The 820,124-nt window shown below is 38.2% G+C and overlaps 2 protein-coding genes across 5 annotated transcripts; one reads left to right on the top strand and one right to left on the bottom strand.

Moving 5' to 3' along the window:
- Window positions 1-114,774: 114,774 nt before the first annotated feature.
- Window positions 114,775-159,773, bottom strand: LOC114650902 (male-specific lethal 3 homolog). The gene is made up of 13 exons (XM_028800822.2): window positions 159,501-159,773; window positions 148,133-148,215; window positions 142,916-143,011; window positions 140,951-141,048; window positions 139,270-139,373; window positions 134,491-134,613; window positions 133,134-133,294; window positions 132,735-132,893; window positions 126,712-126,974; window positions 125,579-125,688; window positions 123,000-123,099; window positions 122,660-122,744; window positions 114,775-116,630 (listed from the first exon to the last, which is right to left on the bottom strand). The coding sequence occupies exons 1-13, from the start codon at window positions 159,597-159,599 to the stop codon at window positions 116,531-116,533; spliced, it is 1,581 nt and encodes a 526-aa protein (XP_028656655.2). The 5' UTR covers window positions 159,600-159,773; the 3' UTR covers window positions 114,775-116,530.
- Window positions 159,774-208,024: 48,251 nt separating this feature from the next.
- LOC114650899 (rho GTPase-activating protein 6) lies at window positions 208,025-819,061 on the top strand. Of its 4 annotated transcripts, XM_028800818.2 has the most exons (14): window positions 614,589-616,198; window positions 648,998-649,092; window positions 740,570-740,729; window positions 752,140-752,211; window positions 769,324-769,580; window positions 778,161-778,356; window positions 787,743-787,798; window positions 792,070-792,220; window positions 804,128-804,276; window positions 805,325-805,504; window positions 807,665-807,762; window positions 808,931-809,193; window positions 812,455-812,535; window positions 814,105-819,061. In XM_028800818.2, the coding sequence occupies exons 2-14, from the start codon at window positions 649,054-649,056 to the stop codon at window positions 814,836-814,838; spliced, it is 2,436 nt and encodes an 811-aa protein (XP_028656651.1). In that variant the 5' UTR covers window positions 614,589-616,198; window positions 648,998-649,053; the 3' UTR covers window positions 814,839-819,061. The 4 variants fall into 4 exon arrangements, with proteins under 4 accessions (XP_051782766.1, XP_051782767.1, XP_028656651.1 ...); XM_051926806.1 differs by lacking the exons at window positions 614,589-616,198; window positions 648,998-649,092 and adding an exon at window positions 208,025-208,826; XM_028800817.2 differs by lacking the exon at window positions 648,998-649,092 and having other exon boundaries at window positions 614,590-616,198.
- Window positions 819,062-820,124: the final 1,063 nt, after the last annotated feature.

Here is an 820,124-nt window from a genome sequence, read left to right as displayed (position 1 = left end):
ATTATCGATTGGTTTCATGGCAAATTGGTTAAATGCATATCAATAGACTATGCTCAAACTTACAATATCACGTAGAATATCTACAACTGTTAACACCATCCAGTCTTCCACCTGCCAAATTACTGTTTAAAGAAGGATATTTCGTAATGTTATTGCATAATTTATGTATGAGAGAAGTGATGGGCTATGCAATAGGACAAGATCAGTTGTATTCAAAATTGGTCGAACAATTTTGACATGTAAAATTTTAACATGCGACAAGAAAGGTAATTACAGTACATCTTCCACGGATAACCTTAGACACCAAAGGACATCTTGATATGCTATTCATATTAAAATGTTTACAGTTTCCCGTTAGAATAGCTTTTGCTATGACAATTAACAAATCTCAGGGACAAACATTCGAAAAAGTCAGTTTATTTATTAGAGAGAAAGAAACAATATTCACTTATGGGCAGCTATACGTTGCGTTGCCACAATTTGTAACTCCAAACACGGAATCAAAATTCAATGCGATATTGACGAAAAGTTAATTCCAAATATTGTTTTTACTGAAGTTTTACAGTAAAAGTGTAAGCTTAAAAAGTATTTGTGTGTTAATTTCAAAGCCAACCAGAACAAAAACATATAACGCAACAAATACCTCTTTTCTTTCAATTTATTACGTTTTACTATTTTTTACTATGGTTAATTACTCGCTGTAATGTAAACTAGGTCTATTATGCATACTTTATAATTCCCATGAAAATAACAGTCTGTTTAAATTGTACATCTGCTTCCCCATACGCGAGCAGCAGAGCTATGAAGTTGGCGAGCGAAGTGAGCAGGGGACAGAGCCCCCTAGTGTACAAGAAAAATCAAGTGTGTGTATATACAAAAAGAAAAACAATTGCTTAAATCCCAAACGAAAAACTATCCCTAAACCAAATATGTATATATAGCTTTACCAAAATGATCACTTGTATATATGCACAAAAACTGCTTAACCCTACCTCGCCTTAAGGTCCACTGACGACCCCTGTTGGCCAGCATCTCTGGAAAGACTATCCAGCCAATCCACCACCCCCGTCATAAAAAAGTAAGTGCCCTTCTTTGAAGCTGGCACACTTTTACCTTTACAAGTTACAATGTTCAATGTAGTGCTACTTGTCCCTCAATTGGTCGCACATTACCATACACCGTTCCACCACCAATGTCACGCTTCCTACCAAGGCACCATATGACTGGAAAAACCGGTATCCTGTGCAGACACAGTAGGACTCCGGTCTGAGGCGACTCATTTTGCTTTTTCACACACTTTATTTGGGAAAACATTTTTTTCCAATTATACAGGTTTGTTGCAAGATGCCCCAATACTCTCTGTGCTCTTCCTACAAAGGACCAGTCCATAAGAGGACACAATCATAAAATAACACATCACAAAATTCATATGTGAATCAGCCTAATTCAGAGGCACTCTTTAACTAACACCTTTTATTTTGGTATGTATGTCAAAAAAAAACCACACACAGTCACAGAGAGAACATGCACACTTCACACAGATAGTGGCCAAGTCCACGATTCAGACCGAGTCTCCTAAAATTCCTAAATAAGCCACAGCAGAATTTTGTCATCCAAATATAAATACAACATAATGTATACATTTGTAATGACATGTAATTCACTTTCTGTTTTAAAGAATATCTTCTTCTTCTTCTTTCGGCTGCTCCCGTTAGGGGTTGCCACAGCAGATCATCTTCTTCCATATCTTTCTGTCCTCTGCATCTTGTTCTGTCACACCCTTCACCTGCATGTCCTCTCTCACCACATCCATAAACCTTCTCTTAGGCCTTCCTCTTTTCCTCTTGCCTGGCAGCTCCATCTTTAGCATCCTTCTCCTAATATACTTGGCATCTCTCCTCTGCACATGTCCAAACCAATGCAATCTCGCCTCTCTGACTTTGTCTCCCAACCGTCCAACTTGAGCTGACCCTCTAATGTACTCATTTCTAATCCTGTCCATCCTCATCACACCCAGTGCAAATCTTAGCATCTTTAACTCTGTTACCTCCAGCTCTGTGTCCTGCTTTCTGGTCAGTGCCACCGTCTCCAACCCGTATAACATAGCTGGTCTCACTACCGTCCTGTAGACCTTCCCTTTAAAATTTAATGAAAATAAATCAATTAAAGAAATAAACTACACAACAGGTAAATATAATAATGGCCACTGTAATTTTTCCATCTAGAAACAAAACAAAAAAAAAAAAAAGAAAATATAGTAATAACAAAAAGGTTTGAATTTCTAATTTATTTTACATTTTGTATTTTATAATAGAAGAAAATTTAAATTCTTAAATTTTAGAGGCAAACAATTTCTTTGATTTTTATAGTATATTATATTGCTCATAATATACCTTCCTCTTCATATAAAATAAAAATACATCATTTGAAAAATAGTCATATATTTTTTTTTATATCCAAATAAATTACACTCAATCCATCTTTAGAAATCTAACAGTCAAATGACCATTAGAAAATAAGTGAGGAGCCTTCCTAGAGTCTACCTGATAAGCTGCCTCTTTATTGCATTCCTGACATGTGATATCAAGAGTTCATCCTTCAAATGGAGCACATTTGGTGCACTGGGGGGATTGTATTTACTTTAATCAGCAATTATCTGTAATGCAGGAGAGAATCGATATAATGATGGTAAGCTGGAAAGGTCACAATATAATCATGGATACTTAAAAGTACCTTGCGTCTGTTGTAATGTTTTTGTTTCTGTTTTTTTTTTTCTAATCACAATCTATTTCAAAATGTACTTTCTAAATATTAATGAAAATTGTTAGAGATTTGATAGTATAACAATTACATTTATGTTTCCAATTATTTACTTTATCAGAGGGCAGCATGTAGCTTTGGTGCCTCACACCTATAAAGACCTGGGACGGTCACTGTCTTGGTTGAGTTTGCTCATTCACCATGTGATTGGTTGTGTTTTTATGGTTACTGACTAGCAGATGTCAGTGCAGATAGTCAAAAATGACAAAAAAAAAAAAACAAAAATGAACAAAGCAACTTGTCACAAGGTTTTCTCAAAGGCTGGATGCCCAATGCCTGAGTGAAGAGCCTCTATGAAGCTACCTCTTTTTTTTAACTTTCCCCCTTATCACTTGACAACCATATAAGTGTTGGAAAGAAACAGGCAGTAATAAGAGTGGCCGGGGAAAACTGCAGGTATATGGAGCTGCAAGGGTAATGCCCCAGGTAAATCCTAACAAAATCTCACTCTTAGGCTAGAGCTTCCAGAAGCACCAACAAATGCAGTAAAAACAATAGAAAGCGGTAGTTTTTTATTAGCGTCACCAAGAAGTTACATCACAGTGAGGAAGCTCTTTCATCTCATTCAGGCTACAAATACAACCTTCCCAGGTCTGGAATCACACAAACCTCCTCCTAGGGCACTGGAGGTTGGGAACACTTGCTACTGGAATGTCCTGTCCCAAGACTTCAGACACTGGAATGCCCCAATCTGGAACTCTGGAATGCTCCCATAACTGGATCCTATGATTTTGGTGCACATAAAATAGTGACAAAAATCACAACAAAGTCTCACCTTTGAGCAAACTAAGAACCATTTCTGCCGAAAGTGTAATGAATCTGACAAAGTTGATGTCACATTACATGACTTCTAGTCATTGGGAATGTCAGACATACTGACTGCCGTTGCTGATCTTGTAGTTGAACCATTTCAAATTCCATGACTGAAAATCACTAAATCGTCAAATTTAGTGAGAGTTTGTTGACTTTCCAATACGGCTAACAGAACAGGTGCTGTACAAAGGGTTAACACGTACAGTATGTCAAGTTCAGCCATAATCTCCGTCCTTTTTTCTTTGTTTCATTTTTCTTGTGGTACATACAATGCAGGTGGCAGACAGATGAACTTCTCTTCTGTTTGTGAGGTCGAAAACATCCGCGTTCTTTATTCCTCATTGCTGCATTACATGCATTGTATTTTTGGATGAGCATTAATTGGTTGTCAAATCTCATGCACACAGAGCCTGTCCCTACGAATAAACACAGAATCTTTAAACCTGTTAGATTTTATCAGAGCAAGTCTCGGATTATGCTAATGAATACTGTAATTGAAATGATTCCTCACCTCAAGAAAGGCAACAGATTTTCTGCTTCAGCATAAAACAAAATCTGAAAGAACATGAGCAGCACAAATGTGAAGCAAAGTCTAGATCAATACACTGTGGCTAAATACGTTTATGAAGAATGGAATGGAATAAACTGGACATGCTAGTGTAATAATCTCTGTTCCTTAAGTACATGGATGTCGAATTTCAGTCTTGGAGGGCCACAGTAGCAGCAGGTTTTCATTTTAACCATCTTCTTCATTAGTGACCAGGGGGGTATTTTTCGTATGTGGATTAGTCATTTAGCCGGATGTAATTGGTTGACAATTTGGCCTGATCCTGGATCTGTCTGTTTTTTTGAAACTCTTGCTGGATGTGTTGTCATAGCAACACATCCTAATCCTCAAACCTGCTCGGTGCAGGTTTGTTCTACGTAAACAAGGATTAGCTCACACACGTAATCAGTGACGGTGTGTGGAAGTCATCCAGTCATGGCTTCGCCGTTCATGAATGAGCGACCAATTGATATTGGTGCGCAAATTATAAGACGAGAATTTCATATAGAGAGGGGTTTGCGCGAATGGCAAGATCCTTTATTGCTCAAGGAGGAAATTCTTTTCGAAAGATACCACTTTAGCCGAGGGGGAATATTGTACCTCAAAGATTTATTAGCACCTTATATTCGAAGTCAAACTCGGCGAAGTTGGGCTCTCACAACCACACAGACAGTATGCATTGCTTTGAGGTTTTTTACAAGCGGCACTTTTTTATATACTGTAGGCGATGCGGAAAATCTAACTAAAAGTGCAGTTTGCCAGGCAATTAGTAAAGTCTGTTTGGCTCTGAAATATTTCCTTCGGGTTTTCATAGTGTTTCCTTGACACCTGCGTGTGCAGACAATAAAAGAGGCGTTTCATGCCATTGCAGGTAGGTAATACACAGGCAAAAACACCCACAGTTCCATGAAGAATCTCACAATCAGCCTAACATTCTCATTACCCAGGATTTCCAAATGTGATTGGGGCACATGGGACTGATCAGAGTGGAGTTTGATCAAACATTATTTGGAAAATGTACCTCTCATCCTGATGAATAATCAGACACAGTGTCTTCATCAAATATTTCACCTTCATCAATATCTCGTTGGTCAGACACAGGTTCTTGGGATATGACATTCCCTGCAACTGACCCAACAAAAAAGAGGGCTATATGGAACCTACCTAGGCACACATTGAGAATAAATATATGCAATGACCATCCTTTACCTGAAATGAAGTGACCACTGCATCCTGCCACTGGTTCTGAGGAGGAGCTTCCCCCTGGAATGCCCTCAGAAAGAGGCAGATGGGCATTTTGCTGGAGAGCCAACTCTTCTGCAGGGGTTAGGTCTGGACTGTGTGGACCTCCAGCTGTTTTTTGCTTGTCTGCCTTCTTATTAGCTTTAAAATTAATGTTTTTTATATTATATATGATTATTTATGTCAACAATTCTTTAAATAGTTCTATACCAATATTTACCAGTTTGAAGTATATTCTTGTACTTCACTTTAACCTGTTCCCATGTTCTTCTTGTGCTCATGTTTGATCTGGAATTATGACATATTAAATAATAATTAATCTGACACATAGGAAATGAAACACTGCTTTCAGTAAGTACAAAGCACACGCGTTTAATTTGTCGGCCACTTTTTGTTAGCCGTCTTTTCTGGTTTGGGCTGCTTTTGCAGTGTTACCCCTTGTGCATATTAAATCTTGAAATTCTTCATGTCCTTCGAATGAAAGGTCTTGCTCCGCTTGTGTGAAAAAAAAATGCGCCCCTTCTTTCGTCATTTTGTTACAGCCTATCAAAGACTTGCTGATCATGTTTTCTAGACTCAATATATATGGGCTTTTCAATCAGCACGGGTGCGTGCATTCATCTCGGATGATTAGATCCAGCTAAACTAATCTACTACATGGCATTTGAAAAACCAACTTATCCTGGATGAGTTTCACCGGCATTAACTCATCCAAGATGAGGCACCTGATATTGGATGATTTAAGCGACGTACGAAAAATACCCCCCAGGTTTTGCTGCTAAATAACTTCTTTTGCCTTAGTTTTAATTAACTTGACTCAAGCCCCATAGTTGTCTCTTTTTGCTTAATTAGCAGTCAAACAATAACGAGACACAAAGCCAGCCGCCGCATGAACAGCTCACCTGTGCCCATCACACAATATCTGAAAATAAAGAAAGGTGATGGTTTTGGTAAGGTTGATCTCTCAGGTCACTAAAACATTTTGACGGATTTCCTAGAAAAATACAGAAAAAATAACAAATGTCAAATCAGATGTCTGCTGGGGCAGAATGAGAGCAGTAACCAGCCATGGAATTAAATAACGGGTTTAATTAACAGCAAGAATCAGCTTCTCATTAAGAGACTGGTTGGACTGAAATTGGCTGGAGTTTGAAATCCCATCTGTTGGCTTGTTGCACATCTCATTTCTGTTTGGCTGTCATTTAATGAAGAAAAGAATCAATTCAGAGGACTGAATCCTTAAAAACAAAGCTATTAAAATGAAGGGAAAAGGAGTTAATTAGCAGTGAAAACCTGTCACAAATTAGGAAAAGGGTTAGAATGAAAACCTGCAGCCCTCCAGGCCTGGAGTTTGACACCCTTGTTTAAATACATGGCAGGTGTTACACAGGAATCGTAATGCCAGCTATTAGATTGGTCTAAATCACCAAACTACTTTATTAATAAAAAATATATTGAGAAGATTTTTATAAAGTTGGTATCATTTGGTCTGAGGGCTCAAATCCTAAAACTAATTCCATGGAATTTGTACCTTCTCCTCATTTCTGTATATGGGTATTTTGGATATCCCCCAACATCCTAAATACATACAAGGTAAATATATTGGCGGTACTCAATAAGTCCTTCATGTGTATGTGGGTTACCCTGAAATAGTCTGCTTCCCTATTTACAGCCTTACATCTGATACTGAAAGGTTACACTCTGACCCACAGCAAAACCTGTTGGGTTCATTTTGTTTTCGATAATTTTAATTTCAATGTGTTGGATAAATTACAGTCTCAGAGTAAAGAACGAGCATGACAAACAAGAATATATCTCTAGAAAAATCTGTTTTATTCTTTTTTATTTATTTTCTGAGAAAGAGAGATGGAAAATACAAAACTGAAATTGAAACCTAAAGGCAAGCTGGAGTGTATCGCTCAAACAAAATTTCAATAATAGAGAAAAACACAAATTATAGTTAAAAGAGTGTTCTTTATTCTTTCAGTAGACAGAGACTTGCCTTTATTTTTTGGGGTAAATTTCACAGAATGATTAAAAACAGATCAGCCTTGGATGAGGTCATCTTGATATAATTTTATTACATCCAAAGGAAACAAATCCAAAATACTCAAACATAACTTTTAATAGCAAGAGGTCATGACTGCCCACAAGTTCCATTAATTTGTTTTGAAAAGTTCTACTTCTAATGGATTGTATACAATATATACAGAAATATCCCATTCTTCATGGATTTACAGTCATTATTAATCTTTACCTTTCTCTGTTTTCTTTCTGCACCACCACCACCACCACCACCACCTGAACAAGGTCAGGTGATGTTGAAATAAAAGGCAATACTCCAGCTGTCAAGGAAATGCACTGCATCAAATCTTCTACAACGAAGCATAGAAAACAATAAGGAATGACTTACACACATATACTGTATGTTACGTAGAATACTCAGTGGGGCTGGGGGTCTTTTGGCTTCGAGATCTTTTACTTCTCCAGCATTGTGCCCCTAGAGCTATTTATGTATATTTTTTCTGTCTTCCTCGGCTATCAAATAATAGAATTGATATATCATTGTGGACTTAAAAACAAATCTAGAATAAAAAATTCTATTTTATCTATGACTTGCATATCTGTGTTATGTAAAGTAAGTGGTGTCACAGATGTGTGATTGGGAGACAGTTTATGGGCTCAAAAAAGTGTACACTCCTGACGGACCAGGGTTGGCGCTGCTCTCTAACTCTTTATCCTCTTTTTCTTCAGAACAACTGATGACCCTTCAAACTAAAGATCACTTCCAGCCCTCAGAAGACACCCACAATGTCACTTTCAGTTCCGAGCCTCAAGATCCCACATCCTGCTAATGTCACTTCTGTGTCCAGAGTACCACTTCCCATTACGTCATTTTCTGTTCCCTCTACCATATATATGACCGCCATTTTGTTGTTTTTCAGTTCTGTTTTGGACTCAAGTCTGTAAAACCCTCAACCACTTTTCGACAGTATATGGGGTGGATCCCCAAACCTTTGACATGTTCTTGTGCTTTATTTACAGTGCATATTAATTTATTCTTATTTACTATTTTTAATATGTCATTTATTGATTCCTATTCTCATTTATTTTTAATTTGTTGTGTTTTTTCTTGCGACTTTTTCTTTGACCTCTTGTAGAGTACTTTGAGCTACATTCTTTTTATGAAAATGTGCTATAGTCATAAATGTTGTTGCTATTGTTGAAAGAGATCATGTGATCTTCACTCACTGAATAGAGATGAATGGACACATTCAAATTATTTGTTTCGTAATTTATTTCATTTACAAGGCAGCATGGTGGAGCAGCGAATAGCAATGCCACCTTATAACCTTTGAACTCCAGTTTAGTTTCCGGCTACAGAATTGTGTCTGCTTGTAATTTATAAAATACTAGCCGTTCCCCGTGGCTCCGCCCACATATTAGTGAAAAAGGACAGTGAGGAGGGCCCTGCCTGGCTCCCCACTCCTGATGTCACCCTTCCCTCAGCCCACAGCCTCTCTCTCAGATTAGCGTGAATATATTGCTTGTGCAAGCGAACTATGATTCTTAGTGCGATGAGAGAAGTCGCAAAATCAACCGGAATGTTCAAGCAAATTATAGAAAAAACCGATCTAAGTAGTTCTCTTGTTTGCTAACTAAGCGGATGTAAGAAACGCCCCGAGGCTGGCATGTGACTGTGGAGGGCCCCGCCCCCCCTCCGCCCGCTGCATGTCTCTCAGATTCTCACAAATAAATCAGTACCGCAAGTGAACTATGATACTTAGCACGATGAGTGAAAAAATCAATCGGAACATTCAAGCAAATCATAGAAAAAACCCGATCTAAATCCGTTAAGTAGTTCTCTCATGAAAGGTGGACAGAAATACAGACAGATGTTGGATTTTATATATAGAGAGATGTATCCAACAAATTTATTTGAGTTTCAAATGCCAACTGTTAGGTTGATTACTGGCTCAGTACTGGTCTGGTGTGATTGTGTTCCAGAATGTGTCATCTCAGGTAGGCCTCTATCTTATAAGCTTTCTTACCAGGGTAGGCCCTATCTTTTTACCACCTTGCACTGAAATGTAAATGACTTTTAAAGCTTTTAATTTAATCTTAATTATGTTTCTGCAAATTTTTCACAAACATAATCAGTAAAAAAAAATCCTTATTTAAGGAACACAGCTTATCTTACTTCTCTGAGCAGATTTTGAAGCCACTTTATCATTCCTGCAGTGTGACAGCTAGAATTGCACACAACATTCTGAGTGTGAATCACTAATATACTGCATAATTCAAGCAGAACTTACTTTAATGTTTAATTTAGTTTTATGTATAAAAGTTATGATGTAATTAGTGTTTTAACTACTTCTACGTAGTGTAGATAAAATTTTATAGACATATTGTAATTGAAACCTATTTGAAAATGTTCTTCTTATAGCTTTGTACTTCCCATCCAATATTTATGTTTCACTTGTCGGTATTGAACAGTATTCTTAAGTATTTCTCTATTTTTGAAATTGCCTTATAATAGTTGTAGGTGTACAAGAAACTGTAGCTGTAATACAGTATATAAATTCCTTCTAATCTGCAGATTTTTTTTAAATGAAAATATTAAAGCTACCAAAATTCACCCCAAAGACATCTGTGTTAGGTGTGTTTGCAGTGTGACTGCTGAGTGTAGATGTCTGCATGGGGTGATCCAGAGTTTGCCTTGCACTTCATTCTGCCAAGATAGTCTTTGTTCCCCCATTACCCTGACAAGGATTAATAGAGTGGGAAAACAGGTGGAGGTTTATGTCTGCCCTCCCTCATTTTACATTGTCCTCATCCTTGGCATTACAGCCTACGTATGTCAGCCCCTGGGCTTTCGAACAACACTTCTCCTATCTTTCTTGTTTTCCCCTCTCACTCTCAACCTCCCAGCACCAACTCTTTTCAGATCCTTCTCCACATCATCCAACCATCTTTCCCTCGGTCTTCTTCTAAACCATCTTTCTTCTGGCCTGCCCTGTATAATCCTCTTCACAGCCCTTACTTCTGACATCCTTTACCTGTATCCTGCCCAATGTTATCTTCTTCCTTTAATTTCAGCCAGTATTCAAGGATCTCAATACAACTTCTTCAGTTCCTCACTTGTTCTTATTATACACCCAATGCCTATTTTCACAGCTCCAAAGGTCTCCACAAAATCTTTCTTTCCTATTCTGCAGAATGTTATCCTCCCTGGCAGTTATCCAAGCTTCAAACCCATACATTACAATAGTTCTTGTTACTGCTTTATGAACTCTAACTTGTGTTTTTCTACTTATTTCCTTAGATTAATAAAAATATAATAGTAATGGTTAGCTGGTGTTATCTGTGCTTCAGTTTCATCATTGATACAATTTTCATCTGAAATCAATGTACTCGTTTCTTTTAAATTTCACATCTTCCTTTTTGCTTCTTAGAGATGGCTATGCTTTTGGCATTTTCTGAATTCACTTCTAATCCCACGCTCCTTGCTGCTTCTTCTAAATGTATGATTGATTCTTCTAGATCTGTTTTACTTCTTGCATTTTGCAGCTTTCCTCATTTACAAAACTAGAGGCTTCTGGACTAGAATATTGCCAGATTCATTCAATTACATGCATTAGTTCCAAACCCACATTTGCAGAGTATTATAAATAGATATGTCCATTAAACTCTATCAAATGCTTTTGCTGCTTTTAGAGATAATAAGACCTTTGGATGCTGCAATACTATATGGTGGAGTTTCAGATTCAGATCCCAGAGGGCTGCAATGGCTGCAGCTTTTTATTCCAGCCAATATTCTCAATTAATAGTCAATTTCAGCTTTCCCTATTAAGATTCACAGCCCTTAATCATTTCTTTTTTCTCAATCAGCCATCAAACAAGGACATGCAAAGCAAGCCAGCAGATGACAGATGACAGCAGATGAGTCTCAAGCTCACTTTCTGTACAGCCACCTTGTTTACTCCAACCAGATTCTTAATAAGACTCCATTTCTTGCTGTTAATTAATCACATTATTTATTTATTTGGTCTTGGTCTTTTACTGTTCTCTTTTTGCTGACCCACACATTTTACAAACAGTTCATCTTATGTTCCTGATCTTTGTTCCAAATGTTTTGTGGACCAGTGTAGATTAATACTTCTCAGACCCTGACCTTTTTCTTTTCAGATATTTGATTTAAAGAACTGCATGATGGACACACAGGTGCAAATTGGATCCAGTTAACTGCTCTTCAATTAGCTCACTTTAGCTAACCCTAACCCTAACCCTTATTATTGTTTGGCTGCTTTAAACCATTAAAATTTCTGGATCTTAAAAATCAGGTCGCTTAAAATGAATACAAAAAAATATGTTCCATTCGCTTCAGTAATTGGGTACAAATTAAGAAAGGGGCTGCAGTTTAACAGCCATCTATTTTCTTGTCCATCAGAGATGACTGAAACGTACCAGACAAGCTGAAATATCTTTAAGACAAACTTGCATCCTCATCTGTGACGATCCCAGCGCTACTGAAACAGCAGCCTGACGAGACCCCCTTAGGTGTTTAGACATGAAGGCTGATTAGATGTGAGAATGAGAATGAGAGAGATTTTATTATTTTCTTTGCAAAATTTAAGAGGGGCAGCCCATGGTACCCCAACTATTTCCAAAATCTTTGCATTTTATTTTCTGGGAATGGCAATATACTGTATATAAAAGCAAATGCTTCGCTTGCCAACCCCTTTCACCCCCCGCCAGCGCTAAGCGCTGTTGTGAAGAGGCTAAACACAGCCCAAGGAGATGCAGCTGCTCCTCCGAAACCCCTCTTAAACGGTAATACAATGGGAAACAAATAACAGTTGTTTTTTTACCTCCTTTTTGCTCAATCAGCTATTGGCTTGCTGCTGCTGCCGTGCTGCATGATCTGCATTTCGTGCAGCGCTTCAAACGTTTAAAAGCATGTACAGCACCTGTCCTTTTGTCTCACTGCCTTGTCTCTCTTCTCCCCCAGACATCCTCAACACACTATTTGATTTCTTTTCGCTATTCTGTTATTTCCGTATATTTTCCGTTTGTTTGCAATAATGCGATCTTTACTCTCATTTTTTGAGACTTTCGAATTTTCCTACTTCCATTATCTCTTACCTGCTCTGCATGTGTATCACGGTACTTGTTTCCAAAGGTGATAAGTATAACATGACTTGACCGTCTCGCAGAACGTGAAAGTGTCTCTCTTCAAAAGATCTCTCTTCAAACGATCACGTCTCGTCTTGTCACAAGATTTTTTTTTATAATAGAGAGATGTAAAAAGGTCTCATATTAAAAAGACAACCTTACAAAGTTTATAAGCTGAGGGTGGGATGGTATTAACCAACTATTGGTTGTTCTACCAAATTGTTACTATTTGTACTTTTAGACTGTGGAAAGAATCAGACAGTAACGGAACTGCACTTGCAAAGATAGTCTTGGAAAGGAAATCTTGTTCAAACTCCTCTTCTATACTGTATGTGTTTCTCTATGAATTATACGTCAAAAACTATAAACAATTTACTAGAAATATGGTAATTTAGCACTTGCCTAAAATACATAGGTAATGTAGTGAACAGTTTTAGACAAAGGTATCATCTTGTTGGCCTTACACAAAAAAAAAAATATGCTGTCAACATTAAAGAGAATGACCAGGAGCCTCATTTATAAAGCTTGCATATTCACAGTTTGAGATTCTTTTGTGCATACTTCCCATGCAAATGGTGGGATTTATAAAAGAAAACTTGATGGGTGGAACATGCATATATTTACGGCAACTGTGACCCACGTGTACGCAACATTTCAGAGAAACTTGGAAATGATAACACCCTCAATCAAGAAGGGAAATGCAGCCAAATCAGATAAATGACAACTCATACACATAATTCATATCACCGAGGTGATATTATAATGTGCGTCGACATGACAAACACATTGAAGCTCAAATGTGATGAATATGGTGCACAGACTGTATTTTAGTTTCCTTTTAAGAGGACCAATGCTGCGTATTTGCACTGAAGAACTTTTTTTTTCATCAATTTAGATTACCCTGTTTTCACTTCTCAGACCTTTTTTTATTTCAAGGATGGTGTGGCTAGAGATCATGGCATTTACAGCAGCAGTCACCATTCAGCATATTTTCACTTGTTGACACCAGTGCTTAGGCCACTAAAAAAAGGTTCTTCGTGCCTCTAGTTCAGAGACGAGAACTTCTATTTTGCACGACTGGATGAGTCATGTGTCATGAAGGTCTCAGGCATCGTGATTGCAAATGTATAAGGTTGATTAGCATGGTTCGTATATGGTTGTTTCAGGGTGGAACCGACTGGGGTTTCAGGCACATTCATGAAGTACAGTTACAAGATGATTATGATTTATAAAGGGTAAGTTCCTTTGATACGTGTGTATGCCAGGTTTTATAAATCTAATTTTTTTTTTTTTGTATGTACACTTATTTTCATCCATGAAATCATGAAAAGTTTTAAAAATGAGGCTTCAGGAAAAGAAACGTAACCAAGCAGAAATTTGAAACCAAAGATCAGTCCTGTTGAACGGCAATACCCAAATCTGTACCCATAAATTGTAGTAAGAAAAATGAAAGCAAACATCTGGAAGGAGGAAATCTTAATAGCACAATGAACACATGCACAAAGATTGTTTTTTGTTAGATTATCCATAGTCTCTGATAGTGATGCATTTGATGCACTGATTCTTACAGCTGCAAACTGACTATAATGTCAAACATATTTCTGTGACCCCATACCATAGCACTGGTAGTCAACATAAGATAATTAAAATGGCAACAAAAATCATGCAATTTTTTTTAATAACTGAAAACAATTTCTATAATAAAAGCAAATGCAAAAATCTGATTCAGTATCTCAAAAAACATAATGGGAATTATGCATTAATAAAATAGTCTTAATAAGCACACACACATTAGTCAAAGTACAGATTCATAACATAGTTTTGTTTCACTTACACAGAATTTCATTCATGGAAATAAATACAATATGTATCTGGATCTTTACATACCTCTTTATTGACAATGTGTATGCATCTTTTGATCAACTATGTTCCAAATATAGATCTCCAGCAATACAGTCCTTCTTTTATGTACAAATTAGAAAATGTGTCAAGTGGTATTAATCTTACATTAATATGTTTCAGTCTATTCAGATGTAATTAATTCATTTTAAAATTAGACACTACACACATGTTTCACAATTAAAATGATCAAAAACTTCATCATCGGCAGGACTCTAACTACAAAGCTATCAAATAGATCATATGTTTCAGGATTATCCCACAACAATACCAATTGGTATAAAATATTCACTTAGTTGTCAAATGTTTTTTAATTCAAAATTACTCCTAATCTTTTAATACCTGTCACACACGTGCGAGTGGGAGGCAGCTGAAGGGCTTATATAATTGTAACAACTAATCCGACCAGGGGGCGGAGGGGTGCACTGACTCTCTTTCTCAGTTCCCTACAGACCGCTCCCGGGAAATCCCGCCAGGTGCCAAAGCCCAGTAGAAGACACTTCCTATCCCCTCCCCGAGGGCGACATCACTTCCAGTCCCCGCCTTGAGGGCGACATCACATACAGTCAACTCTCCATAAAAGCTGCTCCCCTTCCTCTGGTCATCAGTTCTGTCTTGGACTCAGTAGTGTAAACTACCCTGTGCTATTCTGACAAACTACCCTTTTGCAGCCTGGATTACAATATACGGGAGACTGCCCCAAACCTTCTTGCGACATCTGGAGTCTCTTTTTGTGACATAGCATTATTTAGGGTAGCACTAAATGTAATGATATGCTATAGTAAGTCTATCATGATCTCATATACTGCTTTACTTGGACTTAAAATACTCATCTGGAAGAATACTAAACCATCCTCCAGAATTTAATAAGAAAGCAATGTCTTATATAATGTAAAACTAGAAAGAAAATTCTAATGGTGAAGAGCATCTTCAGAATTTACTAAGAATTAATTAATGCTGTTCTGTATTCTGGGCTGCTGCCTTGTTTCTGTTTTTCTTTTGATGTTTTCAAATACATAAATCTTATATTTAGCTTTCATTTCACTTAGATCTCTGAACTGGGTAGGTTGGGGTGTTTAATGTTGATTATAATATATTAGATCTTAATGTTCTGGAATGCTGCTAATTGCATTTTTGATTGAGTTGTGTTTTAAGTATAGTAATGCCAAAGTTAAATTCAATAAAAAAGGAAAATAAGCTATTAATTGATTGTAAACAGTATGTACTTAGTGTTATATGATTGGGATGATTAAAAAATATTTTCTTCTATCTATCTATCTATCTATCTATCTATCTATCTATCTATCTATCTATCTATCTATCTATCTATCTATTTTACTTGAAAAGTGTGTTGTGATACCTTAAATGTATAAAGTACAAGTAAAAAAATGTGTGATGAGAACAGTAAGCACTGTCAAAAGCAAAATGTTTATTTTCCATAATACACAATGTTTAGCTGAAAACCTTCAGCACCGAAAATAAACAATGGGAACTTTTTGAATTGGACAATGCAAATCAGGGCAGCATGGTGGCGCAGTGGGTAGCGCTGCTGCCTCATGGGTTCGTTTCTCGGGTCCTCCCTGCATGGAGTTTGCATATTCTCCCCGTGTCTGCATGGGTTCCGTCTGGGTGCTCCGGTTTCCTCCCACAGTCCAAAGACATGGATGTTAGGTGCATTGGTGATCCTAAATTGTCCCTAGTGTGTGCTTGGTGTTTGGGTGTGTGTGTGTGTGTGCCCTGCGGTGGGCTAGTGCCCTGCCTGGGGTTTGTTCCTGCCTTGTGCTCTGTGCTGGCTGGGATTGGCTCCAGCAGACCCCCGTGACCCTGTGTTAGGATATAGCGGGTTGGAGAATGACTGACTGACTGATAATCAGTTATATTCTTTCTAATGTGAGATGGCTATTTGCTACTAAGCATCATCAAACAAGCCTCTCTTGATGGCACAATGCAAGGGTAAAGTTTCATTTTATTTTTTTCATCTTATTGTTAGTGTCACCCATAAAGAAACCCTCAAAAGTAATTTGTGAGTGCAGATGACATCATTTAGATGCACTTTGTAACATGAATGTCCTCACCGGGTTGTAGAAGTGTGCATGCATAGACACCAAAGTGAGGCCACAGGCATATTGGAAGCATAGCTATTAAAGCAGCTGGTTTAAATCAGTTATCATCGATTTTAAAAACAGATCTATTCTTGTACAGTTTTATTTACTTTTGTAGGTATCAGAACTAGAACTGTTCAACAGGCTAGTCTGTGAATTGACAGCATTGTCTAATGGCCCATCTAACAGCTCACTTTAATTATATGCTATATTATTCACCAAGTAGAGCAGATGCTTAAAACTTGCATTTTCTGAGGTTTTCACATGTGAAGAAGTAGATAATCACGCAGTTGTAAAAGAGACTACTAAGGTCATTTACTGATTCGAAAATTGTAGAGGGTGAAGTACTGCTTAGATTAAAATAGGCTGAAATCAAACAAATCACCAGGACCAGAAATATTTACCTTCAATTGCTTATGAAGGTTAGCGAGAACATATATGAACCCTTGATACATTTTTTTAGGAAGTCACTGTGCACTGGAGAAAATCCAAAGGACTAGAAAATGACAAATATATAAAAAGGGTGATTGGGCAGATCCAATCAACTATAGGCCAATAAGCTTAATGCATATCATAGGTAAATTAATGGAAGGAATTATAATTATTTAGGAAAAAATTGAGTAACACTTGGCAAGAACAGGAGTTTACTGAACAGACAGTAAATGTCCTATTTTACTAACATGCTGGAGTTCTATGAGGAAGCAACAAGAGGATTTGATCAAAGTGGAGCAATTGATATTATTTATCTTGACTTTCAGAAAACATTTGATAAGGTGTCACATGAGAGGTTTTGCTTCAAACTAAAGAAAAGCAGAGGGTGATAGTACGAGGAACCTCACCAGAATTGGTTGATGTTTCAGAATGTTGTCCCTCAGGGTCAGAGCTGGGGCCGCTACTATTGTTAATATATATAAATGATTTGGATAGAAATATAAATAACAAGCTGATTAAGTTTGCAAACAATACCAAGATTGGAATATAATCTGGAATCTTGAAGGATTCTAGAGGAACTTGGACAACATAAAGGCCTGGGCAGAGTTGTGGCAGATACAACAATAACAACAACACTTATTTATACAGCACATTTTCATACAACAGTGTAGCTCAAAGTGCTTTACAAGATGACAAACAAAAAGTTACACGAAAAGAAAAACAATTAAAATAAGGCAATTATATTAAAGAACAAGTAATAACAAAACAAAGTAAGGGCAAATGGCCGGGAGGACAAAAACAATAAAAAATAAAACGCTCCAGTTAGGCTGGAGAAAAAACAAAATCTGCAGGGGTTCCAAAACCAAAAGACCATATAGTCTCCATTGGGCATTCTGCCTGAATGTCATTTACCTAGAAGAAATTTAAATTTCATTACATTTCATCTGCCTATGTAATTATTACTCATAGGTAGTAAAAAGGTTAGGTTTGAATACACAATGGGAGATCTGAAAATCAAAAGTACACTTTGAGATCTTTATTTAAATACTAATTGACAGGGAGACTAATGCAGAATTAATACATTAAAAATGCTTCCAGATGGGAATTGTGCATTCCATGCCTATGGGAATAGCTAAAATTTTGCCGGAAGCAAAACACAATTTACTTAGCCTTTTTTTTTTTTTTGCTAAGTGAAACACTGAGTTTTGCTTCTAGTTCAATTTTTATTTTAGTCATCACTATTGTCAATATATGTGAATAACTGTGCTTCAACAGGCATTAACACGTTTAGTATACATGAAAATAAGAGAAATGAAACTTGGCCAGTTTTTCTAACCTTTCCTTAATATCCACTGTAGAAATTATTCTTTCTAGCTGCTATATAAACAGTATCCCAAGACTACAAGTTTTAAAAGACTTCAAACCTACCTAATATTAGAAATATGACTAATAAATGGTCTAACTCTTGTAACAAAATTGACTCCAGACAGTCGCAAAGGTTTGGGGCAGCCACATGTATAATATGATCCTGGCTGCAAAAGGTTTAGAAATAAGGTTGAGTTGTTTAAGAGACAGAGTCCAAAACAGAACAGTTTAAGTGGCGGTAAGGTGGCGGTTTTAAGGGTTGGGAGAGGAAATTAGGTCATCCAAGCCGGAACCGGAAGTGGCGTCATCTGTGGCGCCAGAAGTGGCATCATCTGTGACGCTGGAACCCGATGGGATTTCCCAAGAATGGTCTGCAAGAGACTGAGAGAGAAAGTCAGCACACTCCGCCACCCCCTGGTCCAGCATAGTATTACCATTACTTAAGCCCTTTAACTACCTCCTAATCGCACATGTGTGATACTCTATTAAAAATGTACATTGTACAATGTATAATAACCATAAACTTGGGACAGTCTTTCTCATCTAAGACTATCCAAAATGTATCCAGATCAAAACTCCTTTTGTGAGTAATGTCACCAGGCATCTGCTTTAATGGATTATATATATATATATCATTTGTGAGTGTTCTCTGCTTAAACCTTTTTGGAATAAATAGGGCTGCAAATGATTAAAAATGATAATAATCGATTATTATTAAATGTTGGTAATGAATCACTTTCCTTAATTAGTTGATTACATCATTAGGTCGAGCACCTTGTGATGCACAATTGCATTGACACTTCATTCTTGTTTAAACAAGATGTTGCTGCTGAACCTTCAGTCTATTCAGAATGCTGCTGCTAGATTGTTATCCAGCTCTAGTACGTGGTCTCACATTATTCCGATTCTGTCTTCACTTTATTGTCTTCCAGTGGAATTTAGAATCCACTTTAAAATTTTAATCATCACTTATAGAGCTGTGCATGGTCGAACAAAACAATATATTTCAGATTTTTTACAACATTATACAACCAGTCGCCCAATTAGACCATCTAACCAGGGCCTTCTTATTGTTCCATATAATCGTCTAAAGACTCGTGAGGATCGGGCTTATCAGTCCACTGAAATGGTGGAATAGCCTTCCTTGTGCTTTATGGGCTGCTGGTACAATTTATACATTTAAAAAACAGTTGAAGAGGCACCTTTTAGGAAAGTATATGGATAAGTTGTTTTTGGCTCTTCCGTTTTATGATTATTTGTTGAAATGTTAGTTTAATTTCATTTTTTATTATTTGAAACTGTGTGTTAACTGTTTTCTATGATGTGCAGCACTTTGTGACTCTGTCTTCGAAAAATGCTTTATAAATTAATTCTGTTTATATATTCTGAAAAAAAATCTTTTGTGAACTCATTTGAAAAATGACAGATGGTAAGCAAGTGACAGAAAAGATGGGGTGACCTAAGACTTCCAGAGTTTGGAAGAACTTTACTCTGAATGCAGAAAAAAGGTTGTGAGTTGCAAAATGTGCAGATCTGACCTTGTATGGCACAAAATTACAACGGTGATGCACAAACATTTGAAAAGGAAACATATCATTAAAGGCTCTGGAGAGGAGGAAGACTCGCCGTCATCCCAGAAAGTTGAGCATTACTTCAGCGTTATGTGATGCTGATACATGAATGCAATGGTTGCTTGATTTGGCATAATCACATGATTTTCAGTTTCAAGTGAGGAATAATTTGAGTCACATTTTTCATTCCATTTGAATTGGAAAGTCAGAATTTTCAACTGGAATGCCCCTACAAGTCAGATTTCCTACTTGGAAACTCGGCCTGGCCTGTCAAGTCTGAGTTTGTCTGACTTCAGATTATGATCAATCTACAATGGCGACATTCACCATGGTCTTTAGTGAAAGTTGTGGTATTATACTGTTTATCAACACTTCTGTCTATTTATTGTGTCATTAAATCAGTCATACACACAGTCCTGTCCAACTTCAATCTGTAGACATGTTGCTACAGTGTTTGGATGTGCAAAATACAATGTAATACGTTGTAATCAGACAATTATTTATATTGAAAAAGCAAGAACAACCAAAGTTTTCCTTGAGGCATCCATATTCCATCCATCCATTATCCAACCCGCTGAATCCGAACACAGGGTCATGGGGGTCTGCTGGAGCCAATCCCAGCCAACACAGGGCACAAGGCAGGGAACCAATCCTGGGCAGGGTGCCAACCCACCGCAGGACACACACAAACACACCCACACACCAAGCACACACTAGGGCCAATTTAGAATCGCCAATCCACCCAACCTGCATGTCTTTGGACTGTGGGAGGAAACCGGAGCGCCCGGAGGAAACCCACGCAGACACGGGGAGAACATGCAAACTCCACGCAGGGAGGACCCGGGAAGCGAACCCGGGTCCCCAGGTCTCCCAACTGCGAGGCAGCAGCGCTACCCACTGCGCCACCGTGCCGCCCAGGCATCCATATTGGTTTTCTGAATGTTTTGCTGCATTCCATTTGAAGTGGGAAGTCAGAATTTAGGTGTTATTAATTTACATTTTTTAACTGGAATGCCACTTTAAGTTGGAAATCCAACTCAGAAACTCAGGGGTGGTCTGTCAAGTTCAAGTTTGTCCGACTTCAGATTATGATGTTGATCCAAAATAGTGACATACACTGCAAACTTTAGCGAAAGCTGTAGTTTTATACTGTTTATTAACACTTCTGTCTATTTGTGTCTCATTTAATCAGTCGTACACATAGTACTGCCCAACTTCTATCTGTGGACATGCTGTTACAGTGTTTGGATACACAAAATACCACATAATGTGTTGTTATCAACTGTTATTTATTCTGATGTAGCAAGCACAACAAAGGTTTTGAAGTGTTGCTTTAATGTGATTCTGAATACATAAGCCACATAGTGAGTTAATTTAATCGCTTATAAACCTTCATATTTTTAAGGAATTTGTGTGTGTGTGTGTGTGTTCATTGCACAACCAGAGCCAGAAGTGTTACTAAGTACTATATTTATTATGTATTACTTTCAATTTATTTTTATATTAATGTTTTTGTAAAAAGAAACTATGTTTTGCTTAAAATTTGGAGTTAACTACAAGTAGTTAATTTAAAAAAAAAAACATTTCTAAAAACTTTATACAAACCTATTTTTGGTGAGAGGTTCAATTTCTTGCATTTTATGTGTTTAATTTCAAATGAAAATAATCTTTAAGTTCTTTTACAATCCAACTAATCAATTAATTGACAAAATAATCGCCAGATTAATCCATTATCAAAATAATCATTAGTTGCAGTCCAGGAATGAAATCTTCATTTTTTATTGGATAGTCTTGGATACTAACCTTGTACCAGCTTTATTTGGAGAGCACCAGATGGGATGCTACTACTGTATTGTGATCAGTTACACTACATCCATAATATGCTGCCTTTTCTTGTTCATTTGGAAGAATTCTAACTCACCTGATCATAAATTAATAGCAGAAAAACTGTACTTTACTTAAAATATATAAAAAATAAAATAAAGTGAAAATGAAAAATACTGTAGAAAGTTACTTGTACACTTGTTCCCACTTGTAAAAGCAGTGGGAACAATTCGAACGTTCTTTGGAATTTTCAATAGTGCCCTCAGCTAACTGAGCATGCTATCCCATTGCTAACCTTCTGGATATTTCAGTATCTTTGAGTGATTACTTCATGCTGAGTCCTTTATTCTCCTTACTTTTCAGATTGGAAGAAGAAACTTATCTGCCTTGATCTAAACAAAATGTAGATGTGTTGGTTTTACTGATTTGTAAGCTATTAATTTGTAAGGCAATCCTTAAAATCAATAAAATGTGCTAAGAGAAAGTTACGCTTTATTGAAAACCACTACATTTATGATAATTCTAATATTTTATTTGTATTTCTAAAATTCCTTGCATGTTTAAAAAATGTGTGATTGTGGAATTTTTCAAGGTGGGAGAATGTGAGAGAGAAGCAGTCCGTTATATGACCTCGCACTCTCTTAAAGTATACCATCAAGCATCTTCTATCTTCCAATATTCTAGCATCCTATTATCATCCTTATCAGACTTCTGTCTGGATTTTAATTCCTTTCTATATTATTATATTATTATTTATAGGGTCATTATTCACACATGTACAGAATACACAGAAATTCTTACTTGCTTGTGCTAATCAACATGCAGCACATTGCCATGTTCTTCCGGTTTCATGGTTAGCGAGTAGGACTACCAGACCTCTGAATTTCTCTCTTCCTTATGTAGCACCCTAGAAGATTATTTGAATCTTTGTTATAAAAAATAAATGCAGTATTTGTTCAAATGTTATTTATTTTACATATAGATAAATATTTTTTCTTGTTTTAGATTTTCATCAGCTTAAATGAAACTAATTTACTGTTAAAACAGGGGACAAGGTTTATTAGTGGTCTAATTTCTGTTCCTCAGCTCAGTTATGCTTGGGATCAGTTAGTTGTTAAGGCAGTTAAATGAAGGTATGGAAAGGAAAAAATACAGGAGCTGCGTGAGAGGAGGTCGTGTACCAGCGAGGGTGTGTGGGTCTTTTTATTTTTTTCTCATAGGTTGAGCATGAATGTAAAAGGACGAGATGAATACTACTAGTTAAAGTGATTAAGGGAAAAAAGACGGCTGACAGAGGAGTTGTGATTGGTGAACAATGATTGGTGAACCGATTTGAAGACACATTGGGGGTTCAGCATGGTGGTCGCGAGAACCTGTGAGAAGTGGCAGTTGGCATGCTCCATTAGATAGATAGATAGATAGATAGATAGATAGATAGATAGATAGATAGATAGATAGATAGATAGATAGATAGATAGATAGATACTTTATTAATCCCAATGAGAAATTCACATTAGAGTCAAGAAAAAAAAAGAAGAGTGTCTTAAACAGGCCCGAAATTATTGAAGTCTGGGCAACAGGCTTTAAGACGTTTAAAGTGTTGCTAGGAATAGTGCTTCTTTATTTTATTGGTCTAGATGCAGCTTGTTGGCAACAATAAGGCTGTAAGTAAAGGATTTTCTTCTTTTGTCATCATTTCATCTGAGAGAGGATTACACATACCTAAAACAATATCAAATATAATAAATACAATCATAAATGGAACTGTACTTAAAGGCTTAATAAGTGTTGTGTTAGAATGACAATAATGTTTAATGTAAGAAATACTAGCATGCTGATTTTAATCCTGTATTAAAGGGGTCAGGTGACATCATTGCTTCTCTGTCCACAATGATACAGGCTCCGAAGATAGTCAGATTCATCCAATATGTCATTCGGTCATCAACTCATCAACCACATCCTGTAGACTGTATAAATTATGCATTACCAGATTAAAACAAAAAAATGACTGATAAATAACGGGCCACACTTTAAACAACCTGCTCTTTTGTAAGACACAACCATTCGTAAAGATCTTCCAAAAATGCATTGCCTTGAACTGTTTATACAATGCCAAGAAAATGTAATTATCACATTTTATTTCAATTAGTAGATTTTCAACTAAAAAGTCACAGGCATAGCCTTTTTCTCTAGGAATACATTCGCAAAGTGCAATTACAAAAGACACCAGAATATGATAGAAGAGAATTGATTTATTTACAGTATGTTTTATTCCTTAAGCAATAATATTCTAAATTGACACTGGTATACTTGCACCATTTGTTTTAATGTTGACTGATATGTTTCATAAAAACAAATATAGTGTGAAGTCTTTGAATGAACAATATGAAAAATAAATAGAATCTTCAGAACACTGACATTTTATAATCATATCAGCTATTGTTTTTCCTACAAAATGAATTATTATTGTCCACTTACTTTAGATTACTTGTTTACCTGCTATACATTTTTAATCACCAGTGTACCACATATGCCTTTTACACCAGAACGGGTTCTATGTATGCAAATTAAATGTGACTCACATCATTTCAAATTTAATGTGTATGTATCAGGAAAGCTGAAAACTCTGGATTAGAATCACTTCAGCAATGTGTCCCAGAGATCTTTTTTTGCATTACACTTTAGATCACGTGCATCTTCAACCTTACTTGCAGATTTTATTAGCTACTAATCACATGCCGTTATAATAAATAATTCTTTACATTTACGCAGTGCTTTTCTCACTACTCAAAGTGTTCTCCATGGAAGAAGGACCTGGGAAGTAAACTCACAATCTCCTTACTGCAAAGCATTTCGGTGATATAAGCCTGCATAAAAAGTAATTAACACAAATTTTATATTTTTTACATACAGATGGCCTTGATCATTGATAATTATGTGTAATATCCCATTCGCATACACCATTTATTCAATATTTGAGGGAAGTATGGTTTTTATCCCTAGTTGCTAGACCCGGCTCTGAAGAAGGGAAGATTTCCCGAAACGTGTCATTCAACTTGCTCAGCAGACTTTTTCTAACCAGCATCATTCTATCATCTGGACATTACATCCTGACTTTGAAATTCTGTACTATGACTTGAAATACTTGGACATTACCTTATTTGGCGGCTTAAGGCTAGAATATGTATTATTTATATTATAATTAATTCCTTTGTATATTTTTACAGTAGTGGTTATATTTGTGTTGTGTCATACATGTGTACTTAGGAAGCAGCCAACAAGGCCTAAAGTGAGTGATATTTCATGAGATAAGGGGTTGATTATAGGTACTAATGCCTCGCTCTCTCCATCTACAGAAACAAAGAAGAAAAGCAATAATTCACTGACCATACTTCCAGGTTCTCAAAATGACCACGATCCCACAATCTAATCCATCAATGACATCACATCTGGCTCCACCATAACGACGTCTCTGATGACGTCACTTCTGGCCATCCCCGATGAAATCACTTCCAGCTCCATCACAAAGATGTCACTTCCGTTCATCCCTGATGATGTGACGTCACTTCCGGCCATCTCCGATGACGTCACTTCCGTTTTGTCATTTCCTGTCATGACCATTTCCTGCCACCATTTTCTGCTATATAAACTATCATACCCAACACGTTTTTGTCGAATGTCTCATATTTTTTATTCTTTTGGCCTCATATTTTCATATTGTCCGTCGGACATTATACAGGGAAATTCTTTTTGAGTATTCCAGCATCCTTTTTTTTTATTACAGTTGTTATATGCGGAGCACACTAATACAAGCATCAATTTTACCAGAAGTTGGTTGGATTATATCACCTGTGTGAAGCAATAACCTGCTTTCTTAATTACTGTTGCTTAGTCGCTCTGCAAGTTAAATATTATATTAATGGATGATTATTCTTCTATAAATAGATTGATAGACAGGTAATAGTAGTGGTTCTGGGTGTGGACACTTGGTTTAACGATGACTAACGTAAGGTCGGTGGGAAGTTCCCATTGAAGATAACCTTGCTGAGGTGTCTTGCTACAGAATGTGTGTGTGTGTGTATGGCTAAGCCTCCCCATAGCTTTAGGGAAATTCTTTTTTGGATGTCCAACTAACCTGCACCACATTGCCACTCTCCAGTGCGTAGATTGATAGATACATAAACAAAAATAAATATACTAAATTTGGTGACAACCTAACATGGTGCACTATCCAAGTAAAATAATATTTTTGTGAAACGTGATGGTGGGCATGTCATGGTTTAGGGGTGAATTGTCTACTGAAAGCATTGATACCATTCTTTAATTGCTATAATTCACAATTCTATCATAGCAATAATGCCATAAAATATTTTTGGAAGGTAATATTTAAGCATCTATCTATGAGTTGTTGTTAAACCAAAAATGGATATTGCACCATGATAATCACCCATCACCCTATACTAAATCTATCAGAAACTGTGGGCTGGGGTTTGTTTGATACTGGTTCAATGTGCACGTCTTCATGCCAGTCCCTGCAGTCACCCTTAATGGGGTGTGTTGACCACAAAGCCCTGTTTTTCCTCTGTACCCTCAACCAGTCACTTGCTTGCCTTCTCCACCTCATCTGCTAGCTCTCTAGTAGCCTTCTGTAACATAGAGCTGGTCGTGAGGGATTGATGGATAGCCATAATGGAAAATGTCTGACTGTGTCATGCCTTCGCAGATAAACAAGCTGTGCCACACAGAAAATAACTAAAATGCATAGCAAAAATTAGATTGCAGTTATTTAAAACACACAGGTAGGCCTTAGTTTTTTAGCATCATTATTTAGTTAGGTCTTTTATTAAAATAAAAGCAAATGCATGAGAGCCTACTACAACCCCTAACGTGGCATATCCTTTACTTGTTTGTAGTTTGGTGATATAAGCAAATTTCTGTGTTATGATTTCTCAATGAGTGCTGGGAGGAATGTATTTATTTGGTCAAGCTCTAAAAATGACTGTATGTGTGGAAGTTAAATTAATGGCACCAGCCTATTCCTTGTGTCATTCTAGTGCTTATCGCCTGCCCTGTGACTCAGGATTGTGAGAAATAGCAAATGTTTCAGTCATATGAAATTACAGTATTCTTGCAGCATTTCAATGATCTAAGAAAAAAAAGATTATTTAGACATAAGTGCAAACACTATAGCAATGTGGAAAACTAATCAGGACTGAAATACTGTTTGGAAAATTAAAAATATCTGCAGTATTTCATATAATGTAATTCTCAATGGGTCGTCTTAGGCTGAAGAATACTTGGAATCTTTGTTAGGATGCTGCATGGAGTTAAGGGGGTACTTAATGGGCAGGGGGCACTTGGAGAAAATTGAAATTATAAGACTCTCCAGTTTACAAGTAGAAATGAAACAGAGGGCAAATATCCAACTGATGAGAAGAATGATGAAATTATAGGAGACTGCAGAGGCTTGTGAGGGTGAGGGTGAAGTTTAGAGACAGGTCCAAGTCCATTTTCCTCTAGACAGGATGGGACATTGACAAGAACTAGAATCTAGAAATTTATATTTATTTGTTATACCAAAAAGTTTTGTGAAGCCCAGGGGCGTGTACAGCCAACATAACCCAACACAGACAAACAGGACACAACTTTGCCACACAGCACACGTTTTTTTTTTACAGTCGGGGAGTGCTTTTCTTTTGCTCCCCATACTGTAATACTGTCCAAATCGCTGATAATAAAAAACACAGACCTTTTCCTTTTCTTCTGGCAAGCCTTGTCCACCTCCTCTGGACTCCGGCTCTCCAAATGGAGTGAGGTGGCTCCTTTTATTCAGCACCTGGGAGTGCTCCTTGTGGTTCATCAGGATTACCTGGAATCACTCCCAGGTGTGGTGGAAATCCAGTGAATGGGTCTGCAGATCCCCCTGGCGGCCCCCACGGAACCCAACAGGGCTGTACCAAACTCCAACTCTCAGCCTGCCCTGTGGGAAACCATGGTGCCACATTCACCCAGGAGTGCTGCCCTCTAGCGTCCCAGGGAGGTATTGCATTCTTCCATTTCATTGGCACCCCGGCCGGGTAATGGCCGAGGCCACCCATCACTATTTTTAAATATATATATATTGTAGCAAATACGCCCTTTGTCCACCTCTTGAACCCTCAGGTACCACTCTGAACACCGGATGAAAGTATAAATATTCTTTCTTTTATTATTAAACGGTGCACAAAGCACTCTCCACACCACACCCATATAACTACAAACTCTCTCAATAAACAATACAATCCTCCACTCCCAGACACTTTGCCCTCCTACCTCCCAGCTCAGCTCAGTGTACTGGGCTTCCCACAGTCCTTTTATAGCCCCTGACCCGGAAGTGGTTCCTGGCACAACCCACAAGTCCGTTTCCTTCCGGGTCAGGGCAAACAGTCCTCTTCTTCATCCCGGGAGCACATTGTTTCCTCCAGTCACGTGACTGTGACGCACTCCCGGGTTATAGGGCACGCAAGAGCCCACTAGCCCCCCTACAGCGACTCCCTGTGGTCCCCAAGGTATCCAGCAAGGCTGTGTATACAAACTACAAAGTCCATGAGGCCCTGCTGGAACTCGGGGCACCATCATGCTGTCCGGAGGGCTCCTCCTAGCGGCCTGGGGGTGGCGACCGGAGTCTGCATCCGGTCGTCCATCACAATATATATATATATATAAGTATATGTATATATGTACAGTATATATATATATATATATATATATATATATATATATATATATATACAGTAATCCCTCCTCCATCACGGGGGTTGCGTTCCAGAGCCACCCGCAAAATAAGAAAATCCGCGAAGTAGAAACCATGTTTATATGGTTATTTTTATATTGTCATGCTTGGGTCACAGATTTGCGCAGAAACACAGGAGGTTGTAGAGAGACAGGAACGTTATTCAAACACTGCAAACAAACATTTGTCTCTTTTTCAAAAGTTTAAACTGTGCTCCATGACAAGACAGAGATGACAGTTCAGTCTCACAATTAAAAGAATGCAAACATATCTTCCTCTTCAAAGGAGCAAACAAATCAATAGGGCTGTTTGGCTTTTAAGTATGCAAAGCACCGCGGCACAAAGTTGTTGAAGGCGGCAGCTCACACCCCCTCCGTCAGGAGCAGAGAGAGAGAGAGAGAGAGAGATAGAGAGAGATAGAGAGAGACAGATAAAAAAATCGATACGTGCCCTTCATGCTTTTAAGTATGCAGCACCGTGCAGCATGTCCTTTCAGGAAGCAGCTGCACAAAAGATAGCAACATGAAGATAATCTTTCAGCATTTTCAGACGAGCTTCCGTATCGTCTAGGTGTGCGAACAGCCCCCTTGCTCAATCCCCCTACGTCAGGATCAGAGAAAATCAGCGCAAGAGACAGAGAAAAGTAAGCTGGGTAGCTTCTCAGCTATCTGCCAATAGCGTCCCTTGTATGAAATCAACTGGGCAAACCAACTGAGGAAGCATGTACCAGAAATTAAAAGACCCATTGTCCGCAGAAACCCGCGAAGCAGCGAAAAATCCGCGATATATATTTAAATATGCTTACATATAAAATCCGCGATGGAGTGAAGCCGCGAAAGGCGAAGCGCGATATAGCGAGGTATTACTGTATATATATACATATATTGTGGCAGAGGGCCAGGGATCTTGCCCCACCAGGACGCCTGCAACCCGGAAAGACCGGGAGAGGGGCAATTCCTCCCCCTGGACATAAGAGGGCAGCTCCCCCTGAATTCCATCAGGACCACGGAGCTGGGAAGCGCAGCCCTGTGAGGGTTCATGGTCACCACCAGGGGGTGCCTGGATGGTTCCTGAGCCAAAGACAACAGCACTTCCGCCACACTAGGAAGTGCTGCCAAATCAGGAACCATGTACGCCCAGAGAGCTTCCGGGTGCAAGGGAACCACTTCCACCACACTATGAAGTACAGCCAGAAGGCCATCACAGAGCACCTGGAGCACATCCAGGGCAGGATTAAAGGGGTCACCTCATTCCATTTTAGGAGTTGGAGTCGGGAGGGAGAAGACAGAGCTTGCGAGAGATGAGTGGAGGTGGCTGAAGAGAAGTACAAAGGACTGAGCCTTGTGGTTTGTGCACAGTATTGTGTGTGTGCAGTTATTCAATTATAAAGTGTGTGCTTTTTGGGACATCTGGAGTGCGTGTCTGTCTGTTGCCGGGCTCTTTCACTATATATATATATATATATATATATATATATATATATATATATATATATATATATATATATATATATATACACACATACATATTATGAGGGGCCGTTCAGGAAAAAAAGATTGGTTCGTAAATATATACATTGGTTCAGTTATATATATCGGTTCGGATACATTGGTTTGAATATATACATTGTTTTTAATACATCCGTTCAGATATATATATCGGTTCACATATATACATTGGTTGGGATACATTGGTTGAGATATATACATCGGTTTGAATACATCCGGTCAAATATATACATTGGTTTAGATACATTGGTTGAGATATATATAAATTGGTTTGCATAGATCCGTTCTGATATATATACATTGGTTGAGATACATCCATTCAGATATATACATTGGTTTGAATACACCCGTTTAAATATATACATTGGTTGAGATATATATATTGGTTGATATACATTGGTTTAAATATATATATGTTGGTTTAAATAGATTGGTTTAGATATATACATCAGTTCAGATACATCCATTCAAATATATATATTGGTTCAGATAGATCCGTTCAGATATATACATTGGTTGGGATTTACGTGCAGGCACAACTCGGCCACCCATGTTTAGCATCTCCCTTTCACTTCATCATTACTTCAACACCGTTGTAATTATTGTGCATATTTTATACAAGTTGCATATGCATGTCTGTCGCGTTTTGTTTCGTAAGCCTTCTTGGTTGGGGGTCCTCGATTTCAAAGCACTTTTTTTCTTTTCATTATTTAAAACACTCGCACAGATACCCGCCTCTTTGCCTCGCTCCGTCCCTCCCCGGCTCATTGTACCTGCCTCATTCGCTCCCTCTTGTCCCACCCATGACAGATTCTTCTCAAAAGCTGAGTTACCAGAAGGCATTGATCGCAACCTCAGTACTTCCTATTTTTTCACCTCATGAGACGCTGGTTTATCATTGACTGAAAGCCACCCGGTGATATGTGTTATTCCGTATTGCAAGCATTCCATTAAGGGGTGATCTGCTTCAGCAAGGAACTTAGTCCCATTTTCTGAAAGCATGTTATGGAGGAAAACACTGGAGTTGCTCTGTTTCTTTTAAATGTTGATCAGGGATCAAAATGACCAGAATATTTCCGCTTCACAAATAACTGATGTACACGCTCACACACACACTCAAACTCACAAATCGTGGGTCGCACATACTACTGATTAAGCGTATCTGTCAAGGACGATTATTTTTTCACCCCATAAAACTTTAGTTCATCATAGATAGAAAGCAGCACGGTGATCTCTGTTATTCATTATTGGCATAATTTCATTTAAAGAGGATTCATGTCAAGGAGGAGAAAGGGTCTCTTATTTTGACAGGACTTTTTTTTTTTTTTAGGCGTAAGCACTCGCACATGCATGCGCTGGCACAAGAAGAGAATAGTAAACTGAACGGATTTATATATATCCGAACCGCTGTATCTGTATATATATTTGAACCGGTGTATATATATTTAAACCAATGTATATGTAAAATAGCGATTTTCAACCTTTTTCATCTCATGTAGTAAGTAGTAAGTAAAATTCTGCGGCACCCCAAAAATCATTTTTTCCGATCTGACAAAAAAATAGGCATAATTTTTGATTGACTTACAAAAAAAATAATAATAGTAATTACTTAATCTCTTTGCCTCAAAGTGGCTTTTTAAAAAACCTTTTTGATATAATTTACTTATGACAGTTTAAAATAAAAAAGTAGTGCTCAAAATTATAATGTGCCGTGTCTAACAGGAAAAGGTGGCGGTACAGGGGTAAGATTGCCGAGTCGCAGTTAAATGATCACTGGTTTTTGTCCGGGGCCTTCCTTTCTGTCATTTTATTTTATTTATTTATAAATTACTTTGATTAGTAAGAAAGGCACTATAAAAACTTAAGGAATTATAATAATTATTATTATTATTATTATTATACATGTGCACGCGTGATCAAATTCAGCTGCTGCGTAGTGGGGTATACATAGGGACACTATGTGCTCGACAATGCCACGTGTTCATTGGAATAACTACATAGCAAGGTGCTCACGCAATACAAACATAATGTGTATATTATTGAAGTAAAGGTTCATGTAATTTGATTATATGAAATAATATTTAGTATACAAATTTTTAACAAGTTGAGATATGTAAACTGGTTAAAATACACGAAATTATACATGTATTTATTTATAGTTCACATATAGTGTATAGGGGCGGCACGGTGGCGCAGTGGGTAGCGCTGCTGCCTCGCAGTTAGGAGTCCCGGGTCCTCCCTGCGTGGAGTTTGCATGTTCTCGCTGTGTCTGCTTGGGTTTCCACCTGCTACTCCGGTTTCCTCCCACAGTCCAAAGACATGCAGGTTAGGTGCATTGGCGATTCTGAATTGTCCTTGGCGTGAGTGTGTGTGTGCCCTGCGGTGGCCTGGGGTTTGTTTCCTGCCTTGCGCCCTGTGTTGGCTGGGATTGGCTCCAGCAGACCTCTGTAACCCTGTAGTTATGATATAGCGGGTTGGATATTGTGTATATATATTATTAAAATAATTATATAAAAATAATATAGAATGGTATCGAATCTGCGTAGTAGACTTGCTTTGTTATTCCTCCAAAGAAGTCTTCAATTGGTTTGGTTTAAAAAAATTTTACGGCACACTTGTGAACCGTTGAAAATCGCTAATCTAAGAATATATATTTGAACAGGTGCTCTAAAATATCGGTGCCTCATAGAATTCAGTGTCCCTTCTCTTAGATGTGATCGTTGCAGAACTCCTCTTGTTCGCGTGCCTTTGCGTGCCGCTTGTCTTTTGTTTTAACGCATGCTCCGTGCAAAATGCTGTCATGTCTGTTAGTAAACATGCATGCGCAGCAATGTCCTGATGTCTGCATTCTATGGCTGCAGGTATATTTAACGTTATTGACGTTTACCGAGGTGCTCTGTGATTGACGGCGGACAGAAACCTTTGTTAAAATGGTATACAAAAATACCAGTCATCAGTTGTAGTTTTCAGTCGTTTGGCATGTTTACTATATGTTCTGTTACCACAAAATTTTTCAATGGGGGCTCATCAACAAAGAAACATAGATAGTAAGATTTAGTAAAATATAAGTAATAATAATACAATTACTCGACACCCAATAACTCTGTACAAAGACATTTAAATGACAAATCGTTAAAATACATGTAGTAATCCACTTTCACGTTATAAGTGATTCCTTTCTGTTAAACACAGGTAGTTTTTCCTAGGAATAAAAAAATAAATAAATAAATAAAAATAAAAAAATCCAGGAAAAACCTTTGCTGTGGAAGTTAAAGTTCACCTCTGCCATATGAGTGATTAAAATCGCTTATCAAACTTATGCCTCATCCACTGGCTGGGACACTCATTTTCATGACAGGAGCAGAGCATTGGAAATGTATGCCCCCTGACTGCTGTTTACCAAATGAACACTGTTAAAAAATGATGGTAAAATTATGCAAAATTGAATGAAAAAGATTGTAGGTAGTCTTCTTTATTGTTTTCTTCTCCACTATGCCACTGAATCCCATCCACTTGAGGGGACACTCATCTATCCATCCATCCATTATCCAACCCGCTATATCCTAACTACAAGGTCACAGGGGTCTGCTGGAGCCAATCCCAGCCAAAACAGGGCGCAAAGCCGGAAACAAACCCTGGGCAGGGCGCCAGCCCACCACAGGGCAAAGTGGTACTAATACTTATTAAATGATTATGTATTTTGTATACCACTTAGTATCTTGGTGGCGGCACAGGGGTGCAGTGGTGACAGTGCTGCCTCACAGTAAGGAGACAAGCTATGTATAACATCTCGTGCCCGTTCTGATCCCATCATATTGGTTATTACATTCAAACTGCTCAATTAGTGAAAAGTTAATTCAGTCTATGCGCCTAGTTGTAAACAATTGTAACAATGCCGAAGGCAAACGCTAAAGAACCAATTCCTGATTTGGGTCCTTCATAGAAAAGATCGCCTGAATGAGTAGTCAGGACCCCTCAGCTGATATTATCTGGTACGATCTTTTTTATTAAAACATGCAGTACATACTAGGTAAACGCTACATGGTACTAGGAAACACACACACGCCTTCAAATAGGCTTTCAAAAAATACGAGAGCTATGGTATACTTAGGCGGCCAAACATAGAGCCTGCCAAAAAAATGTGAACCAATGTAAATATATCAAACCTAATGTCTTCTGTTTTATGTATTGGAGTTGTTAGACCGGTTAAGATATATATATACACTGATTTTGATATATATACAGCGGTTCGGATATATATAAATCCGTTCAGTTTACTATTCTCTTCTTGTGTCAGCGCGTGCATGTGCGAGTGCTTACGCCTAAAAAAAAAAAAAAAAAGTCCTGTCAAAATAAGAGACCCTTTCTCCTCATTGACGTGAATCCTCTTTAAATGAAATGCTGCCAATAATGAATAATAGAGATCACCGCGCTGCTTTCTATCTATGATGAACTAAAGTTTTATGGGGTGAAAAAATAATTGCCCTTGACAGATATGCTTAATCAGTAGTATGTGCGACCCACGATTTGTGAGTTTGAGTGTGTGTGTGAGCGTGTAGGTGCATGTGTGTGGTATTGTCAGTTTTACTATAAACACAGTTAAACATCAGTTATTTGTGAAGCGGAAATATTCTGGTCATTTTGATCCCTGATCAACATTTAAAAGAAACAGAGCAACTCCAGTGTTTTCCTCCATAACATGCTTTCAGAAAATGGGACTAAGTTCCTTACTGAAGCAGATCACCCCTTAATGGAATGCTTGCAATACGGAATAACACATATCACCGGGTGGCTTTCAGTCAATGATAAACCAGTGTCTCATGAGGTGAAAAAATGGGAAGTACTGAGGTTGCGATCAATGCTTTCTGGTAACTCAGCTTTTGAGAAGAATCTGTCATGGGTGGGACAAGAGGGAGCGAGTGAGGCGGGTACAATGAGCCGGGGAGGGACGGAGCGAGGCAAAGAGGCGGGTATCTGTGCGAGTGTTTTAAATAATGAAAAGAAAAAAAGTGCTTTGAAATCGAGGACCCCCAACCAAGAGGGCTTGCGAAACAAAACGCGACAGACATGCATATGCAACTTGTATAAAATATGCACAATAATTACAACGGTGTTGAAGCAATGATGAAGTGAAAGGGAGATGCTAAACATGGGTGGCCGAGTTGTGCCTGCACGTAAATCCCAACCAATGTATATATCTGAACGGATCTATCTGAACCAATACATATATTTGAACGGATGTATCTGAACTGATGTATATATCTAAACCAATCTATTTAAACCAACATATATATATAAACCAATGTATATCAACCAATATATATATCTCAACCAATGTATATATTTGAACGGATGTATTCAAACCAATGTATATATCTGAATGGATATATCTCAACCAATGTATATATATCAGAACGGATCTATGCAAACCAATTTATATATATATATCAACCAATGTATCTAAACCAATGTATATATTTGACCGGATGTATTCAAACCGATGTATATATCTCAACCAATGTATCCCAACCAATGTATATATGTGAACCGATATATATATCTGAACGGATGTATTAAAACCAATGTATATATTCAAACCAATGTATCCGAACCGATATATATAACTGAACCAATGTATATATTTACGAACCAATCTTTTTTTCCTGAATGGCCCCTCATAATATGTATATATATATATATATATATATATATATATATATATATATATATATATATATATATATATATATATATATATATTATTAGGCACACAACAGCAACAATGAAGCTGCAGCAACACTAATGCACCTTAAGTGGAGATGCAGTTTATTGTCTAATTTCTGTGAGAATCTTAATTTTGCATTCTTTCATCATCTTTATTGAATTGGCACATTCTCTCTATGTTTACATGAGTTTTCCTTTGGGTATTCTGGTTGTCCTCTCACAAGGCATGCCAGTTAGGTTAACTGATGACTGTAATTTGACTATGGTGTGGATTTGTGTGTGCCCTGTGATGGACTGGTTCTTGGTCTAGGGTTGTCTCACATTTAGTAACCAGCGCTGCATCTGGGTACCACCACCCCATCACCATGAACTACAATAAGCAGTTTTGACAATGTATGTATGATGATCACCACCAACACACAGGTTATATTCAGTAATTTCTATAAGTTTTGAAAGTAAATTTGTGTAGCACTGTGATTTAGTAATTAGAACTACTGCCTAAGTAACACAGCGTTATGGGTTCAAACGTTACAGTGCAATTAAAATTTCCCTTGGATAAATGAATGTACTAACAAGCCAAATAGGTAAATGCCAAGTTTCATTATCAGCAAGGGCTGTCTTCGAATTGTGAAACTAGTTGGAAGGAAAGCCTGCAGCCACTGCGGCCATCCAGGACCGTGATTGAGGACTCCTGATGTAGAGTTTGCACATTTTTTCTATGTCTCTGTGAGTTTTCCTCTGGACACTCTGGTTTTCTTGCTAAATTGTCGATGATACATGTGTTAGGTAAATTGTCAATTCTACTGTAAATTGGCCAATAAGAGGTGAGTGCATGAGTGGACCCTGAAATGGGCTTGGACGTTGTTCTGAGGTCTACCTGTCATGCAGCCAATGCTTCCAGAATAGGCTCAAGTTTCCTGAGCTCTTAAGTGCATTAAGAGATTGTGAGAATATAAAAATAATTACAGTAGCCAGCTATTACTCTAGCATCCTTCATTTTGTTTTCTATGTCTTCATTGATTATTGTAGCAAAGTAACTCAGCAATTAAGTTCAAGTTCAAAGTTTATTGTCAGGTGCACAGTAAGGAAACACGTTTCCCTGTACAATGAAATTCTTTCTTTGCTGTCCACACAAAATGACAAAACCAACGTATAAAGATAAACATAAATAATAAGTAGCAGATAGATAATAAGTAGCAGAAGCAGCATAAAGTATAAAAACAGAATAGAAATATAAAGTGTAATGTGCAGGTAGGTGTGTGATGGACAAGTCAAATACAGTTGTGTGAGGTAGATAGAATGAGGTCGACCATGGTTATAAACTCCAGTCAGTTATTTAGGAGTCTAATGGCCTTGGGAAAGAAAGAGTTCTTTAGCCTGGAAGTCCTGCATTTCATATGTCTATACCTCCTGCCTGAGGGTAGAAGCGTGAACAGTTCATGTTGGGGGTGGGTGAGGTCCCTGAGGATCGAGGTAGTTCTCTTGTGGACTGTGCAGTTGTAGATGCTCTGCAGAGAGGGCAGTGGGGTCCTGGTCATCTTCTCGGCAGTCTTTACCACTCTCTGCGGGCGTTTGCAGTCCATAGCAGTAGTGTTGCCATACCACACGGTGATGCAGCTGGTCAAGATGCTCTCAACAATACAGCTGTAAAAGTTGCTGAGGATCTTAGTCGACATACCAAACTTCCTCAGCCTCCTCAGAAAGTACAGCCGCTGTTGAGCCCTCTTGACCAGCTGTGTGGTGTTAAGTGTCCAAGTGAGGTCCTCATTGATGTAGAAGCCCAGGTATTTAATGCTGCTCACCCTCTCCACTTCAAGCCCTCAGATGAACAGCGGCTGGTGAGGTCTCCTCTCCTTCCTATATAAATGTAATGAATTATTATTATTATTATTCCTCATGTCCACTATCATCTCCTTTGTCTTGTCTGTGCTGAGAGGTTGTTGCCCTCACACCATGACTCCAGACTGTCCACCTCCCTCCTGTAAGCCACCTCATCCCCACCAGTGATGCGTCCTATCACTGCGGTGTCATCTGTGAACTTTAGGATGATGTTATCTTTGTGGGAGGTGACACGTCGTGGGTGAACAGGGTGTAGAGGATGGGGATGAGGACGCATCCCTGTGGGGTGCCTGTGTTTGTGATAATGGTGGCTGAAATCCTATTACCAATCCTGACAGACTGAGGCCTGCCAGTCAGAAAGTCTAGGAGCCAGTAATAGAGGGTGGGGTGCAGGCCAAGTGCAGACAGTTTATGGGTGACTTTATGGGGGATAACCGTGTTAAAGGCGGAGCTGAAGTCAACAAAGAGCATCCTGATGTAGGAGTCTTTGTTGTCAAGATGGGAGAGGGAATAATGTAGTGTGGCTGCGATGGCATCTGAGGTGGACCTGTTGGGCTGGTAGGCATACTGCTGCTCTGAATGTGGGCCAGCACCACTCTCTCAAAACACTTCATTGTGATTGGAGTGAGTGCTACCGGCCTGTAATCATTCAGGCAGGTGGGTGGGCTTTTTTTAGCAAGGAGGACAATGATCGTAGTCTTAAAGCAGGACGGAACGAAGCTCTGACTGAGGGAAAGGTTGAAGATGGAGCAGAGAACATCAACCAGCTCGTTGGCACATGATTTGAGAGCCCGCTCAGGGATGTTGTCTGGTCCAGCTGCCTTACGGGGGTTGATCTTCCTTAGTGCTTTGTGTACCTGACCTGAAGAGACCACTGGGGGAGGGGAGGGGAAGGGGGTTATGTGGTCCAGGTGTGTGTGTGCCTCCAGTTTGTGCTGTTGCTGGATGTGTCAAAGTCGGTGTAGAAAGTGTTGAGATCATCCGGCAGACTGTCTGTGGAGCTGATTGTGCTGGTGGTGGTCCTGTAGTCTGTGATGTGCTGTAGGTCCTGCCACATACGTCCAGAATCAGCAGTAGAATAGAAGCTCTCCAGCTTCTCTCTGTACTGCCTCTTGGCTGCTGTGATGGCTTTTCTTAGTCCGTATTTTGCATCTTTGTACTCTGTCTCAGTGCCTGATCTAAATGCAAGAATGCAGGCACGCAGCATGTGGTGTACCTGACTGTTTATCCAGGGCTTCTGGTTGGGGAACTTCCTGACTGGTATTGTGGGCTATTTTGGAATAATTTACAACAAAAATCAGCATTATAAAACAGTGAACAGAGTAAGCAGAAGTAATAAATAAACACAATGGCCACAAAATATGTTGTACTGTTTTCTATGTGACCTTTCTTGTTTCCTGTCTCTTGATCCACCACAGCCAAGCTGGCAAACTGTTCTCACAAGTCACCTACCAATTCTAGACAGCTGGAGCAGTGACAGCCATTTATACTCTAAAGCCACTATAGTTTATATTGTACAAATTCTAAGTAATATTCATTTTCTTCATAATACTTTCTGGAACTCTCAAATTTCACTGTATCCTTAAACCCTGTTCTGTATTTACAGTAAAAGATCCATCACCAAAAAACTGCTGGACTGCCTTGCAATTACAATATGTCCTTGGACCTGAATAGTCCCTTTTAGAATCCCACTGCTGCCATTCATAAGATTAAGGGCAGCATTATCCCATGAAAAGCAGTGCCCCAGTAGTGTCACCAGTTTGCTTGCACTATCAGAAGAGTGCATTGTCTTTCCTTCGCAAAATAAACAGACATACAGTATATCTGTCCATTTTGTTAACCTGCTTTTTCTGTTGCACAATTGCAGGATAACAGAGCTTATCCAACACACAGAAAGACTTTTGCAAATGACAATACAGTTTTTATAATTTTCAGTATCACTGGATATTTTTATTCAAATAAAACAATGTAATTTCTGTATTATTAAATGGCTTTCAGCCTTCCTTTTTGAAACTGGCAAAACTATGTAGTTCCAATGGTGCCGAGCAGTAAATCATCAAAGATCCTGGTTGTGGCCTGGAGGTCATTCCAAGGGACATACAGAACACTTGCATTTACATTTATTTTCTTAGCAAATGCTTTAATCCATCTCTTATAAAAGATATCAACATAATTGAGTAAACATGGGTCGTCGAGACTGTTTGAGAAGAAGTGTACAACTGAAGAGCACTGAACAAAATATAGTTCCTTCGTAACAAAAACCTAATAGCCACTATCAGTTAGACAGAAATTCACCAAACAATCAGGTCTTCCAAAGCTTCCTAAACACATTGAGGGATTCTGAATTTTGAATGGAGGTGGGCAGCTTGTTCCAGCTGCTAGAAGTTACACATTGGAAAGAACCAGGTTTGAGATTTGATTTCCTACAGAGGTAGCATCACTATGCGCCGTTCAACAGCAGAGCCCCTCACAGGTGTTTCCACATATTGTATATATAGGTGATGACCCACTGACTACTCTGTAGGCAAAACATGTTATTTCTGAGGTGTCTTTTGAGGACAGTCTCTAACTTTAACTTGTGAGACTTCAAAATAAGGCTGGGTAGAAATAAATGCACAATCGGGGCCACTCTGAGGTCTAAGCCACTTTCTTTTCTGGTTCTCAGATACCCTTGGCAGCCATTGCAGGTCATTTGGTATGTATAATGTTTTATAATAGATATAGTCTGATATATGTTTTTAAATATGTATCTGATCCATCACTCTATTGCAACCTAAATTTTAAAAGAACAAGTTTTAAATTCAGCGTATTTTTTATCAAAACTTGCCTGGAATCTAGCCAAGGTGTTATTTCTCAGTGAATTGTGTTTTAATTTTACTGTAAGGAACTCCCAGGGGCAGGTAACATGGTTCATTGGAGCTAAATGGCATGGACCGCAACATCAGTACATTCCGACAAGTTCAATTGCTTTTCAGACATATGTAAACTTTAAATAAGTAAGATGAAGTGGAAAGCAAACAAAATTCCCAGGAGTAGCAATCTACCTAATGTCTTTATTGTAAGTAAACTCTCATTATACATTCTAGGCATAGAACAGCTGAGTAAACTAAAGTAAAATGTTTGTAATAAATAACATAATAGCATAACTTCAATGTCTGCTTTAATTTGTATTTTCTCTTTTAAATACTTCTTACTAGGATGACGCTTTCTTTGAGATTGACCTCAATATACATAAAACAAACAATTAGACTATATCGGAATATATTGTGGTAGGAGATCCGACTAGTCCAATGATCACATGCCCACTGGGAATAATTGTATAGCTTTTAACTATAAAGGTTTCAGTCTGCAATGAGTCTTATCTTTTATAAGTCATGTCTAATTACTTCCTGTACTATATATAATTTATCTTTATATATTTTATGTTGATTTTTTTTTGTGATTTTATTTGTGATACTGCTGGAACAATTTAAAATAAAAGATACAAATGTGAGGTTAGCATGGTAATGCAGTGCTTAGCATTAATATCTCACACCTTCAAGAGTCTGGACTTGATTAATTCTCTATTCCATATCCAAGAGTAATTAGCATGTCCTCTTTACATCTCCCTGCATTTTTTACAAGTACATCAGATTCATTTTACTTTCCACACATATACACTTCACATAGATTAGTAACTTTAATTTGAGCTGATAAGAGGGACTATGAGTGTGTGAATGAGTCTGATTTAATTGCAGATTTTGACAAATCCTGGTTTAGTCCAAACTTATAAGAATGAATGTCGGCTTATGGACTAGTTATCTTCAAAAAGAAAGAAAGAACATATACAAAAGATAATAATGCAATAATAATCAGGTATTAGAATAATGTATTAATAATCATGTATCCATTCCAATGTGTTGATTGTAATGGAATGTTGTGAAGATAAGCATAATGGTATGGTTGGAGGAATAATGGTGATGAGTACATACAAGTCATCAAAAATATGTGGGCCAGAGTGATGGCTGCATTCTTGTATGAAGCAGGAGTAGGAGAAGAGTACAAACTGAGACTGCTCTTCAAAAAAAAATAATGTTAATGATCTACAAAATTGTTAACGATTCCAGTGTGAGAGGTGTAATGAGATATTGTGAGGATGGGCATGATGGTAGGAGACCTAGCAGCTCCTTTTTTTACACTGCTATAAGACTGACTAAAGATACTATAAAATAATGTGCTATGGTGAGAAAGGCCAGCATTAGCCATGATGACTGCTAGTTTGCCAACATACTCTTTTTCTTGCATTGTCTGCAGTGACTCCAAGTTCTTTACTGATATGCAACTGGCCTTCCCTAATTGTGCTACATATAGCGTAACTGTTACCTGTGACATATGTTATAGGTCCTCTGTGTGCCTTTTTAACAACAATAATATGTCTCAAATCCAAGGTAATTGCACATAGCATTAAGAAAGAAATAATAACACATGGAGTCAACAAAGAAGTAATTATAATGGAATAAATTATAAAATAAAGATAAAACCAACTGCATACAATGTACAAAAGAAAAATTAGTTAAGACAATAAGTAATAAGTAAAGTACTGGCAGAAATGAAAGGTTTGCCATTTTGAATAAAGACAGGAAACCCTAATCTGAGATGCACTGAGGTAAGAAATTCTAGAGCTATGATATGTGTATGATAGATAGATTAAATTTTGTTTGTCCCCAGGTGGAAATTTGGCATTCTACAGAAGTTCTTTAAACAAATAAATACATAAATACATGCTGTAAATACATTTTATATGATTATGATTATTATGATTATAGTTGATTCCCCTTAATTGGGACACATTAGAACTAGGACATTTTGTCCCAATTAAGCAGCTGCCCCAATAAAGCGAATTCAACATAAAATTAAACAATAAATAATTTTCTTTCAATATTTTAATAAAATTATTGAACCCAAATATAAATTATAAGAAAATAATATAAGCTGTGAAGAAAAAATAATAATAAATTCTAAAGTAAAATAATTAGGTATGTACATAAAATTTAATGCTGCAAAAATGCATCAAGTGTACTCTGTCTTTTGTTTTTGTAAGTTTGTACTTTGTCCTTTGCAGTTCATCTTTTCTGTAATGCCCATTCCTCACGCAGTTGATTTTCTTGTTGTAAGAGACGCACTATGGTATATTTTGGTACAACAGTTATCTCAGCGAGCCTACGATGGCTTGTATTAAATGGCTGGCTTTTAATTTTATCCAGCAAAGCAATTTTACTTGAAAGTGTAAAATAATCTCTTAGCATCTTGGCAAAGGTTAGAATTTTATAAATAAAATTGACAAAAAAAGTTTACGTATACGTACACGCGAGGTGGTGTAGGGGTAACTGAATATGGTTCGGTAGTGGTGACGGTAAACTATTAAGCACACATGTGCTACTCCACTCTAAGATTGTACTATCTAAACTTACCAGTGCTTCTTCGATGGGCGATGATAGATGACTGACTTGCAGCACGCGTCTACTACTGTCCCAATTAAATGGAATGTTATCCCAATTAAGCGTTTAAATTATGTATTAGTTTGTTATTTTGGTTTTCATTCCTTGAGATTTGGCCCAAATAAGCAGCTGCCCCAATTAACCGGTGGCCCAATTAAGCGGAATTGACTGTATATATATATATATATATATATATATATATATATATATATATATATATATATATATATATATATATATATATATATATACACACATACATACAGTCACATGAAAAACTTTGGGAACTTTTTCCAATTCTTTGGACTTTTGTTTATCATTGGCTGAGCTTTCAAAGTAGCAATTTCCTTTTAATATACGACATTCCTTATGGAAACAGTAGTATTTCAGCATTGACATTAAGTTTATTGGATGAACAGAAAATATGCAATATGCATCATAACAAAATTAGACAGGTGTATAAATTTGGGCACCCAACAGAGATATGACATCAATACTTTGTTGAGCCTCCTTTTGCAAATATAACAGCCTCTAGACACCTCCTATAGCCTTTGATGAGTGTCTGGATTCTGGATGGAGGTATTTTTGACCATTCTTCCATACAAAATCTATCCAGTTCAGTTACATTTGATGGCTGCCGAGCATGGACAGGCTGCTTCAAATCATCCCATAGATTTTCGATGATATTCAAGTCAGGGGACTGTGCTGGCCATTCCGGAACATTGTACTTCTCCCTCTGCATGAATGCAAAGCGTTTTTTGTTATGACCAAATAACTCAATTTTTGTCTCAACAGTCCAAAGCACTTTGCTCCAAAATGAATCTGGCTTGTCTAAATGAGCATTTGCATACAACAAGTGACTCTGTTTGTGGCGTGAGTGCAGAAAGGGCTTCTTTCTCATCACCCTGCCATACAGGTGTTCTTTGTGCAAATTGCACTGAATTGTAGAACGATGTACAGATACACCATCTGCAGCAAGATGTTCTTGTAGTTCTTTGGAGGTGATCTGTGGGTTGTCTGTAACCATTCTCACAATCCTGTGCATATGCTGCTCCTGTATTTTTCTTGGCCTGCCAGACCTGGGTTTAACAGCAACTGTGCCTGTGGCATTCCCTTTCCTGATTACATTCCTTACAGTTGAAACTGACAGTTTAAACCTCTGAGATAGCTTTTTGTAGCCTTCCCCTAAACCATGACACTGAACAATCTTTGAGAATCTTTTGAGAGTTGCTTTGAAGATCTCATGCTGTCACTCTTCAAAGGAGAGTCAAAGGGAAGCACAACTTGCAATTGACCACCTTAAATACCTTTTCTCATGATAGGACACACCGGTCTATGAACTTCAAGGCTTAATGAGCTAATCCAACCAATTTGGTGTTGCAAGTAATCAGTATTGAGCAGTTATATGCATTCAAATCAGCAAAATTACAAGGATACCCAAATTTTTGCACATCCAGTTATTCATATTTGAATTAATTTCATACAACTAAATACTGCTTCACTAAAAATCTTTGTTTGGAAAACACCCCAGTACTCAGATGTTCCTAGGAAATGAAAGACATACCACTGTTGTCTTTTTTATTGAAAGTAGAGTAAATTATTATGCAGGCTGAGTGAGAGGGGTTATCAAACTTTTTCATATGACTGTATATATACACACACTAAAGTCTGAACATCCACCAGAGTGACTAAAAGGAAGAAAACTTAAAAAGAAATACAGCTGTTAGTACAAAAGAACCCTGATAGTGTTTCTCAACACACCTCTGCTGAATAATTTGTTGGCTGAAAGTCCTCAGAATTAGTGTGTTAGAGAGAGTGTGTGCACCATTGTTCATAATGGCACTCAGTTTTGTTTAATTGTCTCCTTTGCTACTACCTCAGGGTGTTCAAAATGTGTCCCATAACTAAGTCTGCCCTTTTTAATTAGCTTAAATCGGTTGGTCTCTCTTGAAGTGATGTTACCAGCCCACCACACCACAACGTAGAAAATCACACTGGCCATCTGCAAATTGTAGAAAATGTGAAGGATGTCACTACTCTCACTTCTCCTAAAGAACAAGGCCTGTTCTGCCCTTTCTTACATAACTCCTGTTATGAGACCAGTCTAGCCTGTCATTGATGTGGAACCTCAAGTACTTATAGCTGTGCACCACCTCCACATTCAGTCTCTGAATACTGACCAGACACAGAGAAGTAAGAAGGCACTAAAAGAAATCTTATCCGCACCTATTTTTTTGAAAAAACATCAATAAAATTAAATCACTCTTACAATTAGACTAGTTAATTATTAAAGGTCTGTTGAATTACTAGAGCAATGGATATGTAAATTTGTAAACACTTTTACAAAATTGAAATATGTCCAAAATATATTTTTACAGAAAATATTGGTACCAATGAATATGAATATTTTTGTGCATTATACTTTAAGGATAAATATATCACAGTATCTTGCATTATATTGTAAAAAGTATAAATTATTGCCATTTTTGTATACTGCAGCATATGTTCCATAATATAAAAGTATATTTTTCTAAGTTTATGTCACAGGTGTCTGGTCACACTTATAGGTAATCTAACTTAGACACTATTAAAATATCCGACTACGCCACCCAGTTTTATTAAGAGACTGGGAACTCCTGAAATTTACCAATAATAGCACACAGGTTTCTTTAAATTGGGTGGTGAGTAAACACACAATGAAAGACACAACAGTAATTTCAGAAAAAGGCAACAGTAAGTTCTATTGTACAAGACAATATAAGGTACATTAAAAAGATAAACGAACATAACAGAACCTAAACATATCAGGAATTAATTTCCTTTTTTTAAAAGGAAAATACACTGTCCACACTCTAAAAGTCCGTAAAAACAAGAATTGGAGGATACAACCTTTAGTGGTGCAGAGTCCAGTTTGGGCACGGTGTTACCCCAACACTTAATTGTTCATGGATGCACTCTGTTCCTCGGTAGAAGTTGTGTCAAATTGTTGACTCCCTGTCAGCGTCTCTTCGTTGTTCCTTTTTCTTCCACTCTGGGCTCCTTGTGTGGCTGGGATCTAGGCACGCCTCATTCCTCATCTGTCAGCTTCGCTTGGTCCTCTCATGCGGCTTCCCTCTTTCGCTGGACCCACAACTGGCGTCTCCTTGTGGAGCTGTCTTTTCCTCCCTGGAAGTAAATGTTGCCGTCCTTGTACCTCACGTCGTGCCAGCCAGGTACCCTTGTCTGCCTGCGAGCCCCTGTGCCCTGTCCGAGTGTCTTGGCAGCGTTTCCTGTGGACTCTCCCCCCTGCCTTCTGCTGGCCAGGAGTTTATATTTACTTCAGCCCCTGCTGTTGTCAGTCCTGGACAAACAGTTTAATCAATGGCACATCTAAATTGCCTGGGTTTAACAATTAATAAAAACACAAGTTAACAAAATGTATGGTTACCAAACATTAATAAGTACAGATATGCTGATTAGGAACCAATATTTCCAAGCCAGGTAAATACAGACATTCTCTAAGGCCAAACTTCAAAGCAGTGACTCCCTTGCAGGACAGCAAATACCATTAATAAGTACAGATATGCTGATTAGAAACCAATATTTCCAAGCCAGGTAAATACAGACATTCTCTAAGGCCAAACTTCAAAGCAGTGACTCCCTTGCAGGACAGCAAATACCATTAATAAGTACAGATATGCTGATTAGAAACCAATATTTCCAAGCCAGGTAAATACAGACATCCTCCTTAATAAGTACAGATATGCTGATTAAAAACCAATGTTTCCAAGCCAGATAAATACAAACATTCTCTAAGGCCAGACTTCAAAGCAGTGACTCCCTTGCAAGACAGCAAATACCATTAATAAGTACAGTCAGCCTTTTAACTTCTCACCCCCCAGTCCCAACAGTAGATGCCTAATGGAACCACCCAGTGCACAAAAAAAATGTAAAAGTGTCCCCCTCTGACATATATTTTAAATTACTGGGAATAATATACTGTAAGGTATATTTTACAAAATTGTGAAATATAATTTTAAATATACTGTAAATTCTAGTTGTAATGTACTATACAATATAATTTAGAGTATGTGAATATGTAAATATATTTTAATATATATTTGTCCTTGTCCTTTTTGTGTAAGGTGGGACCCAGAAACTCATTCAGGCAATAGCATGATAGTAGTGTGTAGTTCTCAAAAACGTCACCATGTATCGTATGCTTACAAGTCTGTTTAATACACAATTATGCAGGTAAATTCAACATTTTTTTTTCTCTAAGCCAACATTTTTTTTTCAACTTGGATTTGTTCCTAAAGAACTTGTTCTCTATGGATACACTGTTAATCAGCGACATTACATTGAATTGCTGAGGTGTCTTTGTGAAAGCATCAGGGAAAAACTGTCAGAGGAGTGGTGAACAAAAAACTTCTTTTTGCACATTGACAGTGCACGTGCACACATCACTTTGCATGTCAAGGAGTTTTTGGCCAAAAACAGCGTGGTTGTTGCTTCACACACCTGGTATTTGCCAGATCTTACTCCATATGACTTCTTTTGTTCCTCAAATAAAAACTGAATCTGAATGTAAGAAGATTTTTAAAAAATATATTAACCTGCCATTGGAAATATCATCCAATAGATATGTCATAAGTGTTTTGGAATTAAGATAATTGACCAAATTGCATTGTGACACATACAGCTCATATAATATTTCAAAACCGTGTATTAACATCGGACAAGTAAGCACTAAGGCTGTAACCTGCAATGTGCTTTCATCAGTATTTGAAAATTGTAAATGGTAGTTATACAGTAAGTGAGTGATTACAAATAACTTGTAGTATGTAAAGAATTTTTTAATTCCTTAAATCACTATATTTAAAAAGAAAGAATGTTATCATTTTAATTGCAGCGTGTTGCTTTGTATTTTGATATGCTATGAGAATATAATTTTCAGTAATATAAGATTTGGTTAAGAACAAGTGTTTTAATATTCCAGACTTTTTTGCAGTTAACTGTTAGCCTGACAGAAACTTTACTCATCTGTAGAAGCCTACAGTCCATGTTTAAGCAAGGAATTGGCAGACTACATATGCTGACATATTCAACTACTTAATATGTTCCACCGGTTTTAGGAAATTCAAAATAAAACGGATTCATCTGGAAGAAGTTTTTCCAGATATAATTTTAAACTACGAATGACCTTTTGGTAAAGCAAGTCTGGAGTCTGGACACACCGTGTATTGCATATCTTATACACAATGCATTTAGAAATATGTTTTTATAACATTTTAAGAGAAATGTCTGTTTCAGTATATTTCAGATATTATCTTATAAAAATATACATTTCAAAAGTATATATTTTACATTACATTGAAAGATATGTCAACATATTTTTCATATTATGATATATTTCATCTTCATATGGGCAAAATCAGATTCATCCTTAAATTCCTTCTATGTCTTATTTCCACATGAGTTCAATTTCCAATCCTGCACTTTCAGGTTTCATTGCACACAAGAGGCTCTGTAATGTAAGAAATCAAGGAATGAAATTTGAAATTAGAGAATGCTGGAAATGCAAACAGATCTAATCAATGTAGTGATTATCAGATTTTATTGTAATTACGGTATTTCACTGATGAAGTGTTTCTTCAAATGGCAAAACTGAGTAAAGATGTCTGCATTCAAAATGTTGTTTGGTTCCTCAGGGGATAAAATTTTTAACGAACTCATGGAGGACTATTTTAATTAAATGGAAAGCCCTTCAGTATACAGTTCAGAATTATGATTTACCACCCAGTGATTTTTACATCTTAAATCTTATTGTGCATATTACCGTTGATTACCAAACGCAATGTTGATTATAGCAGCAAATCAATGGTTTGGTGCAGCTTAAGATGTTGTGATAGGTTAATGTCTTCACCTCAAATGTGTCTCTATACTTTATCACTGTGTGGATTGATTTTAAATCAGATGTCATTGCCACTGGTGGTGAAGGTATTAACATAATACAACTCTATGCTAGGGCTACCCTGGAGATGACAGAATCATGGAAAATGGGCAAGGATTACCATGTCGAGATTGGAGATGGCCAGAGAATTCAAGAATGGAAGGAATTAAGGTGATGTGTAAGAGGAGCAACACTGAAGTCTGACAGGAAGATGTCAATGACTAATAGAAATGGTAGATAGAAGAAACATTTGGATATTGTGTTTACAAGAGGCTAAATGGAAAAGTAACAAAGTGAAACAGCGAGTTATGGAATGTTAATTGTTCTACTACAGCTGTGACACTAAATAATTCTACATAAAAAAGCAAAGGAGGAAATTATGAAAGTTAAAAGAAGTACAGATTGATTGGTAAACAGTTGTTTTTATGAAATGGAAATCCCTGGTGTAAAGATGTTACGCACCTCAATTGAGATATAGTGAAGAAGAGAAGGAAGAATTTTTAGAAAAGTCAGGGTGGTTATATCAGACATTTAAGAGAAAAAGAATGTGTGTTTGGCAGGAGACATGAATGGTCACATTGCAGATAAGAATAAAATATGGGAAGAGGTGTGTGATGTCTGTGCAGAAGCAGATGTGGGGGGTTGTAGGAGAAAAACGGAAGTATTGGTTGTTGGTGTGGATGTTAAATAAAGAAAAGATAGTTAAGCATTACACGTGCGTCAACTGCTATTTCTGATACAACAGTTTGGCGATGAGGATGGCAGAGTTTGGTTTACCTCCTCCAGCTTCTTTCTTGCCAGTACCTGGTGAACCGCTAGTTCCCTGGAGAATATCATATATCATTCGTTCGAGACGGACCTATTGGCAGCCGGGTTGGATAACATTGAGACAGCAAGGAAAAGGGCGCTTCTATTACACTGTTTGGGAGCGGAAGGCCAGCGCATTTTTTCTACCTTGCAACCGACTTTTGCTGCAGCGGTGGCAGCACTGGATGGCCATTTCGGCCCAAGCCAAAGCGTCCCCCTGAGCCGTTTTCAGTTTCATCAGCATGCTCAGCAGCCGGGTGAATCAATCACACAGTTTGTTTCAGCGTTGCGTGAGCTTGTGCAACACTGTAAGCTCGGGACACTACAAGACGAGTTAATAAGGGACCAACTGATTGAGAAAACGTCTTATGAACAGCTGAGAGATCGTTTATTATTGGAACCCGATACCTTAACGTTAAGTAAAGCCATAGAGATTGGAAAACAAGTCAAAGCAGCGATATTGGCTGCATCTAAATTGTCAGGCACAGCAACAGAACAACCTACTGACACATCATTGCCAATGCCTGTGCAGGCTGTAAAGAATGTCCCGCAGGCTCACCAACGGCGTTATGGAAACTGTGGCTCCCTCAGACATTTTACCAAAGCACGAGACTGTCCTGCTCTTGGCCAGCGCTGTAAAATTGTCAAAAAAGGAACCATTTTGCTCGGTGGTGTCGCTCTGCTCCAAATCCACCCCCCTCTGAGACACATTCATCTTCAGCAATAATTAAATCGGTGTCCAGTCCAGGCAATACTTTCAAAACGTGTGCCTGTTATGTAAACGACATTCTTCTCCCTTTACTCGTTGATACAGGAGCCAAGGTTTCTTTGTTGAATAAAGTGACATACGAGAGACTCCAACACACCTCAGTACCACTTGCAGGATATGGTAATTCAAACATACCAGTTCTGGACACTGTTTGTATTGCTGTTCAAGGGCCTTTTGATTTTATATTTTTTGTAACCACAATGGGTGCAAATCTAATGGGTTTGGATCTGCTCCACAGATTACAATTTCATTTGTGTGATTCAAGTGGCACTGACATTATGCAGGTGACATCACAATGGCAACAGGCTTTCCCAATGTTATTTACTGGGTTGGGCTGCATTACTGGGTTCATCCATCGATCCACAGTGGATAAAACAATTTCTCCAGTTATCCAACCACTGTGCAGAGTGCCATTATCATTAAGAGACCAAGTTTTGACAGAGCTCCGGCACCTCCTGGAAGAGGACATTATTGAACCAGTGGATGCATCCCCATGGATTTCAAATTTAGTTGTGGCAAAGAAAAAATCAGGAGGTTTGTGTATTTGCATTGATCTGCGTTCTGTAAATAAAGCAATTATTCCCGATAAATACCCTTTGCCAACTGCTGAGGAGCTGACCACACATTTTCATGGGTCTACAGTGTTCAGTATACTGGACCTAAATCATGGCTATTTTCAGGTTCTCCTTGATCCTATAAGAGAGATCTAACAGCTTTTGTGACATACCTCAGTGTCTTCCGTTATAAGAGGATGCCTTTTGGCCTCAGCTCAGCTGTTTTCAGAAGTTCATGTCTAGGGAATCCGGTAATCAGGAGCCCGGGATTCCCTGGACATTTTTCATTCCTGCATTCCCGGGAATGAAATGGCTGTAATTTGTGGGAAAACGGGAACAGCCAAGCTCACATATATAATGTGTAAAAATCGATCGAGAAATAATAGAGTTATAGTTTATAATAATTAAGTGGCACGGTTTTTTGGCCCACAATGTAGTGGGTTACTCATTAATTCATTCAACAACAGACCAGCAGCAGTCAGTCTCCCGGCTCCCACTAAGACTGAGCACAATGGACTGGGAGGTGTCTGCACTCTGCAGCTCACGAATGCTGGGACGGGGCAGAGTTGATGGACGTCTGTTGTGCTGTTGACAGCTTTGAACAGCAACTTGAAATTGCAATGCGTCAGTCTGTTGCATCCGCATTATCTGTGCCAAGAAACTTGCCATCACAGAATGATGACAAGAAACTGGATGCATCAGTAAAAGCTGAAATGGCGGTGTTTCAGAGCAACGGCAAGTGCGGGCGTTGTTTAGAACAAGTGTATCAGTATCTGATGACTGTGCCGCCTACTTCAGTGGAGGCAGAGCGTGCTTTCTCAGCGGCTGGCGTACTCTGCACAAAGGTGCACTTTCGCTTGGACGACCGCACGCTGGACACATTGAGCTTTCTACGCTCTTATTACCGCAACTAAAGATACATGTACTTAAATGACAGCATGAACTGCTTGTAGATAAGGTTAGTCTTTTATTTGTGTCAACATATTGCAGTAGTTTTATTAAAAATAAGTGTTGGTCGTTCTAAAACCGTTCACATGTGAGATGTCCATGCACTGTGTCATCCCTGGGAGCCTGGGATTCCCGGATTCCTGGGAATGGATAAACCCGTCCGGGAATGGATTCCCTAGTCATGTCTCTCATGCTTACAGGAATTCCAGGTGTAGCCATTTATTTGGATGACATCATAGTGCATGGTACCACCCTGGGCCAACATGATGAACGCCTTTCTCAGGTGATCCACCAACTCTCACATTACCATGTCACTTTTAACTCAGAAAAGTGTATTTTTGGGGTGCAAGAAATTGAATTTGTGGAGTATAGGCTCTCAGGGCAAGGCATCACACCTATAATGTCACATGTGGATGCCATCCACTCTCTTCTTGAACCTCAAACATCCTCACAACTGGCATCCTTTTTGGGAATGGCTACATATTATCTTCGCTTCCTCCCACAGTTTGCCTCAACAACAGCACCTCTACACCATCTCCTTAAGAAGGATGTTCCCTGGCATTGGACAGCAGACTGTCAGAAGGCAATGGAGACACTTAAGCAGCAGCTCACCAGTTCTCCTACTTTAGCTCACTTTAGTCTTACAGCTCCCACTATTGTGACATGTGATGCTTCTTTTGCAGCTTTGGGAGCAGTCCTTTCCCAAGTACACAATGGCATAGAAAGGCCTGCCGCTTATGCTCCACGGGCACTGTCTCCCGCTGAACAGAAGTATTCTTTTGGAGAAAGAGAAGCTTTGGCCTGTATATGGGCTTGTGAACGCTGGCACCCCTACTTGTATGGCAGGTCTTTTACTCTCCGTACTGACCACCAGACCCTTACAACACTGTTACACACAAATGGATCTGGTCATAAGCCCCTCAGGTTGCTGCATTGGGCAGATCGTTTGCACCAGTACAATTTTAAGCTTGAATTCACACCGGGTAGGCACAATGCAGTAGCAGACCTCTTATCCCGAGCAGCTGTGCCAACTGCAGTACAGCAAATTTGTGACCTGGAGCCAGATCTGGTGCTTATGTTGCATGCTCCCCCTCTTCTGTTATCTCTTTGGACCAGCTGCACCAAGCATCTAGGGATGACCCTATTTTTTCCAAACTTCACTGTTTTATTAGGGATGGATGGCCTACCACAATAGAACAGGAACTCATTCCATACTATAGGGTTAAGGACAATTTATTCTGTTGGGAAGATGTCTGTATTGCTCAAGGCCATCGTACTCTCATACCAGCAGTGCTATGAGCACAAGTTTTGCGAATGGCACATGACGGCCATTTGGGCATTGTTTAGCTGAAACAGCGTTGTAGGGATATAGTGTGGTGGCCTAATATAGACCGTGATGTTGAGATACTGGTAAAGGACTACACTGTCTGTCTCCTCAGTGGCAAATCCCCACCTAGTCCACCAGCTCCTCTTACTCCTGTACAGTGGCCACTTGCTCCTTGGAAGCACATTTAAGTCGACATTTGTGGTGAATTGCTTGGTGCGCCACACCATGCTCGCTATCTCTTGATGGTGTATGATCTCCATTCCAAATGGCCAGAAGCCCTGCCTCTTGCAACTGTGACTACCCAATCCATTATTAGGAGCCTGGATTACCTCTTCGCTCGGTGGGGCTTGCCAGACATGATAACTACTAATAATGGGCCCCCAGTTTACTTCTGGTGAATTTCATAACTATTTGGAAGAGAAGGTCATTAAGCACATTAGAACTGCTGTGTATCACCCAGAATAGAATGGTGGAGTCGAACGCCTCAACCGCACGATAAAAAATGGAATCCGGGCATACCTGACAAAAGGTTGGTAGTTTGAGGCAGCTCTCCTCCAGACCCTGTTACATTTTCGAGCAACAAAACATACCACAACAGGGGTATCACTTGCTTCCTAAATGTTAGGTAGAGAGCTGACTCTTCCTTTGGACGTCTTTCTTTGGGTAAATCATTACCTATACCAACACTCTCACAGACACAGGCCCATGTTACCTCTCAACAGCAGCGTATGCAGCAGCATTTCAATCAGGCCAGAAAACCAAAACTGCCATTACTAAAGGAACAAGACTGGGTGCGTGTGTGGCTTCCTCGCTGTATCAACAAGATGAAACCGCGTTGGTCAGATCCATTGAAAATTACTCGGCAGCTTGTACCAGCTACTTTTCTTCTGCAAGATGGTTCTAGGTGTCACGCAAATAGCCTAAAAAAGTCACATCACCAAGTCAGCTTCATCATGGCCCAAAGATGCATAGACTGATGGCATGGGAGCTCCAAACAGTGTGCTGGAAATGGACTGGCTGCTCCTCAATCACTCCCACGGGTTTCCAATGAAGTTTCACATTCATTCAGGCACAGAAGACCTCCCTCCTGGCTTAAGGACTATGTTACCAAGTAGGCCTTCATTTTAAAAAAAGGGAGGGGAAATGTGATGTCTGTCCAGATGTGGATGTGGGGGGTTGTAGGAGGAAAACAGAAGTATTGGTTGTTGGTGTGGATGTTAAATAAAGAAAAGATAGTTAAGCATTACACATGTGTGAATTGCTATTTCTGATACAACAAGATGCATGGTAGACATGAGTTAGGAAAGATCAATGAGAAAGGTAGAAACATTCATTTCCAAGAAGGCATGAGGTAAAGATTTTAAACACTCAGTTTGAAAAAGAAGAAAACCATGTGGTAACGTATAGTAGAGGAAGGAGGAGAGCTCAAATTAGGTATATTATGAAAAGAAGTCAAATGTTGTGTTGGGTAACTATAAAATCTGGCCTTTCAAAGGAGTACTGACACATCCTGATGTATTTGTAGAAGAACTAAACATGGTGAATGCTAGGCAAATTGAGACAAGAAGAAACCAGGAAAGATCAGATGGCAGAAGCTAAAAGAACAGAGAATCAGAACTGAGAGCAGAAGAGTTCAGAGTGAGGAGAGTTTGAAATGTTAGTGGAGCAAACGGATAAAATTGATAAGGGAAGTGGGAACTAAATGAGGGAGAGAGTCAAGTAAGAAAATAGAAGGAAAGAAACCCAGTGAAGGAATGAAAAAACAGAAAAGCTGTAAAAGCTGAAAAGAAAATGAAGCTGAAGAGATGAAAGAAATCAGGAGAAGCATCAGAAAAAGAACAGCAAAGAATATACACAAAGAGAAGGAAAATAAGAGAAAAGCAAAAAGTTATTGATGCATGGTACAAAGAATTAAATGCTAAAATGAGAATGAGAAAGATCTACTGTACAAAGTTGCAGCAGGCCGGGATTGGAAAATCAAAGAGATATTAGACATATGAAAAAATCAAAGATTAAAATGGAATAGTTCAGAGCAGTATCATCTCCATCCATCCATCTATCCTCCTAACCCACTTATTTATGGCAGGGTCGCAAGTCAGCCGGTGCCTATCCCATCAATCATTGGGCAAAAGGTAGCTGCAATACCTGGGCAGGACGAACACACACACACTCGAGCCAGTGTGGTAATGCCAATTCACCTTACCTGCATGTCTTTGGAGTGTGGAAGGCAACTGGAGCACCCTGAGGAAATCAGGTGCAGAGAACATTAGAACATTAGAACAATCTTAACAAGAACAGGCCATTCAGTCCAACAAAGCTCACCAGTCCTATCCATTTATGTCTTCTAAAACAACATCAAGTCGAGTTTTGAAAGTCCTTAAAGTCTTACTGTTTACTATACTACTTGGTAGGTTATTCAAAGTGTCTATGGTTCTCTGTGTAAAGAAAAACTTCCTAATGTTTGTGTGAAATTTACCCTTAACAAGTTTTGAACTGTTTCCCCGTGTTCTTGATGAACTCATTTTGAAAAAAACAGTTTCGATCCACTGTACTGACTCTCTTCATAATTTTAAACCATTCAGACATATCACCTCTTAATATTCTTTTGCTTAAATTGAAAAGGAAAAATTATACATTCATTATTTTTCAACTTCCACTTACTTCTCCACAATAACTGTATATGTGAATTTGCTACATTAAATTGTTTTTAAAGCGAATCAATTCTTTATGAATTTTAAAAAATACCCAGCCTGTTCTTGCATTTTAAAATGGAGGGGATGGCCCAGGGGTCCAAATAATAAAACAAAAACTTTAAACATACTGAACACAACCATTTTGAAGCAGCAAAGGTTTCAAATTAAGAACACAGGCCTTCCACATTCCTGGAGCATATTTGTGTAAAAAGAGGTAAACTGGAAGTAATACATTTTATCATGGACTGTTGAAACTGATCTTGAGGTAAGAATACATTCCCTGTTTGCTTCTGTGTGAGTTTTGGGTGGAGTTTTGACATTGTACACAGGTGCATCCTCAATTTGTCAAAAAAATATCAAACTTGTCCTTTAAGAACAACTTATTTAATGCACCCACTTACTGGAAAAAACAGATGCGTAAGCAATGACATCTGTAATTGTTCAATGAAAATCAAGGGTGGCCAAGGTTTGCAAACACTTAACACACTGAGTGACATGAACCAAATTGTTTTTTTTTTTATTGGGACATATTAAAGTTTCTCCTTATAAAATTGCCTTCATAATCTTATTTATTGCAAATGTTATACACTGTATTTTTATTTTCTCATTAATATATGCATTTATTCAATATGCTTTTGCAATGATTTCCAGTCTTTCCACTGCACAATTGTCCACTGATTTCTACTCATTTACCTTGACTCGGACAGGAGGACTAAAAAAGGAGGCTAGTGCTGGTGAGATCCCAAATATTATTTTTGTGTACTTCTCGCCATTGCTAACAAGGGGGTAACTCCACTGTGCTTTCAACACACTTCTAAATATTTCTCCTGATAGCTTTCTGGGAATTTGCAACTGCTGGCAAATTAATTGGGGTTCTCACCTAGTCTGTCTTAGCAGATGTCTGCTTCGAATTATGAAAATGTGCTTTGAATTCCCTTGTCACCTTTGGCAATTATTATCTTCTTAATGTGTCATGTTTTGCAATCATACAGATTTTCTATGTACATGTCCTCTTTTCAGGTTTTCTTTCCTGAGCTAAGAACTCTTTTTATGAAAGGAAGTTTAATTGATTTTGCTGAATCTATAAATAGGATAATGTGGTTCTACAAGCGTCCTGCGGTGGGTTGGCACCCTGCCCGGAATTGATTCCTGCCTTGTGCCCTGTGTTGGCTGGGATTGGCTCCAGCAGATCCCCGTGACCCTGTGTTCGGATTCAGCAGGTTGGAAAATGGATGGATGGATGGTTCTACAAGCCTGTTTCTTAAAACAAATGATAGTTCAGGTTTGTATTGAGTTATAACGATGAACACTTCCACTCCTCACTCGAAAAACCCTCTGCAGATTTCACCCTCTTGTCAGCCATCAGACCACTGTGTAGAGCAATAGCAATGACATGTAAAATTTTAACAGGCGACAAGAAAGGCAATATAGTACATCTTCCGTGGATAACATTAGACACCAAAGGAGATCTTGATATGCTATACATATTAAAATATTTACAGTTTCCCATTAGAATAGCTTTTGCTATGACAATTAACAAATCACAGGGACAAACATTCGAAAAGTCAGTCTATTTATTAGAGAGAAAGAAACTATATATTTGCGTTGTCATGATGTAAGTCCAAACACGGAATCAAAATTCAATGCGACATTGACGAAAAGTTAATTCCAAATATTGTTTTTACTGAAGTTTTATAGTAAAAGTGGAAGTTTAAAAAGTATTTACGTGTTAATTTCAAAGCTAAACAGAATGAAAACATATAACACAATGAATACCTCTAACGAAACATGAAGCATAGTTTTCTTCCAATTTATTACATTTTATTATTTTTTACTATGGTTAATTACTCGCTGTAATGTAAAAAAGTTAGTTCTATTATGCATATGTAACAATTCCCATGAAAATAACAATCTGTTGTGAATAAGGTGCTATATAAGCGCCCGACCCGGCACAGATTCACACTGAGGCACGTATAAATCTTTTATTTTTCTTCCCCTGTGGGGCACGTCTTCCCCGTGAACCCCACAGGTATAACACAGTCCCAAAGCACCTTACTGTTAACACAGCAATCATTCCGCTGGCACCACCACTCCTCTCAGGCAACTTCGTCCTCTTCCTCCCGATTCTGGCCCTGAGTGGTGGTTGCTGGCTCATTTTATGGTCCTCCCAGGATTGCTCCTGGTGTTCCCAATCGCACTCCCGGGTGGGTTAGATGATTAAACCAGCTGGGCTTAACAATCTCTGCCTCACCCCCATCCCAGGTCCCCATAGGGTTGGGGAGAACTCCATCTCCCATGAAACCCTGCGGGAAACTGAGGCATCATCAACGATCGAGGCTGCCACCAAGCGTCCCGGTGGAGGTACTGAGGAGTCCATGGCTGCTCCCCCGGACCATATACAGCAGGGGCGTCCCATCCGGGCATGGGACCTGGCTGTCCATTACACCGGCCCTCTTCCAGATGAGTCTCGTGGGACTCAGCGGCCCGTCCCACGAAGGGCTGGTCTTCTCCATAATGGGCAATCGGTGTCCTCGGCACTACGGTTCTGCCCTGTGGAAATAAAAGCAAATGGTCTGGGGGTGTTGCCCCAATGTCGCTGCCACTTGGATGTCATCACAAGACAACACCGCCAGATGTGGCCACAGTTGCCACAGTTGTAGTACACTCGACTCCCTTTGCGGGAGTAGAAGCAGGCAGGAAACTCCTGCCAGTTCACCCGCTCAGTTGAGGTTTCCAAGCGTCCCAGGGGAATGTACTGAGGAATCTCTGATGGCTCCCCCCAGAACATGAGCAGAAGGGCCGTCCCGGCCGGGCATGGGACCCGGCCATCCACTACACTGTACATCCGCTTCCCCATATATAAGCGGCAGAGCCACAAAGTGGCTAGCAAGTAGCGCCCGCCAGGAGGTTGGCGAGCAAAGCAAGCAGGGGGCACAACCACCTAGTATATAGATACAGTATATATATATATAAATACATATATAAATATACTGTATACTGTGAATTTAGAAAGTATTCAAACCCCTTCACTTCTGAGCACACTTTATTGTGTTGTAGAGTTTTAAATGGATACATTTGTCATTTTTGCCCACTCAATAGTTCATAATGACAAAGTAAAAACATGTTTTCCTAAAGTTCTGCACATTTACTATAAATAAAAAACTGAAACCTTTCATTTATATAAATATTCAGACCATTAAGTCAGTACTTTGTAGAAGCAACTTTGTCGGCCATGAAAGTCTGATTTGGGAAGTCCACCCCATTCGTCCTGGCAGATCCTTTCACACCCTGTTAGAGTTTAAGCATTAGGCATTCGGTTGCGTAGATTATTCCTTGATACAGATGTCATCAGCCTTAAACCTTTTATAAGCTGGATTAAAGTGTTCTACTCTTCTTGAGGAATGAACACAAATGTAATGCATGTATGGCAGAGTTAGGTTAGGTAGACATTTCAGAGTAATGAAAAGGCCTGAGTTGCTTTGAAAGCCTGTATATTGTAATCTTTTTAGTTAGCCAATAAAAGGTATCATTTTGCTTGACTTCTTTTTACATCCATAATGGCTAACACAGTATAACACACTAGTACTATGTGATTCAGAGTAAAATTTATTTGCAGCAGGAAAGTACAAACATTCAACAATTTACTCATATACAAGAAAATAAGATAAGCAGCAATAAATGACAGCTATCAGTATATACTGTATATTCATAGGATTTCTACTCTAAAAGTATTGAACTCTAAAAGTACATTATACTAAAATTCTGTAAGATGTCTGCAACTAATATAATTCAAAATGCTAGAACTCTGAGTATAAAATAGTTCTTAAATATGTTGCTGCTGAGCCTTGGGGATGTAAATCTGCAGCTTGATGACAACTAATGAAATTTAGAAACAGACAAAGGCTGCTGTCTGATTGAATCAAGTTATCCTTCTTTCTAACTCTCTTTTTTTGTGATACAGCACAGTGAGCTAGGGCTACTGCTAACCAGTTAATGCTGTTTAGAGTTTTTTTGTCCCCAATGCTAAGGTATTTAAACCAACAAATAAACGCAAATGTGACAACAGATTCAAAAAAGACATTTAAAAAGGTTTGTCTACTCTAAAACAGCTGTGTTTCCTTAGAAAGGCTGTCCTTTTCTGTCCCTTCTTAGGGATTTGTTTGGTGTTGTCCTGTGTGGACAGTTTCCACTACCCTATTTAAAATCACACGGTTGCATTTGTGGACAGTCGGTCCTAAAGATCTAAAGATGTTCTTGTCCAGAGTCTCGATGACCACAACAATCAGGCAGTTTCCATATTTTATTGGGTTCAAAGTTTATTGGGAGTGGTCGTCAAAGTTACAGCTAAATCAATCTGTTCAGAGTAATGATAGTTCCAATCAAAAGCAGAGAACTTCCTGTACATCATTTTGTCCAGAGTAATTATGGTAACATTTTAAGAGTTACAGTGCTCACTTTACCAGTTAGAGTCTCTCCACCATTTTCTTATCCCCACCAGCCTTATTTTCAGATTGGTGATGCTAATCCAGCAATTTGAGCAGTCATGGCCGGCTTGTACACTGATACTGCAAGTACTGTGTAGAGTGAAGGCAGAACCTCTGTGTTTTTCCCAGTTGATTCTGGGGTTCGTCAGGAATGTGTTCTTTCTCCTACTCTTTTCAGTGCTTGCACGAACTGGGTGTTGGCCAGGGTAATGGGGTCCAGCGGCTGTGAGGGATCTGTTGGTGAAGAAATAGTCACTGATCTTGACTTTGCTGACGATGCTGTGATCTTAGCGGAGTTAATGGAGGCTCTGACTGGGACTCTTGAGAGACTGAGAGAGGAGTCTGAATGTCTGGACTTTCAAGTGTCTTGGATAAAAACCAAGATCCAGGCCTCTAGTGACCTCTTGGGCACAGCCATCAGCAGTGTGTCTGTCAGCGGAGAGAGTGTCGACCTTGTCAAAGGGAAGGAAGTTGATGGAGTGACAGAGTGTCGGAGAAACTCGAAAGCTCAAGTTCACAAAGTCGCACAGTGCCCGAAATAAAAAAGAAGTTGTAAGATATCAAAGTCGCAGTGAATAGGAGAGTCGTAGCCCACCATCTAAGTGTCATATGAAAGCTTATTAGGGTACAGAGAAAAAAAAATAGGCACACAGTGGGGAAAAAAGCATGAAATGTCAACTTTAATCTCAAAATTTCAACTTTAATCATGTAGTTTATTTTGTCATTAAAGTAGAACATCATAAACTTCATCTTAAAATTGTTTAATTTACTAGTTTCTCAAATCCCATTGTAACTAAAGTAGCACGTTAAATGCTTTGTTTTGTATTTGATCTTCTATGTGCTCTATGTGTGTGAATCACTATGTGCTTCTTAAACGGGCTTTCTCTTCCTCTGACAGGACACAGAATCCATTACATTTGTGATATTACAGCTCTCTGAATAATTAAAATGTATACATGATATCATTTTCATGATGAGAGAAATTAAAGCATGTTATTAAACATGGGAACATGGTGGCACAGTGATTGTTCCTGCCTCACGCAAGATGCTTGCTGCACCGTGCGTGACCTTCGATTAAATACTTTATTGTAGCAGTACTGTCTTTTTCAAAGTACTAACCCCCAATTCCTGTCCTTACTTTTCTTTCTCCAAATACCCAATTGCCACACAATCAGCTCTGTAATAGACGTTAAGCCATCTGTAAATTTAGAACGCCGATTCTTCAAAACTTTTAAGGAACATTGAAATATCTTCATAGTACATATTTAATTATTGTATCCATCTATCCTTCCAGTGTCGCACCAGCCCCAGCAAGAATACTGTACAGCGTGATGCAGGAACAATCTGTGAATGGAGCGCCAGCTCCTCGCTAGCACTGCTGCACCATGTCCTCACATGATTAATTATTAACAATATAGATTATTTAAATGATGTTAACATTTTATCTGTATAATATAATAAACATATTTTCCTGCATTTCATCTTAAAAATGGTATCGTCATCATATGTAAATATGCGCTTTATAAAGTGGCTCAGGTTGTGCAATATTATAACTGTAGTGCAAGTTTACAGTGAGGTGATTATACTTATAAGTACAAACAGTTCTACAAGGAGCACTTGATAGACTGAGTACGTTTAGAGTTCTTGGGATGAAACTGTTTCTGAACCGCGAGGAAAGGCTCTGAACGCTAAAGCAGTTATGGTATTTAGAATAGTTTGACCATTCTGTGGACCATTATATTATTACAGGTTAATTACAATCAGATGCATTAAACTAATAAACAATATGCAGTTAATTTCAGTGTATTTGTAAAGCCGCGTCAGGGATGTGGATCTAAAAAAGAAAGGGAAACCACACTGGAACAGTAGCACTGCTTTGACGCTGGGTGCCGCCAGTTTGCAAAACCGAACGGAGAACTTTCGTACACCAGTGTTGGAGCTACCGTGAAAATATGTGTGGCTTTATGCCAAATTTAGGTTTTATACATCGTGATTTGAGCGTGGAAACGGGCTACGCACCGTTTATACATGAGGCCCCTGGTGTTTCCTGTTTTGCTATATGGTTGCGAGACATGGACGCTATCCAGTGACCTGAGATGAAAACTGGACTCCTTTGGTACTGTGTCCCTTCAGAGAATCCTTGGGCATTGCTGGTTTGACTTTGTGATGAATGAGCGGTTGCTCACGGAGTCCCAAATGGGGCACATTACCTACATTATGAGAGAGCGTTAGTTACGGCACTACGGCAATGTGGCACAATTACCGAAGGGTGATCTGGCTCAGAGGATCCTTACTGTTGACAACCGAAGCGGCTGGACCAGGCCAAGGGGATGCCCACGTAACACCTGGCTGCAGCAGATAGATGGTCATTTCTGGAGGGTGGGACTGGACCACGTGTCTGCCTGGGAGGTTGCCAACCAGGATCCTGAGTTATTTCATCATGTGGTGGATGTGGCAACATGCTGTACTAGTGCAACCTGCCCTGACCTAGTGATGGTAACATAAAAGTTCAATATTTGTAGTGTTTCACCATTTCTACAATCTAAAGGTTTTATTATTGTTGAGATTAGCAGAAGTATGGAACATAAACTGCATAGCCATGTGTTTTGTTTTAGAGATATTTAGTTTAGTTAGAAAGGAACAATCACACCATTTAACAAAATCACTAACAACAGGTTGATGTTCTGAGTACAAACAAGTTACAGTTTTCAGTCAACACTTCCTGTTTTAACTCTTAGTGTCCTCTACAGGTTTGTGTTCACTGTACAGCCAATCATCTAATATAATCTGTCAGCTTTCAATGATGCTGAAGAGACTGGACGAAACGGCTTTTCCCTCCCCTAGGGCCTCATATATAAACAATGAGCATGCACAAAAATGTTGCATAGGCCCATTTTCATGTTCATGTCGAGATGTCTAAAAACTAAACTTTGTGTAAAGCCATGCACATTTTCCCAGCAGCTTCAGACCATGCATATGCATGCTTCTTCTCAGTTTTGTAAATGACCAGTATCAGTGTCAAAGCAGTGCTACTGTTTCTGTGTAGTTTCCCATTCTTTTTTATATTCGCATCCATGATGTGGGCTTTATCAAATACATCAACATTAATTGCATATTGTTCACAAATGTATGACACTTGATTGTAATCATTCTGTAACAATATTGGTGCGTGGAATGGCCAAACTATTCCAACTGCCATGGCTGCTTTAGAATTGTTAGAAAACATTGCAAATGGAAGAATTAGAAGAGAGCTCATATTTAAAGATGTTGAGGACTGGTCGATTTCGATTTCCAAGAGCTATCCTCTTAAAGCTGTCTGCTGAATGGCGTGACTTTACAAAGGCAAACTTTGAGGAAATGTGCTGTACTGGCTGCTTTGCAAATTCTGTCCACCCTCAGGTTTTTAGCCACGTGAGTGTTTCAATGTAAACTGCCTGACTGATCAGGTATTTCTCCGTCATCACTGAGTTGCACCATGCCAGCTGTATGGGATGGTATACTGTATATCTGGATGACAAGCAGATAATAATATTTCCTTACACTGTGGTTGAACAGGCAGACGTCAAAGCGCAATATGCAGCAATGTTCATTTTGCCAAATGTAATTGGAGCAATCGACTGCACGCACATTGCTATAAAGGTGCCTTCAGAGAATGAATTTGCTTATGTAAATAGAAATCATTTCTACTCTATTAATGTGAAAATTATCTGTGATGTGAAAATGTGTTTCATTAAAGTTGTGGTTGTGTCTTGCCAATAATTGCAGCAGCTCGATGCTCAAATGGTGTGAGCCCCGGAATTCTGCTACCTCCTTCAGTAGTGTTGACACTCAGACAGTGTCTCCTTTTCACATCGACTTTGACATCTGACCACTTCTTTTTTATTTCAGGCACTGTGTGAGTTTCTGAACTTGAACTTTTGAGTGCCTCTACCACACTGTGCCACTCCATCAATTTCCTTTTGTTGTTTATATCACTGCATAAGCCACCAAATAGTATGTTTTTCCTTGCCTCCACTTCACTGAGCAGGTCTGCCATTTGACATTTGCTGAAATTCTTCTTTTTTACAAGTGCTTTTGCCATTGTCTTTTAACAAAACACTGAATGGAAGGGGCTATTTATTTTGATTTGCAAAATCCAATAGGCAAAATTCTGGGAGGAGTTGGGCAGGGGCTGTAGACACGTGCATGTGCGTTTAAATTCACGTTGATTGGGATTTATAAAGGGAAAGTGCAGAGAACTATGTTTCCACACAGTTTTATGCTTCTGAATTTTGTTATCTGTACACCATATTTTAGTGTGAATTCTATGCAAGGCGTTATACATGAGGCTCCTGGTGTTGAGATCCACCCCAGCAAAGATGTATCAGCCAGCTCTGCAGGAAACAGCAGACTCATCCTGGTAGTGCTCTGTTTAACTATTATATGACTATCAAATTCTAACTTTAGGGCGGTTTTGTGTTTTATATTTGTCATTAATTTAGACCACTTTGCAGAGATCTGTTTTTATTTCACATAACAGTCTTTCTCTGTTGACCAATATAAAACAAAATCAAATAAAATACACTGTTATTCAGTGTTGTACAAAAATTAAATATGAAAACTTCTACGGGATAAATATTTCTTTATAGGCACTGTATAATATACACTTTACTTACCCTACTTTGCATATAGTAGAATTAACATTTTTCTTTTTCTTTATAGATTTAAAGTTTAGGGTATTTATTTATTTCATGTAAAATTATTACCTCAGCATAATGTATTCTGCTATGCTGACAATCCAAATCCAGTTTGTAATACCCTTTAAATTAAGTTTATTTAAATGGCCTTGTAGAATATGCTGTTTCAGATGTTATATTCAGTTGTGAGGAAAACTGATAATTGAATTATTTTATTGGACTGCCATCTGTTGTTAATAGGTCAATAGCAATAGATTATGAAGTTTTATCTTTTCATATCATTTTGTTTATAAGAGCCTTAGTTTAGAATAGTCCTCTCCAGGGCTCTTGACCTGTGAGACAAGTGGCCACATTCGTATTATTTTTGCTGACACAGGAGCATAAATCATTTACAGGAAATCTGACACCTCTTCTTATTATATAGTGTGTTGAAATGTACAATTTCCTCTGCACTCAGTCTCCAGCAATGACTGAATATGTTACTTTATTAACCTGCCTATGCATTTGCAGTAGATTACGTGATGCTTATAAACTGCTAAGACAGTACACTATAAAATAGAATGTGTGGGATGTTAACATAGCAAGATTGTACAGTATGTATTATTAACTGTTTGTTGTAAAAGTACTAGCACTACAGCTACTACCCTTTTAAAATCAAGTTTTCTGTAAATAAAGAATCAGAAGTACAGTACTTGTTCTTTCCTGGTAAAGCATCTGACACCTCATGGTTAGGGAGAAATTCCACGTTTAGTGAAGCTACTGCATCCACTTTGCAAGTTATGGACCTTGTGCTACCCAATTTCTGCTAATATGAGGCTGTCACTCCTTCAACACCCACACTGCCATTTATACAAATAAACATTTGATTCATAATTAATGTACTAACAAATTCCCAAATCACTCCAGAGGCTATAACCTACAGTGGATTCAGAAGGTATTCAGTGTGGTGGATTGCCGGCTTCTTACTCCGGCCATCACCCCCAGGCCGCCAGGAGGAGTTCTCCGGACAGCGTGGACGTGCCCCGAGTTCCAGCAGGGACTCATGGACTATGTAGTTTTTATACGCAGCCCTGCTGGATACCTTGGGGGCCACCAGGAGTCGCTGTAGGAGGACTCGGAGGCTCTTATGTGCCCTATAATCCGGGAGTACATCATGGTCACGTGACAGGAAGAAATGACGTGCTCCCGGGTTGAAGAAAAGGACTGTTTACCCTGACCCGGAAGGAATAAGGAACTGTGGACTGATTGGGCAGAAACACCTCCGGGTCAGGGTGGATAAAAGGACTCTGGGAAGCCCAGTACATTGAGCTGAGCTGGGAGGTAGGGTGGCGAAGTGTCTGGGAGAGGAGGATTGGTGTTTATTATTGTGATTATTGAATATATGAGTAGTGTGGAGTGGAGGGTGCTTTGTGCATGTGACAAGAAAATAAAGAAGTCTTGTGCTTTTACCTCATGTTTGGAGTGGTACCTGAGGGTCCAAGAGGTGGACAAAGGGCATATCTGCTACATCAGACATGTTCACTTTCTGAACACTTTATTGTGTTGTAGATTTAATCTTAAATGGATACATTTGTAGTTTTTTGCCAATTGATCTTCATTCAGTAATTCATGTCAAAGTGCATACATGTTTTAAGAAAGCTTTGTAAATATATTAAAAATCAAATAATTAAATCTCTCATTTCTGTAAGCATTCAGACTCTTTTCTGTGGCCTTCCAAGTGGTCAGGTGCATCCTGTTTTTTCCGCTCTTCCTGAGATGTTTCTAAAACTTCATTGGAGTCCACCTGTGGCAAAATGAATTGATTTGTCATAGTTTAGAAAGGAACACACCTGTGTATATAAGGTCTCATAATTCACATTGCATGTCAGGATGAAAAAACAAGCAATGAAGTACACCTCTGTGAAAAAACTGTGGAGAGGCATAGATCAGGCCAAAGGGATAAAACCATTGCTAAAGCTTTGAGTGTTCCCAGGAGCAAAGTGACACTAATAATTGTGAAATGGAAGAAGGTTGGAACCACAAGGACTCTTCCTAGAGTTGGCCACCAGGCCAAACTAAGTAACTAGGCAAGAAGATCCTTTGTGAGGGAGGTGACCAGGAACCCAATGGTCACTGTAACAGAGCTTCAGAAGTCCTCTGCACAGATAGGAGAATGTTTTTTGAAGGGCAACCATCCGGCCCTTCAAACAGGACTTTACGGTGCAATGGCTAGACAGACAAATACGGAATTCTTTGGGCAAAACTCCAACCACTATGTAAGGTGAAAACCAGGTATGGATTATAACCCACCTAATACCATCCCTGTGGTGAAGCATAGTGGTGGCAGAATCATTCTATAGTAGTGCTTCACAGTGGCATGGACAGGAAGACTGGTCAGAAATGAGGGAAGATTGAATACAACCACATACAGAGGGGTCCTTGAAACCATGACCTCAGACTGGTTTGACAGTTTTCCTTTCAGCATGATAATGATCCGAAGCACACGGCTAAGACAACTCTGGAAAACCTTTGGGACATGACTGTTAATGTTCCTGAGTGGGCTAGCCAAAGCACAGACTTAAACTCTATTGAACATCTCAGGAGAGACTTGAAGATGGCCGTTTACAGACACTTATCATCCAGTCTAACAGACTGCTAGAATCCAGGTGTTTAAGGCCTGTAGAGAGTTACCCAAGAACACTTGAAGCTGTAATTGCTTTCGAAGGGGCTTTTACAAAGTACTGATTTAAGGGTCTAAATTCCTACATGAATGAGAGACTTCAGTGTTTGATCCTTAACAAATGAACAAACCCTTTTGAAAACATTTTCACTTTTGTTATTATGGGTTATTGAGTGTAGATTATTGGGCAAAATATTGCATCTATCCATTTAAAATTAAGTCCACAACACAATAAAGTGAGCAGAAATTGAAGGGATCTAAGTACTTTCAGAATCCACTATAGTTATGGATCTTTGCCAATTTTTCATTATGAGGCTGTTACACTTTGACAAACTGCACTTCCATTTACATAATTAAACATTTGGTTTATAATTTATGTACTAACTAGGTTTTCAAATTTCCAAAGCCTTCAGAGGCTATAACAAGTGTCTTGCAAGTATGTTTGTGCAGTGGTTAAGGCATTGATCTTACAACACCATTGCTATTGGTTCATTTATTACTTACTACTCTGAGCAAGTCTCTTAACCTGCTTCTCCAATAAATGTAAGAAAAATATATATCTGTACACAGTTGTGCTATGAATTTCCATCTCACCTACAATAAAATATACAACCCCAAATTAGAAAAAGTTGGGACAGTGTGGAAAATGTGAATAAAAAAAGAAAAAAGCAAGTTATAAATTCTCCTCAAATTTTATTTCATTGCAGACAGTATGAACACAAAATAATTCATGTTTTTTTTTGTCAACATCATTTGATTTGTAAATAAATATCCATTCTTTCCATTCAGGCTTGCAACACATTTCAAAAAAAGTTGGGACAGTACAGCATTTACCACTTTCTACAGTTCCCCTGTCTTTTAACAACACTTAAAAGACGTTTAGGCATTGAAGAAATCAAGTGACTAAGTGTTGCAGGTGTTAGTTTGTCCCATTCTTCCTGCAAACAACGTTTTAGGTGCGCAACAGTACGGGGTCTTTGTTGACGCATTTTTCATTTCAAAATGCGCCAAACAATCTCTATAGGAGACAAATCAGGGCTGCAGGCAGGCCAGTCAAGCATCCGCACCCTCTTCTTACGCAGCCATGCCTTTGTTATGCGCGCAGTATGTGGTTTGGCATTGTCTTGCTGAAATAAGCATGGGCGTCCCTGGAAAAGACGTTGTCTTGAAGGCAGCATTTGTTCCTCCAAAACTGAGATATACTTCTCAGCATTGATGGTGCCATCGCAGAAGTACAAGTTACCTTTGCCGAAGGCACTGACACAACCCCATACCATGACAGACCCTGGCTTTTGGACTTGTATCTGGTAACAGTCTGGATGGTCCTTTTCTTCTTTGGTCCGCAGCACATGGTGTCCATTTCTTCCAAAAAAGATGTGAAAAACCGATTCGTCTGACCACAATACACGTTTCCACTGCACAATGGACCATCCCAGATGCCTCCGAGCCCAGAGAAGTCGACGGCGCTTCTGGACACTATTTATGTAGGGCTTCCTTTTGGCACAGTACAGTTTTAGCTGCCATTTCCTAATGTAACTACGTACTGTAGTGCTTGAGAGTGACTTCCTGAAGTAGTCCTGAGCCCACGCAGTTATATCATTTATTGATGAATGACGGTTTTTAATGCAGTGCCGTCTGAGGGCTCGGAGATCACGGCCATTCAGTTTAGGCTTGTGCCCTTGGCCTTTGCGCACGGTAATTTCTCCAGATTCCCTGATTCTTTTCACTATGTTAGGCACTGTAGAGGGAGAAATGCCCAAATCTCTTCCTATCTGTCTCTGAGAAACGTTTTTCTTCATCATTTCAAAGATTTTTGCCCGCACTTGGTGGCAAACTGGCGATCCTCTGCCCATCTTTGTTCCTAAAGGAGTAGGCCTTTCCTCGATGCTGCTTTTGTACCAAATCATGATTGCAATCACCTGTTAACATCACCAGTTTCAAATCACATCATTATTTAGTTATTATACCTCATTACTACCACTTAATTGCCCCCATCCCAACTTTTTTTGGAATGTGTTGCAAGCCTGAATGGCAAGAATAGATATTTATTTACAAATCAAATGATGTTGACAAAACAAAACATAAATTATTTTGTGTTCATACTGTCTGCAATGAAATAAAATTTGAGGAGAATTTATAACTTGCTTTTTTCTTTTTTTATTCACATTTTCCACCCTGTCCCAACTTTTTCTGATTTGGGTTTGTACAAAAAATGTGGAATTGAGGCCTAAACATCTGAAATCAAGTTTCAATCCTCTTTACCTGTGTGCTCTAAACTCAAAACACCAAAATGAGGCATTGTCTCCTAAATGTAGCTCCAGGTTTCCTTGTGGCCTAATCTGCAAAATGGGCCTTTACTCAAACTAGACGACACATAAATAGAAAGATCAGGCTCAAAACAATTTTTAACATTCCTCAAGAAAGATTTAAAACATGGAGATAAACAATAAAATTTCTCTGGTTCAAAGATAATCAAGTAAAGCTCTTTGAAAATGTTAAACGTTTGTTACAATTAATATATTTTCAAAAACAAAACAAACACAAAAAGGGTGTGTTTTAAAAGGAAATGCAGGATAAACAAAAGCCAACCTCTAACCCAAATCCACTGTCCATTAAACAAAGCAAAATAATTTAAAAAAGTGAAAAAAAATCCAATACTTATAAAAGTGATTAATACTATACCCAACTCAATGCAAATCTAGAGAACCTGTAGTTCTGCCTAGAATATAAAGGGAGAAGGTGGTCCTGCAAAATGAATTATAATAGATAGATTCCTTTGTCTGGACCTCTATATAAAGGGAACAGGGCACATAACAGAAAACTGTAATTCATAAATAAGCACAATACATACTGTACATGCTAAATAATAATTGGATAAATCAATACTCAAAACATAGCCTACAAAAGAACAAAACATAATCAATGAAATGATATTCAGAAAAATAATATGTGGAGAATAACATGTAGACGACAAAAAATGAAATTACACCTATGCCAGCATAGAGGCACTGGCTAAATCAATTAGACAGAAATTTGCCAAACATGAGTGACTTCAAACACTTCTTCAACACATTGAGAATCAGAATTTAGAACTGTGTTGGGCAGCTCTTTCCACCAGTCAGGAGCTACATATAAAAAGAGTCTTGATTGAGATTTGATGCCATGCAGTGGTGGCATCACCAGACGCTGTTCATCAGCAACCTTGACTGGTTTTGAATGAGTATAGGCCCGGAGCAGTGTCATTATATATATAAGTGCTGACCCATTGACTATTTACACTTAATATGTGCCACTACAGGGAGCTAAGGTAGTGATCTGAGAAGAGGAGTGACATGTGTCTGTCTCAGCTGGTTGAACACCAGACATGCCTCTGCATTTTGAATCATCTGCAGTGGCTTGGTGACACATGCTGGTACTCCTGCCAGCAGGGAGTTGCAGTAGTCCAAGCATAACAAAACCAAAGGCTGGACGAGGAGCTGTGCTGCATACTCAATCAGATACGAACTGATCAACCAGATGTGGTGTAGTGAATCTGCAAGAACAAGAGACCATTGTAACATAGTCAGTGGACAGCTGGTCATCGATCACCTCCCCAAGGTTTCATACATACCTGGTGTAGTAGAAGAAATATCCTCTGTTTCAAAGAAGTCATTCACAGAGACCAGATAAAAATTAAGAACAATTCTTTATTTGTACACAGGTATGCACAAATGTCTCATCTATGGAGTGAGCAATCAATAAAACACTTCATCTGCTTTTACGCTTTTCTGTTACATTACCTCATCCAATACATCACATCATCTGACTCTTACGCATAATATGCATTGTTTCATCCAATCAACGAGTGCCACCAGTGTAAGCTGACTCTTTTTGACTCTCCTGTTAATCTGAATAGTGCCTTGCAACAGGAATGATCGGTGGACTTGTCTATTGATTTTAGCACCGCTTCATAGGGGGGACATTTGGGCTTTCCAATTAGCTTATTCCCTGCTTTCTAGAGGAGTGTTTGTTACTCACTTACTTCATTTTACCTTTAGCAACTAACTTGTTGGCTCCATTAAGATGAGGCAACAGCCTCACGTGCCTAGGCTTTAAGCAAAATGTAGTTATTTCTTTGGTAACATTCAATTATTATCCTTATGTTTAATAATTCATTGTGATAACTTCATATAAGTATATACTTGTATTAAAATGTAAAATTATATCATGTATTGATTAAAAATATTGATTAACATTCTATACTGGCAGGTAATAGCAATAATGAGTTAAATTGAAAAGAAATGGATGTTCAATAGATGGATGAGCTGGGATAACAAGAAGTCTGACTTTGTCAGGTTCATCTAGAGATGGTGTTCCTTTATCCGGTTTGCAATATCAGCGAGACTTGCAGATAATCTGGCTAATATTGTGCGGTTCTCTGGAAGGAAGAAGACAAGTCTTACCAACTGATCTGCAGTTGCTCTACTTGAACTGTCTTTGTGAAGATTAAGTTGTTAGAGGTACAAGAGCTCATTGTGCAAACTACAGAGTGTCATACTATTTACATATTGTATAGTGTTCTCCATGTTTTATTGTTTTTACTGTATTTGTTTATTTTGTGGATCTGGTATAAAACAATAAACAATTGTGCTGCTCTTGTCATTGATTACTGTTATACCATCTTTTAAAGTGTTTTTCATGAAAAAGGCAAGCAGAAAAAAAATTCACATGTTCTCGACATGCAATGCACAATCTTTTCCTTACTATATCCTTCCATTATTTCACACATTATGTATGTTAAGTTTACTGTGTGGTATAGTGGGTCCGCAGCTCAAAAAAAAATGGGCCAGTTTTAAATCCATAAAGCCGTGTCACTCTCCGTGGGCACGATTGCACGACTGCGGGGAGTTAATGAGGTAGTTGGGGCGAGTCGCACCTGTATGTGCGGGAGCGATCGTTCTCAATTGCTTCAATGGCTTCCTGCAGCATGTGATTAAGACGCTGCATCCACAGAGACCTGGGTGTATATATACGGGTCGGCACAAGGAAAGGGGGGAGGAATCAAAGAAATGAGAAAAAGATTGAATTATATCTTTAAAATTACATTAAAAGACATTAAAAGACATGAAAGGCAGTTTTAGCAGGAGGATCTGGCCGCTAGAAAGGAGGAAGCAGTAAGAGCTGGGGCCCTGTGAAGGAGCGTTAGCTGTGGTGCTCTAGGGGCTAATTCACCCCACTGAATATTCAGGTGGAGTGTGGCAAGCAAGGCAGATGCCCTCCCTAGGCTTCTGAGGTGTGACCACGTGAGCGCAAAGGAAGAAGGGAGGAAAGCCGACCTCAGATGGTCTGGCCGTGTTGCCTGGAGGCAGCCAAGATGGAATTCGGCCGAAAGGAACTTGTGGCTTGCTGAGTCTTCACTGGCTACGCGAGCAATGGGTGAGCCGGGGAGAATGAGAAGGAGGTGGGCTGAGATCAGAAGGAGTTAGTCTGCATTTTAATCTCAGATTTTTATCATATTTATTTATTGATTTTTATCCCCACTTTTCACAATGATTTTTTATGGATTTATTTATGTACTTTTTTGCGAACACTGCACAATTGACACTTGTTGGTTTTACTTTTGTGTTGACTGTTTTTTAATAAAAGCACTTTGACACTTTTTCAACCATCCTCTGGCATCATCAGAGAATTGTCCTCATTTGTCAGCTCATTTTGGTCATAACTATCGACGGTGTTGGTTCAGCAGACTCCCATGTGGGAAGAGGGAGTCTGTAGGGGTCCAGCGTCGTCATATACTGGTTTACAGTTAATTGGATCACTCTTTTTATGTAATGGAATAATATTTGTTAGATAGGAATTTCCCTGGTGTGCAGTGATTTTTTTAAAAAAAATATGTGTCAAGAGTTTATGTATATGCTTATTGACTGCCTTTGCCACTTTAGGATAAATGTTGTATGATTCTAGTGATTTATTAGATTTCAGCCAATTTAATCCATGCAGCACTTCTCCCTCTACAATTTGCAAATTACTAAGAACCTCAAAGGCAGACCCTGTTATTGTTGGGAGGTTATTGATGTCTTCACATATTCCATCCATTTTCCAACCCGCTGAATCCGAACACAGGGTCACGGGGGTCTGCTGGAGCCAATCCCAGCCAACACAGGGCACAAGGCAGGGAACCAATCCTGGGCAGGGTGCCAACCCACTGCAGGATGTCTTCACATATTAAAAAAAAAAAAAAAATAGAAAGTTAAACTCTATGGCTTCAATGTGGCACAGTGTTTAGTGCTGCTGCTTCATGGATACAGCATTTTAGGTTCAAACCCCATGCCTCGTTATGGGAAATGTGAAGCTTTCATGGTTATCTTGTGTCTGTGTGAGTTTTCCTCTGGCACTCTAGTTTTCCTCTAACATTTTGGTTTGGTTAATTGGTGGTTCCAAATTGGACATGTGGGTGTGACTGGAACCCTTAACAGGGTTGTGGAGAGTGAATATGTTCTAAAGACATTGTTGATTTTTTTTTCCTATAGCTGTTTATTTCCTTGTGTATTTCTTAATACTTGATGCTTCTAAATTAAAATCTGTAGTCTGGAATCCAGCCACCTGCCTGTGTTAGGCTCAACTTAAAACAACATGTGTCTGTCAAGTGCTCTGACCTGTTAAAGAAAAAGGAAGGACAAGATGAGAAATTCATGGGGGCCAGAAAAAGGTCAAAAATATTTACAATATGTGTACACTGAGATAAAAGTGCTCAAAAACTGTACAACTGCGGTGGTCTGGGTTTCAAAATGCCCACAGTGACAAGGATTTTGCAGTGGGTGCGTGAAAGTGCATCATCTGGGGCCTCATGTATAAATGGTGCATACGCACAAAAATGTTGCGTACGTCTGTTTCTATGCTCACATCGTGACGTATAAAAACTAAACTTGGCATAAAGCCACGCACATTTTCATGCTAGCTCAATCCCTTGTGTACACAAGTTCTCCACTCGGTTTTGCAAACTGGCAGCACCCAGCATCAAAGCAGTGCTACTGTTCCTGTATGGTTTCCCTTTAGTTTCTAGATTCACATCCGTGATGCAGCTTTATCAAATATACTGAAATTAACCACATATCGTTTATTAGTTTAAGGCATCTCATTGTAATCAACCCATAGCCATATAATGGTGCACTGAATGCGCCAAACTATTTTAAATACCATCACTGCTTTAGTGTTGTTATTCCCAGTGCACCATTGAGTATTTAATCCACTGTATCTCAGTGTGGAATTATAGCTGTACAGCAGCTGATCGGATTATCGGTATACAGCATCTTACACACGCTGTCTCAGCCATGCACGTAATCTATTTGAACTGTTCCCATACGGCAAACGCTTCAGAGCCTTTCCAGTAGGGACCTCGCGGTTCAGAAATGCACTCAATCAGTCCATCAATTGTTCCTGGTAGAACTGTTTGTACTTATAAGTACAATCACCTCACTGTAAACTTTCACTACAGTTATAATATTGCACGACCTGAAGTCACTTTATAAAGCGCGTATTTAAATATGATGATGACTGGCTTCTAAGTCGATTTAGATTTCCAAGCGCTATCTTCTTGGAGCTCTTGATATCATTTTTAAGATGAAATGCAGTAAAGCATGTTTATTACATTATACAGATACATTTTAAACTTCATTAAAATAATGTATATTGTTAATAATTAAACATGTGAGGACACGGTAGTGCAGCGCTAGCGACGACCTGGCGCCCCTTTCAGGGATTGTTCCTGCCTCGCGCTGTATGCTTTTTGGGATTGGCATGACCCTGGATGGATAGATGGATGGAATAATGAAACATGTACTACGAAGATATTTCAATGTTTCATAAAACTTTTGAAGAATCTGCGTTATAAGCTTACAGATGGCTTGGCATCTATTACAGAGCTGATCGTGTGGCGATTGGTTACTTGGAGAAAGAAAAGGAAGGACAGGAATAGGAGGTTAGTATGTTTGAGAGAGATAGTACTGCTGCAGTAAATTATTTCATCGAAGGTCGTTCACGGCACAGCAAGCATCTTGCGTGAGGCAGGAACAATCTCTAGAAAGGGCGACAGCTCATCGCTAATACTGCGCCACTGTGTTCCCATGTTTAATACATGCTTTAATTCCTATTATTATGAAAATTATATCAAGTGTACATCTTAATATTTAAATTGTTCAGAGAGCTGTAATATCATGAATGCAATGGATTATGTATCCTGTCAGTGGAAGAGAAAGCCTGTTTAAAAAGCACGTAGTGATTCACACACATAGAACACATAGAAAGAAGCATTTAATGTGCTACTTTAGTTACGATAGGATCTGAGAAACTAGTAAATTAAACAATTTTAAGATGAAGTTTATGACATTCTACTTTGATGACAAAATAAAGTACATGATTAAAGTGGAAATTTCGAGATTGAAGTTGACATTTGGACATTTTTTTCAACTGTGTCCCTATTTTGTTTTTCTTTTCTCTCTACCCTACGTCTCGCCTTTTCATGGTGACTTTGATATCTGGCAATTCTTATTTATTTCGGACACTTTGCGACTTTCTGAACTTGAACTTTCGAGTTTCTCCGCCACTCTGTTACTCGATCAACTTCCTTTTGTTGTTTATATCACATCTTAAACCAACAAATAGTATGTTTTTCCTTGCCTCCACTTGATATTCGCTGAAATTCTTCTATTTCTCTGCGCTTTTGTCATTGTCTTTTCACAGAACGTTGAGCTTAAGGGTTATTTATATTGATTTGCATATTCAAAGGGGCATAATTTTGGGAGGAGTTGGGGAGTGGTGGCCACTTTTACTTTTCACACTGACCGGGATTTATGTAGCGGAAGAACGTGGAAGTTGGCATACACACAGATTTATGCATCTGGATTTTTTTTGTGCATATGCACATTTCCGCTTTTGTCTGTACATCATGTTTTAGTGTGAATTTTACACATGGCGTTATGCATGAGGCCCCTGGAGGCTAGAGTACTAATAAGATTTCCAGCTGCTTTTATTGGCTTAAAAAAACATCCATTATCAATTGGATGTTCTTTCTTTTCACTGATTCATGTATTTGCCTGTTTATTTCTACATATATTTTTCTGACCTTTCGTGAATAATTATTTGTGTCTTATTTTATTCCTTACTTAAGCACTGTATGGCTTTTTTTGCTCTGCAGGAGTTAGTATGTGTAGGCAGGCACGCCTCTCTAACCACATTGGGTCAGTTGAGCAAAGCAAATCCTTATGATCCACAAAACAAGACCACCATTTTACTTCTAATTTTCAGGCCTTATACCTACAAAACTAGAAGTCACTGTTTTAAAGTATCTATCTATCTATCTATCTATCTATCTATCTATCTATCTATCTATCTATCTATCTATCTATCTATCTATCTATCTACCCTTATAGCTAATAAGTTCTAAGAAATATTATGATCTGAGTTGTTTTTCACTTTTTTCTGAGCTGTCTGTTTTTCTAATCAATTCTGATTGGAAACATTCCTAGGCTTTTCACAATGGAGAATTCATTGATTTCTTTTGAAAATACATTTGAGGTCATTTTAGTATAGATGGAGATATTTTGAATCTTCTGTGCTGAGGGAATGGTATAAAGGTCAGCATTGTGTACTTTCTGGTTGTCCAAGATCATACTGTAGATATCTTAAAACTTTACACATGATTTCTAGCAATTTGGTGTTTCTGACTTTTGATATCTTGGTTATGATTTAGCCTTGTTTCACTGGTTTTAACATTCAGAATTATTGATCTTCCTGTACAAACTTTTGGCATGTCTATTTGACATTGCCTACTGCCATCACCCACCATTTAGCAGAATAACAAACATGTTGTATAAGTACTATAGAAAAAGTTCAAAGACCTACTGAAAGGACTGTGGTCATTGTTCAGATAGACAGGAGGTGGCTGGAGACTTTGTTGCTTTTAAATGTTCTCTGTGTGTGGGTGGGAGTGTGAGAGAAAATGCTGAGTGTTGGTTCTGAACTCACATGGGGTTAAGCAATGGGTACTATGAAAATATTTAATCCCTCAGTGTTTTCTAGCTATGATATTTGCAAGTGAATGTTGCAAATATAAATTTTGATATTATTTTAGAAGGTCACAGCCATATTTTTCCATATGTGCTGGACACCAAGACTGATCTAATCATAAGGCAGTCATTAATAACAGTTACAAACCAGGAAACCAGGCTGTACACATTAACCCTAAAGTGGCAGCACATATGCAAATGTGAAATATATATATATATGAAATCAATAAAGATTAGCTGCTGAGCCAATAGTCTATGAAAAATCAATAAAATCTGGGAAGTATATTCAATAAAAAAAGTCTTTAGAAAAGTTTCTAGGCACACATTCTAACATGAACTGTCTGTTGTCTTGTTTGGCTAATTATCTCAATTAAAAAATGCATAATTATGGATTTTATTACCCTAAATGGAATTTACATTGAACATTTTCATTTGCTTCAATGACTGAAGACTTAGTTGCTGACCTGAAATAATCTTCTAAATGATATCAATTATTTTTTAAGGAATTTTACATTGTTTTCATCCATTTTCATTTCAATGCTTAAAAAGCATATTCAGTAACTATTATGGGTAATGGTAGTTAATTTTCATCTGTCTAGTCTGCTATATAATTGTAGTGCAATTGAAAAACAGTATTAATCTTCATATTGATGGTTTTAAAGAAAAGCTGAGATAAAAATATAAATGTAAAAGACATTATTTTTTACATAATTTCTGGAATAAATTGATAACATACACAGCCTATACATTTCAAAATAGTGAAAAAAGACACAGTATGAACTGTAAAGGGCTGGGGTTACAAAGAGACGCGCCACTGTACGCTGACACCAATTTCCACAGCAAGATACAGTGAAGAGAAACATAATAGAGGAGGGTTAGTGGCACCTCATAGTTATTGTGAACAATCTGAAGAAACATACTTTTTCTTTAAATCTTTAATATCCATCATTTAAATCCATTTGCTTTCTTAGCTTGCTTAGTTCATACAGGGTTTCTGTACAAGGACACAAAGCACAAAGAATCCTTATAAATAAAAGATTTATTTAGCAAAATAGAAAAATACAACAAAAACACAAAAGAGACGCAAAAGGAGAGGAATTCCAATGATCAGAACAAAATACTAAAGAAAAAACAGAATATCCAAGAGAAAATCAATACTTAAACCCTTTCTTTGCTATCCTGCAATGAACTAGCGATGAATGGAGAGGTGACCTGGGTCCTCTGGATATTAGATTATGAGGGTGCATATTTTTTCCCCAAAATGTATGGCTTTTTCCCCCCATCTTATTTCCACTGAGATATTGGTTCTCGTAATATAGATTTATCTGTTCAGTCCTAGACAAATGGCAAGTAATCTATATGGAAACAAAGACAAACACCAGTACAAAACAAATCAGCTGTTGTATTTTGTGGGACAGTTGAATGGACAGAACAGGACAAATGCTACTCAGTTCAAGATGGTCTGCTGGATAGGAAGTGGGTAGCTCCAGATTTGATGACCTGTCAGCCAGATACAAATTATGCAAAATTTAAAAATCCTTAAGTATATCTTAGAAGTTTCTACTTAGTCCAGGGTGTCTTTGTGCCTAAGTCTAATACACTGAAAAAACAAGTTTCCAAAAAATAGAAAGACAAAAGCTCTATTTAATCAAGAACAATTCTTGTTTGTTTTATTTGGTTTCTAAATTGATAATGTGAGTAGCACCATCTTCTACTGCCCTACCCATTAAAACTTTAAGCAACCCTGTACACCACCTTGGCTTGGTGATCAATGATCAGCTGTCCTTCACAGACCATGATGCAACTGTCTCTCGTTCTTGTAGATTCACTCTATATAAAATCCACAAAAACAGACCATATCTGATGGAGTATGCAGCACAAGTCCTGATCCTGGAATTAGTCTTGTTACAGTATGTCTGGACTACAGCATCTCTCTCCTGGCCTGAATACCATGTCACCAAGCCTGAAAATATTGGATCATTGAGTAAAGAGCAGGATGAAAGATTCCATTAGGATATCAAGAACATGGAAAGAAAGTACCAGGGATGTTGGGATGTCAGTTTGATCATCCACTAACTGTTGGATGATTCATAGGGACGCACCAGAAAAAGTGTGCAAACGAAGGGCCACCAAATGAAGTTTTGGATCAAAAACTTAAAAACTGACAAAAACTGAATCAATTAGTACACATTATTGTTTTCTTTGCGTATATGTGTAAAATTAATATGTTGACTAAATATTTTGATGTTAAATTCATTTAGAACAATATTTGTATGCATGAATATTTTATGTAATCTGTAAAACCAGACTTTATCTGAAAGAGTAAACAACTCAACTCTTGGTCCTGGCTTTGGTCTTGTCACAACTGGACTACTGTGACTCTTTGCTGGTTGGAATACTGGAATGTGCTACTAAGGCACAGCAGATGATTCAAGTACAGCTGAACGGCTGGTTTTCAACAAGCAAAACTCTTTACAGATCACTCCATTGGCTACCTGTAGCTGCACTTATTAAGTTCAAATCCTAGATGCTTGCCTACAGAGTAGTCGATTAGTTAACAGTTATGTATACGGTGACACTTGTGAGGTCCTATGCTTCTTCTTTACCACTCAGGTCTGCTGATGAACAGTGTCTGTGTGGCATCGAATCTTAGTCCAGACTCTGTTCATGTGTAGCTCCTAGCTGGTTGAACAAACTGTCCATCTCCATTTGAACTGCTGAAATATTTGAAGACTTATTCTGAGCTCTTTACTTGTGATGATCATTTTTGTAACCTTGTCATGTAACTCTTATTCCAAAACAGTTCCAGAGACTGACATTTACTTGATTATGTTGACCTCTTTCACAAGTTTTTTTGGATAAATGCATTTGCTAAACACACAAATGTAAATGTAATTCCCAATGAGCCATGGCCCTTTGTTGTCCTTTGTTGTCTGAGCTCTGTTCTCACAGTGTAAGAAAAGCTACAAACAATCATAAATAGTTAGGGCACCTGCAGGGAAACCTTTTATAACCCAAAATACAGATACAAACAGCGTATCGAGGAGTATTTTGATAACAACGACTCACGGAACATGTGGAGAGGCTTAAAGACCATAACGGATTATAAGGGCAGCAATCAGCAGGTCAGCTATGTCCCTAGTCTCCCTGACACCTTGAACAGTTTCTTTTCACTCTTTAATGCATCTAGCAGCAAGGAGGCTGTACATCTCCCTTGGCTGGAGGAGCAGCATCAGCCTCTAGTCCTGCAACTACACCAAGTGAGGTCCACCCTGAGGAGGATCAACACCAACAGAGCTGCAGGACCGGATAAGGTGTCGGGTAAGACACTGAAAATATGTGCTGATCAATTGGCAGGAGTCTTTCTGGACATTTCAGCCTTTCTCTACAACTTGCAATGATCCCTGTTTGCCTCAAATCCTCCACTATTGTGCCAGTGCCTTAAAAAGCAGCGGTCACCTGCCTTAATGATTACCGCCCTGTGGCTCTGACCCCAGTAATAATAAAGTGCTTTGAAAGCATCCTCCTAAGGTACATTAAGGATGCCATCCCTGCTGGATTTGACAACCATCACTTTGCCTACATGAGGAAAAGATCTACAGAGGATGCCGTCTCAATAGTACTTCACACAGCCCTGACTTATCTGCAGTGCCCTAACACTTATGTTAGGATGCTATTCGTCGATTTTAGTTCAGCATTTAACACCGTAATCCAGGACAAGCTGGTACAAAAGCTTCATACTCTGGGTCTGTCCACATCATTGTATCGCTGGATCAGGGACTTTCTCACCAACAGGCCTCAGGTGGATAGAATTGGAGATCATACATCAGCCACATTGGTTTTGAACACAGGCCCGCCACAGGGTTGTGTGCTCAGCCCAGCACTCTTCACGTTATTTACACACGATTGCTCTGCCATCTATGCCACAAATATGGTTGTGAAGTTTGCGGATGATACAACCGTGGTGGGTCTCATATCAGACAATGATGAGACTCACCATAGAGAGGAGATACAACACCTAGCACTATGGTGCTCAGACAACAACCTCATCTTGAATACCAGCAAGACCAAAGAAGTCATTGTGGACTATAGGAGGTCCAGAAGAACAGAACATGCTCCTATATTCATACATGAGGAGGTTGTAATGTGTGTGGACAATATCAAGTTCTTGGGTATCCACATCACATCAGATTTGACCTGGTCTTTGAACACATCTCACCTGGTAAAGAAGGCCCAACAAAGACTCTTCTTTCTCAGGAAGATGAGACGTGCTAGATTCTCCTCTCGGCTGCTCACAAACTTCTACAGATCAGCTATAGAAAGCATTCTCTGTCAGAGCATGACAGTGTGGTACGGCAGCTGCACAGCACAGGACAGGAAGGACTTGGCATGGGTGGTAAGAACAGCACAGGAGATCGTGGGAAGTCCTCTCCTAGACCTGGACTCTGTATATGTTGGAAGGGTGCAGAAGAGAGCCAAATGTATAGCTGCGGATCTCACTCATCCGGGAAATGGACTGTTTGTACCACTACCTTTGGGAAAGCAGTACAAAAACATTAAAAGACATACCAGCAGACTGAAAGACAGCTTTTTCCCCAGAGCTGTGAAGTCCATCTGCCCCTGCTGATACACACACATACATCTGCCCCTAACCTGCCCCCGTAGACATGCGCACGCACTTACCCTCGTAATCAAACACACAAACTCGTATTCCTCACCTGTAGACCCACACACACAGATCACCGGTCTCTGCAGGCGTACTACCTCAGGAAAAGTCTGGACTTGATGATGTTTTATTGCTGCTGTTTTTTATACTTATTATGTTTATTTTATTATTTATAGTGTATTGTGTATTTAAGTATTCTGCCTTGAAGCAGAGTCCTACCAACAAAAAATGTCATTATGTGTATGCATAATGACAATAAAGAATTCTATCTATCTATAATTCAAACAAAATGTGAGTTACAAATGCATCGAAAAAGAAACGAAGCATCTCCACAGATGCTAGTCTCAAGAGTGGCTGCTCCAAGATGTTAAAACTTCTGGTTAAATACCAACTAAGCAGGTAGAGGCGGGCCAGGTGGATGACATCAGAAGTGATGTCAAAGGGGGTAAGGTTGTCAATCATCCAGTCTGCATAAGGGAGAAAGAGACGAAGTGTTAGTATATGGCACCATCCTGCAGATTAGCAAGGAATTACCATCACCATAACTTTTACGCTGTCCCCAAGGCGCACGTGTGTGACAACAGTTATTAGAGAAACCCAACACCCCACATGAAAACACTGAAGAAAAAAAATTCAGAGGTGGTATTAACATTGTAACCATAGGCATACCATACGCTTTTAGAAGCATATTTTAATCTCTACTACGCTAGGTATTTCCTAAGCCAAGAGAATCAAGTGTCAGACATTTTCTTGTGGGCACCACCATGTTCTGTAGTGGAAGCCATTACTATAAACATGTTGGTGGCACCCATTGAACGCACAGCACAAGACAGTAGCACTCATTAAACTAAATGGCGAGTCAAAAAAAAAAAATGCAAAACTTAACAAAAATACACAGGAGGCAAATTCTTTTAATATAATACAGGTGGTTTAGGACACAAATCCATCTCAAAATATAATTTCCAAGGAAAATTTCCAATAAAAACATTAGTATAAACAACTTTTACAATAAACAGTCAAGGATACCTTAAGAGAACAATGCATGTCTGTTAAGCCTGACTCAATTGCCATGTGTACACAACACAATGAATTTCATCCTTGCATGTCTCCCACAGATTTGTGACAGTAGCATAATGCAAACAAAAGACAATGAATACACCAGATGATATACAATGACAATTGCATTTGTGTCAGTATTGTTAAGTTATCCGCATGTTTTTGTTTTCCAGGAGTGATGTGTGTTAACTCATTACATATATACAAAAACAGGAATAAAGACTACAGTAAATAACTGACAAACCACTGCTTGCTTTCCACGGAAAATCAAAAGAAATGAACTCATGCCAAAAATACAAAACACAGAATTTGCATTTATTAAGGTAGATAAGCAGAAATATATTTAACATTTAAAATGAATATAATGAATTACTCAGAGCAACAGAGACAGAAGAAGCCACTTTCACTTTCATAGAACAAGGTTGTGATGACCTGTTTTCATTAAATCACAGGCTTTATATATTTTAGCAAAAGCACCTCAGTATTGTGCTTGACGTTAACTTGATAAAAACAGCAATATTGCTGTTGATACCATAAATAGCAGTTAGCAAAAGTTACTTAACTACAGAAATCCACCTTTCTCTATCCATTTTCTTTACCTACGTTACCTAATGTGAATTTCCCATTGGGATTAATAAAGTATCTATCTATCTATCTATCTATCTATCTATCTATCTATCTATCTATCTATCTATCTATCTATCTATCTATCTATCTATCTATCTATCTATCTATCTATCTATCTATCTATCTAATGTGTGATTGTGGGGGACTAATGCTATCCTATAAGACCCCAGTACAAAACAAGGAACATCTATGGAGGTAACTAGTATATATCAGAGCATACTTACAGATGTCTGCACACAGCAACGCCCATTTACAGTGGATTTGGAAATTAGTCAGACCCCTTCACCTTCTGCTCACTTTATTATGTTGTTAAATGAATACATTTGCCACTTTTGTCCATAAATCTACACTCATTTGGTCATAATGACGAAGTGAAAGCATGTTTTCAGAGAGTTTTATTGAAATCTCTTGTTTATATAAGTACTTAGACCATTATCAATGGCATTACAAATTGTGGTCAGATGCATCCTGTTTGCTTTAATTTTCCTTGAGATTTGTCTAAAACTTGATTGGAGTCCGCCTGTGGCAAACTGAATTTGTTAGATGTCATTTAGAAAGGCACACACCTCTGTGTACAGTATATGAGGGCCCACAATTCACACTGCATGTCAGGACAAAAATCAGGCTGTGAAATTCAAGGAACTCTCTGTAGACTTTGTGGTCAAATTGTATTGAGGTATAGATTAGAGTAAGGGAATAAAAACATTTCTATATCTTTGAGTATTCTCAGGAGGACAGTGGCCTCAATAATTTTGAAATGAAGATGTTTGGACCCACCAAGACTCTTCCTAGAATTGTCTGGTTACACTAAATAACCAGGCAAAAGGGGACTTGGTAAGGAGGGTGACCCAAAGGTGACTCTAACAGAGCTTCAGATGTCCTCTGCTGAGATGGGAGAACCTAACGGAAGCACTCCATCAATCAGACATTTATGGTAGAAAGGTTAGATAGATGCCACTCTTGAGTAAAAAGCATATGACTCTGAAAGCTTGTGAAAAAAGATTCTCTGGTCTGAATGAGACACAATTGAACTCTTTGGGCAGAACTCCAAGCAGTATGTCTGTCAAAGACCAAGCACTGCTCATCACTTGGCTAATACCAACTCCTCTAGTGTAGCATGGTGGTGGCAGTGTTGAGGTGCTTCTCAGTAGCAGGGATGGGGAGACTGGTCAGAACTGGGAGAAGGATGCATGTAGTAAAATACAGAGCAGTCCATGAAAAAGCTGCTACAGAGTGAACATACCTTCAGACTGGGGCAATGGTTCACCTTTCAGCACGACAGTACCCAAACCAAACAACCAAGACAATGCTGTAATGGCTTCAGGACAAGTCTGTGATTCTCCTAGAGTGGCCCAGCCAAAGCCCAAACTTAAACCCCATAGAACATCTGTGGATAGATCTGAAGATGGCAGCTTACAGTCACATTCCATCCAGTCTAACAGATCTTGAGAGGATCTGCCAGGAAAAATGGGATGATCTGCCCAAATCCTGGTGTGCAAAGCTTGTAGTGACTAACCCAAGAAGTCATGAAGCTGTAATTGCTGCCAAAGGGACTTCCACAAAGTACTGAATTAAGGGGCTTCATACTTATATGCATGAGAGATTTAAGTTTTTTTTTTAAATTACATTTGCAATACTTTCTAAACACATTTACACTTTGTTATTACCTGTTATTTAGTGTATATTGACAGTCAAAATGACAAATTTATCCATTTAAGATTAAATCTACTACACAATAAAGGGTGCAGAAAGTGAAGGGGTCTGAATACTTTCTGAATCCACTGTATACAGGAAAACTGAGTGTCACTAATGAAGCTAAGATGCACTGTTTGGGCTGCAGGATGAAAAAGGGAGGAAAAAATAAAAACACAAAATAATCAACTTCACACAAATATTAAACAAGACTATGTTTGAACCCAAAATTCTGGAGCTGCAAGACAGCTGTGCTAACTATAATGCTATGAGAAATATGTTATCTAGCCAAAGTTCCTTTCAAAGAATAATTCTCACCGTAGTGAAAATAAATAAATGTTACCATTAAAAACATTGATTGTGTAAATTAAAATATATTTGATTATTCAAGTAAAAATTAATGCCTGTTTAATTTACAAATGAATATTAAAAATAGATGAGTAATATTTTTAATCTGTACTTTGATCACTTTGTTTTAAAGCTCTACAATATCCTTGACTACAGGGCTGTTTTATCACACAGGCACTGGCCGGGGGCTCCAGGAGCTTAGGGGTCCACAATATTTCTGATTCCTATGTTTGATTCTGTTTTGCTATCAAAGCAGGGGACCCAGCGCACTACTTTGCCCGGGGGCCTATGATGCTGTTAAGATAGCCCCGCTTGATTGTTATTTGATAATGTTAATAAAGATAGCTAAAAATCACTCAGAGTTGATTTGAACTTTCTTAGCCTGCCCTAAACTTCAGATTGATGTTAACAGCTCTTTTTTTCATAACCAGTTTCCTGTATGTAATACATAGTTGAGTACTGCACATTTTGGTCTTAAATTATTGATGTAGTATCCTGCTGACCTTATGGTGCCATCTACTCTGCTGTTTATCCGTTTCCAGTAGGTGCCCAGTACTAAACAATCAAGCCCTCTTTAACTTACTGGTCTTGTTTCTCTTTTTTTATTTTTATTCTACTGTTGTAGAAATACATACAAACTGTATAATATTTTGGCGGTGTTCACCTATAATGTATGACTGGAGGTTTGATGTATACATATTATTTTAGAGTTTAATCTAACTTGTTACATTATGCCATTTGTAAGCAGTTTCTTTCATTTTTTTTAATATTTCAATAATCACATTCTTTATGTCAAAAACAGAAAGTAAGTGTATGGCAAAAAATACTAAGTTTTTTTTTCTAACATTGTAATTTAAGATATTTGAAGGATGATACGTTAAGCTCACAGGAAATGATTTCCTCCACTTGTTACCTTAACCCACTTTTCTTCCATATAGACATATAAAAAGCACCATCTGCTGGCGTCTCTTTATTGTGCAATGAGAAAGTGCAGTAAATGTCACATAAAGCCAGACTCATTAACTGCAAGATGTGGAGCTTCCTCAGTTCCTAAAGTACTTCATATTGTTAAGCTCCTAAAGGTTAGGGAGGTCCATCAGTGTTTTTATTGACCTCTCTTCTCTTAGTTAAACAGGTTACCTGATATACAGAAAATCTCTCACTATGAATATACTGTATGACCTTTACATTTGGATTCTTTTAAATACAAATACATTTTTGCTTAAAGGGCTAGGGCAATAAATGCTTCAGAATGAACTGGAGAAAATCTGAATCTCTGAATCTGCTTAGCTCTGGTGTACTTGTCCAATATGACTGAGCAACAAGGACAGGCACTATAAAAGCTGCATTCCGCTCATCTACTGTCATCCCCTAGGGCTTTGTGTTCAGTTCTCTCCTTTATTCTTAACAGACTTCTGTGTTTACTTTATTCCTTGCCTTAAACTATTATCATACAGTATTTACATTGAGTTTTATTTTAATTCTGTAATTTTTGCACTGAGATTGTATTGTTTTCTCTTTCACGTTGTAGTATTCTTTTCTCAGCAAGTTGTATACATAGTTAACTTCAACTAATATTACATTTTCAGCACAGTTCCTATGGTTTATCATAAAGGATTATTAAACTGTATATGCTTTTTCTGTTCTCGGTATCCTCATGTGGCACTTGGTGCCACTGCCAGATTGTTGGCCTGCTTATGTTAAAGTTATCTCAGATAAAGGATACACTTGAGGCACTAACGTGGGTTGTAAATGACATTCTGATATCCTCTGATGAAGGAAACTCCACTGTTATTATTTTGTTAGACTTAAGCACATCATTTGACACCATCAACCATTCTATTTTACTGCACAGGCTAGAAAATGATGTTGGGCTTACAGGCACCGTTCTCACTTGGTTTAGTTCTTATTTATCAAATCGATTCCAATATGTACAGAAATGTGCTGACAGTACTCCATCATTATACACAGAAGTTCAATATGGTGTCCCGCAGGGCTCAGTACTGGGACCTTTACTGTTTTCACTTTACATGCTTCCACTGGGATCTATCATTAGGAAACATAATGTTAATTTTCACTCGTATGCAGATGACACCCAGTTATACCTTTCATTTAAATCAAATGAAGTTTCTCCGATGTTGTCTTTAATTAGTTGTGTTAGCGAATTAAAGGAGTGGATGAATGAAAACTACTTGTCTTTAAACACAGATAAAACAGAGATGTTAAGTGTTGGAGGGAATGACGCTGATCATAACAATATTTTGTCATCATTTAACTCAGTTGGAATCCCAATTAATTTTACTGAATCAGCCCGCAATCTAGGAGTTATCTTTGACTCTAGCATGTCATTTAAAGCGCATATTACAAAGTTGTCCAAAACATGTTTCTTCCATCTTAAAAATGTTAGGAAATTAAGGCGCTTTCTAAATAAACAGGATTCTGAGAAATTAATTCATGCATTTATCTCTAGTAGGATTGACTACTGCAATGCGGTGTTCACGGGATGTTCAAACTATTCTGTATACAGCCTCCAGTTAATCCAAAATGCAGCTGCAAGAATTATTACAAGAACAAGAAAATACGAAAACACATAACTCCAGTTCTTAAATCCTTACACTGGCTCCCGGTTAAGTTTAGGACAGACTTCAAAATCCTCCTTTTAACATATAAAGCATTAAATGGCCAAGGTCCAGCTTACTTATCTGAATTTATCATGACTTACAAACCTGAGCGCACATTAAGATCTCAAGATACCGGTCTGCTTATGATTCCAAGGATTAATAAAATAACAGTGGGAGGTCGAGCTTTTCGTTACAGGGCCCCTAAACTGTATAAGAGATGCCCCTTCGGTGTCAGCTTTTAAATCCCAGCTGAAGACTCACTACTTCAGTTTAGCATATCCTGACTAGAGCTGCTGATTAACTGTAAAGACTGCATCTCTGTTGTTAGTAATTAGCACTAAAACATAAGTAACATGATAGTTAGAATTGGATTCTAACCCTCACCTTTTCTGTTTCTCTTCTTGGTACTCAAATGTGGCACTTGGTGCCACGGCCCACCTGCCAAGTTGTTTTGCCTGCCTAAGGTAAAGTCATCCCTGATGGAGGATCGCAGGAATCGTGAGAAAGAGGGGTCCTTTCATCAGATTGGCTAGCCCAGCGCTGTTTCAGCCGTGGAATGACCAAATGGGGGAGGCAGCTTGATGGATGAGGTCTCCAGGAGTCTAAAATTATCTAAATCTTATTATGTGATATCATCTACTGCTCCGTACTTCTAAAAAAATTTTTTTTTAATTTTTTATTGAGGATTTGTTCTGTTCTGTGTATTGTATTGTATTGTATTGACCTCCTACTTTTGACACCCACTGCACGCCCAACCTACCTGGAAAGGGGTCTCTCTTTGATCTGCCTTTCCCAAGGTTTCTTTCATTTTTTCCCTACAAGGTTTTTTTTGTGAGTTTTTCCTCGTCTTCATAGAGAGTCAAGGCTGGTGGGCTGTCAAGAGGCAGGGCCTGTTAAAGCCCATTGCGGCACTTCTTGTGTGATTTTGGGCTATACAAAAATAAATTGTATTTTATTGTACTTGAGTAATTGCTTAGAAGGGTCCTTTTATTGAACTGGCCAATAGGGTGGTGGTGGTTAGTTGGCTGAGGTCTCCAGGACTCTGACTGTACCTTTTCTACAATCTGGCTGTGTTTCCATAATCAGCTGAAGAACAGATACTGATGTTTTTCATTTATATTAATTTGTTTCTCCTTTGATGTATTTGAACAAATCTGTATTCTTATATGTGATAGTGGTGTATTTAGTAATCTATTCGTGCATTTTGCCTTGAGAGCTGCCTGCACTTAGTGAGGAGCGCTGCACAAGAACAAAGTAGTTTGTACTGTTGTGTTGTATTTCTGAGGTGGCCATGATAGATTGGTCATCTAGCTCTGTGAAGAGGACTACTTTGTGTATTGTATTACATTTACCCCATTTTTGACCCCCATTGCATGCCTAGCCTACCTGGAAGGGGGCCTCTCCCTGAATTATCTTTCCCAAGATTTCTTTTTTTTTTCCCTACAAGGTTTGTTTTCAAAGTTTCTTCTTCTCTTCTTAGGGAGTCAAGGATTGGAGGTACTGTTAAAAAACATGCTAATACAATGTCACACGCATGTGCTTGGGAAACAGCCTCAAGGCTAAGGTGAAGCTTAGGTATGCCAAGGATGTCAGTTTGAAGCTATACTGTTTAAACCTTTAGAGAAGGGGCATTGTCGACAACCCACCTAGGAATCATGTTACTGTCTCAAATATTCCTTGAGGTGAACCTGAAGAAAGAAAAAGGCTCAAAAAGAAAATCACCCATCAGTCATCAGTTACACCGCTGCATGTAACCTTTTAACTCATGGAAAAAGTTGCACTTTAAAACCCTACATGGTGGTCCATTTAAGATTCTCACCAATGGATTCCCTCCTCTGATGCAGTCACTCTGCCATTGACTTTCACTGAAGCCCTTGGTACAGAGCCCTTGCTGGGCACTACCAGCTGGACTCACACACGCCCAAGTAGACTGTAGCACTACCACATAAATTTATGTTTTGGTTTGTCTTTTGCCTCTCTATGTGAATCCTGTCTCCGTCTGAGCACAACAATAGCATAACATGGGCGAGTTGGATAGGGAGGACCTTAGTGAGGTATGGGGCTGTCGTTGCGATTTCTGGGAGTGCCATGGAAATGGACACACTATTGAAAAGGAGCACGAAAAGGCAGCAAGAGAGGAAAAACAATCCCAGCTTTATGGCAGAAGGGAAAGACAAGACCTATCTAAGGCCAGGAAAAGGATTGTTTCTTGTGGAGCACCAAAAGTCCAATGCAGTTTGGGGGTGGCCACCTCAAAGAATCCGATACACTGAGGGAAGTGGACAAGACAGTGGATGGCATCGGGGTCAGAGTGAGCAATAAATAATCTTTTATTCTGGGATTGGCACTTCTGAAGAATTGAAATATTGGGAGATATGATTATCTTATAAACAGAGTAAATTGAGTGGACATTCTGGGATATTTTTGAGTACATGAGTTTATGGTATTTTGTTTACTGTATATGTTGGGAGAGGAGAGGGTGGGTGGTTTCGGAATCGGTTTATGTCCAGAGAGTTTAGGGGATTGCATATAAATCATTAATTACATTTTTTCTCTGTACCTTTTCTCTGGGTCATTTCTGTAAATACACTTTTAGATAGATAGATAGATAGATAGATAGATAGATAGATAGATAGATAGATAGATAGATAGATAGATAGATAGATAGATAGATAGATAGATAGATACTTTATTAATCCCAATGGGAAATTCACATTCATTTTATTTAGTGGGTATAATTTTCGGCGCCATGAAAAGGGGTCTGAAGACAGTTTGGGGTTGACATACAATCCGTAGTTAATTTTTCACTATAAACTTAGCGAAGCGTAGCAGTTACGATCGCTACAAGACAGTCTAATTGGCTACCAGCTACCTTAATTCAAAGAAAAGACAGATTCATTCTGATCAGATTAATGGAGAACTGCTTGAGCAAGACCAAGTTTACACATATTTAGGCTTTCAGACTGATGATTAGTTTGGTTGTTTTAATAGTGCCATGGTGACAGGAAGGAAATTTCAACAGAGGTTGTTATATGGTTTATTTACCATGATATGTATGTTTACGCATATTACTTAAAGGTGAAAACATTTGTGTTATTTTGTATCATATTATAGTTGTAAGTATGTGTAAGCTCTCTGCTCCTCTACTGAATGAACAAATTTATTCTGAATGGAGTTTAATGAAACACAACACATCGCATGAGCAATATTGCTGCTTTATGATAAAAAAGTAACTCATAAAAAACTGCAATGCGTTATATTTAAGTGATCACATTCCTTTTTATGGTATCTCATATTTGTGATCATTTTTGTTACTGTGACACAAAAGACTGATTGAGTTTTCCAATTGGGGATGATAATAGTTCACCTTGACTTTAACTTGGCCACAAATAGTGTCCATAGACTGAATCTAGTTAGCATTAGTAAACCAGTAAGATTTCAGACTTCTCATGTACAGTATATATGATTTTGGGACGACTTAGCTATCGACTAACCAAACAAGCTAGATGAAATGAATGGTCTTTGCACATTTGTTTAACTTCTTATGCTCTTATGTTTTAAGCACTTAAGGAGTTGTAAAGAGTAAGCATCTATAGGAACAATCCATTAGCTAGGCTTAGTGCCATAAGGTGGGCCTACGGAGGTGCCACCATCCACATCAGTTACCAACATAAATTCTCTTTCCTGTGTAGCTCAGTTAGTAAGATGTGAACACAGCAATTGCACTCTGATGCGGACCAAAACAACCATAAAGAGATGCTGGAGCAGTTTGTATGAGGTATACATGTAATCTGTCACTGGACTGAACTAATTACAGGAAATACTGTGCATTATGGGAAACATTTTTACTGACAAACAGGCAATCTCAACATAAAAATAAATCCACATACAGACACATTTACATAAAACAACTTGCATAAGCACAAGTCAATCAGATTAATTTTAGCACTTGAATCAGCCTCAGGGTTTCTTTTCTCTCTTAATGATCAAACCAATTAGTAATCTGCAAATTAAAATAAAAAAAAAGAAAAAGTGGTTCGCTTGTGATGAGGTAGATCAAACCAAGCACAAACACAGTTTGTGAGAAACCAATGCCCTTTACAACCAATGATCAAACCCCCTAATCTTACACGGCATGAGGTTGGGGTTGTCCTCTCAAAGCAATCAACATAACTGACAAACACTGAAGATGCATTAACTTTGATACTATGTGGTAAATGTCAAACATTCCTAAGTGAACATTATTAACTAATATTTACTAGCCTAAAGACAGCAGGCATGTGATCTCAGAAACCTAATTTGAGGTGACGTTCAGCCTATTGGAAAGTAAATACGCCACATCATGGAGTAAAATGACATTTTCCTGATACATCTTCTGTCTAAATTAAATGAAGGTACATCAGTGTATGCCCTCAACAGAGCATGCCATAGACCTGCCTTGATAAAATATATTTCTTCTGTAGTATGTAAAGTAACACATTTTCATTTTCTTTCCTAGTTCTCAGATAAAAGACATTCTGCTCAATGAGCTCAGCTGGGTACACCAACTACATTATCATTGCAAATGTACCAGAGTACAAGGACAGCTCTTGTTGAATCTTCATAAAGATTTCTCCCAGAAAAACCCTGTTTCTGCCCAATGAATGAAGTCTGTGACACATCCATGGGGAGTTTATTTTTACTTCTGCTCTACTTGGAAGTTTGCTGTTTGAAACACAACCTAACTAACCGGAGATAGAAACAAAAGCAACAAATCATCTTGCGATTCAACTAGAGCAGGGGTGTCAAACTCCGGTCCTGGAGAGCCGCAGTGGATGCAGGTTTTCATTCTAACCATCTCCTCAATTACTGATCAGTTTTTGCTGCTAATTAACTTCTTTTGCTTTAGTTTTAATTAACTTGACTCAGGCCCCTTAGTTGTTTCTTTTTCCTTAATTAGCAGCCAAACAATAATGAGACACAAAACAAGCCACCACATGACCAGCTCACCTTTGCCCATCGCACAATATGTGGAAATAAAGAAAGGTGAAGGTCTCAGTAAAACAGAAAATCAACAGTTTTGGAAATGTCTGCTGTGGCCGAATGAAAGCAGCAACAAGCCATGGAATGAAATGACGGGTTTAATTAACAGCAAGAATCAGCTTCTCATTAAGAAACTGGTTGGACTGAAATTGGTTGGAGTTTGAATCCCCAGTTTAATTGGTCATCTGTCAGCTCGTTTCAAATCTCATTTCTGTTTGGCTGTCATTTAATGAAGAAAAGAATCAATTCAGGGGGCTGAATCCTTAAAAACAGGGCTAAAGAAAAGAAGGTAATTAGCAGTGAAAACTGGTCACTTATTACAAAAAGAGTTAGAATGAAAACCTGCAGCCACTGTGGCCCTCCAGGCCTGGAGTTTGACACCCCTGAACTAGAGCAAATGGACTAGGGGCCTCATGTATAAACGGCATAAAATCATTTATAGAACATTATGGCTGGCTTCTAAGTTGAGTTATATTTCTAAGAGCTAACCTCTTGGAGTTGTGTGCTGTTAGAATACTAGGATGTATACTTGATATAATTTATGATGAAAAAATATGAAAGTATGTATATTACATTTTACAGATAAATTGTTAACTTCATTTAAATAATGTATACTGTTAATAATTAAAATTGTGGGGTCACAGGGGCATGGCAGAAGCGCTGCTGTCTTGAAGTAAGAGGGTCATGTCTTAGGTTTCCTCTGCGTGCATCTGGACAAAGCGCCAGCTCGTTGCAATCAGCACACACATTCACTAGTAGCATCACCAAATCCACTAACCTGCATGACTTTGGAAGGAAATCGAAGCACGCCAAGGAAACCCACCAGGAAAACATACGAACTTTGGTCAGGGTGCATCCAGGACGTGACTCCCCTTAAGGCGAAACAGCGGCACTACTGCTGTGCCACCGCGACCCCCACATGTTCAATACATGCTTTAATGTATTTCATCATGAAATTGATATTAAGTATACATGTTAGTAGTCTAAAATGTTCAGAGTTCTGTAATATCATGATTGTAATGTATTCTGTGTGGCAATCGCTGCCTGCACGTTCCTGTTGGCAAAAGAAAAATCCTGTTTAACAAGCACGTAGCGATTAACGCCTGGGTTGGGGAACACTTAAAACACAAAGCATTTAACATGCTATTTTAGTTACAATGGGGTTTGAGAAACTCTAGTAAATTAATCGTCTATTTTAAGATGACGTTTACAACATTCTACTTCAATAACAAAATAAACAATGAGGTTCAAGTGGGAATTTCAAGATTAAAGTTGACATTTCAACATTAATCTGGAAACAGTGAAGAAAAAAAAGGTCTATGTTCCTACTTTTTTTTTCCTTCTCTGGTGGGTTGCAACTCCTCTTTTCACATCGGCTTTGATATCTGACCATTTCTTTTTTTATTTCAGGCACTGCGCAACTTTCTGAACTTAAACTTTTGAGTGCCTCCACCATGCTGTACCACTCCTTCAATTTCCTTTTGTTGTTTATATCACTGCTTACACCTCCAAATAGTATGTTTTTCCTTGTCGCTACTTCACTGAGCAAGACCTCCATTTTACACTTGCTGAAGTTCTTCTTTTTTACATGTGCTTTTGCCATTGTCTTTTAACAAAACACTGAATGGAAGGGGCTATTATATTGACTTACACATTCAAATATGCTGAATTCTGGGAGGGTGAGGCTGTAGGCTCATGCATGTGTTCTTAAATTCACATTGATAGGATTTATAAAAGTAAAGTGTATGGAGCTTTGCTTACACACAATTTTCTGCATTTGAACTATTTTGTGCAAACGCACATTTCTAGTTTTGCCCATACGCTATGTTTTAGTGTGAATTCTATGCAAGGTATTATACTGTACATGAGGCCCCAGGGGTATGAAAATGCCTTTAAGACCCAAGCAGGTGATCTTAGTGGTCAAGTCTAATAATCATCTAATAATTGCACACTCTTATATTTTCCTTTGTTAAACTTTCAGGTTTGGTGTAAAACAACATTTTGGATTGACTAGGAGCATTGTATTTGTTCAACAATAAAATTAATCCATTTGCCTAATAGTTGTACACAGAATGTGATCAATTCACCATATTTGAAAGGTTTAATGATGTTACAATATTGTTTAACTCCTGGAGAGCTTGAAACTCTAAGTACATGTTTTCTGCCTACATGAAAATAATTAAGGAAGGTTAATTTTTGTTTTAGAACATTAGAACAAACTAGATGAGAACATGCCATTCAGCCTAACAAAATTTGCCGTTCCTATCCACTTAATTCTTCTAAAGTAAGATCAACTTGAATTTTGAAAGTCCCTAAAGTCTTACTGTCTACCAAACTATTTAGTAGTCTATTCCAAATGTCTGTGGTTCTCTGTGTAAAGAAAAACTTCCCATGTTTGCGTGAAATGTACCCTTAGCAAATTTCCAATTGTTTCCCTGTGTTCTTGATAAACTCATTTGAAAGTCTTGATCCACTGTATTAATTCCCTTCATAATTTTAAACACTTCAATCATGTCACCTCTTAATTTTCTTTTGCTTAAACTGTATAGGCTCAGCTCTTTTAATCTTTCCTCATAATTCAACCCCTGTAGCCCTGAAATCAGCCTAGTCGCTCTTCTCTGGACCTTTTCTAGCGCTGCTATGTCCTTTTTGTAGCCTGGTGACCAAACCTGCACACAGTACTCAAGATGAGGCCTCACCAGTGTGTTATAAGGATTGAGCATAACCTCCTTGGACTTGTATTCCACACATTGTGCTATATATCCGAACATTCTGTTAGCCTTCTTAATGGCTTCTGAACACCGTCAGGAAGTCAATAGCTTAGAGTCCACTATGACTCCTAAATCCTTCTCATAAGGTGTACTTTTGATTTTCCGACCGCCCATTGTGTATTCAAACCTAACATTTTTACTTCCTATGTGTAACGCTTTACATTTACTGACATCAAATCAAATCTGCCACAAATCTGCCCAAGCCTGTATGCTATCCAAGTCCCACTGGATTAATGGATTCTAGATCATCTGCCAATCCACCTATCTTGGTATCATCTGCCAATTTCACCAGACTTTTACTTATATTTCTATCCAAATCATTAATATATATTGATTTTGATAGGAATATACAGTAAGTAACAAGTAAATTCATTTTATTTGGAGTAGATTAAGTCAGTGGTTCATGTGTTAAACAGTGCACAGCTTGCCTTACTTTTGACTGTTATATATATGAGCATATTATGGAGTTAATATTTCTTTAACATTGCTGTATTTATGGAAAGTGAAAAATGAATAGGTTTGCATTAAAATGTGACAAGGAAAGTCAAAGGCAGTGAAGATTTTCATTAAAGTCTTCCATCAGAACCATTTGGCTGATGAACAGTTTAAAATTTACATTGGCTCTAACCACTAGTTACAAAAATTGGTGACCTTTTAAAATCATTTTTACAAGTGAACTGTACGCCATGTACTACATGGTAGTTAAATAAAATAGGATACTGAGAATATATTCAAATCTCAATGGAAAGCTTAATTTTCCCTGCACATAATTTTACATTTCTGTAAGGGACAGTAAAGATGCTAAGTAAACAGGCATTTAATAGTGAGTGGCATAAATTGAAGTTATAGTGTTCCCTGCAGGGAAGGCTGACATTGATTGCAGCACGTTAATGGAGTTACTTTAAACAGAGTTGAAGGAAATTAAGATGAGATATGCTACATTGACTTTGGGCTCCTGCAAAGCACAAAATGCAGATGAAGCTGCAGATCATTCAAATTTTAGACATGGGCAGCCTTTTGGGGTTTATTTACAGGGCGCTGCTGCATTTTGATGTTATGGAAATCTATTAGGGCCACAGGGAAGAAAAAAAAACTTTAGAGACAGTGATTTTATATCAAGATTTAAATCTCAAAATTTCAATTATAATCCCTTAGTTAATTTCATATTTAAAGTTGAAAGACAAGAAAAAAGTGATCACATGAACTATAACATTGTGACCTGTGAATAGAAGAAAACACTTTCCATATGCTCCATAAATATGAATGTAACAGCACATACAAATCTGTCAACGGATAAGTCGATTAAAGGTGAGTGTGCGTATTTTATATACCAACTTAAACAGTTAAAACTGCATACTTTGTTTCTTCAAGATTCCAAGATTGTTAGTTTGCGGTGCTGTGGCCAGAAATGAAACTCTGTTCACCTGCAAAACTGTCACTGTGAATTTCTCCCAACAACTGAAGAAATATTCCACATGTCCATTTTCCTTGCCTCTGTCTGCACATAGTCATTCCAGACATCCTCTCAAGCATGACACTGCTGAGATAAAGAGGTATGCAAAAACATTTGGATCATTTTTAGTGGGGCACTCCAAACCACAAGACCTCAATGCAACTGCAAATTGTAATAGCTTATGGCTTCTGTGTGACAGCACATCTGGACTGCTGTGCCTGCCTTAGCTCCACACCTGCAGGATCAATCACCTTGAGCAGCTGTCCTACCACATCTTCTGTAACAACATACCCTCTCTGGATTGCTCATAGGTGTAACCACTGATACTCCTGCATTTGTCCATTAGGGGCATGAGACAAGTTGTAATTTCAACTTTACTCACTAAATAGTTGGGGTTTTTTTCTCTGTCTCTTTTTGTTTTCTTCCCTGTAGCCTTAATACACTTCTGTTCCTGCAAAATTCGGGTTTATCTGTTTAATAAAATGCTAATGTGTTTATGTGTGTGTGTGTGTGTGTGTCCAGAGCAACCTGATTGGTGAGTTTTGCTGTGGTTGCTCAGTCAAATGTGATCAAGACAAGAAGCGTTAGGTAAGGGAAGTTGAGACACACCAGGATACCAAGGAAAAGCATCGTAGGAACCCTGAGAGTCATCTTCAAACAAAGGAAGTATGTGCAAGAATACAAATGATATTTTCACTTTGGGTAATTGGGACCAAAAAACGGACAGGAGGCAAGCAATGTGCCTCAAAATGAAAAAAATAGGCTTTATGGGAATGCATTCGGGAAAAGAAGCACTGGCCAACGGAGGATGAAACACATGCTGGTACCAAGAAAGGTGCAGGACAAACTCTGAAGACACGTGTAAGGTAAGGCAAGAGATATCAGATATCAAATATTTTTACATTTATACTATTACCTGCCTTTGACGGGCAACATAGCTAGTTTAAAATAAATGTACTTATATCAAAATTAATCTAATCTGTCTATTTTTAATCCTATTTAGACTAATGAAAGGGCCACAGGTATCTAAGCTTCTGAACGGCACTGGGCATTAGGGAGGAAGCAAACCTGTGTAAAAACATAAAAATGATGTAATTGAACAAAATGTATGTGTGTACAGAAAATAGGACAGAATGATGAAACTTGTTTGTGTTTTGCGTACGTGACAAAAAACATGTATACTTTCTGGAAGTTTTCTTTTGATGATGTGTGTGACAAGAAAATATACCTTTAGGGTAATGACTTTACAAAAATTGGAAAAATACAATGAGTCAGGACGCTATTTTTATTGCTTACGTGGTCAACGATCAGGAGATTAGAAAGGTATAAAAGAGCAAGGACATCTGCGCTCGAGGCAGATGAAGCGCGGTGTCCTAGGACTGTGTTTCTCTGTCATTTTACCCTTGTCTGGTATGTATCAATAAAAGGTTTTGACTAATTTTAATTTTCTTCTCTGTCTTCAGTCACAAAAGTGCCCACAGTTTTTGGCGCCCGGACGTGGGGCAAGAGACGGCCGGTCGACTCCTCCAGCGAGACCATTTCAGTGATCCGTCTTACCAGCGGACTGCCGTCAACTTGAGTACTCCGGCAGCAGAGCATGCAGCTCCGGCAAAAGTTAGGACTGCCCTGTCCTGAAACAGTTCTTGCGTGAGGAGTCCCTGGTCTCCTCTTTGCTACATCCACAGTGACTGAACGGATTTCCAGACAGAGCTTGCACACTTCCAGACTGGGGTAAGCACCGGGGGATTTCCGAACATTTTTTATTTTCTAAAGAACGGGAGGGCGAGTTTCCTGTTGACCGTCTAGTCATACTCATATCTCAACGGGTTGCTTAAGGTGATGGAGACTTGACCCAAGCAGTTTGACGCATACGAAAGGTCTGACGAAAGGATACTGGCCTCACCCATATCCTAGACTCGGCTGGACGTATTGATGTAGTATTCTGCTGAACCGAATCGGACACGAAGTCACCTGAGCTGGAATCCGGGGATGTGAGCGGACAGGCTAACGGGACGAGTAACGGGGTGGTATGGAAATATAAACCGAAAAGAGCACAGATTGCAGGATTGCTGTTAGTAAGGAATAAATAAATCTACATACGGAATAAGCAACAATACCGTGTTCTCCTGGGAACTGGAACAGGACCGATAGTTAGGTGTCTCCCCTTGGAACTAAAGAAGGGAACAGTAAGGGAATAGTGAGTGGCACACTTAATACCTCGCTGATTCATACGTACAAGGGATTAGGCGAATCAGTATATAGTTGGAAAATTAAATACAGGACCCGGGAGGGCAAGGGAACATAATGGGAACTTATAACAGTAAGCCTGTTAATCGCCACACAGGGGGATCAAAATCATTAATGCTGGAAGAATTATTTTCGGAGGATCAACAGACGCCCCGTAAAAATGGGTCTCCTAGAAAATTTATAGAAAAGAAGACAGGTTTAGATTTATCCTATTATTTTTTTCCCCTCCTCAGAACCAACCTCAGGCACCTCTATTATCCCCTCCTCTATCCCCCATTCCGACTGCCCCCCCCTGCACTACAACTAGCAGAAGTTTCCCCTGATGATTCCCCAGGCACAGATCACTATGACCCCTCAACCCATCGTGATGACCCACCCTGTACTAGACAAACCCCCGTCTCCAAATGCACTCGAAGTCAAACCTCCACTCACAAACCAGCTCCAACTTTTTTCTCTTCTGATCCTTCACCTTCACTTACTTGCCCTTTAATAGAAGTTCCCAATCCCCATTATAACCCTGCCCATCCAGCTGGACCCCAAAATCCCACAACAGTTATGATAAATCGGAATTGGGACATCCAAGAACTAAAAGATGTCGTGAATGCACTTCCAGATCCAAAGGAAGTAGGAGGACTAAAATTTGTTGAACAACTTGATCAGTTAGATAGCATGTATAAGCCTAATGCTGCTGAATGGACCCAGGTACTTCGTCGAAAGCTTGGGACCACATGGGCCACTGTTAGCAGGGGTGTCCGCAATGACGTTCCATGGGTATGGAACCCAGCTTTAACTCGAGGACAGGGGATAGGTGGAGAAGGCGAATTTAACCCACAATGGGAGGCGTTGAGACAAAATATTGCAGAAAAATATAAAAAAGGAACGGACTGGTCCCTTATTTCTGCTGCAAAACAAAAGAGACACGAAACGGTTGATGAATGGGCACATAGGATTCAAGACCTTATGGCTAATCACTCGGGCTTGGGAAATGCTGATGACCGCACCCGAGCTGCAGTTCCACCTTTTGTTTCCGGTTTGCGCTTTGATATACAAAACAAGGTCCGCACTTCCTGTATTGAGTGGGAAAGTGCCACGTTTGATGAAGTCAAACGACATGCTGAACATGCCGAAAAACAAACTAAGCAGAAGGAATCGGACTCTCATGCCAAATTATTGGCAGCACAGATGAACTATTATACCAGGAATGCTCCTGACCAAGGTCGAGGATATGGCTTTAGAGGAAGGGGACGAGGACGAGGAAGAGGACGAGGTGGTTTTAGAGCTCCTCCTGTTGACCACACTAAGAATCCTTTAATTCCCTCTCCCTTTAATCCCAATGTTAATTCCTACTCTTGCTACGCTTGTGGTGAAACTGGACATTTTCGTCGGGAGTGCCCTCACAGACAGCAACAGCCCCCACCTCCCCTTATTCCACCTGTTTTCTCTGACACCCCTGACCAACCATACTGGCCATAGGAAAACGCTGGGACCTCCAGCCACTCTTTTCAACTACCTTTGCTCACCCATAATTCAGAGACTGGTCCTTTACTGACATTGTTCGTTGATGGCACGGAGACTGTTTTCTTAATCGACACTGGTGCCACTCGCTCGCTGGCAAAGGTCCCTGCCTCGAACGAAACTGTTACTGTGCTTACTGCTTCTGGACAACCTCACCTTCTTCAAGTATCAAAACCTCTTCAAGTCCAGTCACGTCCTGGCGGACATACCTTGTTCAACCCCAAAAATTGTTGTGTCAAATTACCCCTTACCCCAAACCCTCTTTTGCAGCATGGACTTGAGATATTTCCCTACACACCATTCTCCTCAAAGCCCTACACTCTTTTTCCTCTTGTCTTTTTCCCAATTTACAGGCCCCTGACATTTTACACTGTACTGCCCAATACTTCCCTATAGAAGTAGACACCACCTGGCTAGAATCTCTCCTTACTTCTGGTATTTGCCCCGAAACCCTTCACATCTCCTGTGTTTTTATTTCTTCCACAAAGGCAGCTGCTTCTGTTCATTTTACATGCTCACAGCACATATATTATCTTGGCAGCATAGTGCCTCATATTTCCTTAGCTAATTCACACACTGTTAAATGGGGGAAAATAGGACCATGGGTGGAAAAATGCCTTGAAAGAACAGACTGGTTACAAGTTACTCCAGGTATTTTTGATACTCCTGACCGTTTAAGGATAGCCCATTGTGAGCCTCTGGTGATCCACCCGAAATCCTCCTTCCGCCCGCACCGTGCCCAATATCCTTTGTCTCCCGAAGCAGAGGCTGGCATCTCCGCCGTACATTCCGATCTCGTCAAACGCGGTACCGCCGTTAGACATAGACCGTCATGCCTCAGGGATACAGAGAAGCCTCTTGTGTTTATGGACAAGCTCTTGCCCAAAATTTAGACGGCTTTTGGCCGGAAATAGGTAGTACATTGATACAGTATGTAGATGGAAATGATATGTAGCGCTACGGAAGAAGATTGTACAATAGATACCCAGAAATTGTTGCTGTTTTTGGGGAAAAATGGCCATAAAGTTTCTAAAGTTAAGCTGCAGCTATTCAAAACAACTGTAAAATATCTAGGTCGTGACATTACGTATGGAACAAGAGCTCTCTCTAGCGATCGCATTACAGCCATCCAAAATCTTCCTAGACCGGTCACAAAACAACAGGTTATGTCTGTTTTAGGTATTCTGGGCTACTGCAGACAGTGGGTTCTAAATTTTACTGAAAGAGCACAGCCGTTGCAACAACTGGCTGAGAAGGCTCTCTGTGACCTCAAAGCTGCTTTTCTATCTGCGCCCGCGCTAGGTTTGCCTGATCATTCTCGTCCATTCACTTTGTTCGTGGACGAAAAGCAGGGATTTATGAATGCAGTACTGACGCAACAACATGGAGATAAACAAAGACCGGTGGCTTATTTTTCTAAAAAACTGGATCCAGTGGCCGCAGCACTTCCTCCGTGTCTTCGTGCTGTGGCTGCAACAACAGAAGCTGTATTAGCAAGCACGGATGTAGTTCTCATGAGCCCCCTAACAGTTAAAGTGCCTTATGCTGTACATTCTATCCTAGTACAAGCCAAAACTTCACATCTCAACTAGTTACGCAGTGGTCCAAGGGGACCGCCTGCTGGAAGCAAATCGAATTTCATCAAGCTAAGTGCACAAACAGCTGAACTCGTAGCACTCACTCAAGCATGTCAGCTGTCCGAAGGGAAGATCGTAACAATTTATACAGATTCCAGGTATGCTTTTGGAGTCTGCCATGATCATGGAGCACTATGGAAACTAAGGGGATTTAAGACCAGTACTGGCAAACCCATCCAACATCAGAAATTGATCGAATCCCTTTTAGAAGCTATAACCAAACCATCGAAGCTAGTGATAATCAAATTACACAGGATCCTGTTAGCAAAGGAAATGAATTAGCTGACCACTTTGCTAAAGAGGCTGCATATAATAACACACCAATTTCTTTATTCCAACAGAGAAATGACCAGGACCCTGATAATCAAATTATTTCTTTACAGAGTGCAGCCACGGATATCGAAAGGAGAAAATGGTCCAAAGAAGGGTCCCTCTCTGATGGAGTCTGGACTCATAAACACACTAACAAACCTTTTCTCCCAAAAGCCTCTTTCCCAGGAATGGCAAAAATCGCCCATGGCCTCGATCACGCAGGAAGAGATGCCATGGTTCGAGATGTTGAAAAACATTGGGAAGCTGTAGGTTTCTCTACATATGCAGAGCAATTTTGCAGATGCTGTGCAATATGTCAAAAGTTTAATGTGGGAAAAGGTACCCAGGTAAGTCCCGCCGTTACCCCTAATTCAATGGGTCCGTTTGAACACCTCCAAATGGATTTCATTGAACTAACCCCGTCTAAAGGGTACCGATATTGTCTTGTGATTGTCGATGTGTTCTCCCGATGGGTAGAGGCTTTCCCTTCGAAACACAACGATGCCAAAACAATAGCTAAAGCACTAATTAAAGAGATTATTCCAAGATGGGGTATCCCTCAAAAGTTACAAACAGATAATGGCACTCATTTTGTGAACTCCGTTATAAATGAATTAACCACCTGGCTCCAATTTAATGTGCACCATTATTGTAAATACCATCCCCAAAGCGGAGGCATCGTAGAACGATGCAATGGCACTTTAAAAGCTAAACTCGCAAAAATTTGTGAACAAACTAATTTATCATGGCCGGATGCACTACCCTTAGCTTTAATGGGACTAAGGGGACGGACACACCGACAACTGGGACTATCGCCGTTTGAGATTCTGACCGGACGTCCCATGCCCATTGGCATGGTTGTAGGAAATGTGAATTTGCATACTGTGGACAATGATCTTCTCTCTAGTCTTGCAGGTTTGCGAACCTCGTTGAAGGAAATCCACCAGCAGGTTAATCAAGCCTGGAGGACCAGCCCCCTTTCCAAGGATTTACCAATTCCCTTGGGCACCTGGATCCTGGTTCGAGATACTCGGAGGAAACACTGGCATCAGCCTAGGTGGAGAGGACCATTCCAAATTCTTCTATCCACACCACACGCCGTGAAAGTTGAAGGACTGCCTGCCTGGATTCACGCCTCACATTGCAAGAGATGGCACCCTTGATTGCTGTGCTACTATGCTTTTCTTTTCCCTTGTCTACTGCCCTGGTCACCTTGACTTTCCCGTTAGGAATTACCACATCAGTGCAGTTTGATTTCTGCTCTATTATCAACTGTGGGAACCAACAACGTTTCCTTAACTTCACCAAAGACGCTATTGAAGGCATACATGAACAGCTTGATCGTACTTCTCTGATGACTTGGCAAAATCGTCTAGCCTTGGACATGTTACTTGCGGAAAAGGGAGGTGTCTGTGCTATGTTTGGTGATGCTTGTTGTACATATATTCCAAATAATACCGCGCCAGATGGATCAATAACTCGTGCATTGGCAGGCCTCACTGCTCTCTCTAAAGAACTTTCCACTAATTCTGACATTACAAATCCCTGGGATCAGTGGTTTGCATCCTCCTTCGGATCCTGGGGAAAATGGATAAGATCTGTTTTCATTTCTTTGGTTGTGACATTTTGCCTCCTCCTCCTGGTTGGTTGTTGTATTATCCCTTTGTTTCGCTATATAATATCTAAGTACTTTACCGCCTCTATGGAAAGGGCATATATGCTACATGAGGAGCGCATGTCTCGTATAGCTTCTTCCATTTTCTTTCCCCCTTCCCCTTCATCAACCATTTCAAGATAGAATTATATTGCCCACATCATTTTGTTCAAAAAGGGAGGAGTGTAAAAACATAAAAATGATGTAATTGAACAAAATGTATGTGTGTACAGAAAATAGGACAGAATGATGAAACTTGTTTGTGTTTTGCGTACGTGACAAAAAACATGTATACTTTCTGGAAGTTTTCTTTTGATGATGTGTGTGACAAGAAAATATACCTTTAGGGTAATGACTTTACAAAAATTGGAAAAATACAATGAGTCAGGACGCTATTTTTATTGCTTACGTGGTCAACGATCAGGAGATTAGAAAGGTATAAAAGAGCAAGGACATCTGCGCTCGAGGCAGATGAAGCGCGGTGTCCTAGGACTGTGTTTCTCTGTCATTTTACCCTTGTCTGGTATGTATCAATAAAAGGTTTTGACTAATTTTAATTTTCTTCTCTGTCTTCAGTCACAAAAGTGCCCACACCTGGAAGTGGGTGCCAGTCAACTGCACTTATAATTAAACCATTTTAGAACTGCCAAATAATGAAATATGCATATCTTTGCAATGTTGAAGTTCTCAAGTAAAAGTTGTTGAAATGATGAAGTGTGCTTAAGTACTTGATGTGAAGTATTTTTATGTATGAAAAATACTGTGGGCAACATGTTAAAAAAAGTTTATATATAAATATTGCAGCCTGCAGGGGGTGCACCAGGACCCCAAACCCAACACAGACAGATGCTGACACAACTTGAGCAACACACACGGCTTTTATTCAGTTGTGGGAAACTCTTCCCTTTCATTTCCCACTAGCCAGCACAATACAACAAGCACCAATAATAATGCAAACAGCTTCTTTCTCTCTCTCTCTCTCTCTTTCTCTCTATCCAACACCAGTCCTCCTTCAACAAACTTTGTCGTCTTTTTCCTCCTGACTCATGCTCCCAGAGCAGTGGCAGTGGGCTTCTTTTATCCTTTACCCAGGAGTACTGGTGGCAAACTCCAACTCACATGAAACCCTGTGGGAATCTGAGGCACCGCTGCAATCTAGGGGGGTTACCATCTAACACTCCAGGGGAGATAATGCCCTGTGTATGTTCTCCTACAAATATATATATTTGTAGCTGGAAATCCACAAAGGGAGAAACCCAAGGCAATACCGCTGGACATGCATTATATGGTATGCTGTAAGCCGCGTTCCGTGTCTCTTGTGGATTTCTTGCTTTTAGCATTAAAAAGGGCTTTGCGCTACTTTGATGACTGCTCTGGACAGGATACGTTTTGCACCTTCCAAAACCCAGTGATGATAAGGAAGTGTGTGTCAGGTGGGATAGGGGGTCTCTGGAGTCTCCTATGTAAGCATTGTGTGCTGAATGTGTTTGGGTAGCATACAGCAATCCTGGTCTGACTACTCTTCATTCCTGCACAAATTCTTCTGTCATACAAAGCATCCGGTATATTTCCAACCTGATTATATTCTATGGTGTAACTTCTAATAATAAATAATAATACATTTTATTTATATAGTGCCTTTCCCATGCTCAGGGCACTAATTTAAACAGCAGCATGTATGTAACATTAGATACAAATATTTTCTGCAAAGAACAAGAAACAGATAAATACAGAATACACAAAGCACTAAATAGAATAAAAGAAAAAATAAACTCAAGTAAAATACTAAATTCAATACTAAAGAAAAGCTTGAACAAATCACATCATTTGTGATATAAACACACAAACGCAAATTATTATCCTCAGCATCTGGACAGAAAGGCAAACTGTAAACTGCAGCTCTCTAATTGTTAATTGTTTATTGTTAATCTGAGATATCTGAACTTTTCCACACATTTAAGCCTTCAACCAGAGAGTTAATTTGCCAACATTACATACAGGTTTTTATAAAATAAATAAATAAATAAATCTTTCCCAAGACTCATTATGCCCTTATTTGAGTGCAATTCCTTGTTTTTACTTTGGCATACGTGTAAGAAATAAAAGAGAAAATCAAAACAAACGTAGTTTGATTTATACAGTAGTTGAAAGCAAGTAAATAGAATGCAATATCCATTGTTTCTTAAAAATGTTCTCATCATAGTTTACAGACCATTTACTAAAAAAAATTTTTTTTTTTACAATGCTTAATATTTCAAAATTTAACAGTAATATCCTTGAATATAATATTGCAATTACATCTATTAACTGCATTTTTAGTTTAATATAAATATACATAATTCTCATGTATTATCTGAACCAACACCTTAGACCAGGGGTAGGCAATGTCGGTCCTGGTGAGCCGCAGTGGCTACAGGTTTTCATTCCAACCCAATTGCTTAATTAGAAACCAATCATTGCCAATCTCAGACCTTATTTAATTTTATGGCTTGTTAGTCTGTGCAATGTAAGGCTTTTATATCGTAGATTTTTTTCCTTTCCAAGGATATCATCCAAATGATTTGAAGCCTAAAACAGATCATTTTCAGTCTGTCACATTTTTCTATTAAGTGTTTTATTAAATCAAACCGTGCATGATGAACACACACAGATGTAATTGGAAAAAAGCTAGCTGGAGAACTGCTGGCTGCTTTGTCTTTTACATCTTATTGCTAATAAGGAGCAATTAAAACACTGAATGCAGCAGTTTAAGATTGAAATAAGCAATTAAGGTTGGAGAACCTTAACAAGCGAGACCACTAAAATGAAGCATTAAAATGTCACTTAAGCACTATGTGCTTCATCAGCAATAATTGAGTTCTCGTTAAGGAACTGGGTTGGAACAAAAACCTGCACATACTGTGGCACTCCAGGACCGACGTTGCCTACCCCTCGTAATGATAGCCTGGGATAGGCTCCAGGACCCCCTGGGACAACAGTCTGAATGAAATGGGTTAGAAAATGACATGACATGACATCTTAGACCCATTTGGCCTGATTTTCTGTATATGGACATTGAATATTTATTAGTCATCAGTATGCTAGAAACTTTGCAGGTTTTATAAATAAATTGCAGAAAGACAGTTATGTAAAGAGATTTATTTTTGTACTGCTCTGCCTTGTTTTATACACCAATAATCCTTCATTAGACTTATTTTTGAAGTTTTCCAAGTTACTGGATAAGAAAGCAATATAACAATGCATTAGATCACAAACAATGCAAATGTTTAATAGTTTATACACATTGATGACAACAATGGGGATGACACTGGAGGACTTCGCCAAACTAAAATAAAACCAACATCTTTTTAAATCATTCATTTATCAAGTCACCAGAACTTGAACCTGAGTCAATGGCACATATAATAATAATAATATAATACTTTGTTAACGTAAATGGCAACACAGTGAAAAGACAAATGATCTGCGGCGCAAATACAGTGGTTCTCAAATTTAGTCCTGGGAGGACCCCCAGTAGCTGCAGGTCTTCATTCTGACGACATCTGGATTTAATTACCTTAATTAAGCAAGATGTTGCTGCCCCGATTTTTAGGTTTTGTTGTAGATAAAGAAATGAAACTGAGTTAGCTGGTTTTTTTTTGGAAAGTATAAAAGTTCTAGTACATGTTACAAGGGAATAAGTCATAGTCATCTTGGTTTTCAAGGTAATAACTGTGTCCTCGTCAGAACTGCTCTAACGTGTTCCTGTTGTTCAAGTCGTTATTTCCTAATAAGCACAACAGCAGGTCCGATCCTGAAGTGGCTGCAGCCTTTCATCATTCACTACCATTTGCCCTTTCGTTTACCCCAATCAGAGTTAATTGCCAATTAATTACAGGATTCATAGGTAAAGGTCAACTAAGCATTTAAATCCATGATTAAAATGCAAATGTTTCAAAATTATAAATGTAAATATCACACGACTGCACAAGTGAAAACAGAAAAACAAAAGAGACCAGCTAATTAAATGAGTTCAATTAGAGGTAAAACCGACTGGAACAAAAATCTGCAGCCACAGGCAGTCAGTCCCATGGGAATGAGCTGGACAATCATGGAGGAGGAAAAATAATATAAAGTCCAAAACACTCCTGCCAACCACTCCCACCAAATACCATGGTATCTGATGGATTCTCATGTTCATTTAACCAACAACATAAAATACTGGCAGAAAGCAATAGCTTATTTAAAATAAATTAGGCCCCTTTTTTTTTTTTTTTTTTTTTTTTTTTTTTTTTTTTTATAAAACATCGCAACATTTATCTGTGTAGCAGTCAGCTAAACATCCTCACAAAATTAACCTCCATCAACCAAGTTGTTGTTTCATTGATGGAAATTACAGGATAGGTGGTGTGAAACAGCAGAATAAATTCTGCAGCTGGATATTCAACCTCATTTCAAGTAATAATACATCAGGACTGTTTAATAAGGCTCTTCATATTTTGCATTTGCAGTCTTTAAACTAAGCTTTTATATTACTGTTTCGTAGTTAGCTCAGCTTCTGCAGTTGCATATTCTTAAACTCACTTCAGGACACAGTCAACTTTTTGGAATTTTATTTTTTATTTTATTTTATTATACTTTATTAATCCCAAAGGAAATTACTTGGTTTTTTGCATACCCCTTGGGGTCAGAGCGCAGGGTCAGCCATTGTACATTGAAGGTTAAGGGCCTTGCTCAAGGGCCCAGCAGAGTAGCATTTCTTTTGGCAGTGATGGGGATTCGAAACGGCAACCTTTGGGATACCAGCACAGATCCTTAGCCTCCGAGCCACAAGCTTGTATAGATTATAGAGCATACATACATACAATAAATGTAAAAATAAATGCATATATCTCCATTAAAAAAAATAAATAAATCTTGAGACAAGATGAGACTTTTTTCCTGCGACAAGATGTGATCTTTTGAAGAAAGACACTTTAACGTTTCTCGAGACGGTCAAGTCACATCATACTTACAACCTTTGGAAGCAAGTCCCGTGAGATGGTGACTTTTGCAAGTCACGCCCTACTTACAACCATTTTCAAACAAGACCACGGTCATCTAACCTCTCAGTTGTTGGAATGCTTTTGGCAGACACACTTCCTGTGCTCTCAGCTCTTAAAAAATTTTATGCGCTTTAGATGACACGTCAACGACTAAACGAAGAAGAAAGAGCAGCGCATCGAAAAGAGGCCCAAAAGCTTTAGAGAAAAGAATGCAGAAAAGAACAAAATTAATCTATGTGCAAATTCTGAAAATAAGTTAAAGTAATAATCAGACCATCCCAAAGACTTTGTGCCAAGAGATTTAACCAGATCCGTGGCCGGAAAAAGACAAAGTAGAACTTTGTAAAGAATTCAAAAACATTGCCGCGATACACATGCAGAGCAGGTTAGAGATAATGGAAGTAGGAGAATTCAAAAGTCTCAAAAAAATGAGACCAAAAGATCGCATTAGCGCAAATGGAAAATATTACTCTGTAAAATAATGGAACAATGAAAAGAGATTGAATAGTTTTTGAGGACGTCTGGGAGAGAAGAGAGACAAAGCAGTGAGACAAATGGACAGCTGCTGTACAGGCTTTTAAATGATCGAAGCGCCACATGAGATGGAGATCACGCAGCACGGCAGCAGCTGATCGAGCAAAGAGGAGGTTATATATAAAAAAAAGTTTCCCATTGTATCGCGTGTAGCGCAGGCGGGAGGGGCAAAGCCCCCTTGTGTGTGTGTGTGTGTATATATATATATATATATATATATATATATATATATATATATATATATACAGACAACGACATTATAGGCTTGGCAGACCTGAATAAGTAAATTGCAAATTTTTCGTATAAGGCACAGGTGTCGGACTCCGGTCCTCGAGGGCTGCATGTTTTCATTCTAACCATCTTCAATAGTGAGCCGTTTTTACTGCTAATTAACTTCTTTTGCTTTAGTTTTAATTAACTTGACTCCAGCCCCTTAAAGCCAAACAATTTATTTATTTATAAAGCACTTTAAAAACAACCTCAAGGCTGACCAAAGTGCTGTACAAAGAAAAACAACACATAAACACATAAGAGCTGAAGACATTAATAGAAAGTATACAAATAGCCACCATATTATACAGGGTTAAAAGCCAGACAGTAAAAATGTGTTTTTAAAAAGGATTTAAAGGCAGCTAGCGAAGGAGCCTGCCTAACATGCAATGGCAAATCGTTCCAGAGTTTTGGTGCTGCAATTGAAAAAGCTCGCTCACCTCGGAGTTTGCATCGTGCCCTGGGAACGCGTAAAAGCATCTGGTCTGCTGACCTGAGGGAGCGAGACGGTACGTAAGGGTGCAGCAGTTCCGACAAATAAAGAGGGGCACACCCATTAAAAGATTTAAAAACAAATACAAGGATCTTAAAATGGATTCGAAAACGAATTGGAAGCCAGTGGAGGGAAGCCAAAATCGGGGCAACATGCTCATGCTTTCTTGTGCCAGTTAAAAATCGAGCAGCAGCGTTTTGCACCAGCTGTAGGCGAGCCATGGAGGCCTGGCTAATTCCAAAAAGAAGCGCATTACAGTAATCTAGACGAGAACAAACAATAATGAAACATCAAACAAGCCACCATATAACCAGCTCACCTGTGCCCATCACACAATATCTGAAAATAAAGAAAGGTGAAGGTCTCAGTAAGGTTGATCTCTCAGGTTACCAAAACATTTTGACAGTGTTCTTAGAAAAAATTGGAAATGAGAGCAGCAACAAGCCATTGAATTAAATAATGGGCTTAATTAACAGCAAGAATTAGCTTCTCATTAAGAGACTGTTTGGAGTGAAATTGGTTGGAGTTTGAAATCCCAGTTTAGCTGGTCATCTGTTGGCTCGTTTCACGTCTCATTTCTGTTTGGCTGCCATTTAATGAAGAAACAAATCAATTCAGAGGACTAGGTCCTTAAAAACAGGGCTATTAAAATGAAGGGAAAAGGAGCTAATTAGCAGTGAAAACTGGTCACTGATTAGGAAATGGGTCAGAATGAAAACCTGTAGCCACTGCGGCCCTCCAGGCCTGGAGTTCGACACCCCTGGATAAGGGATATGCAGAAAATTAAATATGACAGCTTTAATAGAACTACCATTGCTGTCACAAACATTATGGTGCCCCCATGGGGGGGGGGGGGGGAATTATGTAGAAAGTGTTGTCAGTTCTACATGCTGTGACTGAAATGTACACAAATTCTCTTAAATGAAAGTCAGCGATGTCTACTTCAATCCCATCTAAATTGTTTAACTTCTAATTTTAAACTGTGGAGCAGACAGGGAAGTCAATGTGTCTTTGTTCCAAACTGCATGGAGGGCACAGAATATGGAACTTAAAACGTGTTAGTTCTGCTGCATTGGGACTAGTGGTGTGATCGAAATGGAGAGAGAAGGCAGCGCCATCTAGTGTCCTTTTAAAGAGCTGGTCGTTTCTTTGCAGTTTTTTGCAAAGCGTAGGGCACTGCAGGAAAAAAAGGTTTTCCTTGATCAACCAAAGAAAAGATATTTATGCTTTGTTATAAATTTCATTCACGTTTCTTGCTCTGCTGTCACCAGTTTTAAGAAAGTAGTAAAACTTAAAACTGTTAACACTTCTTCAGGTAACTGACTGATTAAAAGCTGCTACCCCAACATCTTTACACAAATATACTTGAGTGATTGTACTTACATTTTAAAGTAGCTGTGTTTTTTTCACCCTTCTTCTTAGTGCAAACATCTGAATTTTTTCATCTTTTTGTTTAAACACCTAACAAAAATAAATACTATTCTATTCTGACCCCCGTGACCCTGTGTTCGGATTCAGCGGGTTGGAAAATGGATGGATGGATTCTATTCTGATAGCTCTTAACAAATTGAGGGTCAACCTGAACCTAAATGGCCAGCAGAGGTCACCATAAACAAAGCAGTAATAAACTCCGACCAGGCCCCAAAACAAATGACCCAGAATGCTGTTTTGTATTTTTATTCAAATGACATAGTTGACACAAAAAGTACATACAGTCTTTACAAGATTCACACAGGGTACCATCTCTCAGACTATTATTCCCAGTTTGATACATTCGAGTCTTTCCTTTTCTCTTATGAAGTTTGCCACACCCTCCATGAGTCTGAAAACTCCAAATACAAATCAGCTTGATATCTATTTATTGGGTTTATAGGAAATGTATATTTGCATGTGTGAATCAACATACAGCAGGATTAAAAAGAGTAACCAGCTTACCTCTAAATGTTTGCCTCTGTAAAAATCTCAGAACACACATTATACAAATATTCGAGCTGTTAAGAGTATTTGTGACGTGCGTTTCCACAGTTGATTTAAGTGCAGTACGATATTCTTTCTACTGTAGGCTAAGCTCCAAAATACAACATTCTATGGTCAAAATGCTTTTGTCAGTTTTGTGCAAATTCAAGTTTGTATTTTGGAGGACAACTAAATTAAGAGGCCAAACAAACCAAAACTCACACACACACACCACCCGTACAGAAGCAAATATGGCAGGCCAAGTCTCCCTAACCTTGGGGGGGAAGAAAAAATGAGAATTTAATCAAAACTGAATTACAACTGTAAAACACCAGACTGTGGTTAGCTTAAACAGAACAATTTTGACTATTCAGCTACATTTGTTTTTACTGCAGAGGCCTTTCTGATGGGTAATGATCATGACAATGAAAAGAACACACCACCAAATTATTAAATGGTCCCAAATCACTAAAAACACCTCAATGGACTTTGAGCACTCCTGTGCGTGCGTGTGTGTGTGTGTGTGTGTGGGGGGCGGGGGCCTGTTAAAGTTAATGTTTTGCTTGTTTGTTTGCAAGATGACACTTTAAATTTAGCACAAGAACATTTCATCATCTGATTCACACTGTGTCCTGGTCCTCTGCAGAGAGCACCTTAATTAGCTTTATATTGTCTAAACACTCTTTTGCCATTGCAACTAGCTTTCTGAAGGACTTTGTGAGAATTACCACAATGTTTCCCTCAGAAAGTATTAGCAGCAAAATAACTAACCTCGGCGAGAGTACATTTTTCTTCAGATTTTTCCTTGGCACTATTTAATAGTAGTAAAGAGGTTACTACAGTACATCTTAAAAAAAAAAAAAAAAAAAAAAATTTAAAAGGTTTTATTCATCATGACTTCTTTCTTGCAAAACAGATACATGCATACTTTAATACTTTACAAATTCAATAATTTATTGTACTGCCAAAAATGTGTAAACTCTACCTGTATTTAATAGTATACTCTTTTTTAAAGTTTTAAACCTAAAAAGTATGTACACTCCTTTGTCTACACTTTCAGATTTCAATTGTAGTTGTGTACTCTTAAAGTCTGAACTATAAAACAAATATACCCCATTATGTTTAATGCGTCTAAGAAGTGCATCTATGGAATATGTCAAGATACGTGAATATCTGAGGAAGGCAGAGGGGGCATCTTGGACTTTGCGTAACGTTTCCATATTCTCACTGAGACAGAATGGGTGCCATTCCTTTTTATCTTTTATTAACAATTGTGAAATAATATGCCTTTGAATCTCTCCTTTATGATGCCCGAGACTAACTTTTAAGCTGACTGGCAGTGCTGGAACAAAAACTGCAATGATGCCCGAGGAACAATAGAACTGTCTCTGTTGGGGTGCAAGGACCGAAATAGCACTCCATGTTAATAATTCAGAAAAGCCAGCTAACTCTGTAAATAATGTTTAACAAGTTGAATAAATTTACCATTAAGAATATCATTAAATATTTATCAAGGGGGGGTATAGTGCATTTAGAAAATGAAGTATGGTTGAAAGCAAACTGTGTTAACATTCTTGCATTTATTGTGCTGGGATATTCCTGCTTTACTAAGGCAATTCTCCACTGTAATGGTAGTGCAGGACTAGATGGTGACCTGGAACATGGACAACTAGTGTAGTGAGGTTGGAAACACAATGTGTCATGCGAAGCTTTCAACTAATAAAAAGTAGTGAATCTTTTTTTTTTTTTTTTTTGGCCGTACTAAAAGATTTCACTCTTCTTGCCGTTATCTTTGGTAGAAAAAAACAGCAAATTTTTAGCTACAATAGTTCTGTGAAAATTCCCTTGGTTTGTATTAATTAGGCTACCATCTCCATCATACATGAATGCACAAAACAGATATGTGTAGAAAATTAACTTACCTTGGTGCCTTTTTTTGGATACAAACCTGAATTGTTAGTATTTTCTACTAATGCACCCAACAAAAGGCAAAAATCGGGATTTATAAACTAAAGCAGCAGATCAAATTATTCACAACAGATCTACCCCCCTTTTAAAATCTTAATTCTGCTTGAGAGAAGAGGAATGATGGAGGAGAAAATACTCCATCCATCCAAAAACAAAGTGGCTTATTATGAACTTCTTTTATTGATGTTCCACGAGAGACATCACTTAATATGTGAGCACAGCTAGAGACGGAAGCTGGAATGCAATGGCACCACATATTAAACACATGGATATAAATATCAGCAAATGATAAAAAAAAAAAAAAAAATCCCCAAACAAAACAAAATAGTACTGAACAAAGCAATGACCTTTATATTAATCTTAAAATATGTACTTTTATAATTTACATATTCCCATCACTCCTGAATATTACAGCACAAAAAAAAATGGAAAAAAGTCTGATGCATGAAGACAGAACCAAGCTTGGAGGGGAATAAAAGGTTGTAATATCTAAAAGGCAATGCAACTGTACATGCCACAAGCTGTTATATAAAGAACAGAATGAAGGAGCTTAGTTAATCAAATGTCTTTTATAGCTGTCTGATCCTTCAGCTGTTTGCCAGAGGGCAAAGAAAAGTAACACTGAAATCTTGCAATGAAAGGCTTTTCTTCCTGTGATCAATCAGTAGACTGCCCTGAGGTGCTTTATACAGTAGTGAGCTTCTGATGCCGATACATAAGCAGACTCAGGAAAGAAATCCTCATTAAATTCTGCCAGAAACCTGTACAAAAAAAGGAAAAAAAATTAGCAAAAACAGCATAATATCCTGAAGGATTCATACTAGCAATGTTCATGCCAAGGCTGTTCAGTCAAACGAGAATATCCACCTATTTACAGAATTTTTTTTTTATTCCCAGTAGTGTTCAAAGCTGAAGCAGCAATGCACCCATCATGCAATTCCTATACACTGAGCAGATATTGGACTGTGTTAAAGACATTAAAACTACAGAGGAAGCTGTAATTATATTCATTTTATATACACACAGTCAAGTTTTAATGTCTTAATGTTTCATGAAATCAAGGCATAGAACAAATAAACAATGGCAAATAAAAAAAAACGTAAGTCAAGGAATCATCAAGTGTACAAAATGTTATTCAAATTTTTTGATTCAAAGTAGCCACCTTTTGCTGTGTAACCCTTTTGATTCAGAATGCCAGTAACTCTATGCAAGTTGTCAACTCTGCCTGAAACAAAAGAAGCCCAGACTGCCTCCTCCATGTTTGTCAGTTGGTGTCACACACTGAGGAACCATCACCATATCTTGATGGCATACAAACACACTATGTAATGAACTGAAGATTTCAAATTTTGATTCATCGGTCCAGAAGACTTTCTTCCAGACTTCAGCAGTCCACAGCAGGTACTTCGAGGCCCTATTGCGTCCATGGAATGGCTTTCTTACTGTCACTCACCCTGTCAAACCTGCAGCACAAGTCTCCTCTTCACAGCAGAAACAGACTTGCTATTTTTGACGTGCACTGTTAAGCTGTGCATGATGCTGTTGTGTTGTGAGGCACCTATCACACGAGCTGGTGACCCTCAGAAACTTGTCTTCTGATTGGTTAGGTCTTTGAGTCTGCCAGATCTCTTCCTGTCACAGTTTCTTTCAGTTTCCAATTGCATTTGGAGCGTGTAAGAAAAATGTTTCAAATCCGTGAAACATGGTGGCAATAGTATCGTGCTTTGGGCCAGGACAGGAAAATGAACTCTGAATACCACCACTGAATTCTAAAGGATATTGTTGAGATATCTACCCGTGGACTATATCTCAAGAGAAACTGGATCATGCAGCAAGACAACAACCCCAAGCACACAAGTCACTCTACTTAGGAGTGGCTGAAGATGAATAAATAAAGGTTTTGGAATGGCCAAGTCAAAGTCCTGACCTTAACCCAATAAAATGTTACAAAAGGGCCTGAAGTGTGCAGTTCATTTAAGGAAACCCAACAAAATCCCCAAATTGAGGCAATTCTGTATGGAAGATGGGGTTAAAATTCCTCCAAGCCAATGTGTAGGACTGATCAAGCAAGACCTCCCAGAAACGTTTAGTTGCAGTTATTGCTGCAAAAAGGGGGTCACACCAAATACTAAAAGGTTCACATACTTTTGCCACTCACAGATATGTAATACCGGGTGATTTTCCTCAATAAATAAATGACCAAGTATGATATTTTTGTCTATTTGTTTAGCTGGGTTTTCCGTATCTACATTTAGGTGTGAAAATCTGGTGATGTTTTATGTCATACTTGTGCAGGAATATGGAAAATTCTAAAGGGTTCACTAATTTTCAAGCACCTTTGTATATATATTTTAGGCCTGGGAAAGTTAACATGCTAATTTTTGTAATTAATGTGGCCTCTTTAATGCATTAAAAAATACTGTTGCATCCATGGGCGGCCCCAAGGCAAATGCCTCAGGCAGAGCTTTGGTCAGGGTGACTTTTTTTTTTTTTTTTTAAACCTTTCGAAACAGTAATACAAAAAAGATAAGTGTGTACCTAAAGAATTACATGCACATCCAGTACAGTATTTATATACTACCTTAAAAAACTTTATGAAATAACATTTTCATTTAAAGGTTTACCATTTCATATTAAAACAGTTCACAACCATACACAACACGTCAATACACAGCATTGGTGTTCACTTTGATTTATACATACTGACATACTGTAGGTGCAGAGAAGTGTGGCTAATGGCAGTCCTGGGGTAATGATAGAGAAAAGTTGTGAAGGCAAAAATTAGGGTCTTCCACCCTCCCCCCCAATTTCATGTTTCTGTAAGAAGATTGAATTAGTGTCATATCACGTTAAGTGCTAAATAAGCCATCTTTGAGTAGCACTAAACCAAACTCTAGTACCTCTGTTATTTAACTCGCCCGTCTACCAACCAGCTTACAGTACTGGCTTCCCCAATATAAAGATAAAATTCTACGAAGTAGAAGTATAATTATTATCCCTACCCAAGATTCAAATTGCAGTATCTTTACTAATTTATGCAAAGAATGTAGCATAATCATCCTAGTAATGCACAGTGTCAGTTTTAAAATGAGAAAGCAGCTACGGTGATCTTTGTTCGTGTGCCAGGAGCAATGGTAAATGTAGAGCAGTGTTTTCCTGTGGTGGCACAATTTTTGTAACCCAAAAAATCCCAAGGAACACCACAGATTCTACTAACCACAGAGGCATTAAATCTATACATGTGCTAAACTGTCTGAACAGGGCGCAGCCAAAAAAGAAGCAGGTCAGATATTGCTGGTCACAGACACAGTACTTAGCAAGCACTTTGGATGCATTTTACAGCTGCTTCGTTCCCATACCTGCTCATACATGGCTGTCCTATACGGCATACCTAACCACTTGTTTAGAATATAATTATCAAGTTGTTGATGATAATGATGAACAATGGAGGATGGCATTTGCGGAGTTTTAACAAAAGTTTTAATGTATGCCCATGTAAGAGATGTTTATTTCAATTAACTCAGTCTTCAAAATAATACATTGGCCTTGTTTTCAACTTGCCTTTTAAGGAGGCACTCAAATTCAGGTTGTACTTTCTCAAGTAGTATTTTGTTAAAAAAGGCTAGGTTTCAGTTCATTGTTTAAGTTTAAAGTATTCCATTACATTTTTTTTTTATTCCTTTGTGTCGATTCTAAATTAAAATGTTGTGATTCAGTGAATATTTACTTAATGATTTAAGCATTTATTTTATGATTAAAACATGCAATGTTAGATACAATTAATAATGATAACATTAATTTGTAACATTGTAAAGTAACATTAACTTGGTTCAGCTACCAGGACTTATATATCCATTTAACTGCTATGGTATTCATAAATCGCAAAACAGAGAGAAACCTGGAGATGAAGCATAGGTAGTAAAAAGTTCTCATGTTTTGGACAAGAATCCTTTTGTATGCATTTCAAAAGACGGTTTTTACATACTGTATGTCAAGACTGAAGAAGGCTCCACAGTTAAGTACTGAGAAGTGAAATGAAACAGACTAAACCATTCTATAGTATAAATTAGGGAATCCATTCCCGGGCTGGACATTTTTCATTTCTGGGAATGCGGGAACGGCCAAGCTTGCATATATAGCGTGTAAAAGTGTAAAAATCGATCAAGAAATAACAGTTATAGTTGAAAATAATTAAGGTGGAGCCATTGCAGCAGCTTGCACTTCATCAGACAACAGCTTTGAACAGCAACTTGAAATTGCAATGAGTCAGTCTGTTGCATCCGCATTATCTGTGCCAAGAAACTTGCCATCACAGAATGATGACAAGAAACTGGATGCATCAGTAAAAGCTGAAATGCCGGTGTTTCAGAGCAACGGCAAGCGCTGGCGTTGCTTAGAACAAGTGTATCAGTATTTGATGATTGTGCCGCCTACTTCAGTGGAGGCAGAGCGTGCTTTCTCAGCAACTGGTGTACTTCTGCATGAAGGTGTGCTCTTGCCAGGGCGATCGCACACTGGACACGTTAATAATAATAATAAATAATAATTCTTCATTACATTTATATAGCGCTTTTCTCAGTACTCAAAGCGCTATCCACACAAGGAGGAACCGGGAAGCGAACCCACAATCTTCCACAGTCTCCTTATTGCAAAGCAGCAGCACTACCACTGCGCCACCTGTGAGGACGTTGTGGTAACAAGAGCGTAGAAAGCACAACTAAAGATACATGTACTTCTATGACAGCATGAACTGCTTGTAGATAAGGTTAGTCTTTTATTTGTGTCAACATATTGCAGTAGTTTTATTAAAAATAAGTTTCGTCATTCTAAAACCGTTCACATGTGAGATGCCCATGCACTGTGTCATCCCCGGGAGCCCCAAATTCCCAGGAATGGATAAACCCGTCCGGGAATGGATTCCCTAGTATAAATGTATCCCCTTAATTTTTTTGGGAGACAATTTTTGCAATGAAATGTGCACACTATGTGTTTACTTTATTTGGCACCTTTTATATTATATAACTTTTATAATAAAATTCTGTCATTATTCATCTATTTTCTGATTTGCTTAAGGGAGTCCTTTAGGTGCCAGGGAGGAAGAATATTTGAACATGAATGTTCCTTTACATCATAAGGAACACTCACACAGACCCATAATGACTAACACTGTGCCAGTGTAGAATTTCCTAAAATGCAAATTTACTCAAAGTCCACTTTTCTTACTTTCGGGATTAGTCCCAGTCAAACACTGTAAAACAAATCACAAAGATACTGGCAACTGAAACTGATAAATATAAATTCTAACAGTGTTCAATTATACATGCCAGGAATTTGGAGAAACATGAAATTAACTTTTATTGACCCCGATTTAGTGTGTTTAATCACATACACATGCTGACACAGTACATTACTTCAATTGAGCTATAATTAGCAGGGAAGAATTTGAAGTGTAAATGCAGAAAATTAACCTTAAGTGACATGTTGTCACTTGGTGGTTTTGAATAATGAAGCATGTTGTCAACTAGCTGGAAATAGTTTGGTGCTCTATACTTGCCAAGAAAATTCTCAGCAGCATGAACCATGTGATTGCCATTGGCCTCACTAGAAGATCTTTGAACCACTTGTTATTGATGACATTTCTGATTTGTGAACAGCAAAAATACCTTCCTCACGATCATGATACATACTACCGCCCTACAGCGTTTGTGTATCAGCTTTTATCTCTCCAGATCAGAGAATGTCCAGATCCATTACCTCAAAACACCACTCACATCTACAGTTATTCCCAGTTTCAAATAAAAACTAACAGCGTCAGATCCCTAGGACGGTAGTATGTATCGTGATCGTGAGTGAGAGAAGTGAAAAAAAGAGGTAACTTTTACAAGTTCAGTACTATAAATGTACACTACTGTGACAGACACAAACCAAATGTATGTGTGTACTGTATAATATTAACAATAAGAGCAGCTCGCTACTGAAAACGGCAAATATAGGAGGCAGTGGGGACCAAACCGGTGGCCCCTTGATTACAAGTCAGCAAATCTTTCTGCTATGCCATGGAAGCTGTTGTATCGTCCTTGGACCTTTTGTGAAAGTGTTTATTTGATCTTTGGACTTCAGGCTTCACACATTATATAGTTTATGCCTACATTTGGTAACATTTATTACTAAAATATGAAAAAGTTCCTGTTTTAACAATGTGTTTACACAGATTACTGTAGAAACAGAACACACATGAAATGCATGTGTTCCAAATAATCTATTTCCACTCTAAAACTCCAACAGTTCACTCCCAGATAATCAAACAAGGCATGAGCTGGGAGAAATTCATGAACGTTCTACGACGGTGGGGGATGGAATAGCCGGCTGCTTGCTGCTTGTCTTAATCGGCACATTTACAGGACAAAAGACGAAGATGGAGAAGTGCGAACGGATTTAAGAGTTTTCTCGTAGGCTCTTGTAATTCTAGTATTAACTGTAAACATACATAAGAGGAAATCACAATAATAATAGGTGACAGAAATAAAACTGCACATGATAGGAAAATTTAAAGTTGATTTTTGACAGCAGGCCAAAATCCGTAAGATACACCAAAAAGTGTTCAGGGAGCAAAAACTTAAGTTGTCCAATGTACTTAGAATATCATTCATATATTTTAAATAGTCTAATATTAGTCTGTACCAATTTCTTTATGAAGAGTAATCTTTCAAACACCTAATAAAATATACTGAAATGGCCACAATGAAAAAAAACCATTCAAGTCAAAAGGATTACACTTCAATAAACGTACCTCAAAAAGAGCTCAAGATGTTTTACTAAAGCCTTAAGGTTCTTGTCTGGGATGTGCATCTTTCCTAGTATTTCTGGCAATTTAACTGAAAAACAAACATAAGAAATTAGAAGTCCACACAAAAAAAATTTGTAGAATACTTAAGAGTTTAAGAATTAAACAGCTTCTGTTAAATTGTAAATTCAGTCAAATTTTGTATAACTATTATTCAAAATTTTCCAAATTTTTTTTTATAATAAAGTAGTAATAAAAAATAAGCAAATTAATACAGTTCTACAACTGTAGAACATACTGAATATTTTCTCAAACCATAGCTTTACTCAAGACCTTATTCACATACCAAAAAGCCTAAGGAGATGCTGGGAACCATACATGTAGGAAGGTGGAGGTGGTTTATCACTTTGTGGATAGTTGTCAGGAGTCAGCTTCCATGATAACACCTTAAAAAAATTGCAAGCAAGTAAAACATGCAAGAACAAAATTAGGGTGTCTTCCTACCAAGTGAAACAGAAGAACATTACTTTATAAATTTAAATTAATTGATTCAAGAATGTCTAAGATTTAACATTTAAGCCATTTTAATAAACACTTTTATTTATATTCACATTTGCTGTTTTTAGCAAACAGATCCCTGCCACTGCATTAGGCCCCTTTTTCAGGCAACTTGATTAAAAGTTGCCTAAAGAAGGGCCTCAGTTGCATCGAAAGCTTGCATATTGTAATCTGTTCAGTTAGTCAATAAAAGGTGACATTTTGCTTGGCTTCTCATTGTATCCATTATGGATGACGTGGTACAACACCCTACTACAATAAACAAGTAAACAATTAAAAAGTAAAAAGTTGAGTGCATTATAAAAATTCACCAGTTCTGAAAGGCCAGATTCTGCAACACCACTAAGCAAGAAACATGAAGAGTACAAAACGCTCCAAACATGTCAGAGACAAAGAAGGACATTAAAAATCAGATGCAAAGACACCAAGGATAACACTGAAGGAGCTGCAAAGATCCACACCAGAGATGGGAATATCTATCCACAGGACCACTTTAAGCTCTACAGGGTGGTGTTTTATGGAACAGTGACCAGAGAAACACCATTGCTTAAAGAAAAAAACAAGTCTGGAGTTTGCCCAACAGTAACAGACTCCACAAAACACATGGAACTCTGGTCTGTTGAGACTAAAATTGAACTTTTTAGCCATGATGAGAAAATTCCATGCATAGCACACTATTATTACACCAATGTCACAATGAAGCATGGTACAGTAATCCCTCCTCCATCGTGGGGGTTGTGTTCCAGAGCCACCCGCGAAATAAGAAAATCCGCGAAGTAGAAACCATATATTTATATGGTTATTTTTATATTGTCATGCTTGGGCCACAGATTTGCGCAGAAACACAGGAGGTTGTAGAGAGGAGTGCGAGTCAGGAGCAGAGTCTGTCAGACAGACAGAGGAAAGCAAACAAATCAATAGGGCTGTTTGCTTTTAAGTATGCGAAGCACCGCGGCACAAAGCTGTTGAAGGCGGCAGCTCACACCCCCTCCGTCAGGAGCAGAGAGAGAGAGTGAGAGAGAGAAACAAAGTCAAAAATCAATACGTGCCCTTTGAGCTTTTAAGTATGCGAAGCACCGTGCAGCATACTTAAAAGCTGCACACAGAAGGTAGCAACGTGAAGATAATTTTTCAGCATTTTTAGACGAGCGTCCGTATCGTCTAGGTGTGCGAACAGCCCCCCTGCTCACACCCCCTACGTCAGGATCACAGATAGTCAGCGCAAGAGAGAGAGAGAAAGAAAAGTAAGTTGGGTAGCTTCTCAGCCATCTGCCAATAGCGTCCCTTGTATGAAATCAACTGGGCAAACCAACTGAGGAAGCATGTACCAGAAATTAAAAGACCCATTGTCCTCAGAAATCCGCGAACCAGCAAAAAATCTGCGATATATATTTAAATATGCTTACATATAAAATCCGCGATAGAGTGAAGCCGCGAAAGGCGAAGCGCAATATAGCGAGGGATCACTGTAATGACAGTATCATGCTGTGGGAATGATTTTCCATTGGCAGGGACAGGAAAACTGGTCAGGATTGAAGGACAGATGGATAGCACTAGAAGCAGGGCAATTCTTCAGTCTACCACAGATCTGAGATTGAGACAAAGGCTCTCCTTTCAGCAGGACCCTATACATTTACATTTACATCATTTAGCAGACGCTCTTATCCAGAGCGACTTACAACAGTGCTTAGTAGTCTACGACTGTTCTTCAGTCTTTAAGGCTAGGATTAAATCTACTGTCATTAAACAAGTTACCGCTGACCAAGTTGTATACAAAACCCTGCTAGAAGAAAATAGTAAGTTAGTACAAAATTATTATTATTTTTTTTTTTTTTGAAAAAAAAAAGGGTAGAAAAAAAGTATGGGGACTTTAGTCCAAGTGCTGTTGAAAGTACCCTCTAATGGTTTAAAGGGAAACATTTAAATGTCTTTGAATGGCCTAATCAAAGCCCAGACTTCAATCCAATTGAGAATCTGTGGCATAACTTGGACTGCTGCACACCAACACAACCCATTTTACTTTAGAGTTGGACCAGTTTTGTCTTGAGGAATGGGCAAAAGTCCCAGTGGCTAGATTTGCTAAGCTAATAGAAATGTGCAGTAAATGGTGGGCTCCACTTCAGTATTGACTTTGGGGGTGAAACCTATGGTCATTCATGATTTCTTCTTTTTTTTTGTCCTAATTATTGTTTGTGTCACAATAAAAAATATTTTGCAACTTCAAAATGGTAGGCTTGTTGTGCAAATCAAATGGTGCTCCCCAAATCCATTTTAATTCCAGGTTGTAATGCAATAAAAGAGGTGAAACACTAAGGGGGATTAAAACCTTCGCAAGGCACTGAATATCTCCCCTTAATGTAATATTACCTCATTTAATTCATTGTTCCTTCTTCCTTCTAGCCCTGACAACACCGAGCTGCCTTCTTTGCTTGGTGTCAAGGTAAGTGGTGATGACGACCCACTATGGACTGGAGTTTCTGTGAAGTAAACACAAGCACATTTAACACACCACAATATTTTGAATCTAAATAAGCAACACATGCCACATGTATATTTACACCAAAAGTAACCCGCTTATATAGTGAGACTTACCAACAAAGTTAAAAAAAAAAATAAATTAAACTTCAATATCTACTCTATAAATATAAAATCCTAAGCCTAAAAGTGCAACGATTTTATGTCACGTTTTTTGTCACGCTTTAAGTCGTGCAAATTTAAAACCTACATTTATATGTTTGGTATCATTCTTTTCTGAATTTATCGAACTTTAATGTGATGTTGTTAGATTTTCAGATTCTTATTCCATTTTTAAATTATAAACTAAAAATATCAAGACTTGCGTCTCGCGAGACGGGACTTTGTGCCAAAAGATTTAACCACGCCCGGGGCTGGAAATAAAACACAAAGAGTAGGACAGCTGCTGTACAGGCTTTTAAATGTTCGAAGCGCTGTGCAAGATGCAGCTCGTGAGGCACAGCAGCAGCAGCAAGCCAGCAGCTGATCAAGCAAAGAGGAGGTTAAAAAAAAAAAAAAAAAAAAAAAAAAAAAAATATTGCTTTCCCATTGTATCACCGTTTAAGAGGGGGTTTTGGAGGAGCGAACGCGTCTCCTTGGGGTGCATTCAGCCCCCCCTTCACAACGCGAGCGGCAGAGACACAAAGTGGCTAGCAGGCAAAGCAAGCAGGGGGGAACCCCTAGTACAGAAATAATTTCAGAAACAAAATGTTTTCTGTGACAACATACTGTATTTTTTTTTAAACATGCCTAAATATTAATCACTAGATATTTGTTAAAATATGACATGTTGTAAGCTTTCTTAAAATAATCGCATTCTTTATGTTTCTTGAACTAAATGTTCTTGTTAATGGTAAGCACAACCAAAATTAAAGTTTACAATTAAATTTATATAAGAACATTTTCTACAATTATTGAAGAAAAAAAAAAAAAGCGCCACATAAAGAGTATGTACTTTATTTGAAATGCACAAAAACACCACATACTTTTGTCCAAATGCAGAAACAGTTTGGGAAGAGGAGCAGGTGTATCTGTGTTCCGGCGCTTTGGCTGTGGGGAGGCACTGCTCTCAGAGAGGCGGTCTCCACCTGACGTGTGCCTTGTTGACCTTCGCAAAGACTGTAGGGCTTCTGGTTCAACCTTCTTGCGCTTTGGTGTTACAACCTCACTGACAATGGGCTGGCTATCTATGGACTGAGGGGTAGAAGGGTTCAATGGTGGGGGGCTAGGAGACCTCTCATTCATATTCCTGTGGAAAAACAGGACAATATTACTATCAGCAGGAAAATAAAGTACAGGTGGGGATCAATTAGAAACTTAAATGTTAAAATAGAAGTAGCTTCACATTTTCAAGAAGATGTTTGTTAAGTTTTTCACACAAAAAGCATATAACTGCAGTTTTTAATAACCCGACTCACTACATTGCCAATGAAACATAGTGAAGTAATTTAAAAATTGGATTTATATGGTAGGAATTGAGTCCTATGATTGATCCTTGATGCACAGCTTCAAACTAACTAACACCGCCAAAATAAGCAACAAAGATTTAAAGCAAGTACTGCAATTAATGCCCTTAACCGCTTTACACCACCATTATTGCGATGGCATTTGTTTTTGGAAAATGATGTAATTTATTAACACAGAAGGAAGTAAAGCCAATGCTGGCCAGTGTTAGCAGTTTATCTCCTCTGCTATTTAAGAATTCACTGAATTTCTATTCACTTTCAAAAAGCAAATTCTGTAAAACCAAACTCAAACTCTCCCAACCTACCAGTTTTAAAATTTCATGACAAACTCATTGTGTTTTAAGGTTGGTTTGTTGCATCAGTATCAGCACATCTAACATTGGGTATCATGACATTATGCGTGCTTGGGCCAACATTTTAAAGGATGTGTTCTTAAATATGGAGGTCTACTATGTTTTCAGTAATTACACAATATACCGGGTGATTCAAAAAGATTCATCTGATTTCAAAATGATTTATTTCACATGTAAATCATTATAGAACAATGTAGTAAATTGTAAATGGTTTAGGTGAGCATGAAATGTATTATGTAATTTTACAAGTGCTCAATATGAAATACTCCAGCTGTACGGACAACATCAACGCGATAGTCAAATTCAACCCATACTCTATTGAGCATGTTGGGTGTCCCTGTACTCAAGGCTCTTTCAATGTGGTATGTGACTGGTTCCTAGGCGCCTCATGGTTGTAAAATTATGGCACTTTGAGATCAATGAATCTTTCAGAATTACCCTGTATTTTTACACCAAGCTACAATATCAGGCAGAAGAAAAATAAACAGTCTATAGATATAGTCTCTGCATACAGACACCTGCTAGTGAGACAGGCTATTAAGATCTGGGATTACACACTACGTAAGAAATTCACACAATAAAGTCACTTTAAATATAACAAGTGGAAATAGTTACTCCACAACAGCCTCATGGCACTTCCAAGTCCATAGTATATCTGTATTTGACTAGCATGTAACTTCTATCATCACTGTTAACAGACTAGTTTACAAATGATTAACCGCAAAAATAAAAACTGAGCATTTTAAAACTTGCCTTTAGTCATTCTTCTAAATCTATCAATATTGTAATTTCAATCCATTTAAAACAAAAACAGCCATAATAAAAGCATAAAGATAAGGATATATGGTGGAAAAAAGACCTTTGATATGTGGGATGACAGGACACAAAATTACCAATGAGCTTCTACTCCTTAAAATGAACATGACTTACTTTTACTTTGCCATTCTGAAATCTATTTTGGAAATTTATAATTGGGGTAGTGTTCTAAAGAAAAAAAAAAATCAGAATACAAATATTCTTCCCTAGTCACTGTTAATTGGATGGCTCTGTTTTACCTCAAATTAAAACAGACTCAACCACAATACACGTGCCCAAAGGCTTTAAAGTTTATTTCTGAAGTTTACTTGGGATTGGTCCCACCACTATGTCACACAATCCCTCTCCCCAAAACAATTAGATAAAAATCAGCCCCACCAGATGTTGCACAAAATAAGTAACATATTTCCATCAGTTTTTTAACTTACTAAAATATTTACAACAACCCTCAACTTTGTCAAAACAAAGCAACACAATTACAACAAGGATGTTTACTGGACATGCTGGCTGCATGCTAGTTAGAGCTGCTACTGGATGTGCAGTGTGTAGTCTGCTTATTCTTTCCAGATTATTGTGGCTTGTCATTTTTCACATTAAAGTCTCTCGACTCTAAACTTAAAGGGGTTGATGTTTCAGTTTATGAAGTTCCTAGCCAATGCATTATCCTGAAAAGTGGGACACTGCAAGGTTTGTGCAGTATGCTAGTGCAAACGTAATGAAAAACAGTTTTTAAAATAGTACAGTACCAGCATTTCCTTATTTTTAGAACTGGAGGTAAATAAACTTTAGCTCTAGCCCCACTTCCACCAAGCCCCCAGCTTTAAAGCACTGGATGCTTCAAGAGGAACTGCTCCTTACAAGTCATGCACAGTGCAGTGCAATGGTACAGCGCAAAAATGAATTGAGCCATTATGCGGCACACCAGGAAGGTTGAAGGTAGGCTGGAGGATAGGTACCAGTTTTTTGCTTCTGTACTGGTAAGTGAACTCTGAAAGCTAGTATTGATACTGAACTCAAATACTAGTTGATAGGCTCTCATTTTACTTGATTTTTTAAAAGGCTCTCATTTTACTTGTTTTAAATATAGGGTTGTATTTTTGTTGGCTCACAATGATTGGATGCGAAGAGAGACTGACCAGGCACCAGCAGCTCACCATTTGATTTCATGTGACATGAAATGTGAATGAACTTGATTTACTAATCTTTAGTGAAATGGGGAAAAATACAAGTTAGACAGGTTAATGTTTGAGAAGTCTGGACACGTACAAGAAAAGTGTTATGGCCCCACCAGAATGTTCATGCCAAAACTTCACCAGAAGGCAAAAATGTATAAATAACCTAATTTAACACTTTAAGTATATTCCCATTTAAAGAAATAAATCTTTCTTTAAAAATGTAACATTTCTATAAAATAGGAAGAGCCTACAGTTAAAGGCATTTCTTCAGATGCCTTAAGGCACAAGGAGACGTGGTTTTACCTAATTTTCTCTTTATACAATTTTGTATTTTAAAACTCTAGAAGGAAGCACACAGATCTAAATCTACACCAACACCACTTTCTAAGGAATATCCTCTGTACAACTACCAAAATGTCACAAATAAATGAAAGTTGGTGGTTCTCCATTTACTCAGTCTGATGTCAGCGCAAGAAATACTTGTGGTAAGTTACACCAATACAATGATGAATTTTCTCATTTCCTTTATTAAAAAACAATTTAAGTTAGCATCTGTTGTTGAACTTTGTTCTAAATATATCCTCTTACAAAAGCACTTCTATTAAATAGACTGTTATCAAGTACGGCAGATTTATCCCTATTTTTTTTAAAAAAAAAGCAGCAACATTTTACCAATTATTTCATAATACAATGTTGGTAATTTGAGCCTGCATTAGCAACTGGACCTAACAAAGCTGGAGTAAGAAATAGAAGACTACACAGAATATATACAGCAACACAGTTCAGCACAAATGTACCAATTAAGGCTGTTTATGAGCCTTTTATATGGAGCTTATTCTAGGCCCTATCTTTAGCACACAACTTCAGCTGTCAATAATAATAAGATAATGCAGCCCTCTAAAAAGGTACAAACACCTGTAACAGCAGTACAGAAAGCAACGGACACAATGTCTTTCACCTTGTGCACCTTTACTCTAGCGTAGCATTCAGAAAAGCAAATTGTATTTTTTTTTGCCAGAACAACTCCTGACAATCCTAAGAATGTGTTAAAGTGTAAAGAAACCAACCTATATCCAAGTAAATATTACTACATAATTTAACAAGTGAAAGCCTGGTTATGAGCTCCGGGAATATTTCATTTCAGTTTTGGTATAGACAAGGTTATAAATGACTTGGTCAGACCTGCAAGTCATGAAAAACTTTACATAAAAACAGATCACACACGTGTATGCATTTACTTCCAAGTTAGAAAACTCAAATATTTTCAATCAATAATATGAAATCCATGTTAATTTCTTCCACTGTTATTGAAAAATGTTCATTCACCAACAAAGATTAGTAGTGAGGCAACAGTAACAAGATGGATTGCTCTAGTCATCCTGCTTAAGGCTGGTACGAATCAAGAGGAGAATAATATCTGATAACTCTGCATTGCTACAGGTTTAAACAAGAGTAGTTTGTAGGAACAGCTGCCTATCTGTCTAGATACACTTCTGTGTCTTAAAGGTTCACTAAAGAATATTAACTTCATACTGGAGGTCAGACAACTAATTATTATATATATATATATATAAATATAATATATATATATATATATATAAATATAATATAATATATATATATATATATATATATATATATATATATATATATATATATATATATATATATATATATATATATATATATAGTGCATGGAAACCCATTCTTCCTCTAATTGAAACACAGCCAAGCTTACTAGCCCACACCTTGCCCTCTTATCAACCTAAAATGTAGGATCCTGGAGATACTTCAGTTCTACAAATTAAATTTAAAACTTCTGTGCAAGTAATAGGATTCAAAAATATTCAAACAATTTTTTTGGAAGTTGCATCTTTCCCAATCCACTTTAAATTCATTTTTGAAACACAAATCCTACATGCTTCTTTTCAACCTTTTTTTTGTTGGGTGAATTAAGCACTGTATAATGCAACTGTAATATTATACAATATCATAAACTTCTAGATTATGCATACTTAGGTTTTGAGAGCAGTACTATAATAATAGTAAACTAAATTGATAGTAGTAAACATTTTAGTAACCTTACATTTTTAAATAAAGATCACTCTTGAGTTTAAATCTGAGCTCTAAGTCTTACTAATTCAGGTCCTAATTTGGGATCCTGAGGTGGTTCGTCATGTGATGGGTGCAGCTATGTGCTGTATCAGTGCATGCCACAACCTCTCTCTCGCTCTTCTTATAGCCACTTCTCACTTTACTGTCTATAAACATCTTAATGCAAAAAATAAATATCCATGAAACTATATGAAAATACAGTATTCCTTGGTTCGATTGCAAGCATTTGATGGAGGTATGGCGGGGCATAGGAACTTCTGGGAAACTATATAAACTATAAGGCAAAGTGAAGTGTCTCAGTTCTACAAACCATTCTCAAAACTGCTTAAAAGGTAACTTCAGTATTTAGGCTTTTGGTTTTCTGGCAAGGCCCCATGACTTCCATTATAAATTGCAGGACAGGCTATGTATTTTAAAAAATTTGTAGTAGGGTGTCGGCTAACTGAACAGGTGGTGTCATTTTACTTGACTTCTCACTAAAAATTAATAGAAAAACGTTAGAACACAATTCCCTGTGGCAAATGCATATACGCCATGTTTGTGGAAAAAATAAGCTCAACTTGGAAAAATGCAGAACCTATCCTTTAATCTAATTTAAAGTTTTGGTGATCCCCAGTGGAGTAGAATCCCTTCTAGCAGTAATGGGAAACATTCCAAATACCAATGCAGATTCTTAGTCACAGAACCACCACTCCCAACTTGACACCCTATCCAGGGTTATCACACTACTCACTTACACACTAAGGCCAGTTCCAATTCAGCAATCAGCTCAGCTGGCATATCACTGAGGATGTGCGAGGAAAACCCACAGGAAGACACATGAAGTAAACTGTGAAATCCACATGCATGATCAATAGATTTGGTATAGAAAGTAGGGCACTGTACCACAGAGGCAATGAAACTAACCACTATAACACTGTTTTGCTCAAACACTTTCAGTATGGCAATTGACAAAGATCTATCTGTATCAACATGCTGATCGGGTTGGTGTCAGAACTTTGGTAATTTGACATTTGAATTTCCACAAAATATGTTGACAGGTTGATAGATCAGATTGGATTAAAAACATTTTATTCAATGTTACCTGCTTAAATTTGCTGCTAGTTCTTTAATTGGAAGAAAGAACTTGGAAGAGTTCACCTTCTTGAACTGACTTTGCTCAAAAGGATAAAGAAGAATGAGAGGAAGCGTAAAATCGAATGTTATCCGTAAACCATCAACCATTTCTTTACAAAGTTCAACACTGCAGAGTAAAAGAAAAAAATTTGTAGAACAACTTTTTATACCATTTTGAATTAATTCTAAGAAGAAAACCGAGCTAAATAAAAATGCATAAATCCATATGAAAGAAATTGTACTTTTATAATAGATACACACAGAGTCAGTACAAACATATTACTTTCGTTGCTCATTCTATTAAAATAATGTTTAAGATAATCAAAGACTAGTATTTCTAAAAAGGAAACAACTAAGATGTACTTACTTTTTTTCTGGTGGAACATAATGTGCACTAAAACTCATTTGTGAAGTTGTCTGATGATGACGACATCTTTCATTGGCAGAAAATGCTGCATTAATAGCAAAATGCTTTACATAAGACTCTAAAATATTAACAATGTTCATCTGACAAGGAAGCTTCACAAGCTATTAGAGAAAAATACAAAAACATTAACTCAAAAAATGCATTTGAGATTAAAATATTAATGCAATTATGATGCTGAAAAGCATAACTCTTGGATATATTTGAATTCAATCCAGTTCTGAATGCTAGAAAAATCAACTGGAAACATTCTTTTGTCATCCTATCTAACAGCATTTTTCAATGATACCAGAAATTATAAACAAAAGCATTCCATTATATATACATAATTAAATAGAGGTCCAAAGCTAACACTTTACAAGAATCTATGCATTAGTGATGTATAAAACAATTTAGTTAAGATCCAAACTTCTTTAATGTTGACTGTTCCCAGAATAACAAATCACTTAAGAGCTGATTTTTTTCCTCATTTATTTCTCAAGTCTATTCATTTTATAAATCTAAAATAGTTCCTTAAAGCATTTAACATACATAAGAAATCTAAAAATAACACTATGACAACACAACTTTCTGCTTTCACTGGCAAATATGTTAGAATGGTTTTCCAGTTTTGTTAACTTGGCCGAAATATTGCTTCTTTTAATACTCCACATTAAAAAACGTTATTGCTTCAGGCTAATAATCTTTGAGAGACAAACTGTTCAAAATGTCACAGAGTTAATGACATTCTGCATTTAACAATTGGTGTGTTTTTCAAGGTGGCATAACTTCACCCTAGGTTAGCAATGATGCCCCAGCATTTTAGTTAATATAGTTACAAAATGCTCCCATTTATTTTAATTACTCGAATCTTCAAGACATTTATAACCTTTCATTAATGCAGCAGTTAACTGTAATGTTAGGGTTTTTATATTTGTTAATATAGCACAGTCCAGGGAGACTGTATTTTGCTAGTTTTTGTGTCACACCCACTGGATGCAAAGAATGAGCAATTCTTAAAAGTCCTGAATGGATTAAACAAAGACAATTAATGAAATGGGGACCCATTAGAGAATGAAGATGCTAACCTTCACTCTTGCACATTAACACACATAAGATTGTTTTATTTACCACTAGATTATTAAAACCTAAGTATAGTAGATTTGACAAAACACAGGTTCTGCACTGCATTAGGCTGATGCATTTTAAAAGCAATTACAAAATGAAATAGTTTCATTTTAATCCATTAGAGTATATTCATAAAAGAAAATTTTGGCTTTACATTATAAAATTATCTTTAAATTTCTACTAAGCACAATACCTTTTTTCTTTTGTTAACATAATAACAATCATCTTCCAACTTCCTCTTTAAAACATCAGGGATTTCAATATTTATAGTTTTGTCCTCCATTTCCTTTTTTGGATGAGGTTCTTGCTCTTCTTTCTACAAAAGCAAACATAAGACAATAAATTACTATATTATGATATAAAGAAATTATGATGTAAATATTTTTCATTTAAGTCAGTCAACATATACACATCATTCTGAGAATTCATAGAAAGGTTAACTTGGATGCAACAAAGGATGATAGCATTGTTTTAATAGGCAACTGTGATGCAATAAAAATACTACCGAGACATATGTTAACAAAAAAGCATGGAAGGTCTAAAAAGGTTTGCTTCTGAAACCAGTAATATTCTGAAACAAATTTTCAGGGAAACCAAAATTGGGGAGTAGTTCCCTGAAGTGTAGGAGAATATTACCAGCAAATGTCTAAATCACAATATAACTAATAACTTTCATTAATGTAATACTAATGTATATGTTTAAATACAAACTGACTCAAACTGACCTATTTTGGCCATATAATGCAATCAAATTCGCTAGGAAAAAAAATAAAATAAAAATCTGTCATGCTAGGGATAGTAAGCGGCAAAAGACGACCCAGCCACCAGCGGACTTGTTGGCTTAACACCATCAAAGCAGACACAGGCATAAACATAACACAGCTCAAAGAAGCTGTGCAAGATTGAAAAGCATGGAGAGAGCTAGCTTATAGAATCGCCGAAAGTCGGAAACGACTGAATGGATGACACACTGACACATATGTTTAAACATTTGCTAAAATTAAAAACACATACTAAAATGCAGAATTTATAATGTATGCAATAAAAAAAGTGTACAACAATTCTGGCACATTCAATGAAACTTGTAGTAAAGGGTGATGAAGACCCTTCTATCCTAAAAATAATGCATCTAGCAAGACACACCCAAAGGGGTGACCAGAACCTAAAGAAACTGCACAGATATTAGAGGCACACGGACACAGACGCTGGATTATAAATAAATGGTAAAGCGAAAGAGCTTTTTTTGTTTTCATTTTTTTACCCAAGGGAGTGTCATTGTATGCTATGCTACTGTCTACCATTTTTTTTTTTTTTTAACGTCCAAAGTTAGATTTATGTTGGATTGAAACCTTACAAATCTATACTAAATGACAATCTTTCCTATTAATCTAAGCCCTATTCTTTTTACATGTACCACGTAAATTGTTTACACTGCAATTATAGTATTCTGCTTTTAACCCTCTTCTATCTGTGGGATTCATCCCTCCTATATGTTGCAATCACTTAACACATATAATGTGGGATCCACCATCCCACTATGTGTGCAAATCATCCTTCACTTTGAAATGCCAGACCAGCCCTTATCTCAAAGGATTGCCTTCTACCTAATGACCAATTTGTATTCAAAACAGAACTTTCACCTAGCTATTTTATAGCATTACTATCTACCAAGATCATTTGCCAAATCCAGAGTGTAATCCGGAGGCAGTGTGATGTAGTAGTTAGGGCTTTGGACATCAAACCCTGGAGTTGTGAGTTCAAAACCCATCACTGACACTGTGACCATGAATAAGTTATTTCAACCTCCTATGCTCCAACTGGAAAAAGAAATGTAACCAATTATATCTCAAATGTTGTAACTCACCTTGAATAAAGGTGTTGGCCAAATAAATAAATGTAAAATGTAAATCTGGGCAACAATAGTGGGTGACTTCCTCCAGACAGCAACCCAAATAATCCGCCATGCGACAAGGAGCTACTTGGCACCGTTCCTTACTCACCGACTATCTCCGATGCATCCCAGCAAATCCCAGAGATGACATAGGCTCTCTCTGGCTGGCAAGAGGAACCCACAGAAATCTTTTAACTCTCTTCCTTTAACCTAGCTATGCTAAGACTAATCATAACTCAAAACACTCCTATTCTAATGTCTTGGGATCTAACCCAGTGCCTTATCCCTAAAAGAAAACTCTTCCTCCTGCCATTTCAGGTTTGAAGGTCGTGACCTCTGGAGGCAGGAACAACACAGATGGAAATGGGCAGTTCCTTATCTCAATTCCCAGTCCGCCAGATGTCCCTCGTCCATAGGAAACTGACTGCCTTAATGTTGGGTGCCAAAACTGTGGTTGAAATCAAACATATTAATTAAAGAAAGATACTTAGCCTCTAACAATACAAGTCTGATAACCTTTAGCCAATAAGAGAAAAGCTTGTCCATCTCCATCATTTATTACTCTTCAGCTGATGCTTGAATAGGGAGCATTATTTCACAGCATGATCAGAATGGTCACAGGAACAAAGGATACAGGTTCATTTAATAAACTATTGAATTTACATACAGTGTCAATCAATGCACACATTTACTCTGGACACAAATGATCTATATAAAATAAAAGTCTATTTTGATACATTCTGGTTCTTCTTATACTCTTCGGGTGGAGCCACTACTCTTGAAATTTCTGTGTATATAACTGTCCAATCTTTTGTCAACACAATATCCACCGATTTCTTACTCAATTTCCCCTTGGGATTAATAAAGTATCTATCAGTACATTTTGCTGTTCACTTGACCTTTATCTGGTTTCTTGATATTCCTGAATAGGTTTCTGACATGTATTAACCCATTATTTTTTTTGAGAAGAATGCTATATTTTAATACGGAAAGCACATCAAAATACTTTATCCTTATTGACTATGAGAGACTGCTTTGGAACTATGGACTGGGATATCCTGCAGGGATCACATGAGAACATTGAGGAGGTTGTTGACTGCACTACTGACTACATCAACTTCTGTATGGACATTGTAAATCCAGTAAGAACAGTACGCTGCTATGCCAACAACAAGCCATGGATTACAAGTGACATCAAGGGCCTTTTGAACCAGAAGAAAAGGGCTTTTAAAGGCGGTGATCAGCATGAGCTCAAGCGCGTGCAGAAGGAACCAAGTCCAGCTCAGGGCGGCGAAAGAGCAGTACAGGAGAAAGCTGGAGCAGAAGTTGCAGAATAACAGCATGAAGGAAGTGTGGGATGGGATGAAGATCATCACTGGCTGCAGCTCGAAGCGGGGTGCCACCATCGAGAGAAATGTGAAGAGAGCAAACCAAATGAACAACTTCAACAGGTTTGACTACCCTAACCCACTCTCAACTCGGAGTACTACACCCTCCACCCATCCTTCTGCTGATACCAGCATAGGAGAGACATCCCCACCCACACTTACAGCAGCCCAGGTGAGCAGAGAGCGGAGGAGACTTCGTGCCAGCAAAGCAGCGGGTCCAGATGGAGTATCGCCACAACTGCTTAAGGTCTGTGTGCTGGAGCTGGGGAGTCCTCTACAGCGCATCTTCAACCTGAGCCTGGAACAGGGGAGAGTCCCGAGGCTTTGGAAAACATCCTGCATCACCCCAGTCCCAAAGGTATCATGTCCTAGTGAGCTGAACGACTTCCGGCCTGTCGCTCTGACGTCACAGGTGATGAAGACCATGGAGCGGCTGCTGCTTCACCACCTGAGGCCACAGGTACGCCACGCCCTCGACCCTCTGCAGTTTGCATACCAGGAGAAGGTGGGAGCGGAGGATGCCATCATCTATATGCTATACCGATCACTCTCCCACTTGGACAGAGGCAGTGGTGCTGTAAGAATAATGTTTCTAGACTTCTCTAGTGCCTTCAACACCATCCAACCTCTGCTCCTTAGGGACAAGCTGACAGAGATGGGAGTAGATTCATACCTGGTGGCATAGATTGTGGACTATCTTACAAACAGACCTCAGTATGTGCGTCTCGGGAACTGCCACGTGCAAAAGTTCGCTGACGACACTGCTATCGTGGGCTGCATCAGGAGTGGGCAGGAGGAGGAGTATAGGAACCTCATAAAGGACTTTGTTAAATGGTGCGACTCAAACCACCTACACCTAAACACCAGCAAAACCAAGGAGCTGGTGGTGGATTTTAAGAGGCCCAGGCCCCTCATGGACCCCGTAATCATCAGAGGTGACTGTGTGCAGAGGGTACAGACCTATAAATACCTGGGAGTGCAGCTGGATGATAAATTGGACTGGACTGCCAATACTGATGCTCTGTGCAAGAGAGGACAGAGCCGGCTATACTTCCTTAGAAGACTGGCGTCCTTCAACATCTGCAATAAGATGCTGCAGATGTTCTATCAGACAGTTGTGGCGAGCGCCCTCTTCTACACGGTGGTGTGCTGGGGAGGCAGCATTAAGAAGAAGGACGCCTCACTCCTGGACAAACTGGTGAGGAAAGCTGGCTCTATTGTAGGCAAAGAGCTAGACAGTTTGACATCCATGGCAGAGCGACGGGTGCTCAGCAGGCTCCCATCAAGTATGGAGAATCCACTGCATCCACTAAACAGTGTCATCTCCAGACAGAAGAGCAGCTTCAGCGACAGACTGCTGTCACGGTCCTGCTCCACTGACAGACTGAAAAGATTGTTCCCCCCCCCAAACTATGCAACTCTTCAGTTCCACCTGGGGGGGGTAAACGTTAACATTATTCAAAGTTATTGTCTGTTTTTACCTGCATTTTTATTACTCTTTAATTTAATATTGTTTTTTGTATCAGTATGCTGCTGCTGGAGCATGTGAATTTCCCCTTGGGATTAATAAAGTATCTATCTATCTATGTGTCCCCGAAGTCTAATCTTTCTCCACAGAACAGATGTATTTGCAACAGTCTCCAATTTCTTTAATAAGCATTTTAAATTAAGACATAATAGGGAAAAAAATTACCATTTCTGTGCTTTCAGCATCACTTTCTTCACTATTCAATGATTCATCATCATCATCATCATCAGAACCATCATCATCACTATCATCGGAAGATGAAATTAGAGCTAAAAGTCAAAAATAATTATTGTGTATCATTTAAAACATGATTAAATTTTTAAAACATAAAAAACACAAAAATACACACTTCAGTTTAACAAAAAAAAAATTTAGAACACATGGAAGGTGCAGAGCAAATGTGATCTCTCTGCGCTCTCTCTCTCGCCGATATACATGTAACGTTCTCTCTTATCCAAATATGTGCCTTACCTATGTGTAAAGAATGCTGATGAGATATGCAACATAACCAGTAGTCAATGTGGATGCTGCCAATTGAATAATAAATAAGCTACTCTTGGGTTCATATATTTGTAAATCTGACCCTGAAGGAGTCAGTACCTCACCAGCATGAACCTCGCAGCATGTCACTGCTTCATTACTGGCAGCAGAAATCGTCAACATACAGTCTTGCTGGTGTCAGTGGCCAAGGACCTTATCTGTGCACCTGTATTACAGGCACTCGTCGAGCGAATATTTTCACTGTGTGGCTATCTGTGCAACGAACGTTGTTGCAACATGAACAAATTTCTCGAAATGCGTGCTTGTTTAAAGCCACTTAAATCGGTTTGATCAATGACCGTCAAGCTGTGTTTAATGGCACTATGAACTGCGAGTGTATTTTTTTGACTGAAACATAACTTGCATTGAAATATGTGTAAGCCAGCATTTGTGGTCTTTCAACAGAAGAAAAAAAGAAAAAAAAAAAAAACTAAAATTGTACTAATATGTAAAAAGGCTAGAACTAAATAAAATAAAAACTAAAATTATAAACACAGAACAAAATATAAATAATTGTTGACTCCACTGAAAACTAGAACGAAATAAAAACTGGTTTTATAAAATTAAATATAAACTAAAACCAATTAATATCAGAACTGAAAAGTCACTGGAGAAGAGCAACTAGGCTGACTGCAGGACTAAAGGGGCTGAATTATGAAGAAGAAAGATTGAAAGATCTGAGCCTTTTCAGTTTAAGCAAAAGAAAATTAAGAGGAGACATGACTGAAGTGTTTAAAATTATTCTGGGAATTAGTACAGTAGGTCAAGACTGTTACTTTAAAATTAGTTAATCAAGAACACAGGGACACAGCTGGAAACTTGTTAAATGTAAATTTCGCACAAACATTAGGAAGTTTCTTTTCACAGAGAACCAAAGACACTTGGAATAAGCTACAAAGTGGTGATATGATCACTCCACTACACAAAACTAGAGTAAGATGGCAGTGAATTTTGTTTGCTGTGCCTCAAGGTAACACAGCTCAAACCAAGTAAGTTTCTGCCTACTGAGCTGAAACCAGCAACTTGGTTTGAAAGATGCAGATTGTTGAGCTTATTACCTCAGGAATTCAGGATTTTCCAATAAAGAAATCAAGGAAATTTAATTAATAGGTAGGTGTACTTAACATGGCGACTTGATCGTCTGTACTGTACCAAGAAAAAAAAATGTAATCCTAGCCAAATACTGAAACTAACGAATTTATTATCAGCAGCATTTTTGAAGTTATAATTTTATACATTGATTTTCTTGTCAGTAAAAACAACAATCAAAAATAACAACCAAAGCAGCTAAAACAAAAATACTTACATTCTTCGTTTTCCTCCTTTTCTTCGTCAGGAAGAGTTTTTAATACTGAATCGACACCAGGCAAACGACAACGTCGCTTCTTCCTTCCTTTTCTCCTCCTGTAAGAACAGACAAAATTATCACAAAACCACAGATAGATATCACGGTGGCGCAGTGGTACCACTGCTGCCTTGCAGTTAGGAGACCCGGGTTCGCTTCCCGGGTTGTCCCTGTATCTGTGTGGGTTTCCTCCCACAGTCCAAAGACATGCAGCTTAGGTGCATTGCAGATTCTAAATTGTCCCTAGTGTGTGTGTGTGCGTGCCCTGTGGTGAGCTGGCACCCTGCCTGGGGTTTGTTGCCTGCCTTGCGCCCTGTGTTGGCTGAGATTGGCTCCAGCAGACCCCCGTGACCCTGTAGTTAGGATATAGTGGGTTGGATAATGGATGGATGGATGGATTTTTTTTATATATTATAATTTTTATACATATACATACATATACATATACACATATACATACATACACATATACACACACAGTTCAAAGATGTTTTTCTTTCAGTCATTATTCCTTAAAAATAAAATTTTTTTGCCCCCGATTTTAAGAACCAGATTTGTTGAGGAATACACTACATTGTCAGTTGCAGGTAAATCCACACACTACAATAAAGTAAACACAGATGTATCTCACTTCTGACTCACTGTTGTCCACAGGCAAGTTCCTTACCCTGCCTGTGTCTCAATTATTTAAAAAAAAAAAAAAAAGAAATAATTAAAAATTATGTACATGGTGTTACATATAGAAAGAGTAATATGTGGTATAGTGGGTCCACAGCTCAAGTCAAAAATCCCACTTTTTAAATAAATAGTCTCCGCACTCGTGGCTTAGAGAGGGGGCGTGGTAGTGTGGCGGGACTGGTTCCTGGGTGAATTCGTGATGCGGGCGGTCCTCGCTTAAGTGCACAGGTAAGGAGTCGTCCTCATCCGTAATTGATGCCAGAGGCTGCTAATTGCTAAAGCTGATCCACGTCCCCATGATAAACAATAAAAGCGTGAGGCAGCAAGGAAGGAAAAGAAACAGAATAAGATGAACAGAGGTTACAGGAGTAGAAGGCGGCGGCGGCAGGAAGCAGGGAGGAGAAACCCGGTGCATGAACAAGTGAAGGTGCTTGTTGTAGAGAGCACATGCAGGAGAGCAGTGAGACCAGGTGTTTGGCCGGCACCGCAGGAGCAGTCGGTAGTGGTCACTCCCACTGAGCATTAATGAGTGGGAGTGACCGGAAGGAGGATGGCTTGCCGCATAAGGCAGTGGGAGTCGGGACTTGGGACGTAAAAGCCCCAGCGTGACTGCCCTGGTCGCTGGGGAACCCAAGTCACGGTCTGGTGAAGCCTACCGGAGCCAGGGATCAGAAAGGCAAACAGACCAGAAGAAGGCGGCAGCCTGCAGGTCCCCAGTAGAAAGGCACTGGGATAGTTTTTTTTTTTTTTTTTTTTTTATAAAAAGGACGGTTTCCAGCCATTATTTTAATCTCGGGTTTTAAGAAGGATTTTTTTCTATTGGATTTTAACCTCCACTGTTCACTCATTTTTATTGGATTATTTATTTATTAACTTTGAAGCACTGTACTATTTGGACACTTTGATTTTTGTTGTTTTTAATAAAAGCACTTTGTACTTTTGCACCATCCCCTTTGCTTCATTGTTGTGCCTCACTGTCCAGCTCATCGGTGACATTACCGACGGTGTCTGGTTCAGAACTCCCAGAAGGAAGATGGGAAGTATGGAGCGGAACCCACATCGTCACATAATATAAAATACGTTTTAAAAATGGAACCATTACACAGTATAATGTAAGAGAATACCATCTCAAAGCATATGAGACTGGAATCAAAAAAAGGAATTTAAATTGTAAAAAAGCAAAATAGTTAACATTTTGAAATAATTAAACACAAAAATAAGTAAGTAATTTTAAAAATAGATTCTTACATGCGAGCCACAGCCTTTCTGGCCAATTTACGTTGTAATCTGCGATTTTCATCTGTGTCCCGAAGGACGTGATCCTCTGCTGCCCATCTATCCCAGCTGAGATTGGGAGGGAGAGAAAAATAAAACAAGTTACTACATGGTGTGTCTGAACAACCATTTAATTAAGTAACAGAATTACTTAAAAAGACTTTAATCCAAGTCCAGCTGTTGATTTATTTAATTAATTTAATTTTCCAGGATCCGAGAGTGAAGAAGACACTGAAACGTAGGATGCCTTTCTGCAGATGTAGGCTCTGAAGGGGTATTTTAGCAGATGACCATGTTTACTACTAAAAGTCTAAACACAAAGAGCAATGCCCACTCCTTTAAATTAGAACGCCAAATACAAATAGTGCAAACAACGAAAAAAGACGATGTTTAACTCTAAAAAAAGAAAATAAAATTTGGATATGTCTAATGTTGCCAAATGTGTATACCCAAATTGCAGATTTCAATAACATGTTTCATAAACAGTGTGAATACTGAGCAAGGGTTGGTGGTTTTAAACCTCTCAGATATGTCGGCCCATTATATACTTACTAGGGGGGCTTCGCTCGCCAACCCCCGGTCTTGGGTAACCCAAAATAGATTTGAAAGAGATTATTGTCTGTCCTGGTAATTATCACATATGTATCATGTTCACCGTTACGACATCTGTAGGTTAGCTGAGCTAATATTATACCTCCGGTGCCGTGTGTGTGTTTCATGTGGTAGTCGTAGGCGCATGCGCCCTCCGTACTCTCGGGTTTGACTATGCTGTGTTTTGTGGACGTTTGGGGACGCCGTACTCTCTCCGGTTTGATTGTGGGGCGGGACGCCGAAGCCTGTTGTGTTTGTTTTGTCTGTGAGTACTCATATTATTGTATTACTGTAATGTGATTCACATATGCTGTGGAGTCTGTATCTCGGGGGGTCTGCCTGCGGTGTGTTAGACGTGCATTGTAGGCGCTCGCACCTTCCGTACTATGTCGGGTTTGACTATGCTGTGTAGTGTGGACGGTTAAGGTTCCGTATTGTCTGTGCTCGTTGCTTTATTTCGTATTTCCGTTAGTTGAGCTCTTTCGGTTTTGGTGGTGTATCAGAATTTGCTTGCGGTGGTGAGCTATGGTTCAGAAACGCGTTGTAGGCGCCTGCGCTTTCCGTACTGTCTCGGGTTTGATTACGCTGTGTGTTGTGGACTCCGTAGTATTTCCCGTTTCACTCTGGGGCAGTGGGCTGAATCCTCTTTATTGTGTGGCTACCTATGGGCGCGTTGCCTCATTTCTTATTTATGAACTCCTTTGTTCTCGGTGGATCAGACTTCGCTCGCTGTCAGCGCCTGTGCACTATGTCTCCTGTGTCCATGGGCATGCCACCTATCTGTGTCCATATCCGGTTTATAATATGGATTAGTCATCCCCTAATATGGTGACTGTAATCTCACAGTTCACTTGACTAATGCTTGTGGAATACAGGTATTCAGCAGATCACACTTGAGAACCACACAAGTTTTCAAAATGTTTTGCAAAAATAAAATTTTTGCTACAATAAGCAAGCCTATTAGTTACCTAAATGAACCCATTCATAATAATAATCGCCAGCAACGCTGGTGCTACTGTTAGGAAAGACTCATTAGGCCTTCCAATACATTTGATTTAATTTGTAAGCTCACATTTTCTTTTTATGAGCCCATGGAATTTCAATTTCTCGGTGAGTGCAAGTTCAAGCCATTAAATTATGGCTCGATTTAGTGGTGTACAGTCCTCTGTGTTTGTGGCAGGTTTAGTTGGAGCTGTTCATACAAATGCTACTGAAAAGAGCATTCAGGAAGTGTGCTCATGAAGGAGAGGTAAGGGGAATCTGTAAAAAGCAAAATATTAGCTGGATCAGGAGTGTGAATGGTGAAGTTTAATGCTGCAGGGACAGCTACAACTATTAGACTACATTATTACTATATTATAAATATAAACAAATACTATGGGTAATGTTGTGATACTGTATGTTTTCCTCCAGCCTTTGTATTCTACAGTGATACTAAAAGTGGCTAAAGATTAGCTCCTGTATTTTTCATATATACCACATATATTTCTAGTCTCAGACCCAAGTGGATACTAAAAAAAAAAAAAAAAATGGAATTTTAAACACTGCGGAACAAATATGGCTGCGGGAATTAATTCTGGCTTAACCAACATGCTTCAGAATCAGTCCCCTTCATGTACCACAGTCGAAAAGTGGTGCTGTAGACATCTGTCATGGCAGAACATCTCTGAAAGATGAGCCAAGGTCTTGGCAATCTTTAATACTGATGACAAAAGAAAATGCTGCCACTGAGAACTGAATCATAATCAGGAACTGAAGAGTGATAATGAGTAAAAAGACATTGCAGGAATTAGTTCAGAGGAAAAATCAAAGTCAATGAACATCATGTACCCAGAAAATTGACTTACAAAAGGAAGCATCACAACCTTGAATGTTCCAAATAGAATCTCAAGTTAATTAATTAAAAAAATAAAAGACCATAACTCAATAACTGGGAACGAAACTTCTAAACATAAATGTGACACAGAACCCATGCTATCAAAATAATGGAAGAGAGAAAAGCGGGTAGGAAAACACCCAACCTATTCTATTCTATTTCGCGGCAATGGACCCACTCACGCGGCTCTGTGAAACTATGGTTCTGAACCACACCCATCCTAACCTCCATACCTAACCACATGTAATTACCACTGTTCCCCAATCTCAACTTCCACCACTATGGGATGTGCTGTATCAATGAAGACAGCATGTTAGGTGTACAAGAAAGAACACATTTTGAGTGACATAGGGGGAAAAAAAAAGTTTTATTATTACCATATATAGCTGCATTGTTTTTCTCTCTCCAAAATTAAGCCAAGGAAGTATTTAGTAGATATTTCTTTCAATACATCAGGAACAAAATATTTATAAACACATGATGTATGAATTGTGTTTTCCTTTTTAGTGAATCTTGAGAAGCAGAACAATTTTGGAGGTAGCTGAATAGTAAAATAATCTAAAAGCCAACACGCTACTCAAACGAACCTGTGATATTGCAGCCCTATGCTAAAAATCACTTTGGACTACCCACCCCACTCCAAACACTTAATAACCCAGAATGACAATTATTTGCAAATTTATTAAAAGTATTGATTATATAAACACTGAAATATCACACTGGTGCAGCTATTCACATCCTTTACTCAGGTTACCTTCTCTGCACAATATCAACACCATGTAGAAAAGGAATATACCCAATTTAGAATTAATGCTAGTTCAGCAGATGATGAAATTTTGATAAAATTTGGGCAGAACTGGATGTAGACATTTTCTGCTTGAAGTGTCAGGAGTCATCCAATAGCTACAGTCATGTCCGAAATTATCGGCACCCCTGGAATTTTCCCAGAAAATGCACCATTTCTCCCAGAAAATTGTTGCAATTACAAATGTTTTGGTATACACGTTAATTTCCCTTATGTGCATTGGAACACCACAAAAAAACAGGAAAAAAAGCCAAATCTGACAACAAGTCATACAGAACTCCAAAAATGGGTCGGACAAAATTATTGGCACCTTTTCAAAATTGTGGGTAAATCGTTTTATTTCAAGCATATGATGCTTGTTTGAACTCACCTGTGGCAAGAAATAGGTGCTGGCAATATAGCAATCACACCTGAAGCCAGTTAAAATGGAGAAAAGGTGGCTCAACCTTTCTGTTGTGTGTCTGAGTGTGCCACACTAAGCATGGAGAACAGAAAGATGAGCAGAGAATTGTCTGAGGACTTGAGAACAAAAATTGTGGAAAAATATCAACAATCTCCAGAGATCTTCATGTTCCTTTGTGCACTGTGTGCAACATACTGAAGAAGTTCACAACACATGGCACTGTAGCTAATCTCCCTAGATGTGGAAGGAAGAGAAAAATTGATAAAAGACCGCAACGAAGGATAGTCTGAATGGTGGATAAACAACCCCAATCAACTTCAAAACATATTCAAGCTGTTCTGCAGACTCAGGGTGCAACAGTGTCAGCTCGAACTATCCGTCGACATCTGAACGAAATGAAATGCTATGGCAGGAGAGCCAGGAGGACCCCACTGCTGACACAGAAACATAAAAAAGCCAGACTGGAGTTTGCCAAATTGTACTTGACGTCAAATTCCTTCTGGGCGAACGTCTTGTGGACAGATGAGACCAAGGTAGAGCTTTTTGGTAAGGTTCATCATTCTACTGTTTACAGAAAACGGAATGAGGCCTACGAAGAAAAGAACACAGTACCTGCAGTCAAACATGGTGGAGGTTCTAAGATGTTTTGGGGATGTTTTGCTGCCTCTGGAACTGGATGCCTTGACTGTGTGCAAGGCATCATGAAATCTTAAGACTACCAAAAGATATTGGGGCACAAAGTACGGCCCAGTGTCAGAAAGCTGGGTCTGTGTCAGAGGTCATGGGTGTTCCAGCAGGACAATGACCCCAAACATACCTCTAAAAGCACCCAGAAATGGTTGAAGACAAAGCACTGAAGAGTTCTGAAGTGGCCAGCAATGAGTCCGGATCTAAATCCGATTGAACACTTATGGAAAGATCTCAAAATTTCTGTTGGGAGACGGCGCCCTTCAAATCTGAGAGACCTTGAGCAGTTTGCAAAAGAACAGTGGTCGGAAATTCCACTTGAGAGGTGTAACAAGCTTGTTGATGGTTATAGGAAGTGCTTGATTTCAATTATTTTTTCCAAAGTGCGTGCAACCAAATATTAAGTTGAGGGTGCCAATAACTTTGTCCAGCCCGGTTTTTGAGTTTTGTGTGAAATGATGTCAGATTTGGCTTTTTTTCCCCTCTGTTTTTTTTGTGTTGTTCCAATGCACATAAAGGAAATAAACATGTGTATACCAAAATATTTGTAATTGCAACAATTTTCTGGAAGAAATGGTGCATTTTCTGGGAAAATTCCAGGGGTGCCGATAATTTCGGCCATGACTGTATTCAGTTACTTGTATTCATCAATAATCATAACTTTTCAATTTAAGAGATGAAAAGTAATTTTTAAGTTAAAATTTACAACTGTTTCACTTTTATTATTTATGGATACATTAAATGATTTAAAAAAAATAAAATAAAATAAAAAAAAAAAAAAACACACAACAGCATCAGGATTATTAAACAATTTCATTTATACCACACCTTCTGTTCCAACCATTAAAATGAATCAGATACTCTGGGACTTTTTTACCCTTCTCATCTTTTCCAATGACAACATCAACCACCTGCAAAAAAAATAAATAAATAAAAAATTAGCACACTCAACTCCTTATTTTTGTGAATCTACAGCATATTTCATACTTAAAACATTCTAACCTTGATTAGCAGGTGTCAGCTCAACTACAAACAAAATGGCTCATCTCAAAAGGTCTTGTTAAATTTCAACAATGCAAGAAACAAAAATAGCATCAGTCCACTAGTCCAGTCTGAGCAGTTCAGTTTAAATAGCCTGTCAGGCAAGAAGTACTGCCAAATATTTAACTAACAACTTTCAGTAAAGTTTTGAGAGATCTCGGACACAATTACTAATACGGAGGTTCCAATCAATCAGCCTCCAATTGAAAATTGGCCAATTTTCGACTATTGTGATCTGTAAAAAGGCTAATCACAAAAACAGTTATTTTCAGGCCCTGCTTTTATAAGCTTTATGGTAATTTAGTTGTACAGTGATCCCTCGCTATATCGCGCTTCGCCTTTCGCGGCTTCACTCTATCGTGGATTTTATATGTAAGCATATTTAAATATATATCGCGGATTTTTTGCTGGTTCGCGGATTTCTGAGGACAATGGGTCTTTTAATTTCTGGTACATGCTTCCTCAGTTGGTTTGCCAAGTTGATTTCATACAAGGGACGCTATTGGCAGATGGCTGAGAAGCTACCCAACTTACTTTTCTTCTCTCTCTTGCGCGGACTTTCTCTGATCCTGACGTAGGGGGTGTGAGCAGCGGGGCTGTTCGCACACCTAGACGATACGGACGCTCGTCTAAAAATGCTGAAAGATTATCTTCACGTTGCTACCTTCTGTGTGCAGCTGCTTCCTGAAGCGACATGCTGCAGAGTGCTTCGCAACTTAAAAGCTCAAAGGGCACGTATTGATTTTTGACTTTGTTTTTCTCTGTCTCTCTCTCCCTGCTCCTGACGGAGGGGGTGTGAGCTGCCGCCTTCAACAGCTTTGTACCGGTGGTGCTTCGCACACTTAAAAGCCAAACAGCCCTATTGATTTGTTTGCTTTCCTCTCTGTTTCTGACAGGCTGTGCTCCTGACGCACTCCTTTGAAGAGGAAGATATGTTAGCATTCTTTTAATTGTGAGACAGAACTGTCATCTCTGTCTTGTCATGGAGCACAGTTTAAACTTTTGAAAAAGAGACAAATGTTTGTTTGCAGTGTTTGAATAACGTTCCTGTCTCTCTACAACCTCTTGTGTTTCTGCGCAAATCTGTGACCCAAGCATGACAATATAAAAATAACCATATAAACATATGGTTTCTGCTTCGCGGATTTTCTTATTTCACGGGTGGCTCTGGAACGCAACCCCCGCGATGGAGGAGGGATTACTGTAGTGCTGCTTTAAGCAGAAGTTGAGCCAGCAGCATTTATAAAATAAATTAAAAAAAAAATTTTGCAGGAAACTTCCTGCAGTATAAACAAACAGCAGCAAGTGAAAGCTTGTTTTAACAGTGAACAAGAGACGATTGGTATATTAGCCTTTATGTTAAAATGGTGCAAAAAACTGAAGAAAAAAAATAGGAAAGTCATCCTGTGCAACTAGATCAAAAGGCAAAGAAAGCTACTTTAAGGAATTCAGAGCTTTATTATTCCCTGTAAAATAAAGTGGACACCACTTAAGTTTGAACAGTATGCTTGTTTAAAATGCAGCAGCTTACACTTTTAATTGGAAGATGAAAAGAAAGACGAATATGAAATTGCTTCACAGTAAATAGGTTTTTTTTTTTTTTTTTTTTTTTTTTAAAATTTGTACTGTGTTTATTATTTGATGCCGTTTGTCATAAGTACTACACAATTAAAAAGGTAACCAATATTTTATAATCACATCTCAAAAACTACAAATGTCTAGTTGATATGCTGGGAAAGGAAAAAAAAACAAAAAAAAAAAAAAAAAAACCCAAAAAAAAACAGAACACACGTATAAATACAGTAAATGTATATTTTAAACAGCATAAAGCCGTACTGCAATTATGATCTAAAATGATTAAAATATGCAAGTGCATGTATATTTAAGCAGCACTTATTACCAATAAGAATTAGTTGATGGTGTGAGAATATATAAATGTTTTTTTTTTTGTTGCAAGTGAAATGGTGAAAACTATTATTTTTAAATTAAGCCTTATTTCAGATAGGTATATTACGGAGAAAAATGCCATATGCATTATGGACAAATATTTTTGAACATATTAGTTAAAGTATGTATTTTAAGGAAATTCCACTTATTTTAGTATTTTATGGTCACTGAACAATAAGCCTATAGAATTAAATTTTGTTAAATAGTTTAATTATAAAAATACACTTGCCATAACACTTCTATTTATTTGTCTGGTTATGCAGGAGATTAGTGTAAATTTTTTTTTTTTTAAGGGATGCCAACAAAAAAAAATCTGAATTGGAATCGGCCGATCAAGAAACATGAACTGCCTTAAAACACCTGAGTGGAGAATCCTTAATTTCTGACATATTCCCTAATTAGTTCTCTATTGAGGGATAGATCATTTAGACAGGGGTCTCAACAGATGCTGGAAGGAAAAATATGACCGTTAAATTTGTTTAAAGTTAAATGTGACTTGTCATTTGTTTGTGCAGTCACTCTGAGGTGTGTGATGCTGCTATATTAAGATTGTGATTTGGCTCAGAATATTCTTTGGCAGCCCTTTTAACACCTGGGCTGCTGCAGCCAGACACTATTTTTCTGGTTGTTAACGTAACTGTTCTACATTTTTCACTGCTTCATGTTTAACCAGGGACTCTTGAACATGCTTGTGCAGGAATGTAGTGCTGGGAAGGTATACCGGTTCATACCGAAAAGTTTTTTATTTTTGTTATGATATGGATTTTTCTTATACCGCAACACCAGTTTAAATAGCCTAAACAATGTTCGGAACGTGGCACCAGCGGGAAACTGTTTAAGGGGGGGAACTTTATCACTGCTATACCACTGAAAACACATGCAACGGAGAGTACATGCATTATTGGAGGTTTGAGCGGTGAAAATAGACAGAACATTTCGAAACTGAAGCTATAGCACACGATAAAGCTGAACATGATGACACAGAAGAACTTTTGCCAAAAAAGGATCCATGTCTGTTGCCTGGACATACTTTGTTTTTAAAAGGTCGGATGTGGACCAAACAACCATTTACTGCAAATGCTGTTGAGCTAGGGCGGCACGGTTACACAGTGGTACACTGCTGCCTCGCAGTAACGAGACCTGAGTTCACTTCCCAGGTCCTCCCTGCGTGGAGTGGTGTTCTGGTTTCCTCCCACAGTCCAAAGACATGCAGGTTAGGTGCATTGGTGATCCTAAATTGTCCGTAGTGTGTGTGCCCTGCAGTGGGCTGGTGCCCTGCCCGGAGTTTGTTCCTGACTTGCGCCCTGTGTTGGCTGGGATTGGCTCCAGCAGACCCCCTGTGACCTGTGTTAGGATATAGTGGGTTGGACAATGACTGACTGGCTGGCTGTCGAGCTAAAGTGGTCGCCGGAGGCAGCAACACGAGCAATTTGCTGCACCACCTTAGTCACAAACATGCTTTGGAGTACCATGAATGTATGGAACTAAGATTGGCACCCTCCACGTCCTCAGGTAAAACTGAAACAGCTAGAGGACACTCGAGTCAGACGCCACTTGTAGACGCGTTTGCTAGGGGTACTGCCTACAACAACAAAAGCAAGCGGTGGATCGCGGTAACCAACACCATTACAATCCATATAGCTAATGTGTCAGTTGACAGATTGTTAACATTAACAAAAAGTGTAGTTGGTTTACAAAAAATATTTACTATTTTATTCCTTTTCCAAGACATGTTCAGTGCAATACAACTTTTGACAAGCACCTCTGGATATTTTACTAAGTCTAAATGCCTCTTTAGGGGGTTTAAACTATAGTTTAAGTTGTTTGCAAAATTTGTTCAATAAAAAATGTTCTATATTTTGACTGCAACTGTCATGCGATGGGATTCCTTCTCTTCATTTGTGTCACCCCCTTGAAAACTATCACATTATGGAGCCATGCAAACCAGTATTAATACTTGTGTGCACATTAAAAATGTTTTTTTGTACAATGTACAATTCTCATGACAGTGGAATAGGTTATTCTTAGCCAGTCTACTGCAGTAATTGCAGTGGAAAATGTGGTTAACATCCACTCATGCATGGGGAAAAAAATACCATTGAATACCATGAAACTGGTATAATTTTGAAAAATACCGTGATATAGAATTTTGGTCATACCGCCCAGCACTACTGGGATGGCAGCACTAATCTGGGTAATGTTTTGTAGAGACCAATTTTTTTATTTTTTAAATCTTCAAGGTATAGCATGACAAGTAACATGCAGTTAAACAGCAAGGACCTGAAGAATGATCAGATGTGTTTGATTCGTGTTTTTCAAGACTGTAAACAACAATTTTTGTGATTCATTTCATCCATTGAATTAAAGTGAAATTGACAGGACTACAACTTTAAACCTCTGTCAAATAAAAATGCAACATGATGTTATAATGTATATTAATACCATGACCCAAGTTTTGAGACAAATTTAATTGCCTGATAACAAGGAGTGCAATGTTAAATTTCCATTCCCAGTATACAACTGTACTTTCGGGATCTTCAAATATATATATATATATATATATATATATATATATATATATATATATATATATATATATATATATATATATATATATATACACACACACATACATACATACATACACACACACACGAGGGGGGACCCAAAAATAACCGGGATTTTGTTGTTGTTAGGTTGGTACTTGTAGTATGTGGTTGGGCCGCTAGGGCGATCTAGTTACACTCCTCATAAGTCAGTCTGCCAAGTGCCATTAGTCTGGAAGGCTGTGCTTGTGTTCAGTGAATTTTTTTGTAAAAGTAGGTTGCGCAACAGTGTGAGAAGGAAACGCCCTGATTTGTGGGAGTCGGGCGATTGGTTCTTTCATCATGACAACGCTCCATCTCACACTGCTTTCAGCATTCGCCAATTTTTCGCAAGAAACGGTATGACAACCCTGAACCACCCACCCTACTCACCGGATTTAGCTCCCTGTGATTTCTTTTTGTTCCCTCACATGAAAAAAGACTTGAAAGGAAGGCGTTTTGCTGACGTCGAAGAGATAAAACAAGAAACGACCTAAGCATTAATGGGCATTACTTCAGATGAATTTAAAAAATGTTTCAAACAATGGAACAAACGGTTAGATAAGTGTATTTCTGCCAATGGAGAGTACTTTGAAGGAGACTACTTGTAGTTTGTACAGAAAATTAAATTGAACACGTTTTAAAAATATTTCCAGTTATTTTTGGTTCCCCCCTCATATATATTATATATATATTGTAGCAGTATAGGCATGTGTCCACCTCTTGAACCCTCAGGTACCACTCCAAACACCAGGTAAAAGTCCAAGACTTCTTTATTTTCATATTACACAGTGCACAAAGCACCCTCCGCTCCACACTACTCATATAAACCACACACTACTCACAAACCAATCCTCCTCTCCCAGACAATTCGCCACCCTTTCTCCCAGCTCAGTGTACTGGGCTTTCCCAGAGTCCTTTATACTCCCTGACCCGGAGGTGTTCCTGATCCATTACCTTCAAGTCCTTATTCCTTCCGGGTCAGGGTAGAAGTCCTTTTCTTCAACCTGGAAGTACGTCATCTCTCCTGTTCACGTGACCAGGACGTACTTCCAGGTTATAGGGCACGTAAGAGTCCACGGGCCTCCCTATAGCGACTCCCGGTGGACCCCAGGGTATCCAGCAGGGCTGTGTGTAGAAACTACAAAGTCCATGAGGCCCTGCTGGAATTTGGGGCACGTCCACGCTGTCGGGAGAGCTCCTCCTGGCGGCCTGGGGGTGAGGGCCGGAATATGAAGCCGGCCATCCATCACAAAATTTTATATATATATATATATATATATATATATATATATATATATATATATATATATACACACACACACACACACACACAGAGTACTGTGCAAAAGTTTTACGCAGGTGTGAAAAAATGCTGTAAACAAAGAATGCTTTCAGAAATATAAATAATGATTGTTTATTGTTATCAATTTACAAAATGCAAAGTGAGCGAACAAAAGAAAAATCTAAATCAAATCAATATTTGGTGTTACTACCTTTTGCCTTCAAACCAGAACCAATTCTTATAGGTACACTTGCACAAAGTCAGGGATTTTTTAGGATTATAGTCAGGTGTCTGATCAACCAATTATACCAAACAGGTGCTAATGATCATCAATGTCACACGTAGGTTGAAACACAGTCATTAACTGAAACAGAAACAGCTGTGTAGGAGGCTTAAAACTGGGTGAGGAACAGCCAAACTCTGCTACCAAGGTGAGGTTGTGGAAGACAGTTTCATGTCATGGCAAAATTGAGCACAGCAACAAGACACAAGGTAGTTATACTGCATTAGCAAGGTCTCTCCCGGACAAAGATTTCAAAGCAGACTGGGGTTTCAAGATGTGCTGTTCAAGCTCTTTTGAAGAATCACAAAGAAACGGGCAACATTGAGGATCGTAGACACAGTGGTCGGCCAAGGAAACTTAGTGCAGCAGATGAAAGACACATCAAGCTTATTACCCTTCGAAATCAGAAGATGTCCAGCAGTGCCATCAGCTCAGAACTGGCAGAAACCAATGGGACCCAGGTATACCAATCTACTGTCCGGAGAAGTCTGGCCAGAAGTGGTCTTCATGGAAGAGTTGCAGCCAAAAAGCCATACCTCCGATGTGGAACCAAGGCCAAGCGACTCAACTATGCACGAAAACATAGGAACTGGGGTGCAGAAAAATGGCAGCACGTGTTCTGGACTGATGAGTCAAAATTTGAAATGTTTGGCTATAGCACAAGGCAGTTTGTTCGTCGAAGGGTTGACTGATGAAAATAAATGATTAACACTTCCATTTTTGAAAGCATTCTTTGTTTACAGCATTTTTTCCACACCTTCCTAAAACTTTTGCACTGTACTGTATATTTTTTATATATACAGTGGTGTGAAAAACTATTTGCCCCCTTCCTGATTTCTTATTCTTTTGCATGTTTGTCACACAAAATGTTTCTGATCATCAAACACATTTAACCATTAGTCAAATATAACACAAGTAAACACAAAATGCAGTTTTTAAATGATGGTTTTTATTATTTAGGGAGAAAAAAAATCCAAACCTACATGGCCCTGTGTGAAAAAGTGCACAAAACTGATCATTTGACAAACTATTATGAATGATAGAAGTGCCCTGGTGTGTAGTTATCTACAAACAAAAGCAGAGTAGCAAGGGAGGTGAGGGGAAATAAAACAAAAATATGTTCCAAAATGCATAGTGACGAAGGGTGTTTAAGGATCAGAATGGTGCCTATTAGGGCACATCATTTCAAAACTTTGATGATATGCAAAAAAAAAAAAAAAAAAAATTGATTTTCCCTCCCACTGCCACCTTCTCCCAATGACGATCTCTACCACCAACTCCTACAATGTCAACTGGAATGTTCAACTGATAAGTCCACCACTGACCATCAGTGTAGACTGTCCATAACTGAAGACCACACAAGGAGAGAACTGAGGAAGCCACAAACGGAAAAAGCTTAGGGACCAGATGGAGGCTCTCCAAAAGTTCTTAAGGACACCTCAAAAGTTGGTCAGCACAGGCCTATGTCACCTGTTCAGTCTACCCGTAAGGCTTCAGGCTGACATCTCCATTCTACTCCACTGTAAAAGAACATACCATATTGGCTCCAATTACGATGCCCTGCAACACACCATGTCCAATACCACAAAATGGAAGCATGGAAAAAACAGACACAAGAAACGGAAATGACATCAGAAGAAAACGAAAAATATCAATTTCTAAATAGCAATCGGCTCCTGGCAGTGCTATTGTAAGCAAGTAACACAAAAAAAAATTAAATCAACAAACCATACATTCCCAACATTTAGACAAATATATTCTCACTTAAAACCTTCAATATTTACAACTATGAAGATGACAAAATGTTTCACCTTGTTGCTGAAAATTATCTGAAATAAGACAAAATACATTGATGAGGAGCTCAAACAAACTGAAGACAAAAGGGCAGGGAGTATTAGAAAGAACGAAAGAGGTCAAGTCTAATGCTTGAAGGTTTGGGAAGGCTCAGAAATATGGAAGATCAATGAAGCAAAACTGGAAAATGTAAAACCTGTTGGGGAGAGTGGGACTTACTGCTACCATTGATAGAAATAACAGATATTTCCAGGGAGGAGATTGTTTTGTCATGCAAAGCTGCCATTTGTGTTGTGTGTCTGGGATGATTTTTCAGCCATCAATCTATAATGAAGAAATATTTCCCTTTTCTAAAATTGAACAGAAGATGCAATTGAACCCAGAAATTGGCAGCTTTCATTAAGCTACGTTTATGTAGTTTTTTTTTTTTTTTTCATTTTTTTATTAGCTGCAGTCACACATTGCTTAGCACCTAGGCCTCAAAGCCTGCACATTTTCCAATGTTTGTGTGGGGATTCCCCTAGTGTCTACAGTTTGCAATCCACACCCCAAAGACATGTATGTTACCATGTGGCCATGGAAAACCTCTTTATAAATTTCACCCGCTGAACATTACAATTATCAAACCAATTTAACTAAATAGAGGTCTCTGGTTGTTTCACTCATCATGTACTTTGTTATATTCTCAGTGCATCAGATTTGAATCATTGCATCCATTATACTGGTTGCTGCTCATATGAAAACTCCAAACAACTAACCAGCTTGGACAGAGAAGTTACAATAGATTCTTCCCCTCAGGAAACTGTGCCAATAATTTATGATAAAACTCAATTACTTTCAACTTTGTTTTGGTCTAGAAATATTACGTTGTTTTAACATTTCTATTTCAAGTTTATAATGGTGCATCATAGGTTACCACTGTATGCCAACTTAATTCTTAATTTATAATGTATAAAAGAAGGTCTCCTTTAACATAAAATTTTGGGACACATGAAGATCAATAGTAAAAAAAAAATAAAAGTTAAAAAATATAACACTAATCATTTAGCTTAAAAAGCTGTCAACACCCCAAGTTATCTTTATCCGTATTTCCGTAGCAGAGCAACGGGCACTCAGCAGGCTCCTATCAATTATGGAGAATCCACTACATCCATTAAACAGTGTCATCTCCAGACAGAGGAGCAGTTTCAGCGACAGACTGCTGTCACTGTCCTGCTCCACTGACAGACTGAGAAGATCATTCCTCCCCCAAACTATGAGACTCTTAAATTCCACCAGAGGGGGGTAAACGTTGAACATTATTCAAGTTATTGTCTGTTTTTTACCTGCATTTTTTTATTACTCTTTAATTTAATATTTTTTGCTGCTGGAGTATGTGAATTTCCCCCTGGGATTAATAAAGTATCTATCTATCTATCTATTAACCATAAGATGTTGTTTGGTTTCACCCCAGTCAGTCTTCTTCCCAAACACCACAATATCAATGTTCCATTTCAAGCAGTTCACTGCCACATGCTCTTGGCGCTTAGCGGTTATTCTTCTTCATCTGATCATGCAACCAACTTCATGCTTAGCATATGTTGCTGCCCTTCTTTAAGTTCTGTCACGCCCCCTTTAAGATCAGTCCACCTATGCGGTTGGCCATAAAAAAAAAAAAAAAAAAAAAAAAAAAGATGCAAACCCTGACATCTTAGAAAAAATATGGATGGCAACAACCCCTTCTTTCATAAGTGTGTATCACATCATAAGCTTTTTATCAAGACCAAAATTTGGGGTCTAACCTCACTGGTTCTCAAGTACTTGCTAAGGGTTGTGTCTCTCTTGTCCTGCATTTTATAGACATATATATATCTATCTACCAGTATATAGAAATAGATCTGTCAAAGCTGTTAGCAAAACTAAATACTGTAGATGATGAATGTGTGCACTAGCATTCTGCAATCATGGCACATCATCTTTTGTATTCTGCTAGTGTCTGCATTTCTTTGTCCATCTAATATCTTTGGGTTTCTACTGTTCTACGTTGCCATTCCAGAACCATTATTCATGCTCAACCAATCAACTTTTATGTCAGCTTCTGCCTTCATATGCACAAAACCACATAATTACGCATTTTGAAGTAATGGTTGAAAAGCAAAAAAAAGGCTTACTTAGATTTTGTTATTTTGGAAACGCATACAGTACAAAGTGTCTCTCCCCACCCACGATTTTGCCAGGCCTTATCCTGCACTCCCGCTTTATGATGTCAAAGGCCGACTTCAAATCAGATTAGCCGAAAATAACTTGCTGTCCTGGGAATCCTGATTCCTAGTCAACAGAAACCACTGACAACTGCACAATGCGCCATTTGACACACGCTTACCGCTGAGTGCCAACCTCAGTTCGTAGTACAGGAGGCTATTTATTTGTTTGTTTGTTCCTTCCTTCCTTTTCTAAGTACCAAATGGTAAAGCGTACATCTTTCCTTCAACTACCCCATCTTACACTGTTATCGCCTAGGGGCTGGCATACTTGGCTGGGGGGCTTTAGCAGCGGCGGCCATCATTTAATGTTGTTTTTATCCATTTCGCTCCAAAATATCCTGTACAATGCAATATGCTTTATTGTTTCAACTGACGTCTCCTTAGATGTCCATAAATTGTATTCGTTATCATTAGGTTACATATTTGCAAAAACTGAATATGTTCGAGATTTTATTGCAATGAAAATTTTATTGGCAATAAGTGATTATCAAAACTGTAAAATATGAAAACGATTTTTTGACAATTTAATAATTACCACGAAAGAAAAAAAAAAAAAGTGCAAAAGCTGCCTTTTTCCCTATTCCACGAAACGATTTTTGCATTAATTTGTACTCTAATTAAAGAAAAAACGACTTTATATGTCAGCAATCTGTAAGAGTTGCATCTCCGACACCCGCCCGTCTAGGCCTCGACCTATCTAAAAATGCTGATACAGTATATACTTTTAAAGACCACGATTTCATAACGCACGCGATTATGAAACACACCGATGAAAACCTGCAGCAGATAATAACAGTTTGAGAAGGTTTACGTCAATATAATTACGTAACCTGAAGTCCAAGCAAGATGAAAAGTCAACATTTGCCGTACGAGGCTGCTCTGCTATCCGCCGAAAAAAAGATAAATACAATAAAATGCATAAATTAAATATGTAAACGGCCACGCAGATCAAATACAGGCATTTCCAAGTTCAGAATACAGATCGTCTGCGGCAGGAACAATCGTAAATTTTCTTTACCTTTGCATCATAAAGCACTTTGGCCTTTGTCGGATCTGGTTCGAAGCAGAGGACTTTCTCTCCTTTGTGAAATTTAAATTTCATTCCCCGAGAGTTCATTTGTTCATCATGGCGAGCTAAAGAGGAGGAATACAGACCCCCACTCCTTAACCCGTTCCGCGCCGTCTTTATCCAGTCGATCCAGCTCCCGGAAAATGGAGCTGCAGCTGGGAAGCGAAAGAGAAGAGCAAACAGCAACGCAACAAATAGCCGGAATTTATGGGCCTCGGAGGATACCGTAATCCGTCAGACGCCTTTTTGTTCAGGCATTATACGAAGCCACATTCACCTTTAAGAAATAGTATACAAGCGTTGGGGTCCTAAATTCTGTGAGTATTGCATTCTGGAACCTGTAGTTTGTAAGTGCATCTGAGGCATACCTAGTAGCGGATTCGTACCAGGAACACCCGTTTAGTATTCTATTCTTTTCGCAATTGCCTTAATCCCGCTCTAGTAACTTTGTTTTCAAATTAGTCTACTGTTTTTGCATACACTTTTTCCTATTTGTGTGGATTTTTTCCTCCTGGAATACATTTTTTTTCAAGATCCTAAAGTGTGTGTTTAGTTTATCGTCGATTTAAAATTGACACAGTATGTGTGAGTGTCAGTGTGTTGAACCCCATTCCGACTCGGTGCCTGCCTTGTTCCCAAAGCTGCCAGGATAGGCTCTCGCAAATGGGCTTAATCTTAGAAAGACAATGACTGGGGAATAAATAAGATAACATAATGTTCTTAAATCCACATTATCTAATTTAAAATTTTGAGGGATTCTATACGTTTACTAGCTGAGTTTTCCCGAGTAAGAAGCTCGAAAAGTAAAAAGTAAATACAGATAAAATATTGCCAGTATTTATTGCCCTTAATGTTTTTGAATTTAGTAGATCGACATCTTTAGGCCATGACAAAAATAATGAGAAAAATGATTGAGTAGTGAAAGGTTAAATATAATTGACAGGAATCAAATTTGGACATCTTGGTTGAATTACAACCATTACAACCTGTGCATTGCTTTTTTATTTGATGATAGATTATGCTCTAGTATTTAATACCACATGCAATTTTAAAAGTGGACTTCTCTTTCCTTGGGTGTTATTTGGCAAATTTTCTATACTGTGTATTTAAAGTGGAAAATATGATTGTACTTACAATAAATACAATTATACAATTTGGTGATCCTATTCTTTATGAAGTTTGACCTAGCTGTAGAGTTACAATCACTTGCTCTTTCCCTGACCCAAGTTGATAGTTTCGTGTAAAAAGCTTGACTTATGGAGCTACAAAAAGAGAAAAGGTGCAATACAGGTTATTGTGGTGTTACAGCTGCAAACCAAGACTGCCAAATACATTTGAGCTGAGGACTATGACAAAATAATATGAGTCAGGCTTGATTAAAAAAAAAAGATTGAAATGAAACGAGTGGGAATCAGTGTAGTATTTCTTGCCACTAACTCCAACCTTAAGTCTCTCTCTACCTGGTTTAAAGTTACTCTGTATGACTTATGGTGAGAAGTATCTGCATACCAAATTTTGCATAAACAACAAATAGATTATGCTTTACAGATATGATGCTTTTGTCAGTCAGTCAGTCTCCAACCCGCTATATCCTAACACAGGGTCACGGGGGTCTGCTGGAGCCAATCCCAGCCAGCACAGGGCGCAAGGCAGGAACAAATCCCAGGCAGGGCACCAGCCCACTGCAGGACACACACACACATGGCACAATTTAGAATCGCCAATGCACCTAACCTGCATGTCTTTAGACTGTGGGAGGAAACCAGAGCACCAGGAGGAAACCCACGCAGTCACGGGGAGAACATGCAAACTCCACACAGGGAGGACCTGGGAAGCGAACCCAGGTCTCCTTACTGCGAGGCAGCAGCATTACCACTGCCCATTATGATGCTTTGTTTATTTATTTATTTACATGTTTATTTATTGTTCAAATCCTACATCTGCAACCTCACTTGGCAACAAGTCAAGCAGTGACAGGTCAGATACCCCTTGACAAGTTTGTCTTGGGAAACTGGCATAGACTTAAAACCATAGATGCCGCATTCACTGCGATTAATTAATTAATTAATTCATTTTTATGTAGTGCTTTTCTAACTTATTCTAACCACAACCAATGTGTAGCATCCACCTGGATAATATGACAGCTGCCATTTTTGTGCCAGTATGCTCACCACACATTAACTATTAGGTGGTGAAGGGGTGAGAAATAGTTTGCCAGTTAAAGATGGGGGAAGATTAGGGGGACCAGAATGGACAAGGCAGTGTCTCTATTCTTTTCAAAAGATGCCCAGATATTTTTTGTGTCAACAGAGACTCAGGTCCTTAGCCTTACACCTCTCTTGAAGGACGGCACCAATTTTTACAGCACAGTGACCCTGTCACTGCACTGGGGTATTGGTATCCACACAAAGACTTATGGTAAGTGTCCCTTGCTGGCCTCACCAACACCTCTTTCAGCAGAAACCCAAGCCCTTCCTAGATGGTCTCCCATCCAAGTACTAGCCTGAAACAAACACGATTAGCTTCAGGTGGATTACCTACTCTGAACTGAAGGTGATATGGCTGCAGACATGTCAACAGTGCTGCCACAGTCCCGTTGTTATTTCACAGGCGTATATGAAGCACCAGTTTTACCCGTGACATTGACAGAATGGTTCAAAACTGAACAGCCAGTCAATGCAAAGAAAAAGAGGCAGCCAGAAGGCAATGCAGGAAGGAATAACATTTCACAACTGAGACCTCTCAAATGTTTGTTTTTTTAAACTAGTTTGTATTTTCTGCTAGCAATATCTACTTTAACATAACATGGCGGACTTTAAGTGTAGGTAGAAACAGTGATATACTGATATTTTGAATTTTGCAAATGCAATTATGGAAAAATATTTATTAAAGATTTATTGTTTGTTGTTTGCACATAAAAGAAATAAAGATGCAGCTTTTAATTTTCAATTCCTTATAATTTTCTGTTCAATTTTAGTCTACCTTATGTATACTTTTTATTATTAATATGTAAAAAATTATGTTTTTTTTCAAGAATAATAATACTGTACTTACAGTCTTGGCTGAGGTTGTGTTTACGCTGCCTGCCAAACGTTTGGAATCAGCTGTCTTATTAATCAATGTTATTCCATTCCATTTACATTTCAATTTACATCGAAATTAACTAGACCAGATGCCAAAAAGTACTTAAGATACTGCATTTAATGTTTCAAGTTTTTTGAACACAACAGTTAATTAATAAGATGTTGATAACTGCTTATCAAATACAAGGTATTCCAGATATTAACTGTATTATTATATTATTGTCAGAGCTTTTCCAAGAAGTCTACTTTATTTGCCTTAAGTGTTCTCCCAAAGATATATGTGATGTTGAGATAATGTTCCACACAACTTATGCCTTCCCTCTCCAATCCAAGCTAGATAGGAATAGTTTCCCTCTTTTTACTTGCCTGTATCCTCTGGATGAACTTCGAACCTTGATCAGCCGGTTCTCCTTCCATCTTCCACTGTGCATTCCACAAAAAATGCTGGAGCTGTTCTCTCAAGGGGTATAGCAACTGTAACCCTGGTGTGGGCACAACATATTTACACTTAAAAAGCTGTATGCTATTATAAAGGTACAAATGTGCCCCTTGCTATTAGAACAGTCATCATACCCCATTCCCCCACAAGTGCAAAGGCCCACCACAACTCATACTTTTGTTATGCTTTGAGCATGGGAAAATAAAATTTATTATTATTATTATTATTATTATTATTATTATTATTATTATTACTCACTGCCACACTTATAATACCTGAGTCTCCAACTGAATTCTTCTTTTGTAAACAGATATTTTATGACAACTTAATATTTTAATGCTTAGATATACAGTCGACCCCCACAAAGTTGTGGTTCAGAGTTCGTGGCCTCAGTCATTCGCAGATTTTTCCTTAGAACCTAACTAATAATTGTTTGCAGACACCACAAATATCCATCGCAATTTTTTTATGGCTGTTTTCGTGGAAATATATAATTTTTCATGCGTTTTAATGCTAAATTATTAAGAACAATATAATTTACTAATTTTGTAACATAAATTTTAACTCAACTTCAGTTAAATTTCCATATAAAGTATAATACTGTATACATTTTTTAGTACTGTAGAGAGAACACAAGCAACCGTAGAGGAAAACGCGGCTTGGGGTTGTGAAATACTATACCCCTGTACTCAGAGGTGAGAGGTTTGAAAGTAGCCAATCCGAGGGCATTATTCATTTCTCCTTGCTGCTGATTGGCTGCTGCCCTGTGATGCATCTCCGGCAGATGCAGCCCAGCATTCCCGCATCATAACAGTTTACCGCGTGTAGCTATCTCAAGTGTTTCGCTGAGTGTTTTCGTGTTTTTCGTTTTATTCTTCTTAAAGCCCTAAGATGCCGCCCAAATGCCCTGCACCTTCTAAGGCTTCTGGCAATGAACCTAAGCATGGGATCCTTATATGGTTTGGGCTCTCAAAGTTAATAATGGCATCGATGCTGCCATTCAGATATATGAATCCCTCCTCGCCTCCATGAGGAAACAACAACAGCAACTTCCCATCACAATGTTTCTTAAACCTATCAAGAAAAGCCAGCATGAAACCCCACCAGAAGAAGACCCATCAGAAGATACGACTCCTCCTGAAGCACTTGAAGAAGAGGCACCACCCGAGGGGCTGTAAATCCTCTGCTTTACATTTTTTTTAACACATTCAAAATTTGCGGTTTTTCACAATTTGCGGGTGCTTTAGGAACATAACCCCCACGAATTTCGGGAGTCAACTGTATACGAGAGATGTTCAAAAAATGTCTACACTTCTTTTTTAACTCTATTTATTAAGAATTTCAAAACAAATTGCATCACTTTTGTACATACAGTAGTCACCTTCCTTTGTGCTGCAATTTTTCCCCGTCACATGACACTCTCAGACACGACCAATTACTTCCCCTCCTGCCTTCACCGTTTCCAAGAAAAGTGTGGAAACCTTTTGAACATCCATAGTACCACATTTTTATTTAATCATTTATTGGGCATAGAGTGTGTACAGGCTGTGTTCTAGTTATCTGACACTGTTTTAAGGAATTTGACATGAGTATGATTTTAGTCTTAGTTATCTGTACTAAACGAACAACCAACAAAGCATATCAAACTAGCACACATCAAGTTATAGCTTGAATGGTGAAATCACCATTAGTATCAGCCAAACTTCAAAGGAAATGCTAATAATAGTAATAAAATACTAGCAGGATGTCAGGAGTCACACACATGTGAATGGGAATCAACCTCATGGCTTATTATACTGTAATTCCACCCTGACTCGAGAATTGGTTCTCTCATTCGCCGCTCGTCTTTTGCTTCCACGAGCAGACCAGGGGATTGATGGCATGAGGACTGCTGATGTCATTTCTGATTCTGGAAACATTGAGGCCTCCTGTTCCTGCTGGGAGTACTCATAAAGGCCATCACCACTATAATTTAACAGTCTGCTTTTTGACTTTTGTCTGTAAAGATGTTATCTTTTTAAATCACTTTACAATTATACAGGATTCACCTTTGGTGCCCCAATATTTCACTCTCCTCTGCCTCTCTTTATATTGACACATAGAATAAATAAATAAATACATGAAAATTGCTTAAATTCAGAACAAAACTGTATTTTTGTACAACAGAATTAAAATTATTTTCTACATTGGAGAATCATAATAGTATTTCAAGCACCCTTTATTTATGCAGCAAATTGGTATTATTATTATTATTATTATTATGAAGTGTACTATGTATTAGATTTTCTCCGTTCTCTATGCTAAAGAGGTGTTACATTATTATATTATTATATTTAGGTTCCTATACACAGCATTTGTATGTGTGTATATCTATGGCTAATTCCCATATGCTTCCAGGCCATCTGAGACATATGCTGCCTCACATGCTATGGAACAGATGCTAAATAAGAGTTTTGCTAGTAAGAATTTTAATGCAAAAGCCCTTTGATGTGATAGAAGCCAGTGGGATAATTTGGAGAAAGCAAAGCTACTAGAGTTAGCGGAATTGTGACATTAAATTGACTTTTTACCTCAGCCAAGAGTATAAAATGCCAGAAATGCCATTTTTGTGGTTGTACTATATATGAATACATGTTTTTTTTTCTAGTCACATAATTGCTAATTACAATAAATCAACAGTTACAGTGGATTTCTCTCCAAACATCAACCAGAAATATTAATGACCCAAATGAAATCGGAAGTTAACACAACACAAATAGTATTACTGAAAATTCCCACTGTGTTTCTTCTTCTTTCGGCTGCTCCCATTAGGTGTTGCCACAGCGGATCATCTTCTTCCATATCTTTCTGTCCTCTGCATCTTGCTCTGTTACACCCATCACCTGCATGTCCTCTCTCACCACATCCATGAACCTTCTCTTAGGCCTTCCTCTTTTCCTCTTCCCTGGCAGCTCCATCCTTAGCATCCTTCTCCCAATATACCGAGCATCTCTCCTCTGCACATGTCCAAACCAACGCAATCTCGCCTCTATGACTTTGTCTCCCAACCATCCAACTTGAGCTGACCCTCTAATGTACTCATTTCTAATCCTATCCATCCTCATCACACCCAGTGCAAATCTTAGCATTTTTAAGTCTGCTACCTCCAGCTCTGTCTCCAACTTTCTGGTCAGTGTCACCATCTCCAACCCATATAACATAGCTGTTCTCACTACCATCCTGTAGACCTTCCCTTTCACTCTTGCTGATACCCGTCTGTCACAAATTACTCCTGACACTCTTCTCCACCCATTCCACCCTGCCTGCACTCTCTTTTTCACCTCTCTTCCACAATCCCCATTACTCTGTACTGTTGATCCCAAGTATTTAAACTCATCCACCTTCGCCAACTTTACTCCCTGCATCCTCACCATTCCACTGACCTCCCTCTCATTTACACACATGTATTCTGTCTTGTTCCTACTGACCTTCAATCCTCTCCTCTCTAGAGCATATCTCCACCTCTCCAGGGTTTTCTCAACCTGATCCCTACTATCACTACAGATCACAATGTCATCAGCAAACATCATAGTCCACGAGGACTCCTGTCTAATCTCGTCTGTCAACCTGTCCATCACCATTGCAAATAAGAAAGGGCTCAGAGCCTATCCCTGATGTAATCCAACCTCCACCTTGAAAGCATCCATCACTCCTACCACAGACCTCACCACTGTCACACTTCCCTCGTACATATCCTGTACAACTCTTATGTACTTCTCTGCCATTCCCGACTTCCTCATACAATACCACAGCTACTCTCGAGGCACCCTGTCATATGCTTTCTCCAGGTCCATAAAGACGCAATGCAACTCCTTCTGGCCTTCTCTAAACTTCTCCATCAATATCCTCAGAGCAAACATTGCATCTGTGGTGCTCTTTCTTGGCATGAAACCATACTGCTGCTCACTAATCATCACCTCACTTCTTAACCTAGCTTCCATTACTCTTTCCCATAGCTTCATGCTGTGGCTCATCAATTTTATTCCCCTGTAGTTACTGCAGTCCTACACATCACCGTTATTCTTAAATATCGGCACTAGTACACTTCTTCTCCACTCCTCAGGCATCTTTTCACTTTCCAAGATTTCATTAAACAATCTGGTTAAAAACCCGACTGCCATCTCTCCTAAACACCTCCATGCTTCCATAGGTATGTCATCTGGACCAATGGCCTTTCCATTTTTCATCCTCTTCATAGCTGTCCTTACTTCTTCCTTGCTAATCCGTTACACTTCCTGATTCACTATCTCCACATCATCCAAACTCTTCTCTCTCTTGTTCTCTTCATTCATCAGCTTCTCAAAGTACTCTTTCCATCTGCTCAACACACCCTCCTCACTTGTGAGTACGTTTCCATCTTTATTCTTTATCACCCTAACCTGCTGCACATCTTTCCCAGCTCAGTCCCTCTGTCTAGCCAATCGGTACAGGTCCTTTTCTCCCTCCTTAGTGTCCAACCTCTCATACAACTTATCATACGCCTTTTCTTTAGCCTTCACCACCTCTCTCTTCACCTTGCACCTTATCTCCTTGTACTCTTGTCTACTTTCTGCATCTCTCTGACTATTCCACTTTTTCTTTGCCATCCTCTTCCTCTGTATACTCTCCTGTATTTCCTCATTTCACCACCAGGTTTCCTTTTCCTCCTTCCTCTTTCCAGATGTCACACTAAGCACCCTTCTTGCTGTCACCCTTACTACATCTGCTGTAGTTTCCCAACTGTCTGGTAACTTTTTACTGCCACCCACTGCCTGTCTCACCTCCTCCCTAAACTCAACCTTGCAGTCTTCCTTTTTCAACTTCCACCATTTGATCCATGGCTCTGCCCTCACTTTCTTCCTCTTCTTGATCTCCAACGTCATCCTACAGACCAACATCCTATGCTGCTTAACTACACTTTCCCCAGCCACCACTTTGCAGTCTTCAATCTCCTTCAGATTAACTCTTCTGCATAGGATGTAATCTACCTGTGTGCATCTTCCTCCACTCTTGTACGTAACCCTATGTTCCTCCCTCTTCTTAAAATACGTATTCACCACAGCCATGTCCATCCTTTTGGCAAAGTCCACTATCCTCTGACCTTCTTCATTTCTCTCCTTGACACCATACCTACCCATCACCTCCTCGTCTCCACTGTTCCCTTCACCAACATGCCCATTGAAATCCGCTGCAATCACCACTTTCTGTCCCTTGGGTACACTGTTCATCACTTCATCCAATTCACTCCAAAAATCTTGTTTCTCACCCATTGCACACCCAACTTGTGATGCATATGCACTAACAACATTCATCATCACACCTCCAGTTTCCAGCTTCATAATCATTACTCTGCCTGACACTCTTTTCACCTCCAAAACACTGTTCCTTCAGAATAACCCCTACTCTATTTCTCCTCCCCTCCACACCATGATAGAACAAATTGAATCCACCTCCAATCCACCTGGCCTTACTCCTCTTCCATTTAGTCTCTTGCACGCACAATATATCAGCCTTCCTTCTCTCCATCATATCTGCTAACTCTCTCCCCTTACCAGTCATACTGCCAACATTCAAAGTTCCTACCTTCAGTTCCACTCTGTTTACCTTCCTCCTCTCCTCCTGCCTCCGGACACATCTCCCCCCTCTTCTTCTCCTTCTTCTTCAGCCAACAGTAGCCCAATTTCCACCGGCACCCTGTTGGCTAATAGTACAATACAATACAAACAATACAATTTATTTTTGCCAAAAAAACAAAAAGTGCCACAATGGGCTTTAACAGGCCTTGCCTCTTGACAGCCCCCCAGCATTGACTCTCTAAGAAGACAAGGAAAAACTCCCCAAAAAACCCTTGTAGTGAAAAAATAGAAGAAACCTTGGGAAAGGCAGTTCAAAGAGAGACCCCTTTCCAGGTAGGTTAGGCGTGCAGTGGGTGTCAAAAAGAACAGTACTGGGATCTCTCACACTTTTGCCATTCCAAAGACACCCCTAGTGGTAGATGCTGGGGGAGATGCCCTTACTGTATATCCATAGGATCTACATGCTGCAGAAACAAAAATTAAGATAAAACACACAATTATAAGTCCATTAACATTAACTCTTTTAAAGGGGAAGAGAGAGTAGGAGAGAAGAAAAAAAAAGCCCTAGCTGAGAGTGTGTCTGAAGAACATTGACCTCCAAGATGTCAGTGGTGAGTTAAAACAGGCCAAGTCACAGTTCTGACGGCCAAATCCAACAGGCTGTCCTCCTCTTGAGCATTCTACAACACAGTAATATATAATTAAAGTTAATAATTTAGAAATTACAGAACAGTCTTTAACCTCTTTTATTTTCTTTTATTTTCTGTTGTTAAAAGGAAAGGTGATATAACACAGTGGTAAACATGCCCCTGTCCCAGCTTTTTTGGAATGTGTTGCAAGCATCAAATTCAAAATGAGTGAAGATTTGCAAAACAACAATAAAATTTATCAGTTTGAACATTCAATATCTTGTCTTTGTAGTGTATTCAATTGAATATAGGTTGAAAAGGATTTGCAAATCATTGTATTCTGTTTTTATTTATGTTCTACACAACGTCACAACTTCATTGGAATTGGGGTTGTAAGTTCTAAGAATTGGAAATAATATGTGCAGTTGAGAATGAGACTGAAAGATTTGTTTATACTTCAAATACCATAGATTTCATTTTGTATTTCTCATTTATCCAAAAATGCAAGAAAAGCCAAGGAAATAATAAACTGCTCGTTTCTTACTTGCACCAACTCTGATGAAATGAAGCGCTATCCATGACTTGGTTTACATCCTGTTTTCATCTTTCTATTTCTGCTTAGCAGACTTATTTCAACAAAGAATTGGGGGCCTGCTGCATTTTTAAGATAACCTTACTGTGCAAATACATCTTGTCCTGACATCCTGCAGTTTATTTAAGTTTCTGACTCTAGTAGTCTAGTCTTAACAGTATGGAGTGTCTGCTTTCAAAATCTGTTTATTAGAGCTCAGAATGAAAAATAACTGCAAACAACTGTTTATAAGACTCAAGATGAAAAGTCCTCAGTCCTTCTTTCTTATGTTATCTCTTGTGCATTTACAAAGTAACAGATTTACACTTGTATCCCACACTTGCAGAAAGAGTGCATAAGCATTCTGGACATGGGCACTCATGTTTAGGGCTAGGCCATGCTCTGGAGGACCAACCATCATTTTGCATAATAATGTTTTTTTTTTTTTATCATTTAATAACTTTTAGTGTAGTTTTCTAATCTGTAGTGGCTATTCAGCCCTTGGAAGTTTTATTGTTTTGCAACATTGAATCAGAAGGGATTTAACTAGGCTTTTTTCACACTGATCAGCAAAAAAGAAAATAATGTCAAAGTGAGAGTAGATATGTGTAACATGGCCTAAATTAATTAAAATTTAAAGCAGACAACATTTGATTGCATAAATGTTCAATGTGACACACTTCCACCATTGCTGGTGCAGCCAATTGGTTTTAGAAGTCACATAATGAGTTCAATGGAGATCACCTGTCTGGGTTTCAATTGAGTGTAGTATAAAATGCGCCATACCTGGAAGGTCCAACTTATGGTGATTCAGTATGTTGGCCTAACCTACACAGTGAAGACAAAAAGAACACACAAGTCAGGGAATGAAGACAATACAACATTCTAGTCACTGAAAAAAACACAAAAAGTGATCATGCAAGAAGAAGAAGACTAGTGAGCGAGGCCACCAAGAGACTTATGATAATTCTGAAGGAGTCACAAGTGTAAAACAAACAGTGGAATACAGAAAAAAGGTGTGGGGTAGCCACCCCATATGCTTGGTGTAACAAACAACAATATGTCTTTACAGACGTGAGCCCAAAACATAACTTAATGTGACTAGAGGCAGAATGATGTCTGTGATACGTGGGGTCATGGAGACTGGAAACAGAAGTGATGTGTTCTAGGAGGTAGCTTCTTCAGATGGTCTGCAGAGGGAAAGAAGAGAGAGTGTTAGAATACAACGCCACCCTCTGGTCCTGCAGAGAAACACATTTACTCGAACCCGTAAAGTGTCTCCCATGTCCACGTGTGTGACACAAGCTACAGTGCTTTAGACTGGAGAGACTGAAGGTATAGCTTTTGGGAAAGTGCAAGAGATTCTAAAATAAGCAAGAAGGTATAATAAGACAAAAACTATAATTTTTAGTCTTATTATACCTTCTTGCTTATTTCAGAATCATCAGACAAAGTGCCAGGTCTGTGATAAGCCAAACACTGCACATTATCAAAACCTTTGGCAGATCGTGTCACAGATTTTTATTTTTGCTTTTGTAAACAGTTTTGGGTCCAGCTGCATACATCTAATGAGGGTAAGCAGCACAGACAAATGTGTCATCTTTCTGGGGCTGTTTTAATCCTGACATAGGAAATGGGCACCAGTGAGAGGAATGTCAGCAAAAGAAAGCAATAGGCTGCCCAAGCTGAGAAAGATAATTGGAATCTGCTAGAGGGGGCAGAGTGAGGGTCTTACATGCTGGTGTGCACAGGAGAGACTGTGTTAAGCGGATTATGGCATTGCATGCCGATGTGAGTGTGGCATGTTGAGAGAGAGAAGCAGTATAATTGGATTAAGGCATCTAAGGGTGCTTGTCTTTTTCTCATTGGGTGTACGCAGTGCTGGGTGGATTAAAGTCGGTGGAGGATGTGTGGTTAAAAAAGGAGAAGGGGTAAGTAGTCCCTTAATAGAGTGCTGTTGCTTTTGAATTCATCCTCACAGGTGTATTGCTAAACTGATATCAGAGAGAGAGCAGGGAGGAGTGGAGGGCACAAATTGGTCCTTGATCGATGTGGAAGTGAAGGACAGATCATAAATGCATGATCTGGCAAATGGGAAAGCAATGAGAGAGCGAGAGAGACTTGGTATGGTAATGTATGGAAAGGCAGATGTAAAGACATTATGATTGGGCCCTCAGTGATATAGAGAGAGAGGTTTGGAACCAGTCGTGGAGAAAGCGAGATGATGCTTCATTTCTTGATCTAGTTACATGGAAGGAGTGTTTTAACATCTTCTTTTAACCATTGAGTTAATGATATTTTTTATTTATAAATGTTTATTTTTCTTCTTCAGTCAATGAAAATAGTCTGTATTTCAAAGTGCACATTTTCTTCATTCCTGAAAGAAGACACTTGAGCTAAAAACAACAGACACTACAGATTTTACACTTTAAGAAAAAATGTTGTCTGAGTGTCTCATTCTCTCATTGGGAGAGCCTGGCCATGAACTACAAGATGCTTAAAAGTCTGATTTGTGCTAGGCCATGTAAAATGTGAAAACATCCAAAGGAATGAGTTCTTTTTATAGGCACTGTGTATTCTCTTGGGGGAGTAACACCAGCTCAGGGGATGTTAGGTACCTGAATAAACTGATCAGGAAGACCAGCAGTATTACAGAACTGATCATGGACTCACTAGACACAGTGCGAGAAAAGAGGATAGTGTCAAAATTAGACACCTTCATGACTATTTCTGCATAGCCTTCTCATCATGAATTATCCTGGAGCACATTTAGTCATAGGCTTGTTCCACCATGGTGTTCTAAGAAAACACTACTGAAGATCCTTTTCTCCCACAGCCATCAGATAATAACTTCTGCTGTTGTGCCAGTCTTCACACTAGATGGTTGCATTGGTATACAGACTGTATTTCTTTATGGACAATGCACATTACATGTACACTGGGTATACTGTGTGTTCATTTCTGAGTCTTACATTTATGTATACACTTTCATTTTACTGTTGTACTATATAACTTAATGTTCTATACTGTATATCTGCTGGAGAAAGTCTATTTCCTCTTGGGGACATTGTCAGATAATAATAATAATAATAATAATAATAATAATAATAATAATAATAATAATAATAATAATAATAAAAATAATAATAATATAGCACCTTTCCCAAGCTCAAGGTTCATAAACAACAGCAGGGTACATGTAACATTGGATACAAATACAGCATTTTCTGTATAGAACACTGAACAGATGAATACAGGATATACAAAGCATTAAATAAAATAAAAGAAAAAATAAACTAGAGTAAAATACTAAATTCCTGAAGAAATAACATAATCTCTATATATATGAAATCCAGCATTTGTCTATCTGTCCGTATGTCTGTCCACTTTCACGAGAGAACTACTTAATGGATTTTGATCAGGTTTTTTTGTATAATTTGCTTGAACGTTCCGGTTGATTTTGCAACTTCTCTCATCGCACTAAGTATCATAGTTCACTTGAGGTACCGATTTATTTGTGAGAATCCGAGAGAGACGCAGCGGGCCGAAGGGAGGGGGCGGGGCCTCGAGGTGTTCCTTACCTCCACTTAGCTAGCAAATGAGAGAGAACCACTTAGCGGATTTGGATCTGGGTTTTTTTTTTTATAATTTGCTTGAATATTTTTGCGACTACTCTCTTCATGCTAAGAATCATAGTTCGCTTGCAGGAGTGATATAATTGTGCTAATCTGAGACAGAGGTTGCAGGCCAAGAGGAGGGGGAAGCATGATGTCATGAGTGGGAAGCCAGGCAGGGCCCTCCTCACAGTTCTGTTTCACTACTATGCAGGTGGAACCACAGGGGATGCCTAGTTTGTTATAAAACACACATACACAGAAATTACCCTGAGCATCTGGAGAGAGAAGTAAACTGAAAAAAGAGGCAGAATGTTAGGTTAAGTTAAAAGCCTCCTAATTAATTTCAGGAGGTTATTCCAAAGTCTGGGCGCTATACAGCTGAAGGCCCTGTCCTCAAGCTGTTATCCTCTGTTCTCGAAGTCATGCCTATACCTGGAAAAATTGCATTCTTCTGTTTACTTACAGCAAAGTTATTTGAAAATTCTATTCTATTCTAATTCTGTGTTTGTTTCATAAAGTGTTTTGCGTTTATGCCTTACTCAAAAGTATAACATTTTCTAAGCTGTTCACCTGGTAATCTTTAAGCCAAGTCTAAATCCAACTATAGTGAATTTTGAATTTAACTACTATTTTAAGCATCTGATAATTTTATCCGTCTTACCATTAAAAAGTTTAGCATAAATTTTAGGCCTTCTTTATTCTTCTCCCAAAGGCTATTTCAGGTTATAGTTACTAACATTTTAGCATTAAAGCATAAAAATATAACACATTTCGCAAACAAGAGACCACTCAGTCCACTAAACTCTATACCCCAGAATCTCATTCACACGCTTTTTAAAAGCTGTCAAGCCTTCTGCTTCAGATGACTTAAAGGTTTATTCTTGATTTGGATTTTGAAAAGTGAGGAAGTGGATGGAAACAATAAAGCTTAAGGTATTCCATCTTTCATTGACTAAAAGCATTACATATTATATAAAGGACTTTATACAGAATGTAAGAAGCTGTGCTTGTTCAGTTACATTAAGAGGTAAACTGTAAAATATCAGTTTAGTCAAGGCTAATGATTTCATTTACAGTATTTGAAGCTGCAACTTTTGGAGCTGCTTAAGTAACAGATTTAACAAAATAAAATAGGAACATAAGAACATAAGACAAACCAGAGGAGACCCTTCAGTCCATCAAGCCGATTGTTTAGCTAATAGCTAAGTTGTCCCAATATCTCATCCAGATTCTTCCACCCAAGGCAAACTGGTCCTAGGTGAGGGATGAGACAAAGAGCGGTTAAACAAACCTCCTATGACAAAAAACAATTTTGGACGGCGTTTTCCCTTGCCCGGACGCGGGTCACCGGGGCCCCACTCTGGAGCCAGGCCTGGAGGTGGGGCTCGATGGCGAGCGCCTGGTGGCCGGGCCTGCACCCATGGGGCTCGGCCGGGCACAGCCCGAAGAGGCAACGTGGGTCCCCCTTCCCATGGGCTCACCACCTATGGGAGGGGCCAAGGAGGTCGGGTGCAGTGTGAGTTGGGTGGTGGCCGAAGGCGGGGGACCTTGGCGGTCCGATCCTCGGCTACAGAAACTGGCTCTTGGGACGTGGAATGTCACCTCTCTGAAGGGGAAGGAGCCTGAGCTAGTGCGCGAAGTTGAGAGGTTCCGGCTAGATATAGTCGGACTCACCTCGACGCACAGCTTGGACTCTGGAACCAATCTCCTTGAGAGGGGCTGGACTCTCTACCACTCTGGAGTTGCCCCCGGTGAGAGGCGCCGAGCAGGTGTGGGTATACTTATTGCCCCCCAACTTGGAGCCTGTACATTGGGGTTTACCCCGGTGGACGAGAGGGTAGCCTCCCTTCGCCTTCAGGTGGGGGGACGGGTCCTAACTGTTGTTTGTGCGTATGCACCGAACAGCAGTTCGGAGTACCCACCCTTTTTGGAGTCCCTGGAGGGGGTGCTAGAGGGCATACCTTCTGGGGACTCCCTCGTTCTGCTGGGAGACTTCAATGCTCACGTGGGCAATGACAGTGAGACCTGGAAGGGCGTGATTGGGAGGAATGGCCCCCCTGATCTGAACCCGAGCGGTGTTTTGTTATTGGACTTCTGTGCTCGTCACGGATTGTCCATAACGAACACCATGTTCAAGCATAGGGGTGTTCATATGTGCACTTGGCACCAGGACACCCTAGGCCTCAGTTCGATGATCGACTTTGTGGTCGTGTCGTCGGACTTGCGGCCACATGTCTTGGACACTCGGGTGAAGAGAGGGGCGGAGCTGTCAACTGATCACCACCTGGTGGTGAGTTGGCTTCGATGGTGGGGGAGGATGCCGGTCAGGCGTGGTAGGCCCCAAACGTGTTGTGAGGGTCTGCTGGGGAACGTCTGGCAGAGCCCCCTGTCAGAAGTAGCTTCAACTCCCACCTCCGGCAGAACTTCGACCACATCCCGAGGGAGGTGGGGGACATTGAGTCCGAATGGGCCATGTTCCGTGCCTCTATTGTTGAGGCAGCTGACCGGAGCTGTGGCCGTAAGGTGGTCGGTGCCTGTCGTGGCGGCAATCCCCGAACCCGCTGGTGGACACCGGCGGTGAAGGATGCCGTCAAGCTGAAGAAGGAGTCCTACAGGACCCTTTTGTCCTGTGGGACCCCGGAGGCAGCTGATAGGTACCGGCAGGCCAAGCGGAATGCGGCTTTGGTGGTTGCTGAGGCAAAAACTCGGGCGTGGGAGGAGTTTGGGGAGGCCATGGAGAATGACTTTCGGACGGCTTCGAGGAGATTCTGGTCCACCATCCGGCGTCTCAGGAAGGGGAAGCAGTGCAGTGTCAACACTGTATATGGTGGGGATGGTGCGCTGCTGACCTCGACTCGGGACGTTGTGGGTCGGTGGGGGGGAATACTTCGAAGACCTCCTCAATTCCATTAACATGCCTTCCAATGAGGAAGCAGAGCCTGGGGACTCAGAGGTGGGCTCCCCCATCTCTGGGACTGAGGTCACCGAGGTGGTCAAAAAACTCCTTGGTGGCAGGGCCCCGGGGGTGGATGAGATACGCCCGGAGTTCCTCAAGGCTCTGGATGTTGTAGGACTGTCTTGGCTGACACGCCTCTGCAACATCGCATGGACATCAGGGACAGTGCCTCTGGATTGGCAGACCGGGGTGGTGGTCCCCCTCTTTAAGAAGGGGGATCGGAGGGTGTGTTCCAACTACAGAGGGATCACACTCCTCAGCCTCCCTGGAAAAGTCTATTCAGGGGTCCTGGAGAGGAGGGTCCGTCGGATAGTCGAGCCTCGGATTCAGGAGGAACAGTGTGGTTTTCGTCCTGGTCGCGGAACAGTGGACCAGCTCTATACACTTAGCAGGGTCCTGGAGGGTGCATGGGAGTTTGCCCAACCAGTCTACATGTGTTTTGTGGACTTAGAAAAGGCATTCGACCGTGTCCCTCGGGGAATCCTGTGGGGGGTACTCCGAGAGTATGGGGTACCGGCCCCCCTGATAAGGGCTGTTCAGTCCCTGTACGATCGGTGCCAGAGCTTGGTCCGCATTGCCGGCAGTAAGTCGAACCCGTTTCCAGTGAGAGTTGGACTCCGCCAGGGCTGCCCTTTGTCACCGATTCTGTTCATAACTTTTATGGACAGAATTTCTAGGCGCCGCCAGGGTGTTGAGGGGGTCCGGTTTGGTGGGCTCAGGATTGGGGTCACTGCTTTTTGCAGATGATGTTGTCCTGTTTGCTTCATCAGGCCGTGATCTTCAGCTCTCTCTGGATCGGTTCGCAGCCGAGTGTGAAGCGGCTGGGATGAGAATCAGCACCTCCAAATCCGAGACCATGGTCCTCAGCCGGGAAAAGGGTGGAGTGCCCTCTCAGGGTTGGTAGCGAGATCCTGCCCCAAGTGGAGGAGTTCAAGTATCTCGGGGTCTTGTTCACGAGTGAGGGAAGAATGGAGCGTGAGATCGACAGGCGGATCGGTGCGGCATCCGCAGTAATGCGGGCATTGCATCTGTCTGTCGTGGTGAAAAAGGAGCTGAGCCGCAAGGCGAAGCTCTCAATTTACCAGTCGATCTATGTTCCTACCCTCACCTATGGTCATGAGCTATGGGTAGTGACCGAAAGAACGAGATCGCGGAATACAAGCGGCTGAAATGAGTTTCCTCCGCAGGGTGTCTGGGCTTTCCCTTAAAGATAGGGTGAGAAGCTCAGTCATCCGGGAGGGGCTCAGAGTAGAGCCGCTGCTCCTCCGCATCGAGAGGAGTCAGATGAGGTGGCTCGGGCATCTGATCAGGATGCCTCCTGGACGCCTCCCTGGTGAGGTGTTCCGGGCACATCCAACCGGGAGGAGGCCCCGGGGAAGACCCAGGACACGCTGGAGGGACTATGTCTCTCGACTGGCCTGGGAACGCCTTGGATTCTCCCGGAAGAGCTAGAAGAAGTGGCCGGGGAGAGGGAAGTCTGGGCATCTCTGCTCAAGCTGCTGCCCCCGCGACCCGACCTCGGATAAGCGGGGGACAATGGATGGATGGATGGATGGATTCTTCTTAAAGGTGGTCAAGATTTCTGCTTAAACTACATGTCTTGGTAGTTTGGTCCAGAGTCCCACAACTCTTTGAGCAAAGAACTGCTTCCTGGCTTGTTTTTTAAATGCACTTCCCCTTAATTTCCATTGAAGTCCTTGAGTATCTGGATCTACTTTATTGATGCCTTTGAGGATTTTAAATATCTCGATTATGTCCCCACACAGTCACCTCTGCTCAAGACTAAACAAGTTTAATTCTCTGAGTATTTCAAAGTGGGACACATCTTTAAACCCTGGGATGCACTTGGTTGCTCTCCTCTGCACTCCTTCAAGTGCTTCTATCTCTTTCTTGTATCATGACAACCAGAACTGCATACAATACTCCAGATGCTGTCCTACGAGTGCATTATATAGTTTGAGCATAATGTTCCTTTTTAAGTTTTTAATTGCTTCTGTGCATTGCTTAGTCAATGAAAATGTTGTGTCAACATAAACACCTAAATCCTTTTCAGAGGTTGCTTCCTGTATGACAGTGTCTCCCATCTTGTATTTATAATTGATGTTCCTTTTGCTCACATGTAGCATTTTGCACTTTTCTACATTAAACTACATTGTCAAGGTGTTCATCCAGTCTTGAAGTATTGTCCAGGTCATTTTGAATTCTCTTCACTGCTTCCTCAGTGTCTGCCATCCTTCCAATTTTAATGTGTTCTGTGAATTTCACAAGTTCAATAACAGAATCAAGATCGTTAATACACTGTACATCAGAAAAAGTAATAGTACAAAAATAGACCCCTGAGAGACTCCACTGATGACCTCACTCCACATGGAACATTCTCCTCTTAGCTGTACTCTTCATCTCCTGCCAGTTAACCAACTAAATATCCAGTTCTGATGCCTACAGCTTCTAGTTTCACAATTAACCTTTTGTGTGGGACTGCATCAAAGGCTTTTTAAAAGTCTAGGAAAATTATGTTGTATGCTTTATTTTTGTGAACTATTCCAGTTGCTTCTTTCAAGGAATCTTAAAGGCTGGTTTGGCAGGACCTTCTTCTCATAAATCCCTGCTGGCTGCTATTTAGAATATTATTTTCATTTAGGTAATTTTCTAATTTATTTCTTATTATAGTTTCCAATACCAGACACTACATCGGACTATACCGGACACTAAAGCAAGTGATCAAATGAAATTTTAAGGAATCAGCTTCTTCTGAACAATATTTTGTTGACAATAGTTTAAAGAAGGTGTAATGCAAATCAAGGTAACATAATTGTTGCTATGAACTCAAGCAGGGGTGGGACAAAGTTGTTCCTAGAGGGCCGCAGTGGTTGTATGTTTTTGTTCCAACCCAATTGCTTAATAAAAAACACTTATTGCTCAAGTAACTCTTCTGCTTCATTTCAGTTGTCTCGCTCATTAAGATTTTGAACCTTTATTGCTTATTTTAGTCTTAATCAGCTGTATTCTTGGTTTCTGATTGCTCTTTATTGGTAATAAGATGCAAATGACAAAAAAAACATCATTTCTCCATTTAGCTTGTTTCCATTTACACCAGTGTGGATTTATCATGAACTATTTGGTTTAATTAAATACTTGGAAGGAAAGTGAAGAGAAAAAAAAGAAGGACTGAGAATTGATCATCCAAATCATCTGGATGATATCCTTAGAAAGGAAAAAAATCTAGGATGTGTGAATGACCTGACATGGCAGAGTTAAAGCACTAACAAGCCATGAAATTAAATAATTGGAAAGGATTGTTTTCTAATTAAGCAACTGGGTTGGGACAAAAACCTGCAGCCACTGCAGCCCTCCAGGACTGACTTTGCCCACCTCTGAACTAAAGAGTTTCCAAACACACAGTGTCCAGAAAATGCTCAAAATGCCCAGTAGATGGTGGAAAAATGTCAAAACCTGGCTAACAATGAAAAGGGTAACATTTAAACTTTAAAAATAAATTATTTATTATAAAAAAAAGCTCCAGAGAATAAAAAAGGCAAAAGAAGATGGAGAATGGAGATGGCCTGAAACAGCAAGGCAATCCAAATACTCGATCCAGAAGGAAAACTCAAAAAACAGAAAAATTCACTAAAACAAAGATAATCAGAATCCAGCAATGCTCTCCAATGCCATCTTTTCTCCACAAAGGACAATGGATTTCTCAGTCTTTTGACAGTGATGAGTATGTGGCCCACCTCTTGGGAAACCATTCACAAAATACACAGAATATTGCAGAAAACACATTGACATATAGAAACTAAATAATAAACAAAGTTAACATGAAGAATGAACAAAATTAACATAAATACACCATTTGAACCCCTACTGAACCTGGCTGAAACACAGCAGTGATTACGTGTGTTAAAACTGAATAACAAAAAGAAAAGAGTATGACAGACTATACAGTAGGATTAAAAGGTATATGGGATCACATAGTCTCCATATTGTCAAGCATTTTAATTGGTAATTAGTGGAAGAGATCTATATAGTATTGGTGTTTTTGGGGTGAATGCTAAAGAGAAGACTGAAGCAGGTAAACAAGAAGAGATATTAATTATTAGCATTAAAAGGACAAAGCCATGATCAAAAGCAGAAACACCTTCATTTATTTATTGGGTTCTAAACAAGTCTTTCTTTTAAATGTTTAATTTTATAGTTCAAACGCAGGCCATTATGCACAGCAGTCCTTTATATTATGGCTATAATGATAGCTTTAGATACTATCACAGCAATCAAAAACACAAATCGCAAGACCTATGGAAACAGACAAACAAAATGGTGGTGTCCATAGCAAGTGACGAGCAGAAAATTGTAAGATAACAAAATGATATATAATAGAAGCAATAAAAATAAATAATAACACAAAAAAATCAAATGTGTGCCATATATGCACATTCAAATGTGATCCTGATGTGTTACAGTTCTTCTTGATCTACTCTTTAAGGAACGCTAATTAGCCTTTTTCACACTTCCATGTTTTTTCTTCAGAAGGACTTTGTCGACGGGTAAAATCTCTTTCTGTTATCTTAAACAATGATAAGTGATTTGTGAAACGAGCTTCTGTAGTGTTTGTGTAGTACAGAATGCTCAAATTCTAAACAAAATACAAAAACGTCCCTGTTTGAGTTTCAACAGCATTCCCACTAGTGAAACACAGAGAAGAAAACTGATCCAAGGACATGAAGAATCACATTTTCATATTTCATGGCAGCATTTATTTGTCTTTTAGATTTCTGATCTGATGAGTACATAAAGTATATATATTGCTTTAAGACTGATGTTGTGTCAAGATTGGGGTCAAAGTGACAATGGAATTGAAGTTTGCAAGGGCAAGTGCTCATCTATGAGTTCATCTGTGAGAATCTGTGCGGAGGGAAAACAGAACAGTATTTCCCTTCTCAATAGTAATGGCACCTGCAATGATGCAGCATACATAGCTTAACTTAACTGCCACATGATTAAATTATTTTTTTCTAACAATTTAATCCATAAATGTAAATACTGTAAGTCCTTGTGTTTTCATGGAAGGAATTTAACAAATTGCATACAACAAACACGAGAAACATTTGAAAACAAAACAAAGGTAAATGATTGCTAGGTAAACATAATTATTTTATAAGATTACAACTAATTTAACTTTACCAGTGTGTTTCTTCGTGCCGGTCCCAAGCCCAGATAAATGGTGAGGGTTACATCAGGAAGGGCATCCGGTGTAAAATTTAGCCAAATCAATATGCGGACAGATGATCTGCTGTGGCAACCCCTAACAAGAGCAGCTGAAAGAAGAAGAAGAAGAAGAAGAAGAAGAAGAAGAAGAAGAAGAAGAAGAAGAAGAAGAAGAAGAAGTTCTATATTACAATATACTTAAATCTGTTGAAACAAAGCAAGTTGACATTTAAGATGAATATCAGGTTAGCTGAAACTGTTACCATACTGGCATTAGAAAGCTGACAAGCTTCCATCGATAATTGTAAAAAATGTTATTGCCTTTGTCCAGTTTAGATGCTTTTGGTGTGCAGTGCTTTTCAATCAGCACATTTTACAAAAATTAATTATTGGAAGTGAAATGAGAGAAAGGTAGAATAAACATGACCCATTGCTGGCTAACTCACAAAAAGTAGTTTACCCACCGATGTGTCACTGACAAATTTTATGATAAAGACTAATTGCTAAAGATATAAATGTTCTTAACTTGTTTCTATTTGCATTGTCAGATTGTATCATTTGTCAGACTTTTGAAAAGGAATTTATAATCCAGCAGATGAGTAGGAACATCAAGGGTTTCATAAAATTTTAGCACAACATGTACATACTGTATAGCTGTCCCCCAGATATTTAATTGACCCCAAACACTCTATTTGCTTCTTTCATCGTGTGTTTAGTTTTATCTTGAGAATGCTCTTCCAGTGATATACATTAGCCTTTATTGAACACATTCAGTTTAAATAAAAGAAAACAGTCTCTATTAATATTTCTTAACAGTAATCAAGGTACAGTCAAAAAATCAAACTCAACAAACAACATGGATTCTTAAATATTACTTAATATTTGCATACAATTAATTGTTCATTTATTTAAATACAGTAAGTGCCTTTTTCTTTGTAAATTCTATTACTGTCTCTCTCTCTCATTTTCTTTATAAACACCTAGAGAAGAGTGTCACACCTTTTAGTAAATCAAATGTTTCTGTTTTAATGCCACCTTGCAGTGTGGCTGGATTTTATTATCTGTGTATTTCAGAAATGTGACAGTTACAGATGAATATTAGCACTCACCTGTACATAAAATATCCAGTACAGGAAGGCCAGACAAACGTAAGGAGTGTGTATCAGATTTTAAAGATGTCAAAGCAGAGTAAAACTTCTCATGCTGGATATGGAACAAACAGACAAAATGTATTAGGTCAATTTATTAAGTAAATGATTTTTCAAAACATTTAAAGGGAAAATCCAAAGTATTTTAACCTTAACCCCTGAAAAAGGCACAAAAGGAATTAACAAAAAGAAAACCAAACTACACTACAGCAAAACAGAGGGGCATCACTAGCTTCTAAACTTATAGGGGTTTAGCCTCAGCTTTTTTTTTTGGTTCTTTATTTTGCCTTATCCAATTTCTTGTATTAGAAATTTGTTAGTTTTCACATACCTCTTGGGGTCAGCCATTGTACAGCACTCCTGGAGCAATTACAGGTTAAGGGTCTTGCTCAAGGGCCCAGCAGAGTAGGATCTCCTTTGACACTGACAGGGATTTGGACCGGCAACCTTCTGGACACCAGCACAGATCCTTAGCCTCAGAGCCACCACTCCACCCCAGTGAATGCGGTGGGGGGACTTGATTCCACTTGCATTTTCCATGCTGCTGATGACCCTGTTGTCCACCTTGGATATATCACGCTGTTGGCAGCCATTATAAAAACAGTAAATAGGAGAAAACAGGGAACAGGTGGGAACATCAGGGGCTATAAGCCTGAAATCAGGGGCTAATGCTGGCAAAATATTGTAGAGTTGGATAAATGATTTCATAAATAGTAGTGCCAGTCAGGCATTTTTGACTGGGTAGATGACACTGAAGAAATCTGCTGTGATCTCAAAAAATCACCCCTTAAAAGCCCATTTTGCATGAGAATAAAACAATACATTTACATTATTAGTAAAGATTATAAAATAAATTCAGCAACACACACTGAAAATTAGGACATCTGCAAACTGCCTACTGTTTATTGCTCATAGCCTTCATAAAAATTAAAGCTGTGTAAGATATGAAAAAAATTAAAAACACATCCTATTCCACATTTTGCTTTTTATAAGAATTCATATTAAAAAATTGTTGAAAATTTGAAAAAAGACTGAACATTACGAGAACAGTAAGAGCTGAGACTTCTGCTACACTGTACTGAAACAGGACATGGCATAGTGTAGTTTTTCCTGTATTTTCCTTAAATATGTGCTATAATGCTCTCTTTAGAGGCTTGAAAATGATTACATATTATGTGGTAACCGGAACTGCAGAAGCACGATAATCAAAAGTTTCACAAAAAAAAGTTAAAGGAGCCCAGCATTAAGTTCTCATATGCATACTTTATTGATCCCATTGACACAAAATTCTGTACTTCCTTCTTAGTGAAATGTACACCCGCAGTAAAGCCTCCATTAAAAATAAAGTTCTGAGATTTGTATTACATGTCATTAAAGCATTCTCAATCTTAGCCACAATGTTTTGCTGCCATCTTGTGACAAAAATTAGTATTGTAGCTTAGGAAAATAAATATTTCTAGAGGGCGGGGTGGAGGGCTGTTTTGGCTACAGTGGGTTGTTTGTGCTGCAAGTAATTATTGGAGTGTAATACTCAGCACATAACAACAAACTAAACAGAAGTACAGAACATATTGTAACAACCCAATAGCACTGACACTCATTGGATTTCCTTACCAAGTTGTTTCTTTAAGAAATATATTTCCTTATGATACTCTAGTTTCCCCCAAAAATCTAAAGACATTCACTTAGTTTAGCTTGTGAATAAAAGATGGTCAAGTAAGAGCAAGTAAGCAATATGATGGATGGGGCTTCCATCACAATTCATTTCTGCTATACGCTCATTGCTGCCAGACTAGGTTATTTTATTCTTATTCTGAATTTATGGATAAGGAAACAAATGCTTGCAATTTCTCTGTCATTTTCTTTTTTGTTTTAACTTCAATGAAAGCTGATTGGTCAGTTTGGCTTTGGTGACATGGCGAAAGAGGAAGTATGAGTGTGAGACACAGAAGGAGGAGGAGTAAGTTCTGGCATGCTGAGGGAGCTGACCATCAAAGACAGTAGGTATAAAACCAGACAGAAGGTGAGATAGGGGCCTCGAAAAAAAATGTGCTTGACAGAAGGAACACTGGTGAAGAGAGGTTCAGACAAACATGAATACAGAGGAAAGGCGCTAAAGGTATATATGGGGCAAGTCATAGTAATTTTTTTGTTTATTCTGTTATGCAGTTACGTGACACAACTCCCACCTCATGTAAACAATGAACAGGACAAAGCAAAAGTAAAAATAAACGTATTAAAATGGTGAGAAACCCCATAAAACCAACTCTTCATCTCAAAAAACTTAAAATAACTCAACATACTTACATAAAAACAGGTAATTGCTACAGATGGCTGATAATCTTGCATACTTAACTAACAAAGTCCCAGTAATGCAATCTCACACTTTTTGTTTCTCTTTTTATCGACATATAAACATTCTGGTCTGTCTTTCTCTTGACAGTGGAGGCCTTGCCCCAACTCACCCAACGACTCTGGATTCAATGGACCTTACAACTTTGAAAACCATTCTAAGGTCAGTTCTTACTTTTGTTAGAGATCCCAAGCTAAAGCTCCCACCACCAGTAGTCTTTGATATTCCTGTCAGGCGAAAGGCCCCCTTCTATTATCCTTTGATATCTCTGTATCTCTGAGCCTTCAATTGCTTTAAAAGATACATGTCTTGTCTGAGCTCTCATCCTCTATAAACCAGAGGGTCTTGTATTATCTTTTGAGCCCTCCATGGCCATTTTATCTCTTTCTGTCTCTTTTAGCTGAGGATTAGACATCCCTGACAACTGATGAGCTTCCCGTCCTCTCCAGTCCTGGAGGACTATTTTAATATTTTCACACAAGCTGTATCTCACATTTAGCTCCCTTTTCTAAATCCCCTTTGGGGCATCTGGTAAGGTTACAGGGCTTACTGCCAATGGTGATGCCCTTGATCTTTAACTAACATGAAGTGTGTCATCAGTGTCAGCATAAGCTTCTGCTAGGTCACTATGGCTTTGCTGGGCCCTCCACCTATTTTGAACCGGGTCAGTAAAAAGAAAAATGCTATCTGATGCTCCCAACTTGTAGTATCTGATTAATATGCATTGCATGTACTTTTCTCAGAGAAGCTGTCTATGGGAATCGTTTCACTTAGGTCAACAAATACAGTAAATGTTTCTGACCACTTCCTGTGACAATGACAAAATGAAAAGAGATAAGCTTCCAACAAATCATTTTTTCCACTGCATTTTTCTATCAAAGTTTATTTAATTTTACTATTTTTCCAGTCTGTTATATTCTTGTAACAACAGCCATCGGTTTTCTCCATTTATTTATTTGAATGTACCAAGCGAACAGATCTACTGTAGAAATGAAAACTTTCACAAGCAAAGTAATACCTTTGTATACTTGCAATGATATTGCAACGTAACATATTAAAATGTGTGCTCAAGCGCCCTGAGCATGAGATAGGCACTATATAAATAAAATGTATTATTATTATTAAATCACTGTATCAATGAACATTAACATGTATATGTAGGCATTTATATTGTTGCAATTCATATGGAAAGAAGTTACATGTCATCAGTATTTGCATAAAACAGGTAAGAATCAGATCTGACAATGACACCTTAAACTACTAGATATCAGCATTATGAAAACAATTGTGCCATAGAGTAACATTAAGCACTGGAAGACCCATCAGATAATAGAGGATTTTATAAGTGACTCATTCAATATTGCAGTGCTGAAAGAGCAAAGCACTACCTGAATGTTTTTGCTAATAAATGTCTCTGTAAAGTCCATTGCATAAATCTTTGATATACTTTTTGTTTAATTCCAAGAACTGTATTGCAATACAGCATTTCTGCACCTAAGGCCTTCTTCTCCCTCTCTCTCTTCTCTCTCACATACAATTTTGCTAAAACACAATGTGCGCCAGCCCTGGGGCTTTACAAAGCAACCCAAAGCTAAACTTGTTATAAAAACACCTTTAGCATCATATCAAAGCTCTTATACAGTTCTATCAGTGTTATGAAATGTGTTAAAACATGTACCTTGTGAACTTTCTGCTTGATAAAGTCACATGCTGGAAAATTCGCAATCCGTAGCATTCCTTTGAATTTATTTGATATTTGTATTGGATTTTTAAACAGGGATCAAGGTAGTCTAGGAAAAAAAAACATGGAAATGGTGTAGAAACCCAGACTATTGAAAAGTATCAGAACAAGATGTCTGGTAGTGTAATATTAGTACTTTCTCAGAAAAGAGGTTATAGGGACCAGGAGCAAACTATTAGCAAACAAGCATCTCTCAGGGATATAATGAGATACTGGGACAAGATTGATGGACTGAGTTTATAATACTCAAAGAGAGACAGAGAAAGAGAAAATGGTGGAGAAACACATTGTATGTGTTCTGGAGTAAGGGTAACACCTGGTAGTGGTAGATCTTTCTAGAACACTGAATCAAGGCTTGAATTTGATATTGGAGAGAAAGGGTTATTTCAAGCCAATATACCAACAAATAGGAGGATTTTATGGCACTGGGGTGGTGGGTCGGGGGTTATTTGTTTGAGGGGTTTTAACGCATGCAGCATTCAAGTGCTATCGGGGGAATGGTAAATACGAGTTTATGAGCTGGAAATTCCATGTGAATGCCCTGCAAGCTTGGAGCTACAAGTTGGATAATTCAGGTAAAGCAAAACTATCCAATTTCTACAAGATGTGACATAATGCTGACCATTCACCTTTGTCAGTTGTATAAAATAAAAAATATAATCTTATCAACCAGAAATGTAGTTTATGTGGGTGACTTGCTTTTAAAGCGAAGTGATACAATTTTTATAAATTTAGTTTGATATTTACTTTCAAGAAAAAAGTGCAGTTTATTTTTAATTATTTTTTTGCTGACCAAGAAGCAAATCTGCAGCACGCGTGCGTTTCTCTGAAGTACCAGACCGAAAATTCATGTGACTGCACTGAGGTGGGATGGTGAAATGTCATAAGTTGAAATTCTGAAAACTCTAATAGCATGTAAATGCAGCAGTAGAGCTCATAAAGAATGATTTGATCATCATGGATTGCCTGATTTAACTTGATTTTACTTACCAGGCAACATAGTTGATAAGAATTTCTCTTATTGTTACACCCATACACATAACAAGGTCAATACAATTTATTGCACCATTTATGATAAATGCCATCATGAAACCTTATATACAGTAGTAATGAAAACTATATTGCACAAGACAAAAATATATAAAACAATATAACAATGCAGAATTGCACTCCTGGCAATATAATATAATATAATATAATGCAAGTTTTTATAAAATAGGCATAGGCAAATTTAGGTTAAATGGAGAAATTTAGAAGTCAGAAAAAACAGAACTAAATTAGAGACTGTGTTTAACCAGAGTGACTGCAGTAACAAAGAAACTGTTTATATGTCTAGTAGTTCTTACCTTTAGTGACCAGTAAGGTCTCCATGATGGTAATAAACGAAAGAGATGGTAAATTACGTGAGTTTATTCCTTGATTATATTTCCAGCACCTTCCCTGGCCCATGATATAGGCAGGACCTCAAGGGAGTCCAGTTTCAGACTTTTACAGTTACAGTCTTTTCTGCTGTCTGAATAACATGCTGCAGTTTATGATTCAAGTGAGTGTATGCATTGCCGTAGCAGATTTTTATGGAGAAAATGAGGATGTTTTCAGTAACAGTTATCTAACACTGAACCAGCACTGATTGGGACAGGTTAAATATTTTAAGATGACAGAGTGAAAATATTTGCTGCTGAGCTTTTTTTGATAACAGCAATTATATTTTCATCCCAGTTCAAACTATCAGTGATAGTTGTGCAAAATATTTAAATGATTCCACCGTGTTTGAAAGTAACACCGTTTATAGCAAGGGGTGCTAGAGGTAAGGAATGTCTCCTAAAATCCACAACCATTTTCACTGTATTTAAGGTATTCAAGTTAAGATTGTTGAGGATGTTCCAAGTGGCCAGCTGCTCCACCTGTCTCGGTCCTCATTCCAATCTGTAATCAGACCATTCGGTGAGATGTCATCAGCAAAGTTCTGCAGTTTAACCGAGAGTATAAGTCATTGGACGTGCAGTCATTGGTGTAGAGAAAGAAAATAAGAGGAGACAGAACACAGCCCTGAGGAGACCATGTGTTCAGAGCCTTCAGTGATATTTGCCCTTTTTCACTGATTTCTGTTCCTTAGATAGTCAGAAATCCAGAGACATGAGGAATAGTCCACATTCATACCTAAAAGATTTCTGTGTTAAACTGTGCAGAACTGAAATTCACAAAAAAGACTCAGGCATAATCGGCTGAGGTATCTAAATACTGCAAAATGTAATGGTGAGCCATGCTTATGGCATCTTAAACTGACCTGTTGGCATCACAAGCAAAGTATAGTGAGTCAAGGAGAGAATCTGGGACAGAGTTGAGATTCTGAGATTTAGATGTTTCAACGTAGCCTAATATGTGCATGCACTAAATTAATTCACTGACATTTTCTCTCCATTAACTGAAAAATAATACTTCTTAAAATTAATACAACAAAATAAAATTTAAGTCATTACTGTATCATTATTCATGAATTACTGAATACCAAGATAATTCAGGATGTTTTCCTTTACAAGAAGTCTGTAATAACAATACACTTTTTATATCATGTCGGTCAAAAGAATCACTTTCTCAGGCTTGTGACATTTTCTCTTGTGAGATTTATGTTTGCATCAGTATATAGGAAGACACTAGCTGGTTAACAGAGTATTATTTAATTCATATTTCAAATGTAATATACCTGATACGTATATCTTCCAAATTTTTCCCTAATTTTTAGATTTCTCTGAACTTTAAGACTACCTTTTAGGAAATCAAACGTGTCAATTTAAGATTAATATTTCTGAATTCCCATGAAAACAGAGTTTATTCTGGTGTTTTCAAGCTACTGCACATAAGTGATCAGTTTCTGCCGTTGCTTTTGCTTGTGTGTTAAATAGTTATTGAAATGGACTGACTGTGAATGCAGAAATTAATTGTAAAGACTGATATCAATTGTATGTATTTTATTCACATTTTAGTTGTTATACAAACATACTAATAAAAATAACTTTGATTTAAAAAAATCCAACAAAAGATACAAACTTTACATTTCAGGTAGCTCAGCTTTGGGTGTCTGTGAGATTAGACACTTCCATTGTATGAATGGAAAGTTTTGCCTTGTGCTTCAAAACATTAACAAATGTGTGGCAAATGTAGAAGTTTTGAAATCCTAACTATGTCAATTTTACTTTAGAATGCTGTATAGACACATGTATGGATGAGTACTAAGATGGCATCATGTGCAAGCCTGGATTCTGTCTTGGGCCCAGTGTAACTGGGATAGGTGCCAGCTCACAGTGACCATAAACCCTAAACACATGGATTAGAAAATGCATGGTTGGATAGACAATTGCAGTCATGTGTATAGAAATTCAAGGATAAATGTGAAGCTTGCATTCCTTTAGATAGATAGATAGATAGATAGATAGATAGATAGATAGATAGATAGATAGATAGATAGATAGATAGATAGATAGATAGATAGATAGATAGATAGATAGATAGATAGATAGATAGATAGATAGATAGATAGATAGATAGATAGATACTTTATTAATCCCAAGGGGAAATTCACAATATCTATTGTGGATGTGTGTGGTGCTTTATTAAAAAGTGAATAATCTTGCCACTCATGCAACTGTAACTGACTGGAGCCATCATCAGCAAGCACGAATCATGTATTTTTATTACTCAGCTAATTCTGTAATGGCATAAAAGTGGCAATAACGAAGCATGGTTTAATGAGTGATTTTTAAAATGTAGTTGGGATACCCACAATCCCACGCCAAAATTCAAGCCCTGTAGATGTCCAGCATAATCATCTGTTAGGAACGACACTACAGAAAAATTTGAAGTGGGACCTGGAAAGAAACTTGTATGCTTTCCCAGTTCGTCTAAGAGTTGCCTTACACTTTACATAGAAGGGACAGAGGTGGGTGGGTCACCTCTTTTTGGCACACAGGGTGAGTATAGCATCCTAAGGTCTGCAGAACCGACAACATGCTGATTATTACTGGAGATAAGCATAATAATTCCTGCTAAATTAAATTTAGAGAGAAACTCAAATGCTGCAGTATTTCTTATCAGTTACCCAATTCTAGATTTAAGCCCACATTCAGAAAACATGAAGAACTCACTTCATTGTGTTGAATACAAAACTAGCCATTCTCTTGTTTATTTCCTTATATATTTGTACATGGGTGGCCCAGTAGTGCAGTGATTAGGACTGTGTGGATCCAGCATCTTCATTTTGAGTTTTGTAACTGGTTACTGTTGGTGTGGAGTTTTCACCTCCTCCTTGTATCCACTGGATAATTAGTAATTCTTAATCAGATCTTTTGAGAGTATGCTTAAATAGTCATTGAGATACAAAGCTTGGTTCTTGACTAGTGATAGGCTTCAGCCCTCCAGACCCTGGATTGGTTTGGTAATGTTAGGTTATTTCTAGATGTCTAGATGTTTTACAGTACTCTCTAGATTTCAGCAAACACCTAGTAGTTTAATATAAAATAAGAATCAGGAAGCAGTGTTCTTATAGCCCAACACACATCTCTTCTATTGTATTTGCTAACATTGTAGACCCTCCAAAGACTCATATTCTTTTTCTCTTCTGGTGACATTTTATATAATAAACTTAAATGCTCCGTATTGTTAAAATACTTTAAAGTCTTAACTGGGAACTACCTGTCTCTTGCATGACTGTCATCACATTTGATGTAATAGTCCTAAAGTCACTCTGTGGCCTCCAAGCTCACATCTGGAGCAATCTATTCTATTACAATATCAGTTCAATTTTGACCTTCATTTTCATTATTATAATTATTTAGGCAGTAGATTGAGTAACATGTTCAGTGTCACACAGTGTAAAAGCAACTTTTCTTTGTTTCTGACATAGGCTTATTTTACAGAGGAACAATTAAGATTGGTATACAAAAAGACAAAACAATTGGTCTGAAACAAAATTATCCCTTTTAAAAGTCACAGCAAGGACTAAATATCTACATCAGTGGAAATTAGTATATCAAAAATTCTAAAATGTGAAAAACAAACATCTGGGGACTTTCATTCATGTGCTTCAGAGGATCTCCTCATGGGCTCGATCACGATATGTGATAACCCACCGGGGACAGCTCCAAGAAACCAAGAAACCATCCAGTGAGGGCACATAGCCCTCTGCGACCTGTCATACTTGCACCCTGCCACAGGACCTATGGTTCATAGATGGAAATAGTTATTTCTATAATGATAAAGCACCACTACACATCTAGCTCTAACATGAGTTGAACGACATGATAATGGGTAAATCATGTCTAGAGAAATATTGTGTATGTTTTGTAATACAAAAGAGTCTTCACCTTGTCACTTTAAAGTTGTCTCTGGTCAGTAATGCAGCTGTGCATTTATGAAGGCCAAGTTTTAGACTACAAGTGCTGCTGCTTTGCAGTAAGGAGACTGTGGAAAATTGTGGGTTCGCTTCCCGGTTCCTCCCTGTGTGGATAGCGCTTTGAGTACTGAGAAAAGCGCTATATAAATGTAATGAATTATTATTATTATTATTATTACATTTGGGTGTAATCTAATTGCTAACATGTCTGTAGGCTCATATCCCACCTATTGTTTACAGTCTGACCCTGATCAGTTCACTTATCTCCAATCTAATCCTCTACCTGTTTCCGGAGTAAGACATACTGCATACAAGTAAGCATCTCACTTTATAAACAGTAAAATATCAACAGAAGGGATCAAGAAAGGATTACATCAGCCTGTTCACAACGAAAACTAAAAGAAACAGCTTGACATTTAAACATTGATATTTCTAATTTTCTTCTACCAAGAATTAGTATTCTACTTTTTCCTTGTTCAGACAAAGAGCTCTATAAACAATGGGCATGGGCATGAGATCAGAAACAATCTCTGAGTAATTTATTTTAAATAATTATTACTTAAAACATTTTACTTGAAAATAATTTATATGTAACTTGTTTGGATCTGCATCTGAGATGTTACAGGGTTGACATCACTACCCTGCAGTCAAAAGTGTGCAAGTCTAGGAGGGTAGCCTTTTAGTTCAAAGGGTTTGTCAATCTGTCTTACTCTGAAGCACATTGTGTTATCTGTGTTTACATTCACAAATTATGTAAACACATATTACAAAATGAAGGCAGAGGAGGCTTAAAAAGGGTTGGAGCTCCAGGAGGAAGCCACATTTAATAGTGAAGGTGGAGGGTGAGAAAGTTACTGCTGGCGAGTGCCAAAACACACACCCAAAATGATAATGAATTTTTTTTCGCCTATGGTCATTTGACAACCAGCATCTCACTAACAACCTCCTTTAATGGTGGTTACGTGGCCCTGATGGGAAGACAGGTGGAGCTGGCTTGGGGGGTGCTTTTTTGAGCATGTTCCAAGTACTCTTTTGTCAAAGGTCGGATTTTACTAAACTTGTTGCACAACTGTGCAATGTATTCAATTGTGTTTGTGGAGCGGCTGGCTTCGGACTCCTGGCCCTTTCTAACAATTTCTAATAAACAGAACCTCAAACTGGGAGAAGCCTGTGGAGGCTAGTGTCACTTCCCAGTAGACAAAGAGTACTGGAGTAGGAGGTGATCCCAGTCTTTCACATCTTCCTTGGCCACCCTTCTCAACATTTGTTCTAACATCTGTCTGAGGATGGCAGACTGATGTTTTAGCTGCCCTGTGGGGACATGTCCTGTGGATACTGGGTGACATAATCTAGGAAGACACAAATGTATTTCTGTCCCCATTCCAAAGGTTCAAGCAGGCCGATGATACAATAATATGGGGAGTGGGAAATGCTGCTGTTTACAATCAATGTGTTTTGATATTTATAAAATTTTCATTTTATTATTTTTTGAATGCAATTTTGCTTTACAGAATGTTTTTACATGTGCAGAAAATTTTTGTACATTGCCTATTGTTATGCATCTTTATCCAATTAATATTGTGACTCATCAGATTTTGAAGTTGTTTCAAACCCACAAGTTGTTCAGTCACATAACTAATCAAATTAAATATTTTTCCCTTGGTGGAGAAACATTCTCATGGTTTGTCAACCTATACCTGACCCATGTCTTAAGGGATACAATGAGCAACTGCCTTAGATTGCCAGGAAAGAGACATAAAATTCAAAAGGCACACAACTTTAGGTATACTTAAAAATCACTACATCAAAATAATTTACCAGTTTGTATATTCTCTAATGAAAGTATCTGCATAATCTATTCTTTTAGAAAGTAACAGATGAATAAATAACACTGATTATGGGGAGTCTATCCATGAAAACTAATACTTTTGAAAATGCTCTCCAAAGCCGTATACTTCGCTCATTGGTTAAGCATTGTGTTGTGGGTGAAAACAAAGCTTTTCAAAAATGCAGACTGTAATCGCACTGTGATTGGTTTGTGTTTATTAGCACCTTGACTGGATCCTGCTCATTACATGGCCTACTTACCTAATTGGTCCCCCCTCATGGAAGCAAACTATATTCCAACATAGTTGACACAGAAGAGTTGTTTTCCATGTCGCTTATTGTGTTGCTCACATGTATGCATCTAAAATGCGTATTGCACATTTTGAATGCTGCATACATGTGCAAAAGGTAAGTAACAGATTTGTGATAAATCTTATGGCCAGTGCTGTTACCACACCTTCAAGGATTTTTCTGCCAATGTGTGCATGCCCAGGTTAGGGGATCATCTACGGCAAAAGCATTTTGGCCACTTTAGTGTGGACCAAGATACTTTCATAAACAATGTGAAAATGCTAGTATGGGCAATGATCATTTTGGTTTAAGAACATTGTTTTTAAATGAAAATGTAGCAGTGTGGATGAAGCTTTAGTGTCTTCATTTTCCATACAAGTACTGTATTGAAAGTTACTAGAAGGAAAGGTGATATAACACAGTGGTAAACACACTTACTGCATATCTCAGGCTTTTTAGAACTTGAAGAATGAGAGTTTAGAATGAGTGTTTACTTACTTAAGTACATTAAGTGTATTAGGTTAAACTTTACATATCTTGTCTTTGTATTGTTTGAAATAAAGAAGCATTTTTTATTTGTATGTTTTATCCAGTTCCAACTTTTATAAATGGTGTTGTATAACTACATTGGTTCTATGTTGAGAAAAGAGACCACCAGTGGTAGTGGACAAATGCTAGGATGGTCATCTCCTGTGACAAATATGTGGACGTAATCAAATAATTCATGTATGGCATGCTGGATAAGAGGTCAGAGTAATGTGGAGAAAACCTACTCTTGTGAAGAACATGTAAAGTCTACTTTGAACTTTTCTTGCTGGAACATTTTGATAGCAGCTCCACTGTACTGTCTCGGCTTATATATTTTAATATATTCTAGAATTTGTCTAAAGGGTGTAAATGCCACATGAGTGGGACGGGCATCCCGGCCAGAAGAGGGGATGGTTCCTTACCCAGACGGGAGGCTCCCAACAGGCATATAGGCATCCCGGCCGAGGAAGAAGGAGGGATCAGATGCAGAAGGAAGAACCAAAAGGGATGGACAGACAGCCCACTGGAAAAGAAAGACGTTGCTGGAGGTTTATTATTCCCCCAGCACGCTAAATGGCAGTAGCCCCGGAGCTCGGTGCACAGTAGAAAACCAGCAGGGCATGTGTGGTTCAGCACAGCAGCCCTGCTAGGGTAACTGGGTGCCACGAGAGGGCGCTGTAGGGAGACAAGCTCCCTATTGTAATGGACTTCCATGCGACTCGGAAGTGCTTTCGTCGGCAGTCACCCTGGCACCGGAAATACTCACGGATCTGTAATAAAAGGGAGCACACTCCCTTATCCAGGCAAGTCGAAGCTGGGAGGTAGTGGAGCAATGCTTGAGTGGAGGAGGGTAGTGCGGTAGGGAGAAAGAAAGTATTGTGGAGAGGAAGACCTGTGTTTGTGTTTCTGCTTGTGCTTGTATCACTTTTTAAAGGTATTTTAATAAAAATACCTTTGAGTATTTGAACCCGGGACAGTGCAGGTGTGTTCATGTTGGGGATGGAGGCTCACTGATGCCCCTGGCTTTATCACAAGTGTCACCTCAGAAATTATAACAATTAAAAGTAACTTCAATGAAGTGTATTTCTGATTTTTTAAGATAATGTCAAAAAACATTATTTCATAGCAAATGATCAAAAATGAATCATTCCAACCATCCATTGTAATAGGAAGGAGCCTTATGAGAACCTTGAGTACCCAGAATAGCACCTAAGTAGCAAAAATATGACAGATTTGTTTACACACTCAAGGTAGGGATATACAAAAGAAGGAAGCACAAAGCAAAAACAGACATAGTAATAGAATCCTGTTGTCAGTCTGGACTTGACAGTTCACATCTAGATCTCCTCTGTATAGTAGCACATATACATCAAGGCACTCCCATTCTCCCTGCCACTCTCTTACTCTTTTCTTTCTGCTCTCTCTTCCTTCCACCAGTTCAGTATTATTTCACTGCCTCTCCCATCTCTGTACCCCGGTGGGCCCTAGGCCTAAAGCAATTTTAAACCCCATCTCATGGTCACATCTGGTCAAACTGCAACATCACTTGAACCTGAATTCACTCCTGCTGCCCCCATTGTCTCTACATCTTTGGGCATTCAGTTGCCCTTATCAGGCCAGGTTTCCAAAGCAGCTCTACAGCTTTCTTCTCTATTAGAGGCACATTACAGTTGCATATATTTTCTTCTGGGACTGGATGCTCTTTATCAATGAAAAGATGTTGGCACTTCTAAAATCTTCTCCCTTTGCCTCACTCTCTTTCAGGATTTATGGCTAGGCGTTCCTGCTCGTTTTGTTTTGTGTTGCTTGACCTCCAACATCCGGGAGGAGTTTTGCAGGTCATCTATATATATAAAATCCCTATGTGCGTCCAGGTGTCCGTGTGTGGGTGTCTTCTGATGAAGTGCGCATGCGCGGGGCACGGTGAGTGCGCGATATTACTGTCAGAGAAAATTAGAGGCATTTTACAGAAATACAAACCAGTATTACTGCGAGAGGAAATTAAAGGTACACAATACAGTGACGCATATTGCAGCCACATACAAGCCAGTATTACTGTCAGAGGAGATTAAAGGCATATTACTGACGCGCACGCCTGTATTACCACCAGAGAAAATTAAAGGTATATTACGGACGTACAAGCCAGCGGATGTACAAGACGGTATCCTTCAATAAGGGCGCACACAGGCATCCTTCAATAAGGGCGCGCCAAGCTCAGTTGAGGTCGCCCTTTTGAAACTCGCCTTTTTGTGCGCGCCCTTATTGAATAGAGCCATACAAGACAGTATTACTGTCACAGAAAATTAAAGACACACAATACACGGCGGCAGCCCACCAAGAACGGTCAGCTCAGCAAGTAAACATCAACAAAAGAAAGGCTGAAAGAAAGAAAAATACAACCAACAAAAAGAATGAGGTCAAAGTCCCTTGCCATTTAATATAGACTGTTCCTACTAATGTTTATGCACTACTGTTCTAGCGCCCGTTATTGTAACGGGCTAAATGACTAGTCTCTAATGTTCTTCTAAAGCCCATAGGATACATACAGAGAAAACCTCGTGTTCTTCCATAATGGCATCGACAGGATCTCTCCTGCTGTCAATGGGGTTCTCTACAAGGAGTATCCCCGTTCTGCACTATCCTGGTGGTGATGGTGTCCCTGATCATTTCTTGCCAGTCGGGCACCCACTAACACCAAATTATTTGATTTACAATAATGTTAGTGCTATTCCAAATATTTTCTCTGAAAACGCCTGTGAAAACTTAGAATGATTTCTCATGTCTCATTGTTGGCGTAATCAACCCCTCTGACATGACAGTAATTTTTAATTATATAAACCTTTAAAAAATCCAATCATTGGGTGATTTTCAACACAACTGTTGCTTATAAACATAGCAGACTCTTCAAAAGAGACATTCCCCCAGAGGAAAATTGCTATCTTGCAGTTTCCGCTTTCTGTTTTTAGGTTTTGCTGATAATCTCTATCATGTTATCAGCTCACTGCAGTGTTGGATTATAGTCGGGTTTATCAAAAACTTTCCTTTCCTGAGATGGTCCCATGGGAAGTGTGAATGGATGGCTTGCCAAGAACATTTTAAATGCCAGTTTGTGATCATTTAATGCAAAATATTTTAGTATTTGTTTTATTGCTCTCCAAACACTCAGTATACAGTATAGTACAAAGATGTGGCCAAACTTAACATGGAGATGGTAACACAAATATCTACATTTTAAATAAGAGGAAGACTATTCATTTGGTTACTTATTTGTTTATTGTTTTGCTACAAAGTGCTGTATATCACTGATCGCCTATGCCCTGCTGACAGCAGATATACCTTTAGAATACATAGTAGCCATGCCCTTTTATTATTGTGGATCTCTCCTGAAGAGTTCAAACAGTAAGTGCATATCCTTTCTTGAAAAATAACTGCAATAATGATGACAAAAAATTGGTTTGAATCCCAGACATTTTTCATTTCCATTATCAAAACTTGCCCATCTAGAGCCTAGTCAGGGTAAAACTGCAGCTCATCCCAGGAAGCATAGAGCACAAGACAGGAACAAGTCCCATGAACAGTGCCAGTCCATTACATGGTGAACATACATACAGTACGCACACATCAGGTGCCAACTTAGCATCATTAATCCAGCTAACCCACTCGTCTTTAGACTGTGGTAGGAAACTGTAGCAAAAAGGAGGAATTTAATGTGAACATCATGCAAACTCCACAGAGGATGCACCCAGAACTTGAACCCGTCTCCTTATTATGAAGCAGCGGTGTTGCTTTGACACCACGTCCTTTAACATATATTACCCATCCATCAATCCATTCATCCATTCTTAAACTCACTTTACCCAACTTAGGGTCACAATGACATTTATCCCAGCGACTTTAAGTACAACCCTGGAGAAGGCACCACTCCGCATGAGGTTACATTCCCACCCTCTCAGTTTAACTTTTACTAGACCAACATGTCAAGCTTTGCAGAGACATCCAGTACATCACGTCCAGTCGTACTTTCTGAGTTGCTTTACTCCTAAGTCTTACTCTTCTGTCTGCAACGCTGGTTCTGCTAGATTATAATTAGAAACTAAATGCCATCAAGATGGAATTGTGGTGGTATGGCACAAAGCTCTAAATTCTGGTCTTGAAACACCGGAAAAAAATGGTAACACTAATCACTGCAAAATGAGTCTATTACTCATAATGTTATATGAGTTACAGATGCATCCTTTGGTCTCACAAGCACAAAGTATCAATAAAGTGGTAATTTATCTCTGCCATGTATCTTAATAAAGTCATTTCACTTTGGAATGGTTACAGTTGGCTTAAGTGAGACATATTTCTGTTGATGTTGCATACTTTAGTATAAACACTGTGAATCCTTAATTTTTGTAAGGAGTTCTACCAGCATATCAAAGGCTCTTAATAAACCACACTGCAAAGCGATGAATAATCACTTTATTGATGCTCTGTACGTATTATTAAGAGCAAAAGAAGCTTCTGTTAAGGTTTATTTGTACAATAGTATATGAATTATTGACACATTTTTGAATTACCTATCTATATATTACCAAAAAAAGCTAAACACTGACTATTTTGAAGGAGGCGCACTCTCTTTTATTTCATAGCCGTCATGTTCTGCAGTTGGTCATGTTCTGAGGTTTTGTTTCCTGCATATTTGATTTTCGTCTCTTGTACTGAAATGTTTTTTTAACAATGAACAATCATCTTCTTTAAGTTCCTTTATTTAATGTAATTATTTCCTCTGAATCTTGGTGGAGGAGAAGCCTTAATCAATTGCAGGCCCCAGGTGGTTTATTTAAGCTTGTAGTACCAACTGAAGACTATTTAAGCTTCAATATGGCACTCCTTCAGTAGAGTGGCATAAGTTCAATAGTTAGGGCCTGCACTCAGTGTTTCTGCAAATTTTTTATTTTTTGATTATAACAGTTTTTATACCATTTACTTTTGAGTTTTCAACTTTTGCATTTGTCTTATGGTTTGGCTTTTTTGAATTGTCATTCTTAGCTGCAAGGCAAAATACTTGGTTAGGAAGAGTTGAAACAAGTCATATACTGTATCAGACAGCAGACCAGGGGGATCATCTGGATTATATAGTGAAGAGGGAGGAAGAGGTGGGTCATCAGGAGGAAGTGACATCATCATAGGGCAGTCTTTATGCTGAAAACAGGAAGTGAAACTCTTAAGAGCCCCTGCAAGGAATGAGAGAAGGCATTAGTGCACATAATCAGTCCTATGCTGTGCTTCAACAACAACTAGACCCTGTTGCTGACTCCCATGACACGATATATATATATGTATTTTAAACTAACAATGTCTGTCATCCCAGGTATAAAAACCCTGTTTAATCCTTGGAGTATTAGTTAAAATGTGTGAGGATACTGATGCTACTGTGTTTGTGCATGTTGGACAAGGATCAGAGCCTCTGGTAACAATTGCTTCACAAGTGCAGAAAGGATACTTCTAAAGAATCCCTGGAAAGATTTGGCTGTAAAGAAAGTAGGCAGAACTGACTGGAAGTTACTGCTCTTTGTCCACGTTGTGACTTCAGTAATGAAAAGAAAGCAGACAGATACATTTCCACTTTAGCACCCTCTAAAAAAACCCTGAACTATACAGTGTATATATATATATATATATATATATATATATATATATATATATATATATATATATATATATATATACATATATATATATATATATATATATATATATATATATATATATATATATATATATATATATATATATATATATATACATATATATATATATATATACAGTATATATAGTCACACACGTGTGCATAGATGGCAGTCAAAGGCCTTAATTGAGGATAAGACGCCGAGCCGGGGGTCGATGAAGTGTACTGTTGTCTTTTCACCATCTTTTACAGATCATCAGAAGGGGAACCCAGCTAGACCATAACCATCTTGTGCTGGTCTCAGCTGCTCTGGCTATCTGCCCATTGGCAGGGATTTAGGTTCCAAATCTGTGAAAAATGACCCACTGATGTTGCCAGGAAGCCATGACAGTCAACTTTGATGGGCAATAAGATTGCATGCAATCCTTTGACTAGAGCTTCAATGATCAAATCTTGCTACTTGGCCTTCTTGAATTGATGGGAGATGTCTTGCCTATCCTCCCAGGGTACTGTTAGTTTGACCACCATGACAATTTTCGTGCTATTGGGTAGATGAACCATGTCCCGTTGGAGTGAAATTATTGCACACAGCACCTCTTCTGGAAAAATAAGTTTCTTCTTGAAGTTGACCTGCATTTCCCAGTCTGAAGTTTGATGCAAGATAGTGGGTGGGTTGTTAGCAGTTGTTCTTGCCTTTGGAACGTTATGTCCTTGCCTTTGAAAATGGAAAAAATGAATAATCTCAGGTGATGCTGTCTATTGTTTCTTGGCTTTGACCTGCTGAAGACCCGTCCATTTAAAGATCTCTGTAAGAACTTTGTCAGGCCTCTCCACCTGTATAGCCTTTCTTCCAGTGCTTTGGGGTATCCAGTCAAAATATGATTCTGGCTACAAAGAGTTGCCCCTCACTGCATGCAGGATGGGTCTTGATCTTTGCCCCAAATCTTTATGTTGCTTGGGGTTGGCAAGAACTCAACCACAGCATGAAGAAGGAAGGCCAACTTGCCCTAGTCGGTGCCCCATAATTCCTTCCAGGATGGCGATCACTCGAGTGCCTCACCCACTGCATCCACTGTAAATATGTAAATCCACTGTATATATGTAAATTTTAGTTATTATTACTCCAAACAAAACAGTACAGAGTAAAAACTATAAATATCATGTTGTTGGTCCTACTTAATTCAATTATTTTTCCACTGTGTTCTATATTGATTTAATGCATTCTGTCCAGACTTCAAGAGTGCTGGGTTAACTTAGCAGTTTTAAAGAGGAATTATGGATGGTGCCCGTCTGAAAGGAGCCACCTTATCAAAAGCTGTATTTCTGACTGCTGAAAAGCTTGGATATCAGAGTTTATCAGGACTGCCAGAGTGAAGAAGAAACATCTGCCACTGGAAGACAGTCTGGCTGTGCAGAGAACATTTAATAGCCTAGCTGTGTCACAAAGAAGTGAGGAAGGGGCCTTCATGCCAGCATTTTATTCATCTGCTGTTAATGTGCCTCATTCATTTCTAGTGAGAGATGAATGCCAAAACAAAACCAACAACAAACATTCTGACAGGTTTTGGATAATGGAAACTGATAAGCTCTGTGTGGTGATATGATCTCCCACTTACAATGAAAGACTACTCTGTATCAAGAGCTACTATATAAACTGTTCTAGGAGGCAATATGAGGGAAAAAAAGCATCCTCTCAGTGCATTTATTTTTTGGCTTTTGTGCAATGACATATTTATTTATTTAATTTTAAATATGGGGGACAACGTTCCTTAAGGGGAAATGCTTTTTATCTTCGAAGTTACAGATTGATTCTTTTCCCCTCTTAAAATAAAGCATGAACAAAAATGAACAATGTGGTCCTTGGTAGTACACTCACATTCCAACTGTCTATGTAGGAAACAGTAATAATTAACACTATACAAATAACATAAGATAACATTCTAAACCTGCTTAATCCATTTCAGAGTTGGGTAGGGTCACAGCCTATCTCTGCAGCTCTTGGCACATGATACATCATAGATAGATAGATAGATAGATAGATAGATAGATAGATAGATAGATAGATAGATAGATAGATAGATAGATAGATAGATAGATAGATAGATAGATAGATAGATAGATAGATAGATAGATAGATAGATAGATAGATCTTTATTGTCATTGTCACTTTTACAAAGGAACAACGAAATTGAAGGTCACGGACAGGGTGCCAGTCCACATGTGCCCACTCATGCAAACACTCACACCAATATGGAACAAGTAATCATCCAAACCAGAAACCTAAATTATTATGGAAGAGAGATCTATTGTAACAAGGCTTTCTTACACAATAGTGACTGGAGAATGCAGAACACTCAAAGATGAAATCGTCCAATAAACTCCACTTCTACTCAAATGTATGGTGTGATATTACACAAAGCCTGTTATTCCCTGACTAGCATTTGAGATATACATGTAGGCCTTGATAATCATGATTAATGAAAAAAACACAATCACTTAATACTGCACCCTAACATTGGACAGCAAGACATTTTTTTAAAGTTCTGCTTTCTAAAAGTGTTTGGTGATTGTGACAAACAGCTTGAAGCTGAACACAACTATAATTTCAGGTTGACTTTATCATGAAGGAATTGGGAGAAACATGAATGTAACCTTTATTGAATTTAGTGTGTTTATTCTCTTAATGATGCTGACACATTGTGTTAGTTCATGTGAGCTAAAACATTTTGTTGCTGATTTTCTTTTATGTTTAGCATCTGATACTTTTTGTTTCAGTGTCCAACAATATTCAGCCAGCAATGGTAGATTTCAATTGCCCTGATACCAGTGTTACATTGTTGCAATGTACTGGTAAAGCCTTGAGCTATGTTCATCACTGACCAGATTAAGCAGGGAAGAAGTCCAAATGTGAATGTAGAAAATGAACCTTCAGCGACACGTTGCACTTTGTGGTTTTGTATGCAGGAAGGAAGTTGTCAACCAGTCAGACATAGTTTGGTATTCTGTAGTTGCCAAGAGAATTCTCAACAACATCCTTGAAAGCCTTCCTTTCAATTTCCTTCCATTAGCTGATCCTTGAACTGCTTGTTGTTGATGACGTTTCTGAACTGTGCACCAATAAAAATGCCTCAGTTAATCCTGGCATCAGTTTATCATGGAAACATCTGTCTCAAATATTGAAATCCTTCACCTTCCTTGCTTAACGCCTTCACAAAATTTTTCATCACCCCACATTTTATGTGACGAGGAGTCAAAAAAATCATTGTTGGGTCAAAAAGTGGTTCATATGCCACACATTTCTACCCTGCAACCAATTGTTTATATGGAGTTCTTATTCATGAAATGATACTCCTTAGCACAGTTATCCCATTCACAAATTCACAGATGTTCCAGATGTTGCTGTTGTACTACATAAGTATACTTATAATATGAGAGGTAATCACAAAATTAGGTGATTGCACTAAAACATTACTGTATTAGGAAATGTTTTAATAAATAAGTGTTGAAGAGGCAAAATTACTATTGTCCAATGTAATTTGGGAGAATACTTGAAATATTATAAAAAAAGAAGCAGCTCTCTAGTAGCTCAGCATATTATGAACAATATGAAGGGGTATCAAGTAGTACTAGGGTGTTCTACCGTGTTAGCCATTATGAATGTAGAGAAAAGCCTGAAGAAGGGGCCTTAGTTGCCTTGAAAGCTTGCATATTGTAATCTTTTTAGTTAGCCAATAAAAGTTGTTATTTTGCTTGGCTTTTCTCTACAAGGGGTATCAAGTAATGACTGGTACAGTGAGCAACACAGGACCAAAACAGTAAACAAAATATCACTGTGCCTTTGAAATGATTAATCTATGGACATGAAGAAATGAGGGGACATTTAACAATTTAGCAGAAGTCCCTACTAGGATGCAACAGGGAGGCATACTTCAATGCCTGTGACGCCCTGTTATGAGTTGTCGTGCTGAAACTACAGAAAATTACATAGATCTTTAAGATTTAAAGAAACCTGACGGTGCAAAGAATAATAGTTTTAAACAATAGTTCTGCAACATTTGTGATTACATTGTGATGTATGCAGTGCCCTCCATAATGTTTGGGGCAAAAAAAACATTTTTCATTAATTTGCTCCTGTATTCCACAGTTTTAAATATGTAATCAAACAATTCACAAGTGCATATTCCCACATTTAATTAAGGGATATTTTTTGACCATGTAGAGATTACATCGTATATATATATATATATATATATATATATATATATATATATATATATATATATATATATATAGGGTGGCATGGTGGTGCAGTGGTTCACTTCCCGGGGCCACCCTGCGTGGAGTTTGCATGTTCTCCCCATGTCTGTGTGGGTTTCCTCCGGGCGCTCCGGTTTCCTCCCACGGTCCAAAGACATGCAGGTTAGGTGGATTGGTGATTCTAAATTGGCCCTAGTGTGTGCTTGGTGTGTGGGTGTGTTTGTGTGTGTCCTGCGGTGGGTTGGCACCCTGCCCGGGATTGGTTCCCTGCCTTGTGCCCTGTGTTGGCTGGGATTGGCTCCAGCAGACCCCCGTGACCCTGTGTTCGGATTCAGCGGGTTGGAAAATGGATGGATGGATATATATATATATATATATATATATATATATATATATATATATATATATATATATATATGTACATATATATATACTGTATATATATATGTATATATATATATATATACACACATACTGTGGTGGACGGCTGGGTATCCTGCCCAGCCAGGATGCCTGGAAGGACTGGGAGAGGGACGATACCTCTCCTGGACCACGACAGGGCAGCCGCCCTGGTCTGCATCAGGGCCACGTGATCAGAGCTTAGAAGCTCAACCCTGTTGGGGCCAGGGGGCACCCAGAGGATTGTGCAGCCCTGGACTGCAGCACTTCCACCACAACTGGAAGTGCTGCTGGAAGATCATTGTGAAGCACCTGGAGCACATCCAGGGTGTTATAAAAGGGTCCTCCTCACCCCATTAGTCGAGCCGGGAGGAAGAAGACAGAGCTTGTGAGAGGAGGAGTGAGGGCAACAGAGAAGAAGAAGAAGAAGAAGAAGTGACTGAATGTGTAGAGAAGGGCATTGTGAGGTGCTGTATATACTGGAAAAACATTAAACATTTGTGTTTCTTGGACATCTAGTGTTTGTCTTTGTTTGCTTCATTAACACAGGTACAAAAGAGCTTACTAAATCTAGTCTTGATTCTGATCATCTTTGTTCTTGCCATTTCATAACATGAGGACCAGAGTTGTATCAATGAAGCCTATAAATGATTAAGAGGCTGAAAAAACAAGATTGTATTTCTTAGAGACATTGACCAAATCTTGGAATTACCAGGATCAACTGTATGGAATATTATTAAGAGGAAATGGGGTACTGGTGTGCTCAGTAGATTGGTAGAACAAGGAAGATCTCCACTGCTGATGACTGAAGAATTCTCACCATAATTAAGAAAAAAAAATACCCAAGAAAAGAAAAACTCTTTAGAAGGAAACTGCGGATTTGTCAATGACTACCAGCCACAAAAGACTTCATGAACAGAAACACAGAAGATACACTGCAAGATGCAAACTACTACTTGGCCACAAAAAACAGGATAGCAAGATTGTAGCTTGCTAAGAATTATTTAAAAGACCCTGCTGAATTCTGGAAGAACATCATGGAGAGAGATGAAGCTAATATTAATCTGTATCAGGGTGATGTTAAAAGGAAAGTGTGAAGGGGAAAAGGAACTGCCCAAGATCCAAAGCATACCACCTCATTTGTGAAGCATGGTGATGGTGGGATGTTAAGGCCTGGGCATCTATGTTTACCACAGTGGATTACTTATCTTCACTGATGATGTAACTGCTGATGGCAGCAGCAAAATGAATACTAAAGTGTATAGAAACATTTTATCTCGTCAAGTTCAAGCAAATGCCTCCAAACTTGTTGGATGGCACTTCATCCTAAAGAAAGACAATGACCTGAAACATGCCAAAATAACAATGAATATTTTCCAACCTAAAAACTGGAAAATTCTTGACTGGCCAAGTCAATAACCAAATCTAATTCCAAATTAGCATACCTCTATATACTGAGGAGAAAACTTATGGGGAAACAAAACAAGCATGGGCTGAAGATGGCTGGAGTAGTGGCCCAGCAGAGCATCACCACAGAAGAAACTAAGCACCTATGTTGTCTATGAATCACAGACTTTAAGCATTATTGCATACAAAGGTTATGCAACAGGGTACTAAAAGTGACTAGTTTAATTTTTATGTCCTAAACACTATGGTGACCTAAAATAAGGGGACAATGTATAAAAGGTCCTATAAAGCAGAAACCAAATGGTATATAGTCAGTCAGTCAGTCAGTCATTCTCCAACCCACCATATTCTAACACAGGGTCACGGGGGTCTGCTGGAGCCAATCCCAGCCAACACAGGGCACAAGGCAGGATCAAACCCTGGGCAGGGCACCAGCCCACCACAGAAAAGGTATACAAATGCCCTTTAATAAAATTTGAGAATGTGGACTTTAACCAAATGTGAGTAATGTGTTTACAGTTTTAAAATTGGAAAAATGTGCTTTTGTCCCAAACATGGAAGGCACTGTAGACTGCTTGTATTAGATTCATTGTGATGGACTGGAGCCCTACCCATGGCCAGTTCTCATCTTGTGGCCTATATGATGCAGTGTCATGCCCTGCCCTCCCGTGACCATGAACTGCCACTTATAGCTTAGTTAATGGTTAATTCGTAATGATTAACTGTAGGTGTGAATGGTAATGTGACCGCTAATCCTAAAAGACTCCTACCATTTGCACACAAACACGTTCAGTATCAAACTTTTCTTTAAAAAAATAGTGTGATTTAAACTGCTAGAAAATAATAGAAATTGTCAGTAATTAAATGAAAAAGATGAAAAATCTTGGCAATAATACTAAACTTAAAAAAGAAATATTCACATTGCCTCACAAGGCTCAACTAGCTAAACAGAAGTGCCAAACAAAGGAGATCAATAATGGGTACTCATTGGCCACTAATTAAGAGTTTGGTTGTAATGAAAGATTGCGCCTACGGATGTTTTTGCTCATTCCCAGCTCTATGGCTATCCCAGATCCCCCGTCTTAAATTGTTTTTGACTATCAACTTTACCGATCATTCGGCTGAGCCCTGCTTTCCAACTCCGCGTTATTTTAAAATGTTATATCTTGTTAATGATTATTTACAGTTCTGCATAAAGATTTTGAAGAAAGCAAGTCAGCTGAGAAAATTCTCGTTGTCGTTTGAGTGTAGTGTACGAGCCAGTAAACAGCTGAGTGCAGGACACTGAAGAGCCCTGCGGGACGCACATTCTCACACAGCTGATTACTCACTGGGCGCCGAGCTGAACTGCGCTGCCTTTCGGAGTGACGCGAGCTGTCGGAGCTTCACCACAAACGGCACCGCGTCTTGCTGGCTCTCACATCGCATTCGGTCTATCGGGTGGATAAAGCAACGAACCCCAGAAAATCGGAAGTGGGATCTTGTTTAATTCAGCAGTTTTGCCATAGACGGGAGTACCATGCAACAAGTGCTTTCCAGTTTGGGTACCAGTTGCAGTCAGAGGGAGCGCAGCTGATCGCACTCATCTTCCACAGGATAACAGAAGTCCGATTAAACTTGAAAGTGGAGAGACCCCGGTTCACAAAGTATTTAAGCCATGTCTCAAGGTTTATTAAACACGGTGTTCTCCTGCTCTTCGCCAGCATCCAAGACCATATCCAAAAGGAGACTGCGGCAGACACGGAGTCTGGATCCGGCGATTATCAGAAATTACGGCACTGATACAGAGTACAGCCCGGCGGAGGCTGACAGCTTGCGCCTCTCTTGCCCACTTGACGTCCCAGGCGCTCTGACTCCCCCAGCTTCTGTAGAAAATGTGTGCGCACCCAAAGTGGAAGTTCGCTCCAGGTCCCTAAAATTTAAGCAGAACACCTCGTCCTTCTCCAGTCCGTGCACTCCCGCGGAGACATCACCATCTTCCAACTTTCAGTTTGATTACGACTTTAAGGGCTCTAAAAGGAATACAGCATGGGATCTGCCTTTTCTGGCGAAAATACCCCCGTCAACCCCACCGGGAAGTGTCGGGACCATCTTCTCTCCGAGGAAGTGGCTCCAGAAAAAGCTACAGCAGACCAGCTCCCAGTCGTACATTGTATGGAAGTCGGAGGTAGGGCTGACGGTTACTTTGTCTTGGATGCTTAAGTGGATTTGCGATGTATTTGGGTACTGCCTCATCTGTACAAACTTCGCCGGTTTACAGCTAGAAATAACGGGGTTGTGTTTTGTGGGTTATGATGCCCTTTCCGAATGTACAATTAGCAGTTACATTCAGGCTTGACTGTACCAGCGTGTTGATCTTCAGAGCTGTGCTGAACTGAACTATCGGGGTTCTCAACCTTTGACACGTGGGAGAAACCAGCTGTGCATGCCGTTTTATACGTTATGTCCAAAACAAAAGAAAATTCTTTAAATAGTTAGAATTCGGTACATTAAGCGATGTTTGCTCGTGCTGCTCAGTCTGTTCAAACTGACACCTCCAACCGTTCGTCTTTGGTGTCATCAACTTTCAAATCTCATTTGCAGTGTGTCATGCTTGCTGGGTGTCTTGTTGCCAAATATTAACCTGACCTTTCTCATTTTGAATCATACCTGTAGTTTATATAAAATGCCTTCAGTCTGTTGTGTTACTAATGATTTATCTTATTACTTTTGAAGAGATTGATTTGTAAGTCACTGTGTTAAAGAGTTCACTGCCAGAGGCGCTTCAGCAAACAAAAAAGGAATACGAAGTGTGACATAGTGGCAAAGAATTTGGAAGGGACACCTCAAGGTGGCGGATTCTGTCCCTGTCAGTGACTCATTGCATGACCTTCAGCTAACTGCATAGATTGCTTGTGCGGATAAAGAGTACAAACAGAAAAAAGGTCAATACAGTATGACAGAAATATTGATTGACAACACTCAGTAATTTCAGATAGATTACAAGGAGGCAACTAGGCAAGTGGTACATGGATTTATGGGAATGGATGTGACATTTATTCTGTGCAACTTAATTCTATAAGTAATTTTATGAATTAAAGTATTCAGTTTTACGGTGTGGTCTAGTGCTTATCTATTATAATATTACTTGCATTTGGAGCAATTTAGATTATTCAAGGGAATAAAATATCAAACAGTGAAGCAAAAAGTTTGAAAATACACACGTTTAAAAGGGCATAATTAATGGATATACAGTATCACTGTAAAGCGTCATCTACAGGCAAAAATCTGTTTTGATTTCCAGATCAGTGGAGTGAGTGCAGAAATATTTGAGATTTGATCATTATTCCAATTGAAATCATGGAGTAACCCCTAATTAAGTCATGGGGGGGGCTCAAACCTGGACCAAACTGCTATAGTTAAGGGGAGCATTTTAAGAGAACAGCACATAAGTATGGTGGTGAGGATTAATAGGAATAATAAGCAATAAGTGATCTCAATTTTGGACTTTTTTTTTAAGTTCATATTTCTTGAGTATGAGGTACATTCAATAAATTCCAAGACTGGCCACCATGTGGCACTGGCCAGTTACCAGCACATATATGTTTCACGTAAGGGTATAACAGTTTGAGTGGTGCAATGGAAGTGCTATTGCCATGCAACAAGGAAGCTATGTGGAGCTGGTATGTTCTACTCATGTCTGTTTAGGTTTCCTTCAGGTGCTCAAGTTTCCTCCCACAGTCCAAAGACTTGCAGGTTAAATGAATTGACATTGTCAAATTGGCCCTAATGTGTGATTGTGTATTAATGTGTTCACTCTACAATGGACTGGAGCCCTGCTTAGGTGTTGCTCCTGCCTTGTGCTTGCCGGAATGGGCTCCAGCTTCCCTTGTGAGCCTGCCCTGGATAAGCGGGTTAAAAAAATGGATGGTATAACAGCTTAATTTATAGGTCCAAATATTTGGTTGCTCGCACATGCTCAGAAGATGTTTAATGAGCTTGAAATAACTGTGCGCCTAGCACATCATCAAAGTGAAGAATGTCCACTTTTGAGCAATGAGCCACCATCACATTTTGAAAGCCTTTCAGAAGAATGCCAGGTGAACATGACAAATTTTGTAGCAGACACGTGGTTGCATAAGAATTACATGGCAGCTTTAAGGAGATTGAGAATTGCATGGTTCCTTCCATGAGAAATATGCTTTTTCACCTTTCAAAATATGATTTCAGCTTATCATTCAAAAGTTGAAATTTGTTGTTTAGCCAATATACTACACATACCATTCTTTCAACTTCACTAAACAAGAGAGTGTTCAAATGCTTGGAAAAATAGATCTGTTGTACTGTTAATGTAACATGTATTCCCTAATAACTGGTAATCACATTAGAACCACAAGACCACCATTTATAGGAACTTACTGACTGTGCCTCATACTGAATACAGCAGAGGTATAGATGCATAATGGAAGCACCTCTGTATCTTCAAAAGAGTCAATGAAGCACAGATGCAGTAATTGGGCAGAGTGTGTCCTTTTGACCAATTGAGCCTCACTAGATAACTAGATGGGATGACTTGCCACCTATCTCACTCTAAGAACAGTGACCAAGGATGAAGTCCTACTTGTATGTGTGCCTAATCTGCTGCTCTTGCCATCCCTTAGACACCCTGACCATACTGCGTTACTGTCCGTGGGCATCTTTGAATTAAGGGCCAGGCCACAGATTCTGGTGTTGCTCCAAATGCATAATAAACTTCCCTCAGAAATCTAATTTATTATGAAAGTGTGAAGTGAAAATTTAACTTTGTCCTTTCAATCATACACTCAAAGCAATTTCTAATCTGTAGAAATATTGCTTTTCATGGTATGTGAAGTTGTCTTTCTGCCTGGTTCCCAGTTAGTGGGGCTGGCCCTATTGACTCCATGGCATCCTTAGCATATCCTTGTGCATGTGTGTGACCAGCATGTGCAGCTACACAGTGGGGTCAGAAGCAAGACCCTTATCCACCTTGCAAAAAATAGTTTTTTTCTTTTCTTTTCTTTTGAATTTCATGTTGACACTCAGATTAAACTTTTCATAGTCAACACAATACAGCACAAATTGGCAATGAACTCTCAAATGTCCATTACTATTTGCTCCATTAGAATTTGCTACAAGTCAAAAACATGAAACGTTATTCCTTAACAATTTCTAGATGATAATGACAGCTAATGAAATAGGTATTGCCAGCTAAGCAGAGGCAAGTTACACTCCAACACGTGGCGAGAGGTAGACCGACTGGAATAGAGGCTGGTGCGTGAGTGAGGAGGGCCTGGCGCCCCACTCCTGATGTCACGCTTCCTTCTCCCCTCAGCCTGCAGCCTCTGTCTCGGATTAGCATAAATAAATCACTGCCAGAACCTAACTATGATAGCACAATGAGAGAAGTCGCAAAATCAATCGGAATGTCCAAGCAAATTATAGACAAAAAATTGTTCTAAATCTGTTAAGTAATTCTCTCATGAAAAGCGGACAGACAGATAGACAGACATTGGATTTTATATATATATGTATATATATATATACAGTACAGTAATCCCTCCTCCATCGCGGGGGTTGCGTTCCAGAGCCACCCGCGAAATAAGAAAATCCGCGAAGTAGAAACCATATGTTTATTTGGTTATTTTTATATTGTCATGCTTGGGTCACAGATTTGCGCAGAAACACAGGAGGTTGTAGAGAGACAGGAACGTTATTCAAACACTGCAAACAAACATTTGTCTCTTTTTCAAAAGTTTAAACTGTGCTCCATGACAAGACAGAGATGACAGTTCTGTCTCACAATTAAAAGAATGCAAACATATCTTCCTTTTCAAAGGAGTGTGCGTCAGGAGAGAGAGAGAGAACAAAGCAAGCAGTCAAAAAAAAAATCAATAGGGCTTTTTGGCTTTTAAGTATGCGAAGCACCGCCGGTACAAAGCTGTTGAAGGCGGCAGCTCACACCCCCTCCGTCAGGAGCAGGGAGAGAGAGAGAACCACAGAAAAACAAAGTCAAAAATCAATACGTGCCCTTTGAGCTTTTAAGTATGCGAAGCACCATGCAGCATGTCCTTCAGGAAGCAGCTGCACACAGAAGGTAGCAAAGTCCCTATCGTCTAGGTGTGCGAACAGCCCCCTGCTCACACCCCCCTACGTCAGCGCAAGAGAGAGAGAGAGAGAGAGAAAGTAAGTTGGGTAGCTTCTCAGCCATCTGCCAATAGCGTCCCTTGTATGAAATCAACTGGGCAAACCAACTGAGGAAGCATGTACCAGAAATTAAAAGACCCATTGTCCGCAGAAACCCGCGAAGCAGCGAAAAATCCGCGATATATATTTAAATATGCTTACATATAAAATCCGCGATGGAGTGAAGCCGCGAAAGGCGAAGCGCGATATAGCGAGGGATCACTGTATATATATATACAGTATATATATGTATAGATATATGTATAGATAGATAGATTAAATAGATAGATGACTGTGATTGCTCTTGTGTTGTTGGGTGAGGAATATTTTATCCATGTTTGAAATATTAAACATTATTCCCTCACTGTTTTGCTGCGTTCTTCCTTTGCAAAAACAACTTGATGGAAACTGCCCTGTATAGCATTTTACATTTGAGCTCTGATCTTTGTATAGAAACTGCAATTTTAAACGTTTAATAACTTTAAATCATAATGCTGTCTGGATTAAGCACATTAAGGTTTGACAGCAGTATGGTATGGTACATTTTAAACAAGCACATTGGAATTTCACATTCGAGTTCATGATCAGCTTAATGTGGAAACGATGAAACAATTAGATGATGCAATATACCTGTGAATCTTAAAGGACATTGTAAGGAGTTTAAAATGAGCATCAGCCTTTGGAAAGCCTATATTGTACCAGGGAAGTTTCTTTGATGTATTATCTCAATTCAGAATTTTAATTTTGCATGTTCTGTGGTCTGCGGTGGGTTGGCACCCTGCCCAGGATTGGTTCCCTGCCTTGTGCCCTGTGTTGGCTGGGATTGGCTCCAGCAGACCCCCGTGACCCTGTGTTCGGATTCAGCGGGTTGGAAAATGGATGGATGGATGGATGTTCTGTGGTGTCTGAGAGCTAGGCTAAGCAGACACATTCAAAGCTGTGGTTACACACTGGTAAATATTGTAAAGAATATTGCATTGTGATTGTTAAGTTCAAACTATAAGAACCTGAAGGTTTATCTGATCTGTAGTTCAAAGTTACCAAAATGTTTATCATATCTTGATTTTCATTGTGTTTGGTTTTAAAGGCTGATATTCCATATTTTTCCATCTAGTTTTACTTATTTAATTGTACATTTTTCTTCTCCCACAGATCTAGACATTTTTCAAGTGCTCAGTAGATTAAACACACCTTCCTGTAGTGACCATAACTCTTCCAAACCTGCTTTATCAATTGTTAATCTATGATTAAAATTTATTAATTATTTTATCTTTTCACTTATGGCAATAAACGTTTGTTACCTTACTACACTTGCTGAACACACATGCCCTAGCTTTATGTTACTCGATTATATTTACCTCCTTTGTAAGTTGCTTTGGATAAAAACGTCTGCCAAGCAAATAAATGTAAAGGTATCATGGACACAAGAGTGCACCAGCCACCCCAAACACCCGAACACACCAGACACAGGCACAAGTGTTGTACAACACACGTTTATTTCAGTGGGGAAGCACTTTTCCCTTGCACCCCACAGCAGCACGGTACAAAGCACCAAGCACTAATACCCAGTCCTTTCTTCTCTCTCTCTCTCTTTTCTTTGTCCACCTCCACTCTTCCACTGGCAAGCTTCATCCATCTTCCTCCAAACTCTGGCTTTACCAAATGGAGTGAGGTGGCTCCTTTTAAGCAAGACCCGGGAATGTTCCAGGTGGCTTATCAGCATTACCTGGAATCACTACCAGGTGTAGTAGAAGTCCACTGTAGGGCTACCCCTGGCATCCCCATGGAATCCAACAGAGCTGTACTAAACTCCAACTCCCAGTGCGCCCTGCGGGTATCTGTGATGTCAGTCTTCCTTGGAAGGCTGTCCTCTAGCGTCATGGGATGGTAGTGCCTTGTGGATACTCTCTTCCCCGGTCCTTCCATCCAGCTGGTGTCCCGGCCGGGTAATGGTCGTTGCCGCCCGTCACAGTATAAATACATGTTATTGTTACAAACCAGCACATACACATTCATAAAGGACCAATTTAAAGTCACCACATAACCAGTCAAAGATGTGGGAGAAAAACCCATGCAAACTCCAGGTAGATAACAAATGGTGGGATTTGAACCCAGGGTATTTAATCTGTGAGGCCACAGGGACTGCCTCTATGCCACTCTAATATTTAATATATAAGAGCCTGTTAAAGTTCATAATCATGTTGGTACTCATAGTTTTTGGAGTCTTAAGTACTATCCAGCTATCAAATGTATATGTGATAATTCAGAAATATTCACAGCCTTGAGTGCCTGTAGTCATGGGCATCTTCTGTCTCCTGGCTCAGCGATAGTCATAATGGAGGATGGACTAGGGCAAGGACACAACAGGTTTCAGGAGCCAAGTGTAAAAGTCCATGTTTATTAAATAACAAAAGTGTCATGGTGCATTTCAAATAAAGAGTCATCCATAGAACAGTGCAAAAGAGATTATCAATAAATAGTGAAAATGAAATGAATAAACACAGTCCTTCTTCCCTCATAAAACATCTTGTCCAGTAAACTTCTTATCTTTTCTACTCCCTAAGGACTCAGCAGATTTGACACACCTGCATGTGGTCTTCCCAACTCCCTTTTGGCCACCTCAGCTGGTCACCCATCGAGAGTCTCTGTAGTCCGGCTTTCCCCCTCTTCTGCCTCTATTCGTATGCACAGAGCATGAGCCCTCAATCTCTCCTGCTCCCTGCTAATCATTCCACAGGCCTCATACCATACAGATGAACTTGCAACCGCTGCAGTCACCCTATCACCTGTTTGTCTTTCTCTCTCTTTTTTTCCTGCTTAAGAATCGATCCCTTCCTGGCAATTTACTTACCACCTGCACACACCAACACTCACAAAGCGGCATCCTTTTCAAAAAACCTTGCACCTGCTTTTGTCCAATGATAACGCCATTAAGTCTGGACACATTTCATCACAGGAAGGCACAACTTTCAAGTAGCTTCTTTCTCAAGGCACTCTCATTTAGGCAATTTCTGGTGTTGGATTGTGACCTGTTTAGTATTAGGGTTATGTCAGCATTTTACTTTACATTATAAAGGGTTAACAAAAGTAGTACAGTGGAACCTCGAGATACGAGCACCTCTGTATACGAGAAATTCAAAATACGAGGAAAGTATGAGCGAAAAATTCAGCTCTAAATACGAGCATTGGTTCGCGTAACGAGCCACGAGCCAGGCTGTGGGTATAGCTCGCGGCTTAGCAAGGGGGCGTGGTAGCAGTTGCGAGCCGCGATCTGCGGTGTCTGCGTTTCTCACTTAAGTGCACAGGTGGGAAACTGCCCACATCCATGATTGTTCCTGTGGCTGATGGGCTGCAGCTGCCATGTCCTCCCCGCATATATAGAGAAGCGCGAGCAGGTTAAGGGGGAGAAAAAGTAAAAGAGAGAGAGAGAGAGAGAGAGAGAGAGAGAGAGAGAGAGAGAGAGAGAGAGAGAGAGAGAGAGAGAGAGAGAGAGAGAGAGAAAGAAAGAAAGAAAGAAAGAAAAGGCAGGCAGGCAGGCAAGTGCAGGCTCGCGCAGGCTCGCGTGTAGCTGAACAGGCGAGCCAAACAGCTGAAGCAGGACGGTGTAGAGAAGGTCAGCTGCATTAAGAGTGTCTCGCCTGTTTTAGAGCCCGCATGGGAGAAATAGGTGAGACGCTAACAGAGAAGAAGCACCGGGGATTGTCATCTGTTTTTAAAGACTGCTTCTTGTTGACGTTTTAACCTCGTGTTAAAGGATTGTTATTCTTGTGTATTTTAAACCTCCACTTCACAACTGTTTTAAGGATTATTTATTTAAAGATTTATTGAATGCTCTACTGCACTTTGGACACCTGTTTTGATTCTTTTAATAATCAGTTATATTATTTACCAGTGTTATTTATTAAAGGTAGACTACAGTATATATAATTTATCAGTGTTATTTATTAGGAAAATTGATTTTTATGTTAATATATTTGGGGTGCAGAACGGATTAACTGGATTTCCATTATTTTCAATGGGGAAGTTTGTTCTAGATACGAGAAATTCGCTATACAAGCTCAGTTCTGGAACAAATTAAACTCGTATCTAGAGGTTCCACTGTATTTTTTTGTTAATTACTGTATTACTTTACTAAACAAACATCCCTGATAACACTGGTTCATATGCAGTGCATGACATAGCCCACAACTGGGACCCTGCTATCAGAGTGGGAGACATAGCTTTAAGAAGCATATAAAGATTAATGAAGGGGCTAAAGAATGGGAAAAATTAATAAAAAAAGAGTTGTGCAGCTCAGTTCCAGTCCAGATTAGGATCACCAAGCACACTTCCCACGAGTACATTAATTAATGCCTGAGGTCCAGTGCCTTGGGAGATGGAGTTCAAGCCGCAAGTCTGCAGGTTCAGCTTTTACTCCTGGCACACTCTGTATGCCTTCGATACTTCAGGTTCACATGCTTAAAAATCTAAATATAGATTTAGAATTTAGGATGATTTTAGCAGAACGTTACATCTCTTGACATGCCTTTTTCTAGGCAAGGAATTGGAACAGTGTCTCTGGAACTGGGAGACAGAAACAATTAAATACCATCAAAGTTGTGCTGTGATCATTCATGGTGGTCTTCCTTACTAGCAAAAAATCCCATATGGACATTCAATGAGTTATTTTCCTATTTCACAGACATTCTCGATACTAGTTAAAAGTTAATTAGCAGTTATTATTTGTACTGAGTGTCTTAAATTGGACTGGATTCCCAGTCAGGGCTGGTTTGCTTGTGTCCAGGATGGATAGATGGAAGTCCAAATGGAGTGATTAAATAGCTAGGCCAAAACCAAAAAGAAGTTATTGTCATTACCCAACATTTGAACACAAATGTCATAGGATCATTCAACAAACATACTTGGATGAAACTTTATTTTGTGCATCCTAAGATGCATTTTCTTTTAGTTTTGGATTTTTTTACATGTGCATTTTTAAATTGTTTGTTATTACTTATCGTTGTGTTTGACAACATCACCATAATGCCATTTTGCTTTCCACACTCCTACATTTTGTTCTTGTTTTTCTATAGTTGCAGCCATGCTATTTATGATCACTTGCTGTAATGCAATGGAGTCATAACTGAGTGACCAAGTGGTGGGAAATTGAGACATGGACAAAACAGTTTTATTCTAGACATGCCAAATATATTTGAAAAGCAAAGTCTTGAAGCTAGATACATGATTTACTGCAAAAACATTAACAAAAACAGGCCAAAATTAAGCTCAGATGCTATATATAATAACTATAATGACAATCAGTGGCTTTCAAAATCAATCAAAACTCAAAAAGTGAAAAAATCAGTCATAGTAAAATAATGACAAAAATGTACACCACCAAAAACGATTAATATACATCCATCCATCCATCTTCCAACCCGCTGAATCCAAACACAGGGTCACGGGGGTCTGCTGGAGCCAATCCCAGCCAACACAGGGCACAAGGCAGGAACCAATCCCAGGCAGGGTGCCAACCCACCGCAGGATTAATATACAGTCAGAAGTAAATCTGCTCTTAATAATGTATACAAAGTTAAGCACAGTTTCTTAACAGCTCCGCTTACTCAGCAGCTCAGAACACTCTAGTAGCCCAAAGACCAGTCGAAAGATGATGATTGGTGGTTTAGGCTATGGTTTTATATGGCCAACCTTTATAATGGATCAGTCCTCATGGACATCTTCCAATCATGGTTGACACAGATACATGAATCAACCTCAGATCGGGTGTTATTTCTCTATATCTTCCTCTAATTCTCCGTGCACATATGTTTGATCACCTCAATGGTAAATTCATCCGTGAACTTTTAATCCCTCTAGTACTCAAACTTAAATTATGCACACATATGCCAGTAACTCAACTAAGCAAATTGCTCTGTGTCTTCTCTTTCCCTTGTAGTGACAGAAGCCCACCTCGGCATCAGGCATATTCAAACCCAGAGATATGTAGGCAGTGATTTTGTAGCCCTCTGAATGGGCTGTGAATGTCATCATGAATTCTCCCTGCAATAGCATTGCCTCTTGTTTTCAACTGTAACTATTTATATATTTTATTTAAATAACTATAAATAATATATAATCTTTGTACAGCAATTACTCTGTGAAACTGCTTGTAACACTCAGTTTGCTAGTTGAATGGCATATTGAGTTATCATTCATCACCTATTAAAGATGGTGGTGCACAGTATCTTGTTACCTGAGCATTAGATTAATTTTGAAAACAAAGAACACCAGTGTTATGTTACAATTAAAATGAATGGCAGGACACAAATAATGCCTTCTTTTATAAGAAGAAGGAAAACAACGTGATCAAAAAAGGATCATGAAGGTCAATAAATTGGAAACCGATTTAATAAAGTAAACAAGAGGGGTCAGAAAGCTGAAAATTCAATAACAAGAAATATTGCAAGAGTTGTTTAGAGTTTATTTAAAATCTAGAATGGACAGAGCGGTGGCTCTGAGGCTAGGGATCTGCGCTGGCAATTAGAAGGTTGCCGATTCGAATCCCATAAATGCCAGACGTGGCTCTACTCCGTTGGGCCCTTGAGCAAGACCCTAAGCCTGGGTATGACGTTAATCTGTATCCAGCCCTGTAAACAGGTCCTCCAACTTACAAGGAAAACTTGGGTGTAAGTGGCAGGATTGACACTCCAGCCACAGTATGGAACCTCTGATTGTGCTGAGGTGTCACCCACTGCACTCGGTCCCAATCCAGGCGGTTTGTCATGTGGTGGGTACATCAATGCACTATCAGCGCAGGCTCCCAACCTCTCTCTCTCTCTCTGTCAATTAATTCTCAATGTACTAAACAGAAAGCAAAGTCAAAAAGCATGCAACAAGTCCTGACTTTCTGAAAAATATTTAACACTAGCTACCACATGGAACATTTATTTTAGAAATCCATAAACCTGGACAAAGAAGATCATGTGATAAATAATCATCTTAAATAATAATGGCCCAATGACATAATGTATTGCATTGCATTGAACAGTCTGGATGGCAGATGGCAAAGTGGCAATGTTTCTAACAAAAAGCAGCCAAAATGGTGGCACCCAATACCTAAACAAAAAAGTACCTTGGGATAATAAAAATAAGATGGTAAAAATTAAGTGCAAAAACAGTAACAGGAATAAATTCTCCTTGAATCAAAAACATGAAATTATAATAACATTAACACAGCATCTTTGGAATATGGAAGGAAATTGGGGAACAAACAAATTCTAAACAAACTGTGGGCAGGCCTGTCCCAAGTGTTGTGTGGCAGCAGAACAAACCACTGAAAATTTGCACTATTCTGCCACCTACTACAAGTTTCTTTTTATTACACTTGCCAAAGTACCAGCCGTAGCCTGGGTATGAATAAATGGGGGAAGAACTGTCTTTTGAAAATTGCACATGGCTAAACACAACCCATGAGACAAAAAGATGTACATTAAGACAAAAAGACGTACACTAAGACAAAAGTTGTAATCCTTTGAGACAATGAAATTGTATTCCAAATTACCGGAAAAGAAAATGGTGTATGTAGCTGTGGTCTGGTTTGGCTTCTCCGAAACTTTGTGCATGCTGATGATGATGTCTTTGCCCAGGTGCACTCATGCTGCCCAATGGGAACTGCAGTCCCTGCATTGGTGTTTTTTGTGTTGTCCCTCTCCTTTTATAAAATCTCTTCCAGATATGACTTAAGGTCTATATTTTAATTTGGACCAACTGCAAAGCACATACAAAATTTCATGAAAATTGGTTCCATTTTTTACGTGATTAGCAAACAAGCAGACATTCAATATGCATATGATTTTATTTTTATACAGTAGATAACATAACATTCTCAATCCTGTATAATCTGTATAATTCAGAGTCATAGGGTTTATTTATTATATGTATTATTTTTATTATTATTGGTAATAATAATGTATTTATTTATATATATTTTTACAAACATAACTTAAAATTGTGTTAAATAAAACCAACATTAGTGGTTGTTCTTTTTATTTTTATTTTCTGTGTACATAATATAGGAGAAAAGTATTTTTAAGGGGGCATAAATTGTGACCGCAAAGTTTTGATGGATTTTATACACTATTTGACAATTTCTAAAATGATGACTCTTTGCAAGTTTGCCTCTCCATCTGTGTGCGTGTGTGTATTTGAGTGGCATGTACATATCTCATGAATGGATACATTAATTCTAGTAAAATGTAATTCTAGTCAAATGCGTTATCCTTATTACAGTCCTGAGATGCCATTTTTAACAAAATGGTAGCATTTGCATATTTCTGCTTTATTTCTGCTAGTGACACCATACGTTATATGTTATGGAAAATACTCTGTAAATAAAGAATAGTCTAGAGTCACCTCTAGTAACGGAATCTAAGATGGATGTCTTTTATTACAACAGCAAGCTTGAGGGAGACATCCAAATACATTCAATCTGTTTACTGTGACTGACTGACTAATCTAACAAAGCAGCCTCTTAAATAAGTTAGGTTAATTTACATAACAAAATGAAGCATTTCAATTTACACCAATCAACATACATATAAATGGTATATTCTTCTAACACATCTATGTTAATATTATCTAACAGTCCCTAAAATAGTTAACATAGTACAAGTCTTTTAGGCGTATATACTGTATTTATGTCTAAAGAGCAGCTTGTTATTTCTAAATTCTTAAAAAATAAAATGCATTTGATTAGAATTATCTCATCATTCCTTTAGTAACTTGATCAGGACATGATAACTAAAGAATTGTTTAGTTACACATGAAAGGTACACAGAGAACACTTATGAATTCAGACAGGAATAATAAAACACACAAGGATGCACTTTTGTGCTTTTCTATTCAATTATATTTTTGTTTTCAAAAAATTATTTGAGGTGAAAGCTATAGAAAATTTAAAAGGGCTACAGATTTTATAGGAAGTATTTGTTGACAGTTCAAATGATTTCCTTTTTGTCATCATTTTACATTTACTGCCAAGGAAAGTTTTGCCATATGTGGCACAATGACTTTGGCTTTTGAAGAAATGTTTGAAACAAAAGTATTTCAAAATAAAAATATGTACTGTATATATAGAATATGTGATTGAAATATTTTTGAAATTCTGAACTATTTTTGAACCGTGTAAGAAATCCTGAAATCACTGGTGAGAAGGCCTGGCATGTTCACTTGGTGATTCTCCACTCATCGTCAGCTTACTGTGATTGTCACATATACTGTTCTTACTTCTGTCATGTGAGTGCTAATATTGGTTTGGTTATTTATTTATTATATTTTGAGCATAGTAGATGTGAAAATATTGCGTGACCACCAGGTCCTACAAATATACTGTATGTAGAAACAAGAGGACAGTATTCTGATTCATATCAAATGCATGAGGTTTACAGAACTGCTTTGTATCCTAACACAACATAATTTTTTATTATGCCTCCAACCTTATCTAACAAATGGCCCTATAAAATATTAATAAAGATGTCCCTTGTGTAGCCTGCAGGGGGACACACCAGTCACCCAAACCCAACACAAGCAGACACCAAGCACAAGTTTCTCCACACAGAACACATTTACTATGAGGAGAAACACTTCCCAATCGTTCCCCACTACACCACAGTATAAAGCACTAATAAATCACAGTCCAATTAACTTTTTTTCCCTTCCTGTTGGCTTTTCTTCCTCTTTCTCTTTTCCTTTCTCTCTCGTCTTCCTCCACTCCTCCTCCTCCTCCTAAAGCAAGCTTTGTCTTTCTCCCTTACAACTCTGGCTCCTTCAGTTGCACAGTTGCTGCACCTGGGAGAACTTCAGGTGGCTCATCAGCATTTTCTGGAAGTACTCTCAGGTATGATGGAAACCCAAAGTAGGACTCTGCATCCCAACCCTGGTGGCCCACATAAAATCCAACAGAGCTGTGCCAAACTCCAACTCCCATGGAGCCCTACTGCAACATGGGGAGGGGGGTGGGGGGTGGGATGTCCTGCACACATCTGTTCCCCTAGTCCTTTCAGTATATCAGGCTCCTGACTAAGAAAGGGCCCGACCATCCATTACACCTGGGTTACAGTACTGTATCATAATAGACTTACAGATTATAGACTTACTGAAGTGAAATACCTCTACAGAAGTATCACAGGATTAGAAATTCTCGTACATCAGCAAGTTGCATGTTTTTCATTTCTTTCTTGTTCACCCTCAAGACAAGCAGGAATCAGGGATGTTTCAGGGATCAAATGTCCACACACACTAGCTTTGTGATGTTATCCATGCAGTTTATTTGCCTCTTAGCTTCATTCAGCTTAAGAACACAAACAAGCCGGTGTACTGCTTCACTGTTTATGCAGTTTATTCATAAACAGGTCACAATAGCATTTATATTTTCCAGAGTTTGTCTTAAATATTTAGTGCTTGCCTCACTTGTTTATCAATGTTTGTTTAACAGGTGACAGATAACTAACTATGCAGATAAAGATAAACTATACTTGGTGTCATTGTCAGGGAGATAGCACATACACTTCTGGTGAAATGGAATCTAGACAAAAACATATCATGATGGTGTTTGTTCTACAATACCACTAGGATCATATCAAAAAAGGTACATAAAAACACGGAGAGAAAACGTTTGTGTTCATTTAAGATGAGTTTATTCGCATACCTTTTTAATATCCTGTACATAATTATTCTGACTTGGTCATGTCAATGTAATTGTGGGTTGCACATGAGTGGACTCTGATATGAATGGACATCGTGTTCTGAGCTGTTTCCTATCTTGTACCTGATGTTGCTGGGATAGGCACTATGCTCCAAAGACTCTAAATTGTATTAAGCAGATTTGAGGATATTATGTTATTAACTCCTGCTGAATTTGTTTTTGCCTTGAATTAAGTGAAAACAGGGAAACGTTGTGGTGAAATGCCTTTCAAATGCCTTGCATTGAAGTCAATGGAGAAGGAGGAACAGAACGAGTTTTGAGTGGACTATAATGGTGCAGTGGTCTTTTATGTTGGACCAATCATTGTGCTCAAAAATATAACTTGAGCTGTGAGGCAACAGTGTTAAGCACCGTGCCTCCCTGAAATAAAATTATTGTCCGAGTCCACATTATTTGAATTCCTTTACTTCCCTTTGTGTCTCCTGAGCTCCTATCGCTACAAGTAACTTACGCCAACAGAGCCTTTTATGCAGGGGGCACTGTCCCTATAACTACCTGATCTGTGCTACAAAGCTAGGAGTATATCATGCTTAATCCAGCAGTAAAGACCCTACGTACAATGTGTCTTTTCAGTTATTCTCATAATAATCTTATTAAGTCAGCTAATGTACTCCTCCAATACTGCAAAGCTGGAGTACTGATCGGTAGTGACATCACGCTGTGTATAAGCCGTAAATCATTTATGCATGGAATAAATAGATCTAGCACCTCTATAAAGTGTGAGGTGGGGTATGTTTACATGTGTGAACATGCTGCACATGCACAATTGCAAATCGGGCAGGGAGCATAGATCGGGTAATGACATTCCCATGCAACACGGCTGCTACAGCTCTGTGATGTCACACTAGCCTTATGCTACCAGTAGAGTGCTGGGAAAAAAAGTTTGCCTAAGCTGGCTGCTTGGCAGATTTTCAGGAAGATATTTATTGAAAAAGGTGTGATGATATATAGACAGGATAGATGAGAAAATAAGCCTTGTGATCCACATTTTAATAAACAAAAGATATTGGCAAAAATAAAAAATGTGCTCAAGAAAGCGAATGCTAGTGAAGAGAGGTTCAGATACACACAAATACAAAGGAAGGGTGCTGAAGGTACACCTAGAGCAAGAGAAAGGAAATATTTTTTATTCTGTTACCTTTCTTCGACAAGTTGTTTAAGATATATATATATATATATATATATTATATATATATGTATGTATATTGTCACAGATGACTGTGGTCATTACCTGGCCAGGATGCCTGGAGGGACCAGAAAGGGACATTAATAGCTTCCGGGGCACAAAGGGGCAGCCACCCTGGATAAAAAGAGGACCATGGGACAGGGACAAAGAGGATTTGTACTATTGGAAACCATGGTCACCGCCAGGGGGCACTTTAAGCCTCAGGAGACCCGGATGTGATTACTTCCGCCACACTTGGCAAGATGGTGGAGGGATCGGCCAGGGATGCCCGGAGTGCTTCCGGTTCAAAGGGCAGCACTTCCACCACACCAGGAAGTGCTGCCGGATGGACATCATCAGCCACCTGGAGCACATCCGGGCAGGAATAAAAGGGGCCACCTCCTTACAGTCAGTGAGCGAGAGTTGGGAGTGGGAGTAGGACGAAGCTCCCTGGAGGAGTAGAGGCAGCAAAGGACTGAAATATTTAAGGGTGATTATTGCTTAGTGCTTTGTGTGGAGTGTGAGAATTGTTTATTTAATGTTTAATAAACGTGCGTGTTTTATAAAGATGTGGTCTCCGACTGGTGGTGTCCGGGCAACTATCACAATATATATATATATATATATATATATATATATATATATATATATATATATATATATACAGCGCTGCTGCCTCGCAGTTGGGAGATCTGGGGACCTGGGTTCGATTCCCGGGTCCTCCCTGTGTGGAGTTTGCATGTTCTCCCCGTGTCTGCGTGGGTTTCCTCCGGGCACTCCGGTTTTCCTCCCACAGTCCAAAGCCATGCAGGTTAGGTGGATTGGCGATTCTAAATTGGCCCTAGTGTGTGCTTGGTGTGTGGGTGTGTTTGTGTGTGTCCTGCGGTGGGTTGGCACCCTGCCCAGGATTGTTTCCTGCCTTGTGCCCTGTGTTGGCTGGGATTGGCTCCAGCAGACCCCCGTGACCCTGTGTTCGGATTCAGCGGGTTGGAAAATGGATGGATGGATGGATATATATATATACATTTTTTTTTGCAGTTCTGTGGTTTGTGTTTTGTTTGTGGGCAACATCATTTTGTGTAGTAATTCATGGGTGCTGCCATCTTTTTCCTATTGTTATGGCTGTTACCAGTCATACAATGCAGTGCCCATACCCTAGTGTTGATCTAAAAAAATTCAAATATTAATCAATTTTCTAGTATAGTTAGGGACAAGAAAACCAAGTTTTGAGAAGTCATTGGCTTTGATGTTTGATTTTGCCTTTTTTGACTACATTTCTGCTTTGCCCTGTTACATTTTCATTCATCTCCTGTTTTCTGTTGTGTTGACCCTGAGAGCAATGAATTTTTATAGACATTTTGAACTTTGATTTAGTCCCACTGCCCTAATTAGGGCAAAGTAAACTAGTCTGAAATTGTTTTAAGGATAGGCAAAGTGCAAGTGAGAATTGCTTAGTATGGATTTAGTTATCTTATTCAGCTATTAACATAGTTATATTAGCTGTGGCATTAAATAATAAAATCAAAACTTTCAAGATAAAAAACATGTATTGGAGATTTTAATAACAGTGTATCTATTGGGCGCCCACAAAAACTTAAGCCTATTGTTTCACAATGTTATTAACAGATGGTATGATGGTATTATTATTATAATTGTTATTATATTTTTGGTTGATGCCTTTGTCCAAGAATGACTTACATGGTTGAGACACATAACATCTATTGCAGCTAGTTTATACAATTGGAGAAGAGGCATATTAAGTAACTTGCTCAGGGTCACAAAGTCAAAACAAAGGCAGACATATTTTTCTTTTGCTCTCTCTGTTCTTTATTCCCTGCCTGGTTATCTGAGTTGTTATTTTTAGGACTGACAAATTTTCATAGTTAAAGAAATCATTGGGGGAAAAAGGGTAATGAAAATAAAACAGGGAGTGGGGTACAAGCAGAAAACCTACAGAAACAATCAATTAGACATGCCATTAAGGTAGAAATTGACCTCAAAATAAGGAAGTGTTGGAATGAAAGCAGTCAGTGCCTGAGTGATGAATTTGTTGCAATAATAGAGGTACAGGAGGGATCCCAGGGTCAATTTAACTGCACTGGTGTATACTCACTAATCAAATTACTATGATCTACATACTAATATTGGGTAGGGTCTCAGAACAGCCTCAATTCTTCATTCCTTTCAGATTTTGCTCCATGTTGACATGATTACATTACCCAATTTTTACAGAGTTGCCAGCTGCACATCCATGCTGTGAATCTCATTATCATGTTCATGAAAACAGTTTGAGACAACCTTTGCTTTGTGACATGGTGCATTATCATACTGGAAGTAGCCATTAGAAGATGCATAAGTTGGGGACATGAAGGGTTGCATCTAGTCAGCAACAATACTCATATAGGCCATGGCGTTCAAGCGATGATTGATTGGTACTAACAGGCCCAGAAAACATTCACCACACCATGACACCACCAGCACCAGCCTGGACTGTAGGTTGGGTGCATGGATTTACTGGTGGTGCCAAATTCTGACCCTACCATCTATGTGCCTCAGCAGAAAAACTGAGATTTAGCAGACCAGGCTACATTTTTTCTGATCTTCAACTGTTCCATTTTGGTAAACCCATGCTCACTGTAGCCTCAGCTTTCTGTTCTTATCTGACAGGAGTGGAAGTTGACGTGGTCTTCTGTAGACTATTCCCCTCAAGTTTTGAAGTGTTGTGTATTCTGAGATACTTTTCTGTTCATCACAGTTCTACAGAGTGATTATTTGAGTTACCATAACCTTCCTGTCAACTTAAATCAGTCTGGCTATTCTCTTCTGGTCTCTCACATCACCAAGGCATTTCCATGGAACTGCCGCTCACTGGATGTTTTCTGTACGATTCTGAGTAAACTCTAGAGAATGTTGTGCATGACCACGCTGGAGATCAGCAATTGCAAAAATTGCTCTGGCAACAAACATGCCATGGTTGAAATAATTGCATGTTGTGAACATTAACTGGAGCTCCTGTCCTGTATCTACATGATTTTATGCATTGCACTGCTGTGCTGCTTTCACGTGATTGGCTGGTTAGATAACTGCATGTATACACGTATATGTGTTCCTAATAATTTGTCAGGTGAGTGCAGATTTGACATAAATCACATAGGATTTTCCTTAATCATTCAATCTCTATTTACTTTTCTCTGTTCCTCACTTTCTCCCAGAACATCAAATGTACTGTAGTTATTATTTTGAAACATTAGTCTTTTTGATCTCTGGGGGGCCCTGTCCATAACGTCACTAAGGAAGCAAGGAGGTTTGCATTGTTCCTGGCCTTTTATGCTGTATATGTTAGAATTACCAATGTAATAACGATGTTAAATTCTAGAAATGTTCTAAATAACATTATGGAAATTTTACATTTAATATAACTACAGCTTCCAAAATGGTACCCACTTCAATGTATTCATTTGTCCTCTTGAAATAATTAAATAGAAAGCATATTGATGCTTCATTCAGCTGTACGGAGTTCAACAATGTAGCCAAGGAACTTCTCATGGGTGCAATTATGTGAAAGTTAGTGGTGGGAAGCCAAGAGGTTTTGTTCCCAACATGTTTTTCTTTTTTTTTTTCTACTAAAAATATCTTTGAAACAGGAAATGACTGAAAAGCTAGCTGCCCTTCTTCATTGTTAAAAATGTGCATATCCACAGAGCACATTAACATACATGGAAGATCATTTAATGTTTGGATGTTATAATATGGGCTTTGTGCCTACAGTATAAGCGATCTTCCAAATTAGCCACTGGACTAACAATCATGAGTGGGTTGAAAACTGCATTTTGAGTTTACTACCTGTTGAGCCGTGTTCCAATATTGGCAATGCTCTAACATTTACTGCATTAGTTTGAAACAGACTTGGGAATGAATTGAGCATTAGAGAGAAAGAGTTGTTGTTTTTGGAATGTTTCCAAACAATCGTCATTACACAGGCAGAGTTGATATATACACTGTGTTCATCCAAAGAGACTTCACAAGAAGCAAAACGTTATCCAAGTTCTTAGTCAAGAGGCAAAGTCAAGATTTTGCCAAACTCAATCTATTATTTCTTTATTTTCTTCTTTTACTGCTGTACCTCTAGTTATCACAGTTCTTTGCTTTGATGATCCAATGTTTAGACATGAGTTTGTGCATCTCACAATCTTTTATACTGGCAGGATGATGATGTTATGTTGTGCACTGGTGTTGTGGAAATTTTCATCTTTACCAGTTTGTTGCATTCACATGAAAAACTTCTCGGGATCTGGAGAGAAATGTGAGGTCACTGCTGATATGCTACTTGGTCCACACAAATAGCAACAAAGATAAGCTATATTTTTTGTGATACTAAAGCACAAACCAAATGTATGTGTAGCTTTCTTTCAATTACAAAGCGATTACAAAAACGTAATTGGTGAAAACCTGGTTTCGGTTATTATTATTATTTTCTAGTTTTAAAAAATATAAAACTTTTTAAAACTTTATTATTATTATTTTCTAGTTTTAAAAAATATAAAACTTTTTAAAACTTTTTTAAAATCTTTACCAGTTTGTTGCATTCACATGAATAACTTCTCGGGATCTGGAGAGAAATGTGAAGTCACTGCTGATATGCTACTTGGTCCACACAAATAGCAATTAAAGATAAGCTACTGTATATTTTTTTGTGATACTAAAGCACAAACCAAATGTATGTGTAGCTTTCTTTCAATTACAAAGCGATTACAAAAACATAATTGGTGAAAACCTGGTTTCAGTTATTATTATTATTTTATACTTTTAAAAAAATTGAGAGTTCAATGTTACTTTACAACATAGAGAATTCAGAACTCTTTTCTCTGAATTGTCCAAATATAACAAGCAGAGTTAAACAAAACAAGTAACCAAGCCTCAATGCATGTAACAAAAATCACAGTGGGCAAAAATTCAAAAAAATTATAAAATTGAATGTAACCAGACCCAAAGTGTTAATCTTTTGGTCTGGTTAATCTGTAGTCAAAAAGCAGAGCTAGAATTCATTAACCATAAATTTGTCAAAAAAGTAAATCAATAATAGTTTTAAGACTTGAATTGAGTCCAATCAAGGACAGCTAGGAAGTTCACAACTGTTATGGCCTACTAAAGGCCGAGGGGAATATAAATAGGACGCGCACAAGCGAGAGTGAGAGGGAGACAAAACAGAAAAAAAAAACCAAAAAAAACTAAACCAGCTAAATAAAAACAGACTCCATTTATTGTCAAAAAGAAAAACCTTTCAAAATATGGAGAAAGTTACACACAAAACAGAAGCAAGGCAGGAGGACAACACTAACTTCGCTATCTAGCTAAACAAAGTTTACATAGCTAGATACACTCAAATGTATCATGTAGATGGCTAGCTTACAACAATTACAATTCTTTAACAAGCAATTAGAAAAAAACACTCAAAGCCAGGACATCCAACCCTAACTCTCCATCCCTTGCTCTGTGAAACCCAAATCCTTCTCCTCTCACACTCTCTCTCTACCCTAAAACCCCAACAAGGTTCTTTTTATAACCTACACCCCACCTACAACCCAGATGATTTAATAACAGTGGGCAACTCAATAGGTGGGTAATTAGGACGGGACTCAATTACGTCATCTGCACCAAATTAAACAAAACAAGCCAAGTTTAACAAAAAGATCTAGAGTAAGGTTGTAACAATAATGTGTCTTTTATAAGTACAGAACACATACAGTTGACCTTGGCTAGCAACAGCAACAAAACCCTCCAAATAAGAAAAAAACAGAATGGCTTTGCAAGCAGTCGTAATTAACTTTCATCATTCAAAACATGTCAAGCACAAAAATAGATATGACGACAAGATTGACCAATCTCTGAAACCCTCAAAAAATAGTCTAAACAATTTTTTTGAGGTCAAAGAGAGTTTATAAAAAATCAAAAACAAAAATCTGACTATGACACTGGGAAACTTGTATCTCTCATATGCCCCATGGGACATGAACTCAGCTCTTACAATGGATACTGTTGCTGTTATCAATATGGTGGACACAATATTGAAATAGTGGTGTGATAATATTATGAAAAGAACAATAAAATCTAAACAATGATAAAAAATAATGAAATTAATAATGCCTAGTAAACAGAACTAAACGGAACATTGAGATTCCGACAAGCGGTAGTGAAATAACAACAGTCAGATTGCAGAAATTCAGGGGTTGGGATCCCGAGAGCACAGTTTTATGTATGTGGAAAACTGCAGTGCTGTCTTTGTAGAAGAAGGTGGTGAACTTGAGGGTCAGAGGATGTGTGGAATTTGCAAGTAATCCCCACTGACAGTTTCAAGTCCTACCTTTGGCTTTTCTTATATATTGTGACAGATGGCCGGGGGCATTGCCCTGTCGGGACACCTTTCTGATGGAAGGACCGAGGACAGAGGACATGCCCACAATAATACCTATCCCAGGACATGAGAGGGGAAACCCCTTGGATTTCATTGCGATGCCATGGGGCGCCTAGTCAGTTCCAGAGCCTTGGACTGCAGCACTTCTGCCGTGGGGCACTTAGTCAGTTCTGGAACCTTGGACTGCAGCACTTCTGCCACACTCAAAAGTGTGGCCAAGAGAGGATCCGGGTGCACTGGGAGTACTTCTGGGTGCCCATGCAGCACTACCGCCACACCAGGAAGTGCTGCTGGATGATTGTCAGAGTACACCTGGAGGGCTTCCAGGTGCAGTATAAAGGAGGCCGCCTCACTCCATTCCGAGAGCCGGAGTCGGGAGGTGGAGGACAGAGCTTGCGGGAGAGGAATAGAGGAGGAAGAAGAAATGAGAGTAAAGGAAAAAGAAAGAAAGAGAATGAAGGGACAGAGCAATAGTGTTGGTGGCTACAGATTTGTGCTTTGAGCTGAAGATGCAACGAAAAGAGCAATAAAAGCATGTACTTTAGGACTTGTGTGTTTCAGTGTCTGTCTGTGTCAGGGCTATTTTCCAGGTACTGATTTAAACATTGTCTTTCACTTCTTGCAATTACATGTGGTACTTGTGGTAGAAATCAACATCTTAATTAAAGAAAGAAACTTATCTTCTAATAAGGCAAGTATGACAAATCCTTTTAATCAGTAATCATGCAGGAGAAAAGTTTATCCATCTGTATAATTTACTACTCCAGCTAATTCTTGAACAAGGAGCATTCTTTCACAGCATGATCAGAATGTTCAAATATTAAAGGTGTGGGTCTATTTCATAAGCAACTGAATTTACATTACAGTGTCAATCAATGCATACATTTACTCTGGTTGGTTTGTTGGTTTACACCCTGATGATCAAAATAAAAGTCTATTATATTATTATTCTTATACCCTTTGGGTTGAGCCAACACCCTTGAAATTTCTGTGTCTATAACAACTGTTCAATCTTGTTGAATATAGGATGTCAGATCTCTTAGTCATCCTTCAGTACATTTTGTGCATTACATCTTTGTCTTTGTTGTTTGCTTGACCTTAATCTGATATGCCTGAATGGGTTTCTGACATTTATTAACCCTTTATGCTTTTTCTTTAAGATGAATGCTATGTTACCCTAAATTTATTCTGTCACAAGCATTAATGTGAGTAATGGCTGTGCAATGTTTGGAAGGAGCTATAGTAGCAGTAGATGACTTGTATTCATACTTCCGAGATCTGTCCCCGACATTCCTATCACCCGATTCTGACACTTTAACTTGTGGTTGTTAAAACAAACCATCAGGAACATAGATTGTCAGAAGCACCTTTTAAAATGTATGTTAAATTGCTAATGTGAGGTTTCTCAGCATTTTTGCAGGGCTAAATCTGCATGACAGAGCTTCCTTCAAAATCTGGTTTCTCCTCTGGATCTTCGAGACCCAGTTGAGGTAGTTTGGTCATCTAGTTATAATTAAACCAACTCACTTGGAAGGAAATCTGGTGCAACCTATACTCCATTTTGCCACTATGACTATGGGGAAATAAAGAATATGAACAATGTAAATGAAAGAGTGCCCAGATACCAAGTGCAGAGTAGACATATGAGCTGGGTATCTGTGGCCTGGGCTGTTTCTACTCAGCAGTCATCCTTTTGTAGTCAGTGCTCATCTGAACAATAGCCATTGTTATGGCATTTTGTCTAGAGTACTTGAATCTTATAGTGGATCACAGTATTATTTAAAAGAGCCTATAAAGTTCAATCTTCACTTATTCTTGATGTTTTCTAAATTGAAATATTAATGTTTTCTGGACTGTAATTCTATGTTGCTTTGTTGATTTTGTGCTTTTGATATTTTAAAGTTTGATTGGCCTCAGTCCTTTGTGCATTTATTATTCATTGTCTGCTAATTCTGGTCCATCTCACTTAACTCCTCCCGCTGACTTATCAGTTTTAATGCAGTAAAATCCCAGGGATCACTCCTTGGCTATGACTACAATGGGCTAACATCTAAAGCAGAAAACAGATTTTTAGGGGTGAAATATAGTTTAATGTAGCTTGTTCTTATCACAGTTGGCAGTTAATTGAAAATAAAAAGTGTCAAAGTAAATGCATTAGCAATAGGTTCTTTCTTTTTTTGTTTCTACAGTATATCCCAGACGTTGTTAAGTGTGCGATGATATGATGATCAGTGCTGTGCACTGAGATTACAACTCAACTCGGTTTGTGCTTTACTTTGTTGTAGAATTAAAGTTAAGAAACGGCTGCAATTTCTCATTTTGTTATGACCGGTCAAAATATTTTTACTGAGCATTTCACTTTTTTCTGAGTTTCAAAATAGTTTCTTTAGGGTTTTAGAGACACTGGGAGAATAAAGGTATAATTATTTCTTAGAAATATTTTGCCTAACACAAAGTTGTCTTTATTCACATTTCGTTTGGTATTTTTACAACATTGTCACTGTTTTGTTGCTGATTGCTATGATGCAGCAAGCCGCTGTTACATGCGGGATTACTACAAGTCACAGACTGTAATGTTACTTATGTGACGCTTTGTAAGCTGCCATCACATGCTTTGTGGCATCTGATATTGTTGATATTAAATAAAACACAATCAATTCAATCTACTGTTTTTGTTAGCTCTTTAGCACTGATGTTTTTCTTGAAAATTTGACTACAATCCTGTTTTGTGTTATGATTTGAGTTCTTTTGAATTTTTCTTGAGTTTTACTCAAGCTGAAAAAATCATCTTGGTGTAGTTTTGGGGGTCTTAATACACATGGAATCCAATTCTACAGTCAGAATTTTACTCAGAGCTCCTGTTTTGAAGTTCAGTATTTTTGATTTTTCCATTGGCGCCTCTACTTTTTATTTTTTTTGTTGCCTGTTTTCATTGGGAGCTGCTGTGTCAGTTGTGATGTCATTGGTGTCCCAGTATAAAGATTCCCCAGAAACAGTTATCTGTATCTACGATTGGACCATACCTAGTAACTTTTTTTTCCTTGATTATCTATTTACTGGTTTTTGAAAAAACTCTGCCTTTTGACTTGTGTTTTTAGAGTATGATTAGGTTTTGATGACTCTCTTTTTGACTTCTGGCTTTAACCTTTGATTATTTTTTGACTTTATTCTTTTCTTTTGATCCTCACTCACACTTTTGGTCTGGATATAACTTAGACAGAACATTTAGTATATTAGATTTAGACATTGGGTTTGGTTGGTGGTTTGGCTGTAGAGTTGCGCTCAGTTTAGGGTCAACATTTATATCCTGGTCATCTTTCATTCTATTTGTCATATGGTTTTCCTGTTTCCTTCTGTCAGAATAGATCTGAGTTATGGTTTGGTGAAAGAGGGTACCGATTTTAAGGTCATGAAATTAGACTTGGCCTTTAACTGCATGTCATCTTCTGATCACCATTACATTTAAAATCTTGCTCTTTGCCAACATTAGCACACTTTCAACTGAACTAATCTCCCTTTTCTGATTTTAGCCATGTAAACTGTGTGAAAATAATTATTTTGTAAATTAGGTAGTACTTTTATCAGTTCATAATTGTTTCATTTTTATGACTGGACAAAGATAATTGGTGTTTGTCTTGATCCTAAATGTGTTTTTGCTTTTATTTTCCGTCTAATAATAGATACTCGTAATCATGCTCTTTTTTGTTTTTTTTTGGCTGTAGTTATTTTTGAATGATAAAAAGTCGTTTTTGCCTTTCTTAAGCTATCTTTAGGTTGTAGAAAACTCAGACTTGCTGGACTTTGTTTTCAGGACATGCACAATGGGAATACCAACATGTGTGAATTATACTAAACAGGCCTATTGTGTAGCTTGGAAAAAGAGAAAATATGGCCAGATCATCTTCAGACAGAGGAACATTTTGGGTACCAGTCAATATGTAATGAACATAACGGAATATGAGGGTGAATTGTTTCAGATTTCTTCCATTACTGTCTTGTAGGTTTAGACTCCCAGTATCAAACCTAAAACAAAACAGGAGTATACAGTATCTTTGTATCATTATTTCATTTTTTTGTTAATGTGTACTGCTTTTATTATTTATGCTGCATATGTTATATTTCCTATATGTCTTTATAGCAGAATTTGTGTATTTTAATAATTATTAATTAATTTAATAATAATTATTCCATTGTATGCTGTTCATGATGACAGTTATATTGAACCACTAATATTGCCTGCTCTTTCAGCATCTAGTCATGTTAATACGTTAGCTTTATGATATTTTTTCAGTTGCATTCTAGAGAACCTGTGAATGTTGCTTACAGTACAATGATGGGCTACTCAAATATTTAATGGCTTAATCAAGTTAGAAAAAGAGAACATGTTGATTCTAAAAAATATAAAGCTTTTATCTATTTCTGCATTTCTGGAATCCTACACTTAGTGTAAGGAAAAAAAATATGTAAAAAAAAAATGACATTTTTGTCTTAAATGTTGGAAAGAATTCATGACAAAGGACAAATTCTTCCTTTAACCACTGGTTTAAAAAAGAACAAAAAGCATCATAGTAGTTTATGTTTTATTGTATAGGGATTCTTTTTTATTTTCAAAAAGGACATTGTTAACTAGCATAAAAGAAAAAAAAAACTGCACCACAAATGACTCTCAGAAATGCTGTATTTAACATAAAACAGATGAACACATCATTTCTCAAGTTGCATGCGCCTGATATCTAATTTGTGTTAAAGGTCTGGCACTACCTGTTGTTTTTTGGGTTTTTTTGGTAGTCTTAAAATGTTAAAAGTCACTCACAATTAGATAATAGTAGATTAGTCAAACACGTGTCCTTTGGACTTATACAATACCCAGATATTCCATTTTTACCATACTACTAAAAAAACGTCATTAATCAGTATATTTGAGTCATGAAACAAATGACCAATTAGAACTTTAGAAAAATTGTGATGAGAAAAGGCCAATCAGCAGAACAAGCTTGTCCACCCTATTCACCTTGATTGTCCAAAAAACTTCAGTTTGAGATCTGAAGGTCCCTAAAGTTCTGCTCTTCACCACATTACTTGCTAACTTATTCCATGTGTCTATGATTCTTTACGTGAAGAAAAATTTCTAACATTCCTACAAAATCTGCACTTAACTCATTTCCCACCATGTCCCCATGTTCTAGTTACAGAGTTTATTTTAAAATAATAGCTGATTCCCACAGTACAAATTCCTTTCACAATTTTAAATGCTTCAGTCATGCCCCCTGTTATTTGACATTTGGCAATATACAGTTAATTTCAATTAAAAATTTTAATCTTGCAAAACACTTTTTTAACTAAATACTGACCCTAATTTTTCTGCTTTTGTAATTTCATAAAAAGCAATCACAATTCCATTTTTATTTTAAAGAGGATCATACTAATTTGTCCTTGGAAAATATTAAATTGCTTATAAGAATGCTATATGAGCAATGACTGCATTTGTCATGATCAAAGATTTTGCTTTTGAATTTTCATAAATTCTTCTTGACCTCTAAAAATTATTTTGACATTGTTTTAGGGGTTTTAGAAATCCTGGTAACATTTGCTGTGGTGCTTGATATGTTTGTTTAATGAAGTTGAAAGTAAGTAGTGTTCCTCCGCATTGCCATTTTATTTTTCTTATGGATCATGCCATTTTGAGGAGTATTTATGGAAGGTTGCTATGCTGTTGGTAGCAAGGTCAGCCCAACATGTGCGTCATGTAACACTGCCAGCTCAAGAATATTAAAGTGATGTCATACACTTCCTTGTTATCCTTGATTGGGTTCTCCCAAAAGAATAATCTAGCTGCACAACACTGCTGAACAGTCAATCGGATTGCATGTTTATGCCACATGTTTTACAGAGCAAAAAAATCTGAGAATTCTGCCGCAATACATGTCAGTGTCACTACTTGAGAGACAGTTGGGCTGCATGACCTGCCCAACGCAAGACACATCTACTCGGCAGTCATTATTCATGAGTCAGGCAATCTAATCTTTGACCATAGTGTAAAGATGTTTTATGAGACCAAAGTGCAATGTAGGTCTTGAATTTGGATGTGTTGAAGAAGACATAAATGACAGGGCCTATTGTGTAACATTGTGTATAATGCAAAGAACTCTAAATGTCATAGGATGTACACCATTTGATTAGCTCCTCAATGGAGCAGAGCTCTGGAGGTCTGCAGCTAGACTCTGTTGCCCAAAAAGCCTTTGCATTCATTCTTTGTTGTTTCTGGTTAAAAATATTGTTGGCCAGCTTTTTGACTATGAGATACAATCTTTACTCCTGTCTTTTGCTTGGTTACCAAAATTTTTATCTGAATGCAATTCTTGAAACACTTCCCGAGCACTGTTTGCCTAAGTATTAAAGTATTAAGTATTTAACTTTCTGTTCCTGAGTTTTGGCTTTACATTTTTGACTTGGTGATGTCTCAGAATTCCACTTCCTCTCAAAGCTGCACCTTGTACAGTCAGTACAATATACCACTTGCAGTTAAGAGTCTATTTCATTTGGCAAATGTGACCAAACGGCATACAAATACAAAACACAGATATGTAAGGCACCTGCCACCTCCATGCCAACACAGGAGCACTAGTCTTGTCTGCTACTAAAATTTAATAAGTTGTGCACTCCGCTTCTCTCTGGATATTAGGGGGCTAACTTTAATTTGTCACCTTTACTTTTCAAATATGGTCAGTCTCATCAGCCATCAAATGTATAAACCTTCATTTTGTAACTGAAAGGCCTGGAGGGCACCTTGGTCCAGATTAATCAGTGCTTCCATTTAAAATTTGAAATGTGTAGGAGTTGACCCACTCCCAATATCCAGTGATTTTTGAGTTGTCTTCAGCTGTTTCATTGAACACAATTAAGCAGATTTTTTGTTGCATATAAGGTGGTTCATGTCTCCTATTGGAAACCCAATGCTGGATTTAAAGAATTACAGACATGATCACTGTATACTTCTCATTTCAAGGACAGCATGGAAAAAAAGGTTTGTTTTCTCATTTGTTTCCTCATACAGGTCAAGCATTAAATCAAACTTTAATGATATTTTTGAGGTTGGCAGGAAACCATAGTATCTAGAGAATAACTGTATAAACTTGAAATTTTCCCACAGGTTTCCATTAAGGATTAAAAAAACCTAGAATTTAGAAGGATGAATCCAAACCTTCTCGTCAGGCAGTATAGTTGATTGACAAAAGTTATAGATTTTGTCCCAAAACAAGCCACTTAACCCGCCAGAGTTTATAGTGTATTGTTGAAGTACTTTCTATAAAAAGGTGCTACATACACTAATCTGTTTTGTTTCTGTGCATTACACTGTCTACATTACACATTATGCAATTTGTTATAATGGAAATATTGCATGATTAAATCCAGAAATATTTATTCAACCCCTGTTTACTGGTCATGGTTTTATGAGAATTTTTTCCATATAAGTAGAGTGTTACATTTCAGTCATGAATCTTTTGAACAGACTCTTACAGGATTTTTTTCCTCCCTCTCCCCTTTCTTTAAAATGTGAGAACCAAACTTTACATTTGTATTGCTCATAAAAACTACTAGTATTAGCATGCTTAAGCTCATAATAAATTGGCAGGAAAAAGTCATATTTGAAAGAGAGACTTGCCCAAACAAAACTGTTAGGATACATGGTGTGCTTTTTTAGGACTGTACACAGATGTGTTTCTTTTGGATTGTTAAAGGAAAATATATAATGAGAACACAGATGGAACAAAAGTGACAGATCCTCATGGAGCAGAAACAGGAGACTAAAGCATATGTTTACTGATTAGTATGCTAGAAAACCTGATCAGGCTGTGGAAGTGTTCATTGCCACTAATTTCTTTTGCTGGGTTTTGATCATGGCTGGATTTATGCGGTGGCTAACCCGGGCTGCAGCCTAGGGCCCTGCGGGCAACAAGTGCCCTGAATGTTATCAAGATGTGTGAAAAAATATCTGTTCTTTGCCAATTTGATTCCTCTTTAACTCTTTTACGTTATCCCTGAGATAACTCCTCCAAAGATGTTCACATGCACACCGTTATTCCTGAGTCTGTGCATCTCCAGTTAACTGCGGGAAATTGACTGAAGGGCAAGCTGGATATGGGCTGTCTGAAGATGAAAGTCATTTGACGTGTTTAATAGTGTTAGTTATTCAGAGATTGCCAGTGACCGACCACATTAAAGGTTGTTCTAGTGGTAATGAAGCATACAAAGGTGATTATTTTGTACAAATGGTAAACTCTGACTCCACTTCTGCATTTCAGGAACGTGTTGTGGTGTAACAGGGCAGTTCTCAAAGATTCCAGTCCCTGGTTCTCTGGGGCACAGCAGATTTATGCAAATTTCTATGACATGCAGGTTGATTACCAGTTGTTAGTTTTAAACAGGTCCTTTAACAAAAGGATGGTTCTCACCTTGTATTTAATACCACCAGGATAGGCTCCCCACAGGTCTGATTGAATGGAGTGGGTAAAGACATGGGACACACAGAATGTCTGTACATGGAAGGAACTAAAAGGAGGACTCCCAGAAATGTACTCTGGTGCCTTTATTCTGGCAAAAAGAATGACATCCTTGTGCCTGTTTTATTAAGTATGGCATTTGTCTCGTTGCCAATATGAACTATTTGTTTAGTTACTAAGATACATTTCAAGCACTTCTTTAAAGCAATTAAAATAATACTTGTGTGAGAAATTATCACTCCCTGTTTTGAAAACTGAAGTCACAATCATGGCATACCTGATAATTCTTGAGAACTTTATATCACTGACTTTGTGTTTGTTGAGAATCAATAGGAGATGCCACATTGAAATGAACTATTAAGAAGGGTTTGATCAGTGGAGATAATATATGTGTGCTTATGTGTGGATAATCAAAACACGTTTCAGTGATAGAGGCAAAGGTCAAAAACATTAGCCATTTATATTATTTTACCAATGTCTAAATGTACAAAATCATTAGACAAAAACCTAAGCTAGTCTTATTATTTCTTTTGTCTTATTTTGCCTATTAAAAAATCCAAAATGCCATACTGAAACTTTGTCCAAAACTATTATCAAGAACTTTGCCTAACTAAATCTGACATTAGCTTTTTTCCCTTGACTGATATACTGTTAGGCTATTGCAGGACTTTTTTGTGGGATCAAAATTCAAACATGATAATATCATACACTGTATCACTGCCAGCACATGTGGCTAGCAATAAAATAAGAATCACCAATAAAAACAAAGACCATAAAAATGACCAGCTAAATGGTGGTGCCTCTCAAAAAAAACACCAACAAGTTGGTGCTGTAATGGTGTCGTGAAAAAAATATAATAATAGTAATAATTCGAAATACTGACTAGAAATATTTACGACATTTCTAAATGCACTCCTAATTAAAACTGACAAGAATAATTGTAGTAATAAGGCAAAAACTACATACATACAAATATATGCATATACATACATATATAAATAATATAAATAAATGCATAAAATGAGTCAGGACAGTATCCCTAGGTCCCTTACAGTGCCTGTTTTATAAATACATTTTACCTGTCCTCATGAACTAGTCATAAGTTAGTTCCTGCTCCACTGTGCACAGACTTCCATCATTCTACCTAGAACTCAGATGTCTCAGCTTGAATTTCTTGAATTTTGGACACATCTCAAGATACACCACAGCCACTTCTCACTCCCACTGTATCCAACTAAGTCCTTAGGTATGGGTGTTATATAAAAAATGTTTTTACTAGATACTGTCATGTAATATTTATCAATGTGTATAAGCGATCTTATATACCTCAGTGTCATTTTTTAATCTGCTTACAAGCACACAATTTATCACAAGATGCTACTGACAAAGCCATTTATGACTGTTGAGAGATCCATGGTACAGCCTTCTGTAGTATTTTTGCAGAGCTGGCGAGGTACAACCAGATATTGTGACTGAATAAAATAGAAAATGAGGTATCAGGATATTAGATTCATTTGGGGTGTCTCATGCCCTCACTTGCACTGTGTGTTATGTAGCAGCCTGAATTTATGTACATTTTATGTTGAGTTGTCATTTTTTAATTAACTTTTTTTCATATTTTATGCATTTTCTGCTGTTTTTGTAATTATGTACCATCTTTTTAAATGTTCCTTGTATTTTTTGGGTGGAGCCCCAGGAGGCTGGGTCACTCTGACATCACCACTGCTGGGTCCTCCCTGCGTTTATTTGGAGGCCAGAGCGAGACAAACAACCAGTGGATCATTGTGTTTGTTTCGAGTTCTTTGTGAGTATTACTATTTTTGTTGGAATCTCATAGTTTTTTTTTACTTCTTGCTTCTGTCTTTAGGATTATGATTACTGGATAGCATATTGGGACTTGTTAGCTGTAGGATGGCCTTTTAGACAACTCCTTTAGCCTATTTATGCACTTTTAAACATTTCCTTATATTTTTCCATTTTTTTTAATTAGATCCCAATTTATAAAGATTATATGTTTGCCCTTCTGTGTAGAACCTGGAGGTTTATGGTCACTCTCCTCCATGCAGAGTTTTTATTATATTTTGTCAAAACCTCATGTTTGTGGCCTGCTAGGCTAGAAGCCATCAGTTGGCTGTTGTGGGACCAGTTAAATCTGAAATATACCTCCTTGGGTCATGCCTTTATAGTTCTTTTAGATCACCTCTTAGCATTTTAGTCATATTTGTGACTTTACATCATAACACTCTTAAGTATTATATATATCTTATATATAAATGTATATGCGTGGAACTATGTGTGTCTGTCCGGCCCAGAAGTGAGAGGTGGAGTCGGGGTAAAGGCTTAGCCACTTATAACACAAGCGAGGCCAGCACATCGGCAAAACAAAACATCTGAAGAAAGACAAAGTTGCTTAGCCACTAACATCGGCTAAACGGTAACCCATTTACTTTTCCTCATGCTGCTAATACACAAGCGAGGCGAGCACGTTGGCAAAACAAATCCTCCTAGGAGAGAGATGCCCTGAGTAGTTCCTTTCAATTACCTGACATCTCTACATTTCAATTTTTTCTGACGATTTCAACAGTTTTTAGGACCCCAGGCTTTTTACAGCACAGGCTTACACAGCTAGTATATATATATATATATATATATATATATATATATATATATTGTGAGATATGGCCGGCCATTCATCCCGGCCAATACCCTCAGGCTGCCAGATGGAGCCCTCCTTGCAGCATGGAGGTGCCCCGAATGCCAGCAGGGAATTATGGACAGTGGACTTTTAATGCACAGCCCTGCTGGATACCATGGGGACCGCCAGGAGTCTCTTCAGGGAGGCCCAGGGACTGTTATTTGCCTTATAACCTGGAAGTGCGTCACAGTGACAGAGGGAATGACGTACTTCCGGGATGAAAAAGAAGTGTTTTGATTTGACCTGGAAGTGCTAGGAAGTCACATGGACTGAGGGTTCTGAAGCACTTCCGGGTCAAGGACTATAAAAGACTGTGGGAAATCCCAGAGAGACAAGCTGAGTTGGAAGGCAGGGTGACTAAGCATCTGGGAGTGGAGGATTGTGATTTGTGTATTGTTTATTGAGTATTGGGGAGTGGAGGGTGCTTTCTGCACATTATTGTTCAAATAAATATTATATTTGGACTTTTATCTGGTATCTGACGTATTGTCTGAGGGTTCAAGGGAGTGAGAGCGCCCCAATCTGTAACAATATATATATAAATACTATATACTGTATATATATGTATTTACATACACACAGTGTATTTGTAGCTAGAGATCTACAAAGTGAGAAAATGAGTCACATATCTTAAAATAATTTTTTATCCCTAAACTTTCGATTACCTGCCAGGTGTCATTATCAGAGGAAAAATGATTAGACATACTGGAATCAAAGGCAATATATAGCAGGTAAAGGGTGGGGGTAGAGGGTCAGTGATTAATAAGGTGGGGTTTGGAAGGTGTTGGTCATAAAGTCTTTTTTATTATTTGGGTGTTCTTCTTTTTTAAGCCTGCAATTGCTAGGTTCAAAATCAAGTGTCTGTTAGTGGCATTTTCATTAGAGTCACAAAGTTTTTAGAGAGCCACCTAAGTTCCACCAGACACACATTTAACTGGGACACTGTGAAAGCCAATACTAAGAGTGCCAGAGAGAGTGTTGAATCATATATATACAGAGAGAGAAAGAGTGATTATATAGTGGCAATGTTTAAGGATATACCTGACAATTAAGTATGCCATGTCAGATATTAAAAACAATGAGAGACTGATCCTTCAACTATCAACTTGAAGGGAAAGAAAATAAAAATAGGAAATAGGAAAATTTTTAAAAACATTATTCTGAAGCCTAATTTCTTTCACAATAGCAGTTATTTTCAGCTGTTAAGGTAAAATTAAGAATAAATAAATAAATAAATAAATAACACCTTCAGGTTACTTTGCACCAATTTGCAGACTCTACACACTTTTGTCATTCTACCATTAAACTTTATTTGTTGTTTAGCCAGTTCACTGTATAATGTTTATACTGATTATTTGACGAATCCTGCTCGGCTATGTAAAATGTACAGAATCTCTCTCAGTGTCTCAGAGCACAATGTGTATTTTCAAAAAAGGATTTCTCACTCCTGTACTAAGTGATGGGTAACAAAATGGGAATACCTAACAAGTAAGCTGGGACATTTTCCACTTGTTATCCACTGTCCACATGGAGTTTCAAGCAAAAGATTTTTTTTTTTTTTAAACAATAATTTCAACTTCAGGCATTTGAATTATACACAACATGTGCAAACAAACCAGAAGCTTTTCATGACAGAGACAGAGACCCTATGTGCACTCTAATTTGATTTCAGTGTGTACTGATGGATCATTTGTTACAGAAATATGTTAGGATCAGTCATAGTCATACTGTATCTAATATGCTATCACTTATGGGCACACTGACATTCTGTAAGGGATCATAGAAATTTTTTAACCTCTTCCCTGTCTCCTCATAGATAGATAGATAGATAGATAGATAGATAGATAGATAGATAGATAGATAGATAGATAGATAGATAGATAGATAGATAGATAGATAGATAGATAGATAGATAGATAGATAGATAGATACTTTATTAATCTCCAAGGGGAAATTCACATCTTAGTGGATCCTCTTACTTTAACAGGGCCTTGAAGGTTTCGCCAAGGCTCACATATGTGACACTAGTAAGATTTCAAAGCAGAAAATGTTAGTTTTATGAATCCAGAAACCTAAGATGCCACAGATAGCCAAAACTGTATAAAGTAACCAACAGCCATACTTGAGTAAAAATAGTGCCACTTGTCTGGAAAATAAATTGAGCAAAAGTAAAATTCACCCATGAGAAAAATACTCAAACTTTAACGTACAAGTAAATGTAGGATCTCTATGATGTATTCTTTAGGACTGATTTTTAACAGTATATACACTACACACTGTAACAGATATGAAATGCTGTGTACTGAAATGCATAGATTATATAGTGAAAAACACACGTGTTACTGTATATACTGAAATGCTTACACTGAATTCTGAGAGTTTACCTCATACACAATACAAAATACATTTAATTGTGAGACTCTATTGACTTGACTAACAGACTTGTGATGCACTTAAATTCACTTCATTTGCCTCACAGATGAGTAACATCTGAAAAAATTGAGTAAGTTATGAATTTGTGTATATTGTGCTGTAAGCTTCCTTTGGAGTAACGTCTAGGTATGCTCAAGTACTGTATGTTCATCCAGTAGCCATTGTGTTGGGATGTTTTAGGGAGAATCTCTACACAATCTCAGAATTTATTCATTATTTTACAGAGATTCCAAGAAATAAATTGACATATATTCCATTATTTTTTCTTTTTAATTCTATGCTGAAAACCACTTAATCTAGTTTATGGTATTCTCAATCATGTGGGACTTAGGACACTGTGGTGCAGCACCTGTCCAGTAAAATCAGACTCAAAACAGGAATTGACTAATAAACTCCTCAAAAACATCTTTGTTTATTTTAATTACAATCGTTTGCAATCATTGTGAATGATGTATATTCTACAATATGGGGTCACTGTGTTTCATGAAGTGTCTTTTACTTTTGCTTGCATGCATTTCAGCATATGACCTAAGTGATTAAGGGTTTTAGAATAAAGTATATAAATTTCACTAGTGAATGCAGTATATAGCATATGCATTTCAGTGTACTCTGTAAAACATTCACTATATAGGGTATGTGTTTCAGTATATATTAACATGTGTCACTGCAGAGTACATGGTCCTTGATCTGTAGTGAACATACTTCATTATGAGCTGTATGCATTTCATTATATAGTGTAAGTCTAGATTGTGTATAGTTCACTACAGAGTGTATGCCAAAATAAAAAAGATATATGTCTCAAAAGCAACCTGCTGTTCTTGTTTTTAAAATAGTCAAAAATCTTACAATCATAAAATATCCAGGGTACTTGTTTTTTGCATGTAAGTTGTATTATATTCACTAAACTGTAGCAGAACTATTATCAAAATATACTCAAGCACAGTAACAAAGTATTTATATTTTATGACTATACAACACTGCTGATAGAGAACCACCATCTTAAATAGTGGTGGCTTGATTACATCACACATCACAACAACATCACATGGTAGCCATGAAATTCTGTTGCCAACAACAATATGGGCACATCCATCAAAATATACTGAAATGTCAGCATCTGTGATCAAAAAATTACTTTATTTAATTAAAGATGCAGATTATTCAAGTTTAATTGGTAAACCAAATTTAAAAAACATATGCAAATATCATATTAATTATATTAAAAAAATCTCAAAATTATGAAAGTTTAGTGGCTGATTGATTGTGCAAAAAAGAAATGAATATAGTCAGATATAGCACCATCAGTGTGCCTTTCGCTGTTGTTAGTCAAAGACTAATGCCATTGTCCTCTCCATGGGAGCTTTTAAGTAGTGGAACTTGAACAGGTGAGGTCAAAGGCTGAGCCTGAAGCAAGATCACTGCTCCACTCTACGTCTTTGTGTTTTGGACTTAGGGTAGAAGAACAAAATGTGTGAAAGGCCGGGACACGTCTAAATTCATAACCCCTGCACCAGTCAAATATGTCTAAATAAAAGGCAGACACATTTAACAGAAGCTTGACTGTAAGCTCTTAATAATAATTCATATAGTTCAGCCCAGGAAAATTTTTACTCTCTTGTATAAAATGTTCATTTCTGAACAATGTTGGGTATTACTTATTATTAATTGACTGTTGCCTTTATTAACAGCGACTTACAATATCTGAGATACAATTGCTTACATTTCTTTTGTTTCTTCAGTTGGAGCACAGGCAAGTGAAATGACTTGTTCATGGTCACACAGTATCATTTAGCAGGATTTGAGCTCAAAATCTCACCAATTGTCTCAACCACACTGTTTAAGTAAATTGTGACTGACAAGTTTTTATCATAAGGCTCAAATGACAGTAATCAATAAAATGCCAATTCATGCTGCTGAACCATTTATGATTATACTGATGGAAAGGTGCAAACAGGCATGACTTCTGATGCAGGGAACATCCTCCACACCTCAACGCTTTCTCCACCAAACTTTACTGACTTTTGCGTACACTTTGTGTTCAGTCTTTCCCCAATTCAACACCAAACATAAGGTTTCCCATCTGAACCAACTAAATTAAACTTTCTTTTGTCACTGAAATTAACTTTGGACCTGTTCGCCTCAGTCCACCAACATGTTGCTCATCAAAAGCTAGTGTGGCTTTTGTTTTCTTCTAGGTGATGAGAGGCTTGGTCACTGTATAGTGGGCCTTCAGTTCCAATTGTATCAGATGATGAAACACTGCATGTTGAGACAAATTGTATTCACCACTGAACTGGGAAGCTATTCCAGCCGTGGTGTTGAACCGATCCCCCTCTAAGAGTCTCCATATCATCCTGTTTTCTCATGCGTTTGTCTTACGTGGGTGACAAGCCTTTTTTCAGGACTTGATTGACTTTGTTTCTTTGTACAGCTTCAATATTCGAGAAATGACGCTCTTGGCATGACCAACTTCTTTTCAATGTCTGAGAGTGTTATCCTATCAGCCTTCATCGGAACAACTAGACGTAACAGTATTTCAGTTACCCTACCCATCTTAACAAAATGCCTACCAATATTGACTAATTGGTTGGTGTTTCCTGGTATTTCAAGACATTGCCAGATTAGAACTAACTGTTAACTAGTACAACTCGTTCTCTAATTTTGATCACTGACCTTCTTCATTTATCTTTTTTAAATCTTTTATTTTATGATGTGGTATAGTTTCCACTGGCGAAATAAGATTACAAAATATCTGTTCTATTCACGTTGAGATAAGATTTTACTCAGATAAATAGTGGCTTTGTAAATTATTAAAATGTAATTTGTTCATTAATTTTAATTGCTAATGTACTGTATATGGCTTCAACTAAACCTTATATAAAGTAATCAGAAGTGATTGTATAATGTTCACTCTCCTTATGGACACATAGGCTTGAATCCCTGCTTGCTCACTGCCTATGTGTGGTTTGTATGTTCTCCTTCAGAGCTGCATACATTTTCTCCTGGTATTCCAATTCCATTCCACCTCTGATATACACACATTGGATGTACAGTATGTTGGCTTTGAAATGGACTGAAGTTTTATCCTTGGCTGGTCCCTGCATTGCCCTGATGTTGTCTAGGTAGTCTCAACATTCTTAAATGGAAACAACTACCTTCTGACAATTGACGGATGGTTAAATGTTTATGTCACTTTGAATTAGAATTAGAATTACCAATTTGTTGGCCCTGTGATGGACTAGTGCCTGTCCAGGCTGTGTACTGCACTCAGTGATACCAGGAGAAATTCCAGCTCTCGCAACCCTGAAGTGGATTATGTATGATAAGTTATACCCACATATTTTATAAAGTAGTACATTATTCTCATTTCTGTATTATTTTACATTTGATTATTTATTTGATTTATTTAGCCACTTACAAATTCCAAGTGTATATGGCAGTTGCTTACTTCTTTGTACTTAAGGAGTGCTGACAGCTAAACTGACACACTCGAAGATGCACAGTAAGTAACAATCAAGTTTAAACCACCAGGCTTGTGTTTTACAGTCCAGCACCTTAGTTGTCCTTTTTTTTTGGTCTTGCCATTTATCATTTTTAGGATAAGCAAAACTATCTGAGTGAATCCAGAACTCTCCAAATGTTTGTGCACTTTTGATATGTGTAGAAAATATCAGATTTGTGATGCTTGCTTGTCCTGGAAAAGATTAAAAACAGAGATAGGTGATGACAGCATAATGTAAAGTATTCTATTTTTGGAGAGAATGGTACTGTATACTCGTAGCTATGCAGACAACATGCCGTGTTGCGTTTCTGCACATGGTACATATACAGTAGTTGCAGAATAGATTAAATAAAAAGTTCATTTTAGCAAGTGTATTTGAGGAGTCTTTTTTAATTATTCCATCTCAAGTTTACTTCTCAATGCCAAAATGAGTAAATTTATCACCTAACCTTATATACAGATGAGAAGGTTGATAGGAAGTTGCATGAATATATTTTCCAGACCAAACATGGCTGTTCTTGTATTAGTGCTAGCATAATGTACAGTAATTAATACCCTTTTGATCTCCATTTAGATCCCCCCATGGTATACCTACTGTAGTTTTGAAAGGACTTTACTGAGACAATGTAAAGAATCAGTTAAAAAGGGTAATTGGGTGGTGGGTTATATGTGCTTTGCAATTAGAACAGGATCCTCACAAGGTATATGTCACATTTCCATGTTAAAAAGAAGGATATGACTATCCTGAAGAAAGTGCAAAGAGGGCCTACTACACAAACATTACATCTGCATGGTATAAGAGACTAAGAGTGACTGAAAAAGTTATAGTACATCAACAAAATTTGTGCACACCTGATCATTACACTCCTATGAGCTTATTGGACATCCCATTCCAAAATCATGGGCATTAATATGGGGTTACCCCCCACCCCCACACACACAATTAGATGCACTTGCAACTTTAATAGCCTCCACTCTTCTGGGAAGGCTTTCCACAACAATTTGCAGTGTGTCTGTGGGAATTTGAACCGATTTAGCTCTAAAAGAATTTGTGAGATTAAATACTGATGTTGGACGAGAAGACCTAGGTCATAATCAGTGTCCCAGTTCATCCCACCGTTGTTCAAGGAGGTTGAGATCATGGCTCTGTACAAGCTACTCAAGTTTCTCCTCCACACCATACTCTTCGATCCATATCTTTATGGACCTGTTTTTGTGCACAGGGGAACAGTCATGCTGAAATAGAACAGGTTCTACCTAAACTGTTATCACAAAGTTAGAAGCATACAATTGTCTAAAATGTCCTTGTATGCTGTACACTTCACTGGAACCAAGAGGCCTATCCCAAACCCTGAAGTACAGCCTCAGACTATTATCCCTTCTCCAACAAACTTTAGAGTAGGCACTATGTATTCCAGAAGGTAATGTTCTCTTAGCATCTGCCAAACTCAGATTCGGTCATCAGATAGTGAAGTGTGATTCATCACTCCAGAGAACATGTTTCCACTGCCCCAAAGTTCAATGGTGGCACTCTCTACTCCACTCCAGCCGATGCTTAGCATTGCATATAGTGATCTTAGGCTTGAGTGGAGCTGTTTGGCCATTCATGAAGTTCCTGACACATACTGTAGTTCTTATGATGCTGTTGCTTCCAGAGGCAATTTGGAACTCTGTTGCGAGTGATTCAACAGGGGATCGGCGAATTTTAAACACTACCTACTGTAGCACTTTGTGGTCCCACTCTGTGAGTCTGCATGGTCTACCACTTCATGGCTGAGCTGTTATTGCTCCTAGATACTTTCACGTCACAATAATGGCACTTACAGCTGACTGGGGAAGATCTGTCAGATCAGATATTTCATTTACTGACTTGTGGAAACGGTGGCATCCTTTGACAGTAAAATGTTTAAAGTAGCTGAACTCTTCAGTACGACCCATTCTATTGCCAGTGTATCTTAATGAAGACTGCAAGGCTATGTGCTCGATTTTATGCACGTGTTAACAATGAATACATACTGAAACACCTGAACCCAATAATTTGAAATGGTGCCCACATACTTTAGCTATATTATCTATATATTTTTGGCTGGAGCAAATGTAATTTGTAATATGCATAGTGGAAATGTCTAAAGTTACGAAGAGGGAGTAAGTATGGTTGATGCCAGGTATTACATTAAAAACCATTCTAAAACAAGAATATATGATATGATATCTTTATTGGTTATGAAGTCTGATTTATCTAATCTGTCAAAGTTGCATTATGTGGGCCGGATTAGCATCACTGTTTTTGTACTTTTTGCAGGGATAACAGTAACACCAATTTATTACATTCTAAATGTAGGTGGACATAGTTGGCAGGAAATTGTGGCAACCCTGGAACATGCGGCAGTGTCACAAAAATGTATTCTTTTGAAATTTTAACCATATTAGAATAGAGACATGACCCCCCCCCCCCCTTCTCACTTGGAATTATTGAGCTGAATTCAAGATGGCCCAATTCAAGATGGACTGAAGATGTCCAAACATTCCTCACAAATTGGTCTAATGCAAAATAGTATTTGTTACATCAATCCAACACTAGGTACCTTAAAAATATTTGGGTAGTTCCAGAATTTTAAATGGATAATATAGTTATTAAAACATCATCATAGTTTTCACCAATTTTTTTCACAATTGTGTTACTTGTTCAGGTTTTTATGGACCTCACGGCCATAATATTTATCCATTAGTGAAAACCATTTTTCCTCAGGTTGCCTGCAATTAGTAAACATATACTGTATATACAAAGAAACAACCCCTGGTTGAAACATAATGCAAAAGATGTCCACAAAAAGGAATAGTTAACTGCAAAACTTCTGGTCCCACATAAATAAAGTTCCTTTAATGCTAAAATAATTTAGTAAAAATTAAAAAAAAACATAAAAAGGAAAGGCAGGAAAAAAAGACAAAACCTAAAATAAACAATTGTAAACAGCAAAACCATAAACAACGAACATAACTGGGAAATCTAACAAAAAAAAATCACAAGTTCAGAATTTGAAGTCAGAGAAGAATGTGCCAAAGCTAAAGTGTGGGCTGCAGCTGTTCCTTAGATACTTAGTGCCTCAGCTGCATATTTAGGTGGCCTTTAGGCTCCACATAAAGGAGACGGGGCAGAGAACACATAAAACCACTACAGAAATTAAGGAGTATCTGGATGCGATACTGGGACAGCTTAGCTTTTAGCTAAACAATTTAGCTTGATGGACTGAATGGTCTCCACTCATTTGTCAGATTTCTTATGTTCATATGACGTTTGTACATAACAAGAAAGAGTTAAAGACAATCTGCACATGAAAATAATAGCTTTTGAAAATCCAGCTGCATTTATCTCTTTTACTTAGTTTTGGCCTGTCATTGCAGCTATGTTTGCTTTAATCTTAATTTATTTAGAGAATTTTTTTTTAATTGAACCAAAATATAATGGAAAGGACCAGGCAGTGACATTTTCCAGGGAGACCCCATCGAAAAAAAATTTTTGCTATATCAGATTTCTTTGGGAAACACTCTTCTTACTACACTAAAGTCCTTCTTTTAGTGACACATTGCTGCTTGCCAGCAAATATATTACTGCTAGGGCTTCTTTTACTGTGATGTACAATCTTTCCTATTCTATATGTTAACCCTAATTAAATAACCTGCCAACTCATTACAAACTTGCATGCCCATATTTTATTATACTTTGTCAGAAATCCACGGCAAAAAATGTGGCATTTAGTTTGAAATCTCAGCCTCTGTTGTCTTCTCTGGAATGTTTTTGGTGGTCTTCTGGTGACCATGTGAGTTTGAATTCCTCTAATTTCTATGTGTAAGGATTTAAAGTCCTTAATCATTGTCAATAAAAATGTAAATATAGGTCTTAAATAATAATTAATATTTATTATTATGATTTTGGTTTTAAAGAGTAAAAGTAGTTGATTAAGTGCATGTTTAGGATAGGACTAAATAGGACCAGATGTGTAACATAAAAAGGAAAAGGTGCAATAATGGTTAGAATGGCTTTCTTAAATGAAATATGGCCTTATAATAACATCAGCCTCATGAATGCTTAAACTTGTTAATCTGAGAAAGCTGTTGCCACAGTTCACTCTGCTTTCTCATATCACACATGCTGGGAGAATAGTGGAGACCACGAGAAAGAGGGCTAAGAACTGGAATGCCTGTTCTGCTCTTTTTCCTGGATGTAACTGGCAGTGTGGATCCACCTTTTCCCTAGAAGGTCATAGAAAAGGATCATCCTATCCAGTCATGTGTCCTCGTCACAATCTACAAACAACGGCAGATCAACCATCTTTGGCTTCACTAAAAGGCAGCTGTAGGCATCCTAGATACAAACAAAATGTTACTGAAAACAATTCTCATTTTAGCTTTAAAACTTTATCAGCATTCCCAATGTTTAATGTATGCTCTGTAATCTAGTGTCTTGATTTGCCAGGCAAATCCTGTCAATCATATTGTTCATAAATAGATTTTCAACAAAAACGCAGCCTGAAACACTGTATTATTGTTTAGGCACATTTGATATGGAGTGGAGAAAAAGAGAGGAGATGTGATCGATAAGAAGACTTCACAGAAAATCAGCAGCAAGTGGCTTTTTACAAATGCAGTTTTATACTCAATGGATTTAGAAGATAATAAGAATGAAAAAATATTTTATTTTACTTAAGACTACTTTGTCTAATTATATTTAATTCTTTTATTTCTTAATTTTCTGAATATATTTATTGTAGCCTTGGTTTGTAGGCTAGAGGCCATTTTAGTAACCATTGGGCATAAGGTGGGAGCTCAGTTTCGTTCCTGAACATTGTCTGCTTACAGCTTACAAACATTCCTTGTGTTACCTGACTTTTCACTTAGCCCCCCTGTTTTCTCATACTTCCCCAAGATTAGGTGGACAGTCTACATTAGGCCAGTGGGTGGTTGTACATGAATGAATTTTCTGGAATTATTATTTTTTGTGTACTATCATTTAATTGTGGTACTCCACCGAGATATAGGATTTAATTCAGTTTAGTTTATTGTTGTGTAAAAGTACTGTCCTGCTAGTACAGAACCGTCAAAACTTGGTAGAACTAAAGTATAATGTATACAAGGGGTAACCCAAAAATATATCTAATAAAGGCAATCAAAATTGAAGCAAGTTTTTAAAATAGAAAGCAAAACAAAATGTGGGACTACAAGGGGGTGACCCAAACATTCTCAGAATTGTTAAAAAATAACTTTATTATAAAACTTACGGTAATTCCCTTTTAGTCACCTTTAAAATACTCACCTTGAGATGCAATACCCTTGTCCCAGCACTTCTCCCATTCTGGTTAACAATAACAACATTTCATGGAGTAAGATCTGGCAAATATGGGAGGCGTAAAGCAGTAGCCGCATTGCTTTTGGTCAAAAAATCTTTTACTTACAATGCAGTGTGTGCAGATGCATTGTGAGGGTGCAAAATCCAGTTTTGGGTGTGCCGATTCCCCAGGTGTTTTTTCCTTATGCTTTCCCATAGATGCCTCAGCAGTTCAATATAACGTCTCTGATTAACAGTTTGCCCATGGGGAACAAATTCTTAATGAACGAGTCCATCAATGTTGAAAATCACAACCATCATTGTTTGTTGAAAATTTGCCATATTGACTTGGAGGACAAAAAATGGAATGTCATGTGCACAATTGTGGAATAAGTTATAGAAGTACACACTTGACCAACTCAGCACACTACCAATCAGCAGACTGAATATCCAGGCTTTAGGCATATAATACCTAGCTGAATATTCGATAGCTGCACACTACTCCCATGCCATTGGCCAAATCTAGGAATATCTGGGTCTTCCCTCTGTAAAAGGAATAGACTCAACACACTTATAGGTTTGGGGCAGCCACCCGTATATTATTCCTGGCTGCAAAAGATTCTTGTTTGAATACAGAGATGTTCTCTATACTGAATCCAAAACAGAACTGTCGATGGTTTGTCAAGATGGCAGTTTTAAGGGATAGGACAGGAAGTGATGTAAGGGAACTGGAAGTAATGTTCTTCAGTAGTCAGAGTAGGTGCCGGAAGTGATAATCTTCTAGGTGCCGGAACCGGAAGTGATATTCTTCTTTGTACCAGAACCGGAAGTGTCGTCATCTGTTTTAAATCAGACAGGTTTTCCCGTGGCTGGTCTGTAGAGATAACAGGAGAAGGTTTAGTGCACCCCCTGGCCTGGCGTGGAATTACCTTTGCTTGGTCCATACAACGTCTTCCTAGTCGCACGTGTGTGACATCTCGTATTATACAACAATATGGTGAACCACACAAAGATCACTAAGAAAAGCAGTGAGAGTAAACAAAAACAAACACTATTAATAAACATGCCACACTACCATATTAAAATATACAGCAAGTATGAGATATAAACACACAAACTATCCCAGGAAGAATGACAACCAACCCAGCAATCAGCAAGTAGCTAGCTGATCTGCAAAATGGATGGATTTAGGGATGGTTCCTCCGTTGCACCTGACTGCTGACAGGACTGGCTGGTGTTTCTTAAGGCACTTAACTTGAATTAAATGAGTTCAGAAAGTGAGTGGTGGTGTATTAATTATTGATGGCACTTTGTTGTATCTTTTTGAGCAAATTTTGTACAGCAGTGCTGAATGTCACTGTATAGAATAAGGTCACCTTTCTACCACCTTTGTTTTGGCAGATGATCAAGTCACTCGACTTGATTCATGTCTACTCAACTGCCACTCATACAGATAACTCTAGGGGTGTTTCTATCTTACATATTGTCTGATGTTGTGCTGACTGATTGTGTGTTTGTATTCATTGTCTGTTGTTGTTATTGTAGCACTGTATGGTGCCTGCAAGTGCTGGCCCAATGGATTATTGTTCATTTCATTGATCTTTTAGATAGCTCATTTTTCTAAGAAAGATGGCTCGCTTAGCCACACTGGAGTGGAGATCATGCGACTGTGGCTCTTTCAGCCTATTATAGGCTCCCCTGAGGCTAGCATTGAAAGCCAGCTCATACTGCTGCTGACTCTGGTCTGAAGTCATCCCCGGATGATGCAAAACATTTGTATTTAGGCTGACAGTTGTTCCAGCCAGATTTGCAATACTGTATATCCATTCCTCCATTTTCATAATTGTAATAACGGTTGTAATAACATTGTGTTTTTGCTGTAGATTGGCCACATTTACTCAATACACATGCCTCAAATAACAGAAGAAAAAGATTTTTTTCTTGGTCTTTTAGAATAAACTCGAAACATAAAACATGTTTTCCTTTTACATGCACTGGAGACAGGCCTGACCCCTCATTTATATTGATTGCCATTCTTTAGAGAGTGCGCCCTTTGGATACAGTCCATATTTCTTAAGCCAAAACACTAAAAGATGATGAATGTTAAAAAGAGCCTAAGATATGATACAGTATGTGAAAAATGTATGATTTTACAAGGTGGCTGCTTCAGAGTACTCCTCAGTTTTCTCTGTTCTTGGCAAGGAGAGAATAAGAAATGAGGTGTGCCATTTGCATTTTTGGCTCTGCAAAATTTCATTTGCGTAATAAAGCGACAATGCCATTGCTCTCATGTTGAGAGTGCTGCTGTTGAGTAAGAAAAGGAACCTTAGATAAAACAAAGTGATACAAGATGTGGCTGCTGGAAAGTGGGGCGGCTGTATCAGCTTGGAGAGTTGGAGCCTTGATAAATTGGTAAACATAGGTTATTTTAGATTATCACTAATCTGGATCATCTAAAACATTTCTTAATATTTTCTCTTAATGTTGAGTAAATTGGAGGCAGGAGTTTGAATGTGAACTTAATATAAAGAAACAATTTCCTTTACAAGTATCTGAAGAAAGAGACCCAAGGCAGATCACAAATGGTTTTACTGTAGTAAGAGTGTAGTCCAGCTCAAATGGCTCCCGATGCTGTTACAGCACAATTTCTCATTTATACTGAGAAGTCAAGCAAAATGACACCTTTTATTGGCTAACTAAAAAGATTACAATATGCAAGCTTTCAAGGCAACTCAGGCCTCTTCTTCAGGCAAGATGAGAAATATGTTTTCTGACTGACTGAAATGCAAGTCTAACTTATAAAATTAAAATTAAATTTCCAAAGTATTGGAATAAGATTTCATTGTCACTCCTCTGAATTCATGTTTCCAGTGTTTTGTGGTAATGAGTCTGTCAGACATTACCAGTTTAAAGAAATAAAGTTCTAAGACTAGTATAAAGCAACTTACACACATAACAATAAAGGCATTTATCTTTTTAAACAGTTGAAGTGTGAGTGTGCGCTTCCATGAATTTTTAAATTTTGCTCTGTCAGGACCGCACTGTGTGATGGCAGGACATATGCGAGTTCAGGGAAGGCCTATTGGATTTTCGTGTGCCCAGTCAAAATGTGAGCATCTTCAAAGCGTGAAGCATTAGTTTAATTCATGCATTACATCACTGATCATCAGAGGATCCCGGGGTAAAATTACATAGGAACTACTTGCTATGGTAAGTCTGGAGAAAAGGGCTGGCTGAAGCACGTTGTGGGTGGACTTATGCATGCACGCAAGGATGCCATGTAAGTTAAAACAGGCCTTGCAGGAGTGTGGTGTGGCGCACAATTGGAGGAAAGGAGCGGCATGATGTAGGATTGGTTGAAAGCAACTCTCCCCTTTATAAACGGCACTTCCTGCCTGTAGGCATCGTCTTTCATTTGGTTGCACTGTAAATAATCACAATTTTTTTTGTCTTGATTTTTCTGTGTCATTGCCTATGGACTGTGTTACAAATCGTACTGTTTTATCCCTACACCTGTAAATAAACTGTACCTTTTGTTGAAACCCAATATTTTTGTCTGTGGCTCTGTGTCTTAAATTTCTCTTGCTGGTCCTGTTCGGTCCTGAATTACAATGACGCCCCATTACACAGGGTGTCACATGTTTGGATACCAAATTATGTTTAATGCTAAATGAATCTCACAAACATATTGAATTAACTTAATGCCTAAACCATCCAGGACTTATTTATTAGATCTTAAAATGTTTCTACAGAGGCCGAGTGAGGATATGCAATATCATTTTTTTATTGTTTTCTTGATATAACAGAAATTTCTTGAGGAGGTACAATATCATTAGTATTTTTTGTTGTTTTCTCTGGGAAAAGCGAATAATTTTCTTGAGATCTCAAGAAAATAAAATTTGACCCTTGCTCCTGGCAGTTTTGTTAACACAATTTCAATTATGTTTTCCATGTCTCCTCTGTGTTGTTTTCTAATCAAAATGAAGCAGTTAAAATAGGCACATTTTAAGTATAGAAATCCAGTTTTATTATTTTTGCCCTGCCACTTCTGCTCACGAACACCACTAAGGACATAAGCTGCAACAACTTCAGGTTTACTGTTAGTGAAGTTCACTTGTATCCAGATGATATGGCATGAGAAGCCATTGATGCATCCATTTACTCCGATGCCAAAGGGTGTGAGTTTATCATAGCTGTTTATGTGCCAAATCTTTGGAGTCCCATTTGTCTTTATTGCAGAAGGTCCTCAAATTCCAAGCATGATTGTACTGCATGTCTAAGATCTCTAGTGACCTGCAATCTGGTTATTATACAGTATCCAATAAACTAAATATTAAGCTATATGTTTATCTTTGGGAATCATTTAATTTTTTATGGATTTTGAGTAAAGAATTTAAAAAACAAATTATACTGCATATCCTCTCTTGGCGTCTGTATGTGTCCACAATGAGTCTAACTAAAGGTGTTAACAATTTTCTGAAATTTAAACAATAACAGTGGGACAAATTTCTGGATAGGCAGGAAATTAATACATGTATTATATCATATTGCCTAATTCTTTAATGAAAATATCAGCTGTTGGGAACAAACAAACCTCCTTTTATATATTGTGAACAACAGCGGGGACAGACTGGCTTTCCCTAACCAACATTAAGTAGTCCCCTTACACGCTGGATGACAGCATACCTGGGCCGGCCACCCCAAAGGGTGTGCTGGGAGTTGGAGTTCTGTGGGCAGCCCTGCTAGGTTCTGTGGTTGCCACCAGGGAGAGCTGCAGGGAAGGGCTGTCCCTTGTTTTTTGGGGCTCCTGACCGACTCAGTCCTTCCTCCTTGTAATGTCCTGACACCAAATGTACTCCTGAGTCTGGCATGAAAGGAGCCGTCTCATCTCACTTGGGCAGTTAGAGTCAGGATAAAGAGGACAATGCTCACCTTAAAGGAGTGGAAGAAATAAAGGGAAAAAAAGAAATAATAAAAGAGACTGTGGAGTATTAAGACCATATGAAAATATTTTATGTGAATAAAATTCTCTTGTTTGGACCCAGATTTGCTGTTGCAGAAATTGTGTTGGACATTTGGGGCTCAGAGCTGCCCATTTGTGGTCACAAATTTGATTTATTGGTAATGGTATGATGGCTTTTTTACAGCTTTGTTTTTCATTTCTTCTTGGATTTTTTGGTTAATTAAGTGTTCTGAAGGTTGCTGAATCTTATTGTGATAATAGGTTTTAGAAGTATCATTTATTGAAAGACTGTAAATATTTTAACTTTTTTTAACACAATGCCATTTTTATCAATAGGTCCACCATTTTGGACTTGGCTATAAGTAACAGTAAAAATTATTTACATTTATATATTGCTTTCTAAACCTACTCAAAGTTCTTTACATAGACAATGGGGAACTACTTCAACCACCTCCAATGTGCAGCATCCACCAGCTAGTACACTTACCACACACATTAGCTATTAGTGGTGGTGAATGGGTGAGAGACAGTTAGCGACAGGGGATTTTAGGGAGCCCAGAATGACCAGGTCATGGTGGACAATTTAGCCAGTACATCAGGAAACCCTACTCACAACAGAGTCAGGAGCTCTGTTTTAAATCTCATCTGAAAAGTTTATTCCAATTTTTACAGCACAGTGTTTCCATCATCCACAGACCACAAGGTAAGCTCCCCTTGGCCTCACCAACTCCTCCTCCAGTTATAGTATGTACTGTTGCAAGCCACATTACTATGCAGGACAATCAGAGGTTGCGGCCTGTGTTGTCATGGGTTAGAGCGTATATAGATCAGAATCAGAAAATTAGAATTGCTTTTATTTGCCTGTACTTCATGTAGAGGAATTTAGCTTGGTAGCTTTAGAGCTGCTTATAGCAAAACACAATATCATATACAAGCAACATAAGTTAAACAACATACATTATAACAGAATAGTGCAACTATGATGGAGATGTGCAAATGATGTGCAATCTGAAGTATATGTGTATAGAGTGTATGCACATTCGCACACAAACATGTGTTTATACTGTACATACACACACACACCTTCATATAGTATACGAGACTTCACATGAATATGAGATATAACATGAAGCAGCTGAATACCTTCCCAGATAGCTGAGTTTGTGGACAGAAACCTTGATTATTAGGCATATGTTTTTGTTTATCGATTTCCTGGCTAAGACCCTGTGCTTTGAATTTTTTTCTTTGACGTTTAGGCTTGATGACAGATAAACTTTGATTTTTTTATTAATGAACTTTGCACAACTTTTGACAACATTTCTTCTCCTGATCTTTGTTTATAAAAACCTGCTTCAGCTGTTTCTGTGACAAAATAATATGGTTCTAGAGCGACATGGTGGTGGAGGACTTCATGATAGTTGATGGTGGTAATGATGGTGACTTTGGCCCCATGCATGCCTGGGACATCTGCAATGGTATAGTTGCCAAAGTTATTATGTCCTTTTCTCTTTGTCTTTGAGACCTCATTAACGAAGATAAAGTCCTGTTTACTCCATCTGTAAAAATCTCTGCAACAAGATTGTGTTAAATCAGTTGGTATATCAGCACAGCATTTTATGCCATAATCCATTAAAAATCAGTTAGGCTACAATGAACACTAGACTGTACCATGATATTACTAACACCCTTTACTGTAGACAATCCAAATTGTTGGATGAACATCTTACTAGTCTGTATTGAAAATGCATCTAGCTAGCGTGACAATAGATAGATAGATAGATAGATAGATAGATAGATAGATAGATAGATAGATAGATAGATAGATAGATAGATAGATAGATAGATAGATAGATAGATAGATAGATAGATAGATAGATAGATAGATAGTGTAAAAGAATGACTCAGAGAGCATAAAGGTTTGGTGTTTTTCTGGCCCCATATACTGTAACAAAAGAATATTTTTATCAACAAAAGTTTTTCCACAATTGGCATTCATAACACAGCCGCCAAGATGGCGGAGCGAGGAACATTTATCATGATGGACCAGAAATAGGGAATGGACTGCTGGGAAGGAACCGTGATGGATGCTGGGATTGTTGATGTCATCGGGGAGTGACAGAGTGAAGGCGGAAGTGCTGGTATGTTTTCATGTACTCTGGGAGGATTCATGGCGGTGGAGCGTCTTTCTTTCTGCAGAGATAAAGAGAGAGAGATTAGTACCCTGCCATTCCCTTCTGGCATGCGGTTTTATGTTACACTTTGGGTCGTTACGTGGCTCCCTAAGCGCGTGCGTGACACTAGATAGATAGATAGATAGATAGATAGATAGATAGATAGATAGATAGATAGATAGATAGATAGATAGATAGATAGATAGATAGATAGATAGATAGATAGATAGATAGATAGATAGATAGATAGATACCCTGTAGATACTTTATTAATCCCAAGGGGAAATTCACATACTCCAGCAGCAACATACTGATACAAAAAAACAATATTAAATTAAAGAGTAATAAAAATGCAGGTAAAAACAGACAATAACTTTGAATAATGTTAACGTTTACCCCCACGGTGTAATTGAAGAGTCGCATAGATTGGGGAAGGAACGATATCCTCAGTCTGTCAGTGGAGCAGGACAGTGACAGCAGTCTGTCGCTGAAGCTGCTCCTCTGTCTGGAGATGACACTGTTTAGTGGATGCAGTGAATTCTCCATGATTGACAGGAGCCTGCTGAGCGCCTGTCGCTCTGCCACGGATGGCAAACTGTCCAGCTCCATGCCTACAATAGAGCCTGCCTTCCTCACCAGTTTATCCAGGCGTGAGGTGTCTTTCTTCTTAATGCTGCCTCCCCAGCACACCACCGCGTAGAAGAGGGCGCTCACCACAACTGTCTGGTAGAACATTTGCGGCATCTTATTGCAGATGTTGAAGGACACTAGTCTTCTAAGGAAGTATAGCCGGCTCAGAACTGAACTCAGAACTCTGTCAGAACAGAGCACAGTAAACCATCAGTGGCACTCAGACTGACCCCTTCAACTCCATGGAACATGTTTTTGCAGTTAATTTTTTGAGATTATATTTCTCTTACTATAACCACATGCAATCGTTGAGTATTTCTACAATAGCGTTCTCTTGATCGCGTGAAAACAAATGTGGTCTACCACCATCAGCCAGCTGCCTTTCAATACTTAAAAAATAGAGTGTGCTTGGCTTTTACAAATTGTTTAAATATTTCCTTTTCCCACATACATTCAGTGAATTATATTAAAATATGCATGAGCAAACAAAAACACAATGGTACAGTAATGTGACTTACCTACTGTAATTTCCCGTCCGATTGTCCTGTTAATTGAAACAAGCAAGTACAGGTTTAGATGTGGCCATAACTTTTGTCTGACCTCTCTCATTATCATGCCATGAACAAGAACAAGAATTTGATTGATTGGTTTCCATTTCACCAAATATACCAAAGAGATCTACTGAACCCTTTACGTGCAGTATGTATTCAAGCTGCATTACTGTTTTGTTATTTATTTTTTTCACCTTTCCAACTATGTCTGAATATTTATGTCTGTTAGTGCTTAAACCATAACACCCATGCCCTTTTTTGTGTTTTGCTGTACTATATTTGACTCTAAAGTGAAGAGTAAGAAAAAAATTATGTGAGATCAGATAACATAAGAACAGATAAGGTGAGAAAAGATAAGAAGTGGCAAAAATAAGACAAGATGAGGTGAAATGAGATTTATAAGGGACGAACTAAGAAAAGAAAGGTGAGATGAGACAAGCTGAAGCAAAATAAGAAAAGATAAGACGAGTGGAGAAGATACAAGAAGACAGGATGAGATAGGGTTAGTTTGTTGTATAAATGGAAATTCATTTAGGGTTTTCAGCATCAGCTCAATTAACAAGATATTGTTATGATTTTTGCCAAAGTTGAATGGAAAAAACATCACAAAACGTAGTCTAACATTAATTGTACATAAATTTATTTTAAAGAATTGTAAAATGAAAAATGCCAAATACAGAATACAAAAATACAAAATAAAAGATTCAAAGTACACAAAATGCAAAAATGACTGCATTAACATAAACTGAATCAAAATGGCTTACATTTCAAAAGCAATGTAACCAAAGACAAAGTAACACGCAACAATTAACCAAGAAAGAGAGCAAATTAACAAAAGTCAAGCTGAAACATAACAAGTCAGAAGAAACACAACAATATAAGTGAGTCTGGTACTAAACCATGATAGTTATTAAAAACCAATATTCCACAAATATTATTGCAGCTACTTTTATGTCATTTATTCATTTTTTTTTTAAATATATTTCTTTTTACTTGTCCTAACATGAAATTTTGCTTGATTATCTCATCATAACTCAGTACCAGCAGAAGAGGCAGTGTAAACTGGATACAAGTGTTGTGGAGAGGAGTGGTGGCTCTGAGGCTAGGAATCTGCACTAGCAATGAAAAGGTTGCCGGTTCGAATCCTGTAAATGCCAAAAGAGTCTCTGCTCTATTGGGCCCTTCAGCAAGGCCCTTAACCTGCAATTGCTGAGCGCTTTGAGTAGTGAGAAAAGCACTATATAAATGCAAAGAATTATTATTATTATTATTGAGTAATGTACTGTACTCCCTAAAGACAGGTAATCTCCATGCCACTGCTAAAACCTTCAGTACCACTGCTCAGATTGTTCTTCATGATTTTGGGATCTGTTATGCAAATAGGATTTGGAGTACTGGAATATGAAGGAAAGAAATGCAGAGAGTTTGCTATTCCATTCAAATGACTGTAACTAATATTGGTCCATCACTTGGAGGCTATTGATCAAGTCCCTGCCCTACCTTTTTTGCAAATAAATAAGATACAGTAGTTAGACATGCTTTTTTCATCTACTAGCAATACTTAAATTATCTAAAACTAGGTGTCCCCCGCGGCTTCACCCACGTAGTAGTGAAACAGGACAGTAAGGTGGGCTCCACACGGCTCCCCACTCTTGACGTCACACTTCCTCCTCCGCTTAACCTGCAGCCTCTGTCTTGGATTTGCACGAATAAATCGCTCCTGCAAGTGAACTCTGATACTTAGCGCGGTGACAGAAGTCGCAAAATCAACCGGAATTTTCAACCAAATTATGGAAAAAAACTTGATCTAAATCCGTTAAGTAGTTCTCTGATGAAAAGCGAACAGACAGACAGACAGACGTTGGATTTTAATATATAGAGTGTCACATATGTGCGCATGGGAGGCAGCTAAAGGGCTCGAATAGTGACAATTCCATGTCTGACCAGGGGGTGGCGACGTGCATTGACTTTTTCTCTCAATCATCTGCAGACCATTCACAGGAAATTCCACAGGGTTCCGGTGCCTGTGATGACGTTACTTCCCACACAGATGATGTCACTTTCAGTTTCTGGGGAGCATGTGATGACGTCACTTCCTGTCCAGATGACGTCACTTCAGGTTCTGGAACCCGTGATGACACCACTTCCAGCCCAGATGACATCACTTCCTGTCCAGACCTTTAAAGCTGCCATCTTTGCCACATGTCATCATTTTTTTTGGATTTGGGAGGTTGTCACAGGCCACAATGTCAATCCCTTCACCAATTGATCTGTTGCCCAGTGTCAGATGTCCCAAAGCTGCAGTGAGCAGTGAGTGGACTCCATAATCTAGAAACGTGGTGTAAAGTTGAGAAACATCTTGGCACTTGGCATAAACACATCCCAGTCTTCCATAATGCAGCTTATTATATTAACAGTGGTCTCATATCTTTCCATGTTTGACATAACAATATTTTTAGATACATGATGATCTTCATAATGACTCCTATTCTTATAAAATTCTACTTACCTACTGTAGGACCAGTTTTTTTGTCACTTGATCGTTCTTCTTGTCTGTCTTCCACAAGTCCTGGAGACCATTGTGTGCCACTTTCATCCCAACTTCATTCCTACATTCTTTATAATTTTTTGGTTTGCTACCTCTAAAGTTACAGCCTGTGGCAGGCTTATATGTAGCTCTGTGTAAGAGGTCTTTTAAGCCATTACCTGTTATCTTATTCTTGATATGTAATCTCACTTCTAGTTTTTCCACCTCTTTGAAATCAATTTTGAATAACATAAGAACCCAAACTATCAACATGTCAACATTTTGCCTGTCCCTCTATACATTTTATGCAATGCATCTAACCATTGATCCATACTATCACCTCTCGTGCATTTCTTAAAGTATTTTAGGATTGTCCCCCAGTTTCTGCTGAGAGGGCTTCAGACTCTGACTTTCTGTCTTTAGTATTCCTTACTTTCCTCTGATATTTATTCCCCTGCACCCTTCTGCTCATCCTCACATTTTTATTCAGCAGTGTTTTTTTCCTCACAGTACAATTTCTGCTAAATTACCGCCAACCTCACAGTGAAAATCTCCTTATTTTCTCACTTTTAATTCTGGGAAGCCATTTTCTTTAATCTAGCTTTTTTTTTAACTTTCTGTGGTGTTAAAAAATAGAGTTGCAGTCTGCTGTGCCACTAGTTGGGAGCTGGTGTATTAATCCAAATGTTACTTACTGATGTGTCTTTTTTTGTGTATTTTCTTTTTCTTCTCCTTCTTTTCTTAAGGTGGCCTTTCTCCACAGTCTGCACAGGTCTGAATGATTTGAGGTCTCCAGTGGATGACATTGTACATCTCTAGGGTTTGGTAGGGTGAGATGGGTGGTGGGAGGGTACCATGCACGGGGTGGAGGATTGTTGCTTTTTGTTACTATTTGTACCATTCCTGTTCACAGTTCTTGCTTGGTTTAAACAGAATGTTTATCACAAAAATAAAATTAATATTGCTATAAGACATAAAATATTGTAAGATTCAGTTATTTCAGATTTCATTAATAAGCACAGAGAAGTAATCAGAAAACAAGGTTGTAATGTCAGTATATTTTGGAGAAATGATATGTATTTAAGAAACAAAATATTTGACCTTGGCTTTTTACTAGTAGTACAGCAAAATACATTGAACCTCAAAGCCCATAGGGATTAATATTAAGTTTTTATTTAGTGTAGATAATCTCTTTTTAGAGTTTTCTCAAACCCAGACAGAAAATAGCTATAAAGAGTTCCAAATACTCACATTAATATTTTCTAATAAAATAAAATAAAATAAATGTTGGTTTGAGAAATCTTGCATGATATGTTCCAAATAACAAGACTCTGACTGAGGAGATAGGAAGTTTTCTTTTGAATATGCAAACTTTCCCATTGGGATTAATAAAGTATCTATCTATCTATCTATCTATCTATCTATCTATCTATCTATCTATCTATCTATCTATCTATCTATCTATCTATCTATCTATCTATCTATCTATCTTTAATAAAATTTTCAAAATAAATGAAATTCAAATATAAATATTGCAATCCCAACTTGTAATGTGCTTGGGTGCTTGATTTTCATATGACAATGTTTGCAATTTAAATATTTCATATCATGCTATTTCTGCCCTGCAATATTGTGCAAACATAACCCTAATACTCAAGTATTGCTTGAAGTGTTTCGGGTTCAGATTTATTGTCATGTGCACTCAGTACAAATTGATTCTTATATGTATTTCCCCCCTCAGACTAGTGACGATAGTATATTACCAACATCAGACTGTGAATACTACAACAGTCAGTACATAATGTTAACTGCTTATGTCACTTGAGCAATTATTTTGACAAATAAATAATAAATTATTTTAATTTGTATTCATGCAATGCCCTTCCTTCTGTCAGCTCACTCAGATGCACATATAGTACACAATTAAGGTTGATACTGTTGACTGCACTGTATGGAGTGACATGCCGAGCTTTAGTCCTGTGGCTCAGTGTGACTGCTGACTGACTAATGGAGAATGGCTTTAGACATTGTGACACTAGAGGGCGCTGTCGCTCCTCAAACCTCGCAGACAAACGTTCAAGACACCAGGTAAAAGCACTAATAATATTTTTAATTTCATTTCCTTTTGATATTGTGCCACAGTAGACACCACACACGCCACAATAATCAATAATCCAATACAAATAATAAATCAATCCTTCTCTCCTCCCAGCAGCTCTGTCACTCTGCCTCCCAAAGCCGGCTCAGCTCGCTGGGTTTCAGTCCATGTGATTCAGTAGCACTTCCGGGTCAGATGAAGACTTACGTTTTTTATATGGGCTATAGGTTAAATAAAAATCCCTGCGTCTCCCTGCAGCGTCACCCAATGGCACCCACGGCACCCAGCAGGGCTGTAAAGTCGAACTCCCATGATGCCCTGTGGGATGCTGCAGGGAGGACTCCATCTAGCGGCCTGGATGTGTTGGCTGGGATAAGCTGCCAGCCGTCTCTCACAACATTAATAGAAGGAGCCAAGGCCAAAGGAAAGGCTAGAAGCAGACACCAAGCCAATTCCTGAGGTTCAGCCTTTTGTGACACAATGTATAAACAGAGAGAGTGATTAGTCTGTCTTCTCTTTTTTCACATTTTCTACTCACTTTAATTTTTGTATTTTAATTATTTTATATATCTATTTTTTTATATATCTATTTACATTTCATTTTCAGAGCATTATATTATTGACGTTATTGGTAAATATTTTGGAAGACTGTTATTACAACATTAGATAAGTTGTGACAAGAACAGGCCATTCAGCCCAACCAGCTTCTCTGTCCTATTCACCAGATTGTCCAAAATAACATCAAGTTGAGGGTTCCTAAATTTCTACTTTCTCTCCACCACACTACTTGGTCTTTTATTCCATGGGTCCATGGTTCTCTGTGTGAAGAAAAACTTTCTAACGTTTGGGCGAAATCTGCCCTTAACAGGTTTCCAACCATGTCCCTGTGTTTGCAGAATTTATTTTAAAGTAACAACTGTGATTCACTGTGCTAATTCCTTTCATAATTGTAAACACTTTTGCCATATTCCCTCTCAATCTCTTAAATAGTAATCTTAAAATTAATTTTCATTCATTGTTTAGTTAGATTAAGAGAACATTAAAGACTGATCTTCATAATATTGAATTCTAAAAAAACCTATAACACTGAGTCAAGCAATGCTCCAGAGTGAGTATATGTAGGCATGGACTGGTGTCCCATCCTATATCTGTTTTGTTCCTGGTTTGATCCCTCACAGACCTATATTTCATAAACGAAATAGTTATTATTATTCATTCATTCGGTCATTTTCTCTCTAGTTTTCCTGATGAAGATTAAGGTAGCAACATATTAAGATGGATTGTCCAGGAATTCCTATCTTAGCAACTTTCTCCATCTGTGCCTGGAGAATTTTTATCAATATTTAGCAACAGAATCTGCCAATGGAGTAAACAAAATTTATTTGACAAGGTTTGTTAAAAAAGCTGAATAATCTTAAATATAAATTTCTAGACAAGTCAAAAAAATCTTACAATATGGAAAACAAAATTTAATGGATATATATATAAACACTTTTTACTTGCTTAGATTTGCTCAGATTTCATTTTTTGCAGTGTGGTCTTGTACTTTATGCAGTCCATAACAATGAACTACATGGCCAACAGTTCTTAAATAGGAAATTACTACGTAATTAGTGTTTAAGCATGCTACAATTAGGAACACTTAATGTAAAGCATTGCTTAATTTTCTCAGTTTCATATCACTGTAGGAAAAGAGGGTAAAAGTAATTACTGTTATCTCAGAGCACAGAACTCCAGCTATTATATCAATGCAACCAATATATGTAAGATGAATTGAAGGATTTCTCTTTACACACATATTTTATTTATTGGCAATGTGACAACAAACTACAGAATTATAAAGGCTTGTTCAAAAGACATTCATATTTTACTTTGGGAAATGTAAGACTTTAATAACTCATACTGCTACTTAACAGTTGTGTTTTATCATTGTTCTCACTCCAGATGTTTTCACATCTGTAAAGACTTACATTCATTCATTTTCTTTATCCACTTTCTGTGTTTTTCTTTTTCTAATTTTTCCTGGCCAGGGTCGCAGAGACCTAGAATTTATACTGGGGAGGGAAAGGTTCTGGCAATGAAACATTTGTGAAAGGAATGGATGAAATCCTTTGATGAATATGAATACATGAATATTGACCCTTCTATCCTTCCGTTTGTCAAATAATGTGTTTTCAGAATTAGAAAACATAATTTTCTTTTCTGATTAAGAAGAATAAAGATAAAATTTTGAAGTTTAAATAACTATATAGGTATTAAACACAGAAACACAAAATCATCTCTGTAAGCAACCGAAATAAATACAATAGGGTGCCAAAGACAAAACAGCAGCTGTCTTACTGTCAAATGATACTATTACATGGCTGAAGATGTGTAGACCCAATTAGAAGCAAAACTGAAAAAGAAAATTCTATAAAATAATGAGACAACAGACATGTCTAACAAAGTGCAGCTCCTAAAATACAAGAGAGTGTGAGAATAATACTTTTCAGACATTAGCTGAGTGTGCAGCAGCATTGCACATTTTTCAAAAGCTGAATTCATCCATTTATAATAACACAATCGACTGTTAGAAGAGTTTCAGAGTCTGTGGTGATGGGGCTTGCACTGTGACAGGGACAAACAGTAGCTATAGCACATGTACAAGTTTTGTGGACTAATTGTATCATTCATCTATTGTGACAATGGAAATCCCATCCAAATTTAAATGGTACTTGACAAAGCTGTTTGTCCCGTTAAAGCCACCAAAATAAAGGCAACAAGTTTGAGCGTATTGAAAATGCTGTGTAAGGATATGGGGTTGTTCAAAAAAGAGCACAAGCTCTTTTATCATACCAAAGTGATGTGGCTATCCCGAAGAACATTATTGAGTCTGTGAATCAAGCTCAAACAAGAGACACAGTTCTTTTCACAAACACTTAGACGTAGCTCAAAACTTTGGAGATGCCAACTGACTGGCCATTTTGGCATCTTTGATTGCCGTATTGTGCTGAATGCAGGACTGCAAGGCCGTGACAAAAATATGTTTGTACTGTACCTGTGGTGTTCTCGTGTGCAAAGTCAAATTTCAAATCATTCCCACTACTGGATGATTTCCTGAATGAGGCCATGCCAGGGTGTGAATGAAAGAGATAATAATTAATCACTTAAGGACCCACACCGTAAAGGTGGCTTGTTCTGAAAACCATTCAGATTTGACTTTTCACTAGGAGGATCTCATTGACCACACATCTGACAAAGCATGCAAAATCTCCTTTGCAGTTCAGTCTCTTGGGCATTTTTAGATATCTGTGAATAAAGAATACCTCAATTTGTCAAAAATTGCACTAAAGAAACTAATGCTATTTTTTCTTCTTCTTCCTCTTTTTTCCACTTCTATGTGGAGGTTATGTGCTTGATCAACCTTTTCCAAACAGTTTGGTTCTGCACCTTCTTGCCAATCAGATCCTTTTCCTTCAGATCTCCTTTTACTTGATCCATCAGCCTCCACTTTGGCCTCCCTCTCTTTCTCTTCCATTCCTATCACCTTTTTGCCCACATATTCATCATCTGTACTCATTACATGTCCATACCACTTCAATCACCTTTCCTGTACTTTCTCAGATGTCTCCCCCATTTTTGTTGTACCTCTGATTGTCTCATTTCTTATTCTGTCCTATTTTGTAACTCCACACATCCCATCTCAACATTCTCATTTCTGCCACATTCAACTTCTTCTCCTGTGTTCCCTTTACTGCTCATGTCTCAGCTCCTTACATCACTGGTGGTTTTACTGCCGTCTTAAAAACCTAACCCTTAACCTTCACCTTAATACTCCTAACACTTTCTCCCAATTGTTCCATCCACACTGCACATTATGGATTATCTCTGCATCTAATTTTCCATCTTGATTTAACACTAACCCTATTTTTTAAATGTATCCACACTTTTCAACAGCTCTCACTGCAGGCAAACTTCTGAGTACTGATCATTATTAAATCTGTCTGCAATTTATCTTCAATCCTCTATCTTCCGAAGCCCTTCTCTTTTCTTCCAGTTCCTCTCCACTTCCTTTTTTCCAGTGCTGCACAACACAATGTCATGAGCAAAAATCCTGCACCAGGAGGATTGGTTGTTTTCCCCCCATGACTCAACACATCCAGAACCAGATCAAAGGGGTAAGGACTTAAAGAAGACCCCTTGTGCAGACCTACTCATACTGGGATCATGTCTGTTACCCCAATACTCACTCCCTCATATACAGTATATCCTAGGCAATCCTCACACACTTCTCTGATACTGCGTGGTGCGGAGTGCGGAGTGGTGGCTCTGAGGCTAGGGATCTGCACTGGCAATCGGAAGGTTGCCGGTTCGAATCCCATAAATGCCAATTAGGGACTCTGCTCTGTTAGGGCCTTAACCTGCAATTGCTGAGCTCTTTGAGTAGTGAGAAAAGCGCTATATAAATTCAAAGAATTATTATTATTATACTCCTTTCTCTTGCATGAGAAAACTAACTTCTCTCATTAAAAAAAAAAGAAAAAATCTAATGTCATTTGCTTCTGCTTATTTATGTGAGTCTGGATTTTCTGCATTGACGTTAATTAAAAACAAAAATAGGTCCAGGTTTCAAGTTGAAAGTGACTGCCATCTCCACATCGGTAACATCCCACCCTGAATACTTGACTGGCCTCTTTCTTTCAAGTGCATCCTCCTCAGAAAATGCTGAAAAGTTTTGGTTGCCATTTTTTTTTCTTTTTGAAAATGGGGTCACACTATAAAAAAGTTTGGCAACCACTGTCAGTGTATTCCTGGTATCCAGTAAAACCCCAACCCCCCCAACACACACACCCACATCCATATTGTATTTTCCTCCACCAGTGTTTACACTTTGTGGAATGTTTAAATACACAGAAACAACATGACACACCATGTGCACCCTGCTTTGACAGCTGTGAAACAAAAACAAGAAAATAAATAAACCTGGAGTGAAAGCAGCTGTTCCAGGAATAGATTTTGAGTATGTGGCATCTGTGCAGCGTATGGGAGAATGTGATAGACGTATTCCTTTGATTCGAACACCACAAAGCACACCAATTCCTGTTTGAAGACTTTAAGCTGAGTGAGAGTAGAATTTCAATTCTGACAAGTGTTCATTCCATCAGGATTGGGCAAACTCTTTCCAGGAGGACTACTTTGCGCTAGAATGGGAAGTCTTCACTTATTTTTCTTCCTCCGGCACTTGTTCCTGCATTTAAAAATGTTTAAATTTAAATGAAAAAAATACTGAAGGTTTATGTTGTTTTTGCAGTTTCAGGCCAAGTGAGTTATTGACAATTAAACAATTTTGGCTTAGCGAATATCATGCTTTATGGAGATATTTAAGAAATGTTTAAAATGCAAATAATTATAAGATTTGAACTTGAAGAGTCATATGCCTCAGGTGGTAGGTAGAGAATTATATTGAGCAGTGAATACTACATTCAGATCTGATCCAGTTCTTCAGTATTCTCCGAGGTACTGATAACAGTACTCCGGGAAACTGGTGGAAATTATGGGAAAGTTCTTTTAAGGCAGAAGACAGGAAGCACTTTACACAGAGAGTTGTGGGAATCTGGAGCAAATTACCAAGTGACGTAGTTAAAATGGAAACTCTTACATCTTTTAAAAATGTACAGTATCTTGATGAGATATTGAAATAACACAGCTATTAGCTAACTAGACGACATTGTACAGAAAAGGACAAGTGAAAAGAAATGATATCATGAACTATGTACACTGTCACTTCCTTTATATTCTGTCTATGGGGGACCCCTTTACTGAGCTGCACAAGCGTTTAAACTGACCAAGACATGCTGTCTCTCCTGGCTTGTGTTGGCCCCAGGGCTTAAATTGGGATGGTATGCTGTACTGGCAGTTTCCTGTTTTTCAGTTGCATACTGGAATGTGTAGCTGCACATTGTGGTCTGATCAGGAAGAGGACAACTTAGTTCTCCACAATATTGCATGGGTTTTACTACCAACCTGCCTCCCTAACCCTTGTTTGTTTAACTTTATGTATAAAAGAGTGCTCGACAGTCCAACTTAGCTTGAATTTGAATTTATTTTATACTGCAAGAGTAAGAAGATGCTGACAGAATAAGGATGTCATGAAGTTGCCCGAGTTCAAAAAGCACATCTGCAAAGTCAGTTCTAATATTGCGCTCTAAGAGGGGGAAACACCATCAAAATACCCCAAGTAGAAACAAAATGGGCAGAGGCGAATCTTGATAAAAGAAAAGGTTTATTGTCACCAAAAAGGCTATGCAAGCCCCAAAGCTCTGAAGAACACAAAGAGATGCCTGAAATGGCAAGGCGATACACAGTAAACAAAGTCCCAATATAGCATCCAAAAATTGTGGCAGAAAAACAGAGCAGAGGTTCAAAAATATCAATAAGTACAGTAACAAAAACAAAATCCAAAAGTGAAGTCAAAAGCAGAGCACAGGGTCAAAATTTCAGAAAACAAAGCAAAGCAATAGAACATAAAGTGAACAAAACACTCTCCACTCGCAGAACATTCAGTGAACTGCCAGGAACTATGGGAGACCTCCTTTAAATAGGGTGGAGGGCCATTCTTAGTGGTGATGGGCAGGTGGCCCTGCCCCATGTGGGACTGCCTGCAAAGCACAGGGTACATAACCAAGGCCCTTAACCTTAATCCAACATACAAACACAATAAATAAAATAAACAAAAAACGCAAATAACTGACATAAAATTAAGCAACATATGAATTTGAATCCCATCCCGGGGGAAAATGCTGGTTGAAACATGACAAGGGACTACTTGTACCCAAAGAGGCCAAACATTCACCATTTTCTCTGAGTTTCATCTAACAATTCTTCATCCATCTCATTTTCACTGCAGCTCGCCACCTTGTCTCTTTTTCCTGTGTAGGGCAGCTGCCCTTTTTCACTTGCTGGCAGCCCCATTTCTCGGCATGCTTACAACCTCTGTGCTACTTGTTAAAGGTTTACTTCCTACAAATATCAAGAAAAAAAAAGAAAAACACAAGTCTGCTAATTTTCTTTTTTCTTTAACATCATCAAATTTCAATCAAACCAGTGAAGATATTTTTGAGATGTTGGTATATTTAGTTTTTCTGCTGTGTCAATATATTAAAATATACTTTCTTAGCGGATACCTGCTGACATAGATGTACCATTCTGCCAAATTCCATCTATTTAACTAAACATGAAATAGTGTTTTTGTTGATGAGTGAATGAGCGAGAGAGTGAGTCAACTTTGCACTATATACAGTACAGTAGACACAGTAAATACATACATTGGACGGATGGTGGGCAGTGCCATTACCCGTCTGAGATGCCTCCATAATGGAAGGACAGAGGGAGATGACTTATGAAGGGCACTATCTCCCCCAAACTGCTATTTGACACCCCTACCTCCATGGGGTGCAACAACTCCTCGGAGACCCACAGGGCTATAAGCGAGTTGGTATTTGTTGGAGCAACCCAGTTGGGCTCCGGGGATGCCTCTAGGGGGTGTGGCAAAGACTGAGGATCCCTATGGCATGGGGTTCCTACCTTCCACCTGACTCTGGCTCCTCAATGTGAGGCAGACAGCCCCTTTTATTTCAACCACCCCGGAAGTACTTCCCAACATCTGCCCACGTGGTCTGTCAGCACTTTCAGGGTAGGTGGAAACCACATGCCATAGGGCTCCTCAGTCCTTGCTGCACTCCCTGGCAGCACCCACGGCACCCAACAGGGCTGAGTTAAAGAGTCCCATGCAACCACTGCAACCCAGGGAAGCTGCCATCTAGTGTTCTGGGGGAGGCAGTGCCCTAAAGAAGCCTGCCTTCCCCAATCCTTCTATTCCTTGGGCTGCCAACCGTCCCTTACAACATACAGTACATAAAAATATGTTGCGTTACTGATGCAATGTCTTTTTTTTTCGTTTTGTTATGGGTCTCTCATAATTATTTATCATTGTCATATAGGATACCAATCAAATGACAGACATTACATGACATTTTTTTCTCACAATACAGTTAACCATAAAACATGTCAACTCATATCTCAGTGTCCGGGTTTTGGATCAAACTTCTTTCTAAAATATATTCTTTTCTTTGTTGTTCTTTAGCAGAAGAGGAAGCTATTGTTGTGATTATGCGCTCACAAACTAGCAAAACCTTAAAAACGGCCAAACCACTGTCTGCTCCAAGTTTGCTGCCTCTGAAAGGATTTAACCTGAATGAGCGTATATTACTGAACCTCTTAAAACTTATGACCTGGGTTAGGATCCTAAAGAACCTGGACACGTATCTCAATCCCACATCCTGTAGAATCTCCAAACCTCTGATGATTGTTGGTATCACTAAATAGTTTAAGTGAGATAATATAAAAATGTATTTCAATCTAACCTTATTTTTTTTTCTCAGAAAAAACAGGCATACATACAAATGTTAGATAAAATAATGGATGAAAATATACAATGATTCAAATCAGACTCACATAGCAGGCTTCACATCAGGTGTCTAAATGGCTTTTGGTTGCTGCAGACTTTGTCTTCTTAGGCCAGGTGTGATGTTTGCTCTCACTTCTCCTCTTGTTATTTCTCTGAAAAATGCTTTCAAATCGGTTCCTTTATAGAGAGTCTTAGTGGCTGATCATGCAAATTTTAGCAATAGTTGCTTCAGCCGAAACTGGACAACTATCTAGTTACTTGTCAGTGAAAATACTTTTAGCTAAATACAATAACATGTTGACTTCAAGGTGCCAAGCACCTATTTAATAATGTCTTACAAGCATATACATACTGGTTAATTTATCTGAGCTTAAACATATACAATCTAATAGTACCACCTTTTATCTTTTATAAGTTCATATCTCCTTATATTTTCAATATATTTGCCTGCATCTCAATATCCTGTGTTTCTGTTATCCCGTGACATTTGTCATGTTCTTCATTCTCCATACTTTCTGTCTAAAAAGGCATGTGCTTGTTATACTCCCATTTAAATACACACAACTTAAAATAGCACTAGCTTTCCATTATAAACTTATACAAATAGTCTTTTTCACACAGTTTATATACACAGTTTATATACACAGCAAATACAGGATTTGCAGAAATGCTTTGAATCCCAATCAGTCAGTAAGCATAACAGCTAAATAGGGAGTTGGTATTCCATTTAAATCATGTAAATACTGAGAAAGATTTAGAGTGGACAACCTTTACATGTAAAAATTTTGTATTGTCCGGGAAAGAGTGGATTAAGAAAATAGTTGAATAATAAATAAAGAGACAGGTTTAAGAAACTGGCTGCAGTCAATGGCACTAGCCGCCTTCCTCTGATTTTCAAAGTAACAAGCATGGTGAATGATCTGGGGAATGTAAGACGGCGTTAACTTCCAGATAAGACTTATCTAGGGCCGCTCTCCTAGACTCCCTGACTCGTTCAAAGAGTGCAACAGCTGTGTTAGTAAGTGATATCTGGTAAAATGTCTTGAAGTTTTTAAATTTTTCATTTGTAATTTTTTAAGCTGTTCATTGAATATGCCTTTAATGTCTAAAATGTTTTCCTGTTTATTTTGTTTGTAGCTCAGGTCAATTATGTGCTGGCCTTCTGATTATTTTTCAAGTATTTGCTAGAATTATTTCTGTTTTTTTCTGTTCAGGACAATTTAGCATCAAGAGTTAACTTAACAGCATATCTGTGAGCCATGTGAAAAACTGGAAAGGCAAATGGAAATCCGCAAAAATGTGATGGTCTAATGATATATGGTCATTTTTATATTAGCTAATTAACTTACCCACCTTTTAAGCATAATGAGTTCTAAACCACCTAAAACTCAATGTCATCAATCAAAAATGACAAGTAGGTTTCTTGACTGCAGTTTCTTTAAGTAAGGTTATTAATTTGTTATGCCCATACCTATGACTATAATTGCTGGAAACAATTCAATAAATTATTAAATTCAGTTTTACCATAAAAAGGCTTCTACTTCAGTTGACAAGTCAACAGGCAAGAGCAAAATGCTTACCTGGAATTGACAGGACTCAGTTGGCATGAAGAACTAATTTTGTTTTGCTGTACCCTATTAGTTGGCAGTGTTGATTGTCGAACTTCGCCAAAACGTTTTTGATCGCAAACTTGCTGGTAACCTTGTACATAAAGTTTTCCCTGAAAATTTACAGTGCAGCCAGCTTAGGCAGATTTTTTTCCAAGTGCCCTATGGCACTTTCCATGTCCAGTGTGATGTCACAGAACTGTAGCAGCCATGTGGACTGGGTACATCACTAACTGATCTGCATTACCTGTCTGATGTGTGTCACGCATGACACTCAGAACTTGTACGTACAGTATGTGTACTGTATGCATACTCCACCTCACACTTTGCAGAGATGCCCAATCTGCTGGATTAAGCATGTTATACTCTTCGTTAGGTGCTGACTGGGTAGTGACAGGGACAATCATTCCTGAGAATATGACGCCAATCCCTTCCATCACATCTCTGTGGGTGTTAGGTAGTTTTAGTAGTTGAGCTAAGGAGATGCAGAGAGAAATAAAGGAGTCAGAGTATAGTTTTACGTAGGTGGGAGGCATGATGGAGCAGTAGTTAATCAGTCCAGGACAGTTGCTAGACTCCTTCCTAGCCTTCGGAAACACTTAAAAAACCAGTGCACTATTATAATCCACTAGTTCAGTTTCTCCTTCACCGAGATGTTTGCTGAAATTCCTGTACATTTCCGCATTTTTAGAAACTCACCGCAACACAAATTCAGTGTGGTTCTCTTATCACTATTAGTTGGTAGTAAAATGAGAACCAAACAGTAAGTGACATTACCCTAACCAGTCCTGACTCTAAGCCTAACTAGGGTGATACTAAATTATGGCCTACAAAGCAGCCAAAAGGGTTTTCTTTCAGCAAACTGCCCGATGAAGCAAAACCTGGCCCTCACTCTGACTGCAAGAACCAGACAAGTAAAAATCACCTTAGCAAATACTAAAGGCATCAGACTAATGCCAGCAGTGTATCATAAGAAATAAAAAAATAAGTCACCATCACCAGTGTTGTGCATGAACTAGTTTAAAAGAGTGTGTATATTGAAAAAGCTCATTTTTCTAAAAACGGTGAACTAAATGTAACTTATTTGCAAGTGAAGAATTGAACATGAGCTAGTTCAGTTTTATGTGACATTCTGGATCTGGTATAGGTACAGATTAAATGTTTTGCCTTACCCTTTAATGTAGGGGTGGAGCCAAATCCAAATATGGTATTCGGTTAAGCACAAATAGTGGATTTTTAAAAATATTTATTTCATACAAATTTTTTGCCATTTATTTGTATTCAGAAAAAATAATGTAAAATCAAAAAGGGACAGTCTGTGTCTGCCTGCTTGTGCTTCAGCTGCACCCCTGCTAATGCACGCACACAGTCAAGCTCCGCTTTCCCTTTTAGGAAAACGTTGCACTTCACAAGGCCACTTTATATTTTTCCCCATTGAACATGCAATACGTGACTCGATTTGTGACCTGCAGTGTAACAGGTTAGTTCACCTACACGCTGGTTCCACAGTCACCATTTGTATCACATGGAAATAGAGCGGTAATTTATATGTATACTTGCATCTATTTAATTTCTTTTTGACTGGAAGGATATTAGCATGTAAGGTTATACGTGTTTGTTGCTGGGTATAACTCAATAAAGTGTGTTTGAATAAAAACGTCTTCATAATTATTGTATTTTATTCAAGAACACTGTAATATCCTAGTATAAGGCACGCAAAATTGAAAAAAGTAAACTCATGGGTCATTTATTCTCACTCCTTAAAAAATGCAAAATAAACTGAACATGAACTAGAGCAAAATTAAAATGGTGAACTATAAACGTGAATTTATTTATTTTAATCTGTGTGAACTGAACTTTGAGCTTGTTCTTGTGAGTTGTAAACTTACACAACACTGACCATCACAGGGCACACTCACCTACACATTCAGACTCACACTAGTCCAATTTAAAATATAAAGGATTAACTTAACATGCACTCTTTGGAACATAGAAAGAAATCCAAAATACCTGGAGAAATACCCATGGAAACATGCGGAGAAGGTGCAGCCTCTGCAGAGACAGCAACACTGAGCTAAATTTAAACATAGGAGCCCTAACCACTGGGACACCATATAGCCTTTAATTCAGTTCTGATCCTCTTATTTCAGATTAGAGATATCTGTAATTATTTTTGAATAATCAAAATGTGAATTTCAGAAGTCAATAATTACATCTGGACTAGTAAACAATAGGATTACTAACATAACATGGCGTACAATGCAATTTCAAGTAGTCAAAATATAAAAGATAACAAAAACAACCATCTGCTCAGTGTCAGGTTCATAATTAAAGCCGTCTCAGGTCTCTTTCTATCATTTGTAAAATATAAATATAGACTTTGGAACTCAAATTAAATTATTATTATTATTATTATTATTATTATTATTATTAATAATAATTCTTTACATTTATTTAACGCTTTTATCACTACTCCAAGAACTTTACATAGTGAGTGGGAAGATTCAACAACCACTAATGTGCACCATCCACCTGGATGATGCAATGGCATCCATTTTTGAGATAGTACGCTCACCACACATTATCTGTTAGATGGTGAAGGAGTGAGAGAGAGAGAGAGCCTATTAGAGACAAGGAATGATTAGGTGACCAGAATGACTAGGCTGTGAAGGGCAATTTAGCCTGGACATTGGGATACACCCTGCACTTTATGAAGGTTGTTCCGGGATCTTTTATAACCACAGAGAATCAGGACCTCGGTTTTACGTTTCATTCAAAGGATGGATAAAGTCATAAACCTAAACCTTAACAGTGTGAATGTACAGTACATTCTTTAAGGTAAGGACTATACTGTAATGTATTCCAACCGGTGGTGCAGTGGGTAGCGCTGCTGCCTCGCAGTTGGGAGACCTGGGGACCTGGGTTCGCTTCCCGGGTCCTCCCTGCGTGGAGTTTGCATGTTCTCCCCGTGTCTGCGTGGGTTTCCTCCGGGCGCTCCGGTTTCCTCCCACAGTCCAAAGACATGCTGGTTAGGTGGATTGGCAATTCTGAATTGGCCCTAGTGTGTGCTTGGTGTTTGTGTGTGTCCTGCGGTGGGTTGGCACCCTGCCCGGGATTGGTTCCTGCCTTGTGCCCGGTTTTGGCTGGAATTGGCACCAGCAGACCCCCATGACCCTGTGTTCGGATTCAGCGGGTTGGAAAATGGATGGATGGATGTATTCCAACCTTTCCTTACACAATGTAATTTAAATAACCAGTTAAGCAGGTACACCTTTCCCTGCCATACTTCGGTTTTCCTGTCTGAAGATTAAATCATCATTTTCATGCAGGGTTTCCGAAAGCCTTTCATCGAGTGAATGCCAGTAAAGCTAATTTCACTAGTTTTGACAACTAAAAGAATTTGATTTATTCAAAAGTGGTACCAATATGCTTTGTATTGAATAATTTCTAAATAATTTCCATGCATAAAAAAATCCTTCCATATTGTGATTTTGCCAGTGATCATATACTGTAGTAGATTAGCAGAATCCTCAAATTCTTGGTTTCCTGGGGCTGTCACAAAAAGTAATTTAAAAGTAATTTAAAAAGTGCTTGAACTTGATCTCGAAGAAAAAACCTACAGTGATTAGAAAGCATGCAATTTTTATAAGTTATTCTGCATTAATAAAGAAAACCTGCTTCATTTCATATAACAAAATATCAGGTTCCCGTACACAGTCTGGCAAGTGTTAAGTGCTGTAGTTCAATGTGGGTTTAATTCAGGGTAATTGGTTAAAGTTGTTTCATATTCTAATGACAGCATATTAGAAATGTGTAATGTTATCATTTTTAGAGCCTGATTCTTTTTATGAGATGAAATTAAATCCATATTTCCAACAGTAACAACAATGTAACATCCTTATATTAACCATATATGAACAAGGACAACTCCCAATGTGTTCTTTGTTATTGTCATGTTACAGCTTTCTAGTCAACTGAGTCAGTTACACATAAACACCCACATTTAAACATTTAATTAGCCTCAGAAGAAGTGCTCCTTTAGTGTAGTTTCTGGTGAATTTGCTTTTTGTGTTTTATGGGATCAATAAAACCCAAATTGAGATGTAACTTTGTATAGGGACAGCTAGTATGTGAAACAAACCAATAGAAACTGCATATCTCTATCAATAAAAGGGGGAACTGTAAAGGAAACCAGTGTTCATTGCATTACTCCTCTTTGTAGGGAAGTAATTCATAGTAGGAATTCTCAAAAGTTGGTCACAAATAAGATTGTGGGCAAAGAGTGTGATCTAGTGGTGGCTGACTATACTGAGCGATTTCATATCTATTGTTCAACAAGGCATTGTAGTGAGCACTGCTTTCTCACGGGTCAAAACTCATTACTTTCTTTTTGGAGTTTGCATACACCATATGTGTCTGTGAAAGACTTCTCTAGAGATGTGTGTGTTAGATTAATTGATGATTTGGGGTTGGTCCAGTGTAACACATTGTGCCAAAGTATCTTTTAAGTGATCGTTGCTATGTTCTGGTCAACGTTTTCTCAGTGCACACCATACTATACACTAAACAAGTAGGTTAGGAAAATGGAGAGATGGATTCTGTGATTTGCAGCACAGTTAGTGTGGCCTCACAGCTTCACAGCTGAAGGAGACTATATTTGAAGTGAAAATCTGTGTGGACTTAACAAGTCTTTGCAGGTTTTTCCTGGGTCCTCAAAGATGTGCTTAGTGCATTGAATGATCATCCAGTTCCCAGGATCTCTGCAATAAATCAGAGTTTATTGGATTAGATTGGATTTGATTAGATTAGATAAACTTTATTAATGCCATGGTGAAATTCAGATGTATATAGCAGTAGACACATAAAAAACAAGGAGATAGATTCAAAGGGCAAATAATGCAGCCAATCATTCAATTGATCGATCAATCAATCGATCAATCAATCAATCAATCAATATATATTGTGCAGATGTTTCAAAATGAATTTTGGGAAGGAAGCATTGAATTGCCTGATAGCAGTGGGCATGAAAAAAATCCCTAGAGGGACTTCTTAGCAGACCATGATGCAATGATCCTGTGGTTCAAAGTGCTCCAAGAGGGCAACTTCTGGAGGGGATAGGGGGGATTTTTCATGATGACATTTAATTTTGCCCCCATCCTCTTTTCCACAAGAGCTTCCAGTGTGTCCAAGTTTGGGCCTGTGAAGGAGCAAGCTTTTTCCTGATAAGGTTTTTCAGGCATTCTGCATCTTTTGAGTTCAAGTTGCTTCCCCAGGTGACTGCAGCGTAGAACACCACACTGGCTACTATGGACTGACTGAACATTTCCAGCAGCTTGCTGCATACGTCAAAAGACCTGAGTCTCCTTAGCAAGTACGTTCTCCTCTGGCTCTCCTTATACAGCGCCACTGTGATATCAGAACAGTCGAGTTTGTTATTATTATTACTTGATTTTATTCAACTTGCCCCCTCTGTTTGTCAGGGACAAATTTTGCAATCAATTTTACCCACATTTTACCAAAGCAATTTCCTTAAACTTTGCATGCATTCTGATCTCTGGTGGCAATGCAATATTTCATTGTATTTCATGTCCTGGGATTTGTATGTTAATGACATCAAATTAAAATTTCTAATTTCCTTACATTATACTTTAAGCGATTAGACAAATATATAGTGCTTTTAGCAAACACACATATTTATGAAAAATTAGAGGCGTTGGTCAAGTGGTTAGTATATTGGACTTTCAATCAAGTGGTTGAAGGTTCAAGACCAATGTAGGCAAATTAATTAAAAAAATATTTTGATTAATTGATATTGTTTTGTCATATTATTTTGTGGAGAATCAGCCTGCAGACAGACACAGGACACACAAGTCTAAAACACACATTTTATTCTTTATCTTCTGCCCTTTACAGCACTGCACAATCACCAATCCTTTCCTTTGTCTTTATTCTATTTTACTTTGCCGCCTCCACTCTTCTCCTGCAAGCTCTGTCCTCTGCCTCCCGACTCCGGCTCCTTGAATGGAGTGAGGCAGCCTCTTTTATACTGCACCCCAAAGTGCTCCAGGTGGTCCCAGCAGGTATGGGGAAAGTGCTACATGGGAACCCAGAACCTCTTCTGGCAGCACTTCTAGGTGTGGCGGAAGTGCTGCAGACCAAGGTGTCCAGGTGCACCCTGTCGTTAGCCACGGTCCCCGATGCCATCCAGGGGGCCTGCCCTCTCGTGTTCCGGGGAGGTACTGCTGTTGACATGTCCTCTCCCCTGGTTCTCTCAAGGCCCCTGGCCGTCTGCCACAACTTCTATAGGACAGTTTTTATTTTTTATAGATTCCTTAAATGATTAAAAAAAATAACTCTTGCACTTTGAAGATTCCTCTTATTTAAACCATTATTCTGCATAGTTTCAAGAGGTCCCTGGTTCAAATCTGGGTGCCCCCTTTGCTTGTGTTGATTGTGGGTTCACTTCCTGGGTCCTCCCTGTGAGGAGAGCGCTTTGAGTAGTGAGAAAAGCGCTATATAAATGTAAAAAATTATTAATTATTATTCCTTTAATCAACTTTTATATGATGTGTCATTTTCTTTCCATAGTTAAGCTGGTTAGAAATTTCATTTTAACGAATCTATACATTTTAATTTAATTAAATTATATTCTTTTATGGAAGCCCCATGATTTTATTTTTAGTCACATATGACCAACAAAATCTTAGTACAAGAAGAAAATGTTTTTTACTTTTAGTGCATTTTTTAATAAAGTCATGCCACTTAGAAATCTTTTTTTTCTATATATTTATATATTTTTTGTTTATGTGAAGCCCCAGGTATTTGAAGCTCTACACCACTTCTGCATCCTCCCCCTGAATGGCGACTGGTCTCAGAGGTTTCTTGCTGTATGGTTGCAGAAATTTTCTTTCTTTCTTTCTTTCTTTCTTTCTTTCTTTCTTTCTTTCTTTCTTTCTTTCTTTCTTTCTTTCTTTCTTTCTTTCTTTCTGTCTTTCTAATTCTAAGTGGTTTCCTTTGTGAAAGCACATCAGCCTGAAACCTCCCAGTAGACAAACATCAACAACATCTTGACTCTTTTGGTGTCACCATTTTCATCCTTGAATCTTTCTTTATATTAACATTTAAATACAATTGTGATTATGTTGCTTTATTATACAGAGTGGCACCAGCACAGTATACAACACACAGCATATTGGATACTGACCATAATACATACCATGTCATATAACAAAATTTGATGGTTTTCCAGTTCTCTTTTAATTTGACAGTTTTAGATATGGCTTTTTTTTTTAAATCATCTTTTCTTTTTTGCATTTGACACTGATATTTGGTGTGTATTTCAGAAAGAAGACATCTGAGGACCAGTAAGCTGTTTGTTTCTCACACTACACACTCTCATATCCTTATCCTCTTGTGAATCTGGGCCTTCCATTTCTTTTTCTGTTCTTGTTAGATCCAGTTTGCCTTCTTTTATCATGACAGTAGTAGACATCTTTGTATAAGCTGTTTAGTCCCTTGGCAAAAAAATGTTTCTTGAGAAAGCTGTTTCATTTTGGCCATTTTTGAACCCAGAACTGAGCTTTAGAAATACTAGTTCCTTGCACCTAGGTGAACAGAATAACAGGTATCAGCAGTGCTAAAGCAATTACAAAGGGTAATAAATAATTAGCATTTAAACATGACAAATAAAGGGAGTTGACAATTAGGACCCTGAAAAAATGGCTGCTGAAAATGGAGTATTGCAGTCATATTTGAGTAATACATTAAGATCAGTAATTTTTCAACAATAATAGCCATTAGCAACGGAAGTAATGTTTTGCCTGTACTTTTAAATCAAGTTAATTGTATCTTGATAAAAAGGTATCAATTTCTATCAAAAACACAAAAACCATACTTGTAGGGCCTCTTGTTCCCTTTTTACAGTTTCCTGTGATTAATCCATCAATAACATCTTGCTATAGTTTGCCCTTTCAGCCTCTACATTTGTCTAAATGCTCATGCCAGCCAGAAAACTGAAAGTCGCTAGCACATCAGCTTGTTTCCAGAGATTCCCACTATTTTTTTGCATAGCACTTAAGTGCAGAACTCACCAAAGATAAGCAGATTGACTAGCAAAGCCTCCATTCCCATGATTGTTCAGCCTTATGTCCATTGCAGCTACCTCACCGTAACCATGAACTGTTAAAGGCAAGTTTAGAAAATGAAGGATAATTTCAAATCCTTTGGAAAAAAAGGGTGAGACAGGTTTTCTTATTCACATTCATTGAATACAACTAATGAATATACTGTAATGCCTTTTATAATCAGTGTTGTTGCAGTTCTAGAGCATGCTGGTTTGATATCCCTATCCCACAAGCCTAAGAAACTAGGCAGGGGGTGAAAAGCTAAAGAAAAGGGAAAAAATGCTTCAAAATAATTTAAAAAAAAATTAATAGCATTTTATGGTGCTAACAGGGTAGCAGAAAGTTTTCTCTTGTTGAGAAAAAGGGTATTTGATATCACACTTCAGGTGGGTTTGATCACATCACATCAAACACTAACACATTCCAGTTGTCTAATTTTTATCAATCGAATGGTGGGCCCATTCTGTTTTCTATTATGTAGCAAAATATTATAAATAGAATACCTTAAGAAAGGTACGCTAGCAGGCAACATTTTCATGCTTCACTTCAGACTCTAAGTAGTATTATTTTTACACAGCCCCCCACTTACGTCTTCTCGTGTAATGATCAAATCAGACAATACAGTTTTAGACAAATGTTTTTCTTTTGAGGTAATAAAAAACACGCAATCAGAAAATTGATCAAATGTATTTTTAATAGATAGCAGACTCTGATACGTGTCAATAGCTAGCATTATTTTGGAAATGAGTTTCTGGCCCAGATTCTTTTTTTTTATTACAGAGAAACTGTAAGGGTTGACAAACATTCAGTGGGGTGGATGCTACCACACAGTTTGAAGTGAAATGCCAGCTGGAATTCATTTTCATTTTTTTCTTTTAGAGTTTGCCTTGCTTATGATGTAAACAAATGATAATCCTTACATCACATACAAAGAAGAAAAGAAGTGTTAAATCTTAGCTTCCCATGTAGGAGCGTGTTTTATACACATGGCCTTGATTACTCTGCCTATAGTCCTGAAGTGAGAAAATCCTTCTGTCGTGCTGGAATAAACATAATTGACCATGTTATAGTCTACAGTGTTTCCAAATTTCAAAATAATTTGTGTTTGTTCTTGTGAATTTAATAGAGGAGTCCTTAAGTCAAATAATCTTTAATTTCTTTGTGCATAAATAAAAATAAATTGGTTTTAGTTCTCACAAATAAACTTTCAGCTTGGTGTGTGTAGTTGTTCTTAACTGGAACATTACAAAGTAGGTACAAAGGTTCTGGTTTGTGCAGAGTTTTTGTTAATTAGCTCTTACCTCTGTGCTGTGAAACAAGGGATAATCATGATTACAGAACTTGAAACAAAATAATAAATGTCTTAACCACTTTCTGGGATTTCCTAAAACATGTCCTTTTGTGTCGAGCTGTCAGTAGGGCGGCTTGTCTACTTTTACATCATGTGATAAATGAGAAAAAAAACAAAGACACAGATTAAGTGTTGGGGAGCCTCTTGGTATACTGATTGTAGGATCCAGTAGTTCAAAATGAGGGTCAAAGTAGAATAAAACAGACATTTGTCAAAACAAAATGAGTTCACTGCATTTTTATGGAGTTGATCAAGGAAGTACAATTAACAGGGAGGAAATTACATCAATAACGGATGTGAGGTTGAATGTAGCAGCTGGAGATGACGTCAGAAGTGGAGGGACGGAACTGAAGTCATTGGGATGAGACCAGAAGTGAGATAGTTCTGCGGAGCCAGAAGAGAAGTCTTCTTAGTTGTGTGACATGGAGGTGGATACAGGAGCGTTACGCCCGGTATGAACGTTTTTATTCTTGCGTATTTCTGTATACAAAAGGAGAAAAAAGCATTAATGCCCTGTTCCAATTCCCCATCTTTTGATCGTTTGTGCCCCATCGAGCCCTTTGACTGTCTCCTATTCGTGCGTGTATGACAATCGCCATTTTATAACTTTGCTGGAAGCCCCTTTACCTTTCTTCCTTCTATCACTATGCTCTCTGTCTTCCTCTCACCAGTCGAGTACTTACCATCTGCTCTCCTTCCATGCTTCCACCATTGGACTTCTTAAAGCCTTGTGTGACTTCTGAAAATGCCCCTGTGCTTTGGGTTATTTTTTATTTGCAAAAGGGACACCATGCTAGCGACTACTAGTGTCCCTGCACCCCTGTGCCTCCTATCAATTTGCCCAGTCACCCATATTTTTTAAGGGATTATATTGTCTCATTTAATCTCTGTTGGAACTGATTGCCCTACAGTAATGTGGAAATGTGCCACCTCTGACAAGGGCATCCTGAGCATATTCCATCCCAGTAGCCCCACTTAATGTGTATTTAGTACAATATGTACAGCACATACTACCTCGTCCAGATGAACTTGACTTTTTTTTTCCAACACCATTCATGCCGAACTTCTCTGAATGCAATTGTGACCAAGGCATTTTCTAGAAAAGCTGTTTCAAACAAAAACTGTGAGGAAACAAATACTCCCTTTTGTTCAGTGTGTTTAGCATTTTCAAAATGTGGCAATTTATTTGTGCTTAGAATGAAGGACTAGAAGCACATTCACATTAGTATTGAAGAACAGGAGAGAAGCAATGCACATGAAGTTTGTGCGGACGGCTATTGTCTGTGGTCAAGCAAGTCCGGTACAGCAGGATTGCTAAAGGAAAACCAGCTGTCAGTATGGAGTGAGCAACTTAGAAAGAAATATTTAGTTCTTGAGCACATTATTGATATTATAAAAGTCATTGGGAAACATGGGCTAAGTTATGGGACTTTTCTGAAGCTACTTTTACTGCTCAGTAAATATGACATGTCTGAGGGAGCATTTGAATTATTGTATTGAAAAATGTAAAAATAATACATGAAGCAGGAAGAAAAAGAAGGGGTTCACTCATCTCATTAAATTTCCAAAACTACTGTCAACATGTTCATTGATGCAATCCACAGCATCTTTCCATTGCCAATGATGTCCGAGGGGCTAGGATGTATTCTGTACTATGCAAGATACTACACAAGATGTAACTTTAAAAGCATCAGTGTTCCACTTTATTATGATACGTGATGATACTGTGTGTGAGACACTGGTTACTTTAGTGGATTCTGAGTCATCATCTGGGAAGTATTTTGCTGATATTCTAATGCAGATATTAGATACTTTGAAAATCAATCATGCTAAACGTATTAGCAATTCAACGTTGGGTTGGCAATGATGGACGAGAGTTAAAAAGGTTTCTCTTCTTCACTCACATCGCAGTCATTCAGACTTCAAAGTTCACATTCAGGTATGCTGTTACTCACGTGTCCTGAATCTCATGCTTTCTGATACCACAGGGATCATGATTGAGAGTATTTCCTAATTCAAGCTATTGAATGACATTGTTGTTTTTATTAGAAAATCATATTGGAGGATGAACATATGGGATTCTGTAACAAAAGATACAATCACATGCTACAAATGGCTCTCACCTGTAAGTGAAACAACGTGGTGTATGCAGCTCTTAGAACAGTGTTTAGATCATTGGACAAACCAGAGAATGTGCTTCATATTGATCTTATTTTCACAAAAATTGAGGAAAATGCAAACATCCATCCATCCAATATCCAACCCGCTATATCCTAACTACAGGGTCACAGGGGTCTGCTGGAGCCAATCCCAGCCCACATAGAGCGCAAGGCAGGAAGCAAACCCCGGGCAGGTCGCCAGCCCACCGCAGGGAAAGTGCAAACATAAATAAAGAAAATATATGTGTGAAGGTGAAATCATACATAGAAGAACAGCTTGAACATGAAATCATTCCAACTGCTCAGTTCTTTCTCTGAATATTTAGTATACATCTCCTCTAGCCTGATATCTCCAAAGAAGTGAAATAGACATGCTACCCATGCACAATTTGGTAACTGGAATACAAGAGCAATTTTCATTTTGTAAAGATTGTAACCAATCACTTGTTGAGTGAGTGATGGACAAGGACTTTGAGGCAATTACTCAAGTTTCCCTTACCCAGAGAAAAGGTCAGGTCAGGTCAGGTTGAGGAGCATGCACTGGTACAGCTTGGGATCCCAGTTGGCAATTCCTCAGGCAGACACACAGTCCAGTCCCACACTCTGGAAATGACCATCTATCTACCACAGCCAGGTGTTATGTGAACTTCCCATTGGCCTGGTCCATCCTGCGAGCTGGATCAACCTTAGGGAATTGCACCACATGGCCATAGTTCCATAATTGACACTCCCTCACAATGCAGGTAATGTGCCTCATTCTGGACTCTGTGAGCAACTGCTCGTTCGACACAAAGTCAAACCAGTGGTACCCAAGGATTCTCCAAAGAGACACAGTACCATGTTCCATGCTCTGCTAGTCCATCTACTGACTTCATAAGAAGAGTCACCAGCGACATGAATATTGCTTCTGATGTTAATAAACCTCGCAACAAGGTTCACATTCTTTCCGCAGACAGATACACTGCTGATGAAAAGAAGACAAAACAATAAATCAGTGTCAGGTGGATACAATAATGACCAGACATTTCAGATGCGGAAACAGTTTACAAAATTCAGAATCACAATGTAATCTTAGGCATGGTCACTGATAGTCTTAATTGAAGTTTTTTGAAAATTGGGATATTGTCCTCGGATTTTGCCTTTCTTGCTACCCCAGTGTTTCTGTGTGTTTTGCAGTTAAAGACCTCCACACTTGAAAAGCTAAGCAAAAGATTGGTGCCATTTCACAGTAGGGCCACTACAGAGAATTTACAGTTAAACTGTCCACTTTGGCTTCTCACTGGGAAAAGATAAAGACCACAGCTCTCGAGGAACTTCACACTATTGGCATAACTACTGAAAAGCAAATGTAGAGTGGACAAGAACTTGACCTTATTTAATATAATCATGCAGAAGCTGCACTTTGTGTTGCTATCGTGTTGTACTCAAATGCAACTTATTAATGGATGTCCATCCATCCATCCATCCTCTTCCACTTATCCGAGGTCAGGTCGCGGGGGCAGCAGCTTGAGCAGAGATGCCCAGACTTCCCTCTCCCCAGCCACTTCTTCTAGCTCTTCCGGGAGAATCCCAAGGCATTCCCAGGCCAGCCGGAAGACATAGTCCCTCCAGCGTGTCCTGGGTCTTCCCTGGGGCCTCCTCCCGGTTGGACGTGCCCGGAACACCTCACCAGGGAGGCGTCCAGGAGGCATCCTGATCAGATGCCCGAGCCACCTCATCTGACTCCTCTCGATGCGGAGGAACAGCAGCTCTACTCTGAGCCCCTCCCGGATGACTGAGCTTCTCACCCCATCTTTAAGGGAAAGCCCAGACACTCTACGGGGGAAACTCATTTCAGCCGCTTGTATTCGCGATCTCATTCTTTCGGTCACTACCCATAGCTCATGACCATAGGTGAGGGTAGGAACATAGATCGACTGTAATTATTATGTAATTATGTAAAAATTATGTAATTATGCATTCGTTCTGACTGTGCCAGTTACTCAGGTAGAATGGGAAAGTTTTTCCACCCTGAAGTTCATAAAAAATAGACTCAAGGCTACATTGTCACAAGATCATCTGGAGGCTTTTATGTTAACATCAACTGAAAAGACATCATTTTGACTCTCCAGGCTGAATGGGTGATTAACTGGCTCATGGAAAAAAGTGAACCCCTACTATAACTTTTGACAGTTGAAAGGTAAGCAGGGCCTGTTTTAGAACGATTAGGTAGGTGGTATGTGATTGAGTAGTGGGGGGTGTCCCTCTTTGGTGTTTAAAGTCATGATTGAAATGTGGGAAGAAAGTCCACCATGGCATTTCAAGCCGTGTGATCAAGGAGAGTGTGACAGGGAACATCATCCTTTCGAGCTGCATGATCACAGAGGGGATGTTGGGGTCCAAAAGGTGATTCAAGCATCACAAATACCTGAAGTTTGAATTTTACTTGGGGTGGGAAGTCAACTTTTTAGGGAGGCATAGCCACTCCAAGCATCCCCCCCCCCCCCCGAGTTCTGACCTTGATGGTAAGACAGATTTTTTTTGTCATGGCCATCGTGTTATTAATTGTGCATTTACTGAGGTTTACAGATTTGCATTATAACTCTGTAACTGCAATGGCAACTGGATGTGGCATGGACTTAATGGATTCACTAACATGGGTGTCAGCATTTGTTTGTTTTTGCAGTTTTAAAGGTTCAGTTGTTCTGCTCATTTTGGGGGTGGGGCACCAGTAGGGTGGGTTTTGGCATTTTATTTGTTCAAAAACTAACTGCTTACTCTTTTTATCCTTGTCTAATATAAAATTCTGGAAATCCTGATGCCTATTCCATCAGTACACAGATACAACTTTCAGAATAAATGGTGTGACTAGTAGGAGGCGTTGTACCACCCCAAACCCAAGACACAACAATACAAACACAAGTCCCGGGTGCAATTAAATGATTAATTGTACAAATACCTTTGTTATACATGTTTCTTTGTTAAATACACTAAATCCATCACTTCTCTTTTTGTCTCTTGTTTCCTTCAAATCTCCACTTCTCTTCATTGAGCTTTATCCTCTTCCTCCTTACTTTGACGCATCAAGAGTAGAGGAGTGGCTTCCTTTATACCAGACTGGGGAGTACTTCCAGTGCTACCATATTTCATCCAGGAAGCACTTTCAGGTCAGGCAGAACCTCCCTAAATGGAGGAAACCTCCTCTCCACAGCTCCCTCTTGCATCTCCCACCAGACCATTGGATCTCCGATTCCCATTTAGCCCTGTGGGTGTGTATATGGGAGACCCACCAGAGAGCTGCTGCCAACTGTCGGATGGCGGCGTCTTTCCACTTTTCCATTACCAAGGCATTCTGGCCGGGTAGGGGACCATCAATTCCTGCCAGGATGCCAGCCAGCCCTTGTCTTCTATGACAATACTCAAGATCAAGACAATGATGAGTCCCAGTAATGCTACTTATGTTTTTGGCTATTTAGTATCTGATTGCTTTAGTTTTGTAGTGAATGCAACTCTTGCCTGAAGAATATTGGGATGAGGAGCATTCTAAACTATGCTTAGTGAAGTAAGAGTTGACTAAAAGGGTGTATTTGTTATTAGATGCTGTCATCCTTTGTTAATTGTGAAACCAAGATTCATGCTGTCCTGCTTTGCCCTGATGATGTTTTGGTAAGGCCCATCTGTCTGTAAACCTGAAATTTCATGTAATAGATTAAGGAAGTGAATAAACAAATTGAAAAATCAAATTCTGAATATTAGAGCATTATTTAGTTTCTTTAGTTATTCATTCTGGGTAAAAGTATAACAAGGATTTTACAACTGTAACATAAAACGATAAGCTTGAAAATCGGATACTTACTGAAAACTTCAGACAGACTTGGGGAGACCAGTCCAGGATTCTGAATACTGTATGTGCGATGTTATCTGCAGTAACTACTGCACTGCCATGCCTCCCATAGTTAGATTAAATGGTTAGTTTTTGTCTGGATGGACATCATAAATTACTGCTTCAGAATTAAGAATTGCCACTGTTGGAAAGTGTGAGAACAGGTGATTATATGGAGTTATGCCACTTGTTGGGCAAATGTCATACACTTGTTTATCTAGGTGCTGGGTGGTGGTGATGTGTTGCATGTTGCTTGGACAAGGCAGTAAGTTTCACTCTACTCCGTACATGTCACAATACTACAACTACTATTACTGTTACTACTGATTTACAGTATTGTAAGTGCTGGGGGTAGTTCTGACCAAAGAAAGAATCTCATTTACTTATTTGGCTGACACCTTTATCCAAGAGAACTTACAACATGTATGATACAATTGGTTACATTCCTTTGGGTTTTCCCATTGGAGCACAGGCAGGTCAGGTGACCTGCTCATGGACACACAGCCTCAGGGTTTGAAGTCCAGTCTTAAACACTATACCACACTGCCTGCCTTTTTCCACCACCAAGCTATAACAAAATTAAATTTTCAGTTTATACCCTCCTTGGAAAACAATAGTAGTCTATAAGACCCCTTTTAGAGCCAACAATAATCTACTGGAGTGGAGCTTTGCTAACCCTTGCCTCTCAGTGTTTCTGTATTTCTTTTTCTGTTATGAGCTGCCGCCCACTGCATTCACATTCCATAGGGCTGAGTTCTTCTATCCATGGCAGGAAATGAACTGCTGGACCCCCTTACAGTTCTCCCTTTTATTTCAGGTGTTCTGGGTCATGTGCCCAGAAGGGGGATGGTCCTTGATGCTTTTACCAGTCTTTGCTCTGGGTGGCTCATCTCTCTTCCTGAGTGTGGCTCATTCCAGCTGACTGCTGATCCTTACCTAAAACAAAAGAAACAACACACTTTGAGGTGCCTTAGAGCCCCTCGTTTTGTCCCTAGGGTTTTTCCTGTTCTCTCTTGACAGACGTCACAGAGAGGCAGGATGAACTGTGTCTGTATGATGAAGGTGCCATTGTGTGGATAACATTGTTTATCAAACCACTCACTGGCTGCTGTTGTGTTTTTCATTCTCAGCCTGTACAGTCGAGGCGCTGAGGGAGAAGAAAAATGGAGAAATGCTACAATATTTTTTTAGATGTGTTTATCTTGGCCATTGTGGAGCAATAATTCAAAATGAACAACAAGCACAGCATCAAACACAACTGGCTCTGATTAAACTTGCCATCTGTTTGCAGTGAATTTAGCTAATAACAATAATATGGTTGTCTTTAAGAGCTTTTCCAAGTTCCATGACTTGATTAGCTTGAGGATGAGCTATTGCTAATTCTGCTTTTTCTCTCATTTTATAAGTGAAGATTTCAATATTCAAATAATTGTCATATTAATATAACATTCATAAAAAAAGTACACCTGCAAGCACAGAATGGATTTTTTTGGTATTTTTCTGTACATTGCAATTTTAATCCTTATTTTTACTCTATAGGCCGCTGTTTCTCAAACAGTGGGTCACAGCTCGATTTTGGGTCACAGGAAGCTACTAGTGGGCCATGAGTTGCTGTTGTCTGTAATGGAATTGGATCATGGTACGTTGCTGCTCCAATGATAATTAGATTATCTCTCCCCCTTCACTCTGACGATTGCATTTGATTCATCTAGAGGAGCCCCGTTTCAATTAAAAAAGTGGGTTGCTACACCAGAGAGGTCGAGAAACACTGCTGTAGGCTATATTTATATATTTATTTAAATGCCTTGATTAGTTTTTGAAATGTGCAGAATGTTTTCTGATGCTGAAATGTCTTTCACTAATGTGAGTTTTTGAATGAAAACATTAGGAGTCATAACAAATATAATGTCTGAGTATTTACTGTATAACTGTAAAATAAAATATTTCACATTCATCCAGCCATCCATTTTCCTAACCCACTTATCCAGCATAGGGTTGATGGGTAGCTGGGAACACATTTAACTTGGAAATATTATATTTCTTAATTACCATTTTATTTTAGGAACAAAAACCCTTTTGAGCTTAATGCACATATAGCAAAGAAACATCATCTGTCTGATATAATAACTGAGAGGACAAAGACAATGAAGGTGTGTGCAGCATTGTTTAGTTACAGAGACTCTAAGCTTCAAAACTACTTTATTATCAAATAATAAATCTTCACATTTATATAGCACTTTTCTCAATACTTAAAGTGCTTTACATATAGAGTTAGGAGCCACTGCAACCACTACCAATGTGCAGCATTCACCTGGATGATGCAATGGCAGCCCTTTGGCGCCAGTACGCTCACCACACTTTGACTATTAGGTGATTAAGGGTTGAAAGAGATAGAAAATTAGAGGCAAGGGATGATTAGGGGGGCAGAATGACTAGGCCATGGAGGGCAGTTTAGCCAGGATATTGAGAAACACCCTACTCTTTTTAAAAGATGCCCAGGGATCTTAAATGACCACAGAGAGCTAGGACCTCAGTTTTATGTCTCATCTGGAGGTTGGCACCATTTTTACAGCACTGTGTCCCCATCATTGAGATCCATGCACAGACCACTTGGTAAGTGTCCCCTGATGGCCTCACCAACACCTCTTTCAGCAGCAACCAAAGCTTTTCCTAGATAGTCATCCAGTCAAGTACTGGTCAGGCTAGAACATGCTTAGCTTCAGGTGGGTGACCTGTTCTTGTGGTATGGCTGCTGGCGAATCTGTGGGATGCACCAGTTGCGTTAAAATTTAAAATGATACCAAGTCATCTTAGCTTTACCTGTCACAACTGTTACTGCATGAATTCATAACGTATGAAAACACTTTTATTTATCTAAATCGCTTAAGGATTTTCAGGGCCCTGGCAGCATCAGATGTAAAGAAAGGACCAGCCCAACATGACAGGACACACTCAAACACACACCCTCACTCACTCTTATGGGGATGTTTTAGATTCATTAATCAAAATAACCTGTCTGTTTTTTGCATATGGAAGGAAAACTCCAGTACTCTGAGAAACATCCACAAGAGAAGGACATGTAAACTCCACTCAAACCGTGCCTGGATGGACATTCCAAAATGGAGCTGTGCAACCTCTGTGCCACCTGTGATGCATTGGAGTTTGCATTGGTTTTTATTTTACCTAAATTTGTTTGAGAATGTATGTATGTGAATGCCACCCTTATGTTATATCATCATTATAGTTAACAGCAGTTATATTTGCATGCTATTTTTGTCTTTCTCATGTGTACTATTTCATCCTTTCTTCAAGTTTCTTTCCCTTACAACTGCTCAAACAATAATAGAAGCGACATTATTACAGATTTTTCCCAGGTTTGGGATGACTCCATTATTACTCACATCATAAATGAAGTCTTACTTCACTTTCTTGTACCGTTTATGCCAACCAAGCAGTGAATCAATTGAATATACTTTTATATAGTGCCCTTCTCACTGAGCCACATAGCAAAGCAATTTATAATAGTAAGCACGAGTATTATGCAATGCTGAGTAATATTTCCTTTAGGTGCTGAGTATTGCTTGAACACTGTGACAGTTTGTGGTCCTCTCGACCCCTTGAACCCTCTGACCACTCTTCAGACACCAGGTAAAAGTTCAATAATTATTTATTCGGACAATATTAAAGTGCACAAAGCACCTATACTCCACAATACTCATATAATAATCAATAATTAATAATAAACAGTCAATACAATCCTCCACACTCCCAGGCGCGTTGCCACTCTTCCGCCCAGCTCAGCTCAACGCTCTGGTCTTTCACAGTTCTTTTTATAGTTCTTGACCCAGAAGTGTTTCGCCCTCTCTGTCCACGTGACCTGGAACACTTCTGGGTTAGATAAAAATCCTTTCTTCTTCACCCCGGAAGCATGTCATTTCTCCTGTCCATGTGACTTGAATGTACTTCCGGGGCGTAGGGCAAATAATCCTTGTTCCTCCCTGCAGCGTCCCCTATCAGCCCCCACGGCATCCAGCAGGGTTGGGGATAAAAACTGCATTGTCCAGAATTCCCTGCTGGCATTCGGGGCACCTCCATGCTGCAGGGAGGGCTCCACCTGGCGGCCTGGGGGTATTGGCCGAGATGAACGGCCGGTCACATATCACAACACCTAGGCATGAACCGAGTCACCAGAAAAATTTGATCAGTTGGATACTTTTTTGACACGAGGAATGTGGTCTTAAAGGTGCTAAATTATCCCCAATATTCTGGTTACCCAGAGGTTTTGTTTTCCTATTATATTTTAAACAATGATTTCTTTTCAATTGAAAGAATTAGTATTTTGAAAGAATTAGTAATACTGACTGCATTTCTAGGTACTTTATTGTATCCTTGTATGTGGCTAATTACCTTGTTAAATATGGTAGGACCTTTTTGTAGGCATCAACAATGTAGACAAAGCCCAACAGTAAGCACAGCATACATTGATTCAGAAAGTATCTGTATCTTTTCATTTTCTTCACACTTTGTTATGCTAAAAGCTTTAAAATTCATTTTATCTCTAATATAACAACAATCAATACCACAGAATGACGATAAGAAAACAAGATTTTAGAAATGATTGCCAGTTTTTTAAACATAAAAAAACATGAAATATCACATTGTCAGTAGTATTCAGACCCTTTGCTATGACACTTGAAATCTGGCTCAAGTGCATACCATGCTATTGATCATCATTGAAATCTTATTTGGAATCCACATTTGTGGGCAATTCAATTGATTGGACATGATCGGGAAAGACACATGTCTGTCTAAATAAGGTCTGACAGTCTGTATCAGAGCAAAAAGCAAGCCATAAGTTTGAAGGAATTACCTTCACAACTTTGAGACAGGGTTTGTGTTGAGGCACAGGTCTGGAGAAGGCTACAGAAAATTTCTGCAACATTGAAGGTTCCCAAGTACATAGTGACCTCAATAATTTTTAAATGAAAAAAGTTCGGAACTACCACAACTCTGCCTAGAGCTGGCTGCCCAGCCAAACTGAGAAATCATGGGAGAAAGGCCATGGCAAGAGAGATGATGAAGAAATTGATGGTCACCCTGGTTGAGCTCCAGAGAACCTGTGTGGAAATGGGAGAAACCTCCAGAAGGATATCGTCCACTGCAATTCTCCATTAATCTGGGCTTCATTGCAGAGTAACTAGATGAGACATGAAAGCCCACCTGGAGTTTACAAAAAGGCACCTAATGGACTCTCAGACTATGAGAAACAAGATTTTCTGATCTGATGAAATAAAAACTAAACTGTCTGGTCTCAGTTCAAAGCATCATGTCTAGAGGAAACCAGGTCCTGTTCATCACCTTTGCAATGCCATTTTAATGGTAAAGCATGGTGGTGCCAGCATCATGATGTGGGGTTATTTTTTTCAGCGACAGGGACTGAGAGACTAGTTGGGATTGAGGAAAAGCTGAAGGAGCAAAATACAGAGACACCTTAATGAAGATCTGCTCCAGAGTGCTATGGACCTCAGACTGGGGGATCTCTTTCAACAGGACAATGACCCTTAACACAAAGCAAGGACAACACAGGAGTGGCTTAGGAATAGCTCTGTGAAGGTCCTTGAGTGACCCTGCCAGAGCCCAGACTTGAACTCAATTAAACGTCTCTGGAGAGACCAGAAAACAGCTGTTCACACAATCTCTCCGTTCAACCTGACAGAGCTTGAGAGGATCTGCAGAGAAGAATAGCAGAAGATCCCCAAATTCAATCTTCAAAATTTTTAAAGATTGTCGCGCCAAAATTTCAGGCCATATTCTCTGCCAAAAGTGCCAAAACTACAGTACATACTGAGTAAAGAGTCTGAATGCTTGTATCAGTATCATATTTCAGATTTGTATTTTTAATTAATTTAAAAAAAAATTCGAAAACCTTGTTCTCACTTCTGCAGTGGGCTGGCACCCTACCCAGGGTTTGTTCCTGCCTTGCACCTTGTGCTGGCTAGGATTGGCTCCAGCAGACCCCCATGACCTGGTGTTAGGATATACTGACTGACTGACTTATTCTTGCTTTGTCATTCTGGAGTATTGAATGTGGTTTGATGAGGGAACAATAAATTAGTTTAACATAACAAACTGTGAATAAAAGTGAAAGGGTGTGAATACTGTAAAAGCCTAATTTTTCAATCAGTGCTTTAAAAGATTACAGTTTTGGATGTTTAATTGCCATGCAAGACATGAGGTACAGTTTGGTACTACTAGATGATGTCTTCGGTAACAACAATGCACCGAAAAATCAATAATAATCACAGCATAAAAACATAATTAAAAAGTATTTGATCAAATGTTTTACCAATTATAGACATTTATTTACCTCATAAAACTTCATATGGCACATTTTGGTTTTAATGTGTGATGTTTTATGTGGCAATAAGTTCACAATAAAAGCCTAATTAAGTGTTTACTTTTGTAAAGTGCTACCATACCATTTCCAACTTTGGTGTTTAACATTCACTTACACTTTCTCAGGATGGTTATCTGTGGGCTGCCTTTTACAGTGTTTGGACAAGTAACAGACCTGAAGGAGTCCAAAAGTAAGTTGGTGTACCAACAGGACCACTCTGTTTATTATAGCCACAGAATACTTGAAAACAAAAAGGCACACAATAGCGTTAAGAACCAAAAACAGGCAATTGCGGCCAAATATGCCATAAATCTGATATAAGCCCAAAATGTGATGCTTCTTTTTGGAGACATCCAATTTCATATTATCCCGACCAGAAGGCGTGGAGCTTCTCAGGATCAATTGCCCTCACTGGGTGTCTCCACTGCATTGTGGAGGTTAAAAGAGATTAGCGACAGCGCTCCCCCTCACCCTGGAATAGTATTGCATACCTAGAAGGTGATTCTGTGATGTACATGTGTGACAAATATTAAAGATCTGAGATTAGTATACTGAGAAGATGGGAGTATGTGCTGATAGCGTTTTGCCACACAACGAACCACCTGGATTGAGTCCCGCGTGTAGCAGATGACACCTCAGCACCACACTGGAACAGTGTGAGGTTTTTTTTTACACGAGCTGGAGTGCCAATCCTCCCACCAACCCCCAAGTTTTCCCTGCAATTAGGACAACCTACTTTCAGGGCTGGATGGAGATTAACGTCATACCCAAGAAGAAGCAATTGCAGGTTAAGGGCCTTGCTCAAGGACCCGATGGAGTACAATCACTTCTGGTGGTTACGGGATTCGAATCAGCGACTTTCCGATTGCCAGTGCAGATTCCTAGCCTCAGGGCCAAAACTCTGCCCTATTATACTGAAACATTAACTAAATAGGTAAATGAGAGGTGGCGGCACGGTGGCGCAGTGGGTAGCACTGCGGCCTCGCAGTTGGGACATCTGGGGACCTGGGTTCGCTTCCCGGGTCCTCCCTGCGTGGAGTTTGCATGTTCTCCCCGTGTCTGTGTGGGTTTCCTCCGGGCGCTCCGGTTTCCTCCCACAGTCCAAAGACATGCTGGTTAGGTGGATTGGCGATTCTAAATTGGCCCTAGTGTGTGCTTGGTGTGTGGGTGTGTTTGTGTGTGTCCTGCGGTGGGTTGGCACCCTGCCCAGGATTGGTTCCTGCCTTGTGCCCTGTGTTGGCTGGGATTGGCTCCAGCAGACCCCCGTGACCCTGTGTTCGGATTCAGCGGGTTGGAAAATGGATGGATGGATGAGAGGTAAAGTTTCCTAGTATGTCTCTGTAAGCTTACACTAAACCAGTTTACATCCTGCTCTTGGAGATCCATCCATCCATTATCCAACCCGCTGAATCCGAACACAGGGTCACGGGGGTCTGCTGGAGCCAATCCCAGCCAACACAGGGCACAAGGCAGGAACCAATCCCGGGCAGGGTGCTAACCCACCGCAGGCTCTTGGAGATTCACTTTTATAATACTGTACAATTAATTATACAGGATGAACAAACCACGGCAAACTTAACCGACTGAGTCTGAGAGGACAAAAGCTTCAGGCAACATCACTGAACAGTCAATTGAAATGAAATGTGTTTGCTCTGGATATGAAGAAGATTGCTGCTCATGGTGGCAATGAAATAACTTCATGATAACTGCAAGTGAATCAATGACATAAACTGATTATACCGTAGTATTCATTATGGCACGGAGAGTGGCAACATGGTGCATTATGGTTGAAAAAGCAAATAAAAATTTCAATATACCCTATACATTTGAGATTCCAATTACTACTATTACTATTCGTACCTCTCTCTCTCTCTCTCTCTCTCTATATATATATATATATATATATATATATATATATATATATATTGTCAGAAACTTGACTCAGAGTCATGGAAAGGTTTAGGGCAGCCACCTGTATAATTGATTTCCTGGCTGCAGAGTTGAGCAAGTATATACAGTACTGCTGTGCACAAAACCAAGTCCAAAACAGAACTGAGGGAATAGGGAAAAGGTGCAGGCTTTTAAAGGGAAAGACAGGAAGTAAGATCATAGGGGTCGGGCTCATGAAGGTCTTCAGCCATTGGTTTAAGCCCGGACGTGACATCACAGGGGCTGGAGCTGGCAAGGTCTCCTTCCATAGGCTAGGTCCCGGAAGTGACGTCAAGAGAGCCAGGTGGAATCTCCTGTGAATGGTCTACAGGAAAGGGAGAAAAAGTCAGTGCACTCTACCACATCCTGGTATGCCTCGGAACTGCCCTTTCTCTAGCCCTTTAGCTGCCTCCCATGCGCACAAAATATATATATATATATATATATATATATACTGTATATATATACAGTATATTGTAAAATATGAAGTGGGGGGGCTAGATGACACAAAGACATGGTTCATTATTTAAAAGAAAGCATGATTACAGAGTAAATATTTAAGATTATCATCAGGTTCGTTGAAAAAAGGTCAGAAGCTCAAATCCATCCATCCATTTTCCAACCCGCTGAATCCAAACACTGGGTCACAGGGGTCTGCTGGAGCCAATCTCAGCCAACACAGGGCACAAGGCAGGAACTAATCCCGGGCAGGGTGCCAACCCACCGCAGGACACACACAAACACACCAAGGCCAATTTAGAATCACCAATCCACCTAACCTGCATGTCTTTGGACTGTGGGAGGAAACCGGAGCGCCCGGAGGAAACCCACGCAGACACAGGGAGAACATGCAAACTCCACGCAGGGAGGACCCGGGAAGCGAACCCAGGTCCCCAGATCTCCCAACTGCGAGGCAGCAGCGCTACCCACTGAGCCACCGTGAAGCTCAAATTAAAGATGAAAAAATACCAAATGTCAAAAGGCATTTCACTAATGTTCAGAAATATGAGAAACGTAAGACACAGGAAACAAAAAGACTGTTCCAATTATAAATTACTTAACGGGCGCTTAAACTGACTTGAAAATAAGACCAAAAAGGATCTCTGATAACTATGAAAAAATGCCATTGGCATAACCCCTAACCTCCTTGGGTGCTGGCGTCAGCTGAGTTTCCTTCTAAATTGTGTCTGAATTTTGTTCCTTTGTTCCTGTTGGTTGTGCTAAGTATCTGTCCATATATGAAATTGATGCAAGAATTCAGACTCTTTACTCAGTAAGTATTTGAAGCACCTTTAATAGTAATTTTTATATGGAGTCGTCTTGGGTTGAATGTGACAAGCTTTGAAACACCTGAACTTGGGGATTCTCTGCCATTCCTCTCTGGACATCCTCTCAAGCTCTGGATGGAGACAGTCAGTGGTCAGCTATTTTCAGGTCTCTCCAGAGATGCTTGATTGGGTTAAAGTTTGTGCTCTGCCTGATCATCTCAAGGAAGTTCCAGAGTTCTCCTTATGCTACCTTAAGCTGTTGTCCTGTTCAAAGGTGAACTTTTGGCAAAATCTGAGATCTAGAGCACACTTGAGAAGGATTTCATAAAGAATATCTTTGTACTTTGCTCAGTTTAGCTTTCTGTCAACCCTGACTAGTCTCCTGGTCCCTACCTCTTCAAAACATCAACCATCCATTGATGCTGCCACCGCCATGGAATGATATTACTGAATTGATGAGTGATGCCTGGTTTCCTCCAAACATAATATTGGTTTTCATTTCTTCAGAGCAGAAATTTCTTAGTTCTTACAGTCTGAGAGTTCCTATATTAAACTCCATGTGTCTTTTACTGATGAGAGACTTCTGCCTGCCCACGTTTTTATAAAGCCTAGATTGATGAAGTCTTTTGGTAATGGTTGTCCTTCTAGAAGTTTTTTGTCTGGAGTTCAGCCAAAGTGAATATCGGGTTCTTGGTTCCATGGCCCTTCTCCCAAGATTGCACAGTTTGGCTGGGTGCCCAGCTATAGGATCAATTTTGGTTGTTCCAAATTTATGCCATTTAAGAATTATGAAGGCAACTGTGCTCTTGGGAACCTTCGATGCTGCAGGAATTTTTTGCAGTCTTCCCCAGATCTATTCCTCAAAACAATCTTGTCCATAATTTCTGTGGGCTTTTCCTTTCACCTCATGGATTAGTTTATGCTGTGACAAACTTTGTCACCAGTTGGACCTTCTACAGACAGGTGTGTATCTTTCCTAATCATGTCCAATCAGTTGAATTGAACATAGGCGGAGTCCAAACAAGGTGTAGAAATATTTCAATGATGATTAATAGAATGGAGTTCATCTGAGCCTAATTGCAAATGGCATAGCATAGGGTCTGAAAATTGATTCAATGTGATTCTTCAGTTTTCATCTTTAACAAATTTACAAAAATATCTGAAATCCTGTTTTCACTTTGTCATTCTGGAGTATTGAGTGTCTCTTGATGTGGCAAAAGATGAATTCCAATGATTTTAGCACAAAATAACAACATAGCAAAACATGATGAACGTGAAGTGGTCTGAATACTTTCTGAATCCACTGTACTCTGTTACTTTGGGCACCTCCAGAGCGAACACTGCAAGTCCAAGTTAAGTGACTAGAAAGGTAGATTTCTGAGAATATGAAAGAGGCAGATATACGTAACCAGTTGGTGAGGTGTGGAATTGGGTGTGATTCAAGGGAAAGTGAGTAATTGCCTGACAATATCTATCTATCTATCTATCTATCTATCTATCTATCTATCTATCTGTCTGTCTGTCTGTCTGTCTGTCTGTCTGTCTGTCTGTCTGTCTGTCTGTCTGTCTGTCTGTCTGTATTGCAGACTCCATAAACAAAAAGGATAATGACATCAATGTATCCGTCCATTTACTGAGTTCAAGTATTTTAGGTTTTAGGGTCACTCTGAACTCTACAAGGCAGAACCCTACTGTTTACATTTCACACACCTATTCACAGTGGTCAATTTAAAGTCACCAGTTTGCTCAACCATCTCTGGTAAGTGCAAGAAAACTGAAACTGTTTGGAAAAACCCAAACAGAAACAATGAGAACATGTAAACTCCACTCTTATGGTTACCAGGATTTTAACCTAATATCACAGAGACCACCATGACAGCCAGGATATTAATACAAATGGCAAAATAGACATAAAAGGCTGGGCAAACCAATGACTAGCTTTACACCACAATGAATTCCATTTCACCATCTTTTGTTTCATTAAAATAATCTGTCATGTTTTGTGGAGATACTAATTTATACTGGCTTAAATGTATTCCCATACAGTCTGCGGTAAAATAGCAGGCCATATAGGTTCAATTTTTGCCCAGATGTAGATATGAAAATATGAATGAAATTGCATCATCTGATTTTAATCTGGCCATTGAAATTTTGGTATCTTTTGAAAAAAAATCAATATGCACTGCAGAATTAAGTAAAAACATATCCAGCAGGGATTGTGTGGCAGCACATTTTACTACTATGCAGTGATTTCCAGGAAGTGTCCAAGTAAAAGTGTCAGCAGATCTTTGTCTTTCTCCTTTATTGTTCCTTTTGGTTTTATTAATTGTTTTTAAAATTTCAAGTACAAGGTTATTTTCATGTTTACATAGTATAATGAAATTCTTACTTGCATGTCTGACACAATACCAACAAAAGACAATGAATACAAATACAGGTTGATCATATATTAAAATTATGTAATCTGTACAAAAAAGACAAATATGTATCTGTTTTTTATGGAGACAGGAGCTTGTTACTTGCCAAAGGCAAATGCACTTGGCTGTGATCACCTTGCATTGAGTGCAACGGTAAACAATTGAGCAAAAGAATGGAGTACTTACCCTTTGGAAGTCTTAACATTTTATTTAATACAATTTTGAGCGTGGGTGGTCCTCCCTGCATGGAGTTTGCATGTAATCTCTGTGTCTGTGAGGGCTTCCACTCACAGTCCAAAGACATGCAGGGTAGGTGGATTGGTAGTACTAAGTTGGCCTGTGTGTATGGGTGAAGTGTGTGTGTTTACCCTGTGAAGGACTGGCACCCTATCCAGGGTTTATTCCTGACTTGCATCCTTTGCTAGCTGGGATTGACTCTTGTGACCCTGCTCAGGACTAAGCTGATTAGACAATGAAATGACCGAAAAAATTGAGTCCTTGTTAATTTAATTTGGCATTTTTGATATTGATTACAATATAAAAGCTGTTTAATGTCAAAGTGAAAACAGAGCTTTGCAAAATGGTCTAAATGAATTACCAATATGAAACATAAAATAATTGATCACATAAGTTTTCACCTCTTCAAGTTAGTGTTTAGCAGATGCTCATTTGGCAGCCATGACAGCCTTGAGTTGGTGTGCACAGGTCTCTGTCAGCTTTGTAAATTTGCCATTTTCCCCATTCTCCTCAAGCTTCCTTCAAGGCTGAATGGGAATGTTGAGCAAACAGCGTTTATGAAGTCCAATGACAAATTGTCATTTGGATTGAAATCTAGACTCTGACTTGGCCACTCCAGAATATTAACAGTGCTTTTTAAGCCATTTCTGTGTAGCTTTGGGTTTATCCTTCAGTTTGTTGCTTACGGGAAAACACATTTTTTGCAAAACACAGGTTTCATTCAGACAACATCAGATTTTCTTCGAGGATTTCTTTGTATTTTCCTGCATTACTTTCCCCCTCTTCCCTCACAAGTCCTCCAGGGCCTGCTGTAAAGAAGCCTCCCTATAACATAATACTGCCACTACCGTGCTTCATGGTGAAGATGGCGACTTTTGATAATATGCAGCAATAGGCTTACAGCTAAAATGAAGTTAAGCCTAATGGCCAAAAAGCTCTCATCAGTCAATAGAACATTCTTCCAGCTGAGTCTCTCATGTGCCTTCTGTTAAACTCTCTGTGCATTTTTGAAATAACGGCTTTCTCTTTGTTACTTTGTCACTCTCCCATAAACGTGTGACTGCTGAAGCAACACTTCCTCTCTATACAGTCTCTCCACTGTTGCTTGTAACTTCTTCAGAATTCTCACTGGTCTCTTGGTGGCCTCCCTCACTAGTGGTCTTCTTGCACGATCAGTTGGTTTTTATGGATGGCCTGCTCTATGCAGATTTCCAGCTGTGCCATACCTTTTCAGTTTCTTAATGATTGATTTAAGTGGACACAAATGGAGTCCTTGGATATTTTCTTGTCTCCATCCTTTGACTTGTGCTTTTGAATCACATTTATATGGATTTGGTTGGTGTGTTCATCTGTCTTCTTTGTGTTTGTTAGGCCACCTTACTGTTTCACCACAAAATGGACCTTCCAGATAAGGTGATCTCCACTGAACTAATTCTGTGACCTCCTATTGGCTGCACCAGCAATGATTTAGCTGTGTCATATGATCCATCCATCCATTTTCCAACCCGCTGAATCCGAACACAGGGTCACGGAGTGTGTCATATTAATGGGGTGAATATTTATTTGATCAATTATTTTGTGTTTTATATTTGTAACTAGCAAAATACCCGCGCTTCGCAGCGGAGAAATAGTGTGTTAAAGAGGTTATGAAAAAGTAAAGGAAACATTTTAAAAATAACGTAACATGATTGTCAATTTAATTGTGTTGTCATTGTTATGAGTGTTGCTGTCATATATATATATATATATACACATATACATATATTATATATATATATATATATATACACACATATTATATATATATATATATATATACATATACATATTATATGTATACATATACATATTATATATATATATATATATATATATACACATATTATATATATATATATATATACACATATTATATATATATATATATATATATATATATATATATATATATATATATATATATATATATATACACATATTATATATATATATATATATACATATTATATATATATATATATATATACACATATATATATATACACATATTATATATATATACACATATTATATATATATATATATATATATATATATATATATATACACATACATACATACATACATACATATACACACATACATGCACTTACAATAACGTAGAAATCAATATAAACAACATTAACATCATTATCATATGAGAATATGAAGTAATATATAAGAAGCACATTTCATATAAATATAAATTATTAAACAGTAAAATGTTCTTCTATAATACGCTACCGTGGCTATTCGTTTGTCTGTCCAGGATTTTAAATCACCTGTAGCTCACAAACCGTTTTACCTATTGACTTGAAATCTGGTACACATATAGTACGTCACGTCTACTATCCGCTTTATGGGTGATGATTGTATTACTCTTTTTATCTTTATTTTATTTTATTGTAGAATCAACTCCTATCTGCGCACACCAGGGCGGCCGTGGGCGGATGCGTATGGTGTATTCACTCCATGTTATCGTGCATTGCGCTGTCACTGGAATTTTGATAAAAAAATTTGAACAACATATAAGAAGCGTATAAATTATTAAACAGTAAAACATTAACCTTTAAGAAGTAAAGTTACATTGAGTACTACTGCAGTGCCTTCGGGTATACCTCATTTTTTGTTTGCCCATTACATGCTTAAATGTATACATTTTTTGGTGTATCTACCCGAGAACACGCGACATATAATCGACCGTGGGAGAAGCATGGATTTTAAACACGTGTTGAGTTCATCTGCTGGTCTCCCTCGTGGAATAACTGGTAATGTTTGACTAAAATCTACAGCGAGTAAAACGACATTACCTCCTATTTTTTTTTTTACGATCTGTGAGATCTTGCTTTTTTCGGTTCAAGGCTTCATAAGCTCTTTTATGTTCCATGATGTACTTATCCCAAACCATCATCTTTGAATGTTGCAAGACTTTCGCCTTGTATGTAGATCGGGGTAATTACATTCATTGCATTCCTAGTCTGAATCAGAATATGATTGTATGGGTGGTTACCTGGCAGGTAACGCTTATGCTTGGTCATCAAGTCGTCTAACATTCGCCACGTGCCCTCTTTTAATTGCGAGAAGCAGATATATATAGCCAAATTCTCGCGGTTCGTTGCGCGAAGTACTGCTTTTAATTTTTTATTAAGAAGAAAAGAAAACCTTTTTAAACGGATCGAAAATATACCAATAACAATTTGTTAAGGATCTGTTTTTTTGTGAACCTCCCTTTTCACAGCTGTCGTGCTACAGCGTGTGTTTCGTTTATTTGACAGTATGTAGATCGTGGTAATTACATTCATGGCATTCGTTTTCTGAATCACAATCTGATTGTATGGGTGGTCACCTGCCAGATTACGCTTGTGGTTGGTCAGCAAGTCGCCTTACGTCCGCCACGTGCCCTCTTTCTGTTCCCAGAAGCAGATCATAAAATGGTTTTAATAGTTTACTTTCAAATAATGCAAAGAGTATGCGACACGTGTTTCTCCCTAATTCTGGGCTCATCAGGCGTACACACTCACTGCATCCCCTCTCGGGAATCAAATCTCGAACGTCAGCACCAGAAGTGAAGCCCCTAACGTTGTGCTACGGCGTGTGGTTCGTTTATACCTCGTTTCTTCTCATTAAACTTTTATCTCGCGAATATGTTATTGCAATCCACAGCGGGAGCGTTTCTATAAACTTAATTTAAACTTACGTTTTACACCGTGCTTTGTTTCCCTTATGAAGATGCTTGTATGCTTCACTTGCTCGCTTCTTATTGTTTCGCTCCCTTCTCAATTGTTTAATGAATTTTTTGTTCTTCGCTGTTTGCGGCTCTTCCTTCATTTCTCCCTACTGCGTTCATAGTCTTTTCACGTGATTACGTGGGAGGCGTGATGACGTGACACTCAACTCTGCCTCCCACAGCCATCGAGCTGCCATCCATTACAGTATATTGTCAAAAAAGAGGTTCCAGTTATGACCATTATGCGTTGAATTTCAAAATGAAACCTGCCTAACTTTTGTAAGTAAGCTGTAAGGAATCAGCCTGCCAAATTTCAGCCTTCCACCTACACGGGAAGTTGGAGAATTAGTGATGAGTGAGTGAGTGAGTGAGTGAGTGAGTGAGTGAGTGAGTGAGTGAGTGAGTGAGTGAGTGAGTGAGTGAGTGAGTGAGTCAGTCAGTCAGTCAGTCAGTCAGTCAGTCAGTCAGTCAGTCAGTCAGTCAGTCAGTCAGTCAGTCAGTCAGTGAGGGCTTTGCCTTTTATTAATTAGTATAGATTAATTTAGACCACTTTGTAGATATCTGCTTTGATTTTGACATTAAAGTGTCTTTTTTCTGTTGAGCAAATTCAAAAAAGCCAAATTAAATCCATTGCGGTTCAATGTTGTAATAACAATAACATGTTGAAACCTTCAAAGGGTTGAATACTTTCTATTGGCTCTGTATGTTATGTGTCATACTGTAATTTGACAGCATAAAAAACAGTAAGAGTATGAAAATATGGCACTACTGCTGTGGTGGTGACCCTCTTTGAGAAAGCAGTAAAACATGTCTACAGAGCTAAATGTCACCACTTTCATTCCCAGCAAGAGAGTCTTTGCTGCTGCTGCATTTTTGTGTTTGATTTACTTCACAGTGGTTCTCCCTTTTAATATTTATTTACCTAATCAGTTGCTAATAGCTTTTAGTCAATTCTGTTTACTGTTCTCTCTCATGGTACCCATACAAACTGCTGCTTAGACCTGTTAGCCTCCACTACCAATCCCAGCAGTTTAATTCCACAACCTCATAAATACGAGAATTATTGTTTAGCATTTAAACATCAGTGGCCTTGAAGAAGGCTGAACTCCTGAATGTCAGACTTTGCTTGGACAGGTACTGCCTTGTGAGATGGGTAGTGCTAGACTCTTCATGTGGGATTTGTCATACTTGGGTCATCTCTATTATTTTTGATTTTTCTTATTGCACAGTTTGGTCTTAAAATGAGTGGATTCTTCCTACCAGCCTTTTCTTGATATGATATAAGCCATAGTCTTCCAGCGATTGCATTTGTATTACATTTCTTCATTTTCACCATGAAAGAAACAGAGATTCCCCTGCTGCATCTACCTAAACCAAGCACAGAGAAGAAAGCCCTCATGCAAATACTAAAGCTTATTATTGCATCAAGGGACAAATGCATTGAAATATTCGATCACAGCTGGGCTTAATTATAGTCTTTTTCATATATGTCAAAATGACCACAAAGAACTCTTTGAACATGCTGTGTAAACTGTTTGAACACAGAGCGCAATAACTAAAAGGTTTGCCACAGCTTGTGAAATTTTAATTTTTTATTCAGCCAAAGTGGTTGCCAGATGGAACTAAGGTATGCTATATGCCCTGCGCGGGGTGCAACTGATATCTACATAGCATAAATCTGCAGTGGCAAAAAAGAGGTGCTGAAAAGAAGGGAACTCAGCCCTCCTCCAGAAAGTCAGAGATAAATATATGAATAGATGATGTCATGCAGCCAGATTTCACAATGAGCTCACTCTGTGCCCCAGAGGTATATCTCTAATGGTTAAAGCATGTGATTTATTAGGGTGATCTCAGATTTAATTAAAAACAGGATCAAATAAACTTTCATACAATATCGACTGCAAGGCTTACTTTGTCTTGTTAAGCAGCTCAACTTCCAGAAGAGAATGAACTTCCAGCCCTTATTTTCCTGAAATATAAAGCATAGGTTGATAAGTTAGATGCCCATTCATTGATTAAGACAAGGCCACGCCATTGTACAATGTTGGCATAGCATTGCCCAAAATGGCCCCTGGAGTTTTTAATAAGAAATCAGATCATCCAAAGGTGATCCTTGACAAGTGGAGGATCAAGTAGACCACGCACAGAAAGTATGTCAGACTAGACTCTCCGTAATGAAACCCAAAGATGTTGTGACTCAACAATTTCTGCTGTAGAGGAGGATGGTTATGGACTGGTGTTCCACCCATGGTATTGTGAATTTCTGCTTGTATATACTTTTCGTGACTTCTGTGATATTTTCTGATTTCATTCTTTGAACTTTTTCTATATTTTTGAATATTAAGATTTGAATTATTCAGTTATTTTTTTATGGATTACTGTTTTGGCATGAGTTATTATTTATTCTTATTTTACCACTATGCCATTTTGTTTTTGTTATCAACACCTCTATTTTGTGCAAGGACATGACAGTGGGTTGCAAAGTAACGGCACTCAGAGGTCTCATAGAGTGGTGCAGCTGATATCTACATAGCATAAATATGCAACGATATTTAAACCGGCTTTTTAATCTATTCTAAGCTTGACTAATTATGGTACTATCTAAAGTGTTTGAGGTTTTTAATTATTTAGCTACAAATGTTTTGCAACGTTGATTTTTAACCTTGCTTTGGGTTTAAACATTTCTTAGCCTTGCTTGCTTTCCTGGTTTTGGCAGTTCTCATTTCTTGGCCTACGATTCATCTTCTGACTTGTTTTCAATTTGCACAGGGTGGTGTGTGACTAGTGATGACTGTACCCTGTTTAGTTTGCTTCACCAAGAGTTTGACGAAATTACAGAAATGCCTGGGAACTTCACTAAACTCTGAAATGCTGTGCAGTCAATGGGGAAGGAGAAACTTAACCAGCTTTGAGTGGATTATAATGTTGTAGTGGTGCTACATGAGTGCTGATGAGGACTAGTGAAATGTCTGGCAACTACTCTGTGGCCAAAAATGTGATTTGAGTTGTGAAACAGCAATGCTTTCAAACAACAATTTATCTCCCAAAATCACACAAGGAATGCCTCAATGTGCTCTAACATGTCCTGTTTATTAGACAGACAGACAGACAGACAGACAGACAGACAGACAGACAGACAGACAGACAGATAGATAGATAGATAGATAGATAGATAGATAGATAGATAGATAGATAGATAGATAGATAGATAGATAGATAGATAGATAGATAGATAGATACTTTATTAATCCCAAGGGGGAAATTCACACTTTTATTGACAGCCCCCCAGCCTTGATTCCCAAAAAAGACAAGAAAATACAACAAAAACAAAACTTTTGTAGGGAAAACAGGAAAGAAATCTTGAAAAAGGCAATTCAGACAGAGACCCACTTTCTGGTATTTTGGGTGTGCAATGGGTGTCAAAAAATGGGGTAGATATGACACACAAAACAGATCACAAGTGATCCTCTTCACAGAGTTAGATGACCAATCTGTCATGGCCACCTTAGAAATACAACACAACAGTACAAACTACTGTGTTCTTGCACAGTGACTCTGCAACAACTCTCAAGGCAAAATGCAGGAATAGATTATATGACTCACTAAATACAGAACTGTTATATTTGAGGGTACAGATTTGTTCAAATACATAAAAAAGTAGAAACTCATTAATGTAAATGAAAAACAACAATATCTGTCCATCAGCTAATTGTTGAACCACGGCCAGATTGTAGAAAAGTAGTGAGGCACAGTCAGAGTCCTGAACACCTTGGCCAACAAGCCACTTCCCTTCTACTGGCTCTTCTACAGCTTAGTCAGTGCTAGGCGGATCAATCTGATGAAAGGACCCTTCTACCCAATAATTCCAGTGCTGCTTTATATTAGATGACTTTTCCATAGGCAGGCGAATGACAAAAGATGCAGCCGGAATGAAAAGCACAGAGTACAATAAAATGGCCACAAATTAACAATAAGTTCATAAAATATTTATAATTGATTTCACAATCTTGGGGCATACATTGGCCGTACCATGCTGCAGTGTGGGACTTGCTTGTTCCATTGTTTGAAGTCGGGGCTTTGGACACTGCTAGAATGTCTTTGTTGATTCTCATGTATCTGTACAGGTGCTTCACACTTTTTTCTTCATTCCTGTACAAAGAATTGCCTTATAAATTGTAGTAGTCCCCTGGTTTTTTCTGATTTTTTAAGGTTTATTTTGGCTCGTTATTAGCCTTGTGATGCTGCATGGTGAGCACACAGGAATCAGTCTTATATATCTGGTGGCAGTACTCGTAATATTGAATTCAATTGAAAATACTGCAAGCTTGGCTAGAGTATGGTTCAGGTTATGACATACAGTATGCATGAAGCAGATTTTGCAGCAGTCTTACAGTATGCATGTCTAAAAAGCTGTCCTCTTTCTTGCAGACTGTTATCTGTTTGCATGGCTGTTACAACTCTCTGCAGTTGCTTTGTCCTTGGTGTAACATTAATCTGCATCCAGCCCTGCAAGCAGGTCCTCAAACTTACAGGGAAAACTTGGAGTTTGGTGGCAGGATTGACACTCCAGCAACCGTCAAATGCCTCACACTGTTTCAGTGTGGTGTTGAGGTCTTACTCAAAGCACTCGGGTCCCAATCCAGATGGTTCTTCATGTGGTGGGTGCGGCAATGCAATGCTCCCAACATCTCTCTATAGCATCTACACAGCAAATTGTTTTAGGTCAACTGTAAACACAGTATATTTGCTGCAACAAACACTTTGATGAATTTTGGTGATCAACACCATTGTTGCCATTGGGGGGTTCACCAGCCGTCCATCTCTGACACAGACAGACTCTTGACACAAGTTTTTGCAACACACACATGTTTTATTTTCCAGGGGAAACACTTGTCTTTTGTTCCCCCTACAGCACAGTACCATAAACAGCACACAACACTTTCTTTTCCTTTCCCTTTCTTCTTCCTCTCCTTTCTGCCTCCAGTCCTCCTCCTCCCTCTTCCTCCTGACTCTGGCTCTCTGAGTGAAGTGAGGCGGCTCCCTTTATGCTGCACCTGGGAGCACATCAGGTGGCTCATCAGCGTTATCTGGAAGTGCTCCCAGGTGTGGTGGAAACCCAAAGAAGGACTCTGCAGCTCCCCCTGGCATCCCCCGCGGAACCCAACAGGGCTGCAGCAAACACCAACTACCAGGGTGCCCTGCAAGAATCCGTGGAGCCACAGCAACCCAGGGGGAGGCTGCCCTCTAGCACTGCGGGGAGACAGTGTCTTGTGCACATCTGCTCCCCTGGTCCTTCCGGTATACTGGCCTCCCGGCTGGAAAGGATCGTGGCCATCCGTCACACCATTGTATTGAAGGAGCAGTGAAAGTCTCCCTGCATGGACAACACATTCCCCAGTACACTGGGTGGCACCATATTTCGAGGACGTCTGCAAATAATGTGTAGTTTGAGTGTGCAGATGTGCTGGAGATCTTCAGGGCCATTATAGGGTGCTTTTTTTTGGGGGGGGGGGGGCTACTTCCCTGTTCTAATCCATCTGAACAATTTAATTTGTGGCATTGCTTTGTTTTATGTGATGAAGATATTTTGAATAAATCTCCACTATTCATTTTACTATGCCTATGCTGCACTTAAAGTACACCTTAAATTTCTCTCCTTATTGTGGCAGTGTAACATGGTTTGACCCCACTTTGAATGTGTGATGAATGTCACACTCACATAGGTCAAGACCTCTGAAAAGGCTGGAATTTTAAAGTAACCGTCTGGCCTCTTATGTAGGTAATCAAAATACCATCATCAAGTTGCTTATCTCACCAATTTATCTGCAAACATCTGTTTGTTTTTAAATTCAAATAAATATCAGGATAAGGTACTATGATGAGGATTATTCAATTTCATCATAGTTTATCACAAAAAAGTAAACGAAATAATAAAAATTAAAAAGTAATTGACCACAATAGAACATACTGTAAGTAACAAGTAAAATTTAAAAATTCAGCAACCAATAAGTAAATTTGCAGTCTTATGATACAATCATTAGTTAACTGCTATAAACACATATTCAAAAATACCATAAATTCAACTGCGACAAAAAAGAACACCCCAGGACAATGCTTTCCGAAAGGTGTGAAAACCTGCAATCAAAGCTAAGCAGTTTTCCCAGGGCAAAGGAAAAAAGAATGATAAGCACAGAAACTGGACAGTAAATAGAATAGAAAATCTTTCAGCCAGTAATTGGTCAGAGAAGCGTCCGCTACAAGCATAAACCATAAACTGTAAATGGAAGAACCAGAAAAATAAGAAAATTAGAAAATTCTTCAGCCCTACTCAATGACCAAGTGCTGCATTTTACTATTTCATTACCTTACACTATGTAACTGAATATAATTACAGCTGAGAAGATTCACCCGTATTTGGTTGAGACCAGTAAGAAAGAGCTTCAATTAGGCTCGGACTAAAACGGCTAAAGCTGGTGGTACATAACACAACTTCTAGTCGGCGGGGTTGTCAATCTTGACAATTACAATTTCCAATCCTGTCGCCACAGGATATCAGATTACATGACTAGAAATTGCTGGGTATGATAAATTGCATGACTCTGTGATGACTTTCCAGCCCAGTTTCACATTTCCATAGCATCACTAGGTCACCTTTCTTTCTGATAGTCAATAACACGCTTCCTGTTGGAGTCCATGCTGTAGAAATACTTTATAGGATGGCAAGTTCAGCCACTATCCCAGCTCTTTTTTTCTTTTTCCCATTCCAGCATATTAGTAAAATATGAACTCTCTGATCTCAAGCCATGTTGAGTATTTGCTAATACTCTTGTTCTTGCCAAGTGCTGTTCAATTATCAAAACTCAATGTTACTTTGGAAGAATTAAGTGGATAAGACTGGTAATGCTTTGTTAGTCTGAATGGCCTGTTTGTCCAGATTGGTCTAATGTTCTAATCTTTTCCCTAATAATTCCTTCCATCCCATGATGCATGTTAAGCTTACTGGCCCATAGTTACTTGGATCTGCCCGATCACACTTTTTATATAATGGGATCATATTTGCTATTTTCCAGTTCTTAGGAACTTCCCACTGTGCACTGTGCACTGACTTTTGAAAAATATGTGTCAAGAGTTTATACATTATGTGTTATCTGGTCCTGGCGATTTGTTAGATTTCAGCCTATTCAATCTAAGCAGTACTTCTCCCTCTTCAATTTCCAAATCCCACAGTATCCCCTTAGTTGTCCCTGATACTTCTGGGAGGTGATCCACTTCCTTACATGTTAAAACCTCAGAAAAATGCAAGTTTAGAGCATTCACTCTGTTTATTTTAACTCTCCGTTAGTGTTTCTGATGTTAATCAGTTCTGACTTACAGTAGCTGCGGTGGGTTGGCACCCTGCCTGGGATTGGTTCCGTGCCTTGTGCCCTGTGTTGGCTGGGATTGGCTCCAGCAGACCCCCGTGACCCTGTTTGGATTCAGCGGGTTGGAAAATGGATGGATGGATGGATGGACTTACAGTAGATCCAAGTGTTGTCATGAAATAATTATTAATGCTCTTTAACTAATTAATAGATAAAAGGAAGTGGACTGAGCAGAGTTATTTTCAGTCATTTAATCAATTTTTATTTATACATAGTGGATGAAAACAAAAGTAATGAGAAATGTCTGTACTACTAACATGTTGTTTGAAAAATAATAAGTTTACTTAGTGTTTCCTATTAATTTTGTAGGATTAAGATTTTGCAAAAGAGTATGCATGATGGTGAGCATATAATAGGTTTTGGAATCCAGTTTGATTGTTCTTTGTGTGTAATTCTTAGTTCTGGTGCAGGTGGGCTTCCTACAGCAGTACAGTGGTGCCCTGCTTGGTTAATTTTCAAACCAAGACTGGCCACTTTTGAGTGCATATGTATGCCTAACTGTGACCTTTAATTGAAGGGAATTCTTTCCTTCTGCCCATTGATGGAGGGTTTGGCTTTAGGGAAACGAAAAGAGCAATGGATGTATGGTTAACTAGGGGAGTAATTAAGTTAGCATTGGTTGCTTACTCTGTCCCCATGGCCCTGAAGTGGTTATGCTAATTAAGTAATGTAATGTAATGTATGGATCTGTGATTATTTGGTGGAGTTAAGGCCTGAACTGTAGTACGTAGAGCTCAGTGGAGGTGTTGCCGCAGGCAGTCTATTATATTGTATGCCAAAGGTAGCAACCACATTCAGTTTTCATCTTGCAGCTACATCACTTTGTAATTTGTAAACTCACTTTGTAATTTGATGTTTAATTGGATGTTATCTGCCACATGACATTCTATTTCATTATAATGGTCAATGTCATAACATTTGATGACATGTGGATAGATGGTGGATATGGAGCAATAAAAGGAGGAATATGGTAATATTTATATTGGCTGAGCTTGTGAAAACTAAAAATAACAATGGTAATAATAATAGCTATAAAGACCTATTAAACTGTGTTATAATAAAAACATCAAAATACCATCCTTTAAGAGAAAGACGTGTATAATCTAATCCATATAACCATGCTCATCGTATTATGGTAGCTGTCATAATTTCATTGGTGACCTAAATTACGGGGGGTTACATTGTCATAATAGGTTGTGTAACCAGTGTCACAAGAATGAGTCAGAGACATCATAAAGAGTTGGGGCAGCCACCTGTATAATATGCTCGGCTGCAAAATTGCTTGTTTTTAAACAAGATGTGTATAGTTCAGAGTCCAGAACAGAACTGCCTGTACTGAGGCAAGATGGCAGTTTTAAAGGCCTGGAAAGGAAATGACGTCAACGTTGCAGGAACTGGGAGTGGCGTCCTCGTGTCCGGAAGTGACGTCATCCTTGGGCCCGGCAAGAGGCGGGATTTCCTGGGAAAGGTCTGCAAGGGACTGAGAGAGATAGTCAGTACACTCCCCGCCCCCTGGCCTGGCGTAGAATTACTAGTGTTTCGGCCCTTCAGCTATTTCCCATGCACACGTGTGTGACACCAGATTCATCTGGACCAGTTGTGTGGTTCATAATATAAGCAATTAAATATCCATCCATCCTCTTCGGCTTATCTGAGATCAGGTCGCGGGGGCAGCAGCTTGAGCAGAGATGCCCAGACTTCCCTCTCCCCAGCCACTTCTTCCATCTCTTCCGGGAGAATCCCAAGGCGTTCCCAGGCCAGCCGAGAGACATAGTCCCTCCAGCGTGTCCTGGGTCTTCCCCGGGGCCTCCTCCCGGTTAGATGTGCACCTCACCAGGGAGGCGTCCTGGAGGCATCCTGATCAGATGCCCGAGCCACCTCATCAGACTCCTCTCGATGCAGAGGAGCAGTGGCTCTCTCTCTCTCTCTCTCTATATATATATATATTATTAAATTGTGTGCTGATATGAGAACACACCACTTGGATTCACTGCTCACGCATACAACAACTGATTAGTACAGTGGAGACAATAAATTAAAAACATTACATTAGCTATCATGGAAAAAAGAAAGCAGGCCACATTGTAGGATATAACGACATAACCACAAAGTGTAAAATTTATATAAGAAGTTTTCATTAATGTTGCAAAAAGCTTTATGGGTAGCTGCTATCTAATTTGCAAATTTTTTTCCTTAAATTAAAAAAAAAATTTCTGTAGGCTTACAGGTTTATCAATTTTTTCCCAACAATTTTGAACTATAGAAAATCTAGTTAAACTGTCATGTTTTACTTTCATTTTGATGTAACATTATTTTATATTTTATATATTATTGTTATTTTATTTTTAACTCAACATCTTGTTTTTAGCAGCGGCCATCATTTTAACATAGCGACCCAGAGGTCACACCACGTGACATGATCAGTGCCATAATATTTAAGCCAGTGTTGCATACTGCTCACTGTCCAACTTTGTGGATGGTTTCATAATGACTTTAAAAGTGCTAAGGTTACTATTCCCTGTTATGTTTATTTGGCTTTGGAATTTTGACCTTGAACTCTGTCTCTCTTATCGACTTTGCTTTGATTCAAGAGAATTTGTCATTTTGGTTACGAACCCCTGCTAAGTCTTTTGGTTTTTATTTCATCTCTCTGTCCATCTATCTCTTTTTACTGTCTGACATTTTTTGTATTAAAATGTTCCTTACTGATGATGGAGGTCATGGGCTGGTCATTCCCTGTTTGAGGGCTCAATATTTCACTTGAAGTGATGTTTTACAAAAGGCATACATAGCTAAAGAAAGCTTTCAAGATAACAATTATGTTGACTTTGGATTTGAGCTGTTCGCAGCTATTAAACTTAACAATCACAGGACATCTGATTGGTCAGATCTTTTGCCAGTTTTAAATAGAATTAACATTTTTGTTGATTAAATAGAGTGCACAAATGTACCAATCTAAGCACTGAGAAATCTGGCATATCTAAAGTACAAAATAAGAACTTTTGAAAGAAGAAGTGCAAATACTTAAGTTGGGACAGGCAGTGTGGTGTAGTAGTTAAGGCTTCGGACTTTGTGCTTCAAACTATAAGGGTGTGGGTTCAAATTCCATTGCTGACACTGTGTGACCAGGAGCAAGTAACTTCACCAGCCTGTGTTACAAATGGAAATACAGAAGAAATGTAGCAAGTTATATCTCAAATGTTGCAAGTCATCTTGGATAAATATATGTAAGAACTCATGTATCTGCGGTGGGTTGGCACCCTGCCCAGGATTGTTTCCTGCCTTGTGCCCTGTGTTGGCTGGGATTGGCTCCAGCAGACCCCCGTGACCCTGTGTTCGGATTCAACGGGTTGGAAAATGGATGGATGGATGGAACTCATGTATGGGCCAGTTTCAGGAAATACGAGACCTCATGTCATCCTAATTACAGGAGAAAATATAAGGAGCTTTGTCTGTCCTGGTTTATGAACTTTAGCTGACTTGGGCAATTGGAGAGTCTAAAATCATAGGAGGTTTATTTGGACATTGAAACAGACTATTGTGCAGTTTGTGTCTGGGTACAGGGGTGAGCCACCATCTTGATTAAAAAGCAACAAATACTGGATTACCATGGCCCAGTGTGGAATCTATTAATTTAGTTTCAGTTCTTTATGCTTTTACAACTCATTCTACCATAGAGGGTGGGATACTTACTGTGAGTAAAGCTCTTTGGCGACTTTTAATCCTCTTGTTTGGTCGAGTCTCTTTGAACATGCAGAGACATTCCCATACTTAATCTTTCCTCACAGTGTACTGTAAATTAATAATATTTTTTCCCCCAAAATCCCCAAAACTAAGAAGAGAAGATCCAATTAATGAATCACGTTTGCATTTCAGACACAGAAAGAAGAGAACACACTTAAATACAATCAGCAAGTCTAGTCAAGTGACTACTACTATTCCTGCCACAACTACTGTCTGCTTCAATCAAAAAACTGATAATATAATGAATGTACACATAAAAAGGACACGGTTCCGTTTTTCTAGAAGCCTACAAGCCTACCGTACATTAATGCGAAACAAAAGTCTTCAGCAGCAGTTTGTTCATTCAGCTAGTCATCTGACAGATGCTGACGTCAGTGAGGATTCATTAAGGGTGTTTCTTGAAATGTGAAAGTGCTACACTACTTCTCATTTTGATTCCTGGAGTTCTAGTGCTGAGCAACTGAAAAGGAAAAGTAATACTCACTTTATGAAGGGTATAAGAACAAAAAAAAAGGTTAAAGTGAAGATTTGGGGTACCAGCCAGGTATCCCCATTTAATGACCTATTTTCAGACTTCCGATTGTGTATTCAAACATTTTTACTTCCTATTTCCTACTTCTTTTACATTTACTGACATTAACTTCATCTGTCACTAATCTGCCCAAGCCTTTATGCTCTCCAAGTCCCTCTGTAATGATTTAACTGATTCCAGATTATCTGCCAGTCCACCTATCTTGGTATCATCTTCAAACGTACCCAGCTTGTTACTTATATTCCTATCTAAATCATTTATATATATTAAACATAGCAGCAGTGCTAGCACTGACCCTGTGGAACTCCACTCTTAACGTCAGTCAATTCTGATCAGGTTCCTCACATTATATCCCTCTGCTTCCTGTGTCTGAGCTGATTTTGCACCAATCTACAAACAAAATATTTGAAAGTCAAAATAAGTAATATCATATGCTCCACTTTGATCATATCCTTTTGTTGCTTCATCATTGGTAAAACATGACCTTCCTCTTCTCAAGTTTTGATTGTAAAGTATTGCTGCTTCACTTTAGGCAGTTCATAACCAATAGATTTTCCTGAGCAGTGTATTATTGAGAGAAGTCCATATTGTTGTATTTTGTAAGATAATAATGATGTCAGAGGGTATCATAAACCAGGCACCAGCAGTCCATAGTTTGATTGATTTCTATGTGATGTCAGAGGTTCATGAATTTGCTAGACATTAGCAAAAGAGGGACAGACGATATTAACTGGGTAAGTTCGTATAAACATGCGAAGAAGCTGCACTTATATAGGAAGAATTCAACAATTTTCATGACTAAAACAACACAGATTTTATCTAAACCAAAACATAAACTGGGGAAAAAAGTGAGAAAGTCAAAGTGAGATTTAAAGCCAGAAGTTCTACATCAGGGGTCTCCAACTGCAGTCCTGGAGAGCAACTGTAGCTGCAAGTTTTCATTCTAACTCTTTTCTTAATTAGTGACCAGTTTTGATGCTAATTAACTGTTTCCCTTTATTTTAATTGACTTTTCTTGAGACTCTGACCGCAGAATTGATTCTTTTTTCCTTAAAAGGCACCTAAGCATAAATTTGATGTGAAGTGAGCCAACAGATGATCAACTAAACTGGGGCCTCAAACTCCAACCAACTTCACTTCATTCAGTTTCTTAACTTGAAACCAATTCTTGCTGATAATTAAAACCATTATTTAATTCCATGGCGCTCATTCTGCCATGGCAGACATTTCCAAAACTGTCAATTTTCTTTTTGAAGAGCACTGTGAAAATGTTTTGTGAACCTGAGCAGATCAACGTTACTGATGCCTTCACCTTTCTTTATTTTCATTTATTGTGTGATGGACACAGGTTGTCGTTTGTGTTGGTTCATTTTGTTTCTTAATATTGTTTGGCTGCTAATTAAAGAAAAAAGAAATAATTAAGGGGCCTGAGTCTTAAGTTGTGCATCAATTAAAATTAAGGCAAAGAGTTAATTAGCTGCAAAAGCTGGTTACTAATTAAGAAAAGGGTTAGAGTGAAAACCTGCAGCCACAGTAGCTATCCAGGGGCCTCGTGTATAAACGGTGCGTACGTGCAAAAATGTTGTGTAAGCCCCTTTTCCACTCTCAAATCGAGAAGTATAAAACCTAAACTTGGCGTAAAGCCACGCACATTTTCACAGTAGCTCCAACCCTGGCATACACAAGTTTTCAGCTCAGTTTTGCAAACTGGCTGCACCCAGTGTCAAAGCAGTGCTACTGATCCTGGGTCGTTTCCCTTTCTTTTTTACATCCACAACACTGACTTTATCAAATACACTCAAATTAACCGCATATTGTTCATTAGTTTAAGGCATCTGATTGTAATTAACTTGTAACAATATAATGGTCCATGGAATGGCCAAACTATTCTAAATACCATAACTGCTTTAGCATTGTTACTCTCACTGCACCTTCTTCTTCTTCTTTCAGTTGCTCCCGTTAGGGGTTGCCACAGTGGATCATCTTTTTCCATATTACTCTCACTGCACCACTCGGAACAGCTGATCGGAGAGAGAATTACCAGTACACAGAATCAAGCACACACTGCCTCAGCCATTCACTATTTGAACTGCTCTCATCCGACAAATGCTTCAGAGCCTTTCCTGTACGGACCTCGCGGTTCAGAAACAGTTTCATCCCAAGAACTATAAATGCACTCAATCAGTCCATCAAGTGCTCCTTATAGAACTGTTCGTACTTACAAGTACAATTACCTCACTGTAAACTTGCAATACAGTTATAATAGTGCACAACCTGCGCCACTTTATATAGCGTGTATTTACATATGGTGACAATATAATTTTTAAGATGAAATGCAGCAAAATATGTTTATTACATTATACAGATAAAATGTTAGTCATTTAAACAATCTATATTGCTAATAATTAAACATGTGAGGACACAGTGCCACAGCGCTAACTAGTTCAGGGATTGTTCCTGCCTCACGCTGTATTCTTGCTGGGGCTGGCATGACACTGGATGGATAGATGGATAGAATAATTAAACATGTACTATGAAGATATTTCAATGTTCCTTAAAAGTTTTGAAGAATCAGCGTTCTAAGCTTACAGATGGCTTAACATCTATTACAGAGCTGATTGTGTGGCGATTGGTTACTTGGAGAAAGAAAAGGAAGGACAGGAATTGGGGGTTAGTACGTTTGAAAGAGACAGTGCTGCTGCAATAAAGTATTTCATCGAAGGTCACGCACGGCGCAGCAAGCATCTTGCGGGAGGCAGGAACAATCTGTGGACGAGGCACCTGCTCGTCACTATCACTGTGCCACCGTGTTCCCATGTTTAATAACATGCTTTAATTCTTGTCATCATGAAAATGTTATCAGTATACATCTCAGTATTTTAATTATTCAGAGAGCTGTAATATCACGAATGTAATTGATTCTGTGTCCTGCTGGAGGAAGAGAAAGTCCGTTTAAGAAGCACGTAGTGATTCACACACATAGAGCACATAGAAGAACACATACAAAACAAAACATTTAATGTGCTACTTTAGTTACGATGGTATTTGAGAAACTAGTAATTTAAACGATTTAAAGATGAAGTTTATGATGTTCTGCTTTAATGACAAAATAAACTACATGATTGAAGTGGAAATTTTGAGATTAAAGTTGGCATTTCGAGCTTTTTTCTCACTGTGTCCCTATTTTTTTAATTTTTAAAAAATTTCTCTGTACCCTAATAAGCTTTCATATGACACTCAGACGGTGGGCTACAACTCACCTTTTCACGGCGACTTTGATATATGACCGTTTCTTTTTTATTTCGGGCACTGTGAACTTGAGCTTTCGAGTTTCTCTGACACTGTGTCACTCAATCAACTTCCTTTTGTTGATTATATCACTGTTTAATCCAACAAATAGTAAGTTTTTCCTTGCCTCCACTTGGTATTCACTGAAATTCTTCTATTTTCCCCCCGTGCTTTTGCCACTGACGTTTCACAGAAGGCTGAGCTTAAGGGCTATTTATATTGATTTGCATATTCAAACAGGTATAATTCTGGGAGGAGTTGGGGCGGGACAGCAGGCGAGTGCAAGTGCGTTACTTTTCATGCTGACCGGGATTTATGTAGTAGAAGAATGTGGAAGTTGGCGAACGCATAGATTTATGCATCTGGATTTTTTGTGCATACGAACATTTCCTCTTTTGTCCGTACGCCATGTTGTAGTGTGAATTTTACGCACGGCGTTATACATGAGACCCCTGTTCTAGATAGTATTTTTTTAAATTATTACAAAGGGAAATACAAGTTTCATCACATTGCTGTGAGTGCCAGCTTCTTTTAAAGTGTAATTGTGCTGACGTCACACTCTGCATAGACTCAAGCCACACTGCCAGATAATGCACTAAATCCACAGTTACAAAATAGTACAAAATACAAAAAATACAGAGAGTGATAAAATATTAAATAAATAAATAATCTCTTTAAACAAGTCAGATGTCTAGCAGAATGCAATACACTTCAGTCTGTGAAGGAGCAGAATGCGGTATAGAAATTTCACCTTTAGCAGATATATTCACAATGAAGAGTACATCTGTAACAATGTTACAAGCAAGCTAGTGTTCTTTCTTTCTTTCTTTCTTTCTTTCTTTCTTTCTTTCTTTCTTTCTTTCTTTCTTTCTTTCTTTCTTTCTTTCTTTCTTTCTTTCTTTTGTTTGTCAAGGTCTAGTCCAACACTTACTTCTTTTATTTATATCTTCCAAATAGGCCTTACATTAGAAATCAAGGCAGCTGTATGTTAAAAGGGCGGCCCATTTGTGTTAATTATGACTCCTTTAACAAAGCACAACACCCAAACATAAAGGCTGGCCTGCCTTTTGGGTGACAAACAAGTGTTTGGCCTGCCGGCAAAGCTGGAATATCATAAAACAGCCTGAACTGTTTTCTTTTGCATTATACAATTAGCTAAGGCGTCTCAAGGGCACAGGCCATAACACAAGACAAAGAGGCAGCCAACTACTCCGATTATACGGTACGTGCAGTAAAATGTTTGCTTTTTGTTCCAGAACTTGCCTCTTCATTACGGCACTTGAGCAATACAATAATTTCACATTGTATGGGAAAATAATACAGTAATGAGGTAAAGATTATTTCAAGATGAAATAAAAATACTTCTTGGAATGTTATTCAAGAATCATATCCAAATCTCAGGGAGTGTATCTTTTTAATATAAAGTGTTGGTAAATATTTAATGTTCATTTATTTATTTAGGTAATTGCACCCTATTAACGCATATATGAGTAAATTACCTATAAAAGTTACATATGACATTATTCTCACTAATACAGTGGCATACCCAAGTGTAGCAGCATTTTGGCGTCCTCCCAAGTAATTTATACAGAAATGTCAAATGAAACCTTTGATGGTGTGTTGATGGATACAAATATTTAACAAATTGCATTTCACACAACAACACTCCTCCAAAAGTTATTTTAAAGATAGCAGAACTAAAACATGATAACTAAGAGCACACAGCTGTTTTCCATCAGGAAAATTGGTTGCAAAATAATAATGAAAAGAAAAAATCTTGGCACAAATAAAACAAAAATAAATCTGTAAGTCTTGCTCTCAACAATACAGTAAACCAATTACAAAAGAAAATCAGCCCCGTTATCACTCTACACAGGCACATGTCCCTGATGCACTGAAGTTTGACAAGTCCAAGCACAACATTGAACAGGTTTTAATAGTAATAAAAACATACTGAATAAAAACGCAAATTCAGAGTTTGGTGAACCAACAAGCTTTTTTTGTTTCAACACTCATTTAGTATAAAACCAACAGGGCAAACACAACCTGCAGTGGATGAGGAGACGGCATGATGAACAAGAGCTGGAATGAAGAGTCACTCCAGGTTGGGCCTCTGCCTCTACAGCCTACTTTAGGATCAGAAGAATGCTGGCCTTAGTCAAATAATAATGAAACAAATCATCATTGTATTGTGATAAAATACTGTTTGGTGTTTCATCTCAGATTACAAATGAGTCCATAACTTTCAACAGAAAACTGCCAATATTGCTGCCAATTAATAAGAAAATGGTGGGTCAGTTCAAGTAAATCTGCATCTGAGGAAAACTAGGCCCTTTTGTCTCTCTATCCACCCATTTCCAGATATTATTTTCCAGTACAGGTTTTTGTTGAATATTAAAGGTGCATGCCATAGAAAATTAATTTTGTTAACCTTTGCATTGGTTCCACAACTATCAGCAGAGAGACAATCTCATATGGCAGTAACTTAAGTCAGATATTCAAAAAAATCACTACATTGACACCTTGTAGTGGAACAAATTAAGTTCAAATTCTTGATGCTTGTCTACAGAGTAGTCAATGGAGCAGCACCTATATATATATATGGAGATGCTTCTGAGGTCCTGTACTTCTATTTGACAACTCAGGCCTGCTGTCGATGTCACCTCTGCATGGTATTAAATCTCAATCCAGACTCATTTCATGTTTAGCTCCTAGCTGGTGGAACGAGCTGCCCACCTCCATTCAGAATTATGACTCCCTCAATGTTTCTAAGATGTGTTTGAAGAGTCTCTTATTTGGTGAATTTCTGTCTAAATGATATTAGTTGTTATGTTGTTGTAACCTAGGAATTGTTAACAGCTTGTATTTTGTTCTGTGCTCCTTACATGAGATAATCTGTCGTGTAATTCTTGTTCCCAAACAGACCATCAGACTGATGTTTGCTTGATGCATTTCAGATATCTCAAAATGTACAGCGCATCATTTCAAGATCTCTTGAAATCTATCTGAGATATCATAAAATGCATTTCAGATAACTTGAAATAGATGTAATTCAATCTGAGATATGTAAAATACATTCCCAGATATCTTAAAATGAATTTTGAGATATCTCTATATGTTAATTTGGCTTGCTATAGTATCAGCAACTCAAAGGTGATACTCATTATTGTGAAGGGGTGTCTTGGTGATGTGAGACTGCCAGACACATGGGTATCCCCGGGACAGCACAAGTGAAAGGATTTCGTACAGAAAGCACCCAGAACAGATTTAAACATTGAGAGCAGTAGTCCTGATAGGGTCAAATGACACAGCCCAAAACAAATGACTGCTGCAGGAAAATGTCTGAGTTGCATTGGGTACACCATTCCAGAGTACATCCACCTTGGGTCTAGACAAATAGGTTGTCAGGTCATTTCTGGCCAGAAATAAGACAACACATTCTACATTGATATACAAGAATCACAAGTCATTGCTGACACCAACTCTTCCATCACCTTGTTAAAATCCAAGAACATGTGACAGATAACCTCATACAAACCTTGAGAGATTAATTTTAGGGAAGACTGAGTCTTTTAGGTTTGCATCTCTATTTTACCTTTTTTTTTTGGTAATTTTATGAAGTATCCACCTACCCTTGTTGCTGCTCTGTTTACATTTTTTCTCAGGTTTGTAATTTTGATCTATTCCCTTACCCTTAATAAGGTCTTTATTTTTATTAAAGTCTAAAACTGTTTCTTGATTAGAGCTCTCAGGTGCTGTAGTCGATTGAACTGCAGTTCCTTGAAAGCCCTATCTATCTATCTATCTATCTATCTATCTATCTATCTATCTATCTATCTATCTATCTATCTATCTATCTATCTATCTATCTATCTATCTATCTATCTATCTATCTATCTATCTATCTATCTATCTATCTATCTATCTATCTATCTATCTATCTATCTATCTATCTATCTACCATGTAGGACTGAAGCCTGTCCTAGCATCACTTGGTATGAAGCAGAAACTAGCCCTGGGCAGACCACTTATGCTCAGACCCACAAGGCCAATTTAGAATCACCACCTCACATAATGTGCACGTCTTTGGAATAAAGAACTAGGGTGTTTACAGGAAAACCCACTCAGACATGAGAAGAATGGGAAAACTCCACAAAGACAATAAATTGAAATAGTAATTAAACCTAGGATGATGAATTCATGGAGCAGCATCACTAATAATAATTATAATTCTTTGCATTTGTATAGTGCTTTTCTCACTACTCAAAGCACTCAGCAATTGCAGGTTAAGGGCCTTGCTCAAGGGCCCAACAAAGCAGAGTCCCTATTGGCATTTACAGGATTCAAACCGGCAACCTTCCAATTGCCAGTGCAGATCCCTAGCCTCAGAGCCACCACTACTGTGCCACCATGCTCTCCCTCAAGATAATGTCCTAAAAGTAAACATACTGTTTAGACATATTTAAGGAAATATTGTATTGTCATTGGACGGCACAGCAGCACAGAGGTCCGTCCTGCTGCTACACAAACCCAGTGTCCTGGGTTTGAATCACACACCCGTGTAAAGTTTGTAAGTTCATTCCATGTCTGTCTGACATTTTTCCTTCCACATTTCCAAATTACCCCCCTTGTCAGTGTGGAGATACATGTCATTGGGCTCTGTGGTATGCTGCTGCCCTGCCTTACGCCAAGTCCTACTCAGGTTCTCCTGGATTTAGTGGATTTGAGGGTGAGATGACATGGAAGGCCAATATTGTCATTTCTCAGCCAGAGATCTTTCCCTGTCTGGCATTCAAATTCAAAATGTTTTATGTCTCTTTGGTTCATTTTTTGATTCATTGATTTATGTAAATTTTGTTAATGTGACTGTTGTTGATTATTCACATTATTCTTTGTTTTGATTTTGTTTATGCATCTAAGCTGCCTGTGTTATGCTCCATATGTTTTGTGGGTGCCCCTCCAAGAGGCGGGACCACCTGGAACTGCTCTCCATCCTATTAATCCAGAGGGTCTCCCGTAGTTCCAAGTGGTTCATTTTGAACGTGTCTGGGGGTTCGGTGGCAACTGGACAACAGTCAACTCGGCGAAAAGACAACTCGGTGAAGGACAACTCGGTGAAAGACAACGCGGCAAAAAGACAACTCGGCGAAAGACAACCAGGCGAAAAGACAAGTTGGCGACAAACTTTACCAGCTAGGTAATAGTTAGGTTCAAAGAGATTTTTTAATTATATTTAAATAACAACATGATTTAAAAATGTTGAAAATAAATTTATATAATTGACGAACGAACTTTATTCTGCAGATGGAACAAACTTTATTTTACATTATCTTCTGCAACCAAAATTGCTAATCCTTTATATAAATTGTATTGATTGTAATTGTATGACAACAATATTTAAAATACAAAAGGTGACCTGCGAGTACAGCTTAAGGAATATCTTTACTCTCAACATATTGGGACTCTCATAAATCAGGTGATTCTGTGGATTTTCCGGTGCCCTACGTTGTCATTTAAATATCATTTAAAAATCTCTTTGAAACTAACTACTACTTAACTGATAAAGGATGTCAGCAAATTGTCTTTTCACCAAGTTGTCTTTCGCCGAGTTGTCCTTTCGCCGAGTTGTCTGTCGCCCAGTTGCCCCTGTACAGTGTCTGGGAGTGGTGAGTTTACTTGTATTTTGCTGTGCTTGCTGAACTTACTATGATTTTGGATTTTTTGACTTCTCGTTCTCGTTTTGTCTTCAGATTGTCGTTTTCGAACATTGTTCACCTAGGATCGCCTTGCTGCCAACTCATTTATGCCTTTTGTGTTCTTCAGAGCTTCTTAGTGAGACAGCATTTTTTGTGATAATAAATCTTTTTGTTTATAAAGACTTTATGTTTGCCCTTATTACTAGCTGGGATTTGACAGTGATATCCCCATCTAGTGGGCATTTTTTTTTAATTATCTTGCAACTTATTGGGACTTAAATGCTCAGGGACTCCTAGTCCATGACAAATATATAAGCTAACCTGCCACATTGTTAGTGATTTCATTTTTGTAACACTAGTAGTCTTTCTTTCTTTCTTTCTTTCTTTCTTTCTTTCTTTCTTTCTTTCTTTCTTTCTTTCTTTCTTTCTTTCTTTCTTTCTTTCTTTCTTTCTTTCTTTCTTTCTTTCTAAATGTACCCATCTATTGTGTTTCTATGCACAGGTATATCATAGTTGTATTTACTTCATTTTTCAGTTTTCTTTTGAAAATGTCTTCTCCCCATTAGTAGATGCTGTAATCTTTCTCACTTTAGTTCAGTCATCATTCTCGATACCCTCAGTATCAACCTTTCTTGACTACACTACTACTCCTGACCAATTAAATGAGACATTGGAATGTTTGCTAACCTTGTAGTTAGTAGTGACAGTCATGCCAGTTAAGGAATTCAGCATGATCCATTTGAACAATGTTTGTTTCTATATATTTTCTATGAGTCACTTTTAAACAATTATATATACTGTAAAGGCCAGTATTTATTTTTGGAGTGTTTAGTTAAAATTAGAAAAAATACTGATGTGATGAAATTATGCTAAACCATTATAGAAGACAAATGAGCTGCTCTTGATATAATGTCTGACTGTTTACAACAAGCAAATAGTCACATTCCTGAAAATTCAAAATATTTCTGGTGCCTTAGGGGTATGGGGAGTATAAGAATTCTAAACAAGATGCCAAAATGCATTGCATTGTTGAAAGTTGTGAACCACTCCCTGTGTGAACTTTTAGATGGAAAATATTTGTGTTTATTGTCAGTATTTTGAATCCCTTGATAGCAGAATTGCTTAACTTATGGAGCAGCTGGCTGACCTGTGTTGCTCCTCTAAATTGAAAGAATTAATCAGTCAAGAGTTCAAACTGTGCACACCCAGAGTTAATGATACACAAGTGTATCTGAGACAGCAAAATATCAATTCTGCTCACATTATTCTGCAGGCTCAGTCCAATGTTAATGGGCATTGTGGGCAATGGAGCACTAGACGTCTAAAGAAGTTAACTGAAAGGCTGACTTTAGTGTTGCGAGATTCAAATACACATTCTGCAATAATCTTCCAGAGGTATGTACAATAAATGAAGTCTTTTTTTCATAGAAAGAAAAGTGCTTATCTATTTATTCATGTTAATCGTATAGCCGTAATTCTGGTTGAATTTAAATCAGCCACACAAAGTTGTCGTGAGAAGCTCTTAAGGGAAGGCTGAAATGCCAGCAGAGTGCTGCAGTAATCCAGAGATGGCAAGACTAAAATCTGGACCACACGTTGTCTGATCTTGCAGATGTTGAACAGAGTGAATCTGCAAGACAGAGAGGCCATTGAAATATGGTCAGTGAAGGACAGCTGGTCATTGATCACCTCCACAAGGCTGCATACAGACTTAGCGAGTGTTAATGATAATGAACTGAGCTTAACAGGGACAGGGTGCTGAATAGCTGAATGAGCAGGGATAACAAGAAGATGCATCTTTTGTGAGTCTGAGCTACAGATGGTGCCTCTTCATCCAGATTGCAATATCAGTGAGACATGCAGAGTTTCTAGCTGATACCATGTGGTTCTTTAGTGAGAACAACAAGTACAGCTGCATAGCATTGGCATGGCACTGATGTGAGAAACCATGGGATATGATGAATGGGTCTAGTGAAGTGGTGTATGCACAAAAGAGTAGAGGGCTCAGGGCACATCCTTGGGGCACCTGGCACCGCCATGCTTCCCTGCTGCACATCTCTTCCCACTAAGACACACAGTAGGATCTTCCCAGGAGGTAGGGCTCAAAACATCCAAGGGCAGTCCCAGTGATGTCAAGATTAGAGAAAATAGCAAAGAGGGTCTAGTGGTTGACCGTGGCGAAGGTAGACAAGTGATCTAAAAGACATAATCTGCTTTCAAGTGTCATTCACAGTAAGGAGACTACAGAAATAAAAAAAGTGAACTGTATAGTCACTGATTCCTTATTTTTGTTGCGGAGACAGGAAACACCAAAAATGATTTCCTTAATTGAACTTCAAACAGGACAGAAGTATCAAAACCAAAGGACAACAGGCAGAGTCAGAAACACGTAATAATAACATTGAATTTCTAACATTTCAGTTCAGTTACTTTATTTTTATATAGCTCTCTACGCTGAGTTCAGGCTCAGAGTGCTGTAACAAGTTCACAGGTAAAATACAAATTACTGCTTTACAAATTAGTAATTTCACAGTGAACACATATAAAGATGTACATTTTTATAAACACAAAAGTAAAACATAGCAGTTCCCAATGGGACCTAACAATATTGAGGTTTTTATTGAACAATGGTAGGTGACAACGGAGGAGAGGAAAATAAAAGCCCTAGTCAGTAGCATCCCTGAAGAAAATATATCTTTGGGGTTTCTTGGTCATAATCAGAGTCAGACACAGTCCTGAAGACTTCAGCCCACTGCCAGTCCACCTGTTATTGGGCTTTGTACAGTAAAGTCTGTGCTGGGCCATCTAGTAGGATGACAGAATTTTTCTATCATTTGATTCCAAGACTCCTAGTATCTCAGATGTCTTTCAGATAAACAGGAATGCATCTTGGAAGTAGAGCAGTGGCAGTAGCTGGATACCAGAGAAGAGAAGAGAAACAGAGCGGACATGTTGTTGCCAGAAATACAAAAGCTGTGTGAGCACCATTAGTCTTCATCCATCCATCCATCCATTATCCAACCCGCTGTATCCTAACTACAGGGTCACGGGGGTCTGCTGGAGCTAATCCCAGCCAACACAGGGTGCAAGGCCCACCGCAGATTAGTCTTCATTTACAGGGAAAATCAAACAAATAATATACAATTTTGTTTGTTTTCCACCTGTTTACATGTAAAATTGGGACTGTGGCATTTTCAAATATCGCACAAATGCACATTTGAGGTTTTATATAGAAGCACAATGTCAATGGCGCACCCAATGATGGCAAAGCCCAGCTTGGTCAGCACCATAGCTTAGTTTAGGAAAAAGGCAAAAACAGACTTTCAAAACAGATTGCTAACAATAAGATGCCTAATAACCATTAGATCCTGATTTACAGTGAAATTATGTAATGGTCACAGAATTTTGTATACCACATTCATTCATGTGATAAACAAAAATCTCAAATAGTGACAAAGGAATAATTCATTTCTTTCAACAAGTGTAAACATTCAGTTTGACTAGAAGGTGTTAATGAAAAGAAGGAAAATTTATACAATCAAGGACAAGTTAATGTTTTTATTATTGTATATTTAACTGATGCACGTATCCAAGACATATTACAAGATCAGGGTAAACACTTACAACTGTTTAGAGATATTTTTTACATTTGGCGCACAGGCTTTGTGTCATACATGAGTCAGCCAAAGGAGCTGAGCCAGCAAACCAAAACTCTACGCCATACTGAATACATTGCTTAGCCGAATGTACTGTGTGACAGAACGTGTAATTTGTGTTTGTAGAATAATTTATTGTTCTATTTAAAATGTTTCTAAACTCCTTTCCCAGCAGTTTAATCACTGATGGTGTGTTAAGTGGGTTTCATATAAGTGTGCATGTGAGAACAGGCAATCCTAGTGTAATACTCAGCAATGGCCATCAGCCAGCTGTAGTCAGTGTGGTTAATGGAAGGAAAAAAGAAAACAAGTTGGCCAGGTGGAGCAAGGAAAAAAGTTAGAAGTCAGGGGTGTCAAGTCTGCCGAACAGTGCACAGAGAGCAGAGGTGAAAAGTTAACAAATCAAAGATTAGGTGAGTCTTCTGAGTGATGATCCAGGTAGCAGAGGACAGAGCTAAAAGACATAACCTATTACCAGGTGTAACCTTTTATTAGGAGACTGGGGATAATGTTTGGAAGGAGCTCCGCACAAAAGTGACCAATGGCGATGAGGTAACAAGACTGGAGGGCTAAAGCGGGAATGGAAAGCTACTGGGGACTTTGTGTGATGTAGTAACTATGCTGCTTGCTCTGGGCAGGTTACTGTGGTCTTCACTGGGATTGCCTGTGGGAATGCTGACCAGAGAATGACTTCTGGGACTGACTATACTATATTTTGGTTCCTGACATGCCTTTTAAAAAATTTTTTAACTCTATTTATTGATGTTTGTTGAAGATGAAATAATTATTGGAATGTACTTGACCACTTTGTTCTTATGGAATAGATAGGTGAAGTTTGCACCTTTATAGTCATATTTTTCTTCTCACTTCCTACTGGCCCATCTTGGTTATGAACTACTCAGTGCCTCACTGTGGACAGGTGTCCAAGAGCATAGTACGGGGCATAACTGTCACAGTTTACATTTTTAAAGACACAAACGTTCATGAAGGAAACTGACAGGAACTCAAGGAGGTGGCATGAACTGATAGGATCTTGGCAGCAGTGATACAGGATCTTCAGTTTTCAAACATTAACTATGCGAATATATGAGGGTAGGATTTGAAAGATGAACTATTTAAGTGATAATGGGAGGAATGATTAAGAGTATTAAACAAATCAGGACAGTAAGCTTCTTCTTTCTCACCTTACAGTATGTACCTTTCTTTCTCTGATCCTTACACCCACTGGTTGAGCTCTGGCTCCGAACTCATTTCCAGACTCGAATCTTGCAGGTTCACTCACCGGTTAAGAGAATTTAAGCTCCTGAATAAATAACCTGCAGGGTAACTCCTGTAAGTCAGGAACATCCTCCAGACCTCCTGGCTCCATGAGTTCTCACAACTCTGAACCCCAGACAACCTCTGGGAAGCCTGTCCACCATAATGTTCATATATAGAGAAGCATGTAATATAATAGACTTCTCTGCTTTCATCTGGGCTAATGGTCTTCTGTTATTTTACACTTCATTCCCCCATTGCCATTTCCCTGCTTCTGTGCCTCTGGAAAAATTACTTACAAGGCATTTACTGGTAGATGACTTGCTACCCCCTGCAGCAGCTCTTCCATTTTACTGGAATGACAATATATGTTCCAGTCAGAGTCCCCTCCTGTGACAATATATTTATTACATATAATGTGCCTTTAGAGTGTGTGCATGTGTTCCCATTTAAACAAGGTCAAACACCTAATACAGCAATAAATTTAAGTAATGAATTCACTGTATTTAGTTCAAAAGGAAACTAAAACACCCCTGGCTATTTTTCCAGTTACCTGTTAAATAATTATGCTAGTTTATATATGCAGCGTGGCTTTTTGTGCCTGCAGACGACGTGAGCAGACTCTCCACTAGTGGTTAACGAATAGATGGCTCCGCTGCAGTGTGATCAGCAAATGTTAATGTTCCTCATCAGCTGGTTCTTAGCATGTACTACATGACCCCAGAGAAAGCAATGGCTGGTGAAACCAAATTCTGGCCACGCAGTATGAGCATGTGAATTTGAAGGACACTAGGAAACAAAAATAATTGCATTACAGCAAAACCTTGAACAAGAAGTGGTGCACACATCTGCCATCCACCCAAAGCATTCCTCTGTTAAATAATGGTTGTTTAGTGCTTCAGAAATGATTAAAGCATCTTCAGATCTTTGATCTTTACCCTTTTTACATGTCAGATTGGGGCACCAATTCTACAAATAACCTTATTACCCTGGCATGAAAAAAATAAAAAAGATGAAACACTGTTTTATATGTTTGTTTGTTCCCACTGACAGTTGCTAGAATATAAGAAATAAAATGAAAATATTTCTAAGCTGTTCTGTGTGAGCCTGAAAATCTGAGAGGTAGTCGACTAATCTGTGTTTAGTAATTAGATGAGAAGATTATCATCTATCTGATGTGCTGATAAAATTTGAATTCCCAGAAATGAACTGGCACACCATTCAGTGTTTGTTACTGCCTCTTGTTTGATGAAGTCAGGCTAGTCTCCAGCACTATTGGCACCCATACATCTGGGGTGTCACAGTATTTAGTTCTTATGTGTTAACAGCTGCGGATGCTTTGGTCCACACCCGGTGACTGTCCATTTTGAGTTTGTATTTTATCCTTTTGTTTCTGTGGGTTATCCCTGGGTACTCCAATTTCCTCATACCTTGCACAAATGTGTAAACTAATAGACAAATTTATGTGTGACTGGGCTTTTCTATAGACTGGCATACCATCCAGATTTGTTTTCTGTCTTGTACCCACTGCTACTGGGAAGCACTGTACATCTCCAAGATGGTACTTAATATAACATACTGTAAGTGTCTCATACCTGATTAATACAATTGAAGACCATAGGGGACCTCAACAGTACTGAGTACAAGTAAAGAACCAGCCTTGGATGTAGTGCCAGTACTTCACAGGGCAAAGTCACCGACACACACACACACATAATCACTCATAGATGCAAACAGGGCCATTTCAGAATAGTCAATAACCCTAAACCACAATTTACAGTTTATATATATATATAGAAACAGCAGTTCAAAAGACTAATGCAGACATGTGCCAGACAAGCACTGGCTAATAGTAACTCCTCAGGGAGGAACATCAGTTACTGAATTAAAAAAAGGCTTGCTAGTAGCAATTAAATGAATGTATGCTAAAGAAGAGCAATTAACTCTTCACGGGTATGCTATTCTCATCAATCACATGAAAAGTCTAAAAATACAGACACAGACCCTTAGATAAATAGCATAACCCATAACATCACATTTTCAAACCCACCTAATCCAATTCAAGGTTATGGGGGTCCGAAGCCCATTCTAGTAGCAACGGACATAAGGTATGGACAGGATGGCAGTCTATCACAATCTTACTAAACATTTAAGATTATAGCAAAATGACACTGTTAGTCTGTCAAACATCTGTTTCCAATGTATTACATTCTTTATATTGAAATAGTTGATACGTTACAATGAGAGTTAATGGTCCTTGAAGTTAGAATGTGTAGTATAATTATGGAAAACAAAATGCTGCAATTCATTTTTTTTGTTTTGTTTTTGTGTTCAGGACATTTTGACCGCTAGACCTCCGTTATTATGTGATCATCAGATTTGTGCGAGTGACCGTAAGCTGTGTTAATGTAGTGTATGCATCATGGCTTTCTGCTGAAAACCCATCAATCTTTCAACGATAAGTAATCAGAGAATTAAGGTGTTAAGAATGGATTATATAGAATTAATTTCTTTCACATATGTGATTTGCATCCATTATTATTATTATAGCCTTGGGGTTACTAGGTGCAGTCACAGCCATCTTTTATTCTTAAAATGTCTTAATTTGTTTTTTGACCACAGGCAACAGCATTTGCTTCAGCTACTCTGAACAATGATTGCTTTGGTTTGTTTGCTACTAAAATTTTCCTGTTGGCCTCCACTTCTCTCTTCTGTGAGTCTTTTGGTATTCTACAACCTCAGCTGAACTGCAGGACCCTACGTGTCACTGCTGGACGTTACTCCACAAGCTTAATGGTTCAGTTCTGTCTTACCTTACTTGCTTTCCAGTTGCAAAATATCTATGCAGTCAATTCACGGATGTTCTAAGTGGTATAAATCTGGACTTTGGCTGGGCCACTCAAAGACAGTCCCAAAGCTACTCCAGCATTGCCTTGACTGCATGCTTTGTGGCATTTTCATGTTAAAAAGTGAACCATCACCCCAGTCTGAAGTCATGTGCAGTCTGGAGCAGGTTTTCCTCAAGGACCTCTCTGTATTTGGCTGCATGCATCATTCCTTCAATTTTAGGAAGTCTCTCTGTCTTTGCTACTGAGAAGTATCCCCATAATATGATGCTGCCACTGCCATGCTTCACCATAGGGATGGTATTGCAAGTGATGAGCAGTACCTGGTCTTGCCTAGACATGGTGCTTGGAGTTCTGCACAAGAAGATCAATTTTTGTCTCATTAAACTAGAGAATAATTTTTATCATGTTCTTAGAATTCTTTAAATGTCTTTTGGTAAAATCTAAGTATCCGTCTAGCATTAGTAGGAAGTTACGTGTCCAAGGTGGCTCCGTTTGACATTGCTTGAGTTTACTCCAGTCATGGTGACAGCCTATGGAGTTGTGTGTGAGCTTTATCTCCATATTCCTGCAGCAACATTGCTGGAAGTCCTTATTCTAGGTTTACAAATTCACCCACTGATTCTCTCATAAGGAACTGGACGGCTCTCTGCTGACATCGATGGTTGTTGTGAGAAACTGGAAGTATAATTATTATGTTTAGTTTATTAATTTGAGAAAGAAATTAACAAAATCACATGTAGTTCAAAAAATACAAAATTAAAAAACAACATAAAATTCAGAAAGAAAAGGAAATAACAAAAGAACTAAAAATAATAATAATAATAGTAGGCGAACAAAAAGACTACATTTCTTTAAATTGCCAAGTCCATCCATCCATTCATTTTCCAACCCGCTGAATCCAAACACAGGGTCATGGGGGTCTGCTGGAGCCAATCCCAGCCAACACAGGGTACAAGGCAGGAACCAATCCCGGGCAGGGTGCCAACCCACCGCAGAACCTATTTTAAGATATCATGAAATGAATTTGAGATTAATAAAATGTATTTTAGATATCTCAAACAACATTGAATTTCAAGATATCTTAAATGCTTTTTAAGGTATCTTAATTATATTTCGAGACAGCTTATAAAACTTCCCACTCATTTTAAGATATCTCAGGTTCATTTTCAGATATCTCAAAATAACTTCCAGCACATTTCAAGATATCTCAAATACATTTCAAGATATCTTAAAATAACTAAGAGATATTTTGATGCATTTCTCTGGTTTTTAAGTGTTGATTCTCTCTAATAAGCTAGTTAAATGTATTTTGTTGTTCTTTGTTGATGAAATTTGTGGATGACCACTGTGACGCTAATTAGTGAGGTATGTGATGTGATTTTAAAGAGGTTTACCCATTGTCTGATACTGCTGGTGTTCATGGAGGCATTTCCGTTGTGCATGAATTCCAGTTTACAAAAGAACATGTTTTTGTCAACCATTTCCGCATGCAGTACTATGAGCATTTAACTGTAGCATTCAGCACTTAACTTAAATACCCAGTATCCCATTCTGCTGTCCTAGCTGTGAATAATTGTGAACCAATCTCTTCATTGGAGAAAGAATGCTCCTAATGGTTTTCTGCCTAATGTAATGTCTTCCAGCGTCCACAAGAGGGCTGGAATCTTCAGTGAGCAAAGGCAACAAGAAGCACAAAGAAAGACAAATGCAAGGGCCAGAATTTCCAAAGAACAAAGGCAGCAGTCTCACCAGGACTAAAACAGACAGACCTGACATTGTATGCCCTCCTAGTAATAATAGTAATCCTTTCTAGATTATGTGAGTGTCTCAGTCAAAGAGATATAAAGCTCAACAAATACAAAAACCTCAAGACTGAGATTTTGCATATGTGGAACACAAAGGCTCATGCTATTTTAGTCATGTAAAGAGCACTTGCGACTTCTCGACTAGGTCTCCAAAAATGTCTTGTTGAACAGAGTAAATTGCAGAGCCCCCAAAATAATTTAATTGCAAGGAAACAAAAAGCAACACATGAAAAAAATATATAAATAGGTGCTCATGGGCGCAGTGACACAAAATAAATGACTAGCCAATCCGAGTATATTTCAGTTGGTGTGGCTTGGGTCACAAGTGAGATGCCTCCTTCTGGCCATTTTTATATAATCTGGACTGAAAGGGGCAAGACCTTTTTTGGAGTGATGGGGGCATGGTCAGGCATTTCCTGGGGCATCTTCTCTGAGCTGCGAAGGAAAGAGAGAAGACAGTTAACAATAGTACCCCCTCTCGCCCTGTCATGGTAACACATACCTGATCAGAACCAATGAACTGTCAGGTTAAGTGAGTGCTACCCAGGTGCAGAAGGTCACCCCACTCAAAAGTGCCCACATACTTTGTAAACTCACAACCATCTAACAATAAATCCTAAAGAATCAGCACAAGCTGAGAAAAATAAGATAATAATAATAACAATAATGAAAACTTAATATTGCCGAACAATAAAAGTGGTGTTTAGGAGTATGTGATGCAATTTTCCATAGTTCCTCAGATATCCCTGTTGATGCAGTAAAACATTTTGCAGATGCACCTTACATTCTCTAAGAAATGTTTACAAAAACATTAAAATGTATGCATTTATGACTACTTTTAATTGATTCATTCAAATCAAATTTTCTGATTAGAGTTCCTAAAGGATGAATGATATAGCTTTGTACAGTTTTGATATATCAAGTGCTGTGAAAATCAAGAAGTTAATGTACCAGAGTATTTACTCTTGTTTAGTTGGATTGGTGACCCCCTCGGGATATTTTCTATTAAAATTACTTTAATTATACTGCAACTAAACTTAATAGATTGTCCGTTTTCAGTTTAAATCTAAAGAGGTTTATTTTGAGTGGGACATAGCTCTGTAGACTTACTCCTTCTTACATGTTTCCTGCAAGCACAATGGTCTTTATTGCTACGAATGTACATTCAGGTAACCAACCCAGTTTCAACAAAAAGAATAAAGACACCAATTTTGTCTGCCTGCACTGTTGGATGGGCTAACTCACCGTCATCATTGTTTTCCTGCTTTTAGTCCTGACAGAGCACCTTCATCATGATTTCCACCTTTTGTTATTACAGCTGTCAGTTGTTTAGTTTATGGCGTTAATAGCAGCAGTGACACTCTATAGGAGAATGACATTGAAAAGAGCCAGTTGTAATGATATTAAAGATGCTGTGGAATAGCGCCTAAGGGATTGAACTGTAAACCACATGACTGCTGGGTATTTTCCAGCCTTCCAAACTAATTTGTGTACCTAACCAGCCTGTGCTCAAGTAAAAAAAAATACACAGAAACAGTTAAACTGTGTATCTGTACTTGTACAGTGGGATGATGTTCACTATAATAATAATAATACAATAATAATGCATTTTATTTATAGGGGCACTTTACATTAGCAGTAAATCTCAAAGTGCAACATAAAAAGATTAAACAAAGGCAAGGCAAGATAAAAACACAGATAAAACAACAATAATTATAGCATTCTTGTTAATATGCTTTCCTAAATAGAAAAGTCTAGCTGTTTTTTAAAACAGCCCACAATCTGCTGTGTTCTCAGGCTCTCTGGTAGGGCATTCCAGAGCTGTGGTGCAGCGTCTGCAAAGGCTCGGTCACCCATTGTATGAAGTTTGGTCACAGAGGGGTGAAGGCGGAAGGTATTTGTAAAACGGAGGTTTCTTATAGTGGACTGTAATATAAGGAGTTCTTTAAGATATTGTGGAGCATTTCCATGGATACACTGGTGAGTAAACAAACAGAGTCTGTATTCGATACGGAGATGGATAGGGAGCCAATGAAGTGACCGAAGGATTGGTGAGATATGTTCATATTTCCGCACCCTCATCAGGATTCTTGCAGCACTATTTTGAATTTGTTGGAGCTTTTGAAGGCTCTTTTTGGGTATCCCGATGAGGAGTGCATTACAATAGTCCAGTCTGGATGAGACAAAGGCATGAACCAGCTTTTCAGCATCACAGAGGGAGAGGTAGGGACGGAGTTTGGCTATGTTTCGGAGATGAAGGAATGCAATTTTACAAAGTTGATAGATATGTATATCAAATGACAGATGGGAGTCTAACTTGACACCCAGATTTGTAACAGAAGGGAGAGGGTAATTGTACGGTCAGAAAAGGAAATACAATTTACAGAGGAACGAAGTTGATGGGGGTGCCGATTAAAAGAGCTTCAGTTTTGGTGCTGTTCAGCTTGAGGAAGTTCTTGGACATCCAGGTCTCAGTCTCATTCAAGCAAGAGAAAAAAGTTGATGGAGGTGTAAGAGAAGTCAAATTCAGTCTCACATAGAGCTGCGTATAATCGGCATAGCAATGGAATGAAACTCCATGCTTGTGGATGATGTGACCCAGGGGTATCATATAGATATTAAAGAGGGTCGGCCCAAGGACTGATCCTTGTGGGACTCCGCAGGTGACAGTGTGGGTATGAGATTTAGCATCTCCCAAGGCCACATACTCAGTCCTGTCTGTAAGATAGGACTCGAACCACTTGAAAGCAATGGCAGAAAGTCCAATTGTATAGTGAAGATGATGAAGGAGAATATTATGATCTACCGTATCAAATGCAGCTGTAAGGTCCAGGAGGATAAGGAGTGATGGAGAGCCCTGGTCAGCAGCCATCAGGAGGTCATTGGTAACTCTGACCAGGGCTGTCTCTATGCTGTGAGAAGTTCGGAAACCAGACTGAACTTTTTCAAACAGATTGAATTTTTTGAGGTGATCCTGAAGCTGAACCAAAACAACCTTTTCCAAAACCTTAGACAAAAATGGAAGGTTGGAGATCGGACGATAGTTTGCTATCACTTCAGGATCCAAAGAGGATTTTTTTAAATGAGGTCTAATTTTTGCGGTTTTCAAGGCCAGTGGGACTAAGCCGCTCTGGAGAGAGTGATTAATGATGTCAGCAATAAGAGGGCTTACTGTATATCTGATACATTAGCTTTTACCAGAGGAGTAGGAAAAGGGTCCAATGAACACGTTGAAGGTCGCATCCTCTGTATGATGTCCTCAACTTCATTAACTTTGTTTAAAACATTCACATATCTATCCATCATGGAAGCAACTTCCCCATTCAGAGATTTAGGAATAAAGATCCATCCCTGGCAGGATACCAGTTCATCAGATAGCTAACACCTGGGCCAATTGCATGTTGTCAGTCAGACTAATTTCACAGGGTCAGTTTGGAAACTGAAGTCCCTCAGACTTGTGGAGAACCTGCAAACTGTACAACGAAGGCATTTCAAGCTGTGAGTCATACTAGAGTCCAAGTGCTATGAGGCAGCAAGGCTTCTTCTGGGCCTCCGTGATTTCATTGAAATGTACTGAAAATCTTTGAAGATTAAAAGTCTCCTGCCTTCTCTCTTCACACCTGCTTCTCCACCTGGTTCTCCTGGTTTGCAAGGCATGTGGGTGCAACATCATTGAGATCATTTAACAATGTTAGGCATCAGCTATCTGTAAAACATTACACAGCATTTGCTTTGGGAGGGAGCAACATGATGAAATTGATTAATATTTGAAATACATTAAGATGTATGGAAGAGGCCCACACGTGTTCACATCTTACTAATGCACAGCTTGTATGCACAAGGAATGTGTCAGCAGCGCCAACCTCTCTGAAATGGAAAGCCGTCGTTCCTTTTCTTTAACAGGCTCTCTGTGATTTGTCGCCATCATCAGACTTCTTGGACCAGAATGTGAAAAATGACTTTAATCATCATCCTGAAATGCCTGAGATATGGGAGTAATCAAAGTTACACCACGGCACTGCTCAGAATGATGAATGTTTTTGCGATTGATGAGGAGCGTTAGACCTGTTTTTATTTAAACACCGCTAGCAAAAAAGATCAATGCCGTTGTTTTCTGTTTTGCATTACCACAAAACTGCTGCGTATTATAACACTGAAAAAGGCCGTGCTAGTATGGATTCTGTATATTAGAGATGACGGTTTTGATTGCAGTCTAAGCAAACTCTCAAGCAAGCATGCAGCTCCTGTCATTATAGTACACTGGATGTGCCAAACTGCAAACAGATTTGCTGAAATTCATTAAACCAGGAACAAGTGTTTTACATTTTTCACCGTGGTGGACATCATTGTATTTAGGAATTGTTATGAAGAGAAGGCAATTTTATTCTTTTGGCTTGATATTGCATATTTGATGGTTCAAAATCATTCATTCATTCATTCATTCATTCATTCATCTGTTTTGTGACTTCAGCTTTCTTCAGTAAAATGTAACCGGCAACTAAGGCATTGGTCCATTGTATGCCTATGCACCTAATAAGGGCATTTTTATTTATTTTATTTATTTATTTATAAAGCACTTTAAAAACAACATCAAGGCTGACCAAAGTGCTGTACAATAAAACCCAGCATATCAGACACACAATAACCAAAGGGTAAAAGAAACAGAAACACATAAACACATAAGAGCTGAAGAAATTCATAATAAAAAGTACACAGATAGTCAACGCATCATACTGGGTTAAAGGCCAGGGAGTAAAAGTGTGTTTTAAAATAGGATATAAAGACAGCAAGTGAACGAGTCTGCCTAACGTGCAACGGCAAATTGTTTCAGAGTTTTGGAGCTGCAACTGAAAAAGCCTGATCACCTCTGAGTTTGCATCATGTCTTAGGAACATATAAAAGCAATTGGTCTGCTGACCTGAGAGAGCGAGACAGTACATAAGGGTGCAGCAGTTCTGACAAATAAAATGGGGCACAACCGTTAAAGGAGTTAAATACAAATATAAGGATCTTAAAATGGATTCAAAAATGAACTGGAAGCCAGTGAAGGGAAGCCAAAATCAGGGTAACATGCTCATGCTTGCTTGTACCAGTTAAAAATCAAGCACCGGCATTTTGCACCAGCTGTAGGCGAGCAATGAAGGCCTGGCCAACTCCAAAAAGAAGCGCATTGCAGTAATTTTTGAAGTTTGGAAGGATATATAGACAAAAGGAGTGCATGCAAACTTCTTACACGGCCGTGATTTGAGTCTGGATCTCCAGTGTTGTGATGCTGTAGTTCTAACCACTCATTTTGGATTCTCTCTATGTAATAGCAGGTGACTATAAAACAACCTGTTACCCAGTTTTAAGTCAAATAGTTTTCTGCTACACCAAAGTACCCTGTGAGCATAAAACTGGATCAGTGGACGAGTTAGTGAGTGGATGATTCTGAAATGGGAGACACTGTAGATACAGTATAGCAGTCCAAAATGAGCAAAAAGCACGCACTTGTAATGATAGCCATAAACAAATGCAGTGTCAAAGCCATTATTTGGAAACAGGAACTACGTAGCAAACAAAATCAAAAACCAAGGAAACAGCCTTGTGCATGAAAGAGATGAGCTAGATAAAGAAATGCTTGGCTTTACAAGTGTTTAGCACAGAACTACCCGCTCTGTTGGGCCTGAGTAGGCCTCGGATCACCCACTTTATCCACTGGCCCACCTTGTTTTGTAGCTTAACCATTTTCTTTTTGCAAATAAAATGAAGCTTCTTATACATATATTGCCAACAAACATTTTAATATGCATCTTCCATGATTAAACTACTGTAACACACACTAAAATGGGAGATATGGACACACAAGCACACACAGTATTCTGCTACTGGCAAAGTGACCTGACTTAAAGTAACAGAAGCAACAGGAAATTAAACCTAATCAGACACACCAGGGGTTCAACACCAATCTTTTCGCCAGGAACACAAAGAAAAATCATTTGTCATAAAATACTCAAAAGAAGACAGACCAAAAGCTTCTAAGCATCTACAAATGTAGACCGTGAAGGTCTGCCTGAGCAAGGGTTTAAAGCAATTGGGCATAACCTTTGAAGACATGCTACTAGCAACTCCCAGTTATGTTTTAGCAACCAAACAAAGCCATTCTAATTTGAGACAGGGTTCACAATGATGAGGAACTTGTCAGCTAGATGAGCAAAAATACAATCAGTACACCTAAGTATTTTCCTGAAGCTAACATACTGTATACAGCCAAAACCTGCCTTTAAAATGCCCTACCATCATAATTAAGGAAAAGGAAAGAGAAATAAAAAACAAAACCTGGCACAGCCAGAAATACTGCAATACTGTGATAGCGTGAACAACTATAGGAGGCACATTTTATTGAGCAGAGTTGGCAAAGCAGTATCAGATAGTTGGCAGCACAGAAGTGCCATTGTTTTCATACAGGTATGCATATTAATGCGTTCCTAATGAACTTCCAAACTAAAGAAATTAGAAAACACTGACTTTTATAGCCAAGTGAAAGACTGTGAAGAGGCATGCTTAGAGTCATAAACAAAACACAATGGTGAAGTTTAGTGGTTACATTGTACTTTGTTTTGCATGTACTTAATGAGAGTCTGCACTAAATAAGACATAGTAAACCTTTTATTTTGATTGCCAATTTAATGTCCCATGCAACAATGCCATTAATCATATCTGCCATATAACAAATTACATTCGCAGCTGTTTGAAGCATTCATATGGGGGCTGTTTGCTGTGTGTGTTCAGACTTTGAACAAATGATGCACAGGCTCAGTGTCCCTCAACTCACGCTTGCTCAGTTTGATCCTCTCTAAATTACCTGCTGAAAAATGTATATTTTCAAAGATTATGTTGGAATATATAGAAAAATACATTTTCAAGTGAAATTCATCTGTGCTTTCATCCATCCATCCATTTTCTAATCCGCTGAATCTGAACACAGGGTCACGGGGGTCTGCTGGAGCCAATCCCAGCCAACACAGGGCACAAGGCAGGAACCAATCCCGGGCAGGGCCGCCAACCCACCGCAGGACACACACACACTCCCACATCAAGCACACACTAGGGCCAATTTAGAATTGCCAATCCACCTAACCTGCATGTCTTTGGACAGTGGGAGGAAACCCACATAGACACGGGGAGAACATGCAAACTCCACGCAGGCAGGACCCAGGAAGCAAACCCAGGTCTTCTTACTGCGAGGCAGCAGCGCTACTACTGGGCCACCGTGCTGCCCCCCTGTGCTTTCATCTACTGTTGAAACTGCTTAATCCAGTTCAGGGACACAGTGGTTTGAACTAAAATATTTGAACTTTATTGTAAGCTGCAAATGCAACAGCTCTCTCTGGCACCTCTGTGGTTTAAAACAATCATATACATTTTTTAAACAGAATTTTTCTTTTTCAATTTCACAGTTGTTAATATTGTAGTGAATGTTCAGCTTATTCTAAGATATTCAGTCCACTTGTGAATATGCTGGCAACCAAACAAGTGATCAGCAAAACAGCACAGTATCGTTTCACATACAATTTTGTGAAATTTTCAAGCATTTTATTGGAGGGGTTTTTAAGTATTTTGTTCCCTAAGGGTTATTCCACAATCAAAACCTCTATCTCTTTCCTGGCCTCCTCCAATCTTCCATTTGAATGTGCTCTCATCTGCCTCGGGCATTGCTTACCTTCACATTCATGCCACACACCGCTCATTTGAGGTTAGAGGTAACATCATCTGTGCTTACTTTCCTTAACTCCATAAGCTGATCCAGGCCAGGATCGTACTGAAGGATTGTAGTAGTGGAGATGTGCCTCAGAAATGCTTGCAGGGCATGCATTCTGCCATGATTTTGGCATGATTTTACTATGGAATTTATAGATGAGTTGAAAATATATGTCCTGATTTTTTGAATTTCACTTGTGGTGAAACACCATTTGTTTCATTTTTTTATTTGGGAATTAAAGCTATAAATTTCACTGCAGATTCAAATGCATGCAAAGCGTTTCATAGATCATTACCTATACCAGAAGCCTAGTCCATCTCTGGACAGTTCCATAACAATGGCTGATTTAGAGTTGTTAATCAGCACAACAGTATTAATAATAACAACAACAACAATTTATTTCTTGTGTAGCCCAAAATCACACAAGGAATGTCTCAATGGGCTTTAACGGGCCCTTTTTTTTTACGCCCCATCCCCAGTCTTGATTCATTAAGAAGAGAAGAAAAAATAATTTAAAAAAAAAACCTTGTATGGAAAAGAAATGTAAGAAATCTTGGAAATGAAATTCAGAGAGAGACCTCTTTCCAGGTTGGTTGTGCATGTAATGGGTGTCACAAAATGGGGTAAATACAACACACTAAACAGAACACAAGTAATCCTCTTCACAGAGTTTGATGTTCAATCTATCATGGCCACCTCAGAAATACAACACAACCGTACAAACTACTTTGTTCTTGCACAACACTCCTCACCAAGTGTAGGCACAGAGCAACATGATGACTTTCAAGGCAAAATTCAAGAACTGATTACACCACTCACTGTATACAGAACTATCACCTATAAGGGAACATACTTGTTGAAATACATCAAAAACAAAATAGAAAGTATCTATCTATCTATCTATCTATCTATCTATCTATCTATCTATCTATCTATCTATCTATCTATCTATCTATCTATCTATCTATCTATCTATCTATCTATCTATCTATCTATCTATCTATCTATCTATCTATCTAATTAATATAAATGAAAAACACCAATATCTGTCCATCAGTTAATTGTTGATCCTCTGCCATATTGTAGAGACAGACTCAGACAAGCCAGACACAGTCAGGGTCTTGGACACCTCGGCCAACAAGCCGCCATCCCCCTACTGGCCATTCTACAGCTGAGTCAGTGCTGGGCCAGCCAATCTGATGAAAGGACCCTTCTACCTGAGGGTTCATCAAACTTCATTCATCACACATCGCTCAGCATTAATCACTTGTCCCTTTTCACACATTGTTACTATACATCACTTTAATCTAATCACATTTATCTGGACATTTTCAAATTGTAATCCTCGGACAAAATACTGCAAAAATTAAGTAGAGCATATAAACTCCATGATGGGGCACACCAATTGAACCTTCTGCTAAAAAATCTGTTTACAGTGGAACCTCGGTTTACGACCATAATTCGTTCCAAAACTCTGGTCGTAAACCGATTTGGTCGTGAACCAAAGCAATTTCCCCCATAGGATTGTATGTAAATACAATTAATCCGTTCCAGATGGTACAAACTGTATGTAAATATATTTTTTTAAAGATTTTTAAGCACAAATATACAGTAGTTAATTACACCATAGAATGCACATCATAATAGTAAACTAAATGTAAAAATATTGAATGACACTGAGAAAACCTTGAACAACAGAGAAAACTAACATTGCAAGAGTTCGCACTATAGCCTTACAATCCTGATCACTGTATAAACACTTTTTTTAATGAGTTTTAAGCACAGGGAAAAAAAAAAGGAACATTTGAACAAGTCCGAACTTTATTTAAAAACCAACCACGAGCAACCAAGAAAGTAACATTGCAGCAGTTCACGCTATAGCCTTACAACCCGATCGCTGGGAAAAAAAATGAACATTTGAAAAATCCATAATTCAGTAAACAACCAAGAAAAGTAACATTGCAACAATTCACACTACGAACTGAAAAATGAACATTTAAAAAATCCGTAATACAAAAACTAACCATAAACCACCAAGAAAACTAACCTTGCATGAGTCGAGTTCTGGCATGAAGTGAGGAGGAACTGGGTGGAGAGGAGGTTACAGTGCTTAGAAGCCATGGTTAACTGCAAAAGCACACGAAATACTGTAGAGCACAAAGAGTTCACAGGTAAAGCAGGTACGTCTGACTGAGAACAATGAACAGGGAGAGGCTGAACACGTGCTTAAATACAGTAATCGGCGCGTACGAACCAGAAGGGAAATGAAATAGAGCACAAAGAGTTCACAACCAAGGCACGCACGCATGTGCAAGCACGCACGTCTGACCGAGAACAATGCAACACGTGTAGAAATCATCAGTGCACACAAACCGAAAGGGAAACTGGCTTGTTCGTATACCGAGTGTGTGGTCGTGAACCGAGGCAAAAGTTTGGCAAACTTTTTGGTCGTAAACTGATTTGTACGTATACCGAGACGTTCGTGAACCGAGGTTCCACTGTATGAGTTTTCTGCAGCACTAATACATTTGCTGGAATAACTTGTGCAAACAGTGTAGAATTTACCATTTAAAAATGAAACAAATCTACTTCCATTTTTAATACTAGCAATACTCAAATCTGCTGTAGCCATCATGCATTTATTGCATCTGATTGGTATTACGTAAACCAACAGCGCTCTATTTACAGCTCCTTTACTTCGATCCATTCCACTCCATGGCCTCACACACTGCTCAGTTTTGATTGGTCTTTTAAAAACAAAAAGCCTAAAATGTCAAAAAATAATGAGTGTTATGTGATAAGTGAGAAGTAAGTCGTGATCTATTAGAACATTAGAACAATCTACATGAGAACAAGCCATTCAGACCAACAAAGCTCACCGGTCCTATCCACTTAATTCTTCCAAAATAACATCAAGTCATATTCTGAAAGTCTCTAGAGTACTACTGTTTACCACACTACTTAGTGGCTTATTTCAAGTGTCTATGGTTCTCTGAATCAAGAAAAACTTTGTAATGTTTGTGTGAAATTTACCTTTAAAAAAGTATTCAACTGTGTCCCCATATTCTTGATGAACTCATTTTTAAAATAACAGTCTGGATCCACTGGACTAATTCTCTTCATAATTTTAAAAACTTCAATCATGTCTACTCTTAATTTCCTTTTACTTACAAAAATAAAAATCTGTGATGAGTGATGCGTGGCAAGTGATATGTGAAAAGAGTCATGTGATTAACATTGTGTGATTTGTGAAAAATGACATTTAATGAATGTTGACGAGAGACAAATGGGTGCTGATGTGTGATGTGAGGCATGCAGAGTGAGTGACAGTTGAGTAAGAATGTGTTATGAGTGTTCCCTGAAGAGTGACAAGTCAGTACTGATGTGTGATGAGTGAGGCATGATGAGTGATGGATGATGGAGGAAAAGTGATGAGTGACAAATGAATAGTAGTATGTAATGAGTGATATAAGACAGATAAAAAGTGACAAGTGAAATTTGTGACTCATGAAAAGTTACAAATGATACATGATGTGGAGTAACACTAGTGCTTGAAGATGTAAACTCATTAGATGCACATTGTACAAGTGTATGTCAGTTCTTGTTAAGAAGTACAACATACAGTATAAGTGAGGCCAACTATGCGGGCAGTTATGGTCTTCCCATTGAAAGAAAAAAATAGCAAAAATACCAGTTTCAGGGAAAAACTGGTAAACTGAATCAAGGGGTCCTGAGTTTAACTGATGTGGAAAATGATGTGAATATATTTAGCTTAAACAGACAAAGAAATGGGGTGACATGGTCATAATGTTCAAAATAACACAGGTGAACATAGGTTGTTATTTTAAAATGAGTTCTACATCAACAAAATAATGTCAAGTAAGAAAAATTTTTAGGGTTAAATTTCATACAAAGTTAGTCTTTCAGGTACACAGGAAAATGAATATACAGTACATGAGATGTTTGGAGAGTCTACACTGGATGGTATGACTGGTATGAGTGACCAGTGCCAAGGCCAAAATTGGCTACTACCCTTGCACTAAATGCAGCTGGGACCCCGTGAACCTGATTTAAGAACACTGTGACCAGATTTAAGAGTATTACATTATATATATTTGCACAGCGTTTAATGATGTTTAGCAACGTTTTGGATGCGCACCTATTTCTTCAAGCACATAGCATGCTCATTTACAGGAAATCTCATGCAAATTCAAAAGAGAAAATGCTCAACATTAAAAAGCAGTGAAATAAATGCAGGTTATCTTTGCAAGTCCTTCTATTAGTTTTAGCTTTAACTTGTTTTAGTCATGTAGTAACTAACCATCTATTAAATCAACGCATTTGTGGATAAGCGTAGATCAGTTAACACCATTTGTTTCTCTCATGGATTGCTTCATGAGAGGAAGGCTGGTTAGCTCGTCTGCTAGGAATGCTCTGTATGACTAAGTCATAAAGTCTTACAGTATCAGCAGACTGCCAGAAGTTTTTCTTTAATTAAAATCAAATCTCTGATCTAAGATAATTTGGCAATTAGTGTTACATGTGCACTCATGCAACTGTTTTAGTAAGACAATACCTTTTTGTTAAACAGTTGGAGCTCTAGAACTGGGCTGTTTTTTCTGTTTATTTACAAGGATATGGCAGACAGAGTTTCTATTTTCTATGTAAAAGTAGTCAAGGTCCTCAGAATACAAGGCAAAGAATTAAAAAAAACCATGGATACTAAGGTTTACTAAGACCTTTTATTTGTCTTTCATCCAGAATTCTCCCTGTTGTCTACAAATTGTGATCCTTGAAGTGGTGATTTTATCTAAATAAATTCCCTTTTCCCTCCAAAATTAAAAATGTACTTTTTTTGGCATCGTAGCTTGTTTCTATTGTCATATTCAATTAACATTCATTTTCAGGGTGCTTATTCTATTGCAGTGATGTGGGGTCATTGATCCTGGTCTGTCATTTAGAACACTGAGAGTCAAGGTTAAGTTTATGGTCACTCCATACGCAAATCGATTCATACCTGGGACACAAATCAACTTAATGTGGATTTGGACCTTTGTGGAGAGCTGGAATTTGTCAGGGAGGAAATTCCACACATATATAAGGATAACACTTGAACTGTCATACAGATGGTGGTCGTGCCAAGAATTAAACTTGGCTTGCTTTGTGCTGTAAGGCTATGCTAACCATTTTGCTGCAGTACCCCAATTTTTTCTTAATAGGTCTAAGTTTATAAAAAAATCCTTATTTTTGTTCATCTTTACAGAATCAAATAATAAAACTCTTTAATGAACTGTTCGAAACAGTCTGTGGATTGCTTCTGTAGCAGTAATTTGTCTTTGACTATTGACTCTGAACCATAGGCTGCTTTGCCAGTTTTTGATAAACAGCAACACAGATAAATTTTACATTGCAGGAATCTCAAATACTTAACATTTTGTTGATTAATGACTGCAACCCATTTATAAATATTTGTAGCATTCATATAAACTTTTATCTGTTATGTGTATGGCTGACAGTTAAAACCTTGTATTTTTATTGTTTAAGCTTTTAAAAAGTTAATATCAGCGGGCAAAATATTTCTATGTATTGAAAACTCAGTGCCTATAAAAAGTATTCACCCCTTGGAAGTTTTCTCATTGTGTTGTTATACAATTTTGAATCACTTTGGGGGTTTTTGTCACCAAGTCAAGTCAAGTCAAGTTGGGGAGCATGACTGGTACAGCGTTTTGCCGCACCCACCACACGACAAAACAGCTTGGGATCCCAGTTGGCAACCCCTCCAGGCAGACACGTGGTCCAGTCCCACCCTCTGGAAATTACCTTCTATCTGCCGCACCCACCATATGACGAAACAGCCCGGGATCCCGGTTGGCAACCCCCCCCAGGCAGACACACTGTCCAGTTCCAACCTTCAGAAATGACCATCTATCTGGCGCAGCCAGATGTTACGCGGGCCCCCCCTTGGCCTGGTGCAGCTTCTCGGGTCCCCAACAATGGGGATCCTGTGAGCTGGACCACCCTTGGGGAATCATGGCCGTAGTGCCGTAACTGACGATCCCTCACAATGCAGGTAATGTGCGTCATTCGGGACTCCATGAGCAACTGCTCATTCGACACAAAGTCAAACCAACGGTACCCAAGGATTCTCCAAAGGGACACAGTACCAAAGGAGTCCAGTCTTCATTTCAGGTCACTGGATAGCGTCCATGTCTCGCAACCATATAGCCATTTTGTCACCAATCAACATAAAAGACCCATTATTGTCAAAGTAAAAACAGATCTCTAAATAAATTACAAATACAAAACACAAAATATTTGCTCATATTAATATTCATCTTTTTTAATACGTCACACCTAAATCATCACTGGGGCAGGCCAAGAGCTTTAGAATTCAAAGCATTCATTCAGTAGAGATCACCTGTCTGGAGATTCATTTGATTGTAGTCTAAATGCAGCGTCTCTGGAAGAGCGGACTTGTGGTGAGTCAGTATGGTGGCCTAACCTACAAAAGAACACTCCAAGCAACTGCATGAAAAGATGATTGAGCAGCCCAAGTCAGGAGGATGGAGGCTAGAAAATATCCAAGTCACTGAATATTCTTCAAAGTCCAGTTAAATAAGTCATTAAGAAATAGAAAGGTAAGGCACAGCTGTAAATCTGCCAAATCTACCATGATTTGATGGATCATGAAAGAAGAAGACAAGAGAGGGAGATCACCAATCGATCTAAGAGAACTCTGAAGGAGCTACAAGTTACAGCAGCTTAGATTGGAGAGACTGTGCAGACAACTGCTGCTGCCCAAGAGTTTGACCAGTAGCAGCTTTATGGGAGAGTGGCAAAAAGGAAGCTACTATTAAAAAGAAAGCACACATGATATCTTGGCATGTCTTTGCCAGAAGGAACATGTCTGGGATGGATCAAAGTCTGTACACACAATACCATTGCTTGACTTAATATCAATCAAATGCTCTTTTCAAACAAATGTGGTGCACGAGACAAACTTGAAGTTGCCTGGAACAACTTTGAGTATTATTTGTATTACAAAAAAGGTGGAAGAGAAAATTGAGCTTTTTTCTATCAGACTAAATATCAGATGTGACATAAGCCAAACACTACACATTATCAAAAACACTCCAACCCTACCTTGAAGCCAGGAGGTGGCAGCATCATGCTGTGGGGATGCTTCTCTGCAGCAACACAGGGAAATCCTGGAGGAAAATCTGATGTAGTCTGCCAGAAACCTGAGCCTTAGGAGAACATTTATTTTCCAGCAAGACAAAGACCCCAGGCATAAAGCCAAAGCCACACAGGAATGGCTTAAAAACAACAAAGTTAATGTCCTGGAGTGGCCGAGACAGGGTTAGGGTTATCGTTGATAAAGGCTGTTCACTCTCAGTCCCCATGCAACCTGACAGAGCTTGAGCAGATGTACAAAGAAGAATGAGAAAAAAAAGTTACAATGTCCAGAGCTGATAGACCTGTGCACACAGACTCGAGGTTTGTACTGTCTGACAAAGGTGTATCTACTAAAAACTGACTTGAATCTTGTGTCATTTGAGAATAATTTAGACGATTTTGAAGAGATCTCTTTTCACTTTCATATTTAAGAGTCTTGTTGATCAATGTTCACAAAATCCAAATTAAATCTGTATAACAATAAATTACGAACACTTCCAAATGGGTGAATACTTTTAATAGACACTGCAAGCTGTGAATAACAGTAGGTACCCCACATGTGTATACTGTATTGTCCTTCATGGCGGTGTCCTGAATCCTGCACTTTCAGTTCCTTTCTGTATAGAGCAGAGGGCAGGGCAGACAAGCTCTGATGTATGCACAACTGTCAGCTCCCTTCATTTTGGTCTTTCTTGGGCTCCTTGGCCTGTTTTAAAAAGCAAACTTTTTTTTCACAGAGACCCATTAGACCAGGGGTAGGCGATGTCAGTCCTGGAGGGTCACATTGGCTGCAGGTTTTCATTGCAACCCAATTGCTTAATTAAAAAGAAATCCCTGCCAAACTCAGACCTTATTTAATTTTATGGCTTGTTAATCTGCAATGTTAGGTTCTTATAGCGTAGATTTTGTTCCTTTCCAAGGAAATCAGCCATATGAGTTGAAGCCTAAAACAGAAAATTTTCAGTGTGTACACATTTTTCTCTTAAGTGTTTTACTAAACCAAACAGTGCATCCATCTATCCATCCATTTCCCAACCCACTGAATCCGAACACAGGGGTCTGCTGGAGCCAATCCCAGCCAACAAGGCAGGAACCAGTCCCGGGCAGGGTGCCAACCTACACACAAACACACACACCAAGCCCAATTTAGATTCGCCAATCCACCTAACCTGCATGTCTTTGGACTGTGGGAGGGAAACCGGAGCGCCCGGAGGAAACCCACGCAGACAGGGGGAGAACATGCAAACTCCACGCAGGGAGGACCCGGGAAGTGAACCCAGGTCCCCAGGTTTCCCAACTGTGAGGCAGCAGCGCTACCCACTGCGCCACCGTGCCACCCCCAAATAGTGCATGTAAATGGAAACAAGTTAGATGGTGAACTGCTGGCTCTTTTGTCATTTGAATCCTATTGCTAATAAGGAGCCATTAAAAATACTGAATGCAGCTGTTTAAGACTGAAATAAGCAATTAAGGGTGGGGAACCTTAACAAGTGAGACCACTAAAATGAAGCATCAAAATGTCACTTGAGCAATAATTGACTTCTCATTAAGAAACTGGGTTGAAACAAAAACCTGCAGCCTCTGTGGTCCTCCAGGACCAACGTTGCCTACCCCTGCATTAGCCATGATGGGCATCATACAGGGTACTAGTCACACAGGACCCCGTAAACAGATACTGTGCATTTGAGATGTAAAGACTGAAAGGTTTAGCCACTAGCTCATGATTAGGGGCAACTGCACTACATTGAAAATTATTTTTGTTTCTAATCTTGTAAAGTTTTGCAGAATTCTTCACATTTACTGATCCTCTGTCATTTTGAGTGATATTAAACAAACACCCCACACTAAGAATGGAATTAGCTCTTAATCCACAATCGCACTCATATGTATTCTAAGCACTACTAGTAATTTATTCTATTTCGGTAACCTTTGCTGTAGCACATTTTTGTGCTCATTTTTGTTTCATTTTTTCTTTAGAGCGGGTCTTTATCCTGAAATGCCTTCTTCTGCTCAGTCTTAGTTTTCCCTTATTTGGAACCATAACTCTCTTCAAACAAGACCAGCTGCCAAACAGCTAAAAATAACAACTGTTGATTTTCCCCAGCGTTATTGTTGGTATTAAAAGAGGTTCTCCTCCTTCTTGTTTGGATGATGATATAATATACATAATCATTTTTACTGTGGCTCCAGGATACATACTGCATGTTTTTATAGTATTGAAAAAGAAAACCAGTTTGCGCCTGTGAATAACTAAATCCAGAAATAATGCTGACTCCTTAAAACATGCACTTTGATATTTTCAGCACAAACTCTAGTCTGATAAACTCTGCATGGCAGCTTAGTGCCAAATTTAAGTGAGTGCATAAAAGCTGGTGTTTTTTTACATGCATTGTCCTTATTAGACAAAAGGCCACACTGACTTAAGTTCACTGGTTTCAGCTTCTCCACAAATCAGATGAATAACAATCAATAGTCTGGCATGTGAGCTCATTTTTTTTTTTTTACTAATTTTGGAACCATTACACATTTTAACATTATGAAAACACACGTTCATGCTCCAGCACACTGAAGGAGGGCACACCACAGTGGTACCATGCGTTACTTCTAAAAATAGGTTGGCACTGTATAATTAACATTAATAAACGTCAGGCAGGTGGCAGTCAATATGTGAGTCTGCAACTACTTAGCCTAATGAGTATTGTTCTGGAAGTCAACTACCATTTATGGTGACTTTGGCAGGGCCCCACAACTGCACAGGCAATTGCCAGTTGTTTTTGTATTTTATGCTTTACTGGCATTTTTTTTTTTTTTGCAACTTTTTTAATTAGCCAGAAAGTAATGGTCTGCTGAAGGTTGTCAGAACATCCTGGCAATGAAAAATTACAGATGCCAACATTTGCAGAATCAGATTTCAAAGCCTCAGAAATACTACAGAAAAAAAGAAATTCCACATGTGCCAGCAGTGTCTGGTGCTCCTGACCCTGGGGCTGTTCCATGTTTACTACAACAAATATGAAATCCCTTCAATAGAATTTTAGGGTTGCTTTAATAAAATGGTTTTCTGTACAAAAAAATTATATATATCAGAACATAAGACATTTGACAAACGAGAGCAAACTATTCAGTCCATCAAGCTCATTTGTTTAGCTAATGGCTAAGCTGTCCCAATATCTCATCCAGATTCTTCTTAAAGGTTGTCAAGGTTTCTGCTTCAACTTCATGTCTCGGTAGTTTGTTCCAGAGTCCCACAACTCTTTTCATAAAGAAGTGCTTCCTGGCTTCAGTGCTAAATGCACTTCCCCTTAACTTCCATTGATGTTCTGGAATATTAACACATTTAAGCTGAAACAATATTTCTGGATCTACTTTATCAATACCTTTGAGGATTTTGAAGACCTGGATTAGGTCCCCACACAGTCTTCTCAGCTCGAGACTAAACAGGTTTAATTCTCTGAGTCTGTCACAGTAAGACATGGCCTTAAGTCATGGGATGCACTTGGTTGCTGTCCTCTGCACAACTTCAAGTGCTTTGTCTTTATTGTACAGTGGTGACCAGAACTTCACACAATACTCCAGATGAGGTCTTACTAGTGCATTATACAGCATGAGCATGACGTCCCTTGACTTAAACTCAACAATTTGTATGATATAACCTAACATTTTATTTGCCTTTTTAATGCTTCTCTATATTGCTTAGTGGATGAAAATATTGTGTCAACATAAACCCATAAATCATTTTCAGAGGTTGCTTCCCGTATGACAGTGTCTCCCATCTTGTATTTATAATTGAAGTTCCTTTTGCACACACATAGCACTTTGCACTTTTCTACATTAAACTTCATTTTCCAAGTGTTTGCCCAGTTCTGAAGGTTGTCCAGGTCTTTAGTAACAGTATGTGTACTATAAAAATAGAAAAATAAAGCTCCTTGTATGTTGAATAATTGTGTGCATTGCTGTGAGTCTGAGATGAGTTCAGAGACTGATGGCAAACAGACAGCACAAACTATTACATCTATAATCTCTACTCCATTATCATGACAAGGGACAGAACCCACATCCATGGGCCTCTGGGCCTGACAAGACATTGGGAACCCCAACCCCTAATGCCAATCTAAAAAATACACATAACAATGTATTATTGTTATGATTGTACTGGTTATGGTCATGACAGTACTGGTTGCTAGTATGCATTTCATTCATATTTTGTCATTTTACCTGTTTTGTTTTAATTTAAAGTAAAATGTTTAGTTTTATGACATTCGTGTCACAGTTTTGCTTGTGATCTCCAAGTTTGTTTTCTTGTAATGTCATCTTTGAGCATATATATATATATATATATATATATATATATATATATATATATATATATATATATATATATACTATTATATATATATATAATATATCACACCATCCAAGTTTTATTGCAGTACTTTGAGTGTCAGGTCAGGTCAGGTCAGGTTGGGGAGCATGCAACTGGTGTCGCACAAACAATTGTTTAATGTATTATCTTCCCTACACCAGGCATGTTGATGTTATGTATGATTGCCAGAATTTCTCCCTCCTTAACAATTTCATTTATTGTGGCATGTGCTTATCAGGCGGCACGGTCGCGCAGTGGGTAGCGCTGCTGCCTCGCAGTTGAGGGACCTGGGTTCGCTTCCCGGGTTCCTCCCTGCGTGGAGTTTGCATGTTCTCTGCATGGGTTTCCTCCGGGCGCTCCGGTTTCCCTCCCACAGCCCAAAGACATGCAGGTTTAGGTGGATTGGCGATTCTAAATTGGCCCTAGTGTGTGCTTGGTGTGTGGGTGGTGTTTGTGTGTGTCCCTGCGGTGGGTTGGCACCACTGCCCGGGATTGGTTCCTGCCTTGTGCCCTGTGTTGGCTGGGATTGGCTCCAGCAGACCCCCATGACCCTGTGTTCGGATTCAGCAGGTTGGAAAATGGATGGATGGATGTGCTTATCAATCATTTTCTCCCACTGACCAGTGAACACATAACTAAGGAAAACAATGTTGTTTTTCAGTAGTTGTGAGATGAAAGAGGGAACCACTAGCTACAATACTGTGAATTTCAATATTGTGTAACCATAAGGAGGGGTGCCACTGAGCCCCAAACCACAGACACAATGTCACCTAACACAATTCCAGGTTCAAATAAAGGATTTTTATTCCTCACCAACACTCTTTAGTGAACACAGACAAAAATACAGAAGATTCTCTTGTTAATTCCTCCCTCTTGTTGAGTGTTGCTCGCTACCTCCCTCTCTGACTCTCTAAAGTGAGGCTGCAGGGTTTTTTTAAACTGGGCTGTCCAGTTGTCCAAAGCATTTTCAGGTCATGTCCTCCCCTGGCAGTACCTTCTGGCGGAACCCAAGGACCTTGACAGGGCTGCATTTCCAGACTCCAACTCCCATGCCACCCTAACTGTTTTCAGCCCTGAGGAATTCTACCACCTGCTATGTAGGGAAATGAACTGCTTCCGGCACCCATGTTCGCCCAGTCCATCCATTATTCTTCTGTCCCAGTTGTGATGAAGTTTTTCAGGTGTTTCAGCTAGGTTAAGTCATCCTTCATCCTGGCCAGGATGCCTGTTTTTCCTCCATGGCACTTATAATTATTAAACACATTTTGGTAATTCTAATATGCTTTACTTATGACTTTCTAGTGAAGCTTTGTTTGCAAAGGCACTGAAATCTTCAAAGCTCGTTCTTGTTTGATTGTACTCTACTTTCAGATAGAAATGATTTTCTGGAAGTGATTTATTTAATAATTTTTTAGAAACAGTACATGTATTGGGTATGTTGTGAGCACAAAATCAGATGCCTGACATGTTGATTATGTGACATGGGTACATTTTTTTCTTGTACATTTTGATTTTGTTTGGTCCACATTTAAAGCCGTTGTAACAAGAGCGTTGTTATTTCCATTTTCCATGAAAACATGAGATTAAAACATTCTCGGCTGTCACTACAAATAACAAGAGATAAGTAACAGATTTTTTAAAAATATAATTTTTTGGGATTTAGTATCCCCTTAACTTATCTTTTCTCACTATCGTGTTGAGATTTAATCAATCAATATAACTTCTTTCATTCTTTTATTTCTGGTTGTTTCAGTACAGTGTCATGGGTAAAAATATATATTTACAAATACTGTATATATTGCATATATTGTATATAATAGTTGTGAAACTCAGGGCATGTACAGCTGCCTTAACAGACAAACAGGAGGCAAGTTTAGCACACGGTTTATTTACAATAATCCAGCACACACAGTAAAGCACCAACACATAAGGTTCACTGACCCAAACACAGTCTCCAGGTGCCCAACGAGCTTCTTCTGGCAGCAATTCTGGGTGTGGTAGAAGTACTCTCAAATTGGGCCCCGCAAATGTCCATGCACCCCCTGGCGGTGGCCATAGGTCCCAGCAGGGTTGAGCTTCTATGCTTATGACCCGTGGCCCCACTGGAAGCCAAGGGGGCTGCCCTCTTTGAGTCCAGGGAAGAAACTGTCTTGAATATACTCTCTCCCCCAGTTCTTCCATAATCAGGGCATCCCAGCTGGGTAAAGGCCCTGGCCTTCCACCACATAGGATAACTCTCTCTCTCTCTCTCTCTCTCTCATATATACATATATATATATAAATATATAAATATAAAATCCAAGTTCTTTCTGTCTTTCTGTCTGTCTGTCTGTCCGCTTTTCACGAGAGAACTACTTAATGGATCAGGTTTTTTTCTATAATTTGCTTGAACATTCCAGTTGGTTTTGAGACCTCTCATCGCACTAAGTATCATAGTTCGTTTGCGGTACCGATTTATTATTCGCAAATCCAAGAGAGACACAGCGGGGTGATGCCCTCATCACTCACGCGCCAGCCTCAGGGGCGTATCTTACATCTGCTTAGGTAGCAAACGAGAGAACTGCTTAATAGATTTTATATTGGGCTTTTTTCTAGAATTTGCTTGAACATTCCGGTTGGTTTTGAGACCTCTCTCATTGCACTAGGAATCATAGTTTGCTTGCAGGAGCAATATATTTTTGCTAATCTGAGACAGAGGCTGTGGGCCGAGGGGAGGGGGGAGCGTGACGTCAGGAGTAGGGAGCCAGACAGAGCCCTCCTCACTTTCCTATTTCACTTTTACGAGGTGGGAGCCACGAGGGACGGCTAGTACTGTATATATATGTTGCTTGCTTAGTATACTTTGAGGAGACTGCAAGTATGAATTTAATTCTGCTATATTCACCTTACCATAAACTTCTCTTGACTTATTCTGGAAGCATCAGATACAAAAGTAGAGGGACTAACACTGATGAGACATATGTTAATTGCAGAGTTCATGAAATTTGTTGCAAACATGCACTTGTGAACATCAATGACCTCAAAGCAGCTGTCTCTCCAAAATGCCTCCCTCATTATTTGTCCCATATGCCAAACATGTGAAAGTGGCTTGTGAAGGACCAGCAGCACATCCAGGGTTGCCTCCTACCTTGATTCTGATTCAATGCCAAAATTGACTTTGGTAAATTTAGTAGTGAATAGATGATGAAAGAAAATTAATAAGTAGCAATAGTGGTAACAATACAAAAAGCAATGGAATAGATGTATACATTTTTTTTAAACACAGTGCACCCATTTCGGGCACTATAATGTTTGGAACAATTGCCGTCACAGGTGTTTGTAATTCTCCAGGTGTGCTCCATTGCTTCATTAGTGCAGGCATAAGATCCCTAGGCTTGCTTCTACCCTTTGGAGTCTGTAGTTACCATTGTTTATTGTTTAGAGCTGTGCCAATGAAAGTGAAAGTAGTTATTATGAGACTGACAAACAAGAAAAAAGAGACTTTGGTAAAACCTTAGGATTACCTAAATCGATTGTCTGGAATATCATTAAGAAAAAAGGATGCACTGTTCAGCTCAGTAATCACAAAGGGAATGGTAGGCCAAGGAAGACCTCCCCTGCTGATTACAGAAGATCCTATTAGCTAATGTACTGTAAATAATGTGGCTATTATCTCACCAATCCAGCTTGATGGACCGATCTCCATTCATTTTAATATAACAAGCCAGAAATATACTTGTGGAGTCTACATATAATTCATTCCTTTTTCATTTGATTGAAGACCAGCTATGTATTTTGTGGTTTTTTACAAGTTCAAAGTAAAAATACTTTTGTCCCAGGGCAGTGCCAGGGGAAAGATCTGTAGGAAGGCATCTGAAATTCTGACAGGGGATGGTGATATTTCAGATAAAAGTATTATAAAAACAGATTTTGTTAAATTAGTTAAAATTTCATTATGTTATTTATAATCTCTTGTCACACACGTGCAAATGGGAGGCAGCTAATGGGCCTGAATAGTGATAATTCCATGCCAGACCAAGAGGTGGTGAGATGCACTGACTTTCTCTCTCAGTCCTCTACAGACCATTCACGGGAAATCCCACCGGGTCCCAGCGCCCATAATGACGGCACTTCCGGTCCTGGCACCCACGATGACATCACTTCCGATTCCAACCTTTAAAGCCACCATCTTTTCCTCCATGAGACAGTTCTGTTTTGGACTTTGAGCTGAACACAACTCAAATAAATTTACCCATTTGCAGCCAGATCATAATATATGGGTCGCTGCCCCAAACCTTTGATGTCTCCTGTACATTCTAATTACACTCTGCTATACCATAATTTGGTTGTGTCTTTGACACCCTCCAACATACAAATGCATTAACTGATTCTCACAATGATGAACTTATAAATGTTACTGCCAAATAAAGGTGATATACATGAAATCTCCACAACTATTGTAATATGAAATTGGTAACGCTTTATTTAGGTACTGCAAAAATACAGTACATCTGTTACACATTTACTCTTACCTAACACAACATTAACAAAGGCTTCTTTTGGTCTTCATTATCCTTATAAAACATCAATAGATAGATTATTCATCTCTGTGCTGTATGGCATATTAAGACCCTTTGACATGCTAGTAAAATAACTTGTGAATATAAATGATTTGCCACTCTTACGCTGAAGTAATGCAATATTAAGACAGATATGTCTCACTTAAGCCATCTTAGACTGCTCCAATGTGAAACTATTTTAGAAGGTTGCATTGCTTAAATAAATATCCACTTTCTTTGCTTTGATGTTTTGTAAGTGTTATTAACATTAGAAGAAGCCTTTATTAAGGGCTTATTACATAACAGCAAATGAGTAGTAGATGCATTTTGAGTACCTAAACTAAAGTGCTACCAAGAAAGCTCATAATGCGCTGTAAGTGAATTAGTGGTTAATGTTTCAGACCACTGGGCATGTTCAGAGCTACTCTGTATTTTATTAGTGCATGAGTTACGTTAAGGGTCGGCCAAGTGTTTAATACTCAATTCAGTTGAGAGGGTCTCCTTTTATTTTTACAGAAAAATCTTCAAAATCTAATTCTGGATTTTTATGTTTATTATGACAGCAACTGGTACCCATTTTACTCTCTTTTGAAACTTCACAGAGTACTGATATATGTCATAAATGGGAATGGTCCCTAATTTTTGCCTAAAATGGATTATAATGTGGGTTGGATTAAAAATGGCAGAATCCCTGCCAGAGCTTTAAGTGGCTCCATAATAATTTTTTATGGGCATATGGTACAGTGCAGTGGTCTTAAACACTTTGTTTTACTGCCACACACCTTCAATTTTTTTTTGACTGTTTTATTCTTAGCCATAAATGAAGGAATAAAAGACACTGATGCTATTAAATAGTACATGCTAATATGAAAGTTTACTTAACTCATCACAAGCTTTTGAAAATGGGTAAAAGCTACTCATTATAATTTTTACTATAATTTTAAATTTTTTTATATATCAAATTATCTGTGGATGGTATTATTTTATCTTTCATTCACAATAAACAGTGCAGTAACAACAAATGCAAATGTTAACATTTTGTTATAAATTCAGTCAATTTTATTTAATTAATTAGTAAAACATTGTTATTAATATCCTCTGCTCAAAAATAAAAAACAGTATAATATGGGCAGCTATTTTTGACATCCTCCAGCATATAGCTACTGTATATTAACCAAATTGTAGACCTTTATGCTTAACATAAATTGTTTTGCAAAATGAAGATATGCAACGTGAATGGTGGATACTTCATTTTTTTTATGAATGTGTTCTTTTACCTGATTTTCTTTACTTTTGCTGACACTCATGATGTTGCGCCTCTAGTTTATTGATCTGTGGTGTCAAAGTATTTGTGATTTGCTTCAATCACACAGCACAAGACTCCTAAACTCAGATGATCACCTGGTCACAGTCCATGTGGAGTCTGTTCTGTCCATGTTTGAATGTAATACTCTAAGATGCTCAGATCTTTCTCAAACCTCCCAAGGACTGTCAGGTTAGTTTAATTTGTGACTTTTAATAAGACCTGATGTGATGGACTGAAACCCTGGATTGCTTCTTTCCTTGCACCTAACAGATGAAGCTGCCATGAATCCAAACTGAATTAATTTAGTTTAGTAATCGATTACTGAATACTGAATATTAGTCTTCATTTTAGTCCATTATTATATACTATTACTGGTTTGTTTTGGCTGTCACCATATCCTGGGTTGTGGGCAGGATTGGCTCTGACTCTGAATTTAATCAAATAGATCAGAAACATTCTTGCAGAGTTGCATGTTTCGATACACCATTACAGAAAGTAAAATGTCACAAGTAAATCTGAAAAGTAGGTTCTGAACCCAAGATCTTGAGACAACCGTGTCAACTCCTATACCAAATGTAGCCTCTAAATATATCACTGCTAAAGTCTTTAACACTTTGTTGGACTACCACAGACTTAAAATACTAAATTGTTCCAGTTTTTCCTATTTTATTGTTAACCATTCTCAAAAATAGATGGACAGTAGTGAAGAGTGAAACAGGTAAATTTCAATTCGCATAGTGTCACGAAATTCATTTCGCAGGTGATTTCACAATTGTGAAATGTGCCAGTCACTGAATAGTTGTTTTGGGGTTTTTAAAAGTAAACCAAGAATATTGCTCCCTAAAGCCTCATTCACAATTCTCTGTTTACCTGTGATCTTTCCTGCAGCTGCATAAAGTATATAATTCATGCCACACTGGTAAAATCAGTTCTATTTATGCCTCTCGTAGCATATCACAGCCAGAGAGTACAAATGCATTTTTTTTAAAAATGTTGCATGATGCATATTTCCCATATGAATACACAATAAAACACATCATCATGTACATTTCTGTGTTTTCCCCCCACAGGAAATCTAAGTACACAGAATGTCACTGCTGACCCTTTCCAGTGCCTTTACCTAACAATGGCCTTATCCTAGGTTGTGTATATGCAAAATTTTGGTAATTTTCTATTTCACTAGTGATCGTTAATTATATTAACTGACAGACAGATGACTGCGGCATTAATGCATGAAAATGATCCACACATATACTAAACACCTTTTGCTGGGGAAACAAAAAACAAATTTATTTCATGAATTTCTTTGTGAAGTGGAAAAACCAGGTTTCGCTATAAATTCAATTTGTGTGCATCATTTTGCTGATCACTGGAGCATAGCATAAATAGATGCCATTTAGAGAGAATAAATGTTTGGAAAGTTACCCATGGCCTTGCACCTAGTCCAGATGATGAACCAGTGACCTGTAGCACTCAAAGGATGTATCAATGGCCAGTACTATAGTCATTTTAGAAATTAACTTCACCTCGATTCAATACATTTTTATAAAGCACATGTATATTTAAAGTTCTAGTGCTATGCACTAGCAGCAGTTACAACACAAATTCCATAAAAGTTGGAACGGTGTGGAATATGCCAATAAAAACAAAAAAGGAGTGACTTGTAAATCTTCTTTGATTTGTATTTAAAACAAAAATTGGAAGTTTATGGTTTACTTAATCAGCTGCATTGTTTTTGAAGATGTACATTTATTCTGAAATTTGTGCCTGCAACACTCTCCAACAAAGTAGTGATGGGGTAATTTAGGATTGATAGTGATGTGACAAGATGAAATTAGAAGGTAATGAGAAAAATTTGATGGTAAACAGGTGAGACAACCAAGTAGTAGTATATAAGGAGCCTCCATAAAAGGTCCAGTTCTTCAAGAGCAAGGATGGGTTGAGGCTCACCAATTTGTTAACAGATCAGCATCAGCGAATAATCCAGTACTTTAATAACAACGTTACCCAAAGACAAATCAATAGGATTTTGGACATTTCACCCTCTACAGTACATAAAATAATTAAAAGGCTCAAGGAATTTGGTCAAATCTGTGTGTAAAAACTGTCATGTGTCTGTAATGAATATCATGACATGTGCTTGGGAATACTTCAGTAAACCTTTGTTAATCAACATCATTTCCCGCTGCATCCACAGATCCATGTTAAGGTTTTACTATGCAAAGCAGAAGCCATATACCAACACTGTCCACAAGCACTTGATGATTTCTCTTGGCTTGGTCTCATCTAAGATTGAAAATAGCACTGTGGAATCGTGTTTTGTGGTGCAATGAGTCAACATTTCAAATAGTTTTTTGGAAAAAATGGCCACTGTGTTTTCCAGACTAAAGAGGAAAATGACCATTGTGGACCACCAGGGGGCACACCAGCCACCCAACATGACAGACACAGACACAAGTGCCATAAAATAGAAGGTTTTTATTCTGTGGGAAACTTGTTCCAATCATTTCCCACTAGCATCAATCACAGTATAGCCAGGGAATACAGCACACAGCACTTCTTTTCTCTCCTTCTTCCTTCACCTCAATTCCTCTACAAGCAAGCTTCGTACCTCTTCCTCCCAACTCTGGCTCAGCTCTGTGAGGCAGCTGGCTCCTTTTTAAATCGCACCAGGTGTCTATTTAGTGAGGTCTGGAATTGCTCCCAGGTGTGACAGCTCTGTGGATTCCACAGAACCTAACAGGGCTGTGCCGACAAATACTAATTCCCATACACCCTTTGGGAATCCGAGGAGCCATTGCAATCCAGAGGGGCTGCCAAGTAGCAGGTCAGGGAAGATAGCACCCATCAAAAGCCATCTCCCCCTGTCCTTCCTTCAAGGAGGTATCCCACCCAGGTAAAGATGCCGTCTGTACCTCACACCATCCAAGCTGTCAGTGTCGGCCATGGTATGAGGGTGTGTGTGTGTACCCATTTCATCAGTAACTTGCATATCTATGAGAACAACATTAATGCAGAAAGATCTGAGCAAATTTTGAAACAACATATGCCGCCATCCAGATGTTGTCTTTTCTAGGGACGTCTCTGCATTTTCCAGCAGGACAACAGCTAACCACATTCTGCCCGGATTACAAGTGCATGATGATTGAGAATATGGGGCAATGAAGACATGCATAATCGGTGAATGGGGGTGAAATCTGTTTGCTAAACTTAACCAACATGAGTCTTTAGTGGCCAAATGCTTAATCAGTGTCATTAAAAGAAACGGTGATGCTACACAGTGGTAAACACTCGACCCTCCCAACTTTTTCAGAGGGTGTTGCTCATCACATTTGAGTTTATATTTAAAAAAAATTAATTCTAAAGGTAAAACTTCAAATAATATGCTGTTGTATTTTCAATTTAATACAGGGTGAATAAAATTTACAATCACTACTTTTTGTTTTTTTTTGCATTTTTGCTAAATTGAGATTTTAGAATATAGTTAGAAACTAACATAAAATTAGCAGTGACATATACTGTATATATAGTCCTAAAAGGTTGAGCACATAATAAAAAAATATTAAACCAACATAATGGTAGTTGTATTATCTATTAGCTAATTTTGAGAATCCTCTAAAAATCAATGTAGTAACATCTTTTGAAGTTTCCTCTAGTTAACGCCACCTACAATCTGTCTGAATATTTCAGTTCCTTGGAACATTGAGAATATTTTTTTTTTCATTTTAAAGCACAACCTGCAGGTAATATCCTGTGTTATGATAAAGAAAAGTAATTTTAATGGATATTTTTGTTTCAGTGCCAACAGGTCAAATGTTTTGATCTGAAATTGCTCAGAATAGATGTTCAAATGGTATGTGTGATGCTAGAAGAACAGCCCCTAAAATGTTATACTGTCATTTAATTGCATTTTGGTATTTGTTTGAAGTGTCTCAAAGATTTGGAATTGTTTAAGGTATAATCTTAGCAGACATGCTGTGAACATCTGTGGTTTTCATTTGTGACTGTAGTTGGTAACAGTTTGACATTCACTCTATTTAGTCTATCAGTAAATTATACCGTGCCATGTCTCTGCAGCTCTGAAATGAGGGAAAAAAAACCACAGCTCTGAAAAGGAAGAGAAAACGTAGATAAAATGAAAATAGCTCAAGGTTATGCTATTTTCAATTGCACAAATATCCGCCTAACGTATGTAAGAATATGCAAGCCTTTCTTTGATATTTTTGTTTGTTTTAGTTGACTCTCACAATGAAACAGAATCCAAAGATTCAGGTGATACACTGGATTTATTTTGGGTTACACATGGATGTAATTAGATTTTTGTTAATTACAGTACACTGATGTCAAATGATAATAGATCACCCACTGTAAATGCAGAAAGTTATTTACCAATGTAATTTAACTCATTTTCTAGTTACTCTAACTGACTTTTTGTCTTGAGCAGAGAAGGCTACGTATGGACCTAATTCAGCTCTTCTTCATTCACAAAGGCATCAGCAAAGCTAATCCATCAGAATTCATTTAGTTAAGTAATTAATCACGTAGCAGGGATTATCAGTAGAAATTATGGGGAAGTGTCTTTAAGGCAGAAGCCATGAACACTTCTTCTTTAAGAGACACACGGGAATCTTGAGCAAACTACAGAGTTACTGTATGTAGTTGAAGTGAAAGCCCTGGCAACTTTTCAAAACTGTCTGGATGAGCAACAAGTGTATGCAAAGCAAACTCCTCTCATTATCCAAACTTCTTTTGTTCCAGTTGTTTTTTTTTTTTTTATTCAACAACAACAACAACAACATTTATTTTTAGAGCACATTTTCATACAAAAAGTAGCTCAAAGCGCTTTACATAATGAAGAAAAGAAAAATAAAAGACAAAATAAGAAATTAAAATAAGACAGCATTAGTTAACATTAGTTAGTTAATGTTAGTTAACTAATTAGTTAACATTAGTTAATTCAAACATCATTATGATTTGATTTGGGCCAAAAGCCAATCATTGTGTGAAATACACTGAGGTAATCAAGGGTTCCTACTCCAGAGTTGGTTGAACACTGCAGTCCTACTCTGGCACTGTGGAATATACAAAAAATTAAGTATTGGGAATACTACCAATTAGTATAGTATAGTATAGTATAGTATAGTATAGTATAGTATAGTATAGTATAGTATAGTATATGTATTCAGTAGAAAATTAACGTCATACAAGAATATGCAACTTAAAGCCATGTCATATTGTACCTCACATTGTACCAACCTGTTGAGCAGCTACTTTTCATGCTACATACACACTTTGACTCGGTGTGTGTATCGCTAAAATGGCTTATTTCATCATGCAGACAGATTAAGATAATTGCATACCATGAACTAATTTACCGCTCTTTCTCAACACAACCATTGCACCTCCACTAACTTAAGAGCACAGAAGGCATTAGAATGCCATTTCATGAAGAATCGAGAACAATGCCAGATCACGGTATCTGCAATCTCTACCATTTTCCACTATCCATGTCATGACTGTGATTTTAAAAAATGTATTATGCTTATAATAAATTTTTATAAGCCTTTCACTGATTTTATTAGAGTCTTAAAAATTTATAGATTTTGGTTTTGGTCTGTTGACAAAGTTTACAGTTTTATTTATATGATTATTTTTGTTTTATCATTTAGTACGACTCCATTTTGTTTTTGTCATGTGTAATACCTTTTGGGATTCCCGTTACTTGACACAACCGCTAGGTTGTTAGTGGGTCTGGTCTCGAAAGTTACAGCATCTGATGACATTAACACAATGTTTTAAACACCAGCATGATGGCTCTCTCTTCATCCAAGATTGTGGATAACCTAAACACATTGAGGCTTCTGGCAACAGATTTAATTCTCCATCCAGTTTATAGCTTTAGATTTGATCTCTTGGTCTGTTTCTCATCCTTCCTTTGACTTGGCAAGCAGTATATCTGTCACACATTTCGCCATCACTGTGACCAAGGCAAACGTTATTGCTTTTTATTTTTTCGTTTCCAATGAAAGCCTCTGCTGCGGTCAGTTAAGCATTTAGCCCAGTCCACCCTATGAAATGCTTACAGGCAGCTGTCTCCAACAAAGCCTGTAAAGAGCTGTCTGCCAGCTGCTACCATAACTTCTCGCAAACCTAACAATCTGGAATTTATAAGACCATCATATGTTTATTTTCAAGTGCATCTCACAATTTAGATTTTTTAATGTTTAACGAGATCGAGAGGGTGAATTAGGAGGTATCAAACCCTTCAGGACCCCTCATATTTTACAAATAAATTGTGCCTTAAATTAACATTTTTGGCAGATTTTTAAGAAATTGCCAGTGGTTGGAACTATTGTCTCAGAGTTCCATAAATATTCAAATCTAAGCCTTGACGATGTCTATGTAGAGTCAGCTTATTCACATGACTATTGTCCAGAAAATCGAGTTTCCACCTAACATCCAAAGATATTTAGGTTAGGGTAATTAGGAGTGTTAAGTTAGATTAAGCATAAGATTCCTTAGCAATGGACAGCTGATAGGAATTCCTCATTCACATAAGAATAACAGAAAAAAGCTGTGACATGCTAGAGGGCGAGGGGTGAGTTTCTTGTTGGCCATAAATGACTCCTTTATGTGTCTGAAGATAAAAGCAGAGCCTTATCAATGATGGTCTGAGCAAATTTAGGGAAACACTACAGAAACAGATGATACATGAGTAAACACACAAACTACTTAGGGCTGTTCTCCCATTGGGAGGCCATGTCTATTGCCTCTCATTTGATCGTTTCTATTAATGCAGCAAAAATTTCTATAGCGGAGATCTTTGTCAGGACTATTGACCAAAGAATGAGGGGAAGTGACGGGTCTTCAATTTAAAAGCCAGGTCCTGTGTGAACTACTTTCCTCTACATGCACTGTTTTTATTTACTGGAAGTATTTACTGTATGTAACAGAATTTTAGCAAGAAATTGCATACATTTTGCCTGTTGTGAGTATAAGACTGGATGACTTAGCATGTGGATTATGCAACGCAAGTAACCTGAGATTTTTTTTCAAGAACATTTCTATATTGTTTGCTGTGGACCAGCATTGGGTTTCATAGACTCCCATTCTATCATAAAGTTTGTAGTTCTCAGCCATTGCTAAAAATCACATTCGGTAAGTAACATAAAAAATCTAAGTTTTGGGAGGAGTATTCATTTAAAATATTGTTTCTCAACCTGTAGGTCAAATAACCACAAATGTTGTTGACGATTCTCTGTTAACGGCGTGCCAGCTTAAGTAAAAAAAAAAAAAAAGTCATAAACTAAAAAAAAAAAATTCCATTTCATCTGCTGAGTACCTCACAGTCAGCCCCCAATGCAGAGGACTTTGATATTAAGTACATTTGTAACCGCATTTGTTAAACCATGGGGGTTTGATATTATAATATTATAATGAGTGGGTTGGTAATACAATAAAAATCGTGGAAACGTCACCTCGCTCTTCAAATGTGTTCCGCATTGCAAAGAGTATGAAGAAGCTGATAAACACAGAGAGCATTGTACTTCATCAATTTGCAGTATTTTTTTCATATTACAGGGGAAAATGTCACCTGAAAAATAAATAAATCTGGGCCTAGAGTCCTAAAAGGTTGAGAGGCACTGCATTAAAAGGCGGTCAGTAGTTGGTACTGCTGCCAAACATTTCTCGAAGCCTTTATTTGAATCCTGGCCTGTTCCTTCCCTTTGTGGACCTTATTGTCCCCATGCCTGCATTACAGTAGATTTCTATGGATTAGATCACATTTGCAGACGTGCAGGTTAAAATGATTGGTGACTCTGTATGTGGCAAGCCTATTGATACCCTATTTTGATGCATGTGGGTCTACTGCGAATGGATGGATGGATGAGAGGAAGCATACGTTATTACATTTTTTAAAACATTATTTCTTGGTTGTGTTTTCCTGTAGTAGACATTCCTCACTGTAAAGAGAAAGCTTTGTTCATAATATGCATGTCTGTTGACCTTGCACATGATTCCTGCCTTATGTGCTTCACTGCTTCTATAAAGCAACAAGATTAAAACTATTTCTAGTTAGAAATGCAACACAACCTTTGGAGGATCACCAGGGTGCCATCTCAGACTGGCTTTATGCCAAGTAGGGGAAATTAAGACCATATGTGGAGTAGTAGTCAAGCTCAAGCTATGGAAATATGCCTGATTATCAGGTACCAATTCACAAGCTCAGTCCTACAGTCTTTTTAAGAGTCATTGACAGATTTTCTTTTTCAGGCAGAGTCTCGTAGTGGTTCAGGAGTAAATTTTGCTACCTCACAGCCCTAGGAGCTAGAGAACATTGGTGCTGAGTCTTTGTTTTCTCAGGATACTCCAGCTTAAAATCTTCTTTCCAAGGACATACCAGGCTCAGAACTCTAAATTAGCTTAAAAAGTGTCAATGAGTGCACTCTGGACTAACATTTATCTGTAGTACTGTCCATCTACTTATAGCCCTGAAAAGAAAAAATCAGGATCAGAAAATGAATGCTCATCTTATACTCATTTAAGAGCATGAATCTGCGAACGCCACAATGGCTTGCTGCCTGTACAATAGGAAAGTGTTAGCTATTCACAACATTGCCTAAAATTAAAATAATTGATGTGGCTTTTATGCTCAGCTGCTGCATTACAGTCCTACAAAACTGTCCTGAAATCTAGGCCCTGCCGCTATCTATTTGGAGTTTTAATGTCCTCATAGGTGTGTGAGTTTGATTTTTTATCTGAGTAATCTTTCCACATGTTGAAGATGTGCAATTTAGGTTCACACACTTTTGTGTTAGTGTGAGAGTGGGTTTGTATAAGGGGAACACAGTAGTTATGGATTGGTTCCTTCTTTGTAACCAATACCTCTGGGATTGTCTCCATCTCTCCACAACACTAAATTAGATTAATTATGTTTAAGAATGTTATATTATTCTGGTGTCCTCCTGCTTCCCAAAGATATGTGCCTTAAGTTGAGCTGACATGCATGAATATGAGACTGCGTGTGTGCATGACTGGCACTCCATTATAAAACGGTTCTTGCCATTGCTGCTGGAGTTGTCTCTGACTCTCCATAGCCCTGAACTGGATAAGTCAGAATTGAGAATGTCACATTATATTTCTCCAATACTCCTCCCATGTCCCAAAGGTGTTAGTTTAATTTGCACAATACATTGCACAGAAAGAGTGACATTACTGAGAAACAGTGAGTGTGATCGTGCTTCTACCTTGCAACAAATGTTACTAGCATAGGCACCAACTCCCCGTGGCTCTGAAATGGGTAAGCAACTTAGAAAATAGATAGACTGATTTATTTTTATTTATTTTAAACAATGTAGTAGAAAACAGATAGAATGATTTATTTTTATTTATTTAAAAAAATGGAGTAAATTAAAGGCCAAAATTCATACTATTACAAAAAGATGAATAAGGCAGCGGAGGATCACAATGAGTAATGTTCCTGCCTCATCGATCCTGCACTCTGGCTTTAAATCCCACTCTTTGATATTAAGTATATGGATTGTGCAAGTCCTCTTGAAGTCTTTGTAAGGTTTTTTCCCAGCTATATTGGTTTTCACCTGTCCAGGTTTATTTTGTGCCTTGATAAGCCCTCAATTTTATTATGCCAGTCTGAGAATGTTAATAAAAAGTTTAAAAAATATGTGTGATTATTGAAAAATGAGGGTGTTTCCCTTCTGACTTGTGCTGTTTTTGTTACTTTGAATTTTAACAACAGTTAAAAATGTCATCTCAAATATACCTGCTAATGGAAAGTTTGTTCATGAAGTTAATGTGGGAGGCGCAGGCTGCCGTGATGTTGCATTGCCACCTAGTGGTGCAAACTTGAAAAGCTCTGTTCATTACAAGTGGGTCTAAACTTTTCTATGAACAAACTTGGCAAGCAACTGCTATGGTGTAAGAATTTAGGTAAACAATATGGCATGGGACATCATATTTGGCAAAGCATTTGTTATGTTATTTGTTTTTTTACCTTTTATTGCACCAAATAAGATCAATCATAATTTGGATAAAGGTTCTTTAGAAAATTATAAATACATGACTTATTTTTTTATATAGCAACTTTTAAGTTGGCCATCATTTAAAGGACTAAGTTTCCTTTCTTTATCATTGAACCCCAGGCAGGTGAACTAACAGACTTAAAGTCACAGGAAGTCAGAAATAAGACTACATCTTAACTTTCACTTTTACACCCATCCCCTTAGTTTGTTAGCAGTTTGGGAGATTCAAGGGCTGTGTTTCTGATATGGATGTGAGAATAATAATAATAATTCTTTACATAGCGCTTTTCTCACTACTCAAAGCGCTCAGCAATTGCAGGTTAAGGGCCTTGCTTAAGGGCCCAACAGAGCAGAGTCTCTATTGGCATTTACGGGATTCGAACCGGCAACCTTCCGATTGCCAGTGCAGATCCCTAGCTTCAGAGCCACCACTCCGCCACCACACTCAGAAACACTGGAGCACCACAAAGAACAATCCTTTTCACTCTGTACACCTCAGACTACAACTATAATAGCAAGTCATGTCATTTGCAGATATTTTCAGATGATTCTGCACTTATGGGTTGTGTCGATAAAGGGGATAAGATGGAGTATAGGAGTCAGGTGGAGAAGTGATTTTCTTGGTGCAAAGGGAATTGTCTGCACCATAACATCAGCAAAAAAACCCAAAGAACTGGTTATTGACTTTCACCGCACCAAAGAGTCGCTATGTCAGGTCACTATTCAAGGAGTGGATATAGAGGTAGTCCACTCCTACAAGTACTTGGGGGTTTACGTTAATGACAGGTTGGACTGGTTTCAGAACACAGAGGAAGTATACAGCCGTGGCCAAAAGTTTTGAGCATTACACAAGTATTGGTTTTCACAAAGTTTGCTGCTTCAATGTTTTTAGATCTTTTTTCTCAGATGTTTCTATGGTATACTGAAGTATAATTACAAGCTTTTCATAAGTTTCAAAGGCTTTTATTGACAATTACATTAAGTTTATGCAAAGAGTCAATATTTGCAGTGTTGGCCCTTCTTTTTCAAGATCTCTGCAATTTGCCCTGGCATGCTGTCAGTCAACTTCTGGGACAAATCCTGACTGATGGCAACCCATTCCTGCATAATCAATACTTGGAGTTTGTCAGAATTTGTGAGTTTTTGTTTGTCCACCTGCCTCTCAATGACTGACCACAAGTTCTCAATGGGATTAAGGTCTGGAGAGTTTCCTGGCCATGGACCCACACATTTGATGTTTTGTTCCCCGAGCCACTTAGTTATCACTTTTGCCTTATGGCACGGTGCTCCACTCCATCATGCTGGAAAAGGCATTGTTGGTCACCAGACTGTTCTTGGATGGTTGGGAGATGTTGCTCTCTGAGGATGTTTCCAATAAAGGGTTGTCATTGTATTGCCATTCTGATCACAGGGTTGTGCAACAAAAATCATAGAGGATTGGTGGTCTCATATGTTGTATTTGGGCCTGTTTTGCTGATCTGAAGGAAAATGCTGAAATTTCAGGTAAACAGACGTGCATACTTTTAAAAAAGTCAGACTGTTTTATTTCAATATCAAGCTGACAGAAACACTGGCAGACTAAGGAAAAAAATGTAAATGTTTCCTTGGAAAGTACTGTGCACCTCTCCATGACACAAAATAATAAAACAAACTGAAACTGAGTGATATCCCATTAAGTGGTGGCTCCTGCCTCATGTCCTATGCTGTTTGAAAATTTTGTTATTATCAAATACTAAATCAAATACTAAATCAGTTTTTAGAGGTGGGTGATATAAAATTGCAGTGTCATTCCAAGGCATGCTTTGAATTAGATGATCTGGAGTACTTGAGTAGCAAAGTGTTTGCACTGCTGCATCACGGTTGCAGGGTTTGGATCCTGCTCCAGGCAATGTAGTAGCATTAAAAATTATAGTAATAGCAGTAGTCATGGTACTGCCATGTATACAGACTACAATGAGTGGAATGGTGGCTCTGGGGCTAAGGATCTGTGCTGGTATCTAGAAGGTCGCCTGTTCCAATCCCATTACTTCCAGAAGGTCCCTTGAGCAAGTCCCTTAACATAAAAAATTCTCCAGGGGTGCAACACAATGGCTGACCCTGCGTTCTGACTCCCAAAGGACATGCAAAAAGACAATTTCCCCTTGGGGATTAACAAAGTATATTAAATCAAATCATTGAAATTCTTACTGTACTTTCATGCCCTAGAAACATGTAACATTGTCACTGTCCAGCACCATATCAAACAAGGATGGATTTAAACTATTATACCACATCTTGTTGGAATATGTATTTCTAATATTAAATGTTATGGATGATTGACTGAAGGACTGTGTAGAGTTTGTACATTCTCCCTGTGTGTATGAATGTTTCTCTGCACTGCATCTTAAAGATGTGCTGCCTTGGTTGAGCCATGAGTGTAAACTGAACGAGTGCAGCATAAATGAATGTCAGAGCATTTTATTCAGGCTTATTAAACTGCATGGAATGGTCTGTATGGCTCTCTGTCATGGACTAAGAGGGTTCAGAAAGTGAATGGATGGACGAGATACATTTGGGTCAACTGTTGATCTACCCTGGAAACTGTGGAAAGCAGTTGCTGATGTTATAATGAGATGCCAACACTGATGCATTGCACAGCTTGCCAGTTTTAACCTTCTGTTGTTTCTGAAGAGGTTGGCAATGAGTCCATGTGTCATTGGATAACTGATTATTTATAAAACAACATGATCAGTATTGTTTATTCATTCAAAAGTTTCGCAAGCATACAAGGAGCCTGGTGCTCATTCCATAGCCGTCAAGCTCATGGGAGGCTGTGATGGGTGGGAGTGGGTTGTTTGTTCTTTATAGACTATATTTTACAGTGGAAATGTTCACCTATAAAAATAAATAAGGGGCCAATAAGCATAGATTTCATAATCTGAAATGTATGTCATGTATCCAGCTTGAAAGCCAAAGGTAAGATTCACTGCAACTTCCATCGTTTAAATAAAATATATAACTTTTTTTTTTAAGTAAAACAATTTTATTTACTTTAGTTATAAATGCACTAAATGGCAAATAATAAATTTTTCTTTACCCACAGTTTTTGCGGTTATATGTGACTAATTAAAATCATGGCGCGCACATAAATTAATTGATTCAAACAATTTTTGAAAGTTGCTTAGCATGGTGGGGAATTACAATGTAGTTTTTTTTAATATATTTTATGACGAAAGTAGCTATTAATTAATTGAATGAATTAATTTATATGTGCACCACAATTTTATTTATTCACATATAAGCAATTTTTTTTTCTTTAGTGCATTTATAACTAAAGTAAATAAAATCGTTTTACTTAAAAAAAAAATTACATATATTTTTTTTACTTTTAGCTTTTTGAGTATTTTGCAAATGATTTTTCTTTAATCATTTTTCATGAATGGGAGGCTTTTTTAAAAGGATTACATAATATATCTTCTTTGCAGAATTATTTGAATGCTAAAAAGAATTATATTTTGCTCTCTGTTTTTCTGTTCAGACTCTTATGGGATTTGCGCTCGGTTGCTGTGAAAAAAAATATTGACGGCTGAACAGCAAGCTTACAGCAATACTTCCTCACCGTGATCATCAAGGCTACTCCTTCTCAAGAGTAAACAAGTAAAGTCAGCGTGCATATTTACCCACTCCACTCACTAGAAGAGGCAAGTGGTGGCAATCCGATGCGTCTCTCACTTGTAAGCTCCTATATCTCACTATATTCTCTCTCCATCATTGTTGTGTGTGCGTTAATTGGAATCACATAACCATTGATTATAGCGAAATTTGTTATGTAATTTCTTCGGTTTTGACAGATTATTGTATTGTCATTGATACTGAGCACGTATGCAAAATTTAAAGAAATTCGCTTTGCCAAAAGTGGGTTTAAAATCAGTTGCAAGATTTAACCCAGACAAACATACGGAGGAGTCAAGTTAAATAAAATCGTTTAATAAAAAATGAATGACATATATATTATGAAATATACAATTGATGAGTTTCAAAAGTCTCATCTTTAATTTCACTTTTATTACTCTTTGTCATGGGACAGACAATTGCTCAAACATAAAATCTGATTGTGTGATTTCTTTATAGGCCGTAACTGACTCCTCAGCATGGGCCTGTTAGAATGAAAGCTATCTGAACAAAGAAATGTAGTGAAGCCAGCTTAAAAAGTATGAGGCATCAAGAGCTTGGTAGGTTCACCTCAACACAAGCTTCTCAGGGTCACTGAGCCTCCCTTGTCGTATTTTACTTGCAGGTGACATCCATCCATCCCTCCAATTTCTTAAACCACTTACTGTATCCAGAGCAGGGTTGCAGGGCAGCTGGAATCTATCCCAGTAATCATCACGCACAATACAGGAACAACAGCTGGACAGGGCGGCAATCCATCTCACAATGAACACACACATAAATGAACATAAATTAACAACGTTCCAAGACTTATTACTGCAGAAATCTGGACATGTAATAATAACACTTGAGCAGGCAAAATTTACCTTCCGAACAGACATTCATTCTTTAACAACTGTTTTTTTTTATTTAAATAGGAGTATCCAGCTTACACCTGAAGGTAACTAACAGTTTTTATCAGTTTTTCTTCAGGTTCAAGCTGGTTCAGTAGGTCAAGGGCTTAATATTTAACAATTTGGTGACAAAGTAATACTCCAATCACTTTGAGCAAATCAGATGTAGAAGTAGATAATCATTAATATTGTACATGTCAAATGCTTTGGGCTGGTGAAAGTCATTTTGTAAAAGACTGCGTATTTGCTATGTCGTTGTAGCATACAATCAGCAGACCATTTTACTGTATGTGAGGGTCAAATCAATATTGTATAAGGTGCCATTCATTATGTCTAAATTTGTTAATAGGGAACGAGTGGTAGGGGAAGTATATAATCTTACAAGTTAACATTGATAAAGTGAGATGATGAGAGCTGCTGTCATGCACATCTGACTGGTGCCACACGATCTGAAACTAAACTGAAGGGAACATGATAGTGACTGCAGTTTAAAACAATCAAAATTCAAATAATGAACAGCATCAGAGCTCAATGGAGTCAGGCCCATGCAGTTCAGCTTATTTTTGTATAGCACTTTTCACGGAGTGCAAGCACAGAACACTGTAACAGGTTCTCAGGTAAAATGCAAGTATAAATTTTACAAATAACTAAATGCAGAATTAGTACACATAAAGACGCAGATTTATTTAAACACACGATAAACAAAGTAGAAACTGGTTAACATAAATGGAAAGCAACAATATCTGTGTTGATATTACTTTTAAGAAATAAACATCCAGTAAGTGTGCTTGTACCCCTAACCCAGCTTTAACCAAGCTATGGTGTGCTAAGAGCAGAAGCAGGTCAGCAGGGATCTCTTTACAATGAAGAGTGTGTCATGGAGCTTTAAGGTTACCACTAGAGGGAGCTGTTTGCTGGCCATACTCTCCAGTCGGCCATGATTTTCTAATTAGCAGTTTATTCCCCAAAGACAAAACAGAGCAACTTCAGAAGTCTTTGTTTTGCACAGTGACTTTCACAAACCGTTTGGCATTAAACAGTGAAGGCATGCACTGCTTGGATTGTATGTGTTGTAGGTCAATTTGTGAGTGGAAAGTACATTTTGAAACCATCATCAATACAGTAAGTTTAATTTTAGTCCATGTCACCAGTGTCCTGCACAAGATTTTTTATTCTTTGATGCATTTGAGAGAGGTGTCAGCTTCCTGTGACCTTCACCTGGCAGCACAAGTTACAAAATAGACACTTGGATGGACTTGGGCTTTGTCCAGGGTTGAATGCTGTCTTGTACCCAGTGCTGCTGAGGTGGGCTCTGAAATCCACAGCCCTCGAAATAGATCAGTCTGGGTTGGTAATAGATGGGAGGAGTTTATTTGTTCATATTATAAGTATAGTAGCAGGGATCTAAAACTGCTTTCCTCGCTTGCTGAAGTGTAATCCAAATCAGACAGTTTCTTCATGTATATTCAACTTATTATTTTTTTATTTAGATGATCTATCTTTTATTCTTCTGTATTATTAATTACCCAGAAAGCATGTTTAATTCTGTATTAAATTTAGAAAGATGCATATTGTCACCGCACCTCTTTGTTGTTGGTACATTTTGGTTTACATAATTAGCTGCCAGTTGTCAAGGAGCTACAAAATCAATTCCTCAGGCCATTTTCATACACTCCAAATTAAGTTCAAAGTCATTAGGACCAAATTAAAATCTGCTGCACTTAATATTTTGAAATTCGTTTAATTTCAGCTCAGTTTATTCTTTCAGCCATGGGTGAAAGGCAGCCCACCTAACTTACCATCCATTCCATTATCATTTCTTCTTAATCTACAGTGCCATCCATAATGTTTGGGACAAAGGTTAATTTTTTCCTTGATTTACTCCTTTGTTCCACAATTTAAAATTTTAAAACAAACAATTCAGATGTGATTAAAGACTTTCATTTAGGGGTATTTGCATACACTTTGTTCACCCCATGTAGAAATGACAGCACTTTTTCTACATGGTCTCCCCATTTCAAGTCACCACAATATTTGGGACAATTGGCATCACAGGTGTTTGTGATTCCTCAAGTGTGTTTCATTGCTTCATTAGTTCAGGTATAAGATACCTCGGCTTGTTTCTACCTACAGCCTACTTTTGAAGTCTGTTGTTTCCATTGTTCAATATAAGGACAAAAGCTGTGCCAATGAAAGTTAAAGAAGCCATTATGAGGCTTTTAAACAAGAATAAAAACATTCAAGACATCAGTAAAACCTAAATGAACTGTCTGGAATATCATTAAGAAGAAAGTACGCACTAGTGAGTTCAGTAATCGCAAAGGGACTGGTAGGCCAAGGAAGACTTTCATTGTTGATAATTGATGAGAATAAATTCTATGGTAAAGAAAAAGCCCCAAATGTCTATCTGAAAGATCACAAACAGTCTTCAGGATGCAGAAGTGTATGTGTCAGAGATGACTATCCACAGAAGACTTCATGATCAAAAATACAGAAGCCACACTGCAAGATGTAAACCACTATTACAGTATTCCAATGTAATTATAAAGTGCACATTGCAGACTTTAATTTAAGGGTATTTGCATACATTTCGGTCACCTCATGTAGAAATTGCATCACTTTTTAAACATGGTCCCTCATTTCAGGGAACCATAATGTTTGGGACAGTTGGCGTCACAGGTGTTTGTGATTGCTCAGGTGTGTTTCAATTGCTTCATTTGTGCAGACATAAGACACCTAAGCTTGTTTCTACAATTTGGAGTCTATAGTTGGCATTGTTCAACATGAGGACAAGATCTCTGCCAATGAAAGTCAAAGAAGCCATTATGAAACAAGAACAAACACAAATTATGAAAAACAAGAATAAACTCTTAGGATTACCTTAATCAACTGTCTGGAATATCATTAAGAAGAAAGAATGCGTTGGTGAGCTCAGTATTCACAAAGGGACTGGTAGGCCAATGAAGACCTCCATTGCTGATAACTGCTGAGAATAAATACTATGGTAAAGAAAAAGCCCCAAACACCTGTTTGACAGATCAGAAACAATCTTCAGTAAGCAGATGTGGATGTATCTGAGATGACTTTGCGCAGAAGACTTCATGAACAGAAATACAGAGGCTACACTCTAAGATGCAAACCACTATTGAGCCACAAAAACAGGATAGCCAGAATTCAGGAAAAGGCCTTTTGGACAGACCTGTATCAGAGTGATGCCAAGAGCAAAGTGTGAAGAAAAAAAAAGAAACTGCCCAAAATCCAAAACGTAAAACCTCAACTGTTAAACATGGTGTGTGTGGGGGGTATGGCTGGGGGTGTTATGGCTTGGGCATGCATGGCTGCCACAGGTACTGGCACACTTATCCTCATTGATGATGGAATTGCTGATGGCAGGTGCACAATGAATTGTGAGGTGTATAGAAACATCTGATCTGCTCAAGTTCCAGAAAATGTCTCCAAACTCATTGGATGACACTTCACCCTACATCAAGATAATGATCCCAAACATAGTGCTAAAGCAAAAACAGGAGTTTTTCAAAGCTAAAAAATTGGAAATTCTTGAATGGCAAAGCCATTCACCTGATTTAAATCCATGTGACCATGCCTTCCATATGCTGAAGATAAACTATAAGGGGACAAGCCCCCAAAACAAGCAGAAGCTGAAGATGGCTGCATTAGAGGGTTGGCAGAGCATCACCAGAGAAGATCCTCAGCACCAGGTGCCTCATGTATAAACGGTGCATACGCACAGAAATGTTGCGTAAGAACGTTTCCACGTTCAAATCGCGATGTATAAAACCTACACTTGGCGTAAAGCCACGCACTTTTCCACGGTACCTCATACCCTGTCGTACGCAAGTTCTCCGTTCAGTTTTGCAGACTGGCTGCACCCCGCATCAAAGAAGTGCTACTGTTCCTGTGTGGTTACCCTTTCTTAGATCCACATCCACGATGGCGGCTTTATCAAATACACTGAAATTAACCGCATATCGTTCATAAATTTAATGCATCTGATTGTAATTAACCTGTAACAATATAATGGTCCACAGAATGGTCAAACTATTCTAAATACCATAACTGCTTTAGCGTTGTTACTCTCACTGCACCTTCTTCTTCTTCTTCTGTCAGCTGCTCCCATTAGGAGTTGCCACAGCGGATCATCTTTTTCCATATTACTCTCACTGCAGCACTCAGAGTATTTATATCACTGTATCTGAGTGTGAATCACAGGTCTACAGCGATTGGAAAGAGAATTATCAGTATACAGTATCAAGCACTCGCTGCCACAGCCATTCGCTATTTGAACTGCTCTCATCTGACCAACGCTTCACAGCCTTTCCTGTTGGGACCTCGCGGTTCACAAACAGTTTCATCCCAAGAACTATACATACACTCAATCAGTCCATCAAGTGCTGCTTGTAGAACTGTTTGTACTTGCAAGTTACCGTAATTGTACTTATGATACAGTTATAATATTGCACAACCTGAGCCACTTTATAAAGCGCGTATTTACATATGATGACAATATTATTTTTAAGAGGAAATGCAGTAAATATGTTGATTATATTATACAGATAAAACTTTAACTTTAACTACACGGTGCCGCAGTGCTAGCGAGCTTGAGCTTTGTTCACGGTTTGTTCCTGCCTTGCGCTGTTTATTACAGAGCTGATTGTGTGGCGATTGGGTATTTGGAGAAAGAAAAGTAAGGACAGGAATTGGAGGTTAGTACGTTTGAAAAAGACAGTATTCCTGTAATAAAGTATTTCATTGAAGGTCACGCATGGTGCAGTAAGCATCTTGCTGTAAGACATGAACAATCACTGCGCCACCATGTTCCCATGTTTAATAACATGCTTTAACTCATATCATCATGAAAATAATATCACGTATACTTCTCAGTATTTTAATTACTCAGAGAGCTGTAATATTATGAACGTAATGGATTCTGTGTCCTGTCGGAGGAAGAGCATGTAGTGATTTGGGCACATAGAGCATATAGAAGATCAAATACACAACAAAGCATTTAATGTGCTACTTTAGTTACGATGGAATTTGAGAAACTAGTAAATTAAACGATTTTAAGATGAAGTTTATGATGTTCTACTTTAATGACAAAATAAACTCCGTGATTAAAGTGGAAATTTCGAGATTAAAGTTGACATTTCGTGCTTTTTTCACATTGTGTGCCTTTTTTTTTCACTGTACCCTAATAAGCTTTCATATGACACTCAGACTGTGGGTTTTGAGTTGCCTTTTCATGCCGACTTTGATATGTGACAACTTTTTTATTTCGGGCACTGTGCGACTTTGTGAACTTGAGCTTTCGAGTTTCTCTGACACGCTATGTCACTTAATCAACTTCCTTTTGTTGCTTATATAACTGTTTAAACCAACAAATAGTACATTTTTCTTTGTCTCCATTTGGTATTCGCTGAAATTCTTCTATTTTTCCTCGTGCTTTTGCCATTGCCTTTTCACAGAACACTGGGCGTAAGGGCTATTTATATTGATCTGCATATTCAAAGAGGTGTAATTCTGGGAGGAGTTGGGATGGGACAGCAGGCGCGTGCACGTGCATTAATTTCCACACTGAGTGGGATTTATGTAGCGGAAGTTGGCGAACGCACAGATTCCTGCATCTGGATTTTTCTATGCGTAAGCACATTTCGGCTTTTGTGCTTACGTCATGTTATAGTGCAAATTCTACACACGAAGTTATGCATGAGGCCCCTGGTGATGTCTGTAAATCACAGACTTCAAGCAGTTTGTGAATGCAAAGGAAATGCAGCAAAGTACTAAATATGGCAGCTTTAATAGACCTGCCAGTGCTATGTCCCAAAATTGTGGTTCCCTGAAATGGGGGCTTGGGAGATTGTGGGTTGAACCATGTATAAAAATGTTTTGTCAGTTCGACATGGTGTGACTGAAATGTATGCAAATACCTTTAAATGGAAGACTGTAATGTGCACTTTATAATCACATTGGAATACTTGATTTAAAATTTTAAACTGTGGAGAAGAGGAGTAAATCAAGAAAAATGTGTCTTTGTTGTAAACATTACAGAGGGTACTGTCCTTCAGGATCATGTGGGCCAAAGCTCATCCAGGCAGCATCAATTAGAAGGCAATTCTTTTCACATAATGTTGCCATGATTCAGGTTATTTAATGTCTGGGCAGCATGGTGACCGTATTTAGCGCTGTTAACTCATGCATCCAGTCTACTGGGTTTGAATTAGAAATTCAGAACTGTCGCATTGTGGATGTATGTGTGAGTGTGCTGTTTAGTGATGGCAGAATAAGTAGCAATCTCCAGTCATTCTGTCCCCGCAAACTGTGGAGCAGATGCAGCAGTGCCAACCATGGTGTCGCCCAGAAAACAATACTTACAACAGCAAATTCCATGACCCTCTTAGTATAGGACCATTAACCTCAGATCACTGTGTTTATTTCACTTAAAGAAATGTCTCCACCCTGTAGTAATCTACATATCATTATCTATTTGGTAATGTGTAATGCAGTCTCCAAAAGACAGACAAAAGGGGATCACAAATAAGCCACAATGAGGACATGGGGAGACCATGATTAGAGTGAAAATGACTACCTTTAAGGATTTGACTAAGCTTTTAGCTAAAAACTACAATAGCATTAAAAAACAAAAAAAAACTATCTTCAAAAGACTTCTTTGTCTCATGTTTCATCGTTGCTCTTTCTCAAATTTTACACTCAATGTGAAAACAAAAAAAAAAGAAGCTAAAGTAAAGCTTTTATGAAGAATGACAGCCAGATGTGAGGCCTTTGTTTCATCACACTTTCATCGACAAGTCACCATTGGGCTAAACAAGAGGCTGAGAGCGATATTAAACAAGTATGTGTACCTTAGATCTGGGAGGACTACACATTCTGCACATCTCGACTGAAGGGCCGGCTGACAGCAGAGACGCTGAGAGCGCCTGAATCCTTTTGTTTTATGTCACTCCCTCTGGAATGTAAACAGGTCACGGAGCTTTGCCTTTGAAAGAAGGTTGTTTTCTTTGAAAGAGTGCCGCTAAAATGCATGCCGAGATCACCTTTGTTTCGGTGGAGAATGAAGGTTAAAATAAAAACCCTAAAAAAAAAAAGGAAAAGCTGAAATAATTGAGACACCTTCATTCAAAAGAACACTTTGTTCTAAATAGAGATGAATCCTTTGGATCTGTTTAATGACAAGTCACTGGACGGCAAACTGTGTCAATTTTATACCAGCTATAAATTACACTATCACACCTGCTCAAGCTAATGGTTACATCCCATAATGTACAGTGGATTCCAAGAGTGTTCAGACCCCTTCACTTTCTGCACACATTATTTTGTTGTAGTTTTCATTTTAAATGGATACATTTGCCATTTTTTGCCCTTCAATTTACACTCAACAACCCATAATGACAAAGTGCATATGTTTTCAGAAAGGTTTGCAAGTTTATCAAATTCCCATTCATGTAATCATTTGGACCCTTTGCAGTGGCACTCCAAATTGTGATCAGGTGAATGCTGCTTGCTTTAATTCTCCTTGAGATGTGTCTATAACCGGATTGGAATCCATCAGTGGCAAACTGAATTGATTGGATGTCATTATGAAGGCCAATACATGGTCCCAGAATTCACACTGCATGTCGGGACAAAAACCGAGCCATGAAGTATAAGGGATTTTCTGTACACCTCCACAACAATATTGTATTGGGGCACAGATCAGGGCAAGGGAATTAAACTATTTCTTAAGCTTTGAATGTTCCCATGAGCACAGTGGCCTCAGTAATGGTGAAATGGAAGAAGTTCTGGAACCACCAGGACTCTTCCTAGAGTTGTCTGACCAGCCAAACTGAGTAACTAGGCAAGAAGAGCCTTGGCCAAGAGGTAACTGGGAACCCAGTGGTCACTCTAACTGAGCTTTAGAAGTCCTGTGGTGAGATAGGAGAACCTGTCGGAATGAACAATCATCTCGGCAGCACACCATCAATCAGGCGTTCATAGTAGAGTAGCTAGACAGAAGCAATCTTGAGTTAAAGGCATATGATAGCCTGCTTGGACTCTGAGAGCACGAGGGAAAATATTTTGTGGCCGAAACTCAAAGCACCATGTCTGGGGAAGTCTAGGCACTGCTCATCACCTGTCTAATTTCATTTATATGGTAAGGTGGTAGAATCATGCTATGGGGGTGCTTCTCAGTGGCAGGGACAGTAAGAATGAATGCAGCCAAATGCAGAGAGATTTCTGAAGAAAACATCATTCAGAGTGCATGTTTACCTCTCACTGCATCAGTAGGTCACCTCTCAGCATGACAATGACCTGAAGCATACAGCCTAGACCTAAAATCATGGTGTGCAAAGCTTGCGGAGAGTTACCCAAGAAGAACAGAAGCTGTAATTGCTGCTAAAGGGGCTTCTATAAAGTACTGGATTAAGGGTCTGAATACTTATGTGAGATGACAGTTTTTGATTTTTAATTAATTTGCAAACCTTTCTGAAAGCATGTTTCACTTTGTCATTATGAGTTATTGAGTGTAGATCAATGGGCAAAAATGGAAGATTTATCCATTTGAAATTAAATCTACAACACAATAAAGTGTGCAGAAAGTGAAGGGCTCTAAGTACGTTTCTGAATCCACTGTATACACAGTCAGCACATTCTCCCAGTTTCTGGGCAGGTTTCCTTACTCTAGCTTTCTTTTACTTCCAAACACTCTGCATATCAAGTTGACAGGTGAATGTAAAGTGGTCTTTAAAGAATGACAGAGGAATTGTGTGCCAGTTTGACAAGTGAGGGTCTGGAATCCACTGTTTTGTCTTCCCTTGGGTCTATAAACATTGGAAAATTGTGGCATTATAATGAAATAAATAAGTTCACTAAATCAATAAATTAATTCATCAATCAAATAATATTACCAATTTTCATATTATAAAGTGGCGGCACGGTGGCGCAGTGGGTAGTGCTGCTGCCTCGCAGTTGGGAGATCTGGGGACCTGGGTTCGCTTCCCGGGTCCACCCTGCGTGGAGTTTGCATGTTCTCCCCGTGTCTGCGTGGGTTTCCTCCGGGCGCTCCGGTTTCCTCCCACAGTCCAAAGACATGCAGGTTAGGTGGATTGGCGATTCTAAATTGGCCCTAGTGGGTGTGTTTGTGTGTGTGTCCTGCGGTGGGTTGGCACCCTGCCCGGGATTGTTTCCTGCCCTGTGTTGGCTGGGATTGGCTCCAGCAGACCCCCGTGACCCTGTGTTTGGATTCAGCGGGTTGGAAAATGGATGGATGGATGGATATTATAAAGCAGGCAAATTATTATTGTATTATCATGAACAGCTTAGATTTACCCATACTGATTTCAGGAACTGCTAATTAAATATAGCAATAACATTGTAATTTTATAGAATACCATTGGGTGTTTTTGAACACCATTCTAAAGGAATGGAACACATAGAAGTTAGAAGCATTCCCTAACATGTATTTAATTAAAAAGCAGTTTATTTAATATCACAGACCAAGCTCATTTGGGAACTGAACTGTTTTGTACCTGCCCAGCTCCTCAGATTAGAGCGTTAACATCTCTGACTTTAGAACAACAGCATATGCAGATTTCCATCCATCCATAATCTTCGTGTGAAGCTTTTTCTCACCTTTAACTGAACTCTTGCACAATTTGGCTGCTCCTTTCGGTTTCCTAGTTCTTCAAGTTTGTGATCTTGTAAAAACGCATCATCTAATAACATTCTTCATAAAAAAAACTATTTCTTGCCTTCTTGAATTTCCACCCTGCATTCGGTTATCTGTTTACTTCTAATTAGACAGGTGTCCACGTTATTATATTATTAGATACTCATCAGGACCTTTTCATTTTAACTTTCACGTTTATCAGTTATTCGTTTTTAACCTACTATTTGTAATACAGGGTATCATGTAGCTAAAGCCTCTCCCAGCGGCATTTTGTGCACGAACTAACCCAGGTAAATGCTCTAGATTACTGGAGCACGCTATCTCACACACCTAAGCTCACTGATAAACTGAGTTACTAACTTGCCTTAAACACAACTCTGTATGTTGTAGGAGAGCAAGCACTGATGTATCTGGTGAAAAGCTCCTGGGAAAAACATGCAAACCCCCCAGAGACAGTGACCAGACTAGAATTTCAACACATGGACTCTGGAGTCATCAGCTAGCTCTGCTAACCATCATGCCACCCAGAATGGAAACTAAGAGCATCAGACTGTACAAACCTTAACATAAAGAACCATTTGTGAAAGCATTTCACCACAATGACATCTAGCACTTCTGTTAGTACATTGAAAATTGTGTTCTTTGTAAAGAATGTCCAGCCATAGGCAGTGTGGCATAGTGGTTAAGGCTTTGGACTTCAAACCCTGAGGTTGTATGTTCAAAACCTGCCACTGTGTCACCTGTGAAAGTCACTTGACCTGTCTGAGCTCCAATCGGAAAACCAAAAGAAATTTAACCAAATGTATCATAAATGTTGTATGTTGCCTTAGATAAAGGCATCAAGTAAGTAAATCCATCCATCCATCCATCCATTATCCAACCCGCTGAATCCAAACACAGGGTCACGGGGGTCTGCTGGAGCCAATCCCAGCCAACACAGGGCACAAGGCAGGAACCAATCCTGGGCAGGGTGCCAACCCACCACAGGACACACACAAACACACCCACACACCAACCACACACTAGGGCCAATTTAGAATCGCCAATCCACCTAACCTGCATGTCTTTGGACTGTGGGAGGAAACCGGAGCACCCGCAGGAAACCCATGCAGACACGGGGAGAACATGCAAACTCCATGCAGGGAGGACCCGGGAAGTGAACCTAGGTCCCCAGGTCTCCGAACTGCGAGGTAGCAGCACTGTAAGTAAATATAAATTCATTTATTTTCTGAAAGTTCCCTTCCTATACAGTGTGGAAGCCGGCCCAGACACAGACAGGCGGAGACATTCAAGTCACACACAACAGATTTATTATACATTATGTACAGTTTTAAGTGCACTCAAACCCCCAAAAGTCCCCACAAGTCCAGGCCAACTCAAATACCTTACTCTTCAGGCTGCCTCCTTGCCTCCTCCAGAGACCTCGTCCTCTTCCACCCGACTCAAGCCACAATATGAAGGGAGGTGGCCCTTTTTATATTCCCCCGGATGTGCTCCAGGTGTGTTCCGGCACACATCCCCAGGAGCACTCCGGGTGTCTCTGCTCCTCTACCCCCCAGCACTTCCGGGTGTGGCAGAAGTGCTGAGGCCTAGGGCTCCAAAGGCATAGGGGCACCCCCTGGTGGTGACCACGGGCCCCTACAGAGTTGAGCTTCAAAGCTCTGTATCCATGACCCCCAAAGGTACCAGGGCGGTCACCCCCACATGGTCTGGGGAAGGCGTAAACCCTCCTCCGGTCCTCCTGGGCGTCCTGGCCAGGTCGCCCCCCCAGCCACCTGTGACAACAGCTACAATCATTCTTCAAAGCATTGGTCCCATTTTAGGAGCTGAGCATGGATGAAAGGCCAGTCCATTGCATGCACACACTAATTAGCCTAGCACACCTTTTTACGATGTGGAACAACCAGAGTACTCCGAGAAAACTGGAAAAATATGCAAACTTGCTGTGAATATCATTAATATTTTCCCAGACACATCTTGGTGATGCAAACCTGGATACATCTTCAATGATGTTCCAGTGACCATCTGGAGTTTCAGGTCTTTCGACATCAGCTCTTCTAATCCACAGTCACCTAGACTCCACCTCAACATGCTGCCTTTATTTTGTCAACGCCATAGATGCCAGGAATGGTAAGCATCTTGCAGAAGGTTTGGTCAGCAAACTCTCCACAGGGCACTTCATTTGGTTTGCAACTCAACCGCCACCCATTTTCCCAGCACTTCTCCACTTCATATCTTACTCTCTTCCTTTCATTGGCTTCTTGGATCTGATCCTCCAATGGAATGGTAAGCTCCATAAAATATACCCTTCTTGGAAGATCAATAATTTATTATCATTATTTCATTTTAAGATTGTGACTGGTGAATAGAGTCTATGTTGGCAGCACTGGGCACAAAGTAGTAACCAACCCTGGTAGGTGTCAGCCCATCACATTGCATCGATAGGAGCTATACTAAGATGGTGACCAGGCCTTGATTAAAGCCTGGTCTCATGAAGCTATGAGGTAGCAGTGATAACTGTGGTGTCCATAATTAAGGAAAAGACTAAGAAGACAATACACAAGTAAACATCTCAACACATTCGCTATTTTGCTATTTTATAATACTGAACAGAAACAGAAAAAACAAGCCACGTTATAGTTTTCAATCAGAGGACATCATTAATCTTTGATTAAAAACCAGGATAAATCAATAACCTGTAACCACTAAATCCCCTGAAGGAAACATACAGTATAACCCCTAAGTTATCACTCCCACTATAAGAGGCTCTTCACCATCTTCATCGTTTAAATATTATGACTTCTGTTTGTATTCAGGATTTTTAGCTATCTTTGTGCCCAGAAGAAAAATCACAACAGGAAGCAGCACTTCTCATATGGCACACCACACCGGGGGGCCATGTTGATAACTTATTTACTTCTTTTCCTGGTCTCACAAAGACTTAGATAATAAACTTACTAATGGAATGTGAACTGTTTAATGTTTTTTTATTCATAGAATCTCCTTTCATTTGTTTATCGTAGTTGAATACTACTTATATTTAGCCTATGCTGGCATTGATATAGTCTTTATAATTTTTCTTTTGTATCTACATACAAGGTAATAATACACACAGCCAAGTCATCTCAAAGCTAAAAAATGCAGTCAGATGCCCTAGAGAGTTCAGTTCCCGAGTTTTGTAGATGAGTCCTCTTGCACCAGTTCAGAGGTTATGCTGAATGTATGCGAGATGTATGCCACCTGCCAGGAATATAGAGGCCCCTCTCCGAACTGTTGGAAGCTGTTTGTACTGTTTGTGAGGAGACAATTGAAGAGAGAAATTCCAGTAATCCATTCGAGAGGTAATGACGCCATGGCGAAGTATTTGTACATTTGAAATGAAGTGATAGGGTCAAGTACAGGAGAATTTACAGTATGTACAGATTGTGATTAAATCCATTTGTAACTCTTAACAAGCACTGGTAAGCAGGGTTTAGTCTACTGTGAAGGAGAACTCCAAGGTCTCCATAAAACAATATGTGCAGTTATTCTGCATATAGTATAAAATTTTTTAAAAAGGAACACTATATGATTAGTATAGAACAATTATTAATTATGCCAGTCAAGCTTGTTTGGAATAAGAGCCGTGGTTCTTTCAATTTTTATCTTTGGTTCTGACAACTTCTTCCATCCTGTTCTCTGGACAGATTTGTATTCCTGTGTTACAGTTGCATAAGCTGTCTGAAATACAACCAACAAATATTGATAATACAAAAAACAGAACAAAGAAAATGTAACAAATTATTTTGAAACCTCCTTTAAACTAATCTAGGGCGGCAGTGGGCTGGAGCCAATCTTAGCAGCATTGGTTGTGGGGCAGGAGCAAACCCTGGGCAGGACTTCAGTCCATCACAGGGCCGCACATCCACACTTGCACTTCATTTGGAATCGGCACTTAACCAAACCTGTAGATCTTTGGGATGTGGAAGGAATGCCACATAACGCAGGAAAGATCTTCAATCTATTCTGTGTTATCTGTCAATCCACCTAACCTGGTATCCTCTGTAAACTTAACTACTTTGTTACTTGCATTCCTATCCAAATCACTTATATATATTAAAAATAGCAGCAGCTCTAGCATTGACTCCTGTGGAACACCACTCTTAACATCACCTGATTCTGATGAGGTTCTTCGCACCATCACCCTCTGCTTCCTGTGACTGAGCCAATTCTGCACCCACCTACAAACATCACACTGAATCCCCCCTTCTTTTAGTTTGATGCCCAACCTTTCATGTGGCACCTTATCAAACACTCTGAAAGTCATGATAAATAATATATTATGTTGCACTTTGACCATAAACTTTTGTTGTTCCCTCATTGAATTCCAGCATGTTTGTAAAACAGGACCCCCTTCGTGTGAACCCATACTGACTGTTCAGTAAAACTCCGGTGATTGATATGTGTTGCTCTATTTTTTCCTTAATGATTCCTCCCATTGATTTACCCGCGATTCTAAAAGAAATCTTAGCAGTTTGTTTAGTTTTTGGTGGAAATATTTACAAAGTTAGACCCTCGCTTATTTTTCTGATTACAAATTTGTGATAATGTCTTGGTTAGTTTGGGCTCTGGCGTTAGACCCACTGGATACTACAAGGTTTCAGTTTTGGCTTCACTTCCTAGTCCTTTGCTGCTTGATATTCTGTTCTGCTGTTTCTTCGTCAGGCAAGACAGCAACAACCCTAGTGGAGGCGTTAGACCATCCCGATTCCATGCATGCAGTAATACAGGGGTTCTCTAACTGTGAGGCGTGTCCAGTAACAAAAAAGGGGGCACGAATGTTGCCATATGTGGCATAATTTCGCTATTTGTAGGAAAATTTTAAACTTGTAGCAGTGTATCGGCAGCAAAAAATCTAGGAATAAATTTTATTAGGGTTTCAAGAAAACGTTACGGGGGCGCGATTAAAACTGATATGAAAACTCAGGTCGCAAATACTTAAAGGTTGAGAAACGGCGCAGTAATATAAAGCATACGCAGAAACAATTCATAGAGTACGCTATAATAAGTTGACCTGACATGAGTGAGAAGATGCTGTGAAGTGTTTTGGTGTCCCATTTTTTATAAAGAGCTCTGTTGATATTTTCCTCATTATTAAAATGATAAGTCAAACATCTGTTTTTCCTATAAAATAATAAATGTAGGTACATTTCAAAAAACACTAACAACCTTGTGGCTAACAGCAATAAGGAGACACATATCATCACTGTGTCAAAATGATGAATGACACATTATGAAAAATGGTACAAATATTTAAATGTACAATATTGTAGGTATTATATTTAGAAATTAAATCAGATTTTCCTGATTATCAATTTATTGATATTTCTGAGCCATCTCAGGCTGTTTGTTTCCTGCTTTATACTCAATGATAGTGAGTCTGAGATTTATAAAAGCAAGGCCTATTCCCTGTGTAACCCACAGCAAATCATTAGTCAGCAGGTGCCAACATTGTATAAGTGTGGTCAGCCACTGGGATTTCTTAGACCCTTGATTAAAATGGTCATCTAGATAATTAAGCGTACATGTGGATGGATGAAAGCCATGAAACCAACCTAGACAGACAGACTGCTGTCACTGTCCTGCTCCACTGACAGACTGAGAAGATCATTCCTCCCCCAAACTATGCGACTCTTCAATTCCACCAGAGGGGGTAAACGTTGAACATTATTCAAGTTATTGTCTGTTTTTTACCTGCATTTTTTATTACTCTTTAATTTAATATTTTTTGCTGCTGGAGTATGTGAATTTCCCCCTGGGATTAATAAAGTATCTATCTATCTATCTATCTATCTATCTATCTATCTATCTATCTATCTATCTATCTATCTATCTATCTATCTATCTATCTATCTATCTATCTATCTATCTATCTATCTATCTATCTATCTATCTATCTAGATGTATAGTCAAAGATGTTTGTAGGCATCCTGCAATTAGGAAGAGTAGTGCAAGCTGCTACAGTTAGATAGAACTTTATTTGTCTCCAGGGAGAAATTTGGCTATTTACTTATGTTAGAAGACCAGTCCAACCTGTTATTAATGTGGACCCCCAAATACTTGTTGGAGTGGTCCACCTCTATATCCACTTCTTGAATAGTGACCAGACATAGAGGCTCTTTGGTGTGCCAAAAGTCAATAAGCATTTCATTGGTTTTGCTGATTTTAAGATGCACATAATTCTCTTTGCACCAAAAAACACATTTCTCCATCTGACTCCTATACTCGGTCTCATGTCCTTTATCAGTATACACCATAAGTGCAGAATCATCTGAGAATTTCTGCAAGTGCCATGACCTGGTTTTATATTTATAGTCTGAAGCATACTTTGTGAAGAGAAAAGGAGACCGGACTGTTCCTCATGGTGCTCCAGTGTTGCTCACATTCATATCAGAAACATAAATTGCATTGCATTGTAAAGTCTATAAAAATGTCTCTTAATCAAGATTAGAGTATATTATCCACAGCCACCACTTTTTCTGCCTAAGCAATTCTTAAAGACACTACAGTTCAGTTTTGATGGTCCTAACCATCAAGAAGAAGATTTGAATGGCTGCGATGAGTTATGCATTCTGCAGACAATTACTGTTTAGAAAATGCTTTGTATTGTTTGTGATTTATATATTAATATTGTGTTCATTTAGCTACATTGACATCACCTCTTTGCTATCGTAGAATGGCTTTTCTTTTCATTATTTGCTTTTACTGTTGTTATTTTAAATAAAAGTCTATAAACTTTGAATATTTATTATTATTTTACATTATATCATAATTCAACACAATTATTTTGGTATGTAAAACTACAGCTATTCTAATTATCAATTAATTCACTCATTTATCCTTTTGCATTTTCATTCATTCATGCTTCTTTTTTTCCATCTGTTTGCAAATCATGACAAATTAATTAAAATATACTTACAAGTAAAAACACAGTAGTCCTTAACATTCTTTAGTTCATTTGTCAATCACTTGGTCAGTTACTCTATTTAATTATTTATTTGCTCATTTGCTTTTGCTGTAAGTTTGTATTTAACATTTCTTGAGCTGCATTTGACTCATATTGATAGCAGTGCCTTCTCGAAACTCCAGGAGAATGGATCTGCGCTTTCAGTCACTATCAGAATTTTTCACATTCCCTTTCGGCTGCACTCGGGTTCCAATCTGGGTGGTTCATCGTGTGCTGGGTGTGGCAACGTGCTGTAATCAGCACATACTCCCAACCTCCTCCTCCTCTTCCTTGTGTCTCCTTTTTTCTTCCAGGTATTCCAAAGACATGCAGGTTATGTGAATTGTCCACCCTCAGTCAGCACAGCCTTTGAAGTTCTGTGTGAACATGCCTTGTGTTAGCCTGCCACCCCATTCAAAGGTGGTTTGTATCTTGTGCCCACTGTTGCCATTAAAGCCTCATTGCAACTTTACCATTGGATTAGTTGGGGTTGATAATGGATACTTTGAAATAATATTTTATTTTAAATACAGTAGCACATGTAATGCTTCTATTTTTGAGTTGCTTTAAACATATTTAGACAATTTAATATAAAAAGACATCTACGTCATGCTTATAGTGACCCATTTTTATAGTGAATGAATGAATGACTAGGTTTAGAAAGAGGGCAAGCAGATGATATAACTATTCATTTTGTTCATGAACAACAATTACTCTATAAAAAAACATACTCTATTTTCATGAGGACCTTTCTTTTTGTCACGTATAATGCTAATGGTAAACACAATCAATGTGTTTCCTTAAGCTGTGATAAGCATATAAAGATTTGTCAGGAAGTGTTGAGATGACAAAATACTCCACATTATAAAGAATGCAGTGTAATTTTTAAAAGCATAGTGATTGATTTGTGTAATTTCTTACTTAGACCTTCCCCTGAGTACTTGTCCAGTCTCAGCCAAGCTTATATTCAAAATATTCACTACATGCAACATTACAAAATATTTCATCTGTAAATCAAAAAAAATGTGAGTTAACTTTAGCCTCCCAAACAATTCTTAGCATTCATTAATCACATTAAATGTCAAAGTAGATTCCATCTTAAGCAGTCATTCCTCACTATATAATAAAGTAATGAAAGAATACCTGTTGTTTTCCTTTTCTGAAAGCCAAATATTTATTTGTTGTTTTCAACACGTAATAGTGAGATGTACAACTACATGAGTTCCTGGAAAAAGTGCTAGGGACATTCTCAACTGAGGCCTCTTGGAGAGCTCTCCTGATCATAAAAATTTGCATGGGAATAAAACTGATACCTAAAACTAATCCAACCTCAATAAGTTGATCCTTCTGAATTTATATATTTTATAAACTCCACCCTCAGCCATGAAGACCTGGAGCCAACCAAACTACGTGATACCACCAAAGCCCTGACTTCAAGCTCGCCTGTGGTGGTCCTACTAAAATAATAAATCATCTATCTCAGAAGATGAGATTAGAGACTAGCACAGGCATAAGACACTAGGGTGTTGCTAAACCTGTGCAATGTTAAAAAGATATCTAAAATGACTATTTTTACTTTCTCATATTCAAAATATACAGAAATTATTGTAATCATCCAAAACTTAGATGTTGAGATTTTGATGAATCTCCACTTTTTGGACCTCCCTGAGTCTGAAAACACCATTTTTGGAATTATGTCTGTGTGTGTGTGTGTGTGTGTGTGTGTGCGTACGTGCGTGCGTGTGCGTGTGCGTGTGCGTGTGTGTGTATGTGTGTGTGTATTTAAACACAATACATTTTCAGTACGCTTTCACTTTAGTCAACCAAAGTTTGCATATAAGTATTAGGTACAAAACGTTGATTTCTATCAACTTTTGGGCTATTTCCACTAACCGGAATTTATTCATGCAGCTGCAGAGTCCGATTTATTCAACTTTACTTTTATAATAATTGTTCAATATATTATTACTTTGATTTGCTGTTGATGGTTCTTTAATGTACATAATATAAAAATATAATCATTGTCTTGCAGTTTACTCTTCAAATATCCATCCCAATATCTGAGTATATGAGAAAATCTAGGGGAGATCACTCCCGGTTTTGAAATGACGTATTCTGTGGCACTACAGAGCATTTCTTTTGTGTTTTGTCCATGGAACAATTTATATGGCCTTCATTTTTCTGTTACACAAAGTATTTGTGTGATATGACAAACACATGTAGGAATGCAACATATTGGGAATATATTAGCGTAAGAACAATAGATGAAATTGAAATCTTGCACATTCTGAAGACATGCCCTTTGAATGTAAAGACTTACATTCCCTGATGAAGCTGATGAAAATGTAATTTAAGTTCCACAAATTTATCCATTATGTTTCTTCCAAAGATCGTAATTATTTTTAATTACTTGTACTACAGACCTGAAGACAAAACAAAGAACTTTGAAAATGTGGCATGGGGGTATCAAAATTTTAGTGACAACAGAAAAACCAGCAAACCAGCACGCGGTGTTAAATGTTTTCAGACTGTAGGACTTACCTACAATAAAAGAAACTAACCAGGAGCCCAAAGGTGAGCCTGTAAAGATTTGTGTCACTTGCCTAACTCTGAGAAGTTAGAACAGGCTCCTGCCTAATTTGATTTGCTCCTCAAGAGTTCAAAAAGAAGGAGAAAAGAAATTCAACAATGAAAACCAATAGCAGGTCAGCTTAGACTATTTGCTTGGGAATACAGCAGTTGACCTCTTTGGTGCAACAGCTTCTTTGGCATTTTAATATAAATAATCATCGCTTTGATACTTGTCTTTATCTCAGGGAGGACCCAGGAATTATCGTTGCAATTGCAGTCATGTGGTCATCCAGCAGTCACAGGACAGTATTTTCTTGAATGGGACATACAGTTCTGACACAACAAAAAAACTTGAGTCAGATCAATGAAAGCAACACAGGAACTCATTATCTGCGGCATTAGGAGGCAAGCACATATGAAAAATATATTCTGCCTGAAGACAGAGAATTCCAACATCCATGCGAGGCCATTGCCTTACATCACCAATTCTCCATTAGAAGAAGAAAAAAACATTAGAACAGTTGTGATGAGAACATACCATTCAGCCCATCCTATTCCCCTAGATTGTTTAAAATAATATAAACTCAGGATCTGAAGGTCCCTAAAGTTCCATTTTCCGCCTCATACCCGATAATTAATTCCATGTGTTTATAGATATTTGCATGAAGAAAAATTTTATAACATTAAGAATTAACTTTAAAGTAACAGCTGGGATCCTCTGTACTAATTCCCTTCATAATTTTAAGCACTTTGATCACAACATCTCTTAACTTTTGTTTGCTTAAATTGAAAAGGTTTAACTCCTTTAACTCTTTCTACATAGCTGTTATCCTGCAGTCCTGAAATCAGGCCAGTCGCTCTCCTCTGGACTTTTTTTTAGTGCTGCTATATTTTTTGTAATATGGAAACTAAAACTGTACATAGTATTCCAGATGATGCCTAAGGTGTCATAAAGCTTGAGCATAACCTCCACATTTTGTTCTAGTAGGTTCAAGTGTTATTGCATTGCGTCTGTTATATGTGAACTCACACATCTACTTTAGATTGTACAAATGGAATAGTAGCATTGCCAACAGAAGAAAAGGAAGATCAAGTTGGGTTGCTTTCAATCCTCATTATGCAACTGAATTTTGAACTTTCAACTTTGTAGTTCTCCTGCATTGCCTTTTCAATATTAGAAGATTTATGTGGTCCAACGAAAATATGAATTTTTATTTTGTCTAGTTTAGAACATTAGAACATTACGACAATTGAGACAAGGACAGGACATTCAGCTCATCATACTTGTCCATCCTATTCAACTAGATTGTTCAATATAACATCAACTTAAGATCTGAAGGTCCAGGAAGTCCTACTCTCCACCACACTGCTTGGTAATATATTCCATGTTTCTATGTTTCTAACAAGCTTTCTAACATTTGTGACAAATTTGCTCTTAATGTGTTTCTGACTGTGTTCCTGTGATATTGATGCAGAATTTATTTTAACATAACATTTTGGGTCTACTTTACTAATTCCTTTTAATAATTCTAAGCTCTTTAATCATGTAATTTCTTAATTTCTATTTGCTTAAATTGAAAAGGTAGCTCATACCTCTTAGTCCCAGAATCAGCCTGGTTTCTCTTCTGTAGACTTTTTCTAGCACTACTGCGTCTATGACATGTTTAGAGTGCATGTTAAGTGTTTATTCATTGTGTTTTACAACTAACACAGTTGTTTATACTTTTAAGATTTGTAAAGTAATAAGTGTAGTTGTAAGTCATAAAAGGAATTGGGCTTCCAAACTGGAAAAACTCCATTAAATAAAGCATTGGAAATAAAAATAAAAAATAAATGGTAAAGGTGACAAAAATGGAAAGATGGATCATCTTCTATCTGAATTGCCCATGAGCTTCTCACTACATCTCTGTAGGGCACCTCCTGGTCAACTGACACTGTCATTTCAGTCATGTGCAAACCTTGCCAATGGGTTGTGTACTGAATCTCATTATTTTAGTCGCCCTTTTATAGTAATAGTTATAGTAAACGGGGAATGCTAAAATTTTGTTTATTAAAGTCACTTTGCTTTTTGAATTTGTTGAGCATCTTATATATAAACGTCTACGCGTGGGTGTGTGTGTGTCTGTCCGGCCTGGAAGTGAGAGGCGGAGTCGGGGTAAGGGCTTCACCTCCGAGGAAACCGAAAACTCACTTAGCCGCTAATAACACAAGCGAGGCCAGCACACCAGCAAAACGAAACCTCCGAAGAAAGACAAAGTCATTAGCTGCTAACATCAGCAAAACGGTATCCCTTTTACTTTTCCTCCCGCCACTAATACACAAGAGAGGCAAGCATGTCTGCAAAACAAAAACTCCGAACAAAGACAAAGCCGCTTAGCTGCTAACATCAGCAAAAAGGGATCCCTTTTACTTGCCACTAATGCACAAGCGATGCAAGCATGTCTGCAAAACGAACACTCCTAGGAGAGAGATGCCCTGAGTAGTTCCTTTCAATTACCTGACATCTCTACATTTCAATTTTTTTTCTGACGATTTCAATAGTTTCTAGGACCCCAGGCTTTTTACAGCACAGGATTACACAGCAAGTTATCAATAAATGTGAGCCCATAACAAAACTGTGAAGAGGTTGCCAAATGAGTCCTTTGATCTTTAACCACACTGTATACAGTACAGACTATATATACTGAAACTTGAATGCAAATATTATTTTGTATATTAATTAAATAGCTAAAGAGACTGTTACCTCTAAGGGCTACATTTAGTAAAAGAAAACAACCCAAAAGATGTACTGATATGGTTACCATCTGTGGGGCTGTTTAGCACATCATTCATTGCGCAAATTTTATAATCTATATAGCTGTCTTTTTCAGTTCTAGATGCTTGCTCCTGAAGAAATGACCTTAATTATTGAATTTTCGAAGTCCGTCAGTAAAGTATTCAGAGAAGCTGCTTTACCAGAGTCCTTTGCATGTTAAGCCTTAGATGTCTTATTCTTACTTTGCAAGTAGGTACATTACCGCCATTTCTCTGAGGGCTTCTTCTCCTTTTACTGTTTGAAGGCATTTGGTATTGTTGCTAGGCAACTGTTTCTGCTGTATATTGCTCATCTGACTTTGTGAGTGTGCTCTACATGTGCACATGTTTAGTTCATAGGTTTCATTTCTTCATCAAGATCAAGCCATGTGCATTCGATCTCCTGTGCCTGAATCTCAATAGTATTCTGACTGGTAGTTTTTGCAAATGGTGACACCTATCTATGAGTTTGAATTCCCAGCAGACCTTTGAACATGTCCATATATTAGAGTGCTGTCTCCATTTGTTTTATGGACCATCTTCCAGGTTCCTTAGGGAGAAGTGAGCAAAAGGAAAGGCTTGGGTTAGTTCATCAATATCTCTACTTCAGCTTTGTAGCAGAATGTACTGACAACAATGTCAAAGGATAACTTAACAATATATTTTGTTTTATAGTCTAATCTGTGATCATTTCAGAATGGACATGCAATGGAAGTAAATTTAAATTTAGCCTCAGTGCACTGTCACTATCAGGCCTGTTCATAAGCATTAGCAACATAATGGGGGTTACTATAGTGCGTTGGGCCTAAAAATAATATGAACAGCGATCCAAACTGTCTTTCTAGGGTATGATGGAAAAGCTGTTTTTCACTTCACTCTTTTTAATAGTTGACATTTAAACAGCAAGAAATGAAAACAAGGTCATTAAGTTCAACATGACCTAACATGGTGTCTGACACAGTGCAATAAGCTTTTAAAGGTGAGATGCATGCCATCTGTTCCCTTACTTTACAGTGCTCTATTAAAACAAAATACTTTATTAGGATGAAACAGACCTTACAGGGATTAAAACACAAGTGTGTCCCATGACACTTAATGTAAGTTAGACTCATTGGAAAAGAATGGAAATGATGTGCGTTGTGTGCCGTGGGTGGAAACAGTGCCAGTGGCATTACTGTGGCTTACTGAGAAGATCATTCCTCCCCCAAACTATGCGACTCTTCAATTCCACCAGAGGGGGTAAACGTTGAACATTATTCAAGTTATTGTCTGTTTTTTACCTGCATTTTTTATTACTCTTTAATTTAATATTTTTTGCTGCTGGAGTATGTGAATTTCCCCCTGGGATTAATAAAGTATCTATCTATCTATCTATCTATCTATCTATCTATCTATCTATCTATCTATCTATCTATCTATCTATCTATCTATCTATCTATCTATCTATCTATCTATCTATCTATCTATCTATCTACTGCTGTGCCTGATGGAACCTTTTCTGTGTTTTCAGTTTACAGTGTTGCTCTGTTAAACAATCTCCAAAATGAATATTTATGCTCTTTGCAATAAAAGATTTTTTAATACTTTATGATTAACAGAATTAAGCCTCTTTTGAGAAAATGGCCTATAACAAAAGGCAATCTGAACTCATGAAAAGTAGGAAGGCAGTTACTAACGTGTACAAATCTATCTGTCTCTATTAAAAATAAAATGATTTATATATAATTGGCTTACCTTGGGTTGTTCTACTAATCTATCTATCTATCTATCTATCTATCTATCTATCTATCTATCTATCTATCTATCTATCTATCTATCTATCTATCTATCTATCTATCTATCTATCTATATAGTACTTTTCATATCTATACATGTTTCTGTATGTCTGTCTTTTGAAAATGCACATTGGTTTTATTTCCTGGACTCACCTTAGCTGTGTCTAATCCACAATTCCTTTTCTGTGGACAACCAGAAATTATCACCTGAATTCTTAAAAATGAAAAAATACCACAAATTAAAAATCCATCTGTCTTTTTCCTGAGCCTTGGAGACCTGGAGGTAATCTCAGCAAATCAGAACTAAGATAGGAACAGATCATGACTAGACATATTCACATACAAATACTGTAGGTAAAAGTCGAGGAGCCAGTGAAAATTCCCATGAGAAGTGTCAAGAGGATGCCATTCCTACACAGCAAAAGACAAAGAAGACCCAAGGTGATGGGCAATAACACAGCACAGCATTCCAGTAAAGCGTGGTTAGCTGTGTAAACCTTTGGTGATGTGCTGATCAGGACAAGCTGCCTTTGTAGTCGGCATGAGAAAAAGTATAATTAATGTTGTTTATTTAAACAAGTCTATGTTTTAACAGGTAGTCCAAAAAAGGTAATCATGATATCATACAAATGCAGGCAGACAGATATGGAAAAGAAATACAAATAGGATATATCCAAAACCAGGGTCCAAGGACAAGTAAAATATCAAAAACCGGAGACTCTATTATATGATTGAAAGATTTATGAAAAAAAATGCCACGCAACCCAAATCTAGTCCCAGGCTTGTCTGAGGCTCAGTGTTTAAAATGAACCTTACCTCGCAAACAATAAAACACAAAATGGAAGCCCAATCCTTCATAATATTTGAGAAATACTCCAAACAAAAGGGCAAAATCAAAAAAAATCCTCTGGCCAAAATATTCCAATGAAGTACTTTACAAATTTTGCAACTGTATTGACAGAATATATTTTTAAAGAAAATATCAAAAATTGAAGCCAAAATGGTATGCCCAAAAGAACAAACACATCCAGTCCAAGATCCAAGAATCAAATCCACTAAACAGAGCCAAAAGATTGAGAAAAAAATGTAAATCAGAATAATTACTAAACAAGATCATTAAACAACTTTCAGTGTCACTCTAGAGATCTCTCCCACTACCTGGAATATATAGGCAGAAAATGATAATTCTTCTGAGAGATAATGGTGGCCTCTCCTTTATGCGTCTGAGGGACAGGGCACATATCAAATTACATTAATACATAAATAAACATAATACCTACATTATATACAAAATAACTGATAAACAAAGCAATATTCAAAGATAACGTAAAGGAGGATAATAAATATAATTAATAATGTAATATACACAAACATATTCAAAAAATAACAAATATATCAAATTAAAAGAAAATATATCACTTCCAGGGAAAAATAAACTCACTAAACCATAACAAGTAAAATCTTATATACTTTCTAATTAATGACAAAGAAATAATAAATAAATAGTAACTTCCGACTTTCCTTTTACAGTATGAAAATGTGACATGCTGCATATTTTCCTTGCACCTTGTGCACATCACTGTGCTTTTCCCACAAGAGAACTCCTTCCTCCTCACCCCCTGGACCCCCCATTAGCTAGCACCTGCCCTTTCCTGTTTCTTCTTTCCTACAAATGAGGCCTTGAGTTTCATTTCTGTCTCTGATGCATCTTTAGGATTGTGACTGCCAAGACTGTCATCAAAAGTTTGAATCCTCTTACCAGTGCAAACACAACTCACATGCCATTAAAGGCTCAATAAAATGTTGAAAATGAATGAGTCTGAATTTTTTTTTTCCAGGAGAGATCATTATATGAATGCTAAATGTCAGGCAGGTGCAGGTAGAATTGTTGCATGAAAACACTTTCTGACAGGAAATTAAAACCTTTTGTCTTTTGTCAATAGTACAAATTTCACAGGAAGCAAAACTCCATTTGTTTCGCAAATTATTTTGTAAAATAAATTACTGAGTTTCCCTGCAAATTCAATATTGTACAAATTGTTTCATTCTTATGACAACTGTATAGGGCGTAGCAGCCACTCAACCCGACACAGACAGATGCAGGAGGTACACTTATAAAAGTTTTTTATTTTTCTTCACCTCATGGGAAACACCTTCCTCGTTTCCCACAGACACAACACAGTCTCAAGCATAACACACAGTACACAATACTTTCTTATTCTCCTCCACTCCTCCTCGGCAAGCTTTGTCTCCCTCCTCCCAACTCTGGCTCACCGAGTAATGTCCGCTGGCCCCTTATATAAGACACCCAGAAGTGCTTGAGGTGCTCGTTGCCCCACTTCTGGGTGTAGTGGAAGAACCGCCCACATGGGCTCAGGAATAGGTACAGCGCCCCCTGGCGGCACCTCCGGATCCCAACAGGGCTCTATCCAACTCCATCTTCCATGAAGCCCTGCGGGGGCACCCCTTCCATCCAGTGGGGCTGCCATCTAGCGTTCCAGGAGAGGTAATGCTCTGTCCACACTTGTTCCCCCTGTCCTTCCAAAGAAGAGGCCTCCCAGCCGTGAACGGCCCTGGCTATTCATGACACTCTTCACTATTTATAACTTATTACATTGCACCTTTCTATAGTCATGCTAAACACATAATTTCAGCACCAATGCTTAGTGAAAGAACTTAAACCAGTTGTAAAGACCAGTGCCTCATGGTAATCAGCATTAGTAGGAGCTTTAAAACACAAGTTTACAATGGGAAAGGAAAGTGATATTTCTTAGAATGATTTACAGTCAAACTCTAACTTGTTTTGCATGCAACTGCTACTAGTATTTGAAAACAACAGAAAGACGTTGGTGTCTTCAGAACGAACCTGTGCTCTGAACGGGATTAACTTGGTTTGCCATGGATGGAAGTACTTGAACATAAGTCAAGTGATGTACTGTAATGCACTACAGAGAGTGCAACTTAGAGTCCTTTGTGTAGTTTTTTTTCACCACATTACATAAAATAACATATCAGCTCTAGAAGCTGTGAGGAGAACAGCAGTCAAGTACTTTCCCGGACTAAAGTGCAGGTCTTAAACTAAATGACCACTTCAGTGCTGAGCAGAGAAAGCTACACTGGGGACCTGATTCAGGGCTTTAACATTTTCATAATCCAGCAGAATTCTTTCAGTTAAACAGTGAGTTACATACAAGGACATTGGGGGAAATAAAGGGGAAGTGCTTTTAAAGCCAAAACCCAGAAGCACTTTCTCACACAGTTGGTCATGGGAATCTAGAGCAAATTAAATGTAATAGAAGTGTTGACAACTTTTAAAAAACAACCTGAATGATATAATAGGACAACAACAAGCTTGATGGACTGAATAGCTCCCTCTCATTTGTAAGAACTTTTTATATCCAGCGGGCTTTTTTCCTTTTCTTAAGTAAATGCAATTTCATTCAAACGGACCAAATAAAAAAGCTGCGACTTGACCAAAGTTAGATTCAGAATCAAGCTGGGGAATAGCCTAGACATGCCTTACTAACCAAATTAATACAATTATCTATTTACTTAATAAACCTAGTCTTAGTATGCAAGCAGAAGATCTCAAGTGTCAACTGAACAGCCTTCTAGAAATGAGTAGGCTGCTGAAACAACAAAGGGCCAGGGCTTTCACTAGGCTGCTTGACAGACAACAAAACATTCAATTTACAGATTTTTCTTTTTTGTTTAATTTAACTTACTTTTTAAGAGCAAATGATTTTTCAACTTTGTGATCTGAATTCATTCTTTGCTTTGGGCTTAAACAGTGGTTGATATTTTCTGGCATCCTATCAGAATTAGAAGCATAGTAATGCATAGAATTCATGATATTACTCATTTCTTTGGCCAACAGTCAATATATGATAAGCTTCACAAAGCATATTAATTCAAACGTGCGCTCTTCTTCCTCTTCATCTCTGCCCACTTCTATGTCAAGTTGACGTTCTTGATCAACCCTCTCCATACAGCATGGTCCCCCACCTCCTCCTCAGTCAAACCCTTTTCCTTCAGATCTTGCTTTACTTTATCGCTCCACTTCTGCTTTGGCCTCCCTCATTTTCTCTTCCTCTTCACTTCCATTCCCATCACTCATTCTTCTAAGCTGTTTTGTTCAAACAAAATAAATGAATAAAATTACGCCTGACTTGTTTTTTACTGTGTTCCAAATATAAATACTTCAAAGAAATGTACTCTGATAATGACAATTTAAATTGACAGGCATTAAAAATTAAATTAAAGCCAGATTTTGATTGGTGTCACTGCTTGAGCAGGCTTAACCTGTCAATGTTAGTGGTGTGAAAATGCATGCATGCACCAGTCAGACATTTTATTATGAATCATTTATTAGAGGCTCTTCTCTAAGGCATCACACAAAAACAGTTCTAGATGTATTAAAAAGTAGTGTAGTATTAAAGTTAGTCTTAAGACACAAAAAACTACAATTTGACAAACGTAAGACATTTTCCTAGCAAATATTATCTCATTGCAGTATAAAAAGGGGGCAATTGGGCTGATCCAAATAACTATAGGCTTAACATGCATTATGGGTAAATTAAAGGAAGCAATTAATAAGGAAAAGATGGAGCATCACTTACAAAGAATGGGTTCAGATGAGGGAGATCCTGTTTCACTTTCTCTGAGGAAGCGACAAAAGCATACTATTGTGCTGATCGGTCCAAATCTAACAATAATTAATGAACGGTAAAGACTGAAAGATGGACAATAACAAAGAGAAAGAGCAGGCAGAGGTCTAATACTGGAAAGGCAATAGATTGTGTAGAAAACTAAAATGTAATCCAAAACTCAAAATCAAAACAAATACATAGAGAATCATTAACCTTAATTATGTAATTGAAATTAGCTCTACAAAATCTTTTTACAGAATATTCACATTCGTGGACAGCCAGTAAGTTTATCACACTAACCTTTATACTGTTGTGATAATAACATCGTAGACTACACAACTAAATCAACAATGATCTCAAAATGGTGGTGCTCATAAGAAGAACAAAAATGGCACAGTTGGATGTTCACAATGTTCATTATAAATAATATTAATGTAACCATTTGATTCCATGATCTCCAAAAATTCCAAAATGATGTCTGAAGTATTTTTAGAGACCAAGAAATAGTTACATGTTGGCCTAAATACTGGGAATAAAGGGTCATGGTGAGAGGAACTTTTTATGAATTAGGTGATATTAAAAGTGGTGGCCCTCAGGGATCTGTGCTGGGGCTGCTGATGATACCAAACAAGGGTTTCTTTCTTAAGTAAGCTTCCAGGTTTGATTTCTGAATTTGATAAATATTTAGATAGATTGTGTGACCTGTAGGAGGTGTCATAGAGGTCCAAACTGGGTTCAAAAAACTTAAACTGAAAACTTCTAATTTTAATCACTGGCAACAGTCTTGGAGTTATTCTTAACAGCCGTCCGAGTTATGAAAATCATATCAATGTGGTCCTCAAGACATCCTTTAACCAAAAACAGAACATTGATGAAGTTAAATCTCTCTTCTCCTCCTCTGGCAATGCAAAATTATCATTATACCATTGTCATCTCTCGACTGGATCATTGTGTTTTTTTAATGGTCTCCCAGCCTGATGTGTTAATGAGGGTCCATGGAAGTTTGTCGATGGGGTCACAAATTTACCATCGAGTTATATTCAAATTTGGTTCTGCAATGTTCAAAACGTTGAGAACAGCTGATTTCACATCTTAAAATTACAATTTTGCTTGGAAAAATTATGCTTTTTCTTGCATTGAGTAGAGCTCCTGCTACATACTAGCAAACACACACAAATTTACATCAAGCTGTCTCTGCGATTTCTACCCTGAATGCCGAGTTCTATGTACAATCATAGCTTCTAAAATATTGACATGTCTTCTTCAAACAAGTTCTATCATGTTTGTCTTGTTATGGGCCCCAGGCATATTGTTTTTGGTTTAGTTTAGTCCAGTTCTTATCCCCATAACCTTTGTTCAATGGTAATTGCTGTAAAAATGTTTAATTCAACTGGAGTAGCGCTGCTGCCTCGCAGTTAGGAGACCCGGGTTCGCTTCCCGGGTCCTCCCGGCTTGGAGTTTGCATGTTCTCCCCGTGTCTGCGTGGGTTTCCTCCGGGCGCTCCGGTTTCCTCCCACAGTCCAAAGACATGCAGGTTAGGTGGATTGGCGATTCTAAATTGGCCCTAGTGTGTGCTTGGTGTGTGGGTGTGTTTGTGTGTGTCCTGCGGTGGGTTGGCACCCTGCCCAGGATTGTTTCCTGCCTTGTGCCCTGTGTTGGCTGGGATTGGCTCCAGCAGACCCCCGTGACCCTGTGTTCGGATTCAGCGGGTTGGACAATGGATGGATGGAATTTTAGTATTTGGCTCCATTTTAGTCATAGGACCAGGCCTATTAATTTGCAATGTTTTAATAGGAGCTGTTTTTTTAAAATAAAATGTCATTTAGAAATGGAACATTCCAAGGCAATTTTCATTAAGCATGTGGTCAGTCCAAATTTTTTTATTTTTTTTATTTATTTTTTTTATTTAATGGTTTATTTAAAGACATTAAGCTTTACTTGTGCATGGTTTAGTACTTGGCAGACTGATAAAAGCATACACGTCTTAAACTGGGAAATTTCCAGTGTCTTATTTTATTTAATATTATTCAATGTGCATAATATAGTAATTGAAAATATAACCTAGGGATATGACTGATTTAGTCCGGCGTTTCAAAAACACGAAACATTATTTTCAAGAATACAGTTTTCAAATCAAACAAAGTAAAATATCAGTAGCATTGAATAACATATTCTTTGCATTACATCACCAAGTAGCGCTCTGTCTACTGACCTAAAGCTGGTTTGATAATTGCTGATTTTCACTACCCTCGTCAGTACTGACCAATCAGAATGCAGAAAGGAGGTAGTGCCATTCTGGGTGGTCAGGCGCTGTTGTGTATTTGTGGAAGTACAAGAGCCTATACACTAATTGTTTGCAGTATTTAGATTTTCTAAAGTAGTTTCATGTTTAAACCAAAGGCATCAGTTTATATACAATAAATACAGATTGCTAAAACAAAATATTTACAGGGAAATTACCTTTTTTGACTCACAAAACAAGCCATGCTTCTGTATGAGGGCTTTAAGCTGTCACACTTACTTTAGTGGACTGCAAATTACAGCCAGCCAGGATTAAAAAGGTCTGGTCTAGTTTTTCAACACTGAACCACAAGATTGTAGGTTTAAAGCACACTGTTGACTCATTATGTAGTGTTTAACAAGCCACTCAGTGAACTTGTGCTCTAATTAAACACATATGCATGTATGCGACTCGTATTGTGTATGCAAAACCCAGAGATGGCTTATACTCTGAAGCAACACTAATATGCAATATAATGTTTTCCTAGCTGTCTTTTTGAATGTAGTACTGTGGGGAATCTAAGAAGTCTTATCGAACAGGAATTGCTTAGTGATTTGGCATTATTGTAACTTTTTAAAAGTATATTTTTTCCCATTTTTATGTGCAAAACTTCTAAGCATAATGTGAAATTCAAACTATCTGCTTGGTCCATTTTTTTCTAAATCAGATGAATCCAGGGTCAGATGGGTGACGCTTCTAGTGTACTTAAACCTCTTGGTATCACTAACTGTATATCCTCTCAGGTGTGCATTACCCCTGAGAGATACTTTGGTCCCATAACTTCTTAGATGAGGCCCTTTGTCCAGTAGCAAATAGACGGGACAGTTCTCTCTGAATATATCCTAGAATGTTTAGCCATGTGCCTGGTTGTCATGCGCAGCTTCCTGTAACCTTGAACTGCATTAACCGGGCATGAGAATGCTATTGTCTTTTTCTAATATATATATCCATCCATTATCCAACCCACTATATCCTATCTACAGGGTCACGGGGGTGTGCTGGAGCCAATCCCAGCTAGCACAGGGCGCAAGGCAGGAAACAAACCCTGGGCAGGGTGCCAGCCCACCGCTGGGCATGCACACACACACCAAGCACACACTAGGGACAATTTAGAATTGCCAATGCACCTAACCTGCATGTCTTTGGACTGTGGGAGGAAACCAGAGCACCCGGAGGAAACCCACGCAGACGCAGGGAGAACATGCAAACTCTACGTAGGGAGGACCCGGGAAGTGAACCTGGGTCTCCTAACTGTGAGGCAGCAGTGCTATCCACTGCGCCACCTGGTTGATCCCTTTTTCCCTAAATCAGGGCTGAATATGGAAGATGTTCTTAAGCTGAGCTTCAGTTAAAGCTGTCACATTGCCACAGCTTTATCCTCCTGGGGTGAAGTACCCATTCTGTTCATATGGTCAAGTCTTTGAAAGTACACGTGCATGGAGGAAATGAGGTCAGATGGTAATGGTATATAGATTGACATTCATTGCATAAAGTCGAGTAATATAAAATGCAGGGACATGGAGGAAGGTGATCTGTATAAAATAGCAACCAAGGATGTTAAAAGAAAAACTAACAAGGTATCAGTTTACTCCAAGGACCATAAACTATGAAGAAGAATATCAATCAAAAATGTAGCTGAAAGAAAATTGAAAAGATCACAGACATTGCATAAATGATCAGTAGACAGCTTAGAAACAAGTAAACAAGGTTTAACACTGTGACTAAGAAACTCGTAAATCAGCAACCTGTATATAAATAGTCAAGTACTGTATTTGTAGTGACCAAGCAACAGTAAAAGATAGGTGTTATGATGGCTAAGGTAGAAACCAAATTACATCACAAATAAAGTTTTATCTGGAGTCTTTTCATGAATTGATTAAATTAGCCATAGGCTGTGCCTTCGGTTTTACAGAATTTAAGCATCTGGCTACGGTAAAGGTGGACTAGAGTGTTTAAATCGAATTGTTTTAGTTTCCAGATCAAGGAATTAACTAATTATGTCTCAGTTGCTCTTTATTTTTTATTTTATAGAGTCTGTGGTTCTATACAAGTTTAATTTTCAAAGAAATTTACACTAACATCTAATTTTTAAAACTGTTTATTTTTAAAGTTAAATTTGTTTTTGAAATATTTCTTAGCTTTATTTTACAAATGTGAGAATGAAATTGTTATTTATTGAAGGCAATATATAGACAGATTTGTACAAATGATTTGAAACTAACAAATGGAAAGGTCAGGTGCCAACTGCATTCCCGTTTATTGTAATCAAGATGAGAACATCAAATAAAGAAATATTGAAAATTGTCTGTTTTTTGCGAGCCATTGCGCCATATGAAATGTCTACCATTGTCGTGATCACTAGTCATCATCGTCATACCACCTCTACCTGAAGCTAAGCATGTTTGGGCCTGGCCAACTGCATCCTGACTGCAGATTTTCCTTCTTGCCACCTACTTAATCAGTGACAGATTTCTGCTGTAATTGACTTCTTTTCTCTTCATTTTAATTGCTGTGCTTTTTAAAAATTTGGTCCTCTGAATTGCTTCTTTTTTTGTTAATTGGCAGCCAAACAAAAATGAGATGTGAAGTGAGCCAACAGATGACCAGCTAAGTAGGGGCCTTAAATTCCAACCAGTTTCTTAATCAGAAGCCTATTCTCGCTTAATTAAATCAATTAATTACTTCCATGGCTTACTGGTGTTCTCATTCTGACACAGCAGACATTTCTGGAAACTGCTGATTTTTCGTTTTCTACACCATCAAATCATTTTATGGACCCGAGCAGATCAACATTACTGATACCATCACCATTCTTTATTTCAGTACTGTATTATGAACACAGGTTAGCTGGTCATGCATTGGCTCATTTTGTTTCTCATTGTTGTTTAGTTATTAATTAAGCAAAAAAGGAACAATTAAGGGTTCTGAGTCTTAATTAGAATGTCAATTACAATGAAAGAAAAAGAAATTTATTAGTAACAATAACTGGTTAATTTTCAAGAAAATGATTGGAAATTGTAGCCTCTGCAGCCCTCCAGTTTTAGAGCTTAAAACTCCTGATCTAGAAAAAGCTTCGGTTGCTGCTAGAAGAGGTACTGGTGAGGCTATCCAGGGAAAATTACCCTATGGTCTAATTTCCAGTTCGAATCCCGGAAATGCCAGAAGTGACTCTACTCTGTTGGGCCCTTGAGCAAGACCTTTAATCTGCAATTGAAGATGTGAGTTCCAAAATCTGCTAATTACACCTTTTGGTAAAATTTAGTGAACACGTGATTGTGACTTTTCATGCAGTTGGTCATGCGCCGAAAATATGTTTGTGCTTCAAAACCTGCTAATTGCAACAGTGTAGTGCTATAGTTTTAGGGATTTAGTTTCAAAATCTGTTTACGGACCCAGATTTTCCTATTTATCTCCAAAATTTATCTTTTGTACTTAGCTGATTTTAGAACTGAGCTCTTCAATTGCTTTGTCCTGGTTATGACGTTAATCTGCATACAGCCCTGCAAGCAGTTCCTCCAACTTTCAGGGAAAACTTGGAGATTGGTGGCAGGATTGGCACTCCAGCCACTGTCAAATAACTCAACGTGGTGCTGAGCTGTCATCCACTGCACTCGGGTCCCAATCCAGGTGTTTCATCATGTGGTGGATGTGGCAATGCACTATCAGAGCATGCTCCCAACCTCTCTCTCTCTAAGTGTAGATCCCAGTGTGCAATGAAGGGGACACAGTGCTGTACAAATTGGCATCATCCTTCTAATGAGAAGTAAAACCAAGGTTCTGACTCTCTGTGGTCCTTAAAGATCACTGGGCATCTTTCCAAAACAGTGGGGTATTTCCCAATGTCCTGGCTAAACTGCCAACCAGTACCTAGTCATTCTCAATTCAATTTTATTATCCCAAGAGGGAAATTTGATTTGTCAACAGGGACTTTTACAGAGAGAGATGACAATATAAAGTTAAAAACGCTTATCACAAAGAACACAGCCATCAAACATAAACATAGTACAAAGACAGTAAATATAGCATGGAGAAACATTAGAGCAAAAATGTTAGACATAATAATTAATGCAGCATTTAGACTTGACTAATGATTGATGTAAATACGCATTTTGAAGTAAGTCTGTGAATGTTTAGTAACATTGAACTTATTTAGAAGATTAATAGCAATTGGAATAAGAGTATTTGAACTTGTTGCTTTTTATGTTTTGAACCTTAATATGTGACCTGATCGCAACAACTGGAATTTACAGTCCATCCTCAGCATTTAGGTGTTTAACTTTTGCAATTTCTCTAGCATTTGCATGATTTTATTAGTAACCTCATTTTTAGTTTTGCTTTGGCAGTAACCCATATTTGTGGGCTTTGCTGCTATGCTCCATATAGAAAAAAATGAGAGCAAGTTTGGGAAATGGTGGCTAATATCATACTAGGCCCTTCAATGGTCTTGTTCAGTCTACTATTGTAGAGTAAAGAGCTCAACAATCATTCATTGCATATTTTAATTGTTTTGCTTGACAATCATATTTTGTGTTGCAATTTTGCCCCCAAAGTGTACAAACTATCCCAAGCGTGCAAAATCTGTGATGCGGCTTAGAGAGAAAATAAAGGTGTTAGATAAAGCAGCTGCTGTTTGGTGTTAGTGAATCAACCAGCTGTCTAGGGACATCAAGGCAGCCTCAAGGCTTAACATCAACTCGCCTCAGCTATGCTTCCAAACTCAGGGGCCCTTAAGGATTTCAAGCGGCACACAAAGCAGACGTCACTGACAGATTATTTCAAGCTGCTGTGTCCTTCAGGTTCTCCAACATCATCCACCAGTTGTTGGACTTGATGTCAAGACCTCACCAGAATCTGAGTCTTCTGACAGTTTTTTCTATTGAGATGTTAGCGTAAAAGATGACAGAATTGTAGGGAATGACTAGCAAGAAGAAATGTTTTGCGTGTAACAGACTTTTTTGTGTAGCATTTTATGGGTAATTTCTTGATTACTGTGTTTTGAAAAATTCACATTATCACAAAAAAATGCTTTGTTATAAAGAATTCTGTGCAGAAGAGTATATTTTGAGTAATTTCTAGCGAATGATTTCAGTTTTTAGTGGTTGTGGGAACCTAACCCCCTATTTCCCAAAGGTTAAATGAATTAACATTAGTGTCTTTGATTTTCATGCTGTTCTCTGTGAAAATGACTCCCACAAAACTTGAAGATTGACTTTATTCTAAGCCCCTAAGTATCCCGTGTCTCTACCTAGCTTTTCTTTCACCAATGCAACACCTAATAGCTAATGTGTGGTGAGCATACTGGCACAAGAATGGCTGCCCTCACATTATCCAGGTGGACACTACACATTGGTGTTTGAAATGATTCCCCACTCTCTATGCAAAGCTCTTTGAGAAAGTTAGAAAAGCACTATATAAATGTAGTTAGTTTTGGGGATTTTGATTTTTGTTTTAAACATATTGTTATTTATTATTAATTTTCTTTTATGTGACTTTGTGATGCCATTACGTTGAGTTGCATATGGTATATACAAACACTTGTAAACTGGAGACATGAATTAGACATCTTGGCCTTTTGATGATTTGTTTTTCTCTTCACTTTGAAGGAAATGAACAGATAATTCATTATGGTTTCTGGCTGGAGTGTCATTCTGAAAATATTACCCTTATGACACTGTCAATTATTATATTAATGAATTCATCAAATAAGAAGTTTAGCAGGAGAAAAAACATTGTGATGTATTAAATAATGTAAAACATTATTTTGGTCACAGCATGTGCAAATTACTGTGAAGGGTTATAATTTGATTATCATGTAGTTTAATATATTGCTTACAAGTGGAATTCAATGGTATAATAGTATCAGAAACAACTACTAAAAAATCATTAGCGTCTCTACATTCAGTGCAAGTGAGACACTGCCTTACATCAGTCAGTAGGTGGTGCTGTTGTGTAAAGATTAAATTAAACTCACCTCAGTGATTTAATGCTTTGTTAAAATGTTTATAGCAAACTTAGCTTAGTCATCATAGTGAGAGTTTTTCCAAATTCCAATGATACACTCAAAGTAGTAGGAGTATTTGTATTTTTTTTTTGCTTTGCTGAGGTTGCCAATGTGCAGCCTGATCTTTTAAGTTCTGCGTTGGGGCTTGAGGGCTAGAGCCCTGGTAAGTGAGCCATCTGTTGATTTTTTTGTGTCACAGTTTAAAGGTTGCCTAAACTTGTACATCTCACTGTTTCGGAGTCATTATTATCTTGAATCAAATCAATCACTTACATACAGTAAAAACACTTTGTCCATTAAGCAAAATTTTCAAAATCCATAAATATCCATTGCGTTTCTACTTTCAGTTTGTGAGTTTGATGCTGAGATACTTTTTAATGATGTACTTTGGTGGTTGTACTGTATGAAAATATATTAATTGATAATCATTTTGTGTGATTTTTATAGCATTATTGGTATGCCATTTTATTATCACTGGTGCTATTAGCCCAATACACTGTGAAATTTAGGATCACTCCCACACAAGTGGTCTACTGTAGGCCATCTTCTTCTTCAGCCACTCCCCAGAGATGCTACCGCTGCTCAGATCTTTCATGGCTTCATTCATGCAGCTTAAATAATCTTTTTTTCTGCCTTGACCCCTGCCAGCACATTCATGCTGCTGGCTCTGTATCACACCACTCACCAGGACCAGGAGCAACATGATCTGAATTGACGTTCCTCAATTCTGTGAGCCTATCCAAGCTAGGATCCATTCCAATACTCATCAGCAAGAGTAGTCAATAGATTTAAACAAAGGTGTAGACTCTGCTCTTTGAGTGCTTTATCATCTCTCTCTCTGTCAATCTCTTTCTCTGTCTTTCATTTACTGACACACTCACACACACAGGCACACTCTGCACAGCTTCTCAGGAAAGCTTCACCCCTTCTGACTGCATCTCTCTCTTTCTCCCTCATGTCCATTTGGTTCTTCTAGAATTTTCATGCCAAAAATGTCACTGCAAAAATTAAATATACAGGGGTCCTTGGGTTACAACGTCTCGACATACGACGTTTTGAGTTTACAACGCTCATTCCCATAAAACCTTAAAAAAATTGAGATGTGAGTGTTTTGGCTTATGCCGTTAGCATCGTACTTACAGACTACGTGGGCAAACTAGTTTGGTTGCACGCAGCGGAAGTACACGCCGTTTGAGTGAAGTAGTTGGCGAACTAGTTTGGTTGCGCACGGCACAAGTGTTCCGTTTGTGTTGCTTTGTTTTGGCCCTTATCATGGCTTCTAAATGAAAGTCAGAGTCTTTAGATGGTAGTGCTTCGAAGACAAGGAAAGTCATCACGATGGAAGTGAAATTAGACATTGTAAAGAGATGTGTGTGTTTCGACTTACACCAAAATTCAGGTTACATCACTGTTGTAGGAACGGAACTGTGTCGTAACCCGAGGACGCCCTGTATATGGCAATACCAGTGACTGAAATAGTAAAAAAAATTGCTGGTACTGCATGCTGAATTAACCCCCCTTGGAGGTCCAAAGGGGTGCTGATATGCATAGATTATATTGAAGAGCTGGGAGGGATGGTCCCATTCGAGGTCCAAAGGCACGCTGCTATGCACGGATAATATCAATGTCTGGGGCAGGAGATTTGGGGAGGACCCCACTTGGATGTTCAAAGGTGTGTTAATACTAACTGTAACAGAGAGTGGAAAAGTGCAAAGTGTGAATTCTTGGTGAATGGACAGGCTCTTTTTCTAAGTAATGGTGTTTTGGTCCTCAATAGTACAATCTTGTGACCAGGGGGGGCAAAATAGCCAAGCCTCCTTCAGTCTATAACGCGCTATTGCTGATTAGGATGTTTCCATACAATTGAGCTCAACTGTTGACTGCTGATTAAAGATAAATATTAAAGATGGGCTAACTAAGTGCCAGGGTGTCTTTGGACACATAAATTGAGTTGATTTCAGATTCTAATTCTGTGATAGATTCAGAAACAATAAATGTACAGTATAAAAATGCTAATGGTTTTGGGAAGTTTATAGATGGAGAAAAAAAAAGAATGTTCTTATAATAAATAGGACCAAAAACACTGCATGGTAAAGTAAATGCTATCAAATCTTTTGATACAGCTAAACATTTGAGTTATAATCATTTTAGTGGCAGAACAGTGCAGTATATTTAATAACTTTCTGCTCCACTGCAAAGCCCTTTTCAATATTTAGTTCCAGTCATTTTATGTATGTGGTGCATGAATTGCTGCTCTCCTGTATAATTTATTCACTTGTTAGAGTTTCAGTGCATCATCTCATTCATTTTTGTCACCAGTATTGGGAATTCCCCTTGCAGGGCTCCAAAGAGAGGGTGAACAGACATGCTGTACTGTTAAGGGCAGTCCCTCCTCCATCCTTGATTCAGGTGGCTAGACTTATTATTAAAAATATTTTTTACTGGATTTCAGATGTTACTAATTTGTTAGGACAGTAACTTATACAGACATTCCACTGTGTACTGTAATGAACACCAGTAAAGGAGAGGTGCTCGGGGTAAAATTTAAAGTAAGATGTAGTGTAACAGAAGATGGATAACAACAGGAGGGAAGAGTGTAAAATGTGGTCAGGGAGACGAGACAACCAAAAACAGGAGCGCTAGGCAGGAATCAAAGTCAAATTCAAAGAAGAAATTCATGAATTTTCGTACTGGTCTGGATTTCTTTCCACTAATTAACACTAACACGAAGATTGTTTTAAATCCAGTAGTAACAATCCATCAATCAGAAGATCTTGATCATACATTGAAAAATGTAGAAATCTGACTTTGCATGAGTATCCCAGCACCTTCAGATAAAATAAATATATTTATATTCCATTTTGATCAATTTTAACATGTCTGTCAGTGATACTGTCATAACATTGCTGATTTGCTTTAATACAAACATTAGTTTGTGGTTAGAGGTTTACGTCCTATGAGGTGGCTTGCTTTCTTTGTTTTGTTGTCATTGTTGGTTTGACATGTATAATAAATTCTTGTAGTGTAGTAGTAATGGCGCCTTTGAGTGGCTTGGTGGGGTTGTTGTAGAAGCAAGCACTGCTAACCTGGATGAAACATGTTCATATGCTTCTGTAATTGGTCATTATAGCCAAAAATATAAAAATACCAAAAACAAATTGTGTTATAGTTATGAGTTATTATGAGCCACTTAACTGAGCAAAATCCTGTAAAGGCCATGTCACATTGCATGAGTTTTCCAGCGATTTTTAACTACGCACTTCATTTGTATAATCTTAGTGAGTTCAAAGCAGTTATGGTGTGCACACGTGATTCTCAGTTGTGCAGTCTGGCATTCCCAGCAGCTCAGTCCATCCAGTCTGCCACTCGTCCTGACAAAATCAATCTGGTTTAATTTGGGTTAAGCCATAGGGTGGGCTCTGTGCGCATGAGAGCAGACAACCAGTGAGCATTCACCCAGAAATGTAATGCATATATTGTTGCCATGAGAAATAAAAAATGTTTTGGTCCCATCAAACAGAAGAGAAGCTCATCTGTCTGACGTCCTGTGTTTTACATGCCACATGCCAGATTGGAAAAAGGAAAAAACAGGGCAGAGATTCCAGCTGAACTCACTGTATCTATATAGTCTTTGCTTGGGCACCAGCTCTGTCAAGTTAATGACTGCCAGAAAAAACAACAAGCTCACAATACTTTGAAAATGTGGAACTGTGCTGGAAAGTCATCACGCAGTTGGGTAATTTGATATCCCCAGCAATTTCTGATTTTATAATCTGATTTCTTTAGGCAATGAGATCAGCAACTGCAGTTGTCAGGTTTGACATCCTCTCCAACTAGAAATCGTGTAATGTGCCAATCCTGTCTCGTATTGCATGGGGTTATCTTAGCATATTTAGGGCATTAACTGTCACTCTCTAGTGCAAAGCTTTATTGTAGAAGCATTGATGTATGCAGAGGTAACTTATCTTGATGGTTGTGCCTGGATGTGGTACCAACCTTTATCATATATAGGCGTTATACAAATCCATGCACTGCAAAAAGTACATATACAAAAACTAGCCAAAAAAACTTTAAATGGAAGTTGTTTTGCTTTTATTTGGCAAAAATATCTGCCAATGGGGTAGGCAAAATTTATTTGGCAAGATTTCTTAAAGCAAGCTTAAAAATTGTAAATACCATTTTTTTTGACAAGGCAATAATTCTTTCAATAAGGAAAACATGATTTAATGTCATCATATAAATACTTTTCACTTACTTAGATTTCACTTTTTGCAGTGTGGCAATTTTGACAATGAGCAGCTGACAGGGCAACTTCCACCTCAGAGAATAAGTAGAAAACGATCATTATGTCAGGCTAGAGGGTTAAAAAAAATGGTGCATTTTTCAGTGAAATTGTAAGAAGTAATTTTGGAAGTGAAATAGAAGAAGGCACTCTATAAGATGGTACTGGAATAGTGCTGCATACAAGCCAAACTTTTTATGAAAATGTCAGGAATATTCGGTTTATCTCACAAGTTTATATTTTAAAGCCAGCTATGGGATACATTAATTGGACAGGCTGTGATGGCTGTGATGTTAATTTATTTATGGAAATGCTTATCATTCTAATCTGGATGATAAAAAAGAAAATAAACCTTTACTTGAAACAAATTGCAGAATAGTGCATACAGGCTGCCAGGATTTTTCCAGCAAATGATCATATTAACCATTCTCTGTGGCTGCCAGAGCCATACTTTGCTGTGACAGTTACCCTTAGACTGGCAGCATCTGCTTCTTACCTTCATCCAGTGGAGTATTTGTTGTGCGGAACTGTAGCGACAAGAGGAGGTCAGACTAAAAAATACGGTGTTAGGAATGAAAGGCAGGACACATGCATCATAAATTTTACAAACAGCTTTCGCTGAAATCCTACAGCACTTGGAATGTGAGGCTGAGCATAAAATATGGGAACTTTAATAGATTTTGCCTGGGTCATCCTAAGTTCAGTTTGAAACGTTGCTGCAAGTGCAAGGAAGACTGACCTATTTATTAAAGAAGAGATTACACGCATTTTTAGCCTTTATGTTTTATTTAGATTACCTAAAAAGCAGGGATCCGATAGCTATGTGAGGCTTAACGGGCCTTTTATTTCTGATAGTTTAATGCATCAGTTGTAAAGGCAAAGAAATTTGTCACCAATGATAGCACTGTATTGGTTTCCATGTCACAGTTATAGTCTTTCTTGTTATTTAAATGATCCTCTTCTTCTCTATATGGTTTTACTGCCATAGTTATCAAATTGAGATAATGATAATTCGATGAATGTACTGTTGTGATACTGGAGGTGACTTGCTATTATCAGCAGTATATAGAAATCCCCTACTCATGCATCCATTGTCAAAGACACTTAAACCAGAAGCTAGAGCCTATCCTGGCAGCACTGGGCACAAGGCAGAAACCCTCCCTCATCCCACAGCACACCCACATATTCATACCCAGTCAAATTAAAATTTCCAAATTAACCTACTTACACGAATTTGAGCTGCTCTCTAGGTGGATCTTAAAAATTCACCTGATATGCTTGTGGATTTTCTGCATGACCTGCAGTTTCCTCTCAGGCTAGTTGAAATGGCGTCTGTTTTTGCCCAACGTGAGTGAATGTGCGTGTTTTCTCATCTAAGCCTGATGAACGCATTGTGCCCAGTGATATCAGCATTAGAATTAGAAATATGTGGTTTCAGAAGCTAAAATTCAATACAGTACAATTTATTTTTTTATAGAGATCCTCACCAAGTGCAGACACAGAGGGCATTGAACAAATTCTCAAGTAAAATACAAGTGTACAATAGATTATACCAATTACTAAATACAGAATTAATACATTTAAAGATTCACACTGCTTAAAACATACATATATAAAACCAAGTAGAAACTGATTAACATAAATGGAGAACAACAGTATTCCTCCATTAAATAATTGACGAACTATGGCTATTTGACCATGGAGGAGATGAAAATTGGAAATGAGAAAGTCAAAGACAAAATCACAGTCCTAGAGACCTCAGCCAATTGGCCGCCCACCTCCTCCTTCTAATGGAGTCTGTGCTGGCCGACCAATCTGACAGCAGGATCTTTCCATCTGATGATTCCAACACTCCTTTATCTGAGATGACTTCTCCATGGCAGGAGAACAGCTATTCACTAGAGCAGTGGCACCAAACTGCTCAGTAAAATAGATGAATGAACTCTCCAAGTCATGCATTTTAAATTAATTTGCAACTCCATTTTGAACTAGCATAAGTGAGGGTGCCCTGGGAGGAACTGGGACCCCCTTTAGGTCTAATTTCTACCTTGTCCATCATGTTATCTGGTTAAGCATTCATTTCATGCAAACCTGCTAAAAAAATAATGAATGACTAAATGATCGTCCATTGTCCTAAATCTTTTAATGTACAGCACCACATCTAACACTACAGTACAAATTCATTTCTATTAGCTGAAACTGCTTCGTTGTCTCCTTCTCTTTTCAATAGCAACATGGTGTGATGGGCGGCCAAGGCCACTACCTGGCCAGGACGCCAGCAGAGTGGAAGGACCAGGGGAGAGGGCATTGATAAGGCAATACCTTCCTGGGACACTAGAGGGCAGCCCTCCTGGATGGCTATAGCACCACAGATTCCTACAGGGCATGTCAGGAACTGGAGTTTGGTGAATCCCTGTTGGGTTCTGTGGGGGCCACCAGGGGGAGCTGCAGAGCCCTATAGAGGACCTCCAGCAGACCTGGGAGTGATTCCAGGCAATACTAGTGAGCCACCTGGAACATTCCCGGGAACTGAATAAGAGGAGCCGCCTCACTCCATTGAATGGCCAGAGTCGGGAGGAAGAAGACAAAGCCTGAGGAGGAGTGGAGGTGGATGGACTGGCGACAAGAAGGGACTGTATATTGGTGCTGGTGATTGTGCACTTTACAGTAAACTGTAAATAAGCCGGGTGTTGTGCTGAACCCGTGTCCTGCCTGTGTGTGTCCATGTTAGGGTGGCTTCACAATGGTTAAAAACACTTTGAGTTTTACTTTTCAGTTTCATTATTTTTCCTCCATTACAACGACCATCTGTCTCATCAGGGCTGTCTCAACGCATGGGCATGCTGGGCAGTTGCCGGGGGCCTATGTATGTTGTATGTTGCTGACTGGTTGTGTAGGTAGGGGCCCCAGTGCACTGCTTTGCCCGGAGCCTATAATGCTGTTAAGACAGCCCTGTGTCTCATCAATCCCTGCTCATCACAATGGTAAGACCTCCTTCCACAACATTACACCACAGAACCATTATTACAAACTTAACAAGAGTCAGACACTTTTATTTGCCAATTACAAGTTCCCCATCTGTAGGCATGATAGTTGCACTGAGAATTTTTTTCAGTATCCACTTGCTGCCCTTGTGGTTACCAGGTGCAGACAGTAGATGGCGCACCACCATTCTGTACTACTCACAGCGTCCACAGATGGTTTTAGTTGTTACAGACAACGGCTTAATTTAACAGGACTTATTCTTAGGTAGTGTTCAAAATATAAACACTGCACAAGGAGTGAAACTAATCAAGCAGCACATATTAAAGGAAAAGAGTTAATAATTAACTGCACACACAAGCTTTTGTCAAAATAACATAATTTTCTGATACCTACTTTATTAAATTAAAGGCTTGTGCAGGTACCTGAGCACATTCCATACATCACAGGACTCAAGGCAGGAAACAGCTCTGGACAGGGTGCCAATTTATATTGCAAGGTCCACTCACGCACCCTTACACTTACACTTAAACATGGACAGTTTGGAACTGCTGGCTAGGCCTTGGATAATGTTTGGAACATTATGGAAGGCAAGATAAAAAAATAGGCAAATTTGTAATCAGCAGACACGCAGGAATTTGAGAAGAATAAGATATAAAACTGAGCTGATACACCAGAACCAGAGCACAAAAAACCATTGAGCAAAGTGAAAAGGTTTCAATCTAGAAATCCTTTAAGTATCTTGGGTTTTTCTCTCCCCTCACTATCACCTGAAGTTTGTTTTTTACAAAATAATCCAGTGTTTATATATCAGAAGCTGTGCACCATACTCTTTCCTACACTGATGGATTAAAGGCCAGAAGTCCACATGACCGTCATCATCAAGTTCTTCCAAGAGAACCCTGAATACAATGAGGACTGATCATTTATGTTAGGTAGAATGCCTAGAGGGGGCTGGGTGGTCTCATGGCCTTGGAACCCCTGCAGATTTAAATTTTTTTCTCCAGCCGTCTGGAGTTTTTTTTTGTTTTTTCTGTCCTCCCTGGCCATCGGACCTTACTCTTATTCTATGTTAATTAATGTTCCCTTATTTTAATTCTGATTTATTTTGTCTTTTTTCTCTTTCTTCATCATGTAAAGCACTTTGAGCTGCATTATTTGTATGAAAATGTGCTATAGAAATACTGTAAATGTTGTTGTTGTTGTTGTTTTCTAGACAGAACACAAATCTTTTCAAAGGTGTTTGTTTCCCACTAATCAGGCAATGAATGTTGAACTGATTTTCATGAAATTTCGCATGTGCTTTGCCATTGGTCCAATTTATATTATAGGCTATAAGGAGAATTGGGCAGAAGGGTTATAATGGGAGCAGGGCAACCTAAAAAATATTTTTATTAGATGGCTGGATGAATAGATATCATACATAACCAAAGGAGCAAGATTTGACAAGAACATAGGCGGCCTGCTCTGTGTTGGTCAAAAGTGTGGATAGGAATTTTGTTGCATTGGGTACACATGACAATAACTCTGAAATGAACTGATGACTATTCTAGTGATAAGGCAGTTATAATATTAAGCTTTAATGCTAACAGAGTGTTATGATTTGTAGTAATTTTAAATCGATGTTTAATGATTGAACTTTGAATCATCTTTATAATATTTTCAAAGATTACCGGAATTCCCTGGCGCTGTCCCCAGTAATAATACAAAGGCTTGCAGCACTGTCTGTGAACCCCAGTTCCCCCCTGGACCCCCTATTATAGATGCTGTCCGTGGCCCATGGATTCATTTATTAAACAAGCTCTTAAGTTTATTAATATGCGATTAAACATCTGTTCATGAAGCCACACCAGTAAATACAAAGAAGTAGCGGTCATGGTTCATACCCAGCAAGGAGCTATGGAAATCATGGAATCCAATCATATACAAAAAGAACAAATACTCGACTCATGAGAGCAGAAACAATTGATAGCGAGGCAATGTGGGTGATGGATGGGATGCTTCCATTTCAGACAGCATTGACGAAAGCCTCAACATTTAAAAAGCACAAAACTTTTTGCTTGTTTACCTTTACCCATTATACAAATGCACCCGAGCAATGCCAGGTACTTTGGTTAGCAGGAAATTAATGTGCAACAATTCCAAAAACAGCACAAATAGACTTAGGAAAGTCCAAAATATATATTTTGACAGGTTGGGGGCAAACTGTAGTATCTAGATGAAAATTCATGCAGATATCGATAAGGACTGAATACGGAGCTCAAATCCACTGGATCCTTAAGGCAGCAACACTTACTGTACAACTGTCCTACCATGCCACCCCACAACAAAATAATTAGACAAAAAAGTATATCATGAACAACCATCTGTGCATTATTAAACCTTCTTAACATAGAGTTGGAAGAGCTCAGTCCTAGGAAGTGTTGGGCACTAAGGGGCCAGTCCCTTCAGGGCACACTCATACATAAACCCAATGCCTACTTTCGAGTTGTCATTTAACTTAACATTCATGTTCTCGAGGTGTGAGAGGAAACCTGGGGCATCAGGAGAAAGCCCTGAGTAGGCATAAGGAGAACATGCAAAATTTACTGTACATAGACAGTGACTGGACTTGAGCTCAGGACTTGGGAGCTGTGAGGCCTGCAGCACTAACTATTGCATCATCCTTTAATAAACATGACATATAATAAAAGTCTTTTTTTTAATAAACTTTCACATTTTTTACATGATAAACACATTTTATGCAGTTGGAGAAATAAATCTTGAAGAGTCAAAGCCCCCAAGAATTTGTGATGTTGCATTACACAAGGGCGCACTATGACTCAATTTCTTATTCCCAATTATATAATAAATGGCTTCTAATCCCTCTTTCAAGGTTTACATCACTTTTTGCACAAATAATAAAAACTTGTATTTTCCACAAGTTTTTTTTTTTGTAACCCTAACCCTATTGAAAAAATCACTACAACATCAACATAAAACAGCTTAGGCAATCCTGAGCACTAGGTTAGAAAAATAGACTTTGTGTCAGTGATTTTAACAACATCCCCCACTAAAAATGAGGACCACCCATGATGAATACAGAAGTGACGTGTAAAGTGCGAGAGCCAGTTTACTTTAAGGACACACTTGTTGTCACGGCCTTAAGATTTAAAACATTTCTACACATTGGTTGACACAGTTCGGCTGGGTTTTCTCAACTCGAAGAAAAGAGAAACTGTATTTTATCAAATTGTGTCCAGTGGGACACGAGACAGCAGCTCCCACTGCTGTGGGATTTCCTTGATACCTAAGGTGCCTCTTTATCTCCCATACACAGACTTCATTTACAGCCTTAACATGGGTGGCACAGTCACAAAAATTCAACAGTGCTGTTTCCTACGCTTCTAGGTGGTGTTTATGAAAAGGCACAATATCAAAATAAAATTGATCTCAATAATATGGACTGCATGCAGATAGAAACCTGGAAACGTATTTCAAGGAAGGAAACAGCCCTGGATAGTCCGTCATTCCATTGTAGGGCCCACTGATGCACATACCCACTTGGCCAATTTACCTATCTTAAGGGAGGAGAACACATCAATAAAAGGGCACCATGCAAACTCCATATGGACAACAGCAGGGCACAGGGTTTGACCCCAGGACACTGGATAGCTTGTGATAAGATGGTGTTACCCACTACATCCCCATGCAGTTTAGTTCATGCCTTTTGTTGGCAGGATGGGAGCTTTCTTCCCCTGGTTGTCTAATGCATTCTACCGCTTTTATGGTTGCATGTTGATTGTTTGTTGCGGGGTGTGAAATCAAGGCACTGGTTGCCCATGAGGTTTTTAATGCAAAATTGGTTTTGTCCTCCTGTATGTGGACTTGAAATGGAAACCAGTGAACTCTCAATTAAACTGTTAAAGAAAGTAAAATTAAGACTGAAGCCAGGAAGTACTTATTTACTGAAAGGGTCATATGAATGAACGTATCTGGATAAGATATTTGGACAGCTAACCATTAACCCTTTCTGCCCTAGATTTTCTGTTTTTATGGGAAAAATTATTTTATGATATATTCTACCTTTGGGGTGTCTAGGAAGCTCAAAAATGAAAAAGCAAAAAAATATCACTATTATTACACAATAGCTGCCAAATACTTAAGTCTTCTTGAGGTAATAAAATTGAAAGTGCAGCTACTTACTATGTGATGCGCACAGTCTGCAAGTCCATTTTCACTTCTGTGTTTTCGCGGACTATATACTAGTCTCTCCGGCCTGCACACCCAGTTCCAATGGCTGCAAACGTACCTGTGCTTTACAAAAATAGCTGCATATTTATGTACTAGTAATAGGTTAAGGTTGCTAGAAAAACTTGATGGGCTGAATTTACTTTACTTGACATTCTTACATGGATCATTCACCCTGCCAGCCCTTCTCTGTACTCTTACTTTTTCCTCTGTTCTCTCTTTAAGGCGAAGGGTTTTAGCTGAAACATTTGTAGCATCCATCCATCCATCCATTTTCTACAGCTTATCCAGGTCTGGTTCACAGGGACAGCAGTCTAAGATGACCAGACGTTCCATTTGCCTAGATGTTACCAGGTGAGCTAGCAGATATGTGTCCTGGGTCTGCTCCAAGGTCTCCTCCTGATTGACATACCCGAAACACCAATTTAGAAAATCCATCCATCCATTATCCAGCCCGCTATATCCTAACTACAGGGTCACGGGGGTCTGCTGGAGCCAATCCCAGCCAACACAGGGCGCAAGGCAGGAAACAAACCCCAGGCAGGGCGCCAGCCCACCGCAGGGTGCTCACATACACACATCAGGCACGCACTAGGGACAATTTAGAATTGCCAATGCACCTAACCTGCATGTCTTTGGGCTGTGGGAGGATACCGGAGCACCCGGAGGAAACCCACGCAGACACGGGGAGAACATACAAACTCCATGCAGGGAGGACCAGGGAAGCGAACCCAGGTCTCCTTACTGCGAGGCAGCAGCGCTACCTACTGCACCACCGTACATTGATTTTAAAATATAAAATCCATATAATAATACTGTTACTATATGAAATGGTGACCTAGAATAGGAAATTATGATCCAGGACTATTCATCCTTCCAGACATCTGCTTTCTACACTCACTTCTTCTGATCAGCGTCACGGAGAGCCAAATCATATTCTGATTGCTCCCTCCATTGATTAATTTTCTAACTTTTGAAGTTAAAGGTCACAAGCGGCCAGAGCCTTTCCTGGCAGCATTAGGCATAAGTCAAAATCCAGCTCTGATCAGTTTATTACAAAGCATGCTCTCATCTACTCACATTTATATGATTTACAGGCATCATGCATTTGAAATAAAGCATATTGGTCCAAAAATGTTTTACATTTAATATGTTGATATATACAGTATCTATTATTAATTGATATTACTGTTATATGGATATAAAATTATATTGCTATGGAGATGACGTGGTGGAAGTGAAGCGAACCACCAAACAGAAAGTGGATAGACTGTGTTCACCCAATGAGAGCTGAAGAGGCTGGTCCAATATGATGGCCACACATGAAACTGGGAAGAGTTTAGAAGAAGAAGAGCACAATTAATTATAATACAGCTAGATAGTGCAGTGGTTAATGTGTTGCTGCTTTATGGATTCTATGTCCTGGGTTTGAATCCCAGACCTGTCAAGTTTTCAGTGCGTTTTCCATGTGTTAGTGTGGCTTTTTCTCTCACTTCCGTGAAGCTGGGCTTGGTGGTTTCATTTTTGATTCCAAATGGCTGAGTGTAAGTCTAAGTGTGGGCATGAGTGGGCCCTTCAATGAACCGTCACTCTGTTATTGGTTAAGAATCTGTGCTTATAAGTGGGTGCCACAGTGGCTCACAGTTCTTGGAAACTGGGTTGAAACGCCAACCTGATCTCTGCCTGTGGAGTTTGCATGTTCTCTCGTGTCTTTCAGGGATTTCCTAAAGATAATCAAATTTTCCTGACACATGCAGTTTGCCTGGTGACTCTAACTGTGTATGGTACTAGTGAGTGGGAGAGTTCAGTGAATATGGTTTAGTGACCCATGAAGGGCTGCTGCATGGCTTTCACATGATTTCCCTGACCCTCTCAACCCTACAACTGGATTAAACAGGCTTGAAAATGAATGGATGGATCGGCGTATAAGTAGTAATGTAAACGGAATACATTCTTATGAATAGGCTCCGATTCACTGAAATTATTCAGTTTGTTCCTGTCCTCAGATAAGCACATAAGAAAACTGTAGTTAAACCTACAATTTCAAAATGTTGAAATGATTTATAATCCATGACTGTTCTGAGGAACTGGTGCAATTTCTTGGTAATATAATTTAATACAGTAGAAGTAAAGAATTTTATGGCCATCAGGAAAAGCTGGAACCAGGGTTTACTTACCAAATATTTCGTCATTTCAGTTCGTCATTTCATCTTTGCACATGAGCCAGATGAAGTGATTCATTAAGGAATTTGTTTAGATGGCATCTTACTAAAACAATTTCTGAGAAGTGTATAAAGCATTCCAATATTATTTCAAATCACAGGAGTAGCAACAGTAATAATATTAGTGCTTCTATTATTCTTCCAAATCCTCTTTTTCCTGCTTAGAAGAAAACAGCAGAGGGAAAAGACCTGCCATGATGCCAAATTGGTGTTCTTTACAAGAACCATGTTTTTGATGCGCTTACCTCTGCTAAAGACAGGCACATGCTACGCTAGAAGATTAAAACAATTTTGACAAGAACAGGCCGTTCAGTCCAACATGCCTGCCAATCCTGTTCACAACACGAGTTCTCAAGTTCCCTAAAGTCCTACTCTCTGTCACACGACCTAGTAATTTATTCCATATGTCTATAGTTCTTAGCATGAGGAAACACTTTCTTAACATTAGTACAAAATTTTCCCTTAAAGAAACACTCCACCCTAAAATTATTTTTTTGTATATTACTTACCCCATGTAATTTGTTCTGATGATTAAGAAAAATGTTTAATCTCCTGTTTTCACGCAGTATGGAAATAACAAACTTTGTGATAGAATTAGCATCATTAGTGACCAATGTTTAACAGCAGCAAACAATATCTAAAACATCTGTGAAAAAAAATTTCACATTACTTGTGTTGCATAATCCACATGTCAAGTCATCAAGTCATATGTTCATGACTTTCCAAACATGTTTGTTTTTTTTTAGAAAATTTCCATAAAATGTTTACGTGAACTAAAACAAAATGGACTCAAACACAACTGAGCATTTGAAGACTTGTCTCCCTTCTCATTTATTAGTCACAAGTTCAGCTCATTAACCTATTCATTTGCAAACATTGCACTTTATGTGAGGTTAATAGTGCATGGTTTACTGACAGACGTATATACTGTAAGTACAGTGCATCCGGAAAGTATTCACAGCGCATCACTTTTTCCACATTTTGTTATGTTACAGCCTTATTCCAAAATGGATTAAATTCATTTTTTTCCTCAGAATTCTACACACAACACCCCATAATGACAATGTGAAAAAAGTTTACTTGAGATTTTTGCAAATTTAATTAAAAATAAAAAATTTGAGAAAGCCCATGTACATAAGTATTCACAGCCTTTGCCATGAAGCACAAAATTGAGCTCAGGTGCATCCTGTTTCCCCTGATCATCCTTAAGATGTTTCTGCAGCTTAATTGGAGTCCACCTGTGGTAAATTCAGTTGACTGGACATGATTTGGAAAGGTACACACCTGTCTATATAAGGTCCCACAGTTGACAGTTCATGTCAGAGCACAAACCAAGCATGAAGTCAAAGGAATTGTCTGTAGACCTCCGAGACAGGATTGTCTCGAGGCACAAATCTGGGGAAGGTTACAGAAAAATTTCTTCTGCTTTGAAGGTCCCAGTGAGCACAGTAGCCTCCATCATTCGTAAGTGGAAGATGTTTGAAACCACCAGGACTCTTCCTAGAGCTGGCCGGCCATCTAAACTGAGCGATCGGGGGAGAAGGGCCTTAGTCAGGGAGGTGACCAAGAACCCGATGGTCACTCTGTCAGAGCTCCAGAGGTCCTCTGTGGAGAGAGGAGAACCTTCCAGAAGGACAACCATCTCTGCAGCAATCCACCAATCAGGCCTGTATGATAGAGTGGCCAGACGGAAGCCACACCTTAGTAAAAGGCACATGGTAGCCCGCCTGGAGTTTGTCAAAAGGCACCTGAAGGACTCTCAGACCATGAGAAGGAAAATTCTCTGGTCTGATGAGACAAAGATTGAACTCTTTGGTGTGAATGCCAGATGTCATGTTTGGAGGAAACCTGGCACCATCCCTACAGTGAAGAATGGTGGTGGCAGGATCATGCTGTGAGGATGTTTTTCAGCGGCAGGAACTGGGAGACTAGTCAGGATAAAGGGAAAGACGACTGCAGCAATGTACAGAGACATCCTGGATGAAAACCTGCTCCAGAGCGCTCTTGACCTCAGACTGGGGCGACGGTTCATCTTTCAGCAGGACAACAACCCTAAGCACACAGCCAAGATATCAAAGGAGTGGGTTCAGGACAACTCTGTGAATGTCCTTGAGTGGCCCAGCCAGAGCCCAGACTTTAATCCGATTGAACATCTCTGGAGAGATCTTAAAATGGCTGTGCACCGACGCTTCCCATCCAACCTGATGGAGCTTGAGAGGTGCTGCAAAGAGGAATGGGCGAAACTGGCCAAAGATAGGTGTGCCAAGCTTGTGGCATCATATTCAAAAAGACTTGAGGCTGTAATTGCTGCCAAAGGTGCATCGACAAAGTATTGAGCAAAGGCTGTGAATACTTATGTACATGTGATTTCTCAGTTTTTTTATTTTTAATAAATTTGCAAAAACCTCAAGTAAACTTTTTTCACGTTGTCATTATGGGGTGTTGTGTGTAGAATTCTGAGGAAAAAAATTAATTTAATCCATTTTGGAATAAGGCTGTAACATAACAAAATGTGGAAAAAGTGATGCGCTGTGAATACTTTCCTGATGCACTGTAAATATTCAAGAAAAGTGAATGAAGACATCATCAGTAAGAAAATAGGCCTCACACTTCTGCTTCAACAAGGAGAAGGTCGCTTCACCCATGCAGATTCATAGACTAGCACTAAGTAATGCTAAGGGGCTTCAGTTATGGCTCATCACTGTAAAAATAAATGTAATGACATGAGGCAGGGCTACAATTCAAAACAAATCCAAATTGTATTATGTGATATCATCTACTGTTGAATTCTGTTCTGTACTTATAATATTTCTATTGCACTATTGAGGATTACTTGTGTTCTGTTCTGTGTATTGTGTTGTATGGACCCCCTTTTTTGACACCCACTGCATGCCCAACCTGCCTAGAAAGGGGTCTCACTTTGAACTGCCTTTCCCAAGGTTTCTTCCATTTTTTCCCTAGTAGGGCTTTTTTTGGGAGTTTTCCTTTGTCTTTTTTGAGATTCAAGGCTAGAGGACTGTCAAAAGGCAGGGCTTGTTAAAGCCCGTTGCAGCACTCCTTGTGTGATTTTGGGCTATACAAAAATAAATTGTATTGTATTGTATTTTAAATGTTCATTCATGCCTGTGTGGATTCCATTTTCATTCATGGGAGTTTTAATATAAGAGACAGACAAAGATAAAGTTTTGGGCATCCGCATCGTATAATCGAGTTGTAAACGCATTGAAAAAGCAAATAAACGTCATGTAGATGCGAGTCTCTGGAACAGACTGACTCAAGATGGCGGAGCTTCTGGAAGAGGTGGGTCCAGGCAGGCCGATATCTGAAATGACATCAGAGATGGTAAGGTTGTCAACCTTCTGGTCTGCAGAGAGAGGAAGAAAAAAGATATCAATTAACAGCACCCTCTGGTGTTCCAGCTGGAAATCACTATTATTTGAGCCTTTAAGCTGCCCCACCATGCTCACGTGTGTGACAGTGTTTTCCAGAAGTGGTTTACTTAATAATACTGTAGTAAAAATGCAAGTGTTTGGAAGTCTGGATGACTTGACATGTGGATTTTGGGACAAGAGCAATGTAATTTTTTTTTCATGGGCAATTTGTTGTTGTTTGCTGTTGTCTAGCATTAGTACCCACAGATTTCTAATCTGCCATAAAGTTTGTTGTCTCTTTTCTGCATGGAAATTGAGATTAACATGTTTTCTTGGCCATGACTACACACCAAATGGGTTAATTTTTAGGTGGAGTGTTACTTTAACAATTTTCCAAATGCGTCTGCATGTTCTTGAAGAAGAATTTTTTTAAATGTAACATTCACTGTACTAATTCTTTCCATAATTGTAAACACTTTAATCACGTGACATTTTAATCTCTGCTTTCTTAAACTGAAAAGTTTCCACTCATTAGAAATATCTAGATGAGAAAAGACCATTCCGCCCAACAAAGCGTGTCATTGTTATCCACTTCATTTTCCTAAAATAACATCAAGTTGAGTTTTGAAAGTCCCCAAAGTCCTACTGTCTATCACACTCATTGGTAACTTATCCCATATGTCTATAGATCTCTGTGTGAAGAAAAACTTCCTTATGTTTTTGCAAATTTTACCCTTAACAAGTTTTTAACTGTGACCCTGTCTTCTTGATGAACTCATTTTAGAATAGCTGTCTCGATCCACTGTTCTAATTCCCTTCATAATTTTAAACACTTCAATCACGTCTCCTCTTAATCTTCTTTTGTTTAAATTGAAAAGGCTCACCTCTTATAATCTTTCTTCGTAATTTATCCCCTGTAGCCCTGAAATCAGCCTAGTTGCTCTTCTCTGGACCTTTTCTAGTGCTGCTATGTCATTTTTGTAGCCCGAAGACCAAAACTGCACACAGTACTCCAGATGAGGCCTCGCTAGTACGTTATGAAGCTTGAGCAGAACCTCCTTGGACTTGTACTCCACACACCGTGCTATATAACCTAACATTCTGTTGGCCTTCTTAATGGCTTGTGAACACTGTCTGGAAGTTGATAGTGTGGAGTCCACAATTTCTGAGTTCTTCTCATAAGGTGTACTTTCAAATTTCAGACTTCCCATTGTGTATTTAAACCTAACATTTTAACTTCCAACATGAAATACTTTACATTTACTTACATTAAATTTCATCTGTCACTAATCTCCCCAAACTTGTATGCTGTCCTAGTCCCTACATCCAACTGATTTGAGATTATCTGACAATCCACTTAGTTTGGTATCATTTGCAAACTTAACCAGCTTGTTACTTATATTCCTATCCAAATCATTTATATATATTAAACATAGCAGCGGCCCTAGCACTGACCCCTGTGGGACACCACTCTTAACTTCTGATTCTGATAAGGTTCCTCGCACAATCACTCTTTGCTTCCTGTGTCTGAGCCAATTTTGCACCCACCTACACACAACACTCTGAACTTTCACTTATTTTATTTTAATGCCCAATCAGTCATGAGGGACCTTATCAAACGAAGGTCAAGATAAATAATATTGTATTCACCACTTTGATCATATCCTTTTGTTACTTCATCATAGAATTCCACCATGCTAAAATATGACCTCCCTCTTCTGAATCCATGCTGACTATTAAGTAAAACTCCTGTTCCTGCCATGTGTTGCTCAATCTTTTCCTTAATAATTCTTTCCATTAATTTACCTGTGATGCACATTTAAGCTTACTGGCGTAAAGTTACTTGGATTTGCCTGATCACCATTTTTATAGATCGGTATAGCAATTTTACAGTCCTTCAGATTTTCCCCAGTGCACAGTGATTTCTTAAATATATGCATCAAGTGTTATCCTGATTAACTTTATTATGCACGCAAGGATAAATATTATCTGTTTGATTTCAGTCTATTTAATCCAAGCAATAATTCTCCCTTTACAATTTCCAAATCAATCACAACGTCTTCAGTAGTCTCCGTTACTATCTGGAGGTTATCTACTGCCTTTTGTGAAAATCTCAGAAAAATGCAACTCTTTCAATCTCTCCACATAGGTCATACCTCTCAGTCCGGAAACCAGGCTAGTCTCTCTTCTCTGGACTTTCTCTAGTGCTGCTATGTCTCTTTTGTGGTATAGAGACCAAAACTGTACATAGTACTTGACATAAGACCTGACTAGTATGCCACGTATCTTAAGAATAACCTCCCATGGTTTGTATTCTATACAGGTGCACCGTGGTATATAACCTTACACCCCATTAGTGTTGTTAAGCATAGATAAGTGTGTTCAGTAGAGAATGGTTGGAGAAAGCTGTCATTATGAAGTTTATCTATCTGCTACTTATTATTTATGTTTATCTTTATACATTGGTTTTGGCATTTGGTGTGGATAGCAAAGAAAGAATTTCATTGTACATGGAAATGTGTTTCCTAACTGTGCACATGACACTAAACATTAAACTTGAACTTGAACTACAAGTGTAGGGTGGAAACAAAACTTCCACATGACAAAACTCTTTAATTAAACTGGGAAAAATAATAGAAAATTTCCTGACCATGGAAAATGTAACTCAGTTTTACTCATAATTCACCTTGCTATTACTGTATGCTGTATAAACTCAGGAGCTCCACAAAGAAATAATGTGATTAAACAATTCTGTACCAAGAAAAACACAGTAAAGTAAAAACACACTAAGTAAAGTAAAACCATAGTAGAACATTGTATTATTTTGCATAATATGGTATGATCAGTAGCCAAAAACCTTATTTGGGAGCCAAATGATCAAAAAGCATCTAAGATCAAAAAACATTTTAACTATGTGTGTGCATGACCTGAACTGAGCTTTTCCAACAACGAAAGTGACATTAACTAGCATATTTCTTGGCAATTTTAATGAACAGATTAGAACATAAGACGTTTGACAAGAGAAATAAGATAATTTATTCTCATTTACTCAGACACTTTTGGTTAGTTAAGAGCCAAGCTATTCCAATATTTATACGGATACTTTTTAAAATTGTTTAAGCTATCCCTGTCATCCAAATTGAATTTTTGGAATTTCATTCAGATTGACCTGCCTTTACTCTGTACTAAGTGTAGTATTTATATAAAGGCGTATAATTCTGAATGAGCTTTTAGATCGATTATGCACTGAATGTTAGGCTCCATTTTAATTGTAGTCACTAATAATGACACATATTTTGACACTCTAGAAAACAAATGTGTAAGAACTGAGACATTGCAGCAGCAAAAGTTCAAGAGGTTTGTATTTAACACCAGCGGAGAGCACTGCATAATATAGGAAGCACCCTGAAATCAGTGAGTTAGGTGGGGATATTTCTACAGTACAGAACAGAGTAGTCTTATTCTTTTGGTGAATGTTCTGACCAATCAGTGTGCAGCTTTTATCACTAAGCGAGCTTATTACACTTAGGAAAAATATAAACATTATCTAAGACTCCAATGTTCCCACAAAGATGAGTCACACAGACAAAATGTAGATTGCACACAAAACAATACATTTGAATCCTTTACAGACAACTAAAATACATATATTTCTTCACACAGCCTACATTAACTAATATTAATAATAATTTCCAAACAATGCACTTGTAAATCATTGCATCCCACATTTTCTATATGCAGACAGTGCAGAATTTAATTATAATACCCAAGTGATTAAGCATTGCTCTTAAATTTCACTGTCATTAGTCTAAGATATATCAGAGTGTGTGGAATCTTGCTTATTGCAATATTTTTTACCCAGCACCTAATGCTTAAAGCCTTTAATAACAAAAATCAACTGACTCAGCGTATCGATCATAAACAGAATGGTGAAATCTGCGTGTAGACCTAAGGGAGAGGCCAGGGTTTTTCTGAGCTGTAATACTATCACAGTGAGTGTGGCGATTGTCCACGATAGTATCACTGTCATTCCAGCCATATAGTAGTGAATTGTGTGCATTGCCAGTGAAATTAGTCACGTTACTCCTCGTCTGTCACTCTGTAGGACTTGAACTGCGAGAGTCTAAAATGCACAAGGAGTGGCCCATTTTAATGTCAGTGGAGCCATGCACCAAGCAAATTTCAAAAGAGCAATATCTGGCTACATTTAAAACCTTTTCCACAAAAGGATACAAGTTGTCATTATAGTGATGTGCTATTATTGGTGGGGCTGCTTTGTTCTTTTTAATTGTTTCATGTATGCACAGAAGTGTGGAGGACAAAATAACCCGTTTCATCAATTGTTAAGGTAATGTATTTCATACCTCTTATCTCCCATGGAAGCTCTACATTCATGCACTTTAGGAAAAGTGTCTGCTGAAGAATCCTGACTGCCCACTAACTGCTGGGCTAAAAATGTATGCTGGCCAGAGGATACTGTCAGTGAGGCAGGCCACTGGGCACCACTTGGTCATGTTTCTTAAGTGTGTTTGAATAAGCTACTTGTTTTTGTCTGCTCTTTAGAGGAGAAGAAGTGTGTTTTCATCCAAAAATAAACCTTAACAGACATATTTATAACGCAGCTTAAAATTAAATATTGCAGTTGCAACTTTATTAAATAATCATGTTCTAGCATGTATAAAATATTCCTTTTTTCTGGTAACATTATGACGCATTATTTTTAATTGGCATTTGGCTGGTGTTTCTTTTGTGATATAACTTTGCGTTTTTTTTAAACTAAAGCCTTAATTACTAAGCATATTAATTGAAAAATTGGTAAAGAAATTCAAAAATGTTATAAAGAATGATGTACTATTTGGGGAACCCCACTTTAGTAATGAACGTTAGAAAATATGCACTTTTCAAATTTTATTTAATTGTTTAGAAAATGTAAAAGGATATGATAAACATTTCTTAATTATTATTAATTGTATTATTAAAGGAATACTGCACCCAAACATATTTTGCATGTTACTTACCCCACATAGTTTGTAGTGGTGGCTGAAAAAAATGATCTTCTCATATTTTCATGTAGAAAAAAGAGAAAAAAAAAAGTTTGTTATAGTAGAAACCAATTGTGACCAGTGGTGTACAACAATAAACACTGTAAAACCCATCCATGGGAAAAAAGACAAAAATCTCATTACTCGTGTCACATAATTCGATAGTGTCTGATATCCAGTTGTTTGCTTAAAACATAGCGAAACACATGCATTTTGTCCAAAAATAATTTAAATGAATACTACAGGAATTATCAGCTGACATCAAAACAAATATAAATGCATTTCTATAATACCAAAGTTTTGAATTAAAGATCTGCCTCCAATTCAAAAGCTCTGTATTATTAAGGTATTATCTTCCTTGTCTAAATGCAGGCTGACATAAATGAAATAAGTTCATCTCATTTTCCAGTAATTATCAGAATGCTTCCATTGTAAAGCGAACAAGGCATTGTTAGAGTATTCACGGTGGTCTGTGCTTGCACTTGGTGAGGAACGCTGTGCAAAGAACAAAGTAGAACAAGAGGATTACTTGGATTCTATTTTGTGTTTTACATTTTTTGACACCAATTGCACTTCCAACCTATCTGGAAGCGGATTTCCCTCTGAATTGCCTTTCCTGAGATTTCTTCCAGTTTTTTTTTCTGCAAGGGTTTTTTTCTGGAAGTTTTTCTTGTTGTCTTAGGGCTGTCAAAAAACAGGGCTAGTTAAAGCCCATTGAGGCATTCCTTGTGTTATTTTGGACTATACAAGAAATAAATTGTTGTTGTTGTTGTTGTTGAATAATGTTTTTACAGTACGTGGGCCCGAGTACCATTGGTGGTAGTCAAAAATCTGACAGGAAGCGAGTAAAGTGCCTTGAAATAATAGTCTGAGAGGCAGGCTTTACTGGAACAACTGAGAGATGAAGCACTGGGCAAGAGAGGCCGATACACACAAGGATACCAAAGAAAGGTGTAGGACAAATACTGAGGGTACATGTAAGGCAAAAGATATGAAATTTTAAATATTTTTAAATTTATTCTATCACCTTTGACAGGAAATATAGCTAGTAAGTAAATAAAAATTAAAAACAAAAGTCCAGACCATTTATGACACTACTACTACTACTACTCATACCTTCTTGTACCTCATGTTCTTGTTGAAAAACTCATTTTAAAGTACAAGGTGGCATCAAGCCTATTAATTTCCTTCACTGAAATATTCCTTTCCTGTCATTCTTTAATTTGTTTGCAAGTGATTGAACTCCTTCACTCTCCCCCACAGCCCTGGAATCAGACTATTAACCTTGATAGGCAAATATTATTTTAAGCATTAAGAATTCTATATGCTGACCTTTGCTTGCCTCTGTAATTTAGTCATCTCTCTCTGGCTCACAAGATTTTGTGCCTGTTTTCTAACAGATGTTGCTCATCCTCCACTGGTCAAGGTGGGCCAGAAATGTTAACCTGCGACTCAAAAAGAGGAGTTAATTCTTGGGCTAAATTCATATTTTCTCTTTTTTTTTTACTATTGCTTCCTTTGCAGGTGTGTATGATTTCCATTCAGTATAACCTTAATTTACTGTTCAGTCCATGTGTTAAATGTTTTAGGTCAAATTAAATGACTAAGAAATCCAAAGAAAATAAATGTAAGTTCCTCATTCCAGAACTGTAATCTGATTAGGCCTTGTCATAAAGTATAGGATGGTAATGTCTTTATTTTAAATTGTACACAGTATAGGGGTTGGGAGGGGGGTCTCAAGTGTTTAAAAGGGAGTATATGAAGCCGTTCGTGTTTTACTGGGGCTTAACTGGCTTATCTGGATAACTTGTAAGTAATAATTATGTACTAGTGCCTAGATAATGAAATTTCTGAGTGTTTGAGTGAAACTCCGTGCATAAAGTGTAACCTCCCAATTATGATGTACTTTAGTACTTTAAAAGAGTATTTTTCCTAATTTTCTTGAATAATCCTTTGCTTACCTTTGCTGTAGTGAAAGTTTAGATAGAAAGACAGACAGACAGGATAGATAGATAGATAGATAGATAGATAGATAGATAGATAGATAGATAGATAGATAGATAGATAGATAGATAGATAGATAGATAGATAGATAGATAGATAGATAGATAGATAGATAGATAGATAGATAGATAGATAGATAGATAGATAGATAGGACTTTATTTGCCACCCAGGCAAAGTTTGTTTTTTTACAGAAGTTATTTGAATAAATAAATAAAAATGCACACTTTGGTCTGAACACACACCGGAATGACCATAAACTAAGAAACTTCAAACAAAAGAAAAGTTCTGACTTGGCAGTGATAGTCCTAGTGAGGGATTTTGCAGACATATTGCTGTTGATATAAAGGAGCCCCAATAATGTTTTCTTGACACACTTCTGCTGAATAATTTGTTGGCTGAAAGTTCTCGGTGTCAGGTGCTTCAGAGAGGATGTGCAGCATTGTTTATAATGGCACTCAGTTTTGTTTTAATTCTCTTCTTCGCTACAACCTCCAGTGGGTCTAGGATGCGCCATATAACTGAACTTGCCCTTTTAATTAGCTTGTTGATTCAGTGGGCCTCTCTTGAAATAACATTACCAGCTCTGCATACCTTGAAGACAGAAAATTGCACTGACCATCACAGAGTTATAGACGCAGAGATGTGACCAGAACATCATGTGTGGGTGGGCATTTGGCTTGTCTGGGGGGGCAAAAAATATCCATCCATCCCCATTTTTGTAGGGGGGTCAAATAATAATAACTACATAGTTTTGTATAACATATTAAAGCAAAAATTGTGGCATAAATCATAACCTATTGTTCAATAAAATTAACAGAGGCAATGGAACTTGTATTATTATTTTTGTGAACAAATATAGAACTATATCTACAAGGTAAATATCAATAAAGTCAAATGTATACAACATATGAGAGCAAGAACAGAAACGTGGCTTATTGTAGTCATGGGAGGCTATAGGACATCAGTTTCCAGTGTTTAACCTGGATAGTATCTACAGGACCAGTCTGCAGTTACTCTTGGCAAATTCTGAAATAAATTCATTCATGTCTAGATTTTCTGTGATGTTTTTCTCATGTTCCAGAATGACTACATTTCTCTTCCTTGAATGCAGCATTGTTCGGCGGAGTGGAGTGAGAATGCAGTTCAAAGTAGAGAAAGAGCTTTCGCATGCAGCTGAAGACACACCAATGATGAGTGCTGTGATGCAGACATGGCTCTGATGTGCGGGTATACTAGGCACGTGTTTGTGGAAGCCGCCACCGTCTTTTTCTAGAGCTTTTTTCCAATTAGTGTAGCCGTGTTTGGTGAATATGTCCTCGCGGCCCGAATTGGAAACACTAAATTTGTGGCAGGCAAAGCAAAAGCTGCCATCATGGACAACAGAATATTCAAGCCACGGTCGAGACTGATACCAGCTTGCACTAAAACATCTGAGTGTCTTTCCAAATGCGCGCTTGGGATAATTAATTAAAATGGGCTGGGATGGGCTATCCATATTTAAGTCAGGCAGACCGGACTGTATATTTTGTTGAAGGCAGAGGTTTGGAGTACCTGACACGGGCGCAGAGATGGAGGATTGTGTAGGCTTATCTACATCTTTTGGAGTTTCAGTTCCCGACGTGGGTGTGCTGTGCTCTGTATTGGTAGCAGCGGTGCTGGGCTCAACCATGGAGCCAGCAGCTTGCGGAGGGACAGAGGTTAAAGATGTCTGCTTTTTAATAAGCCACTTATGCACAGCCTTTGGTGTTACCAACCAGAAAATAAAAGAAGAATGGAACGTATACGCTGTTTTAATTAAAGAATGCGGTCAACAGGTTTAAAACGTGCTGCAAAATGTGTGGCGAAGTGAACTGTGAGCAGCACAGTGCCTATCTAGTGGAGGAGACACTGACGGATATGCCCCAAATTCAAACGGGCCGATTGGAAAGCAACTCAGTTTTGAAAATCAAATGTTATTCTTCTCCAGAGTTTTCATTAGACAGAGCATTTCGCTTGGGGGGGATCACGGCTTGTCCACCCCGTGGTCACGCCTCTGTATAGAAGATGTGAAGAATGTCACTTCCCACATTAAAGGAACGCAGTCTACTAAGAAAAAAGAGCCTGCTCTGCCCTTTCTTGTATAGTTCCTCTGTGTTCTGAGACCAGTCCAACCTGTCATTGATGTGGACCCCCAAGTACTTGTAGGTTTGGACCACCTCTACATCCACTCCTTGAACAGTGACCGGACACAGAAACTCTTTGGTGCAGTGAAAGTAAATAACCAGTTCAAAGAAACAAGAAACATTAAGAAACATAATTCTCCACCTGACTCCTATGCTTTGTCTCATCCCCTTTATCAAAACAATCCATAAGTTCAGAATCATCTTAGAATTTCTGTAAGTGACATGACCTGGTGTTATATTGTAGTCAGAAGTGTACAGAGTGAAGAGGACAGGAGACAGGACTGATCCTTGTGGTGCTCCAGTGTTGTTCACATCCGTATCAGAAGCCAAGTCCTTGAGTCTCATTTGTTAGAGCTCTTTTGCTCTCCGTATTTCCTACAAGTAGCAGGCACATAATGCTATTTTTCCATTTTTTTCACTTCAATAACATTTCTCAATCTCCAGATCCAAGATTTGGACCCTGCGTGCACATGGAAGTGAACTATTGTGTATATACAGCATGCTGGGCCTCCTATGTGCATGCCACTTCCTCTCCTTCAAAAAAAGCTCAAGTGTTGCAACTCGACTCTTTTTCTGACATGCATGCATTTTATGAGCTCCATGATAGTCATCTGTTTTCACAGTAGTAAATTCCTCACATACAGCTTCCTTTTCGAGTGGGCCTTTTCTGGAATGCAAGAAACCGTTTAATTGGAATAACTATTCATCATGCTGTCATCGAAAGGTACGGATTCTGATTGAGGAAAGTGAGAGGAGCAGAATACCTGCTCATTAGAAATTCTCAAAACCTCACTGAAGTTCTTCTTTACAAATAATTGCTACAATGACACCAACTTTTGTAAAAGCGTCACAGTCAAATAGGGTGGAATTATTGCTGAGCATGTTTGAAAAACAAAACCCTTTAAAAAAAATTAAAAAGCAACCATTGTACTCAGTCGATGTAAAAAAAAAACAAAAAAAAAAAAACAATAAAACAGAAAGATGGGTGAACTTCAGGGTGAAAAGCCAGCTGCATTGTGGTACTTGTACCACAAAGGGTATTTCTGTATTCCTTTTGTAAAACCATAAACAAACACAACATGCTGTGAACATTTGCCTTTGATCTTGGACTCTGTAACGCTGGAAACAATTTTAATGTTAAGATAGAGTATTTCGACACAATTTTGCTACAGAAATTGTGGTGATGAACAAAGCACATCACCCTTTTGTAACACATTTAACTTTTCTCACCCATTAACTCACTCACTCTCACTCCACTTTTCAAGATGATGGTCGCAGTAAAAATATGCCAAATGGGCCAGCTTGGACCCCCTATCCCTAGGAATTATAACTCTTCTTGGAAAATTGCCATATACTCCCAGGCCAGTCAAGAGTTATAAATCCTCCATTGTGTGCTCGGTGTACTCCATTGCGTACTAGTAATGGCATGTGGCTGGTGCACTGCTAGGGAAAGTACTCTGTAAATAAAAAATAGCCAAGTCACCATTAGCAATGAATTAAAGATGAAAAGACGAGCATCCTTTATTACATCAAGGCTGATGGAGCCTCCACTGTGACAAGACTAACAAATATAGCAAAGCATCTTAAATATGTTAGGTTAACTTGTATAACGCAATAAAAAAGAATTTCAGGCCACATTAACACTACTACATTTTTATTTAAAAATGAAAATCACCTCTGTCCACACTGGAGTTTGCACATTGTTTACAAAAGGATCTGTGTCAATACTGAAATGGCCAAAAACGCATATGACGTAGGCCTTCCCTATACTGGGCACGGGCACATCAGCCGAAAAACTCCTTGAAGGGACTGTAGTGAAAAGTTCACATCCCCATGAAAATCAGACTCCCGTGTGCTTTATGCACTTTCAAAAGTATCAGCAGGACTCTGATCGAGCATTCACGGCATAGAGAAAGGATGATCTTGTGTAAGGAGCTGCAGCAAATTGCCCCCATGTTGAAAGTAGCAGTCTTTAGCACTGGCGATGGTAGTCTTGTCATTAAATAAAAACACTTATGAATGTTAAAGAGAAAAAAAAAGTGATCAGCTCTATGTTCCAATATTTTCATGTACATATGACAAAGGGTTACAGCTTTGTAGATGTGTTGTGCAGTCTAGTAAGATGACTAAATCTTTTTATTATTGAATTCCAAAGCTTGCAGTATACCTTTTATCTTTGGGCAAGAGAATAAAGGGAAATGCCACAGCAGGGTACAAAGAAGAGAAGTATAACATAGGAGGTTTACTAATTATTATAAAGAGTTATATTTTTGCACAAATGACTGACAAAAAGAGATACAATAAGACCAGCTAATCAGCAGCTACCCTAAAGTCATAAGTCTTCAGGCTGTATTTAAAAGCTGAGACTGGTGGAGCATTTTTTATACAGTATAAGCAGTCAGATGATTCTACAGTTTTGGACACCCTGAAGCTAAAAGTTTGACCTCCTAGTTTTATTTTATTAAGAATTATAATCTTTAATAGATTTACCATTGTGAGATCTCAGCCCACTCCTCTAATCCCTCTTCACCCATGACTGTGTCTCTTTATATGGCCCTGCAAAGGGTGCTGAAAACTGGCCAGCACATCATCAGCATCCCGCTGCTGACTATTGCTGACTCACAGCATCATCAAGGATGTCTCATGTCCCAGCCATGGACTGTTTATCTCCCTCCCCTTAAGGGTGGTGTTACAGGAGCCTTTCGGTCCTGCACCAGCAAGCTTCTGAACTCTCAACCCTTACCACTCAATAGCTGACTTTTCTAAATATCAATAACTTCCGACTGCACTCTATTACCTGTTTACGTATATCTATTCTGCACATAAAAATATTGCACATATATACTCATATCATGTATCTGTACTTACTGATCAGTATTCATATCTGTATCATTTTCCTTGTATATGTTACCGGCAATGTATGAAAAGCAGGTATTGTATAGAATACCTAGGCAATGTATACAATGCCTGCCGTTTTTAGGCAAGGTATGAAATATCTGCGTTGTTACATACTTTTCAATACCTAGGCATTATAAAGAATGACAAATACTATTTTACGACAAGTGTGAAATGTCCAGATTGGAAAGGTCTTTAATAATAAAATGTCTAAAAATGAAAGAAGAAATACAAAATGAACTACATGATATGCTTACTGGGAGAACAAAAGAATCAGAAGTGTCATTACATAGCCTACTATTTGTTGCAGCAAGGAAGGCTAGAATGGCATTTTGAATTGCACTTAATTTTCTTTTTTATGCAAAGGCATTTGTTGTTTTGGCACTTTGTCTTGCACATATGTCACAGGTGTCTGGTCACACTCACAGGTAATCTAACTTTGTCACCATTAAAACATCCGACTACGCCACCCAGTTTTATTAAGAGACTGGGAACTCCTGAAATTTACCAATAATAGCACACAGGTTTCTTTAAATTGGGCGGTGAGTAAACACACAATGAAAGACACAACAGTAATTTCAGAAAAAAAGCAACAGTAAGTTCTATTGTACAAGACAATATAAGGTACATTAAAAAGATAAACGAACATAACAGAACCTAAACATATCAGGAATTAATTTCCTTTTTTTAAAAGGAAAATACACAGTCCACACTCTAAAAGTCCATAAAAACAAGAATTGGAGGATACAACCTTTAGTGGTGCAAAGTCCAAGTTGCTCACTGTGTTACCCCAACACTTAATCGTTCAACTGTCCATGGATGCACTCTGTTCCCCGGACACTCGTTCCCCTACAGAAGTTGTGTCAAATTGTTGACTCCCTGTCAGCGTCTCTTTGTTGTTCCTTTTTCTTCCACTCTGGGCTCCTTGTGTTGCTGGGACCTAGGCACGCCTCAATTCTCATCTGTCAGCTTTGCTGGGTCCTTTCATGCAGATTCCCTCTCTCGCTGAACCCACATCCGGTGTCTCTTTGTGGAGCTGTCTCTTCCTCCCTGGAAGTGTTGCCATCCTTGTGCCTCACGTCGTGCCAGCCAGGTACCCTTGTCTGCCTTCGAGCCCCTGTGCCCTGTCCGAGTGTCTTGGCAGCATTTCCTGTGGACTCTCCCCCTGCCTTCTGCTGGCCAGGAGTTTATATTTACTTCAGTCCTTGCTGTTGTCAGTCCTGGACAAACAGTTTAATCAATGGCACATCTAAATTGCCTGGGTTTAACAATTAATGAAAACACAAGTTAACAAAATGTATGGTTACCAAACATTAATAAGTACAGATATGCTGATTAGGAAACAATATTTCCAAGCCAGGTAAATACAGACATCCTCCAAGGCCAGACTTCAAAGCAATGACTCCCTTGCAAGACAGCAAATACCATTAATAAGTACAGACAGCCTTTTAACTTCTCACCCCCCCCAGTCCCAACAGTGGGTGCCTAATGGAACCACCCAGTGCACAAAAAATGTAAAAGTGTCCCCCTATGACACATACACTTCACAAATCCTTTTTTTACACCTTTTTGATTCTTCTGGTATGGCTCACAAAGGTGAATATACAGTTCAATGTCATGACGGGTAATGTTCTTGTATTTGGGTGCAAGCTCTTTCAACATTCTGTCTCGTCCTCCATGGCCAATTGTCAAATGAGCGTCGTGAAGTACGTCAAATAATTCAGAATCCATTCATCCATCCATTTTCCAACCCGCTGAATCCAAACACAGGGTCACGGGGGTCTGCTGGAGCCAATCCCAGCCAACACAGGGCACAAGGCAGGAACCAATCCCGGGCAGGGTGCCAACCCACCGCAGATAATTCAGAATCTCTGATGTAAAACTGGATAGCACTGATGCCTTCTTTAACAGGATAAATCAACTTGCTTTTGTTCTCTACCATCATCACATCGTAGCGTTTCAGCAGCCAATAGTCCCGTGGTTCCTTCTTAGTAGTCGTTTTAGCCTTTGTTACATCATTCACTAACTTCTCGTAAGTGGCTTCCGTTAGAAAAACACAATTTTTAGCAGCGTTGGCTCGCATTTGGGATAGTTCTTTGTAGCACCGTTGTCGCATGTAAGCATGTCGTGATTCTTGCCCGTATACTACATTCTCTTCTCCCATCTTCACACAGCACAATATGGGTCAGCTTCTGTAGCGGTACTTCACCCACCACAATATATGGAACAGTCTCTGCTGCGGCACAGCAAGCACACGTTCTTCCACACGGACGAACAAAGATCCAGGCACCACTGACGAAATGTTCAGGCGAGAATAAGCTTATTCTACACTCTGCCGGTTTGCAGTTTAGGTATTGTATAGAATGCCTAAGAAATGTACGAAATGTGATGTATTTCATACTTTGACGTCCTATTTCGGGCATTGTATACATTGCCTAGGTAATATCATATAGATCTATATTCTTATTTGTATGCGGCCTTATTGCACTTCACTGTCAATTGCACTTTAATGTGCTATTTGCACCCACCGTCTATTGCATTTTGTTATACTTGTACAGTGACAATAAAGTTTAATCTAATCCAATCTAATATAATCTAATATAATATAATCTTTTTATATAATACGCCACCGTGGCTGTTCGTTTGTCTGTCCAGGATTTTAAATCAGTTGTAGCTCGCAAACAATTTGAACTATTGACCTGAAATTTAGTACACATATACTATGTGACGTCTACTATCCGCTTTTGGGGTGATGATTGACCTCCAAGAGTTATTCCTCATTTTATATTCATTTTATTTTATTTGTAGAATCAGCTCTCGGCAGCGGCCAGCAGGTGTAAGTGCACTGTTCTCATCCCTACCACCTTTGCTGTCACTTCCCTTACCACTTCATATCTTACATCATTCTTGAGGCAGATTGAAGACTGAAGTGCCAGCTTAAGTGAAAAATAAAAGAAAACGTAGTAAGTAATTGGAACACAAACACTGACTTAGTCAGTTTTAAATCGAAAAGATGCCGACGAAAGAAGAGAAGAAGCGGGCCGCTAGGGTGGAGAAAAGAAGAGTTGCACAGGAAGCAGCAAGTGCATCAACCTCTGAGCAAATGAATGCTAAACGTACAGAGAAAGAGGATGAAAACTAGGAATGCTCAAGTCAAGCGTATTCAGCGCACATTATTGTTCAGTGCACCGTTAGTGGTATAATATAATCAAATGCACTGATCTGTTGGTCAGTTTCATAACTGCTAATGTTCTCACATAACATTATGAGCAACTGCTTTCCCCTCTCTTGATGAGAACAAGCATTCTTTTCTAGTAGATGACCAAGACCTAAGATTTGGAAATGCTGATTCTCTTCCCTTCCATGTTATACACAGAGTGTTCCAGTGTGCACTACAAGTCACAGTCACATGAAGTCAATAATACTTCAGCTTCATTCATAAACAACAGAAATCCAGTTTTCAGGTCCCCAAACTGGGCATTGCACACATGTTCTTAATAAAATCACAAAGATGAGAGGAGACTAGACTCACCCTTGGTGGAGTCTTACACCCACTTTGAATGAACTCAACTTCTCAAAGTCACAGTCAAGATAAACTTCCCACAATGGGAAATTCGCCGACATTCTGTCAATTTAGATAATCTTATACAGCACTGTTTACAATTCTTGTATCTCATTCTATAAATTGTCTGCCTGAGTAAATGCATGAACACAACTTTCATCCTGCAAATGCATGGATCATACATCAGTTACCCATGAAACCAGTATTCTTATAGAGCGTTCTACATGGTATGGTTTGGTAAGGTCATAAGCCTCCTAAAGCTCCACAAAATCTGTATAAACAGAATTAGCAATGTCCTGCAAAATCTGAAATATGCCAGTGGCTTCAGTGTTCCTCAGCAACTTATAGATGTGAACATCTGCTCTCTGGCACAGTCCACTCTGGCAAAGCATTTCCCAGTAGGGCTAAGGAGTGTGATCTCCCAGTAGCTCTGGAACAAACCATTTGATTGTAGTCCTACTACTGACTCCACCTTTTCTTTATCAGACACTACAATGCCCCAGTGAGACCACATCTCGAGTACTGGGTGCAGTTTTGGTCACCATACTACAAGAAAGACATAACAGCACTTGAAGCTGTGCAGAAGAGAACAGCCTACTGCATCCCTGGGCTTAAGGACATGTCAGCTCTGGAAGACTCCGAGAATTAAACCTGTTTCGAGTCCAGCAGAGGAGACTACATGGGAACCTAATTCAGGTCTTCAAAAACCTCAAAGGTGTTGATGAAATAGATCCAGAAGAATTCTTTCAACTTAACGGTGGATTTCATACATGAGGACACCAGTGAAAATTAGGAGGATGTGCATTTAGGACTTAATCTTTACACAAAGAGTTGCGGGACTCAAACTACAGAGATTGTGGAGTTGAAGCAGAAACCTTGACAACCTTTAAGAAGAATCTGGATGAGATATTGGGACACCTTAGCTATTAGGTATACAAACAGGCCTGATGGACTGAATAGTCTGCTCTTGTTTGTAAAAGTCCTTCTGTTGTTATGTTCTTTTCCATTTGTCTTTTCTTTCCATTTCAGTTTCCTTTTTGTGTGACTCTTTTTCAGTGCTTCTTTTTTAATTTCACTGTTAAGGTGATGGGGCCGCCGGTGTGACTATCTGAGGCATTTAAGAACTGGCCTCTACTGCAGCTCTTTGCTGTGTTATTTGTCCTTAGCTCCTTGTCTCTCTGCTCTGATCATCTAATCATTTAGTGCTCTTCAGTAATATTATTTGAGTTCTAATTAGTTGGTTCAGCTTTCCTTTTCGCTTATGGTAATAGAGAGAAAAGCCAAGCAAAATGACACCTTTTATTGGCTAACTAGAAAGATTACAATATGCAAGCTTTCGAGGCAACTCAGGCCCCTTCTTCAGGCAAGATGTAATACAGAAACTGAAGTTTCCTATGTTTATATACACACTCTAGGACAAGAAACAACATTGGTAAATCTTTAAATGAGAGATTTTGTATGTAAAAAATTAATAGATTCATTCAGGCTAGGGTTAATTTAGCAAGAGAGAAAAGAACAATGTATTGTCAAGATCTCTGGATAAGATAACTGTCCAACAAAGTCTTTTGAAGTTTGTAATGAGTTTTTCAAAACAATGTGGGTCTGTAGACAGGTTGTCTGTCATTCTGAGAGATGTAAACAATCCTCATATCTGGCCATAAAACTCTTGTCTTTATTCAATCCATGTTGTAAAGTATTAAATTTTAGCATGAGTTTAACTTCCCATTCTTTTCTCTCTTGCTGTGTTTTGAAGTTGCCCATAAGCACTGTGACCTTAAAGTCCTTCTCACAGTGTCCATGGCTGTTGAAGTGGGCCGCCACAGGAACATCTGTGTTGCCATGTTTAATGTGGAACCTGTGTAAGTTCATTCTCTGGCGGAGTGTTTGTCCAGTTTCTCCCACATAGAGTGCAGTGTCAGGACATTTCATGCAGAAAATTAGGTAGACTACATTAGATGATCTGCAGGAAAATGATCCCTTGATGTGATGTTCGAGTCGGCAGTGTGGTATAACTATACGGTCTGTATCATAGATGTGGGCACATGTTTTGCATCTTTTCTGTAGGCATGGAGATGTGCCATTTTCTGTTGGTTCACTTAGGGAGCCTCGGACAATTAATTGTTGAAGGTTTGGTGGTTGTCTGTATGCCAGGAGGGGAGGTTCAGGAAATACATTTTTCAGTGTTTGGTCATTGTTTAGTATTGGCTGAAGTTCTTTTATAATTTTTCGAAGTGTTTCAAGATGTGGGTTGTAGGTGACAACAAGGGGGATGCGATCCTTGTTGTCTTTGTTTTTATATTCCAGAAGGTTGTCTCTGGGTATGGCAGTAGCTCTTCTTATTTGAGTGTCTGTTGTTTTCGGGGTGTAACCTTGTTTGATGAAATCTTGTCTGAGCTCCTGCAGTTGTTGATCCCGGTCTGTTGGGTCTGAGCAAATACGATTGTACCGTATTGCTTGGCTGAAAATAATGGAGCGCCTTATATGCTTGGGGTGGAAGCTATCATTTTTCAGGTAGGTCCGTCTGTCTGTCGGTTTGTGAAAAATAGAAGTTACAAGGGTGTTGTCTTTCAGTTGAACGGTGGTGTCAAGGAAGCTGACTTCTGTTTTTGAGTAATTCAGCTTCAGCTTTATGTTGGGGTGAAAACAATTATATTCATTATGAAAATGGAGGAGGTCCATCTATGTAACGTAATGTAATGGGGACTGCAATGTAATGTAATGGGGACTGCAATGGGATGTCGGTTTGCACCTCACTATGCAAATCTTTTTATGGCAAAATTGGAGGAAGATTTCATGTCAATGTGCATCGTAAAACCAATGTTGTATCTCCGTTACATAGATGACATCTTCATAATCTGGACTGCCAGTGAAAAGGACCTCCTCCATTTTCATAATGAATATAATTGTTTTCACCCCAACATAAAGCTGAAGCTGAATTACTCAAAAACAGAAGTCAGCTTCCTTGACACCACCGTTCAACTGAAAGACAACACCCTTGTAACTTCTATTTTTCACAAACCGACAGACAGACGGACCTACCTGAAAAATGATAGCTTCCACCCCAAGCATATAAGGCGCTCCATTATTTTCAGCCAAGCAATACGGTACAATCGTATTTGCTCAGACCTAACAGACCGGGATCAACAACTGCAGGAGCTCAGACAAGATTTCATCAAACAAGGTTACACCCCGAAAACAACAGACACTCAAATAAGAAGAGCTACTGCCATACCCAGAGACAACCTTCTGGAATATAAAAACAAAGACAACAAGGATCGCATCCCCCTTGTTGTCACCTACAACCCACATCTTGAAACACTTCGAAAAATTATAAAAGAACTTCAGCCAATACTAAACAATGACCAAACACTGAAAAATGTATTTCCTGAACCTCCCCTCCTGGCATACAGACAACCACCAAACCTTCAACAATTAATTGTCCGAGGCTCCCTAAGTGAACCAACAGAAAATGGCACATCTCCATGCCTACAGAAAAGATGCAAAACATGTGCCCACATCTATGATACAGACCGTATAGTTATACCACACTGCCGACTCGAACATGACATCAAGGGATCATTTTCCTGCAGATCATCTAATGTAGTCTACCTAATTTTCTGCATGAAATGTCCTGACACTGCACTCTATGTGGGAGAAACTGGACAAACACTCCGCCAGAGAATGAACTTACACAGGTTCCACATTAAACATGGCAACACAGATGTTCCTGTGGCGGCCCACTTCAACAGCCATGGACACTGTGAGAAGGACTTTAAGGTCACAGTGCTTATGGGCAACTTCAAAACACAGCAAGAGAGAAAAGAATGGGAAGTTAAACTCATGCTAAAATTTAATACTTTACAACATGGATTGAATAAAGACAAGAGTTTTATGGCCAGATATGAGGATTGTTTACATCTCTCAGAATGACAGACAACCTGTCTACAGACCCACATTGTTTTGAAAAACTCATTACAAACTTCAAAAGACTTTGTTGGACAGTTATCTTATCCAGAGATCTTGACAATACATTGTTCTTTTCTCTCTTGCTAAATTAACCCTAGCCTGAATGAATCTATTAATTTTTTACATACAAAATCTCTCATTTAAAGATTTACCAATGTTGTTTCTTGTCCTAGAGTGTGTATATAAACATAGGAAACTTCAGTTTCTGTATTACATCTTGCCTGAAGAAGGGGCCTGAGTTGCCTCGAAAGCTTGCATATTGTAATCTTTCTAGTTAGCCAATAAAAGGTGTCATTTTGCTTGGCTTTTCTCTACATTCATAATGGCTAACACGGTACAACACCCTAGTACTGCTTATGGTAATGATAATTAATTGTAATTCACATTGTTGTTGCTACTTTGATTGTGTGCTTCAGCTTTCGTGTAGTATTAACGTATAATTAATGTTAATGCTAAAAGATTTTTTGGCCTTCACCATTCTGTCTGACTTTGGGATTATATATTTGGGATTTTTTTTTTCATTTTATTTGTATTCCTTGTTTTTGAGTTTATTTGTATTCTTTGTTTGTTCTGACCTTCAAGTTCTACTGCTTTTTGCTGTTTGCTGTCACGATCTGACATGTTTTCATTTTTGTAGTCATTCTTTGGCTTTTAATAATCAACAGGACATGGTTTGGGGGTTTTGGGAGGCCAAGGAATTCAGTGGTTACATTTTAGTTTATCTAGTGACCTTTCAGTAACAATGTTAAAAATGAAATACGTTCTTCCACTAATGCCATTTTGTTTGAGTTATGGGTGCTGCTCTTTTGTGTGTTTTGTTTCGTTACCAAGCTGTCGGTAGGCTGTCAACTGGAGGTGTGCAGTGCATGACATTTTTAGGTCAAATGTAAAGCCTTCCCCACTTTTTGTCATTCGGTCTGCTTCTTAAGGCCAGACTGATTTGGGTACTTGAGGCCTGTGCTTTTGTGCTGCACACTATTGAGTACTGGTCTGATTTTCATTTGAATACTTCCATCTTTTTGAGTTTATCTGTCAGTTCAAAACAAAATTCCACAGTTTATAGAAAGTAAAATAGTGAAATTCAATATTTAATGTAGAGCAAGAAACTGAATCTCTGTGCCATAGTGGCCAGCTTATGGTTGTTTTGGTTGTCATATTCATAGTGCAAATAAAATAATGAAGAACTAAGTATGTCAGCATAATGCAGACATGTATAATAACCAATAAACAAAACAATGTTCAATAATCAATACAATAGCAACAGAAATAGCATAGAAATTATAAAATCGAACTTAAAAGATGAATAAACAAATACTTTTAAAAAGACAAATGGAGCAGGGATCAGACCTTGTCTGATTCCTATTATATAAAGACTAGCCGACGCCTGCCGTACCATACAGCGGTGTAAGAATAGGAACAGAAAATGGTGACAAAGGAATTCAGAAATCAAGAAGAAATAAATACTTCTTGAAAGACGCAGTGTGCATATAGAATTTCCGGCCAAGCAGAATTACATGTGAAAGTGATAAATAAATCAGGCTTTCCGAATTTACGTACTATGGCCATGGCATCCTGATAGTTTTGTTGCATGTATCTTGGACTTCCTGGAAATGTGGACGGTAATATGATCATTTTGCCTATAGGAACGTTATTATTTTACAGCGTTTGCTTGCAGTGCGTCTGATAGTTCGACACGCAGATCTTGTTGATGTATTCTGAGATAGTTGAGACGCGCGCCCTCTGTTTTAACATACGCATCTACGACGTACTTTTGGAATAGTTTGCTGCTGGAGTGCAAAATACTAAATGTATTCCTCATTGCTAATCTGTACACGTAAAATTGGCATTGAGTAAGCCTTATTTGCTTGGCGGTTCTTTTATCGGGAACATGTTGTAAATCTTTGTGCCAGCCAATGTCTCTGTAAGGGAATAAAAGTCGGTAAACCATAGGATCGCAATTCATATTGAGCGTGGAAATCTGTTTACAGGAGTTGCCTCTGAGATAGATGCAAATGTCTCTTTCAGCAGGTGTTTCGCCATCTTCTCCAACGAAAATCGCTGCAACATCGGTGTGACATGTCGGGGCATTGTATCGTTGTAAATCCTGCCTAGGGGTTTCCTTGAAAACCATTCATACAGTAGGATTGGACTGAGCGATTTCATGCATGTGTTTGTATGATTTAGCAAAGGGGTTGATGGTTCTGAGCATGGAATCCAGCTGGAGAAGTACATTTGCGCTGCATGCAGAATTTGCTTTATTTTGTAAGTGTACTTTAGTAGCATGCGCTGTGTCAAAAACATACAACTGTTCATATCCTGGAGAGGTAGAAGTGTTAGCGTATAGTGGAGAGATTTGGTGATAAATTTGCCCGTGTATTTTAAAACAGTATGGTCCATGGCCAGGAGGTTGAGTTATCTGTGAACCCATGGAAGAAAACGCTAGAGAAGAGTTCTATGTTAATTAATGTTGTCTTATTTTAATTTCTTATTTTGTCTTTTATTTTTCTTCTCTCCATTATGTAAAGCACTTTGAGCTACTTTTTGTATGAAAATGTGCTATATAAATAAATGTTGTTGTTGTTGTTGTTGTATTCTCGAATGTGTTCACGATAATTTATAGCTTCTGATGTTTGCTATGTAAGGAGCTGTTGTAAAGACACAGGTGGCTCCTGCGGTTTTGAAGTGGAAGCAGGACGAACCAGAAGAGAAATATATACAGTATAAGAGATTAACACAGTGAGTGGAAACAGTACAAACTACACAAAGACAGAAACATTGCATGGCTGTAATAAACAGCAATTCATAACAATTAATCTAATCTACAGAGTTGAGAATAAAGAAAATGGTGTAGTGAGATAGGATGATAGTTTAGGGCAGCGCATAATTAGTAGTAAGCATGGCAGTGTGTTATTAGATTATACTCTTTAGCTCAGTGACCACTTTGGAAAGTTGCAAGAGCCTGAGATGTCACACAGCAAGGCTAAGTGCATATACTTGTTGTTTTGTGACGACTGACAGCCTATAATGGATTCAGAAGTAATTTTCTCACACTTAACTGTGTTGTAAATTTAATTTTAAATGGGTAAATTTGCAATTTTTGTGCTTCAATCTACATGTAATAACCAATAATGACAAAGTAAAAACATAAAGGTTTACAAATGTATTAAGAATTAATAACTGAAATGTCTCATTCATATACAGTAAATATTCAGACGTTGCTGTGTCAATTCAGATTATGGTCAAGTGCATCCTGTTAGCTTTAATTCACCGTATGATTAGTCTAGAACTGGATTAGAGTCAACCTAGTACAAACTGAATTGATTGGACATTTGTTTAGAAAAGCACACAGCTGTGTATATAAGGTCCAACAATTCACTCTGCATGTCAGGAGAAACACCAAGCCATGAAGTCCAAGGAACTCTCTGTACACCCCTACAATCAAATAATGATTAGGTAGCCTATAGATCAGGGCAAGGGCATTAAACCAACTGTAAAACTTTGAGTGCTCCGAGGAGCACTGCAACCTCAATAATAGTTAAATATAAGAAGGTTGGAACTACCACGACTCTTCCTAGAGTTGGACGCCAGCCAAACAGAGTAAATGGCAAGAAGGCCCTTGGTCAAGGAGTTGACCAAAGACTCAACTGCTACCCTAACGGAGCTTCAGAATTCTTCTACTAAGCTGAAAGTGTTGGAAGAGTGAATTGTGGATTCATTATTTTGTGGACAGAATGGCTAGGTGGAAGGCAATCTTGAGTTAAAGGTATATGACAGTTTAAAGGACCCTGAGAGTATGATTTTCTGGTCTGATAAGACAAAAATGAAAATCTTTAGGCAGACCTCCATGTATTATGCACAATACCATCCCTACAGTAAGCATGGTGGTGGCAGCATCATGATATGGAGTTGCTTCTCAGTGGAAGAGACAGAGATACTAGTCAGAACTGAGGGGAGGATAAATTCAGTCAAATACAGAGAGGTTCTTGAAGAAAACCTGCTCCATAGTGCACACATCCTAGGCTTTCAGCATTACAATGATCTGAAGCATACAGCATTCCATTTAGGAGATGGCCTTCATGGCAACTAACTGGAAAATGGGATTTGTCGTCCATTTCTGGAAGGGGAAGGATGTTTGCCTGGATTGCGGTAAGTACAGGGGATAGCACTGCTCTCGATGCCTGGTAAGATTCTTGCTAGAAATATCCTCAATAGGATCCGTGATCACTTGCTCACTTGCCAGTGACCGGCGCGGTCTGGTTTTATGCCTAAGAAGTCTACAATCGACCGCAATCCTAGCACTCAACGAGTGCAAACACTAATATTGGCCGAGTTTCTTTGAAGCCTCTGTCAATTTTCATAAAGCATTCGACTCAGTGGATCGAGCTTCCCTGTGGGACATCCTGAGACTTCATGGGATCCTTCTGAAGTTGCTGGATATCATGGCCATCCTTTATACTGGCACTATGAGTACTGTGCAGAAAGTCTGCATTTTTCCCAGTTGATTCTGGGGTTCATCAGGGGTCTGTTGTTGCTCCTACTCTGTTCAATGCTTGCATGGATTGGGTGTTGGGCAGGGTCGTGGGATCCAGTGGCTATGGAGAATCAGTTGGTGAAGAAGGATTTACTGATTGGCTTTACCAATGATGCTGTGATCTTAGCTGAGTCAATGGAGGCTCTGATCAGGACTCTTGAGGGTACTGAGCTAGGAGTCTGAATACCTGAGTTTGTGAGATAAACACCAAGATCCTTGCCTTTAATGACCTCTTGGGCACAGCCATCAACAGTGTGACTGTCTACAGAGAGAGTGTCAACCTTGTCGAGAGGTTTACTTACCTCAACAGCAACATTCATGTCTCTGGTGACTCTTCCTGTGAAGTCAGTAGACAGATTGGGAGAGCATGTGGGGTCTTAAGGTTGCTGGAAAGAGCTAGTGCTCCCTGTTTTGCTATGTGGTTGTGAGACATGGACGCTATCCAGAGACCTGAGACATAGACTGGACTTCTTCAGTACTGTGTCTCCTTGGAGAATCCTTGGGTATCATTGGTTTGATTTTGTGTCGAACGAGCGGTTGCTCATGGAGTCCAGGATGAGGCGAATTACCTACATTGTGAGGGAGCATCAGTGATGGCACTACGGCATCATGTGGTGTGATTCCCCTGAGGGTGATCTGGCACACAGGATCCTCATTACTGAGGACCCGAGCGGCTCAACCAGCTCAAAGGGACACCCATGTAACACTTGGCTGTGGCAGATAGATGGTCATTCCTAGAGGGTGGGATTAGATTCTGTTTCTTCCTGTGGGGCTGCCAACCAGGATCCCATGCTGTTTTGACCAGTGGAGGGTGCGGCCAGGCAGTGTACCAGTGCATGCTTCCCAACCTGACCTGACCTGATATGAAGCATACAGCCAAGACAATGCTAGAGTGACTTTGGGACAAGTCTCTAACTGTCATTAAGTGGTCTAGCTAAAGCTCAGAGTTAAACTTCATAGAACATTTATGGAGTAATGTGAAAACGAGATTTATCACATCCAGGCTTACGAGGCGTGAGAAGATCTGCCAGGAAGAATGGGATAATCTGCCCAAATCCAGATGTGCACAGGTTGTAAAGAAGACTCAAAGCTGTAATTGCTGCTGAAGGGTCTTCTTTAAGTGCTGCATTCAGGTTCTGAATACGTATATGAATGAGAGATTTAAGTTTTTGCTTTTTTAATACATTATTAAACCCTCTTGAAAACATGTTTTTACTTCATCATTTTGAGTGATTGAGTGTAAATTGATGGGCAAAATTTTCAATTGTATCTATTTAAAAGTAAATCTACACCACAATAAAGTGGTGAAGAGGTCTGATGACTTTCTGAATCCATTGTAAATTCTAAAGGAAATCATGAACCGGTTAGCAAAAGACAAGAAGATATTAATAAATGTAAGATTTTTTAAGTTAAAAAAATATTTCAATTGTTACTTGTTTGTATTATGCCTATGCAAAATATTGCACCAAGGTTATATTTTTCCTTCATCCCATGGTAGTTTGATTATTTTAAAAAATATGTGCTAATGATTAGCTTTCATGGATTCTCAGTTGGAAACTTCTGAGGACTGGCACCCCATGGATAGTCATCATAAAGCATAACAACAATAAATTTACAAAAGAAAAGCAGTTGTTCTGCATGCCATATTTGCATTTTTAAAATACAAATCTTTGCTTTGATTTGAGTAAAGCTGGCATGTGTTTAGAATGAAGTGCCTTCCATCCGGATCTCAGATAGAGAAGGGGCAAAGAGATTATGGAAGCTTAATTGCCTCTTTTGCTACCACCACTTGATACTTTAGCTCAGGTCATTCACAAATTCTTCACTGCTAAGCAACAGTAATGACGTCAGAATTTTACAAACGGATAACGCCCTTTTAGACCTATGAGAAAGGGGGCCTCGGGCAACAGGTCAAAATAGTGAAAAATGTTCTTGTGGGTACCTGTAGAGCTCTTAGAGCACATAATGTATTTCTTTGGAAACTATTTTTATTCATGCCTCCATTTTAAAATCCACTGGGCTGCAGTCTGTCATGGTGGTATCTGGCACAAGGGATGTAATAACCCTGAATGGACCACCAATCAATTTCAGAACACATTTACTCAAACAGTTTAAAATCACTAATTAACCAAATATGCAGAAAACATGATTACCTAGAGAAAAGCCACTCACACACGGGAAGAACATGCAAACTACACAAAGACTGTGTGTAGACTGGAATTCTAACCCAGACACCTAGACCATTAAGCCTTGCACCTCTGTGCTGGCCTTTATTGAGCTAGTTTTGTTAAATGAATTATAGCACAATAAAAAAAGAATGCCTGCTAGCTCCTGTTTCTCAGCATGTCGAGTTTGCGTATTCATCCCAGGTCCACATAGATTTTACCTCCTGGTACTCTAATCTTCCCTCCTGCAGGGTAGGTTGTCTTCCATATCCAAGCTAGCTATGTATGAGGGAGCGTGGGAGTGCAATCTGAAACAGACTGGTCCCCCCATCCAAAACAGGCCCTTGACTTTGTCCCATTGCTACTGCAGCAGGCCCCTGTACCCCAAAAACCATAAAAGATAACATAACAGATGGAAAGATTGAATTCTGCCTAAGCTAGAAAATAATGCTAGAAACTTTTTTTTATTATTTACCTTAAAATGAACTTTTAAGAGGAGGGTTAGAGCCACTTCCATCCTTTAACTACTGTGAATGTTTCATTTTATATTCTTTATCAAAATATGTCCTTCTCCAAACTTTCCACCATCTTTACATCAATGCTGTACTTAGGTGTTGGTGTAAGCTGTTAGTCGACAGGTCTGTATTTTTTTTTTTTGTATCAGGTTAGTTCAAACTAAATATTAATTAATTAGTTGACTAGTTATTTTATTCCACTGCTGTTTCATTTATCCACCCATCCATCCATTACTATACAGTTCAGGGTAATGCGTGACTATCCTGGAACCAATGAGTACAAGGCAGTAACCAAACTTGCACACAGCTCTAGTCCATTGTAAAGTACAAAGCAGAAATTATTTTACTTTGATTATATTTTTAGAATACTCCTACTTTACTTGAATAGAAAATTTTCTAATTTCACTTTTACTTCACTATATTTTCAAACACAAATGGCTGCTTCTATAACAATATGCGCACTTGTTACTGCACTGTTAAATCAGGAAGCAAACATGTTACACAAATACGCACTACGTTTTACTCAGTCAGGTATCTAAAATACAGGAATTCTCCTGCTTTTGGTAAATTTGCATATATACTGTAAAGAATCTATGACGATTTTTAAATGTGCATCACAGGTGCTAACACTTGATCATCTATGCAGTCATGTCAAGTACACATTATTCAAAGTTATTGTCTGTTTTTACCATCATTTTTATTACTCTTTAATTTAATATTGTTTTCTTGTATCAGTATGCTGCTGCTGGAGTATGTGAATTTCCCCTTGGGATTAATAAAGTATCTATCTATCTATCTATCTATCTATCTATCTATCTATCTATCTATCTATCTATCTATCTATCTATCTATCTATCTATCTATCTATCTATCTATCTATCTATCTATCTATCTATCTATCTATCTATCTATCTATCTATCTATCTATCTATCTATCTAAGAAAAAGCACAAAACACAGGAAGAGGGTTGTGGCACCCTGCAGGTATGCTCATGTAATGAACAAAAAATTATTTGGTAAGGATAAATAAAGTGCACAAAAGGCCATGCAGGTCAAGTCACTTCTGGCGTGCCAATGTGCCTGCTTAGAATGAAGACTTCCAGCACCATTGTTCTTTCTATCCCATCCAAGTCAGTGGGGGTGTAACAACCAGTTCAAGGACAGAGAAAATGACTTCAGCAGTCTTCAGTAGAATTGGGCGGCATGGTGGTGCAGTGGTAGTGCTGCTGCCTCGCACTAAGGAGACCTGGGTTCGCTTCCTGTGTCTCTCCTTTGTGCAGAGTGCTTTGAATAGTAAGAAAAGCACTATATAAATGTAAAGAATTGGTCCTGGAGGCAAAAGAGGAGATGGTGTTACCAGCAACGCCCTCTTACATTCAGAGCATATATTTTAGCTCTGTAGCTGCACTCATACATATCTGACACTGCATAAAACATGAACTTAAATGGCTAGATAACATAAAACAAGCAGCAAGTGTGAAAAATGATCAGGAGAAGAAACATTGACATTAAACAGCCTAACAGCAGAACCTAGAATACTATACTCTTTCGACAAGTTAAAAAGATGAAACAAAAATGAATGATGAAAGGATGTGTTTGCAAAAGAATAACCAGAAAAACCAAAATACTATTAAATAGCTTGGAGAAATCAGCCATCTTGATGGCAACATGTTATCTCATTGCTATGATGATGTCACAGGCTGCACGATTCTGGGCCATTGCAAGGGAAATACAGTATGTCACCAAATGGTAGCAGCTGTTAGAAGTCAGATATGGCAACGAAATGACATAATATTATCTTTAATAATGCCAAATGAACTAAAAACAAGAAACTAACACCAAACAAATCTCCATGATCAAAATCCTACTGAAAGTGAGAAAACATTTGGAAAAACGCAAAGGAACGGTCAAAAGAAATGCGAAATGGCATCATAACAGTTAGTTCCACTTTAAATTTCTGCCATATTTTAGACGTGACTAATTTCTTATTGCAGTGCATACACATTCTCTGTGCTGCATTCAGTTGTCAATTTCAACAATTCTGTTCGTAACTGACACAAGATCTGACCAATCCCATTTCTTGTGATCTCTCACCTTATGGATAGTGGGCTTCAGTTATGTATGCAACTTAAAAGACCACTACAAGTGAAACATCCGGCACTTAGAAAGAGTTAAGTTAAGTGAAACATCCGGCACTCACCTCCAGTTAAGAAAAAACATTTTTTAAATTTTGATTTTATGTTATAGTACAACTGTCAGTAAGATTGCTGACTCTCCTTCGACATTTTATATAAATGTAATGAATTATTATTATTATTATTATTATTATTTGTGGTAAATGATTTACATCATTTTACTTTTTTTGTTGTTGATGTGACATAACCGGCATAATCTGCATTTCTGTGTAGGTCTTTGTTCTCATTGTTTGGAGATGTTGTATGTGTGAAGAGGACTAAGAATGATGAAAATTGTGTGTGTGCATTGAAATACTGACATTGTAGCAGCAGAGATTTTGAAAATACAGAATAAAAGTAATGACAAGTATGAATCATTATAAGCCACCAAACCACAGTTAAGAAACCAAGAAAGCACTAAACTTAGATTTTTTGTATGCAGGAGAGGGCTTCAAGTGCAAGAGACAAAAAGCAGTGATTTGCAAAAACAGGATGCGCTTTTACTGGAGGGAGTTGGTGAAGGAAGTGTTTCCGTGGCTTCTGAGTGTATGTGCCCCTATAAAGCTAAAATATTCAAGCATATTTGTCCATCTTAAAATACCATAAATTACTGATTTGACGATAAATTACAGAAAGTGGCAGAGCAGCAAAACACTTTCATAACTGTGCAAGTGAGAGAATGAAAGTGTGAGTAGGCAGTGTTTTATTATACGATTCCGTTGAACTAATGGTTGTTTTTTATTGTATGCTTAAGTATTTAACTGATAAAAGAACTTCTGCTTCTGATAGGTAACAAATTAGTAAATTTAGTCCCTTACAGTTTGAGATTTTTGCAAAGACTTCGATGGATTATGTAGTACACAAGAGGAGACGGAACCTTAATACATAGGTGACCCAAGTGGTCATACTGCCCTCATTTATGAATTACATTTTTGCTCATGAGGTCATCAAGTTTGGGTGCCCCTGTAAAGTGGATTCCACAGCCTCCTCCACCAGTATCTTGTAGGCACCACCATTTTTGCCTATGATATTTTATAATACTGTAGAGGTTGACCACTGCCAGAACACTCTCCACACTGTCATGACTCAGGTGTATAGTGGTTAAATGGTAAAATGTCTACCACATTTGATCTAAAATCACCTAGAGGTCTCCCCACTGAGGGATAGTCCACACCCTATCCTTCAGTGGACCATGTAGCTAAGTGACAGCCTGAGTGAAAATTGTCAAACGTAGCATCTTTCTACTTTGCTGTGAAAAATTGCCTTGAACCAAAATGATCTCAGTGTGCCTCAGATTGCATAAACTTGTCCATATCTCTCTATTATAAAAGAAAATCTTGAGACGAGACTATTGCCAAGAGAAGTCCCACCCTCCTCTCAACCATTTTCAACCATGCCCACGGTCCTCTCACATCTCATTCATTGTGAATGCTTTTGTCAGACAGTTCCTGCTCTCTCAGCTCTTATAAATTTTTACGTTTTCCTCACTTTAAGTTCCCAATAAAAAAGACATATTATGTCCAAATCTTATTGAAGAATTTCATCCCGAAGGTTTATCAACAGAAGAAATGAGTACACAGGCAATCTTAGCACCAGGAAATCATGAATTCAATAGAATTAACACGAAAGTTGTCGATCGGTTTCACTGCAAATTGGTTAAACGCATATCAATAGATTATGCTGAAACAGTTGGTGGTGATGGTGGGGAAGATGAAAACATCAACTTACAATATCCCATAGAAACACTGTCTGGTCTTCCACCAGCTGAATTACTGTTGAAAGAAGGATGTATCATAATGTTATTGCATAATTTATGTATGAGTGATGGGCTATGCAATAGGACAAGATTAGATGCATTCAAAATTGGTCGAACAATTCTGACATGTAAAATTTAAAAGGGGACAAGATAGGTAATGTAGTACATCTTCTGTGGATAACATTAGACACCAAAGCAGATATTGATATGCCATTCTTATTAAACCATTTACAGTTTCCCATTAGAATAGCTTTTGCTATGACAATTAACAAATCACAGGGACAAAGAAATGATATACGCTCACAGGCAATTATACGTTATGTTGCCACGATGTAAGTCCAAACACGGAATCAAAATTCAATGCGATATTGATGAAAAGTTAATTTAAAAAATTGTTTTTACTGAAGTTTTACAGTAAAAGTGTAAGTTTAAAAAGAATTTGCATGTTAATTTCAAAACCAAACAGAATGAAAACATATAACGCAACGAATACCTCTAAGACAACATGAAACATCATTTTTTTTTCAATTTATTATGTTTTACTTTTTTTACTATGGTTAATTACTATTCTGTTATGGTTCTATTATGCATATGTCACAATTCCCATGAAAATAACAATGTGTTTAAATTGTACATCCGCTTCCCCATACACTAGCGGCAGATCTGCGAAGTGGCTAGCACGTAGTGCCCGCCTGGGGGTTGGCGAGTGAAGCGAACAGGAAGCAGAGCCCCCTAGTACTATATAAATTAACGTCATTGGAGATTTATGAAATTTAATCAAAATCAATTTCATTAATTTCAAATGAGATGTAATGCCACTTTTATTTTACAATGTACTTCCAAACGTTCTAAGTGGAAGGTGATCATATACTGTAATGAAAAGCTTTCTAGTTATACTGTATTATAAAATAATGTGAACCGAACTCACTGACAGGGCAGCCCAAAAAATAAAACAGGAAGCGCAGGGAACAATGAGTGACAATGAGTCACTTGTCCAGTTGTACTGTGTACTTCTGATCATGATAAATGTAAGCTTTAAGACTTTACCACCACCTTTTGAATTCTGTGGAAATTCTAGGCAGAATGTGATTTAGAAAGCACAGACTTTTTCTATAGTCTTAGTTAATTTTTATTTTTAAGGGGGAAACTGTTATGCATATTAAGAGTACAGGAATGCAAGCAATGTCTCCATGTTCATCATACGTAGAATTACTTTCTCTGTTTTTAGTCTAAGGTGTTTTACTTGACTCTGAAATACATTCTTAAGAACAAGCCTGCAGTTAACAATGCTTGGCTGTCTAGGCCTTGACCCACAAACCGATAGCATAATGGATAGATCATCCTTTTTGATCTAAAGTACTGCTATGGGTTTCCAGTTTAACGTTGCATTCATTGATAAAAAGTAAGACCAGAAGAAACATGAAAGCCCATCACTGGCTAACAGGGGCTACGTAATACATGTCAAGGCCAGGGACAGAACTCTCTTAATGAGTCCCTCCTAAGGCAGTCAGTCATTTACTAACATGCCTTGTCCTGCTCAAGGTTGTGGGGGATGCTGGAGCCTATCCTATCTAGTCCAGGGTGCATGGCAGGAACAAACCCTGGACAGGGTGCCAGTCCATCACTGGGTGAACCCACACTAAAAATTCCACACCCTTCCACTTAACCTGCATGTTTATGGACTGTGGGAAGAAACCGGAGCACCCAGAGAAAACCCATGCCGACACAGGGAGAACATGCAAGCTCCATGCAGGAAGGACCTGGGACGTGAACACTGGTCTCCTTTCTGTGTATTACAATTAGAACATTACAAAAACACATTTTGTAACATTTTATGCCAAATACAGAACATAACCCATGCATATTGTTTTACATTTTAGGCCAAATGCAAACGATTGTATATTTTGCAACACTGCAAATCTAGTGTAACAAAATATTCTTTTAACATCATGTAAAACTAATATAGTAAATAACAGGTCCTTCCTTACTGCACTAACTTCTGAGTCCACCTCAGAGTGTCTATGGTTCATTCATTGTAATGAACACCAACATGGAAAGACTGGGACACACCAAATAACAGAAGAACAGGTGCATTTATTTAACAATTCAATATTCCACCCTGTACACTCGAAGTAGCACATTCCTTCTGCTATAGCCAAGGGAAACGTCTCATAAAAAAATTAGTTACGGCTGTTCTCGTGCTGTTCCTTATGCCAAGTTAACTTGTCCAGGATCCCTGATTGTCTTCCACTGTCATGCACTGTCTCTCTCTCTTCCTGAGCTTGAAAGTGTATTGTGAATAGTCCAGATGTTTGTGGAATGCAGCGCTGTGCATCAAGTACCCTTGCGGCAGCCTGCACAACTGGGATTAGCTGAATGCTGATGACACACCATCACAAATCATTTTCATTGGTCAATCTTTAGCACATTTTCTTGTAGCAAAGGCCCGTACACCTTTTACAGTTTGTAACGCTGTTAAATGATAGGTTTATTATTGCAGTAACATCCAGCTCCTCCTTATCCTACAGGCTGTAGCAAAGACAGTCTCCTCTACATACATGTGTGACAAGTCGTCAATCATCCATGCAGCCTTTCCTAATTTTCAGGGTAATCTGATGACTACTACAGCATCATCCACAAAATTGGATTATTGGTTTGCAGCCGACCACTGTCACTGAACTGTATTACAAACAGGTTAGAAAGAAGGACAACTCAGTGTGGAAAAGTGAGTCTTTGACTAAACAGCTGGCCTGCTATTAAATAAATAATTAAGTAATTGGCTGGCTTGATCTCCACGGGTATGTGTGTTCATGCAGCTGCGGGAGGTTGGTGAGGTAACTGAGGTGAGATGCACCTGCATGTGAGGGTGCGGTCTATATTGGTTGCTTCATCGGCTTTCAGCAGCGCGCAATTGAGGCACTGCGCCCACAGAGGCATATAAGGGGGAGCCGGCACAAGGAAAATGAGAGAGAAAGAAAAGGACAGAAAAGAAAGGATGTTAAAGGAAGGAGAAAGAAACAGGCAGGAAGACAGAAGAGAGAGCCGGTGCAAGAGCGATCGAGTGAGCAAGGAAGCAGACAGCCGTGAGGCGAGCCCCAGGAAAAAAGCATGCGGATGACGCTAAAGAGCAACAGAGTTTTATTCCCAGAGCCATAAGCATTTTGAAATTGGTTACTTATCGGAATGCTGCTAAACGCTAAATTGTGAATTATAATTTTGTGTACTGTTAATGGTAATTATTAATCTTGAGTATGTGTATTTATGATAACACCAGTAACGGCAAACTGCACGATAACATGCAGTGAATACACTTGACTTGAGCATTCCTAGTTTTCAGACTCTTTCTCTGTACGTTTATTATTCATTTGTTCAGAGGTTGATGCACTTGCTTCTTACCTGAGCAGCTCTTCTTTTCTCCACCCTAGCATCCTGCTTCTTCTCTTCTTTCCTTGGCATCTTTTCACATTAAAACTGATTAAGTCAGTGTTTGTGTTGCAATTACTTAATACGTTTTCTTTAATTTTTCACTTGAGCTGGCACTTAAGTCATCAATCTGCCTCAAGAATGATTTAAGATATGAAGAGGTACTGGAAGTGACAGTGAAGGTGGTGGGGATGAGAACGGCAACACATGTGCTGCAAAGTCACCCTGCTGGCCTCTGTCGAGAGTTGATTCTACAATAAAATGAAAATAAAAAGAGGAATAACCTTGGAGGTCAATCATCACCCCAAAAGCGGATAGTAGATGTCACGTAGTATATATGTACCAAATTTCAGGTTAATAGGTCAAACGGTTTTGCAAGCTACAGGTGATTTAAAATCCTGGACAGACAAACGGACAGCCACGGTAGCGTATTATATATAAAGACTAGTTATCTGCTGTTGTGGTTTTGCTTATTTTCTTATATATTAAGGGGAGTGCATTTAAAGCTGAAGCCAGAGAGCACTTCTTTATGCAAAGAGTTGTAGGACTCTGCAAACTACCGAGACATGGAGTTGAAGCAGAAACCTTGACAACCTTTAAGAGGAATCTGGATGAGATGAGTCTTGATGGACTGAATGGTCTCCTCTCTTGTTGCTGATGGTATCCTTAAGAAAACACTGAATTTGTGAACAAATTGTCTTTGGCCCACTTACAGTTCAGGGCCTGGGGTAAGTGTTTTAGTTCCCCCATCACCCACCAGTAGTATGTTGTATGTTATTAAAGCCCTGCCCCTAAATTATGAATTATGAAATGTATGGCCCACCCCAAATTATGAGTTATGAAACCTATGCCACTTGTGACATGTGATTTTATTTTAAAAACAGTAGATTCAAAACTAATAATGTTAATAAAACATACAAATAATAGGATCTTCATTAAAATATACAGTTCTCTTGACAGCCCTAAGCCCCACCCCCAAATAATGATGCATGAAATTTATGCTCCCCTTCCCACCAAATTATGAATTATGAAAGTTGGGCCCTAGCAAAAGTTATGAATTGTCACGAGTGGTATAAGTTTCACATGTGACTTTATTTTTAAAACACTAGATTCAAACTAATAATATTAATAAACTATACAAATAATAGGAGCCTCATTAAAATATACACTTCTCTTCCTTTCATAGTAATCCCAGACTGGAACTGTTAAAAAGTGATTGATTGACAGCTTTAAGTCCTGCCTCTAAATTACTATGTATGTTTTTTAAGCCCCTCCCCCAAATTATGACATTTTTTCCCCACCCCAAATTATGAATTATGAAACTTGTGCCATTCCTGACGGCTTATGTGATTTTGAAAACAATAGATTCAAAACTAATCATTAAAAAAAATAAAATGTAAAAAAAATATAAAAATAATAGGAGCCTCGTTAAAATATACACTTCTTTTGCTTGTAATACATAGCCAAGCAAGTGTATATCTTTTTCAAATTCAAAACTAATAATATTAGGATTTTCAATAAAATGTCTATACATTCTTTTTTCTTCATAATGTGATTAAAATAATCATCTCCATCAAATAAGCATCCCTTACTGTTAAAAATATGGCACCCAACCCAAATCTTTACGTGTACTAATTCTAGGAATCAATTAAAGATTATAAATTAAAATATGCATCTCCTGCTGACTAAGCAGGCATCAGTTGAAAACATACTGTAACAAATTGTTACGAAATTTCAAACTACAGGAAGCTGTTGTCTTTATCAGTTAAAAACACAGTGTCTCGAAACGTTACGGAATTTCAAACCACAGGAAGCCGGTGTTTGTGCATATAAACCACACGGAGACGGACTCCACAAGTCAACTTAGACTGCTTTATTTTAACTGAGAATGGCAAAACAGATGTTCTATCAGACAGTTGTGTGGTGAGCGCCCTCTTCTACACAGTGGTGTGCTGGGGAGGCAGCATTAAGAGGAAAGACGCCTCACGCCTGGACAAACTAGTGAGGAAGGCAGGCTCTATTGTTGGCATGGAGCTGGACAGTTTAACATCTGTGGCAGAGCGAAGGGCACTCAGCAGGCTCCTATCAATTATGGAGAATCCACTGCATCCACTAAATAGTATCATCTCCAGACAGAAGAGCAGCTTCAGCAACAGACTGCTGTCACTGTCCTGCTCCACTGACAGATTGAGGAGATCGTTCCTCCCCCAAACTATGCGACTCTTTAATTCCATCCAGGGGGGTAAACGTTAACATTTAACATTATACATAGTTATTGTCTGTTTTTCACCTGCATTATTATCATTCTTTAATTTAATATTATTTATTATATCAGTATGCTGCTGCTGAAGAATGTGAATTTCCCATTGGGATTAATAAAGTATCTATCTATCTATCTATCTATCTATCTATCTATCTATCTATCTATCTATCTATCTATCTATCTATCTATCTATCTATCTATCTATCTATCTATCTATCTATCTATCTATCTATTTAAAAGGCCGCCAACAGGACTCACCGTCTGTTTATATACTATCTGCCACTAGGTGGCAGCATAACCTCTTAATATCCCCCTTCTTCTAACTTTGTAGTCCAACACATTTAATTAAGGTTGCTAGCAGAAAACATTAAAGTTATTTAACTCACCAAACTTTTTCAAAAAGTGAACAAACATAACCGTAATCGAAAGGTTAAGAGGTTATGCTGCCACCTAGTGGCAGGCAGTATATAAACAGACAGTGAGTCCTGTTGGCGGCCTCCTGCTATTCTCAGTTAAAATAAAGCAGTCTAAGTTGACTTGTGGAAACCGACTCTGCGTGGTTTATATGCACAAACACCGGCTTCCTATAATTTGAAATTCCGTAACGATTCGTGACACCTTGTTTTTAACTGATGCCTGCTCAGTCAGCAAGGGAGATGTGTATTTTACTTTAAAATCTTATAATTGTGTCCTAGAATTAGTACATGCAAAGAATTGAGTTGGGTGCATATTTTTAACTTTAAAGGATGCTTATTCGATGAAGATGATTATTTTAATCTTGCTATCAAGAAAGAAGGAGGTATGCATATTTTATTCAGAATCCTTATATTCTAAATTTTGAATTTTAAAACGATAAACACTTGCCTGGCTATGTATTACAAGCACGAGAAGTTTATATTTTAATGAGGCTCCTATTATTTTTATATTTTTCTTAATATTATAAGTTTTAAATTTTAAAAAGATATAGACATGTTTGGCTGTGTATTACAAGCAAGAGAAGTGTATATTTTAATGAGGCTCCTATTATTTTTATTTTTTCTTAGTATTATTAGTTTGTTTTTAAACCAAAGTCATGTGGCATATGTTTCATAATTGATAATTTGGGGTGATGGCATACATTTCACAATTCATAATTTGGGGGCAGGGCTTAAAGCTTTCAAACAATCAATAACTTTTTTGACAGTTCCAGTCTGGTATCGGCCCAGCTCAACAGTGCCCCTGCTGGCTAGCCTCAAACTAAGGGTGTTGGGACCGCAGCAGAATAAGCCAATAAAAAGGTTACAGGGATAAGAGGAGTCACATTTAGGGGTCACGTGGCAAGCAACTGTGTGGACATTCATTATTTGCCTACATGCTTATAGCAGAAGCTCAGGCAGGTTACATGCCTTGTTCAGAGTCACTCAGTGAGTCAAAAGTAGGAACAGAACGCAAAAGCTTGAGGTTTGAATTGCACCATCTAAGCCGCAACACTGAATAACACAATTCAGCATCATGGACAAGTGGCCTGAGTGAGGCTGGAGTGTACAGTCGTGGCCAGAAGTTTTGAGAATGACACAAGTATTGGTTTTCACAATGTTTGCTGCTTCAGTGTTTTTAGATGTTTTTGTCAGATGTTTCTATGGTATACTGAAGTATAATTACGAGTATTTCATGTTTCAAAGGCTTTAATTGACAATTACATTGATTTTATGCAAAGAGTCAATATTTGCTGTGTGGGCCCTTCTTTTTCAAGACCTCAGCAATTCGCCCTGGCATGCTGTCAATCAACTTCTGGGCCAAATCCTGACTGATGGCAGCCCATTCTTACATAATCAATACTTGGAGTTTGTCAGAATTTGTGAGTTTTTGTTTGTCCACCCCCCTCTTGAGGATTGACCACAAGTTCTCAATGGGGTTAAGGTCTGGGGAGTGTCCTGGCCATAGACACAGAATTTTGATGTTTTGTTCCCCAACCCACTTAGTTATCACTTTTCCCTTATGAAACTGCTGGAAAACTGTTGGTCACAAAACTGTTCTTCGATGGTTGGGAGAAGTTTCTCTCAGAAGCTGTTTTGGTACCATTCTTTATTCATGGCAGTGTTATTAGGCAAAATTGTGAGTGAGCCCAATCCCTTGGCTGAGAAGCAACCCCACACATTAATGGTCTCAGGATGCTTTACTGTTGGCATGACACAGTACTGATGGTAGAGCTCACCTTTTCTTTTTTCCAGATGCCCCAATCAATCAGAAAGGGAATTCATCAGAGACAATACCTCTACCCCAGTCCTCAGCAATCCAATCCCTGTACCTTTTACAGAATATCAGTTTGTCCCTGATGTTTGTCTTGGAGAAAAGTGGCTTCTTTACTGCCCTTCTTGACACCAGGCCACCCTCCAAAAGTCTTTGCCTCACTGTGTGTGCCTGCTGCCATTCCTGAGCAAGCTCTGCACTGGTGGTGCCCTGATCCTGCAGCTGAATTAACTTTAGGAGACAGTTCTGGCGCTTGCGGGACCTTCTTGGGCATCCTGAAGCCTTCTTCGCAACAATTGAAGTTGAAGTTCTTGATGATCTGGTAAATGGTTGATTTAGGTGCAATCTTACTAGCAGCGATATGCTTGCCTGTGAAGCCCTTTTTGTACAAAGTAATGATGGTCCTTTTCTGGCAGGGCTGAAATGCAGTGGAAATGTTTTTTTTGGGATTAAGTTCATTCAGCAAACTTTGTGAAAATTAATAATTGTGTCATTCTCAAAACTTTTCGCCATGACTATACAGTGAGGACTTTTTGATTGGACTTCACATCTCTTTGTTTACTCAGCAAAGCCTAACTTCATGTGGTGATGGGTACAAATAAATTGCTGATTTAGTTTTAAGATGACAACCTCATTATCAGGAACTCAAGAGAAGTAGTGCAGTTTGATTTTAAACTACAATTTTTCTCAGGCGTGAGAAGACAAAGGATCTGTCATCCGAAGGACACCTCTTTATGCACTTTGTAAAATCATCAACACAGCTGTCTGCCCATTCATGATGGGGGCTTTCATGGTTGATCTCCTTATTTAATTTATAGTGTTTGATTTGTTCACTTACAAAAATGGCTCGCAAAGTACAGCCCATTTTATCTGTATTTATTGAAAACATTTCCTTTGTTCAATTATGCAAGTCATCATTTTCTTTGGCAGGTGCCTTCAATTTGCAGATTATTTTTTCTCCAAGATGACACGAAAGAATGGTGTTGTTTTCATTTTTTTTTGTTTTACCTGATTTACTTGTAGAAAAAAGTTCAAACACTGGTTGGTTGGATTTTGACATGAAAGCACCAATTTTGAAAAGTTAACCCCCAGAACTTCCTTAAAGTTCTAAGTGGTTCAGCCTTTATGCCCAAGTGATTCTACTAGGCCTCATGGGATTTCTGCAGTTGCGCTCATGGTGAGATTCATTTCTTCACTGCAGCAGCTGCAGTCCATTTCTTCCACTTGGGAAATGTGTGTGATATTCCTATTAAGCTAAAGTAACACTATTTTATCTCAGAAGTCTGTTTTTGCTGTTGCGTGTAAATCGTTGATGATACAACAGGCTACTGCAGATGGGTCAAACCAAGCACATTCCAAACTTCTTATGTGACATTTTTTACAATTCCCCTTAACGTCAAGTGAACTTCAACTATTGCATGCAGTTTATGATGAGTCCTGTCATTCCTTGTATATTCCATCTATTGCAGATGATCAAACTGACCACCTGTTACTCATATTCCTTATTGTTAGCAGGCGACTCACACCAAGCCTCCATCACAATTCATCTCTTATAGGTGGCTCACATCAGGCACAACATTTCATAATTTAATGAGTAGAAACGTGGGCAGAATTAACAAACCAATGTCTTAACAGCAAACAATAGTCAAACTTATGGAAAACTACATATCAGCTCACCTCATTTTCTTACCTGGGCAAAAATACATAACTTTCTCAAACTTGCTTAATCCAATTTGTGGTCATGGGGAAGCCAAAGCCTGTAATCCAGGCACTTGTTGCAAGGGAGAAGAGAGCCCTAGGATGTTCCTGCTCATCTTATATAGCAACATGGAGGGCAAGTTTGAAGCAACATTTAACCTAATCTCCGTTATCACTGGGAATGTGCAAGGAAAACAAAGTACTTGAAAAGGAATATCACTGTAGACACAGGAAGAACATGCAGACTCCACAAGGTGAACAGCTAGGCATAGCATTCAAACATAGGATTCTGGAAACATGAATCAGCAACACTACCCACATCACATAATTATGTCATATTTTGTCCCGAAAACACATAAAACATGTGGTACTCCAAATATGCGGTGAATGAGTATTTCCTATAATTATTATATGCAACCTCAGAAAAATACTTTTTTAAACATGTTCCACACACAGTAATTCCACAGAAACAATAGTTTATGTGTGTCTATACTGAAACCAACTTTAATTAGCTTTTTCCAGCTAGACTAGTTTTATATGCTAAAGCCATGACTTCTCAGGGTAGGTGTTCAATAAATTCAATAAATCAGCCCTTTCTCCATATGGTGCCTTTTGCCTTGTTTCAGGTGGCTCATATCAAATCCAGTCATTTTGTATGTGCGTATTCATTGGAGGTAGCTCACACCAAAACTCTGGTAACCTTGTGTTTTTATGCCAAGCCCCTTATTTACCTTGTATGAGACAAATTTCAACATGAATACACAATGTGAGGTCTGAATCTTGAAAGTACACCTTATGAGAAGGACCCAGGACTTGTAGTGGACTCATCACTATCTATATCACGATAGTGTACAGAAGCAACCAGTAAAGCTAATAGGATGTTAGCTCATATATTACGATGTGTTGAGCACAAGTCTAGACAGGTTATGCTTAAAGTATATAACACACTTGTGAGGCCTCACCTGGAGTACTGGGTGCACTAGGAACAGTCCAGAGGAGAGCCAGTAGGCCAGTTCTGGACGGTTATGAGCCATGAGGACACACTGAAGGCGATTAAAACCTATTCAGTTTAAGCAAGTGGAGGTAAAGCAGATGACATGATTGAAGTGTTCAATATTATGAAATGAATTAGTGTACTGCAAGAACATTGGACATGATTGGAAACAATTTTAAGGGTTAATTTTGCAAAAATGATAAAAAGTGTTTCTTCCTGCAAAGAACTATGGACACATGGAATAAATTACCAAGGAGTATTGTAGAGAGTAGATCTTTAGGGGCCTTAGATCATGACATGATGTTAATTTAGACAATCTAGGTGAAGAAAATGGATAAGTTTGTTAGGCTTAATGGCCTGTTCTCATCACAATTTTTGTAATGTTCTAGGGTGTTCAATAAATTGGTCACTGGTGCTTATTTCTGTGTTTCAGATGGATCACACCAAATCCAGTCATTTCTTATGTACTATATCCATTGCAATTGGCTCACACCAAACTCCTGTTACACCATATCAACTTACAGTGAGCACCCTACTTGCCTTAGATGTGCTTGTGTTGAAGACAGCTCAAAATATTCTCCCATCACACCTCATATGCTACAGTTCATGTTAAGCTTGGTTATTCCTTTCTACTGTGGGTGGTTCACACCAAGTCTCACTTACTCCTCATGTTCTGCATCACTTGCAAGGAGCCCTTTTCTATACTTTGTGTTCTGTACATGTTGTAGACAGTTAACACGTTTAGTGTCATTTAATATACTGTCTCACGATAAGTCCTGTCATGTTTTGTTCATTGCATCTCTTGCAGACAGTTCACATCAAGCCCTATCAGAGCTTGTGCACTGCATCATCTACAAGCCCACTTCATCCATTGTATGCAGCATGTCTGTCAGATGGTTCACAACAATCCACATCACTCATTTGCTCTACAGGTGGTTCACATCTTTGCCCATCATTTCTTGTGTACTGAAGCTTTTACAAGTGGCTTACACCAAGCTTGCATACCTCTTCCAGTCAGCTCACACCAAACCATCTTCATAGCTCATACAATATATCATACCTCACATGAACATGTCATACAGTACATTACATCCTTTATATTGTAGCAGTACAAATATTTTTGGGGCACTGTTTTCTTGTTGTGTGAGAATGCCAGCCTTTTGCCAAGGAGAAAATGGTTGTAAGATACTGTCAAGTTTCTTATAATTCTTACATTGCCCATGCCATAGATCTGTGCATGACTCTTGCACTCTTGAATGGAGAATACTTCTGGGTTCTCCAGTTTTTTCCTTCATCCTAAGAAAGGAATGATGGGTTAAACAAGACCAGAGGGAGTGGCACCCCCATTCAGGCTTGGAATGACCACCACAACCCTGCCGTACATCCATTTCTGTCAGGATAGATTCTGGCTCTCTCTCTCTAGCAAATCATCAGGTTCAGAAAAAGGATGGATTGATAATATACACCAAAGATGGACTGAAACCAAATCTAACCCAATAAAATAAAAACACAGTTAAGGACAGGATTTTCTTATGCTGTAGCATTATTTGTCTTGTCTCAACCGCAGCTTATGCATTTTACAAGAGTTAAATGCTGTCAGCATTGAAAACACATTAGGACGTGCCTTGTGCGGAGAACTACCATTTCATGTTTTCCAAGAACAAACTCCCATGAGAAGATGCCAGAAGTTCAGTAGCCTATCATCCATTTATCCTTCCATTTTCTAAACTTATTTTGCTAGTTATGGGGTTGCTTGGAGCCAGTCAGCTTCTCTTCAAACACCTTTTTAGGTGGCATTATGATTTAACCTCCAATTATTTTAGAGAATAGCTCAACTATGAATTTCACTGGGTTTGGACTTTCAAGATTCTCTGGGAGACCTACAATTCTAATATTATTCCTTCTGCATCCATCTTCCAGTGCAGCAAGTCTGTCTCCAAGTTTATTGCATTCAGAATTTGTAGCCGTCGTTTTCCATCAGCAGTACATGCTAGATGTTTGGCTGTTTCAATTCGAGTCGTGAATGTTTGCTTAAAGTCTTCCAACTGAGCACCAAGTGCTCTCAGTTTATTCTCAAACTTAGACGCATTTTCCTGAATTTGTTCCTCAATTTTTTCCAGCATACCTTTAAAGGCTGCCTCAAATTGATTATATACATGTTTCTTCAGGTCTTTATTATCCTGCCACAGCTTCTCATTTGTCTTCTCGTTTGTCTTAAGCATACCATTTTTTTCTTTCTTTACATCTTTCTTTATCTCTTTCTTGAGCGCCTTTATGTCTTGAGCGGTGGCCATTGCACTGATCATTACCTACAGTTTCGGCCTTCATGCTCCACAGGTGAAGTGGCAAGCCCCATTAGAGCCAATGCTCCCAGCTCGCGAGGAGTAGATGAAAACACGGAAGGCCAGGCCATTTCCAGTTTCAATGGATCTTCTGAAATCGACAAGCTATCGTGACCTGCACATTTGCTGCCAGTTTTGCTCTCGACTGGAGATGATGCAGTGGACCAGGTTCCCAGGAAATCTGTGCTTTTGCCTGCCTGTCCCAGGTCAGTCCCTGTAGGGCTGTACCTTGAGTTTGGACTTGGACTTGATGCCTGTTTAGGCTTGGGTGTAGTTTTGGGTTTCTTTTCCGTTTCTTTCTGAGCTCCTTTCTTTCCGCTGATGTTTATATATGATTGCAAAAACTGCAATAGAACCTCCTCGAGTTGGGTAAATATAGGATACCTCAGGATGATAAAAAAATAAGAGAAAAAAATAACACCACTGCTAACGGAGTTCTGCTTCAGATGTTCATCTCCTGTAATGGATGAGACCAACTGATCAGGTAGCTAGGTGGCATTATGGTAGTCCCTTCACTGGTCTATAGGTCCCAGGGATTACAGAGTATTATAGTGAAATTGAGAGCAGCAGAATAATTCATTTTTTTCTTCAGTTTTTAATGAATTTGACACAATTTCATTTTTGACAACCACTAAAGCTACACTATACATCTGGCTTTATAAACTATTAAGCAGAGCATTGTATAGTATAAATAAATTAGTTTTTTGGCAGCCTGCAAAATTTGATTGCTTGCACGTTACACAAAATCATCAGCTATATTTAAAAAGAAGAAGAAGAAGAAACAACCCCATATTTTAAGTGCAGTGATGATAAATAGCCACATTCAAGGGAATATTTCTTGCTTTTTCAAGTCTGCACAAAGTGATGAAAGTAGGTTTTAAGAGTTAGGTATATTGCGAGGGAACACATGAAAAATGTCTCAATTTCTTTCAGTTTCAGACAAGACTTGATAAATAATAGTGCAATCACAGGACAAATGCAAAGAATGTGAAATCACTTCAGAAGCTTCAAACAGCCAAATGAATAATTAGTAACATTCTTCAGTGAGTGAGCACAGTGTCTCCTCTACTATACTGCAGGCTCTGCACGCCAGCCTTGGCACAGGAACAGTGGCCTTGAGCCTTTCTCTTCCTGTAACTCTGAGGACCTGTATGTGAGAAATGGAAATGACATCCATCGTGGTTATTTAAATTAACTTTACATAATGCGGATATTAGGACAGTGGGCACAGCGGGTCCAGTTTACTGAGTTCTCCTTCTCCTTCCATTTCTACCTTTCTTCTGCCTCATCAGACAGGAGTTCAGTTAGCTGATATTTCAAGCACAGAGTTTTCCTTCTAGGTATATTATTCTGTATTTTCTCTAAGGTAGATCTTGAATATGTCTTTGAGCTGCTTGGGCAAATTTAAATAAATGAATAAACAGTTGCTTAATTGAGAAAACGGTATAGCAAAAGTGATTGAGACACGATTCAAGGATACATTCATCTACAATCTGCACGATAAAGCTTATTGCCACAGCACTGAGCATCCGCCAGAAAGCAACCCTGAATGAGATGTCATCCATTGAAAGATACTGTATAATCTACTCACTCTTAAAATATACTGCAGCTGCATACAGAGAAGGTTTATAGGGTATCTATTGCAAGTTAACTTCACTTTTGGAATGAACAAACTATCTATCTATCTATCTATCTATCTATCTATCTATCTATCTATCTATCTATCTATCTATCTATCTATCTATCTATCTATCTATCTATCTATCTATCTATCTATCTATCTATCTATCTATCTATCATAGTTACTTGTACTGTATACAGTATCTGTTTACGGTAAGAACATCTTTGAGATGTGAGAGGAAAACCAAAAAGGAAGAATAGTTAATCTTCATGCAAAAGTCAATGTGATCTAGATTTGCAAATGCTAGTTTGGAAGTGAATTTGTTGTGAACACTGGGAAAGTTTGAGTGTATGAAAATCCAGGAGCTTGAAGTTACTGTTAAGAAACAGCCCAATTCATAGTCAGGGGACCGAGAAGAAGAAATGCAACGTATTTGATAGTTCAGAGCCAGAGCAGAAAAAACAAAAAACACAGTCAAAACCAGAAAGTCTTTACGCAGCCTAGGGTTTCGTTTCGCTTACTATCACCACCATAAAGTTAGCTTTCAGAAAGGATACAATACTCAGATATCAGAAACTATATACACCACCATCTTTTATAAGAGGGGCATGATAGTTGAGCAGCAATGGACATATTTACTGTAACCGGAAGAAGACAGATTTACTATACCAGCCAAAACTTTTAAAACACACTCATTTTTCCATCTTTTTTATCGAAATCTAAGCTGATCAAGTCTAGTGAATAACCTGAAATAGTATAAAGGTAAGCCATAAACTGCCAGAGGTTTAGGTTACTAGAAACTGAACAGAGTTACACAAAAAGTTTCTCTTTTTTTAAGGGAACAAGTAAAACGTTAACAACTAAAAGCTTTTCAGCAACATTGGAAGTTCATCAATCCTTGAAACTTGATGCCAACAATTTCTACAGGTGTCCCAACTTTTGCTGATTGCTTACAAATCCTCTGTATGTATAAAATCAATGTTGGAACAAACTGTTTTTCCTGTACCCTCTGAAACATTATTGCACATTATTTTGCTATCATAATGGTGTGAAAAAGGCAATGACAAAAGATGACAGACAGAGAGACCAAATTTAAAGTGTAGGTGATCCAATCCGTTATGAGATTTGATTCTACCGTGGTGTAATGACCAGTGGTGATTTATAACCCTTGAAAGTGTAGCTTTTTCTTTTAAAGATATTGCAAACAAAACCAAGATGTCAGTGAGGACAGTTTCCTTCACTATCATCAGCAAGTTCTAAATAAAGGAAACTCTGGACAAGAACAGATCTGGCAGACCCAAAGCCACTACAGAATCAGAGCACAAGTTTATGAGAGTCTACAGCTTGCGTGATAGGTGCCTCACAGGACAGTAGTCGAATTAAGCAAGTGCCACTTTCAACTGTGAAGGGAAGACATGAAGTGCAGGTTTGTCTTGCTAAGAACTGCAAAAGTAGGAAAAACAGGCTTACCTGGGCCAGGAACTGCCATCAGTCTCAATGTACTCTGAACACATAAACAAGTGGAGATATGGATGCTGCACAGCCGTTAAGCTTGGACAGAAGCTATTACCCTATGAGGTCCCTTTAACTAAGTTTACCGTTTATCTTTGTACCAAGGAATGAGCCAGTCCAAGCAGTTTGGGCAGCACCTTCTCCTTCAAATTGCCCTTTGTTGGTAATATCAATGACTACGTTGGAAAGGAATTAACAGACATGAACAACTGTGTACTGGTCATTTTCAATGAAACTGAGGACTAGAACTAGGATTTTCAGCCTTTAGTCTTTGCTAACTTCAGGAGCTCTTTCTTGCAGTGTTTTGCACTCCAACATGCTTGGCTTATGCTTACTGATAGCAGAAGAGAATGTGTGGGAATAGTCTTGTGGCAACATGGTGTGCTTACACAGTCATACACTGTCTTTTTAAAGTTCAAAGCTGCATTCTGTATTATACATTATTTATATGAGGCTTTATATTAGGATGTATTAGAATGCTGTTAAATTGGCCTTTTTTTGCAACATTTCTGGTTTCCCCATTAGGGTGGGGCCCAGGATGAACACCTTGCTGACTCCACTACTACTATTCACCCTTAGACAAGATAGTGAGATTTGAGGAGAAATAATTTTCTTTCACTGAGAAAAAATAAAGTTCTGGAAAACATGAGGCTCTATACTCACACACTCACACACACCCACCAACTCAGAACAGGTTCTGGTAACATACTGTAGCTATAGCATAATACTGTAGGTGCCCAGACCATCCTGTATTAAACCAAACTTAGGAGTTAAAAAAGACTCAGGCAGACTTTGATTTTAAGGTCACTGATATCTGAGGTTTACATTTGTTTGACAAAAAGCTAATATTCCAAGCATGAAGACCTTTAAAACTTAGTGAAATAAATGTTTGCCTCATGTCTGGATTACATTACTTTCTGTGCCATGTTTGACACATGCATTTGACTTGTGTATGTAAGAAAATGTTACGGTTTTGAGTTTTGCTCCTTTTAAACAAACAAGCGAATGCAAAAAGAATAGTCCATCATGAAAATGGAAGTGTAAGTGTCAAAGCTTACTGTCCTGTCAGTATTCTTGGATCCCAGGGAGATAACAAGTTTAAAATCCTTTTACTGTAAAGTGTACACAGAATGCCACATTGAACTGTTGTTAAAGTAAACCACTGTAAAGAGTACATATACAGTAAGTAGGCCAACACAGATTTTCCTGACTCTTTATATATAAAAATGTTGATGAATTATTGCCACACCAATAAAAACACCACAGATTAGCCCACTTCTTCTGGATGCAGTTCTTTGACACGAATAATGACAGATTGGGATTAAAAGACAATTAATAAAAAATATTGCACATTCTGAGCAGGCTTGCAAAGGAATTTCGAGTAAAGGTTATAACAGTCACACTCTGGTCTTTGGTAGCTTTTTATGGATATCGACATTGAAAAACTCATTCGTTTACATCTCACAGATGCTCAAGTGAACTGAGATCTGGTGGCTGGAAGGCCACTGCATTAACTGGAGTTCATTGTCATGTTCCTGGAGGTGTTCCAGGCCTGTTCTAGTCTTTTGGCGTGGAGTATTAGGTCTTTTTCTGCTGGATAAAATGGCCCTAAAGGTATAGATAGATAGATAGATAGATAGATAGATAGATAGATAGATAGATAGATAGATAGATAGATAGATAGATAGATAGATAGATAGATAGATAGATAGATAGATAGATAGTGTGACCAGTAGGGGGCATTGCAGCACCCCAAACCACCAACACAACCACAGAGACTCAAGCCCCAGGTGTAAATGCAAGGTTTATTAACACAGATACCTTAAAGCTTCCTTGTAATAATGGCACAAGCACAGTAACATTCTTTATTCCTCCACTACTCCCAGATGAACTTTGTCCGTCCTCCACACCTGACCCCAGCTCACCTGGTTAAGACTGAGTGCCTTCTCTTAGCTATGCCCCAGGAGCACTTCTGGTGCTAGGACATAGCCCACTGGAAGCCCTTCCAGGTCATATGGTAGTCCATGAAAGTAGGCTTTACTAATCCTGGCAGCTCACCCTGGTGGTCCTCACTCAACAGGGCTTTCCCATCGTACTAAATGTCCCAGCATGCCCTGCAGGTGTGGGAATCCTAACCCAGGGTTGCTGCCATCTAGTACATTAGGCGAGGTAATAGTCCAAGCATAATTCTACCATTATGTTGGTCTCCTGGTTAGATAAGGAATCTGAACCTTTCCTGGACAAGGCAGCTGCGTAAGTAAATATCTGGCAGGCATAATTCTTCTTTTTGTCCTGCTTTTTCCTTCTCCATCCAGGCAATGGACTAGAATTTATCCCTGTATGGACGCCAGTCCATGCATACTGTCTATTACAATAGATCGATAGACAGATATTTGAAGTAGGTTAAGAATTATTATACCACCACCACAAGAATAACCCCTCTCAAATAGAAGAATTACAGAAAAGAAAAATCATCTGAGTTTGCTGAAGATAAGAGTGAGGCATTATGCATGCGTATTGCTGTTGGTATAAAAGAAACCCAGTAATGTTTCTTGACACTCTTCTACTGAGTGATTTGTTGGCTGAAAGTCCTCAATGTTAGTGTGTCTCAAAGAGGATGTGTAGCATTGTTCATAATGACACTCAGTTTTGTTTTCATTCTCTACTTCGCCATGACCTCTATGGTGGTCCACAGTGTGTCATATAACTGAGTCTGCTCTTTTAAATTGATCCGGTGGGCCTCTCTTGAAGTGATGTTACCAACCGAGCACACCACAGCATAGAAAATTACACTGGCCATCACACAGTTGCGACTTCCCAAAGGAGTACAGTCTCCTAAACAAATGAAAGTCTGCTCTGCCTATTCTTATATAGTTCCTTTGTATTACAAGACAAGTCCAGCCTGTCATTGATGTGGATTCCCAAATTCTTGCAGCAATGCTCTACCTACACATTCACTTCCTGAATAATGTCCAGGTGTAGCGGTTCTTACAGTGTAGCAAAAGTCAATAACCAGTTCCTTGGTTTTGCTAATGTCTGAAGTTTCATACAGTTCTCTTTCTGCACCAAGAAATAATGTTCTTCACCTGACTCCAGTCCTCTGTCTCACCCCCTTTATCAATACACCCCATAAATGCAGAATCATTTGAGAATGACATGTGACATGACCTGCTGTTATATTTAAAGCCTTAGGAGTACAGCGTGAAGAAAGAAGGAGACTAGGATTGTTCTTGTGGTGCTCTAGCATTGATCACTTCCATTTCAGAGACACAGTCCTTGAATCTCATAATCTGCGGTCTGCCTGACAGTTAGTCCATCATCCAGGACACCATAGGCTCATCCACCTGCATACCTTTAAGTTAACTACTTAACAGGGATGGCTGGATGGCACTGAGGAAATCAAAGAGCATAATCCTCACAGTGCTGGAAGCTTTGTCCAGATGGGAATAAGCCTTATGGAGCAGACAGATAATTGTGACAACACTGTGTTCATTCATCCATCCATCCATTTTCCAACCCGCTGAATCCGAACACATGGTCACGGGGGTCTGCTGGAGCCAATCCCGGCCAACACAGGGCGCAAGGCAGGGAACCAATCCCGGGCAGGGCGCCAACCCACCGCAGGACACCCACACACCAAGCACACACCCGGGCCAATTTAGAATCGGCAATCGACCTAACCTGCATGTCTTTGGACTGTGGGAGGAAACCGGAACACCCGGAGGAAACCCACGCAGACACGGGGAGAACATGCAAACTCCACGCAGGGAGGACCCGGGAAGCGAACCCGGGTCTCCTAACTGTGAGGCAGCAGCGCTACCACTGCGTCACCGTGCCGCCCTGTGTTCATTCAGGGAGACTCAATTATGTTATGCTATTATTTTTCTGGATTTTCTTGTAGTATTCAGTGTTTTTTTATTTTTATTCTGGTTTATTATAACTTATTCTAATTAAAATCTTAATGCTTAAGATGGACATTATTTGCATTCAATGTTGTATATTCCCTGTTGTTTATTGTGAATTTCTGTGTAGCGCTTTGAGCATGGGAAAGGTACAATATAAATATTCTTCTACTTATTATTAATGTGAAAACACCTCCCACATGACAACGCTGTCTTTATCATCTTGCATAACTGACAATGGACAGAAGGGATCTTTTAAATGATTTTTGCCTTTTACCAATCCTCCCATCAGCAGGAAATGGAAGGCATAATAGCAGATCATTTTTTCCAGTCTCCCAGTCTCAGTTTTCTGCAACACATCTCTTTCCCTGTATGCTCAATAAAAAGAGAGAAATGTCTTATTGAACTGATGTTGCAATAATGACATAGATTTTAAACTGTTTCCTTTAAAAAGGAAAAGGAGATGAATCAATGATATTAACAGTGTCAGTGCATCTTAAGTTTGTAATTCACCATTTAAGAGGATAACCTTAAACTCAAATGCTGTTCACAGTTAGTCAGTGCCACTTTCCGTAAAGGTGTACTGTAGTGCCCAATTCTGATCTGGACGGCCACAGTGGCTACAGGTTTTTATTCTAACCATTTTCTTAATTAGTGACCAGTTTTTACTGCTATTTAACTTCATTTAATTGATTTGCTATTTACGACTCAGAACCCTTAAAATGAGGGGTGAGCAACGCTGGTCCGGGAGGGCTGCAGTGCTTCAGGGTTTTCTTCCAACCCATCTGCTTCATGAGAAGTCCTTTATTGCTGATGAAGCACTTATTGCTAAGTACAATTTTTCTGCTTCATTTTAGTTGTTCCACTTGTTAAATTTTGAACCCTTAATTGCTTATAAACAGATGCATCCACTGTTATTAATGGCTCCTTATTAGCAAAAAGATGCAAATAACAAAGGAGCCAGCAGTTCCCCATGTAACTTGTTTCCATGCATGCCTGTGTGCATTCATCATGAACTATCTCATAGAATAAAATACATTTGGAAGGCAACTGAAGAGGAAAAAGTGAAGGACTGAGAATTACTCCTCCATTTCAGGCTAAAGCAACTGGGTTGGAACAAAAATCTGCAGCCACCGCAGCCCTTCAGGACCTTAGTTGATCACCCATGCTATAAAGTATCACCATTTTTCAAGAATAAGCTAAAATGGAAGTTCGAATTAAACAATATTTAAAGTCAGTAATCCATCCACTTTCAAACCCGCTGAATCCGAACACAGGGTCACGGGGTCTGCTGGAGCCTATCCCAGCCAACACAGGGTGCAAGGCAAGAACCAATCCCAGGCAGGGCACCAACCCACCACAGGACACACACACAACAAGCACACACTAGGGCCAATTTAGAATTGCCAGTCCACCTAACCTGCATGTCTTTGGACTGTGGGAGGAAACCGGAGTACCCGGAGGAAACCCACACAGATACGGGGAGAACATGCAAACTCCACGCAGGGAGGACCCGGGAAGCGAACCCATGTCACCTTACTGCGAGGCAGCAGCGCTACCACTATGCCACTGTGCCGCCCAAGTCAGTAATCTAATTCAGAAAGAAATGTATTTATTTTTGCTCAATATCTATAGTCTCTCACTAAAGTCTTTGCTAAGTTCAAAATCTTCACACTGTGTGCTAACTTCATTTATAAGGGAATCGGGAAGACAAACCACACAGCTGCCACAAGATGCTGGTGCCCAGGCTGCCTGGAAACATTCCATTTCTGAAGCCACAAGATATTGGCACCCATAGTACATGTCCAACACGGTAAAATGTCACGTAAATGACTGACACATTCCTAACCACTACTACCACATCTTCTAGATACGTAATGTATGACCCTGTCTATGTAATGTTGTACTCACCTTCTAAAACACTTATTACAGAGCCAGGGGGAAGTCCAAATTAATTTATCAAATATAGTAGATTCTTTTATTGCTAGCAGCTGGGAACAGTTTAAAGCTTTACAAAGCAAAAATGTACCACAGACTTACCACAGAAGTGCTGGCACAATTAGCTCACAAAGGTACAAAATGAAAAAAAAATCATACAATGTGAATAAACATTAAAGTGTCAAACTACACATACTGTTTTAAGAAACATAACTCAATAAAATATTGAAAAAAAAAACATTTAAAATTCCCCTTTCATGCTGTAAACAACAACAAAAAAAATAATAAAAACCATCTATATTTAAATCCCCTGCAGATCCACTCAGACCAACAATTCATTATACAAAAATTTTGATGTGGTTCAAAATTTAAATAAAACCCTGGTTACTAATCTAAGCTGGCCAACAAAAAGATGTTAATTCCATTTGAAAAAGTTAAATAAATAGTATTAAAAAAACCAGAGCAACAGCAGCCAACGATGACACGCTCTTCAGAATAAAATAAAAACATATCTCTCCCTTACTTTAATCCATTAGCAAAAAGACTAAATGCAACCGCTCCAGCGTTCAGCTCCTGTATAACCCCGAACAATCGACTCCTCCTAAGATATAACATAAAAAATCTTAATTATAAAATCTTTTTAAAATGGAAGGCCACAATTATCGCATATACTTCTATTTACCAATACTTATGGTGATTTGAAAGCAATGCAGTAAAGCAGTCTGCCTCTCACCACTAAAGTGAGAGCCTCGTCGATCTTAGCTTTCTTTCTACTTGCTGCTTCATTGCCTGGTTAGCATCAGGATAACAAGAACTAATTTTCTGCTTCATGGTTATAATTAGTTGAATTTTCAACTTTCATACCTCATTCTTGGCAGCATACATTCTACAGTATTGTGCCTCTTTTGGCACCATAGTTGTACTCAGCTGGTATACGACTGACTGTAACTGTAATGATGTGAAACATGTTATATCACTTTTCATGCTGCCCTTAATAAGTTATACATTATAACTAATGGAACATACGGACCTCTGGTCCTCAAATAGAAAAGTGTTCATAGCGTAATCAGAGATGGTGTAATGTGTTAGTCCAAAATGAGAGAAATGTTTTAGTGAAAAAAGAAAACAGCCAGCATGGAAAATACAAACTTGAACTAATGCTCGAATGTGAAGTAACATCAACATTATTACGTTGTTGATCTGCAGCTAATTTTCTGACAAAAATCCCACATGCTTATATAGCCATTGTTTTCTTGTCAGATACAGTATGTCATATAGCCATGTCTCCACTTGCAGTGAGTAGGCAAAGCTGAGTTTCACGGCTGATGTTGCCCACACAAGCTGTCAATTGAGATCAAGATGAAGCTTCAAGGCCCAGAGGTTTGTGAGTTTCTGCGTGACAGACAGATAACCCTTAGCATTTTATATATATACTAGCTGTGTAAGCCCGTGCTATAAAAAGCACAGGGTGCTAGAAACTATTGAAATCATCAGAAAAATACTTCAAATGTAGAGATGTTATGTAATTGAAAGGAACTACTCTGGGCATCTATCTCCTAGGAGGTTTTGTTTTGCCGACGTGTTCACATCACTTGTGTATTAGCGGCTAAGTGACTTTGTCTTTCTTCGGTGGTTTCGTTTTGCCAATGTGCTCCCATCACTAGGGAGAATAAGTAAAAGGAATACTGTCTTACCGATGTGCTCGCCTCACTTCTACATTAGCAGCTAAGCAAGTAACTTTCTTCGGAGGTTTTGTTTCACCGACATGCTGGCCTCACTTGCGTATCCTTGGAGGTGGAGCTCTTACCCCAACTCCATCTCTCACTTCTGAGACAGACAGACACACACACTTCCACGCGTAAACGTTTATACATAAGATACAGACGATTCACTGTGGGTTGAAAGAGTCACAGAAATACATAAAAATGTTAATGTATTATGGATTATGATATATTGAGTAATGAAAGTAGTTTAAATTGTGAATTTTGGATGAACAATTTATATAATATGAAAGAGAGTGCAATAAATTGCCAGCTGTAAAAACTAGAAGAAATTCTAGAGTGAATGTAGCTTTAAACAGGCAGTGAACACTGTCATACCAGTGACATAATTTATGTAGGTCTGAATTAAGGAAATGTGATTAATGTATCTGTGGACCAAAAGGATATGTCCTACTCTGAGAGGTTAAGGGAATTATATTTCTTTTAGTTTAAAGTTTTGCATTGGGCATAATCCAGATTTTTGAAGGCCTAAAAGACATTGATAAAGTTGATTTAGCAGAATTCTTAAACACTGGTGAATACTGAGATGTGTTTTATTCAAGATGAAGTTCTTTTCCACAAAAAGTGGTGTGAGAACTTAAAATAAACTATCAAGTCTTGTAGTAGAAGCTGCCACTGACAATTTTGGAATGGTACAGTACTGGGACAAACTTGCTATTAACTAACAAAATGAATTTGATGGACCTAACAGTCCCCTCTCATTTGTCAAATATCTTAGGTAAAACCATATTATCATTCAGCTACATTTAAAGAGTCAAACTGAGCAAAATAAAGATTGCAGAAGACAAATTGTCATGTATTTCTTAGGAGAGTAAGCACTGTCATATTCATTAAATAAGTGCTCAGTTCCAGATACTAAGGGAAAGTTTCCAGCTATTTGCAATTTAGTAAAAATAATCAGTGTTTATCATTGTGTTTATCGGTGTTTATCAAAAATTTATCATGTATACTCTACTAGAGTTTTTGTCCCGAAAAGAATAAAAAATAATATATCAAAAACAACTTCCTGACAGTCACTTTCACTAGCTATTATGTTGAAGGATGTGTCAGTAACAGTATGGTATTAGTTTAGAGTTTGGTGTATTGTTCTACCGCATCACAAAAGATCTAAATGCAAAGTAGCAGGTACAGGGTGGTCCATGAAAATGTGGCCTGCCTCCAATCGATCCCATGACGTTGCAAAGAGTGTACATGAACCTGATGAAATGGGCACAGAGATGTATTGACACACAAGGAGGCCACTTTCAGCATCTTCTGTAAATGTGAGTACCAAATTTGATCATTTGTCTCTTCACCACATAATGTAGTCATCTTGGTGGAGGCGGGCCACTTTTTCATGGGCCACCCTGTATGTTTGTCCTTGGGCTTAAGGTTCATGTGTTTATTATTTATCAGGGATGTATACAAGAGGTTCTAAACCATCCATCCATCCATTAACTCTAGCTGCTTTATTCAGGTTAGAATCATGGAGTGATGGAGTCTCTCTTAGCAGGATCAGAACCCCAAATAGGGCATTTACAATGACACCGACTCATATCCAGTCACAAATTAAACTAACTTGCATATGTTTGGGATTAAAAAACCAAACTACTATTAGAAAAACTCACAGAGGCATGGGTAATAATGCACACAGATATTCAACAAGGCAGGATTCATATCGTAGCCACTTGTAGCTTTTAGGAAGCCAAACTAATTCCGATACCATTTCAGTACCCTTTTAGCAGGTTAAATTAAACCCGTCTTACTCAAATTTAGGAAGAATACCTTTAACAGTTAGTCCAATATGCATGTATTTACTGCTAATTAGAACTTTAGAATAATAGAACAATCTAGACGAGAACAGGTCATTCAACTCAACAAAGCTTGCCAGTCCTATCCACTTAATTCTTCCAAAATAACATCAAGTGTAGTTTTGAAAGTCCCTAAAGTCCTCTGCTACTTGGTCACTTATTCCATGTGTCTATAGTTCTATGTGATTAAAAACTTCATAATGTTTGCGCAAACTTTACCCTTAATGAGTCTCCAACTGTGTCCCCGTGTTCTTGATGAACTCATTTTAAAATAACAGTCTCGATCCACTGCACTAATTCCCTTCATAATTTTAAACACTTCAATCATGTCACCTCTTAATCTTCTTTTGTTTAAACTGAAAAGGCTCAGCTCTTCTAATCTTTCTTCATAATTCAACCCCTGTATCCCTGGAATCAGCCTAGTCGCTCTTCTCTGGACCTTTTCTAGTGCTGCTATGTTCTTTTTGTAGCCTGGAGACCAAAACTATACACAGTACTCCAGATGAGGCCTCACCATTGCATCATAAAGCTTGAGCAGGACCTCCTTCGACTTGTACTCCACACATCAGGGCGCTATATAACCGAACATTCAGTTAGCCTTCTTATTGACTTCCAAACACTATCTAGCAGATGATAGTGTCGAGTCCACTATAACTCCTAAATCCTTCTCATAAGGTGTACTTACAAATTTCAAACCCCCCATTGTATATTCAAACCTAACATGCTTACTTCGTATATATAATAATTTACATTTACTTACATTAAATTTGATCTGCCCCAAATCTGCTGAAAGACTGTATGCTGTCCAAGTCCTTCTGTTATGATTCAATACACAGGTAACAATCAAAATGCTGGGACAATAATGTTGCTTTTGGATTTCAGAGTTAATATTTGTGACATCACTCTTTCCTACTTAGTTCTTTCAACTTCACTTCCAGTCAGAGTATTGATTTATTACTTGATCTGTGCAAAAAGCAAATAAAGATTAGCTGTAATTGCTTTTGATGAAAATGTACTACATCCCTTCTAATATGGTTTGTGGTACCCGGCTGGGGTTCATCCCCGGCCGGGATGCCCAGGAGGACAGGAGGAGGGCTTGTGCCTCCTACAGAACACGAGGGGGCACCCACCCTGGTTGCTTTGGGGGCCATGGGTGCAGAGCTTGGAAGCTCAACCCTGTAGGGACCCGTGGTCACGGCCGGGGGGCGAACGATGCCCTGGGAGCCCTGGACCTCAGCACTTCCGCCACACCTGGAAGTGCTGGGGGGAAGAGGATTGGGGACACCCGGAGGACTTCCGGATACACCTCCAGAGCTTCTGCCACACAGGGGTGTGGTTACAGAAGCTCCTCAGGATGCACCTGGAGTCCATCCGGGGTGTCTAAAAGGGGCCGCCTCCCTCCAGTCATTGGCAAGAGTCGGGTGGAAGAAGGACGGAGCTCAGAGGAGAGGAGTGGAGGCGGACCAGAGACTAGAAGGCATTGTGTTGTGTGGCCAAGGACTTAAGGGGTGATTGGTTCTGCGGCACTGGGCTTGTGCACTTGGACAATGTATATAGTGTATAATAAACGTGTATGTGGTGAAACCAACATGTCTACCTGTCTGTGTCTGGGCTGTTCCCCACAGGTTGCATCATCAAATGTGATTTATAGTTGATCTGATTATCATTTTGAATCATTTTTAAAATGAGGGGTTAGCACTACATCATATCTCAGTACATTACGGTAGCATATTTATCTTTGAATGCTCCCATTGGGAGCTACCACATGAAATGCCACTTCTGCCAGAATTATATTTCCCATATTTCCGATATGCTGTAGCAGGTGAAGTCAGTAATAGTTGGAAAGCTCTTTACTGTATCTATCTATTTAGTAACCCCCTTATTCCGTTCAGACTTGTAGGAATCCACAGTCTACCTTGGCAGCATTGGCCATATAGAAGAAAATGACCCTGAATGTTTGTCCTATGTATACCACTGGGCAAGAACTGCATGGAATGCTATAAACTGCATTTCGTGTCTCTGCTGCCGATTTCTTGTTTTTGGCATTAAAAAGAACAGTGCGCAGATTGTTTGTAGATCTGTGTGCTATTCTGATGCCTGATTTGGACAGGATATGTGTTGCACCTTCTGACACTCCGTGAGGATAAGGAAGTGTGTGCCAGGTGGGATGGGGGGTCAGATTGGAGTCGACTGTTTGCTGGGTTCTCTGGCATCTCCTGTGTAGGCATTGTTTAATGAATGTCTTTGGGTAGCCGTTTGAAGTGAAAAGATAGCGTATTTCATTCGTTTTTGGGTGTGAATTCTTCTAAATAGGGTCTTAATACAGCTCCGTTTATGAGATGCTGGGTGATTGCTGGCGAAGTGTAATATCTTGTCTGAATAGCATTCCTTACGGTAGACACTTGTAATCAGGGTGGAGTCGCTACTTCTTTCAATGGAGATGCCCAGGAAATTGATGCGTCGGTTTGTTTCTTTTTCCATGGTGAATTGGATTGCAGGCAATATTGTGTTGATGTGGTTGTAGAAATCGTTCAACTGGTCGTTTTTTAATATGACGAATGTGTTGTCTACATAGCGTATCCAAAATTTTGCAGTTCGAATCGCTGCATTACCAGTTCTGCCAGAAGTCCTGATAACAGCGATTCCAATGGCATGCCTTCTTTTTGAATGTAGTATTTTCTGTTGAAATGAAAGTGAGTTTTCTGCAAAGTGATATTTGGTGCATTATGTCTTTAGTGGACAGCTTCGTTCATGTCTTTATGGTGGGGTCATTATTCAGTCTCATTAGTAGTGTTTCTGTGGCCAGATGGATCGGAATCATAATATATATGTTTTTTATTGCCAAAAACAAGAAATTGGCAACAGAGACACAAAACGCAGTTTATAGCATTCCATGCAGTTCTTGCCCAGTGGTATACATAGGATAAAAGGTCAAAAAATTGGAACATGTATACAGGAACATCAAAAAGCCATCAGAAGGAAGAACTCACGATCACTGATTTATACGCACACAAATTCAACCGGACATACATTTAACTGGGACAATGTACAAGTAAGATTTAAGGCCAGTACTAAAAGTGCCAGAGAGCTGGTTGAATCTTGGCTATCAAACGAAAACACCATTAACAGAAATTTGGACATGAACCCAGCATATACAAACTTAAGAAGAAGAACATCCTCATAATAAATAAAACTTTACAACCAACACCCTCCTAACCCCACCTTATTACCCCCCATCTCCCACACCACACACTCACCTACCCCCAATCCCCCTCCCCCTACCTAATTTTGCTATACATTGCCTTTGATTCTTGTATGTCTAAGCATTATCATCTGATGACAGCTCCAGGCAGGAGCTGAAAGCTCAGAAATTAAAAACTACTTTATGATACGTGATTCATTCTCTCCCTTTGTGGATCTCCAGCTACAAATATGCAAACCATATCACAAACCTTCGCTTCCATATACAGTATATACAGGAACTTCTGCAGAGTGACTTCATAAACTTTATTTAAATGTAATCCATCACGACATTCTTTAGTACAACAGATCTATGGGACATCAGTCATATGAGTTCACTGCTAACCTAATGAAGAGAGAGTTAGGTTATATGGACTGACATAATTTCATATGTCAGTTTCCTTAATCTATGTGTATAATACTTGTCACCCCATTACACCATGTACATTACATAGACTATATTATAAGGAAAGGATAGGCTGTGAAATAGTTAAATGCATAAGATAAACCACCCATCAAATGAGCTTACCCTTGCCATCTTGGATACAGTGGGCTCAGAATACCCATCTATTCATCTATTTTTCATATTCACTTACTGTATCCAGGGCAGGGTCACAAGGCCAGCTGGAGACTATCACAGGACTCAAAGCAGGAACAATCCCTTGACAAGCCACAAGACTGTTGGAGGATATCTAAGAAGAAAATTTCCCTTACATAACACATCCTATATTCATTGGATCAGCATATTTTGATTGTGTTCATTCAGCCTCCTTCAAAATGGCACCTGAGGATTTGTGGAATAGTCTCGTGCTGTGGGTGCTCCTGCAATTGACAGTATTGGGCTGCTTTTTCATGTGTCACCTTGTAGAAACATAGTGAAAAGTTCTGATGGACATGGATAGAGTGAAAGTCTTGCCTTACCCTTCCAGGAGGCCACTGTCATGTGTGGACAGCCAGGATGGATGGACATCCCTTCCAGAATAGGTGCTTCTTGTCTAAATAATGGACAGACATAGGGAGGTTACATCTCAACAGCAAAGCCTCTTTCAGTACTCTAGGTGACACTGCTGTTCTGGTGTGCCTCCCACAGGCTATCATGGAAGAATCAAACAGGAGAACAGAACTTCTGTTTGCCTCTAGAGGTCACCAGGGGGGTAGTGCTAGGAAAGGACTCCTTTGTTTCCTGGTTGTTTGGCCTGACCTGGAAGAACTTCCTGGGTGCAATGCTCTGGCTCTTGAAGTACTCCAAATCTGATATAAAAACAGCCAGTCTGCCTGGACAAAACTTGCTTGCGAGGAGTGAAGGATGAAATGAAGCATAGTGTGAGTGTTTTGATTCATTTCTGTAAAGGAAATTTGTGCTAATGCAAGATATTTTTGAAACTAAGACTTGTGTATGCCTAGTTGTATCTGAGATTTGGGCTCTGAGGTGACCCATACTGGCCACAGAAGGTTAAACTGTGCGTTCAACATTTGAACAGTGTCTAAACACAAATATTTACAGAATATTTTATTACTTTGAGAGCCACCAGCAATCCACTTGAAAATCTTAAGCAGTATCCCTATTTTAGCAACTGTGTTGCAGATGTCATCTTCATCAGTTCTTTCATCAGCTCTTACACCAACTGCCTCCTTACTATTAAATATTTTCATGTTTTACAAACTGAGTTTTGCATTTCTGAGTAATTCTTCCAGCAACAAATGTAAAGCACAGATGTGTTCCGAGGCACCTCACTTGCCCAGTAACTTTAAAAGGGCAGCTTTTGATTTAACGTGTCATCAATCACACTGGCAGCACATAATGGCTGGTAATGCCAAAAGCAATCATTTCAAGAAATGTTACTCGATGCAGGAAACCAGTGCACAACGCCAAAGGCGAGGCTTGAGCATATTTCACTCACTTTGTACACCTTACTAGTTTCTGGCCAATTACAGGCCGAGGCAGATCCACTGGAATCAGGCTTAAGCAGGCAACATCTGGATCTCAAGGAGTTTTGTCAAAGCTGCGCACAATGTCCTTCACAATGTGTCGAATTAAAGGAGATAGATGGTCTTTCTGGGTGCTTTTCTAAGATAAGATCCATCACTCCATTTTTCATTTTTTATTTTGTGTTTTTTTTTTTTTTTGCTTGGATATAACAGAGAAAGCCCGGCACGCATTCCTGTAGGGAATGTCTGGAAAAGAAACAAAATAAAAGCCAGCAATAAACAAATATGTAGAAAGCACTTGCATCATCTGCACCAGCAGGTGTTCACCTTCTAAACAACTGTGGTTTTTGTTATTCATGAACTGTTTTGATTCCGGAAAGTTTAAGAGATAATTAAATCTTCTGCTTTGATCTTTTGAGACTGATGCCCTCATATTCATTGTGCAATTCCTTCGTCACACCAGTAAAATTTTTTATAAGGATTTTGCTTGCAACTTCAGAAGAATGACCCTTTTTGGCTAAAGGATTGGACTGTAAAACTGAATTAATCCCCATTACTGTCTTATCCATTCATCCATCCTCCAAACCTGTATATTCAAAGAAAGGTCAAGGGGCAGCAACCATTGGGCAAAGGCAGGAACAATCTCTGAACGGGCACCAGTTTATCCCAGGGTGAACACATACCCACACACATGAGGCCAATTTAGAATTGCCAATTCACTTTCAACTACATGTGTTTGGAGTGTGAGAAAAAACAGAACACCCATAGGAAACCCATGGTGACACATTGAGGACATTCAAATTCCAGAGTTAACAGCATAAATAAATATCCTACCTAGTTGGCATAGTTATGACCAAGATGGTCCTGGGCAAAGGTAGAGCAGGGACCAGTCTCAGCCTGCATTGGCAACCATACAGCATTTCTATGTGAGTTCTAAAGGGATCTTTCAGTATATCTGGTGTCCTGGAAGGCAAACTATTGGGGCAGCCCAAAGAGAGGTCATTTGGCACCTCAGGAGCAAGTCTACAAGATTCTCCAAGACACTAGAGGAAGCAGATAAGCTTAGCCAGATGGGATTTTGCTTACAGAAGGCTCCAGGAGAGTTCAGCAGATGGCACATTTGAAAAGAGAAAGAGAGTAAGAGAATACAGCTAACTAGCTGGCCTTATCCTGCCAAAATGAATCACCACTCAGGGTTATAGGAGCTTTATGGACCACCAGGGGATACTGAGGCTTTATAGACTCAGTCCTACCTGCAAAGTAAGAATACGGTTTGATCTACAAGTGAACTCCGGTTGGTGTAGCATGAAGGGTTACAGGAAATGGAGGCCAGTTTGGAAATAAACAGAGAGAGTGAGAAAGAGAAGCGAAAGCAACATTTATTTGTGTGATATCAAGAAATGGGAAACTGAATGAGTCATCCTTCCTTGTAGACAGGCCAAAGACTAATAAAGTAAGATCCAGCTGAGTTTTCCTTTGTTTTATGATCTGGTACTTTGTGTTCTCTCTTTATTTCCAACCTGTGCTCCAGAAGAGGTCATCCACCTAAAGCAAAGCATGATCAGGCCTGGCCAGTACTTGGATGGGAGACCAACTAAGAAAAGCTTGGGTTGCTGCTGCTGGAGGAGGTGTTGGCGAGGCCAGCAGGGGACGCTTACCCCATGGTCTGTGTGTGGAACCCAATGCTGTGACAGGGACTCTGTGCTGTAAATATTGCACCTGAAGAGACTTAAAACTAAGGTCCTGACTCCCTGTGGTCATTAAATATCCCTGGGCATCTTTTGACAAGAGTATGTTGTATCCCGATGTCCTGGCTAAATTACCCATCATATCCATTCTGGCCCCCTCATCTTCCCCTGTCTCTAATTGGCTATCTCTGTCACCCTTTCAGCACCTAACAGCTAATGTGCGGTGAGTGCACTGACACAATAATGGCTGCCGTCACATCATTCTCTATGTAAAGCACTTTGAGTAGTGAGAAAAATTATTATTAACCAGTAACGGTGCACTGCATGGTAACATGCAGTGAATACACTTGACTTGATCATTCATAGTTTTCATCCTCTTTCTCTGTACGTTTATCATTCATTTGCTCAGAGGTTGATGCGCTTGCTGTTTCCTGAGCAGCTCTTCTTTTCTCCACCCTAGCTGCCCGTGTCTTCTCTTCTTTCACGTTAAAAATGATTAAGTCAGTGTTTATGTTGCAATTACTTAGTAAGTTTTCCTTAATTTTTCATTTAAGCTGGCACTTAAGTCTTCAATCTGCCGCAAGAATGATTTAAGATATGAAGAGGTAGAGGAAGTGACGGTGAAGGTGGTAGGGATGAGAACGGCGCCAAGTACACATGTGCCGCTTGGCCGCCCTGCTGCCCGCTGTCGAGAGTTGATTCTACAATAAAATAAAATAAAAAGTGGAATAACCTTGGAGGTCAATCATCACCCAAAAGCGAATAGTAGACGTCACATAGTTTATGTGTACCGTGTACCAAATTTCAGGTTAATAGGTCAAACGGTTTGCAAGCTAGAGGTGATTTAAAATCCTGGACAGACAAACAGACAGCCATGGTAGTGTATTATATAAGAAGATTTTATTATTCTTTTCTTCTTTGTCCAGTCTTATCCTTATCTTCTTATTATGAGCACTTGAGGCACTATTCTAACTAAAGCCGATGTTACATCACTCGAATTTTAGTCCATGAGGATGACATGTTTTGCTGATCTCATTGCCTGAATATGTCACATTTCACAACTAGCAATTACACAGTGTATCAGGTTAGATGACTGTGTAACAAGTTTGCAGCAGAGTTTCACGTTTCCAAAATATCGCAAGCTTGCTCCATTTTCTGATAGCCAATACCATGCTGTGTGACAGAACCAGTGACCATGCAAAGGCTTTAAAAGCATGGCCAAATTCAGCCAGAATCACTGACCTTTTCCTCTTTTTTCCATTCTGTCATTGTATGTAAAACATGCGACATTACATAGATATTTGTCAGGTCCAAAACACTCACATTTCTTATTCCTCTTAGCTGCTGTAATAAGGAGATAAACAAAAAAGAAATGGTTACGGGTTGTGGACAAGCCAGTATCCAGTTTAATTTGGCAAAGTAAAAGAAGAAAAAAAGTCATTCAAACAAACAAAGGAAATTGAGAATGTTGTCTTTCTGGTCAGCAGTGCCTCTTCCTAGGCTTTAGATTTCCCACAGGATGGAAGAAGCAGGAGTTTCTAGGCCATTGTGGAAGAGCTGTTAGGTGAATAGGAAGGGCAATAAGCGCCTGTGTTTCCACAGATGCTGGTTTATGATCCCCTACTTCTGAATTGTCCCATGGATGCTCCTGGTTTGCATGCTTGCAACACTGAATTAAAAGTATTGTTCTTCCATCAAAGCGCGCACTGGTTTTCAGCTCTTGCATGCACAAGTCCACCTCCACAACTTAAGACAAACTAAGGTCTGATTTGTTGTGTCGAGTCACAGACTGGTTGGACCGAGTCGCTGGGTGTGTCAGACTGCATGGCTGATGGTCACAGGAACACACCACAACTGCCTCTGATTTTCTAAGATTGTGTAATTAAGTTTGCGATTGAAAATCGCTGGAAAAGTTAAATAATGTGATATGGCCTTTAGAGGCACTATCTGTCATAGTAGCTAAAAGTCATACTTTGATTAGTATGTGAAATACTTTGAGGTTTAGCTCACACTACATGGGTTCGTTTTCCATTTTCAAAATATTCCACTGCAGGGTTACGGGCTGCTGTAGAAATGAGCAATATAGTATAAAGTTTGTTGCTGGCTAAGGTCACTATTTTCTATGTAAACACTAAGTGAGGCCATTTTCCTTCAACAGACAGAAAACAGACCTTACAGTTTATATAAGATCCCTTGGTAAACCACCAGCTGTGCCGTATGATCGCACCCTTTGCACCTGTGTAACCTGCACGTGAGCCTTCAGGCTATCATATTTTACATACTTCTTGTCTAAAGTATCTTTAGTGACCTGACTACATTTGATACTATTAATTGGATATAAATAGTTGGCCTGGGTCAAGAGCTGCCTGACTTGTAAAAACATATCGTAAATACGAAGCAGGCGCACAGAAGGTTGATTGGCACTGCACTGCAGAGTGACAGTGTCTTTGAAAGATTTCCTATTTTGCCTGTGGCGTTGTGATGTCATTCATTGTGATGTTCTTGCTAGTTGTGCTCATGCTGGTTGGTGTTAGATTACAATAAATATCAGTAGTACTAGGGTGTTGTACCGTGTTAGCCATTATGAATGTAGAGAAAAGCCAAGCAAAATGACACCTTTTATTGGCTAACTAGAAAGATTACAATATGCAAGCTTTCGAGGCAACTCAGGCCCCTTCTTCAGGCAAGATGTAATAAATATCAGTAAAGTCTGAGCGATGGATTGTGTGCTCATTTTGTTGAACCAGCAGCACCTCTAGAGGTTTCATTGTCCTTGGTTAATTGAGTGGTTTCTGTTGACATTGCTGGTTCCTGAAAGTCCAGCCTTTTCAGCTCTGTTTACCTACAAGTCCCCTGTTTGATTTTCTTTTTGTTCACCTCTCAAAGTTGTTTGTCCCAGTCACACCTTTTGTTAAACTGGTCTTTACTTGAATTGCTGCCACACACTTCCCATGTTAAATTTTGCTTTAACCTTATCTTTGGTGTAGCACTCAGCAAATCACATGCTAATATTTGATTGATTCTAGTGCAGTTAAACAGTTTGCCTGCAAAACCATCCATCCATTGTAAAACCCTTTTATTCCAGCTTAGGGAAAGTATTTATTTGTTTTCAGAATGAGGCTGTTTTTATTTTTTTAAATTCTTCCAATTGAGGGGAGCATGTAAACTGGGGTCTGAACCCTCAGCCTTAAAATTGTGAGGAAGAAGCTCTAACCACTGCATCATTATGCCATGGCAATTTACCAGCAGATTTACATTCCCTGTCTCAAGCATGAATAGTGAAGAATTGGCTGCAGTTAGGTTCCAACTTCCATGGATTAATAAAGTTTATCTAATCTAATCTAATTTGTGGTAGTTGTTGAGTTCACACTCTGTTATAAAGTGAGGAGCATGGCCATTTGAGTCAAGTTAGCTATTTGAAGTGGTTTGAGTATGCAGTTTAGATGTCTCCTGGGTGCTTTCCACAAAATGTGGACCAGACAAGGTCCTTTGGGGAAAAAACAAACCAGGACAGAGCCTGGACATGCTGGAAGAATTATACCTCTTAACTTGCCTGATAGCATCTAGGAACTCTCACACTCAGGCAGTCCAGGACTCAAGTGCCAGAAGGGGATGTGGACAAAGCTAATGGCCTGAACTGATTTTTTAAAATAGATTTCCCCTCCCATTGCCACCTTCTTCTATTGACCAGTTCTTCCACACCATCCCTACTACATCAACAGCCACTACTACTTCAACTGGAGTGACCAGTGATGAGTCCATCTCTGAGCATCGGTATGAACTGTCCATAACTGATCACCAAGTGAGGAAGCTGCACACAGGAAAAGCCACAGAACCAGATGGAGTCAGTCTTCAAGTTCTTAATGCCTGTGCTGATCAACTTTGTGGTCATCTTCTGTCACCTATTTAGTCTGACATTTAGGCTCCAGAATGTGCCACTGCCGTGTGTCCCACATTCTTCCAGTTCCAAAGAAGGAAGACACCTCTTCACCTAATGACTACAAATTAGTTGGCACTTACATCACACATCAAGAACATCTCTGAGATCTCTGGGTCACAATCCCTCCTAACCCACTAACAGCTGTGTTCGGTGTTCTTCCAGACGGACTTGAAGTGGAAAAGGACAAGCAAACGGTGATTGCATTCACTACACTCTTGGCATGCAGACTTATTCTGTTAAATTGGAAGAATCCTAATTCTCCTCTGATAAGTCAGTGGGAAACCGATGTTTTATATTATTTGAAATTGGAAAAAATCAAATTCTCAGTTAGAGGATCTGTACAAAATTTTTTCAAAACCTGGCAGGATCTAATCAATATCATTTTGGAATAAGAGAAATAACTATTACCGCATTTAATTCCCTTCTTCATCTCTTATTTACCTATATATTTATTTCTCCCTTTCTTTTATTTATTGTCGCCTTATCAAAAAGCCCTAAGCAATTCTCCTTTGGCTAAGCTCTCCTTCTCAGGGGTGGGGTTTGATTTGTCTTCAATTTTGTTTGGTTATAAATTGATCTATTTGTATGGAATGATACAATAAAAATTAATAAACAGAAAAAAAAAAAGAAAAAAAGAACATCTCTGAGAGACTCGTCTCGGACTATATGACTCGTCCTGTGGTAGTCCACCTGGACCCACTGCAATTTGCCTACTGGACAAAGATTTGACTGTAGGATGCAATTATCTATCTACTCCACAAGGCATATTCTTACCTGGGCAAAACTGGCAGCACTATGAGGATTATGTTTTTTGATTTCTCCAGCGCCTCCTAGCCATCACTGTTAAGGGGTAAACTTAGAGATATGCAGGTGGATGAGCCTGTGGTGTCCTGGATAATGGACTATCTGTTGGGCAGACTGCAGTTTTTGAGACTCAAAGACTGTGTTACTGATAAAGATGTGAGCAACACTGGAGCAGTTCTGTCTCCTTTTTATTCATTCTGTACACCTTAGACTATAAATATAACACCAGGTCATATCACTTGCAGAAATTCTCAGATGATTCTACACTTATTCGGTGTATTGATAGAGGAGATGAGGCAGAGGATAAGAGTCAGGTAGAGAACTCAGCAACTATATATCATCAGCAGCTTAACATCAGCAAAACCAAGGAACTGGTTATTGACTTTCACCACACCAAAGAGTCTCTGTGTCCATTCACTGTTCAGGGAGTGGATGTAGAGGGGGTCCAACTCCTACAAGTACTGGGGGGTCCACAGTAATGACAGTTTGGATTGGTCTATGAACACAGAGGAACTGTATGAGAAAGGGCAGAGCAGGTTCTTCTTCCTTAAGAGACTGCTTTCCTTTAATGTGAGTAGTGACATCCTTCACATCTTCTATAACTCTGTAATAGCCAGTGTGATTTTCTATGCTGTGGTGTGCTGGGCTGGTAAAATCACTGCATGTGAAGCCCACCAAATTAAGAAGCTAATTAAAAGGGTTCACTGAAATTCCCAAAACTTTCCACTATTTCGCCGAACTACAAGCGAAGCTAATTCAAAAGGGTTCTCATAACTAACAGACATATTTTAACTGTCTGTCATTCCTTGGTTGGGGCTGGAGTTGTAGTGGTGGTATTGTCATAAGTATCCTGCATGCACAATCGATACATGCAACACGTTGCAATTCTCTGGTGTATTATAAAATAATGTAAGTACAAACTAAAAAAGAAAATTATACTTGTTTTGTTCTGAAGTGTTTTTTGTTTTCAAATTAGCACATATGAATAAGGGACTTTATTCTGATAGGATCAAAGTCAATACAGGTGAATCTTCTATTCATTGAATGTTCTGGTGGATTGCTAGCAGGCCCATTTACAGTACCAGTTAATAAGAAGTGTGTTCACATATCCTAATCATTTTCCAGTTTTTTAAGCATTTGTTTTTCATGCACAAACAGTTTGTAGCAATTTGCAACAAAAATAACTGGGTTTAAAGTTAGTCCTAAATATTCAGTATATAAGGAAAACACATGTAATGGTTTTTTCCATGCTGAAAAAAAATTATGAGACTGAATGATTCATCTCTATTCTTCTTCTGTTTTTTTTCCCAATGGAACTACCCTTTGCCTGTTTTTTCCTATTGCAGATGCATGGTGGTGCATCTGTTTGATAACTCCCTAAGAGTCCGTAGACTTTCTGTTTTATCACTGCGCACCAGTAAATCTGCTCATTGCTGAGTCTGCTTCACTTCATAAATGGACCGGATGAGGGAGCAATTTAAATGAGTGAGACAGAGATGATTCAAAAAAGCTGAGGAAAACAGTAGTCAGGATAAGCAGAGGTTACCATAAACAAGAGAACAAAGCAACTCACAAACCATCAAGAAGCAAGGGTTGCAAAAAGAATCAAAAAGCCAAAGTGAGACTGATAGGAAAATCATTTTTTACAAGCTAAGTAAAATACTATTTCCTTTTTGTAACAACAACAACATTGAAGTGCACACTCCTCAGCTTTAGAAAGATTACCACCATGACAACACCTACATGTTTGAGTGTGAGATCATATCTGAGTTATTCATGGCACAATAACAACAAGAGGGCAGTGAATGTTGTCAAATAAATAAATAGCAAAGGACAAGCAATTTAATTTAGTCTTTTATAGTGAAGGGTTTTGCATGGAGCTAAAGGCCATCCGAACAGTAATGGGTGGAATGCCTGTTCACTGCAGGGCATGCTAATGCACAAATGGAGTCATTCAGTCTAACAGCCAGAACAAGCAGGAGTCCTCGGGGGAAAACCATAAGGAGTTTAACTTATGAGGGGTGATTGAGAAGTAACCACGTCATTCTGCATCTAAAGATTCCTCTTTGTTCTGGAGGTTTTTCATTTCAAAGTAACTTTCTTCAAACTCTAGCCAATTCATGCAATTTCACTGACAGGGAAAGGATTGTCAGTGAAGATTTTATGAGAAAAGATCCAGGGAAAAGTCAAAGTCCAAAAAACAAAGGACAGGTCAAATTCGGAAGTGAAAAGTACCATCATCAAAGCCACTGATGCTAACCAAAAAATCTAAGTTAAAAAAAAAAAAGCAAAGTACCACAAACTATCAAAGAAGTTTGCATGCAATTGCTAAGGGTTTTCATTTAATCTCAGATAAATTAAAACTGTGAGAGATGAACTTTATATAGTCATGCCGATGATGTCGTCATCACACCACCCCAGTGTATTGTGGGATTTGTCACCATAACACAGGGTGATGCAAAATTCTCAAAATGGCAGGGACTGTTGCTAAAACAAAATGCTAAACTTTAAAATTAAGTCTCCAATTAAAAAAACAGAAAAACAAGAAATGATATATAACTTAATTTTAAGTAGAACCTAAAAATTAATTAAGAATGTTTTGGCATTGTCTTCAAGCCACAGACAGTAACTTTGTTTATTTCTTCATTGGATGAAAACACACAAAATTCATGCAGAGCTACACAGGGCTAAGTCAGGACTGTAAGGAGGATATTATTTGCTGTAATATGTTTCAATGTTGCTGTTGCTGAAACGTCTTTGTCACATAGTTGTAGAAATATCATTTGCATTTCAACTGAAAAATAGTTTAAACTATAGTGTGTAAAAATGAAAGGACTGAATATCAATTGATCCTACTGTTGCTTTACGGTCACAAGGACTTCAATTGGACTCTCACACAACTCTCACACAACCACCCATCTGCAGCACACAGGGGATGCATGTACGACACCAAGTCTCAAAACTTTTCAATCAGCGTTCATATATGCAGAATAAAATAAAATCCAGCCAAATCAATTAATTTTAACACATTAGGTCTTGGATAAAATAAATCATTTACCCTCCACGCCTCTGAAACCTACCTAGTTTGGTCTTGGGCTGAGGTTTGAAATCAATTAAGTAATGTATACCTATAGGGTAGAGGTTATAAATGTATTTTATGACGATGGTGCTTTATATTCCATTTATCCTCATTTCATTTTAAGGCCTTGATATAACTCAGTATGATACAGATAAGAGATGTACATGTATGTGCTTGGTTAATCACGATTACTTCAGAACAGATAATAAAATTAATTAAAAATAAGAGTTGTTTTCTTTCTTTCATTTTTCTCAATTATTATTAATACGGAGTCCAATGTTAATACTTTGCTCTCAAAGGATGATAACAGTGTAGTGTGAGGGACACCACACGGCAACTGGCCCTGGTCGGGACACCCATGGGTGATGACAGTGTTGCAGAGAGCATTAGAGTTGTAGTTGTGGCTGTGCTGTGTTAAATGCTTTATTGTAAAGAGTTTCACACAATAAAAACCCTATTGTTCATTATTGTCCGGACTTGTGTGTTGGGAGTTTGGAGAGATGAAGAGCCCACTGAGGACCACAGTAGCAATATGGTCATCACAAATTCATCGTTAATGGTATGTCTTAGGTCAAGTTGTCTAAAATTCAGAAATTCACAACAATCTATCCATCATTTTGTTCATAAACCTGCTTATCCAGTTCAAGGTTGTTGGAAGCCATAGTTTACCTATCAGCATTGGGTGTAAGGTGCAACAGCCCTAGAGAAGGTGCTAGTCCATTGTAGGACACACTCACACACATTCATTCACACAGGGTCAATTAAAATGACCATTTATCCTAATGTGTTATAACTATGTTCTGTTTTAATGGTTTCTTTAACATGCTTTGTCCATTTTTATGTTTTTCAACTGGGGGAAACCATGTAGAAACTAATTTGGTTATGCATTTATACTTTCACCTTCATTTCTAAATAGTTTGCTTTTCACATCGTTTTTGTTTACTCATGACGCCAATTTCTGGACAATTTGTTTACGGCTGTCATCTTGTTGCTATGCTAGGACAACTAGAAGGTGTTATGACTCACTGCACTCAGAAATGACAAAGATGTCTGACTTCCAAAATAGTAATCCCACTTAACCTGCCCAGAAAAGACACATTTCGCGACATCCAGAGGGAATACTCTGAATACTGCTGGCTTTGGCCTCCCCCTAAAGAGAGGGGCTTTGGGTTCAAAATGTGTACATTACACATTAATATTCCAATAAATCAAAGTATTTCCCAAGGGATGGAGAGAAACCATTCAAATACAATAGGACTGAGCAAGAAATCATCCTACTAGAATCTTTATAAAAAAATAAAATATATATTAACAATAAAATAGCACAAGGCTCAAAAAAAGTAAGACAAGAAGTTGCCTTGAAGACAATTCAAAGAAACCAAATCCAATAATAAATCCATAAATCATAATCCAGACAAAAATCATAAAAGAAGAAATCCAAACAAAGAAACAAGAATACTCACTTAAGCTCCAAAGCCCAAGGAAAGAACCTCAAGGATCTCACTGTCCCAGCTTGCTTCTAAAGACTGTGTGACTTTCCCACCATGAGCTAGAGGTGGGAGAGAAATTCGCCAAGATGAGGTGCAGAGCTGGTTAATGTTTAAAATGGTCAAATCTCTTTAATAGTTTGTTTACCTTTTTAATTCATTTCTAAAGCAAATAGGACTTTAGCTGGCTCAATGAGTACACCTGGCCAAGCTCAACAAAAGTCTCAGTCTTGATCACTATGATTTTTGACCTCCAAAAAAAAAAAAAGTCAGTTTGGAATAGATTTGAATTTTCTCATATATCATCATGCAATTATGTTCAGAAAATGTAAGAACTAACATTTAATGTCCTAATATTTATAAGAATATTCAATTTGGTACAGCAACAATTGCATAAGGATAAACAGCAATAATTATAGCCTAATGATTGGCCTTGTATACAATAGTCCAAGCCTACTTCTATTTCTTTAGGAAAAGCATCAGGCTCTTATTTAAAAGTGGAAGCTTCTTTGCCTTTTCAAATGGCAGACGGTTCTTTTACAATAACACAAGATAAATCTAAACAGTCTCTCACAGTCTGTGCTTGTGGATGGGACAGAGAAGTATTTTGTCTGTTCCTTGGTTCTCAAGTCATACATGTCCACATTGTTTATTAAGCTCAACTTCTGTGAATAGTGTTGCTTTGTATCCCTATTCAACTCCTCCCAGTATGATCCATTCTCCTTCTCGCTCCCTTGGCCTATTTGCATTTTCCTTTGTCAAAAAAATATGGTTTTTCTCAGTGTATTACTACTATCGTTGTACTTTGTTGCAAGCAAACCAGAATAATTCTCTAAAGATGGTTCACACAACCCATAGTGCAATGCAGTGTTATCTATCTCTCATTCCTTTTAGAAATGGAACCACTTCTTGAAAGCTGTCAGGAAAGCAATGGAAACAGCATCACAAATTCTGCTAAAAAATTCTGCATTTTACTCATCTGGCTGAATATTGAATGTGCCATGTTTGGCCAAATATTTTGGATTCATCCCTAGCCACAATACCTTTTCTATATTAATAGATAGTGTATATGTGCTTTTCTATGTAAGGAAAAAATCTACTAGGAACTTTTGCTTAGAATAAACAGGTTTCTAGTATTTTACCATGACATAACAATGCCAAAGTCATTCTATCAGAGTGATAATTTTTGAGTTAACAAGTCCATCCTGGCAGACATAGACATCACTCCATCAGTGAACAAATCATATTCAGGGATGAGGAAAACTTGAAAATTTCAGCCCTGTCACAATATCTTCGATTACATATATTGTGAATAAATTAAAAGGGAAGGTCTGGGGCACCAAAGGACACCCCATTTAATACTGTATCTGAGAGGATAAAATCAAGAATAGAAGATTTAGCAGTAACACAGGTACTGAGGCATTTTCGGTGATAATCAAATTTACAAAGCATCAGTAAATTGGCTATTCATTTGTGCATTATGGCCTACTAAAATAATGTCACTTTGGAAATGTAATAAGTGACTTAAGTAAGACATATTTCTCTTGATATTGCATACTTCAGTATAAAGCCTGTAAATCCTTCATGTTCATGAGTAATTTTACCAGTGTATCACAAGTTCTTAATATACCATGCTGCACATGGATGAATAAACACTTAACTGATGCTTAATAAATATAATTAACACCAAAAACATCATTTGTTAAGGTATTATTACATAATTGTAAAGGAATAATAGATGCATTTTTGCAGTACCTAAACTACAGTGTTACCGATTTAGTAAAGAAATACATCATGATTGACATTTGGATGGCACTGTGAATGATTTTCAATAACAGAGGAGATCTCTCCTGGTGTGAAGTCAGGTCCCAAATAAACATTGCCATCCTATTGGATGGTGGATTAAGTACAGGAGGAAGTAGAAAGGGCGTAGTTGGTGTTGCCGTGACAGAAAGTGATGCCTATAGTCTTTCAGTCTACCAAAAGTGCCCAACCCAAATGTAATGGTAAAAGAGCTGATATGGGGTAAAAGAGGATAAAACCAAGGATGATGGTTTACTACCTGTTACTGTCTGCCTTAGTCTAATTACTGTTTAAGCCAAACTGCACAGTAGCTCCCACTACTTTTGTAAGAACAATAACATATGCTTTCAAAAAGTAGACTTTTGGAAATAAAGAATCAACTGTAAAAAGGAAAATGAACAACAATGACTCTTGTACTCTAATGATTACATAGTGACATTTCAAGGACATTCTTATGCACTTGGAAAGTAAAAATGTTCCAAAAATCAGCAAAAAAAAAGTCATGTACAAAATCTCGACAAAAAAAACAAACAGCAAAGGAGGTGCAAAAAGGTGTTACCTAAAAGGCAAACTAAACCAGTTCAAAATCCAAGAATCAAAATACAAAAACCCCAAAACTCAAGTTCTACTACAAGAAAAAAAAAATACTCGTAAAATTCAGAAAAGCAAAAAAAAATAAATCCAAAAGAGAGAGGGAGACGGCTAGAAGAAGAGGAATACTCCAACATTCCGACCCTAGAACTGTGTAAATCCCCATCATATGTGAACTATGGTTTCAGGAGGGCGCACCCCCTCAGGCTCAGCACACAAAAGAGAAGTAATGTAACATCCATCCATCCATTATCCAACCCACTATATCCTAACTACAGGGTCACAGGGGTCTGCTGGAGCCAATCCCAGCCAACACAGGGCGCAAGGCAGGAAACAAACCCCGGGCAGGGCGCCAGCCCACCACAGGGCACACACACACACACACACCAAGCACACACTAGGGACAATTTAGAATTGCCAATGCACCTAACCTGCATGTCTTTGGACTGTGGGAGGAAACCAGAGATACCTGGAGGAAACCCGCGCAGACACGGGGAGAGTAATGTAACACATAATAATTAAATAGAAGTATAAAATAAGTACATGAACATAAATATACAAAATACTTATAATAGGAATATGAAAAGGAAGACAAAAGCATTTCTAGAAACATAATCCATCAAAGAAACACAAAGAATGATAAAACACTTAACTAAAAAGAAAACAAACATAAGCCAGGAATGAAACCCTGGTTATAATATAACACCACCATGCACACTACCTATTGGTACATCTACTCTGACAACAAGTTTAAAATAGGACTACTATCATGTCCAACATAATAACGATAATGAAAATGAATAAAATTAGTTCATAATGCACTGACCATATTAATGCACATTATTATGGCTCTGAGTTACTAGTGTGGGCAGCAACAAACATGCGATGAATGGTAGAAGAAAGTAAAGAATTAATACACTGTAAAAAAAATTAAGGGAACACTTAAATCACACAACAGATCTCAAAGAACAAAATATTTAAGTGGAAAATCTTTACTGAGTAATACTGTGTAATTTGTTGATAACAAAATGATGTAACAACGGTCAATGCAAACTAAAATCACCAACCCACGGTGGGCTTCATTCAACATAACACCAAAAATCAAAGTCAAAATTTGAAATTATAAACTGATCTAACTTGCGTAAATTCCATAACGGAAACTCATAATGTGATTCAGTAGTGTGTGTGACCCCACATGCCTGTATGTACTCCCAACAACATTTGGGCATTCTCCACATGAGATGACGATTAGTGTTCTGGGAGATCTCCTCCCAGATCTGGATCAAGGAATCAGGGAGCTCCTGGATAGTCTATGGTGTTACTTAAATGCACTAATACATAATGTCCCAGAGATTATGAATTAGATTCAGGTCTGGGGAATGTGCAGGACAATCAATGGCATCAATACCTTCGTCGTCCAGAAACTGCCTACACATTCTGGCCACATGAGGCCAGGCATTGTCCTGAACCAGGAAGAACCCATGGACCACTGTACCAACATAAGGTCTGACAATGGTTCTGAGGATTTCATTCTGGTATCCAACAGCAGTCAGGGTACCATTGCCTAGCATCTGGAGGTTGGTGCGACCCTCTAAGGATATGCCTTCACAGACCACCACTGACCCAACGCCAAATTGGTCATGCTGGATGATGTTGCAGACTGCATAATGTTCACCACAGCATCTCCAGACACTTTTACACCTGTCACATGTGCTCAGTGTGAACGTGCTCTCATCTGTGAAGAGAACTGAGCACCAATGGTGGAGCTGCCAACTGTGGTATTCTCTGACAAATGCCATTGAAGCTGCATGATGATGGGCTATGAGCACATGTCCCACTAGACGACATCTGGCCCTCATGTCACCCTAATGGAGTTTTTTTCTTACAGTTTGGTCGGAAACATGCTCACCAGTAGCCAGCTGGAGGTCATTTTGTAGGGCTCTTGTTCCTCCTTACACAAAGGAGCAGATACTGATCCTTCTGCTGGGTTGATGCCCTTCTATGGCCCTGTCCAGCTCTCCTTGTGTAACAGCCTGTCTCCTATTATCTCTTCCATTCTTTTGAGACTGTGCTGAGAGACACAGAATACCTTCTTGCGATGGCACGTCTGGATGTGCCATCCTGGAGGAGCTGGACTGCCTGTGCAACCTGAATCAAATATCAAATAAGCTAAAAACAAAAGAGGAGACCCGGGGCAGACCCAGGAGATTCGAGAGGGATAATATATTTTGATTGGCCTGGTAGCATCTGGAAATTCTCTAGGAAGAGTTGGAAAAAATGTCTGAGGGCTGGGTGCCCAGTTTGTCTAACTTTGGTGTGTTGCCATCACAACCCTCAGCAGGATAAGCAAAGTGAAACTGAAGTGAAGTAAAAATAAACAGACTTTGTTGTCAGCAAAAGCAAAAGCTTTGTCAAGAACAAACAGAAATGCAAATTGTAAGATAAGTCTGGAGTTTCAAAGTGCCAACAATACAGAGAAATACAATAGTGGACCTTAAACAAGTGGACTAAAGGAGAAACAAGTGAAACAAGTGGAGGAGCCCAGAGTCGAGTTCATTATAGTGCCCAACAAACAAGAATTAAGGGTACAAACATTATATTGTGGTACAGAGAGTGCTTATGAAGTCTGATGTTAAAATCATGTTGCCACAATATTAAATGAAATAGAAGTCTTAAAAGGACATATCCTACTCTGACAAATGAAACGAACAACTTCAGCTATTACCCAGGTCTGATCAAAGTTGATCCAGCAGAATGTTTTCCAGTTAAATAGTGAATTGTTGGACACCAGTAAAAATTAAAGGGAAGTGAATTCAGGAACCATTTCTTCACACTAAAATTAATAAAAATTACTGAATGAAAAAGCAGAAGCTGATTTTTAAAAATGGCTGGATGAGACACAAGCACTATCATTAAAACAAACAAGTCTGATGGATCGAAGAGTCTCCTGTTATGTCCATGTAAGTAATGTAATGTAATGTATTTCTTTGTTGCCATTATCAGCATATTTGTAGTCTTTCCAGAATACAACATATAGAGTGGTCAACACCCACCCCTTTGAGACAAAGTCAATGTCTCGAGGAAGCTGGGCAAGCAATATATGAACAAAATATTTTGTCTGAGGCTAAGGATCTGCACTGGTATCCAGAAGGTTGCCCGTCCCCATTACTGCCAAAAGAGATCCTACTCTGCAGGGCCCTTGAGCAAGACCCTTAACCTGCAATTGCTCTAGGTGTGCTGTACAATGGCTGACCCTGCGCTCTGATCCCCGGGTGTATGCGAAAACTAGCAAATTCCTAATACAAGAAATTGTATAAGGTGAAATAAAGAACAGAAAAAAAGAATGTTGTACATTTAAAAACTCACAGGAAATATACTGTACTACTTAAAACAGGAACTGAGAAACAGAGAGCACTTTGAGATACACAGATGTGACTCATTTCAAGTTTCAAACCTCATGAAACTGAAGGAGCAGAGAAGCCGAGTGTCCATTGCTCATCAAGCCTGACACACACTCAACTGAAGTTTAAATGGGAAACAAAATGCAAATGTACAGAACATGTGCCACAGAAAACTACTGCTGTGTTCATTACCAATTTAAGATTTGTTGCTGAATTTTGCTCAGACACAAGCCACATAATACTTTCACAATAAAATTTTAGGTCTTCTACCATTATGGGAGCTCTCTTAGTTTTTGTGTCACTATGTGGGGCAATGCAGTGTACATTTCTTTTTGATGAGAGTAAAAAATAACATTTTGAATAATGTAATAAACCCTGGCTTTAATACAACACTACCATGCACACAACCCATTGGCACATTTACTGTGACAATGAGTACAAAGTTTAAAATAGAACAACTAACATGTCCACAAAGGTCAGTTGCACCTTCAAGCTGTAATAGTTGCTCATTGTGACATTCCAAGGTAGCCTCCTGCCAAGCAGAAAGTCATTTCCATTACTTTAGAACTTTGAAATATCACACAAAGCATCACTATGCTCTGCTAAGAGAAGGAAAATGTCAGGCCATGGAGAAAAATTTGGAAACAAACCAGAAGATGAACAGTAAGTAAATAAAGCCTAACAGATGTCTAAACTCAAGACAAGAACCAAAGTGCATAGTATTATTTTCAAATAAAACTTAGTTCAATTCAGGATTATGAGGAGCAAAAGTGTATTCTGATAACAATAGATGCAAAGTAGGAGCCAGCCATTGTCAGGGCACACTCATGCACACTCCCACACTCACATTCACACTTATACATGGTCAATTGCAAATAAACCATTTGGACATGAAAGTTTAGAAAGAAGGTACATCAGGAAGTAGCCAGATAGAGTAAGTTGGTTTATGATTGTTCGACTTTGTTGTCAGTTATTAGTAGTGGTGTTTTAGGCACCGTCCACACTCATACATTTTCATTTAAATACGCAAACATTTGTCCATGTTTTTGACATTCGTCAGCACTACCTCAGAGTTTTAACACTTTTAAAAATGCTTTCCAGAGGCCTCATTTATAAAACTTTGCACAAATTTGAGTGTGAAAATATGCGCATGGCAAAAACTACTTGCACGAAATTTACCCTTAATAAATCACAATCACCTTGTAAACGTGTGTACATGAATGTGCCTCGAATGCTGCCCTGAAACATCCACATATGGAGCAGGCAAATCAACCTCATGTACACAGTATGCAATCATGATGCTTCAGAACTTCATTGGAAGGTAGAGTAGCTTCCATCTTGACACGTCAAAACACCGTCACCTGCATTCAAGAATATCTGGCTGTGCTCCGTAACTGAGAGCGCAAGTGTCATGTAGGGCATTATAATGCCTTTCCTCTGCATTCTGCAGGTCAGGGAAAGCAGTAAAGCTCCAGTATCTGAGCAGATAGCCGCTACTACCTGGCACATGTAATGACATAATTGTTGTTACAATGAATAGTACAGGCCATATGAAAAACTGAGGGTTCAGCCAGTTATCTAACCAACAAGCCTGTCACCACATCCGGTACCATCACATCTGTCAAAGCTGCTTTGCCTCAAAATAAATGAATTTACAGCTGGACCCAATCCACCGAGCCATGACTTGGCATCACAGATGACTTGTGTGTTAATGGAAAGTCACTGCTCACGGGTACCAGAAGCATCTGTGTTCTCGCTAGGTGCCCTGATGGAGTGAAGCGAGGCTGAGATATTCCAGACCTGCTGGCCTGTTCCCTAAGAAGTGACAACAGATAGCCTACGTACAGTATATAAATGGACGAATAACCAAAGAAACTCTTCTGTGCAAATACGCAGCATTGGCCCTCTTAAAAGGCAAGTAAAATACGGTCTGTACATCATATTCATCATTTTCTAGGTATAATATGTTTGTTATGTCAACACACATCATAATAAGAGTTCAGTGATACGAATTATGCATATGAGTCATCATTTAGCTGGTCTGGCTACATTTCCGTAATTGATTGCTATTTGTTGTTATTTCCTAGTTTCTCCAAAATGTTGCATACACAGGTGTCAGTGTTGTTGGATATACTACTCGCATTCCCCCATCAAGTTTTCTTTAATAAATCCTGCTGTTTTCTTGGGAAATTGTGCATGCACATTTTGAGCCTTTTGTGTGTACACAAGCTTTATAAATGAGGACCCTGAGCCACAAATTTCTAAAAACAGCTCGTGCATTTCAGTGTGAATGGGTGAAAATGAAGGTTTTTGTAAATGCTGACCCCAGCATGCTGTGGTTGGTTTGTGCTTATTGTGCTGCCCTTCCCAGATTGGATCCTAGTTATTATAATGTCTCATTCTCTGATTGGTTCACGCAAGAAAAACATACACTGACATAATAGATATTTAAGAGTTACTTTACATGGTGTTTCTTGTGTTGCTTCACTATAGGCATCTAAATTGCATTTTGTACAGTTTGAATGCTGCATACATTTTTTATAATAAATCCTGTTGCCATTCAATTAGGACGGGCACTCACCTGCTCCCGGAAAGGTGCAGAAAGCTGCCAAGCTCACAAGAATACAGTGCAGGAGCATGAAAGCACAATGCAATAAAGGAAAGGTACATACACACACAAGAGTCTTCATTTTCTCTTTTTCATAATAGTTTGACATGTGCTGTAACTCCATAAGAAATGTTTTGCTGCTTAATTAAGGTCAATTACAGGTCAATTCAGGGGAACATCAAAGTTTTTTTGCTCCTGCACTAGTGGTCATATTGAGCTAATTGTCTGAAAATTGGAAGTAGTTAGCATCGGAGCACTAGCAGAATCTTCAAGGAGCTGTAGAGAAGAGTTAAGCACTTGAAGAGTAGTGGGAATCTGGAACAAACTACCAAGACATGTAGTTGACGCAGAAACCTTCACAACCTTTAAGAAGTGTCTGGACAAGATTTTGGGACAGCTTAGCTATTAGCTGAGCAGATGGACTGAATAGTCACATCTTGTTTGTCCAGTTTCTTATGTTTTTATGTCTATGGGGATGTGGGAGGAAAACCAGAATCCCTGCAGCAAAGCCCACTCATATAGTGGAGATATACACATCTCCACATCTACAAAAACGTCAGTCAGAGTGGAACCCAGGACCTAAAGGCACTAATCATTGTGCCATTATGCCTATTTTTAATAATTCCTGTTCTCCCAATTTCATCATTTGCATGATTTGGTGAATTCAACACAAGTGTTGGAACAATTGGTTCAATCACTTTTTATTTCAAATAATATCTCATCTGCTGAGGAACATCCAACAACACTTTAACAACAAGTTGGTATGATCGACTGTGCACATCCATCTGTTTTCTCCACCTACTTTTTCCAGCACACGTGAATATGAGAAAACTTTTTTTTTTTTAATATATTTTTGCTGGCAAATTAACATTTACTATCCAGGTAACTAGCTTTGAAAATGCTTGCCTTTATCACTAAGAACATGTGAATAAATCTGGTACCACTGAGCCATTCCACATTTATTTCATCTGCTTTTTCTGTTATTGTGGAAGAATAGACAGTCAGTGATCCTTCAAAACTGCCTTTGTTAATCCATGCATGTTTGTCACATGCCACACCGTTGCTTCCGATCTTCTAAATCTATATGATTTGCATGAATTTGTAAATGTGTGAAGAGTTCCAAATTAACTAAATATGGGAACTGATACTAAAGAAATAATATAAATTGAGTTTATTTACCTTCTTGGACCTCAAACCCATCCTTGACCCATCTCCAAAGAGCAGTGGTGCACCATCCTCCTCCTTAAAGACAGCTGTTACTGCAGTGGCAGGGGGCTGTCCTGATGGAGGAGTCTTAAAGGAGCTCAATTCCTCTTCCCCTTGTATTTTCGAAACAGTACATAGGCTTCCCTGTCATCTCCATTGTTGTGTGTCTTCAGGGTATGATTAAGAACTGAGTGCACTGCTGCCTCACACCTTGCCTAAATCATTTCTTGTGAGGATTTGCTGCCAAAGCTCTTGTTTATTTACATTAGTGCCGACCAAAGAGCGTCTGCAAAATGAGCAAGCAACTGTGAGGAAAGAAAAATAAATGGCCTCCCTCTCATTGAGTGGGAATGGAAATGAAGCACTGAGTCAAACAAACAAGATCTGTTTTATAAAGCACATTTCATGGTCCTATATATCTTAACACAATCAAATAATATATTTATGTAATGTGAGTGATGGCTGGTTAAGTGACTGTTCTGGGTCCAATAACACTGGCCAACACAATTTATTTTTTGTGCCAAGGGTGAAAGTGCCTGAACCTTATAGAAGTTTGTGCGTTGAATCCAAATATGTTTTCAGAATTCCTCTATCAGGCAAGGTTTTGAATTATGTACAATTTAAATTTGAAAATACTGAGTACATCTGTACTTATCTGGCACCCTGCCCGGGATTGGTTCCTGCCTTGTGCCCTGTGTTGGCTGGGATTGGCTCCAGCAGACCCCTGTGACCCTGTGTTCGGATTCAGCGGGTTGGAAAATAGATGGATGGATGGATCTGTACTTATTAAAATGACAAACATATATCTAAAGCTTAGCCATTTTTGATTTTCTGCTGTATTTTACCTCAGGAACATCTCTCTTAAGAGTCCAGCATTAGTCATTCAGCATACTGGGACTCAACTTACCTTTTTAACCATGTTGAAAATGTCCTGCTCGCCATGTGCATTGCTGACCACAGCACAGTCTTCACGGAAAAACATTCAAGTGAGAGTCCCAGAGATGAATCTTCAATGGCATTTGTGCCCCACCGTTTGGTATGACTTGAGAAGGTCCTTCACCATTTCAAGATAGTCCTCAGTCTTACGATTTCCCAAAACGTTACTGCAGATGCTTCTGAAGTTCTGCCAAGCAGATTTCTTAACCCAAATTTCTAATCTCTTAACACTTCCTGATCTTGGCATCACTGATCTGGGGAAATGTGTTTCTCGAGTATGTGAATCCTGCTTGTTTTTATCCATTGCTTTAACAAAGCTTTTCATAAGTTCAAGTTTTATATGAGAGAAGGAAGATAAAGTTTCTTAGGGCACTTTTTACCACATTTTACTTTCCTGAACAAATGAGGCTTGTTTTGACCATTTTTTTTTAATATAGAGTTTCTTCATGTCCCTACTGTCCCACTCACACAAAAAACACAGTACTTAAGTGCAGTCACCTTTAGATTTTTACAGGTATTCTACTCCATTACTGATACTGAATGCCATCGATAAGAAACCTCATGTTTTCATGCAACTCTTTTATGTTAGCATGTGCTGTAGGTACAGAAGGAAATGTTAGTCTGTGATGGAGAAGGACAGCTTTCAAGCTGATATTCGAGGAGTCAATGAACAAACACCAGACATCCATGTTGTGTTTATTAAAGACAGTAAAAATGTATCTGATAGTGATTAATATTTGAAAAAATATGTATATTTATTTTGTTAATATTTTTTCCTGCAATGGCACTAAATGATGAAAATACGACGTAGGTGCCATCACCACAAAACTAAGCATGATAGAAAAAAAATCTGATTTCATGTTTGGATTCAGCATTTTAAAGTAGATTTAAAACATCCATCACGATCCTTTTGACACAATTATCTTCCAATTGAGAATGTGCCTGATCGATGCTACTGTGTAATGTAATCAGTTTGCTCTGTAAAGGACTTTGTGATAGCACCTTTTTGTCAAGCACACTTTATTAATAATGAAAACAAGTCAACTGATTGATTGGCATTTCGGTGGCACAGTGGGTATCTTGGTTTGATTTCTGTGTCTCATCATTATCTGTGTGGAATTCCCATAGTTGTGTGTGGGTCTTCTTTTAAGTAGTCCTTTTTACCATCACCCAAAATGTGCAGGATAGGTTCATTTGTGACTCCCAATTGTCCCTCAATGAGGGGGCTTTTAGGTGAGTGACTGTGTGTTGCAATGGACCGGTGCCCCTTCTACAGCTGGCTCCTGTGCCTGATGCTGCCAGAAACAATCATCAATTCTTTACATTTATAATCTACTTAGTCAAAGTAATAATAAGTTGATTAGAAACAAAAAATGAGTAAAGGAATTAAATTGCTTCCTACATTATTTTTTTTCATGTTAGACTTTTGTAAAATAGACAATCTGCCAGAAACAATCATCAATTCTTTACATTTATCATCTACTTAGTCAAAGTAATAATAAGTTGATTAGAAACAAAAAATGAGTAAAGGAATTAAATTGCTTCCTACATTATTTTTTTTCATGTTAGACTTTTGTAAAATAGACAATCGAAAAGTGATCATTAATGCAAAGAACAGTCTATCGACCTACTACAACCATTATCATTCAGGGCCATCTTTGACAAAACACCAGTCTGAACTAGAGATAGACAGGCATGAAATGAAACCATTTGTGTGAATAAAACTTACAGTTCTCCACTAAATTTAGATTTTGGAGTGATACTGGAGAAATTGTTATAAATATTCACATACCCAAAATGTTCAAAAAGTAAAAAGATCTGCCTTGGGTGTTTTTTTTTCTCTAACATCACACTAATAATATAGGAACAGGGAATTCATCTTTATTTCATATACCACTTTTGACAATATACAAAACATGTTTTAATTAGATAGATAGATAGATAGATAGATAGATAGATAGATAGATAGATAGATAGATAGATAGATAGATAGATAGATAGATAGATAGATAGATAGATAGATAGATAGATAGATAGATATCTTTATTAAGGAAATTGAAGGGTTATAGCAGCAGACAATACAAATGTAAACGTACACATATACATAGAATAATTATCAAGTATACTGACAAGGTAGAAATACACATATGACAATAATATGCTCAATTATTGTGTACAGTTTTGGTCTCCAGGCTACAAAAAGGACATAGCAGCACTAGAAAAAGTCCAGAGAAGTGCAACTAGGCTGATTCCAGGGCTAAAGGTAATGAATTATAAGGAAAGATTAAAAGCGCGGAGCCTTTTCAGTTTACGCAAAAAGAGATTAACAGGAGACATGATTATGAAGGGAATTACTGTAGAACTGTGGATCGAAACTGTTACTTTAAAATGAGTTCATCAAGAACATGGGGACACAGTTCGGAACTTAGTAAGGGTAAACTTCACACAAACATTAGGAAGTTTATCTTCACACAGGGAACCACAGACACTTGGAATAAGCTACCAGATAGTGTGGTAGACAGTAGGACTTTAGGGACCTTGATGTTATTTTGGAATAATTAAGTGGACAGGACTGGCAAAATTTGTTGGTCCAAATGGTTTGTCCTCATCTAGATTGTTCTAATGTTATAAAGAATTATCTAAAAGTAAATTAACAAGTGTAAGTATTTAATAACTGTAAACCTCTGCCAATGAATAATGCATTATAGGGCCTGACAGCTGAGGGAAGAAATGACCTCACATTGCGCTCCTTGAAGCAATACAGTTATCTCAGTCTGTTACTTAAGGTGCTCCTCTGGTACACCAACAAATTCACAAACAGGTAAAAATGAAAGCAATCGGCTTTTCCATATGATGGAGAGGAAGGAATACCATCAGCCAGAGTGTCCGTCACGACCAAGACTGAAAACTCCTGCACTGGGCAGAGAGTCATGGAGAATGTATTGCATTTTGCCACAATATGTTTACTCTGTGAGTGCCATGGCTGCACAGTCATTGGTGTTGTTGCCTCACACCTCCAGATGCCTGACTTTAAAATTCACACTTTGCCACTGCATGGGATTGCCGTTCTTCCTGTCTTGTTTTTTTGTTCAGAATACTCTGATTTCCTGCCACATACAGTAACATGGACATGAGTTACTGTATACTGATTGTTGACTCTAAATGTGCTGGTATGAGTTTTTTGGATGTGAGTCCTGAGACAGACTGGCATCCTATCCGGCGTTGCTTTCCACCTTGTCTCGAGTTACTGCCAGAACAACATTAACTTTCTGTAACCCTCAAATGATAAGTGGGTTAGAAAAAAGATGGATGTTTGCTCAGGACAGTATGGACTTGATTAATGAAAAATTATAAATTTAGATTTGGGGGAAATAATTAACAAGAGCCTTTTATTGGACAGATATTCTTCTTGCTTCTAGATTAATGTAAAGAAAAATGCCTGGCAAACTGAATTTTGATGAAGAAGAAATAATTGCACTTATTAAATACGAGTTAAAAATTAAACAAAGCTCTTTACACACCATAGTGTGAAAAAGAAATCATTATAGAGAAGGCAAGCACACAAGTCTATTGTATATCTGAGATTATGGGCTCAAGGCAGCACTGATAAACACTGACAAAATCTGTTTACATCAAGATGTCATGTGCTGCTTCAGCACACACAGCAATGCTAGCTGATGCAAGCAGGGCTTTAAAGAAGCCTTCCAACTTTTAAGAACCAAGATTTATTTGAAAAACACAGCTTAGGATATAACATTTTTAAGTCAACATAATTCAGTTCATGTTCTTTGGGAGAAGGCCTATCCTATAAGCACAGGGCAAAAATTTCACTTATATGCTTGAATTCTTTGAGAAAGCTGCAAAAACATACACTAAGAAAGGTGTGTATGATATTATTTATCTTGATCTTCAGAAGATCTTCTCTTGATAAGGTCCCACAAGAAAAGTTAGTGATCAAACTAAAAGAAGTGGGAATTCAATGTGCGGTCTGTAGGTGGTTACAGAATTGGATCAAGCACAGGAAACAAAGTGTAATGGTGAGGAGAACATTTTCAGAATTAAGTGATATTAAAAGTGGTGTCCTTTAGGGATCAGTGCTCGGGCCACTGCTTTTATTAATATGTATAAATGCTCTGGACAAGAATATAATAAATAAGCTGGTTAAGTTTGCAGATGATACCAAATGAGATGGAAGGGAAGATGATGTAGAATCAACTAAATTTTTGCAAAAAGACTTGGACAGCATACAGTCAGATTTCTGACAGATGAAATTTAATGTAGTAAAGTATTAAATGTAGGAAGCCGAAATGTTAAATTTGAATACACAATGGGAGGTGCGAAACTTAAAAGCACACTTGTGAGAAGGACCTGGGAGTTGTAGCAGACTCATCACTCTCTACATCCAGATTGTGTACAGTAGCCATCAAGAAAGCTAAGAAGATATTAGGTTTGTGATGAGTGGTCCGTGGTGTCGGTTGAGTTTTTAAATAAAAGAAAGATACACTGCGAGGTGGTGGCTCTAATCGGGAGCAGTTAAGTGCGTGAATATGTTTCACTCTGGGGAATGGGGTGCCTGGCTGATTGCAAAGGCACGTGCAAGTGTGAGCCTCAGTCAGGTGCCTCATCAGCTCCTTGGAGGGAGTGGCATCATCTCAAACTCACACTCAATTAGGAGAAGCAGCTTAAAAGGAGCCTGCATGGGACATAGGAGGAGAGAAAAAAAACACTCATGAAAGAATAGGAAAAGCAGAGACAGAGGTTAGAAAACAGGAGGAAAGGCAGGAAGCGAAGATAGACGGTGCGAGTGGGTGAGCGAATGAGAAGGAACAAGAGAAGACAGGCAGCTGGGAGGAGGTCAGTTGGAGAGCATGCAGCCGAGGCTCAGCGGCTGAAGGAGGTCACTCCAGATGAGAGATCAGAGAGCTGCTCTGCTTGGATGGAACGACTAACTGTGTAAGGTGGGAGAAAAGTAGCAAGGACTGCAAGGGAAGGCTCAGTGCGGTGTCTTGCAGGATAGCCATGAAATGCAAGGATGTGAGCCTGGCAGCTGGAGTCGGAGGCTTGGTGTGGTGTCCTGCCATGGCCACAGACGGTTGCAGGGGCCCGAGCCTAAGAACAAGGTGGTTCGGTGAGGTGTCCTGCTGGGAACGATGGGCTGCAAGGACCCAAAACAGGTGGAGAAGGAAGACTGTGACTGTTAGTTAGACATTTCCGCGACTGCCAGAATTCAGCTGGAGTTCAGCTGAGGAGGTGGCCGTTGTAAACAGATACACCAGGGACTTGATTTTAAAGGGAAGTTTCATGCCTTGAGTTTTTAACCTTCATTTTAAAGGGTTATTTATAGACTTACTTTAACCTCCACTTTTCCACCATTTTGAAGGTTTATTTATTGAACTGTCTGCACGATAATACCTGCCCCTTGCTATATGTGTCCTCATTTGAACAGTTCATCTTGGTTGCAGTATGGATGGTGGTGGGTTCAAGAGGCTCCCGGGCGCAAGCGTGGAGTGTGAAGCATCACAAGGTTATGTATCATGATATGTGGAGTACAAGTCAACTTATGCTTAAGTTATACAATGCACTAGTGTGGTCTCCATGTCACAAAAAAGATATAGCAGTGCTCGAGAAAGTCCAGAGAAGAGCAACAAGATTGATTCGGGGACAAAGAGCTGTGGGCTATCAAGAGACACTGAAGGAGATGAACTTTTTAAGTTTAAGAAAACAGAGATGAAGTGGTGACATCATTGAATTGTTTAAAATAATGAAAGGAATTACTACTGTGGATCCCAGTTATTACTTTAAAATAAACTCTGCAAAGAAGAACACGGTGACACGGTTTAAAAGATGGTGAGGGCAGATTTTGCACAAATGTTAGAAAGTTTTTCCTTCAATGGTGTTATGGAGAATAAAACTTTAGGGACCTTGAAATTTAAACTTAATATTATTTTAGACAATCTTGATGAATAAAATGGACAAGCTGTCTGGGTTGAATAGTCTGTTTTATAATGTTCTAAAGAGATAATCCAACCCTGAACAGGTCCATCATGGGGCTCACTCACTCACTCACTCACTCACTCACTCACTCACTCACTCACTCACTCACTCACTCACTCACTCACTTACCCATACATTCTCCTTCATATGGGATCAACTGAGAATATCCCTCTGTATTCCTGAAATATGGTGGAAAATATAGTGAGGGAGTTCGGTTCTGTTTGTTCTTAGTCAAATTTGGGATCCTGGCCAAATGTAATTTTATAGCAAGTAGGTGTCTGACAGCTTTAAAGAAGAAAAAGTCCTAGTACATCTGATTCCTTGTTGGATCTCTAGTAGCTCCTCGTCTGTTACAATATATTGTAGAGAGCCAGTGAGGATCAAGGGAGCTCAGGCTTGGATAGTTCAAGCACCTTTAATAGCACAGCTGAGACACCCCCACAGCCTGGAAACGTAAGGCCTTTGAAATGGTCTGATTTGCAGTCAAAGACCTCAGCAATGGCAGCCGTGGGCTGTGGGGCAGAGAAAGTAAATAAGGGCATCCGTGGGAGGACATCAGGAATGTTTTTCTTTAATGAAGCAATTAAAGCTGAAGTTAAAAAAGGCAAATTGCTCTGGGCAGAAATACATCTATCTATCTATCTATCTATCTATCTATCTATCTATCTATCTATCTATCTATCTATCTATCTATCTATCTATCTATCTATCTATCTATCTATCTATCTATCTATCTATCTATCTATCTATCTATCTATCTATCTATCTATCCTGTCTGCCTGTCTTTCTGTCTAAACCTTCACTACAGCCAAAGATAAGCAAAGGATTATTCAAGGAAATTAGGAGAAATACTATCTATCTATCTACAGTATGTGTGTGTTTTATAAACAAGAGTACTTTTCTGCCATCTGAGGTTTTAATTATGTTCATTTGTTTTGCTTAATACAACGCCCAATGGAAGAATCAATGCAGAAAGAACACAATGTGTAAAATAACAGAAACATAATTTACTGTAACTTTACCCTGGCCTTAGCTGCACATGTTTTCTTACTCTTGTCTGTTGGTTGGCTCGACTTGCTTTCCTGCCCTAATCTCAAGCCAAACAATATTCCTTATCCGATGTCACACTCTGTCTCTATCTCTTTTGCACAAATCTGGCCTCTTTTCTTCCTGTGCAGTACTGTTTTGTCACTGCTGCTGCTGCTACTACTGAAGCACCGTAATAGAGCTCTCTCTAGAACAGTCGATTAAAAAGTCAAGATGATACCACTCATCTAAATCAGAGACCATCTCTGTGTTGCCCTTTACCAGCCATTTTTTTCAAATAACATAAAGAGATGTTGTCTTTAACAAATTGTTTTTTTTCCCAAACCTATTGTCTTACTGTAACCAGAACAACAATGAGATTCCAAATACAGAAAATGCCTAAAGCTCCAAATCTGATAGAATCCCCAAGTACACATACAAATAAAAGCCCAAGGAAAGGCAAAAGCACCAGACCAGATTTGCCCGTATCGAGACTTACTATGGTATGCACTACTTGGGTCCAGCAATTTTGCTGAAGTGGTGTAGATATGGATGACCCCAAACATCTGTTTGTAAGGCAGAAACCAAACCAAAATACTTTCTATAACAGGACCAATGGGGTGACCCAATTTTTGCAAAGTCAAACTGTAACACAGTACAATGTTGAGAGATAGGGGCTGCTAAACAAGTATGTTGTGTATTAAGAAATTTGTACTTACAATCTTGCTCATGGCTTCAAAACACTGTCCTTCTCTCTATATGAAAAGGTAGCAATACATTTTCCAGCAAAACTGGAATTATCCGAATAAGTCTGAGGCATCTGATCGCACTCACAGTATCAAGGACATTTGTTATGCTCAGAATAACCAGAAACTCTGATTAAACAACAATACAGGGTTCACAATATGACTCGGATCAGTCTTGCTGATAGCTCCAGGACCGTCCATGTTCCCAAAAATAGAGCAATGATCACCCCAGCAGAGAGTCACCGAACAGAACCCTAATTATTCCAATAGGCTTTTACAAAACATTCTATCTGCCTAGAACCAAGCCCTGATCATCCTAATTTCCTGAACACTGTAACACTGCTCAGAAATTGAGAGGGTCCTAGAACTGAACCTTAGATATCCTAAAATGGATCCCTGAATTGGACTGTAATCACTGAAATAGATCTTCTCATAACCTTCCAAACACTCAGAATTGTATCCACATCAACTTAATAGGGCATCCCAAAAAAGTGAACCCTAGTCATTCATTTTAACAGACTGCTCCAGAACCTTAATTATTCCACAGATCGGAAAGTGATCTCCTTTAGAGATCATTCAAGACATTCAGTGTTCCCAGAACTGGACATTGACCATTGTAAAATGGGTACAAAGACTGCCATTGTACCTGAAATGTCAAGTACAGTACACACAACAAAGCCAGCAGTTAACAATGGTCCAGTTGGCAATTTACTTTTCTTGGCATGACGGAAAATGGTTCTATATCCATTACATGGAAAGTAATGTAACAGGTTTTATGTGACAGCATCAACTGTCTCACAAACTATGCCAAGGTATCTAAAATCGACCAAATGGTGTTCATTTGGAAATCAAATTCAAATTCCATTTTATCTTAATTAGCTTTAGATTAGTTACTGTTAAAGGTTTAAAAACATGTAATATGACACATTTTTGACAACAGTAGTAAATAAAAATCATCATTCTAGAGACACTGTGAGAACCTGGAAGAATCTGAAAAATACTTTGATTGAACACGGGAGTCGATCTAGTCTTTATACAGTAACCAGGCCTGTAATCAAATCCAGAAGGCCACAGCTAGGAAGGAGCAGTACTAGCTAACTGCTGTGCAACCAAGATCAGTGAGGGTTTATTTAATATTTTGTCTTTCATACCAGCCATTATCTCAAAGCATTTAAATATTCCTAAATTCAGTCAGTAAAGATCAAATGAAACATACAAAAAAGATATCGGGGCAGTCCTTTGGAAAGGCCGGAAGAGAACAAAGGTTGACCATTAGAGTATCTAAGGCTATGCCACAATATTAAGTTTTCCTTTAAAACTATGTTTTTAAACAAAAACAATCTCTGCCCACACCAGCATTTTCGCATTGTTTATAAAAGTATACTAAAATGGCTGAAAACGCATATGACATAGAGGTTCACCCACATAGGGCATATGTGTAGCATAAACATCTTATCTAAAACCAGCTATCCGTGAAGGTATGGTAACATCACCGGCCACAGGATTTATCTCAAAACTGTAGCAATCAGTAAAATATTTTCCTTTGGTGCATGTATGAAGCATTCAAACTATACAAAATGCAATTTAGATACATATAGGTAAGGAACACAAGTATCATAGAAAACAATTCCTTTATATCCTCTGTCTTGGAATTTCACTTCCTTCAGTGAAGGGCAGCCAATCAGGGAAACAAACATTGTAATCAGCAGGATCCAATCAGGTAAGGGCTACATAATAAGTACAAACACATTAGTGTTTTCGAAAAGCTATGTTTTTGTCTGTCAATACCCCAATGCTGAGGCTGCGTTTTCAGAAGTACATGGTACTCCATTTTTGGGGGCTGGAAACGATGGGGTAGTGTGGATGAAATGTGCAAACGGTATGTTTTTAAACAAAAACATAATAGTGTGGACTAGGCTTTAGACTGAATATAAGAAGATGAATTTATTAATACAACAGAGAAGAGAGGAACTCAAATGTTGGAAGACTATGAATGTTGGAATGGGGAAGCTAAAGACTGCATAACAGAATAGTGAGGAGATCATAACTGTGTTTCTAAGTCTAAATGGCACAGACAGGGATATTGAAGAGAACAATCACAGGGCTTTTGTATGTTAAGTGAGTAGCACATTTTTAATTGAACCAGAAACCAGGACAGCAGAGTTGTTTATGATTTGGCCATGATGTGTGATGTGTGTTAGGCAGAGTTTTATTATTGAAACTCTTTTTATTTTACTTGTGGCATTCAGTGTCTGACTGTATATTCAGTGCAAGTTAAATTTATGATGAACCATAAAAATATTTACCTACATCTAGAAGGACTGTCTACCAATTTAAAGTAGAACATATATTATGCAGTGACATTAGGCACACTAGACAAGACAGATAAAAAAAGCAATGCCGTCTGTGTGTAAGTTACTGCAACTAATGGCTTCTGCAGGTTTACTCACATGGTGACTTCTGCTGATTTTATCTTTATGACGCAAAATGTGGTTTCCTGACTGGTGTCAATGTGAATGTTTATTCTGTCAAACCACAGCTGTCATGTGCTGCTCTGTTGCCTTCATTTGTATAAGGCATTCGAAGTAATCTGTTCGATTGAACGAGCACTCACTTTTTTCTTTTCTTTTTGTACTGTTTCTGGGATTATTATTAATTTCTTTTTTATTTATTCTTGTCAGTGTAACCAATTTGCACAGCCAGTGCCCACCTTGTGAGCCCACTGAGTATCTGGGGCACAAGAAAGCAGCCATTATTAACCAGTAAAGTAAAAATGAGGATTCTATTGGCGTAGGTAACTAATTGTGCTTTTGATGGTGAAGGTGTAGCAGGCTCACTCCAATTCAGATCTGCTACACTAGCTTTAGAAAACACACATAAAATGTCAAAGATAGAACATAAGGAGATAATGTAGCAGCTAATTCCATCTATCCAGGCCAAGATTAAAGAGGGTGGGGACCCCTGGGCTAGAGGCATTATTAGGGCCCTACCTACACAAAATACAATGAGTACACATCAACTTCAAGGTCTCATTGTCACACGGAGTACAGTAAATGACTATTGGAGTCTTGGCTTTAAAGTGAGTGGCAAAAATCTGAAAAACAGAAACAAAAAACTCTGATATTATGACACAACAAGTATGTTGTGTCATAGCTTATATCTTTAATTAGCCATTTCTGCACAGATGACAAGTAACAATTGCAAGCCAAGGTGTGAAAAGTCAATTATTGGTCTCTATTGCTAAAGCCAACAAAAGCAGGAAAATTAAATACTGCATAATCCATTCTGTATATGACCACAGACATATGTCTGCTTTTCAAAATAGTACTTTTCGGGATTTTTTTTGTAACAAAGACTTTGATCAAATCACTAAAATCCAATTTCTATATTGACATAATATCATTATGGTGTTGCTGCAGATTTGTTGTCTGCACATCCATGATGCAAATCTCCGATTCCACCACATCCCAAAGGTGCTGTATTGGATTGAGATCTGGGGCCTCATGCATAACACCGTGTGCAGAATTCACACTAAAACATGGTGTATGGACAAAAGTGGAAATGTGCGTATGCACAAAAACATCCAGATGCATGAATCTACGCGTATGGTAACTTCCACGTTCTTCCGCTACATAAATCCCAGTCATGTGAAAAGTAACGCACGTGCACACGCCTGCTGCCACTCCCCAACTCCTCCCAGAATTACGCCTCTTTGAATATGCAAATCAGTATAAATAGCCCTTAAGCTCAGCATTCTGTGAAAAGACAATGGCAAAATCACGGGGGAAAATAGAAGAATTTCAGCGAATACCAAGTGGAGGCAAGGAAAAACGTACTTTTGCTGGTTTAAACAGTGGTATAAACAGCAAAAGGAAGTTGTTTGAGTGACATAGAGTGTCGGAGAAACTCGAAAGCTCCAGTTCACAAAGTCGCACAGTGCCCGAAATAAAAAAGAAGTTGTCAGATACCAAAGTCACCGTGAAAAGGCGAGTCATAACCCACCGTCTGAGTGTCATATGGAAGCTTATTAGAGTACAGAGAAAAGACAAAAAATAGGCACACAGTGGCAAAAAAAGCTCGAAATGTCAACTTTAATCTCGAAATTTCCACTTTAATCACATAGTTTATTTTGTCATAAAAGTAGAACATCATAAACTTCAGCTTAAAATCATTTAATTTACTAGTTTCTCAAATCCCATCGTAACTAAAGTAGCATGTTAAATGATTTGTATTGTACATATTCTTCTATGTGCTCTATGTGTGTGAATCACTACGTGCTTCTTAAACAAGCTTTCTCTTCCTCCGACAGGACACAGAATCCATTACATTCATGATATTACAGCTTTCAGAATAAATTAAATACTGAGATGTATACTAGATATCATTTTCATGATGATAGGAATTAAAGTACGTTATTAAACATGGGAACACGTTGGCACAGTGATAGTGACAACCTGGCGCCCCGTCCAGAGATTGTTTCTGCCTCACGCAAGATGCAGGCTGCGCCATGCGCGACCTTCGATGAAATAATTTATTGCAGCAGTACTGTCCCTTACAAATGTACTAACCTCCTATTCCTGTCCTTCCTTTTCTTCCTCCAAGTACCAATCACCACAGAATCAGCTCTGTAGATGTCAAGCCATCTGTAAGCTTAGAATGCCGATTCTTTAGAACTTTTAAGGAACATTGAAATATCTTCATAGTACACGTTTAATTATTCTATCCATCTATCCATCCAGTGTTGCGCCAGTCCCAGCAAGAATACAGCGCGAGGCAGGAGCAATCCCTGAAGGAGGCGCCAGCTTGTCGATAGCACTGCGACACCGTGTCCTCACATGTTTAATTATTAACAATATAGATTATTTAAATGATGTTAAAATTTTATCTGTATAATGTAAAAAACATATTTTGCTGCATTTCATCTTAAAAATGATATAATCATATGTAAATACGTGCTTTATAAAGTGGCTCAGGTTGTGCAATATTATAACTGTATCACAAGTTTACAGTGAGGTAATTGTATTTATAGGTACAAACAGTTCTATAAGGAGCACTTGATGGACTGATTGAGTGTGTTTATACTTCTTGAAACTGTTTCTGAACCGCGAGGTCCGTACAGGAAAAGCTTTGAAGAGTTTGCCGTGTGAGAGCAGTTCAAATAGGCAGCATGGCTGAGGCAGCATCTGCTTGATGCTGTACACCGATAATTCTCTTTCCGATCATCTGCTGTACAGCTGTGATTCACACTCAGATACAGTGAGAAAAATACTCCGAGTGGTGCATTGAGAGTAATATGGAAAAAGATGATACGCTGTGGCAACCCCTAACGGGAGCAGCTGAAAGAAGAAGAAGAAGGTGCAGTGAGAGTAACAACGCTAAAGCAGCTATGGTATTTGGAATACTTTGGCTATTACCTGGACCATTATATTGTTACAGGTTAATTACAATCAGATGCCTTAAACTTGCGTATACCAGGGTTGGAGCTACCGTGAAAATGTGCGTGGCTTTACGAAACGTTTAGGTTTTATACATTGGGATTTGAGCGTGGAAATGTTCGTACGCAACATTTTTGTGCATATGCACTGTTCATACATGATGCCCCTGATGAGGGATTTTAAAGGCCACAGGTCATGATGGACAACAGTTCATCTGACCTCATTAAAAGGACAGAGGTTATGTCTACACATTAGTCTCTGTTTTGACCTTTCATCCACACTACCCAGATGTTTTTAACCTCACAAAATTGAGACTTTTGATATACCTCTCCAGAACCATATACTTCTAAAAAACACTTGGGTTGGTGTACAGGTAAAAACCTAGACTTTTGAAAGCACAGATTATAGATGCAAACATAGTAGTGTTGACGTAGCTTGAGTCTACTTCAGGCATCTCTGAGGGGAAAATGTTTAGAAGAACTGTAGAAAGAGAGGTGCTAGACCTATGTGTTCTGTTATTAAATAAATCAAAGACAGGTTGAAATCTAAGTAATCGATATAGACATCGTGTTATTTATTTGATAAATGGGTTGTACATTTGGTCTGGTATAATAATACACACCTAATCCCTTTCCCTCATGGTAGCCTTTACCTTTTTTTTACTGCTTCCTCTTAGCGCTGCTTGTTAAACTGAACACGTATAGTTAAAATGTTTTGCTAGGAAAATGTGATGGGAGTCGCTACTACATTGGCCTAGTATTGCAAATCTAGACTAATCGTTTCAGAGCTTTGGTTTTCCAATGTGTGTGCGTTTTCACTCATCCATTACCCAACATGTCAGTCATTAGCATTACAACTATATACCTCGTTCTTGTAGCCCAAACCGGTGCAAGGAAATTGCTACCACGCTGTTGTTGTCGGCGTTTAATGCTGAACAATAAAATAGGCAGATAAGATCAATTTTCTTGTTTTTAGAACCTTATTTGGTATATTTATCTCTTTGATTTTTTTACCCTTCTTCTACATGTTTTGACAATTTCTACATTTTTTTCCTAACCTTAGAATCTGGGCAGCCACCCAGATACATAGGCACACACACAGACACTTGTCCATTTAGTAAGGTGGATGAGACAGCATAATCCCTGGACTTTAAGAACTAATAAAGACTAGTGTCTCTAGAATATCCTTGCAATCCCTACCAGTTACCATATGCAATACATTTCTTCCTCCAGCCTGAAGACCAATGTGGTTTTGTTACTAATTGTGCCTTACGATGGACTGTCGTGCCACCAAATGCTAGTTCCTGCTTTGTGCTGTATGCTCCAGCTCATTGTGACCCTTTATTTAAGTGGTGGCACTCTTCCTATTACAAACATATATATGATTGTATACACTAGGAAAGCTAATATGTAAAATCAAGGTTTTCTGGTTATTACTTCATCCTTAGCTAGCTTTACTCAATTAAAGGCTGCATCTAAAGATGACAATTTGTTTCATAAAGGGGCTATTAGACTGTCACTTAATGGACAGACCAGCAATCCCACACTCAGCATGTGCATCAAGAGTGTCTGTCATGTGGCAGGCGTGCTTCTTACCTGACCTCACATCCCAGGCCGTGGTCTGTGAACGTTTCCTGTCAAGATGGCTAAATCTCTTAGAGATGTCAGCTAAGTGCTGGAATAATAAACTGGTGGAGTCGTGTTCCCATTGGAGAGGATTTCAGCTGCATTCCCAAGCAGTGAAGTCATCAGAAACTTGGAGCTCTGCTTCTGTAACAAAATTGTTATTTTTCTGCCTCTTTATCGATTTTGCAGTGGAAGCCGCTCTTTCTTTTTCTCTTGCTGCTGTTCCTTTTCTCAACAGGGATCCTGGTATGGTGCCCAAAATATAAAATTAAAGAAGAAAACAATCCACTTAAAGCAAAATAAAAGCTAGTTTATTACCGCCACAGATTTATAACACAGCAGAAGCCTCTGGCTGCTTTTACAGATCGAAGCTCTGGTATGAATTATCTCTGGAAGTCTGCGTAATTGTGACCATTCCAGGATTTGGGCCCCGCACATTGCAAAACATGCATCAGTTTCCATAAATGACGATCAAAAAAGATGTATTTTGTTTAGGATTTTCTGCAGGATTGATCTGCTGGGACTTGTAGGTTTCAAAGAGCTTATCTAACAAATATTGAGCAGTAATATATCCTCAGTGAAATTCAGTATATCACAGAACTATTCATTGTCAATTACTGAGGCTCAGAATAAACAAAATTAGATTATCACCAGGTTCAGAACTAAGAAAAACTGTACATATGTCTTCTGTCCCCTGAATTTTTAACTATTTTCAGTGACTGCCAAAGATTAGTAGGCAATGTGGTCTTGAAGGGAAGAAATTTCAAAATGAACAGAGTGAAGGTGTAATCCCAGGTCTAACTCCTTTTAGGACACTGAGCACATGACACTTGACCTAGTTGTGCTTAATATTTAAACTATGCTATGCACTGATCAGCCACCACGTTAAAACTGCCTGCCTAATATTGTGTAGGTCCAATTTGTGCCACCAGAACAGCTCTGACCCATCAAGGCATGATCTCCAGAAGACCTCTGAAGGTGTCCTGTGGTATCTTTCACCAAGTCGCTAGCTGCAGATCCTTGATGTCCTAAAAGTTGTGAGGTGGGGCTTCCATGGATTGGATTGAGATCTGGAGAATTTGGAAGCCAAGTCAACACCTTGAACTCTTTGTCATTTTTCTCAAACCATTCCTGAGCAATTTTTGTAGTGTAGCAGGGTGCATTATCCTGCTGAAGGATGCTACTGCCAGCAGGGTATATTGTCGTATGGAAATGGTACATGGTAAATAACAGCCACTTCAATGCTAGAACCCAAGGTTTTGTAGAATAATTTTGCCCAGAGCATTATACTGCCCCTGCTGGCTTCCCTTAGTCACACAGTGCATCCTTCTGCAATCACTTTCTCAGGTAAAAAACATCCACGTACCAGCCATTCACATGATCTAAAAGAGAATCTGATTCATCAGACTCAACAACCTTCTTCCATTGCTCCATGGTTCAGTTCTGATGCTCATGTGCCCATTGTTGCTGCTTTTGGCAGTGGATAATGGTCAGCATGTACACTGGGACTGGTTTGTGGCTATGTAGACCTATAAGCAGCAAGCTATGATGCACTGTGTGTTCTGACACCTTTTTCTCATGGCCAGCATTATGTTTTTCACCAATTTGGGTGACATTAGCTCATCTGTGAGATCCTTCCTTGGACCCCTTTAGGTACATACTAAGCACTGCATACCAGAAACACCCCTCAAGACCTGCTGTTTTGGAGATTCTCTGACCCACTCGTCTAGCCATCACAATTTGGTCATTGTCAGACTGACTCAGTTCTTTACACTTGCCTGATTTTCATGCTTCCAACACCTTATCTTCAAGAACTGACTGTTCAATTGCTGCCTAATTTATTCCACCCCTTGACATGTGGCACTGACATGTTGGGGCTGATGGATATATATATATATATATATATATAGTTTACAGTTGTGCAGGTGCACAAACATGTATATCTTTTAGGTAATCTGAGCACTTAAGAGATTGTACTTAAGTGCAATGTGCCATTGTGATATTCATTAGACTTAATAAAGTTAATAAAGCTATTGGGTTAATAAAGCTAATGTAATAATCTTAACCTGCATAACCTGTATGTCTTTTTCCGTATGAACAACTGTAAACCTACTTATGTATACATGTATATATATATATATATATATATATATATATATATATATATATATATATATATATATATATATATATATATATACAAGAGGGGGGACCCAAAAATAACCGGAAATATTTTTAAAACGTGTTTAATTTAATTTTCTGTACAAACTACAATTAGTCTCCTTCAAAGTACTCTCCATTGGCGGAAATACACTTATCTAACCGTTTTTTCCATTGTTTGAAACATTTTTTAAATTTGTCTGAAGTAATGCCCATTAATGCTCTGGTCGTTTCTTGTTTTACCTCTTCGACGTCAGCAAAACGCCTTCCTTTCAAGTCTTTTTTCATCCGAGGGAACAAAAAGAAATCACACGGAGCTAAATCCGGTGAGTTGGGTGGGTGGTTCAGGGTTGTCATACCGTTTATTGCCAAAAATTGGCGAATGCTGAGAGCAGTGTGAGATGGAGCATTGTCATGATGAAAGAACCAATCGCCCGACTCCCATAAATCAGGGCGTTTCCTTCTCACACTGTTGTGCAACCTACTTTTACAAAAAAATTCACTGAACACAAGCACAACCTTCCAGACTGATGGCACTTGGTAGACTGACTTGTGAGGAGTGTAACTAGATCGCCCTAGCGGCCCAACCACGTACTACAAGTACCAACCTAACAACAACAAAATTCCGGTTATTTTTGGGTCCCCCCCTAGTATATATATATATATATATATATTATATATATATATATATATATATATATATATATATATATATATATATATATAATATATATATATCCATCCATCCATTATCCAACTTGCTGAATCCGAACACAGGGTCACGGGGGTCTACTGGAGCCAATCCCAGCCAACACAGGGCACAAGGCAGGAACCAATCCTGGGCAGGGTGCCAACTATATATAGAGTGTATACGCCTGATGAGCCCAGAATTAGGGCAAAACACGTGTCACGTACTCTTTGCATTATTTGACAGTAAACTATTTCAACCATATATATATATATATATATATATATATATATATATATATATACAGTAATCCCTCCTCCATCGCGGAGGTTGCGTTCCAGAGCCACCCGCGAAATAAGAAAATCTGCAAAGTAGAAACCATATGTTTATATGGTTATTTTTATATTGTCATGCTTGGGTCACAGATTTGCGCAGAAACACAGGAGGTTGTAGAGAGACAGGAACGTTATTCAAACACTGCAAACAAACATTTGTCTCTTTTTCAAAAGTTTAAACTGTGCTCCATGACAAGACAGAGATGACAGTTCTGTCTCACAATTAAAAGAATGCAAACATATCTTCCTCTTCAAAGGAGTGCGTGTCAGGAGCACAGAATGTCACATAGATAGAGAAAACAATCTCTAGCAAACAAATCAATAGGGCTGTTTGGCTTTTAAGTATGCGAAGAACCGCGGCACAAAGCTGTTGAAGGCGGCAGCTCACACCCCCTCCGTCAGGAGCAGGGAGAGAGAGAGAGAGAGAGAGAGATAGAGAGAGACAGAGTTTGTTTTTCAGTCAAAAATCAATATGTGCCCTTCAAGCTTTTAAGTATGCGAAGCACCGTGCAGCATGTCGTTTCAGGAAGCAGCTGCACAAAAGATAGCAACGTGAAGATAATCTTTCAGCATTTTTAGACGAGCGTCCGTATCGTCTAGGTGTGCGAACAGCCCCCCTGCTCAATCCCCCTACATCAGGATCAGAGAAAGTCAGCGCAAGACAGAGACAAAAGTAAGCAATCTAGCTTCTCAGCCATCTGCCAATAGCATCCCTTGTATGAAATCAACTGGGCAACCCAACTGAGGAAGCATGTACCAGAAATTAAAAGACGCATTGTCCGCAGAAATCCGCGAACCAGCAAAAAATCCGCGATATATATTTAAATATGCTTACATATAAAATCCGCGATGGAGTGAAGCCGCGAAAGGCAAAGCGCGATATAGCGAGGGATCACTGTATATATATATATATATGTGTGTGTGTGTGTATGTATATATCGATTCAATATCACATTTTAAAACTGTCCTCAAAACTTATCTTTTCAAACTGGCATACCAGTTGTGAATTTTGCACTGTTACTGTCTGTTATCTTTGTTTTGTAATTATTGCTTTTTGATTTATCATTCTTTTTGTTTTTGTTTTACTATGTTGGTTAATTTCATTGTAAGGTGACCTTGAGTGCTAAGAAAGATGCCTATTAAATAAAATGTATTTTATATATATATATATATATATATATATATATATATATATATATATATATATATATATATATATATATATATATATATATATATATACACATATATATATATATATATATATATATATATATATATATAGTGGGATATGGCCGGCTATTCATCCCGGCCAATACCCCCAGGCCGCCAGATGGAGCCCTCCCTGCAACATGGAGGTGCCCCAAATTCCAGCAGGGCCTCATGGACAGTGGAGTTTTAATGCACAGCCCTGCTGGATACCATGGGGGCCGCCAGGAGTCGCTGCCCTGGAGGCCCAGGGATTTATATTTTCCGTATAGCCCGGAAGTATTTCCAAGTCACAGGAACGGAAGAAATGATATACTTCTGGGCTGAAGAAAAAAGAAAAGTTTTTACCTGACCCGGAAGTGCTGGATAATCACATGGACTGAGGGCTCAGGAGCACTCCCGGGTCGAGGACTATAAAGGACTGTGGGAAATCCCAGACGGATTGAGCTGAGCTGGGAGGCAGGGTGGCTAAGCGTCTGGGAGAATGGAGGATTGTTTATTTGATTATTATTGAGTATAGTGGAATGGTGGTGCTTTGTGCACTTTATTATTATAATAAATATTCATTTTGGACTTTTATCTGGTGTCTGATGTTTGGTCTGACTGTTCAAGGGGTCGACAGTGCCTCTATATTGTCACAATATATATATATATATATATATATATATATATATATATATATATATATATATATATATATATATATATCGTGGAAAATTTGGACCCAGACACAAACAGGCAGAAAATACATGTGTTTATTTACAGTGCCACACCACAGTGCACAAAATAGCAATAATAAAGTTCCTTTTGCTCTCCCTTCTGCCACCTCTAACTCCTCACTCACAAGCTCCGTTTTCTTCCACTCAACCCTGGCTCCCGAGTGGAGTGAGGTGGCCTCCTTTATAAAGCACCTGGAAGTGCTCTAGGTGCTCTCTGATTAACATCTGGCAGTACTTCCGGGTGTGGCGGAAGTGCTACACGTGAATTCAGCTCCTTCTCTGGCAGCACTTCTGGGTGTGGCAGAAGTGCTGCATGACAAGGCTCCGGAGCTGGCCAGGCAGCCACCTAGTGGTAGCCACGGTCCCCAACAGGTTTGGGCTTCCAAGTCTCGTGCCTGTGGCCCCGATGGAACCCAGGGTAGCTGTCCCTTCACGTCCCAGGGAATGGCTTGCCCTTCTCATGGTCCTCTGCACTTCTAGGCTTCCCGACAGGGCACGATTCCCAGCCATCCATCACAATATACATATATCTATAATTACCAATAATGCTGCGCCATGTTCCCCAGTGCCAGTTCAGCCATGGAGAAAAACACTTTTTCAAACAGCTTTTAAATATGGTTGTTGGCTGTACCACGTAAGGCACTTATGGCATGTTGCTTACTCACCTGCTGTCCTGTGCACACTGCGTCCGGCTCCATCCCAGCCACTGACTAGTGTTGTTTTTTTTTTTCTCAAATTCAATGGAAAGACACTTCACAATAAATTATTTTGATATATATAAAGATAAATGTGCCCCTTTGATCATGAGTTCTCGTTATTTTTTTTATAAAATTCACACTTGTTTTCTAAACCTTCATTGTCTGTTTGCTAATACACCTGCACTTAATATGTTTTGCTTAATGTTGTCTTTAAATTAAATTAAATAACTGTTTCCTTTCATTTACCAGTGATAGACATTTAACTAAATTAGCCTGTGGTACCAAGGCCACCTCAATCAACATTTTTACATAATAGGATGATACTGTATTTACCAGCTTCTAGTCTTCAGGAATTTCTTTAGAATGCATATATTTCCAGCAAATATATGTTAAGGATATATAGGATGTGTAATCAATAGCTTTCTTGATCACTCATGTATAAATGTGATCTGGTTGTAATAATGTATTTGAATTCCTCTTTTGTAGTTTTAGTATTTCTCTCTTAGTAATCTCAAAATCATTTAGTACTTGATTAATACCTGTAGAGGACAGATACAAATGTCAGAAAAATAAGAACCGAGAGTGTCTGAGTTTCTTTTTTGTATATGTTATTCTGCTTTACTGTATTTAATACACTTCATGTGCTTTTTGACTGTCGCCATGTGGCTAAATGCTGAAAGATCCTCTTAAGAATGACTTTGGCATTTTTATCAGTATTCTCCTCTGTTTGCTTTTTGACATTTCTAATCAGCTTTTTTCACTATTGCTCTCATGTCCTCAAAAGGCCTGCGGTTATTATTTACCTCTTCTTTGTCTTGGCCTCTTCAACCTCTGCCATCAATAACAGTAGATAGGGATCAAGAATTTAGGATTCAGAAAATTCCTGTCTTTAGGAGATGAGGCTCTAGAGGACATTACAATATTTAATTCAGTGAGAAGGTCATGGGGCTGAAGATAAGTCCTGGGTCTCTGCTTCTGATGCCCTTGTCCTTTGCGTTTTGTGCCAGTTTTATATAGTAGATCTCATCTCATCCAGCTAAACTAGATGAATAAATTCAAAGGCTGTTCTTAAGGAGGATTACTTTGCAATGATTCTTGTTATTTGCATTTTATTGATAATTTCTGGACATATAATAATAATAATAATTATTTACATTTACATATGTTGCTTTACAAGTACCTATTTCCTTTAATTCTTATACTGCCAATGGCATTTTGCATTCTGATTTTTAAATGTTTGCTGACAATTTGTAAGCGTTTCTGCATGAGTGTAGTTATGTTCTTTATTGTCACTAGGCTATTTGGTGGTCATGTAACAGGGAAGTCAAGTGACATGTTATGACGTTACATCTGGCCCATTTAAGGTAACTTTACACAGCTTCAGAGAGATAAACTTACGGATAGACTTAAAAAGGCAACTGTTCCCTGAAGTATTTGTTAAGATCTTTTCTTTCTAGGTCTCTTATAACATTTGCAACACTTTTTTGATAACTGCTTTTTGGATTATGTCTGGGCAATTTAGAATGTGTGTTTGACCATTGCTTGCCTTCTAACCACAAATGTTTGCCTGTCCCCTTTTTTCTTAAAATGTCTCCTATTTATTACTCCTTTTCCTTTTCTGTTATTTCAAAAAGGCAACATTTCTTTCACAGTGTACCTTAACATGTTTCTCCTATGGTCTAGTAGAACTCTTCTCATGTCATTGGTCTGTCTCACTCAACAGGCATTATTGCTAGAATTTATGAGACATATACTTCCAGAAGCTTCCCTACGACCCTCCTCAAGATAAACTGGGCTTAGAAGATGATGGCTGTTTCCCATATTCTTGCTCACTCATACTTTCTCTTGAGAGAGAAGAAAGTGTGAGGCAAGTGCTTACTGTCCTGTCTTCTTTCTCTGTCTCACTCATCAAATGCATCTTCCCAAGTGTGGATGTTAACTGTCTAACTGTGATTTGTGTGAATGGGTGCTCTTTGTAACTCTTGGTGAGTTGCACTTATATAAGTTGCTTTGTTTGCGTCAGCCTCAGTACAGAATTTTAGATGAATGCAAAATAACATTACTGAACATGGGTACATTACATTCAAAGATATTGAGATATATTTGTGTTTGACATTGCTGATATAAATGCAAACTGTACAGATTAACAGACATAGGCAAACATGTCTGCTTTACTTTGGGTAATATAAATAATAGTAAAGGAATATATGCAATTTCAGATAAGGTTCTGTATATGAAAATGTATTCTTACCTACTTGGTGGACTCATTCAAGTAAGTTAAGTGGCAGCTTCTATTCTCAGCAAGTGTCTTCCATGTCAGATCACAAAACTAGTCTGACAGACATTTTCTCTGCCAGAGAGGGTTGTAGATCCTGTCTATCAGTTTATAGTATAACTGCACAAAAGAATAAAAAAATTGAAGGATACTTTTGAATTTGTGTATTCAAAGATTAATGTTACCACGAAAAATCAGGCACTTAGGAAGACAGTAGCCGAAGGGCCCAGCACTGGCCAGGTATATTTGTATAACAGGTTAAGGTTAAAGCAAGTGTTTGTGAGTTTTTTAAATGATGACCCCTTTGTCATTGCTGGCTGAAATGCAAGTGTCCCATGTGTCATCTACACTACCTCTCAGTTTCTCTGCTCTCATGAATCAAGAATTTATTCTTTTTGCACCTGATTGGATTCCATAATTGCTATAACTGCAGGTTCCAGGTTAGAACCATGTACACTACTTCCATCCATTTCCTGGTTTACTGTAGTTTCATGATAAGATGTTTTATGCCACATCAAAAAACTGTATGACATTTACAGCACAGGGGTCCAGGAAAGACTGGGGTTCACAGACACCACTGCAGGTCACCATATTACTACATGAGGCAGCATTAGTTGTAGTATTCAATAATGGTACTGTATAAAGATGATTCATAGTTGATTGATTCATCATTAATTTAAAATTGCTAAAAATCACAAAGCTGTATTGACATGAAAGCCTAACATTTATAAGTATCTCATTATATAATGAACTTAGGTAAATGTCTACCATTAAGAAGTAGTTAGTTACTAATGTCACCTTCAGTCATTATCCACCACCCTACTCTGAACAGCGACTCTGCATGTGCTAAAAAAATCACATTTCATTCTGTTTCATCGTGGTTTATCTCTGTCACACTTAGTAACAATATGTCGTAAGGTTTTCCTTTGATAAAAAATGTAGTGTCAACAGTTCACTTCAGAGTTTCAGAAATACCTTTCTGCATGTTTGACCAGCACAAAGCAGGCCACCACTGTGCTTGTCCAGCAGCCTGAATGTTGCTCATTGGTTATGGCTGATATAACTTCACAAAATAATAGACTGCAGTGAGCAAAACAGCTAAGTTTCCATTCATATGCAGTTTCACAAAATTGAAGCTAAACGACACGAAACTTACTCAAAAGATTGTTTTACAGTTTTAAAAGAGTATGGGTGGTTAAAAGAAAGAAACATTGTGCCTTAATGGTTTGGCAACATCTGGCACCTCTTTTGGACCTGTATATATTTCTCAGGAAAGGGTCCAGATGAAAATAAATGGGGGACAACTGTTGTTTAGAAATTCAACACGGCTAGACACAACCCACGATGAGAGAAAATGACATATTCTTAGACAAAAGCTGTAATCCTGTGAGATAATAAAAGTGATATCCAGACTTTACCTGCAGTCATAGATGAGATCCCACTTTGGCCAGTCTCCTCCCATCAGCCCCAGCATACACTTGTGATGTCTGATTGGAATTGCAGTCCCAAAGGCGGTACTGTTTTTTCAGTTACCCCCTCTGTTATAACCCCTCTCCTCACTATGCCATAAAGCTTACATTGAAGTTGGTCCAATGACAATACACATTCATAACTTTGTGAAAATATGCTCTGCCATTTTTGCATGATTGGTGAACAAACAAACAGACAAACAATCATTTTATTTATTTGAACTAGGGAGCTCCGCTCCCTGCTCATTTCGCTCGCCCACCCCCAGGTTTGTTATTCCGGATATACAATTTAAAGATACTGTTATGGGAATTGTTACATACTCTTTTGATGCTATGTTGCATCTCTTCTCTGTGATCATAAATATAGATCCGAATGAATTGTGGTTTCTTCGTAATGAAACTTGTCGTAGCTTTAATTGTTGCCGGACCTCAGATTCTCATAGTGTATGGTGCATTATTGTGTAAATCTACATTTTGAGCATTGAATGATGCGAACGCCAAAAGATTATTGTAGACTCTGATTTTCTGCCTGTAGTGTTTGTGGATTTCACTTTTACCAAACAACAAATCTTTTCATTTTCGCAGATATGTCTCTTCATTGGGAGACAACACTACTTTTCCCTGATGGCAGCATGAATTAGACGATCTAGAAAGTCTCCGACTTAAACTTTAAAGCCTTACAATATCTACATACTTCTGACATATCACTTATGTCCATATATTCGATCTCTTTTTGGTGTTCCGTTATTTCACCGAGTAGTAATTTCCGTTTGTTTGTGCTAATGCGATCTTTACTTTCTTTTTTTTGATACTTTCGAATTTTACTACTTTGATAATCTGTCACTTGCTTTGCATGTGTATCATGCCGTTTTTTTTGAGCCTTTCGAATTCCACTGCTTTCATAATCTCTAACCCGCTCTGCATGTGTATCATGCCAACGTTTCTGAACACCTTTATTAAGTCTTTTATTTCTGACCCCAATTGAAACCTAGAGGTTTTCAGTTCCACTTGGTCCGGGCTGATTATTACTTTCCTTATTTTCAGAATTTGCAGATAGCTGCTCTTTCTTCTTCGTTCAGTCGTTGACGTTTAAAATTTTTTAGAGCTGGGAGCACATGAAGTGTGTATGCCAAAAGCATTCAAACAACTGTGTGGTTAGATGTCCGTGATCTTGTTTTAAATTGTATGACGTGCAAAAGTGACCGTCGCACGGGTCTTGCTTCCAAAGGTTATAAAGTCTAGTCTCGCGGGACGTCAAAGTGTCTTTCCGAGAAGATCACTTCTCGACCCCAGATATTTTTATTATAATAGAGAGATTAGATTTCAACAAACCCTAACAACTTCATAATGGTTTCTATGTGAATGTTTCATCTATCCTTCCTTCCCTCCTTACATGTTTCCATTTATTCATTCAGTTTAACATCATGGCAGCCACTGATACAAACTGGAACCAGTCCTTCAAAGAGTGCTATCATTCCCCTATTCACTTATACAGGGTCTAATTTAAACTCTCCAATCACTTTGACATATACATTTAGGGGATATGAGAGGAAAGCCAGGGTACCTGGAGAAAAATGTGAAAAGTCTTAAAACCACTGTGCCACAGTGAAGGCTTCAAAAATTTCTTAGTACTTTGCTGTCTACAATTTTCATTTGCAAAAGCAAAAATACCCGCACAATAAATATTAAATGGGCAGAAAAACCCAAAGGCTATTCAGATCAGTAAATCCTGGCTAAGCTATCCTCACATCACCTCAATAAATTAAAGCTCAAAGTCTGAGTTTAATACGCCATCTCATTCAAATCCTAATGTGACATGTTGAATAACTTAAGCATTTTTTTTTCCGCTTGACTTCATTCTGCACATATTTTTGACCTGCACATTGGTCACCAGTCTTCCTTTTTTACTACACTCAATTTTCTAATTATTATTTCTTACAATTTCCCACACTGTCTGGCACTGCTGATTTCTTATTTTAAAGTGACCTCTCCCCTTTAAACAATATATACATTCTGCTTATTAAACTGTCCTGCAGCCAACTGTGAGAACTCAAAGTTTTGCTTAATATGTCCATATTGCTGTACAGAGTACCTGAAGCTTTATGTGAATTAGTTCTCTGATGTGATGGTGGGAAAGTTTCTGTTTATTGTTGGTTAGAGTTTTAGTTGGTTTATTACTGTTATTTTTATTATTACTGGCCATCCGTCCATCATTTTGAGGTCCACTTTTTCCCATGCCGGGTTTCAGTGAACATTCTGTGGCTGCACAGAATGAAGCTGAATGTCACATTAATCCATTGAGGACACACCACATTTGCTAATACTTGGCTCCTTAAGTGTCACTAATCAACCTAACAACAATGACATAAAATGAAAGTCCCCTGAACAAAACATGGCAAGAACATTCAAAGTTCACAATGAATGTCACATTAATCCATTATAGACACCCACATTTGCGCATTATTGACCACTTAAGTGGCATTAATCAACCTAAAAACAATGACATAAAACATTTAAAGTCCACAAGGAATGTACACCAACAAGGAATAAAACATTTGTGCGCTCTATATATGTTGTGAGGGAGGACCAGGAATGAAAGCCATGCTGTACGGTTGTGGGCACCCTGGCCAAAAGGAGAATTGGTAGAGGAAGTACTGCTGTTGGACGCTCTTGTGTCATGTCAGTGTATCAAGGTATGCTATGCCAAGTAATCAAGTAGCATTCCCACTTGTTAGACAGAGGATCAAGACCTGTTCACGTAAGCTCAGAGAGCCAACAGGGTTTTATATATATGTTTTGTTAGAGTATGTTGTGTTAATTCTGTGTCATTTGCCCCTATTATTTATTCACAAAGTGGAAGTCTTCTTTTTTAAAATGGCATTTATTTTGTGTTGATGATGGTTTGAGAGAGCCCACAAAGTATATTAAAGAAGTACGTGGGGTGCTTATTTTGCATATATTATCTATGTACTATGGCTGACACCAGGATCATAAGTGGAAGTGAGAGTTTTGTTTGAATCAGGTACATAATCCATAAGGAAAAGAGGAAGATTTACTGGTTAGAAAAGGGAAAGCCCCTTGAGGTATCAAGGAGAATTTCTCAGTAAATTGTCAAAGCAACATCCTGACAGGGAATAGTGTTCCCTTGTTGTGACTTCCAGAAAGGAATTCTCTGCTACCCTCAAAATCTCTAAATTCGCAGTAGTGCCATCCCAGCATTTTATGCAAACATGGAACATTCATATTCATTCATGGCAACATTCAAGTCTGTATGCTATGCTCATTTGGTAGAAGCAGGTCTCTGAGGTGCAATAGATTTGCTCACTATGTAGAAGGTCAAGCAGCTCAAGTGGTGTGGTCCTGGGTGCCATGCATCCCTTTTTCTGAATATATTAAACCAGTGCAGTGTGTCTGATAGTCAAAATCTATGCTACAGGAGCGGATCTAAAATCAGAGCATTCTAAGTTCATGACCAGGACCCTGCAACAGCAAAGGAGCTTCTCACCAATAAGCTTGATGAAACAATTGAGTCTCCAAGAGTTTAAATGACCAAAGGAATCCCCCCAATCACTGCTCGATGAAACGCAGGAGTGAGGAAACACCACGCAGCATTAAATTAACAAGTGTCCACTTGTGGCATTGTTAAAATTAACTCTCTATTAAGGAGATAGGTCAGCTAGGGACCCTGTGAGGGTCTTAATCCGTGTTTGCCTTCTTCTGAGAGTTGTGGCTCAGATAGATAGCATGAAGGTTAGCAAACAGTAGGAAATAATACATTAAATAGAGACAAACTCGGTTTGCAGTTAGATGCAGTGTGTCCAGTCAGGACCCTTTCTGTCCTTTTTCTTCATTTTCATGTAGGTCTTCCTAGGTTTTTTTGCTTACTTAAACCCTTCTTTTCTTATTTTTGGATAGCACTTTCCATCACTGCATCCATATGCAAAACAAATACCTCCTATTTACCTAACATAGTCCCACTGATATCATGTTTAGTCTGCTTAGATTAGATTCAGGGGAGTCACGGTTTCATTTTACTGTGACACAAAAGTGAATATCCCTTTTTAAAGTATATAAATCCTTTCAAAGCACAGACCAAAAGCCAGCCACTTTTCCCTCTTTTACTTCACACAGTAGTGCAGAGACACAATAAATGTATTTTACATTAATGTTTAGTTTATCATGAAGTAAAGATATGGGAAACAGCAGAAATGCTAAACGTTACAAGTAACCTTCTGTGTAATTATGTTAGAGTATGTGCAGCTTGTTGACAAATTTTAGGCAATACGACATTAATCACCAACTTTAAAGAGTGACTCGTGTAATTTGTAGGAATAAAGGATGTGCATTTGAAAACTGTGGCATCCAGGCATTTGAAATAACAATACTGTGTTCACCCAAAGTCTCTAAAGTCCCACTCTCCAAAACACTGCTTGGTAATTTATTTTATACTATATATCTATGATTCTTTACGTAAAGAAAAACAACATTTCTGTGAAATCTGCCCTTAACCAGTTTCAATCGTGTCCCTGTGTTCTTGTTAAAAATTTATATTAAAGTAACACTTGATATATTCTATACTGATTCCTTTTGTATTTATAAACACTTCAATCATGTCACCTCTTTTTCTCCATTTGTTTAAAATGTAAAGATTCAACTCCTTTTATCTCCCCTCATAACCTATTAATCAATCAAGTCACTCTCCTCTGGACTTTCACCAGTGCTGCTATGTCTTTTTTGGAATATGGAGACCAACACTGAACCCAGTACTCCAGATGAGGCCTCACCAGCTTGTTTTATAAAGCTTAAGAATAGCCTCCCTTGACTTGTACTCCGCACTTTATGATATATAACCTAATATCCTAGTAGCTTTCTTAATCGCTTCTGTGCACTGTCTGGATATAGTGATGAGCCCACTATAGATCCCAGGTTCTCTCAGACCTCCCATTGTGTATTCATATATAACATGTCTACTTCTTATGTGCTATACCTTACATTTTCTTACATTAAATTTCTTCTGACACAAATCTACCTAAGCATGTATGCTGTCCAAGTCCCTCTGTAAAAATCTGGCTGATTTTACACTATCTGTCCTTCCACCTAGTTTGGTACTCATTCAGTAAAAATAGGTTTCCATGGGAAATTTCAGAAAAAAAAATGTTTGTACAGTGGCCTCCATATTGTTTGGGACAAAGACACATTTTTCCTTGATTTGCCCCTCTGCTCCTCTGCTCCAATTTAGATGTGATTAAAGTACCCATTGCAGACTTTAATTTTAAGGGTATTTGCATAGATTTTGGTCTCACCATGTAGAAATAACAACACCTTTTATACATGGTCCTCCCATTTGAGGGCACCATAATGTTTGAAACAACTGACATCACAGGTGTTTGTGATTCCTCAGATGTGTTTCACTGCTTCATTAGTGCAGGCACAAGATATCTCAGCTTACTTCTACCCTTGGAAGTCAATAGTTGCCATTGTTCAACATGAGGACAAGAGCTGTAACAATGAAAGTCAAAGAAGCCATTATGAAGCTGAAAAACAAGAACAAAAGCATTAGAGACATTGGTAAAGCCTATGGATTACTTAAATCATCTGTCTAGAATATCATTAAGAAAGAAGACACTGGTGAGCAATCACAATTGAGTAATCACAAATGGACTGGCAGGCCAAGGAAGAACTCCACTGCTGATGGCAGAAGAATCATCAACAACAACATTTATTTATATAGCACGTTTTCATACAAATTATGTAGGTCAAAGTGCTTTACAAGATGAAGAAAGAAAAAAAGAAAAATATGAAAATAAGATTAGGCAATACAAAGTAACAAAGAATAAAGTAAGGTGCAATGGCCAGGGAGGACAGAAAAACAAAAAATAACCCCAGAGGGCTGAAGAGAAAAAATTTGCCGGGGTTCTGAAGCCACGAGACCGCCCAGCCTCACTATGGTAAAGAAAAAAACACAAACACCTGTCTGGCAGATTAGAAACAGTCTTCACATGGCAGATAAGGATGTGTCAGGGATGATTATCTGCTGAAGACTTTATGAACCAAAATACAGGAGCCACGCTGCAAGATACAAACCACTAGTTAGCCACAAAAACAGGATGGCCAGATTACAGTTTGGGAAACACGACTTAAAAGAGCCTGCAGAATTCTGTAAAAAGGCCTTGTGGACAGAACAAGACAAATATGAACCTGTATCAGAGTGATGGCAAAGTGTGGAGACCAAAAGGATTTGCCCAAGATCTAAAGCAAACCACCTCATCTGTTAAACATGGTGGTGGGTGTGTTAGGCTTGGACATGTGTGGCTGCCACAGGTACTGGCATAGGCCTTCTCATTGATGATGGAACTGCTGATGGCAGTTGCACAATGAATTCTGAGGTGTATGGAAACATCTTATCTGCTTAAGTTCCGGCAAATGGCTCCAAACTCATCCTACAACAAGATAATGATCCCAAACATACTGCTATGGCTACACAGGTGTTTTTCAAATTTAAAAAATACAAAATTCTTGAATGGCCAAGCCAGTCACCTGATTTGAATCCAATTGAGCAGGACTTGCATATGCTGAAGACAAAAATTGAGGGGACAAGCCTCTGAAACAAGCAGGAGTGAAGATGGCCACATTAGAGATTTGGCAGAGCATCACCAGAGAAGATCTTCATCACCTGGTGATGTCTATGAATTGCAAACTTCAAGCAATCATTGCATGCAGGGGATATGTGACAAAGAACTAAATATGACAGCTTTAATAGACCTGCCATTGCTACGTCCCAAATATTACGGTGCAATGTGCACTGAATTGTTTGATTTGTGATCTTAAACTGTGAAGCAGAGAGGTAAGTCAAGGAACAATGTGTCTTTGTCCCAAAATCTATGAAGGGCACTCTATCTAATTTTTGAAAAGAATGTGCATGTGTGTGAATTTATTTACGTCTATTTGTGTGAGCAAACTAGTTAAACAGAAATTTCACTCTTTTTAATCTTTGGTGTCAGTATTACACCTTTGTTGAAATCCAAAACTTTTGTTTATAATTTTAATGTTTGTACTAAAATTGTGATTGTCTAAATGCTGTAAGCATGCTAATAAGCTTATTGATTCAGTGTATCAAATGTCAGCATTACATTTCAAAAAAATACTTACAAAATGTCTGCCTTTAGCAGTTTCTCATCCCTGTTCAGTAGTAGCTTCTGTTCTTAAAGTTCTAAACTGGAAATAAGAGGCAGGTAAATAGAAGGTATGTATTGATATGTCATTAATTTCTATTTTATTTAAACAATTGAAAATTACTGACTTTTTTATTTATTGAAATAACCCATAAAAAAGTGCCAGTTCTCCAGTTATAAACCTATACTGTGGCCATAGAAGGGGGTGTATATAAGATGTACGAGATGGATGATGATGGTGAATGGATTTCTTTCTTTCATTATAACTTCTGGCTTATGTTGCACTTGTTTCTTCTGTCAATCTAAATCATTATGGTAGCCCAGCAGGTAGCCTTTGCCTCCCTCAGAGTACTTACTGTTCATTCAAAGTTCATTTTCCTGCTGAATTCACCCCGTTAGGCTCAAGTCAAAGATCCTTAAGGTCCTCCCAAGGATGAAGAACAGATGAGTCACCTGTCAATCTGAGGGGCCAGCTTTTTGAAATTTTGGCAGACAACATTAATACAGAGTTAAATTCCAGATTTAAAAAGAGAAATATTAGATACCTTGCTGTTCTTACACTCATCAAGGATTTGCTAAATGTCATTTAAAATTTAAACGCCCCCTTGTTAAACAAATACACAAGGAAGCAGTGATTAATCTTCCCTTTCCTGAGACATTTATGACACAGCAGCCGCCAAGTTCTCTGGCTGTATGACTGGAAGAGTCGCAGTGTTTGCTTGCTTCTTTCAGTGTATCCCTCAGCACTTTATTTGCAACTCTATCAAACTCAAGGAGCCCCATGTGAGTTTGGGCTTCATTTCGGTCCTTCAGCTGCCAGCCTGTAAAATGTTTGCATAATTTATGTGCACAGAATTTAACTTTTTACTGCTTTTGGCACTGGATTATGTTATCCCCCTTTTTTGTCATTTCTTTTCATTCCTGACATTAAAGGAATGAATGGAGAAATTTATCTTTTCCTTTTAATTGATTTTATTTGAAGAAAAAAAACAAATTTAACTAATACAGCAAAGAAAGTAACATTACATACAATCGAGTCAAATTTAATAAACCAGAATTCATTCCCCACCCTAAAGAAAGAGAGGAAAGCCAAAAGCAAGAGAAGAATCTTTAAAAACAACAAAGAAGGGAGAATATTCTTTTACCCAATATAGATGCTTTTTCTAAAAAGTTTCTAATTAGATTTTGCCATATTTTAGTTTTGAACAGATCCTCTAAGTGAGGATTTGATTTTTTCCAATTTCAAATAGTATATAATATCAGTTACTCACTGACTTATAACTGGAGGATTGGGATTCTTCCAGTTGGGCAAGATAAGTCTACATGCTAGAAGTGAAGTAAAAGCAATTACAATTTGTTTGTTCTTCTCCACTTTAAGCCCGTCTGGGAGTCCACCAAACACAGCTGTTAAAGGATTAGGAGTGACTGTGACATCAAGGCTGTCTGATAGGCATTTAAAGATTTTGGTCCACAGTGATGTTAATTTGGTGAACGCACAAAACATGTGGCCTAGTGAGGCTGGAGCTTGATTGCAACATTCATAGGTTGAATCTTGCCTTGGATACATTTTGGACACTTTTGAATTAGATACATGTGATTGATAAAAGATTTAAAGTCGAATGATTGAGTGCTTTGTGCATATGGAGCTGGAGTGCAGTCTACATGGCTGCCTTTCATTCATTTCCTGAGATGTTAAGTGAAAGATCCTTTCCTCCATGTACCCTGGAATCTTTGAAAGGGCTCTAAAATGTTTTTAAATATTGTTCAGATGCTGTCTGAGTCTTCAAGACTGATCAATACTTCTTCTGGAACAGAAATCAGTGGGAGGTGAGGAAATCTGGGCGGGTTACTTTTAGCAAAGTTTCTGATTTCCAGGTAGTGGAAAAATTGTGTTGATGGTAAATTAAATTTGAAGTGTAATTGTTCATAAGATGCAAAGACATTATCTATATACAATTCTCTCTTTTAATCATGGACGTTTTTCAGACATTAAATTCTCTGAGGGGATAGAAAAAGGTGATTATTATGTAAAGGTGCAACAGATAAAAGCTTCTCTGTCTTAAAGTGTTTCCTGCATTGATTCCATATTCTGAGTGATTGATGGACAATTGGATTGTTAGTATATTGGCAATAATTTGTATTTACTGGGGCACAAAGCAGGGCATATAAAAAAAGTGCAGGAAGATGTTATTTCTATTGCTTGCCTGTATTCATTAATTTATGTCGCTGTCCAGGACTTTATGGACTGTATATTTGCCACCCAGTAATAAAATTGAAAGTTTATTTAGTGCCATGCCACCTTCTGCTTTAGGTCTTTGCAGAATCACCCTTTGGATGCGTGGATGTTTTGAATTCCAAATAAATGAGGTTATAATTGAATTGAATTTCTTAAAGAGTGATTTGTTAATGTATATGAGGGCACTCTAAGGATGTTCATCTTGACAGTATTTAATGTGAGATGGAGGGTAGACCATCTGTTCACATCTTGTTCAATGTTTTCCATGCTGATAGCAAAATTTTGTTGAAAAAGATCTTTATATTTACTTGTAATGTTTACCTCTAGGTATTTAAACTGGTCCGCTAAAATAAATTGATTGATGTCCAGTCTAATATTGTGTGCTGTCGAGTTCACTGTTAAATTTGGGCATTTTTTTATGTTATCAGTTTTCTTAGCTTCCTTCTTTTCTTGCCCATTTTCTTTTTTAGATATAGGTCTGTATGAAGTGTAACCTAAACTGAAAGGGATTAAATAATTAGATTTTTGTTTCAAACTCTCAATTATTGTAATGTCTGGGTTTTTAACAAATTTATTGACTGAATGACCATATGTCTATCTATACCCAGAGAACATAAAAACAACATAAGAAATTTCACTAATGTAGACCATTAACTTAATTAAGTTTGTTTGGTTAGATAACAGCTAAACTATCCCAATGTTTCTTCCAGATCATTTGTAAACATCACCTGGGCCTGCTTTACTTACCTGAGATTATGTGCAGAAAGTGAAGGGTTCGGAATACTTTCTGAATTTAATGTATTTGAGATTACATTTATTGATGCATTAAAATAATAAAATAAACATTGGAACGACTAATCTAAAATACAAGAGAGAAAAGTAGTACCTCAAAGTAAGTGACCAAAAGTGAACTGTCATTCACTGAAGCCCCTATAGAAATGTGTCTGGATATAATTTAACCAGATTAGATTTACACCTGGCATTAAAATGCGTCTCAAGTGTCCACATTATGTCCAGTTAGGGATCCAATGTCATTTTCCCAGTGCAAAATTTAAATCAGCTTCCGCTTAAGTGGTGGCCGTATGCAGACAGAAAATACATTTGCATTCACATTTTTGTTAAGTGTGCATTCTGTTCAAATGCTGTCTGACCACAATGTAATCACAAGTGTATTTACACCTGGTTTGTAATGTGGTCAAATGTTATTTTGTTAGGATCACCAAAACATATGTTATTCCAGGAGGAAATGGGGCCTAAGTGTTGCATAATGAGGTTTTGAAATAAGGAGAAGGCTAGCTATCTTCAGGCAGATAAATGTTCAGATTTATGGTGTGGTATGTCAGTTGCAGAGTTTTTAAAATTATATGACAAGGGCCTGAAAGCAGGCCAGTTCTGTGGATATGTGTTCAATTTATCAGTCTAAGTCTGGCATCTGGCAGCAACAACCTGTAGGAAAGCAAAGTGGGGTGATGAGGATGCTGCTGCACCCACTATTTGCCCATTTTTTAAAATATTCTTTGAACGTCATCACTCTTCCTCGTAACATGAATCACTTTGTAAATGCTGAAAAGGACACAAATGAGTTGCCTAAAAGGCAACCCAGTATAAACAAGTCCCAAACAATTATCCTCAAGCAAAATTCAATAACAGAAGTGAAAAAGCCCATCAGTCAGAAAATAGAAATGATAGAACACTTACATAAAGACTCGTAACCATCACAATGATCGACTGGCTGGGTCTCTCGTGCTGGCCTACAGGTAAAGGCAGAGAGAGAATGAGGACCAGCAAGGGTAACACAGGGTGGCCCCACCTCCTGGGGCTCCACCTACAAAGCACATAGATGAAGGCATATTTAAAAAGGACAGCACATAATTACAAATATACATAAACAACATAAAAAAATAATAATTAAAAAATAACAAAACATAAACTCAAGTTGATATGCAACATACTCACCCAATCCAGATTTCACAATTAATATGTACATTCAGTTTTTGGGAATGTGGGAGCAAAACTCACAGGGAAAACATGTAAAGTCTATACTAGCAAGGACTATGCAGGGTTTACACATAGGATTTTGGAACATCTGAATATTATGGAATACATTCATAAAAATATACATCTGTAATATAATGTAATTACACCCCTTTGCAGAATGCTTGAAGTAATTGTATGCTTACCTGAACCACTAGTTAATGAATAGAGAAATGGTTGCTCCAAAGATTACTCTGACAATGCATAAAATACTCAATAGCTCATTCAATTAAATTATAATTAAAAAAACAATCACAGTACAATTAATATGCAATACATACAATGAAGACTCTGGACACCACACTATCAGGACTCCTCAAATTCTCTATTTTTTATGAGAACATAAGAAATTTGACAAATGACAGAAGACCATGAAGTTCATCAGGCTCATTTATTCAGCTAACAGCTAAGTGTCCATTCCAGATTCTTCTTAAAGGTTGTCAAGGTTTCTGTTTCAACTCCACTCTCGATAGTTTGTTCCAGAGTCCCACAATCCTTTGCATAAACAAGCGCTGCCTGGCTTCAGTCTTAAATACACTTCCCTTAATTTCCATTGATGTCCTTGAGTACATAACTCACCCTTAAGCTGAAAAAATTCTGCTGGATCTACTTTAACAATGCCTTTGTGGATTTTGAAGACCTGGATTAGATTCCCACACAGTCTTCTCTGCTGCAGACTAAACAGGTTTAATTCTCTGAGTCTGACAGAGTACAACATGTCCGTAAATCCTGGGATACACTTAGTTGCAGAGCTTCAAGTGCTGCTATGTTTTTCATGTATCATGGTGACAAAATCAGGACACAACTCGGGAAGAAATCTTACTAGTGCATTATATAGTCTGAGCATAATGTTCCTCAATTTTATGTTCAGTATAACTCAACCTTTTGAAATTTCTTTGTCCATTTATTCCCATTACCACTGTCAGGTTTCATAGTTGGTTGCTGAATGAACTGCATGTTGGTTTTGTGTATTTGGGAAACTATTGTTCTTTAGTTTCTTTTTGTATTGTTTACGTGACAGTCTTACATTGTTCCAGAGATACAGGATGGCAAAAAAATAAAACTATGGAGGTGTGGTAATACGATGTTATTATCATGAAATGTCATGTACCTTGATGTCTATTTTCCATTCTTGCAAAAGCAGGCCTAGAACAGTAGTAATATTTTATTTTTACTTCTAATAACCTTGCTTGAATTGCCATATGTTATTTAATTTGAAAAAAAATTTTTTTTTTTAAATCTTTGCTTTTCTCTTAAATTTGTATTTTGTTTAAGCCTGTTTGTCCTTGTTGTGCATATTTTTATTCGGTCTTGATGAGCTAGTTTAATTTAGGCAGACACCTAGATCTGATGTTATAGGTACTCATCTATGACCATTGATGTTAGGCTCCCTTTTCTTGGCTGACATCCTGTCAGGGTCTATTTCTTTACTTACTGTTTCTTTTGTTACCTGCCCCCGCTCCCCAACCCATCACATCACTGTTGAAAAGATCCCGGTAACCCGGCAGCACATTTTGTCGATAAATTGTAAACATATTTTTTCTTGCTTGTGCTTTTCTTACTTATTGGACATGACCTTTTTCAGTTCTGTTCAATTTCAGACATTTTTTCATGTATTTTTCTTGTTGCCTTTGTTTGTATCATTTCCATACATAATTTATTTGTTTGTACATTGTTATTTATAATTTGGGCTTGCGAATGACTTGATAGATGCTCCTGGCACTTGCTTCTACTTTTAAATCCTGCCACTAATGTGTGTGCAGGCCAAAGAGAAGCAGACATATCAAATATTGCTTCCTGCATTGGCTACCACAAGGCTTGCCAAAATCACTGCCTGCAACCTCTGTCATTTGTCTCTCTCGAATCTTCTTTTCCTTCCTGTGGTACTGATTAGGGTTATTATGTCTCTTCAAATGGCAGGCTCACTGTAGACGTCTATTGACATACTGTACTGTCCCTAAAAAAATGAATTTCGGATACTGCTATAAAAAATTTTAACAACACAAGAAGATAAGATAAAAAATTTGAAAGGTATTATCATTACAAATATGCATCATTTTGGTGCAAACACACTGAGCTTTATTTCTGCTAGTATATTTCTAATTGGAATATAAATGTATTCATTATTCATGAGAGTTGCCTGGTATCTTGGCTGCTTGTATTCTCTCTTTTATTAAGTGTCTATATGTATATTATTGACAACACCTGAAGCTCATTAAGAAACGTTTCAGTTAACTGAGCTGATGTTTTTTATTATAATAAAATAAATTGTTTCTATATAGTTTCAAAGTGATGACTAATTTGTGTCTCTCCAGTGATTCTGAGGAACATTGCGTTAGAAATACATAGTGTAAATGTTTCTTTTGTGATTGATCTACTGAATACACTGCAAAATCAGTTGATTTACTAAATGTGTACTGACTCATAATAGTACATTAGTAAAACAATAATAGATAGATAGATAGATAGATAGATAGATAGATAGATAGATAGATAGATAGATAGATAGATAGATAGATAGATAGATAGATACTTTATTAATCCCAAGGGGAAATTCACATACTCTAGCAGCAGCATACTGATACAAAAAAACAATATTAAATTAAAGATTGATAACAATGCAGGTAAAAACAGACAATAACTTTGTATAATGTTAACGTTTACAAGGGGTGGAATTGAAGAGTCGCATAGTTTGGGGGAGGAACGATCTTCTCAGTCTGTCCGTGGAGCAGGACAGTGACAGCAGTCTGTCACTGAAGCTGCTCTACTGTCTGGAGATGACACTGTTTAGTGGATGCAGTGGATTCTCCATAATTGATAGTAGCCTGCTGAGTGCCCGTCACTCTGCCACAGATGTCAAGCTGTCCAGCTCCATGCCAACAATAGAGCCTGCCTTCCTCACCAGTTTGTCCAGGTGTGAGGCGTCCTTCTTCTTAATGCTGTCTCCCCAGCACACCACCATGTAGAAGAGGGCGCTCGCCACAACCATCTGATAGAACATCTGCAGCATCTTATTGCAGAAGTTGAAGGACGCCAGCCTTCTAAGGAAGTATAACCGGCTCTGTCCTTTCTTACACAGAGCATCAGTATTGGCAGTCCAGTCTAATTTATCATCCAGCTGCACTCCCAGGTATTTATAGGTCTGCACCATCTGCACACAGTCACCTCTGATGATCACGGGGTCCATGAGGGGTCTGGGCCTTCTAAAATCCACCACCAGCTCCTTGGTTTTGCTGGTGTTCAGGTGTAGGTGGTTTGAGTCACACCATTTAACAAAGTCCTTGATTAGGTCCCTATACTCCTCCTCCTGCCCACTCCTGATGCAGCCCACGATAGCAGTGTCATCAGCGAACTTTTGCACATGGCAGGACTCCGAGTCGTATTGGAAGTCCAATGTATATAGGCTGAACAGGACCAGAGAAAGTACAGTCCCCTGTGGCGCTCCTGTGTTGCTGCCACAATGTCAGACGTGCAGTTCCTAAGACGCACATACTGAGGTCTGTCTTTAAGATAGTCCACAATCCATGCCACCAGGTATGAATCTACTCCCATCTCTGTCAGCTTGTCCCTAAGGAGCAGAGGTTGGATTGTTTTGTAATAAGATAAATGGGGAAAATTAACATAAGTTGAACATAAATAACAATTTTGGAAAATAACAAAGAAGTGGGCTTATAGGCTGGATTTTGATAACTCAGGCCAAATGTATTTCTCAGATAAACAGGTATTTATTTACAGACTCTTACTTGTTTGTCTATGGCAACTCCCAGGGCTGGCCCTACCATTTTGGCAAACTCTGCAGTTGGTCGCCTAGGGTGGGTAGCCAAATCTGGGGGTGGGACAGCATTTGGTTTGTAACGCCCTACTATTTGATGCAATGCACACAACTTAACGTTAAATACATTAAGGGGGAAAAACTACCCCCTGCTGTTCTCTCCAATATACATAGGGTTGCTGGATGTCTTTGGCCTAATGCCTTCGATCTAGCAGGCAAAGCTCAAACCTTGAAAATGTTTGCCTTTTTCACATCACACCAACCCTATTCTATTAAAGAGGTTTGCATACTTGCATTAAATGGTTGCATAACAACACCTCATAGTTTAAATCTGAACTCCAAGACCATCCATCTTCTACACAATGTTATATTAGTGCGACCAGAGCTTCAATAGGGACCTCCACCTGCTCTTTGAGAAATGTAGCTATATGAGCATGATCTGAACTTTAACAGGTCACCTCTCATAACCACATGTACTGAAAACTGTTTAGGAGACCACAAAAGTGAAATTATCCATACATCCTTTATTGGCCTCTTCTTCTTCTTTCTGGGTAATCATGATTCTGGCAACCCTAAATATGAACATTTTTACCAGAGGTCATGGTAAGGAATCAGAGTCTTATTGTGGGCTCAGTTCTTTCATTCATCAAACATCCATCTTTAATGACAAAGTCCCGTCCTTTCATTCTTCATATAATCCAGAGGATTTAATGCTTCTCCCCTAATTATGCCATGCAACTCCTTTTTCAGGCCTTTGTTTTCTCTTGGCAGGACTATTGCAACGGGGTCCTAGACTTCCTTCAGCTTTTCTCAGACCACTCCAGCTCCAGCCCCTCCAGAATGGAGCTGCTTGACTGGTGTTCTTTGTTCCTCATTTCACTCCTACTACTTCTCTGTTTCACTCTTTACTGGTTTCCAGTTGCTGCAAGGATACAGTTCAAAACTCTTGTCTTGACTCACAGTTTTCTGATCGGTTCTGCTCCACCGTATCTCCAATATTTGATTTCTCCATGTGTCCCTTCAAGAAGGCTCCACTTCGCCTCTGGTTGTCTGCTGACTGCTCCTTCTCTTGAAAGACATGCCAAAACTGGACAATCATTTCATCTTTCTTGCTCCAAAGCTGTGTTTAGGCATCTTTTGAAAACACACCTTTACATTAAATATTTTGGATCTCCATAGCTTCTCTTCTGAAGGATAGCTACTGTTGTACTAACAGAGTTTGGATTCTGATTTGTATCATAATCTAGTTGTAGGTATAATTATATGGTAGTTCTACTCCCTTGTGCTTGTTTTTCTATCTTGTTCACTTTTGCTTTGATGCTGGCACTTTCATTCTTATATGTATTGTAACTTGCTTGGTATGTTGCCTTGGATAAAGTCATCTGCTAAATAAATAAATACATAATAATATGTGCACTTGAAACACCAAGGGGGGACCTCTCTGTCAATGCAATGTACATACTGTATATCTTCTTATTCGAAATTGCCCCCAGAACTTCAAGGTTTGGGAATGACATTTAAGGCTTCATCTAAGGTACCACAATTGCTTGAGCCCACCTTGGCTATTCCCATAGTCCAACAGAGCATAAGGCTGCTTAACACTCCTGGCAAATCCAATGCAAATCAGGTTGTTGTTTCTATCATATAATAAGAGCAGTCGTGGCTGGTGAAGTAAATTTGTGTGGGGGCGCAGTTTTTACGGGAGCAAACTGAAGCAGCACTTCATAGATCAGGAGAAAAGAAATGTTGCCTACACACAGAGCACTTTGAGTAGTGAGAAAAGCGCTATATAAATATAAAGAATTATTTTTATTAGTAGTAGTAGTAGTAAATTTCACCCAGATAAGACGGGTTATAGAACTTCACCATCAGCAGCTAAGCAAGGGGGGTGGGGGTGGGGGTGGGGGGTCCTATAATAAAACCCTGCTGAGTAATGCACACAACGTTAGGAGATGTACGCACACAAATTCAAAGACCCATCCATCTGGGTATGGCCTTACGATAAGGCAAAAAACAAAAAAAGAAAACACTTAACTGTCATGATAGCACCTAAACTGTAGACATCAATAACAGCCTATAGTGAACAACACTGTCAAGTGAATGTTTTTCTCTCTCTCAAACTCTCACTCAGTTCAACCTTCTTAACCTGCATGAGCTTAGCAAACAGTAGGCCTATTACTAAAGCCCACTAAGGGAATAAAACACACGATGTATAAAAAGAAGACAGATTTTGAAATGCTTGCAAGAATACCAAACCACCTGAATCACAATAGCCTAAGACTATTGTCAGATTGTATGCAAATAATTTTGCTTGCCTGTATTTATTAATATTTAGATTTTATTTTATGAAACAAATAACATTACTAACCACAACATTGAATTGCTTCTGTGATTACTTGTCATGGATATTTTGAATGCTTATAGTTGCAGGAGCTATAGAATGTCTAGTAAAAGAAGGCCCTTTGTTATTGAGGCAACTGTTGTTACATTATAGGTTTAGTCACCCCAGCGTTCTCAACCTTTTTTAATGCATGGTTTGGAGAAGTGATCACTTACATAAAATAACCTTAAAAGCAGCATTAAATTCAGGAATTTAAAAATCTCACGAATTGATCTCCTTGCAAATAATACACACACAAAGACCTGCTCTTTCTGTATTCATAGTTAACTTACTGTTAGTCATAAGTAAGCTCACCCTCAATCACTTGCCTTCTACTGAATTCTTAAGTCAGGTCGTTCCCGTCCAAGGTCTTTTGTCTTCTTTTTTTGTTCATGTGAACGATTTGTAAAGGGGTGTTTCATTAAAGAAATAACTGAATTTTCTTTGATTTCTGAAGCTCCGCTTGAAGTTGCCATCTTCTAAAAGTCACGCTAGCTCATCTGCAGTTACATAACGTTAAAGGCAGGCGTGACATACTGTGTTGATGATTGTCCAGTCAATTGGCCAAAAACCTAACACAATACTAATTTGCTGCCAATAAATGCGGGAGTTTCCGGCGGTGCAGAAAATATGCAAGCAACCAATTAAAGGGCAGAATCAGGTCACCTGCTTGCCAAAAGATCAAGGACTTACATAGACTCTCATTTGGCTGGCATCCTTCACTCTGGAAGTATAGGTATTCACATATGATTTTTTTTTTATTCATACAGAAATTAAACAATTACAAGTCGGAAACAGTTTTTAATAGATATTGACATGCCCTGACACCAGGCACACTGTGCAAATTAAAAAAAATATCTTGATTTTTTTTTACATTACCTAATTAATTTAAGAAGAGTTTTTAAAATATTTGGGGGGAGGCGCCACCCCTGCACCCAGCATTAGAAACTGCCATAGAGAAAAACATCTAGAATTCCAGTCATTGAGTTAGAAATGAAATCCATATACAGTAGATATGTAGAGTTCAATTCAGCTATGGTCCTGATTGTGAGATCTGTGTAAGAATACTCATCTCAGGTTAATTTTCTCCACCTTGTGGCAAGTAATTCTCCTTAAATACTTTGGCTATTGTGGACACTGTTTGTCAGTCCACATTAAACACCTTGGCTCCTAGGGGACCAATTTCGTTAAAATTTGTCACAATTTTTCTTCCGGGAAATGTGTCAGGAAAATTATGTTTTCCTTGAAATATCTTGAATACAGAACACTGTACAAAGTTCTTAAATTTCAAAACCTCCCATTGTAAATCATTGGTGAATTATCAAACTTATCTATCTTAAAACAAAGTAACAGTTACACATTACTTTTTGGTTTCAAATTTATGTTGTTCAAGGCTACTTCAGCTTATATATCTTTTGTATCATCCATTTTGAATTGTTTGACAGTCACTCCTAATAGTAAAACAGTGAAACACCTGTCATGTGTGCTATGGCTCAATGTGCTGTCTGTAGAAGAAGCTCTTGCAGCTACACACATGAACCTCAGTCACAGCAGCTCACTTCTCTCTATTTCTTGAAATTTTAGCAGGTAAGTGACATGATGTTTGTGAGCATAAAATTAAAAAAATTAAAGCAATTTAACTGTAGAAATTAATGAAAGAGGAAGCCCTTATGATTGGTATTTTTCATGATTTGTTTAGTTTTTTTCCTGAATGAATTCTGGCAAATTATACTGTATGTCTGTAGTGTGGTTTTAAACTCAAGGACTCTGATTCTAAAGTCATATTTTAGGCTAAATGCATTTTTGAGGAACTTTATTATCAATTAGTAGTGTTTTGCTGTGACACCATTTTGTTTTTCTTTGTTCACTGCCATTTTATAGATTCAGTCATCTTGAAATGAATCCTGGTTGTTAGGGGTGTTGCCTCTAGGGTCACAACTTTGAGGGACCAATTGGCAAAAGGTTAAAGGGTCCCCTTGATGGCCATTTTGTATCCAAGTTTACAGATAGCAAACCTGTGTTCTTTTGAGACTTTCAAAATGTATTTTTGGTTTCTCAGTCCTCAGATCTTTTGCTCTTGTAACCTGACCTTAGATTTTTGTTCTTGCTTTGGATTTATTGATAGATTTGGTGATTCCTGGTTTGCACCACAGCTACCTTTAATAAAAAAATATACTTTTTAACCGTGGCTCAGTGACGCTTTAGGCATAGGGTGAATAAACATTTACTCACAATTTCCATTACACTATAACAACCTCACAGTTACATTGTCTGCAGATCATAATGATTCGATACTTCTATGATTGCCTTTTCTGACTACATTTTCAAGGCAATCTGCAATATCTGATATATGATTGGTTACATTTCTTTTGGTTTTCCAATTGGAGCACAGGCAGGTGAAGTGACTTTGTCATGGTGTCAGTAGTGGGATTTGAAACCTCTACCTCAGGAGAAGAACTGAGAACAAAATGTAAGCATGTAACACTTCCTTGGTTACAAAAACTTAACAGCTTATCTATACATAGTTAGGGTTACCATACATTGGGTTTCCCTGTAAATTTCCTTTCTTAGGAACCTATCTAGGTGGATTTTACAAAACTGTCTGTTTGTCCAGGTTTTTCACACTGAGGCCCAACCAGATTTACTTTTTTTCTCAATTCACCCACTCTTCTTACGTATTACAGTAATCCCTCCTCCATCGCGGGGGTTGCGTTCCAGAGCCACCCGCGAAATAAGAAAATCCGCGAAGTAGAAACCATATGTTCATGTGGTTATTTTTATATATTTTAAGCCCTTATAAACTCTCCCACACTATTATAAACATTTCACGCACAATTATACAGCATAAACCCTTTGTATTCTCTTAGATATTAGGTAAGATTCGTTGAAATTATGTATGTAAACACAGTTTACATACAGTAAAACCTAAATATTATTTTAAAGATATCGAGCGTCTCCAATATCACATATGTTACAGCCATTACGACAGACTGGCCACCATCAATAAATACGTACAATGCAAGAAAAATTGTATACAATAAAATGTGTGTACAGTGACACTAAACTATGTACATGTAATAAGTATTGTACGTAAATAATTAATTATGGTTACTCACCAACAATGACACGACGACTTGTCCGATAACGATGAGTTTAATTTTACTGCACAACAAAGGATAGCGTTACAGCTCTTCTAAAGGAGCCTCTTCAGGCGACTGTTTAGCACCGCCGTTGTTCTTCTTCCATCACTCTTCAATCCAAATCCCTAAAGCAGGTTCCATCCAGACTACTGCCTTACAGCGTCCACTTGCAACTCGTTTTGCGCCCTGGTTAAAAGACACTGCGGCCGTAGATCTTATATGCTTTTCCTCCTTTTTAAATAAAAAGAATCGTGGACTCATTTATGCTGTAATGGTGTCCTGCAGCGGTGTAGCTGTTCCCTTCCTTCAACATATCCAAAACTTTTACCTTTTCTGCAATCATTTGCATCTTCTGTTGGCGCTTGTGCACGTTAATTCTGAATGAGTGAGATTAGTACTTCCTGGTTAATGCAGCACTCCGTCGCTGAGCCAATCAGCAGCACACAGGAACTTAACCGCATGCTCTGATTGGGTAGCTTCTCAGCCATCCACCAATAGCGTCCCTTGTTTGAATTCAAAGGCGTCCCTTGTTTCAATTCAAATGGGCAAATCAACTGAGGAAGCACACGTACTGTAGACCACAGACATCCGCGAAGCAGTGAAAAATCCGCGATATATATTCACATATGCTTACATTTAAAATCCGCAATGGAGTGAAGCCGCGAAAGACGAAGCGCGATATAGCGAGGGATCACTGTACCTACTGTATTATTCTTAATAAACATCAGATGAACCTGTAATGGCAATACTGTAGATGAATGGTTCACAAACAGTGCACTGTGCACATTATAGAAATAATTACAAATGGTCGCCCCACTCTTATACGGAGAAAAACTGAAAGGGGGAGAGGGGTCACACTCACAGTCTATTTTTGTTTATTTTCGTGTCCTCTTTATTTAGTTAATAAAATATCGTAACCGTATATATAATGGGTGCTGAGCCATTGCCTACTCTGTAGACAAGCATTAAGGATATGAACTTAATCTTTAGCACTACTGGGAGCCAACATCTCCATATATATAATATCCAACGTCTGTCTGTCTGCTTTTCGCGAGAGAACTACTTTTCATGGATTTAGATTGGGTTTTTTTTCTATAACTTGCTTGAACATTCTGTTGCAGCACCGATTTGTTCACGCGAATCCGCGAGGCAGGACCTCAGGAGTAGGGAGCCGGACAGAGCCCTCCGCACTCATGCGCCACACTCCGTTCGAGTTGCTCTACCTCTCGCCACATGTTCGAGCATACCTTGCCTCGTTTTAGCTAACGATACCTGTTTGTTCAGCAGACATTATCATCTAGAGATTGTTAAAGAGTAACATTTAATGTTTTTGAGAGAGTGATCACAGCTATGTGTGTTTTAGAGGGTGCCTGCTCATTGGCAGAGATATCATGGGCCACGTGCTCTTCTCGAGCTGAACAGTGGCAACATTTCACATTGGAGCATGCCTACCTACCCCTTGACCAGAGATACCTTGACAGTTTTTTACATTTTTGGCAAAGATATCACAGCTACATTCTCGTCCCTGATAGCAAAACCAAAAATATTGTATGTCAAGAGGCCCTCGGATACAAAAGATATACATTTTTTATTAATTTTTACAGTTTGTCCCGTTTCACTACTATATGGGCAGAGCCACGGGAGACAGCTAGTACTCATATAAAAAGAGAAGTGACGTGTGCCTACCTTGGCTGTTTGAATACCAGAGTGCTGCTGCATTTTGAATCACCAGCAGGAGTTTGGTGACACATGCGGGTACTCCTACCAGCAGAGTGTGCAGTAGTCTAGAAGTGACAAGACCAAAGCCTGGACCTGGAGGTGTGCTTCATACAAATGTTGCATAGAGTGAATCTGCAAGACTGAGAGACCATTGCAGCATGGTCAGTGAAGGTCAGCAGGTTTTCGATCACCACCACAAGACTTGGCAGGTGTTCGCGACAATGAGCTGAGTTGATCAGTGATGGTGTGCTGAAAAGACAGACAAGCTGGGATTACAAAAAGGTCTGTCTTTGCCAAGGTTTTATTTTTCACCCCTATCCTTTTTAAATATCTGATACCTGGGAAACAATTTCAAACCTCTACCACATTATTTTTCAAGTTAGAGAATACTGGTTATGTATGAAAAACTATATTCATCAGTCACACACAGATTCTGTAGTCAGAAAACTAATAGAACATTTCTGATGGCTGCTGCAACATGTTTTTTTAATCTCTGTATTATTGGTGATTTCTAAGAAGGATACCAGTGTTCAAAACAACAAGGCAGACATTATTGGAGTCAAATAAGATATTTGCTTGTGTTATCAGAAAATACTGTAGTCCATCATTTCTGCACAGCCAAAATGTTGTAAAGATACCCTTAAACAGGCATGGATTGTTATGTTGAGCTGTTGGCAAAAAGATCATATTAACCATCTACGGCACTTGTCATTTGCTTACTCCTTTCCTTTCAAAATGGCAAAAACAGGAATGAGATATACTGAAGAACTAACTCAAACATAAGTATGAAAAGCCTGACAAAAGATCTGACTTCAAGGAGAAGCAGAATTGTGTGTGTCAGCCTTGTGGTCCAAACATACAGTAGCCCACCTGGAACTGATAGAAAATGTTTCTGCTGCTGGTTTATTGACACGTATGAAGTATCAAGGTCGCATAACCCCTTGATTTACCCAACTGCACTGGCATCCTGTCTGTTTCAAATGACATTTGAAAGCCTGACCTGACGCCAGTCCCCCAAGAATACTGTAGAGTATGTGTCTATTCTGCTTACGCCACATGAAAGTGAGTAACAACTGGAATCCTTTGAAGTCATTCTCCTGACAATTGCAAAGCCTTCCGGCAGTCCTCTCAGTGAATGTTCATTTAGCTTTTTGGCAGCAACACACGGAAACTTCCTGCAAATGTGTGTTTGTGAAAGTTACACCATTGAAATCGAAGGTAAAAAAATTAAATCTTTATTTTTGACTTGAAGCCAGCTTCAATCTTACCTTAACACTCTCTGTGTTGTTAAGTTGGCTTTTCTGTGCTGCCTCTAATTACTTTTTTCTTTATGTTCATGCATTTTTATTTTGTTTTTTATGTGTTCAAAACTCAGCCACTGACATACTTGAGAGGAACAGCAGGTCTGTTAACCTGCCTCAGCTACTATTGTCTCAAATGTGTGAAGTATTACTTGGAACCATGCTTTACACGCAAAAAGATTTTGGAATGGTGTTTAGTATAAAGGATACTATTTATAATAAAGATTGATCATTTTAATATAACTTGTTTTCCAGGGTCTCTTAAGCATTTCTTTTGTATATTTTCATGAGAATGCATCTTCCCCCACAAAAGTGGGTTTAGGCCCTGTCCATTAAGTTCACACGTCCATTTATTTTCACAATTGAACCACTCAGGGTGGAAAGGAGACAGAGTCTAAATTGGCAGCTACTTACCCAAGAAGATAGTAACCCACTGTGATGAAGCGAGTTAGGGGTCTGTGGCTGTGGACATTATACATAAGAACAGCAAGCTCAGATTTGGAAAGTGTGGCCTCAGGACCTTCAGTGCTGAAACTAGCCAATTGCTTGTTAAAGTGCATGCACAACTGGCACATGTACTCACAAAGTACTTAAAGAGTCGGAGTAGGAGAAAAGAAGGAAAGATTGAGAAAAGAAAGAGCAGAGGAAGAAAGAGAATTGGGAGTGGGAGCCAGAGCAGACAAGGCAGTTTAGAATTAGACTCTACAGTGATCAAGTGGAACGATGGTCCAGGGATGGGTCACACATGTTGAGCATCCAGAAAGCATCACAAGTGAGGAAGTAGGTAACCTCCCAGCAGTAAATGAGACTACTAGGGAGGTACTGAGAGATTTCGAAATTGTGGAGGGAGAAGTACTGCTTAGATTAAAAAGACTGAAATCAAACAAATCTCCAGGACCAGATAATATTTACCTTAGAGTTCTTAAGGAGGTTAGCGAGTACATATATAAACCCTTGACACATACTTTTAGGAAGTCACTGGGGAAATTCCAAAGGACCAGAAAATGAAAAATATTATCCCATTATACAGTATAAACAGAGTGACCGGGAAGATCCAAGCAATATAGGCCAGTAAGCTTAATGTGCATCACAGAAAAATCAATGAAAGGAATTATTAAGGATAAGACTTTTAAGAGTTTTACTGAACAGTCAGCATGGGCTCAGAAGAGGAAAGTAATGTTTTACTAACATGCAGGAATTATATGACAAAGCAACAAAAGGGTATGATCAAAGTGGAGCATATGATATTATTTATCTTGACTTTCAGAAAGCATTTGATAAGGTGCCATATGAGAGGTTGGGCATTAAACTAAAAGAAATGGGAGTTCAGGGTGATGTTTGTAGATGGATACAGAATTGGCTCAGACGCAGGAAGCAGAGGGGTTACAGTGTCAGGAACCTTATTAGAACTGGCTGATGTTAAGAGTGGTGTTGTCGATCTGCAACTAATCTACCTGAAACTATTCACACATTATTAACAGTTTGTAAAGATAGATAGATAGATAGATAGATAGATAGATAGATAGATAGATAGATAGATAGATAGATAGATAGATAGATAGATAGATAGATAGATAGATAGATAGAAGAGAAAAAGGTGGCTTTTTACTGAAGCTCAAGAAATATAGAAATACAGTGTCCCCTACAACGTTTGGAACAAGGCCACATTTTCCTTGATTTAGCCCTCTGCTCCACAGTTTTAAAATTATATATCAAACAGTTCCAGCGTTAACAAAATCGTAATTTTACTACTGCACAATTGAAAACCCCGATCACCCTGAATCATTTTAAATGGGACCAGTGACCCTGAATTATCTTAAGTGGGTCTGAGAGAGTCCTGCTGTAATCCTAAAAAGCATTCTGACTCCATCAAGCATAGTAACAGATTCACACAGGGCAGTGTGGAAAAAAAAAAACACAAAAATGATTTAAATTTATTTGGTCGTGATCTCTGCTGTAAGTAAGGAGTTGGTCACATAGGATGCATTTGACTTTTCAAGACACAAACTGTGTGGAAATATAAATTGTCTGTAAATGTAGAGGTGGTGAGAAAAGACTGTTCCTGCACTGTCTGCAGTTCTAAATTATGGAGGAGGCCTTAATTTGACAACACTTGACAGCTAATAGGAATGTAATTTATCAAGAAATTACAAATATGTAAGCAGTCTATTCTGTTACATAATTTAAAATCACATAAAATGATAATAAGCCCTTATATTGCCAATAAGAATTAATTGTGATATATGAATAATTCATAAACTGTTTACACACTGCAAACAGGTGCTTATCATAGATACCCAAATGGTTTTGTATCTTGTGGTTAATATTATTAGTGATATAAACTGTATGTATCTATCCATTTTAGAACCCACTTAGGGTACCAGCCAAGAAGAGATGCCACTCATGTGTATGCACCCACATTCAGTCATATTGGGTCATTTTAGAGTTGCCAAATTAACTTGCCAGAATCCTAGTGGGAGGAAAGGCAGAGTTCATGGAGAAAACCACTATGACACTGGTGAAGACACAAACTCTGTACAGACAGTGATCACAGGAGATTTGAACCTTGGACTCTCATAGTGAGACAGAACAGCATTTCTTACTAAACCACCACGTCACCCAGCTACAACAATAAAGAAAAGCAGATGACAGGACCCAGCCATGCTTCCTGATTCTGGACACTTTATATTAACCTGACCACCATGTCTTTGGTTTGTGTATACAGTTTGGAGTATATGGTGACACCAACATTGAATGGGCCATATTTCTGAGTCAGTTGTTGTCTTTAGTCAAAATCCCTTCATCTTCCTTATTTATTCGGGTCTCCCTTTTGAATCTGTGAAGATTCAATTTCAGCCTGTGATATTTTCTAGGATCTAACAGTAGATCTTTTTCTAATATTTAACATCAATTTATTTTTATGACAAATTAACCATATAGACAGGAAACTGTTTAATTTAAAATTGTAATTAATATGAATGGTTACACAACTCAGACAAATGGAGCTCATTTGGACAGGTCAGTGGTTACAGGCATGTAGAATAGGTGTTTGTATCCTGTTGTTTTCACTCTCACGGTGCTCTCTATAAACAAGTTCCCCTCTGTGCTATTCTTCCCACTGTGTTGCAAATTACTAGTGACTAAGTGCTAAACTATAAAATAGGATGCCAGAGGATACTCCACCTCTCTGGAACAAAGATTGCACAAAGCAATTTTAAGAATAAAGAATTTACTTCCAAAACAACACCCTAGTAAAAACAAATGTGGTCTGAAATTTTTGTTTCCCATTTTTCACATCTTTCTTAAAAACCTTTTTATCACGTGGGCAAGAGCTGACTTGTTAAATGGGAGTCTTCAGAATTTATTGTACTAGTTGTTCTCTTGCCCAGAGGTATGTACTACAGTATTTAGGATAAGCAGCCCTGTGTTTGTATGACAAACATGATTCATGTACTTTAACAATGTCCCGTACACACGCTGAAGCATGATGGAGAGACAGCCTATGTCAGATTACAGCATTCGTCAAACGTTGGAGGTCTATATATCATCTTAACATTATATGTGCAGGGTGCAGAGTGGAGCATTATCCCAGCCATAATAAACACTGCTAGTATAAAACATTTTCATGGGCACCACTCAGGGACTGCGGTGGGCTGGTGCCCTGCCCAGGATCTGTTCCTGCCTTGCGCCCTGTGCTGGCTGGGATTGGCACCAGCAGACCCTGTGTTAGGATATAGCGGGTTGGAGAATGACTGACTGACTGACCACTCAGGGATTGGTCCACAATGAAACAGAATATGTTTAAAACTAACTATCAGACCTAGGAATAGTTTAACCTTCTCTCCTACAAGTTTGTCCCATGAATACTCGTACTTTTTTCCCTTTCCTCAATTATACTCTTCCAGTCTATCGTTTCCTAATGTGATGGCTACTTGATTTTAAATAACAGAAAAGACACTTAACAAAATAACACTTGGTATCGAGTTCATATCACCCCCTTCAGACTCACGTTTATTTTCTATTCCACACTACTATTTACTATCTAAAACAGGGAATTTTTCGATTTGCATACACTTACACAATCTGACACTAGAATTTGTTTAGCTGACCATTGCAAATAGCAAATCTCATTAAAAAGAGTATGGGAGGTGAGGTTAAAGGTTGTTTGGTGGAAAACAAGAAATATTCCTCTGTAGAGGCTCATTTATACTTCTGTGTATGTTTTTTTAATTTTTTTTTTTATTATTTTAGTAATAAAAATCAGTAAAATCAATTCTATTATACACCTTTCATTTATATCGCTGCAGAGATGTGATGCATTTTTGAAAAATGTGATATTATGAATATTTTCCATGTGAAGAAACTCCAAAAGGCACCTTTGTGTATTTTATAGTGTTTTCTTAATAGGAAAATGCACTACATGGAAAGTTGTCCCCTGATTTCCCCCTTTGTTACCTAGTAACCCGTAATACTTACACATTTTTATACATATGTTTCATGTCTCTATTAGTTTTCATTGGATGAAACTGATTTTTGGAGGTTTACAACTACTTTTGTGTGTTTTCTTAAAGTTTATTTTATTTTGTTAAATTCTTTTGTTTATGAGATACAGTAGACCAGTCACCAAACTGTGATCATCACACTTGTGATATAAGCGATAGTTATGCTTTAAATATGGTAGTGGTTTCATGTTTTTGCTATCCCTTGGTTGGATAAACAGCAATAATTAGTTTCCAATTCAAGTGGGCCAAGTGCTAGGTTTTGTTTCGGTTTTTGATCTCCTCATTTTGACTCTGATTTTTCAGTTGCACTTACAATGTGTTCACTTTGGATCTTCTAGTTTCAACCTGGCCTGGCCCTAACTATGATTCTTATCTCATACTATTATCTTCCATTCTTTTCTTGTCTTTCACAATAATCCCTGGAGTTGCAGTAACATAACAGTGAGTACACTTTACTGTTTCTTGATTCCTGCAGATGAAGGTTTGCATGCTCTGTGTGCCGTGCAGGATCAAGCTTGATTTCTGTCTGCAGTGCATCTTTAGGATTGTCATTGTAATTGCTGAAGTTGGCCTCATAGTATGTACTTCCAGAACAAGAACAACACATGTCTAATGGTTCAACAAAATATCTACACATGGTAGGAGGCTAGTCTGGTGATTTTAATTTCTACAAGAAATCTTTATTTAAATACTATATGACTGGCAGCTGCATTCAGGACTAATGCATGAAAGTGCTTCCAGATAGGAACTAAACACCTTTCTTTTTGTGTCAATGGAACACATTTCATTGGAAGCGAAGCCCCATTTCATCTTTCTTTTTCTTTTTTTTGGTACAGATTCAGTCTCACAAACATTGTTAGCTCATCACTAGTGACAATCAGTGAATTTATCTCACCGCTCTCCGTGCTCTACTGAGATATTGTCTTTACAAATTTTAATAAAAAAGATCAGAACACATTCAATAAAGGGTCTATAGAAAAGTAAATTGTCTTTACTTACTGTAACATTTTGTATTTTAAGTGTTTTGAAAGAACAGCTTCTGGAGAGCTTTCTTAAAATAAATAGATATTTTGACACATCTTGTAACAACACATGGATGTTCTTATGTCACTGATCAGATCTGAAATTCAATTTTGAGTCCAGTTTATTTTTTTTTAATTAGAATTCTGTTACAAGTAATCATGTTCAATTTGGTCATTCTTAAACAATTTATTCCTAAATAACTTTATTTTTGTTTGTGATCTTTTTGGTTGCAGTGTGGACAGCAGTATTTTGTGTTATTCTCATATCATTTTGCATCCAAGAATGCTTTCAGTTTGTACGATGCATATGTCTGTTACATGTTAGAGCCATCTTATAGGGGTGCTTACAGACTCTGCCTATACTTTTCTTAAAACAGACAAAGATAAAATTTTGTTCTGAAATTATTCAAGATAGCCTTTGTTAAGAATTTCAGATTACTGACTAATGATTTTAACTATAATTTCTAGTTCCGACTTTTATGAAAGTTAGCTTAATCAATTGAGCCTCACTTATCAAAAACTTAGTTTCTGTTTATCTCTCACACCCGGAAAATATTATATTAGTGATTTACTCTGTTCATCTGAAGATGCCTTACTATTTTGGGAGAGTATAACAGTGGTTGATATGTGGTGACACAGAAAACAGCAATGCTAACTACTCAAGGTGCCTTAAGCTCAGACAGATAAGTCACTTGTATATCTCCTCCATGTTTAGGCTGAGAGGATGAAGACTGGTCAAACCTGATCTCGGTTAAAATAGATATATTTCATTTAAGGAATGTTGAATATGGCTTTCCTACTGTCACAGAAGTCATGTGCAATATAATGAGGATCCTTCTGGCGCTGAGCCATGCACTTTATGATGGGGTGTTCGGTTATCTAGGAACCACAGCCCAGGATAGCTCCTTTCTCGAGATTTCCTGACTGTGCCCATGCTGGAAACTAAGAAGTGAGGTGAAGGGGCAAAGTAAATCAAGAATGTTTCCATTAAACAGATGAAATAAAGCACCAAGAATCCAAAGAGGCCCTTTGCAGACTGTCTGGCGTGGCTTTCTTTGTTTTGTCAGAAGCTAACTAACTTAGCAGACAAGAAACTTGGAGTTAGAACTGCATAACTAACATTAAGTGAGCCACGCTGACATTTAAGGGCCGGAGCTGAAATTACAAAACATAGCCAAATCGGCATGCGCTGTAAATTTTGCAATCTGTCTTATAACAATGCTGTGAGTTATATATTGTATATTTATTTTCTATATACAGCATTTGTTGATTAATAGATGGCATATCTGTGTACCACACTGACCCTAAGCATAACAGAAGAGAGAAATATAAATAAAAGGCTGTGACTGGCATACTAATGGATGGTTAACCCAAAAGGACAGACTTTTAGAAAAAGACAAACCAATGATCTGCACCACCAGGCCCGACTTTAAAGGCATTCTATGCGCAGCTAACCTTTCTTCCCCAGTACTTGACAGAAATACATTAAATAAAATGGACTGACTGACTCAATGACTGACTGCTACTCATTATGACGGTGACAGTTTCATATTATATCTTTGCATTATATATTGCCTATTGTTATTTACATTTGATGCAGTGTGATATATAACAAATTGTATATTGTACAATATATGGATGGATGATATACAATTTGTATATTATATCCTTATTTGTGTTATGTAGAGACCAAGCATGAATAAAAATTCAATTACATTTGCCATAAGCAATGAAGAAAGGTTTGAATTTTGAAATAACCCATTTGCAATTTAATAAGTGACTTTTATAGTGGCACAAAAGATTAATGCTGCAGCCCCACAGGTCTAATAAATTTGATTCAAATGCCAGCTGAACTGTTGTTTGTTGAGTTTTTCTTCCTGTTTCTTCTTTCACATCTCAGAAACATGCAGTTGGGCTATTTGGTGACTCTGAATTACACATGAGTGTGCCCTGTGATTGACTGTTTCCCTTGAAGATTTGACTTCCAGGTTGCACCTAATGTTGCCATCACAGGCTTTAACCCCATGTGTCCTTGTATTGACCCTATGTAAAGTGTGCAATAGTGTGGCCAGTGATGAAATAGTGCCCCTTCCTGCATTGAATCCTGCTTTGTTCACACCACAGAGCATCTCAGTTTGAAGATATGCACTGTGGTAAACTGCAGTTAGAACTGGTCAGTCAGAAACCAGCAAGTCTCATTGAAATGTGAGCTAATAGGAGAAGCTTCATTATTCAGCCATGCAGAGACCGGCACTGAACACTGTGTGCAGTGCATGTCCTAGTGATCTCTCCCTCTGTCAGCAACCTCATTTTTTCTGTGCAACATCACTACTACACCTAGACTGTCCATGGCCCCTGCCATCCTGAACTGGATATAGAATTAAATACTGGATGGATGAATGCATTTCAGTATGTTCAGTTTGCTATTTTACAACCATTGTTAACTACTTATGACTTCCATCTAAGTACTAACTAGGCCAACAACACCAAGATGAAAACCAGTATAGTGGCTCAAGGGGTGTTAACAAAAATGTCTAAAAGACTAAAACTTTTTTCCCTTGGATGTTTAACTAATATTCTGGTGCTTCAGTTTCAAGGATCAAGATGTCATTGATATTAAAAGGGCAGACAAACACATTACCCTTCCTTTATGAGGCTCTGCTCCTTCATGTGTCCCCTTAAATCATTCCTTGTTAAGGCAATATTAAAGAAGAGCACCTATATATATTGTGCATCTCAGAATTACTGCTAGCAGTTGCAGTAAAAGTCTGACTAGGATATGAATTTGTCCTATTTCAGAGTAGGACATGAGAAGTAGGTATGAAACATCCTACGCCCACTCGCAGTGAGGAGTAGGAGTACACGTATATGAGAATGAATGACGTCATGAGCATGCTAAGCCATAGAAAAGGTGCTTTTAGATTCTTTGGAAATCATTTTGACATTTTGTAGTTTTTTGAAACTAATGCTAAGGCTTCACCATAAATATATTATTATTATTATTATTAATAATAATAATAATAATAATAATCATCATCATCATCATTAATGGGATGTGATTATATTTAAATGAAAGATTTATGCCACTGTCATGGAGTACTCTACAGTCTTGCATTGAGCCAGGCCACTTTACAACAACATCAAGAATAATACTGTAACATCCACCAAGATGGAAAGACCAAGACACACACTGAATCAGAATTAACCCCGATAATGGTTGTGTCTATATAACAATAAATGCGTGGCGCCATATGCTTGCTGGGATGGGCTGTATCTTCCCGATTTCCCTTCTGAGGGTATAGCATAGCCACTTCCCGAAGAATCACCTTCCTGCTGTAAATCCCACAGGAAATGTCTTGTAAACTAACAGTCACTGAAGCTAGCCAAAGCTTTCTCTGTCGCATGCTGTACTGTATCTCCTTCTGTGATCCACCCCCTTATATTCTGTGAAGTTCTGTTTATTTAATGCCCAGTAGTCTGCACCTGCCTTCTTGAACCTTACTGTTCTAGAGGTAAGTGGATTGCAAAGCTCAGCATGCTACCATGATGTTTTGCTGTCAATCCCTCATCCAGACTGTCTTCAGGTTAATTTGATGGCTACTACAATACAGTTTCCATCCATTTCCACCTGGATGCTGATACTGTGATATCGCTTTGGATTTCATATACTGTACGCATCCTCATCCACACATGGGGTAATGGTCTTTATGTGTGTGCTGTCAATCACACCAACAACCCCAGGAAAACAGTGATTTGCACGAATGCAGCTTGCTTTAACATTACTTCACGTGGAGTGGTGGAGAAATGCATGAATTTGCGTATTACTTCACATGTTGTAAGGGCGTTCAAAGTTTGGTGTAGAATTCGAGAAACGGTTGGATATTGTGATATATCCAAACCATCACTATTGCAAAGCTGCATTTTGTCCTTGGCCAAAAAACGTAATGTTATCCACAGTTTCATTTTGGCTGACAGCACATGGGTTCTCGTCGTAGACAGAGCAATCGTATAACATACTTGATTTGTTATGAACATTATTCCATCTCTGTCAAATCAATATATTTTGATGTGTTCCTTGTTGTCCAGCATTTCCAAAATATTTTGCTTTTCCTTGAATGTGTTTGCTCTGCTTCTCTGCTTGAATGCCATCTTCTGACAGCTTCTTGCGAGTTAAGACAGCTCATAAGCTCTCCTAAATCCTGATGAAGTTAGAAATTGTTTCATAAATTTGGAAAATTGAGTAGGACTAAATTTGCATCACTCAGAGATTTTTGAGCCAATTAGGACTATGTTCCTACTCTGAGACACTTGATAGAGCTGACAAAGACAATTCCAAAGTCTTAACAACTGTTACTTATGTTTTTACTGACACCTGCTTCCCTGCCTTTTGGTTATAAGTTTACCTAGTGTTCCACCGTTCACATGAAATAATAAACATATAAATTAGGTCTATATGGACAGAGAAATATGGCCACAATAGACAAGGATGGACTGAAAAACACTGTGACAAAGTGAAAGATGTTCAACAAACAATTAAGATCTAGGTCACCTGAAACACCACAGTTGAAGACAATGCAATGATTTTGGAGGATCTGATATTCATTCAGAAAGAGATGAGCATCTTTTTTATCAAACCAGAGAAGGTGTGGCACTATATATTTAGCTTTTAATTGAAGGAACCTAGAATTATTTTTGAAAGGTTGATGACATGTTTAACAAACAAAAGGGGAATCATTCAGTCTATCTGGTTCATTTGGTTAGCTAATTGCTAAGTTGTCCTGATATTTCATCCACATCTACTTGTGAAAATGTGTCAGTATTCAGCTTCAGCTACATTAATAGTTTAATTCCCGATTTCAAAAAAGAAGTTAGTGTAAGTCATCATAACATCTTACCTGATTAAGGGACCTGAGTTGCCTTGAAAGCTTGCACATTGTAATCTTTTTAGTTAGCCAATAACAGGTGTCATTTTGCTTGACTTCTTACTATATTCATAATGGCTAACATAGTACAACACCCTAGTACTACAAAAAAGTACTTTGAAGAAATGCTTCTCAACTTTACCCTCAAAATTTCCACCTTAGTCCTTTATTATGTTATGAATTCCAATGCCTTTGAGAACTTTAAAGACTAGTATTAAGTGTCGGGCAGCCTTCTCCAAGACTTAAAGGGTCTGATTCTCTTACTCTGTCAGAGTAACACATGCCTTTAAGGGATGCACTTGATTGCTCTAATGCTGATGTGTCCAGTGACTATGCCAGAGAGGAAAACAGCACTAAGTAAAAATTAAGGATCAGGAAAAAGATGCAGTTGAGTGACAAGCAAGGATTTTAACTGGGAAGTCAAAAGGCCTTCAGATGAAAATAAAAATTTGAAGTCAAAAGGGCGATCTAAAAAATAATTACCAAGAAGACCAGAAAACTACTAATAAGAATTGCTAGAAGTGGACTAAAGTGACAACCTTCTATCACGTTGCTCTGATGAAGTCACACTCCATGCACCTCTGGCTTCTTACTAGGGAAACATATAAATGAATGGCAACGGCTCTCAGTAAATATAAAATATAAGCATAAAAATACAAAGGAAGTGTCCAAATAAGCACCCAACATAATAATCAAAATCCTAAAATGATGATAAAATACCAAGAAATTCATGTAGAAAAAGCTTTAATATATTAAATAGAGAACATCATCATAACATTATCAGAGTTTATTGAGCAGTGAATAGATGTAGCTAAAATTATGAAATCCTGAGTAGCTTGTAGTCATAAAAATGAAAACCAGTTTTATTTCCATCAAACAAAACACCAAAAGCAAACAGACAAAACCAAAAATAAAAATTACCCCAAACGAATACTTTAAAGTTCACTTAACTGCTATAATTTCTTGTTTTCTTACACATTGTTCATATTCCCCTTATATAACAAAGTTCAGACAATGAAGGACCACAGTTGGATGCATATAGTGAAGATAAACAACGCATGCAAGCTACGGTAGTTTTCTGACAGACTCTGTTTATGTCATTAGTGCATTACCCCCAGCGAATAATAAAAAAATACAGTTCATTAAAAAACTTCAAAAACAATCTGATGCTGAAGATTGACCAGATGCTGAACATAAAGGTACCTTGAAGAGAAGTAGACTAAGGAAAAAACTTTGAGGGATATTTCAAGGAAGTTGATGTATTTTTCAAATTCTGATGCTATTTAGGATGGGATTATTTCTATCTGGGTAAAATTTATATTTTATTATTTTTTTATTGTTTGTTTTTTCCATTCTGCAGAATGTGTATTATCTGGTGTGTCACACCATCTTCTTTTGAGGGATTATACTATACAGTGGAATCTCGGTTCACGAACGTCTCGGTACACGTACAAATCAGTTTATGACCAAAAAGTTCGACAAACTTTTACCTCGGTTCTCAATCACACACTCGGTATACGAACAAGTCAGTTTCCCTTTCAGTTTGTACATGTTCAGTCTCTCCCTGTGCATTTCCCGTGCAGCGAGCAAGAGAGAGAGAGCGAGAGAGCGTGACACACACACACACAAACACACATGCAGCGTGAGAGAGAGACGCGCACACACACAGGCAGCGCGAGAGAGAGAGCTGGACGCATAAGGTAGGAAGGCAGTTAAAGAATGTACTGGGCTTGATTTTGTTTTCACTTCTGTTTACAGCGATCGGTTCGTAGCGTGCATTGTTGCAATGTTACTTTTCTTGGTGGTTTATTAAATGACAGATTTTTTCAAATGTTCATTTTTTTCCCTGTGGTTAAAGCTCATTAAAAAAAAAGTGTCTTTAGCCAGCGGTTGGTAGCGCTATAGCGCAAAATATTAGTTAGCAGTGTTAGTTTTCTCTGTTGTTCAAGGTTTTCTCAGTGTTATTCAATGTTTTTACATTTAGTTTACTATTACGTTGTGCATTCTATGATTTAATTAACTATGTTTGTGCTTAAAAACTTAAAAAAAATATATATTTACATACAGTTCGTATGGTCTGGAACGGATTAATTGTATGTACATACAATCCTATGGGGGAAATTGCTTCGGTTCACGACCAGAGTTTTGGAACGAATTATGGTCGTGAACCAAGGTTCCACGGAGGGAGTATGAGGGGGAAAAAGTGTTTAATCACAGGAAGGAAAACAGATGCTCTGTAATTATGGAGTGCTAGGTTGATGTCTCTGGCCAGGGAGTAGAAATACCCCATAACTGTCCTGACTTGGCCAGAAAACCGATAACTGATTTCATGAGTAAACCTGGAGATGCGGGCAAAAGGCAAAACAAAAGAAAATAAAAATATACCAAAGCCACCAAAACCCAGACGACAGGCAAAAATCAAGGTCCATTAATAGGCAATAAGTCAAAAATCAAGCAATACAAGAAGAGTAAACACACAAAAGGTCAAAATGAAATTAAGGTTAGATAAGGCTCATAGTGAAAGGCTGACTTTTTATGTTGGTTGCTAATTAAGTCAAGGTCGTGACCCTGGAGACCCTAGAAATGTGGAACGTGACCTTTACAACAGTACAAACTATGGCTTCTCTTAAAGCCAAAGGCTACAAAACATTAATTTTCTATCTAAATCATGACAATAGCTAGCCTGACTAACTATCTAAGGGCAGTAGGTCCTATAACTTCTATGCAAAAAGTTTCCCAGAAACCAAGAAATCCTTCAGAGTTGTACCAATAATCAAGTGGTCCATGCATACCTGGAGGAAATCTGCATTATTGTCTCAGATAATTCTGACTAGGGACAGATAAGTGTGATGATTTATACACACGAAAGCAAAACCCCTCCCAAACTCAAACAAGATTCTTAAAGGTTTCAGTTATATTATTTTATATTTAAACTTAACAAAGAAATAAATTAAGTGCTTGATTTAAATAGTGCATATGTTAATTAGCCAAATTTGAATAATTTTAAAGACACCTTAGATAAACAAAACTAGAAAAAATTAAACCAGAAACATAAGAATAAAGAAACCCCAATTAGGTTGGGTAGGGAACAGAAAGCAAAATCCAACAAAATGTAGAACAGACTTAATAACCTGAGCCAAATGTAAAACTCCTAAATTCTTAAACAAGCCCTACGTTGTAGTCAAATTAACATTACTATACAATTGAATACCTGAGAAAACTAACATAGAAAACAGAGTGTTAAGTGTCACGGGGTTGTCTGTCAAACTCAGTTAAAGAGGAAGTGACCAGCATAACCTTTACACTGTTGCACTGCTGACTGCTGACCTCCCACCCTATTATTATAGTGATGCTGTAATAAACAATAGTACGAAGTGGCAGCACCCAAAAAAAATAAAACAGAGTCGGGAAAAGAGGCACATAATTTCTAACAATAATGAAACAAAAGTGAAACAGTGTCCTAAAAAACAAAAAACTTAAATAATAATACACAACATAAAATAATCAGAAGATCCAACCATTACTTAGCAACTACCCTTTACGGTTGCTTAATTCTATTTATTAAATTTATTTCTCCCTCAAGTCAACTGACTCCACTAAACCTCTTCTCGACTGCTTATCTGACATTAAGGACTGGCTGGCTGTAAACTTCCTTTACCTGAACGATTCAAAAACCGAGGTCATTGTTTTTAGTCCCGACCGCAAACAGACCCTACCCCTTGGCCTCGACTTTCTTCCCATTCCAGTAACTTCGTCTGTTTCCAATCTTGGAATCAAAATGGATATGGTCCTGAAAATGGATGCTCAAGTCAATAGCACAGTAAAATCCTGCTTTTTCCATCTCAGGCGAATTGCCAAACTCAAACCAATTCTGCCTTACCACCTCCTGGAATCAGTAATCCATGCATTCATTACGTCCCGGCTCGACTATTCTAATTCCTGCCTATATGGTATTAGTAAAGCCACTCTTTCGAGACTCCAATTGGTTCAAAATGCGGCTGCAAGGCTTTTAACTGGAAGCAGCAGAAGCCAACACATTACACCGATTTTAAAAACCCTACACTGGCTGCCGGTTAGCTTCAGAATTGATTTTAAGATACTCCTCTTAACCACTAAATGGTCTAGCCCCTGCCTACTTGAGTGTCTTGCTCCATCGTCACAATCCCCCTCGTGTTCTTAGATCCGCAGATCAGCTGCTCCTAACCGTTCCCAAGGCACATTTTAAAGCTCGTGGTGAAAGGGCTTTTTCTGTCTGTGCACCCAGGCTCTGGAACTCCTTACCTTTAGTGGTTAGGCAAGCCACTTCAATCGCCACATTCAAATCACACCTAAAAACTCACTTCTTCACATTGGCTTTTAATTCTTAACCTGTCTTATTTCCACTTGCTTTTTGCGATTTCTCTGTTTTATTGGGTCCCCTGACCTGTTTTTTAGTGTCTCTGTTTTAATTCTCTCTTAATGTTTGTTTTTAATATTTTGCTTTTAGTCTTGCTTGTTTTAACTGTACAGCGCTTCGGTCAGTTGTAATGCTGTGTTTTTAAGCGCTTAACAAATAAAAATGGTATGGTATTCCTGTGGAGGAGGTTGAGGATATGCATACACCAAGTGCCGTGGAGCTTCAGGTTTCATTTCTGTCTCTGATGGAGCTTTAGGATTGTTATCACCAAGACTGTCATCATAATTGAGAAAGGCAGGCATCATACTACCAGAACAGCACCAGTCTGACAGCTCAACAAAATGTTACTTACCAAACATACATAATTTTAGAATGCAGGAGGAAACAGAGAATTTCAACAGAAAAGCCCAGACAGATATGAGGAAAATGTGCTAAGGTGCAGGCAGTAACCAGGCTAGGATCTGAACATAGGACTTTAAAGCTGTGAGACAATAGGCTTAGTTCTGTCAAAACTAATCATAAATTAATTTTGACCTTTCAATGGCTTGAGAAGCAGAGCAAGCAGGGTGACCTATTGGACTTTTTAGATGAGGACAGTACTGGACTTGGTGCTAAAGACTGTGAATTTCACAAAAGCTTTTCTGAGATTCACGCCTTTTTCTGGCAGAAAAAAGTAAGAGCTGAAACTGAGCATAAAGAAACGGAAGGAAGAAACGCAGACATTACAAAAATAAATTACATTTGTTTGAGTCTGTCAGTGGCGTTCAGTATTTTGACAGCATCCCACAACTCAAGATGACTTTTAGCTCCGCCACACAGCTTGATGCTGGCAAGAATTTAATATACTGGGTCAGTTGAGGACAAAGAGTAGGCAGAGAGAATGCATGCAATTGGAATAAACGTTGTTATCAACAGCTTACCTGGAGCACAGCTAGAGTTTTAAGTAGTACAGAAGATTCAGATCTGATTAAAAATACTTTTTATGTGTCTTTGTCTGGCTGAAATGCTGGAGTGCAGTACTGTGGATCTCACTAGAGTTAAAGTTTCAGGAGCACGGCTTGACTTTAACGATGTGTGATGATAAGAGGCTCATTCATGTACAGACACAAGGAGAAATAAATATCATTGAAAACTTGGCTTCTCAGCATCCCTACAACATATCACAGACCGATGCTGCTTTAGCCCTTCGTTGGTTGAGTCACAGCGATCAGTTGTTTCTGTTTTCATTTGATTGCCTTCAGTTTTTCCAGCTGCATCTAAGTCTCACATTCCATTCCAGGTTTCGTTGCTCTCATCAGTGGTTGCAAAACAGTTTTGGCTGATCTATCAGTATAAATAATAATCCATCTGGGAGTTACACATTTCTGAGCCAGATTTTTATTTATTTATTTATTTAAATTCTTTCACAAATGCATAAACATTCACCCATACAGATGAATGAAGAGTTAGAGGTTCCTATACAGCTTTCACAATTTACTATAGAGTAGCTAATTCATCACATTAGAACAGCAGCATGCAAAATGTTTAAATGCACATAATATGCAATCTTTCGAACCTTCTGGGGCTTGTCCTTTCTGTTTTACCCTGGGTAATTGGTTTTATCCAGTGCTTCACCCTACGGTGGTACTCGGAGCAGCCATGGCTCAAACTTAAAGGTCAATAAAATGAAGTCCTAATCGAAATGTCCTGCCTCCCAACCAAAACAAAAATAAAATGTTCAAATTAATTAAAATATTCTGATGGCAATAAAAATATTTTACAACATTCAAGTTTAGAATTATTTTATTTTACTTTATAATTAGTCTTTCTGGGAGTACCTATAATAATAATAATAATAATTCTTTGCATTTATATAGCGCTTTTCTCACTACTCAAAGCGCTTAGCAATTGCAGGTTAAGGGCCTTGCTCATAGTAACAGGCTCATTCCCCCCCTTATTACACCTTATTCTCAAGGTGTAATAAGAAGCCACTTGGGATCTTTTCTGCCTGCTGCCATTAGACAATTCAACGCTTCCTTCTGACATCTGACCTTCATTCTAGCCAGTTATTTTAGCATGATATTTATTGCATTATATGTTTTTACTCTATTGTCTTATATTGTACTTCTGCTGCAGTATGCATTTGTTTCCGAGATCTGTAACAGTTATGAAAGACATACAAGGTAAGACACAAAAATAACCGGATTGGGCTTGGGGCTTTTCTGGGAAATGATCTGAAGGTCGGCCAAACGTGAATCATAGAACTATATCCCCTCCTACACGCCCTCTCAAACCGCCGACTAGCTAGGTATTATCCTGTGAATAGCCCAGTCAGTATTCGCACAACAATCGCTACACGAGTTGCCACCATAATGTCGGGTGAAAAAATCGAACAGCTAATCAACATCAAATTTCTTGCGAAATTGAACAAAATGGCCACAGAAACTTGAATGAAATAATAAAAAGTGTACGGTGATAACAGTTTCTCTCGCACAGAAATTTTTTTCAGGCACAAATGTTTCAAGGAAGGACAAGGAAATGTGGACGACGTTCAATGCTCAGGTTGCCCACGCTCGTTTCAGATGAATGAAAACATCAAACCGGTTAATGAAATTGTTCAAAATCATCATACTGCTTTTTCCATAAAGCAGTTTTTGACTGACAAAAACATTCATGTCCTCGATCATACTCCCTATTCACCTGATTTAGCTCCCTGTGATTTTTACTTGTTCCCGAAAATCAAAAGTGACCTGAAGGGAACACATTTTTCTTCAATGGATGAAGTGAAGACAAATACGGCAAGCCTGTTGAAGAGACTCAAGCAAGAAGCCTTCCAGCACTGTTTCAATCAATGGGAGATACATATGGAGTGGTGTAGAGATCAGGAGGGGGAGTATATAGAAGGTGACAATGTTTAGAATGCTGTAATTCATCAATAAATATATATATTTTTTTTACCAATCCAGTTATTTTTGTGTCTCACCTCGTATCTATATGCACGTGTTCACATATTGAATTTCTGAAAAATCCAGATCAGTTTCTGGCTATTCATTGCTAATAAACACTTTTATTTTTTATATTTTTTTTATTTTGATTTTGAAATTTTGTAAATCTAATGATAAATTCATAATTTTTGAATAACCTATGTTTAGAGTTATTATTTTAGTGTTATGTTTTGGAATTCCCTTAACATCATTTTGTTTTTTCTGTGGGTACCATTAGATTGGGTAGAGTTTGCAAGGACATGTGTCTGAGTTGCTGGGCTACACCCCCTGGAAGTTGTGTAATGTGACGTCACTTGCTCAATGCTATGTAAGCCGGTGTCATGCAAGTCTATTTGTCCATCATGATTGTGGATACATTTCAGTGCCTTCACTTTGCCTGTGTTTTCTATAGAATCTCTGCTTAATGAATATCACACCCTCTTTCTGATTTTGACCCCGGTTTAGTGATTTGGTTTAGATGCAGTATTGATTTCCTGGTTTTGACCCATGCTTTGTTCCTTGACTACATTTTTGACTCAGACAAAAAGTTCCTCAATGTCTCCATCCATTTTCTGAATCTACTTATTCCATTGAAAAGCAGCAAGGGAGCTGAATATTAAACTATGACCATTACTTAAGATGGGATCAATCCCTGTAAGGTATACCAGTCCATTTCAGGGCACCCTCAAGTGCATTACAAATAATTACACCTTGAACATCTTTGGGATGTGTGGAGAAACAGGAGGACATGACAAGGAGCAATATTGGGGAGAATGTGAAAATATAATGTACTGTGGCTACTTAAAAATACAGTATTCACATCCCTTGAAAGTTTTCACATTTTATTTTTATTCAACATTGAATCACCTTGGATTTTATTTTGCTTTTGGGACATTCATCAACAGAAAAAGACTCTTTAATGTCAAAGTGGAAACAGATCTTTGCAAAATGGTCTAAATTAATTACAAATCTAAAGCACAAAATAATTGATTAAATTAGATGTCCCCTTTTTAACATACATGCAGGCATATATAAATTCTCAAACCTCTTCAGTCAAAATGAAGGTTTTGGTGGACAAGAGCGTATTTTTCAGCACTAGTTCAAATCAAGAAGCTTGATGGGGCATCACTTTTCAAACTCCATGCAGGTAATGGCCAGGGCTGGCATTTGAACCTACAAGCAGAACAGGAGGGGAATTAACTTTTGATTTTTCAGAGTTAGACACCTTGCTGTTATTTGGCAATATATGTGAAATGAAAGGAAAAGGCAGGTGTACTGTAATGGAGCTAGGTGGCAGAATAAACAATTAAATGACAAAACCAAACAAAACAGGTGAAATGAGGTGCCACTTTAAACTCATACACTAATGTCATACCATTTTTAACCTGCTTAAATCCAGTCCATCGCAAGGCAAACACACCCACACCAGCCACTAGGGTCAATTTAGCATCACCAATTCACCAAACATACATTTCCATGGACATTGGGAGGAAACCCACGCAGGCACAGGGAGAACACATAGACTCCATGAAGAAAAGATCTGGGAACCAAATCCGGGTCTCCTTACTTCGAGACAGCAACATTACCAATGTGCCTTCGACACACAAATGTGAGTCTTCATATCAACAAATTACATGATAGAGAGACAAAAAAGACTAAAGGCCAAAGAAGAAATTATGAGTTTGCTGGTTTTAGTTTATTGTGGTATGACTTAGAAAACTTAGTCGGCAGGCTAAGGCACACATCAGAGTGGTTTCCTCTAGAAGAATGAAGTTTTATTCATTATTCATTGTTGTACTGGCACTAATCTGTTGGAGACATGCAAGTAAGAATTTCATTGTAGCCTTGTATGCTTTGAAACAAACTTCTGCTTGGACTTGGACTAAAACTTGCTATTGTATAAAACCTCTTCATCTTCATCATTTACTAACAACAAAATTAAGAACCACCACTAACTTGGTGCCATCTGTGTACACTAGTTGTGTAATTTCAGTAATCAATATTGGCACTTGTATAGTTACTGTGTATTTGCCTACATACATTAGTGATGTGGAAGTTGCTTTGGGGTGTCTGCTAAACAGATAAATGTTAGTATAAATACAGGGTGAGTCAAAATTATGTTAACACTAATGGAATTGCTATGTATATACTTATATATAATTTTTGTGGACAATTTATATGCCACATATGGTACATGTGTTGAACATGATGGAGAACAGGTTGAGACATTCATGTAAATCATCTTGCACATATGAAGTATGTTGAATAATTTGTTTCTGCCATTCAAATGTTAGCATAATTTTGACTCACCCTGTATATTAATATTTGGTGAGTGTTTTTAATGGCAAACCAAATAACATCTAAATAAAACATAGTGAAGTGCTCAGATGTTCTCTTGTGTCCTCTACTTCATTTTCAGCTTGCTTTTGTATAGCACATTTTACAGAAAACTGACACAAATTTACTTCAATAATGCCTTGACAGAAATAGTTAATTCCACACAACATTTACATATGTGAACACACAATAAAATGGAGCAGTCTAATTAATATGGGAATCATGGTGGTGGCTGTGAGGAGGCTTCTCTTTAGTAGGTCCTGCAAGGCCTGTGAGAGAGGAGGATAAAATCAATACAGCAAAATACAGGGAAATCCTGGAGGAAAACCTGGTTCGGCATGCAGGATACTTATGCCATGAAAGAAGATTTGCTTTCTAGAAAGACAATGACCCTAAGCATAATGCCAGAGCTACTCAGGAATGTCTTAAAAACAATAATGTTAATGTCCAGGAGTGGCCGAATCAGAGTTCAGATCTTAATCCATTTGAGAATGTGTGCAACCTAACAGAGCCTGAGCAATTTTTCAGTGAAGAATGGGGAAGAATGGCAGTGTCCAGATATGAACCGCTGATAGAGAGGGACCAATGCACACATACTCAAGGCTGATATCTGTCATGGCTGCCAAAGACACATCTACTAAATACTGACTTGAAGGGGACAAATACTTAAGTAATCAATTATTCTTTGTACTGTATGTGTAATTATTTTAGACCAATTTTCAGAGATCTTTTTTCAATTTGACATTAATGAGTCTTTTCTGTACACCAGTGTTGAAAAAGCCAAATTAAACCCACTGCGGATCAACATTGTATGCTGATAAAACATAAAATGTAATAAAATGGGGTGAATTCTTGTTATAGACAGTGTAAAAATCTGGAAGTAAACTCCTCAATTTGTTACCTAATGTAAGTATGTTGAAGACTTTCATACTAATCATATACTGTACAGTTCTCTTTATCACATAGATTTGCACCATTTTGCTATCAGTCAGGTTAACACAGGACTCTCTTCTGCAGAGTCAAACTTGATGTGTGGTTAGACAGATCATGTAACAAGTAATTTTATACTGACTGTACAGTAAATGTAATAAATTTCAAATGGGTTGTCTTTTGTTTGTATCTAAGGAGTGTAACTGTACAGTGCATTCTCTTTTATTAAGTGATACTTTATTAAAGTGCAGCGCATTGCCCAAGAAAGTTGGGATATTGTTTTTCCTAAAAAAAACATAATTGGATTAACTCTCAATAGACAGTGAGGAAATGAATCCAGTAGATGTCTTGCAGCTAAACAGAAAAAGCAGAAAAATTACAGAAACCAAAGCATAGATTCCAGTCGTATTGTTAAAAGGAAACCCTAAAATTTATTACATCAATATGTCCATCCATCCATCCATTCTCTTCCGCTTATCCGAGATCGGGTTGCGGGGGCAGCAGCTTGAGCAGAGATGCCCAGACTTCCCTCTCCCCGGCCACTTCTTCTAGCTCTTCCCAGGGAATCCCGAGGCGTTCCTAGGCCAGCTGGGAGACATAGTCCCTCCAGCGTGTCCCTGGGTCTTCCCCGGGGCCTCCTCCCGGTTAGACGTGCCCAAAACATCTCACCAGGGAGGCGTCCAGGAGGCATCCTGATCAGATGCCCGAGCCACCTCATCTGACTCCTCTTGATGTGGAGGAGCAGTGGCTCTACTCTGAGCCCCTCCCGGGTGACTGAGCTTCTAACCCTGTCTTTAAGGGAAAGCCTAGACACCCTGCGGAGGAAACTCATTTCAGCCACTTGTATTCGCGATCTCGTTCTTTTGGTCACTACCCATAGCTCATGACCATAGGTGAGGGGTAGGAGCGTAGATCGACTGGTAAATTGAGAGCTTTGCCTTATGGCTCAGCTCCTTTTTCACCATGACAGACCGATGCAGAGCCCGCATCACTGCGAACACTGATCATTGATCCGCCTGTCGATCTCCCGCTCCATTCTTCCCTCACTCGTGAACAAGACCCCCGAGATACTTGAACTCCTCCACTTGGGGCAGGATCTCACTCCCAACCCTGAGAGGGCACTCCACCCTTTTCCAGCTGAGGACCATGGTCTCAGATTTGGAGGTGCTGATTCCCACACCAGCCGCTTCACACTCGGCTGCCAACCGATCCAGAGAGAGCTGAAGATCACAGCCTGATGAAGCAAACAGGATAACATCATCTGCAAAAAGCAGTGATGCAATCCTGAGCCCACAAAACCGGACTCCCTCAACATCCTAGCTGCGCCTAGAAATTCTGTCCATAAAAGTTATGAACAGAATCGGTGACAAAGGGCAGCCCTGTCACAGTCCAATTCTCACTGGAAACGGATTCGACTTAATGCCGGCAATGCGGACCAAGCTCTGACACCGGTTGTACAGGGACTGAACAGCCCTTATTAGGGGGTCCGGTACCCCACACTATCGAAGCACCCCCCACAGGATTCCCCGAGGGACACAGTCGAACGCCTTTTCCAAGTCCACAAAACACATGTAGACTGGTTGGGCAAACTCCCATGCACCCTCCAGGACCCTGCCAAGGGTGTAGAGCTGGTCCACTGTTCCATGACCAGGACGAAAACCACACTGTTCCTCCTGAATCCGAGGTTCGACTATCTGACGGACCTTGCTCTCCAGGACCCCCGAATAGACTTTTCCAGGGAGGGCTGAGCATGTGCAATCACTCTGTAGTTGGAACACACCATCCGGTCCCCCTTCTTAAAGAGGGGGACCACCACCCCGGTCTGCCAATCCAGAGGCACTGTCCCTGATGTCCATGCGATGTTGCAGAGGCGTGTCAACCAAGGAAGTCCTACAACATTCAGAGCCTTGAGGAACTCCAGGCGTATCTCATCCACCCCCGGTGCCCTGCCACCAAGGAGTTTTTTTGACCACCTCGGTGACTTCAGTCCCAGAGATGGGGGAGCCACCTCCGAGTCCCCAGGCTCTGCTTCCTCATTGGAAGGGCATGTTAGTGGGATTGAGGAGGTCTTCGAAGTACTCTCACCACCGACCCACAACATCTCAAGTCGAGGTCAGCAGCGCACTATCCCCACCCATATACAGTGTTGACATTGCACTGCTTCCCCCTCCTGAGATGCCAGATGGTGGACCAGAATCTCCTCGAAGCTGTCCGAAAGTCGTTCTCCATGGCTCCTCCCTCGCCCGAGTTTTTGCCTCAGCAACCACCCGAAGCCGCATTGCCGCTTGGCCTGCCGGTACCTATTAGCTGCCTCCAGAGTCCCACAGGACAAAAGGGCCCTGTAGGACTCCCTTCTTCAGCTTGACGGCATCCTTCACCGCCGGTGGTCCATCAACAGGTTCGGGGATTGCTGCCATGACAGGCATCCGACCACCTTACGGCCACAGCTCTGCTCAGCCGTCTCAACAATAGAGGCACGGAACATGGCCCATTCTGACTGAAAGTCCCCCACCTCCCTTGGGATGTTGTTGAAAGTTCTGCCGGAGGTGGGAGTTGAAGCTACTTCTGACAGGGGACTCTGCCAGACGTTCCCAGCAGACCCTCACAACACGTTTGGGCCTACCGGGCCTGACCAGCATCCTCCCCCACCATCGAAGCCAACTCACCACCAGGTGGTAATCAGTTGACAGCTCCGCCTCTCTTTTCACCCAAGTGTCCAAGACATGAGACCGCATAGTCGATCATTGAACTGGGGCCTAGGGTGTCCTGGTGCCAAGGGCACATATGAACACCCCTATGCTTGAACATGGTGTTCGTTATGGACAATCTGTGACGAGCACGAAAGTCCAATAACAAAACACCGCTCGAGTTCAGATCAAGGGGGGCCATTCCTCCCAATCACACCCTTCCAGGTCTCACTGTCATTGCCCACATGAGTATTGAAGTCTCCCAGCAGAACGAGGGAGTCCCCAGAATGTATGCCCTCTAGCACCCCCTCCAGGGACTCCAAAAAAGGGTGGGTACTCCAAAGTGCTGTTCTGCGCATACGCACAAACAACAGTCAGGACCCGTCCCCCCACCTGAAGGTGGAGGGAGGTTACCGTCTTGTCAACTGGGGTAAACCCCAATGAACAGGCTCCAAGTCGGGGGGCAATAAGTATGCCCACACCCACTCGGCGCCTCTCACCAGGAGCAACTCCTGAGTGGTAGAGAATCTAGCCCCTCTCAAGGAGATTGGTTCCAGAATCAAGCTGTGCGTCGAGGTGAGCCCAGCTATATCTAGTCAGAACCTCTCGACCTCCGCGCACCAGCTCAGGCTCCTTCCCCTTCAGAGAGGTGACATTCCACGTCCCAAGAGCCCTAGCTTCTGTAGCCGAGGATTTGACTGCCAAGGTCCCCGCCTTTGGCCACCACCCAACCCACACTGCACCCGACCCTCCTTGGCCCCTCCTACAGATGGTGAGCACATGGGAAGGGGGACCCACATTGCCTCTTGGGTGCAGGCCCCGGCCACCAGGCGCTTGCCATCGAGCCCCACCTCCAGGGCCTGACTCCAGAGGGGGGCCCCGGTGACACGCGCCTGAACTAGGGGAAAACGGGCGTCCAAATTTTTTGTTCTTCATAGGAGGTTTACTGAACCGCTCTTTATCTCATCCCTCACCTAGGACCAGTTTGCCTTGGGTGACCCTACCAGGGGCATAAAGCCTCGGACAATAGAGCTCCTAGGATCATATGGGACACGCAAACCCCTCCACCACGATAAGGTGGCGGTTCGAGGAGGGGACATCAATATGTCATCAGTTTTAATTAAGACAATGATTTTTATATATTGATCTTTATTGAAAACAGCCACTTTGATATTAAGAAGTCTTTTCTGTTGACCAATGTTTAAAAAGCAACAGTGATTCAATATTGTATAAAAATAAAAAGTCAATCCTTCTAAGGGGGTGAATACATTTTATAGGCATTGTATGTCTAGTCGTCTATAAATTTATTGATGTCCAGCTTTTCCCTCCCTACAATTTCCCTTCCCAATTTAATTTCTCTCAGTTGCACAATTACCACCTGATGATTGAAAGTAACTGTATTAATTGATTTTATGGACAAATATATCACGGTGTGTTGAAATCTGAGTGGAAAAAACAAGCACAATATTGAAGTAATGGAAGACACAGGATGAATTTTGAATTGCTGGATATGAGCACTAAGTGAGGGAAAATTCTGCTTTAAATAACAAAAATGCCAAGTTAAGAATGAAACCTTATAGTGATATAATATATATATATATATATATATATATATATATATATATATATATATATATATATATATATATATATAATATATATATATATATATATATATATAAAGGACTGTTTAAATTACTCTCATTTATTTGATTTTTTTACACTATTTAAAGTAGGGCAGAAATATTACAAAGGGGGTGGCATGTTGGTGCAGTGGTTAGTGCTACCACCTCATGGATCCAGGGTCTTGTGTTTGAGTGCAATGCCCTGCCGTTGTCTGTGTGGAGTTTGCAAGTACTTCCTGTGTTTACGACAGTTTTTTTTTTTCCACATCCCAAATATATCCGTGTGTTAGGATGATTGGCTCTGTGGGAATGTTGATCCAGTGATGGGCAGGAACCCCTTCTATGGCTGGTTCCTACCTTGTACTATTCCCATCCAGGACAGGCTTTAGCAACCTCCAACCTGGAATTTGATCAAGTTTGAGAATGTGATGTTATTGCATCAACCCTGTGATGTATAAAGGAAGGAAACACCCAACATGACTGAATTGGCTGTATAACCATGTGGGCTCTTTATTAAAATCAACAAATAATCTTTACCAGTTTGATGGCCTTGGGAGACACTTGCCCTTACAGATCTGGTGTTACTAACCCAAAGCGTGTCACTATAGTGGAGACAACCTCCTTGTCATTCTAGATTAAGAATCCTACATGCTGCACACACAGTGTCATCAGACTCTCTGACACCTTAGTGCTGCTGCTCTCCAACAACAACTTCAAAACAACGCATATTGTTCATAATCTGCTCCAGCAATTCCCCCTCTGTGCCAGATCGCTGACAAAAAAACCATAGACCTTCTAATGCCTGTTGCTCAACTTAGTTTGTGAAAGGCCAAATCTCCTGAGGATTCTGGCATTTAATTTCATCCCGTGTCCTAGTGCTCCTGCAAACATCACTGCTGTCCTAATTTTGTCACTGGTAGCTGTTGATCACTACATTATGTTGATTGTTATCATCAAGAAATAATCAATTAGCACGTCCAAAGGCATCCTTATTATGTTGAATAGTAGGCCTAAATTTGCCTTGAGTGAGTAAATATGAGTGTGCATTGACTGGTATGCTGTCCATATTTTCTTATCTTGCACCTGACTGTTAACACAATGAACTTTATTTACAACTAAACATGAAATTTAATATTAGTAATTGTTTTATGACTAATGTGGTCATTATACCCAATACCATTTTTTTAATTTTTTTTTTATTAACTGGTCCAACGTATTTTCTTTCAGTTGATCTATGTTATCTTTTCTAGCAGTTTATCACTCCCTGGCTGAGTGGCAGCTGTCCTCATAAAACAAACAAGGGACATTAGTTCAGGGGGTGTAACTGTATATCTATAGCTGATGAAATCTTATCAAAATAAAAAAAAGGAAAAAGTATCAATGCAGTCAACTGAAGCCTGTACAATATCAGTTTTTGTCAATAGCACCTACCTCACCATTCTTATCTGGATTTGGATTTTATTTTTTTACGCTTGAGAAATAATTTCCATTGAGATCTTAATTTCTGTCTATTCAAATGCAGATGCACATGCAGTTAACCTCACATACAATACTCCTATGCCAGCACTCTAACTTTGCGTCACATTACAGATCAATATATGAGAAGACTAAAGGCAAGAACATAGTGTAGATGAGGGTTGCTAGAGATGCTGCTTTAATTTCAGTCCAAATATTGTAGTGTGGTGTAGTGGTTAAGGCTTTGAACTTCAGAGCCCTGAGGTTTGTGGGTTCAAATCCTGCTACTGACCACTGCGTGACCCTGAGTAAGGCACTTGACCTGCCTGTGCTCCAATTGAAATACCAAAAGAAATGTAACCAAGTATATCATAAAATGTTGTGAGTTGCCTTGGATAAAGGCGTCAGTCAAATAAGTAAATATTCCAGGAACCCAGAATACTGAAACCAAAAAAAGAAGTCGCAAATTACATACAGACAGCAAATGGCCAGAAGTGAAACTTAGGTCAGCAGATTTTGGAGTGAGTAATGCCAATCAAGTCACTGTGCAACATCACTGTTTTCATCCTTCTGTCTGGCAATATTTTAAATTCTACTTATTCTGTTACAGGGGTTTATGGTGAGCCTGAACTTATCCTGGTAACAATATGGGCAAGGTAGACGGGATTCAATTATCCATCCAAACATAGTGAACCTATCCTATTTCAGAGTTAAGGAGAGTCAGAATTATTGTCTGGTATCATCAGACACCAGGATGGTATAAACGCAAAATGGGACACCAATACGGCCAAAACCAATTCCTATAGCACATTCTCATACAACTAGTGTAGCTCAAAGTGCTAAATATAGAGTAAAATAAAACTTTCAGTTACAAAAAGTAGATAAAAAGTAAAAATAGAACAATCACAAAACAGATGTGATTGTCAATTAATTTATAACTTGATTTAGGCAGTTGTTGAGTTTCTAATGGTTATTAAGGGAGAGGTCAGTGTCCATTTTGACAAGTAAGGAAAGGAAAACAAAAACTCCAGGCAGCAAAAGTGCTGCAGAAAATAAACCTATAAGAGTTCCAAGGACAAAGGAGTGCCTAGTCATCCTGGACTTTCTACAGCTATTAATATCTACTGTTATGATAAAGAAGGAGAGAGATCATAAAGTGTTGTGGATCGTCTGGTTAACCCGTTTTCATATAAAGAAAATCAATGTAATTAAAAGAGCTTAAACAAAGCATTTCAGCCATTTCCTACAGAATTTCTCTCTGATTCAAGGTAATTTGTGAGGTACCATGCTTGTTGGATGTGGGCTCCTGGTTGCATGTCTACTTTTGTTGCCTGGGATGGAAGAGGCGGGATCTTTGTGCAAAACCAGAAGTGATGCAGGGGATCATCTCAGGACTTGTCTTCCAGACTGAGGGTGAGAGAGAAGCAGACATTAGCAACTGGGATCTCTCAGGAACTTGGGAGAGAAGCAAGGCTTATTTTGTTTGAGCCTTGCAGATGTTTCTCCAAGCACACTCTTTCAAGCACCATCATATGATGAAATGTTCTATAAGATTCAATTCTACAAATCTCATAACAGAAGGATCTCCTTAATCATTTTTAGTATCAAAGGTGGCTTCTGAGAATTTTTATCCCAGATGGAGGTGCCACAAGAGCAAGTCCACACGAAACAAGAAAGTAAAAGTATGAAGATAAAAATAATTAGTACTTGGAAAATTTAGATTTCACAGTTTTTCAGAGTGACTCACTTGAAATCCATCCTTCTATGCCGTCCTTTTTTTTCCAAAACTGGCTAATGGGAGAGATCAGAAACTATCTCAACAGTGTTTAGCACAATGCAGAGACCAACTCTGGATGAGATGCCATTTCCTGCCTTTCCAATTACAGTATATACATCTGGAATCAACTGAGAGGTTTGGATTTTCCATCTTTGTTGTTGAAAAGGTCCTCTATGAAGGAAAGTTTCATTTCTTGAAGTGCAGCAGGATTGCAATGTGACATTTGTTCTCCAGGGGTTTTTTGTTAGAAGAGAGAAAACAACCAGGAGATGTATACGTGAGACTCAAACGTAATGGGGGCTGACGAGGTCAGAACTGGAAGAGCAAGAGTAACCAAGACAGACAAGACACAAGGGAAAACTAAAAAGTCTGAAGTCAAGGACACAAAAAAGAAAGATCAAAACCTAAAACAAAACCTAGCACTTGTCTTTCTTGATCAAAATCTAATTACCCTAAAGCTTTCCTTGTTTTAACTAACCGAGTGATGACAGACCTCCTGCCATCTTTATATTAGCCACTACCTGTAATGTAAGGAACGCAGAAATCACAATCACGTAAATAAAGACCAGAAGCAATGAAAATTATAATTACATTTTTTCTTAAAATAATTTAAATCAGTTTGAAATTTTTATAAAGAAAATTTCCATACTAAAAAAACTAAAATAATGCAACGCACACATATAACAATGCCCAGTGACTACAATGGTAGCACAGTGGTTATTGTTGCTTTCTCTTCTTCAAAGTATTTGGATTCCACTTGGCCAGATCACATTCTACTTGAAGTTTACATATTCTCCTTTGTGTTAGGTTGTTTTTTTCTTCTTGGATATTATGAGTTTTCCCCCTGTTTCAAAGACTTGAGTGTTAATTTACCTGGTGGCTGTAATATTGTCTGACAGAGTGTGAGTGTGTGCATTAGTGTGCCCTGTAATGGTGTTGGTGTCTTCGCTGGGTGTTGACTCTAGCCTTGCACGTGCCCAGCACAATCATCCCTCACCCCTGTTTTTGAATACATTTAATTGAAGATGAGGTGCCTAGATGGGTGGATGTTTGTTTTTATCATTAGTATTGTTTTTTTATCATAGTCAGTCCTTAGATTCTTCAGAAAGGTTGTGTTAATGTTCACAGTCTGGTTGACAACTCTAAATAAATTATCCATTCACTTTGTTAAAATAAGGAACCTACCATGGTGCATTCTTCACAAAGGCAGTCAAACACCTCTAGATCTGTAATCCATACATGAGTGACTTTAAGATTAGCCGACGCCAAAGAGAAAGGCTTCTAAAGGATTTTGTACAAGGCCAGTCAAACAACTGTGCATACTTCATGTGACCTTTGCTAGACTTGCTTTCACCAGGCGTACTGCCTCCCAAAAGGTTATAAAAATAACCACAACAAGCGTATCAGGTACACAGATCAGCATGAATACGCTTATGGAGATCTTTTAAGGAAGTTTTCAGGACAGGCCTTTTGTTGAGAAACATGTGGGATTTTAGAAGAATTTGCCTCCTTTCAGAGGTTACCCTGAGGGCTGTACTCACAGAGGAATGTCAGGAAGAACAATCCAGCCGTACTTTAGTAGGAACTTACATTCAAGCAAAGAGAACTTAATGACAAGAAAGAGTCTAATTGATGCCTCCTGTTGTAGTCTGCATATCTTCACCACTATCGCTGATTGTGTGCTTGGGAGGCTACAGACCACCAAGGTGTCCAGAATACCCCATTTAGTAGTGGCACAGTGCTTAATTTAAAGAAAAAGCTTTCACAGAGTATAAAACAAAAGCTGCAATTATCTGATCTGTCTTATGGTGCCGACAGTATAATCCCATCTTAGATGTCATATAATGAAGGCAACAGAAGAACAGACTGCTTTCTATCATTTTGTAACAATAACCCATATTTTGTTACAAAAAAAACTGTTAAAAATATGTGACAGTCATATTTCAATAACTTATCAGTTGCCTGAACCTGTTATTTCTGTGTATTTCCAAATGAACAGTAGGAATAAAAGAGGATTAGCTTAGAGCAACTATTTTTAAATAAGTGATATGTCATACCAGTTATAACAAACAAAATTTCAGAAAAAGACAAAAGCCATGCACATGGTCGAAGGGTTAAAATCTTAACTAACTCGTAACTACCACAGAGCAGAGAAACAAATAAATTAATGAGAAACATCTACTTGTCCATAATCCCTTTCAACATTGTAACACCTGGTTTACATCTTTTTAGAAATTTCAGGAATATTCGCTTCTTATGGAAAAATTTCACATGAATGCTGTGACCACAAGGGGGGCAACAATGAGTGCCAAACCCAAGACACAGCAATACACCACACTCTTTTAGAATAAAATAAAAGATATTTATTCCCAGAAGGCACTTTCCATTCACATCTCCAGAAATCACCCACAAGTATACAAATAAATTATAGAAATCTTCCTCCTTCCATCCTCTGCTGAATGTTACCCATTGCCTCCTGATTATGACTCCTCGATTGTGAGCAGTGCACACCTTTTACGTTGGTCCCGGGAATGCCTCCAGTATCATGCCGTGTCCTCAAGGAAGCACTTCCGGGCCATAGACAGTCCTCTCCCAACAGAGTCCTCTATCACTTCCCAAGGACCAACGACAGGGTCGCACATCCGGACTGCAACTCCCAAGCATCCCTGAGGGTGTCCCAATTGGGTTTAGCATACAAGGACCACTGCCACCTAGTGTATGGGGGATGAAACCACTCCCAATCCTCGGCTTTTCTTAGTCTATCCATTACACCATTCATTCTGGAACAAATTTATTTCCTCGTCCCGCCGGCTAGTTCACTTCTATCATAGTGCTGGCCTCCCATCCAGGTAATGAAATATTCTCAGCTCTGTCTTCTTTCTCATACAAAGACCTTCAAGTGAGAAAAGTAACAGACTACACATCTGATTAACCCCCAAATAAAATCAGCTCATCCAGAAATGGTATTTCTTGATTTTTGGTATGTTTGGAGAGATATAATACATGCCTAATATCCTTCCTTTTGTTTCACCTTCAGAAAAAAGCAGGGGAGCATGAAATATGTTGGATTTTGCACAAAGAAGCAGGAAATCAACAATGAAGTTAATCTAGCTCCCAAACACCAAACCAGAAAATGCACATAAACAGATTTAAGTGGAATGTATGATGTCACCCATTGTTAATTCCAAAAACTCCACTGCTAATAAATGCTTCTGCCCTCAATAATCATTTCAAACAAAATACAGAAAATATGTAACATAGTATTCCAAATTGTGTGCTGGGTGGTTTTGCAAAGATCCTGCTGCTATTCAACCTAAAAGGCCTGCCTCAAAAGACTTCAAGGTACAGTTAGTCCTGTTGTTATTTCTGCATCATTCTTGGTTGTTCTTCATGGCGTCACCACTTACATAACAATGATACGCTATATGACCATGACTCAATGTGGTGCTAATGTATATTGATTAGAGTCCAGCTCATGCCCTGCCTTTAGGACCACCCTTTTCCTCTATTTTTGCTCTTCTCTCTTTTGTTTGCCCCTAATTTTCCCCATTTCTTTATTTTATTGCTTAAGTTACAGTAATTAATTTGTTAGTTTTAAGTCCTACGTTGCTGAGTTAATCGAGGATCATATCAGGTCTAGTTTTCCTTGCAGCTCCTTGTTGTGGCATTTAGTTTTAGGCCTCCGCTTTTCAAGCAGATTTTGGTTGAATTCAAAAAACTCTGTATTTGTAACTCTTTTCAGTCAAATTTCTGTTTGGTGAATTTTCCAGGATGTCTTTTTTTGTTTCATATTGAAAAACATATAGTTCAGTAATGGTTTTGAGAATTCTTGTTTTAGTGTTTTTGGGTAATCACCTTGGCTTAATTTAGATTTTGCTTAAGTATTTTCATTTTGGGCCTTACGATTTTGTTTTCCCCTTACTTTTGTGTTTTTTACCTCCTTTTCTTTAATCTTACCCTTTAATGATTACTTAATTTGCTTATTTTCTTCCATATTATATTTTTTGTCTGGGCTCCTTATTAATATCAATAGTATTCTTACTAGTAATAGTATTACTTACTGCTGATATTTACCTTATTTGGAAGTCCAGAAGTTTTGTGAATCACTCTATGTTATCAGCACAAGTTTAAAGGTCAGTGTGATGGAACCATAACTATCTTGAGTTTAATGAATTCCAAAGAAACCTTTGCATGTCTTTTTTTCTTATAAAAAATCTAAAAATCTGACTTTGCTATATGATTTTCTATGATTTTTTTAGTTACACTTTGGGTTTGATGATTTTTGTAATAGTCTTCTGGACACAATTCCTTGCTTGATCTATGACTCTTCTCTTCTTCTCACTGCTTCTGCTTGCACTTTGGTGTCAACATTATCACCAGTTCTTCCTTTAATTTCTTGTCATTATTTACTCAGCTTTCATCTGCTTAACCTGCTTGACTTTAACCACGAGTGTCTCTCACTCTCAGGCTTACAATTCTATGTACAGATGGTTAAGCCCAAGTGTCTCTCGGGTTATAATGTAAAATGTTAAGCCCAAATAACACTCAGAACAATATTATGTTGACATTCTAGTGGATAAAATAACATCATGAATATTTCTATGCATTTTGCCACTCTGGTATCTCATTAATATTAATGATTGAGGAAGACTCTCCATACAAAACGCACAATGGTAAGTAAATGAGAAGCTGTAAAGCCAGTTTTACAGCAAACTGAAACTGAAGCATTAGTTGAATCAAATCATAGTGCTGGCAATGTGAACTGGTTATCAGACATTTACATGGCAATGTACGACCAATCCTCCATGATATGCCTGGTGAGTTTAGTCATGTAACACTGCAGCAGAGTGCAGTATCTCTGAGGCAAAAAGGCAAACGTAGAAGGAGAAGAAAGACATTAACCACCTAAGCACTGTTTACAATGCATCAACTGTCAATGTTTGTAGGCAACAATATCACAATAGACATGTCCATGGTGCGAAAAAGTGCACAAAGAAACACACTTCTACTGTCCCAGTTGCGAAGCTTGGCTGTGCCTTGGTGACGGTCTCAAAACATATCACATGAAGGATGTGTGATAAATCTTCATCAGTACAGTAAAGGATATTAGATATACCATACCTTTCCTACAGTATTTATGTTAATGTTTTGGTATTTACATGTTTCTGCTACATGTAATAACATTTTTTCTTGCTGAAAACACTCCAGCATTTTTGGCTGATATTTCCCTGCCCAGGATTTGTTTCCTGCATGTATTGACTGGGATTGGGTCCAGCAGACCCACCTGACCTTGTAGTTAGGATATAGCGGGTTGGATAATGGATGGATGGATTTCTGGGGGTAAACATAATGATAAAGAGGCTATACAAAATTAATTACTTTTGTCAATATTTTTAATTGTCTAATAAATTCACTAATTATTCTTGTGGTGGTTGTATATTAAGTGATTCTTTTAAGGTTTTGGATTTTTCTATAGGAAAAGAAGTTATAAGTAGTGTGGTAGACGGTAGGTCTTTAGGGACTTTCAAAACTCGACTTGATGTTATTTTGGAAGAATTAAGTGGATAGAACTGGCAAGGTTGGTTTGGCTGAATGGCCAGTTCTCATCTAGATTGTTCTAATGTTCATGAAAAATATTCAGTGCCTAAGTGTTAAACAACTAAGCCAAATGAAACAGAACTCTAATTTTTCTACACATCCCCAAGCTTCCCTTACAAGTAAATAAGCAGCAGTGGCACGGCAGAAGCAATGGAATTGATAGCACCTTATGCTGTTAAAATTTGTCTGAAACGTCTATGTGTGTAATCCATCTTTTTTTTCTGACACACAGTCATATGAAAAAGTTGGGAACCCCTCTTAATTCTTTGGATATTTGTTTATCATTGGTTGAGCTTTCAAAGTAGCAACTTCCTTTTAATATATGACATGCCTTATGGAAACAGTAGTATTTCAGCAGTGGCATTAAGTTTATCGGATTAACAGAAAATATGCAATATGCATCATAACAAAATTAGACAGGTGCTAAAATTTGGGCACCCCAACAGAGATATTACATCAATACTTAGTTGAGCCTCCTTTTGCAAATATAACAGCCTCTAGACGCCTCCTATAGTCTTTGATGAGTATCTGGATTCTGGATGGAGGTATTTTTGACCATTCTGCCATATAAAATCTCTCCAGTTCAGTTAAATTTGATGGCTGCTGAGCATGGACAGACTGCTTCAAATCATCCCATAGATTTTCGATGATATTCAAATCAGGGGACTGTGATGGCCATTCCAGAACATTGTACTTCTCCCTCTGCATGAATGCCTTTGTAGATCTTGAACTGTGTTTTGGGTCATTGTCTTGTTGGAATATCCAACCCCTGTGTAACTTCAACTTTGTGACTGATGCTTGAACATTATCCTAAAGAATTTGTTGATACTGGGTTGAATTCATCCGACCCTCGACTTTAACAAGGGCCCCAGTCCCTGAACTAGTCACACAGTCCCACAGCATGATGGAACCTCCACCAAGTTTGACAATAGGTAGCAGGTGTTTTTCTTGGAATGCGGTGTTCTTCTTCCACCATGCAAAGCGCTTTTTGTTATGACCAAATAACTCAATTTTTGTCTCATCAGTCCAAAGCACTTTGTTCCAAAATGAATCTGGCTTGTCTAAATGAGCATTTGCATACAACAAGTGACTCCGTTTGTGGCATGAGTGCAGAAAGGGCTTCTCTCTCATCACCCTGCCATACAGTGAATTCTGTGAATTGTAGAATGATGTACAGATACAACCATCTGCAGCAAGATGTTCTTGCAGGCCTTTGGAGGTGATCTGTGGTTGTCTGTAACCATTCTCACAATCCTGCGCATATGCCACTCCTGTATTTTCTTGGCCTGCCAGACCTGGGTTTAACAGCAACTGTGCCTGTGGCTTTCCATTTCCTGATTACATTCCTTACAGTTGAAACCGACAGTTTAAACCTCTGAGATAGCTTTTTGTAGCTTTCCCCTAAACCATGATACTCAACAATATTTGTTTTCAGATCTTTTGAGAGTTGCTTTGAGGATCCCATGCTGTCACTCTTCAGAGGAGAGTCAAAGGGAAGCACAAATTGCAATTAACCACCTTAAATATCTTTTCTCATGATTGGACACACCTGTCTATGATGTTCAAGGTTTAACGAGCTAATTCAACCAATTTGGTGTTGCAAGTAATCAATCAGTATTGAGCAGTTACATGTATTCAAATCATCAAAATTACAAGGGGACCCAAATTTTTGCACAGCCGGTTTTTCACATTTGATTTAATTTCATACAACTAAATACTGCTTCACTAAAAATCTTTGTTCGGAAAACACCCCAGTACCTAGATGTTCCTAGGAAATAAAAGACATACCACTGTAAATTATTATGCAGGCTGAGAGGGGTTTTTTCAACTATTTCATATGACTGTATATAGTAGATGTATACAGTGCCTAAAAGTATTCATCCCTTGGAAGTTTTCACTTATTATTGTTATACCACATTAAATTAAAGTTGATTTAATTTGCCTTTTTTACACTGATCCATAGAAAAACTCTCTTTAATGTCAAAATGAAAACAAATCTGTGCAAATTGGTCTAAATTAATTTTAAATATCAAACACTCAGGAGTGAATACAGATTGCTCAGTCAATTATCTTATATCATCTAGTACATTAAGGGATTTCATACTAATAATATCTTGTACAGCTCTCCTTATAATCACTTAGAATGTGACACTCTTGCAATTAGTCAGGTTAACAGAAGACTCTGCAGAGTCAAACATGATGTATAGTTAAAAAGATTGTTTAGCAAGCAATTTTAATGTCTGGAAATGTAATGAATTTCAAGTGCTTTATTTTTTGTTCTTCTCTATAGGGTTTAGCTGAACATTCTGTTATACGTGTTACTTTATTATTATTAATGTAAAATACATTGCCCAAGGATTTTACTATATCATATTTCTTAAAAGAAGCCTTAATTGGATTAACTCTCAATAGGCGCTGAGGAAGTGAATCCAGTAGATGTCTTGCAACTAAACAGAAAGAGGTGAAACATTACTCCAGCCAGCACTGTGAGTGGTTATGCAATGTGTTCTATAAAGACATGAAAAGTACAACTATTTGTGTGCTATTAATGTAGTCAGGTTGTGTTTGCCTGTAATGTTGACTAAGATTGAGATCATGCATATATTTCATCTCTATTATATTAAAAATGCTTCCCATCGTGCCCGCATTATTCATCCTTGACCACTCCCCTCCACACCGCTCACCCAATCATTACTCCTACTGCGCACATTCTCTCTCTGTACCACCCCATGACACTCTCAGTACTAACTCACCCTTCAACACAGGTAAGGCAGAAAAGCAAATTATCTATTCAAGTATGTAGAATTTTAGATTGTGACAGAAAAAGAATGACAAGAAAAAAAATGAACAAAAAAGAGCTGCATATAATAAAAGTCAAGAACAAAGATAATTGTCCAATAAACAAAAAAGAGAAAAATCCCAACAGCATAAAGCATAAGTTGTTCTCACTACTTATTCTACATTTTATGGTTTACTTGATTATTATTATTATTATTTGAACAATATGTGAACAGAAATGCAAAAAAGAAACATTTATAGAATGTACGTTAGAGGATAAAGTAATTTATAATATTGCTTTTAATGAGGCATTAATGTAATTTAATTTTTATTTACTTTTTATTAAGTTTTGATTCATTTTACTTTTATACTTCTGCTTTTTATGTTTTATTATTCATTAGTATTTAAAAAAGATAGTTGTTGTGAAATACTCAAGTAACTGATTTTCTATCTGTAATAACTAAGGAGGGCAGCACGGTGGCGCAGTGAGTAGCGCTGCTGCCTCGCAGTAAGGAGACCCGAGTTCGCTTCCTGGGTTCTCCCTGCGTGGAGTCTGAATGTTCTCCCCGTGTCTGTGTGGGTTTCCTCTGGGTACTCCAGTTTCCACCCACAGTCCAAAGACATGCAGGTTAGGTGCATTGGCGATTCTAAATTGTCCCAATTGTGTTGTGGGTGTGTGTGTGTGCCCCCTGCGGTGGGCTGGTGCCCTGCCCAGGGTTTGTTTCATGCCTTGCTGGGATTGGCTCCAACAGAGCCCCGTGACCCTGTAGTTAGGATATAGCGGGTTGGATAATGAATGGATAACTAAGGACCAATCTGTCTTCTTCCTGCGCCCTGCATACTCTTCTATATACCATCTCTTTAAATACAATCGGTTTCTCTAACAAAGGAGCGCCCCAATGACCTTCAGGCGGCTCAGCAGTGGGATATCGGGCATCCAGTACCTAGCCCCAGGGGTTGGCAAGTGAAGCAAGCAGGGGGCAGAGCCCCCTAGTTAGTAATTAAAATAGAAATTCAGGTAAGGCAATTCCAAAGGGTCCACTTTTTTCTTGCAACTGTATTTGTAACCCTTTATACTATGTAGGTGAATCAGTTGTGTTTCCAACAACTGTGCATTTTTGTCCACTAGAAAACTGTCTGGAATTCAACCATTGATCTTCACATACAGGAAATGTTTTGAAAGGTACAAAGAAATGGGTAGAATCTTACATCCATAGTGCAACATTTCATCTACGAGGAAGAAATTACCTCTCCTAACAAAGAATTTTTAAATCCCCCTCTTAGTTCTATTATTAAAAGGTCACACTATAAAAGCCTGCACCCAATCAACAATGGGAGTCCAACAACCCAGATGGAAGTTGTAGACTCACCCTGACAAAGGCAGAAAATAAACTTACAAGCGTCCATCAAGTGACATACTCAGTTAAATTCAATTTATTTTCATATAGTGCTCTTCCACTGAATGCAGGCTCAGAGTACTGTTTTTCCTATTTGTAACCATTTTCCAGCTGTTTCAGTAATAAACAAGGCACCCCAACTTTTGTACATTGTCTAACTTTTTGATTATCTATCTATCAACTTGTTTATTTCAAGCACCTTTTTCATCATTTTGCCTAAATTGAAACTGCTGCTACTGATTGCCTGCCTATATGTTTTAAGTTTTGGGGTGTGTATCATAATAATATTTTGCAAATCTATTTGAATTGCATATTTTTGTCCTGACTGCTTGGCTCTTTCCCTGTTGGCAATGATTTTGAATCTGCAGGTCTGCAAAGCTCAGTAAGGGATGACGACTGCATAAGAATAACAAGCTAATAAACAATGTTTACTGACAGTTAAATAACTGTACTGAATTGTTAATACTCAAGTAATAAACACACTTCTGAGCCAGCCTGGAGTCACTTTTGGGGTTCACTATGAGCAGTTCTATATAAACAAACTCTTTTTGATATATTACCATTTTATGCAGCACAGTACAATTCTTTATGTGCTATTTTGAAATTCGAGCACTGACAGACTCACACGATGAGTGGATGTGCCCAAACCAGCAATCCTGTGGTTTACAAGGCAGTGCTTTAGCCACTAGGGTGCACTTCTTGTAGTAAAATAAAAGATGAATGACACACTGGTCAGGCTTTTAATTGAAAGGCCAGAGAAATCAGAAGGAGGGCCCACATAAACAGATGAAGATGTCAAAGAGGAACAGTATAAAATGAAGGAGCAAGGCAAAAGAAAATAAAAGAATGAGGGAGAATGTGCAGTAGGAAAGGGTGAGTAAGGGGGCAAGGAATGCCATTGTCTGAGATAGAGAGGCAGGACAAAGGCACAATGTTTATTATTTTTGAGGCGTGTTGCTCCACTGGGATGATAGATACACTGGCAAGTAAAACTAAGCAGCATAAAATCAAATCTGATATCACTGCCCATTTTTTCAGTTTGTAGTGGAATCTCGGAGTAGTTTTAACATGAATGGAAGTAAATCAGTAACATCTATCCAAAATCACAGCTTGCATTTGCCCTCTTTGATGCCTGACGTATTCCCAAGTACCTATTAGAGAGGTAAAAGTGGCAGTCCTTTTTTTCTCCATCCATTCAAATTTGATACCACAATTCAAGTGCTTGGAAAGCCAGAATCTGTCCCAGCAGAATCAAGCATAAGTTGTTCTCACTACTTATTCTATATTTTATGAATTATGGTTTACTTGATTATTATTATATTTGTTTACCATGGTGATTTGCTGGCGACTACTGCATTGTCTGTTTGCCAAACTGGGACCTATGATTTAACCCAGCACTTTATGGAAAATGTGAGCAATTCCTATCAGTGCAATCTTTGTACTTCTTGGGCTGTTTGGGTCCTAGGAGCTCCTGCAGATTGTTTTCAAATGCTTTCTTGATGGCACCTAAAGCCCAGACCCCACAAACACAGCTCATCTTGTTTCTCAATATCTTGCTGATCTCGAACTGAAGATCTTTGTATGTATTTGCTTTGCTTTTCAGCCTCTTTGAGTAAGATGTTGATGTTGTCATCTGGGAATGCTACATGGATCAGCAGGCATCATTTCTCCATCTTGTGATATACCACTACATCTGGATGGTTAGTTGAAATGGTACAATTTGTTTGCACTGCCATGTCCCACATGATGGTACTGCCTTCAGTGTTGACAACAGCCTCCAGCATGTGCTGTTACTATTTCTAAGGCATTTTTCCACCTAGTGCACCACAGACCGACCAGTGTGAATTGCTGGCAACATTGTAAGCATTCAGTAGAAAAAAACATTATACATCCAGCAGTGATATGGCTGATCATCTCCTCAGCCTTGCTGTACATTTCACACTTGCTCTCAGGCTGGTGCTTCAAGATGTTCTGCTGGTGGTAGCTAGTGTTACATGCCTGGTCCTGAGCTGTAAAGAGTAGACTTTCAGTCTCTCCCTTGAGCGAACGGCTGTTCAGCCACGCCACACTTGCACATTTGTCCACAAATGCTCTGTCAAGGTGTTGCTAGTATTGTCCATGCAGTGATTTATTTTCAGAAGCTTCATTTTCTTGGTTTTAATAGTGGTCTTGAGTCTCAGCTTTCTTCTAGATTGGCCATCAAGTACTCGCCGTGGATTTCCTTTGTTGTTGCTATGAGGCCAGCATTTTGCTCTGCTAGCATAATGGGCATTCACAAGTTATTATTATTATTATTATTATTATTATTATTATTATTAATTAAAGTGTTATGTCTTGCATTCATCTCAAGCATTGACCACACCCTGCTGATTGTCATTGCCTGGTGCCATGAAATACTCAGCCATCATTTAAGTCTTGCTTGAGCTTCATTTCCCTCATTTTGGCAGGATGTTCACATTGAGCTATTGCTCTGTTATTGGTTAAGTTTCTATAGTTTTATGGTTTCTTTATATTGTTTTTAACTCTTGTGTTTGATCTTCAAGTATGTTTTTTGCCAAGCTCTTTTGTATGACCATTACTGTGTTTTATTTTGTTACACAACACCGAAATACCAAAAATAAAAAGTAAAGAACAGTAGTTCTCTTTTATTTTTTTGTACCACCTTTAGTCCTTCAATCTAATTTAAACTGAACAATTTACAGTAACTGGTAGGAATAATATAATTTGTATATCTATTTGAGGAGTAAGGACCTCAACTTGAGCAGGTGTCAGCTCCTGTGCTGAATTACTGGGTTTACTCTCCATGGAAATGTGAAGAACTTGGCTGCCCTCTTGGATCATGGAGTGGAGCCACTAATTTCCAATATTAACAGCAGCCTGTTGAGGTGCTTTGAGTATTTGCTACCTCAGGAGGCTTATCTGACATTGCCCATTGGGTTAAAACCTAGGTTTCAGATGTGTAAGAATTATAACTGTCATCTTACTGAGGAGCACCCAGGAATTCCCCAAGAGGGTCCAGACACTGTTGCCTGACCTTACCTACCTAGCAAAAGTTGATGGATAGTGAGCAAAAGGGTAAGTAAGTGGAAATTCTCGCTGCTCCTTAGGACCTATGGAAAGGCATGCAGTTAATTACATAAAGACGATGGACCTGCACATGAGAAATAATTCAGAGCACTTAGGCTGTCTGCGAGCACCACAAACTGCTTCCCCTTACGTCTGTAGATCTTGTGTTTATTGAGAAACAGGAAATGCTTTGCTATTCATTTTGTTGCCAATTGTGCAATACTTAAAAGCTATAAACTACTACCATAGAGCTGCTTATGATTGGGGTCTTCGGCACATCTTAAGGTGCTTAACTCTGCCACCATGAATTTCTAGTGCTGTCTGATACTTCAGGCTCTTCTGTGACCAACAGTGACACCCTCCTTTACTGTGACCTGACTGTTAACTTTAGTTTCTGATCTATATTCTCAAGTTTTTTTTTGTCCAGCCTCTGCAGATTCCAGTCATATCTCTTCATCTTGACCACAAGCCTTCATTACCTCTCAGCTAGATTAGTGCAACGCTTTCCTTAATGGACTTCCTGTATGAAGCATAAGCACAGAATAAGTGATCAAAAAATGCTGCTGCCACTACAGTCAAGATCTACCGCCTAATAACACTGCGCGTCATAGACAGACTGAATTAGTTTCAGAATCCTCTGTATGACCCTGCTAGTCTTCTAATGTACAGACGTAACATGTGCTCAGAAATGTGGATTGAGAATCCTCTCAATCCACACACAATAGACGGATGGAATGAATAAAACATTTATCATTGTCATCAATGCCTTTACTTCTACTTTTCCTGATGTGAGTTATGGTTGCAACATGCAGCACTGAGCTGTCCTGGCCTCCCTATTCCTGCTTCCTCCATCCCTTCCTGGGGAATACTCAAAGCCTTCTAAGACAGTTGAGAGATATAATCCCTTCAGTCTGTCTTGGTTCTGCCTTGGATCTTCTCCCAGTTCCCCGTACTTTGCACACAACCGAAGGGAAACATCCAAGGGGCATCCTAACTACTGTACATTCCCAAAACACCTCAAATGATTCTTCCTGATAAACAGAAACATCTATCCAGGTGTTACAAACTCTTGGCCCCATCAGGGCGATAAGTATAGCAATGCTGTACAGGAACCCCATGCTGAACCGCAAACTTGTATTTATGATCTCATTCTTACTTTCATGTGTGCTATTATATGATATAATTGTTTCATAGAGGCACAAAGGTTAAGGGTTGCAGTCTTACAGCCCTTGTCATATTTTCAGCCCTTACTGTAGTTCTTTCTATAAAGAGTTAATATGTTCGCCCGTGTTTGCTTCAATTTCCAGCTGGGGCTTCTGATTTCTAACGACAGCCCAAAGACTAGCTGGAATGTGGATTAATGACTTTAACTTTGCATGGTTTGGAGTATGTTTGTGAATATGGCCTATTTTGGACTTGCACCAAGGTTTTGTGATTGGACAGGCTTTGGCTCATTCAGCCCCATACAGGAAAAAGCTGGAATAAGAAATTAATTATTTGGTAGTATGCTACATAGATGTGTTGTAATGCAATCTATACTTATTTGAATTAAGACAACTAATGTCAGTGTCACCCAGTGGTTGCTCTATTCTAAAATAATATGTTAAAGTATAACCATAATGGTTTTATTAAACAACACTGTGATGATGCAGGTTCTACTCTATGCTCCCATCCGCTTCTGGGATCTCTTGAACCCGACACTGTTGGTAATGTCACTGATGAGCTAGGCAGTGAGGCAACAACAAAGCAAGGGGATGGTGCCAAAAGTGCCAAGTGCTTTTATTGAAAAAAGCAAATAAAACAGTGTTCAAATAAATAGTGCAGTGCATCTCAAAAATACGTCATTAAATAAATAATCCATAAAAACGAGTGAAAGGGTGGAGGTTAAAATCCAATACAAAAAAAAATTCTGTAAAACCCGAGGTTAAAATAACGGTTGGAAACAGTCTTTCTTTAAAAATCTGGTGCCTTCTTTAACCCAACAACTCCCCTGCTTCTCCCTTCCAGGCCCTGCAACAAGGGAGTCGCCTTACCAGTATATGCAGGTCCTTGCACACTGGTCCGGTAGCCCTCCGCTCCCTGGCTACATCGGGCTCCAGCCAAACCGAGACTTGGGTTCCTTCCCCCAGCGGCCAGGACGCTCACACTGGGGCTCAACACGCCCAAAGCCTCCACGACTGCCGCTGCCTTCTTGGCCTTACGCGGCGAGCCGTCAATGATCCTGGTCACTCCTGCTCCTCTGAAAAGCTCAGAAGGAGTGACCCTATCCATCCACCCTGAGTGTCGGACAAACATTCCCTCAGGGCTCTCCTTCCAGCTGGTTGCCTCTGCTCAAGCGAGTCTGCTGTCGCTCGCACCGGCTCCCCAGTTCTCCAGTCTTCTCCTACCTTAACCTCCATCCATTTCTTTCTCTCATTTCTTTTCTTTTTTCTCTTCTCCTAGCCGCCTCGTGCTTCTATTTATTATGGGGACGTGGATCAGATGTGGCAATTAGCAGCTCCCGGCATCAATTACGGATGCAGACGACCTCCTCACCTGTACACTTTAGTAAGGACCGCCCGAATCACGCATCACCTGGGAACCGCTCTTGCCACACATAACACGCCCCCTCGCTAAGCCGCAAGTACAGCGATTATTTATTTAATAAGTGGCCTTTTTGACATGAGTTGTGAACCCACTACACCACAAACACTCACAGGGAAAGGAAAAAAGTAATGGAGTATGCATGGCAGCAAATAATCTGCCACACTATAGTAATAGTAGTACTAGTAATAATAGTAATGGTAGTAGTAGCACTAATGTCATATGTACAGAGTATGAGGAAATTCTTATTTATATAACATACTTACTGAAGTACCCTCCATTTCCAGGGTATATCTGTAGAATGGGTTAAGGAAAAGAAAGCAAAGGTTTCTAAATTGTGACCCTGTAGTTATTGCTAGCTGTCCCATTCATCCTCCACACTGTCTCTCTATCAATGTCTCTGCTCTTGTGAATTGAGAAATTGCTCTTTTGGAGTCCGATTGGATTCCAAAGTTGTGGTAACTCCTTGCTGGGCTATAAACATGAAGACTGTCATGTCTGACGCATCCTCTTAGTTCAAGGTGGACTGTTTGTAGTGCTTAAATTGGGAATAAAAGTTGACAAAGTAGGAGTTAAACAATAGCCCTTTGATTCTCCTTCATGTTGCACTGCACTTCCACTTTCAATCAAGCCTCACTCAAAACAAGCCTGCAGGAAAGGCCCAGGTAAGCCCTGGTCATTTTGACTGCTAGTCTGGCTTCAGTGGGTCAAAATTCTGTGTTCTAAATTAGTGTATTTTACTTGTATGGTCCTAGAGGGCAACTTTGCAAAGTTTGGTCCAGATTTGTCAAAGGTTGTAGGATTGTATAGGGAACCTACAAACAGTCAGACATTCTGTTTTACATATATAAACATATTGCCATTTTCTGGCTCCATTATAGTTAAGAATGTGCTAAAATACATAGCTTCATTTTATTTCAGCAGAAAACACAAATCAGCTATTTACTTACCTGAATTTGATATACAGTATAATGTAAACATCACATTTCAACTTGATGATGTTTTGCCATATGTTGTCATTCTGTTGCTCGTATGCATTTCTATCTGCACGTAGGTTTTGCCCAAGTTACTAAGTATGATGGCTACCCACTTTCCTACCCACAAATTGTACTTTGCATGCACATATAAAATGGGGCTGGTGAACCATCCTAAAAGACTATTGGGCACAGGTAATGAGTGAATGGTCATGCAAAGGAAAAAGGAAAAATGAGTACAAGTGGGAAGCAATCATTTTTTTAGTACATTCATTCATTGTCCAATCCTCCATTTTCCAGGTTGAGGAAAGGTTGCAACGAAATGGCTAGTGGCTTCACGTGCGAGATAGGAACCAACAACAGACAGGAGACTGTTTCATTACAGAATTCATTTACTCGCCCATCCACGCTCTTTTATAATCAGCCGATTTAGAGCTTAAATCAATTCAACCCGCACATCTTTCAGATTTAAGGAGGAAAGATGAATACTTAGATGAAAACTGACACAGACGTGGGGAGAATCTCCAGACTCCACACAGGAGAGCAGACTGGGAAGTCTCCGGAGTTTTGACAACTGCACCACTGTGCTGCACTTTATCAGTCATGAAAAGTCTAACGTGTGTAGTATACATACAAAAAAGCACATTGTAAACCTAAAAACAAATACTATTCCAGAAATTAAAATATATTCTTTGTAAGCATATAAAAGTACACATGTACCGAGCACACTAATTTATAAAGTGTATTTTTTATTTTAAATCAGTCTGTTAAAAATTAATCACATATTTAAAGAATTTATATTTTATGAAGTGCCTGTCTTTCAATATTCTTTTTTAGAAGTATGGTGTGAGCAAAGCTGGGGTTACAGCACTCATTATTAGCTTCACAATGCTATTATAAATCAATAAAGTGAGGCGAAATGCCGGTAAAATACTACAATGTAATAATAACTTCACATGATTCTATTTCCTTCACTTCCTGATGGCAAGGCTCTTACTTCCTTCCATTGGCCATGACCTCAGTTTCTATTACTGAAATTGTACTGGCAGTTTATTTTCTCTCTCACTTTTTCCTTTTGGGTCTCAGTGCCCTTTTTAGTCAGTGAGTACTCAATAATTAAACAACTACAGTATGCTTGATATTAAAGAGTATTTTTTTTTGTTAATCAAGGTTAAAAAAATAAATGAAATCATTGTGATTCAGAGGTTTATAACAATAAAATATGAAAGCTTCCCAGGCGGTGAATACTTTTTATAGGTATTGTAAGTTCCAATATTGTAAGTTAGGTTTACTGGCAAGCCTAAATAGTCTGTGTGAGTGTGCCTGTGAATTGTCATGGACTGGCACCCTGTCCAGTATTGGCTTCAGCCTTACTCCACATTCTGCAATGATAGACTCTGTTAATCTTAATTGAGTTAAGCATGTTCACTAAATAGGTAGATAGAAGGCAAATGGATACAATTACAACATTCCAGATGCTGTTATTTCAGATAAACATTTCAGATATAATTGCCTAAGCTTATTTTTATATTCTAGTTGGAGCACAGGCTGGTGAAGTGTCTTGCTCATGGTCACAAAGTCTCAGTATCAGGATTTGAACCTGCTATGCCACTGGATTCTCAGCCATTCCCGTTCCATCATTTCTTAAGCTCTCATTTAGCCCCTAAATTAATCACATTTTAGGAGTTGTCCTTATTGACATCTTTCTAATGAATCTCAAACTACATTATCTTCCTTAAGGGCTATTCTTATGCTTCCTGTAGACACCTTTCAAGTTTGATATGCAGCATTTTCCTTTCTTCTTTATCTTCTTTGTCACTTTGATTTAAAGGGCAGGATGCCCACCTTTCTGCAGTTAGTGCTGAATATCCATTTGCTTTCCTTCACAAGTAATCAGGAAGCCTACTGCTTGGTAGCTTGACAACAGGCACTGATGAATGTGATAACAGATGGTTTATAAAACAGATGGCAGAGTTAAGGTGAGAGTGGCATAGTGAGATTTTGTAGCTAAAAAGATGAGGTATTGTAAAAGTAATATCTGTACTAGCTGCTTATTAGGTGGCATGGTGGAACAGTTGGCCATCTTATTGTGTTATGGCTTTTCAATCATAGTTCAGGTCCTGCTTTCCATTGAGTTTGCATGTTCTTACCTAGATGACATGAACTTTTTTCACCACTGCAAATTTATGCTGTGGAGTCCCTGACTAACTTTTAATAGCCTTGGTGTGACCCAGTGATGGAAGGTTGTCCCACTTTGTGTAGAATCCTGAGTTACTATTATTATTGTTGTTGTTTGGTTTGCTCCTACACCACCAACACTGAATAGAAAGAGCTGGTATGAAAACCAATACCTGCATAGATACAGCCATAGGGGGAAAAAAATAGGGGGTACAAAACATCTCAGTGGTCTGCTACCATGAGATTCTAAGTGTAAATGTCAAAGGTCAACAACCTCTGGAATGCCCTCATTATTTATCAAGGACTAGTTGTACAACAAAGTGTCATCTTGTAGTTTTCATCATGCATGAAAGTGACTTAGGTAACAGGAGCACTTTAAGTGGAATGAAGTCAGTAGCTGAATGCACTTGAATGAGTGAGTGGCTTGGGCAAAAGAAGTGTACAGTTTGGCCAGTAAAAATACACTTAATTGTAGGGGCAAATTGACTATAGTGAATGTAGTGCACAAAAAAGTGCAAACATTTGACTTTAATAAGTGCAGTTTACCTAAAGTGAACTTGAATGTGTGAGTGAGGTAAATAAAAGAAAATGTGCGGTTTTGAGCTGTGAAGGTGCAGTAACTACTGTAGAATGAGCAAGTGGAGTGTGCTCTTGGGAGACCAAAAACAGACTGCTTCAGCTGCATCACAATTAACAGGCAATAACAGAGCATGCTTCCTTAAAAAGAACTTCAGAACATTTATGAAGAAAAGAGAGCCTTTCCTGTCAGCCAAACGTATCTCATTAATCTCTATTCACCTCCTGTCTGCAATATAATATGAAAGTCCCTAGAGTATCACTGTCTGCTACACTACTTGGTAACTTGTTCTATCTATAGATCTCTGTGTGAAGAAAGCTGTTGTAATGATTGTGTGAAATTCACCCTTACCAGTTTCTATCTGTGGCCCCATTTTCTTGTTGAGGAACTGATTTCAAAGTAACAGCTGGGGTTTACCATAGTAATTTCCTTCATAATGATTTGAGTGACTGCACATTTGGGCTGTAGAGTGGCATTCAAAAAATGTACTGTAGTTGAGCCTCATCAATTCCTGATTCTAAAGGCCTGCACTGTAGTTCATGTGAGTAACCTGCCTCTTTTGTCTACGGAGAGGCCAGCGCACTTGAGTATGTGACAGAGATGGCCTTCAGTCTGGGTAGAGGATATTGGAATACATTTCAGTGATAGAGTGAAAGATGTTTGCACTTTGGGCTGTAGCTATATAAATTGTACTAACTAGAGGGTGTGATAAGTGAAGTGTCCATTTTTGAAATCCAGAGGCACTATATGTGTTCAGCTGCGTCTGGAACCCCTCAAAAGGAAAGCTGGCAAGGAAGGCACTGATTTCAAATGAAGTAAAATGTATTCATATAGCATGATTAAAACAACTAAAAGTTGACCGATGTACTTCACAACAATGAAATCAACAACAGATAAGAAAAAGGATTTAAAAAAACATAATACATTATTATCAGAAGATAAAAAAACAAAGGCAAAAGCAACACACAGCTAAGAGCAATGCCTGATAGTTAACTGCCATAAAAATACACATTTAGGAAATAAAACAACGAGTTAAAACTACAAAGTTAAGCTAGAATGTCAATACAACCCAAAAGCAAGTGAATAAAATAGACAGTCATAATTGATAAGAAGATCTGAGAATCCAGGTGGATAAGTAGGGACAGAGGAAATGAGAGGTGAGTGGCAAAGACCGGTACAGATGCAATTACATTAGTTTAAATGGGATGAAACAAAAGCATGAATAAGCTTTGAAAGATCATTAGAGAAACTATTTAACTTTAGTGAAGGCCCCAAGCTGAAAAAAGCAACTTTTCACTACAGCATTTATTTGTTTATCAACTTTGAATGAAATTTGAGTCATAGATAATACCAAGGCTTCTAACCTAAGATATGATATGCAGAATTAATAGATCAAGATTGCTTTTAATACTAATTATGAAGAATGAAAAGCTGAAAAGAATAGCCTCTGCTTAGTTGAAGAAAGTTTAATGTCATCCAACATTTCACATCCTCAAGACAGCTAAGGAGAGTAGTGAGAGTATCCTTATCATTGGGTTCCACAATTATGTAGACTTGGGTATCATCTGCATAACAGTGTTAAGGGATCTTATACTTATTAAAAATAGTTCAAAGTGTTAGTATATACAAAGGAAAAAGAAATGGTCCCAGAACAGACCCTTGTGGTACCCCACAGGTATCAGGGGGTGTAGGAAATGATAAATTACCAAAGCCAATGCTAAAGGTCCTGATCTTAAGGTAGTAGGCAAACCACTCAAAGACAGTGCCCCTGAAAGCCAACCCAATGTTTAAGTCAATCAATAAGAATGTCATGATCAACTGGGTCGAACACAGCACTGAGGTCCGGCAGAATTAACAGACCACAGATCCCAGAATCAACTGCTAACAGCAGATCATTTATCACTTATTGTAGGTTACAATACTGTGAAATGGTCTAAATCCAGACTGAAACTTTTCAAGACAGCAATTTTGAGCTGGAAAGGGCTGCAATTGAAAGGAGTGTGTGTCCTTCATTATGAGGTGCAAGGCAACATGTTTTAGTGATTTGACTTGAGAAAATGACTCAATTGTGGGAAATGTACAACCTGAGTTGGGCAGAGGTAGTCAATGGGAGTGCACTAGAGCTCACTAGACCAGCTCTGCTATTTAGGAAAAATTAGGGACTCGCCTCAAGTAGCAAAATCTAGGGGGAAGCACTTTTAAACATTGCAGGTACTATGTGGTGGTGAACGTTGTCTGTTATGCAGTGATGTGCTGTGGAAGCTGATGTCAACACACTAGACAAGCTGATTAAGAGGGATGGTTTAGTTCTGGAAGTTAAACTTGACACTCTGATGAAAGTGTCTGAGAAGAGAATCTTGAGTAATCTGTTAGGCATCATGAACAATCCCTCTGACCCCCTGAATGCCTCCCTTGTGGAACATCAGAGCATACAGAGCAAAAGATTTATTGCCCCCACTTGCAGGACTGAAGGCCATAGGAGATCTTTTCTCCTTGTGGACTTCATAGCTCCTCCTCTTCCTGTAGATAGATAGATAGATAGATAGATAGATAGATAGATAGATAGATAGATAGATAGATAGATAGATAGATAGATAGATAGATAGATAGATAGATAGATAGATAGATACTTTATTAATCCCAATGGGAAATTCACATACATGTACGGGGCAGGGTACCTAAGAGCTTTCAGCAATACCATTTTTCTGGTGTGCAATAGTCTGATATATGCATTTGGTAAATTATTATTTATATGGTGCATGATATTCTTGTACGGTTGGGAGACAAAGTCAGAGAGGCGAGATTGTCTTGGTTTGGACATGTGCAGAGGACAGATGCTGAGTATATTGGGAGAAGGATGTTAAGGATAGAGCTACCAGGTAAGAGAAAAAGAGGAAGGCCTAAGAGAGGTTTTATGGATGTGGTGAAAGAGGATGATGGGCATGAAAGAGCAAGATGGAGAGGACAGGAAGATATGAAAAAAGATGATCTGCTGTGGTACCCCCTAACAGGACCATCTGAAAGAAGAAGATGGTGTATAATAGTCTCCCTCTCTCCCATTAACTAATTTCATCCATTGTTATTATTAGCACTGTTTTTCCATCCTCTGGTAACTTTTACTTCTGGTACCTATTTAATTTAATTTCTTAAATTTTATAATTGGCAATCTCTTTCTATTCTATATCTTTGCCTTTGTTGCACTGAGTTTGCAGAAGACGCACACATTTTCCTTGTAATTGAGAAGGTTTTATTTTATCTTATCTTATTGTATAGGAATTTTTGGTCTTAAAGTGTGACCAACTACATAAGTCCTTTACAGGTGGTCTTCCAAATGCCAGAATAGACTATACTCTCTTTATAACTAACATCTTTTTTTTTCTTAAAGTACTAATTCCTAGTTTTACTTTTGTTTTAGTATTGTTTCCCTTTTACCAAGTGCGCTCTTTATCTTATTTTTCATCTTTATGTCAACATTGGGTTGATGCAGATTTTGGATACATCTATTTTTCTACCTGCTTCTTCTTTTATTTTGCAAGTATAGTAAATTGTGCCCACTTTAGAAAGGCCGTGTATGTTCCTGTTATGAATGTGAAAATATTTAAGGAACAAAAAATACTCCAAGGCTGGAGATCTGCCTAATCTCCAAAATAATTAGCATACACTTTACAACCTTGGCATTTCTTGATTTGCATATTTAATAATATAAGTATTATATCATTATTAGTACTCTGTATTAATAATAACATATGTAATTGGTGAAATTAGTGAAAATTATAGAAACAACCTGTTATATAATGTAGCTGTCATTTGTGTGGTTTAAACAATATACGCCAATCAGCACTAACATTAAAACCACCTGCCGAATATTGTGTAAATTCTCCATGTGCTGCCAAAACAGCTCTGACTGTTGAGACATGGACTCCACAAGATTTCCAAAGGTGTTCTCTAGTAAATGGTACTCAGACATTAGCAGCAAATCCTTTAAGTCTTGTAAGTTGTGGGGTGGGGCCTTTATGGATTGGACTTGTTTTTCCAGCACATCCCACAGATGGTCTGAGGAATCACATTTTCTTTTAGATCATGTGGATGGCCAGGTGTATTGTTTACCTCGGGAGGAAGCAATCTGGTGGAGGCAGTGTGAGGCTCTGTGCAATGTTCTGCTGGGAAACTGTGGATACTGGAATTCTTGTGAATGTTACTTTGACACATTTCATCTACCTAAAGACTGTTGCAGACCACGTACTGCCCCTCACAGAAACAGTATTCCCTGATGGCAGTGTCCTCCTTCAGCAGGATAAAGCGCCCTGCTGCACTGCAAAAATGGTTTAAGAATGGTTTGAGGAACATGACAAAGGGTTCAAGGTGTTCACTTGGCCTCCATATTCCCCAGATCTCAATCTGATCAACTATCTGTAGGATGTTCTGAAAAAACAGGTCTAATCCGTGGAGTCCCCACTTCACAAATTACAGGACTCAAAGGATCTGTTGTTAATGTATTGCCTTGATGGGTCACAGCTGTTTTGGTGGCACGACCGGGTCTAACGCCTTGTTGGGCAGGTGGTACCATTTACAGCTTCACCTAGGGCAGCAAAATTGCTAGTGCTTGACCCTGCAGCAGTGTAAGTTTATCAAGGAGCAAATAGTTTAGAAGTGAAGGTACTTATAAAGTCCACCTGGAGAATCATTGTGGTGGTAGCAGATGCAGAGTGCGATTTCACTTAAAAATATGCAGGCTTTACATTACAGTGAGACTTGAGTGTGAGGAAAGTTCAGTTTGAGTAAACAGAGGTAATCAGTGAAGTACACTACAATCAGCAAGCAAGGTATGCGTAAAACGTTTGATGAAGGGCCGATAAATGCGAAATATATTTACAGTACCTGCAGATGAAGCCAGTTAGAAAAGGCAGCAGCGAAGGCCACTTCAACAAGTGAGCGCGCCAGCAAGTGACTTGAATATGAACGGTGTGCAGTTTGAGTTACGAAGAGCCATTAATCGCATGCAGCTGCAGGCAGACCTTTCTCCAGAAAATATCCAACAGCCGCAGCAGCACCAGCAGCAGCCGCTGGAAGCCTTTCGGGGGGCCAGCTTTGGAGCGCACTTGAGTGATCGAGCGAGCTTCTACCTCTCGCGGCCAGTCCGGTGCCCCGCCTCTGCGCGCTCCTCTGCTCTACACGGTGGAGTGCGCGAGCTCCAGCGAAGCCCTGCGTGTGTGTCAGAGGGGCGCGTTTGAAGAGTACAGCAGGAGCAGCGGCAGCGTTGTCTGTGTTGGGCTCCGCGAAGCCTGCCATCCCACCCGTTCGGGCTCTGTGACGGGGCACCGCTTGGGTGGCCGAACGGCACGCCAGTTTTGGACACATTTCTATGCGGATGTTTACTCCACACATGGGCGACTCGGTGTTTTTTGACAGGCTGCTCTCGTACGCGGTAAGTGTGCGTGCTTTTTATTTCTCATTGCAAGAGCGCATCTCGCCTAAAGAACTTAAGTCGCCTACTTGCGGGGTGTCGCCCTTACTGTTTTGATTAGATTCCAGCGTGTTTTACATGTTTTTGTTCAATAGTGTATTACAGTTAAGTAGTTTATCTCTGCACAGTCTGTTGCCCTTGTAGGGATGTGGTCATCAGAGGTCTGTTTCTACTAAAGCGGTGCCTTTGCGTTAATATTTTATAAACCACCTTTTAGAAAAATGCACATTATTGAAACAAGTTTAGCCAATATGGTTTAAAGATAATACACGCGGAAAAGGGAAAATAACAGTGGGAAAAATAAAAAGTTAAGCCCGAAAACCTTTCGCAAAGTTTCGTCCAACCGCTTCGTCGATGCCACCGGCAGCCGTACTCCTGCGTGCCCCGGGCTTGGTCGATTTTATGGCATTTCATTCATCTTCTTGGAGGAATGCGCTTGTCATAGTTAAACTGTGTGGCTATTTAAGAGCAAAAGGGCAATTGATAATAGTGTCATAAAGTACAGGGAAAATTGCGTTTGCCGCAGGTGTCCTCTCAACTCTGCGATTCTTCACCTGGACCCTTCTGTTCGCTAAAAAAATCCGGAAAATGTGTGCCTGTTCTCCTTATCACTAGTTCATCTGCAGGATATGATCGGTGACGCTCCCTTCATATGCACAGCTCAGCAAATGCTGGCAGTTTTAGTTTGTTGATTTGTAGCAGGCTTCCTGAATGCGATGCCTTTTTTGGATGGACCATCAAGTCCAGCCCGTGGCTTTCCTTCACCTCCTCCTCCCTCCTAGGGTTTGGCATTTGACCCCAAGCTATGAGCTTTCCAGATTGCTGTAGTGGAAAAGATGACAGAACGGATTTGACTCCTAATCTCCACAATTAATGGAGCAGGCAAGCAGTGTGGTCTAGTGGCTAGAGAAGTGGACACTGTGAAGGGCTAGTTTTTTGTTTTTTTTTTACTTTAAAGTAGTTCTAATGTCATGTCATTTTCTAGCCTTTTTAATCCACATCAGGATTGCAGTGGGGGCAGAGCCTATCCTAGTGAGAATGGGACATAAGGCAAGAACAAACCCTGGACAGGGCACTAATACACACATACACATCCATACACTAGAGCCAATTTAGCATAGCCAATCCAAACTAACCTGCATGTCTTTGGACTGTGGGACTGCGGGATGAAACCCAACTGGAGAACACCCATGTATACACACAGCGAACATCAAAACTCCACATAGGGAGGACCTGGCACACAAACCCTGATCTTCTAGCTGTGTGGCAGCAGTGCTAATACTGCACCGCAGTGCCGCCCTAGTTATAATGTGCTGTGGTAAAATTGTCACTCTGCTACATGTAATATTTCTGTACCAATATGTTAAACTACCTGTGTTTTATAATTAGTTGCTTTACTTTATGTAACACAAATTGAAGAAATCACTATTACAGAGTATAATACAAAGTGACACAGAATTGCAAAATAACTTTATAAATGTAAAAGATAGTTTATACTTCTCTATCCATTTTCAGATGTGGTTATCCTGTTCAGGACTTCAGGAAAATAAGAATTAACCCTGGATAGTGTGCCATCCATGCCAAGCACACTCATGAACACACTCTCACTCATCATGGGCAATTATAAAATTGCCATTTACCATAACATATTCATTTTTGGGATATGGGACAAAGGAAAACACAGAAAGAATGCTAAAACCCCAGAGAAACACTCATTTGGCTGGGATTTGAATCCAGAACTTTAGAGCCTCGAGGCAGCAGCACTTATCAGTGCATCACCATGGCATCCAGTCTTTAAACTCATGTAATTATCTAGTGACCGTTTTATTAGAAATGCCTATCTAGAACCCCACTTTTGCTTCCAGAATGGACCATCGATTGAGCAGAGTGGTGGAAATGTTCCTTAGGCATTTTGATCTATGTTGTCTTGCTAACATCACACAATTTCTGCAGATGCATTGTTTCACACTTTTTTTGAAAACCTCCTGTTCTATGTCATCTCAGAAGTGCTTTGCTGGACTGAGATCTGTGCAAACCATTAGAGTATACTTAAGTCAATAACATTTTAGTGAAACTAGTTTGACACATGGTCGACGGCAGTGCATAGGAACACAGTGGTATTCATTTGACTCTCCCTTGGTATTAAAAGGCTAAATGTGTGTCAAGAAAACATTCCTCATACACTGTTGATACAAGCTAGGATGGATCCATTCTTTTATACCAAATGCTAAACCTACCATCTGCATGTTGTAAAAGAATTTGAGAATCATCAGACCAAGTGACTTTTTCCACCCTTCATTCATTTAGTTTTAGTGATGACAAGCCCACTGTTCTTAGCTGACAGAAGTGGACCTGAGAGTGGTTCCCTGCTGTTGTAGACTGCCTGCTTCATATTAATGGATTATTTCGCTAATACTGTTGTAAAGAGCTATTATTTGAGCATTATAGCCTTTCAGTTACATTGAATGTGTCTGGTCATTCTTATCTGACCACTCTTATTAACTTAGTGTTTTTGCCAATAGAAACTGTCACAGAATGTTTTTTGTTTATTCAGCCATTCTCTGCAAACTCCAAGAGACTGTACTGAAAGAATATCCCAAGAGGGCAGCTGTTTCAGAAATGCTGGACCATGTCTGGCACCAACAATCATACCAGAGTCAAAGTTGATCATATCCTGCTGCTTTCCGATTCAATCACCAAGTTGCAGCCTCGTGACTGTTGTTTGGAGAAGCATGCTATTTCCTTTTGCAGGCAGACATACCTATTAAAGTACTTACGTAGAGTATATTTGTTTACCAATATCAAATCATTCTTTTTATCTTTTTAAAAACCTGAGAAAAGTATGGTTTAATTATTTATACAGTACATTTTTTATTGAAAATGACTAAGAAGCAGTGATTTTGCAGTTGTTTCCCTATTTCCATACTGGGGCATTGGCACAATTAGGAATGTTCGGGATTGAGTCCATGGACAGGCAACCTTGTGTTTTACAGTGCAGCATCTTTGCACCAAGCCCCACTGTATTGTTACATTCATTCACACATCTTCCTAACCCAATTAATTCAAATTTTGGGTTTATTAGGCATAAGATAAAAATCAGACCTTAACAGATTACAAGTTTGTAGTAAGACATTAACACTCATTAATAGAAGAGCATTTTAGAGAAGTCAAATAACCTAGCATGCATTTTGGAACGTTGGAGGATAATTCATGTGGGCTGTAAACAGAGAGATTTAGCAGACTTCGCATAGATAACGACTGAGACAGGTTGGAATTTAGTATTTTGAAGGTGTGTGACAGTGGCGCTAATCTCTATGCTGCCTTGCCTTCTTGAAGTGTGTCATTCTTTATGTGACATGACACTTGTGGAATCTAGGATAATAGTAGCATAGCTAATTCCCTAATAAGTAACATGTGTCTAGCTTAAAGACTAAATGACAACTAGTACTGTCTAGCCCTATTTCTCAGTTGTTGTGCGCTTACTGAATGTAGAACTTTTCTATGCTAAACACCATCTAAACACTGAAGGGATACGATAGAGGTATATATGGAACTTTCTGTAAATATTTCTTCTCAAACATATTTCATAGCTTTCTAAAATATTTGCCTCTGAAAGCACTTTGAGTACCATTACACAATCACACCTTGACTCATCAATACTAGTGGAGACACATGCAGCTTCTCATTTCATAAACTCAATGGTCAGTGTATTTTGAGAAAGAATGATTCATTGATTGCCTTCTGGTTTGCAAGGCTGGTAATGCATGAATATATATGGAATAAATATTTCTTAGCGTTTTCTTCATATGTAAGTTTAGTACAGTTTATTTAGTCAGGTGGGATACAGTTAAATAATATTAACTTAAGAGATCATATCCAAGTAAAACAAATGCAGTCACCTTAAGGTTTATGTGCTGGTGTATTCTTTAAAATAACTGAGAAGTACATTATCGGTGCCTTGGGGATATTCATTCCATATGAGAAATATAGTCATAAATGTAATAGCTCTAGTAAATGTAAAATCAATAAACACAGAATTTGTTTTTTCAGTTTCAAATGAACTATCATTATTAAGATGGTGATCCAGAAGATAATAAAGACTTCTTTTGCTAATCTTTTGTGTCTTAAAATATCTGCAGGCTAAGCTTGTAATGATCTGCTGTTTCCTACCATTCATTTCTAAGAAGCTGGAATTGGTGCCCCCTAGTGACATCAGTTATTAACTGTGGCATTTTTAATTGAACAGTTCCATAACAAAATTGATCTTATTGTTAAGTAAATCAATTAAGGCATAACTGTTACATGAAATTTATATCAGTTGTTTGTAAAGAAGCTTGAGAGAGGCACTCAAGTGACAAGGTTCTGAGAGGTTATAAGCTGCAGTTTCTCTCTTTGTATCAGTTTCTTATCTTGTGCCTATTTACACTTTCCATACCTTCTGTTGAATTGTTTGTTTGTAAAATGAGTATTTGGATTATGATTTACATGTTTCTAATACTCAACCAAAAACATCCCTTCTGCAACAGATTTGTAGTCTATAGTAACAAAATTCTTCTATTTATGCAGATTATCCTGTAGTTATTGATGTCTGTGTCGTAGAACCTTTGTCAAAGTGATTATTTATCAATCACTGTATACAGTGGGGTTTTATTCATTCTGAATAGATTGTAAATTAAATTATTCAATATTAGGTTTTATTTTGACTTATATTTTCAACTATTCTTTGTAATTACTAATTGAATGCATTTAACGTGAATCTGCATGCAGCCCAAATAATATGTGTGTACTAATATAAAGATACTGAATTAACAAGCAGTGTTATCAGCTGAAAAAAATGGAATACATTCAAAGCTGTATTGTGTGTTAGAAAGTAAATGCTTGTCACTGAGTTTACTACAGTTTCCTGTATTTTTCAAGTGTTACTTGAAAGAAGGATCAAGTACAATTGAGGCAATTGAACCATGGCTTCTTAATGTGTGACGTGTTGGCCATGATGCATAGTATACATTTTCATTATTTTTGCACAACTTTGCATATCATTTAAAATATCAGAGCATGACTTGGGAGTCTATTATTGTACATGTTTTGACTGCATGATTATTAGCACTGCTGCCTTGTAGCTACATAATGCACCTTTAATTTAGCTTATTGTCAGTTGTACAGAGTACAGTGAAATTCTTACTTGCAAGTTTAATCATCATGCAACATGTCATTCTTCAACCTCACAATCAGTAAGCATAACAGCTGATACTCAGATATGGACCTGACCTTGAAACCTCTAGATTCTACTATACCTATAAGTGATTTGTTTAAAAAGTAAATAGAAAAATCTCAGGGTATTTTAACAAAACATGATTTAATATTGATATGTGAAAGGTACTGTACAGTACAATACACAGAAAGACACTAGTTTAGACTTTTCTTTAATTACAAGGAGGTGTCATGGATAGTAGAAATTTGGTGATCTTCATAACTTGACTGGATTTTGTGAAGGTTTAGTGAATAACAACAACAACAACAATAATAATAATAATAATAATAATAATAATAATATTTTTTTATTTAATAGGCACATTTCTTAGCACTCAAGGTCACCTTACAAGGAATTAAAGAACTGTAATAAAGATAAAACAAATAGATCAATTAAATCAGATAGCAATAAGGGTACAAAAGTAGTAACAAACATCAAAGATAGCTGGTTTTAACAGAGGTAAAATCATAGTTGGTATGCCAAGCTATTTTTAGTGGATTGGCCTGTTCTCGTAACAGTGTTTATTGGGTTCTTGTGTAAGTCATGCATAATGCTTTGATCCAGAAGTCTCAGACCTGGGTATACAAAAAATAAATGCACAATTCTAGATTAATTTTCTATCCTTATATTAATTTTATATCATTTTAACCCTGTTCATTTATCTATTAATGTTGGGATAGGTCATCCATCTGTTCAGTTTTTCTCCTACTTTTGAAATTAGTGGGCACACAGTAATGTCAGTCATCCACCCAATAATCCATCAAACCATCATTCCACCACTCAAAAACAACGAGGTAGGATAAAGACAATGTAGCATCCAGACTTGAGGTGAATTTAACTAATTCATCAAATTGATGTGAATTTTTAAAGAGAGCAGAATTGCGACCTGAATTGTCTATGGTGTTGGTGTATTTTTGTGTGATGTTCTTGTTCATATTCCAACTTTCTTTATATTGAATAGCTGCCAAAGTCACCCTCACCATATTCTGTATGCACAATGCAATGCTGTGGAATGAATGTGAAAACTTAGAAACAATCTTATAATTAGTCACTTAGATTCACATGCGGCTAAAGCTTCAGAGACTGAGGAGCTTGGCAATTGAAGTCTTCTTAGTTTTGACTCCTTCTGAGTTGTTTTGAGACATAAATGTAGCAATGGGCAATAATATGATCCGTCCCCTATTCTTAGGCAAATGCGTTAAGGCAGCTCACGCCCTCTTCAGTAATTAAAACTACAATGCAAAGCAACCAACGGTGTTCTGACTTCCTGCTAATTATAATAATTAAAAAATGTAATTCAATTAAAAAAAATTGTATGGCTTTTTTTTTTTTGGCAAAGTATTTTGTGAATATAATTTAAATAAAAATGCCTTTTTTGTTGTAATAATAATAATAATAATAATACATCCATCCATCCATTATCCAACCCGCTATATCCTATCTACAGGGTCATGTGGGTCTGCTGGAGCCAATCCCAGCCAACACAGGGTGCAAGGCAGGAAACAAACCTCGGGCTGGGCGCCAGCCCACCGCAGGGCGCGCACATACACACACACCAAGCACACACTAGAGACAATTTAGAATCACCAGTCCACCTAACCAGCATGTCTTTGGACTGTTAATAATAATACGTTTTAAGATATTCTTTATATTATGTATTTATTACCTCCATTATTTAATTTGGTACCACATCTCTCTTCTCTTGTCAGCAGCTAATGTGACAGACTAATAAATATATATAAGGGAAAGCACTGTAGTCTGTTATCCACCTCACTTAAATCGGGGGTGGGTGGTCAGGGAGTTTAGTGTGATGGTAGCTACACTTCTTAGAAACCAACCCAGGATGGAGTGTCATTTCATTGTAGAAAACACTTAGAGAAACACACGCACACACACTCAGGTGACTGATAATTGAGTCAATAGTTAACCTAACCTGTTTGTCTTTTGAATGTGGAGCAGTTTATATAGACTTCATTATACATCCACTTGCACAACCAGTCAGTTTGCACTATTGATTTGTTGACTGCTCTGTAGCTTTGTCAGTTGTTTTGTTTGATTGATTGTTGTTTATTTTGTCTGATACATGTTGTGTGTTTATATATGACACATATTTTTATTTGCACTGTTAAACATTTATTGAAGTTTATTGCTATGTTAATGTGACTGTTTATTGCTATGTTAATGTGACTGTTGTCCTGCTTAGTTGCTATACCTAATCCAATGCCATAGTGTCACTGCAAGCCCATGCAAGTTACTAAAGAACTAGCAACAAATAAATTTTTTATGATCAAATATATTATAACAAGATTCTAAATTCAAGTGGAAGGAATACTATTGAGTTACCTTTGCATATCAGAGCAAAATAATAATATTTTAGGGAGAAGCTGTAATAGAAGATATCATGGTGGATGGTTTGTCTAAGTGCTCTTCAAGTTAAATTCCATGAGTGGATGCTGCACTAGTGGGCTGGGCACTAGGTGTTTGTAGTTTGGCAAACCGTATTTATTTTTTGGACAATGTGCACAATTTTCTGCTTGTTGTCATTAATCAAGGCAGACTTAACCCAATACATCCCTTAAAGGGTCAGAGGAAAGCCGTCAGTTTTGCTTTTTTAATTTTCATTTTTCATTAATGAAGAAAATTTTGAAGTTTGGAATGTTGCAAATGCAAAAGTAGCAGCTGCCATGCATGTTCTTTCATATCCTTACTATGAAAATAATGTGGCCAATTTATGGGTGGGATTTTATTTTGTATAACTTAAGTGCTGTAAAAAGTATGACTTATGAAACTTATAGGTTTATGTAACATGCATTAGATTTACTAGTAACTGTATTGTAGTGACTAAGGCTGGAGTTATACTTCGCGCGACGCAATGCATGCTGCAGCGGACGCTCCTGCTACGCAAGCGTTGAAGTGTTTATACTTGCACGCGTACTTTACGTAAATCTGGAGGAATCCGCCAGGTGGCAGTGCGAGATATTATCACGGTGAGAACATGTTCGGCTTCTCTGTGTTGTGAATTGCCTAGAACACCCATTAAATTCCGATGACACCTTACCGCAATATCTCTGAAAAGGATGTTTATTGATTAAATCCAGGGATGTGTCCATTCCAGCAAGCATTGGGCACGAGTGAGAAACAACCCCTGGAAGATGCCTCGGCTCATCACAAGGTGAATACAAGCACACACATACACTAGCGTCATTTTAGCAGCACCAAATCCCCAAATCTGCATATCTTTGGAAGGAAACTGGAGCACAATGAGGAAACCCAGCAGGAAAACCTGTAAACTCCAGGCAGGGAATATCAGCGACGTGACTCCCTGCAAGACAGCAGCGCTAACGCTCCGCCACTGTTACCCCATGTGTATAATTATTAACAGTATTCATTATTTAAACGAAATTACCGATTTATCTGTAAAATGTAATATACATACTTTAATGTTTTTCATCATGAAAGTGATATCAAGTATACATCTAAGGATTCTAAATGTGCAGAGAGTTGGAATATCACACATTTAATATGCTAAGTGTGGCGATCTATTGCTGGTGATTCGCTGCTGTCAGGAGCAGAGAAAGCCCTAGAAAAAAAAAGAGCACAGAAGACGGTATGTGAGAATTTTAAAATGTATCGTGTCATTACGATCGGGAATATGCGACGCTTGAATATAAAAGCACCATGAATACATCTGTATGTCGGCATTTTGCTTCACCACATCGAACCATTTATCAAATATCGAAGCGTGCACACCGATCTCGTAGGATCCGCAAAGCGGCTTTCTATCACATGTAGATAGTAAACAGAGACTCTGTCATCACAATCCAACTTTTAGCACACTGCACCCCCCGACTTTTTGCTGGTACTGCAACTCGCGCACGCGTCACGTTAATTTCTGAGGACCTGCTCAGAGGACGCATCAAATGAACGCTCAGAACGCGTGGCGGCCATGATACGGGCACGTACGCATTCTGAGCGTGAAGTATAAATGAGCCCTAAGTCTTTTTGCTAATGGTTGCTCCTTGAACCAGAATGTATTATGCAACTCATTTTGCATTATAATTGCACATAAAATCACACTAGTTTTCATATTCAGTATCTTAAGGGCATGCTGTCTTTGAATGTTGTACCCCACCCCTACAACGTGCAATGAGAAAAAGTTACCTTCAGTCAGATATTCATTACAAAACATTAAAATCCGAAATTTAGTACTAATAACATAGTAAGTGATTAAGTCGGGGCAGAACACTTAGATTCCACAGTTATTTAGAAGCTGCCAACTTCGCCTGGGAAAATTTCTAAGTGTGAGTCGTTCAGTTAAAGTGCCATTGTTTTATCGGATGTATGAGAAGTACTGTGTGACTAAGCATGTTTCTGTGTAAAATACTTGTGTTTTTGATTTACCAGAGGCTAATGCAGTATTGTAGCAGAACATGTTACAAATAGTTCTTGTTGGTTTTGGTATGAAAGAGATTGCTGCAGAACTCTGTATTAAAGCGGGGTGTTACAAAGGTGAATTAAAGTTGATTAATTAAAAGCTTAAAACTGATAAAAATGAACAACTCTTCATTAGCATCAAAGATTAAAATTAGAACTGCCACAGTATACAGTGCATGTGAATAAATGTCTGTCAAAAAAAAAAATATTATTTTACTTACTCAAAACACCATCCTGTTCTCTTATTATCACATTTGGAAAAACACCTTTAGAAAAAAATCTCACTTCAGTCTATTCAACCATGGCTTCGCTCAATCGGTTAATTTGTGGTGTTTCTTTTCTGTTTTTATCTTGTCTTTTTAAAGTACTCAAGGTTGATTGTTGATTGTGATTGTGATCGCAAACTTAATGATGATATGCAGGGGGACAACTACTGTATGTTGGCTTTATCAAAAACGAAAGTTTATGCACTGACAAAAAAAGCAGTGTAATCAGTTTATCGGAAATTTATTGTCACTTGTGACACACCCACTGTCTGCCTGTGCGATTTTTTTCTCCGTTTTTAACCACGCTTGTTTCACCACGGGGACCCACTTCCCCTGCTGTTCTAATCATTCCCCATTCAAGTGGAAAAATCCCACTTCTCTTCAAATGCTGTATGTGGGTAGTCAATAAAATTAGGAAGGGAAAACTGGATCCGAGAGTGGTTAAGAAAAACAAAAATGTAGCACTTGCTGTCTTTGATGACATGTCACTTTCATCAAGGCTGCTAATTAAACTTTGCGAACATAGATGAAATCGTCTGGAGCAGCGCACTGGCTCATGGGAATTGTAGTTCTCACTTTGGTATTTGCACAAGGTTGTAGATAAGGTGAAGGAGATAGGGAGTAATATATAATATATAACTTTCTGGCTGAGTCATTTGCACAAAATTGACTACCTTCACTTCCATGAGTCCTGTTGAGCACCTGCTAAATGCACCTTCCTTGAACTTCACCGAACTTTGCTCATTTTACTTTGCCTCAATATGCGGCTTCTAAACCCCCGTGCCCCATTTCTCCAAGTGATCACTGTCAGCGCTGTGGTGAAATTGGGGATGCTGTGCGTTACAGTTCTCATTCGCTACAGCATTATTAACGATAAATATCAACAAATTAAACAAAAAAAAAAATCATTTATTAGCTACTTTTCTTATTTCTACACTGTCACCAAATTTCAATTGAATACTTCAAGGCATTTTGAGATTTTGGGGTATTTAGTTTTTCTATCATTTTAGCCCTAAATATTGATATATCAAATGTCCTGCCGTTTAAGCTAAATGGGAAATAGTGATGAGTGAGCTGGTAAGTAATTCAGTCAGTCATCTCTGCATTATATATACTGTATTATATACTGTACTTTGCCAATTAAGCCTATCTATATATAATATACAAATAGATGTAATCATGTCGATTGATGGGCAGACATCAGGTCCAGCATTTTTTAGTGCTTTGTTTAAGGATGGGAATCAGCTTCCTGTAAACTAAATACAAAATAGAAAATGAATCGATGGAATCTGTGTTATCTGAATGCATCCACTATCATTCAGTTAAAAATATTTTAATCTCACCTGAATTATGCATTTGAGAAAAAAAGATAACTAAACCAATAAAATATTACATCTAATGAAGTCAGACTTATAGTTTTTAAAATAATGGTTAGCCTATGGCACTATGTAAGTAGTAATTGTGTACAAAAATGTAAAAATATCAGTTAATGAATGAGTAAATTGTATACATATATTGTAAAAACATATTTAAATCCTTATAGCATACTAATAATTTCACAGAACATTTGTGTAGATTACAATTTCTTAGACATAAAACAAACTGTCATGTAGTATTATACAGTTACTCTCTGGCCAGAAAGAGTTTTGAGTTTACAAGATATCTGGCAACATTCAGGTTCTGTTAGTTGTTAATATTTGGCCTAAGCAACTAAACAATGAAATCTTCAAGACTTCTTTAAGGTGTCCTTTAAACTGTTGTTTTCAGACTTTTGACTGGCTTTACTTTCATTGTAGAGAAATATTACACTTGAGTGTAAATGATATGTAAATGACTGCATTATGTACTTCAAAGTCCACTTAATTCATGTCAGGGTCACTCGGAGCCAGTTTTGGGTACAAAGTATACTTGGACAGGGTGCCAATTCAGCATTATAAAGTTGTGCTTTGTTATTGGATATATACTGTACATGAGTGTGAGTGTATTTTACAAATGTCTGCAGATTTTTTGTCAACTAAGCCTGAGAAACAGTCATATCGGATAAGTAAAATAGGCAATTTTTTTGTGAGACAGGTCTCATTATTCTGAACATACTAAAGAGAGGTATTAGCTGTATACTATTTTGATGGAAATACTGTCCATTACAGAAGATGTTTAGCTCCATTAATTGGCGTCTTTGCTGTTGTCAATGTGAGACTGCTCAGTGTTTTCTGTTTTTAATGCACAAATAATGTTACATTTTATTGACACATGCTTTAACATTTTTTGGTTTGGTGAACAAAGCTCATAGAACAGTCTCAAAAACATATTTTTTTAAGTTTGTAAATGTGAATAACAGTCTTATATTAGCTCTACTATAACCTCTTCACTTAGTCTAATTCAGGGTAAAGACTGAATGAAGCTTGTTTTGGTGTCAGTGAGTACAAGCTAGGAACCATCCTTGTATGGGTGCCAGTTGATCACAGGGATCACTCATACTTACCCACACTCATTTTCTGTATATAGAGATGCTGGGTATATTGGGAGAAGGATGCTAAGGATAGAGCTGCCAGGCAAGAGAAAAAGATGAAGGCCTAAGAGAAGGTTTATGGAAATGGTGAGAGAAGACATGCAGGTGATGGGTGTAACAGAACAAGATGCAGAGGAAGGAAAGATGTGGAAGAAGATCCGTTGTGGCAACCCCTAACGGGAGCATCCGAAAGAAGAAGTGCCAAAAAGTATTCACATCCTTGGAAGTTCTGACGTTTTATTGTTATACAATATTGAATCACATTAGGTTTAATTTTACTTTTTTTACAATGATCAACTAAAAGAGTCTCTTTAATGTCAAAGTGAAAACAAATCTCTGCAAAGTGGTCTAATTTATTTACAAACATAACACACAAAATAATTGACGGTATTTACTCCCTTTAATAAGACACACATAAACAACCACTGCTGAAGCAAATTGGTTTTAGAAGGCATATCATTAATTAAATGGAGATCTCCTGTCTGCAGTCAAAGGGTTTCAACTGATTGTTGCATAGCTGTACCTTATCTGGTCAGTAAGTATTGTGGCCTAACTTACACAATGAAGTCAAAAAGAACACTCCAAACAATTCCATGTAAAAGAAAGCACAAGTCAGGGTGTGGATACAAGACAATATCCAAGTCAGTGAATATCCTCCGGAGTATATTTAAAGCAGCCCTTAAGAAATGGAAAGAGTATGGCACAACTGTAAATGTGCTTAGAACAGGCCATCCATAGAAACTGAATGATTGTTCAAGAAGAACACTAGTCAATTGGGCCACCGAGAGACCTATGAGAACTTTGAAGGAGTTACAAACTATGTGATTGAGACTGAAGAGACTTTCCGTATAACAATAACTGTATGGCAAAGAGAAAACCACTATTAAAAAATATGCACATAGCATCTCAAATATAGTTTGCCAGAAGTAACATTGAAGACTCTGAAGTCAGCTGGAAGTTGGTTAAGTAGTCTGATGAGACTGAAAACTCAGCTTTTTGGTCATGAGACCAAACACCATGTTTTGACATGCACCAAACATTGCACATTGTAAAAAATACACCATCCCCTCCATGAAGAATGGTGGTGGCAGCATCATGTGATGGGAATGCTTCTCTGCAGCATAACTGGAAAGGCTTGTGAGGATAAAGGGAAAATGAATGCAGACAAATACAGGGAAATCCTGGAAGAAAACTCAGTCTGCAGAAATGCAGTCTGCAAGAAACCTGCACCTTGGGAAAAGACAGTTTCCAGTAAAACAATAACATGAAGCATAAACTGCGGTGGGCTGGTGCCCTGCCCGGGATTTGTTCCTGCCTTGCGCCCTGTGTTGACTGAGATTGGGTCCAGCTGACCCCCGTGACCCTGCGTTAGGATATAGCTGGTTGGATGATGAATGGATGGATGAAGCATAAAATAAAAAAACAACACAGGAATGAATGAAAAAGAACAATTTTAAAATCTTACAGTAGTCAAGTCAGAGTCCAGATGTCAACCCATTTGAGAATTCGTGGCTGGACTTGAAAAAGTTTGTTCACTTATGATCCCCATGCCACCTGATAAAGCCTGAGCACTTATGTAAAGAGGTGTGGGTGAAATATTACTGATGTGCAAAAATAATAGAGAAAGACCTATCCACGCAGATTCAAGGCTGTCAAAGGTATATTTACTAAATTATGATATGAAGGGAGTGAATACTTATGTGAGCAATTATTTTGTGTTTTAAATGCATAATTAATTTAGATCACATTACAGATATCTATTTTCACTTTGGAATTAAAGAGTCTTTTTTCTGCTGATCAATGTGAAAAAAGCTAAATTAAATTCAGTGTGATTCAATATGGTATAAGCTCAAAATGTGAAAACTATAAAGGGTAAATACATTTTGTAGGCACTGTATAAGCAAAGGAAATGGTATTTTGGTATGTTTTCAATATAAACTGCAGGAACACTTTGAAAACACATCAGCTCTTAATGGGAAAAAAATCATGCTGGATATCTATACTGATACGGACTTGGTAATGTGTTAGGAACGAAAGGATGCCACATTGTTTGATGGAAATGAAAATTATCAACCTACAGAGGGCTGAATTCAAAGACACCCCAAAAATCAAAGTGAAAAAATGATGCAGCAGGCTAGTCCATTTTGCTGAAATTCGTACTCAGTAGTTTGTATGGCCCCCACATGCTTGTATGCATGCCTGACAACGTCGGGGCATGCTCCTAATGAGACGACGGATAGTGTCCTGGGGGATCTTCTCCCAGATCTATACCAGGGCATCACTGAGCTCCTGGACAGTCTGAGGTGCAACCTGGCAGCATCGGATGGACCGAAACATAATGTCCCAGAGGTGTTCTGTTGGATTTAGGTGAGGCAAGTATGGGGGCCAGTCAATGGTATCAATTCCTTCATCCTCCAGGAACTGCTTGCATACTCTTGCCACATGAGGCTGGGCATTGTCGTGCACCAGCAGGAACCCAGGACCCACTGCACCAGCATAGGATCTGACAATGGGTCCAAGGATTTCATCCTGATACCTAATGGCATTCAAGGTGCTGTTGTCTAGCCTGTAGAAGTCTGTGCATCCCTCCATGGATATGCCTCCCCAGACCATCACTGACCCACCACCAAACCGGTCATGCTGAACAGTGTTACAGGCAGCATGATGTACTCCATGGCTTCTTCAGACCCTTTTACATCTGTCACATGGTGAACTTGCTCTCATCTGTGAAAGCACAGTGCGCCAGTGGTGGACCTGCCAATTCTGGTATTCTATGGCAAATGCCAATCGAACTCCATGGTGCCGGGCAGTGAGCACAGGGCCAACTAGAGGACGTTGGGACCTCAGGCCACCCTCATGAAGTCTGTTTTTGATTGTTTGGTCAGAGACATTCACACCAGTGGCCTGCTGGAGGTCATTTTGTAGGTCTCTGGCAGTGCTCATCCTGTTCCTCCTAGCAGATACCAGTCCTGCTGATGGGTTAAGGACCTTCTACGGCCCTGTCCAGCTCTCTTAGAGTAACTGCTTGTCTCCTGGAATCTCCTCCGTGCCCTTGAGACTATGCTGGGAGACACAGCAAACCTTCTGGCAATGGCACGTATTGATGTGACATCGTGGAGAAGTTGGACTACCTGTGTAACATCTGTAGGGTCCAGTTATCGCATTATGCTTTCCAGTAGTGACACTGACTGTAGGCAAATGCAAAACTAGTGAAATAACAGTCAGAAAAGACGAGGAGGGGAAAATGTCAGTGGCCTCCACCTGTTAAACTATTCCTGTTTTGGAGGTCATCTCATTGTTGCCCCTCTAGTGCACCTGTTGTTACTTTCATTAACACCAAAGCAGCTGAAACTGATTAACAACCCCCTCTGCTACTTAACTGACCAGATCAATAGCCCAGAGGTTTCATTGACTTGATGGTATACTCGGATTAAAAAGTGTTCCTTTAATTTTGATCATTATGTAAAATCGGGGCAGTGCATGCAGATGAAACAGAGTTCTAGCAGGAACAAGCATTTTGATTTTAAGGTCGGTCTCTTGAGCAGTGAAGGAGGGGAAAGACTGGTCTTCTTATGCTTCATTTTCATGCATTGCTCTGACTTCCCAAAGGTATTTATTTAACAGTATTTTAGCATAAAATGCACATGATTTACCCATTTTAAACTTATAACAAGCATAATGACATAGAAAAGAAAAGCTGAAAGATTTAGAGGCACAAAGTCTTAAGTGTAGTTTTATAATTAATAAAGCTTTAATTTCTTTTGACAAACTGTGACATACTGAAATTTCAGTTATTGAAACATACACAGAATTGACCCTTTTTCAGTTTGTGCAGGTTTATTGAAGTTAGCTTGCTCATTCTTTGATTCCTCTATGTTCAAAGCTCACTTATTCCATTTATGAGATAGAAGGATATGTAATATGCAAGAGTGGAAATTTTATATAAGATATTATTAACTAAAATTACTTACTTGGTTAAGTACTTAGTTTGTATTTAAATAAAGGAAGACCATGGTTGGCTTATCTGTTAGCTTTCTTCTGTTTCTCTCATATACAGTATGTAAGCAGTTACACCCAGGAACACATTGAGTCTAGTATGTTTTACATTTTATTGGGTTACAGTCTCTGCTCAATCTTTAAAGCAATTATCTTGACCAACATCCCTATAACCATGACCAGAATAAGTAGATTAGAACATGGATGAATGGATTGTTGGTTGACTTCAAACATAAAATAATTTACACTCACATGCACAAGAGAATACCTTGTATTATATGCCAAGAAAACAGCAGAAAGTAGTAATGTTATTGTAATTATATTTTGAAATATTTTTATACACTGTATATAAGTAATAGATTTCTCTTGTAATGTTCTTTTCATTCCAGATGTATACTGTTATGACAGGTTGCTCTTTATCCATTTGCTAGTTTCAATATAAATGCTACATTATAAATATTGCATACACCACAGAATATATGTATTTAATTGATGAATGTTTTTGTTTTTGGTTAATTTTTTTTATCATTTTACATTCTCTCTGTTTGAAATGCTTCAGTGAGAAAGCAAGAATAAATTCAAATTTAAAAAATGTAACAACCAAATCATTAGTTCTTCTTAGGTCAAGTCTCTTTCCAGGTGGTCCATATAAGACACTGATTTTTTATTTAAATTTTAATTAAATGACATTCTCCATTTTTCTGTCTGCTGTCTCAGAAATGTATTTTTAGGCAGCAAACTGTTAACAATGACACAGAATAATGTAGCCTAACAGCTAACCTTTCAGCTTTGTACCATTTACACCAGAATACACTGATCAACCAAAACATTAAAACCACCTGCCTAATATTGTGTAAGTCCCCCTTGTTCCACCTCAGAACAGCTCTAACCCATCAAGGCATGAATTCCACAAGTCCTCCGAAGGTGTCCTGTGGTATCAAGCACCAAAATGTTTCCAGCAGGTCCTTTATGTGTTGCAAGTAGGTAAGTGAGACCTCCATGGATTGAACATGTTTTTCCAACACATCCCTTAGTAATCTGTTGTCCGGGGCTTTATGCCCCTGGTAGGGCCACCCAAGGCAAACTGGTCCTAGGTGAGGGATGAGACAAAGAGCGGTTAAACAAACCTCCTATGAAGAAAAACAATTTTGGACGGCGTTTTCCCTTGCCCGGACGCGGGTCACCGGGGCCCCACTCTGGAGCCAGGCCTGGAGGTGGGGCTCGATGGCGAGCGCCTGGTGGCCGGGCCTGCACCCATGGGGCTCGGCCGGGCACAGCCCGAAGAGGCAACGTGGGTCCCCCTTCCCATGGGCTCACCACCTATGGGAGGGGCCAAGGAGGTCGGGTGCAGTGTGAGTTGGGTGGTGGCCGAAGGCAGGGACCTTGGCGGTCCGATCCTCGGCTACAGAAGCTGGCTCTTGGGACGTGGAATGTCACCTCTCTGAAGGGGAAGGAGCCTGAGCTAGTGCGCGAAGTTGAGAGGTTCCGGCTAGATATAGTCGGACTCACCTCGACGCACAGCTTGGACTCTGGAACCAATCTCCTTGAGAGGGGCTGGACTCTGTACCACTCTGGAGTTGCCCCCGGTGAGAGGCGCCGAGCGGGTGTGGGTATACTTATTGCCCCCTGACTTGGAGCCTGTACATTGGGGTTTACCCCGGTGGACGAGAGGGTAGCCTCCCTTCGCCTTCGGGTGGGGGGACGGGTCCTAACTGTTGTTTGTGCGTATGCACCGAACAGCAGTTCGAAGTACCCACCCTTTTTGGAGTCCCTGGAGGGGGTGCTAGAGGGCATACCTTCTGGGGACTCCCTCGTTCTGCTGGGAGACTTCAATGCTCACGTGGGCAATGACAGTGAGACCTGGAAGGGCGTGATTGGGAGGAATGGCCCCCCCGATCTGAACCCGAGCGGTGTTTTGTTATTGGACTTTTGCGCTCGTCACGGATTGTCCATAACGAACACCATGTTCAAGCATAGGGGTGTTCATATGTGCACTTGGCACCAGGACACCCTAGGCCTCAGTTCAATGATCGACTTTGTGGTCGTGTCGTCGGACTTGCGGCCACATGTCTTGGACACTCGGGTGAAGAGAGGGGCGGAGCTGTCAACTGATCACCACCTGGTGGTGAGTTGGCTTCGATGGTGGGGGAGGATGCTGGTCAGGCGTGGTAGGCCCAAACGTGTTGTGAGGGTCTGCTGGGAACGTCTGGCAGAGCCCCCTGTCAGAAGTAGCTTCAACTCCCACCTCCGGCAGAACTTCGACCACATCCCGAGGGAGGTGGGGGACATTGAGTCCGAATGGGCCATGTTCCGTGCCTCCATTGTTGAGGCAGCTGACCGGAGCTGTGGCCGTAAGGTGGTCGGTGCCTGTCGTGGCGGCAATCCCCGAACCCGTTGGTGGACACCGGCGGTGAAGGATGCCGTCAAGCTGAAGAAGGAGTCCTACAGGACCCTTTTGTCCTGTGGGACCCTGGAAGCAGCTGATAGGTACCGGCAGGCCAAGCAGAATGCGGCTTTGGTGGTTGCTGAGGCAAAATCTCGGGCGTGGGAGGAGTTTGGGGAGGCCATGGAGAACGACTTTCGGACGGCTTCGAGGAGATTCTGGTCCACCATCCGGCGTCTCAGGAAGGGGAAGCAGTGCAGTGTCAACACTGTATATGGTGGGGATGGTGCGCTGCTGACCTCGACTCGGGACGTTGTGGGTCGGTGGGGGGAGTACTTCGAAGACCTCCTCAATCCCATCAACATGCCTTCCAATGAGGAAGCAGAGCCTGGGGACTCAGGGGTGGGCTCCCCCATCTCTGGGACTGAGGTCACCGAGGTGGTCAAAAAACTCCTTGGTGGCAGGGCCCCGGGGGTGGATGAGATACGCCCGGAGTTCCTCAAGGCTCTGGATGTTGTAGGACTGTCTTGGTTGACACGCCTCTGCAACATCGCATGGACATCAGGGACAGTGCCTCTGGATTGGCAGACCGGGGTGGTGGTCCCCCTCTTTAAGAAGGGGGATCGGAGGGTGTGTTCCAACTACAGAGGGATCACACTCCTCAGCCTCCCTGGAAAAGTCTATTCAGGGGTACTGGAGAGGAGGGTCCGTCGGATAGTCGAGCCTCGGATTCAGGAGGAACAGTGTGGTTTTCGTCCTGGTCGCGGAACAGTGGACCAGCTCTGTACCCTTAGCAGGGTCCTGGAGGGTGCATGGGAGTTTGCCCAACCAGTCTACATGTGTTTTGTGGACTTGGAAAAGGCATTCGACCGTGTCCCTCGGGGAATCCTGTGGGGGGTACTCCGAGAGTATGGGGTACCGGCCCCCCTGATAAGGACTGTTCGGTCCCTGTACGATCGGTGCCAGAGCTTGGTCCGCATTGCCGGCAGTAAGTCGAACCTGTTTCCAGTGAGAGTTGGACTCCGCCAGGGCTGCCCTTTGTCACCGATTCTGTTCATAACTTTTATGGACAGAATTTCTAGGCGCAGCCAGGGCGTTGAGGGGGTCCGGTTTGGTGGGCTCAGGATTGGGTCACTGCTTTTTGCAGATGATGTTGTCCTGTTTGCTTCATCAGGCCGTGATCTTCAGCTCTCTCTGGATCGGTTCGCAGCTGAGTGTGAAGCGGCTGGGATGAGAATCAGCACCTCCAAATCCGAGACCATGGTCCTCAGCCGGAAAAAGGTGGAGTGCCCTCTCAGGGTTGGTAGCGAGATCCTGCCCCAAGTGGAGGAGTTCAAGTATCTCGGGGTCTTGTTCACGAGTGAGGGAAGAATGGAGCGTGAGATCGACAGGCGGATCGGTGCGGCATCCGCAGTAATGCGGGCGCTGCATCGGTCTGTCGTGGTGAAAAAGGAGCTGAGCCGCAAGGCGAAGCTCTCAATTTACCAGTCGATCTATGTTCCTACCCTCACCTATGGTCATGAGCTATGGGTAGTGACCGAAAGAACGAGATCGCGAATACAAGCGGCTGAAATGAGTTTCCTCCGCAGGGTGTCTGGGCTTTCCCTTAAAGATAGGGTGAGAAGCTCAGTCATCCGGGAGGGGCTCAGAGTAGAGCCGCTGCTCCTCCGCATCGAGAGGAGTCAGATGAGGTGGCTCGGGCATCTGATCAGGATGCCTCCTGGACGCCTCCCTGGTGAGGTGTTCCGGGCACGTCTAACCGGGAGGAGGCCCCGGGGAAGACCCAGGACACGCTGGAGGGACTATGTCTCTCGACTGGCCTGGGAACGCCTTGGGATTCTCCCAGAAGAGCTAGAAGAAGTGGCCGGGGAGAGGGAAGTCTGGGCATCTCTGCTGAAGCTGCTGCCCCCGCGACCCGACCTCGGATAAGCGGGAGACAATGGATGGATGGATGGATCCCTTAGTAAACTCCTTGAACATTTTGTCATGTTCCTCAAACCATTCCTGAACAGTTTTGGTAGTGTGGCAGCTTGCATTATCCTGCTGCAAAAGGGAATATTGTTGCCATGAAGGGGTGTACATGGTCTTCATCAGTAGATGGTATGTGTCGAAGTAACATCCACATGAATGCCAGGTTCCCCAGGATTCCCAGCAGAATATTGCCGAGAACATCACACTACTTCCACAGGCGTGCTTTCTTCCCATAGTGCATTCTGCTGCCATCTCTTCCCCTGGTAAACAATACACATGCACCATCTGTCCACCTGGTCTAAAAGACAGACCAGGCCACCTTCTTCTGTTGCTCCATGGTCCAGTTTTGACACTTAATGGGCCCATTGTATGTGCTTTTGGTGATAGACAGGCATCAGCATGGGCACTCTGACCAGTTTAAGGCTAAGCAGCTTCATATGCAGGAAGCTGTGATGCATTGTATGTTCCGACACCTCTCATGGCCAGCATTAAGTGTTCAGCTGTTTGTGCTTTAGTAGCTCTTTTGTGGGATTAGACCAGATGGGCAAGCCTTTGCTTTCCATGATCATCAGTGATACTTGGGTGCCCATAACCCTGTTGCCAATTTCACTGGCTGTCTTTCCTTGGCCCACTTTTGATATTGACTAAACACTGTATACCCTATAAGACCTGCTGTTTTGGAGATGTTATGATCCAGTCATCTAGCCATCACAATTTGGCCCTTGTCAAAGATTCCTAGCTCCTTACATTTGCCCATTTTTTCCTGCTTTCAACACATCACACTCACTGCTTACTTTATGCCTAATATATCCTATCCTTTGACAGATGCCATTGTAACAAGATAAACAATGTTCCCCTGTCAGTAGTTTTAATGTTGTAGCTGATCAGTGTGTATATGCTTATCATAAAGTAAATACCTTTGTTTATATAGCACATTTTTATACAGAGGTGGAGCTCAAAATGCTTTCTAAGTAGTCAAATAAAAAAATACAATTGCATTCAATCAATCAATAAGTAAATAAAAATGAAATGGAAGAATCCATAACAGAGGTGAATAATAATTCAATTATAATTAAAGCAGCTCTCCTAATAAAATACTTTGAAGAAAATGAGATGATAAAGCTAAGGGATTAAGGGATACTAATCTCCTTTGGTCCATTAAACATTTTGTTGAAGGAATTTCGGTGCAGCCAAATAATAGGGACAGAAAATGTAACTATATGGTATGTTCTATATAACTTGAAAAATAGTTTCTGATTAAGAAGGTCATAGGAAAGAAAGCACTCAGCTATTGTGGCCCTCCAAGACAAATGATGGCACTTTTTCATGGTGGGCTGTATCACAGGATGGATGCAGTATACTGCAATACACTTGTTTCCATGTTTTCACAAAATATGCAATATCCCTCGCCTGCTGTATTTGTAGTTTAATTCACACTTATAAAAGATGTTGCAGCACATGTACTGTCGCAGGTGGCTGGGGGGGGGGGGGGCGACCCGGCTGGGACGCCCCGGAGGACCGGAAGAAGGCTTACACCTTCCCCAGATCACGTGGGGTCGACCACCCTGGTACCTATGGGAACCACGGGTACAGAGCTTTGAAGCCCTGGACCTCAGCACTTCTGCCACACATGGAAGTGCTGGGGGGAAGAGAAGCGGGGACACCTGGAGTGCTTCCGGGTGCGCAGCCGGCACTTCGGCCACACTGGGGAGTGCCGGTGGAAGATTGCTGGGAAGCACCTGGAGCACATCCGGGTGATTATAAAAGGGGCCGCCTCCCTTCATACGATGGCTGGAGTTGGGAGAGAAGGAAGGACAAGGTCTGGGAGGAAAGACGAGGAGGTGGCCTGAAGAGATAAGGCATTGTGTTGGCCAGGACTTTGGGGGTTTGAGGTGCACTGTATATATGATAAATAAACGTGTGTTGGGTGATGCCAATGTGTCCGCCTGTCTGTGTACGGGCCGGCTACCACAGTACATATAACTGAGGTGGGCATCATATTGTGGGGACATGCTTTTGCTCCAACCAGTTTCTCAATTAGCAACCAGTTCTTTATGTTTATGTTTAAATTCACACTCTTCATCTTGTACAGTGCATGTTAAATGTTTTCTATGTCAGGAATTTCTTCCAGTATATTTTTAGTTTTCTCTAAAATCAACAACTTAAAATGGGGAGGAAATCAACCCATCAATCCCTCTTTTTTCTTTTTTGATGTTATTAAAACAGAGAAGCTCTATATGACCATACATACTGGTGAAAATGGAACCAATTATTTGTTGATTCCCTTATTATTTATTACTCATGATTAGCAAAATTTTTGACAATTAGACTGAAATAAATAATGTAGGAAGTAAGGATCTCTTGTCAAAGAAGGACCTGGAAACAATAACTATTATTTTGAATTTCAAAGCAAAAGATATTTTTTGAGACAACAGACAGATGTGTAAAGTGATCCATCCGTGCAAAAAGAGTTCAGTTAACAGTATGATTAATACTGAGTTAAGAAACTGATTGGAATATTAGCCTGAAGCCACTTTGGCCCACTAGATCCAGGGCTGGCCATCTTTCACAGAATCATAATCATGATTCAGAGTTGGCACTGTATCATAATGTTTTGTACAATGTTTTGCTACATTCAAACATACCCTTCCATGTGCTTCTTGTCTCTGCCTTATAAGGAATGGATGACTCATAGTTATACATCCTAAAAAAGGATGAATAGGCTTTTAGGAGCATCCTCTTTTCAGTTCTGTGTTGGGACGAGCACTATGAATATACAGTATGTACAGCTTAATTATGTGGCATGTGATGCTGATGGATTGCCTTACCTCAGGACTGCACTTGACAATGACAGATAAAGTAGACAGATTAAAAAGAAGGACTGCTTTTAGAAACCTACCATTGTTTCCACTGACTCCGTACTGAGATAATACAGAACAGCTGAAAATTAATTAAGCAGCAGACTTCTGGTATTATGCTTGACTTAAGGAAGGGACCGAGTATGTGGCAGCTAGGAGTATCACTTCTCAGATGAGATGGATCTCAAAGTTTACAAAAACTTTTCAGATTAGAAGAAATCTGGAGCTATCTCAATATTATGGCAGCAAGACCTGGGAAGGTTATGTGGAAATACTATGTTGAGATTTTTCAAACAGGGAAGCGGGGATTAGATTATTCTTAGCAGTATGGTTTTTAAATTATCTGTGGACTGCTCCACAACAAGTTTGTGATACAAGCTTATGATGATGATTCAGCAAAGTACAAATCTGAGTGGTACCTGAAGTGATATATTTAGTCTGAGAAACTGAAAGGAAAGCTGAAAAGGAGACTTCTAAAGGAAAGTTCACATGCCAGAAAGGGATGATAACAGTGCCCACAAGCTCAAGCATCTGACATAGGAAAGGTAATAATACATCACAGATTGGTGAGCCCCTGTCAGGAGATGATGACCACCAACTATAAATTATTAAATTAAACAAGCAATAAGGATTTTTTTCCCCAAAAATGGTTAAATACATCACTTTCAGCTGCCAGCGAAAATGAGGTCCACTGCATGTTCTGCTGTGGCAGCCACTCTTACATTTCATAGAAGATTGGTGTAGGGTAAACATGAGAGTTTATAAGTTTGTGTCATCAACATGGTAAGAGGGCAGGTTACCAATATGCAGTGTCCAAAGCCAATATATCATGCTGATCATACTTTAAAGAGAAATGAGACACTGAACAATATATGCACAGAATGATGCTTTGTGGTTTGCACACCTGAGCCTCTGTGTGTTTGTGTTATCTGTACCATAGTAATACATTCTGCCATTTGTTTACAACAGTCATGTTGTACATACCCCTGCTTAGAGCTTATTGGCTTGTATGAATGGCAAAGAGTTAAACATTAGTCAGGGCTGCACTGTACTGACAACTCAAGGAGAAAAATGTTAAAGTGAAAAAATCTGCTTTTACTTTACATTATTTTTCATTAATTCCTCACCACAGTCTATCAACATTTGTTTGTGTAGCTGGAGCACTGCTAGGTTAAGCATCTTTCTTAAGAGCACAGGGGGATTTAACAGGTGACTTGTGTACAAGCCATTGTCTTTGCAGCCACACCCCTTATCTGTTGTACAAAGTAAAGATGCCACTTTGAGAACAAAAATCTTTTTTCCTTACCTGGTTGTCATTCTTTTGCACATCGTGATGTATTATTCAAGTGCAAAGGCAATCTTAATCTTACCATATACAGTACTGTTTTATTTATTTCCTAAATTTAGGAGTGAGCTGTGTAATATTTAAACAACTACTATTTAAACGTGTAACCTCCAGAACAGCTGTATATTGTGACAAAGTCAATACAATGACATATAACACAGATTAAATAATATCACAGATTATTTTATGGCTCTCCACCTGTAGTTTATATTTGCTCTGCTATGTAATGTAACCCTTGTATTTTGGTGTAGACATTGTTAATATTCTGGCACAGTGATAATTCCTGTTTCTATATGTCCAGAATTATGGGTTCATATTTATTGCACAATCTCCTCATGTTTGAATAGGGTTTCTTTGCTTTAAGTATTGCAGTTTCATTCTACATCTCAAAGATGTGCATATTATCTTGATTAGTAGCTCAATATAGCCTTGCATTAAAAGAGCTACTTGCTGAATTGAGTAGCTTGATAATTCTCAACTGATTGCTACATTAGAATAATTTTGATGAGAACTGGTCATTCAAGCCAAAAAAACTATCTATCCTATTCACCTAATTTCTCAAAAATGACCAATTTAGATTTGAAGGATTCTATAGTACTGCTCTCTACTACACTATTTGGTGATTTATTAGATGTGTCTATTATTCTCTGGGTGAAGAAAACCCTTCTAAAATGTAGGCAAAATCTACTCTTAACAAATTGAAGACTTTATTTTTAAGTAAAAGTTAAAGTAAAGTAAAATAGTAACTACAATAATAATGATAATACACCTTATTTAGTTATAACTTTTTAGATACTCAACGACACATTACAGGATAAAACCATAAAACAATACAATTAAATAAATAATCAAAGAAAATGAAACACACTCCTATTAAAAATATAATTAAACAATCATTAGGATATCATTTATGCTTTTGAGAAGGCAATTCTAAAAAGGTGAGATTTAAGATGTTTTTATCATAAAGAAACAATATCAAGATAACAAATATTATGAATGAGAGAGTTTCAGAGCTGAAAAGCAGTGTAACTAAAGCTTGACCTCCCATGGAAGACAGGTGGACTGATGTGAGAATAAGAAGGTTAGATGTAGAAGGGAGCAGTAAACGGGCTGGTGTTAAATAACTGGGAGCCTGATCATGGAGTGCTTTTTCAGTGAAGACAAGAATGTTATAGTCAATTACTTACCTGGGAACTAGTGAAGTTTATATAGAGTAGGAGTAATGTAACAATAACCCATAGCTTGATTTAATAGGCAAGCAGCAGAATATGGAATTTAATGCATCTTATTAACAGGTTTAGCTGGAATACAAGACAGTTGAGCATTGCAGTAGTATAGCCTTGTTATGTTATGACAAATGCATGAACTTGTGCCTCAGCCATAGAGTAGGACAGTGAAGTCCTAAAGTGTTACCAAGGGTGACAGAAGACAATACTAGATGTATTGTTAATGTGAGATTGAAAAGACAGAATGCTGTAAAAACAACATGAAGGCTCTTGACTTGAGGGCTTAAAGGAATAATGGTGTCACCAATGCAAATGTTAAAATTTTCAAAATTTTAAAGGGTAACCCTCAAGAAAAATTTCAGGCTTGTTACTATTAAGACTGAGGGATACTGTGCTGTCCACATTTTAATATCATGGATGGTTTGGTAGAAGTATAAAGCTGGATGTCATCACCATAACAATAAAACTAAATACGATGATGATGTGTAACTGAACCAACAGGAAGGAAGTATGAGAAAGTAAGAGATCTGGTACTGAACCCTGTGGCACACCATGGGTATCAATGGAATGGTAAGAAATGCGGTTATCTTGCTTGAATAAACTGAAATCTGTTAGTTTAGTTAAGACTGACATTCCAAAAATAGTGTGTGAATGACAAATACTGAACTAGGATCAAGAAGGGTAGGAGTACTTAGTAATTCCCACTCAGCAGCCAGAAACAGATCATTTATTACTCCTTAACCAAGTCTCTTTTGGTGCTTTGTTTAGGACAGAAACCAGACTTGAAAATGTCCCAAATATTTATTAATGTTCAAATGGTCAAATAGTTTGGAAGCAACAACATATTCTAAAATTTTGGAAAGAAAGAGAAGATTGGAAATTGAATAACAATTGCCGAAATCAATGGGATTATCCATGGCATTCTTGATAATGGGATGACAGCAGCAATTTTAAGACTGTCAGAGACTATACCAGAGGAAAGAGAAGAATTAGTAATAGAAGTTAGAAGAGGAACAAGGAAAGGTACACAAGCTTTGACTAAGACAGTGGGAATAGGGTCAAGATAACATATACATGAATTAGATTTATAGATAATCTCTGATATCAAAATATCATTAACTGGAGAAACATCTGAAGAATAAGTTGTGACATGTGGGGCTAGTCATCCAGGATAGAATTTTAGGTAGTTGTGTTTGCAGAGTTGCTGATGAATGGCATCAGTTTTAGATGAGAAAATTTTTAAAAAGCAGCAAGAAAATTCTAAAGAAACAATAAAAGGAGAAGTACAGTGAAATTGTGGAAGCTAATTAACTGTTGAAAAAAGAATCTTGGAATTTCCTTGGCCAGTACTAGTGTTATAATAAGCAGATCTGGCATCTGAAGGAGCTTTTTTGTTTAAGAAGATGGTCAACATATACTTGAATATGCACAGTCAGGCCATTTCTTTTGGACAGGCATTACAATCGACACCCAGCTGCTTTCATACTATGTAGCTCAGAGTTTTACTTAGGTGCGCTGTGTTTAAAAGAAACTGTGTTTGAATAGGAGCAAGATTATCTAAACAATATGAAATATAATTATTATAATATGCAGTTAAGTCAGTGGTGGAAGAGTGATTGTGTGGAAAAGGATTGTTACTAATAATGGAGCCAGGAACACATGGTTGAAGTATTTTCATATTACGAAAGATATAATGTGAATATGATTTATCTTAGTTAAGAGAGTCGAGATATTGAAAGTAAAAGCTTTCAATCAAGCTTTTCAAGCTTTTTGATCAGAGACTGGAAGATCAAGTGTAGTAAAATTAATGGGTGACCCGGTGTTAGGATATAGCGGGTTGGACGATGACTGACTGACTGACTGACTGACTGACTGACTGACTGACTGACTGAACCAGAGGAGCACACCAGATCAAGTGTACATCCATTTCAATGAGTAGGGAAAGTAATATGATGAGTAATACCATGCATTCTAGAACAGATTAAAAACTTTTGAAAAAGAACAGTCTGGAGAATCGACATGAATATTAAAGTCACCAACCAATAAAATATCTGGAGAAAGGGCAGTAGCTTTAAAAAGGAATGATGACAGTTCAGCATTAAAATAATTACATAGTTTGGGGGAATAATACAATTTAACAACAGTGAGAGGTTGTGAGTCTAATAACTGGACCTCAGGACATTCAAAAGACAAATCAGATTCTAAAGCAGTATGTTTTATTTTAAAAGTACCACCAGCACATCCTGACTTACAAGGCTTGGAAATATAGGAAATACAGGAAGGGATCAACTTCAACCCTTGCCATGCTTCAGTCAAAGAAAGTATGTCCAGTTCCTTCTCTTGAATGAAGAGAACAAAGAGTAAGCAATGCTGTTTTATATGTAGTCATAAAATTTCCATAGGAGACATCATTTCTGAGTGGACAAAGAGAAGTGGAATTCACAAAACATTGCATCATGTATTATTATATGATGCAACTCCAAGGTGGAACCCTAAGGGGGAACCTCACTTGATTAACAAGTTGTAATAAATTTGAACAGCGTTGCAAGGAGGACCACTAAGCAGACAAAAACAGAGAGCACCAAGTTTTTTTGTTGTTTTTTGACATTTTAAGTACTGTGTGGAATCATTCTATTTTTCCCTACAAGGTTTTTTTTTTGGGAGTTTTTCCTTGTCTTCTTAGAGAGTCAAGGCTGGGGGGCTGTCAAGACAAAGGGCCTGTTAAAGCCCATTGCGGCACTTCTTGTGTGATTTTGGGCTATACAAAAATAAACTGTACTGTATACAGTATGTGTTTCTTTGTATATTTTTTCCATGCCCTGATCCATCTCTAATGATGATGAGTTAAAGCAGGCATTAAAACAATTAAGATGGGCTTTATGTTGGGCATAATGTCCCAGTTTGGGACTGGTGACCCTATAATTTTCAATCAGAATGTCACCTTTACCTGATATCCATAACTGTTAATTGCTGTAATAAAGTTTACCTCCCTCTTCTGTCCCTAGCATTTGTCATAACAGTGTAGCTTTGCAAGCCCTATTTCATGAAAATGACAATGGCCCGACAGGCTCAAGCAAATGAGGAATAAACTGCAGAAGGTTTCTTTTTTATTTATTTATTTAGCTTTAGCATTTGCACATTGTCATTATATATGTATAAGGTGTGTGTGTGTGAGTGAAGGTGGTCTTTGTGATGGACTAGAGCTTTGTCCAAACCTGTTTTTAGCTTTTTCCCCTATCCAGGTAAGATAGCCTTTGGCCCCTGCAACCCTGAAATTGATTGAGAAGGTTCTAGAACCTGTCTACTACAATCAGTCCATTTAGGGCTACAGTGACTAAACAGCCTTCAAATGAACCTGAATGTTGCTCCATGCATACAGTTTCTAACTTTTTTATATTATCAGATAACATGTATTAGATTCAATCCTATCAGAAATTCCCCAGTGTGCTGTAATTTTTGAAAAATAAATATCAAGTGTTTATATAATTAATATATACTTACTCACTGGAATACACTTATTCAGAAAAATAATAAATTAATAACTATGAATACCATTGAGCTTTCATCCAAATTATAGCATTCCTCCTGTAGTTTTAAAGTTATATTAATGGCCATTTGTCAAAATCATTAGTTATTCAGAAGACTGAGAGTTTTATACATATATTTGTTAATATAAAATTTGCTTGGCTTCTTTTATATGGCCCTACACATTGCATACATGGCTTTTTTGTGAGTATTCATGCCAGATGAATATCTGGTTTGTTTATTACTTTATAACATATGTTTCATTCCTGAAGAAGTAAAAAAATGTACTTTTTTAAATCCATAAATAAGTAAAAACAAGGTTTGTATTTGCATGAGTTAAAAAGCTTTTAAGTGAGTCTAGTTGGAAATCTGATAAGGAAATACTTCCAAGTAGGCTTCCTCTTATGTAGACTGCCATTAATTAAGAAACAAAATAGCTTGTAGGTGCAATTCAAGAAATTCAGCTTTCTATTTCAGGGGCCTCGTGAAATTACTTACAGACTGCAGAGATGTACTGAAGTTGCAGGGAAAATTTCAAGTTGCTCTAATAAACAAAGTGATTTTGTTAAATACTTATGACAGTTGTCTTTGGTTCTTATTTTGTTTATATAGTCTATGTATTTACTTATAACTCATGCACATATATTTTCTTAGGCTGTGTTTTTCTATGTCTGGTTTGTAGCTAACTGGAGTTTTTCAACATAGGATACAAGGCAGAAAGTCAATTTGGCCTTAATAGGGTACACTTACCACACTCATGTAGGTTTTTATTTATGTATGCAGCACTTCTCATAAAGTGCAACAAACACTTAAACCAAGTTGCAGAATAAATACAGATGGGAGTCAAAAAACTTATGTTAAGGTTATAAGAAGAAAGAATAAAAGAAACAATAATCATGCAATTCCATCATTATTTTCTAATACAGGAAATTACTGTCCATTTTTCAATTAAGAATTATAATGCAAGAAAGATTTTCTCTTTCTATATTGTAAAAGATGGATAAGAATCATAATATAGCACATGATGGAGATTAAAAACATGCCATACCCTTTCATTATTAAGCTAAACAGCTTCAATTGTGAGTACACAGTCCACAGTGAAAACATGAAATAATTAAGAAAAAAGATTCATGATAAATTAGCAAAAACAATGGTTTCTGCTTTCAGATTTTAAAGTAACAAACATCACTTAATTAAATGCCTGAAGTGACTTCCATCCACATCCAAAGACAGAAAGCCTAAATTGTTTAAAACTCGCAGACAAGATCTCTTAGAAATTCCCACATGATACATATCTTTCCTAGGACCACTTGTTATGCTTTCTTGAGCTGTCCACCACAGTTCTGTCTCTGAAACATCTTTTTAAGATTTGTATATGTGTATGGGTGTTTATGTGTATGTCTATAGATTCATTTGAGGATAAGAAGTATTTTCATGTCAAAGTTATTTCTTCACAATTATGGTATATATAATTTTTCCAAATAAAACTATGCTCTAAAGAGAAGCATTTTTATAACATTTAAGAAATAACTTGTCTCTTTTTTGTGTTTTAAAATGGAATTGATTGGGCTGGTGTCCAAACCTGAAAACAAAAGCTTTAAAATTTCCCAGATACTTTGAAGCGGCAAAGGGTTCAATTTATTGAAACGCACCTTATATGTTTCCTAAATGTGCTTATGAGAACAAAAGTAAAATGGTTTTAATACATTGTATCACAGATTCCTGGTACTGCTTTCTTGAGATAAGGATTTGTTTTATGTTCACGTGTCTACTTGCAGTGGCAGTAGTGGGCAGAGTTTTGACATTTACCACAGGTGAAACCCTCTATTCTCCAATGTTTGTATAGCTTCAGACCACATATTATCCAACTTTGGTTTTTGTAGTTTTGTTTCTTCAATGGTTATATTGTGCCATGGTTTCTAACAAATGATGCTCAACTGTACACAAAAAATGTATCGAATGTCTGATGAAGTGGTAGATCTATCATTGTGCACTACATTCGTCTGATTTGAGCATACATCTGTTGTGTTGCATTGAAGCTTACAGATCTCATTGTAAAAAAAAAAAAAAGTAGGATTCTGTTTTTCTGTAGCCTTCACAAAATAATCTTCTTATAGTGTGTTAATTCTATGCCTTTCCCATGTGCTGAATAGTTAAAAATAAAAAATTAGCTTCAAGGCAAGATCATTAGTTTTGCTGGATCTTGGGTTCAGACATTCTGTTATGGTTCAGTCAAGTGACACAATACTTTTAAAAAGTCAGCATTTCTCCACATGAAACAATTTTGCTTATGGCAAAATAGAAACAAGAAAACACATTTTAATACAATACTGTATGTTAGTTCCAGGATCTGGCAGAATTATTTTATGTTCAAGATATTATACTTATTTTCTGTATTAAAAACTGATAAGCTTAGTATTAGTACACTAACATGACTTATAATTCATTTTTAAAAAATGGGTCTTTTTAAAATTAACCAGGGTTAATTATCAATAGCAAGAACTGGCTTTCTCCTTTCAAACATCTTAAATCAATGACTAATACATTTAGATATCTGATTTGATTGATTGTTACCTTTAATTGTTTGTATTTGCCTGTATAGTTCAATTTTTGTATAATGTAATGGATATCTGTATAGCTTAGAGTAAAGTATTAGTACATTGGAGAGAATGCTTTTCTTATCAGGTAATGTACCTATCGTAATACCATTCAGCATTGGTACTTGAGTTGGTCAGAGACAGTTTACAAATGGGACAGTAGTTCTATTGTGAAATGCACTTTAAAAGAATGTTTTCTTTAAATATACATTATGCATATAATCAGGAGCACAGATGACTAAAAGTTTGAAAAGCTTATTTTGATAAATTATTAAATATGAATTTAAAATAAAATAAAGAGCAGACTGCCCCTCTCCTTTTCTTCTTATTTTTTTTAGTTTGTTAAGTGGTGGAGCCTTTTGAATTTTTCTCTCTTGTTTACTGTCTTCACATTTTTAGTATGCCCCTGGGACTACTCTATATCTTAACTTCTTCAGAAGTCTGCAGAACAATTCATGTTTACACTTCAGGAAGGATCTGAAAACCACCTAAAGGTTAGTTTAGCCTACTTTAGTAAGATCTTGCGCTATGTGAGATTTCTACCTGGATTATGAGTCCTTGATACCCTCTGCTGTTGAATGACAACTAATACTACGTGCACTTTAGAAACTAAACTGACAGACAAATGTGTCATAAGTTTGAAAGATAGGAAAGAGCTCACTATGTGCTATATTTCAGCAACAACACTTTTTCTGTGGTGCATTTTTATACAAAGAGTGTAGTGCTTTACAAGATGTCAAAGAAAAAGTTGAAAGAAAACAAACAAGAAACAGTTATCCTTCTGTAGCAAAGAATATACCATGTCTTTTTCCTTGGCCCATTGTGATTTATGTTTTTAGGAGAAATTACATGTATATAATTGGTTTAATATTTACTGTTTTTGCAACTAAGGATATTTTCTTAGTATGCAAATTACATGTTCTGTGACTCTAATAAACCCTTAATCCTACTTTACATGGTTAGTAAAATAATCTTGCTTAAGGCATAGCCTGTTGTTTTAGGGATGATATTTTTCTTGTTTTAGAATAGAAAGAAGATAAATATGAGATCAATTGTTTTATTTATTTTTTCTTGGTAATAGAAAATGCCCAGTTTTGCCAAACATTTTTGCTACATATCCAGAAGAAGACAGTGTGAATCTGAGGCTATATTTTACAGGAGTAGGCTGATTTTGTAACAGGCATACCAGAATACCCACCAGTTGTGTTAAAAAATTAGTAACTGAGAAAGCGGAAGAATGTTGAGATGATTGAATTTAAAGATGGAAACAGGAAAGAACTTAAGCAGGAACTAAGGATCATTTATCAAGTTATCCCAAACATTACAAGTAATGTAACGAATGGTGAAACAGTGAGGTCATATTTACCTTTTGTCATGTGAGTCACAATCATGTTGTGTATGTATATATTAGGTATTTGTGATAAAAAGCACTCTTGATTTACTGGGGCAAGTTTGCTATATTATCACAACCATGCTTTATCTAATCAAAATAGCTTAATGAACTGAATGAGCTACTCTTAATCTTGTGATGTCTTTATGGTAGAAAGCCCATTTGATGTTCACAGAAAACCACACACAGGTTTCAGCTTCTAATTGTACTACATTTGTATGCAAGGATATGTTTGATTATTATAAATGGATCTGTTCCATTTTTGGAGTTTTACTCAGATAATCTGAATAATATACAGTATGTTAATAAACTGCTACCAATGTAGGACCCTTACATGGCTATTCTCGGTTTTAGGCCAAAAACATTTCTTACTCTTTTTAAAAGTATAGTTTAGGAAGAATGTAATGGTTATGTGTATCTGCTGTGTAGGAACAAGCACCGGGCAGAAATCAGCATTAGATGAGATGCTTTTCAGTTGGGACTCTTATTAGTTCTTTCTGACTAATGGTAAGAGTTGTTAGTCTTGTCAACAGCTCAGCACCAGTCATACAAGGAGTTCCTGAAGCCTTTGTCTTTGGGCCTCTGCTGTTCTGTATCTACATGCTGTCCTTTTGCCATATTATTTATAGCTTTAAAATGGGTTGTCATTTTTATGTGAATGATACTTAGATTATTTCAGTGTTAAAAGTGAAAGTTCATCAGAATTTTCCAAGCTCACAACTTCCCTCCTTGAAATCTAAGCCGGGATTGAACATAAGATTTTAAAATTAAACTGCAACAAAACCGAAGTCATGTTAACTAGCACTAAAGCTCACCTTAAAAAATGATCTCATTTTCAATGACATTATCACACGCATCTTCTTCTGCAAGGAATCTTGGTGTCATTTTTGATTCCTCAATTCTACCCACATAAATCACATTAAGAAATTTTCTTCTACCTCCGTAACATATCCCGTGTCCACTCATTCCTCTACTTTTCTGATGCTTTTGTTAACACCCTATTGGCAGGTACAGTTTCTAATGTGTTATCACAGCTCCAGTTGATCCAAAATTCTGCTGCAAGAGTCCTTACACAGTCCTGAGACAGCGAGCACATAACCTTACACCTCCTTTACTGGCTCCCTGTGATTGAATATAAAATTCTATTACTAATCTATTAAGCTTTAAATGACTTTGCACCAGATTACATCAGTAATCTCCTTCATCACTATGCTTCTGTTTACCCACTAAGCTCCACCGATTCTAGCAATCTCTTTGTGCCCCAAACTAACCTGTGTTCTGTTGGTGACAGAACCTTCAGCTATATAGTGCCCAGACGTTTGAAGAACCTCCTTAGATTAATTATATCAACTGACTTAATTCATTCTTATTAACAACTTACAATGTATTTGTTCAGGAAGGTATTTAACTATCGTCTTTCCTGTATTTATCCTTACTTACTTTTATAAGGATATTATTTGCATCCAGTGTTATATATACCCTATTGTTTTTTTTTTTTTAATTTCTGTGAAGAAAAATAAGAATGGGAAAGGTGCTATATAAGTAAAGTGTATTATTATTAATATTATTATACATGCTGTGTTAATTCTGTTAACTCAAATGAACTTGGCTTAATAGGCTTTACTACAAGTAGAAGGCATTATCCTTGGGGGGGAAAAGTTACCTGGACACAGTAAGAACATACAGAATTCTACATGCTGTACCACCATGCAACCGATAGAACAGCTAATTTTTGTTTAGTGTATTTTCTATGCTGGTCCTTTCTATCCTATATCATCACTTTATACTGCCTCACATTCAGTAAGCTAGTTTTCTTAATATAGTGAAATTATGACCCTGAAAAGTCTACTTTTTTGTGCTGTGGTAAGTTCTGCTAGTGTGCAATAAAATGTTTTACATAATGTCTAGGGTACTGTCTCGGCCTTGTGAAACTCTGTTAATTACTTGTCTTTAATGAAAGCCATGAGGAACTTATTATTCAGAATTCTTTGTTGTATTATTAACATGCACATTTTCTGTGCATTTATAGAGAACTGTAGTGTTTGCTTTAAAGAAAATAGAAAATATCAAATAATAATATATTGTAATATTTATCAAGACAAGTATTTACATCATAGCTTCCAATTTTCTGTTTTCAAACCAAAATAGTGAGGCATGTGTGCGTGCTTTTGATTCTGCAGTTGCACTAATTCTCTCTGAATCCTGGAACATTTTTTCAATATAGACAAAACATTTTATATGCCTTTGCATGAAAATGTTTAGTAGTGTTGGAAAACTTTTTCCTGTATGCTAGGCTTTTGGTCCACCTTTTGCAATACAGTGATTTATAAATGTGTAATACAGAGTGCAATGATACCATTGAAAGTTTTGTTCAATTGATATCATCTCTCTAACTGGAGTTAAGCAAAGCACATTGTGTGAAATTCACTGGATTACTGATAAATACTGTATTTACAGTCATTGGAAGCATAACAAGTTTGCGAATTTTTAGATGTTATGAATGGCACATATTTTATTTTGTCTAAAATGTAATAAAATTGTATAAATTGGAATATCTGATTTATTTTTCTTTGAACCATTATTTTTGAAACTCAGATTTGAGCGAGTTTGCTTCATTGAAACTATACCCGAGTTTTAAATAAGCTTTAAATAGAGCTTGCATTGTGACATTTATGCTGTTTAGTTTAAAACACCAGACATAAAAGGTTCCAACAATGTACTTAATCAGATAGGTGGCTAAGTAAAAAAACAATGCACACTACAGTTTGTATATGTTCCACCCTATATTAAACACTCATTGGTTTTAATTTACATTCATACTGTTCATTATAAACATATAATCTAAGAACTTGGAAATGTGCCCTGCCATATAAATGCTACAAAGGAAATAGAGAAGGGGTCAGCTTCTGTGGCAACCACAGTAAATCACAACATGGTATGAAAAATGCATCCATTTTCTGATCCCCTTACTCATTTCGTGGTTGAGGGCAGCACTGTGCTCAAGTCTGCCTTCAAGCAATAAGGTAATAAGTATTCATCCATCCATCCATTATCCAACCCGCTATATCCTAACTACAGGGTCACGGTGGTCTGCTGGAGTAAGTATTCATTAATTTTTTAATATATTAATTTTCTGAATAGTAAATGCAAGTAAGGTAAGCTGAGGGCAAGTGGCAGTGTATTTGAATCATGATTTGTTGCACATAGTTTATTTTGTTGCTTTGAATTCTTGTTCTCTGTGATGTGCTATATAAATCAGTTTGACAGACTTAATAAGTAGTGGGTTTCAGTATTATTCAAGCACAGTTCAATGTGATTTTACTAACATCAGTGCAGAAATCTGCATGGTAAAAAGTCTTATATGTATAATAAAGAATTAAGCTGTCACATACTGTAGTCAATAGAGAGGCTTTGACAGCTGAATTTAGTTAATTGCCAATCAGTCCATCTATTTTGTAACTGAATGTGTTTTTTCCAATTTAGGATCACCAGGATCTGTAGCCTAATCTACTAATTTAACCTACCAGCACTGGGTGTAAGGCAGGAACAACCTTTGATGGTGTGCCAGTCCATTTCAGTGCATTGTTATATCTTACCTTACAGGGCTTAACAGTTGCATGAAATTTTATTAGGTGAAGCTCATATGACTAAACATCAATACATTAGAACATTGTAACATTTAGTCCAATAAGCTCCCCCGTGCTTTTTACTTAAATTGACCAAAATAACATCTAGTTGAGATTTGAAGTTCGTTAAAGTGCCACCCTCTACCATGGTCTATCTGTTGATCTTTCTGTGAAGAAAACTTTCTATTATTTGTACAGATTTTTCCCTTAGCAAGTTTCCAACCATGCCCCTGCATTCTTGTTGAAGAATTTATTTTAAAGTAACATACTGTACAAAGAATCCATGTTGGTCATCTTTTGTCTTTTCTGCAATGTTTATTTCCACCTGCCTTTTAACTCTATTGATATCCTCTTTAACCATTGGTTAGTGTTGGGTTTAATCACATCTATATCTGAATCCTGTCCTGATCATTACATACATACAATATACAGACAGCTGTAAACATCTTTAACCTGACATTCACAAACAACCATTTTTATAAAAAAACAAATTGTGACATGTTAATCTAAATAATAAAGTAGGTGGTTGAGTCAGATTTATAAGGTACAGTAATATCTAGCATAGCTTTTACAACTGTGACATTTGTAAGCCAGGTAGTCTTGGTCTTGATTAGTCTGATTTTGTGTTTAAAGTGTAGAAGAAACAAGCAGACAAAGCCTATTCGGTCATTTGGAGATTCTGCAAAAGAATAAACAGACAGGTGCCCTGGCCAAGCTTCAAAGCTAGTATTGTGGAGTTGTGAGGCAATAATACTAACCACTGCTCCACCGTGACTGCCCAAAATGTCTCTTTGCAATTATCATGCCTGTAATATGGAGGTAGCAAGGCAGTGACATACAACTTGCTGCTGTGTAATGTGATACTTTTCTGCTGCACTTAGAAAGTGAGAGACCTGCCTCCTTACTTAAGTGGTAGGGGATATCCTCTTTCTTTCCCCGGAGGTCTTGGGTTAGTGGCCATATAAGGAGTATGAAACAGAAAGGTGCGAGATCATGAGTAATTGTTTACTAGAGACAATACCTAACAAAAAAAATAAAATAATTGGTAATTGTAATATACAGTTTTGTATAAACAAAATATGACATGGTAGGACCAAGACTAATTTAACACTAGAATTCCTGAAGCCTACGAAAAAACTCGTAATCCCGGCCCACTTTAAATCCCTTCACACCTCTCCATCAACATCTTTTGTTTTGTAAATGTGTGGATCAGCTTTAGCAGCAAGCAGCTTGCTGTCCCATCCCCTGCCTTGACGGAGCTCTACTCTCACTTTGAGCAAGTCGCCACGCTAGTGTTTAGACCTGACAACACCGTGCTGACGGTGTATGCGCTCATACGCATTATTAGTATAACATTGAAAAAGTTTCTGTTTTAGGTATGTTTTCAGCATTTCTTGCATTTCTCGCATTTCCTTTCATCCTACACTTACCCAAATCTTTGTAGACACGGAACACACATGAAATGCATGTGTTCCAAATAATACTGTATTATCTACCCTATACAACTCCAGATCTCACACCAAGATAAGGAGCCTTGGCTTGAGCTGGAAGAACTTTTTCTCCAAGCTGAGCTCCGTCAAGGTGGGTGATGGGACAGCAGGCTATTTGCTGCTTGTGCTGATCGACACATTTACAAAACTAAAGACGCTGAGGAGGAGATGCGAAGGGATGTAATGTGGGCCAGGATTACGAGTTTTTCCGTAGGCTTCAGGAATTCTACTGTTATAAACATAATATTTAATAGGTTCCTGAATTTAATATGTTTATGCACATTTTTAATGTTAACAATATTAAACTTTGCTTCAAGTCAATAATATTCTAATTGTAGAAGCAGTGCTCCGCATCTCCAGTTTGATAGCATCACTTCCCTGTTTACCAACACAGTAGCCCCTAAGACTCTTGTGATTTTTGCATTATACTTTTTGAGATGCCTAAGATCACCAAGCTCTCTCTCTCCAAACTCTGGTGCTATATTCTGTGCAGATCACTACGTTAGAGTGACATGAAAATTAAAAGCATTTATCTTAAGTTACTGGGTTTAATTATTTTTTTGTTTTGTAGAATATCATTTACGTTTTAGTTTACTTTATTTTAGCTACTCTAAGTGTTTAGGTATAATAGTTGAGCTTATTAGAAATTGCAAATAACAATACTTTTCTTAGATTGACTTTACCCCCTTATTGAACCAGCTGGACACAGGATGCCTTTGGCTAGATGACCTGGTATTTTGAATGATGTGTTTTATTTCTCAACATGCATTTTAAATGTTTTCCTTTAAAGAAAGAAAATATCACTGCTATGAGCAAGAGTCTGATAGTCTTGAGTGTTTTAGCCATATTTGGTTTTTGTTTGGGTATAGTTTTTTTGCCAGATTTTCTTGGATCTAATTGAACAACATGCTTATAGCCGTTTGGCATTTCCGTATAAGCAGATTTGCAAGATGGCTGATAAATGTTGATTTTTCTCATAAAGCAGAACATCTGACTTCAGCATAATTCTCATTAAGCTTATCTAGAGATAAGTTCTCATGGGATGTTTTGTTTTGCTGAAATTAGCCATCTGAATTATTCTATCTATCTATCTATCTATCTATCTATCTATCTATCTATCTATCTATCTATCTATCTATCTATCTATCTATCTATCTATCTATCTGTCTGTCTGTCTGTCTGTCTGTCTGTCTGTCTGTCTGTCTGTCTGTCTGTGTCTGTCTGTCTGTCTGTCTGTCTGTCCATCTATTGATAAAGGTAATGTACTTTTGTCGAGTAGGAGTCTAGCAGACTATCAAAATTTGATAGATTGAAGAACAATAATTTAAGCATAAGTAAAATTTAAAATATGGCTTTTATAAAAATGTCTTTTTTGTTAGTTGAAATATTCATCAAGATAAGCTTCTTCTTAAGTTTGGTGTAAAATATTTGGTCACAAATGTGGATACTGGAAATATAAGGAGGTGATATGTTAAATTGGGTTATGTTAATTTAGGGCAACTAATACCCCAGGTTAATTGACGTCAAACAGTGTTCCATTGTGTTATGCATGATGAATTGCTGTAGTGGCTAACAAGTTTATAGATTGTGCAGTAAAGCAAGCAGACAAAAACCAAAATTCTGCATCGTGGTAGTCAGAACATATCCTAGAATCACTGGGCATAAGATGGTAAGTAATCTGGTTAATAACTGGACACACTCAATCATTGCCTTGGAAGGAAAGGCAGAAAGAGAGAGGATTGTTTAAGGACCCGTGGCTTCATTTATAAAACTTTGTGTGGATTTGAGCATGAAAATATTTGCACGACAAAAAAACAGGAAAATGTGTGCAACCAAAAAAAAAATCGGATTTATTAAACCTGACAAATGCAAATTTCTGCTCAATTTACCGTTTATAAATCACAATCATCTAGTGTCTGCAACACTGACCTGGAACATACATATGTTGAGCATGGTGATTTACCTCATACATATACAATCACACTGCGGTGGGCTGGTGCCCTGCCCAGGGTTTGTTTCCTGCCTTGCGCCCTGTGTTGGCTGGGATTGGCTCCAGCAGACCCCGGTGACCCTGTAGTTAGGATATAGCGGGTTGGATAATGGATGGATGGATGGATATACAATCACATTGCTGCAGAAACTCATTGGTTAGTAGAGCAGCTCCCTCCACCTACATTCAAGAGTCCCATCCACCTACTGTACATTCAAGAGTATCTAGCTGTGCTCTGGAACTGTGAGTGCAAAATCATGCATGCAATTATAGCGCCTCTCCTGTGTGATCTGAAGGTATGGGAAAGGCATTAAGAACCACTGTCTGAGTGGGTACACACATTTTGAATCTCTTTTTGTGCGTGCACAATTTTTTTAAATGAGACCCCAAGAGATGAGAGAGAGAGAGAGAGAGTGCCCACAGTCAAACATTCTTAGCAAAATGTCAAAGCAGGAAGTCCAAAATATCTATTGTCAAGTCCATATTACTAACCAAAAGTCATAGAATATACTAAATTTCTAACTCCTTGAAAGATTTTTTTAACAACTAGCATTCAATGTTTCCTTTTACAAAACCCAGAAACTTGGGTACTACCCATAGTGCAACACCATCTTATACAAGAAATGGCCATTGACATTACTCTGTGACAATTTCTGGTCATATGGGAACAGTGGCCCAAGAAACCATAAACAAAATAGTGGAATCCATGAACATGCAAATTAATGGAAGGAATTATTAAGGATAAGATTTAGCAACAAATGGCAAGTACAGGAATTTTTCTGAACAGTCAGCATGGGTTCAGAAGAGGGAGGTCATGTTTTAACAACATGGTGGAATTCTACGAGGATGCAACAATAGGATATGATCAAAGTGGAGCATATGATATTATTTATCTTGCCTTTCAGAAAGCATTTGATAAGGTGCCACATGAGAGGCTGGGCATCAAACTAAAAGGAGAATGAGTTCAGGGTGATGTTTGTAGATGGTTGCAGAATTGGCTCAGACACAAGAAGCAAAGGGTGATGGTGTGAGGAACCTTATCAGAATTGGCTGGTGTTAATAGTGGTGTTCCATATTTTATTTTTAATATATATATATATATATATATATATATATATATAAATCATTTGGATAGGAATATAAGAAACAAGCTAGTTAAATTTGCAGATGATAAGATAGGTGGATTGGAATCCGTTAGATCTTTACAGAAGGACTTGGACAGCGTACAGGCTTGGGCAGATTTGTGGCAATAAATTTAAAGCATTACACATAGAAAGTAAAAATGTTAGGTTTGAATACACAATGGAGGAGGAGGATGAGGTTAGGAGCATGTGCTGATACATGGGATGTATGAAAATCGAGAGTACACCTTACTCAACACTATCAACTACCAGACAGTGTTCAGAATGCTAACAGGATTTTAGGTTATGTAGCGCCCTGATGTATAGAGTACAAGTCCAAAGACTTTATACTCAAGCTTTATAATGTGTTGGTGAGGCCTCATCTGGAGTAATGTGTGAAGTTTTGTTCTCCATGCTACATAAAGGACATAGCTGCACTTGAAAAAGTCCAGAGAAGATCAACTAGACTGATTCAAGGGCTACAGGGCATGAGATTAAGAGGTGACATGACTGAAGTGTTTAAATTATGAAGGGAATTAGTACAGTGGATCAAGACTGTTATTTTAAAAGAATTATTCGAGAGCACAGGGAAACAATTGGAAACCTATAAATTTCACACAAACATTAGGAAGCTTTTTTCTGAACAGAGAACCAATCAGACACTTGGTATGAGCTACAAAGTAGTGTGGTAAGACAGTAAGACTTTAGGTAATTTCAAAGCTACACTTGATGCTTTTTTAAAAGAATTAAGTGGACAGGACGGGAGAGCGTTGTTGGGCTGAATGGCCTGTTCTCGTCTAGATTGTGCTAATGTTCTAAAAAATTACACAAAATGGTGACAGTTAAGAGATACTAATTGTTGTGATATCCAAAACAAAACTGATAAAAAGAGTGAACAGGCCTCAAAAAAACCAAACCAGAACTTCACTAGTCTGCTTCAGCAACAAGCGTCACCCTAAAATTCAAAAACAGTAAATATGTCAGAAAAAAAGGACAACATACATAAGTCAGGAAACAAGCCCTGGCTGAAACATAACACAAATAAATTACAGAATTAATTACTGATGAGTCAAAAATAAAAAGAAAACAAGATCAATCAAATATATACAAAATAAACTTCTGTATGTTGAAAAATCTGAAATAATTGGAGTACCTGCTTTGTGTGCTGGTTGGCTTTGATATATTATTTAAAAGAATTTTTAAATTGTGAACAACAGTAAATCATTTGCTTGTTTCAAGCAAACTGACACTGTTCATGCAAACATTTTCCAAACCTGTTTCTTCCTGTTTAGGATTTTTGGACAGTCTGCAAGTCTAACAGCATTCCAGTGAAGGGAATGCTTAAGGTTTCATTCTGTTTGGTAGTCTTTACACTTGACAAATCAAAAGAATGCACTTTTTAACTAAAAAGTCTGTTCTAGAAGATAAAGAACAGGACCTGACAGAAGGGAGACTTTGATTAAACTGTCACTAAAAAGACACTTTGTGGAAACGACTAACATCTGAAATCTCGTGTATTTATTCTGTTCTGGGACTGTGAATATATTGTTAACAGGAGTCATAATAAAGAAAAAAATATATCAAAGTTTTGTAACAGCAAATAAAATATTCAAAGATTAATGCAAATTTGCCTCTAAAAGTTCTTGTATTTTAGCAGGTTAAAATCATACTTTAAGGGCATTAGATCTTATGGATCATGCAAAAGAGTGGTTCAGTGCATGTATTGCCAGTTACAACATTTTTTTTTTTATTTGGGTAGTAGAGTCAGAGTAATTTCCAGCAGAAAGAACTTCTTTTTTTATCACATTTACATCATCAAAGGCAAGGGGAGAAAATGGCAGTTGAGTTAATGAGCACAAGTCCCTATGGAAGAGTCAAAAATAGAATGTAAACTATTTTGAATTGGTCACTTAGCTTAAATTAGGCTATCCAGTTTTTTAATTTTTACCAGATCTTGTTTTTTCCAAAATTAAATCGTGAATAACCACTTTTTAGTCCCATATATGTTAATTTCTGAGACAGAACCTACTCTCAGTATACACGTGGTCTGCAGGATAACTACTATAGTGCAATGCCTATGAAAAGTATTTACATCCCTGAAAGTTTGCACATTAGTGATTCACCGTGGATTTAATTATTTGTTTGATACTGATCAACAAAAAACAATGTCAAAGTGAAAACGTATCTCTACAGTGTGATCTAAAACAATTACAAATATAAAGTACAGAATCATTGATTACATACATTTTCAACCCCTTCCTGTGAGTGTTTAGTAGATTCACCTTTGGGAGCCATTACAGCCTTGACCATGTGTGGATGGCACTCTGTCAGCTTTGCATACCTGGACACTGCAATTTGTTTCCCACTCATCTTTGCCAAAGGTCTCTCCGGGTGCATGGAGATCATGAATTAACAGCCTTTTTTAAGGTGAACCATGAGAAGTCAAGCAAAATGACACCTTTTGTTGGCTAACTAAAAGATTACAATATGCAAGCTTTCAAGGCAGCTCAGGCCCCTTCTTGCCTCAAAAGCTTGCATATTGTAATCTTTTCAGTTAGCCAATATAAGGTGTCATTTTGCTTGACTTCTCATTACATCCATAATGGTTAACATGGTACAACACCCTAGTACTTAAGGTGACCCACAAATTCTAATTTGGATTGAGATCTTGACTGTGACTGAAGCTCTCCAGGACATTAACATTGTTGTTATTAGGCCTTCCCTGTGTATCTTTGGCTTTATGCTTACTGGAAAACAAATCTCCTCCCAAGGTTCAGGTTTCTTGGAGGTTTCTTTACTCTAGTATTTCCTTCTATTTTGTTGCATTAATTTTAGCCTCTAGCCTCTCAAGCCTTGCAGGGCCTGCTGCAGGGAAGTGTGATGCTGTCAACATCATGCTTCATTGTGGTGATTGTATGTTTTTGATAACGTGCACTGTTAAGCTTACACCAAAAAGCTCAATTTTGGTTTCATCAGAGCATCAAACCTTCTTCTAGCTGACTTCAAAATGTGGCTAGCTGTGATGCCATGTGCTTTTTTGTAACAGTGGCTTTATTTTCTTATATCCATCACCCTGACCTGTGCTTTTTAATCACCTTTTCATGGAGTTACTTAGAGTGTTCCTTTGTCCTTATTGTGTAGCTTAGGTGATGCTAGTGATTTACCACAAGTTGGACCTTCCAAATATAGGAGAGTTTAAACTACAATCAATTGAAATCTCTTGACTGATGTCTATTGAAGTAATTACAGGACTTCTAAAACCAATTAGCTAGACCAATGATGATTTACTTTTGTAATATTAAAAGGGGTGAATACCTATTGAATCAATTACTTTGTATTTTATATTTGTAATTGATTTAAAAGAGTTTTCAGAGATCAGTTTTCACTTTGATTTACACAAGATTTTTTTTCTGTTGATCAGTGTCAAAAAAGCAAAATTAAATTCACTTTAATTCAAGTTATAATGATAAAATGTGAAAAGTTCCAAATGGGTGAATACTTTTTTATAGGCACTGTGTGGACCTGTGAAAGTATAGATGGGTTTGGAGGAAGGTATTCTTGGCCAACACAAAGCAAGAAAGCAGCCAAATGTGTTAATCTGTAAGCTTGAATCACATTATGATTATTATTGGTGAATGCTTTGGCAGAAGAATTAGTGATAAAGACTACTCAGCTTGTTCATATTTTAAAAGGAACAGTGGTGTTGGTGAAGTTCAAATTCAATTTGAAGGGAAATACATAAGACTGTGAGCCAAAGTTCAAACTCTTTAGCAATGATGTGTGTGTACTGAGTAGGGATTCAAAGAAAAAACAGACCAAAAGTTATGATTCATTTGAATGTAAATGATCACAAAGGGGCATAAAGGTTAACTAAAAACATTCTGTCAAAAACTTCACAGAAAGGGACATTGTGGCCAGGGTGAAATACATAAACATTTTATTACACCTGATGGAGTGAACCAGCATGAAACGATACAAAGAAAAGGTGAAACATATTGATTTATTATACCAGTCGTAATCCAAAAATAGTTGAGGTTAAAAAACACAAAGCAGCAAAGTGCCGCACAGACAGATGTATCAAAAAGATAATATCATACATGTGATACAGAGGTATTCCCAACAGAAGTAGCGTTTCTGTCTACTTCCCGCTTTTATTTCTATCATATCTGTCATAACATGACTGCCACATGTTTAATTTTACATGGCAATGAACACGTATAGGAGTGGACAATGACAATTTATTGATAAAATGAGTAGCTAGGAGTAGAGCACTAAGCAGCTCCTAAGTAATTTAGTTCCAGATTGAATGATTTTGGGCTACATCAAAAAATTATGATAACTTGATTTTAGTAGTATTGTGCAAGATGAAAACAAACTGGGTGTGAGCAGTCAGTAAATATTCTGAAGATGATATTAGTGATATGGAACAGCAGTTCTAATCACAACTCATTCTACCTAAGACAGTGTTTTCCACCAGCATCACAGCAACATGTGATGACATTTCTAACAGGAGAATGGTGTTGTTTCCTACTTTAGCAGTCTAATAGAATCTACTTCGAATCATGTTATTGCTGTTCTGGCAGCTTGTGGTGACTCAACTTACCCATAATTTATCATATACATTTAGATATGATAAACGAATATGTAAACTTCCTTCAGTTTCCATTGGGAATGTAAATGTAGCGATGGGGAAGAGTAAAAGAAATTAGTGCTTAAAGCTTAGACATCTAAGTTTTGTCATTCTCCACATCTAGAGAGGAAGCTAAAGCACTTCTACTACATTTTTAAAATGCCTTTCTGTGTGTAAGCAGAGCCCATTATAGTACTAATATCCACCACCAGAACTGTGGATTATTTATAAAAATGGCATTGTTATTTACTTCTGTCTAGTTCAGGATGGTTTTACTGTGTTAAATACAGTATCTAATACAGTTAGATAAATGGAAAGTGCTACCAAAGTAGGATATGACCTCCATGATCCCTGGTTGAATTAAGCAGAATTGATAATGGATGGTTGCTGGATTACTGTATCAGTTACTGGCAAAAGTGATACTGTATCTGATGCATTATCAGAAAGTACAGCATTATTAAATAAATAAACATGAAACACAGTGACATGGTGCCAGTTACTTACTGTAAGGTTTACATATTTTCACTGTATCTGCATTGTTTTTCCTGTATTTATTCTGATTGATTGGAGAATGTAGATTGTTGCTCTGTGAGTGAATTTTACACTATTATAATAGTCAGGTGCACTTATCTTGGCAGTTTTCAAGGTGCTCTTATTCCTGCTGGAATGTATTTTTGGTTCTCGTGATCAAGTATTCATATAAAAAAGTTTAAACGTGAATAACGAGTGGGCAAAAAAAGAGAGCCTATAACATAATCTTAAATGCATGACAGCTAATGATAGCATTTATGTAGAACAGATTTCAATAAGATTACTAAAGTTGGCTTCTGCAGTTTTTCATTAGAAATGTTTTGCATACCTTCTATAGTACAGAAACTGAAAAAAATTAAACAATACCAAAATAAGCACTGGTATTGTGAAACTCTATTTTGCTTCTTAGAACTTTACAGATGATGTTTTTCATTGCTTTATGTCTTGTGCTTCAGCCACACCAAGAGAGAAAAGTAACCAAAATAACCACAAAAATGGACACTAGAAGGGTAAAACTGGGCTTGTAATAGGGCAAACACAGTTGTAAATAAATAAAATATTATTATATTTATATTTTTATTTAATATAATATTATTATGCTCTTTAACAAAAGGTCTCTGTGGAGCAAAAATAAAAAAAAGAACTAGCCCACTAGAGAATCCAAGGAAAACAAAGTCCCACTATGATATTTAAAGAGAATGTTTAAAAACAGAGCAAGAAGGTGAAAATCCAGAAAATGACAATGATAAGCAAAACACGAGGAAACTCACTACACCACTAGTGCATTTGAACGAATCACCAAAAACAGTGGGAAACTCTCGCCTTTACAGAGCTGAGGTCAGTTCCTGTTGGTGATGGGCAGGTCTTCCCGACTCATGGGAACCACCTTCAAAAGACATAGAACGTGATAAATGATACATAGATACACACAAACTAAGTAAATAACCATAATAACAGAAGCAAAGGAATCAAAATTGAACAAAACAGACATTAAACAAGTATTTGAACTCCATCCAGAAGAGGAACCCTGGCTGACACATAACATAATGCAGATGATGTTGATGATGTCCTCTTTGCCTTATCTGACTTGTCCCTTTGGCACATACTCAAGGGATTTACTGCTGAGTGTGAAGCAGCTGGGATGAGGATCAGCACCTCCAGGCTGAGGCCATGGTTATGGATAGCTATAAATGGGAACAACTGCCCTTAGTGGAGAAGTTCAAGTATTTTGGAGTATTTTTCACAAGTGATGGAAAAAGGGAGTGGAGATCGACAAGCAGATTGGAGTGGAGGCAGCTGTTCCATGAGTGCTGTACTGGTTGAATGAATGAGATTGCGAGTACAAGTGGAAAATGAGGTGTCTTTGCATGGTGGCTTGGCTGACTCTCTGTGATAGGATGAGAAGTGTGGTGTTTCAGGAGAGCCTCAGAGCAGAGTTGTTGCGCTTCTGGATCAAAAGAAGCCAGTTGAGGTGTTTTTTGGTATTTCGTAAGGATACTTAAGAATAACCCCTCCTTTAACCGTCACCTTATCGTGGTGGAGGGGTTTGCGTGTCCCAATGATCCTAGGAGCTCTGTTGTCCGGGGCTTTATGCCCCTGGTAGGGCCACCCAAGGCAAACTGGTCCTAGGTGAGGGATGAGACAAAGAGCGGTTAAACAAACCTCCTATGAAGAAAAACAATTTTGGATGGCGTTTTCCCTTGTCCGGACGCGGGTCACCGGGGCCCCACTCTGGAGCCAGGCCTGGAGGTGGGGCTCGATGGCGAGCGCCTGGTGGCCGGACCTGCACCCATGGGGCTCGGCCGGGCACAGCCCGAAGAGGCAACGTGGGTCCCCCTTCCCATGGGCTCACCACCTATGGGAGGGGCCAAGGAGGTCGGGTGCAGTGTGAGTTGGGTGGTGGCCGAAGGCAGGGACCTTGGCGGTCCGATCCTCGGCTACAGAAACTGGCTCTTGGGACGTGGAATGTCACCTCTCTGAAGCGGAAGGAGCCTGAGCTAGTGCGCGAAGTTGAGACTTTCCGGCTAGATATAGTCGGACTCACCTCGACGCACAGCTTGGACTCTGGAACCAATCTCCTTGAGAGGGGCTGGACTCTGTACCACTCTGGAGTTGCCCCCGGTGAGAGGCGCCGAGCAGGTGTGGGTATACTTATTGCCCCCCAACTTGGAGCCTGTACATTGGGGTTTACCCCGGTGGACGAGAGGGTAGCCTCCCTTCGCCTTCGGGTGGGGGGACGGGTCCTAACTGTTGTTTGTGCGTATGCACCGAACAGCAGTTCAGAGTACCCACCCTTCTTGGAGTCCCTGGAGGGGGTGCTAGAGGGCATACCTTCTGGGGACTCCCTCGTTCTGCTGGGAGACTTCAATGCTCACGTGGGCAATGACAATGACAGAGCCCCCTGTCAGAAGTAGCTTCAACTCCCACCTCCGGCAGAACTTCGACCACATCCCGAGGGAGGTGGGGGACATTGAGTCCGAATGGGCCATGTTCCGTGCCTCTATTGTTGAGGCAGCTGACCGGAGCTGTGGCCGTAAGGTGGTCGGTGCCTGTCGTGGCGGCAATCCCCGAACCTGTTGGTGGACACCGGCGGTGAAGGATGCCGTCAAGCTGAAGAAGGAGTCCTACAGGACCCTTTTGTCCTGTGGGACCCCGGAGGCAGCTGATAGGTACCGGCAGGCCAAGCGGAATGCGGCTTTGGTGGTTGCTGAGGCAAAAACTCGGGCGTGGGAGGAGTTTGGGGAGGCCATGGAGAACGACTTTCGGACGGCTTCGAGGAGATTCTGGTCCACCATCCGGCGTCTCAGGAAGGGGAAGCAGTGCAGTGTCAACACTGTATATGGTGGGGATGGTGCGCTGCTGACCTCGACTCGGGACGTTGTGGGTCGGTGGGGGGAATACTTCGAAGACCTCCTCAATCCCATTAACATGCCTTCCAATGAGGAAGCAGAGCCTGGGGACTCAGAGGTGGGCTCCCCCATCTCTGGGACTGAGGTCACCGAGGTGGTCAAAAAACTCCTTGGTGGCAGGGCCCCAGGGGTGGATGAGATACGCCCGGAGTTCCTCAAGGCTCTGGATGTTGTAGGACTGTCTTGGCTGACACGCCTCTGCAACATCGCATGGACATCAGGGACAGTGCCTCTGGATTGGCAGACCGGGGTGGTGGTCCCCCTCTTTAAGAAGGGGGATCGGAGGGTGTGTTCCAACTACAGAGGGATCACACTCCTCAGCCTCCCTGGAAAAGTCTATTCAGGGGTCCTGGAGAGGAGGGTCCATCGGATAGTCGAGCCTCGGATTCAGGAGGAACAGTGTGGTTTTCGTCCTGGTCGCGGAACAGTGGACCAGCTCTATACCCTTAGCAGGGTCCTAGAGGGTGCATGGGAGTTTGCCCAACCAGTCTACATGTGTTTTGTGGACTTGGAAAAGGCATTCGACCGTGTCCCTCGGGGAATCCTGTGGGGGGTACTCCGAGAGTATGGGGTACCGGCCCCCCTGATAAGGGCTGTTCAGTCCCTGTACGATCGGTGCCAGAGCTTGGTCCGCATTGCCGGCAGTAAGTCGAACCCATTTCCAGTGAGAGTTGGACTCCGCCAGGGCTGCCCTTTGTCACCAATTCTGTTCATAACTTTTATGGACAGAATTTCTAGGCGCAGCCAGGGCGTTGAGAGGGTCCGGTTTGGTGGGCTCAGGATTGGGTCACTGCTTTTTGCAGATGATGTTGTCCTGTTTGCTTCATCAGGCCGTGATCTTCAGCTCTCTCTGGATCGGTTCGCAGCCGAGTGTGAAGCGGCTGAGATGAGAATCAGCACCTCCAAATCCGAGACCATGGTCCTCAGCCGGAAAAGGGTGGAGTGCCCTCTCAGGGTTGGTAGCGAGATCCTGCCCCAAGTGGAGGAGTTCAAGTATCTCGGGGTCTTGTTCACGAGTGAGGGAAGAATGGAGCGTGAGATCGACAGGCGGATCTTTGCGGCATCCGCAGTAATGCGGGCGCTGCATCGGTCTGTCGTGGTGAAAAAGGAGCTGAGCCGCAAGGCGAAGCTCTCAATTTACCAGTCGATCTATGTTCCTACCCTCACCTATGGTCATGAGCTATGGGTAGTGACCGAAAGAACGAGATCGCGAATACAAGCGGCTGAAATGAGTTTCCTCCGCAGGGTGTCTGGGCTTTCCCTTAAAGATAGGGTGAAAAGCTCAGTCATCCGGGAGGGGCTCAGAGTAGAGCCGCTGCTCCTCCGCATCGAGAGGAGTCAGATGAGGTGGCTCGGGCATCTGATCAGGATGCCTCCTGGACGCCTCCCTGGTGAGGTGTTCCGGGCACGTCTAACCGGGAGGAGGCCCCGGGGAAGACCCAGGACACGCTGGAGGGACTATGTCTCTTGACTGGCCTGGGAACGCCTTGGGATTCTCCCGGAAGTGCTAGAAGAAGTGGCCGGGGAGAGGGAAGTCTGGGCATCTCTGCTCAAGCTGCTGCCCCCGCGACCCGACCTCGGATAAGCGGGAGACAATGGATGGATGGATGGATGGACTTAAGAATAGGCTCACTCTATAGTTATTCTTAGCACATCCCACTGGTACAGATTGTATCTCTTGGCTGGTTTGTGAATTCTTGGGAATACCCAGGAATCTGTAGCTGGGGACAGGGAGGTCTGGGTGATCTGCCTGGCCTGCTGCCTATGTGACCCTCACCAAGAAAAGCAATTGAGAAGTTGGGATGAGATTAGATGAGATTTCTAAGAAATAATCAGACTAGTCATTCGAATGTTAACAAGTAAATGGTGATTGTTTGCTTACATGGATAGGAAAATTACCATTTGCTTTATGTAGTTAGGTAGAAAAGGCACTATATGATAGATGGTTCGATGGATCCCTTAGTGGAACAGGCAGCAAAAGAACATAAAGACACAGCACAAAACTTTAAAACCTATGTGGAGTCCATAACTTTAGTAAGAATGTATAATTATTATATACTTATGTTTCTAATCAAATAGACATTAAATGTACATATTCTTAATAAGGTTCAATTAAAGTCTACTATGAAGATTAAACTATGTGTTGAGAGCTCAGCATTAAAGATTATAATTTATTAAGAGCAACAGAAGTAAACAACATTTTATAACATAAAAGGAAAGGCAAATGTTTATTTATTTTTAGTTATAGACTTGCATGCAGGAATACATTCATACAATTTTTCTTCTTTTACGGGAATCTAATGTTTTTATCAACCCAGCATATTAATATGTAAAAATTTACTATTGCTTATTCTTTTGAATGTAGTTTTTGATATTCCAGTTAGATATTTAATTTAACATAAAAATACAACGAAAAGATGTCCTTTAAGCTAAATTACATTATGTTATCTTTGAATAACTGATTTTCTTATACTTTCTTGCATCATTACAATATATGAAAATTTTCAGAATCTGTGTTATTTATATTTTTCATTTTTTGAAAGAATTAAGTTAAAGTAGGGGTTAAATACAAGTAGCAGGGCACTATTTCTTTTGTTCAAGCCAGAGAAAAAAGATCATAAAAAATGAGATGATACTCAAACTGTTGTGTTTCTTTTTTAAGAGGGCAGAGATAATAGGAGAGCTGCAGTGCATGCTGAGTGTGGGTGGAACTGGCCATCCTTTGCCTTTGTAACCATAGAGATTTTGATTGTCTGTTGCTGGCCTGCAATATCAGACATTTTCTAGGCTGCCACTGATTGTTATTTCAGCCATTACAGTACTAATTATTTCCTTCTGCTTGTAACCATTAAGTGAATTTTTAAGTATTACATTTTCTGGCTTATTGCACATTGTGCTATCAACCATTACAATACAGTATATTGTGAAAATAATACTCAGAAATTCCAAAATGTGATTTTTAAAGTGCGTCACTGCACTTGCCACCACTATTTTAGACAGTTAGATAATCATTTAGTGAAATGAAAAGATGTTCCTGAAAAAAAAGAAAGTTGGAAGATATTTTATCTTCTGTTATAAATCATTCTTTTAATATTTTACTAATTAGCACTGTTGAAATGAAGTCTAATGACATATAGCCTTGTAATAAAATACTGAGCATGGGAAAGGGGCTATATAAATAGAAATGTATTATTATTATTATTATAGAATTAAAAATACTGTATATATAAAACAGGTTACTGTAAACATGCAAGCCTACATAGTACCCAGAATTTAATGTAGCTATAAATAAAACTTTTTGATTTGTGTAGCCCTTAGAGCAAAAAAGGATATTTAATCTTCATGAATTTTTTCTATCTTTCATTTTCACTCCCAGTGTTATACCAGTGACATTAACCTTTACCACACTATATATCAGAAAAATAATAGATTAACCATTATGTTGGTACAGTAAGGTTACTTGCACTGTAGAATCTGGGAAGTGACACTGTCTTGCAAATTTACATGTAACAGTACTCAATAAGCACTCTTAAATGTGGCAGCCTTTTCAGCAGCTCCGTGTATATCAGTATGCTGCTGCTGAAGAATGTGAATTTCCCATTGGGATTAATAAAGTATCTATCTATCTATCTATCTAAATAACAGAAATGCTAATTAGGCATTTTATGTTATGTTATAGCCAGGTTCTCTCCCCGGGGTATTGTGTATTTTCTGTTTATTTTTTGTTGTTACAATTCTCATGTAATTTTTGTTTCAAAAAGTGTTTTTTCTCTTTTCTACTTTTTGCGATTTATTAATCTTTAATTTTTTTTATATTTATTTTTATGCATTGCTTATATTATCCAGCTTAGTTAATTCATTCAGTTTTGTGCATTAAACCTAAGGGGAGAGCCCCACTGATGTTGCAGCTGTAGAACATGTCCCATCATATACAGTATAAGCTATTGAAAACTGCAGTGTCAGTACTGAGGCATTTCCAATTGCTCATGTTTATCCTGTTATCTTTTTATTTTGGATGTTGTTGTTGTGACTATCTTTTCAAGATTTTCTGATTTATGAACTCTGTCTTGGATTGTAGATTCAGTGTTTTTGTTTCCTTCCTAAACTAACTTCTTTGGGTATTTTTTTGTGAATATTTTATTAATAAACTCTTTAACTTTAAAGGAGCCTTTATTATTTTGTGTTAGAGGTGTATAGCTCCCACTGCTGTTTTGAATTTGTAGTCTTGGTTCTTTTTGATCTGAGCTGGTCGCAAAGTCTGCTTCTTGAGTTTGTTTCTAAGCCTCTTATGAGCACTGGCCTTTTTTTTTTAATTGAAGCTCATTTTTGAGTTTCTTGAGCTGGTAAATCACAAACCATTATACAGTAATCCCTCCTCCATCGCGGGGGTTGCGTTCCAGAGCCACCCGCGAAATAGGAAAATCCGCGAAGTAGAAACCATATGTTTATATGGTGATTTTTATATTGTCATGCTTGGGTCACAGATTTGCCCAGAAACACAGGAGGTTGTAGAGAGACAGGAACGTTATTCAAACACTGCAAACAAACATTTGTCTCTTTTTCAAAAGTTTAAACTGTGCTCCTTGACAAGACAGAGATGACAGTTCTGTCTCACAATTAAAAGAATGCAAACATATCTTCCTTTTCAAAGGAGTGCAAAGCAAGCAGTCAAAAAAAAAATCAATAGGGCTTTTTGGCTTTTAAGTATGCGAAGCACCGCCGGTACAAAGCTGTTGAAGGCGGCAGCTCACACCCCCTCTGTCAGGAGCAGGAAGAGAGAGAGAGAGAGCCACAGAAAATCAATACGTGCCCTTTGAGCTTTTAAGTATGCGAAGCTCCGTGCAGCCTGTCCTTCAGGAAGCAGCTGCACACAGCCCCCCTGCTCACACCCCCCTACGTCAGCGCAAGAGAGAGAGAGAGAGAGAGGAAGAGAGAAAGTAAGCTGGATAGCTTCTCAGCCATCTGCCAATGAAATCAACTGGGCAAACCAACTGAGGAAGCATGTACCAGAAATTAAAAGACCTATTGTCCGCAGAAACCCGCGAAGCAGCGAAAAATCCGCGATATATATTTAAATATGCTTACATATAAAATCCGCGATGGAGTGAAGCCGCGAAAGGCGAAGCGCGATATAGCGAGGGATCACTGTACCTGTATATGGAAACGCAGTATCCAAAAGAAACATCTACATGCAAATGAGTGAAAATGAAGAAGTAAAAGTTATAAAATTAGTGCTTTGATGGCTAATTCACATTATACCTCAGTAAAATTGTAATTCCGCTCAAATGTTTAGTTTATGAATTTAGAAATTAAGTGAACTGGTATTTATTTTTTTTTTAAGATTAATTGAGTAACTGAATAAATAGCTATCCAAAATGTAGTTGTCAAAATCTTTGTTGAAAAAGTAAACAAGAACATTATTTCTGGAAAAAAAAAATTCAGTGAACGTGCACTTATCACATCAAGAAGTGACAAAAAAAGGAAATAAGGGTTCACATAGTCTCATTAGAGAAAATTAGCATATCAGCATTACAGGGACTTGGGAATGTAAGAGACTTTTGAAGGCCACTGAAATCAACATAGCCACACAATCTTTATATATGCATAACTTTAGTAAAATAAAGAAGGTATTACTACTTATTAATTACACCAAAAAAGTAAAAAAAAGGGTTTATGCAAAATTGACCTAAACTTTTTTTAACTAGTTTTCATTTTGTCCGTATATTTTTGTTGAAAAGTAATTATAAAACTGAACTATTCTGCAGTGCTAACGTCTAATTTTTAAAAATAAAATATACAGCTTATTTGCCAAGTCCCAGAATTGGTTTAATAGCCCTTTTCTGAACTTGCTTAAAACTATTAGTTTCTTTTGCTAATACTAAAATTGTGCAAATTTTTCCAAATGTGGCCCAAGTGGATTAAAGGGCTTCAGCGTAATTTCAAAGGTAAAGACACAATATTGTTGTTAAGCATTTTTTAGTTTTGTACTTATGAAGGAAAAAGCAGGAAAAAAATATTGCTCAGGAAAAGGGTGGTGGGGATCAGTAAAAAAAATAAAAGGGTGGACAGACCAGAGCAGATATAGAAGTTAAAGGGACAGATTGAGAGGTTAGTTATCATCCAGTTCTGGAAGATTGTTTGATCCAATATAAGGATGAGCTTAGCTTTCTTCTCATGCTCTGTTTTTTTCCTTTAGAATCCTTTGAATAGACACAGAAAGATAAGTTTGACTATGATCAAAGGTGCTAAAATGTTCACATGCAGGCTTAATGAAGTATTTAATCTTAAGGATGTACTCCCTGAAAAAAGCTACAAGCAGTCCATGTGAGATGGGCAGGCACTTGCCTCACCTAATTAAAAAAAGGAAATTTCACAATAAAAATAACCTTTACTTGGCTTTTCCATTGAGAAACAGACACTTGACACTGATGAGTTACATCTCATGCTTAACATGTTTTGACTTGTACTTTACACAACATGCTAAATAACTCAACAGCATATTCTCCTTCTTGGTTGCTTCTAAGCAATGTTTGGTTTTGGAAAGTGATGAGGCTCCTAAGAATCTCAAGTCTTCCTCGTAAACTGTTCTTTCAACTTCCTAGGACTGATAACATTAGTATCTACAGTATGTATAAAAAGTTCAATAATTTACATAAAAATTAATTTTCGGTACTGAATTACAGTTTGTTCAAGTCCTTTTGATTTGGCTACCTCTGTGATATTCTAGTGCGCCAATGCACCAAAAAATAAAAAAAAAAAAGCTTAAAATCACAAATAAGAAATGAAGATTGTGAAGAAAAAGATTGCCAAAGAGGCGATTAACTAACTATGTAGCCACACCTCCTTTTATAAGGGTAAATGTTACTCATGTGACCAGGTCCACTATATTGAGCAGCCGTGCCCCCCAAGATGTTATAGGATGTTAAAACTACAGAACTTAGTGGTTTAGATTACAGACTTAAGTAATACTGCCATATCGCTTCTGGTACCAATTTAAGTTTTAAATCCCATCAAACTGTATCATGACCCTTTCTCTATTTTCTCCTCAGTCTTTCTAAATGTTCTCCATTATTGTCTTGATTTCTTTTTTCATTTTCTGAATCCTAACTTTTTAAACATTTGACGACTTTCCACTGTGGCTCTTACCATGTTTCTGCTTGTATCTTGGCAGCATTTGCTCCATTTGATCTTCTAGTGTTTTATCAATGTTACCTCAGAAATGTTCTGGATTCTTTTTGAAGTGTTCTGTTCAGTTTGCCTCATAAATTCAGGACTGAATCCATCTTATTATATTTGTCCTTCAAGATAAAATACACACCCCATACATTTCATACATTTAAGCAACTTTGTCAAACAAATATACCATACTGTATATGCAAGCTACAGATTAGGACAATTTCAGGGGCATTCTCACCTTGTGGAATGCACTTGTGTTTGGAATATAAATATTTTTGAACAGGGTGTTGCTAGTGTTTCTTTGCTGTTAGTTTTTTTTTCCTTCTAGGCATTACTTGCCCATCTCATCCCAGCTCTGTTCACATGTTGTTAGCCTCCATTCTTTTCTGATCTCCACCCACTTTTTTTTTTGTTTTGTTTTTTTTTTTTGTAGCCATTTCTCTGCTTTTCTTTCTTTACTGTAGGGGTGTCTTATCTGATGTATTTCTCTGTTTTTGGTCTGTTTTTTGATGAATTGTCCTTATTTTCAATTTTGTCTATACTGTTCCTTTGACAAAAATAGATGTTTAAAGATCTTTAAAATGCCCTTTTTTAAATAAGTATTTAAAACTTTTTAAAATATTTAAACCGTTCATTTTATGAATCAATGCACAAACACCAGCACATAGATGCCGCTATTCATCAGGCTGTCCCATCATTCACATAGTGTCAAGGATGTGTAGTGGTAGTGGTTAACGATTTGGATGTAGGATTTCAAACCTTGAGTTTCACATGGTGTCAAGGTACTGTAGCAGGGAGGCAGAGATGTATCTGTCCAGTTTGACTGAAAAAGAAGGAACCTTACATACTGTAAATCTATTTTTCACTTTTATAGAGGCTCTTTTTCATGTTCATATACAATGTTAAAAAGGAAAACTGGAACTGAAAACTGCAAAATATTTCTGTAATTGCTAGTTTAAAAGTTCAATAAATTGATTAAATGTCAATAGATGTTTTCCTGATTTGATTAAAGGATAAAGACTCATACAAAAATTCTGATTATCTAGAATTTTACTTAGTCTTACTGAATTTTTTTTTTTTTTGGAATTATTTATTTTGTTTGTATTCGTTCCTCGCCCTTAAATGCTATTTTAGATCATTTTGTTGGTAATGTCTGTGACTCATTGTCACAGGGCAGATCTTGTGATATTCTTCTAGACAACAGGATCTGTTCCTGTATGGAAACACTCGTAAAATTTAACATAAATAACAAAATTCTGCTCCCTTTCTCTTTTCAAATACTCAGTAACAAATACCATTTGTAAGTCACGTTTTTATGGTAAACACTGTTGCAAAGCACATCTGACAAGACTAAAGGAAAAATAATGTTTTTGCAGTTAGCTGTTAGCTGTGCTTTTTGCATGTAATCACATTAGATGATTTAATCAGTCCCATTTTTATTCCTTTTGTAGAAATAATTTGACCTTTAAATTATTTTCCTTTCTTAAAAGTGATGGAAGTTTTGTGTTTTACAATAATAGGTTCATACTGTTTTTAATATGTATGTACTATATATACTGTAGAACTGTGACATAATCAAATGAGAGTAGCATTATACTAATAATAATAATAATACATTTTGGTTCATATATTAGAAGTAACTTTTTTATAGTACAGTGAAATGTGATACATGATAATTCCTAATTGTTGCCTAAAAACAATTGATCTTGTTCAGACATTGACTGTATGTAATTTACAAGTTATTTAGATACTTATTATGCACTAATTTATACAGTATGTCTATTAATTATTTCTTTTTATAATCTGGCTGTTTAAATTCTTCATAGAAGCATCAGTTAATGTTAACTGATCAAAGACACAGTATATGCAAAGAATAGCCATTCACCCATCCAATCCTTATAAGACATGCTTAACACAGTTTAAGGTCACAGGGCCTGAAGCCTGTCCCATTTGCAAATGGTGCAAGACAGCAGCCAACCCTGAAAAGTGCCACAAGACCAGTTTAGTGCTACCAATGTCTTTGGGAAGTTAAAGGAAAACCTGGTGGAGCTGGAGAAAAACTCTGGGGAGTATATGCAAGTCTGGACTAGGAATGTAAACCCAAGTCCAATTGAGCTGTAAGGCATGATTGCTATAGACCTTAGCACCGTACAGTAAAATATATTGTACCCAACAAATCTTCATAAAGAAATAAATTGTATAGTATTAAAAAAATAGCACAGTGAATGATTTTAATCTAATAAAGCTGAATATGTAATTGTTTGGTAGACAATCCACACCATTGAATATGTCTCAGACTCATTTTGTACAGATTGCCAATTTGTATGGTCAATTTACTTGCTTTATGTAACAATATAACAGGTTTGAGCTATGCTAACCCAATTTCTCTAATAACCAGTTAGCATTTAAACATGATTAAATAAGGGTGCGCTCAGAGAATCAACATCCAGACACTTATGTAATAGCAGGTGAAACTGGGGCTCAGTAGTTATATGCTAACAATAAATTATAAATTACGTATTTCAAGCAATTGAAGGCATTCACAAAAATAATGTATCGGCTAAATTTTAAATGACTTTAATATGACCATTTTTGGGTTCAAACTTGGCTTCACTGATACCTTAATTTGTTCAAATCCCAAAATGGTTAGAGCTAAACTGACTTTTACAGTTTCTTTTTTTTTTTATGAATGTTATAATCAGCAGTTTAGCTAGAAAAAAAATATTACTCATTTCCTTTTTTTACCTTTCACATGTTTTAAAATTGTTTTGTAAGCTTTTTTCAGTATTTACAGCAAAACCACTATAGAATCCTAGCACAAGTTTATGTAACCAAGGAGAATAACAAGTTGATTTGTTTTCTTTTTTTGAGAACACGTCTGTGAATGTGGTGTTTATGGCACTTGGTTCCATTGGCAGAATCCATTTTCATTCAAAATTGGCACAGTGTGGAGTGTTTTGTTTGATAAGGTCTTCTTTTGAAAGTGTTTTATCTTTTCTTTCTAACATAGTAAACCACGGCAATGTACTTAACCTATGTATATGTATATACAGGCAGTGAAACTTCAAAAGATATTGGACCTCAGTTATAGTGCTATCAGGTAATCGAATGTATCAGAATTACAATACTATGTAAATAAGTGCATCTCTGTGTTCAATATATGTATGTTTTTGTTTTCTTTTTTTTTTCCAAAGGCTAATTTTTTTGGCAGGATGTTTGGTGTAACGATTAAGTATTTGGACCTAAGATTTCAAAAACTGAGATTGAGGGTCAGGGACCTGCGACTGATACTGTGTGACTATGAGCAAAACATTAATCCATCTAGAAAAAAAGATGTGTAATCATTTGTATCTCAAATGCCGTAAGTCACCTTGACTATACATGTCAGACAAATAAGTAGTAATACTGTATTAGTAGGTCACTGGAGTTGCTTACTCTTGAACACACCATACACAATTGTCGGTGAGCAAAACATTCCTACATTAGATCAATTTCTGCTTTTCCTAGTGCCTTGGCTTTTGTTGATGGTCATTAAAAAGCACAATTCATAGGAAAGTTTATTCTTTTAAACTTAAATGGGTAAATACAGTAGTAGGAATAATGCTTAATTTGAATACAGAGTATTGTCATTATTAGATGCTTACACATTTCACTTGCTTACATTGTTTACTCAAATATTGTTTTTGTATTTTTCATCAGTTGTATTTTTTAGCCATAGACATAGACAGACAATAAAGTTATAACACTGAGTTATGTTTTACTTTAACTTGTTACAAACAGGAATGATGTTTTCAGACTCCACATTTAGGTGGTTCATGCAATAACCTGAATGTTTTTAGTTTTGGGCTTGTTTTCTTTAGTGCATGAAATAAATAGCTAATAGACATAGCTATTTTAGCTATGTTTTGGAGGCTTCTTAAATGATTGGAGGACTCCCTTTAAAGTCCACAGATGCAAATGTATATGTAAAGTATGTAGGAGAGCAGGGTCAGGGGAGGGGACATCCCTATTCAAAGTAAGCAGATGCACATTTAAATGTAAGCTATTTCGGATGGCTGGGTGGGGATCCCCTTTCAGAGTCTGTATATGTATATTACAGTGGAGTAGTCTATGGAGGACCAATTAAGTCACCCTTATCTTGGATCCAAGTATTTCACTTTCATCTCTGCTTCTCCCTCCTTCTAGCGAAGCAACACCAACACACAGCTACAGCATCTGCCACTGGCACTTAAGGTTTATAGTGCACTTGCCAACCATTGAGCTTTGCATCTTCCTTGAGCTTCACTGAACTTTCCTTTTCCATTTCACACTTTACTGTACATGATAAACATGATCAAGTGTCTTTTTTTCTATCTGGAACATCGTCTCTTCTTAAGTTGTCTGTTTATCCTATTGGTTAGTGGTGCTGTCAATCACTTCTGCTATGTCCTTCATTTGCATAAAACCACTTCCAAGACCATTGCGGAATATGCATATTAACATAATATTAATAAATATAGAAAAAATAAAAAAGTTCAACAAAAAAATATGGATTCATATCCTTTTTTTATAATGTAACCAAATTTCAATCAAATCAGACAAAGCATGTTTCATATTTTGAGGAATTTAGTTTTTCCATTGTGGATGGGGGAGTTACCCCTAAATATTGGTATATTTTAAATGAGCTTTCTTATTGGATACTTACTGCCCTAAATGAGTGAATGAGACAAGTCAACTTTGAATTTTATATATATATATATATATATATATATATATTCACGGCATTCGTAGTCTGTGTCACAATCTGATTGTATGGGTGGTTACCTACCAGGTAACGCTTGTGGTTGGCCAGCAATCTGCTAACATCCGCCACGGTGCCCTCAGTTTGTGAGGAGCAGATCATGGAATGGTTGAAATAGTTTACTGTCAAATAAATGCAAAGAGTACACGACACGTGTTTCGCCCTCATTCTGGGCTCATCAGGTGTACACACTCCACTGCACTCCCTCTCGGGAATCGAACCTCGGACGTCAGCGCCAAAGGCGATGCCCCTAACGTTGCGCCACGGCGTGTGGTTCGTTTATTTGACAGCATGTAGATCGGGGTAATTACATTCACGGCATTTGTAGTCTGTGTCACAATCTGATTGTATGGGTGGTTACCTACCAGGTAACGCTTGTGGTTGGCCAGCAATCTGCTAACATCCGCCACGGTGCCCTCAGTTTGTGAGGAGCAGATCATAGAATGGTTGAAATAGTTTACTGTCAAATAAATGCAAAGAGTACACGACACGTGTTTCGCCCTCATTCTGGGCTCATCAGGTGTACACACTCCACTGCACTCCCTCTCGGGAATCGAACCTCGGACGTCAGCGCCAAAGGCGATGCCCCTAACGTTGCGCCACGGCGTGTGGTTCGTTTATTTGACAGCATGTAGATCGGGGTAATTACATTCACGGCATTCGTAGTCTGTTTCACAATCTGATTGTATGGGTGGCTACCTACCAGGTAACGCTTGTGGTTGGCCAGCAATCTGCTAACATCCGCCACGGTGGGGCATCGCCTCTGGCGCTGACGTCCGAGGTTCGATTCCCGAGAGGGAGTGCAGTGGAGTGTGTACACCTGATGAGCCCAGAATGAGGGCGAAACACGTGTCGTGTACTCTTTGCATTTATTTGACAGTAAACTATTTCAACCATTCTATGATCTGCTCCTCACAAACTGAGGGCACCGTGGCGGATGTTAGCAGATTGCTGGCCAACTAAACCCATGTCACATTGTCTGTGAAGAGTAATAAATAAAAGGTGTTCTGAAGACCACGGTATTAATATTTATAAAAACTGGGTTCCATTAAATAGATGAAATCTTAGAGAGGTCCTCTTGCCATGTTGCCATTATAAACAAAAGCCAGTTGGATTCTTTAAAGAGCAATTTGCATAAAGTTGCAACCAGTCTACCATTTGGGGATAGATTGTCATAAAAAAATTCAGAAATGGATGAATGGCGAGAGCAAATATGCAATGATAATGAATTCAACAGTTTTGTTCCTGTGATGCAAATTTGTCTAATGCTTTCTGTTGTGGCCAGGAAGTGAGAGTGCTATAACACCTGAAAGTAAGTTATTATTTGCTTTAAAATTGAAATCAGACTCTCAGACCCCATATGAAGTAAAGCCAAAATAATAAATATGAGTTAACATGTCATGAGTCCCCAATCAGACAAGCGAAAGATGGCAGTGGTATAGATTGTAAAGGTGGTGAGGCAGAGGGGGCAGATCCAGGAACCCTTAGAACCAGATGTGATGTCATATGCCCTTGATTTGTTGATTTCCAGATCTGCAGAGTTAATGAGCGGAGAAGTGTTTTAAGGCAGAGCTAACCCATGGCTTGGGGTGAGGTTACAAGTCAACAAGCCTGGATCTTGTCTCCCAGGCACATGTATGTGACAATACCAATGTCTCTCTGTCTAGATTTACTTTGATACATACTTGTGTTATGATGTCCCATGTATTTTGAATATGTCCACATTTTTTCCTGAGATCCAGTTTCAACAAAACATTTAGTGTTTACTGGCAATTACTTTTTTTAAGTATTGTGGCGTTAGAAAGTCAGAATAGTTTTAAGCAAATGTGGTAAAACACAATTCTTCTGGCCTCTACAGTGATGGTTCAAAGATAATTTAGGAAAACATAGCAGAAGGCCCTTTATTAATAATTTTGGAAATATGTGTTTTGTATTGTTTGGATACAAATTAATTGTAAAGGAGTATCTTGAGACTGTATATTGATATTATAGAAAAATTTGGTGTAGATACGTATGTTTATAAAGTAATTTTTGGCACATGTACAGAGTACCATGAATTTTTTACTTGCATTGAACACACAGATATAATGTTTCAGATTCATGCCTTGAAATTCTTCAGTGTTCTTTCCCTAAAAAAACTTTCTTTAAGGAGTTACTTTGTATGATTTTATTTCTCTAATTAAGACATGAAACTTACTGTTTCTGTCTAAGCATGCTGCTGCTTTGAGGAACTACTAATCAATCAAAGTTTCTAACCTGACAGTACTGTACATTTTTAAATGAATTACTTGGTTAAATTTTACACTACATGTAAAACTCTTTTGAGTTCTTATTTTGTTATACTATACATACTTTAATATATAAAACAGTTAATTTGATTGAATATATCCCACTTATATCAGCAATTGCACCTGACCACTCAGCTTATTAGCTTGAATATTTTGAGTGAGCAACACTGCCTGATCTGGTTAAAGTTCTCTCTGTTATTTTTGTAATCAGTTATTTGGGTCAGTACGTAAGATGGCTAGCCACCTCAGTTTACATCTCACCTGGAGCAGTACATTCTTTTTTTACATTGGAACAGACATACTCCAGTAACACTGCAGCATAAGTAACCTTTAATCAAAAGTGGAGGACTTTGTATTGAGTAACAACAAATAATGTTGTCCTCTGAAGCAAAACCAAATGTTAAACCCCTGATCCTATTATAGGAAGTATTGTATAGGAATCTGAGAAATACCCAAAAGAATATTGAAACTTTTAATGTGAAAGTGGAGTTTAGTCTACCCTTCTAAGATTGTAAACTTCATAACCTTCACCAGCAGAAGTGGTCATAAAATGAACAGATGATTATTTGAAATTGGTTAACCACATTACCCTGTGGCTGTATGGTTAAAGCATAACCACAGTCCAGTTCCCTCATTTTGACTCATTTGTCATCCTGAACAATTAGCTTAACCTATGTATGAAAGTTTGGTTATTTTGTGCCAGCAGTTTAGTAGGTTAAATTTATCATTCCAGCTTAGGTTTTGTGTCAGTTTGGCTCCTGCTTTCCACTTAATACTACCAGTTTAGGTACTGGCCTCTGACAACCATGATATGGATAAACATGTTAGAAAAAAGCATGATGGATGGATGAATATTTTTCATTTTAGTAAAATATTTGAACATGTTTTTTCCAAAGTTTGTACTTAATTTTTGATAGACGAAAAAAACAATTCCACTGAATGTGTGGACAGCAAGGGATTATGGAAAAAAGGAGGCCAGCAGCTAACCCTCTTCATCATTCTGTGCTGCATTAGACCTTTAAAATCAATTTTCCCATGTGCTGAAAGTCAAGTGTAGACCGTGGATAAAGAAAAATCCTAAAATACTTCATTTTGTATTTGGTATACTTTAGTCTGTGCTATTTGGATGTGTTTTAGGTCGTGTAGTTAAGAAGTCAGTTTACTATTTATTTATTTTACATTAATTTCACATACCTTTGATAGCAACTTTCTTAAACTGGGTACATTTCCCAGTAAGGTCACTATTTATGTGAAGATGACATTTTTCCCTCATGTTTGTGTGGACAGTGCTTTATTTTCCTCATAAAGTGGTGCAAGTTGTGTTGATTGACAGACAGACCTTCCTGGAATGAATGGGTGTGGCTGTGTAGGGGAGTGTTTTCAGAGATTACCCAAATTCTTGTTCATATTTGGCTCTTTCAATGTCTTACATCTATTTTATTTTTCTTCTTTTCTTTTTAAAGAAAATAAACACCATGGTGTGATACAAATAATTGAAAATGGATTCTTGCTCTTTACATTTCTATTTTTAGGTAGCTCTCTGTCCTTAGAAATACTGCTTGCTTTAGCTGCACTATGCGGAGATGTTAACAGGCTTGCCATTTTTATCTGCTCTCCTTCAGCTGGTACTGAAGCTGCTCATTTGAATGATGGATTGCATGCTCACACTGTTGGTTGCTCAGCAGTGATGACACTGCCAGGCTAATGCAATTTGTCATGCAAGGATGCAAAGAAATTATAACATGTCTCCACTGCTTGTGGGGAATGTAAGGGGTCTGTGTCAGTGTGTGGCCGCCTAGACCCTGTGAGTGTAGGTGTGTAAGAGAAAAGCCCATGTGGGCACGGAGATTTTTGATGAGGGAATTTGCTAATTGTGTTTAATGTGTTCACAAGTGGTTAACACCGTTGTCTCTCATCTGGGCTTTGTGGGTCGTTGGGCATACCTACCCTTACAGGGGATAAAAGAGATCTGAGTGAGAGATCGGAATGGAAGGCAGAGAAATCGAGAGAAACAGAGAAAGCACAATCAGGAGACTAGTGCTATGGTGTGGAGGTAGTGCAGTCAGGGAAGTCCCATGAGGGGAAGGCACTCCCAGGGTGATGCATTTGGAGCTTAGGAGATCGTGGGCTCCTAGGATCCTGTGGATGCTGGTGTGAGGTTTAATGAAGATGGAATCAGGTTCAATGCTGGTCTCAAGGTAAGCTGAGAGATGGTGGTCAGGTAGGGAGCCATGGAAAGGTTGACTGTATTTGTTAGGAGTCTCTCCTCTGCTGAGTAGACCTGTGTGGGTGAACATGATGAGACAAGTGAGGGAGCACTGGGGCTGAAATGAGTAAAGAGGACCTTGTTAATTGTTTTATTCCTGGTTTTAAGTGTTTTGGAAAGAATGTTTATTGCTGGTTTCAGCTTCTTCACATTACTGTTGTTTTGTGTTATTCATTTACTTATTTATTTCTTTAGAAGTCTTTGCACTGTACATTATTCACAGGACACTGTTTTTTATGCAAAAAAATGCACACAGCACTTTGATGCACCATGTCCTGTTTTTATGTGTCTTCTATTGCCCTTGTCCATCTCATTTCAAGACTATCAGTATCCAGGTTCAAAAAAGGAATTGATGCCTGCTGTGGGGAACCTGGGCATCACATTGCTAATAGTAAACTATGATTTCAGTAAACATATACAGTCAAAGAGTCAGTGGCTGGACATGTGGTGAGTAAAAAACACAGACCCTCTTATTCGGCTTTTTTGCCTAATTAAGATCATGTTAAGAATTATTCAGTATCGTGACACTTGTCCATAAAATGTACACATTTTTGCAACTTAATTGTACTGTGATTGCTGAGGCAGAAGATTGTCTAAAATAATGATAAACACTGTTGTTCAATTTTTACTTTCTTTTGAAAATTTTTGATTTGTTTCTTCATGCTCTTATTGGAGTTTGTGACACACATAGAGAAGAATACACACATATGTACTTTTAGAAATCTTAGACAAAATCTCTACAGCACCATCAATGTAATGATTGTATAGGGCCTGTCAACTAGCATAATGCTTGCATTGTTGAAGCTTATTATTTCTTCATATGCGCGAGTAGATCCAGAGATTAGGTAGGTGTTTTTCTGGATTAGCTGCACTTGTTTTTAAAACAAAACCAGTCATGATTGTTTTCATTGCAACTGAAGAAACAATTTCTTAAAAAGAAATTGCTGTGCCAAATTCAGATCTATTTTAATGCTACTCGCCTGGCAATGCGACATTCACAACTACATATTTTTAGATTGTGTATGAATGCAGTATCATAAGTGAATGAAAATGTAAATGCAAAAATGAGACATTGTTTTAGACACATTACATAACAGGGTTTTAAGGGTGGCAACTGTCTGGGGATTTTTGTCTGGGCTGTGGCCTTGTAAGAAATCTTGTACAAACTGACTATAGTACATTGTAATCCATTTCAGACATAAGGTAGTGGCAGTGGTTAGGCAAATGCTGCCAGTATGGAACAGGATCTGAGGTGGAAACCACAAGAAAAGTCACTGTAAAAATGAATTTATAAAGAAATGTTAAATGGTGTGTTTTTAAGGTAAACTGCAAGGTAGGCACTTAAATACAATATACATAAACAAATGAGCAAAAATGGTTTAAATACAAAGTTTTTTTTAATATATAATTCAATGGCAACTCACTCTGAAAAAATAGATTACCACTGTTTATTATTATTACTAATACTAGAATGTAATGTTAGATACTTGTATTTTATTATTAATAATTGTTACAATTCATCTTCATTACATATGATTCTGTGTTTGTGCGCTTATTTCTAAAATTATTCTAAAAATGGTGGTACAAAAAACAAGTGCACCAAAACAAAAAAATCTTCTGGCAGTGAGAGGTTTGCTGTGCAGTCGGCTCGTGTGGGTGGCTGTTGGGATGGGGATAGAGGTGAGAAAGACAGCACTCACATGAGACACTTAATTTCACAGAATTCCATTGGCTTTCCTTCATGGCATGGAAGTAACAGGTAACTCCTTTCTCTGAACCAGTTTTAGCTTTGTAAGACTTTGATTTCCAAAGACTGGAGTAGAGTGTCACATCAAGAGCGCAGTGAAACAGGGCAGTGATACGGAACTACAACTGAGCACAGACACTTGAGTTTAGCTTCAGTGTGTCCTTCTAAGTCCCACTTGTAAACCTTTTTTTTTTTTTTTTTGGTTGTTCACTCGCCTACCCCCTGACAGCTGTTTCTATACCATGCTGCTATCATGTATAACTAACATTGATATACGACTACTTTTATGTAACAACTGAAGAACATTTCCATTTACTGTATGTTTATTTATGTAAAAACTGGACATTTTAAAGACATTGTTTAAAATTGGAATTGATGTTTTTAATAATGTCAACCCCTCTGCGGTCACAGTCCTCAATTTAAAAACCATTGGCTTAGAATAGCAAGTGGTGTTGATTAATGTGATTAAGACAAAATAACACTTTAAACATTTCAAAATTAATCACTTGCATTAATGAGTTAACTTGGACAGCCCAAGATTACATCCATCACTCCACTTCTCCATTTCTGAATAGTTTTTTTTCATTACAGTGTAAAGATAGAGACAAAATATTTTAAAATTATTATTTATCCATTCATCCGTAGGTTCACTATTACTCTGTGTCTTGGAGAGATAAAACACATCTCAATAGCACCTGGTGCAAGAATTGTTCCTGGAGAGAGCATGGGTCCATCTGAGAATAAAATCACATACTCACACTGGCTAATTTAGAGTAAAAAGTTAACTTAATTTGCATTTGTTAGGAATTTAAGAGGAAAACTAGAGAACCCACAGAAAATGGGTGCAGATTGGAAGTGAAGATTGCACTGTTTAGTTTCAGTTCTGAGCGGCAGTCTCTTGGTTCTTTGATGTAACTAATAAAAGGACAAAGGCCTGTCGTAGAATTCACTCACGCATATGCAAACCATTATGTCATCAAGCTGTCTCATGTATTAAATTCCAGATATATTAAGCACTTACATCCCAGAAATCTTTATGATGACCCACTAGTTGTTAGTATTTGTTAAAATGTATGTGAGTGAACCAAGAAAATGTAATATTGAATATTTGACCAAGTTTGTGTTAGTAGAAGATAATGATGAATGGGAAAATGTCATACTGATTTACAAGGCACAACATTGATTGTGATACAATAAAACAGCTTAGTAAATCCAAATAAATTGGTGTTTGTGTTATATGTTGTTTTTTACTTTTATCTCTTCAAAAACTGAATGCAGTACTGCAAAAAAGTATTTGTTTGTGAGGGTATTTTTGTAAAAAATTCAGTGATGACAAGGAATGTTTGACAATTTAATAATACTAGATCACTTACTATTTGAAGTGATTTAGTTACAGTGTTTTATTTTGGCATAGTAGGGCCTAGTAATGAAATGTCTGAGTAGAAGCCACAAGATTGCTGGTTCATTTCTCACACCTTACCTGCTTTGTAACTGTTCCAGGCACATACCCTGCCTGTATTTACTTTTGTATATGTGCAAAATGTTTTTTTTTTTATCTGAACATTTAAATAATGTTTGTAAAAGTTAGTGACAAAATTGTACATTGCACTAAAAAAAGTCCTTTATATATTTGTATATTGTCCTCATCTTACTAGACCCATTTTAAAATCATATAAAATATTAAAACACTACTTAATTTTTCTCTTGTTTGGAATATTCATTTTAATTGTCCTTGTTACAGGACATTAAAAACGACCAGCATCTGCTTTTAATATTATATTTCAGAAATGCTGTACCAGTTCTTTGTAGTTCTATTTTTAACTTGCACACAAAATGCATGAAAATAATCCTATGTGTCCCCATTAAGCAAAATTGAGGAAAACATACCTGGCCCCTTATTGTAGGCCTGGCTGTTACAACAGATATTCAAAGGAAGCTTCTTTAACCCGAGATGAAATGTGAAGCATTTTTAATGCACTTAAGAAAATGATTGTTTGGAAAGTGTGCCTATAAAAATGCATTGCTACTTTCTAAATTCAGCAGTTTTACAGAGTATCAATGAAACCCTAGTAAATTCACTTTTTTAGTCACTATGGCACTTCACAAGCTAACAAACTGTGGTAGTTCCATCAGTTCATTCTTCCAGAAGCTGTTTTACCCAGTCATTTGAAAACTGACAGGAACACAAGGACAACAAATAATCCCCATACAAACAGCAACCTCAGGCAAAAACTGAAATGTTTGTGCTAGCTTTGCAAGGCTCTTAGTTTAACTATTCTGTTTCAAAAAGTCACCTTCATCCTGCTAATCTTTTTGGAAAAAAAAGCACTCTACCTTTTTTCCTGTTTTCGTCATTAACTGAAAGCTTCCTTTAATGGATTTTCTGTCAATTAAAGTGTGCATAGCAAGAAAGCTTCATGGCCTGTTTGTGCATAAGGTACAGTGAAAAGTGTTGAAAGCTTATAGTAAAAAGGAGCCGATGTCCTCTGTTGTACAAAAGGAATCTACCAGGATTAGAACAGAAAAGCTTTTTACCTGTTGCTATTATCGTCACTGTAGCTGGATCTGAGCCACTCTGAAAACACTAAGGACTGCACCAGATATCTAGATGACAGCTTACAGAGACTGTTAATAAGAATGGAAAGGAGAAAAGTCTTAAAAAAATAATTTTGGCCTGTAAGTTGTGCTGAAAGACATCAAAGAGATTGTATAAAATCAGAAGCAATTTATTATATCTGATTATTACAGAATCACAATTTGGTGAGTCTAATGCTATTACATTACTAAATTTACATTATGTATTAGAAGTAAAAAAGTATGAAAATAAATAAAACAAGCTACAATGTAAAGATTGTGTAATTTATTCTGCAACTTCATTTTCATTAAACTTTGATCTTGTAAAAATATATATCTTAAGCAGAATCTCAACTAAGTTCCCATACACACAGTAAGCACAAGACATACTGCACATGAGTGTGGTGCAGGTTTTTACATTAAGGTAAAGGTAAGTTAGAGTTTAGTATTGTAGTTTTATTAAAGTGTGTTCCTCATTATTTACAAAATTACTGTATAATGAAGTCATTTATAATCATTTAACTATAATCTTTATTGAAACTTTGTTTTGAATTTGACAGGAAATTTTGAAGGTAAAATATGTTAAAATTATATTTGGTATAGTAAGTAGGAGTACAGATAACATGGACCTACTTGGCAGATTACTTTTATAAAAATTTGGCTTTTGTATTAAATGTATAATTTTATTGAAAAAATAGGTGCCGGAACTTAAGGTGCTTTTGTGTCATATATTATATATATGATTGCATATAGTGCTGGGTGGTATACCGGTTCATACCGAAAACCGTTTTTTATTTTTGTTATGATATGGATTTTTCTTATACCGCAACACCAGTTTAAATTGCCTAAACAACGTTCGGAACGTGGCATAGCGGGAAATTGTTTAAGGGGGACCTTTTCCACTGCTACACCGCTAAACACGTGCAACGGAGTACATGCGGTAGTGGAGGTATTTCACGGTGAAAATGGACAGAGAACATTCCGAAACTGAAGCTGTAGCAGACGATAAAGTAGAACATGATGACACAGAAGAACTTTTGCTGGAAAAAGGAGCCGTGTCTGTTGTCTAGAAATACTTTGGATTTAAAAGGTCGGATGTGGACCATTATGTTCAAATGTGTGAATACCGTATTTATACTACTGGATAATACTGCAAGCCAAGTTGTACTTGTTTTATTTTTTTCAATACTGTGTAATGTACCTGGGTACTGTGTAATAGTGTGACGACATGTTGACTTTATTCTCGACATTTCTACTTTATTCTCGCTGTTTGTCGAGATTAAAGTCAATATGTTGACTTTATTCTCGTAATTTATTAAAGTAGAACATCGTAAAGTAAACTTCATCTTAAAATGAATATTTAATTTACTAGATTTTCTCAAACCCCATTATAAGTTATGTAGCACATTAAATGCTTTGTGTTAAGTGTTCCCCGAGCCATGTTAATCGCTACGTGCTTCTTAATTTGACTTCCTCTTGCACTAAGAGGATGCGCTGGCAGCACACAGAATACATTAATTTCAGGATTTTCCTGCTCCCTGAACATTTAGAATGCTAAGATAAATACTTGATATAATTTTCATGATGAAATGCATTAAAGCATGTATTAATCATGTCGGGGCACGGTGGCGTGGAGGTTGCACTGCTGCCTCGGGTGTTCCTTGCTTCGAATTTGCATGTTTTTCTGGTGGGTTTACTCAGCGTGCTTCAGTTTCCTTTCAAAGTCATGTAGGATGTGGGGTTTTGTTATGCTAATATTGACCCTGCTAGTATATGTATTGCTCGTATTCATTTATTTATTTTATTGTTGTTATTAGTTTAACTATTATGCAGTTTAATGATGGTAAAGCTGTTTAAAAAGTCACTGATGTGTCAGTGGACAGAGATTGTTAACATTAACAGAAAGTGTAGTTGGTTTACAAAAATATTTACTCTTTATTCCTTTTCTAAGACATGCTCAGTGCAGTACAACTTTTGACAAGCAACTCTGGATATTTTACTAAGTGTAAATGCCTCTTTGGATGGTTAAAAATATGTTGTCAAAATTTTAGTTTAAGTTGTTTGCAAAATTTGTTCAATAAAAAGGTTCTATATTTTGACTGCAACTGTCATGCAATGTTATTCCTTCTCATCATTAGTGCCACCCCCTTGAAAACTATCACTTTATGGGGCCATGCAAACCTGCATTAATACACATTAAAATGTTTTTTTGTACAATGTACAATTCTCATGACAGTGGAATAGGTTATTCTTAGCCAGTAATTGCAGTGGAAAATGTGGTTAACATCTACTCATGCATGGGTAAAAAATAATGTCCAATACCGTGAAACCGGTATAATTTTGAAAAATACCATGATATAGAATTTTGGTCATACCGCCCAGCACTAATTGCATACATTCTTAGTTCATTCAGGGTTAAAAAGGCAAGAGACTATTTGACTGGGCAGGATGTAAGTCCATCATAGGGAACACACACATACAGACACTCACTCACTGTGGCTGTATTGATAATAGAGTTATCAATTCATCAAATCTGTCACCTCCTTGGTAAGGGTAAAAGTAAAGCTGAGTACCCATGCATGCATGTGGAGAATGTACAAACTCCACACTGACAATGACTTTCTATATAATTCAAAGGCAGGGTACTCGGACTTTGAGGCAGCAGCACTAACCTTTGCACCTCAGTGTTATGTAACATATATAATACAGTGCATATATTTGTACTTTATATGCAAATGTACTGTACATACAAGGGCATCTCAGGATATGGCATATATGAACAAACACATGAAACACCCAAATTTTTATTTTCTACTGAATTTCAGTTAATTTTGATTCAGACAACTTCAGAGAGTATTTGCCACATTTGGAGAGATAACAATCTTCAGCTCTCTCCACAAAAACAGCACATCTGTTAGTGGTGACTTTTTCTGCCAGCATTGTACTGTTTTTTGACTTGAGGTACTGTGTTATTATTCAAAAACTGCAGGATGTTTAAGAATAAGGTCAACATACCATATACACACATAGTTCATTTTACTTTGTGTTATTTGTGTTTGGTGATTTTAAGTACTGTGGTGGGTTGGCACCCTGCCCGGGATTGGTTCCTGCCTTGTGCCCTGTGTTGGCTGGGATTGGCTCCAGCAGACCCCCGTGACCCTGTGTTGGGATTCAGCGGGTTGGAAAATGGATGGATGGATGATTTTCAGTACAGTAAAATTGCTTCACTGTTATTTTATCAATAAATCTGAAATAATTTTCTGTTAAATAAGTAATAAGGCATTAATGCATATTTGCTGATATTTTCATTAATGGACATTCAAATTCCGACTTACATACAAAATGCTTTATGAGATCTGTTCCCACCAACATTTGTAACCTGGGAGCTGCTTGCATATTTGTTGGTTAGTGAGGTGGGCTGAAAATTATTGTTTCAATGTCTTCACTTTCTCATTTTTAAAATGCACATCAAGCTCCAGTATTCCATTGCATGATGCATTCATACACAGGCCCACATTCAGACATAAAGGGCAGATTAAGAGATACCAATGAACCAGACATGCAGTTCTTTAATGTCTAACTGTAGAAAACATAGAACATATTTGAATCTAAGCATTCACAGAGGTAGTTAATCATTGTTATTTGAACAATTTACTTATCTGTCTGTCTGTCTGTCTGTCTGTCTGTCTGTCTGTCTGTCTGTCTGTCTGTCTGTCTGTCTGTCTGTCTATAAAATGTGCCCTTCAAAACACATTAGAATAGTGTGTTCACCAATGAAGTCGCTGTAAAATATTATATATAAACTCACCAGTCACTTTGTTAGGTACACCTATCTAGTACTGGGTTGGAACTCCTTTCGTCTTCAGAACTACTGTAATTCTTCATGGCCTAGATTCAACAAGGTGCTCAAAACATTCCTCAGGGATTTTGGTCCATATTGACATGATAGCATCACATAGTTGCTGCAGGTTTGTCGACTGCACATCCATGATTCGAATCTCCTCTTCCAACATATCCCAAACGTGCTCTATTGGATTGAGATCTGGTGACTGTCTGTTCCATTTGAATACAGTGAACTCATTGTCATGTTCAAGAAACCAGTTTGAGATGATCGGAGCTTTGTGACATGGCGCGTTATCCTACTGGAAGCAGCCATCAGAAGATGCATACACTGCAGTCGTAAAGGGATAGACGTGGTGAGCAACAATACTCAGGTAGGCTGTGAAATTTAAACAATGCTTAGTTGGCCCAAAGTGTGCCAATAAAATATCCCCCACACCATTACACCACCACCACATGTCTGAATTGTTGACACAATTCAGGTTGGATAAATGCTTTCATGTTGGTAACACCAAATTCTGACCCTACCTTAAGAATGTGACAGCAGAAATCAAAACCAGGCAATGTTTTTTCAACCAGCTTGGTTGTAACAAGTGTTTGTTTGAGTTACAGTTGACCTCTGTCATCAACAAGGCATTTTTGTCCAAAGAAGTGCTGCTCACTGGAAATTTTCCCTTTTCCGGACCATTCTGTGTAAATCCTAGAAGTGGTTGTACGTGAAAACCCCAGTAGATCAGCAATGTCTGAAATACTCAGACCAGCCCATCTAGCACCAACCATGCCACGTTCATAGTCACTTAAATCATCATTCTTCCCTATTCTGATGCTCGGTTTGAACTTCATCAGGGGCCTCATGCATAATGCCATGCATAGAATTCACACTAAAACATGGCGTAAGGACAAAAGCGGAAATGTTCGTATGCACAAAAAAATCCAGATGCATAGATCTGTGTGTTCGCCAACTTCCACGTTCTTCCACTCCATAAATCCCGGTCAGCGTAAAAAGTAACGCACATGCACGTGCCTGCTGCCACTCCCCAAACTCCTCCCAGAATTACACCTCTTTGAATGTGAAAATCAATATAAATAGCCCTTAAGCTCAGCATTCTGTGAAAAGGCAATAGCAAAAGCACGGGGGGATATGCAAGAGTTTCACCAAATACCAAGTGGAGGCAAGTAAAAATGTACTATTTGTTGGTTTAAACAGTTTTATAAACAACAAAAGGAAGCTGATCGAGTGCATTGAGTGTCGGAGAAACCCGAAAGCTCAAGTTCACAAAGTCAAACAGTGGCAGAAATTAAAAAGAAGATGTCAGATATCAAAGTCGTTGTGAAAAGGTGAGTCCGTAGCCCACCGTCTGAGTGTCATATGAAAGTTTATTAGGGTACAGAGAAAAAAAAAGGCACACAGTGGGAAAAAAGCACGAAATGTAAACTTTAATCTCGAAATTTCCACTTTAATCACGTAGTTTATTTTGTCATTAAAGTAGATGCTTTGTTTTGTATTTGGTCTTCTATGTGCTCTATGTGTGTGAATCACTACGTGCATTTTAAACGAGCTTTCTCTTCCTCCGACAAGACACAGAATCCATTACATTTGTAATATTACAGCTGTATGAATAATTAGAATACTGAGATTTATACTTGATATCATTTTCATGATGATAGGAGTTAAAGCATGTTATTAAACATGGGAACACGGTGGCGCAGTGATTGTTCATGTCTCACGCAAGATGCTTGCTCGCCGTGGGCAACCTTCGATGAAATAGTTTATTGCAGCGGTACTGTCTCTTTCAAACGTACTAACCCCCAATTCCTGTCCTTACTTTTCTTTCTCCAAATACCCAATCGCCACACAATCAGCTCTGTAATAGACATTAAGCCATCTGTAAGCTTAGAACACCGATTCTTCAAAACTTTTAAGGAACATTGAAATATCTTCGTAGCACATGTTTAATTATTCTATCCTTGCAGTGTCACGCCCGCCCCAGCAAGAATATAGGACAAGGTAGGAATAATCCGTGAACGGAGCGCCAGCTCCTTGCTACCGCTGCAACACTGTGTCTTCACATGTTTAATTATTAACAATATAGATTATTTAAATGAAGTAAAAGTTTTATCTGTATAATATAATAAACATATTTTGCTGCATTTCATCTTAAAAATGATATTGTCATCATATGTAAATACATGCTTTATAAAGTGGCTCAGGTTATGCAATATAACTGTACTGCAAGTTTACAGTGAGGTAACTGTATACTAATAAGTACAAACAGTTCTACAAGGAGCACTTAATGGACTGATTGAGTGCATTTATAGTTCTTGGGATGAAACTGTATCTGAACTGCGAGGTCCATATAGGAAAGGCTCTGAAGTGTTTGCCTTGTGAGAGCAGCTTAATAGACAGCATGGCTGAGGCAGCGTGTGCTTGATGCTGTATACCAATAATACTCTTTCCAATCAGCTGCTGTAGAGCTGTGATTCCCCATTCAGATACAGTGATATAAATACTCCGAGTGGTGCAGTGAGAGTAATATGGAAAAAGATGATCCGTTGTGGCAACCCCTAACGGGCACAGCTGAAAGAAGAAGAAGAAGGTGCAGTTAGAGTAACAACGCTAAAGCAGCAATTGTATTTAGAATAGATTGACCATTCTGTGGACTATTATATTGTTACAGGTTAATTACAATCAAAAGCATTAAACTAATAAACAATATGCGGTTAATTTCAGTGTATTTATAAAGCCGTGTCAGGTATGTGGATATAAAAAAGAAAGGGAAACCACACTGCTTTGACGCTGGGTGCCGCCAGTTTGTAAAACCGAGCGGAGAACTTGTGTACGCCAGGGTTTTAGCTAGCATGAAAATGTGTGTGGCTTTACAGCAAGTTTAGGTTTTATATATCATGATTTGAGCGTGGAAATGGGCTTACACAACATTTTTGTGCATACGCACCTGTTATACATGAGGCCCCAGGTCTTCTTGACAATGTCTACATGCCAAAATGCATTGAGTTGCTGCCATGTGATTGGCTGATTAGATATTTGCATTAATAAGCAGTTAAACATTGTACCTTATAAAGTGGCTGGTCTTTACAAATACAAGTCTCCAAATAGGCTGCTTCGAGATGGTGGAGATTCTGCTGATAAGGAGTTATGAATTTCTCTCAGTTATCTCATAAACAAACTTAGAGATGTGTTATCAATGTAAGGTTAAATACTATCCTTTGAGATGTGCCTAAATTTAAAAGTGCTGTCTGAAAATGCTCAATATGACTGTCTACTCTTAATAAATAAATATCCTTGTTTCTTTAATTAAATTGGTTGGATATTATGTATTGAAATAATGAGAATCAGTTTGAAAATATAAATAGGTGGAGAAAATCATGAATGCTTTTGTTAAATTCATTTTTTGTTTTCTTCCTGTTTAAAATACAAGTCTTATTCTTCCTCTGGCTAGAGTGGTGACATACAGAAAGTTCTGAAAAACGTATTACTTGCTGGGCACTAAATTAACTACACTTTTTGTCTATTTCTAGGTCTGTTCTTTAAGAATTTCAAACGAAAGCCAGATGATCAGATTGCATTAAATGTGGCAAATGTTTCTAATAAAAATTGTGAACTTAGAGAGAGCTGCCAGGCATTTTTGCACAAGTATACATTAGTAAGTCTTATGGAGCTTGTACAGTAGATCATTTGAACAAAAGAAACTTTGTTTCCAATCTAGTTGCTGAAGATCGGTCACACAATCTTAAAATGATGGAATTGTTTTGGCACATTATGCCTCATCGTCAGGAAGACTGGTTTCATGCACAGAAAACATTTCAGATTTGCTTTGGGGTTTAACAATTTTAAGACATTGTTTATTTTAGATATTATAAAAAAAATATAAGAAAGATGTTTACATTGAGAATTGCAGTGTAGTTGCAACCTTAGACTGTCAGTATTATGTCAGTAGTGCAGTACAATCTGTAGTCTGGTCTTTTTGATATGTTCAATTTTTAGCACCAGCTTATTTAGGTTATCACTCTTTTTGGATTTGTGTAAGCCACCTTTTTATTCTCTGCATGTTCAACCCAGGAAATAACCCTGTAGTTATGTTGTTTGTATGTTAATGAAAAGAAAAAAAAATGTTCTAATTATGTGGTGTACCTTATCACTTTTTGTTTTCATACTAGTCTAACTGCCATGAGAAATTATTGTGTGCTCAGATGTGCTAGTAAACTTAAATCCTTTTCACAGCTCAAGTTAGATTTAAGAAGAACAGGTGCAAAACTTAGTGACTGATTATGACAAAATGCTCATTCTCAGTTGTTTTATATAATTCATCTTAAGCTAAAATAAAATGGAGATAGTTGCCATATTACTGTGATTCACATTGTGATATTTGTACATACATCCCTGGCAGCACTGCCTGCTATGCAGACAGCTGTGCAGCACTAAAAATCTGCACCTGTGAATTTATGTTTTGGCCAAGTGAGGCTTTGCAAGAGATCTTATTTCACATTTTCAAAATTGTCAAAGACATTCTTTGTCAGCAGGCCTAGATGATATTGTACACCCTAATCTCAGCTTCTTTATTTACGTTTGTGTAGAGAACATACTGTAAGCAAATAGAGCCCTATGCATACATGCACAAAACTGATGTTTGCCTTGATATGGTTGTGTTCAGCTAATGTGAGAGCAAAGATAGAGGGAGGGACAATCTGCACACATTTCATTGGAACATTTTTCAGCGTCACAGAATAATAAATTAAGACATCTCAGAGTAAACTGTGAGCCAAGCCAAACTTACAATCTTGTCAAAAAAATGCTCATTTTGAGCCCCGGCAACTAGTCCTGCCAAACATTCCTTATTTTAAAAACCTTCTTTAGAAACGTAAAAGCATGGTAAGACTTTAAAATCAAGAAACCATTTCAGTCATAGGTAATTTATGTGCCAATGGCATCTGACTTTTTAAAGAAAAAACTCACATGAGACAAACCATATTTGACATCACTTAGTAAAAGTAAAAGTAAGGTTTCATTAATCTAAAAAAACTGCTTTAAAGTCTACAGTGGGGTTGTTCTTTATAAGATAATACAGTACTGATTAGTCAGGTTTGTTCTGTGATGGACTTGCTTACTGTCTAGTGTGAAATCTTCACTTGCAGCCAAGTGATGCTGGGATAGGCTGTAGCTTCTGCTAACCCCATATTGGATTTAAATTGATTTGAAAATGCTATGTTTAAGGACACAAGTATGGAGCTGAATAAGGTAATATAATATAGGTTCGTCTTGTTTTTTTCATAACCTATCCTTTGTAAGTGTACACAGTTGTGGTCTGCTATGGAGGGGCAACCTTCAGGGTTGGCTTATGCTTAGCAATTAGACTCATGAAGACTCCAACACTGTACTGAAAAAAAGGCTTCAAGTTTCTGTGAGAGTGCACACAGTTTGTGGCATCACCTTCTGTGCAATCCTTTTTTAAGGTGGATCATGAGGGAGAAAGCTACATAGAAATTCACTAGTAGTACTTGTTGATTATGTTACTGTAGAATGGTAACATGTTGCGTGACGGTCAGGCGTACAAAGAATTACACTGAACATAGACCTAAATATGTAACTATAAGACCTAAATATGTAATAAAAGATATCGGATCACAGACACAAACCCAAAGCAAAATTCATTTGCACCTTATGCATTCTATATATTATATGTTCCATGGCATTAGACAGAAACTCAGGATGTCTAAAACCTATATGGCACTACATTTCTGTGATATGATTCCATTACTGTTTAATATAAAAATTTGCCTTCAACTGAAAAATATTGTTGGTTCAATTTTACAATGTAACTTGCATCATTAATCAGTGTTCGTGTGAGTATGTGTATTTATCTTTTGATCTGTCTCCTGATTTTCTTTCATCTGCTGATTTTTCCGAATTTTCTAAGAAAACCTTATTAAAACAGTGAATTACCCAGTGTACAGGCTGTAAACTTAATCAATTCTGAATGTCCATCTTCCTGACAAAGATGGTTAGCATTAGAGTTGGTCCTGCAGGGATTCAGTTAATTCAATACATTTTAAATCTATATAGTGCTTCAATTGCTAAACACAATGTGCTCCATAGCAGTAAAGTTTAATGTCTGTCTTGAAAGTAAAAAAAAAAAAAAAGTTTGCTTTAGGTTTTTTTGAAACATGGATGATAGCAGAAACGTTTTGTATCACTATAATGTTTAATGGTGAACCCTAATATTTTTTCCCAGCTTGTACTTTATTCACTTTCTACACAGCTATGGTAAGGTGGTTTTCCTGGTATATTTTTCCTATTGTATATATATTTCAAAGATTGGCAGGTTAGGTTAATTAATGTATGTGTATTGGCCTTGCTTTGGTGAGTGTGAGCATGTGAGTGAGTGTTTCTTTGGATCTCATCCATTGTGTCTGTGACCTTGTGCCGTTTGCTACCAGTGTAAGACTTAAAAATCAAAAGACTTTAAAATCAAGGAACAATTTCAGTTTGAATTTTTTGTGTCAATGGCAACTTAATGTAAAAGCAACTAACTTTATAAAAGAAATATATTTCCACGAGCATGTTTAGTATGGAGAAATATTTCTGAATAAATAATACAGTAAATAAATAACTGCATTATGGAATGTGATTATAAATAAATAGAAACAATACGTGTGAACATAAATGATTAAGTATGTTTATGGTGCTTAATTCTTTACTTATTTATTTAATTATTTCTTTATTTGTTTTTTTAGTGACACTGCGTACAATATGAAATGAAAATTGTCTTTTTCACTTGTCAAAATTGTGAAGGTGAGCTGTAGTGAGCGCTGTGCAGTGTATTCTGTGTGGTGAATTGTTGGTAGAGTACGAATAGATCTTTGGTCATCAAGTGCTACATTTATAGGCATATACCACTTATCAGATGCAGACTTAAGAGAATGATAAATTCAGGGCTTGTTGAATTAAAGTAGCCACTTTGTGCAGTGATTGTGACCCACTTTTTCTTATACTCATATCCAACTCGACATGTGCAGTCATAACTTTGAGCATTTGATTTGCTTGCCGTGGGTGGCTCATAGACATATGCAGAGATGCGACTGTGAGTATTCCCTCTACTGACGATTCAAGATTCTGGATAATTTGAACATTTTTATTTTTTAATTGGAGACCTGTATGTCATCCAGTACATTTCCATAATGTGACATCTACGCTAGTATGTGGTGTTTCTTTATTACATAAAATTATCAACAACAACATTTATTTATATAGCACGTTTTCATGCAAATGATGTAGCTTAAAGTGCTTTACAAGATCAAGTATAATGCCACAAAAAATACCAGCAGAATAACTATACTGGATTTTAAAGTATGTTTACAACATTTATTTATAGATAGGAAACACACTTGTTTTGATTCTTCGTAACTGAGTTCAGATGAAACTGGGAATGCATTTTTGTGGAGAAAGCTATTCAGCAGTGCACACACCAGTAGGTCCTTAAAATTGGGACATTTGAGAGATTTCACAAATGCAGATAAAAAGGAAGAAAAAACATCAGCTTCTATAATTTAAGAATAAATTAAGTACAGAAATATTAGCCATCTGTTTTGATGACTAGTATTTCATGTAATGTGCAGCACATCATTACTGAAAGGTTTGCAGCATTTGTTATTAAATTATGTGGATTAACATTGTTTCAAATCTCAGGAGACCCTTACAGAGAAGAAAGTCAGAGAACACACTGGACGCTCACGTCAGAGAATTACTTAGTCTGCTGTCAGTTATTTTTGGGATTTTGTTGTTGTTGTTTTTTTTTTTAATCCACTGTTATGTTGTTAACATTTTACTTTTAAAGCTTGATTTCAGTCTCCCAAGAGAGTTGTGCAGAATTTGTCCAGGCTTCTTTATTTCTTCTCAGAAGGATTTTACTTCCTTTTTATCTACAACAGAATCAGTTTGAGTATGATTTGGTACATTTTTGTTAACTAGCAGATGAGTGTTTTTAAGTTTAATCTGTAGTGGGATAGGTAGTTCAGAAGCAAAATCTGAGGCCTAGAGGGTGGAAAAGTGGGTATTTAAGAATGACTTTGAAATATAGTCGTAGTAAACCATACTTAAGACATATAAAAATATTGATACTAAAACGTCAGGCTGAGAAAGAATTGTTATAGACTTATGAACGTTCATAGCAAGTCAGATTTGGAGTTACAAGCTTATGGGATTGCTACATTTGTCTTTTAAAATTCTCAATAAATTTGAATGTGTAATGTGATTAAACATTCTATACTTACTTGAAAATTTATAAATTTTGCACTCAAGAATTGAATCTCTCAGGAAGAGAAAGGTACACACTGTCTTGCTGTGGAATAGTAAACTTTTTTTGCATGAACAGATATTTCAATGATCATAGAAGTTTGTCAGTTCTTGGATTTAGAAATAGCAAATGACCTAGTACCCTGTGGCATCCTTTGGCATGTACAATGGGTTTATGGATTTAGAAAATTACTGTTGTGTGTCCTTTCTCCCTGAATTTGCTGGTGAGAGTTACGTTTGCATATTTGGTGTCAAGTTCAGTATATTCAATGTGGGTGCTGGACTGTGCCAAGGGTGTGTGTCTTGACTTCTTTCCTGTTCATGATTTTCATGGTCATGGTGTCAAAGTGCATACAAAACTTGGAAATTATTTGGCTTTGGGATTTAAGAGTTTCATATCTGGTGGTTGTGGATAATGATGTCCTCTTGGTCTCATCAAACTGTGATCTTCAGTGTGCACTGGAATGAATCACATCTAAGGCTTGAGCTCCCCAGATGAGAATTAGTGAGTTCAAGTCTAGGTTATGGTTCACCTCCTGGAAGAGAGTGGCTAGTTAAATAGATGTAAGGGGTCAACAGCTGCCACAAGAGAAGGAGATTGTGTACTTAAATGTCTTTATTAGCAAGCTAGATGTGTATAGATGTGTGAGTAGATGTGATCATGAAATTTATCAGTGAATTATGTTGGATCCTGATGAAGTGGGGTCTATGTTCTTAAATGAAGCTTTCAATTTATCATTCATTCTGGTTTCATAGTGTAACATATGGTTGCAAGCTCTGTTTCCCTCTGTTACCAAAAGAATGAGATTGCAAGTACCCAAGGTTTAAATGTGGTTTCTCTTCAGGGATGCTGGCCTCCATCTAGTTCCATGACAGGATTTTGAAGTAAAACTTCTACTTGTCCTGATCAAAGGAAACCAAATTATGTGGTTTGGTCAGGTAGTTAGTTTTCCCTCAGGCACAGGGGTGTATACCAGAGACACAGCCTGCCAGAAGAACATCTAGTGGCTCTTCCACTTGCTTGCATATTATTTGGCTATATATGGTTCTATGAACAGCATATGAGAAGTGCCATGGTACAGCTTTTTCCTTCATAAATGTTCTCTGAAAGATGATTAGTATGCCATGTGAAGGAAAATTTCGGCAGGATGCTTTGCACAATGGTTGCATTTTAGTTGCTGCACGTAGCAGTGCCAAAGAAAGAACTGAAAGGACATTGCTCAAAGTTGGTCAAATGCATTTTATAAGTCCATAATTTCTCATTAATTATTGCAGCTGTGGATCATGTCACCGCTTATTTCTCCCTCTTTTGTATAAACTGGGGCATTTTAAATGAAACAATTAAATGTGCCATACTTTAGGACTGAAATTTCTAAGAGCTGGGCAACTTATTACTACATAGTTCCATCAACAGAACTGCAATATTACACATGCGTCTTTCAAGCAAAAGCATGTACAGTATTAGCACTTCCTGCTTCAAAATATTGTTTTGCATGCAGACAACCAACATTGGATGTCTCAAACAAAAAAAAAGCTGCAAATTAAACACAAGTTAAAAAGAAAGAAAATCTTTAAGAAAAAACAATTAAACAGCGATGTGGCACGTTGTATTGTAGGATGTTATAATTTTTGGAAAGTTAATTAACATGGAACTTCCATTACTATTGACATTCAATCTGTGTTCAATATGTTTTTATGTGCTTTATAAGATTTCCACAACTTGATGAATGAATGCAAATGTAATGTATCTCATTCAGAAATGCCTACATAACATAACAAAACATAACATAACAACATAACATTCTCAAAGCTGCTTAATCTCATTCAGTGCCACAGGACTTGACACTATTCTGGCAGTACAGCCCTGGGCAGACCACCAATCCATTGCAGGGCCACTTATGCACACATCCACGCTCACACTCACACAGGGCCCCTTTGGAAGTGCTCATTATGTGGAAAGAAGACCAGAGTACTGAAGTGCATATTTTAACCCATTTTGAATATATTTTAAGACATACTTATTTCTAATGCATAATATTTGAGTATGAGTTATTACTTTAAATTTGAAAGACTTACAACCCAGAAGAAGTCTATAATGTGTTAAAACGGACATCGTAATCGAGTGAAGCCAGATGTGTGTTAAATGTAATCTTTTGTAGAAACAGATCCATAAAGAGAGACTTGTTGACTAAAGTAATTCCACATTCAAAGAGTCACTACTCAGATGAAGCTATAAACTTGTGAATTTTGCATTTCTCTAGATTGCAGCAGTAGAAAGAACAGTAAAATAGTATGGTTACTAAAGAGCTACTAAAAATAAAATAGAGTCTTTATAGATTTGTTTAATTTAAAAATAATAATAATAAGGATGGTTTAACTCCAGAAAATTCTGTGATAGCAGTATCAGACTTGCTGAATATTCAGGTTTGTTGAATCAGAATTCAATGTGGAGTAATGTACATTTACATGATATTTCAGCTGAACTTAAGGACACAATTTTAGTACTACAATAGATGACACAAAAATCTCTTACCCGTATACTTTAGGAATATACTGTGTAGTGCCTTAGTTACACAGGAAGTAGATATATAAGGCAAGGCCGCAGATAAACACTGGCATTTATAAGTTTAAAATTCACCATTTGGTTAGAAGTTCATTAAGGTGCTGCTGTAGGAGGCTACACGTGAACCACAGGAGAACCAATGTATTGGGTTAATTTAAGGAATTGTGCAAGCTAGTTGACAGTTTAAATTAAAGGTGTAGGAGCATGGAGATTAAGGCTAGTAACAATAAAGTACCTAAAATAAAGTTAATATATAATAATGTTAAGATTACTTACCAGCAAGGGAAAAAACATAGAATCATTGTTTAAAAAAATGCAAATTTCTTTTAAGAAGAGGTGTTAAAAATAAAATAGCTAAAATTTATTGGTAATAGGAGACAGAGAACTTGAAACTGTTCTAAGAATATTGGTTCATTATTGATCTATTGTACATCACTGTTAATATGAAATATTCAGTTTCTACCTGCATTTGGAATTTGCTTTACTTCTCCCTTCTCTTATAGCTAAAAGACTAGCCAGAAGGGTTAATTGTAAATTGCCTCACTATCAGAAATTGTTTTTGTGTGACTTGAAATCCATCCAGGACTGGCTTTTCCCCTTTTCTGCAGTAATTAACTTTGGTACCCTGCCACCCAGTAATTAAAACCTGAACTGAAAGTGGATGGATGGATTGTTGGATGAATGAAGTTATATGTTTTTATGAATAACTATGACAACATAGCAATAACCAAAACTCTAGTTAAATAATAATGACACATATGCAAGAATAATGAGGTTGTTATACTATTTATTTCTCAAAATTCAGATACAGTCTTTCTGAACGACATGAAAATCATCTCAGTTTTAATCTCATTATAATCTTATTAAAAAAAGAACTCTGCAAAGCGGTAGGGGACTTGGTATTAATTAAACACACATACAGTAATGCTAGGATTCAAGCAGTCTTGAATTTTATAGTAATTATTAACCTTCATTACATATTTTAAAAATGTGTTGCCAGTAGGAGGCACTAGCAAGTAAACTCAGCAAACAAATAATGCAAACAAAATAAATAAAAAAGATTTTTGTTAAATATAATAGTACAAGGAAAGGGTAAATATAAGGAATATAAAAATAAAATAGAGAAAATACATCCCTAGCTACCAAATATCACCTGGCTAATACAGGTCCTAAACCTTTGTGTCCGCTGGGGTGCCTTGTGGAATTTGCATCTTTCAAAGAACAGTACACTCCACATTTTTTCACCTGCCACATCTTTACTTTCACCTGTAGCTTCTCTTTTTCTCACTGGTTGAACTTTTGGCAAAATATGACTTTAAGTGTGACAACATTTAGGGTGGAATAGTCTTTTAAACCTCAGCCATGAACTACTTCTTGAAATGTTCTAGTGATCACTTCTGACTTCAGGATCAGCCTGGGAAACTTGTGAACTTGCATAACTCAATAGGTCACTATCACCCTAAGAGGTAATATCCAGTTAAAAGGCCAAGTACCCCAAAGGTATTTTCCATACAGTTGGTAGGTAGCATAGAACCACTCATAAGTCATTGGGAATCCCTGTTACCAACTATCAGATTCTGCTATAGAAGCATTTATTAAAAAAACCTTCCAGAATCAGGAAGTGTAACACCCTGTCTTTTTGCCAGTGTCACTGGCAAGGTCACAAAAGTTGTAACAACCAATTCACATGCCACTAGGGCTGTTAGTGGCGGCATTTCCATCCTGTAATCTGTAAAATGCCCTCAGAACAGTTCAGATTCCGACTGGTGTACTGTCACAAGCACTACAGAGTTTGAAAACAAAAACACAAATGAATAAATCATAATTGCTTTCCCAATTAGTACGTAAAACAAAAAGAAGGAGGGTAGTGTGTTCTGACTTAATATTATTAATTAGTTATTGAATTGCTCACATATTTTTGCTTGATAAAGCACAACCTCAAGAAAGCATTATTACATGTATTATTACCATTCTTTCCCAAAGATTTGAATTAGTAGTTTAACGAATTAATAATAATAATAATACATTTTATTTATATAGCGCCTTTCCCATGCTCAAGGCACTTACAGAATATAATAAAGAACGGCAGCATATGCAGTATATAGCATTGTACAAACCAGATAAATAAATAAAGTAGATTAAGACTGAATTCTGAAAAAAAGACAGCATAATTGATGGTCTAGCACACACACACACATACAGGTTACATTAGCATCTTGACAGAGAAGTAAACTGAGAGAAGGGTAATAAAGTCAAGTAGAGCTAAAAGCCTTCCTGAACAGATGAGTTTTGAGTTGTTTTTTAAAAGAATTCATGGAGTCAGCTGACCTGATTAATTTCGGTAGGTCATTCCAGAGTCTGGGCGCTATACAGCTGAAGGCCCTGTCACCCATGGAGTGTAGATTAGTGTGGGGTACAACAAGATTGCCAGAATCAGAGGACCTTAGTGGGCAGGCAGGCACATAGTGATGGAGTAGGTCACTGATGTAGTTTGGCGCGAGGTTATTTAAGGCTTTGTAGGTTATTAGTAGGATTTTATATTCGATTCTGTAGGACACAGGGAGCCAGTGAAGACGGAGCAGGATGGGTGTGATGTGCTCGCTGCTGCTGGTTCAAGTGAGGACTCTTGCAGCTGAGTTTTGAATAAGCTGGAGCTGTGATATAAGATTAGAAGGGGCACCTGCCAGTAGGGAATTACAATAATCGATGCGGGATGTGATAAAAGCATGGACAAGTTTCTCAGCATTAGAGAAGGAGAGGAAGGAGCGAACATGGGATATGTTACGGAGGTGAAAGTAAGAAAGTTTCTTAATGTGATTTATGTGGGCAGAATAAGAGAGGGAGGAATCAAAAATGACACCAAGATTTTTTACAGTAGAGGCAGGTCTGATGAGATCACCGCCAAGATAGACTGGGAAGGAGCTCATTTTATTAAGTTGCATTTTAGTCCCAATTTGCAGGAGTTCAGTTTTATTGCAATTTAATTTTAAAGAGTTCTGCTCCATCCATGTTTTAATTTCACTAAGGCAGGTTGTGAGCTGAGAAAGCTCTGATGAAGTTCCACTTTTAACATTGAAGTAGAGTTGAGTATCATCTGCATAAAAATGATAACCCAGTCCATAGCTACGGATAATATGGTCAAGGGGAATTGCTGATTTTAGCCGGTGAGTAAGAGAATAAGGAATCATATCCTTAAGCAAAGGCAGTTCTAACAAGTCTTTTAGAAAAATCATTAACAGTTTTAACTTCAAACCTACAAACACATAAGAACTGCAGCTTAAAGGCAAATTAGAAACACCAAAAAGTAGCTTGAGAGGAATATTACCAAATGAAAAGGTTCTTTCAGTATTTGAATTACTATACTTTGATAAAAGCAAAAAACTATATGTATTAATATCAAGATGAATGAAATACAGCACATATAGCAAACAAGCGGCGACTATACAGTCATGTGAAAATCAATGTTATTTTTTTTATAAAGAATGTTGTACAAAAATTATATACATGATTCTTTAACACCTAATATGCTGATGTTTTGAGGAGGTACCAAAAGTAGTTTATTATATTTGAGCATGGGAAATAATCATCCTTTTATGAAAACTTTGCAAAGTGTTTCATGAGAGATTATTCACGTAACTACAAAGTGTAGAGATTTTACATGCAGACAGGTTCATAAATGACTCAGGAATAAGTTATGTTGCAAGGATATTGTTTTATATATAATAAAGTCAAATATGAGATTTTTCTGTCAGTGTTAGGGTTGGATTGCACAGTTATGAGGATGGTATGTGTGTTTTATGAAGTATGGAACTAGAAAATTCAACGTGTACAAAATGTATTTTGTATGTTGGCAGTGCACTAAGATGATTAAAGTACAGACTAGGATGCTGGGTCACACAGCATTCTTTGTGAAGTATAAATAATGAGAGGCAATTTTAAGCTGTTTAGCATGCTTAGAAGGCCACATTTAAAAAGTTGACTTTGATGGTGCTCATCATAATATAAAGAGCACAAAGCAAATCAGCATTAGGAAAAATCTAGACGTGAGCTTCTAAACTCTCAATGAAGGATATGAGCAATGATGAAAGACTGAAGGAGATAGATAGATAGATAGATAGATAGATAGATAGATAGATAGATAGATAGATAGATAGATAGATAGATAGATAGATAGATAGATAGATAGATAGATAGATAGATAGATAGATAGATAGATAGATAGATAGATAGATCTAAACAGAAGGGTAGTGGTTTTTGCAGAAATTGAAAGGTAGACTAAAAGGAATTCAGAAAACAATGTGTATACATCAAACATTATTGCATTTTGTTGTATGTATATGACTTATTGTTAAAAAAATGTCAAGCTGTTTTGAATTTGGCGTATATCCTTAATGTTTTGGTCAGTATTTTTGTTCATGTCTAACCACAGCTGCATTCCCTCAGGCCATGTGAGAATCTTCGGCTTACTGCATACTGAGAGGGGTGTAGCAAAAATATGCACATAATAAAGTCATCAGGGAGATTTCCTGAATGCCAGATGCACTGAGAGGAGGTGAATCACATTGAGTAGATAAGGTGGAAATGAAAGAGATATGCAATTCCCCATATTGTTGTCCGTTCAATATTTGCTAAGAGGGGTGCACATAACCAAATAAGACAGTTTTTTAAAAGCCTGAGCAGACTTTATGAAAAAAACCTACCTTTATTCTTTCTTGCTAAATAGAAAGTTATTTTTTCTGGGTTCTAGGTAAGAGGAAGCACATTTAAGAAGAGGAAGTTAAATTTCCAATAAGGGTTTAGATATTTTGTTTAGGTGCAAGACACTGAACTACATCAGGAGAGTTGCAGTTGTCTCTTGCAGCAATACCAAAAACAAAAGTATAAAATGGGGCCAAGTTCAATTTAGAGGATGCTTTTTCAAGTGCATTGTTTTGTTCATTTACAGCAATTATTATTTTGAAGTATTTTGTTGGTGTCCTACTTTCATAATAAATAACTGTCCTATTAAAAGACTCAAAACTTGCTGTAAACTCTAGATAATTATTGTGCTATATGTAAAATGTATATTGTATATCAAAGGTAGGAAGCAGTCACTGTTTTGCAATTAACAAGTTAGTCTCAAATTTTGACACCTAAGTCCCAGATTAAGTCCCAAGTCATGCTGGGCTGTTCTTGTGTCAAGTCTTAAGTCAGGACAAGAGCATCTTAAGTCATGCCTCAAGTTAAGACAGACAAGTCCTAAACAAGTCAGAATTCATTTTTCACTGAATTTAATGCCATTTCTTAGATCATGAATGGTTCGATTCCATGTTAATACATGGATAAACAAAAGAAAAAGCATTATGTAAATACTGTACAAATGAAATGTGAAACAGTTTTCAAAGTCCCACTACAACAAAACAACAAAAAAGTGGTGCAATCAAGTTAGTAAGAAATATCATCTTTGTTGCTTTGTGCCTGTAGCAATGGACATCACCTGTTCATCAGAGCATCTAGTAGATTGTATATGAGGATGGATTGGGGCAAGTGAGGACACAATAATAGCTATCAGTGCAAAACAGAACATTTATTACTTTGCAAAATTAAATATCAGATCAAATATAAAATGCTCTATAAATAATTAAACATGTAAATATGTACAATTAAAAAACCCATGTAGCAGAAAAAACAAAAGGACAGAAATTCTAAATGAGCAGTAAAACTACTGAACTGTCATTCCAGACATTGGTGCCAGTATGGGGTTTCACTGCTAACATATTGTAGCAGTAGAGGCTTTTATCAACCTCTTGAATCCTCAGGTACCACACCAAACACCAGGTAACTGTACAATTATTATTTATTATATAATAATAACGTGCACAAAGCACCCTCCACTCCACACTACTCATACGATAATCAATTCTCCTACTACACAACAACATTACTCTCTCCTCCTCCCCCAGACACTTAGCCACCCTTCCTCCCAGCTCAGTTCAGTGTCGGGGCTTTCCCAGAGTCCTTTTATACCCCCTGACCCGGAGGTGTTCCTGCCCAACAGTCCACAAGTCCTTATTACTTCCGGGTCAGGGTAAAAGTCCTTTTCTTCAACCTGGAAGTACGTCATTTCTCCTGTTCATGTGACCATAATGTACTTCCAGGTTATAGGGCACATAACAGTCCGACAGCCTCCCTACAGTGACTCCTGGTGGCCCCCATGGTATCCAGCAGGGCTGTGCATACAAACTACAAAGTCCATGAGGCCCTGCTGGAATTCGGGGAACTTCCATGCTGTCGGGAGAGCTCCACCTGTCGGCCTGGGGGTGAGGGCCGGAATATTTAGCCGGCCATCCACCACAATATCCATAACTCATCCTGTTTGCACAGTCATTGTGTTTTACCAGAAACCCCAGTGAAAAACTACCTTCCAAAGACCTCAGTAAAATCCAAATTAAATATTCAGTGTACCACAGTGCCCTCGGTGATCTACATTATTCATAAATAAATCTCCACCCCTCTGGACTTCACCAATGTTGACTCATGACATCCAGACTGAGGGCATATCCCACCATCTAGAAGTCCCTGGTATTGCATTGGCACCACTTGATAAAATACTAAATGTCACTTGCTACAACTGTGACTCTCCCGAGTATACCCTAGCACTCTCCTTTATCAGAGCACCCAGAGTGCTCATCGCTTTTCTCCTGAGCAATCACCCTTTTCCAGCACACCCGCTGCGCTTGAGTGCTTCTCTTTGCTCTCAGTGGTACTCTTGAGGGCTTTCAACCACACTCACTGCTTGCTCTCGCTCTGTTGAGCATTCCCTTGTTGCACTTTGCTGTATTCATTCAGTACTCATTGGTGTTGTCCTCAAGTACTCTGCTGACATTTTACTGCGTTTTCTAATGCTCTCTCCTGACAATTAATTCTCACTATTCTTCTCCCAACTAGTGCTTACCTGGTACATAACTACCTCAGGGAAATTAGCGTTCATCTTTTTCACCATCAATTAGCACATGCTATGCACCAATTAGCCTGTTCTGCACACCGGGAACAACTGCTCCTTAATTTCTCAGTAACATGGGAGTACCACATATCTCACCAGCCTAAGATGCATTGCATTTATAAAAGACTAAATTGACCAACATTTTCTAACTCATTTGTGTATATTGGGGCCACAGTAGAATGCCATAACTGAAAACACATTTCATTGGAGTACTGGGGGGCAGACCCAGCTTAAAGCCATTACAGCTCATAGCCTAAGAGATTTGAGTCAATCTTCTATTTATATCAGTGAGCTATGCTTTTGTTGCCACTATTCGGAAACAAACTGAGCTATACTTGTCAACTACTGAAAGAATGTATCAGAAACCCTTTTTCTACACAATTGACAAGGGCATGTTCCAATCAATAAGTAAGTCAGACAGTACTGAATTTATTATACCTTTCTGCTGTGTATGATTCATGCTGTAGCACTGCAATTCATGGATCTCCATAAGCTGCAATTCATTAATTTCTGTGAAATCTGTGAAATTAGAAGCTGCTGATTTTGTTCACTTGGTTTCTATAACTTCTATATCTTTAATGAAATTTTAAGTTTATTGTAGTTAATGCATAACAGGTGTCATCAAATTTGTTTGCATAACCCCTCCATCAATCCTGAGTGACTCCTCTCTACATTCAGTATTATTAGACTTATTATCAGCGTGTTGGCAATATACAGTCAGGTCTATAAGTATTTGGACAGTGACACAATTTTCATAATTTTGCTCTGTAAACCACCACAATGGTTTTGAAACAAAGATATGATTGAAGTATAGACTTTCAACTTTTATTCAAGGGGTTTATCAGAAATATTGTATGAGCTGTTTAGAAAAGAAAGACATTTCTATACATTTCCCCCTATTTTCAGGAGTTCAAAAGTATCAAAAGTATCTATCAATTATAAATATAATGATCATTTTCAATATTTGGTTGAAATTCTTTTACTGTCAATGGCTGCTTGAAATCTGAACCCATGGCTATCTCCAAATGCTGGGTTTACACTCTAGTGATGCTTTGCCAATCCTTTACTGCAGCTGTCTTCAGTTTCTGCTTGTTCTTGGACTTCCTGCCATCAGTTTTGTCTCAACAACTGAAATGCATGTACAATTAGGTTGAGGTCAGCTGATTGACTTATCCATTGAAGAATATCCTACTTCTTTGCTTTGAAAAGCATTTGGTTTGCTTTTGCAGTATGTTTTGGCTCATTTGTCCATCTGTACTATGCACTGTCACCCTATCAGTTTTGCGGTATTTGGCTGAATCTGAGTTGATAGTATAGCCCTGTACACTTCAGAATTCATCCTGCTACTTCCGCCAGCAGTCATTTCATCAGCAAACGCTAGTGAGTAAGTTCCATTTGTAGCCAGGCATGATCATGCCATAAAACTGCCTCCACCATGTTTCATAGATGATATTCATCGGCTCAGATCATGAGCCATTTCTTCTCTTCTCCATACTCTTCTCTCTCCAGCATTCTTGTAAATATTGATCTTAGTTTCCTTTGTCCAAAGGAAGTCAGTCCTTCTATTTTCTTACAAGCTATATAAGTAAAAAAATCCAAAGACAAAATGCAGAGCCATGTGTGCAATCACTAGAATACACTTTATACAGAAGGAAACAGGGGCAATTGTCAGTTTTACAACATTTGAGTAATTGTTAATGGTATGTTTGTATTTATGATGTTTATAGATGTAGCAAACATTTCCTTATACTGTATGCTACTGCAGATATGAAACAATTGGTTAGATAAAAAGAGTGCTACAGTATTGTAAGTGAGCAGATACAACAGGGATCTTTTGTCATTGCATGGTGGGAAGAGCATAGTGGCAACAGAAGAGGACCAAAAACTAGGAAAATGGGAAGTGCATTCGGTTAAAGGATTTTATTTACTTATATTTTTTTATTTTTTCGGGCAATTTGCTAAATTGTTTTTTGTCTTTAGAATTATGTGATATTGTTTAAATCTTTGTTCCTGGGTTTTGTAGTTTCCTTGCATTTGTTATGATGTTGTCTTCTACAACTTTTTAAGTTATATTCATTGAAGTTGTAGATTAATTACTTATATTTTGTGACATAGGGAGACATCTGAATAACTGGCATAGGATGCAATGCATTTCAGTACCGAATATAAATCAATGTGAAAATAAGTGTTCTCTTTATTTCTGGGTGCAAAGAAGTTAATTAGAAAAAGGCCATTCAAGTGTTTATTATTCTACTAGATTTAGTTATGCTTTTTTACATTCATTTAGCTGAACTATTGTGCTGTACATATGGATATTATAATTTATTTTTCTTTAAGTTATAATAAAACAAAATCTTTTTTATAGTTTTGAGAGAAATGCTTTAAAATAGCAGTAATCATTTTTCTGTAGTTTCAAAGCATTTAGACTTCCTTTCCATTATAAATAATTCTAATAACAAAAACATGTTTGTGCTCAGCAGGTTAGGAACACTTTTTAGTCCTTGACTTATCAAAGCTGAGAGCAGCATTATTAAAGTATTGTTTTTATAGAATGTGTGTCTGTATATTTTTCCAAGGCCATAGTTGTACAATTAATCAATAATCAATACATAAAAATAAGGAACCTAAGAATACTTTTACTTTTGCCACTTGGCATTTACGTGTTTCATGCAAAATTGTAACAGTATCCAGATGTGACTGCTTGGACTTGAAAACTACACATAAGTGATGCATTAGCTTTTCATTTAGAACCTCTCATAAAAGTTCCTCTGTGAAAACTAGTAACATTCACTGTTGACTTCATCTTTTAAGAGTCTTGACTATGTAGTTGGCACGTTTTTACTTTTTTGGCTCACATACTTTGTGTGCATTCCAATTATTTTTCACCTTAGTTTCCTTTAAATCTTGAAGGACCTCTCATCGGAATGCAGGGAATTATTTATCATTCTGTCTTTAGAAATAATAATATATATGGAACTCTAGAAAGCAAGCAGCTCACTTCATATATAAATAATAGTCTGGATGCTGCATTGCTTCTATGTATTTGTTTTATCACAGTGTCAAGTTACATATTTGTAAGCTTTGCATTGGTGTTGAAATTGGATGTGTTTCATAAATATTTTTTTACATATCTGTGATAGCTGTTTTGTTAACTGGATTTTGTGTGAAGACTCGCAAACGTGCACACAGTTTAAATAATGAATACATAATGGGAAGAATACTGAATACTGACAAGATTTATGAAGAAAATGGACCTATAAAAGACATAAAAAATGTCTGTTGTTGTGTGATTGTGGTACTTTGGGTCTACCAGTGTTACAATATGGTAAGCAGGTTCATACTGTAAGTTATTGAATTATACATTTAAAGACCCTAAGAGCATGCTGTGTGTTATTTGAACTCCATGGTCTGATTGACCACTGTCACTTAACAGTCATTTAAAAAACTAAACTGACAATCATGTCTGTGGAAGAGCCTATGGCTGATCCTTTTACTTGAGTCATCTCCTCAAATGGGCTAAACAAATATTATATTAAAACAAGTTTTCAGTGTACAGAGAATCAAGTTCTTTAAGAAGCCCTGAAATGCAACATTCCCTGTCACAAAAATTATTAATAATTATAAACAGTAAACTCCATTATTTTCCAAAAAATTGAGTTTGCTTTTAGACTGACTAAATTTATTGATATAGTCAAATAACTGTTCAGCTGGCAAATAAATAGCTCATTATTCTGTAGATACACTGTTTATCTACAGCTTTGTGCTAGTCTTAGTTATCCAGTTCAGTAGCTAATTAAATTATTTGTATTCAAACCTTAAACCAAACCCTGACCCTAATGTAAGATGTTGTCATTGGTATGATGATGAACATTTCTGAGTTAAAATGGATAGTAAACATTTTAACCCCAGTACCTTGCTTATTAGTGGTTCATAAACTCAGTCATGTATCTGAATTCTGCAACAAATAATTAATGCTTTATTATATTGGAGCACATATTCAGAAATTACCTATGCTAGTAAGTTAGGTTGAAGTCACTGATGGCTGATATCTTGTATTTGCTGAAGCTTTTTATTTGTACCATATATCCACAGCTACATTGCTTTCTGCTGCTAATGTATTCATTATATAATACTACCTTATTATTACTTATATTCACTGTTTAAAGAAATATTGTATGCAATTTGTTGCAGAAATGTACAGTATAGGGAAGTTTTATTAGCTAATGTGTAATTTTGCTTTTTGAAAACCAGTTATGAAGAAAACATTCTATGAGCCATCTGTTTTACATATTGATCTATTTCTGCATGAATAAGGGTTCCCATCCATAAAACTTAAATCACAGTAACTAATCTTTACTTGTTTAAAAAAACAGATTTAATTAAAAAAATAGATATAATAATAAAATGTATTAATGACAAGAATGGTTACAGAAATAGGAATATTATAAATACGTTAACAGCATAGACTGGATACAAATCACATACAACAAAGGAAAATACAATACAACATGACCTCTTCTAATTTCAGTTAGAGGTGTTCTAGTGTTCTGGAAATATGAATTTAGTTTCTTTATTTTGTAAGCTTTTTAATGGATGACTTTTAACTTGTGTGATATCACAGAGAACTGGCAGGTGATAGCTAGCTAAAAAGCACTGCTTTAAGTGAGACAGAGAGAGAGTTGCAGTAAAATAAAACCTTATACAGTATGTATGTGATTTAGATCACAAAAGTTTGTTAAAACTAGAAGATTACCTGTGACCATTGTTACTGATCTACAGTATGTTATATAGTAACTGTTTCACAATAATGGTATACATTAATATTTGCTATGGAAAATTTTGTTCTTAAGTGAAGCATTTTATTATACATTTTGAAAAATGTTGTGACTGTTCTTGCAGATAAATATGGCATCAATGGAGCACTAGTCCAATTGTGAAGGAAAAGCCTTTTATTTTACCATATATGTCCATTTAAAAGCCAAGTATGCTCTCAAGTATTGATTCACGTCTTGAGATTACATACTTTTAAAAAACAGCGTATCCATGTCATTTTCTATATATTTAGTGCATGGTTTCCTGAAGCTAACTTTGTAAATGCAGCAATTGCCCTAGGCATATTTTTCCCCTTCAACATAGAATTCTAAACAGCTGTATATATAATATTTTTAATGTATGTTTTTACTTAATTAAAATAAATATAATAAAAATTGACTGAATAAATGTTTCAGTTAAGAAAATGGAATAAGACAGTTTTCCTGTACAGTAGTGCACTGCGATTCTGAACATACAACTACATGACTACATAGAATTTTCTTGAAAAATAATTAACTTATCCTTTTAAGTATGAGAAAGCAATATTTGATTGGCTGCCTTTTCCTGATATATATAGTTCTAATTTATCTTTGAACAGTTATAGCGGATGCTTTTGATATAATTTTATCCAAGGAACTTGGATTGCTGCAGTGCTGTGCACTTGTATTATATTCACATGTGGTGAGGTCTTTCTGTCTTACTTTGCATTCTTTGGCTGGTGGTCTTTTTCCTGTATACTGAATAAGAAAATTAGTTTCGTGCACTCCAGCAGGTTGCAAATATGTGATATAGAGGGATACCACGCACAGAGAAGGCTTCCTGAAACAAAATTCTTGTTTACTCATTTGGATTTTGTCAGTGGCAGAGACTGAGCATTCACAGGTAGTTGTCACTTGGACGGATGCATATGTGGACACACAGGGTAAAAAGAGATAGACACTTGGCTACAAACTAATGTGTGTGTTATAGCCAAACTCATTAACTTACATAGGTGCTTGAGAATGACCATCACAAACAGCAAACAGATAGCTTATGGTCATCATGTTCAAGCCACATTAACTTTTCCAAATAAGTCAATGACTGTTCCATGCTAGAATGCAGATTGGAAATAGGATTAGTTAGGAGACTGGGGGTCAGTTACCTTTTTGCTAAAGCATGTTATGCATGTGTATCTGTAGTCTGTTCTCTTGGCAGAGTGGTCATTGTGTGTCCCTGAAAGCCCAGAAAAAGGCAGTGCATTCCTGGCCCTTCCCTGTCTAAATAAACGTTTTGAGTTGGTTTTATTAATTGTCTTAAAATAGGTATCACTTAACTTTTAGAAACAAGACATACAGTATATATAATTTGTATATTTCACACTTTGTACTCTGTATTGTAAACAACAAATAGTTATTATGTATGAGAAGTGTATTGTGTGTAAGAAATAATTCAAAGATAAAATATTAAAAAGAGCTGGTGTAGTAGGTGATATATGATCTCTTTTGATTAAAATTCCATTTGAAAAGAGATCTGCATCTGCCACTGGAATTCAAATGGACGTTATCCAATGGTGTCTGCTGTGACCAATTGCTGCAAATGGAAAAATAACCTTTTTCTATAAACAAGTAGAGGACCTCTCTGTAGCAGCCCAGATGTGAAAATCAGCCAGCTCTGCTTGGAAAGCTTTCTGACCGCTTTTTTCTAACAGCCCTAAAGGTGAAATGTAAATTTCATTTACACAAAGTAATCATAATGTACAGTGTTCTCCTTAATTACCTATCAAATATTTTAATACATGTGTGTCTGCAGCTCTTAACATTACAAAATGCACTATAAAATCCAATAAAAACTTAGTCAAGCAAAAAAGATTAAGTGGTAAATACTTAAAACGCATAACTTGAAGAGGGAGTCATATTTTTACAGTTCCCAAACAAATTTGAAAACGTAATCACATTTTGAGAGTAGTTCTGCTGTTTTAAGTATTTAAACACGTCCATATTAATTAGAATGTGACTACAATGTTTTGTGAAAGGCGATGATGTGTAAATTTTAACATCGTGATTTGAAGTAGGCTTACATTTTCACAAGTGAAGCAAAGGTAATAAAACCAGCACCCACATTACTTTTAATCACATTTTATTGATTTGATGTCTTTTTACATACTCAAGTATGGAAAGTAAAGATAATGTGAATGATAAAACAAGAAGTTTCAGCCTTAATGCCCTTAATGAACATATGGGTTTTAAGTTTTAAGAATGAATGGAGTCAGCTGATCTAATTAATTTTGGGAGGTCATTCCAAAGTCTGGGCGCTATACAGTTGAAGGCCCTGTCACCCATAGAGTGCAGGTCACTGTGGGGCAACAATAAGATTGTCAGAATGAAAGGTCCTTAGTGGATGAACAGGATCATGGTGATGGAGAAGGTCACTAATGTACAAACACAATTCCAAAAAAGTTGGGACGCTGTGCAAAATGTAAATAAAAACAGAATGCAGTGATATGGTTTTATGAGATTTGCAAATCATTACATTTTGTTTTTATTTATCTTACACAGTGTCCAAAGTTTATTTTGGAACTGGGGTTATAGTACAATAAAATATAATACAATTAATTTTTATATAGCCCAAAATCACACAAGAAGTGCCACAATGGGCTTTAAAAGGCCCTGCCTTTTGACAGCCCCCCAGCCTTGACTCTCTAAGAAAACAAGGAAAAACTCCTAAAAAACCTTTGAAGGGAAAAAATGGAAGAAACCTTCAGAAAGACAGTTCAAAGAGAGATCCCTTTCCAGGTAGGTTGGGCATGCAGTGGGTATCAAAAAAAGGGGGTAAATACATTACAGTACACAGAACAGAACACAAGTACTCCTTAATATAATAGCAATATTACAAGTACAGAGCAGAATTCAACAGTAGATGATATTACATAATACGATTTGGATTTGTTCAGAGTCCTGGAGACCTTGGCCATCAAGCTGCTTCCCCCTACTGGTCATTCCAAGGCTGAGTCAGCTCTGGGCCAGCCAATCCATTGAAAGGACCTCTCTACCCGACGATTCCTGCGATCCTCCATCAGAGATGACTTTACCTTAGGCAGGCAAAACAACTTGGCAGTTGGGCAGTGGCAACAAGTGCCACATTTGTTGCCCACATTTGGTTGTAGTCTGGTGCAAGGCCATTTAAAGCTTTGTAGATTATTAGTAGAATTTTATACTTGATCTTGTAAGACACAGGAATCCATTGAAGGCAAAGTAGCATGGGTGTTATGTGCTCACTACTGCTAGTCCATGTAAGGGCTCTTGCAGCAGAATTTTGAATTAACAGGGGATGTGATATAAGATTTGAAGGAGCATCTGCTAGTAAGGAGTTACAATAATCAATGCAAGATGTGATAATAACATGGACAAGTTTCTCAGTATTACAAAAGGAGAAGAATGAGCACACCCGTGATATGCTATGGAATTGGAAGTAAGAAAGTTTCTTAATTTGGTTTATGTGGGTGGAATTGGAAATCAAAATCAATTTTTGGAATCAAAAATGACACCAAGATTCCTTGCATTAGAAAAAGCTCATTTTATTAAGTTGCGCTTTAGTGGCAATTTGCAGGAGTTCAGTTTTGTTTCAATTTAATTTTAAAGAGTTCTACTCCATCCAGGTTTTCATTTCACTGAAGTTTCGCTGTTAATGTTGAAATAAAGTTGAATATCCCCTGCATAAAAATGATAACTCAGTTCAAAGCTATGAATAGTATGGCCAAGGAGAAACATATAGATACAGAAGTGCAGAGGACAAAGCCTGGAGGAACTCCTTGTGTGAATAGTGCTGAGCTGTACCTGCTGTTGCTAAGACTAACAAACTCTTGATTATCAATCAGATAGAACTTAAACCACTGGAGGGCAGTGCCAGAGATACCCAGAATGTTCTCATTTCAGGAAAGTAGAATGTAATGTCTGATAGTGTCAAATGCAAAGGTCTGACAGAATTAATATTCTGGTTTGTCCAGAGTCTACTGCCATAAACAAATCATTGGTTACCCAAAGCAGAGCAGTTTCACATGAAATTGTTAGAAATTAAGTAATTGTTGAGTTGGGAAGCTACAACGCGCTCAAGAACTTTTGATAGAAAAGTAAGTGAGAGGTAGGCCGAAAATTGTCAGTATCAAGACCAGACTTTTTTAACATTGGGGTTTATAGAAGCAATTTACGTTAAAATCAATATATTGTTTTTATTAAAAGGCTCAATAGTGTGTTAAACTTGACGATATGCTAGTAGGATACCTTCAATTATTATGTTCTAGCTTGCTGAAATGTACTTTTACTGTAGGATATGAGCCATGCCACCAGTGCTTCAGTAAATGTAATTCACTTTGAGCTAGGCATGTGTTGGTGGATGGGAGTCCATTTAAGAAAACCTTGGGTTGCTGTTGGAAGAGGTGTTGGTGAAGTCATCATGGGATGCTTACCCTGTGGTCTGTGTATAGATCTTAATGCTTCAGTGCAATGACTGAGACATTGCTTTGTAAAATGACATGTAAAACCTCAGTGGTTAGGTTAAATGAAAGCCTTAACCTCTTTGACATTTACCCTGAGCCTGACTTAGACTTCAAAATTATGCATTATTACAGTTAACTCAGAGTCAGACTCGTGACAGCATTTAATGATCCGTTTTACAGTGTGAAGCCCAAATAACTCTTGGGATAGTATTCTGCTGCCATCTAGTGGATAAAATAACATTATGGTGTGTGGAATATGGCTGGCAGCTTATTCCGGCCAATACCCCCAAGTCATCACAGCCCTGCTGGATACCACGGGGGTCACCAGGGAACGCTGTAAGGAGGCTCAAGGACTTGTATTTTCCATATAACCCGGAAGTACTTCCTAGTCACAGGGACAGAGGAAATGACGTACTTCCGGGCTGAAGAAAAGGAGTTTTCACCCGACCTGGAAGTGTTATAAAGTCACATGGACTGAGGGACAGAAACACTTCCGGGTCAAGGACTTTAAAAGGACTGTGGGAAATCCCAGCATGGGGGCCGAGTTGGGAGGAAGGGTGACTGAGCTGCTGGGAGTGGAGGAATAGTGTATTATTGGATGATTATTTATTGTTTATTGTGGATTATTGTGGAGTGGGGGTGCTTTGTGCACAATAGTATTATAATAAATATCATTATTGGACTTTTATCAGGTGTCTGACACATTGTCTGAGGGTTCTAAGGGACGACAGCGCCCCCTATCTGTCACAGGTGCAAAAAAGGCCTTACTATTTCTATGTGTTTTGCCATTTTAAGGTAACTCATCAATATGAGTGGGAGTGGAACCTTCAACCAAAACACCATGGCATTTAAACAAAAATCTATAATGCCAGTTTTAGACAAAAATGAAAGCGAGCCATTATTTGAATCAAGTGATAGTGATGACAATATTAACTGGTCTTCAGGTGTTGACATGGATAATGAAACTGATGCATACTGCAGTATACAACCAAAGTGCTGAAGAATTCAGGTTTGTTGAAAAAATCAAGTGGAAGGACAAGAAGGATGTTGGCCCTCTAAACACTGCTACACTGCTTTAGCCCTCTAAACACAGCAACAGTCAATGTTTGTTTCTGGGAAAATGTCGAAGTCCCTAAGCCTTGCACTGTGGTAGCCTACAATATCACAAAGGGTGCATCAATCATGTAGCCCAGACACTGACATTCTACCTTGTCATGTTCAGACAACAGAAAGAATATTATAAGAAAAGTGTGCAAAGAAACACTCTTTTACTGTCCCGATTGTTATTCGGACTGTGTGTTGGTGACTATTTCAAAACATATCACATAAAGGACTTGTGCTAAATCTGCATCAGTACAGCAATGGACACTCAACATACCTTTCCTAATGTATTTATGTTAATGTGTTAGTGTTTACAGTACGTTTCACATAATGACATTTTTTCTTCTTGAAAAAAATGGAATGTTTTTGGCACATTTTTCCAGGGGTAAACATAATGTTAAGGAGGTTAATTACCAGGTGGACACATGAGTCCGTAAAAGGCATTTAAGCAGGGTGTTCCCATCTCATTATCTATAATTATTGCACAGTTCATTATTAGTGAGTCTCCAGTATTTGTTTGGAAAATCTTTTTTTAGTTGTTCCCTGTGCCTCAAAATTTCTTGGATTTTTTTTAACCTTTTCTTTTTTTTGGACTTTGATTTGTATCCATTTGATTCTCTTCTGTTTTGATATTTGCCTGCAGTGTGCATCAACTTTGTGCACCGGGCCTGCTGGAAATATGTATTTTGATTACTATTGTTCTGTTTTATACCATTTCTCCTTTTACCTCTGCATTTGAATTCACACTATAAAATCTGCCTTTTGCATGTGTAAACTTTTATGTACAGTCCCAATGGCTTTTGGGCCCTTTGTCCTTGTATGTGACCTCTAATAGCATGAACTTTGTTTGGATGGAGAGGGGATCCTCCTTGTTGTAATTCTAGCAACTATATGGCAAATTAGGAAAGTAGGAAACCGTTAGTGCTTCATTGTCACTACACCAGCTGTAGTCTTATTGGCCAAGATGAGTGAGGTTAGTTGTGAATCTCCAGTGGTGACCTACAATCTGTTCCAGAAAGCAGGATGAGTGTGAAATCTGTTTAAAGTAAGTCTTGATTTAATGTAAACAGGCTTATCCTGTTCCAGAAAACCTAGCTTAGCCAAACCTGCGTTTCTGGAACAGATTAAGCCAGAATCACATGATCCATGAAGCCAAAGATGTGGATAAATCACTAATCCTGCTTTTTGGAACAGGCAAATAGGAGGTTTAACATGAAGGATTAACACTTCAGGGTTAGCATAATTAAGGAGCAGAGCATCCAATCATAAGAGCAATGTCTATAAATCCCATGTCAGAAATTCTGATTCCAGCTGCTCTATTTAAGTAGCAGTAAAAACAGACAAAATGCTAAAAATGTCATGCCCTTTCCTGAACAAATAATAAACATTGAAGTACAACTTCTTTATCAAATTCTGCCTAGAAAAATGTACTCAGACGTCAATCAGACTTTCTGGCATATGCAGAAAAGTGCCTGCATGAATGTTACAGTGTTATATCCGAGGATTTAATATATCCGAGCAACTTCAATCATATTCATCCTGTTTAAAATAATCCAGATCCACCCAGCAAACTTCCCATCTAGCTCCAGCATCACTAGGCCATATGTTCTGGCAATGTACTAAATTAACATTATTTTCTACAAAAATCTTTACATACTTCTTAGACAGCTTAGGTGGTACAGTCACTCCTACTGTAAATCATTAACAGCAGTATTTGATGCACTCCCAGATTGCATTAAAGTGCATAGGGATAAGTTGATTGTAATAGCTTATATAAAACTACTTTTGCACGCAGACTTATCTTGCTTAACTGGAAGAATCCCTTCCCACCTTTCTATAATTCAGTGGGTAATTGACATTCAGTATTATCTCAACTTAAAAGGAGTTCCTTCTTAGAGGATATGTACAAAACGTTTTTAAAACATGGCAAGAATGTGCTAATATTATTTTAGAATGAGCATACTGAGCCTGTGATTAACTCTCTCATTTTATTAATCATTTTATCATATTTTTTGTTTTTTTTATTTGATTCTCTATTATTTTTCTCTTTCTCGTGTGGGGGTGATGACTGTTGCTTTTTTCCACTTTGTATTAATTTTGAAGAAAATGGTTATATCTGTTACTTTATTGTTCTTTGTTTGAATGAGTAGTAAGATATTGTAATGTGGTGGTTTTTTAAAATTAAATAAAATGTAAAAACAGAATTTGGCCCTATAACTTTAAAGTGGATTATGGATTTGACGTCTGCTGTATATATTGACATTCAGAAGGCTGTGTGAAAATATGAGAGTCTAAAAGCTTTCAACAAAAGGGATGTCCCTTGAATGTAAGGTGTTGAATACTGACAAGCTTGTTTTAAGTGTTAAAACCTAGTGTCAACAGATGACCAAGTGTTGCATGATGGTATAGTTTGATATTCAAACTCCCTCTATTGCTATATGATTGTTTAGATGTTATTTAATTGTAAACCTGTGTATTATTACGTCTGTGCCACTAATTTGTGAGTGCCCTAATAATACTCTTGACTGTAAAGAGACATCTGGCAATGTTTGAGTTTTGGATCAATCTGTATTCAGCTGTTTTTCATAGGTTTGAAACATGGAATTCTTCAGTTGGTGCAGTTTCTGGATTTGTGCATTTTTGGTTAATGATGGAACAGTATATATTTTAGCTAAATGCCTCAATGTCTTTGTGTGTGTATGTGTTTGTGTATACCACAGGTTTACATTTCTAAATTGCCCCCTAAGTTTTTAAAATTTCTTAATCCTTTGCTTTGCTTAATTCCAAAACAGAGAGTTTTGTGAACAGTTATGCTGCATATTTTGATTATAAGTAAACATTCTTTCAGAAGGAGTATATACTTCAAAAGCAAACTACTTTGTACAATATCAGTTCTAGTGAGAATTCTTTGTACAAACTTGAAATGAACCTAATACATGAAAGTCACGCAGCAGAGAGCATTACAGGCTTTTTCGTTGCCAGTAGTAGTCATACAGTCACTGATCATATTAGAAAGTAATCACATTTTATTATTTAAACTAGTTGCTTTAGTCATGGAAAGACACTATATAAATAAATGTATTATTAAATATATTATTATTATTATTATTATTATTATTATTATTATTATTAGTCACAAAGCTGAGATCCAGGACCTGGAATGCTGGTCAGTTCGGGAAGAAAGACAACCACAAATATGTCCACAAATATAATGGACACATCTCTAAAAAGTTCAGTGTCAAATACTCTTTCTGTACCACATGACAGTGTAGCACTCAACATCCCGGCTGTGCCACCTGGCAACACAACACGCCATCCATCTGATCTGAGATTGAATTGACCCTCAAGCTAAACAGCCATTCATGGCTCCCCATTGAACTTGGATTGGCTTCTACCCACTCTGTTTTTTGCCCTCTCCTTTACCTTTCAGAAGGTAAAGTGTCAGCTCCTCGGCTTTGGTCCTCTTATTTCATATACAATCTAGACATAATAATAGGTTGGAAGACACTTGGACACTTAATTGAGTTAGCACTCTTACACATGATTCATCTACAACAAGGCCATTAGAATCAGTGAGAGCTCCATGTCCCTACAGTCTTGTGTTCTTTTGGGTATTAGTACTCTTATGATGACTCTGAATTTTTAGATGTTCTACTTGCTAAAATCCAGATTTCCTATTCCCTCATCATCTTCTGTCTAAAAATGGTATGTGTTGATTAGCTGGTGTTATGTTGGTTGACTGCTGACCACTGATATAGAGATTTTCATTTCTTTGCTGATCATGCCTTTTAATTTTTTATTTTTAGTTTATTTTTTTGGAGTGGTGTACTATCATGTGACTATCCAGGCACTGTATTTTTTTAGCTAGTTCGGGGCTTGCTGATAAATGGATTTCGCTGATTTGCAGTATCTATTATTTCTTCATAGTTCGTTGTAATTGTTTCCTTTTCTATATGTTTAATTTTTTAAAACAATCACCTTAATAACAACAATAGAAAGCAATAATTCATTAGTATCTGACCACCGATAACAACAACAACACCAACATTTATTGTGTTCATAAGAATTACTTATGAATGCTTTGAAATCACTTCAGTTTTTCTCCAGGTCCTTCTTACTCAATGGTACAAAAACACAAATACCACTCAATGTGTCTCAGTGTCTGCTTATGCAAGACATCACGTTTTTTGGAGTTATCCCTATTTTTGGTCAGTTACACCTGAAAAACCCTCACATTTAGGCCATCTTGGACCACAATTTATGCAGGAAAAAACACCCTTATGGTAAAGGGTGAACCAATAGGTTTTTTCAGCAAAAATAATCAGAAGGACTTTAAGTTGTTTGTGCCGTATCAACTGACTCCACGGGTTCACCTCCAAGGTGTGAAAGTTAATCATTTTCACAAAACTTTCATTAAATGGAGATTGGTAACTCATATAGGCATGTGGAGTGTCATTTTATGTTATTTTATGGTTGATAATCACAAATTTGATCATTTTTTTATATTTGATTCTATACCAGTGGTTTTAGCTGTCTAAGAGCTACTCCCAGAAGGTTACAAATGACAAATTTCAAACATAAGCATGTGGGGTATCATTTTAGACTATTTCATGGTCTGTCATTACGAATATGATATTATTTTTTCTTTTTAATTCTTTTCTATGGATCTAGCTCTCTATGGACCTCTATCAGAGGGTGAAAAATTACGAATTTCTTTTACAGTCAAGAATATCTACATATTTAATTGAAGCACACATTATAAAATGTTTGTTTATTATGTACTTTACTGCATGAAATAAATCATTACATTTGATTTATTTCATGCAGTACACTTCAGAAGAGGTCATCCACCGGAAACTAAGCATGTTTGGGCCTGGCCTGTACTTGGATTGGAGACCATCTTGGAAAAGCTTGGGTTGCCTGCTAGAAGAGGGGTTGGTGAGGTCAGCAGGTGGCACTTACCCTGTGGTCTGAATGTGGATCCTAATGCTGCAGTGCAATGACGGGGACACTGTAAAAGTGGTGCCGTTCTTCGATGAGACGTAATCCCAAGGTCATGACTCTAGAATGTGATAAAAGATTCCTGGGCATCCTTTGTAAAGAGCAGGGTGTATCCCAATGTCCTGGCTAAATTGCCGTTTATGGGCTAGTCATTCTGGCCCCTAATCATCCCCTGTCTCGAAGTTATGACAGAGATAGCCAATTAACCACCTATAGTAGCTCATGTGTGGTGAGTGTACTGGCACAAAAATGGCTGCTGTCGCATCATCCAGGTGGATGCTACATGTTAGTGGTGATTTAAGTGGCTCCCTACAAACTAAAATTAGATAAGAATAACAGTGAGTAAATAACATGCAAAAATAAATCTATATGTACTTATGAAAAATAGATACATAATTAGTAGAGTCCTTATATATAGTATTTTTTAAGTCTCTAAAGATGAGTGAAATGATAAGGTCAGTTAAACAAGGAGGACAGAAAAAAAATTGAAAAACAATTTAGAACTGTCCAGATTGCAATGAGTTACCTGGGGCTAGGGAGACTGGAGTGAGACACAGGAAAGGCCAAAGAGTCAAGAGTGTCAATAATTTAAAAGACAAACCCACATTGGTGATTGAAGAGCCTCTCCAAGTAGCAGTGTTGACAGAGAGGGGTCATCAAGTTATAGTAGCCCTTAATTTGCAGTGTTGACAGAGAGGGGTCGTCAAGTTATAGTAGCCCTTAATTTTTTAAGTTGCAGCCTATTGGTATTTGCTCTAAAGGAGCTAGAGGGAGAGACTTCAAGCAGAGCAGATATATTACCAGTACAATTTCACTAGGCCAGCAGTTGGCATTGGGGCTATGGGCTGAAGATAGTCTTGATGTGACCATTTCTGGCTTGATCTCATAAATGAGAATAAACTTTAGAAATGCAGAAACACACCAGACTGCGAAATGTTCTTATGGCGAGGCATTTCCATGACTTTTGAGAGATGTTTCTGACCCTTGAAGCTTTAGAATAGCTGCAGTAGCCATATTAGGTCCAAACAGCAAGTAATAAACATACCCAGACATTAGCAACGCAACTATCTATCTATAAAGGTGGAATTCCATTGGAACAAAATCCATGGCACCATAAAAATATTTTGTTATAATGTAAATTTTGTTATAACAAATATGAGAAAAGTACTTATACTATTGTGACCGGAGTCACTGGTGATTCGCCATCTCTAATGGCAGTAGCGCCAGCACCAGGACAGCTCCGTAGCTGCTCTGCTGCGACTTACTATGTAACGTGCTTATCACAGGATGCTTAGAATATTTAACACACAATCTAGGTCATCTTCTTTTTCTTATGCAACTAACACTGTGAACCAAGCTCAACAATACCTGTATTAAAAATGGCACTACTTAAACTGCAAAAAATATTTTATTTGAAAATGAGATGTTAGATATAACTTTTTTTATAGAAATACCGGTATGAATACAGAATGAAAATGAGATGTTAGATGTAACCTTTTTTTTTTATAGAAATACAAACACGCTTGCATTTTTTTTTCATTTAGGTGCCAACGCCCAATCTTTAACTTTGTCGTCTATTGTTTTTCCATCTTTCAGAATTGTTGACAGTGTTGAAGGTGGGATTTCAAATGCTTTCGCCACGTCATTTTTCTTCATTCTGGAATCAACTTTTTCCAGGATTGTTACTTACCCATGTGAACACTCGGTGGAGCATTAACTCGGAATTTAGTTTTGTGTATAATATCTTCCCTACACTCGTGATGAACCTTGCCGAGATTGACTGAGACTGGAAATTTCACATTCTTTTGGTCTAACAAGAAAGAGGCAGCCTGTTGCAGGTTTTCCCAAGAGTCAGCAAAAGTGTAATAAGTATTTTTTGCATCGCATTATTATCCTCAGTGGCCATTTTTGGTTGAAAAAATGTTCATTATACTGAAGTTTACATTTCGTTAAAATGAAATTCGTTTAACATGATGTTGTATGGAAGCTTGTCAGTGCCAACAAAAAGTATATGTTACTCTGAAAATTTTGTTACTTCTGTACTTGCTATAACTGGATTTGACCTATATATATATATATATATATATATATATATATATATATATATATATATATATATATATATATATATAAGTATTATCTGCGGTGGGTTGGCACCCTGCCTGGGATTGGTTCCTGCCTTGTGCCCTATGTGTTGGCTGGGATTGGCTCCAGCAGACCCCCGTTGGGAAATGGATGGATATAAATATTATATATATATAATATTTATTATATATACTGTACATGTTTATACTGCTGAAAAAAAATTAAGGGGACCCTTAATCCTCACAGTCTAACAAGAAGTCATTTAAGCTTCAGGAATATCAATCTGTCCAGTTAGGAGAGATAAACAATTGTGCATCAGCTTCACCTGCTTTGGTGCAAATGAAAGCGACAACACCTGCACTGGAGAGGCAACAGTAAGATAACCCACCAAAAGGGAATGGTTTTACAATTGGTGGACAGAGACAAGTGGTCTGTCCTTATCCTTCCATATCGATTCTTCTGTTGGTTTGTGTTTTACTAGTGTCCTTGTCACTACTGGTAGCATGAGGCGGTACCTGTAGCTGATTCAGATTGCACAGGTAGGTCAGCTCCTCCAGGATAGCACATGTATGCGTGCCATCACAAGAAGGTTTGCTGTGTCTCCCAGCACAGTCTAAAGAGCATGGAGGAAATACCAGGACACGGGCTGTTAAATGAGGAAAGCTGGACTGGGCCTAACAAGGACATTAACCCAGCAGCAGGACCTGTATTTGCTCCTTTGTTTGAGGAGGAACAGGAGGAGCAGTGCCAGAGTCCTACAAAATTACCTCTAGCTGTCTACTGGTGTGCATGTTTCTGATCAAACTGTCAGAAACAGACTCCATGAGGGTGACATGAGTGCCTGACATCCTCTAATGGGACCTGTGCTCACAGTCCATCACCATGCAGCTCTGCCATCGGTTCCCTGTTCTCTTCACAGATGAGAGCAGTTTCACATTGAGCACATGTGACAGACATGAAAGAGTCTGGAGAAGCCGTAGTGAACATTACAATGCCTGCAACATCATCAATGGGTCATTGAAGGTCCTGGGAAGCATACCTTGGGAGGTCACACAGACCTACACATGATAGGCTACAGTACCCTGACTGCTGTTAGGTAATTGGATGAAATCCTCAGAGCCATTTTCAGACCTTACGCTGGTGTAGTGGGCCCTGGGATTCTCCTGGTTCAGGACAATGCCCGGCCTCATGTGGCCAGAGTGTATAAGCAGTTCCTGGATGATGAAAGCATTGATGACATTGACTGGCATTCCTCAGATCTGAATCCAATTGAGAACCGCTGGCATCTCCAAAGGAGCATGCCCAGATATTGTTGGGAGTACATACAGCCATGTGAGGTCCACACACACTACTGAGTCACATTATGAGCTGCTGGAGCCAACTGATGGAAAATAGGAACCATCCCTGGGCAGGGTGCAAGTTATGCACATATCCATGTTAATAATATTACCCTTTTTTGGTGATAGCCCACAGCTGCTGTTTAAAAAAAAGTCTCTTCTCTTCTGAGAAAAAGCACATCATTCCTCTGTCAAATAACCCTGCCCTTGTGAACAGGAGAAAAACATCAAAACACCACACCCATTTGCTGGATAAATTGTCTGGTTTTCTTTATTCCTTTTTTGTTATACACTTTTTAAATATCATTTGAATATCACCTTAGGGCAGCTAAAACAACTTTGAAGTGCTTTTCCCTGGATAGAATATATGCAGAAAGATTGTTTAGCAGCATAAGGGTGGAGAACTCAAGGCATTTCAACATTATCTTGTGGTTATTGCACAATTTACACCTAAATCACCCATTAGAGTTTGTATGTTGATGTAAATTATTATCCCATCTGAAATAATATAACTACTCTTGTAAGGAACAAAAATAATATGACATTCTGTATAATTCTTAATGACTAGGTTTAACAAATCAGGGCATTGAGACATTCCATGCTGTGAGTTGGATGGAATTCCACTTGATGTTTTGCTCACAAATTTACATGTTTAGGCGGTCTTAGTTCTTTCAGAATTTGTTCGTGCAAAACAGCTGATCTACACATTTGACTAGACCACAGAGTAACTCCTAGCTTATCCTAAGCAAAGCTATCAGCATTTGTTACCGCATTTGGTATTTTATTTAAAAACATTCCATGAATATGAATTTAGGTACTTCTCTTGAATTTATAAGAATTTTCCTCCTGCTTGGACTATATCTATCTATCTATCTATCTATCTATCTATAGTCTAATAAAATGAAACACAGTAAAAACAATTTACTCTGTTTGTGTTCCACATACTAGGCAGTAAACATGATTCCAATTATTTAATAAGAATGCATCTGTCCATTTTGAAACCCAGCTCTAGGTAGTTCAGTGTCAAAGGCAAATACTACATAATCAGGCACATGACAGATACCAACTCTGGATGGAGGGCAAGTTCATCACAGGGCACCCTCACACATATCAAGCAAGTTCATAGTCAGTAGTTAATCTAACATGCATTTCTTTGACATGTTAAACACACCTGGAATACCAGAATAATACCCCTACAGACATGGACAGTGTGTACACATTTTGACAGGGATTGAAATCAAGTTAACTGTTGTCTCAGGATTACTGTCAGTCAGTCATTTTCCAACCCGCTATGTCCTAGCACAGAGTCACGGGGGTCTGCACGAGCCAATCCCAGCCAGCACAGGGTGCATCCCCGGGCAGGGCGCCAGCCCACTGCAGGGCACACACACTCACACACCAAGCACACACTAGGGACAATTTAGGATCGCCAATGCACCTAACCTGCATGTCTTTGGACTGTGGGAGGAAACCAGAGCATCCGGAGGAAACCCACGCAGACACAGGGAGAACATGCAAACTCCATGCAGGGAGAACCCGGGAAGCGAACCCAGGTCTCCTTACTGTGTGGCAGCAGCGTTACCACTGTGCAACCGTGCCACCCCTGGATTACTGTGCACTTTAATAATAATATTTAATAAAAAATACAATGTTCTGAGAGTTAATGGGTCAGACAGAAAGTACAACTTGTGGCCAGTCCCTTACTCTTGTCCCAAGTATGGAGCACAAACAGTGCTATGGTTTCATTTAATTACAACAGTGTTGACTTCATTGTTCTTGCCACAGGCTAACACTGAACTTTGTGACAGGGTCGTTTGTCAGTAGTGAAGACTTGAGATTTAGGCCAACATGCTCAGCAATACAGGGTTATATTCCTTTTGCAAAAGGAAACCATGCTACATAGGAAAAATGAGTGTTGGTAGGTACAATAACATCCAAAACCTTACATCACATTCCTACACAAAATGTTGACAATATTAATATTTATAATGAAAAGACAAACTTAGTCTGTAAACTAATACCATGAAGGACTTTCAGTTATCCATTCAGTGTCTCAACTCACATTAGTTTCAGTTTTTATGTGTGTATGTTAGCAGCACTGTATGTTAGGAACTAGCATTGACTGAAACACCAGTCCACTACCAGACATATTCACACCTTCACGTGTACATACTGGGTCTATAGAGTCACTAAATAACATGCACATCTCAGATGAAAACTTATGCGATTATATGGAGCAAGATCCACAAAGACTGCAACTATGCGAAACATTTAACCCCTGAAGCAAAGAGCAAATAGATTTTATTTGTCACTTTAACTTTGATAGAAGTACTATCAAAACGAAATTAATTAAATACCTGTTTAGCTCTATAGGGCAACATTGCTGAAAAATAACATTTTTCTTTTTTTGCAAAACATCCCTTCTGAACTAATTAGACAAGGAAGCATGGTACTGAGTTTGAATGTTGTGGAAGGTTGTTGCTGCGTTGAGCTTACACATTGCCTGTGTCTGTGTGTTATTCTCTGTTAGATTGACTGGAGATTAGGAACTGACCCCGTGCGACTACCCTCATTGACTAGCCTTTCAGTACAATGCTGGTCTCTATTTGAATTAAAGAGGCTGGAAAAAGCTGTCCAGACATGAGCAACGTAAATTTAGTAGCTCAACTAAAGATTTGTCAGATGTTCATTGGCTTTGAAAGTGTTTTCTTGGATTGGTACTTTTTTCTCATGTAATAGTTCATATGTAATATTTTGTTTCAGTAAATTTTGCCAGGCTTAGCTATAGTCATTATGACCTTTTTTAAATGTTTTTCTGTGTTCACTGCCCCTTCAGCCAATGTTTATTAGGTATTAAATTAATTGTCTTTGATCTTTCTTACCACTGTGCCATCCTTTCTTACAGAGATTTGCAATTTTTAATTATCTATTCAGTTATCAATGTAGGGGTCACTGGAAGCTGATAGAAGACAGAAAACAATTCCAGTGAATAGGGAGCCAGTTTGTATATTTTAAAGTATTTTCTTTATTTCGCCTTATACAATTTCTTGTATTAGGAATTTGTTAGTTTTCGCATACCCCTTGGGGTCAGAGCACATGGTCAGCCATTGTACAGCGCCCCAGGAGCAATTGAAGGTTAAGGGCCTTGCTCAAGGCCCCAGCAGAGTAGGATCTCTTTTGACAGTGACGGGGATTCGAACCGGCAACCTTCGGGATACCAGTGCAGATCCTTAGCCTCAGAGCCACTAGATAGCAAATGTTTATATTGTTCATCTCTCCATGTCAAGTGGTGTATTACAGTGCATCACACATGTTTTGAGAAGTCGATCATAAGATGCTAATGGTTATCCAACTTTATATGTTTTGAATGTTGTGCCTTAGTTGTTGTGCCTTCATAGCTGAAAGAGACTTGCCTGGACTGGGGTGGATAGTTTCTTCCTAACTTCTGAGCATCTTTATGTTGTTCTTAATATAAACCAACACGCCTGGGTAAAAATATTGATTTTCAGATTAATCGTTATTTTACATTTAAGTGATTCGATATCAGTTCTTAAAGTTTCAAGATTGATCTCGTGAATCTCTAACCTACTCAGTTTCTATATGTAGATTTTTGCTTATATTTTTTTTTGGCATCTGATCGAGTAGATGTCACTGATGCGCCTTTTAATGCTTTCTACGGAAAAAGTACTTTACTATCTATAATAATAAAAGGCAAAGCCCTCACTGACTGACTGACTGACTCACTCACTCACTGACTGACTGACTGACTCATCACTAATTCTCCAACTTCCCGTGTAGGTGGAAGGCTGAAATTTGGCAGGCTCATTCCTTACAGCTTACTTACAAAAGTTAGGCAGGTTTCATTTCAAAATTATACGCGTAATGGTCATAACTGGAACCTCTTTTTTGTCCATATACTGTAATGGAAGGCAGCAAGATGGCCGTAGGAGACTGAGTTGCGTGTCGCGTCATCACGCCTCCCACGTAATCACGTGAACTGACTGTGAACTCAGTACGTAGAAAAGAAGGAGGAGCCCCAAAGAGCGCTGAAGAAAACACTCATTACACAATTGACAAGGCAGCGAAACAATAAGAAGCGAGTGAGTGACGCATACAAGCATCTTCATAAGACACGAGGTATAAAAAAGCACGGTGTAAACCGTAAGTCTAAATTTACTTTATAGAAACGCTCCCGCTGCCGTTTGCAATACTATATTCGCGAGATACAAGTTTAATGAGAAGACACGAGGTATAAAAAAGCACGGTATAAACCTAACCTTAAATTAACTTTATAGAAACGCTCCCGCTGCCGTTTGCAATGCCATATTCGCGAGATACAAGTTTAATGAGAAGACACGAGGTATAAACGACAGTTTGCATCACTTTGTAACAGAGTTAAAATTGCTGTAGCGAGAAACTTTTAACTGCCGGGTCTTAGCTAACATTAAATAAACCCGTGGACATCGCAACATCACACAAGAGAGCGGCTCACGTGACGTGACTGAACGCAGCAGGAGTGATCACTTCCATGAATCAAACCTGTTCAAAAAACACATTACACAATTGATAAAGTAGGAAAAGAATATGAAACAAAGCACAGTATAAACCGTAACTTCAAATTAAGTTTATAGAAACGCTGCCGTTTGCAATACCATATTCGCCCCTGCGAAGCGCGGTGATTTTGCTATATATATTAAACTATTTCAACCATTGTATCATCTGCTTCTCGCAACTGAAAGAGGGCACCGTGGCAGAAGTTAGCCGACTTGCTCAACAACCACAAGCGTTACCTGGTAGGTAACCACCCATACAATCAGATTGTGAATCAGACTACGAATGCCTGCAATGTAATTACCCCGATCTACATGCTGTCAAATGAACGAACCACACGCCGTAGCACAACGTTAGGGGCTTCGCCTCTACGTCCGAGGATCGATTCCAGTAAGGGAGTGCAGTGACTGTGTACTCCTAATGAGCCCACAATTACGGCGAAACACGTGTTGCATACTATGCATCTTCAAAGCACGGTGTAAACAGTAAGTTTAAATTGAGTTTATAGAAACGCTCCCGCTGCCGTTTGCAATACCATATTAGATGAGTTTGTAACAGAGTTAAAATTGCTGGAGCGATAAATTTTTAACTGCCGGGTCATGTCGCGTGTTCTTGGGTAGGTACACCAAAAAATGTATACATTTATGCATGTAATGGGCAAACAAAAAATGTACTATACCCGAAAGCACTACAGTAGTACTCAATGTATCTTTACTTCTTAAATGTTAATGTTTTACTGTTTAATAATTTATACGCTTCTTATATGTTATTCAGATTCTTTTATCAAAATACCAGTAACAGCGCATTGCACGATAACGTGGAGTGAATATACTTGACATGACCATTCATAGTATTTATCCTCTTTCTCTGTACGTTTACCATTCGTTTGCTCAGAGGTTGATGACCTTGCTGCTTAATGAGCAGCTCTTCACCCTAGCGTCCCGCTGCTTCTCTTCTTTCGTCGGCATCTTTTCCCGTTAAAACTGATTTTTTTTAAAACTTAGTATGTTTTCTTTAATTTTTCAGTTAAGCTGGCACTTAAGTCTTCAATCTGCCTCAAGAATGATTAGCGGAGGTGGTAGACAATGAAAACGTCAGCCGTACGCATCCGCCACGCACGCACTGGTGCGCGCAGCTGTGAGTTGACTCTACAATAAAATAAAATAAAGATAAAAAGAGCAATAACTTGCAGCACCGCTATTCAATTACACTTGCCTAACGCCTCTCCTAAGGGGAAATACTGTGGGATCTGGGCATCCGTCAAAGCAGCAATCACAAGCCCGATTAGAAAGCGGGAAGCTGTGATTTGTCCTCTCCCTCCCATGTAACAATCGCAGCCCGTGTTGCAACGCACTATGTATGTATATGTATATATGTGTATGTGTGTGTATATGTATGTGTATATATATATATATATATATATATATATATATATATATATATTTGTTCATATGTGTGGGAAAGCGAATAGTAGACGTGACGTAGTATATGTGTACCAAATTTCAAGTCAATAGGTGAAACAGTTTGCGAGCTACAGGTGATTTAAAATCCTGGACAGACAAACGAATAGCCACGGTAGCGTATTATAGAAGAACATTTTACTGTTTAATAATTTATATTTATATGCAATGTGCTTCTTATATATTACTTCATATTCTCATATGATAATGATGTTAATGTTGTTTATATTGATTTCTATGTTATTGTAAGTGCCCTTTATTTGTGGAAAAATAAATTTGGCAATTACACTTATTTTATACATACATTTTATTTTTTTCTCTTGCACTCAGTGAGCGAATCCACTGGGTAATCAGCTATATATATATATATATATATATATATATATAGATAGATAGATAGATAGATAGATAGATAGATAGATAGATAGATAGATAGATAGATAGATAGATAGATAGATAGATAGATATGTATGTATGTGTATATATATATATATAGATAGATAGATATATGTGTATGTATGTAGATAGATATGTATGTATATGTATATATGTGTATATATATGTAGATATACAAATATGTATATGTATATATGTGTATATATATGTAGATATACAAATAAGTATATGTACAGTATATATGTGTATATATATGTAGATATACAAATATGTATATGTATATATGTGTCTGTATGTGTATATATATGTTGATATATGTATATATATGTGGATGTGTATATGTATATATATATATGTATATATGTTTATGTATATATATGTTTACATAACCTCTTTAACACACTACTTCTCCGCTGCGAAGCGCGGGTATTTTGCTAGTCTTGCGTAAAATGGTGTGTCCTCTTTAACTGAAATCAGTGTCTTCCACACTTAAATCAGAGGTGTAGACTTACTATGGATTCTAACAGCTGAACATCCAGAGCAGCAGACTCCTATGTGACAATCACACAATAGAAACAACAAGACACCTGTGGCGGATGTGTTACAGCCGAGCACGCTACGTACCAGTCACACGGGTATAAACCTTGCTGCCTATATACAGAACTGGTGAAATGACTCGGGTGTTGTTCCAAAAACCTTTCTAGCATTTCCAGTGCATTGATCCATTGCATGGCCACATCAATTACAAGTTTGTGTGTTGGTAAGTCTAATAAACATTTCTTCTGTTTAAGCACATGGCTAGCAGTACTGACATAGTGGAAAAAGTTTGCAACATGCCACACCTGGCGAAGCATGCAAGCAATTGTTGGAATTTTCATAGCAGCCTGCGATACAAAAGCAGATGACTTGACGTATCTTCATAATAATGGCATTATCAGTAACCATGGCTGGTTCTTTTTCCTTTATGTTCCATTCATTCAGTGCTGCTGTCAACAAGCATCAGCTCTAAGTCCTCATTTTAAAATGCTTCATTTTTGTCTGAGGACTGTGAGGACACATTTTTGACACTGATTAACGTGACTGCTACAAGTGAGCAACCAAAGATATGTGTAACTTGTAGAATTGCTTCATCTTTAATTTGACAAACTCAGGGTTATTTTAAATGACCAATAAATTTGGCTAAGAGTTTAGTTGAAGGGTGCCTACATGGAGATTCATAACATCAAACAAGTTGTTGAGTAACATTTATTATTTAAGAAGCAATATTTGATTATTTTATAAAATATTATTTGCAAAATGATATAAATATTTTAATAAGTGTATGCCATTGCTTACACTTGTTAGTTAAATTATGAATGACTGTAGTGCTGTGATTTTTTTTTTTTAAAGAGCAATGATATTCTGTTACACATCTTCCAAATGCTGATGTTAATTTATCATTACTAAGCATTTCTTCTTAAATGTCATTCCATGCTTAATGCATATGTTATTAAGTCACTATGTAGATATCCTTAAAATAAAGTGTTATTGAAATTTGTCACATTATATTAATGTTTTCTATACATGGTTACATAATTTCTAAAAAAGCCAGCATTTCAAATATATCAGTGTGTGCTAATTAATTCAAGATAAAATCAACAGCAAATCGAATCAGGGCACTGTGAATGAAAATCAAATCAAATTGGGACATTAGTGCTAATATGCAGCCCTGTAAATCAATATAGAAATTAATGAAAATTTGGTCCTTGTTATGTTCACCAGCAACTGTTATTTAGCCCAGTGTAGGTAAGTGTGCCTTTGAAAGATTGGTTCCTGGTTTGTGGCCATCATTGCTGGATTACGCATAGTTTTATTAAGACTTTGTAGTGATTAAAGCAAGTTGAGAACATTTTTCAAAATATATTTGGTAGATATTGTAAAATAGTTTAAACATGATATGCCTAGTATAAAGCATTGTTTTCAGGAATCAGTAGATCTTATTCTGAGACTGACCTATAGCCTGGAATATAATTCTTTAAGACTTTTTTTTCTTACTAGTAAACTGTGAATTTTTTCATTGATTCACAAACTCCACAATGACACGGCTGTTCCTGTTTTACTTTTTGCTTTTAAATGTAAAATGTGTTTTTTTTTTTTGCTATTTATTAACATTATCAAAAGTATGTGCTGTATTATATTTTGATATTTAATTGTAAAGAATGCCACAAATTAAAAACCTCTGTAACACAGTAGAAAAATGAATCCTACAATTTCAATAAGCCTTTAGATTTTATAACTAGACTAGCAAAATACCCGCGCTTCGCAGCGGAGAAGTAATGTGTTAAAGAGGTTATGAAAAAAAAGGAAACATTTTAAAAATAACGTAACATGATTGTCAATGTAATTGTGTTGTCATTGTTATGAGTGTTGCTGTCTTTTATATATATAATATGCACACACACACACATAAACATATATATACATAAACATATATATATACATATCTACATATACACATATCTACATATACATACGTATATACACATCCACATAAACATATATATACATATACAAATTTACATATCTACATATATATATATATAGACATAGATATATACATACATACATTCACATATATATATATATATATATATATATACTGTATATATACATATCTACTTATTGGCTCCTGTATTTAGGATATGGCAGGTTGGATAATGGATGGATGGACATTTGTATGCATAGCCCTATTTGCCCATTTTCGTTTTTTTTCTTTCTTCAGTAATATTTCAGCAAACCCGGAGCTTGTCAGTTCAAATCCTGGTACTGACACCACTGTGTGACCCTGAGGAAGTCACTTCACCTGCCTGTGCTGCAAAAAACAAAAGTAATGTAACAAATTGTACTTCAGATGTTGTAAGTTGGTGGAATAAAGGCATAAGTCAAATAGATAAATATGTATTATACACATAGGAAGTATTCATTTATTTTCAGTTAAGTCATCTGCAGCAAACTTTTATAAATGAGGGTTTCTCCTTTTTAGATAGTGCAAACTGTTTCTTTTTCATTGACGTTTTCTCTTGGAGAGCTTTTTTCATTTCATTGAAAATGAAAGCAGCAGCTGCCAAAATATGTAGCTTTCTTATTAATTTTTCAACATTGTGTAAAATAAATGTATAAAGTAACATAAAAGGTTTAAATACTGGTTATTCTTTTACACTAAAATATTACTACACAGATACAAAAAAAGTAAAATGGATATGTTCTTTTTCTTTAAGGAGATTAAATATTACTGAAGAAAGAAAAAAAAAATTAAACAGCCAAATGGGGCTATGCATATGAACTTAAAAGGTTTAAATAAAACAGAAATATATATTTTATTTTTACTTGGTTAACTTGTGGAGGGTGTATCCTGTAGCAAAGCCCTAACTGTTTTCGTGAAAGCCCGTTTCAGTCAATAAGTCTTATGTGTGTGTTTATGTATGTGTGTATATATATGTAGATATGTGTATATGTAGATATGTATATATATGTATATGTATATAAATGTTTATGTGTGTGTGTATATTATTTATATAATATATATATATATATATATATAAAAGACAGCAACACTTATAACAATGACAACACAATTACATTGACAATCATGTTACGTTATTTTTAAAATGTTTCCTTTTTTTTCATAACCTCTTTAACACAGTACTTCTCTGCTGCGAAGCGCGGGTATTTTGCTAGTATATATATATACATACATATACACACATACATGCAGTTTCAATAACATAGAAATCAATATAAATATTAACATCATTATCATATGAGAATATGAAGTAATATATAAGAAGCACATTTCATATAAATATAAATTATTAAACAGTAAAATCTTCTTCTGTAATTTGCTACCGTGGCAATTTGTGTGTCTGTCCAGGATTTTAAATCACCTGTAGCTCGCAAACCGTTTCACCTATTGACTTGAAATCTGGTACACATATAGTACGTCACGTCTACTATCCGCTTTATGGGTGATGATTGTATTACTCTTTTTATGTTTATTTTATTTTATTGTAGAATCAACTCCTATCTGCGCACACCAGGGCGGCCGTGGGCGGATGCGTATGGTGTATTCACTCCATGTTATCGTGCATTGCGCTGTCACTGGTATTTTGATAAAAGAATTTGAACAACATATAAAAAGCGTATAAATTATTAAACAGTAAAACATTAACATTTAAGAAGTAAAGTTAGATTAAGTACTACTGCAGTGCCCTCGGGTATACCTCATTTTTTGTTTGTCCATTACATGCTTAAATGTATACATTTTTTGGTGTACCTACCCGAGAACACGCGACATATAACCGAGCGTGGGAGAAGCATGGATTTTAAACACGCGTTGAGTTCATCTGCTGGTCTCCCTCGTGGAATAACTGGTAATGTTTGAATAAAATGTACAGCGAGTAAAACGACATTACCTCCTATTTTTTTTTTTACGATCTCGGAGATGTTGCTTTTTTCGGTTCAAGGCTTCATAAGCTCTTTTATGTTGTATGGTGTACTTATCCCAAACCATCATCTTTGAATGTTGCAAGACTTTCGCCTTGTATGTAGATCGGGGTAATTACATTCATTGCATTCCTAGTCTGAATCACAATCTGATTGTATGGGTGGTTACCTGGCACTGCAGGGTTGCCACCCGTCCTTTAAAATATGGAATCGTGCCGCATTTGAGAATGAAATTGCGCGTCCCGTTTTGAATCAATACTGGACGGGATTTCTCCCGTATTTTTTTTATCATTTTTTTTAAAGCAGCGTCTCATGCAAATCATCCCACACGCATTTTATGAAGATGCCTCCTTTCCTACTTTTGATTGGGTAATACTTGATGTCATCGTTAGTTTGATTGGTCTTTTTAACTGTCCAGTGAGGAGGGCGTGTCTTTTAAGTAGAGTCTGGAAAGTGTTGGCACTGAGATGTGGCGTCAGCGCCAGAGTTGAAGCCCCTAATGTTGCGGTCAGCAAGTCGGCTAACATCCGCCATGTGCCGTCTTTCAGTTGTGAGAAGCAGATCATAGAATGGTTGAAACTGTTGCCCCTAACGTTGCGCCACGGCGTGTGGTTCGTTTATACCTCGTGTGTTCTCATTAAACTTTTATGTCGCGAATATGTTATTGCAATCCGCAGCGGGAGCGTTTCTATAAACTTAATTTAAACTTACGTTTTACACCGTGCTTTGTTTCCCTTATGAACATGCTTGTATGCTTAACTCGCTCCGTTCTCAATTGTTTAATTAATTTTTTGCTCTTCGCTGTTTGCGGCTGTTCCTCCATTTCCCCCTACTTCGTTCTTTTATCTCGCGAATATGTTATTGCAATCCTTAACGGGAGCGTTTCAATAAACTGATTGAAAATAGTTTTGCATTTACCTTGTTAGTAAAAGGCGAGCTTTTAAGCCTGAGAAATCACCGCGTAAATGCACACGTTTAATTGGACATGTGTTAATATGTATGGTTACACAGTATTAAAAGACAGTGAACAACGTCAGTTACCTTTGTTCCCGCGTTTGATAAAAGGTGAGCTTTTAAGCCTGAGAAATCACCCCGTAAATGCACACGTTTAATTGCACGTGTTAATATGTATGCTTACACAGTATTAAAAGACAGTCGAAAATTAACGTCATTTACCTTCGTTCCCGCGTGTGACTCGTGCTGTAAATGTCTTCCTTGTTTTTAGTTCACGTGATTACGTAGGAGGCGTGATGACGCGATACGTGACTCCGCCTCCTCCATTACAGTGTATGGACAAAAAATATGTTCCAGTTATGACCATTACGCTTTGAATTTCGAAATGAAACCTGCCTAACTTTTGTAAGTAAGCTGTAAGGAATGAGCCTGCCAAATTTCAGCCTTCCACCTACACGGGAAGTTGGAGAATTAGTGATGAGTGAGTCAGTGAGTCAGTCAGTCAGTCAGTGAGGGCTTTGCCTTTTATTATTATAGATGATCTTAGTCAGACAGTAGCAAAGAAAGATTAACAGTGACTTTTCACCCAGACTTCTGTGGTGGTGCTTGTTTCCTCCATAGTCAGTTTAGGAAATATGCTGGGCTCTTTAAAGGAATGCTTATTGGTTGCTTGTTATGTGTTGCCTCACTAGTAAGTGGAGTTAGAGATGAATTGACAAAATCCCAACAAGCAACTCCAGGTCCAGTCCTTTATGTATCTCTTAATTCTCTAATGCTCATGCTTTCTACAAGCTAAACCTATACAGGAGTGCTACTTGGTTTACTTGACATTTGCAAGCATCATTTTAAAAACAAAGTAGCTTGTGTGCACTTGCATATGACTAGATTTGAATGGTAGATTGACCTGACAATTTTGATCAGCACCTGTTTTATGTGATTAATATCATAGAATTCTCTGTTGACAAAAATGTCTGGCTCTCCCATTTGTCAAAACATTATCAACTTAAAAAAATATCAGCCATCTCACATTAATAGTGATAAAGTGTGAATGATAAAGTAAATAATTAACTTATTCGTTAACTATATTATCTGATTTTTTTTTTATTACAGGGTGATTTTACCTGGAACAGCATGTCTGGACGAAATGTGAGATTGAAGCCAGTTCCCATCCAGAGCCTCTCTGAACTAGAAAGAGTAAGGCTGCAGGATGTTGCTTTTAATCGGCTCCAGCAGGACTATGATTTAGGCTGCCAGATAACAATCCCTAAAGGTAATGTAGGCCTGGCACAAAACACAAAGAAATACTGATGTGGAAAAGTCTTTGAACTACTTACATAATATATATTTTTATTGTTACTGTTATTATTATTATTTAGAGGGAGCCTTTCTCAGCATTTAAAATATTTCATGTTTGTATCAATTAATCAGAAAAAAAAAACCAAAAAAAAAAACTTTGCAGCCATTGAATAAGTAATATTATTAAGGGTCAGCTACAGCAAGGGTATGTTTTTAAAACTGTGCAGAAAGAAGTACAAAGAAAATGATATTTCCTGTTGTAGGAAAATATTTAAGGATTTTTCTGTGAAAGTTTCTGAATTACTTCCAAAATACAACCTTACAAATTAAACAGTTAATATAAAGTTGGTGACACTTGATGTTGGCAATATTTTTGAGAAGATAATATCAGATCTTGATCACTTATTATCTGTTATTACTATATTCCCATAATAACCAGATGTATCAGAAGCACAATGTAACTAAATAAATATTTTTCTGTATACGATATTTGTATTTTTTACCAGAGGCTAATATTATTAGTTTACTTAAGCTGCTTACTATTGATCATGCTATATACAGTTCTTGGTGGTAATGGTATCAAAGAGATTGCAGCAGAACTATGTATTAAAGGACATCACAAATAGCAGTATATGGTAGTGTTACAAAGGCGATTTAAAGTTGACTCATTCAAAGCTGAAAACTGCATGAAAGCCTAAAATTAATCCTACATCAGTATTCAGTGGTTTTGAATAAATGTCTGAAAAAAAAAATTAGTTTTACTTACTCCATAAAAAAATCACACTTCAATCACACTTCATTCTGTTCATTCATGGCTTGGCTTAATCAGTTAATCTCCAGTGCTTTTTTTGTCCTTTTTTTAATTTCCTTTTTTTAAGGGGCATTTAACACTAATTGTTGATTGGTATTGTGAACTTAATGACAATATGCAGGAGAACAACAGTCTTCAGAAAAATGCATGGCTAGTCTAATCAGTTCATCTCAAATTTATTGTCATATGTGACACACCCAAAGCAGTCGACAATATTGCACAATATTTTTCACCCTTTGTAACTTCTCTCATCTCACCAAACGGACCCCATTCCCCTTGCTGTTCTAATTGCAGTTGATTCATAAAGGGCACTTTAAATTCTGTCTGTGGGTTGTCAAAAAACTTAAAAAGTTAAAACTGGATCCCGAAGCCTGAAGGGTTTAGAAACACTGCTCTAAGAAACATCTCATAATACAGCAAGGTAACTAAATTGTTATCTTATAGTTGATGATGAAAAAAGCAACATTTGTTTTGTTATACCTTTTTGTGAAAGTGTTTATTGGATATTTGGACTTCAGTCTTCACACAATATACACTTCACGTCAGCATTTTGTCATTATTACTATAACATGAAAAACGTTTCTGTTTTAGTTATTTGTTCAACATTTCTTGCCTCGCATTTCCTGTCATCCTACATTTACCCAGGTTGTTGTAGACACTGGACACACTTGAAATGTATGTATTCCAAATAATGATATACTATTTACCCAATACAATCCTGGACACCTCACTCCCAGATCCTGAGACTTAAGCTGTGAGAATTTTGTCTCCGACTTCAGCTGCCTCGGTGGGGGATGGAATAGCAGGCTGCCTGCTGCCAGTACTGATCGACACATTTACAAAATGAAGACTTTGATAAGGAGGTGTGAAGGAATTTAAGGTGTCTCTGCATTACGATTTTTTTATTAGGCTTCAGCGATTCTAGTGTTAAATGGTCATTTGGGCCATGGTGTGACAGGAAAAAGCATTAAAAAGTATAATATTAGATGGAATTGGAGTGTCAAAGGTGTGCTTTTTTAGTGATAGTGATTGTAATATATTTTAATATTATGAGTAATTTAAGGGGCTTTTTCTTTTTGCCTTTGCCCTTGTTTAATAAAGTGCACATTTAATTCAGGCACATCTTTGCCCCTCAGTATTTCCTGTGCTTCTTCTTAATTCTAGTATGGATCTTTGCAGCAACATATTCAGTTAATAGAAAACTACAAATGGAACAACCTGCAAGATATCTGCAATACCAAGGCCCAAGATTTATATAATGATGGTGATGTCATACTACTAATAGTTCACCATACTTTTCCAAACGTGTGCCCATTCTGTCCCTCCTTGCAGTTACTTCTTTAATCTTGATTTGATTTGTTTCACCTTTTGCTTCTTGTCCACTCTTCTAATTCTTTGCTATTTGTGACTTCTTGGTTCTCAACCTGACCCACCTCACCTCACCTTTTACTTCTGCCTAATTTCAGCTTAGTATGGTTTGGTTTTCCTCTGTTCGTTGTCTGTAGGTCCTAGTCAGCCATCTATATATTCTCATCACACGTTTGTTCAGTTGTATGATGTCCAGTTTAAGAGACAGGATAACATACAGCAAATTAGTAAGATTAATATTTTTTGAAAACAGTGGGTAAAGATAGTAAGCTTTTGGAACATCATCCTAGTATAAAATTAGAACATACAGTACATATATATATATATATATATATATATATATATATATATGTATATATATATATGTATATATATGCAGTCATATGAAAAAGTTTGGGAACCCCTCTTAATTCTTTGGATTTTTGTTTATCATTGGCTGAGCTTTCAGTAGCAGAAAATAGCAACTTTCTTTTAATATATGACATGCCTTATGGAAACAATAGTATTTCAGCAGTGACATTAAGTTTATTGGATTAACAGAAAATATGCAATATGCATCATAACAAAATTAGACAGGTGCTAAAATTTGGGCACCCCAACAAAGATATTACATCAAAACTTAGTTGAGCCTCCTTTTGCAAATATAACAGCCTCTAGACGCCTCCTATAGCCTTTGATGAGTGTCTGGATTCTGGATGGAGGTATTTTTGACCATTCTTCCATACAAAATCAGTTAAATTTGATGGCTGCCAAGCATGGACAGCCTGCTTCAAATCATCCCATAGATTTTCAATTATATTCAAGTCAGGGGACTGTGACCATTCCAGAACATTGTACTTCTCCCTCTGCATGAATGCCTTTGTAGACTTCGAACTGTGTTTTGGGTCATTGTCTTGTTGGAATATCCAACCCCTGCTTAACTTCAACTTTGTGACTGATGCTTGAACATTATCCTGAAGAATGTGTTGATATTGGGTTGAATTCATCTGACCCTCAACATTGACAAGGGCCCCAGTCTCTGAACTAGCCACACAGCTCCACAGCATGATGGAACCTCCACCAAATTTGACAGTAGGTAGCAGGTGTTTTTCTTGGAATGTGGTGTTCTTCTTCCGCCATGCAAAGCGATTTTTGTTATGACCAAATAACTCCATTTTTGTCTCATCAGTCCAAAGCACTTTGTTCCAAAATGAATCTGGCTTGTCTAAATAAGCATTTGTATATAACAAGTGGCTCTGTTTGTGGCGTGAGTGCAGAAAGGGCTTCTTTCTCATCACCCTGCCATACAGATGTTCTTTGTGCAAATTGTGCTGAATTGTAGAACGATGTACAGATACAGCATCTGCAGCAAGATGTTCTTGCAGGTCTTTGGAGGTGATCTGTGGGTTGTATGTAACCATTCTCACAATCCTGTGCATATGCCGCTCCAGTATTTGACCTGGGTTTAACAGCAACTGTGCCTGTGGCCTTCCATTTCCTCATTACATTACTTACAGTTGAAACTGACAGTTTAAACCTCTGAGATAGCTTTTTGTAGCCTTCCCCTAAACCATGATACTGAACAATATTTGTTTTCAGATCTTTTGAGAGTTGCTTTGAGGATCCCATGCTGTCACTCTTCAGAGGAGTGTCAAAGGGAAACACAACTTGCAATTGACCACCTTAAATATCTTTTCTCATGATTGGACACACCTGTCTATGAAGTTCAAGGCTTAACAAACTAATCCAACCAAGTTGGTGTTGAAAGTAATCAGTATTGAGCAGTTACATGCATTCAGATCAGCAAAATTACAAGGGGAAGCAAATTTTTGCACAGCCAGTTTTTCACATTTGATTTAATTTCATACAACTAAATACTGCTTCACTAAAAATCTTTGTTCGGAAAACATCCCAGAACTCAGATGTTCCTAGGAAATGAAATACAAACCACTGTTATCTTTTTTGTTGAAAGTAGAGTAAATTATTATGCAGGCTGATAAAAACCCAAACTTTGGTTTATGACTGTATATTGTCATAGGAAAATTAGAGGTATACTTATTATAAGGTCAGGGGATATAAAAGTGGACAAGAGGGTGTCAAAGAACATTATTATTAGATGTTTAATTTTAATATCACAAACATGTTTTTCATTTTAGTCCTACTGATTATTATGTGTGTCTTAAATATTCTTTAGTTTTAATTATTTTGTTGGGAGAGGGATAGATGGTAATGGCAATTTATTAGGCTGTACTCTGTTTAACTGGCTCTCAGTGCAAATTTGAACATATGTTACAAAATTTTTATATAGTGTCAGCACACACTATACAGGCAATATGCCTACATAACATCCTGGGAATTCAGTAATGCGTTCTTAGTTTTTTAGTTTGAGTAATCCCATAATTTCTTATTAGGTCTTTCTTTTAAAGGTAAGGGCAAGCGTAAGCCTGACAGCCATGCCTTGACAGTCAGTAGACCTGTAACTGTTCCAGCAGGCCCTGAGTCATTAAAGCACAAATTTTGTTTATTTTTTTTTTAATATAATGATTTCATTTGCCTTAAATAATTGCTATAAAGATCAGCCCTACCTATACTCTTTCTCTCATTTCACAGTTACAGGCAGCAAAAATCAGACTTAACATTTTTGTGAAAAGGATTCTGAGGTCTGCATCATGTGATTTGTTTTCTGGAAAAAAAGTATGAGTTTGTTCTAGTGACAATTATTTTTATTTCTGAAAATATTGCATTATGACAAATAGTATTAAACTACAAAATTGGAAAAACTTTAGGCACTAAATAACATTATTTTTGTCAATACAAGTACAAAACTGCAAAGTCAGTCAGTCATTTTCCAACCTGCTATATCCTAACACAGAGTCACGGGGGTCTGCTGGAGCCAATCCCAGCCAGCACAGAATGCAAGGCAGGAACAAATCCCGGGCAGGGCGCCAGCCCACCGCAGAAAACTGAAAAGTAGAAAATTTAAAAATTAATGTGTGCAACATAAATCTATATAATGTACAGCAATTTTATGATAATAGAAGATTGTGTTTTTAGATATTCCATAACTCAGAGGGGACTATTTAGTTCATCAACCTTGTGTGTAGTTACTAGCTAAGTTGTCTAAATAGCTGATCCAGTGGTCGCCAGGAATACTTTACCCAAACAGAATACTTACCTGTGTTTTTTGTAACAATGTCTGAGAAAAAAACTGTTAATGTTATATTTTCATGGAGAATGAAGATAACATTTCTGATATAATTGGCTTCAATATTCTGCTAATTACATTAAAAAAAATCATATATCTGGACAACAAGCAGATAATACCATCTTATAGAGCTGGCATTGCACCACTCATTGATGACTAAGAAATACCCGATCAGTCACCCAGTTCACGTTGAAAGGCTCCTGGAGCTAAAAACCTGAGGGTGGACAGAACTTTCAAAGGAGCAGGTTGTATCCAGCAGAGGGTGCTTTTTCTCTCCTGGGATGCGTTTCTTGATGCAAAACAGACTATAACCAATAATATCTCTTTTGTAACCATGGCGGAAATAATTACAAGGGAGAGACATGGTACAAAAAGAGATATATGTATTTAACTAGCTTTAAAAGATAACATTCATTCCCAATAATACAGTGTATGATCAGCTATATATATATATATATTCAGGCCGGAGAGAAGCCAAGGGACATCACAGCCAAGTGGGGGAATGCTGACAACTAGATGTGCCATCCAGCGGGAATGTCATCGTCCTGGATCCTTATCATTATAAACACTCACATATTTATATATTCATAGAATTCTTGTCAGATATGGGCAACTACCAGATTATATTTCACAGATTATATTGGCACAAAATAACCTTCTCGCTACACAGGTAGAGTACAATTACTCCATGTCTGCATTTGTAAACCCGGCTCCAGTTCAGCACGAAGCTCTATGAGGAAAGCTCTTGGAAATCTAAATTGACTTAGAAGCCAGTCATCATAATGGGACAAAAAATCAGTATGATCTCTAAGTATGCACTCTCTTCTAATTCTTCCATTTGTGATGTCTTCTAACAACCCTAAAGCAGCCATGGTAGTTGGAATAGTTTGCTATTCCGTTTACGGTTATATTGTTACAGAATGATTACAATCAAGTGCCGTAAATTTGTAAGCGATATGCAGTTAATTTTGGTGTGTTTGATAAAACCTGCTTCCTGGATGCAAATCTAAAAAAGAAGAAGAAATGACACAGAAACATTAGAATTGTGTTGATGTTGGATGCCGCCCATTTACAATACTGAGCAGAAATGTGCGCACACATGGTCTAAGGCTGCCATTAAAATTTGCGTAGCTTTACGCCAAGTTTATTTTTTACGCATCTCGATGTGAGCACGGAAAAGGGTGTATGCAACATTTCATACATGAGGCCCCTGGTATCCTTTTCGCAGATGGTTCCTGCCTAGCACTCAGTGCATCTAGTTCTAATACTAGAGCTTGAAACACTGTATGAAGTCACACAGGATAAGAAATGGATAGATGAATATTAAAGTTGTTTTACAGGCATTTAATTAGGAAAGACATGGATCGGTACGTTGAGACAGATGGATCTATTAGACATTCCCAGTGTTCTTTACTGGGTTGTTGTTAGAATGGAAAAAAGTAATATCAAAAGTGATTTCTCATTTGGGGTATCTTGTCTGTTAGGATGGCAAATGAAGTAATGTTAGAAGCAAAACTCCAAATTAATAATCAGAAAAACTGTAATGTCAAAGAAATCCCCTCTCCCGGCTCATGCAAAGTAACAGAAAGCAGGTCTGATACTGATTAGCTGAATAAGTCATACTCCTGGGCTGTTTAGCCACTGCTAATTCAAGCATAAGTTCCTTAGTTCTTAATTTAAATAGTTCTGTAATTTAAATAGGACAGCAGTCTGTCCTGTTTTCCAAACATTATCTTTTCTTGTATTAAGGCCATCAAAATACATTGTGTAATTTTTATGGCCACTAAAAGCTTATGTTTTTGATGCTCGACAGGCAGAATGAATGAGATTGTAGGTGTATGGCATGTCTTGTTCTTTTCATCAGCATGTTTTTCTGGTCTTTTAGTGTCAAATATTTGTGTTAAGTCAATTTGTCTGCCATAACCTTTCCTTGAGCAGATGCTATATTACGAGTTGTATATTTTGGTACCTTTGTTTTATAGGTGGATGTCTCCTATAAAAAGTACCTCATCTGTTACTCTATTGACCTTGTGCAGTGACAGTTTGTCTTAGACATTGCTGTATTTAAATTTTTCAATAAACTCATGACATTGTTTTAATCTTGCTAGTCTGTCTGCACCCAATTACTATGTATAGTTAAAACCCACTTTTCCCTGTTCTATGCTTAATTAACACACACCCATACATGATCTGTTAGTAGTTTCCTGCCTATTTCAACTTGCTTTGTCCATAGAGTGAAGTGTGGGAAAGTTGTGAAAGGCAGTTGTACCAAATAAAGGAGACTGTCAGTTGTTAGAATGTGACAGATTAGATTAACTTCTGGGACTGGCCAGGGGAAGGCACAAACAGACAGGGTCCTGGAAAATGTAAAGAATGTGCTGAAACTAAAAACGTTGAAAATGAATGGAGAACACTACAGCCAACTCTTAGTCAAAACATCACGCAGAAGAGCCATTGTTTGAACTTCTCTGGCACCTGAATGAAATCTGAGTATACAATTTTAAATGTGGACAATTTTCTGAATAATCAAAGCACCATAATGGATACAGGTCATTTTAATGAAAGAATTCTGCTCAATATATTTGTTCTGCTAAATTGACATCTTATTTATATACAGTATACACTTTATTATATTTAATGATGCGAATAACATAATATTTGTGGTATAATTAATATGTTTTGTCATACATTATTTTCCTTCAAATAAGTTATTTTCACAATTTGTTGTTTAATATTAGTAAATCTTTTCATATATAAGTAAAATGTAATGAATTCTTGGCATCCTTACAGAAAGAGGGTAGCATAATAATTAATCTAAGTATAATTTTGATTATTTCTGCATGAATATTTAAATATACAGTATTACTGTAAATTAATTTTTTTAACCTTAATGTCACAGTTTTTTTCATTTAGATAACATTAATAGCTACAGCTTATTCATAACATTCTTAAATTTTGCTTCATCTGCTATCCATATTTTTAAACCTGTGTATTTTTCAATTTGTTAAACCTGCCAAAATAATTTCAATTTTGAAACAAGATGAACAATTTGCAAATTTAAGGCGACCATTCAACCACAAGCACTTGTGAAAACTCAGGCAATGCCAGTTCTGGCATGCACTACCTCCTAAAGGCTCACAGCACTAAACTAATTTATTAATTCTCATTATGGGAAAATTTTGTCAAATTCAATGGATGCAATGCTATAAATCTGTGGTGTACCTTGACTAGGCCAGTTAGTTTCTAACTCCTTTCTAAATACTGAAGACTTCTTTTAATTGGGTTAAACAACAAAAGAACCCAGTTGCGATGATATGTAATATTGTTGTAAATGCCTTCCTTTCCAAGTAGTCAAACTACCTGCACTTCACAACAGGTATTTCACCTGAAGCTAAGCATGTTTAGGCCTGGCCAGTACTTGCAATGCAAACTAACCACAAGGCATAAGTTTCCTTCTGGAAGAAGTATTGGTGAGGCCATCAGGTGGTCTTGGTTCCCCACTCTCTATGTAAAGCATTTTGAGTAGTTAGAAAATGGTGCTATATTAATGTAATGTTTATTATTATTATTATTATTATTATAGAGGCTCATAAGCTCACTGTATCGCCTTTGAAACTGTAACTACTGCAACTACATCAGCATGCTTACTTGTTGATTACTAATCTTTCAAGGTTTCTATAAAATGTTCTGTATGTCCTTGAGCAGGTCAGTTTTCCTCCTTCTCAGTATTGTTCAAGACTTGTGCCTCTGTTCTGTCTATAGCCATTACTTGCTACGGATATTCCTCTTTTAGTGTGTTTGTTTCCTTTTGAAATTCATTAGTGTATGCAGTCAGAAGTTAACTTGCTTATGCCTTTATAACCATTTTTAAGGTTTCTGTCAGTAACAGCTTAATTTTCCTGCATTTTCTGTTTTTGTTGTTATAAATGTCAAATGTTAGGCTGTGGTCATGTATGTACAACATGTGTCTATGTGACTTCATGGTATCCATCTTTTAAAGACTGAGGCAATTATTATTTAGTTTGTGCTCTTTGTTTTTGTAAAGAAAAACACGTATTGGCATGAGAAGGTTACCTTAAGAAACTGAATGTGTTTGTTTTTGTTTGTGAAATCATTCCTGCTTTAAGATTTAGGATATGCATACCATTTTGGTTGTTGTCACTGTCACTGCCACCTATGCCTTTTAAATAAATAATTCTGAGTCTCCATCATTTATATAAACAAAGCAGATGATTGCTTACACAAGCATGATGCATGCATTTGAATGAGTGTGGTGTAGACATCTTTACCTAGTTGCATTTAGTTACTGCAGTGAAAGATGACTTCATTCATTCTATTACAACAAATCTGTGTCCACTTTCTGTTCCCTTAGTACAAAGTAGACGTCACATTTTATATAGTGAATTCCTTCAACAATAAGGAGCTTTCTTATCTTTTGATCAATCTTCTGATCTTAGAGCTTAGCCAGTCCAGTATGCTGAATCTAGAAACTGGAATAGACTCAGCAAGTCTGTTAAATGCTATTAATTTGATCTATGAATTCATCTTTGTGTTAAGTATTTTTCTGACTCACCTATAGTATTCTTTTTTACTTTTTTCTTCAGTCAATGTATATTGTATGCCATTTCTTTTACTCCTTCATAATTGTACAGTACATTTGTTTTTAAGTACTTCATTCACCTGGTTTTATGTTTTTCAGTTTTATAACATACCTGGGAATCTTGGTTTCAACTAGCTTGCCATATCTAAACACTGCTTTTGAGTATTTCATTAAGACAAACTGATTTTTTGAATTTGTCACTGAATTCTTCTGCTAGTCAGCACCTACTGTACCTGATTTTAGTATTTCTTGAACAGCTTTTGGTCATTCCACATTCTATTTTCTATATTTGACTGTGCCAATTCTCTGTGTCAGATACAGTTTTTATTTCCTCAATACTTAGTATAGGGGGAGGTTATTTAATTATTTTAACTTCACATTTGGGAGAATTTAATTAATCATGTCCAGCAAAAGGTCTTTACTTGTGTTTGTAATGTTTGTCTGTGGTATTTCTGAATGGATCAACTGAGTACAATCAGATTTAACACTTCTATTAAAATCCTAAAATGCAAGAATCCTTTTGATTTTTAATAAAACTGATGCACAGGACGTTCTTTTATATTATTAAATGCTATTATTTCTTACTTATTATTTTCTATTCTTTTTACTAGAGTTGACCATAAATCTTATACTTTTTCAGAAAATGTTACAGATCATAACAGTAGTAAATTGACAGATCTATAAATTTAATACAAATTATTGTGGCCTTCGTCATTTCAAATTTGCTGTATGGAGCTGCTTTTCAGTTTGTGGTACCGTGACTTGGCTATTCAGATTTATGTTCCTAATTAAATGTTTAAAATCAAATCTTTGTGAAAGCATAGACTTTCATTAGCCTGAGTCAGTGTACTTTGACATTTTCTCGTATTTATATAATTATTAAGTCTGGGAGAAAAGCACAAAAAGGTATAACGTTTTGTTTTGTTTGGAATGCTATGTTTTTCATATACAGTAGTTCACACTACTTGTGCACAATGAAGGTTTTGTGTATATTCTATCATTTTAAGTTACATATGATTACAATGAAATAATATATACAGTCTATGCTAAATATCATTGTTGTTGCCTAACGTAAAAAATCAACAAGCAGCAAACATACCTTAGGCAAAATTTGTAATATAATACATTTAAACATTTAAGTAGAATTGATGAATGAGTAAAACTAAGGGCGATTCAGACTGTTGAGGAGTTATGACTTAATAGTGAAAGGGGAAGTATTGCATTTAATTCTGAATTAATTATAGGTTGCCTGTTGCTGAATATATTCAAAAGAAATCATTGATGAAGATTTTCATGTGCTTATTCAGTACATGTTCTAGGCAGCACTAATTATTATGTATGCTTTTCTGTGTACTGACATACTACAGCTATCATTCTCACTGTATAACTTCATATTCTGTTATTCTTTTTGTTAATTTTAGATGGTCAAAAACGTAAGAAGTCATTGAGAAGGAAGTTGGACTCTTTAGCAAAAGAGAAGAACAAAGACAAAGGTGACATATTACTAAAAGAAGAAATTATTGTTTTACATGCTTCTTCATATTGGGAAAACCTCAGTTCATTCTACCTCTGTTACAGCCCTTTTATTCAGCCCATGCACTGTTTTAAACAAAGAGAGCCTTTTATAAAAAATCTGGTTTCTGTGGAAACCTGCACCTATTATGCTTGAAAGGGGTTGGTTTGAATAAATCGCAGTTGATAGAGAAATTAATTAAATCTGTGCAAGAGGTGCTTTGACAGTCAAAAACAGAAGACAATTCCCAAATTTCAGAAATGTTTCATTAGCTCCATAGAATCATTGTTTGTTTTTGTGTGTTCTGTGATAGGGACATGAGAAGTGCAGTTAAGAATTACATTATTAACAAACTATTCTTATAACTATTGCTATAACTGTTATCTTCACTGCCTGTTTTTGGTTCTGCCACCTTCAAATTCAGGTGTATTTAGACGCTAAAGAGTTGCTCCCTAATTTCATCTGCTGGTCTGACAGAGTTTTTTGTGCTTTGACTGCTGCTCTTGTAGTGTGAATCTGGACCACAGCCAGAGTGATGTTTAGGCTAAACAATGACACAAATTGCATGTGATTTTTTGGCATCTAGCATAATGATCAGAAAAAATGAAACAGAGACAAAATCTTTTACAGTGAAAAGGAAACCAATGTATGTTTACCATAGAAAAATATTTACAAGATTTTTATACCTTGTGTATCTTGCTATTAATGTTGCAATAATCAGATTAAAGTGATTTTATGAGACCATGTGTTGTCTGTAAGTTTCATGAAGTGTGTTAAAGAACCTTTTAGTACTTCTCCAACCCGTGACTTGCAAATAAGTTTTGCTGCTCTGACAGAAGTGTAGATTTTACAGTTAAACAAAAATCTTTTAAAACTTTTGCCTTATCCTTTACAGGCCAGCAATGAAGTGTGCCAATTGCATGATTTAATTCTTAATTCTTGAAATGTTGTGAGGTTGTTTTCATGGCAAAAAATGCATATGCAAAAACTAGGGAAAAAAAACTTGGAACAGGAAATGTTTTGCTTTTATTTAGTAAAAATATCTGCCAATGGGGTTAGCAAAATTTATTTGATAATCAGAAAATATTGTAATAGGGAAAACAAGATTTATTGGCTTAGTATTAAAACTTTTCACTCACTTAGATTTAATTATTTTGCAGGGTTGATTTCAGCCATGATGAAACTTGGTTTCAATCAGTGTCTTTGAACAGTTCAGTGCAACATGCTTTCTTGAATGATGATGTGTTTTTTGTTGTAATAAAATTCTAAAGTAAAAAAGAAGATAAAACATATGGTTCCTGAAGGATTACTTACTGAACTGATTTGGCATCTTTCATTATGGTGGTTCTTTTGTAAACATATTTGTAATTTTTTATCTATATTTTTATTGATCATCAGCAGATGATATGGTACTGTATATATCGGACCCACAAAATTCTGTGCCAGCATTAGCAGATTTTCAAAAGATATCTGGACTTAAAATCAATTTGAATAAAAGTGTGCTTTTTTCAATGAATTCTCTAGCACATAATATTGAATTGGACACCTTCCCATTTATCTTAGCAGATTAGTTTTAATATCTAGGGGCAAATATTACAAGTAAATAAACTCTTTTTCAACAAAATTTTGCTGTCTGAATGGAAAAAAGTAAACAAGATGTGACTAGATAGTCTAACCTCCACCTTATGTTAGCAGGGAAAATCAACACTGTTAAGATGACCATCCTTCCCTGGCTGCTCTTCCTATTTCAAAGCATCCCCATATACATTAATAATTCATTTTTTAAGAAATTAGACTCAATCATAATTTATTTGGAATTCGAAACATCCATGCATCCAAAGGGCGACTCTACAACAACTTAAAGCAGATGTGGGCATGGCACTACCCAACTTCGAATTTATTACTGGGCGGCAAATATATAAGCTATAAAGACCTGGACATCAACACAAATTGATTAATATCCACAAGCCTGGTCTGCAACAGAAATAAAGTCTTGCAGTACTTCTTTATATTCCCTGCTCTGTGCCCCAGTTAATGCAAACTACCAACATTACAATAAAAATCCAATTACCCTTCATTCTCTCAGAATATGGAACCAATGTAGGAAGCAGTTTATCTGTTGCACCTCTACATAACAGCCAACTTTTTCTACTCCCTCAAACTTATATTCTATTTAATGTCTGGAAAATGTCCGGGATTAAAACGTTTAGAGACTTGTACATAGATAATGTCTTTGCATCCTATGAACAATTACGCTTCAAATACAACTTCTCCTCAACATAATTTCTCCACTACTTTCAATCTAGAAACTTTGCTAAACAGAACTTGCCCACTTTTCCTCACCTTCCACCTTGTTCTATTCAAGAAGAATTATTGATTAGTCTTGAAGACTCAGATGGCATTTCTACAATTTATAAAATATTTTAAAGTCTCTTCCTTTCAAAGACCCCAGAGTACATTTGGCAAAGAATCTGTCACTCAATATTTTAGAGTAGGAGTGTAAGTCAGCCATGCACATAATACACTCGAGCTGCCTTTACTACACTACAAACACGTAGACTTATAGTATCTTGCTCAACTGAAAGAATCCCCAACCCACACTCTTAAGTTAGTGGGTAAGCGATGTTCTATACTACTTGAAATTGCAAAAAATCAAATTCTCATTTAGAGGATCTGTTCAAAACTTTTTAAAAATATGGCAGGATCTAATCAATAACATTTTAGAATAAGCTTCCATTTTGGGGAAAAGGATATCCTTTTTTTCTTGCTCCTATTAGCTTCAGTTGCTGGCTCCTGTCTCTGTCTCCTGTGGGTTGAATTTTGCTTCGATTTGTTAAATTTGACTTCACTGTTAGAATGTTATCTGTTTCTAATTAATTAAACATATTTATAATTTAACAAATTCTGAGGTTCCTGGATTTTGAAAATGGAGTTTGCCTATTTGGTTGTATAGTGTATACCATAACCTGTGTTATCTAGCCCAGGGGTTGCCAATTCCAGTCCTGGAGGACCACTGTGGCTGCAGGTTTTCATTCTGACCCTTTTCTTAATGAGTGACCTATTTTTGCTGCCAGTTAACTTCTTTTGAACTAATTTTAATTGACTTGCTCTTATAGACTCAGACCCCGTAATTGTTGCTTTTTCCTTAATTAGCTGCCAAACAATAATCAGATACAAAATGAGCCAAAACAACTGGTGTCCATCATACAATATCTGAAAATAAAGAAAGATGAATGTCTCAGGAATGTTGATCTGCTCAGGTTCCCAAAACATTTTAACAGTGCTCTTAGAAAGGGAAAATCAACAATTTTGTAAATGTCTGCTAATGCACCATGAGAGCAGCAACAAGCCACAGAATTAAAGAATGGGTTTAATTAACAACAAGAATCAGTGCCTAATTAAGCAACGGGGACTCACTCAGGTGCCGCTGCGAGTGGCAGTCTTTCCAGCAGCTCCGTGTATGACTTTTTCTTTCTACCTTTTTCTGTATTTTTCTCTATTTCACTGATCACTCCTACCACTTTCTTTTATGTGGACTCATTCCCTGGACACCTTTTACTACTTTTTACTACTTGGACATGGATTTTTACATGACGAGACTCGTCTATTCAGGTAGTCAACTTCAGTCGCTAAGAACAAAGGCCCGTGCCGGTGTGGTTCCCTATTTACCTGACGAGGTAAGAAGGCGGTATCGTGGCAGTCAAGCCGGCAATAAGCTAAAAGCCAAGCGGCTAGCGAGAAAGTAACGATACAAGCCTTCGGTGCCTTCTGTGATCCTGGGAAATGTGAACTCACTACCAAATAAGATCAATGAACTGGCTGCGCTGGTGAAAAATGTCAGGACTTACAAAGAATGCAGTTTGTTGTGTTTTTGTGAAACGTGGTTAACAACTAACATCCTAGATGTTAACGTGGAGCTACCCTGGTTTAGCACAGAAAGGAGGAGACTCGCTCTCTATGTGAATACAAGGTGGTGCAACTCTGGACATGTAAACGTCAAAATCTCCACTTGCTGCAGGGACATCGAACTGTTGGCTGTAAGTCTGCGTCCCTATTACTTGCCCAGAGAGTTTGGACACGTCATTGTTGTTATTGGGCGGATGTGGAGATAGCAAGTGACATCATCCATTCTGCTCTTGCTAAACTACAAACACAGCACCCTGAGGCGCTTGTGCTAATCTCTGGAGATTTTAACCATGTGACGCTGGACAAAACATTACCTGCTTTCTCCCAGTATGTGGATTGTAACACCCGGGGAAATAGGACTATTGACTTACTGTATGCAAACGTTAAAGACGCATACAGCGCCACCCTGCTGCCTGTGCTTGGGAAAGCAGATCATAACCTGGTTCTGTTTCAGCCTCACTACAAACCAAGAGTGAGGGAGCTATCCATCCATCCATCCATTCTCCAACCCGCTGAATCCGAACACAGGGTCACGGGGGTCCGCTGGAGCCAATCCCAGCCAACACAGGGCACAAGGCAGGGAACCAATCCCGGGCAGGGTGCCAACCCACCGCAGGACACACACAAACACACCCACACACCAAGCACACACTAGGGCCAATTTAGAATCGCCAATCCACCTAACCTGCATGTCTTTGGAATGTGGGAGGAAACCGGAGCGCCCGGAGGAAACCCACGCAGACACGGGGAGAACATGCAAACTCCACGCAGGGAGAACCCGGGAATCGAACCCAGGTCCCCAGATCACCCAACTGCGAGGCAGCAGCGCTACCCACTGCGCCACCGTGCCGCCATGAGGGAGCTACCTACAACCAAATGCTCATTCAGGATGTGGTCCCCTGAGGCAGAGCAGGCTCTGAGAGACTGCTTTGGAACTACAGACTGGGATATCCTGCATGGCTCACATAGTGAGAACATTGAGGAGGTTGTTGACTGCACTACTGACTACATCAACTTCTGTATGGACATTGTAGTTCCAGTAAGAACTGTATGCTGCTATGCTAACAACAAGCCATGGATTACAAGTGACATCAAGGGCCTTTTGAACCTGAAGAAAAGGGCTTTAAAAGGCAGTGATCAGCATGAGCTCAAGTGCGTGCAGAAAGAACTCCGAGTCCAGCTCAGGGCGGCAAAGGACCAGTACATGAGAAAGCTGGAGCAGAAGTTTCCAAATAACAGCATGAAGGAAGTGTGGGATGGGATGAAGATCATCACTGGCTGCAGCTCGAAGCGGGGTGCCACCATCGAGAGAGACGTGGATAGAGCAAACCAGATGAACAACTTCTTTAACCAACTCTCACCTTGGAGTACTGCATCCTCCACTCATCCTTCTGCTGATACCAGCATAGGAGAGAGTTTTCCCCCACCCACAATTACAGTAGCCCAGGTAAGCAGAGAGCTGAGGAGACTTCGTGCAAGCAAAGCAGTGGGTCCAGATGGAGTATCGCCACGACTCCTGAAGGCCTGTGCTTTGGAGCTGGGGAGTCCTCTACAGCGCATCTTCAACCTGAGCCTGGAACAGGGAAGAGTCCCAAGGCTTTGGAAAACATCTTGCATCACCCCAGTCCCAAAGGTATCACATCCTAGTGAGCTGAATGGCTTCCAGCCTGTCGCTCTGACGTCATGTGATGAAGACCAGGGAGCATCTGCTGCTTCACCACCTGAGGGCACAGGTACGCCACGCCCTCGACCCTCTGCAGTTCGCATACCAGGAGAAGGTGGGAGCAGAGGATGCCAACATCTATATGCTACACCGATCCCTCTCCCACTTGGACAGAGGCAGTGGTGCTGTAAGAATTATGTTTCTGGACTTCTCTAGCGCCTTCAACACCATCCAACCTCTGCTCCTTAGGGACAAGCTGACAGAGATGGGAGTAGATTCATACCTGGTGGCATGGATCGTGGACTATCTTACAGACAGACCTCAGTATGTGCGTCTCGGGAACTGCAGGTCTGACATTGTGGTCAGCAACACAGGATCACCGCAGGGGACTGTACTTTCTCCGGTCCTGTTAAGCCTATATACATCGGACTTCCAATACAACTCAGAGTCCTGCCACGTGCAAAAGTTCACTGACAACACTGCTATCGTGGGCTGCATCAGGAGTGGGCAGGAGGAGGAGTATAGGAACCTAATCAAGGACTTTGTTAAATGGTGGGACTCAAACCACCTACAACTGAACACCCCAGCAAAACCAAGTAGCTGGTGGTGGCTTTTAGGAGGACCAGGCCCCTCATGGACCCCGTGATCATCAGAGGTGACTGTGTGCAGAGGGCGCAGACCTATAAATACCTGGGTCTGCAGCTGGATGATAAATTGGACTGGACTGCCAATACTGATGTTCTGTGCAAGAGAGGACAGAGCCGACTATACTTCCTTAGAAGGCTGGCGTCTTTCAACATCTGCAATAAGATGCTGCAGTTGTTCTATCAGACGGTTGTGTCGAGCGCCCTCTTCTATGCGGTGGTGTGCTGGGGAGGCAGCATAATGGAGAGGGATGCCTCACGCCTGGACAAACTGGTGAGGAAGGCAGGCTCTATTGTAGGCATGGAGCTGGACAGTTTGACATCTGTGGCAGAGCAACAGGCGCTGAGCAGGCTCCTGTCAATCATGGAGAGTCCACTGCATCCACTGAACAGTATCATCTCCAGACAGAGGAGCAGCTTCAGCGACAGACTGCTATCACTGTCCTGCTCCACTAACAGATTGAGGAGATCGTTCCTCCCCCACACTATGCGACTCTTCAGTTCCACTCGGGGGGGGTGGGGGTGGGGGTGGGGGGGGGGGGGGTTAAATGTTAACATTATACAAAGTTATTGTCTGTTATAGCTGCATTTTTATTACTCTTTAATTTAATATTGTTTTTTATCAATATGCTGCTGCTGGAGTATGTGAATTTCCCCTTGGGATTAATAAAGTATCTATCTATCTGTCTAATTGGTTGGAGTTTGAGACCCTGACTTAGTTGGTTTTCTCTTGGCTCCCTCGCTTCATGTTTCATTTCTGTTTGGGTGCCATTTAAGGAAAGAAATGAAGCAATTCAGAGGAATGATGAAGAAATTCAGGGGGAACAAATCTTAAAAGATAAGTCAATTCCAATGAATTTACAAGAAGTTAATTAACAGCACAAACAGGGCACTCATTTAAAAAAGGGTTAGAATGAAAACCTGTAGCCATGGTGGACCTCCAGGACCGGAGTTGGCAAAACCCCTAGTCTAGACTGTTTTTCAACCTCTACCAGTGCACTTGTTAAAATCAAAACAGACAGCAGAGATTTTCACTGTTTCTTTTTAGATGCATTTTTATGCATTTAATTATTTTAAAAATTAATCTGTATTTTATTAATGCTTTCTTCACTTTGCTATATTATTGTCAATGGTCAATTGAGGCATTTTGTGTATGTTGTGCTCAGAAAAATTGTAACATGTACTATACAGAGTTCAGTGAAATTCTTACATGCATGTTAAACCAACACGCAACAAGTCACTACTTTCCAAGAAGGTATTGAAATACTTATCTTTGTTTTATAGAATATTTGTCAGCTTCAGTTACTGAAGATTTGCTTGCTGAGAAAATTGCAGAGAACCTAAAATGTTTTATGTCTTACAATTTATATGACATTTTGTTTTCTTTTTCACAGACACTTTCCAATTAAATAAGTAAAACCACACAAAGAGGACATAACCACTATCTCCAATAAAAAATGTGTCTGCATTTGCCATTAACACCCCCATCCAGCAACTGACCAGAAACATCTGCAGGAGGGAACTAGACATTTAAGAAAAATCATTGTGGCAACAACACGATTATTACTCCAAAATAAACTCCAGAAAACTCCTTTCTGTAACTTACTATGAAAGAATCTGTCACACCTTTAAAAGCAGTATTATAGCACTGACTACGCTAAAAAGAATGTACTCTTTAAGATCTAATGTGTCAGGCACTAGTAACAACAGATCCTAGGACAGGGATGCTGTAGAAGTAATTTACACATTATCTGTTAAAAGAAATCTCTCTCAAGTGAAGAAAATGTATTTTGATGACAAACACATCAGGCTTTGGAAGAAGGCCCAGCCCTGACAGACCTTTGTCAGCACTTAAAAAAGAACAGCATAAATTATCAGAGACACCTCTCTTTTTGGTATTATTCCAGATGGTAATAGTGACATGTCATCCCTCAGTATTAAACATTTCATACAAACCTGGAAAATCTTCAAAACTGGGTTAACAAATGGAAAATGTAGTTTAATGTAGGCAAATGCCAAGTGTTACATATAGGCCACAGGAACATTAATTATACACACACATTGAATTAGTTACCAAGTAGTGTGGTAGATAAACTCAGTTTAATGCCATAATGAAGAAAATATAGTATGTGAATACGATTGATAGGCTTGGTGCACTGAATGGTCTGTTCTTGTCAAAAGAGTTTAAATGTTTTATAAATACTATGCATAATGCATGACTTTACGTGGTACAATGTTCGCACTGCAAAGAAAATGTGAATAATGAATTATAAAAGCAAATATCATATATGTATTGTGGAATGCGGCCCGGACACAGACAGGCAGACATCGTAATAAGCACCACCACACGTTTATTATAACTAATATTTACAAATAAAGTGCCACACACAACCCCTAAACTCCGCCAAAGTCCAGGGCTTCTCAATGATGCCTTCTTCAGGTCCACCTCCACTCCTGTCCTCCAAGACTTTGTCTGTCGTCCTCCCGACTCCAGCCATCGAATGGAGGGAGGCGGCCCCGTTTATACACACCGGGACGTGCTCCAGGTGCCTCCCAATTAGCTTCCGCCGGCACTCCCCAGTGTGGCGGAAGTACCGGCTGCGCACCCGGAAGCACGCCGGGCGGCCCTGGTCTTCTTCCCCCCAGCACTTCCGGGTGTGGCGGAAGTGCTGAGGGCCAGGGCTCCTCAGGCATTGGGGTGACCCCTGTCGGTGACCACGGGCCCCTATAGGGTTGAGCTTCCAAGCTTAGTTCCTGTGTTCCCCAAAGCAATTAGGACGGTCACCCCCTCATGGTCTGGAGGAGGCGTAAGCCCTTACTGCACTTAAACTGCATCTGAGTTGTTTCATTTAAAATTCATTGTGGTAATGTACAGAACCAAAATTAGAAAAAAGTTGTCTCTGTCCAAATATTTATGGACCTAACTGTATGTAATTAATCAATTATTCGCATCTAACATTAAAATGTGTAATTATGAAATTGATACATAAACCATGAAGTAAATACAGACTGAATCACACATTTAATGTAGAATCAACACAAAGGAATTAAAAAAAATTGCATAGTTTAAACTTAAACAATGACCTTAAACCTGAACTTTTAACAAAATACTACTTGAGCAAGTGCAGCCTGAATTTGAATGTCTTCCTAAAAGGTAAGTTGAAAATAAGGCAAAAAGAAAACAGAGCCAATGTATTAATTATCAAATTGGCATCACATATGAGGCACAGATGTGTCAAAGTAAAAATTAAATTACTGTAAATTACTGTTACAATGTATTTGGAGAGTAGTATACAGTGAATCATGGTTTCTTTTAACTTACTACATACATAATTGATATTTGCAGGCTGTGCGTTTATGTGTCCCATGGAATGCACTTAATGTTTTAAGCATTGTACAGAAAAAAAAAATGTTAATATTGTTAAGTATGTACAATGTTGACCTCCTCTGTGTTCTGTCCATGGGGAGCCCCTTTAGTGAGGTGTGTAAGCATTTAAACTGACCAAGGCATGCCATCTATCCTGGCCTGTATTCTACACAGGGATTGAAGGGGACTGGTACACCATACTGGCAGTTCCCTTTTTGTACTTGCAAACCGGAGTCTAGCAGCAAATCTCGGTCTGACTTCAACAAGGAAAATTTAGTTCTTAGCAGAATCATGTGTATTTTACTACCAAATTGCCCCCACAATCCTATGATCTTTAAAGTTTATGTATATAAGAGTGCTTGACAATCCAATCCAGCTTGAATGTGTACTGTATATATATTTTAAAAAAAATCATGAGGAGTAAGAAGAATCCAACAGAATAAAGGGGTATTACCTGTACCTAGGAGACCACTTGCTAACCATGTCTTCTTTCAGTTTTGCCTAACTTTCCTTTGTCCACTTCACGTCTCATTTTCCCACACAGCTCGCCAGCTCAATTCCTATTTCTGTGCTGGGCAGCTGCCCTTCTTCACTTGTCAGCTGCATCCCTTGAAAAGGGTATAAAGATGCCTGAGCAGGAATCAGGGTGAAACAGATCAGAAAAATGTGGAGATGTGATTGAGAGAAGGCAGCATTGGGGTGTTTGAGCCAGTGTGATGTAGAGCAGGGGTCCCCAACCACCGGGCCGCAGCCGTCTGACAGCCAGGCCGTGAGAGAACTGCCGGCAACGGAGACTCACTCAGACTTTTCAGAACGCTTGGCGGGCGGGGCTTTGCAGCGGCGCAGAGAGAGGAGAGAGACCGAGGTGAGAGAGTATTACAACAAAGTATTGTTACGGTCCCGACAGTTTCCCCATATGACACGAGTCTATAGAAATCGCGTTACTATGAAGTACATTCAGCAGATGCTTTCATTACAACGAAGTGACCTTGAAATGCCTGAATGAATCATCCACAGAGCAGTTAGATCTGTGGTCGCAGCTCAGATGTGCACGTTTGCACAACGATCCCCAAACAGAAACATTGTAAAAAAAATTCTTTCATCGAACTTTCCTCGTACTGTTTTTTTTTTTTTGCTGTTTTTGTTTTCTGTGGTTTTCAATGATACCTTTTGCTTATTGCTTGTCAACATTTGAAAAACATCCATTGGAATTTAACTCATTGTCACCCTCCTATAGAAACGGCAGACACGAAAAAAACGATAACAGTGTTAATGTTTGTGATGTGCAATCTGTTGGAATGGCGAATGCAAAGCATATGTCTTTATTATATGCAAAAAAAGAAGAAAAATCTCAGGTTGCAAACGTATGCGAACTGCTTAATAACTTAATAATAATAGAAATGTTATGTAAATTGTGTATAAAACTGCCCCCCCCACTCCTCCCCCCCCCCCCCCCTCCCCCCCTCCTCCCGACTGGTCCGTGGAAAAATTTGCATCTAATAAAGTGGTCCTTGCTGTCAAAAAGGTTGGGGACCACTTAATGTAGAGGAGGCAGAGTTGTTGGGAGCCACGTGAAGGAGTAAGTGATAAGCACTTCAGGAGTAGATCATCCCCCACTGATAATTGTGGAGGAGTGGGGTACAAAAGAGGTGTCCTTCCCAGAGATACCATAGACTGAGGCAGACATGGTGGAAGACAAAAAGACAGTCAGCTCAAAGCAGTCTGGCAGATGCTAAGGGGGCAGCCAGGACAGAAGCTGACTGAGCGACCAGCAGGGTGAGCTAGATTTATGAACTGGACATGCTGGGCTTGAGAGGGAGATAGAAAGAAAGGACCCGATAACTGTAAGGTTTTATTCTGGTTTTTATAATATGGATTATTTATTGATTGCCTTTTAACTCACAGGAAAGCACCTTTTTTAATGAATTATTTGTTGACTTTATTTATTATGTACACTACACATTTATACTTTGTTTTAATTATTGTTGGACTGAATAAATGCACTGGAGCACATTGCACCACCTCTTGACTGTGTGTGTCCTCATTTGCCCAGCTCATCCACAGACAAGTTATTGATAGTTCCGGGTTCAAGTGCTGCCAAAGGACACAGCATTCTTCCAATTAAAAAGTAAATCAAGTGTTTGAGGACCTCAGCAGAAATTAACCAGAAATAAACCCAATACATAACCTTGGAAGCACTTCATTCAAAAGGGTGAAGGAATCTGGAGTAAACTACGGTTATGTTTATGTAGCTTGTAAAGCAGGCCTTCACAACTTTTGAAAATTGACAGCTTTGCAGCTGGCTGATCAAACATGCTTGATGGACTGAGTGGTGTTCAGTTATTTCTCAAACCTCCTATTTTCTAACAGCTTCAAAAGCATTTCAACTAAGAGTGTGTTTTATTAAAATAATTAGTTTTTTGCCTTGGTTGAAATGTTAAAGCTTATTGGACCTCTGTAATATTCATAGATAGTGTTTCCAACGTTTGGATTTCTATAGGTAAAGGTTTGGCTTCCTACAGTAGGTTTATTTAGGCTTGGAATTTCAGGAAGTCCTACATCCTGAGATCACAATGCACACTCTGCAGTTAGTGCCAGTGCTAGGTTATTTTGCACCCTAGGCCAAGCTTATTACTGCGCCAACCAACTGTTTGGTAGCTAACCTGTGCGGCTGGGTTTTCCCCACTTTATGATCTGTTCCATAGGTGAATGCCTAATTGGCCTTAATTGTGGTGCTGGTCCTGTCTGCAGTATATACAGTATATTAATAAGTTCCTTAGTTGAAGTAAGGAAATTATAAAACATGGATGACTTTATATGACAAAATAAGGATTTTAAAATCAGCAGTAAACTAAACTGGAAACCAACGTAGTAATTTAAAAACTTGTTTTATGAACTCATACTTCCTACTTACAGATGTAATTTTTTCTTCCATGTTTTAAATAAGATAATAATAAGGAAATGATAATAGCTGGACCATAAAGCATTATAATAGACCTTTACTAATTAGCTGGTTGTACAGGGTCCAGTGATACAAATTGGTTGAACTCTGTAGACCTTTTGAAAAAACTTGGTCAAAACCTGTGCAAGATAACAACATAAGATAAGAAGCAGAGGCTTAGCTGGTGAGAAGAGTGCCCAGGATTATGTGAGAAAGAAAAACAGGACAAGGAGAAGAGAGTATTTTTGTGCAGAACATTGAGGTGGAAAAGTGAGCCAGCCATTCCCTATTATAGACACCTATGAAGTAATTCTAGGTAGTAGGGTTGTTTTGTTGTTTATTTTGTACTTTTTACATTTTCTCTGTGTTCATCCCTTCCTTTATAGTTTATTTGTCACTAAATGAAGGGCCATCATAACAGCATCATAGGCCCCAGGCAAAGTAGTGTGCTGAGGCCCATGTTTTGACAGCAAAACCAAAACATATACAGTATAGGTATCAGAAACATCTTGGGCCCCTATACGTCTGGGGCCCCCCGGCTAGTGCCCATTGTGTCCATACGTTAAGACAGCCCTGAAATGGTCAGTTGATATGCAGATAAACAACCTTGGTTATTAGTGAAAATTTCTAATGTATATATATTAAAGACTCAGTTGTGGAGAGATGTCAAAACACACTCTGCTCATCTGCTCATTCATACCCCATCTGTGAGAGCTTTATTTGCCTAGTACAAGTAATTAATCAAAAATCATCTATCCATTGTCAGACCTAATTATACTCTTAGACTTTTCTAAGCATATTAAACATACAGTGAATAAACTGTTAAAATGCCCATTGTTGAATGTATATGTTTACCTGCTTTATAAATAACTTTGGAAATTATGGTTTGGCCATGTTTCTGCTTAGAATTTACAGGGAAGAAATTTTACTTCACCCAACTGCCTTTTCTATATAGCTTTTCTTTTTTTTTCTTTTCATTTCTTTTGAGTAAAACTGAAGGTTGAAGCCACATTTCTACCCTTATGTTTTTTCATTATTTTATTAAAATGTATTTTCATCTCATGCTCATGCAATGGTCTCACACTCCAGCACAAATTGTATGTATTTACCAAGGTGAACTGAATGCTACTGAAACTCCCAGCGGTTTTGGACATTCTTTAAGGGTGCAATCCATTCTTCTCATGGCACTGTAAACAAATTCTATCCATGCCTTCCCTGTCCTACCTGCATCACTGTGAACAGGTTAATTCTGTCATTCTCAGATTTTCACTCTTTTTATTTTTCTGTTCTTTGCATATCCATTTACTCATTCTCATCATTAACATTGTAACCATAATACATTATTTATAACTCTTAACATAGCTTTCATAACTGTGCAATTTAATTTTAGAATTTCTCAACAATCAAAATTGGCGATGTTTCATTCAGCTTGTTGCACATAAAATGTTAATGTTTTTAAAGAAATGTATACTGTAATTGATTTGAAAATATAGCCATGATATTACTAATGTTGCAAATGTCTATTACTGTTTGAAATAACTTATTTATAATTCATTATTCATATATGATTATAAGGCACAATTTTCAGCAGCCATTAGTCCAGTTTTATAATGTTAAATTCTTTTAGCTCGTCACAATTTATAATTGTGTTAGCACATCTGAAACATTTTATTCTGTAAAGCAGTATGTAAATTGTCTTTCCTTGGGTTGAAGGGAATGACAACATTCGTAAAGTTCAATTTTGGGTTAAAAAATGGCCAGAACGAAAACAGATTTCTCAAGAAACCCACCAGTGTATTGTTGCTTTGCAAAGTGAAGTTTATTCAATACATCAGATTGCCAATAATCTGAAACTACAATACAAAATAGGTCTAGACGATATGGCCTAAAAATAAAATATTAGCTCTTTTCACTCCTTCACCCAATTTACAATTTTTTTTTCTTTTTCAAAAATGCTATATAGAGACATTATTTTACTTTAACAATAAGTACAAACCATATTATAAGAAAGTCCCATGATGTTTTTTTGTACAAAATTGCATATAGAGGAAGTGGCTTCAGAAGTGGAATTGTTCTCAATTGCTGCTCAGTTGCTGCTTACTGCTTGTTGTAAGCATGGGTAAAGTGCAAAATATGGATTTTCCCATGGCAATTAAAAAGGTCTAAGTCCAAGTTTACAAATCAGAACAAATACAGAAAAGTCTCTTGTGAAAAAATGTTTTGTATCCCTGAAGAAAGACCTTTCTAAACAAAACAAATTGTAATTGGCAAATAACAAAATTGATTTTGATGTGCTTTTAATTTCCTTTAAAGTTTTTTTTACGGGTTTTTTGTAAAGGTGTACAAGCCTGTTTGGTTCCTGTGCCTTGAGACATGCCCTGTGGTACTTTACAATGCTGTCCCCCACACTAAAGACCCTCTCTGATGGGGCCCCTAGCACAAGGATGTAGAGATTTTTCTTGGCCAGATTGCTGAGCTATGGGACGTTTGCTTCATGGCACTTCCACCACTAAAGTAGATCGGTGTCTGGGGCTATGTCAGGGGACAACAAGTAGATTTCCAGCTAAGTTTTAATTTTTTTCTTAAAGAAGCATGCTAAAGTCTTTTTCTTCTTCAGCTCACACTGAACTTCTTTTTCATGCATCTGCACAGCTGGGCCAGGCAGTAGTGTGATTTTGTCAGCAAAGAAATATATTAGCTCCAAAAAAGTGTTTTTCCTATTTGTCTGGATCCTGGAGTCCACCAGTGAGGCCATATCCAAGAGTTTAGTTGTAGCAGGGTCTCTGTATTTTCTATCAAAGTATTCCAGTGTGTATTTTTTTTTTCTTGAATTTGTTCCTTTAACACAGTATCCACTTCTTGCATAGAAGAAGGTAAGAGACTGAAATACGCCTCTTCATACAGTGCATCAATGAGATCTAGGAATGGTTTCACAGCTCTATTGACTGACTCCAATATGTCTACATAGGTGTCTGCTTTTTTTATCTGACTCCAGGATCTGGGCTGCTTTTCCTGGTATGTGTCACAGTACTGCTTCATAAAATCAAATAAACTTTATAAAAGAAACTTTCAGTTAAAATAAATTCATTTTGTAATTCATTAGTTATTAAATAGTAAATCAATCAATTTTAATTATTCAATGCATTTTGACACCTATGGCATTGCACAGTTTGTGTCCACTAGAGGTGAGTCAACTCATTAACTTCAAGAGCTCTGATCATGTTGGTGCTCCTATCCATTGTCCTACAGATTTGTCGGTCTTCCCTGAGGTTTCAAAAGGCCAGTGCATCTTTCAGCCACTGGGAGATGACTTCACCGGTGAGGTCACTATGGAAGACGTTTGGAGGCAGACACTTTGTAGAGTCCAATCATTGGTCACAAAATGTGCTATCAAAGTCATGCAGGGCTGCATGGTACATCTGGGCCATAACTCTGTTGTAGTGGAGCAAAACAGCACATTCAAAAGTTGATTTGTGTTTCTTCACTTGTAACATTGTGCAGATGGGACAGGGCTACTTCATCAAAATACTTTTGCCTTGGTAACTCATATCTGTAGTTGTTTTTATTTAGCATCTGGATGAAACCATTCTTTTCCACAGTATATATGGACACCATATCTTTGGTAATATGGAACTTCACCGCATCTGTAATTTCTTTCCTCCAGTGCACCTTCTTATCATATGTAATGGGAAAATTATGCCACTATTGTAACCTGCATTTTGGTAGGCCTTTCATGGCTGCCGCTTGCTTGTGAATCTCACAGAGCTACACACATCTCCCACTCAGGTGTGTGCCTCTGACACAAATGATATAATAGGTTTGCCATGCTGTTACCTTTAGTTGCTGCAGACTTTAGACAAACATTCCCTTAGACAGTAGTTTGTTTGATGTTGGATTTTGTATAACTGAACCACTTCCAAATGACTGAGGAGACACTGCCAGTTTTAGATATGAGCTGCTCACTTGCTGATGCATGTGCTGTCATCTTGCTACTGTTTTTGTATGCAGGGGGCTGAGGAAGTCTGATGGAGCGTGCTGTAATTTTCCAGGTAGAAGTAAATCAAGATTTAAATTTTTCTAAACCGCTCTAAGCCTTAAATTCAATTTAATTGATAAATATGATTTATCACCAAGCTGTAATACAAAGGTGTCCACTACTCTTTTATGCAGCTATGCATTCCTTCCAGCTTGCCCTCTTTTGTCAAGTAATGGCCAGATGTCCAAAGTCTACCAGAATATTACATTATTTAAGAATCTTGTTCCTTCTGAGGTTCATTAAATATTTTTTACACTGCAATACTATAACTGCAATACAATAAATTGAAATTGTTTAAATTCTAAACATTTTATTTCCATCGCTGTTAGGTGGGCTGGTAAAACATCATAGCACACCATAACACACACAATTTTGCAGCTTAATGATCTGTATATTATTTTGTAGATCCTTCTGCCTTTTTCATCACCTTTGCATCTGGCATGTTTTTACATTGTTTCACCAACCAATCTTTTGTAGTCTAATGTTTATTTCTGTGTTACATTTTAATGAAATACATGTTATTTTTTGTTTTCAGAGTTTGTGCCTCAAGCCTTTGGCATGCCTTTGTCTCAGGTGATAACCAATGATAGAACTTACAAACAGAGGCAGGACTCCCAGAAAGATGATCAGAAAGAGTCACCCGACCTGGTCACATCACTTTTGCAGTTTGGAATGAAAAGACAAAACAAGGAGCTTTCGAGCAGTAATTCATCTCTAAGCTCTACATCTGAAACTCCAAATGAATCCACATCTCCTAATACGCCTGAGGCAGCACCAAGAGTACGCAGAAGGGTAGGCTGTTTTGATTGTTTCAGTTTTCTGCAATATTTGGCTAAACATATATCATCAAGCATACTTAACAAATATTTGGGTCTTAAACAGTGGCAGTGGCTCAATTTTTTATTTCTGTCAAGGCCACAGGGACATTTATGAATTATCCTAAGATATGATAAACATGCAGTGTGAACATTTTTTTACCACATTTAAGAGTCTTGTTGCTTGCAAGAAAATGACACGAGCCATACATAGATATGTATATACAATAATGATAAAAATTATAGTACAAGAAGCAACAGTAAAAAAAAATCCAAAAGCAAAATGAAAACAAATGGGGTGTTCCAAAATTATAAACTACAACTGATACTCTCTGCAATACAAATACAAAGAAAAAGTAACAGCTCAAATCAGAATGAACACTAGTGGGATCCTAAATGATTGTCAGTCTCTTAGATTAATTCTGTGTAGTATAATTTATAGCATAAACTGTTTTAAAGATCTTCATAAAACAGCTCACAGTAGGGGTAGGCCATTTATCTTCTTTTGAATAACTAAGGAAAAAAATTCTAATGGGAGATAATTATAAACATGTGTTTGGAGCGAGTTTGGGTGAGTGTCACTCAGGTACTGTTTATGTCATTTTTTCAATTTAAACAAATTATTAAAGTGCATTTTTATTTAAAAAACAGTATTATATTTTTATGTAAACAAACAGTGCGGTTTTATTTAAACAGTACAAATTAATTCACTACCTATCATAGCCTATATGATATGTGGAAGTAAAAGCTATTTATTTATATTTTATAATACTTGTTATTTAAACAGAGTACATTTATATAAACAGTTCATTAAAAGGTAGCCTATAAATAACAAGTGACAATAAATTAATGGCTACAAATTGCAACTGCTTATAAAAAGTAATTATAAATGTTGAGCCCCAGATGTGAATGGTGAGGTCAACAACGAAGAAACTGAGAGCATCTTTTGATGGAAAGCACTGAAGTGATTGTGTTTAAGTGTGTCCACAAATTACTTGTATTTGAGAAATGAAAGACCACCTGTTTGAAACAATGCTGATAAACAGACTTTTTGAAGTTTTCTGGGCCTCTTTATCATTTGCTTTGAAACCAATAGCAGCATTTGTTCGTTAGTCAAGTTGAGGTCTCTGCTCTGTGTGTGTGTGTGTGACCTGGTCTAGGGTTATATAATGTAACAAGTGTACTTGTATGAAGTGGGCCTCTGATAAATGACATTCCTATAAGGCCAATAGCATAGAGCCTGCCCCTCACTGTCCATTCAGTGAAGCAGGCATTACAGTATATCTTCTGGCACCTTCAGCAGTAGTGTGGCTGGCAGATCTGAAATGATCTCTCTGACAGAGCAGTCTGGTCCTGCCCTGTTGTGCTCACTTTTAGTTCACCACATCTTAAATGGTTATCTGTCTTGCCAGTCATTAACACATTCACATCCCTAGAAGGCCAAATCACCACAACATCTGTATTTTTATATATAATCAATTAGAACATATGTCAAGTTAGGGGTAGCATTCATATTCATATGTTAAACTCTCCTCCAAAATGATTCATTTCCCCTATACAATAATAAATTATATTGTCAAATATACTGCAAGTATCAGGTAATCACATAATTTTATGGTTGGTGTAAAAGTCCTTTATGAGGAACCCTCATTCATTCAAGCACACTTACTTGTTCAGCAGCAATTAGAGTCATCGGTTAACCTAAACCATTCATCATTGTAATGTAGAAAGGAAACCAAAGTATCCAGAGAAATCTCAGGCATACATAGGGTGAGTATCGAAATACTTGTTTATAATTTGACTCCAGTTGCATAGATCTGTGAGGTAATCATTGCATCACTTGCCAGTTTCCCTTACCTTCATTGTTCATTGTTAAGATCTACTGTGGAGGTCTACAGTGTGCCTCCGTAAACTTTAACTGAGTATGCTTCATGGTGCTGCTGTGTATTAAAAAATCTCAAATGGTAAAAGGATTTTCCATTGTATATCATGTTTATTGTGCCTTTCCATTTTTGACTGTTATGGTTATACTTTTGATCTCCTTTTAAAAATTACATGTACATTATTGACATCTGAGACAGTGGTAAATATTTGCTGTTTTGTGCTCTAATGAGTAAAAAAAAGAAAGCTTCAGCAAACCTGATCAACTTAACAGTCACTCTTTCTTTAATTATTTTCCATGGTTCCACAAAACAAAATATATTTCATTGTTTGTGATATCCCAGTAATGTTCATACATGAAAAAATAGCCAATCACTAATCATCACTTTTAAATGTATACAATATGTAGCAAATCTAAAAATAATTGATAACTGTGCCTTTTGGAGCCCCCTAATACAGAACTAGCAAAATGTGATATGACCAACACAGTATTCAGTAATCTTGTAGGAGGTGATATATCTTGTCTTAAGTTTATTTATTTCTTTACAGTACTGAGAAGTCAAGCAAAATGACAGATTACAATATGCAAGCTCTTGAGGCAGCTCAGGCCCCCTCAACTTGCTTGAAGAAAGGGCCTGAGTTGCCTCAAAAACTTGCATATTGTAATCTGTTCAGTTAGTCAAATGAAAGGTGCCATTTTGCTTCACTTCTCATTGCATCCATAATGGCTAACATGATACATCACCCTTCTACTACTTACAGTAAAAAAGACACCTCATGAGGCAGGTCAGTAGAGCTGATGGTTCTTTTACTTGTATCTTAAACTTTGCTCAGCATTGTATCATAGCAGACATTTTTACTTATACTTATAATTGCACATTTAGATTAGGCAGAAGCTAAATTTAGAAAACCAACAATAGAGCAAACTGATCACATATACCATAGACTTTGGTCTAGAATTAAAAAGTACTTTGATACCAAAATATTTAAATGTGGCCACCTTTAAATTTAATTGCTCTGTTACTTCTGTTGTTTAAGATGGTAAAAAAGCTATTTTACCCTGGGTCTCTTTGAGAAGGACAGCCATTCTGGGCCATGGAAAACATGTATACATACTAGTGTAAAAAAGTAACGGTTTTCCAAGTTATAAATAGAGTTTTAAAGTCAATCCTGTAATTTACTGAAATTTGATAAATTAGATGTTAGTAGTTGAGCAATTTGATCAGATTGTTATGTTTTCATTAAGATTCCAGCACAAGCATTTTGAAAGAGTTGTGGTCTGGACTAGATACAATTTGAAATGCTATATAACTAGAAGCATTCCCTAATAACTGCTAGAAATTTGAAAGTTGTTAGCCTCACTGCATTGCCATATTAATCAACGTGTTTTGAAGGAAAAAGTGATTGATATGAAAAAAAATGCTGTGATTGCAATGTTATATAGATGGTTAAAGAAAATAAAACTGTTGTATTTGTACTTAATGTTCTGTCTCAGCACTGAATTCAAATGAAAATTCATTTCATTGTACTGTAGAGTAGTGCAAAAACATCCAACATGAACATTTATTTGTATAGCACATTTTCACACAAAGCATATAGCTCAAAGTGCTTTACAACATATCAAAGATATGTATTTTTTATTTTTATTTTAACTCTTAAGATTCTTATATATATATATATATATATATATATATATATATATATATATATATATATATATATATATATATATATATATATATATATATATATATATATTATGAGGGGCCGTTCAGGAAAAAAAGATTGGTTCATAAATATATACATTGGTTCAGATATATATATCCGTTCGGATACATTGTTTTGAATATATACATTGGTTTTAATACATCCGTTCAAATATATATATCCGTTCAGATATATAGGCCTACATTGGTTGGGATACATTGGTTGAGATATATACATCGGTTTGAATACATCCGTTCAGATATATACAGTAATCCCTCGCTATATCGCGCTTCGTCTTTTCGCGGCTTCACTCCAGCGCGGATTTTATATGTAAGCATATTTAAATATATATCGCTGATTTTTTGCTGGTTCGCGGATTTCTGCGGACAATGGGTCTTTTAATTTCTGGTACATGCTTCCTCAGTTGGTTTGCCCAGTTGATTTCATACAAGGGACGCTATTGGCAGATGGCTGAGAAGCTACCCAACTTACTTTTCTCTCTCTCGCTTTTGCGCTGACTTTCTCTGATCCTGACGTAGGGGGATTGAGCAGGGGGGCTGTTCGCACACCTAGACGATACGGACGCTCGTCTAAAAATGCTGAAAGATTATCTTCACGTTGCTACCTTTTGTGCAGCTGCTTCCTGAAGCGACATGCTGCACGGTGCTTCGTATACTTAAAAGCTCGAAGGGCATGTATTGATTTTCGATTGTTTGTTTTTCTCTGTCTCTCTCTATCTCTCTCTCTCTCTTTCTCTGCTCTTGATGGAGGGGGTGTGAGCTGCTGCCTTCAACAGCTTTGTGCCGCGGTGCTTCGCATACTTAAAAGCCAAACAGCCCTATTGATTTGTTTGCTTTTCTCTATCTCTCTGACATTATCTGCTCCTGACGCGCACTCCTTTGAAGAGGAAGATATGTTTGCATTCTTTTAATTGTGAGACGGAACTGTCATCTCTGTCTTGTCATGGAGCACAGTTTAAACTTTTGAAAAAGAGACAAATGTTTGTTTGCAGTGTTTGAATAACGTTCCTGTCTCTCTACAACCTCCTGTGTTTCTGCGCAAATCTGTGACCCAAGCATGACAATATAAAAATAACCATATAAACCATATATGGTTTTTACTTTGCGGATTTTCTTATTTCGCGGGTGGCTCTGGAACGCAACCCCCGCGATGGAGGAGGGATTACTGTACATTGGTTTAGATACATTGTTTGAGATATATATAAATTGGTTTGCATAGATCCGTTCTTATATATATATATATACGTTGGTTGAGATACATCCGTTCAGATATATACATTGGTTTGAATACATCCGTTCAAATATATACATTGGTTGAGATATATATATATTGGTTGATATACATTGGTTTAGATATATACAGTATATTGGTTTAAATAGATTGGTTTAGATATATACATCGGTTCAGATACATCCGTTCAGATATATATATTGGTTCAGATAGATCCGTTCAGATATATACATCGGTTGGGATTTACGGGCAGGCACAATGCGGCCACCCAACTTTAGCATCTCCCTTTCGCTTCATCATTGCTTCAGTATTGTTGTCGTTATTCCATGTATTTTATTCAAGTAGCATATGCCTGTCTGCCACGTTTTGTTTCGTAAGCCATCTTGGTTGGGGGTCCTCGATTTCAAAGCACGTTTTTTTCTTTCATTATTTAAAACACTCACACAGATACCCGCCTCCTCGCCCTGCTCCGTCCCGCCCCGGCTCAATGCAACCCCTTCACTCTCTCCCTCTTGTCCCTCCCATGACAGATTCTTCTCAAAAGTCGAGTTACCGGAAAGCATTGATCGCAACTGCAGTATGTCCCATTTTTTCACCTTATAAGACGCTGGCTTATCATTGACCGAAAGCCGCCCGGTGATATCTGTTATTCCGTATTGCAAGCATTTCATTAAAGGGTGATTTGCTTCAGCAAGGAACTTACTCCCATTTGCTGAAAGGATGTTATGGAGGAAAACACTGGAATAGTGCTGTTTCTTCTGAATGTTTATCAGGGATCAGAATGATCAGGATATCCCTGCTTCACAAGTAACGGGTGTTTAACTGTTTTTATAGTAAAACTGACGAAACGGCACACATGCACACCTACACACGCACGTACACGCATGCACACACACACACACACAACACAAACTCATAAATAGTAGGTCACACACACGTGACACGTGTCGCATACTCTTTGCATTATTTGACAGTAAACTATTTCAACCATTCTATGATCTGCTTATCGCAACTGAAAGATGGCACGTGGATATATATATATATATATTGTAACTACAAGGCAGCACCACCAAGCCCCAAACCACAAATACAATGATTCCCAAACACAATGCCATTTCAAATGAAAGGGTTTTATTCACCTCTAACACCTTGTTTACAAGAATACCAGCCAAATAAATCAATTCACTCCTTCCCCCTCCAAGAGAGTTGACCCAGGAATTGCTTCTTTTTCCTGTCTTATGTTCTCCAAACCACATTCGGGTCAAGCAGAAACCAGGGCAGTCAAACCCAGCAGTACCCTCTTGCAGTCCCCAAAGACCCTGGCAGGGCTGTGTCTCCAGATTCAAATTTCCATGCCAGCCTGTGGGTGTCTTAAACTTGTCCATCCTTAAAAAACACTGCCACCTGTCAGGTGGGGGAATGAACTGCTCCTAGTGAGCCTGTTTGTTCGATCCTTCCTGCCCATATATAAATCCTTCCTTTATTCTGGCCGGGATGTCTGTCCTTCCTACTTCTTAAGATTCTTATATCATTACAAATTCATAGTTCTGCAATTTAACTGCCTAGGTAAATATACTTTCTGTTTTGTTTTTTTACATTTATAATACTCTCATTAATTAATCAATCAGTGAATCTTTCATTTATACTGAGCTCTTAGTAGCATGCACAAGCACAAGACACTTTACATAAGAATCAAGATCTCAGTATGGTATCATAAGAACCAGTAGAATACAACATAAGTAGTAAATTTAAATTTAAATGGAAAATACAGCATTGATAAAAATCAGGAGAGGCATGAAAGTACATTTGAAAAAATGTTTACCACCATTATCAAATTTAAAACTAGCGCAGGTAGCAAAGGACTTTTCAAAATGAATACATATTATTTCCCCTTTCTAGTAAAACCTAAATGTAATGAGTAGGGTTTTCCATTATAATTATAACAATCATTTTTTGCATTAATCATATGTCAGAAGTTGTTCAGTTTCAGCATTGAATAAATGCAGTTACTACTTTAGTTTATGCTTTTACATTTGCACACTGTGGAGTTTATTTGCCATTACTGTTATCTCCACCCTCTGAAGCAATTACTTAAGAAGCTACAAATTTACTTAAGAAACCTGTTTGTCATCTTTAAAAGATATTTACTTTCAGTGCAATTGCATTGCACAAAACCCCAAAAAATTGCTGAAGTTGCATTCATTCAGTTTTAGCATTCGTCAGGTCAGTGTATGCTGCTGGCCTTTTGTGGTAAAAAAGTGCTAACAAGTTCTGTATGCAGGTTACTTCATGTGTCTGTTGATGTAATCAAAGTATATGCAGTAGCAAGCATGTCCACTGTCAAGCCTGTGAATAATTAATGGAGATAGTAAGCTATCACTACTTTTACACTACATTTACTCATATTCTTGTGAACATTAGTTGGTGACACTGTACATTAGGTATACATAAATGCATGTAGCTTCTTTTGGTCTTCATAACTCTTAAAAACTCTTAGTTCATTCATCTCAGTGTATTTAGCACAGTTAACACTAGTTCACCTTGTTAAAGTCTTTCTGACTCTTGTTTTTGAAAACAATTACTATAGCTGCAGGAGATTTCTCAGGTCTCCCATCACCTTTTTGTCTTTCCTGTATTATTTACACCTATTACAACCTGACTTTTCTTGCTACCAAAGTAAATACACATTCACACATCCTGTTTTTCAGTCATTGGTAAACTACTCACCTTGATGTTCATTCGTGCTGAGGCAGAACTTTTAATGTTTACTTCTCAATTATTTTCTTACTGTGAGTTTTAATAATCATGCAGAATATCAACAACTGTGGATTAACCAAACACCTCTCTTTAATAAGAATGCAGGATTTAAATCTGTAAAATGAAAATCTACTAGAAAAAATCATATAAATTGTTATTGCAGAACAAAATAATAGAGTCCATTTTTAGGTATACTGTGTCCAAACTATGCTAACCTAATTGAACAAAACCACTAACCTCCTCTTTTTTCTGTTTAATTTTTTATGAATCAAAACAAAAAAAAATAATATATCGTAAGCGTGAACTATTTATCCAAATTAAATTAATTTTAGTTCTTACAATATATATGTATAAGTTGAGTCTAGTCACACAGAGCCTTCTGTGTATTCATTATGTAATGATAGATATAATAAATATCAGACATACTGGCTTTTAATGTTGCAAATCTGAAAATCCATTTATCTGTTCTACAGTTTTTTGAAGAATGTTGATTCAATTATAAGTCTGCGGGGAATGTGTATGAATTCACAAAAATAAGCCTGGGTAAAAAATCATAAAATTCTTTGTTTGGAGTAACAAGTGAATGTTCATGCCAAACCCCATGGGAATGGTAGAGCAGGAAATAAAGCAAACAGTTTGTGCTTTAAAACCATTTATATGTTACTAATTTAAAGAAGCTGGTCATTAAAAGTGGGTCAGAATTCCTCCATTATATTGTGAAATAGCCTGATCCACAATTAGAGGAAATGTTTGTTTACAGTGACTACAACTGCAGTTGATGCAAGCATCAATCTGTTATTACAGTTTAGATAAATATGTAATAAATTAAGATACAGAAAATCTTAATTGGACAAGTTTGTAATTTAGTGTATATAAATTCCATATACAGTACATGCATTTAGTTTGTTTTATTCAGTACATCTCTTTGCCTTACTTTTCTTTTTTCTTCTCTTCTTTTAAGGGTGGTATGTCTGTCGACTCCATAACAGATCTAGATGACAACCAGTCAAGATTATTAGAAGCACTTCAGTTGTCTCTGCCAGCAGAAGCTCAGAACAAAAAGGAGAAGCAGAGAGACAAGAAACTAAGCCTTAACCCAATTTACCGTCAAGTCCCTAGACTAGTTGACAGTTGTTGCCAGCACATAGAAAAATACGGTAAGCTCTGATGAATCATATTTTTTATAGTACATCCTTTTAACTAAATGTGTTTTAGGAAAAAAATTGAAAGAAGTAATCCCAATGCTAGCAAGTACTGTTCAACTGAAGAGTTTGCTGAATTAGAAAAGTGATCAAATGGCTTAAAAAGGCAAAAAACATTACGGTTTTCTCTTCACTATGATATCCTAGTTGTTGAAAAAGTGTATAACACATTTGAAAAAAAGGAACATTTCTTGTAAAAATGTTCTTTACCAAGAGTGTATTCCCATGCAGTGCTAGGGCTGCTACTATATTTAATATAAATAACTTATCTGGACAGGAATATAAACAAGAAGGTGGTTAAGTTAGAAGATGATAATACCAAGCTAGGTGGTTTGGCAGATAATATAGAATCCGTTGAATCATTATAGAGAGACATGGATACTACACAGGCTTTGGCAGATTTGTGACAGAAGTTACATTTGAATATAGGTCCAAAACTTGAAACTATCCCTTATGAGAAGAACCTACAAGTCACAGTAGACTTGACACAATCAACCTCCAGGCAGTATTTGCAAGCCATTCAGAAAGTTAATGGAATAGTGGGATGTATAGCACAATGTGTGGAATAAAAGTCAAAGGAGGTTATTCTTAAACTTTAGAACACACTAGTGAGGCTTCATCTGCAGTACTACAAGCAGTTTTGGTGTCAAGGATACAACAAAGACAAACAAGTGTTACAAAAAATCCATAGGTGAGTAACTTATGAGTTATGAGGAAAGACTGAAGAAGCTGAACCTTTTAAATTTTAAGCAAATTTGTTTAAGATATGACAAAATTGAAGTGTTTAAAATTATAAATGACATCAGCACAGCAGATCCAGGCTGTTACTTTCAATTGAGTTCAGCAAGAACACTGGAACACAGTTGTGAACTTGTTAAGGGTAAATTTTGCATGAACATTAAGAAGTTTTTCTTCACACAGAGAACCATAGACACATGGAATAAATTATGAAGTAGTGTGGTGGATGGTAGCGCGCTAGGGACATTCAGAATTCCTTGATGTTATTTTGGAGGAATTAGGTGGATGGGATTGGTGAACTTTGTTCGGCTAAATGGCCTGTTCTTATTAAACCTTGTTCTAATAAAGTGTACCCGTAACGCAATCAACAGTCATCCTCATCTTCTTGCTGACCCTCATTTGTTTAACCAACTGGTCACATTAATCTATAGAATGAGGAAATATAGAGGCCTTCTGGAGTACATTTTTCAATTGTGGGAGAGAAGTCTGTATATTTTTTTCCCAGCAATATTAAACAAAACCATATACAAGACTCAATTGAAGATGTTATTTCTTTTTAACTTCAGCTGGTTAAGTCGATTCTATAGAAGGACTACTACGATTCACAGTGATTCTAATTAATAAAAAGTAATACCTTAATAATGCTGAACAACTGTCATCAGATTACCATTCCACCTGCTTCTGCTTATGGCCTGCAACTGTAAGAGATTGATCAGTAACTCAAAACAATGCTTAATATTGAATGGAATTCATCTTATGTAAAATACAATGAAAAACATGGTCTAAATCTATTGTACACATATTTTTGTGCTAAATTCATCCAAAATGTATCTGCACCTGCTACACTGGGTTATATGTTTTGGGAATGTCCAGTCTCTGCTTATTAAGTAGATAGTCTTGGGTTTACAAATTCCTTGGGATAACTCCACTTGGAATATTGCTGCTTAATGAACAATCTAAGGTGATAACCTGTTCTTCCATGCTGGCACGACATCTTATCTTACTCAACTGGAAGAGTAATAACCCACCAGCCATAGTACAGTGTGAAGAGAATATTCAGTTTTACTTAAAAACAGAAGAAAAACACCTTTGGTAAACCAATTTAAAATTTCTTTAAGATTACAAGTGTTTGAGTTTTGAATTAGCAGTAGTCCAGTAGCCCAAGGCATCAAGATTTCCTGACAGACTAGAAATTTTAGCTGTATTAATTATTCAAAAAGGCTATTAAAAATTTCTTTGCACTATGAAAACTGCTTAACGCATTAGTATTAACCATTCTAGTAATTTCCCTTGGAGGGTTATATCAATTGAATAGGTGGCACGATATACTGAACATAAGCACACAGGATGAGTCTTGTGGTTTGTTTGTGCAGGTATGCTGAGATGTGCGACGCAGCTTTCTTAAATATAATCTAACAGTGTTACTGTGAAAATTGTTATTGTGGACTGCTTTTAATACCTCAGTTGCTGTAGCCAGCAGCTTGTTTTTGTTGTTCCTGCAGGTTCACTTGTAAGCCCTTAACTTTATTCTGCTGCTGTGATTGACTTTTGATAGTCAGCTGTGCAACTTCTGCTATTGTGGTGGCAACCATGAGACTGGTTCATGGCTCATATGGCTTCACTTTTAACAACAGAGCTTTAAGAGTTGACCCACATTTTCCTGAAGGACTAACTGTTTTGGTAATTGTATACTCTTAAGCAATATGTGATGCAAAGTTCAAAATTATTTTTTTCATTCATTATAATATTTTTCTTATATGTTCTAAAGAAAGATTAGTACACATTTACCAGGACTTGTTAATTTACCAACAAATTAAGTAAAACGGAGCAAGTTCCTTAACCTGCCATTCTCCATATTGCAGATATGTTGAAATAGTTAAATGATGTCAATGTCTTATATAAGCCTCTTTGGATAAAACTGTAACCTAAATTAATAAAGGTAGTGAAAGTAAGCATTAGAACTAATGTCCTGGAATAAAAATCTTTCCAGTTTATAATTTGAGTACTGTACTGTATATCCTGAGCTCTGTTATGAAGACAGAATATTGTTGATATAAATAAAGGTTTTTGAATTTGTCCATCCATCCATTATCCAACCCGCTATATCCTAACTACAGGGTCACGGGGGTCTGCTGGAGCCAATCCCAGCCAACACAGGGCACAAGGCAGGAAACAAACCCCGGGCAGGGCACACACACACACCAGGGACAATTTAGAATCGCAAATGCACCCAACCCGCATGTCTTCGGACTGTGGGAGGAAACCGGAGTACCCGGAGGAAACCCACGCAGACATGAGGAGAACATGCAAACTCCACGCAGGGAGGACCCGGGAAGTGAACCCAGGTCTCCTAACTGCGAGGCAGCAGCACTACCCACTGTGCCACCGTGCCGCTGAATTTGTCCATTCCATTAATTTTCTGATCTTATTTCCATATATTTGGCAAAGTAAAATAGTTTTTTCAACAAAAGGTCCAAGAAGGCGGCAGCTTGTCTTTGGAGTTGAGGAGAAAGCTCTTGCTAAGGACAAATAGTAAAGACTTCACACAACATCCCAGGAAATGTTGGGTGGGAGAGGATGTGGAAGTTCACTCAAATACAAAATAGGGATTTGCTTGTTTCTTTTAAGAATTTTAGTTCAGCTGTCCTGTTATATAAACAAAGTGAAAGGCAAACTCGTAGCATTCTGCACTTTGACCATTCCATCTATAAAGAACCAGTTTTAAGTCATGAATTCTGCTGTCATGTCTGCATATCTTTAAAGTTTTCTGGAGCTCTGTTATGTGAAATTTCAAAGGTTTATAGTTATAGTTAGTCATAAAGTGTCGACTGTTTTTGACTAATGGCAACCCCAACTTTTAATTGCACACAGAAATGTCATCTAAATAAACCAGATGGTTCTTTATACTGTACCAAAAGTGACCTCAGCAGAACTGAAATCAAGCCTTTTGTATCCTCTTTTTTCAACCCAAGATTCCATACAGCTATAACAGAGGTTAAGTTTCTACCTGACACATTCTTAGACACAAGTTTTCTTTTTTTTATCCAGTGTCATATGTGGTTATTTTGCAAACATTCAGTAAGAAGTCATCTTTTGCCTCATACAGTATTTGAGCAAAAGAATAGATTAGTGATACAAAACTGGGTAAAGGAATTCCACAGCATTTGGACAGACATCATAAACTATTAAATTATTGAATAGCTAGTTGTTTTTTACAAGAGGTTATACAGCTTAATTGTTCCTTAACTGAAGATCCATAAAAGTGGTTTAATCTGCTCCTATGAGTACTAGAAAAATTAATTTGAAACAGATTCCAGAAATTTAATGTTAGCCGAAAAGAAATAAGCCCAATGATGTAATTATTAGTGCTTTCTCAAATATTCAGCTGTCTGAGTTTGAATCCTGGAGCAGGTCTGTCTTTTTGGAAACTGGAGCTTGCTTCCAGTTTCTGTTTGGGTTTTCTCCAGGTAGTCAAGCTTTCTTCCTCCATATTAAAGACGTGGGTGTTAGGTTAATTTAGTGATTATGTTTAGGTCCCAATTATGATTGCAAGTGTGGCTGTGTACATGAATCGCTTCTGCAGAGGTATGTCATCCTGTCCACTGTTGCTTCCTGCTTTACTTTAGATACTGCTGGAATAGGCTTCAACTAGGCTTGTTGTTCAGCAGAGGACTCATCTTAAGAATGCAGGCCATTCAGAGGAGTGCAATCTTTTGGATCTTGCTGACTCTACATGGGAGTTTTTCCAACTGCTTTCGACCTCAAGGTTTTTATACTTGAAGATCTTCTCTGCATCCTTACTCAGGATGTTACATTGATGAAGGCACACAACTTGCTCTTCATGTCATAGAGAACGATGTCTGGCCTGTTGGTGGTGATGGTACGGTCTGCAGGAATGGTCTTGATTCAAATGATGACAAAGTCTCCTTTATCAATGACTCTGTTTGGTGTATTCTCATACCACTAGTGCACCATCGGAACACCCATCTGTGAGCATACTGCCCAGTGCAGGTACATAGTGACCTTGTTGTGACATTCAAGATGTTCCTTCGGGGCCTGTACATGGCATCCAGACACCATGTGGCCAGTGGAATCCTCATCTTCCCAGCTGTTCAAGGCCTAATCTTGAGTGGCTGTGATGAGGCTTTTAGTTTCACCCTTGAGACATGCACTTTGAAGCCATGCATGTATTAGATCCTTGTTGACGAATGGCTTGTCCAGGTTGTTGAAGAACTGGCAGTGTAGTGGTTTTATGTAGCACTGCATCCTCGCCTCCATGAAGTTGGACTTGAGTAACTGCTTGGTTTTCTCACTACTAGCACTAGTGGTCTCTGGTAAACCATACCTTTTTTATTTGTGGCTTCTCTTCACAATGGATTTGTGATCATGCAGAGCTTTGTGGTGTTTATGCAGCAATTGCAGAAGCCGGTCCACTCAAGGTACTTGCACAGAGCGACAATGGTAACCTTCTCTGCTGTCTTGACCTCTAAAAGTCCTCAGTCTCCTTGGCGTCGTGAGATGTAGAGATACTCTGCATCTGCTTGCACATTTAGAAGGTAATGCCAAATCTATATAGAGCAACTGGTACATTCAAGCTGTTGATGGCTGAGATCTTATTTTGTGAGCTGAGCTCTGTCTTGATGGCAGGTCACACTTGATGATAGTACTCTTTGCTGATCTTGGACTTCATCAGATTGTGGTTCATGTCATCACTCTCGACATCACCAAGGTATCTGTACGCTTTGCCTGGTTCCAGGTTCTTGATAGTTTCCTTGACATTCATGATTATGTCAGGAGCTGCTACAAGATTGCTTCTTCTTCTTATTATTATTATTGTTACAATATGCCATTTCTATTTTAGCCTGGGTTGTGGGTGAGATTTTCATAAATTGTCAAGTGTAAGAGATACACAATCTCATTTATCCCCTCATCCAGTAATTTTTACATTTGCTTTTTGTTTTTGAATTTTTTGTTGTTATTGATATTTTAGCTACATATTGAACAGCTAATGGTTTTCATGTTGTAACATTTTGGGTTTTTTTTTTTAATAATTTTGGCTGAAATAAATGATTACATTGTAATTTTGGATTCAGATACAAACAGAAGATCACAGCAGTATCTTTATTTACATGTTTAACTGTGCCATGGTGAATTACTGTGTGTTCCAGCTGCCTCCTGGTGGCTGTCTTAAATGTGCTCAAGTATTTCCGCATACTGTAAATATTCCCATACTAAGGCAGCACAATGGTGTATTGGTAAGTGTTGTTGCCTCATGGAATTAGCATCCTGGATTCAAATCCCAGTGCAGGTTTTCATCTGTCTTCGAGTTTCTTTTCACAAACACAGAAATATGGCAGGTTAGTTGAACAAACCTAAAGGACTGCCACTTTGTCCAGTGCTATTTCCTGAAGACTTATTACCCCTACCCAAAACATATAAAGTAGGTTTGAGGTTGTACTGTTATTATCAACTTGCTTGCTGCCGAAAGGCCACCTCAGTGCCTTTAAAAAGTTACAAAGGCAGAAGGAATTTATTGGCAAGTGTTGACGTAATTTACTAATGTTATTTATACATTTTTTAGAAATTCTGGAGATTGCATTATATCTCCTAAAACTTTGGGCTACTTAAAAATATGTAATCAGCATTAGAATATTATAAAAACAGTTTAGTATGTTTTTCTTTTATTTTGTATGTGTTATGTCTTCCATTAACTTTTTCTTCCCTTCTGCCAACCGTGCTTCATCACTGTGGACGTGGTCATTAAACTGATATGTACCGGTCTTCAATTGGGGTCCTGCAGCTTACTAAAATATGAACACATTTTTACATTAAACTGTACTTTTCAATGTAGAGTTGTCTCATAGTGGTTAGCACTGTTGTCTCAGTGCTCCAGAAACTCAATTTTTATTTGCACTCTATGTACCCTTTTCACATAATACTTTCATATACCTTAATCTTTCTGCCTATACTTGATTTACTTCCCATACCCTAAAAATATGCATTCCAAATTAATTGATGCCATTTAAATGATCCTACTGAATGTCCTGTCATTAAGATTTGTTTCTTAACTTGTGCACAGTGCTACCTAGATAAACTCGGCTATGACAAACTTGTACTGGATGAATAGATGGAGTGATTTTTTTTCTTTATGCCCTTTTCCTGCAAACCTATAGATATAATGTCTTGTATGATTTGTTCATTTATCTGTCTGACACTTTATTTTATATACCACTTTATCCATCAGTCTCTATCTGTCTCTTAGTTTGTTTTATAAACTACCTTTTATGTGAATCTGTGTATCTGATCCCATTTTAATATAGTGCTTATTCTGCCTATCTGTCTCTCTTTTTTCAGACAGTAAAATACCATCTTTCTGCATTTGTCTCTTCACATTAGACAACATAGTTTTAATCAGCTCTGTCTGCAATGTCTGTTTCTCATTGTTCTATTCATTTATACAACTACAGTATCTGTTGCATTTATATGTCAATTTCAATTTTTCAATTCTTTATTGTCATGTATACAAGTACAAGTACCATGTACAATGAAATGCTTGCTTGCATGTGCCCCTGCAGACAGTGAACATAGACAAAAAAAACCCACACACAATAAATAAATGAATATAAATAAGTAAATTAATAAAACCAGAATCCTAGGAATAAATAGAGACAGTGGCAGAAGTATATGTGCAGGTAGCAGTGAAGGTGACGCAAGGTTACTGATTGTTCATGAGTCTGATTGCAGTTGGGTAGAAACTGTTCCTGAAGCTGGAGGTGTGCATCCGAATGTACTTCCCAGATGGGAGAAGGGTGAAAAGTGACAGTGCAGGGTGGCTGGGTCCCACCTGATATGGTTCACTTTCCTGAGACAGCGTGTAGTGTGGCTGTCATGGATCGCAAGGAGCTGTGTGCCCATGATCTGCTGTGCTGTGTTCACCACACACTGCAGAGCTCTGCAGTCCTAAACTGAGCAGTTGCTGTACCAGGATGTGATGCATCCTGTCAGGATGGATTCCACAGTATACCTGTAGAATCTGCACAGGGTTGTGGGGGACATCCGGGCTTTACTTAGTCTCCTGAGGAAGTAGAGGCGTTGTTTCTTGACTACTGCCACAGTGTGACTTGCCCATTTAAGGTCATCAGTGAGGGTGACTCCGAGGAACCTAAAGCTGCTGACCTGCTCCACAACCTCACCTCCGATGTAGATGGGGCTGTGCTTTGTTGCATGCTTGCAGAAATCCACAATCATCTCCTTAGTTTTGCTAACGCTGAGGGTGAGGTTGTTGTCCTGACACCATTCTGACAGGAGTCTGACCTCCTCCCTGTAGGCCGTCTCATCATTCTCATTGATCAGACCTATTACTGTGGTATCGTCAGCAAACCTGAGGATGGTGTTAGAGCTGTACTTAGCTATGCAGTCATGGGTGCAGAGAGAGTAAAGCAGGGGGCTCAGCACGCTGCCCTGCGGGGTGCCAGTGTTGATGGTGATGATGGAGGAGGTTTTTCCACCAATATGCACATGCTGAGGTCTGCCCGTGGGGAAGTTCAGTACCCAGTTTCACAGTGAAGAGCTAAGCCCCAGATCCAGGAGTTTAGCGATGAGCTGGGTTGGAATGATGGTGTTAAATGCAGAGCTGTAGTCCACAAACAGCAGCCTGGCATAACAGTTCTTGTTCTCCAGATGAGACAGGGTGGTGTGAAGTTATGGAGATGGCATCCTCAGTGGACCTGTTGCAATGGTAGGCAAACTGGAGGAGGTCCAAACCGTCAGGTATGATGTCCTTGGTGTGTTCTAGCACCAGCCTGTCAAAGCACTTCATGGCTATGGGAGTAAGTGCTACTGGGCGGTAATCATTAGGGCAGTCTACTTTATTTTTCTTTGGGACAGGGATGATGGCTGTGTGCTTGAAGCAGGTGGGGAGAGATGAAACTCTTAGAGATGTGTTATTTTATGTGTCTATTTTATTGTAAATTATTGTATAAAGCATTTTTATCCTTTGATCCTAAAATATACATTGTGAATGGGAATATGAATGTTGTGTATGTGGTCCCTGCAATGGACTGGCACATTGTCTAGGTCAGTTTCCAAACTTGCACCCAGGTTAGGTTCCAGCTTGTAATGACCCTGAATTAGATTAAGCAGGTTTGCAAGTATTATGTTAAAGTTTTCCATTCAGCAATCTGAAGGGTTCCCAAGTTCAATCCCAGAGAACTTTACTGACTGTATTTGTTCCAGCCCAATTAATTAATTAGAAGTCAATCCTGGCCGATAAAAAAACTTGTTATTTGAGTTTTATGGCGTGCTATTGTTTTCATTCTCCTACATCAAGTCATTCTTATATTATATATATTTCCTTTCTAAACATGTCATCCAAATTATTTTTGGTCAATAAAAAAGACAAAAATATCTTTGCTATATTAGTTAATGAATTTATATACTGTGACTGTGTATTGTCGGACATGGTAGAAATCGTGGCTTCTCATGACCATTTAAGGGAAAACATGCCCAGAAAATGGGCAAACAGAACACATAATAAAGATGGCATTATAAATACAAATTATGATTAATAAAATTTGTGAAAACCATTATTTTTTTTATTTCAGGGCTTCAGACAGTAGGGATATTCAGAGTTGGAAGTTCAAAGAAGAGAGTACGACAAGTAAGATATTTTGTTTAAAATATTTTTGTAAGCTTAAAGAATAAATGTCAGTGAATTTGATTGCTTGTATACATTGTACAATATATATAGTGACAGCTATATGAAATTATGTATCATTTTTTTTTAATTGTACCTTTAAAAAAAGTCCATATAATCCTTTTTTTTTTAAACTATATGTATGTGTACATTACCTTTACATTTGTTTGCTTAGCAGATTCTTTTATCTAAAACAACTTACAAAAAAAGGTCAACATAATCAAGTAAACATCAGTCTAGAGGACTGTTTAGAAACAAGTGTTACAGGACAAGGTCACAAAACTGATCATTGCAATTGAAGAGCTCAGAACAAAATTCTATCTAGTTATACTTCTTTTGTTATAAAAACTAAATGTGTGTTAGACAAAAATTCATTAAACAAGAGAGTCTTCAAATGCTTCTTAAAACCATCAAGGAAGTCAGAACTGTGAATGAAGTTAGACAGCTCATTCCTCCAGCTAGGAGCTACACATGAAAAGAGTCTGAATTGAGGATTGATGTCACACAGAGGTGACATCACCAGACACCTTTTGTCAGACCTGAGTTGTCAAGAAGAAGCAAAGGATCTCACAAGTGTCTCCATATACTGTACATAGGTGCTAACCCGTGGACTACTCTGTAGGCAAGCATCACAGACATGAACTTAATATGTTCCGCTACATTAAACTGGGAGAATAACAGAAAACCAATTCATAAAATTGGCCAGTTGATGTTCTATAAAATGAACTACAGTCAAGTACCTGGTATACAGAATAAAGGTGAAAATCTTATAGTGATGGAGGAAATATGAATCAAAGATGTTCCAATTGGAGAACTGAAGCATCTGATTGCATCTTGCGAGCATCATATCTCCGGATCCACATTAGATAGTACCTTATAGCTGATGGCATATTTGGAAGGAATGCCACAAAAATGCAGTTACCAATAACAAGAAACAAACCGAATCGTTTGGAGTTTGTCAAATGGTTTTTGAATGGGACAGGGTGCTATGGTTAGAGGAGATTAGAATTAAACACCGTTCACTCACGTCATCAGTATGTTTAACCTCACAGGAAGGCTGCATAGAAAGTTAAGAATTTTGTACTCCTCATGAAATATGGAGTAGATTGCTACTGCTGTTTTGCTGCCTGTGGCAGCAAATTAATGTGATTGGCATTGTGATCTTTCTAAGTACTGAGCAAAAACTAGTTGCCTGTTTCAGAAAGCTGCAATGTGGTTCCAGGATGATGATCCAGCATTATAATGAAGCAAACTTACTGTATTTCAAAATTGTTTGACTGAAAGCAAATATTGTTCTTGGTTTAGCCATTTGAGTCTCAGGACATAAACCTAACTAAAACCATGAATTAAGAAGGGCAATGGTTATGTGTACACTTAAAATATAAAATATTTGGTATATTTCTAATCAGAAGAATAGTGTAATATGAGAAAATAATAGAAAAAGACTTTGTGTTGTTATAGACAGGATGTTGCAGCAAGTATTAGCTTAGAGGATCTGGTATTTTTGTCATATATATTTGGACTTTTGCTAATGGACTAAGATACTGTACATACAATGTTCCACACATTGACATCAGTGAAAAGTAGTTTGTTTGATTAGACTGTTCCAATTACAGCAAGCCTCTTTTTTTGGTGTTTGCTAACAGTTTTTGAAACTCTTTCTACATTTTTAATCCTTTTCATCTACAATGATGTACTTATACATGTGAAGTGAATGGTGATTGGTCTCATTTTAAAAGAAAGATATCTATAAACAGCAGTGGTCACATGAGAGGTAATGTACTTAAAATTCCTAGTTTTAAGATGCACACCACTTTTTAAAGTCAATTGGTTTGGGCATTTACAATAGGGACAAGTAAAACTTAAGTTAGAAAGTTAATGAAGAATTTGCAGAAAGCAAATATGTGAAGCCAGATTGGAGTGTTTTTATCCACAGCAGAATAGTCAGAATACTTTTGGGGCATGCTTTTCAAGTCCAGAATGACAGACACTTTAGAAAGTTTAATCTGCAATAAGTAAAATAGATAATAAACCTGCGATAGCACTCAAACAAGCAGGCAATAGGATTTCAAAAGTTTAAACTATTGTAGAAAGTGAGTCCACACAGGTGAAAGTCAAGGACATGTGAAAGTTTAATCTACAGATGATGAGTAAAGAATTAATGAAAAGAATAAACTTCTTAAAATCTATTGGAAATATTAGACTAGAGTTACCCATCATACCTATGAAAACAAGAGCACCTGATGAAAAATCAATTTTAAGTTTTGAAAAGGTTTCACTGTATTTTATATACTGTACACCATAAATGTAAAAAATGTACTTAACTGGACAACATTAATTCTTGAAGTCTCCATCATTTATGGCAGGGGTTCTGGAAGGCCGCAGTGGCTGTAGGGATTTCATCCCAGTGCCTAACAGCTGTCAGGGTACCGTTGCCTAGTACGTAGAGGTCTCTCTGACCCTCCAAGGATATGCCTCCCCAGACTATCACTGACCCCCTGCCAAACTGGTAATGCTGGATGGTGTTGCAGTTTACATAAAGTTCACCACGGCGTCTCCAGGCATTTTCACATCTGTCACATGTGATTAGTGTGAAGTTGCTCTCATATGTGAAGAGAATGGGGCACCAGTGGCTGAGCTGCCAATTGTGGTATTTGCTGGCAAATGCCAATCAAGCTGCAAAATGATGGGCTATGAACACAGGTCCCACTAGAGGATATCGGGCCCTCATGCCACCCTCATGAAGTCTGTTTCTGACAGTTTGGTCAGAAACATGCGTACCAGTAGCCAGCTGGAGATCATTTTGTATGGCTCTTGTAGTGATCCTCTTGTTACTTCTTGCAATAGGAGCAGATTCCAGTCCTGTTGCTGTGTTGATGACCTTCTATGGCCTTGTCCAGCTCTCTTCGTGTAATGGCCCGTCTTTTGGTGTCTCCTCCATGCTCTTGAGACTGTGCTGGGAGACACAACAGACCTTCTTGTAATGGCACATATAGATGTGCCATCCTGCAGGAGCGGCACTACCTGTGCAAGCTGAATCAGCTGCAGGTACTGCATCATTCTACCAGTAGTGACAAGGGCACTAGCAAAATGCAAAACTAGGGAAGAATCTGTCAGGAAGGATAAGGAGAGAGCAATTGTCTGTGGCCTCCATTCCCTTTTTGGAGGTTGTCTTGCTGTTGCCTCTCTACTGCGCCTGTTGTCATTTTTATTTGCACCAAAGCAGGTTAAGTTGATTCACAATCACTTTTTTTTTTTCTGTATGCTTCATAGGAGACCACATCAAAGAAAAAATCATGTTCAAAACACAGGGCAAATGAATACAGTTTGTAATTCAAGGCAAGCCTTTCATCTTTCTCACATGATATTAGATCTTACATCCATTAGTTAATCTCTACAATTAAGGTCTCCAAAAATAATACATATAAAGGGGACAGCTTGTTTGAATGAATGTACTGTATTATAGTGCAAGCAACAACTCAGTACCCTTCAGAAAGTAAGATATCAGCACCATTGTGGCAGTTAGGAAATTCATTATAACGTGTTATGGCTGCTGGCAGAAATTACCTCCCATAGGACTGTCTGTGCCAGCGCATTAGGATCTGCCTGTTCTTGATGGTGTTCTTTCTGTCAGAAGGAGAATGTCATAGAAAGGGTAAATGTCTTTGTCCACAATGGCAAGTAATTTATTAAGTACCCTTCTGTCATCCTTGTCAATTTTTTGTATTTTATTATTTCAGTTTATATTATTTGGCTTATATTATTTGCATAGCCATTCCAAAAGTTTCAGCTGAATGACAACCTTGAATGCACAGATGTGATCTGGCATGGTCATTTGTCTGTCTGTTGGTATAGTTGTGTTGTGAGCATGATGTATATTTTAATTGACAACATATAGTGTAATATTTAGAGCACTAATAAAGATGAATACTAAATGAGTGATAGAAGCAGTCTTTAGATCTCTCACAATTCCCTTTTCATAAGTGACTTTTAATAAATACATTTGAAAAAATATTTAGGAAAATAAAATATATCATAATATTTAGGAAAAAGTGCCTTACCAAAACATGTTGCTCTCTTAAGTCTTCCAGGTAATGATGTCATATGTTTAATTTAATTAAAAACTGAAATTTAGAGATTTTGAATGTGTTGTATTGATGCCAAATATGAATATAACAAAAGTCTGTTTGAAACCCAGTGTATCTAAAAGGTAATAAAAATTCTTGACATTTCAGCTTAGGGAGGAGTTTGACCGTGGTGTAGATGTTGTGCTAGACGAGGAACACAGTGTTCATGATGTTGCAGCTTTGCTGAAAGAATTCCTCAGAGACATTCCAGACCCACTTCTTACCAGAGAGCTCTACACTGCCTTCATCAACACATTGTGTGAGTATCTGCCATTTAATGAAAATATCATGTGAAGCATTCAGAAGTGGTAGATCTGTTAAACCATTACAGATAAATTCCCCTGGAGTAAAATGTTCCAAGAATTGTATATAATATTTTACACACTGATTGTAAATAATTCTTTACAAACTCAGCGTCAAACATTTTGAGAATGATTAAGTGGATGTGTAGAGTTTCAGAGAAAAAGAAAAAGACAAACACATAACTAAAGGAAAAGGTAGAAATAGAAGTGAAAAGTTATCTGGTAAGGAGAAAAGGTGTTAGGTGGCTTATGAAAAGAATTTCTCTGTAATCGACATTGCAGGGGTAAAGCAAAAACCTTTTGGCAAATAGAAGCTAAATGAAAAAAAACTGTGAATAGCCTAAGAAAATGTGTTTTATTCTTAAAAATAAGCAGTATTGTAGTACTATGATTTATTATATGATTGTTCAACTTGTTTCTGTTGTGACGTGGAATGTTTTTTTTAGAAATATTCACCATATTTGATAGCATTGTGTTCTTTTAGAAGGAGCATTGAACTGACATAGTTGGCACCCATGTGCCAATTTTCAAACCTGTTAATTTGTTTTCAAGGTCACAGTGGTGCTGAATTCAGTTTGATTGTTTTTGGTAGGGTAGACTGTCTAAGAATGCTTCGTAGCTTGTCAAATGTAAAACAGCTCGAGTTTATTCTTTGCATGTATTTATTTATTTACCTTGAACACTAAACACTTTGTCAATTAAAAACAGAAGTGAGACTGTTCATTATTTTAATAGGTATTTAACATTGTTCCAAATAAAACAGAGTCAAACTCACTGTCATATTTCAAAACAGATTACACAAGAATGATAAAACAACAAACATTGCAAAAATGTAAGAAAAGCAGTATTAATTGGGAATATAATTAACTAATAAGTCACATAATAGATATTCAGTATATACATTTAGTTTATTTTTTGTAGCATGCTGCATTTATTTACAAATGCAGTACACTATTATTAAAGTAATACTTAACAATCATATAAACCAAACATGCAAACACCATGCAGTACATACATAGATTTATACAAAATTTCTTCTCATATCCTAGACATGAATATTAGATTAATTAGTGATTTTAAACTGGCCTCATATGAGTGTGGGTGTGTGTATGTGTGTGAGACAGGTCACTATAATGGACTAGTGACCATATCTTAGACAAAGAATTTTCTGTCAGAAGAGGAGCAAAAAACTAAATTCCATCGTTTATTATTTAAACAGTTGTCCAGCACCTTCCTGAGTACCTCACAGCACATTAAAATTCCAATAACTACAGTAAAATTTGAAGAAGGTTTAACTTTGGGTTGGTTAATAGTTATGAAACATCTACAGCTGATCGGTCTGGCAGTGAAACCAAGCATTATTGTAGAAGAGACTGACAATTTAAAAGTTAACAATAGCAACCAAACACAAAAAAATTGCTTTTGTGGTTATTAAGAAGCAATATGAACAACCTCTCCAGCAGTTGTACCAAGTGCATGTAATAGGTAATATGTGTTTTGAGCCTTGATACTCTGTAAAGCAGGGGTCCCTAACCCCCGGTCCACAGCCCACTACCGGGCCGCAGCCATCTGACAGCCGGACTGCAAGAGAACTGCCGGCAACAGAGACTCACTCAGACTTTTCAGAACACTTGGCGGGCGGGGCTTTGCAGTGGCGCAGAGAGAGGAGAGAGACCGAGGTGAGAGAGTATTACAACAAAGTATTTTTATGGTCCCAACAGTTTCCCCATATAACATGAGTCTATAGAAATCGTGTTACTACTAAGTACATTCAGCAGATACTTTCATTACAACGAAGTGACCTTGAAATGCTTGAATGAATCATTCACAGAGCAGTTAGATCTGTGGTCGTAGCGCAGTTGTGCACATTTGCACAACGATCCCAAACAGAAAAATTGTAAAAAAAATTTCTTTCTTCGAACTTTCCTCGTACTGTTTTTTTTTTTCTTTTGCTGTTTTTGTTTTCTGTGGTTTTCAGTGATACCTTTTGCTTATTGCTTGTCAACATTTGAAAAACATCCATTGGAATTTAACTCATTGTCACCCTCCTATAGAAACGGCAGAAACAAAAAAACAATAACAGTGTTAATGTTTGTGATGTGCAATCTGTTGGAATGACAAATGCAATGCATATATCTTTGTTATATGCAAAAAAGAAGAAAAATCTCGGGTTGCAAACGTATGCAAACTGCTGCATTTGAAGAGTTTGTATGTGGTTCAGTGATGCTCGTTCAAGAAACATTCCTATTAATGCGGCACTCATTCAAGAAAATGTGAGGTTTCTAAACTCTCTTGTGACTTCCGTCAACGGGACAACACACCGAAGAGCATCCTGAAGTGCAATCACCACACCTGTTTAAGACTGTTTATCTGTTGCCGGGGCAACAGCAGGCTCACAGCTCTACTGTGAAGCAACTGCGCTTCGGGACGCACTTCAGCATGATGTTCCTGTTGGGTGGGGGGTATCCCAAAAGAGTTCAGAAACATCACAATATGAACTGGCATTCAGGCACTATGGCACCCCACCTTTACCCACTCTGCAGACTCAGTATCCAGCCAGGCTGGAGGAGTGCTGAAGGAGCCTGAGGAGGAAAATCTGAGGCAGTGGTAGAGCAGCAGCACATGGGGCAGAGGCAGAAGATACCCGTTGTTCAAGTTGGCAGATAAAGTGGCTGCATTCAAAGCCAAACTTGATTTATGGGGCCGACAAATGAACATTGGGATTTTTGATATGTTTCAAATGTTAGCAGAGGTTGTTAAAGATACCAAGCCAAGATTCTTTCTCCCAGCTGGTGTATAATCACCTGTCTCAGCTTTCAATAGAGTTTGAGCATTATTCCCAACCACAAAAGACCCCCGAAATGGGAAGGAATGGATCTGTGACCCATTTGTGAATAAGGCAGGTGAATCAACTTTGTCTGTGCTTGAAGAGGATCAGCTGCGTGAGGTTACAAATGATGGTGGCCTTAAAAGTATGTTTGAGACAACTTCAAATCTCCATACGTTTTGGATTAAAGTCAAGGCAGAATATCCTGAAGTTGCCACAAAAGCACTGAAAAGTCTGCTTCCATTTCCAACATCCTATGTTTGTAAGGCAGGGTTTTCTGCAGTGACAGCAACCAAACGAGATTACAGAGTAGACTGAACATAAGCAACATACTTTGTGTGTCACTGTCTTCCATCGTCCCCAAATGGGATTGCCTGGTTGCAGGAACAGAAGTTATGGGCTCCCACTGATTCTTCATTATGGTAATATCCCCAACCTCCATCGGTTGCTGCAATTAAAGTGGTCATTGCTGTCAAAAAGGTCGGGGACCACTAGTTTGGCCTCCCATAGCTCCCTTAAAGCCATCGGTCCTTTAGTTTTCTTTGATAACTGAAATTATTTGTTTGTTTCCAGTATGATTTTTTGTGGTATTTGTATGTCTTTTTTTGCAGACAAGTCAGAGTAGCCTGTTGCACTTCACTCATACTTCACAAGATCATTAGTGGCGATCAGACAAAGAGAAATCCATAAATGATTTTCATGATTGACACTTCCACTTAAATTTAACAAATCACACCTAAAATTGAGAAACCATGAACCACACCTGTAGTTCCACCTCAGTGAGTAACGAGATGGTTTGGATATGTAATAAGGATATCCTTTGGACGTCTCCCATGATGGGGAGTGTGTGTTACCAGGTACATCTAACTGAGTAGAGCTAGGGTCAGACCCAGGACATGCAGGGATGGAGGACAGAGAGATTATATGAGTTCATAGGCCTGAGAGCTTATGAAAATTACTCAATGATTCTGGAAGCAGTTGCTGGGGATGGAGTATCTTGGCCTTATTACCTGTGCTTATTATGACTGAGACCCTCACACTGACAAGCTGCGTTAAAGAGAAATTTGACTTTACAGGAAAATGGCCTAAAATCTTGTGAGAATCTTTAACAAATGCACGAATGTGAACACAAAAATAGTGTTTTCTAAACGTCGCCATTAAAATGGATGACAAGCTCTCAGATGCATACAAGGAATAGAAAAGGGTGTATTTAGATGTGGACTATGAATGTATAGAAATGGGTTATTAGAAATTTAATACCCCATTGGTTATAGGCAATTTCTTAGAGATTTGAAAGATGTTGTGCTATCTCAAGCACACCCATTCTCCAACTCACTAAAGACTGTGATGAAGGAAAAAAATAAGCTGAGGTCAGAGATAATCTCTATTGATGTGCCAGATGATTACATTTGAAACCTTACACTAAGTATTAAATGGAAGGGATTAGTGAAAAAGTTGTTTTGCTTTCTCTAAGTCAGATTAAGACACCAGTATGGCAGAGGGTATTATATTTGACTTTATTTACAGTTAAGAATTTCAAAGTAGTTATTTTTCACTAGCTGTTCAAAGGAATGTCTTCTTATTTGACATTGTGCTTGGGTATTTTAGTACATTAATTAGTAACAGTAAATGACTAACGATTGTACTGTTATACCCAGAATGTCAGAAGTGGCTTGTCATTTTACATCCGTATTACATTACTAAACCCAGTTACCCAGTTTAGGGTAATGAAGGGCCAAAGCCTATCCTGGCTGCAAGGCAGGAACCAACAAGTGCAAGTCCATCACAGGACTCAGTTACACTAATAGCACTTTTAAAAATGCGGTTATGGAAGTTATGTAAAAGAAATTGCACCACCTTTTCAATTGCTCCAACTTTTTTCCACCTTTTTTGGAGATATTTATCAAGATTATGCAGATATTTATTGATAAATACAGTTACTGCACAAGAATGTCATAGCAAAGCACTCAAAGGAACAAAACTAGGCAAAGGCAATCATAGTAAGGCACAACTTCCAAAATTCTTTTAAAAGCCACTTTAGATGAAATGTACTTTCTATAAAAAAAACCTCTTGTGGATTCTTACATTAAGCATTTGGGTTTTGTCACCACCAGTCTTATGGCCACTAATATTCCTTTGCCTAACTATTTTACTTCCTCAAGATTTGTAGTCTTTCCCTTATGTGCCTCCAGCACCATATTTTATCTTTAGGTATTATTGTGGCCAAAAATGCTCTGTTCCTATGCTAGAAACTTCTAACTCCCTCTTTCAAATTTCCTGGAAATGTTTTCTTTAAAATATAATGTTACTTGTGATTTTTTCCACAAAAGTCAAGTGTGCTTCTGAGGATAACATTAAAATATGGTCTTTAACAGTAGACTGAATACACAAATTGATTTTGCATACTACAGGATATACCCTCATTAGTGACTTTATTAAGTACACATAGCCCGCAGAATGTATGACCTATTTGACCTCCAGAATGGCCTGAAGGCATGAATTCAACAAGGTGCTGGAAACATTATGGATTTTGGTCATTGGTGACTTGAAGACATCACATAATTTCTTAGTTTTTTTATCCATAGATTCATGCTGCAAATCTCCTGTTCCAAATATACTAACTGTGATTTGCTGTCATGTTCATGAAACCAGCATAAGGTGATTCTTTGTGACTTGCCACATTACATTGCAGAAAGTATTAATTTAAAAGAAGGTACACTGTGACCATAAAGCAATGAACATGGTGAGGATCAGTGCTTGGGTACACTGTAACATTACAGTGATATTTTGTTGTTTTTAAGAGGCATAGTATTTACCAAAAACATGCAGTTAGGCCCATAAGTACTTGGACAGTAACGCAATTTTTATAATTTTGGCTCTATACACCACAACAATGGATTTGAAATGAAGAAATAATTACATGATTGAAGTGTAAACATTATTTCAGAGGGTTTAACAGAAATATTGTATGAGCTATTTAGGAATGACAGCCATTTCTATACACAGTCCCCCTATTTTCAGGGGATCAAAGGTATTGGGAGAATTGACTGATAAGCTGTTCCATAGCCAAGTGTGAGCAGGACCCTCATTATTTCATTAACTATTAAGCAGGTAAAAAGTCTGGAGATGATTCCAAGTGTGGAATTTGCTTTTGGGTGCTGTCGCTGTTAATTCTCAATATGAGGTCCAAAGAGCTGTCCATACTAGTAAAAACAGGCCATCAATAGGCAGAGAAGACAAAACAAACCCATCAGAGAGGTAGCAGAAACACCAGGAGTGATCAAATTTTTAAAGAGTAGGAACACACTGTTGAGCTGAGTAACACAAGAAGGTCTAGACAACCATGGAAGACAAATGAGCTAGACAACCGCAGAATTCTTTCCTTGGTGAAGATAAACCAATTCACTAGATTTAGCCAAACCAAGAACACTCTCTGGAAGGTAGGCCTATTATTGTCAAAGTCTGCAATCAAGACAAGACTTCACGAAAGTAAATACAGAGGGATTACCACAACGTGCAAACCATTGGTAACCCTCAAGCACAGGAAGGACAGATTAGACTTTGGCAAAAAATACTTTTAAAAAACTAGTCCAATTTTGGAACAGTTTTCTTTGGACAAATGAAATTAAGATCAATATGTACCAGAATGGTGGATAAAGAAGAATATGGAGGAGAGAAGGAATGGCTCATGATCTGTAGCATACCTTGTCATCTGTGACACATGGCAGAGGCAGTGTCATGGCATGGGCATGTGTGACTGCCAATGGAAGTGGGTCACTGGTGTTTATTAATGATATGACTACTGACAAAAGTTGTAGGACAACTTCTGAAGTATACAGGGCTATTCTCTCTGCTCAGATTCAGGCAAATGCTGCAAAACTGATAGGACGACACATCATAGTACAGGTGGACAGTGAGCCAAAACATACTGCAAAAGCAAACCAAGTGCTTTTCAAGGCAAAGAAGTGGAATATTCTTCAGTGACCAAGTCAATCAACTGACCTCAACCCAATTGAACAAACATTTTACTTTCAGAAGACAAAACTGATGAGAGAAAGGCCAGTGAACAAGCAACACCTGAAGACAGCTGTAGTAAACAACTGGCAAAGTATCATTAGGGTAGAAACCCAGTACCTGGAGATGGCCATGAGTTTCAGACTTCAGGCAGTCATTGACTGCAAAGGATTTTCAACCAAGTATTGAAAATGATTGTTATATTCATGATTATGTTAGTTTGTCCAAATACTTTTGAGCGTTGAAAATCAGGGGACCACGTATAAAAATGGCTCATACAATGTTTATGGTAAATGCCTTAAATTAAAACTGCAAGTCTACACTTCAGTCACATCTTAAATGCTTAATTTCCAATCCATTGTGGTGGCACACAGAGCCAAAATTATGAAAATTTTATCACTGTCCAGACAATTATGGACATGACTGTGCACCACTACAGCTGCCCAGTATTACTGAGTCAAGACATAAGGAATAAATTAATTTCTGCTTTGTATGCCAAATTTCTCCATTTCATCTGTATGTTGCAACAGAAATTGACATTTGTCCAACTAGGCAACATTTTTCTAAAGCTTCATACTTCCAGTGTTGGTGAACTTGTAACCTAATCTTCCTATTCTTGTATTCTTACATTGCTGTACACTAATTTAGTTGTGTAAAAGGCTGTTATTTAAATATTTGTGTCCTGTTTATTAGCTTGAATGAATTTTTCCATTCTCCTTTAACCATATTTTTTAAGAACATGTTTTTGCCCATAGAACTGCCAATATTATTGCACCATCCTCTGTAAACACTAGAGACAGTGATGCATGAAATGCTAAGAGGACAGCTATTTTTGTGGTAACACCGCTGGTCAAAGTCTCTTTGATTGCATGGTAATGCTTGGTATGTTAAACAGCAACTAAACCTCTAGGCCTTGTCTGCATGTTGCATATATTGAGTTGCAGACAAATGATTATCTGTTTAGAAAAGCAGAACAGTTCTTTTAATTAGCAGGTTTACTTAATATAGAAGCCACTGATTGTATGAACATAAATTGGATACATCTCTACATGGCAGCTTTGTATCCACCAGATAATTGAAATTACTGTCACAAGAATAGGAATATAAAAGAATCGTTCCAGAAATATGACTGTTAATCCATTTTAATTTAGTGGCCTTCTCAGCCATTAAATTTAGTCTAGTCAAGAAGCATATGTTTTCAGATATGTTTAGAGTAGGTATCCACCATCTCTTAATTTTCAGCAATTTCTGGAATCAACATATCTGTGCACTATACTTTTGAAACCTTGTTTATTTTTTGTCCTGACAAATTGGTTAATTTTTGTGGATAGAGGGTATGCTCATTATTGAATGTGTGTGCCTAATCAGTGTCCATATACAGGTACAGTATGTAAGCCTAATAGACATAAAGTCACCTTTCCTTTTCTGTAATCTGCTGGCCAAGTCAAATATGATATGAGTTCAACATTACATTGCTGATGTTGCTGTTATAGAGATCATTTTTTATTTGCCTTGATGTTTTCACCCACATCCATTCATCAACCCATTTTCTGAACATGCTGTTTTTTCATTTTTTCAATATGTTCTAGCAATATCAAGTAAAAAAAACACCCGCACACACTCACACACATTCTCATCCATACTATACTAATTTAGAGTTAGTGGGCATTGGAGAACTTGCATACTCCACACAGACAGTGATTTGTCACACAGTGGAACTCAGGTTTCTGAAGCCATAAGGCACAAGTGTTAAAAAGTTGCCATTCAATTTTTATTTGCAGTATAAAAGTTTGATTTTAAGTTCTAAAAACAACTGTAATAGAGTAGACAACAGCTGAAAAAATTCCTTGAAAACATCAAAGCGTGGAGTCTGGGGCTTAAATATCAGACAGCTATACAATTTGTCTGTTTTATAAATATCTTTTGATTTTCACCTCTTGCTAGAATGACATTAAGTACAAAAAACAGTTCACATGTCTCTGCTTCCTGATTTTGCTTCATTCTCACGGCCTTAAAATGGTGTCTTAGCAAGCTGACTGCAGCATTTGTTAGATATGTTAGTAAAACGGATATCGCCTTATTTTAAAAATATTATTTTAAAATTATTTGTATTATATTCAATAAAAACCTTATATCATAAAATATTTAACTTGCAGGATTTTTCCCATAAAGAAAAAAACAAAACATTGAAATACCAATTGTGTGACCAATGGCTTAAACTTCCTGGGTCAAATTCACACAACATCAGCATGGCCTTGCATGATACGTACTTTAATGTGAGTAAAGCAGCCATTAAGAAGCTTTATTGAGTGACATTTATGAGTTTGTGGATATCTTACATTTACTTTAATAAACATGTTTTTATGGAAAAACACTGCATAGTCAGTAAGGACCAGGGTCCTCATGCATTACGGCGTGCATAGAATTCGAACTAAAACATGGCATACGGACAAAAGCGGAAATGTGCATACACACAAAAAAATCTAGATGCATAAATCTGTGCAAACGCCAACTTCCACGTTCTTCCGCTCCATAAATCCTGGGTCAGAGTGAAAAGCAACGCACCTGTACGTGCCTGCTGCCACACCACAAATCCTCCCAGAATTATGCCTCTTTGAATATGCAAATCAATAGCCCTTAAGCTCAGCGTTCTTTGAAAAGACAATGGCAAAAGCACGGGAGAAAATAGAAGAATTTCAGCGAATACCAAGTGGAGGCAAGGAAAAACGTACTATTTGTTGGTTTAAACAGTGGTATAAACAACAAAATTCAAAGACTCAAGTTCACAAAGTCGCACAGTGCCAGAAAAAAAAAAGAAGTTGACAGATATCAAAGTTACCGTGAAAAGGCGAGTTGTAGCCTACCGTCTTGAGTGTCATATGAAAGCTTATTAGCATACAGAGAAAAGAAGAAAAAAAAATAGGGACACAGTGAGAAAAAAGCTCGAAATGTCAACTTTAATCTCGAAATTTCCACTTTAATCATGTAGCTTATTTTGTCATTATAGTAGAACATCATAAACTTCATCTTAAAATCATTTAATTTACTAGTTTCTCAAATCCCATCGTAACTAAAGTAGCACGTTAAATGCTTTGTTTTTTATGTGTTCTTCTATGTGCTCTATGTGTGTGAATCACTATGTGCTTCATAAACGGGCTTTCTCTCCCTCCGACAGGACACAGAATCCATTACATTCGTGATATTACAGCTCTCTGAATAATTTAAATAATAAGATGTATACTTGATATCATTTTCATGATGATAGGAGTTAAAGCATGTTATTAAAAATGGGAACACGATGGCGCAGTGATAGTGACAAGCTGGCGCCCTGTCCAGAGATTGTTCCTGCCTCCTGCAAGATGTTTGCTGCGCCGTGCGTGAGCTTTGATGAAATAATTTATTGCAGCAGTACTATTTCTTTCAAACGTACTAGCCTCCAATTCCTGTCCTTCCTTTTTTTTCTCCAAGTAACCAATCGCCACACAATCAGCTCTGTAATAGATGCTAAGCCATCTGCAGAGCTTAGAATATTTTGCTACATTTCATCTTAAAAATTATATTGTCATCATATGTAAATACACGCTTTATAAAGTGGCTCAGGTTGTGCAATATTATAACTGTATCGCAAGTTTACAGTGAGGTAATTTTACTTATAAGTACAAGCAGTTCTACAAGGAGCACTTGTTGGACTGATTGAGTGCGTTTATGGTTCTTGGGATGAAACTTTTTCTGAACCGCAAGGTCTGTATAGGAAAGGTTCTGAAGCGTTTTCCGTATGGGAGAAGTTCAATAGACAGTGCGCATGGTTTAGGCAGTGTGTGCTTGATGCTGTATACCGATAGAGCTGTGATTCCACACTCAGAAACAGTGGAATAAATACTCTGAGTGGTGCATTGAGAGGAACAACGCTAAAGAAGCTATGGTATTTGGAATAGTTTGGCCATTCCGTGGAGCATTATATTGTTACAGGTTAATTACAATCAGATGCCTTAAACTAATAAACAATATGCGGTTAATTTCAGTGTATTTGATAAAGCCGCATCAGGGATGTGGATCTATAAAAGAAAGGGAAACCACATTTGAACAAAAGCACAGCTTTGACGTTGGGTGCTGCCAGTTTGCAAAACTGAACAGAGAACTTGCGTACGGCAAGCATTTAGCTGGCGTGAAAATGTGTGTGGCTTTATGCCAAGTTTAGGTTTTATACATAGCGATTTGAGCATGGAAACGGGAGTACGCAACATTTTTGTATGTACACACCGTTTATACATGAGGCTCCAGGACTATATAGACCATAAGATTGCCAGTTCAATTCTCACTTATTACTTATTGTGTGATGATAAGTAAGTGATGTTATCTGTTTATTCTCCAATGGTTTGCCATGTAATAAAACGCTGAGGTCTGTGTGTGTGTCCTGTCCCTGAAAGCAATCTGACTGGACAGTTTGGCTTTGGTATGATTCATTAGTGTAGCTTTGGTGACATGATTGAAAGAGAAAGTATAAATGTGTGACACACAAGGTGGAGAAAAGGCATAGGAGTCACACTGAGAGAGTTGCCTTTACGGATGGGAAATAAAAAAGAGGACAAGAGATAACACATGTGCCTTGACAAAAACTATTAGAACTGTGAAGTTAGAAGTCATCGTTCTTTTACACAGGTTTCAATAGCCCCATCCCCTTACCTGATAATCATGGAAATCACCAGATCTTCCTTCTAAGTGTGGATGGTATAATCCTACTAAGTTTCCTGTGTGCTTTGTTTTCAAGACATTTTTTAAAATATTTTAATTAGCTGTTATATTCTTATATTTAAAAAAAATTCTGAATTCAGAATGTCTTTATACATTTTGCCTTAATAAACTGTACATTTTATGCCAAGTCACCCCTTCAAAATTACCTGCAAACATTTACTTTATATATTATTCTTCTCTTTTACTGAAAATGATAACTTATGTCACTTTAGATGTAATGAGGAAAGTTGGAAGCCTAATAAATGGATTGTCTTTATGCTTCCTTCAACAGTGCTGGAGTCTGAAGATCAGACAAGTGCCTTACAGCTTCTCATTTACCTTCTGCCTCCCTGTAACTGCGACACACTGCACCGACTTCTTTTATTTCTTTCTACTGTGGCTGGCCATGCTGAAGACACCATGGATAAGGAAGGCCAAGAGGTTCTGTCTAAATAATTTTTAAATTGTGCCAAAGATTAAAGTACTGTAGGTACTTGATTTGATCAGATTGTTGAAGGTTCCTTTTGTAATGCAGTTATTTGAGGTGCTTTGCTTGAAATATAACTACTTGGCAATTTTAGTTTAAAAAAATAGTATATTAACAAGTTGTATTGCATTGAGGAAAGCCATGTTGGTAATCAATTCATTGGTGTGGTTTAGTACCTACAAAATGTATTAGAGCTATCTGTGCCAAAGCAACAGCCCTTCATTTAAGTATTTTTTGTGAATAACTGAACAGCTTGTTGTGTGATGAAACCTTTAGAGAAGAGCTGGTCCTGGAACTACAGTAATTTGTCTCTATTTATTTAGAAATATTTTACTAATTAATATACTCTTTCAGAATGACAGGCACTACTCATTGTATTGAAAATTGCAAAGACGTGACACCATATTCCTGAACTTGAAAGCTTTAAACACATTTTATTTTATGATTCTCTAGAGATGTGTCAGGAACATTTTTAGCAATCTGAATGCAGTGTAATTAAATTAGATGTTTATATTTGAGAATACATATCACACTGTCTCTGGTTTCCTTTTTCTGAGGACTGCTATTTTTACTTGCTGGTATTGTATGTATGTATATATGTATGTATATACGTATGTATTTTATTTATTTATTACTTACTTAGGCAATAGAAAAACTATATAATGTTCAACTAAAATCACAAAATTTTCTTTTTATGTATTATTTTACCTTGTCCTGATATTTTCTTTACTGTTTTGCCTGTCTTGTTTGTCTCAGTATTTGTGTTTTTGAATGCTTATCGTTAGAATGAGCAACATATTTATGCTAAAGTGGGCAATGAGTCTTTGTAAAAATGGGGACAGTATGCACAATTGATTTTTGTTCTTTACAGAGAGGGGTTAGCAACATATTCATGGCTTATAATTTTGTAACAGTTAATGTTTAGTAAGAATGATTAACCATAATTCAGAAATATATGCCCATTAATAAGTGTCTTTTTATTGTAACACTGTATTGTTTTAGGTAACAGGAAACAAAATGACCTCTCTTAACTTGGCCACAATATTTGGACCTAATCTCCTGCATAAGCAAAAAAGCACAGATAAAGAATTCTCAGTACAGAGCACAGCCCGGGCTGAAGAGAGTGCTGCAATCATCACTGTTGTCCAGAGGATGATAGAGACTTATGAGGCACTTTTCATGGTAGGCAGCAGCTTTAAAATTATTATATCTTACTTGTGATTCACCTACAGTAAGATTTTTTTATGCGTATATTTTAATGTCTTAGATGGAAGACACATATATTGCGAGTTGCCTTTATAATCAGAATAATTTCTATTTCAGATTCTTAAATAATCTACGAAAATATTTTTGGTTTCAAACAACCATAGGGGTTTTCTTAGAAATGTCAGAGCCCAAAATGAGAAGTATTTGAAAGAGCATAAGCAAGCCTGCAGTATGTTAATGTCTCAGGAGACCAAATTGAAATTGTCACTAAATGGATGCATTGAGGCTATTGTTCTATCAACCAAAAAACCAGAAACATACTCTTTAATTACAGTCTTTTTTGGAATATATGTTAGCTCTTAGTGGAGATCTAGGATCTTGTTCATGAGTGACGGAAAAAAGGGAACATGAAATCAAAAAGCAGGTGCTGCACCGGTCCATGGTGGTGAAGCGGGATCTGTGTCTAAAGACAAAACTCTTGGTTTACTCTGGTAAACCAGTCAGTCTACATTCCTGTCCTGACCTATGTCATGAACTGTGGGTAGTGACCGAAAGAATGAGATCGCAAATACAAGCAGCAGAAATGATGTTTCTTCACAGGGTGGCTGGGCTAACACTCCATGACAGGGTAAGAAGCTCAGTGGTGCAGGAGAGCCTCAAAGTAGTTGCTGCTCTTCTGGATTGAGAGGGTCCAATGAAAATGGTTCCCCTTAGAGCTGTCCTGGGCTCACCCTACTGGGCAGAGACCATGCAGCAGACCCAAGACACGATGGAGGGATTATACCCCTCAGCTGGCTTGGGAGTGTCTGGAAATTCCTCAGAAAGAGATGGAATCTGTAGCTGAGGACATGGGAGTCTGGGCTGACTTGTTTAACCTGCTGCCACCACGACCCTAACTAGGAAAAGCGGATAAGAAGTTTAGATGAGATGAGATGTTAGCTATTTATTTATTTACCAAATATGAATTAAAGAGATGTAAATGAAATCTGAAAAATTACAGGTTACTGAAATTCAAATAAAAATGATTATTCTTTCTTTAATTTCGTATCTCTCATTTGCTTCGGGTAAAGCTAAAACACAATTGAATAACCCATCTATTTTTAAAAAGAATGCTATACCCCAAAATTATATATTTTTTAATCTTTTATTTCCCCATGTGTTGTTTGTAATGATGGATGAAAGAAATTGCCAATCTAATGTCTTTATGGAGTATGCAGATAACACTATTCCAGATACTATAGGTGCCAATGGAGACTAATGCTGAACAACAGTAAGCTTAAAGCAAGAGTTTGATTATATTTATAAGCAATTGTTTTCTCCTTGCTGTTCTGCCATGAAGTCCATCTTTGCTTTGTGTATTTTTAGAATGAAGAGCACTGACCTGAGTAGGCATGGGAAAGCTGTACTGATCCCAATCCAAATTTTCAATGGTTCTTTTTTATTTAATTTTATTTTAATTCCATTTTTCATTTCATACTGTGATTTTGAGTAGATTATTATAGGGCGACATCTTCTGGAAAAATGTGCTAATATTCCAGACTATCTTTATTTAAAGAGTGTAGCACCGAGTTATGTGCGGTAGGACCCTAAAGTCTTAGATGGGTTTGTATTACTTTCTAGATTGATAGACGCGGGCAGTTATTTTTTATTTTTTGTTTACCCTGATTTTGAGCACTGATAAATTCACTTTGAGGGTTAAGGACCATAGTCAGCTAAATTGAAATCATTTGAGATAATTAACCAGAGTATACAATCAGATTGCTGTAATTCTCCCTTTAATTCCATTGACTTCACACCTGAAGATTCATTTGGTTGAGTATAATACAGAGAAAAATATTTGACCAAATCCATTATGAAAAGTAGACAGTATTAAAGAAAATTAGACAGGTCAAATATACTGGATAGATTCTTGAGGTCTTTGATACAGTTACTGTAAGTGAATTCTTTTTTTTTTTGCAGTTAATGTCTCTCTACACTTTAACTGCTCTGAACTTGGTACGGCTTATTTCTTAATAATGAGAAATATGGTTCTTTCGATAACATGACTTTCTCAAAAAATGTATTTATACAATTTAGTATAACGTTTTTGCAGATGGTATATCCATTTTTTTAGTAATCTTTTTATTTCCATACAAGGTCCCGCCCGATCTTCAGAATGAAGTATTGATGAGTTTACTGGAGACTGATCCAGACGTAGTGGACTATCTGTTGCGCAGAAAAGCTTCACAGTCAACGTTAGTATCTTCTTCTATACCTTTACTTAAAAGGCTGTCATAAAACTGGTAATCTCTGAGTGCCATCTTGTGTTCAAAGTTTATATTACAATTTTTTTAAACTGCTTTAGCAAAGCTTCCTTTTAATTCTGTTTAGGCTCCTTAACTGGTGAATGGTGAAGCAAAATTTTGTTATGTGGATATTTAAGGCTCTCCATGCTGTAAACATTAAATGTGAATGCTTCTTTTATTGAAATTCTCATTAATGCCAATAGCTGTCTTCAATATGTTGGAACAGTAAATGATTAAGCTGTTTACTTTGGGTTAAGATTTTCCAATGTTGTCATTAGAGTGTGCACAGCCCTTGTTCAACAGTGTAACCAGGCTTAGTTTTAAAATGACCTGAGTGGAATGTTAAAAGGATATGGTCTTTCTTGAGCTGTTATTGTATTTTGTCTATCCTTCAGAAAGTACACCCCTGTGTGATTGATAATTTGTTACCGTGACTATACATAAATTACAAAAAAAGTTAAACTGGAATGAAATTCTGAAAATTGTTTTTTGATGAATTGTAAAATAAAACTGAAATGATTTCATGACTAGTCACTCTCTTTTACTGTAAAAGTCCAAAATGACATCTGTATGAAGTCACTCATAAGTGGTTATTCCAACTATATGGAATGCTATGAAATGAAAAATACTTTACAGTATTCCTCAGTTGTGTGGTGAATATCAGAGCAGAAAACCATATCATGAAGGGCTAATAAGCTGTCTTGTGTAGAATTATTAATCTGCATTGATTTTTTGATTAAAAAAAGACATGTACAGCATTGAACATTCTGAGATACACGCAGTACATTATTATATTATATCTCTTAGTAAGTGTAAAGAGTACCTGAATTTCTCAGATTCTTTCAAAAACAGCTACTGTATCTACCAAAGAGCAAGTCCATGAGGCACTGAGTGGTGAATGTCATTTCATATAAACCATTGTGAAAATAGTGTTGGCATAATAAGATACAGTAAGTTTAACCTGAAGAAGAACCCCTTCAGCACCGCTTCCTTAGGGTCAGCATTAATAGACTGCATCTTCTAAAAAAAATGTGTTTTGTTTATGATACCTTAAGACCATGTGTTTAAATGTCATGGAAAGAAACCAGTAAATACTGCGTGTTTTTACTGTTCACAGAAGTCCAGATCCTATGAGGCGTGATGGATCTTTTTCTCTTGGAGAGAGGCATTCTTCAACAGACTCAAACAAAGCATCAAGTGGAGAAGTCTCACCATATGACAACAACTCCCCAGTTCTGGCTGAAAGGTTGCTATTCCAGAGACAGGATGATATTGCCCCTGAGTCAGAAAAACTCTTCCGTGTCCCTGAGCAGTATGCTTTGGTTGGGCATTTAAAATCGAGACCAAGGGAACAGTTGGCAGGACAGTTATCTGGAAAAGGTACAAGAAAACAATTTTAAATGTATATTATTGAAATATATATTTCCAAAAATGTGAACAATGTAAGTGTTAAAATCACATGTAGATGCATCACCTGTGTGAATGGAAACCATATGAAATTTACAAAAGAAATGCTTTATAAATAGCTGGAGTTAAAACTATTTTTTATAAATCTTACAGTCTGATCATCATAGAGGAAGTATTATGGTGCAAGTGAAGCACCTAGTATTTGTTTAAAAATGCAATGGCTAAACTGTGAAGAAGGAGAGGGCCCATCTGATAATATGAATATACCTTAGGTGAGTTGAGAAGGTTAGGCTTGGAAAGGTTAAGGCTGAAAGCAGAACATACAGTACACTTCTTCGTTTTCTGACAGCCATTAAGTTACTATTTGAAAATTTTGATACTATTCCATTTAAAAGTCTAAGAACTTCTTATTTATTTAATGTTCATCCTCTTTTGGTCATTAATATGTCTTACTGGGAACATCACTTTGTTAAAAGAAGTAAGAATTAGATTTACAAGAAAGTTTATTTATGTAAAAGTGGTACACTAAGTCAATCCTGTCTGTAAAAAGTCAGAATTCTCTAAATAATTATTAAGTGAGTGTTCCAGTTTCCTCCCACAGTCCAAAGACATACAGGTTAGGTGGATTGGCGATTCTAAATTGGCCCTAGTGTGTGCTTGGTGTGTGGGTTTGTTTGTGTGTGTCCTGCGGTGAGTTGGCACCCTGCCCGGGATTGGTTCCTGCCTTGTGCCCTGTGTTGGCTGGGATTGGCTCCAGCAGACCCCCGTGACCCTGTGTTCGGATTCAGCGGGTTGGAAAATGAATGGATGGATGGATGAATATGCATAAACAACTCTTTGTTTGCATTTTAATATGTCAAAGTTGCATGGGTTTCCACCAGGTACTCCGGTTTCCTCCCACAGTCCAAAGACATGCAGGTTAGGTGCAGGGATATGCACTGGCAATCGGAAGGTTGCCGGTTCGAATCCCGTAAATGCCAAAAGGGACTCTGCTCTGTTGGGCCCTTCAGCAATGCCCTTAACCTGCAATTGATGAGCGCTTTGAGTAGTGAGAAAAGCGCTATATAAATGCAAAGAATTATTATTATTATTGGCAATTCTAAATTGTCCCTAGTGTGTGCTTGGTGAGTGTGTGTGTGTGTGTGTGTGTGTGCACCCTGCGGTGGGCTGGCACCCTGCCCAGGGTTTGTTTCCTGCCTTGCACCCTGTGTTGGCTGGGATTGGCTCCAGCAGACCCCCGTGACCCTGTAGTTAGGATATAGCGGATTGGATAATGGATGGATGGAAGCTGCATTGAGATGATCCTCTTGTCCACTGGTAGAAACTCCAACTCTGCAGTGCACAGCTGGACATTTTCATTGCATTCACAGTCTTTAATGAGCCAAATATTTGAAACAGTTATTAGGCATACAATCTCAGTAACAAAGACCATGGACATATGAGTTTCCCAACATAAACCCCAGTGTCTGCCCAATGGGGAAAACCAAAGAAGAGGCCACTGTAAATCAAAGTTTCATTATTGTTTTTAATGCCATCTGTTGGAGTGAGTACAGCTAAATATAATTAGTATTTTTCGACTCCCTGCACCTCTGCTTCCTTCTTTGCCGTACCATACTTTCAATGTTCCATGAATCCATTTCAGTCATCAAAGTTTCATACATCCTGATCTGTCTCACACACTCCTCTCACCCAGCTGATATCACATCCAAACCCCATCTCATATTCTAGGCAGAGTCTGCCAGAAAACCATTATATTAATTTTAACTAAAACAGAAAGATGTTATTCTGTTAAAATTACAAACATAATAGCTTCTAAGGTTCTAAGATCACAACTTTTCAATTACAAGTGAAGTGACAATAAATTTATAGGTTTGCAGTGTCATTATTGTCACATGAACAGAACAGTAAAATTATTACTTGCATGTAGTGATCAACTGGCAAGATTTTGCTACTCTGCTATATGTGGTAATTCCAGTGTACTGTATTTTTAACACATTTCTGTTGAAGTACAGTATATACATTTAACACAAAGAGGATTCCATGCAGGAAGCCAACTGACATAGAATTAACTGCAAGTTGCATTTAAAAAGATTTTTACATGTATATTGGTTTTCCCAGAAAACAAACGAGATCAACAGTACTCTTTTTTTGTATTTCATATATAGGCTGATTGGTTACAAGACTGACACTTTTTGGGAATAAACTCAGAAATCCAACATGTTATTTGTAAATGAAATTTATGCAGTGCTTTATGTTGATAAATGTTTACATTACATTAAACTGTGGCAGCTTTAACTGGATTGGTTCCTTAATTCCACCTGATGATGTCAGGATAGGCTGTGCCTCCCCGAGTCCTTATATCGGAAAAGCCAATATAGAAATGGGTTGTTGGATGGATGTCATTTCTTTTTTTCTTTGACATGTAATTGCATCATGCACCCAAAATACTAGTTTATTTTTTTTTTGTGTCTACAGTCCACTTGATGAGACCAATGTAGAGTATTTCAGGTCCTGTAGAGATCAAGGATCAGAAGTTTGCTTCACCTAGTTGTCATTTTCACCCGTCACCTTTCCTCTCCTAGCTCCACCACTCAGTGTTTATGAAAATAAAGAATCGGAATCACACAGCATTTTTCATAAATATCATCCAAGAGTTTTTGTTGTCTGATGAGTTCATAACTATCATCAAGAATCTCATAATTAGTGAAATTTTCAATCATGTCATAAGCAGGAGTGTTGGTTCTCAAGAAGGAGCAACATTCTCAGAAGAAACAAAATATATTATAAGAATCTATTATCTGTATTTAATTATCTGTATCTAACTATCTAACTGTAAATATCTAACTGTATTTAACTATTATCTGTATCTAATTATCTATATATGTATACAGGTTAAATATATTAACAGAAGGATTGTTTCACATGATGTAACATTTACAGTATATTTAAGACATATTCTTTTGTTTATCTATATTCTATTATTCCATCCACAATTGTTGGCTCTTCAGATGATAATGTCCACATTTTCAACTCATTTATAGTTTAATTATATTTATTTGAAATGCAAAAGAACCACCCCATGTTACATTCATAAACAAAACCACATACATAACACTATATAGAATGCTGGACAGTAATACAGTTGTATAAGGATAGTTGAGGAGTGGTAATCATTTGATTTCCAAGCTGAGGGATTTCCAGTGCCAAACAGAAATGTGCTTTTGTCTTCTACAGATATTAAGGATGAACACAATTATATCTGGGGAGCGTGGCATTCCACACTGAAATCAGGTTTGAGAGAGCAAAGTCCAACAGGTACATACTAACAAAACATAATTTTGTCGATAGCAAGTTCAATACCCAAATAAATATATTTATTAAAGTTGGTGTATCACTAATACTGCATTCGTCTGCAGTACAGTGTTTCCCAGACTTGGTCCAGGAGTACAAAATTGTCCTGGAAATATAGTTTTAGTTTGCTTTAATTTCCAATTCCTGTTAATAAAAAAATGATTAGTAGCAATAAAGGAACAGTATGAAAAATAAAAACTTACCATTTTTGGTTTATGGTAACATTCTTAGATTTGCTTCTAAATGCTTAAAGAGACAGTAGACAACAGAAACCAGCACAAATACAGTGTGTTCTAAAAATGAGTCATGCATTATTAAGATTTCAGCCCATTATTTCATTTTCAGCAAACAATCATTTTATAATTACATACTGTTTTAGTGAGGTTTTCACATATTGGGATAATGGCAAAATTCATGAATGTTAGTAGTAACTATATTTTTAAGATAATGATATTCAGTATACAATAGCATATTCCAGTGCCTCATATGTAACAGGCTTTACAGAGTTACTACTCACTTTCCCAGTTTGTTCTGCATTATCGGTTAGACCTTTGCAGAAACACCAGACTGCTTTGATTATGTAAAAAACAATTTAAGATTACTATGTTTTTTATAAATTTAAAGATGAAATGGTATTTGTTAAATGGGTAACACTTCACACGAAACACGACACAACCACAAAATGCCATTCCTGATTTACCTAATTTAGGCATTAGGTAATATACTGTATCCATTTAAAAAGAAATTGTATTATAGCACAATATTGTTTTTCCTGTTCTCTGTATGTCTAGGGTTAGATATATCCAAAATGCTTACATAGAATAAACACACTTTCATATTAACAGTTCATGTGTAGTTGGATTGTTTCGTGTAACTATTGAAAGGGAATGCCACCTGCACCTTTTTAATTTAAACAAAAATCTAAAAGTGTCATCTAAAGGAAAGAGAGACAAGAAACTTAGCAGGTATATAGATTTTCCTCTGAGCTCTTAATTGAAATGGCACATGTACAAAATCATCCATGCTGCATACCAAAAAATCTCGAATTTTCCACAAGAACATGAATGTTCTTTTTCCTCTTGAACACAAGATGTTTTCTCAGAGGATTGGCAGCTCTTTATTATATCTCAAATGCTTAGTTACCCCATAAGAGAAAATGGCTTAGTACACTTTTGAATTCTTTTGAATTTAATTCTGTACTTCTCAATAATATTCCTTTTAGTGGAAGCATGTTGCTCCAAACATTTTTCAAATTAGTCCTCTTTTCAAGCAAGAGGCTGTAGCTTGGGTGTTTTAAGAGAGTTTTGTAATTATTGTTTTGTTTAAAGTACCTAATCTGATTTTCTTTGTAAATCAGAATCCAGAGTGCAGCTTATAAATAATATTGTACACACTTCAATTTTACACATGGTTTCCAGTCATTTTTTAGTACCTGATGTAAATTTTGGAATATTTTCTAGTGTGAATATTAGACTGATGACATCTACATAACTGAAAAAAATCATCAACACTTACTTATTTTTAATTTTTTAGGCTCTTATGGTAACATGCATGAATATACTTCAGTCCCAGAGGATACCTCTCTTTCTCTTGGAAGCTTGACCTCAGAGTGGCTTGAAAGTCAAGGTTTATTGACACTGCCTTTGGGAAATGGAAAATCGCCAGTCCGTCGAACACAAACCACTGCTGGCTTTCCAGACTGTAAACCTCACTCGCCGGTTAACAGAGCCTCCAGCAGCCCACAAGAAGAAAGCTGTCGCCATATTCAGTTAAGCTTAGACTCATTATGCTCAAGGCCTGAAGATCAGTCTGCCTCTAGCAGTGCTGAAGACCTTTCTCACAGGAGCTTGAACTCTGCCTGCTTGAAGTGCAGTACAAAATCAACATTTTCTAGTCAAGGGCATGTTGGAGGCAATGAATCTCGTCCTCCTCCACCTTACCCAGGTACATCACACCAAAGGTCAAGTGGAAATCAGGCACTCACATCTGTTTCAAATATTTTAAAGAAAAACTCCAAACCTGAAAAGAGCACCACAGTGCTTTCTGAACCGAAAGCTGTGTCTGCAGATCAGAAGGGACATAAGTTGGATCCACAGCTACCCATTTCAAGAAATCAAATGAACAAAATGTACTTTAACCAGGCAGAGAATCCGAGCAGTCGGAATATCGGAGAACAAGACTGGCAAGAGTGGCAGAGGGAAAGGTGGCAAATTTGGGAACTGCTGTCTGCCGACAATGCCGACTCACTGCCGGAAACGCTAGTATGAGATGTTTAACCAGCATCTGACTAGAGGTTTTATTAATTTAGTTATAACAAAAAATACTATATTTTAAAATAAATTTACAGAAAATGTTTATATAATAATACCTTTTTTTATCTTTTTGTTGTATGAAAAGGCAATCTTAGCCAATTTTCCACTTAATGGAAAAATACCACTATCTTCTAAATGTTCTATGTGTGTAAAAAGTGACACTGCAGCCGTTCCTTTATATTTATGGTAAATAAAATGTAATTTTGAGATATCTTATTCTCAAATATGTCACATTTAATATCTCAGATATTCTGCAACACACTTTTATGATAATTATATTTTGTAATGCATTCATTTTTTTACAAGTTATTTCTTGTGTATTATTTTAGAGGCATATATTATGATTTAATTAAAAGAAATCATACATTAAATGTCAACCCAAAGACATTTCAAACCAAAGAAAGCGTAAACAGTATTTGAAAAATTCTTCCTGTTCTACCTCGAGGAGAATAAAAATAGTTATAAAAGTCGATGTATAAAAAAATTAACACTTTTTTATTATTTATTTGTTTGTGTATTTTTTATTACTTTAAAACTTTATAAGGGTGCCAAAGTTACCTGAGAAAAAGAGCAAACCCAAAACATAATTTTATGTATTTCTTGATGATTAAAATTCATTTTACATCAGGGCATTAGTTCTTTAAAGCAAGCAGATGTAGACAGTTTCCCATCTAGCTGATCTCAAAATAAATCTGAATATTTTAACAATGATTTCAAGCTGTCAGTGTGTTCTGGCCTGCCAGCCATTTTTGTTGGCAATACTGAAAGAGCCAGTTTTAAAGAAATAAGAAGCGGGTTTTTTTTTTTTTCTGTTCAAGTTATATATTAAATTGCAGTTTGTCTTTCCCCGAGCAAATGAGAAGAATCTAATTATTTGCCTATTACCATTAGTGACTTAGTTTCCCGAAAATAATCTTACTATATAGCTAACCAGAGAGCGAAAAAAGCTGTTAAAGAACAAATGAGTTTTACAAGTGTTTCCCAAAGCCCTTTGTTATGTGAAATCAATTACAACATGTAAAAGCACACAAAGTAAAGACCAAATTAATTTAACCTATTAGTCTGAAATCTATAAATGGGCTCAAAACGTAAAGTGGCCTCTTTGAAAAAAAAAAAAAAAGCAAATGCGAGCAGTGATAGGAAACATGGAGGAGGTGACAAAAAATGAAGTAGTGTTGTTTCATGGAAGCCCCCTGTGCACTTGTGCAGGCACTAGAATCGCATCTTCCACATGCCCAGAGTGCGTTCTATAACAGTGACGTCTGGTTTGGTGTGTGGTGGTGTTCCTATCCTCAGTCGGTTTGTGGATTCAACACAGAAGTTAGCAGGTGTTGGCAAAAAAAGATGTCTTCCAGTAACCTGCCACCAGTAAACACATCAACCCTGACACACTACCGAGTTGGATAAGAAATAAACATGTTGTGTACTCCCAAGTCACTTAGCCACAGTGTTTGTAAAAAGCCACTGATGGTTGCATGTCACCTAGACATTTAGCGCTGACAACCCTTTTTGACAGGTCTAGATGGGATTCAAGAGGCTAGGGATGAGCGTTCCTCCATCCACTGTATCGACAAAAGTGTGGGTGCATACAGTGGCATAAAAATCAGTTTTAGTATCATAGAAAGCATCCTCTCAAGCTGGAAATTATATGTAAAATTGTATGCATAGCACAATAGTAATCTGGTCACTGCACACACAGATTTGGACACAGCAGCCTTGCATCGCCATTGGTGTGCAGGAATGAACTGGTGATGTAGAAGGCTGCCAGAACCTGTACAGTGGGACTGATGGCAGTGTGTTCTGCTTTTCTAATGTGTACTGCACCAGACCAAGGTTGGGAGCATGCACTCATAACAGCACACTGTCGCACCCACTGCACAATGTACCACCGCAGAATCCCAAATTACGACCTGAGTGCCGCCATGCAAAAGGTGACACATACCCTGGACAGAGCAATTATAAGGAGGGTCATTATTTCACTTCTGGGCAGCCTGTATTTCTCTGTTAATTGTTGATTGCTGAGATAGTCTAAGGGGTTCATGTCCTTCCATAAAACAGCGTTTAATACAGCGACTTGGCTTCTTGGATGGTGTTGTCTCAGTGGGCATCTTAGGTTGATTTTCAGAATTCTTTGGATAGCTGTCATTGTCATTGCTGGTACTAAGGGGTGTTTCACCTTCCCACTTTAAAGGACGTGACTGGTTACATAGCAAGTTCAATAGATTAACTCATTATGTACTCAAATTGTCTACAGATATTAAAGCCACAAAGAGCCTATTTTACACTAATTTATAGCCTACAGCATAATTTTATATTTATATTACAACCTTGACCTATTATTATTAGGATTATTAGTATTAGTATTGTTAATACTCTGTCCAAATGAGAGCATCATTGTGTTACTTGTGATGTAATTCAGTCCGTGACAGAATCAAAGGCAAAAGTCCAAATAAAGAACGGCACTGAAAGTCACAAGTGAGTTGGTTCATTTGTTAATTTGCAAACAAATTCACATCCTACTTCTGTTACGAAGGGTTTTGGGAAACACTCTTTAATTAATGAACAATCTTAAGTATGAGATAACAAAGTCTATTGTTATGAATCTTTTTCGGGAAACTCACCTTGTACCAGTGTTAGTCTAACTGGCATTTAGAGAAGAAAGAAAAGATCTATAAACTCTGAGGTTAACAACCAAACTTCTCATCAGCGAGGTGATGCTGCTTATGAGTTTAAGGGAATCTTCCTAAGTCAAGAATGCCCTGAGGTTTGCGTTATCTTAAGGTCCCAGTCGATTTAACGAGTAAATGAAAATTTCACATGAAATGCAAATATATTTTATCATATTGGCTGTGCCATGATTTTCAACTGCGTGTATTTACGGAAGTGTGATGATTTTGATAATGGCTCTTTATACTTTGATTACACCTCTACATTTCAATATGCTTGAATTTTTCAGAACTTCAAATATTTCAATTTTCAATGATACAATTGAACGAATATATCAAAAAATGCACTGCCATTATTTTGTGTCGATTTTTTTTTAAATTTCAGATATCTCTGAATGACCTGGAGTTTGCCATATGTATGATGGAAAATTGAGTTGCATTTGATATTTGGTATATGCATATGCTGCATAAATGTGTAGAAAATATTCAAGCTATTGTGTAGCATTGACTGTATTTAAATGTATGCGTTTTTTTGTTTATTTTTTTAAATGTGTATTCTTTATGAAATGTTTGCTTCTTGATACATTACATATTCAATGTTTGAAGATAAACGAACAATTTTGTCTGCTTTGAAAATCTTGCACTTTCATCGCCGCCTTAAAAACAAATCCGAATCTGTGCACAAGCTGGTTTGTGTGCTTTCTTAACAGTTGTGTTAACGTAAAGGTCCGGTATTCCCAAATACTCTTAATATGTTGAATGAACACACCTATGGAGAAATTCATTGAGAAGGTAATTTTGTAATATGCATTGTATGACTTGATGAGACTCTAAGTGGTTGTTTAAAGTGATTGTATTCTGATTTTACCAAAGTAGAAACAAACAGAATAGGAATACCCAATAAAGGGGTTAAAGTTGTCATCTGCAATTTGTAGTGGGTCATTTTTCGAACGGTACGATCTCATTTTGTAGAATTTTGAACACTGAGGAAAGTAGACCATTTTTTTACCACCTTAAAAGGTCTGATATTATGGTTACAATTGAGATTTATATAGCGCTGAACAGATACATATATATAAACATGTATATAAAAGTATATTTCCTTTTTTTTTGGGAAAAATATGTAACTGGAATTAAAAAGATCCAACAATATTCTGAGAGAATTTAAGCTGCATTTTGACAACTCCCTTTTTTAATGCAAATCCCCCAAAAAGTGTATAAAATGTTTATTTCTACCATGGTATTTTGTAATGTTTCTTTTGTTTTGTTTTTTTTTTCAGGCCTTGGTACATCATACGATATTACAGATGTTATTTTTATGATTAATTTACAGTTTAACAGACTGTCAAATTGACACTTGTTTGTGAATTAATGTTATTGCTAACAAGAAAAAAAAGGTTTTGTGGTAAAAATGTATGTGTTTTATAAAAGTCATCAAGCGTCATGTATTATGATGCCCATTAAATTTTGTTACTTATGCCATGGTGGAATAAAAGAAACTTTATGGAATAAGTGCTTGTTATGCTGTCGATCTACCTCTCCTACAAAACAACATTTGCTTTATTTCATTTCAGTTTAGCTGTTCTCTCCTACCTCTGTGTTGTTTAGGAAGGTTTAATGTGCTATCTTACATTTTTGAAATTTTATATTCAAATCTAAATAGAAAGCGGCAAAATATTCATAATTAGACCAGTTGAAAAAATGGAAGTACAGATGAAATTATTTAAAATTTTGCTTTGTGTTTGGGGTGGAGTGGTGGGTAGGGTGGGCCTGAGGCTAGGGCTCTGTGCCAGCAATCGGAAGTAACACCAGAAGTTACACCTTGAACAAGGCCCTTAACCTGCAGTTGCTTCGTCCTGGGTATGATGTTAATCTGCATCCAGGTCTGCAAGCAGGTCCTCCAACTTGCAGGGAAAGCTTGGGGTTTGGTGGCAGGATTGGCACTCCAGCCAGCCACTGTAAAAAACCTCACACTGTTAAAGTGTGGTGCTGAGGTGTCACCCGTTGTACCCGGGTCTCAATCCAGAAGGTTCATCATATGGTGGGTGTGACAGCGCGCTATTAGCACACGCTCCCAACCTCTCTCTTTCTATGTGCTTGCTGAGCAAGAAGTGGCCACTTTAACTTACACACGCTCTTTCTGATATGCATTTCTTCTTGTATTAAACATTTCTTTAAAAGGCTTTCACTTTTTGTATCCCAACTTTTAAGTGTACAGTATAGATTTTTCCACAGTGGCTGGACATTCCATTTGAAGAAGTATTGGTGGTAGAACTGGTGCTTTCTTATATAAACTCACCTGAGACCATTTAAGATGCAGATATGACTGAATGTAAAAACTAGAACTTAAAATTTTACATTTCTAACATTTTACAAAAAATAAACACAAAATACACACTACCTGTTTAGCTCCATGTGTCTATCTAATTATGGAAAGTCCATCTCACTTACCTTTAAAATGAAAGTTTAAAATTTAGACGACTACACAAGTACAGTGTCAGTTCTTCACAATCACAATAACACAGTCCATGATGACTTTGAGTCTGCCATTCATTTGCAAAAAGTACTAAATATT

Source organism: Erpetoichthys calabaricus, chromosome 4 (assembly GCF_900747795.2).
Source record: "Erpetoichthys calabaricus chromosome 4, fErpCal1.3, whole genome shotgun sequence".
Taxonomy (NCBI): Eukaryota; Metazoa; Chordata; class Cladistia; order Polypteriformes; family Polypteridae; genus Erpetoichthys; species Erpetoichthys calabaricus.
The sequence above is the reverse complement of the archived record's forward strand: the minus strand, read 5'-3'. Positions and strand labels throughout refer to the sequence as shown.

Excerpts from the sequence above, each read along its gene's own strand:
- LOC114650902 (XM_028800822.2), bottom strand. The coding sequence starts at position 159,599 with ATGAACTCTCGGGGAATGAAATTTAAATTTCACAAAGGAGAGAAAGTC. Across the intron at positions 148,216-159,500 it reads AAGTGCTTTATGATGCAAAG|GTGGTTGATGTTGTCATTGG; the intron begins GTAAAGAAAATT and ends TTTTTTTTGCAG. Across the intron at positions 134,614-139,269 it reads ATGCTGAAAGCACAGAAATG|AAAGAAGAGCAAGAACCTCA; the intron begins GTAATTTTTTTC and ends TTGCTTTTGTAG.
- LOC114650899 (XM_051926806.1), top strand. The coding sequence starts at position 208,317 with ATGTCTCAAGGTTTATTAAACACGGTGTTCTCCTGCTCTTCGCCAGCA. Across the intron at positions 769,581-778,160 it reads CACCAAGAGTACGCAGAAGG|GGTGGTATGTCTGTCGACTC; the intron begins GTAGGCTGTTTT and ends TCTTCTTTTAAG. Across the intron at positions 809,194-812,454 it reads AGGACAGTTATCTGGAAAAG|ATATTAAGGATGAACACAAT; the intron begins GTACAAGAAAAC and ends TGTCTTCTACAG.